The following is a 1,153,433-nucleotide window of genomic DNA, read 5'->3' as shown; positions in this document are numbered from 1 at the left end:
ATTAGATGATTTGACCAGGATCACTGTATCATCTGCTGGAAAATCCAGGATACAAACATGAACACTGTCGTTTCATAGTCTTGATTTGGATACTTATTCACCTTTTGAACTAACAGTTTATGCCATAGTTGGAAGCAATTGCCTTGGTTTTACAACACCCTATCGGAACAAACCAATTTCTAGACCTTTATCATACAGATGATATATTAGTTTTTATAGCAACCCATATCTGGTAAAGGTACATTGCTGATAATAGCAGATGTTGTTCTGCAAAACCAAGTACATATGCAGGCAGGGTTATAAACTTCAGACATAGGTAAGGCTCAGCCAGTCTTGCGGGAATGTGATATTCTAATTTTGCAAATGAACACATATCTCTGCAACAGGTGCTTCACACGCTGAGCTAACTTCTGAACCATTGTGGCACTCAATTTATCAATAAGCATTTCACAATTGCCTATTGCACATAATCAACATAATTCCCAAAGGAAGGAAAGAATGCTACTGAGCTGTGCCATGAGGAAAATACAAACTATGTATACCACAGTGAACACAGAATGCAATACATGAGGAATTGATCAAGGCAGAATGCACTTGCCAAAACAGAAAGGCAATGAGTTTAGAGCCTCAGCAGCACCACATAAAATATCCTGCCGTGTGCTATTTAAGACTGGTGAACAATGGAATCTTACATCTTCAGATCAGCTAGCCTTGTGGGGCCCCCTCCACGGTGGGGGCCCTGGGCAAGTGCCCCTTTTTCCCTCCCATAAAAACGTCCCTGTTTCTAGCTGGTCCCTTTAACAAATAGCACAGAAAACACTGTGAGTCTTTGAAACTGCTCAAGGGTTTTTATTTGTAATGTATAGGCCCTAGGGCAGTCATTCCCCCTCTCTGGTCTCCCATGGGATTTCCTCTGTATTCCAGGTGTCTGTAATCCCTGGTTAGTGCTACCGAATAGTAACCCCTACTATCTAACTTCGGGTTTCTCCTAATGGTGGTTCCCCAAATGCAGGCAATCTAAACTCCCTCTCTCTCTGGGACTTCACCGCTTTTCCTTCTCTAACCAAAAGTTAGTGTTTTAATGGCAATTTGAAAAGTGCCTTTAACTTGCTCTTTCAATTCCGACTACTCTAGGCACAACTGCTCACACCTTCCTCCTCTACACTCACTAGCAATCCTTCTGGCTTACTCCTCCCTCCAGTCCTCTGACATTTCATTTTGTCACTCCTCCTACTCTTGCCTCAATCTTTTGCTTCTAGTACTCCTCCAACTCCACTTAACTAGTCCACGCATGTCTACTACTACGCTCCTTCACTCCCACTACTACTATTAGTTTCCTCCACACCCACTACTTCTCCTTCCACTGCACCACCACTTTTCCTCGTGCTCCGGCTTCTACTCTCCTCCTTTCGCACTGCCACTCTCCTCCCCCACCACGAATAACGAATACTCTCCTCGAACTCCATTACAATCACACCCTCAACAACCAGTACCATAACCACTACCATTCAAATCACATTCACTCCTTACACTAACTTCTGTTGACTCGTCTCCCTAACACACACACTCACACTGCAGAACCATCATCATCCTAAGCCAACAATGCTTCACCTGTTTCATATTACTCTTCAAAAGTCTGACACTTCCTCCGGCTTCGGTCTCTTTGTGCACCTTCACCTGGTCCTGTTACCTAACCTGAACAACCCATGCTCCTGCTTCCTATGTCCTGTCAAGTTCCTCTCCTTCTGTGAGGACTGGCCACCTTTCGCTGGCCAATCTGGTCCTATTTCCTTCATCCAAGGCATGTATGCATAAGGGAAACCAATTAAAAGAGGGCTAAGCCCATCCACTTTCTCCACATAGGCTTGCTGCATATCACGGACGGCAGCGTGCATTTTTCTGTGTTCTAAGTTGTGCTTGGCATCCCCATTCAGTGGGGTTTTCCACTGAGTTAGAGAGGGTGGGTTACCACTCTCTCTCTCCCACACAATACCGCACCTGCACCCCTATCAAGCTGCTCCACAGTCTTCTCAATATTCCACTTCACCTCCCTTCACCCTTCTGTTTCTTTGTCCACATGCACACCTCCTGACCTCACCTGAACACCTCACACATTCTACAGCTTTCACAGATTTATTCCTTCAGCGCAACCCATTGGCAATGAGCACCACCTGATGCATTTCTTTTCTCCCAGGGTTGGGTCATTCCATTCCAGAGACACAAAAACCCATTTTAGCCCTGTCCCCTTTTCTCTGGGCAAATTCAACGGTCCCATGTGTTAAAATCGCGTCAAAAATTGCAGTTGACACACAAAAGATGCGGCAGAAATGCTGTGGTTTTGCTGCCGCAATCCATGTAATGGATGCAGGGGACACCCCTGCAACCCCCGCTTCCCTTAAATGATATAATGGCATACACATTTACCGGGTCAAACCACTTTTTGCAGTGATTTTATTACTGCATACCAAATTCAACAGTCTCTGTGATGGTCCCTAATTGATTCTGGTTCGGCGGCACGATGGCTCCAAGCTGTGGTGAGTGTCGCTTCTTTCCCCCGATAGGCGCCAGGCTGTTGGATTCGGCCTGGAAGGTGTTGTTAATTTTTTTGATGGTCCGCTGATTTGGTCTGACAGTGCATTCAGGTCCACGTAGTTCTGAAAAGAAAGGAGGAGAACTCAGACTGGAATGGAATGTGCATAGCACTGAGTGATGGAAATTGGTACCATTCACCACATTTAGGCGATATTTCACAGACTTGCCCCCCCTAACTCCCTTACCCCAACTTTTGTGTAGGACATAATTTGCCTTTCACCCTGCTAGGCCTCCGACCCCAGGATGGGTGAGGGCCCAGACTCCCTACCCCCTCACTCCCCGACAAGGTCATGCCCCTGTCACATGCCCCTCACACAGGGGTTTCATAATTCAACAAACAGCCAGTATTATAGTGTGTACTTTGTGTGCATGCCACAATTAATTGTTTACAGTGTGTGGCAAACCAGTTATGGAATGAGTAAAGAATCACTCTCGAATATACACAAACATAGGGCAGGCTAGCCTAAATATATAATTACTTTGCATTGCAAAGTTTTCGCTGGACACATATTTGGGTTTACAGAGTTCCTTCCTAATATGTCTTGTTTCAGGCGTATACCATGTGGGGGGACACCCCCTGCAGCCCCCCATACTTGTATTATATCCCATACCCCCTCCCACATATATATGTGGTGTAAGGGGGGGTCCAAGAAAAAAAAAAGTCGGAATGTTCGCAGTCAGAATTCTGGAGGAAACATTTTGGTATATCTCCATTAGGAATACACATGTGTTGGACCACCAAAGGTTGGCCGTTCCCAAAGCGGGCCAAGATGCTTCAGGGTGAAACGAGAGCTCCACTAAACATAAAAAAGAAACATTGGAAGCTATAAACTGAAACACATTATATCAAATGAACACAAGAATAAACATCCATGGCATATCACAAAAATTGCCTGAAATCAATTACAATGATGTAAGAATTGTGCAAGTGCTTCCACACTTGTTTACATTAGAACAAGCTCGACTCAGTCAAATATTAGTTTAAGTAATCCTTGTTAAGTAGAACATTCCATGTCTCAGCGTATGCCCACTGCTATTTGCAAAGTTGTATTCTTTTTTCCAACCAGAGCTCCAACAAACCTATGAGCAGGCATTATAAAAGCAAACGCTTTGGCGGAGAGGGGAGAACATGATCCATCCACTTCATTCTAGTCCCGAATGCTTGATCATGGGCCAGCGAGTTCTGAACATGGGCCAGCGAGTTCTGACCAGCGGCCAGCAAGTTCTGATCATGGGCCAGCAAGTTCTGATCATTGGCCAGCGGGTTCTGATCATGAGCCAGCGAGTTCTGATCATGGGCCAGCAAGTGTTGACGTGTAGCACCATCTTTTCCTTCAGGCACTACCTTATACTAACATGACTGAGTCGTGACAATGTAACAGCCTTGGACTCAAGCGTGTGCTCCCATTGGCATCCCTAGGCAGGAAGCCATAGGCGAGAGCACAAACTTTCCACTGCAGTTGCAGTATACACAATTCAGACCTTCGTCCCAACGGCATTGCAGACCGTGTTCGCGCGCTGTTCTGCTCTTGATTCATTCTGTCTAGTTCCAGAAAACAAGAGGACACTGATTATGAAACCAGCTGTGAGGCCTTTGGATGTCCGGGATAAAAAAAAAAATTTAAAAAAACACATAAATATTCCTCTCCAATTTGCTCTTGCCCATGGATGAGCAAAACAAACCCGTTTAGAACTCTAATTGAGAGCTTCCTGCATGCTTGAAATCATGTATTAATGTCTGACTGGCGCAAGCACATCAACATTAAGCACATCTGGAAATAATACCCTCTCTGGTGCAGAAAAGTCGCTGAGTAAAACCATAAAACCCCCTAAAGGACTATTAAAGATGCAGTGCGTATCAAATTAATATGCAAAAAGAACTAGAAAAGCACAAAGCTGCCGACACGTTGGCCCTGATTCACAGAGCGTTTTCCAATGGGGTTTTGCCATTATAAAACGCTTCTGTGAATTAGGCCCTTTGTTCATGAAAACTGGCCAGTGGTATCCAGTACGACACGCTGGCAAAGTGTCTGATGCGTACAGCAGAGTGCACAAGAGAAAATCAGGACACAACAGACTCAATTTATGATTTTATAAGCAGTGCCCAGTAAAAGGGAATTATTTCACCACTTCGTTTTTTTTAAAAACTCCTTCAGTGTTCATCTTAAGCTACTAGGCCTGGTGTGTTATGTGTCATCAGTACTAGCAGGGCTAAAGAAAGTCATGAAATCACAACACAAGTGCGCGAGTGTGGGTAATGGGAGCTTCCGCCACAGAACAGGCACATCCAGGTAGCTGCAGTGCAAGCTTCCAGCTCAAACACAGAACCGGTAGCATGGATATCACCTGGGCAAGCAGCAGCATTCCTACTTTTCGTCTCCCACTCAAAACAAACACTGAGATTCTCCGAATTTGCTGAACAGAGTTTTTTTGGTGGAACACACTGCTAACTCAAAGACCGCTGGTGTCGTGTGGAGCACGGTGAAGTGCGGCAGTCAAATGTAGTTATTACACCATGCCTTTGTTGCTGTGCGGCAGTCAAATGTAGTTATTACACCATGCCTTTGTTGCTGAACGGAACCTTTTCGGTGGAGCACACTGCTAACTCAAAGACCACTGGCATCGCATGGAGCACACGCCCGGTGAAGTGCAGCAATCAAGTCCAATTAGTGCATGGATCTTTTGTTGCTGAACAGAGCCTATATTGGTGGAATGCACTGCTAATTCAAAGACCACAGGCATCACTCAAAACGTGAGTGTGGTGAAGTATGTCCGTCAAATGCAATGAATGCACTGATCCTTTGTTGCTGAACAAAGCCTTTTTGTGGAACACATTGCGACTTCAAAGATCGCTGGTGTTGTGCGAAGCAGTAATGCGGTGGTCAAGTGTGGTGGCCAAGTGCAATTAATGAGGTTGATGCGGGAGGGCGGTTAACCATTAGCATTTATCTTGTTTACACCTGTATAGTTGTTGCCTCGAGCTGGTGAGTTACTTTTGAATACTTATCTTCGTAGCCTTAGCCATGTTGAATATAGAACCAGCACATTACAACTAAAGAAGCAGTGTCAATAATATTGTGAGATAATCTCCAACTGAAAAGATGTAAACCTAGTTATTGAGTGTTGGGTCTACTGAGGATGTCAGGAAAGTCTCTAAATATAAGGGTCTTCTCTCTGATGGGAACATTTACAACTTTTTTCCAGTTACCACTGCGATTCATGCCCCAGCTCAACTGTCTGAAACTCTTAGCGCAACTGCTCATAGATATTCTCAGTTAATACCTATAAGTACTGCAAGGGACCTGTAAAAGAGGACGAGATATCCACTGACGGGCCCATAGGCCAGTGCTCATCCTCTAGTACTTGTAAGGCAAGATAGCTACACCATGTGAGGAATGGGGGTGCAGGATTCACTTACTCCAACACGACTCAATAAGGAGGACTTAGTAGTTTGGCAAAGGGAAGTCCATTTAATGACATGTACATCAAACAGGGAAACAATTGGAAATCAGCATCCATGCGATCGCCGGTCTCACTCCGACTTCCAACTTCTTCATGCCGACAGTAACTTTTATAGCAAATTCGCGTCATCATTGACGTGTAAAACTCATAAGTTTGGCATGCAATTTTATTTGTTGGAAAAGGTAACTTAAGTATAGGTGCTATATCTGTATATGGTAACAGAGTGTGCGGATTGGATTACTCTTATTTGGTGGGCATTTACCCCCATTCCTCTACATCACTTGTGATACACGTCACTACAACTATGACGTCTGATTGGCTCTACAAACTATAGGACCCTAGATTATTTGGTCCATTGTGATTGGGTGGGTTGCACCCCATGGCATAAATCTCCACTTTAATTAGCAGCATGCAGAATTGACACCCAGATGCGAGTGTCCCAAGATTCACCTTGCCTCCCTTCCATCAATCAGTATCTTTAGGGCTATGTGTCAAAAAATTGGCTGAGGATGGCCTCGAAACTGTAGCTTCTTATCAGGAAATGTTATGGCACCTTCGCTGGCTGGCTGGTATGCTCTGAAGTTTCGATTCTCCAAGGTTGCTGCTCTCCTCCCTTCCTTAGGTTGACCTCGAATTCCCAGACATGAGCTACTTCTTACTGAGTTTCGATTCCGCGCTTTTCTTTGGCTTTAGCTGGAATATGAATCTCGGCCTTGGTTTCCCCTCGCAGCCTGGGCTTGGTTCTGCTTTAAAAAATGGAGTCGCACTTGTATAGCGTGCTTCATTGAGGTAGATATATACTTGGCGCGTGCTGCTCTATTCTTCTATTAAGCATTGCAAGCAGTACTATTTTCTTAACTTCTTGCATTCCAAGCCTATTTACACGCATTAACTGGTTGGTTGCTTCCATCTTATCTCATAGCAACGTTTCCTTCCGTTTTAACATAGTCTCTTTCCTGTGTCCATTACATCTATTTTCATAGCTACTTGCACTGGCATGCTACCTTCGATAGCCGTTTTTCGTTCATTCGTGAGTCTGTCCAGGCCCTTGCGTCATTTCTACTGGCCCTCCACTAAGGCTCTTTGGGTTTCTTCATGGACCGTCTGTAGATACTCTTCATTTTGTCTCAGTGGCTGGTACGGCTGTCTGATAGGGTACTGTGCTGCCCAGGGCTGTCTGGTTATGGGCGCTTCAACAGGTATGGGTCTTCTGATGTATACTGGGCAGAGTCCCAGCGCGGCTCTCTGTTGGTTCATTTGCTCCTCATACGTCACATACGTTGGAGAGTACCTTCCTGGTACCTGGAATTGGGGGGCAGGGGTGCAGGCCATGCTTGGGACCTCCTCTACACTCCCCCCTCCGGTCGGTTCATCGACCACTTCTGCTACTTCCTTTGTATCTACTTCCTTATTTTCTTCAGCTCCCTGTTCATCATCTTCAGGGTTTGTACATGATGGTGTGAATGTATGTGTCTTTGGGGTCCATATCTTTATCACACCCTTCAAACTTACTGCTGCTTTTACATGTTCATCTTTATTCCATGTCATTAGCTGGCATTGTCCATTTGGGCTGCAATAGATCCATTTCCCTTCATACTTCCTTTGTTTCCTGGGATATATGAATTTAGTTCCTTCTGGTGCAAATTCACTATCTTTCACAAAGTCTCTTATTTCTTTGTCAGTCAGGTCTCTGGGCTTCCATCCTGGTTCGACATCGACCATGATTTTCATCCCAATGGCTTTCTTCGCAGTTTTCTGGCACTGTGTGATGATTATCTTGAAAATACAGAATCCTAGCAGTATCATTGCTAGTAAGGCTCCCAGAACCCTGAATATATCTGCCATCCATTGTGGGACCCATGAGAACAGGGCTCCAAACCAGCTGTCATCGTCCACTTCATCACTTTCATCGATCATCTGGTTCTTTAGGTTTGTCAACATACTTATGGCTTCTGTTAGGGATCCATTTTCTTCATCGTACGATGGTGTAAATGTGCAACAAGATTCTCCAATTTTTGCGCAAACACCTCCATCCATCGCTGTCATCATGTCAAGTACATATCTGTTCTGGAGGGTCATCAGTCTGATTGCTCTCAGTTCTTCTCTGATCGCGTTAAATCCTTTTATAGTGGTGTTGATGGTCTGCAATAACTCCCATCTGGTTATCTGCAGCCATTTAGTATTTACTCCAATTTGGATGTGTGGCGAGAGCATTGTGGTGAATACTGTTGAGGTGAGGCTGAACAGCCTGTGTTCATACGTGATCACATGGAATGCCTCGTCTGATTTTGCAGAAAAGTAATTTTCTCTCTTTATCCTGGATACCAGTTCCACAGATCTCCTTTTTCTTAGGTGAGCATCTGCTTTCGGGAAACTGCCCAAATTTAGGTCATTTTTAGGAATCACTAGTGCGGGAACATGAACATTCACAAGTGTGCATCTGCCGCCCCAGTTCTTTGGTAGTCATATATGTCATGGATCCACATGCCCAGTAATGGTCCAGAATGACTGCGGTTCCTTGTGTCATTCCTGTGGTTTCAAAGATTTGTCTGCAGTTTGCATTCTCTGCCATCTGCCTCGTGCCATTACTTTTGAAGCATAGTTTCGGGCTTTTTAGAGGCACTATTTGCAGGGGTCCTCCTCTGTCTCCGACCCATGTTAGCAACTTGACCAACTTCGGCCATAGAGATTTGCATAACCTCTGTGAATTCTCTATTGCTTCCTTGCAGGCTCCGAGGACCATCCATGCTCGGCAGATTACTACTCCTTCTTCCCATCCGTTTGGGGAAACCACTGTTCCCCAGATCTGCATTTGGCCCCTATTCTTCCAAATTTGAGCCTCTTTTGCAGTTTTTCCTTGAATATTCAATCTCGGGTTTATTACCCATCGTGTTCCTGATCCTTTGACGTTGGGATTCTCGTATCTGATCATGTGATTCCTGGTATGCGCCCTGTTTCTTGTCTTAATGTCCTGGACGTAGTCATCATCTGGGTAGTCCTTTTCGGTGGCCCATATCAGTGAAGCGTCTCTTCCCATAAATTGTCCTCTGGTGTTGCACATTGCTACATGTGACATACTGTGTGCTGTGTGAACATCAAATTCTACAGCTATAAAGATCTTGGATTTTCCAATGCTGTATGGTAGAAGTGCACAGACAAAGCATTCTCCTTCTGATTAACTTTGCCCTACTTCCTTCATGTGTTGGTACCATATTTTTTTTCTCAGATGGGCTGTGCTGTCCAGGTAATCATTGAGTTCATTGTTGTCTTCATGTGGGTTTGTCTTGATCCCCAATGTCCTTTTGTAGTTAGCTATAACCACGTCTCTAAATGCATCTATATGACTCTTTCTTGCTGGAGGATTCTTGGGCATGCTTGTTAGAGGAGTGGGTTTCATTACCTGTATCGCTGTTGTAGGAGAAGGTTTTGCGTTTCTTTTCCTTTCCTTTTGTAATTTTTTGTAGATGTTCTCTAGCCACCATCGACTCACCGGCTTCCCAACGTGTGGCTATGTCGTAGGCCTGGTGCTTGTTTCTTGCATTAGAGCTGGCGTGCTTGTCGTTATAGTCTCTGTAGTTCTATTTTCCAGCTCCTCGTGCAGTTTCTTTGCTCTGACTATGAACAAGAACAAATAATCTATCAGCACTTGGGTTTTTTCTGTGAGTTCCTTTGTGGCTACTTCTGATCCTTTGAGGAATTTTGATATACTCTCACTTTCTGGCTTCTTACTTTGTTCTCCTTGGTTAATTCCACTATTTTCTGGGGCTGGTTGTTCGGTAGGCAGTCTTTCCTTCTCTGCTGCCTTCGTTTGAGGCCCTGTATCCATTGACACTTGCCCTTGTTTGTGTGCATTCAGTGTGTGGGCGCGTGCAGTGGTCAGTGCTACATTTTCATTAATTCCGTGCTGACCCTGTCTCCAATCTTTCTCTTCATTTGTTACCTCAATTGTGTAAGATTCACCTTTAATTACATTTAATTTTAGTTTGTTTACTTCACCATCAGGTTTTCTTGGGACTGCGATAACTATATAGGGTCTGGGTGCTTTTGTGGCACCCAGGCGTTCATTATCCGGTGGGTGCACTGAAATTGGGGCGCTTCATGCACCGATAAAAAACGCAGTTCAGATGGAGGCAAAAACTGTGTGGCCTCCATTTCAGCTAACTCCCCTCAACCATGGTCTGATCACCATCTCATTTCCTTTGCCCTCAAAGCCTCAAGCCCTATCACCAATAATGTGCTAACCTCAGCCATCCCTACGAGAAGTAAGAAAAATATCACAGTGGAAAAACTAATCCCACTCATTTTACCGACTCTAAACCAACTCCCAGCTACCTCCTCCCCTCTTGACCTTGTAGAAGGTTACAACCAAATCATGAGCTTTGCTCTTGACACTATTGCACCGCTAGAAAATGCAAGCCGAAAAAACACCTGAACTCCTGGTTCTCTTTGCACCTTAAAGCCCTTAGATTCTAGAAATACAAACAGGAACAAGCCTGGAGACAATCTCCCACAGACAATAAAAAGTTGATTCTCAATAAAATAACATCCACCTACAAAAAAGAAATTATAGCCGCCAAACAAGAGTCCTACAACCAGAGAATAAAACAAGCCAATTCTAGTACCAAAGAATTATTCACTATCATTAAAGAATTGGAAACACCTGTTTTAATCCCAGATACATGTGTAAATACAAAAAATGGTGCACTAGTGTCCAAAATGCCCTGTCTAACAAAGTAGCAGGCCTTCAAATTAAAATTAACAAAAAGAAAGAATCCATAACTAAATTGACGAACTCCTCTAACACTGCCCCGTTGCCCACACCCCAACACCCTATGCCCAACCCACTTACCCGCTTCAGCTTTTCCAAAGTCTCCACCCTAGAAGTGGAAAAAATAATTCTCAGCCTCAAACCATCAAACTGCAAGGGTGACCCTTGCCCTTCACAAATCATTAAAGATGCGGCAAGAGACCTCTCACCATTCATTACCAAACTCATTAATGCAACCTTTTCCTCAGGCACTATCCCTAGCAACCTTAAAGAGTCCTGGGTCCTCCCTCTTCTCAAAAAACCTTCTCTTGACCCTTCTATACCCCACAACTACAGGCCTATTACCACCATGCCTTTCTTGCTCAAAATATTAGACAAGACAGCATACCAACAAATACAAAAATACCTTGAGCGAAACCATCTCCTGGGTATTCGGCAATCAGGCTTTAGACCCCAACATGGGACAGAAACGGCCCTTATCAATCTAAAGGCGCACATTGACACCCTGAGAGATAATGGGAAAACTGCTCTACTGCTTCTCCTAGACCTCTCGGCAGCATTTGATCTAGTAGATCACAAAATTCCATGCAACCACTTGGACTCAGCTGCCCACTTCTCCCAAGAAGCCATCGGTTGGATCGAATCATTCCTAAGTAACAGATCTATGTACGTCTTCTCCACCTCAGCTGCCGCCGACCCCATCCCAAACACCTGTGGAGTCCCTCAGGGATCTTGTGTCTCCCCCAAACTGTACAACGTGTTCACAAAGCCCCTGCTTGATGATATCAATGGCACTAACTATGCCGATGATACCCAGATCCTCATCCCGTTGACGGGAGATTACAACCATGATTTGGCCTTGGTGAACAGGGTGTACCTCATCATCCAGGCATGGATGGCTTCTCATAGTCTATGCCTGAATGATGACAAGACCAAGCTCATCATCCTCGGTTCCACCCCCAACGTCATCATATTGGATCACAAATACACCAGCTTCATCATTGACGGGAACCCGATCAAGGTAGCCAAAGAAGTGAAAACATTAGGAATATACATTGACTCCTCCCTCGCCTTCCACAAACAGGTCAGCTCCATGGCATCTTCCACGACATACACATGTAAGCTTATAAGAGCAGCCAAACCCTTCCTATCCTCACAGAGCTGCATCACTCTAGCCAGAGCCCTTGTAGTATCAAAATTAGACTACTGCAACGCCCTTTACGTGGGAGCCAACAAACAGGTTACCAACAAAATCCAGACGTTGCAAAACAATGCTCTCAGAGCAGCGCTCAGCATCCCTAAGAGAGAACATATCTCCAATATCAGGAGAGCTCATAACTGGCTTGCCATTTCAGACATAATCATGCTAAAAGTAGCATTCCTAACTCATAAATGCCTCAACAATGCTGCCCCCCGCTACCTAATCGACAGAATAAATAGATATACCCCTAACAGACCTACCAGGACCTCAAATACTAATCTGCTCACAGTTCCCAGGTTCAAACGAACCAAAATGGGTGGCAACAGCTTTCAGATGAAAGCAGCCCAACATTGGGACACCCTACCGCCCTCCTTAAGGACTCATCAATCCTACACTCACTTTAGACATAACTACATCCAGTGGATAAAACACAATGACTGTTAATTGACTGCCTAACTTACCATGCCACTGTAAACTATGTAAATATGTATATTTTTAAATTGCATATCACTGCCTCTATTGCAACTGTTTCAACCAATGTACTCACTGTAACTACTGTACAGTACTGTAACTAAGCTGAGAATCATCTTGTTTGCTCCTGCGCCCTCTTACCCTCGGGTCTGGCGTGCAATACAAATGAATAAACCAAACCAGTTCTGATGGTCAATGACAGAAACACAATGATAATTATTATGCATATACACATAATAGATCTATACGATAATTGGCAGAATTTTCTTCCAGGGAAGCGGGGGGCTCCCCTCTGCTGGTGGTAAAACCAAGTTACTGTTCTGGGCCCCCATGTCGAACATAAGTCTATTTACAGCGTTTACTCCTTTTTCTTACTCTGAGTTCGTTACTCAAGAGTTCGTGAATTACTAAAGTGACGAGTGCTTGTCGAGTGTCCCCCTTCTTGCGGGTGATGATGGTAGTCTCTGGGTGTGGAGTATAGTTCCCTTGCTAGACTATGGAAAAAGGTTAGGCTAGCATCTTTGGCCCATCACATTCATTATGCATATCTGCAATAGGCAACATCGCAGTGCACTCCTCGAATTTGCTTTGGGTCTGAGGACATGCTGGAACCTGTTCGATGCGAAGGGATGAAAAGATGGAACTGCTAAAAAATCACACAAAATAAAATGTTGTAAAAATAAAAATAAAATAAAAGTGAAAGTGAACGTAAAAAATACAAAACAAAAAAAATAAAAAAATAGGAAAAATAGAAAAAAGAAAAAAAGAAAACAAGATGGTGGAGTTCTCGTTTCCGCTCTTCTCGATCTGTCCCACGGCGGAAAAATAAAGCACTGACACTCTGTCTCCACGATCTGTCCCACGGCGGAAAATCTCATTGGAACCTCCTAAGTTATTCTCGCTGGAAGTTGGATAGCTCTACCTGGAGCATGATGCTGTGGAGGAGTGTGCCCATGTGTGGAACGTTGGATGGATCTCTGAGGAAGGTGATGACGTCAACATCAGTAGGCCTTCCCACCATTTCTGGATAGTCTGTGACCAGTCTAAACAGGACATTGTGCGCCAGCCGGGTGTCCTCGGGTGTCAGGGACATTTGTCCTGTTTTGCTGAGTCCCGATCACAAGCTTTTCTTTTGACTTGAAAAGTCTCTGCACTTTCCTGTTGCATGGATTGCCACCAGGTAATTTAGTTTAGTCCACAGCTGGGTCAATTGTGCTAAGTTCCTTGGGTCTCTGATAAAGGTGCGTGTGTCTGTGGTCCTTCCGACAAGTGCCGGGCACTTCTCTATTATTTGGAAGAACAGTGTGTTCATCAATGTCTACCTGAGGTGGAAGCATTTGTGTCCTCTTCACTGTGCTCGGGTAGCTCGGCGAGAGCCTCCGCGATGACGGTCAGTGGTTGCCAGATTACTTTCTTGTTGGCAGGATCTTGAATAAAGTCTGTGACATTGGTTTCTCTCCCTATGAGTGACGGATATGATATCACCATCAACTGGAAGTATGTGAGCACATCCCACTTGAGGTCTTTGCTTGGGGATTCCATAAGTTCTGTAAACGAAGTCTTGACACTGGTTGCCTCAGAACGCTGTGTTACACTCTCAGAAAATCTCTTATTCGCATTCTGTATTTCAAAAGTTTCCTTTATCAACTTTGTTGTGGCTTTGGATGCGCTTCTCTTTACCCTGCAACTGCGGTGCACAGAGTGTCCGTATTATTGTTGTTTATCATCCTTCTCTGGCTTGGGAAATGTTCGGCTAAAAAGCCACAATTTAAAACAGAGTTCTCTTGCCTTTTTATTTCGCTGCTCATGCGTCCTTCTTCCTCGCCATGGATCTTGTCTGCACGTGCTGAGGTTCTTTCCTGTTGTCTGAGGTTTCTTCGTGGTTCGATGCAGTTGGAGGGCTCTCCCCTATGTATGGTTTTATGCCATTTAGGAAGAGCAACGCCCTCCTTTCTCAAAGCTTGATGGCCGACGGAGTGCAGTCCTCCACGATGAAAGGGCCATTAAATCATGGCTCATCCCACCTCTTTCTTGTGAAGTTCCTTATAAGTACAGCATTACCAGGGAAGACGAAAGGCACAGATAAACCTTGCACGGTGCCTGTTTCAGCACATCCTGTTGTATTTTGTAATGTGCTGCACCCTTTTTGCCATCACTGCAGCTGGCCTGAAATGACAGAGATGCTGGATGTCATACAGTTCAAGTAATCCTGCATCTCTGTCCCCAAGGCCTCTCTTGTTGGCTGGGAATCAAATCTAGCTCTATCTCGGGGGTAAGAGGGGTCCTCATCCTTCTGCCTGTGACTATTTCGTGTGGCGTGAGATGATGGTCGGAGCCTGGTTGGTTCCGAAGTGCATACAATGCCAGTGGTAGACAGTGCAGCCATCCCTTTTTTAATGTGAGTTTCAGCTTGGCTATTCTCTCCTTTAACAAGCCGTTGAGCTGTTCACATATGCCATTTCCCTCCGGATGATACGCCGACAAGAACTTGTGCTTTATACCAAGCATCAAGCTGATCTGTTCGAACACTGAATTGACAAAATGAGCACCATTATCTGACCTCATTACCTCGCACACACCCCATCTAGGGAACACTTCCCTCACCAGAAATTTGGCAGCACAGGTAGCGTCTGGGTGTGTACAGGGACCTGCTTCTATCCATCTAGAGAATGGACACACCACCACAATTAAATACCTGTACCCATTGCACACTTGAATCATGTCGACATAGTCGACATGCAACTGCTGGATCAGCCCATTGGGCCGGGGGATAACTCCTCTCACTACTTTGAATGTGTGCCCAGCGGTGAACTGCTGGCAGATAATGCAGTTCACCATAAAAAATGCAACATGCTCTGCTAAATTCGGTGTAAACCAGTCTTATGCGAGCGTTGCAGCGAGATTTTCTTTTGTCATATGTATCGGGTAGTGCAATTGCTCCAATGCTATTTTTAGTAGGGCGACAGGCATTATTGGTTTACCAGTGCTGTCCTGCCTCCACAATCCGTCAGAGGGGCTTAAAGAGCACCCTCAACGTTTCCACAAATTCTTCTCCTCCTGAGGTGCCTCCCCTTGTAGCTCTATTAACTGAGTCTGCCCCATCCTGCTATAGGCTTCAGGTGTGGCTCGTGCTACCATCATCCTCTCATGGGTACGTGCCACTTCCACGTCCATGATCGTTTCACTCTTGGATGCCATACGCTTGGCTTCCGTGTCTGCTTCATGATTACCACGTGACACGAAATCCGTCCCTTTGGTGTGGGCGGCGCATTTCACGACCGCAATGCCCACTGGGAGCTGTAGTGCCTTAATCAGCCTGTCCAATAAGGCTGCGTGCTGTGCTGGCGGGCCGTCTGCTCGGAGGTAGCCCCTACTTTTCCAGCGCGCTAGTCCTGCATGCACTGTGGACGTCACATAGGCAGAGTCACTGAACACAGTTACTTCCTGGTCTGCATGGTTCTCAATGGCGTGTATCAACGCCACTAATTCTGCAGCCTGTGCTGAATAATGAGATGGTATTCGTGCACTAACGAGTACTTGGAATTCTCCGTTTGCCATGTGTTTTATTACGGCAACGCCTGTATATCTTTGTTCGTCTTCTTGATCAGGTCTCGAAGAACCGTCAATGAACACGATCTCACCACCTGCCAGGGCATTTTCTTTTACACTGGGGATTTCATTGTAGAATTACTCGTAATTTGTACAGTCATGTATAGTTTCTCCCTCTGTGACTGGTTCAACTATGAACGTGGCTGGATTCACAGTTTTACATCAAACTATTTTGATCGACGGGTTAGAGATAATCACCTCATAGGCAGATACTCTCTGAGATGTCAGCGTTCCCTTCGGCTTTTCTAGTATGGCGAATAATGAGTGCTCAACATACAAAGTCATGGAGCACCCCATCACTATGGATGATGCCTTCTCGATGGCAAATGCAGTGGCAGTGAGATTTTGTTCGCATGGGAAGTGGCCTCTCATAACCGGGTCCAGACTCGCACTGTAATACGCAAGGGGCTTATACCCCAATGAGTTACGCTGAGCGAGTACTGCCGTCATAAAGTTGCCATCAGTATGTGAAAATAGGTAGAATTCCTCTGCGTAGTTTGGAATCCCTAAAACTGGGGCCTTACAAATCGCCCCCTTGAGTTCTGCAAACCCCTTTTCCATTGTCTCAGTCCATTCAACTGTTTCATTTGTCACCTGGGCTTTCTTCAAAGCCTGAAGCAAGGGCTTGGTATACGAGCTGTAGTCGCAGACCATGCTCCGACATAATTGCACAGGCCTAGGAAGCTTTGCATTTGTTTTATCGTGAGCGGCTCAGCCGTGTTCATGGTAGCTTCAGCTCTTTCTGGGGTTATCTTTTTCCCATCGTGGGAGATTAACTCTTGTTGACAGTATTGTAACTTCTCCATGTCAACCTTATATCCTTTCTCAGCCAGTATAGTCAGTAGTTGGACAGAGTCACGCCTGCATATCTCTTCAGTGGTGCTGTAGATCAGAATGTCATCTACATACTGCAAGACAACACTGTCTAGTGCAATATTGCTTAGGTCCATTTGCAGGACTCTATTAAAGATAGACGGAGACTCACAATACCCCTGTGGTAATCTCATGCTTTTCAGATGCATTTGTCTGAAAGTAAACGACGTCAGGTCTTGCGAATCACGGTGCAACGGGATTGAGAAATAAGCATTTTTCAAATCGATCACCGTGAAATATTTTGCCTCAGTGGGTATGTTGCATAGAATTGTAGATGGGTTAGGGACTAGAGGGAACTCGGCTTCAACAATATCGTTTAATGCCCTTAAATCTTGGATCAAACACCAAGACCCTCCCTTTGATTTCTTGATGGGGTAAATCACCATGTTGCAAGGTGATTCTGACGTCACTAGAATGCCCTGTTCCATCATGGCGGAAATTTTCTTCGCGATCCCTTCATCCTCTTCTCTGGACATGGGATATTGTCGCGCTCTTGGTAAAATTGCTCCTGGTTTCAATTTAATTTTTACTTCACCTGCCCCCTTCAAGAGGCCTACGTCATAAGGCCCTGTAGTCCATACTGTGACGGGTACATGGGCCATGTCATCATCAAAGTATTCTGGACATATCAGTGCCAACATCATTCTTTGTGGCACTTCCCGTTTGATCATTTTGACCCAAAATATGAGACTCACTTCCACCCTTGTCTCTTGTAGGTCATGGTGTTTTTCGAACAGATTGTCATCAGTCACATTGGTCACTCAGTACCCTTCTTCGATGGTGATAATCGCACACCATTGTCTCCCTTCGTCATCATATCCTTCAACCAATACCATTTTCCCTCGCACTGCGGCAGATTGTATCATTAAGGGAAATACTTGTCCCTCCTCTTCGTGCATAGGTATTCTTGGTCTAAATAGGAACTCATCGGGGATTCTCATGGTTTTATCAGCGAGGCCTGGCAATCCCGCCATAAGCACCCGCACTCCATATGCAAAGACTTCTGGTTCTAAAGGTATAGCTCTCATGGCTATGCGTCCTGTGCATGGACTAATCATTTCGCATACATTTCAATAATGCATTCCTGGGGTGGAGCACACTATACCATTCTCGGTAAATTAGATTGTCATATTCAATTTTGTCATCAAGTCCAGACCCAGTATGTTTACTGGGGTCTGACGTGAATACAATAAGGGTACATTCATTTGCACTCTCCTATAGAGACTGAGTGCGTCTGTAAAGGGAACTCTACTGTGAGCTCCTGCAAAACTCTGAGTATCTATGGCCTCTCCGGACAAGGAAAACTTGCCTTCCCGTATGCACAAGCGCGTTGCACCCTTGTCAACTAAGAAGGAATATTCTCTGCCCCCTATGACGACATTCACCCTAAGTTCCCTATTAGGGTCTGGTGTCACTGATAGGATAGAGCACATCAGAGTCCCCATGAGCTGTCCTATTTCATATATAAGTTCGGCCCAATGTATGCCTGTGGATTTCCCCCATTTCCAGGGTTGACTCCCCCTCCAGAGTTAGTTCCCTGAGGCATTTGCTGCGGTGCCTGTTGGGATTGTCCTTGTGGCGGGTTCCCCATGTTCGAGGGTTGAACCGTTTGCTGCGCACCTTGCGGCAAGCCTGATGTCTGCTGCTGTACTGTGTGATTTTGTGCACCGCCCTGGTGTGGGACGGCAGGCTGGTTCACCATGCCTGTTCCCATTCCTTGGACGTTTTGCCACATGGCTTGGCTTCTGCACATGCGTGCCACATGTCCTGTTATTTCACATAGCCAAGACACCGGCGGTGGTCGGGCCATCTGTCCATCTGGCGTGGCTGGATTGTCCATCTGCACATTTTGAAATCCCCCTTGGTACCTCGAAACCCACCCTGGTTACAATGACATCCTCTTCCTCTGAAACCCCTGCCTTACGGGTAAAATACTGCGTTACCTTGGTTATGCTGGGATGGGTTAGCTGCTTATTGTGTGCTTGTTCAGCTGGGTTTGCCAGCATGGCTCCCTCAAGAGCATACTTTGAGAGGTTCTTTTGCACCAGCTTTGCCTCCTCACCCTTACGAGTTCCCTTTTTTTTTCGGTTTTTCTCTTGCAACAATCTGCAGTAGTGCGCAATTGTCAACTGTATTTCAGCCCAGGGTTTAGCTTCTACTCCTACTAATTTCTTGAGTTGCTTTTGTACCGGTTCAGGCAACCCCTGGCATAATATGTGGTAGAATACAAGGATAGATTTCGTCCAAGACTCATGCGTTTCGAGCACCCATGCGTCTTGAAAATTCTAGATATAAATCAACGGATCCTCTGACTCTTCCATTTTTCGTGTCATTATAGCTCCCATATCGGAAGTGTCAGGGTAAAGCGTTCATAGCGCTTTCCACACTGCTGCTCTACAATTGTTAAATGGCGCTCCGTCATGGGAAGTGTTAATTATGGTTACTCGAGGGTACCCAGCCCGTTTCCATACATTGTCTGCCCTTTCACCGAGTATGACGATCAGGAGGCCCTTAATGTCCCCTATAGCTAAGGTGACACCCACTGTTATTTCCTCTAACTCATGTATCCACTCCCCGGCTCCCGATGTCAGCATTGGAAGCTTATTTTTTAGGTTCTCTCGGTCCATGTGTGGCCATGGAATATATTGCGGTCTTGCTCCTCCCTTTTCTAAGAGTGGGAATTGGAACACGCAGTCTTCTTTCTTTTTCCCCCTAGCTATCCTGTCTATAGCTGGGGTGTCATTCCCGCATTGCCTTCTACCTGGCAATGCCCTCAATCTGTCTGCATAGGCTGGTGCTGCCACCCCCCTCGGACCGTGGGGTGTTCCTTCATGTCGGCCGGGCTGCGCGGCAGACTTCGGTGTCCCAGTTGCGGACTCGCAAGCGTCTGACCATCGTACCCTTTGGTTCCCTGGGAGCCGCCTTTCGCAAGATCTCCCTTGTTTGTCTGCCTCGTCCTCCATCTCTCCACCGGAGTCGGATTCTGATTGTTCCCAATTTACGCAACTCCTTGCATCTTCTTCGTTCTGCCCAATCTCCAGTTTGTCTAGGGACAGTCCCCTGCTCCCACTACTTCGAGTGACAGCCTCAGTGTCATATAACTGAGTGCTCTCCAAGCGCTCATCTTCCCTTCCCTCATAGGACATCTGTTCCAGCTCCATCTCATCGTATATTTTATCAATCGTTTCCCCGATGCTTCTGGTATCGAAGTCATCCTCAATATTTGCCCCACTCATACCTGGTACCGAGTCATTTGCAGGAAATAATTCTTCCATGTCCTCCCACTCTACAACAGGATTCGGTTTTTTGACTTCCCGCTCCAAATATTCAAGGGCTCGTGCCCTCTCTCTGCGCTTACGTTCTAATTCCTCATTTATTACTTTGTACTTCCCTGCTTCTTCTCTAGCCTTATCTACTTCCCTCATCGTTTCATCTATACGTTCCTTTGCTCTTCTATCTTCCTCCAACTTTTGCTTATCCTGCCTGTGCTGGTCATAGGCTGCCTTCTGTTTGTGAACAAGCTGTTTCTCTTGCTCTTCGCGATATAGTTGCTCTCGCCTCAGCCTATCCTTCCTTCTTATCCTTTCATCCCTCATTTCCGTTTCCTTCTCTTTTTCCTTTCTCTGTACCTCATCATACCTCTCTTTCGGCCTATACCATCCCTTCCCTTTCCATCAAGCTTCAGCAATATCTGACCTTCAATCCATTTGTCTTTCGCGAATGCTATCTCAGCTGTTCTGTTTTCACTTCCTGTCCATTTATTTCTCTCTCACTCTCTCTCTCTCTCTAACGAGAGACGCACAACTATGTGCCTGGTCCTTCCCTTCATCATTATTTTGTCTATCCTTGTTCTTCTGGACTGCAGAGGCAAGATTAAATTCCTGCTCCTTCTCTTTTATTTCGTCATTACTGTACGTAGGTGACTCATTTGCGGGCTTGCTGTACCCCGTGGCTGCCTTTAGCTCTCTTAGCGGGTAGAGTCCCTCTGACTTCTTCCCTCAGTGACTGGCTCAGGGGGGACTGGTGGCAGGGTAGGCGTCTTACCCCCCTCCGTGCATATGTTTAATATCCATTCTGCGGGCGTTCTTCCTCCTTCGTCTGTTCGAACATTTTTCACAGTTCTAGAACAGCGAGGCGTTTCTCTAATATTTTGCCTGTGTAAGTGGCATGTAGATAAGTTGTCATGTGTTGTAAAACGGCTTTAGATAGGGACCCATTATGTGGCCAAGGCATAAACATCTTGTGGGTGGTACCCTTAACCCACTCTGTGCTGCACTTTTTAAGTTTAGGTGCATGTTTGGGTAACTGCTTACACAGATGCGGAAGTGGGGTAACCTCCTCCATTCTCAATTTCGTCACCAACAATATTTATGCAGTTTTTATCCTTCCAATAGTATGAGCGAGCACCAAATACGCAAGCTCCAATCCAATATTTTGCCACCAAAATGTAATACTCTCAATTTAGTAAAGAATAGCAATCCATTGGGGATTCCCTCTCAGTTACAGAATCGCATAAAACTAATATTTCATTGAAAACAGTCACTGATACAATTCTTCTTACATTCGACATACAACAGAACACATAAGACAGACACTTGACAGACTAGACGGACACCAGCTGGACACACATATACCTCCCTTCTAATTAATACCCCACCATGGGGTCTAAACGAACCTCATTTGTGCCATCTTTAACCGTCACCGTAGCCTAATCGTCCCCTATTATATGGGCTCTGGGTTCACATTTCTTCTGACCACTGGACCGCTGTATTAAAGAGCAGGAACGAGGCGAATCCTTTGGTTTTTCTCTCGGGTGCCCCCCGTAACCTTATGTTTTTCTCTCAGGTGCCCCCCCGGTAACTTTACGTTGTTCTCTCGGGTGCCCCCCCCCGATAACCTTATGTTTTTCTCTCGGGTGCCCCCCCGTAACCTTACATTTTTCTCTCGGGTGCCCCCCGGTAACCTTACGTTTTTCTCTTGGGTGCCCCCCCCCGGTAACATTTTTCTCTTATACTCGAGTCATTAACCCCTTATATATATATATATATACAGTCTTCTCTACTTCTGACTATTTAATTTTTTCTCTGCCACCCTCCGTTACCTTTCCCTTATTTGTTCCAATGCCTACAAGACATTTGCCAAAGTAACAAGTTTATTGTTTCACTCACTGATCGCATCTTTTTCCTCTCTGGAGCTTTGGGATCACCGCCCCTTCCTATTCAGCCTCTTGCGGTCTTTTCGTCCGATTGGCTGCCTGTGGGAATGAGAAGGGTTATGCTTGGAAAGGGAGCTTCCTTCAGACCTACTGCAGATTTTTTATGGACTTATGCTATCATTGTCCACAGGAAGCTTGTCAGTCTACTCAGCCGGAATGGCGAAAGGACTCGTGATATTGCCGAAGGCCTAGAGTTACTTCATGCCGTCGGTCTATAGGTGTCCTAAAATTATATAATCAATAATCAATAATCGATGATTGATGGCCGAAACCATCCTCACACTTCCAAGTGTAAAAAAGGACGAGATATCCACTGTCGGGCCCATAGGCCAGTGCTCATCCTCGAGTACTTTTAAGGCAAGATAGCTGCACCATGTGAGGAATGGGGATGCAGGATTCACTTACTCCAACACGGCTCAATAAGGAGGACTCAGTAGTTTGGCAAAGGGAAGTCTGTTTAATGACATGTACATCAAACTGGGAAACAATTGGAAATCAGCATCCATGTGATGGCCTGTTTCGCTCCAACTTCCAACTTCTTCATGCCGACAGTAACTTTTATAGCAAATTCGCGTCATCATTGACGTGTAAAACTCATAAGTTTGGCATGCAATTCTATTGGTTGGAAAAGGTAACTTAAGTATAGGTGCTATATCTGTATATGGTAACAGTGTGTGCGGATTGGATAACTGTTATTGGGTGGGCGTCTACCCCCATCCCTCTACATCAATCGTGATAGACGTCACTACAACTATGACATCTGATTGGCTCTAGAAACTATAGGACCCTAGATTATTTGGTCCATTGTGATTGGGTGGGTTACACACCTAGGCATAAATCTACACTTTAATTAGCAGCATGCAGAATCGACACCCAGATGCGGAGTGCCCCAAGATTCACCTTGGCTTGCCTCCCTTCCATCAATCAGTTTCTTTAGGGCTATGTGTCAATTAGTTGGCTGAGGATGTCCTCGAAACTATAGCTTCTTATCAGGAAAAGTTATGGCACCCTGGGTTCTGGGTGACATCAGACGTTGGTACCTCTTTGCCCTTGGCTAGTCACGTGTCTGTTCACTGTGGATCTGCTTCATTTTCCCTTCTTTTTGTGTATTTGATTCTTACTTAGCTTTGCCACTTGCCTGGGCCTCCTTATCTCGACCTTCGCTGGCTGGCTGGTATGCTCTGAAGTTTCGATTCTCTGAGGTTGCTGCTCTCCTCCCTTCCTTAGGTTGACCTCGAATCCCCGGGCATGAACTACTTCTTACTGAGTTTCGATTCCGCGCTTTTCTTTGGCTTTAGCTGGAATATGAATCTCGGCCTTGGTGGCCCCTCGCAGCCTGGGCTTGGTTCTGCTTTACAAAATGGAGTCGCACTTGTATAGCGTGCTTCATTGAGGTAGATATATACTTGGCGCGTGCCGCTCTATTCTTCTATTAAGCATTGAAAACGGTACCGTTTTCTTAGCTTCTTGCGTTCCAAGCCTATTTACACGCATTAACTGGTTGGTTGCTTCCATCTTGTCTCATAGCAACGTTTCCTTCCGTTTTAACATAGTCTCTTTCCTGTGTCCATTACATCTATTTTCATAGCTACTTGCACTGGCATGCTACCTTCGATAGCCGTTTTTTGTTCATTTGTGAGTCTGTCCAGGCCCTTGCATCATTTCCACTGGCCCTCCACTAAGGCTCTTTGGGTTTCTTCATGGACTGTCTGTAGGTACTCTTCATTTTGTCTCAGCGGCTGGTACGGCTGTCTTATAGCGTACTGTGCTACCCAGGGCTGTCTGGTTATGGGTGCTTCAACAGGTATGGCTCTTCTGATGTATACTGGGCAGAGTCCCAGCACGGCTCTCTGTTGGTTCATTTGCTCCTCATAGGTCACATACGTTGGCGAGTACGTTCCTGGTACCTGGAATTGGGGGGCAGGGGTGGAGGCCATGCTTGGGACCTCCTCTACAGCCCTAACAGACATAGAATACTTTTTAGTCCAACTGGGGAAGAGTCAGGAAAATCAGTCGGCAGCGCATGAGTTCAGGTTATCATCAAACACCCTTAAATTATTTGTATTAACATACCCACATTTACAACAGACTATATGGAAAGGAAGTTCTAGCAAAAAAGTGTAACTCTGCTAATGGGAGTACAAATAATTGCCATACCTCAAGAATGGACATACTCATAAATGTCGATTTCTAATTTCTACAGTGGGTATGAATGCCATGGCTCCTCTACATCTTGTCTTACAATCTATTGTAAGGCTTTATGATACCACAAATGAAGACGTCAAAATGCATACAACCATCCTGCGAGACCTCTCCTTTTATAGAGGCAAATAAATCATAGGTGATAATGTATCCTCAAAGGGGCTTGGAGGTTGAATCCCTGAATGGTCTACCTACTGAGGGGTTAACTGTGGACAATATATTTCTGATGCAGACATTAATTTTACATCTGCTCAAGAAGGTCAGGTTGTTATATCTGATAGTCCTCAGGTTATTACATGGGGTAAATCCCCTAATCGAACATGTGCGCCAAAGGTCCGCCAAAGGTGAGGTTGAAGAAAGCTTCTAGGTCCCCAAAGATGTCCATGCAGATACAAAAGGCTAAATCCAGTGGCTCTGACACATTTTTATGAGTTCTCTCTGTTGAATCGAATTCTGTAAAGGTCATCCCAGGTGAGTCCAATGTTACAACAACTGAAGAAAGTCTTGTCTCCATCATAAAGAAAGTTAGAAAGAATAATAGAAGCAAGAACAAGAAACCATCTGAAATGAGACAGTTGGAACCTTAAGACAATTTGATCCTGCCTTATTTAATTAATACATGATCCAACAAGGGCAATAAACAGAGATTTGACTGAGGCTTCCAACTCTACTGCTATACAACATATGAATGATTCTCAGGCTCTAAGAATGCTTTAAAAGATTGCTCAAACATTTATTGGTACCAGATAAATCAAATCTGTAGTATTCCGAGGTTGGGAAAGAATACCCTTAACAATCTTACAAGTGATGCAGATAGGAATCAAACAACAAATAATAAAATTAATATTGGATTGGACTTTGATCAATTATTATAACTGCCTTTATTATTTTTTATTTTTTATTGTGCATTTGGTTACATTACACATCTTAAGCACAGTTACATTAAAATACATTGATAAAATACATTAATAATGAAAAACATGAGGAATATATTTTTTAGTTATATAAAATTGATAAGACCAATAGTGCAAAATTAAGAAAATGCAATGAAGATAATATGGCTTCCATTAGCAATAATTCTAATAAAGTCTAAAAGAGAATCTAAGTTTCAAACAAGTAAATTGTTAATTTGTTTAAAGCCATTTTTTTAGATCTGAGAGAACTATTATTAAATAGAACATCATTGCTATGACTATTTGCTATGATTCTGTCATTGACAGCCCTTGTCTGCAGAGACATAAACCTTGTTGAATTTGTACATACAATGAGAATCGATGTTGTTGTGATACACCTGAACTCTTAAATAGTGTACGACTTGATTATGAACGACACCTGCCTAACCTTTGTTATTAATATATTTCCTTTCAATGAAGAGGTGTGCCACTCTACTGTGGTGAATGATTTTAAAAATTATCTTAAGAAGGGAAAGTGGCACCCTATAATTTGCTTTGACAAAGATGTCTTAATGTGTGCAGTAGGCCAAGGTGGTGATAGGACAGTCCATCCACGAAGAAGTCAAAGGAAGGGTCTCAAAGCGAGAGATGATTAGTCTTGGCTCCCAAATTTGTTAGCAACTACAACTAAGGACCAATGAGATTTTAAGATTCTTTACCTTGATTGGCTGGGTTATTTCTTGGAACATGCAAGGATATAATAGTTTTATCAATGTTATCTTTGATATGATGAATATTCAAGATGATCCAATGTCCCTACTACAACATGTTTGGTTATTGACTCAAACCTATTTTGATGGATTTACCATTTTCTTTAAAAAGGTCAAAAAAGGCACAAAGGAGATACATTTTGGTGGTCTCTTAATGGGGATTGACAACTCATTGGTTTTCATTCTAAAGGAATGGTACATTGTCAGCAGTGCCATTATTGCACTTAGTTTAAAGTGGCATAATTACCACCTTGATTAACATTAATTAATACATATTGGAAATCTGTCAAACCTAATATGGATGAATTGTTCTGTGTTATTTAATCTTCATTAAACAAAATGGTTTTGTACACAGGTTATAATTAGATTTTTGTGGCTGGTGATCTTAATTATTTATTTAAATTTTTGGTAACGCAACAACTCGTCCGAAGGCCTCAAAGAACAAACAGGACAAGACAACAAGGAAGTCAGAGTCAGAAAGGGAGCAGTCAGTCGAAGCTTAGATTGAGGGAGCGTTGAAGAAAGTGGTCTTTAGCCTTTTTTAACTCACTCGTTGTTTGAATTTTATTTAGATCAGGATAGATAGAGTTCCAAATAGCTGGGGCTAGGATATCAAAGCTTGTCCCCCATATCCAGGGAGCCTGAATCATGGCTGTACAAGTCTGGCCTGGTCCTGAGACCTGAGCGTGCGTGAGGGCAGATAGGGCTTCAGACACTCTGTGAGATAGATAGGAGCCTCGTGGGCCTGGCATTTTTGGCTTAGGGTCAGGATCTTATGCGAGACACTATACTTCACGGGCAACCACTGCAGTTCTCTTCTCGTCTTGGAAGTGTGATGTTGTCTAGAGAGACCTATAACTGCTCCTACTGCCACATTTTAGGTCACTTGAAGGGCAGTGAAGTTTGATTGGGCAGTGTCGGCCAGCAGACTGTTGCAGTTGCCCTGATTTGGCATCCTCAGCAAACCAGGGTTTGTAAATGTTAATGTATCCTAAGGTTGTCTAAAGGGGTGTTTCCAGGTTGATGTTGATGAATAACTGCCAATTATCAAAGTTGAATGGAAACAAACCATGGGATATACCTGGTAAGGTTACGTGGAGGAGAGACGTTAGCAGCTCTTGTATTGCTTAATTATTTGCATCTAATTCAATTTATAAGTTAACCAAGTCACTACATATTCATGTAATAAGTAGAGGTGACCTTGCATACTCGGTTTTAAAATTAGAATTGCATCTACTCTCTTTGAGTGAAACAAATGGATTAAAAAACCTTAGAGCCAATAGTCGAGGAAATAGGCTGAAAATGGTAATAGGTGAAGAGATAGAAATCCTTAAAAAGATTGATGCTTTATTTCAACCCTGGTATACTTAATGAGTTAAAATGAACACTATCTAACAAAAATATCCTACTAGAACAGTAGTATCAATCTATTTCTAAGGGATTTAAAACCCAAATCAAGCACCATTCATATTTAATCATTCCTTTAACATAGCGGTAATGCTGAAGAAAGGGGAATTAAGAAAAAAGATTAGAATTCAGCTAGAGACTTCTTGTTCAATTATGATTTTAGAAGAAAGTACATAAGATTTCACAAACAGAGATATACAAATTGGATGAAACAACATAAGTTGGCAGTGAATTTGCGTTACTGTGCAAATTTGCAAAAAGCCTTTGTGATGAACAACTCAACCAGGTTTTGGGAGTATATCAATCACATGAGATAGGATTTATAACAAGATTGACTTGGAGAATAGAATTATAAAAATAAAACAACTCTAAAACTATGGGCCCTTGTAGAGGAGGTGCTAAGACCCTGATCGTGCTTTTCTTCACCTCTTCCATTCTAGCAGGCTCACCTGGATGTTCTGGGACCCTCGGTTGCTCTCTAGGGCTCTCTGGGACCCTTTGGTATTTCAGCAAAGTATTTTAAGCATCAGGCAGGGAGACGGAGTCAGGTTCCCAAAAGACTTCAGGTTTTATTCACGCCAGACTGACACAAACAGCACCGTTGTCAAGTACACAAACCCCTGCTCCCTTCTGAAAACGGAGCTTCCTTTTATACTTTTCAGAGCAAAAGAGTCAAACCCCCTTGCTTTCTAAACATGTCCAGGCGAAACTCTCCGCTGACTATACTCGGGCACTTGGCAATTAATTCTTATCTGTTTAAACCTTCAAATTGAAATACATTCTGGTACCCATCCTAAGATTTTCCCGGCCACACTACCCCAAATATGGGCAGCTGCATCCCTGGGCTAGAAATTCAGACATACCCTCATTAACTGTCTGGTTTCAGAATGCTTATCTATTTTTTTCAGGGCACTGTGATCTTGAATTGTTCAACTCTGGGCTGACTTATGCTGCAACTGTCTGTAGCGAGTCACTTCATTTAATACATTCCATTTACTCATATAAAGGCATTGTCAGTTAAAGGCATTGTCGGTTACATAAATGGCATTTTTTTTTCTGTCTGGATATAGTAAAAAACATAATCATTTTCCTACTCAATTTTTATAGTATGCGTTCTGTACCTTGCCTACATACTAAACCATGATAAAAAGCATTTTCGACTTTATAAATGTAACACAATTTAAAGTACTAATGTCTTTTAACCCTATGAGTTCTATTTTCACACATTTACAATACTAAATCACTCCATACTATTTTCTCTGCATGTTTCAGTTGCTGGTACCTCATCTTCATTTCGGCACCTCGATTACACCCTAAAATGGAATCTGTCCTTATCTGTAGATGTTTTACTTCTGTTGTTTGTTCATATTAATAGGGAATGCAGCCAACCTGACCTGTGGCACAAGAGTTGTTTGTTTCCAATTTATAAAAGAGTGCTGTTTCTAAACCTGCAAAATATTGGTCTATCGCTCTCTTGGATGCCACAAGTAAAATATTTGCTTCTCTCGATTTAGCTGATTTGCAGGATTGGATATTCAAAACAAACAGAATGTCCATCTTCCAAACTGGATTCAGGAACGGGGTTAGTACTTCCCTGAATGGTTTAATTTCAAAGTTGCTTCTTTTACAGTCTTGGAGTTCAGTAACCCACCTCCATCTGCAGGTTATATTGATTTGAGTGCTGCTGTTGATGGTATTGTCTGGCGAAAATTGTGGAATAAATTATGGCATTGGGGTAAGCCAAAGGGGAAAGTTGAACATGTTAATGAAATTGGGTACATTTGAGGAGATCTCTTTCCAAAGAAACACACTTTAGTGTAGGATTACAGCAGGAATGCATTTTGGCACAGTACCCTTTAAATTTATTTATCTCAGAATTGGTGGATGAAATAGGGAATATTTGAGCTTTTCCACCCAATAAGGGGCATCAGCATTTTGGGATTCTAGCCTTCACAACTGCACACAAGTAGGTCTTCAGCATTCACTGAACCAATTGCACATCTTTGTACAGGACAACTATCTAACAGTCAATGCTAACAAAACTGCAATTATGATTTTTAATAACAGTGAAAAAAGCATACAGTTATCATTGCCATTTTTCTGGATTGTACATCATTTGATCTATTTAGTTTGTCCTGCTTTGATATTCTCTAGGCTACTTAACAAATTGACACCATTATGGTCAGAAATGAAAAAAAGACATCCAACTATTCTACTTTCTCCTTGATAGCACTATTGAAATTCTGTAAATCTAAAACTATTACAATACTTATTTATGGATTAGACATTGTAGATACCTCAAGGGGAAAGCCTTAAACCTTCTTGAATGGTGTTTTGGAAAGGAATATTAAATGTATCCTCTTGTTTAACTATTGCTGTATTTATAGTGGACCTATGTTTATAGTCAATTTGTTGAATGGTCAGTTTAAACTAGTTAATCATTTTACATAACATTTTAATCCCATCAAAAGGACTTCATATGAGGTTTTGCATAACATTTTAATGAAGGATTTGACTGTTGCTCTTATGGATTTCACAACCGAACACTGTGTTGAAGGAAGTGGATTCTTTTTGTGACGAGTTAGCTTATAATCCAGGAAAGGCCATGAGTAAACTGACTGGATAAAACAGAAATATGCTCTGAGTAACTATGAATTATCTAAAGAATGTAGGAAACTTGTTATACAATATCATCCTGTTCCAAAGTATATTCTGTTCCAGATTGAAGATATGATTATGTGCATTTGTTTTTTGTTTTAATATCAGTTCAAGGTCTAAGAAGTATCCCAAGTAATAATAGATTTTGTCATTTGTGTATGTGAACAGACAATTTAGAGACTTTTAACCATCTTGTGTTGGAATGTGACGGGGTAGTAGAAATTTCACAAAATATATTTGGGAAATGTGTTAATGCTATGCCAGATGTGGACCTAAATATATCATGGAATCGTCTTTTTAACATCAACCATATAGCCATGATAATAGCAACAGTAAGATTTCAACAATTTATTTATGAACTACAAGGTGAAAAGAATATTACTTTTTAATGGTTTTAGATACAATCATCTGCATTCTTGTTCAGATTTTCTTTAAGTATGTTAGTATTGTTATGGGCGCATTGAATTCTGTATATCTGATGAATGTTGGTATACGCGTTTAACTTGTAAATCGTGTAAACTAATTTTTTAAGAAACTGAGACGCAGCAGCAGTGCATGAATTCATCACATTACATGAGCGCGTTTCCCTCAATGTGCTGCAGTGTGCGACATCCAATAGTAAAGGCTTGTGAACTTTTCGAAGATGATTTGTTAATGAGGTGGACCTGAGCTGACACCACCGCAAGTAAGTTATTCTCCACAATGACATTGCTACACACAATCAAAGATGCTGATAAAGTCTGAGAATCCCTACCTAGAACAGCAATATGAGTTACCCAAGTTCAAGCTAGAGGCGAGAGCAGAGTAGAAGCAGATGCCGGAGCAGCATGTCTTGTACTTATCTTTTATTCCAGCTCTGACCTGAAGCTGGTGCCTGCCACTGCTATGTGTTCCGGGTGGCAAATAGAGCAAATCGTTTTGCTGCACTGTGGTTAAGTGGATGGCGCTTGGCCTGTTGAATTTGAGGGAAAGGAGAACATGTGGTGCGATGGCATGGCACCAGTGCAGGGAAGTCAGAGTCCATGGTTGCCTCCAAAATGACTCCCAAAATTGTGGTGCCCCCACCTCTTAACTCTAATATAGACATGATTGCAGTGCAGAGGGCATGTGTGGTAGGAGCCCGATAGTGTGGTAGGAGCTAGATCTTGGCAGACTGCAATATTGCCTTGCTCTCCTATTGGCTGGCATATTCTTGGGCCATCCCTCAGACTCCAGTGGAGGGAGCTTGAAGTGGAAAGCTTATTGACTGCTTGTTTTTCTAACTGATGAGTCTATTTGGGGCATTTTATTTTGCTATCCCATACTTCATTGTCATTTTAGGTAGCAGGGATTTGTCCCGTATTAGGAAGCGGTGTGAAGGAATGATGGGGTCTAGAGCTAATCATCAGTAGAGGCTCAGTGGGTTGATGCTGTTGAGTCATCTGTTTTGGTGAATTGCTTGGAAAGCTAGCACCATCTCAAATTGACACTCACCTGGCAGTGTCAGCTAGCATGCAGTGAAGTTGGAGGCATGTGCCTGTGATGGTACAGTAGAATCTGAGTTTCACGCCCTATACCTCTCAAGTTATAAGGCACTACATCTGCTTATGGACATCTATACAAACAATAACTCGAGTTAAGTATCATGCTCTGGATTTGTCCAGAGCTAGAAATGCAGAGAGAATGTATTCTCTGAAGAGATCAGAGGTCCAATGCTGTTCTGACCCCACTCTGGCCAACCCCTTGGACACCATTTATGATCACCTTTGGTTAGTTTGCTTGCAAGGTGAATGGGTAAAAAGATTATAGGTGTGGACTAATGCTAACATTGACACTATTTACAAAATACAAGCTGTTTTAGGATTCACCACATTACAGAATTGCCTGCAGTTGTGACATTCATAGATTTCAGTGTCGCATTCAACACCATTAACAGATAGAAATTGTGGCTAAAACTAAAGGAGTGGAGTCTACCTTATGACATTTTAAACATCATAAGATCATTATGTTCTAACACATCCACCAGAGTCAGAATAAATGGAAGAAAAGGCATCCTCACTGAATCCATATCAACTAGGCAAGGCTTAAAACAAAGTTACATTCTAGCCTACTACTTTTTAATTTATATATGGCCGATCTATCATTATCCCGGGTTTGCCCAATTGTATACTCTCCTAAGCATGGTAATATCATCATAAGCTGGTTGGTCTATGAGAATGACCTCTTTTTGCTAAGCTATACTCCCAACGACCTCCAGAGTTTGATAAATGCAACTTTCCACCTTAAGATTAACACCATAACAACAAAGAACATGATGTTTAGTAACAATAAAAGGCACCTCTAAATTTGCAATAAAATGACAACTGGATCAACGGCCTATAGAACACGTGATGCATTATAAATATCTCAGTGTCGATATTGATGACAATCTCTCATGGAGGCCACACTTGGCAACACTGGAAAATATATTCACCAAGTTCTAGGTGAAAACCATCAATTATTTGTGAAACAACATTGTGGTTACTCCCTTTCATCAATTTCCACCATATATAAGTCGAAGATCTTGCCTAAATGATTGTATGCCATATAGAGTTAAGGGGAAACAAAAACAGAACTTATAAGATAGAAGCCAATTGCTTGAAATCACTGTTCTGTCTGCCTACACGAACACCAGTGGAATTCATAGGTAAAGAATTGTTGTTAAACTCACGAATCTCAATCAGGGCTACCCGCAATATATTATATCAAAACAAACTTGCTCGGAAGAAAACGCTCTCTACAATACAATCTGTAGAGAAGCTATGAAACTTCCTACGATGACGAACATTAGCACACAAATTGTTGAAGAAAAAAACATTGAAAGCAAAAAAAAGAGCATCACCACTAACAACAAGACAAGCCTTGAATTTAAAAATCTTGTGAAAAGGAAATTGCGGGACTGGGAGCATGCGCAAATCTAGATGGTCTTGGCAGCAAAGAGCAGTAGCAGTGCATCCGTGGGAAGTGGGGAACCCTCACTAAACTTGTTGTATGATGATTGTGATTATTAGAGTTTTTGGAAGGGAAAACTGTTCTACTTACTTATCATTTAACTGGAACATGGTAAATTATTCAGACTTGCATAGATAAGATGCAGATGTAAATCATATTACTAAAATCGGTAGCTCAGCATGAATGAATGTATTAGTGATTAATTGGCACTATTTGTAACAACTCAATTAATCTTCAATGTCGTTTATGGATCATTTTATAAAAGGCTATACATATGGCAAGAGAGGGTTAATACACCAAGGGGGTAATTCATAGAATTCAGCGCACAAGTGGCGCACGCGGCTGGCGCACAGTGTGCGCGTGCAAATCCCTGCGCCAGCCGCGTGCGCTAAAATCCATTTCCGCGCACAGCGTATTCATGGATTCCAGCCACCAAAACCAGCCGTGGCGCACAGTGGCGCAGCGACCCTGCGCAGCGCCAGTTACGCCCCCAAGAACGCCTCTCGCGCAGGGAAAAGCCATCAATATACCCAATCCAGCGCAAAGGGCTGCGCTAAGCCTGTACCAGCACAGCAAGCGGGCTACGTGTATCACTGGGGTGCGCGGGAAGTACCTCACGCGATTGGCCCCGTGCGAGCAGGGTACGCATATTTCAGAGGTGCGCGGGAAGTTCCACACGCGATTTCATCATGGTATGTGTATTTCAGGGGTGCGCAGGAATTTCCACACGCGATTCCATCAGGGTACGTGTATTTCGGGGTGCGCGTGAAGTTCCACACGCGATATCAGCAGGGTACGTGTATTTCAGGGTGCGCGTGAAGTTCCACATGCGATATCAGCAGGGTACGTGTATTTCGGGGTGCGCGTGAAGTTCCACACGCGATATCAGCAGGGTACGTGTATTTCAGGGTGCAGGGGAAGTTAAACACGCGATTTCTGCAGGGTACGTGTATTTCAGGGGTGCGCGTGAAGTTCCACACGCGATATCAGCAGGGTAGGTGTATTTCAGGGTGCAGGGGAAGTTACACACGCGATTCCAGCAGGGTACGTGTATTTCAGGGGTGCGCAGGAATTTCCACACGCGATTGGGCCCGTGCGAGCAGGGTACGCATATCTCAGGGGTGTGCGGGAAGTTCCACATGCGATTCCATCAGGGTACGTGTATTTCGGGGTGCAGGGGAAGTTTCACATGCGAAATCAGCAGGGTACGTGTATTCCAGGGGTGCGCGGGAAGTTCCACACGCGATTCCATCAGGGTACGTGTATTTCAGGGTGCAGGGGAAGTTACACACGCGATTTCAGCAGGGTACGTGTATTTCAGGGGTGTGCGGGAATTTCCACACGCGATTGGGCCCTTGCGAGCAGGGTACGCGTATCTCAGGGGTGCGCGGGAAGTTCCACACGCGATTTCATCATGGTACGTGTATTTCAGGGGTGCGCGGGAATTTCCACACGCGATTGGGCCCGTGCGAGCAGGGTACGCGTATCTCAGGGGTACGCGGGAAGTTCCACACGCGATTCCATCAGGGTACGTGTATTTCGGGGTGCACGTGAAGTTCCACACGCGATATCAGCAGGGTACGTGTATTTCAGGGTGCAGGGGAAGTTACACACGCGATTTCCGCAGGGTACGTGTATTTCAGGGGTGCGCGGGAATTTCCACACGCGATTGGGCCCGTGCGAGCAGGGTACGCGTATCTCAGGGGTACGTGGGAAGTTCCACACGCGATTCCATCAGGGTACGTGTATTCCAGGGGTGCACGGGAAGTTCCACATGCGATTCCATCAGGGTACGTGTATTTCAGGGTGCAGGGGAAGTTACACACGTGACTTCCGCAGGGTACGTGTTTTTCAGGGGTGCGCGTGAAGTTCCACACGTGATATCAGCAGGGTATGTGTATTTCAGGGTGCAGGGGAAGTTACACACGCGAAATCAGCAGGGTACGTGTATTCCAGGAGTGTGCGGGAAGTCCCACACACGATTAGCCTGGGTACGTGTGTTCCGGGGTGCCGGGAACATTCACTCGTGATTGGTGGAAATCCACGTGTGTTCTGTCATCACGTGCAATGAGGGAAACACCTGCGCGCGTCACGTCACAGACGCGCTCACACGCTAAGGGCCTTTGGTCCAATGAAATCGCATATGCGTGCTGCTGTGCATACGCGCTAAGGGCCTTTCCTCGTATTACACGCGGACGTGCAGTTTTCCACGCGCGCTTACGCGCATGGGCCCTTTCCTCGTATTACACGCAGACGTGCAGTTTTTCACGCGCGCTGAAATGCCCATGCACGTCTGTACGCGTCACGTCACAGGGGCGCTTGCGCTTGAGGGGCCTTCTGTCCAATGAAAATGCGTATGCGTGCAGACGCGCTTACGCGCTAAGGGCCTTTCCTCGAATTACACGCTGACGTGCAGATTTTTCACATGCCAAATCACTCCGTATCAAGCTGGCCACGCGTAAGCACACGGAAGACCACGCTCCTGCCCAGAAGGCCGAACTACTGCCCCCCAGAGCCCCGAGCACGCTCCCACCTGCCATCTGCTGCTGCCTGACTGCCTGCTGCCCACGTGCACTGCCATTTGCTGCCTGCACATCAGCCAGGGGTGCTGTTGCTGTGACCACCCCTGCTGGAACCGAAGACTCCCGACTGGGATTCCATCGCTCCACAGCCCAGCCCCAGGACCCAGTTGCCCACCCACTCCTGCCTCTGGGGTTGTCATGTCGGGGCAAACACCATCTGTGACCACTGACAACCCCCGGCCAGAGAGGCAGAGGGGCACCAGCTTCAGTGCCACCGAAGTTGGTGTCCTGGTGGAGCAAGTCCTGGGGCAGTATGATGCCCTCTTCGGAAGTACCCGCGCCGACAAGGAAGGACGGACTCGGATCTGGACTGACACAGTGACTGCCATCAACGCGGAGGGGGTGGCAGTCCGCGACTTACAACATGTCAGGAAGAACTGGGAGGACTTCAGGTCCAGGACCCTGAACAAGGCCCGGCGCCTCTTGAAGGCAGTGGATGCCAAGGGGTGCCGGGGCCACTTGTCGGAAGAACAGATTAGGGTCCTGGAACGCATATCCCCAGCGCTCCACGTCCAGGTCCTTGAGAAGCAGACCCGTCTGGAGTCGAGCGGTGATTGTGAGCAGTGCGTGTGGTGATTATTCAGTAGTGTGCAGGTTGCACATCTGTTTGTATGGGGTCGAGTATGGGTGGGGGTGTACAGAGCCGTGGGGCTGACACATGCGAGGGCTGTAATGTGTGAGACATGGATGGTGCTTGTGTGTGTAGGCTTGCATGCCAAATGCAGTTGTGTGGGCACACATGTTTGGATAAATGTGTATGTAAGTAGACATGTCCGTGATGTCACGCATGTATGTTGTTTTTGGCTGCATGTATCAGCACTGTGTACATGTGCATGTGTGTGTATTTGACAAGGGTGCAACAGTGATGCAACATGGATGCATGTGACAGCGGTATGTGGAAGCCTGATTGGCAGATGTGACATGGATGCCCGTCTAAACAGTGCAACACTAGGCAGAGGTGTACACATGCATGCAAGTGTGGTGGTGTGTGTACATGTGTGGTGCACTTCCTGTGTTGCATGTGATGTCATGCTCACCTTTGGCTGCTCATGCTGTTGTATGTGTATGGATGGTGGTGGCAGTTGCGATATGGCTGTGGTATGGCTAATATGTGCGAGTTGTAATGACATGTGTGTTGGGGATTGTGATGACATGTCTGAGGTTTGCCAATGCCACTCATGTACAACTGTCAGGTGTGTATGTGTCCATTGTACAGTGCCCTGATGCCTGTGTTTTGTTTCTCCCTGTCTGCAGCGTCAACTGATGAAGAGGGCGGAGAAGGTGCTGTGGAGCACAGCGGCGGGGATCCCACCGCCAGCCGGAGACGCAAGGCCCGGCTCCCCTCCCAGGTTGTCATCTCGTCGGGGAGTGAGGAGTCTGGTGCCGTGTCCCAGGCCGCAGCTGCCGGGGGGAGGTCCAAGAGGCGGAGGTTGGAGTTGGACTCCTCGGCAGCAGAAGGGGCAGCTGGGACCCCACAGGGCCCAACAGGGGAAGATGGCACGGAGTCATCCAGGTTGGTGGGGGGTTTGGTGGAGGAGGAGGCCGTGCAAGCACCAGAGAAGGGGTCTGGAGGTGGGGATCCCACTGGTGCTAGTGGTGCAGTGCAGGACCAGGGACAGGAGGCAGCACAGGCTGCCGCGGAGGTGCCTGTGTGCAATCCTGTCCCCGATCCTGTCCTTGCATCATCTTGCACCAGCAGGGATGCCTACGTCCAGACCCGTTTTCAGGCAGGGGATGAGCTCACGTCATCTGGCCTTCCTCTGCCTGCGGACGTGGCTATCCAGGTCCGGGTTGAGCCTGTCCTGGCTGGTGTGGCGTTGCGTCAACGGGCCATGCGAGGTGACCTGCAGTCTTTTCATGGAGAGACTGCACGTCATCTCGAATGGCTCGTTGACCACGTCAGCCTGCTGGGACAGGTCACCCAGGCCGGATTCCTCCGTCTGATGGGGCTTGCTCCGACCACCTCCTCAACTGGACCCCCTGCGCGCCAGTCATCCTCTTTGCCATCTTCCCACCCATCAGTCACCTGGGTGCCCTGTGGAGCTGCCTCTGACGGTGCGGCCAGGCTGGTGGAGGAGGCATCCCTGCCACAGTCGGGAGTCGGACGTCCAGCAGGGGTGGCCACATCAACAACTGCACCCCAGCCAGCGGAGGATGTGCAGGCAGCAGGAGGCAGTGCACGGGCAGAGGCACAGCAGCAGCAGCAACGTGGTGGGAGCCATGAAGGCTCGGGGCCTTCAACATCGGAGGGGCAGGCAATCGGCCGGAGGGCAGGTGGACCCAGGACGGGGTGTGTCTTCTGTGTGGCAGCGGTTGGGCCAGCAGATAGGTGCGGAGCGGCGGCGGGTGGAAGAGGCGCGGCTCACAATGGTCAGGGCGGAGAACTCCATGCGGAGGGCCCTGAGGCGTGCCGAGTGCCTCGAGGCAATCCGCAGGGGGTTGGAGGAGGAGACGGCCTCGTCCATGCGGACCCTCGGGGCCATGGAACAGGACCGCCTCCGGGACATCGAACAGGAGTTCGATGATGCCCTGGCCCAGAACACCACGGAGTGAGCCGCTGGACTTGCCCGCCGCCTTTGTATATAGTTATATAGTTAGTGTTAGGTTTCCTTTGTTTTTTTTTTATTTGGTTGCGATTGGACAATGCGCCACGTTTTTGTATATAGTTTATTTTATTAGTTAGTGTAGTTCGATAGGTTTCCTTTATTTTGTTGGGATAATGGACCCTGGATTGTTCCCATGTACATAGTTGACAGTTGGATTGTATTTTTTTTTCTATTTTTAACCATGGAGCAATGGCTTTCTTTTTTATTTCCCATTGGATTTTGTTTTGTGGACATTGACTTTGGACATTACTTTGGATTTTTATTTTTGGTTTTGCTTTTTTTGACGGACATGCTTCTTTTCATTTTTGTACATTCACGTTTCTGTTTCTTCATTTTTTATTCTACTGATGTTTCCTTTAATACATATTATTTTTGGTGAACTTCAATGTGTGGTATCTCATTGGTTTCATGCATTTCATGATATGTCTTTTGAGATTCACTGGCACCCATTGGGTGTATGTGAGGGAAATGTGTTTGTTTTGGAACTTGCAATTGCTGTTCTGTGATGTAATTGCAAATTATGAGTGGGTGGATGCAATACTCGGGTGGGTGTTTTGCATTTGGAGGCTGACCATAGGGACCAGGGATCTAGATTGTGATGACATGCTGGCTGGGGAGCATGAGTTGCAGATGGGTGGGGGCCTGCTGGCATGTGCCCCACAGTGCTGGGGGGTGGGGGTGGTGGGAGACATGGGTGGGGGCCTGGTGGTGGCTGCCCCTGCACTGCTGGGGGGGTGGGGGTGGTGGGAGACATGGGTGGGGGCCTGGTGGTGGGTGCCCCTGCACTGCTGGTGGGTGGGGGTGGTGGGAGACACGGGTGGGGGCCTGGTGGAGGCTGCCCCTGCACTGCTGGGGGGTGGGGGTGGTGGGAGACATGGGTGGGGCCTGGTGGAGGCTGCCCCTGGTGACTGGGGGGTGGGGGTGGTGGGAGACATGGGTGGGGGCCTGGTGGAGGCTGCCCCTGGTGACTGGGGGGGTGGGGGTGGTGGGAGACATGGGTGGGGGTCTGGTGGAGTCTGCCCCTGGTGACTGGGGGGTGGGGGTGGTGGGAGACATGGGTGGGGGCCTGGTGGAGGCTGCCCCTGCACTGCTGGGGGGTGGGGGTGGTGTGAGACATGGGTGGGGGCCTGGTGGAGGCTGCCCCTGCACTGCTGGGGGGTGGGGGGGTGGTGGGAGAGATGGGTGGGGGCGTTGTGGAGGCTGCCCCTGCACTGCTGGGGGGTGAGGGTGGTGGGAGACATGGGTGGGGGCCTGGTGGAGGCTGCCCCTGCACTGCTGGGGGGTGGGGGTGGTGGGAGACATGGGTGGGGGCCTGGTGGAGGGTGCCCCTGGTGGCTGGGGGTGCAGGGGGACATGCGTTGGTGGGCAGTAGTGCAAGTTGACATGTGGGTTGGCTGGTGGGCATGGCCATGGTGGATGGGGTGCCTGCATGACATGTGCTGGGTAGGCCCCTGTGGTGTGAGCCACCTGCAGGGGCCGTGGAGGGTGTAGAGGGAACACCTGGGAGGACCCACACGTGCAATTCACGTGTGCTACTCCCCGCGCACCCCCGAAATACACGTACCTCGCTCAATCGCGTGTGTGACTTCCCGCGCACCTCCGAAATACACGTACCCCGCTCAATCGCGTATTTAACTTCCCGCGTACCCCCGATATACACGTACCCCGCTCAATCGCGTATGTAACTTCCCGCGCACCCCCGAAATACATGTACCCCGCTCAATCGCATGTGTCACTTCCCGCGCACCCCGCAATACACGTAGCCCGCTCCCCCAGGCCTGATCGCGTGAAAAACTTCACGCGAACCCCTGAAATACACGCAGCCCGCTCCCCCAGGCCCGATCGTGTGAAAAAGTTCACGGGAACCCCTGAAATACACGTAGCCCACTCCCCCAGGCCCGATTGCGTGAAAAAGTTCACGCGAACCCCTGAAATACACGTAGCCCGCTCCCCCAGGCCCGATCATGTGAAAAACTTCACGTGAACCCCTGGAATACACGTAGCCGCTCCCGCAGGCCCGATCGCGTGAAAAAGTCCGCGAACCCCTGAAATACACGTAGCCCGCTCGCACAGGCCCAATTGCTGTATGTTGCCACTTTTGTAATGCGCAGGGACGCTACCGCCTGCCTTCGTGTGGCGGACGTGTTTCGGCTTGTGTGTGTCTTTGGCTGTGCGTGGCTTTGCCCTATTCGATTCCATGAATACGTGTGGTTCGAGTGCGTGTGGGCGTTCCGTCTGCTTCCCTGCAGTACATCCCCAGTTACGTCCTTATTTTCGCGCGTTGTTCCCCATTCCGCGCGTTACGCCCCGTGTCCCACCCACTTTCTGGTGTATGCGCCGAGGTTGTGCGCTTTCACTGTGCGCGTCGCGCACGCCTTTCGGGATGTTGCAGTGACTTGTGCACCATGCACGGGTTTGGCGCACATCCCGGGGTGTACACGCGCAGGGACTTCCATGAATCGCACGCGTGCGCGTGCGCCTGTTTTTTTCAGCTTGCGCCTGCTTGCGCGTAGATTTTCGGCGCACGTTTGTTCCATGAATCGGCCCCCAAGTTGTTTGCTCACGGACAGTAAAATATCTGGCAAGTAGGGGGCTCATCTGAAGGGGCAAAGTGCCAAGCAAGGCCAATCATTTACTGACAGTGGCCACTACAGATTAGGTATGGAAGCATTGTTTTGCAGACATAGATGATGACATATCATCATCATCATAATGCTTTATTCAAAAAAAGTTCACTTGCGAACACACAAATATTACAACACAATTCAATACATATGATCCATAGCTAAAGGGTAAAATACATCTAATTGGAAAATTCAATTCATCATATGCTATTATTAAATGTTTTGACAATCACAAGACATTATATTACCAAAATGCACTTAAATATAACTAATAAAAAATGAATAAAAATAGATCTATTCTGGTCATCAGAATTTGCTCAGTCGCCTTGTCAAGTAATTCCTACAAAGTGTAGGGAAATACTTTTCCCTATTCTGAGCAAAGGTCTATATTTTAACTAGGGTCAGGTGTGTGAGACTCATGTGTGTGACTCAAGGGTTTGAGACTCGGGTTGAATTTAATAGATGCCAATGTTGGTATTGCACAGAACACATGCTAGAAAATGATCACTTTGCTCCCACGGTTGTGGACTGGTTTGAACTAACAAATAAACTAACATGAAACTAACATACTAATTTACCTTATCCATTTAACATATAACAGATTCCCATACTAACATTAAGTGCAAACCAGTCCATGATATAAATGTGGTTCAGATTGATGGAAATGCATGGTGGCCTGGAAATGAAATATGCTAAATGTGCAGGCTTAAAGCTGTGCTGTGTCTTAAAGTGTGGAATGTGAGATCCGATCTGCTAAAGACATTGCATTGTTTAAACAAATTTCAGAGCAGGAAATGACACTGAGATGTAGCCATTATTTTCCTCTCCTAAGCACTCTGGACACAGTCAGAACATTCTTGCATTGGCTGACTGACAAAAAGGGAGGTGTTTCGAAAGACAGATGGGGTTTTAGAAAAAGGGTTGAAGCAGAAAGGGCTGGGTCATTCACTCACTCACTGGCAAAGGGAGCAGAAAGACTGGGAGAGAGTTAGTTCCTGGGCAAACTGACTCTCCTGTTTTTGTCCGACAGTGCTGCAGTCTGACTGTTTTATGGACTGTCTGTCCCTTTCCTGGGCTGGCAGTCATCAGAAGAGTTGCAGTCTCAAGCGTCCTTATCTGTAGTTGATCCTGTGTAGCGCGGCAAGCAGAAAGGCTGGTGAATGACATTGTGGGTTACTTCCAAGCTGAGTCGCGGAATATCTCCAGTTGAATGTAGGTAATTATGCAGTAATTGAGAAACATGTTAAGTGCATGATTGATAAGTAAGCAGCATAGGGTAAATAACTCATTTGTAGGCACTGCATAATAACATTTGAAACGTGTATGTAAAACTGTGTTCATATTTCTGCAACTTTTGCCACGATAAAACTCAGAGTGACAGAGATTGTGCCAAATATTTGTGAAATTCAAGGCCAGTTGGCAGAACTCTAGGCATTATCGCAAAAAGAGTGCTGAAACTCATTGCAGGAGAGACTTTGCTTATGCTTGAATTACAACGTGGATGCACATGTCATTCTGAGTAACTGGCATATTTCCAATTTCTGATAAAGAATAACCATTCGAAAAGGTGACTAAGTCTCTGCATTCCCATTATGCATCTGAATTATTGTATTGTGAACAGGCTCATTTTACTGCAGGTGGTAATTCACATAACCACATGTGGTAAAACATAAGATAAATTGTTTTTTATTTTAGTTGAATTTTTCAGAAGTGTCATGCGTGTGTGAGTACAATTATATTGTGATGTGAAATGATCAATGTATTTTGAAACACAGCCAAAAGGGCATACATTGGTATTGCACATAAGATACACAAGCATATAGGAGTGTACTAACCCTGGTAATTGTTTAACAACAGTGACCCTGGTAAAATAATTATTATGCAGCATTTTAAAATTAGTCTCACCATTAAAAAGATACCCCAATAAGTTTACCACAATATATTACCAAGAGTTAACAAAAATACCACCATACCAATATACCATGAGATGCAAAATATAGCCCAAGAAGATCTCTAATAAAGATACCTATGACAGTGGGCTGACCGATTTGCATGTTGCTACACTACCAGAAGGACAAGGTAGGGAGCCAGTATGTGTGTGGCACTATAGGTTACCCCTGGCAGGTTTGGAATCACTGGCTGAAATAATCAAAAATGTAGATTCTAGAGGAATCATTAGTCCTATTCATAGTTTATCAAATACTCCTATATTAGGTGTGCTAAAAGCAATGGCCAATGGTGCTTATGTGCAGATCTACGAGAATTGGATAAAGAGGTACCTGTTCCAAGGTGGCCCCTTCCATTTATTGATCAGGGCCTTACACAGGTTTACGGATCAAAGGTACTTACCACCTTAGAGATACTGGTGTGTGCCACTAGCTGAAGGCATCCAGCATGTATTTGCATTTTCATTTGGCAGATCACAATATGCATGGTTCCAGACCCCTTTCGGGAATGTCAATAGTGGGAGTGAGTTGGGGATTTTCCTGAGCAAGGCACTCCCAGATCCAGCTGAAAGAGGAACAATAGTTTATGTGGATAATGTGCTAATCAAAAATGAAGATTTGCAAAGCCATTTAAATGACATTAGACATGTACTCAGTCAGCTACAGAAGGCTGGGGCAAAAGTATCTTTACAGAAAGAACAAGAGTGCAGAAAAAGGGTAAACTTCCTAGGTCATAAAGTGGGAGCACATGGATTAAAACCACAAAAGAAAAAAGTGGAAGCGATTCAGAAACTAAGGGGCCGATTCATGGAACGAACGTGCGCCGAAAATCTACGCGCAAGCAGGCGCAAGCGGAAAAAAACAGGCGCACGCGCACGCGTGCGATTCATGGAAGTCCCTGTGCGTGTACACCCCGGGATGTGCGCCAAACCAGTGCATGGCGCATAAGTCACTGCAACATCCCGAAAGGCGTGCGCGAAGCGCACAGTGAAAGCGCACAACCTCTGCGCATACACCAGAAAGTGGGCGGGACACGGGGCGTAACGCGCGGAATGGGGAACAACGCGCGAAAATAAGGGCGTAACTGGGGATGTACTGCAGGGAAGCAGACGAAACGCCCACACACACTCGAACCACACGTATTCATGGAATCGGATAGGGCAAAGCCACGCACAGCCAAAGACACGCACAAGCCGAAACACGTCCGCCACACAAAGGCAGGCGGTAGCGTCCCTGCGCATTACAAAAGTGGCAACATACAGCAATTGGGCCTGTGCGAGCGGGCTACGTGTATTTCAGGGGTTCGCGTGAACTTTTTCACGCGATCGGGCCTGGGGGAGCGGGCTATGTGTATTTCAGGGGTTCGCGTGAACTTTTTCACGCGATCGGGCCTGGGGGAGCGGGCTACGTGTATTTCAGGGGTTCGCGTGAACTTTTTCACGCGATCGGGCCTGGGGGAGCGGGGTACCACTCACCGTCTGCCTTGCGTGTAGAAGAACGCGTAGCCAACACCCGCTGTGAAGTAATAGCGTGTGAACCCCAACAGATGGAAAACACACACACCGCACGAAAAGCACGTACAGAACAGTGTAAAGGCACGCGGGATCTCCAAGCCCTGCTAGGGCAACGCCCGTGCGCAAAACGTCACAGACGCGCTTACGCTGTAAGGGCCTTTGGTCCAATGAAATCGCATACGCGTGCTGACGCGCTTAGGCGCTAAGGGCCTTTCCTCGATTTTCACGCTGACGTACAGGATTTTCACGTGCCAAATCACTCCGTATTAAGCTGGCCACGCGAAAACACACGGAAGACCACGCTCCTGCCCAGAAGGCCGAATTACTGCCCCCCAGTGCCACGAGCAGCCTCCCACGTGCCATCTGCTGCTGCCTGCCTGCCTGCTGCCACCGTGCCCTGCCATTTGGTGCCTGCACATCAGCCATCTGCAGGGGTCCAGTTGCTGTGTCCACCCCTGCTGGAACAGAAGACTCCCGACTCAGATAACATCGCTCCACAGCCCAGCCCCAGGACCCAGTTGCCCACCCACTCCTGCCCCTGGGGTTGCCATTTCGGGCACATCCATATCTGGCACCAGTGGCAACCCCCGGCCTGAGGGGCAGAGGGGCACCAGCTTTACTGCCACCGAAGTTGGTGTCCTGGTGGAGCAAGTCCTGGGGCAGTATGATGCCCTCTTCGGATCGTCCCGCGCCAACAAGGAAGGACGGGAGAGGATCTGGGCCGACTGTGTGGTTGCCATCAACGCGGAGGGGGTGGCAACCCGCACCATCCAGAAGGTCAAGAAGCGCTGGGAAGACATGAGGTCCAGGACCCTCATGAAGGCCCGGCGCCTCGTGGAGGGGGGCCGGGGCCGCATGAGTTCCATCCAGATGGGGGTCCTGGAACGCGTACACCCAGCGCTCCACGCCCAGGACCTTGAGAGGGAGACCCGTCTGGAGTTGAGCGGTAAGTGGCCAAGCATTGCTGTGTGAGACAGGGCATGTTGCAGTGTGCTGGTTGTCTGATACTTGCCTGTATGTGTGACATAGGCCATGTACGCATGTATGTGTGCAGGGACATCATGGTAATGCATGTGCGACCAGTAATGAGTGAACCGCACGGTTGTTGCATGTGTTTAAATGCGACATGGGGAGCCCTATGCAGATTGTACACTTGAGAGCATGGCAGTCACTGTTCCTGGACATGGGTGGGGGTGAGGGATGGGTGCTGATGCCAGGTACATATATGGTGTCCATGTCTGTGTGCCTGACCTGCGTGTCTGTGACTTGTGGATGCCATGGATGCATGACACATGTCTGTGACAATGTACAGATTCACTGATGCAGCCTAGTCATCCTTGTATCCACTGTGATTGGGGTGTACGGGGCCAGATGGATGTGACTGAGGTGAAGTGTGTGCATGTGATAGGCATGACCCGTGATGCATGTGAGTTCCATTACATTGTATGTTTCGAGAGTACATTGGACATGTATGGAAATGTCCATGGCATGCACCATGACTGTCACTGTGTGTGTTTTGCCTGGACTGACACATGTGTTGTGGAGGGACATGATGGAAGTGTACTTTGACAGTGGCACTCATCTGCTATTGCTTCCTGTCTAGGGGACCATTGTACAGTACCCTAATGCTTGTGTTCTATGTCTCCCTCTACGCAGCGGCTAGTGAAGAAGAGGGCGGAGACGGCGCTGTGGAGCAAGGCGGCGGGGATGCCCCCACGGCTGCAGCGGAAGGGGTGGGTGAGCCCCCACAGGGGCCTGCTACGGCAGAAGATGGTGAGGAGCCATCCAGGTTGGTGGTTTCCACAGAGGAGGAGGAGGCCGCCACTGAGGCGCACATGGGGCCTGGTGGGGGCATCCCTGCTGGTGCAAGTGGTACAGTCCAGGGGCAGGGGCAGGAGGCAGCACAGGTCACCGTGGAGGGGCCTGTGCATGTCGCTGTCCCTGACCCTGTGGGTGCACCACCATGCACCAGCAGGGATGCCCCATCCCAGGCCCGTCCACAGGTAGAGGGGATGTCCATGTCATCTGACTCCCCTCCACCTGCGGACGAGGGGACCCCTGGCCATATAGAGAAGGTCCTGATTGGGGTTGTGATGCACACGGCTGTGATTCGTGATGCTGTGCGTGCTTCCCAGTAGGAGCACGCACGTCATCACGAAGAGCACCGTGCCGACGTGGCCCAATTGGGATCGTCCATGTTCGGGGGTTTCCTGCATGTGTCGGCCAATCTGGCGGCCCTCTCCACCTCTGTGGAGACTATACGCCAGTCGTTCTCCTTGCCGTCTTCCGACCCAGATGCCACCAGGGCCCCCTGTGGACCTGCCCTGACCAATGCAGCCAGCTCGGTGGGGATCCCATCCCTGCCACAGTCAGGAGTCAGAGGTCCAGCAGGGGTGGACACCACAGCAACTGTACCCCAGCAGATGGAGGATGTGCCGGCATCATCAGGCAGGGCACGTGCAAGACGGCGTCGGTGGATTCCATCAGCCTGGATGCCGTCGTGCTGGCAGAGGCAGTGGCGTCGGAGGCAGCAGCAGAGTCAACGTGGGAGGCATCATGGCTCGGGGCCATCAACATTGGAGGGGCAGGCATCGGCCGGAGGGCAGGAGGACCCAGGACGGGAAGTGTCTTCCGTGTGGCAGCAGTTGGGCCAGCATATAGGTGCGGAGCGGCAGCGGGCGGAAGAGGCGCGGCTCACAATGGTCAGGGCAGAGAACTCCATGCGGAGGGCCCTGAGAGGGGCCGAGTGCCTCGAGGCAATCCGCAGGGGGTTGGAGGAGCAGATGGCATCGTCCCTGCGGACCCTCGGGGCCATGGAACAGGAGCGCCTCCGGGACATAGACAAGGAGTTTGATGATGCCCTGGCCCGGAACACCACGGAGTGAGCCGCTGGACTTGCCCGCCGCCTTTGTATATAGTTCTTTAGTTTTAGGTTTCATTTGTTTCTTCTTATGATTTGGAGTCGACGGACACAGCTCCACTTTTTGTATATAGTTGCATTTTAGTTAGGGTTTTTTGTAGGTTTCCTTTGTTCAGTTGGGCTCATGGACCCTTGGACGTTTTGTACATAGTTCTTCATTGGATTGATTTTATTTTTAATGTGACTTTGAACAACTTTTTTTTGGATTTGGATTTGTAGTTTTGATTTTTTTGGACGGACATGCAGCTTATCTTTTTTTCATTGCCATTGCAGTTTGTTTCATTTCATTTGCATTCAATTTTTTTTTAATACAATTTTGTTTTCATACTTCACTGTGTGGTATCATCTCATTGGTTTCATGCATGTCATGTTGGGTGTTTTCCCATTCATTTGCAACCATTGTGTGTGATGGACATGGGTTCATTTGCTTTATGAACATTGGGGGTGTAACATGTAATTTCCATTTCCATGTGGGTGAATGGGTTACTTGGTAGGGCCTTTTGGCTGTGGAGGCTGACCATAGCGCACATGATTGGGGATTGTTAGGACCTGGGTGCAGGGAGACATGAGTGGGGGCCTGGTGGAGGCTGCCCCTGGTGACTGGGAGGGTGGGGGTGGTGGGAGACATGGGTGGGGGCCTGGTGGCAGGTGCCCCACAGTGCTGGGGGGTTGGGGGGGGTGGGGAACATGAGTTGGACATGGGTGGGGGCCTGCTGGCAGGTGCCCCACAGTGCTGGGGGGTGGGGGGGGTGGGGAACATGAGTTGGACATGGGTGGGGGCCTGCTGGCAGGTGCCCCACAGTGCTGCGGGGTGGGGGGTGGGGAACATGAGTTGGACATGGGTGGGGGCCTGCTGGCAGGTGCCCCACAGTGCTGGGAGGTGGGGGGGGGAACATGAGTTGGACATGGGTGGGGGCCTGCTGGCAGGTGCCCCACAGTGCTGGGGGGTGGGGGTGCTGGGAGACATGGGTGGGGGCCTGCTGGCAGGTGCCCCACAGTGCTGGGGGGTGGGGGTGCTGGGAGACATGGGTGGGGGCCTGGTGGAGGCTGCCCCTGGTGGCTGGGGGGTGGGGGTGATGGGAGACATGAGTGGGGGCCTGGCCTGGTGGAGGGTTCCCCACAGCGCTGGGGAGTGGGGGGGTGGGAGACATGAGTGGGGGCCTGGTGGAGGGTGCCCCTCAGTGCTGGGGGGGTGGGGGGTGGGAGACATGAGTGGGGGCCTGGTGGAGGGTGCCCCTGCACTGCTGGGGGGTGGGGGTGCTGGGAGACATGGGTGGGGGCCTGGTGGAGGCTGCCCCTGGTGGCTGGGGGGTGGGGGTGATGGGAGACATGAGTGGGGGCCTGGCCTGGTGGAGGGTGCCCCACAGTGCTGGGGGGCAGGGGGGTGGGAGACATGAGTGGGGGCCTGGTGGAGGGTGCCTCTCAGTGCTGGGGGGGTGGGGGTGGGAGACATGAGTGGGGGCCTGGTGGAGGGTGCCCCTGCACTGCTGGGGGGTGGGGGTGCTGGGAGACATGGGTGGGGGCCTGATGGAGGCTGCCCCTGGTGGCTGGGGGGTGGGGGTGCTGGGAGACATGGGTGGGGGACCTGGTGGAGGCTGCCCCTGGTGGCTGGGGGTGGGGGTGGTGGGAGACATGGGTGGGGGCCTGGTGGTGGGTGCCCCTGCACTGCTGGGGGATGGGGGTGCTGGGAGACATGGGTGGGGGCCTGTGGAGGGTGCCCCTGGTGGCTGGGGGTGGAGGGGGACATGCGTTGGTGGGCAGTAGTGCAAGTTGACATGTGGGTTGGCTGGGGGGCATGGCCATGGTGGATGGGGTGCCTGCAGGACATGTGCAGGGTAGGCCCCTGTGGTGTGAGCCACCTGCAGGGGCCGTGGAGGGTGTAGAGGGAACACCTGGGAGGACCCACACGTGCAATTCACGTGTGGTGCGCCCCGCGCACCCCTGAAATACGCGTACCCTGCTCGCACGGGCCCAATCGCGTGTGGAAATTCCCGCACACCCCTGAAATACACGTACCCTGCTGATATCGCGTGTGGAACTTCACGCGCACCCCGAAATACACATACCCTGATGGAATCGCGTGTGGAACTTCCCGCGCACCCCTGGTATACACGTACCCTGCTGATTTTGCGTGTGAGACTTCCCCCGCACCCTGTAATACACGTACCCTGATGGAATCGCGTGTGGAACTTCCCGCGCACCCCTGAGATACGCGTACCTTGCTCGCACGGGCCCAATCGCGTGTGGAAATTCCCACGCACCCCTGAAATACACGTATCCTGATGGAATCGCGTGTGGAACTTCCCGCGCACCCCTGGAATACACGTACCCTGCTGTAATCGCGTGTGTAACTTCCCCTGCACCCTGAAATACACGTACCCTGCTGATATCGTGTGTGGAACTTCCCACACACCCCTGGAATACACGTACCCTGCTGTAATCGCGTGTGAGACTTCCCCTGCACCCTGAAATACACCTACCCTGCTGATATCGCGTGTGGAACTTCACGCGCACCCCAAAATACACGTACCCTGATGGAATCGCGTGTGGAACTTCCCGCGCACCCCTGGTATACACGTACCCTGCTGATTTCGCGTGTGAGACTTCCCCCGCACCCCGTAATACACGTACCCTGATGGAATCCCATGTGGAACTTCCCGCGCACCCCTGAGATACGCGTACCCTGCTCGCAAGGGCCCAATCGCGTGTGGAAATTCCAGCGCACCCCTGAAATACACGTACCCTGATGGAATCGCGTGTGGAACTTCCCGCGCACCCCTGGAATACACGTACCCTGCTGTAATTGCGTGTGTAACTTCCCCTGCACCCTGAAATACACGTACCCTGCTGATATCGCGTGTGGAACTTCACGCGCACCCCTGAAATACACGTACCCTGCGGAAATCGCGTGTGTAACTTCCCATGCACCCTGAAATACACGTACCCTGCTGATATCACGTGTGGAACTTCACGCGCACCCCGAAATACACGTACCCTGATGGAATCGCGTGAGGTACTTCCCGCGCACCCCAGTGATACACGTAGCCCGCTTGCTGTGCTGGTACAGGGTTAGCGCAGCCCTTTGCGCTGGATTGGGTATATTGATGGCTTTTCCCTGCGCGAGAGGCGTTCTTGGGGGCGTAACTGGCGCTGATGCAGGGTCGCTGCGCCACTGTGCGCCACGGCTGGTTTTGGTGGCTGGAATCCATGAATACGCTGTGCGCGGAATTGGATTTTAGCGCACGCGGCTGGCGCAGGGATTCGCACGCGCAAACTGTGCGCCAGCCGCGTGCGCCACTTGTGCGCTGGATTCTATGAATTACCCCCTAAAAGATCCCACTAACTTGAAAAGTTTAAAGAGACGGTTAGGAATTAAAAGTTACAACAGAAAGTTTATTGAAAATTATGCAGAGATTATACAACCTTTGACAAGATTACTCAAGCAGTGTGTACCATGGAAATGGAGGAAGGAACAGAGTGAGGCAGTGGCCATGTTAAAAGGATGTCTAATGATAGCGCCATCTTTGGCATATCTAATAATAAAAACTGGATTTCTTTGTAGAAAAAGGATTCACGGATCAATGCATGTTAGCAGTGTTATATCAAAAACATGTTGCAAATAGCAAAACCATTGCATATGCTAGCAAAGCATTGTCATAGGTAGAGACCAGATTTAGTGAATGAGAAAAAGCGCTTCTGACCACTCTCTTAGCATTACAACATTTCTGTCCCATAATTAAAGGGGAGCGGGTGATTGTTGAAATAAATCACCAACCTCTGCAATTTTTGTAAAGTAAGTGGATCAGATCAGGGAGTTTGCCACAGTTAAGAATCACCTTATGAACATCACTTCAGGGTTTTCCAGTAAAAATGAGATATGGGCAAAATAAAAAGAGCCCAGTTGCTCCAGAGCTAGCGGAGTTGCATGATTGTGCAGCTGTCTGTGCACCCGATGAAACAGAGCTAGAGACAAGTTTAAATGAATTTAGCAATCCCCACACAAGGCTTCCAACTAAGAAACATGTAAGAATTTACCAACTATGTATGTAGATGGGTGTGCACACCACGTAGATAATGATGCTGAAAAATAACTTGTGACAGGAATAGGAAATGTGTGGATCAAATGTGATGGCATTCCATGAGTAAGCATGAGGCTAGGCCCCAAAAGCAGTCAAGTGGAAGAATTGGCTGCTATTTATAAGGCAATATGTACACCAATAGAAAATAGACTCAAAGAAATTGTTTTAGTCACTGATTCTGATTATGAGCAAAATAGTTTTGTGGAGTATTTACATGGCTGGAAAGTGAAATGCATGCTCATATATAACAAGAAGCCATTGAAACATGGCAAGATGGTTCAAGCTATAGATAAACCTGTGTCAGAAAATGACCTGACAATCCATCAGAGGAGAATATGTGTTCATTTGAGAACACCAGGTGAGGATAAGGAACAAAATGATAAGGCAGATACATTAGCCAAAATTGGAGCTGTAATGGGGGATTTTTTCTCTATTGAATACCTGCCTGGTAAAATACAGGTAGATGTGATAACATGCTCCAAAACTCCAAAAACAGTTAAACAGTCTGTGGCACAATTGAGCTTTGATATTCCAGATAAAGACTTGATCAAGGCACAACAGGAAGATCTTATTCTATGCCCAATTTACAACCATTTGCTAGATGCAGAACACAATCCACTGACTGGAGAGGACTGCAAAGGTAAAGAGGAATTGAGGGTGTTATTAAAAAACAAAAAGAGAATTAGGTTACAAAATGGACTGATGATTAGAGAGTCTGTGACAGGCCAAATACAATGGGTAGTGCCTTTGTCATTTCAGGGATTGATGTTACATCATGCCCATGATGCCATAGCTGCAGGCCACAGAGTTTCACAGAAAACTTTGGACATTTTAAATGATTATGCCTATTGACAGCACATGTCTCAAGATGCACTACAGCAGAGGGTGTTTAGTGTGTGCACAGTTTTAGCCTGTGTCATCAGCCCATAAAGCACATTAATGAAAAGGGGTTTGACACTCCCATGGTCTGATTTGCAAGTAGATTATATAGGGCCTGTAAGGAGATCAGCAAGGGGAAACAGGTACATGGTGACGGTTGTTTGTTTAATGTCTAAATGGGTGGAGTTCCTTCCAGCTCCAAGGCAAATGGTGGCCACTTTACACGTGAATCATATATTTTCAAGATTTGATTTGCCTCAAAGAATCGTATCAGACCGTGGAAGTCATTTCACTAGTGCATTGATGACAAAAGTGTGGCAAATATTGGGTGAGAAGAGGAAGCTACACATTTCTTACTGGCCCTCCTGTTTAGCGGGAGTGGAACGGTATGAAAGATCAGTAGTTGACATGTTGAAAAGGTTTGTAGTTGAAGCAGGATATAAATGGGAGTTGCGGCTTCCACTGGTACTAATGGCTCTCATGTCAACTCCCTCTAAATCAACAAATCTCAGTCCTCATGAAATTTTGACAGGTAGAAAAAATATTTTTTACACAACACGTATGCTACAGATCAAATGAACAGGTTCTTGTCAATACGTCCACAATTCATGAATTTTTGCAAGAACTGAGAAAGCACTTGCAATATGCTTTTGCATTTGCAAAGCGAAATTTGAAAAAGGCAGCTGACAATACAAAGTCATATTATGATAGGAAGTCATCTGTGAGAGAATGTGAGATAGGAGACCCGGTGCATAAATCCAATGTGGGAAAAAAGAGCATAACAACTCTAATTTCTTGCAGCGTGGCAAGCACCATATAGAATTGTACAAAAGGTTTAACCTGTGTTCTATAGAATTGTTAAAAAGGAGGGAGAATTAACTGTGGAACAGTTTATCCATGTTAATCAGATTAAGCCCTTCTGCCCGAAACATGTGGTGAAAAGGTTAGAGCGAATTGAGACTAGCAGGGAGTGAAAAATGTGATATATGAGAATACAGCACTTACCTATTAAATAGAATTACCATAGAAGGTGAATAGCTGTATAGTGTAATGGTATCAAAATGGGGATTGAAGGGATACAAGGGAAAAGATATATCAAACTAGTGTTTGGGTTAAAATTGGTTGTCTTTGAGACTGTTGCCTGAAAAGTGCTGTGTGACTTAGTGGGTGTTAGGTAAGATTTTCATAGAAACGGTAAATCTTCCTGACATGGGTCAACCTCAGAATTATTTGCTTTGCTTGTGGGATATATTTTCCTTAATACCTCTGTGAGTGGGAACCTTTTTCCACAACCGCATAATCCTTTACTCTGTTTATGGGTGTCAGTTTTAAGACTCTTAATAATATATTTTTAAAGTTATCCTCTTTAACAACTGTTTGGCAATAATACCTGTTGTTTCTGGGTTTCCCTAGGGGCTACACCTTTAACTTTATCTGCCTAAGCTTGAGAGAGCTACAGTTCCCAAGGGTAGAAAGGATCTTTGGATCCCTTTTACATTTTGTTAGGTGTAACCAGCACACCCCACCTTATGTGGAGTTCTGGGGAGAAACAGTGTGTCCCCTTTCACACTAAAACTGTAATACATCTGTTACAGGGTCAAGCTTACCTTCAATGGCTGGTGGCAGTGATACCTTGTATCAATTCGGTGCACCTTTACCACAGGCTGTGTTCATAGCAGTAGTAAAGGCACCTAAAAGTGCTCATTATACCAAAATGGCCCTGTCTTCTTTTTTCGCCATTTTATTGTTTATTGTCCTTCATTGTTCCTGCTTCCCCTGAATTGCTGCTAGCCTGACCAAATTATGGTTAACATCTTTCGTTCCTTAGAAACCGTTTTTGACATTCTAATAGAAAGTAGATGTGAGGGTATATTACTCACCTGTGATTTGGTTCTGCTTCTTCTCAAAAGTAATGTTTTGGTTTCACCAGAATATTCCTGTTAGGATAATTGTATGAGTGTCTCCGAACGGGGTCTTGCTTCCCCTGACTTGCTGCTAACCTGTCCAACGTATGGTTAACATCTTTCTTTCCTTAGAAACAGTTTTGCCATTCTAATAGAAAGTAGATGTGAAGGTATTTTACTCACCCTTGATTTGGTTGTGCTTCTTTCCAAAAGTAATGTGTTGGTTTCACCAGATAATTGCTGCTAGGATAAGTGTATGAGCGTTCCTCAATTGGGACTTGCTTCCCCTGACTTGCTGTTAGTCTCTTCAGAATAAGTCTGCATTAGGTCCTACCTATCTACCTACAATAACTTGAAGTCATTCTCAAAGGTTAACGCTGGCTTTTGCTTTCCCTGTGCTGTTTAGAAAAACACATCACAAGTCTTAGGTTTATACCTGCCGCAAGTTTCTGATAGCTCCTTGAAAGAGTATATGGGTCTTACTTACCTTGGGTTAGCTGTGTGTTATCCCAAAAGTAATTATAGGTCTTTACTGTACCTGGAATAAGTCTTCCACTATTCACAAAAATTATATTGTCCAGTTGACTGATTATATGATTTGTACTGAGAGTCATTGTACAACTGGTCGGGTCTACTGCCCTTGCATAACTGAATGTAATTGTGAAAGTAATCATTGATTTCTACTCCCCAAGAAATGGTGTGACCTATACTGAATGTGTATGAAAAGGTTTTGACTTCCCTAGAACTACTGTTAGGGTTTCCAAATAAGGTCTATACTTTGGTCTGTACCTTCAAGTATAGTGCTGTGTTTGTATAATTGTGATTACATATAATGTGTGATAGTACTTATTTACTTCTAGATTTATCTGGGCTTACCTGTATTTAACTAAATCATTTATTTTTACAAACATAGTGTTTCAGTGTTTCTTTGGACCATTTGTATTACAATTTAATTTGCACTGATTCTACAGCCCTCTCTCCCTCCTAAAATAAACCTGGCTGCTCTGTCTACGCTACCAACAAACTCACGTGGTACAGCCTTATACTAAGAGCGGAGTCTTGTACTGCTTCAGTTGAATGGTTTTGATGAAGTTGGGTAGAACTTCAGAAAAACTATCCTAACAGTGGGTTTAATTTAGGTTATTTTCAGATGGTCCAAAAAAGATGTCCTGTTCGCATTATATGGTATTTGGTGTATAATCTGCAATTGTATGCATAATCAAGTTTGATTTCAGACATCCTAGTGAGAAGGGGAAATTAAATGGATTATGTATTTGATACTTAAGTTGTCCTTTTTCTTCTTAAATCTAGAAAAATAATTGTTATCCCCATTTGAGCGCCGGCTCCTTGGAGTGTGCCGGATCCATGGAGGATGCCACTGCAATGGAGTCCCATGGAAAAACCCTGTACCAAAAAGGAGGCGAACATCATGACCCCGAATTAACTCCCACCTACAGAGGATGGAAGTTCACTTCACCAAAAACAGTTTCCTGAATGATTTCTGAATTGACTGTTAGAATTGGTTTTTAAAAATATATATTTTTACCAACTGATTTTTACTGATTCGTACATCAGAATGAGGCCACTGGCACAGTTGTATGGACTTATGGTTGTTTTTGAAATTGATCACATTTTCCTTTAATATTTTATTTAAAAAAAGATATAATACATTCTAAAGATAAAAAACAAATAGGAGACCACCAATTAAAAAAGATAAGTGGTAAAGGTGATCAGAAGTTGAAATATTTTTTGTGCATGAATATTACCAATTGCATGTTATTTGTTTCTTGACTATTAAGATCAAAGTAAACTCGTGCCCTAGATCACACGTTGGTTATATGGTGAAGCTGGGATTATTGTGTGTTTGTTTTTTCATGCAGTGATTTCAGTTGTGTCCCCCCAGAAAAAAAGGAGGGTGTGTAGGGAAATACTTTTCCCTATCCTGGATTTCAACAAGGTAGCTCCACATTTTAGCAAAGGTCTGAATTTTAACCAGGTCCAAGGGTGTGAGACTCGTGTGTGGGACTCAAGGGTATGAGACTCGGGTTGCATTTAATAGATGCCAATGTTGGGAATTGATATTGATATTTTATTTCTATCACGCTCACACACAAGTGTTTCAGAGCGCAACAAGGCAAGGGAGGAGAACAGTGGAGAACAAAACAGCAATCTTACTAGGCCCAGTGACATTGAGAACGTGCAAGTGTATGGGAGGGGGGAGGGCAAAAGTGCATGGAAGGGGGGAGAAGTGGAAAGTGCGAAGCAAAAGAGAAACAGATAAATAATAATAAATAAATAATAACGCCAACAAACAGTGTTAGTGCAGCCAGCAATTTGCAAGTGCTAGGTTTAAGGCAGGAGCCTGGGTAGGTTGGATAAGTGCAGGAAGAAAAAGGGGGGGCTGTATGGGTACAGCTACAGATACCAGTGCAAGGGGTGGCCTGGAGGCAGTGTGGGAGGGAGGCGGGGTGAGCAGGTACCTGGGCCCGGAGGACAGAGGGTGGTCAGGTGCACAGTGCCAAGAGAGAACAGAGCAGCAAGGGAGAAGGGGAGTGAAGGCAGATGAAAAGAGGATGGTCTTGAGGTGCTTCCAGAACCAGAGATGTTGGTTTTTAAAGTTTAAAGTGGCAGAGAGGCTGTTCCAGAGGGAGGCCCCAGTTGAAGACAGATATCTACCCCCAGCTCGTTGTTTTGAAAAATGACTGACCCTGAGGGAGTTAAAGGTAGAGGAGCGAAGAGCTTGAGAGGAGAAGTATTTGCAGTGGGATAGCTGAAGGTATTTTGGACCCACTCCCCAAAAAGCCTTGTGGACAATGCAGAGGGCTTTGAATTAATTAATCCTTGCATCCACCGGGAGACAATGGAGAGATTTCAGAGCTGGAGAGATATGATCCTTGGGCTTGAGGCCAAGGACAAGTCTTGCAGTCCTGTTCTGGATTAGTTGCAGAGGGCAGAGAGTAGAGGCAGGTAGATTTAGAAAGAGGCTGTTATAATAGTCCAACCTAGAGAGGACCAAAGCTTGGGATACCATGGGCTTCTGGGGGAAGGAGAGGAAAGGCAGAGTACCTCTGAGGAGGTGCAGTAGGAAGTTTGACTTTTTAGAGACCTCAGTGATGTGGGCGGAGAAGGAAAAGGTGAAGTCAACAATGACCCTGAGGTTCTTAGCCTCACAGGTGGGGGTAGGAGGAGGGTCAAGGGAAGCCAGCCAGAGAGTGAGGGGAAAGGATGGTGAAGGTGTGACGATGAGGAGGATCTCAGTCTTGCTGGCATTCGGACAAAGATCATTGGCGGCACACCAATCTTGAATGGCAGTTAGGCAATCAGAGATGAGAGAAGGAGAGGAGGTGGCCGAGGGCAGCCTGAAAATGAGTTGAGTGTCATCAGCGTAGCACTGGAAATTTGAGCAGAAATGGCAATGCAGTGGGTGAGAGTTGCCAGGCATTGTTTGGAAAGCCAGGGTGAGAGGTTAGACCCGTGGGGAAGATCGATGATAGGAAGGACCCAAGTTGGACTTGGGAGGGTCGATCAGAGAGGAAAGAGGTCAGCCAGGCCAGAGCCTGATCAGTGATACCCAAGTTTTCATGGAACACGTGCTGGAAAATGATCACTTTGCTCCACAATACCACAGTTGTGGACTGGTTTGCACTAAAAATAAACTAACATGAAGATAACATATTAATATAGCTTATCCATTTAACACATAACAGATTCCCATACTAACATTTAGTGCAAACCCGTCCATGCTATCAACTTGGTGCAGATTGATGGAAATGCATGGTGCACTGGAAATGAAATATACTGTGCAGGCTTAAAGCTGTGCTCTGTCATAAAGTATGGAATGTGAGATCCATTCTCCTAGAGACATTGCATTGTTTAAACAGATTTCAGAGCAGGAAACAACACTGAGATGTAGCCATTATTTTCCGCTCCTAAATGCTCTGGACACAGTCAGAAAATTCTTGGATTGGCTGACTGACAAAAAGGAAGGTGTTTGGAATGATACATGCGGTTTTAGAAAAATGGTTGAAGCAGAAAGGGCTGGGTCATTCACTCACTCTCTGGCAAAGGGAGCAGAAACAGGGAGAGAGTTAGTTCCTGGGCAAACTGACTCTCCTGTTTTGGCCGCCAGTGCTGAAGGCTGACTGTCTTGTGGGCTGTCCATCTCTCTCCTGAGTTGGCAGACATCAGAAGAGTTGCAGTCTCAAGCACCCTTATCTGTGGTTGACTCTGTGTGGCGTGGCAAGCAGAAAGGTTGGAGAAGGACTTTGTGGGTTACTTCAAGGCTGAGTCAGGGAATATTGCAAGCTGAATCTAGGTAATTATGCTGTAACTGAGAAGCGTGTTAAATGAATGACTGATAATTAAGCAGCGTAGGGTAAATAACTAATTTTTAGTACTGCATAATAACATTTGAAATGTGTATGTAAAACTTTGTTCATATTTCTCCAGGTTTTGCTTCAATAAAACTGAGAGGGACAGAGGTTGTGCCAACTTAGTTGTGAAATTCAAGGCCAAACTCTTGCCACTATCGCAAATAGAGTGTTGAAACTCATTGCAGGAAAGACTTAGCTTATGTTTGAATTACAACATGGATGCACATGTCATTCTGTGTAACTTGCATACTTCCAACTTCTGATAAAGAATAACAATTCAAAAAAGCTGACTTAATCTCTACATTGTCATAGTGCGTCTGAATTATTGTGTTAGCACATAGGCTGAGGTCCAACAGGTGCTAAGCTCATTTTACTGCAGGTGGTAATTCACATTAGCACATGTGGTAAAGCATGAGATAAATAGTTTTTGAATTGTTATGCATGTGTGTGAGTACAATTATTTTGTGATGTGAAATGATCAATGTATTTTGAAACACAGCCAAAATGGCATAAAGGTGCATTGTACCCAAAATACTGTGAGCAGATAGGAGTGTACTGAGTCCAGTAATTGTTTACCGTCAGTGTCCCTGGTAAAATAATTACTAGGCAGCATTTTGAAATTAGTCTCACTGCTAAAAAGATAACCTAATAGGTTTACCACAATATATTACCAAGAGCTAATAAAAATACCACCATACCAAAATACCACAAAAAACAGGAATATTAAATATAGCCCAAAAAGATCTCTAAAAAACCATGCTCGCTACATAAGCCTAGCCACAAAGTATACCTCATTAGTATTTTCAGTTTATTGACACAGCAACAAGGCATCTGCTACTCAATTCACACGGGCCTTCTCGAATATTGGTAGCAGGTACAATCTCCTCAGATCTTTGAGTGAGTCACAGAATAACAAAAATTGCAGGATCATTTCCACACTAGAGTCACAAAGTGGGTATATTTCAGAGTTATGGTCCTTTCAGCCGCAGGTGAATTTGGCAACCATAAGAGAGTCAGGCCTAATCTCCATAAAATGAATTTGTGCATATGGTCAAGATAATCCCCAGGTCCTTGGCCAGTTTTCAAAGTCAAGTAATTTAGCCCAGCTTTTAGATGTAAGCAAGAAGCAAGTGTTTACAAGCTGCTCATATATAATCAACCGGGCTGGGAAGATTTTTTACTATTTTGGTTAAGCTCAACAGGTTCAACTGAATGCCGCTCAGGCCCAGACCACTCAACTGAACTGCTGTTTAACATGTTTGACCCACAGGAGAGAATTACCTCTTATAATACTGACCATGTAGACAAAAGCCTCTAAATACTTTTCCAGCTCCAGGGTCACCTAAAGCCTAATCCAATAAAATACTGGCTTCAAAGCTATCTGACACATGATTGGCTCTAATCCACGCTCCATCAGCAGCAGGCCTGTTGGGAAACTCCTTGGTAGCCTAAGTAGCAGTTTCAGTAATAGTTGTCATAGATGCCAACTTTTGGCAATCAATGTGCCCCCAAAGCACTGCACCATAAAGGGCAGCTGAAGCAGTTTGCACTTTGTATATATTATTAACAGGAGATGTGACTCCTTCGCCTTGGCTAACAAAGAATTTCCTAAGACAACTGCTGTTTTTTTTTTATAAGATAATCAATGATTTTTCAGATTGGGCAGACCAGGAGCCAGTATCCGTTGCCCCCAGAAAGTCATCAAATTTGGTACCGTCCACCTCCAAAGAACAGTCACAAAACTTGGATCTCATGAGCTGGAATACCAGTTTCTTGGCCTTAGCTTTGTTCAGAGTCAATCTTAGTTAGGGACATTTATTGACAGAATCGTCCCACAGCGCTTGATCCCCATTGATGATGTCACAAGCAACAAAGTGTCATCAGCAAAAAATAGTGCTGGAAATATATTCGCGCCTAACCTCTGGGAATTGAACATCTCTGCAGAACAGTTTGCAACCAATTCAAGGATGACTTTGTTGATATACATACAAAAGAGGAGTGGGGCAAGGACACAGCCTTGCCACATGCCCCTGTCAACCCTAAACTGATCTGCAGTTTCTCCTTAGGGTCCCCACATCACAAGAGTTGTATCATCTTTATAAAGCTGGCGAATAAGAGATAGGGCATCGGGCATCCCCCTGTTGACTAGAACCCTCCAAAGCTGGTCTCGTGGGTCACAGTCGATTGCAGTCTGAAGATCTACAAACACTGCATATAGCCTCATTTTATTTATTACCATGCACATTTGAGAAATCAGGGACAGAGGAAAACATTGGTCTAGACTACTGGTCCCTTGCTGAAAACAGCCTGGAGATTAAAAAATAAAATGTCTTGAGGTTATTCAATCCTGTAGTTGTTTAAAGATTACTTTCACAAATATTTTCCCAGAAGAGGAGAATAACAAAAATGGCCTACAATTACCCGGCTTGTCTTTTCCAACCTTTTTGTAAATTGGCACAATTTCTGCTGTTTGCCAATAATCAGGCACCTTATTTAGTCTGATAACTGCTTTAAACATTCTCCACAGCATTAGTGCCCATATTTTGGGCTCATCTTTCAACAGATCAGCTGGTACCTAGTCCGGGGCAGGGTCTTTCTGCCCCTTAGTGTTAGCAATTGCATTCTTTACCACTTCTATAATGATGGTCATCATTGATCTATTACAGCCTAGGATCCCTGTGGCCTCACATTGGGACCCCTTGATATCCTTAGCTACTTCATATAGAGCATTAAGATTATTAAGCCAATTTTCAGGGGAAATGGTGCAGTGTAACATATTGTTGCCTTCTCCCTTTTTATCTGCCACTAATGACCAAATGGCCTTTGCATCCCCAATATTAGCCACCTCCAAAAGCTCCTCCCATTTGGACTTCGAATATGCCTCTTTTTTCCACTTGATTTTTTGCTTGTAGTTGGCTCTACATAGTTTCAACTCATTCTTGTTCAGCCATTGTCCATTGGCAAATCACTACATTGGGTCTCTCTTTTCTGACCTACAGTCATCATCGAATCAATCTTCCCTTCTTATCGTCCTTTTCTCTATCTCATGTGGCGGTTGGGTAAGCAAGGGAAAAAGATCAGCAACCAGCTAATCAAATTCTGCAAGCACTTCCACGTCGCTAAACTCATCATTTCAGATGTTCATTAAATTTGCCAATGTGGTTTGATAAATTGTTTGCTTGGTTTCAGCTATCACCAGTTTATCCCATTTAAAAGTATGATGGGCATTCCCAGATATTTTAATCAGTGAGGATTGAACTCAGTTTTTAAGAGGGTTCTCCCATCATCTCATTGTTCATCCACATGCTCCCAGTCACCAGCCAATAATAAAACATAGTCGATCCATGAATAGCAATCAAACCCCAAGAAGGTGTTCCCTGCTATGCAACCTTTATTGCATTGTCCATTGCAGGTCCTTAGATTAAGCCTTTGTAATATCCGAGCTGAATAAAATGCATATTTTTGAGCCCCTAGAGGGTAGTCTGCCTCCAAGGCTGGGATTTCCCCCAGACCAGATCCTGCTCAACCCATAATCCCTCTAGCTCTCTTGAGGGGCTCAGACTGGAGACTGAGATCGCCTGCAACCATTATATGGAGTTTATCAATCTCCCAATGGTCCAAGCTAGATATTAGTTCTTGAAAATGTAATAGGGTCCCTAGTGGGTTTGCCCCATATGGGTGATTGCACATATTAAAAATGTATAAAATATTACCATTCTTATTATTGACTGTTATTAATTGAAAATCTGGGTAGCTCAATTCACTCATCTCGGTTTTCCACTCAAACCCTGTCTCCACAAGCATAAGAAGCCCCCCCCCCCCCATGGTCTTTCTCTTGCACCTTCAGCTGCTGGCGTGTTAAAAGCCCCGAATCCTTGTAGTTCAATGGGTAGCAGGGCCCAGTTGTCCTGAATGCACACAACCTCAAAATTGGTTATGCAATATGGGTCCACCAGCTGCCTCTCAATGCCAGCTGCATTCCAGGACAGCACCCTATTTCACAGGGATTCTGTGGTATTTTCTAGGGTGCAGAGGTGAGGGGGGGGGGTCAATACACCTCTTCTAACCCATCGGGGGGTGGTGCAATTTCTGCCTCTCCCCAGAAGACAGTTGCCCAGAAACTCCAGGTTCCAACCATTCAGGGAAAAGGCCTCTGGGAAATAGATATCCCAGGAGGTGGATAAGATCTTGTGTCTATTGCTAATAACCCTTCACTTGTCGCATCATCTGCCATGGTCATTTGGATATGATCACTGCAATTGTTGACCATACTTCCTCTTTCAGATGCAATTATATTCTGTCTAATGACAGAAAGGCACCTCCTAACATGGGAAACCCAAAGGATGCTCTTGTTGGTCAGCATCTCTGGGACTCAATTTAGGAACATTGCACTTATAAACCATGGCTCGCTTTCTAACCCCAGCCTGTTTGACCCTAAGTAATATAGTTTGTGTCTGCCCTTTATTTATTGGTAAGCCCCTGTGGAAGCTGTTATTACCCAAAAATCTTGGTGGATGGGCCATCACATGCTTGTCGATGGTTTCTGAAATTGTTTTGGCCCACTGAGGGTTATTCTGGGTCCTCTTATCTTTAAGTGGATCAGTCACTCCCCCACCATAGGCCTGACGTTGCCCCTGTAATGATGAGCACCCCGCCATGGATGGACACCTCGCCTCCTCCCCCAATGAGGGGTTGAGCTTGTGACCACACACTCTGTGCGTATACCTGTGAGTTCATTCCACAATCCTGTAACTCTGTCAGATAACTTTACTACAATGGGCCTCATTACGACCCAGGCGGTAAGGGGTTTATGGCAGCGTAAACAGCGCCGACCCTTACCGCCTGAGTACGAGGTCCCTTAGCGCCATGGCGGATTTAACACCTGCTTTTAATTTAATTTACGGTGGCGTAATTAACGCCTTCCCCACTCCCATTATGCCCTATGGGGCAAAAATGGGAATGGGGAAGGGTAAATGGGGATTGGGGACTTACCGCCCCGCCAAGGTCGGAATGGGTTGGTAAGTCCGCCAACCACCATGCCGTAAACGTTTACCATGGTGGTAAAGTCACGGCCCAGGCGGTAACTTACCGCCTGGGTCGTAATGAGGCCCAATGTCTCTCAATTTCCCAAGCTTATCCATAAAGTCAATGAGTTGGTTGCCCTGCTCACATTTACAGTCACCTCTATTCAACCCTTGGGACAACTGAAATGCAATATTAGCAGCTTGAGTTTTTGGTATTGGGTTGCTTAATGCCTCTCAAACAATCACTCCTCTATCAAATTTAGGTATATTTTTTTCAGACCCCAAAAGGGTAGCTACATCTTTAGGTGAAAAAATGACCACATCTTCCCTTAGGGTCCATTCCCTTAATTCCTCATCCTCCAGTGGAGAGAACCTGTTGTAAAGGGATGCGATCAGAGCCAACTTTGGTGGTTTTGAGGGGCTCTGGCTGTGTGGGAATAGCAAGTTAGATAGATCCTGCTCCACATATGACCCCCATGTCAATGGGTACAGATATAGAGAAGCTTACCTGGGAGAGTTTGATATCTTGTTCTTACTCTGGTTGTGAATACACAGCTATTACATTACTACACTCCACAAACTTATCAAGGGGATCTCCATCAGTGTCTAGTTTCCTTGCACAACATGGGCCTACAGCTCTTGTGTTTCCAGATATGACACCTTCCTCTCCCACCGTCTCTATTGTACTTAGTGCATTCATTGGCACCCTCATCCCTAACTGCATAGTTAGATTTAGTCACCTTTGGAACCCTCCTTTCTATGCCATGCAACATACCCTTTATTTCAGAAATAAGGACATTTACCTCTTTGATAGGCTCAACAAGCTTATTTACCCTTTATGGCCCTATCCGTGGTGTAATGGCTTTGTTGGCTTTTTGTTTCGCCATCCTAGGCTTCAAGAAAACAAAGCCTGGAGGATTCAGTATGGGATGCACTACTGTCTAAAGCACTGTTGTCACTATATTGCAATATATCACAGCATGTAATGCTATGTAATGCTATCTTACCATAGGGAGCCTAATCAATAATTATCATAGAAAATCGCCAGTGCAATAGGCTAAGTGCAATGTGCCAAATTGCAGTGTGCCATATGAAATGTGCTAAAATACTGTTTACAATATACAATATGCTGTGTACAATGTATGATATACCAAAGTGCAATGTGCAATATACCAAAGTGCAGAGTGCTATGTATTGAAACAGATAACAGAGCAGGTAAAAAAAGATCTCTCATGAAAACATTTTAAATATTCTTTGAATACTCACTAAATAAAAAATAGTCAAAGGACAAATCTCATATAAGTTGTGGGGACCGGGAGATGCTCGACAGCTTAAGGGGCATCGATAGTCTGTCTGCCCCGCCCCTCTCCTCCTTACTCTTACAGCTAATAGAAAGAGATCACGCAACCCAAGTGGTAAGCAAGTGAGTTAAAAAGCTCACAGTACACCAGGGTCTACCAGAGAGCAGTCTATTAAATAGTTAAGTTAAATGGTCATTAATAGTTATTCGAGCCAGTAAAATCCAGTAAAATCCACCAGGCTATGGGTGCACTCAATGTGCTGCAAGGAACTCCTGGTGGCAACAGTAAAGACAGACACAAGTGATCAGAGTTGAAGGGTGTTTATTAAACTGCAAAGGTAGGTTGGAAAAATGCCTAATCTAAACCTAAATCTAAAATGGTATCAAGCTTCGACCATCAAATAATAATAAGGCAGTCCTAGTGGCTTTGTGTGAAATAAAAGGGCCTTTACTAAGATAAACATATTGCCAATCCTCACGCTAAATACAAAAAGAAGGTGGAGTAATGTTCATAAGAAAGAAGGAAGTGTTAACAAATAATATGGCAAGATGCAGTACTTGGGGTCTCCCTTCCCCAAGTTTTCAGCAGAGGACAAGGTAGAACTTTGGAGCACAGCACACGTTCAAGCTTTCCCAGCACGAGCTAACAGTTCTTCTTTCAGCAATCAGGGCCTTAAGTGGTTAAGTCTCCTTTCTACTAAAAGTCTCTTGCCGCCGTGGACCTGATGTATCGAAATAATAAACAAAGAGTTCCTTTCTGCTTGCAAGTTGGATGATGCCTTTCACCCTTGGATCCCCCTCTTTCAGGTGCATATCCCCTTCAAATCATAGCCTCCCTCTGCCGGGTTCACTATGGCTTTCAACATAATCTTCTGTGTGTCATTCATGAATCTTAATGTCTTTTTAAACAGTTCACTGCGGACATCGCTCGGCCGGGTTCACTCTTGCCAATCTTGTCAATCGTACCTTTTCATTGAACTCTTATGAAGCAGGATTCACTTCCCTTAGCTTTCTAATAATCTGTCGGTCAAAGACTTTTGACTGTACAGAGGATTTTACAAGACCCCTTTATGACCACTTTGACCCCCTTCTCGCCTTCCCCAAGGCCTTCTGGTTGTGGAAGTTTCAACAATCAGGTAATTTCCCAGAGTTCCCTAATGAGCACCCACGTGGTGCTTAACTCCTCTGTTGCTGGTTTTCCTCCTTTTCTCATCAATAGTTCATTTAACCCTTCAAAGTTCAATTAGCCGTTCGCTACTTTTCATTCAACACAGTTCGGTTTTTTATCGATTCTCCCCTCGACTCACCGGCTGTGATGAACCACTTGGCTTTCTTTCTCTTTAGAGTGAAGGTTGGTACTTCAAAGACAAGCATCTCTCCCCGGCTTGGTTAACAGCGGAGGAGGGTTTTGTCTACTGTTGGCATCTGCTGCAACACACGCTGGCTATTGTTCACAGTCTTACTATTGCTTCTGCAGAGGTTTCACAGGCCTTGGTTGGAAAGGGAACGGTGCTTCACTTATTGTCACCCTCTCGGTATGCACCATCTTTCTCCTCCTCTTGAACTGCTTTGCTGAGCTAGCTCTCTCGTTGCGCAGTCTGCCTTACTCGCCTTGCGCTCTTGTGCTTCACCTTTTATCCCTGTTGGGAAGGGAAAGGGCCGCCTGGAGTGTGCAGTTCTGGTCAATTGCCTGACTTTGCCTGACCCTGGCATTCAGACATGTCAGGTAAACTGCTAGAGTGTTAATCTGTCGTCCTTCGTAATATGCAAAAGTGTTTCTGTCGGAAAAGGGGGGGCAAAGTGTTTGTGTATCCTACGTGGAAGGTCGGGAAAAGTTGTCATGAGAAGGGGGATACTGCATCTCACCCATCAGTCTTCCACTCCCCAAGGACCCCCCATCCAGTTGATCCTCCCTCACTGGTCCACCCCCAGGAATTGCATCCAGAGGCGATGGTCCTGTCCTAGCCACCTGGATGACAAACCCACAGGGACTAGTCAGGGAGACACCTTCAGGTTTCTCACAGTGACCAGCGTACCTAAGGGCTGCCTCAGAATCAAAACAATTGTTAGTGCAAGTCAACAGCTGAATGGCTCACAAAACGATTGTAGACAACTGACTTTATGTAGTGCTTCACCCTCGCCTGATCATCACCTCTTAGTCAGTCCACTTTGATTTAGTAGTGAAAGTAAAAGACAGGGTGGGACTGGCCCATCGGCCATTCAGCCCGTGGCCTGGCTGAAATCACTTGGAGGGAGGGCAAACAGCGCATGTTGCACCAGTGTGGCCCTGTTGTGTGTGACTGACAGCGGACCTGGGCCAGTATGAAACCAGGGTCTGCTGTCAGTTATGCACACATTCACTATGCATTGGCTGTTTTTTGAGCCAATGGAAATTGAATGTGTGCTGCTCGGGCGGGGCTGCTGGGCGTGTGCCACACGTTCACTTGTTTGTTCGCTTCTGGAATAGATGGCGGTGCAGGACTGCTTTAAATGAGGAGAAACTTCTAGTCCCAGGAGAGGACGCAACCACAACGGCTGCCAGGTCCCAGTGCCTAGCCGCAATTTGGGGCACTGATGTGACAGGTGAGCCACTGTGAGAGGGCCTGGGGGATAAGTGATCACACACACAAATGGTTAATGTCTGGCCAAAAATGTGATGTTTGTTTCATGCACCCTTGTGTCTGCCGTGCCGCAATACAGTTAAGTTGCGAGCGTGGTTTGATTGAGCACCTCTTTCGGAGGAAGTACAGCACTGGCTTTAAGAACTAAGTTTGCAATTAAAACGTCTAGAAAACGTGTATAATTGTTTTATTGGTAAAGTTGCATGCCCCTAGTCACCGCCGGTCCGCATTGTGGACACGTTTACAGTTGAAGGTGGGGTTAGGGTGTGGCTTGAGGCCATGTGTTCTCACAGAGTGGCAAGTGCTGCCGCATGGTGGTGGTCACCCAGGTGTTCGGTTGAACGTTCCACAATAGTGGAAAGCATTACATTAGATTTTGGGGCATTTTTCTGATGCTTGTTGTCGGGCGGTTCACATGGAAGCCCCCAACCCGCTGGGTTTCATAGCCAAAGGGGACACCCCCCCCCCCTCCTAGCAGTAGCAGTTCGTGAGGTTCTGCCGGACATAGTTTAATGGTAGGTTAGGTTACAGGTAATTTGATCGAAAATAAATGGTCGACAGGACAAATGGTCGATGCAATTTGGTCGAAAGACAAATGGTCGAATTTTTTTGTTTTCGTATTTTCACTTTTTTGTTTTTTGGGGGGTCCAAACCCCTTTTTTTGCTAAAAAACCCTTTTTTTTCCTAAACAAAAACCGGAAAAATATATATATAAATTTTAAAAAAAATCGACCATTTGTCTTTCGACCAAATGACTGGACAGCGGTAGGTTACACTAGTTTGGTATTACTGGGTACTGCATGGGCACTGGTAGTAGTTTATCGTGGCACTGCATTATTCTTATATATTGATGCGTACAGTGGAGTTGTACAAGAGGTGAAGGCATGTTGTACAGGAGCACTCGTTGCGCGGAGAGGTTTTGAAGGGTTGAGGGAGCGTTGGCATGGCCCCGGTGGGTTGCTGTGCGAGTGGCGTACTGTCCTTTTGTTGTGGGGCATGTTGGTTGGGGTGGCTTGGAGGGGAGGGTGGGGGTTTCTTTGTGGCGGCCTGGGTTTGTTTACCTCGTACATATAAGGCTCAGGCCCCCTGAAGCAGCGTTGTTCGACATGCTTGGGGCAAATGCATGATTGTTGGGCACTAATGATACTTGAGAATGTGGGGTCCATGCATGTGGATTCTGGATTCGCCGTCCTCGCCGTCCAGCACCCACCCACCCACTGCCATTGCTAGTGCGGGGAGGGAGGCATGTGTGAGCACAAGGAATTTTGGTGCATTATTTTGTAGTTATCCCTCTTTCCCCGCCGCCGCCACTGCTCTATCCATTAGCGTACCTACGGCCCCATAGCGCACTGAGGGCGGAACATTCTGAATTACAGGGGGTGCGCAGAGTAATCCATTTGGGCTTTGCTCGTAGAGCTGCAGAAAAGTGCTCTTTAGCAAAGACAATGTAGCAATGATATGTTCTTTACAGCGCTTAACTCCTGGTGCCTCACATTACCAGCCACTTCAGATGAAACTAGCAATGGGGGCCGTGGTAAGGATGGTGTCTTGGGTCTGTGAGCCTCCCTTTTGCGTTTTGTACATTGGAGAAGTGGTTTGCCGGGTGCCTAAGTCAGGAAGCACGCCATGAGCCAGGGCCACTGCCGGATGGGGGTGTTGACTGACGCAGAAAGTGCTGGGCCGGGTAAATGGCTTGTGTTAGGACTTCAAGGGGAGATGCTCATTTAATACTCCTTGCAGCGCATTACAAGTTAATGTGGGGAGCTTTTGATGTCCCTTAGACTTCACTGGCACAAACCCACAAGCGCCTGGAAGGGTTATCGCTCTTTACATCGAATGACAAATCATCTCTTTGATTTGTTGCATAAAAGGAAGCCAAACTAAACTTGCAAAAAATAAAAATAAATAAATAGCACGTTCATTATAACAAGTATATATTATACTGTTGTGTGCATGCCCATCACAGCGGGTTTTCCCTAGCACGTGACTTAATTTGTGGGGTTCTTGGGTTGTGATTTTGGGTGGGTTTGGTGTTGCGGGGCCGCCGTTCGGGTGCAGGGTTTGGGGTGATTCGCGAGGTGTTAATTAGCTTGGGGAGGTGAAATCTATCAAACACCATGCGTTACGCGCATGGCCAGCTTATTTTAAGCATGGGTTGTTCACTTATGTTTGTTTATTTGTTTGTTTATTTATTTGTTGTGCGCGCCGGACCCTCGAGTATCAGGGCGCATAAGACGAGGTTTACAGCTTAGGTGCAGAAAGGTTACGGTTAAAGCATATGATGGCGTGATGGCGGGGTGCAGAATGAAACAATGGGCATGCAGACATAAGGCCTGCACACGGTTTGGAAAAGCCTACTGGGGGCTTATTCATGTTAGGTTATGAATGGAGGAGGAACGTGCCATGGAATTATTAAGATTCCTAGGTACACGGTTCGTTTTCTGCGTGTTGGGCAATTTTGATCATTACAAGCCAGTTCTGACTAGCTCCCTCCAACCATCATCGCCCTAACCCTCGTTCCCTGTTGGGTTTGCAGAGCCCTGTATAAGCATCGACTTGCAGCAGGTCCCAAAACCGCAGTGGGGATGGTTGGTTCATGCCACTCCTGTGCTTTGGCGTTTACACAAAACAAGACATGCAACAAACACATTAAACCTCCATAAGTAGCATTTTCTGTAAAGTCGTGAATTGACGTGATACACGGATGAAGGTTTGGGGGCCACTTTTATTGAGGTGAGGGGTGGGCCACTTTTTTGGGTGTCCGGGCCTATTTCCTTTCCCAGTCCGACCCAGGTAAAAGAACTCACTGGGTTGAAACGTCAGCCACTCCAATCTGCATTCCAACTTCGCCCTTCTCTGCAGGAGCATACACACAGCTTATGTTTGAAAAGGTCAAAAAGGCAGAAGGCGCCTGCTAACCTGCCAGCGCTGAACAGCTGGGAACAGCAGCGCTCCTTGCCTCGGTTAGCTTTGCCGCAAGGATGAGCACCCAAAGGTTTTACACCTTCCTCTTCCTTTCTCCCAGGCGGGCAGGGCTTAGTAGCAACTAGAGTGTCTAGGCTCTGTCACACATGGAGCACTGGGCAGCAATAATTACAGGGAACTGCAGCAGGGACCAGAGGCACCCTTTGCCGCCGGTCATATCTACCTGAAGAGGCATCCATATGGGTGACCCCAGTCATAATGCAAAGAAATACATATCTACTGGTGGATCAAAGCAAGTGTCCTTAGTGCATGTGATGTATGGTCACTTTTAAATATCTCAGGCTTTCAACCTAGCCATAGGACAGAGATTGCCCTGCTGTATGTTTGGGAAGCCATCTTGTCAGGCACTGAAGATGGATGATTCACATTATTGGTGATGCGTGATATCTCACCCGCATTCAACACTGTGGATCATGAGATTCTTCTGTCCTGTATGTCCTCTACAGAGGGCACCTAACATGGTGCAATTAGATGGTTTCAGTGCTTCTTTAAAAAATATATCTGGAGATAAGGCTAGACTTTTTTTCATTTTATCGTCTTTTGCAGTGTACTGTATAGTCCTACAGGGATCCACATTGTCTCAACTAATGTTTAATAAGTACATTCCTCTGTTATTGCCCTTATTGGCTAAATATGGGCAAATATGACCTGCCAATGATGCTCAGGTCTAGGTCAAAGCAAATGAACCCAACAAGGATTTGAATTGTGCATCCAGTCATTTTGCTGAACATTGACACTGGATGGTTCACATTTCAATCGTGCTCATTTTAAGCACGCATTCACCCTGAAATCAAAAGGTGAAACAGTTGTCAAAATAAAGTTTAAAACAAAACAATGTACTGCCATTGTAGCTCACATGAAATATTATTCTCCAATTAGAGCTGAAATTATAATTACAATTGTTCTTTTATAACCCGCTTAATAACAAAGAGGTTTCTAAGCGTGAGCCCAGGAGTCGAACCTGTGTTGCTATGCATTGCCTTGCGTCCACAACACACGCGTTGCCCCTGAGCTATCCTCCGAGTCTGAGATAAGAACATCAACATTAGAGGGTGCAGTCTGCTATCTATAAAAGGCCCAACACAGGATATTTAAGAGAAAACCTTCTAAAAACTGGGATCCAACTGGATTGTTTGCAAACAGCCTGGCTGAGGTGGAAAGCACAGGTTATACTGAATCCAAGGCCTTATCTGATGGCAGAAAGGATCCCAGAACAGGACATAGTGCTGTGAGAAACCTGAGCATATTTTCACTCCTACTCCCCTTGGATCCTCTGTGTAGGTGGCCAGGGAAAGGCCACATTTATTTATGTATTTATTGAGCATTTCTTAGGCACCTATCCAGCCAATGGTGTTTTCACGCACCACAAGGCAAAATGGGGAGGAGATAAGGGGAGTAAATAACAATGGGTACAATAAATATACAATTGTGGTCCTACTAGACCTTGTGGCATTCGGATGTGCAAGCACAGTAAAGAAAGGTGCAGGGGATAGGGAAGGGAGGGAGCGTGGGGGGGCTAGGGCAAGTGGTGTGGGAGCCTGGGTGGCACCACTGGCTAAGTGCTAGGGAGCAGGAATACCAAGGGTTGGATGCACATCTGCTAGTCAGAGGGCCCGCAAGAGGAGTGTGGGGAGGTGCTGGTGATGGCTTGGTAGAGGGCCTGGTAACCTGTGACATTCATGAAGGACCAGGCCATCAGTCTCAGTGGCAGTGGGGTGATTACCAAGGGGAGGCAAAGAGGGAATGAAGTAGAGAAAAGCAGCATTTTTAGAAGTTTCCCGAACTTAAGGATGTCCGGCTGAAGTCTGAGAGGGGAGGAGAGGCTGTTCCAAAGAGAGGCACCAGCAGAAGAGAGAGAAATACCACCAAATCTCTGTTTGGAGAAGTGTTTGACAAGCAGAGAGTTGGAGTTAAAGGAGCGGAGGGCTCTGTCATGGAGGTATTTAGGATGAGAAAGTTGGAGATAGTTTGGTCTCAGGCCCCAGAAAGCCTTTTGTGTGATGCAGAAGGTCTTGAATTTGATCCTCGCGCCCACCGGAAGCCAGTGGAGATATTTTAGGGCTGGAGAGATACGGTCCCTGGTCTTGAGGCCAAGGATAAGTAGTGCTGTAGTATAATTTAGCGTGTTTTGGAGTGCAGCGCCATTGCATGGTATCACAGTATTGGTGTAATGTGGTACAGCAAGCCATGTGTTGCCAGGGTAACATATGGACAGATATATGAAGACAGGATATTTATGTTAAAGCACACAATTTTTCTCAATAATTAGTTTAAAAGCACACCATCTTTTTCTCACCTGAAATGCCTCAATTACAGGAGAAACATTAGATACTTAATTAATTAACTTGATTAACAAATACTAACACGATTTTAACTCCTTAACATTAAAATGTGTTCTCCATATGCAAAATGAGGCAGGCTGAGATTCATTTTAAACGTGTGTTCAGATTTTTTTTCTCTCTCTTTGCTCTGTTCATGGTCTTTGCAGGAAACAAAATTTGCATAGCAGGAAATCAGTTAGATACAGTTGCTTACTGTAAAAGTGAGCCATTGTTGAGGAAGGAGGGTAGACTATTGAGTATTTTGATTGGTGGCACATCACCTTACAGGCTGTAACAGATGTTTCTTGAAGCAGCTCGGGGAGAAGGAGAGGGAGAAGACATTTTGCGGAGTTGCAGTGAGGTCTCCTTCGTTCTGCTGCTGTGAGGAGCTGGACCACTGACCTTCAGAGACTGGGGTTTCCTAGTCACTTGGCACTGGCTTGAGAACTGCATGTTCTCGCTGGGTGCTTTAAAGAAAGAAAAAAGAGCCCTGGGTCACTGATCAAAGACGACAAGCCAGGAGACTTTGCGTGCTGAAAAGCTACACATAGCTGGTAAATATACAAATGGAGTGAGATTGCTGTGACTGCCGGACGAATGATCTAATATTAGACAGGCAGTGTAGCGATAGGGAATTCTCCTGTGTTTAAGTGCCAATTCATAATGTTGCCATCTAAATGACTGTTCTTTTTATTGTTGCAAAAGATAATGAAATGCCTTGTATTTTTGCACTTGTTTCGCTTCTGTTTATTCTAGAAAAGACTGCCTCGCAAAGATGGTAATCTATTATTTTGAAATGAAACTTTTATAAATCACAGCCTGTGTAAAGGTTTTTGTTTTTGCTTCTGTCTTTCTCTGGTGCATTTAGCACATATCACATAATAAAAGGGGAGGTTATTAGGTAATATATGTGCCAAACTTACTATGCAGTTGAAGTCATGTTATGAACAATTATAAATAGCTGTGTGCGTGGTTCCACTCAGGGTATGTATGTGTGTGTGGCTTCTGAGTGGAATATAATGCAATAGTCTGCTGAGCGTATATGAATCAGCAGAGAGAGGCCTATGGAAACATAGTCTCACTAATGTAAATAAATTAGTGATAATACCACATGTTATTGTGAATACTCCATGGAAACATAGTCTCACTAGTAAATAAATTAGTGATAATACCACATGTTATTGTGAATACTCCATGGAAACATAGTCTCACTAATCTAAATAAATTAGTGATAATAGCCATAGGCGGCACTCTATGTGAAAATTGTGGTATCCATAAAATGTAGGCCCAATGTCTCTCTAGTGATCACACGAACAGACCAAGCAAGAAGAAGGGGGTTTTGTATATTGGGGACCACAAGTAGAACAGAAAAATCATAATCATCACTATACCACAACGAAATGTATACCAACCAAATGTATCTGTGTACTGAAATAATGCATAGCCACTATACCATTATAATACCAAACCCAATCTAAATGCAAGGAGTGATTATAGCTAAATTATTTTTGTTTTTGGCGGTAAGAAAATACCGCTGGGCCCTAAATCTACACAAAATACCCTACATATTTATGGTGCGTTGCAGGCCAGGAAAGTGATCATAGAGCACCTACTGGGTATGGCAAGTGTGTCTCACACTGCCATCTGTACATTAAAGGGAACCCATTTCATAATAGCAATGTGTCACTAAAAACGAATTTCAGAATATCTCAAAGGGAAGCTACATTCTCAGACCTAGTGCAATATTTAGAGGCAAAATTATTTGCACATGGGACCTGATCATCGAATAGTACCTCAGAATGGCATGACCGCATTCATGGTGAGGTGCAGAAAGAAAAACTAGACAATATTTTTACAGAAGCTAGCATAATTCAGGTCTGCCTCTAAGGTTATTAAATGCAGCCTATAAAAATGCAGAGAAAGACTGTTTGATACGGCTATGCGCCAAGATCTGGTTTATTTTGAATAGGTCCCTGTGAATGCAGGAAATTATACCCAGCTAATTAACAGGTTAAAGACTGACTTAGATGGGGCAAGTAAGGAAGAGGAAATGTTAAGAGCAGAATTAGAAGGATGTCAGAAAGATATGCAGTTAAAATGCAGAGATTTTGATATTCAATTGTCCAAAAGCAAGAAACAGTTTGAAGACAGTGAGCAAGAATTGGTACACTTAAAAGCATTGGTGGACCACATTAGACAAGATAAAGATGAGATGGTTTCAGAAATGCAAGTTTTACAAAAAGAACATTTTGAAAAAGGAAGTGATCTTCAAAATGCAGAACAAGACATGGTTAAAATGCTTCAAGAAAGGGACAATAGAAATAAAGAATTTAATGAATGCCAAATGCAAATGTGTGACATGCAGGAGGTAATTAATAAAATGAGTGATGAAAACAACTATTTGCAAAATGAAGCAGACAGGCTCCTTAAAAAGTGTGAGGACTTGGAACAGCAAATGTGTATTCCCAGGTCCCAGGAGAGGTGGCAGGGCACCACATTCAATGGGGTTGAGGTGAATTCTATTTCTACCCAAAGAGCTAGTGCCCCAGTGAATGGGCCGGTGACTGAACTTGGTTGCAGCGCCCTTGGGGGATTTGATACTCCCATTGGGGGCCGCCACCAATCCCATACACCTGGAAGCAGGGTTGAGTCACCAAATAGTGCAATTCCATGCATTGCAACGAGTAGCCCCATAAAGATAATGAAATCCATTAACGCCCTGATCAAACCATTTAAAAAGGGAGGGGAATGCTGCATAGAGGATCACTTAGAAGTGGTTCATGACATTTTTAAAGCCCCCCAGATACCTAAGGAACAGTACAGGCAGTATTTTCATTTAACTTTAGATGCTCCGACGGCTAGTGTCACAAGAGGATTGAATGAACAACAAAATATGACATGGGCAGAGTTTGAAAAAGAGATTAGGCATCATTTTTCTCCTTTCCAGTCATTGCAGGAGGCAAAGAAAGTCGCTTACACAATCACTGCTGGGCCTAATACATACCCTCGCCAGTTTTTACAAGACTTAAAAAGAGCATTTTCTCGCTTTGATGTATCTTTTGACCCCAATTCCAATGAGTTTAAAACTGCCTACTTCTATGGGCTACAGAAAGACATCATGTCCCAATTGGTCCGTGAATTTGATTGTGACAAGTCCCTTGAATCGATTGTGCACCAAAGCACAAAACTATATGATGCACTCTATTGTCAGGGTAGAGAAAGTAATAAAATGAAAGATACTAGACCTAAATCTAAAGAACCCTCAGCAACAGTGATGGAAATCAGGTCAGCCAAAATGTCCCTTCAGTCTGTTCAAAGTCCAAGTAAAAATAATTTGGCACCTGAACAAAGAGGTAATCAACAAAAGTCATCACACCCTGCACCAATGTTTCAATCACATGATCCTAGTATTAGGGAGAGCTACATCAGCCCCAGGTACTTAGGAGATAGGCCCCAGGCAGGCTATCGACCTGATATGTCAGGTATGAACAATAACAGGGACAAAATCAGGATCAAAGAAATGATGGTCTTTATCAGACATTGGGGACACAAAGCAGATTTGATCCCAATACCATGATATATGGTAATCAGGATAGACACCGATATGTGGATCGATTTGCTGATAATGGGAATCAACATAGAGGCCAGTATCCACAACATGAGAGACAGGACATGAGGCAGAGCATAAACTACACTCCACGTCAGTACAATGATTCCCCACCAGGGGACTACAACCAAAGGATGGGTGCACCCCACTCCCCTCCACAAATGAATCAAGAGTTCAGGAACCATCCCAATAGAAACCATTCCCCTGAGAGGTATCAGAATAGATCCAATCAGGGAGAAAACAACCAATATCGATCTAGGGCTCAGAGAGAGGATTCTAGAGAGATGGAAAGATTCCAGTGTCTCGAAGCCCAAGTGAAAATGTTATCTGAGCAAATAGGAAAGCTCTGTACAGCACAAAAACAGTCATCAAAGGAGGGGGCAGAAGGTCATAGCAATGATCGAGGGGCTTCTGAAAGTGACTAAGTACTTATGATATCTGCAGTAAAAAAAACAGATTGCTCTGATGTCATTTTGCATAATGACTCTGAGATGCCTAATGATTTAAAAGTGAAAATACCAGTAAATGAACATGTAACAGAAAATGCAAATACTTCTAAAAGAGAGGTACGGTTTAACCTACAACTAAATCAAACATTGGAGATTTGTACAAATGAAATAGGAAAACCTGAAGATCCAAAAGAACAAAGAGAAAGATGTAAGACAAATGACTCATGCATGGGGAATACCAGTGAACAGGGAGTAAGTGAAGATGCTGTAACTCCTTCCCTGGGCAATCAAAACAATGACCAAATACAGGCAGAAAAAAGAAATGCTCAAAAGGAGGGTATAGGTCAATCAACTGAAGAATTCTTTGAGCCACATATTTTTGAAGAGGTTAAAAGGGCTGGTGCTATACAAAATGATCACAAATGCACAGAATTAGACAATGACAAATTGCCAAATGATGTTGTTACACATGTTCAGTTGGAGGGTTGTAGTGTGACCTCTGATGATACCTGGATGGATGGGCGAACAGTGGCCACACTCCAAAAAACCTCTGAACATGGGGAAATGAATAAAGTCTCTCACACAGAAAGGGGCAGAAAGGAGGGAAAAATGTCATTCCATTTACCAATGTGCTTAGCCAAAAGTGAAAAAGGCCTGAGAAAGGTGAGCCCTGAAATCAGTAAGAATTCGCATTTCTTATGTGTGTTAGAGGAGGTTGAAGACAGTTATTATGCTCCCATCACTGTAGAAGAAAAATGCAATACATTTGCAATGATTGATACTGGCGCAAAGGCCACAATTATGTCTAAAGAATTGGTAAAGAGTATCAATGAAGGGAGATCCCCGCAGAATCAGATTACAGTGAAGGAAAGTCAAGGTCCAGTGCATAATTTTAATGGGGAGGAGGTGCCTATCATAGGTGTCACTGAGTTTGACATAAAGATAGGTAAACACAGAATGAAACAGGAGGTATTGGTCACATCCATTTGTGAAATTACATTTCTGATGGGAACGGTTTTGCCTGAAAAGGTTGTCTCCTAACATAGATGGGGTGAATGGGGTACTGTGGTCCTTTACAAAAAAACCATTGAGACCTAAAAAAATAAAATCACAAAACAGCAATATAAATGAATGTCACACCGTTGCCAAAACAAATGATGCAGTGGAGGTATATCTCCAGAATGGTTGCATACCTAGCGTCACTGTTATATTAATGTGTCAAGATAAAATGCAGAGTGAAGATGAGAAACAATCTGTACAGATACACTTTTACCCAAGGAAAAGATGGCAAACTGCCATAGATGAGCACACATTACACTTTTATTTAAAGGAGAACACATGCAAACAGAATATTGCTCCTAAAGCAGATTCAGAAAAACACATCACCACTCTTGCTGAAATACACATGGAAGATGAGCATCCATGGGTTCACATTGGTATAAATGACTATTCTAAAACAATAAAAGCCACTTTAGCACTTGAACAGGAAAGGAGTTTCATTAATGAGAAATTGTTGCAAAAAATAATGGAGAGGGAGGAGATCCCGAAATTTAGATTTAAAAACCAATATGTCTCTGGTTTGGACAGTGCAGACTTTGAAAACCGAATTGCAGGAAGATGCATGCTAAAAATTAGCATTGGGTAGAAAACAATTTACCATAATGTATGGGTACTGAGTGGAACACAGAATGATTTTTACATGGGCAACGATATAATGCACAGAATGTGTATGGTGTTAGATTTCCTTAATCAAAAGATATGGTCACGCCTAGGTGGGCCGGCCCCTGAATTTGAAGACTTATTGTGCACAGCTGCTCCCATATGCAATTGAATTACAACTGAGGAAGGATACTATTATCCCTGCATTCACCAAACAGGTTGCAACGACACTGAAATGCAAAAATGGACAGCAGTTGAAAGATTCTGATGCATTTGTCTGTTTGAATGAATCTATAAAACAGTAAGGCCTGGATTATGAATACATTCCATTGGTAGATATTGGTGAAGGGTCTGTAAAAATTATGGTGAATAATAAAGGTTGTCAAGATATTAATTTAGAGGAAATCTCCCCATTAGTAATGGCCATACAAAAATCACATTACACAGCAGATCTAAATAACATGGTGATTGGAAATATCCCTGAAAGGTATGTGGATGCCAAGGGTGAATTGCCAAAATACCTGGATTCTCAGCCCAAAGGAATATTTAGAATTCATTCTGTGTACCCTTATGATTCAAGTGAGACAGTGTGCTGATTCAAGAGGCTTGCATAACATTTAACTTAAATGAAAGTGAAATAGAAAATCAGCCCATTGAAGTGGAAGCTGATATGCCAAAACATTTGAAAGTGGTGGCTTTAGAGAGAGACACAGCCACACAGTTAGAGGAAAGCGCTGAGATTCCCCTACCAGAACATTTTCCAGAATTCTCCAAAATGGTAGAGAAGCATATTTTATCAGTGGATGCATGCGACAACGATGAGGATAGAAATGAACTGAGGAAGATATTTATGGAGTTAAAAGATGTATTTGCAAAAGTTAGAAACAGTTGCTTACTGTAAAAGTGAGCCATCGTTGAGGAAGGAGGGTAGACTATTGTGTATTTTGATTGGTGACACGTCACCTTAGGGGCTGTAACAGATGTTTCTTGAAGCAGCTCGGAGAGAGGGAGAGGGAGAAGACATTTTGCGGAGTTGCAGTGAGGTCGCCTTCGTTCTGCTGCTGTGAGGAGCTGGACCACTGACCTTCAGAGACTGGGGTTTCCTAGTCACTTGGCACCGGCTTGAGAACTGCATGTTCTCGCTGGGTGCTTTAAAGAAAGAAAAAAGAGCCTGGTCACTGCTCAAAGACGACAAGCCAGGAGACTTTGCGTGCTGAAAAGCTACACATAGCTGGTAAATATACAAATGGAGTGAGATTGCTGTGACTGCCGGACGAATGATCTAATATTAGACAGGCAGTGTAGCGATTGGGAATTCTCCTGCGTTTAAATGCCAATTTATAATGTTGCCATCTAAATGACTGTTCTTTTTAATGTTGCAAAAGATAATGAAATGCCTTGTATTTTTGCACTTGTTTCGCTTCTGTGTATTCTAGAAAAGACTGCCTGAAAAGATGGTAATGTATTATTTTGAAATGAAACTGTTATAAATCACAGCCTGTGTAAAGGTTTTTGTTTTTGCTTCTGTCTTTCTCTGGTGCATTTAGCACATATCACATAATAAAAGGGGAGGTTATTAGGTAATATATGTGCCAAACTTCCTCTGCAGATGAAGTAATGTTATGAGCAATTATAAATAGCTGTGTGCATGGTTCCACTCAGGGTATGTATGTTTGTGTGGCTTCTGAGTGGAATATAATGCAATAGTCTGCTGAGCGTATATGAATCAGCAGAGAGAGGCCTATGGAAACATAGTCTCACTAATGTAAATAAATTAGTGATAATACCACATGTTATTGTGAATACTCCATGGAAACATAGTCTCACTAATGTAAATAAATTAGTGATAACAACCATAAGAGGCACTCTTTGTGAAAATTGTGGTATCCATAAAAGGTAGGCCCAAGGTCTCTCTAGTGATCACACGAACAGACCAAGCAAGAAGAAGGGGATTTTGTATATTGGGGACCACAAGTAGAACAGAAAATCATGCTCATCACTATACCACAACGAAATGTATACCAACCAAATGTATCTGTGTACTGAAATAATGCATAGCCACTATACCATTATAATACCAAACCCAATCTAAACGCAAGGAGTGATTATTGCTAAATTATTTTTGTTTTTGGCGGTAAGAAAATACAGCTGGGCCCTAAATCTACACAAAATACCCTACTGTGCAGCCCTATTCTGGATTAGCTGAAGGTGGCATGGGGAAGAAATGGGTAGATTGAGGAAGAGGCTGTTGCAGAAGCGCAGTTTAGAGAGAGCCAGAACGCTGGAGACAGTGAGCTTCTGGGGAAAGGTGAGGATAGGGAGAATGCCTGTAAGAAGGTAAAGCTTGAAGTGACCCTTCTTGCCAGGGTCCAAGATGTGAGAGGTGAAGGAGAAAGAGGAGTCAAAGATTACCCCAAGATTTTTGTCCTCACAGGATGGTGGGGTAGAGGGCCCACGGAGGGTAGCCAGATGGTTGGAGGGAAACAGGGTGCAAGTGTTCCAATGAGAAGTTTCTCTTTCTTACTTGCATTAAGGCAGAGATCTTCAGCTGCACACCATGCCTGGATGGCGGTCAGACAATCAGAGATGACAGAGGAGGAAGAGGAGATAGTAGAGGGAAGTTTGAAGGAAAGTTGTGTGTCATCAGCATAACACTTGAAATGAGAAGAGAAGGAGGAGATCAGGTGAGCAAGAGGGGCGAGATAGATAATGAAGAGCCACAGTGTTCAGATAGAGCCTTGAAGGATGCTGCAGGTAGAGAGTGAGGTGGTGGAGGAGAAGGGGCCCAGTTGCAACTGTGAGGGGTGGTTAGTGAGGAAGAAGGTCAGCCAATCTAATGCCAGGTCCGTGATGCCGAGGGTATCACTGAGCCAATTTATGAGGATGGAAAGGTTGACCATATCAAAGGCAGAGGAGAGTTAGTGGAGAGTTAGAACAGCAAGAGAGTTAGAGTCAATATTTGCAAGCAAGTATTTACGGGTGTTCTTGAGAGCATTTTCTGTGCCTCTGGATGCCCGGAATACAGATGAATGGTCATGAAGGCAACCAAAAAGTTCAGAATGAAGGATCAGTTGATGGTGGTCCAACTTCCCCAAGAGTTTACCCAGGAAGGGGGTCCTGGAGATCGGGCAATAGTTAGCCAGACAGGAGAGGTCAGCAGATGGCTTTACTAGGAGAGGGTGCACAAGGGGGTGCTTGAGGGATAGAGGGAAAGAACCAGTGGTGAAGGAGTTTTTACAGAAGTCGGCAAGGGCCAGGGCATGAGAGGAGACATTGTCCTTAATGGTCCTAGAAGGGCTTGTTAAGGATTCTAATCAAGCATCACACACTGGACCAGGACCCTTGCGCTTAGCCTAGGATGTGGTGCTCAATTAAAATACTTTTGTTCATATCTAATTCGCTGACTTTCTCCTCGTAGGAGGCTTCCTGGTCAGAGACATCAACCAAAATATATTTGTATCTATACAGGGACGCCCGTCCATCAATTTCTGAGGGGCGCTGACTTGTCAGCTCCATCATGCTGGGCCTATTTAATTCTGATGGCCTCATGGTTTCTGGCTCATGTGAACCAGTAGACATGGAGTCAGCAGTGCACAAAGTATTAAAGGGGTTTGAGTCCCTTAGTAGAGAGGGCATCCCACTGTGATCAGGAGTAGCCCTGTCCCTCTCTACTTGTTCAGTGTCCCTCAAGTTTGGGTTTAGCCTGCAATACTCTTTTTCCAACCTCCCTAGTTTCTCCTTCTCAGCCCCTACATCTTGATAATAGGCAAAGGTCTGAGCTTTTTGCTCCGCTATCAGGGATTGACTGGCCTCTATGACCCGCTCTTGAGCTACCACCTTCTTGTGGAGTCCATTGATCTCCTCACAGAGGGCCTCATTGTCTCTTCTTTGTGCTACCTATATGGTCTGGGAACACTGGGACAATTTCTGTTGCAGGAGGTGAACCTCCTTTTTCTGCACATTTAGAGCCTATATAGCCTGCTCTAACTCGAGTTCCATTTGTCTCCTATGTCCCATTGATCTGTCACATTCTTCTTTTATACCAGTCAGTCCCTGGAGGTCTGACTCCCTTCTCCCCAGATTCGTTTTTAAATTACACATTTCCTGGTATAGGGCCTCATCTCCTGATACAGAGCGCCACTTTGTTCTGCCAGGTCTCCCTTTTTTGTGTTATGCCGCCTAATTTCTGGCGTTCTTCATCAAATTCTGATTGAGAGTTGAGTTCTTTTATAATTAATTTATTATTTTCATCTTCCAATTTTTTTATCTGATTCTATAAAGTGACCTCATCTTGCTACTGCCATTCCCCTCTGACAAATAATGTGTTCAGAAGGTGCTCCCTGATCATATTTATCTCTACTGTGGTCATTTTGGAAAGTGCTGTTTCTTTATTAATTTATGAATATAAGGGTAACCTGTATTCTGTTGCTTTTTGTCTATTTGGGTTGATTTAGCTTTAATTTTATACACAGGCCTGGTATTTAGGGTCTATGTTTTGGGAGTCGCTTTTTGCAGCGTAACACAGCTTTCTAGCCACACAATGTATCACTACCTTGAAGGTTAGCCTGCTGTGTTAAGCTGCCACAGGTGACAACACTTACCCAATCCCCGGCACGAGCCCCCAAGCTGTTAAGGATTCTAATCGGGCGTCACACACCAGACCAGGACCCTTGCCCTTAGCCTAGGACGTAGCGCTCAATTAGAATATTTTTTCTTTATTTCCTAGAATTCAGGGTGAGCTGGCACCGAATCCGTCTCACATCCCCTTTTACAAATAACCCAGGTCACAATGGACCATGAACTAGGTCGGTTGGTGGGAATACAATATTTATTTATTTTAGATTTTAAATAAATCACACAATTTTAATATTGGGCAGCAATAACTAATGGGGTGATAATTACAATGTAAACTGATGAAATCCACTTGGTTGACCTTCTACTAGAACATATCCAAAGCACAGATGAATAGGAGCAATTATACTGTTCAGGTAGATAGCACCCTAGTTAAGATTTCCCCCTGCAATGCTCCCTCAAATTCCAACTAATCGAGTTTTGTGTGGATAGAGGGGGGCAGCAAGGAGTCAGGGATAGTAGGCAGCAAACGGAATAAAAATCCGACCTTGCCTCACGAAATGGGAGGCAAAACATTTGCCATTGCATAAATGACACTCGGAATTGGTAAATAATTATTTAAATGTGCGGTTGAATAAATGAGGTAAAAATGAGTTATCACATTATCAGGGATGTACTAACACTAGCAACTACAGAGCAAGGTAACAACAAAGGGCATACAATTCAAAAATGAACTTTGAAGTGACAACACAGTGCAGCCAGAATCATACACAGAACTTGCATTTGCTAAATTACACGAGTTCTAATGTCAAAAACGGTTTGAAAATGGGTGAAATTGACAGAATTAGAATGTGGTTTTTGGGCTGGGTTGTAGATGCACATCACAGGGATAATAGGAAAGGGAAAGAGTGACTCTCACAGAAGAACTGGATGAGATTTTCAAGGTGAAAGGAAATTCGGTTTTAAAAATAAAACCAGTTAAAAGAGTAAATCGGTTTAAAAGAGGGAAATGACAAGTTTCACTTAAACTAGATTCAGTGGCTAGATTGTTAAAGAAAGACAGCTCAATGTGGGAATTCATAAAATTATTCAAAATATCACTAAGGATTTATGCAAAACAGAAATGAATGGAAGAATTGCGCTAACACTAGAAAATAAAAAAAAAACAGAATGCATAGAGGATTCAGACTACCTTCAACAAGTTATGAGGGTATGGATGGGATTACTTAGAAGGTGGAACAAAGACAAGGTATCAAGTTGGGGTATACCCTGTGTTGCTATGGTATGGGGTAATACTCACAATCAGCACATGAGTTTGGGATTTTGGGACAGCCAACCGAGTTTCTGGACAGTGAGGCAATATATGGTCACTGGTCACAGCGGCGGGCTATCCTAACAGAAAACATCTGGCAAAGGTCTGGTCACAGCACAGCAGCATGCAGGTAGTGGGGCAAACAGCCTGTCTGGTCACAGGATACTCTCAAAAAGGGTACCACAGCTTTTCCCCCTTTCTCCCTGAGTTAGTGGGATTTTATTATGGGGTTTAGTTCTGAAGGGTGTTTCTGCCTGGATAGGGTCAGCTATGCTCTGGCCTGGCAGTAGAATCTGGAATCTTGCAGAGTGGATGTGGAATGTCTGGATATGCAGGTGCTGGAAAATTCAGAAGCGAGTGTGCTTTGTCTCTGTGAGCTTTCCCCTTTTATAAGGCAGAAGACATCACAGGATTATATACTGGGGCAGGCTTAGGCTGGGCATGCCTCTAACAACTGGATTGGCCAGGGATGACTGTTACCACCTTTCTGTCAGCCGGTTGGACTTCAAGGACATGACATCAGTTTTTATGGTGTGTGTTTACTATGCCCAGGCCTTCCCACAGTTAATTTTGCCAAAAATCAGTTTTGACATAGATTGCACATTTTAACAGTTGTGGGGCTCTTGCAAATCACATATGCAAATGACATATTCCACACAGAGCATGGCAGTCCAACTCCCAAGTCTATACGACATTGTTTTATCATTCTAATAATTTTTCATGATTTTCAGTGGGAAATATTTCACTTACTATTCTATAATTTTATACATATGTACATATGGCATGTTAGTATTGAATTTCAAAGTGGCACAATATACACTTTCCTCAGAGTATCCAATTTTCTGCCATTTCCTTGCCCAACATGCTAGTGAAGGCTACCACGTCTTAATTTAAAGCCACAAAAATTGGATTTAAACTGTAAAACGTTTGAATTACTGCGTTGTCCACTAGCAGAAATAACAGTTTTGAAGTTTATTAATTAAAATAGTCTTTTGAGCCAGATGACCAGCATTGTCTCCCAAATAAGGGCATAATCTCCAAGGCTGCTCTGGAGTTGGCTGTGAAGCCCCCCAGTTGACGTTGGGGGGAGGTGTTATTTGTAATTTCACACCTAAGTGTCCTGGAATCTATTGTATCAGGCTCAAGCTCAGACATAAAGTCTGACGAGCGTGTGAAATGCTTCCTCTTGGTCCATTCAGAGTTTCAAAGGGGGTAGCCCCTTTTGGGGGAAGGCAACTCCTGTTCTCAGCAACAAATGTCTTATGAAGCCAAGCAGGAAACCCTGTCCCGTGGCTTCCCCAGTAAATGCACTTATTTATGTACTGAATCACAAGCAAGTCTGTTGAAATAAAACATCCCATATATGCTTTCAAGCAAAGCCCCCTACATTTCTAGACAAGGACAGGGCCTTATTCAAGATTACACTTTTAAACAGCCATTTTCTTTGTTTGCAAAAATCAACAATAGTTATACATGGTTAATGTTCCTTTTTTTGTCAAATTGCTGCCCTCATCAATTTCTCATACACAGCAATCTGTTCAGGGCAAAAGGCCACTGACACTAACATAGCACAGAGGAATAGGGCTTCTTTTGAAAGTTCATCTGTGATATGTTGTTGCCAAGTAAGGCCTTTTTCCCTGTATGACTGGGAGTAAAGTTGTTTGTGATTTCACAGATTTTGCCTGACACAGCCTGTCATTTAGTGAGAAATGCTATCTTTTGCTGGAGCACAACCAGAATATGGCTGGGCATGGCTGGGTCTCGCTGGATCAGGACTGTGTTTTGTTGAACAGGTGAGAAAGGGCATCAGGCTCCATCATTTGAATTCAAAATATTTCCTTTTTCATGGGAAATTTTGAGCGAGCAGCCAAGCAGCGCTGCTTTCCAATTCCCTTCTTTGGTGCGCACAAGGAAACACACTGGCAGCCTTTCCTGGTGTGTTCCCTGTTCCATCTTGCCCGATAGGTGCTTGGCAAAGATAGTGCAGCCATAATTTTTGTAGCTGCAAACACAGTTTTGACACATGTGAATGACGCTCAAAGTAGCCAGCGCCGCCATTCCGCTGGTAACTGCTGAAGTGCGGATTGGTGATGGAGGGGAATTCTGCTGGGTGAGTAAATTTACCCCACAGGCTGGGGAGCACCTGTTTGGATGAGACCATCATAGAGCAGACACCTTTAGAGATCTCATCAGGTTCAATGGCAGGAGGGTGGAGAGTGCAGGGGGTGGACGAAGGGGAGCCAAGGGGAGGCATGGGATTGGGAGTAGGAGTGGGGATGGGGGTGGTGAAGAGTGAGGGAAATAGCTCCTATGTTGTAGAAGTGAAATGGGAGGCCAAAGTGGTGCAGAGAGCAGGGGAAGGAAGGAGAGAGGTGGAGACTGCAGTTGGATTGGCAAGATCATTGCAGATTTTAAAAAAGACCAGCCATGTTGTTAGTGGATCCAGAGATGCAAGCTTGGATGTAGACCCTCTTCCTGGAGAGGATAGAAAAACAATATTGCCTTTGGAGCAGGCGACAGGCCAGTTTGTCAAAGGATGAACCTGAGGTCTATTTCGCTTTTGGATCCTGACCCTAGGGTTGGAGAAGCGAGGGAGGATCACCTGTGTGGTGAGTCATTGAGAATTTGGAGTGGGATGCACTCGGGGAGACATGGTACCCCCTTTACCTATTGACAAACAACCTAACTCTCCCCCAACCTTTATGGACTAATATAAACCAGTTCCCCTGATTTTCCCACATATAACCCTTGACAATACTGGTACAAAGAAGTAGAAACTAACAACTATAATCTTTCACCATTCTTGTACTGGGACAAGGAAGATGCCTGCTATGAGCTAAGAGTTGTGAAGGTCAGGCATGTCCCTTTGATTGTGGTCAGGCAGGGCTAATCAAACATCCATACCTGTAGCCTGTCAAGGGGCTACAGGTGTATAACAGTAGACCAGCCCAGCAGGGAGAAGAGCAACAGGGGGAACAGCAGGAGACCCTTATGAGGAGGCAGCCATGGTGTGACTGGAGACGAGCCAGGACCCCAGCAGCTTTCCCAAAACCCTGGGACTCTCTGCAATTCAGCAAGGGCAGCAGGTGCTACTGAGGAGATCAGAGGCCAGAGTATGCCGTACGCATCCAAGAAGAAACATTGGCGGTACAGCAGTGTGGGAGGAAACACACAGCGAGGGAGCGGGGCTCACGACTGTGGATTTCTGGGTTTTGGCAGCTGAGAGGAAGTCACGGAATCCACCGCATAGAAACTGTAAGTAACTTCAATTCAGCTCTCCAACTAAGTCAATGTTTAGTAGAGGTTGCCCAATGGAAGCCCTTATTTATATATTTTTATGTCAAAAGTTCTTTGAATCTGGATAATGAACCCTTGTATAACGCCCCTCTCTTTGGATCTCTTTGACCTCACTGAGCCAAGAAGTAAGTTTGTTTTGCAAATTAAAAGGTTTATTTGAATAATTAAACAATATATATATCAGACATTTATGAATAAAATAATATTTGAATAGCACACTTATGAATATGGACGATTATCAACAATAGATAATATTACAAAATTGACACTCTCTTTAATCACTTAGGAGTATGAATATGAAGGATACTGTAGCAGAGAATACATTATGTAATTCAAGGAAATGCAATAATGGGAACGAATGTAACACAGAAATAGACTTGATATGATTTCAGCAAAAGATAATATGGTCACTTTTTCCCCTGTGACTACTCACTCCCCCCCTATGCAATATGAAGAGATGGAAATGAGGGCACACCGGTTTCAGGAATACAATCAAGAATGCAGTTCAATTCCAATTTCCTCAGCAAGCTTGGAGAAAACAGGTATGATTTTAAAACAGGCAAAAATACTTTTAAATGTGATTGCAGTGAAATTGAAAATATGCTTAATTGATTTTAATTCACTAAAAGAGATTCAGGATGAGTGATAGTTGCTTGAGATTGGTTCAGGTCAACACTAGCAATGATTTGTGCATGATTATCAAATTGGAAACGAAATTCAGCAGTGGAAAGCAAGAAGCAGCTATTTTTACAAGTGGTGAAATGGAGCTAAATTGCAATTCGCTGCAATTTTTCGGCGTGCGTAAATTGCGATTACAGAAAAACTATAATGAATTGGAATGTCGTTTTAGGTTTGCTGGAAAGATCAGGATCTTAGCTTTAAAATGACAGTTAAATTTCACTTCAAGGTTCAAAAGTTAGGGATGTATTTGTGAAGGTAGATTTTCATAAATAAAGTCAAGATTTCAGAATGACAGATGGCGTTTTACAGATTTGGAATCAACAGGATGGCCACAGGATTCTATAATGCAGTTCTGAACAAGTTGAAATGGATGGAAGAGGATTACTTTAAACTCAGAGATTGGTTATGGACAGTTCTAGACTAGATACTCACTCCTTGTTTTGGAATGGAATGCGCCTCGTCAAAGATCTGGTCAAGGGATTTGGCTTCACTCTCGCCACCGGACAGTCTCAGGCACTGGTTCTGCTCACAGCATGGCCTCTAGTCTGGGTCTGACAGTTCTGGATACAGCACTGCTCTCTCTGGGTCTGGATCTGGGTTCTAGCACAGGGTTCTTAGCTAGAACAGCAAAACAGGTCAGCCAGGCTGTTGGATTTTGAGATGCCCCTTGGAAGTTTAGGGGTTAGAATCAGGTTGAAAAAGTTCTGAGGCCTGCTGAGAAGGATTCAGCTTGTGAATTAGGCCTTTGCTTCAAAGTTCTGTATTCTGGATTGTGGAGCTTGGTTCTAGAGTCTGGTCTCTGGACCTATCTGGATTCTGGAGTCTTCCGGCAGAGTGCTTTGCAAGGAATCGGTTGAAGAGTGGAAAAAGTGTGTCCTATCTGACCTAAGCAGTCTCTTTTTATGTGTTTTCGAAGTGGGTGTGGAGGCTGATTCTACATGCCCAACACCCTAAGGATTTGATAGGTTAGAGAATTTCCTGTCGCCTGACTGGAGAAGGGAGTAGTGTGTCATCCTGTGTCATCAGGTGTCAAGTTTATGGCTTCAGGAAAGAACACTCCCCTTTGCTTTTACTTAGAAAATCAATTTTCCCCAAAAACATATTTCCCAGATACACGGGTTGTTCATAATACATACAAACATCACAAATTATTTAAGGTATATCTCTGTTCAAGTCCCATATTCCTACGATCTTTGGTTCAGAAATGACAACTTATTCACGATTTTGGTGGGTTTTCCAATATTGGTTCTGCACCAAATTTTACACAGACATAGACACCCTCTATGAGCATATTACTGTAAGTTTTTACCTTTCTAGCATAAATACAGTATCTACAATATTAATAAATCCTTAAACATATATTTGGTGCAATTTTAAATCCACATCCCAGTCTGGTCTGCCCCCAGAGCTGGGTGAGTCAGATGGTCACATGGCCTGCCTCTCCCAGAGCAGTTGTTGACAAGGCACACCCAAATTAGCATTTTCTATTAAGTCTATTGTCTCTTTCCTCCTGCCAGCAGGGGTAATCTCCTCCTCTCACAACAGTTCTAATTAACATGTCCATGTGATATCCTCCCCTGTTGGTAGGAAGGCCAGGTGTGAAGGATTCCCATGGACAGAAGGCCTCTTGAAGTTTTAATTAAATCAGACTACCTTCTGATCAATTGCACAGAGTTCCTTGTGAAAAAAACATACATTTATAAACTCAAAATAAGCAATATGGCTCTCATCATGAGTTGGGCTGTATTCCCGGGTGTAATACCGCCGACTGTAATAGCCCTAGCGCCGACCAGTCCAGTGGTGTTACCACCGGATCACGGGTTGGGCCTTATCGGTAAATACCCATTCCTGAATGGGTCATTGGATCCAATGGGGAATTTTCGGTGATAATACTGCGGGCTAATACAGCCGGCTGTAATACAGCCGAAAACAGGGATTTTCACCTCCAGAAAAAAGCTGGAGGTAAAACAGCCGATTTAGCGCCCAACTCGTGATAGGGCCAGCCCTTAAATGCGGCGGTAATACCTTTACCACCGCATTCAAGAGCTACAGCCCAACTTGTGATGAGGCCCTATATCTTTAAATCAAGTCTTTTTCAGAATGAAATCACTGTGTGGCACTCTATATGGCATTTTGATGGAATTCTCTTCTTTGGCATATTTAGCTTCTGAAACACAGCTCTCCTGTCAGAATTTTGAATCGCCAGCACCTGTCTATTGCATCAGGCCCGAAAAGCGTAATAACCAGGCCGGAGGCTTGTGTGTTTTTTGTTGTATTGGTGTTATGCATGGACACCCTGCATAAAAAAGAGAGCCCCCGACGGCATCACAACCAGAACGCTACATATGCAGCAGTCTTCCATTCTCAATGCAAAAAATGTGGTTGACTTTGCATAAACATGGGACGGAGCCTGTATGATTTTATAGATTTTGGAAAACCTTATTACGCACTCAGCATCTGCTGCCACCATCGCGATATTGGGAAGCACCGGCTAGGGTAAACCCCCAGGCCCACATTCCATATGTGTTTTCCTGCTGAGAGCCGAAAGTGCAGGAACGTTTCCAAACATATGCGTGCGGTGGAAAAGTGCGTCGCAAGCTAAATCTTTCCAGCGCCCTACGGGTGGGCAGCAGCACATTCCACCATGTGTGCCGTGTGTGGAAAGGGGTAGTTATGGGCTGAACACCCGTCGATCACACATGCCATCTGTGTAGAGCGTGAAAACTCGGGCTGTTAACTGCTACGGGCTTTAGTTCTTTAGCAGTTGTAGTGCCCAACACCCTACTCTATTTTTTAGCATACATGCCCCTTTGATGCCAGGTCCTTAACTTCTACCGTGGTTAACTTTATAAAGTTTTGTAATATAATATTTTGGGTGCAACAGTGCCATGGAAGTGGTTTAAAATGGAATTGATATATAGTTTGGAAAAGAAGCTGCATGAAAGAAATGACGCCGTTTTAAACTATTATTTTGGACATCCTTTGATCAGAGGTCAACTGCCAGCTGCACCCCCTCTAGACACTGCGCCCCCCCCAAACTCTGCCCCCCGTCCTTGTGGGATCCCCCACCACATTTTTTCCATTTCCACCACTGACACACAGCTCTTATTTGTCACAGTGGTACGTACGGCAAGGTCAGATTTACCCCCCAAGAACACCATGAAATCCCAAGCGCTGCAAAACTCCAGAGCACACTGACATTCCATGGGTTGGGGGACGCAGGGTGACAAAGTGGGCAATTGTTTGTGAGCGTGTACATCCAATCCAGTCCTCTGGCAACACTTGCACCAAAGTTATCCCTCCAGCTCCGGGTGCAAAATCCAAGCTTTTCCTCCATTGCTGTCTGTACCTGCATCACAGCCAGGCCTGCAACTCCCAAAGCACATTCGTTTGGGTGCCTTCATCGGATACTAGTGTAGGGCTATAACTGTCTGTGATCACAGGGGAGCCAACATGTTTGCAGAGAACTCACTTATACAATGCAATTCAGGCTCCTTATTCTCAAGGGGTATGCATGCATGTCTGTCCCTGTCACTCCGGGAACTGCAAAGGGACTGCCTTCAGGTTGATTAGATTAGCCTCCATGCCCCCATCTCTGATCCCCTCCAGAGCTCCCCAGTTCACACCTCTGGACAAAGTCCTTCTCTGACCCTATTTTAACACACTCTCCCCCCTCCTTACAAAATCAGCAGGGGTGTGTGTGTGTGTGTGTGTGTGCGAAGGACATCTGTACTGCAGTTATATAAATGAGAAACTGGAGGTGTTATGTAACAGTGGCTTGAAGGGGTGGTGAAAGATCAGGGTACATCAGTAAAGAGTAGTGTGTGATGTAGAAAGGAGATGAGTGCGGGAGAAGTGACATTGGAGAGGTGCTGTGCGTGCTAATGAGGGTAGAGTGGTCTCTGTGGAAATGACTACTGCTAGGCAGGAGTACAGGATGACTAGTGGCTAAAGCGCCTACTCAGCCCCACACAACTACTAAACCAGCACTGACCCCAATCATAAAAGTGAAACTGGCACTGCTCGAAAGGTACACCTTCTCTTCTGATAACAGTAATAACGCAAACAGCCTTATTGTAATGATAGCTTTATTAAAATTAAAATATAGACTTTTAATGAAACAAAATGCAATAAACTAGAAAATACTATAAAAAACACTCCCTCTATTAAGTCTTCGCAAATAAATGTATTTCAGCCAATCTGATTGTTTCAAACAGTTCTACAATTCCCTGAAATGATCAGAGTGCTGATAATACTTTTGTTCCCCAATGGAAGTGACAGCCAGACAGGCTCCAGCAAACGCAACTTGTAAGGGCGAGCGTTGCAAAGTTCACACTGTGAGCCCCAGAATGCAGTAATGCATAAAGAAATATATTGATGTGTTGTTAGATTGCTGACTAGCATTATAGGGGCAGTTGCTGGGCCCCTTTCTGAGGTTTGAGGTCTCTTTCATGTGAAAAGGTTGAAAGACCCTGGCGCCGTCCTAGGGCGCCACTGCCTTTCCATCTATGAATCCTTCTTTGTAAGCAAGTGGCTGGTGTGGAGGAACCAGTGTTGAAAGGCAAGGCAGTGATAACACTTCTTGTTCCCCCAATGGAAGTGACAGCCGGATGGGCTGCAGCAAACGCAGCGTGTAAGGCAAGCACTGTAAAACACACACTGTAAGCCCCAGAACATAAGCAATATTTAAAGTATTATTTTCCCATGTTGTTAGACTGCTGACCGGCAATATGAGGGCAGTTGCTAGGCCCCACCCCCTCCCCCGGGCTCGATGTGCCTGTCATTTGAAAAGTTTGAAAGGCCCTTACACCATCCCTGCACGACTCCTTTGCCGTTCGGCACCCACATTATCAATGAGGGTGCCAAAAGGGAGAGGTGTCCCTCTGCATGGAGGCTGCTCTGTGGTTTTTGGGTATTATCTGCTGTTGGAAGCTGGCCTATTACAAGGTCCGAGCGTGGTGGAGGCAGGGGGCAGTGATTCCCTCCCTGAAGTCCAGAGTTCACCCTGCACTGAGTGTCCACTGTTCCAGTATGACAAGGTAAGGAGGGAACCGAAGCATACAGAACAGGGGCGGGGGCCTTGTAACAAGCCTCTCCCTCACCTGTGCCACATGGCCCCAATTTCCTCATCAGCAGCCCTTTCTTTATCTATCAATTTTACTTTCTCCCCTGTCTCTTCTCCCTTTTCTCCTGTGTAGCCTCCCTTCTCCCCCGTCTCCCAGTGTTAGAGCCTCTCTCTCCCCGCACCCATGTCACCCATCCCTTCCACTGTGTCTCCAACCACTTCTTCCCCTGTCACCTGCCCCTTCTTCCCAATATTACTTCCCTTCCCCTCCCCTCATGTAATCTACTCCTTCTCCCCTATGCCAACTGCCTTTCTCATACCTCTCTCTCGCCCTAGTTTCAATGTCTTCTGCCCATTCCCTGTGTCACCAGCCCTTTCTTTTCCATGCCCCTTCTTCCCCTGACACCGGCCCCTTCACCCCCTCTAACCTTCCCCCTTCAGCCTCTGTCACCTGCTTCTCCTTCCTCTCATCTGCCCTTTCTCTCCATGTCACCTCCCTTGTCGCCCATGTCATCATCCCCTCCTGCCTGTTACCTGCCCCTTCTCCTCCATTCTCCTATCACCTGTTCCTTCATCTCCCATGTCGTAGCTTCTGCCCTGCCCATGTTACTTGCCCTTTGCCCCCAATGACTCTAACTTTTTTTTCCCCTGTTCCTTTTCCCCATGTTACCTGCCTTCATCCATTTCGACAGCCTTTCCCTCGCCCACGTCATCATCCCTCCAATTTCATGTGCCCATTACCCCATGTCAGCAGTTCATTCTCCACTGCACTGCTGCTCCTTCATCCCCTGTCAACTGCCCCTTCTCCACTATGTCAACTGCCCCTTCTCCCTCATATAACCTACCATCATTTCCCCCTGTGCCATCTGCTGCATCTCACCCTATGTAACCAGCCTTTCACCCCACCAGTGTGCGGGGGCTTCTTGAAAACACATGGTAGTCCTGGAGGGTGGGGGCGGGCATTCCCATGCATTTAAACCACTCACCTTTCTCCTGTCTCTCTCCCTGCATTGAAAAAGGCTTCCTCCTATCACAGTGTATAGCCTGAGGAGTGGAGCACCCTAGCAGGAGCCACTTCCAGCACCTTGGTGGACTCGAAATCCCCCTCGACCAGGATCCCAAGTACAACCAGGTAAGAGAGCACCCCTACTGGCGTTCCATGCTGTGTGGGGTGGAAGGTGCAAAAAAGTGCAGTGGGCCAAGGTGGCAGAAGAGGGCTGCAGTTGGTGGCGGGGGGGAATGCACCAGCTAGGCATGGTACATGCATTTCTAGGACTGGGGGTGTGGGAGCATGTGCTTTGAATGAAATTCCCCGATCCACCTTCACCCAGGTGTGTCCTTGAGCAGGTGACCTGTGTTTGTGCGTGTTTTTCACCCATGCCGCTAAGCCACTGACTTATGTCCTGTCTCTTTCCCTGCATTTCCACTGACGTTTACTACTTTCTGTTATGTAAAGTTGGCCACTGACGCACCCTCCTACCTGGTGTCTGGCGGAGGAAAATGGTTCTAACTATTTGGGTAAAGTATTTGTATTTATTGTGCATTTGTAAGACACATATACATCAATATATTGTGTTTCAAAGAACCCACAGGTCAAAGGGAGTGGGTGAAGGAAAGGCAAATACAATAACAATGAGGAACAAAGACTGAGGCAGTCCTACCAGGCCTTATGATCATTCAGAATGTGCAAGTGCAGAGAGAGAGAAGGGACAAGGGAGGGAGGGGGTAAGTGCTCGAGGTTCCACAGAGGTGGCACTGCCAGAGAGTCAGTTGCAATGCAACAGGTAAGTACTTGGCAGAGACCACTTAGTAAAGGGTGGGACACCTGCCAATTCAATATCTGCAGGCCTGTGGGACAGCACAGGCCAATGGGTGCACAAAGGCAAGTGCAGGCGAGGGAGGAGACTGAAGGCGATTGACATGCAGAGAGTTGGATCCAGAAGATAGTAGAAATCTGGAGGGATATTTTTTTTTATTTTTTTTTATTGTATATGGTTTACAGAAGAAACCTTTACAAATACATTAATTAGAAAACACAATTTCATATTAAATAAGATATTTAAAGATATTTAAAGACCCAATTATCCCGTTTGAAAGATGAGAAACACATTACAAATCAGTTTTAGATAAAAGAATTCAATGCAAGTTAAAAAATGCGAAGAAAAAAAGGCAGCTTCCCTTTACATAGCATCAGATTTTAAAGAAATAACAGTAAAGTTACAACATTTCACCATACAGATTATCATACAATTTAATCAAAGGGAAGGCACAGACAGATCTAAAAATTTAATAAATCCAGCCACAGCAAGACCATCTTTAATATTATATATGGCAAGACAACGAGACCAGATAAGATTTTCTGCCCCCAAAATACCCAAGGTATTGAAACTTCCCAGATAGAGATCCCTAGGACATTTCAAAGCTATACAGTCTAAAAAAAGATGTCGAATAGATTCAATTACCCCAGGAGTATGACAGAACCGGCATGAAAGATCTAAATCACACATCACCTTCCTTCTATGAAGAACTTCCCTAGTAGGGAGGAGATTCCATCTAAGCTTAAGAAGAAGTAGGCAAGAGTGACGGTCAGGGAATTGAGTCAATATAAAAGACAAGCAGCCTCTCTTCTTATGGTCAAATTGTAGATAGTTAAGAGAGGGGTAAAGATGCAATTTTTCAAGCATGTGACTCCAATCAACACTAAAAAGGGATTCCTTAACTTTATTAGGATTAGTTAGCAGGGTATCCCTATCTGTGGAAAGATCTGATCGCGTCCTAACACAGAGGTCACAAAAACTAGAAAGATATAGGTTGTGATCTAAGGATCCCTTTGAAAAGAGAGTTTTACCCACATCAACATAGAGGGTATCCTGTTTGGGAAAGAGCAAGGCAGAGAAAAGTGTTAGGACTCTCCAAAGAATTCTAGCTCGCAGAGAGACCAAGACCAATTCATATCTTATGGCATCTATTGGAACGCAATTAGGCAATTTCATGATTTTCCTCCAATAAATACCCTCAAGGGTATCCCAGAAAGTCAGAAGGGGTAGATAGTGCAATTCCATTCCATAGATTGGCTTTGGAGTCACCTTACCCTTGAAGAAATCGACAATAGGCTTAAATGAGAACATACCATACTTTTTATCAAGCTTAATTGATTGTGAAATAAGCGGGAGCATTTTATGTCTAAGGGAACGTCTTAATTCAATGGCCGAGGGCTAGGCCAGAATAAGGAATCCCAAATAGACAATTTGTTGTGCTCTGATTATGTTTTCACCGCCAATTTTCCAATTTTTTTTGTTCCTCTCTCTCCCCCTTGAGAAGACCATTGTACGGGTTTTAGACGGGTTAATTTTTAACCTGTTAAGAATGGCATATTCTTCAAATTTGCAGATAAGCCTCTGTAGGCCGACTTTAGTATGGTCAAAGAGAAGGAAATCATCGGCATATGCCAACCATGAAAGCCTAAGATCCCCCAATTTAGCATTTACCATGCCTGAATTTCCCAGAAACTCCTCAACATCTGCAAGATAGAGGTTAAAGAGGCATGGGGCTAATGAACAGCCCTGTCTAACCCCAATATGAGTCCTATTCCTTCTAGAGAGTGTTCCTTCAAGATCAATCCTGATATGGACCCCTGAGTTCTCATACATTGCCATTATTAAGGAGAGAAGACCTGGGTGGATCCCCCACTTTGACAGCATTCCCCAAAGCCTTGACCTGATTACCAGGTCAAAAGTATTTGACAGATCAATTGAGGCAACATACAAAGAAGCACCATATTTTCCCCAGGTTGAGCTTTGGAGGGCAGTTAGAATAAGACCATTAAGGTTAGTAGAATGGCCAGCCCTAAAACCTGTTTGTTGCTTCGGGAGAATATGGTTTTCCTTAATCCAGATAGTCAGATGGGAAAGAAGCATAGAGGCAAAGAGTTTACAGTCCGCATCAATAAGAGAGATTGGTCTGTAATTTTTGACCAAAGTTTGTTGACCTCTCTCAAAGATGGGGACAGTGTGTGCTGTCTGCCAACTAATTGGGACATTACCAGACTCAACGATATCTTGGAATAACAAACATAGTCGTTTTTTCCAAATTTCCGGTCCCGCTTTAAACATATTATTTGTTAAACTGTTGGGCCCAGGGGCCCTTGAATTCTTACCTCTGGCAATGAGGTGAAAAATGATCTCATAATCAATGAGGGGGACCCAAGTATCATGTAGATCATTCTGCCTCGTTGTACAAGGTTCTAGCCCCTCCCCCCCTGTACCACAGAGTACAGTATAATGTTCGACCCATTGAACCTCTGGAATGGGATTCAGCCGGTCAGCCACCATCACATCGTTTTGGCTAGAAAAAATGGCCCAAAAGGCCCTAAGATCTCTCTTAGCAAGTACTCTAAGCATAGACTCTGCATCATTTTGTAGCAAACTTGCTTTTCTTAATTTGCAATTATTTTTATATTTTTGGCAGATAGTTTTAATTTTGATTTTTTTATTATCCCAGTCAATGTCGAGTACTTGAACCTCTCTAATAAGTTTCCGAGCATATGCCTTTTCATTGGCCAACTCCTGATCAAACCTATGAGAATGGGATTTTTTAGGGAAACCCTTCCTAAGAGAGCCAGAAATACTACTGTGGAGATCACTAAGAAAGCTGTCAAAGTGTAAAGTGTTAAATACTGCTAATTTCCATGAAAAAGAAGTATGGTTAAATGAAGAGATCAATTTACAATTGAGGAGATTAATATTGGCAGGTGACCAGCGTATCCCTGTTCCTTGTCCCACTGTTTTAAGATGGCAAGGACCCCCAGTGGGCAACAATTTCATTGGAAAAAGAGAGGGAAAGATAACCACCAAAGACCCATGGTCACTCCATGGGTTAAAAGAAACCTCAGCCTCAGGTGAAAGAGAAGACAAGGAATGGTCTACATAGACATAGTCTATAGTAGATGTTGAGAGACCTCTATGCCAGGTAGGGCATGATGGAAGAGTAGCATCATAGAAGCCGTTAAGGCAAGTTAGCCCAACCGAGTCCAGAGCTAGGTTCCAGAGTTTACCCCAATCAAATTTATGTCCTCGCTGATTGTCATCCTCCCAAGCCAATGCCAAATCATCATATCTGGCATCGGATGGAATGGAGCAGTCCGAATTAAGATCACCAGCCAAGATCAACTTCCTGCTGGGATATGAAGAGCTCCATGTAATTACCATATCCGTAAGACTTTACGAAAACGAGTCAAGTACAGCAATGCCCTTATGCAAATATACATTAATCAGAAGAATATTAACCAGACCATCAAGGGAAGTGACCTCCAAAGCCAAAATACCAAAAGGTGTAACCGCAATAACCTTGCTCCTTAAGCCAAAAGAAGCTCTCGTTCCAATAAGAAGGCCCTCCTGAACTGTATTTAGCGTTTTGAGAATGAATAACAAATCCATCAACTACGGGTGGAGAGAGCAACCAGGTTTCCTTTAAGAAGAAACAATGAGAAACACGAATCATACGTACTGTATCAGTGTTAGTAAAAAGATGAGTACTTCCCCTGGAATTCCGGGAGAGAAAAATAAACTTATTCGTGGCCAGGGTATGAGTAGATGTAACAGGGCACTTAGAAGAAAGATCAATTCCACAGACCTGAGGTAAACTGGGCCCAGCTTCTTGCGTTTCCATTAAATCTGGGCGTAAATTGCCTCCGCTGATATTGTCGAGGTCTTTCCAGATGTTACACCATTGTAAGGTTTCCTCTATACTCTTGACACCCTCTATGTTTACCAGGCGGATGATTAGTTTGTAACAAATTTACTTCAAAACCAAGCTGCCTTAAACCGTCCCTTTGGGCCATTATAAGTTCTAAAACCACTCTGGATTGAAGAACAATATTACTCAAATCTACGCGTCCCTTAATGGGAAAGAAAATTCTCTCCATGTCATAGGAGTAAATGAGTGAAAGAGAGGGAAGTTGATGGAAGATTTTTAATATATGTCCTCGATTGAGACAGATAGGCATATCCTGACCCCAAAAGCTAGTAAGATGCAAGATATCTAAGGAATCTGTAACCTCCGATGAATGAGGTAAAGAGACAGTTATAATTTTAGTGAACTGACTTAAAGAATCAGCTTCCAGATCAGTGCCCCTAGCACCCCTTAAAATAGACCTATTTTGTGAGATATATGATCCCAATGGAAATCTTTCAGAGAGATGGGAAGAAATCTCATTTTGAGAAAGTTTGTGGATATTGGAAGATTTATGATGACCATTAATTGAGCCTCCATTTGGCGGCTTAGAATTAGTTAAGTTAAAAGAATTGGAAACATATAGGCCCTCCACTGGTCTAAATCCCATAGCACTCGCCCCCATTATAGACTCTGTATTGGTCAGATGGGCATCGGAATTACAAGATGGGAGGCTATCTATAGGGAGAGCAGAGGTATTAGGGGCCCCATCCTGAGTCAGGTGTAGAAATGAAGTAGGATCCCCCCAGTAGATGAATCTGTACTGAGAAGCTCCTGAAATAATTGTTTTACCATGTTGAGATTGACCATATTCGCCTGTAGCGGAGAGATAGTAGGCTCAGGTTGAGTAGTAACTGATGTAGGTGAATCACTGCACAAAATAGTGCAGGGAGCTGCGTCCAGAACGGGTGCTATCTGCTTACATACAATTTGGGCATCCAATACAACTGGAGTGGTATTATCTATGGGCTCCGGTTGAGTTGAAACCATTTTAATAAGAGTTTCTTCGACCAGCCCACTATAGCCAACCTCCAACCCAGGAATATTGTCCCCTAGTATAGGACTAACTACCAAAGAATCAGGCTGACTAGGCATAGCCATAGTGGGCGGTAGTAAGGTTAGTCCAGCAGAAGCAGTAACTTCAGTTGAAGTATCAATCTCAGATACTGCTAATTCCACCGGATTCTTAATCCCCTTAAGAGGGGTAGAAATTGTTGCACACACAGGGGGACTTGCCAAAAATTTGTTTTTAAAAATTGATTAGTGTAGGAGTTTATTTTTTGTTTTCTTTATTTGTTGGTTATGTTTTTTTTAAACTATATGAGCAAAGCCCTTTGACTGTTCCGCAACCTTAATACGGTCGAAGGTGTCAACCGATTTTTCCAAAGTTAGATCAGGTTTAAAATCAAATAACAGGGCAATATTGTTTCCCTTAAGTGATTCAGCCGTTGCTTGAATAGTAGGTCCTGAGGATAAACCCTCAAAGTTTGGACTTTAAGGGTCGGCCCAACTGGGGCTTTCTCTACCAGGGGTTTGGTAGTTACTTTTGTGGAGATGGTGGTGAGCACTGCATCAGGAATATGGCCCACTTGTATGGCCTCAGCCTTCATAGGGGAAATCAGAAGAGGTTGATTAGAAATTCCCCTGTTCATACCATGAAGGGAAGTCCTTGAGGCCCCATTCGTGGGGTCCCATGGGAAACTAGCCATTTGGACACTTAAGGCTATCTTGACCGAAGGCAATTCCGCAGTCGGTTGAATAGGGAGAGCAGAGTCTGAAGATTGTTTTAATATTGAGGGGTGTTCTTCCTTGATAATTTTAACCAATTCTTCAAATCTATCCAGTCCTTCCAACCTATTATAGATTTCAGAGAGTAAAAGAGAATGTGATCTAACCTCTGACCAAATATTGTCGTAGAGACTCACAAAAGAACTAAGGACCATATTCAATGGAGATAAAGTGGGTTGAGTTAATTTTATTCTATCATCTGCCTCTTTCAGGGTGTGGTGCATAACAGAGTGACCAGCATGATCCTTTTGTGAGTCTGGAAGTAAACCCCTTTCCGGAGCCAATTTTGCTTCTCAGTGTACTCCTCAATAAAATTAGTATGTTCTGAGGGAGAGCCCACATAAGAGGCATCACAAGTTTGCTGAGTTACATTATTTATGTTAATGGAATTACAATCCAAATGACTTGCAGCTATTGCCTTGTCTGCACATTCTATGATACTAATATCATCAATATCATTATCTCCGGGGTCTTCAGTGTCCAACTTCTTCACTACATCCGCCAAATGCGTATGATCCAAGGTAGCCACTGTTAGAACTGAGTGCAGAGGTTTGATAAGGATACTGGTTGCTGTCCTTTTTCCAAAGAAATTTGACATTTATTTTCCCTTGGATAGGTTTACCTTGAGAGCCCGTGTGAGATTTTATTTTAGAAGAATTAACCAGAGGTCTAGTGTGTGGAGTTTTAAACAATATAGGTTTCACTGTGGAAGTATTGGCAATGCCAACCGGTGTAGCACTGAGAGTAACATGAATAGAGGAAGTATGGTTGACCCCCTTACCAGAGGAAAACACCTCAGTAGATAAATTAGTACCGGGAGTACCATAGTTCCTATCACCCTCTGGAGGAGGCAGTTGTGACACAATAGACTCTTTAGAAATAACAGAAGGTTCAATAACATTCACAACAGAGTCATCCAACAGTAAGGTAGGTAAAGGCAGCCATGCTTGGAGTGGGACGGGGGTTCAGTGCACAGAGTTCACCGTACTAATATTCGGGTGATCAGTGTGCATCCTTACACCAAGTAGACTGCCCCCTTCCTCCAAATTTAAAGCTATAGTGGCTGCCAGACGATCTTCCTGTGCCTCTATGGAGATATCTTGTTTTCCAGAAAAGGTGCAACTATTATTGGCTGGAGTACGTGGAATAATACCCATCAAATTAAGTAAATCAGTCCTATCTTGCGAGTGAATTTGGGCATGAGCCATACATTTTTTGGAAGCAGAATCCTCTAGAATGTCTGCTATTGTATGTTGAGATTTGCACAGTGGAGTGGTATTGGGTTTTCCTGATGGAATACAATCCATCGAGGAAGGAGAAAGAGCCAACCCTACGGGGAGAGGAGAATCAAGAGAAGCCTCCATAGCTGCTTGACTCCTAAGTCCCGTACGTGTCATTCAAACCAGTTGAGAACACGAAGGGACACAGGCAGAGAACCGTAGGGTTTAACTGCAAAAAAACTCTATAGATAATAAAGAAGAGGGGCTCCTAAAGATAAAATCTATGACCAACAGAATAGTAGACAATATTTAAAAATGCACTGAATACAAAAATTAGCAGCAGAAATAGTACAACAAGTACAGTTCAAAAACACTATAAAAAATTACAATTAAATATGGATCTCCTTCAGAAATAAGGATAAAAATCAGAGCCGAGTATAGCAGCAAGTAAGTCAATTGATTTTTCCGAAAAGGGTCAATACTTGAATGATAAAACCATTAAGTTGCGTAAATCTTGAGGAGCTCCAAGTACTAGGGTAAGGAACGCCCAACAGCTAGAGGAGCGGCCAGAGTCCGATTCTCCCCCCTTACCCTAAATACTATTTAGTATTAGGCTGGTTATGAAGTAAAGGACCTGAATCAGTGTTACTCACAGGACTGTTGCACAATCACAGGTCACAGCTAAACAGCAAAACAGCAGCTCCAGCCCTTACTGCCTCCAGGGCTTAACGCCGCAAGGGTGGTTCTGCCGACAATTTGTGCTTGAGTCAAGTCACGTGATCCATCACGTGTGCATGCTAGGCTCCGCCCCCTCCAGTGAACGGGACTCACAGCAAGAGCAACACGCTTGCAGTGCTGCTGTCAGGGGGAGCAGGAACACACAAAGTCAAGCAGTCAGGAGACAAAGGACTCCCACCAAGTAGCAATATCAGCGCTGCATGGGCGGTTCTGCCGGCAATTTGTACTTGATTCAAGTCACGTGATCCAAGTCACATGATCCATCACGTGTGCACGCTAGGCTCCACCCCCTCCAGGGTACGGGACTCGCAGCAAGAGCAACACGCTCGCAGTGCTGCTGTCAGGGGGAGCAGGAACACACAAAGTCAAGCAGTCAGGAGACAAAGGACTCCCACCAAGTAGCAATATCAGGGATAGTATTTCGTGATAGCTAGCTGTAGATAGCATGGTCGTCGGCCCCATATATCCTTATGGATGATGCAGGGGGATTTGAACCTGATCCTTGCAGCAACCGGGAGCCAGTGGAGCGATACGGTCCCTGTGCTTGAGGCCAAGTATAAGTCTTGCAGCCCTATTCTGGATTAGATGGAGAGGTGGAAGATAGGAAGAGGGTAGATTAAGGAAGAGCTGTTGCAGTAGTCTTGCCTAGAAAGTACCAGAGCTCTAGAGACATTGAGCTTCTGCTAGTAGGTGCCCTGATGCAAGTGTCTGGGCCCACTGACTGTCCGAAGGAGTTAGTGGTGACTGATGTGGCTAGTGATATTTTACTCTTAGCGAGAACAAAATGGTGTGCTGCGTGGATGTTTACAACTGAGGTGGCAAATTACTTTTTAGCTAGCAGCTAGCAAACTGAATTTTTGCAACCTGATAATAAATGAATTGGGGGATCAGAGAAACCTCTGGGAATACACATGCTTAATTTGATTACTACATGACATGCTAAGAATTGTGAGACACAGAGGGGACCAGAGAGTTATATTTTTTCTGCATATCTAAGGAGGGGGAATTTTGCCAGGTCCTGAAATACCTTAAGATGGTCCTCGCTTTCTAAACTGTATCAAGGCTACTCTTCTCACTCCATCCGCACCCACTCTCATTACTGGGTTGGTTTTATATATGACTGTAATTATCTTATAGGTCAGAGTTGTTTTGACATCTGAATTATGCAAGTTTCACTTTGCAATATGCTTGTGCCTCCATCATCTATCCTTCTCCAAGTTAGGTCTGCCAAGTTCAATCGTGTACTGGAAGGTATAAAATCACCAAGTGATTGGTGACCTCTAGCTGTGGGTGTGTAAGGTAATCGGAGATTTGAAGGTGGGTCAATTGGTTGGGGTGAAGTGAGGGTTTGGAAATAGTGAGGACTCCTTTTTGGTGTATGATGAATATGTAATGGGTTAAACTGTTAGCCTGCTGAGACATGGAGACTGGAGAACTGAAATCAGCTGAAGTGGGTGGGGAGAGGGATTGTGCCTCTTTTGTAAGACTGACCTTTCTTCTCTCTATGTTTCTGGAATTACTTCACTGAGAACGGTGGCTGTGGATGTGAAGGCACACTACAAGATCAATTTGCAGGCAAGAGTTGAAGATCATTGAAATCAACTCCCAGGTAAATCGGTGACTAGATGAGTATACCTACGTTGTGGGCACCATGTGGTGACTTTTGAAGCAGCATGGTAAAATTACTGGGAATCCGATTTTATAACCTGCACTCTTCTTGCTCTATGAATGTGATGAATTTTCTCCGGTTTGTCTGCTCTTTGTAAAATGTTCATTTATGTGAGGGCTTACCACTAGATTAGGCCCATGCAGTTTGAGTCTATCCAAACCGCCCATCGGAGCGCCTGACGGTCAGTGAATTCTCCTGCCTTGTGCTCCCCTGAGCAGCTGGTTGACAGCAAAATCTCTGCATCCGTCTTTTTTTTGCAGGTGGAGCCGGGTATCGTCTTCTCTACACCCAACACATTAGATTTAGGGATTGTCACTAGATTAGGCCCATGCAGTTTGCGTCTATCCGACCCGCCCATCGGAGCACCTGACGGGCAGTGAATTCTTCACCTTGCGCTCCCCTGGGCAGCTGGTTGACATCAAAATCTCTGCATCTGTCTTTTTTTTTAAGGTGGAGCCGGGAATCGTCTTCTCTACATCCCACATGACAGACCAGGGCTCGTCACTAGGTTAGGCCCATGCAGTTTGAGTCTATCCAACTCGCCCATCGGAGCTCCTGACGGGCAGTGAATTCTCCCGCTTTGCGCTCCCCTGGGCAGCTGGTTGACAGCAAAATCTCTGCATCTATCATTTTTTTGCAGGTGGAGGTGGGCATCGTCTTCTCTACACCCAACACAGTAGACCAGGGCTTGTCACTAGTTTAGGCCCATGCAGTTTGCATCTATCCAACATGCCCATCGGAGCGCCGGACGGGCAGTGAATTCTCCCGCCTTGCGCCCCCTGGGCAGCTGGTTGACATCAAAATCTCTGCATCTGTCTTTTTTTTGCAGGTGGAGCCGGGCATCGTCTTCTCTACATCCCACACGACACACCAGGGCTCGTCACTAGATTAGGCCTATGCAGTTTGAGTCTATCCAGCCCGCACACCGGAGCTCTGGACGGCAGGGATTCTCCTGCCTTGCGCTCCCCTAGGCAGCTGGTTGACAGAAAAATCTCTGCATCTGTCTTTTTTTTGCAGGTGGAGTTGGACATCATCTTCTCTACACCCAACACAGTAGACCAGGGCTTGTCACTAGATTAGGCCGATGCAGTTTGCGTCTATCCAACCCGCCCATCGGAGCGCTTGACGGGCAGTGAATTCTCCCGCCTTGTGCTCCCCTGGGCAGCTGGTTGACAGCAAAATCTCTGCATCTGTTTTTTTTGCAGGTGGACCCGGGCATTGCCTTATCTACACCCAACACAGTAGACCAGGGATTACCACCAGACTAGCCCTCAGCAGTATTTTAATGAATGTATTTCTAATTATGTTAGTAAACTACTGGTTGCTCGCAGTAATCTTAGTTTGATTTTCAGCATCTATGTTTCAATTTGTAATTTCTTAAAATAGTTTGGTGTTGGGGTTTGAGGGAGGTGGGAGGGTATGGGTCAGGTGGGATGGCATGGGTGTGGGGAGTTGAGGGAGGTGGGAGGGAATGGGTGTGGGAGATTGATGGGTGTGTGAGGGCTAATTACTCAGTTTCTGTATTTGTATTTTGTATTTGATTCATTTATATAGTGCGCCGGGCCCAAGGGCATCTGGGTGCATATCTTAGGAAGCAAAGTTACGATTACATACATAGTAAAACAATAAATGCCTCTACCAGTTTACAGTAAACATGTGGGTAGAGCTACGGTATGTCCAGAATATATACACTGTAAAATATACAAAGTATGTACAGACAAGAGGGATATACAAAAACAGTTCCTCTATCAAGTGAGAAGCAAAGGGAATATAGTAGGTTTACACGAAAATAAAATGAGGTACAAAGGAGAATAAGTTATCATTGTGCAGTGACTATGTACAATGAGGAATACAATTGTTACGCCAAAGTGAGTGACAAAAGTGTACTCATATGATTTGTGTTGAGAGCCACACTTTTGTTTTGCTCTTAAAGGATTGGAAGGTGGACTTAGCTCTGATAGCATTAGGAAGGGAATTCCAAAGTTTAGAGGTCAAATCAGGGAAGCTAAGGCCCCCAGCTTTTTGTAGTTTAAACCTAGGGAGGGATAGACTGTAGGCTGCAGTGGGGTCGTTCGGATCTTGGAAGCCCAAGTTGAGGTCCCCTAGAAGAATAGTTTGAGATTTAGTTTTTGATTTATCTAATAATAAGGAAGTGATGTCATCCCCAAAAGATGTAGCAGGGCCAGGTGGTCTGTAGATGAGATGTAAGGTGGAAGTTTGTTTGGGAGATATGGGAAGCTTGACTGAGATTGATTCGGCTGTGGGAATCTTTTGGCTAGGTATCACTCTGAAACCAAGTGAGTTTTTATGAATAAAGGCAACTCCACCCCCTTTAGTTTGCAAGGTATTACGGTCACATCTAGTGATGGCGTAGTCCATAGATATGGCAAGGGATAGAAAGGGTCCGGAAGCTTCATGGATCCAAGTCTCTGATATGGCGATGAAATCAAGGTCTTGAGTCTTAATAATGTCTGCAATGTCCAAAGCATGGTCAGGGAGGGACCTTGCATTGATAAGAGTGCCCTTAATCAGTGTGTCTTTGGGAGTGTGGGGTTGGATGTTAGCATTAGGCTTAGTGTAGGATGTAGAAGGCTCAGGATGGCTATGAATTGGGGTGAACGATTTAGTCAGGGTGGAAGGCTTCTGCGTGCGGCTGAGCACGTGGAATTCTGGCACCCAGTCTGTTGTTTCTTAGGTACAAAGCACAAGGTTGATTGGGCGTAGGTTTCTTGGTGAAGTGTTCTAGCCATAAGGCAGGTGAATTTAGATAAGGATTAGTAGATAAGGGTGTAACGCTAGGTAATGTGTCCTTTAACTGTGGCCATCCCATGATATGGCTATGGGAAGGAGGTGGTGGCCGATTCAGAATGACACTATTAGCTAAGTTTGTTATCATGCCAGTGGATAAGTTAGGTGTGAAGGACCTTGGGAGCTGTGGGTAGGCAGTGAGCATAGGTGCCCCGGCTAGAATGGTTAGAAGTCTGAGTAACATCTGCAAGGGTAACGCTAGATGGCCCAGGTGCATATTGAGCAACAGTGAGGGCCGGTAAATCACTTGTTTTGCCATACACAGTTAGTTAAAGTGTGCATACTCCTCTAGTGACTAGAACAACATATGCAGTCATTCACTGGTCTTCCAATGTGCTGTGGTTAAGGTTTATAAAAGAATGTTGCCCTACTTTCACCCCCATTTGGACATCGCAATCTTCTATTGATAAGTTTGTGACGGAGTATTTTAGTCTTATTGTGGTGGCAACCAATTCTTTGTGTGTTTTCTTTGCAGAATGGGAGTGAGCACTGCACCAACCAGCTCCACCCCCCTTTCTGCCTGAGCAGCCTAGTTGCCGTGTGTGATATATTATCTCGGATGCCGTGCTCTCAGGTTGAAAGTCACCCTGTTTTAGGAGACTTTACACTTTGCTAGTTTGAGCGGCCTGACATGTTGCAACACTATTGATCTTGCTTCTCTATTGCTCTTGTTTTTTTTGTAGGTGAATTAACATATATATATATATATGTAGCTAGGGGGTGAGGGGCGCACTCTGGTTCACAGCTAAGTATACCTTCCACAGTCCAGTTGATCTTCTCCTCCAAGCGCTTTCACGTCTCTTGCAATCTTCAGGTAGGCAGTCTGTTCAGGTGTTGCTATTTTATACCAAATGTGGTCTCAGGGAATATGTTGAATAAGAAGTGCATACCTTTTATTCAAGTTTACATTTTCTGTGTGCAAAATGTGCTTAATGATCTTCCCAACATGTTCAGTCTTAGTGCTGGACAAAGACAGATGCCATAAGATCCTTTTCCTGTTGAAGTTAGAGAAGCGTGAATTACCTCCATAGTGGGTTTTGCCCGCATCAGTGATCCCAGCGTGTCTATGGTTGGCCAGGCTCTCTTACAATGATTGTTTGTGGTGCTTATGACTGAAATAGAATGCATTTAAAAGTATGAAATGTGTTTAAAATTAGGAACTAACTAAGCCCACAGCAGGGGTCTGCAACATATGGCTCTCGATATCTTACTTATTTTACTACAACACCTATGTTTCCTCAATACAAAAAGAAGAGGAAGTGCATTAATTTCATGTTTTACTGACATTCATGATTACTAACAGCATCTACCATTTCTCCATTTAAAAAGCATGCAATATAAATGACCAATATGATGTGGTCACTCTTATTCATGTGCACTGGGTGCTGCTTGCAAAAGGGGCTGAGCTTGCAGCCATGGAGAGCTGAAATAGATACATTTACCTGTTTTCTGTCAGCAGGCCTTCTGACAGGGCTCTCTCTGTGTGAGGTGAAGTAGACTTTTTCCCCCCAATGTTTGTGACAGAAAATGTAGATCTATTTGTTGGTTTATAAGTGCTTTTTGGTGTTAAATTATACATTTGCCACACACTTTACAGTAATAGATTGCAGGGACTGTTCAAGAAAAAGGCTCTCCAAAATCATTTTCTGACAAGACAGTCACACACAACCCATTCAGCTCTTTTTTCTCTCTTCTCTAAGAAAGTACCGATATTCTTCAATGAAATCACCAAATCCACCCATAGTCCCCGCATTTGACCACATTATAAAACATGTCAAGTATTCTCAGAAAAACTCCCCAAAGGGGTTCATGTGTATTACAAATGATAGATATGGGGCATGGCCAGGCAGCAGGGGGTGCTACAGTGCCCAGACATGTCCACTGTGTTTGACATTTGCTAATAAAGTTCAGCCTTGCAGCAGTGAAAGGGGAAAAGGTACATTTAGCCTCTGACTGACTGGAATCTCTCTTTGAGGGCTTTATGTGTGAAGGAGAGAGGTTGTGTTTTTACTGCTTGTGAGAAACCAATTCTTTGTCAACGAGATTGATTTCAAAGGTGAATTTGGAAATTTGGGTGGCTAGGTGATTGTGTTTTGGTTAATTCTACTTTGTGTAGCTTTACTGGGAAGGAAATATAATTTTTTATTAATCCTTCCTGAGTCTTTCTAGGACACAGGATACCATCCCTGTGTGTTTTTTTGTTTTTTATTTGCTGAAGTCTCTTTGTCTCCATCCTGTCATTAGACTTTTCTTCTGAGAGGGTTAGAAGATTGTGAAAAGGATCAATTAATTCAGAAAACATTTTGACAGGATATTTTGGGGGAAAGAAATGGCAGCCAAAAGATTTAGAATTGACAATCAAGACACTTTGAGCTGATGACAGAGGCTCCAGACATTAGCTCAGAAGGGGAGAGTGATATTGAGTTTGAGACTGAGGGGTTGCCAGAGACAAGCAGTGGAGAGGATAGACCCTCTGAGGATGAGTGCAATGATGACTCTGGGGAGGAGGGACTGTCACAGGAAGATGTTTGTGAAGCCTATTGGGATGAGGTTTTGCCTGGCGCAGATCCATACAGCAATGGAGTGGAATTCAGTGTCAGGAACCCAGGGGGTCGCAGTCTTCCACTCAGAAATTCCCCTCCTTTTGTATGTTTTAACTTGTTCCACACAATGGACCTGCTAATTCACATAGCGAGGGAGACAAACAAATATGCAAGGGATCTACTAGCAGCAAAGGCAGAGTGGATCCAAATTCATCCTCATTCACGGCTGCACCGGTGGATGAATGGAAGGCTGACTGTGGCACTTCTAAAAAAATGGATTGGCCTTTCTATAAATATGGGGATTATTCGCAAGAAAAAGGTAAAAATGTAAAAATATACTGGGACCTTACACACCCTTCTCAGGCCACACCTTTCTTTGGCCAAGTCATGCCGTTGTGGCAATATCTCATTGTCACACGGATGATCCACTTAAATGACAATGCCACTGCAAAGGCACGGGAAGTGTAAGTGTTTGATCCCTGGCATAAGGTGCGTCCAGTTTTGGACTCCCTGAACCGTGCATTTAAAAAATACTATGTGCCACGGCAGGTGCTCTCCATTGATGAGTCTATGATTGGCATGAAGAATAGGGTTGCTTATATTCAGTACATGCCCAACAAAAGGCATGCCAGGTTTGGGATTAAAAAATGTGAGATCTGTGACAGCAGCAACAGCTATTTTTTGCACGTGGACCAGGCAGGGATAAAACAACTGGGTGTGAAAAGGGATTTGTATATAACAAGGTCATGAGCCTCTTAAAGTCTTGTGACTGACTTAAGGGATATCACTTAATGACCGAAAATTATTACACCAGTATCAGCCTTGCTGAGGATCTCTTATTGACCACAACCCTTCTAACAGGCAAAGTGAGGGTCAACTCAAAGGGTTTGCCACCCGAGATAACCAGGGCCAAGTTACAGCCGGGTGGATCAAAATATTTGAGAAAAGGTGGGTTGTTGGCATGTGCCTTTAGAGAAAAAAAAACCATTGCAAGCCTGTTCTGTTGCTGTCCACTGCCAGTCTGGCAAGTGATGCCACTGTGCATACTAGATGTGGCCAGTCAGCCATCAAGCCCCAAATCATTCTTGACTATAACAAAGGAATGGGTGGGGTTGATGTAAGTGACAGAAAAATATATGAGTTTGCTGCAGAGAGACCAACTCATAGATATTGGTCGAAGATATGGCGTAACCTCATAGACGTTTCCATACTAATTAATTATAAAATTAATACTGAACACAGCAATCTCCTTTGCAGGCACAGCTTTGAAGTTGATATCAGAGAGGCTCTCTGCTTGTCTCAGGAGGGAACGTCCTCTGAACACTCACCAGCAACCCCACTGCTTGCCCCATCATCAAGGAGCACGGTTTTGCCATTTTGCCTACAAAGAAAGAAAGGGGCTATGCCATATGTTCTGACAGAAGTAAGCCTGGTGGAAGAAAAAGATCACGCCACTGGTGCCCAGACTGCAATGTTGGCATCCATGAAAGATGCTACCCACTTCTTGTCCACAACACCCCATGCAACACAGACCTGGATGATTCAAGTGTAGGGTGATACATATGACAGACACTGCAAAATATTGTCTACACAAACACCTATATGTAATGTACCTCCCATTATAAAACTGATCGGGTTTTCCATGTTAGGGAGGGGATCGATTAGGCAGTTTGGGGACTTTTTTTTTTTTAATGATCAAAAAGGTTTCACTCGGAAAACAATTAACAAATGCCCAAAAAATATGAGGTGAAAAAAGATGTTTACAATTATTTTTTTTTTCAAATAGTTTTCCCTCCCTATTTTAATAAATATATTTCATTATACATATATTCTGGAGAAACATACATGTTATAAAATGAACACTAACAACCCTTCAAAAAGTGCCCAGCCCCTAGAAATAATGTACGCTTAAAATTGTTAAGGAATGGGCAAGTCGATGACACAAATTGGATTCTGACCCATCTCCATTCCATTCCCCTGCTGATCTGTCCGCTTTGGCAGCGGGCACCTGGTTGCCCTCTGATTTTCAGGCCCAGGTCCCTGCACACCCTGCCACACACCCGCACTGCCTCCTGGCAACCCTTGCACTTGGGTCTGTATCTGAAAGCCCACAGTCCCCTCACCTGCTCTTATCAGACACCCCTTGTCTGCGCTTTAACCTTACACTTGCCACATTGCTAGCTGCACTATCAGAATCAGTGACTAGGGATGGACCACCCGCATCCATAGACCCTCAAGAAACGGTGCCTGAGGATCATTCAGAGGTTGTTAATGAGCTCTTGAGATCTCAACGAGAGGTTTGGTGTGCTAAGGTTGTATGCCCCTGAGCTAGATAAACAGCTGCCAGTATTGTGGAGAAGCTAGTCTGACAGAACTGATTATTTATTTACCACATGTAAATGGGTTTGTTCTCAAGTGACCCCACTGACAGAATTGAATATTTATTTACCGACTGTGAAGGAGCTTGTTCTCAGGTTATCACACTGATCTAATTGTGCTAAGGTTGTATGCCCCTGAGCTAGATAAACAGCTGCCAGTATTGTGGAGAAGCTAGTCTGACAGAACTGATTATTTATTTACCACATGTAAATGGGTTTGTTCTCAAGTGACCCCACTGACAGAATTGAATATGTATTTACCGACTGTGAAGGAGCTTGTTCTCAGGTTATCACACTGATCTAATTGAGTATTTATTTTTTTAATTATTTGTTTTAACCTCTTTGGTTTTAACAAAAATCAAAAATCCATCTTCCAACTTGGGACACACTTTTGTCCGGCGAGCAGGCTCCCTGTCGAGCTTGCCAGCACTTCTACTCCATGTGTGCTGGTAGGCCACTTGTGACAGGAGTGTTGGCCCTTCTGAGTGCAACGTCCAAGAATTTAGCTGTCATCCTGGACCATCTGGGGGAGTCTCCTGCGATTAGCAGATACCAGCGAGTTTCTTCGTCCAGTGTAGTTTCATCTGATGTAAGTGGTGCCAAGTATTTTTGCCTTTCTGCTTCTAAGGCTGGGCACGACATAAGAAGATGGTAGATCGTTTCAGCTTGAACTGTATCTTCACATAGGCGACAGTGGGAATCAGGGACACGAGCTCGTGAAGCCAAGATTTCCTTTGTGTTCAGTAAATTTAGTCGCGCTCTCATAAACATTTTCCTCAGCTTCTTCTCTGGGAATCTCTTGCAGTATTTTAAAGGGACCCTCGGACGATTGTGGGTAGGAGGGAGGTGCTCTAGGGATTTGTACTGCCGGATCCTTTCACTGGTGTTGATCCAGTCCTGGTTTTCCAATTTCCTCTTTACTCTCCCAGGATTACTTAGGAGCGTTTCAGTCGAGCATGCCACTTCGTCCAGTTTTTCGTGTATTTTTTTTACCCATTCTAGTAGAGGTCTACAGGTTCCCTTGGAGATTTTGGTTTCCAATAGTCGAAAAATCGGCGGCGAGCTGGGAGACAGAATTTTCCTGTACAGTTGTACAGCACTTTGGGTTACCACTGAGGCTACAGATGGTAAGCCTAAGTCACGTTGTATGGCTGGCATAGGTGCAGATTTTGGCAAAGCCAGGACTGACTTCCATAGGTAACCTTCGAGCTTAGTCCAGGTTTCCGGTGGTAGATTCAGATTCGCCGCCATTCTGTAGGTTAGTGCTGGTATTACTTTGTATTTGTAAAACTGGAGCACTGGTGACCACGAGAATTTTCCAAATTTGTTATCTACAGCACGAGTTTGGGCTGTTAGGCTTCGGAGTTTTTTCCACAGAGAGTTCAAGAGGGAGTTATCTTTCAATGTGTTGTCAATCACAACGCCCAGGTATTTGAATTCTTTCACTCATTCGATTTTTGACTTGTTCAGATACCATGAGTGTGCCGTCTGTGATTCTTTAGTGGTTTTGCAGAAATAAATGATTTTGGTTTTCTTTGGGTTGATCTTTAGGTTTTTATGTTCCATATATGTGGATAGGTTGGCAATCTGTCTTTGGAGGCCAATGGCCGTTTGATCCAGTAGGATCAAGTCATCCGCATACCACAGTCTTGATATTTTTACTTCTCCCAGCTTCGGAGGGAAGGCTCGCACCTGATCTTCTGTTGTTTGAAAGTCGCCGATAAAAGCTATGAAAAGTGCAGGTGCCAGCGGGCAGCCTTGTTTGACGCCTCTTTTTGTGTAAATCCTGTCTGATAGGGTTCCCTGTTGGCTTAGTCGAACTCGGAGTGATGTTTTCGTGTGCAGGGCCTTGATTGGGTTGAGAATCGGCCCTGGACATTCCCAATTTGCTAGTTTGGACCATAGTTTGTCTCAGTCCACTATATCAAAGGCCTGCGATAAGTCAATCATGGCCATGTGGACATTTGGGGCGCCTCCCTTCACTTTGGCCTTGATGGTGTTAAGGATCAGAAGGTTTATTGCTGTTCCCGCTCCCTTTTGAAAGCCGGTCTGGAGAATGTCTAGGGCCGGTGATTTCTTGGCCCAATCTTTGAAATGACTGAGTATCAGTGAGGCAAATATTTTTCCGATGATGTCTAGTAAGACAATTGGTCTATACTTGGACGGGTCGGTTCTGATCCCTTTTTGTAGATTGGTACGAGGACTGCCTCCGTCCAGGTCTTCGGGATCTGTTTTTGTTTTACACATTGGTCGAACAACTCTCTGATCATACTCGCCCAGGCTTTAGGATGTTGTTTCAGGTCTATGTTGGTCAGTCCATCTGGTCCCGGGGCCCTGGAGGATTTTAGGCGTGAGATTGCACTCAAGATGTCTTCCAGAACTGCCACGTTGGTCCAGCAATCGTTTTGGCCCCCAGGGAGTTGGAGTGGCGTGAACGGCGAGGTGCCGGGGATGGTAGGGCGTAGAGTTCCGTAAAGTGTACGATCCACTGTTGTTCTGTGACGTCGCTGAGGATCTGGAAGAATTCTGGCTATTAGATGATTTTAGTAGGGACCAGAAGTCACGGCTGCTCTTTGAGGCCCAAATTTTTAGCATGGACTCAGCGTCGTTCTGGTATAAGTTAAGCTGTTCTTGCTTGAGCCATGTTTTGTAGATTGCTTTCCACCTTTGGTAGGCTGTCCAAGCTTCTTCGATGTTGCTTTTGGTCGCCACTCTTTTCAGTTTTCTAACTTCTTTGCGCTTGGCTACTAGTGTTGCGTTGAACATGTGGCTGTAGGTGGGTCGGTGCCGATTTATCCCCCCAAAGTTCACTTTGTGAGGTACCAGTAGCGACACATATTCTGGCCGAGGCTCTTCTGAGCCATTACCCGAGATGGCTTGTTTCCTGCTTAGTTTTGCCTCCACTGCGTTAATGTTTCCCGATGTGAGGCGGATTCGGTTTTGCTGTTTGCTGGCGTCAAGTTTAAAGGGGTAGGATAGTCGATCTTTCGCTTCTCCTCTCCATGATAAGCGTAGGAGGTTATGATCGCTTTCACTAGTTCTTTGTACTTTGAATTCCTCAAAGTAAGGGATTAGACCTTCTGAGATGAAGATGTAGTCTATGTTGGCGAATGAAGGCTCTCTTTCCCATGTGGGGATTTGAACGCCGCTATCTTGGAGTGTTGAAGCGTTGTGGAGTTGTCTAGACTTCATCAAGGCCAGCCATGCTTGGCCTCTCTCATCCGTTTTCCTCAGACTCAGGGGAACCGTCTTGTCTGCCAGGTGGGATCCACATTTTGCGTTCAAGTCACCACATATGATGATGTTCGGGATGTCGTAGTTGACTCTGATCTCATCGATGGTATTTGCCACTTGTTTGCAGAAATCTTTCGTTGTTGTTTTGTCAGGGTTCCAATATAGGTTTATTATGGCGAGATCAGAGCTAGTCCGCCCATTTTTTTCCTGGTCTTGGTGGTGCCATCTCGTCAGGGTTGCTAACATGCCGTACTCCTCACTGATTTTGCTCTTCGGTACGATTCCTGATCCAAATCGTACTGCGGTGAGTAGTCCCGCTGAGGGTCTTCCCGAAGTGGGCTTCTGGGCTGGAGAGACTTCGATTGTGAATCCCTCGAGTGATGGTTTATCCGCTAGCCATGTCTCTTGAAAACAGATTAGGTCGAAATTGGCTCCAATTTATTTCGCCGGGTTTGGTTAGGTGCTGATGTCCTCTTGTATTCCATGACGGCATCTGTAATACGGTTTCTTTCAAGTGTTGGTCCATGTTTGTTGTCTGATTTTTCAAGGTGACGGCGTCATGGGTTAACTGCTAGTCCTTCTTCATGCGACTAAAGGTATCGGAGATCCATTTCCAAGATTTTGATGATGTTGATGTGGTCGGAGCTGGTTTAGAGTAGGCTGTCTGTTCTTTCTTTGAGCGGTAGCTCCTTGGACTTCCCTCTCGTCGTGTTGAATAGTTGATTGGTGTGTAGTTCGTTCTAGGTCCTTTGGGAGGGTAATCGCCCTGTTTTCTCTCTCTTCTTTTTATCGTTCCGGCGAGGCGCCTCGTATTCTGTTTTCCTCTGTGGTGGATATTGATTTTGTTTCATCATCATGTTTTGCTAAAGGGTTCCATTCTGTCCTTTCCCCGTGTTCACGCTCCTTTCTCGCGTTCTGCAATTTTTCTAATTTCATGCCCAGGCGCTGAAGACCTTTTGATAATTCGAGGGGCCAGTCTTTTAGGGCCTTTGATTTTATATGTAGGTATGCTTTGGCTCTGTGGTCCCTATGATATGGTTCCACCAGTACCAGATCGTCGGTCGAGAGGTGTCGTAGTTTGTCGATTTTCGCCATTATTTTTAGAACTGTCCTTCTGTTCAGCACCATGTAACTGTCTTTGGCTGAGATTTGCTCCAGTTTGAATAAGGACGTTCCGGCGAGTTTTAGGTCGTTTTTTACTGTAGATTAGGTTCGTCTGCGGTCTTCCTTGTGGGAGTGTCTTCTGTGCTTTCTTAAGTCATGTCGTTGCGACTGCCATGATTGCCTTTCAGGTTCTCTGCTCTGTTTCTGGTTCCGTTCTAATTTAGTTATGGCTTTTAGAGCCTCTAATCCGGTACTGGGCGTGCTCGAGCAGGATCTTTTAGGTCGAGTGAGTATTTATTAACCACATGTGTATGTGCTTGTTCTCAGGCAACTCCACTGACACAATAGATTATTTATTTACCAAATGTGAATGCGTTTGCTCTCAGGGGATCCCACCGATATAATTGAGTCTTTATTTATTATATGTGAATGGACTTGTTCTCAGGTGACCCCCCAAGACCTACTTCAATATTATTGCAGCAAATTTGTATTTGAAAGTGATGAAATGAGAACTGTAAAGAATTGTTTATTTCATGTACTCCTCTGCTAGGAGCACAATGGTGTAATATTTTTCCAGTGTATGCGGGATTGGTTTAATTTAGCCAGAGGCACCATTACAGCTGTCAGTCCTCGGGGCCGACCTACTCTAGGCCCTCATGAGGCCCCCCGTTTCACCCTCCACCCCCAACCTTTCAATTTCAATTGAAATTTTTTCAATTTTATTTGCACATGTGTGCAGTAAGGTGTTATACTCCTAGTCACAGGTTTCCTACAGGTAGCTACTCACTCATTCCTACAGACAAAAAGGGGATAAACACCTAATACCTTTGGAGGCACCCCTGAGATCACAAGGGAAGGGGGGGGTGAGTCTCTCCCAACCATGCTGTTTAAAAAAAAAAAATATTGGTTATTCACACATAGTCAAAATGGCGCATGAATATGTGCTACAATGGATATGCGCTGAAGGACTTAGCCCTGAGGCTTGTTTCATCATAGGTGGGTTCCCTTTACACATTACAACAGATTAGCCATGACTGGTCCCTTAGACTCAATCACTGGTAAAGTGAAAAGTGTGGGCCACATACCAGGGCATGATACCAAATGTTATATGCTATGTTATGATGGAGTTTCACTTGCAGGAAAAACCTTGCCTACAGAAATTCAGGGCTGGGAACCTGTGTTTACCTGCCATGTGTGGCATGTAGATGCTTGGCCTGGGATACCTCTCCACCCAGAAGCTACGACCCCCACCAAGGATGCCATTGTTATTGCTGCTGCGGTGGCTGAAGCAGTTGATGAATGAACATGGAGCATACACCCGGTTGTGCCCCTTTTCAGGCAAAAAACTGGTGCCCAAAGGAGAAAAGGAGAAGAGGGGTATGAAGTGTGGGCTGACCTCACTCAACTTACGCTACATGATTGTCAGATCAAGAAAAAAGGAGGCGTGTGATAGAGGCTTTGCGAGGACCTGCACTACAGACGGTACAGTCCCTGCGCACACTCATCCGACTTCCCTGCAAGTAATGGATGCACTGGAAGGAGCGTTCAGCAATACTGAACCCAGGGAAGATATGATGATGAGGTACCATGCCACCTCAATGAAGCTGGGAGATAAATTATCTGAATTCATGGTGAGGATTGAACATATTTTGCACCTGGCACACCATAGAGGAGGAATAGAGACTTCCCAATTGAATCGGTGTCATTTGAAGCAGATACTAAAAGGGGCCAAAGACGCTGACTAAGACTGCGTGTAAAACTGGACACACCTCCATCTTATGAAGATCTACTTAGCCCAACAAGAGCTTTGGAAGAAGAAACTGGCAATGTCAATGCCCAGAGTCATCCTGTCCAAAGCAAGATCCCAGCTCCCAACTATGCCCTCTCTCAGAAGAAACAGATTGAGGAGCTGCAACAACTGGTGAGGAAAATACAGACCTAGCTACTACCCAGGGAAAATCCGAATGTAACTCAACAGAGGGGCAGAGACTTTTTTCACTCATCACGTGAAAGAGAACATCAAGTATTTAGACAAGCTCAAGAGCCTCGAGAATATGTTACACAATCATCAGCCACTTTACCACCATGGAGATTTTGCTATCGATGTGGGGATAACAGCAACTTAACTCGTCTGTGCGAACAAGACTATGCCCGAGTAGCTGCTCAATTTACTGCATTTAAGCCAACACCAGCACGAGCATTGCCGGGAAACGCAGAGGTGGTTGTAGCCGAGGAGCAGCTAGAACTTCAAGTACAGGAGTAAGCCCCAGTAGCAATAACTCCCATACATCGTACAGGCACAAAATTCCGACGTACTACCAAGCACCAAATTATGGCTCAGGAGGGTCCCACACCTGACCATCTTCAGTTAGTCCATGAGCTCTGCAACTCCAAGAAAATGTCATCAGCGACATGCAACAGACTACGAACTCAGGCCAATTTTTCCAGAATCATTCCTGAGGGCTCGATTGGGCCACCGATGACAATCCCAGTTGAGATTGAAGGGCGAAGGACTACAGCAATACTGGACAGTGGCTCCCAGATCAATATTGTTTATGAGCCCTATAATCGCAAACATATGTCACAACCGCTGTAGGGGTTCAATCTGATGGGAGTCGGCGATGCCGCTTGCCGATATCTGGGGTACATCTGCGTAAAGATCCATCAAAAATCAAGAGGTGGCTGGAGTAAGCACCAAGTTGACCGCCCCAGCATTAGTATGCACCACCAAGAACCAGTATCCAGAGGTAAACCTGGTCATGGGGACCAACTCCGCCCTGTTTGGTACCTTAGCCAGAAAGTGTATGGAGATGCAGGTTGGCGTTTCGCACATTCTTTGATAATGCACCCAGCATGCCAAGAAAAGTATGGAGAACGTGGTGCACCGTGACCGTCCTGTGGGAGAAGTGAACACCACTAACCACAGTAAGCTTGACATACCGCCTGGTCAGACAATCATGGTGCCTTGCGTGTACGACTCCAAAGTCAACACTGCTCCAGGAGATTGGTGATGGATGCTCCTGAAGGTGAAGAACGGCCTGGGGGAATTATGGAGAACCAAGATGTGCAGCTGTGCATCGACTACCGCCGGCTACACAGCAGAACTGTGCCAGATCAATATATCACCCCCTGAGTGGATGATGCCCTGGACTGTCTGGTTGGGAGCAATTGGTTTTCTGTCTTAGATCTCCAGAGTGGGTATTACCAGATTCCCATGTTACCAAAAGGAGAAGACAGCCTTCATCTGCCCGTTAGGATTTTACCAGTTTAACCGAATGCCACAGGGGATATCGGGAGCGCCAGCCTCATTTCAACGCTTGAGGGAACGAACAGTGGGGAGACATGAAATTACTTGAGGTGCTGGTTTATCTAGACAATGTGATTGTGTTTGGGAGGACCCTGGAAAAACATCATATTCTCAGTGTATGTGCAAGTTATTTGCCATATGTAAGGGTGCAGAAGTAGACTCAGGAGACAAAGGTGGCATGCTTGCTGGCATAACATTTTATTTAACAGAAAAATGAGGAAGAACCCTACCTGTCCCTATAACTGAGAGGGGTTTCCCTGCCTCAAACAAAACTAAGGATGATGTCAGAATGCCTGTCGAAAGTAAATAGTCCACTGTCTTATATCCCAAAACTATTTCTGTCATTACACTTCAAAAGAAAAGCTGTATAATGGGTTTTGCCCTAACTCCAGAAGGGTGCCTCCTTCCATCTGGATGGTTTTAGGCAGTTTGTCAATGATGGGAGACTATTCTCCTTCTGCTGGCCATCACTAGGCCTTTTTTATATAGTTCCACAAAGATGAGGGGGAGGTATTCCTTCCTCAAGCCTTCCTAGGCAACTCTTTATAGTTCCAACAAAATGGGGAAAATATCTCCCTACCCCAAGCCTCTTTCAGACAGTCACAATGATATCTGGACTTTTACCAGTGGATATATCTCCCCTGCTCTGGTCTTCTCTTAACTCTTGCTAAAACATATTTCTCTCTTCCCCTGGTCTTCTCTTGTCTTTGACTACAGTATGTTTCCCTTTTCTGCTGGTCTTCCTCTGACCTTTGCCAAAGGATATTTCTCTCCTCCTTGGTCTTCTCTTCTGTTTATTTGGGATCCATATCCCTTTCTCGCGTTCATAATGTCTCCTTCTCAGGCTGGTTCACTATCCTGCCAGGCATTGTCTTGCATGTACAACTCTTCAATCCACCCCCTATGCATGTTTATAATATCTCTTACTCAGGCCCGGTTCAGTATCATGCCCGTCATTATCTTGTATGTACAGTTCTTCAAACTTCTCAACATTCGGGTCCCAGAACCTTATCTCTCTGTTGGTTTCTTTGGGGTGCTCGCTCACCCGGTTTGTCTTGTTTTTCTGATTGGTCCCACTTGGGGGAGGAAGATGGTTCTGCACTTCCTTTCAACCACCATCTCTAGGGTTTCCCAGTACCTTCCTGGTGTCCATCCGCTTACCTTCTAACTTCCTCTGCGAGGGTCCCGGTCCCCGGCAGCCTCAGCAAGCTTCTTTGGCTTCCCTAGGCTGTCGCGGTCTGCTCTCGGCTTTCAGTGGCTCTGCTATACTGTTTTCTCACCATACGTTGGGTCTTACCTGGACCACTTGGATGACTTTGTTCCTACCACCAAACTATGGGTTTCCTACCCTTCAGGTGAGCCCTTGCTCTGTTCAGCTTTCTCAGACACTGACTTCCTTTTCCCGCCTCCATGTCTGCAGCAGGTCATCTCCCCGTGGATTCAGTGCGCAGCTCAAGGCTCTTCTGGGGCAGGACTGACCCAGAGGAGAGTCCTTCATCAGTCTTTATGGTATGCCATCTTTAGAATTCTAGTTGTATAGTCTTGGATCCACTTCGGGCTCTACATTGCCTTGCTCTTCTTTATGTCAGTATTTCTGGAGCCATCTACTCGCACTCTTTCCTCACTCTTCCTTGTCACAGTACTGGCTATCTGATAGACAGGGCTACTATGCATGAAGTAAAAAAAGAAGAAAGAGGAGACATAAAGGGTGGGTGTGCTTAGGCCCTATCTTTGTTTTTGGATGAGCAATGCATGGTGGTTGACATAGTGCATTCTCCCTTGATAGTCTTCCCTTCTCTCGTAGAGGGGCTCCCCTCCCATGGGATTCTCTCGCTGAGTACCTCCCCCAGGGTACTATCGGGTAGAGGCATTACCTTCCCTAGCCCCATGGGATGGGTCCTCCCCTGGGGAGAAGTGACAGGATCAAGGGATTCATCACACATGTCTGTAGGGTCATTGATCATACACTGATGTTTGTGCAGTTCTCTGTGGCCTACGTCCAATACTTTCTGGGCAAGCTGGGAATTGGTGTCCCTTCTCTTTACATAATATGAAAGTTCCTCATAGGGAAGATGGTGATACCTTATCTCTGAGGGAATAGCAAGCCTTTGGTGGGATCCCTTTCCTTTAACTCTCTGGGAGGTACATCATTAGCAGCAGAATCAACCTAGTCCTTAGCTGCTGCCCCCTCACATATTAAGATGGGGGTTTACTGAGCTCACTGCAGCACTGACCCACACCTGTACAAATCTGGAAATAGAAACTTTTTTATTGACATGCCTGAGGCCAAACTTGAAACGGAAAATGAAAAAATAGGTTTCAGTTAGTTGCATATGCATGACACTTTATAAAGCGGATCTTCTTAACTTGAAAGAAATGTTTTTAGATAAAGGAGATTTCTACAGAGGTTTCTAAAGGTGCTAATATGAATTCATGGTCAAACTGTATCCTTATACTACCAAAATAAACATGTCTTCCATAAAGCTACGTAGCTATGTCATTAGACATTTAGTAAGTAGTAGGTATATTACAAATCACACCATATCCTTAACAGAATAACTTAACAAAGGATGCATTTCTGCACTTCAAAATCTTAGAAATCATAATACCATGATCATAAAAGAAGCAAATAAAATGGGGGAATATTGTGATCAGGAGCCATTTGGCATATACCCTTTGTGAATAAGGCTCTCAAACAACTCAGCAACCTGGACTTTTTGAAAAGGCAACCTCATATCCAAGCAGTATCTCACTTGAGGATGTGCAACAACAATTGTGAAACTTGTTATCAAAGGGAATAATTCACAATTTTGTTTAACCCATTCCCAGTTAAATCTATGTTCAATTTGCTGCCGGAAATATGGATTTATCATACATTTTCACCATATAGTCCCATTATATGTGGTAAAGGTTCATTGACAGAGGGAGTAACAGGTTTTATTAACTTGCACTTGAACAAATAGGTAAGACCACAATCATATATTTTCAAGGACAACAGTGGTGTTTTATGCAAGTTACAGAACATACCTAAGTGTGACAACTATTTACTTGCTGCATTTGATGTAGTTTCACATTATGACATTGTCAGACACCAAAATGGTATTTAAGCAATTAACAATGCTCTGAAACAGTGTTTAATTAGCTACCTACAAGCAAGTAACATGATATTATATATCTTACGATTTACCTTACCAAACACTGAACATTAATTAATGGAACACTCACTGTTAACATGAAGGGACTGCAATGGTGTTCACATTTGCCGCTAAGAATGTCACTCCCTTTATGTCATATTTAGAAACAAATGTAGTTTATCATCACCCATTTTAAAACAACAGGGTTAAATACAGAGGTATGTTCATTGCTGACTTTTTTTGGTATGGAATGGAACTATTTTATTTTATGGAAAATTAACAATGAGTATCACTTACTGTTTACCCAAAATTACAGTAGTTCTAAAATACATGTACTGAATCTAGAAATGTATGTAGAGAATAATTAAAAACATACTAAGCACAGTTGATTACTGCAATTCCCTATATCTTGCACAGCCCAAGGGCATGATGCAACGGCTTCAGCACCTACAGAACCTAGCCGCCCGGGTGGCTACAAGGTCTCCTTAATGGGCCCATATTTCTCCTGTGTTACGTACTCTTCATTGGCTTCAAGTCATGCAGCAGATCAAGTTTAAGGCACTTTGCATTGTACATTGAGAGCTGCATGGACAGGGGCCAGAGTACCTTCAGTCTACATTTATCCGGTATCTCCACCTACGTCCATTGCTCTCAGCCTCTGTTGGCCTGCTACTTGTTCCTACGTTTCGTAGGTCAAGCATTGGAGGATGTGCTTTTTCTGTTGTCGCCGCACAAATGTGGAATGACCTACCTATGACTGTAAAAAAACTTATCTAACCACCTGTTGTTTAAGAAAGCGCTCAAAACATGTTTGTTTTAGTTTCTCCCACCTTTGCAGGATGACTGTTGACCTCCATCTCTAGTGCCAAGATACCTTCAGGGTGAATGGTATGCTGTACAAATTACATTAACATAACAACATAACATCTCCTATGGATCCCATGCTCTGGGTGATCAGGTTATTTACTAGTGAGAGCAATATAGGGAATGATCTTTTATCATAATTATTGCAGAGTGGACAGTGGCCATGGCTGAAGGCCAGTGGGCAGTGGAGAAGACTTAGCACAACAAAACTCTTGAAATTAATTGAAAAACTTTAGTTAAGAAAGAGTTAGATCATCCAGTTCATTGGAACAAACCCCATTAAATTCAATGGATTTGGGACATGAAGACAATCTTAAATCAAAGTCACCCATATTGCTCAGTCCTTGAGAACATATATAATCATGGGTAAATAATGAGATCAAAATTGCATCATGGATGACATTTAAAGAGGGAATTTTGATTTTGATTTAACATCGTCAACACATCCCACATACACTGAATTTGATAGATTTTGTTGCAATTAATTGGTTCATCTTAACTTTACCTTAACTAAAGATGTGTTTCACTTAAATGTGCATATATATATATATATATATATATATATATATATATATATATATAAATATATATATATATATATATATATATATATACTAACAAAAAACATTGTTGAAGGGACCTTATGGTTAAGTTGCGCTACTAAAAAACTATCCCCTTAACTGAAAAAACTATGGTAAAGGAAGGTTCTGGTTACGGTGCCCTATTAAAAATCTATAAAATTAACTGACAAAAAACATTGTTACAGGGACGTTATGGTTCAGTTGCTCAGTTGCTCTAACAAAAACCTATTACATTCAGTGCAACAAGTACATGAAAGGAACATTATACTAACTTTGCACTAATAACAACCTATCCGTATTATGGTTACAAGTAAAACCGAAAAACCCAAGAAATTTGCCAGTTATGGTAAGCTAAGCAACCATAACTAACGCCACCACTGTGCACTGATAAGTTAACATCCATGACATGAAAGATGACATCAGAAAACATTGTTTTTTGTTAGAGAATGTCATAGGTTTTTATTAGGGCACTGTAACCAGAATGTTGCTTTAGCATACTGTTTTCTGTAAAGGTGATAGGTTTTTGGTAGCGGCACTGAACCATAATGTCCCTGCAACAGCTTTTTTTGCCAGTGAATTCGATAGGTTTTTAGTAGGGCACTGTAACGAGAACCTTCCTTTACCAGAGTTTTTCAGTAAAGGGTATCGGTTTTTAGAAGCGCAACTTAACCATAACGTCCCTTTAACAATTTTTTTTGTTAGTGAATTTCATAGGTTTTTATTAGGGCACTGTAACCAGAACTTTGCTTTAGTGTACTGTTTGCACTAAAGGTTTTTAGTAGTGCAACTTAATCATAACGTCCCTTACGAAATGTTTTTGTTACTGAATTTCATGGGTTTTTAAAAGGGCCCTGTAACCAGTACGTTGCTTTAGCATAGTGTTTTCTGTAAAGGTGATAGTTTTTGGTAGTGGCACAGAACCATAACATCCTGTTAACAATGTAATTTCACAGAAGCCTTGGCTGCCCTCATGACAAACATGTTGAAAGGCCAAATTCCCCTGTGTATGTATCCACTTGTACTACCCCTTCCCTTTCCTAATAGTGTATGTATATCTTAGAAATTAAAGGTGTGCATGTTAAGTGTTGGTGAGTGTGTGAGATGTTTTTCTTTTTGTGTTAACATTGCATGGTGAGTCTGTGGGGCACATTTCTGCCCGAGATGGCTGCAGGTAAGCAATATGGAGGTTTCCTAGGGAGACTGCACCTGGCCAGCATATGTGCAATCACAATGCAGGTATGCGCAGGACTCCAGTACTGGCCGCATAGCTGCATCGTCTAATGCACTTTTAATTAGTTGTGGGAGCGCACGTCTGTCCATTCCACAGCTATGCGCATGCGTAGGGCATCCTCTGTGTGCTGGTAACACCACCCCTGTCTCCAGCCCTACGGATTCATATGGTAGGCTACCTCATTTCAAGCAGTCCTGGCGACTACGTGTCTTTCTGTGCAAACCTACCAATTTATGGCTGCAGCACGCATGGCTGTATGAGGCCCACTGGAAACAATGAACAGCAACCTCCAGTGTAGGCTGGGCATGTTAAATGTGGCATTAATTTGATTGATGTGCTGCTTGCCTTTCTATGCCCCGTGAAAAAGGCACACTGTCTCTGCAGTGAACACTGTGACGGAAAGTGTCAAGAGTTTGCCTGCGGGTCGTGGAGGTGGAGAAAACATTTAACTGCAGGTGTGACAGTCTTTAGTGTGTCTGCAAAATGGCAAAGCTGGTGTGGCTTGGTCACTCACATACAAGTGCATGTAAAGACAAGTAAACACACACCAGATTCTTTGGATCACGAAGAATATCAGTGGTGCTTTGAAAAGTACTGTAGCCACACGGGGCGCGCTCAATAATTATCTTCCTGCTCCATGTAATGAAGCTGTGTTTCTCCTTATTGTAAGCATTGTTGTATTGCTGAACCATGAAATGTCCGTACTGCATGTGATGAGAACTGAAATTGAACACAAAGCACCAGTGGGCATGGTGCTGCACTTCCAACAATGCAGTAGGTTAATTTCAATTTAAATCATTCTCCACATCTGTCCCTGCCAATAACAGGGAGACTCCTATAGGGCAGCAGATCCTTAAAACATCCTTGCAGACCATATTCTGTGCTGCAGTCCCTTACCTGGCAAAGGGCATTGCATTATACATGTACTGTGATGTGCTACGCTACAGAGGGAAGCTACTTGGAAGTGCTTGGGAAGGGTCGGTCCAGGAGCATGACAATGACTGCCTATTTAAGTGAGGGCCACCCAACATTTCTCTCTCTCTGCACATGCCCTACATTATCACTGTAGGTGGTGCCCCTTTTGTACCGGCCCTTGCCTTCCTTTCCTTCTGTGTCATGTGTTACAAGACCAACATAAATAGAAACCAACTGGAAAAGGAAAAAACGTTCAATGGAAATAGCTCCTTTCAGAGTTCAAAAATTGAATTAGCAATGAAAGGCTGTAGGGCGCTGCGCACTGTATACGCTCCACAGAATGTGCGCTAAATAAAGCGAGGTGTTTCTCTGTGGAATACACCGTTGTTGAAACCAGTAGAAAGGGCTGGCTGTAAAAAGAGGGTTTTTTGTGTGTTGCTGTATGTTTTACAGTGTGTAAGTGTGCAACACCTACTACAAAAATCTTCCTGTAGTTCCAAGAAGGGCAGCAAGGAATTTTGGATAGCTCTTGCAAAAATCGGAATGGCAGGAATAGTAAGATGAACGCTATTTGTGGGAAAAACTCTTCATGGTGTGAAACATCATATCCCCATTTCAGAAGTACGACATTGTAACATGTCTTGAAAAGGCACAAATACACTTCTTCCCAATGTACCGTGCTTTCTCCATATCCGGACCAAATGAAAAATAACGCAGCCACATTAGTGTCTGTGTAATGCGGTAAAAAATTATGAAGGAATCGGAAACATATGCATGACCTGGGCAAGTGTCTCCATCATCGCAAATGGCACTGAAACTCCAGCAACATGTTGTGAACTTTTCCCTCCACAATGAAGAACAATAATGTCGGCATGATCCCGCGTCACCAAAGTCTCACAAATACACACTAAAATCAGTTGCTTCATTGCAGGTACTCCATATCAGTACAAATCCACATGATTGTTTGAAAGTGACTAGAAAACCCTGTGAAGTGGCAGCTCATTTTGGATTCTATGTATTCAGAACTTCCACAAAAACCATACGCTGTGGCTCGTGAAACACACAGCTATAACCGCATCTTCTGCAATTCTGTCAACAAATACACTGTGTACCACAGTCTATGCGTATATACCACACCCAGAAACTTTATTGAGCAATCCGTAGCCTCCACGGGGCCATTTCCATGTCCACCATCTGCAAAAGGGCCAGATGTAACACGTGCAACCCTGCAACTATCACGATGTCCGTGGACTTATTATGCTGTGCACACGGGAGTGGGGGAATAAATTGCAACAAGGGTAGGATATTTCCTTTGTAGTGGTGGCTCTGAAAAGAGCCTTTTTTTTCTTTTTTTTTGAAAGGTGCTTCCATAGAAACACCTTGTTTCTGGTTTTTATATGTTTTTTTTGTTTGTTGAAGTTCGCCTCACTTTCTTACAATAGCGTCTTCCCTGCAGCCTGTAGATTGTGAAACAAAATTGCCACTGGGCATCAAAGAAACGCCATTTGCATTGAAAAGGTGTACATATTGAGACCCAATGTTGTCATTCTCACAAGAGAACATCCCAGCAGCACTCAAGAAGTCACACATGCTTCTGTTGATAAGACCCCTTCCAACCTCTGGCTGGCGACAACAATCATTGGAATAGTCCCATACTATTCATGGTGGTATACATGAGAAAAGCACCTTCACAGTGGGAATAATGTGCTTCACTGCTTTCATCAACTTTTTCAGTTGACGAACACATGTGAACAAGCCATGGAACCCAAATGGAAGCCTCCATAGTGCACGACCACAACATGTACGGTAGCGAAAGTGGCCTCTCGTCAACATTCTGCAAGCAGAACACTGAAACTGCAGACATCGACACCGCACCACAAATCCTCCACTCCTTCCAAATCGAAATTGCCATAAAAGCCTCTTTCAACGGCATACTGGAGCAGATCTAGCACAAAGGCAACACCCACAATGAAAACTGTGCATCTCTCCATCTCTGCCATCCTCACTGCACAGAGTATTGAAAAGAAATATTGCTGCCCTTTCCTGTGATGCACACCATGAGCACCTGATTGGGCAATCCCACAGTCCCATTTCCATTGGCCAGCATTGGAAGAAGCGCAGAATGTGACATGTGAACTTCCCCAAGTAGCGCGAGCGCCGTGCCCGAGTTAAGCAGGAGCATGCCTTCTTCCCTTTCCACTATTTGTTGTCCATCACTACCTCATTGGGTACTGTTAAATAGTCACACACGCATCCACCAATGGCCTCCAAGACGTTAGCATCTAACACTGTCAGTTCTATGCAACACCTCATATGTACCGTTACATATTCAGCCTCCAAGTATCGACGCATTGGAAAGCACGTCCAATGGAAAGTTCAGTAAAAGAATGCAAGATTTGTGCATCAACATTCATCCACATGAGCACCCATCACCAAAAAGTGGAAGTACGAGTACTTTTTCTGCAATATGTTTACAGCTCCGTTATAAGTGCCTGTTCACATGGTATCTACCATTGAGCTTCCATTACCTTCTTAAAAAGGTTACTGTTTGTTCTCCCATCCACTACCATCAAGTGGCACTTCAGTTGTATATGCTTGCAACATTTCCATTTACCCACATCACACATTGGAATATCGAAACAGGGACTCTCTTCTTTCCTTATGACAATACTACAAATGTTTTACCCACTAAATCGTAAAATGATGGCACCAAAACCAGCAGTGAATGTATGTTACCAACCTAAAGCAAGGTCTGAAAAGCTCACTGTCTTCAAAGCTGTGGTTCTGTGTAGGCTGGACTATTTCAACAGCCTTGTTCTAAATCTGCCTGCTTCTAATCTCCGCCCTCTGCAACTCAACCAGAAGAGGACTGCGCGCCTGAGCCTCGGCCTCAAGCGCAGGGATTGTATCTCTCTCCAGGACTGAAATGTGTGCACTGGCTCCCAGTAGCTGCGAGGAAAAGGTCAAAACTCTCTGCATTATGCACAAGGCCTTCCGGGCCCTGGGGCGGCAATATCTACAACTCTCACTTCCTAAATTTCTCTGTGCTCAAGCTCTTCCCTCATCTACTTCCAACTCCCACAGGTCACTCGCTTCTGCAAGCAACCAGTTGGTGGTAGATCTCTTTCTTCGGCTGGGGCCTCCCTCTGCAACAGCCTCCCTGCCTCCCTGAAACTTGAGGAGAACCATCGCTGGTTCCAGAAGTGCCTCAAAACTTTTCTCTTTCCCTCTGCTTTTTCTCATCCTCTACTCTGCTTAAATCCTGGCCAAAACTGATTCTGCACTGGTTACCTGGCGACACTCTGATCTCCATAATGTACAGCTCCATAATGCAGCACAACAGCATCAGCAGTACCGACAGAGGCCACACATCTGCAAAGGTCAACCATACCAATGTTATTGCCCTCACAGACAGTGTCCCAGAAAGACTCCACTCCTTCCAATGCAAAATTAGCGGCCATGACTCTTTGCGCGGCATACCTGTACAGATCTCTTGCAAATGTATCACCCACTATTAGCACTCTGCATATCTCCATCTCTGCCTGCCACCCACACTACACAGAGTAGTAGGGGAAAAATAGTACTGGCCCGCCTGTAAGCCACACCCTCGACACCTGATTGGCGAAAACCCACAGTTCCGTTTCAATGGCCACCATGCTTGAAAGGGCAGGATGTGGCACGTGTGCTTTGCCAGCTACAGCAAGGACCGTGCTCCAGTAAAGCAGGGACAGTCCTTCCTCCCTTTCCACTCCAGCCATGCATCCAAGGCATTAGGCCCTCACCACACACAACACACCATAGTACACCCTACGTTTAAATGCTCATGTCATGTGTAATGCACTCCCCATCTGCAATTGAGCCTGCCAGCTTTCACCCTGGCCACATATTCGCATACATGGCTGCATAATGTTGCATTGGGTGTGCTGAACGGTATGTAGGTGGCTGTTTCCATTGTCCATATTTTACATTTGTGATGCTGAGCACTTTGTTTCATGACGCACTATCTTAAAGCACTTCCTGAAGCAAGGGTCTTATAAGGGCTTAACCATAGCAAACACAAATGGTCACATGTGGCTCCCTAATGTGCTACAGGTGCAATGATCCACAGTATGTGCTAATGTAAGCATAGGAGCTCACTTTTGCTGTTCTGCCAAGTGTGCAATGCCCTCCACAACCAATGTGTAAAAGTCACCCACTTTAAATACATGCAGAGGGACAACTACATGCCTGCATTATGTTGTTATGCCTGTGGTGAAGGCCTAGGTTCTTGGGTGCATAGCTTACGGCCCGCGGCCATGCACCCAACAGTCTAGGCCTTGCCCGAACCCACCACACATAACAGAGCCATGTAGGCGAACATGTAGCCAGGTGCCAGAATTCACAAATGCTACATAGGGACCGGCACTTTTACCCAATTGACGCACCATAATACAGGGATGCAAGCAAACATGTTCCAGTTACCATAATCCACAAACATACCACAGTGTTTCGCACTGCTACCCACTTCCATTCACAAAGCATGCTGTTATTGGCAACCAAACAACAAAATCTTGACAACAGTGGTCCTACTACTAACACTAGTAAGTGCATAGAACCAATATTGCATAGTGTCCTACAACATTTACTAATCTGCATAATGCAGACTACCCAGCACATATAAGAACCTGTTGAACCATACCCTCTTCTATATGGACATTATCCCAACACTGCACTCAGTGGACATACTGCAGGACCGGTCACTGCTGCATCTTCTCCCATGCAGTGACATGTATAAGAAGTAACTGCATACAAGCAATAGTGTAGAGTGCAGTACAACACATACTAATCTGCGCAATGCAGAGTACCCAAGCACATATTGCATCCACTTCAACCGTACCCTCTTCTACACGGACAGTATTCCAACACTGCACCCACTGGACACGCTGCAGTACTGCTCACTGCAACATCTCCAGCTATGCATCAACAAATGTAAGATGTTTTAGCAATCACCACACCCATGGAACCAACAATATATGGAATGCAGCCAAACCACACACACAAAGCAACAATGTCAAACCTACTTGCAACCAGTAGACCTACTTCTCGGTGCAAGGGCTCCAGCCATGCATCCAACGCAACATAGAAAGAGTCTTTAAAGGGCAAACCGTAGCAAATGGAAATGTTCACATGTGACTCCCTAATATGCACCATGTGCAATGACCTACATCATATGCTAATGAACGCATAGCAGCTTACTTCAGCTGTTCTACCAAGTGTACAAGGTCCTCCACAACCATTGCGTAACGGTCTCCACCGTCAAAAACATGCAGCGTTACAACTGGATGGCTTCATTATGTTAAGGTGGCTGTTGTGAATGCCTAGGCTCTTGGGTGCATGGTCTATGCCCTACGGCCTTTGGCCATGCACCCAACAGTCTAAGGCTTGCCCACACCCACCACAACATAACAGAGCCATGCTGGCGAACATGTAGCCATGTACCAGAATTCACAATGGCAACATAAGCACCGGCACTTCTACCTGAACCACCGCACCATAAAACAGCGATGGAGGCAAACATATTCCAGTTATCATAATCCACAAACACACCACAGTGTTTGGCGCCACTACGCACTTCCATGCACAAAGCATTGTATTACTGCCAACAAAACTACAAAATGGTCACAGCATTGGGCCTGCTCCCAACACTCTATTAAGTGCATATAACCAATACAGTGTAGTGCAGTACAACACTTGCTATGCATCCACTTCAACCATGCCCTATTCTATGTGGACAGTATTCCAACACTGCACCCACTGGACATGGTACAGTACTGCTCACTGCAACATCTCCAGCCATGCACAAACAACTGTAAGATCTTCTAACAATCACCACACCCATGAAACCAACAATGTATGCAATGCAGCCAAACCACACACACAAAGCAACGATGTCAAACCTACTTCCAACCAGTGGACATAGTTGGCAGTGCAAGGGCTCCAGCCATGCATCCAATGGAACATAGGAAGGGTCTTTTAAAGGGCAAACTGTAGCAAACGGAAATGGTCACATGTGACTCCCTAATGTGCAACACGTGCAATGACCTACACCATATGCTAATCAACACATAACAGCTCACTTCAGCTGTTCTACCAAGTGTACAAGGTCCTCCACAACCATTGTGTAATGGTTCCCACCGTCAAAGACATGCAGAGTTACAACTGGATGGCTGCATTATGTTGAGGTGGCTGTGGTGAATGCTTAGGCTCTTGAGTGATGGCCTACGGCCTTCGGCCATGCACCCAACAGTCTAAGGCTTGCCCACACCCACCAGAACATAACAGAGCCATGCAAGCGAACATGTAGCCATGTACCAGAATTCACAAAGGCAGGATAGGCACAGGCATTTCAACCTGAACCACTGCACCTTAACACAGCGATGGATGCAAACATATTCCAGTTACAATAATCCACAAACACACCACAGTTTTTGGCGCCGCTACCCACTTCCATGCACAAAACATTGTATTACTGCCAACCAAACTACAAAATGGTCACACCATTGGTCCTGCTCCCAACTCTCTAGTAAGTGCATTTAACCAATACAGCATAGTGCAGTACAATGCTTACTAATCTGCCCAATGCAGACTACCCAAGCACATACAAGAACCAGTTCAACCGTACCCTCTTCTATATGGACACTATTCCAACACTGCACCCAGTGGACACACTGCTGGACTGGTCACTGCAGCATCTCCACCCATACACCGATAACTGCAGGAAGTTCTAACAATCATCACTCCCATGGAACCAACAATGTATGCAATGCAGTCAAACTGCACACACAAAGCAACAATGGCAAACCTACTTGCAGGCACTGGACATGCCTTTTCAACCAGTGGACATACTTTTGTTTGCAAGGGCTCGAGCCATGCATCAAAGGGGCAACAGACTTACCACACACAACACACCATACTACACGCTGTGTTTAAATGTTAATGTCATTGGAGTGCACTCCTCCTTTGCAAATCAGCCTGCCACCACTCATCACAAAAAAAGATCACCGCTGGAGCTATGATGCCATAATGAAGGCTGCCTGAAATCACCACAAAAGGTTGTTGCCTGTAGAGATAACCACCAATTGGCGTACTATGCACAGATACCGCTGGCACACCACTGTCTTCTTCTAATGAGATATATCAGATGAACCATGTCACACTCCCCCAACCTTTCCTTCTCTTCTTCCCACCACCAGATGCCATACGTATGTTTTTCAGACCCTTTCGCCACCGCATTGTCCTCGGATACAACATGCCGCCATTATCGACAACTTAGGACGTACATCACGTCACCGCACACTGTAGTGCAATCAAACTTTTGACCGTGCAGCAAACAGGGAAATGGGACGCTGGAGCGGAGCCAGATATGACTAATTTTACTGGGCACACTGTTACGTACAAGAGCCGCAGCCATGCCCACAATGCCTTAGGAGGTTGGCACACACACCACAACACTATCCTCTGATACACCAGAGCGGCGTTTCACACAAACATTGACGCACCGCACGCTTCCCTCCAGCCAACCATCGGCCACGTCCAAAGTTTGCCGACATCACGGCGTACTGCAAGCCAATGAGACTTCTGTCCGCGGAGCGAACAGGGAAATGGGTCTGCGGAGTGGAGCCAGATATCACACATTTTTTGAGACATACATTTCAGTTCTTTGCAACAAAAGTACTGGTAGGATTGCCACAAACACACAAAAGCACTCTTTCTGAACCAAGCCCCCATTCCTGTCTCAAATTTGGTTAAACTCTGTCCAGCCGCTCACCCTGTAGCCATGTGCCAAGTTTTTCCCCATTCAGTCTATGGAAAAAAAAGATTTGGGACCCCCCCTATAACTTTGCCACCCCCACACGAAACCTCACCAAACTTGCTGAAAAATTCAGAGCGGTTCATATACCTTTTTTTTGCGAAGTTTGGTGAGGATTCCTCCAGGGGCAGCAAAGTTATAAGCCGCTGAAAAAGTGGTCTTCCTATGGGTTTCGCAACTTAACCATAACTACACGCCTGCTACCGCAGGCCATGTAATATATATATTTATATATCATGCCTTTGTGCTAGCGCAAGGCATAGTTAAGGTTAAGACAAAGTCTCTGTGGAGTTTCAGAAAATAACTTTTCATAATACCTTCCGAACCCATGCATGAATAAATCTGTAAATATTCCACAGTAATATTTCGAGGTAGTTGCCCGTGCATTCAACATTTCAGAATTGTATATTAATGTCTTCATGGCTGACATTTTTTTGATCGTGTTTAAACAGCTTTTAACATGGGATTTTCTAATAGGAAAACAATTATTTTTTTCAGCCCAAATATCTCAAAACTATCTTCATGGATTTTTACACATTTATTCACGGTTTAATCTGGAATTAGTGCACATAAAAAAATATGAAAATCGCCTTGCCCAATTTTGAGATATTAATGATTAAAATGTTTATCTGTATATGACACATGCACATAAAAAATGTGCATCTTTCATAAGAACTCTATGCAGAGTGTCTCCGTTCTATAGTTCGTACATTACACAAATACCATTTCCTAAAAACTCACATCAATGTCTTTCATGTCAGTTTTAAGGTGATGGGATGAATGTACACTTTTCACACAAACTGTACCCAGATGGCTATGAGTTTCACAGTTTGCATATTATGCAGGTTACTTCTGAAAACACATCAAAGGTAGGGTCGAATTTGATGTTAGTTTTCAGGGGCTTTAATGAATGTACATTTCTCATACAAAATGTAGCAAACTTTAGCAAAGGTTGTGGGAATTTGTAGATTGCGCACACACTCTTGCAAAATACACTCTTATAACATGCACTCCTAAAAAAAACATTCCTACAACACATGATTATATGACACATGCAGCTACTACACTTGCTCCCATTACACACCCACTCCTATGACACATGCTCCTACAGCATGTTCTCCTGCAACAGATGGTTCTATGACACACTCTTACAATTGTTTAACAACACATACACCTACCACACAGGCACCTACAACATGCACTGCAAAGATATACGCAGGGTGTTTCAGTTTTACAATTTGTATATTACAAAAATAAACATCTCAGGAAAACACACAGCAAAAGCAAGTGCGAGCTACATTTCATGTCTGGTTTCAAGAGATGGAATGAATGTACAATTTCATACAAACTACCAACGGGCATATGAGTTTCACAATTCATACATTAAGCAGAGTACAACTGAAAACTCATCAAAGTCAGGGTTGATTTTGATGTTCTTTTCATAAAAACTGTACCAATGGGCATATGATTTCCACAGTTCATAGATTACACAATTTACATCTTTTGGAAACTGACAGGAATGTCATGGCTTACTTTAATGTACTTTGCTAGGAGCTATAAATGACATAAAAGCAGTAATTGGATAAGTCAAATCTTTTATTTTATTTTTTCATTTGTAGAAAAACGCAAAACACTTGGTTATCTAAGCGCTGGTTACATAAAGCAGATTACATAGATACGGTTGAACAGAAATGAGAGTCAAGATCAATTGAACAGGTGGGTTTTAAGTTTGTTCCTGAACAGGTGGTAGGAGGGTTTACCAGGCAGTAGGAGGGGAAGGTTGTTCCAAAGGGTAGTGGACCAAAATGGGAAGCTGGAGCCACGTTTTGGGTATGTTTGACCTTTTGCAAATTGACCTCAGCAATTTGACCTAAAAACAGTTGACCTTTTGACCAAATTGACCTCCATTGTTAAGGATGCGTGGTACACCCCAAACCCCTTTTTTACCTACTCACATGAACATGAGGAGCGGGGGACACCCCTGTAACCCCTGCACCTCATGTTAAGGTAAGTATGTATTAACCTATTTGACCTAAAACAAAAACTTCAATTTGGACCGGATGCAAAAAAGGTCAATTTGGACCACTCAGAAAAGGTCAATTTGGTCAAAAGGTCAAATGTTTTAGGTCAAATAGGCTCATACCAGATCCACCTGGTTTTTTGCAGTTGAATCTTGTTATGGTAAGACAGTGACTGTGAGCTTATCCAAGAGCCCTGTCCGGAGTGTGTATTTTAAGTCTTTGAGTTAGGTATGAAGGTGCATTGTTTGAGAGGCATCGGTGGGTGATTGAAAGAATTTTGGACTTGATTCTTTCTCTGACGGGGAGCCAGTGGGCAGATCTTCTAATATCAGTGATGGGGTCGCATTTTCCTAAGTCAAGTGCTGCACAGAAATCTTTGTTTTGAATGACTTGGAGGATGTTTATATTTTTTTAGTAGTTCCACAAAATAGTGCATTGCAGTAATCCAGTTTGGATCTGATGAGAGCCTGGGCGATGTCACAGGGATTTTCTGTGGAGAGGAATGCCATTGTAAAGTATGGCAAGGCATGCTGGAGAGCAGATGAGAGGCAGTTATATGTTCTCATCATTCAAGCAGGGGCAGTGCAAGCCATCCAGTTTTTGATAGTTTCGTAGACAGTGTTCGCTTTGAGGGAGTCCTGGATGTGGTCACCGGAGAAGGGGATGAGAATTTGGGTTTCATTGGCCTAATAAGTGTAAGAGATCCTGAGAGAGTCAAGGTGATCAAATACGGGCTTTGTATAGACATTGTAGAAGGTGGCATATACCCAGTAGCGTTGAGGGACACGGCAGGAGATTGGTGTAGGGGGAGTGGCAGCCTCTCCAATGAAGACTCTAGAGTTTCTGTTGCCCAAAAGGGAGGCACTCTATTTGGCAGGATCAAGGGAGAAATGAGCAGATGACAGGAGGTGATGGCAGAGAGTCTGGTGGTGTACGAGATCGAAGGCAGCCAAAATGTCGAGGAGTAGGAGGAGGGAGAGATTTAAAGAGTCAATAGCATCAACTAATTGGTTATTGAGGTCCAAGAGGGCTGTTTCGGTTCCGTGTCTGGGATGGAAACCAGATTGCTGGGGGTTCAGGATGTTATGGGTTTATATATATTTTTTTTAAATCTACAATAACAAAATATACATATTCATTCAACTGTCATACTTTACATATACCATATCAATTAACAATGCACATTTCATTTAACATATCATTTACTGAACAATAACGAATTCCGCGCAACCATCAACTTCCATCTCTCCTGCTCTCCTGAAAAAGTACATTTCCTTGACACCACCATAAAAATAAAAGATGGCCAGCTAGAAACCACAGAATATATAAAACCAACTGACCATGCCAGCTTCTTGAGGCATGACTGCTTCCATTCAGTGCACTCAAAACATGCTATAATATTCAGCCAATCATTAAGATACAATCAAATATGCTCAGACACAAGTGACTTGGATAAAAACATACAAACTTTGAGATCAGACTTCAAAAACCCTGGATAAAACCACAGAATTGTGGACAGCCAGATTCACAGGGAAACACTGATCAACCGGAGCAACCTCTTGGAATACAGAGCGAAAGAGACACAAACCTGAGCACTGCTGGTAGTCACATACAATAAAGAGCTGGAAGCCCTCCGCAAGATTTCTAAGGAATTCCAACCCATCTTGCAACATGATGAAAATCTGAGAGAAGTTTTTCCTGAGATGCCCCTCTTTGCTTTCAGACAACCAACCAATCTGAAGGGAATGATGGTCAGAAGCAAACCACACACACATAGACAGATTAAGTAACTCAGCTTTGCAGGAGCAAAAGATGCCTAACCTGCATCAACATTTCAGACACAATCAAGATACCCCACATGGGGAGGCACTACAAATTTATAGGACAGCTTACATGTGCATCCAGAAATATAGTTTATTTGATTATGTGCATGAAATGTGCTGGACCTGGCTACTAAGTTGGGGAAACTAGTCAAACTCTGCATAAATGTAAATGTACTAACAAGGGTCCACTGGGTGAGCATTTTTCAGAAGTGAAACCTTATGGGTCCTTTAAGACGAGGTAACAGTATCTGAGATGGGTTGGGATACAGACCTTACTCATACATTAATAATCAGACCGACTCAGGAAGTTTGGCAAAATTTCGGCTGTTTTAATAACATTTGTTGAAACAGGAAGTACAATGGGCATCAACCTACGTGGCACAGCTCGTTCAACGAGTTCTTGAAAACATTTCATAAAAAACATAACTTTATACTAAAAATTTGGCATAAGTGACGTCATAATACTTGGCAAAATAAGAAAACCTATCAGGGGATGTGATAGGCTTAAAGGGAACAACTGCATATGCTTTCTATGGGGTATGGGGCTGTGCTTGGGTCTCTAAAGTCAGGTGGACAACTAAGCCCACCCCAAGTGCAAGTCATCTTCTGTGTTGGACTAATACACTATGGCCTATTGGCTTCTCAAACTATAGAGCTCTTTGATACGTGGTCCTCTATAATTGGTTGGCAGGCTTGTACCCTTCTGTAATATTCGGTACCATGTGTTAATATCCCTGCAAAAATATTGCCATAAAAAAAATCACCATATTTTTGCAGCGATATTAAGGCATGGAACCTGCGGGGGACACCCCAGCAAACCCTGCATTATAAAGGACACCCCCGCTCCCAAAAACCCCAAAATGTTCCCCCCCCAAAAATGTTGCCTATCGCCATTCCAGACAACCATATTATGTAGTGATACCGAATGTTCCACTTGCTAGAAGCACGCATTCTGGTGCCCCAGGTGCTGGGAGGTCGGCTTAGTCATGCCTCCCCACCCAATTAGCCCAACATTCATCATCACTCCTGGGCAGGGACATCATTTCACCAAAATGCCAGGGGTCACGGAAGTAACATCACATGACCCTTGACCTCCGATGACATCAAAGGAACTGATGTCATTTGACCCCGCCCCATAGTGACATCACAGGAAGCGTTGGAACATGACCGTTTTCCACTTTGACAAAACAGGATGTGGCATCAGAGCATTGTTTCTAAGTACAGTATGAACAATATGGTTACAATATCACTGTAATGTGATATACATTTCATACAAGAATGGATCAACATATGTATTGGCAGAAAAAAACATGCTTTAACTGCAACTTGCGACAAGCAAAATACATAGTCAAAATGGATGCTTATTCTACTCTAAATGCTTTTTGGAGGATTTTGTCTGCATTGTGAATTTGAGGTGTTTAAAAACAGACTAAATCAGGGACTCACCCCCTGAAGTCTGCCTGAAATAAACCGTTAAAAAGTCTAACAATTATTGCTTAGCATTCCAGAAAGACAAATTATTTGTTATTCCTATTCTTTCTTAGTTAGGGTCACTACTCAAAGTGTTAAACTTGAGGAACCCCCTGTTTTTTTAAGTAGCCTGAACATGAAAGCCAGTTACTTTAGAAACACAGAAGCACATGGCTTTGGCCACAGCCCAGGAGCTTCAATTTCTAAAATACAAAAACCCCATTTTTTTTGCAGGTAGCAAGGGAGACCTCAGGGGTCGCAGCTGAGACCCCATGGGAACCCTAAATGATGTACCTGCTCCTCCAGTCTCACATTAAATTACTATATTTGAACTTGGCCTTGTGCAGGCTCTCTGCACCTAAGAATAAAAGGGAGTAAAGGCATGGCCTTATCTTCTGGTCTCAGTGTAGCTCACCCCAAAGTCTATTTTCATCTGACCATGTGACTCGAGACCTTGTTTTGAGCTCCTTCATTGCATTTTATTTTATTAAATGGAGAAAACCTGGCACTTCTAGTGATTTTCCATACACCTCAAACAGGTTCTCAGCTCACTTCTCATGCAATGTTGTATATGTGATGGCTCTAAATCAACAATGATGCATTGAACGGTGGCCCAACAGAATGAGATCCACCTACATAGAGAAGCTATTCTTTGAACCCCAGCGTACTCTTACATTGCCTAGCAACATACAACGGGTGGACAAAAACTGTATTATTGCTATGTCAGAGGATAAGTACAATGTAGTACAAGATCAAATCGAGCACTATAAATAAAGTTTGGAAGCAAAAGGAAAATCCCCCTGAGGTATCTGTGCAAGGCAAAGAAAAACAAATATAGGGATTATGATGAGAAATTGATGAGGGTATGATGACAAGTTGATATAAGAAATGAGCAAAAATAATATATATCGTTCATAATATAGGAAACGAGTAAGTGAAAGTAATATAATCAACATATCAATCTGATCAGGAACTAATCAGAAATAAGTTCAGGACTTACCAATTTAGGAAGGAAGCCCAGCATCAATGGTTTGTTATTCACTAGAGCAATAGTTTAATCACATAAACCACATGCTGTATTTAGTTGACAGCATATTCCGAACAATGATTCAATTATCAAATTGAAATCAAATGTGCATGACATGTGATGCAACACGTTATTTCCATATATGTGGATCTTCTCGTGCCATGATTTATTAATGTGAGATACAATGAGCATTTAGTCTAGTTATAGGTATAGGAATTTAAGCACTTTTGATGAATGCATATTTGGGTCAGAACATTGTTTCATGAATGCCTGTCAGGTAATTGGTGATTGTTTTAGTATTTCCTATATGTTCATGCACTATGGTGTCCAGTTGTCTAAAATATAATCCTTACCTTGAGGATTGGATTTGAACCAAAGGTCAACAGGTGATTTTCCTTTGGTTTTGAGTTGCCTATTGTACAATAAGTAATTTTTGGCATTTAAATGAATCGTAGCTTTCTTCCGATTAATCACCTTTGTGTTCTGCCTGTTCTTTGTAAGGATGTGGAAAGAGGACACTAACACAAGTGGCATGACTGTTATTAAAGACTTTTATTTTATCCAAAAACCAAGGAAAACCCTAAATGACCCTATTTCTAGAGGGGTTTCCCTGCCTCAACTAAAAGTACTACGGAGCATGTCAGGATGTCCCAAAAAAGAATTCACAGTCCTGTTTCAGAAACATATTTCATTACCTTATATTAAATAATAAACTAAAGAAGTGGGGAATCCCCAAGAGTTCCACAGTGCGACTGAATCCTGAGGGAATGCCTCCCTTCTCCAGGATGCAATCTCCTTTTTTAGGAAAACACACATTTGCAGGTATAAATGTTCTCAAAGAACAGTTCCATGAATCATCAGCATTCCTTATTACCCACAGTTGTCTTCACTATTGGGTTCTCTGTGGTTAGTCTTCAGGGTTAAGGACCTAATTTCCCTGATCACTTGTTTAGTGCTTTTCTTAATTTTCTTGACCGGGAGATGACTCCCTCCCCTCTGGTCTTCCGTTCTGTTGGATATTTTGTGTAGAGTTGGGGTCTGGCGGTATTTTCTTACCGCCAAAAATAATGGTAATTTGACGATGACTACTCCTTGCATTTAGATTGGGTTTGGCCTTATTTCCTTTCAGTGACCATTCTTTATTATATTATATGGGACCAGTTAGTGGTATACATTATTGTTGATGGTATTTTGGTGAGCATAATTTTTCAGTTTTATTTGTGGCCCCAAAATACACAAACTCTTCTTTTTCTTAGACTGTTCTTGTGATCTATAGAGGCCTCGGACCTACATTCAGAAACACCACAGCTTCACATATAGCATTCTCAATAACCTGTGTTTCCATAGGCCTCTTTGCTAGTTCATGTACGCTCAGCAATGTCTATTGAATTAAATTCCACTCAGACACCACACACTGAGTGGAAACACGCAGACAGCTATTTATAATTGCTAGTGCTATTATTCCATCTGCATGGGAAACATGACACATGTATTACCTAAAAATCTTCCCCCTCTCCCGAAATATTATCCTAAATGCACCAAGAAAAGACAAAAGCAAAAACACTCTACACGGTTCGTGTCCATAGCATTTGTATTATGAACAGTTGCATTTCGAAATAACACCTTTGCCTTCTTGCTGCCAACTTATCTAATAAACAGAGGAGAAAACAAATGCAGCAATAAAACGAAATTCACTCCACATTATTTGTAACAATAAGAAGGAAAAATTACAGCGATAGAACAATATTCACTTTGCAACATTATGGCGTGGCAATTAAACACAGGGGATTCCCTATTGCTAAGCTCTCTGTCTGATATTTATAGAATGTCATCCATATAGCACACAACCTCAATTCACTTGGATAATTACCAGCTATCTGTAGCTCTCCCACACACAACCTCCCTTCACTCGTCGCCTCCGAGGAATGGGCCTAAGGTTGTCCTCGTAATCTTGAAGTTCGAAGTGCACAGCGAGAACATGCAGTTCATCTGCAGTTCTCAAGCCGGTGTTAACTGAGACTAGGAATGCCTGGTCTCTGATGGTTCGTGTCAGCAGCTCAGCAAAAACAAACTGAACTTTTTTTCTGTCAGACTTAACCAGCACACCTCTGTCTCATCCCCCTATGCTTACGTGGAATCACTGCAGACACTCTGCACCAATCAAATTCAAAAGACTGTATCCTCCTTACTTCCACAATAGCTCAATTTTTACAGTGAGAAACTGTAGCTAAACTAATTTCCTGGCATGCAGATTTTGCTTCCTGCAAACACAGTGAACAGAGAGAGAAAAAAAATGCACGTTTAAAACGAATCTCAGAGCATGTCTCTCTGCCTCTTTTCCACATAGAGATTACATTATAATGTTATTGAGTTACTATTAGTATTAGTATTTTTTAATTAAGTCAGTCAATTAGACAGCTAATGTAGTCTCCTGTGAATGAGGCATTTCAAGTAAGAGAAAAAGAGAGAAAAAAATATATATTCTGGTGTACTTTTAAACCTGCAGCTTGTCTCCATTTGCATATCCATATGTTATGCTAGCAACATAGGGCTGTCTATATGTGCCACATTATTGCTGTCAATAATGTTATCACATTCAGTGGCGCTGTACTCCAAGACACCATAAATTATACTGCATTATCCCTCCTTTTTCTGAGAATTTGGCAGTGGTCCAAGCCACAATTGGAAGAAACTCAAAACACGCTCCTTTTCTTCTTTTAAATCATAGCAATTCAACAGAATGAATATTCACACATTTCACAATAAATCACTTTTCAACCACCGTAATATCGAAATTCATATCTGAGTTATGTACATCTTCCCAATCGAGGTGTTTATAGTCCAGAGTCTTGTTCTTATACTTGAAGTCAATCATATAACAATAAAATAAAATAAATAATTAAAACAAAGAATTAACATAAAAAATTAAAATAATTAATTAAAACAATAAAGATGTGGAACTCCATGCTCCAGGACATATCGGAATTCATGCACCAACAATTCTGCAAGTTCATTGTTCTTCTACTGTTGTCTGCCTCTGAGCCGTCCCGATCAGCCACATCCCATCATCTGGTTCATTTGGGGAACTCTTTCATCCTGGCACCCCTGGATGTTTTTTCCATAGGAGTCATCTCTTTTGACATCGCGGTTACTTTGTCTTCACATCCACCCCGAGGTAATTATCACTTGATCTTCATCCAGGGGACTCCAAGACTCCATTGTCTCCCGTGTCCTCCGATCCCGTGACCTCCGACCAAAGATTTGTTAGTATTCTAAATCAAATAGAAAAGAAACAAATTAAGTATATAGCACAATACTAATTTTACCCTTTTACTACCAAAAATAAAATATCCATGTACTTTTGCAAGAACTTCCGCCCTTTTCTTTTCGCCTTCTGAAATTAAGCACATGTTAGAGAGAAAACAAATATACATAAAGCATCATTGATCATTCAACATATTTCAACTTTGTAAAAATAAAACCAGTTTCAACCCTCTTTTAATGATCACCATATATAGTCTTTTTGTTCACATCTATTCTATTACAACAATCACTTCCATTTTTATTTATCTGTCACTGCCCTATGAATAGACTCATGTATCTTCTTTCATGTATTTATCTGTTTCTACACGCTGAAGCCTCTTTACCTCATGTTTGGGGTGCCAGGGCTTAATTTGATTTACGTGAACAAACTGTTCTGTTACTGTTTCACCTTCAGTTTTCAAAATTTTGTACACCACGGGAGAAATCTTATCTATAATTTGAAATGGCCCCTGCCAGGCTGCTAGAAATCTAGAATTTTTCTGTTTACCTTTTCCAAAATTAAATTTATACAGCTGATCACCGACACAATACTCTTTCACCGATGTCTTTTTATCATAATATGACTTTGCACTGTCAGCAGCTCTTTCTAGGTTCCGCTGCACAAAAGCAAATGCATGTTGTAAATGCTTCCTCAGCTCATCCATGTATTCATGAACTGTAGATACGCTTACAAGTGTCTGCTAATGTGTTCTTTATAGCAGGTGTTGCGGCAATACCATTTTCCTACCTGTTAATACTTCATGGGGGCTAATAACTGTTGCTTTGGCAGGAGTTGATCTGATTGCCATCAGAACCAAAGGTAAACGTAAATCACAGCTGGTATACAACAGACCTATTACAGCGTTCAACATCACCAGAAGAAGCGGGTCTATATGCAATGTGTAATTTTCTTTTCACTCCCAGTATTTGCCATACCTTACTCATAAGAGTGCTTGTGAAATTACTTCCTCTGTCTGATTCTATTCTTTGTGTTAACCCAAATCTTGAAAATATATGATTCACCAGTAATGTAGCTGCTGTTTGCGCACTACAATCTGGTGCAGGAATACACTCTAGCCATTTTGACATCAAACAGACCACACTCAAAATATACCGGTTTCCCCTGCTCGACCTCTTTACAGGCCCTTCATAGTCTATTTGCAAATCTGACCATGGACCTCTTTTCATTAATGGTGCTCTATGCATTGGTGAAGCAGGTTTAAATTCGGCACATACTAGACATCCTCTAGTATATAATTCCACATCTTGGGACATATGTGGCCAGTAAGCATAATCTTTCAGTATCTCCAATGTTTTTTGTGAACCTCTGTGGCCTGCAGTTATTGCATCATGTGCATGGTGTAGCATTAGCCCCCTGAATGAAAGGGGCACCACCCACTGTATTTGTCCTGTTATGGACTCTCTAGTCATAAGCCCATCCTGTAGTCTAATTTGTTTCTTATTCTTTAATAGCACCCTCAACTCTTTTTTTCCCACACAATCATTTTCTGTTAAAGGGTTTTGTTCAGGGTCTATCAAATAATTATAATAGATTCCCAAAATTGGATCATCCTTCTGTGCCTTAATCAGATCTTGATTGGTTGTATCGTACCTCCATTGTACTACTGGTTGATCCACCTCTTTTGGTGCTTTAGAGCGTGTTACTGCATCAATTTGTATTTCACCAAGCAAACGTTCAATAGGTAGCAACTCTCCCATCACAGCCCCAATTTTGGCTAAATGATCTGCCTTATCATTTCCTTCCTTATCCTCTTCTGGAGTTTTTAAATGTCCATGAATTTTTCTCCAGTATATTGTCAAATCACTCTCTGACACCGATTTGTCTATGGCTTGTATCATTGTTCCGTGTTTAAGTGGTTTCTTATTGTATGCACTCATGCCTCTCGCTTTACAGCCAGGTAAATATTCCACAAAGCTATTCCGTGCATAATCAGAATCAGTCACCAGGGCAATTTCACTAAATGTATTATCAACTGCAGTAGCAATTTCTTTATAGATGGCTGCCAATTCCGCTACTTGGCTGCACCTAGCTCCAATTCTCATCCCTATACTGGGGATGTCTTCGCATTTCAACCAGACATTTCCTATTCCTAACACTAATTGTTTATTACTGTCATTTTCAATGTGAAAAGCACAACCGTCAACATATACAGTCGGCAAATCCTTGCATGTCCTTTCATCAAAAGCTTTGTGTGGTGATTGCCCAAATTCCTGTAAACTAGATTCCATTTCTACTTCGTTTGATACATGTTCAGCTGCACAGTCATGTAGATCTGCCAAACATTGAGCAAGTGGGCTCTTTTTATTCTGGCCATATCTCACTTCTACAGGAAAACCCTGCAATGCCAGCATCCATGAAGTGATTCTGGATTGTGCTAGGTTACCTGACCTAATTCCTTTACTCTCTAAAAACTGCAAAGATTGATGATTTGTCTCAATAATCACCTTTTCTCCCTGAACAATGGGGCGGAAATGCTGTAGCGCCCACACAGGGCCTTTTCACATTCATTGAATTTAATTTCAAGTTGGGAAAATGCCTTACTTGCATAGGCAATGGTTTTGTGATTCACATCATATTTTTGTGATAACACTGCTGACATACAATGTTCAGAGAAACCTATTTCTATAATGAAATCCCTATCCTTTATGGGGTATGCTAAACATGGTGCCTTTACAAGACATTCCTTTAATTTAGCCACTGCCTCAGACTGCTCTTTTTCCCATTTCCAGGGTGTATTCAGCTTTAACAGTTTAGTCAATGGTTGAGTAATTTCAGCATAATTTTCAATGAACTTCCTGTTATAGCCCGTCATTCCTAATAAACTTTTTACCCCTTTCACACTTTTAGGATCTTTTAGTTTTTGTATGGCCTCTACCTTCTTCTTTTGTGGGTTTATTCCATGTTCAGTCACTTCATGGCCTAGAAAATTCACTTTTTTTCTTGCACCATTGTGCCTTTTGTAAAAATACTTCGCCGTCTGCTTTCTGCAATTGGCCAAGAACATGTCTTATTTCATCAAAATGGTTTTTTAAGCTTTCATTTTTTATCAGTACATCATCCACATAAACTATGGTCCTCTTTCCGCTGCATGAGGCATGGCCTTTCTCAAAAATATTCCAAATTCACTTCCACTGTTGACATACCCGAATGGAACTCTAACCCATGCGTATTGGGTCTTATCAAATGAAAATGGAAATAAATTCTGAATCTCCTCTGCCAATGGCACGCACCAATATCCAGAAGTGAGATCTAACGTGGTAACACTTTTGAGCCATGTACCTGAGCCAGGCCTTGATCAATGAATGGCAGTGGCCATCTGGATACTGGTACTCTTTTATTTAATTCCCTCAAATCTGCACATAGCCACCATTGACCGTTTGGCTTAAACACACCTAAAATAGGTGTGTTGGATGTGCTATGAATAGGCCTGATAATTCCCTCAGACTACAAATGTTTAATTATCTCTGCCAATGACTCTAAACATGCCAGTGGTAATCTATACTTGCGCACAAATACTGGGCTTCTACTACACCCTTCCGGTAGCGTAGCCATATGTAAATTAGTTAGACCCCAATCATAAGCATCTTTAGCAAAAACATCTTTAAACTCCATAAATAATCTCCTCAATTAATTTCTATCCTCATCGCTGTCGCATGCATCCGCTGATAAAATCTGCTCCTCTACCATCTTTGAAAATTCTGGGAAATCTTCCAGTGGAGGAATCTCTGTGCTTTCGTCTAACTGTGTGGCTGTGTCCCTCTGTAATGCTGCCACTTTTAAATATTTTGGTATATCAGCTTCCACTTCAATGGGCTGATTTTCTGTTTCATTTTCATTTAAGGTAAATGTCATACAATCCTCTTGATGACAGAACACTGTCTCATTTGAATCACAAGGGTACACAGAATGAATTTTAAATATTCCTTAGGGCTGAGAATCCAGGTATTCTGGCAACTCACCCTTGGCATCCACATACTTTTTAAGGATATTTCCAATCACCATGTTATTTAGATCTGCAGTAAAATGTGATTTTTGTGTGGCCATTCCTAATGAGGAATTTTTCTCTAAATTAATATCTTGACACCCTTTATTATTCACCACAATTTTTACAGACCCTTCACCAACATCTATCAATGGAATGTATTCATAATCCATGCCGTGCTGTTTTATGGATTCATTCAAACACACAAATGCACCAGGATCCTTCATCTGTTGTCCATTTTTGCACTTTAGCGTTATTGCAAACTCCTTGGTGAATGCAGGGATAATAGTATCCTTCCTCAGCTGTAATTCAATTGCACATGGGAGCAGCTGTGTGCAATGATAAGCCCTTCTTTTATCTTCAAATTCAGGTGCCGGCCCACCTTGTCGTGACCATATTTTTTGATTAAGGAGATCTAACAACATACACATTCTGTGCACGATATCATTGCCCATGTAAAAGTCATTTTGTGTCCCACTCACTATCCAAACATTATGGTGAATTGTTTTTTGTCCAATACTAATCTTCAGCGTGCACCTGCCTGAAATTCGGTTTTCAAAGTCTGGACTGTCCAAAGCAGAGACATATTGGTTTTTAATTCTAAATTTCGGGATCTCCTCCCTCTCCATTATTTTTTGCAACAATTTCTCATTAATGAAGCTCCTTTCCTGTTCAAGCGCTAAAGTGGCTTTTATTGTTTTAGAATAGTCTTTTATACCAATGTGGACCGATGGTTGCTCATCTTCCATGTGTATTTCAGCAAGAGTGGTGATGTGTTTTTCTGTATCTGTTTTAGGAGCAGTATTCTGTTTGCATGTCTTCTATTTTAAATAAAAACGTAACGTGTGCTCATCTATGGCAGTTTGCCATTTTTTCCTTGGGTCTAAATATATTTGTGCAGATTGTTTCTCATCTTCACTCTGCATCTTATCTTGACACATCAAGATAATAGTGACGCTAGGTATACAGCTATTCTGGAGATATACCTCCACTGCATCATTTGTTTTGGCAATGGTGTGACATTCATTTATATTGCTGTTTTGTGATTTTAGTTTCCTAGGTCTCAACGGTTTTTTGGTTAAGGACCACAGTACTCCATTCACCCCATCTATGAGTGGAGATAATCTTTTCAGGCAATCTGTTCCGATCAGAAATGGAATTTCACAAATAGATGTGATCAATACCTCTTGTTTCATTCTGTGTTTTCCTATCTTTATGTCAACCTCAGTGATACCTATAATAGGCACCTCCTCCCCGTTAAAAGTATGCACTGTTCCTTGATTTTCCTTCACTGTGATCTGATTCTGTGGGGATCTCCCCTCATTGATACTGTTTACCAATTCTTTAGACATAATTGTGGCCTGTGCGCCAGTGTCAATCATTGCAAATGTATTGCATTTTTCTTCTACAGTGATGGGAGCATAATACCTGTCTTCAACTTCCTCTAACACACATAAGAAGTGCACATTTTTACTGATTTCAGGGCTCACCTTTCTCAGGCCTTTTTTACTTTTGGCTAAGCACATTGGTAAATAGAAAGACATTTTTCCCTCCTTTTTGCCCATTTATGTGTGAGAGACTTTATTCATTTCTCTATGTTCAGAGGTTTTTTGGAGAGTGGCCACTGTTCGCCCATCCATCCAGGTATCATCAGAGGTCACATTACAATCCTCCAACTAAACATGTGTAATAACACCACTTGGCAATTTGTCATTGTCTAACTCTGTGCATTTGTGGTTATTTAGTATGGTACCAGTCCTTTTAACTTCTTCAAAAATATGTGGCTCAAAGAATTCTTCAGGTCATTGACCTGTACCCTCCTTTTGAGTATTTCTTTTTTCTACCTGTGTCTGGTTATTGTTCTGATTGCCCAGGGATGGAGGTATAGCATCCCCACTTACTCCCTGTTTACTGGTATTCCCCATGCATGAGTCATTTTTCTTAAATCTGTCTCTTTGTTCATTTGGAATTTCAGGTTTTCCTTTTTTATTTGTACAAATCTCCAATGTTTGATTTAGCTCTAGGTTAAACCAAACTTCTTTCGTAAGGGTATTTTCACTTTCTGTTACATGTTCATTTACCAGTATCTTTATTTTTGAATCCTTATACATCTCAGAGTCATTATGGAAAATCACATCAGAGCAATCGTTTTCTTGGCACTGCAGGTATTATAAGTTCTTAGTCACTTTTCAGAAGCCACCCGGTCTTAGCTATGGCCTTCTGCCCCCTCCTTTGATGACTGTTTTTGTGCTGTACAGAGCTTTCCTATTTGGTCAGCTAACATTTTCACTTGGGCCTCGAGACACTGGAATCTTTCCATCTCTCTATAATCCTCTCTCTGTGGCCTAGATCGATATTGGTTGTTTTCCCCCTGATTGGATCTATTCTGATACCTCTCAGGGGAATGATTTCTATTGGAATTGTTTCTGAACTCTTGATTCATATGTGGAGGGGAGCGGGGTGCACCCATCCTTTGGTTGTAGTCCCCTGGTGGGGAATCATTGTACTGACGTGGAACTTAATTCACATTCTGCCTCATGTCCTGTCTCTCATGTTGTGGGTACTGACCCCTATGTTGATTCCCATTATAAGTAAATTGATTCACATATCGGGGTCTATCCTGATTACCATATATCATGGTATTGGGATCAAATCTGCTCTGTGTCCCCAATGTCTGGTAGGGACCATTATTTATTTGATCCTGATTTTGTCTCTGGTTATTGTTCATACCTGACATATCAGGCTGATAGCCTGCCCGGGGCCTATCTCCTGAGTACCTAGGGCTGATGTAGCTCTCCCTATTTCTAGGATCATGTGATTGAAACATTGGTACAGGAAGTGACGACCTTTGTTGATAACCCCTTTGTTTAGGTGTCAAATTATTTTTACCTGCACTTTGAGCAGACTCAAGGGACATTTTGGCTGACCTGATTTCCATCACTTTTGCTGAAGGTTCTTTAGCTTTTGGTCTAGTGTCTTTCATTTGATCACTTTCTCTTCCCTGACAATAGGGTACTTCATATAGTTTTGTGCTTTGGTGTACAATCCACTTAAGGGACTTGTCACGATCAAATTCAAAGACCAACTGTGATATGATGTCTTTCTGTAGCCCATAGAAGTAGGCAGTTTTAAATTCATTAGAATTGGGGTCAAAGGATACATCAAAGTGAGAAAATGCTCTTTTTAAGTCTTATAAAAACTGGCGAGGAGATGTATTAGGCCCAGCAGTGATTGTGTAAGCAACTTTCCTTGCCTCCTGCAATGACTGGAAAGGAGAAAAATTACGCCTAATCTCTTTTTCAAACTCTGCCCATGTCATATTCTGCTGTTCATTCAATCCCCTTATGATACTGGCTGTGGGAGCATCTAGAGTTAAATGAAAATACTGCCTGTACTGTTCCTTAGGTATCTGGAGGGCTTTAAAAATGTCATGGACCACTTCTAAGTGATCCTCTATGCAGCATTCCCCTCCCTTTTTAAATGGTTTGATCAGGGCTTTGATGGATTTCATTATCTTTATGGGGCTACTTGTTGCAATGCATGGAATTGCACCACTTGGTGATTCAACCCTGGTGCCAGGTTTATGGGATTGGTGGTGGCCCCCAATGGGTGTATCAAATCCCCCAAGGGCGCTGCAACCAAGTTCAGTCACCGGCCCAATCACTGGGGCACTGGCTCTTTGGGTAGAAATAGAATTCACCTCAACTCCATTGAATGTGGTACCCTGCGTCTATCCTGGGACCTGGAAATGCATATCTGCTGTTCCAAATCCTTACACTTCTTAAGGAGCCTGTCTGCCTCATTTTGCAAATAGTTGTTTTCATCACTCATTTTATTAATTACCTCCTGCATGTCTTACATTTGCATTTGGCATTCATTGAATTCTTTGTTTCTCTTGTCTCTTTCTTGAAACATTTTAACCATTTCCTGTTCTGCATTTTGGAGATCACTTTCCTTTTCACAATGTTCTTTTTGTAAAATCTGCATTTCTGAAACAATCTCATCTTTATCTTGTCTAATGTGGTCCACCAATGCCTTTAAATGTACCAATTCTTGTTCACTGTCCTCAAACTGTTTCTTGCTTTTGGACAATTGAATATCAAAATCTCTGCATTTTAACTGCATGTCTTTTTTACACCCTTCTAATTCTGCTCTTAACATTTCTTCTTTTTTACTTGCCCCGCCTAGGTTGGCTTTTAACCTGTTAACCAGCTTAGTATCACTTTCTTGCATTCGCAGACACCTATTCAAAATAAAGCATGTGTTGGCGCGTAGCCGTATCAGACAATCTTTCTCTTCATGTTTATCAGCTGCATTTAATAATCTCAGAAGGCAGGCCTGAATTATACTGCCTTCTGCAAAAATGTTGTCTAGTGGTTCTTTCTGCACTTCACCATAAATGTGATCATGCCATTCTGTGGCATTATTCGATGACCACGTCCCATGTGCATATAACTTTGCCTCCAAATATTGCACTAGTTCTGAGAATGTGGCTTCCATTTGAGACATTCTGAAATTTGTTTTTAGTGACACACTGCTAGTGTGAAATGGGTTCCCTCTAATGTACAAATGGTAGTGTGAGACACACTTGCCACGCCCAGCAGGTGCTCTATGATCACTTTCCCGGCCAACTCACCATAAATATGTTGGATATTTTGTGTAGATTTGGGGTCTGGCGGTATTTTCTTACAGCCAAAAATAATGGTAATTTGGCAATGACTACTCCTTGCATTTAGATTGGGTTTGGCCTTATTTCCTTTCAATTACCATTCTTTATTATATTATATTGGACCAGTTAGTGGTATACATTATTGTTGGTGGTATTTTGGTGAGCATCATTTTTCTGTTTTATTTGTGGCCCCAATATACACAAACTCTTCTTTTTCTTAGACTGTTCTTGTGATCTATAGAGTTCTCGGACTTACATTCAAAAACACCACAGCTTCACATATAGCATTCTCAATAACCTGTGGTATTATCACAAATGTATACACATTAGTGAACTATGTTTCCATAGGCCTCTTTGCTGGTTCATGTACGCCCAGCAATGTCTATTGTATTAAATTCCACTCAGACACCACACACTGAGTGGAAACATGCACACAGCTATTTATAATTGTTAGTGCTATTATTCCATCTGCATGAGAAACATGACACATTTATTACCTAAAAATCTTCCCCCTCTCCTGAAATATTTTCCTAAATGCACCAAGAAAAGACAAAAGCAAAAACACTCTACACGGTTCGTGTCCATAGCATTTGTATTATAAAGAGTTGCATTTCAAAATAACACCTTAGCCTTCTTGCTGCCACCTTATCTAATAAACAGAAGAGAAAACAAATGCAGCAATAAAACGAAATTCACTCCACATTATTTGTAACAATAAGAAGGAAAAATTACAGCGATAGAACAATATTCACTTTGCAACATTATGGCGTGGCAATTAAACACAGGGGATTCCCTATTGCTACGCTCCCTGCCTGATATTTATAGAATGTCATCCGTATAGCACACAACCTCAATTCACTTGGATAATTACCAGCTATCTGTAGCTCTCCCACAAGCGACCTCCCTTCACTCGTCGCCTCCGAGGAATGGGCCCAAGGTTGTCCTCGTAATCTTGAAGTTCGAAGTGCACAGCGAGAATATGCAGTTCATCTGCAGTTCTCAAGCCGGTGTTAACTGAGACTAGGAATGCCCAGTCTCTGATGGTTCGTGTCAGCAGCTCAGCAAAAACAAACAGAACTTTTTTTCTGTCAGACTTAACCAGCAAACCTCTGTCTCATCCCCCTGTGCTTACGTGGAATCACTGCAGACACTCTGCACCAATCAAATTCAAAAGACTGTATCCTCCTTCCTTCCACAATAGCTCAATTTTTACAGTAAGAAACTGTAGCTAAACTAATTTCCTAGCATGCAGATTTTGCTTCCTGCAAACACAGAACAGAGAGAGAAAACGAAAATGCACATTTAAAACGAATCTCAGAGCATGTCTCTCTGCCTCTTTTCCACATAGAGATTACATTATAATGTTATTGAGTTAGTATTAGTATTTGTTAATTAAGTCAGTCAATTAGACAGCTAATGTAGTCTCCTGTTTATGAGGCATTTCAAGTAAGAGAAGAAGAGAGAAAAAAATGTGTACTTTTCTGGTGTACTTTTAAACCTGCAGCCTGTCTCCATTTGCATATCCATATGTTATGCTAGCAACATAGGGCTGGCTATATGTGCCACATTATTGCTGTCAATAATGTTATCACATTCAGTGGCGCTGTACTCCAAGACACCATAAATTATACTACAGTTCACAATATTAAGGAGACGTCTCCCTCCTGCTAACCTTCACAGGTGTTGGTAGGTTGACTCTTGATGGGGGAATGTCTCCCTTCCCCTGGCCTTTCTCGAATTCTTATTACTGGTTGTGGGTTCCAGACCCAGGTTCCTCCTGTGGATCATTTGGGCAGACCTGGTTCACTACGCTGCCAGGTACTCCCACAAGTAGGATAGAAAGGGGTGACACTCCTCCGCTTCATGTTGCAGGTCCCAGACCCATTTCTCTCTACTATGTCAGCTTTTAATGATACCCAGTTCTCTTCCCTGACAGGTGAATGTTGTAGGTCCAGACCCGTTTTCTCTATTCTCTGTCGCCTTTCATCAATACCCGGTTCACTTCCCTTTTGGGTATTATATTCTGCATTAGAGTCAAAGACCCTAAGTATATTGTGTCTCATATTCCCCCTTTCGTCCTCGGCAGCCCCTGAACCTTCATGACGATTTCCAGGTCTCTCCTTCCAGTCTTTGGGTCTTTGGAAACCTTCTCCTCCTTCCTGCCTCCTCCCACTTGCTCACACAGCTTGCTGCGGCTCCTTTGTGTGCCATGGCAGCTCTGCAGCATCTTGACTCTTTGCAGGTTGTACTGCTCCAGACCTCTGTGTGTTCCCGCTGCCTCACACTTCTCAACTCCTGTCTTCTCCAGCTCTCTAGTCGGTCCATTAACAGTGGACCGAATTGAGACTCCTCTACTGGTGGGGCTACCTCCCAGATACTACTCTCCACAGCTTCTCGCTCCCACTGGTTTGAAGTTTCCCGGTTCCTCGAGAGAGGGCTTGTTCATCTACTCAGTGGAAGTTATGTATACTTCCCTTTGGTGAATCCTACTCTTCCTCATCTCAGTGGGAGTTATGTATGGTTCCCTTTTACAAACATACACGTAAGTGTGGGGTGTGGAGGTGAAGTGCATAGAGTAGGGTGGTGCATTGAGGGTTGGTGTTGGGTTGAAATTCTGCATTCTTTCCAGACAGTCATCCCTAGTCGAATAGGGGGGATTCCTCCGCATGAGATCCTACTGCTTATTACCACCACCAGGGGGACTATCGGGTAGAGGCCTCACCTCACTGGCCTCATCAGAAGGGGCCCCCATAGGGAAACAGGGATGACATCCTTGGATTCGTCACATCTTCCTACGGCAGGTGCTGAGTTTTATTGAATTGAATAGTCAGTACTTCCTTGGTTTCATTTCCAAGTTCAAAAGCATAACACACTTCTGTTTAATGCAATTTGTGATTTGTGATTAGGGATGTGTAAACTCCCCACAAGTGACATGAACATCTTTGCTGGTCCCTGGTTCAAACGTTTATTAACCAAAACGTTCTGTGGATTGCTTGTGGAGATGCAAATCAGTGTCCCACTGCCCCAACATGACACCATGTCCTTCCTCTTCCACCTCCAGGACCCACCAGAATATCATGCTGCAATGACATGTGGGATCCTGATTGGCAACGGGGCATGCCAGTGGGTTTTGGAGATAATGGTAGTCGCCTGCCCCCTCTAAGAGCCATCATTGCTTACCCCTGGGTGAATTCAAACTCCACCGGATAAAGCTCTAGGGATTTCTAAACGCTTGAGGGGCTCGAACCAATCAAAATATGGTTGGTTCGAGTTTTGAAAACAAAAAAAAACTCTGTCTCGCTGACCCTTACTTGTGATCATGAATCGTCACTGCAAATAAATTACATTTGAAAAAAAAATATATATATGTTATTATAGTGCTAATACACGCTAATGCCCCACTAGCCTTAGCCAGAACAGGTTTCATTGGAGCTTAGGTCCATTACAAACCAAGCCTGGAGCCCCAAATTGTGGATTTATGAGATTAGCACCAAGCCTGTTACCTTTGATAGATTAGCACATGTGCACCCATCTGTCAAAGGAAAGATCACCCAAACCTAACATGGCTTCCATGGTAATGCAAGCGGGGATCGAGAGAGTGTACTTCTGTGCTCCCTGTGGCAGATTTTTGAGGAATAGGAAGGCACAGTGTTTGGCATAATGGAAGGAGGTGAAGGCAGAGGGAAGGAGGCCAAGCTAAAAGTAAGTAATAGGATGGGTAAGCAGGAGAAAGGAAGGGGCAGAGAGGTCGGCAGTCTGGCAGGGACACAACTCCAGTGTTGGGCACACGACGGAGCAGTCATCAACTGGACTGCAACACAGGCTTATACATGTGGTCCAAGCCTGCTGTTCCAGGACATTGATTGGCTGTCATCCTCCTAACGGCTGCTCATGGTAAAGAATATTTTCAGTCAGGATCAGTTAGTCATAATGTGTTTATTCGGTTATAATAACAATCATGAAACACACACAAATCAAAATAAAGCACTTAATGTTGTAAGTGGGAAAAGGGACAGAGCCCCTTTAAGAGGGGAGCCCAGGACTATGGGAGGGAGCGGGAGGCAGGAGGAAAGGGAGGAGCAAGGAAAGGGAAAAGGGCAGAAACGTTATGGAGGAATAAAGAGAAGGTTGGAGTACACAATGGCTCCTGTGTGGTCCTTTGGTGGGTGTGAAGCGGCCCTATGAAGGGGGCTAACACTTAAGACGGTCACAATCAACATCATACACTGGAAAATGCCATTTTCAGCCAATTTCATTTGTCCTTGGTTAAAATTCAGCAACGGGACATTTCTCTGACCATCTATCAGGTGTGAGTGTTCAAACCAGTGGCCGGCATTCATGGCTAGAATGGTGGTTTTTACATGCATGAACCATCTCATTTCGAGAGCACCAACATGGGAGAGGACGTCAGAGAGTATACATTGTACGGTAGCCCAAATAATGATCACAAAATCAATCCCACGAAGCAATAATGGAGTGCACAAAATGCAAGGAAAACTGTTTTAATACATGTAAATTAGGACGGGAGTGTCAGTCAGCTCCTTGGAACTGAAAACTGAGAATGCTCTCTTTCCCCCCACATTGAGTTACAGTATTTAAAGATAAAGAAACACAAAATTTGAATACATTACAAGTATCAAATACATGTTGATGCCACGTTCCCTATTGGCTCCCACCCATATAAAAACCTAAACACAACCTACACTACCTTGCTCTGTTGGTTAGTATATCACCTGTGACCAAGTACAGCCCTCTACAAATGACCTAATTTTGCAGTAAGCAGAAAATACTTCATCCTGTTCGGCTGAAGTTATACATGTAACATTTACTATAATGGCATAACCTTATTCATGTAACTTCTGATGTGCATTCCCCCTGAAATGACCCAATCATGTAGTGAGTGTGAACAGTGATGTCAACAAGTTAGATAAAGTAATATCCTTTACCATAAGCTAAGTCAATTTGTCATTACAGACAGTTACCAGGCCTTGTACCAGACTACTCTAGAGACCTTTCGCAACTTCTGTTTTGATGTTGCTATCCCTGGCACACATTCTTCTGGGTATCTCTTGGGAAGAAAGTGGGAAGAAAGTGGCTCCATAAAGACGTAACTGAGGCCTCACTCTTTTAAAACAAATTTCTCACATGTTCTCATGCTACCAGGCCATTCTATTGCCAACACAGTGGTCCCAGTGTAACCATGATCTGGTCTGGCGCTTTTGGCAATGTGTCCACCCAAGGCCCTATTCACACGAAAATATGTCCTTCACAACTATTGTACTTATTTGTCGCCGAGAACACAAACCTTTAGTCTTCGTTTCAATCAAGGCTCCTAACAACAGCTAGACCCTGCAACAATAACTAATATGTGTATTGCACCGCACCCATCCTCCAATGCCCATAGCACACTGAACCCTTACTGGCAGAAGCAGAAATAAGGTTTAATTAAATGGAAGGACAGAGGCTCGGATCTGCGCCTAGTTGAAAATGGCAGGATTCAGGCAAATGTAGCAAAGGTCACTTATGCTAAATGAAAACCAGTAACAATATCTTTTGATGCCCATCATTGCACCACGTAGTCCATAGCCCAGTGCTCTCTAGTATATGGCAAAACTGGATCCAATTAGAAAGTGGCTTGAAATGCTGCCATAAGAGACAGAAAAACACTGACACTAAAAATGACCAAATCTTTTTGCTAATATCATTTCCACAGGTTGTACTTTCCACAGTATGGCGTCCTTTCATCGCGGGATGTTTTTTTGCAGGTTTTTTGCTGTGAATTTCTTTTTGCAAAAACCCATCAAATTTTTTAGGGGGCGTTAGTAAATTATATATATGCGGTGTGGGTGTTTGGGAATAAATACAAATTAAAGAAAATGGGGGGTTTTGGGGGGTGACCCCCCACCAAAAATAATTTAAAAATAATTAGATTTTTTTTCATAAAATAAATCACGATAAAAAACCCTGCGAAAAAACATCCTGCGATGAAATGACATGGAACCCTTTCCCCACGTTTAGGAAGTTACACTTGCATCCTCACAATATTTAGACATGCGTGCTTCCTTATTTTCTCATGTTGGAGGCCACATCAGTGCAGGAGATATCTGGGGATAGTACCCAAGCTTGTTATATATAGAAAAGGTGTGTGTGCTTGGAAGAAGAGTCAAAATTGATCTGCAAAATGTATTCTCTATTATCTGCAATTTGTGAGCAGGCTGTGCGTTCATTTGCCTATGGGCCTAAGGCGCTATAGAAATTTCTCAACATAAGAAAACATTACCATAAACTCTCAATGCCATAGAGACCAATCACACAGATCTTAACATTATAATCTGTTAACATTATTGCCTGTGGCTGGCCTCGTATAGGCCTTGCAAAATGAAAAATCCCTGTGTGGCCTAGGACAATTTGATGGCTTAATTTTCAATATGTAAATTTCCACTGACATTTGGAGAAAAATGTATTCCCAGGTAATCAAATTGTTTTACTTTCTACAGTTGAGATCCATTCACAAAAAATGCTTTTGGCAAATTCTGTGCCTTACCTATCAATAGGAATCTTCATCTGGTTAGGTTTATGTTCAATAACTGAGGGTCATAAAATCAGTATCATCATTGTGACGAATCCCCGATGTCCCATAGGGGGAACCCCTTCCATGAGGCCAGGGAGGTGAGTCTGCTACCCGATAGTCCCCCTAGGGGTGGTACTCAGCAGGTGTATCTCATGAGGTGGGAATTAGTGACAACCTGGGGAGAACATGGTATCCCCATAGCCCACCTTACCTTAACCAACCTTCCTCACCAGCACCCTACAACACCATTCCTAGTATTCTTGTTTCCATAAAACCAGTAAGGTAGGAAGTACTGGGATGAGCAAGAGGGTGGGCCCTCAAGGGACCTACATTCATTATGTACTGATACAAGATATAGACCAACTGACTCACTTGGAGTCCTAAAGATCTGTACTGAGATGAGGAAGAAGTGTGTAAGCATAAAGAGCACCACTATAAACCATACTGAGCAGTCTAGTCTTTATAGACTGTCTATTGGCCAATGCACAGCTGAAATGGAAGAGTGAAATTCAAACAGACAGAGAGATCCTCCCCGGAGGAACCGGGAGTTGCGCAGGTCACGGGCAGGAGCCGAAAAAAGCAATCAATGACGGGACGCTTACCCATTGGCAAAGATGTTCCAAAGAGCTCTGCGATGGTTGGACTGTGTCTGAAAGTAGGAGGATGAAGCGCCTGCTGATCGAGAGAGTTGGAGAGCATGGTCTACTTGCGACGCAATGCCTGAAAGCAGGGATCCGCTGCATAGCCATTGCAGAGCTCAGACGAAGGAGGATGCCAATGAACGGGGCGAGAGACCCTGAAGCAGCTGACAGAGACCGGTGAGCAACCAGAGGAGAGTTGGGAAACCAGGAGGCTTGCTTGTAACCACAAAGAACTATACCACAGTGGGACATGGGTCTGGCACCTGCATCCAATAAGGAGTCGCATCCAGAATCATCTTCTTCATGGCAGTCCCTGGCAGACTGGGAGACAAGGGCTTCCTAGACCATGAGTGAGGGAAAGAAACCAAATGGTTCTGGGACTCAAGAGAAAGATACCAAAGGGGTCTGGGACCCAAGAGAAAGCAATCAGTACCAAAGGGGTCTGGGACCCAACCTAACAGGACAGTGAACCGGGTAAATTTATTGAGAATCAAGAAGAGCCAAGAAGGGATTGGGATCCACACCCAATAATGAACTACCTCCAAAACCATCATCATAGTCACAGTATCTGTCAGAACTGCTGTGAACACAGTGAACATTGTGAGAAAGCCAGCAAAAAGAGACATACGCCCTGGTGTTTATGAAAATTGTGGAAGGAGCCAAAAGGAGACAGACATTCTTTTGGTACTGTAAGAGCTTGAGAACAACCAGAGGAAGGAATACATATCCCCTGGTGTTTGTGTATATTGCAGAAGGTGACAGAAGAAGACAGTAATTCTGTTGGCACTGTAAAAGCTTGAGAAAGGCTAGGGCAAGTGATACATATACCCCTTGGTGTTTGTGAAAGGAGCCAAGAGGAGGGAGTCCTTCTCTTGACATTGAGAAGAATCTGATAAAGAACAGGAGAAGAATGACACTTGTCCTGACATTGGAAAAACAACTGAGAAATCTGAGAAATTTCAGGGGGTGGGAGTCGTTCCCCTAACACTGTTAAAATACAACAGTTTTTGTTCTATGTGCCTCGTTGGGACCTCAATCCAAGGAACCTTTTTTTGAGACTTTTGATTTGTATCCCTCAAGAAGTACATTTCATTTTTGTCACCAGAAGTGAACTTCGGCTATCATCCAGAAGAAATAAACCATTATTCTGGACCAAGAAGACCACTCTTTTCCTTAGTTGAGTATATAGTACAAGTGCTGGAACTAGGTTTTTGGACACAGGTCAGTGGACTCTTTTCTTTAGAATGACATCCTGACGGACTCCTTAGTATTTAGTTGAGGCTGGGACACCTCCCCTTAGAACTAGGGTCAGACAGGCTTTTCTCTTTTATTTTCTCATCATTAAAAGTCAGTAGCCCAAAGCATGCCTCCTGTGAATTGGTCTCCTACTTCCACACCCTTACATCATTTAACACATATTGAAGAGCTCTCGGAGTATGGGCTATGAGATCAATGTAATCGGCATAAGCCAGCATGGGGACCATTCATCTTCCTAGCCTAGATCCATTGGGTGTGGATTTCTCTAAAATTGACTGAAGAGGGTTTGCATCAAATTAAATAAAATAGAAGCAAGAACAAACTTCCGGCGAAATCCCCTTTGGGTCTCAAACGGGGATGTGCACTCTGTATTTGTATGAAATAAAACTATACATTTCAATAATCCTTCTGGGATTCCCATGTCTAAGAGGATTGACCATAACTATTCCATGCCTACCAAGTCAAAAGCGTTGGGCAGGACCATGAAAGCCAAATAAATGGTACCGTACTTTAATATTGTATATTTTGAGATCAAGAACATGAGGTTTAGGGCTTTGCTTATTCTTCCTAGTCCTTTGCTGAAACCCAGCTGTGTGTCCCTAATTGTATTAGCCGAGTTCACCAAATCTACTAAAGCGTCCAGAACTGAGATTGGATGATAAGATTTTGTTAGTTGCTTATCTCCCTTCTTATAGATAAGGACAGTGATCCCTTGGTGCCACAAGTCAGAAATTACACAGCTCTTTGTAAATGCAGTAAAAAGCTTACAAAGAACAGGAGTCCACAGGTCTATGTTACTTTTAAACAGAAGGGAGGGTATAAAATCCTGGCAACAGAATTTATTAGGTGTCTGGGCTTTAGTTGCCTTCAGTGCATCCAGATACGTTATTCCTACATCTGAGTCAACCCTCAGACTATTTATTTATTGGGATGAATCTCTGTATTTTCCCTGATATCTTTAAAAAATATGTCCCCATGTCAAATCCTTTGGCATATTTCCTTCATTTAGGCATTCAAAAAGCTGTTATTGTAGAAGGATTTGCTATCCAGCTCATCCAAGCATATCCTTAAGCAATCTTATGATAAGGAGCCATCCATATACCCACATGATGTATTCTCTTTAATTTCTAAGTAGCAATCTAACCATAAGGGATGGTGGTCACTCTCATACCAATACATAAAATCCATGTCCATTATTCAATGCCAACATGAACAAGAAATAATCAACTATTTAAATACCCTGATCACCTGGGAAAGATTCTCTCATGGTGAAATCTAATGGCACCCTACCATTAACCGCCCATGTTTCATTACAAAGAGATTAAATAAATGCCAGCTATATCTTCATCTGGGTCAATCTCCTCCTCTGAGTACCCTTTCACAATTTTTACATTAAAGTCACCCATGGCACCATAAAATATCAGAAACATAAATTTCAATTGAATTGAAGTCAAAACATCCTTCTTTCTCAGTGCATTATAAAACACTAACCAGGACCAGCTGCCCTAACTGCCTTCAATGAAGCAATAGCTGAAGCTGAGTATTATCGGATGGAGAATAAAAATAACTAATAGTTTGTTACTTTAGATGTAACGAAAGGGGGGTATGTGTGGGAGTAAGGGGCCAGTAGGCCCCCTATCCATCCTTTCCGTAGTAAAAACTTGGACCATGTGCCTCCAATGGTGAGGGGGGGCCCTGTTGCCCTTATGCAATATCAGCATTTGTTGGCACTTTCGTAGATGGGACCATTGCGCAGGACACAAGGCATCCATCTTTGTACCCCCTTAACGCCATCTTGGTAACTAGGCCTCACTGCGATAATACGAAAAGGCTTCTCTCCCCTTTGCAGCGCCGCGCACAAAGCACACATGGCCCCCACCTTTTCTCTCACTGTGTCTGGAAAACTCTGCAGCTCCATTCTCACGCTGAGGCTGGAGATAATTGCAACAAAGAACAAATGTAACAACTCACTCTTCCTATGAGATCACTACCCTGCATCCATCTCCACAAATCTGTCCATGCCCCCTCACCCTCGCTATTAGAAAATTACTGCCAGCGTAACCCTGTGTCCCTGCAAGATATTGTCTTGATGTACCAAATATGTGACCTCACCATGATGCCCGCCAAGCAGACCCCCGACTAACATCAGACCCCTGCCATAATATATCGCCTCCCAATACTAAAAAATGCCAATGTGCCTCAAATACTTTACGAGTCCAGACCCTAGCTTCAATCAATGCTATCATGATGGTCAAAGCCTGTTAACCTGATGCTTCACAAAGATGTATTATGTTAGCTTAGTTAGCGATCACCCTACCTCACAACAACCTGACTTTCACCCCTCCTGGACACTGACAACGGATCACGTGAAGTCCACCCTCCCGACAAAGGAGCGACCAATCCAGATGGAACAGTGACATCATCGCTATATGGGCCTATACTGCCTGACCAATCCTGCACCACCTCGACAACCTATACTAATTGCATCATCTATGACGAGTTGTACCTTAATAATATGATGTAATTGTGATATTTGTCAGAGCGCTCTCGGGCAGCAGAGTTCTTTGGATGCCAATTACATAAACTATTTTTTGAACTCTCGCAACCTGTCCTCTTAGCCTTCTTCCCCGGCTGGGGAGTGTCTCATTTATTCTTTTTGCACGTCTAAAGACGGAGAGGGCGCCTACACACCATAAAATATAAGAAACATGAATTTCAAAAAGTTTCCTTGAAGTCAAAACATCCTTCTTTCTAAGTGCATTATAAAAATAATAACAAGGACCAGCTGCCCTAACTGCCTTCGATGATACAGAGAGAATGTCCTCACTAAGACATAAGACTTCCACACAAATCATCTACAGTTTCGTAGAGCCATAAAAAGCTATCCAGTCCGAGGGGTGCCAATGCAGGTTAGGCTAAGCATTTATTCCATACAAAAGATAAGCATCTATTGAGGGAGGTTGACTAGCTCAGGTCTATTGAAACATGATAATATCATAGTTCTTCACAAAATTGAATGCACTTGCCTAATTTATTTTGGGGCCTAAACCTGCTACGTTCCACAATATGATTTGTACTAAACCCTGGGCAATTAGATGGGGCAGGTGGGGGGCTCAACTGGAGTCCGCAGGACCTTAGGCCCTATTCTTATAAAAGTTTTCACTGCATCCCCCATAATTCTTGCATTTTTTGAGCAATCGCTACATAGACTGAACTCTAAATCATTATTCCACAAGCATCCATTTCATGAGGTACACCTAGGTGAGAGTCTTCGTTAAAGGAGAAGCTATCTCTAGAATGTTTTTTGCCCCAATGGATACGGCCTGTTTTGTTTTAGCATAAATTGATTTATCTCTTTTTTTTCCAATGCATCATACCTTCCAAATCCAGACATTTACACATGCGAACTGCACGGGTCGGAAACCGCCATCCTCTGATGATTTTATCCATTGATCAATTGCCCTAAGTTTAAGTGATCTGACAGCAATATATCATTATACTACCCCTGTAGCTGGCATCAGCAGACGCAAACTCTAAGCTTAGCCCCATGTCACCATGCAAGTACACGTCTCATTCAAATGTCCACTGTGCGCAATCTATTGACATGTCTCCATGGAAATCCCAAGACGCTTCTTTGCTCTCTAAATATCAATAAACCCTTTCTGATCAGACACCATTTGAGTTTCTCCTGCCTTCATGTCCATGCATTTAATTCCAAGCCTTCACAGCTCCTTTTTGCTCAAAAGGTTCTCACACTACTATGAATTACTTCTCTCTACAAGTGCCTGATGAGGAAATGCATGAAGGGGAAAGCCATCAAAAACATGATAAATCGAGTGAAAGCAGTGACGATCGTTCACAAGATCCTGATCCTCATCACATGGAAGATATTCCCACTTTTTGTACGTGCCATTGATGTAAAGTAATGCCCACTTTGGTGGAGAATACTAACCTCCATCATGTTGCATGACCCAGCAGCAAGACTCAGGGCAGCCTGCCTTATATGATCGGGGTTGACAATGATGATGGTGCCGATGCATAAACTTATTGAAACTGTTCTCCCTTGTGTTCCTAACAATGAGTAAGTATTGTGTATATCCATTGTATCTGCACCAACCTTGCACTATATCCTTTTATGTTGGTTTCAAAACCTATTGTGATTTCATGGATTCACTTACTGTATATATTTATACATAATAAAAATGTATGTTCTTGGGTCATGCTAAATGATTCGATCTTGATTTGAGTCCACAGTATTATTTTTCTCGATTACAGGCTACCACCAAATGATCAGCTGATTGATTGATTTATTTTGTTGCTCATGATACATTTTCATATCCTATTTTAAAATATTCCATTAATGTAAAAATGGAGAAATGGGCGCGTACAAGGTGATGAATGCCATGTACAACTCAAAGCGGTTTTTCATCTAGGGCCCATTGACCCTAAGGCCACCTCTGACCTGGTGTCTCCACAATCCCCTTTCAAATCCCCAGCCCTCAGATCATCTTATCTATGTGTCCTTTGGCATGGTGCTGGGCTTCTTCCACTCACTTCATCCTTATCCACCCCTCCCTTATCAAAGGCAGTTCTCACTTGGGTCATTCACTCACAATGGGGTGGGTGGGCACGTACGAGATGACAAGCACAATAGACAACTCAAATGGGGCATCCGTCTAGGTACCATTGGCCACATGGCCAACCCAGACCTTTTGAAGACCCTGTCCAACTGAACCGGGACATTGTGTCCTTTGACAATGTCCCAGACTTCTTACGCTTGCTCCATCCTTATTCACTTGATTCCTTATCAAAGGCACTTCTCACTTGGGCCATGTGCTCACAATGGGGTTGGGGGGCAGGTACGAACCAGGTTATGAACACTATGTATAACTCAAAGGAATTATTTGTCTGGTGCCCATTAGCCACATAGCTACCCCAGACATGGTGTCTCCACACTTCCCTTCAAATATCCCGGCCCTGTGATCAACCTATCAATATGTCTTTTCTCAAGGTTCCGGCCCTTTTCCGCTCACTTCATGCTTCTCCCTCCCCTCACCCACCACTCCCTTATCAATGGCAGTTATCACCTATTGCCTGTACTCGCAATGGGCGGTGGTATGCCTGCGTACTTTTATGACATTTTACGCCATCAATCATGCACCTGCCACAATGTTTACACATACCCTAATATGGCTATGTTCGGATACACACAATGTCCACTGGAACAGAAAGACCACCAAGTGCATGATTCTTCATTAGTTGCTGATCCTCTCACACAATCTACACCTTCAAAGGTATTGCTGTCAAACAAGATATAATCTTCCCTGTTTCCCCAATGCAGTATGAAAATCTAGAAAAATCATGGACTGAAATAGCTGAATTCATCGACAATGATATGCGTGCCACCAACTATAGCATGGGTACTGCAGAAGAATTCACCAACACCATAGAATCAGAATCCACTATCTCACAGGGCGATTGGCTATTGAGGGAACCAAAATGAATTGTTTATGCCAGCTGCTTGTTTGAGATTAGAAATGATGAAATGCAACTTTGGGAAATGTGCAAGGATTTGTGGGGAGCCATTGGTGATCTTATCTTGAGCAGTCAAAGGCACCAACCTGAAGATCAAGTGGAGCTGGGTGCATGACCATTCAACATTTTCGTGGTCCACTGAACTAATTCTTGGAAATTTATCAGCAGCAAATGCAGAATGTTCTTGTCCTCTGTTCTTCAGTGGGTTAACATTAAGTAAGATCTCAAGTTTCGAAATAGTTTTAGCACTTGAGTTGTATTGTATTGTTTTTATTTGTAGCGCGCTCCCTCGGGCCCGGAGGCATCAGGGCGTAACTTGGACAGGTTACATAGCAAACATACATAAATTCAAACTATAGGTACAATGCAAAGTATTCAGAACATACAGCTATATACATAATTACAGATTAAAGATTAGCGCGGGCACATTACAGACACGTCAGCAGTCAAAACTTCAGGGCTGATTGAAGAGCCAGGCTTTTGTTTTGGCCTTGAAGGCACTGAAGCATTCTTCCAATCTAATGGTGAGGGGGAGAGCATTCCAAAGCTTGGAAGCTAGGACGGGGAAGCTTGATCCACCCGCTTTTTGTAGTTTAAACCTGGGGATGGTTAAACAGTGGGTCTGGGCGGTTCTTTGAGGGCGGGTAGGCGCGTGGCGGGATAGCCGGTTGCAGAGATACGGGGGGCTAGGTTGGCTAGGCATTTGTGGGTGAGGCCTAAAGCTTTCAGTGAGATTCTCTGTTTGACAGGTAGCCAGTGTAGATTGGATCTGGATTCCGAAATGTGGTGGTTTCTTGGGATATTTAGAGCCGCTCTAATGGCGTTGTTCTGAGAGATTTGCAATTTGTGCAGATTCTCTTGGCTAGTTCCTACGTAGACAGCACTACCATAGTCGATTTTGGCCATGATGAGGGTTCTGGCCAGTGTGACCGTGTTTGGTGTGGTCAGAAATGGCCTGCAGGCTGCAATGAGTTTGCAGGTGTATGCAGAGGCTGATCTAACTGCATTCGTTTGTCGGGATAGGGATAAGGTGGCGTCAAGGTAAACGCCTAAGGTTTTTGTGTCTTTCAAGATTTGGATGATGTTGCCATCGATGATGAACGATTGGTAAGACGGTTCAAGTTTACTAAGATGTTGCGTAGTGCCCAGGATGAGGAGCTCAGTCTTGTCATCGTTGAGGCATAGTTGGTGTTGTGCCATCCAAGCTTGGATGACTAAATAGACATCATTCAGGGCCTTGGTGTCAGCCAAGTAGTCTCCAGTGATAGGAATGAGTTCATTACTGAAACTTGATACTACAAATATCAGAGACAGTACATTTTACCCGCTATAAGTCAGGTCTGGAATCTCGAAAAGACTGCAATTGACAATGCTCTCACTGGCAAAGCGGTCAGAAGAAATTCTAAAATGGCCACAGTCCATCTGCAACGATCTATGGTGGTGTTCAAGAACCTGTGAGGGTTCAGTTCAGATGTTCAGATTCTGGGTCAGAAGTAGCGTTCACTGCTCCTTCATTCTTCAAACACAAACTCAATGGAGGATAATGAGCATTATGATGCGTGTGAACATGGATCTCTGAGTGATGAACAAGAGCGAAGGAAAAGTGGTTGGTGCACTGCTCCACTGCTCACACAGACCTTCAAAAGATAATGTGTGACAACATGCTTACCAAAGATTTGTAGGGCGTCACTGAATTTTGACACAATAGGGATTTGCAGGTTTTCAATACTATGTCCCTGAAGTGCAGGCAATAAGGTTGCAATTTGGCATAGACGGGATGGAGGCCAGAACAGTCTGGCTGTACTTGTGCTTTCCCGGAAGAGGGAGTTAATTTTAAATGGTGCAAGGGTTAAAGCTGCTACTAACTTTGATGGAAAGCCAATTTTTGCCTATCCAGATTACCCAAAGGAGTTCCTGGCAACCAGGAAGTCCTTTAAAGATGCTAAAGACTTGGTCGAAAGGTCTGCAGATAAAATAATTTCTCAATAAATTTAACACCATGACTTTGATGCTGCCAGATGGAGAAAAGGTCACCACTGACCCTAAGGAAGCTACTTTATGGCTAGAAAAATTTCGTAATGACCCTATTCCTGCTTGACTCGATGTTCTTAATTTTTGTGCTGGCTTTATTTTCACTTTCAGGTTAATTTTATTTAGTGAATTTCATTTTTGCATTGTTTAAAATTGCGCCTGATTACTTGTTCGGTTCAACGTTTCATTATTAAAAAAAATGCATCTGTCCATGCTCCATGTGAAAGAATACTGATGTTTACATTCATTTGAAGAAAGTACCTCCATGCGCACGTGGGATCAGCTGATCTGCGTGACCGGCGTTGTTTATTAGTGTGCTCATTACGGTGCCGTTAATAGCGCCAGGAGCGCGGGCACGCGACCATCCATGCTGCCAATACTGGCATGGCGCAAACAGGGGTACATCACAAGTCAGGCGAACATGTAGTGTCTGTGCTCCACTTCCTGGCCACAGGCACCTACCAGCATACAGTGGGCCACATGCATGGCATATCACAACCATTATTCTCACATACGCTGAACCAAGTGCTTGATGCCCTCCTGAAGCACACAGGCAACCACATTTCCTTACCACGGTCTGCCCAGGAGATCTCAAACAACAAAGTTGGTTTCCATTCACTGGCCGGCATCCCTGGTTGCATTGGCACCATCGACTGCACCCATGTGGAATTGGTGGTCCCACATGCCATGGAGGTAGCGTACTGCAACCGTAAGCTATACCACTCAATCAATGTGCAAATGGTATGTGACTCAAACAAGATTATCAAACATTGCTGTGCCCGATACCCCGGATCAACCCATGATTCAATGGTCCTGCGGAACTCCGCGATACCACGCTACATGGAGCGACATGCAGGGCAGAGATCCTGGCTTCTCGGTGAGTCGCATGTTAGGCCCATGGAAATGTGATGTGGGTAGGTGATTGGGGTAGAGATGCATACTTCACCTGGCTGAGATGGGGGGGAGAGATGCATACTTCACCTGGCTGAGATGGGGGGGAGAGATGCATACTTCATCTGGCTGAGATGGGGGGGAGAGATGCATACTTCACCTGGCTGAGATCGGGGGAGAGATGCATACTTCACCTGGCTGAGATGGGGGGGAGAGATGCATACTTCACCTGGCTGAGATGGGGGGGAGAGATGCATACTTCACCTGGCCGAGATGGGGGGGAGAGATGCATACTTCACCTGGCTGAGATGGGGGGGAGAGATGCATACTTCACCTGGCTGAGATGGGGGGGTAGAGATGCATACTTCACCTGGCTGAGATGGGGGGAAAGATGCATACCTCACCTGGCTGAGATGGGGGGGGAGATGCATACTTCACCTGGCTGAGATGGGGGGGAGAGATGCATACTTCACCTGGCTGAGATGGGAGGGGAGAGATGCATACTTCACCTGGCCGAGATGGGGGGGGAGAGATGCATACTTCACCTGGCTGAAATGGGGGGGAGAGATGCATACTTCACCTGGCTGAGATGGGGGGTAGAGATGCATACTTCACCTGGCTGAGATGGGGGAGAGATGCATACCTCACCTGGCTGAGATGGGGGGGGGAGATGCATACTTCACCTGGCTGAGATGGGGGGGAGAGATGCATACTTCACCTGACTGAGATGGGGGGGGAGAGATGCATACTTCACCTGACTGAGATGGGGGGGGAGATGCATACTTCATCTGGCTGAGATGGGGGGAGAGATGCATACTTCACCTGGCTGAGATGGGGGGGGAGATGCATACTTCACCTGGCTGAGATGGGGGGGGCGCATACATCATCTGGCTGCGAGTGCCTGAGAGAATGGACCATGCCCAAAGCAGCCCAGACTGGACCTGACACCTGACCACATAATGCAAGATGAAAGCTGCCCTAACATGTAAATGATGCAGTGTCACAACCATTCCATAGCCATCTACATGTGCACTGTACCTAGTCAGACCGTATCCCCCTCAACACAATGCAGCTAAAAGCAATTACTATGGCCAATACACAGCACCAAATACCATCAACTGAAAGGACAGTCCCCCATTACTGCGTACAAAGGAGTCACATGAGGGCCAAATACATGAATACACCACTACACTGACACAGAGGTCCAACAAAAGTGCATTTCACCATTTGTTGTGCATAGTGACATCATCATGAGGCTGACATCAATGGTGCCAGGATGAAAGCATACCAATGACTAGACATCAGCCAGATCATGGAAACAACCGGCGTGGACTAACACAGTGCATGAACACTCACAAGGAACTGGACCCCCCTGCGCCCACTAGTCGATGACACGCACACCAGTCCATAAGAGGAATACACACATAGCAGTCTCATCGTTTGTCTCTCCATTCATGCATGGGAATGCGGTTGCAATCAGGGAATCAATGCATGCTATGGTGTCATTGATCGAGGACCCATATGATGTGATGACTTACACATATAGATTGTTGCCCACATGCAGGTGATGCAGGCTATCCCTTGAAGAGGTGGCTCCTTACCCCAGTCCAGAACCCACAGGTTAGGCACCAGGAGGACTACAATCGTGCACATACACGTACCCGTGTGGTGATTGAGCAGTCATTGGGCCTCTTGAAGGAACGGTTTTGCTGCCTCAGCAGGTCTGGTGGGGCACTCCTGTACCGCCATGATAAGGTGGCCAAGATCGTCATGGCATGTGTCATGCTACACAATATGTGCATCAGACGGAATGTGCCCCTGCCCCCTGACACTGAACTGCAACCACCTGACGATGAGGAGGTTGGAGATGGGGCAGCACCTCAGGGAGGCAGCGATGCACAGGAGGGACGTGCCATGCGTCAGACTCTGATCAACAAATGTTTCTAGCACACATGGATGGGGAGTGTGACATGGATGTGGCACTCGGGGCACTGGGTGTGTCAGGGACATGGACACTGTAGACTGTTCACCAATAAAGCACACATACGCAATAAGCAATGTCCACACATGTGAATCATGAGTTACCAAAATGTGTATTAAAGAATCATAACAAAGTGAACAAGCCCTCCCCCCCACACACCCTCTCCCCCTCCCCCCTCAACTCCCCCACAAACCCTCTCCGCCCTCAACTCCCACACACACACCCTCTCCCTCCTCCCCCTCAACTCCCCCAAACACCCTCTCCCCCTCCCCTTCAATTCCCCCAAACAACCTCTCCCCCTCCCCCTCAAATCCCCCAAACAACCTCTCCCCCTTCCCCTCTTGACTTCCCCACACATGGTGTGCAGTAGCGTGCACCAGTAGTCCACATGGCACCAGTATGCATGGATGCGCCTACTGCCCTCCCCCTCTTCGAGCACCAGGTGCCCCCCTGTCCGATCTGCGCAGGTTCCTGCCAGACCTACGCACAGGGCTGGTCCTAGTAGAGCTGGCATTAGATGATGGTCCAGATTGTCCTGGCAACTGTGGTGGATGCATGTCCCGCATTGCTGCCACCATTTCTGAGAGGACATGCCGCAATGCTGCCAGTTCGGCGCAAATGTCCTTTGAGGTGGACTCGATGGCTGTTTTTAGGGATGCAGCAGAATCCCTAATGTCATCCCTTGCACAGGTACATTTGGTTATATGCTGCGCCAACAGCCCTGTGAGTTCCTCCTGGCGCCTCTGTATAGCCCAGATCCCCTCTTGGCTGGTTGTCTCTGGGGTGGAAGTGTGAGACGTTTCCAGCATGCTTTCATCTTCAGGCACAGTTGGCATGGGGCTGAAACTTGCCGGCCATGAATCTCCAGGTGACAGCCCGTGCATGCTGCCGTCCAGCACGCTGCATGGATATAGTTGTGGTGAGTGCAGGGGGCCTGTGGCGGCTGTTGCGCCATGCAGCTGTACGTCTGCCTCATCATTCGATATGGCTGCTGTGGCAGCTGTCTCACCGACTGTGCTGCTGGCAGCCGATGGTGTGCCCTCTGCCAGTGCCTCCTGGGTGGTGGTGGCTGGTGTGGGTGTTGTTGTGGGGGCTGTGGTGCACATTGGTGCTGTGGCCTCTGTGGTTTTCTTGGCCTTCCGCAGTGATGCAGGTTGGCCTCTGCCCCTTGAGGTTGAGGGGCGGTGTTCTCCCTCCTCGGCCCTGGCCTTCTTCTGTGGTGTGGCATCTTTCTCCCTGGTGTCCTCATCACCGCTGTCAGAATGTGTGCCTGTGGGGGACCAATGGAAGGAGAGGGTTAGTGATGGGTCTACGGGCATCGGGCATGCATTGGGGTGGCTGCATTGATATGGAATGGTAGATGATTAACATTGGTGGAGCGACATACGGGTTGCTTCACTCTTGGGTGGGTGATGCATGGAGGCGTCTGGGTTGCAACACATATGGGGTGCATTATGCATGTGGACAAGGTGATGCTCTGCAGTGCCTGTAGGCAGTCTTGTACTTATGTGTCTGGTGGACCCTGCTCTACATGATTGCACTGTCAGTTCAGGTGGACATCATTGTGGTGGTTTTAGCATTGCTTCATTTGAGACACCTAGCTGCATCGGTTGATGACGGGGCTCCTCGCTCCATGTCCCCGACTCCCTCTATTGCCTCGGTGCCTATGGTGGTGGCGCATATCTCCTCCCATGGTTGCGGTTTGATGGGGAACTCGGCACTTGCGCCTGTTGCCATCCCCAGGTTGCAGTTGGCGGAGAGTATGCTCCGCACGCGTAGGCGCAGGTCATCCCAGCGCTTACGGCATTGTTTGGGTGTGCGGGGTGTGGTGCCAACAGCACTGACTCTCTGGGCGACCTCTGCCCAAATCTGCATTTTTGCGCTCCAGTGCTGGAGGGGACATTTCGTTTGAGAAACCTCATCTGCATGTTTCTGCAGTGTCTCCGCTAGCATGGTGAGCTCCTCTCTGGAGAAGCACTCCTTGCGCAGGCGATCTCCTGTTTTTTCACTGCTTTTGGCATAGTAAAATGCACCAGGTAGTGGTGGAGGTGTGTTGGAGTTCTGGGGGTCAGATGGCTCCTGGTTGTGGTGGATGGCAATGGATTGTGTTTTTAAAGAAGGCCGCCGTGCTCTTTCCCGTTCCAGTGCGATGACGCTACTGCCAGTTCCGTGTATTTACGGTCACCGCTAATAGCGGTTACCGCTATTAGAGGTGACCGCTATTAGTGGTCACCGCTAATGCTGATGGCTTGGATGCCGGAGGAGCTATTTCCACTACAAACGTGCCGGAAAGGGGGATTGTTCAGCCTTTTTCGGCATGGCGGTGAGGTCATTACCGGCATGGCGCAAAGCTTGTGCCCGCAAACTCGAAATGGGCCTATTTTAGCGGTCTATTGCCAGCACGGACACGGTACTTGCGCCATGCCGGTAATGACCGGTACTTACCGCCCGGGTGGTAATGAGGCCCAATGGCACCGCTGGTGGTGGACTATTAAATAACACTAACAACAGTCGTTGCCCTGTTCCTTATGTGCGACAATCTGCTTTTTCTGTTCGTTTTATGAAACATCTGTTTATTTATGCTGTGTTGAAAGCCTGAATATAACTAATAATTAACAATTGCATGAAATTTGCATAGCCCATTAGTGATGTAACCATAACGGCAACTCAGTGCAGCTTTTGTAAAACAGTTTTATTGGTGAACAATGGTGATTGATTCTGTTTGCCTACCTAGATACAGATAATCTAGCCTTTAACAGAATGGCAATACAACATGTTTTATTATTATGCTGATGCATCTAAACACTCTGTGCTGGACCTTGATTTATCAAATAACTTTTGTACATTCAAACATATTAATGAAAATACCATGAACGCAAATTGAGAAAGAAGGGAGTGTGTAAGCCCTAATCTTTAGGTAGTCGGTGGGTTGATTTACTGATGTTATGCTGTCTTGAGTATTGAGGGAATGTACTCAATTTTAGTGGCTGTCTTAATTAGATAATCTAAATGCGTTTTTCTTTAATCTTCTATAGACAGATATAATACTCAATTGATGCGAGTTGTATATGTATCAAGATATAGTAGGTCTGCATGATGTGCTAATACTATTCTGTGGTCTGGACCTACACATAATGAGTAGAACTGTCATGTGTAGTGAAACTGGTTCAACCCAGGCATAAGGCGCTCTCTTCTTCCGCTTTTTAAAAATGGACAGAATCTTACTTGGATGGGTAGCAAGTCCATACATACTTTCTCATCATAATGCTTTGAAGAAGAGTGGGCTTTTTAGGTTTTCATTTGTGATCTGCAATTTTTAAATGACTTGAAAGGGGCAAATTGATAAATAAGTTATCTGTGATACTGGCTCATGACATTAGTGATGGATAGGAAATCATATGTTTGGTAATGTTCATATTCTTAGTTTATGTGACTAAATGGATTTCGGTTACTGACGGGTGTACCTCTGTTAGTAAGGAGTTATTTACTAATTGACAATGGGAATATAATGTATTACTTTGAGAGGTTCAAATTGTCAGACTCATGCAGAGAACGGTTTTCTGTATTTAGAAAAAATTAAGATATACCAAATATTATTCAGGTTATGTTCTTATCTTAAATTGTGGGGGCAGCGCTATTTGTTTCTTTTGGAGCTCTTGTTAACGTTGGATTCCAGAGTTTCCCTCAGGGGGAGAGGGTGTGCTTTTTTCTTTTTTTGTTTGATTTTGGAACTAATACTTGTTTGTTGGTGTTTTGTTACTACTTGCTAGATGACTGCTGCTGCGAGACTAGACCTGTCAATTACGAGCTGGAATGTTAATGGCATTAATAAACCGCTTAAAAGACGGAAGGTTTTTCATTGCATGGATGACATGCGGAGTGATGTTTACTTTTTACAGGAAACACAGTTACTGAAAGAATAGATTAGTAGTTTAAGGAACATGTGGGTAGGTAAAGTTTCAGGCTCATGTTACTCCTCCAAATCTGTGGGGGTTGCAATTTTTAATCCAAAGAAATGCACCAGTAAAGTGTTAACGGAATGTTCTGACAAGGACAGGATAATTATTGTGCTACTAGTGGAAATTCAGTGTGTTAAAGTAATTCTATGTAATGTTTACGCCCCTTCAGGGGCGTCGCTGGGGGGGGCTAGAGGGGCTATAGCCCGGATTCTTTGCTTGTAGCCCCGGATGAAGATCACAGGGATAAAAACAAAGGCTAGCCCCGGGTCGAACATCGATCCGAACATTTGCAATGCCGCACTGTGTGCACACAGGTAGACGGCGATGCAGCAGCAGGTAGCAGGGCCCAGGAGGCAGCGTGGCAACGTTCGAATCATTCATGATTTGAATAAACAAAAGATACGATTCAAACATGTCTGCCTGCCTCCTTGCCCTGGGCTGCTGCCTCATGATGACACTCTCTCTGCTCTTGCGCAGGCAGCAGGGAGCGGACTTCCGAGCCACCGCCCAGGCACGTGCCCTCCTGTATCTTTCCCTGCGCAGATCAAGCCTGCAGGCCACGCCAAGCCCCGTGCCGGCACACACTAAACGCGAGCTGCCACGAGCAAGGAGTCCAACGACGGCCATTCGCTCGCCACCTGCAGTGCACCATCTACTGTGTGACGTGACCCCTGGCTGCCCCCCAGCCATGTCACCGCGCCCCAGGCCTGTGTAGCTGCAGACAGTGCTGGCTGACTCCAGGACCAAGCCCATTCGGTGGCAGCATATGGCTAGCGTGGCGTCGTCACCTAACTGTTAACTAAAGTAGCTGTGCGTGTGTCTGTTGTGTGGTATTCACACAGTGTGAATACCAACACTATTCAGCAATCTCCCCATTTGTCCTGCCAGGTTTGCCTTGGAGGAGTCACACTGCAGGAGGGGAGGCGCGGTGAGGAGGAGGGGGAAACACTGCTCTCAACAGCAAAGGCTGCAGCCTCCTTGTTCCTCCTGCTATTCTAGACTCTGCCCCTTCTCTCTCACCTTAACTCTCCTCCATTGGGCCAGCCCTCCCTAGACTAGCCTCACCACTTTACAGAGGTGGTGCAAATCTAGGGAGGGTAACTCAGGGGCAACACACTCGCCTTGGAAACAAGGCGAAACAAAACGGGTTTGGTCCCGGGTTCACGGTTATAAAACTCTGAGCATTAAGCGCGTTATAAATAACCAATTGCAATTACACTTGCTCTCGCAGACCAGTCACCTCAACCCACTCCATCTATATACCCTCTCTATATCTCACCTAGGCCAGCTCTCAACCCCCTATATTGCTTTCTCTCAGATCAGCCAGCCTGCCTCTCTTGTGTACCAGCTCTCACACGCCTCGCTCTCTTTGTCCTTTATCACTCGTGCCGTGGTACTTTTACTCCCCCGCCATTTCTCTCAATCCTACACTAGCTGCCCCCACTCTCAGCTCTTGGCCTCCCTATTTCTCGCAGTCATAGCCTTCAGTACACAATATGAATGATCCGGGACCGGTCCGGTGCTGTGTTGTTGCTTCGCCTGGGAATTGTTCGCTATCATGTCACACATAACTGTGAATGGAGTCCCCATGGTGAGCCGTAAACTGATCCCTTGGTCATGCACTAGGCAGTGACATTTTCCAGGGGGGGGAACAAGGGGCTGGTGTAAAGAGGGGGCACGCTGATTCATTCCCGTCTCCTCCCCTCCCTCGCCCTCGCTCCAGCCACTGCTCCTTTCAAACTTATTCATGAGGTGATCTCTGGGAGGGGGGAAAAGTTATTAGCATGATAGCATTACATTTAAAAGCCATATATTATGGGCCGCTATAAATATTGCTACTGGCTAAATGTCGCTGCTCATAAAAACGCTCCATTTTTATGCACTCCTTTGGTTTTCTCATACGAGATGCTGCATTCGAGCTAAATCAGCACAGATCTGAAAGTTAACAGCAAAATCACGGCTCTTTTTGCTATGTTGCTTGTGCCATAAATTGCTTTGTTCTCCATATAAATACGTAGATGCTAAAATGAGTGTGGGCGCATTGCAGATGTATTTACTTTGGCGGAGAACTGGCTGACTACTGGAAGGATACCCAATGACCAGTCAGACTATTTCACAGGCTGTGCTCAACTTTTGCTATTTTGGTGGCGTGTGGTGCGAGGTTCTGTGCCGCGCATGTTGTTGTGGGCAGATGGTGATATTTGTGTCAGCTTGAGGGTTATCCTTTTAAGTGCGATCACTTCTGCCCAAATGGCATTGAAGGAAATACCTGAGGCATTTAGCTTGGCAACCGGACCACGCTCTGCAAGTGCTGCATCTCGCAATTTGCAAAATGAAGTATGGCTGTAACCTGCAAACGGAGTCGCACTGGGGCAGTGGGACTTAAAAGTGCATCGGACACCAATGAAAATGTGTCCCACAATTGTAAATGACAATTCATTCCTTTTGTGACAGACTGTTTGAGTTAAGAATCATTTATAATTGCACCCATGGTCAGCGGTGCGCACTGTGATGCTTTTAAGCAATAATGCTCACAATTATCTTATCTCCAGGGGTCAGCTTGGAGCACAGAGCTGTGCACGCTGTCAGCCCCCCGCCAGAAATGTGTGTTAATTTTGCAGCTGTTCAGATTTGCTTCCCCAGAACTTGGAGGATTCATCCACGTTCTCAGATCTCAACATAAGGCTGTAGATCATTATGTGTCCTGTCATTATCTGGCACCTCCTACTTCTCTGTTTGAACTGGAAAGAGGTGTTTGAGGTTTCTGACATGTGTGATGCACACATCTCTCTGGACGTTTGCGAGACATCTTGTTTTGGTTTCATTGGTCTTTGGAACCTGCTTCCGAGTGTGCGTGATTTCATGCCATTTGCCCGAAGCTTTAGTTTTGAGGGTAAGCGTGTTATACATTGTGCACAGTCTGAAATGTTGATGTGTTCGGTCCTTGTTTGCTGTCCTGGCCTTTGAGTTCAGTGTGGCCTCTGAAGGCTTATGAATCTGCTGGTCAAAGTGACACTGCCAGGCCCCTGGGCCTTGCTTGGCAAGTACATATACTTAGCAGCCTTTCCAAGATGTTTGCCATAAAAAAATATCCTTTTCTTTCTAGTATTAGAGGCCGAACCTTCCCAGTTGAAGATGTCAGGTGCGACTTCCTGAGTGTAATATGGTCCTGGTCCATTCCTTTGTATCATAGGGATTTCAACTATGAATGACAACTGGATATCACTCAACAAACTCACCACATACACAACAGCTGATAGTAAACAAATTCCAGACAATTCTATCAAGCCTCACTGAAAATGTCTCTTACCAATGTTAAGGACTAAACGTTATTACAAATTTCAGTCAAAGTGGAATAAAGGCAACACGTTAAATAGTATATTCATTCGGTTTTCCCTAAAATCCCATAAACAGGAAAACCAATGACAAATGTTTTAGCCCAAAAACGTCTATAACAAGTTATTTTGAATCACTAAAACTGAATGCGTTTCATGGCTCATTAGACAGTTTGACGTCACTTGGGAATGTGACAGTCTTTGTGGTTTATGTTTGCATTTCTCTGAAGAACTCCCCCGAGCCGACCTGTGGTGAAAGCTTCTGGGATGTTGGGAAATAAGGTGTGTCTCCTGAGCCACATTAGTGTATTTAAATTTGTGAGGTGGTGAGCAGAGGAGCAGCCCACCCTTGCCGGCACGTTTTCTTTTTTGTGTGTGTGTGTACGTGATCAGTGTGTCAGTGCTGGGAGAGGTGGGTAACCCTGTCGGGTGTACGGGGGCAGCCTTGCAGCCTGCCACTGCTTGGCTCTCTGTGTCAGTGTCTCAGTGATGCACCAGGAGGGGCAGTCCTAGTGTCACTCTGAGCTGAGCTGTAGACCCGCTTCCGTGGCAATAAGATGTGCCTGCAGCACTGTGTGGAGTGGAGGGGGCCCGGCCCCCCTTCCTTGGTGGCTACACAGTACAGCCACCAATAGCTCTCAACTCACACGCTTTTGCGACACAAATGGTTGAGAGCTATGGACCCACCCCCCACCTTCCCACCACCCCTTGCCCCAGTGCCATGGGATTGCACCTGGAAGGTAAGAGTCATGGGATTATATAGACATGAGATGTTCGCAGCAGTAACAGTGACTGAGGTTATGAACATTCGCCTGCACATTTATAGTCAGCCATAGAGTAGATATTACTCCACCTGACCTCGTCAGCATCTGCCTGTGGTAGGTTTGCTTTGTGGTTGTGGTTGCATGCTTTGGGGCAGGAGCTGTGTGCACTGTTGAGGTGTGCATCACTGCATCACGTGCTGTGTGCTGCATGGATACATGGGTGGAACGTCAAGGAAAGTATAGGGGACCTTTAAGTGGGCTCAGACATCCGAAGGTGGCATTTTGATGTTCCTCGGCTGCTTACAGGTTATGGCCTATGTTCCAGGGGCCCGTTAGTTCCTAATGATTTTCTTTTTTGGCTATAACAGCGTGCAGCAACTTAGTATTCTTCTGGATTCCAGTCACGGACAGCCATTTACCACTGCTTGCTGTGTAACTCAAACGCTCGAACAACAGACTAAATAACCTTCAGCAGCCTACAGCAGGTGAGTTATATAGCACCATAGAACGACTGCTGGTGAGGCAAACACCTGTCCCCCCAATTGAATCAAGGCTATCAGATGCACCTCTGCTGCCACACCCACCAGGCCATGATCTCTGACCTATCCGCCACTCTGTCATAGAACGAGGGCCACACGCACACCTCACCTTCCTCAGTTCCCGCTCATTAAACGGGGGCTTCATCTGCTACCCACAGCTCCAGACCCCCGTCATGCTCCCAGGGGAGTCATAAAGTGCACACAGTGACAGCGAGACATGGGTAAAAACACTGACAGTGTTTCTCAGAAGCAGTGTATCATAACAAGCAACTTTACCTACTGTATTTTTAAAGGACTCCCGAATTTTCGGCCCCAAATGTTGATATTTTCCAACAAGTTTTAACTTTCTCCCGCACTCCGATGAAAGTGAATGCAAAAAACTCTCACTGTGAAAAAACAACCTATAGCTCCAAAATGTTCCAGTCCAGAACTCAAAAGCTCTTCTCCACGCACCACTGCCAATGCAGCACTGCTTCTGATAACCCTATCAAAGGCTGGTGTATCACATCCCACACCATGCATGTGGTACATGTAGTGTGAGTCTTCTAAATAAACTATGGGGAAGGGAGCATGGAGGGGGGACTCCCTTCAGAGATTTTGTGTGGGTGGGACAAATTTACTTGTATGCTGCCCCATTCTTGTCCCGAAGAAATGTTTGTAGGGAGTACTTGAGCAGTATAGTTTGCAATATTAACGCTTGAAATCGCAACGTGACCCGTACGTTCAGATCATGTAGTTATGTCAAGTCCAAACTTGCAATGTGTTCTAGCCCCGGATTTTTTACAAACCTAGCAACGCCCCTGCACCCCTTCAATAGACGATGGGTCATTTTTCAGGAGAGTTTCCCAGATGATCAAAGATTTAGATTCCCCAAACATTATTCAGGGCGGAGACCTTAATCTGGTAATTGATTCCCCTAAGGACCGTTGTGGGACTAGGGTGATTCAGAGGAGGGACTGTCTTTATTGTTTGTTTCAGTCTCTGATTAAGAACTACGATTTAAAAGATTGTTGACGACTGGAGCATCCAGATTTGAGAGAATTCCATTTTTATTCTGGCTGACATTCTACTTATTCGCATATTGACATGCTTCTTACATTCTTACAAGCGGTAAAAGAACTGAGAATTTTAGAACTAGTAAGATTGAAACATTATGGTTACGGATCACGCACCTATGTCTTTGGTTGTGAAATTAGACAGTGAAATTCACAGGTCTTTTACATGGAGGATGAACACCTCCATCCTACAGGATGATGATATGCTTGAAAATATTTGGTCAGAAGCTTACCATTTTGTGTCTGAGAATCGCTCTGACGAGCTGAGCACTAAAGTAATTTGGGAAGTATTTAAATGTACTATGAGGGGTCTTGTATTAGGCTTATCAAGTAGCAAAAGGAAAAAGATCTAGAGAGTGGGGTTGAGTTTAGACAGGTGCATCAGGGAGGTGACGAATGACCTAGTGCGAGACCCAAATAGCCCAGGTAGGAAGAAAGAATTGTGCAATTTAAAGAAAGAATGTAATGGTATTTTGACTGAGAGAGAAGAGAGGGAATTGTATCGAAACAAGTGCTCGTACTATGAGAGGGCCGAGAAATGCAACCTTTGGTTAGCTTATAGGCTTCGCCAACAACATTCTGAGGGAGCAATTACATCTATAAGTAAACTAGATGGTCATGTCACGTTGAACCCAAAAGAAATTAATGATGTTTTCAAGCATTGCTACACTGCGTTGTATCGGAATGAATCAGGTGTAACGGGTCATGGTGAATCTTTTTTCCGTGATCTGCTATTCCTAAAATTACGGACTTAGAGAGACTAATGCTTGAAAATGCTATATCTATTGATGAACTCAGGCTTGCAATTTACAAACTAAATACCGGGAAATCGCCTCGGCCGGATGGTTTACCCATTGAATTTTACAAGGTGTTATTAAAGTCTGAATTGGAGTTGTTAAGGGATGTATTTACAGAATCTAAGAGGGATGGTCTATTAGCAAATTCCACTAATCATGCCACTATATCAGTATTCTTAAAGAAGGGAAAGGACAGTAATTTGCCCTCTACCTATTGCCCAATAAGTCAGATTACTACAGATAACAAAATTTTAGCAAAGGTACTGGCCTTGAGAACTGATCACTTGATGCAGACCTTGATATATGATAATCAATCTGGGTTTGTCAGGAATCGTAGAATATCTAGCAATATACGGAAGTTGTTACTAACAATATCACATGCCCAAAGCACGGAGGGAGATATGGCGGTCTTCTCTCTTGATGCCGAGAAGGCATTTGACTGGTTTAACTGGGATAACCTAATTTCGGTTCTGGATTCCATGAATCTTGGAGAGAATGTCATCTCCTGGATTAAACTTTTGTATGCTCATCCAACAGCTGATGTTAAGACCAATGGCCTGCAGTCAGATTCATTTAATTTATTGAGGGGTACAAGACAGGGCTGCCCTTTATCGCTGTTACTATTTCTTTTGACCATTGAGCCCCTTGCAATTGCCCTGAGAAGTGATCAAAGATTAAAGGGCATCAGTTTTCTGGGGGTTGAGCAAAGTATTTGGTTGTATGTGGATGATCTATTACTAGTCTTACGAGATCTTCATAACTCGTTACCTATATTGATGGATATTCTTGGTAAATTTCATGAGGTCACAGGGTACAAGAATAACTGGTCCAAATCTGAGGTTATGCCTTCGTCACATTCTTGTGACAAGACTTTTGTAACAGATTGGGGCTTCAAATGGTGCGAAAAAAGAATGAAATATTTGGGCATATGGTTGACACCCCTGATAGAAAATATGGTGGATGAAAATATGGGCAATGTTTGCAAAGAACTCAAGTTGACTCTGGAGAGGTGGGCTTTATTGAATTTGTAGCTTTGGGGCAAAGTTAATGCCCTGGAAATGACTACAACACCCAAAGTCAATTACATTTTGAGCATGCTCCCCTTAAAAATCAATTCACATTATTGGAAAGTTATAGATGGCTTACTTTAATCGTTCATTTGGGATCAAAAGCCACCCCGGCTTAAGTTATGGAAGCTCCGATAGAGAAGGGAGGTCTTGGTGTACCTAACTTTAGAGCTTATCATCTAGCATTCGCTAGTCAGTTCCTTATCCCTTTTTTGAGAAATCAACCAGATGAATGGGTTGTGGTTGAGGCGAATAATTCTGGTCCGCTTAAGCCCAGGGCGGTCCTTACGACACCGAATTCGAAAAACAAGAGAGTCCCCATGACAGAGTTTTTATGAGATACATGGAAAGGCCTTTACGACATGTTGGGTGCTGATGCTTTGAAGTCACCTAATGCTTCAATTTGCCTAAAGCCAGCAATTAGAGATAAGGGTAAAACACTCTTTTGGCCAGAGTGGTTTATTGGCGGGGTAATCTGGATTAGTGACATCTGGGTAGATGAAAAGTGGATTTCTGGATCAGAATTGTGTGCTAAGTATAACATTACATATTTTTCTGAAACTCACTACAGACGGTTGAAGAAGAGTATTGGGGTGGTAGTTTGGCATGAGGATGTGAACCTAAATCTACTGCTAAGAGAGAGCTGGACGAAGGATCAGTCGCAAGTAGAGTTTATAAACAAATTGTGGCAAAAGGAAAATGTCAAATTGAGAGAAGAGTGGAGCTTACGATTGGGGTATGATATTTCTCCGGATATGTGGCATGATATGTGTGCAAATGGAACTCTATGTTCACTTAACCTGGATGAGAGATCTAGACAGATAAAAATTCTTAATACAGTCTACTGGGGCCCAGAGAGGATGATGAAGCACGTTATGTTGGATTCAGATGTTTGTTGGAGTGATGTGGGCTCTCTAGAGCACATGTTTTGGAACTGTGTACATGTGCAAGGACTCTGGCATGATGTATGTAAAAGGTGTATGCAAGTTCTAAACTTAGATATAAAACTGGATTTCAAAATTATGGTTTTGGGATGCAATGCTTTATTGGATGCACTGTCTTCTTCACAAAAAAACGACTGTTTAGAGGAGCATAAACCTGTAAAAAAAAATAATGATACTGTGTAGCTGGAAGTCTCAAATTTCACCACAACCTGAAGATTGGATCGAGGAAATGTATAGTCTCACAGGTGTAGAAAAGGTAATAAACAGACGGCAGGGAAAGCTGAATACATATGAGAACATTTGGGAAGATTGTTAGATATGTTCTCATTCCAATTAATTGTCTTTTGGGGGTGGATGGATTGGGTGGGTCATTGGGAAATACTTTGTAATGCGTTGCGTTTCAAAGTTTTAACATATTTTAATTTCTTGTTGTGACGTGATTTCATTGACTGTTACTATTCTATTGTTTATCTTGTAATGAATAAATAAAGAATTTAAAAAAAAACAATGTGAACATTGGTAAGGAGCAAGGGAGAACTGCTGGTGCTTTTTGTATGCTGCATTATACCATGGCATTTACCTAAAGAAAAAAGAAAGGAGTGTCTAAGCCAGTGATGGCAGAGTCAATTCGACTTTGTGAAAAATCTCACTTTGGATGTGCTGGCAATGCAAATGCACAAACTGTCAACAGAATATGTTCCCAGGGACACTCTATGCCAAAGAAAATTGATAGCGTGGTTCGACCCCTAAAGTCGGAAATGGTGGCAAAATTGACAACAAGATTCAAATGAAGTGGTGTGGTCTTTAAAGTTCTTATTGCTGTACACATCTTTATTTAAAAAAACACATAATTGGGTAATACTTTGTTTTTAATTATTTGTATAATTAATTTTACAATCCCATACTTTATGAAGGATAATCATCTAAATGTATGTTTAAAACAATGGTAATTTTTGAAACTGCCAATTATTTTTTCATTATTTCATATGTTTTGAAAGTTTTTGTTTATTCGCTTTGCCCATGTCTCTGTGTCTTTCTTTGTTAATTATATACCTGTTTTTTTCTGTCTTTCTTTATTACTGTTAATTTTTTGTAAATAAATGTGAACAAATGAATATGTTTTAATATTTTGTGTTCATACAGCAGTATATTTATAGATAAATAAAACATAAAAGTTGGTATCATTTTATATTTAAAAATAGTGTCTTGTTTTTAGTTATGCAGACGTAAATATGTGCGTCTTAAACCATGTACCTACTCGTCAAATACAGTCTCAAAATAAATGTATGTTGTATTACTGTATCAAGGCTTTGATCTGCAGCTATTGTTCATTAGGTATATTTGTGTTAATCTGTGTGCACCTATTATTTTCTCTATTTCCTTTTTTCAATTTTAATTTGTTTCTGTTAAACTTTTTTTAATTAAAAAATATATCAATGTGTACAAATGTCTATGCATATCGGTTGCATTTATCTTTTTTTATCATGTTTATGTGTCAATATGTCCAATCTTCTGTTTCTATGTCACTTTGTCTGACTTTATGGACAAATTAACATTTTATAAGTTGTTTTGCCCTTATTATTCTTTTTCTTTTATGTATTTAACTGTGTATTTATATCAACCTTTGTTCATGTTTCCATACTTCACCATTTTAAATATATGATAATCACATTGCTATTTATATGTATTACTGACTGGATTTGTTTTCTCTCTCTATGTGTTTGTGTTTAAATTTTTATGAAGTGTGTACCAGTTATTACAGCTACACGTCATTTGAATAAAGCATGTTGGACACTATTGTTTTGTCCATGTATAGCTCGGCAGCTACCAATGCCCATCTCGTTCATTCACACTCACTATCACTTCAACTCAATATGACTCTTTCTACAACCATCACCCTCACTCTCTCCCTTTGTATCTCCCTCTTCCTCACCTCTTGATCTTCACTCCATCAATGACACCCACGCCCTCTCTCTGTCTAGCCATTTCCCTATCAATTCACTCCATGCATCACTCTATCTCCACGTGTCCATTTCTCTCTCCCCATCTCTCTCTATCCATCTCTCTCTATACATGCCTGTATCTCCCTCCATACATCTCTCTTTATGCACACTTCTATCTCCCTCTATCATCTTGAACCGTTTTAGGTCCTTTAAGATGAGGTAACACTCTACAGGGTGGATGGGGATGGAGAAATTACTCAAACATCAATAATTAAACTGGCTCAGGAAGTTGGCAAAGACTTTTGTCTGTTTTAATATCAATTATCTAAATCAGGGAGTACAACAGACATCATCCGACAACCGGCAGTAAGGTCTCATTCACATTTCATTAAAAAAAAATGATTATATAGCAAATATTCGTCATCAGTGACTTCATCCTATGTGGCAAACGAAGAAACATTTGGAGAGTTGCGGTTGGGTAACAGGAAACAACTAAGTATATTTTCTCTGCGGGTTGGTGTTGTGATTGGATCTCTACTGTCAGGTGGACAACTCTGCCCACCCCTGGTACAAGTCATTGTGAGCGGCATAAAATACACAACGTCTTATTAGGTCTCTAAATTATAAGGCTCTTTGGTACTTGGCCCTTTATAATTGGTTGGCAACCATGTGCCCTTCTGGAATATTCTACTTGTTAGCAACACACAAGCTGGTACCCCAGGTGCCGGTTGGTCAGACTTGACCATGTCTGTAACGCTCACCTGATTCCCGTAGAGGCGCCGGTCTTGACTGGGCGTATACCGTATCTTCAAAGGTCATGTGTAACACACGGCTGGCTCTTTGGGCTGGACCTCTGTGCACTGTATGTCTGACTCGAAGGGTAAGATGTCTGCAGATAGAAAATATGGGATTAAGGAACTGGGTTATTGAATGTCTCTCTCTTCTTCCCTTTCTCTTCTCCTGTAGAACCCCAAAGGTTAACGCTCTCACCTTAGGTAAGTGAACGCTGTGCTCTCCATCTGCCTCGGGGCAGGGTGCTGTAACCAGTTTCTTCACTGGATAAGGGGAGCAGGCCTCTTGACTTCAGAGGACTGCTGTCCGTCGTTTACTGCACGAACGGTAAGTTTCGAGTAATTCTAATGTCTTTAAAGTCTTTAGTAATGATGTCTCTTGTTTTGCAGGGTTCCGGCGATGGCGGATGACGGGCTGAAGTGAGTTGAAGATGGAGCCCGTGTGATGAATAGAAGCGCCTGGAAGCACGTAAGTAAGCGCTTGTTGCCTGCTTCACGATGCGCTCTAACTGTCTTTTTATTTTGCAGGTACAAGTTCGGAGCGGCTGCAGGGTGCCGGAATACCCACTGTGTTAGATGTGGAAAGGAGTAATGGCACATGAGTATTAAAGTTCCCCAATGTCTTTAAACGCACCTTGTTTTGTCTTTCAGATGCGGGATGCAGCGCCGAAGGCCTCCGGAGCGTGCGAAGAGTTGGTAAGCTTTTGTCTTTCAGATGCCGGAATGCAGTGTGAAGACCTCCGGAGCGCACAAAGAGTAGGTAAGCCTTTGTCTTTCAGATGCCGGAATGCAGCGCGAGGCGTTGGTGACAGCCGATGGACCAGGTAAGTGAAGAGCTGTCACTGAAGACCGTAATGCTAACCTGTTCTTTCTTGTCTTTATAGGTGTTGCTGAAGACTGGATTCAGGATGGTAAGCCTTTTTCCTTAGGCCCAGGATCAGATGCAGAAGACACGATGAGCGTTCTGCTGCAGAGGATGCAGAATAACGCAAAGCAAGATTCATCCATCGGGTGTGGTTTAAATAGCCTCCTGTAGTGCTTAGGTGTCTCCTTCCACAGCCACGCCTAGGTAAGAAAAGAGTTCCTGCTTTCCAGAAGAGTTCCAGTGTTCTGAATCTAGGGAGTGGCTCCTGCCCCACCCAACAGGAAAAGTAGTTCCAAACAGAAGAGGATCAGAGGCTCAACTGGCAGGCAAGTAAGCAGCATGGTCTGCTGCAGGTAAGTCCACCCAAGCATTATGAGCCCGGCGCTTCCAGCGCTGGGACTGGGCATATTTATGAGCCTGGTGCCACTGGCGCCAGGACTGGGTCCAAAAGGTCCCAATTGGGACTGGTTGGCACTCGGAACCTGGGTTATGGATCTGCTTCCAAGGGAGTTGGGAAAACCCTGACCTTTTGGAAGCAGAGATCATGACAGTACCCCCCCTCAAGGCCCCTCCCAAACCGGGCTTCTCCGGGGGTTTTGGCTTGTCAGGAAATATTCGGTGAAATCTTTTGATGAGGCGAGGAGCGTGGACATATTCAGCAGGTTCCCAGGATCTCTCTTGGGGGCCGTAGCCTTTCCAGTCAATTAGGTAAGATAGTTTAGATTTGGAGATCTTGGAGTCCAGAATGCTTTTGACTTCAAACTCAAGTTCTCCATCAACTAGGATAGGTTTTGGAGATTTAGTTAGTCGGGTTTGAGGTTGCACGGGTTTTAATAGAGAGACGTGGAAGACCGGATGTATCTTCATGTGCAGGGGCAAGTCCAACTTGACCGCTACTGGGTTTACTATGGTAGTGATGGAATAGGGACCAAGGTATCTTGGGTTGAATGTGCGTGGCCCTTTTAGAGGTAGATATTTGGTGGATAACCAGACTTGATCCCCTACTTGATATTGAGGGGCTTCCTTCCGATGTTGATCTGCTCCTTTCTTGTATTGTTCTTTAGCCCTTTGAAGGTGAGAAACAGCTTCCTTAAAGGCTTGGGTGATTGTAGAATGCAGGTAGTCTACTGCTGGTGTTTCAAGATCTTGGAGGGGATCCAACTCCGAGGTTCGAGGGTGACTGCCGTACAAAAGAAAAAACGGGGTTTTCCCAGTTCCCGAATGGACAGAGTTATTGTAGGCATATTCGGCTATCCACAGGATGTCTTTCCAAGTTTTTTCAGTTTGTTGCAGCATGCAGCGTAAATACTGTTCCAGAGTTTGATTGGTCCTCTCGGTTTGTCCGTCGGTCTGAGGGTGGTGACTGGTCGATAGTCTCACATCAATTTGAGCCGACCGACAGCAACTTCGCCAAAAATGAGAAATAAATTGACTACCTCGATCCGAAATTAGAACCGAAGGAAAACCGTGCAGTCGGACGATGTTTTCGAGAAATTCTCGGGCCAGAGTTGCTGCTGTTGGCAAGCCTTTGAGCGGAATGAAATGCGCCATCTTGGAGAATAAGTCCACGATTACTAGAATCGTATTGTATCCGGAGCATGGAGGTAGATCGGTGATGAAGTCCATAGAAAGCGTATGCCAAGGGCGAGGTGGGATGTCAATAGGGCGTAAGAGGCCTGCTGGTCTTTCCTTTTGACTCTTGTTTTGGGCGCATACTCCACAGGACATTATAAAGTCTCTGATATCTTTTTTCCAAGACGGCCACCAGAAGTAGCGCTTGATCTTTTCTGAGGTCTTGGCCATACCGGGATGTCCTTCCATTAAAGAATCGTGATAACAAGAGATTATTTTTTTCTGTAAATCTGTGCTGGGTAGGTATAATCGTTCTTGGAAATACAATTAGTTGTCCTTTACTGCAAAGTCCTTTCCCTGCAGATGCCAATTCTGTAAGTCTGCTGGAGTTACAAGTTGCCTGGCTTTATCCTTAACTTCCTCTATGGATTCTGTGGCGATTACACCCAGAATTCTTTGTTCGGGAATGATTGGTACAGGTTTAGGGTTGATCAAGTGTTCTTCCACTCCCATCCGAGAAAGGGCATCAGCTTTACCGTTCTTTGTACCAGGTCGATAGGTATTATGAAGTCAAACTCGGCAAAGAATAATGCCCAACGGAGTTGTCTAGAGGATTGGGCTTTTGCGGTTTTCAAATATTGCAGGTTTCGGTGATCCGTAATCACAGTAACGGTGTGTCGGGCCCCCAGCAGATAATGCCGCCAAGCCTTAAAGGCAGACTTGATAGCCATAAGTTCCTTGTCAGTAATCGTGTAATTGATTTCAGGAGGCGAGAATTTGCGGGACCAAAATGCCACGGGATGCAACTGATTGGTTACCGGGTCCTTTTGTGATAGAACTGCCCCCATGGCAAGGCTTAAAGCATCAGTTTCCACGATGTAGGGGAGTTCGGGGCGAGGGTGTTTTAAGATTGGTGCAGAGATAAATTTAGTCTTCAAATCCTGGAAAGCTTGTTCCGCCTCGGTAGACCATTCAAAACGTTTGTTTTTCTTTAACAAGGCAGTGATGGGCTGGACTATTCGAGAGAATTCGGGGATAAACCTGCGGTAAAAGTTAGCGAAGCCTAACATGCTTTGCACACCTTTTACGGAGGATGGTGATAGCCATTTGAGAACTGCATCGACCTTCTTTGAATCCATACGCACTCCGCCAGGTGATAATATGAATCCCAAGAATTCAACTTCAGTCACGTTGAAAACACATTTTTCCAACTTAGCGAAAAGTTTGTGTTGACGCAATCTTTCGAGGACCATTTTCACGTGTTTCCGATGTTCAGATTCCGATGAAGAATAAACGAGGATGTCGTCAATGTAAACAACAACACACACATCTATGAGCTCTCTGAGGACATCGTTCATAAAATATTGAAAGGTGGCCGGGGCATTGCAAAGTCCGAAGGGCATGACCTGATATTCAAATAGCCCATACTTGGTGCGGAAGGCCGTCTTCCATTCATCGCCCTCTTTTACTCGTACCAAGTGGTAAGCTCCTCTAAGATCCAGCTTTGTATATATGCATGCTTTTCTGACTTGGTCCAGGAGTTCAGGGATCAAAGGTAACGGATATCTATTCTTAACGGTGATCTGGTTCAGGGAGCGATAATCTATACAAGTTCTAAGGTCTCCTTCCTTTTTTGGAACGAAGAACAAAGCTGAAGAAGCAGGGGACTTGGAAGGACGAATAAACCCATTTGCCAGGTATTGATCCAGGTATTGTTGAAGGTGAAGGTTCTCAGGCTCGGTGAGGGCATAAATTCTACTACAAGGAGGAGTAGATCCAGGTATCAGGTCTATCTGGCAGTCATAAGACCTATGAGGAGGTAGAGAGTTAGCCTGATCCTTCCGGAAAACATCGTGGTATTCTAGGTATTCGGGAGGTAACTGGGGAGTCTCTGAAGAAATTGCTGCCAGTGCAACACCAGGTGGAGGGTGACAAGTAGAGACACAGTCTGGAAACTGGACCGTTCTTGCTCGCCAATCGATCAGAGGATTGTGTTTCTCTAACCAAGGTATTCCTAGAATAATCTGAAACTGAGGGGCCTTGATCACATCGAACACGATCTTCTCATGGTGTCCACCTTGACTTACTAGCGTCACCTCTTGAGTGGTATGCGTTACTGGCCCGGAGGCTATCTCCGTACCATCCACCGTAGTAATGACGTCCTTTACAGCCTTGGGACAAAGAGTTAGATTCATCCTCAAAACCATTTCATGATCCACATAATTGCCGATGGCACCGCTGTCGACGTAAGCTTCAATTGCATGTAATCGATCCGGATTATCAGGGCTAATGAGGACCATAGGTATCACGAAATGCGAGGTCATGGAACTGGTTTTCACGCTCGGCAAGAGAGCCTCTATTCTTGTCGGGCGAGGTGGTTTCCCTGCTCAGAGTTTGTAACTTTGGTAACTGCAGCTCCTACTGCCTTCTTGGCAGGTTTCACCGGACAGTCTCGAAGAAAGTGCCCTGAGTTTCCGCAATAGAGGCATAATTGCAACTGTTTTCTCCTTTCCCGCTCCTTTTGTGTTAGAGGACCTTTCAGACCCCCTATTTGCATGGGTTCCCCGGAGTCTACTCCTTTGGAAGGAGTTGGCGGTTTGGAAAATACTAGAGCATCAAACTTGGAACGATCGGCCTTCCTGTTCTGCAGTCTGTGATCTATTTGAACGACTAAGTCTATATAGTCCGAACAATCTTGTGGGGGATTCACTACTTGGGCTAACACATCTTTGAGCTCTCCACGTAGACCTCTATAAAACAGCGTAATCCTTTTGTCCTCAGGCCATTGAGTTTCCACTATCAGTCTGTTGAAAGACGCAATATAAGCCAAGAGGTCTTGATTACCTTGTCGCAACGAAAGAAGCTCATTGTCCAAGGCCTGCCCCTGTGAATGTCTTGCGAACAGTTTTTCCATACTGAGCTGAAAAGCTTGAAAATCATGGAGGACCGGATCATCTTGATTTACTAGAGGGATCGACCAGTCTGCCGCATTGCCACTAAGGTACGAAAGCACGAAAGCTACTTTAGCTTGATCAGTTGGAAAGGCTGCTGGCCGGCATAAGAAATGCAACCGGCACTGATTGATAAATACTGAAAACCTCTTTGGGTCACCAGAAAATCGTTCGGGCGGAGCCAGAGGTACATTCCCAGGTAGGTTGATCTGCACTGGATTCATAGAGGATGTAGAAGGAAGATTTCCCCCAGATGCGGGTAACGGGGTCGGTCCGGCTTGTGACTGTAGCAATTGTCTAGCGGGATCATCGGTTCGCTCCTTGGAAATAATCAGTTCCCTTCTTAGAGCGTTCGTTTCCTGACGGGCTGCATGCACTTCTGCCCTTAGTTCCCCAAGTAACTGGGCTAGCTGGTCGGTATCCGAGGTTTCTATAGCGCCTGGACGGGAGTTTTGTGGTAGGCTTTGCGTTCTGTAACGCTCACCTGATTCCCGTAGAGGCGCCGGTCTTGACTGGGCGTATACCGTATCTTCAAAGGTGATGCGTAACACACGGCTGGCTCTTTGGGCTGGACCTCTGTGCACTGTATGTCTGACTCGAAGGGTAAGATGTCTGCAGATAGAAAATATGGGATTAAGGAACTGGGTTATTGAATGTCTCTCTCTTCTTCCCTTTCTCTTCTCCTGTAGAACCCCAAAGGTTAACGCTCTCACCTTAGGTAAGTGAACGCTGTGCTCTCCATCTGCCTCGGGGCAGGGTGCTGTAACCAGTTTCTTCACTGGATAAGGGGAGCAGGCCTCTTGACTTCAGAGGACTGCTGTCCGTCGTTTACTGCACGAACGGTAAGTTTCGAGTAATTCTAATGTCTTTAAAGTCTTTAGTAATGATGTCTCTTGTTTTGCAGGGTTCCGGCGATGGCGGATGACGGGCTGAAGTGAGTTGAAGATGGAGCCTGTGTGATGAATAGAAGCGCCTGGAAGCACGTAAGTAAGCGCTTGTTGCCTGCTTCACGATGCGCTCTAACTGTCTTTTTATTTTGCAGGTACAAGTTCGGAGCGGCTGCAGGGTGCCGGAATACCCACTGGGTTAGATGTGGAAAGGAGTAATGGCACGTGAGTATTAAAGTTCCCCAATGTCTTTAAACGCACCTTGTTTTGTCTTTCAGATGCGGGATGCAGCGCCGAAGGCCTCCGGAGCGTGCGAAGAGTTGGTAAGCTTTTGTCTTTCAGATGCCGAAATGCAGTGTGAAGACCTCCGGAGCGCACGAAGAGTAGGTAAGCCTTTGTCTTTCAGATGCCGGAATGCAGCGCGAGGCGTTGGTGACAGCCGATGGACCAGGTAAGTGAAGAGCTGTCACTGAAGACCGTAATGCTAACCTGTTCTTTCTTGTCTTTATAGGTGTTGCTGAAGACTGGATTCAGGATGGTAAGCCTTTTTCCTTAGGCCCAGGATCAGATGCAGAAGACACGATGAGCGTTCTGCTGCAGAGGATGCAGAATAACGCAAAGCAAGATTCATCCATCGGGTGTGGTTTAAATAGCCTCCTGTAGTGCTTAGGTGTCTCCTTCCACAGCCACCCCTGGTAAGAAAAGAGTTCCTGCTTTCCAGAAGAGTTCCAGTGTTCTGAATCTAGGGAGTGGCTCCTGCCCCACCCAACAGGAAAAGTAGTTCCAAACAGAAGAGGATCAGAGGCTCAACTGGCAGGCAAGTAAGCAGCATGGTCTGCTGCAGGTAAGTCCACCCAAGCATTATGAGCCCGGCGCTTCCAGCGCTGGGACTGGGCATATTTATGAGCCTGGTGCCACTGGCGCCAGGACTGGGTCCAAAAGGTCCCAATTGGGACTGGTTGGCACTCGGAACCTGGGTTATGGATCTGCTTCCAAGGGAGTTGGGAAAACCCTGACCTTTTGGAAGCAGAGATCATGACAATGTCTCCCCACCCTATTAGCCCATCATCCATCATCACTCAAGCTGTCTGCCATGAGAATAGTCTTTGTACTCGGCCTTGTAAAGTATCACTTCTCCTGGGAATAAAAGGGAATGTGGGTATGATTTAATCTTCTGGTCTTGGTTTAGCCTGCCCAAGACTATTTCCGTCTAGGTCATGTGACTGAAGACCATGTTTCAAGCTTCATCTCTGTATTTAATAATATTAAATGGCTAGAACTTGGCACCCAATGTCCTTCCACCGCATCTTAACCGGAGCTCAGCTTCTCGCCTTCTTGTACATTGTATCATTTCATTATAATGAACTCGTTCTTGGAAGCTTCACCCCTTGACACTTGGCCAAGCAGGCCTCTTGATGCTCCTTTCATTCTCAGCTGAGTTTATCTTGCTGCGCCACACTTTTCCAGCCGTTCTATTCACAGGGTTTCAGTTTGCTCAAATACAATGTAGAACTTCCAGATTCCTATGCATATATACACCTTGGGGCATCGCTGCAAGCTTTTCACTACCTATAGTATTAGTATAGCATAAAATGGTTGTCACTTTCTTCCATGCAATTCATATGTATGATCTTCACTCTGCATCTGAACGTTTACTCGGTTCTTACTTCGTCATCAGATTCTATATGATCTTTTCATCTTTTCTTCTGTTATCTCTTCTGAGGTGTTTCACTTTCTTCGTGTGACATCACCAGTCTCTTCTTTCATCCATCTTCACTGGTCTTTTCAATAGGCTGTCAGTTCCTTGTGGGTACATAATGAATGGTCTTCTCAATGGATACTTTGCTTCAAAGGTTGCTTGTGTTATAGGCATCATTACAGGTGCGCTTGTCACTATTTCTCTCTCTCTGTACACCTCAATCCATGTCTTTCCAGCTCCCGCCATGTATCCCTCTATCTCCATCTATATAACTCTATAACTCTATCCCTTCATGTCAATCCATCCATCTCCCGCCATGCATCCATCTATCTCCCTCTATCCATCTCTATCTCTCCCTCCATCTCAATCAATTTCCATCAGTGCATCTCTCTATCCATTTCTATGTATATTTTTGTCTTTGTTTATCTCTTAATGTCTATCCATCTTTCTCTATGCATCTCTCTATCTCCCTCTATCCACCTATCTGCCCATTTCTATCCACCTCCCATCTCTATCCATCCACCTCGCTCCTTCCCTTTATCTCCCACTAGCCATCTCTCTCTCTCCATCTATATCTATCCATCTCCAACTAAGTATCTCTCTATCCATCTCTCTTTATCTTTCCATCTGTCTCCATCTTTCAATGGCTCACTCACCGTCTCTATCCATCTCTATGTCCATACCTCTATATCTTCGTCTATCCACCTTTCTATATCTATCCATCTGCCTCCATGCATTATTCTAGCTCCCTCTATCCATCTCTCTCTCCAACTCTATCCATCTATGCATCTCTCTATCCACCTCTATATATCTTTTGTCTCTCTCCATCTCTAAATGCCTCTCTCTCCATCTCTATCCATCTCTCTTTTTATTCATCCCTCTATCTCCCTTTTACCATCTGTATCTAACAATCTCCCTCCATGCATCTCTCTATTTCGGTTCATCTCTATCTCCCTACTTCTCTCTCTATTTCTGTGCCCATCTTTCTCTTTCTGTCTCTATAACCAGGTCTGTACTCGTGCCTCTCCCCATCTCTGCACCAAAGTTTTTCAGATCTGCCTTCCACGATACACCTGTCTGCCTCACCCTGTGTCTGTCTGTCTGTCCAGCGTGTTTTCTTTTTCTGATTGCATCGATCTCTGTTTGTGACTCTGTACACCCAGCACTCAGGAATCAATGGTTTTACAGCCAGTAGTCCTTACCCAAGGGCGCGTCTCTGACTCTACCCTGTGTGCTCTGTAACACTCATGTCCTGCTTATCCACAAATCTTTTTTCTGTACTAACATTCCCTTCCTTTTCCCCCTTGCCTCTTCTAACCCCAATCTCCCTCTACTTAGCCATCCCTTTCCCTGTCGCAATGGGTGAGAAATCTCTTTTTGTATCTAGCTCGATTACTCGATATTATACTTGACAATTGTATTCAAATATGTATTATTAACAACTATATGTATGGGTTGTTAGTAAGCCTATATGTTTTCTTTCGGCTACAAACGTGTTTACAACCTGTTTATTAATATATAACAGAATGTTCACTGGAAAAAGTAGAGATAATTTCCTCATAAGTAACAGTCGCAGAGCACAAAAAAAAAACCACCAGAATACTGTACTGTGCGTGCATTTTGTCGTGCTTATTTAAATCATTATTTTCCATCACTAGGTACAACAAAATGAACTTATTGGTAAAGACTTAATGTTACTAGGGTTTTCTGGAGACAAAAATGTTCTTAATATTTATCTTTCTTTTTCAAAAGGGGTGGTAACATTACGTTTTTGATTTTTTATTCTGAGAGAAAGCATATTTTCAAAGGCTTCAAACCACACAACGGAGTCTATTAGGTCCATGGAACTCACTGGCCTCAAATACGTCATATTGTACTATGTCCGTTAAAATGTAAGGAATATACATTCTGAGGATAACATTTCCTTAAGAAGCTGAGAAAGAAATGTTAATATTCATGTCAAAGTAACACAATGGGCCTCATTACGAGTTTGGCTACTTCACTACTTATGCACATGTGGGTGGTGGTAGATAGACCACATCATTTTCTTTACATGTTAGTCACGGAGGTGCTTAAAGGATGAACAGTTTGGACTCTGGCACAAAACTCTTCCCATTTTCATCAGATAGTATCATTTGGCACAAAATGTGTAAATAGTTACATATGTGTGATCCTAAGAAGTTCAGCTTATCATGTATTTTCACAATTTTTGTTTCCCATTTGTGACCATAAACATTTGGACATCTCAACTTGGGACTCTGGCCAACGAAATGCTCCATAACATATGGTAACACACATCTATTTGTTATATTGTGTGGCAATGTTATTTGGATTATTTTATTATTTGTTATGGGTTTTCTTTCTGTTTTCTGACATGACTCAATGGTTTTGGATTGGTTTACCGTTTTGATTTCCTCTGATGGGTTCTGCCCCCATCCCTTCCATATGTTGATTTATTGTTTGTTCGACCTTCTACCTCTTGGTTTCGAATCCAACAGTTTTGCCTTGAAAAGGATCCGTTTTTTAGGGTCGAAACACGTGTCGGCAGTTCTGTTTTTTCAAAACAAACTATAAAATTTGCTCTAAAAGTATTTTGGCTGACAAATGTATTAGATTGCACACCCTGTCATACTGTATCTGATTCTCTGTTATATACATAGTGCAATTGTTTTCCGCTTATTGACATTGGGGCTGTGCAACGACTTAGAGGTGACACACTTGAGTCTACATACAAATCAAATAGTAAAGTGAATTAACAACAGACATAAGAGGGAAGACAAGTTGGGTTAAACTGGCAGAATACTGGGTCCCTACCACTAGACACAGTTCTGTGTGAGGATCCCCCCACCTAGGCAATCTGTAAATAAAATGTATCAACAAGCCCAGACCATATATTGTTTAGCAGGGTCTTGTTCCCTTCTAAAAATGTACCCCAATGTACCTGGTTTAGCAGGGTTCTTCATTGGGTCATCGATGGATCCTTCTTGAGTAAACTCCCTTTAAGGCAGAAGCCACGGATCGTCGAGATTCCTCAAGGAAAAAGGTGAACAATGTTGTCAAGGCAGCAGCTTTGGTCCTTGCGGTGCTCGTCGACGATTGGTCGTGACCGTTCAGCAAAGATGAAGTGTGCTGTGCACCTCAATGACGGGAGTTTGTTGCCGCAAAGAGTACTTAATGAAGAACGTAGGCCTAGCAAGGGCATTAGGTCGTCAGCATTTGGCATTTGGTACTCGACCACGGCTGGCTTGCGGATCGTCGTCTGCGTCTTTGTGGACTTCGGATGGCGGGAAACCCACCAGCGGATTCTCCTTGGTTCGTCAGCGACTTTGACTTTCTCCGCCGGGACAAATCGGTCGACGGTGATGAGCAAGGGAGTCCTTGATTTCAAACTGTCTTAGGCAATGGAACGTTGCGGCTCTGGTCGACGAGGTTACTGCAGTCTTTTGAACCTGAGTCAATGGTGATGGTCATCGACGGCCTCGACATCCTGACGCTTCACATCAGATTCATCGGCGGTCCCCTTCTCCGGTCGGCAGCCTTTCAAGGACTGACTTCCAGGAAGCCTTGGTGAAGGTTAGCTGCTGCTTGATGGTCCCTCGTAACTCAGGAAGAGGTCTCCTAGCCAGGTCCTCTCTTGTATCAGTTCTTGGAAACATGACAGCTTTCAGATTGCGTCAAAGGAAAGTCGCAGCAAAGCCTACTTCTTCCAGTTGGGCTTCAAGGTAAGCATCAAGTTTCGACTTCAGCTTCTGAACAATTCCAGTAAGTGAGGGGTCACCAGGTCCCCAGATATACTGTTATGCCTCTCATTCACACTGCTGAGCCAGGCTCAGGCAGCCAATCATTCAGAAAGGCATTCAGCAGGCAGGCAGCCAATCGGGCTCACAGTGCATTCAGGCCATGCTTCTCCCTCCAGACTCTCACAACAAGGAATGTGTATTGGGACAAGCACCCAGCCATTCAGCACTTCACGCTGTATTCATACCAGTTTTTGGCAGGGGTGTCTCATTCATTGTGTCACACAGCATTAAATGTATATTGGTCACACAGTCCATTCACCCAGGTCGCACCCCAAAGGTGTACCCACAACATACAGTCACTGGAAAGGCTCCAGCCAGTCTGGCCTGGACTTCCCCACAATACCATGTATAGAACTTCCACCCAACAGCCAGTCAGGGGAAGTGACAGGGTCAGGGATTCTCAGGACTTTTGGAAAGCAAGGTAACAGGCCATAGGGGCAATCTTGTCTCCTATCAGGAATAAACTGATTCCAATGGCAGGGCCTAGGTATCCCAAAATGGAGGATACTCAGAGCACCTGTCAAAGTCAGCATGGAGCTGCCACCAGTCCATACCCTGCTCCGTGGGCCACGCACAGGCGCCAAAAAACATACACTAGGGGTAGAGGGTTTTACCCCCCACCCATGGGTGCCATAAGGGTATCCCTAGGGTCTGTTCACCATAACCAAAAAGAGGAACAGCTGCTGGACTCCTCTGCAGAAAATAACACAGAACACACATGTTAAAAAGAGGTACAGGTCAAGGTCTTGGAGGCTCTGTCCTTACAATGCATGTGCAGCATCACACTGGGCAATTAGCATAATCGATAGACTAACTAATCAGATCAGTCCACATCCTCCAATCCACATCCTGACTGGAGTCTGTACATGCATGTCAAAGGTGGATATCGACGCACACCAGGTCATTAACTTCCAAGGTTACTGCTGGGCGGTGAGATGAGAAGGATGTCATCATATCTCGAGGAGGAGCGTTAAACACAGCGGGATGACATCCTACTTACTGAGGTGACTCTGGATCTGGCTCCTAAAAAAATATTTTATCAAGGCTAACAAGTAACTTTGCAACTGGTGCAGGCAGTTTTGCCGACATGCAAGTCTTGTTTTCTCAGAAAGAAGTTTCTTTACAATTCTAGGAATTGGCTCAAATTTAACAACTAGGAAAATGTCCACTACTAGTAGCGTTTGAAAACTTAGAGTTTGGAAAGCAAACTAAGACCACCTATTTGATCAGCTCTGAAAACATCTCAATCAAACTATCATATATTTGAAATGTTATGTTTTATTTTCAACGTGCTGTGGTGTCACAAACGTCCCTAATCACAAATACCCACACGCAGTGCTCTGAATGTGAAACTAGATTATCATTGCTGCTTCCCTTGGATAACTTTTAGAGCAATATTACTTGTATACAGAGCCGGCCTTAGTGGCAGCAGTGCCCCGGGCAGAAAAATGAACAATTTGGCGCCCCTGGTCAATTGGGGGGTGCGCCAAATGTTTCTTTTTGTGGTGGGAGAAGTGCCCTTTTAAAATTTTTGGAGCAGGGTGGTAATTATCTCAATAGGTTGCCAGCACCCTTTTGTTGTTAAATGCGCACGCATCAAAATGACACTTCTCTAACCACCCCACCTCGGGGGAGCTTTTAAAAGGCTCCCTGCGCTGACGCCGTGGGGGACTACGGCGCCTACGGCCGGTCGGCCCGCCCTGCCCCGCCCTGCTCTGCTTGTATATGAACTAATATGCAGTTATTTGACAGGACAACCTTTCTTTCCAACCAGGGGTTCCGAGTATGGGGGTGGCTGCAGGGCCCGGGCCCCCCCCCGGCAGAATGAAGTTGGGGCTGAGCCCCCCCACCCCCAGCCGGAGAGAAGCAATGCAGTATGAATGGCCCTTTGTTCCATGCATACCTTGTCTCTCTCTGGCGGCCCGGGTAAAGGCCGGGGAAAAACGATGTTTAGAAATTGGGGGACCAATGCAAAGCAAGAGGTTCTTGCTTTGCATCTGTCCCTCAATTTCTAAAAATCGGTTTGGGTTGGGTATACTTCTACATCTGTGCACCGGGGTGCACAGATGTACAAATACACCCAACCCAAAACGATTTTTAGAAATGGAGGCACAGATGCAAAACAAGTTTGTCCCTCAATTTCTAAAAATCGTTTTGGGTTTGGTGTATTTGTACATCTGTGCACATCTCTTAAGAAGAAGGGTGCACAGATGTAGAGGTACACCGAACCCAGAAGGATTTTTAGAAATGGAGGCACAGATGCAAAGCACATCTGCCCCTCAAATCTAAAAATCATTGTGGGTTGGGTGTATTTGTACATCTGTGCACCCCTCTTGCCACGAGGGGTGCACAGATGTAGAGGTACACCCAACCCAGAAGGATTTTTAGAAATGGAGGCGCAGATGCAAAGCAAGTCTGTCCTTCAATTTCTAAAAATCGTTTTGGGTTGGGTGTATTTGTACATCTGTGCACCCCTGTTGGCAAGAGGGGTGCACAGATGTAGAGGTACACCCAACCCAGAAGGATTTTTAGAAATGGAGGTACAGATGCAAAGCGAGGGAGGGGGCAGGGAGCAGGGGCAGGGAGAGGGCAAATTAGACGGTTTGCATGTCTCTGAGTGTGCACGTGTTGAGGGTGTATTTCTTTTTATTTTAATTGGTTATTTATTTATGCATGTACTACCCAGAGGTTCCTAAGCGCGGACTGAGGGAGCGAACCTGTGTTGTGCGGACCGAGGGAGCGAACTTGTGTTGCGCGGACCTAGGGATCGAACTTGTGTTGCGCGGACCGAGGGAGCAAACTTGTGTTGGGTGGACCGAAGGAGCGAACCTGTGTTGCTCTGTGTCGTCTTGCTTCCAAGGTGAGCACGTTGCCCCTGAGCTATCCTTCCGATACTCTAAAGATCTGAAGTTCATTTAATGATACAGAACCAGAACTATTGAGCAAGTCTGTCATCATCAGAATAACTCGACACTGTCGTGGTTACACAAGAGCTTATATATTTAAAGGGATGGAATTACTCAGAATGTAGCAGCACTATTCAATAACCCAAAGTTCTTAAGCATAGTTAATCACTTCTCACAGTTGGGACAGTACTGCCACTTCTCACAGAGGCTTCTACACCTTTTATGGGGCAGCACTGATCCAGCCTACTGCTCACATGCTCAGAATTGTCATTTCTCAGCAGGACTGCAACACTATGCCATTGTGTTCTGTATGTTAAGTGCTTCTTCACCACCAATGTGGATTCATGGCTCTCTCCCAGTGTCTAAATAGTAGATCTGTCTACATTCAATTGGCAACAGGCATGTGCGGAGCTGCCTGCTGTCCATAAACTGCCGCTCAGGATGTTGGGAGCCGTGATGGGGCATGGGATAGAAGGCTCGGATCTGTCGGATAGCAGAATCAGCAGGGTCTTAAACCCTGCTCGCTCCTTCTGGAGGGGCCATGTGGCAAAATGAGCCTGACCCCACATACAGGGGGTTGTTACCCCTTTATCTCTCCTGAATGAAAGAATGAGCTCTCTCAGACACAAGTTATCACCCATGCACACACATTGAATGAATATGGTATGGATCTATAGATCGATAAAACTGGAGTGACAATTCAGAGTGTTTCAACAGAAATATAATTGTCTTCCCAGAGGGGAGACTGACCCCATTAATATACATGGGGTCACTGAGATGTCCAAGAGTGAAACTACATTCAGTTGTGAGATTACCATCAACGGTTGATACTATGCTCCAAGGAGTGAGGTGCCCACTCAATATATCACACCGTTTATATGTGTGAGACCCATCCTGAATGCTTGCCCAAAGAGCCTTGGCCAGAGTTTCACACTGAAGAAGTGAGCATGTGATCCGGGGTCTGCAGCCCACAACACGCAGGGCATTCCCTTGCTCCCACTTGCGAGATTTGCACCAAATTAGTGAGGTTGTGCTCCAAGGTAGGAGGCCATGCACAGTCTTTGCTCTGACGTTTGACACACTCACAGGATGGAACGGCATTTCGTTCTCCCATCCTAGTTGTGTTGCTCTGCCTTTTGAGGGCTACTACAACCTGGATGGGAGGGGTGGAGTAGGGGCAGAATCCAACTTGAAGGCTTAAATCTCCTTCTTACTTGACTTTAGTATATGCGGTACATGCTAGCCAATGTTTCCACTGTTCTGCGCTGCGCGCGCCTCCCCCCGACCACCGCGTGCGCCGTTGCACCAAGTTGGCAACATGCAAATTTGCGGTCCTATGACTGCCAGTGATGTCACTTCCTGTATTTGGGCCCCCCTCCCCTGGGAAATTCATAAATCGCCTCCCATGTTTCCAACGATGGTTTACTGAGCGCCATTAGTGTATATGTTGGTGACACTGCTTGTTTTGATGGCCCCCTCGCTGTACGCCAATTTCCAGCAGTGCTCCGGCATGTCATCCGTCACATGCTGCAACCTGCCCGCGCTCTCCAGCAGGTGGCGCCTGCGCCAATAGATTCTTCCCCTCGGCATCCTGTGTAGCAACAACGGTGGCTGCATGTCACATCTGCAACACCTTCTGTGGAAGTGCCGCACGATAGGCGCACCTTCCATACTCTGCCATACCGCCCCGCATTTTCCGGCAGCGTCCCCAGTGCTGCGTGCACCCTCCGGCAGAGCAGAGGGAATCCCTGGCCCCTGGGATCCCCGCACACTCCGGCTGAACCCTCTCGTCCGCGGAGGACCCTCCCGTGCCCAGCACAGCCCCGCGTGTGTGAGGGGGGAATTCCTGTCCGTCTGCAGCCGGCTGAGGTTAGTGCGCGCGCCCGCCCGCCCGCCCGACGGGGGACCCCTGACTGTGAATGCTTGCTTGCGCTGAAGGCGAGGCACCGGCGGCTACACAACACGGCACGTCTGCGGTCATTGCCGGTACGCCCTCATTCATAAATAACGAATGGACGGTTCACATGCATCTGTTCCATTAACCAACTGTGGTGGTTTATGTTTGAGCTTCGTTACAAAGGCACACATACGAAATGCTTTCACAAATATTTCTGCGTAGCTCCCTGTCATAGGATATGCACCCCCTATTAAAAATCTAACAAAAGGCGCAATGGAAAAAACTAAACAGTTTTGCCTAATTCTGAATGGCTCTGCAGGGGGCCCTGCGAAGTTCGGCAGGTGGTTTTAATCCGGGGTTGGTCACCTGTTGCCTGGGCGGATGGTGATGGCAGCAGCGGGGATTTATCAATGGGCAGCATTATACAGTGAGTACCGGACCGCCTCCCTCGCGGGTGCTGCGCGGGTGCTGCGCGGGGAAGGCGACTGATGCGCTGCGGTGAAGGGACCGGATTCAGAGAACGGTAACCGGAGACCTGCCGCTGCCAGGCGCAAGCCCGGGCGCCCCCAAAGGTCACCGGCCCGGCAGCTTTGTGGGGCGTTCACCGCGATTTCCATCGGTGTATGTGCTTCCTAGACCAGTGGAAAGGTTCTTGAGAAATTCCTGCAAAGCCCTGAGGCAAACGAGTGTGGCAGAAGAGCGCGTCTGCACGGCCCTTCCTTCTGCTGTGTGGCAAACACGTCCTGCGGGCGAAAGGGTGGTGAGTGTGGCACGGTGCAGCCGTCGATCTGCTCAGTGCCCTAGCCGGCTCCCAGGGACGGGCTCTGTAATGCATGTGACAGGGCTCTGCTTGCAGCCGTGACCGGGGAGAGCTATCCCTTCCTTAGTCACGCATAACGCATTTAATATGAATCAAATACCTCGGTATAACGTGTGGGAGTTGCAGCTGCCCGACCACTCCTGGGAACCGGATCCTCTAGAGCGGAACTTCTAGCTGACCGACATCTGTAGACGGATGCGTTTGTGGACATATTGACTTGAACGTGTTCGGGAGGTTTGAAACCTTGGCACACAATATTATCAAATCTGAAGTGTGAAAGTTGACGGAGCAGGGCCTTTGTCAAACTATTCTAGTTCCCTTTGCTGAGGGGGACTGGCATATTTGCGAATGCGTCTTTCTTCCATTTTCACACTTCCATGTTTCTAACACGTTTTTCCTTTATAGTCCCTTCTTGGCATATATGCAGACTTAATCATTTTACAATTACAGCGATCACCCTGTAAAGGAGGGTAGCTCTCTGCAATGGCCTCGGGCATAAGACCAGCCTGCACACCTCACTCATCCCTGAGACTGTTAAGTTGCACTCCATTCAATTGGGCAACAATGACACCAATGTTTACAGTGCCTGGAAGCGTGAGGAATGCAGCATCAGGCGCTATGTAGATACTTGATAGTATAGGAGCTACGTGTTGCCTCTATTGCCACTTCATCCTGGCTTCCATCTGCACGGGACAGCCGCTACCCTTTGCCATTGTTAGGCTCGCCCACTGTCCCTTTTTTTGTGCATTTCCACCACAATGTTACGGACATTTCTGCCGCTCACCTTCTGATGCCAACTGTGTTTTCCTCTGAGGGTATGAGATCTCGAATGCCATTGTATACCTGTCTTGCTATACCAGGGTTTTTTTTAAGCGCCATTTTTGCACTTTCCTCCTGGACAGATTTGATCACACAGTCTTCAGTGAAAGGGCTCCAAGGTTTCCATGGCCCATTAGTTCCCCCTAACTGCCCATGGCCCATGTCTTTCCTAGTATAGAGGCTAGCTACTCATGCCAATTGGTAGTCTCAGAACATTGTAGTACCCTGCTTCCCCCAAACTGCATGGAGGAGATCTCCGCGTTCTCTCGGATGCTTCAAGCAAACGTTCTCTGCCCATCCCCCCACATTGTGCAGTCTCAGATGGAAGAAGGCTCCGTGAATGATCCAGAAGCAGGCGTGCACCCGTCTGCCCATGCTGCCCCATTTCATGGTAGTGTAGCTAGCTCGGTGAATGTGACTGTGGGTGCCTGCTGCTCTCTTTCCCGTGTTGCACAGTGAGGGTGGCGTGCAATAGGTCTAGTGAGTGATATAGTTGATGCCTACTTTCCGTCCCAGGTTGCAAGGCTCTCTACAGTGCACAGGGTGACCTGAACGATCGTGCACTCCTTCTCACCATGCAGAAGGCCTGTGGCATGTTAATGGTTTGGGGATGGTCTTGTAGTTGATGCCTGCTTTCCTTACACGGTCGCACGGCTCTCTCGGGTGCAGACAGTTGCGTGAATGATCGTGCAGCCACAGTCGCTCTCCTTCCCACCATGCACAATGCCTGTGGCATGTTAAAGGTTTGGGGATGGTCTTGCAGTTGATGCCTGCTTTGCTTACCACGTTGCATGCCTCTCTGTGTTGCAGAGAGTTGCGTGAATGATATTGCAGTCGCTGTCGCTCTCCTTCCCACCATGCTCAATGCCTGTGGCATGTTAAAGGTTTTGGGATGGTCCTGTAGTTGACGCCTGCTTTCCTTACCACGTTGCATGCCTCTCTGTGTTGCAGAGAGTTGCGTGAATGATACTGCAGTCGCTGTCGCTCTCCTTCCCACCATGCTCAATGCCTGTGGCATGTTAAAGGTTTTGGGATGGTCCTGTAGTTGACGCCTGCTTTCCTTACCACGTTGCATGCCTCTCTGTGTTGCAGAGAGTTGTGTGAATAATAGTGCAGTCGCTGTCTCCTCCCCTTCCCACCATGCACAATGCCTGTGGCATGTTAAAGGTTTGGGGATGGTCTTGTAGTTGACGCCTGCTTTCCTTACCACGTTGCATGCCTCTCTGTGTTGCAGAGAGTTGCGTGAATGATACTGCAGTCGCTGTCGCTCTCCTTCCCACCATGCGCAATGCCTGTGGCATGTTAAAGGTTTGGGGATGGTCTTGTAGTTGACGCCTGCTTTGCTTACCACGTTGCATGCCTCTCTGTGTTGCAGAGAGTTGCGTGAATAATATTGCAGTCGCTGTCTCCTCCCCTTCCCACCATGCACAATGCCTGTGGCATGTTAAAGGTTTGGGGATGGTCTTGCAGTTGATGCCTGCTTTGCTTACCACGTTGCATGCCTCTCTGTGTTGCAGAGAGTTGCGTGAATAATATTGCAGTCGCTGTCTCCTCCCCTTCCCACCATGCACAATGCCTGTGGCATGTTAAAGGTTTGGGGATGGTCTTGTAGTTGACGCCTGCTTTCCTTACCACGTTGCATGCCTTTCTGTGTTGCAGAGAGTTGCGTGAATGATATTGCAGTCGCTGTCTGCTCTCCTTCCCACCATGCACAATGCCTGTGGCATGTTAAAGGTTTGGGGATGGTCTTGTAGTTGACACCTGCTTTCCTTACCACGTTGCATGCCTCTCTGTGTTGCAGAGAGTTGCGTGACTAATATTGCAGTCGCTGTCTGCTCTCCTTCCCACCATGCGCAATTCCTGTGGCATGTTACATTTTTGGGGATGGTCTTGTAGTTGACACCTGCTTTCCTTACCACGTTGCATGCCTCTCTGTGTTGCAGAGAGTTGCGTGAATGATACTACAGTCGCTGTCGCTCTCCTTCCCACCATGCGCAATGCCTGTGGCATGTTAAAGTTTTGGGGATGGTCTTGTAGTTGACACCTGCTTTCCTTACCACGTTGCATGCCTCTCTGTGTTGCAGAGAGTTGCGTGACTAATATTGCAGTCGCTGTCTGCTCTCCTTCCCACCATGCACAATGCCTGTGGCATGTTAAAGTTTTGGGGATGGTCTTGTAGTTGACGCCTGCTTTCCTTACCACGTTGCATGACTCTCTGTGTTGCAGAGAGTTGCGTGAATGATATTGCAGTCGCTGTCTGCTCTCCTTCCCACCATGCGCAATTCCTATGGCATGTTACATTTTTGGGGATGGTCTTGTAGTTGACACCTGCTTTCCTTACCACGTTGCATGCCTCTCTGTGTTGCAGAGAGTTGCGTGAATGATACTACAGTCGCTGTCGCTCTCCTTCCCACCATGCGCAATGCCTGTGGCATGTTAAAGTTTTGGGGATGGTCTTGTAGTTGACGCCTGCTTTCCTTACCACGTTGCATGCCTCTCTGTGTTGCAGAGAGTTGTGTGAATAATAGTGCAGTCGCTGTCTCCTCCCCTTCCCACCATGCACAATGCCTGTGGCATGTTAAAGGTTTGGGGATGGTCTTGTAGTTGACGCCTGCTTTCCTTACCACGTTGCATGCCTCTCTGTGTTGCAGAGAGTTGCGTGAATGATACTGCAGTCGCTGTCGCTCTCCTTCCCACCATGCGCAATGCCTGTGGCATGTTAAAGGTTTGGGGATGGTCTTGCAGTTGATGCCTGCTTTGCTTACCACGTTGCATGCCTCTCTGTGTTGCAGAGAGTTGCGTGAATAATATTGCAGTCGCTGTCTCCTCCCCTTCCCACCATGCACAATGCCTGTGGCATGTTAAAGGTTTGGGGATGGTCTTGCAGTTGATGCCTGCTTTGCTTACCACGTTGCATGCCTCTCTGTGTTGCAGAGAGTTGCGTGAATAATATTGCAGTCGCTGTCTCCTCCCCTTCCCACCATGCACAATGCCTGTGGCATGTTAAAGGTTTGGGGATGGTCTTGTAGTTGACGCCTGCTTTCCTTACCACGTTGCATGCCTTTCTGTGTTGCAGAGAGTTGCGTGAATGATATTGCAGTCGCTGTCTGCTCTCCTTCCCACCATGCACAATGCCTATGGCATGTTAAAGGTTTGGGGATGGTCTTGTAGTTGACACCTGCTTTCCTTACCACGTTGCATGCCTCTCTGTGTTGCAGAGAGTTGCGTGACTAATATTGCAGTCGCTGTCTGCTCTCCTTCCCACCATGCGCAATTCCTGTGGCATGTTACATTTTTGGGGATGGTCTTGTAGTTGACACCTGCTTTCCTTACCACGTTGCATGCCTCTCTGTGTTGCAGAGAGTTGCGTGAATGATACTACAGTCGCTGTCGCTCTCCTTCCCACCATGCGCAATGCCTGTGGCATGTTAAAGTTTTGGGGATGGTCTTGTAGTTGACACCTGCTTTCCTTACCACGTTGCATGCCTCTCTGTGTTGCAGAGAGTTGCGTGACTAATATTGCAGTCGCTGTCTGCTCTCCTTCCCACCATGCACAATGCCTGTGGCATGTTAAAGTTTTGGGGATGGTCTTGTAGTTGACGCCTGCTTTCCTTACCACGTTGCATGACTCTCTGTGTTGCAGAGAGTTGCGTGAATGATATTGCAGTCGCTGTCTGCTCTCCTTCCCACCATGCGCAATTCCTATGGCATGTTACATTTTTGGGGATGGTCTTGTAGTTGACACCTGCTTTCCTTACCACGTTGCATGCCTCTCTGTGTTGCAGAGAGTTGCGTGACTAATATTGCAGTCGCTGTCTGCTCTCCTTCCCACCATGCGCAATTCCTGTGGCATGTTAAAGTTTTGGGGATGGTCTTGTAGTTGACACCTGCTTTCCTTACCACGTTGCATGCCTCTCTGTGTTGCAGAGAGTTGCGTGAATGATACTACAGTCGCTGTCGCTCTCCTTCCCACCATGCGCAATGCCTGTGGCATGTTAAAGTTTTGGGGATGATCTTGTAGTTGACACCTGCTTTCCTTACCACGTTGCATGCCTCTCTGTGTTGCAGAGAGTTGCGTGACTAATATTGCAGTCGCTGTCTGCTCTCCTTCCCACCATGCACAATGCCTGTGGCATGTTAAAGTTTTGGGGTTGGTCTTGTAGTTGACGCCTGCTTTCCTTACCACGTTGCATGACTCTCTGTGTTGCAGAGAGTTGCGTGAATGATATTGCAGACGCTGTCTGCTCTCCTTCCCACCATGCACAATGCCTGTGGCATGTTAAAGGTTTGGAGATGGTCTTGAAGTTGACACCTGCTTTCCTTACCAGGTTGCACGGCTCTCTCGGGTGCAGAGGGTGTGAATGATTGTGCAGTCACAGTCTGCTCTACATCCCATCTCGCATAGTTTACCTGGTTTTGAGACTGGTCATGAAGTTGCGTTCTGCCCACCTTCCTGTGCTTCACATGCTCACTGGAACGTAATAAATTATGTGAACATTCTTAGAGCTTGCCTTCCCACTCATTCTGCACAGTCCATGCAGTTACCAGGTGCTGTGATTAGACAGGTAGTATCCACCTGTCCTTCTTACCAGGTTAATCTAGGATAGATTCCCAGTAACAAAATACCATCCCTGTCCCCTGGGCTCCGTAGCACCGCAGAAGGAGTCCTGATTTTGGCAGGTTGGTACAGGGATGATCAACAAAGGCATCTTTAAAATGACTTTGTTGTAAAACCCTCCTTCCTCCCTCTCTCTCCACTCGCCAAAATCAACTGTACAGACCAACACAAACACACACACTCACACACATTCACACAGCAAGCACTCTTTCATTCACACGAGCACCCATCATCATACACTCATGCATAACACAAGCATACACGCATCGTTACACATATTTAAATAAAACATAAATGAACATAAACGTACCTTCTGCCCTGGTCCTGAAGTTTCCTCCCCAGCCCACCAGCTCCTGCATCATTAACATGAATTGGAAAGCAAGAGGTTCCTGGTTCATGCACATGCATGCAGTGGCCTGTGTGTGGGTGCTGAAACGCCCTGCTCCAGACTGCTCTGTCTGTATATGGGAGGAGGAGCAGGACCCCCCCATCGCACAAACAGACATGCTGTGTCCCAGCCAGCATTTCCAAAGAGCTATGCAAGGCTGGCAAAGCAAAACTCCCCCAGCCTCGCATGTCTCATTGAGCGTGTGTGGCTGGGGAACTGAACTGTCAATATGGAAACAGTGTTTCCCTTTGACAGTTCAGCCAGCCCAGGAGCCATCCCTCAGCTGGAAAGAGCAGCTGAGGGAGTGCTCAGTGTTTCACTAGGCTGGTTCCTTGGCTTGTCCATAATGGGTAATGAGGCCACTGGGTTGATGCCCCCCTCGCCCATTATGGATGAGCTACCCCCCTCCCAAACCCACTATGGCGTCCCCCGCCCCACTTTACCTTTCCTCCATTAAAAAAAAAAAAACTTTTTTTTTACATTTCAGGTTGGGGTCTTGCCCCAAGGGGGTGCGCCATACAGTTTGAAGACCTCTGCCCGAGAGTGTAGTAGAATGACTGGAGGATCTTGTAGTGACCGTCCACTCTCCTCCTCTGCCACCATCCCTTTGGAGTAGGTGCTTTCTGTGAAGGAATTGTTATTGTTGCCTACTCCCCTTCCTCTAATGCAGTGTTTTCCTTGGTGTAGTAATATTAAGATTATCAGGTGTGGATATAGCATTTCCTGCCCTCCCCCCTACACACCTCTAAGCACTGTATCAATAGCTGTTAGAATTAGTCGATTTTATGGCCCTCACTTTACCCGCCTTGTAAGAATTGAAGGCTGAGTTGGCCATCCCAAGATTCGAACTTGCGATGTGCAGCATTGCCCCATGTCATCAGCACACCCTTATCCCAGTGGGAGTTTTTCTGAAGGACTTACCCTTGTTGTACGGTCTCCCTTCCTACACAGACTCTACGCACAGTTCTTTCCAACCTTGCACAGTAGTCCCCTGTGACACTAGGAGGCCTTGCGAGTTACCCTCTGGTTGCCATCTGCTGTCCTTTCCATCGAACCTAGTCTCCATGGAGTGTAGCAGATTCTCTGAAAGAACTCTTTCGCCTGAATCCTGTCCCCCTTAATTCCTTTCTTTCCCAGGACTTTATTAGGTTATCAGTTATTGGTTTTGTCGATATGTGTTTGTTATGCAATCTTGCGGTCTGCCCACGGATGCCCACTCTCCTTAATTTTTAATCAATATCCTGCTGGTGCTTCCCGAGGCACTGCCCATTGAATGATCAATGCAGGGCCCTATTATAAGTATTTTTAGCAGCCCGTCAGCACACGTTTAGCCATTTCATTGTACGTCCCCTGTGCAGCTGTCGGTTTTTTCCTACTTGCTTTGTTTTTTCGACCTCTCTCACTCCGGCTGACCCCTGGGCGGTGTCTGACAGTTTATTGTTCGACTGATGAGAATTGTAAACCTTAGCACTCCAGGGGTCATCATTGCTTTTATATGGCCATGGAATTCCTCCGTCCTCGGTATTTGAACAACAGTCCATAAAGATGTGCTGGAAGAGGATTCTGACAGTCAGCTCTGCACACCTTGCTGTGTGTGCGCGCGAGTGTGTGGTGCGTGCGTGCGCACGCCCTTGGTTGTGTGTCTCGGGAATCTTCCCAGCTGGCTTCAGTGATGTGAACTTCTTGCTGTGTTCTGTCGCTGGCAGACATCCTTATGCGATAACAAAGGTCATCACATTGGAAATGTCTCATTAGTTCTAGTTTGGAATCCTGAAACCCCAGGAACAATGCACTGACTGTTGATTCCTTGCCACAGGGGGATCCGATGCAAGTTGGAACCTTCTTAAACTGTCCTCATTAAATGATGACGGGAAACACGCTAGGTTGTATGTGTGTTCAACGTATGCCAGTCTAGTGGAGGGGAAGGAGATTGATAGCAGTACAACTGAAGAGGTGTTTACATATAAGTAAGATATAAGGAGGGCTAGTCGGGCAACCAGTGGTTGCGGGTGTGTCCCCCATATGACTTGAGGGAGTTGGGAGGGTGAAAGGGAGGAGGGTGCATCCGGGGTTTCAGGGGAGTCCCCCTCATAACAGAAAGTCAGAGGGACTGTGTGGGAGACGTCAGCAAAGGGAAAACATATCTTGATCAAAATGATTGCTGGAAAACTGGCCTGCGTGCAATTTACACGGAACCTCTATGACTGCTGTATCATACACCAGTCTATTTCTCGCTTATCCTTTCTCTCCAAGCTATCTTTCTCGTTCCCACTCCTTCTGTCTCTCTCACTTTCATTCTACTTTTCTTTCTCTCTCTATGGGCAAAAGTAGCTTTGCCGATAGGACATTTGCTTGAGCCAGGCCAGCCATTGCTGACAGTAGCACAGCTAGAGAAAAAGCACACATATCTTGAAGTGGACAGATGATCCTGCATTTTTTTTATGGTTAGAAGTAAAATGAGATAAGCAGCAACAGAGGCGTCCCCCGAGGTGTGGACCGGGCCAGTATTTTGAGTCATCTCAGTCGTATCATACATGCATTGTAAATTGCATGCTGGGGACCATCAAGGTTAGCACTTACCTACTGTGGTGTCCTCTGCATGGAATTTCAAATGTCCACAAGCTGGAGTAGACAAAGAAAGAGTAAAAGAGAGGCAAACACACTTTTACTCTTTAATGTTTCCACCCCTTCTCGTGGAAATTGAAATTATGCATTCAAATACGCTTTTTCAGGTGGCATATACAATGGATTCCTGTGGCATCTGCCCGGTCTTGATCGAGGCAGACCGCTTAGAAATCCATTAGTTGTATGCCTGCAGGGAAATCAAATTTTTTTTGAAGCGCTCACACAGCCCGCGGGAATTGAGGCGCTGTTACAGGAATTGTTTGTTTTTTATTTGCGTCATTGTTTTTTTTTCCTTAGTAGCATATTTACAACGCACTGAAATACCCAGAAGTTTATAAGCGCGGACCCGGGGATCAAACCTGTGTTGCTTTGTGTGGTCTTGCTTCCAAGGCGGACACGTTGCCGCTGAGCTATCCTCCCGGGACATGCAGGTCTACAATGAAGTGCCCTCACAAGACAGATAAGATGAGGAGAGCAGTGATCTTATCTCCGCTCTGTGCCCCTCCTCCATCTTGTCAGTGCTGCAGAATCAGGAAGCACCCAAAATGAAGGTGGAAAAGCATTACAGCCCATTTTTTCACCTTCATTTAACACGAGGCTGATTTATTGTTATCGCATGTGTCCTGCAGGAATGTCACCATCAGACTGAAGGCAATTTGATCACATGGGGGAAGGTGAGGGGGGCATGGATATGCTTTGCAGAAAGTTCTGACAAATCTAAGGAATCAGTGGACCACACTTTACGATCTAAAACCACATTTCTTATTTTCAGTTTTTTGTTAATGATGTTTCTTCATAATGTGACAAATGTGTGGGGTCAGCAGTACTACCAACCAATCAGTGGCCAGCAAGCAACATTAAATTGCATTGGCGCTCTTAGAAGTCTATCATTGCAAGATTGCAGTCTGGTGGACTACTAGTGCATGCTTTTGAAATACCCCGTTCAATATTTGTTTTTCATTTGTTCGTGGACTTTTGCTCAATATGTTTTTCACAGTATTTCTTATTGAATGTGTTGGGGGGGACTCTCAGTTATGCCAGAGTATGGCTTGGGGCCGCTTGACTTCGAGGGCCCAACGCCCTGCCCGGAAAAAACAGAGGACTCAGCCAACAGCAAGTTAGTACTGTGGTTTATTGCAAAGAAAACCAACAGGGCGCCATACAAGAAAATGGGAATTCTCCAGTACATCTCAGCTCTCCATGGAATGTGGCATAGCTTTGTACATGGATGTCGTCATCACCCGGGCCCTTCCCTGAAAAACCTATCATCACAAGGGATTGGGTATCGAGAGTATTATTACCTATGGGGTCTCCTATAGAAGTTATTCTGCTGGTCCTCGCATGTCAGGTGGCTGGCCTGTCCCATCACCAGGAAACTATCTATTACATTGTTGCAGAGTAATGGGCACGCATCCGAAGTGCATCATAAGTGGACTGTTGGGCTGGAGAGGCTGCTCAACTCGTCTGGTTTCCTGCCGTGTATGTGCTTGTGTCGGCAAGAGGAAGCCTCTGTATTCTGAATTTCGCCGCAACACGTTGGACGTTTGTGCAGCACCCTGCTAAGTAATTGACTCTTATTAACTTGGACTTTGAAGGCGGCAGTTTCTATTTTGGTGCGGCGGCTTCGCCACGGTGTGTGTTTTGTTCTTTGAACCTCACTAAGAAGTCTTACCGGCCTTTCCTTTCCCTCTGCTTCTTTTGCAGTCCCCGCCTTCGAGCCGCCTGCAAGCCCGCCTCTGCTGCTCCCGCCCCTTTCCCAACACTTCCACTTCATATAATTGCACCGATGCGCGCACATCGCACGCGCGCATCCGAGGTGCATCATAAGTGGACTATTGGGCTGTTAGGCGGAGAGGCGGTTGAGGTGCAGGTAATCTGGTAATGCTAGCCTCTATTTGGGTTGTTTACCTCTGTGAATAATATTTCTGTAAATAGGGTTTGTTGGTCCTTGTATAGGCGTACTTTTACTGCTGAAAGGTGACTATTGTGTGTCTACAGATTTTTCTTTTAACCATGGCCGAAGGGTTGCGCAGTGGTAAAAAATCAAACATGTATAACTTAAAAAAAGCAGAGGAAGTGCAATGTGTGGTGAATTCACACCTAGAAACTCCATCTATCTCGACGATTTGTGAAGAGGAATATGAAAGAAATGCTCTCTCTCTGACCAATCAGTTGTAAACTTAGTTACCTTAGAAAATGAAAATGTTTTGCCTACGGCAGGTAAAGTAGAGGTCCTACTAGTAGAAAAAGCTTTAGCATTAAAACCCATAATTGCAGTCTGAGTGTATAGATGAAAAGGGAATACCCTCCTCTCAATTGTTCAAAGAAACTCCTCCACTAACGCCGTGTATCTTGGTTGCTGTAAGTAAGCAAAGTGACACCATTGCACCTGATTTGGAGACACATCCAGAAAGAGTAAGAGAGTCCCACGAGGATCAGTCTCTAAAACAGAATTTGACTTCGAATTCGACCTGGGAGGCTATTACCCCCAAATTGGACAAAAAAACCACAGAGTTTAAAAAAGCAATGGGGTCACTTTCTATCAAAGAAGCCAATAAAATCTCCCTGAGAGGTTGGATAAATGAGGATGAAAACCTAGACATTAGTCTAGATAGAGATGTAATCAGGAAAAAAATGAGAATTGAGAAGTTTGGCATCCACACAGCTGATTTTTCTACGTTGGCACCAGCTATTGAATTAGAATTGGGAAAGCGTATTAGACTATCGCATGAACCCTCTACCCCAGTAAACAAAAGCAAATATGGAATTGAAATTTTTTTAAATTTAATAATTCCCCAACTTATTCATACTCTGTGCCCACTCATCTCAGTGCTCAAAAAGAAGCACGAATCTTGGGAGGAATTCTCCCCCCCCCAGACTGTCGAGTACGGGAGGGCCCAATCCTCAGTCTAACAGTTCTCCTATCTCTGAAAAATCATTGACTCAAGGTTCCCAACCCTGACGCAGTCCTGAATGTGGTGGGGTTGCACATTTCGATCTAAACGAGTCCTTGAAGCATGAAAATGTGCCACGATTGAATCAGTGCCATGCAGAGCAGCATAAAGGCATTGATGAACAACAACAATGCCTTGAAACTTTCGCTGTTCTGACCAGGATCCTAATCCTTTTAGATAAGGGTCATGAGCAAACACATGAGAAAATAAAAACTCTGCATATGCAAATGTGTGATCTTATAAGCAAGCTTAGTAAAATGGAGGGCATGCTGCTTTCATGTAATATGTTTTCGGCCTTGTTCAACAAGAAAGATGAGACACCAAATACATATAATACTGCTACTCAAACCAAGTCCTTTGCTGAGGCAGTGACTGAGGGTTTTCCTTCCAATCCTGCCACAAACAAGAACCTCATCTCTTTACCAGAAATGTTAGAGGATGTAAATGCTGCTAATATCGCAGCATTGACTGTCCTAGTAACTGAGATGGCAGCTACTATTTGTGCTCTCTCTAAGCCAGCCATCACTGTGGGCAATACGCCCTTGAAAGATAATGATAATGCCCGGTTGGACAGCCCATCGGTGCTTACTGACCTTATTGATCTAAGTAGAGAGAACCTTCAATCAGTTGATACAGAAGAAAATGTTATGACTGATCAACATGATGTTGCTCCCCCTTTAATTCCCCAAACCAAAAAACAAAGAAGAGCATTAGCTCGCGCTGAAAAGCGTAATATTTTTAATAAACGTATGAATGGAAAAATGGAAAAAAAACAAAAAAATCAACTATGCGATAAAATTGATAAGCATAACACACATATGAGAGACATCTGCAATTTATCTGGGGGCGACACCATCATTGATTTAAATCAATTGAACGAAGAATCTAAAGCAATGTTGAACCTTCCGGAACATAATCAGACTGCCAAGCTAACCAAAAAAAAAGCTTTAGATAATAAAATAGCTTTGGAAACCAAAGTGATTGAAATTGTCAAAGAAGATCCAAGTCATAAGGATACAAAGAAGTTTAACTTGAAAGTTAAAAAAGGGACCGTTTGCTGGAATGAAGAAAGGGGAAATTTAAAGCTGGAAACTAACCCCCTACCTGACTCATTAAACCAAAAACAATCTGTTCTCTCTAATTTCAATCCCATTTTGAACACTAAAAAAACTGAAAAAGTGATTCTTGGTATAGATAACGGACAAAGGGCTCATAAGCAAGTTAACTGTAGCAAGAAGTTAGGAAAGGCACATGCTCCCACGTCAAATGGCAATAGGTTATCTTCTCCCGACTCCAAAGTGTCAGCAATAAATGCTGAACTGGCGGATAATATCGTTCATGCATAGGCTCAGGATTTGGAGCAGTCTAGCCCAAGATTAAGTTCTCGAAAAATTCATTGCCACAAAGTACATCAGCAAATGCCAATTCTGCTGATATAAAATCTGACATTGAAACGGGGTTGCAATGCAGTATGAAAAATGCTAATTCTATTGATGTAAAAGCAGCCACAGTAATGGGGTGGGAAAGCGATCCAGTATGTTATGGAAAGGCGCGCCTGAATCGAACCTTTATGATGACTGCAATCCAAGATATCCCCGCATGCGCATCATACGCTCAAATGACATTGACTGGGTGAAATTGGCAGCAGAAAATAATAATAGAATGATATGTAAATTCTCGTCTCCTTTTATTTTGAAGCTGCTATGGGAGCATAGAGAAGATTTTGATTCTATTGGTTTAACCACCAGCTTTTTTACTTCGCTTGATGAAGCAAAGAGCTTCTTGGAAACAAAGCCCCCCCTCCCTGAAAGTACGCCTCCGAGCTTTACGTCAGGCGATCAAGCTAACATTGATTCTAACACTATGAAACAGTTTATGGCATTTGTGTCAGCGATAAAGGAGATGTCATTGAGGGATCCAAATTCTGTTCGATCTTCAAAGCAATCAAATGCAATGAGCGACTCTTAGCTCTATCATTTCATGGAACCCGTGCGCATTAAACAATTTTCAAAAATGGTACAGTTCCAACTATTCCCAAAGACCTGATATCATATTTATGCAAGAATCTATGAAACAAACCCACTTTACTGTAGAGGGTTACTTTGCATACATTCAGGTCGCTAGTCGAGGAGCCCTGGAGAAGACCCTCGGGTGGCCTTGCAATCTTAATTAATACCACACATAAGTGTACCACAGAAAAGATTAGCAGTTCTGAATCTATTCTAGCTATTGCTTTAAAAGACTATGTGGATCCCTCCATTATTCTCCTCTTGATCTGTATTTATTGGAATAAGCTGAATACACCAATTGAAGTCAGGCTAGAAGAATTGAATGTTGTGATAGAAAAAGGTTTGATCTCCTATCCTTCAGCTAGAATTATTGCTGGACGTGATTTGAACTGCTACTGTTACTAAAGGGGTGCGTGCTCTGGTGCTCTATGGAATGCTCACTCGACATCTTCGAAGAAATATGGGCAAATGTGGAGCACCTAATTTCTCGACTGGGATATGCATACGCCTCTCTTCCAACTGGAACCTTATAATTATACTTGGTTGAGAGCTGGATGCAGATCTCTAATCGACTACTTCTTTGTTTCATCTAGACTATACCAGTATGTGGATGGTTTGAAGATAATTGATCCCCTTTTAGGTGATCATATGATAGTTTCACTAACTTTGAACATTCCTATTGCTCGATATGCTGATGAGCTCCTGCTCTCCTTGGTAGAACCTGATCGCCACTTTCTTTCAGTGAAATGGAACCATAGAGTGTGCACCTCTTTTATTCAGCATATTGAATGCAATCTCGATATCATTTTACACATCGTACAAGGAGGTCCATCTTTATTTCATATGGACAATAAACATTCTTTTATAATAAAATTTCATTTGCAAAAATTAAAAGATGAATGTAACAAGAAGGTGCAAGTTTTAGCTACGCACAGTCATAAATTTAATCTCCAAGTGGCACGTCTGAAAGTGCAGAAAAATGTTGACGTTAGATCTCTCATGAAAGCAAATTTACCCTTTGATATTCGTAAAGAACGAATAAAAAAAGCTTCAGCAATTACAAATGTACATCAATGATTACAACTTGCTGTCACGTTATCAAGCAGGCTTCAGGAAACACATTGGTTGCCCTTTAAATGCGACCATACTTAGTCACTTACAGCCCCATATGTCCTCATCTAAAAATGGCGCGGTTTATATGGTTAGCTTGGACTTAGCTGCAGCCTTTGATAACGTTATACGCGAGATCCTATGGAATAAAATGCTTGCTATGGGGATTCCATCACAATTGGTTGCATTAATAGCTTTGTTGCACAAAAATACCACCTATCGAATCCGCCTATCCAAGGAAGGCGCGCTTATCGACCCAATTCCCACTGAAATGGGAGTAAAACAGGGTTGTAACATGGCAGCGGTGCTGTTCAACTTATACCTTTTGGGTCGAGACGATAATTGGATGGTTGGGGAATGTTTTCCTGTCAAGCTCGGTTCTCTCAGATTGGATTGGATGGGATTCGCGGATGATCTGCTTTTCTTCGACAGAACACCATTTGGCCTGCAGAGAAAATTAGACCTATTTGCAGATTTTGCTAGTAACCACAATCTTTCTCCTAATCCTGCCAAAACATATATCCAGATTTTCTCTGATGGGAAACTTAAATCTCGCCGCTATTCTTGGTCTTTAAGCGGCATTAAAATTGAGTATGCTCTTATGATACGTTAGATATGAAATTAATCTTACCCTTGACCTCCTTCCTGGCCGTCATTGATGACAAACTAAAAGATCAAACCGGACAATTGTGAAAATGCCTGAATGAGTTTAAGTGCTTTCAAGGTTGATCATGGAAAATAAGATCTGTCAATGTGACTTTTCTGTTTGGGCAGCGAGAAGGGAGGAGGTCAAATTGGGGGGGGGGATAAAGGTCACTGGACTTTTGTGGTTTTTACTTCTGTTGATTTTGGTTGTGTAATATTTTAAAGGTTTGATTTTAAACCAATAAAATTAATTTAAAAATGTTTTAAAAAAGATGCGTTATTTGGGTTATCCGCTTACTGATTCATATTCAATAAAAAGGTGGAAAAACGTCCTCAATCAAAAAGTTAAACCTCTTTTCTCTCAAATAAAAATTATTTTTCATAAATACTGTATGTTCTCGCATCTTCCTTTAATTCAATTTTATCTTCAAAAAGTTGAACCTATTATTCTTTATTCCTTAGACATCTGCTGCTATGATCTTGACGACTTTTTAAACACTCTGCAGGGAAAACTCTGGAAAACTGCCCTGGGCTCGGCACTTTCCTTTCCAAATGTAATGATCTGCCACGAGTTAAATCTACTACCCTTGTCGGTAAAACATAATTGGCGAGTTATTACTAATTATATCAAAATGTATAATCCTCCTAAAAATACGCTTTATACTGAATTGAATAAAATCCTGGGCGAGTCCAATATCAGACACCATAAAATTGTGTTACTTTAAAAGTTAACAAAATCCTCTCTCTTATTAATGAAACTCTGGCATCCATGTGCATGTGGCTGCCAAGCCAAAAAAAAAATACCAACGTTTCTATTGGTGCAATATGCTGGATGTAATGGGTACTTACCCTTCATATGAGGAATACAACTGGGTATGGGGAAGATAGGATTGCAGACAAAAATATCTGATCCAGTTTCCCTCGGCCAAAGCGAGGAAAACTTACATGCGTTTTCGACTTAATCAATTCCTAACGCGTAATCGTACAAAAAAATGGGCCGCTTGTGGAAAAAGCACAGAATCTGTAAGGTGCCGCTTCTGTGAGAACATTGAAGCCCTGAAACGTTGAAACATCTTGTGCTTGTCTGTTCAAAGTTTGAGGAACTGCGCATTCAACTTTTCGAGCATTACTACTCTAACTCAAATCTGGCCAGGGAATCCTTATAGAAACGCTGTATGGAACTTACTTAAAAATTAATAAATATGCTTGAAATTATAGAGACCAAATTGATGGAAGTATTGTAAAGCACTTCTATGGTGCAATTTTTACTAGTATGAAATTTGTTGGTAAAATGACGGTTACTAAATTAACTGTTGCACTCCTTGTTGATGTTGGAGAAGTTAATAATAACCAGTTACTAGTGCAATTGGTGAAAGTAAACGTTTTCACCCTTTTTCTTGCAATTCTATGAATTGGAACTGTGTTGTACCCTCAAAAAAATGCGATTGTAACCAGGAGTTCAACTTGTTATGTTATGTTCTAGTTTGTTGCATGTCCTATGACAACCCTAATGAATTGGTTTGGCTCTGCAATGTGTGTAAAGTCTGCATACGACTGGTAAACTAGATTGACTTCCCTTCGGGGTTTGTTTTATTTATACGCAGTTTTTAATGTAATCCTATATTTTGTATGAATTAGATTTGTAAAGATTTTTATACTAATAAACCAAAACAAATAAAAAAATAAATAAAAAAATGGGCTTACCATTGGTTCGTATCCTTTGCCATCCTGGTGTTCTAAGCTGTGATTGGTTAGAGCTGATCTCCCCAGGCCTGGGTCTCAAATAAGTTCTCAGCCCTCTATGCACCTCTTCAAGGTGATGTGAACGATTATGTGTCTGCATTGTAACTCGTGCGTACCACCTTTTCCTATGAGAATGTGCTCCTCAAGTGTCAACACTTGTTGCCATTTGCGTCTGGGTTGCTGGGATCAGTGCCGCTTTCCCACGCCAGATGACTGTCCATTATCTCGTTTGGCTGTACCACATGCTTAGAGACCACAAATGTGAGCTATGCAGCTCACATTTATGAGGATTTATTCTGCTTCTCTGCAGCTGGTCCCCTTTTTGTCTGGATATTGGAATGTGTCCCTGTACCTCTGACATTGGCTGTGAGCCTGTCTTGCACGTCTTGCTCTCTGTGTTGCCTGAATCAGCTTTGCTCATCTCATACTCAGGGGTGAGGCCTGCTGTAATTTTCCTAAACCTTATACTGCGGTTTCTACATTGTCCATGTTATGCTAGGTTCCCTATAGGTTTGTGATACGTGGTTGCATCTGGATCCATATATACTCCTGAATGTCCACTCGATCATGGTTATATATAAGCATCTGCAAGCTTGCTCAGGATCTCCTGTGCCTTGTGGTTCTGCATAACTGCATTTGGCTAGTGTGAAACATAATAAAGCATTGACAGTATGTATCTGTATCTGTCCTCTTGCTATAGAACTTGGTAAGCATGTATACGAATGTATGGTTGTTTGGTGCAGTGCAGGACTGCGAATGTGCTTCATGTCTAATGCTGCTACGTTGTGGTGTCACTAATGATGGTAGCACTGTGGCTTCTTGGTGATTTAGTCAAGGCTGTCCATAAGGGTATTTCTGTCCACAATCTCTGTCTCTTCTCCTATACATGTGAAGATGTGTACAGGATTCGTTCTGTACGACTGGCTGAGAGGATACCTTTCTGTGTACTTGTCAATCATTGGTGCACTTGGGATTCGTCTGAAATATCATGGGTGGCTGCAAGTATTTCTGGCTCTCCGCCATGACATGAATCTAGAGGTGGTGAGGGGCATTCTCAGGACCCTCTCTTCAAATGGGTGTCCCATCCAACCACACCCTCAAGCCCTTACCAACACCCACCCATAACCCGCTCCCCGGAACTCCAGCCCCTAGCCCCACACGAACATAACATATATCTGAATAAATGTTGAGAAATGTATTGAGTGAAAGTTGTAGAGTATATTGACAAGCACAGCAGAACTCCCCTACCTCACCAAACTACATCTCAGCAGCCACCAGCAGAATGGCTGTGCTGGCTCTGTTGAGCACTATCGCCTTGCATTAAAACTGCACTTTGCAGTCTACAAAATGATGGCTGCGCCGTTTTACCAGCCACACATGGGGTAAGATGAAACACAGAACACCCCGCAAATTGCTGCCAGTATTTTCTTCAATTGCACCAAAGAAAAGAATTCAAAGGCAGCACTGCTATGCTGCAGCTCAAATCTTTTTCACTGAGAAAGAAAATATTCTGCCTTTTAAAATGACTGCGCCCTGATGCTCTTTTTCATCTGTTCAACAGTACACAGTTCTGATCCAGTGAGACCCAGCTAAGTCCCTCCATATTGAGGTTTTGCCGCAGCAAAAAAGAGGCGTTTCTCATTGATTGGCAGGCTGTGTCACGCAAGATCTGTGAAATAACAAAGAGCTTCACTCCAAGCCGTACTCAAAACGCTTTTCTTTTTTGCAACAAAATGACACAGATAAACCCTTCATAAGAAGCTCTCTTTCTCTTTGCTCATGTCAGTTTCTTTGGACCCTTTCTTTGAACAGATTTCTGTGTAGTAGAAATTGACCATGGCCATGGAAATGCTCAGGATAAAGATACCAGGAAAAGCCGCATTTGTAAAGTGACATTTAAGGAAAATTAACCACGTGTAAAATTGTGCTTTTGACAAACAAGACAATGTTGGTTTCAAAAGTAAAAGGTTGAATTATGGCCCTGTCTTTGCATGGAATGTGATGGGGGTTGTTTGAAAACATACATAGGATAGTTAATTACTACAGACTTGCTTTCTGGTTCAGGAAAAATAAATAAATAAATACATACATTCGCTGTGAGGTCCCAAATGGCCAGCCCCTTGGAAACCATGAATGGACCAAGAGGAAGCATCTCACACCCTTATCAGACATTGCAGCAGTGCTCCAGCCTTGGGCAAAGGATTTCTGGGACACATAGGTGTGACTTTCTGGTAGCACCTCACCTCCATTCAAACTGGAGAGCTTCAACGACAAATCCATGGCAACACAGAGCTAGTGCCTGACTGTTGGCTGGGGTTTGAAAAAAATGACCTTATTTGGAAGACAAAGCCAGCCCATCAGGAGCAAATGACTGTTCTTATTTCATAAACGTTAAGACTCTTATTTCTGCAACCGGAAAACACAGCAATGCAAACGTTTAATAGTTTAAATGTACTTTCTGGGGCATTAAAACAAGACATTGTGGCTTTCCCTAACATGTATGTGTCAGTGGTAAGTCTTCCCTCGTTGCTATCTAGGTCCTCCTCCTCCTGCTCCTCACCTATGCAACTTGTGATGGAGCTGTCGAAGGCCAGACGTCATCTGCATCTGTAGTCTCTTTCTTTCTTGCGGAGATGGTTCCGACCTCGAGAGGAAGCCACCATTCCTGTTTGTATAACAACAGTCCTGTGACTCCTCTCCCTAAGAGGGAGATTATGGGGAAAAAGCTTCGAAAGCACCAAAAAACCCTGTTCAGTGGTATTGTGCTGGCGATATCCAAACCCTTCCAAAGAACAGCATTATGAGCCGAGTATGCTGTGAATATTTGGAGTACTGGTAGAGGATTCCAGTAAACCGATGAGGCGCCGGGTAACCAGTGCAGCGGGAGACGGAGAAGCCATAGCTCCCAAAACAGGTAAGGAAAGGCAGAAAAAGAATAGAAAAAATATGGAGTACAAGCTGGGAGAAATCCGAGAGAAATATATGGGCAGAAAAGGAAGGAAGCAATGAAAAACAGGAACCAGCGAACCGGAGAAGAGAGGGCACTGCTGGAAAGGGCAGAAAGGAAGCAGCCATAGCGGAGAGTGAGAGGGAAAAAACTGGGCGAAGAGCGAGGCAAAGGCAAAGGGAGGGTCGGTGAGAGCCCAAGAGAGGGAAACAGAAAGTGCCGGAATGGAATGGGAATACAGCGTATGACCCCAAAGAGAGTCCGTAGAATCAGTGGTTGAACTAGACCTGCAAAATGGAATGTTGGAAACAACGTGGTGGCACAGGCTAATGGCGTCCTAGTTTCCATCTATACCACAGCCACCAATTACCACCGTATGTGACAGAAAATGTAAATTCCGGGAAAAGTGTACATGGTATAACTTTGAAATCTAATGTAAACATGCTCTGTGATAATAGGTACAGTTATATAAAATTGTAGAATTTTAAGTGAAATATTTCCCACCAAAACTTGGGAAAGATTATTAGAACGACTAGACAACATTGTGCAGATGTGAGAATGGTAATGATAGGTTCAGTGTAAAATATGGAATCTGCTTATGTGATTTTCAAAAGCGCTACAACTTTAAACATGTGCAATTTATGTCATAACTGATTTTGGCTAAAATAACTGTGGGAGAGCCATGGGCATTGTAAGCACACGCCATAAAAACTGATGTCATGTCCCTGAAGTCCAACCAACTGACAGGAAGGCAGCAAAAGTCATCCTTGACCAATCCAGTTTTTAGAGGCATGCCAAGCCAAATGTCTGTCCCCATAGTAAATCCTGTGATGTCATGATCCCTAAATAAAGGGGAGACATGGGGAGCTCTGGACACTCTCTTCTGAATTTTGCAGCTGCTGTGTATCCAGATATTCCATATTCAGCCTGCAAGATTCCAGATTCCACTGCCAGGCCAGAGCATAGCTGACCCTATCCAAACAGGACCATTGATCCAGAAAAAAAAACTAAAAATCCCAATAACTCAGGGAGAAAGGGGAAAGGTGGCTGAATCCTCATTGGGATTACTCAGTGCTGCCTGCTTGCACTGCTACCTGCTCTATCCAGCTGAGGTGCTGCAACTGGACCATTGCCCAGCTGTTTTCTTCTAGGAGAGTCTGCTGCTGTGACCAGTGACCAGATATTGCCTCGCTGTCCAGAAACTCGTTACTCTGTCCAAAATACCCCATTCAAGTGCTTGTTGTGAGTATTTCCCTTCCCCAACAACCACAAACTGCATCCCTTGCTCTGTTACATTGTATTAGGTCCAATCCCATAGAAATCCCATAACTGCTTCAGCAGGAATCCTTAAAACTATCAGAACCCTCTGCGCATCCTGTTAATTGATTTCCAAGTGTCAGCGCCATTCTTTCAACTCATTTGTGTCCTTGTGTAAGTCCTTAGTACTATTTTGATCATATAAATTAATTCTCCCTAAAAGAGGTACACAGCGTGAAGGGGTTACAACTGCCGCTTAGCGTTCTTATTCACGGGTGGAGTTTCTCTTTTCTAGCCACTAAAATCTAGTTTAAGTGAAACTTGTCATTTCCTTTCCAAACTGATTTTCTCTGTCAACTGCTTTTATTTTTAAAACCAAATTTCCTTTCCTGTTAAGAATCTCATCCAGTCATTCATTTAGAGTTCCCTTTTCACGTTCATATTGTCCCTGTGATGTGCATTTGTCCCTCAGCATAAAAATCGCATTCCGATTTTGTCTGTTTCACCCGTTTTTAAAGCTGTTTTGACATTTAAACCCATGAAAATTAGCAAATGTAATTTCTCCACGTGTGATTTGCTTCACTGTGTTCCTTCCAAAGTTGATTTTCTGAATCGTATGCCCTTTGCTAGTACATTGCCTTGTATTTTATAAGTGTTCTGACTTCTTTGAGACAGCCATACTCATTTCTACCTTATTCATTTCACCGCATATGTAAAACAAATATTTACTAATTCCGAGTGCTATTTTGTGCAATTGCAAAGGTTTTTAAATCCTCCCATTTCGTGGGGGAAGGTCAGGTTTTAATTCTGTTTGCTGCCTAGTATACCTGACTCGTTGCTACTCCTTTTTATCCACCCAAAATTCAGTTAATCAGGGTTTGAGGGAGCATTGCAGGGGGAAATCTTAACTGGGTGCTATCCACCTGAAAAGTAATATTGCTCCCATTAATTTGTGCTTTGTGTATGTTATATTAGAACGTCAATCTAAGTGTATTCTATCATTTTACAGTTTAATTATCACCCCACTGGTGATTGCTGCCCAATATTAATTTTGTGCGAATTTGATGGAAATTTAAACATAAATAAATATTGTATTACCACCCATCGGCCTGGTTCATGGTCCATTGTGGCCCAGGGTTTTTGTAAAAGGGGGTGTGAGACGGGTTGGGTGCCATCTCAATCTGAATTCTTAGAAAATAAAGTAAAAGTGTTTTAATTGTGCACTGCAGCCTAGGCCAGTATCAAAAGTCCTGGTCTGGTGTGTGACGGACACCCCATTACAATCCTTAACAAAGTGCACAAATAAAGTGCACACAACTTAACTGACAACAAAAAACAAATGCATTACAAAAAATCCTATGAAAAAGGGTAAGAGGACAAAGTGATATATGTGATTCTCCAGAAGACCAAGGGGTCTGCTTGGTTTTGACTTTGTAAAGTTCAGAGAGGGAGGAGGATGATTACCATGAGGTGTGGTGCTCCAGATGCAGCTCCAGAGCTTATTTCAGACACTGGTGTCTCACTACTTAGGCAGTTGGCTGCAGGTACTTTTTGTTTGTGTATTGCCTATGTTTCCAGCCAATTCCATGTTTTTTTGTGGTTTTCTTCTGAGCCTTGCTGCTGCCTGCTATTGCTTAAAGAACCTCCCATTGTAGGGCTTTGCTAGCTGCCTGCAGCCCTTTTCTCTTTGTCCTGCTGCCCCTTGCTCTATGGCCCACAGTCCCTTTGACCCCTTTGCTCTCTCTCTGCATTCCCTTTGCAGTCTGCCCAATACCCTTGGTATCATTCCATAGATTCACTCCAGATTCCTTAATCTTATTTTATAGTTTTCATGATTCTAGTATTCATTTTCAGTCTGCAATCTCCATTGGATCTATGTGATCACTGTGAATATTTTACTGCGAATTACAAAAATGTCGTATTTCACCCCCACTTTTCCTCTATATACATATATGTGAGGTAGACCCCCCGCTACTGCCCCTGCACTCCTCTCAGCATGCATTATTTACTTTAACGCACCCTCCACATGTATATAGGATGGAATTGGGATGTCGAATTTAGAGTAAATTCATGTGCAGTAATGCGTGTACACAATTTCAGTCTGGAGGCACCTTGATTCTTATTCTTCACTTCCTAGATTTTAGTGTCTAGTTTAAGTCTTTGTTTCCTTGAATGCAGTCCATAGTTCAATCCAGTGTGTTCATTCCAGTTGATAGTTTCCAGTCTGCAGTTCTAGTCTTCTGTGCCCTGGTCCTTTGTCTGAAGCACTTTTGCCATGCTCTTGCTCCCTGTTTTTGTCTTGAACCTTTTGCTTAGCATTCCTGTTCTTTTCCTGAGCTATTCACTGAATGTGTGGGGTAGTTACTGTCCTCACTTGTTCTTATGCACGTCTTTTATTCGGGGTTTGGCTGCTGGGATCTCAGCAGGAAATCTATGTCCCCTCCCTTTGTCATGTCTCTATATTTCTCATCATGCCATATTTGTTATCAGTAGGCTGGTTCCTGTTTCAGTGGGGAGTCACAGTTCTGTTACTGTTGAAACCATACAGGCTATTGCCTTCTGACTATTGTTCCCTGTTCCTTAATGACCAGACACATAAGCCTACTTATGCTGCTCCTTCCCATGAGCATTCAGAATGAGGCACTGTAATTGCAACCTGCTCAGAAGGCTAGGATTTCCCCTGGCACTGTGGGAAACCCTGCAAACATTCTGTGTACACCCCTAGTCTTAACCAAACGTGTTTGTCTTAGTTCTATTCCCTGTCATTTCCTGTTCATTGCCTTAGTTGCTAGCCAATCATTTCAATCTATTGTGATGAATCTTCGAATGACTTCACTTCTCCCCAAGGGGTAGCGCTCTCCTGTAGGGCTAGGGTGGTGCAGCCGCTAACAAATATTCCCCCTAATGGCAGAAAACAGGGGAGGACCTTTCAGGGGAGCACTCCCTTATTGGGGATAGGGATGTACATTCTAGGCCACAACACCCCAATTCCATCTCACACCCCATCTCTACCGATGACACTACTCACACACACTCTCAAATGCTATATTGTGACTCTGTGACAATAGACAGTTCTGGGATGTGTAGGAGCCGAGGAGGCATGAAGATCACCCCATTGAAACCAACAAGAGACTTTACCATTCATACACAAACGTTTGTCCCTATAAAAAGGAAAGAGAAGCTCACCTTGTTGTCAAGCTAGTCCAGCCAGCCCCAGAGTACCAGAGAGGGAGGATGCTGTCAAACATGGGAAGCTGGAAATCGATGAAGCCAGGAGTCTGACAACACAGACAAGGGCGGGAAGCATCGCTCTTGGGTCCAGTGTCCAGACCAAGCCCAGCTGGAGAAAGGCAAGGCAGTGCCTGGGCCTCCAGGAGGAGGTGGACCTCACGGTCCTCTAATAGTGCCAACACTGCAGTGAGCCTGAGTTCGCGGAGCTGCTGCAAGTAGCAACCCTTCACAGAACCAACGCCCCCGACAAGACAGCCCCAGAGGGTAGAAAGGAGCCGGGGCAGACCATCAGGTTTGGAAAGACAAGGAGAGGGTCTCTGCTTTGGGTCATGGGCATTAATAGTCAGAAGACCACTGACCCAATAGAGAGTAAAGAGTACATCAGAGGAGGTTTTCCCCGTCACAGTGGCAGCCAGAAGCCTAATGACTCAAGAGTGATTGAAGAGTGCAACAGAGGACATTTTCCTCATCGCAGTGGCAGTCATAAGGCCACTGACTCATGAGAGAGTGAAGAGTGCATCAGAAGTTTTCCTCTTTGCAGTGGCAATCAGTAGACCACTGACTCCACAGTGAGTGAAGAGTGCATCAGGGGACATTTTCCTCATCGCAGTGGCAGTCATAAGACCACTGACCCAAGAGGGAGTGGAGTGCATAAGAGTACGTTTTCCTCATCGCAGGGGCAGTCATAAGGTTGCTGCTCCAAGAGAGAGTGAATAGTGCATCAGAGAAATACTTACTTGTCACAGTAGCAGTCATATGATCAATGAACCAACAGAGACTGAAGAGTACATCAGAGGGAGAGTTCCTCACTGCAGTGGACGTCATAAGGCCACTAAACTAGACATCAGTAAAACCTACATTAAAGGAGAGATTTGCCAATTTAGTGAAAGTTATAGGTCTGCTGATCTGGACCAAGTTTTGTATTGTGTTACAAAGATACTTGCTGAGAGGAAGAAGAGTCTGAAGGATAAACTCATGACACCAAAGTTATAAGTGCAGCATGGATCGCCTGGAAAGAGAATAACTTTAAAATAATTGTGTCAAGAACCTTGTTAGCTGAAAGACACCACCAGAGCAGACCAAGAGAAGGGAGGCATTCTCCTGGCCCAACCTCGAGAATGAACTGGCAAACAGAGACTAAACCAGGAGAAGGGAGGCATTCTCCTGGCTCACGAAGTAGTCCCAGTACTGGACAGACTTTTAGGGCCTTTTCATTTGTGTGCTAGGAGGACGGAGTCATCCTCCTAGTTATTCTTTTTCCAGTCTTTCCTTTTCTTTTCTTGTTAGTAGTGACAGGGCTAAAGAAGGAGCTTGGATGGTGGATGGTGGATGGCAAGATAACTTTGGACATTCTGACGACGTGCACCTGAGTATCCTTTTCTTTTTAGGGATATCCCTTTAGGATAGATAGGTCTTTTCTTTATTCTTCGTTAAAACATTCATATAACATTCATATAAATGGCACCTCAGTCTCCTACTTCTGATGCTGTGTCACACATGGTGTTAGGGGTGGGATCTGGCCCAACTTTGGTTGGATCCAAACGTTCTATATTTCCTCAAGATTTAACATGGTGGGGTCATTAAGGCCACCCTTATAGTTTATGTTGCGACCCAAGGACCAATTACCCTCTTGTGTGTGTGGGACCCCTTACCTTACTGTCTTTTGTGTTCCATTCTCACTTTAGATTTGGGGTACCTGTCCCCCCTCCATCCTCGGACGCATGTTTGATTCAGCAGAACCATGCAGTATTCCTTATGGGATCACTATGGATTCCCAAGGGCAAAGGTCACAGATGTCATGCCTGTCCTTTCACATTTGTATTTGCAGGTGCCTATTGATCCTATGAGACACTACGTACTTATATAGATGTAAAGAAAAGGGGATTAGCTATTCTCTGTATACATTATTTAGCAGAAGCATTTAGTAGATATCCCATATACCACTGTCTATTTTAGTGAGTTAATCTGGTAGTTCTGACAAGTCCAGGCTCGCTTACATGGGATAATACAACATGCGTAGATATCAAATGTCTATCAACGTTTTCGTTTCATTTAATAAAATGAACAGTGACTTTCCTAGTAGACACTGACTGTAGGACCATCTAGCCTGTTCACCTCTAAAACTGCACACAAAACACCAGAAATCCTCTAATCGCTGCTTTCTCTCTTAGTGCAGTACCTCTCCAGAGACAGTGTTACATAAACTAAAGCAACATGTCACTTTTAGCACATGCTCAAACCCAAGCATTAGTGGGCATTGAACTACTCTTTTTGGTACACTTCTACCACTGACTGGAATACAGCAGTGCCAATGGTGCAACACGACACCCATGCATCCATGCGTTCCATATCACAGGAAGGGTCAAGCCATTAGGTTCTCCTCCTCATATAGTATCACAATTGTTCCAGGAATGCTAATGGCTGCTGTGCTCCCGGCACAATCTCTGTAATGTCATCCGTGCTTCCGCTCCCCCTTCCCAATCTCCTATGCCGTATCCTTCTCCTTCCCTTTACTCCTTTCCCCCCCTTCCTCTCCTCCTTCCCTTTCTTCTTCCCCTTCCACTTACTGTCCTTCCACTAACCCTTCTCCTTCCCTTTCCCTTCTCAGTTTTTCTCCTCCTACTACTCACATTATTATTATTATTATTATTATTATTATCATTATTATTATTATTATATTACTATTATTATTATTTTATTATGAATAATATAATAATAATAATAATAATCATTATTATTATTATTATTATTATTATTATTATTATTATTACTAGTGTTATTATTATTATATTACTATTATTATTATTTTATTATGAATAATATAATAATAATAATAATAATAATAATAATAATAATAATAATAATAATAACACAATCGTGCCTACATGTTGTCATATTACTTTTGCATGTTCTTCCACCTGCAGTCTCGGAGCTCTCAGTAGCAAAGGTAACTCTGAAGACCATTGTTTTTGTCTTTTTTGGGCAGACATCAGGCACGAGGTTGGCTAAGTGTATGGGCTCAGGGGTTCTCATTAATATAATATATATTCATAAGCACAGGTAAGGAAGAAGGCCGAGGGTTAGGAGAGAATTACAAAGGTACGGCCCTAGGTCCTCCTGGATTCCTGTCTGTTTGCATACTACACATGCGGGTCATATTAAGGAAGCTGTGCTAGCAGCTACAGGTGTGCCCTGGTAAAGATCCCTTCCGAAGAACTGGCATGTTCTTTTATTAAGCTTCTCAAGCTGTGCATCATGTGGTCTACTCGTTTTAATTTCATGTTCCTTTTCTGCGTTCCCCTCCTTTAATACATCATTGCAACACTCCCTCTACACCGCACCAGTAATCCTTCTTAGGTCATGGTCTCGCTGCATTGTTAGACCTTGTTGCACCATCAGAATAGGTAGCGCAACGTCCTTCTTCGGTTTGAAACCACGCTCCTTTCTCCTGCCATTATTGCTGTTTAATCAAGATCTCTGCCTCTTAGTTCCCACATCATTTCCTCCTCTTATTTATGTTTGTTTTCGTTGTTGGTAAAAGCAGAGAACCAAACACAACTCATTGTCAGATACAAACACGATACATGTGTTAGGAGCCATTCCAGTACCGCTTGGATTATTTTCAATTATCAACCATTGGAGAGGCGCTGGCAGATCCAGTGGCTGTGACATGGGCGGAATCTTTGTCACCAGCTGTGTTCTCTGCAGTCATATGCGCCTCCAGAGCACGCCATCTTGTGTGGTGATGGGAGTGTCCCATGCTGTTCTTCCCTCTAGCCCCGCCCATGACTGCCAGATCTCGTACTATTAATGGATCTGACTTAGGCTTGAGGAAGCATCGCTTAAGGATATGCGGCAGAACGTCTGCAGAATGACCACATGACCCGACCCTCATCAAATGGCACTGGCTCATGCTACATGCCCGTATCATCCTCAAATCCTGCTGCATCATGTACAAGGCTGTCATCTTGAAGTTCACACGGAACCTCAGTGAGAAACTCAGCATTTCTGCAGGCCTTTGATCCACCAAATATAAGGACATGCGCAGATTTCAATTCCACCGGTGCAGGAAGGAAAGAACCAGAAGACAGGCCTTCTCTGTCTACGCTCCAAGACTCTAGAACCTCCTCCTAGTCAACAACAGACGTACCTTGTCACTTCCACATTTTAGGATGGAGTGCAAGAACTTGCTCTTCAAGGAATGCATCCTACATAACTACACAGCCTCCACTCTCCACACTACCGGAGACTGGATGATCTGCTCCCTACTGTTTCCTCACCTGGTTGATTGTAGATGCCTTGTTGCCAAATTGCTTGCCTTTAAGCTCCTCTGTTGTTTGCCCCATGTTCCCTTGTGTATCTGTTTCCCTCACTGGGGTCTCTCCCTTATGATTGTAAAGCACTCTGTTACTTCCCGAAGCTATGTCCATTCTCAATAAATATCCTAATAATAATATTAATAATAATAATAATAAATGAAGACCACATGTTTGATAATGAATGATTTCAAGTGGAAGCTATAATGCACTACACAGATTATGGTTCATTATACCAGGCTGGCTAAAGAAGAGCATTATCTGATAACCATAGTCATGCTATCTGGATTTGGCCTGTAGTCATGATATCTGCATTCGGCCTATAGTCATGCTATCTGGATTTGGCCTATAGTCATGCTATCTGGATTCGGCCTATAGTCATGCTATCTGGATTTGGCCTATAGTCATATCTGAATTCAGCCTACAGTCATGATATCTGGATTTGGCCTATAGTCATGCTATCTGGATTCGGTCTATAGTCATGCTATCTGGATTTGGCCTATAGTCATGCTATCTAAATTTGGCCTATAGTCATGCTATCTGGATGTGGCCTATTGTAATAACTAAAAAAAAAAAACGTTATACACAAAACTTGAGTGTTTTGAACAATAGGCAGCCTTTTGATCACCAGCTAATTAGCAGATCTGTTTCCACAACATTGCTATTAATCTTAAATATAGCAATCTAATAGGTAGGTAGATAGATAGATAGATAGATAGATAGATAGATAGATAGATAGATAGATAGATAGATAGATAGATTTATTATTTCGGTTCACACCATTTACACACACAATAAAATACAATGCAAAATTAATGATTAAAAACAGTCATGTTAAGATATACAGTGCAACTGTTGAGAACAAGACTTGATAAAAGAGAAAGATATAAATTCAAAATGTCCTTGCCATGCGCTCAAAAGAGGTGATAATATACTTGCATAAGTCATTAACAAAGCAAGCATCAACACAGGACAGGACAAAAGTCATTGGATCTGAAATAAGCCTAATATTGTTAACAATAAAATGTCTTCTCAACCACTGGCATCTCAAATCTAAAAGATATTCACAAATAAATAAAAAGTGGGTTAAATCCACTACAGCCCTACTACCACAAATACAAAGCTTAGTATTGAACTGCCATGGCATCCGGGCCCTTAATGGTAAAAGTCTCAGCCACACCATAGCCATAATACGTCTCCGTGCCAGTTAATGGATAGAATTCACAAAGAAATTCTCGTGGTAAGTGCAACGTGGTGGCACTATTAGGTGTCCCAGTGAGAATAGGTTTCTCATACTATTAATAGCAAGATCAAATTCTGTTCTTCTTGCTTTCATGTTCAGCTGTAGTTTGGTCATCAATCCCCCCCTCATTTCATCAAAATCTATCCCCCACTTTCTGCACAATATGGAACCTTTCTTGTACCAGGGGCATGTGGCATAGGTCTCCGCTTTTGCCAACTCTTCCATCACATTCGTGATGTTTGTGTTCGTCAAAGGGCATGAGTGTATTTTTTAACGGAAATACTCGAGGAACCTAAGTTCAGCCCGGATACCAATATTTAATCTAATAGGAGTTGGATGGACCGAGTCTGGCAACGTGCAAAATGTCTGTATACATTCTAATTAATTCTGGGTGAATGGGAAAGCTTTGTGTCTTAGGCCTTTTAGTTCAGCCTACTTAATAAAGTTTTTTTAACTTTTATATTTCAGACACAGTGTAGATCAAGGCCCAAACTCCATTTCCGATGAAGTGTAGCATTATAGTTGTCATTATTTCATTAGCTGATGGCATGTTTTCCCAGAATTCCCAAGATAGCATCATCAGAGAGTGTACTAGCGATTTAACTACCTATGAAGTGGCCTAACCCGAGTCACCAGAATGATGACCAACCAATTCCTCTCTATGGTGTGCCCAGAGTCATAGAAAGCATGGTCTGCTTTCTGTGACCACTGTACACTGGTAAACAGAACATGGGGTTGGGGAATGAGGTTCTGGGCAGAGGGTGGGCTGTGCCATGTGACAATGGGCATGGCTGGCAGAGCCTCCTGTAGATGGTGCAGAGGCGAGTGGATGAGGCGGAGGGGGAGAAGGTATGAAGGGGGCTTTGGGGTGGGAATATGGAGGGAATGGGATTTGTGTTGTGCCACATTAGAAATCAGAGGGGGGTTGGGAGGGTGTGGGAGGGGCTGCAAGGATAAGCTGCAGATTCTGAGGGATTTAATTGCTGGGAAAGGCAGAGGGAGCGTGTTCACTGCCTGGGATTCAGTGGGTCGGATTCAGCAAGTCAGGGTTTCGGAGAGAGGTGACTCCTGGCACACATAATTAAATCCACTAGTCTGATCTCCCTTTCAGTGTTCGGTTCAGCCTCAATAAGAATAGAAGCATTTTCTCAAGAGACTTTTTGGAGCTTTCTGCCTTGTCCCCCACTCTAATAACTTTCTGGGACTTAATCTGCAGCACTATGTTTATTTGAACACTGTGCCTGTCAACAGATGGCATGAGATAATATTTGTGCATGTTTTACGGAAGCAGTTTGGCAAACATTCTCTAGTTGGTTCTCCTTGATTCTGGCTTTGCAGCTGAGTCACAGCTTTCAAAATCAATCACCTTTGGAAACAAATGTTCAGAATCTGGCACTGTGTGATGGAGGCACTCCGTATCTCTCAGCTCGGTTCCGCAAGTCAGGAAGCAGGATACAATGGTTCCTTGACTGTTGTGGTGGAGCATGGCAGTCAGAGGCCTGGAGTTCTTCGAGAAGACGGCTTCGGTGCAGCAGGCAAGAAAAAAAAGTGCATGGGTGATGGAGCTTTATGATGCATGTTTGTATGTATGCATGAAAGCATGCAAGGTTGTGTTATGTATTATGTAATGTGTGTGTAAATGAGTGAGTTTTTGATTAATGGATTGCTGGGTGCATGTGTGTGTGAATGTACAAGTGTATGTGTATGGGTGCTCGTGTGAATGAGCTAGTGAATGGTGTGAGTAAATGTGTGAGTGCATGCTGTGTTAATTTGTGTGCATGTGTATGTGCTGGGCTGGCTGCCAAGATACTGATTTTAGTGGGTGTGGGGCGAGAGGCGGGATAGTGCTACTATGGCATTTCAATTTCCATTCATGATAAAGTGAAAATAACAAGTGTTATTACGTGCCTAAACTGCCATTTTGGGGCAGACAGTCTAGCCATGTCTTACAGTGGCATAACAGTTTTTACTGGGCATTTATAATTAAGCAGCACGATAGTGTTATTATGTGGCTAGACAGGCATCTTGGAACAGCCCGACTAGCATCTCCTATTGTGACATGCTATTTTTCATTTTTCATGGGCATCCAACCAAGATAAAGTAAGCATGATATATGCTATTATGTGGCTAGGTTGGCATTTTTGGTGTAGCCAGTCTAGCCATTTCTTCCTGTGATATGACATACTTTATTGGGCATCAATGATAAACCAAGCATGGTTTGTGTTATTTTGTGGGCAGACTGGCATTTTAATGCAGCCAGTCTCGCTATTTCTTGCAGTGGCATGGATTTATTTTCTGGGCATCTATGGTAAATTAAGCATGATATGTGTTATTATGTGGCTAGAATGGCATTTTGGTGCTGCCAGGTTTTACACGTTTTCTTATTGTGGCATAGCAATGTTAATAGCGAAGCCAATAGGAATGTGTCCTTACTTGGGGATACTGCCGTATGTTGGCAGAGCCAGCCTGGACATGTTTTCTTATCATCTCATTACTGGCATTATGCGCAAAGCAATATGTTCTTAATGGGAATACTGGCATATATTGGCGCAGGGATCATGGATATGCAGGGGCACCGCCAACTTGAAAATGTTTTTATGGTGGCATATATTGTGGGCAAAGCCATCATGAACATTCGATGGGAAAAGCTCCTGATCAATGTTGGTGAATTGAATTCATTGGGTTTTTGGATAGGAGTTACCCTACAAAACCAATAGAAAACTGAAGGCGTTTTACCCAATCCCCCCCCCAAAATGGATGTATTAATCCATTATTTAAAAATGTTTTGTTGGTGGGGGTACCATGAATACCCTTGGTTGCTTCGGGCTCCCTCGCTGCGATCTGTCTTTCTGACATATTCATGGGAAATGTTTACACCTCTCCAATTAAAACAATCACCATCACCAGTGAATGAGTGGCTGTTGCGTGACTGGGTATACATGTGTGTGTGTGTGCAAGGCTGGGGCCCAGGCATGTGGCTGTGGTTTATTACATGTTTCACTGGTATATGTGAGCAAAGCCAGCTTGATGAACATTATTACATGGAGGAGGGTTTGACGCAGACAGACTGGACATTTTATTTTGGCGTGCCATGTTTTACTCACATAAAGGGCAAGGGCAATATTATGTGTGTTTTTACTTGGGGAGGGTGGGGGCGCTTGTGCAGTCAGCAAGTAAAGGTTTTCTTACTATGGCATTTCATGTTTTACTGTTGTAATGGGCAAAATCAGCATGAGGAGTGTTCTTACATGGTGGGCCGTGGGTAGAGGGATTTGTGTAGCCAAACAAGGAAATGGTTCCTTACTGTAGCTCTGCATGCTTGAGAGGTGTTGATGGCAAAGCAACATGAAGAGTACTCTCACATGGTGGTGAGGAGGTTGGCAAACATTTGTGCTGCAGCAATAGCATGGTGCCTTCCTGTGGTGGTAGATGTTACTGCCATTAAAGTCTAAGTCCACAAGAGAATGTTTCTTCCTGGGGATACTGCCATGTACTTGCAGAGCCAGCATGAACATGTTTTCTTATGGTATCCTTACTGTGCGTAACATTACTGTCCATTCACAGAATTGGCTGCTCCATTTAGGTGTCAGGACTCAGAAGCCATGCACAGCCCCTTGTTTCTAGACAATATGAAAGATTTAAGGGTTGATTAAAATACATACTTACATCTTTCACCTAGTACAGTGTGCCGCTGCCCCTTAGGGAGCATGATGATCATGTGCATTGTGCATGCATGGTGGTCTAGACCAACCCATAGTATCGCTCGGCATTGTGCATGCATGGTGGTCTAGGCCAACCCATAGTATCGCATGCTTTGTTGCCTCAGCATGGCTCACAGACAGGCCTCCACATTTTCTTTTATGCCACTTACAGGCCTTTCCGGTGTGAGTATGAATGCTAGCAAGTGTGCTGGTCAGCCAGTCAGCATCTTCCCGAAAAGTCTTTATGTTCTAATATTTTCTAAGCTTAGAATATTTTTTTTCTTTTTAAAAAAAATGATTTCCAGATTTATAATGTTGATGACAAGTTACAAAAGAAAATGGATGTCAAACTCAAATCATTTGGGCACTAAACGTCTTCACATGTAAATAATCGGACAATAATACAATTCCTAGGATCAAAACTGCAACACTTTATGGCATTAGATTTGCAATATGTTCTTATTAGGCAACAGACACAGCAAAAAGAATAGCATTACAGGAACTGACATCTACAATAATCAATGTTATGCTCCCATTACGTTTCAGTTATATATAGATTATTCATATAGATAACAAGCACAGACAAAGACAATAGTGTTGGCTTCATGTACTTGCTGTATCTATATTTGCAAGACAAGTTCACAGTTATTCCTATCCTGTACTAGCATGATGTTCACGTATTGCCATTCACTAGTATTCCACTTATGTGAAATGTGATCCTGTTCTGCTGCCATCAAATGCTTTAGTATTCACACCAGTGCATGGGTTTTCTGTCAGAAGGTCAGATAGTGAAGCATAACTCAGATAGGCACACCGCAGGCAAGCATTGTTATTGTATATCTAGCTTCTTAAACCAGTGCCATGCATTGTCAACAAAATAACATGTGCTTGCACCATTGGCATATGTTATGTCCTGACGTCATATAACAGGCACTCAGATCTTATGCTATATTTTGAGATCACAAACTAAGTTACTTGCAGCGTAATACAAGACTTGCTAACCAATGCCAAAGTACTCATCTGGTTTTATGATTTGGCCACGTACAAAAAACCCTTGCTGGGTATGGCCGTCATACACCCAGGTAGTCACTTCAATTGAGAGGTAATGCAATCACATGTCCATCTGCCTGCACAATGTCAGACAGAGCTTCTAATGCTGAGGGGCCTGCTATTGAGACATATTGGGTCTCATGATATGTAAACCAGTCTGGAACAAAAATGCTGGAAGAAATGCTGGTAATTCTGGCTTAGGCATTTTTTCTGGACCTGCACACTTCAAGTTTGCTGGTGGGGGGCAAAGATCTCACAGCTGGCCTGACCTGCTGGGGGTTGAGGCTCCTACCAGCAAATACATGCCTGAATCACCAGCACTGTTAATAATGATGCCAGGCATTCAGGCAATCCCATCCCATGGACTCCATGGGAATGGGAACATACCGGCTCTCTGCCACACGTAATATCCTGGTAATACCGGGATTCGGGTGGCAGAGAAGGTAAGGCAGGTTTGTCAGTATCCCACCGGATTTACCAGCGGGATACCGGCAAACCTATAATGAGGGTTATTGTCTTCAAATGCCCTGGTTCTTTGCAAGGTATTGAAACAAAAAGCCTTGAACTTACACCATTGCCAAAATACCAAGGTGCTCATGTCTTTGCCAGAAATTGGAAATTGTCATCTAATGTCCATGTACTCACAACTTTGCTAGGGATTGCCATTACATTCTAAGCTACTGAAATCATCAACCGGATATTGTCATCAAAACTTCTAATACACAGCTGGGTATCGCCATCCAACATCCAAGTACTCACATCATTATCAGACATTTCCATAAAATGATCCGGAATCAAACCACCGCCAGGTATTGACTAACACAATTGCCAGACACTTAAATACATGCCCAATCTCACCCAACATTGGTAGATACTATTATTAAATGTCAGGAAACTCATACCATTGCTAAGAGGTTCATCATCAAATGACAAGCATAGAGCCAGGGATTGCCATCACATAAATAGTCAATCTCTTTAGGTTCACCCTGCCTTGGGGTTTCTCAGCTCTCAAACCACCTTGGGGTTCCTTTGAGTCCACCCTGCCTTGATGCTTCTTTGCTCTCACCCCACCACAGGTTCTTTTTAGATACACCCTGCCCTGGGGTTTCTTTTGGTTCACCTTGCCTTGTGGCTTCTCTGTTCTCAACACGCCTTTGGGTTTCTTTGGGTGTACCACACCATGCTGCTTCTTGCTCTGGTCTCACCATTCTCCTCCCGGTTCCCTGTAGCAAGTGCGTACCTTGGACCAGGCAGTGCTCCTTGAGAGGGTTATTGAGTTTGTCTGACTCATGTCCACGTATGTGGATTGCCAACTGGGTTCCATGTCAGACGCAGCTTGCTCTCACTTCCCGCTGGCTTCCACTGGGACTGTGGTGACTGCTTCCTTGCATGCCTGTTCCTCACTTCTCTGGAGGCATTCACATGCTGCTGGTCTGTCTCCTTGTCCGGCAGCATTGTGAGCACTCCATGGCTGCTGCTGCCCCTAGGACCACCTCCTCTGGCATACCCTCACTCTATCCTGCCACACCTCCCACAAAGAAGACACTGGCCCTCTCAAGCTCCACAGGCCTCTCCTTATCTTGACACTTCTGATTTGCTCTTTATCTGCCACTGCTCCAGGGAGTTGGATCATCCACTGTCCTCGTCTCACAGGTGAGGACTGTGAATACAGGGGGTCAGAAAGCAAACCAGCCATTCTAACAGGAGGTTTTAGATTATCATACAGTTCAACTCCGACATCACCAGGAAAGGCATTCGCATTTCGGCTTAAGGGAGGATAATTTATATCCCTTTCTGGGGATTTCCAATACCCTAAGGGGGGCTCACCCCAGTTGGATCCCCCTTGCCTTGTCCCCTAGAGCATGTTAAGCATAGCAGGCTCACCTCCCTAGTCCGAAAGGGGGTGGCTCGCCATTGTGGAGAGGGGAGGAACATCTGCCAAATTTCATGGGATTTGTTGCATAAAACTGTCACCTTAACATCACTTTGCCTAAAGAATTTACAATTAATTTCAAAGGTTTTGTGATACTATATCTACCTCTACTCTACCTCTACAGGTTTCTCATTTTTTATTACTGATTACATATTTAATGTCATCTGTGCACTCTTAAGCTATGCAATAGGGTGTTTCCAGTTTTACATTTTTACTTTAGCTGAAGGATCACATTTCCTGAGTTTTCTGACATCCAGGTCCACCGTAAAGAAAAATTACTTCATAGCTGTTTCCATAAATCATTTGCAAATAGGGCTGGAAGGAGGAGCTCTTGCCCCCACCAGTGTAGAGACAAACTGCACAAACCATTTCTAGTGGCTATTCCTACATTACTTGTTTTTGTAAATTACATAAACAACTCCATTCACCTGGAAGAGGAACTACAGAGAATGTTCCAAGACCCATCCCCACAGGAGGCTGCATGTCTGAATTCATGCCACCACTAAGTACTTAAATAGGTAGTTTGGGTACACACAAACCTCACATAAACAGATGTTGATGAAGAGAAAGCTTAAGTAAAAAACACAAACTCCTACAAGGTATACCATGCTGATTAAAAAAAAACGTAATCACACACTAGTACTGAAGCTAACAAATACCCATTTAGGCCTTCGGCAAAGACTTACCTGAAAGGTGTCTCCCCCGAGCTCATCTTCAATTTCTTGCATTACGTTCTTCATGTGTGCTGACATCAGCAACCATCTTTCAAATAGCACTGACAGAAAAAAAATATATAGTCATATAGTTGTAAGTCCTCTCCCATTCCCCATATCTACCCTGCTTCCTGTGTCTACACACTTACACACTCACACCAGACACCATCCTAAAATACCGGGCACCCTCTCACCACCATCACTTACACTAGATGCCCCCCTACATTATAGACCCTAGCCCCCCATATCAGACAACCAAGCCCACCCAGTCCTTATATCAGTCACCTAGGCCCTTGCAATCCCTCCTATCAATCACTGAAGCCCTTTCCTCTCAACCCACTTCAGAAACCCAGGGGATTCTACTTTCCATCTCTTACCCATGCCCCATTCCCCAGCACAACCTGGCATAGTAGAATTCAGTGATCGATGTTGGGTGCTGTGGAAGAGGGATGATGTAGGCAGGCAGGAGCTGGAATGTATCATTTTGAGTGGGTGGATGGTGGTGGACTAAAGCAAGATAGTGGTGTATAGGGAGGAGTTGGGTAGGGTGAGTAGGAGTAGAGAGGAGTGAGGTAGGTTGTGGGTAGAGAGAAGTGATATAGCATGTGCAGGAGCCGGTAGAGAGGAGTGAGATAAGGTTGACGTTTGGGGGGCAGAGTGGAGCGAGGTAGGGTGGGTGGCAAGCTCAGGGGTGTGAGGTGAGATGGGTGGGGAGTAGAGAGAGAGGGGTATGAAGTAAGACGGGACTGTGATTCAGAGCAGAGAAGCTATCACTGTTTTGCAAAGCCTCAGACACCCGGGACTGTTTTTATTAAATTGACAATGGAGGCAGCCAGGTGCAATAAAGAGAGAGAGAGACACACACACACACGCACACCTAGTGGTTGATGGAAAATAAGAATCAGTCCACGTTTACTTAAGTGATGCCATGATTGTTTCCTTTTATATATATTCTTGCATTGTGATTTACTGAAAAGGGAACATTATGTGTTTGTATGCCTTAGTTGCAATTGCGCTGTTCTCCGGTCAAGTTAAAGGGAAAGTGCGCTCAAATGTTTTATTGTCTTAAAAGGTGGGCAATAATCAAAACCATATATTAAAAATCTTTTTAAAGAAGGTTCCTATGTAAAATTCTGAGCAAATAATGTTAAAACCCAATAATTTCAAGCACTAAGAGGCACCCATGTTGTGAACTGGATGAGCCTCCTGTGCTTGTGTTAATCCCTGCCCTTGCGGCACTCATGAAGAAAAATCCACCTGCTGGTAGCTTTTATTACAGCAGATTTTGCTTCATTATTGCTGGAGAGCAGAGAATGAAGGCAGGAAGTCTGCTGCCGGTAAGTGTTTTTATGAATACAATGTTGTTGTATTTATGATTGCTGTGGTTAGAAAACCATGGGAATCATAGATACAACAACATTGTATTTATAATTGCAATTGCTTTCACTTTGATAAAGACAAAAAAGCTGGGCTTAAGGTTACAGCTGGTCTGTTGGGCGACTCCTTCGACCTTAATTAAGTGCAAAAAGATCCAAAGTGTAAACAGGGATCAATAACCCCTCTATTACTGACATTCAATGATCTGTTGCAAATCACTGGACCGACGGTAAGCCACAAAGAAACCCATAAAAAATAGTAAAGAGAATATGTAAAAGCATAAAAGAAGATCCAGGACATTGCTCCTTATTTAAAGTGATTGTAAAAGTATTTTATTATCTTTTCTCAAAAAGGTTGCCCTTATAATATTACACGTGTTTCGGCCCCTGACGGCCTTTTTCAAATTAGGGCTAATATGTTGAACTGATAAAAAGCATATACACAACAATGTATTACATCATACATATTCAAGGTGGAAGTAAATCAAGAAACAGTAAATGCATTGCAAGAAAAAACCCATAATACAAAAGTATCAGTGAAATTGAGTAGATAACAAATCAAAATATTCAATAATGAGTTCAAAAAAAGAATAATTACACAGAGAAAGGTGGAGAGGTGGGGAGGGGAGACATACAAACACAACGGGAGACAAAAGACAAATGTTATATTAGTCACGGTTATTACATATTTGCTGTGTGCAGTAAAAGAAGCACGGCTACTCCAGGCCAAAACGCACCCACACTGGGGCTCACTGACTTCTTATTCACGAAAAATGTATTGGGTGGAATCCCATTGTTATCTGCTCCATTACCAAGAAAAGAATATAAAATTGTCTTTCAATTCCAAATTCATCTATGTGATGAGTATAATACTACACTCGTGTTGCATTCCCTTAAAGCTTCATTTCTATATGCGCATTGTTGTCCACGTTAAATGTTGTGTTGGTAACTTCGTTTCTAAGCACGTATCATATTCCTGACTAAATGGTGTAGAAGCTGTATGGCTCCTTCTTTTCATAATATTGCTGTATAAATCAGCTGAAATAAGACACATTGTTCTATCAGTTTAGACTTCGTTACTATGCGCGTGTCATGCAGCATGCACTGTAGTGCAAGCGCAGTATACTTCTCCATTATGTAGTATTTTCTTTTCCGTTATAACATGATAGAGTTTACAATCTATACGTTTGGATTTATCTTGCAAAGTTTAGCAAATCCACATTTCAAAAACGATCCTCATGTGAATCGCTAATGTGCTAAAGCAACAAATGCCACTTACTTGACAAGGGAAGTAGTCACTCGCGTCGGCTTCACTGTTCTACATGGCCGCCATCTTGGGACTAATTTATCTGTTCCCATGGATACCTGACGTCGTGTGTGCCGCTTCGCCCTGGTGCTTGGCAACATGCGTGCGAAGCTCTAAATCTAATGAGCTCAGTTACCTTTGTCTGCATTTGTTCGTGTTGTGAACGCCGTGTGTGCCGCTACGCCCTGTTGCTTGGCAACATGCGCGCAAGGCGAATGTCTACATTTACTCGTTATCCAACTAGGATACCAGGAATATGATACGTGCTTAGAAACAAAGTTACCAATACAACATTTAACGTGGACAACAATGCGCATATAGAAATGAAGCTTTAAGGGAATGCAGCACGAGTGTAGTATTATCACATAGATGAATTTGGAATTGAAAGACAATTTTATATTCTTTTCTTGGTAATGGAGCAGATAACAATGGGATTCGACCCAATACATTTTTTGGGAATAAGAAGTCAGTGAGCCCCAGTCTGGGTAACTTTTGGCCTGAAGTAGCCGTGGTTTTTTTACTGCACACAGCAAATAGGTAATACCCATGACTAATATAACATTTGTCTTTTGTCTCCGTTTTGTTTGTATGTCTCCCCTCCCCACCTCTCCACCTTTCTCTGTGTAATTATTCTTTTTTTGAACTCATTATTGAATATTTTGCTTTGTTAGCTACTCAATTTCACTGATACTTTCGTATTGTGGGTTTTTTCTTGCAATGCATTTACTGTTTCTTGATTTACTTCCACCTTGAATATGTATGATGTAATATATTGTTGTGTATATGCTTTTTATCAGTTCAACATATTAGCCCTAATTTGAAAAAGGCTGTCAGGGGCCGAAACACGTGTAATATTATAAGGGCAACTTTTTTGAGAAAAGATAATAAAATACATTTACAATCACCTTAAATAAGGCGCAATGTCCTGGATCTTCTTTTATGCTTTTGCATATTCTCTTTAATGCTTTCACTTTGAGTCTCACAGGCTCCCCGTTTCACAAAATGGATCCCTCCTAGTCCTTGAAATGACTGGGTTTTAACATAATTTGCTCAAAATATTACATAGAAACTTTCTTTAAAAGGATGTTTAATATATGTTTTTGATTATTACCCATCTTTTAAGACAATGAGCCTCATCACGTGTTGGGCGCTAACCCCGGCGTTATTACCACTGGGGCTATTAGCCCTACCGCCAAACCCCCCGGTGCCATTGGCGCCGGATCACGGGTTTGGCGGAACATTAAGTCCCCATTCCCCATTGGGCCCATTCAGGAATTTCCCATTCCCCATTGGGCCCAATGGGGACTATTTGGCACTATTACCACCGGTGCTATTACCGCTGACAGCAATAGCGCAGAAAATTGGCAAATCCCGGTGTACTTGCCCCCCACTCAGAGCTGGGGGTAAATCCAACAAACCTATGATTTGGAGACCCTTAAATGCGGTGGTAATAGCGTTACAACCTGGACAACCTTCCACACCACAGTTTTTAACCCGTCTGCACCATTGCAAAAGGGGTCCAGCCATATGCAAATCAGTCAGGTACTGCCACCAATGGTAGCAGCCCAGTCCGAAGTGCTGAGCCAAGACCTCACGCCATGGAAAGCATGAAGAAAGGATGTTTACTAGCAATTCAGGCTGGACTGCCCCTTTGGAGTGGGGCCAAGCCTGTTTTGCATATGGTCATTCCCCTTTCCGTATTGGCTTGGCAGGCGAAGAACGATGGTCTGGAGGGCTACCCAGGGCAATGTCAGAGGTTTAAGATTCATTCTAAACCTTCCAGCCGCCACCTCTTTCTTTTGCTTTTCCCCAACATCCCAGAAATAGCTCCTGTGTCGAAAAACGTATGGTGGCTTTGCCCCCACATGCCATTAGTAGAAACTGTATAAAGACAATTGGGATAGCTTTGCCCCAACATGCCATTTATAGCCGCTCTATGAATAGCTTTGCCTCAACATGACAGCAGTAGCCCCCATTTAAACACACCTGTGATGGCCTTTCCCCAACCAGAAAGTAAGAGCCCCTGTATGAACACATCATTAATAGCTGTGCCACAAAATGCCAGTAGTAGCACTGTATCAATACTCTTGTAATCGCTTTGCCCGAACATGCAAGTATTTGCCCCTTTAAGAACACATTTATGATTGCTTTGCCATAAAATGCCAGTGTTTGGCCCTGTAAGTAGTCACTTATGATGACTTTGACCAAGCATGCCAATATGTGCCCCTCCACATGTATGATGGCTTTCCCTAGAATGCCAGTATTTTACCCTGTAAGAACGCACACATGCGATGGCTTTCCCTAACATGTTAAATGTTAAATGTTAAAGGTATTTGTACCGCGCACCGTCACCAACGGAATTGGTCCCCAGGCGCTCTGGTGGGGTGGGTTGGTAAGGTGAAGAGGGTGTAGGATAGTAAGAGGAGCGGTGTTCTGTTGGCAGCTTCAACTCGGTAAACACCGGGTGCTGAGCTTTGGTGCGGGTATTGGATCGGTGTCAGTCCGCGTATGCTGTTGCTCTGGCTTATGTGTTGTTGCAGTGTTGTGAAGTGCGTGCGGCTTGTTGTGTGAGAGATGGTTGTGTGAGTTTTTCTGAGTGAGGTAAGTATGCAGAGTTTGAGCTTTTATTGGTTAGTGGGTTACCTGACCTTTAGCACGCTAACATTCACAGTTTTGTCTAAGTGGGGCACTTGTTGACCTTCACAATCCTATCTAGATGCGACGCAGGTTAATGTTTAGAATTCTATCTAGGTGTGGGCATGCTAACATTCACAACTCTATCTAAGTGTGGACATGCTAATATTCACAACTCTGTCTAAGTGTGGACATGCTAACATTCAAAGTCCTATCTAGATGCGACACAGGCTAATATTCACAATTCTATCCAAGTGTGGACATGCTAATATGCACAACTCTATCTGAGTGTGGGCATGCTAATATTCACTAGTGCTGTTACAAACGAATAACATGCCACTAATTCCCCCTTTTAGTAAAAACATGGCCTGGCCCATGTCCACTTCCCACTCACCCGCAACGCACATAAAATGTCTTCATGCCTACACATTCATGCACACTTACTCTCTTTTAACACACACACTTTCAGTCAAAGAGATGCTGTAATCGAACATATACATTCATCAAACAGACACTCGCTTTCTTTCATTGTGCATACAGACACCCACAGCCACTCACTCTGCATACACTCGTACTTCTCCCCCACTCACCATGTGCACTTAACACCTACCATAGTCAACCACATCACTCCATCCCTTACACACTCCCACTCTCAAACACACACACCCCTCCCCCACACCTCCCCTCTTCTGGCCTGTCTTCTATCCAGGTAGAGCAGAGTTACAACACTAAGCCCAAAGGCACTCCCTCAGGCCAGAAAGGTGGATGTGGGGGGGGGGGTTGTTTGTGTGTGTGTTGTGTGTTGTGTGTGTGTGTGTGCGCGAGTCATCAGCATCATCTCCGAGAGGGCAGGAAACCAGGCGCAGTGACGTGCTGGCTCTCCCTCTCCCGCCTCCTCGTGACTCACTTCCAAAATATGTTTTCAAAAGATACAGCCGTGGTGGGGTAGCCAGGGAGTCTAGCCTAGTGATACTGGCTCTCACTAGCCTCCAAACTCATTTTTTTTTTTAAGTAACTCTGACTTTCGACAGTCAGGTAGGGGCACCACACACAGTGAAGCACAGGCTCCCTCGCCCAGCCTGCACTCCACTGACTTTTTTTTATTTTATAAACGACTCGATACATTTCCACAAAAACAAGAAACGACTGCATTTCTGTGCTTTCTAACACTCGCAAAAGAGCTTTGAGAAAATCCATACAGAGGTTTATTTTATTTATGTAATATGCACCACCAAAAGCATTCATCTTAAAAGACAAATAATACATTGAACAGCAGAGAATGGCAGGAGGTCAATCAATTCTAATTCCAAGATTCGTGGTAAGAGCCGACCTTGATAGTGAACTAGTTTCGCTGTGCACCTGTGCAGAACTGTGCATTTTTCCAATAGGAAAGCCAAAGCAAACAATTAAGAAAAATACTTTGTTTTTATTCTTCATAGCATTTAGACTGTTGGATGGATTTATATCAATATTTACATTTCTTTGCCTCCAATCCACGTAACGTTTGCATTCAATGTGTCAGAGAATTTTTCAATATCCAATGGCTCATAGGTTTCACCTTAACAATAGGGCAACTAGCTTCACCGTAAACAAAATATGTCTGACGATTTCTAACATAAATCGGTCAATTATGAGTGACGCAATTCATCTTATCAAAGGTTGAATCTCCACAATTGTTTCCCATTTTGTGATAATCCACTCAATACTGTGTTTTAAAAAATCTAAATGCACTTATTGCTGGGTTGTCTTACGCTGGTGCTTCTTTCCTTGCACATCTCATACCTACCAGGAGCTTTTCCCTCCATTTCTATTGTCTGGAAGTCACAAGAACCAAGCAACGAACTATAGAAATAGTGATGACATCCTGAGGCAATGTTATATTTCATTAACTGAGAAGTACTTCTCTGATTGCAACAGACAATGCCCTACATTGTCGTATCCATGTGTTGCAGCTAACCAGTTATACCTTTCATGTTCCTAATTTGACCCACAATGTTTACTTGTATGCATACATTTGGTTTGACAGTCAGCCATGATCTACAGCCATGACGAAATCTGGAGTGCATCCCAGCAAACTACTGCAACTTTGCAGGAGATGAGACTTTAATCATTTGTGATTGCCACTAATTCTCTTAACGTTGTGTCTTAAGACGTTTAGCCACTTAATAAACCTAAACCATGCAAAGCATTAGCACGATACCCAGTTATGCTAAATTGATGTATTCACCAATTCACTTCTACATTCATTTTGAGATTTTCAGCACAACGATCAACAACAAACACCTTGAGACTCTGGCATTTACAAAGTCATGTATTTCCTCCTCCTCCACATCTCCAACCTCCTCTCCACCTCAGGCATAGCTCACAACCTTGGGGGTTTGTTTGAGAGCAACCCAGAACTCTTTCAATTCGTCATGGCCACTGCTGCCAGAGCCCGACCTAAACTCCCAAACATCAGAACAATTCACCCACACAAGCATCACTGAACTAAAACACTTATCTCTACTCTTGACCTTAGTAATGACAACTAGTGCATGGGCCTACTTCTTGGTCTACTCCTTTCCTCTTGTGCTTCCCTCAACAAAGTCCTCAACTTTGCAACATACAACATTTTCCATCTTCCATGATCGTCCTCCACCTCTACCTACTCTAACCATGTTGGATGGCTTTCCATGTAAAATCACTCTTTTTCCTGCTACTCGCCAATACAAACATCCATGGTCTTGCCCCCACTACCTAACTGGCTGCATCTTACGTACTTGGCCCCCCTCCACTGGAGCGCTGTACAACAACCACCAAAGCCATCCTTCCAGTGGAAATACAGCTCAAATGCCACATGCTAATGATACAGGGTGTCTCCCAAGATTTACCACCCACTATCCAAACTGACTGCCCGGCCCACCCCTCCTGCATTCTTCCCTCAGGATCTCTCTGTAATTTGTAACTATACAAATTCTGGCCCCAGGGTGTCAACGTTAAAAATAGTGGTATTTCAGTCCATGTCCAAATGGTTGCACTCTTTCCCTTTCACCATCTGCTATACCTAACTCAACCAAACCATGTTCTTATGTAAAGGCATCTTTCCCTAGGACGGCCTCTGCTCTCTGTCATTGCCTACATTGTGCTACTTCAATAAATAAAATAACTATTAATGAAGGCAATAGGCCAATGGCTTATGATGGACTTGTTGCCTAAGAATGGATCAGTTGAGGAAACAGACAACAAGCAATTCCATGTTGCTGAAGGACCCAAGACCATCCCAATATGCCTTTCGACCCATGTCCTGGATGCCAAAGGAAAGCCATTTACAGTCTGGGGGTATTCAATGCCCTCTGTACTTCTTTCTTGGCAAAGTGACCACTGTCTCAGATGACCTCAATAACACACCAAATCCCAAAGACAGTTTATGGGTATCTATTAAGGTTCTTCAAAGCCACTCTAAGGGCACCCCCATTCATTCTCTCTAATCTAGAGATAGCAAAACCCTCACTAACCCAGGTGAACTGGGAGGAGCGTGGAAAGGAAATAAACAAAAATGAGTATCCATGGAAATTGGATACTCACGTCCCCTGCACACCTTTGTGCTGAGGATCAGCCAACATAGTTATAATTACTGTAAAACAAAGTAGAGTTCCAATTTCGAATATCACAATAATAGATTTCATAGAAAAAATATATAATGATTCAGTCCAAGGTGGTCCACTATGCAGTAAAAAATCTTTATATTCATTGTCGTCTGCACAACACGTTTCGGGATTCAGTGTCCTTTCATCAGGTGCAATTTAGTATATCCATAATGCAATAAGATATATATATATATATATATATATATATATATATATATATATATATATATATATATCAGTATAATGTTTCAATACATAAGACCAAATTGAACAGCAAATGTAAAGAAATGCCACGTTTCTTGTTCAACTGATTTGTATAAAATAACCCAAAATGAAAAACAATGTATTTGCTGTGTGTATAAATTAAATTATATACCAGATTGGTAATTGGGTGCAATCAAATATACATGATGTGGTGGACATATATCAAAACATATAGCAAATGAAAATGTCAAAAGAGGCAAGAAAAACGCAAAAACAATTACCTCTTCTTCAAGAGGAAACATGTTCCTAAATGTGGATCGCAATAATGATGTGGAATTCGTATGGGCATCAACTAAAAAAAGGAATTCCAAGCAGTGCTTATTAGTCCCCAAAAAATACAAGAGAAGATGTAACAGAATATGGCTATATCACAAGTTAATTCAATTAAGCCTACCTATAGGGACTGCGCGCAACTGAGTAGTGGAACAAACAGGTGGACGCCATGGTCACCCTCATGTAGAATGGCGTGATAGGAAAGTCTGTAAAACAAGAACTACGCTGCTAAAAGTATTCATATAGCAGTGGAAAGTAGATGAAGGGTGGAAAGGGCCAGCCAACCTCCAGGACAGGGTCAGAGACTGCAAACCTCCTGGTGGGGAGAGGGCAACAAAACTACAAGGTGGGTGGAGAGGACTCAGACGGCAAGACCGGGTAAGAGAAATGATACCCATGAGCGCGGTAAGGAAAAGAGACCTGAGACCCCACGATGGTGTGAAAGAAACCAGGCCTCAAGGTGGGATGAGAGACACCAAACCCCAAGGTGGGGTGTGACACCCGAGACTCCAGGGAGAGATAATTCACTGGAGAGAGTATCACAAAATTCTTTGGTGGGGAAACCAAGAAGAGTACCTGGTGTGGAATTAGGAACCAGGCAATTCCCAACAGTTGAAGAAAACTAGAGACAGCGATAAAGTGCTTGAGAAAGATACATTTGTTCTACTGATTTGGAATGTGCCACAGGGCAAGGAGTCCGTGTGTTGTGATCTAAGACGGATATGCAACCCCATGGATGGGAAACGTCAAGAGACATTTAGACTTCTGAGTTGAACTGTGCCACGGGGCAGGGAGCCCCTATGTTTTGATAAATATCAGAGTGGGGTCTAATATGCTTTATAGCACCCTTTGTTGACACTTATGATTGGATCAGCCAATCATTTGCGAGGATTCCAAGTAAACTACCGGCACGCCTTGCTCAGAATCCTCAGTGTTACCTTTTTGGGCCAAGCCATAGGTCATTTGATGCTCTGTATGCTCCAGCTGTGCCCCACTGGATGCTCCTTCCCTGCCATTACCTTTTCTGGCACTAACTGTCCGAATTTGACCAACCACTAGCTCATGGAGTGCCGTGCGGTCCCTGAACTGCTGTCTGCTCTCAGGATTCGTTATTCCTGCTTCGCTCCAACTCACCCGTCACCACCCCCTTTTGAAGCTTCTGACGATCTGATGTTTTTGCCTATGGTGTTACATGCCACAAGCTCCTGTGAGGTTCGGGAGGATAGCTCAGCGGCAATGTGCTTGCCTTGGAAGCAAGATGACACGCAGCAACACAGGTTCGATTCCCGTGTCCGCGCTTAGAAACCTCTGGGTTTTAAGCGCATTATAAATAACCTATCATATTTTATCATATCATGCTCAGATGTTACAATACACAAGAGTGATAGGCTACCCCTCCCTCTTTTTATAACATTCAGCCACCTGAGGAAATGATGCAGATACAATGTATCACTGCATACTGTCTTCACTGCACATATATACTCATAGTTAAAACCACATTTTATTTTTACTCATAAATACAACAAATCCTCAGCATCAAAAAATGATAATTTCATACATGGATACATCTTAAACCTGACAATGTGCAAACAATGCAAACAAAAGTGCTATGTGGTTAGTATTAAAGTGCAAATCATGCAATAAAGTTAACTCAACATCAAACTTTCATTTTCCTTTACTTAGACATGAGAGAACATTACATCACTCAAGACATACTGCTTTAACTACCCACAAGATCAATTCATATCTTTAAAACACAACTGTTTCATGTATTTATTAGTAGACACACACCAAATTATGGCATTAGAGAAGAGTGATCTAGCCAAGTTCTCGCTGCAGGATTTTTAGGCAAATATTGTGCATGCATAGGATGTCATTCTTAAAGAGGCGAGTCAACACAAGGTCTTTTTGCCCTTTCCCCAAGATATGCCCATCCCCTGGTGTTCTCAATTGTATACAAAGGCCTTCATCAGGACAGGGAACTTGATTTCACAACGAGACTTATTCTCCAAACGACCCCTAAACAATGCATCAGTTCTTTAAAAAAAGATACGAAAACTGTGTACGGTGAAGCTCACATCCTCAGAAATTGACACGCATTTGCAGCCTGGCGGCCTCAGGATTATGCACGCTTCACGCCATGATCAGGGTCACGTTCATACACACTCACCCAATCATCATTGCAGACTCAGGCACAGCCAAAAGGAAAAACAAGTTGGCAGACAGGCACACCAGGACTTGTGTGCTTCACGACCCGTTCACAAGCAGTTGGCATGGCTCCTGGGTCTGCTTTGGCATCTACCTTGGAGAATCAGAGGACACTCCTCAATGACGCGGCTCCGCTCGCATAGAGCGCCAGCACTGACGCAGCCGCGTCAACGTACCTTCATGGCAACGATATAAATAATGTCCTCGCCTTGCATTCAACGATTCTCAGCTGTTGTTGTTTGCGGCGAGTGGCGTTTCTTCTTGTTTGGATTCACGGATAAACCAGGAACCTTGCTGATGGACTTTGGACAGCTTTTGGATTACCCTTGTCGGATTTGTATGCCTTGCTGCTTTTGCTTACACAGACACGGACCTCTGCACTTCCAGCACGGACTTCTTTTTTTTTCCCATTGATAACCTTGCTCTCTCAGCCATGAACATTTGCTCTCAGTGTCCGGTTCAAGTTTCGAGTTCTTTCTAGCTACAAACAAGGACTCAAGGCCGAGACTGTACTATCAATACATCAAAGTACAGGACTCTGCCCACAGGTGACTCCGCTTGCAATGCCTTCCAACTACTGCCAAACTTATGTCCTTCCACGCACTGCTACACCATTCTTAGGGGGACAGGCCAGCACCAAGAGGGATACAACAACATATCACCCCTCAGGTATACATTAACAAGTCAATCCATGGGTAGGTGTTGCTTTGTTATTATTATATCTATTGCTGTGTTTATTGTATCACTAAGTTTTTCCGCAACAGATATATTATAGAACCTGCCTTTTCCCTTGCAGCCATGTGGAATTCTGGTGCTTCCTGTTCCGGTCACCTGTGGTCCTAATAACTGGTCAGCGAGTATGCACTATCTCTCTGACCAGTGCTTGGGGACAGAGGTTTTCTTAGTCTTTGTGGACCTCGAGTCTTGACAGAAATACATGCCACTGAGTCAGTTCTGCAGGTCTCTACCCACCTGCCAAATGGGGAACATAGTAACTGTATCATGAAACATGTCTGTAAAAATCAAGACAGTATAATCAATATTATAAACCGTGATTTCTCTTAAATATGAGGGGTGAGACTGTATTGTTCTACTTTATACTAACCCGTGCTCTCGGATTCCATACATCCAATTATAGTTGAGAATGTATCTTCATAAATCATTTCACCATAACTGCCTTCTGCCATTCTGTGGTGAGATGGATTAAGGAGGCTGACAAGATGGTATCACTTTGGCTATAGACCTTTATTCAAATAAAGAAAATAATCTCTTCTCTCCCTAATTCTAGAGGGGCTTTCCCTACCTCAATCTATTATAACATGAGAGCTTGTCGGGATGTAAGTCAAAAACCAATATACCATCCTCTGTTCAAACCAACTACTCTATCCCTACCACTAAAATATAAACAAAGAAACAAAGGGTTCAATTAACATCTTATCCAAGCCACCTGGAGAATGACTCCCTTCTCCTGGTGAAACAATCCAGTCTTAGGCTGACTAAACAGCAGTCTCTTGCAATAGGGTCTGATTTACCAAATAAACCTAGACCAGGAGAATGACTACCTTCTCGTGGTCTGTCTGCAAGAGCCCTGGAGACTGATCCTAGATAGTCCGTTGGACAAGACCTTAGAAGTCTCTGTACTTCCTCCCATGGGTTTGTGAACTTTATCAGCTCTTCTTCGTATTGCTGGAGCTTTTTCAGGACTTTTTATATTTTGATTATTGGGGAGATTACTGCCTGACACTTCTTGGTCCTTTTGGTATCATTCACATATGTTGGGTTTCCCAGTGTGATGAGGGAGTTCACTCCCAAGGCATTCTTGAGATTTATGGTTTCTCGTGTCACCACTGTGATGGGGGAATTCACTCCTGTGGAATACTTGACTCTTGGTTCACTGGGTAACACTGCTGTGATGAGGGAGATCACTCCCAAGAAATACTTGACTCTTGGTTCTCTTGGTATCACTAGTGTGAGGAGAGAGATCACTCCTGAGGAATATTTGACTCTTGGTTCTCTTGGTATCACTATTGTGATGAGGGAGATCACTCCTGAGGAATACTTGACTCTTGGTTCTCTTGGTATCACTGCTGTGATGAGGGAGATCATGTCCAAGGAATACTTGACTATTGGTTCTCTTGGTATCACTACTGTGATGAGGGAGATCCCTCCCAAGGAATACTTGACTCTTGGTTCTCTTAGTATTACTACTGTGATAAGGCAGATCACTCCAGAGGAATACTTGAATCTTTGGGCTCCCTGGACCCCATCCAGCTTTTGTACAACTCCTGTTACCTGTATCTTCACATGGGAGTGGTACTGTTTCTTCCCAGGGTCTCAGGTCGATGTTGATTCTGCACGCGCTTGGAGCGTCTTCCTGCTTTTCTCCTCTCAGGTCTCTGCGGCTCCACAGAGCTGTTGCTGCGGTGGTCTCTACGTGTTTTATAGACCACATGGTCCACCTCTGAGAGGCCATGCAACAGCTGGATTCTTCCTGGTTCTGCAGCGAGTCAGGTTCTCTCTGACTTGCGTAATTACTTTCGGCTTCTTCTTCAGAGACCGACTGTCTCTTGATGTTTCGGGCAGCGCAGGTTTGAATTTCCGAGGCTCATCAGGATGGACGCCAGTTCCATCACTGATCTTCCTGATCCTGAACACTCTTAGTCCTTCCTCTGTCTTTACTTTATACCGCTGGAACCGCCCCAGTGTATCGTCAATGTTGGTTGTCATATCCTTTGAAGTTATCTTTATGCTTCCTAGTTGCCACCTCATCACAGTTCTTGGGTAATCCTTTCTATTGTTGTTCTGTATGGTTTCTTTGGTTCTTCTTTGTCTCAGTTCTATCTGATCTTGCAGATGCAATAGTAGAGTCTTCATAATAACCCACCGTACGATATATTTTGAGTCATTACTGAAAAGAAATGTGAACAAAGCCATATCATTTGTCATTATATCCCCATTGTGGTTAAGTCACGGGAAACAAAACTAATATATAAGATAACATTTATCGCTACACTGCCCACTTTCTATTGAATACACCCGGAATCCAACTTGTACCGGGATGGGCGAGGGTAAGACATATGTGTAGCTCTATTTTGACAAAGATTAGACTCCCATGATGGAGGAATTATAAACAGAACAATGAAGTTTGTTTCGAGATCCCCGTTTTGATTGAGTCATATGAAATTAAACATATGTGTAGGACAAATGTCTCACTTCAACACCCCCTTTCTATTAAATAAACCGGAATCCAACACATACCGGGACAGGCGAGGGTAAGACATGTTTTGCCCTTTTGATGCAGGAGTTGGACTCCTTCATAAAGAGGCCCCATTCAATACTTGTGTGCAGACCATGTTTTATTGTGCTAAGGCTTTGTATCCACTTTTGTGTAACCTTGCAGAGGCACATGTCTCTGTCTCCTCCATGTAGATGTGCTTTCACGGCCTAAATAACACGCCACAAATGTCATTCCATTAGTGCCTCTTGGCCACATAGTGCGCCACCAAGGATTTTTCGGGGTCCTAACTGATTTTTGGTACATGGTCTGTGTTCACAATTTTTCTGTCATATCTCATGTTTTGTTATGTCAATATCAATAAGATTACATGGACGTTTAATGCCATACACCGCCCATGTGGTTTTACAGTTCGCAAGCTCTCTGAATTTCCATATGAGATCATAAAGTCTATATTTGTCATGTTTTGTGTGAGAGCACATACCGAACAATTGCCACATTAAAATGGCCAATGATAGGTGCCATACCTGTTAGGGGTTTTGTCAGAGGGCTATTACATAATTGGGTGGTATTTTAGTACCGTGGTAAAATGGTGGTAAAATAGTGGTAACGTGGTGGGACAGCGTATTTATGGTGATGCCCTTTATGATGTGACAAGACTCCCCTCTGATATCTGTATACAGCTTAGGGTCAACTGTAAGCGCAAGATAACAGACTTTGTACCTGCAGGGATTGACAGTGCTAAATGTCACTCCAGTCACTTATCTATGAGACTGGACTACTGTCTTTGACAGATCTGCTCAGCTTTCAGCATGCACAGCCAAGACATCGCACTCACACAATCTGTCTAACTATAAACCCACAGTAGACAACCCTGGTACCATGAATAACGTATCAAGACACGCAGTAACTTTTAGAATGTGCATTTATAACTGAACTTACCGATTGAAAAACAGCAACATTGAATAGCGACACGAATAGTCATGGGAACATAATACAACAAAAAGAATAAACAGCAAGAGAGAAAATTCAACATTAACACAACTCAATGCTACAGTGTAAGTTTCACCCACTTCGACCTTGGGTCGTGAAAATTTGGCAAGAGCCACGCTTAGTGCAAAATACAATTTCCCCAAATGACATTTGAAAGGAGCTGAGTTCTTTTACATAAAGATAACACGTCCCTAGCTATCTCAGAATACATTCGCACACATGCGCCTCAATTATCACAAATATTCATACATTTAAAAATGAGCATGGTTCTTTGTTGTTCTGCCAGCATGCAGCAGTATTGCAACTCCCGCACCCAGGCAACCCAGATAGAAGGCCACGACCTCCCTCCGACCCATCTTCTCAGTCTGCTGTCTGGGAGAATCTTGCCTCTCTGCACTGCACAGCTTGGCTCCTGGCTGCTCACAGCTACCCTCCTGATCTCCTCTGGACAGAAAGGAATCCCCTCCTCTTCGCTCTTCTAATTTTATAGGTTAGCCGTGTCACTCAAACTAAATCCTGCCCTTTCTCCTGCGTCTACACATCACCCGAGCTGATTTCTCTAGAAGCATAGCTCAGTAAAAGACACTTGCAACAACACTTCCTCTGCAAACAATGGGACTGTCCAGAGCCCATATTTTCTTTCATATTTTGTGCACTGAAACACAGACCGCAAATTGCCTCACATTAAAACAGCACATTATTTTGACATTTCATCTGCCGCATTTTGAACTGCTTGGTTAAGGGTAAATTTTCAGTTACTGATTGTTCAATGTTAGTTGATTGTTAATTAGGTTAATATGAGTATACAGTGCAAGCTGGCCAGATATATATTAACCATAAAGTGGATCATTTTAAAGCGTGCTTAATGTGCATTTCCATATGCTGTCTATATTTTGCATTCAGTTTACTGCCTCCACTGAAAGTAATGTCATGCACTACAAACCCCAAAGGCTAGTGACCGTTGTTGCTTTCTGACATTTGTGGTCATATGCATGGACCAATGTTTGCTTTAAGTTCTTGGACCTCTTGAAGGCAAAACCTGGTTTCCTGGGGGTAAAATCAGGTGTCTGAATGATGTGCCAATTGTTTAAGATTGCCTTTCTCAGGGCATAGCTTATCGGGATGTAGGTGGTAACACATGTCATAACTTCATCTCTAACTCTATTCTATTTAGCGAGGCTGATCTTCCTGTTTATGTTCTTCACTCTTTTTCTTGTGTCTGACTGCCTTACAGGGGTACTCACGTTGTTTCAGTCTTTGTTCTAAATCATCATAGTGTTTTATGAAATCTTAATTTCTTAGACAATTCCTCTTTATTCTGAGGAACTGTCCATATGGAAGGTTCTCCTTTAAGCTTAATGGGTGAAAACTACTAAAATTCATCAGTGTATTCTTTTCAGTTGGTTTATGATTTAACGAAGTGTCAATTGTGCCATCCTCGTTTCTGCTGGAAATTAGATCCAGGAAAACAACTGAATGCTGTTCACAAGTCATGGTGAATTTAAGCTAAGTATCACAATCATTGAGCTATGTTTTGAAGCCAACTAGCCCTTGCATAGTACCTCTCCCTATTATGACCACATCTTCGATGTACCAGTACCAGCCGGTTATGTATTCATGAAAGGGATTGCTAGCAGAATACAAAAAAGTCACTTCAAAGTTGTTCACGTACAGGTTTAGGATGTCGGGCGCAAATGTGGCACCCATACTCGTACCTTGTAGCTGTTTAAATAATTGATCTTGAAACAGAAGAAAACATTCTCTGAGTGCTAACTGAATGCACTCCAAAAGGAAGTCTGTTGGAACCTTGTCAATCATTTCAGAACGTGCATTCAAACATTTCTCCATAACTATTTTGCGGAATGCTGATTTACAATGCCTCAATGTCAAAAGTCACCAAGATATCTTGCTGATTTATTTGTATACTTGAAAGGATATTAATAATGTCTGTGGTGTCTCGTGTATAGGACTGCTTCTTAGAGAAGAACAGCCTAAAAAAATAAGTCTGAATGCATTGACAAATGTACAGCACCAAACCAATTGCAGAAACGGTCGGTCTCCCAGGTGGATGGACACTATCTTTTTGTACTTTTGGAAGGATATAGAAAGCAGGGGTGGTGGGATGAAGGCCTTTGCATACAACTGAGGAGAATGCTAGGTGTGTCTCACATTGTGACGACAAGCCTCTTTAAGAATGGCATCCTATGTATGCAGGATATCTTTGCTAGATCACTCTTCTCCAATGCCATGTTTTGATGTTTGGCCACTAAGCAATAATTGAAACAGTTGTGTTTTTAAGGTTTGAATTAGTCTGGTGGACAGTTAAATCAGTAATTCCTGAGTGATGTAATGTTCCCTCAAGTTTTATTAAAGGTAAAGGAAAGTTTGATGTACAATGAACTTTATTGCATGATTTGCACTTTAATACTAACCCCATAGCACTTGTTTGCATTGTTTGCACTTGTTGAGAATTGTTTGCACATTGTTATGTTTAAGATGTATTCATGTGTGAAATTATCAATTTTTGATGTTGATGATTTGTAATATTTATGAGTAAAAATAAACTGTGTTTTTAACTATGAGTATTTATGTGTGGTGAAGACAGTATGCAGTGATACAATGTATCTGCATCATTTCTTCAGGTGGCTGAATGTTATTAAAAGAGGGAGGGGTAACCTATCATCTTGCTTATTGTAATTTGGTGTTAATTCCTAGTTCAGGGATAGCCCCCCATAATAGAACATTAGAGGAAGACCCTTAGTAATAGATGCACGCTGAGAGGTGCCAGGACACCACAGCTTTGCAAAATATCCTTTTTTCAAATACTGGACTCCAGTTTGTTATCTCCTATGGATGCTAATAGCCTTAGCACTGTTGGGGGGCTTGATGGGAGGGTGGTAGCACTCTCTGGCATTCGTTTTGCTGCAGCTCTTCCTAATAGCATTGTTTTGCTCGGACTGTTAAGTCAGGCTTTCTGGGAACCTAACGAAGTTAATGTGTTCCCCCATAGGTGTGAATCCTTCAACAGACTGACCCCAATATTGAGATGACTTGTAAAGTGACCGGCAATAAACATCCCACGCTAGACACATTCTGTTGCATTCACTGAGAGCTCTGCTGATGTGGGCATGCGTGTGTTGTCACTTTGTGCTTAAAGCGCATTGAAGCGGGATGACATTGTACAAAACATGCGCCCTGTTCTGTTGCAGAGGTCCACGCTCTGTCTACATTTGCACAGCACTTTAATCACTGAACTCTTAGAGAATAGTTAACTGACCCATATATTTATGATGGTGCTATGCATCTTGTCTGACCTGCAAACAGGGCTTGGGTACCCCCATTAGAGATAGAATTTGCCTGACTAACCCCACCCTCTTAATCCCGCCAAGCCGAATATCAAAACCACATGAATTGTACTCTGACACAGAGACAGGCATCTCTCTCTCCCAATTTTGTTACCCTGTTATTAACTGGCTTGGGTTTGGGGGAAGGTGAGGGCCCTCATACAAGGATCAAAAGGAACTGCTTGCCCCCTTTCAAAGCAGCTTCATCCAGCAATGCAGTATGTCTAGATCCCCATGTATGGTCGATCTGCTGCTGCCTTCCTTGCTGTCTCCTTGTCACTGTGCATTTGTGCTGTTGCAAAGCAGATTCCAGAATTCTGTCGTGCAATGATAGGCAATAGTGGAGCATTTCAGAAAGTGGAACAAAGAAGAGTTGTACGCAGTGAAGGCACTGAGTAAAAAAACACACATCCCCGTTTTGGGGGCTAGTGTGGGGACCATCCATTTAAAGTTAGGTTAGCCTTCTTGGATACATTACATACCTTGTGTGCACTGTGTGCTTTTGTGCTTCTTAAGTTACTCCACAACATGCAACAGCTAGAAATGTTATGAAATAACCACAGCTACTGAACACATTATAAGTCTTCTGATTGGCTGATTCAAGTTGAACTTTCAGTTATCCGAAGTAAAATATTTATGTTTTTGTAGCTTTAAAATGAAAAGAGTTGAATTGCATCTTTGGATCATTCCACAAAAGGTGAATTAGACACCTGGGAACTGTATCAGTATTTGAAAGCATCCAGTGTTTGCTATGTAATCTTGGATTTGTATATCATCTACTGCAATATTGTATGGCGTCAATGGGCTTCCCCGGTCAGAGAGGCAAAGGTGGCGTATGATAGAACGTTCAGTAATGGTAGGGAAGAGCAAACGCGGGTAGACGGTTGGGGTGATGGCGAGGGATAAATAGATGCTCAGGACGGCATGAGCAGGAAAAGGTGGGGGAGCTCTGTCTACAATTGGACTGAAATTATCCTGAACTCAACTGCATTCTATGGGGCTCAGTACTGCAATGAGAGCTCGCTGGAGAAGAGGTGTTTGCTGCGTCAGGGGGTATGTCCGGAATTTACCCACTACATGGTGAGCCTAGGCATGGAGATGCCATTCCCAAGAAAATAGACAACAAAACAGTTCTACTTACATCCCTATGGCCCTAAACAACATTTGGGAGGGGTTGTGTCAGGAATCCGAATTTACCAAATTTGAAAATGCTCCCTGAAATGTGAGCAAAACAAGTTTTTTTTGGTTTCCGCATGCATGTCATATCAGCAAAACCCTAAGCTGGTGCTTGCGTGCAAAGTACTGTCACACAGCCTATCTATGGGGCATTCCGGCAGCGACTTGTGTATAGGTCTACTTTGCGGGAACAATTCCACAAATATTTTTGATTATGCGCTCAAGCTCACGCAGTGTCATTCTTGCACTGCAGGAAAAATGCATATTTTTCCATGAATTAGGCCCATAGTGGGCAGACCCCCTCTATTTGCTCCCCTTAGCACTGAATGGCCAAGCGCTATAAATGGGAAAGCAGGAAGGAAATATGGGTGTAGGATTTTGAGCATGGCTTCCTTGGGTGGGGGGAAGCTCCAGTCCTCCCTTCCTGGTGGTTTTTGAATCCTGCTATGGCCTTTAAGATAACAATTATATTGAGGTGATATGGCCCGAGACGGCGGGCCGACCCAGTTGATACTGGCCTGCCGCCCAAGTAAAGGGCCTGGGCGAAGCAAGGGTCCCTTAACACAAAATGCCCCGAGACCTGCCGCCTTGGGGCTTATCGCCATTCACATCTGTGTTGTTTTCTACGCAGGTGCTAATGTTTTTTTCTTCTTTTTTTTTTTTTTTTACAGAAGAACATTTTGTAGCACGGCCCATGCCGCGCCATTGTTTCCCGAGTCTGTTTTCAATGTTGTGACGTCATCAACAGTGAAATGGACTTGGGAAAGCCTGGTGTGTGGCACCTGGCCAAACAGTGAAGTACATTTTTAAAATTGTATTTTTAAATTACACAATACATTGGAGCTAAGAGGGGGGAGGAGGAGTGGGGAAGGGAAGGGGCCACTGCCTAGCAGCACCCAGGCTGCTTAGAACACAGGCTTGCTACATAGAATACAGCCTGCATTCCTAGCAACCTGATTGGCCAACGCCCCCTTCCACAGTGCTAATCGTGAGTGAGGCAGGAATCCTCTTAGGCTGAGGCTGGGTGCTTATGGGAGTTCCGTTACATAGTGCAGCCTTTGACTAACCTTCTCACCCTGGACTGCAGTTACTGTGTCCTGTTAATTGAGGGCATTATGTGAATGTTCGGTCAAAACAGGGGTGTAAGGTCTAGTTAGCAGATTAGATTTCCAAGTCTACCCTTCGCGTTTCTTTGTGTGCGTCTTTAAGGGGTTGCTACCTGCTGTTTTATGGCTGCTATAAAGGTGTTTGAAAAATAGGCATTTAAGCAAAAGATTATAATGAAACCTCAAAGTAATAAAACCTCACCTAACCAGCTAGGTTTGTAATTTCAATACATTGACAAATGCAATAGTGAATATGGAGTCGGCCAACAATTCAGTTAAGCATACATTTTTACTATTTAATATCTACCCATATGATATGATATGATATTTTATTTATATCGCACCCATACACAAGTGTTTCAGGGAACGATGAGGCAAGGGAGGACATAACAACGATCTTACTAGGCCCAGTGACATTGAGAATGTGCAAGTGCAGGGGAGAGGGAAGGGGAGGAGTCGAAAGTGCTGAACATGTGATCAAAACAACAAAAGGCAGTGCTGCCAGCAGGAGGCAAGTGTAGGAATGAAGCACAGACTAAGGGTGTCACTAAGTGCAGGTAAGGGGGCTGTAGGGTTGCAGATACAGACCAAGTGCAAGGGTTGCTAGGAGGCAGTGCATGTATGCAGCTGGGTGGGCAGGGATCTGGGCCTGAGATCAGAGGGTAATCAGGTGCCCAGTGCAGAAACAGACAGGTCAGCAGGGGAGAGGAAGAGGAGGCAGAAGCAAAGAGGAAGGTCTTCAGGTGTTTCGGAACCGAAGGTGGTTCTCCTGAAGTTTCAGAGCGTTATATAAAGGGAACTGTTACACAACATTGATCAATATCCCAGTCTTTGTATGTAGAATTCCTTTCTAAAATAAATAAAGTCATTGTGAAGCTAAGCACTTTTTGCCAATAGTTTAGAACTCTTAAGAAAGTCTGAATGTTACCATACGTGTATTGTGCATTCTCAAGTAATGCCATGCCTTTGTTTATAATTGCAGGCCCAAGGAATCCAGAATGACATGGTGAGGCTGGAACTTCTGTCACGCCCCACGTTCCCTGTGCTGCCTCTTTGCATCTGAGAACTCAAGTCACGTGCGATGGCCAAGTGCGCGGAAGTGAAGCTGGCCATCTTCGGCCAAGCCGGTGTGGGAAAGTCAGGTAGGCCCCGGTTGCCGTGTTTACCCCCTCCATTATCGACACGACGTGTTAGTCAGTGTGTGCGCAACGCTGTTGGACAAACAGTGCGTTTGTATTAGCGCTGTTTACTGAACCCAAGCGAAGTTTGTTTTTTTAGGGCAATTTCCTCCTTAGTTGTGCTGAAAGAGTGGAGGGGCGGGGGGATATTTCAGGAATGCCGCCGCGGCTCCCATCAGTCCCCACTATCCCGAAAAGCTGACTGGTTGCCATGCTGGGAGGCCGCCGATTGGATCTTCTTTACAGGCGCTGCGTTGCAACAGATGCTTTTGGAATCTAAACACCTTTGACGGCGGGAACAAGGCAAGGCTGTTCCTCTCGTCTAGCACAGCAGCCACATAGCTCGCTTTAAAGGTGCCATGATGTATTTATACGGGAGGAGAACGTGGAAGCAGCTCAGACCGTGCCAATTTTACTTCTGGGAAGCGTTTTGTGATAATGTTAATATGTTACCTGATGCCTTATGTTCGCAACTAGCCCCTAGATGTCCAAGGGCTTTGCGCGCTGCCACAAATGCATAAATAAATATACATCTTTGGTAACAAATAAAATGTACTTAATATATACATGTACATACAATATGCATAAACCAGATAGCAGAGTCTGTGAATGACAAACCAGTTAGTTAGAGTAGACCCCAATTTATAGCTCCAAGCATTCTGAGAGCAGGGGCTATATAGCAAGACTTTCAAACAAAAATGGCCTCTGTGTTATGTGACTATTGGTTGCTAAATTTTACTGAGCCAGGAGGATAGCTCAGGGGTAACATGTTTGTCTTGGAAGCAAGATAAGGCAGAGCAACACAGGTTCATCCCGCGCTTTGAAACTCGTCTCTGTAATTAAGCCCCTTATAAAAGATTCATTATTTTTTAATCAATTAAAGAAACATGTTGGTGCACAGCCCTGGAGATCCTCTTCACGTGGCCATGTCATGTTTCTTGTTGATGCAAGTCAGTTATTTCACTTTTCCTTGGGTGACAAAAGTCTTTGGCCAGCAGTGAGCAGGGTTACATGTGTCTATAAGCCCTTCGGCAGTCGCCACATGGCCCTATGCCATAAGAGTCGCCTTTATCCAGGGCTGGCCTTATACACTGCTAGCCTTTTCAGCTACTTCACTTTTCCTTAGGGTTGCATATGTCTATTAGCCCTTCGGCAGTCGCCACATGGCCCCATGCCATAATAGCCGGCTTTATCCAGGGCTGGCCTTATACACTGCTAGCCTTTTCAGCTACTTCACTTTTCCTTAGGGTTGCATATGTCTATTAACCCTTCGGCAGTCGCCACATGGCCCTATGCATTAATAGCCGGCTTTATCCAGGGCTGGCCTTATACACTGCTAGCCTTTTCAGCTACTTCACTTTTCCTTAGGGTTGCATATGTCTATTAACCCTTCGGCAGTCGCCACATGGCCCTATGCCATAATAGCCGGCTTTATCCAGGTCTGGCCTTATACACTGCTAGCCTTTTCAGCTACTTCACTTTTCCTTAGGGTTGCATATGTCTATTAACCCTTCGGCAGTCGCCACATGGCCCTATGCCATAATAGCCGGCTTTATCCAGGGCTGGCCTTATACACTGCTAGCCTTTTCAGCTACTTCACTTTTCCTTAGGGTTGCATATGTCTATTAACCCTTCGGCAGTCGCCACATGGCCCTATGCCATAATAGCCGGCTTTATCCAGGGCTGGCCTTATACACTGCTAGCCTTTTCAGCTACTTCACTTTTCCTTAGGGTTGCATATGTCTATTAGCCCTTCGGCAGTCGCCACATGGCCCTATGCCATAAGAGTCGCCTTTATCCAGGGCTGGCCTTATACACTGCTAGCCTTTTCAGCTACTTCACTTTTCCTTAGGGTTGCATATGTCTATTAGCCCTTCGGCAGTCGCCACATGGCCCTATGCCATAATAGCCGGCTTTATCCAGGGCTGGCCTTATACACTGCTAGCCTTTTCAGCTACTTCACTTTTCCTTAGGGTTGCATATGTCTATTAATCCTTCGGCAGTCGCCACATGGCCCTATGCCATAATAGCCGGCTTTATCCAGGGCTGGCCTTATACACTGCTAGCCTTTTCAGCTACTTCACTTTTCCTTAGGGTTGCATATGTCTATTAGCCCTTCGGCAGTCGCCACATGGCCCTATGCCATAATAGACGGCTTTATCCAGGGCTGGCCTTATACACTGCTAGCCTTTTCAGCTACTTCACTTTTCCTTAGGGTTGCATATGTCTATTAACCCTTCGGCAGTCGCCACATGGCCCTATGCCATAATAGCCGGCTTTATCCAGGGCTGGCCTTATACACTGCTAGCCTTTTCAGCTACTTCACTTTTCCTTAGGGTTGCATATGTCTATTAACCCTTCGGCAGTCGCCACATGGCCCTATGCCATGATAGCCGGCTTTATCCAGGGCTGGCCTTATACACTGCTAGCCTTTTCAGCTACTTCACTTTTCCTTAGGGTTGCATATGTCTATTAGCCCTTCGGCAGTCGCCAATTGGCCCTATGAAATAAGAGTCGCCTTTATCCAGGGCTGGCCTTATACACTGCTAGCCTTTTCAGCTACTTCACTTTTCCTTAGGGTTGCATATGTCTATTAGCCCTTCGGCAGTCGCCCCATGGCCCTATGCCATAATAGCCGGCTTTATCCAGGGCTGGCCTTATACACTGCTAGCCTTTTCAGCTACTTCACTTTTCCTTAGGGTTGCATATGTCTATTAACCCTTCGGCAGTCGCCACATGGCCCTATGCCATAATAGCCGGCTTTATCCAGGGCTGGCCTTATACACTGCTAGCCTTTTCAGCTACTTCACTTTTCCTTAGGGTTGCATATGTCTATTAACCCTTCGGCAGTCGCCACATGGCCCTATGCCATAATAGCCGGCTTTATCCAAGGCTGGCCTTATACACTGCTAGCCTTTTCAGCTACTTCACTTTTCCTTAGGGTTGCATATGTCTATTAACCCTTCGGCAGTCGCCACATGGCCCTATGCCATAATAGCCGGCTTTATCCAGGGCTGGCCTTATACACTGCTAGCCTTTTCAGCTACTTCACTTTTCCTTAGGGTTGCATATGTCTATTAGACCTTCGGCAGTCGCCACATGGCCCTATGCCATAATAGCCGGCTTTATCCAGGGCTGGCCTTATACACTGCTAGCCTTTTCAGCTACTTCACTTTTCCTTAGGGTTGCATATGTCTATTAGCCCTTCGGCAGTCGCCACATGGCCCTATGCCATAATAGACGGCTTTATCCAGGGCTGGCCTTATACACTGCTAGCCTTTTCAGCTACTTCACTTTTCCTTAGGGTTGCATATGTCTATTAACCCTTCGGCAGTCGCCACATGGCCCTATGCCATAATAGCCGGCTTTATCCAGGGCTGGCCTTATACACTGCTAGCCTTTTCAGCTACTTCACTTTTCCTTAGGGTTGCATATGTCTATTAACCCTTCGGCAGTCGCCACATGGCCCTATGCCATGATAGCCGGCTTTATCCAGGGCTGGCCTCATACACTGCTAGCCTTTTCAGCTACTTCACTTTTCCTTAGGGTTGCATATGTCTATTAGCCCTTCGGCAGTCGCCACATGGCCCTATGCCATAATAGCCGGCTTTATCCAGGGCTGGCCTTATACACTGCTAGCCTTTTCAGCTACTTCACTTTTCCTTAGGGTTGCATATGTCTATTAGCCCTTCGGCAGTCGCCACATGACCCTATGCCATAATAGCCGGCTTTATCCAGGGCTGGCCTTATACACTGCTAGCCTTTTCAGCTACTTCACTTTTCCTTAGGGTTGCATATGTCTATTAGCCCTTCGGCAGTCGCCACATGGCCCTATGCCATAATAGCCGGCTTTATCCAGGGCTGGCCTTATACACTGCTAGCCTTTTCAGCTACTTCACTTTTCCTTAGGGTTGCATATGTCTATTAGCCCTTCGGCAGTCGCCACATGGCCCTATGCCATAATAGCCGGCTTTATCCAGGGCTGGCCTAATACACTGCTAGCCTTTTCAGCTACTTCACTTTTCCTTAGGGTTGCATATGTCTATTAGCCCTTCGGCAGTCGCCACATGGCCCTATGCCATAATAGCCGGCTTTATCCAGGGCTGGCCTTATACACTGCTAGCCTTTTCAGCTACTTCACTTTTCCTTAGGGTTGCATGTCTATTAGCCCTTCGGCTGTCGCCACATGGCCCTATGCCATAAGAGTCGTCTTTATCCTCTGCTGGCCTTTCCAGCTAACAACACCTTGCATGCAGAGACATACTTAAATTCGAAAACGCAAAGGCACACCTTGCAGGTCACTCTTGATCAAAAACAATAATCAAACAATAAAAAGCAGGGCTAGATGCAGGTGGCTGATGACTGGGGACAGTTGTGAACTGTAAGATCTGCTAAGATACCCAATATAAAGGCACTATGACTAATGACGTATCGTGCTGATTACATTGGCGGGTATTAAGATAGAAATTATTCAAGCATTGACTAATTTTGGCCTGCATTTCTATTCCATTTTTTAAGTTAAAAAATGTAACCAACTTTTGAGGGAAAATCTAAAACAACAATACGTGGTGCTTGTACGGTTTTTCTTAAACATGTTTCGACTATTGGATTATTAGAAAAATAGATCATAAGGTGAGAGAAAACAGAAATGAGGACGCATGTCAATGTGTCAATGCAGCGGTTCACGTGTTTTTACCTCATCACTTTTCTTCGCAGATTCTTTTTGTAGTGAACATTATTTATTAGTTACAAAATGGGGGACAACCCCTTTGCTCCTCCACTCCCCCCCCCAATCCCCCACTCTCTCCCCAGTCCACATTGCCGCAAATAAACCTACCCCTTGGCAAACTTTAGTTAAGCATGTGCGGGGAAAAACGCAGTGAGTTTTGCACAGTAAAATGACTGGACACGCCCCAATTTAAAACTAAAGTACGAGGGGGACACCATCACAGGGCCAGTGTTGGTCCCCAAGAATACCCCGGTTAAGGCTTTGCCCCCGTGAATCTTTACCAACGGCGTGTGAGCTGGGCTCGTAAGAAGGCAAATAAGTTTGTCCTTGCAGGTAGCGCCCTGAAAAAAGTATGCTCATAAGAAAATGGATAACTTCACAAATTCCTTTCTTTCTCTTGGGAATATGACTGCATGTAGCCAGCTGCGTGTGACGTGGACACAGCTTTTTGAAAGCCAGATTGTAAGATTATTGGTACAATATGTATAGATATTGTCACTTTTTCCCCGCCTGTCGCATTTTGTTTCCGCAGCATGTGTCTGCTCAATATGTTTGACAATTGAAGCGGTCAATATGTTCTGGAAAGATCAACATGGGTTCATCTAAGGTTAGCAGTGCATTGGGCTATACATCCCAAATGACCACACATGCATTCTAAGGGGCTGATCTAAGCAGCTGAAAGGCATTTTCCTTCGAAAGGAAACTCTGTAAGGGGTCTTTTTCAAATAAATCACATTCTTTATTCAATGATTCTATTATTACACAAGGCACACATGCACACTTTCTACAGGTTTTTCAGTTTTTCGATATGAAATACCAGATGTACCTGAATCTAAATGGCAATGATTTATTTTGTTCTCCTGTCAGTCCATATTACTGTTGCTGACACTGCAGTAATGTGTTCACGCTTGGAACCATGAATACAACACATGTTTTCATAATCAAAATGAAATTCGCAATTTCTGTATTTCCATTGTTCAATTACAGGTTTTTAGGAGCTGATAAACTGCAAAAGCTGCTTTTCTGCAAAAAGCGATGTCCATAAACCCTGGCTATGGACACATGTTAAGTTAATCAGTGGCACCTGTGGGGGAGGGAGCTGTTACGAGTCAGGTAACGGGCTTCACTCAATAGTTAGACGGCCTGAGTCATAGAATTATTTACACAGAAAATAGGGTGCTTGCACGCCAAACTGCGCGCAAATCCGCATTCGTCGATTCATGGAATCGAACGTGCAGTACTTTTCCAGGACTTGCATGGAGTTTGTGCAGGCTTGGCACAACTCGCAGATTGGATGGCACGCAGGCAGTACCTCGCACGTCTACAATTGCGCAAAACGAGACGTTTTCATGGATTCGAGTGTGCAACCACTCGGGCCAGGGAATTGGCCACGCAAGTCCTCTGGACTATCCGCTACACTAAGGCAAGCGTACAGGCCCTTGCGCATGGAATTGCTGCACGATGGTAAGATTGCGAGTCGGATAATGGGGTGGGTGCACGCAGTCGGGGTTTCGATCAGACTTAGGGGTGGCCATACGCAGGTTAGCAGGGTGCAGGAGCGTTTAGGGGGGTTCGCATGCAGATATCTTGAGTAATTACTGAGTTATGATTTTTCATACTCATGTTGTCAGGGGGCTGGCAACAGTTGTGGGGGACCCTGCGCAGGGTCCCAAAGATGCGGGCCTGCTTGATGGGGACTCCATGCACTGTTTGAGGGGTGCGTGTAATCACGCCCGGGGGAGCATGAAAAGGTAGCTGTTCTGGCTTTTTTTGCTTTGTGTTGGGGCGTGTCAGGGCCATTCCGTTCGGTGAATTCCCTGAATGCGCGGGGTGTACCTTTTTTTTATTCTGTGCACAGGCTTGCCCCCTGTCCTTCTTGGTGCATGGCCCTTGTGGGATTTCTGCGCACCTTTCCATGAACCGAGCCCGTCGTGTACAGTCTGGGACAGCTGTGGCATTCGGAGTACACAGACGGATGAAGGGAATGGAGCCAACAACCTACAGGATTACTGCGTGAGATCGCAACAGAATAATGATTACAATCAGAGTATTGATGCTGTCCAGGTCATGTGGGCATTAGCTTGTGCTTATCCATTGGCCCGGGCAAACTAATGTGAGGAATATATCAGAACATTTAATGTGCATTTATTTTTACATGTGGTTGTGCAACTATTCATACATACCGGTGTGCAGTGGTATGCATGCAAAAGAATACTTGTGCATATTCCCGCTTTGATATTTTACACTCCCCACTTAGAGGTGGGAAAGTCCAAGTAACCTTTGTCCATATGTTTCAATGCAGACTTCATAATCACATAGAAATATGTCTTAGTATACTTTTTACCTATATTTCGTTATCTCTCATTTGAGCCAAAGACTAAAATGACACTAATGTGGACATCACTGTTATTTTGTCAAGGGCAGGGGTCTGCAACCTTTGGCTCTCCAGATGTTTTGGACTAAAATTCCCATTAGCCCTAGCCAAAATAGTCCATTATATGTGATCATAGTAGCTATGGTCCAAAACATCTGGAGAGCTGCAGGTTGCAGACCCTCGGTCTAGGGGAAATGCCAGCTAAAATAAGGGGCTTCCACTGCAGTTGAAGATGAAAGCATGCTTCTGTGAAAGGGTGACTTCAAGTCCCCATAAAGCTAAACTAGAGCGGGTAGGGAAGTTAAGAAGTATAGGTAGGAATACACTGCTTGGAAATAGTCTCACATGCCTGGTTCAGTTCAGCTGTGTGGATGGTGGAAGCACACGCTGTAATGGAAGGAACAAGATTGTATAGAAAATGAAACAAATGCAAGTATTAAAATGGTGGAGTAGACTAAGTGCGTCATTACAAGTTTGGTGGTATCTTGGTGGTAAATCCATCGAGATCCCACCAAACAGAATTACTGTTGCTGCAACCTGGTCTGGCGGTATTACTGCTGGATTACAAGGGGTAGATTGATGGTGTTAGTCCCCATTGATGGAGTCAGAAATTTGGTGGCATTACCACCAGAAGTAATACCACTGAAATGGGTGCATTTTGGCAGTAAGGTGGCAGAATTTCCTCCAGAAATTTGCTGGAGGGTTTTCCTTCACCTCACTGCCAAACCTGTAATTCAGCGGTGTGGTACTGGGGAGGGGGTAATGTGGTGGTAACAGAGTTATCACTGCATTTACGCAGATTTTTCCCAGACAACCAAACTCGTAACAAGGCTCTAAGTCAAGTCAGAATTGTCACAGTGGGAAGATGAATGGGAAGATGTGTAGACCATTGCATCCCCTAATTAATACTATCTCTGTGGCAGTATTTCATGTTCACGCTTCCAGGTATTACTCAAAGAGAATTGATTAATAAGCTAGGATTCCTTCGTTGGTGATAACCTCCTTAAAGACTATTAGAGAAAGGACTAATAGCCGAAAATTGTATACCGCAGCCTTGACCGACCGGAAAAAAGAAACAAGAAGAGCAGAAAGAGTCTGGGTGAAAGACCAGTCACAGGTTAATAAAGATAGATGGAAATCCTTGGAAATATCAAATAATCAGTGCAAAAAATGACTTGAAGAACTCGTTGAGATTCCTAGGGACTTTCAAAAGCCCAAAGCCACACCTCATGAATTTAATCCATCTAATGCGGACTGTGACGCAATTCAGAAAGCATTTGCGGAGAAGACAGTTGCAGCCCACTCTCATATTGCGAACAACTTAGGTAAGATGGACCAGGAAGCACTATCGCGGACCATGGTGGAATTGGGTAAGTCAAATCAACCTGTGTTTGTTTTTAAACCTATTTCTGAATTAGCTTTAACTAATATTCAGGGAGCTTTTCCTGCCATTTTTGGTTCAATTTATCAATGCGACGTTTAGAGAAAGCCAAGTACCTGACATACTAAAAAAGGTTGCAGTGACTCCCATGGTAAAGAAACCAGGGTTGGACCACGAGGTTTATTCAAATTTTAGACCCATCACCAATGCACCCTTCTTGTTGAAAAATATTGATAAATTGGTGACATCACAATTACAGGAACATCTGGAAAATTCTGGGGCATTACATCCCAGACAATCCGGCTTCAGGGACTGTTATGGTACGGAAAATGCTTTGGTGAACTAACAAACTGAAAGGCTTCAAATCATGGACAAAGGTGAGACTGCTGATGTTGTCAGATCTATCAGCAGCCTTTGACCTGGTGGACCACGAGAAGCTTCTGGTCAGGTTGAAAAATGCAGGAAATTACTCTGGTGAAGCAGTCCCCTGGCTGAAGTCCTTTTTTGCACAACAGGATGTCCAAAATTGTATGGGGTGATGCCTGCTCCCTACTAGAACTGCTGAAATACGGCCTGCCGCAGGGTGCCAGCATCTTGCCATCCTTCTTTAATGTCTACTGTCGCCCACTATGTGATCTATTAGATAAGATAGGAGTGTGTTTTGCCAACTACGCCAAAGGTACGCAGCTTGTCATAGAGCTAAGTGGAGGGTATGCAAAGATTCCGAGAGTGTCTCTGTGATCTATGCATCAATCCAAAATTGGATAACAACCAATGTGATGTGCCTGAATGCTGGTAAGACTGAGCTGTTGCTCTTTGGCTCATCCCAGGCCCGCGTAAATCGGGTTAGTCAGTAAGTACTCTGGTTTCACCATTGATAAGCACTCCATTAGCACAGTCGCTAAGGTTAAAACCTTGGGGGTTGTTTTTGAATCTTCATTGAGCTCTGATGTTCATATTCAAAGTGTTATTAATAAAACATAATGCAATCTTAGACTATTGCGACTAGTTAAACCCTATGTTTCAGAAGCCAATTGTTCTATATTGGTCCACAAATTGATCATGCCAAGGATTGACTATTGTAATGCGTTGTTAATGGGTGCAAGTAGGGTAGTTTAGGGTGTTTACAGGTGTTGCAAAATGATGCAATTCGCATAGTGAAAAGTGTGCCTAGGCACAAACCCATCTCGGTCCATAGGAGGAATTTGCATTGGCTCTCAGTAGAAGCTAGAATCCGATTTAAGGACATCGCTACCAGGTCAAGTGATGGGATATGTATTGCTGTCTCCAAAAGCAAGCAGGCCTGAGGGAAAGGCAGATCTTTTGCAGTAGAGGTGGCCATGACTTGTAACAAACCTCTGAAAGACTTGCGAGCTGAAAAGAACATTCTGAGCTTTAGGAAGAGGTTCAAAACGGTTCTGTTTGAGTAATTTCTCTGATATTGCCTGTGCTGAACCTCCTATTTCCTGCTACTCTCTGTCTCTTCTTCTGTCTGATACCTGCGTGCTCCGGCGCATTATAAATAGATAAATAAATCATAACAGGTTGCAATGCTCCTGTGTAAATTATACCAGATTCACAATGCCTAAAAACCATGGCAGACCCGGCAATGCCTGGCACTTTGAATAGCCATTCCAAAACACCCTAGAAATCTGCAGCAGGGTAATCCTGAAGTCTCTGGCCAATGATGACATGTGCCCATCCCTCCATTCATCCAAAGATGGCAGTTTAAGGCCCTGGTGCCGGCCCACAAAGCTCTTCATGCTAATGCACAAATGTCCCTATTTAAACTGCTCTACACGTCACCCAGATTCCTTCGTGCCACGAACATGATGACGCTTGACCTTCAGGCACTCAAATCCATATGAATTGGAGGCAAACGAATGGCAGTCTGAGAAGTGCACTATGAAACCCTCTCCCACAACCTCTTTCCGACGTGAAGAACATGATGAACAGCTAATTAAACAAAGGTGCAGCAACACTTTAGTAATTCAAAGCTAGCTTGTACTAATTTTTGCATGTACACATCATGATTGGCTCTGGGGGTCATTCTGAACAGAATGAGTGCTACTCCACTGTTACAGAAGGCATACTACTTGTGTCTCCTGCAAACTTTAGAGACTCCCAATCACCACCTTTAGTAATGACGGTTACATTGTACCAGTTCTCCTACCGTGACCCTTGTCAGTGACAGCATCTGTGTGCTATGCAGACCTATGGCATTATACACATGGAAGGGCCATCATTTGAAGTCCCAAACGTGTGCACTCAATGTGAGAGAATATCGCCCCAGAATATCACAGCCCATCACAGCATAGCCCAAAATACCGAAATTCGACTGCCCCATTCCAATGTATGTATATGTCGGGGGTGGGTTACGTTAATAAAAAATGGGGAGACTGTGAGCGGTCCCCCCACATACATAGGTGGTGAAATGCAGTAAAATCTGCAGTTATCACATAGATCTACATGGGAGTCCATTCTTAACACTGGCTAATCACTTATTCTGTTCAAATTGATCTCAGAGCCAGTGGTACCTCTATGTTACACAATAATAGACACTCTGTTACTCATTACTATATGACTGCTACACTTCTGTTTTATAACAATTATACATTTGTAAATGCATTGTAGTGCACCATATAATAACTGATGAAATCATCTCTTATCTCAACAATACACATCCTTACAATATTTCCCTAGTATACAAAACTTAGTTAGGAATACACTAATCTTTAAACTGAAATTATAGTCTAATAAATGTTCAGAACAATTCTCCATGACCGGTCTGACGTAGGCGGTTGCTTTGTGATGGTGGCAGGTATGAACCAAGGTCATCTCTCCTACTCTTCAGGGTGTTTGGGCATATCTAAATATGAACACCTGTAAGCAGCAAATTGTAGGGTATTTTGTATAGATTTGGGGCCTAGCGGTATTTTCTTACCGCCAAAATGAAAATAATTCAGTAATAATCACTCTTTGCATTCAGATTAGATTTGGTATATAGTACTACAGTATACATACCTTATTTCAGCACACTGATACTTTAGTATATACATTATGTTGGTATGCGTTATTGGTATGCGTGGTTGGTATGCGTGGTTGGTGGTATTCTTGGTGAGCATAATTCCTTTGTTTTATTTGTGGCCCCAATATCCAGAACCCCTTATTTTTGTTTAGATTGTCCGTGTGATCACTAGAGATACCTCAGGCCTAGAATTCAGAAATACCACATTTTCATTTTTAGTGTGCCACCATGGGCAATTTCACACTGAATTATTTACAACAGCGAGCTAACATGTGGTACAACACTCACTATTTTATATACAACAGTGAACTATGTCCTGGGTCTCTATTTCTGCTGACTCATTTACCTTCAGCAGGCTATAACACACACAGTTATTTATAATTGCTCATACTGAATGAAATTGTGCACACAGGTGCAGCCAAGTCTTATTTTTAGCTACCTTAAAAATGACAATTGCACTGTCTAAACATCTCCCCACATCATCAGCACTGTAATGGTAAATGCACAAAGGAAAGAGAAAATAAAACACACTACCCGTCTGCTTTCAGATATTTTTGTGTATTATAAAAATTGCATTCAAACACGATCTTACTCTTTTTACAGAAATAAATGAAATAGCACAGTCAACATTATCTGTAACAAAATGAGAAGAGAGCGACGAGAAAAGTCGCAACATTAAACATGTTGATAAAAATACTGAAATTTCCGTCTTCTACACTGACTGAATAGTTTCGCACTCATGCACACTGCCCCCGTACTTTGCAATGTATAATTACCTAATATGTTCAGCATGTGAAATTCTTCGGCTGGTCGCCTTCTGGATGTGGCAATTCCCTCTTGAAGCACCCCCAGTGAGAACAGGCATCTGCCGTTACTCAAACCAGGGATTATTGTCTGGAATTCCCAGTCTCTGCAGCAGTGCAGCTGGGATCTGCTTTTTCAATCAGGAACTCCACAGCCACCAGTCAGGTCTTTCTCAGAGTTGTGTAAAATGTATTCTGCCTTCTTCTTCCCCCAGATTCTACAGGAAAACTTGGTTACAGCCTCTAATATGATGCTTGTCCAATAAGAATCCCTCATGTTCTATCCTCCTCCTGCACACAATAGAAATCTTTTACAGTAAGCAACTGTAACAAAACTGATTTCCTGCTATTCGAGTCTTTGCTTCCTGCAAATACTGTGGACAGAGCAGCACAGAGCAGCAAAAAGAAAAAAAGAAATCTGGATGCGCGTTTAAAATGACTTACAGAGCCTGTCTTTTCCATCCATTTTGCACTGGAGAACACATTATTTTATTAATGAGTTAGCATGTTAGTTTTTTGTTAATGAGGTTAGTTTATTAATCCTCAAATGTGTCTCCTGCAACAGAGGAATTTCAGGTGATAAAATGGTGTGCATTTTGAATGTGAAAAGAAATGTGTGCTTCTGAAATGAGAACATGGTTTGTTTTTTACCTGTGTAGCCTGTCTTCATTTACATGTCCATAGTTGCACTGGCAACACATAGCTTGAAACAATTGCATCATAGCAATGCACCAAACCCATGCAGTGGTGCTGCATTAAAAAAAAATGCTATACATTGATCCTGTGCAGTGGTGCTGTGCTCTGTGCTTCCAAAACACGCTAACCAATCCTACAAAATGCAACAGGACAGAATCGGTAGTTGATCAGCCTATGACAGGTGATGCACACAATTCTTGAGGATCCACATCATTTACTATCTTCTTTGAGTTCTCCCCATTTACTGCTGTGTGAAAACAATTTCAACCACCCTAGTCGAAGCTGCAAAAACATGCTTCTTGCTTGTAAGCAACTTAGATCTGTTAAATATATCTATGTAAACATAATGGGACAGTGGTTGGACCGCTTCATTTTGATTTGGGTGAAATTCGCAACCGCGATTAATACTCAAAAGTTGGGGAAAGCCCCTGGCCCACACTCCATCCCAGTAGATCTATTCAAAGATGAGCTGCTTATATGGGGACCTGTGTTAAGGCTCCTGTTTAATGCCTTCCTAAACCAAAAAATGGTACCACCGTCCTGGCGAACAGCCATCATAATTCCAATCTACAAGAAAGGAGGGAGGGGTGACCCATTTAACTTTAGGCCTATCTCCCTATTGGGTGGCGTCGGGAAAATCTTTGCGAAAGCCACTTGTGTGCACCTCCAGGATTGGGTCCAAAAAAATATCATCGACCATCTTCAGGCAGGATTCCAGCCTGGAATTAGCACTGTTGATCAGGCTCTTTGCCTGCATATTGTCTCACAGAAGTACACAGCCCTGAGGAAGATGAGTGTCTATTCAGCCTTCGTCGACCTACGAACTGCGTTCAACTCTGCGTCAAGACCGGTCCTATTGGGAAATCTGGCTGGACGGGCATCCCTGGCGCTCATTTGCAGATAATTATTCTGCTGTACTCTTGGAATACAGCCAGGGTCAGGTGGGGAATTAACTAACCCATTCAAAGTCTCAAGAGAGGTAAGACAGGGCTGTATATTAACCCCCTTCTTTTCTTGATATATATCGATGATGTGGTAAGGTACGTAAGAAGAAACTGCCTTGACGCTCCCAAGTTGGGATTTGAGATTTTCCCCTTACTGTTCTTCGCTGATGATGCTGTCATAATATTTACATCACCAAGGGGGCTCGGGATCACCCTGGAGGCCTTTGTAACAAAATGCTCCGAACCTTGTCTAAAGATGAACATGGCAAAAGCAAGGTGCTAGTCTTTCGTACAAAACACAGCACATCTGCTAAAATATTGGTGCCAATCAACAACATTCTCCTTGACCAAGTTCAGAAGTATTACTATTTAGGCATACGGATGACCTGGGGTCCTGGCCTCTCCAAGTGGGGAAATCATCCTTACAATTGGAACAAATATGGTGGAGGGATAGCCAGATTTATTTGCCTACATGCTGAAAGCCCGATTTCGCCAGCCATTAAAATGTTTGTATCCCAGGCTAACTTTGCAGCCATGTATGGGGCTGAGGTCTGGGGTAGTGGGGATTGCAACAAACTAGGGTTGGTGGAGGGAGCTTTTTTAAAAACGCTCTTGGGGCTCCTTAAATCCACACCAACCCCTCCCCTATATATGAAATTGGGATTGAGACTGATCCAGAGATAGGCCAACGTCAGACCGGTATTTTTGTGGTTGAGGCTCCGGTCAACCCATGAGCTAAAACGATACCAAGATGATGTTTTTCACTTCTTGGAGACTAAAGGAGGTAAATCCTTACCATGGTTCCAACATGTTATAAAAACCTTGAGGCAAGTGTGCTTATTCAATTTATGGTCAAATCCCCAGGCCATCACTAGAGTGCACTGCACGCAAGTTAAGAATCTCGCTAGATATGTGCTAGAAGTCAAATTGGCAAATTAATGCCGGCTACTCTCAGGGGGTCCTACGTACCTATCTTGGAAGTTAAGCGCAGGTTTTGAGAGATACTTATACATGATAAAGCCTCAATACTTGCACAGTCTCTACATAAGGTTTATAATTTCCAATCCAGCATCACAAAGACGTGCGCCCCAAATGGGAGTGTCCTATGCCCCACGTGTTTGGCAGCGGAGGAGACCTTGGCCCATTGTCTTATTTCTTTGTACTGGTTATCAAGGCCCCGGATGAAGACTCTTAGTTTCCCTACTGAAGGATAATGGCATACACAACACAGATTCTGCGCTCCTTTTCTTAAGAAAATGTGATGTAACAAAAGCTGTTTATTGTGTTGCCACATATCAAGTTAAAAGTGTGTATTGGTGGAGCCCCTAATGTTCAAAAGGGTCATATATGAACTCAATAAGATCAGTGGAGTAACTTTGCTGAAAATGTTGGGGGGGAGGCATCATGACAACTGAAAAAAAGGGGCGGGTGGAGTGGGCAGACGTTGGCACTGAGGGATAAGACTAAAGTGCTAGACGACAAGAGTCCATTGCCGACGCGCTCGGTTATAACTTTCATAAGACTGATAGGTATCTTTAAAATGAAATTCTAAAGATACGCCAGTCTTCTGAAACTTATAACACAACAGTTGGTCTTTAGAATTCACTGCATTGACAACAGTAAAAAAGCCTGCTCCCCCTCTACCTAAAGAGGGCTTGCAAGCAGGCTGAAGGGGTCTGGTGTTTGATTATTGCCACCAGGGCACTGACTCAAAAAAGCATATAGGCATAATATAAAATGGATGCCTGCAAGAACAGCGCATTAGGTTGCTTATTCTGATTTCATTTCAATAAACAATGCACAGAAAAGCTACACAGAAAGGATTGTAGCTTTTTCAAACTTTAGCCTGACCAGTAATAAGCTGATGAAGTTTTTTACACAAAACTGGCTTCCAATGCATGGTAAAGGGTCCACAGTTCCTCAGCCGCTACCTCCTCACTATTACACAGGCATCAGGGGTTATTTCGGCAAAAAAGAGAAGGACCATGCTTTATCTACCAGAGCTGGCATTAGCATCTCTTATTAGTGCTGGCCTGCAGCTTGTGAAAATCCTGGTGCTGCAGTGTAGAAAGGGTGTTTGGCCTTAAGTGTGGGCACAGTATGGCATGCTCATCAGAATCATATGCACAAAACATTCCAGTCTGCTCTTGTATGGACATTGGGCACATCAGACAAAAACAGGTATATGTACTGTTACATGAGAGCACCACATAGGTGCCACTAACCAATGGGGTGGTGACTTGTGCAGTGCAGAAATCATTGCTGCACACATATCACTGCACTGATTTGCCATGGACTACTGTCTGCACAGTGACAGACAATGAACTCTTCTTTCCTAATCAAGGTGCCAAGTGACATTGAGTTGCCATCTGGTGTGCGCTAGGCAGTGGCTGGTTTGTTTAGGCAATTAAAAGACCTTTGATGCTGAGCAGATGCATTTAGCCCATGTCCCAAAGCAGCCACTAGAATACTTAAGCAAGAAAATTAGAGTTAACCTTCCCATGGATGCGCCAGATGTAGCTAAAAAGTAATATACAAAAAAAACGTTTCGGTGTGTCAAATAAAGAGACATGAAAATAAAGAAAATAGTTTTAAACTTTTCTGTGTGGCATTTTAATTCTCTTTGAAGAATGCATAGGTTTGGTCAGCTAACTGTTACCTGTGCTGGCCTGGTGAAAAGAAATGCCCCATGTTCAGTTCTTAACACTGAAATGTTAAGCACAACATACTGTGGAAAAACAATGGCTTGTTAAGTGAGCCACATCTATAAATTGCTCCACTTGAAAGGCTGTCAGTACAAAGATTGAGGGGTAGGAGTGTGAGACTTGTCTGTTGATGTCTCTGTTTTAAAACAAAATGTAACTCCTTTGTTCATATCATCCAGGCTGAACTATACTAGCGGCCATACTACAATGCAATGTTTTTTTTGTTTTATAAACAGGAACAGATTTTGCAATTTTTAATAATATGACCATGGATGATTTCTGTGCATAAGTTAACCAATTTTGAAATAAAGTATTATTTCATGTTTAATAATATAATTTCAGGGATGCTGAAGTGCACACCATACATAGAATAGCCAAGAGATATGATATGATATGGCATTTATAACGTGCCTATACACAAGTGTTTCAAGGCGCTACGAGGCAAAGGGAGGGGGAACAGAGGGAGGACAGAGACAATGATCTTTCCAGGCCAAGTGACATTGAGATTGCGCAAGTGCATTATTAGTACCCCAACCTTTGCAAGTGGGTTCAGCTTCATCTGCATGAACGGCAGCAGGGTTGGCCAGGCTCTTATTTAACCCTATGGAGATACTGTGGGCAAGACTGCTCTTGTGAGCCAGGCGCACTCCCTTCTCCTCGCCCTGCCATGCCTCGCCAGAGTGGGCGCGAGGGACAGAGAGAAAGTGAGCCACACATACCACAAGAGGGCACAATAGGCAGCCTGCACAATGCCAGAATTATGCCAAGATAGGCGCTACATTTGACAAAACTGCACCCCCCTGAATCAAAGAACAACACGCACAGTCCACTTCCATCTAACTTTCTTTAAATATACACATGTCTAAGACTACGTTTACTACGCCCTGGCATGTCACAGGTTGGCCCCTCATCTTATTTATCACGTATAGCTTTGAGGTTTTAAGTGCTTTATAAAAGATGAATTAAGCCATTAATGATGGCCTCGGAAGTCAATGTTCTTGGTATTGGCCTTCAGAGCATGTTAAGGTTTCCAGACTGATGATGAGACTCAACTTTCAAGAGGCTCGATTCTAAACCTTTTGATGTTGCAGAGAGAGAAGAGGAAGAGTATGTATCTGAGCCCTGAGCCTCAGAGGAAGTGTAAAAGTCTCTGCAGGATCGGACTCTTGCAATGGGACTGATCATTGGATTGGATGTGGCAGTCACATGATGGGCCTGTGTAATGTTTTCATTTTGAAACTACTTTTTTCCAAGGTGTTTCTATGAGTTTCACTCTACTTGCTGTCAAAGTATAGAAGGTTGGGAGCCAAATACTCCCTTCAATGGCCCTCATAATGAGCCTGTCTTTAACTATAAAACAGGCACTATTTGAAATACAGTCTATTTTACTGATTTACCGATTAGAAACTGTATGGCCCATGCAGTGTTTGCCCATGTGGAAATAAAAATCATTGCATACCAAAAATATTGCGACCAGTATTTCTTAAAAATCTGCGGGTGGTATTTTAGTTAGGAAACAGCCTGAAAACCACCACAAATACCTTATGCTTCAGCCAAAGAGCAAAGTGATATAAAGGCCAAAATTAGGCCATACATTGATGAGACACACAAATGGATTTCGGAAAACGTGAGCACCCATCAACACAATGCCTTAACAACAACCAGTCACAAACTGGGAACACACTGGTATTGTCACATATTGCACAGAGGGAAATAGGGCATACATCTTAAAGGTAATGAAGTCATACAAAGCAAGAAGCTACATCTGAAGCAGACTGTGTAACTCTGCACTGTACTCAAGAGTTAGGCATTCAGCTATCTTTACAGAAGGCCTAGAGCTACACAGCTTGGCTAAGAATAGACCCTGTTGAGCTTTCCAGATGGGTTTCTGAATTTTGATGGGGGTTATAGCCAGCAAAAGTAAACTTTGCTCTTCCATCGGCCTAGTGCCTAGAAACTCGTCCCCCCCCACCCCCATGCCAGGCATATGCGAATGTTGGCTGTGGGATCTGCTGGAGCATCAGATTAAATATAGATGTAGGTGCGGGGGTGGCCAGGAAAACCAAGCAGGCAACTCACTGTTGCCAGCTACGCAGCAGTGACAGAAGAAGCGCTGCACTTTTTACAGTGATGTTGTGGCGTGGTTGTGCAGCATCATCACTCACGTGATGATATTAAGGCCCAACATGTCTTAGAATTGCGCAAACCAGCAGGTCCGTGGGGGTTTCCACCCCCAACCTGCAACCAACAATTGTTGGGAAATGGGTGGCTGGGCCAAGTTCATCACCAGTAACTATTTCATCAGCAAAGTTCGGATTGTAAACTCTCATGTGCCAAATGAAGTCCTCACCACAGCTCACTGCACCTGATTAGTACATTTGTGAAATAAAAGGTCACCCAAATATTTTTGGCTTGATTTTTGGGCATGCTTGAAAAACGCCGCCTTTTATTCACATAATGCAAAACGTAGCGCATGCCTGTTGCAAATAATGACAAAGTAAGTCATTTATATTGATAACACATTGAAGCACGCAGGCTGTGCCGACACCTCAAGTTCTTGCAGTGTCCCATGCGAATAGAACATTCTACCCTGCCTCATTTATTTGCATTCTGTCACTTGCCGCAGACTTTATGGATAAGCAAACCTAAGAGTAGCAGGATGAGAAACGCAGTGCAGAATGGAAGGCTCACGCCTGACAGGGGGCATATTTATACAGTGGGTTAGATCTCTAGGCGCTATGGAGCCATTGTCACAAATCAAAAAAATGTTGTTCTTGTTCGGGCCAGCATTTTAACTGCTCTGGCCACTCTGCCATGTAAACACGACAGACAACGCAAGTTGGCCAATGTCACATGAGAACAGTCTATTCTGTCCACATTTTCCTTTTTGTTTGCATTCTGGTACTCATAGGGCCTCATTACACGGACGGCGGTAACCATGGCGCTATTAGCGCCATGGTTGCCGCCGGTATTTTACCGATTCCGCCTTGGTGAATGGGGGATTTACCGCCCCATTCCAAGGTTGGCGGGGTGCTAATTCTCCATTCACCAAGGCCCTTCCCCATTCCCATTTGAGCCCCCACAGGGCTCAATGGGAATGGGGAAGGAGCAAATAACGGTACCGCTATTAGCGGTACCGTTATTTGCCCTGAAGTTCCTCAGCGGGTCCCTTCCTTAACGTGTGGTCTGGCCACACGTTAAGGACGAGACCCGCTGAGGGACCTCGTAGTATGGCGCTAAGGGATTACCGGCACCGGTGCCCTTACTGGTGCCGGTAATCCCTTAGCGCCATCCGTGTAATGAGGCCCATAGTCCTGGGATTATAGTGGAATTATCACAAAGGACAGGTACAAGAATGCAAAAAAAACAAATGGGACTGGGCACAGTGTAAAGGAACATATATCAGCATTGCGTAATTATAGTTTCCGGTCCTGCACCTTAGAAATATGGGACAGGAGGCAGAGAAAAACACGCTGCAATGGGTGAGAAATTAATAAACTCGACCCTTACCTGCAGTGCTTTGAATCGACTCGACGAATCTTCTTCGGGTGCCCACAACAAACTCAGGCTGGTTTACTTTTCTGCTTCTGTGTCAGCGTGTGGTCAACTCAAGCTGGCGGTCACAATGCAGCCCCCTGGCCCTGCTGTCAAAAGATGCAGGAGACAAATTGGCATTACACAAACGTTGGGGGGGACAAAACCCCCCATACCCCCCTATAATTACACCCATTCGAAAGATGTTTTTTGTACGATTTTACAAGACGCTGGTAGTACTTTTTCTTAATATGGTTCAAATGGATTTTACTAATTTGCATTCTGCAGTACTGATGAATGAATTTAAAAATTGTTGTACACGTGTGTTATTTATAAAGGTAAAATTGCCATTTTGTAAATAACTGCAGCTAGATGACTCTGTGTTGAATAAAAGTCTTTTTGAACTGTAAACGTAGGTTCACTGCTCCCTTCTCTCGCCCCTGTAATTTGCAATGTTGCACAGTGTGTAAGAAAGCTTGATTGACCTAGCCCGAGGGCTGTAGCAGGAGTTATTGTCCTTAAAGACAGAGTTAAAGGCCAGAGCATAGCACAGACATTTAAGGAGGTTTACAGGTTGTGACAAATCAAATATCTAATAAACAAAATGATTACAAGTTCCAAGACTGGCATGAAGAGAAAATGAGCTTATGCCGTTACCAGAGAGAAAGAGAATTTGTCGCTTTAAATCAAAATCTCCAATTAACTGCGAAAAGGGGGCTGAAGCGGGAGGACACAACAAGGGAAGAGGAGAGAGAAATAGAGAGAGAGGAAGGCAGACACCGATAGGAGAGGCCCCCTGTGTGTGGAACACCTGAAGGAGGCAGAGCTGAAGCAGATAACAAAGCTCACGAAGTTCCGAACTGATGCGAGCAGGAGAAGGAATTGCTGGAATCCCAGCTTGTACGAGAAGCCAGAAGTAGAGACGGCTGGAGCGGAAAGCTCAGTGGTGTCGTGACCACGGAGCAATCAAGGGTGACAGCCAGCCCGTTCACCGACACCACCCCATGGAGGAAGCAGCAAACAGACTGATTACCCATAACAGTATTGAGGGCTGAGAAGGAGAGAGAAACTCACAAGAAACGGACATTCGCAGACATTGAACTGAGAAGCAAACAGAAGGAAGGAGAAGGTCCCCAGCATCTAAAGACACCAGAAACATTTTCCTGCAATACCAAAGGTGACAGGGAGCACGGGAAGCCAAAATCAGAACACCTCATCCCAGTACAAATGATGAAAGCGTGAAAACCAAGTTGATGAACTCGAATGTATTAATTTGATAAAGAGAAGCACAGAAACATCAAAGAGTGAGCGAAATAGAATTGGAATATCACTACCTTGGGAAAAGGGGAAAATAACCCATTATCCAAGAAACAAAGAGTGGAACATAGCTGAGAGAGATAACAGTGAACTAAAGACCAGAGGGGTCCTCAGGATAAACATTGTACAAGAAAGTCCATACCTGGAAAAGTAGAACTATAAATGTTTGGAAAGCCAAAGCCCCAGAGGAGAAGTCACTCTCAAACAGAGTGAAGGATTCAGACAAAGGCAAGGTAAACCCATACTCAAGAGAAAGACTGCCAACCTCATAACATAGTTCCAGGAACTGATACAAAGATTCAGAGAGGCGATTTAAAAAAATGCACATTAGCAAAAACTATACAAGAATGGGAAAAAGAAAGGGAATAGAAGAGCAAAAGCAAAACCATCAGGAGAAGGGAGTCATTCACCTGACTATAGTTGATTAAACTAGTGTTAGGGTAAGTTAGGATTAGTTTCAGATAGCTGACTTATACCTTTTGGAGATTGACTGACGACTGACGAACAGCATATTAGTAAAGTAGGTAGGGAACACCCCATAGTGATGGGGAAAGATAGGCCTTATTCTTACTCTTGTATAAAGATATTGTGAAAATGTCCTCAGAGTGTCCGCGTCCTTCTTCTGACCTGCCACAAGGCCTATAACTCATCACTCAGCGGGATATCATTGCTTTTAGATGGGGATAGCAACGGGCTACTGAATATAATTATTAAATGGATGGTCCTGAAGCAAGGACTAGTTTCTGCACTGGGTACTGTTGTGTCCTTTTCAATGAGTCAGATTGGCCCGACCGTTCACTCAGCTCAATGTAGTGCTGCCCAAATAAGCACTAAATCTCAACAAAGATCTTTCTGTAGCATTATATTCCTGCCTGGGTACTATATCTCGCTGCCTAAAGGTGAGCATTTTAGGTGAGTTAATTGGCTTGGGCAGGATGACTGTTTGAGCCTTACTGGCATCTGATTACCCCAATTGGGGTATTTAGGAAGAACCGTAGAAAACACGTGCTAATTCACTCCCTTTATTCAACAGGGTGAGTTTATCCAATCCATTCATGTAGCTAATGGCTATTCAGCAATACCAATCACCATAATGTGACAGGTGGATACTTTCTATAAATTACAAACAAGTCATTACATGGTAATGCCGGGTAGGGAAGATAGCTCAGGGGCAATGCGCTTGCGTTGAAAACAAAACTATGTGGCACATCAATGGTTCAAAGAACGGTCTTGCCCTTATACGCTGGTCTCTGGCATGAAGCGTGATATAAAAGCTCCATTTTTGTTTTAAATTCCAAATTACAGTGTTCTGTGACTAATTCAATTCGGAAGAGAACCAGACTATGTCAATCAATTTTTCACATTTAAAAAAATCTAACCTCTGTTTAGTACCGTTTTGTTGCTGCCTCTAAGTGAATTGTTTGAACATTCTCTGGTTGTTATTTAATATTGTTTGATAAAAATATGCACATACAAATATTATGTCCCAAGATACAGACATTTTGGCATAAGACTCTTGGCATATCACCCTTGAAAAAATGGCCGGATGCTGCAATGCGAGATACCGGATGATCTGAAATTGTCAGCACTAGGTATATGGGATGATTCCTCTTGTAATCGATATGACAAGCTTTTCATGGCCACTGCTTTGAGGAGTTTTAAGCGTAACATTGCAATGCAATGGGGGAGCCGGTAAACACCAAGCTATGCAAAATGGTACTCTGACATTGAAGTATGTATGATGATTGAGGAACGTCTTTATAACTGCCGTGGAAGATCTGGGATAAATGGAGGAATGCTTGATCGGGACATATGGACCAGAATAAAGGGATTTTGAAATGTGTAAGATACACGTACTATCTGTAGCCTTGAAGTTTTGTCTGATGCAAACAGCCATGAAGGCGATGTTCCACCTAATGGCCTGTCACGTGAAAATGGCAATAAATGTTTTATAAAAAAATAAACTCCACTATCTACAAGACTCGGTGATAACTCACTGCTTGTACATTTAATGAGTACATTGAGGCAGCCAAGACAGTCAAAAAAATGGTTTGAGCGAAAAATGAAAATACTACACAAGTATATATTTGTTCTCTTATTTTATCCATTGTTCTTGCTTTCTTGAGATTTGTAATTAAAATGTTGATCAGGTAATTTGCTCTAGAAAGTATAACCAAAGCTATACTAGACAGCTGTTCGGGACGGTGGCACCAATTGAGGTTTACCATGAGGCACCAGATTCACTGTACATGCATCAAATGATGCCCAGGTGCGCGTGAGAGGGTCTTCCAGATGGTAACTCTCCAAGAGGAACTCTTCAAATAGAATCGTGTTTTGTCAAATTTAAGAAAGAATTGAAAACCTGGTTGTTTGAATACAACGGTTAGAAGATGCCTTGCTTGGGTTTCATTTGTCCTGTCTTTAAAGTCTCTTTGTGTTTGCGTACTGCGCCCTGATGCCTGCGGGCTTTGGTGCACTATAAATATATAAATAAGTACGATGGTGACACTTATCATCCTTACACTGCTCTTGCCTTGGGGAATTGTGAGTTTTGATTTTTCTGTCCCATTCAGTCAAATTTCATTTTATCACTCTGATGATCGCCACATGATATTGCACACACAGGGCCCAACATACAAGCACATGTATTTAGTCTAGAATAGAGAACATGTTTACCCAAATCTTTGTCATGTGTTAGTAATTCGGACCTGAAACTGAATAAAAGCATGCACTGTGACAAAATGTCAATGTAACAATGCAGCAGTGGTTTGAGCAGTGTGAATCCTTGTTCAGATGAGAGGGTGTTGGGACCTGAAGACCCTGGACCAAGCCCCCACCATTTCCCTTTGGTGCCAGTACAAATATAATACTTCTGTCCGTCAGTGTGCACACAACAGCAATGCAGGACCTGCGGGATCTGGAGCTAGCTTCCCCAGGAGCTGGCACAAATGTCATGCTCCAGTGCATCCACAGTGTGGGCAGTGTGAACCAGGGCAGTGAGACGTGGAGGCCCTGCAGCAAGCCTACCCCTGGGGATCAGCAGCAGTGTGGGCATTGTTATTATTGTGTAAATTAGAATTTGTAGGATCCTGGAGTACCTGGAGCTAACGTGCACCAAGAGCCGATACATTGTAGCGCATCAGCGCACGTGGCAGCAAATGAGCAGCAATTTGGGCAGGTCAGATGATGATGGGGTTAGTGTTATTGTTTGTTTGGAGCGGAGCTGAGCCTGAACATCCTAAATATCTTGAAGATGGGAGTTTAGGCAGGGTCGCCACTTCAACATCTTTTGCCGCCAGAGCAAAGTTCTTAGTTCCAAGTATTTGTTGTCAATTAGGCCAGTATACAAATGTTGTTGTTATTAGTCTCATTAGTGGCTCCTAATAACATTGGCTGCTATTGCTACGGCCTGCTATTTTGTATCTGGTTCTGCTTTGCTGAACTTTGGCTATTTTGTATGCGGTTCCTGAGACTTGATGGCTGGTGAGCATCTCGCAGCTTGACTGATCAGTCATGTTTTCCTGTCACGGGTTGATACCATCTGACCTGGATTTTGAACTCTTCACACTTCAGCTTGGAATGTTCTCACACAGTGACCAAAGGAAGTTGGGCCCTTGAGCCATGGTCGATCAGACTTTTTTGTCATGTTTGTCATCATGGGCCGTGGTTACTAACTTTGCTTTTGCATTTTGGGACTTTTCTACATGGTGACAGGAGTCCATGAGTCCCTGGGGCTGCATTTTGATTTCACCAGTGTTGGTTCCTAATCTGTATCAGCCTATTGTGATGATGCCCCCTGCCTGTCCCTTGGAGTGTGTGGGGGTGACCATTGGAGCCATGTTCCAGGACCCACTTGGTGATCTGGGACTACGGTGGTGTGCAGAAGATATCCAAGTCACCTTCTCAACTGAAAAGGTCAGACAGCAGGGTCATGTTACATTGCTGCCACAGTGACATCTGGCCATTTGAGAAACATACAGAACATTGCAAACTGTGTCTGTGAAGATACATACCCATGGGGTCTTTAAGAAAGGCTCACGGTTGGAAAGTATTTAATATTATGTGTTGTGAAATTGCACCACAGACAGAATAGTAACACTGCTTATTGGCTTCAGGGCAGGGAAAACAATTCTCAAAGGGCCTACTGCCAAAGCAAAACTGCCTCAGCTCGTCCAATGGGGAGCTCCCGTTTGCATGCGCAGTGAATTCAAGATGGCGAGTCAGACGTTTATCACTTCGGTCCAGCAGACGTAGGAGACCAACACTCTACAAGCAGATGCACTTTAAAAAGAGAATATCAAATGTCCAATCCCAGAATAAAGAAATCAGACACATGTGCAAATCCTCCCAGGGAGCCCATCCCAATGGGAGGAGAGAGGAGCATAAAAAAGAGAGATCCCAAAGAATGCCCATCATTAGGTTTTTTGCAGAACGAGTTTGTGGCCGATTAGGCTATAAATTATCCCTACCTTGTTCCTGGCCTATTCCACTGATGGAGTCAGCAGCCAAATGGTTAGATCGGGGTCAAGCATCAGTGTAACCTACTGCACAATGCCAAATTTTGGGGTTATTTAAAGTGTTGATACAGCAGAACAGGTAATAAACCTTAACTTGATTGTGCAAAAGTATGTTCTAGGTTTGAAGCCAGCCATTCATTTATTTATTGCATTTATATAGCTTAAAAACAGCCCTAGGGAATCGTGGAGCTGTTACATAGATAACGACTTAGTTACAAGGGGATTACATGATGGGTTCATGGATTTAGCTTCCAACTAGTCTTTTAACCCTATGCAAATTTTGTGGCAAACCCATTAGAGAGGTTCTGTAAGATAATAGGGGGCCTTACATATTTTAAGGAAAAAATTATTTGCCCAGTTGCTACTTCTCCGTCGGGTACAACTGCTGTTGTTTGCTAGCTCTGCAAAAGAGATCTTCAATTTAGACAATGCTTCAGAAGTGTTGATGTTAAGTTAATGCTTCGGAGCAAAGTATCCAGACGGAGCCGTACATGGGTTACATATGGTCTTTACTGGGTTAAGTCTACAGGTAAGTACATGAGGGTAAAAAGGTAAAGTACATAGGCAGGGAGAGACATCCACCGGCCCCCTCTTCCATTCAGTGCCAGGTCCCAACTGTTTCTCTAGGAACACTCACAGCACAGTAGAACATTCATGCTGGTTCCAGTTCAAACATTCTAGATCAACACTCCAGCTATGACACAAGCACACATACCATAGACAGGGGCAGATCAAAACCTAACACATCTTCCCCCTATATAAGCAGACAACAACAGGATAAAAACACAGGGAAAAGATGCACAATTGCTCCGAACAAAATTCGATAATGACCACAGGGGTCAAATCCTCCTCAATACAACTCTACCAGCCAAGCCACTGCTCAGAGCAAACATTTGCTAACTTCACTATACCTATAAATAGCTAAGCACCAACCATGGACATTCATCAACTCTGCAGCGGGCCCCACCACAGACGTCTATTACTAGGGAACCAGCCCTCATTCTCAAAACCAAACCAAACAACTCAGATACCATACTATCATCATCCATAAACCCTTAACAAGGTGTACAAGGACACCATAAGAAGTTAATCACTTCCAACTGTTTCCACCAACACAGGATACAAATTTCTACAAATAATGTTCCACACTCCCAAAGTAGCGTGAGTGGGACACACATCCCAATACACTATCACACCAAATGCACCTAGTGCGAAGGATACCAGTTCTACCAGAACCAGAACCTATTACTGGGACCATACATCCCACTGACACACAAATAGTCAGAATGCACCTAGTGCGAAGGATACCAGTTCACCCAGAACAAGAACCTTTTACCGGGACCATACATCCCACTGAAACACCATAATGACAGAATGCACCTAGTGCGAAGGATATCAGTTCACCCAGAACAAGAACCTTTTACCGGGACCATACATCCCACTGAAACACCATAATGACAGAATGCACCTAGTGCGAAGGATACCAGTTCACCCAGACAAGAACCTTTTACCGGGACCATGCATCCCACCAAAACACCAAATATCAGGATGCACCTAGTGCGAAGGATACCAGTTCAACCAGAACCAGAACCTTTTTCCGGGACCACACATCCCACCCAAACCAGAATATTGTTACCACCACAACACAACCACTTCACTCACCACAAGTCTCTTACTATACAAGTAAAGATAAATTGAGGGTATAAGAATGGTAAGCGAGAGTTCAACACTACTACCGAGTCCATATTATTTACCCTACAAAGTCCTTTGTGTTTGATGAACCTGTGAATGAAAATGTGGTTAGCCAAAATAACATACATAATGCAATACATCATGTCACACACGAGAAACTGAAACAGAGGCCACGACAACCATCACACAACCCTGAAAGTCCTAGCAACAATTTTGCAACGAAACGGTCTAACAGGCCTCACATGACATTTTAATCCTTTATCAATCTTAATACCACAATAACACTTTAGGATAACATCACAGCAATACAAATCCGCCTCTTTCCTTTTGACAGAAACACAAGACCCCAATAAGCAGAGAAGAATCAGCAGAGCATTTTTAAACTCACGCCAACACGATGGCTGCACCAAATATTTGGTTAAACATACATTACATTTGTGTGTACCTGTGGAAGAAAAATTAGTTGAACATATAGTGCATCAGATGTAACCACAATTGCATTTACTTTACTTTAGGTAATACAGCAGTTGTTTTGCTCAACACCCAACAACTTAACATTGTTGTGTGCAACTAAACATTACACCTAACCACATAACCATGATGGCAACTACTATGCCCAAATAGCTACTAACCAATGACAACTCACATGCACCTCTAATGCACATCCTATGCCAGACTATCCTATATACTATCCTAAAACAATGGCATCACCAAAGCAAACTGTGGCACAGGTATGCCGAACAAATGGCACTTCTTGTGCACTAATACAGAACCTATGCCAAACGAATAGCATCTAACATGCCAACCATGGCACAACCCATGCCAAACCAATGGCACCTACTATGCCAGACTGCTGACACCTGATGTGCCAAACCATGTCACATATCTCCCAAACATACTCTCTCTCACAAATCATAATGCCACTTCAAATTGTCATATTACTCTGCCCTTCCCATAACATATCAGTGGAACGAATCAGACCCAAAAGTGGAAATAATGCAAAATTAACACATATGATTATTCAGTCTGCAATTGACAGAATTGTCATACTAACTTACCAAACAACAGTGCCAAATACACATTCCATAAATAGATTGACATAACCATGTTCAAATCACTGCGACCCCCATAAATAACTCCCAATGCTTAAGTACAGAATGCAGTTCCTCCAACAGTTTGTGCACATCACTGCATGTCCGGATTCGCCACTTTACTTCCATTTTAGACGTTGTGTTCGCCGAAACTTCCCCACGACTCTGCGACATGTCCTTGAGTTGATCTCTGCACCGACACGAGTGTTAAAAAAAAATGTCCTTTCTTCTTTTTCACTTTTTTTTTTGTCGTCGGCAAAATCCACCGAAGAAAAAAAATTAAAGACAACATCCTGCGCCTCACTAAATAGCCTGGAAACTCCGGTAGGCAAAGTTCCTCATGAATGCAGTACATTAACCAATCATGCAGCCGCTGGCTGGCAGAGCGTTCAATGTCCAACGTTCACTTCTGTGTGAAATCCGGAACCAGGGCACGCTGCGCCCACGTTGGAAGGTCCTCTTTTCTAACCTTCAATGCTTCCTGCTTTGCGTGATCACTGCGCTGCCGGTCCTGGAATGCCGGAGGGACCATTCCACCTGAGACACAATCGCCAACTCCCCCAGCATCCAGCTGACATCACCATTATGGTGGCAGGGGCGGACACAGAAGGAGTTCTTCGCTCCAACCGTCGTCCTGAACCGCCGCAGTGGACCCAGTCTCCAAGACCCACCCGGCACTGCGCAGGCCATCCCAAGAACGCAGCCGCCCGGACCGCACGCACCACGGCCCAGAAGAAGAGCAGCCAGCAATGAAGAGGTAAATGCCCGCATAATACAGTCTTTCTCCCCATTAGGATAGCACCAGCTGCGCCGGACCTCTACGCCAGCTGGCCTCTAGGACCGCCACAGTTCACTGCTCCCTGAGATGCAAGCGCCAGCTCCGATATTATTAACACTTGCACAGTTCACTCCCAGCTCTGGCACGCGGGGCACGCTCACCTTAGGTCCAGGGGACAGCTTGGGGTGGCCGGTGGATGTCTCCTCTGGTGTTCTGCCTGCTTCTCCCTGCTGCATGCGCCCCTTGTCTCCATATCACCTCTGATGTGCCTTCATCTGCACTCGATTTCCAGCCGACCTCCCGAAAGCCAAATCCTCGTCGCCAATGTTAAGTTAATGCTTCGGAGCAAAGTATCCAGACGGAGCCGTACATGGGTTACATATGGTCTTTACTGGGTTAAGTCTACAGGTAAGTACATGAGGGTAAAAAGGTAAAGTACATAGGCAGGGAGAGACATCCACCGGCCCCCTCTTCCATTCAGTGCCAGGTCCCAACTGTTTCTCTAGGAACACTCACAGCACAGTAGAACATTCATGCTGGTTCCAGTTCAAACATTCTAGATCAACACTCCAGCTATGACACAAGCACACATACCATGGACAGGGGCAGATCAAAACCTAACTGTTGACTTCGACCATTTGTTGATATTATTGAACTAAAGCTTGTATTAAAATAGATATGTATTTGGAGAAACCCCTGTCCCCACTGTATACCTTATTTGATTAGTGAACTGGCAAAGCCCCTGAGATCTTTTGATAGAACAATGGAAACCTGCGTTGCTTGTCCTGAGTTGTTAACATTTATATGTGCACCATATTTAATAAAATCGGGATATGGTAAAAAAAGCTTGCATTTGTACTGCTAGTCTTCAAGGAACTACTAAGGAAGAAAATGAATTGCACAAACTAACAGAAACATGTATCGCCATCTAACATTATGGGATGAGTCATATTCATCCTGGTTTAATAATCAAAGGACGTTTTTACTCAAACTGAAAACTGCCTCCTTGCCACTGGCTGCATACGTATATAAATGGTAAAATGCTAACATCTTAAATGATCAATGCTCGTGTAGTCTCATATCTAGGGAAGATCTTATGCATTTCTTTCTGTTTTGCCCATTTCATAACCACTTGAGAAAGACGTTCCTGATCCCCATTATAAGAGCATAAGGCTTTGCGAAATGGCCTGTCTCCATATGCTATCTTTAAGAGATAAGTAAGCCACTTGCTCGTTAAGTATTTATATAGAACTTGCTTTGGGAGTGTCTTTTTAAGGTGTTTTGTATTTGCATTCTTTTATGAATCAATAAAGTGGATTAGATGATGTTAACAAAAGGCCTCTGCGATTATATCAAGTGAGCCAGTTCAGCATGGCCAATGTAAGTCGATCGTGCCTGTGCTCCTACTCTGAATGATTAAACATGCATTTGTGTTGTCCATGTTACATTTAAATTAGGGACAGACATGGAGGCATGCTGGTTTGATTCAAAATAGTTTCAGACCAAAGCGGGTTGTCTAGCCAAGGAGAAACTAGTGAAACTAGGTTATAAACAGTTTTGGAATTGACTGCACATTTGACATATTGAAAAAGTATACAAGCGCTGTGCACTGTGTCTTAAGTGATATACCGTAATAAGTTGATTGTGTGTGCCAGGATCTCCTGCCAAGGCAGGGTTACTGACTCAGTACTTGCACGGCTGCTCTGTAGACATCGATATATCGCTGCTTCAAAGCAAAGCCCTTAGCTGGAGCTTGTGTTAAGCATTTGACGCATTGTCTAGCTCAGCTTAATATTTATTATGCTATGACCAAGGCAGGAAACAGAATTCCTGGCCCTCGACTAACTCCTGCTATTATTAGAAAGATGTTTTAAATTGTTCCAACATTTTCTTTCCTCCTCTCTATGTCCCTTTAACTTTCACAATGTATTTTCTTTGTCTTAATTGCCTTCAGTGGCAGCCTATCGACAACCTTAATTCAACAGCCTTCTCTCACCATATTTGGAGACTTCAACATCTGGTTTGATAATCCCTCAAACCCGATGACCAACTCACTCATTGATAACCTAGAAGCCTCTAACTTGCCATAACTCACATCTCTACCCACCCACTGTGCAGGCCACAACCTTAATGCTGTATTCAGTGACATGAACCTGATAGCCACCCTGCCCCCTCTCCATCTAAACTGGAAAGATCACTCTGCAGTCTTCTTCTCCTTCCTGATCACCCCACCCTCCATCTCCAGGGTCAGCAGCTGCCCTGTCCAACCCCTCCTGCCCACAATCCCTCTCTGGAATAAAGTCATCATGAACCTGGATCTAGCCCCTCCTAAAGTCACTCCCAGCACTCTCACTCCAGGAAAGTCTTCCAGCCATTGAACTTTTCGATCACTGGCACTCCAGAGTCTTGATCCCCCTCACTCCAATGAGAAGAACCTCTCAGATACCGGGCCCTAACCCCAAGTCATACACAACCCACCCGATATGTCTCAAAACCCTCAAGCACCGAATGGAGTGGACCTTGAGAACCAACCCCACAATTCAAAACAAAACAGCTCTTGCAAGATTGACAAGGGCCTACTGACCAGAAATAAGGAAAGCCCCCCAAAATCCCAATTTCTACGCGAGGCACTGTCCAAACACTTTCACAATATTGCTATTGATAGACACTGTGCCATCCTTTCAAAACTAGAATTGATGCCCCCTTCCTGTTCCCCACTCAATCCTCGTCCCACTCCTCCCTCCATGCTGGTCTTCTCTTTCTACTCCATATCACACAAGGAGTTCCTCAAGTTTCTAGTGCAAAGCTGACTATCAGGCTCCCTTGGAGACCCCTGTCAACCTGCTCCTCTCAAGAACATTCTATTAACAACATGTGCAGGCAGCATTGCATGCTCCATCATCAACCAGTCCCTCTCCTCGGGTATCTTCCCAAAGGCCTTCACAACCTCTGACATCAAACCTATCCCCCAAAACCCTCACTCATTCCCCTTCTTCCCCTCAACTACCAACCTATTTTCAACTCCTGCTTCATTGCCAAACACTTGAGCTGCACTGCATACACACAGCTCTGCGTCTTCACAGAAACCAACAGCATTCTTGACCCAGCCCAAACAGGCTTCAGATCCCTCAGAGTCTTCTCTACTGTTGGTTTGGGATGACTGCTGCGCTCATCCTTCTCGACCTATCTGTCGCTTGCGACACCATTGACCACACCATTCTGACAGACAGACTACACTGCTTAGGAGTTAAAGACTCTGATCTAACATGGATCTCCTCCTTGGTCTTGAACTGCTTGCAAATTACGCTCCTCACTCCTTTCTACTCCAGCTCTTGCCCTGTGTTGAAAGAGGTCCCGCCGGGAGTCTCCCTGTGTCTCCCCCTGTTCAATATCTACATTAGCCCACTTCCTACACTCAACCAATCTCATAACCTCATCTGCTACAACTATGCAGACGACACCCAGAGCATCCTCAAGGTCCCCAAGTCACCAGCCTCCCCCTGCCGAGACTTGTCGTTCTGCCTTTCCAATATTGACTCCTGAATGACAATCAACCACCTCCTCCTCAACCATGGCTAAATGAAAATGCTATTATGTGTCAAATCCACTCTCCTTCCCCAACCTTCCCCCTGGCCGCACTCCCTAGGATCCACCACTGCAAAATCCACTTCTGTAAAAAATCTCGAATGCGCACTGGACTCAAATCTGTCACTCTGTCATCAACTCTGTGTCCAGAACCTGCTTCTTCCACCTACGCCCCCTCAGGCAATTCTTTCTGTACCTCACCTACCCCCACCAAATCGCTACAATCCTTGCCATCATTTTCTCCCGCATATACTATGCAAACTCCCTTTTTACTTAGGTGCTCCGGCATACCAGCTCAGGAAACACTAAAGAATCCAAAACTCAGCTGCGCGTCTCCTTCTTGGTCTGTCACCAACAGAATGTATCAGCCCAAAACTCAGAGTGCTTCACTGGCTCCCTATCGGCAGATGGACTGTCTTTAAAGCCATGTGCATCATCACTCGTCGCTAGACAAGTCAGATCTATGAAGGCCTCTTCAAAAAAGGTTCATCCCTGTTCCTCTAAAACCATGAAGGACCACATTGACACCCTCGCTCCGGCCCTTGCTGATTATTGCAACCACTCCTTTGCCTCAGGATCCTTCCCTCTCCTCTGAAGCACTCCCTTGTGCATCCTCTTCTCAAGAAACCTACAGCTGATCCCTCTTCTCTGGCAAACTATTGCCCTATTTTCATAATTCCCTTTCTGGGCAAACTCCTGGAAAAGCTGGCCATCTCTCAGCTTAATCTTCATTCCGATTCTGTTGGCTGTCTCCATGATCATCAATCTGGCTTCAGAGCTGCCAGAAGTACGGAAACTGCCCTCCTGAACATCTGTGAAGATCTGTTCTCCAACCTTGACTCTAACAATTCCTCTGTCCTCATACTACTCGATCTCTCTTCTGCCTTTGAAACAGTCAACCATGCCATCTCGCTCAACCGTCTCCGTGATAACCTCGGTATCACTGATCAGGCTCTGGCCTGCCTGACCTCTTTCCTCTCTGATCGACCCTCCTAGGTCCAACTTGGGTCCTTCCTTTCATCTATCTTCCTGTGGTGTTCCCCAGGGGTCTAACCTCTCACCCTGGCTTTTCAACCAATACCTGGCAACTCTCTCCCACTGCATTACCATTTTCTGTTCAAACTTCCAGTGCTACGCTGACGATACTCAACTAAATTTCAGGCTTCCCTCGGCCACCTCCTCTCGCTCTCTCATCTCTGATTGCCTAACTGCCATTCAAGATTGGTGTGATGCCAATGATCTTTGAATACCGTCAAGATGGAGATCCTCCTCATTGGCACACCTTCATCATCCTTTCCCCTCACTCTCGGGCCAGCCTCCCTTGGCCTTCCTTCTATCCCCACCTACGAGGCTAAGAACCTCTGGGTCATCTTTGACTCCAAACTTTGTTTCTCCGCCCACATCTCAAAAAGTCAAATGTCCTACTGCACCTCCTCAGAGGTACACTGCCTTTCCACTCCTTCCCCCAGAAGCTCACTGTCTCCCAACTTTGGTTCTCTATAGGCTGGACTATTGCAACAACCTCTTTCTAAATCTACCTTCCTCTACTCTCCGCCCTCTGCAACTAATCCAGAACAGGACTGCATGAATTGTCCTTGACGTCAAGCCTTGGGATGACATCTCTCCAGCTCTGAAATCTCTCCATTGGCTCCCAGTGGATGCAAGGATTAAATTCAAAACCCTCTGAATTGTCCACAAGGCTTCCTGGGGCCTGGGTCCAAAATACCTTCAGCTATCCCTCTGCAAATGCCTCCCCTCTTGAGCTCTTCGCTCCTCTACCTCTAACTCCCTCAGGGTCAGTCGTTTTTCAAAGAAACGAGCTGGGGGTAGATCTCTGTCTTCGGCAGGGGCCTCCCTCCGGAACAGCCTCCCTGCCACTCTAAAACTTGAGGGGAACCATCTCTGGGTACGGAAGCTCCTCAACTCTTCCTCTTTGCTTCTGCCTTCGCTCCCACTCTCCCCTGATGAACTGCTCTCTTGGCACCGTGCACCTGGCCACCCTCTGTCCTCTGGGCCCAGGTACTTGCTCACCCTGCCTCCCTCCTGCATGGGCTCCCGGCCACCCCTTGTACTGGGGACTGTATCTGTACCCATACAGTTCCCCACACCCTCATTTTCTTTTTTCTCTTTACTTATCATACTTACCCAGTCTGCTACCTTAAACACAGCACTTGCTGGCTGCACTACAATTGTTTATTGCCTCTATTATCTATTTATTTTTATTTATTATTATTTATATGTTCTCCTCTGCACCGCACTTTCTACTCTCCCCCTTCCATGCACTTTTCCCCTTTCCCTTTCCCATGCACTTACGCCTTCTCGATGTCACTGGGCTTAGTACAATTGTTGTTTTTGTTCTCCCCTGTTCCCCCCCCATCTTGTCGCACTCTGAAACACTTGTGTACAAGCGCGATATTAATAATAATATCACATCCTATCACTGTGCACTCCACAAAACTGGACCCAATTTCCTCCAGGATAAACTCACATGCTACCAAACCACTAGGTACCTCAGATCTGGTTCTGCTCTTTTCCTTGTCATCCCCCATTACAACTCCACTAGATTGGTAGGATCTTCGTTCTCCATCCAACAACCCACCATCTGGGACTTGCTTCCACTCCACAACTGATGCTTTAATAACTACCTCTCCTTCAGAAAGGCTCTCAAAACTTGGCTATTCTCTACAGCAACCTGAAACTCCCTTCCCACCTTTATTTCAATTGCCACTGCCTCATTAGGATACATCAACCTCACCCATATCGAAAAACAATCAAGTCACGTGTGCACACACCTACAGTTGGATGCTGGCTGTTGTTGTGGAGGCCCACCTTACGCACACCAAAACACTGACAAGCCTCTTGTACATAAACCCACAGGCAGATGCCAGCTGTTGTCACGGGGGGTCCAACCTACACACCTATCCACTGACCACTCAGTGTACTCTAACACACATCTTCCCACATGGCATCTTCTTACTCGTACTGGTGTGCTCAGGCTACCTTTATACAATCTCTTGACAGTTTGATGGTAGTCGGTTCTTTACCAAAGAAATGTATTAGGACAGCTGCCCAAGGCACAACATCTGCACTGTGCTGCCGTCCGTTACACTCGCCTTGGCTGCACACCTAGAGGACCCTTACTGGCAGCCCATCTCCATTCAATGATTTAAGGGGATTGCCGATAAAGCACTCAGAATGTTTTGGAAACTGGAATCTCAAGTTCAAGGATGTAATCTGTCTATTACGAATACAAGACAAATTAGGCCACGATGTCCTGTTGCAATCTAGCGATAACTCAGCCTTTTCAGATGCCCTAAGAACCAGCTACTTCTAGAGAATTGCGCATTAAGAACTGTGAAGACTTTTACAGGTACTGCTCTAGACGAGATTGTGAAAGTTAGCACAGGTACCTCACTTAGAGGGTTCGGTGAAGCTTATCCAGACTGAAGGGTGGGCAATATGCTGCATCTGGACGGATCTGTGAGCGGAGACTATGAGCAGCACCTTATAATATCAATCTGTGTAGTGTGCTCGAAGATGTATGAAGGTAACCTATTTTTTATTTTTTTTATTTTTTTTATTTATTCTTGTGTTTAATCATTTGAGATTTTTACAAGTATCCTTAGTAAATCAAAGTTAATGTTTTGTGCTTTGTACTTTAGTCGCCACTTATTAGAAAGAAGGAACGGCGACTGCAATCTTTGTCAGCAGTAGTCGAGCCAAGTATTGACGTGCTGTTTGTAAGGGGTCATGTTCCGTTGGCAGGATGCAGATTGCAGGTTGCAGATTATGCTGGGTCTGTTGGAGTCGGTAGGTATTTGGTCTTTTTAAGGGCCAGATTTAGGAGTTTTGCAGATACCATAGACCCACTTGCGCATTCCCCCGCCATTAGGCGGCGCCAACAGGTTTCTTCATCTATCGCATATGGATACGGGGTAAGTGGTGACAAGTACACCTCTCTCTCCTGACTCATTTGAGGACATGTCATGAGTAAGTGTCTTATGGTTTCTGGTTGTTCAGGGTTTGCACAAAGTCAACAGACATTTGAGGATGCCATAGATCTGATGGCCATGACTTCCCTAGTTGGTAGTAGGTTAAAGTGGGCTCTCATAAAGAGTTTTCTTAATGTTTTTTCTGGAAAGTTTTCACAGTACTTCAGCAGAGTTTTTAGTCTGTTGTACATGGGTGGAAGATGTTGTAATAGCTTGTTGGCAGAGGCCTTGTCATTGGTCGTAATCCAGTCTTGCAGCTCAATCTTGGTTTTTAGTCTTAGCGGATTGGTGATAAGGAGCTCTTCAGTACAGGCTAAATCTTGTAGTTTTTCTTGAAGGTTTTTTACCCAGGCGTTGAGCGGCTTACAGCCACCATTCTTAATTCCGGCCGCCACCACCTGATATACTGGGAGGGTGTCCATCTGCAGAATCGTTCTGTAGAGTTGCATGGCACTCTGTTCAACCACCGCTGCCAAGGACAGGAGGCCCAGATCTCGACGAATTGCTACTATAGAAGTTGACTTCGGGAGCCCTAGAGCCGACTTCCATAGGAAACCTTCCAGTTGCAGCCAGATAGAAAAGGTGCATGCTTAGGGTGGCGTTTGTTCCGTATGTCAGTGTCGGCACGACTTTGGACTTGTAGAATTGTATGGCCGGAAATAACGAGAATTTGCCAAATTTATTGTCCACTTCTCTGGTTTGAGCCATGAGATTTCTTATTTTGTCCCATAGAGATTTCTGCATGGTGATTTCTTTTCAAAACTGTCGATCCATATGCCCAGATATTTGTATTTTTTGACAACTTCGATGTTGATGTTGTCCAGGTACCAGGATCAGTGTTCTTTGTTTTTTCCTTCCTTGCCTTGTGGGGTTTTTGTGAATAGTAGCACTTTAGTCTTCGACTTGTTGATTTCAAGGTTGTTTCTTTTCATGTAGCTTGCGAGGTTCCTTAGCTGTCCTTGAAGCCCAATTTTAGTCTGATACAGTAGGATCAGTTCATCTGCGTACATCAATCTTTACACATTGACCTTGCCTACTTTTGGAGGGAAAGATCTGATATTGTTCTCTGAGATTTGGAAATCTCCCAAGAAGGCGATGAACAGTGCCGGGGCGAGCGGACAGCCTTGTTTGACCCCGCGCTCTGAATAGATGGTGTCTGAAAGCAGTCCTTGTTGACTTAGATGGATGCGCCTGGATGTTTTTGTGTGCAGTGCTATTATTGGCTCGAGTATTAATGGGGGCATTCCCAGGTTTTAACTTGGACCACAGTTTGCTGCGGTCGACCTTGTCAAAGGCCTGCAAAAGGTCCACGAGTGCCAGATATACTTTAGGCATGCCTGACTTCACGTTTGATTTTATTATATTCAGGAGCTGTAGAATGACAGCCTTCTGGCTTCCTTTAGAAATCCTGTCTGGAATAAGTCAGCGCTCTGCGATCTTCTTGCCCATTTCTGGAAGTGCGAGAGCAAGAGTGTTGAAAAATGTTGCCAATGTTGTCAAGGAGTGCTATGGGCCTGTAGTTAGCCGGGTTTTCTCTGCAGCCTTTTTTATATATAGGGACGACTACAGCTTCTGTCCATGATGTCGGGATTAGCTTGGATTTTGCACATTGGTTGAAAATTTGACTGATTACTGATGTCCACTCTTCTGAACACCTTTTTAGGTCTGTGTTCGTGAGGCCATCTGGGTCTCTCGAGGTCTTAAGTTTTGATATAGCTTTTATGATGTCACCTTCATCTGTCAAGGGTACCCAGGCTATCAGGCTAGGCTGGGTGAGAGTCTTTACCGATAGTGGCAGGGGGCGGAACAAATCTGTGAAGTAGCTGGCACAGTTTGATTCGGAGACGGAATTTAAAGATGGGGCCACTTTCTGGCCTTTTACATTTTTTGAGAAGGTTCTAAAACTCTCTCGATAAAACTTTTAGGGAGTCATTGATTGCCTCATATAGTTTTCCAAAGGGGGCTAATGCAATGGTTACTGCTGACATTAGTGAGAGTAGGTCCGGTTTTTTGCTGGGTGAGTCATTTCGGACAGACGGAGGAATTTCGCTAAGTCGTCTATTTTTAGCCAGAGTATGAGCCTTAGTTGGTCCTGGGTGTTGATGGTATCGGTCCGGGAGTGTTCTCTCCAGTGAGGTAGTGAACTTGTGTTGTTGCTTGACTGGTGACCTCATTGCCTGTGGAGCTCACGCTTCTGGGGGTTGATCCCCTGGGTGTCCTCGGTCCCCCCTGGCAAGTGAGGTTTAGTCCACGCCAGATGATCTCCATTCGATTTTCGGACGTTTGGCGTTGAGGCTTGAGTGGTTACTGATGCAATGGCTCCTTTCCGAGAGTTTGCGTCCGCATCTGGACATGGGAGTACATGGGGTCGTCAGCATCTTCAGTATTCAGTTCTGGGGTGCGGTTTAAGCAGGGTTGTTTTGAGGGCGGTTTCCCAGGAAGTATGGCTGGTGGCTCTTCTGGGGGCACTGATTTGATCTTGGGCCTTTTGAAGTGCAGATTCTTGGTTAGGCCGACCTTTACTTCCACTTCCGTCTGTTTTACGTGATTTATTCATAGAGGGGGTCTATTGGATTGCCTCCAAGATCTCTGCATCTGACAATTCTGTGTCACAGTCAAATTTTCGTTTATGCTGCTTGATGAAGTATTCTTTGAGGGAGGTTGCAATCAACGGTACTGTGAGGCATTTGTTCCCTCCCGTAGATTTCGAGCCCACCTTACAGAGTTTTTTATGTAGATTCCGTTTGCTGTTGGCTTTGGTGCTTTGTAGGTGACTTTAGAGTTGATTCCCTTTATGTTTGGGTTTGCCGTGTCTTTACTAATTTTTGTTTTCCTTTTTTTCACGATCTGGGAGATTGCAGTCCGGGTTGCAAATGGGCAGTTGGGCGAGGACTTTGTCGGCTCTCCGTCACTTTCCTGGCTCGCTTCTGTGGGGAACTAGTCGAACTGCTTTTCTGCGTTTGCCCTAAAGACTTCATCTTCTGGTTTCAATGATTACTCTAATATGAACTCTTCTGAGTCCATGGAGTCTGAGAAGTCTATCTTTGTTGAAGGATCTGAGATAACTTGTCATGACATATTAGAAGGGGCTGGCTGCAGCCCACTATGAATCTATGCTGTTATCACGTGCACAGAAGAAAGATTGTTGTTGAGCGGGGGCCTTACCGGATCACACATGCCTGCACTAGGAGAGGAGTGCGGCCACTTCTTTTGGGTCTCTGTTGCCTCTGTTTCCTCAGTCATTTCGGGTCCCCCCGCCCTGACAGGCTCCCACCAAGTACGTCCTCTGACATCCTCAGATGGGGCGCCACTTGCCATGCCGGTAAACGGGCCGGGGGGCGAGATGCAGAGCAGCACGGGCGGATCATGACCGATATCTGTGTTGGCTTTAGCTTGCGTGGGTTTTAACGGGGCCCCGCAGATGCCGGATGGCACCTCCGCGGGAGTGTACGCAGCACTCTGAGCAGAGGGTGATGCTGATGGTACTGGTTGCTGGTCTGGGGGCGCATCCACAGCCAGAACCGAATCCTGGGCCGGGAAATGTTCTGTGCCGACCTGGGAAGGTGCGGACGTGTCAGTGTGTGGTGTGGGCGTCTTACCCCTTTTTTCCAACAAGGCTTCGGCTGCAGGTTTGCTGCTTTTCAGGTGATTTTTCCCTGACTCAGCTCCTGTCCTTGAATGCTGGTTGGTACTCAGAGAAGGTGGAGCCATCCTCGGTGGGGTTGATGCATGGCTGATGGGATGGCCCGTTGCTTGTTCCTTAGTTATTCCTCAATCCACGAGTTAACTTGAAGCCTCCCCTGCAGTGCGCTCCAGGTGAATGGGAGTGGCCGCCTGACACTCCTCGCGGACACCAGACACAATGCTCGCACACCGCGCAGCGCTCCGCACATGTGCAGTGTAGATGAAGGCTTGAGTGCGAGTTCAAAGGAGTAGAAAGTGGACCGGCGCAGGGAGCAGGTAGGAAAGTAGGCAGGTCTGAAGGAGTCCAAGTAGGATTCACTGTGGAGCAGCTCACTGGCAGTCTGTCCTCTCAGCCTCTCACCAGACACACCGTGAAGGTAACCTATCCTTTGAACTTAGAAAATCTAACACATATTGATATATGCAGGCATCCTTGATACTGCACGAGAATTTGCATGAAAGGTAATCTATTATGGAACCTAGAAGATGTAGAGTAAGACTATAAGGCTAACCTGTCTATGGTGCTGGAAAATCCTATAATCTTAGATCTTAAGGTAGACTTTCGGTCACGTCTAGAAGATGTATTAAGATAGCTGGTCCATTTGCCCTTAGAGGACTTTGAGGGTAGCATGTCCATAGCACCTAGAAGAGCTTATGAGGGTACCTTGTCTCTTTACACAGATAGCAAGTTCAAAGAAAAAGCTCCATCCGGGCTTAAGATTTGTATAGATGCATCACTTCGGTTGACATCTGCCGCAGGCACGACTGTCCATCCACACACACTAAAATGCAGCTATGACCACAACAAATTGGGTCTAGCTGGACACATAATGGCTTCACCCTTAAGACCAGATTTGCCTCAACACCTTTGCCATTAGAATACAGCAATAATCTGCGACAATTTTTAGTCTGACTAATCACATATCCAGTTTCTTGCACTAGCGAGTGCTCTGCCGTGACCTCCCTCAGCACCCATCCACATGCCTGACCTCATGGGTTGCTTACTGGAGCCTAGCCTGCCCGCCTAAGTCCTAACCTTGGCCTAATGCACACACACATTCTTTTATGAGAATTTATCCAATACCTAGACTTCGGTGTCCGAAGGCGTTCCTACCACAAAGTGCTTTGAGGCTATACAAATGGGAAAAGGCACTATATAAATGACAATTACTACTACTACCTCTGTGTTTTGAGGTGAATCCTGAATACAGAGTGATCAAACTTACAAAGGAATAAACTACTGTGGTTTCTACATTTTATTTTAATGAATTTTGAAGGGGTGGGGGCTCCTAGAGACCCTGCAACCACCTATGAGGTGGAATCCTAACCCAACACATTTAAACCGTAAAATTGCTTTGACCATTGCTGGGCTAGCAGCGTAGCTTTGCATTTCAGTATTAGATCTGCACTCATGGCAGGGTGTCAACTTTGGTCAGTGGGTTGGAAATGCCTGGTCCGCACCACGCCTTACCTGTCTCTGCTGTACCAAGTGCAGCCCAGGAATTTGACACTGTGGCCTCTGGTGTGGTTGAACAATTATGCAAATTAGACATTAACTCTTCAGCTTCAAGCTTCCCAAATGGTTCAATTTGAGTAATGTTTAGATTTACTAGTAATCTGAAGCTGTTTCTAAAGGTCAGTGTATTCTATTACCTTTAGTTAACAGCTTTAATATTGAATACTCCGAAGGCATAGTAGGTTTGTCCCTATTCCTCTTCCCCTCAGCTCTTAATATTGTGTTGTAATGTGCCCTCCTTCCCTGCCCAGTGGGCAATTTGAAACAGTACATTCTTGTGATATTAGCGCCTAACAAGCAAACAATAAATACATAAATAAATAAATATAGAAAAACAATTGGGTCAACTGTTATGTTTGAAAATCTTCTATGTAGGCGTGACTTCACTTGAGGGTAGAAGATTTAGTTCTTACAAGACATTTTGGGCAAAAAATAATATCTTCTACTGTTGAGGTTATCTAGATGGCAAGCAGATTTGTTTCTGATTTCCAACCGACTAACTTGATTAAAATGTTGATGCCATTTCTGGGCTCTTGGGCTCTTATAGAAAACATCTGAAAAACTGCAAGATTGTTTAGCATGCCAGAGCAGTTCATTCATATTTCCTCCGCAAAGTCGCGAGCCAAGATTATCCTTCATAGATAGGTTATATGTGTGAATGTAGATTTACTTCATTGAACATCATCCAGTTATAGTACCTCACTACTGTATAATGCCCTTTGTATCTATACAGTTTTAAAGGATAATGGAGGCCTGCGTCTATTGTTATCATAGCAAGGTGTATTTTGACAGCCATTCTGTGTAGCCAAGAACCCTGATGTGGAGAACAGCATTTGTACTGCCACCAATAATCCACATATATGTGAGAAAGATGTATGCAGTTGTGTTAGGATATGGTATGATATGGTATTGCACCCATCTCCACTGTTTCGGCCTTACAGTGCCAAAGCTTGTCTGGATAGTGAGACATGTTGCCCTCCGCAAGGAGTAGCCATACCCCAGTCTGTTTGGGAAAGAAAGCTAAGACGTGGTTGGACAGGTTAAGTGGAAGTCGAATACAGATAAACAGATGAACAATTGGAAAAGTACAAAGGTTTTGAGATAAAGGGTTTCTGATTATGGTTTGGAGTGCATATATAAAGTTTGGTAATGGATCAAGAAGTGTCAAAAGTGGGTATAAAAACCACACGTAATACGGATAATTTACCTTGTCTAGAGCAGTGGTCTTCAAACGTCGGGGCTTGCTCCTCTACGGGGCCCAAATGATGTCTGGGGGGATCTTTAAAAAGGGATTCAAATACAGAAATAGAAATGTGGGTGCACTCCTATTGTCAAAAGCAAATTCATTGGAAAGAATTCAATATGCTTATTTGCAATTTTCAAGGTGCGGGGGAGGAAACACGGTCCTGGCACAGAACCACTACTATGCAAAAAGACAAGAAAATGAGGATCCAGATTGGAACCCTCCCGTCCCCTGCACACTGTGATATCCCGTCATCAGATGGTTAAGGATTCAGTTTGAACTATAAACATACCGGATGTTTTACATATTAAGTATATTTCACAACAGTTTTTATGGTTAAACAAAAGATGTTTAATCAACATGTAATTTATTTCACATGGATATACAGAAGTCCAATATATTTGGCTGACACTTTTCGAGATTGCTTTCTCTTCTTCTTGAGCCTAATTGGACTGTGGACAGATAATATATGAAGAATTAGCATGAGTATGCTAGTGAACATTGGTATACATCTTAAATCTATACAGTCAAAAAATGATTACATATCACATTAGATTGGTATCCACCATGTTGACATAAATATCAGATATACAGTGTGGATCTACCCCTCATGGCGTCTGGTATAATGAGAAAATAATAATACCCAGCTCAGATAGAGTGAGACTCAACAATATATTTAGAGACTATGGTCTCCCCCTTTGTAGTGGTGTCCAATGTCATGGTTCTCATATGGGACAGTGGAGAATTACAAATAACCTTAAATGGTATATTAGTGTGGGAACCCCACTAAAATATCACACTTAATACACATGTACCTTTCTTATGTCCTGCAGTGCTTCTTAAACAAAGGATAATTCTTGAACATGGAAGATATAAATGGTTGTAAGGCCAATTCACCTGAAGAGAAATGAAGGAAAAGACAGTCTGTAATGTCCATATAAGTGAACAAAATCTCTAGTATATATGACTCGATAATAATTTAGTGCTTAAATATAGGAATCTACTCACAGCTTTAGCGGTGCTATTAATCGAGCATGCGTGTCTATTAGATGCCTTTTCAAATCTCCTGTGTAGAGTCTTCAAGCATATGTTCATAAAGAGCCGGTGCACAAGGTGCTGTATTATGCAGGTAACTGCTTGGGGTCACTGAAAAGTAACCAAAATATGTACATAATAAGCTGTAAAGAAAGCTTGTCAATAAAAACGTGGCTGGTTGTAAACCACGTATTAAGTACACTCCCAATGGTGAGCGTCTATTGGGTCCCGATGTTCCCCGTTCTTTCTTACATAAGAATGGCGTTCAAAAAGTGCTCGGAGATCTGCGGACAAGCATGTGTTCAGGATGTAACGAATATGGCATACCATTGCCTGTCAAATCTTTGCGTGATGATATAACGCTAAAAATGTACGCTCTGCTGAAGCCCCTTCATCATGCTCCAATGCCGGCATCGGTTGCCACAGAGACACTGAGAATCAGACATGCGCCCCCTCGCTATGAAAATGAGACAAGTTGCTGTTATCTATCATAAATGACAGACTAAGGGCCTCATTACACGGAAGGCGGTAATGGTTAACGGCCACCGTTAATGGTAACAGTGACCGTTAACCATTACCGCCTTACTACGAGGTCCCTTAGCGGGTTGTTGCTTTAACGCCTGCTTTTTGCAGGCGTTAAAAACCAACCCGCTAAGGGACCTTGGTGCTAATTACTGCACCGCAAAATTGCGGTGCCGTAATTAGCTCCTTCCCCATTCACATTGTGCCCTATGGGGCAAAAATGGGAATGGGGAAGGGCAATGGTGGAAGGGGGAATTACCGCCCCGCCAACCGTGGAATAGGGCGGTAATTCCCCTTTCCACCAAGGCGGTGCCGGTAATTTACCGGCATGGTCCAGGGTGCTAATGGCACCCTGGATTACCGCCTTCCGTGTAATGAGGCCCTAATTCTCTATTGAGTTACTAGGCATCTATCTTGGAGTGGATTCAATGAAATGTAGAATAGCTGTGTGAAGTGCATATTACTCTATCAATTGAATAGAAGGACCCAAAAGGGTCACCCACAAATATAACGTGGACAACATTTTAAAATGCCTTGACGGTAAAACCAGTGCATTAATAGAGGAAGTAGATATTTAAAAAGGGATCCAAATGTCTTGTTTTCATATTAAAAAAAGGGTTAAGGTGACTGCTTTTAATAGAATATATAAGCAGTAGAAAAGTGGCTTACATTTCAAAGAGCCTGGATCCCCGCGTGGAAACCCTTTGGGATCCCTAGAGGTGGATGAGGGGGCAACTCCTAGATGGAGGGAACCAGAAACAATATGTTTACTCAAGTGGGCCAGAGGCTCGGTATGAAAAGGTTTGAATACCACTGGTCTACAGCATTGTTGCCGGAGATGTGCTCCTGTCTATCTTTGAACTGCATAGACTCTTTAACTAGATATAGTTTTCAACATCCGTTCAATCACCAATGGGTTAATCTTGGAGTAGTGAGTAAATCGGCAGAAGTGCCAAAAGCAAGAGTTATGGGAAGAGGAAAAGGGAGGAATGGAATACGCCAAGAGACATACCTGCTTGGTAAGTTGTGGGGGGAGGGGATTGAATGAAACCTCTTAGTTGTTGTGGGACATAACAGAAGTCACCGCGGGTTACCTGCAAGATCATTGCAATATGTTCTTCTCAACATTGGGGAACTAAACTCCTGAAACCAGAGCCGTAGTGTGTCTGAATACCAGGGAATCATAGTACATGATATATTTAGTGTTGGTTTCCTATGCTCAGTTTGATACAGGAAACCAGGCAAAACACAAATGAAATGCATTGCTATGTGATGTGAAATGTGATGCTATGCTCGCGATATTTCACGTTTCGCCAAATCACCTACTGGTATGAAAGTAACAAAGCTTGTCTGACAGTTGCGTATCATCACCCCACTAAGAGTATCCAAATCATAGTCTGCTGAGGAATGGAAAGTGGGGAGAGCTGTGTAAAAACGAAGGGTCTGAGATGAAATGAAGAGGGCAGGTAAAACAGCGGTAGGGGCAGATAAAAGAAGAAAGGTAGTGTTTGTGATATCTTGGGTCCACGCCAAAACAGCAAAATAACGTGAGGATTGCAGAAAATTAGGTGGGTAAAATCTAGTGTCTGAATATTTACATCTATGTTCTGAGCACATCCAGTCATTGATTTGACATTAGATATTATGTGCATGTCTTTTGATGTAACTCTTTAAATCATATGAATATTTTCACAGTGACTTGAACCAGTGACTTGATCCAGATGACAGTGAGCCTATGTTACTGATAAACCCTCGGAAGCCTTCATATTCCTTAGATATTCTACAGCACCTTAGCCATTTGCTCCCCAAGGAACTATGTCATGGGAAAACATATACAAAAGTAAATATAAACAGTGATAGCTGTTGTATTTTTGAACTGGATAAATGTTTACACCTAATATGCAGAAGTATCTGAATGCAGCGAGGTAGCCTGAACCAAACAAGAGCGGATCAGAGGGGTTGTCCACCCGGGAATATTTTTGAAATAAAGGGTTTCAACGGTGCATCTATCAGCACTTAATTGAGTAAAAAGCTGCCCAATTTCCAATCCAGTTTGTATGCTAGCACATGGAAAATCCAAATAGATACAAGTCACCAACAGTACAGAAGGCCATTTTACAATGTACTTTCATGATCCCCTTAACCAGAACATATGCCAGTATATAAAACATTTTATTGCTGATTGTGTCCTTGCATGAGCATGTAGGCTGCACCAATATATGCCAGTATTACCATATAAGGACTGCAAGCCAGTTATGATGGGGCCCCTAGGGGACCCTCGCGTATGGAAACAAGGCAAAATCACCACACACAAACTGATACGCCAGACACAAGGTTGTATTCCCAAAAGCTAGGGTTTATTGCAAAGCAAATAGTCTCAGTTGGCCAACTGGGCCTCACGCCCCGCAATGTGTGTCTCCAGACCCCGAGGGACGCAAGAGAGTGAAAATTTTACAAGTTACATATATACAAAGCGAGCATCTTACAATCAGCGGTGACATATTCAACACTGCCTATAATGTATTTCCTTTGAATTTAGTTCGACAATTGAAAATTGTGACGAGTATGACACCTTCAGACATTCATTTAGCAACAGTTTGCAATTTCATGAGCCTGCAGACACAATTCTTTGTTTTACAAAACACATTGCTCCTGTTCTTGCAAGCAAGCTGCGTGCAGGGGAGAGACACATTCCAGGCCTCGCTATCTTCTAGCTTCTATTCGTGTGCTAGGGGTCAACTCGATCTCCAGGGCTCTGCTGGGCTTAAGGAAGGGGGGCCACAAAACATTCCAGGCCTCGCTATCTTCTAGTTTCTATTCGTGTGCTAGGGGTCAACTCGATCTCCAGGGCTCTGCTGGGCTTAAGGAAGGGGGGCCACAAAGGAGAGCATAATTCAAACCTTTAATTGTTACTGCATGAGCGAGACTAGCTGGCACCTGTGTAATGATTAAATGCCTTGTTGCTTACTTCCAAGGATTTGTGAGGGAGGAGACCGGGCATTACTGTCTGGGTCACCTGCGTTATGTTTCAACAAGTATCTCGCGGCCTTGCTCTATGCATGAACAACAATGTAATAGTAGAATAGAATAAGCTTACAGCAAAGCAGTTTAAACAGAAGGCAAGAAGCGAAGGTTAACAACAAAATGGCGATTTCTATTCCATCAAAATGGACGTACTTTAGTCAAGCTTATGAGTCTGTATTACTAATACCGAACATATGAGGCGGTTGGTCTTCGGCCAACAAAATACATTGCCTCTGTTATGGAGGGGTATCTACTTTTTCTGGACTGACAGTTAAACATGTCATGCCGCAGAAAGAAATAATATCTACTATGGCTTTACCAAGATAAGGCCAGTGCACCACATAATAACGCTTATGTTTGCCTTTACCCTTGATGCAAAGTACAAAAATGCCATGACACACAAAAAATACGCGGCCTCTCTAGTCCCAGCAATATAAGCCAGTCTAGTCACAAAAAAACACTCATCATGTTTGCTTTAACCTTGCTGCCAAGTAAAAAAGTAGCACATGCCACATTGAGAAAGTATTTGGAGACTGACAGTAGAAGTAGTAGTAACTGTGCATCAAGGGTAAAGTACACAAAAGTGTTATTACATGTTAGACTGGTATTCATTCACAGTAGGCCAGTCTAACCACATAATAACACTTGTAAAGGTGCAGAAGGAGGAGACTGACAAGTGGCATAGTGATTTTTATAGACATTTATTTAATGGAAAATATAAGGAGAAAACCTATATTTCCCTATATATATATGAGGGGTTTCCCTGCCTCAACAAAACACAAATGTGTCTGTCAGGATATCTTTGTAACTAAAAGTCCACCGGCCTGTGTCAAAACATCCCTATGTCTGTACCTCACACTTATAACTAAACTAAGAAGTGTTGCACAAGTGTTATTGGTCGAGGAGAATAACTCCCTCTTCCTATACTGGATGGCACAGTTCTGGTAGCAAGTTCTCCACCAGGTGGAATGACTCTTTTCCATGGTTTTAGTACTTTACAAACAATGTATTATTGACTCCATAACACTTTGTATCACAGTTCACTTTTTTCGTTCCCAGGGGGAATGATCCCTTTCCCCTGGATCAATGGTTTAGTCCTCCTTACAGGTTTAGCCACCAGGAGAATGACTTCCTTCTACCGGCCTCCTTGGCTTTGTTGTTTCAGTTCACAATACCCGGGCTAATGGTTCCTTTCTCCCGATCTCTTTCAGAATTAGTTTCACAGTTCACAACACCAGGGGGAATGACTCCCTTCCCATGGCCTTTCTTAGACGTTGTGTCACAGTTCACAACACCAGGGGGAATGACTGCCTTCCCCAGGCCTTTCTTAGACTTTGTTTCACATTTCACAACACCAGGGGGAATGACTCCCTTGCCCTGGCCTTTCACACACTTTGTTTCACAGTTCACAACACTAAGGGGAATGGCTCCCTTCCTTTAGCTTTTCCCATACTTTGTTTCACAGTTCACAACACCTGGGAGAATGACTCCCTTCCCCTGGCCTTTCTCAGCACACTCGGTACCACAGATTTGGTTCATTCTCCTTCTATGCAGCCACAAAGAACATGACTTGTACCATTCTGCTTTTGGATTTGCAGGTTCCAGATGCTGGGCTTCCCTCTGTTTTATGTTTGACAGACATGGTTCACTCTCCTGCCAGATACTGCCACAAGGAAGATGAATTATATTGATCCTCTTTTGTGGGTGCGGGCCCCAGACCTGTATTTCTCTATTGCTCTCTGCTGGGAAACTTGGCTCACTCCTTTGTCAAGCACTGCCACGAGGAAGATGACTGATAATGAACTTGGCCTTCGATTGGGGGTCCTATACTCCAGTCTCTATCTTTCCTTGTGAATGATTATCAATGTCCTTGGATATTTCACAGGGGTTTTCCTTCTTGCCCCTGTATTAGGAAACTTTTCCTTCTTTGGCCTCTGCAACCCTCTGGTATCCCACACCAACTGTTCTGGTCACCCTGAACTTTCAGGTTTGAACCCAGCATCTTTCTGGTCGGTCTCATGGTTGTTTCTCCCTGTGTTGGGTCTTGCACAGCTTCTCTGGGTCTCTGGCGTCTTCCAATGGCACCCCAGCTGTTGGTCCCCCGAAGGCTGCTTGTCTTCGTTTGACTGCACTATCCGACTCCTGCACTCGTCTGGACCTCGCTCTGCCAGCTTCTCGTCCGGTCTGTCACCATAGGACCATCTGTAGATGCCTCTCCTTCTTGGCCCTGTGTCCTGGTCAACCCTCTTTTGTTCCCGTACCAGAGCACCATTGTGTACTTGGTTCCTCCATGGAGGGATTGGCAACTGGGTAAGTCCTTCCTTTGTCTGTATGCGGGAGGGCCACTGACAACTAGAATGCTCATTCACATTCTTCCAAGGGCTCTTCAGTGCTTTACACCTTCTCCTCATCCCAGTAGATTTCAAGGAAGTCTTTATTAGATTATCTCTACTCTTCCTCATCTCAGTTAATGCTGGGACTTCAGTCTTAAAAATATACATTGAGGTGTGTGATGTGGAGCTGTGGTGGGTGGGGTAGGAGGTTGAATAAGGTGTTGGGTGAGGAATTTCATACATCCTCTTTCCTAGATGTTCATCCGTGTCTCCAGAGGGGGAGTTTCTCCCCAGGAGATCCTCCCATTGTGTACCACCCCCAGGGGGACTATCAGGTAGTGGCTTCACCTCCCTGGCCTCATGGGAAGGGACCCCCCCTACTCAGGGAGAAGTGACAACCTCTTGGGATTTGTCACACACTTATCATGTTTGTTTTACACTTAATGCACAGTTATTCTGCATCGAGTGTAAAGCAAACATAAGTGTTATTATGTGAATAGATTGATGTACATGCTATGTAGGTCAGTCTAGCCACGTCAAAGCACTTCATTTTTCCTGTTTGATTTAACCCTTGATACACGGTACTGTGTGTCAATGGTAAAGCAAAGAAAGAATTTCATGGCCACAGCAGTCCGCACCCTTTAATTTAGTGGCCACAATGAGCTGGGCAGTTATATTTAGGGGTTGGGGGCTGACACACACATATGCACACAATCAAAACGTTTATCTCTGCAATCACACATTGTTCAAACAACTCCTTACATGCACGCATTCATAAACACAATCACACTATCATACACACACACATGCATATGAAACACGTACCTTACCTGCTCGCACCCAACACATAAGCCGCCCCAGCAAGGAAGACCATATGGCCTGTCTCTCTCTGCAACCTGTACACACTGACTGAAAGGAGAGGACCTCTCCCCTGTCAGGCAGCATGTCTATGCTGATAGCGCAATGCTGAGAGGCAGCGGGGCCAGGCTTTCGCCGCCGCCACCTCTCATTAATTTACATTACTTTTGGAGCATTGTCCAAAAGGCTCGGCGTACATTAAAAATAATATTTTTTAGCTGGCTACCCCTGCTCAGAGGTAGACGGCATAGTCCCCCATTTAAAAACAAAAACATGGGTGAACTGTGCTGCCTGTAACTCAGGCGAGGGGGGCTTCCTCACGAATAGTGGCAGGCGATCTGTTTTTAATACTCGAGAATCCTTCACTAATTGGCTTCGTTTATCAAAGCTTTTGAGCATCCCCATTTCAGAAACACATCATAAACAATATGTTATATTTTGCATAGTATAATATTAAATGTCCTGTATGTTCTGTTGGTGACACTCTACGGTTATAATATCAAAGAAGGCCACTTATTTTTGTTGAGTGAGCACATTGTTCTGTACTCTTGCACTCGTGGCCAGAAGCCTATGACCCACATGTTTGTCAACAGCAACCACTCATTGTGAAAACACAACGCTAGTTATGAAAATGCATGTACATGGGTTCAAGCAGTCTGTTTACAAAGGATTTATAATTATTTGTATCTTTCATATTCACTGGCATGTTATTTTTAAACTCTAATAGAACTCTTCTGTGCGGGGCTTTTATTCATGCCTTGGCGGCACAAAAGGCCAACATTGCATTAGCCGCTGGCCCCCACATCATAATTGTTATACTACCTTCTTTGAGTGTATCCGTGAGTTGTACTTATATTGATTATTATTGGTGATTTATATGGTGCTTGCAGTCGGCCTCCTCCAGCTTGTAAGCATTCCACGGTAACCAAAACCATGTTGCATGGCATTGCACTGGTCAAAGATGAGCGTGTTGCCCCTGAGCTCTCCTCCCAGCTTATTGCCATATTTGGTGATGTCACCCTATCTGATGCTTGGACAATCAAATGAGTGTATGGTTTCAGTTCCTTCACCCTTCACAAAGAATAAGCAGCAGGCATCATCAGGACCTCTGTTGTCATAGCGCTAATAGGAACACCTGCTGCTATCAATTACCACAGAAACTGTTAAGGTAGTTGAGGTAAGCCTATGCTCCAAGTTCTCTAGGAGTTCCGGTTCAGAAGACTGAGTATTGAAGATGACTGAAGTTCATTAAGCTGCAGAAACCAGTTCCTGAAGCAAAACAACAAATATGATTCATGGATACACTCTCTTCAAACTATTATTATTTTTTTATTTATGATACTCGTTGCTTTCGTGATGGTACGACACTGTACCACTCTGGAATCAGAAGGAGTGAGAAGTGAATTGAAATACCGCAAGGGCCACACGCTGAGAAGGACACAGCGTGAGCCTGCATGCAGAATAAAAAATGTGCACCCCCCCGTATTCATGGAATTTTCTGGCTCAAAGTAACCGTAATCGCAAGTCGTGGCCGTAAGGCCCCCGACACGCCCACATGCAAAGCATAAACAGCCAGAACAGCTACCTTGGTGCGCTCCCATTGGCGCAAATACACACACCCTTCAAACAGTACATGTGGTCCTCGCAAGTAGGCCTGCATCTCGGGGACCCTACGCAGGGTCTCGTCTGTAACTGTTGCCAGCAACCCGACAACATGCGTATGAAAAATCGGAACTCAGAAAGTCTGCGTACAAACCCCTGTAAACTGTTCATGCACCCCACTACACTGCTTGCGCGCACCTCTAAGTTAGATCAGAACCCAGGCTGCGTACAGGCACCAGTAAATCCAACACGCAAACCCACCGCCGCGCTGTGAATCCTATGTACAAGTGCACTTACACCTGCCTTCGGGTGGCGTAGTGATCGAGGGATTTGCGTGGCCATTTCTCTTCGGAGAGGCTGCACGGGTGGTTCCATGAATATGTGTCATTTGGCGCAAATGTGGGTGTGCGAGGGACTGCCTTTGGGCCCTCCCTCATCGCATGCACTTTTTCGCATGTTCTTCACCGTTTTCTGTGTTCAGTCCCTTTTCCAGCCCTTTGCACAAGCCACACCCATGCTCTGCGTTGGCTCTCACGCAAGGTGCTCGACGGCTCGCACAGACGTTCCGGGCCTGCGCGAACTCCACACAAGTCCCAAGAAAGTCCTTAACAGTCGGTTCCATTAATCGATGAACGAGGATTTGCGCGATATTTGCCATGCAGGTCCCCTATTTCCCACGCAAATAATTCCATAAATCGGGCCCCTAGCCTCCGCATTCCATTTATTTCTAAACAAATCAGACAAATACTCCACTGTTTTTGAGAAACTAGCCATATTCTGTTTAGGCCTGCCTTATAAGAATCGTTATGGGTTTTATGCTCGTTGAACAGAGGAATTGTATGTTGGTGAATGGTACTGTGCTTTAAGTGAAACCTTAAAAAAATATACAAGTTGTTTGCAAAATAGGAAATTATTTCAAAGTTGTGACAAGGTAGTTTATAAATACAAAACCAAGTGGATATCCATATCTGCACTGTTAAAAAGGAGATTTTTGTGTCAGATTATGAAATGGTTATTTATTTTTAGGAATGTTTGTTAGTGTTTAATTATTGCCATGTTATACTATTGAGATACATTTATAGCTTTTTAGGATAAATTATTGTCATGATTACTAGCATGATGACTTTTGAATTGCTCAATATATTTTGTTCCTCTTAATGAGTTGTGTTTTATGTTAAAACATATAAAGACATTAATTAAAAAAGGATATCTTTTTGCATTTCAAATACATAAAATAAGCAATGCAATACCGACTGCTTGTAGTGTCTTCAGATGAACAAAGTAAATTGCACTCAAGATTGTCACCCACATAGTTTGTCATGGGAGGTGATTCACTGTTTGACCTGAGAGCTTATGCAGTGATTTCCAATTTTAATACACTGGGCACAATTCATGGAAATGTGCGCAGAAAGCCTGCAAGGCCCATCCGCTTAAAAGGACAGTGCGCGAGACTGCGCGCAGAATAAAAAATGCGCGCTCCACGTATTCAAGGAATTCACTCTGCAAAGTAACCGTATTCGCAAAACGTGCCCGGAATGTCCCCGCCCTGCCCCCACGCAAAGCAAACACAGCAAGAACAGCTACTTTTGTGTGCTCACCGGGCACAATTACACACCCCCTTCAAACAGTGCATGGGGTCCCCTGCAAGCAGGCCTGCATCTTGGGGAGCCTGGCATCATTCATATGAAAAATCATCACTCGGTAATTACTCTGAAATCTGCGTGCAAACCCCCCGTAAACTGTTCCGGCAGCCGGCTTAACTTCGACGCATTGAGCCTGCGCAAACTCCATGCAAATCCTGGAAAGGTACCACACATTCGATTCCATGAATGGACGAATGTGGATCTGCGCAGTTTAGTGCACAAATACCCTATTTTCCGCGCAAATAATTCCATGAATCGGGCCCAAAGTGTAAAAAAAAAACATTCCATAGACTGCTTCATCAGCCAATCAATATTGCACCAGTATACGGGGAATATTGTTTTGATCTATGTGCAGTGCATGAGCTTCCGATTTGAGTTTGTAAGGAATAACAAAATCAGACGACAAGCAAAAGCTGTAATTTAATAGTCGACTCGGACGTTATTTTGTATCAAATGTAAGTTCAATAAATCAAAGGTTTGCGATAGGCACCCTGTAAAACTATAGTGCGCACATTTATGTTGAACAATATGCAGTTAAAATGTGAATGCAAGCAGATGTAACGTGGAGTATATATTGCATGTGACTGAGCTGTGTATCCACGTATTGTTGGGCAGTTGGCATCTGTTCGTTTCAAGTCTCGGGCAGGGTGCTCTCGGCTGTCTTCAGATACGGTCTGTTGTTTGACAGCTGTGAAAAATGTCTGGCTCCACCATGTGTATGCAGCCTTTTCATGTATTACGCGTCGTCCCTGTGAAATTACAGTAAATTGACTCCTTGGGTACCTTGATCATATCATTCGTCTGGAACAGGTGACGATGAAATGAGTGAGCAGCTTTATTTTGATCTCTCACGCATGGTGTTAGGTGGCTGCCAGGCTGCCGGCGTACGAAAACAGGCAGCAAAATGAGAAGGCAGAGAGAGAGAGAAAGCCCTTAGGTAACAGAGCCTGCGACACACCACAGGAACGCTTTCCATTGGTAAGTCAGGCTAGCCTCACGAGTCACGGTTTAAATTGAAGGTCTGGAAGCAAAAGGCTCCTGTATTGACTTGGGGCCAGATTCTCAACAAATCTGCGCACTCCAAGTGTGAGGTGCACGCGACACCTCATAGGTTGCTTGCGCAGATGGATGTGGTGCTTGTAGATGGCCAACTCTTCGCCGGGTGTTTCCAAGCGTTTTCTGCAGCATTTCATGGGGTGCAAGCCCCTGTAACAGCACGCTCAACCCCCTTTCCACACCCGTCATCTCTTGCACAAGCCCAACCACCCTTAGAAACAAAATATACCCTACCCAGCACACCCCTTAAAAGTGCTGTAAAAAGAATGCATCAACAGGGCCGAGATGAGCTGGCCCTTATTAGCTGGGTATTTACCTTGCAGATTGCTAGGCACAAGACCATGATTCTTAAAACCCCTTTAAGTACTGAATTCCCATAAGGAATCATTGTAGGCTCCGCCCACTTCCGCAGGTAAGTAAAGGGACGTGTGATTAGAGAAATGGGGCTGTTTGTGGGTGCCAAGCCCACATAGGAAGGCATTAGAGATGGGTATGTGGCTGTCATGAATGCATTCTTTGGCTGGAGGTTACCCACGAAGGTGGAAGGTTTGGCCCTGCACTCTGCTGATATAGTTATGCCAACCCCATTTGCAGCAATAACCTTAAAGTGCCTGTCCATTTAAATGTATTTTCCCTTCTGCAGAGGCGTTGCTAGGGGAGCCTGAGGGGTCTATAGCCCCGGGTCTTTTGATTGTAGCCCAGATAGAAGCTCAGGGGTTACACCAAAAAGGCTAGCTAGCCCCCAGTCCCGACAGCCCCAATATTAGCGTAGCCCCGGATCTTTTCCAGACCTAGCAACACCCTAACCTTCTATGCTCTGCTTTGGCGTTTAAAATTGAAATGTTCATGCAAAGCTTAAACTTTTCTGTTCTTTGCAGAGAAATACTGTGAGTGGTCTGTGCAGAACCTTTACAGTGCCTGTGAACTGGCATGGGATCACCGGTTCAGAGTAAACAAGCATTGGCAATGCCAACAGTTTGGGCTTTTGTTTAGGCATGGGAAATGCATTCGCCAGGTAGTGACCTAGTTGTATTAACTGGCTGTTGATGGTGGCAGGTGCAAAATTGTGTGAATACATGGGCATCTGCTTGGCAAATGCCTAATACTTATACACAATCAACACTGTTGTCTTTGCCAATGCTTGTATTTAGCAGGACTTCAGTGAAGGACACACAGAGTGTTTATAAACGGTGTGTCTGACGCCAGACTTGGTTAAGACATTTTTATTACACCAGTAGCGTGTTTACAACTCCAAGTGAGTCATTAACTCTCAGAAGACTGCTAAGAAAAGACTTTGACAGGCACTTTGAGTGCAAAGATTGATGATAAGGCTTGATTAAAGTGAGCCCAAACAGTTCCCCTGAGGAGGTGTTTTGGGTGGGGAGGAACTGGGTAGGCATGGCGAAAGGGATTAGCATGGCCATGGGCAGTCTATGGGTTGGACAAATAACCAAACAGCACCTACAATCTTTGTGTCCCTCTTCATATGCCATTTCATCCTCTCTGTACTACAATGCAAATGTACGGGTTGAAGGTGGCGCTGAAGCGCCACCTAATAGCCCAAACTAAAAAGGGTGTTACAGATCAACTTTAAAGCACTCCCCCTTGAAGTGCGTCTGCTATGACGCTATGGCCCCATCTCTGTGTAGGGGCTGCAGCTGTGCATCCCTGATTCTCAAAAATGCACTTGCAAGACAATTTTTGAGAATCAGGGCCTGCAGTTTGCATCTGGTTTGTTTATCTGAGTGGGTGCATTGCCCACACAGATACACGTATGCATTTTGTGAATAAGGCCTAAGCAGATGTTTCATCCAACTTTTGCATAAGTGTCCCTGTATGTTTATGAGACACACACTATTTAGATTGTTGTATACTGCCTACAAAATGGTTCTAAATGCTGGGTAGATTACAGTGGATTTCCCCTGAAACACGCAGATCGAGGCCACACAATATCGAATTTATTTGGTGCTTAGGTAGATAGTTCTACATGAAATACGGTAAATGGGAGCAGAGCAAGTCACCTCCAATTACAAGGAATGTATGGTTGAGAGCAATCAGTTCGTGACCAGGTAATGCATGGGAACAAAGACAGGTGACATTGACTAGAGAACACAAACATATTTGAGACATTTGTGAGTTGGGCCAGTATTTACACAAGTGTAAGTAACATGAATTTATATTTGTATGCAACATTTCTGGGAAAGGCATAATGGGGAGGCAGAGGAAGATGTGTATTGTGGGGGGCGAGGGCACACTTTTGAGGTGGATCTTGAGCCTAGTTTTATGTGATGGATTGCCTTGATGTCAATGTGGATAGCATTGCAGTGAGAAGGAGCTGATGTGCTGTGGGGGGCAGACAGATTGTTGAGGGCTGTGATCCACAGGGTTTGAAAGATAGATCCAGTCACCAGCGAACAATGATGTGTATAGATTTAAAGCTAAGGAGTAGAAACCTGAAGAGGGAGCCATTTTGAATATAGTGCCATTGAGCGTGATGGTGGTATATGGAGGCTAGGCGAAGATCTAGGCAGGCTATGATATGATATGATTTGATAAGTCATTTATAACGCACCTGTACACAAGTGTTTCTATGAGTGCATGTAGTAAAAGTGAAAGATTTATCAGGGAGCAGGTTTGATGGTTTTTCCAGGTGGTGAGTGAAGTGTGGCAGATAGTCTTGATTTTTCGAAGTTTGATCCTGTCCGCAGTGGCAGTGATGAAATGATGGAGTTTAAGATCACTCTCAAACAGGACCCAGAGTTTGCAAGCCATGGGGAAGGAGTGAAGAACAGGTCAGTGTGAAAGGAGATAGAGGATGAGAGTGTTCGGTCAGTATTGACTTGGAGGAAATTAGAACCAGGCAGCATTGCGCCATTCAGCAACAGATGGTGGCACAAAGGCAGCTGATGGCATGTTCTGAGATGCCAGCGTGGAAGAAAGGAAATAAGAAGAGGACCTGCGTGTCATCTGCAAACACGTGGTAGTGAAAGCCGAAGGATGAAATGAGTTTACCCAGGGGGAGTTGCGAAGGGTGAAGAGAAGTAGGCCTCGGACTGATCCTTGAGGGATGCTCACTGAAAAGGTTATGGAGGAGGAGGTGATGCCGACGTTTCAAGAGATGGGAGCAAATTGGTCCATGGAGTCAAAGGTGGCAGAGAGATTACGCAGGATGAGCATAAGAGGAGAGGCTGGGGGGATTGGGCAGTGTCCAGGAAGTTGTACCATGGATGAGAGATGGTTTGGCAGAATGTTTACTCTGAAAAATTGATTGTATCATACCGTATCCTTTAAAACTTTATTCAAATTTTTGCCATCAATTCATCAAAGTAAACAGCTTAGTGTAAAATCACAAATTTCAAGGAATAAAAACATAAGAAATCCTTGGGCCGATTAATAATAAAATTCATATCAGAGACTTAAACAAATACGAATGGAGCCGGCTTGCTTTTCTAAGATAATTACTCTGTGCAATTAACACATGACAATCATTACAAAGTAGTAGAACCTTAAAAGTGTGGAGGCGCAATGTTATGTTGGTAGGTTCCAAAATCGGCATAAGTGTAAAGCACGTATGTTGGCATATCTTGGGCAGATGAAAATGAAATGTAGGCACAATTCTATCTAGATGGGGTAAAAAGGACAATCTTGCTTCACTCCAATCTCTTGCTTGGTCCAGCAGGAAGACCATACTTTTAACAGAAGTACATTAAAACATAGTCTAGTCACTGCCCAATGGTCTTGTTTATACACTATAAAAGCTGAGTAAGGCTGGATACCTTTAGTCAAAAATTGAGTATGGATTGTAGCCGGTTGTATATTGTGGACCCTGAAGTAGTTGACATTATGGTTAAAAACAACTATTTCAAGCAGGAGAGGCACAGGTCAGTAGAACGAGGGATTGTTGAGGTAAGCTGTGGGTGTTTTCATGATTTGTATGCATGTGGGTACTTTATAGCTTGCAGGGAAAATGCATTTTGTAAGAGATAGACTGAAGAGGGAGGAAAGGTAAGAGGAGGTGACAAGTCCAAGCTCTTGTATCGTTTGGGGGTGTGAGGAGATCATAAAAAGCACAGCATGTGTTAACTGAGCAGAGGATGGCTAGAAGAGGTAGGAGTGAAGGTAGATGGTGTACAGTGTGAAGTGAAGTGAGGAGGGGAGCAGGAAGGGAGGAGTGGGAGGGATAAAATCGTTGCTAGGATGACTGTATTTTGACTATTTTAGAGGATAAAAAGAAGGAAATGTCATGAGTGGACAGTGAGGAGGATATGGAGCAGATGTAGAGTGGAAGCATATCTTGGATAATCATGGCCAGCATTCTCTGTACGTAGCTAAAATGAGAAGGGCCAAGAGATTCCCATGAGATTGCAAATAGGACTAAGAACTACAGTTACATTGTTAATGCTGTCCTATAGTCACTGGTCTTCTCACTCTTGCTCTCTCTTATGTGGTAATGCATATTTTTAAAATATGGTTTTAATCCTTGAGTATCAATTTTGAATGTGCATTGTATACTGTTCATTGTGATATCAGTTTTATAATATGTATGTTGTATCAATATGGGGATACATGTATTATCATGTGCAGACCAGAGAATGTAGAATGAATTTAAAATATAAAATAATACAAAATAAATTGCTTGGTGAGAGTGAAGTTTTGAGTTAGCCTCTGACACCATCTGAGGTGATGCATACCAATGTACAGTAATATTTCTGGTTCCATATTATTTTGTATCTGGATGGTCCTGTACAACCTTGAAGGGTATGAGTGAAGATAGGTTTGTGTTTTGCTTTCCAACTGTGTTTGATAATCCTTTTACAGCCCCATCAAACAAAGAAAAAGGTTTACACGTTGAATAGGCAATTATCCACACAACACGCTTTCAGATAAAATGTAGAATGGCTCATTATGGTCGTTTATTGTTAAATCAGCATACATAAAGAAATCAACTACATAAAAAGTTTAATGGAAAAAAGGTTAATTATACTTCACCTTTAGAGTGCAAGACAGATAACTCCTCATTTCTGCCCGAATTGCACTGGGAAACACCAAACCAGGCAAACAGATAGATGTATGCTTTACGGGTAGTAGAAAGCGGTGCATCCACCCTTTCCCCGAAGCTTCTTCCATCTGCCTAATGTGGTGCTCTCCAATTTAAACTCCCCACAAATGCAGGATGTACTTTTCCAGAAAGCTCGAACTTTCAAAGTCCGCCTGTTGCTCGCCTCCATGGGCATTCGGCTGAAATGACACATAGAAACTGCAAGAGGTAAACACTTCCCTTTCTCATGGGAGTGCGAAAGGCAGCATTGGCCCTACCACGTTATCACACATTTGCTGGTATCTCTATTTAAAACAATCCTTGAAGCACTGCAAACTAGCATAGATGAACAAAACATGTTTTCTGATGGAATATTACAAACAGTGTTCAGACTTCACATTAAAATGCAGTTCTCACTGAAGAAGAAAAATGTTCATTGCTGCTCTGGGCTCACCCAGAATGCATTTCATACAGACTCCACTTGTTTACATTTCAAAATCGTTACATTCCACTCTTGGACATTTGATTTACATAATTCAGTGGCACTAATGTCGGCTTCTGAAACTGACATTAAGCATTATCAATGTTGGTGCAAGTGCTTTGAATACGTGAACATAACTGCTCCTCGAACACAGTCCGTTTAATATCTTTGGTCATATTCAATTGTTGACTTGGGATCTAAAGCACCGGCAGGTAAGCTGCCAGCACAGTGTTTTGAGAACGTATATTATGTTTTACTATGCTCTACTGAGTATTGGCACTTCACAATTATACTCACTGGAGTTCTCTCTATATACATTACAGGGTCGCCCCTACGGAGCCCTGATGAAGGCGGACGCAATTTGATACAAATCAGCCGAAACGTGATTTGAACTGGGAACACTTGTTTGTTTGTTTCCTCTTTGTATGAGATTCTGTACCTTCAGTCTCTGTCACGTTGGCCTAAAAGATATCTTGTTTTCCCCAGGACCCTGGAACGTTTATTGTCATAATTGGAAGAAATATTAACTATAAAAAGGAATTACCCATAAATTAGGAAATTTAATGAGATTTGGGAAGCCATTTAGTCCCTCCTGTCTCTCTCAAGTTGTTTACTTTGGATTTATTTAGAAAAACAATTATTCACCTATATCAACATGTATATTGTCAAACAATAATGAAATTATTGAAACCTATCTGTATACTAATCATACAGGATTTTATGTTTATCTGGTTGTATATATTACACTTTTTTTTGTTAAGTGATGTCATTATGAACTAGTATTGTTTTTTCACATGTATGCTGTACTCTACAGCACTTTTTTTTAAAAAATCTATGCGCTATGTGTTAGTCCGTATGAGAAAATAAATCTCTGTTTTTTGCATTTATGTATTTCTGAACACAGTGAATGGTTTGTACATGTCTTTGACCCCCCGATTGGATCTGCTATTTAGCAACCAACCACTTTACTAAAACAAGTTTTTGGACCAGCTTTAATACTTGAACTGGTCCACCCCAATTATTACCTTGAGTATTGTTCACTAGCAAGGGTACATCTATTTATCTTTATGCATATTCAATTGTTGACATTTGCCAACCACTTCTAGCTGACAAGTCATTTAAAAACAGATATCCCCTCGGGTGATATTGCAAGTTCCTAGCTGTGTTTGTTTTTTCCATTTTTGTTTGTGGTTTGGCAGCATTAGCAATATTCATGGACAACAAATGATTGTCACACATCCACCTTCTCCACTAAAGACTCATTATGTACTGTTCCAAAAATGTGTCTCAAAGGTGAAGCAGGTGTTGGTTCTGCTACCAGACATCTAGTTAGTAGCTCCATTGGTTTGTGCACATCTGTCAAACAGAAATATGATGTTTTTAAAACATTTTGTGCAAGATATGCCCACATGTTCTCTGTTTTGGCATGCAACAGTGAATATATTTGCTGTGCAGTTTGTTGTTGGTATATCCTTAATGCTTTGCAAATCTGGTTCTTCGTACCTGCTGGGGCTGGTTTCCCGGTGTCAACATCAGATGGTCCATGAACATTATTCCTCAGTATTGTCAGACTCAAATTGTTTGGCTGTGCAAATACGACATCTTTTCTTTGTTGCAGTGTGTTGTTTGACACTTCCAAATGGAGTCCATTTAGTAGTACAAGTACACCAGCCAGGCACAGACTCTACAAAACAAATCCAGAAAAGACATATCCATGTTGATAATCACTCTCTTAAATAACGTTTGTCTGCAGGTATATATTCCCATTTTTCTCTGCCAGGTTCCATCACTAAAACTACTTGGACCTTGCCTGACGCTATGACATCTGCGAGTATAGGTGGGCCACTTGGCTTCTCTAACCACAGCTTTGCACCCAGTACCATGCAGTCTGATGAACAAAAACCATGGTCCCCACGAGTAGTTAACACTGTAGTGGACTCCCCTTTTTTTGATTGTGGAGAATTATACAGGTATGACTATCAGTCGGGCTAACCTGTCACTAACATGGATAGGCAGTATTTGGTCTCCACTGTTCATTAAAAGGACTTTGAGCTCTCCTTGGAAATCGGCATCTATCAATCGTCCAATACTTGGATGCCCTTCATTGGTAATCCAGATATCCTCACGCTTACTCTTGGAATGCTGTCACATTTAAACCACACATTTCCTACTACTGCCAAAACTTCTTTTTCAGCATCATTTTCTACATGGTATAAACATCCATCTACATACACAGTTGATAAATCCGTACATGTTTCTTTGTTGAAAGCCTTCTGTGGGAATTGCTCAAATTCATTTAAACTTGTCTCTAGCTCTGTGTCATCGGGCACACAGACAGCTGAACAATCATGCTACTCCGCCAGCACTTGAGCAACTGGGTTCTTTTTATTTTGTCCATATCTCACTTCTACTGGACATACCTGAAGTGCTAATGTCCATAAAGGTATTATTGACTGGGCCAAACTCTCTGATTTCATTCTCTTGGGCAGGTGATGCGTTTCAACAATTACCTGCTCCTCTTGAATTATGAGACGGAAATGTTGTAATGCCCAGACAGTTGTCAAAAGTGCTTTTTCACATTCACTAAATTTGGTCTCTACCTGTGACAATGCCTTGCTAGCATATGCGTTGGTTTTGTTATTTGCATTATGTTTTTGATATAATACTGCTGCCATACATTGACCTGTGAATCCTATTTCTGTAAAGAAATCCTGGTTTTTCATTGGATATGCTAAACATGGTGCTTTCATTAGACACCCTTTTAGCATGGCCAATGCGTGACATTGTTCCTTTTCCCATTTCCAGGGTACACCCTGCTTCAATAATCTTGCCAAAGGTTGTGTATCTCTGCACAATTTTCAATAAACTTTCTGTTGTAACTTCTCATTCCTAACAAACGCTTTAAACATTTCAAGTTAGTGGAATCTTTTAGTTTCTGATTCGCTTCCACCTTTTTCTTTTGTGAGTTTAATTCATGCTCTATCATTTCATGGACTAGGATGTTCACCCTTTTTCTGCACCACTGTGCTTTCTGTAAAGATTATTTTGCCACAGCCTTCTGTAGCTGACTGATTACGTGTCTAATCTCATTGAAATGGCTTTTCAGATCCTCATTTTTGATTAGCACATCATCCACATAAACTATTGTTCCTCTTTCAGCTACATCAGGTAGTGTCTTGCTCAGAATATCCCAAATTTACTCCCAGATTTGACATACCCAAAAGGGGTCCTGGACCATGGATATTGGGATTTGTCAAATCAAAATGCAAATAAATACATGTTGAATTTCTTCGGCTAGTGGCACACACCAGTATCCAGCTGTAACATCTAAGGTGGTAAATACCTTTGACCCATGAACCTGTGCAAGGCCCTGATCAATAAATGGAAGGGGCCAACTTGACACAGGTACCTTTTTGTTTAATTCTCATAGATCTGCACACAAACACCATTGGTCATTGGGTTTTAGCACACCTACATTTTGGATTATTTCAGCTAGTGACTCCAGACATGCCAAGGCAATCTATATTGATGCACAAATACCAGCTCCCTACCATGCCCTTCTGTTAGTGTGGCCACATGCAAATCAGTTAGCCCACAGTAATAAGCATCTTTGGCAAAAACCTGTTTGAACTCCATATATATTTTCCTCAATTGGTCTTTTTCTTCTTCATTTGTCCAAGCATCTACAGCTTGAATCTGCTCTATCATTTTAGAAAACTCTGGGAAATCCTCCAAAGGAGGGACTTCTGTACTTTCCTCAAACCGTGTGGCAGTGTCTCTTTGGAGAGTCGCTATATTCAAATATTTTGGAATTTTGACCTCCACTTCAATATGCTGTTGTTCTCTTTTAGATTCAACTAATTCAAATGGAATACAATCACCCTGATGAAAGCATACCATTTCACATGTCTCATAAGGATACACAGACTGAACTTTAAGGATTCCTTTAGGCTTTGACTCCAATTACTCTTGTAATTCACCCTGTGCAGTCACATAGCTTTCGGGGATATTCCTGATCACTGGCTTACTGAAATCAGCAGTGTAGTAAGATTTCTGTATTGTCATTCCTAATGCTGTATTGTCTTCCAAATTAATGTCTTCACACCCTTTATTGTCTAGCACGATTTGAATTATTCCATCCCCAGTCTCTATCAGTGGTGGATATTCACATTCTAACCCTTGCTGCTTTATAGATTCATTTAGGCATACAGATGCATCAGAATCTTGTATCTGTTGTTCCTTCCTGTATTTTAATGCTATTGTAAATTGGCTGGTAAATGCAAGAATGGTAACATCCTTTTTCACTTGAAGCTAAATTGCATATGGCATCATTTGGGCACAATGATAAGCTTGTCTCTTGTCTTCAAATTCAGGTGCAGCTCCACCCACTCTGGTCCAGACCTTTTCATTTAGAAAGTCTAATACCATACACATTCTCTGAATGATTTAATTTCCCAAATAAAATGTGTTTTGTGTTCTGCTCACGATCTACACATGGTGATGAATGCTTTTAGAGCTGATTGTAATCTTTAACATGTATCTTCCTACAATTCTTTGTCCCAACTCAGGGTCATCTATGCCAAAGATGTGTTGGTTTTTTATTTTGAACTTTGGGATCTCCTCTTTCTCGAGTATTTGCCGGAGTACATTTTCACAAATGAAACTCCTTTCATGCTCAAGCGCCAAAGTGGCCTCAATCTTTTCAGAATGGCATTCACATGGATAGGGATTCATGGCTGCCCTTTTCCCATGTGTATATCTGCAAATGTTGAAATGCGTATTTTCTGATTTAACTCATATTTGGTTTGTATTTTTCTTCATTTAGATAAAAACGCAACATGTTTTCATCTATTTCTGTTTGCCAGTTCTTCTTCGGGACCAAGTAAATCTACAAAGACTGCTTCTCTTTTTCTCCCTGCATTTCATCCTGACACATGAGAATGACAGTGACGCTAGGCAACAGCCATTCTGAAGATATACTTCCACTGCACTTTCTGATTTAGCAGCAGTGTGGCATTCTTTTACACTGTTGCTTTGGGTCATTATTTTCTTATGTCTCAATGAACAGGAACATTTGTCATGGGTAAACTTTGAGAAAGACCTTAGACATCACTTCTCACCTTATCAGTCTATACATGAAGACAAGAAAGCCACTTACAGTATGATGGCAAAGCAAAATGTGTCTCCTCGCCAGTTCTTTCAAAACTTAAAAAGAGTGTTTTCACGCATTGATGTGACCTTTAATTTAAAACTGCATACTTTCCACATCAAACTACTTACCTTTGCGTGAATTGATTTTGATTTTGGATGTATATGTTATATTTCCTTTAACATAAAAACATTGTGGGTGCTGTTTTGTGGCCCAATGGCTATTCTACGCAGTTGGGAAACCTAATAAAATGACATAGAAAACAAAAGTGCAAACAGCAGTGGTTAGTACTTATTGTAGAAATTAAACATTCTATATGGGAGTTTGGATTTAAAGTGGAAAGAGTGCAACACAACATTTGTTTAAATAAATCAGGATATACATTCTTCCCAATGCTATACAAAATGAAGGTATGCTGTGGAAACTAATTTGTAATAGCGTGATAAAAGGAAAATCACATAAAACAATGTAAACATGTAATACAGTACAGTTGTTACACAATTAAAAAGGACGCCACATAGTAGTTGTAAGGTTGTGCAATCATGCACTAAATGGGCATATTATAAATTGTATTTAAAACAAAGCAGTTTTTATCTATTTGTGTAATAACTTTAAATCAGCACCCAGCATTCTCTTTGTGCCAAAGGCATTGCTCTTTGGCTTCAGAAACTGCTCTTAAAATGTATCTCAGCAAAACATTCCCAAAGAAAAAATATATATACTCTGCCTGGAGCTGCGCAGCTCTCCCGGGTTTGGTAGCCACTTCGGGGATCGATACATATTGTAAACACATTGGGAATTCAGCCGACCTCAGAAACTATAGGGACTTCATGACGGTAGCTAAGAAAGGTGATAGCGTGCTGAATAAAAAGAATCAGGCTTCTGATTGGAGAATAGAAGGTGGATCCATTTGAACTTGACAAGTGACTAAGCTTCCATGCAACAACTCCACGAGAATCTGGGCTGGAAACTGGCATGAGCAAAAGGAGTTCACCATATGGGAGCTTTGGGAATTGACTTGTGGAAACCGACTCAGACTGTGCAGAGGCTGTGAAAGCAATTATGCTGGAGCGCATGTCTATTTCACTGGTCCAGCTTGTTGAAAGCGACCCAGCAATGCCTTGCAGTTAATCATCTAACAACCCAGTATTCTAGTAAAACCAGAAGGATCTGCTACTGGAAGTGTTTTACTGCAAAAGTGGTGATAAAACTGACTAGTGTTGATATGAGGACTGCAGTAGCACCTTTTAAAAGCCGATAAGCTCACGCAGGCTGTACGGTACAAGGCTGACAATAGTATATGCCGGCTGTTTATGAGTTAGAACACACTGATAACAGTTGTGTTTTTGACATGTTTTTCTTGTTAAACACTCACAACATAATAGTTATTTGAGAAATCTCCCATGTTTGCATTAATATAGCAATTTCAGTTTCAGCTGTCTACTGTGATGATATAAATTGTGGTAGCGTGTTATTGCACTTAAAATAGATTGGCAAGGCCCTGAGTTGACCCTCTTTAAGAAGCTTGAACTGTTATCATGTAACTTGGGTATAGTACATAAAATGTGACAATACGGGAATGGGGGGATTTGTATTTCATTGGCTGACCTATTGTTCTCCTCACTCAAGACTGTGACCCCTGTAATTACTGCATATGCTTGCTACCACAATTAGCCTGGGATTTAACCATATCAGGCAGAGGCTGGGCAGGCACAAAGCTTCTAGCGTTGTGCCCTGCAGCCTCATAGTTGCATCAGTGTTATGATATGCCACCCTCCCAATGGTGTAAAGCCTGTGGAGACGAAAGGACTGTGCACTGTTCGCTGGGATCCAAACAACCCACTGAACAGCTTACGTCAGCCCTTCCAACTACTTTAAACTTTATTCATGTGCTCAGGGATAAGTTACACCCTCCAGGATATTGCGCCATGAAATGGCACATTTTGTGGCATGAAATGGCAAATATTGCAGTACAACCCTTTATTTATTGCAGCATTTTTGTGGGACATTTTGTATTAACTGGAGGCTGTACGTTTGCCACATTGCACTAAAGAGGCAGAGTGCAAGGCTACAGGAGAGCCAGGGTCTGTGTCATTATTATGTATCTTTTGGATTAATGTAATAGGAGAAGTCCCAGATGTCTCTGGCTTGGCAGAACAGTGTTTGTTTTGGCTACATTTTTGGTTTAATGTGCATGCCTATTTTATGGTATTAACTAAATTAATCATTATCAGTTGTAATGCTGAAAATATTCCCCTTCTATGTTGTTCAATCCCCAACCATCCACCACCTCTCTCACCAACACACATCACACATCTCACCAAGTCCCCTTCACAACTTGCATTCCTGAACCTCTCACTCTGTCATACACATACTCATGTGCTGTCACACTCCCAACTCACACTGTAAGCTCTCTAATTCCTCTCGCAGTGTACAGAGCTCCATTCTGTTCTGCTGCTTCTGCATCTTGCATTCTTTCTCCCATTCTATCACACTCTTCCCTCATCCTTTTTCCCAATCTGCATCTCACTGCCTCTTTCCGGCCAACCTCTTCCTTTCTGCTTTCTGACCTAATGCTCCCCCTGAGCACATGCTCCCTCTACTTTCTGTACCTCCACTCGCGCTCAGCTTTCTGCCACTGCCCCACTCAGGGGCGTTGCTAGGGGGGGCTAAGGGGGCTATAGCCCCTGATCTTTTGGTTGTAGCCCCGGATAGAATCTCAGGAGCTACAGCCAAAAGACTAGTTAGCCCCCAGTCCCAACTGTTCCGACATCAGCGTAGCCCCGGCTCTTTTCCAGACCTAGCAACTCCCCTGGCCCCACTGCTTCCTCTGCTCTTTTGTGCACCGCTTCCTCCTCTGACCCACTGCTCTGCCTCTGCTTTCTTGCCTATCACTTCCCATCCCACCCATCACTCCCCCTCTCTCTCCTGTCCCTCTCATAGCCTGACCATTCTTCTTATTTTGTTTAAATGTAGATTTTGACCCAGATCCTCAAAAAATGGGGCATTTAAAAATAGAGTCTAGGATATTCTATTTTTACATAACCCATTTTTGGAAATTAGAAGGTCACCTTATTCTCAAAGGTTACATGTGCATTTCCACGGGGCTGAGCTGTCACGCAAATTGTGCGCTGGCCAGCTGCCTTGAATTGAAGCACTCTCCCGACAATGTTTTGCAGGCTCCAAGCGCATTTCACTGTGATGTACCCTTCGGGGGCCTGCTACTGTAAAATATGACCCCAAAAAAGACATTTCTATCCTGTTTGAGGAACATAAATGAAAGTGAGAGCAGCAGTTCATACCTTTAAAAAAAAATGCATGACAATGTCAGAGAAGACCCTGTCATGCCGTGCACCCCTACCACCCCACGCGCATAGGGTTTCCTACAATTCCTGCACATTTAAAAGTGAATCTTGCTTGAAATTTGGGATGTGCTTTTAAATGAGCAGAAACACCCCCTGATTTGCGCAGGGAGGTGAAAAGGGACATCTGAATGGGCACAAATATAAAAAAAGGGGCCCATTCAGGTGCCCTTTGTGGATTGGGCTGCTCTTTTTAGGGCGCAAGTGATGAGATGTGTTTGGGCATTTCATTTCTTGCGTCCAAAAAAGTTTTGAGAACCTGGCCCCACTGAGTATTTTTCTTTTCTAAATGTTCGTTTTGCAGGTGTTTTTGCAAAAACTGTAGTTTTTTTGTGCAAAATTGCCATTTTCGCAGAGACTAGAGGGTCTGATAAGTGTTGTGTTAATTGAAAATGTGTTGCACTTGCCCTTGCAACATGCCGGATCTGATGGTGATATCTTAGTCCCCTCCTACTTCTTCCTCTGATAAAGCCCACTGCCTGATCATAAATACATCATTGGCTGTTTTGACCTCAGAACCTGACTAGTTCCTTTTGATGCAGAGGTCAGAGAGTTTATCGAGGTAGAGGCAGGGCTGTGGTAATGGCAAATAATAGAGGACCTACCTCTACCTCCATCTGTCACTGCTGTTTGTATCTAAATAACAAGGCAGGAGTTGCCAGAGGAGGTGAATGCATTCCTCCTATTGCCTCCATCCCAGCCTCTATCGTATCTCAAGGGAGCGGCTGAGGAGCAGATATGGCAGGGACCAATTATATTCTTTCAAAGGACGTGTTGTGTGGTGCCGTCAACTTTCCATTTAGAAGTACCAGTAGGCAAATGTGCATAAGGAGCACATTTTTCTCTGACACATTCTGGTGATGCTTGATTGATGATATTCTCATGTTTTGATCTAATAGACCTAGAGGTATACAACAAGGTTATAAACAGGTATCAATACAAAAGATATTCAGTAAATGTAAATGACTTTCTATGACTTAGAAGTGCAGATAACCAACTGCACTTCAAAAACAAGGATACATTGCAAAGGTACAACACGGATTTCTTTTAATTGTGTGAAACAGGAAATCATGATCTTTGAAAACATCCGCTTTTGGGGATGTATCATTATCTGAAAGAGACTTCAGGAATGAAGACATTTTAACACAGACTTTACAATATTCTTAGTTGTTTCATATGGAGGATCTATTGTCAGTTTTTACTAGTACATGCACTTCATTTTTATAAACATGACAATGTTTTACAAGAGAGCAAAAAGCAAAAAGAATGATACTAAGGAAGCAATCCGACATCAATTATTGAACGGTAATGCCTTTGATTAATATAAATAGTCATCAATGCCAAATGTTGATGAAACATTGGAATATTTCAAAAATCAACCCAGAACTCAAAGATCTAGGGTGAAAGACAACAAACCTCACAGCTATAAGCGCAACCACAATTAAAAGCAAACTGTAAATAATATATACTCAAAGAATGACTGAGCATCCAGAACCACCAAAAGACTTATTTCAGACGTCACTTGAAAAAAGTAACAATCTGCCAAAAAAACAAGGGACAGCAGTAACAACTAAGGAGTCAATATCTATTAAATGCAAAAGCAATCATACTAAATGTGTGAATTAATCTATCTGTAAGAATTGTTATGATGCAAGTACAATTAGAATTCTGATTGACTGTGATTAATGAAAATGCGGGCAGTGGAGGTGAAAGAATCAATAGACCATGTAACAAGACACTGCCATTAAACACACCCAAACTAAAAGCAGCTAGGGTTCATGTTTATAAGGTAGAACTTGTAGCCCTCCAAAATTGGGTCAATAGAATTCTTAAGTCAAGGAAATGAAAAGCCATACATATATTCCAGTTTAAATTGACAGTATATTGCCTGTCTTGTGATCTTACAATACGGGATTTGATTATATCAGGGCTGGCAACCATGGGGAAGTATTAGCTACCAGAGTATCTGAAGAATACTCACTGACATGTATTTGAATTCTCCACTGCTTGTATATTTTAAACTTCATATATAGTTGCTGTTAATGACAAAAGTATATTGAGTAGGAACACATTAATAAAGTTTCAAACACAAAACATACATATACAGTTTACCTGAGTGCCTTATCATCCATTTAAGCATATTCTCAAAACAATGATACATAAAAAGAACATATAAACTACACACATTTCTTCAAAATTCTGAAACTGCAAATAATGTTCGCTGTTTCAAGTTGTTTTATAGTTATAGACTAAACACACATTTTTGTCTATGTACGTCATACAGTTCAACATAATTGATCAATATTCACCGATATGAGGCTAAGGGACAGAATAAAGTACAGTTCATCACTGTTTAATGCAATGGTTGGAGCATAACAACCTTAGGACATGCCAAAGACACTTTACAAACAGATGAAAGACTAGGCAACCATTCTTTCTGAAAGCAAGATGGAATAGAAATTAAGGCCTAAAAAGTTTATTGGTGCTTTTGCAAAGTGCTGCACATAAAGAATATTTTAAGATTATAAAACATATTTCTGTGTATGAAATATGCCTGCAGTGGCACTGTTGTGTAAACAAAAATCACATTAATGACCCCCATTTACCACTTATTCTCAGACTAAGAAACAAGAGGTAAACAATACCATTTTGCCATAACATGATTATGCAACATACTCTTTTATCTATTTCAACATGGGTGCTGTGTGTCCAGTGATGTGGGATTAAAAGTGTTTCAAATGCAGTAGTTATTTTCAAAATGACCTTTTTTAAATGACTTCTTGCCATGCAGCCTTAGGAACGCTTTGACTGTGAAACACACGTCATCCATATTGTGAAATTATCATCAGACTCAAGTTAAAATAAACTTAAAATAAAGCAAAATACAACGAAATTCATGTGAATCATTCTCCCCTCCTTCTACTTTGGTTGGGTCTCTGTGTTACCTAAGTACTTAGTTGCTTGGCTGTATTCAAGCTCATGTGAGTGCTAGGTCGAGGCTAATGGTGTTTGATTAAGTGTCCGGTCAAATGGTCGACAGACAAATCGTCGACAGGACAATTGGTTGACACAATTTGGTCGACAGGTCAGATTTTTTATTTTATTTATATGTGTATTTTTTAGGTTTTCGTTTACAGAAAAAAAGGGTTTTTTAGCAAAAAAAAGGCGGTTGGGGGGGACCCCCCCAAAAAAAAAAAAAATTGTGAAAAAACACAAAAAAAAATTCGACCAGTTGACCTGGTGACCATTTATTTTCGACCAAATGACCTAGAACCGTTTGATTATGGTGCAATATGTCTATTCTATTTATTGAGGTAATAGGGTATTTCATCCAGAAACACTTAGAAATTAGAAGCATGCCATTACTGAATTGGGTATTGTAAATGAGAGGGACATATCGGACACACATAATCTGTGCATGCTGAGCGGCAAATGGTACTGGAACCGGGGATGGGAGAAGACACGTGATGGTATGACATTGTTAAATCGCTAGTATATTTCTTTATTAAGTTTTTGTTGAAAACCTTTCAACGAAACAACTCAGTGAAATTATTAGGGGGGTAAGTGAATAAAAGGGTTTGGGGTGGTTACTATGGAGTAAATAATAGGAGAGGGGAGCTCTGTGGACACCCACCAAATATATCAAAACAATGTGTTGATAGGTTTTTTCAAAGAAATAAATCAACAAAAAAATAATTGAAAAAATAACTGGCGATGTAGCAACCCATGTGATAGACCATAGTACGAGTAGGGCTGTTTGTATACAGTGGGGTATTTACAATGGGGTTAGGGACTATGCAGTCGGGAAGGGGAATAATGTGGGAGTAGGTAGTGGCGCTCCCTGATGTTTGAGGAAGTGAACCACTAGTGCAGACATAAGGGTCAATGGCAGGCGACTGATCAACATGTGTGAGTAGAGAGTTGCAGGGTAGTGGGGCATGAAGGTAGAAGGAGCCAAAATGAGAGGAAGTTCATTGGGAGCAAAAAGATAAGGGAGGGTAGTGGAGTGACATCTGCATGGAGTAGCAGGGGACTGTCAGCTGAGTAGGAGGTAGATAGGTTTTTCTTAGATATAAAAAGGTGTAGGAATTTAAAGAGGGACAAGATGTTTTGGACAGAGGAGTTAAACATCAGAACATGTAGTACCGTCCAATGTAAGTTTGCAGGAAAGCATTGGGAAATGTGTGTGGAGAGATCAGGAATAAAAGAAGAGAAAACGAAGAATATGTGCATGTCATCTATCAAAAGGAGGTAGGTGAATCAAAGGCAGGAGAACACTTGAATGAAGGAGGAGGTGTAATTGGTGAAGAGCACAGGGCTAAACATGGGAAACTTCAGGATGCCAACAGAGAGGGTAGTAGGCTCAGAGGTGGCCTTGTTCCTCAAAATGGAGAAAGACCAAAGGGTGGTAGGAGGCTACCCAGACTAAAGTAGTGTTCTGGATTGTAGGGGACACTAGTGCATGTGACAAGGATGAGACGTCTACAATTTCCAACCCAAAGAATCTCAGTGCTGGGAAATATAATAAATACTGAGCTTGCATAACAGTCACACCTTCCTCAGCAATTGATAACTATATCGGCATTCCCTCCACATGATGAGGTCAATTTGAGATGTATTGACTGCTTAATGTTTCTGAAACAATTTATATATTGGATACAGATGTGGTCATCATCTCACTTATCATAATAGAGGGATGCAGACCAGGATCTTTTTACTCAGGCTGGCGGCCGTTCACTCCCATGGTGCACGCATGTACAGTGTGCAGCAAATTATATAGCCCATCCTGAACTGCAGAGTGATCCGGTCATTACTGACATGTCCTCAAAGCCGACAGTTAAAAATGAATTTCATGCTAAAGAGGAGGCCATCATAGTGGATCAGCTTAGTAATAGAACCATGGGCCTAAGGTACTGGGATTGCAAATTTGCTTTTGGGTACTAGCCGCATCTCGATATTATTAGATCTCATTTTAATCATTCTCTTTTCCTCAAATTCAGGCTAGGAATACTTTTGTTGGCTTATTGTATCGACCCAATGCCTGTCCTTGTTGAATGTGAAACAGAAGTACATCCACAGGGCATAGTTGAGAAGAAAAGCATTGCTCAGTGTCACCACTTTAATAATTTTATCATGTTTTGGTACACATTTGAACAAATTGACTTTCAGACATCCAGCGTTATGCTAATTGTGATTAATTTCCTGCATGTTTAACATTTGTGTACTCTTGTGGCTGTTGTTATGTACCTTGTAGATAACCGATTTGATTATGTACATAATGATGTTAAAAAAAACATATTGCCTTAGATTTGATATTTTTTGCTATTTATTGATTGTTTATGTCTTGCTTATATTGCCCAATGGCTCATTGTCACATAAAGGCCTGTATAACAACAAAAACAGCAGCAAATGAGAAAGAGTTCAGTGGATGTGTCTTCAAGAATGCCATGCTTGGCCCAAAAGGAATGCCCAGTAGATACCGTCTCAGCACTTGAAGATTGATTGGCCCACGGCTTCTAGGACATGAAGAAAGGTTCTCCCACAAATGATCTGTAACCTGTGCCGATGTTATCCCTGAAATGTATGTTATGCTTCCTTGTATAGGGGTGAGACAGATTCTAGGCTAGACTGATTTCGACCAAGGACAGTTGTCTTTGTATGACGATCTCACAAGCACCCATTTTTTTTAATTTTTTTTAGAATAGGGACATTGTAAAGACATAGTGTTTAGAGGAGGCCTTATTTAATTTTGAAACAAGAAACAGTCTAACAACATGTGAGTTGGTCCGTCTCCTATCTCTGACCTACTCAGGACCAAGCCTGATTTGCATGTGATTCTTCCCCTTTTGTAATGGCTTGGCAGGCAAAGAACAATGGTCTGGAGGGTTGCCCAGAGCAATGCCAAAGGTTAAGTTTAATTCTAAACTTTCCAGCCATCACTCCTTTTGTTTTGCTGGAATCACCCTGAGTGGGACGGGTATGCCCAGACGTGGGTCCCGTGCCTGCTGGGCCTAGAGACCCAAGCTACTCCTCACTGATGAGACCCAACGAGGATGAAACAAGTTTGGGGATGCTTGTGGTCTCATACAGAATGGATGTGACCTAGCAATTACATCCGACTGCCCCTTTTGGGGGTATGACCAAGCCTGATTTGCATATGGTCTTTCCCCATTTGTAATGACTTGGCAGGCAAAGACCAATGGTCTGGAGGGTTTCCCATAGCAATGCCAGAGGTTAAGAGTTATTCTGAACCTTCTGCCATCACCTCTTTTGTTTTACTATTTACATAATCACCAGATGCACATTATGTCCCACAAATTCTTTGAAGATGAGTAGACATACATTTTAATATACATTGTCAACCTCTTGAATGCTTAATGTTCCATAAAACATTTTCGGTTTTATTCCAAGGGACACTCACACTTTTGTGTGCCTCAAAGAGGGCAGCTCCTGAGGGTGTCTGCTGGTGTCCGCCGGGGGAGCAATGCAGACGCAGCCATCAGCCTACTGCAATCTATCAGGTAGGTGGTCACAGGGACAGCTCCCTCTGTACCCCACTAATAATTTACCCACTGTCCGCCTCCTTCTCAATGTGCCAGTGAATTAAATTATCTAGCCTTCCCTCATTCTCCCCAGGAAAGTCTGATTCTCTGCATTAGTGCTCTGTCAGTATACTTGCCATTTCTTCCCTCTTTCAGGAAAGTCGAACCTGGGTGCTTTGCACTGCTGCTGTGTGAAATCAGGCCTGTTTTTCTATCTTTTAGGAAAGTTTAATCTGGGTGTTTTTCATTGCTGCTGTATGAAAAACTAGGCTTGGTGTCCCTCTTTTAGGAAAGTCGAATCTGGGTGTTTTGTGGCACCTGTGGAATCTGTCTCATTAGGCTTGCCACTCCAGAGGCCCCGACCCCTGGGAGTAACTTTGTACTGTTTTCCTGCCCGCGCCTTCTGTGTGTTCCCTACTGTGTGACATCTCTGCCCTCTGCGCACCTGTGCCATGAGTCCTTCCACTCTCTTCACTTCCTCCTCCTCCTACTTCCCCTCACATCCCCTATGGTGCTTTCCGTTTTCCCCATCTTCTCTAACTGCTTCTCTATCTCCTACCCTATCCCTCTCACCAAGTCTGGAAAGGAAGAAGTTCAAGAGGGACATTTTGGCCTCCAACCCTGGCCTCCCCAACGCTGATACCTACATCATTGCTTCCTCCATACAGATTCTCACCAACATCCCTTTTGTAATTCCCTCTCCAGACCTATCGACCCCTCATATGGTCTCTGTTCTCTCTCCTCTCCCATTAATGGAGGCACTCGGTGGGAGGTCCTGTTGGCCTCCTTCCACTCCTCCAAGATCATCATTAATGTTTATCTGAATGGCACTGACTTGGTCCAGGGCACTCAGCGTGATCTCCTCCTTTTTGATAGGCGCCTCATGCGTCTTATCAACTTCCTTCCTTTCCTGCTACTCCTACTTGCATCTCCTTGGCTCCTCTGCCACCTCCTCCTCCTGCCACCTCTCTGGCACCCTCTGCTTAATCTCTGGCTACTGTATCATCTCCTTCCTCCTCCTCTTCCCACTATCAGGCCCCTCTACCACCTCCACAGGGCATTCCTCAAGTCTGTACCCCTCCACGGAAGTCTTTGAAATGTGGCAACCTGCTCCACGTCGCTACTCTCAACTTTCGCTCTGCTGTCAAACACTCCTCTGACATCTGCCACCTCCTTGTAGAACTGGACCTGTATGTCCTCGATCTCACCACCTGGAGGTGGAGTAGCTCTGATCTTTCCAGCATGGGTCCCTGCTTCTGTCATTCCTAGGCAGGCCTACTCCTCCTTTGAATGCCTGCTCTCCTGATCTCTCTCTGACTGTGGCCACTATTTACAGGCCATTTGGCCAGGTCACGCTCTTCCTCTCTGAGTGGGCTGACCTCTCAACTTCTCCTCCTCAGAGACCTCAACATCCATCTGGATGCTTCTAATCACACCTTGGGGCTCTTCCGAAATCTCTGCAACACTCTCTCTATTCTACCCTCTGGCCCCACACACTACGCCGGGCACACCTTGGAGGTTCTCATCTCTTCAGACATCACCCTCTCAAACCCTCTCACCACTCCTCTCTCTTGGACTGACCCCTTTCTCCTCCCACCTTAAGCTCTCTGTCCCCCAGGTGAAGATGAGCCCAGCACTGCCACCTACCTTCTTGGCCATCTGGCCCAAGAAGCGTGTGTCAGTGGAGGCCTTTGCTGCTACTTTCTCTCCTACTCCTACTCCTTAGGCTGATTTACACTCTGCCACAGCCCTCTCTAACTTGCATCTCGCTATCTCTAACACTCTGGATGTCCTTGCCCATATTGTGAGAATCCATCTGAAGCCTACCTCCAAGTGCAACTCTTGGTATGACTCTGCCCTTGCCACCCTAAAACACAAGGCCAGGGTGGCTGAGAGGAAGTGGAGGGCATCAGGCGCATCCTCTGACAAACTGGCTTTCAGCCTGCTCCAAAAGCAACACAGATTCTCGGTCCTGTCCAAGAAGAGAGCCCACATCCAAGCCTGCATCTCTGCAGCCTCTAACAAAATGACCAACCTCTACAAAATCTGCAACGATGCAGTCTCCAACTCTTCTGTTCCCTCTCGGGTGGTATGCATGACTCTGGCTTCTCACTATACCACTAAAACACGGGACATCCATTCCACTCTCTCCTCCTCCACCACCTCTGCCTCTCTTGGCCCCTGTCTGGCCACCTCTCCTTCTCCTCCTCCTTTCTCCTCTTTATCTGTGATCACTCCTGACAATGTTTCTAGACAAGTCCGATGTATAAAAGTATCGTCCAAGCAGGTGCTCCCATGCTCCTCCAGAACCATCAAGGACCACATCAACACCCTTGCTCGAGCCTTGGCCGATTTCTGCAATCACTCTTTTGCCACTGGAACGTTCCCCTCCCCACTAAAGCACTCCCTTGTGCACCCCCTCCTTAAGGAGACTTCTGTCGATCCTTCCTATCTGACAAACTACAACCTGATCTTTATAACTCTTTTCCTGGGCAAACATTTGGAAAAGCTGGCCATCTGCCAGCTTACTCTCCACACAGAACCGGTTGGTTGTCTCCACGACCATCAGTCTGGCTTCAGAGCAGCCAGAGGCACAATAACTGCTCTCCTGAACACCTGTGAAGATCTGCTTTCTAATCTCAACTCAAGCCTTCCGTCTGTCCTCATTCTACTTGATCTTTCCTCTGCTTTCAACACGGTCAATCAAGCCACCCTCATCAATCGTCTCTGTGAGAACCTGGGCATCACGGACCAGGCCCTAGCTTTTTTGACCTCCACCCTCCTGGACCGACCCTCCCAGGTCCACCTTGGACTCTTTCTCTCCGTCACTTCCCTCTCCACATGTGGTGTTCCCAAGGCTCTAACCTCTCACCCTGGCTTTTCAACGTCTACTACTGTCTCAGGAGGATAGCTCAGGGCAACGTGCTCGCCTCAGAAAGCAAGATGACACGGAGCAGCACAGGTTCGATCCCCAGGTCCGCGCTTAGAAACCTCTGGGTATTAAGCGTGTTATAAATAACCTATCATATCATTTGGCCCACCTCATCTCTACCTACTCCTCTAACTTTCAGTGCTATGCGGATGACACTCAGCTCTCTTTCAGGCTCCCCCCAGTCTCCTTTCCTCTCTCGCTGATCCCTGACTGTCCATCCACGATTCAGGCATGATGAACCTCCAAACATCTCTGCATTAATCCCAGTTAGACTGAGATCCTTCTCATTGGGACCCCTGCTCCCACTTTCTTTCTTGCTGTCTGACCGCCCTCCTTGGCCCCTCTCCCTATGCCTTCCTGTGAGGCACAAAATCTGTGAGTCATCTTCAACTCCACTATCTCCTTCTCTCCTCTCCTCACATCACAGACCTTGCTAAGAAGGCCCACTACTAGCTGCACCTCCTCAGAGGTATTCTTCCTTTTGTCACTTTCCCCCAGAAGCTCACTGTGTCCAGAGCCCTGGTTGTCTCTAGGGTGGAATACTGCAACAGCCTCTTTCTAAATCTGCCTTCCTCCACTCTCCACCCTCTGCAGCTAATCCGGAACAGGACTGCAAGATGTGTCCTTGGCCTGAAGCTCAGGGATCGTATCCTTCCAGCCCTGAAATCTCTCCACTGGCTCCCGCTGGCTGCAAGGATCAAGTTCAAGACCCTCTGCATTGTCCACAATGTTTTCTGGGGTTGTGGCCCGTAGTGCTCTCTCTTCCTAAACACCTTCCTTCTCGAGCCCTTTGCTCAGCCACCTCCCTCTCTCTGAGGATCAGATGCTTATCCAGGCATAGAGTGGGGGATAGATCTCTCTCCTTTGTAGGTGCCTCCCTCTGGAACGGCCTCCCTACCCTTCTCAAACTTGAACAGGTCTGCATAAGGTTCCGGAAGCAGCTCAAGACCTTCCTTGCCGCTTCTAATTTCTCTGTCACTCTTCCCTGCTGACTTACCTGCTTCTGCACTGACTGGTTGCCTGTCCTTCTTCTGTACCTCATTGGCCCCCCAAGCCCTCCGTGGCAACTGCACACTTAGAGGTTTTATCTGTAACCCTACAGTCCCCTGCCTCCTTGCACTTACCCAGAGCCATCAGCCCCGACTGCACTTTCCCCTTCGCTCCCCTGGCACTTTTCCTCTCCCTCCCCCCCTGCACATGCACGATCTGAATGACACAAGGCCTAATAAGATTGTTTATTTTGTCCTCCCTCTGTCTTCCCTACCCTGTCTTGTTGTGCCTAGAAACACTTGTGTACAGGCACATTATAAATTACTCATCATATCATATCAAGTGTGCCTTTGTACGCCAACAAGGTGTGCCTTTCCAATGACAAGTTGTAGCACTTAAGAGATGAATTACCTCTTTTTTAACTCTTACCTTGTGCTACCAATCTTTCAACTAATCTTGTGTTGTGGGATATTCAATATATTACAGCTGTTGTGTATAAGTAAGATACTCTGCTTTCCGGTGTATAAGATATGTGGATTTTCAATTTCTGTTTTACATAAAGTTAGTATGGGTCCCAATATACCTAAATGCCTAATGTATAAACTAAAAACTACTCATAAATTGGGACAATGTGTAGTATATTCCATGCCTTGATATCGGAATGCATGCAAAGTAATCAAAGTGACTTGGATTGAAAATGCAACTTTTATTAAATATTTATTATGACTGTGTTTATATGACCAATAACCAAGTAGAACAACATATTAGAATGTATAAATATTTTGTTTACCCTGAATTTCTAACATCCTGTTTTCCAAAATACGGGCTAATCCTGCGATGTGGGACATGCTCTGTCCCAAAAACTGTTATTGTGCATGTGCTCTCTTAAGCTCTTTTCATTTCTTGGCCACATCCTGCTTTCCCAGAGAACTCTGGTCACCTGAGACATCTGCTTGCAAAACAAATCTCCCTGGACCTACAACAGCAAGCACCCTGCCTGCAAGTCTGAAAGCCACCTGGACCACTGTGATTGGCTCCCAGGGGGCCACATTACACACTGTCTCCCTTATTCAGTCTCCCCTTCGTTGCAGCCTCAGCGTTTGTAGGCAAGGGTCAAAAGCTGCTGAAGGCATCACCCTCTTTTTTCATGTTCTGGCTGGAAAGAGCCTAGGGCTTGAACCCCTGCTTAATCCAGGACATCACCAATCTCACCCTTTGCCTGACCCCTGCTTCCATGCACAGGGAACCTTTCATCCATTGACTGCAGAACATTACTGTTTTTGGTCTGTTAAGTGTTGTTTGGTTACCTGCAACCCCATTCTAACCCAACTCAGAACTTGCGCTTCTCAGCAAACCATCCACCATTTCCCTTTTCGCTCACTCAACTATTCTCTCTCTCTTTCTCTCTCTCTCTCGGGGTGCACCCTTCATGGTCTTCAAATGCTTATTTCGGTTTCCCTCCATAATACACATTGACTTTGCTCTATTTCTCCATCTAGTCGCTCTTCTCCTTCCCCAACTTTTGCCTCACTCTATGGCCTCCCCATTTCCCCAACCGCACCACTCACACAAGATATTCCCTTTCTCCCAGGACTTCCAATCTCATCTATCCCCCTGGACTACCTCACAACACCTGCACCTATTCCCACCTCTTAACACTAGTTTGCTTGGTCTCTGTAATGCACACACCCTCTACAATATGTATTCCTACATAACTGACCACATCCACTCTTATTACCCACAACTCTCATTGCTTCCTATCACAGAAGCCTGAATCTCCCCTCATGACTCTACTACAATAGCAACTCTCCACACTGACTCTGTTTAGAATGGTGGAGGTGTGGGGGTTTCTTATCAATAAAGCCCTCAACACTGACCCCTAACTCCGCTCAGTGCTCTGGCTCGCAATTGACTCCCTGGTCCGCTCAACTTCTTCCCTGATGTGAGCCCTCTCATTCGCTCACTTCCTACAGATAACCTTACTGTCCTGCTGGGGAACTTTAACCTTCCAAAGCTGTCTGCAGACCCCTGCATTGAACTTAACTCAATCCTTTCTGACCACACGTTCTGCCGCCTCCACGCCCTGCCTACCCACGTTGGTGTGAACTTTCTTGACCTTGTCTTTCTCTTTTCTCTACTCTCCTCCTCACACCTTGCTATTGACCCACTCTCCCTCTAATTACTCCATTGTTCACTTGAACATTTCAGGCCTTCCATCCTCTACTCCTCATAACCACTCGTCAATGACTAAGAGAAAATTCAGGAAGACCTGTCATTCCCCTTTCCTTTATGATATGAGGACCATTATCCTTTCTCTCTTCCCTATTCATGCCTCTTCCATTCTGCATTACATGCTATTCCGACTTTCACTTTGAACTCCTGACTCCATTTCACCAACACTACCAGGCTCATACTTTCCCTTCCCCTTCCTCAGCCCTTCATCACCTCTGAAATTCACACTGTCAAAACAAACATGCACCATGACCTATAATTCTGGAACAAATTACGGACCCTAGCCTAAATACATTCTCTTGCTGCTCTCACCTCTGCACTGGACTCTGCCAAAGCCTCCTACTTCACAAAGCTAATCTCCCTTTGCATGCACCCCACAAACCTTCATATACCATCCAAACTTTACTCATACCTCCCAAGCCAATACCCCATCTACTCTCTTTCTGCTAATGACTTTGCTCACTTCTTGCCCCCTAAATTCTCAACATTTGTAATACTCTCACACCTATTCTCTCGGCCTTGCCAACCCTCCTTCTGCCGACTATCTCTCCCTCCTACCACTTCTTTTCCTCTAACTGTCCTATTGAATTAACAGCCATACTTTGCAGTGCCAACCTGTCTTGTGCAGCTATGAACCCTTTTGCGCCTCAAATTGTCAAAGACTTTGTCTTAATCACCTGCCCATATCATTCCGATCTTTTTATTCTCTCTCTTCCCTGCATCCTTAAAATCTGCAACTGTCTTTCCCCTATTCACCAAATCCTCTGCCTCCCAAATGTCCCAGCAAACTATTGCCCAGTTTCCCGCCTTCCCTGTTATTCAAAGGTCCTTGAGTAAGTGGTCTTTAGTCAGATCACTAAGTAACTTGAGTATAATGGCCTTGGAGATCCACTTCAATCTGGCTTCCACAGAAAACACTCCACTGAGATTGCACTAATGCATGTCTCTAACCTTTTTTCTGATGCTCACCATGCCACATTCTCTTCTATTCGCATCCGTTTGGACTTCTCTGCCACAATTGACATTGCCAACCACTCCCCACTTTGCCTCAATCTCCATGACCTTGAGTTTCACAAACCTGCTAAAGCTTGGATTATCTGATACATACAAGGCCAAACCTTTCAAAACTCCTTGAACTCACAAAATTCGACCCCCAACCCACCCCCTGTCAGTGTCTCGCAAAGGTCATTTCTTTGTCTGTGCTCTTCTATACCTCTGCCCTATGAAGACTCATCTCACCCTTTGACACTCAGATATTTTTAACCTTTCTCTCCTTCACCCCAACCATTTCGGAACAGATTACCAACTGTCTCACTGCAATGTATCACTGAATGACTCTTACTGCTTCATGTAGAACTCTTTAAAAAAAGAAATTCCTCTTTCTATAGGCTTCCAGTGCCTTCACTCCAATCCACTCCCATATCTCCACTCTACAAAAACTCTAATCTCCACCCTCATGCTCAGCAAACTTGACTTCTGCTCAGGCCTACGACTCACCTTTTTCCTCAATCTTGACAAAGTCATCAACATTGGTATCCACACTCTCTGCAACCTATCCAAAGCCCTCCCACTCACTGCCCTTTCATGTTTTGTTTCCTAGTGTACAAAGCTATCAATGGTCTTGCTTTTTAGTACCAGTCTGTCTAATTCTATATGTGTTCACTCATTATTGTATTTCCTCTGCTAGTTCTCTGCATTCAACCTCACTGCCCCGTGCCCACCTGTGCGTCTTCTGGCTTTTGCCTTTCTCCCTACTTACCTCATTCCACTAAAACATGCTGCCCATCACAGTCAAAGCCAGCCCAACTTTGGATCTCTTCAAAGCTCATCTTAAATTTCACTTACTTGCTAAAGCGGAGCTCCCCATGCCCACTACCCCATTCTCCCTACCTGACTCCACAACTCCCTCCGGTGATGCTTGATAATGCAATTGTGTATTTTTATACAATGCTCTAAATATTTGAAGCACCTGTTCTGCACTTGCGCGATCTCAATGTCACTTGGCCTAGTAAGATCGTTGACTCTTTCCTACCTGCCTCCCTTGCATCGTCACATCTTGAAACATTTGTGTATAGGCGCGTTACAAATGCCATATCATATCATATCATCTTCGAGCTATTGTACAGGTACCCTTCATGGCAATGTCTCCACCATCTGTACATTCTTTATTGTGAGTTATTTCTATTCAAAGTTGATATCCCTGTACTTCAAATAAATACAAATACAAATATAAAATGCACTTGTAGCAATGGTAAACATGTGCTTTTGTAACACCTGCTGATGGGCAGAAGGGTGCAAGGGAAGAGCCCAGGGCAGCTTATGCTCCCTTGTTCGTATGGTTCACCCAGGTATTCAATATTCTCCATTTGAATGCCCAATCCATCAGCTCTTCCCTCAGACCGGTAGGAAACATGCACCAGGCTCCTTTCAGAACACTGGGCCTCTACTGTGGACTGTGCAACATCTAGATGATCTAGCTTGCAAGGACCACTATGCTGTAAAAAACGTTGTGAATATTGTAGAAAAAGAGATGACAGCCAACTGCTGGTCAATTTTGTCCACACCACTCTTCGTTGCATTAAAGTGCATTTAGATGTTTGGCTTTTTCTGATGTTCTTTAACTTCTCACTCACAGTTCATTTTTGATAGTAGGAGAATCACAGCATACCCTTTTTTGGTTAATAGGAGATAATTATTTTACATCCTTCAAATCCCCCCAAAAAGAGAACCTACTAAAATGCGACATCATCCTAGGCTGCATTCCAGCGCCCACATTTTTCAGATCTTTGGACAGGGGACATTCAGCCAGCTCCACCTTTTGAGTCTTTCAAACCTTTGGAGACTCATCATGGCTTTGAAATGTAGGCATCCCCAGTGCTCTGACCATAATTCCTTGTGAGCTTTGTGGTTCGCCACGAACCTACCATACAGTAACAAAAGGCCAAAATAGGCTTTTAGTTCTATTTTAGCCATTGTCTTCCAAGTGTATTGTTTCTCTGAATGGCTGTTATTCGAAGCCCTGAATACAGGCTAGGCCTCATGGCGGCTTTCCTCCAGGTTTATGTCTAGAACATTTTAAAGAGAAATATAAAAGTATGTTTCTTTGTTTCTCTTGGTGCGTCACATGCTCCCCTTTTACGTTGATTCACAATGTCGGATGAGGACCTCTGATAGACTGTTTACTTGGCAGGTATGCACCCTGGAGCAAGTGGAAGCTCAGAGGCTTTATAGACACCCAGTTAGCAGAAGCAATAGTTCCCCCTATAGTGTAACCATAACTTTATGTTTTGCGGACATTTTATGAATTTCGTGGCATAACTCAGTATTTTTGTCTGCGACATTGGGACATTGACACCTACATAGTTATATATGAATAGTGCCGATTTCAGCCCGTTGACATTTATGGTGTTGGTGGGGGTAGTGAGAAACTGGTGAAGACATACAAGTTGCGTGCTATACCCCCAGAAACAGGTCTATATTACTGAATTTCAACACATTGCCATGTACAGTGTCAGTGATGCAGCGAATAACTCGAACATAATATTTCACATCAAAACAAATGCCCACTGCTGACCCACATTTTGTGCTATAGCTCCAGTGTTTGAGAGTATTAGCATGCACTTTTGGACTACTATGACAGATAACCAAGGGTCCTCTAGTACCAAATTCCAGCACTTTACCATGTGCAGTGTTGGCGGGATAGTGAAAAACTAACTGAGACAAAACAACTGCAAACACTCAAACGCCTGCTCAGCGCCCATATTTTGTGTTGTGACTCAAGAAACTTTGGGTGCTCCAGCTTGTTCTTTTCAAATACATGCGTGAATTTACATCAGGTGAGAACGAGGTGGATGCACCTTGTGCCCACTGTGGAGAGCAGCCCATCACAAGGGAACCATGTGTCAGTCGGCTCTTCGGCATTCAGTTCACATGAGTGCCGGATGTGAGAGCACCCAATGAACCTCAAAACGGTGCAGTCGGCTACGGTTGTAGAAGAGGGCAAAGGAGAGGATATAGTTGTGCCGCGGCATGATCAGCACCCTCCCTATCCACTAGGAAGGAAAAGAAAAGAAGATGTTTGGCAAGAATGGCAGAATGTGGGTTGCAAGGTCATGTTCGAGTTATTCGCTGCATCACTGACACTGTACATGGCAATGTGTTGAAATTCAGTAATATAGACCTGTTTCTGGGGGTATAGCACGCAACTTGTATGTCTTCACCAGTTTCTCAGTACCCCCACCAACACCATAAATGTCAACGGGCTGAAATCGGCACTATTCATATATAACTATGTAGGTGTCAATGTCCCAATGTCGCAGACAAAAATACTGAGTTATGCCACGAAATTCATAAAATGTCCGCAAAACATAAGGTTATGGTTACACTATAGGGGGAACTATTGCTTCTGCTAACTGGGTGTCTATAAAGCCTCTGAGCTTCCACTTGCTCCAGGGTGCATACCTGCCAAGTAAATCCTTCATGGAGTCCTGGATTTTCAGTCAATAGGACCTGTATGCCAGCTCTTTCAGACCCACCATTGGAGAAGGGTAAAATAAAAATCCAAGATCTGAAATTCAAATCAATGCGTTTTAAAAGAGGGGATTGGGGTAAGAATTCAGACTGGGAATGGGTCCACTTGGCAGCTAAAAGTTTGCTACATTGCAACCCAAGACAAACCTAAACCACCTAGACACCCAGAGTTGAACAATCCAATAAAACAAATACTACGTATGATACGAATTGTTAAAAAAAGCTTCTTTATCAGTATATGTAACGAGCATGTGGTGCTTAAAATCAAACACATCAAAGTAAACACCAGGAAACGCATGTTTCGACCCACTAGGCACTTCTTCAATACCAAGCAACTTAAATCATTACATATGCAACGTAAAAAGAAGATAGTAAAGAAAACTGGATGCCCCAAATCATATATCCTGTGCGGTATATACGCGGATTGTTCACAAGGGACTGGGGGAGTACTGTTACGCAAGGCTTTCCGACGATTGGATAAATCTGTAGTAAGCAACAATATGTTACTGTTGAGGACAATCAATTGGCTACTGTGCGTATTTTGGCTAAATCAGTAGCAATCATGTGCACAGCTGTTAGCATCTTTTAATGTCACTCACTAACAAGTCCCAAAGTCGTTAATCTGTCTGGCCTTTCAGTCATGATAAGTCACAAAGAAAAACGTGACATGACATATTCCAAATGCTAATTACACTAAGCACGACAGCGATTCCTCATCCATGTCAAAGATGCATCAAACATGTCCTGGATAAGAAGAAGCATATGTGCCTGCTTCTCTTTTTATTTTCAATGCTGTGTGTGGTGAAACGGAATGAAACGGCAAGTTCCCAAAAGCAAAACACATTACACTACATATGTGGTATTGTTATGTTGACTTGAAATGCGCAGAATGCCGAGTGACACCATAGGGATGTTCCGTTGTGACTTTAACAAATCCTGATAACCTTTGAAGAGAATACTAAAAACTAGAGAGCTTACCTAAAAAAGCCAAACTTGATCAAACAATATTGCTGTTGGATTATCAATGTATCAAACTTAACCATTAATTTCTTTATCGACGTTTGGTTGATAGCATTTGGCGCGCTTCTGTGGATTTCTGAGCGGGTCAAGAAAGCACAATAATTAATCCGCAGTGAAGTTGAATTTATATTTCCAGCTAGGGAAGGGTGAGTAGATCGGTATCCATAGAAATTATCGTATCACAAAAAACGAGGAGGAAATTGCTGAATTTTTGAGCCGACTCTTTCACAATTTTGGTACATTTTTATTAAAATATAAGGGTAGGGTGGAGTAAGCGTATTAGTTAAGGTAAGGATTTTTTTAATTAGAAAAAAAGAAGTGCAAAAAGCAAGTAGGAATTTTGGTTTTTCACCCCAAAAAATGTGGTTGTTTCTCCATTCGTTTTTTTAATTTTCTTTTAATTCATGGACAACCGAGTAGATCCCAGGTGGGAATAGAACTCGCTAGAGTTGAAAGGATCAGGTTTCCTGCCCCTTCCATTTTACGGTTGCGCTATCCTGCCGGACCAACATGTTTGGAACTTCATGTGAAGAGTTTTCAGATACACAACTTTCAAAGCTTAATGGGGAACGCTGTGATGTATAGAAAACACTCAATCAATGCAGACTTGCAAACGAAACGTTCTTGAAGATGCCCTTAGAACCTTAATTTTATCCTGGACGTGTTCATAACTGGTCCTTCCATGTGAGGAAAACATTTTCATTAACCAATGTATATCAACTGCAATTATAATCCGAATAGAATTTCTTTCCTGTTCAAGAGACACGCAATGCGTCAAATCCTATTTCAATATCCTTTGTATGTCTTCTACTTTGCTGCAGAGTTGCTGCAAAGTGTGCAGCTTTGCGAGTTGGGTTGTCCGGCACTCTATTCCATCTATTGGCTCGGAGTTTGGGCAACTGAAATGCTTTGATTGTGTGCAACATCACGTGAATTTCTGAATGATTAAGGTCTTCCATTTTAGATGTCTCTACTCCGACTCCCAGGCCGGTGAGCCTCTGAAAATCTGGACTCATTGAAAGTGCCTTGTTGAGCTTCACACCTTTGATGGCCGCCATTATGTTGAACATTTGCTCTTGTGTTGGAGCCAAATGAAACATCTGTATAGACTGATAACACAGAAAAGTATCTTGACTCAGCACCTCTTGCAGTAGGCTAGCAGCCTAAAGGGTTGTAGTTTGCACCATGTAAACTCTAAAAATAAAATGCATGTGTATAGTCCTTCATGCTAGTTGAGCAAGGTACTAAATGAAGTTTGGGATCTGCAAGTTCATGTTTAACCAGATATCTGGTGTGCAGCTCGTGACATTACAGACATGTGCACTGTGGAAGTGCGATGAACACTACGCCAAAAAATGCGTACTGTAAAAAACATATTCTTTCAATGCACTAGTGCAATCTTGCTCTTTTCCCTGGTGAAAAAATAAACTAAAGGAATAGGTTTTTTTGCATTCAAGCTATTTTTGCCCCAGTGCGAATTGCACATTCACCAGTGCAAAGTTTCTTTAAGGATGGGATGCATGCTCTTTTGTGCGATTTTCAACCGATTCTTTTTTAAACGATACTTCGCTCTCTATTTTTTTGCATCCTTGGAGAGGAGCCTCCTTGGGACGTTCTCACACATTTTGTCAAAGGGTCCAAACTCTGACACGTTTTATTGCTTGTGGAACACATTTATTCTCCAACGCAAGCCACTGAGAAAAAGTTACTGTGAGAAAAAGTCTACAAAATTAAACCCTGGAAAAGCTGCCAAACCCACAAAACAGTAATCCCAATAAAAGTTTCCTTGTAAAAATGTATGTCAACAAGTGACTGCATCAGCTTACAGAAACCATTATGATTGGTTTATGGTTCCTGTCCTGAATGGGATAAATATGCTCCGACAAATAATTGTTTCTTGGAGCACACACACCAAGGAACCCGATTCAAGGAATCTTTTGCACGGTTCAAAGTTCCTTTGCACTGCTGAAAAGTGACACACCCTGATTCATGGAACTGTACAGAGTGTATTTTTGCAGGGCAAAGTCATTTTGTACTGGAAAAATGACTATGCGCTGACTTTGCACTGCAAAATACACTTTGCACAGTTCCACGAATCAGGGTTTGTGTCTGCAGTGCAAAGTCACTTTTGCGCAGTGCAAAGTCACTTTGCACCTTGCAAATAATTCCATGAATCGTGCCCCAAGTCTGGGAAAGAACAATTGAGCATTTGGTGTTATACCTCGAATAACGTACAGCTAAGGCATGTATATTCTAAGGTAGTGTACCTCAATACGTCAGCAGAATCCTAGAGTTACACCTTATATGGCTATAAGACATGTTCAGTAACATGTTATGTGCTCATATAGCGCTTTTGCATCTGAAACAGCTTCGAGACACTTGGGAAGAAGAAAAGTATAAACAAGAGGGGTGGTGGCGAGCTAAGTGAAGCCATGAGGACTGCAACAGGTGGCCGCTCTGGTACTTTATGTACCAAAATCTGTTCAACAATATAGTGTATCTCATTTTATGTTCCTTTGGAAGGATGCTAAAGAGATACATGATTAAAAGTCAGGCAGTGCCCAGAATGATCATAAACCTCTGTAGCCATTTTGCAATCAACATAAATGTTTTTATTTTAATAAGGTACTTTCTGAAAACAGGGGATGAATGCACAGCAAGCACATCAGTAGGTTTTATTAGAAAACTTCTTTTGTCAATTACAACACTGGACTTAGTACTAACAGGCTTCATTCTGTCTATGTAGAACGCATTGGTTGTTTCTTTACTGTATTGCTTATAATGCACCAACACACCTGAAGGCCTCAGGGCGCACGTAAAACAAAGAACACGCGGACAACTGGGGAGTTAGTGCACACCAACCAATAAATAGTTTCTCTCGAGACGTACGTGTGCTTGTATTATTCAGCACCCACCTGGGCTGGTTGTAAAACCGTGCAAGTGACCTCTTTCTCACCCTCCTTTACGTTTCTCCATGGCTGTCTCGACTGCGTGGTGGGGGTGTAAATGAAACGTCACGCTAGAGGTTGGGCTCTCTACAGAACCCACTCCATGGAGTATGTAGTCTCCTGCCCCTATGACAAACACAACAAATAAGGTGCTTATAAGGCTTTTTTTTACTGTGGGCATTGTATTGCATGCATCATTTTGCTGCATAATTACAATGAATTACTTGGAACCGGTGCAGCTAGTAGCCAGACTCTAATTTGATCGGGATAAGCCCAACACAAACCTGTCCTTGTGCACCTGCATCCAAATAGCTGTCACCAGCAGTGACTTCCATGATTTCTTGCTTTTGGATGGCAGCAGCCATCACCCCTGGGGGCTTCCCTAAAGTGTGGTCCACCTACTAGGCTCTATCCTGGCCTACCATTGGTCAACATAGACCACCCATTTGGGTAACTGGACAGACAGTGTGGCATTGAACATAATGCAAACCTATCCTCGCGCCCCTGCAGTCCAATAGCTGTGACCGGTGGTGACCTCCATGGCAGAGATGTCTTGCTGTTGGACATCAGCAACATTCACTGCTGGGCGTTTCCTTATGTGAGGTCCCTATCACTAGGCACCACCCTGACCTAACATTGGTCAACGGGGAACGGCCATATGCGTAATTCGTAAGAGTGTCTTCTTCTAATGACTTCTATGGCATTGAATATAATGACAAACATAATAGTCATCCCAATGTCTTCCCAGAATGCATCTAAGACTCATTCTCGACGGGTGGCATGCAACCAGAAGGACGCACGCTTCCTGTTATGCCGTAACTGCAGTGAAACTGGTGAGGAATGAACACGCCGCTGTGCTTAATGAGCTCTACCTTACTGTGTCATTTCATAGCGACATCTGAACTTTCAATTAGTATAGGAGAAGCAAATTGGCCTGCTGAAAAAAGATACACTTGGGATCATCAAGCTGCCAACTGCTTTAAAAGATATATTCATTTTGTTGAAATGTTTAGCACAATTCTCAAGAGAAATATGAATGACTGAATATGCTAATTGTGCAGGGCTCAAGATTACTGCATGAAAGTAGCAGTGAAAAGGGACCAGTGAGAGAGAGCTGTATCATTACAATGAGGCAATTGTGTTTTTAGTAAATACACCTATTACCAATGTTTGAACGACTGGATGCAACAATAATGTTGGAAATTGCCCTGTTGCTGAAATAGGTATTAGCACCGTCGACATGTGCATCAGCCAATCAGGTTGCTCCAAACCCAGGCTGAAACACAAAATCCAAGCCTGTGTTCGGAGCAACCTGAATGCTTCATGCATTCATCTGTTATCTGCGCCCCCACCCCGACTATTTCTCTTGTTTCTTCCCATCCCTCCTGACCCTTACCGGCCACCACTTAACTGAGTGCCTGTGGTCCAAGCGCCACCATTGCTCCCCCCAACACAAGCTTGCCCTTGTCTGCCATAGACATGAAAGAGGGGCTCTGCAGCAGAGAGCTCTGCCTTTCATTTCTTTGGTGGCCATGTTAGGTGGAGAAATATTTGTGAGAATCAATGGGTTGCGTGCTCTACACAACCCATTTGTTCTTACATATACATTGCTCTTAGCACACAACAGGATGGCTTTGCGGTGCTAATAGCAACAATCATCTATAGTGGGAGCTGAACTGGGGGTAATTTTCCCGTGGACCGATGTAGTGGCTGCCGCTTTTCACAGTCCTACAATTTGGACCCCCGAGCCATTATCATTTGGTTCAGCCCCCAGAAGGGGTGTTTATTTGTTAAATTAGTTATCCTTTTTATTATAATGCAAACAGTCAGATGTAGGCCCATTAGAACGCCGTGTCTCTTGGTTTATTCTGTAGTTACGAAGCATCCATTTGCATTAACAGCCTATAGGTTTTACATGTTTATCTGCAGAAGCTGCAGATGTTTTTTTTGTGTTTTTTTTTCTCTTCTGGGAGTAATTTCCCTGTCGGCAACAGGCAGTCCTGTGAGTTTTCCAGACTATGTCTCATGATCGGGTGTGGCCATGAGACACAGCGATGTATGTTTCATTTACCTATAAGCGGCAGCCACTGTTAGGAACTTCCAAAGTGCCTTTTGACACATGAAAATATGAAACCACATTGCATACTAGATCCTCCAAGAGACCACACTATATTGGTGGCCATTAATGGTGATTGTGTTGTGAAACCATTCTCTGGTATTCCTTTTGTCGTGAACCAAATGCAGTGCCGTATTTTTTGTCTCAACCAATTCTCCCGATGGGCATTAACAGAGGAATGCCATAGAGTCAAATACGGTGTTGCCTCTCATTGAGCTGAAGCTACACAGCACTGCTAGTGCAATGGAAGATTCTTTTTTGGAGTGCCTCGAGTATAGAAGATTCTTTTATTCGTGTGGTGTTGAGTGCCCTCTGTTTGCTTAATTTCATGCTACTAAGTATTGAAACATAGTCATCTCAACAGATGCAGATGCTCACGAGGACTAGACTATACTGATGGCACCTGTCAGCTCACCACTTGTAAGATGGTCGGAGTTGGACATGGTGTATTCTATTGGAAGTTGGACGTCAACTACTGGTACCTCTATCCTGTCGGGAGCAAAGTAGTTCAACGCATCATTCAGGAGTTGGGAAGTGTGCCCCATTTCTTTGAACATAAGCAATGATGTCCGGGTTATGATATGAATTATGGCATTTTAGGCCCTTTATTTGAAGCTAAGACCCAACATCAGACACTTATCAAATGCAGTGGATCATGAGTAATGTATACAAAGGCTGGTGAAAGGAAACTTTTGAAGAATTTTAAATGGGTTGTACATATTTATTTTATGAAGTGCTAGTTGAATGCCAAAAGGCTGCTCACCAGTGCTGTTTCGATTTTTGATAGTAGTTTGATATTGACTTGCTTTGTAGACATTATCCACATTATTGGTACTACTGGCGAACATATTAGCCTAGACAAAGACCCAGAGGGTCGAAACACGCGTCGGCTGTGTTTCTCATTTCATTGCGTATGGACACAGTACCTGCAACACTTATGCTTTGCAAATATACTGTTTTATAGCTGGAGTCATCAGGCTGTAGCCATACTAGTCCCCCTGGCCATTTTAGAAAAGATGTATATCCTTTAGCATGGTTACTTATACTCACAGTGCAGAGCGCCTAGTATGCCCTGATGATATGCTGCACCCTACTGCAAGCCATGTTCTGTACTTCTGGGATGGTTTCAACTGAAAAGATCATCTGAAAGCCAGGTCACTAGGTTGATATTAGGTAAACCCAGAGTTGTTTTGCGGGCACTTGGATAAAACATACTGTGCTGGGCGTCACCCACTTACCTGCCATTCACTGGTGAAACTGTAACACTTAAAAAAAGCCAACATACTTCTTTGTTATAAAGTTACAAGCACCTGGCTAGATTACATGTATGTTCGATATAATCATTTTTTTTATTCATACTTTAATTGGGTTCTATAACAAGTTGTAAAGTACAGAAAGCACTATAACTAAAGTATACTCAACCTCCTAGACCCATTAAAATTACAGAATAAGACCCGTGCCAACCAAAATGAATGCCCCCAACAAAGTTCTGACTAATCCCTACCTGCTTCTAAAAGGGCGCAAAATGAAATATTTCTAACAACAAAATGATCAATAAAAACACCCTTACATTTGATAACGTGGTCACATACATGTTCAATTTGTTTATCAAGTGTGCTATGTCGCATATCATATATGTAATTACATGCATTTGTAAATTAATCTATGCAGCTATTACCTTGCGGCCACTGAAAGAACTAATTATAGGACCCGTTTTTGGTGTTATAAATAACAATAATATTTATATCAAATGATTGTCAAGAACTCCATCCACATGCAAATCTCAGATATCAAAATACTTCACATTGACAGTTGAAACGCAACTCTGCATGTCCAAAAGAAAGAGTACTTTTCTGGATTGGTAAAATTGACACATGCCACTTAGACTAAAGTTGAACCCACAACTGTACATATTCCCTGGGGTCATAACTAGGCAACCAGTTGCTTGCTATCGAATACATGTTTTGTGAAACGGGGATACTGAGAACATAATGTGCATAGAAGATATCATGTTACTGGTCTCTCTGCTGCCAACTTCTCTCATATTTATCTTATTACCTTCGTTTTGCTCTCTTTGATGAGCCTCTTGTGACCAAAAACGGGATTTAAATCTACTGTATTCAGTGCAAACTATACTATGAGACCTGCAAGATTACCAAAGGCATATTGGTAATATATAATATACTGATAGTTAATTACTGCACATGTACAAATATACATAGTTTGTATTGCACAGAATATAGGAGGGAGGCCCCCCTAGCACACCACAATGCACGACACTGGCAGGACATGTGCCACAGGTGGCCAAAACGGAGGGGGCACAATAAAGCACCACCACTAACCAACCCCACTAAAATACCCAACCCTCTGCTTACACCTCTCAAACTCTAAACAGAACACAACCATACCTATACAGCACAACAAACGGCACACACTTCACTGCACCGCAACATCAAAACAATCCACGCATAGCCTCGCACAACAGCACATGGCAACTACCGACCGAAAATTCTCACCTATGTTCAGCGAACGGTGCAAACCGAACGGAAGCTGCCAACAGCATATCACAGCTCTCTTGTGCTTTTTTCCTGCTCATCCCTACTGACTTACCTTATCATTTGGCTTTTTAGATCCACCAGAGTGCCAGGGGACCACACAGGTGCTGATAGTGTGTGGTATAAATATCCTTTAACTTAACACAAGTGTGGCTTTACACGTCCTTCGTTTTGGCCATATTAGGTATCCAATGTATGCAATATTGCGTCCTTGTTAATAACTTTTGTGATGATTGTATAGAAGGACTTTGCTTAATATAGAATGACTAAAGGAAGTCTGTTTTCTATGATCTTCACCCTGGAACTACATAAAGGGGAATGTCTTAATTGTCCTCTTTTGGAGAAACAAGGTTTTTGTAGAATTTTCAATGCCCAATAGCAGGTGTCCTTTCCGAATCTGTTCTATTAAGCAATGGTTTGCTCTTGTAAAAATATGTTGCTTGGCCTAAATTGTGCATTATCTAAAACACTTGGTTCTCTGGTTTTTCCTCCCTTTTTCTATTAACATCTGAATAGTACAGACAGAATCCTGATCCTGCGCAAGTGCCATAGGCATACAATTCAAGCAGACTCTGACCTTACTCCGCAATCTATCTAGCACAACATATGTATCTTCTGCATTCTTCATTAACATTTATAAGATTCCAACAGGATTCTGAATCTTTTTAGAGAAAAGCTCTGAAATTACGTGTTGAAATTCACAATGCCCTCTTTTCACCTAATATTACCATGAAATTCTCAAACCTCAATGCAATTTAGGAGAAGCTTGGTGCTAAAAGGTATGGTAGAAAATTATAAGTGAGAAATAAACAAAAAAATATTATATGTAAGCGAATGTAAAATTATTTGAAATATATATTTTTCATTTACATTTAACCTATTTAAAACAATAACAATATAACATATTCATAATTGAAAAAATGAAACCATTCATGCACATGTGCTTAAAATGTAACAATGTACTGTGTAAAAGTATTAAATATATCATATTATTTTTTACTTTGTGTTTAGTTACATGCATATATATCATATACAAAATATAGTGACATCAGATTCAATGAATTCTTTTTAGAATTGTAAATCAATGTATAAAATGTACAGTAATGTCAACAATATTAAAATATATTGTTTAACAATGTTTAAAATCCTTTATACTATTTCGAACCTTTGCATATAATGTGTTAAAACTCTGACATCAAATTCAAGTAAAAGTAATTAAACATTAAAACATGATAATGCATAAATATATTATGCATCTTAATACATTTTTTTTAATACTTTTTAGAAGATTTTGTATTAATTTTATTTGTATTAATTTTAAAAGCATGTATTTGAATAAAATGTAGAAATTAAATATTAGATTCATTACAAATGCAAACTAATACTCTAATTAATACATATATAAAACATTACACATATACTGTATTTTCTAAGAATGTTTAGAATGTGAATTCATATAGAGATTTTTATCAGTATATATATCAATATTTTCTAAACACCAGTAAATGTGTGATTGGTTTAAAAAAACAAATTCCACTTGAAATGTATCAACAAATTCAGTTGGATCTAAGAAAAATGTATCTCCCAGAAAGGCTGAATAGTTCACAAGGCTCGAACCCCATCCCCCCAGCCACCAAATGTGCATGCTTTGCGTTTTTCCTGACGCAGTTCTTTCACCACTAATCATTATGAATAAACCACTTTGCAAATGAATTACTGATTACTCCATTAGGGACCAGCATAATCTGTTACTCTGTATGAAGATGTGTTCCAATTGGTTTTACATTTGCAATATTTATATTCCTACATGAGTTATCTCTTAGTTGTTTTCTGTTTTGCTTATTTTTGCCACGGTTTTTTAATAGCCCTTAAGTGATAGTTTACAGCCCCCTATCTAACAAGGAGTCAAGAAAAGCATAGACTTTATTTGACTGCTTTTTGTGAATACATCATTTGGGTGCTGTGGAAGCTTGGATAAAGCATATTAAGCTTCTTATTTTTCTTCTCACTTTACTTGAGATGGATGTCCTCACAGCCGTGGATCCGAATGTTCTTCTCTTTTATTTAAGTTAATTTTGGGCCTGTATTTCAGAAAAATGTATAATGCAACGAAGTTCTTTTGATGCATTTTTGCATTGGGCAGTGTTGGTCCTACTGCTTATAGTCGCATTTCTAGGTTGCAGATGTTTATTGTAAATTATGTATTGATCCCAGATACTCAATGTGTGTATTTGCAAGCCTTTTCTGTGGTTTTCAGACTTGAATCTGATAATAATCCATCATGCCTCACGCTGGAGACATCATCAGAAGGGGGGGGAGGGGGTGTCTGCCAGGCTCTGTCAGGTTTGCTCCACTTTTGGCAAAACCAGGACAGTGAGGATTTGGGAAGAAGGCAATCCTAACGGTGCTATTGGTAAACAGATGAAAGATAAAACAAATGTCAACAGAGGCGTTGCTGGGTGGATGGGGGGCTGAGGGAGCTATTGCTGTGGGTCTTTTGTTTGTAACCCCGGATTGAAGCTCAGGGGTTACAACCAAAAAGGCTAGCTAGCTCCCACTCCTGACAGTCCCAAAATTAGCGTAGTGCCGGATCCTTTCCAGACCTAGCAACATCCCTGGATGTCAATATGCTTAATAAGGGATGTCAAGGGCAAATGCTATCAAGGTGTGCTAGAAGCTTATTCCCGTTACTTGGTGGGGACCTGCCTCCATCTTACACTGTGTCGGGGAGCTGGGAAGATTGAAGGAATACATACTGGGTTTAAACGCAAATGTAAGCAAGTTCTGGGAAAACTATTTAGGGAGTTAATTGTTAAGGCAAGGACACCCTGGAGTTTTCAGGGCATCCTTGCCAAAGTTTTCAGGGAGCCCTTGCCAAAGCCAGATACAAAACCATATCAGAGGAAAGGAAGATTGTGGTTAGGTGGCAGACCCGGCAACATCTTTAAAGGGTATCTGTTATCAATGATATCAACATCTTTTGGCAAATTGTCAACACATGTGGTATAGTAGGCCTTGTTTATTTGGAGGCTAGCCCAACAGGTTACAATAGATAATTTCCCCAAGGTTAATGCCATTGCTTAATTTGTGCCGGTATTTGGCGGTGGTGAACACTGGCACTGTTTCTTCAGGGTGGTACTCTATGAGCTGTGTGTCTGACTCTGAGCAGGCCTGGGCCTGCAGAGGCCTTGGTGGTGCACTGCGGTTGTAACGCCCCCAGTTCCCATCTATCATGTTTCACAGTGATCGTGAGTTGTGATGTGTTCTGCCCAGCCCGCCCGCTGCGCAACCACATACTCGCATACTCGACTTGGGCCCAGGCAGGCCACCACCTCTCAGTGGCTGCTGATGATTGCCTACAGGCTGCAAATCTAATAGAAGACAGAGCTAGCAATACAAGTGCAGATCTCAAAACATCTAAAAGCAAGAGGGGACCAGACGTATCTAAAATAATTATAACATCAATTTTAATAATAAGTAAGATAATTAAAATACATGTTTAAATTCAATGGTCCACAATACAAAACTTCTCAGAAAACATAGGAATACGTAATTGGCAATAGATGCTAATTAAAACAAATTCAAGAAATAACAAGGTTCATCTAGGACAACCTGCTGTGTACCACATTCCATTTGGATTATTATATCATATTCTCACTTCCCTGTTTTCAATCAAGAGAGCTGTCTCGACATGTTTCTGCCCACAAACACAATTAATGAACATTCATCAGGAGAAAACCATAATTACAACATAAATCCTAGTTACTATAGAGTAACAGACTTGATCTGGGTCAGTCTCATAGCACCTGTAGGGTTAAAACATATAAAAACAAAGAATCAACTGGAGAATAGCTAAAATGCTTCGTAAAGTTCTAAATGAATGAACTGTAGAACCAAAAAGGAACAAAGTACCTTATATGGTGCTCGTGGGGGCTCTCAACTTCTATGAGTACGTTGGAATAGGAGGATGAATCAAGTCCTATAAAGTGTACAATGCAAAAATGTGCTTAAAACACGTAGCAAAATCAGTGCTCACAACACAACAACTAAATCAGAAGATACAACCAAAATATGAGTGGAGGGGTTCCACAAGTAGTGTTGAGGAAAAAGGGCTGACCTGCCTGGGTAGGTAGTAGGCAGGCCAAACCGACGTCTCTAAGTTGGTGCGTGGAGGCTCTCCACTACAAGAACCAGCAGATAGTCTCCACGAGACAATAAATGCCCAGAGGGGTTCAAAAACAGGGAATCCTGCAATCAAAGGCCAAAATCACTTGTCTGCACCAGATTACGAAGGTAAGGAGATCCATACAAAATAGATGTATCAAATTAGTACTGTGAGGTGGTCTAATAAAGGGCCAAAATGTTGCCCCATGAGATGTGAGGTACACCCGTGGATAGAAGGCAAAGTGCCCTCACAGTTGTAAAAGGTACTGTGACAAATAGAACCAACAGTACATGCAGTGACCTAAGTCAATAGTACACCACCCAGAGTGACCGGGGCAACCCGTAACCAGAAAAACAGCCACAGTGCACAGAACCATCAAGCCATCACATACCTGCCGCTTTCCAAAAGCCACGTATGCAAAGTAAAATGTAGCCGGGGGAGATTATCCAGAGTCCGCTTCCAAAGCGTTTCTGCAGGAAATCACTCGCTCTAAGGGTGCGGGATGCAGAGTAAAAAACCGTCCACGCCACTGCAGTGAGTGAAAAAAACCCTAGTAAGGCTACAGAGCTCGTCAGCAGCTGAGTCAGCACTCGGACCACCTCACCCAGTATGCATACCAGCAAGTCGCAGTTCGGCGGCGGAAAATGCCTGGTCACGGTTCGGGTAACGCCAAAGGAAAGTCGTACGCGCGGGGAGGAAAGATGTATAGGCGTTGTCATGGAGATGGCCAGAGTCCTATTACTCTGTCAATGGAATACATGGGCAAAAAGGTAAGATTTGTAAGCGGCCATCTTAGAACAGCAAAGATTGCTGTGTACTGCACGTAAAACTCAATCAAGATCACAGAGGTATCGTGATCAGAGAAGAGCCCTGTGCATGGTAAAGAATAGCGATAACATAGAGACTACGAGTAAGTTATACTCCAAAACAAATTCACAAAGAGCAGTCGCACAAATCGTTGGAAGTAGCCAACAATGTGCCCATTCAAAATGGCAAGCGGTGAGCACTAGACGGAGGTGGAGATGCCCGGCTAACACTCTAACTACAAGGCAGAAGGCCACATCTGGAGAGAGGCTCCTTAGAAAGGTCGGAGGCGGACTGAGAGGAAAACTATCCATATACATCCCCCATTAGTAAGGGGCTGCACAACTAGAAGAGCAAAACCCGTCCTTGCTAAGTGATAACGGATAAATAAAAGGACAGGAAAAAGGGGCCCTACAAAACCCATAATGCGAAAACCGAATATTGTAACAGACGGCCAACCACCCAATAAGGGGGTAAGTCAAGGCCAAGATGTAACACTACCTACCAACCCTGATAACTAGGGGATAGGAGGAGGGTGAGGGGAGTGGGCCAAGTAATGCAACCCAATGGGAGTCATATCCGAATGTATAAAGACTAATGCATGATACTTATGACTGTATCTTATGCCATTCAACTGACTCATTCAGGCATGTGACATCACTATGCAATAGGTAGATCATTTTTTGTTCACTTTTAAACAACTTCTTTTCACCTTCTTGGGAATTGCCCCCTTTCAGAGACATCAAAATGGTCCATGTAAAGTCCTCATGGTCATGCTTTAGTAGACTGAAGTGCTTAACTAGAGGTGCGTTCTCCGTTTTATTTCTTATGCAGCTTTGGTGCTCCATTATTCAAGTCTTCACTTTTCAAATGGTCTTGCCTACGTACAATAAACCACATTTACATGTAATTAAATAGACAACAAACTCAGTATTACAATTAGTAAGACTTTTTTGGGTCCAGAGTTTAGAAAGACCAATATCAACTTCTTTGCTCCTCAAGGTTAATTTACAGACCCCACAGGACCCACAAGGGTCGTGTCCAGTAGCTTCAGGCAAACCCCATAGAGTAGTAAGTTTGGGAGACGGTGTGGTTATGCATTTCAATTTGCTATTACTCACTCTGTTCCCTACAGTGGTGCTTTTTTTATAAGCAAAAATTGGCATGGGGAGTGGTTGAGTGGCCGTGTTGAAAATTCTCCAATGTTTCTTAATGATATTGGTAATTTTAAAGCTTTGGTCAGTGAACGTGTTAGCACAAACAATACGTTCATCTTTAGGTTTAGCTGGTTTTGGTTCCAATAGTGCCCCATGGTTATTATTAAAGGCCAGTTTTGCAGCTTTTTAACTATCTTCTTGGGGTATCCCCTTTGTCTTAATTTTTTACTCAGGGAGTCAGCTTCTCTCTCGTATTTGCCTTTATCTGAGCTATTCCTTTTAAGACGCAAGAATTGACCAAAAGGTAAATTATCTCGCACATGTTTTATGTGATGACTGGAATAGTCTAATAGAGATTTCTTGTCAGTGGGTTTATGATAGGGCTTGATTTTTAGTACCCCATTTTGAGGATAGATGGTCAGATCAAGGAAGTTGGTAAATACATTACTAGCTGTTATAGTAAATTGTAAGTGGGAATTCAAGGTATTAATCCAGGTATAGACATTTTCCGCGGTGGTACGTGTGCCATCCCATACCACCAAAATGTCATCAATATAATGGCTCCACTTTCTGATGTGCTTAGCGAAGGGATTATTACTGCTGTAAATATGTGTTTTTTCAAATGTTTCAAAGGGGAGGTTTGCTACACTGGGAGCCATAGTCGCGGCCATGGCGGTCCCCTCGATCTGTTGGAAAAAATTCCTGTTGAATTTGAAATAATTACGTTTTAGGGCTAACTCAACACACCAAACGATGAAGGCGGACCGGACAGGATCCTGATCTTCACATGTAAGTAGTATTTCTTCTATAGTGTCCAACGAGGCTTGTTGGGGTATGTTAGTGTTAGATATTATGTTGAATCCAAGCAATAGGGAGGTCGATGGGTCAAATTCCAGATCTTTATAGCTATTGATAACATCTCTTGAGTCCTTAAGATATGATTGCATCTTATGTACATATATTTGAAGGTAGTGATCGGCAAATGTGGAAAGTGGTTCCAGTACCGAGTTTATACCAGCCACTTTAGGGTGTCCCGGAGGGTTGATTAGAGTCCTGTGGACTTTAGGTAAGGTATACAACGTAGGGACACTTGGTTTCTTATTGCACAGGAAATCAGCTTCTTGTTTCTGTTTCGAGATCCATTCTGGATCCTTAGCCATAGAAATCTTCTCCGAGCTCAATCGTTGGAGGTCTTTGGTGGGATCCTCTTGGAGTAGTAATGAATATTGCTGAGTTGTTTACCACACTCGTTGATGTAGTCAGTGCGGTTCAAGATTATGATCCCTCCGCCTTTATCAGCTTTTTTAATGATGATGGATGGATTAGTAGATAATGAATTCAATGCTCTTTGTTCCTCTTTGGATAAATTCTGAAAGACCCTGTAGATTAGATTCAATGGAGGTGATATCGTCACATACGTTCATTTCAAAAATCAAAGATGCTGGAGAGAAGCTCTGCGTGGGTGGGTAGAACGCAGAGGGGTTCCGTAAACCGGTACAGTTAATAGGTCCATCCCCCGATCTCTCTGTTTCCAGCACAAAAAAATCCCTTAGGTGGATTTTTCTCATGAGTTTGTAAAACTTAATTCGAAATTCAGATAGATTAATCAGAAGCGATTCCCGCTCCGGGTCTGTCTTGTTCTGTCGTCCCAGTTGTGGTTCCTCGACAATGAAAAATTCAGAGTCCAGTGGAGTTACATCGCTAATCGCTGTGGTCGAGATTGGCTTATGTTGATCATAGATACAGCCAAAGAAACAGCAACCAAAATTGAGATAGAGTTACTCAAAATCGAAGAGAACATAAAAAAAACTATTACCATTGGAAAATTTCAAAAAGAGACTAGAAGAAATAGAAAAAGAGATGAAAGATTTCAAAACCCATAATACTAATGAACGCATTCAGCGAATGAAAAAAGATCTAGCACGCTTTGCATACGAGAAAGCTTTTCCATATGTGAAAGATGATTGTGTATAGAACTCTTCAATCCAATGGACCCACGAGGAACAACAGAGAGTTAGGTTCCGTAATACTTCATACAGTACTAGTAACGATAGTAGTGACCCCGATGATGCAGGGGAAGGAACATCAGCTGGCACTAAACCTACTAACAAGAGAGGTACAGGACAATCTACTAGACGCAAAGGCAGTGGAGGCAGGAGAGGTAATCAAAGCTGTTTTTTATATCAGGCCCAAAACCGAAACAACTGGGACGACGGAACAAAGCAGACCCAGAGCGGGAATCGCTTCTGATTAATCTTTCTGATTATTCCCTGACAGACCGGAACAACAAGTCATTAATAAAGGACTGGGATATGTCATTACCAAAGAACATGACCCGTTCGAATTTCGAATTGAGTTTAACAAACGCATGAGAAAAATCCACCTAAGGGAATTTTTTGCGCTGGTAACAGAGAGTTCGGGGGATGGACCTATTAACTGTACCGGCTTACGGAATCCCTCTACGTTCTACCCACCCACGCACAGCTTCTCTCCAGAATCTTTGATTTTTTAAAAGAAGGTATGTGCCGATATCGCCTCCATTGAATCTAATCTACAAAGACTTTTTCAGAATGTATCCAAAGAGGAACAAAGAGCATTGAATTCATTATCTACTAATTTATCCATCATCATTAAAAAAAGCCGATAAAGGCGGAGGGATTCTAATCTTGAACCGCACTGACTACATCGACGAGTGTGATAAACAACTCAGCAATATTAATTACTACCGCTGACTCCAAGAGGATCCCACCAAAGACCTCCAAAGATTGATCTCGGAGAAGATTTATAAGGGTAAGGATTGCAAATGGATCTCGAAACAAGAAGCTGATTTCCTGTGCAATAAGAAACCAAGTTTCCCTACGTTCTATACATTACCTAAAGGCCACAAGCCTCTAATCAACCCTCCAGGACGCTCTATAGTGGCTGGTATAAACTCGGTACTGGAACCACTTTCCATGTTTGCCGATCACTACCTTCAGATATATGTACATAAGATGCAGTCATATCTTAAGAACTCAAGAGATGTTATCAAGAGCTATGAAGATCTGAAATTTGACACATCGACCTCCCTATTGCTTGGATTCATCATAATTTCTCTGTATACTAACATACACCAACAAGCCTCGTTGGACAGTATAAAAGAAATACTACTTACACGTGAAGATCAGGATCCTGTCCCAACCTCCTTCATCGTTTGGTGTGTTGAGATAGCCCTAAAACGTAATTATTTCAAATTCAACTGGAATTTTTTCCAACAGATCGAGGGGACCTCCATGGGTGTGACTATGGCTCACAGTGTGGCGAACCTCTACGTTGAAACATTTGAAAAAACACATATTTACAGCACTAATAATCCCTTCGCTAAACACATCAGAAAGTGGAGCCATTATATTGATGACATTTTGGTAGTATGGGATGGCACATGTACCACCGCGGACAATTTCTTTACCTGGATTAATACCTTGAATTCCCACTTACAATTTACTATGACAGCTAGTCATGAATTTACCAACTTTCTTGATCTGACCATCTATCCTCAAAATGGGGTACTAAAACTCAAGCCCTACCATAAACCCACTGAGAAGAACTCTCTATTAGACTATTCCAGTCATCGCATAAAACACTTGTGAGATAATTTACCTTTTGGTCAATTCTTTCATCTTAAAACGAATAGCTCAGATAAAGACAAATACGAGAGAGAAGCTGACTCCCTCAGTAAAAAACTAAGACAAAGAGGCTACCCCAAGAAGCTAGTTGAAAAGCTGCAAAAAGGGCCTTTAATAATAACTGTGAGGCACTATTGGAACTAAAACCAGCTAAACCTAAAGATGAAAGTATTATTGTTTGTGTTAACACGTTCACTGACCAAAGCTTTAAAATTACCAATATCATTAAGAAACATTGGAGAATTTTCAACACGGCCACTCAACCGCTCCCCATGCCAATTTTTGCTTATAAAAAAAGCACCACTGTAGGGAACAGAGTGAGTAATAGCAAATTGAAATGCATAACCACACTGGCTCCCAAACTTACTACACTATGTGGTTTTCCTGAAGCTCCTGGATACTACCCTTGTGGGTCCTGTGGGGTCTGTAAATTAACCTCGAGGAGCAAAGAATTTGATATTGGTGTTTCTAACATCTGGACCCAAAAAGTCTTACTATTTGTAATACTGAGTTTGTTGTCTATTTAATTACATATAAATCTGGTTTACTTTACGTAGGCAAGACCATTGGAAAAGCAAAGACTCGAATAATGGAGCACCGAAGCTGCATAAGAAATAAAACGGAGAACGCACCTCTAGTTAAGCACTTCAGTCTACTAAAGCATGACCATGAGGACTTTACATGGACCATTTTGATGTCTCTGAAAGGGGGCAATTCCCCAGAAGGTGAAAAGAAGTTGTTTAAAAGTGAACAGAAAATGATCTACCTATTGCATAGTGATGTCACAGGTCTCAATGAGTCAGTTGAATGGCATAAAATACAGTCATAACTATCATGTGTTAGTCTTTATACCTTCTGATATGACTCCAATTGGGTTGCATTACTTGGCCCACTCCCCTCACCCTCCTCCTATCCCCTAGTTATCAGGGTTAGGTAGGTAGTGTTACATCTTGGCCTTGACCTATCTCCCTTACTTGGGTGGTTGGCCGTCTGTTGCAATATTCGGTTTTTGCATTATGGGTTTTGTATGGCCCCTTTTTCCTGTCCTTTTATTTATCCGTTATCACTTAGCAAAGATGGGTTTTGCTCTTCTAGTTGTGCAGCCCCTTACTAATGGGGGATGTATAGGGATAGTTTTCCTCTCAGTCCGCCTCCAATCTTTGTAAGGAGCGCCTCTCCAGCTATGGCCTTCTGCCTTGTAGTTATAGTTTTAGCCGGGCATCTCCATCTCCGTCTATCGCTCACCGCTTGCCAGTTTGGATGGGCAGATTGTTGGCTACTTCCAACGATTTGTGCGACTTCTCTTTTTAGAGTTGTTTTGGAGTATACCTTACTCGTAGTCTCTATGTTATTGCTATTCTTTACCATGCACAGGGCTCTACTCTGATCACTATACCTCTGTGATCTGGATTGCGTTTTACGTGCAGTACACAGCATTCTTTGCTGTTCTAAAATGGCCGCTTACAAATCTTACCTTTTTTCCCATGTATTCCATTGACAGAGTAATAGGACTCTGGCCGTCTCCATGACGACGCCTATACATCTTTCCTCTCCGCACGTATGACTTTCCTTTAGCGTTACCCGAACCGTGACGAGGCATTTTCTGCCGCCGGACCGCGACTTGCAGGTATGCATACTGGGTGAGGCGGCTCAAGTGCTGACTCAGCTGCTGACAAGCTCTGTAGCCTTACTAGGGTTTTTTTTCGCTCACTGCAGTGGCGCGGATGGTTTTTGACTCTGCATCCCCGCACCCTGAGAGTGAGTGATTTCCTGCAGAAACGCTTTGGAAGCGGACTCTGGATGATCTCCCCCGGCTACATTTTACTTTGCATACGTGGTTTTTGGAAAGTGGCAGGTATGTGATAGCTTGATGGTTCTGTGCACTGTGGCTGTTTTTTCTGGTTACTGGTTGCCCCGGTCACTCTGGGTAGTGTACTATTGACTTAGGTCACTGCATGTACTGTTGGTTCTATTTGTCACGGTACCTTTTACAACTGTGAGGGCACTTTGCCTTCTATCCACGGGTGTACCTCACGTCTCATGGGACAACATTTTGGCCCTTTATTAGAACACCTCACAGTACTAATTTGATACATCTATTTTGTATGGATCTCCTTACCTTTGTGATCTGGTGTAGACAAGTGATTTTGGCCTTTGATTGCAGGATTCCCTGTTTTTGAACCCCTCTGGGCATTAATTGTCTTGTGGAGACTATCTGCTGGTTCTTGTAGTGGAGAGCCTCCGCGCACCAACTTAGAGACGCCGGTTTGGCCTACCTACTACCTACCCAGGCAGGTCAGCCCTTTTTCCTCAACACTACTTGTGGAACCCCTCCTCTCATATTTTGGTTGTATCTTCTGATTTAGTTGTTGTGTTGTGAGCACTGATTTTGCTACGTGTTTTAAGCACATATTTGCATTATACACTTTATAGGACTGATTCATCCTCCTATTCCAACTTACAGAAGTTGAGAGCTCCAACGAGCACCATATAAGGTTATTTTTTCCTTTTTGGTTCTACAGTTCATTAATTTAGAACTTTACGAAGCATTTTAGCTATTCCCCAGCTGATTCTTTGTTTTTACATGTTTTAACTCTACAGGTGCTATGAGACTGACCCAGATCAAGTCTGTGACTTTATAGGAACTAAGTTTTTCGTTGTAATTATTGTTTTCTCCTGATGAATGTTCGTTAATTGTGTTTGTGAACAGAAACATGTCGAGACAGCTCTCTGGATTGAAAACAGGGAAGTGAGAATATGATATATTAATCCAAATGGAATTTGGTACACAGCAGGTTTTCCTAGATGTACCTTGTTATTTCTTAAATTTGTCTTAATTAGCATCTATTGCCAATTACGTATTCCTATGTATTCTGAGAAGTTTTGTATTGTGGACCATTGAATTTAATCATGTATTTTAATTATCTGACTTATTATTAAAATTGATGTTATAATTTTTTAGATACGTCTGGTCCCCTCTTCCTTTTAGATGTTTTGAGATCTGCACTTGTATCGCTAGCTCTGTCTTCTATTAGATTTGTTATTGATCGTCCTGGATATAGACAGAGTAGACACTGCCAACGGGTTTGTACAGTGGTCTACCAGGTTTCCTCTTTTGATATTATTGCCTACAGGCTGCAGCTGCATTGCGGCGCACATACACCACACAAAGACGGGTTCGGGCAATGAAATGCTACAGAGCAGGCAGCCTGCGTGCCGCATGCAGGCCACCATGTGGTGCTCATCACAGGCCTCCAGGTTCATCTCGGCCAGGCAATATGCTTATTGCAGCTTGTTGGCATTCAGGGCAGGCCGCACGCTAGCCCATGGATGCTGCTGTGTGGGTGGGGTTCGCCAGAGAATTGACTAACTGTTACAACAAGTAAGTCACAAGTTCAAAACTCCTGGAGGACCCGACCCAGTCTGTTCCTCAGTTCATTGCTCGCTGCAAATAAGCCCCAACAACCCCTGTCTTGCGGGCGGGGTGGCTGAGGATTCCCTGAGGCTAAAACAATGGCTTTCTTTTTAAATATTTCTAGCGTGTGGCCCGTCACCCCGCGGACCACTGCCAGCCTGACCTGGGTCAGGGTTTGCCGTGGTGCATGTCTGCCCTGCCTGCTGACAACATGCATTGGTCATGAGTGGACCAGGTGTTCAGGTCACCTTGTTTTTTAAACATGTATCACGTGTCAGTGCGTGCCAGGTAGGGGGGGCGCAGACTCGGTGAGTCTATTATGCCACACCCTGGCTGATGCACATTGTCTGGGGCTGGCAACAGCCAGGAAAGTTCACAGAAGAGACAGCCATATCCAGCAGCTGAGTCTGACTACAGTGAGTAGTCTTAGGTGGCAGGTGCTGATCCACCATCCCTTATTATCACTGAATAATTGATGAGTATATAGTATCAGTGTAACATTGCAGCACAGTGTTTGAAGGACGGATTGTCAGGCCCTTTGTGGCTTCTAGGCTCCCCAGCCTCCTCCCCACTCCTTCTCAATCCTGCCCATTTGTCTCATTCTGCCCTCTCCTCTGCATTTCTCATGAACCTTACAGGTTGGTTTGGTGTCTGAGTTAATGCTGTGATAAGCATCCGGGGATCTGTTGATTTTGTGGTACTGTTTCTCCCACCCTAATGTTGGCTAAACCATTGATGACTTGACTGCACTTCTTTCCTGCTCAGTTCTTCTTACCCTCACTTTAGCTTCTCATTCCATGGTGCCTGTCTCTCCACCCTCACTGTTGGTAGAAGTGTTCACGCTCTGCAACTTAGCATTTCACCGATCACTACAACCTGGCACAAGTAGAATATGGTCTTTGGGCAGTGATATCTCAACTCTGGTGGTTTGCGCTGTGTTTAATTTCCTCCCCTTCTCTCCCACTTCAGTAAGATCTGTGCACAAAGTCCTCTCACATCGTCTGTGTATTCCTCTGGGCCTCATCAGGTCCTCAGTGAATACGGCTCCCCAGCTTCCACTCGCCATTTGCCTCAGAAAGCCTTAACCCCTTGATCTCTAGTTTTCTTTTAACGATCCATGGCTCTGCAGACTGCATGCCTAGTCTGAAGGCCACAGGCATGGAAGAAAGCACCCCCCCACCATTTTGGATGGTCTAACGCTGGTGCTTCACCCCAGCACTTTGTGTTATTAACCAGCACAGGACATCTCGTAGCACCGCATTCAAAACCTGTGTAATTACATTTCCTAGCACACCATTTAAAACTAGTGTAATTTTCACTGGTATACGATTTGCGCTTTCCCATTGCAGCAGTGGCTCAGTAGATCAGGGACTGTGTTAGTGATTGGGCCCACGCTTGCTGTGCAGTGCTTCTAGTTGCACTATCAGGAGAAATGCTTCAGGCACTGTTGCTGTTTGCATTGTAATACTACAATATTATCATTTAGAGGGAGCTGGCCGTGCGGTTATTCGACCAGCCGCTGGAGGTGCAGGGGGGGTGAGGGGGGTTAGGATTCACAAGAGATGCACATTTCAGCACTGCTTTTATCATTATGGAGTGAATACAAATAAAGCATTATTGAATTTGATTCATCACATCTTTGCTGTGGCACTCTGATATGCAGTGATGAGACTGATATGTGCAGTTGAAATATTTTGTTCAGATGGAATTGTGTGTTCCATTCACATTGTGGAGAAATTCCCACCAATACCAGCGATTTAGCTCATTTCACTCAGACTCTGATTTCACTTGAATATTTGTTTAGGAAAACAAGGGAAGGTCCCTCCACCTCGGTACTTTCTGTCCTGCTTTCACCTCTAAAACATGCCTGTCCGACCACACTGTGACCAAAACATGGAAAGAGGGAGAGAAATCAGTGCTTAATCTCCAATAGTTTTCTTTTTCTGTAGAGTTCAGTTCACAGGAAGCTGGGTGCTGGGGGAGGCCTGTTCGCGGGAATGCACAGCATAACTGAACATGTCCAACCGAGCTCAGGTCCTGCCAGATGCCTGAATATAATTGCACATATGTTAAAATAATGGCATGTTGCTGCTTACTTCCCTTAGGTTTTCATTTTCCTCTGAAAAGTTTAGTAATGCGAAAGATTGTTAGCGCAGTGGGTTCATTGCCTGCTGCATTGCATAGATTATGTGTGCAAACTGCAGGTTGCAAGTTCAGCTCCCACACAGGGTGACTCATTGAATCAGTGGGATGAACGATGGTTTGATGGTTCGTCTGCTGAGGTATTTATGTAACTTGCTGGTCACAATTCCAATAAGAAAGAAAAAGGGATTGTTGGTCATGATGCTCTTTGTGTAACCTGAATATCGCATAGTGCAGGTCCAGTAAAGGAGCTCAGTTGACTTATGCACCCACTGCTTTAAAAATGTGTCAAATGCATTGTTACTTCAAGGACAGCAAGTATGGCCCAGACAAGTATGGTCTAAGCATGTTCATATGCACTCTTTTGCTTCTGAGGGTGCTAGAACCAATAAACCTTCCATAACAATTGTTTTCCAACTTTAAAGCATTAGTTCCTCTACCCATGTGTGATCCTTCCCCATCCACCCCAGTACTATCCTGTGCCAGCAGTTGTTGCAGCGCCAACCATGTCACTTGGAGCAGCAGCAGTGTGATGGGCTGGTGGTGGGACGACCCGCCCCACCTGCCTCGCGGGTGGTGCCCGCAGGGGCCGGCATTTGAGAGCCAAAGTTTTTGGGCTCTGGCACTTCTTTTTTTTACAAATTAAGCACTGGTTAACGCCAACATTTTCTTTGTGGGAACCCAGGAATGGGAGGTTAGGGGGTATAGTGGGCTTGATCCAATTCATTTGGTGGAGAATACAAAGTGCAGTTTTGAAACAGAATTCCAACAAAGCTCAGGGACCTCATTTGATCCCTGCTGATTGGTTTAGAGCCAATGTTTCCCTGTTTTGCCCCTTGCCCAAACAGGCCAAAACATGTGTTCGGGGTTGCTGTTGGTACTCTTGTTCAGAAGAGAATTGCCAGGTATTTGATATGTAGTGGAAATTTCTTTTCTGTGAAAGGATGGTGAGCTAAAGACTCTAACCTGGGGTATAGGCTGGTAGTAGAGAAACTCCCAGAACTCCCCTTGTTTTTGCCTCTTCTTATGCCATGTTTTTATTGGCATAAGACATGAAGAGGAGATCTCAGCTTCGTGGTGGACCACCCACAATAGAACATTTCTTCATGGAAGGTTCATGAATAGACCCTATGTGTTACTGTCAGACACAGGTATTGCTGGAGGGGCTTAGGGGGTGTAGCCCTGGGTCTTCTGGTTGTAACCCCAGATAGAATCTCAGGGTCTACAACCAAAAAAAGTCTAGCTATCCCCGAAGTTCCGACACTGCCAGCATTAGTGTAGCCCCGGATCTTTTCCAGACCTAGCAACACCCCTGATGCCTGATTTCCCTAATTAATTCAGCTTCAGAAATGATGGAGAGGCAAAGAGCCAGGGAACAGGAGAATGGCCTCCCATGCATGCAGGATTTAGAGGAGGTGTTGGTACAGTGAACCCTGGTCCACTTGATATGTACACAATAATTTGAGGCCAAACAAGGGGGAACTGTGTGGGACTTTAGAAATATATTCTCTTTGACTTTTAGATGTAGCTTTATTATGTCACTACAACCATATACAGCCCCTGTTATTGCCTTATATATATTTGCTGGAGCAAGAGCAGATAATTGTAAAGATCACACGCCGTGATAAGATCTGATGAAAACTGGACCAGCTTAAATTTACTTTTGGCTATTTACTTACACCAGGATCCCGAGGAGGTAAGTTGAATGTCCAGGTATTTACCCCAGGGTTCACTTCCACACGCTCATCTTCAATCAGCATCCTAGGCTTCAGTAGTCTAAAGGATCCCAATGATCCCAATACCAGTCTTTGGAATATTCATAAAACATCTCTTCTGCTCTCAATATGGTTGAAAACTCCTAAGTAGTCTAGTGATACAATGTTCCACTCTGGTCAAAAGGATGGCATTGTTTTGAAATGCTGATTTCTCCGATTTTAAAGGTATAAGTACCCCTGAAAGTGATTGTGAGCCCCTTTTAATAATGCAACCATCTCTGGGGTGAATGAAAGTTAAATGCCTAAGCCAACCATCACCGCCCCCCCCCCCCCCTCCTCAGGGTTTTTCACATTTGGGACTGGAGTTGGGGCTGGGCACCTGGATGTGGTGTGTTCCATTGGAAATGGGATGTTTTTGGGATTTCCACTTCGCAGAACCTTTGTGTGATACACATTGAGAAATAGAACACTAACTGACTTCCAGACGTGAATCTGGGTGAAGTACTCAGAAAGGTTAGGATTGCCAGAGTTGCCAAAATCCACATGGAGCAGGAATTGGGAATCAGCATAGATTTGGAAACATATCCTGAATGATTCTAGCTTCATAGCGAATTGACCAATACAGGTTAGCGGAGCCTTGATAATGCTTTGAGATCTGTTAATACATGTGGATAGACGGTTCAATCGATCCTTGAGGGAAGATCATAGCAGAAGCTGGTTCCCACAAAATGTGAAATGTGCTTTTCTTGTGACTCTTGTGCCCACAAGACTTTGTGACCCAAAATGTGTTCATGGGTTATTAATACGTCTTTGGAGCATTGTCTTTTGATTGATGTATCCTTCAAAGCAGCACAGTGGTTGGGATAGTTGAAAATAGGAGTACACGTTTTAAAAAATAAATGTCCTATCAGGGTAAAGCCAAATGTAAGAGATACACTATTTCTGCACTGAAGCCTTGTTTGGGCTGTTTGCAATTGTATTCATCTTCATCATCATGTGCTTATTCTGAATAACCCAAAGTCTTTTAATACTGATTGAAGGACCATCATTTTGGACATGTTCCCTTTTGGTTTTGGCTCCGAGGGACTGCTGAAACCCACAGAGTAGCAGAAAAAGGGTTGTGGGATGCAGCAGGCAATGCATTACTGATCTAACATTCTCGCCTTGCGTGAAGCATCGCTTTTTAATAATGCAAGCGCCTTTCAACTGTCTGAACTTGATGGGATGGGGAAGAATAGCTCTGAAGATGGTATATGCCCTTTCTGTCCCACTTTTCTGAAACACTCAGTAATTTCTTGTTAGGTTGCCCTTTATAAGCCATTCCAAGAAAGCAATATTTTCTTCCACTTTTGATAAAAGAAGGTTTTCGCCATTGTCAACTGGCTCTGATTTATCCTTTGAATGATGCAAAAACAATGGAAGTAGCAGGGTACGTGAGACATTGTATATATTTTAAGACACATTATTTTATTTGTTATTATTATGCTTCCAAAGTCGATACATTCCATACCAATACGTACTATTCCTCTATGCAATATATATCACCACCTAGAGTACAGTATGGATTGTGGTGCGTATTCGCTATGGAGTGATATATAAAAATGCTGCATTACCAGAACAGCGGTTTGCCGGCAGACCCATAATTCTATCTGCTTGCCCTCCTGTCACATAAATATATATTTTAGAGCTTTCCATTTAAACTCGCCAGAATACCCAAAATAATAGATATAACTTCTCTAGGTGTTGCCCATTGTGCAATAAAGGCTTTCAAATGGAGCTCTCAGGCCAGTTTACAAGCGTGAAGACGCCACAGTAAACCTAAAGTGTGTGGAAAAATGTTCCCCCCGCCAACATAAATTTTTTTTTTTTTTATAGAGGTTTATTTGTTTCAGTACTTGCAGTTCGCTGGCAGACTTAAATGTATTTTTTTTTAAATTGCTAGCAAAACATTTGGTGTTTGGAGCAAATTCGTTTTCAAATGCGATACGCAGCAAGATGCCGCCTCAGGACAAGACTGAGGCCCAAACAGCTGCTAAATAATTCACTCCTCTTCCTGAGGCAACCAAATCTCCAGGGGGTTCTGAGTTGGCAGTTAAAAAAAGGTTGTATGACAGAGGGTGTTCGACTGTGACTGAGCGTATAATGAATAACAAAGCTGGCTGGTGTGGCGGGGAGGTCAGTTACACTGGCGCTGTCATGATTTAAGCCGGATGTCCTAATGTGAATGAATAAGCTTATTTAAACTTTTTTCCACATGTATAATATCATAGGACTTAATATGGACGATACAATGTGATTTGTTCAGGTTTTCCATCAGCAATTCAACCAATCACCTTGCACTAGCTCATCCTTTATAAATAAAGTGCATTCTTATTAGAGATCAGTGCTTGTAGAAGACATGCTTTTCCTCCGAGTTAGCAATAGACTGTTTATATTATAGATAGTGCCCAAAGTATAATGCCTTAAGGCATATTTTGCTTTATCCCATTTTTCGAAATAGAAATTGGAGGCCATGGTGTCTGACATTTACCTTTTGTTACTTTGGGCTTATGACAGAGCAGCATTTGAAGAACCAAATGCAGTACAACACCTGAGTTTCACCGGCTACTACTGGATCAAGGTCTTGACAATGTGCAGTTATCATATGTTGATCACACTGGTTTGCACATTTGGAAAAGAATATGTATTAATTTTTGAATTGTAATTAAAATATCACAATTTCTTTTCTAAATTATTAGGAAGTCTTTGGGCCTAATTACGAACATGCCGGTCTGGCAACAACGGTACCGGTAAGCCTACCGGCACCGCTGTTACGAGACTGGCACACTCCGAGTCTGTGGGCGGCTGCCGTTCCGCCCGCCAAGTCTGACCTGGCGGGTGGGACGGCATACACCCGCAGACTTTCCGGGAAGCACCATTCCCAAATGGGAATGGGGATTAAAATGTTTCTGCTGCCTGACTTCCAGTAACACCAAGGTCATAATCCCCCGGTGTTTCCGTGAAGCCAGGCGCCGGAAAAAATCACAACTCTGGTGGCAGCCTGGCGATTTTACCAGCACGGTTACCGCCAGAGTTGTAATGAGGCCCTTTGTTAGGTTTAATTTTCTGAACCTTATGGAGTACTGAGCACTGCCCCTGAGATATTATTGGTCTGAAACCTAGGGACAAATATCATTGGTTTGCAATATTCTGTTTTTCCATTGGCAACAATGATCTGGAGTACTTTGATGAACCCATGACACCACTTTCATATTTGTCTTTGAGAGAGACTGATTTGGTTGCTTGTATCAGAGCCGTCCAGCTCATGTTCTCATGTTCATTGTGAAACAGTGCTACAAAACCATTATATACGTAGCAATATAGCCTATTTTTTTCTGTAAACCTCTCTTTAAAATACTACATAACAACTTGCTGGATCTCCCTGGATCCCGGTGTTACTTTATTAGCTTCTGTATTAGGGATTTCTTTTTTAAAATTAATTAACGTGTTATATAGTTTTACAAAAATGACAACATTTCAACACACTTTATCAACTGACATTGGTTCCATATTGTCCTACCGTCCCCCACTGTACTCAATAAAACAAACATTAAATGTATAAATCAATTCTCCCACCTCCCCACATACTCAATGGCGAACATCAAAAATAGCTATCAACTTTCTCCACAGAATAGTAAATAGAATGATGCAAGGTTCATTATTGCCATTCATGGAAATCAATCAGAACTCCTCGATTGCCACGTCCTAAATTCCTACTGCCAAACAAGCATCTGCTCACATTGTCTCAACTGCTTTGCCGTTCATTAAGAGATGTTTAGCAGTTTCAAGTTGGAGGTCCCTGCAAAGCCTACAAAAATGGTGGGTCTGTGGAATATTAGATCAGGCTCCTGTTATTTCAAGGATCTTCACAATGTTAGTTTTAATTCTTAGGTAGTCCCACATCAGAGCGTTACCCTCAAACTGAGGGATATATTTGGCGTGCTGCTCACAATGGAGGATGTACTCATAGAACAGTGTTTATTGTATACTAGTTCTTATGTCTAAGTTTTGTCGATGGTACGTGGAACTCAAGGAATTGCCCAGTTCCGTAGGGAGCCAGTGGTCCGCCATCACCCTGATGTTAGCCAAATTGCTATTAGGCACAAAACTAGCTTTTAGCCTCCCCGCTTAAAAAAATGTAGTGATTTAGGGAGCCAAGTGGGGTCGTTAGTCAATTTCCCATAATTGTTGACACATGACAACTGAGATTTCACCTCACAAGAAACCAAATTGAAATCAAGCTGAATCAAATCATCCGAAGCATGCACTGCTAGACGAAACAGCTTCTTCAGTAATCTGGACTCCAACCTTTTTAGGACTGGTATATTACCAAACACCCATTTTTCGACTCCATACAGGAGGATCGAGAGGATCTTAGCTGCATACAATTTGGCCAAAATTGCCAATGAGTATCCCCCTCCTCTACGAGCCAATTTCGACAATCCACCCAGGACCTGCAAACTTTACGTTCAAGTAGCTCAATGTGACAGGTGCCCAGTAGTTTGTTATCAAACAGGAATCCTAGGTACTTGTATTCATCAACCACCTCCAACTTATTCCCGTCCAACCACATTCCCGTCCAACCACCAGTCCATAGATCGAGTTTTGGCTGGGCACAAGGAAAAAACCATGACCTTGGTTTTTTTGATGTTAATGGTCAGACAGTTTATATCAGAATATTCCTTTAGTTTGATTAAAGCTGCCTGGAGCCCCAAAGGGGTAAGCTCTAACAGGGCAATATCATCCACGTACCTCAACCATTGGAGCAGAAGATTCCCCAATTTCGGTGGAATGGAAATAGGGTTGGACAGTGCAATGCCCATGTCAGCCATGTACAGATTGTACAGCAGGGGAGCAAGAATGCACCCTGTTTGTGTCCTTGGTAAGTTGGAATCCAGGATGATGTCAAGCCAGACTTTAACTCTGGTTTTGTCGTGGAGTGCAATAAGCATGGTAAGCAGACCGTCAGGGATGTTACAATTAGCAAGTTTATTACAGAGCCTTGTCCTGTTAATGGAGTCAAAGGCAGCGCTGTAGTCGATGAATGCCACATACACAGGATTCTGACATATACCCCATGCTTGCTGGATGGTTGTTAGCAAAGCAAGGGAGTTAGTGGACGTGCTCAGTCCCTTTTCAAAACCAGTCTGATTAAAAGAAATAAGGCTGGTACTTTCTGCCCCGTTCAACAATTCATCCAGAAGTAAATAGGAGAAGATTTTAGACGGTGCATCCAGCATTGCTAATAATCAATAATTACTGGGTTGTGAGCGACACACCTTCTCCCAAACAGGAAGAATAATGGTATTGCACCATGACGATGGAACAGATTGAGCTTCTTCAATCCAATGAAAAAGCCAATCAAGGGCACTAGCCCAGTGTGTGCAGTCTGATTTAATCAGAGAACTGCATATACCATCAGGGCCCTGGGCTCTAGAAGATTTGCTCTTCCAAATCAGCTTCAGGATGTCCACAGGGCCTTTAGAGTACACCCATTTATCTGTGGAGATTTTCCATATCATGGCCACAATGTCACCCTTTCCCAAGGATCTGGTGATATATTTGATCCAGGTCGCCTCCATTACACCAATTACGCCACATGTCAAATTGGAGTCACCATTAATGCACCTCCAAAACAGGCGATCATCGTTGGCTCGAGCGCAGCTCACCGAAGTTCACCAGCGTAGGCACTGCAATTTGTACTGACGATGCATCAACCATTTACGGTAGTTGTTTTTCATCGAGCTTACTCAGGAGGCAAGGTCAAGGGAGTTCAGTGTCATTCGAGATAAGGCCACAAAGGAGGAGTGCAACCTCTTCCTCTTCTTGATGATTAGTTTGTCAAACAGATGTTTATGAGGCCTCTCGGTGGTCATGCGGGCCTTGGTGTTTCTGTTAACAAAGGTCTTAAGGATAATTTCCTGGATAGAAATCCCAAAGTCCTTAATAGCCTCAGCCACTCGGGAGATTGAGGGTACAAGCGACATATCCTCGCAATCCCCGACATATGAATTCAATGCCATCTGTATAGGAGCCATGGCCGATGACAACCTGCGTCATTCCATGATATGTGGTTCAAGGAGGAATTAACTCTCAGCTCCCCATCAGATTTCGGGAGCGAGCGGGGCAGGTGACTATTCATGCTGATTAGGAGTGTTAAGTGATCACTCTCTAATCTGTGGACCAGGGTACTAGAATTAGCCACAACGCATAATCCAAAATACTACATGTTTTTTGACCAATTCGAGTGTACTGAGGTGATGAGTCCTCTGAAGGAGTAGATCCATTGACCATCAGAAAATCAAAAGAATACAAGATGTTTGCCCACTCATGGCCCCTATTAGAGCAGCGAGAGAGCAAATCTTCTTCCACCTGATCAGCCGTGAAAGAAGCATCTCTATCATCGCGCTAGTTCCCTAGGAATCCTGGAGGTAAAATCTCCACAAACGATACATGTGGAACATCCAAGTAGGAGTTGGAACAGAGCCTCTGTATCTGACATTAGCAACCCGTGAGGCAACCTGTAGGGAGAATAATAAATATTTGCTTCAATGAGCTCTTTAAGTTCCCCCCTCCCCCCAAGGCAATCAGGAGTTCCTCTTTCATCAGGACCACGAGGGAATATGATTTTACCCACAAGTAAGCTCGGAGAGGTGGTAGTCACTCCCACCATAGATGAAGGGCTCTTGACAGCTAGCAGTAGTCCACCTTTTGGGCGGGCCATAGGGCCCTGGACAGCCAATTTGTGGAGTTTTGCAAGCCGTCAATGACCAATTCAGTGGTAGGCAAAGTCTCCTGGAAGGTCACCATGGAGTATTCATCAATTTGCTCTACCAAACCACCACCCTCCAGGAGGTGGTGATGACCACAAGTGTTCCAGTAGATGAGTATGACCCCTGGTGCAACACACAGGGCTAAAGGTTTGATGGCCCATGCTGAGCCACCAACTTAGCCAGCCAGGCCCAGTGGCATTTTTCTCCCTTTGTATTCTCCCTATTTCCTTCTCTATGTTGTGGTCCCATGCATGCTCCCAAGGTGCCACCATCTTGGGAGCTTAAGGCCTCGGTGCTTTTGTTGCTACCTGAGTCTACAACCCTCAGGGGCCTATCACTATCAGTCAGACAGAATCTCTTGCCATACTCGGCTTCCACTGATACACATTCATAACTCATCCGACCAAAAGAGCTTACATGATCCATTACATAAGACAGAATGCTATTGGCTTTGAAAAATACAATTGAAGTGGGATTAGGTACTTGTTCACACATATCAACTGTCCTTATGTCATCACTCTGAATGTGACGCAATGAAGATTGTCATATTTAATTGTACATCTGAAAGGTACCGCATATCACCCAAAAGGTTCCTCAACCTTGACCGACTGTCATATGTATGTATATCCAATCCTAAGTGTCTTCGCCTCTGCGATGGCTGATGATGTAGGGCGCTGTCAGGTAGGTGTCTGCAGCCCTAAATAGAATGAATCCTAGCGTAAAATATGGCGTTCTGAAGTGAGCAGCTGGAGGCCCTTCAGTTTCGCTTGACACGCTCGCGTTTTCATTAGGATTCATTCTATTTAGGGCTACAGACACCTACCTAACAGCATGCTACATCATCCACCCTCAAGCAGGCATAGACACTTAGGATCAGCCTCCAGCTAAGTTGCAAAATAGGATTCACATGGTCCACAAGAACAATTGTGTATTGCCAGCCATCGTTTTGTTTGGACGGCCATCAAGTCCAGATGCCACAGGGCCACACCGTGGCATTTTAGGAACACCAGTGAACAGGACCCTCCCACTACAAATTCTCTTCTTGTCCTGATGAAGGCTTACCATTTCGCAGCTACACAGTGTACCTAGAAATGGCTGAAAAACAGTTGTGCCGACTCCTCTTCCCAGTGTTCAACACACACACTGTAAAAGGTGTGTAATTAACCACACATGGTTGAATTTTTCATTTATCTCAATGCTATCCCTGACTGATTGAAGGATAGATATATGTACTGTGATCCAAGCTAATCATCTTGGGTGAACAACAATATATCATGTGGAGATACTTTTTTTTCAAATTGATGAATATCCTCTAAATATGTTTGAACTCAAACACAATTTTTGTCATGCATTAAACTATTGAATACAGGAAGACAAATTTGGTTCATGCTTGCGTTCTAGTAATGTTGACCATTGTGTGAAAATCATTATAGAAGAGTGTGCACTGGGTTCATTGACCCTGTTCTTTTGTCTGTTTGAATTCTTAACACACCTGCGAAGAGCAGGGCTGTAACCAGGAGCCCTTTGATTTGATACTGCAAACCTGGAGGTTATCCACATACTGAATCACTGTGCTCTGTGATTGCAGGTTCACTACATCAATTTGCAACACCCTGTTAAAAATACTCAGTGACTCACAGTACACTTGAGGCAAATGAGTGCATTGCAAACTTTGACCTCTGTAATTGACCACTCGAATAGGTTGGGAATAAGTGTGTAATAGGATAGAAAAGCATACATTTTTTAGGTCTATTACAGTGCAGTGGTGGCTTTTATGGGGATATTGCAGAGGATGGTGGCAGGGTTTGGAACTATTGGGAAATCTGTCTCTACAATATTGTTCAACAGGCGCAAGTCCTGAACCATCCTCCAAGTTGACCCCTTTGCTTTTTTGACAGGATAAATAGCTGTGTTACATGGTGATTCTGATGGTTGTATTATGCTCTGCTGCCAGAAGGCCACTATGACAGAATAAATGCCTTCATCCGCTTCCCTTGACATGCGATATTGTTTCACTTAAGGAAAAAAAGCACCTGGTTTCAGCTTGATGCAAACTGCCGCTATGCATTTTAGCGGCCCTACATTGTGTGCACCTTTAGTCCATTACTGACTGGGACCTGCATTGATATGATATGATGTGATATGATAGGTCATTTATAATGCGCCTGTACACAGGTTTTTCTAGACGCGACAAGACAAGGAAGGGGGAGACAAATGGTAATAAAACAAATTATCTTACTAGACCTTGTGTCATTCAGATCATCCAAGTCCAAGGGGAAGGGAGAGGAGAGTGCCAGAGGGAGGGAAAGGGAGAGTGCAAAGCAAAGCTCAAGTAAGTGCCGCCGGGATAGCCGGTTCTAAGTAAGTGCAAGGAGGCAGGGGACTGTAGGGTTGCAGAAACAGTCCCAAGTGCGTGGTTGGCCCAGAGGCAGTACATGGGGCTACTGGTCGTGAAGGAGCCTGGTCCCCATAAGGTTCAGAGAGAGGCCAGGTAACCAGTTAGTGCAACAGACAGGAACATCAGCAGGAGAAATAGACAGAAAGCAGAAGCTAAAAGGAAGGTCTTGAGTTACTTCTGGAATTTGAGGTGGTCCTGCTCAAGTTTTAGAGAGGCAGGGAGGCTGTTTCAGAGGGAGGCACCAGCCGAGGAGAGAGATCTACCCCCCCCTTTCTGCATGGAGAAGCAGCTGACCCTCAGCGAGTTGGAGGTGAATGAGCGTAGGGCCTGAGAAGGGAAGTACTTAGGAAGAGAGAGTTGGATATGGTGTGGTCCCTGGCCCCAGAAAGCTTTGTGGACTATGCAGTGTCTCTTGAACTTGATCCTTGCAGCCATCGGGAGCCAGTGGATAGAGTTCAGGTATGGAGCGATACGATCCCTGGGCTTCAGGCCAAGGACTAGTCTCACAGACCTGTTCTGGGGCAAGATTAAGAAAGAGGCTATTGAAGTAGTCAAGCCTAGAGAGAACCAGGGCTCTGGAGACAGTGAGCTTCTGGGGGAAAGTGAGAAAAGGAAGAATTCCACTGAGGAGTTGCAGTTGGTAGTGGGACTTCTTAGAGACTTGTGATGTGAGACGAGAAGGAGAGGGTGAAATTGAAGATGACACCAAGGTTTTTTTCACCTCGCAGGAAGGTGCAGTTAGAGGCCCTAGGAGGCGGCCAGAGTTAAAAAGGGAAGGCAAGAGCAGGGGTCCCATTGAGAAGGATCTCAGTCTTACTGGCATTCAGGCAAAGATCATTTTTGAATCCAATTATGTAATTCCTCCCTTTTTGGCGGTGACCTCCTACATGTGACTAGGGGATGGCAACGGTTAGCTGAACCTGAACCCTGGGGGTAACTTAATGAGGGAGGACTCCATGGGGGAAGACAGCTTCCAGGAGGGAGTGGTGATATCAGAGGATGGGACATGGTGTCCCCCTTTCTGCTAGCAAAATTAATTTTCCATATAAAACATTTTAATGGCCTTTTGTGCTTCTTTACCTTCTCCCTCAAAGGAAAGTACTGAATTTCTCTCAAACAAATCTGCAAATCATTTTTCAAACACTTACTTGCCTTCACAACATGTGTAAACCTTTCCTCCAATGTCTTCAAGCAAATTAGTTAAATGGAACTACTGTTCTCAGAAACACATTAACACTGCGACGAGGAAGAGGAATGAAGGAAATCAGAGCAGGAGAAGCCACTCACACAGACAACGCTCTAATTATTGGGAGCATGCACCTATGCCCAGGACCTTTAAAAATGGATCGCCCCAAGAAGAAATGGCAGACTAGAAATGGGAGTGGGCTTTTGTGCTTCGTGCCACAGAGGAGCCGAGAAGGAAACATTGGAGCGACCGGCTCAAATGTGAAGCAGAGAGAGGCAGCGAGAAGAAGATTCCATGCGGGAATGCCAGAAGCAAGTGCAGAGCTCCTGGGCATTCACCAGGGTAAAGAAACAGCGAGCCGCTTACCGGTGACCTGCGAGAAGAAGCCAGAGAGAAACAACTAGAATCAGGGAAGCAGAAAATCGAACACCGTGAGGAAGAGAACATCCTGCAGCTGTCATTGGCGGGATGTGAGCAGAGCAGGAAATGCCACGAAGAACCGGTGAGTACTCGTTGGGATGAAGTGGACACCGGGGCATATTGGCAAGCATGCCACATGTTAAAAGTTAAACAACCTGAAGCGTATAAAGAAAGAAAGCTGTGCCATAACACAGAAAGCAAGAAAGTAAAAGTACATTTACAATGAAAGGGGATTTTTGACGTCTGCCCTTATGTATAAAGGATTAGAAACAGTAGCAAGGTGATAGTTACCGAACAATGTGAATTAGTCTATAGTGCTAAGGGGGGAAATTAACAAAGTTGGAAGTGTGAGCAAAACACTACAAAGTAAAAGTCTATGGTCAAAAGGAATGGGCTAAAAGAACTAATGCAGTGAATTATCAAAAGTGAAATGGCAGACAGGCAATTACAAGTCTGCAACAAGTATGTAAATGCAGGAACCCCTGGCAGGAGAATATACCAGCCCATCACAAGTGTGTGAATACAAGAAGTCCTGGCAGGAGAGAACACCAACCAATTGCAAGTGTGTGAATCCAGAAAGCCCTGGCAGGAGAGTATACCAGGCAATCACAAGTGTGTAAATATAAGGAAACAGAGAAACCCAAGCAGGAGAGTATACTAGGTATCCTGACAACCCAAAGACCAAAGATAAATATACATGACATTGGTATTAAACAAGAGGAAAGACGAGAACTGTCATTATTCAAGAAACCATGGAGAAGAATCCAGGGGAAGGAGAAAAAAACTTTCAATTAAGGAGCAACAAACTTCAGAGACTTTTTGTTGGAGTTATTTATTCCTTTTACCAATTGAACATTTTTGAAACACTGAAGGCCAAAGACATTATCCTTTTCACCTTAAGTTTTTTTTGTTAGAATGTGAGGGTCAGAATAGTACTTTGGACACAAGACAGGTTTTTTTGGACATTTTGACACTAACATCTCCTTGGTTTTGAGTTTAGGTAGGGAAACACCTTTAGCGCAGGGACAGCGAGGCATTTTCCCAACCATTTTTTTTATCAATAAAAGTCTTTAGCCAAAACCATGTCTATCTTGTGTTAGAGTTTCATTCCAGACTCTTCACAGAACCCTGTCTAGATCTTCCTGTAAGCATGATGATAATGGTTTGGCAAGGAGCAAGGTGTGCAGTACCTCTCTGTTTTCCACTGTTTCCTGGCAGGGTATGGAGATTTTAAATACTATCTCTCCCTCGTCTTCGGTGTCCTCGAACAGCTACTCGTCAGACACATCTCTCAATCGTCGTGTGTCATAAATGCATGAAACTGTGCACCATTTAAGATCATCCTCATCCAGCCCGGGCAGGATGACAATATCTGCCTTGTTGATTACTGATTCCAAATGTAATGTGATAGTGGTGCCTGGCACCCTTTCCTGCTGGTCTGCTGGCTTAAACAAGACTACGGCAGGTATGCAGAGAATGTTGTCCCAAATCCCTGCAACCAGTCCTAACAAGACTATCACCTCATAGAGGAACAGGCCTGGATGGAGTGGTACGCTTCTCAAGGCGCTGTGGCCACCAAGTTCTTGTATTATTGTGGCAGCCCTAGTGTGGTACATGCCGGGTATGGAACACGCTATGCCCTCCTCCAAAAATGAAATAGTCATGTTCAGTTTACTCATGATGTTCCTGCCTAGGAGATTGACTTGGGTGTCTTGTGAATACAATAAAGGGACTGATAGTTCTTGTGTGCCTATGGTGTCAGGTACATTTTCAATTAAAGTAACCAATGCACTAGCCCCAGAAAACGTGTGCATGTGCATTGTTTTGTTCGACATCTGGAATGTACCATCCTTTATGTGGGACTTGGTAGACCCTGTGTCGATCAAAAAAGAGAACTTTCTATCGCCTGTCTTCACTGTCATTCGGGTTCCGTTTCCGGGTTGGTAGTTACTGTTAGTACTGCCACCAAAGCTTCTTATGGGCTGTTCTATTGGGGATGAATGTTCCTGGGAGCAGGAAGGGACTTTCCCCTGTATAGTGAGTTACTGTGCACTGTGGGAAGGAGTTCTTATCCCACAGTTGTTTGGGTGGCTAGGTAAAATTTGAACCCTGAGGTTCCATGGGTTTTTGTTGTATGGGGCCTGGGACATATGGAGTGAATTGGGACTGCAAGTTAAAGATGGGCAGTGTTCTGGGACCTTGTAATTAAAGGGCATGGTAGGCCGGCTACTGCATTTTAGTACAAAATGACCCATCTTTCTGCAAGTACCACATTGCACCCCTTGCCAGGGTCTCATACCCCTGAATCCTCCCACTCAGCCCCTCTGTAAACCTTTTTCTCCTCTCTCAAACCCCACATTCTCTCCTATAATCACCAGGTCCTTCTATCCACACCTGTGTGGAGTTTTGTTCAGGTTGCCCTTCTCTGGTGCTCGTTATTACCACCCCTTCCATTCTCAGGTTTGCTCGCTTTTCTGCAGCAACTTTGCTTCTGCCCTCTGCGTTTGCTCTGCCCAATCTTTCTCCTTCTACTGCCGACAATATTATGTTATGTGCGCCTGATTTTTGCCCATGATTTAGTTTCTATTCCAACCACCTTATTTAAAGTTGCTTGTACTTCTAAAAGGAGCCCTTTGCGTAACATGTGATAAAAACAACATTGTTTTTGTCCCAAGCCTCTCCTATCTCCAACCGCCACATCTCCTGTATCTGCTGTATGTTAAGTGTGGGATCCTCATCTGCTCTCATTGTGCGACCCATGATAGAATTCTTGTCATCTCTGTCAGAGTACATGTCCTTCAATACCTTCCATATGTGCACTCAACAGTTATTAAATGGGCTCCATCTGGGGTGGTATTTTTTAATGTTATTTCCCTTTACCCCACTTTTCTCCATATCTCATCCGCCTGCTCCCCTAACAAAGAAGCAAACAAACTTTTCATATCCCCCACAGCCAAAGTGATGCCTGTTGTATTTTTTTCAAGGGCATAAATACATTTGCCAGCTCCGGCTGTAAGGGAGGGCAAGGTGCTCATTACATTTTCCTGATCCTGTGAGGTCAGAGCACATAATGAGGTCCCCCCAGTCCCTTCTGTAACAATAGAAACTGTGTTCCCTGCACTTTAATGGCACTTTTCTGTGTTGCATTGCCATACTGGGGTCCCCACACTCACTTTTTGGTTTTGATTAAGGCCATTTGGTAAACCCTTGGTCAAAGCCTGTGGCTCCATGATATAACCTCCTCGAAGTGATCTGACTCCCAATAATTCTCGTCCTCCTCTAATTCTCTCTGTGTATATTGAACGATAGTCTGAAATACTACCAAGTTCATTCAGCCCGTGCGGACCCCCATAGCAGCCCATAAGTCCGTTGTCTGATTTGGGGACATGTGTATTGCAGGGATTTGTGGGTCTCTGATAACAAAATATCAAAAAAAACAAATTTCTCAACCCGACATTAAACCAGTGTATTCACACAACTGCTAAAAACACCTAACAACAACCACCTTCATTTACACTATTGCTACACATATCTGACTCCAAACAACTTTGTCTACAGATTTGCTACCAATTCTTAATGAAAAACATCTTCCTATACACAATTGCTAACAGCGTCCAGCAATAAAGTAATTATTTAAAAAATAATGTAGATCCTTCATCTGTCCCCTTATCTCAAGATGGGGGTACCCAATACCTCCTCAAGTTCCCTTCACTCTAAAACTGAGGGATTTCCTGTCCTTTTATCATAGGACGATCACTTCAAATACACCATCGTCTTTCTCCCTTAAGAGGTTCTATGATATGATATGACATGATATGATATGGCATTTATAATGCGCCTATGCAGAAGTGTTTCAAGGTGCGACGAGGCATGGGAGGGGAAACTGAGGGAGACAAAGACAACTATCCTAATAGGCCAGGTGACATTGAGATTGTGCAAGTGCAGGAGATGGGGGGAAGGGGAAAGTGCAGAGGGGAAGGGGAGGTATAGTGCAGTACATAGGATAACAGTAAGATAATAAATGAAGACAATAAATAAATAAAAGTGCGGCCAGCAGGTGGCAAGTGCAAGGGTAAGTGCAGCCATCAGGTGTCAAGTGCTAGTTGGGGCTGTAGGGGTACAGAACAGCCCCCAAATGCAAGGGTTGCCAGGGGCAGTGCAGATGAGGAACTGGCTGAGAGGGGACCTGGGCCTGAGATCAGGGGGTAGCCAGATAACCAGTGCAGTTTCAAATTCAGTCAGGAGAGAGGAAGTGAGAAAGCAGAAGCAAAGAGCAAGGTCTTGAGGTGCTTCCGGAACCAGAGGCGGTTCTCCTCAAGTTTCACAGGGGCCGGGAGGCTGTTCCAGAGGGAGACCCCAGCAGAAGAAAGAGATCTGCCACTAACTCACTGCTTGAAGAAGCGATTGACCCAGAGGGAGTTAGTGGTGGATGAGCAAAGAGCTCGCAAGGGAAGATATTTAGGAACAGCGAGTTGGAGGTATTGAGGTCTGAGACACCAGAAAGCCTTATGGACAATGCAGAGGGTTTTGAATGTAATCATTGCTGCCACTGGGAGTGAGTGCAGTGATTTCAGTCAGGGAGAGATACGATCCCTGGGCTTGAGGCCATGGGCAAGTCTTGCAGTCCTGTTTTGGATGAGTTTCAGATGGCAGAGAGTAGAGGCAGGCAGATTGAGAAAGAGGCTGGTGCAGTAGTCCAGCCTAGCGAGAACCAGAGCTCTGGAGACAGTGAGCTTCTGGGGGATGGAGATGAAAGGAAGACTAACTTTGAGGAGGTGCAGCTGGTAGTGTAACTTATTAGAAATGTCAGAGATGTGGGGAGAGAAGGAAAGTGTGGAGTCGAAGTTGACCCCAAGGTTTCTAGCCTCACAGGTGCGAGCGGGAAGAGGGCCAAGGGAGGCCGGCCAGAGGGTAACAGGAAAGGAGGGAGCAGGTGTGCCAATGAGGAGAATCTTGGTCTTACTGGCATTAAGGCAGAGATCATTGGCGGCATGCCACTCTTTGATAGCAGAAAGACAGAGATGAGAGAAGGAGAGGAAGTAGTGGAATGGAGCATGAAAATGAGTTGGGTGTCATCCTCATAGCACTGAAAGCTGGGGCAGAGAGTGGCAATGCGGTGGGCAGGAAGTGCCAGGTATTGGTTGAACAGCCAGAGAGAGAGAGATTAGACCCCTCGGGAACAGCATTGGTAGAGATAGAGATAGAGGAGAGGAATGACCCATGTTGGACCTGGGAGTATCGATCGGAGAGGAAGTCAGCCAAGCCAGGGCCTGATCAGTGATACCCAGGTTATCACGGCGACGGTTGAGCAGGATGGCATGGTTGACCGTTGCAGAGGCAGAAGAGAGATCAAGTAAGATGAGGACACAGGGGGTGTTGGAGTTCAGGTTGGAGAGCAGGTCTTCACGGATGTTCAGGAGAGCAGTTTCCATTCTTCTGGAAGCTCTGAAGTCAGACTGATGGTCATAGAGATAACCAACAGATTCAATGTGAAGGTTAAGCTGAGAGATGGCAAGCTTTTCCAGGAGTTTGCCCAGGAAGGAAATGATGGAGATGGGACGATAGTTAGCTGGGCAGGAAGGGTCAGCAGAGCGTTTCTTAAGAAAAGGGTGCACAAGGGAGTGCTCCAGTGGTGAAAGAGTGGTTGCAGAAATCAGCCAGAGCAGTAGCCAGGGTGTCATGTGGTCCTTGATTGTTTTGGAGCAACAGGGGTGGACCTGTTTTGACAAGACTTTCATAGATCGGACTTGTCTAGAAACCTCATTAGGGGAGAAAAGGGGAAAGGCAGAGAAGGAGAGAAGATAGGAGGCCACAGAAGGGCCGGAGGAAGAGCAGGGAGGAGGGGGAGAGGAAGAGAGAGAGGACAGTATGTCCTGAGTTTTAGAGATGAAGTGAAGAGGTAGGGACTGCAGTAGGATTGGCCAGCTCCTTTCAGATTTTAAAGAGTTCTGCTGAGTTGTTAGATGCCGCGGAGATGCAGGCTTGGATATGGGCTCTCTTCTTGGTGTGGACAGAGAGCCGGTATTGCCTTTGGAGCAGGCGACAGGCCAGTTTGTCGGAGAATGTGCAGTAAGCACGCCATTTCCTCTCAGCCAGCCTGCACTTGCGTTTAACGGTGACGGGGTCTGAGTCATACCAAGAGTTGCATTGGATTTGGGCTTCAAGCGGATTGTCATGACAGAGGCTAGTACATCAAGAGTGTCAGATATAGCAGAGTGGAGCATGGAAAGGGCTGTGACAGGGTGTGAGTCAGCCAAAGGGGAAAGGGGGGGAGAAAGTGGCGGTAAAAGCCTCAACTGACACATGCTTCATGGGTCAGATAACCGAGAAGGTAGGTGGCACTGCTCGAGTTGGCCTAGCCTGAGGGGTAGAGAGGGTGAGATGGGAGGAAAGGAGAAAGTGATCACTCCAGGAGAGAGGAGTGGACTAATACGGTACCATTCAAGTAAACATTAATGATGACGTTAGAGGAGTGGAAGTAGACCAAAAAGGCCTCCCATCGGGTGCCACCATTAATGGGAGAGGAGGAGAAGGGAGAGAGCACAGAGACAATATGTAGAGTCCATAGGTCTGGCGAGGGAACGACAAAGAGGATTTCAGTGAAGGTTTTCCTGGAGGAGGCGCTGGCATAGGTGTCGGCGATAGGGAGGCCTGGGTTGGAGACCAGGATGTCCTTTTTAAACTTCTTCCTACCAGATTTAGTGAGGAGAGCAGGATTGTTGATAGAGAAGCAGTTAGAAAAGATAGAGAGACAGGACGCAAGTAGGTAGGGAGAGGAGAGGAGGAAGGGAGTGGTCAGGGGTGAACACTAGGAAGGACACAGGGCAGGGTGCAAGCAGACGAGAGAAGGAGACGAGACAAGTTGACAATTGGACAAGTTGGCCGGCGCTTAGATTTTAAATACTTTCACAGTGCAATTTTAAAAACAGTAGAAAAATACATCTAAGTTTGAGAGTCCTGAATAGCCGGGCAAAATGCCTAGGTTTCACAATGCAATTTTAAATACTTTCACAGTGCAATTTTAGAAACATGAGAAAACACACCTAAGTTTGAGAGTCCTGAATAGCGGGGAAAAGACCTAGGTTTCACAATGCAATTTTAAATACTTTCACAGTGCAATTTTAGAAACAGGAGAAAACACACCTAAGTTTGAGAGTCTGCTATATGGACAGGTTTGCAGGGTAGAGTGAGGTGCCACTCCAACACTTAATTGGCGCTGTTGGTTGACGGCTGGCAGCTGGCTTCCCCTGCTGATGCCTGAAGACACTAGCTGGAGCCGCCCTTTGCCTAGGGGCCCTTAGCCACAGGCGGCTGTACGGGCAGAGGGCTGCCCTAGAAAGGTCAGTAATGAACGGTGATCAAGTCAATCACGGGAGGGCTGGAAGGAGGGAGGGGGAGGGAAATGGAAGGAAGGAGAGAGGTTGGGGAAAGCTGCAAGAAACGTGGCCCTGGGCGGACCTCAAACGTTTAAATTTGGCCAAGAACAGAGCCAAGCTGATCAGCCACGCGCAGCACTCCCCCGGGTCGCCAAGGGTGAAAGTGGGCGAACGCAGGCAGTGCCGGTAACGGCAACAACGAGGAAAAGAACCAGCAACCTATCACGGGAGGGGAAGGAGGAAGGAGGGGGAGGGAAATGGAAGGAAGGAGAGGGGTTGGGGAAAGTTGCAAGGAACCTGGCCCTCGAGGGACCTCAAAAATTTTAATTTGATCAAGAACATAGCCAAAAGGGTCAGCCACACGCAGCACTCACCTGGGTCGCCAAGGGTGAAAGTGGCTCACAATACTTCATCAATTTACAAGCAATAACAGAATATAAAAAACTATATTTTATGCAAACCGTGCACTGAACTTACTATGTGATTTCCAAGTCCCCCCAGTACCATGTACTAATGAACAGCCTGCATAGCCTAGGCTGGTGCCCCCGTCCAGAAACCAGGTAGACCTTTAGGGAAATACGGTACATGCGCGCCTCTCCAGGAGGTGTGTGATCATGATCTGCTCTCAGAAGGCGGGTGCCACAGCCCGGGACATCTGGTGGAGGACTCTGGCATCCTTAGGATGCACTGGAGATCACGTTGGGACATTAGATGCAGACCCATAGTGATTTTTTGGAAACAATAAAGAGACACACAAATTGCAAGAAAGCACAGTCTTAATGCAAATGCAGTAACAGCCGGGAGGTCAGCGGTCTCGTGAGACTGCACAACAGAAAACTCAACCTGCCCACACTGGGCTACAGTATTTAAAGGCTAAACCCACAAAATTAGAATACATTCTAGACATTAGTGGTACACACAGTCTAACCCTTCTATTGGCTCCTGCCTATACAGATTAATTAAAAAAGAAATTGGCCTAACCTGATTGGCTACTTAAATAATGTCTTACATTCTATGTGCATACCATGCAGATGACCTAATGCAAGCAGTCCGTAGGAAGAGCCAAATCTTTCCCTCACAGCAACAAATCAGATACAGTAAAAAACTCCCTACCTTGCACCCAGACATTTTGACAACCCACGTTAATCCCGAGCTTGCTGTCCTCCACATTACAGTCTGTCCTTAGTTATTGAATACTTGCACATATCAACAACACAAACCATTATTATTTACAATAATGAGTCTATGGTAAACGATTTCTTTGGGAAAATACAATCGAGGCCTAATTCTTGGACAATGACTCATATTTGTGCTATCAGGCATCCTGTTGCGTACCTGGCAACCTGAAAGGTTCTCTAGGATGCTGCAGAGATGAAATCCAATTCAATAAAGGACAGACACATTCACTTCAGCAATGTTCTCAAGGCTTAGGCACAATTCAATAGTCATAACGGCCAAACCCAATTCAATAAAATGACGGAAATGCTCACTACAATAATATTGACGCCGCCTGTATTTCTTTTTGCGTTTAGGACGTGGGACAAACATGTTTACAACAGTGATCACTGCTGACCTCTGTGGAGAGAACTCTTACAATGGAGTAACGCAGCGCGAGAGATCAATGGGTTCAGCAGCCATTGTTCCCTGGTGAGTCTTAGCGTAGGCCAGACTGAACGTGAAAAGGGAAGCGCATGTTTGTGGCTACAGCAGCAAAAGCTCCCCAGTTCTTACTTGCAAACCTACTGAAAGATGTGTGCAAGGAAATTTTTCATTTGTTCCAAAAATCAAGGTGGCACAAACCAACTGTTTAAATTGGTCTGAGCAAGTGGAAGTGCAGGAACAATCTGAATGGGTCCCTTGGGGTGCAATTGGACACAATATATGTATGGGTAGCAAAACTAATACTCACCTCTTGATAGACAAGCTCAGGCCTAAAGAAAGGGAGCATGTTAAGGATCCATACGATTTTCAGAAAAAAAGCACCAGGTAAGAGCCTCTATAGAGTGTTCTGATTTAGGGGGTAATTCATGGATTATTTGCGCTGAAAAAAATGGAATTTGTGCACCATTCTGCTTGCAAATCCCTGTTTAACAAATGGGGATTTGCAGGCGGAATGGCGCACAAATCCTGTTTTGTTTTTGCGCAAATAATCCATGATTTACCCCCTTAGTTGCACCCTTTGCTACACACCAGACAAGGAGGAATATTGTTTATAAATCGTGTAATCACATGTTGCTGCCAGTCTATTATGCAAGTCTATGCAAAAAGGACGAGCATACTCGTCCTTGGCACTTAAGGGGTCAAGATTGTGGTGTGTGGAAGCTTGACTTTAAGCTGCAAGCCATTTCCACCCACACTCATGTGATCTATGAAAGCATACAGGGCTTGATTTACACAATTTTTTTCAATGGGCGTGCGCCATTGTAAAATGTTTTTGTAAATCAGGCCCACTGAGATTTGGTGCAACTGGGAACGCTCAGCCCGCGCCTGTGCAAAAACAACAGTGGAAATCACAAATAGTTAAGGGGCATCAGGACGCTCTGTGTTAGTGCCCGTAAATCATCCACCAAATGTACGGCAAGGATAGCCAAAGTGGTGCATTTATGGGCCACACTGGGTTACGTGCTGACCTGTGCCATGTTATCTTGCACTTATAGTATATGGCGTTGAAACGCTTTTGCATGTCAGAGAGGCAAAGGAGGAGTATGATAGAAGATTCAGTAGTGGTAGTGAGGAGCAAAGTCGTGGCATGAATACATTGGGATTAGTCCGCTAATGCTGATGTGCACATGGCTGTGGTGCGAAGCGGGGGAACTCTTCTGGGAACCCTCGCCCCCTATAAGTCCCAACTCTCGGTGGCAGTCGCTGTCCCAGATTTCAACAGAAATGGTCCTGTGAGCCCCGTTGTTGATTTCCATGCCGGCACAGGCGGTTTCCATGGTGGCAGAGGCGAAGTATCTGCTACCAAATATGGAGGTACGCGTAGCTTTCCTGGGACCTCCCAGCACTCGAGCACTCTCTTTGCCAACGCCACAGCAGAAGCGCACCCCAGTGTCCATCTGTGTACGCCAGTGGGGTGATACTGAAAAGAACACAGCCATTAATAAGCAGTGCACTTCATCAAGCGACATGCTTGAACATGGGAAGCAGCTGCGCTCCGCTGTCACGTCTGAGAGTCTGCATTCTGTTCTCTTGAATAATCTGAAGTGTAAACGCACGCAGTGATTTAGAGGTTGTTTGCTGAGCTAATGTGGGTCGGATGTTGGTGTGCTTCACATGATGAGCTGACAGTGCTACTTACATCAAGCAAAGGGTGCATCTGGAAACTTGACCTTCTCGTTCCGGTTCCAAGAAAGGTACAATTTCCCTCCTGGGCGAGTGCTGGCAAGGCGGCCATTTTCATTTTCTAACAGAGAAACACGCCTGTTTTCTTGCTTAGCAACTTGTCTTCTGAAGCTTTTTGTAAGACTGGTAACTGAGTTGAGTCTCACTGTTTCTTTTGATGTTAGATTGCGCTGAAGATTTGGATAACATGCATTGACTTGCTTTCAGCATTTTAGTAACTAACATAACATCCTAGAATCGCGTGCTCCAAAATGAGATTATGTTGCATGCCTGAGCGTTTTGGACGCAGAGTGCTTCATGCAAAACCCAGAAATGAATAGAGCTGGACTTTCCCCCCTGTAAGCAATCTCATCACTTGCTGGTCTCCTGTGCATTTCATAGTTACACTGTTGCTCTTTCGTGTTATGCTGTAGGCAAAAAATATCAGCTTTCTCGAGAATTTGCCTGTGAATTGTTTTAAGGAAAACTATTGTGATAACAATAAAGGGCCATAGCGCCTAGAAGTCTATGGGCTGTGCGCGTGTCTATAAATGCAATAAATAAAGTAAATAGATATAGAAACTTTGCACTGGTGCAAATGCAATTAGCACTAGTGTAGAAACTGCCCTAGTGCAAAAAACATATGCTTTCAATGCATTTTTCAGGGGGCAATGTTTGCCTTTGAATGATGGGAGGTAATACAGCAACGTTGCAGAGGCTATAGCCACTGATATACCCCTGGTGAATAGGTGTTCTCCATTATGTTTGCTAGAGGAACAATCACCCACTGATACGTGGCTTATTCACAGCCAGGGAATGGTGCCGAGTCAATCAGGTGTCTGGAACCGTGGATGGGAACTGCCAGTGGACCGCCGTGTTTTATCAGCATCCCAAGGCCCTACACCGGGCACCACTAGTAATTTTGGCATAACCTTGCTTGGGCCTACATATGCTCCAGGTGGTGGCCCGTTACTGGCCCCTTAGGACCCCCGATGCAGGGTTGATTGCTGTATATGTGTACTATTGCTTGACAAGTCGGTAGTGACTAAGGCATTTCCCTTTGCCGGGCATAAAAAGCCCTCTTGTTTTCTCTTAAGCAGTGGTGGAAGTGCACGAAAAGAAGTAGTGGGGCTATGTTCCCTGCTGGCCTGCCCCAAATTCCCACAAACCCCATCACCATGCCCCCTCACACACAATACAACCCCCCAAACACATGCACCTGCTCTTTGAGGGAATGTTCTGTTCAGTGCACTGAAAGTGCACGTTTTATCTGCTTCCTACACTTTTATTTTAAAACAAAACCATTTGTGAACGGTTTCTTTTTAGAATAACGGTATAGGAACAGCAAAACTTAATTTTAAAAAGTAGTGGAGCATCGCTTCCAACCGCCCCCTCCCACTTCGACCACTGCTCTTAAGAGTAATAAAGGAGGCGATACTGAACTTATTTCATATATGAGAAGGGAATATACACTTTTAATAGTTAAGAAAAACGGTGGGTGAAAAATGTAGATGGGAAGCCTTGAAGCTCTGCTGATGCTAATAACCATAACGATGTTTGGCAAATTGTAGCTAAAGGAGACCTTCAATCCCTTGATGCGCCATATAAAGTCATTCCGGAGAAAGTCTGGTATCTGCTTTGTATGCCATGACATGACCAGCCTGATTGATATAGCAAAGAATGGTTAGGCACAAGTATCATTGTCTCCTACTAAAGTAAATGATGAGACTCCTTTGAGTTTTAATGAGAACAAAATATTCGAACCCTGGGAAGGGCGCTCAGCAGTGTACCGCCCACATTTATCCAGCCACCCGAGGTCCTTCCCCAGGTGCCGCCAGTGCTCCAGCAAATATTTTGAGGTGGGAGTATTCTACTCCCTATTTTTAAAGTTTGAGAATAAATGTGATTTTAAGAGAGTAAAAATGACTTTTCTCCTTTGCAAGAGAGTAAAATGTATTTGACATCCAGCCGGCGGGTGCAAAAACTGTGTGGAAATCATTACTATGCGGCAGCTTTCTGCATTGTAACAGAATACACCTTTCATTATTTCTCTAAGTTCCGGCCATTTGATCTCTCCTGTATATATTTAAATATTGAAAACAAAAAAACCTAGCCAATTACATAGCAAAGTAGGCATTAATTGTATTGCGTGTTTTGAGGTTCGATATCAGAATTTTGATGTTTAGTGAAAGTCCTAATTTCCTGGAGCTATTACTTCCTAATGGTATGCAAATGGTATGATACAACAGTGCAAAGAGGCAAGGACTCCATGCTAAATTCTATATCTAATCTCATGGTCAAACGATTATTTATATAGTGCTTTTGGCAAAGCGCTGTACATATAACTTATTTATCACAATTATCATCAAACCGAAAATTGGTACTTCTTTATTGACCTTAAAAGGATGAAAGGCTGAGTTGGCTTTACCTTGATTTGAACCTGCAACATACAGATCACGCACAGATGGCAGCAACGAGTGCTCAACCAGCTGAGCTATGTTATTGGCTAACATCCGTCGGTTAATGAGTATTGACTGAAGTATAATAATCACAGTTCCTAGATGTTGGGCAAACCATGTGTGAAGCGCTACATAAAGTTAAATACCTATCTGGATTATCACAGGGACAGGTTTTGCTGCGTTTCTATTTCAATTACAAATGTAACTTTAATTTGTTTTTGAACAGTGCTTGCACATCCTGGAGAGTCAGGTTTTGGATGTTTTAATTGTAGTCTTGAATATTTGTGAGGCTATATAGCACCTGTGATTGGTGATCACTCACCCTTGAGTAAAGACTCTGCTGCCACTGACTGACAATTTATAGTAATGTACCCCTTTGACTGTAAGGTTGAATGGATGTAAACTAGACCGTGCATAGTCCTCATTTTACACACTGTTTTTATAATTAGAGTGTAAATTAAATTATAAGTGTAAAAATGATCTGCCTCTGCATGATTATACACACATCACAGGAACTCTGAAAATTAGTATTGTGCAATACTGGTTTGCTTTCACTGGAAGAAAAAAAGCATAATTTGTTACAAAATATTAATTCTCATTGCAACTTAGTTTTCCATCTTATTAATTTTAAAATTCTAAAATGCTAGCAAAATAAATATGCACAGTGCTTCTGTTTGCTCCATAAGCAGCAACACAGCAGAAGCTGAATGGAAATAAACCATTATTTTCTATCACGGTGTGTAGTTTCTTTTTTGAAAGGTTTCAGAGAAATACATTCTGTTTCAGAGGCGTTTATCCATGGCTTGCAATTACATCCATGTAGATAAAAATCAAAAGAAGCCTTCTGGTTTCTGTCAAGTAGCCTGACCTTTGCACTGTCCTCTGCTCTAAACGTGTGTGTAAATGTACAAAGGAAAATAATAAATCTGTCGTATTTACAAGGTTTTTATGCGTAAAAAAACCTGGTACACACCTTATCTGGAGGCCTGGATTCCGCCATCTTGATTGTGGGAAGGCAACAGGGATCCTCACCCCCACCCTCCTGCCACCCATCCGAGAAATTGTGCACTCGTACCCCATGCCCCTCCATCCTTCCACACTTAACTGCTGAACACAAGCTTTCTGCTCTCTCCCGTCCTCTTCACCCACCATGGAAATGGAAAAGGGACTAAGTCTCTTCTATTTATTATGGCAGGGCCACCTTGTTTTTTAAATTTTCATGGGAGATTGGGCTTGCGCAATGGGCCAGAGACCGCCTCCCATGAAAATAATAAAATACCACTATTTGCACCTTGTGCGGAGCCACAGGATGCCAATAGCAATCATCCCCTTGTTGGGTGTGCCTGCTTGGCCGCTAACAGCTTTAAGCCCTCACAAAGTTACTAGCCATATATGCCCCTGAAGCGGGGGGGGGGGATAGCTATAATCTTTTAATTAATAGCACAAACATTATGAAAAGTGACCAGTCCTGATCAAACATGCACATTGTTTTAAGAGGGAGCCTTCATTCTGGACACCGTTTTTGTGTAGTCTTTTAATTCAAATAAACTGACACGAAGCAGATCTTGTAGGAGGCGATACAATTGTCTGTAAATGTACAAAAGGACTGGCCAGAACCCTGAACCCTCTAACTTCAGATCCATATGTTTGAGCTCAACACAAGCGGGTTTCCGTCAAGGGAGAAGCACCATGGACCAGGTTGTTTGCTTGTTTTTATTGATACGAATGTGTACTGCTAAGATAACATTAATTTGATCTGCTATTGGTCGACTTAAAGTAAGCAATTGGAACTGTTCCAATAGATAAACTTTGAAGGGCAATTTTGAACATGGCTGTTCCAGCCTCGCTTTTAACTGCCATTGACATTCTTTAAAGAGATAAACATGCTCATTAAGGCAGCAAGGTTACTAGGTTTTTTCCAGTCTGTAAAAGTGTGAGGACGCAGTGAGTTCTCGCCCCCCTGCTATTCACATTGTTCATAAATGACATCACAAAAGACATTTTGAAAAGAACAGCTGATGTCCTGATACTCGCCAGACACAACCTGGGGATTTTTCTGTTTGTTGATGATGCAATACTTCTATCAAAAATACCACCTGATCTTCAGAAGCAACTGAGGACATTTAATGTGAGATGCCAGGATAAAGGATGATTTATTGCAAAATGTGACTAAAGAGGAATGGATGTCTTGCCACGTGTGGAAAACATTTACAATTAAATGAACCCCACTGAACCAGACAATCGGTTACATAGCCTTTGACTCCCCAGGCACCTTCGTTAATTGGGCATTATTCCCAAGGTGGAAAAAGCAAACTGATTATGGCTTGACAAGGTGGGAGTCAATGTGCAGTTCGCAAAAAGATATGGGGCCCTCTGTATTGATGCTAGCTTGGAGATTTACAGGGCATCAGCGGTAGCTTCAACTGAGTATGCCGCAGAACATTGGGGAGTGGTCAGTAGAGAATCATTACAGGCAAAGGAGAAAACCATTTATAGGAATTTAGTGACAACACCAAAAATACTCTGAATGTGTCCCTAAACTTTAAATTGGGCTATTTAGGGATCGCTGGGGTGCTGCATCTTAAATATATGTTGCCCTGTATATCATTTTCTGTTTGCCATAATTGATTATCAGGAGATGGTAGTGGATGTCCTTGATCGAAATGGGACAGTCTCAGTGAATTGGTTCAATGGTGATAAGGTACTAGACAATCAGTTGAATCCGCTGTCTCTATGGGAAAGCGCTTCTCAAGATGCAGGATCCAAAGATTTCCAAGATGCTTATCATAAATGGATAACTAGTACAGGAGTTGAGAAAGGTTCAAATAAATTCCCCCACAGCCCCTGTATTTGAGCATTTGGAAATTAAAACGGACTTTGATTTTGAATTATACTTAGATCATTTACAATGAGGCACCATCAAGACTCTGATTTAGAAAATGAGGCTGATGATATTAGTGTTAGTTGTATTCACATGAAAAAGGGATGATGACTCTCCTGACGTTTGTCCGCACTGTGCGAGGCATGGAAGATTTTGGACGCTTTTCATTCCTATGGCCACTTTACGGTTTCCAGTCATAATATCGAATGCAATATTTTCGAAAGTCAAAATGTCGAAAAAAAAATGTCGAAAATAAAAATGTCGAATTACAAAAATGTCGAATTTTTTTCGATATTTTTTCGAATTAATGTTTAAATAAATAATGAATTAATTATAGTTTATAAAACATAATTTTTTTAAATGGTTAAAGGTATATCCATGGTGGGTGGGGGGGATGGGGAGGAGGGGGGGGGTTGGGGTAGGGGTTTGGGATGGGGTTTTTTAATAATTAATTATTTAATTAATGTTTTATTAAATACTTTTTAAAAAAAAATTAAAGGTATATCCATGGGGGGTGTTGGGGGGGATGGGGAGGAGTGGAGGGTTGGGGTAGGGGTTTGGGATGGGGGGTTTGGGGGGGGACCCCCCCAATAAAAAACGTTAGTATGTGTGACATTTTACATAGTTATTTTAACATTGGTTTTTCGATTTTTTTTTCGACATTTTATTTTCGAATTAATGACTTTTTCTATTATATGTATGTGTTTTCGACATTTTTGAATTCAACATTTTTTTTCGACATTTTTGTAATTCGACATTATTTTTTCGATATTATGACTATAAACCCCACTTTACAGTAGACCAAGAGCTGTGCGCTTGAGACCAATAGTTAGAAGTCATAACATTAGCCCACGGTTTGAGACGTTAATTTAATGCCGCTCAACTGAGAACGAGATGGTTTATCTGGCAGTGGCCTGGTTTTTGTATGAAGCATGCTCAAATAGACAAAAGTAATGTTTACACTATATGCTGTTTACTCTGCGGTGTACATTTGTATGTACAGAAAATATTACTGTTATGATCATTTTAGATTGCTGTTCTGATGGTTTCGTACTTGGACTATAATTTGCCTGATGATTTTACTTTGTATATCATTTACCTGTGTATTTAGGCATGATCATCATTACCTACTATTGTATTGTGCATTTTAGAAATTGTTCTTTTTTGTGTAATATTGTGTTAATTTACAATTACGTTTGTATACATTTATGGAGTATACATCCAAAACAAAGTTTTATTGACTAAGCATACTACTTCGAGACTCATCAATTTTACTTGCTGCTTCTAGGTCTCCTTTTCAGCATAAATAATTAATATTTTATAACACGCTTAATACTGGAGATCAGTCTGTAAGCGCAGGACCGGGATTCAAACCTGTGTTGCTTTGCATTGTCTTGTTTTCAAGACAAACGTGTTGCCCCTGACCTAGACTATTTGCCCTAGTAGCCACCATCAATATATAGTAACCTCATGCCTTCAATATGCCAGTAATCTTTATTGGGGCACAGAAGAAGGAACATCAAACATTAGGGGCCACAAACACATACGGGTGGATGACAGAGACGTGTGAATATGTTAACAGCCAGTGATGTAACTGCACAGAAAATGCTGCACCAGAAATAAGAAGAAGTAAAGCACACATTACTATTTGCATTCAAATGGTATATAGTTACTTGGGGCCTGTTGGGTAGTGGAGGGTTGAAACTGTTCTAGGGGAATTCCAATGGATTATGTTTACGCTGTTTTAACAGAATTGTTGGTTGCTATTTTTCAACTTTCCAATTTAAACTAATGTACTAGAATTTAGCATGGGTGTTTTTGTAGTGCTAATTTAGTCCAACATTTTGGGTTGTAAAAACACAAAAGACCATTTTGATTTTTTTGTAGGTTTACAGTCGTAAGTGGACAGTGGTTTTCAACTGATGTTGTTATGAGAGAGCTCAGTGACTAATTCATTTGTGGTGTGAGCTGTCACTTTTATCTATCTTCTATTTATCTATCTATATATATATATATATACATTACATGGCCACAGTAGTGGCCATGAAGTTATGGTTAAGTTGGTGTTTACATAGGAAGAGCACTTTTTGGGAGGCTTATAACTTCGCTCTCCCTGGACGAATCCTCACCATACTTTGCAAAAAAAGTATTTGGGTCACTTTGAATTTTTTTGCAAAGTTTGGTGAGGATTCGTCCAGGGAGGGCAAAGTTATAGGGGGGGTCCCAAAACTTTTTTTTTTCCCATAGCCATAATGGGAAAAAACTTTGCGCACGGCCACAGGCCAAACCGCTGGACGGATTTACACCAAATTTGTGGCAGGAGCGGGGGCTTGTTCCCGAAATCGTGCTTTTGCAAATTTGGTGTAAATCCGTCCAGTAGTTTTTTATAAAATGACCAAAACGTAAGGCAAAAAAATTAGTGATATCTGTGTTCGCTTCGCGGACGGACTTCCCTGTTCGCTCCGTGAACAGCACCCTGATTGGCCCATGGCCTTGCGTCATGTCCGCGGACATGCGACGTGTTCGCTGATTGGACGGCGAGGGGCGTGGAGCGTGTCAGATTTTCTCTGGCGCCCACCATCTTGTATTTGCCATCGACCGCGTACAGCGCGGTGAAACGTGGATAAAAAATCGTATTTAGTGCCGTGTGTTGGTGTGTAAGAGTGTTTGGGGAGGGTGGGGGAGTATGAGGTTCAATGTTTTATTTTTTTATGTGCTAGACGTTTTTGTTGCGTTCGATTTGTCCGCGGAGAACAGGGCTGTTCTGACATTTTGTAAATAAACTAAATGTTGGGGTGTTTAGAGGACGGAGTATGTGTCATTTTTGTTCACAAGGAAGGTAAAAATGAGCTATGAACACTCGCTATGAACTTAATTGTTCGTAAATACACAAACTGGGGGTGTCCTCAGGATGCTGTCTGTATTGTAATCTGTCTAGTTGAATGTGTTCTAAGAACACTCGCGGTGTCCCGAAATGGTTGCAATTACACAAAATGGGGGTGTTCTGTGAACGTTGTTTGTATTGTTCGTTGTCAGGGTGAAAGTGTTTTAAGACCACTCCTTTTGTCCGCTAATAGTACAATTTCCTATTGGCGTCAACCGACTTTTTGTCCACTAAAGAAACGATAAATCCGGCTGGTGTGCGCCGACATTATGTGATAATCCTATGACTGGCGCTATTGACCTGGCTGACTTGCTTTTGCGACACTAAATCATATCTCCCGCCCCTAAGCCTGATATTATCAAAGCATTCATATTCCCCGCCTCTCTCTGTGACGTTACAGGGTGCGTCATCAAACGCGCCCAGTCCTCTCCAGTCCTAAGTGACTTTACACAGAACCCGGAAGACAACATGGAAAGAAGACTGTACGAATCAGCCAATCAGATGTCGAGGTTGTGGATTTGTGTTGAAAGAGACTGTGTGTGGTGAAGATGGCAGAAGTAGAGAAAGTCAGGGTGTTGGTGCTTGGAGATATGTTTGTGTATGGTTTACAACAGTACGCTCAATGCAGGCATGTTGCAAAGAACTTTGATGTGAAAGGAGTGGAGGTGGTGTGGAGCACTGTGCCTGATTGCAATGTACAGGGAATTGTACAAGTTTGTGAGGATATGGCCACGATGAACAGTCCACATGTGGTAGTTTTGCACTATGGTGCTTTCCATTTGGGCAACGTCAGTGCCCCTACTTTGTTGGCTGATTTAGAACGCTTGGTTCAAGCTGTAATGAAGATCCTTCCAAATGCGAAAGTAATTCTTTCTGGATTACTACCTAGGGCAATATGGGACAATAGTTCAGTTTTTTGTCCTCAGCAAAACATTGCTAGCTGTGTCATCAACCGAGGCATGTGTGCCTTCATGCTTAGAGCTGGTATGTTCTTCTGTAATAATGAGAATATTGATGCCAGTAATGCTGTTAATTTTAAAGAAGATGGCATTTCTTTATCTTTTACAGGAAATTCCTTTCTATTTTGGAATGTAAGGGTTGCTTTGGAGAAGGTTATGTGAAGATTTTAGGAGTAAAGTAAGAAAAATAAACAAGAAACAAAATACAAAATAACAGGTGTCTGTCAAGCATCTGTAAAAAAAACAAAAAAAAACGTCTCTTTTCAGAGCCAACTTCAAAGGGGAAATGGGGCACACTATTTAAATTTACATTCACCACGCTCAGATTTTTGATATGTCCGCGGACATGGCGGTAGTCCGCGGACATGAAAATCACTACGAGGGGGTAAGTATGTTCTATGTTACATGTATATGAAGTCAGGGATATTATGGTTAAGTTGTGCTACTAAAAACCTATGAAATTCAGTGAAAAAACTTTGTTAAAGGGACCTTATGGTTAAGTTGCGCTACTAAAAACCTATGAAATTCAGTGAAAAAACTTTGTTAAAGGGACGTTATGGTTGAAAGTAAAACCGAAAAACCTCTGAAATTCGGCAGTTATGGTGACATAAGCAACCATAACTCGCGCCACCGTGCACTGCTAACACTAACACCCAGGACATCAAAGATGACATCACAAATGTCATTGATGACATCACTGATGACATCACATGTCTGTCTCTCCCTTTTTTCCGTTTACTGACATATCTAGGCCACATAGTTTTCTTCAGTAACAGTCAGGAAGTAAAAATTGAAAAGGTACTATATTTGTAGACTTAGGGTCAAGTCACATCATATGAAACATATACATAGCGGAAGACACAGGCTTGAAAGAGAGCAATCCTTTCTGTGCATGAAGATAATCATTAGGGTTATCAGCACCTTCTCATAGTTTTATTTTTATTACTCTACCTTCCCTGTATATGCTCATATTTGCATACATTATACTCAATCTCCTTTCCTTTGGGTGCAGTCACATCATGTGATACACATACATATGGTAAGTAGCAGCTTTGAAACAGAGCAATAGTTTCTCTGCATAAAGACAATCAGTTAGGTTATGAACTCTTTCTGCTACTACTTCTGCTTTTTTGTTTACTTCACTGTCCCTGTATATACTCGTATTTGTATGTGCTGTTGTCTCTTTGTGTTTTGTCTGTAATAATTATTGTATTAAGTGGGTTTTATTATCTACTTATTACATGTTTCACAGTTCGCAAAACTCTAATAAGAAAGCAGTTATCATTTCAGAATTCAACATGGCAAGATTATGAATATGGCACCTTCATCATGTATGCTGCACACACTGCCTATGTTTCCGCATGAGTAGCTTAGTATACTGGATATAACTTCATAATAGAATGCTATTTATATCAATGCATTGCTTAATGCACTAATTAGCTCATGATATTTATCCCAATGATCCTTGACAGTTTTTGGGCAGCATTATAAGAATCCCTTGTACAGAGTTTTTATGAAAAGTAAATGCACATGTGATGTCATCAATGACATTTGCGATGTCATCTTTGATGTCCTGGGTGTTAGTGTTAGCAGTGCACAGTGGCGCAAATTATGGTTGCTTATGTTACCATAACTGCCGAATTTCAGGGGTTTTCCGGTTTTACTTTGAACCCTAACGTCCCTTTAACAAAGTTTTTTCACTGAATTCCATAGGTTTTTAGTAGCGCAACTTTACCATAACGTCCCTTTATCAAATAATCTCTGTGGAGGTGAGGGGTGATGAGGATGGGATGGAATATGGCTGCAAGAAGCAAAAAAATGGGTGGTTTTTACCACGAAAGTCCACGAACAGTTCGGATGTTCGCGAACGGTCTGGAAAAGTTTGCGAACACTTCAGCATTACAGGGTTGGTGAAATGCAGTTCTTGGATGGCTTATAACTTTGATGCCACTTAATGGAACTGCATGAAAGTTTGCATGTATATTCCGGGCCTGATTTTGTGTGAGTATGCAAAGTTCGGTGGGATTCTGTCATGAGGAGGCAAAATTAGAGGAGGGGTCCCAAAATAATGTAAAGGCTTATGCATGAGGTGTCATTTGACAAATCTACACTTCATTTGGAAAACCGATAATAGACCAAGATATACATGTTTTGAGAAGTTTAGTGGGATTCTGTCAAGAGGGAGCAAAATTAGAGTGGGGGTCCCAAAATATTGTAAAGGCTTGTAAATGTGGTGCCATTTGACAAATCTACACAAAGGTTTGCAAAAAGATTATAGATCTAGTTTTAGATGTTTTCGTATAGTCTGAATGGATTTTGTCAAGTGGGGGCTAGGTTATATGACGATTGTATGTGCATACATTTGACACTTGTGAAAAAATAAAGCATGGATGGATTTCCAGCAAACTTGCGTAAGGAGCATTGGCAAGGACCTACAAGCATGGTTTTGCAAATGTGCCAGTGTTTTATTATTTGACAAGTGTCATAATGCAGCTACAAAAAATTGTGATATGCCTTTAGTGACTGAGGGGTAGCCTGTGGCCATGGGCAGTGGCCAGATTGTCCGGGTCATGGAATAAGGTCATGATCCAGAAATTCTGGCTACTGGCCATGACCACAAGGGACAACACATAGGATTAAAGTGGCCATGTCCACCTGGGTCTGGCTTTGTGTTAAAGTTATTCGAAATTAGGATAGATTTGAAGGGGAAGAAAATGTGCTCATGGTAATATGGTCATAGGGTTCTCTTTTTGCCTTCTGAAGGCTGCTATGGAAAGGGAAGAGGGGCCCTGTATGGAACCCTCACCTTCCCTTTCCATGGTGGCCATCAGTGATGTCATCAATGACATTTGTGATGTCATCTTTGATGTCCTGGGTGTTAGTCTTAGCAGTGCATGGTGGTGGTGCGAGTTATGGTTGGTTAGCTTACCATAACTGGTGAATTTCAGGGGGTTTTCGGTTTTACTTGGAACCATAACGTCCATTTAACATCGTTTTTTCTTTGAATTTCATAGGTTTTTATTAGTCCAACTTAACCATAACGTCCCTTTAACAAAGTTTTTTCAGTGACTATATATATATATATATAGATATAGATATAGATATAGATATATATATGAAAGGGACATTTGTGGATATGTGTTTTTGTCTGTTCGAAATGTTCAGCATACTTCCCAACATGCTACAAACCTGAGATTTGACACGTGGGTAGGTTTCATGGTGCAGACAATGTAAAAAGTACATATAAATATACCTTTGTCTAATTTGTTTTGGGGCAAATTTGCAGATATGTGTGTGTGTCTGTTTGAAATGTTTAGCATACTTCCCAACATGCTACAAACCTGCAATGTGACATGTGAGTAGGTCCCATGGTGTAGACAATGTAAAAAGTATACAACATACATTTTTCTATTATTTTATGTAAGCATTTTTTTAAGCGGTCTGCAATGCTTGGTTTTGTGTGTTTGTTCAAAATGTCCAGCATACTTCCCAATATGCAACAAACCTGATATTTGGCATGAGGGTAGGTTCCATGGTGTATACATAAATATACCTTTGTCTAATTTATTTTTCTTTAGAAAATGTGTGGATATGTGTGTCTGTTGAAATGTTCAGCATACTTCCCAACATGCTACACACCTGAAATGTGTCATGTGGGTAGGTTCATTGTGTAGACAATGTAATAAAGTATACAATATGAATATACCTTTGTCTAAACTTTTTTTTTGGTAGGAATTACAATGCGAAGCATGGGTACAACTGGTAGTTAATATAGAAAGAACAATTATCAAATCTCTAAAGCCCTGTGTGAGGTTTTTAATGATTTAACATTTTGGCAGATATGAAATATTAAGATTACATTATTTGCTGGGATCACACATTTTGGTTACATGCTGAAGCCAAGTTTTGAGCCCAGCCTGCAACGTAGGTGCTTTATCACATCTTCCCCAACTGCCCGTATAGCAAGGTAAACATAGCTGTTAAGTACTGCAAGTCAGCTATAAAAAAAAAATGATGAATACTTTAGCTCATAAAAGACACAAGGCCTGATTCACAAAAGGTTTTCCTATGGGATGGCGCCATGATAAAATGCTTCTTTGAATCAGGCCCAATATTTTCTTTTTTTCAACATCCTAATAATACAAATAAAACCATTACAGGAATACATATATAGCTACAACGGTATGCTTATCTTTGATATATTCATCATATAACAGACTATGAGAACCAAAATGCAAATTGATTTGAGGCAAAGAAAATCTTCTCTGGGCTTCATGAATTAACGTACAAGAGTTAAGGATACACAAAAGCAGAACTAGTGTGAGAAGAACATATGGGTATAATCATTGATTGACTCAGTCACGCATGTTGTTATCCAGGTGTGAAGAAAATAAGAATCCCGTCAAAAAAGGAGACCATTTATTTGGCAAAGGTAACAAACCGCCATCAATGGAATGATCTAGACAGCTTGAGGATGCAGTTTGCAGTCTACCCATCACCCAAACTGTAACCCTTGTCAGGAAAGGTCACAGTTAGTGCCCACATCAGTGACCCAGTCTCGGGAGGATAGCTCAGGGGCAACGTGCCTGCCTTGGAAGTAAGACGACACGGAACAACATAGGTTCTATCCCCTTGTACGCACGTAGAAACCTCTGGGTATTAAGGGTGTTATAAATAACATATCATATCCTATATCATATGGGTCAAAGAGGGATTAGCCAGGCTAGTGTGAAGCTCTGATAATGTGCCTGTGGGAAAAGTGTCTGAGATGATTTGCACCTCTGACTTGCGCTCCGAAACACTCGTGAACGAGCGCGATACAAATAAAATATCATATCATATATCACCTCATCGTCTTTCCCAGGAAGGCTTTGTCAGTGGAGTGCAATGGCCCAGTGGCTCAAGGGAAGTGTTGCAAGGCCCCTAAGCAGGACCTGTGCCACCACACAGGTGAAGCTGTGCCAAGCGCTAGCACTCATTGAGCTGATGCTCAGTTTCGAACGGTGTACAAACTGCTTTGAATGGCTCTGGTCGAAATAATTGAGTACTAGGATTTCCTGCCACAGAAAAATGGGACGGAAATAGCACCTCCTACCAGCGTGATCATTGCCCAAGCCAGTATAGGGATTGGCAGGGATGGATGCCCTGCGGGAACAAGTACCCCTTCACCTACTCAACAGCCCACCCTCTCTCGCAAACACAGAGCACACCACATGCTCATCAAGTCTTACAGGACCAAAACAACCTTACACTATGGAAATACAATGGAATACAATTCAAATAGTAATAAGGAGATATCACAGGCATTGTGGATTGATGCCTGCCTGGTTCGCACAAATTAAGTCTACAGCCTCTTGACTACCGCTGTGAAAAGCTTTTACTTGACCCACAGTTACAATTTAAAACCCTGTCTACCTGGAAACTGCAGTTTTGCATAACCTCTCAGAACTCTTGCTAAAATGTATGAGAACGTGGCGAATTACACCACCCACTTAATCCCACATATTACATTTGCATTTCATTATAAAATGTATACAAGTATGTGAAAAGCCACCCATGATTTCTGTTACATGTATGTGGCTATCTCCTATCACACATCCCTAGTGCCGTAATATGTTAAGTCAACATATTGGACACGTTTTCTATCATGGCAAACGTTTTATCTGAAAAAGGGAATTTTGAAAAACGCATACATATATTTTTCTAAAGCACTAAATACTGAAGAGGTTTCTAAGCACGGATCCGGAATTTGAACTTGTGTTGCTCTGCATTATCTTATTTCCTAGAGGAGCAGGTTGCCCCTGAGCCATCCTCCCAGCCCAAACTATGCACGCAAAGATTAAGTTATTTGACCAACATTGAAAGAAACCTTGGTACTGGTATGTGTGTCTTGCCTACACAAGGCTTATTGAGTTTTAGATGGGTCCCAACAGGGAAAACATGAGTGTACAGCAGAGGCGTTGCTAGGAGGGCCTGAGGGGGCTACAGCCCTGGATCTTTTGGTTGTAGCCCCGGATAGAAGCTCAGGGACTACAACCAAAATGCTATAGCTAGCCCCGAATCCTGCCAGTTTTCAACATTAGCATAGCCCCTGATCTTTTCCGGACCTAGCAACACCCCGGGTGTACAGCTTGAACTCATAATGCAAAACCAATCCCCAAATATGGCAGTGCATCACAAGACGGCATGGAGCAATGCAGGTTTGATCCCCGGGTCCGCGCTTAGAAACCTTTGGGTATTAGGCACGTTATAAATATCATATATTATCATACCTAATGACTCATTTCCGGTTAGCCTGTAGTGGATGCAGGAAAGAGATCAATAGGTTTTGCACCTGCTGCCAGGTTCTTTTTCTTTATGCTGATCTATCTCACCTAACATGTGGCTGTGAATGGTGCAGAATCCGTTGGTCAATACCAAAGTAATCTGTTGCCATGGGGCCCACCAATGGCCATAGACATCATGTCATAGAAAATCATATATTACATCTATTTTTTGTTGTGGGAAGAGGTAAAACCAACATAATTCACCAACACTCAGCACTGTGCACCCACTAGAATGATAATCGTATTACGGCTACATATTGGTATGAAGCAATTAACTCTTTATGATTACAACACAATTGTGTATGGTGTGGCAGAGATGACCAAAACGATCCTATGTAGCAGAAGATTAAATATTCATGGATTGAAATGGACGTTATAAAAAACACTCATCAGGATGAGAGTTCAGCTATGTACATCACATGGAAGTTGAGATAAAGGAGCATTACTTCTATACCTCCTTAAAAGCAAGCTGCATTGTCGCAGTTAATTAGGCGGTCAATCTCAAATTAGGGAATTCTTTTCCCCCCAAGCAAGGTGGCGCAAAATAAAGCGCAATTTCTTTCAGATTCACTTTGGTGAGGCCTCCAACCTGTCTCGCACCCACCCCATCAAACAGAGGTCGAAGTGGGCGCGAGCGGTTGGAGTGGTGCTCCTATACTTTTTATTTTTCAGTTTCACTGTTCCTACGCTTTTATTTTAAAAAGAAACTGTGCCGGAACGGTTTGGTTTTAAAATACAAGTGTAGGAAGAAGTTGAAGCTTGCTCTTCAGTGCGCTGCACTGAACATTCCCTTAACTAATAGGTGTGTTTGTTTGGGGGTTTGGACTGTGCATGGGAAGGGGCGCAGCGATGGGGTTTGTGGAGGTTGGGGCAGACTGGCAGGGAACATACCTCCACTACTTCTTTTCATACACTTCGACCACTGCCAACAAATACCCTGTGTATCCAATGGACTAGGAATCAGGCTGGTGTATAGTAAGAATATACATATTTATTTAAGGTTTAACAAGAAAGTCTAGCAGCCAATATCAGCCACCAATACTGTGGCAACACCCATTATCACAAGAATAACTTGGTTATTAAAACAATACCGGTTCAATATTGAAACATGCATTCACAACTTAGACACATTTAATTTCAAGTTAACACATAGAAAACATACACAATACAATGGAAAATAAGTTTTGCAGCACACATTCAAAGGACAGACAGTGCTTTGGTATTCTGGTTTGGGACACAAGGGAATCAATGGGGAATTTCGTTTTAAACTTACAATTTAAAGACCCAATTGGGAAAATGGACTAAAATGGGAAAATCGTTTTTACAGCACAAATTTAAATGAGAAGCATTGCCTGAAAATTCTAGTCAGTGAAAATGAGAACAAAAGGGGAAATATTGTTTTGCAACACACACACACAGATGAGATGCAATGCTTTGTAATTCTGATTTAAAATGAATGGGGATAAATGTGAAATTTCATTTTACACCCTCTACACTCACTTGAAAGGCAGTGTTTTATGGATTACTTATTTTTGGAATCAGGACCCTCGAGAAGGGAGTCAGGGGTTTCAGAAGGACAGTCACCCAAGTCTTTATGGTCTATACCGTCTCCAAACACACTAGGCATGAACGTTGTTAGTTTCTAACTCTAACAACACTCATCCTGTGATTTTTCTATGTGGGAATTAATTGATTTACTTTAATTAAATGTGCTAATGGGCTACACAGTGTCTCCCCCTTGCCACAATGTAATGGAAAGGATGAAGGCGGGCTGTTCCCAACACAATTCACTTTCAACAGAGAGGGTGGTAATCTATGGGGAAATAATTTGAATGAGATTTAATAAATTGTGGGAAGGACCTACCCAGTTTGACCCCCCCCCTCCGCTTAACACACTAATGGAAAGGGATAATGGCAGGTGGCTCCCAACGCAACTGATGGCTTTGGGATATCTACTTACATGGGAGCTCTCTGCTCTTTGCTCGGGAGGCCAGCCAGATTTTTGGGACCCTCTTTTGGTAGGCTGCTCACACCTGGCCTCTCCCACAGCAAGGTCCCTGCAGATAGGCTTCTCTCAGATAGGGATCCCAGGTTTCCAGGCAAGGTTTACCCTGATGGTCAGGGCATCTCTTTTTGTCTCTCTGCTAGTTGTTCCTCACAAGAGTCCAGCAGCAGGATATCTCCCGGAATAAAGTCAAAAAAGCCCTGTTCTGATGTAAACCTGCCCTCTTATAGCTCAGATGACACTCCAACATGGTCATAATGCCCAGGATCAGGATTGGCTAGCTTGTTCCCTTCTACTCCCCCTACCACACACCCTGCCTGCTGATAGGACCAGGAATTGAGAGGAGCATATGATGTAGGCTGAGGGAAGTGAAAAGAGTTTTACATTTTGTGTTCTGAAAAATCTCATAATGTGGCAACTCCCTTAATCTTTCAGATAACCACATGAATATATATATTTTTGAGTCTATATTTTATGGCGAGTTTGACAATACACATTTTATTTCAGCACGCCATCACTGGGCGGAGCTATCAATTATTGTGGCTTGCTGCTGTGCCTAAATAGCTAAAAACTGGACCAGTTCCAATTTAAAACTTACTTTCATGAACTATCACTCTGCCAACTTTCCCATTTCTCAGGTGTATGAAAATGACAGAATCATATTTTTCCCCATAACTGAGGTCGTATACATCACACAAATTTCGTTTTTTACAGGGTCCCAATGGGCTTTTTATTCTGTTTGATATAACCGCGGAATGAGCTCAGTGAGACACCTGCTGTGCTTTTTATTTAAGAAAACTTAGTTCAATGTTTAATCAATGGCAGGGCATAACATCGCCCCCCAGTTTCACATTCAGATCAGACCCAAGCTGTTTCCATTTCTCTTAAAACATGTGACCAGCCATCTAGTTTATGCATGTTTATTTGAACCTTTTTCTCCTTGGTTTCAAAGGGTCCTTGCTTGGAACTTAATGCACTTTTCTATGTGGAGCCTGTCCTTAAAGGTCATTTCTGTTGGTCATGTTATCTGTACATCCCATACTGTCAATCTACTTCTTTGTATATCTTAGCATTTAAATTGACAACCAGAGTTTCATCTCGTGGGATCCTTAGCCAAAGGTCTTGAGTTCAGATTTTCAAAGGGTGTTTGTTCAGAGCTAATGCACTTGTTATGTGATTAATTTGACCTTAAGGTTGCTTCTGCTAGTTGGCTTTATCTACCTCACCCACAGTCTAGATCTCTGGCTTTATATTTCTTTATATTTTTACTGAATTTACAGGCCAGTTGCCTTGGTGAACCCAGTTCCCAAAAGTCGGGGTCACTGTTCCAGATACCCGGTAGCTCAGTGGAGAAAAACAGCAGCAGCCAGTTACCTGCATGGTCCTAAAGGAATAACATTTTCCATTGGCACTGTATGTTTAACATGTTGCATTTTGGATTACATTGAGGACTGTCAATGTAAATCTTTCTTTACATACCGTATAAACAGAAATAAGTTCACTGTATCCACACAGATAGGCCATAGTTAGATAAGGGATTAGGATTCAAATCTACGCCCAACGAAATAGGCCTCTTTCTTACAAATGTCATTTTGATGTGTTAAAATCAAGTGTCTTATTACTGGATAAAAGCAGTCTGCCATTCAACTTTATTTCTGAATTAAAAAGGCATTATTCCTCCTTTTCAGCTTCCAAATGCACAACTGTTTCTTTTCATCCCATGTGCAGTGCTGCAGTTTTTAAATCTGTCTATGTGTAACGCATTTCTTTAATATAACAGTTGACACGATATGAGTATCCCTTCGGCATTGTCCACGCATAGGCCACTAATTACCATGGGAAACTGATGTCCCCTTCAATATCCAAGTCGGCCTTTACATTTAAATGTCAGTTCCTTTGTGAAAAGTATGTGTCTTTCTCCACTTGTGCACGTGGCTATTTTAGTAGAAATTAACTAGGCCCATTTCTTTCCATACCACTTGGCTTTAAGCCGGAAAAAGACGTGTTTTGGACTGGCCTGCACTTCCCAGTGGATAGCACCAGCCAGCTTCACTCTTAATTCCTGACCTGGCATGGCTTCTTTATTTCTGACATTCATGGGGCTATATTTTACCGCACAGCATTCTAAACAGGGGTGCCCCTAGGTCTGGGGCTACGTTGTCTGGCCAGTTGGACTTGGGGCTAGCTACACTTTTGGGTGTAGCCCCTGAGCTTCTTTCTGCGGCTACAAACAAAAGACCCGAGCTATAGCACCTCCCAGCCACCCCCACCCGCCTCTCCGGATGATCCATCGGATTCTAAACACTTACATTTGACTTCAAAGAAGTAAAACAGTGCATATTGGGCAGACTAAGGGTCTCTGAAAAATGCAGGAAGTTCCCATCTGCAAAAAATGCTGCAATGATCAAAGTACTGCAACAGGCCAGCTAGGAGCAGTTAGAGGCAACAACATTCACCCCCACTAGTGTCCCCCACCCCCATGCCAAGTGACCTATAGGCCATTTCGTGCCTAGAAACATGTGTACAGGTGCGCTATAAATGACTTATCATATCATATCATACATCCTTAAGAGCATAATGATGAACAAGGAACAAAAGAGGCAGTCGGAGGCAGCAACATTCCATCCACATTGTATCCACAACCTGTTTGATGGATACCAGGTAGCCAACAGGACCCTGAAAGGGGTAGGCGGCACCTTCCATAAAAACATTCTTGATTCGTGAAGCACCGTTCAAAGACAGCCAGAAGCAGTCAGAGGGAGTAAGAGGAATGTCTGAGGAGAATGAAGGTGAAACTGTGATTTTGGCATGATAGTCAGCAATACTGATAAGATATTGTTACAATTTGGGGTTTTGTGAACTCTGTGGGGTTGGGCGAACCAAATTTAGAAACACTGGAAATATTGTCACATGCATCAATTATTATTATATGCCTGCTTAGAGGATGGCATACTGGGGCTTAGGAGAATTGCAACTCATAAAATGCAACAGCCTATTTTCAAGGGATTTAGTAAAAAAGAGCTCTTTTTATTTTTTTAAAAGCCCGGCAAAGAGTGTTCCTTTAAATTAACACGGTTGAGTTTATCTGTCCATACCCACACCTCACCAGTAGCATGGGAGGGCGAGATGAACTAACGGATCCCCCTTAGCCAGCCACATGTTCCCTAATATTTTCCAGGTTTTCGTTTTAATCTAGATTTGTCTATATGTGCTTGTCTTTATCTTCCATCAGTGGTAACATGTTGTCACGTCATCAAACTAGCCACCCCCTTATTGTAAAGGGTTGCTGTGCACTTACACACTGTAAGAACATTCTGAAGACATTGATATCAGGGATTACTGTTGATAAAGTGCATTAAAAGTAAATGAAAAGGATTGAGGTTCATTAAGCGAGTCAGACTCTGTAATCTATTTCAGCCAATTGGGGATTCCAAGCTACAGTCTTGTTAACACTTCCTACGTGTTTTCAAAAATTGAATTTGAGTGTTTTAAACATATAGTTCCGCATAACAAGGCATTATGGGACCTTTTATAGGTAGGTGGCGTGGCTTTGATTTGCTTTGCTTCTCTACAGACCAGCCAATGCCAATGTTAGTGACACAGAAAGAGCAAGGAGCCTATGGAAGCAGAATTCATAGAAGAAAGATGTATTTTAGTAGACCACATTGGTCTTCAGTGCTCTTCTGAAGTTTGTGTGGTCAGGTTTGCGATGGAGATGCAGTGATAGAGTACATCTGAGTAAAGGGCCTTGATACGAAGTGGTCTAGCTCTTTCCTCGTGATGGAAAATATAATGGATCATTGACTGGGTCTTTAATTAATCTGTTTACTTGACAGGCTCTTATATGATCTTGTTTGCAGGCTAAAAGTAAGGAGAAATTAATACTTCTGAGCAGGTCATTATACAGTGTCTTGGCAACAACCCTGACATAAATACATTTGACATATACAGACCAGCGACATGATGGCTGTAAGAACAAAGGCGATTTTAATGGACACCAGTAAGAAGTGGATGATCCTGCACTGGTGCCTCTAGTGATCACAGGCTAACTTGAAGGCTTGATGTTCTATTGACAATCTGAACATTTTATTATCAAAATCAACTTGCAGGTTGTGGCCACAGAGCTTAGATGTCTTGCTGGACCCAGAAGTGTGGCCATGAAAAAGGTAAAGGGCCAGGGTCCACATGGGTCAGCTGAAGGGCATCTGTCTTGAAAGCATTCATGCAAAGGGAGTTGGCAAACATCCAGCACTGTGCATTGCAAACTGCTGCCATGTGACGACTATGAACACTACCATTAAGTTTTTAAACTAATTGGGGAATATTCTCATACTTCTGGGAGTGGAGCTCTATGCTGTTGAGGAGTTGTGCTTTCCGTGCCACTTACTCATTAAAAAGACATTGGTGTTAAACTGACCCTTGATACAGTCATCCTTCATTTCTGGTCTCGAGGGCTCCCCCTTTTTTTTTTTTATTGGATGTTTCTAGGAATATTCCACCCTTAAAGATATCAATGGCAGCATTCCCTTCCAGATGATATGGGAGAGATGGTGGTATAGACATTGGGGGGCAGAGGCATTGTAAGGGCAGCATTTTTAAATTAATTCCTTGAATGTTAAGCAGCCTCATTTGAAAAGAACACAAAATTGTAAAGGAAGCCGATGTAATAGTTCTAAAATATGTGATACGGAATCCTCCTAAAATTATCTTGCTGCCGAATGGAAGGCAAGTCTTAACGTTGATGTAGAACCCAATCAAAATTGCATGGCCTTCATCAATATGTGACAAAACCAATGAAGACATCACTGATAATGTCCTACTTGCACTTTTCTATTCACATGAGAAATCAGTGAATGCTTGGAATCAAAGGAGAACCTAAAGATTGAGCTTAAGTATTTGTTCTAATATATTTCCAGGAATGAATTAAGCTATGTATGGCTGGGATAAGTAGAAGATTTTATCCAAAACAATTCATACAAATTCCATTTTAGAATAACATTAATTTATTTAATCCATTCTTCAATGTCCAATCGACATGGCCCAGATGGCATACCTCCTCTTCTGATGACACAGATAGATTTAATTTGGCGTCATCCACCTACTGGTTGATGGAGATATCATTCATGGAAACTAGGTGCCCCAGTAGTTCCATATAATGTCAATCTAAACCATTTGGTTTCTGTTTGAAAGAAGAGCAGAACCAATTGAATACCATTGCTTTACACCTATATGGCATCAGGGGATATCAAGAAGCACTGAGAGGTCCAAAGTATAGAATGGCATTGAAAGGTTGAGAAGTACCAGCAAACACGCAGCCCCCATCAATAAGATGCCTATCCAATAGCTGAATGGCAACAGCCTCTTTGCTACGATTGGTTCAAATACTCATTTGAAATAGATAGGGTTGGCGAAGATCAGCCTGACCAATATATAAATTTAATTGAAAAGATAAAGGGACTGATTCATGGAAGTGTTTTATAATGGCGCAATCCCATAGGAAAACACTCCATGTGTCAGGCCCCAGTTGTTCTAGGATTTTCCTGAAGAAAGGCAAACTGAATATGGGACAAAAGCTATTTGAATTATCTGGATCCCTATAATTGTTCTTCAGTAACTGGGTAAAATTCCCATTTTCAGTTGAGTATGAAAAATCCTTTTTGGTCAAGTCAAGATCTGAAGCAATATTGTTAAAGAGTCCTCTTTGAAACGCTCTATGGTTTTAGCTGGATTAAAGTATTTCAAATAGTATGCATGTATGTTTTTAAGAAGCAACTACACTGAGGAATATGTTTAATGCAGGTGTAGAGAACGGTTCCAGGTTGAACTGGAAGATGTGCACTGTGATGTTCTAACTTTTTGCAAATTAGATCAATGTTTCCGATTGAAGACATTATTGTACTGTTCACAGAGATGGAAAGAAGCTTAAAATGTAGCAGTTTTAACTGCATGGGCACTTTTAGACAGAACCAAAATTAGTTGTATAGTTGTTTTCAGCTAAGGAAATGAGACAAAAATAATTTTCAAATTTTACATTTTTAATTGGGTTTTTCCTATTTTGGTGCAATGGTTTCAGTTTTATAAGTTTGTTGGAATTACGTGATTGGTTTTCCAATTTTTCGGATAATACATTTGTTTTCATTTAACCTCTCCTTGAAGTTCATCATGAAATTATCCAAGGGATGGACCAAAGAGTGACAGAAATATCTTCCTTAGGCAGGAGATCCATCTGTTGGAAGACGTAAAAAAGTTTTTTTCATGAGTTATCATATTAGTGATCCTACTCTGATACTGGATTATTTTAAGTTCCATGAAGTTTACTCATAGCTTTCATTATGAATATGGAAGGCATTGCATTTTGGCTCTAGCTTACTTTCCTGTGCACCATTTCTAGGATGCATCATGATGACTCCTGGTTGATTCATTCATTTGACTGCACTTTGCTGAACATACTGTAGGGCTGTGGGATTTGAGAGATTCAAGGAATACAGGGCTTGGGTCAGGCTGTTATTGAGAGGGTCCAGCATGACAGAAGAAAATGTTTTAGTGAAGGTGTCAGGAGGCACAATGCAGAAGTCTTATGACTGGGAAGAGGCAACCATCAGGTTATTTACAACAGGATGATAGCTGAGTTGCGTAGTCATTTTCAAATAAATGAAGAATTCCTTTATCCCGGTGAAACACTGTTGGGGATATTTACATTCTGTTCATTATCAGTGAGAACAGCAAATCAAGCTTATGATGAAATTAATTGGTGGGCTGCTGCAAATATGCGTGAAGCTGAAGCAACCACATGTATTTATGTGGGTACAGTCCTCCACCCCGGATTCCTTGATTCCTAAGAGATTGCAAATGGCTGGATATTGACAGATGTTGCCGGGTGAAATAATTCAACTCTGCTGCAAAAACATGTTGTCGCTTGTACAATATATTTAGGTTATTATTTTAATTCTACTTGAGGTGGTCATCATCAATATAATGACCCCTCATATACAGTTCCACCCCACAATGCTGGGCAATAAAGAGGCAAGTGTTCTCAAAGCTTAAATCTATTTAAATAAAAAACTAAGGGGGTAAATGAAGACAAAGGTTTTCTACAGCTTTTTACTGGGTAAGCCACTGGAATGTTGAGCAATCACATACTGCTTGTCTACAAAAACAAAGCTGACCTGTCTGCATTGATCTCACTATGTCTGTGTTAAATTCTGCATAACATTGGACATTCTAGTTGCACTTCACATGCTTGTTGGAAAATATATCAACATCCTTGAAATTCCAAAAGCGTCTCCACATTGCAAATAAAGTCACCTTTGCAAAATAATCAAATTACCCCCCAATAAGACCAACCATTTATAGAACTGGAGAATTGTTCCATGTCTTAAATTTCCTTGCATACATGTGGTGCTATGGGTTTCTAACATATGTGTGCAGCTTACACTATGCTCAGTTAAACCTCTGCAGGCTACCAGGTTAGGAAAGTATTTTTTTTCAATTCAAAATGCACACAAATTCAGATTCCCCACACAACCTGCAAGAATATTTTAGATTGCATTGAAGAAATATGAGTCGCTGCCACCCTTCCACTTTACAAAACAATCCCCTGTGAAATTTCAGAATAATGGGCAGTGTGGGATTTACAGTCACGTAAATGTTCTGGTAATAGAAATGTTTCCTCTTAACGTGCTCTCAATTTTGAATTTCATTTGATTAGCTATGGCATCCACAGAACATATAATATCAAACTGATCCTCATCAGCTCATGGTATGGCACCTTTGAACCATGGTCTACTGTTGGCTATATCTATGATAGCACGTAGGGTACGTTTCAAATATCACTTATTTGTGTTAAACTGTCAGTGCAGGAAAACGTTCCCTAATTAACAGTGTACTCTTGACAGGGAATGCACTTTTGTAAATATAATCTCCCAGAACCTTGAATGCAATGAAATCACAAAGTAAATCAGCCTAGCAAACCACAATATCCTGTTATACTAGTCGGTTTCCCTGAATAACATTTATCAATCCCTCACTCCATGTACAGGAATGGCATGTTTTCTATAAACAATCAGTTCTCATTAAGCTTTCAATATAACAGGAAGCAATTATACAAAATATTAGGATTCCTCCATTTGGAAAGTGTGCCCCCTAGAGAAAGTCACCACCCCAATTACCTTGCACACTAGGTCCTAATCAGGGCAATATTTCCAGGTGATTCATCTAATTATGGTTGGGAAATTGTCATGCTCACCTTGAATTAATCTGCGTGAGTCAGTATAAACCCTCCAAATGAGCCTCAGACATCAGACCCTCCTTGGTCCTTTCACTGAAGTCAGGACGGCCTCAAGTTGAGTTGATTCTAATCCTTCATATAAAGCCAACTTCTCCAGATAATACTTTATTCTGTGCCCGTACTGTTTTAATGTCTCTCTAATTCACACAGTTATATCACAATTAAATCACACTATGTGATCGGCACTAACCCTTTTATTGGCTCTCCCAACAGTAAGACACTCCTACTAAATACACCCTCATTCTTTAATTGGCATGTCACAAGTTATATATTTTAACATGAGCAGAAAGGGGGGGGTAGTCTGACTCCATTTGTGAATGCTGTTTAGTTTTTCTGAATAATTTCTGACAGGCATGTGCTAATTCAATTAAATCAAAAATATAGATATCTTATTCTGTAAATCTGCATTTCAATATGTGAGAGTTTAGGTCCTGTTCACCTGATTGTTGGGTTGCTGATTAAGTTCGTTTTTAGATATTTATAAATTAAATGGATTCAATACCATTTAGTAGTGCTCTACTTATTGATAGTTGTCAGCCGACTTGTGTTTTGACCCTCAGGGGTCTTTCTCAAGGCTATTATTGATATAGTGACATAGTACCGTTTGTGTGAGTAAAAATCCAACACTGAGTTTAGTGATTCCCAGATTGTTTAGCAAGTGAGACATGTGCTATGTATGGTTAATGATGAGCAAAATATACAGTTAGCATATTGATGATTGATCAGGTGATTGGTATGCATACATATCATTTCAAGTTGTCAAAATATATTCAATCAGCATAGTATGTGTAGATTACAGATTGGTTAGAGTAAAGTGGTTGCGACAAGAAGGAAAAGAGAGAAAGGGATACAAAATGTTTTTTTAGCTGTTTGATTTGGAAATGGAAGTCTGGGTTTTCGTAAGTGCATAATGGTGGTAGGGTCTTGGTCCTACTGTGTAGATTATTGATGCAGTCATTACTGGAGTGGATGGTTCAATGTATCCTGCTCAGGAAGCCTGGACCAGTGGTTCAAGTAGGAGCCTCTGGAGGCCTAATAGCCCATGGATTTCCCTTTAGCCTTTATGGGGAAGATAATGTATATAGGTTCAGGCATGGTGGGGCGTTGCCAGTGATGTCTCATGTTTTTAGGCATTATGGGCCTCATTAGGACCCAGGCGGTAAGGGGTTTACGGCGGCGTAAACAGCGCCGACCCTTACCGCCTGATTCCGAGGTCCCTTAGCGCCATGGAGGATTTAACACCTGCTTTTAGCAGGTGTTAAAATCCATGGCGCTAAGGGACCATGTTGTTAATTATGCAACCGTAATTTACGGTGGCGTAATTACCGCCTTCCCCACTCCCATTATGCCCTATGGGGCAAAAATGGGAATGGGGAAGGGTAAATGGGGATTGGGGACTTACCGCCCCGCCAACCTCGGAATGGGGCGGTAAGTCCGCCAACCACCATGGCGTAAACGTAGTTTACGCCATGGTGGTAAAGGTACGACCCAGGCGGTAACTTACCGCCTGGGTCGTAATGAGGCCCTATATGTTAGGTAAGAAATAATTCGTATTTGCCTCTGTGCAGTTAATTTGAGAATCGTTGTGCTGTGCCGAATTCAAGAGCTGGGTGAGGGTTGTGACTCCTGTGTGCCAGGGGGTGTCACAAGTCAAAGGTAATGACAAAATAACCCCTCAAGTTAGAATGTCTGTCCTAGATGTGTTTTAGCATGACAGGGCACAAGGTCCTGTGAAGCACATTTATCAGGGTGCCTGGGCATACATGGTGCGCTGATAATTTGTGGGTGGTAGTGTCTAATTGTTGCAGCAAGTGAAGATGCTTACTGTGTTAGCGGCTATATTTATGTGTCACAGTGCTAGTCAAGCCAGGTTTGCGAGCTTTCGTTTGGAGAGAAGCATATTTTGGTGTGCAGTTGCTTAGGTCTAGGTGTCCTGTTATCTAATAAGGTGATATTCTATGCAGTGTGGGTGGAACCTGTGCAGTGAGGTGCAGTCAGAGTTATGTTTCCCACTGGTGGTCTAGTCCGTGAAGCGCACACGTTTAAATGGCGCAGGTGATTGCGCATTAGTTCGATAGTAGCTGTGTTGCTATGCCACGGTGCTGGTGACCTGCTGTTGAGAATGCACAATTGGATTGAACAAGGGTGATTGCTGAAAAGTGGGTTGCAAAGTATTGCATTGGTGGGTGGGGGTTCCTAATAGTGACTTGCTTAGTAATTCCAAAATGTGAAGCCATAGGATGTTTCTTTTTGTCATGTTATTAAGTCTTATGTGGAACTGTGAGAGAGATTAAGGTGAGCGTTCTTATAAATATCTACAAGTGTGAGGATTAATTGAAACATCCACAGTGGGCCTCAGGTCTAATAAACAAACAAAAACAAAAAAAGGGAAAGAAAACATGGCCTGCCTTTCAGGCCACGAGGAAACCCAGAAAAGGACACAGAAGGTGTCCACTGCACACCGCCACCACACATACGTGCTGGTCAAACATCAAGAAAAGAGTGTGCCCCCAGCAATGCTACATCAGCGTCACCGCTAGCGGCTCTGCCAAGGTGCTCATGCTGCGTGAAGGGAGAGTGAGGCCTGAAGCCCAGCCCATCAGGTGCCACCAGGTGTCCCCATGGCCTGTCTAGTGGCCCCTAGGTGTCCACAGGGGTGCTTGTGCCACCGAGGCAGATGTCTCAAGAGAGAGGCAGCCACACAGGAGGAAAGGAGGCCCCACCACGATGGAGGAGGAAGATCACGATAGTGGGGCAAGATCCTCATCCATGGCCAGGCTCTCAATATCTGCGTCCCGAGGTGATGGGCTCACGAGTTTTGGCATGGCCCATGATGCCCCACGTGGCTTTACAGGGAGCCCAGTGCCCAAATTCGATGTTACAGGAGCCCCTGTCTCCCTTAATCCATGGTGGGACATGCGGGCTGAGAGGCTAGAAATGTACTTCGCCATGACCAAGGAAGACAATGACGCGGCCCAAAGGGCGATGTTCCTATTCAATGCAGAAAGTGAAGTGCATCAAATCTTCAAAACACTGAGACCTCAGAAACTTTGCAGGAATACTTTAGACCGCTCGTCAACAGGGACTATGAAAAGTTTTGTCTGTGGCAAGCCCACCAGATCCCGGCAGAACCACTGGATGTGTACCATGCCCGACTGAGGAGATTGGCCATGACCTGTCGACTTGTTGATGAAGAGGACAAGATCAGGGCACAAATCATCCAACACTGCTCATCAGCGGCACTGCGACGCCAAATCTTAAAGGAACCCGACATCTCTCTACAAAGGATCCAGGAGCTGGGAAAGACCCAGGACCTCTCCACTTCCAGGGTGGCACAGATGGACGAGGCATTGAAAGGAGGATGCCTGGAACTTGTGCAGGTGGTGTTTACCAAAGGCTCGCAAGGGCACGCAGAAGGTACAGAAGACAGGGTATTCAAGGGACGTAAAAGTCCTGGAGAAGTGCCTAAAGCAGTGTGATGCCTGTGGTGGCCCAGCACATTACGACCAACCATGCCCAGCGGCAGGGGCCAGATGCAGGCGGTGCAGCAAAGTCAACCACTACACCCGGCCAGATGTGCAGGGTGCTGTAGCAGTCCACGCAGGCATCTTGACAGCCGTGATGACATACAGGCCGTGATTCCGGCAAGTGGCCGCAGTGGACGAAGACAGAAAGCTAGGCCCAGTGGCACTGTCAGGGTTGAATGGAGCAGGTGACGTGGAATAGGCATTCTTCATCTCAGCAATATGCCTGGACTCAAGGCAGGAGAGAAGAACGCCACGATGCTCTATTACCATCAGTAACACAAGGATATCGATCTTGGTAGATACCGGGGCCTCTGTCAACATAATGCCAGTGATGTAATTCAAGAAGCTCTCACCGGCACCACCTCTGCAGCACCGAATGTCCACATTTTCACTTATGGAGGTTCCTCACTGCTGCCACTCGATGGAATCTTCATCAACTGCGGAAGAACTGGGGCTGGTGCATTTTGCCTTTCAGTTATACCGCCAGCACATTGATGGGCTACTCTTACAATTCCTGAGCCTATTCGAATGAGTGGGCTGTCTAATAGGACAGGAGGTGCGGTTACACGTGGACCCAACAATCCAACCAGTGGCGCTGCACCAACGCCGTATCCCACTCCACATGCGGCAGAAAATGGAGACCGAGATCATCAAGTTAGAAAAGGCAGGTATCATCGAGAAGATGGAGGGAGCTTCACTGTGGGTGTCACCAATTGACGTAGCAACCAAGCCTAATTGCCCAGAAGAGGTGAGGATTTGTGTGGATATGTGGCTGCCCAACCGGGCGATCAGGCAGGAGAGGCATCCTAGGCCCATGCTAGAAGACATCCTGGCCAATCTCAGAGGAGCACAGCTATTTTCAACGTTGGATCACAAGGCCAGTTACCACCAAGTCCCCTTACATGTAGACTCCCGGGAGATCACAATGTTCTCCTCACACATTGGCCTGTTCCCGTAACTCCAGCTAAGCTTCTGGGTGTTGTCAGCAGTGGAATTCTTCCAACACAACATAAGGGGGGCGTTGGCAGGGCTCCCATATATCCTTAACGTGAACAACAACGTGCTGGTGTACTCAACATCCCCAAAGGAACACATGACCAGGCTCACAGCAGTGCTGGAGAGATTATCCCAGCTGAGACCTACCCTGAACAGTAGGAAACACAAGTTCATAGAGCCCCGGGTGGTGTTCTTTGGCTTCATTTTTCATAATAGGGTGCTGTCACCTGACTCCAAGAAGGTGGAGGGTGTCAAAACAGCACTAACCACAACATCACCCTTGGAAATCCACAGCTATCTTGGCTTGATCAGCAGATTCATCCCAAATCTCACCACCTCTCTGCATCCTAACTAAGAAGGACCAATACTTGAACTGGGGCAAGGCAGAACAAGAAACAATAGATGCCACGAAAGAGGCCCTTACCACGGATACCATGATGGCGTACTTTGATCCCACAAAGTAATCAGAAATAATGATGGATGCAAGCCCAGTGGGGTAAGGGGCGGTGCTCCCACAGGTGTCAGACTCTGGTTTATGGCCACCAAATGCCTTCATGAGCGAGGCACTCACTGACACGCAGCGCAGATACTCCCAAATCGAGCGGGAGGCACGGGCCATCCAATGGGGGTGCAGAAGCTTCCATTTATACATGTACGGGCATCCAGTTACTGTTATCATGGATCACAAGCCCCTGGTCCCTATCCTAGGAGGGACAGTGCCCAGGCTCCCGATCCGGCTCGAACACTGTCTCCTCCAGCTACAGGAATACGATGTGATGCTGACCTACAGGGCAAGGGCTGACAACCTTGCAGACTCCCTTTCTTGACACCCGAAAAGGCGGTTGAAGAGAAGACCGCAGTAGTTGGATTCGGGCCTGTAGTAGCTGGCTGAGCTGCTAAGGTCTGGACAAGCGAAAGACTTCCTAAGCATCACTCAAATATGAACACCCGAGGCGCATTTTCAAGGTATCCGGTAGTGCAGTTCATGGACTCCACGGCCGCTAGAGCAGTCATACCCATACTCAAGGAGACGTTCACCACATTTGGATTCCCAGAGTCAATCCGGTCAGACAACGGCTCCCCATTTCAAAGTGAAGAGCTGGCCACATTTCTGATGACCTATGGTGTGCAACACCACCAAATTACCCTGTGCTGGCCCCTGGCCAATGGCGACGTTGAGCGGTTTATGAGGACACTTAACAAAGCTTTCCACACTGCCTTGGAGAGCAGTTCAAGTGCTGGAGCCCACCCTCACAGAGTTCCTCCTGGCCTACCACATGATGCCGCACTCAACCACCGCTGTGTCCCCGGCCGAAGCACTGTTCTCACTCAAAGTCAGGTCCACAACCCCAGAGCAGGAGGCTCGGTCACCGGGCATAGTCGAGTCCACCCTGGTGAGGGAGTGACAGGAGCAGTCAAATGCCAGAGTCAGTCCGCCGTGGCCTTGTGGAACAGCCACTGGACGTCTGCAATCAAGTGCTTGCCAGTGCCAGGAACTGCATGCACAAACTCTGCCTTCCGCATTACCCAGTTCCTTGTACAGTGGCTGCTCGCCAAGGAACTATGAACATGGCGACCCACAAGGGCTCATCCCTCACCCACAATGGTAGTTGGTTTCAGCGCATCAAGGGCATACAAATGAGAGGGGCCCCGGAGAGCGAGGAGGGCCAACCCCAGGCCGGAGACTGTGACCGAGAGCTACCCGGTGATGGAGATGAGTGGAGCAGCTATACACCCGATGCAGGCCCTGCAAGCCGCGCAGCGTCCAGCCTGCCAAGATATCCCCAGCTGGAAGGGCCCGCTGGCTTCCCAAAAGGCTGAGAGACTATGTGATGGAGTAGACGGTGATGAATAGCAAGTAAAATGAAGGACTATGCAATGTTGGTTTTTGTTACATGTTAATGTTTGGGGGAAAGTTGGAGGGGATGTTACGGAGGGCCCAGACACCATGCCAGGTGACCCCACGCACCACCGTCAATAAAAGGGGGAGGTCTTCCCGCCCTCAACCAGTCACATCCCGCTAACGACCAAAGATGTCTCTCATCATTATTGAGCGACCCGGCACGATCACCCCAGCCCTACAACAGCAGTGTAATTGGAAACATCTACGTTATGATCTGTTGGCAATTAAGCAAGAGACGGACCTTAAAAATGTGGCTGTTCCTCATAAGGTGTTTTTGATGGTTGCTGGAGCAACCCGAATTGGTAGTTTGCTGCTAGGGGATCCAGACAAACTGTAAGCAAATGTATTTGTAAACGCAATAGTGTATTTTGTTTAAAGGGTCAGATGGCTGGCCAAAGGGGCGCTGGCTGCTACGTGGACTTGTCAGGAATAATTTTACAAAGGGCAGACCCATGATGGAGCGGGTATGCCAAGGGGGTGAAAGTGATAGGAGGTGTCATGAGAATGGAGGATGTCTGTATAAGCGGAGACTTGCACTTACGAAAACAGTGCAAAGGTGGCCGTGTAATTGGAACCATGTGCGTTTAAAACCATTTGGCAATTTGGAAAATGAACGTACCATGTCATTGATATTGTGGATGGCCCATTGAGATTTTATGCCCCTTTATGATTTTATTGTTGTTGATGGCTTGCGTAACAGTCTGTTTTGGGTAGCATCTTGGAGAAAGCTTTTGAATTTTTGGAAATGTGCAGTTGCATTTTGTTCTTGCTGTAACATTTGAAAGCAGATCAACATCCTGGGGAAAGACAAATAATGAATTTAACTCACATATCTTCAAGCAGAATACTTTAGTAGCAGAGGCTGGGTTCTCTTGGTAATTCAATTTCAGACATCTGTCCCTGGGTATTTTTGGATGTGACAATGTTCTATTGCAACAGGGACAGTTCTTATGCTTTCTGTGTTGTTTCTCAAGGAAACAAGGGACTGATGAAATATAAATAAAATATGTATCTTTTGAATGCTTTAACTTTGCACCGTGGCAGTCTCCATGTTTTGTGTTAGATGTTGTCTATTAAAAATAGTGCACCTATTCGCTAAATTTGCAAGTGGAATATTTCTCCAAGCAGTTTAATCATATGTGTCACACTTGAAAGAAAACAGTGTGTTAGCAGTTACTCGGACTGCATTACCGTGAGCCCCCATTCGCATAAACACACTGACAGGGAGATGTGATGTTGCTTGTGTGTGCTCCCCGGTGGATCTGCGGCCGCCGAGAACTCCCCGTTTATTTATACAGCGCACGCGACGGAGTGAACGTCACCCCGTCGCGTGTGCGCACTTAGAGGGCCAGCGCCACACTCCTCCTTTTCCATAACACCAAAACTTGAAAAAGGAAGGTCTAAACTACCACACATTTACCAGCACACATTAGAGCATCCACACGTCCCCCGTTTATTGGCAGCCACCCTGGATCCCCCGATGGCACATTGCCCAATGGCCTGGACGGAACTACCGGCCAGCCTTCCCATCTCAGTCTGTCACATAGTCTGTAAGGCGGGCAGGTTTCCCACGCCCTGTTCTTAGGGGGTACCTCCTGCCAGCCTCTCTGGTCGGTGTCCCTTCACTTGGCCCCCCACGTGCCGGAGAGTCCACTGTGGGGTTTTGTCCCCCTCCTTCGTCCGGTGCTTCTTCGAGGTTCATGTCCTCCATGGCCTCCGCCCTCGGCTCACCCAGTCTCTTAAAGAAGCTGGCATTCCTAGTCACTGATGTTGTTCCATCGGATGCGGTCACCATGAACCCCTTGACCGCCATCACGTCCAAAGGGGCCGGTTCACACGTGAGAGACAATTTGCCCTGTGGGTGACGATTCCGCACCGGCACTTCATCTCCAGGAGCAATCCTTGGGGGTTTCAGACCTCTTCTGTTGTTTTCCATTTCAGTCCTTACCCTTCTCTCCTCTTCCACCGGATCATTGTCAATGACAGCCGGCTCTCGCTCCCCCACTTCAGGTATAATGTCTCTCGGGCAATGCTGGAACAGTGCCTCTGCTGGTGCTACACCCGTAGAGGAGTGGGGTGTGGTCCGGTATCCTTGCAGGAACACATACAACGCCCTTTGTAGGCACTCGCCCTTTCCTTGAGCGATCCTAAAAACTTTGTTTAGTGTGCGCATCATGCGCTCTGCCTCCCCATTGGCCCGAGGCCAGAGTGGAGTGACCTTTCTATGATGGATGCCATAGTCCTTCATGAGGTCCGCAAATCTCTCTCCTTGGAAGGGCGCACCATTGTCGGAGCACACGACAGTGGGTAGACCGTGGGTGCAAAGATCTTCTCCAGTGCTATAACCACCTTGTCGACCGCCATCGACTCCACAAACTCTACTTCGGGGTACCGAGACCACTCTTCCACCACTACTAGGAAGTGAGTGCCCCTGGTTGTGAACCCACAGTCAGCATGATCCACTTCCCATGGCCTGGTCCCTCGGGGCATCGTTTTGATGGAAGGTTCATGCTGGGCTAGTGAAGCAGCCTGGCACCACACACAAGACGACACAAACTCCTCCACCCTCCTTTCCAGCTCCGGGAACCACACCTTTTGGCAGAGACAAGCCTTTGTTTTGGGGAACCTTGATGACCCTGGTACGCCAGGGCGATGACTTGCTGAACCTTGGCCTGGGGGACCACAATCCTGTCTCCTCTCAGCAGGAGCCCAGACTCTGAGAACGTCAATTCTTCGCGCACCCGCCATAGTTGCTCCAGCGCTACTTTGGCCTCATTTGTTCTTCGGCCCAAAGCTTCCAACAGAGTCTTCCAGGCACCTTGCCCCATGGCCATCTTTAGTATTTCAAAACACTCATCATTTTTAGACGCCTGCTCCAACTCCTCCACCTGCATCGAGTTCGGCGTTGCCGTTTCAATGACAAGCCGAACATGTTCATCTGCTTCTTCTGCCGACGTGGACGCCTGGGAGCCCCTCTCGGATGTCTGGAGAGATAGTCAGCAGCGTTGTTACTTCCCGGACGATAGATCAGCGAAACTCCATACTCGAGTAGCACGAGCATCCAGCGCTCTATCCTCACTGGTGGCTTCGATGAGGACCCAGCCATGATGGGCAGTAAAGTGTTGTGGTCTGTAATCACAGTCACTGGTCGCCCCAAGATGTACAGGCAAAAATGACTGCAGCCCCACAGCACCGCCAGGGCCTCTCGCTCGATTTGTAAATATCTTTGCTCGGTGACGGAGAGCGCCTTGCTGGCCTATGCTATTGGGCGGATTTCCTGATCACTCCCGACTTGGGTGAGGACCGCACCCAGACCATAGGGGCTGGCATTCACAACAATCTCTGTCTGTAGGCTCGGATCAAAAAACTCCTGCTCAAGCGGCCCCCACTGCCAGACGGTGTCCTTCTTTGTTAGTGCCCTGAATGGCTCCGAGCGGGATGCCAAGTTCCGAATGAAATGGCCACAATACGTGACCATGCCCAGAAAACTCCTCACATCAGCTACATTCTCCGTTGGTCTGGCCTCCTTTATGTCCCTCACCTTGCGAGGTCAGGGGACACCCCGTCCGCCTTGAAAACAAATCCGTAAAACTCAATGGTCGTTTTGAGAAACTCGTATTTGTCTCTATGCAGCGTGAGTCCCAGTGAGCGAAGGCATCCAAATGTCTTGGCGAGGCGAGCCAGATGTTCCGCCTCAGACTTGGTGTACACCAGGATTAAGGACTCCATCCAGGTCTGCCAACGCCCCTCGGATGATGTTCTGGAACACCTCCGCAGCCGATGAGACCCCAAAGATCAACCTTTCATATCTGTACAACCCCCGATGAGTGGTGAATGCCGTTATATAGCGGGACTCGGGGTGCAGGACCACCTGATGATACCCTGCTCTTAGATCCAGCTTAGAGAAAAACCTTGCCCCTTGCAGTTCCGTTATGATGTCATCAATGGTGGGGGTCAGGTGCCGCTCCCTCTTTATGGCTTTGTTGGGGAGGCGCATGTCCATGCATATTCTCACCGCATCTGGTTGTTTGGGCTTGCGGGCGATCCCAATAGGGGACACCCATGGGCTGGGGCCTTCCACCTTTTCAATGATGCCCAAACCGACAAGGTTGTCCAACTCCTGGTCCACCAGCTCTCTAAGATGGAATGGCACCCGTCGATGCTTGAGCGCCACTGGCTGGATCAACTCATCTATGTGTAGCCTTACAGGTTCACCCACCATCTGTCCAATTCCTTCAAACAGGGAAGCGTGCTTGCCCAGCAATATCTGTATGTCGTCCACGTATACCGAGTATGCAAATGTCACAATTCCAAAGGCCTCGGCCGCCGCACAGCACAGCAATGTGTTGTTGCTTACCGGTGTGACTTAGAACCTGGCTCGGAGTGATGTGTTGCCGTACTGGACTCCTGCCACAAACACTCCGTCCAGGGGGATTGGCTGGTCGCCCCAAAAGTGAAGATACGTGCCTTCGGCGTCGCCAGAGCCGCAGGGGTCTGCATCGAGTCATAGTGTTGTCTGGCCATCACATTCACGGAAGCCCCAGTGTCTACTAACATTGGTATTGAGTCCCCGTTGACCAGCATGTTGCACCCGGGCTGTCTCTTGGAGTGGTTTCTCAGGACGCCAATGCTGGACACAAAAAACACATTTTCTTCATCCTCTTCCTCCTCGTCCCCCTCCTGAGAGGCACCGTCCTCGCCCTGGTCCACCTGGGTGACATTCGACGACCTCTGGGGGCGGAAGAAACCAGCCCGGACAGGTCCTCTGGGAACCACCTTCGGAGCTGTGGTCCTACACATCCTGGCATAGTGGTCCACACCCCCACACTGGCCACACTTCACACCCACGGCTGGGCACTCTGCTGGGTGCGGAAGATCGTATCCGCATTTCATGCAGGAGTTATTCCCTGCTGGCACTCTAGGTCCTTGGCCACTTGTGGGGCGTCTAAGCCCATGGCCCCTTCCGACCGCGCAGATGTCATCTGGCTTGCTGGGACACCTCATGGCAACTGCCAAGTTCCAGGATGCAGGGAAGGGTGATGCAGGCTCTCGCAGGATTTGGCGCCGCAGTTTGCCAGACACACACCCTTGTAAGAGTTGGTTGCGAAACATGGTGTCTGGGTCATTCCACGCACACGGCACCAACAGTCTGCGCAACCTCCCATAGAAGACATCAAGGGTCTCATCATCCTTTTGACGCGCCACCCCCATGAGGAAACGTTCATAATCTGCATTTGCCATGGGCAGAAAATGGTTGTGGAGCACATCCTTCGCCGCCGCAAACGACCCATCCGCAGGCTGCAGGGATAAGAATATCTCATGTACCGCAGGGCCTGCAGAGTACAGGAGGGTGGCCAACTTACTGTCATCACTAGTTTCTATTGTGGCCCTGAAGTACATCTCGAGTCTGTCCATCCACATCTTCCACCTCGGTCCCAGACTTGATGGCGTGCCTGAGACATCAAACTCAGGCATTGGTTGTAGGGCCCCAGGTGGCTTCAGCAAAGGTCTTGGCGGCAGGTTGGGTGGTGGCTGTGGTGCAGGAGCAGCCGGTTGTTGAGGGGCAGCCGCAGCCGCTGCAGCTTGGCTCATGGTGGTAAGCGCATAGGCACCCCATGGATGTCCAAGGAATGGGGCCGCAACTCACCATTACACACACCAGTGTTCTTCAGCAGAGAATGGTCCTGAAATGCAGCCACAAACAGCCCACAGATACCAATGTTCCTCAGATGCAGCCAGGCAACGGCAGTTCCACGATGGGTAGATCAGGTGACCAGGCAGATGTGGAGGATCCAAAAATTGAGCAGGGTGGGCCCCAAGGTGTGCAACCAGCAGGCCTTCCTTGGTGCTTCACCCAAGTACTCGGTGAAGAACAGTGAAAATGTCAATAACTCACTATGAAAATGACATGTGCTGCTTCTAGTGGCTATCCGCCACTGGATCGTCCAAAAATTAGGCTTGGATGGCACACTGGCGCTTCATTTCGAAGCCGTGACCTCCCAGGGCCTGTTCAACAAAATGGCCGCGGCCGCATGTCTCATACCCCGCCCACGGCATGATTTTGCAAAATGCACTCACTTCGGATCATCCGCGCATCATGCAAATATCACTCCCTGTCCCGGGTATGGATCCGATCCTTCGTTGCCAGTGTTAGCAGTTACTCGGACTGCATTACCGTGAGCCCCCCATTCGCATACACACAGACATGATGTTGCTCGTGTGGGCTCCCCGGTGGCTCTGCGACCGCCGGGAACGCCCCGTTTATTTATACAGCACACACGACGGAGTGAACGCCACATCGCGTGCGCGTCCTTAAAGGGCCAGCGCCACAAAGTGCAACATTTTAGTGCCATTCACTTTAAGGTGATGGGGTTATGTGAGCACTCGACCACAATTGGCCTAATTCACAGACGTATTTTATAATGGCAAAACCCCATTGGAAATTGCTCTCTGAATAAGGGCCAATGTGTTCAAAAGATTTACAAATTGTGTGCCCGGGATCCCCTGAAATGTTTTCACATTAGACCTTCTGCAGTGTTACAGAGCTGTGTAAGAATCCTTGTGGTATGTATTCAACACTCACTGATGTCAGCAAGGGAACAGTAAAAACAACACGCTCCTACACATATTTGCATGTATTTGGAGATCCTCCTAATGTGAAAGGAAACACGCTCGTTGTTTCTATTGTCTGTGGTTCAAATCGTGAGAGAAAACGTAAAAGCATTGGTGGATGATCAGCTGGTTAATTCTCATATATGACATTCCTGTTACTTAATCTACTTTTTCTCATGCCAACTAAAAATAATGTATCAGGATGAATTTGTTAGCAAAACTCAAAGAACAGATTCGATCAGAATCTAAAGGTGCATTGAGGTGAATTACCATATTTTTGGTATTTTAGGCCAAACGTGTGGCCATGTTGTGAAGGCGAGCAGAGTACTAGGAGTGCTGTAGGAAAAACATATTTTTCAGTTTGTTTCCAAGCATTGCAAGAGAAAACGGACTGATTGCAAACGTTTATAGAATGTTCCCATCTTCTTTATTCACTGTGCATGCCGGTTATTCTTGAAGGCGAGCATGCAAGCATTATTTGCCTTCCATTCTTTCTGATTTAATTACATGAAAAACAACTAAAAATTGTCAAGACATCGTTCGAGTTAACCGCGGCAGAAATCTCTATTGCCATTTCCACTGCAGGGGATATAATTGCCGAACCAAAAAAATGTGGAGTAGTGTGCCATTTCGACCTTCAGCCGCCGACCACACAGCGTGGCCACTTGATACCCACTTTCATTTGCCATGAAGTACTCGAGGAAGGTTTGCCAGGGCCGTCTGGCCGAGTGTACTGTGTATATTCTGTTACAAGTGGAGCCATGCCTTGTTGGCTCCAACTAATAAGTTCCCCAGCCCCTGGCGGTCAGCAGGACGGCAGCCATTACAGAACAGTTAAAGATTCAGCTGTCAAGCCAAGCCCGCTGCCGACCCAGGTACATGACTTGACATCATAAATGCTCTTTGTCAAGTAGGGCGCGCGTCTCTATGGCACAATCTTGGGAGGAAATCGCGATACGTGAGGCTCCGGCTACAAGTTGGCTGTCCCAGCACAATGCCTTCTCTTCTGTCCCATTCTCTGCTGGCTTTACTTTGCTTTCATTAAACAAGCAACATAAGACAGGGTAGGAGGATTGCCATTGTTTACTAGCGTAATTTGACATCAACATTGAACAATAGCAGTCAGATCCATTTGCAGAAAGCATTTACTTTACATCTTTCAGCCGTTTATGTGACCTGCTTTATTATTCTTTTTTTGTATCAGTTTGCAAGAAGTTTTGACTCGATGCAAGATTTTCATGTTCTCAAACCTCGTATTTTAACACTTTATCTCTCTTTTTAGCTCAATGTGTGCGTATTGTTGTGATGTTTAATGCCGCAGGAGAAACACATGAGGCCATAACGAAGGTAAAAGGACCCCATTGCATAAGCACATACTGGCATGACAGAACATTACCAAGCCGCCATACTCATTTTTCTATCTGCTCTGTCCGAGCGAGTTTGTGAGGCATTCCAAAAGGGCAGCAAAGACCCTCTGGAGGCCACACAAATGGACTGGTTTTCTTGTTAGCTGTCCTTAACATAGGCTTTTTGTCAGTGTTTGCATATCTCCAGTTAAAAAGGTTTCATTACAGATAAAATATGGGGAGAGCACCTGTCCAGAGAGTTCACACCCTTCAAGAGGTTGTTGATTGTTGGAAGCGGGAATAAGGGACGGATATCAAAATTGTATGAGGCCATCCTGGGGACTGCACCTCCCGAAATCCACAAAGTTAGATCACATGAGAAAACTGACATGGAAATAGATGATAAATTATGTTTCTCCTGTATAAATCAGTGAATCACACCTTCATAGCAGCCCAGTACAAGTTCCATGCCCTGAAACGTCTCAATAGGTGGCAGTACCCTCCGGAGAGACTTGTTCAGATGTACCGTGGGCGTACACAGGTTATGGTTAAGGTCAGGGCGGACAAGGCCCACCCAAAATATGTAAATGCCCACTCAGTAGCACTGTGTGGGCTTTTACAGATGTTAATGTCACTGTGATGGGCCCAACTACATTAGCTTCAGCACCCACTTGATAGACAGTCCTGGCTAAGCCTCTACCTGGGAACAACCCTTGCTGCTAGAGGGTATGCCAAGTTTTAGGTACTTATTTAAGTAATAGAACCTAAGGAGGGGGGCATTAATGAACCGGTAATGCCCCCTCTAGGGTTCTATTGCTATCTTTACCCAAGCACGTCGTACCGGGGTACTAATAGCAATTTTTCCCAAGTTCAGAAATGGCGGTGAAAATGTTGCGCCTCGAGAATTTTTTTTTTGTATATGGCTGCATGGGATCGGGGAGAAGGAACTACATGTAGTCCCTTCTCTCTTTCAATGGCGGCTATTAAAATTAATGTAAAAAAGTCAATAAACAAAATGAACGCCATGGAAAGGGGATAAGGGACTAGTCTAGATTCTGAAACACATGGTCAATTAAACGGGATTAATTATAAAAGAGGAATGGCACGCATTCATAATTAAATATATGAGTAAAGACTAAAAGCCACAAAGTGTATGTGTGGTAAAGGTGACATAAGATGTTGTGGCATTTGGTATGAGGTGCCCCTTGCATATAAAGTTTAGTGAATGGGGGAGGGAGTTATCAATTTGTCAGAAGAATGGAAAAGCAGGTATCCCTCGTTCTAGAACCAGGAGCGCAAAGGTTGAGAAACATAAAGAAACTTCTAGGTCATTATTTTTCAAAGAAACATGTATTTAAGGTTCTTATTTTGTAGTAGAAATAATTGTACAGTTAATTCAAAAAGCACAGAAATAAATCGAAATCCATTTGTCAGCAAACCATAAACACAGAGGAATAGAGAGCTCAAACAGCATTTCTACTCTCAAAAACAAAATAATAATACATTCAGTCACACCATTCATACCATCAACACAGTATTATCCCAATTTACACAAAACAAACACATCATTGTCCGTGAAATATCTCATGAATCAATTTCTTTAGGTTCAAGAGTTAGGGTGCCCAAATTATGTTCTTATAGGGGCCTTGAAGATAACCAGTCCCAACTGGTTTTGACATATGGGCACATTTTTACCACATCTTCATCATGGGAATCAACATACTATCTGTTAATTGGTTGTCCAAGGTGGAACGGAAGCCACAACTGGCAGCCACATCAAGATGTTTGCTTGCGGTCACCGTACTCATACAATCTGAGATGATGAGGTATGAACCATCAATGGGCGAGATCAGTGGGGAGTTTGCCCAAGTGTTGCAAAGCACAGTCTTGTATCGAGGCAAAGTTTGGGAATCGGCTGTAACAGTGCCAGTGGAATCTTTACCATTCTTCATGCCACAGTAGCAGAATGCGGTATCGTTTTGGAGAGCAATCAATTGTTCAAGGTTTGTAGGTATACTGTACCATCTACAGTGCAGTTCTATCCACGGTACAAGCTATGGGGCCTAATATCAACTGGCGGTTGTATCCGCTGTGACAGTGCTGCTCAGTAATGCCATGCAATCTGGACTTGTCAATTTGTCACCAAAGTTTGATCATATTATGTAACCTATGCATTGTGATCTATGTTTGTATGATACTCGAATCAGGTTATACTTCTACAGTTAAAGACTCTGGGTAAGTCTCTCGTAACCAGGACTAATGTCTGGCAGAGGGACTCCCAGGATCCCCCTTGTTAATTTGCATATTCAAGTAACTTTGGGTCTCACCCTAAGTTACTAGGGGAATCCAGACGTGGACCCCTTGCTCACTATTCTTAGAGAGGCACAGATCCACCCTACTGATGAGGTCCAACCAGACCGAAACACGTGTCTGGGGTTTCTTTTGGTACTCTTGTTCAGAGGAGAATTGCCTAGCATTTCGGTGCTGGACTGCCCCAGGGCAGGACAAAAACTGATATGTTTGGGATATTTCTTCTCTGTGAAAGATAGTGAGCTAAAGACTCTGGGTAAGTCTCTCGTAACCAGGACTAATGTCTGGCAGAGGGACTCCCAGGACCCCCCTTGTTAATATACTGCTACAGTGTACTGCATTATGATACCTATAGTTTCTGTGCTTAGTTTTGCTGTACAAAAACCACATGCATTATAAACTTTGCCTCAGTTGATTTACATTTAAAATTGGAAAACATATTTCAATAAAAATAAATTGGAAAAGAAGTATTGTTTCCATTAATTTGTTCTGCTACATTTTGTTAAGGATGTCAATCAGGCAATACACCCTGGTCTCAGCCTAGTATTCAGTGCACAAATTAAATAATTATTTTATTATGTCTATAGGTTCAATATTCTGAGTGATATATCACTCATATCACACCCCTTCTCAAAATACCTCCAGGTCACAATGGACCAGGAATCAGGCTGGTTGGTAAAGGTAATATTTATTTATTTATTTAAAATTCAAATCAAACATATGCTTTGTAATATGGGAGCAGCAATCACCGATGTGGTGACGATAACAGATAATAATGTTGGTAAGGCAGTTAAATTCACTTTTAGCAGCACAGAATATAAAACACAGAGAAAAGAACAGTTTTTGCTTGTTTGAAAGATAGCTTTTGAGTTAAAATGTCCCCCTGCAAAATTCCTTAACCCACTAATAGGCAATGATGTGAGTAAGCAGCATGTATTCAGGAATAAAGGACAGTGTACAGGATTTGAATACAGCCTTCCCTCCCCAAACTAGAGAGAAAAACGGGTTGCAATCTTACACTTTTTAAAATTACATTTGAAAATAGCTTAGCAAAACAATGAAAGGTGTGCAAAAATCCTTAAATCAATATACATTTCTATGGGAGCAACATTGAAAGGATGCTAACAATCATAAGCTATAGTATGAGCTAAAGTAAATACTTTGGATCTCAATGGAAGTTTGGAAATAATTGAAATTGAACATCACACGTGTAAAACTTTGCAGAAATTCAAATTCCTGCCTAAAATTCACGGCCTTTTGGATGTAGCTACATGTCTTATGTATAAGTCAGAGTTGAAATGAAGTCTCTAGCTACTAAACTGAGGAAGATATGCAAGGTTGAATAAGAGACGTTTTGAGAAAAATAAAGGTGCGAAAAAGAACAGAGAAATCAATCTTTACCAGGATCATTTTATTCTACACTAGGGCATTCAGGCTAAGTTACCAGATTGAAACACAGTAAGCTCTAGAGTTGATCCGCTAAACCAACCCCAGCACCTCCGTGTCCACCCTGGCTGACTCAGTCCGATTACCCGAGGGGGGATTTAAAGGTTTGGGATTTCATAGGTAAAAACTATTTAAATTAGTTTAGCACTAGTGCAAATAATCAAAGCAAGGTTTAAAGAATGGTTCTGACAATGTTACAAGTTCTTAAGGTAAGGATAGGATGACTTAGCGATTGGGATAGAACAAAACAAGGCAAGGTATGCTATGATTTTCTATGCATCCTATTAATACTTACAGTCCACTTTAATTTAAGATTTTGGACCGTCAAGGGCTCTGGTCATCGCATGGATCAGTCTAACCGAGGACAGCAGGGCACATCTGGTGGGATCGGGGTCAGCTTGGCGGTTGTGGTCACCTAGACTGGCACCTCGGACAGGAGACTGCACTGGACTGCACTGGTTACTGGAGACGGCAGATCAGTGGGATGGCGAGTTTGCTGCAGGCAAGCCTTAGTAGTAGAAAGCCAGCTGGATCAAAAATGCTTCCCTGGGATTTTTGGGATTGCTTCAGAATTTGGGCCTAGCTGAAAAGAGTCAGCAATGCTTAGGCCTTGGCTTCGTAATGAAATCAGGAATCAGGAACAAGGATGGAGAATTCAGGAACAGGGCGCCACGCAGAAATCAGGATCAAGTCAGGAATCAGTGTCTCTGTATGCTGTGCCAAATGACATCACTAAGTTATATGGCAGGGGCAAGCCTACTGTCCACACCCCTACTGCTAGGATTGGGCAAAAGCATAATCTCTGCCTTGCTTTTCGCTGATTGGATGACAGAAAGGGATGCCATGTTTTATGAGATGATCTGGAAACCTCCCATAACTCCTAGAACCAAAATCTAATTTTCCCACAAATTCATATTATACAGTGATGACCTCTAAGAAAATCAGATGCACATGTTACATATTTTGTGGGTCGCATTTCAATCCAAATCCCCAGTCTGTGGGACCTAGTTTAGGCTTTCTGTGACATTTTGGAAATTTTAACCATGAAAGATTTGGCCTAACATTTCCCAATTTTGTATATAGATGCACGTTCATCCCTGGGAAAAGTGTACAAAATGTAATGTGCGCAAATTTAATACCTTCCCCACAAATGGATATTCCTCACAACTTTTGTTCCTTTTTCCGTACAAGGTTCAATCATGTCTTCAAAGAAAGAGCATAACATTAGAATTAAAACTACCAACTTTTATCTTTCTCCTCATTCTTGTGGCAAAGTTACATGTCTTCCAAGTTCAATTACAAATAGGCTTTTTAACCACCAAATGTCACTTGTTCGTTTTTTTCTTTTCTTTCAACTGGCAGCAGCTGTCAAATTCCTTTGAGCAGGATGGGGGGCCTCCCTCTGTTCATTGAAGTATCTTGCCCTCCCACTTGAAGGGTGATTGTCTTATCCTGCTATTGTCTTGGCCTGGGGCAAAGGCAAATGTCTAATAGAGTCTCTTTGTCCTGGGATTCAAAGCCCCCATGCTCGCAATTATAATTTCCTGTTCCAGCAGTGGAGTTGTCATCCTTTCTCAGGGTCAGCACTGACAGAGAAATTTTTTTTTATATAGTTTATTTAACTCAGACTGAATTTAGCTTTGAGTTTCACCTTTAAATCTTTCCTTTAAACATATAAAATTAAAACAGTTTATAAGTGTGTCTTTACCATTACAAATCCTTATACAATTCTAAGTAATCAAGCCTTGACACATAATGTACTTTTAAAATAGGTGAGTTTCCCTCTTCAGTCAGGAAAAAACCCATTTGACTTATTTCTTTTAAATTCTGTTTTCCTCTGCAGCAAATACCCATTTTAGTCAGCTCTAGTCCTTCCCTTGAGTGCTGGAATGATTTGCAGCATGGATACATGTATCATGCCTTTGTTTAGAGTCTCTCTCTACACAGCTGATTCTGATACTTGTTGCAAAGTTTTAGCCGCGTTTCCCGTGGAAAAATGAAAACGCAGTCCCTGGTTTACTTTTACAAAGATATTGTTGCCAGGAGCTGTCATTCAAATGAGGCCCGGTCCTCTGAGCCACAATGGATGATCCTGAGCATTTCGGGGCCTTTTTTGATCATGGTGGTTTATGAGAAATGAATGGATTTGGCGCAAAACAGCACTTTAAAGGTTGAAAAATGATATTTAAAAGAGGCATTTTGGGTTTCTTAGCACAGTAATGCTGCTTCTTTCCTTGGCTCCATGTTGAATGTGGCACAGACCACTGGCATGCTCCTGCAGTGCGGACTCTGTTTTCACCCCACCTGAACTATGTGTGGCAGGGTGTGCAGCCTTTCTCTGTTTGTGACACAAACGCAGTTTTAAAAATTTTGGCACGCACAGGAGTCGGTGCGGTCATTTTGGGCTGTTTATTTCACCATTTCAGTAAAGTGATGTAGTGAGGCACACTGAAGTGGGTCAAAATATCCCACAATTTCAACAAACATCCTAAAAGCAGGAGAAATACAGGTGACATCAAATCCAGCAAAAAAAAATACATTAGAGACTTACTAAAAACATCCTCAATAGTTAAAAAATTATGAAATATATCAAACATTCTGTACAAATTTTAAACCGAGACATTTTAAATACTTATAGTTTTCTCTGTATCTAAAAATGTCGACCATCACTTAAAGTGCTAATTGTGCAAAATTACATTTAAGATATTTAGCAAGTGGATGGATATATTTATGTTATCAAATCAAATAGTAAATGCCCATCCCCCAAAATGAGGGACGGTCAACTAGAGCAGTGCATTAGCATTAGCGACAGACTTTATATGATATGATATGGCATTTATAACACGCCTATACCCAAGTGTTTCAAGGAACGATGAGGCAAGGGAGGGGGAATAGAGGGAAGATAGAGACAACAATCTTACTAGGCGCCTAGATGCCCACGGTCTTTGGCATGGTATAAGTATAATAACAATAACAATAACAATAGGCCAGGTGACATTGAGATCACACAAATGCAAGGGAAGGGGGAAGGGCAAAAGCGCAGAGGGAAGGGGGAGGGGCAGTGCAGTATATGGGAATGACAGTAAAAATAAATAGAATGAATAAAAGCAATAAGTAAAAGTGTGATCAGCTGGTGGCAAGTGCAAGGTTAAGTGCAGACATCAGGTTTCAAGTGCTGGAAGAGGGCTGTATGGATACAGAAAAACAGTCCCCAAGGGCGGATGATGCCATGGAGGCAGTGCAGGGGTGCAACTGGTGGGGGAGGGAACCTGGGCCTGAGAGCAGAGGGTAGCCAGGTGACCAGTGCAATTTCAGCCAGGAGTTCAGCAGGGGAGAGGAGGAGAGAAAGCAGAAGCAAAGAGGAAGGTTTTGAGGTGCATCCGGAACTGGAGATGGTTCTCCTCAAGTTTCAGGGAGGCAGGGAGGCTGTTTCAGAGGGAGGCCCCTGCCGAAGAAAGAGATCTACCACCAACTCATTGCTTGGAGAAGCGACTGACCCTGAGGGAGTTGGAGGCGGATGAGCGAAGAGCTCGAGAAGGAAGATATTTAGAAAGAGAGAGTTGAAGGTATTGAGGCCCCAGGCCCCAGAAGGCCTATTGGACAATGCAGAGGGTTTTGAACTTAATCCTCACAGCCGATGAAATTGCACAGCGAGTAGAGTGCTCGCTTTGACATCCGTTCAGAGCCTGCCCACGCAGGTTGAATCCCGGCAGGGCCAATCTCTGCCTTTCATCCTTCTGAGGTCGATAAATGAGCACCACACACTGTGGGTAATAAGCAGCGCTCATATGCCTGAGGGTTTGGGGCGCTATATAAAATAAAAAATAAATAAAAATGCCACTGGGAGCCAATGCAGAGATTTCATTCCTAGAGAGATACGATCCCTGGGCTTGAGGCCAAGGACACGTCTCGCAGTCCTGTCCTGGATGAGTTGCAGAGGGCGGAGAGTAGAAGCAGGCAGATTTAGAAACAGACTGTTGCAGTAGTCTAGCCTAGAGAGAACCAGTGCTCTGGAGACAGTGAGCTTCTGGGAGAAGGAGAGGAAAGGAAGAATACCTCTGAGGAGGTGCAGCTGGTAGTGTGACTTCTTAGAGATGTCAGAGATGTGAGGAGAGAAGGAGAGTGTGGAGTCGAAGATGACCCTAAGGTGTTTAGCCTCACAGGTGGGAGCAGGAAGATGGCTAAGAGAGGCCGGCCAGAGAGTGACAGGAAAGGAGGGAGCTGGTGTTCCGATGAGGAGAATCCCAGTCTTACTAGCATTAAAGCAGAGATCATTGGTGGCACACTACTCCTGGATAGCAGGCAGAGATGAGAGAAGGAGAAAAAGTGGCAGGAGAGACCCTGAAAATGAGTTGAGTGTCATCCACATAGCACTGAAAGTTCAGTCAGAGAGCGGCAATGCAGTGGGCAATAAGTGCCAGGTATTGGATGAACAGCCAGGGAGAGAGGTTAGACCCTTGGAGAACACAACAGGTAGAGATAGAGATAGAGGAGAGGAAGGACCCAAGTTGGACCTGGGAGTCTCGATCAGAGAGGAAAGAGGTCAGCCAAGCCAGGGCCTGATCAGTTATACCCAGGTTATCAACAAGACGGTTGAACAGGATGGCATGGTTGACCATGTCGAAGGCAGAAGAGAGATCAAGTAAGATGAGGACATCGAGGTTGGAGAGCAGGTCTTCACGGATGTTCAGGAGAGCAGTTTCCATGCTTCAGTCAGTTCTGAAGGCAGACTGATGGCCATGAAGACAACCAGCAGATTCAGTGTCAAGATTAAGCTGGGAGATGGTCAGTTTTTCCAGGAGTTTGCCCAGGAAAGGAGTGATGGAGATTGTGCAGTAGTTAGCCGGGCAGGAGGGGTCGGCTGTGGGTTTCTTAAGAAGAGGGTGCACAAGGGAGTGCTTCAGGGGAGACGAAAAGACTCCAGTGGTGAAGGAGTGGTTGCAGAAGTCAGCCAGAGCAGGAGCCAAGGTGCCAATGTGATCCTTGATGGTTTTGGAGTAACAGGGGTGAACCTCATTTGACGACACTTTCATAATTCAGACTTGTCTAGAAACCTCATCTGGGGAGAACAGGGGAAAGGCAGAGAAGGAGGGAGGAGGGGTGGCCCAAAGAAGGGCCAGATGAAGAGCGGGGAGTAGAGGGTCAGGGGAGAGGAAGAGAGAGAGGGCAGGATGTCCTGAGTTTTAGAGATGAAATGAGAAGCCAGGCTGTGCAGAGGGCCTGTGAGGGGACTGGAGAGGTAGAGAATGCAGCAGGATTGGCCAGCTCCTTACAGATTTTAAAGAGTTTGGCTGAGTTGTTAGATGCTACAGAGATGCAGATTTGGATGTGGGCTCTCTTCTGGGTACGGACAGAGAGACGGTTAAGCCTTTGGAGCAGGCGGCAGACCAGTTTGTCAGAGGATGTACCATAAGCATGACATTTCCTCTCAGCTAGCCTGCACTTGCAGTTAAGGGTGGCAAGGTTTGAATCATACCAGGAGTTGCACTTGGCTTTGGGCTTCAGGTAGATCCTCATGACAGGGGCAAGAACATTGAGAATATCAGAAATAGCTGAGTGGAGCATGGAGAGGGCTGTGTCAGGGTGTGAGTTAGCAAACAGGGGGGTGAAGAAACTGGTGGGAAAGCCTCAACTGACACACATTTCATGGGTCGGATAACTGAGAAGGTAGGTGGCAGCGCTGGAGTTGGCTTGGCCTGAGGGATAGAGAGAGTGAGCTGGGAGGAAAGGAGAAATTGATCACTCCAGGTCGAGAAGAGTAGTGAGAGGGATAGAGAGGGTGAGGTCTGTAGGGATCAGAACATCAAGAGTGTGCCCTGTAGAGTGAGTCGGGCCAGAGGGGAGGATAGAGAGTGAGAGAGAGTCGCAGAGGTCGCAAAAAGGTCCAGAAGAAGGACAGGAAGCGTCCAGGTGGATGTTAAAGTCTCCAAGAAGGCAGAGTTGAGTGGTCGAGACAAGGAGGGAAGAGGAGAGGTCTGCTGACTCAGAGGAGAAAGATGAGATCTGACCAGGTGGTCGATAGATGGTAGCCACAGTAAAGAAATGGCAAGGAGAGAAAGAGAGAGCCTGCAGATGAGGCATTCAAAAGAGGAGCAGGCCTGTCTAGGAACGACAGAGTTAGGAATCCACTCGGGGAAGTTCAGGGCTACAACCCTTCTGGAACGGTTGGACATGGGCACAGAGAGGATCTTGTAGCCGTCAGGGAGGAGAGTGTCAAAGCTTGTGACAGAGCTGGCCGTGAACCATGTCTCGGTGAGACCGAGGACATCAAGGTCAAGTTCTTCCAAGAGGCAGCAGATGTCAGAGGCGTGTTTGACAGCTGAGCGAGAGTTAAGAGTGGCAATATGCAGAAGGTTTCCGCCCTTAAAAGACTTCCAGGGATGGGTACAAATCAGAGGTATGCCCTTCGGCAGTGTAGAAGAAGCCTTAGTGGGGTCGGAAGAGGAAGGATGAGAGGGCAAGGTAGGCAAGGAGGAGACAGCAGGGGGAGGCAAGGAAGCTGTGGAGGGAAGAAAGGGGACAGCAGGAGAAGGAAGGAAATTGATGAGGCGCCCGGAAGAGCACATCAAAGAGAAGATTGGCCTGAGGGCCTTGGACCAAGACAGTACGATTCAGGTAAACATTTATGATGACCTTAGAGGAGTCGAAGGAGGCCAGGAGGGCCTCCCACAGGTGCCACCATTAATGGGAGAAGAAGAGAGAGGAGAAAGCACAGAGGCCATATGAAGAGTCCATATTTCTGGCCAGGGAACGACAAAAGATGTCAGTGAGGGTTTGCCTAGAGGAGGCACTGGTATAGGTGTCAGCGATAGGGAGGCCTGGGTTGGAGACCAGGATGTCCTTTTTAAACTTCTTCTTACCAGATTTAGTGAGCAGAGCAGGATAGTCGATAGAAAAGCAGTTAGAAAAGGTAGGAGAGACAAAGAGCACCATAGAGTAGGTGGGGAGTGAAGAGGAAAGGTGTGTGGGGAGGGATAGGGGTGAGGAGAACAGTAGTGAAGGATGAAGGGAGGGGGGTAAGCAGACGAGACAGAGAGAGACGAGACAGTAGTAGACAATTGGACAAGACGACAGGCGCTCAGAACAATGGTAGAGATTTTGTTAGATTAATGCTTTGCTAAGAAGTCAAAAGCACAGAATGGCACTACTTTCAAAATGTTATTTAGATACTGGAGAAAAAACACACCTGAAAGTCCTATATAAGGGGAACAAAAGCCTAGGTTTCACAATGCAATATTTTAAATACTTACACCATGCAATTTTATATACTTTCACAATGCAGTACACTAGGCAATAGCCTATCACCCATGTCTATTATTAATAACCATGACTGATCTACATTGTAGCATCAGAACATATAACATTCTTTGCTCTACATTGCCATGTGTTACCAAGAAATTGAGCTACTGCAGAAACCACATCTTCATACTTCCTGCTTTTGCAAAGCTTTTCCGTTGATACTTTGACACACCGTGTGTTTTACTGATCGGGATTCACTTTGCTTTTGCGCTGATAGTAAAGGGCTGTTTCTTTCAGTCCTTGATAAAATACATGTTTATTTATCTGCTGTCTGTTTTTCTGCTGAAAAGTGTGTCTGAATTGACAGTTTTAGTGAAAATGCTCCATTTATTTCTCAGCCAGTAATGTGATGTGTTTTTCCACTCGCCCCTTGGATTACATTTTTGTTTTAGCTTTCTCTGGATTCAACTTCAGAAAGACACAAACATAGTCTGCCTTAGTTGGCCCCTTTTCAGTGTACAGGTTTGTGAATGTTGACAGGTCCTTTCCCCAGTGGGCCCTTCAGTTATTTTGGTTTGGGATCTTTCATTACACCCCACAAGGAGCTCAGGGACAAAATGGGTCCTTGTTCCAAGTCTCCCAAAAACGGGGGAGGCTGGCACACAACTGCAGGGTTCCTCCAACACTGTGAGGTCCTGAGTATTGCTGTGGCTGGCAGGGAAGCAGGTCCTGTTCCAGCATCAGATAACACACAATGATCCCTGGAAATGGTTAGGGGATAGAACTGGTCTCTGCCTTGGAACACTTGCCTCCAACTCACAACTGGTGGACTTTAGAGAGGACTGCTGTCTCAGCAGGGTCCAACGAAATCCTCAGGGTGGTTCATGATGATTCCACATGATTCCAGAAAGTAGTGGGGGAGCCCGTCCTTTATAGGCACAAGTCTCTAGGTGATTGAACTAAAGCGAGCCTTCTTTAAGGGTCCAATACCTGTTCTTGAAAGGAGTGCACTTTGCCTTTATGATGTCAGACCCAAAATGCTTTGCTCCAGAGGAAGTGGAGGGAATAGGAAAGAGAGGCAGAGAGAATCAAGATGGCAGGACCTTCCAAACACTGAACAGACCCTTGCTGGCTAACATAGCTCTTCCCCCTCCCTTTCTCAATTGGCACAAATGCCTTTGGAAATGCAGCCCCATCTGGCTCTCTGTGAATGGGTGATTGAATTACCCACATAATTGTATTATTTCACACCCTTCCCATATGGCATTTCATCACACTCATCCACAGAAGAGAGCTACCATTCAGTAAGTGTAGCCCGTCTACTAGTGCTTCTTTGTATTATGCAAGACTCAGGGTTGGGCCAGAGTCTTTGTTTTTTCGGTTGTCAGAAACAAGAAAAGCAACCAGTAATGGTATAAAGATGGGCCAAGCAAATCAATGTAGTTGGCGAAGAAATTACATAATAGTTATGTAATTAGGCGCACAACTGCTTTTATCAAGTGATTGCATTGGGTAGTCCTGTGTTAGATATGCAAAAATGCTTAGAAAACTTTGACTTTGAATATGGATTTATAATAAGCAATACCATACATCAGATACTACTGTATGTGATGTAGTAGCTCTATAAGAGACGGGGGGAACGGCTGTTCGTGGTATTTTACCACAATGCTGTGGTTTGCGATTCCTCATATTCATAGAATTGTGCCCAGTATGATTCTAGTTTTATGTATTTGTTGTTGTAATATGTCGTGATTGCTGAATGTGACATGTCCGCCATGTTGATACTATGATCTTGAAAGGCCAATATTTCCCACTGGGAAGACTGATCTCCTGAATTTAAAGTCAATTGCTAAGTAGAGTAAGTCCAGGCAGTCTGGATATAACTGCGAACAGATAAAAAATCACAAGCATGAAGACAAGTGGCATTTACGCCTAGGAAGGTGATTCAATACAAACATATAGACCAGGGCTCTGCAGCCTGCAGCTCTCCTGATGTTTTAAACTTTGACTCCCATGAGCCCTCACCATTGGTTATGCTAGCTAGGGTTGATGGGAGTTGTAGTGCGAAAACATCTGGAGCTCTACAGGTTGCAGACCCGTGATATAGACATATCACAGCCGTATTACTAGAGAAATAAGCACTGAGAGTTGATGAAGGATTCGTGTAATAAAAATTAAAAAAAGAAACGCCAGAAGTATTGTCAAGAAATGAGAAGAAAAACAGACAAAATTGTAGCAAAAAGGTCACCGAATCAGGACCCACAGTTTCTAATTTAAAACCAATGTTCTTAAAAGGGTAGCAGGCACATTGAAGTAGAGTGTTTTTGAAGTGACGCACATAATGCAAATAAAGATAGCTGTGTCCCAGAACTACACTGTTAGATATCACTCTCTAAAGATCATTCATATAGTGTTAAAGGTCAGCGGTAGAGCTTAAATGGCTAGTAATGGCCCGCAGGTTGACACGCCTGAGAGTATTGAGAACCTTCTGAAGGGTCAAAGGACATTACTAGCATTTAAGTCCTTTCCCGGCCCATTACCATTATTAGCACCTGAGCATCATGATATTGGTGCAAACAGTGCTGTATTCTTTGACGAGTGATCACATGCGGCCATGCACCTTTCTTCAAAGGGAAGTGTTCCCAAAGAAAGATGGCTGCCATGCAAACGCCATGGTAGTTTGTGTTTGGTGGAGCATCATGGCGGAGACTAGAAGGTCTGGTGAGCAAAGGAAAGTAATGGCAGCCGATGGTGCGGTCGAGAGGGAACTGGGAGAATCTGGCAGGAGCAGGAAGGAGAATGTGGGACGGAATATAGGCAGAGAGAGCCTGGCCCGCCAGGGAGTATTGCATAGAATGAATGCGAGCACGCATTGCAGGATTCAGCCCACAGTTGACCTCTATCTCTTATGTTATCTAAACGGGACCCGGGAGAGGTCCAATTAAACATATGACTTGCACAGGTGCTAGAAGTGAATGATGCGCCAGGAAGGGCGTGTTAAAAAGAGGTAACATTCAAAAGGAAGTTGAGCAGCTGCAGGTTCTGGTGCTGCAAAGAGCAGAAGATGAGAAATCTGCAACAAACCAATCTTGGGCCATACCAGTACCATGTCGGACGAAGCTACGCAGGGGGCTAAGCTACAAGGTACATGCAAAGCTGTCAGAAGAAGGGTCCACTTCTCTGGGGCCTTTCTGCCTTTTAGGGAGTCCGGACTGGGCCAACCAGAAGCCTAGGAAAGTGGCCAGGGCCCTTTGATACAAACATTGGTAATGGCACCAGTTTAGGCCAGGCACTGGTGTAGTTGTATGCAGGTGCAAAATGGTCCAAGTGAAGAATGGGCATGTTGGCTTTGCCACTCCTTGTTTTTAAAAGGACTTCAGTGAAGGACACACAGCTTATAAATAGTGTGTCAGAACCCAGACCTGCTTAAGACGTTTTTATTAAACCAGTAGCACGTTTACAACTCAAATTAAGTCAGAAAGTCTCGGAAGACTGCTTTGAGGAAGTATTGGCAGGTACTTCAAGTGTAACGTTTGATGTAAGGCTTGATCAAACCGAGCCCAAAGAGTTCCCATGAGGAGGTGTTTTGGCAGGGGAGGGGCTGGGAATGGCCACAGGGATAAGCACGTGTTTGAATAGCTTTGAGAGGCCAAGTACTGCTTTCTTTCCATGGTCCAAAGTGGAGACGTGTTCCAGACACTTTAAAATGTAATGTGACTATGATTTTTTTTTAATTCTTTTTAAATTCTTTATTTATTCTTCTGCACGTCATTTTAACAAACTGCCCCCTCAACCGGAGAGGGTATCCATCCAATAACGAATAATGCAAACACGCTTTCAGTTTTATTTCAAATCCCCCCCACACCTATCTCCTGACCCCCCGCCCGTCTGCCACCCTCACTCCCTTCTCCCACCCCCCCCCCCGGCAGTGAATGGTTAAGCAACTATCATGACTGCACTGCGACAGCAGCGGGACTATGTACAATCTATATGATTTTAAAGGGGAGTACTTAGTAGTAGCCATGTATTTCTCTATGCCATTTATAAGTAGACAAACACCGGATCAATAATGAACTATACTTTTTAATTGGACATTTTTCCTTTGTAACACTCCAAAACATCAGTCCTTTTTTGAGGCCCCTCTTTGTGTTGTTCTAGACACCCTCTCACCTTCAAAAAGTTAAAAGGTGCTTTGGGTAGAAACAAATGACTATCTTTGGATTTTTGTTTAAGTGTTCAATTCTCAGTGTATCCAAATCCTACATTAACAGTGCAGCAATGAAATCAAAGTTTAAGTTAGTCCGGAAGGATTTGAACCTATGATGCAGCAAACACATTACACGCCATTGCTAGGAAGGGAACGCATGTCTTGCAGGCAACACAGGGATCCCTGCAGCAGATACATTAACCCCACATGCTATCTTATTGGGATTGAAACCTCTGCCCTACCCGTCATATGCATAACCCTAGAGCAAGGGAATGAACCACTTCATCTCACTAGTGTTTTTTTCCTTTACGTGGTGGGAATGAGGAATGAGGAATACCACACAGAGTGGACCTTTTTCCACAAAAGTGCAAATTGGTTGAATTTAAAATCCCAGATTCAATTTCATAAGACAACACTGCGTGACTTGAAATCTAAGTACAAGTTTACTGTGCTCGGAGTGGGCGGGAGTGGTGCTCCTCTACTTATTTTGTTATCACGTTCTACTGGTCCTACATTTTAATGGAAAAATAAACCGTTCCGGAATGGTTTTGTTTTAAAATAAAAGTGTAAGAAGCAGTTGAACCTTGCAATTCAGTGCACTTCAATGAACGTTCCCTTAAATAGCAGGTACATTTTTTTTTGGGAGAGGGGGGTTGTTTTTGTGCGTGGGAGGGAGTGTGGCAATGGGGTTTATGGGGAGCAGGGCAGGCCAGCAGGGAACATAGTTCCACCGCTTCTTTTCATACACTTTGACCTCTGTAGAATGAGAGAAGCACTGAGTTTAATGCAACGGTTTGGTATTCTGGGAATTGAAGTCAAACATCTAATTTGTGCCCTTCATGGGAATGACGAAAGTCAAAAGGAATCACAGCCACTGTGCAGGTGACTGATCTGAAAAATGTGCAATAATGCAAAGACTCCATGCAGATTTCTACTGTCAAAAGGATGCTCGTCACAGTACTGAGGCGACGCGGTAGCCTTTTCCGTGGGAAAGCCCCCACTCAGATGGGTCTGCTTTCACATGTCAACTCTTTCCCATTGCAATCTTGTGTGGGAATGAAGAGCCGGAACTCTGAAGTGCCAAAACAAAGGTGTGCAGTTGAATACGCCTGTGTGTGCCCATTATTTCACACTTCAGAGTGCAAAGGATTCAAAACGCACAGCAGGGACCTGTTCACACATAAGTGTAAACTTAACAGGCCCCCCCCCCCACCAACCCCCCATGCAATTTACAGTCATTCCCAACATGACCTTCCATTGTATTTGCTCCAGGCAACCAGAATGCAGTGTCATGGAGGTGCATATATGCAGAGACTTGGATTCGCAGTGTACACTGGGAATTATGGGCACAGTCGATTTACTGCACTAGTTACCACCATAACAAAGAAGCATGCGTTTAGGGCACTTTACTAGTACTTACTGGATGGGTTTACATCATAGGCTGAATGTGTATGCAAAGAACACTGAAGAATTTATTTTAGCCAACATGTACTGTCACAGATTCCTGTTAAAGTGGAAGATTTTGTTAATGCGAACGGATTAGATTTTAGACAGATAGCAGGGCACTTGGTAGGATTATCCCGTCAAGCACATAATTATAATGATGACGTTTTCTGAAAGAGGATGAGGTACCATAAAGTAGATTTTTGAATTCTATTTGCTGTACAATACATGATTATTTTTATCCTCAACAGGATGATTTTATTAAATTGGTTGCATCTTGGCCAGGTATGGGTAGCCGAATCCCCGGGTGACCTACTTACCTGCATAGCGAACACCGGAGGACCGAAACCGCAGACCACTGTTTTATTTTGTTATAGTGTTCATTGCGCGGAGGCAGAAAGTGAGACGAGATGCACCGTGGAAGAGAATGTAAGGAGATCTAGAGGGAGTGTGACCTAGTGTTGGATTGAAGGGTCTGGGGGGAGGGGAGTGTGGTCAGGGGCCTTCATGTGGGCTGGTTCCCAGGGTGGGGGTCAATGGCGGATCTTCACATTAAGCATAGATCCATGCAGTGGATGGGGGTTCAAGGGGGGAACCTCCCATAAGTGAGGACAGTGGGGGCCAAGGGTGTGGGGGATAAAACAAACTGGTAATGGACCGGTGGGGGGACAGGAGAGGGGTTTGGTGGGTAGGATGGCTTTCAAGGGTCTGTGATTCAGCTGGTTGGTTACATTTCAGCCAAAATTCCTAGGTCCATTACATTGAATGACGAGGAATGTGTTAGGGAAGTTTCTTATTAGTAACCATTTAATCTATGTGTTTCAGAGCCTAATGGTCAGGGCTTTTCAAAATGACACCCATGTGTTTATGACATCAGTTTTTGCTACTCCAGCATGGGTGTTTGCTTTTACTGGCTAACATTAACTGAAATCATCAAGGCAGGAGGTGTTCAAAGATAAATAGCACGAAGGCCAATCAGACATTTACTTCTAGGACATGGCTAGGCAGACCGATTCAGTACTGTATGTACGTACCACGTGCACCCGATATGATATCTCTCACGGACGGGATGAAAGCTGAAAATCGACTGAGGCTATGATATTCTCCATGTAAAAAATGTTGGTACCATGAACATTAGATCAACATTACAACTCCTGTCTCTCACATTGCACTATCCCCTCTGCTCTCAAACCTGGACAAATCTCACCCCACTCCGAAAACCATCTCTCAACCCCACACGGCCTGAAAATGACCACCCCATCACTATCCTGCCATACAGTGCCAGAATCATGGAACGCTGTATCTCTACCCAAGTGCAACATTACATCACCACAAAAACCTACTCAAACCCTAAGAATCCGGCTTTCAAGAACACTACAGTTCATGTCCTCAATGACCTCCACAACATCACTGAAAAAGAACACACATCACAGCTCATATTGCTGGACTTCTCTGCAGCTTTCGTCGTCATTGATTACATCATTCTACTCAACATCTGAGCCCAGAGGAGGAAACTCTGAGGAAACGTTCTTGACTGGTTCACCTCCTTCCTTACTGCCAGGACACATTTTGTCTTCATGCCACTTTTTTGATTCAACCCCAGACCGGTCAAGTATGGCATACCGTAAGGCTCCTCTCTATCTCCACTTCTCTTCGACCTATATGTTAAATCCCTTGGACAGATCCTTAACCAACACAGCATCCAGTGTCAATACACAGATGAGACCCAAATATACTTCCAAATCTCATACCCCTCAGTTATCCGCATCCTCATAAATTGTCTCTCCACCATCACCACCTGGATGGCCACCCACTTCTTCAAGCTCAATCCTTTCAAAACAGAACTTTCTCATCTACCCGCTTAGACACATACCTAAACACACACCTTAGATCAAAGACCTTGCCCATACATATCCCTTACAAAAACTGCCAAATCCCTTGGCTTCACCACCAACCCCCACCTTTCTTTCACACAAAGCAACCTACAACTACATTTCCTATGAAAGATCAGTTGCATACTCCCTCCTAATGACTTCTGCACTGCAATCCAAACATGGTTCTCTCCAAGCTGGACTAAGGCAATGCTCTCCTCACTGGATTCTGCAATTCACCCTTGCCCCCCCCCCAAAAGCCATACAAACCACAGCAGCCAGACTCATCCTCCACCTACCCAAGTATTCACACATCACCTGGGCTCTCTCCCAGCAGCACTCACTCCCCATACCTCAGAGAGGTGCCTTCAAAGGACTCTGCATTGTTTTCAAAGCTATCCACCACAAAACCCCTCTTACCTTCACGACAAATTCAAACCCATCACCCACTCAAACACCAGACAAGCAAGCCTGCATTTCCTACACATTCCTACACGTTGCACTCTGCAAACTAATGAACACACACACACAATTATTTGCCCACCGTGCGCCCAAAGCCTGGAAACCCCTACCTCTTCACATCCACGCTGCACCCTTTCAGTAAGAGTCTCAAAACACACCTGTTTCCCCACACATAAACACCCCCTCCTCCCCTCCTACTACGTATCTATCATAATCTTCCTATCGTATCCTAAAAATATTTTGTAACTTCAGTGCAAACTCCCACCTTTTCAAACTTTGAACCTCATAAGGGGCTCTGAATCCCTCTCGGTACGGCTAGCCCTTAACACAAATTCCAATGAAATAAAATAAATCACTTAACTTTAGGTTTCTCAACTGATGTATCATATGCCAAAATGTACATACAAGTTCCTTTTTGAAAATATGATCATACCGAAATGTATTTTTTTGCAATAATTTCGAAACAGACTGTCTGTGTGACGTGACTTCACAGTTCTCAACCTTACATTTACTCTGGTTGTTGACATGCTAACAGGTGTCTAGAGAAACAGCAAAAATAGAAAATTTGAAATAAAAAAAATAAAAAATTCACACGAATAAATTAGTTCCTTTTTCGTGCTTATTCAGAAATGTTATCGAAAGAGGAGAGCAGAGGTAAAACAAAGTCTTGTCAACAGATTTGGAAAAAATGAAGAAGTAATTTAATTCATGGCATTAGGAATGCAAGTGTAAGGATTTCTTCATCAAGGCCAGAAATCAACAAAGCATGCATTTCTTTCCCTTAATCTCAGTCATCATCCAAGGTGGCTGCTATCTATGTGTAAGCATTCTACACCCCAAAATATTTTGCCATACAAAACACCATTTTGTCATTTTACTTTATTGTCGAAATGTATCAGTGAGAGAATTCTCCTGGTCAAATTCCCTTGGCCGAGTTTGACACAAAACATATTTCAATTAGCTGCCTCTTATCTCACACATCTAAATAATGCAAATATTACCTATGAGCCTTTCTCCAGGTCCAGAAAGTACACATAATAATGATTGCAGAAGAGATCAGATACATATTGCTTAGTGGACATTTCTAAATGTTTTCTCCCGCAAAAAGTAGCACAAAGATATTAACAAATCATGGGCTCAACATGTCCAACATGTTGAGAAATGTATCAGTAAAGAAGGTCAGTTGATAGAAGGTGACCTGGCAGTGATCTACATAGATAGTCATGCGGTAAAACTATTGCATACACATAAAATATTGAACTGTAAATCTAAAGGTCACACAGCCCACACAATACCATAATGCACAACACTATCTTCAGCTTATATGTCGTCCACCTGTCGACTGCAAAACCAATGAAATGATGGCTGGAAGGTTTAGAATTAATCTTAACCTTTTGCATTGCTATGCAGAACCCTCCAGACCATCGTTCTTCGGCTGCTAAGCCATTGCAAAAGGGGAAAGACCGTATGAAAATCAGGTTTGGTACCACCCCAAAAGGGGCACTACAGCCCAAACTGCTTGGTCTGTTTGTGGATGCTTGTGGTCTGTGCAGGTTTCGGCCTTGTTGGGCCTCATCAGTGAGGAGTAGCTTGGGTCTCTAGGCCCAGGAGGCACAGGACCCACGTCTGGCCATAATAACCCCACTCGGGATGACTGCAGCAAAACACAAGTGGCGATGGCTGCAAGGTTTAGAATTAAACTTAACCTCTGGCATTCCTCTGTCAACCCTCCAGACCATCGTTCTTTACCTGCCAAGCCATTACAAGGAGAAAGACCATATGCAAATCAGGCTTGGCCCCACCCCAAAAGAAGCAGTCCAGCCTGAACTGCTTGGTCACATCCCTTCTGCACGAGACCACAAGCATCCCCAAACATATTTCATCCTTGTTGGGTCTCATCAGTGAGGAGTAGCTTGAGTGGCTAGGTCTGTCGAGTGTGCATCCTTCTTCCTGATGTTTTAGTATGTGCAACAGCACAGTTTAATAGTCTAGTTGCACTTGGAAACTGAATATGTTGCCAAAAACCACAGAGGTAACAACAGCTCATGATCTGTCAACTAATCTGTAAGCACTCAACATCTCCCAGGTGGTTAGAGGTCAAATTCACAGCTAACACTCTATCTTAGACTTAGAGTGTTTTTTTACACATGCAACCTATTTACTGTTCACTGCATCGCCATCCTCCCATTCTGAATAAGTTAGGTCGGATATTCAGTGGTATTTAAAACAAATATACACTGAGTAAAACTGCATCCTTCCTGTAAAATATTCAGATCCCCAGGACAATCTTTTGATCCGGACATCTTCTGGACCACATTTTATCTAATTTCCCATGAAACCTAAACAATATCTGCTGTTTTCCAATATATTGACAGTATTAATGGATACCTTGATTTGCTTAATGTTCTAAAGCGATTCCAGACATTTGTAGTACAAAGGTCCTGCTCTCTGATTCAAATCTGTTAACTGAGGCCAAATTGAAAATTGGCTTCATAAAGCAAAAAAGAGCTCATCGCTGATATTGAAGCCTATAATGAGAAACTTCAGGATATATGTGATCCTTATGTCTCCAAATCATGTGAAATTTCTATTGCAACCATAAATGCAATGATTGCACCCCAATAAAATAATCCATCCTGGATTTCAGAGATCACGTGATGTGATTCTTATCACCTCTACTCAAAGAGCCATCCCTCCACCCCAAGGGGAGTGTGCAAGACCTCCCACCCCCAGTAAGGGTTGTGGTTGGAACAGAGGTAGAAACAAATACATACCTGTCACTATGCATCAAAAGTGAGAGTGGGCAATAAACCCTGTAGTGGGTTAGCCCCCCTCACTCATCGACACAGGACGGATTAACTAATGTCATGTAATTTTATTGAGAGTCTACTGTTCAAAGCCCTACCAATCCATTCCTTATGAAAACATGCACCGTATACAGTAAGGCAATATACAGTACTTTGAATAAATGCACAAATTGAAATATACATGCAAAGATGTGTCTGACTTGATTCTCAATTATGAACACTCAATGAATGCTCTCACACTCTACTGTGGAGAAACATTTTTTTAAATGAGAAATAAGTAATAAAAAAGCATTGCCACTATTATTGTAACTACACATAGCACACTCAATATGCAAAAGGTTATACATTAAAATACAGCTATCACTGTCTAGCTTCTATGACTACTCAAGATGCTCAACCATCTCAAAAACGTAATAGTGCCTTAAAAGTAATTGACTACCTCATCAATTCTCAATAAACAGCCTCATATAATGAACTCCCCTCCTTCTCCAGAACTATCAAGGACTTCATTGTTTCCCTTGCACCAGCCGTGGCTATTTCTGCAATCATTTCCTGCCCCTGGCTGCTTCCTGCTACTCCTCATGCACTCACTTGTGCGCCCTCTCCTCACTAGTGCATGTGATCCTCTTCACTTGCATTTATTGTACCCTTCACCCCATTCTGCACCTCTCTTCCCCCTCCTTTCTGTTATGGCATTTGCATGCTCTGAATTGTCTCATAACCTAATAGGAATGCTATTGTTTGTCTTCTTCTCTGTTCATCCCAACCTTCATCCTCCTCATTTCTATTACTGCAATTGCATGCTCCGAATTGTCTCACGACCTAGTAGGAATGTTATTGTTTGTCTTCTTCCATGTTCAGCCTCTCCTCACCCCCCTTTCTGCCTCTGCACTTACATGCGCTGAATTGTCTCATTGCATAGTAACGCTATTGTTTCTCTTCGTTCCTGTATATCCACCACCTCGCCTCCCCCTCCCCTGCTTTCTTGTTACTGCACTTACACAATCCGAATGTCTCAAGACGTAGTAGAAATCTTACTGTTTTATTTTTCTCCCTGTACCTCCCACTCCCTTGTCTTGATGCGCCTTGAACCACTATTTGACTGTATAGGCACATTATAAATAACCAATACATAAATTAAATAAACACCCTTATAAGGTGAACCGCCTTTTTAATACCTCTCCTCTTTCATGATGTGATATTAAAAATGGTAAACTGACTCTCATACTCACTGCAGTCCTCTGAAAGGCTGGATGCCCTGAGCCTGGATGAAGGCATGTGGTCTTTACAATCCAAGAACAATGGAAAATCCCCAAAACATGAAATCCAATTGGAAATAATAGCTATCAATACCATAATGGTCTCTTAATATAACACAGCAAAAAAGATCGAACACGACCCAAAAAGATTTAGTGTCAATTGGAATTGACCATGATGCACACATAAGCAATAAGAATAAAATAGTTCCATGGGTAGTGAGCTGATTACCATAAGTAGGATTACTTGCCTGTGTAGTTCAACCAAAAATAGTAGTTCTCTCAAGAAACAAAAAGAATGGCTTTTTGAGCCTTTGGAGTCCAAAAATGCAATTTCAATGCTTCAAAATCGAAGCAGAAAAAGGGAGTGAAAATCAATTCCTTCCGGCTCCATTGGCCATGATGGAGGTAGTATGTCCAATTTGCTTCTGATGCACCAGCTCCACTCTCCCATCAGAAGGCATTCCTTCAGGAGTCGCAAACTGCACTGCCTGCACCCGCCTAGAAATTGGCCTTTTATAGCTTTCGCACAGCAGCACAGTTGTTTACCAGAAGACAGACGTTTTTTGTTTTTATCTCTAAACGCCTGAATCTTTTATTTATCTCCAAAGGCCTTAAGCTTTTTTATTTCCAGGTCTATCAGTCAACAATCTCCCTCATCTCATCCAGCCTAGCCTGGAAGCCTTGTAGTCCATTGTAGTCTTTCAGGACTTCGTTATTGTTTATCAGAACATTGGGTACTATTTGCCTAAACAAAATAAAACAATAGAAACTATTGGAACATTACCAAGACCATTGTATTTCAGCCCAGAAACTACATTACATATAGTGTACCCGGGTGTTCTAAAAAGACTGATTAGCCTTGCTCAAAGCCCAGTTCACAGTAAATGGTCAACACCTTTCATACTTGTTAATATATATGCTCACTGCATGAATACTTTTCAATGCATTTTACTATTTACATTCCATCATGCATAACGACTACACGACTTGTCATAATGTTCAATCTCATGCATGGCTAAGAGAGATAACATTTTCGACCCACTGTTATAGCATTGCCAGTGGGCGCTCATTCAAAGGCTTATATCCAAATAGATGTGCTCCTGTACATACTTCATAAATGCTTGGGCTTGGCTGAGCAATGTAGGATGACTTAGAGGTAGTTTAATACAACCTGAGACTTGCATTTGCTCAATAAGTGTCACGCTCGGGTACTGTTTCATGTCTCATTGATCTTCATAACAGTTGAACCATTCACATTATAGACATAAACGCGAGAGCTCGGTGTGTCTCTTGTTTAGCTGCACTCAATTCTTGCAAAGATCTCATTTGTAACTTTTGTTGTTTAGTGCAACTTCAGCATATTTTAGAGTGCCGTCTGGAAGGAAGGCATGGTATCAACAATAAGACACACACAAGTGACTACAGTTCAAGGGTGTTTATTGAACTTCAAAAAGGGGGTTGAAAAACGCCTATCTAATCCTAAATCCAAATATGGGAGAAAGCTACGACCATCAAATTATAATAACGCAGTCCTAGTGGTGTCTTGTTAAAAAAAAGGGCCTATACGTATAAACATATTGCCAATCTTTACCGCTAAATACAAAAAGTGTGGGAAAAAATGTTATGTAAAGGAAAGACGTGTCTAAGTAATGATATGTCAGGAAATTCAGGCCGTTGGTCTTCCTTCCCCACATTTTTAGCACGGAACAAGGCGGCACACTTGAGTTTAGCACATTCTCTGACATCTTCAGCATGAGGGTGCTGTTCAAACATTAGCATTAGGTCCTTCTGTGTTCAAGTCTCTTTGCCCTTTCAAAGTCTCTTCTTTCAGAGGGCCTGATGTAACAAACAAATAATAAGTTCCTTTCCTCTTAGGATTTCACGCATACTCAATTTCTCAGGTAATTCACTATTCACTTTAGATCCCCCTCATCCGGGCTCAGATCCTACTTAACGTGATGTTCATAGGATTTTCATATATCCAATTTCACTGGTGATTCAAGGTTCACCCCGGATACCCCTCGGCCGGTATGAGCTGCGTTTCAACGCAATGTTCAATCATTCTCCCTCCAACCTTCTCGGACCAATTTTACTTCAAATTAACACAAACTTGCTTTAACCCAAAGCTTTCAATTGATCTCCCTCGTTTGGGCTTGGGCCAACTTTATCTACTTTGTCATCAGCTTTCTTTACTGTGAAAAACATTCGATTGTGCGCAGGATTTTGCTTGACCTGTTGCAGGACCACTTTGATTCACAATCCTTTGCCACTCTCGCTTTTGCCACCTCTCAGTTTGATACCTTACAGAGACCTTTGAATGAGCATGCGCGCTGTGCCGGACCACTCTGTCAAAGGTATAATACCTTGGTTTCAAAGTTCAATCACTCATCTGTTGTTCAATTTTACTTGTTTTGGTTATCACATGCTTTCATACATTGTTTGCTTCAGTGCTCACGATACATTGTTGCCACTTGCAACCTTGGGTTCAACACAGACTGGTCTGGTATCGACCTCCCCAACTAACCGGCTGTGTTGATTTCACTGGCAATGCTTTGTTGTGGGAGTCATCAACAGTACCACGGCAGCAGGTGATTCTCCCCGCCTTGATTATCGATGCGGGAGGGCCCTGGGTACCTCCGACACAAAATGCAGGATTCTCCAGCTGGGTTTCCTGGTCTTATGCTTTCTATTCTCATGGTTTGTGAAAGTAACGGTTCCTTGTCGAAAAGCTCAAGGGCACTTCCCACTTCACAATCCCCTTCTGTTTTGCCATCTTTCTCCTCATGTTAAACTGTCATCTTGGAACTGCTGTTGCATTGTGTTCTTTTCCTCCACTGTTTATCTGTTTGAGGAAGTGTAATGGAAGTCAGGTGTACATGATGGTCAGTAATTGCCTGACCATTTTATTGGGACATGTCAGGTATACGGCTCGGGTGTTAGTCCATTTTCTCTCATCGCAAGCTGTCCATGAGAATGTGTTTCTGTTGTGAAAGGGGGGAGGGGCTGAGTTGCTAAGTATCGTACGTGGTAGGATTGAGTAAAGGTGTTACAGGTGTAAGGAACTTATGGTGGCAACAGTAAAGACAGACACAAGTGATCACAATTCAATGGTGTTTATTAAACTGTATGAATGGGTGAGAAACCCCCCTAATCTAAACCTAAATCTAAGATGGGAGCAAGCTACGACCATCAAATAATAATAATGCAGTCCTAGTGGTGTCTTGTCAAATAGAAAGGACCTATACTAAAAATAAAATATCGCCAATCCTAACTTCTAAGTTACAAAATAGTGTGGGATAATGTTCACAAGAAAAGAAAGAAGTGTTCACAAATAATATGTCAGGATGTTATAGCCAGGGTCTCTCTTCCCCTATGTTTTTAGCACAGACAAGGCGAGCATCTGGAGCACAGCACACAACTAGGCTTTCCCAGCACAAGGCTATTGTTCTTCTCAGTAATATCAGGATCCTCAGTGGTCAAGTCTTTTATACACAAAGGACCTCATTCCGAGTTTGGAGGTATTAGCTATTAGCGCCATGGCTGCCTCCAAACCGGGTCCAGTCTGGTGGAATGGGGACCTACCGGGACATTCCGACCTAGGTAGACCTGATAAGTCCCCATTCCAAATGCCAATCCCAATTCCCATTTGAGCCCCCATAGGGCTCAATGGGCAGGCGTTAATAACGGGCCCGTTATTAGCTCCAAGGTCCCTTAACGGGCCCCTAAAAAACGTGTGGTCAGACCACACATTCTTTGCGGGTCCCGCTAAAGGACCTCGGAATTGGGCGGTAAGGGTTTAACGGCACCGGTCTCCTTACCGGTGACCATTAGCCCTTACCGCCCAACTCAGAATGAGGCACAAATTCTCTTGGCCTGAGGGCCTGATGTATCAAAATAACAAAACAAAAAGTTCCTTTCAACAAACATTGGTGGATAATTCTCTTTCTGCAAAAGTATCTTGCCTCTGAGGGCCTAATGTATCCAAGAATAACCAAACAAAGTTATTTCTGTTTTGCACGTTGGGTCATGACTCTTCACCCTGGGATTTCCCCTCTATTGGGCTCAGATCCTTCTGCAATGTTAGCCTCCCTCTGTCGGGTTCACTGCAGCCTTTTCTCAGACTATTTCACTTGTCGTATTCGCAAGTCCAAATGTCTTTTTAAACTATATTTCATTGCGGACATCCCTTAGCCGGGTACACTCTTGTCACCACAATGTTAACAGGGTTATCATACCTCACCCTGTTCAGCAGGCGACCCTCAGACAGGTTCACATTTGCCACAAATACAGTTTGGCTTGCTTTACACAATGCAGGATTTGTTCCCCTTACCTTTCCTCTGTATTACAGGTCAAAGACTTTCAAGTATACAAGGTGTTTTACTTTACCCTTGTATGACCAATTTGGCCTCTTGCGTCGGCCCTCCAAGGGCCTTCTTGTATTGGTAGTTTCAACAAAAAGGGGACCGGTCAGAGTCTTTAGAATGAACGCCCATGTGGCGCCGTACCACTCTGCACCTGGTCTCCCCCTGGGTTTCTAAACAGTTCTGTAACACACCAAGTCTTTGTTTCTTGTCTCACATTATGTTGTAACTTGCAACCATCACTCAATCATAGTTCCGTTTAATATCAGTTCTCCCTTCGACTCACCGGCTGTGATGAACCACTGGTATTTCTTGTCTCTGGAGTCAAGGGCGGTACCATGGTGGCAGGCGTCTCTGCCTGAATTTGTTATCAGTGTATGAGGGTCCCATGCACCGCTGACACCTGATACAGCACACGCTGGCTGTCGTTCCCGGCCTTTTGATTCCTTTCTCTGAGGCTTCATGGGTCTGGGTCAAAAATGATAAGGACAGCTCCCTGCTGGTCGTCCTTTCTGTTCTCATCACCTTTCTCCTCCTCTTGGATTTCCGTCAAGGAACAGCTGCCTCGTCGTATGGCGTGCCTTACTCAAAGTGTACTATTGTGCTCCGCCTTTTATCCATGTGGGGAACGGAAAGGGCTGTCAGGTGTGCGTAATTATTGTCAATTGCCTGACTCTGCTGGACCCTTGTGTTGGGACATGTCAAGCAAACGGCTCGGGTGGTAGTCTGTTGTCTTTCGTGGTGTAAGAAAGTGTTTGCATCAGAAAAGGGGGGGGGGTAGAGTTTTTAAGTATCCTACCGGGTAGGATGGGGAAAAGGATTTACAAAGAAGGGAGTACCACGTCTCACCCATCGGTGTCCCACTTCCACTCCCCGAGGAGCCCTCATCCAGGTGATCCTCCCCCCAGGATCAGATAGCGATGGCCGTGTCCTGTCCACCTGGCTGACAGATCCCCGGGGACCAGTGGGTGAGACACCTTTCGGTTTCTCACATGCCTGACTCACCTTTGTTGCTGTTTCTTTTCCATGTCTATTTGAAACAATAAGCCACCTGCATTCCCTGATTTAGTGATTTGTTTTTAACTATGAAGTTAATGTTCAGATATTACGGCAGCCTGCATTCTCATTCCTGCAAACAGTCAACATGCCTATAAAGTGCAGGGTCCCATTGAATACATGAAAGTGCTGCATAGTTGTAAAATATAACCCCACTGAAATGAAGGCTCTGATTGAATATCCTACGCTGTTGGCCTGTCTCATTCAGAGTGTGACCAGAAGAAACAAAGCTGTGAAATCCCCCCCAGATGCTCTTTTGAATAGGAAAATCATGCTGATCACGTACATCTCTGGTTGCTATGATTTGAAAGCAATACAAATAAATATTCAATGGCATATAATGCCCTTATGTGGTTGAATCCAGTATAATCGATGCACTATCTCAATTGGACTACCTCATCAGTTTGTACCGGGGCTTCCAAGCTTTGCCAGCAGCACTTCCTCTGAATAATGAAGTCAGGGTTCCCCACACATGGCCTCCTTCAAGGGAGCATGTTTCCACCAGACTCACTTTACTGGCTTGCAGTTGGAAAGTGAGTATTCGTTCAGTGCTTATAGCTAGAGACGAGAAGGGAGTACATTTTAAGTGCTATACTTTGCAACATAACCTACCACAGTGGTGTCCCATGTTTCCTATAACAAAGACTCTTTTGTTATGACGATGCAGCTAAAGTATCGAGTTCAGCAGGGTTAATGCAAGTGCAAATACAATGTTTTCATAGAGGTTGCTGTAGGGTCAAGTCCTGCACACTTTCAATGGAGACTTTTTATTATGATCGCTGTGTGTGCTATGAACTGTGCCAGGACAGCTCGCGGTCTGATCTAGTTTAAAGAGAAGATCAGAGAAAGTGAGTGTCTGTGTGGCTACCTTTGATGAAATCCGGGCTGGAACTAACAGCGCATGCACTATTTGTACCCAAACCGTAATGTGCAGGGAGGGCAAGCCATTCGGTGCATGGCGTCAGGGGGCGCTACGCAGCTCTAAAAGCAGATGAAGTGTTAGCGAGCAGCGTGCAAACATATGTTTTACATTGAATGGTGCTTTATGAGATCATCGTAGATTTTCACTTCAATTGTTTGAATGTGCACAGATTTTTCACACTTTATTGTATGTAGGTACCTGGCATGTTTTAGTGTACATGCATTGTCAGTCACATTCCGTGTTTATGTCAAACAGTTTTTAATACATTTGTAACAAAGTGTTTTTTACGCTCATATACAGTGGTATACAGGTACGACTAAGGCTCAGCGTATATTTGTTTTGTTTCCCCTGACACTTCCGGAAAGGTGATACACATTGGGCCTCATTACGCGCATGGCGGTAGCCGTGCCTGTATGGCAGGCACGGTGTCCGCCATGCTAGCTACCGGCAATGCCTCCCGCGATTGGGCAATAACAGGCCCATTACGAGAGGAATGGGCCGGTAATTTCCCATTTACAGGTGGCGGTAATGCCGGGCTCCCGATCCCCATTCTGTCCCATAGGGTAGAATGGGGGTGAGGAGCATGGTTGCACCGGCACCGTTTATAACAGTGCCGTTTCAATCACGAGTTCTGCTCGTGGGTGCTGCACAGCCTGCCAGGTAAGGCCTGGTGGGCTGTCAGGAACCCGCGAGGGAAACTCGGAATAAGGCGGTACGGTGTGGACGGTGCTGGTGCCATACCGGCACCATCCATACCGTACCGCCAGGGTCGTAATGAGGCCCACTGTATCTGATTATGGGTTATCTTTCGTCTAACGAAGTGTCAGTGACATAAACATGGAGTGTGCCAAGACCTGATGTGAGAGGAAGAGGAGCTGGTGGAAGGAGGGAGTAGCTGGGGTCTTCTTCACACACACACAAAGAGAGACAGGGATAGGCTGGGAAGCAATGGGCGGGGCAAGGAAGGGCAGGTTTCGGGGCTCTGCCCCACATACTAAGAGCCACAGCATATTGGGAGACAGGCAGGAAAAGAGAAACAGCAACATAGAGCCAGCTCTTACAGGCAAGCAGTCAGGGTGTGGGGCATGAAGAGAATTTGACAAAAAGGAGAAGACCATCTAACCGAGATAAATGGGATTTAACCCATGAATATGTGGCCTATGTAAGTCTTTGCACATGCAAAATGGTAAGACATAAGATGGATGCTTGACGGAAACCGTGTCGTTTTCAAACTAGTCAAGTTGCATGGCCGATCATTGCATAGAAATGTGCTGAATTTCTAGTAACCGTGGCAGCGGTTTAGTGGACTGTGCTTGATTTTCATCACAGTATCACACAATGTCTGATTTTGTTTCCACAAATTTTATACAGCCAGTAGCAAAGGCAGCCTTTGGTACAAGGGGGGCTAGATAATAGGGCACCAGAGGAAAGCTAAGGGGCACACTTGGTGCCCTGGGCACCAGGTGGGAGCCCGGGGAGCTGGCCACCCTCTCTGCTACCCATCTGGCTCCGCCACTGGTACAGCTACTGTTCGAGAAGGAAATCCTAAGTATTCTTTCTGTAACACGCCCACAAGAAACGATTTCAGAAATGGGAATGCATAGCTCTAGGCCTGGAAATGTGGGATACAGCACCCCTAGATTCCAGGCGGGTCAGCTGAGCGAATGGCCATCCCATTGGCAATAATGAAAGAGGAAAAGAGTATAACATAGAAATTCATGAAGCGTAGAGGGGTACATCAAGCGTAGAGAGGTATTGGTTGAGGCTGGAGGTCTCTCCGAGGACTTTCAGGGTCTTGGTTTGCTGGAGGGTGACTCCTCGGGAAGACTTAGCTTAGGGCAATCCGCCGAGCTGTCTTCCATGCGCTAATTCTCAGTTCAGGTTTTTGTAACCATCATGTAATTTCAAATTGTCTTCTGAACTCATTTATGATGAGAAGTAGGGATTACAAATGTTTACATCTCGTAAAAATAATGCCTTCCGAAAAAGACTGTTTTTACACACATATTACAATACTTGTAGGACAGGAATTGCCGCACAGACGTGTCTGTTTTTTAGATAGATTAATTGGTCAGATTAATGCAAAAGTATACCAAGTTGAGTACACTCACATGTGTACTTTACTGCAGGCAATTGTAATAAGAGAAAATGGGCATGAGGCGTCTTCTCCGGAATCTGAACAACTATGAGTGTTGTTTTATTGCACTGTGTTTCTAGAGCATACATTTTCCTTGTGAGTTCACATGCCCGAGATTCACATTGTAAACTAGTTGCTGTTAGATAATCATTGCAGAGTGTGAAGGGTTCAGAGTGTTTTAAGTGCCATCTTTGGAAGGCGGGGCCATAATCAAGAGTCCAAAGTTATGACAAAGTAAGTGATCTCAATGACAATTGCAATTATGGTGGCATTTCTGAGCAGAAAATAAGATCATTTCGATTCAGGCTGCAGTAGAAGGCTGTGCATTTGATGTGCTCATGTTGTGTGTGTGGACTTGGACTGATTTTAAATTGGCAAGAAAACAAATAACTCTCACATGTATTTATCGAAAACAGAGGTTTGCAAACGTTGAGTACAATTCCCATGATATCTGGCTATTGACTCTGCTTGTTAGGGATGATGGGAGTTGTAGTCCAAAACATCTGAAGAGCCAAAGGTTGCAGACCGCTGAAAAAGAACACTATTGGTTGTAGAGATTAAGCTGTGCCCTCATATGCAGTACCAAGTCATTTTATTTGCCCATAATCTGTCAGGTGGAACTTTGATATTTTTCGTTGTTGATGTGCCTGACTTGTACAGAGAGAGTGATGCCTTTTGAACACACATTCTGCTTTGGTTGACTTCTCAGCTTGCCCATTGTCACTATGTAGAGCATTGTCACCTCTAGGTATGTGAGGATACCTACTTTGTATACCTTTCATATAGCAAAGTACTACATGAGAAATCTGTTGCAAAACACAGTTAATACCACCCTACTCTTAGGGCCCGATTCATGGAATTTTTTACACGGTTCAAAGTGACTTTGCACTGCTGAAAAGTCACTTTGCACTGCCGACACAAACCCTGATTCATGGAACTGTGAAAAGTGTATTTTTGCCGTGCAAAGTCCATGCAGGAAATCCATTTCAGAAATAGTGCATTGAACATTTCTAAAATATTGCATTTTATGGCATGACATTACGATTGCCATAGTGATTAAATCATATGCCCAGCAGATCCCTCAGAGCACTCAATGCCGTAAGGGTAATTTCTGTACGTGGTATTCGGAAATAGAATACCACCAAGCTGATAATGAGGAGCTACGTGTATGATTATCATCTTGTGTGGCATGAAAACGTACACTTTCATTTGATTGAAGGGCTAGACTACACTGCCCATAACTGAGATGAAATATAATTTTGAATACAAGCACTTCCTGTCATGCAACATGGCAAAGAATCTACTTCCTGTAAGAGAGAGTAGAGTATGACTACATTTAAAGTTTTTTTCTTACTAATACAAAATATCAAATTATGTTCATACTACGCTTGATTTGGAATTTCTCAACAAAAGTAATTGGAAAGAAGGTTCGGGCCAATTGAGATTCCTAAAGAGTAATTCACTACTTTGTTTATCCTTTTGATTTGTGTAATCCAAAAATAGATTTCTTTTTAAATAATCAATTTCCTTCTTGGAGACTTGTTAACTTGTAAGAAATACAACAAAATGTGTTGTTCTCACATTTTATTTGCCTTTTTATTGTCAGGATGAAAAGTTTAGCCAAACTCAAGGGGGAATTGTTGTTTGTCACAGAAGCGAAGTATCCAACCCTGCCCAAATCTCTTTTTGGGCAAATTAAATTCCACCTAACTAAGAAGGACATTGGCATTCAATGGACAATTTCTCTTCCTAGTTACTTATAATGATTGTTGAATTGGGCTTCCTATAAGCATGGATGAACCTACAGTAATTAAGCAATAATCCCGAAAGGATGGGGACATTACTGGTTTGGAGAATGCCCCGGGCGGAGTTGCATGCCTGAGAGATGCAAGGACCTTAACGTTAGCCCCGGGGGTTTAGCAGACCTGGTAATGTCCCCGGCCAGAAGGGTCTATTGCTTTTAGCATCCTGGAATACTTTTTTTCCAGGATGCTAATAGTTTTTGTTTCAAGGTAACTAACACCTGGTTTGCCATTCTTCAACTTGAATAAAGCTACAAAACCAAGAAGACTGCCATGGACAAGGGAAAAGGGAACTACTATACATAGTCCCTTCTCTCTTACCATGGCAGCCATTGCAGCGACAGGGATAATCTGGGAACACAACGTTTTACTGGCACTAGCATGGGACAAGGGAGTGGCAGGTAAGTGGGTCTAGGTCGGGTTGTGTAAGGAATGTGGAAATTGGGGGTGGTGGGAAGGGGACAATAGGCAGCTTCTGAGGCGGCTTAGATCAGGGGCTTTACCATGAGGTAAAGACCCAATTCCGAGCTTCTATATTGACTTTGAACGCCACTTGCACCCCCACCCTCACGCTGGGTGCTAATTTGAATTATGAACTGCGAAATAAGCCCCCTTGCTTTCATAACGTTTTTCAGTGTGTGAAACAAAATAGCTGGTCAGGAAACGCCTATTTTGCCAAGCAGAGAGGCTTAAGGCGGGAAGCGTCCTTTGCCAGGAAGACAAGTGATAGAACATCACCATTTGAATTGTCACGAGGAGAATAATAATCCTTTAGGCTGTGTGAGTGGGACAACCACCCTGATGAATGTCAGAGCCAGTGACCCTTTTAAACTCACTTGCAATTATAACATCATTGCAGCTTTTATGATAATGATAGCTTTTTATTTAGTCTGTCAGAAAGGAACACTATGTTCTCGCGTGCGTTTGTTCAGATCTGGACATAGTAAAGGCACATTCTCAAAAGAAGACTTTGAATGAACTTCTAAACATTTACCTAGTTTATTTCACTTTAATTAGAAGCCAGCAAGAATAGCCAGGCTCATGCAGTAAAATATTCCCAACTAAGTTGTGTTTAGGAGTTTTGCTGGGAGAGGGCTCGTTTGAGGCCGCAACCTTTAAGCATGGAACAGGAACAGAAGCCAAACCACATTAATGTATTAAACCCAGGGTTTCATTTCAAGTCATAAATCAGCAGTTTGTATAAAGGCCTATCCTCTCATATGGTTTTATAGGCATGTGCCACGGTCTACAGTACAGGCCAAGGCATAATTAAGCTGTGAACTGGGTTTGTGTTTTCCTCTCTTGCTGGTCTAGAGACAGGAAACACAACAACCTTTGAAAGTATGTGTCCTTGGGTACCAATGGGATCAGCCGGTTACCACCATGGGCCCACGATTCTAAAGGACTATCGTAGCTCCTCACCACACCGCAGTAGCGACACAATCACTACAGGAATACATTACTGCATGTATTTGCCATAGGATAGCCATAGCGTCACTTAGCCCAGGTTCAATGTGTGTTGCAGCCACAAACTAGCAATGTTCTGAATGAGCATTCGCACAGAAGCAAAGTCCGGCAAAGTCATTTTGTACTGCAAAAATGACTATGCGCTGACTTTACCCGGACTTTGCCCGAAGTCATTTTGTACTGCAAAAATGACTATGCGCTGACTTTGTCCTGCAAAAATACACTTTGCACAGTTCCATGAATCAGGGTTTGTGTCGGCAGTGCAGAGTCACTTATCAGCAGTGCAAAGTCACTTTGAACCGGGCAAATATTCCATGAATCGGGCCCCCAGTGTGAACAAGGGAGGATTCATCTGCTCCAAACTGAGCCCCTCCCCCCCAATTGCATGTAACGTCACTCCTGAACGTACACACGGCTTCCCCCTGATGGCAGACAATGGATTGCTTCCACCCCCTTGAGTTACTCTCAGCTGGATGCCGAATCTCATCTTCGCCTTACTTACGACTATCTGATGAGACTCAGTCCTTCCTAATACGCATTACTGTTTTTTTGCCCTGCATTGTGTTAAACTAGGGTGCTCTTTCTCCCCTCGCAGGATTCTCAAACTTAGGTGGCCCTGACCTAATACGCATTACTGTTTTTTTTTTTTGCCCTGCATTGTGTTAAACTAGGGTGCTCTTTCTCCCCTCGCAGGATTCTCAAACTTAGGTGGCCCTGACCTAATACGCATTACTGTTTGCTCTGCATTGTGGTAAACTAGTGCCCTCCACTCACTTCCTGTCTGCATACTCGGGTCGTCCGCCTCCCCTCCTACTCCATGGTGCTCTCTATCTCGCCTATCTACTCTAACTGCTTCTCTATTGACTATCCTGCTCTCCTCACTAAATCCGGTAGGAAAAAGTTTAAAAAGGACATCCTGGTCTCCAACCCAGGCCTCCCTATCGCTGACACCTACACGAGCGCCTGCTCCAAGGAAACTCTCACTGACATTCTCTTTTTCGTGCCTTCTCCTGACCTATGGACCCCTCACATGGTCGCTGTGCTCTCTCCTTTCTCCTCCTCTCCCATTAATGGTGGCACCCGTTGGGATGTCCTCTTGGCCCCTTTCCACTCCTCTAAGGCCATCATTAATGTCTATGCCAACGGGACCGTCTTGGTCCAAGGCCCTCAGGCCAACCTTCACCTCTTTGATAGACGCTTCCCACGCCTCATCAACTTCCTCTCCGCTCCCGCTGTCCCCCCTCCTCTGTCCTCGGCTACCTTGCCTCTCCCCTCCCTCCCTGCCCCTTCTCTTGCTCCCTCTTCAATTCCTTCTCTAACACCTCCGCAGGGCGTACCTCTGATCTGTACCCCTCCCCGGAAGTTTTTCAAGGGTGGCAACCTTCTCCACATTGCCACTCTAAATTCTCGCTCTGCCATCAAGCACTCCTCTGATATCTGTCGCCTTCTTGAGGAACTGGACCTCGACGTCCTCGGTCTCACTGAGACGTGGTTCACTGCCAGCTCTGCCACCAGCTTCGACACACTCCTACCTGAAGGCTACAAGATCCTCTCCGTGCCCAGGCCCAACCGTTCAGGGGGTGGTGTTGCCCTTATCTTCCCTGAGTGGATTCCTGCCACTGTCACTCCTACGCAGACCTACTCCTCTTTTGAATGTCTTGTCTGCCGACTCTCTCTCTCTCCTAGCCATTCCCTTACCGTGGCTACTATCTATCGGCCACCTGGTCAAATTTCCTCCTTCCTCTCTGAGTGGGCTGACCTCTCCTCCGCACTCCTGTCCTCAACCACCCAACTCCTCTTTCTCGGTGACTTCAACATCCACCTCGATGCCTCCTGTCCCCCCACTGGTCTCTTTCGCGAACTCTGCAACTCTCTCTCACTCTCTATTCTCCCGTCTGGGCCTACCCACTCTGCAGGGCACACTCTTGATGCTCTGATCTCCTCTGACCTTCCCCTCTCCCTCCCTCTCTCCACTCCTCTCTCCTGGAGCGATCACTTTCTCCTATCCTCCCACCTCTCCCTCCCTACCCCACAGGCAAAGCCACCCTCTTCACTGCCACCCACCTTCTCGGTCATCCGACCCATGAAGCGCGTGTCAGCTGAGGCTTTCGCCGCTACCTTCTCGCCCCCTCCTCCCCCCTCGGCTGACTCCCACCCTGACACAGCCCTCTCCATGCTCTATTCCGCTATAACTGATACTCTCGATATCCTTGCCCCCGTCATGAGAATCCGCCTGAAGCCCAAAGCCAAATGTAACTCCTGGTATGACTTGGATCTCGTCACCCTAAAACGCAAGTGCAGGGTGGCAGAGAGGAAATGGCGTGCTTCATGTTCATCCTCTGACAAACTGGCCTGCCGCCTGCTCCAAAGGCAATACCGGCTCTCCGTTCTCACCAAGAAGAGAGCCCTTATCCAAGCCCGCATCTCTGAGGCATCTAACAACTCGGCCGAACTCTTTAAAATCTGCAAGGAGCTGGCCAACCCTGCTGCAGTCTCTACCTCTCCGGTCCCCTCCCAGGCCCTCTGCACTGCACTGGCCTCGCACTTCATCTCAAAAACTCAGGACATCCTATCCTCGCTCTCCTCCTCTCTCCTCCCTCCCTCTCTTCCCGGCTCTTCCTCTTGCTCTCTTGCAGCCGCCCCTCCGCCCCCCTTCTCTGCTTTTCCACCTTCTTCTGCTGATGAGGTTTCCAGACAAGTCCGATCTATGAAAGCCTCGTCAAAACAGGTTCACCCCGGTTCCTCCAAAACCATCAAGGACCACATCGACTCCCTGGCTCCTGCCCTTGCAGACTTTTGCAACCTCTCATTCGCCTCTGGAGTCTTCCCATCCCCCCTCAAGCACTCCCTTGTGCACCCCCTCCTCAAGAAACCCTCTTCCGACCCCTCCTGCCCCGCTAACTATCGCCCAATCTCCATTACTCCCTTCCTGGGCAAGCTCCTGGAGAAACTGGCCATCTCCCAGCTTAACCTCCATGCTGAATCTGTTGGTAATCTTCATGACCATCAATCCGGCTTCAGAGCGGCCAGAAGCACGGAAACTGCTCTCCTGAACATCCGTGAGGACCTGCTCCTGAACCTCGATTCCAACACTCCCTGTGTTCTCATTCTGCTCGATCTCTCCTCTGCCTTTGACACTGTCAACCATGCCATCCTGCTAAACCGCCTCCGTGATAACCTGGGTATCACTGGACAGGCTCTGGCATGGCTGACCTCCTTCCTTTCCGGTCGACCCTCCCAGGTCCAAATGGGCTCCTTCCTCTCTGACATCTTTTTCTCCACCTGTGGTGTCCCCCAGGGATCCAACCTCTCTCCCTGGCTTTTCAACCAGTATCTGGCACTCCTTGCCCACCGCATCGCCGCTCTCTGCCCCTACTTCCAGTGCTATGCGGACGATACCCAGCTCATTTTCAGGCTACCCTCGGCCTCCTCCTCTCCTTCCCTCATCTCCGACTGTCTGTCTACTATCAAGGAATGGTGTGCCGCCAATGACCTCTGCCTTAACGCCAGTAAGACTGAGATTCTACTCATCGGCACACCCACTCCCTCCTTCCCTTCAGCTCTCTGGCCGGCCTCCCTTGGCCCCCCTCCTGCCCCTACCTGCAAGGCTAAAAACCTCGGGGTCATCTTCGACTCCACACTCTCCTTCTCTCCTCATATATCTGACGTCTCTAAGAAGTCTCACTACCAACTGCACCTCCTCAGAGGTATTCTTCCCTTCCTCTCCTTCCCCCAGCAGCTCACTGTCTCCCGAGCCCTGGTTCTCTCAAGGCTGGACTACTGTAACAGCCTCTATCTAAATCTGCCTGCCTCCACTCTCCGCCCTCTGCAACTTATCCAGAACAGAACTGCGAGACTTGTCCTTGGCCTCAAGCCCAGGGACCGTATCTCTCCTGGACTGAAATCTCTTCACTGGCTCCCAGTGGCTGCGAGGATTAAGTTCAAAACCCTCTGCATTGTCCACAAGGCCTTCTGGGGCCTGGGGCCTAAATACCTTCAACTCTCTCTTCCTAAATATCTTCCTTCACGAGCCCTTCGCTCATCCGTCTCCAACTCCCTCATGGTCAGCCGCTTCTCGAAGCAACGAGCTGGGGGTAGATCTCTCTCCGCAGCAGGGGCCTCCCTCTGGAACAGCCTTCCTGCCTCCCTGAAACTTGAGGAGAACCATCTCCGGTTCCGGAAGCACCTCAAAACCTTCCTCTTCGCTTCTGCCTTCTCTCTCCCTCTCCCCTGCTAAACCTGCTTAACTCCCCACTGAATTCTGCACTTAACCTGCATCTGGGCCACTCTCAGCGACCTCGGTCCAGGGCCCAGCCACTCTCCTCTTGCACTGCCTCCCCTGGCCCCCCCTGCACCGTGGGACTGTCACTGTATCCCTACAGCCCCCTTCCCAGCACTTGCTCTGCACTTACCTCGCACTTGCCACCAGCTGGCCCTTTTTATTCATTATTTATTTTACGCTACTTACCTTGTACTGCACTTTCCCCCCCACCTCCTCCCCTTGCACTTTCTCCTTTTTCCCCTTACCTCTGCACTTGCGCGATCTGAATGACACCTGGCCTAGTAGGATCGTTTGTCTGTCTTTCCCTTGTTTCCCCCCCCCCGCCTCGTCGCGCCTTGAAACACTTGTGTATAGGCGCGTTACAAATACCATATCATATCATATCATAAATATCCGTCGAGGAGGAATGGACACTAACCTACAAAGCTCACATTTTAAAAGTGTGTACTCCACCCATATGTCAGGCACCCCCTGGATGTGCTCTTTAGTGCAGATGAGGGTGTCTAAGAAAAGTCTCCTTTGTCAATTGTCTGGTCAGGCAAAAAGGCAGTGTGTCCTATTGATCTTCTGGTGAGGATGCATGGCATGAAGGATGTTCTCGCGCACACAAAAAAGCGCTATGTCTGTAAGCTGCCAATAGATTCCCTTACCATCCAGGGCCTTATATTTTTGGGGGCGTTTTCATGACAAATCACATCCTTGGCTATGAGCATGATCCCCAAAGCAGCAATTTACAAACGTATAGCATGGGCACAAATTCAGCTAACAGCCATGAGGATAGCTCAGAGGCAACACGTTTGTCTTGGAAGCAATACAGCACAGAGTAAGACATGCTTGAATCCCGGACCCGGGCTTAGAGACTGGTCTCTGGTATTAAGTGCATGATAAAAGATTAATTCATTTACATAAACTAATCATGATATGTTTGTTTTTCGACAACAATATATTTATGTGCACTTTTGCATGAATTCGACCAGTTACATATAGATTTTTATGTCTGTGTTAATCTGTGTGCGGGGGTAAGAGGTTTGTGATTCGCAATGAGGAGTAAAAGGGTGTAAGCTAGAAGGGAGATTTGGGAGGGATCCCATTTAAAAAACAAAAAATTCTTTCAATCGTGACAAACGAAAGTGCACGAACAAAGTGTGCACAATTGAATTGCTGTCGAAAAACGAGTGTGGAAACAAAATAGCATAATAAGACAGCCAAACCGCAGCTGTGCGATCCAGACACATCTGTTGAGTGCTAGACCTTGGTGTAGCCTTCCTAAATTATATCACACAAATAGCAGAGTCAAAAAACTACTCTATAAAAGGATATGGTGTAGTGGTTTATGGCACCAAAAGGCTCTCCGAAAAGATACATCCCAGAGGTTTGCATTAATGAATCCTCAGCCTTTTTCCTAAGGCATTGCTGGAAGCAAACTGAGGTCACATTGCTACTGACATACAACACAGGAAGGCAGTTACGCACTGTGCAGCAACGTGAAGTCTATTGACAAAACAAGCACCTAATTGACCAATTCTGTAGCCAATACACCAGCCATAGTTGCCCCTCAGAAGTCAAGCCCTTCCTGCATAAACAAGCAGAAAAGGTGAAGGATCTGGTGGAAATCTTCTTATGGTGTGAGGCCAAAGATCCGGTAAGATATATCTCAAAGAGGCCTTCGAGCGATTAAGAGCTGTTGAGTGCAAAGGCAAATTGGTTAGAAGAATCGAAAAAATTGGCTAGCCATTGTCCAGCAAAACCTCACAATTCCCAAATGTTTAACCTAACCTACCAAAAGTGGGATATAGGAGAACTGTTGCATTGATTAGGGGAATTAAATTGAATACAGCTGAGCTGGAAGAGAGCTCCGTAAAAACAAAGAGCAACCTTAGTGAGTATGAGCTGGAGAAAGGGAAAGCCACAGTCACATAACCCGAAGGTGCCTAAAATCTACAGAGAGGGCAAAACATGGGCGTCGTGCCCACAGATGAAGAAAAAAGTGAGATTGAGCCAAGCACACGCATCATGCACGATACCTCCCCAGAGGCATCAAAGGATATGCCATTCCTGCACAGAACCAGGAACAAAACTGAACAATAATGAAGAGCCTTTGGCGTTCAAGGTCGCAACCACTAAAGGAAAGAAAAGGGAGCAATGATGGGCAAGCCAAGAGGCAATTCCATCGGTTCCATATGTTAATAGCCCCGCAAAAATATCACCATACAAGAATATCGACATATTTTTTGGCAATATTAAGCCATGGAACCTGCGGGGGACTTAAGCCATGGAACCTGCGGGAGACACCCCTGCAACCCCCATCATTTTTTAATGGCGAGGGGGGCACTCCCACAACCCCCGGTCCCAATAACCCCATAAATTATCCCCACCAATAATATTGCCTATGGCCTTACCCCACGACCATATGTATGGCGATATTATCGGTGGGGATAATATTACCTGATACCATTCCATCTAATGAACTCCCAGTTGTGAAATAAGAACCAAAATGATCCCAGCAACACTATGGGTGATGGCAAAGGAGTTTTTCAAGCAGACAAGTAGCTAAACTAAATCTAGATCACATTATAGGAACGAGGGCACCACTAATAAGCAAAGAGACAAATGCACCCACATGAATGCCCACCATCCAAGCTGTCCTCCTCTCCCAGCCCTGGGGCTCACCAGCACAAAGCTGAGAATGAGAATGTGGTTACTCCGCCTTTTGATTAATGACAACTACTATTTTTTGGCACACCTTCAAAATCCCTCAAGGTACCAAACTGCCCACTGTCTCCCACTGCCCACCTTCACCATACCTCAAGGTACCAAACAACACACTGCCTCCCGCTGCCCACCTTCAACATCCCTCAAGACGCCAAACTGCCCACTACCTCCCACTGCCCACCTTCACCATCCCTCAAGGTACCGGTACCAAACTCCCCACTGCCTCCCGCGGCCCACCTTCAACAACCCTCAAGGTACCAAACTACCCACTGCCTCGCACTGCCCACCTTCACCAACCCTCAAGGTACCTAACTACCCACTGTCTCACACTGCCCACCTTCACCATCCCTCAAGCTACCAAACTGCCCACTGCCTCGCACTGCCCACCTTCACCATCCCTCAAGGTACCAAACTACATACTGCCTCCCACTACCCACCTTCACCATCCCTCAAGGTGCCAAACTGCCCACTGCCTCCCTCTGCCCACCTTCACCATCCCTCAAGGTACCAAACTACCCACTGCCTCGCTCTGCCCACCTTCACCATCCCTCAAGGTGCCAAACTACCCACTGCCTCACACTGCCCACCTTCACCTTCCCTCAAGGTACCAAACTACCCAATGTCTCGCACTACCCTCCTTCACCATCCCTCGAGCAACCAAACTACCCACTGCCTCGCTCTGCCCACCTTCACCATCCCTCAAGGTACCAAACTACCCACTGCCTCGCTCTGCCCACCTTCACCATCCCTCAAGGTGCCAAACTACCCATTGCCTCACACTGCCCACCTTCACCTTCCCTCAAGGTACCAAACTGCCCACTGCCTCGCTCTGCCCACCTTCACCATCCCACGAGCAACCAAACTACCCACTGCCTCGCTCTGCCCACCTTCACCATCCCTCAAGGTGCCAAACTACCCATTGCCTCACACTGCCCACCTTCACCTTCCCTCAAGGTACCAAACTACCCACTGCCTCGCTCTGCCCACCTTCACCATCCCACGAGCAACCAAACTACCCACTGCCTCGCTCTGCCCACCTTCACCATCCCTCAAGGTACCAAACTACCCACTGCCTCGCTCTGCCCACCTTCACCATCCCTCAAGGTGCCAAACTACCCATTGCCTCACACTGCCCACCTTCACCTTCCCTCAAGGTACCAAACTACCCAATGTCTCGCACTACCCTCCTTCACCATCCCTCGAGCAACCAAACTACCCACTGCCTCGCTCTGCCCACCTTCACCATCCCTCAAGGTACCAAACTACCCACTGCCTCGCTCTGCCCACCTTCACCATCCCTCAAGGTGCCAAACTACCCACTGCCTCACACTGCCCACCTTCACCTTCCCTCAAGGTACCAAACTACCCAATGTCTCGCACTGCCCACCTTCACCATCCCACGAGCAACCAAACTACCCACTGCCTCGCTCTGCCCACCTTCACCATCCCTCAAGGTGCCAAACTACCCATTGCCTCACACTGCCCACCTTCACCTTCCCTCAAGGTACCAAACTACCCACTGCCTCGCTCTGCCCACCTTCACCATCCCTCGAGCAACCAAACTACCCACTGCCTCGCTCTGCCCACCTTCACCATCCCTCAAGGTGCCAAACTACCCACTGACTCACACTGCCCACCCTTCACAGTCCCTCTGGCCAATGTTGCTTCACAAAACTTCCTGTCCACACTCACCTTTTATTTTACCTTTGCTTTAATTCATGTCTTTACTGCAATTTTATATTTTGGTTGCAAAGACTGAGCGTTTGAAGGCATAATTAACATTGCAACTGGCAGTGGAAGAACAGACTTAGCAATTCATTTTGTTGAGTCATTTTCTTCTACCGGTTCATTTGGGGTTCGGCCAGCAGGATATTCTAAATTGGTATTTGCATACGTTTTGGAACCCACTCATCAGATTAATAATGAAAATATCAAGACTTTGATTGCTTCTCATCTTTTAGTTGCCTCAGACTCTATCTGCCATGGTACGCACAAATACAAGCTACCAAATGCACAGTTAAACCTCACCTGGCTGAGATAGGTTCATGGGGACAAACACATACACACACCATTGTTGTCTCCTACACACACAAGCCAGTATCCTTTTGTCGTTCTTAGTCCTACCCTCTTACATTGGGAAACCACAAGCCATCATCCCTCTTTACTCAATATCTGCCTGATTGTAATAATAAATATAATTTGCTGTCTTGTGGGTCTGGTTTACAACTGTGCAGGTGCTACACACATTTTTCTTCCACTCAGTGAAGATTCTGAGTGGTCACCTTTCCCCACCTAGCAGAAGGCATTCAGCAAGAAGATGTGCTTAAACAGCCTCAAACTAATCTGCACCCAAAGGGACATCCCATTGGTCCACTTTTTCTCTGAGAGCAGGACACAGGAACACTATCCCCCATCACTGGTTAATACCAACTCCACTGAACCAGGTTGAGGTCCTTGGATTATTCCGTTTTTATAATTTAACATCTATGCAGTTAATTGCTCCCTTTTCTAAATAGCATTTGGGGTCCAAGCAATTGTATCCCTGATTTCGTCATGAATCTGCTGTGCTAACAATTTCAGTTATTGACAATAGGTGTATTTTCTGGAGAACGCAACTGTCTACCAGCTTAGCGATTTAAGAAAATACGACTGCATTATAGGAATGTACCAGTTAGTGTACTGCCTCACCTAGTCACCTAGCATTGCCCTTCACCCAATGTATGGTTGGAGTTTTGTTACTTACAGTGGACTCATTCTCCCGCTATTAGCTCTGTAGCAGGCGTTGCAGCATATCACCCTGCCTGGTTTACGTATTTTACAGAAGCAAATGGGTGTAAGATGTTTCTCTTTATCATAGAACAGTTTCTCACCTAAAATCAGAGTAACTTTAACAGGACTCTAATTTAGGGAATCTTGAAGGATCTGACTTGTTCTACTCTAGTCCCCATTTCCAGTAGTTATACTCCAGCAAACTAAGCATTAAGCAAATACGTTCTTGGAACTAGTGCGCCACAGAGTTGACAAAATCATAACGTCAATTAGCGCCCTCGACAGTGAGCCAACCAATCAGCTTGCCCGGATTGCGGGCTGAATCCAACAATCTTAGCCTGTGTTCCGAGCAGCTTGATGGCTGCATCCCAATCATCTTCCCCCCTTTGGGCACCATTTACCCCCCTTCCCTCCCCTCTACCCCACTCACCGTATTCCTTAGGCAGCAGCGCAACTGCCACTACCACTCCAGCCTCCGTCCTAGCCTACCATGGAAATTGAAGAGAAGCTCTGCATGTTGCCCTGCCTTCGAGCACCATGGCTGCCATCTTAAGTCAGTATTTTCTTTTCTATGCATCTCGTTCATTCAAAGAAAGTACATTGCTATCAGCACCCTGGGTTTCAGAATTGGAAACCCGGGGTGCTAATGGCAATAACACCCAATCCGGCAGGCGGTATGTGTTGCAACAGCTCCGGGGTCCGTTGTTAAGGCCCGCCCTGCGCTTGGACCTATAATTTGACCCTGGGCCATTAACAACAAATCCAGCCCACCGGATCAGGTGTTATTACCAGAATAACATTACTTTAGCAAACAAAACTGTAGAGTACTTCTGTCAATCGTTTATATGTTTTATGGTAAATTAGCAGACTAGGTGAATCATTGAAATCCATGTCTAAGTATCTTTCCACAGTTTTAAAGTTTGGTAGTAACCAAGATATATTTTACTAAGCTTGGTGCTATTCATTGTATCTACTTCACAAAACACCCTGGGCATCTTAACAACAATTGCAGTGCGACTGTCTGCTATTACTCTGGCTATTATAAAATATGTCAATCAGCTGTGTAGACCAGGCAATGCCCTCTGCGAATAACCAGAGGATCTGGGGTTGTTAGAGGTGAATGCCAATTGCTAGGCATATCCGAAAGCGCATTGTAGTTTCTTATACATGTCATGTACAATTAATGCCAATTAGGATATGCAAATGTACAGATTACAAGAAATAATTTTCACAGTACCATTCCAATTAGTTCAGTACTTCTCTACCGCTCAATATAGGAGACTTTGCTATGTGAACTCTATAACTCTTTATAATTCATCACTTCTTTCTCTGGATCCACAATGGCCAGGGGCACTTTTACTCAACTTCCTGCTCAGATCCACCACCAAATGTTTTGCCATATAACCATTGGTGTTTTGCAGAATTTTTCATTCTGAATTAAGACTGCCCTTACTCCAATATCTGCCGCCAAGTCCGCTGAACCCCACGCGTCCTTCCAAGTGATCGATATTAGCATGCAAAGTCAGTGAACACAAACCTCAATCGTTTCAGGACTATACACAGTTAACCTTGGGATTTGGAATATTGGACTTAAGGCTGCATCAGGGAAGTCAAAGTAGGCAAATTCCACAAGATAAATCAATCTTCAGCTACTCAGCCCGATGAATACTGAACTCAAAGTCATGACACAAAGTCAAAAAGCGGACAGCACTTCTGCCACCGAATGGTCCAATACAATATGTTTCATTGTATTTATAAACATCTTAAAAATATATGAGAATTGTTGTATCTGGTGACACATATTTCACTTCTCAAGAGAAGCTTCCTCAAGGAAGACATGTTGAAGGGCTCAATTGCTCGTAAGGTGAAAACCTTTGTATGTACACATAGATCAGTAAACCTTCACACAAAATATGCTCAGCGTGACGAAATGTACATTTCAAATTAAATGTATCCAGATATACCTTCTTCAGTAATGTGTGTATACAGACACATTATCAGAGCATCACCGTTATTAAAGTGAAAGTATATTTATTACCTGTGTGAACATCAGATTAATTAAAGTGGCATGTTTATACACATATGCACATGTAAATAGGCAAATGCATTGTGAAACCCATCTTGAAATACTCTGTGTGCAGGCAGGCAGAGTGTTCTTGTGAACGTACTCACACACTGCAACGTTGTTTCCCTTTCTAAGGTCGGAGCTGCAAGTCTTTCTACTGTTTCCATTGCTGGAAGGATTTTCCCAGCTTGAAATACTCTGTGCCTAAGTGGAGCAAGGAGGAGTGCAGGCAGAGTGTTCTTGTGAACAAACACACACACTGCAATGTAGTTTCCCTTGCTGAGGTCGGATCTGCACGTCTTTCTATTGTTTCTAATGCTGGAAGGAGGTTCCCAGCTTGAAATACGCTGTGCCTAAGTGGAGCGAGGCGGAGTGTAGGCAGAGTGTTCTTTTGAACAAACTCACACACTGCAACCGTGTTTCCCTTGCTGAGGTCGGAGCTGCAAGTCTTTCTATTGTTTCTATTGCTGGAAGGAGGTTCCCTGGTTGAAATACTCTGTGCCTAAGCGGAGAAAGATGGAGTGCAGGCAGAGTGTTCTTGTAAACAAACTCACACACTGCATTGTTCTTTCCCTTGCTGAGGTCGGAGTTGTAAGTCTTTCTATTGCTTCTGTTGCGGTAATGAAGTTCCCAGCTTGGAATTCTCTGTGCCTAAGCAGAGCAATGCGGAGTGAAGGCAGAGTGTTCTTGTAAATGAACTCACACACTGCAACTTTGTTTCCCTTGCTGAGGTCATAGCTGCAAGTTTTCTATTGTTTCTATTGTTGGAAGGAGGGTTCCATCTTGAAATACTTTTTGCCTAAGCAGAGTGAGGTGGAGTGCAGGCAGAGTGTTCTTGTGTTCTGTGGGGCTGTGAAGGCTGAGATCATAACATCATTGGAGCGCGTGTTCCAGTGCTGATTGGGAGGTTAGAGAATACTGTTACTATATGAACGGTGATCCCAAGGCACAGGTAAATATGTCTTCCTTGTTGGATTTGCAACGCTTCTTTGCGATGCCTCGCAGCAGACTGCAAATGAAAGTGCAGGTGAGGGAAAACCTAACAAAGCTTAAAAATCTTTCAAAGTAGTTGCCCCCACATTCCTTCTTACAAGATGGGAGCTCTGACCAAGCCTTGAAAAGACCGATGAAATATGCAAAGACCTGGCTGCAGGACTTGTCTGCTGGAACTGAATGCAGTGGTCTGAGTAAAGTTTTGAAAGCAAAAAGTAAAATAGCACACAGATCGATATTTCTCGACACTCCCATGGTTTCTGCCCAAGCCAGCTCTTCCATTGCAACAAATGCTAATCCTGAGATTCGGGAAACTGCCACACCGTCTCTTCAGCTTGACCTAACAGATGCCGAGATTCTGCAGAGTGAAGTTATTTCTCCCTTGAAGGTCTAAAACATTGAACCCCAGTCTATGTCCCATCTTAATACGAAATTGGAGCGACGGTCTGCAGTTACCATACCAAATAGTGACAAGGGTGTATTAAAAGACCATTTGAATTCGATGGACGTTATATGTACGCCGATGTATTTAAGAGAGCAAGCAGCAGCAGAGCTAAAGGATAATCCAATTGTTTTTGTGCCATTGGAAAAAAATTTGCCAGTGATCATTGCAATAGACTTCCATTGCGATGTGTTGGACTCTACCTCAACCCTGATGGACCTTAATGGGCCAGATGCTACTCAATCGCAGCATCTGCATCTATTTTCTATAGACATTGAACCAGCCAACGAAAGAGTGATTAACACTCCAGCCCCTTCATCGTTGCGGAGCATGGCATTTCATAATACGGCCCAATAGACACTGTAAATTCCATTACCAACCCATACCTACTAATTTCTTTTGCAACAGAGATGGGGGCACTGGTCTATTGAACAAAAGTACTTTGGATCAACCTAGATAGAGAGAATACTGCTATTCTCCCTAATCAGCCTTCAGATTTAAAATCAGAAGTGGATTCTTCCTCATTCGACTTGTACTGCAGGGTGATGGCTGCGATCAAAGTCTCATTGAATCCCTTCTTAAAGCTTTATAAGACTATCAGTGAGAATTCGAAGGACCATGCAACATTACTGGCGCTACCACACTCAAAGATTATCTACATTGAATCTTTTATTACCTCTCTGCAATCTCAAGTAGACCAGGAGGCAGAATGTTCAAGAATGATTCAATGTTAACTTCAGGATGTGTTGAATCTTGAGCGGGCAGATGATAAATTCCTTTTGAGTGCAGTTTTAGACCTGCTGCAATTAAAACCGCTGCTCCAAAATTAAAAAAACATGCCTATACTCTAAGGAGGGCTGAGCTTCAGAGTGTAAGGGAGAGGTCAATTCTCCCAACAACCTAATTTATGGAAACAGTTTACTTGCTGGAAAAAAACAGCCGAACAGCCACTGTTGTTTCTAATACTGATGAGGATCCCATTGTCTGTTTGGGGGAAATCGCTCTTAAACAAAACTGTGAAACATTAATCAACTGGCCTAATATTGGAAACGACTTACTGCTTGTCAGCTAATGTTGTCTTATTACAGTTTCCAGTCTTTCAAAAAAGGAAAAAGAGTAAACTTGCGAGGAAGACGATTGAAACTAAGTCTCAGAAACAAAAATCGAAGAATATCCCTTTTCTGAATCTCAGAGCCCTCCCATTTACAGGCCTCCTTCCAATTATCAAAAGAAGCTAGGGAACAACTTAGCTAAAATACAAGGTGAGAGCTTCATAACTGAGAGGGTCCATATGGAGGATATCGACAAGGAGTTTTAAGCTGCTCTACATATTCAATAGAAGCACAGGAGACTTCTTCAAATGAGATGACACCTATCCCAAATTCTACCTTATCGCTGACACAATTGTCCTTTGATCATTTATCTGTACAACTTGCACCACTGTCCATTGATGTGGCTAAGTCCACCAACCATGGCACGATCATGGCACTTAAACCGAGCACCTCCCAAAGCTTATCTGATGGCGATTCTCCTTTTGGAACATTGGCCGAGAAGCCTATGGATATCCTAAATAAAAATGGTCCCTCGCCAAAGATGACCATAAAAGACGCTGATGGCCATTCGATGGGTCATAGACAGATCCAACAAGAGGTGAATGAGGGTTGGTTAAGGGGGGCCTCAATCCTCTAATACCTATAGACAGATGGATAGAGTAATTCAGAGTAAGGCTTGTAATTCAATTTATGCAAAGTAACCCTTGAGAGTTTGTTTTCGGCAAATGATGGTTTCATCTTAAATCAATACAATGCCCTAAGTCTCTTTCATAACATTCCGTTGCTGTGTTTCCTTCAATCAGATGACATTTTAATAGCTGGATTTCCAAAGGAGCACATAACTGATAGAGTAATTCTTAACCTCTGCTCTAAAGTGTTAGAAATGGCCCATTTGCTACTTCTGATGGTGTTTGAATGCTGTGATTTCTCTGAGCAAACAACATCTAAGCTCAATCCAACTTCTCCCAGGAGATGTGATGTGTTAGCAAACCGAAGTGATTTCTCCTGGGAACCATCGCATGCCCCCAAGAACATTGACAATATAAGAATCTGTACATCTGATAAGGGCGTGGAGTCAAAATCAAAAGCGAAGGAAAGAAAACTGACTGGCCCACCAAGGATTACCTTTTGTAACAAAGGTATCCTAAAGCGCTCAACTGCAAATGGCCAGCAACAGAACTGACTAAATGAGAACCATGGTAAGAGGGCTAAGTTAGGGCATGAACTTAATTTGCTCTCTAATTAGCAACAATATGTATTCAGACTTATTACCTTTTAGAACACAAGAGGCCACAGTAATCTTTTGAAAGATCAACATCTCCAGTCTGGTGTGTTGGATTTGATTTGTTTGCAGAAAACATAGTTACGAGATGCACCAAGTTTGGATGGCTATGTGACCTTTCCTACGCCAACGTATGGAGGGGCGCATGGCCACCCACGACAGGTTTTATCATCTTAATCAAACTGGGCTGTGGATTATCAGTTAAAAACTATGACAGTCCAAATCCTTTCATCCAAATTATTTGTTTAAAAGAAACCCAGGGCTCAGAATTCCGATGCTTTTTGATTTTTAATCTCTATTGGAATACGACTGCCATTTCTACAATGAGCTTTCTAGATGAGGTATCTATGATGTTAGACAACTGGTCCTGGCAATACAAACCACATTACATAATGGTTGGAGGTGACTTGAACTGCCCATGCATCGAAAATGTAAATGGCTCATTGTTAGGCACCAGAGGTCTTTCCTCCCAGAGTGATATTAGAGCCCTGAGTTGGCTCAACTTAATGAAGTGACCACAAAAGTGACCCGATTCTCCGTGATTTTCAAGGATTTCAAGCAAGCATGGAAAGGTTATTTGCTCGACACTCTCAGGGGCAGGCTCTGGATGACGAACTTCTATCCCTGCGACAGGGCAATCAGGACCTCCTATCCTATATTGCAACCTTTAATAGACTAATTGTGGAAACGGGATGGCCAGAGGATAAAAGAGTCACGTTATTTTATCGAGGACTACGCGGAGAACTTAAAGATGTCTTGGCCCAAGTTGTAAATCTGCCCCAAGAATGCACAGAATATATAGACTTAGTGGTCCAATTGGATCACAGACTTCAAAACAGAAAAACAGATCGGTCCAGGTTTGAGACCCGGGTGTTGGTCAAGACCATGCTAACCCCAAGGGAGTTGATGTCTCTGAGCCTATGCAAATTGGAGGGGTTAAAGAACCCTTAACTCAAAAGGAACGTGAAAGGAGGCGGCAGTTAAAATTATGTCTTTATTGTGGGAACTCTGGACACTTTCTACGAGATTGCCCGGCAAAACCGCCCCGAAAAGCAGTAGGAGCCGCTGATAAAAACCATGAAGACTCTGTTTCGGGAAACGACTCAGCCCGACAAGCGTAGGGGTCCGCTTGCCAAGCTTGAAAACTAACTATCAGACCTCGCATTTCATTGTGCCAATGGTTCTCGTAGATCCAGAAAAGCCTAAGCGGTTGCATGCAATAAAGGCATACATCGATAGTGGGGCTATTGGAAACTATGTGGATCGTGAATTGGCCTCTAGGATTAACCTCCCTCTCCGTCCTAAAACCAGCAAAGATGTCATCACCACAGTCGATGGAACTGAAATTGCCTCTGGACCGGTAACACATTCCACTACTGGGGTGACTCTTATTGGTCCTGACGGCCATCGGGAGGCAGTTGTTTTTGATGTAATCAAGGCTCCACAGTTTCAGGTTATTCTTGGAATTCCTTGGTTAGAGACACATCCTCGAATTGATTGGCGAGCTAAGAGAATAACCTTCCCGGATTGTGCACAAACATGCTACCCAGAAAACCTGAAGATTAATCTAGCATCTGTAACCTCTGCCTCCATGCAATTACCTCCGGAATACCAGGACTTTCAGGACGTCTTCCAAAAGGAAAAGGCCAACACGTTACCTCCTCACCGATCGTATGATTGCCAGATCGATCTGGTGCCCGGTGCACAACCTCCTTGTAGAAGGATTTATGCCCTTACCGAACCTGAGAACCTGCATTTGAGACAATATTTGGATCAATACCTCGCCAATGGTTTTATTCGCCCGTCAAAGTCCCCGGCATCCTCGGCTTTGTTCTTCGTGCCTAAAAAAGAAGGCAACCTTAGAACTTGTATCGATTACCGCGCATTGAACCAGATAACGGTTAAAAACCGTTATCCTCTGCCTCTGATTCCTGAACTCCTTGACCAGGTGAAGGACGCTTGCATATACACCAAGTTAGATCTCCGGGGGCATATCATCTGGTGCGAGTAAAAGAAGGCGACGAATGGAAAACAGCGTTCCGTACAAAATATGCATTATTCGAATACCAGGTAATGCCTTTCGGGTTGTGTAATGCGCCTGCTGCCTTCCAATTCTTCATGAATGATGTCCTTCGGGAACTCATCGATGTTTGTGTTGTCGTCTATATCGATGACATTCTAGTGTACTCCTCTTCGGAATCTGATCGCAGAAAACACGTTAGGGCAGTTCTGGAAAAATTGCGCCAACACAAACTATTTGCTAAACTGGAGAAATGTGTTTTCCATACCACAGAAGTTGAGTTTCTCGGTTTCATCCTGACACCCAAAGGAGTCCGAATGGACTCAAGAAAAGTGGATGCCATCCTCAAATGGCCATCACCTAGCTCTGTAAAAGGGGTTCAAAGCATGCTCGGCTTTGCCAATTTCTATCGCAGGTTTATCCCGGAATTTTCACGCATAGTACAACCCATTACTGCACTCTTGAGGAAAAATAAACGTTTTGAATGGTCTGAAGAAGCCGAGCAGGCCTTCCAGGATTTAAAAGCTAAGTTTACCTCCGCACCTATATTGAAACACCCACGTCCAGATCTCCCATATGTCGTCGAAACTGACGCATCCAGCCTAGCCATGGGAGCAGTTCTGTCTCAAAGAGATCCTGAAACCAACCAACTGCATCCCGTAGCATTTTGGTCCAGAAAATTCTCGGCACCAGAGATTAATTACGCAATCACTGACAAAGAACTGTTAGCCATAAAGTCCGCTTTTAAAGCCTGGCGGCATTACCTGCTTGGCGCTCGACATACCATCACGGTGATCACTGATCACCGGAATTTACAGTATTTGAAAACCGCCAAGGCTCAGTCATCACGGCAGCTCCGATGGGCTTTGTTTTTCGCTGAATTTGATTTCGTGATTACCTATCGACCTGGCTGCAAGAACGGCAAAGCAGACGCCTTATCCCGAATTGAAATGGGAGAATCTGATACAAACTCAGAACCAGTACCAATAATTCCCGAACAGAGAATTGTAGGCATGACTTCGTTACAGACGCTTGAAGACATTCAAGTCAGAGTGAAACAACTCCTGGACCCTACAGTCCTACAGGATTGGATACAAAAGGGATCAGACTTTACCATAGATAATGGTTTACCTTATTACCAAGGACGCTTATTCCTGCCGCACAAGGATTTACACGAACTAGTTATTTCAGGTTATCATGATACATTAATAGAGGGACACCCCGGTATTGACAAGACAATGGAAAAGGTGAAACGACAATTCTGGTGGCCCTCTTGGCGAAAAGATGTTAAATCTTTTGTGATGTCCTGTGTGTGTTTGCGCCCAAAATAAAGGTCGAAAGAAAAGACCAGCCGGTCTCCTTCAACCTCTAGACATACCGCCAGCACCCTGGCACACCCTATCAATGGATTTTATTACGGACTTGCCTCCTTGTTCGGGATACAATACCATTCTGGTAATTGTGGATTTGTTTTCCAAAATGGCCCACTTCATTCCTTTGAAAGGTTTACCTTCAGCTTCTGTCCTAGCCAAAGAATTCCTCGAAAATATTGTTCGGCTACATGGATTCCCATCTATACTAATCTCTGACCGGGGAAGCCAATTAATTTCCCACTTCTGGCGCAAATGTTGTCAAATGGCACAAATCGACGTAAGATTATCGACCAGTCACCACCCTCAGACCGATGGTCAGACCGAGAGGACAAATCAGACCCTTGAGCAGTACTTATGGTGTATGTTACAGCAATCTGAAAAGCAACTGGAAAGACATTCTTTGGATAGCCGAATACGCATATAATAATTCGGTACACTCTGGAACTGGCCATAGTCCTTTTTATACCTTGTTTGGACATCACCCTCGAACCTCAAACCTCGACTCACCTCAGAACCTCGGAGTGCTCGCAGTAGAACATCTGCATTCTTCCGTTACCCGAGCCTTCAAAGAGGCAACCACGCATTTACAACAAGCCAAGAGAAAATACAAGGAGAATGCTGACCTACATCGGAGTGAAGCACCTCCGTATCAGATTGGGGATCAAGTGTGGTTAGCTACCAGGCATTTACCGCTCAAAGGGCCTCGAACTTTTAACCCAAAATATCTGGGACCTTATTCTATTACGGGAATAATTAACCCAGTAGCGGTTAAACTTGATTTACCAGCTAATATGCGAGTTCACCCTGTTTTTCATGTGTCACTTCTGAAACCAGTGGTCCCCGAAACCCGACTACTCAAACCTCCAGAACCTATTCAAATAGATGGGGAACCCGAATTCGAAGTGAAGAACATTTTATATTCAAAAATGTTTAGGTCAAAGCTTTTCTACCTAATTGATTGGAAGGGGTACGGACCTCAGGAGAGGTCGTGGGAACCCAGTGACCATGTGCATGCACCTCGATTAGTCAGGAAATTCCACCGACTCTTCCCAAACAAACCAAAACTCCCGGAGGGAACAACCTTGGGAGGGGCCTTGGGGAGGAGTGCTGTCACGATGCCCGCTCCCGGGGAGCCGGCTCAGGCCCTGCGTCCCCGAAAGCAGACATCAAGTCCCCGGGGAAGGTCCCAGCAACCCCTTATAGGGGCCCTTTGGACAGCGTCCTGGCGCCTATGGCACCAGGCTCATAGAAAACGTCAGTCCTGGCGCCATAGGCGCCAGGCTCATTATGAAAGTGTTTGGGTGCACTTACCTGATGCAGACCATGCTGCAGAACCCCGGCCTCCTTGAGGCCTGAAAGGAACTACTTTACCTGTGGTACTCATTTACCACCCGGGCGTGGTCGGGGAAGGATACATACCTGATTGGAGGAAGGACACATTCTAGGAACTTCTTCCAAGGCTATTTAAACCACACCCGATCAGCCACACGTGCTTCGCGTTGTTCTGCATTTAGCAGCTGGACGCTCACCGTGTCTGCTCCTGCATCTTGACTTCTGCCACACCTGCCAGCATCCTGAATCACCTGCAAAGGAAGGGAACAAGAGAACAGAAGAAGGAAAAGGCCTCACCTGCTAAATCTGCATCCCAGAGACATTTCGCCGACAATCCTGAAAAGGAAGACATTTATTTTTAAAAGCACATCGCATCGATCGCTGCAGCGCCGCATTCTACTCACCTTTACAGGGCGCCTCCATGTTCAGCAGCGACCATCCGGATTCGCAGTCGCGCCCCTGCGCCTAGGGAGAAAAAGACAAGAACAAAGGTGAGAGAAAGAAGGGAAAAGGGAAGCTAAAACTCCATGTCAAGACTTACCTGATTTCCACAAGGATTTCACCGCTCACCTCGGGTCGGTGCCTGTTCCCCAGCATTCCGTACCCCGGCCCCTATAGGGAAAAAGACACTAGCATTAGAACATTAATGCATGGACACAAGGGGAACCACTTATAGAAAACTTACCTGGAAGCCAAGCAAGTTTGGTTCTCACCCATCTGAAAATCCAGTGACGTAACTGGATACCAACGCGCCCCTGCATCAGAAGCAGGATGGAGAGCTCGTCCTTCCAGACCCTAAGAAGGATACTTCTGCGAGTCAGACAAGCCAGATCTGGGGCCCGGTCCAGTCCGTCTTCCGAACCCTGCGCATCACCTTAGACGAGGTCACAGCAGCGCGAACCAGGCCAGCGCCCCCGTGGGAGTCAAGTGAGCGTTACATCGGCCTTGTTGGACCTCCTCAGTGAGGTGCAGCCAGGATCCCTGTGGCGCAGCGAGCAAGGGACCCACGTCTGGGCATACCCTCTCTCACAAGGAGAAACAAACTGACCACAAAAGTGATGGTGGAAGGTTTTGAATTAATCTAAACCACTGGCAATTGCTCTGGGCAACCTTCCACACCACCGTTTTTTAGCCCGTCTGCGCCATTGCAAAAGGGGACCAGCCATGTGCAAATCAGTCAGCAGCTGCCGCCACCAAAGGTAGCAGCCCAGCCCGAACTGCTCAGCCAGGTCCCCTCTGCACAGAAAACCAAGCAACCCCAGACATGTTTCAGCCTTGTTGGACCTCCTCAGTGAGGTGCAGCCTGGTTCCCTGTGGCGCAGCGAGCAAGGGACCCACGTCTGGGCATACCCTCTCTCACAAGGAGAAACAAACTGACCACAAAAGTGATGGGTGGAAGGTTTCGAATGAATCTAAACCACTGGCAATTGCTCTGGGCAAGCTTCCACACCACCGTTTTTAAGCCCGTCCGCGCCATTGCAAAAGGGGACCAGCCATGTACAAATCAGTCAGCAGCTGCCGCCACCGAAGGTAGCAGCCCAGCCCGAACTGCTCGGCCAGGTCCCCTCTGCACAGAAAACCAAGCAACCCCAGACATGTTTCGGCCTTGTTGGACCTCCTCAGTGAGGTGCAGCCTGGTTCCCTGTGGCGCAGCGAGCAAGGGACCCACGTCTGGGCATACCCTCTCTCACAAGGCGAAACAAACTGACCACAAAAGTGATGGGTGGAAGGTTTCGAATGTATCTAAACCACTGGCAATTGCTCTGGGCAATCTTCCACACCACCGTTTTTTAGCCCGTCTGCGCCATTGCAAAAGGGGACCAGCCATGTGTAAATCAGTCAGCAGCTGCCGCCACCGAAGGTAGCATCCCAGCCCGAACTGCTTGGCCAGGTCCCCTCTGCACAGAAAACCAAGCAACCCCAGACATGTTTCGGCCTTGTTGGACCTCCTTAATGAAGACCCGTGATCTTCACATTTTGAATGGTCAAACTAAGGGTGATTGCCCTTCTAAAACAATGTGGTCTAATGGCAAAACAACAAACTGTTTGGATTATGTATTTGTTTCATCCTTGTTACTGTCAGAAACTTCATCCTTTCAAGTTGTTCAGAAAACAACCAGCGATCACTCATTATTAAAATCTTGCTGGAAGAATTAGCATACCCTTGTACAATGGCAACAATTGATGCTATTGAGCTTAATCAAGGTATGAACAGGCTGAGGATGAAGCGAGAGGCCATTAAGTACTTCTCTAAGGAGTCTATGAGAATGTTGTTGCAGGAGGAAGATGTGAACTATGTTCCGCTTCCCCTTGAATTTAAAGTCAAACTGAAAAAAAGGATCGGATTGAAACAATTTATCAGCATATATTTGACGGGAAACTCAAGATGGAAAAGAACGAATGCAGCAAGACATCAAAGAGATAAATCGAGGGCCAGCGGCCAACAGAATAATATTGATCAAGAAACGGAAACAGGCATATAAGAACTGGATAGCCATGCACAAAGCAGAAATGCTGCGAAGGAAGCGGAATCCATCTTATTAGCCTTGGCTAAACAAGATGGAAGATATATATGGCAAATAATAATAATAAACAGAGTGAAAGAGAGGCAACCAACTTGCCGCCTAAATGCAGTGACAGAAGAAATCTGGACAGAATTCTATCAACATTTATTGAAACAGAAGGATATTACATCTGATATGACTCCCCATAATTCAAATAAGGGATGGTCATTTCAACTAGACCTTCTAGATGTAGAATTAATGATTAGAAAGGCTATCAACTCCAGAGCACCTGGCCCAGATGGGATCACTAATTTTATGATTAAGAAAGATCCTGAACTGTGGATTCCAATCATCTTCACATTATTTAAGCAGATAATGCGAAGGAGGACGATTCCAGATTCATGGAAATCTGCCATTATAAGTGATGTTTTCTCGCATATATAAGCGAGACAACAGAGAGGATCCAGCCAATTACCATCCTATAGCTTTGCTGGATTCAATGGGTAAACTATTTGCAGGTCGCCTGTTGAAAGAACTTCAAAAATGGATTAAGTCCACAAACAGAGATGACTCATTTCAAACAGTCAGAACTGATTTACATGTATTCCTAACAAACATTCTGAAAGAAAAAGCATTTAAAGAGCATTTAAAGAGAAGACAATTGCTTTAGCTTTTATAGATCTCCATAAGGCATTTAATTGTGTCGCCCGACAACTGCTCTGGGCAAAGATGAGAAGATGGAACTGCCCTGGAGATTTGTTTGAAGCTATACAGTCCTTGTATGAAGGAACTAGTGTGCAGAATCGACTCAGCGCACAAGATCTTCTGATGAGATTGATATCGACTTTTGGAGGCCTTAAACAGGGCTGCCCTCTAGCAGCAATATTATTTGGCTTATTTATTTCAGACATAAAGGAGGTACTGGACAAATTAAGAGCCTTTCCACTGGAAATAGGCGACCATCCTGCTAAGAGACTTCTATATGCAGGTGATCCGGTCTTAATCGACCAGACCCTGATCGGGTTAAAACCTAGCTTGACACTCTTCAACAGTACATGGACTCTAATGGTTTGATGATGAATTCAACGAAGACTACTATCATATGACTCGGATCTTCCAAAGTAAAAACTACCAACAAGTGTAAATGGTATTTAAATAAACAACCATTGGTAGAATCTGGCCAAGTGATATACCTAGGGGATATGATTAATAATAGCAAGACAGATATCCTCATCAGAAAGCCCTGAAGTCAAAATTAAATACGCTGATTGCACAGGGACGGCTAATCCAGGGACATTTTCGATATTGCCATTGCTATCTTTCTACAAAGCTAAAGTTACCTTGGTTCTAACTTATGGGGCTGAAGGTTTTCCATTTACCCCTCCTAAAATATGGCAGACATTAGAGGGAACATTCTGGAGAAAGATAAAGATACTGAAGCTTCCGAATCTGACATCAACAGCACTTATTCTTTTCGAATTGGGCTTGATTTGCATGCAAGCTAGAACTCAGTGGAAATCTCTGGCCCTCTATCATAAATGTTTGCTGCCCGAATGGTCTACACCATTCCTAATATTGGATGCAGCATTAAGAATGTCAAAAGACAATCCATTAGAGGAATGGAGAATCAACTGTGACCAATCTCTCTGCCATCTTGATGTAACAAAGGGTGAGCTAATTAACAACCCTGCAAAGGTAAAAAGAAAGATTTGGCAAAAAGATTGGATTACGATGATTGATAAGAAAAATCAATATCAAATAATGAATGCTTCACGTTATGAAGACAAGACTTGGGGCAAAATTCCAAAGTACCTGATTAAATTTCCAAACAGCTGGTACAGAGTTCAGTCTCTATGCTTCAGAATTAATTTATATCCCAACAGCACAGATGCAGAAAATGTATGGCCAAATTCTATCGAAAGATTGCAGATTTTGCCATAAAGAAGTAGAGGAAGAATCCCTGGGGCATATAACGCTATTTTGCCAAGGCCTAACTGATTTAAGAACTACATATTTGGGTCAGATTATCAAGGAAAGACATCTGGAGACAGCTGACTGACTTTGGCTTTTTTTATAACGAGGTGATTTCTTTCCGGCTACATTTGCCTTGATCCCATTTTTGAAGGAAGTGTTTGCAGAGGATGTAAAAGAGCCTTGACATAAGGTGACAGTGAAATGCTCATTGCACCTCACATAGGAAGTGACAGCAAACAGGAAATGAAGAATGGAATTTTAATGGAATTTTAACGGAATATAAAATGGTTCATGTATTTCTTTTCTCTATGATGTGTTTTGATAAAAGGTTTGCAATTAACCAAATATGAAACCCGACATTGGTTCTGCCCCATTCACTGCTTACTTATCTCAAGTGTCATCTGTTCACCCAAAGCAATCTTCTACGTTAACACTTAACCAAAGCCTATAAAGTCCCAAGCTGCTTCAACATCCTTTCTCAGTGGTTGAGGAACAGCAAGCAGTCCATCAATAAAGCATTGCATGCACCTGCACTGCTTTTCTGCAGGGGAGGGCATTACACATGCATGCTGGTTCAGTAGATGGCCCTTCCCAACTGTGAGCTGCTAGTTTCGCGATGCAAGTATTGGTCTATTACACTCCTTTTTATTATTTAAAAAGACATGCATGCATATACTTTGCTTTTTCATCTTTTCTCCTCAGTAGATAGAATGCCGTCTATTGGTTTTTCAAGGTTTATGGTCATTGAATTGAATTCCTTGCATCGAGATGCGTTTGCATCAAATTTTTTCCTTCTAAAAAATGAGCATCAAATGCATTTTTTTTTCTTTTTTGGGGGTGGAGGTCTGCCACCTAAATCGCTGTTTTTTACCCTTTAAAATGGACCTGAACAAAAATTAACCCTTTACTCCCTTAACATATGCATTTGATGGACAATTTTTAGATGGAAACATTTCAATGGAATGGCATTCGATAGAATGGCATTAGATGCAAAGACCAGATACTGTTTTTCAACAACAGCATGTGGTTCTCGCACGTATATGACTTTTCAATGTTGGGAGGAAACTGATTTCTTCCTATAAGCCTTTCTTTATTTTAATTGAGATGCAAACATCGAGTCAGATTAAATATGTCACGGTACTTAGTAGGAAAAGTAATCAAAGTAGAAAAGAAAACCTTATGTTTTTGATTCTGTCTGTGAACGAGGTAGTCTGCAACATTCCAAAGCTTTTTCATTGAGCCATCAATCATGTAAAAAGCAATCACACGTTATACGCCTTGATTAATGTTCAATCCTACTTCGACCCTTGAGGAAGCTACACGTTCGTGTGCAGGCACAGTCTGCACATCTTTAGGGAAACCAGAGTCATTTCTTTTAAATTACTTTTATTTGCAGATAATAAAACAAAATAACAGCTGTTCCAAGAACACAAGATACGGGAAGACTGTAAATATAGTGAACTTCCGCCAGTAAATTTAACATATCAATTATTTGGTTTGCTATCTCTGCAATGAATATAACAAGTCATTCACATTGTCCCTGAGAAAATCCTGTAACTCTCAAAACAACAGCGGTAATTCGCCATACGAAAAACCAACCATTGTATAGTTTTAGTTATGTATTACCTATTTCCTTGAACGCAATTAAGCTATAAGAAGCTGATAGTGTATTTCTTGATACTGATTTCACCTGTCCGGAGAAATAGTGCTGCCCAAACTAAAGCATTGAGTTTACGGTTAGCATTGAAAATGATACACTTAGCCTGATCAGCAGGGAACATATGTGGCTGATATCAACATGTTAATGACATTGGGCCTCATTAAAAGTCTGGCGGTAACCCTGCCGGTGCTTCCGGCGGGATGCCACGAGACTCGTAGCATTTTACCGGCAACTAGCTTCCTAGTGCCACCGGGACATTACAAGTCCCGCCAGACTAGGAAGCTGGATGCCAGAAAATGTTAGTCCCCTTTCCGGTGGAGTCACATATGATGCCATGAAAATCGGTTCACGGAAGCATCAGCACCGTTACCATAAGTGCCAGTGCTTCTGTGATGAGTCTGCCTACCGGGGCTGCTGCACCCGGCATGGTCAGATCTGTCGGGTGCAGCGGTGCCGGCAGGCAAACCTGTAGTGTGGCGGTCCGGAAACAAGGGTGCTGGTGAGCTTACCGGCATCCTTGTTTCCGGAACACCATGCTCATAATGAGACCCATTGTGTTTGACTGAATGCATTTCCCATATTCCCTGTTCAAATGTGGTTCGGAATAAGAGAACATAGAAGATTATGGCATGCTGGATGAGGTCCAAGCCCAGTATGATCACAAATACACTTGAGCTAAAAGGTAAACCTTGCCTTTTTGAGGCAGGTTTGGCTCGGCTTTTGTTAGCTTTGCTAAGTCCAACCCTTAAATCCACCCGAAGCGCACTATGCAACCATTTGAAATAATAAAGGATTTAGGACCCAGAGAAACGATCATATAAACATTGTATACATTTGTGGAATAAATGACGGAAAGACCTAGGTTGAACATTGGCGCAAATGGAATAATGTTTAACTCACCCATCATACAATATAATAACAGGCCAGGTGTATGTTTGTCCAATGCAGTCATGCGCAGTAGAGACTGCCTGCTTCTCCGTTGTCACCGCTAGAGGTTGCTGTTGCCTTAGGAAATATATTAGGCCAGCTGTACGGTTTTCCACTGAAAATGTCTCTTCTCATGCACTTTGGCACATGTACAAAGGCCTTTACACTAGTTTGATAATAATTCCCCTCAGGCACATTATTATAATAATTTCATTTGGCGCACATATACCCCAAGGAAATGATAAACAATGTTTGGAAATCTTGTAGGGTATTTAAAGAGCTAAGCCAGACTGAAATAGGACTCCGAGACCATAGTTATGAGTTAGGCTCACTGCAAACTACATTTTGGACTTTAAAGACTTGAGTTCACTGATGAGTGGCTGGGTGACTTGCAAATAAGATGGAAGATGCAATTGTGCTGCCGGGACTGTAACAGACAGCCACAGGCCCATGAGAACCAAAAGTTGACCACAGAATTACCTGCTCCACTACAAGAGGATCCCACCTGGGGACACAATTTCAAATATGACCTAGCCTTGATAAAGACCCACGAGGTCAAAACATGTGGTGGCTGACCACTACACGGACCGTGTGTCCACACTGAAATAAAACCTATACTGTGCCAACCGCAACACGCGTGGAAATTACTTTTTCCAAAAGCTAAACTTTGCAAGGTATCCAGGACCTCTCCTTTAACCTTGCCAAGAGGTGTGGGATTCACCTCAACCACCTGTGACCTTGCATAATAAAGTAATAGTAAGACCAGAGCTAAGCCAGGCTGCAAAAAGGACTCTGAGACCATAGTTACGGGTTAGGCTCACTGCAAACTACATTTTGGACTTTAAAGACTTGAGTTCATTGCTGAGTGGCTGAGTGACTTGCAAATAAGATGGAAGATGCAATCGCGCTGCCGGAACTGTAACACACAGCCACAGGCCCATGAGGACCAAAAGTTGACCACAGAATTACCTGCTCCACTACAAGAGGATCCCACCCAGGGACACAATTTCAAATATGACCTAGCCTTGATAAAGACCTACGAGGTCGAAACATGTGGTGGCTGACCACTACACGGACCGTGTGTCCACACTGAAATAAAACCTGTACTGTGCCAACCGCAACAAGCGTGGAAATTACTTTTTCCAAAACCTAAACTTTGCAAGGTAGCCAGGACCTCTCCTTTAACCTTGCCAAGAGGTGTGGGCTTCACCTCAGCCACCTGTGACCTTGCATAATAAAGTAATAGTAAGACCAGACTAACTAGAGTTTAGCGCAGGAGTGTTCACCGACTAGGGACTCTTTTCTGTGACTTACAAAGTATGCTTGCGATATCACGCATACTGGCTATTGAGCAGTCCTCCATGAAACAACATTGTTGAATGTGTGAAAAAAAGATTTAGTTTAGAGAATGTCATAACGAAGAATTTTGCAGGATGCAAGCTCACTAGATCAGCATTGCAATTTTCTAATCATTCTGCCACATGCCACAGTGAAAAAATGCTTGTCGTAGTAACAATGCAGTTCATGATAACGTTCAGCATACTTGCCAACATGACCCATACCAATCTGTAGCTGCTTATCCAGTCCTCTTCTTTTCTTTGATTTCTGGGATTTGTAGATCCTCGTTTCCCATTATAAGCTTGGACTACAAGTCCCACAATGCAAAGAAAAACCAGGACTGGATAAGCACCTACAGATTGGAATGGGTCATGTTGGCAACTGTGCATTCGGCTTCCACAGTATTCTCACCACAATGCCAGTGGTGTTTCCAATGGTCCTCGGAAACACCCCCCCAGGTTGTTTGTGTGATTTCTTTCTTTCCTCTTGTCCAGACAGACTGGGCAACTACAGCTGCACACCTCTGATTCCTCAAACGTCTAGTTGCTTAGTGCAAGTCAGGGACTAGTCACACATTTCAGTTAGAATGAAATTAATCCCACTAGTTCAAGAGACAGATTAAGCAGGCCGGCAGCCATGTTCTCGAAGTAGTATTCAGTTCCTGAACAGGCTTTGCAAGTAAGGTTCTTTTAGTGTGGGGAGGAGCTTGAGCACCACAAGTGTTCAGAGCAGGACCCACTGCTTGGCACACAAAAGGGAAGATTGGAGGCCTCCAATTCGACTAGTAGGAAAGTCCCTAGGAGGGTGGCCCTCTAACACTTAACTGTTAAATTTGACTCACTATACCATGCATCTCATTTGCCATTTCCTCCCACACGGCAACAGTGGTGGACAACTGGCTTATTGGTCCTAATGGTTTGCCATCCCATCAAGAATATTATTAACTGCCACACCAAAGATGACCCAGCCTCCACCACCAACAGTCTCACCCACGGGGTAGAATGCTGCCAGTCCTGGGACCTCACTTCTTGAATAACTTAGCCTTGATCCTGAGACCTCGCAAAAGTCACATCTAGTTCAAGAGGAGCTGGAGATTTATGCTTTCCGCCCATTTTCAGCACTATTACCAGCCACGGCAATAGCACCGAAAATCCCCATAGAGTCCTAACAAATGAGGCAAATTGCGCCAGACCGAATTGCGGTAACGCTTATTGCGTTGGGCAGTATCCCGGCGCAATTACTGCCGGGATACCACCCAACTCATGATGAGGCCCATTGTGTTTATTCACCATTACATTACATATTAGAATCCTTGCAAAGAAATTGATCTGCCTGAAAATCAAATTGATTTTTCGGCAGCAAAAGAAGTTTGTCTATCAGCAGAAAGCAGGTTGACTCCCTTAAGTGCATGAAAAAACAGAACTGACCATCAAAGGAACATGAAACCAAGTAAATTGAATCCCATGATTTCTCACCATTGGCCTATGCTGCCTAAGTCCGATGGGAATTGTAGTCCAAACCCTCTGGAGAACCAAGGGTTTCTAACCTCAGCTCAAGCCAATGGCTCATCCAAAACTAGCAAGAGCGCCCTGCCATTCACAGGGCAGTGCCATTGACACGCTCAAACCCTGATGTGTTAATTCAATTTCAGAGCCATTGCAAGTGATCTGTGGTCAGATCCACCTGCGTCTCCCCAGGTGGTGCGTCTTCCCTCATCCCAGCAGATGATTGCTAGCTATTATGATTGTGCCTAAGCTGTAGGTATGGCTGATACTCTCATTATGGCTTAGTCCCAACAAAGTAAACTCTCCATCTAAGTACCACAAGAACCCGATACTGCCCCCCTTGGCAAAATTATTTAAAAAGTACCTGGTCAATAATCCATGATAACTCCAAACTATCATAGTTCATTAGACATCTTCACTGTAGACAAAGGTTTATTCAATATATGCCAGTAAATTGTCTATTATGCAAACCAAAACCATCAAGGGACAAAGTAGACACTTCAGGGACAAAGTAGATGGGAATTCCACTCCTAGCATGCTCACCACTAAGATAACCCTAATGCTTTAATCAGAGCCATACCTACAATTTCCTGGGAATCCAACAAAGGTACTTCCTATTGTTCACAGAAGCAGACCCAATGCCAGTTCTTCTGTAACTTGTCAATTCTCTTGTGAGAAGCACAGGAATCTACAAATCGAAAAAATGGCATAATGTAAGGAACCATCTATTTCTTCCACCACAGGCCTTTAATGCCAACAACACTGCTCCCCTTAGGCTCATATTAGCCTCCAGAACGAAAGACTTAATCCTGTGTGTGCACCGTAGCCATTACTCTATGGAAATGAGGGCCAACCTCAAAATGGTTGATCATTTTATATTTACGCACACGTGTAACGTAATGACATTATCATGCAGCAACGTGATGACATTGTGCATGATTTCACAACAGTCTGGACTCTAATGTATTGTTGGCCTTGTAACTAGTGCACGTTCCTGCGCAATATGGCAGCCACCAATGAAGGGAAAGTATTTTTAAAAGTATAAAAAAGCTGAGAAAATATCCCCCAAATGGACAACTAAGTCCAGGATCAACCATTGTGTAAGGCATCAGCCATAAAAGGTTCAGAAAATTCCAAACTCGTATATCATCACAACATATGAGATTGATGCCAACCCATGATTCTATAGTTAAAAAGGGTGGTGATCTTCACCACATACATAATGCATATTAATGCAACTTTCTGTAATTCCCTTTTCTTAAGTACACACAAAATATACAGTGCTACACAATCGTTCAAAAATACCAAATTCCAAAAAGTCTTCACGACAATTGCATGTAGAAATCTTATAGTAACAGAGGCTCATCAAGCATAACTGTATTGCTTTAATGGCTCACTGGGATACATTATGCCATTCTACACCATCATTCAACCCAAATATATGGCTCCTGGTACCGAAAATTAAGCTTTGTTCCAAATGTAACAGTTTCTTGTTTATATCTTCCTGACTGTTCCGCCTAATTATTTTGAGGATTACCGTGAAAAAGGTTAAAACTGAGACCTTGGGAAAGACGTGGTTCTCTATGACATTATGGAAGATAGGAGACTCAAGAGACTGGCTCAGCGCATGTGGAGAGTGAAGCCTTGTGAAAATACTCTCTTCGCTTATCGGATGGCAGCAGTCAAATATAAACAGGCCATTCTCTCCACCAAACAAATTCGTTTTGACAATAGGATACATAATACAAAATCCATCAGAAATAACTATTTGTTATTTTGAGAGAATTAGAAGGAAAGGTGGCTACGAGCTCTGCCGTTCATAAGAGCAATGCTTGGTGTACTGAGACCCAAAATGTCTTCCCCATGAAAAATAAACTAAACCAAGCAACAATAGATGCTCATCTTGGGAGATCTGTTCACTCGTCTGACTGTTCTCTTAAGGATTACATCCAGAAGAACATGCCTAATGGACCCCCTAAATTCTGCTTTGAGCAGATTAGTGATACAGACATCAAAAGGATTGTGAAGGGGCTGAAACCATCTGTCTGTCGTAGTGATATTTGTCCAGCTAGTAGCACCTTTTTTTACTTGAATTGTGAACTCTTTGTTCTCTACAGCAATGTTGCCCGCGTCACTCAAAGAGGTATGGATATCCCCTATCTTGAAAAAAGAATCTTAAGACACAGTGGTTGTGGGCAATTATCACCCAATCACTAAGGTCTCTTTCTTATTAGAAATTCTTGATAGAGGGGCCCATCAACAGTTCAAAGAGCATATAGGTAGACATGGATTACTGATTACCTGACAATCAGATTTTAGGGCCTGTGACTGCATGGAGACTGCTATGTTGGATATAAGCCTATCTCGCTCATATAGTTGTAAGTGGTCAGGATGACTTACTTATGCTGCTGGATCGTTCAGCGGCCTTTGATTTGGTGGACCATGGCCTTCTACTTGAGAGATTGAAAAGGCTTGTGTACTGTTCTGATCTGGCTATCTCCTGTCTGGCTTCATTTTTGGGCCCATGCCAAACTAGAGTGGCTATTGATGGGTTCCAGTCAGCTCCCGAGCTGTTGACCTGTGGTGTGCCTCAGAGAGCTTGCCTTTCCCCTATTCAACTATGCGCCCTCTTTTTGATATCCTGGATGCCACCGGCATTTGTTATACCAATTATGCTGATGACACCCAGGTTTTCTTTGTGCTTACAGGGGAATATAAGACTGATGAAGCCAGGGTTAATCAGATATATTTGCTGATTCAGACTTGGATGGCCTCTAACTCATTGGCCCTCAATGGTAGTAAGACAGAGCTTATGTTGGTGGGCTCCAGCCGACAAATGAATATGCTTGACTCTGAATATAGGCAGTTCATGATTGCTGACTGTAATTTTCTGGTCAGTGCCTGCATACATAATTTTGGAGTCTATGTAGATGCTGGCCTTTCTATGAAGCAACACGTTCTTCACACCAAGTCATCATGTGCTTATACGATCAAGCTGATTAGGCAGAATAAGCCATACCTATCCATGTCCAACATATGTATGTTGGCTACGGCTCTGGTAAATGCCAGAATCAACTACTGTAATAGCCTCCTGGTGGGTACTGCTAAGGGCAATATTAAAACCCTGCAAGTAGGCCAAAATGGGGCTGTAAGAGATGTGTGTGGGTTGGCCAGAGCAGCACATATTACACAGGCTAGGACATTTTACATTGATTACCGGTCCACCACCAGATTTCTCATAACATCTTATCCCTTACATATAGGTGTTTGGATGATCAAGCACCTGTCTATCTGGTGCAGCATCTTCAGAAGGCCCCAGTCATGCGTGCTTTATGCTCTAATGGCCACAGCAAACTTATTGTGCAACGTTGGTGTTACCTGTTTTGACGTCTGTGCACCAACATTGTGGAATTCTCTCCCCTGTGACATCAGAGATAACACAGGTCTGGCTAGCTTTACGGAAGCAATTAAAACTTGTCTTTTTAACTCTTAGGACTAGTTCTGGATAGTATATGGTTGCTCCACTTGGCCCCTGATTTACCGTTTAGCCTTGATACTCTATTTGTTTTATTTGCACTGTTTGTCTGTGAGCACACTGAGGCCCATGAGCGTGTTGCACTGTATATAAATGTAATAATAATAATATTAATAATAATAATATAAGATCCCACTAATGGGACCTGCTCTATCCTGTTCTGTATACAGTTCTGATGCTCAATGAGCCTTGTTTTACACTTTCTGTTAATTTTACCAACATAATGCATACCTCAAGAACGTGATCAAATACACAACATTATCAATGTTACAGTTAGTGTGTTCCATAATTCTCCAATACAATATTCACAGTTAGGATTCTAGGTGTAAGGGCACATGTAATGCAAGACCCAAATGGATAATGCGCCATAGAGTGGCCTGTCTGCTCCTACTTTGTGTTCTCTTGCTTATGTCATTACAGACAATCATGTTTCTGATGTTCAATCTCTTTTTAAAGGCTATAATATGACATGGAGCGGTCTTACTAAAAATAGGTTTCCAATTCTTCTTGATGATCTGCTTAATTTTAAACGATTGGTTGGTAAATTGACTTACAAAAAACAATACATCATCTGAATTACTCTTTTGTTTGTGTTCCAACAGGGCTTCCCTATTGTTATTGTAGGCTTGCTTGGCCTCTCTTTTAACCAATTCGGATGCATACCCTCAAGCTTTCTGTTTCACAAATACATTCTCAGCTGCTAGTTCATATGCCTCCCCAGTGTTACAGTTGGGCTTCAGCCCCACAAACTGCCCAAATGACAGATTATCTTTCAAATGTGTAGCATGATGACTCACATAGTGGAGCAGTGCATTCTTGTCTGTTTCCTTGCTGAATGGTTTAATCAAAGGTGTACCTTCATGATGGTGTATGGTGATATCCAAGTAACTCACTTCATGATTCCTTAGACTAACAGTAAATATAAGGTATTGATTGTGTTGATTAACCCAGTCAAATTCATTGGCGATGCTTGCTGAGCCTTCCTAGAGTACAAAAATGTCATCAATATATCTAAACCATCTGGTTAGAAGAGGTTTAAACAGGTTCGTTTCTGTGAATATTACAGTCTCTTAAAACATCTCTACATAAAGTTTAGCCAAATTTGCTGCCATGGCTGCCCCCATAGTCGTACCCTCTGTTTGTAAATACACCTGTCACTGAAACTGAAACAAATTATTCATCAGTGCCATTTCAGTGCACCATAAAATAAAAGAGTTGCTTACAGGATGATCACCTTCACCTTTCATTATAATGTCTTCAACTACTTGAGGTATACATGTATACAATGATTGAATATCCAGGCATAACATTAGGTTGAATGCTGGATCAAAATGCAACCCCTCAATTGTGTTTATGGCATCTTTAGTATCGTTTATGTAGGTCTTCATGTTCAAAACAAAAGGATGAAGATACCAGTTCACGAATTTAGAAAGTGGTTCTAAGATAGAATTTACCCAGGAAACAATCGATCTGCCAGGGGGCTTAATGAGACTCTTGTGGATCTTGGGGAAAATGTAGAACACGTGTATTCTACCATTCTCCCTAATAAAAAAAACTCTGCCTCTTGTTTCCTTATCATCTCCATCTCCAGGGCTCTACTCACTTTGGTTTTAATCATGTCTGTGAGTGCTCCACTGGGATCTAGTGTTAGTTTCTGATAGCTAATCTCATCTGATAGTAACTTCATACATTCCTCCACATAGTTGTATTCAAAATAACAATTCACCCTCCTTTGTTAGCCTGTCTAAACAATATGTCCTGAGTATGTAAGTCACTGAAAAACTCAATTTTGTTCATTCTTTCTGATTATGAGCTGCAAACCAATAAGAACGTAATACCGCTAGCCTACGGACAGAATTATTACCTTAGAAACATTAGAGAATTATCACCACTGGAGTTACCTCTGGATGTTATTCCTCCATTCTCCAATGAAGAGCTATGTGATTTCAGAATGGGGACTAACCACAACTGACAATTCCACAGTTACCACTGTGGTAACTGGAATTCTATTTGAGAAATTAGCACTCCAAATGCTTCCAAACTATTAATCGGGATTTATATCAAGCCCATAGATTGCCACATGAATGCTTTACATTTTCATTGGCCACCATGTCTTCAATGTTTGCATCTTCCTCCCCCCTTTGAGGCCCCTGAGAACATCCTCACTGCCAATTTGTGTTAACCTCACCCCCTTTAGTTCCATCTCATAGACTCCCACTTGGTGAGAGATTGCAGTAACAAGGAGTAGCCTCCCGACCCCCACACCTTCTACATAAATCAAATGGTCCTTGAGTTTTTTTTATCCCATTGTGACAAATCTAGTGAAGTCGTCACTAACTTCCCTGGGAAAGTCATCCCCCATGTGGGCAGGAAAAGGCAGAAACTACCTGACTCCGACCTTGGGTGTGGCTATTTGCTGGAGGACCACATGGGGGAGACCAACTTCAGTGGGGTGAAGATAGCTCACTAGAAGATGACCTGTCATACCCCCCTTGTGCAGGATAATAGGCACCAGTCATTTCGTACCCTGCTATGTATGGAATATTATAATCTGAATCTTCCGGTTGAAAACCGTAGAGAAACACATTCTTGTTCCTATGGGACGACTGGGATGAGGAATAGGGCCTGGGTAATGAAGATCATGCCCCCCCCAGTACCACACAGTGCATGCTAGTTGTTCCGAACAGCTGACCAATGAACAGGAATTTTAAAAAACGTGACAAGCCGGGAAGATGGAGACGCACCATACCCAAGGGCAGTTAGGAAACCAGAGGGACTCCAAGCAGACCGGAGAGCAGGCAAGATTGTGGCAGTGTCAGAAGAGGCGTATCCAAGAACGGAGGTCTGCTGTGTGGAAGTAAGGAGCAAGAGACGCTCCACTGGGAGAGCCGCTGCAGTGCAAAGTTCGGGGAGCCTACACAACATTGGGTAGAAGACGATGTTTACTGCTGGGCAACGTGCAGACCGCAGAGTTTGCTGAAGCAGCCAGGAGAGACCGGTGAGCCCACACAAGGAGATTGGGGCACTGGGGTGCTTTGAGGCGTACACTGCACGCCAATTGAAAGCAATCAGAATGCAGCGGGAGAACCCAGCAGGGGAGCTGGGGAACGTGACAAGCATGTGAAGTTGTGAATGAAAGGCGGGCAAAGGTCCAATACTCAAAAGGAAAATAAAATGAACATATGGGAGTGTTACAACATTGAAAAGTCCTGTAGGACTGTATACTAGGCATCTTGAATGTGAGTATGGGACCTACAGCCAAATAAAGAAAATAAAGAAGTCTAATACAGTCCTGACAGGAGAGTATTAAAAGTAAAGCATTCCAGGCTATAGATGCGCTATGGTTCAAGGTTATGTAAATAAACCTCATTCTAATTTATTCAAATTTCAACACTTATCAATAAACTTCCAACAAGTCTGATACTTAATGAAAAAGTTCTTGTCTTATCAAAACAGTTTACACATTTGTATTAGAACAAAATTAATAAATGCCTGTATAATAAAACAATACAAGCTCATGGTCAATTACTATATTTGTATTTAAACCAAAATGATATACGTCTGTATAATAACAGAAAAACCAAATTCAAGTACCAAAATTGACTCATTAGAGCATGTGCTAATGTTTCACCCCTTGGGGCTTTATGTAGGTTAGTATGATCCTTTGTCTTATCAAAAAATAAATATATACACATCAGACATTAAAAAGGCAGAAATGCATACCACAGTACTCCTGTAACTTCTTTAGAATTGACCTTTTGAGGTCTCCCTAATCCTAGGTTCATCAAAATTATATGTAATTATAAACAGTACAGTTGGACATTATAACCATTCTTTATCCACAGTCCTCCTGTGGATGTAACATCTAAAGAGAGAGAGTACAAACCAAACAGTTGCAAGACAGAAAGAACAGGAGGGGAAAAGAAAAATTCAAAATCAAACCCCAAATTATATCTCTTATTCCAATGTAATATAATGTTCTTAAGGACTATAATTACTGATGGTCAGTAACAGAATGTCCAAGTGATGACTCTGTTCCACAGCACTCTCCTGCATTGCTCCGTGGACACCAAGATTCATTATAAAAATACATTCTTAGAAAGTTCCCTTTAATACAAAATGAAAACGGTGCACGTTTGCCATTAATACACTAAAATAATGTTTTAACATTGTCCTTGTGTATCATTCTTACCTATCTGTTGAATAGTTTTAGTGCTCTAGATATTCCAAAATTTTGATCCATTCCACTTAATCAATGAAAGTGCACCTGGGTGATAAGTATCTGGTTATCTGCCTACAACATAAGGCATACCTCTATTAATATAATGCTGCTATACTTGGTTACTGCATCTCAACAACTGTATTTATCTGCACATATGATTCATAAGTTAACCCAAAGTGAATACCTTATATCAGTGGAAATTACTTGATGACATTCCTACGTCTTGTCAATCAAATATTCAAAAATGGCCAGCGGCCAGGTTTCCCTGGAAGTATTATCTAAAGAATTACCAACATAATGTAGTAGCTTCAAGACGATATATTTAAAGAAATATCCATGTGCTTCCACAATTTATGGGCTCAAAAACTTTATTATATATAAAAGGTAGTCATTATCAGATATCTTATATCAGTTTTATAATCTTTACCCTGGACAAAAACGTTCTGTGTATTCTTCGTCACAATATATATCCCAGGTGTTTGGTCTAAAATAGATAATCAATCTTTAGTGTTCTTTTCTTGATAAGTTATAATAATTGGGCTCATTAAGCTCATATTATCTCAGGGCTTTATTACTCACCAATTGTATAGTGTTTCACAAGATGTAGCTGCGTCCCGCGTGTAGAATCACCCCATCTTGTGAACACTGTTTATAATATCACGTTACGATGTTAGATAACACAGTGAAGTCATCAATTCCATAACATCATTGCGTTATTTGTTTTTGCGGCCATTCCGTAATTATTTTTGTTGAGGCAGGGAAACTCCTCCTAGAGTTAGGTAAGGATAGGCTTTTTTCCAACCCATTTATTGTAATAAATGTTTGTAGCAATTAGCACGATGCCTCTGTGTCCGGGTCTTACTCATGATACCTCACGCCGTGTACATAGAGAACACAAATAACATCCAGTTAATGTTTTTCTGAGTGGAATAGAAAAGGTCATGGAAGGGAATGTGTACAGTGGTTTCAAACTACACAAACGCACATGCTCAGGAAGAAGCAATCACACAGGTGTACTTCAGTTTGAAAATGTCAGGCACAATGAAAATCCAGATATTTTTAATAGGCGGGCATGCGATAATTGCTTATTACAACCTTGGGTCGACGTGAGATCTGCTTACTGACTGTTCTTTTCTCGAGGGCAAGAAGTGAATGAGGTGGCCATATAAGCTCTGAAAATTGATTTTTTAGCTGATCAATTTTACCTTATTACTATATAAAAAATGTAGCTGTGTTTTGTATAATGCACCCTACGCAATACCATCTACACAAACTGCTCTTTTTTCCTCCCTATGTACACCGAAAACGACAGCAGGCTTGGCTTTGTAATCATGAGAAGACATGTCATGTTCTGTGCTCTGTTTAAGAATACCTGGCAGTCTCATGGATAAATTCACATTGGTGCTTATAAGAGCTTGGCTCTTATCCCACAATACAATAGTTAGAAGTGACAGGGAAAACTGTTATCATATCCGAGAAATGAGGATGTATGTTGGTTCTGGTATATGATATGCATGATTTTTTTTATTTTAATGGTGTATGTTTTAGGTGATTTTAGTTCTCAGTCACCTGTTAGGAGCTTCCGGAAATTACTGGCTACATGATATTTGGGCACCCCACCCCTTTCCCCGGATTTCAGCAAAAATCTCTAGGTTTGTGGCTTCACGTATGTTATATACAATTCCACACCATTTCACTAATCCGCACCATATTTTGCACAATCACCTGTTAGGAACCTCCGGGCATTACTGGCAACATGACATTTGGACAGCCCACCTATTTCCCCGGATTTCAGCAAAAGTGAAAATGTGTGGGTGGGTTTGTGGCTTCGCGTACGTTAACTATACAATTCCACACCGTTTCACCAAACTGCAACACATTTTGCATAGTCACCTGTTAGGACCCTCCAGACATTAGTGGTTACATGACATTTGGACAACCCAACCCTTTCCCTGGATTTCAGCAATAGTCAAAATGTGTGGGTTTGTGGCTTGGCGAAGTTTTGTTCCTCATACAATTCCACACAGTTTCACCAATCTGCACCAAATTTTGCACAGTTACCTCCACCTATGAGGGAAGGAAAGCCTGGGCAACGGCGGGTATATCAGCTAGTAAAAAATCAAAATGATCCCAGTCTTGCCACTTGGAAAAAAAGTGTTATTTTGGTTCCATATCATTTCATCGCGGGATTATTTTTGCAGGTTTTTTTACCACAAATTTTGTAATGAAAAAACCCATCTTATTTTTTTTAAAACATTTTTTTGGGGGGCCCCCCAACCACCATTCCCTTTCAGTTTTAATCTATTACCAAACACCCACATACCATATATATATTTTTAAAAAACATTTTTTGGGGGCCGCCCCAATCACTATTCCCTTTCAGTTTTAATCTATTACCAACCACCCACATACCATATATATATATTTTTCTAACCCCCCCAAAAAAAATCGATGGGTTTTTTCATTAAAAAATTCACAATAAAAAACCTTGCTAAAATACGTCCCGTGATGAAAGGACGTTTTACCGTTATTTTGGCCAAGCCAATTTATCTCCACTGTTATACTTTTTAAATCTGTGTAATGTAAATATTGACTGCAATGTGTGGCATTTAATTGGGTTTCTGATAGTCGCATCCTGATCCCCCAAAGCACCTACTGGCTTCTGTAACCCTGTCTCAACCTGACACCACACGCATTGTGGATCTATGTAACGTCCATAAACATGTGAATGAGGCGCTTAGAAGTGGGAGGAATCTAGCATGAACCACTAAGAACAAAAATTATGTAGCACACCTCATGTTTTAAATGCTTCTGCTCCAATACATTTTCGAAGTGATGGGTGGTGCCTGCGCAATATCAAATAAAATCTGTGAATGCGGAGGACTGCACTGTACAAATCAATCTGTGAGGCAACATTTTGCATAGCTTTTTGAGCTGTCAAAACTTATACTCTTCGGGTTTGTTAGTACGAAACAATATATCACTATAACTAATTTGTCAGAAGTGTACCTGACATATTTAATATATTAAAAAAAATAAAAAAAATAAACGATTTCCATGAAATGTTATCGTTCAGGGCTAGGGTTCAGGGAGGCGGAGGAGGGGGCGAGGGGGATTAGAAGCTGAAGCAAGATGTTGGCGTCAGGAGATAATACTTGTTGCAGCACGACTTTCCCGCCTCCCAGCGACGAGCCTGCAGGTGCAGCTACGCACCTGAAAGGTGACGTGTCCGGAGTGATTCCGTAGCTGTCCCTTTTCGTGAAGTGACGTGCAGGTCGAGGGTGACAGCATGCTGTGACAAGCAGGACTTTCGACGTGCAGCTGTTTGAAGACATTGCGTCACGCCGACCTTTCACCTCTCCTGTACATCCGACCGCAAGGGATAGTGACACAAAGAAGCTTGCTCGTGTCTTTCTATTTCTCTCGGTGGTCAAAATAAAGTTCCGTACTCATTAGATGACTTAAAGCTTCTAGTTTTTCTGAGAGTACCCCGGTAAAGTTTTGCCAATTAGTTAAGTGCGCCTACAGGAAGGCCGCCATCTGGAAAACAAGGGAAATATGAACAGCGTAGCACTAACCAAAATGTATATAACTTTCCAACACAGCAACAGAAATAACGAAATATATCTCCCTGCTGTTTTGAAATTCATTGTGTAAATACTGTCATCAAAATATACAGTGGGAAATTGGTTTAAGAAAATGTAAGCAGAATTCTCTCCAAATTGATGCAGAACTATTAAAAACCAGTGAACATTAAACTGTTGCACATTATGGAATGTTTTCTTCTCAGAGCGTGTAGAATGCTGGCTCTAACCACTACTAGCACGGGAGGGAGTGGGGTAAACCCAAACATCCACTGCCATTACTCCAAGCCATCATGTTTCCTGCCTTGGCCTGAGGCCCCATTTACCCCCTCGCACACCCTACTACTCACAGAACCCTGGGATTCCTCCACTTACCTGCTACAGGGAAGTGGTTCCAATCGCTGCCTCTTTTTGCATCTGGTGTCCTGGCCACTGCTCGATGTTGGAAAAGAAAAGAAACTTTTTTCTTTCATCTGACGGCCATCTTAGTTTATAAATTTGTAAAAGAGCAATCACACATGCACCTTACACGCAAACTCAATATTGTTAAAAAAAAAAAACAGAGCCCTCACTGAGGCCCTCTGTTGGGCCCTCACGCCTACAAAGGCTTGGTTAGGCATGCCATTATTGCTAAGGTTTGCTGGCAAATAGATCATTACAGCTACATTAGCACACACAGTGGGGGAGCAGCTGATTAGGTTCCACAGATAGTGGGCTGACACTGCTGATCTCAGCCTGTGTTACACGGAACCCGCAGGGTGCCTCCTCCACCCCAGACTGCCATCTTCTCCCCGCCCTCCTTTCCCTTTTTTTAAAAATATATTCCCGGGGGGCGCTGTTGCACACATCTAAGATGGCCGCCTAGTTCCAGAGCTCCAGCTTCTATAAATCCTTCAAGATACGCATCCTCTCTCAGGGCTGCCCGCGGAACAAACGAAACGTGACGATCTGTGGCGTAAGGCTGTGGGCACATACTGCGAAAAATTTGGGCCGCTACACCGGACCGGGTTGAAGATACGCCGTCCTGAAGATCCTGCGGGCGGAGGCTGGGACGTTGGCCGCCCGCGAGTTCCGGGCGATTTTCCCCTGGAGCCGTTGGGGGGAGGGGCCGGATCGAGTCGGAGAAGCCACGCTTCGGCTAATCTCCTGGAGGTTTTCGGAACATCGCTGCCGGCGGGTTGCCGCGACGCGTAGACCCAGGAGGGTACGGCTGATGTGAGGGTGCCACGTCGGTGGTGTATAGTGCCGCCGTGTACTGGGCGCGGTGAATGCAGTGGTCCCCGCCAATGGCCACGTGGTGTGTAGACGGCCGCCGTGCTACGCGGGCCGCTGTTGGTCCGACTCCCGTATCTGCGGGGCGGCTGCCCTTGGCTCCCCTGATATCTCCTGCTGGTGGAGTGCCCCTTCACATGCGGACGGACTTAAAAACAAGTAAGAACAGGTGGGTCTGCCGAGGAGGGGACACTTTTTCCAGCTGCGGCCCTCCCTGGGCGATAACTCTTATTAGTGGAGGGGCATTCTTCTCGATCACACCTGTCCAGCCCTCCAGAACCGACCTTTATACGTCTCTGCTGCACGATAACTGGGTCTAAGCACACTACCAATCCTATATATATATATATAATACGTTGTGGCGGACGGGACTGGAGGCGCTGGAAGACGCGGACCACTTGAATCTACACATGGGTCGTTACGAGCAGAAGGGAGCACGCCCCAAGAAAACAGGCCCAAAGGACTCCTTCGCCAGTTCCCAGCCCAGCGGGTCCGTGGCGCCCCCGCTGCAGCAGGTGGACAGTCAGCCCGAGTTGCCAATGGGGGAGAGGGTGGACTGATTGATGGCTATGGTTCAGAACGGCTTCCTGACGGTGAACACTAAACTGTATGACATAGGGGCAACAATCAGCTCCTTGAAGGCGAGGGTGGACAAGGAAAGCACATGTATTACTGATGCCGAAGGCAGGATCGCTATCAATGAAGACTCGATACTACAACATGGCCGCAATATTGCCCAGTTGAAGGGGGACCTCCGGAAAACCCTTGACAAATGTGAGGATTTGGAATTCCGTTCTAGGAGGAACAATATCCGTCTGGTTGGGGTGGCTGAAACCCTGAAAGGGTCTATGGAACGCCAGGTAGAGGCCCTTTTGAAGGAACTCCTGGGTCCCGACTCCTTCTCGGACCATTTCCTTGTGGAGCGAGCACACCGTACATCGGCACCTCCGCCCAGACCTGGAGCTCCACCTCGTACAATAATTGCCCGCCTTCTCAATTATAGGGACAAGGACGCTATCCTGCGGATATCCAGGGAAAAGGGCACTCTATTCCATGAAAACAACAGGATCCACATGTATCCAGACTTTTCCACTAATGTGCAATCACTTAGAAGATCTTATGAGCCCGTCAAGAGACAACTGAGACTCCGCCAGGTCCCGTACTCCCTTGTCTTTCCAGCGAAAATGAGAATTCAACATGGAGGCAGGGCTCATTTTTTTGAAAATCCAACCAAAGCCATGCTGTACGTTGAAGCCTCCATCCCTCTACCGGCCCGGGAGCGCGGTTGAGCCCGACGACCCCGCGGGGTGATGTGTTTTTTTTTTGATGCCACACTGCTATAATGTTTTAAATTGAAGGCCGCAGGGTGGCCCTGACCGTTAATGTTTGTTGGAAGGAGCCGTGCAGACTTCTTGGGTCGGCGGCCATGTGAGTGCAGCTCACACCCCCAGGAGTGTTTCTACTTTATGGCTTTAGGGGTACATCGTCCAGTTGGGGTTGATGATGCGGGTGGGGATTGGTGGTGGAATAGGGATACGGTGTTGCCGTGCGAAATGCCGGGCCTGTTAGGGGAGGCCATGTTCCGGGTTGTTATAACAGTTAAAATAGAGAGCGGTTTTGCAGCAGGATACCCATTCTCCCTGCGACAGGGGCGGGATTATGGACGTATGTCTAGACTTAGGTACGATCATGACACAGGTTAATAAGGGCTTGAATGTTAAGCTCCTTTCCTGGAATATCCGGATGTTAAATAACCCGATTAAGGCAAGGAAGATCACAGCATACATCACACGCCATATTCTTTTAATGCAAGAGACACACGCGCTTGGGCAGGTCAATACTAAACTTTTACCGAGGTGGGGTTCACACAGGTACTATACAGAATATTCGGCACAATCCAGAGGAGCGTTGACTCTCATACACCCCAAATTATGTTTTAAATTTCAGTCCAGCAAAATAGACCCACAGGGTAGATACGTACTGGTGTGGGGGGAATTGGCGGGGCACCAAGTGATTCTGATTAATACTTATGGTCCCAATTTAGACGACCCACAGTTTTATTGCACAATAATGGATATGCTATCTTCATCTGGGGAGGCACAAATACTCTGGGGTGGCGATTTCAACATGATATTGGACCAATTCCTGGATCACTCATCGACTGTCCCCAGAACCCCCTCCAAGGCCGCACTGGTAGTAAAACAATTAATGGAACAAATGGGTATGTTAGACGCATGGCGTGCATTACACCCAAGTGAGAAGAAATACACTTTTTACTCGTCGGTGCACGATTCTCATTCACGCATTGACTATTGAATCATTAGCGAGTCCCTAGCTGGGGCGGTCTCCCGATGTGATATACATCAACGCACCCTTTAGGATCACTCGCCGGTGTCGCTTGACATCAACTTTAGTGATGTCTCCCCCTCGGCGAGATGATGGAGGATGCCCCCTGCAATCCTAAGAGACCCCAACATTTGTGAATCGTTACATACAGAGATTGCGGAGTTTCTGGAACTAAACAAGGGTTCGGTTGCCACCTATGCTACTCTATGGGATGCATTAAAGGCCTGGGTCCGGGGAGCCATCCTGGGCAGGTCGACTGGTATGCTGAAGTCGGTACGAGAGGAGTTGGGGGTGGCCGAGACAAAAATTTACCTGTTACAGACTGAGTACAGCATCACACGGGATAAGGGAACCCTGTCGCAAATTCCTACTACGCTAAAAGAATTCCACAAGTTGGCCCATAGAGAAGTTCTCTATATGGCTGCACCAGCCAAAGCCCGACGATATGAGGAAAGCAGTAAGGCTGGGAAATTCCTGGCCAACATGCTTAGAACTGATAGGCACCATAACCCGATCCCGAGTATACAGACACCGACTGGAGTGACGGTAAACAGAGACCGAGACATTAATTCCACATTCACTGAGTTCTACTCCGCCCTCTATTCCAACCACGATAAAAAAAACAAAGAGGACACTTTTCAATATTTAGATAATCTCGACCTTCCCACATTAACGGCCGAGACCCGTAATATATTAGACAGGCCAATCACAACAGAGGAGATAGCAGAGGCCATAAAAGCTTTATCGAGCGGCCGTTCCCCTGGCTCTGATGGCCTTCCTACGGAATTATATAAAGAATTCTGTAGTGAATTGGCCCCGATACTGTTGAAAGTATGGGAAGAGGCAATGAGCCTGCGGGTTCTCCCGGAATCGATGTGGGAAGCAATCATCACTGTCCTTTTGAAACCCCGCAGACCAACACAAGACATGGCGTCCTATAGACCCCTGTCTTTAATCAACACTGACGCAAACATTTTTGCAAAAGTGTTGGCCACCAGACTTCTGCCATATATGCCGATCCTGGTTCATCCTGACCAGGCCGCCTTTATACCAGCCCGATCCACGGCTCTCAACCTGAGACGCCTATTTAATGTTATGGCACAGATAGATCCAGATGCCAAGGCGGCCGTGGTCGCATTAGACGCCGAGAAGGCTTTTGACTCTGTATCCTGGGCATACCTCTTTCTGGTGCTGGAGCGGTTTGGTCTCGGTCAGTACTATATTAACTGTGTCCGACTACTATACACACAGCCGACAGCTAAGGTCCTGCCTAACACCACTCTCTCCCCGTCATTCCACCTACACACAGGGACTAGACAGTGATGTCCCTTCTCGCCCATACTTTTCGCTCTGACCATTGAACAAATGGCGGAATTCATAAGTCAGAACCACTCACACAGAGGTTTTAGGATGACCGGCCCCCCTCAGATAATATCGCTTTACGCGGACGACACTTTACTATATGTCCGTGATCCCAAAGAAAATGTGCAACACATCATGTCGGACATACCTGAATTCTCAGAATACTCAGGATATAGAATTAATGTACCAAAGTCCGAAATATTTCCCCTCACTGGCGGCACGGGAGACCTAGCTGAAATAGAGGGATTTAGACCTGCCCCGACCAAGGTACGCTACCTAGGGATAATGGTTGCCAGAGATAAAAACCTGCTATATACGCACAATCACGGGGAACTGTTGTCAACCCTTTCGACCAAATTTCAGATGTGGGCTAGCCTTTCACTATCCCTGTATGGCAGAGTTGCGCTACTCAAAATGGTGGTCCTTCCCAAGCTCCTATATTACTTCAATAGCATCCCAGTTTGGCCTGGTAAACCCTTCTTCTCGAAACTTAAATCACTCGCCTCCTCGTTTATCTGGAATGGGAAGACTGCCAGGATGGGTTGGGATAAGATGGTTGAGCCTTTTGTGCAGGGAGGCATCGCGGCACCAGACTTCGAGCTCTATTACTTATGTGCGCAAGCTCAATTTGCAAAGCATTGGTTTGACACTGAGGACACTGCCCCCCACATATTGATTGAAAAGCACTCTGTTCGCCCAAACGAGATACGCTCAGTCCTTCTTAACCCAAGCTATGGGGACATATGCCCGTTCGATCCGGTATACACGACCACCCATGCTTGGGCCAGAATTTACAAGAGAATAGGTCTGGAATCCCCCTACGACCGGGAAGTCCCCCTATCGGACTTTTCCAGTATTTCCCCCACATTTGATCGTGCCCTCCAGCAATCCTGGGACCCTAACAAGCTTTTCACGCTGCACGACATGTTCCCAGATGGTGAGTTCTGTGACCTCACAGGCTTTATTGAAGCGGTGCGGAGGGGCCAGCTTAAACACCTTCTATACTACAGGATGAGGGCTGCTTTTTTGGCAAAGTGGCCAACATTTCTGCAAGAATCCCAGTCCCATGCATGCATCAGGTCAATAGTCTCTGTAGACAGCCACGGCAAGGGGGTTTCTATGCTATATTCATTGGTGCAGACCCATTCCCCATCGCGCAACACAATGAGAGAAGTCTGGGAGCGAGACGTGGGCACTCAGATAGATGAGGTCCGCTGGGCCCGGTATTGTCAATTTACTCGATCAGTGTCCATGAATGCTGGGCTCCGGCTAATTCAGTTCAAAGTTTTAAACCAACTACACTATTCCCCTGCCAGATTGGCTAAATTTGTGGAAAATTGCACAGGTGCCTGCCCCAAATGTGACGCCCCCGATTTGGGGCCTTATCATATGTACTGGTCATGTCCGCTAATTGTGGAGTTCTGGAAGGAAGTCGCGAAGCTCTTTGAAGACATCACGGCCATTCCGGCGACTCTCTCCCCCATGAAATACCAATTGGGCAATATAGGCAAGGTAAAGGAAACTACAAGGCGATTATTTAATATCTCCTGCATTATTGCCAAACGCTGTATTCTAAAATGTTGGAAGTCCTCCACCGCCCCAACCGGAGCCACTTTCTTAAAAGACCTTTGTATGGTAAATGACGATGAGGAACTATTTGTACTGTCGGTTCCGTCACCCTGTTGCCCCAAAGATATTTGGTCATTGTTGCGCTTTTACCTGTGCGACTTGGACTCAGACGCTGATGCAACACCCAGGTCCTCGCCTTGATTTGTAATGTTTACTACTCTTGTACTGGTTGCTCTCATGCCTGAAGCTATGGTATCTTCCTCTTCCCTTCCTCCCTTATTTTTAAAGCTGTGAGATAGTTGAGCTATGCTTTGATATGTCTATGTTTTGTCGTGCTGCTGACCTACTCTCTCAATAAAAATATGTTTAAAAAAAAATACATTCCCAACTCCCCCTCCCCAGCCCGACTAACCTGATTGTGGTGGTGGTGAGGCTCGCTGGTGAGGCTTGCTGCCAGGGGCGCAGGAGACCGATAAAATCTGGGGGGGACAGGGGACATCTTGGGGATTTTGCTTTATTTATTTATTTATTTATTTATTGTGTTTTAGTCAAAGAACTCAACGTTTCACAAAATTAGAATTAAAATACCAGTATGTATTAAATTACAAATATCACTGTAGAAAAAAAGAGAAAAGAAGAAAAGAAAACAGAAGAAAATTAAAGGATGCAGCAGCAAAGAACATGTCTTTGTATGTTGCGTTTCTGGATTTTTCATCGGACTATGAGCTCATGGTAAGAGAGAGGAAATAACAATTACTTCCAGTGGGCCACAGCTAGGACGTCAGCTCGTTAACAGGCAGATCACCTGTAGGTGGACTCCTGCCAAATAAAGGAGTTCAGGCCTTTTCTACCAACTGCAAGATGCTACTTTTTTTGTGTGGGGCAAGGAGACATGTGTGTCTCTTGGAATGGAAAGATGGGGGTTTCAAAGAAAAAGGAAATCTTGTTTGTACCTCTGAGTAAGCCCTGTAATGGGAGTAGAGGTACCAGGTGTGTGAGGTTGCAGCTTTGACTGTCCTCCGGGGGAGGGTGGTGGGTACAGCAAACAAGGAGGATGAGCGATCGCAACCCACCCCTTTATAAGCACTCCCCAGGTCCGCGGACGGATGTGTCGGACCCGGGGGATGCCTAGTAGGAGGGTGTATGTGGACCCAGGAGGGTGGCCAGAGGGGCAGCCCTCTATGTGGCCTGCCCCTTTAGTGCCCCTGCGAGGCCCGGGCCAGCCTCTCATGATGAGTCTGGTCCCTCTTATTCCATCTCATTCTGGCTTCAGAGCCTAGCCTTTCTTTGCCTTTGTTATTCTGAATGCAGAGCTGAACTCTGTTCCGTTCTCGTTTACCATTTGCTGCAAAGCCTGATCTATTTGATTCTCTCATATGTTACTAGGATGGCAGAGCATAGGTCCTCTGCCCTGTTACATTATTCAAAGAGCCCCTCTTGCCTTTCTTTGCCTCTCCCTTGTCTCGCTGCTTGCTTGCTTAATACATACCTCCTTGCTTGAACACTCAACATATTCTCCCTAACACAGCAAAGGCAGCTGCAGCCTGTCTTAAATTCTATTTGTTCTGTGTCTTGAATTAGCCTCTTATTTACACTTTTTTGTCTGGAGGGGAACGGCATTTGCCAGTCACTGCCATGATGGTTCTACCTGGCCATAAGAGGGCAACAGCTAGCCAATATTGGAAGAACACGGGCATATTATGCCAGAGGCTGGCAGCTCCCTTCCTAATGCCAACACAAAAGACACAACTCTTGCCTTTGTTTCTAACAGTAATTCAGTGGATGAAGAAACGCGAGAGCACACATATTGCTTATAAACGAAGGGGATTATGTCACACTTGGTTAAGACATTTTGATCACGCATGAGCTAATTTCCAGCTGCAATTAAGCGATTACCTTTTAGACTTCTGGCTTTTAATAACGTTAGTATCACCTGGAAAGCACAGAGGTTGCTCAACAGGTTTCCTGGAGCATGAGGGGTACCCTACTTGTGGGCATGGATGATTGGAGGGCATTCTTGCCCTGTTTTGGAGCCTCACCCCTACAGCCATGATGGGGGGAGGGGCCCATTACTTTTGGTTGTACGTACCCTTTGAGGGTGGGTAGACATTGCCTCCTGCTTTAGCCCACTAACAGCTCTGCTTTGCAACTTTATTACACATACCTGTCAGGTGGCATGTAACTCAATGCTACTAATGTTATCAGCCTCAGAAGTCTGGAATCCTTTACCACTTCAACTAGGGTACAGGCTTGCCATCTGAGACTTACACATGTCTGAGTCGGCATCTGTCGCCCTGTAAGGTGCACCCACACATGTGAGGTACCGTTTTTGTTGGGACACCTGTGGGAATGCAGGATGGTAGGACATGTGTTGGTGGCGGCATGTTTCAGTGAGTGGCCAGAGTGAAATGTCTGAAAATTGTGTTTTTTTCCACCAAACTTTAGAGACATTTCCCTCTGCCCACCCACCGAAACACGCCGCCAAAAACAGATGCCCTACCTTCCCGCGTTCCCACAGGTGTCCCGACGAAAATGGCACCTCACAAATGTGGATGCACCTACCTCGGCGCAAAGGGAAAAGGCTAACCCACTGATAACCCCAAGCCTTTCGGCAAAGCAGATTTTGCTTATGTGGACAACCTACAGATTTGGGCCTAGGGTGTCGAAGCCACCAAGGGAAACAGAGAACCCCATGCATTTCCGAAAAGAAGACACCCGTGGGCACCCCCCTTTCCACTAAAAACATCCATGGTGGTTTAGTGACCCCTACACCCACCCAAAACAAGTTATTCTTTTTGCCTCTTTCCTAGGGGAAGATTGTGCTAGCAATCTGTCCCCAAAGAGGGCTACATGAGATACCCCCCATCAAATTTGGGGTGGGGGGGCCTCTGCCCTTTCCACAAAAAACGTCCATGGTGGTTCAATGGCCCCCCACACCCACCCAAAACAAGTTATTTGTTTTATTTTTGTTTTGCCCCTTTCCTAGGGGCAGATAGGCACATGTGTGTGGCCAGGGGTGGAGGGGGGGCAAAACGTACTGCCCCAGGCTTGGCGGGGTGGCTCTGACAATATTTTCAGTGGCCTCCCCCCACCCCATATGGATGGGGGCATCTCATGTACTCCTTCCTAGGGGCAGAAATCTGCCCCCAGGGAAGGCTTACATAGTAAGCAGCCCCTCCCCCACTTCAAAAACAGATCCCTGCACGACACACCAATCACATATTCTGGGGGGGGGATAAATGACATTACATCCCCCCACTTAAAATTGTGGGGGGATTTGTCCCCCCTATCCCCCCATGTCCTACGCCCAAGCTCGCTGCTGCCGCTGTTGCTCTCCGTCTCCCTTTGACAGCTGCAACGGTAATAGAAGAGGGCCTGCCTTCCATCTACACAGCAGCCATCTTGGAACTCTCATTTTTATGAATGAACGAGATGCCACAAGGTATCTCCTGCATTCATAGAAAAGAACCTGCTGTCAGCACCCGGCTTACTGCTTTGGTAACCTGGGGTGCTAATGCCGTTAGTAACCCGTTCCACGTGCTACGCCGGGGGGGTAACATCCAGTGCCCTCGTTAAATGCCCTCACTTCACTGATGCAGAGGGAAAATTGTCAAATCCTATGCCCACGCATTGCGGCGTGAAGAAGCACGAGTGTATCGTTGCATCAACACTTTTTAATGTATACTTAGTTGAGCTACGTGAGGCCTTTAGAAATGTACACACTTGCCCAGTGAAAGTGGGCTTCCATCAGACCAGCTGGCTGGAATACACTGATGATCTCCTTCTAATGGATCGCACCCCTAAGGGGCTCCAATGTTTGATCACAGCGATGGGGGAGTGCACAGATTAAAAGGGACTATCGGTGAACATTGGGAAAAGCAAGACAATGAAATGTTCGCCTATACATCCCCAGGGCAAAAGTATCTCATGAAAGATAAATGGTTCTCTACTTGGATGTGTAACCTCTTATAAATACTTAGTGCTATATTTTGAATTGGTCCATCCACTGGCAAGAAACTAAAGCCAAATTCAAAAACGCTGTTAGCGCCATCAGTCATTTTATAGGGCGTCAAAGAGGTTTTTCTATTGCAGCAATCTTACTATTATATTCTTTGAACATTCTCCCAATTCTTTATTATGGAATTGAGGTTTGGGGACACCACTACTCAGTAGCTTTAAAAAGCTTTGAAGGAAACATGTTTCGTAATTGGTTTTGAATGCCTCTAACTTTGTCCATTGAGTACTTGTATCTAGGCGCCGAGATTAATGGCATTACTCATGACTTTATATTTAAAGTCGTTATGTCCTATGAACATCTGTGTGTGCTACACAATGGTACAATGATGTTGCGCTTCTTGCATGCATTCCTGGGGCTCAACAACTTCAAATCTATAGGGAACATGGGCACTATTCTCTCACTATATACTAAGTGGCATGTGGGCTGTTTAAACCACTCTAGTCAAAAACCGTTTGAAACCGGCACTCACTACGCGTGATGCGCTTGCTACTAACGGTGCATTCTATGGCATAGATTGATCTGAACGATTTTGTCGTGTATGTGGTACTCCTGTAATTGAAACCTTGGTACTTCTTATGATTGAGTATGAAAGCCTACAGCGAATTAGGTTAAGCTATCTTAAATCTTATAACAGTACTTTTAAATGTAGAGTCCTTGAGCTTAACGAGGAACATGAGCCCCGGCACACTATGGATCTGAGACTAAGGGGATTATCTCTGAAATTATTTGGGATAGCTTTGAAAGCCGTTTCGGAAACGTTTGTTGAGATTACCGAATTGTGTACCGATAACAATGATTAGATTCGAGTTGGGTCTCATATCGCTATATGCCAGATATTTGTGGCAAATTCTTGCCTTATTCAGAAAATGTGTTCTGGCCATTGAATCAAAGCAAATCATAGGTATTCTGGCCAGACACCTTTTCTTTTCTGAAAACACCTTTGTGAAAAGATGGAAATCTATGGTCATTTGTACGCTAGCTGATGCTAATGGCTCATTTGAGCAATTATTACAGATGCCGACTAAAGTAAAAAGTATGGTATTCCAATTGGATTGGATAAAAAATAAGGAAAATTGCATGAGTCAGAAGTGAGGGAGAAGTTAATTTTGGTTTTATTTAGTAAAATGTTTTTTTAATAAAATGTTTTTTATATTAGGTTTACATATTGTATTCTATGAGTTATATTTAAATTGTTTAAACTTTGGTCAACTATTGTAAAGTGGATTTATATCAGCTAAAACAATAACAAAATTTAAAATAAAAAAAGTGGGAGTACCAGTATCCAGGGAAGGCATCATGGAATTCTATGGAGATGGAGGAGGATAAGGTTTGGCTAGAATCTTTGATTGATGCCAAATTAAAGCCCTTATATCAGCTTTTGGATGATAATCATGGGTGGGAATCATCCCGGGAAACCAATGGTTGGAAAAAATAGAGGCGACACTTGCACTCCTTCAAAATGGGGTCATGAACACATTAGCAATTCTAGATGACACGATTAGAGATCTAAAATCAAAAGTGGAGTTCTTTGCACGGAAAGAGAAACAGGTGGGAGGGTTGATTGGGGGGTACATCAGTGATTGTCCCTAATAAGGGTGTTAAGGGTGATGGAGTGGGTATGCATTTGGGAGGAGTAATTATAATTGACGAGGTGGATGGTGTAGGTAACATGGATAATCAATCTAGGAGAGCGGATACTGGGAGAACTAACCCTTTGCAGGGGACAGCGATTAATGCCCCATTGGGAGAGCAGGTTAGTGGAGAAAATAGTGTGTTAAATCTTCCCCCAGCAGCGGCCCCATTAGTGGGCATAATAATGGGATTTAGGGGTCTTCTAAAGGGAGTTCTGGAAACGTCTCAATCTCTGATGAATAAAGCTACTCACTGGATCACCACCAACCTGATGGGACCTAGCATTGACACACATCTAGTGTTAATGGCTAGAAGAGTGGGATGGGTGGGTCCCACAAGAAGATATGTGGACGGGGACTGCATTGTGCTTTCCATCACCAACCCACTAATAGCTAGGAATATGGTAATCTCAAACCTAACGAGAGGGTTAAGAGCAAATGGCTCCAGAATGGAGAGTAGGATGGTTGGGCTGCACTATTTCTACCTGCCTCCAGGGTTGCAGGCGGAAACACCTCTGGGACCCATAGAAAGGTGGTCTAATAGGGGAATGGGCTCAGGTGAAAGGGGAGCTCCTATTACAGGTACTGAACCACAGGTATCTGCATGTACGAAGGTGGGCAAGAATGGAGGTATGGGGCTATGTGGGGGTGTACCCCCTGGGGGTGTGTTGTTGCAAAATATATTCAACCTTTTTCCATCTTTGGATGAACAGGACTGACTGAGGGGTATTGAAGCCAAAGAATATAGTGGTGGAGTTAGGGCCCCAGGTCGGTAGTGGGCAGGGTATGGGAGCTGGAATTATAGATCAAGAGGAGGCCGCTCACCTTGTAAATTTTATATGCTGGAATATAGCTGGTATAAAGGATAAATTGGAGCAGGTGGACAATGTGGAATTTTTGAGGGACTATGATGTGATCCTCTTACAGGAAACCTGGGCCCTTGAGATGCCCCCAATGGATGGCTATGTTTCATTTGACATACCCAGAAAAAAAAATCAGAGGAGGAGGTGTTATTGGGGTTTAGTCACCCTGGTCAAGGCCTCACTACAATGCAGAGTTGAGATACAGGAGACCCAGTTGGATTCCCTGCTACTATTAAGGTTTAGCCCGCATGGTAGTGCCAAATTTGATGTTTTAAATTTTTATAACAGTTCCCATGGGGGGGGAGGGGTGCCGAGGGGTGAAGGTAAAGGGTTTTTTGGATAACTACCAGTTGGATAAAGGGTGTGCTAACAGGAGGCTAATTTGGACGGTAGATTTCAATCTTAGATTGGGTTGTGGAATCCCAAGTGAGCTATATGAAATACAGGAGGATGTATCCTTACAGGTTAGAGAACCCTCGATGGAGGATCCCAGGGTTTGCGCACCTGGATAATAGAATGGGGCATGAGTTCGGTGAATGTGCGCTTTGAGCCGGATATTCTGGGGAAGGGTACGTTTCATAATCACCTGGGCTCCTCAACCATAGACTATTTTTGTGTATCACTAAATTTGTGGGAAAAAATAGTGGGTTTTGAGGTAGTCACTTGGGGAAGTAGTGACCATAACCCTCTGGTTCTAATTATTATGGGACTGTTTTGAAGTAGTGGTCCAACAAATAACATATACTGCCGAGTGGAAACAGAAGAAGCTTCACAGAGACGGATTAAGTGGGGAAAAATCCAAGGCTCGGGTCACCATACAAATATTGTGGCAGGCCTATACATATAAATAAATGGAATATTGGATCAAATGGCCAAATCGGAGGGGGTGGTGGTTCTGTTTATGTCCATCGTGGAGGCCTTTACAAAGGGTTTTCTGGTTGAGGGTAAACATAAGGGGAACCCTGGGAGGAGGGGCTGGTTTAATCAGGTCCGTAAATTGGCTAAACAAGTGCTTCTAGATGCCCTGAAATCACGCTCCTCTGAGAGAGATAACATCATCCAAGAAAGAGCTCAGTATCGAAAGGCGATAGAAGATAGAAAAACTGAGTTATTAGAACAGGCGTGGGGGGAGTTCCCTTGACAAATTCCGCAAAACTCTTGGCATTATTAGTCCTATTGTCCTAAAGGAAGACCAGCTTATAATGGGAGGGAGTGGAATAGGTGCACCCATGTGGCAGCAGATGATTGGGTCTCCTACATTGGGTCATTGTTTGCCGCTAGTGGCGGAATAGAGGGGAGGGCGAGGTTCTACTCTTCGCTTTTCCACGGATTAAGTTATAAAAGCCATTGGGGCACAGGCCCCGAAACAGAGCTCCTGGACCCAATGCAATACCGGCAGATCTGTTTTTGGAGCACATTGATCTATGGGGACCAGTATTGACTCTCTCATTCAATGCCTGTTTAGGCACTAGTCTTTATCCACCCTCTTGGAAATCCGCAATTATTTTCCCCATTTATAAAAAGGCAGCTGTAACCTCTCCCTCCTCCTATCGCCCCATATCCCTTTTGGACACCACCTTTAAAAATGTTGGTCGGGTCCTATTGGGATATATTGAGCCATGGATTGCAGAATGCTTTCTGCAATCCTGGCAGATATCCAAATTGGTTTCCGTCCAGGACGGGGCATCATGGATCAGGCTTTGAATCTGTATATTTTGGTTTCAAATTTTGTATTTTGCAGGTGAGAGGCGACCTGCCTTGCTTTCATGGACTTAAGCATGGCCTTTGATAAAGTAAATAGAGTTAAACTGTGGGCTGTGCATGGGGTGCCCGGAGGCAATATTTGTGGTACTGCGGGAGTTGCATATGGACATTTGGGCCAGTATATGGCCAATGGGGCCAGTGTCCGCACTGGACCTGGGCATAGGTGCCCTGAACATTTTAAGGTTGGGCTGGGGGTGCGGCAGGGGTGTGTGCTCGCCCTAATCCTCTTCACCTTGTATATTAATGGGCTGTGGAAGGCCCTTGTGGCAACAGGGGTGGATTTTCTGAGTCTGGGTGGCAGGGCATTCCCAGTGTTGGCCTATGCAGATGACACAGTCCTCATGGCCAGAACCCTCAGGGCCTTGCAGGCATTGGTTGATGCTTATGACACCTGGGGCATAAGATCAATACAGCCAAATCAGCAGCAATGGGGTGCAGCAGTAAAAAACACCAGGCCAAGATGCGATCGATAACCTTTAATGGGAAATTATCCCAACAGTGGCAGAATTCAACTAGCTGGGGGTCAGGTTTTTCGGAGGCTATGACAGGTAATGCCCACGTACAAAAACAATCAGGAAAAATGAGTCAATATTTGGGAGGACTGTCTCATTTTCGGGCAAGGTGCATGGGTCAACATCGGCAATCAGTCCTTAAAGTCTACAGTACTCAAATTAAGTCAGCCACCCTTTATAGAGCAGCCCTTTAGGGTAATTCGAAGTCTGGTGAACTGCATGGAAAAGAAAATGGCTTCTTGAAAAAGGTACTTGGACTTCCTGGATCAACCTCTTGTTCCACAGTGCATGGGGAACTGGGGATTGGCTATTTGGGGGATGATTGGGCTGCGGCGCCATGCTACCTTTGGTTGAGAATGTGGGCTAACAATCTTGCAACTCTCTGCCACTTTATTATAAGAAACACCTTGGCCAAGGATGCCTGGCAAAGGATTCCATGGCTTAAGTATGTAAAGCACTCACGGAGCTCTAGTGATGCTCAGGCCCAGTTTCCACCTGTGGAAGTGTTATTGTCTTTACTGCAGCAACGGTATAAGGAGGCTGTGCATCAGGGGATTGTAGACAAATGGGTAGGTACAGAACGGGTTACGCACCAGGGCATTTAGCATAGGTTGATCAGTAGCGCACCTGATATCCAGCCGTGTCTCGTTTGGGCTACAAAAAAGCAACAGAGTTGGCTCATACGAGGATGAGATTCGACTGTCTTCGGTTGAGGGCAAATACCGCAAGTTGGCCTAGTTATTCTAACAATCCAAGTTGTCCGGTATGGGGGCCTTAAGAGAGGATTTAAAACATGTTCTACTGTTCTGTCCCAGTTAGGGAGAAATAAGAAAACGTCCAATCATGCAGATTATAAAGCAGACCAATATACGCTGTTATAGACCTGCCCTACTGTTGCTTCTATCAGTGGAATCTGTTTTGATAGCATGGTCTTTGCTGTCCTATATAAAAAATGCTATGTATATTTGAAAGGGGCTTTTTAAGGGATACGTCTAAGTTCTACTAGCATCACGATGTGGGATCTGAAAGTATGTATATGATATAGAAATTATGTAATGGTAAAAAGTTTTTGTATTATGATTAATTTCAATTATTTTTATCTGAATATTGTATGTGTTTAATGATGTTTTTTTTACCCGAATATACATTGTTGTACTGAACTGCTCTGATATGTTCTCACTTTAGTCCACATTCTTGGAGGGAAATGATAATTTAATATTTTATGTGGTGACATTTTATTGGAAATGTGCTGACATTTTGAAAATGTTATGCTTTTGATTTTAACTATATTATATTCATATCGATTTACCATGGCTGGCATGTTTTAATGTTCCTCAATGCTGCATGTGATTTTATAGTCTTTTAGTCAGATGTCATTGTGACGCCTGAGAAGATTGTTTTATGGTTTGTGCCTCATATGTATTTCTACGACCTGTTAGTTTGATGCTATTGTTTGTGTGTGAATACTGTTTTATGTTTCGTGCTTAACATGTATTGCGTTGCAAATACAAAGCCACTCGGCTGTGAGTATATAAATAAATAAATAAATAAAGATACTTCATGTCTCTATTTTATCTGAGACTTATTTGTATATGTTTTATTTTATAATTTGAAGAATGCATGTTTCCAATATCTTAATGTGTCATGTACATTAATATGCAACTTGCTTTTAGACTGTCCCGCTATTAAGGGAACTCCTGTTCAAGCAAAAAGAATACTTATAGTTCAATAATACCTAATTCTGAAATCCTTCCAGCTATTGCATTAACAAATCATGGGTTCATATATGTACCTTGCAAGCGAAACCCTTTCCTCCATGGATTCCCATCTATGGAAACCCCTCCTGATTCATCTCTCTTTAGTGGGTCTCATTTGCTTTTCCCATTCCTACTCTCTTGAGCTTTAATGTGCCTTACCGCTTCCCATTCAAAAAAGTTTCTTTAAAAACTCTTTCCAGCTCCTTTTACTGACGACATTGTAAACAGGCTGTTCTTTTAAAGCCCTGTGCCATGGGAGTTGGTCTAGTGCTTTTATAATAGGATTCCTCCCTTCACGCCCAGTAGTACAGCTCAGTGGCAACGCGCTCGTCTTGGAAGCAAAACGATGCATAGCAACACAGGTTTGAATCCCGGGTCTGTGTTTAGAAACACCTTCGGTATTAAGCGCATTATAAAAAAACAATTATAATAAATATTCGATGCTTGGGTTTTTGCAGCCACCCCGCTATCCGCTAATAATACTACACAAACAGAGGTAGGAGGCTACGCAGAAATAGCAGCTCCAAGTCTGGGGGAAAGAAAACTCCTGCAGGTCCAAATGGTTCATGTCAGGGTGGGTAGATGCCCTCTCAGGGCTCTTAAAAATTCAGGGTAAGTTGTCCAAGAAACAGACGTCCGATTTTGTGAAGCCAGAACAAAAGACTGAGGACTCATGGAGAGATTGCCACAGACAGGAGGAACAAGTAGCGAAAATGCGGACTGGAGCTAGGTAGCAAAAGAGACCAGGAAAGAAAAGCAGGAAGGTAAAGATTAGACTAGAAAAATGAGTGCTGTGCAACCACAACTGAGGCAGATTGCGATGCAAGGCTTACTCGGTCTGCAGCAGCGCTGTAGCGTTCTGTTAATCCGGGTGGACTATGCTATGTTGACGCACCCGCCCCAACGTGTTATGCTGTAGTCGACGTCAGCGCCATCTTTGGATGGCCCGTTTACCAGTATAGCATCGCCAAAGCAACGTGGAAACCTGGGCCTGCGTGGCAGTAATTACATTTAACAAAACGTCCCTAGAATGCATTATAGCCCAGATAGCAATTAAAATATTTAAATTGCTAAAAGTGGGAATATAATGCAAGGTGTATTCGCTTTGGGACTTTTCATTAAAATTGAAATCCTAGGTAGCTTCACCATAATAAGGCTTTATTTTCGTGCAATTTGAGATTTTAACAGGCCTTAAACATCTCATGTTGAAATATAGAATGACAAGTCATTTAATTGGTGCCTGGGTTAGTCATTAAAGTAATTGAACTCTATTCCTTAATGAACACATGGAACAGGGGTGTTGGGAGGGTCAACCTGATTATTTGGACTTCTATTACCTTTTGAGAACCAGGTGCATTTGTGAAGTGTTACATTACACATCTAGAAGTGTCATGTGTATTGCTATACTTTTATGATGCCCTTCTTGGAGTTTCATGGCACTTGCTTAGTACTGTAAGAAGTCCCTTTGAGTGGTCAGAATACACATATACACAGATACTTGTGTACATACTTGTGTATAAAGTATTCTCTCTGTGGTCCTGACTTTTGAGGAGTCTTTGAGTATTGTTTCCTGGCAGAACCAATATGTAGGGGGTTCTAGGTATTTGATTGGCCATTGTTGCACCATTGTCTAGCATTTTACCTGGAAAGTTGTACACTTGGAGCATTAATAAGAATGTGATGATGCTGTTGAATGGAAATAATAATAATGAATTTACCACATCTTTATGTAGAGATTCATTCTAAATTCAGAGTGCTTCTAATCAATTTAATAGTAGCTATTGTTATTGCTCAGTTTAATAATAGTAAATTCATCAACCCCAGAATGATGACGTGCAGCGTCTTAACATTTAAATTTCAGGCTGGCTCCATGTCTCAGGGGAGCACTTATGAGACAGTCATCAACTCATCTTCTGAATAGTAGTTGCTTTGAAACATGGACTTTTTTAATCACTCTGCTTCTTTTATCGTGCCTGCAGGGAGGGTCTGAGGCCATGCATAGCTTGATAAGAAAGTGTTCATATTTGGCCCCTCCAGACTTTTAAGATGTGCCTCCTCCAGATCCCTGATTGTTACCAGAAAAGAAGGACGATCAATGGCTGACCTTGGGGTGATGCAGGGGCCAGACAATAAAATGATCGCAGTACCCAACTCAAATCGGAAGAGCACCATTGTCGTTGGAAAAGGATTCCCGTTCTGAGAAGGAACTCCCTTTTCATTTCACTCAAGAGACAATAAAGAAAGATTTATGGCATCCAAATTATCTTACGTTTGTTACTGCAGTACCTCAGTTTAAGATAAAGTTCTATTTGGTACTGAAATGAGTAAACACCTAAGAATAAGAGAGAGTGAAGAACTGTCTGACACTGAGATGACGAAACCCAATTTAGTTAGGATGAGCACAAACACAAAGGAAAGACCATTGTCGGAACGTGTGGAAGCCTCAGCATGGTCTCACAAACATGGGAGGAGCAAAGCCAAGATGGAGAGAGACTCTAGACTTTCAAACGAGTCTGAGGAAGACAGAGACACTGAACTCCCTACCGTCCAGCATTATGTAGAAACAGGCATCCGAGGAATACCTGTGTTAACTAAGCCTACCAAGAGAGCGAAAGAGCTTCCAAGGAGGGACGGGCAGCTGGAGGATGGTTAGAGAGGAAACATCTATCTGTGCCAATGCCTTCTGCATAGTGGCATCTCAAGCGGTACTCGAAAGAGAAGTAAACCGAAGGAGTTAAATGTACCTGACCTATGCTGACCGAGAGGGGAAGCAAGAGGAAAACGAGCTTGAAGCTGAAAACATAGTACAGGAAGTATGTCGAGTCATACTGGAAAGCAAACTTTGCAAGATGGCTTTTTTACTTCTACTCAGAAGAAGTGAAGCATCTAGGAAATACGCCAACCCGGTAAAACAATTCGGAACCCAGGAAGGTACCGGAAAGAGCAGGAGACTCAGGAAGAGACGCAGCTGTAACGAGTGACTTTAACCTAGTTGGCGACTTAGTAAGAAAAGTAAGAGTAACTACGGAACCTCACCTACTAATCTCAGTTGTAATGAAAAAAGTAAGAAGAGTGAGGGTAACTATGGGACTTCTACTCGTCCCAATAGTACTGAAAACTTTAAGAAGAGTGAGAATAGCTACGGGGCTCATACTACTCGTCCCAGTAGTGTTGAAGACCCTCAGAAAAGTGCATCTAAACCCTAGATACATTATATTGATCGCAGGTAAGAAGTCAAGAAACCAGGAGGAATAAGAATTAGTCTCATAGAAGAAGCAGCACACATACAAGAGAGAAAGTGACTGTTTTCAAACCACAGAAGAAGATGAGTTCAATAACCCTCACAAGGAAAGTTTAAGGAAACCCAGAGGGACACAAAACAGGTTGTGGAAAAGTCTTATAAGAGAACTGAATGAAATAGTAAAGAAGATATCAGAGCTAGATTCCATATTGAAAGGAGCATTTCATTGGGAAGTCATCTTTCCACACCAGGAGAAGGGAGTGTTTACACTGGTCCTTATTTGTTTAGTCTTAGTGGCAGGCTCAGGACAGCTTAGTTTTGGACTGAGGACTGATCCTTGTTTGGACTTTCACAGTGAGGACGAGCACCCTAGTTTTAGTTCTGTTAGGTAGGGAAACGCTTATGTTAGGGAAAGATAGGCCTTTTCTCGTTACTTTGAATAAATACAAATCTAGAATGACAAACTCTGGTTCGCCGCATCCTTCTGAACCTCCACACAAGGCTTTGAAAATCAATCTCCTAAATGCCCTCACTTTGAACTCAGTTCACTATGAAATGACCTGTTCACAAAACACCTGCAAATAAATACATATGTCATATACAAAATCATTTTTGACATTGAATTATTTTTTTGAATGTGAGTTTTGCTGGCAGTGTAAGAACTAGGGAAGGTATTAATGCACTGGCTTTTCTCATTAGTAGTGGATGTGAGACTGTGCTAGTAGGTTGAATGGGGGGACATTCGGGAGTGTACTGTGGGTAGAAAGTGCTATCAAACCCTAATACCTGGAATGGATTGACAGAAAGTACTACACATTCATCTAAAAAAATGTGTCATCTTTTGCATATCATAAAATCCTAAAGACCCCCAATTGTAAAAAGCAGCTCCTGCTTTCACCAACTCTATGCAGCAGATTTGTCGCATGTATGATCAAGAAAGATCTAAACATGTGCTTTATTTTACTCTACTACTCTGCAAACCGTCAGAGACCCACCAGCCTCTCTGTTTGACAAACTAACGGCTGAACATAGGTAAGCTCAACACAGGGCACATCATCATAGCCAGCTATTTACGTATACATCTATCCTTCACCTCTGAAATGAGGCACAATGAATCATACCAGATAAAACCCTGCTCTATCAGCTTTAATCCCATCCACAAACCTACCGAAAGGAAGCTATGCCCATCTACATTGTACTTGTGTGATGCTTAAAATCTAATAAGGCAAAGACTATAGTAAGGGCCTGCAATCTGTGGCTCACCAGATGTTTTGGACTACAACTCCTATGCACCCTAGCCAGCCGATCAAGGGTGAGCGATCATGGGAGTCATAGTCTAAACATCTGGAGAGCCAAAGGTTGCAGACCCCGGCCTTATAGTATGTTTGCTTGATGCAGCTCTCTCTCTTTAATCCACCAGACAACACTCTGGATACATCACATTTCTTCTAAATCTAATTCAGAATGAAATGTCATCCATCCTGCTGGGTGAGCGAAGAACAATGGCTGTTCCATACCTCACAGGAAGGCTGGACTATGATAGGTGCTAAGCCCAGAATTTCCCAATGGATTGACCCCGGGGATCTGAGCCACAATACTTAAGCAAGGATTTTAATCACACACTTTGGAACTCATGCAAAGCTGTGCCAAAGAGAAATGCAAAAATGGCAGGTGAAGTGTCGGCTTTTTTAAAAAAAAACAGCATGCCTGGTTTTCATGCCTCTCTAAAATGTATACACCATCTGTATGAGCTCCTTAATGGAATTTAGGGATCTCAAATTTGATACCTTCACATCATCTTTTTTTTATAATTAGGGCATTTGTGAGTGCATAAGTGGATGGCATCTGCTTCTCGGTCATATGTCATGCTTTGTTGAGCACCCACATCTTTTCTCTGTGTTAATGATCAATACTTCCTGAATTAAATAAAAGTATTTACATACTACAATGTTGGTGTGGGCAACTGTGAGACCATTCAACTTGGCAGAAGAACACCAGATGTGGCTTCATCTCAAGGGCGTACCATATAACTTACTCACTCATTTGCACAACCATTCGCTCATTCCCGCTCTCACTATCCATAAAGAGAATCTATTGCTCGGATAGGGATATATGTGATCATCCACCCATGATTCCTTCAATGACCTCTGTGGGTGCTCTAGAGGTTTTTGGCATGGAGGTAAAACTCCCTATGCCTCATATAAATGTCATTACTGAATTAATAGAGGAGAAAGTCCAAGAGGGACCCACTGGCTATCCTCTTAATCCTATCCCTCAGGGATTACCCTCTATAGGGATGACATCAGAGCTTGCCGATCCACTTAAGGGAGATTATGCTGCATCCTCTGTGGATCTTATATCCGTTGCCAATTTGGAGATTCCATCTGATCCTATTGTCCTTACTAAACAAATGATACACCAAAAAGGTTTTGTCTGCATAGGAAAAAAAAACTTAATCAGCAAATAAAGAAAACTAAAAATCAGAAGAATTTGAAAAAAATTACTTCATTTACTAATCCATTTTTTAAAAATCTATTTTTGGCTAATACTTCGGCTTCTACAACCCCCTCTCTCGCTTCAAGGGGACTGTGAACCCTGTTGAATTAGCGGTTTCTGTGACCTCTATTCCTAATACGGTGGCCATTCCAGTCGAAGTTAATTCACTTCCTATTATGCCAGCTCTACCCGGTCCACCTGACGCTCCGGTAGACGGTTCTATCACCATTAATACTGTCCCTCTTGTAGTGGTGCCTAATTTTGTGGGGGTTGAGGACATTTCTGTCTCTTGCCCTCCGAAAATAGTTTCAACTTTACTAGAGCCGATTTCTACCAATGTTTCTGATGAATCGAACATCAGTACTGTTATCAAGCCGCAGGAATCCTCCTTGACCGTATAATCTTTAATTATACCATGTAACTCTTTACCTGGGGTAGATCCGCTCCATCCAGAGATCACTATTTCTCCGATTCCGGCAAACTTGGTCAATATTGATATGGTTAAACATCTATTTCAGGAGCTACATGTTTCTAAAACTGCTAATGGGGTGGTTTCTCAGTCAATTAAAATTCCATCCCAGGATGGAGCTCCATATGGATCCCCATCTTTCATTCGTTTCTGAGGGTCATTTTGCCAATACTGAGCCTACAATGAGGGATTGTGGTATGGGAGTCAGACCAGTGGGGGGTCTCAATGCACCCAACTCTCATAACTCAGTTCATTCTAGTATGTCAAATGTTGGTCCTACTATGGGCCATGAAGGTGCTCATCCTGGGCCTGATTCAGCCCAATATAGAAATTTAATTTAATTTATTATTAATGTGTTATAGCTTAGTATGAGCTTTTCACATGACATAAGAAATTACATTTACAAAGCAGTTAATCATTAAAAACAGATAATAACATATTAAATTAATAAAGGAAATAGGATAAAAGGAAGGAGTAAGGAGAAAAGAAAAAGGAAAGTAAGAATAAAAAGAAAAACGAAAGATAAAATTAGTAGGATCTTAACTTAAAAAAAAAAAAAAAAAATCAAAATTGAAAGTGTATATGTCGAGAAAATATGTGAATAAGTCCTTAAGACCACCGATTGATGAATGTTAGTTCTTTTACATAATCAAAACTTCAGGTCCAGAAAGTGATTGCTAATGGTAGATTAGTAAACTATTTTTTTCCTAAATATAACATTCCCATAGAAGACATACCTAAATTGGCAGTTTGCTATATGTTTATGCCCAATGATTTCTCAACATTCGTCCAAACATTATACATTGCAATGTATAGTTTCATTCCTTTTCCCTTTGCATTAACGGCTTCAAATCGTGTGAAAGATTCCCTGTGGGCCCTAACGTAATCCAAAATAGGACTATACTAAGGGGTGCAAGGGGCACTGATTTGGAGGGTGACTCCTTAAGTCAGTTCACTAAAAAGATTACTGATTCTCTACCTCAACCAGCAGAGGCCAAAGATCTCCTTGATATCTTGCAGCTTACTAGTCTTTGGGGTCAAGATATGCCAATCTGTCTTAACCGTGGTAATATTCTAAAAATTCTCCACCAACTACCATCGTTCTCACTTATTTCTAGCTATGATATGGAAAGAATTTTCTTTCCTATTCAGGGTCAGGTAGATGTGAGTAATATTGATCTTAAATCAAGAGTGGTATTGGACCTGATTATGGGGCACAGAGAAGGGTTAAAGCAGCTTGGTTTTGAAGTAAACCTATTAGTATCCAATCAGTTTTCCGGCAAAAATGAAGGGTGTGAAGAGTATAGGGGAAACCTTACTATGGTATATCATCCGGAAAGAGCTACACAGCACCAATGGAGGCAATTCACGCCCAGATTCAATGGAAATGCTCGAAACTGGGACCAGGTTACCTCAGGTCTGTGGAAATGAGTACTTTCCTAATCACTCTGAACTCCCTACTAAGGTTCTCCCCTTGAATAGCTTTGCGTTTCTTTCCTGGAATTCCAGAGGTAATTCCCATCTCTTTACAAATTCGGACACTGTAACTATGATTAGGGCTTCACACTGTTTTTTTCTACAGGAAACCTGGATGCTTTCAATTCCCGTTTTAGACGGATTTGATATCTACTCACAAAATGCTAAACCTAGTCTGGGAGGGAGGGCTTCTGGGGGTCTCCTTAAAGGAATTAGAACCACCTTTGGTTTTATGAATAAGGTTCTTCCGGATATGCCTTTTGGTATCTTGGTTTTGGAGGTTACTTCTCTTGATCAAATGGTTAATCTCCTTTTGATCATTGTATATTGGCACAAGGGCATTGCTGCACTTGAGCCGTTTCTGGAAAGGCTAACGGATACGCTTCTTTCTTGGAGATCTCTACACTCTAGGGGGAAATTGATTCTGGCTGGTGATCTTAACTCTGACTGCTCTATCTCTTCTGAATCCAAATATGATGATCTGGGTCTGGCTATGGAGGATGACTCTCGCTTGGGTCAGAAATTTGTATCGGGTCGTCTTTGGAATCTTGCTTTGGATTCGGTGGGTCTAATATGTCTTAATGGCTATTATGATGCTACTTCCTCACTTTGTCCTACATGGCATAGAACACTGTCAACATCTACCCTAGACTATGTCTATGTAGATCATTCCCAGACTTCTCTTTCGTCTGAAGTCGAGGTCTTCTTTAACCCATGGAGTGACCATGGTATTCTGCTGGTTTCTTTTCTATGCCCTTTTCCCATGAAGTTTCTGCCCGCTGGGGGGCCATGCCACCTTAAAACTGTGGGACAAGGGACAGGGGTACGTTGGTCACCTACAAATATCAGCTTGCTCAACTGTAAATTGATTTCTTCCTTTAATCATACCTCTTTCTCTTGGAAATTAGCAGTTTTCAATACTGTCTATTTTGACAGTTTTCTTAAAGCTCTCCATAGCAGTATCTATGGTCTGCTTAGGAAGGGCGTCTCCAAAAAATCTCATCCTCACAGATTTGATCCAGAGTTGGCTAATGAAAAGGCCCACACTCAGAAACTCATTAGAGGTGTCCAAGCTCTGGACACTGAGTGGGATGATAAAAAAATAAAAATTAAAGCCATCGGTCAAAAATATAAAAATCTCTGCAAGTCAAGAAAAGCTTTTATGCTACAAAACGATGCGGAGCATATGCTTGAAGTATTAATGAAAAGAGACCTGAGGGCATTCTGGGTTACTCTGTCCAGCCTAGATGATGTGGAGGAGGCTGATCAGTTGAATGCTATCTCAGGGGTTCAATGGGTAGAGCATTACACTGAATTGTTCGATATAGGGGGAGAGGGGTTGGAATTATGTCTTTTGGGGAAGAATGTGTTAAAGGATTCCTGGAAGCCTGTAATTGATTATGAGACAGTATTTGAACTTATTTCTAAAGCTAAGAAATCCAGGGCTCCGGGGCCTAATGGCTTAACTAACAACACATTAAAAGCTGCACCAGAACTCTGGGCCAAACTCCTCTCCTTACTATTTCAAGATGTTGTTAATTCTGGTAATGTACCTACTAGCTGGCAGACTGCTCACATTGTTCCCATTTTTAAGAGAGGTCTTCGTACTTTGGTCAAAAATTATAGACCTATTTCTCTTATTGATGCGGGCTGCAAGCTTTTTGCTTCAATGCTTCTTTCCCACCTCAACGTCTGGATTAAGGAAAATCATATTCTCCCGAAACAACAAACAGGTTTCAGGGTTGGTCATTCAACTAATCTCAACGGTTTCATTATTACTGCCCTACAAAGCTCTATTTGGGGCAAATATGACGGTTCTGTCTATGTTGCTTCAATCGATTTGTCAAACGCTTTCGACTTGGTAATTAGGTCAAGACTCTGGGAAAAGTTCACCAAATGGGGTATTCCAGCTGGTCTTCTCACTCTTATCATGGCAATGTATGAGAACTCGGGGGTCCATATTAGGATCGATTTGGCAGGAGCTCTTTCTAGAAGGATAAGGACCCTTATTGGGGTGAGACTGGGTTGCTCCTTAGCTCCTTGTCTTTTTATCGTTTATATGGCAGATGTTGGTGAATTTTTGGGAAATACAGGCATGGTGAGGGCTAAATTGGGGGATCTCAGGCTCTCATGGTTGGCATATGCCGATGATTTTCTTCTCTTCGATCATACCAAAGTTGGTCTGCAGAGGCTTATCTGCAAATTCGAAGAATATGCCATTCTTAATGGGCTGAAGATTAACCCGAGCAAAACCCGAACAATGGGCTTTTCAAAGGGGAGAAAAGGGAATAACAAAGTGTGGAAAATAGGTGGTGAAAATATCATCAGAGCACACAAAATCGTCTCTCTGGGATTTCTTATTCTGGCCCAACTGTCGGCGATTGAATTAAGACGTTTTCTTAGACACAAATTGCTCCCGCTTATCTCCCAATCCATAAGATTAGACAATAAATACTGCATGTTCTCCCTTAAACTTGTAGTAGATTTCTTCAAGGGAAAGGTTACCCCAAAGCTACTTTATGGAATGGAACTCCATTATTTGGCACTTTTGACATTTTGGGATTCTCTTGAGGGTATCTACTGGAGGAAAATTTTGAAACTGCCGAACTCTCTTCCAACTGTGGCCATAAGATACGAACTAGGGTTAGTTTCACTGCGAGCTAGGATTCTCTGGAGAGTCCTTACTCTTTTCTCTGCTTTGCTCTCTCCCAAACCTGGTACCCTTTACGTTGATGTGGGCCATACTATTTTCTCACAGGGACCTATGGATCGTAACCTTTATCTCAATAGATTTAGTGATCTTTGTGATAAGACCCTTTCAGATATGTCTACTGACAGGGATACTTTGTTAATGAATCCCAATAAGGTTAAAGAGTGTGTATTTAGTCATGACTGGAGCAATACACTGGAATAATTGCATACCTATCATTCCCTCAGTGACCTACAATTTGATCATAAGAAAAGAGGCTTGCTGTCTTTTATTTTGATTCAATTCCCTAATCACTATTACAGTTCACTTCTCCTTAAACTCAGATGGAATCTCCTTCCCAACAGGGAAGTTCTACAAAAAAGGAAGGAGTTTTCTGATTTAGACCCTACCTGCCGCTTTTGTAAAACTCTGGGGGTGATTGAGTCTTCTCGACATCTCTTTCTAGAATGCATTGCTTTGAAAAGTCTAAGGGACAAATACTTAGTTAGATTTAACACACTGGGCCAATTGGGGGCTGATAATATTATCTGGTCACAGTGTCTTGCTATTACTAATACTAAGGATGGGCTTGCTCTGGCAGGTTTTATTAAAGCTCTAGATTTGTACGCCCCCCTTGCCTGATTATGTTTGTTTACATGAATTTTCAAACTTTTGTGATATCTTTGGTAAAAGCTGTTTATTAGTTATTTGAAGATGTATTTTAAATTCTAAATTACTTGTTGAATTCTAATTGCACTGAATCTTTTAAAATGTGTTGCTTGTATTATGAGTCTTAAATCTGGAAATTGGATCTATGTTTTTAGGGTATTACTCTAAAAAAACTGTCTGTATAAATGAAATTTAGTTGCAATGAATGTTTTTTTTTCCTTTTTTTAATTCTCTATAAAGGTTTCATTTGTAAACCATATACAATAAAAATCTTTTTTAAAAAAAGAGAATCTAGGGCTATTGTATTTTCCCAGGAGTCCTGAAACAGTGTGTGTGATGTACATTGGAGTCTTAGGTTCTGAGATCCTAACCTGTACCACACAAAGGCACATTCATAGTAGTGTTGGGAAGCCCATCCTATCTGGGACGCCATTAGTTCCTTCAGGTTTTACATTGGATGGAGTTTTTGGACTATACAATGAGTCCTTTTGGTGCAAACTCTTTGGGGTATGTTGTCCATTAGTTTTGTATTTCCTTGCTGTTGTAAGTGGGAATGTGGATGAACACTATTTGCGTAAACGAAGGGATAACGTATTTTTCATCGGCTTAGTGTGATATAGTGCTGTATAGGAGTTATTGGGAGAGACAGGTGACAGGGTTGGACCATACAATGAGTCCTTTTGGTGCAAACTCTGTGGGGTATGTTGTCCATTAGTTTTGTATTTCCTTGCTGTTGTAAGCGGGAATGTGGATGAACACTATTTGCGTAAACGAAGGGATAACATATCTTTCATCGGCTTAGTGTGTTATATTGCTGTATAGAAGTTATTGGGAGAGACAAGTGACAGGGTCTGAGCAGAACGAAGGATTCCACAAATCACATCCATTGCATCCAAATGACCCTATGCCAGAGAAACATTCTGTGTACAGTCATTTTATATTAGCTCACAGTCTTTGTACCACTTCTTTCTGCTCACTAGTAAATCAGACAGTACCCTCTTTATTGTAGAGGGACACTAGCTATTCTATTGTGAAGATTTAATGTACATTTACTTTGCACAAATTGTAATGCTATAACTTTTGACTAATTTGACACATCTTTAAGAACATTTTGAAAGATGTTTGCCGATACACTCCAACAGTGGAAAGTTTGGTTCAATTTTGTCCAATGGTCTACACATAATTAGGCATGAGTAAATTTGTACTTTTTTGTTTATTTTTTGCATTGGTTTTGCCATAGAGAAAATGAGCATTAATTGAACAGGTGCACAGCTTCAACCGCGGATGGATTTTCTTCAAATGTGTTTAAAAAAGAGGCACAAAGTGGTATCTCAGCACCAAAATCTTTGATGCATTGCAAGATCTGATGCTTTTCAGAAACGTAAAGTCAACATTTTTATCACTGATCCGAGATGTTCTCACACGTATTCCCGTGAGAATGCAAAATTCCAACATGTTTCAACTGATATCAAGAGTGGTTGACAATGTTTGACTTAAGGGTGGATCTGGGAATGCTTGAAGGATAGCAAACAGGAAGTTTGAAAGTTTGTGGAGGGCTTCGTATAGTATTTATGTTGTATTCATTTTCAGCTTTTCACGAGAATGGTGATGTTCTTTCAAGAATATGCTGTGACTTTTCTAGTGCGTCATGGGACTAATGATGTGGTGCAATTGATTTAAGGTAGGGCTTGGGGCAATTTACCTTCAAGGTGTTGTGCAGAGAGTTAAACATTTGGGCCCATCTAAAGTTTGGAGGGGGCTTAGCACAATATATTTTTATAATGCATTTTCATCTTCTTGCGAGAATAAATTGTGGGGTTGTCAGAATCGTGTGCTCGGGGGGCTTGCCAGATTCCTAATGGTGATTTCTCATGATAACCAGAACATTTTTGCATTCTCATGAGAAAATTGTGCATTAAAATCGTGTGGTTAAATCTTGCAAAATGTTCATGTGAAAATGTGGCAGATCACAAAAAAATGCCCTTTAATACATAACATATGATGATGATGATGACGATCTTCATCATGCCAAATATCGAATGCATTCTCATCCTGCTATCTGATTACTGTGAAGTGGTCATGGGCCATGTGTTGAAGACCTGTACTGTGACAAATCCCATGGTGTGTAGTTTAGAAGCATTCAGATAATATAACATATGACATCTGCTAGGACCAAAACAAACTTCAGTATTACAGTTGGTGTGAGTAAAGGCAGAACAAAACCCTCTGAATTCAGTGAAAACACTTTAGGTAAGAGCTAAATTGTAACTGTTCAAAGCAACAAAGCTGTTAGGTGATGGTTGAATGTGAGAAATCACTTGGCATTAGGAAAGTGTTGGAAGCTATGCCAACTACACTCTGTCCCGACCTGATTGTGCAGCCCACGGGCAAACTGATGACATCACTGATGACTTCACAGAAGCCATCTTAATATATTTCTCAGGAAACCACCAGTTGAGTTGCTTCAAGGAGCCTAGGGCATGCCCCCAGGAATGTGACCAGTTGCCTAGCACTCATGCCATAAGCAGTGGCCCACCCACCTGCTATGAAGTTCAAGTGGCTGATGGACCGGGCCACATCCCAGGGACAATGGCTACTTTGGGTGTCTTGATAGTGTAGGCCAATGTGGCAAATGTCCATGTCACTCTACTGTGTGCTCTATTTTCCATCAATGTCATTGATGAGGTTATAAGTGATGTCATAAGCTATGTCATCTGTGATGTTATAATTTATGGCATATTTAATGCCCCCTGTGATGTCATCAGCGTGCTCATTGGCTGTGCAAAGGGGTCTCACAGTTAAGGTGACATAGCTTCGAAAACGTTCTGAATCAAGGGTTTGCTGCATTAAACCATCACCATAACCTCACTTCAACCAAGGTTTTATTTCATGGAATTTCAAGGGGTTTGCTGCTTTTAATTATTTCAACTTAACTCTGTCAATGTTTATTTCACTGAATACCTCCATATAACCCGTTTTCTATCATTACATTTGTGCTTACATTCTTGCATTATGCCGTAACGAATAGATAGTACTGGCCCTTTTTCTGGTGTGTGGCACATCTTGTAGTACATCCACTGCTTATAAAAAGAGAGCTGGGATATGTCACAGAACGCCATCTGAGTGGGCAGGCTAACCTGGACTCTTTTTTTATTATTTTGAATTAAAAAAAAATCCTAGTAATTCTATCTCATTAAGGGATATATATCAATTAGAACTCACTTTCATAACGTTGCATGCTGAAAGCTAAAGTGCAAATATTTTACTCTGTGGGGCCATCTGCAAACAACAACAGAAGCTGCTTTGTAGTTTGGAAAAAAATGTCAGATACAGAGTTACACTTGTATTCCTGCAAACATCCTGATGAAGCACAAAGGTCCAACAGCCAGGAACTTCCTTTAACTGTGGTCAACCCGGGTCCAAATTCTGTACAATTGTGCACCCCGAAGTCCTGGTGTGAGTTATATATATATATGCCAAATATCGAATGCATTCTCATCCTGGCAGATGGGGAGCAGGTGCAAGTGGATCTAGGTCACCTGGCCTAAGCCCCGCCTACCAGATGCCTTCCTGCCTGCCGCTCTTTTTCACCACTTAGCAAGCCCCGACCACCTGGTGCCTTCCTGCGTCCCGCTCTTTTTCACTACTTTGCAAGCCACGCCCACCTGGTGCCTTCCTGCGTCCCGCTCTTTTTCACCACTTTGCAAGCCACGCCCACCTGGTGCCTTCCTGCTTGCCTCTCTGTTTCCCTACTTAAGGAGCCCTCCAGCTTCTTTTCCTTTGCAGATGGGGAGCAGGTGCAAGTGGATCTAGGTCACCTGGCCTAAGCCCCGCCCACCTGGTACCTTCCTGCCTGCTGCTCTTTTTCACCACTTAGAAAGCCCCACCCACCTGGTGCCTCCCTTCACCATCACTGTCTTGTGGCCAATGCTGGATTTGACTTTTATGGACTTCATTCATTCACGGTGCCACTCTTTCTCAACTCTCATGCTGGACTTCCTTTGCATCTTGTACTCATGGTGACCCTGAATCATGCTGTTCCCATCTTCATCTTGTATCCTAGCTTGCAACATTATATGTTACTACTGACTTCTGCAATTGTATTTGCTCTCCCCTCTTGCTTATCCACTCTTTTTGACTGCTTACTCTCTTTTCTCTCCTCCTTTCCCTTCTCCCTTTTCCTATCTCCTCCCCTTACTTTCTTCTGTTTAGCTCTTGCACTATCTGAAATGTCATCAGGCTGAGTACAATAGTTAATTTCACATCCTTACTGTTCATGGCCTGTAAGAATGTGGTTGTATTTTCCCTTGTTCCCTCCCTTGCCATGAAGCGCTTTGAAACACATTGTGTATAGGCGGTATATAAATAAACAATCATATATATATATATATATATATATATATATATATATATATATATATATATATATATATATATATATATATATATATATGAATAAATATACATATATATATTACATAGCCATTACATAGCCTGCGGTAGTGACCATGTAGTTATGGTTAAGTTGCACATCTCATAGGAAGAGCACTTTTTGGGCGGCTTATAACTTTGTTCCCCCTGGCAAATCCTCACCAAACCTTGAAAAAGATGTACATGGCCCACTCTGAATGTCTTTGCAAAGTTTGGTAAGGTTTGGTCAAGGGGGGGGCAAAGCTACAGGGGGGATCCCAAAATGTCTTTTTTTCCCATAGACTGAATGGAGAAAAAATGTCTGTCCGCCTACAGCCCAAACCGCTGGATGGAAATTTGCGGTAGGAGCAGCGGCTTGGTCCCGAAAGTGTGTTTTTGTAAATTTGGTGAAAATCCGTCCAGTATTTTTTTTTAAACGACTAAAAAGTAGGTCTCAAAAAATGTGTGATATCTATGTCCGCTCCGCGGACACATTTCCCTGTTCGCTCCGCAGACAAGAACCCATTGGATAATTGGCTTGCGTCATGTCCGCGTATACACGACATGTTCGCTGATGGGTTGGAATGAAGCGTGAGGTGTGTCAGATTTTGGCAATGCCCGCAGACATTGCGGTTAAAACATATTAAAAAACACAACATTGAACTTGTCAAACTTATCAAATAATCTCTGGGGAAATGAGGGGTGGTGAGGATGGGATGGAATACAACTGGTGTTTTTTGCCACAAAAGTCCTCAAACGGTTTGGATATTCGCGAACAGTCCTGTGAAGTTCATGGACACCTCTGCATTACAGGGTTGGTGGAAAGCAGTTCTTGAATGGCTAATAACTTTGGCGCCACTTAATGAAACTGCATGACATTTGACAATTATATTCCTGATCCTGAATGTGTTTGCAGGGTTTGATGGGATTCTGTCAAGAGGGGGCAAAATTAGAGGGGGTGGGTGTCAAAATAATGTAAAGGCTTATAAATGAGGTGCCATTTGATGAATCTATTCTTAATTTGGCAAATTGATAATATATCTAGATATAAATGTGTTTGTGAAGTTTGGCGGGATTTTGTCAAGAGGGGACAGAATTAGGGGGGGTCCCAAAATATTGTAAAGGCTTATAAATGTGGTGCCATTTAACAAATCTACACAAAGGTTTGCCAAAAGATTATAGATCTAGATGCAAATGTTTTCGTAAAATCTGAATGGATTTTGTCAAGTGGGTACTAGGTTATATGACCATTGCATGTGCATACATTTAACACTTTTGAAAAAATAAAACATGGGTGGATTTCCAGCAAACTTGTGTAAGGAGCATTGAGAAGGACCTGAAAGCATGGTTTTGCAAATGTGCCTGTGTTTTATTTTTTGACAAGTGTCATAATGTAGGCACAAAAAATAGTGATATACCTTTGGAGACTGAGGTGTAGCCTGTGGCCATGGGCAGTGGTCAGATTGTGCATGTCATCGAATAAGGTCATGGTCCGGACAATCTGGCTACTGGCCATAACAATGAGGGACAAAACGTGGGGTTAAATTGGCCATGTCCACCTGGGACTGGCTTTGTGGTAAAGTTATTCGAAATTGGGATAGATTTGAAAAGGAAGAAAAATGTGCTTGTGGTAATATGGTCATAGAGTTCTCTTTTTGCCTTCTGCAGGCTGCCATGGAAAAGCAAAGAGGGCCCCTCTGTGGAACCCTCCCTTCACTTTCATGGTGGCCATCTTGGAAAAGGATTTTCCTTCCGACACCGGGACGCCACAGGCATCCCAGTGTAGGATGAAAAATCCTTTTTTAGCACCCCGGATTCCCACTTTGGGAACCTAGGGTGCTAAAGGCCTTCATCCCCCATTACAGGGGCAGGAATGGGGGGATAATGGTCCAGACACCTCGTTATCCACCCTCGCTTCACTTGGGCTGATACCTTGGGCTGCCGGGCCGGTATCCGTCGTTCCAGTCCCTGGAACGGAGGATGAACGCCGCAATATTCCCATTAGCATAACACAAAATGCAAATGGAAATGTTGGAAAATCTTGTTCAGTCTATGTACTTCACTGAGAAGTATAAAGTAGATGGAGTCTGTAAGTTTTTTTAGTTCTATTTTTTAACTGTGAAAGGTGCTTCCCAAAGGAACATTTCTTTCATTGTTTTTGGGTGTATTTTCTTTTTTTTTGGCAGGAGAGCTAAGAACGAAAGGTGGGGAGGGAAATGAGTGAAGAGGCACCAAACACTAATATGGAGGGGTAGGTGGACAGGGGAAAATGTTGCGCATGTGTTATTTCTAAGGTAGGGGGCAGTGTTTCTCATGCTCCTTGATTACAGCAGTGGTGGTGACTCTTGGGGAGGAGGGATGGCATTAGCTGATGCCATTTTAAGATAAATAGCAGTTTTGCTAAAAATATGTACTGTGTACTAGATTGTTAATGGATAATGAGTAGGAATAGGTGTTGGAGCTGTGCAATGGACATTTTTAAGTTGAAAGTTCCTAGATCAGTAGAAAATGCAGTTCGGAACTCCCCGCGAAACACAGATCCTATTGTGAAATGCAGACTGATTCTTGAACATGTCATCATGCCGCCCACCAGCATATGGTCATGTAGAACTGTCCGGAAGGTCCGCAATGAAATCAGATGTTCATAGACGTCTACGGATGGAAAACTAGTTGAAATAGTTGCAAAAAGTGTATAGAAGTGTTAAAAATGATTCTAGAAGGTGGGAAATGGCAGAGTTTTAAGGTGACACTTTGTAAATTGGACACAAACATTGCTATATTGGGTAAGTATGATATTAGTAGATTGTAGGAAAATAGCATGCACTGGTAAAAACCCATGAAATTCACTGAAAAAACTTTGCTAAAGGGACATTATGGTAAAGTTGGACTAATAAAAACCTATGAAATTCATTGAAAAAACTTTGTTAAAGGGACATTATGGTTAAGTTGCACTAATAAAAACCTATGAAATTCAATGAAAAAAGTTTGTTAAAGGGACATTATGGTTAAGTTGCACTAATAAAAACCTATGAAATTCAATGAAAAAACTTTGTTAAGGGGACGTTATGGTTAAGTTGGACTAACAAAAACCTATGAAATTCAATGAAAAAACTTTGTTAAAGGAACATTGTGGTTAAGTTGCACTGATAAAAACCTATGATATTCAATGAAAAACCATTTGTGATGTCAATTTGATATCCTGGGTGTTAGTCTTAGCAGTGCACGGTGGTGGCATGAGTTATGGTTGCTTAGCTTACCATAACTGGTGAATTTCTGGGGTTTTTCAGTTTTACTTGTAACCATAATGTCCCTTTAACAAAGGTTTTTTATTGAATTCCATAGGTTTTGATTAGTCCAACTTCACCATAACGTCCCTTTAATAAAGTTTGTTCAGTGAATATATATATATATAGATATAGATATATAGATGTATAGATAGATAGATATAGCCTATCTGGACTAAGATGGTGGTCTATGGGAATATACAGTTATAAGTGCTGAAACCCTTTGGTGTCATTTGATTGGTTTCTGGTGACTCATTCATCAGACAACCCTTATATGACTCAGCTGTCAGGGACGGGGTTTCAATGAGAGCAAACCATTTAGGGCCAGCACTAAAAACTCCATTGGCTTCTCTGTGGGAAGGCTTGTTACATTCCCAAGAGGATATGAAATATGTCAATGGGTTTGCTGAGAACTAGTGCTTCAACAGTGAGTCTGACCAGGGCAACGCAGAAGTCACACAAGATTGATAATTACTGCAGATTGGTTAATGCAATGCAGGCAGGGTTGATGGAGGAGCTCAGTAGCCCAGGGAATAAGTTGCAGACAAGAGAGGGGTTTCAACACCTTTGGTTTTCTTAGTCAGCTCACATCTCCTCTGCCCCCCAATGCCTGGACTTCCTGCATATCAATAACTTTGAGGCTGACATCATCGGGCAAGGTCTCTTGTCACTGCAGCCAGAATGTGGCCCTCACAGAAGGCTTGAAATGGCTCATACGCTCCTGATAATTTACTAGATAAGAGGATTGACCCCTGTTTGTTGAATCATTTTTTAATCCTTTTGAACATCAGAAGAGAAAGGTTTCACCTGAAATCTTATTGTGGTAGGTTCTTCTCAAAGCCTTAAGCTATATAGGTCAAGATAAAGACTCCAAAGAATGAGAATGACTCTCCCCATTTTGACCATTTTGGAACTGAGGTTTGGACAAGTTCTGGTGCGTAAAGACTGGTAAACAGGATCCTGCTCACTGGAGATGATGGTGCCTGCAAGGCCACTCTGGCAACCTTACTCACTCTGAAGGGCAGAAAAATGACTTACCATGTCCTCGGAGACCCTGCAAGTCGTCTCACAGTGACCAACCAAGGAACAGCTTGGGGCTCTATCACCTGCCTCGGATTGCTTTTGAACTGATCCAAGCTGTTTCAAATAATTGTGATCCTTTACAGGACAGCCATGGATGCCTTTACACTCACATTTCTTCAATCTGCTTTGAGCCATTGAGCTGCTGACTCGACCATCGCCGACCTTTACTACAGCTGCTGCAGAACTACACTGAATTGCATGGACCTCGACAAACCAACTTGACCAATTTAAGACACAGGCTCGACCAACATCTGCCTGTCCTTCAGGAGATTCAAACCAATCACTGGTACAGGACTGCACAGAATTTCTGGACCGCATTGAACTGGCTTGCCTGTCTCAATCCTAATTTGATCCATTGGGAACATCCTACCCTACTGTCTTGATGCCATGTGGACCCATTGAAAAGCACCAAGAAGCCTCAGGGATTTCAGAGTTTATTTTCTCTTTTTCTCTCTGTTCCAAAAATGTAGATTTAGCTGGTGTAAAGAAAAGTCTCCCTCATAATTTCTACTGGCATGAGTGATCTGCATTATATGATCTCTCTTTGCTCTCCTGTTTTCCCTGTTCCCTTCTTTTATGAGGGGGAACATCCTTGGGAGCCATGTTCCCTAGTGTCCTCTTCTTGAGCCTCTGAACATGTTCAGTTTGCCCTCTTTGGCTTCACTGGGGTTGGGTGCCAGCTCTGGTGTCCTAGTTTCTCATGTCAGGCTCCTGCCTACTGGCTTTCCCGTGTCAAGACTGCACAGGTGCATTGTCGTCTCAGTCTCTTGTATTGGTCTCCTGCCCTTATGCTCTCTCCTGACGGTGTTACACCGCAACTTGGGCATCTCAGCCTCTAGTAGCGGGTTCCTGCCTTGATGTTCTCCCTGGCGGGGCGGTACCAAGTCTTTGGCGTCTCCCCTATCGTACCAGGCTCATGCCTGGATGTGCTCTCATGCGGGTGTGGTGCATTGACCATGGCATTCCAGCTTCTCTACTCGAGTGTGTTTCAAACTTGCGGTTCTCCTCCCTGAGGTGTACTCCACCTCTGCCCAGCATTACACAGCTGCAGGCCCTCTCTAAGCGGCATATGCATTCCTCTTTTTTGGTCTCCAGGGTACATTATTTAACGTACTCGTCGCATATTTGAACTTAAAGGGACATGTTAATTTCCAATAAAATAATGGTATCCCTAAGGAGTTTCGGTGTCCCAGTCTTGATATACAAAGGCTTTTGGTATTTTTGAGCTTGTCATGCAGGCCATATTATGTGCAACTGTAGGGAGTTCCTCACAGGAATGGGAGCCCTTGTCCCCTAAGTAGAAGTCTCTCCCGGTGAGATCCCACTTGCCTCGACCCTTAGAGATGGTGTTGTGGAGCGAGCTTACCACTCTAGCCTCACAGGAAGGGGCTCTCCCTTGGGGAAAAGAGATTAATTCCGTTGATTCATCACAGTGGCTAAGGAGACCGTTGGCTGAAAAGAGACCTTGAGCCCCTAAGCAAGGTATTCATTTTAGTGAGGGGCATGGTAGTGGATGGTAATAGCAACAGTAAAAGCTGTCTCCAACATTCTCCCAAACGGTGGGCAGTGTAATTATCATAGAAGGCCGAGTTTCAGTTAGGTCCCACAAGTTCCCAGGGTAGTCGTTCCCGGGCTGACCTGGCTGCTGTAAAATTAATTCTGAAAGAGGATTTTAGTCCTAATAGAAAGGAAGCAAGTGCTTATGGGGAAGAGAGGGCACAATAGATAATCTTCTGGGGAGGAGCAAGGTGTTTCAAGAAATGGCACCTTTGGCAAGTCTAGGAGCCATATCCCCAAGTACTTAGACCAGCCACATGAGGTGGAGAAAGACATTTTTGACTGGCTTGTGGGACTTGAGTTAGCCTTTCAGCTTCAGTGGGAGTACCTGGATTTACCATCTTGATGCTGTTTCAACCCATTATAAAGTGCCAAGATAACAGTGTTGAGCCGCCCAAGAAGATGAAAAAAGGTACCTATAGTGGCTGTCGCCCGGTGGCCTGATTTAAGGACAATTTGAGAAATAACTTATTACCTATTGAAGCTTGTGCTTTTGAACTGCAACAAAGCTGCAGAATGATTACCTGTGTACCACTGTTTAGACCCAGAGTGCCTTTTTCATCCTATAATCTGAATATTCTGTGTCTACCTTTACATGGGTGGGTTATTCATGTTTTTATTGGTGCACTGTATTTTTTTATTTGATTTAAGTCTCCTATGTATTTTATTGATCCTTGATTGGACATTTCGTTTATTATGGGGGCACATTACAATCGTTGTTTGAGCTCATGTTACCCCAAGAAGCAAAAGCGGTATACCTGTTGCAGTCTGCTTTTTATACCCTATTATTGAGATCACTGCAAGTTTAGTAGTAGTATAGGGTATAGTAGAGGTTTGGCAGCCACTGCTGGTCCCTGTACTCCTGCAGAGCAGTAGTCATTTAATCAAAGGGTACATGCGCGGTCATGTTTTATCTGTACCAGTATCCTTGAGAGTGTGCATTTACAACAATTATTTTTCTGAACTTAAAACAACTTGACATGTGATAGCAGACACTATGTAAAACATTAAGCACCTTAAACTCTCAAGACCAAAATGTTCCATTGCGGCTTTCAAAATAACTGCATACTATCATGTAATGCCCATCCATTCATTTGACGGCAACTTTGCCACCCATGCATATTGTTATATGTACAGTGTTTATTACCAGAAGTTGATATTTAAAAAATCAACAGTAATATCACTTTTTATTATAGCACATGGGAAATTCCTCCTGCTTCTAAGCACAATATTAACAACTGTTATTGTTACCCAATTTAATGGTATTCAAATTATGAACCTTGCAAGGATGAAAGGTTGAGTTGGCCATCCAGATCTTCAAACTAAAAAAGTAGTAGCTGGCGCCGAGCTTGTGTTGTGGGCTTAAATTCTGAGCTGCACACCCCATCTCAGAGGAACTTCGTAATTATTCCTCATGGGGTCTTATTATGAGCTAGGCATTAACGGCATGCCTGAGTATAGGTAAAATATTGTGTTGCATTTCACAGGGCTAGTCAATGCTGTAAATTTTTAAGCCTCTTAAAAAAGGGCATCTCAGATTCCTGCATAATCAACCCATGCTTGGTGTAATGCACAGAAGGTTTTTGTTCTATGCTACCTGCATACTGTGCCGAATCTGGACTATTTGTCCCTTCTCCATAGAGGGGAGCTACCCCCTTAGAGGCTAGGGAGGTGAGCCCACTCAACAAGACCTTCCCGAGAATTCTGGGAAAGTGGGACCTCACTGGGAGTAACTCTCCTCTTGGGGACAAAGACTCCCATTCCTGCAACAAACTCCCGATCCAGAACACATTATTTGCCTACATGGGAATCAGAAAGACTGTTGTTAAATCTGATTTTGATTCACTGAATAGTGTCATTTGTTCAATCTCTTTCGCTTCAGTTAATGTTGGATGCAGCCTGAACGCCACAGTCAAAGAAGAACGGTGCACCCCTTTTGTTTATGATGACGTACATAAAACCACAAGGAACTATGAATGGAGGAGAGAGACTACTACGCAGAGGCGAGCCTCCAGTGGGAAGACTTGCTGGAGGGCAGAGCCACAATAGACCACAGAGCCAGTGGTAGCATGGAAAGCGAGCAAATCACTAGCCGGACGCTGCCGTTCTGACTGACGAGAAGCCAAGGTCGGGAAAGAGACAGAGACGCAACTGTCGCGCGACCATACGGAGGTCATGGTGGGCATGGGGCCAGTTAATTGATGCAGAGGCGAGGCTGCAGAGGCGCGCCCAGACTGATGAGTTCCACACAAGAAGTGCATTAGCTACCAAGACGAGAAGTGGAAGGTGAGCAAACGCTCATGAGGAGTTAACACTGTTGAGAGGGACGAACAGTGATTATCGAGGCTGGGAAAGCCACAAGGGTTACGGGAACTCAATAAATCTGAGTGGGCAGATGCCCTATCTAAGTAAAGTTGAAACAATTTGACTAGAGGGACAGAGGACTTCAGAGAGTCCTGAGAAACCGAGAGACCTTAACTATCACGCCTGAGAAAGCCAAATGGGTTAAGGGAGCCAAGAAAACCAGAATGGGAAAATGCCTCACCAAGACTGAGACAAAGTAAGATGGTTAGAGGGCCAGAGGACATTCGTGAAATCCAAGAGCCACAAAATTTAATAGAGAGAACTGGGGAAATACAGAACCTGGAGGGTTTCAGTCCTTAAGTATAAACCAAGCACAATGTCAAGTACCTAGTCGGAAATGGTTGATTTATATTAGGCAAACTTTTTCTTCCTGGAGGCAGAAAATCTTATGGAATTGAGAATTGGTGAACAGAACCTGCAAAGAGGTTGTGATCAGTACTATGGAACATTGACAAACTTTCAAAACCTATTGAAAAGAGATCCAAGTGATTGGGCCAGGCAGAAGTAGAAGACAGAGGGTATTGCTCCAGCCTCCTTTTTTTGTTAAGTTTTCCGAAGTAGCAGGGCCAGTTAGCTATTAGGATTTAGACTCAGGACTATTTATTTTATGACTTTGACAAGCACCCTTACTTTTAGTTGGTTAGGCAGGGTACTTACCTCATACCGGTAGGGCTAGATAGGCGTTCTTGTTATTTTGAATGAAACCCCTTTACATGGCACATAGTAGTCAGAGTCCTCCTTCTGGTTTGCCACAATACTTAGCTGTACATGGTACACGGTTGGTATGATCCTCTATTATACCCAATCATTTTGCAACCCTTAAACAGGCATTGTGGCGAACCAGAAGTAGGACTCGGACTCCGGGACGTCATGTTCATGGATTTTTATTAGATTATTTTACAATTAGATGGAACTCTTGCCCAGCTTCAAAGAAAATAACAAACTAAAATAATAAAATGAACTCAAAGTGTTAAGTTCCCATTTGTAAAACTAAAATATCTGAGGAAAAGTTATTCTTGTCAGGATGCATCCAAATCATAAAAAGTGTTTAACAATTAAAAAGACGTTTGACTGCTGCTTCTGGGCCGTGTTTTCTCCTATTGATATAACGTTCTTCGGGTGCCACTGTAATGGGTAAATATTCCATATGTAATTGCAAATTGAATCTTACTTGAGGTAGTTCAGTCTCTCTTTCTCGTGACACCTCAAGGTGCCGTTTTCACTTGTTTACCCCACTCCAGATTGTTTCTGTTCCCCTCCAGGGCTTCACACACTCCTTCACTCCACTTTGTCTACTTCCTTCTTGTTTTTATCTTCTATCCCTGTGCCAGTAACTTATTTGTGTTCCCCTCTCTTGAGGTATCTTCGCTCTCTCGCCTTCTCTCGAGGTATCTTCACTCTCACTCGTGTTCCCCCTCTCTCAGGGTGTCCTCACTCTCTCTTAGGTTAACAAAGGGGATGCGTTTCTTACATGACTCATTCACGCTATGGTCACCCCTTCAATCCTCTTCTTGCCCTCCAGGAGTAGTCAGGCTGCCCACAGTCCCTTCTTCACTGGGGAACCTTAGGTTGCTTATAGCTCCTTTCAGAGGTTAGCAGAGACTGCCTTTCTTCCAGATCATCAATCGGAAGGGTATGGCCCTCTTCCCCCCCTCTGGGTTCTCTCGGGTTTACATCTTCAGCACAGCAGGGTAGCTACCAGGCAGCCTTCCTTCCCCTGCATCAACCTTCTTCTCCACTGTTTTCCCATAACAAGCTAGACAGGGACCCAGTACCACAGCTGAGACAATTTGCAACTGAACTGGCTCTCCTTTTATTCAGTTCTTTCTCTGCATAGCCGACTACCGATTGGTTGAACTGTCAGCTTCACCATTGGTGGAATTAGTGCTTACATCATATCATCTCAGGGTAGGTCAGCCAATATTGGTAATAAGGTGTTCAAAGGAATTCTCTTATATATTAGCTCTGCTCCAGTTTAACAGGTTTGCTCCTTCTGAGTAGATGGTAGGTAAGGCTCTTGGTGTTCCTCTTGCTTTATGAAAGGTTTTATTTTATTTCCCCATGCTTATGTGGTGTTGTAGATGTTATTATATACATTTAGATTCACTTTACCACAATCGTTAATGGGGAACAGAACCCGGGTCTTCTACATGGCAGGTATCAGTTCTACCACTGTGCTATTTCAGTGGTGCTGCTATTCAGTGCTGACAGAGGTTGAAGTCTTTTTCCTGCAGCTGAGAATTGTTTATCCTCTGTCCATGCTGGCAGCGCATCTTGCTGCATGTTGCCAGCTCGATCAGCAGTTCCTTTCACTTCGCGGCCACAGGATTCCAGATTTCGCGGCCACAGGATTCCAGATATCATAGCATGCAAATTGATTGTAAACCTTTCAGTCTTGAGGCTATGTATATTTGTTCTAATTTACATGGGGAATAATTGGAAGTCACAGTATTTTATAAACTCTCAATGCCCACCCCCATGAACCTCCTGAGTTTACAGCCCTACAGGCAATCAGCACATGATTATGCAGATGCTAAGATTTTCAAAGGCAATACCAGTAATTACCACATGCTAAAATGGCGTGACAGAATTGGCCAATTTTATAATGAGGGCCAATGATGTATTAGAATAGTGAAAATCAGAAGAGAACGTGAATCCAAAAGGCTTCCTCAATCATTTTATGGCATACTGCAGTGATAAAGGAGATACATTTATGAGGATCTGAAATAGCATGTGAGACAGGTTAGGTTTGGCAGCGTCTCAGCCAATACACTGGAGCTAGGACCTGATCTGGGGAACATCACTTTAACAATTCATTCAGTTATATGACAGGGCTTAAGATTGGAAGGGCAATTTTGTTTAAATCTCTGTATAATTCCTTGTGCTGATGGAAAGCAGAAATGCCTAAAAATGAGAGTCAGCCATTTGTGCATAACGTCTGTCATGTGGTGTGTCACTCACTTTTATTATTCATAACGCAGATTAAAAAACGAGAGGTTCACAGAGATACAATTAGCTGTACAGTTTATTGTGCACCTCCTGGCTCGGGTAGATTAACCCCTTTTGTTCCAAAGTAAGCATGTATGTCCCAAAAGCAATCTACATTTACTATGTTTTAGATTATACATTGGAAGAGTTCCACATTAAGCAAATGACTCCCTTGATAATGTTAACACGAAACCCACAAACCTTCAGCCCAGGCCATTGAGCACAGCCTTTGACCATGCCCACTGTACATTTTAAAACACTACCATGGCCAGTGGCCACAGTACATGTATGCCCAATGTGTTTCTTTTGGACCCACTTTGCGGGCACTATACACCATTCACATCATTCTTAATGACGTTTACATTTTTTTGATGAATTGTTCCCAACATTTCCAGTTTGAAGCGGAGGCTTGACAATCCCTTGGTTTATAAAATGTCATGCAAATCCATCCATCAAATCAAACGTTATTAGCCTCTGTCAGCCTCTCTGCTGCAAAGCACCAATACCAATATAAAGGTTTTAAGGCGCAGGGACACCCTGTCCTCTGTCGAATATTTTAAAAACTACTGGATGCATTTACCAAAACCAGTTAAGGACATTAAAACAACACTTTGTGCCCAAATAGTTTCTTGTTTGGTCCATATCTACCAAGTGTTTATTATGGTGTGACTGTTTAAAAACTGCACGTTTTTCTATGCTAATATTATTGCAATTATGCTGAAAACAGTGTATTTATGTTTTCTTAATAACTTTTTCATTTTCATTTTCGAATGAACTATTTCCAAAAATGTCCAGTTTAGTTATTAGCCTCACTCACTCAGCCTTGCTGCTGTAAAAATCACCAAGGCCAATATAAAGGTTTTTGAGGAGTAGGGGGCACCCCATTCTCTGTCAAATATCTTGGAAACTGCTGGATGGATTTACCCCAAACCAGTCAAGGAATGTAAGTCAGGGATTTGTGCTCAAGTTGTTTCCTTTTTGGTCCACATCTGCCCATCTGTTGTCACGCTACGGCTGTTCAAAAACCGCACTTTTTCTCTTTGAGAAAAGGAATGGGCTGAAAACGGTGGTGTTTTGTTTTCCTACTAACTTTTTCATTGTATAAAGTATTGTTCCCAATATATTTACTTTCGGGTGCCCTTGACAATCTTTTTGTTTTGAAAATGGCCTTCAAATCCATCCAGCCAGTCAAAAGTTATGAGCAATTGAATTTTGGTAAATAATTACTGCTTTTTCATTTCTGAAAATCATTTCAGCCTCTGCTGCAATGCACTATGGGAGATATAGCTGTAATTTTGGGAGAAGGAAGCACCCCACCCTCCTTCAAATATTTTAAAAACTACCAGATGGAACAACCCCAGATCCCTCCGAAAATTGGGTCAACGCTTCATACCCACGTTTTTTCGTACCTGCTCCAATGCGGTCCAGCAGTTTTGGTTGTGCTCTTTACTCTATGCAAAAATTTATTCTAGGCCAAAACAGCATTTGTTTTACTTTCTTAAGAATTATTTTATATATATATATATATATATATATATATATATATATATATATATATATTAGAGATATACCAATTAATATATATAATATATATTTAAAAACGGAAAAACAAACACCAATAAGGCATGAACATTTGCTCACTGAATGTAAGAGAAAATATTTGCAGATGTTGCTCTCTTTAATAACCATGTGTATAATAGTGATATGCTATCAATTTGTTAAAACTTGTGCGGAAAAGGTGGTTAAAGAAGATGAGGAGTGGATAATAATAGCTGATGTTGTCTGTGACGGCAAGGTGATTACAAATGGATCTGTTTATGGCCCGTGCTCCCGAAGGGGATCTTTTTTTAATGAACTAATTTCGTTGTAGCGTGTCCTGCAAGGTGAAAGTATTATATTGGGTGGGGACTTCAATTGTATGCGTGATTGTAAAATGGACCACTCAGCGTTATGTAGATTTACAAATGTGGGAGTAAGTAGAGACTTTGGGAACTTCCTTCAGAGGTATGATTTGGTGGATATTTGGTGGATAATGCATCCGAAGGAGTTTACATTTTATTCACCTGCCCATGACTATTTTTCAAGGATTGATTATCTGTTATTGTCTGATAGGCTGATTAACAAGATTGTTTGTGTGGACATTAGAGAACGTGGAATTAATTTCACATCATCCATTAATGGACCTTCAAATGCATCTAGATGATGCAGGCCCAAAGTTGGTTAGGTGGGGACTAAGGACTGGAATTTTAAAGGACATGGAAGTGACTACTGGACTGAAAGATTTATTGATGTTTACTTTTTGGTGAACCAAGACTCTGCTGATATTCTTATGGTTTCCGATAGTTTCAAAGCAGTGATATAGGGTGAACTAATTAGTCAGTCCTCTTACATGAAGAAAAAAGGGTTAGCAGAGTTGAACATATTAGAGAATGAGCTCAAAATATTACTACAGAGGTTTGCGTTGACCAAATCTAATGATGACACATTAGAAATAAAGGGATTGAAAGATACTGTGAACAATGAAATTAACATGCAGGTCGAGAGAGGTAGTTTCTTTGTGAAACAAAAGTATTGGAAACGTGATGACAGAAGTGGGAGATTGTTAGATAATAAGCTTAGATGTATGACTGAAATATCTTATAATAAGAGTGTAGAGAATGCAAATGGAATCCCAATGATGAAGAGTGTATAAATGTGTGAGTGTTTTAGGTCCTTTTATGAGTTAATTTATGCTGAATATATTTTTCCATTGTGATCGGAGTTGGATGCATTTTTTGGGAACATTGAGATTGCAGTCTTCACTTCTGAAGAAAAGGTTGCTATAGATGCCTGTATTGAAATTGCTGAGATTCAAGCAGCTATAGATCAATGTAATATGGGGAAATCACCAGTGTTGTACGGTTTGTTGGACGAGTTTTAGAAGTGCTTTGTGGTCCAGTTAGCCCCATGTTTGTGTGACTTGTATACTCATATTTTACAAAATGGAGTTATGTGCCCTTCAATGAGGGAGGATTTAATTACATTGATTCCGAAATCGGGTAGAGATCATGGGAAATGTGGAAATGGTCAACCTATTTCACGTGTTTGTCAAAATCTTAGTGAATAGACTGAACAATTGATTACATGGGGGACTTAATTCATGGATCTCAGTTAGGATTTATGAGGAATAGTTTTGGTTACGATAATATTAGGTGATTATTGATGTTTTGGGGCTTCATGGTAACAATATGTCAGCCAATTAATAGGTTGTCTTCAATGCTGAGAAGGCATTTGAAAGAGTTAATTGGAAAGGTTTGGAGCATACATTACTGAAAATAGGATTTGGTGCAGGTTTTTTGAGAGCAGTGCGCTGCTTGTATTCAACAGTGACGTCAAAGATCTGGGTGAATGGTGAGTTATCAGACATTTTTTCTTAAACAAGGGGCTCTAGGCAAGGATGCCCGTTGTCACCTTTTTTCTTTAATATTGCTTTAGACCCATTAGCAGCCTATATCAGACAGCAACACAGGATTTGTGTTGTGTGTGCAAGTGGGAAGGATATTAAGGTGTTTTCTTATGCAGATGACATGACGATAAACTTGTGTATGTCAAAACCTGTATGTGGGCTCACCTGTGAAGGCTTGGAGAGTCTCTTCTTTGTGGGTTCAGGCTTCCCATGCTTCTTGGAGGTGCGGGTCTTGTGGAGGAAAGGACGGGTTTCTTCCGACGACACTCTATCTGGAAGTCGGTTCAACTATCGAGGGTGAAGACAGGATTCCCAGGGAAGATAGGATGGTCAGAAGCAACCGCGGTAAGTTCAAGGATTCGGAAGCCCAGGGAAGAGTAGTAGCGGTCCGAAGGCAACCACGGCTATTTTGAAGGATCCGGAAGCCCAGGAAGGAGTACCAGTGGTCCAGAGGTGACCGCAGAGGACTGTGGAACTCGGCATCAGCCGAACACTCCAGGGAGGGTGGAAAGCAGAATGGGACCTCTGGGCAGAGTTTCCAAAGTTAGGCGAACAGGAACACAGGGAAAGCAGCATCCGAAGAACTTGGAAACTACAGAGCGTTGAGACACACCGTACCGCAGGGGCGTGGCGCTTATCAAGCTATTGAGGAATTCCCAGTAGCTAGACCGCAGATCTGAAAACGTCATCTGCCATGTTGGGGGGCTTGTAAGGTCACTGTGGTATGGTACCGTAGAGACCAGGAAGACCAGAGGAGCTAGAACCCAGGTTTCATGACAGTATACCTCCTCCGAAACCTCGAACCCCCAGGCTTGCCAGGTTGTAACCGGTGAAACTGTCCCACCAATCTAGGGGTGCTAATGTTAGGGACCGGCTCCTAGGTACGATCACTTGGTGGGTATCCCTTCCGTTCTACCAAATACTGTAAATGTCCTCTCCTGTATCTATAGTTACAGGTCCTGGAGACTTCATATTCGACCTGGCCCTGGACGAGAAGAGGAGGAGGTCGAGGAGTGTTCCTGGTGGTTTGAAGGTAGGGTTTCAATGAAGATGTATGGAAAACGGGATGAATCTTGTTCCAAGCAGTAGGTAGACGTAGTTGGTAGGCCACAGGATTGATGGTCTTGGATACAATGAAGGGTCCGTAGTATCGGGGTGCTAGCTTGTTTGGTCTCAAATGTCTATGTAAATACCAGGAGGATAACCAAACCTTTTCCCCAACGGCATATGATGGGGAAGGACGTCTTTTGGAATCTGCATGTTTTTTCACATCTCTCTTGACATCCTGATGTGTTGAGACTAGTTGCACAGTCCAAGAATCTACAGACGGAACATGACTTGTCGAAGGTAACACTGATGGAAGCACTGAAGGGTGGAAGCCTTGGTTACAGAAGAAGGGATTTGTTTTTATCGCTGAATGCTCAGAGTTGCTGTTGGCAAATTCAGCAACCGGGATCAAAACTGACCAATTGTCCTGCACCTTGGTGGCGAAGCATTGTAGATATTGTTTGAGGGTTTGGTTAACCCTTTCGGTGATGCCATTAGTCTAGGGATGGTATCCTGATGATAAGGCACGTTGGATTCCTAGCGCCTTACAGAAATGTTTCCAAAATCTTGAGACACACTGGTGTCATGGTCTGAGATAATCTTAGAAGCAAGTCCATGCAATCGAAAAATGTGTTTCACAAAAATGCCAGCCATTTCTGGCGCAGAAGGCAATTTCACCAACGGAGTAAAGTGGACCATATGAGAGAAGAGGTCTATCGTAAGCATTATAGCTGTATGTCCTCTGGAGGGAGGTAGGTCTACTATAAAATCCATTGCAATGGTTTCCCAGGGCCGAGATGGTAGGACTGGCTGGAGTAGCAATGCTGCTGGTTTTCTGCTGTCGGTATTGTTTTGATTACAGGTAGTACATGCCTGGATATATGTTTGAACATCCTTGATCATTCTTGGCCACCAGAAGCTCCTTTGGATGGAAAGAAGGGTACACCTGACTCCACGGTGTCCAGAATGGAAGGTGTCATGGCATAGGTGCAGTATCCGTTCCCTCAAGGCCTGGGTAGGAATCATTAGTTGTGAGCCCCGAAAAAGGAAGCTGTCTCTGTATTCCTCGTAAAAGATCCTGCACAGCAGGATCCATCTTGGTCCTTCTGTTAAGTAGTGGGCATCTCAAACTGTCAAAACCTGTACGTGGGCTCACCTGTGAAGGCTTGGAGAGTATCTTCTTTCTGGGTTCTGGCTTCCTGCGCCTGTTGGAGGTGCGGGTCTCGTGGAGGAAAGGACGGGTTTCTTCTGACGCCACTCTGTCTGGAAGTCAGTTCAACTATCCAGGGTGAAGACAGGATTCCCATGGAAGATAGGAGCAGTCAGAAGCAACTGCGGTAAATTCAAGGATTCTGATGCCCAGGGAAGAGAAGTAGTGGTCTGAAGGCAACCGCAGCTATTTTGAAGGATCCAGAAGCCCAGGAAGGAGTAGCAGCGGTCCAAAGGCAACCGCGGTAATTTTGAAGAATTCAGAAACCCAGGAAGGAGTAGCAGTGGTCCAGAGATGACCGCGGAGGACTGTGGAAATTGGCAGCGGCTGAACACTCCACAGAGGGTGCAAAGCAGGATGGGACCGCTGGGCAGAGTTTCCAAAGGTAGGCGAACAGGAACACAGGGAAAGCAGCATCCAAAGAACTCAGAAACTACACAGCATTGAGACGCGTCATACCGCAGGGGCAGGGCGCTTATCAAGCTATTGAGGAATTCCAAGGAGCTAGACCGCAGCGCTTGAAATTACATCCGCCATGTTGGGGGGCTTGTAAGGTCGCTGTGGTACAGTACCGTAGAGACCAGGAAGATCAGAGGGGGCAGAACTGAGGTTTCTTGACAGTGTCTTCCAGGGGAGGGTAGTGCACTGTTGAAGACCATGCTTGAAGAGGTAGGAAGATTGTCAGGATGTAAAATGTATTGGGACAAACCAAGTTTTTCCACTTTCGTCTTCTTACAACAGAGGAAATGTTGCCTCTTGGAACTGCAAGTGTTCTGAGACTCAGGTGAAATATGTAGGGGTGCATATTATACGTAATTTGAGAAAGATTGTAGAGTCCAATGTGAATAAGTTAACTGAGGAGAGTATTTAGGCCAAGATTAATGCCATCAAGATGATCCATCTTCCAAACATTTTATATGTCATTCAATCGCTTCTGCTGCATTTCCACAATAAGCTATTACGAAGATTGGATAGGATTTTTCAGAATTTTTGTGGGGTGAGAAAAAGAAGCCAACAATCTCACTATTCATATTTATGCAAAGTGTTGAAGAAGGGGGTTTGGTTATCCAGATCTGGAAAGTTACCACAAGAGGATTTGTTTAAGAAGTTGACTCATCATTTTGCAGAGAAGGAGTACACAGTGGGGAAGAGAGAAATCAATATAGGAAGATAGGAGGGGTCGTAAGGGAGGGATTACTGAGGGCGAGCTTGTGGGAGTCATGAGTGGGGAGGAGAGAAATCAATTTAGGAAGAAGGAAGGAGTCACGAGTGGGGATTCGTGAAGGAGAGCTTGTGGGAGTCATGAGTGGGGGAGTGTGCCCTGCAGGAGCACAATGATGAGTAGAGGCTAAAACACCTGCTAAACTCTGCAGCATCTACAAACCAAGAGCCATCACAATCATAAAGATTAAAATGGCACAGTCAAAAGATATACCTCCTTCACCTTTTGCAGTAACGTGGGCAGAGCGAAGAATATACTCTGAAGAGGAGTGTGAATGTGGTTCAGTAGCAACCCAAACAGTGAAGTATAACAGTGAAAAATAAAGGAATATTCAATCAAAGTTCTATAAAAATATATACTTTAATCAGACACACCATGTACAATACTAACCAACTAGAAAACACTGTATCAACCCACCCGTGTGGAAGAAACTCAGAATATCCACATAAATAATAGATGCAGCACTCTTGGTGATGAGCCAAATGGAGAAAGGCAATCAAAAGACCACAATGCTCCAAAAGATATTTCTTTGAGTTGGAAAAGGGGATTAAAATGACCTATCCAGTGTCTAGGGCCCAAAGATGAACCAGGGGGCAGAAATTGGTCAAAGTACCTTTGCAAATGTCTTGGTGGTTCAACAGTGTCAAACCAGGTTTCTCTGCACTGATTGTGGTATTGCCTCAGGTCAAGGATGCAGCAGTCGTGATGTCCCAGGGGCAGACTAGTGTTGAGTTGGGTCAAAGGGAAGGTAACTGCGTTGTTAAATTGTCTACTCGCGCTGTGCGGATCGGCCGGCCCCAGGATCAGTCAGGGGTTGCAGTTCGCTAGCAGTGAGCTAGTACAAAGGTGCATAGTTGAGTGGATTCTATGAGGAGGCTCGGAGGTCGGGTCGATCGACTTACTAGAGTGGCTATGAAGACACTGGTGTTTCGAATGCCAGCTAAAGGAAAGCAGGACAGTGCTACTTAATTGTTCGAGCCAAAGCAACGACATGCAGTTGTTGGTGCGGTGCATTGATGAACAGAGTTGAACAGTGGACGGCGGTTCAGATAACAGTGAACACCAAAGGGCAGTGTTGTATGCTCCTCCTAGATTGTTCAGCATCAAGAACACTTGAGTCACACCTTGGAGCAGTAGTCGTCAACAACAGGGCCTTGACTGTTCTGGCTGTGAGGTGCTGTGAGTCACACTCCAGGGTCTCAAGGGCCAATGTCAGACCTTTTCTCTGGCTCCCAAAAATGGTGGAGGCTGACAAACACCTTCAAGGAACCTGTAACACCAAAGGTACTAGGCAACCGGTGGCTGTTAGAGAGGCAGGCTTATGGACCAGCAGCAGAGTTTACCCACAATGGCCCCATTTTATGGTTCAGGGACAGAGCTGGCCTCTGCTTTGGAAAGCCTGCCGTCACCTCACAACTGGAGGACATTAGAGAGGAGTGCTCGCTCTCTCAGCAGGGTCCAGGAAAATATTCTGAAGTGATGACCCAAATATGCTTTAAGATGATTCTCAAGATGATTCCAGGAAGTGGTGGGAGACATCTTCTTTTATAGGCAAATGTCCACAGGTGATTGGACTAAAGCTAGTCTGCTTTAGGGGTTCAATCCCTGCTCTTGAAATGTGTGGACATTGCCCTATGATGTCACAACCACAGTGCTTTGCTCCAGAGGAAATGAATGGGCCAGGAAAGAGAAAGAGAGGCAGAGAGTATCAATATGGCAGACGCCTCCCAAAACTGTACAGATCCCTCTCTGGCTACCCTAACTCTGCACCCCCACCTTCTCAACAGGATCAAATGCCTTTAGAAATGCAGCCCCTTGGTGTGAGACTCTGTGAAAGGGCAGGCCTCTCTGTATCTGTTCCCAGGCCAGCATCCTGTGGAGTGGCTGTCCTGGGGGAAAGGATGTTACCTTACAAAGGTACAAAGTGAAGCAATCCCACAAGCCTACAGTTCTCTCAGTCAACAGGAGTAGTGGGCCCACAGGGCTGGCACATGTGCAAAATCAATTTAATGTGGCTGGGATAACTCTGAGAAATGCTGACCACCATACTCTAAGGCTTATAATTTCAGTTTATTGTGTCATTCGGAGAGGATTTATAGGGTTAGGCTGTTTTTGGAACAGGGGTGCATATTTTAAAAGCAGCCTCTCCACTGCAGAGACTTGGATATCACTGCAGCTGTCAAAGGGGAACCTGTGCGCGAGGAAGCCCACATTCAAATTAAGGAAGGCTTGTGACCACCAACACCTTTTTGCAACAAAAACTGTCTCGGCAGGAACTCTTCTCCAGCGAGCCATTAACTAATGTCATGATAACATGTGGCAATGTTCTCATTGCACTAAAGGGTATTTTTGTCAGCGGCTGTACTCAGTATCTCAGACTCTGCCGCCATCACAGAATGTCTGGGTATCCCTATCTCTATCTGGGTTTCATGTCCTGCAGCTTCAGGGGACAAAATGGCTAAGATGGGAGCTGACAAGTCCCTGGTTGCTTTAACGGTTTATTGAGAAACCACCCTCAACATGGGGAGTTCTTTCCCTCCCCACTTAAGTGGTTATGCAACACACTGTTTAACAGATTCTTTTTTTAGCCCTATCTCAGACACATATTATGCCCCTTGGATCCCTCTCCCCTAAGCTAACAATGAGCCAAGAACCAGGCCAGTGTACAGGAGATGTATTGGTATTTATTTAAATTAAAAGTAATAGAAATTAGCATGAAAATGTCAAAGACCATTTGATCTGTGGCACAAAACACAATCAACTTCTCTCAGCATAAATACTTCACAAAAGTGAGTAAAAAAGAACACAGACACAATTCTTTTTTTGCAAATTTCACTTCACGAAATAATTACACTGATCAATAAAAAAGGCACTTATGTAATGTTGTGCGGTTTTGATTTTCATGCAGGCTTAAAACGGTAGCAGTAGGATTTCAAGATTGGTAAAATACAAATAGCAATTATAATTTTGCCCACACTTTTGGTTTAAAATAAACACAGGGTGATCTATTGCTTTGTTTTTCAGACCCCCCGCCCATTTCTTTGGTCTATGTTGGGAAGTCAGACAGAAAAATTGCAATGCTTTGTGGAATTTTGGATTTCAGACCCCCTTACTGAAATGCCTGTGTTGGGGAAGCTGGATAAATAGGTTGGACTGATTTAATAATAAATAATGGGCAAATAATTAAATTAATATTTTTGGTTACATAGGCTAAGGATCTACACAGTTTTGCACCTCCCACCCACTATAAAGGGAAAGGATTCAAGACAAGCAGACTCCCACACATTTTGGTTTCCCAGGGCTCAGTTCTACTTACATAGCAAGCCTCTGCTTAAGGATCAGGAAAGCCTGCTGCATCTCAGGACACTCTGATAAGATAGGGCTGGGTCTGGTCACTCCACCCTCAAAGATGGACTCCTGCTCTCTACCATAGGACCCAGTCAGCTTTGAGGCCTTCCTAGAGATAGACAGCTCCACCCAGATGCACTCTCAGCAATCTCCTCTAGTGTCTTCTTACAGCTGTCAGATGGTAAGTTTCAGCAGCCTTCCTGGTGGTCTGTCTCTTCTCTCTGTCCTCTGGTCTTTCTCCTTTGTCTGCCCCTCTGTCCTAGTGCAGTTCCCCTTATGTAGCAGTGATGACACCACCAATTTTACAATATTAGGGAAGTACCCTGCAATAATCCCTGCCACTAGGATTGGACAGTTACCCTTCTATCTCCTCCCAAACCCAGCCTCCAAGTCAGAATTGATTTAGGGGTCTGAAGCAACATATGACAATTCTCATTTGTCATCATCCTGTGTTCTCCTTTCAACTCTTTGGCAAAATCTAGTTATGTATCACAACTTCATAATTTTACTAACAATTGCCATAAACATATTTTCTGTCTCAGCTAATCATGGGGAATTAGAGAAGCTGACCACCGAATCTGTATCATGTAGCACGGCCTGTGGCACTTTTCTGCCGTTTCCATAAAAAGCACAACCGTTATGAGTATGTAAGTTATTAAGCATACCCCTAATTTTATTTTCCACCGGCTCACCAACTCACATTTGGAACATGTTCAGATCAGCCAGAAACCTAGTTTAACTGGCCATTACAGTACCCAGATTCACAGGAAGATGAATTTTATATCCCCAAAATCGACTGGGATTTACCTAAAAAACGGTACATAGATGGAATCCATCCACCTTATGATGGCTGAGAAAAATGCCTAAGTGATAATAGTCCTTTTAAATACATTGTGAATCTTCATGTGGGACAAATGGTCAGTCTTCAGCTTCCAGCCATTTTTTTCATTGTGTCAGCCTGTGCCCACAATTTTATTTTTTCAATCTCCTTTGTGCTGGAAGATTGCTCTTTGAAGTGAGTGCCCCCATGTTCACACATATAAGTCATGCTCCAGCCAAGCGTAACTTTTGCAGCGCCAGCAGGTCTGTGGAACACTGAATTTCGGCGCCTTTAGCAGGACATTTTTATTACGGTTGGTCATTAGATGGGCGATGTGACTTCCAGAATGGCAGTGGGAGTTTTCCTTGTGAAGTTTTGTCAACCCACACATCATGTTTTATTTTCCTGACATTTTTCTGTGAGCAGTGATATATTTTTTCTCTTTTACCTTTTCAACCCATTTTTATTTGAACACACATGCAGGCTGTTTTTGTTTATAATGTTTACAAATCCTGTTTTCCATGTGACAGGGATCTTTCATTCCTTCTTCTTTTGTAAATTAAAATGCTGCTTGTCCATTGATAATGACAGGTATGCCCCTTTCCCCATGGCTCTTTAACTTTACTCGAAAAACAAAAACAAATGCCAGGCAGTTTTTGTTTCAGTGTTTAAAATCTTGCTATTTATGTGAAAGGAAGTTCTGTTTGGGGCCTTTAAATGAACCTCACATTGCACTGCAAACTTGTGCGGCCGAGCAAATATAGCCAAACTCAAATGCAGTAGCACATTGCTACTGCAAATTGAGCAATCAAGCACATTATGGGTCTGATTTACAAAAGCATTTTACAATGCTACAATCCGATTGGAAATCCCTATATGTTAACATGCTGGCACATTTACTAGGCACTGTTTCTGGCATAGCCCTAGGGCAAGATTGAGTAATAGTTAGAATTGTGATTATTATTAAGCTAGAAACTCTTGTGACTATCGCTTTCCAAGTATTGCTATCATTCTGAATATTAAAGCAATTGTCATTAGAGTCCTTGAGACCGGGGCACTCCTTTGAAGCTCTCATTCATTAACCTTCTCCTTTCTCGCTTAGCCCATCACAACCCTGCTGCTCTCCCAATGGGGTCCTGCAAAGTTAAGTGCTTCGGCTCTGTCGTGTGCCCTGCGGCATTGCGTGCAGCATTATCGAATTAAGACATTATACACTAGAATAGAAATCAAATGGCACATCTAAAATGGGATGCAAATGTAGAAGGCACGGTGGAGGGATGGACCTTCATTAAAGAAACTGTGCGCAGGTGCATATTATGTCAAGTTAAGTTACCGGGATTTATACCACGCACTGCTGCCATGTTCATGGTCTCCAGATGCTCTGGTGGATCTGCAAGAGAGTGGGACTGGGTGGGGTTAGGTGAGTGCGTAGCGAGGGGAAATGCAAGATAGTTTGTCGCTGTTTGAGGCTTGTCTCTCAGAAGTACCCACCCAGTTACTGTGCGCTGGTCTGTTCTTAGGTGGTCTGTGTCAAGGACATAGAGAAGCGTTGGGCAATTTCGCAGCATGTTAGCACTAGGGCAACTAGATCCCTCGTGCAAAAAAAAACATGTTTTATCAATGCATTTTTGCACCAGGGCATTGTTTCTCCTTAATTCTGTGGCATGTTAGCTCCAGGGCAATATTGCTCTGGTGCAGAAACGCATTAAAAGAACAAGGGGCTGATGAAAACCGAGTTTTTCAATGTGAAAATCCCATTTAAAATCGGTTGGTGAAGAAGCAGTGCAGCATTTGTTGTCTAGTGATAATACCGTGCAATTAGGCACTTGCACACGTGCAGAGCTTCGTGAGAGTTTCTCCTAGAAAGCAGACCAAATGCAGCCTGAAGGGGAACGTTTTATTTTGGCAGCTGTGACACACGAGCCCGCTTTCTGTTTGTAGCAAACAAGGCATTGTGCAAAATGTTTTTTCCCTCCTGTTTAGGCGAATCATAAGTGCAGTGGAATGTACACAAAGAGCTGGAAGGACACGTCGGCACCTGTTTGTCATTACAGGTTATGTTTGCAATCCTCTGCGGACCTTCTTTACATTTCCACTGAGCAAATCAGAGTTCACCTGGAAGGCTTCCCGCCATCACTTAGTGGCGCGTTTGAAAAGAGGGAGCTATGCAAGGCAATTAAAAAGCACTTAAGGAGACAGAGTTGAGGCGTTATGTCACTTTCCCTGGCTAGGTACAGAAGGTTTTCATTTCCGTGATGGGGTACAACGCCCTAGCTATCTGCAATCCCGCCTGGCAAAGTGTTTCCAATAAAATGCAGGGAAAACAATCTCAGTTTCAACAGCCTGGTACTCTGATCTGATTACTCTATGACATTTAGTATACAAATATAAGTTGTAAGTATGTTGCAATGCTTATAACAAGATATATGTATCTGTGTATGGGACATACAAAGCGCAAACCTAGCTAGAAAGCCGCCGAGCCATGTCATGGATGCACCCAGGAAGTTGCTGGTATGGTGTGATGGAAGCAAAGGTAGATGAAATGGCTAGAGGGAGCAAGGGTGAGGGGGCATCTCTGAATGGAGAGAAGTAGAGCTGAGTGGGGCTTGGACTGAGAAGTAGAAAGAGGGTGAGACATGGTTAAAACCCATTTGTTATCTCATATGACTGTTTCAACTGGGACTGTGGTGATATGCAATCAAAGTTTCTCCTGCCCAATCTTTTCCCATAATTCCATTCTGTTTCTGATAGAAAATATGAGTCTGCTTCGTGGGCCATGCAGACTGCAGCAACAGTTAATATTAAACAGTTATGTTATTTCACTGACGTCATATTATTTGACGTAATCTCCCATACGAAAATGCCTTATAAGATTCTTATAAGTAGCTTATAAGAGCTTGCGATAAACAAGTGGGGTTTTCAGAACAGCAATACAAGCTTCATAGGACCTCATGTGACACTGACACACTTATTGAATTCTTGTAAAGTCTTATAAGTTTTAGGTAGGGTTAATATAAGATCTTATCAGATTCTGATAAGAGCCTTTTAAGAAAATCAATAAGAAATTGTTGTATAGCATTGCATGCTCTGAATTACAGTGGGCTCGCTGAAATGGGCCTCACAAAATCTTGCAGGGCAGTGTAGATGATTCTTTGAAGACAATTATCCCTCAACGACTGGATGCTGCTGAGTGATCATGATCAGTGACTGAAGAGGGACAAGAGGGCTCAGAGGATAGCTCAGGGGCAACATGTTTGTCTGGGAAGCAAGACAACGCAGAGCAACACAGAATCAAAACCCAGTCACGCACTGGTCTCCGGTATTAAGTGAATTATAAAATATGATTTAATTAATCACTCACTTACTATGGCTAGCCAACTCTACAGCCACAGTGACTCTCTGATGCGCAAGGGACGGATTGGTAAAAACACAGAGGTTCTGAGTATGCATCTCTATGAATCTTCAAAAACTGAACTTAAATTCAGACACAAAGGACTTCTTACATCACATTTCAAAAATAGAAGCAACTAAAGAGCAGATGGTGGCATGCATTGATATGCCCAAAACCAGAATAGCTGCAATGGGCAAGCAAGGATTACATATCAAGAATGACTATAACTGCTCTGATGTAACACTGCTCCATTGTAGGCAAATGAGCAGAGGTTTCTAAAAGTGCATGATGTATTTTAGTGTAATGTAATAGTAAAAATCTAATAGTGTCTAGGAAATTAAATGATATCCATATGCCATGCTTAAGCAAACATTACATCTTTATGCAAATGCGCTTGCGCGTTCCAGGAGGGGACGACATGGATTGGATGAAATCTAAGAATGAAGGAGCAAATATTACCTCAAACTCAATGGTTCAAAGACTGAGATCCTGCTGCCTGACCCTGAAACATTGTTTAAAAAAATCAACAACTCATGCCCTCAAACTGCTGAGACAGTCCAAATGAAAAAGAAAGTAAAACACCTAAATAAACCTATTTTTTTCCAGGCCCATGATATCAGCCCTTTACCAAGATCAATGTAGTCATTGGTCAGAAATACAGTCGTCCCTTTCATCTCAGGCTCCTCAACAGGATCCTACCATTCATTGCCCATGAAAGCCTCCATTGAAGGTCAGTTTTTAGTCAATGCCTCTTTGCATCACAGAAACAGCATGTATGATAATATTTGGCAATCCAGAACACCAAACTGTGTCTTCTCGTTGCAGAAGCATGTGCTGGCTCCCAGTTGATCCAGAATCCACTTCAAAGTTCTGTGTCTCATTTTCAAATGCCTGAACGGAACCACAACATAATACATAAAAGGCCCAGCACCCGCTTTGAGATCTTTGGATTCCAAGCTTCTCGTCATTCCATTGTCAAACTTGCAGAGCCGGGATGCCATCAACCCTTCCATTGTTTGTGAGTTGGAACTGATGGGGTCATTGAGAACTTCCCCATCCTTCATACTCTTTAGATCGGCCCTCAACACTCAGACATTCTAAATTGACTATGGAATTACTCTCTTCGGCAATCTCCCTTTCCCCTTTTTCCTTCTTTCACCCACCTTCTTCGTATTTACTCACACCTCTACATTTCCTGCTGTACTCCGGCTTCAGGGATTGGGCCAATTGAATTTGTGGCTCGCGGTATACAGATAAAAACATATAAACAATATGCAACTTAAACAGTGGCTAACAATACAAATCCTCCTAGTATTGCCTGCCATTCTTATTGCCATAGCTCTTTTTAGTTTCACTGTCAAAGATAACACAACCATTCCACAGTATTTCACACCAATATTACTGCTTACACAATGTATTAGTATATATTTTACTACAGGTTTTTCACTCCTATGTTACTGATATATTTCTAGTTAATCAATACACCTTGAATTCAGTGGGCGAAAAATAATAATAATAATTTTTTAAAAAAGTCTACCAGAAGCAGATGAGTAATTTGTTGGCTCTGATGTACTTGATGTAAAATATTACATAATTATCTTTCGAAATTTTGTTCTAACGCTTTATTTCAGTTCTATAGCCCAAGATGGTTGACAAGATCCAATCTGCTTTGATAACTTGCACTAGTTTAAAATACAGCATTCTGCATGTATCAGGTGACTTCTGTTCATTTTTCAAGCCTTGGAATTCTGTCTCATAAGACCTAGGGCCTGATTCATGGAACGTTTTCCTATGGGATTTCGCCTTTATAAAACACTTCCATGAATCACGCCCCTAGTTTCTAGCTTTAAGTGCTGGTTTTTTTTTTCTTGAAGGGCCTATTATGCTCCTGGTGGCTGGGGATGATAAGTTTGAAACTGCGTCATTAAGTGTCCTGCAGTGAATGAGGAATACTGGTCTGTTACCGGACGTTTATTCCTTCTCTAGAGAACGGCATTCAAAATTCCACCAGAGGATAGCACTGGGGTAATGCGCTGGGCTTGGAAGGAAAACTATGCAGAGCAACAGAGGTTCGAATCCCGGATCTGCGTTTAGAAACCGAACTCGGGTATAGTATTAGGCGCACTATATAAAAAAAACTATCAAATACATAAAATCATGAGACCCAGGGTTTAATTAGATCATCATGAGAAGATAACAGATTAGGCCTTCTGAAGTAGATCCTAGCGTGATGTACTGCTATTTAAATAGAAAAGCGCTGTCCCTATTTTCTTTTAGAAGCATTGGCACAGCCAACAGTTTTGTTTTTGTGTAGGCATGGCAGAGGCACTTTGCAGGCACTGCCATAAAGAGGATTCATTTGATATTGCCCGCTGCATATTTACCTTGTCCCAGTAACGATGATACCATGTTGCCATTCAATATACCATTTACTGAGACATTCCCTCCTTCTTAAAATATCAGCGGTATATCCTAAAACAGCATTCATAAAATAAATGTTGCTTTTGCAAAACGTTGTGAAAAAGTGGAGAGAGCAAAAATACACTGCCTGGTTTGCTTTTCCATCCTTCGATTGCTGGACTACCATTATTCATTATCAAATGTACTTCAGATAAAATATATGAAGAAGTGTCATCTTGTTAGTGTATGCCTTTTCACTGTGTTCCAGTGAGGGGAGGTGCAGTCCAGGCCGAGACACATTCAAAGCATATCTTAAAGCCCATCTTTCCTACACCTGAACAGAACCCCCATAGATGGAGTTGAGTCACTTGCTCTCCAAGGTAGAATTTTGTTGTTGTTGCTATGCTTCTTTTCTTGTGAAAAGCTTCTATAAACCTTAAAAAAAAGAAATCTGATGTGTTTATGCTCTGTGTTTTTGTAGGGAGTTACCTGAACGGTGTTCAAAACTTCATATTATCAATTGTATTTCTTTGTTTTTCCAAAGAAAAAGTGTTCTCTCCACCTCGGCTTTCTTTGAAGTATTGCGTGTATACCGGTTGCACACCAGTTGAGACATGACCCGCCTCCTTTTCAGCCACGTTACTGTTGAAGACCTCTGGGCCTCTGTTGTTTGTCTTTTTGACATGGCTGTTACTCTTTCAGTATTGGTAATGTTTCATTGGACGTACTGAGGTGTGTGTCTGTTGGGATGTCATAGCAGTATTCATAACATGACAATATATGTTTTAGAATAGCATCTTTCTATCTTTGGGTGTCCTTATCTGTCTATTTGTTTATCTTTCTATCTCTGAGAGCCTGGGCTTGATTGTAATATTACATTTGACTTATTTTCTGCTTATGCATTTTGTAACTTTTGTTCATGATATTCAATATTATGAATGTTCTGCTTATTTGTATGCTTGTGGTTGCTCATAAAATGATGCATTTGCAAGTGTTCTGCATATCGGTCTGGTTGTGCTTGTTCATAATACTGAGTGCGGTAGAGTGAGCTTTTAGGCAGTGTAAGCAAGGTGAAATGGGTGACTGGCCTCAAATTGCAAGTTGCCCTTTCTCTGAACCAAATGTTCTTATCTCCCATAACCCTCTGCTGTAGCTTATGAAATTTGACTGGAGTTTACAGACTACCACTCCCCCTAAATTGCCAACTCACCGAGTTTTGTTCTGTTGCACATGGAATACAATGGGCCTCATTAGGAGTGTTGTGGTAAGGCAACAATGGCACTGGTATTGGTACCGGCGCCATTGTTACCTCGCCGTAACATTCTGAATTTGCTCGCGGGTGCTGCTCTGGATGCCTGGTCAGACCAGGCGTGCAGAGCGGCACCCGCGAGCAGACCAGGATGGTAGCATCGGTACTGTTATTAACGGTACCGCTGCTACCATCCTCCCCATTCCCATTGAGCCCTATGGGGCTCAATGGGAATGGGAATGTACCGGGTCCGGGTCCCACAAATGGGAATTACCGGGCCCTTCATGGTCGAAATGGCCTGGTAAGTCCCCTTTTGCGGGACCCGGACCCGAGTTTGGGGGTAGCCATGCCCTTATAAAGAGCAAGGCTACCCCCAAACTCGTAATGAGGCCCAATGTATTGATGTGTGAGAGAGAGAGAGAGAGAGAGAGAGACACACACACAGACAGAGAGAGAGGGATTGACAGGGGCAGACAGAGCTAATGAAATGGGGCCTGTATGCACGTGGTCAGTGTGGGAGTTCAGGGTTGCAGGTTATTTTGCTTTGCAAGATTTACTTCCCCATTCCCCTATCTAATTGTCTCCCCTCGAACATCTCCTATCCCCTTACACTACATACACAAACCCCACATAGACAGCTGCCACAGATCTAGCCCTGTCACACTCTTCCACATCAGCGGCTAACCAGACCCAAAGCACTGTAGTATATTTAGTCTATTATATCATGGGCTCTTCCCTATAGAAAACATACCCCCAGGTGTCTCTGCCAGACCCATAGAAAGCAGATGGGCACTCAGGAACTGGGTGCTTCAAACCTGCACCCATCAACACTACAGGTTTTACATCTGCCACCAATAGTGGCAGACGTGCACAATACACAACCTCTTAAATTACATTATTCATTATGACCATTCTGCTCAGATAAGAAAATATAATTTCCTGTTTTTTTAGAACTTAATATCTTGGGTATGGCTGATGCCTTTTTAAACATTTTTAAGCATGAACAACTACATTGTAAAGTGCAACTCGGTGTCATAAATCTAAAAATTCGACTGTATCGCTCTAGCTCTTTATGAGCCAATCTATCTTTGGGTTCTTGTGTCTTTGGACCGGAATGAGGATGTGTGGGGTAATGAGGTACCCCGATAAGTATGTGCACAGTCATGGTAACAGGGACGAGGACATGGATGTGCATGGTAATGAGGGACCAGGACAAAGATGCACATGGTAAGGATAATGAGGAGCCAGGACAAAATGAAATGGTAATGATGGGCTGTAACAAGGATGAGGGATGGCATGTTCTTGCCTATTGGAACGCTTTTGCTTTTTCATAATAATACACCAAATGAGTGATCGTCATATTCATATGCTTGTCCCTGTTCATAATGTTATACATTATCAGTGCTCTTCTTGTTTGTTTGACCATTTATGTCCACATTATTAATCATTACAAAATTCTGGTCTAATTCGTATGCTTATGCTTGCTCATAATATTACGCATCACCAATGTTCTACTTACTTGCGGGCTTGTGCTTAGTTGTAATATTACACATTACGGGTGTTCTGCTTATTCATATGCTTGTAGTATTTCATATAGCACATATTTATTACGCGAGGCCTTCTGTTCTACAAAAGGAAGCTTTGTGCATTTCTTTGTATAGACATAATGCCCTTTCTTTAGGTATCCTTTGTTCATAAAAGGCACTAAACATTACAAGCGTAGTCATATGCTTTTGATTGTCAGAAATATTAAACACTACAACTGTTCCACTTATGCATAGGCTTTTAACATTAGGAGTGTTTAGCTTACTTATTTGCCCATGCTTGGTCACAATATTAAAAGATTCGCACACTGTCAAGAATATTGATCAATTCCCATGTATTTACAACTTCCAAATCTCGAGTTGGGCCTATGCGATTTAAAAAAATCTTGAAGCATAAACACTGTCAATGAAAAGTGCACAGGCGTGGCAATATTTGTGAAAATCAACCATCCAGTTTTGAGAAAGTGAATTGTGATCTTTCCATGTCTCTATTGAGATCTAGATTTCAAGAAAGTGGGAAAAGAATCCCTTCAAGTTCTTCTGACATTTGATTGAGTGCATGGACTCCCATCGCATGTGGCAGACTCAATCAGATCAATCAGGTGCAGTAATTTGCCAAATGTGGTCAAGACCCATCAATGGGTTCAAGTGTTAAAGGTGAAAGTTGTTTTCCATTTTAACACAGAAGACAACAAACAATGTAACGTTTACTATAGAGGCACAACTGCGACTCTAATGTAGATCAGAATGATTTTGGACCCAGGTTGAAATGACGAGGAGATCCCGTTGGAAACAGCTGCTTGTCATGTGCCTATTGATGGATAGTTGTTCCTTCAACATGGACAGGAGATCATGGCAATGCTACTTACAACTTGAATAGCGTTTGTTCAAGATCAATTTACGAATCCCAGAGTCCTACCTCGCTCACTGACCATTCCTCAAAGTATAGGCTTGTTGCTAGAGAAATAGGGAACAAATATAATACATTGCAGGTAACAGAGTGGTTTGTGTGCAGAGTAGTCCTGTTTGAGCAAAGGTGCTGAAGGACATGGCGTTCCATGTCCTTCAGCACCTTTGCTCAAACAAGAAGTAGAAGTACTTCAAGAAGATAAGAGTTAACATCATTGCGCTGCTAATGCCTAATTAATGATGTTCTTAGTGCTGCACTTAGGTCTGAACCCAGGTTGCGAGGCGCATAACAAACATAAATGCTTAACGTCAGATTGAATTTTAAGTCCAACCTCATTCTCCTTCAGTTTGTCATGAATGGTAATATAGAGACTGGTCTCGGATGTTGGTGGTCCCATGGGTTGAGATACATTTTATTCAGTAGTGGAGTGAGTTGAGCTGTTTTCTCTTTGTTAGGAATCTTTTCTTGTGAAAGACAAGCCTTGTTGATTTGTTTTGAGCAAATGTCTATTTTCATCATCAGATAACCATTTGAATGCAGAGTGATCATCAGTTTGAGAAGCAAGTTTAACAGAGGTCAGTAAATTATGTGTTGTTGATGGGTCAATTTAATAAAAAAGGAATATGAAGGTGTAATTCAGGGGACTGCAACCTGCAATTCTCTCTAGAAATCTTGGACTATGTCTCCCATGATTCCTATTCATTTACTTTGTTGATTAGGGTGGATGGGAGTTGTAGTCCAAAACATCTGAAGAGCCAAAGGTTGCAGAACCCTGGTGTTAGTCATTAAGGGTTGAGGATGGACAAATGAAGAGGAATTTTAGAACAAGGCCAGACGTGATTTTGTATTGCCTACTTGAAAACGCGGACAATTTAGTTTCCAATATTTTTGGAGTGGGTGAAAAAATGGGATTGAATCGGGCTGGTGCATTGTTTTACCATTGCGAAAAGAGAACCAGAGTAGTTCGAGAAGTTGGCTATTTTAAAATCCAAGGTCTTTAAGTTTTAGTGAGGTTCACATTTTCTGACGCTTCTGAGTGAGTCTTTTGCTTATGTTATTATTATTCAAAGCTTTTAATGTAAGATCTGATAAGTCTGTATGGAGAGAACTAAGCATTTATATAGGAGCGTTTTACCAATATATAATCTCTTGTCTTTAATGTGAGTACTGTAATTGCACTATTTACACTAGTTATTTGCAAATATCCCCATTACATTTATCATTCATATTTCTAGCAATGGAAAGAACAGAAAAGGGTGCTTACAGCATGGGGGCGGGAATAGCATCAAGTGTTATTTGGTAATACCAAACCTCTGACTGTAAAATCTACTCTGCTGTTTACCGCCAAGGGCAAACACTTAACCACCAGTAGACGTTGCATCAGAAATTCCTGTTAAAGTCATCAAACGAAATCCAAATTTCAATACCTATTACTGGACTAACTACAAATATTATGCTGAGACGGTAGATGCATAAACCTTCGAAGTCCCAGGCATGTCTTCGTCAAATGGTGGTCACACTATGAATGAGCAAGGATGTAAAGTGATAAAATCTACCACAAAACAGTGGTAATAATCAACAAATATAGGATTGGCTCTGAGCTCAGCAAGTTTAAATCAATACCCGGTGAAGTGCGCATTATATTTTGTCACTCTTTTTGCTGAAGTGCATTATCCTTGCACGTGACATTTAAGGATATCGTGTCTGGTACTACTTTTCTATACTTGGTAGTAAATGAATACTCCTAGTAATATTTAGTTAACTTAAAAAATAAAAGAATAATGAACCCTGCACAGTAATAAAACAACAATGCAACACTGTTGTTAAAACCCATCGGCTGTGTTGTAGTTCTATAGGGTCATTAATTTACTGCTATCAGTCCGTGACGGTCATGTATCATTTTGAGTCTTAAGCAAACTGTTTTGATCAAATTATCAGTTTAAAATCACAAATATGTTTAGAAAGAAATAGCCTTTTATGAATGCTTTGTTATCTCATCCTCTAAAGTGTTTACTTGATGTAATACAATTCAGAGTAATAATAGCTTGATTTTCATATGCTGCATGCTGCCAGGGTCATCCAGCTCTCTAGAGCAGCTGAACAAAGTGCAACCCTTGAACCTGAGAAGAATCTAGCAGGTAGCGCTACATAAAAACATAGCATCATTGTTGTTTTTTTTATTTAAAAAACTGAACTCCTGAGTCCTCAATTTATCAACGCCTGCAAGGCCAATGTCTAGTTTTAACTCTACTGACTGAAGCAATTACATGATACAGATACATTATTAATGTTTACTCTAATGGGACCATCTTGATCCAAGGCCCGCAGGCCGACCTTCACCTTTTTGATAGACGTTTCCTGCACCTCATCAACTTCCTTTCTTCTCCTGCTGTCCCCCTCCCCTTTCCTCGGCTACCTTGCCTTCCCCCTCCCTCTCTGCCCCCTCTCGGGTTCCTTCCACACCTCCACAGGGGATACCTCTGATCTGTACCCCTCCCCGGAAGTCCTTCAAGGATGTCAACCTTCTCCACATTGCCACCGTTAACTCTCGCTCGGCTGTCAAACATTCCTCTGATATCTGCCGCCTTCTTGAAGAAATTGACCTTGATGTCCTCGGTCTCACTGAGACATGGTTCACAGCCAGCTCTGTCACCACCTTTGACACGCTCCTACCTGACGGCTACAAGAACCTCTCTGCACCCAGGCCCAACCGCTCTGGTGGGGGTGTAGCACTCGTCTTCCCTGAGTGGATTCCTGCCTCTGTCACTCCTACGCAGGCCTACTCCTCTTTTGAATGCCTTGTCTGCCGGCTCTCTCTCTCCTCAAGCCATTCCCTTATTGTGGCTACTATCTATCGGCTACCTGGTCAGATTTCTTCCTTCTTCTCTGAGTGGGCTGACCTCTCCTCCTCAATCCTGGCCTCAACCAATCAACTCCTCCTTCTGGATGACTTCACCATCCACCTGGATGCCTCCTGTCCCCCCTCTGGACTCTCTCACGACCTCTGCGACTCTTTCTCGCTCACCATTCTCCCCTCTGGCCCGACTCATTCTGCAGGGCACACTCTCGATGTTCTGATCTCCTCGGACCTTCCCCTCTCTGTCCCCCTCTCCACTCCACTCTCCTGGAGTGATCACTTTATCCTATCATCCCACCTCACCCTCCCTACCCCTCAGGCCAAGCCACCCCCATCACTTCCACCCACCTTCTCGGACATCCGACCCATGAAGCGCGGGTAAGTTGAGGCTTTTGCCACTGCCTTCTCACCCCCTCCTCCCCCTTTGGCTGACTCTCACCCTGACACAGCCCTCTCCATGCTCCACTCTTCTATATCTGATACTCTTGATGTCCTTGCCCCTGTCACGAGAATCCGCATGAAGATCAAAGCCAAGTGTAATTCTTGGTATGACTCAGATCTCGTCACCCTAAAATGCAAGTGCAGGGTGGCTGATAGGAACTGGCGTGCTTCATGTTCATCCTCTGATAAACTGGCCTGCCGCTTGCTGCAAAGGCAATACCGGCTCTCCGTCCTCACCAAGAAGAGAGCTCATATCCAAGCCCGCATCTCTGCAGCATATAACAACTCGGCTGAACTCTTTAAAATCTGCAAGGAACTGGCCAACCCTGCCACAGTCTCTACCTCTCCTGTACCTTCCCAGGCCCTCTGCACGGCACTGGCCTCTCACTTCACTTCTAAAACTCAGGACATCCTGTCCTCACTCTCCTCCTATCGCCTCCCTCCCTCCATTCCCTGCTCCTCCTATGGCCCTTCTGCTGCCACCCCCTCTCCCTCCTTCTATGCCTTTCCCCTTTTTTCTGCAGGTTTCTAGACCAGTCCGATCTATGAAAGTCTCGTAGAAACAGGTTCACCCCTGTTCCTCCAAAACTATCAAGGACCACATCGACTCCTTGGCTCCTGCCCTGGCTGATTTCTGCAATCACTCCTTCATCACTGGAATCTTCCCAACCCCCTGAAGCACTCCCTTGTGCACCCTCTTATTAAGAAACCCTCTGCCGACCCCTCCTGCCCGTGAAATTATTGCCCAATCTCCATCACTCCCTTCCTGGGCAAGCTCCTGGAGAAACTGGCCATCTCCCAGCTTAATCTCCACACCGAATCTGTTGGTTGTCTTCATGACCATCAGTCTGGCTTCAGAGCTGCCAGACGCATGGAAACTGCTCTCCTGAACATCCGTGAAGACCTGCTCTCCAACCTCGACAACAACACCCCGTGTGCCCTCATCTTGCGTGATCTCTCTTCTGCCTTTGACACTGTCAACCATGCCATCCTGCTCAAACTTCTCCGTGATAACTTGGGTATCACTGGTCAGGCTCTGGCGTGGCTGACCTCCTTCCTCTCCAACCGACCCTCCCAGGTCCAACTTGGGTCCTTCCTCTCCAATATCTTTTTCTCTACCTGTGGTGTCCACCAGGGATCTAACCTCTCTCACTGGCTGTTCAACCAATACCTGGCACTCCTTGCCCACTGCATCGCTGCTCTCTGCCCTAACTTTCAGTGCTATGCGGATGATACCCAGCTCATTTTCAGGCTACCCTCGGCCTCCTCCTCTCCTACCATCATCTCTGACTGTCTGTCTGCTATCCAGGAGTGGTGTGCCGCCAATGACCCCTGCCTTAATGCCAGTAAGTCTGAGATTCCACTCATTGGCACACCCACTCCCTCCTTCCCTGCAGCTCTCTGGCCGGCCTCTCTCGACCCTCGTCCTGCTCCCACCTGCAAGGCTAAAAACCTTGGGGTCATCTTCGACTCCACACTCTCCTTCACTCCTCACATCTCTGATGTCTCTAAGAAGTTATACTATGAGCTGCACCTCCTCAGAGGTATTCTTCCTTTTCTCTCCTACCCCCAGAAGCTCACTGTCTCTAGAGCCCTGGTTTTATCTAGGCTGGACTATTGCAACAACCTCTATCTAAATCTGCCTGCCAATACTCTCCGCCCTCTGCAACTTATCCAGAACCGGAATGCGCGACTTGTCCTTGGCCTCAAGCCCAGGGATCGTATCTCTCCAGGACTGAAATCTCTGCACTGGCTCCCAGTGGTTGCAAGGATTAAGTTCAAAACCCTCTCCATTGTCCACAAGGCCTTCTGGGGCCCAATATCTTCAACTCTCGCTTCCTAAATATCTTCCTTCTCGAGCTCTTCGCTCATCCGCCTCCAACTCCCTCAAGGTCAGTCGCTTCGCCAAGCAACGAGTTGGTGGTAGATCTCTCTCCTCGGCAGGGGCCTCCCTCTGGAACAGCCTTCCTGTCTCCCTGAAACTTGAGGAGAACCATCTCCGGTTCTCAAAGCACCTCAAATCCTTCCTCTTTGCTTCTGCTTTCTCTCCCCCGCTCCACTGCTGAATTCCTGACTGAATCTGCTCTGGCTACCTGGCCACCCTTTCTGACCTCGGGCCCAGGCCCCGCCATTTGCACACCTGCTCTGCCTCCCGGGCAAACCCCGCACCTGTGTGACTGTAATAGGCTTTGTTGGTGTCTTTGAATGATTTAAGTTTGCTCTAACTTTTATGACTTCCATTTGTTAAACATCAAGTGGATTGGAATTCCCAGCACCCTGAGAGCCAAGACAACCAGGATCCCTGTCTTCATAGCATTGAACTTGTTGAACTGCTTTTTAACCAGTATCATTCATATCTCCAACCACAGGACCTACTGGTGCTGCCTTTGGCATTCAACCAAACTCTTTAAACCAGCGTGCTTGCATCTCAAACCAGCTCAAAAACCACATTGTATCTTACAGAGTTGTCACCTACCTGGCTCGAATCAACTGCTTATATCGAATTCTGACTCAAAGCACTGTAGTGTCACTCGCCGACTCAAACCAGCAGTTACACAAACATCTCTACCCAGCTCGACCTCATACTGCTGCTTTATCAAACCACACACCACCACCACCCTTTGACTCAACAACTGGAGTGTCACTCATCGACCCTACCGAGAGGTTACCATACATCTCGAACGGGCTGGGGCCCAATTGATCCTAGTGAGCGTCCACATTACATCACTCAAACTACACCTTCAAAGCACTTTTAGCCACCATATTCACCCCAGCTTGATGCCAACTCACTGCATGGATCAGCCGACTTGCTGCACCCTAGCTTTGCTTGAACCGCTCATGCAACAGCTCAAAGCCTCATTCAATGAACCACCAAGAAACACTAAAATGTACTGTTGACTGTTAAACTGATCCCTTGGTCCAATTCTGGTGCCTAGAGGCTTGTTAGGTCACTTTGATTCTTGTCTGCCCCCAAAACATATCCTTTTGAAGAGAATAGTGGCTTTTACTTTACTTTGTAGTGGAAAAACTGTGTGGAAACCACACAGTTAGCCAGTCGCTCTCACTCTGTTCCCCTTATGGGGTTACTATAGAATTGCAGAAAGGTAAGTATAAGAGCTGTCTATTCTGTGCAGTTCTCTGAACATTTTCTTGAAGTAGAATAAGATTTCAAACACCAGTCGTGGAGTTTTCTTCTGAAAAAACAGGGTTTTTAGTATCAAAAGCATTGGATGCTAGCAGTTGCCTCGCAATATAGAGCTCTAAAGCCAATGCATTTCGGAGTGGTACTCCTTCATCATGGCTGAGCCCTACAGGGTGTCATAAAGCATAAACTCAGCGTAAATCACGAATGCGACATTAATCAGTAATACAAATAAGTACATTAGTTAATTGTAATGGGTTATTTATAACGCACTTAATACCCAGAGGTCTCTAAGCACGGACTCGGGGATTGAACCTGTGGTACTCCGTGTCGTCTTGCTTCCAAGACAAGCACGTTGCCACTGAGCTATCCTCCTGAGAGAATACAAAAAATAATAACAATAAAGTGTAATAATTGAATCAAAGCCATACATACCAAAGTTGGTGCACGCAGAAACACATGGGGGAAAACTATAAAGAGAAAGTAATGGTAGTAACAGATATGAACAATACAGTGCATAGCTCCACAAACAAGTGGTGGTGAAAAGGAAAAAAGTACCTTTGTGTTATGACTGAGCGGTCGATCTTAGTGAGCTCTCATGTGAGAGAGACATACATATAAGGTACAATCGGTTCTAAGCCCTGCAATTAAACAAATAAAGCGGGTTCATCAATGCTGGTGGGAACCACACAAGCAAGTGTATGCACAGCATGTATTGTAAAGGCTGACACAGGGCAAGTGTTGCCGATCAGTGAGAGATTGGTTGAAAGGTTCTAACAGTACATGCGGTGCGTGTGAGGAAAATGCTTACCTTCAGCAGTGAAGTGCGGACATTGAATGAAGAACATGCGGGGGTGCGCGCCTCCAAACGTTATGTATTTTTGGCGTGGATACTGATAGACCGCCACAGCGCGGCACACCCAAGGGTGTGGCAATGCCCACGTCGTCTTGCATCTGGAATCCTCCTAGGAGAGTTCAGGATGTGTCAGTCAGCAACCAGAGATCTCATACTGAATATGGAATGGAAATGCTAAACACTACCACCAATAGTCTAAACATAGGGAGATTAATCACAAGCATGCGTCTAATAAATGTAAAACAAAATATCAATGGAGACCAATAGGGCCATGCGGTGTGGCACACCCATGGTTGTAGCCATGCCCATAACACCTCGCGTCCCAACCTTTCCATGGTAACGGCGAGGTTGGGACGTGTCGGTCTCAATAAGCTAGTTAAAGGGAAGGTTCAAAATGGATTTCTCGTTGGTGCGTAAGCAAGGAGAGTTATCCATAGTGATAATATTGGTCCTAAAAATGTAGCAAGCAACACTGTGCTGTAAATTCAGAGAAAGTGGCCTGAAATGTGCAGGAAATATGCACAAACAATTAAAATAGAGATAAATAGAACAGAGTAATCTAGATCAATAGTGGTGAGTACATGGGTGATAAAACCAGATGCATGGAACAAATATTGAAGGAGGATGCAAGCATGGTAGAAACATTCCCCTGAACAAGTCAAAAACCCATTAAAAACTAGAAGGAGTAGAAAAAAACTTTGATGAATGCGTACATAAGGAGATAACTTGCAATTGCAACGCTGAAGAATTTGCAATTAGAACACATGTCCTCAACAATAGACTACCCAATGCAAAATAAGCAACTTAATTAGAGGCAAATGTCAAAATATAGGGGCTGTCAGATGTAGCACAGAAAGTTAATCTCTTCGTTCATTCCGTTGGGGGTGAGAGAGCCTAGTCGATCTATCCAGTAGGTTTCTCTTCTGTCCAATTTGGCGTTGGTGTCCTCTTGAGGATTGAATTTAGGCACAACTTTATCTGGGATAAATTGTGTCTCTTCTCCTGCCAATGTCAGGCCACTGATGAGTTTGGGTTAGCATTCCTGATGCAGAACCTGTGCTCAGTCCATCTGACCTTTGCAGCTCGTTTAGATTTACCAATGTAGTATAGCCCACATTGGGCATTTGATGGCATAAATGATATTACTACTGTCACATGTCGCGAAACCTTTGAGTTTAATTTTCTCACGTGCAAGGGTGGTTTATAGTGTTGCCTTTGGAGATAAATCTACAATTAGAGCAGTGCAGGCAAGGGAAAGTACCAATCATTTTAGTGATCGGCTCTTTGGTCGGTTTTTTAGTTCATCCCTCGGGTTTCTGCCTCTCTGGAATGCGAGTACTGGCATTTCCTTGAACAGGTTTTGCACTCTCAGGTCGCACATGAGAGTTCCCCAATTCTTTTTGATAATGTTTTTAATGTGGTTGCTCTGCGTTGAAAACTTGGAAACATATACCAGTGGCGGTGCGCTTTTGTATTCCTTCTTCTGTGGAAGCAGTGTATCACGGTCAATTAAATCAATCCTTGTTGTAGCTGCCTCCATGTCTGAGTTTTCATATCCTTCTGCCATTAATTTTTTCACCATCTTTGAAAGTTCTCTTATATAGTCCTCAGGATCAGGATCAGTCCCTATCTGTTTAACCCAAAGCAATTGGGTAAGCATTCAATTCTGAATTAGACTGGGCTGGTGAAAGCTCAGACTATGAAGGAGATTATTCCTATCTGTATCTTTTTAATAGAAGGTGGTGCTGTATCCATTTGTTCCTGTTCTAATATTAACATCAAGAAAATGTATCTCTGTCTTTGATGTTTCATGAGAGAACTGAATGTTTAGCTCTATGTTGTTGAGTTAGATAAAAACAAATTTAAGCTCTGTTTCTGTGTCCGACCAAATGCCAAAAATGTCATCTCTGTACCTAATCCATAAGTGAATGTTCTTGTTCCAGGTTGTGTGTGCCAATACATGATCCATTTCGAATTTATACATAAAGCAGTTGGCGTAAGTGGGGGCCATTGTCACCCCCATGGATGTTTTGGATGTAGGTAAAAATCATCCTTATACTAGAAGTATGAATTTTCAGCTATGAGTTGTAGCAGTACTAGGATGAACTCTTTCTGTGCTTTCATCTCTGCCTCTCTCAAGAGCATCCATTTGATGGCTTCAAGTCCAAGGTCATGAGGTATTGACATGTATAAGCTTTTCACGCCCACTCTAAATAGGATGTTGTTAGGATCATATATAGTTGTCTTGGGTTGTAGTGGAAAATGGGTGGTGTCCCTCACATACATGTGTGTTTGCTGAATAAGAGGTTAAAGAAAAAAGTCAATAAACTTCCCCAAATGCTTTGATGGGATCTTTTTGAATTTTGGGCAAAGTGTAAAAGTTCAGAATTCTGGGATGGGGGGTCATGAGGAACTTGTGTGTGTGATGGTTAATCCATCTGAGTTCTACCGCCTTGGTGAGTAGTTCTTCCAAATTGCGCATGATGGGAATCGTGGGATCCTCATCGAGAGGGGCATAGGTGTTAGTATCTCCTAGTTGTCATATGTATTCATGATTACTAGGAACCTTCCCTTTTCCATCGGATGGATGGTAATTTCTTTGGCTCCATATAGATTCCTGATCAAGGTTATCTCGTATGATCTGAAATTTCTTTGTGTCAGGTGTTTAAAGCTGATGCATTCAAGATCTTTCATTACTTGTTTGTTTTACTTTCCTTTGACCATTGAATCATTCATCTGAGTGCTGAATTTTGCTATATTTGCTGATTATGTGTTCTTTCCTCCATGGTGGGTTTTTGTAGTGTTTTCAACTGAGCTACTTTTGCATATTGTGTTTCTGATTACAGTGTCTATATTTTTATAGAACCTTGGTTGGCCATTCCTTTATTTTGGTCTGTTATACTTTAGTGTTTGGGTTGCTACTGAATCACATTCACACCCCTCTTGACAGTATAGCCTTCCCTCTGGCACGTTGCCACAAAAGGCAAAGGAGTTATATCTCTTAAGTTTGCCTGTTTTATCTTTTGGATTGTGTGGGCTCTTGGTTTGTGGAAGTATGAGGGCTGAATGGGCGGTTTAGCCTCTGTTCATCCTTGTAATCCTGCAGAGCAGAAGTCAATGTATCACAGTTATGCTCCAGACTGAGGGCAAACACCAACTGGCATATCTTTTAACACAACTCCTCACATGCAGCCATCGTGTAGGCATGCTTGCAAAGGGTCATACTGTCACGAGATTGACATGATTAGCAATCTCCAGAAGGTACTGGAAGTATGTAAAGGAGTGTGCGTATTAAGGAACCTTCATTTTTCCCATACATTTTCTTGACAAAATTTCACCGTTTGGCCAGATACTACAACACGCTTAGCCATTTTGCTGCACTGCCCCCGGGGGGCCTTGAATGTTGATACTTCAGTGCTTACCTAAATGAGAGCATATCTTAATGCGCCAAGGGCAAAACTGGAGCACTTTTTCATGACGTATACATAGGTCCATAGTGGACTGAAGTAGTTAAAGATACTTGATGGATTTCTTTTGAAAACTGAACCCTGGGTGTTATTTACATTGTATTTAGATCTATAAATCTCAGCTCTGCTGTTACAATGCACTGAGCCAAAAATATTTCAGACTGTTAAGTTGGGCTATAAAATAGAGAAAAACTAAATAACAGTGAATGAAGAAGCATTAAAGTTAAACACTGTCCATATCTTCCGAGCTGCATCATACAAAAATGTGGCGCTTCCCTCAAAACACTTTAGTGGACGTCATGTTAAGATGTCCGTGTAAACTCTCAAAAGACACTAAATACTGTCCATTTATGCCGAAGAAGGCACTCATAAATTAAATGAGCGGTTGCTCTTACACTAACAAGACCCACTTAAAGCTCTCCACTTTTCTGCTGATGCAACGCATAGCCTCATATGTTTCCCCCACCAAATTGCTTTACCGATGACGTCTCTGTTGGCATCCCATTTGATGCCACTAGAAACAAAAACAAGCATTGGCAATGCCAACTGTTTGGGCTTTTGTGTAGGCATGGGAAAGGTACACGCCAGGCGCTGCCGTAGTGGTCATTACTGGCTATTGATGGTAACAGGTGTAAAATGGTGCAAGTGCCTGGGCATCTAATAGCAGTACCTGGCAAATGCCTAATACTTATACACAAGCCATAACTGTTGGCTTTGCCAATGCTTGTTTTTAAGAGACCTTTTGTGAAGGACATGCATAGTGTTTATAAATCGAGTGGCTGAAGGCAGACCTGGTTAAGACATTTTTTTATTACACCAGTAGCACATTTACAAGTCCAATTAAGTCATTAACTCTCAAAAGACTGGATTAAGAGAACACTGGCAGGCACTTCGAGTGTAAAGTTTGATGGTAGGCTTGAATAAAGCAAGCTCAAAGAGTTCCCATGAGGTCTTTTGTGCTGGGGGGGGCAGGAACCGGGTGGGAATGGCCATAGGGATTACTATTGCAATGTGCAGTCAATGGGTGGGCAAATAACTAAACAACACCTACATCCTTTGTGTTCCTCCTTATATGCCATTTCTCCCTATCTGTACTGTAATACAATAGTTTTAGCTTGTAGGTGGTGTTAAGGCGCCACCCAGTAGCTCAAACTAACAACAGTATTGCCAGCAACATGACCTTTTGAGCATGAAATTAGAGCCAGTGTGCTCAAGAATATGCAGGTGAGCAGGTTTGCCATTTGGCAGGGTCAGATCCATTATTATGCTGTAATAGGTGGGTATTGATATAATGTGGCTTTTAGATTCTGAAAAATACTGCTGTATGCCACAAGGGACCGGGACGAGCCATTTATTGAATTACAGGATGCATGATCATGCACATGTTTCAAAAGGAGATGTTGAGATGAAATGGGTACTTATGGCATGACTATGGATTATTAAAACCCCCTGTGACACCCATGAATGAGATTTTGCACGCAAGTCTTGATGGAATAAGCTTAGACATATTAAAATAATTCCCTGCATTACAATGTTTCAGAAATGCTCCTGCATTATTACACAAATAGTTTATCTAACATTTTAAGGTGTTCATAACTTGATGAAACCAGTATATCTTAAATGTTGCTATCTTACAATTTGATTACGTTTCTTATTCCTTCTCCGTGTGGAAGTCTGAATAAGGCCCACTACAAAGCAGTCCGTCTATAATTCTGGTCATGGTCATGCTATTTTGCACTTTTATGTCCAGATTCATACAATGTATATTATTTAGTTTTACAGAAGCTTACATCAACTGCATGATGTATCCAAGTTTTAGCAATCTGACCTTGCAAAAATGCCTTCATGCAAACATGTTCCCTTTCTCTCATCGATAGATTAAGTTTCTGATTTCTTGTCCAAAATCTCTGGCCGAGTTAGAGTAGGAACAGGGGGGGTTGTCACAATCCTTATGACTCCTTTCAGTTCTTAATGTGACTCCCCCCCGCCCCCCTGTCACCCATAGGCTGTGAAATTGGATTAACTTATGAGCCATAAGAACCTCTTCTCCCCCTCTTACTTTGCAACCCACCTCTCCAACTGTCGAGGGTCATAATGTACCTCTTGATTCCTCCGTTGTATCGCGATCCCAGAAACTCGTCTCCTCCTCTTCGTAGCTCTGGTTAAAGCTCCTCAAACCTGCTAAAGGTGCTGGTCCCCTGTTTTCGTCTCCACTGGGGTATCCTGGTCTTGCTCTTTCTGTAAGTACTGCTCCTACTCTTCCGCTCTGGTAGCACAGTGCGTTGCATCAAAGACATAGGTCCTTACAAGTTTGGCAGTGCAGTAAAAGTGCCAGTAAAATTGCTGGCACTTTCACCGCACCGCCAAACTGTAGGTTTATCGGTGGCGGTTACCTGATTACCTCCAGTAAAGAGCTGGAGGCAAATCAGGCCCCCACTAGCAAAAAACTGCCTGTATTACCGCCCTTCCCCACAATGGAGTCATATGGGACTCCATGGAATGGGGAAAGACCGTCCTTTCCACCACCTGTAATATCAGGCGGCGAAAAAGGTAGGTCAGTTTCCCGGTATCCCGCTGGAATTACCAGCAAACTTGTAATGAGGGCGATGAAGAGAAGGTCAGTGATCCGAGGGAGGTGGCGAAAAAGGTAGGTCAGTTTCCCGGTATCCTGCTGGAATTACCAGCAAACTTGTAATGAGGGCGATGAAGAGAAGGTCAGTGATCCGAGGGAGGTGGCGAAAAAGGTAGGTCAGTTTCCCGGTATCCCGCTGGAATTACCAGCAAACTTGTAATGAGGGCGATGAAGAGAAGGTCAGTGATCCGAGGGAGGTGGCGAAAAAGGTAGGTCAGTTTCCCGGTATCCCGCTGGAATTACCAGCAAACTTGTAATGAGGGCGATGAAGAGAAGGTCAGTGATCCGAGGGAGGTGGCGAAAAAGGTAGGTCAGTTTCCCGGTATCCCGCTGGAATTACCAGCAAACTTGTAATGAGGGCGATGAAGAGAAGGTCAGTGATCCGAGGGAGGTGGCGAAAAAGGTAGGTCAGTTTCCCGGTATCCCGCTGGAATTACCAGCAAACTTGTAATGAGGGCGATGAAGAGAAGGTCAGTGATCCGAGGGAAGTGAATGTCTCAACACTCCCTTTCCACATAACTTTTTTCTTGTCATCTATGTTTGGGGATTCCTTGCCCAAAAAGGCATTTTTACAAACTTCTTGAATACTCATTGCAAGTGTGTTATCACCCTGTTTTTGTAAATGGTGTGATTTAAGCAAATCGTCTTAATACAACCAACCGGGTCATATTGTCTTAGAAAAGTCAATTGCATGCAAGGGACCAAGGTTAGCACTTACCACTCACATGCATCTGGGCTGGCTGCATGCAATTGTACACATTCATGAGGCGGATTGAGAAGTAAATAATACATGTGAGGTAAACTCACTTTTACGCTTTCACTTTCTACTTGTCTCGTGAAAAAGTAAATACAGCCTGTAAATAAGCTGTAAGTGTTGTTTACTAATCCTTTCCTATTTAATCTGCATGGTTTTGACTGGGTGAAAAACCAAGGCGGATTTCATAGGATTATTATCTCTGCTCTGTGCCCCTCCTCTGCCCCCTCACTGCCCCAAAATCGCGCTGCATGTCAAATGGGCGCAGAAAAAAGCATTGCACCTCGCTTTTCTACCTCCATTTAACCTGCTGCCTCATAAGAAATGAGGTGTAAAGATTATCCCCAATGTTTTCCAAACAATCTGGCTCCTTTTGTAATAAAATGCAGATTGAATGCCAGGGTCCACCACCATTAACATTTACTCGGGGTTCGGTCGCCTGTATACTTTCATAAAAGGAAATGGTAAATGCAGGTAAACATTGCCTTCACTATTTCCTTGTGTTTTATTGGTCCTATGTCGCTTTGCCCACAGTATTTTTTTTGTAGTAATTATTACAGAAATAGTTACTACGAAAAAACTCAGCAACTGCTTTTTTTTAAATTTTGGGCCCCCCCGAAACTCCCCTCCGTTCCCTATGCTATTACCCCTACCCCAAACCCCTCACCACCCTTTTAGCCCCTTACCCCCTATATATTTCACTCAGTTTTTTTTATAGTAGTTTTTTTTAGTAAAAAACAACGCAATACCGTTTTTTGAAAAATGTTATTCCTGCTTGAAATGACTCTGTGCAGACGGCATCTGCAATGGATTCTTAAGAATACATTAGTGTCACTCCAGCATGAAAAGTGGTGGACACACCCTACTTCCCCTCCAATCTCCTACTCCCTCTGCAAAAAGAGAAGAAGATGTCCTGGAGCAGTACATTCTTTGTGCATACTTAAGCCTTGTAAGCCTCATTTTGCACTTGCTTTATTTCTCCAGGCTTAATAATTTAAGCCTCATTTTGCACTTGCTTTATTTCTCCAGGCTTACTAATAAGTCCCAATATGTTTGTGTATTGCCATTTGTAAAGGAGAAGGGTTCTTTGGGCCTTTTCCATTCTCACTGCAGGCTATTACATGTATTGATCCTAGGGTTTTACATATTGGCAGGCCCATAGTTACAGATTTATAATTGATAATTGTTTGTTAATTTTTTTTATGCCCACGCCTCCGGTTCTTGGAATATGCAGCCAACCCTTATGCCGGTCCATTCATTCAAGAGCATGGAGCAGGTCTTACATCCAAACGTGATGGATCTTTTGTGCCTCAGCTGTACAAGGAAGGCTGTAGGATAAGAAAGCGATTGCAGATTATGGTTTTGCCTTTACTATGCTGCTAGATTGATTTTGCATTCATTTTTAGTGCTTAGTATCATAAATTGCATACAATTGTATCATTGTTTCTGGGTGCATGTCCCTTCTTCACTTCTACAGGCCTCAGCGCGAGTTGGCCCGTAGCCCTTAAATGCGGTTGTAACGGTATTACTGCAGCATTTAAGAGTTGGCCCTATCACGAGTTGGGCGCTAAATGGGCTGTTTTACCTCCGGCTTGTTTCTGGAGATGAAAATTCAATTATTAGCACCCTGTTTTCGGCGGTATTACCGCTGGCTGTATTAGCGTGCAGTATTAGCACTGAAAATGCCCCATTGGACCCAATGGGGGGAAAGGGATTTACTGTAAACACCCAACCCGTGATCCGGCGTTAATTCCACCGGACCGGTCACACACGACGCAAGCTGCAAGAAACAAACATTTTCAGCAGATGGGATTTACCCCAGTACTATCTCAACATCTCTACAAACATGCATATATGAATAACTGAAGGATTATAGATATGCCCTGATTTAAAAAAGGCATAGTCAATGCCGAAACGCGTGTAATAGGAAAGGGCCAATAAACAAAACTAATTGGATCACCAACACATGTGATTGTGGAGCTTTGTTCACACATAATTGTGGCGCAGCAAGAAGGTGTTTGGAAAATACACATTTCTTTACAAAAAAACAGAGTGAGGGATCTCTTAGTCTCCGTCTTTCACACACCAATGCAACACCTACAAATCTAAATTAAAATACTGGTCGCAGGGGTTTCACAGTGATATCACAAAAAGCTCCTCAAACCAAAGGTTAACCCTATTACAGTTGGGTGGTATTTCAGCCGGGATACCGCCCAACTCGTGATGAGGCCTTATGTATTTTATGAACCTCTCTGCCTTCATTACACTAGAATCTTGGCATCCTGCAGGTTAATGTTTGGCCAGTCTTTAAATTGGTGAAACCGGAGATGCTTAAATCTTTTGAAAATTCTGATGCCTGTCCCTTGCTGCACACTCTGCCAATCGCTGGATCATAGCCAAAAAGGCTTCTGGGTGAGGCAGAGATTCAGTGATTGGAGCTATGGCTGTAACCCAAAAAACGTCAATCTTCTGAACTCCTAGCCGCAGAAGCAAAGAATGCAGACAAAGATACCACTGGTTGGCTCGGGTAGCCACGAAAGGGCAGGAAAAAGTCATGCCAAGATGTTATAAATAAAGTCTTGAAGCAGAAATTCAAGATCCATACTTCACACTTCTGAAAAATGCCTGAGTCTTGGAGGTGGGTGCTTGGCGGCGCTAGGAATCTGGGTCGTAAATTAATATGCAGTCCTCTTGCATAGAAAGACACAGCTCTGGATGTGGCACTTCGCAATGTTGGTCAAAGCACGAATTGAGGAGCATATGATCTGTAGGCTGGGGTGGACAAGTTTGGGGATAACCCGCAACACACACATTGCAGGAGCCACAAGGTACTGCAAACATTTTGAATTTTTCAAGAAGCTCACCCAGAAAGATTTGGGGCTTATCCATAATTGAGCCGTTAGGGTCCTGCAAGGCAGGGCAGGCTGCTGGCATGCATTATATTGTGATACTGCCTTCTGGGACTAGCAGGCTGCAGCAGGGCACTGCACTGTGCATGATAAACCTTTCTTCTATTTACAGCCCTCTTTTGCTGGACATAGATTATTTTTTAAAGAACAGTTCTGCTAGCGCTTTGATGGGGATAGGAAACCAATGGGGTGCTGTGGAGGGGTTAGGGGTGCTTTTGAAGGTGGGGTTTGTTAGTTAATCCCCCTAAACTTGACCAACAAACAACCAAATGTTACCAAACCTTTGAATCAGAGATCTATGAATGTTTGAGGGTCATTTTTTAGGGGTTCGCAAAGATCTACATCTCCCATCTAAATATACTATACATTTCTGTATAGCAAGAAATCTACAGTGGGGCTAAAATACACATGCCACACTGTTCATGAAAAGTGAACATTAAGGTTATACACACCCACGACCTTATATGTGTGGGTCAAAGGTTCAAGGGTCATTCGAATCCCTCCAGAGCCTTTCATTAATATGCATGAGCATAGTGAGTTGTTGAACCAGAATCTTGAGCGCTGAGCACCACGTAAACACAATTTCTTGAAGTGATGTTGGCCAATAGACTGGACAAACCAGATGCCACACAATGTTTTAAAGAATCAGTGAGACATCACCTAACCCCACTTCCCTTGTCTCGGGAGGATAGCTCAGCGGCAACGTGCTCGCCTTGGAAGCAAGACAACACAGAGCAGCACAGGTTCGATCCCCAGGTCCGTGCTTAGAACCCTCTGGTTATTAAGCGCGTTATAAATAACCAATCATATGGCTGTTCTCTCCACCATCTAATGTGCCAAATACATCCTGATTCATTGTGAACTACGCTCGTTACCATGATCCTGCAGGCTGCAGGACCATGGTACACTTTATGGAGTGTCTGTTGAGCTGTCCCTTGCTGGGGAAGTGTCAGAAAATGAGTAGCCTATCCGACCCATTTTACAGTGTAATGCTGATAGTTCTGAGTTCTGATTATAGAGAGGGGAGATTAAGTGAATGGACATAAAAGCCCCATATTATGCTTGTTTTATGTGATTCCAGCAGCGAGAACAAAAGACAACCTTTGGTTCCTATAATTCGCCAATCGTTGCCCCTTCAATCACAATATGATTGTCAACACTAAACAGTGTCCATTCAACAAAATGTCCTCCTCTCCCTCTTCTCTGGGTGCAACTCTCCACTACCGTCTTGCAATGGATCTTCTGGTAGACTGGACACCTTCATCTCCAAGAAGGCCAACATAACAAGTTTGGCTGAAAGGGCTGGCAATGAAATCTCAGAGGTGTCTGGCAAATCAGTAAATTGAGTCAATACCAAATTCACAACATAAAGGCTTTAATACATAGAATGTGGAGGTTTCTTAATCCAATACCTTAAACAATCTCTTGACCAATGGATGTTCGCCCGCTGGAATACCATCCACTAGGACATGGCCACGAGAAATTTCGGACATCTAATAACTCACTGTATGGGAAGCGATAGAGATTTTCCACCTGAACAACATTTGCTTAAAAGGAATAAAGGTGCCTTTGAATGCGCCAGTGTATCCGGGCAGAACCTGAAGAATTGTATGATCCGACGGGATGGGGAGATGGTGGGCACTGGGGACAAAACCCTATAAAAGGCAAGGCCTCTGCCAGAATGCTGTGGGAGTTAGGCAGAAGAGTTTATTTGCAGCTGGTTGGAGAGAAGGTCCAGAAGGAGCTGGAGAAAGAGCTGGAAAAGTAGCCAAATGATTAGAAGAAAACATCCAAAGCCTACGGAAGGCAGGAGTCCAGTGGCTGTAGGAGCGGACAAGAAGGCTAGGGTAAGAATGTGAAACTTGATGTAAATAAGGAGAAGGAGGAGGCAAACATCTTGAGGAGGGTAGTAGTAAAGTGAAGGAGGTGGCTAGAGACATTTAGGAAGAGGAAATGGAATTACTTGAACATGGGGTCAGTAAAGTAAAGGAGGTGGCAGGAGAGAGACATTGGGGGTGGCAGAAAAGGGAAATCAGGAGGTGGTTGGTGCACATCTGTTGGACGTGGAAGGAGAGGGATATCAGGACGAGGTTGGTGGGCATCAGAAGGAAGGGACTTGAGAGAGGTCTGGAGTGGTGATAGGACAGAGCCATCAAGAGGAGATTGTAGAATAGATGAATTTCAGAGAACAGAGGAGGATGAGGAAGCAGATAGACGGATTAGAAAACGTTCAGTGTGCCCCATTGGCTCATTGCAGGTGCTGGGGAAGGGAGGAGGAATGATCATGAAGCGTAATGTCGAGGATTAGAGAGCTGACAGACCGGGAAGAGAGTTGGATCATACCAGAGAGAAGTGTTAGGAGCCTCTTGACCACTCCTGAAGCCATGAGAAGTGGTGAGACAAGGCCTCCCAATCTACTAGAGGCTAGTGCGCCTCCTCAAATTGCTGGAAGAGTCCCAGTGAAGACTCTCCACCCCAGAGAATAACCAGCTTGACAGCTTCCATTTTAATTCAGATGCTACTCTTTACTTTTTTTCTGTCACAATCTGTACACATGTATCAATAAAAGCTTTTGGCAAGTGTATTACCTTGTAAGACCTCCATCTCAATAAATGTCACACTCATGACAGTCCGCTGTAAGTTTCAAGGCTTATGGCCAACATGCTTGGGTTGGCAACAGAAGGGATACCAGAGTCACCTCTGCCAGTTGTATCTGCATTTGAACCAGAAACATTGGTATCATGCAAATTGGGTAATATAAAACCAACCCCTGGACCACAGAACTGAAAAAATGCAACTGTTGCTTCTTCATTTGGGTTTGGGCACCAGCTAAAGAACATGAGAAGATGGGAGTTCAAGTGAAAGGCAAAGATGTTTATTTGGAAAGGACTTCATATTTGACATAATGTTTGGAAAACCCAAGGATGTATCCTTCAGTCGCTGGCATCTCTACGGTGCTAAGAACACCTATCGCTATCTTGTGGCAGTAACCTGGTTGAAATTCTACTTGTGCTTGGAGATGGTGAATCTGACAAAATATCTAAAACTCCTTCTCATGTCCAACAGGATTCTTGACCATGTATTCACCAGGTCATTAATATAAATATCTCTAAAAAGCTAATGTTCTCTGATGCTCCCTCTGTAGACCATGGTTCTAAAGGCCAAGCTGAGTCTCACTAAGTGCCAAACTCTAACATGCTGGTATCTGATTCCAACAGTATATCTGTGTAAAAAGAAAGTGAATATGACTTTACCTTTTCAGGATTCCATATGCATGAACCACCATTGTCTCTCTTCTGTACCTTTCCTGAGAAGTGAAATCCAACTTGATAAGGTTAGACCTTCTTGTGGGCATTTAATTTGTACACGTTGAAGGACTCTGAGAAAAGAATCCAAATATCTTCACCAAACCTTTGAGTGATATCATTGAAACCCCTTCCTGATATGCTTCCTTTAGTAAAAGGAGAAGCTTGAGAGTAGCATTTTTGAGGTCTACTAGGAAACACAGAAAAATCAACGTTTGGGAAAGGACCATCTCTGATTTGTCTCAATTGATCACACTTCTCAGATCCTCCAATGATTTGACTGTCTGATGTCGGTCGGGCTTGCATGCCCTAGTATTATGGCCAGAATCTGTACTTTACCCAGGTAAATGAGTAGCCTCACTCTCCTTGCGGAAAGTGGCGACTGTCTGTAAAAACATGGTAAAACACCAAAGGTCAGAGGGGAGCCAAAACTGAAGGGATGAAAATGTGTTAAATACATGGATCACAAACCAATGTATAAAAACCCACTGAAGACAACAATAGGTGCAGTAAGGTATACGTTCTTATAGTCCCTGCAGACTTGTCAGTCTCAATCTGCCCTATTTTTTTGCAATAAGTTAATTTCCATTTTAAATTGTTGGCATATCACTTTACTATTCAGTTCTCTTAAGTTTATCACAGGTCTCTAAACCTTATCTGTTTTCTTGACCAAAAAGGATACTGCTTAAGAAATCTGTCAGATGTAATGTTATAATGTCATAGATTCCATCTTTAGGAGAGCTTGGACCTCATCTGTAATAATCAAATGTTCATCCTTAGAGAACTGATTGTATTGGATTGCATATAAACTATAAATGAAACCCCAACCCTGTCTCCAAGTTCTATCTGTCTGACACATTCCTCTGCCAATGTATCTAAACATGTGAAATTCCCCACTGGTATATCTGTGTAAAGAAGGGAGAGAGACAACTTGGTAAAAGTTTACTCTACTTCTCCAGAAAGTTTTAGAGTGATGCCCCCTGCTTCTCTGGGGAACCACATAATGCTGGGAATCAGTACTGTACTGTTGGAATACTCACCATCCTCCGATTTGGGGTGGGCCTTGGATACAGTAAGTGTGGCCAAATGCTCAGACCTTAATGCATTGGACCTAGGGGAAACCCATGAGTAAAATATAATGTTGAGTGAATGTTTAGCCCTATCTAGCAATGTCAATAAAAATACATCTTTTTCAATAACCTTAGTAAAATTGCTACCAGAAATTATGTCTCAGTCTGCAAGAATTAGGTAGGAAGCTTCTAGTCCTCCCAGCTTAGGTTTCACATTTAGCATTATAGAGTTCCTGCGTTTATGGGCTACTGAATCATTTGTCTCCCCCAAGAAGCAAATGGATGGATCTTTGTATGCATTCTCTGAAGATCTCTGTGTCTGCTGGTTTGCCTTAGGACCTGGCTGTTTCGGCCAATTCTAGTAGTTTTAATTTGAGGATGAACCTCATCCAGAATTGCTTCTCCCCTCTCAACAGTAGAGTACCTTGTCCATTCCTTTATCAGGATATGTGCTGTTGCAAGAAAGGAATGGATAGGCTGGAGTCTGCTAAAGGGTTTTTTCCATCTTTTTCTGTGAATGTTGTGCATGGTGGTTCCGACTAGATATGGATGACTTTTCTAACTTTGTTCTCAGTCGGGCATGGGCATAATCACACACTGTAGGCAAACCGGCACCAGGTCACGAAGATTAAAGATAAGATCTTGTACCCATGTGAAATCTGATAAAATTAATTCTTGTGGATCCTGATTATAACATGGGAGTGGGTCTTTTTGCCCAGTAAAATTGTCCAAATCATCTTAGTTGTTCACGGACAACCCAGTTTCTGATTCTACCGGAACATCTGAAGAATAGAGTGTTCAGACACTTTTTTGACCCTTCCCATGTCTCTTTGGAGCCTGATACTCCCCCATGTATGGGAGTCCAGAGCCAACCTGGGATGTAAGGGTTGCAATGGAACTTACAAGGATGTCAAATTGCTCCACACTGAGGATCCCCAACTAGGGTGAAATGTGAATGTGGACGACTTCATTTAATGTATTGGTATTAAGTAAAGAGCACATTAACCTAAAAGGAGGTGTCATGGTGCTGAACATTAATTCTGAACAAGAATTGATCAGATTAAACAATACGTGAATGCATGTATCATCCATAAAGCATTCATGAGAAGCACACCAGCGTGCCTGGTGACTAAGCTCCACATATGCGGTGGCACATGCTCCTCCTACAGCAAACTGGCCAACTGGCTCGAATCATAACTCACCCACAAAGAGAGGACCCACAAACAATCCTGCTCTTGGCATGCACCCACCCCCTGGAACTCAATGCCTGTAACGGCCTGGATGCACCCTCCCACCCCCTGGAACTCAATGCCTGTAACGGCTTGGATGCACCCTCCCACCCCCCACAATTCTTCAATTTGGCAAATCTCTGAAAATGTGTCTTTTTCAACACTACCTGGCCAAGGACTAATCCCGATGGATGCACGGGCCGTCACACAACCATCAACTCGCAGTACCGTGCTACTGTGAAAAGATGCCAACCCAAATGCTGGCTAATGACACCCTGTACATTGCTCTTCTGCTCTCGAACTATATCCGTGCTTTAAACAATACAATACACAATGAACTAAAACTGATATCATCAGACAGATAAGAACCACGATAGAGAGAGTCTGAGTCCATAAAATGCACCGGGCAGGAACAGGTGTTAAGAAAAAGGGTGGGGGGAGGATAGTCTGGACATAATGGCTCTTGGTAAACCACCTTAACAATAAATTCCAAGTACAGACGGAAAAGGTTGAAGATGAACAGTGCCCATTGATGGAGTGGAGTGGAGTAGGGGCCTGTCAAGGTGGCACTGAACTTTCACTGATCCCACGTGTCTTTAACGTCCTTTCCTGGGCTCTTCACAAGCTCAGAAAGGAATGAACTATTAGCAAGGCCAAAGGGGTACTAGTTCTTTTGCTTGATTCAAACTGCACATTGCCAGAAGTTTGGATTGGGCCAATGCTTTAAAAAGGTCGGCCTCTCCAACTGAGTCTGGTCCAAATGATGGGGGGTAGAAAGAGGGGCTCTGGGAGTATCCCCCCTGAAACGATGAGAACTGGAGAGTTTCGGTGGAGAGGTAAAAAGGCAGAAGGGAAGTTGTGATCAGTTTTTGGGAGGCAGGGGGAGCAAATACATATGTCAACCACCTGGGTTCAAGCAATACGCAAATGCTCATTGGAAATAAGAGGTCAAGCTGTTGAAGGGGGCGATTGGTTGGGGACGAGCAAAAGACCCAACAACCACTTTGTAGTGTATAAAAAGACAGAGCTCCCACCAAAATATCAGGTCATACAGCAGTTGAAACCAGTAGTGGGTACAGGAGATAAGAGCAGGACGCCGTCGTTCAAACCTCTCCTTTCAATCCATTGTGATGTAACAAAGCAAAACAATGTTTCTGCAGGGCACATGGAAATGATAGAGGATGCAGCAAGGAGCTGAACAAACTAGCAATAGTTTTAGACGAGAAAAACAACTTGTCTGACAGGGGGAACTAAAACCCTAATCTTCGCTCGTGGCTAATAGATGATACTATCTTGGCAGAAATCCACACGACTTCCTGAGTGTTAGACATGGCGTGTTGGCTTCATATTGCACATGTCAGATTCAGTTCAGCTTTTCCAGAGGCTTCTATTCCTTTCTTTGCCTTCACATCCTGGTGCCACCCAGTGAGATTACTGCTCAGTACATGCGCAGCCAGGATTGTGTAACATGTGGGGGCTTAAGCTAATGTAGTTGGCCCCACCACAGTTCCATTAACATCTGTAAATGCCCACACTGTGCTGCTGAGTGTGCATTCAGTGATTTAGGTTGGGCCCTGGCCACTCAGGCCCTACCCTGTCTCTGCCTCTGCCCCCAGCTTCAGTACCCATCCAGCCGGCATTATCCTGCTGAGATAGAAGTATCTGCAGCCATCGCCAGTGCAGCCATCCCTACCACAGCAGCAATGGAAAAAAAACAAGCCCGGTCTCTTCCTCCTTTGGTTGTTCCATCTTTAAAAGCTGTCCGCCTTGGGCAGATATTGTGGTTTATAAATTAATGCTGCCCTATAAGACTACAACAATGATGTGACATAGAGCTACAATGCAAGCTTTTCACTTCATGTGCATACCCATAGTGCACTGCTCTGTGGCTCTGAACTGAGGGGTAATGTCCAGTGAAGGCTGCTAGGTGGTGCTTTTGAATGTGTGGCTTTTTAAATGAATTTGACTATTTAGTTTTCACATTACAGGTGACAGGGTTTTTTTTTTCAACCCACCATAATAATGATGGAGTGTGCTGTATCTAATGAGAATAGAGAGGGAAAGGCCCTCGCCCTTTTACAAGGCTCGCAGACCTTCACAGAGACCCGGAGATCGAGATTTTGGACGCACATCTAGCGAAGCTGAGCGAGAACTTCTGCCAAGGACTGGATCAGAACCCGAACCCTCTGATCAGAAAACTCACTGCCACCACTGCAAACCCCTTCGACTGCTACCCGTGACCCATCACTGCAAAGACCCTGTGAAACCAGCACTATTGTGATAAGACCACACAGACCAAGAAGAACCCAAACCCACGACTATATACTCAACCTGAGAAGATGGAGTAATGAGGGTCAAGCCTCGGTATCCAAAAAAAACCCTACAGCTGATGGATTAAATCTAACAGCAAGAAGAAGACAGCCGGGGGCCCTCACCCTCTCAGTAGTGTGTCAACTCTGTTCCTTCTCTTACTAAGGCACACCTATTTAACTACTTCTGTACTTTTCCATCATGTACTGCAAAAAATATATGGCAAAGGGTATAGGCAGTGTTTCATAATACTTCAACATAGGGTAGCATCGGGCAGTGCCATGCAGTGGTCATTGGTTATTGTTTATTACTTCACATAGGACCAAGCTGCAAAGTGGTCTCTATCCTCCCGAGGCTCCCTCATTTCTTTACATATTAAAGGCGTGAATATACAGTGTTTCCTTGCCTCTGTGTTGTAGCTTGCAAATGTGCTTGCAGAAGTTAACCTTTACTATGCCTTCTCTGGTAAGACCTTTTTACATCTCCAGGCTTTTTTTGTGTTTTTTTTGCCAAAGGTTTTCGGCCAAAAAACTCATCGAAAAATATAGGGCGTGGGTGGGTAAGAGCATATAAGGAGGAGGGGGTGTGGGGTATAGGGACTACGAAATAGGGAAGAGGGTATTGAGGGGGACGCCACTCCCCCTAAGCATAAAAATAAATTAGATATGTTTTTTTCGGGCAAACAAAAAGCTTGGCGATTTAAGAACATAGAACCCTCTTTATAACATATAAGCTGCTTGGATGCAAAGAGGAGAGGCCAACGCAGGATGAAATGTGCTTCTGGAAACAGACTCCACTGGTGCACTCTGCAAATACACCATGATCAGTTCTATGGTAAAACGCGTCTGCCCCTCCTGCACAAACGTGCGGCCAAAACTAAAGCCCATATCGCTGAAACAAAGCCGCAGCTGGTTCGCATTAGGCATGCCGACCACGTGATCAGGCATGGCTAATATTGGCAAGATACCAAGTAAGAGAACAGGGTGCGCCTTATGCTCACCGAGTAGCAGTGATTCACCTAATTAAGCAGTCTGGCATTAATATTAAGCTGTTTTACACTTTGGTGAAAGTGTAAAAAAATATAGGAGAACGCCCAAGGTCACTAAAACATATTGATTGTGGTTTTGTCAGAGAATCGAGTGCTTTCAATGCATCTGTCCAGATTTCGATGTACTGCTGTATACATCATGCGAGTCTGCATTTCTGAAGTAGGTTCTTGGAATGCAGTTCCAGGAATGATTTTCTCGCAAAGTGTGTCAGCCAGATTCAAATCAAACGGTGCTGGCTTTTTGGCGGGAGTTTACACATTCCCCGATTACACGACGAAACAAATCATACCTTCATCTATAATGTGTGCTGTCATCATGAAACATGTGGTTGTATGACATTTGCGTCTAGTGCACAAATTACCGAATTGTGCTCAGACGGTTCAACCGTCTGAGCACGGGTTCCATCAACCTGTAAACCTTGACCACAGTAAAAAAGTTCAGTGATACAACTTGAACCACTGCCCTCTTAAGGACAGGTCTGGGAGTCAGCGTGTTGGATCAAACCATTTAACTTCGGAAGGAGGGGTAAATAAAACAGTGCAATACATACCCAAGTGTGAGTTAGGAATAGTATTACAAATGAAACTCACAATTTAAATATTGCAAATTGCATTGAGAACAGTGTGTTTTACATATTTAAATAACTATTTACCCCCAGGGCCTGCCCCCGGGAGGACACGCTGGACAGTTCAGCTGCAGAGGATGTCTATGGAAGTTTGCTTATGTAGACTTTTCTTACTGGATATATTTATCTCCTCCTCTTAACCCCCCTCTCCCCCATTTTCTACCACGCATTCCTTCTATTTCGTCCTTGTCAAAATGGGCAGGTATGGCAAGATGTTAGCGGCCTCAAATAGCTTGAAAGAACTCTGTGAAACTGAGCATTAAGAAAGGTAGAATGGAATAGGTCAGTAATTTGAAATACACTTAAAAGGCTAATTAATTGATTATGTGCTTATACACAAGTGTTTCAAAGCGCAACCATGCATGGGAGGGAAAGACATAAGGAGGGCAAGACACGATCTTACTACTAGGAGTGGTACATTCGGTCATGCAGGTGCACAGAGCAGGAAGTGCTTGAGGGGGTGGAGCAATAGCGACCAAGTGCACCCAGTCCCGCCAGAACATGGGTTAAGTGTAGAGAGATTCCACTCTCATGGGTCGTAACCGAAGTGCAGTAGCCCTGAGGAAAGTGCAAGGCTCGGAGGCAAGTGCAAGAGACTGGCGAGGGGAGCTTGGGACCTGTGGGGCTCTGAAGGTACAGCAGGCAACCAGTCAGCAAAACTGGTGGTTAGCAGGGGTGCGGGAGAGAGAAGGAGGAGGCAAAGAGGAAGGTATTCAAGGAGTTCTGGAACATAAGGAGATCCGAGTCAAGACAGAGAGAGAGGCAGGGAAGCTGTTCCAGAGGGAGACACCTACAGTGGATAAAGATCTCCCCCCAAATTGGTCCTCATATGTTGACAAACAACCCACTGATGTTTCTTGGAAATATCTTCTCTATAGTTTCTACAACCAAAGTTAGCGGCTGCTGGTCCTCCCTTGATATATGTACTCTGGAAAAGAGCACAGCGGTTACATAGAGGTAACCGTTCAGTCTTTTTATTGAGATAGAGACAACCATCAAAGAGATTGGGTATCTACCAAGGATGCTCAACCAACCTGGGTCTGAAGACTGAGGCTTTTAATTCTGCATTCTCAAATGGCTGCAATTGATTGAGAACACTCAGGGCGGAATGAAGGCCATCGATTCATTAGCTGCCTCTGAACTCTTTCCCAGCTGAATCAATTAGCTCTTGGTTGCAGGTTTTTAATATAGCCTCCAGAACTCCATCATTTTCAAGCCATTCAATGCACCCAGTGGACACCCATCATACTGGGCATTTTGAAACACACACCCCCTCATCATCCTTATCTAAATTGGTGCACCCATACATTGGGACCTCTATAGATAAGACAAAATAATAGTTACCCTGCCTCTTCCCTACTGCTCTTATTCTTAGATCAAGGGCTTCTCTCACCCTGGCCTCCGAATTCAAGGGCAGACAAAGAAAAGGGCAATTCCTGTTTTGGGCTGTTTGGACCAGGAGGACCCAGGGCCCAAACCCCTGCAACAGGTAAGCACATGCCGACATGTATTTTCTCCCTCCGTCCCCACATGCCATCCCCACCATCAACAAGCAACGCCAACGTCAACACGCCAGGCCATCCCCACCATCATCAAGCAATGCCAACGTCAACGACATTGCCCCCTCTAAGGCATGGACTCTGCAATGCAGCAACCTCACCCACATTAGCCTCCAGCCCATCAGCACCGCCTCACCATCCCCCACACGAAAGTGGATGCTCGCCAACGTCCATTCAGCAATCACCCATGCATGCAGCAGTGATCGCCGACCTCATCACTACACACAGCCTTGATGTGATCTTCATCACGCATACCTGGCTAAAACCCACCTCCACCAACATACTAGACATCCTTGTCACCGACAGCTACAGCATCCAACACAGAGACTGGCCTAAGAAGATAGGCATAGAACGTGCAGTCATCCACAAGAGCTTGTGGTTCTGCACCAGACTTCACATCAACAACATTGGCGCTTCAAAGTCCTCTCCTGCCAATTTCCACTCTCCCTGAAGGCCACAGTCACCTTCCATCTCATCTACAGTGCACTCCAACCCAACACCATCTTCATCAGAGACTTTACCGACTTGGTCGACACCATCTCCCTCACGCACACCAACAACATCCTCCTAGGCGACTTCAACCTCTCAGGCAACAAGGCCACCAAACTGATGAAGGAATCTCTCCTCGGCCTTCTTGACACCCTCAGCCTCACACAGAACACGAAAGACCCAATGCACGAGAAAGGTAACACCCTTGACTTAATTATCACTACACTGCCTTCCCTTCACTACTGCACCCCTCTCCCACTTGACTGGTCTGACCACTTGACCGTGCCTTTCAACATCCTGCACACCACCCCAGTCAAGCACTCCCAGCAGAAACCCATCCAACAAACCTTCAGGTCTTTCAAAAACTTCCCGGTGGAAACCCTCACAGAAGACCTTGCCGACCTCCATCAAACAAAGACCGAACACCCCAAGCAACTGTGGCTCTCTCCTGGAAGCACTCAACTGAACCCTCTCAGCTGCCATCAACTGCACACGCTTATGAAAAAACGCACCGGCAAACCGGAACTGACAGCAATCTCGTACACGCAAGAACTCAACCTCAGAAAAAGAGTCATCAGGAAACAAGTGAAAACCTGGAACCACTCCAGGATCACATCTGACCTGGCACTCCTCAAGGAAGACAAATTAAAACAAAAAAGTGATGGGTAGAAGGTTTTAAATTAATATGAACCACTGGCACTGCTCTGGGCAACCTTCCACACCACCGTTATTAGCCCTTCTGTGCCATTGCAAAAGGGGTCCAGCCATATGCAAATCAGTCATGTCCTGCCACCAATGGGAGCAGCCCTGCCCAAACTTCTAGGCCAGGTGATGTCCCCTCTGCACGAAACACAAGACACGCCAGATATGTTTCAGCCTTGTTGGGCCTCATCAGTGAGGTGCAGCTTGGTTACTATGGTAAATCGAGCCAGGACCCACATCTGTGCGTACCCTCTCTCAGATATGGAGATAAACTAAAACTTAAAAAGTGATGGGTGCAATGTTTTGAATTAATTTGAACCACCAGCATTGCTCTGGGCATCCTTCCACACAACCATTTTTAACCCATTTGTACCATTGCAAAAGGGGTTCAGCCATATGCAAATCAGTCAGGTACTGCCACCAATGGGAGCAGCTCTGCCCAAACTGCTAGGCTAGGTCCCCTCTGTACAGAAACACAAACAACTCCAGACATGTTTCAGCCTTGTTGGGCCTCATCAGTGATATGCAGCTTGGTTCCCCATGGCGCAGCAAGCAAGGAATTTTGAGCAACCCGCCAACAACTAATCAACACAGTCAAGGCATCTTACTCTGCACACTATAGCAGAAGCCAACAACAAAGCAGAGCCCGCTTCAAAGTATCAAGCGCTGTGTCAACCCACTACTCAACCCTGCCATTCATACTGCCATCAAGAAATCCACCGCCATGGACACCTTCTTCATCAGCAAAATCAGCAAGATTTGCCAGCACACACCTGCTCTGCATCCACAGACCCACCTCACGTCTCTCCAAATCTCCACACCCTGGACAACATTCAAGACACTCTCTACAGAGGAAATGGTAGAAACGAAGGCCACCCCGAAAGCTATATCATATACAGTTGACATCCTCCCAGCATCCATCCTCAAGCTCTCCTTCCTTACCTGGAAATCATCAACAACTCCCAAACTAAAGTCATCTTCCCATCAACCCTAAAGACAGGACACATCCTCCCTCTACTAAAGAAAAACACACTCAATTCCATTTACGTAGGTAACTATCACCCCCTCACCCATCTTCCCTTCCTAGGTAAGATCATGGAAAAAGTGGTAGTCACATGACTGCAGCATCACATCGACAACAACAATCTCCTCCAAACTAACTAATCTGGGTTCAGACCCAGATGCAGCACGCAGATGGCACCCACACAGACAACCCTCTTAACATCCTTGATGACGGCCACCCCTGACTCCTGGTTCTACTCGACCTCTCAACCACTTTTGACACAGTAGACCATGAGGCCCTCACAGAACCCATATTGGGTGCATGGAATTCAACAACCTTGACTTACTCTGGTTCAAGTCCTACATCACCAACTGCTAGCAGTATATTCAGATGGACTTCTCTAGATCGCCAATGCTACACCTCACCTCTGAAAGACCAAAGAATTATCGAGGCTTAGTACCACAAAAAGAAATACACCAATCACGGGTCGAAAGATACAAGTATCTTTATTTCTGTGCAGATTTCAAAGCAAAACAGATATCTATCTGGCTTCCAACACCTCACAGTGTGTACCAGCAGACAAAGTGAGGGGTGAGGGTGCTGGACATCTTAATACGGGTTCTTTTATACATTTTTCCAATAATTGTCCAGCCTCTCTCCAAAAATAAAAATTTACAGTCTAGGGTTCGTGCCCAGCTCACATGACAAATATGACAATATTTTTTAATATATTTAACAAGTTTGCTTGTCCATGAAGATACAATGGCAGTGTTGGGTCTCTGGATCATAGTAAGCATAGTTTCAAGAAAGAGCACAATATATTACAACTAAAGCACACGCTTTGAGGTTGCTCTACATTGTTCGGTTGTTTAGATGAGGATGAGGATTGTGAGCTCAGACAACACTTGGATTGCAGTTCATATCAGTCACAAGGTTTCTTTGCACAGAACAAACAGTCTGCTCTCGGTCAGCCTAAATGTTGACATGACTCAAAGGTCATTTGGCTCGGCTGTAGTTGAAAACACAGTCCACCATTTTAGGACACAAAGCAAGAGTTAAAATCCAAATGGCAGATGGTTCTTAAAATGGCAGCAAAATTGATCAGAAATCGGAGCATGTCAAACGCGGTTTTCTGTGCAATGTGAATGGGCTTAGGCCAATATTGATAACAAGGCGATATTATACTGTGCAACGTGAATGGGCTTAGGCCAATATTGATAACAAGGCGATATTATATGAATAAAGTTTAACAAACCCTCCTTTTGGCCTAAGCCAAGAGAATTACTCAAACATTCGCTTTATTCAAAAACCCACGCCTCAATGTCTGTACATCCTGAATCACATTCTTCAGAGATACCAATCGCCATGGGTTCCTTGATAGTGAAGCATTAGCAGTTTCCTTGGGCGTATGTACCTTTGGTCCTAGTGTACCTATCGTTTGTGCACAACATACTCCTAACATCGAACATATGGTAGGGAGACACTGTACACAACAACAACAAAATAATAGTACACCAAGAACTATCATTATGACTGCAAAGATTTTCCAACCCCATGATTGTAGCAAGTCCAAGAACCAAGCACTAAGATTCCAGTTTCCCTCGGGGAAATGTACTTCAGTACTCAAGGTATGTAGATTTTGTATTGCCTTGAATATGGTAGGGGAGGAGTCGGGTACAAAAACACAACATGCGGATCCCACCAATTTGCATACCCCACCACGCTCAGCTAGGATGACGTCTAACACCATCCTATTTTGGAGGGCCACTAATCTAATTGCCTTTTGCTCCAGCTTCATGTTTTACAGAATATCAGTGGTCCTATTGATGGTCTTTTCGAATACCCTCGCTAGTCTTCTAATATACTTGGAGTTCATTATCTGTCCCCAAAATGGCACAAAGGATTTTGCTACATCACCCATGACTTGTGAAGAGGTGTCAACATTCTCGTCCTGCCTTGGACGAGGTATAGAGACTTCAGTAGTGGTAGCCACATATACCTCTGGTAACAAGATACCCAAGTAAAAAGTACCCTGCCAATCTCTAGGTAACCAAGAATAGGCTGCATTGCCACAAAGTAAACAGGGTCTCCTACATACAAAGGTCTGTCCTCACTGGTTAGATTCACAATGTTAGTACAACCCTCGAATGTACCCATTGGCTGAGAACCTTCCCTTTATATGCAGAAAGAAACAGAGTTAGGGCTATGATTAATCGCATAGGAAGTAGGCATGGCATCCCGGTTGCCTATGAGAGCCATCTTGAAGGAAATCAATGACTGAAAAAGTCTAGAGAGTCTATCAAAAGGCCTAATAGAAGCAACATTGAGTTTGCTTCTATTTGCAAAGAGAGAACATCCCAGAGGTGTTAAAACTCGCTTTTCAAATTCATTCAGATTAGTCCCATCGATGTTCCCAGAAATACTATCATTCCAACGACCAAAGAATAAAGCCCTGAATGAGGCATAGCATGGAGTAGTTAGAGGAAGGGGATGAATATACCAGCCCAGTCCCTTTTCCCCATGTTGTGGCAAATGTGAAAACACCGAGCAATTCGTTCTGTTCAGAATTGCATGGGTCGCATTCATGATCATTAAGAGAGTGTTATTATGGTAACCCTGTCTATGTTGTGAGTCTCTAGGAGGAAGAGTGTTCAGATGCACAAAAAGTGGAGACAAAGTGGGGATTATTTCAGTGGGTACCAGTTTATCAAGTGGATGCACCCTTTCTATGTACCAGAACCCAAGCGTAAATATAACTATGAAACAGACCAGTACTATGATTAAAACAGTGGGTCCTCAAGGACCATGATTTTCGATGAACAGAATCTTTATCAGCCTTGAGACCAATAGCTTGCTCCGCACGAGTGGATTTAGGAAGGGACATTGTTTCTCAGAGTCCGTTGAGAAGCCTCTCCGTTAGGCTCTTTTAGTTCATCCGTCGCTGGCTTCTGACCACGTGGCCTATCTTGCTAGAAGGTAACTTTGCCGGTCCCTGCCTCTTATTTATTTTTCAGCGGAAAAGTGACAAGGGACTGACCGAACGATGATTCCTTGTGGGCACAGCTGATGCTGTGCTGTAAGTCTGATGTCTCGGACACAGATCGTACCTCAAGACTCCAGGTATAGTGTGATCTGTGAACAGAGTGTTGTCGCTTCCTGAAGGAAGTGATCAAGCGGAAGCAAGGTTGCTCAACGGTGAAGAACGATCCAAAGAAGAATTTGAAGGCAAAGAAGCAGTCTCCCCAGGCCCCAGTTCAGGAAGGATTTCCGTAGACAAAACATGCTTGTGATGAGTATCAAAGTGAACAATCTCCTTCTCTTCCCCTTTGTCGTGGGGCAGAGGAAAAGGAATCTTCTTGATGTGCGATGCGTGGATTCACTGTTGTTTCCCTTCCACTAGTATAGCGGTCTTTCTGGCCAAGAGGACTTGGTGCGGTCCTCTCCAGCGAGGTGCGAGACAGGAGGCTCTTTCAAATGATTTTATGAGCACCCAGTCCCCAGATCGGAGTCAATGACCTGGACCCTCGTACTTTACTGGGAGGGCTTCTTCGTTAACTGAGTTAACTGGTCACAGTACTCAGAAAGGAGCACATTTTCTACATCTTTTAGCAGCTTGGGTTTAGGTACATTGCAAATATTGGCTGGTCTCCCCATGATTATCTCAAAAGGAGAGACCCCTGACTTTAATTGTGCGGTCGTCCGCATGGACAATAGAGCTATTGTTAAGGTGTCTGGCCATTTCAAATTGCTATTTGCACAGACTTTGGCAATCTTATTCTTTAATTTACCATTGTGGTGTTCTACAAGTCCAGCACTCTGAGCGTGTCTGGCCGAATGGAACCGTTTATCGATCTGTAATCCCGCGCATACTTGCAGGATAACAGCAGCAATAAAATGTGGACCATTACCCGACCAAATGACTCTCGGCAAGCCAAAACTAGGAAAATAAAAATATTCCTTCAGCATGGTTTTCGCCGTCGTCATTGCTGTGGCATCTTTTAAAGGAAAAGCTTCGACCCATTTACTGAATGCACAAATAACTACCAGAACATATTTGGAATTCTGACAACGCTCCATTTTGATAAAATCAAAGTGTATAACCTCAAAAGGCATAGAGGGGGGCCACAAAATGACCCCTCGGTGTCGATGTACCTTTCCCAACATTAAGCTGTAAGCATACCATGCAATCTTGGACAAAATGCTCAGCAGTTTTTGAAATATTCACATTAACCCAGAGAGGTTCTAACAATTTACAAATCTTTTTGGCACATATATGCGCCATCGTAACCATAGCGGGGACGAAAGCATTGGGCAGCATCCATTTTTGTTTTCCATTATCTACCCAACAACCTTCATCGTCAAAACTTGCTGAACCCTCAGCCCATCATTTAAGTTCATCTGGAATGGCATCAGCTTGAATTTATTTTATGCAACCAATTCCTACATCTATCACACAAGTGTTAATGACCTCTTTCGTTATATACATTTTGGAATGCAAAGCAGTAGCAGTCTGTTTGGCTTTTCTGTCAGCAAAGCGTTTCCCTTTCCCACATCATCTGTTACTTTCTGGTGTGCTGCGCACTTCATTATTGCTAACTTAGTAGGAAGCGCAAGTGCTGAAAGTAGCCGAACTATCAAAGATACCTTAGTTCCATGTGAGGTCAAGAAACCTCTTTCTGCCCATAATTGACCGAAGTTGTGAACCACCCCAAAGGCATACTGACAGTCTGTAAATATATTCACACTAAGCCCTTCGGAAAGTTCACAAGCTTGAGTCAATGCAATAATATCAGCGGCCTGCGCGGAGTTATGCATAATTCTTTTGGTTTCCACAATAGTGCTTAATGTAGTGATTGCGTAAGCAACAGTGGATGTACCATCCGAGAGTTTGAAGCAGGAACCATCGCAAAACAGCTCCCTTTGTGGATCTTTTAAAGGTGTATCACGTAGATCAATTCTGCCCTTAGTCTCTTGTTCTGTGGTATAGAGGCTGTCATGTGATATTTTGTCACTGCAATCAATTTCTTGCGGAAGAGGCAATAGTGCGGGCAGATTTAATAAGCAACATCTCTTAATTTGGATATGCGGTGCAAATAGAATCAGCTCGTACCTTGTTAATCATGCTGATGTGAGATGTTGCGTCTGCATTCTGTTTAATAGAATGTCTACAGAGTGAGGTACCATCACGGTCAAAGAGTGACCCAGAATCATACTCTCACTTTGTTTACAGATGCAGCGGCAGCAGCAACAACTCTCAAACATCTTGGGAAAGTGCATGCAACAGGGTCAAGCGTGGAGGAAAAATAACTGCATGGTCTATTCCTTCCTCCATGCTCCTGCGTTAAACAGCCAAAGTGCATCCATCACATTCATGCACATACAGAATAAAGGTCTTGTTGTAATTTGGTGTGTCCAAAACTGGTGCTGAACACAACGCAGCCTTGAGCAGATCAAAAGCTTTCTGGCAATCTATGTTCCATGGTAAAAGCAAAGAAATGCCCTTCTTTGTCAATGCCAACATTGGTTTTTATCATTAATGAGAAGTTTGGGATCCACTGTCTACAGTATGAAGCCATGCCTATCAATGCTCTGACCTCCTTCTGTGTATTTGTGACAGACATGCTAGAGATGCTTTGTATCCATTCAGGTGTCAGTCTTCTCCCCTCCTATGACAGAAGATAGCCTAGATAAGCTACCTCCTGTCAACAATATTGAAACTTTTTCAATGAAGCCTTATGCCCATGTTCTGCTAGATGGATATGCAGCAACACGGTGCCCTCCTTGCAAGCAACTTTTGAATCTGCAGCTAAAAGAAGATTGTCAACATACTGCAACAATGTACAGGTGGAAGGCAACTTAAGTGTATCAAGCTGTTCCTTCAAAGCTCTACTATAAATACTTGGACTCTCAGTGTACCTTTGTGGCACACGAGTAAATGTAAACGAGCATCCCCCTAGGGTGAACACAAACAAATATCTACTGTCAACATGTACAGGATTACTAAAGAAAGCATTCTTTAGATCCACAAAACTAAAATGAGTAGCTGAAGCTGGAATCATTGTCAATATAGTAGTCACATCAGGCACAATCGGAAATTGTGGAGCAACAATTTTATTAATAGTGCGCAAATCAATAATGAAACAGAAAGAATTTGCATTATCCCCTTTCTTATATACCGGTAGGATTGAACTATTACACAAATGTCCAGCAATTTCCTCGATCACTCCTCGATGTACAAAATCAGAAACTATACTCTTTAAAGCTTGTTCACCATCAACTGAAATCTTATACTGTGAAATACATGGTAGTTTAACACCTGGTTTCAACACAATCTTAACAGGCTCAATGTGCAAAATCCCAACGTCATTGTCATCAACCACCCATAAATATGCCGGAACCATATCCAATTCAGTCGGTAAAGGCCTAGTCAAGAATTGTGGAACAGAAGTTTGTTGAGGTGAAATCGTTAAATGCACTCCATCCGGAGAACAGTAAATTACAGCATTCAATTCTTTCAACAGATTCAACCCCAACAAGTTCTCGCCACAATTCGTCGTCAAAAGAAATGGACATGAATCGGTAAATGGTCCCAGTGAAATCGGTACCGGCTGAGAGACCGGACTAACGACTGGCATCCCAGAGAACCCTACAGAAATGTTGTTCTGCCCTGACAGTGGAATATCTGGAACTCGCGAATGATCAACGGAACACTTCTGTGCTCCTGCATCTATCAAAATCAGATGCTTCCTAATCACCACCTTCATCTCAACATAACGCCCTTTCTGATCGACGGGAATATGTACTGGTTCCAGACTCTGCTTCGTGCTGTCCTAACGGAACAGTATATCATCAAATGCAAGATCCTCAGAAAAATAAACAGTCAAAGGATTATCAAAAATGTTGCCATTATTAATAATATGCTGCTGACTATCCTGTGAAAATGACTGTTGATTCTGAGTAAACTGACTTCTACCAGGACCCCCTATCCCAGGACGGCCTCTGGATTATCTACCCATGGTACCATACATGTTATTCAATCGCTACTGAAAGTTCGGGCATTGTGCTCGCCAATGATCTTCTTGTCTAAAATAGGCACATTGGTTCATGTGACCCATTTGCACATTACTCTGTGGTGCACACTGACCTCTAAACTGTGTATTCCAGCTCTGGTTCCTCTTACTATATGCTGCAACAATACATTTGTCTTCAAGTCTCCTTTCATCTTTTCTTTCTTCTCTTTTTCAGTATTAACCCTATTCTCATAATACTGAGCCATGTGCAATACTTCAGACTGTGATTTTGCTTGCCAGGCGCTTTCAGAAGTCATAATTTGTGATTGTATATCAGGCAACAATCCACGCACAAATTTGTCTACAAACAGCCTTTTTCCTGACTCGGTACTTAAGTCCTGACCACTGAAATCTAAAAAACACTTCTTCAAACTGATTAAAAAATTTGGCGGTACCTTCAGATTTCTCCTGGATGCAAGCTGTAAGCTTGTCCCAAACTATTCTTCTCTCTGGAACCAAAGCTTTCAATTTAGTTACTATTCTGTCTGGCAGTGTCAATATAACCTGTGGCGGTTTCTCACTAGCCTTCCTTTCTCCATTTATCCATTTCAAGTTAACCCATGTGTCACCCAGCCCTGCCTGATCATCTACAGTTCTAATCTGTTTCCATAAATCAGCAGGTAGGATCACAGGGAACATCAGATCTATATGACCCAGCATGAAAACTAACAAATGCAAGTCAGATTCAATTTCTTTATAAAATCCTGCCTATTTTTCCTGATACCTGGAATTGTCTGTCTAATGGTATTCACTTCCTGTCTAGAAAATAGGACATGAACAAACTGTGAGACATAATGAGCTTCAATAGTAGTGGCCACTGCGCCTGCTGCATCATTAGCTGGAATTTGTACTTTAGGAACAAATGTTGGAGGAACCTCCCTCATTGGCAATTGAGAAGTAGGACATTCTGAACGTTCATTAAGCAACAAAGCTAAGTCGAGTGACAAAGTAGCTAAAGCAGTATTGGGCGAAAACGGTCTCTTATAAATGACCATCATATCTGTGGGACAACAAACCTTTTTCTTCATAAACTCATCCTGTAGGTACTCTACCATTACCTCTAACACTTTTCTTTGCATAGCCGGAGCATACTGACTAAACGTGTCATACACTTCAATGGGAGAAATTGAAACCTCCGAAATCCATCAAAGCGCGTCTCTTGTGCAAAGACACGTCTCTTCACTCATTGGTTTACATGAAGGAAGAAATGTTTTCTGCACGTACAAGGCTTCCACTCTATTACCATCTATTTCATCATTCTGTGACTGATCTAACTCCCTCTAAAACTCAAATACCCTCTCAACATGCTCATGTACTTTCCCCACAGTGTCCCTTGAGCGGGCTAGGACATTCAAATCACTCAACCCCTGTGGGACCTTCATGTCCGTTAAATCACTCCAAATATCAGCCAAATGCATTCCCATCCCCTCTATCAAAATATTCTGTTCGGGAATACTTTCTTGGTCAGAGATCGCAGTTAAGACAGCTGATTTTTCACCTTCTTCTATACATTTTTTAACCCATGCATACAATTCTCTTTTTCTAGCTTTAGATACTGTACTACGAATCACTATTCTTGAATCAGCACTTGCCCCTTCAATCACTACAAGTGGAGCAGAACCACTTGGAAAAGAAAGTTCAGACAAATCTTGTACAATAGGCAGTGGCGACGCTACTGCTGGCGGTAAAGACGGAATTAAGGGAACAGCAACTGTTGCTAAGGGTGAGGATGCAGAAGGGGAAACAACAACAGGAGAGGAGCAACAGCTGGAGGAGGAGCAACAACGGGAGGAAAAGGAACAACAACGGGAGGAGGTGAACAGGGAGAGTCACATAAGGAGGTGGTGCAGCGGCAACAGTCCTAAGCTCATTCAATAGCTTATCATTTAGCTAGTCTGAGGTATGAAAATCCTGAGACAGATCTATTTTTTGTACTCCAAGTTGAAAAGCCCTATCCATACTTCTATTAGATTCTGACTGTTTCTGTTGATCATACAATAATGCTTTTTCAGTATTAGACATATGTCGACATACATGTTTCTCTTTACTCTTAGGTTGCTGCATAGCTTCCTTTCTCCAATCCTTAATTACATAAAATGCTGCAGGCTTAGCCTTTTTCTTCAACAATATAGACTCTAAATACTCTATACAGGCAATTTCAAAACTACCATAAACTAGCCACTGAAATTCAGAAGCATGTCTAGTTTGTCTGTGCCAAATATTGTTACATACAATACTATTCAGGCCATACTTACAGTACATTAAACAAGCCGGTGAGGCAACAGGTGGCGCCAGTTGACCTCGTCCCAAAGATTGTCTGTCTCTGCGGAACAAACCCCTGAAACAGGTAGTTTCCCAGGCATGTCAGATTACTGGTGTTACCTGGCTTTGTTTGTACTCATGAGAAGAAATCTGCAACCAATATCAGGATTCTTAGGAATCGGGGCACGACTCACCTGATTTCAAAGTCTAAGAAAGTCCTATCGTATTGCAAAGGATCCTCGTGGTTGGCAATTTCAGCAAAGAGCACGCCTCGATATGGGGACCCTCGTCAAGATGCCCTCTCGAACTGCTTGCTCACCGTCCAGGGATCGGATTGTGCAGTACTGTCGAGGTATCGTGTCTCATACAAAGGGGACACCTTTTTTTTCCACTCTCCGATCCCGGTCCGATGGCCGCGTCTTCTTTTCAGTGAGATGACATCAATCATCAGGGTCCCTATTCGGGCGCCACCTGAAAGTCCAAAGAAATATCGAGGCTTAGTACCACAAAATGAAATACGCCAATCACGGGTTGAAAGATACAAGTATCTTTATTTCTGTACAGATTTCAAAGCAAAACAGATAGCTATCTGGCTCCCAACACCTTGCAGTGTGTACCAGCAGACACAGTGAAGGGTGAGAGTGCTGGACATCTTAATGCGGGTTCTTTTATACATTTTTCCAATCATTGTCCAGCCCCTCTCCAAACTAATAATTTACATGCTAGGGTTTGTGCCCAGTTCACATGATAAATATGAGAATATTGTTCAACATATTTAACAAGTTTGCTTGTCCATGAAGACACAATGGCAGTGTTGGGTCTCTGGCTCATAGTAAGCCTAGTTTCAAGAAAGAACACAATATATTAAAACCAAAGAACAAGGTTTGTGTTTGCTCTACATTGTTCAGTTATTTAGATGAGGATGAGGATTGTGAGCGCAGACAACACTTGGATTGCAGTTCATATCAGTCACAAGGTTTCTTTGCACAGAACAAACAGTCTGCTCTCGGTCCGCCTAAATGTTGACGAAACTCAAAGGTCATTCGGCTCGGCTGTAGTTGAAAACAAAGTCCACCATTTTAGGACACAAAGCACAAGTTAAAATCAAAATGGCAGATGGTTCTTAAAATGGCGGCGAAATTGATCAGAAATTGGAGCATTTCAAAACACGGTTTGGGCTTAGGCCAATATTCATAACAAGGCGATATTATACGAATACAGTTTAACAATGTGGAGTCCCGCAGTGTTCCATCCTCTCCCCAGTGATCTTCAATCCATACATGGAGCCTATGGGAGATCTCCTACCAACAACATCCATATCCACCAATACACCAATGACACACAGCTATACCTCAAGATCGACTCCATCAAGGACACCCGCAAGCTCAGATCCAGTCTTTGATGTTCAGTGCATACTTGAAGCTCAACCTCTGCAAGACCGAATTCCTACTCCTCATCAACACTGAAATCCCAGACATATAGACCTGGCTATCAACCATGAATCCTGAGGGCTTCACACCCAGGCTCACCTCTTGCACCAAATCCCTCGGGTTCCATATCGACAAACACTTCTCCTTTAAGACACACTTAGCTAATAAAGTCTGACAGTTCGGTATCAGCTCTTCCTCCCTTCCTCCCTCTGGACAGCTTTAGATCCACCATTCAAGCACTGGTCCTATCCCACCTGGATGGGGGCTATGCCCGCCTCAAAGGCATTCCATCGTCCTCCCTTTTTCCCATGAGCAGTGTCCTAGAAGTGGCTGCATGTCTCATCAAGGGTCTATGCAGATACAACCACATCACCCCCGGAACCTCATCGACCTTCAGTGGCTCCCACTGCATGCACAAATCACAATCAAGTCTTGCTGCATCTCCAGTGGACAGCACACCACCAGATGCTAGGTCAAGTGCAGACTTGTAATCCGCTGCTGGAAAAAGGAAATGTCCAGAAAACTAGCCTTCTCTGTCTACACCCACAGACAATAGAACCTTCTCCCCATCAGAATCAGACTCACCCCTACACTCCCATAATTCAGAAAGGAACTCAAGACCCACCTCTCCTCAACACCTAGGCCATCACGTCGTCCTGTCGCACCACGTGACTCGCTAGACACTGTCAGCCCCTCTTCTCCTTGCCAACCTTTACAGCTGTACCCTCCTATGCATCCTACTGCTACTGTATATCTGTTCTGTTGTTACCTCTGAAAAGCACTCTGGAATGCATCTGTACTGTTTTATACCTCTGTAAAGTGCTTCATTGTGTATCTGTATAGTTGCATACCTCTGTAAAGCGCTCCGTTGCTTCTCAAAGCTAGGTTTGCGTTCAATAAATACACCAATAATAATAATACTGATCACAAAACAAAGAATACCTATTATCTTATGCGATGAAAGCATACTCAGCATCCATGAGAAAGCACAGGTTGCACAAAACACTTGTCGGCTACATTCTTCATTGAAAATAAAATCCTTCACCAAGCAATACAAAGAAAATCTATGAATATATTCAACATTACTGGCTAATAATTGAAAATCCCAAAAGACCAATTTTTCTTACAAACCCTATAAATAACTAAGGGCCTGATCATAGGTCTTACGGTATCCCGTAGATAATATCGCCAGGGCAACAAGCATCACTGCTACTCGGTCTGGTGCTATTAGTGCCAGATCACAAGTAGCAGGGTAACGGTTATTGCCCATTCCCCATTGGTCCATTGGACCCAGTGGGGCTGGGGGCACTAATAGCGCCGAAAAGGCCTTTTCCGCTGGTGCATTTAGGTAAATGTGGCCATACTCAGGATTGGTGCAGACCCTTAAATGCGGCGTAATAGTGTTACCGCCGCATTTAAGAGCTACTGCCCAACTCGTGATCAGGGATTAAATACTGGCTGGAGTAGTAGTGACCTAGAACATCCTACCATGCAAAAGTATAACATAACTTTCCGAAACAATCAGTGAATCGCATGAGTCACTTGTAAACGAATGATCGATTTTCATCAATATCTCGGTGAGTCATTCTACTGCTGGCCTGAGAGCTGAATGCTTCTCATGGAAACCTCTGATTGTTCTGAATCATCTTCTTTCACACCTTATCACACCTTATCACTCTTGCTGGGAAGTCTGTGATCATTACGGGAGCTACACAATGCCAGCGACAACGTAATTGCCTAACATAGTTAATACCCACTGTCGCTCGGGCAAGTGAACGGGCGCAGTTTCCACTGCAACTGGCCACTGCCTTCTGGAGCAAGTGCAACCCAGTAGGTTGACTGAAGAAGACACAGTACAAGGAGTATTCATTTCCCCAGTCTATAATAGAACTAACACATTTTATGTATGTCATAATTACCTATGGCTGGTGCAATTTCTGAGAAAAAGGTACTGTGCATTAAACATCAGAAAAGACAGTTAAACATTCCTACTGGTAACAGTAATATGGATTAATTAATTAATTAATCTTTTATGACATCCTCAATACCAGAGACTAGTCTCTAAGGGCGAGCCCCGGATTCGAACCTGTGTTGCTCTGCGTTGTCTTGCTTTCAGGGCCCCGTTGATGGCTATTGATTACCCCTTTTATGCAGTACTTCATACGAGCTTTTTCCCACCTCTAAATGCTGTAATAATAGCTACTGTTAATCCATCAATGTAATGGTTCGCAATGCATTGTTCTCTCAGTAATGAAAGATAGAGTCAGCATAGCTGGGACTCTGCAGGCTAAACCCAGATGTCTGGAGTGCAGGCTTAACTGGTTGAGCTATCTTGCAGAGAAAGAAACAATACTTATTTTTCAGTTGTCTTGTTGATTTCCTTCTTAGTGCTCTTTTGATGAGCTTCTTTAAATCATCTACAACCATAGCAAATTGAAATCTGAAATGCATCTTGCAAATAAAGGAAAGGCTCCATCTGATTGGCCCTAAAAGTGTGACCTCTACTCAACCTTGCAATGATTCCTTTTAGTAAGTAGCTCAAATGAAAATTCTGGAATTTCGCAATGTGGTAACATTTTGTTATTCAATTTGGCTCGAATTTCAGGTTATTAATATCGCATAATTGAATATTAATTAACTTATCTTCACAGCAGCATGTGCGCTGTGTTAGAAAGCATGACTACTTCAAAAATGATGTGGGAATCAACATTTAAAGAGTGTACAGTGCCATTGAGCAGATTGAAAAGTGACTAATGATTTAATTTGTTCTCAGTTTTAAACTTTGAGAATAGGGCATGCATTGGCAAGACATATTAAAATATCACATTATGAAGCCTGAGTCATAGGCATTTGACATGCTAATTGTGGGTATTTTAGAATTCTACGTGAGCCTGTCATGGTTGACTAGAAATCTCAGCCAAGTAGCAACTAGGGCACTGTGTGCTACTTATCCCGCTCTTGCTCTATTTAGAATTGGACCCTGTGAATTGTATGTTCCTCCCCATTAAGTGGTTTGAACCCTTCTTAGTCACAGAAAGAATCAGATGTAATTGGAATGCATTTCCCCTAAGGAGGCTCCTCTTTAGCGAATGGCAAATAACATTTGCACCCTTGAGCATCTCCACATGGAGTATAGACGATTTCTCCCTTGAGAAGTGTGGGTGCAAATTCTTGAAAAGAGTCCACTAAGATTACATGGCCATGCATATTCTTAGGTGCCTGATTACGACTTTGCCGGTATCCTGGTGGTCATACTGTTTCCAGCACATCAGTCTGGCGGTATTACAGCCAGATCACGAGTGCTCAGTTGATGTACTAAATCCCTTTTCATGGAGTCCCATTGTTCCGGTGCAGGTAATATCGGAAAATCCCCCATGGAGTCCTATAGGACTACATGCAGGATTCACTGATAGAAACGACTATTGTTTGCTGGTACGGTTGCAGAATTATGCCCAGCTCTTAGCTGGAGGTATTTCCTCCACCCCACTGACAAACTTGTACTTGGCCGGCTCCGGAAACACGCCGGTATATGGTAATACCGGCACGTTAATTCCGCACCAATCAAGTTGTAATGAGGCCCACTAGTACTAAGACAATAAATGAAAAGCTTGCATTTTATCTCCAGGTGAGTTACATTTCACTGTCTTATACAGCCGTATTGCACAACTGACAGCACTCAAGGATGTGTAAGGAACTCCTGGTGGCAACAGTAATGACACACACAAGTGATCACAGTTCAAGGGTGTTTACTAAACTGTACATGCAGGTTGGAAAAACGCCTAAACTAAACCTAAATCTGAGATGGGAGCAAGCTACGACCGTCAAATAATAGGCAGTCCTAGTGGTGTCTTGTCAAATAAAAGGGGCTATACTAAAAAAAAATATTGCCAATCCTTACAACTAAATACAGAAAGAGTGTGGGATGGCGTTCACAGGAAAGAAAGACGTGTTCACAAATGATAAATCAGGATGTGGTAGCCGGGGTCTCCCTTCCCCAGGTTTTCAGCATGGGACAAGTTGGGACTCCTGAGCATAGCACATGCTTGTGCTTTCCCAGAACAAGATGACAGGTCTGTTCTCAGGTATCAGGACCTTTGGTGGTTAAGTTTCTTTTCTACAAAAATGCTCATGCCACCGAGGACCTGATGTGTTCAAAAATAACAAACAAAAAGTTTGTTTCTAATGTACTTTGGGTGATGACTTCACCCCTGGTTCCCCCTCTTCCGGGCTCAGACCCATCTCATATGTTTGCCTCCCTCCGTTGGGTTCACTAGAGCATTCACTTGTCGTTGGGTGATGGCTTTTCACCTATGGATCCCCCTCTTCCAGGCTCAGAGCCCTCTCGAATGTTAGCCTCCCTCCGTCGGGTTCCCTTCGTCTTTTTCCAAACAATCTCGACTGTTGCATTCACAAGTTTCAATGTCTTTTTAAACTATTTACTGTGGACCTCCCTCTGTCGGGTTCACTCGTGTCAACACAATGTTCCTTTTGCTTTCTCACTTTTCAGGATTCCTTTTCCTTAGCTTTCCTATGGTTGCTCGGTCAAAGTCTTTCGACTGTACAAAGGATTTTGCTAGACCCCTGTATGACCACTTTGACCATTTCCTGGTGGCTCTCCTGAGGCCTTCTGGTATTGGTATTTTCAACAAATGCAGGATCAACCACACTCTCGCGTGTGGGCACCCACATTGTGCCGGACCCCTCTGCAGCTGGTTTCCCCTTAATGTTAGTAGTTCTTTGAACCTCCCTTAAATTGCCACTTTATGACTTTCGTTCAACACAGTTCGGTTCCTTATCGGCTCTCCCCTCGACTCACCCGCTGTGATGAACCGCTTGGCTTTCTTGTATCTGGAGTCAAGGACGGTACCACAGTAGCGGGCGTCCCTCTCTTTCCTGCATATCAGCATAGCCCTGCTCTGTGTACCATTGACAACTGCTGCAATACACATTGGCTATTGTTCACGGTCTTACAGTTCCTTCTTCAGAGGCTTCGCGGGTCTGGGTCGGAAAGGGCAAGGTTGCTTCTCTCCTTGTTACCCTCTAGATTCTCACTGCCTTTCACCTCCGCTTGAACTGCCGTGCTTGGATAGCTGTCTCATCATGCCGTCTGCCTTGCTCACAGAAGAAACATAGACATAGATCACAGAAGAAGCAAAGAATTCAAAAGGAAGTACATCACCGTAAGCGTAACTGGATTCCTCATCTCGCCAGAAGCAGCTGGAAGACCCCGATTACAGCCAGACCGAGAGCACAACAGCTCACAGGAATGCCGGACGAAAGCGTCCCCCTCCGGCTGAAGTCCCACCTGACCACCCCCGGTGTTGCGCATATATGCACACTTCGAAAAGGGGTGGTGATTTCTCGAACCTTCTGGCAACGCACTTGCGCATTGATGAGCAGCCGTTGGTTGCCAGCTGGGTCAACCGACTGTACCCTCAAGGAGCAGAGTGCCTCCCTCCTCTAAAAACAAGCACCACGAAAAACAGTCCCATACCTCATAACAGCTTTCCCAGCAGAAATGTCCTTGACTGCATACCAGGTTTGGAAAGCATGTTTTCTTCAGCACCGTGAATCTAACTCTCAGCAAAATGCGTGCAGCTTTTCACTGCGGCATGAAGTAAATATCCATCATGGCTCCGAGCGCTCCCAGAATGCACTGCGCACCAGCGCCATTTTAGGTCAAGCATAACAGTACCCTACGTGGTAGGATGGGGAGCAGGTGTTATAAGAAGGGGGATGCCGCGTCCCAGGTGATCCTCTCTCACTGTTCCACCCCCAGGAACTGGATTCAATAGCAATGGCTGTGCCCTGCCCACCTGGATGACAGATCCACAGTGACTAGTCAGGGAGACGCCTCCGGGTTTCTCCCAGATGCAACAACCACATAAGTGTTTCACCGTAATTAGGATTCATCAATGTGGTGTAATTGGAAATAGTGGAATAAGTGTGTTGGGGCAACTTTCCAAGCACCATCAATATCACACTGTCTGTATATGGACCTAAATCAATATTATGATGAGTTTAAACATTTTTATAATAAAAACACATTAAACCTATAATATGAAATTAAACTAGGCCATTTTAGTAAACAAGCCACCAATGTCACATCACCTCATAGTAACCATCTCACAGTTCAGAGCCACAGAGCAAAGTACCACATAGCCATTACATTAAAGCATTTACCGTCTAAAGGCTTGTAAAAAGAATCCTCTATCCACCGTACAAACTTGGCAAAATAAGGCAGGGTCAGCAGTTTTTTGGTTGTGGTGCATACTTCACAGTAGGGGATATCCCAATGAAATGTGTTTTCATGGAAGCAGGTTTTAAACTATATATAGCTTTATGGAGTATAATAGGCCCTTATGTTAAATTCTGGGTTTTACTGGCATCCAGTGTAATCGACGACTGTCTGGTGATACAAGATCATATGGGCCAGTAGGCAGAGTAGATGAACCACGCAGTTTTCTCTGACTGTAGTCTGTGTTGACACAGTAGGAGCACCTCAGTCAATCATGGATGCTACTAGCGTGGCTACCAGTGCTACCTGAGCTAACTGAGCACTGGCTATTACATATTTAAAAACTATTCACACCAGATTCAACTAAATTAAACCACACCTTTGCTATGAGGACATCGAGCTAATCGCAAAAGGCACGCATAATTTTGTATGTCCAGATTCTTCATCACGTTCACTGACTTAGGGCAAGGTGTCATAGGTGTGGGCCAGAATATTTCTTTCTACAGTTCATTCAAACCATTTACCAGCAAGACCATGGTTTTGAACAATGATACCACTACTATTGTCCAACTGAGACATAATCTGGGTGTCATCCACATAGGCATAAAATGCAGCCTGTAAAATTGAACAGGACTGGCTATTGGAGGCAGAAAAAGATTGAAAAGAAGTGGTGACAGTATAGAAACAGGGACTTGAGGGATTTCTTATGGTCGCAAAGAAATAGTCTGGACTCACACAACAAGTAGGACTCGAGCATGGCTCTTGGAAACCCAATTACTGTAGTCTGTGCAGTCATATTCAGTAGTTGACCATATCAAAAGCCACGGGCAGGCTCAACAAGATCAGAGACGCAGTACTTACAACATCGGATGCCTCCAGAAAATTGTACAGTAAACTAATAAAAACAAAATTATTCTAAAGTCGAAGCCCACGTAGTCAGCAAAGGCCTGTATTTGAGAGGCAAAACCCTTCTCGGTCAGTTTCTAATACTATCAGATATTTTGTGTCAAGATAAGACTTCTTCAAAAGACCTGTAAGCACTGCTTCTTTTGATTTTTTTAAATCCTTTAATGGACCTTTGAATAATTCACTAGATATGTAAAATCTGGATGAAAACCAGAGCTGATCAGCTTGAGTTTTCATTGCTGAAACAGGGTAATTTGGAGAGCCTGATGATTTACCAATAGAGTTCAACCTTTCACATTGGTCTTTAATCATGGGAGTAACGCAAGTTATATCGGTGTGAAGTGTATGCATTTTCTAAAAAAAAGTACAAGAGCAAGAAGTTGTAGAGAGGGGCTATTAGATTTTGTATTTCTGAGTACAATTGAGCTTTTGCTGCTCTGATTTCAGTTTGTAGTCTTTAAAGATAGCTAAACAGTATTCTCCTCTGTGTGGCAATAAGTTTGTCTCCACTTTTGTTTCTGTTATTTTAGTTTTAATCTCAAATTTTCAGGATCCTCAGTAAACCATTGGTTGCACGTTTTGATTTTGTGATATAAGCTATGTTCTAAAGTCCAATTTGGTTAAGATAAGTTGAAAGATTTGTGTTCAACAGCACGAGCCAATCGTCACTTTTGGTTGTAAGATATTCCTCAAAACGTTAAGGAGAGAGTTAACTGATTGTAACATCAAAGCTTTACTAGAATAGTCTCATTAGAATGTGTAAGTTAGTTAGATGCGCCCACACAATTAAGTTTGCCCCTCCCCCATCGTCTCTGAAGTTAGCACCTCTTCCAAAATTTTGGAGGGGCACCTACAATACTTCCCGCCTGGAGTGCAATCTGGTCTAAGACCGGCCCTGCACCTTTTGTTCACATTGCTAACCAAGGCATGCAGCTGCATCATTTAGATGAAGGCCTTTGTAATGCACACATTTTAACACCATGCACTGCCAGCCAAGAGCCCTAGTGGACGGCCTAGTGGATGCGGAAAATACAGAATGTACTGAACAAACCAGGGGCTGCAACGTTTTTTTTTCCAGATGATTTGGACTACAACACAGATCAGGCAAATCCAGCAATCCCAAAGGTAAAGGAGCATGGGAACCGTAGTCCAAAACATCTGACCAGCCAATGGTTGAGGCCCATGCAAAACCGAACACAATTGCAATGGAGTCATCTGGAAAATAAAAATAAAAACATGTGTTTCTATTGAACATATGCATGTGGGAGCCATGGCTCAATGACCCTAATGTCAGGGTGTAAAATCCCTAATCAAAAGGTGGTGTTTTTAGTTTGATTAGCCACACATGGTGGTAGGATTTATGACACCCCAGATGAAGTGTCTTTGTGTTGTACCCCATCCCATGAAATGGGGACTGAGTGCACATTTTTGGAGTCAATATGGACGCCTTTTTGCAGCCAAGACGAGCTGCCTTAGGCAGACACCTAGCATGTTCTGTTAGCAACACTGACCTTAGTCCTAGGACATTCACAATACTTTACTGTAAATTGATCACTAGGTTTTCTACAAAGTGCCGCTTTCTAATGAATATTCTCAGCAGGAGATGATACTGAAGACCAAGCTTACTAGCTCCAGAGGAAAGGAGGCTGCCTGCATATTCTCTTCAGTATTAACCGTTTCCCGCATTGACACGCCGTGCACGTATAGGGTTAAATTCAGTTCATAGAGACCATTGGAGGGGGCCATGATTGCAAAGCAGAATGAGCTGTCCCCCAAGGAAAGCTTGTGTCTGGGTGCACGAGACACCTGTCCTATTTTCATGAACGGGTGAAATGTATCTGGGCAGAAGCAGTAGGGATGAAATGATGTGTTTAAATGATCGCCCTATATGTTTTAGGTACTATGTACATTCAGCCCCAGTTTATTTTTCTCAGCATTTTTTGCCGAAAATGTTTTGCCGAAAAAATGCACTGAATTTCTCATTTCTTTTTATTGGGGGCAGGGAGCAAACCTCCTCTCCCCTCCCCTTTTATTTATTCCTTATACCCCACCTTACCCCGTATATGCCCTTACCCCCCTCTCCCCACTCCAGAGTTTTCGAAGATTTTTTGGTCAAAAAAAGTTTAGTCAAAAAGTGCAGCGAAAATAAACGGGCGATGGATGAACGTCGTAGCGTTTATTATTCCGATGAAAGTGTCATAGATGACCAATTTCATAGTAATATCCCATGGGGGAAAAACACACAACATGGGAACATCTGAAAGCGAACTTACAGAGTAAATCAGGCTCCATACAATGTGGTAAATTTAATAATTCATCTGAAAAATCTTACAAGCAAAACAAAGTCACTTGAATGACGGCCTACATGCTCTGTTTTAACATCTCTGACATTTTGGCCTTAAACGTGCAGTAATATGATATGCCTGTGTTACATGTGCCGAAACATGTATGTACTTTTTTTATTATTATCATTATTTATTTAGTAAAATAATAGATCTGCAGTTTTTAGTCTTGGCACTGTAGGTAGTACATTCTAGGGTTGCAGTAGATGCAGACGAAGGTTTGAAGATGTGAGCGCGTGAAGGTCCTACATTGCGTGTCCGCGCGAGTAGCGTCAGTGAACACAGGGATGGGTTCAATTCTAGAACATGGGGCAAAAAACATGGGGGCAGATATTGCACGCGATCGGGCACATCATCTTTATAATTGTAATTGGTTATTTATAACTCGCTTAATAAATACCCAGAGTTTTTTTAAGCGTGGACCCCGGGATCAAATCTGTTTTGCTCCACATCGTCTTGCTTCTAAGGCGAGCACGTTGCCCCTAAGATATCCTCCCGAGAAATGCATTTCAGTTGACTCCCCCCAACTACATTCATTGTGCCGTAGTCTTTCATGGTGTCCATACAGAGGGCAAAACAAAAGAGTTGATGGCTGGAAGGTTTAGAATAAATCTTGACCTCTGGCATTGCTCTGGGCAACCCTCCAGACCATCGTTCTTTGCCTGCCAAGCCATTACAAAAGGGGAAAGACCATATGCAAATCAGGCTTGGTCCCACCCCCAAAGGGGTAGTCCAGCCCGAATTGCTAGGTCACATCTCTTTTGCACGAGACCACAAGCATCCCCAGACATGTTTCAGCCTTGTTGGGCGTCATCAGTGAGGAGTAGCTTGTGTCTCTAGGCCCAGCAGGCAAGGGACCCACGTCTGGGCATACCCTTCCCACTCGGGGTGACAATAGCAAAACAAAAGAGTTGATGGCTGGAAGGTTTAGAATAAATCTTGACCTCTGGCATTGCTCTGGGCAACCCTCCAGACCATCGTTCTTTGCCTGCCAAGCCATTACAAAAGGGGAAAGACCATATGCAAATCAGGCTTGGTCCCACCCCTAAAGGGGTAGTCCAGCCCGAACTGCTAGGTCACATCTCTTTTGCACAAGACCACAAGCATCCCCAGACATGTTTCAGCCTTGTTGGGCGTCATCAGTGAGGAGTAGCTTGGGTCTCTAGGCCCAGCAGGCATGGGACCCACGTCTGGGCATACCCTTCCCACTCGGGGTGACAATAGCAAAACAAAAGAGTTGATGGCTGGAAGGTTTAGAATAAATCTTGACCTCTGGCATTGCTCTGGGCAACCCTCCAGACCATCGTTCTTTGCCTGCCAAGCCATTACAAAAGGGGAAGACCATATGCAAATCAGGCTTGGTCCCACCCCCAAAGGGGTAGTCCAGCCCGAACTGCTAGGTCACATCTCTTTTGCACGAGACCACAAGCATCCCCAGACATGTTTCAGCCTTGTTGGGTGTCATCAGTGAGGAGTAGCTTGGGTCTCTAGGCCCAGCAGGCAAGGGACCCACGTCTGGGCATACCCTTCCCACTCGGGGTGACAATAGCAAAACAAAAGAGTTGATGGCTGGAAGGTTTAGAATAAATCTTGACCTCTGGCATTGCTCTGGGCAACCCTCCAGACCATCGTTCTTTGCCTGCCAAGCCATTACAAAAGGGGAAAGACCATATGCAAATCAGGCTTGGTCCCACCCCCAAAGGGGTAGTCCAGCCCGAACTGCTAGGTCACATCTCTTTTGCACGAGACCACAAGCATCCCCAGACATGTTTCAGCCTTGTTGGGCGTCATCCGTGAGGAGTAGCTTGGGTCTCTAGGCCCAGCAGGCAAGGGACCCACGTCTGGGCATACCCTTCCCACTCGGGGTGACAATAGCAAAACAAAAGAGTTGATGGCTGGAAGGTTTAGAATAAATCTTGACCTCTGGCATTGCTCTGGGCAACCCTCCAGACCATCGTTCTTTGCCTGCCAAGCCATTACAAAAGGGGAAAGACCATATGCAAATCAGGCTTGGTCCCACCCCCAAAGGGGTAGTCCAGCCCGAACTGCTAGGTCACATCTCTTTTGCACGAGACCACAAGCATCCCCAGACATGTTTCAGCCTTGTTGGGCATCATCAGTGAGGAGTAGCTTGGGTCTCTAGGCCCAGCAGGCAAGGGACCCACGTCTGGGCATACCCTTCCCACTCGGGGTGACAATAGCAAAACAAAAGAGTTGATGGCTGGAAGGTTTAGAATAAATCTTGACCTCTGGCATTGCTCTGGGCAACCCTCCAGACCATCGTTCTTTGCCTGCCAAGCCATTACAAAAGGGGAAAGACCATATGCAAATCAGGCTTGGTCCCACCCCCAAAGGGGTAGTCCAGCCCGAACTGCTAGGTCACATCTCTTTTGCACGAGACCACAAGCATCCCCAGACATGTTTCAGCCTTGTTGGGCGTCATCAGTGAGGAGTAGTCCATACAGAGGGTTCTCATACTACAATCTACCCAGTCTTCTACCCCTGGTGTTCTCAACAATTCTTTCTTTGCGCAGGTAACTGCCCTATAAATCCACTGGCGACAGTGTTCGGGGCGAGAGAGGGAGGTGACAATGTTATTGAGGGTAGCAATAGCCGATAACTGCAGATTTTACTAGCCATCAATAGAGATATGCATTCAAGGACCTCCCTGCAGGGTCTCACAGCTCGTGGCCATCAGCGGAAGATATGGCCAAGAGACGCTGCCCTCTCCCCACAGTGCCTGCATGTATGCAAGTGACTCAGTCAACGCTTGGAGATTTTCGCAGGCGCCTAGTAATGTCTCAGTAGAAAGAGTAGCATTGTGCAGTGTAAATGATACTCCTTCCCACGTCTTACTAACCTCTAAATATCGACACCCATGTCTTCCCTATTATCTCGACCGACCTGATTCCTAGGCTCCCTTGTGTGTATAACTCAGACAGTGATGGTACTTACTAACCCCTACATAAAGACACCCATGTCTTCCCTGTTATCTCGAACAATCTGATTCCTTGGCTTCCCTGTGCGCATAAATCAGCCAGTGATGGTACTTACTAACCCCTACATAAAGACACCCATGTCTTCCCTGTTATCTTGAATGATCTGATTCCTTGGCTTCCCTGTGTGCATAACACAGCCAGTGATGGTACTTACTAACCCCTACCTAAAAACACCCATGTCTTCCCTGTTATCTCAAACAATCTGATTCCTTGGCTTCCCTGTGCGCATAACTCAGCCAGTGATGGTACTTACTAACCCCTACCTAAAGACACCCATGTCTTCCCTGTTATCTTGAACGATCTGATTCCTAGGCTTCCCTGTGTGCATAACTTAGCCAGTGATGGTACTTACTAACTGACTTCCCTGTGCGCATAACTCAGCCAGTGATGGTAAACTCAGCCAGTGATGGTACTTACTAACCCCTACCTAAAAACACCCATGTCTTCCCTGTTATCTCGAACAATCTGATTCCTTGGCTTCCCTGTGCGCATAAATCAGCCAGTGATGGAACTTACTAACCCCTACCTAAAGACACCCATGTCTTCCCTGTTATCTCGAACAATCTGATTCCTTGGCTTCCCTGTGCGCATAACTCAGCCAGTGATGGTACTTACTAACCCCTACCTAAAAACACCCATGTCTTCCCTGTTATTTCAAACAATCTGATTCCTTGGCTTCCCTGTGCGTATAACTCAGACAGTGATGGTACTTAGTAACCCCTACATAAAGACACCCGTGTCTTCCCTGTTATCTCGAACGATCTGATTCCTTGGCTTCCCTGTGCGCATAAATCAGCCAGTGATGGTACTTACTAACCCCTACATAAAGACACCCATATCTTCCCTGTTATCTCGAATGATCTGATTCCTTGGCTTCCCTGTGCGCATAATTCAGCCAGTGATGGTACTTACCAACCCCTACCTAAAAACACCCATGTCTTCCCTGGTATCTTAAACAATCTGATTCCTTGGCTTCCCTGTGTGTATAACTCAGCCAGTGATGGTACTTACTAACCCCTACCTAAAGACACCCATGTCTTCCCTGTTATCTCGAACAATCTGATTCCTTGGCTTCCCTGTGCGCATAAATCAGCCAGTGATGGAACTTACTAACCCCTACCTAAAGACACCCATGTCTTCCCTGTTATCTCGACCTATCTGATTCCTTGGCTTCCCTGTGCGCATAACTCAGCCAGTGATGGTAAACTCAGCCAGTGATGGTACTTACTAACCCCTACCTAAAAACACCCATGTCTTCCTTACTAACCTCTACTTAAAAACACCCATGTCTTCCCTGTTATCTCAAAAAATCAGATTCCTTGGCTTCCCTGTGCGCATAAATCAGCCAGTGATGGAACTTACTAACCCCTACCTAAACACACCCATGTCTTCCCTGTTATCTCGACCGATCTGATTCCTAGGCTTCCCTGTGCGCATAACTCAATTCGTGATGGTACATACTAACCCCTACCTAAAGACACCCATGTCTTCCCTGTTATCTCGACCGATCTGATTTCTTGGCTTCCCTGTGCGCATAACTCAATTCGTGATGGTACATACTAACCCCTAGCTAAAGACACCCATGTCTTCCCTGTTATCTCGACCGATCTGATTCCTTGGCTTCCCTGTGCGCATAACTCAGCCAGTGATGGTACTTACTAACCCTTACCTAAAGACACCCATGTCTTGCCTGTTATCTTGAATGATCTGATTCCTTGGCTTCCCTGTGCGCAAAACTCAGCCAGTGATGGTACTTACTAACCCCTACCTAAAAACACCCATGTCTTCCCTGTTATCTCGAACAATCTGATTCCTTGGCTTCCCTGTGCGCATAATTCAGCCAGTGATGTTACTTACTAACCCCTACCTAAAAACACCCATGTCTTCCCTGTTATCTCAAACAATCTGATTCCCTGGCTTCCCTGTGTGTATAACTCAGACAGTGATGGTACTTACTAACCCCTACATAAAGACACCCATGTCTTCCCTGTTATCTCGAACAATCTGATTGCTTGGCTTCCCTGTGCGCATAAATCAGCCAGTGATGGTACTTACTAATCCCTACATAAAGACACCCATGTCTTCCCTGTTATCTCCAACGATCTGATTCCTAGGCTTCCCTGTGCGCATAAATCAGCCAGTGATGGTACTTACTAACCCCTACCTAAAGACACCCATGTCTTCCCTGTTATCTCGACCAATCTGATTCCTTGGCTTTCCTGCGTGCATAACTCAGCAAGCAATAGTACTTACTAACCCCTACCTAAAGTCACCCACGTCTTCCCTGTTATCTCGACAGATCTGATTCCTTGGCTTCCCTGTGCGCATAAATCAGCCAGTGATGGAACTTACTAACCCCTACCTAAAGACACCCATGTCTTCCCTGTTATCTCGACCGATCTGATTCCTAGGCTTCCCTGTGTGCATAACTCAGCCAGTGATGGTACTTACTAACCCATACCTAAAGACACCCATGTCTTCCCTGTTATCTCGACCAATCTGATTCCTTGGCTTCCCTGTGCGCATAACTCAGCCAGTGATGGTACTTACTAACCCCTACCTAAAAACACCCATGTCTTCCCTGTTATCTCAACTGATCTGATTCCTTGGCTTCCCTGTGCGCAAAACTCAGCCAGTCATGGTACTTACTAGCCCCTACCTAAAGACACCCATGTCTTCCCTGTTATCTCGACCAATCTGATTCCTTGGCTTCCCTGTGCGCATAACTCAGCCAGTCATGGTACTTACTAACCCCTACATAAAGACACCCATGTTTTCCCTGTTATCTCGAACAATCTTATTCCTTGGTTTCCCTGTGCGCATAAATCAGCCAGTGATGGTACTTACTAACCCCTACATAAAGACACCCATGTCTTCCCTGTTATCTTGAATGATCTGATTCCTTGGCTTCCCTGTCCGCATAATTCAGCCAGTGATGGTACTTACCAACCCCTACCTAAAGACACCCATGTCTTCCCTGTTATCTTGAACGATCTGATTCCTAGGCTTCCCTGTGCGCATAACTTAGCCAGTGATGGTACTTACTAACTGGCTTCCCTGTGCGCATAACTCAGCCAGTGTCAGCCAGTGATGGTATTTACTAACCCCTACCTAAACACACCCATGTCTTCCCTGTTATCTCGACCGATCTGATTCCTAGGCTTCCCTGTGCGCATAACTCAGCCAGTGATGGAACTTACTAACCCCTACCTAAAAACACCCATGTCTTCCCTGTTATCTCGACCGATCTGATTCCTAGGCTTCCCTGTGCGCATAACTCAGCCAGTGATGGTACATACTAACCCCTACATAAAGACACCCATGTCTTGCCTGTTATCTCGAACAATCTGATTCATAGGATTCCCTGTGCCCATAACTCACCCAGTGATGGTACTTACTAACCCCTACCTAAAAACATCCATGTCTTCCCTGTTATCTCGACCGATCTGATTCCTAGGCTTCCCTGTGCGCATAACTCAACCAGTGATGGTTCATACTAACTCCTACATAAAGACACCCATGTCTTCCCTGTTATCTCGACCGATCTGATTCCTTGGCTTCCCTGTGCGCATAACTCAATTCGTGATGGTACATACTAACCCCTACCTAAAGACACCCATGTCTTCCCTGTTATCTCGACCGATCTGATTCCTTGGCTTCCCTGTGCGCATAACTCAATTCGTGATGGTACATACTTACCCCTAGCTAAAGACACCCATGTCTTCCCTGTTATCTCGACCGATCTGATTCCTTGGCTTCCCTGTGCGCATAACTCAGCCAGTGATGGTACATACTAACCCCTAGCTAAAGACACCCATGTCTTCCCTGTTATCCCGACCGATCTGATTTCTAGGCTTCCCTGTGCGCATAACTCAGCCAGTGATGGTACTTACTAACCCCTACCTAAAGACACCCATGTCTTCCCTGTTATCTCGAACGATCTGATTCCTTGGCTTCCCTGTGCGCACAACTCAGCCAGTGATGATTCATACTAATCCCTACATAAAGACACCCATGTCTTCCCTGTTATCTCGACCGATCTGATTCCTAGGCTTCCCTGTGCGCATAACTCAGCCATTGATGGTACATACTAACCCCTACCTAAAGACACCCATGTCTTCCCTGTTATCTCGACCGATCTGATTCCTTGGCTTCCCTGTGCGCATAACTCAGCCAGTGATGGTACTTACTAACACCTACCTAAAAACACCCATGTCTTCCCTGTTATCTCGACCGATCTGATTCCTAGGCTTCCCTGTGTGCATAACTCAGCCAGTGATGGTACTTGGTGGTGCTCAGCAGAGCTTGCATCATCCCCACACTAGAAACCATGTGCTCTGATATTTTGTATATAAGGGTTGTTGAGAAGGTCTCACATCCGTCTGAGACACACACATCTCCAGCAATGTACACACATAAGGCGGTGTCTGGACTGTTCCCTGTGTGGCAACTTCTACCAAAGTTTTCATAGCCACAAACAGTATTCACATTCCAAATGGCTACCACTATCACGATACTCACAGATATCGCTGGCTGCTAGTGGTTTCTTGATATTGATGGTTAGAGTCGGGTTGCCACACAAGCAGGTCCTTTGCTTCCACTGCACCCTACCTTTAACACACTGGGTGTGCCCCTTTTCTACAGCGCTGAACTGCATCCCAGATATGCTTGCGCTTTATAATTCTCATACATACATGCATGCATATATACATACATGGACGCTCCAGGGTGTACTTGGCAATTATGGTCAAGTTGCATCGTACAGTCATGCCACAGGGAAGGCTACCAGGGGCCGCACACTTGTGCAATCATGTGGGAGTCCCATTGTCAAAAGTGACTCCAACCTGTAAGGTGTTGTACATTACTGCTCACACTTGATCCACGAAAAAGCCATCAATAAGAATGCCCTGTGGCGGGTTACTCCATACTGGAAAACCAAAGCCAGCTATGGCAATGCTTTTCTGGAGTACTTGCCAGTTAGGGCAAGTTAGGACCTTTCTCCAATCAATAACAGTCTATGGGCCTCATTACGACCCTGGCGGAGTGGGTTTACGCCAGCGTTATTCGCGGCGGACCCGTCCGCCCTACTACGAGTTTCCGTAGCGCCATGGAGCGTTTTCCGCCTGGTTTTTCCGGGCGGAGAAATCCATGGCGCTACGGGACCTTGTCGTTAATTACGCCACCGTATTTTGAGGTGGCGTAATTAACGCCTTCCCCACTCCCATTATACCCTATGGGGCAAAAATGGGAATGGGGAAGGGTAAAATGGGGGATGGGGATTTACCGCCCCGCCAAGGTCGGAATGGGGCGGAAAATCCGCCAACCCCCATGGCGCTATCGGCAGCTTTCCGCCGTGCTCCATGGTGCATTTTGCACCGCGATTTCCGCCAGGGTCGTAATGAGGGCCTATATCAATAAGCACACCACTCCTGTGTCATTCTCCTATCTCCACAGCCTTACATTGGATATATATATTTTACTTTAGTAATATGCACTTTTTATGTACTGTGCAATTTTCAGGTTCTTGTATTGATGAATCCGATTGAATTTATTTGTATCATGAAAATATTGACAAATATTGAAGTAAGATTCCGAGGTACACATACCCAGGGTGGTAGTGGCGTTACATAACCTATCACGTGCCTCCGTTCCTCTCAATTCTTATTTTCTATTTGTTTTGGTGGTATTTCTCATTGCGGGTGCTCTGGAATGTTCGAGTGAAATAATGACATCGATAGACGGATCCTTGCCTCCATGCCCTGCACACATTCAAATGAGCTGTCTGCAACCACGTGACCAGAATGTGCAATTCTGGGAAGACTCATGACAGAAGAGCGAGGGAGAGAGAGAGGGGGGGAGAGGCAGAGAAAGGGGGCGCGAGAAAGAGAGAGAGAGAGAGAGAGAGAGAGAGAGAGAGGCAAGAAGTTGATTTATTTTATTGAATGAAAATGTGGGTCGACTAAAGTTCATACCAGGGAAAAGTATGGAAATTCAGTATATATTCTCTTTTTAATTTATTTACGTGACACAATCTTGAAACACCTCATATCCACTATGCATTCTGATTTAAATAACGTATGGTACGTGTCTCCATTTGACGGCATATGCAACGCTGTACCTTCGGAGCGCTGGGGGATGTGACAAGTTTTATTAAACCTACATTTGTTCATGGCACTGTATTGATTGTTTTCATTCTGTATTTATTTGCAGCGCACATAACTCGTAGATATCTAGGTGCTAGTTTCATTGAATTGTGGAAGCGCAGGTAATTTATAATGCCCTCTATTTTTTTCAAGCACGGTTCTGGGATTCCAGGTTGTGTTTGCTCAGCGTGGTCTTGCTTCCTTGCTATTGGGGGGATAGATCAGGGGAAACATGCTCTCCTTGGAAGCAAGATGACAATGAGCACCACAGGTTCTTATTGGCTGTAGAAATACATCCAATAAGATCAAAATACATAGATCCCTCCCACAAGTGCCTGAGGTTCCTAATAACATAAAGGGGGGAAATGCTGTTTTTATGTACTGTATACACAAGCATTGGCAAAGACAACAGTTATGGTTTTTATTTGGGCGTGGGAAAAGCATCTTTTTCCAGGCACTGTCATAATGGTACTATCTGGCCATAAGACAACGACACCTGGCATATGGTGTTAGCACTTCGGTATATTATGAAAGTGCCTGTGACATGCCTATGTAATGCCTATACTAGAGCCACATCTATCTATTGACTTTTCCAGTGGGTGTCATTGATAGTCATTTGGTGCAAGGAACACATAAAAGAGCACACATATTAAAACTATGAATCAAGTGCATGAAGGCACACTTGGCAAAGTCATTAAAATACCAGGAGCTGGTTTATTTGCAAATACAGGGCTACTTTACAAAAGAAGTCTTAGAAATAACATAGGATTCCCTGAAAGAACACAAGCCTAGCTCAAAGACATCGATTAAGAAGGGTGTTTTAGATGAAATGGGGAAGGTAGTAAACAATAATCACATAATGTGTTTGTTCCCCCTCATAGCATGTCTCTCTCCTAGCTTGACATCCCATGCAAAAAGTTCTCGCTTATAGGCAGTGCTTTAATTGGCAAAACGTGTAGAGAATCTTACCCTAAGTCCTTTATCTCATTATTCTGCTACTTTTCAAACTTCTGATTCATTCCAGAGCTCTCAAGTTTCAAGGTGCCATCCAGTCCTGTGTTTTTTCTCTTTGTATCCTGGATTTTTTCTTTTCTTTCCCATTTGAAATTTAAGAAAACTAAAAGTCCTTTTTCTTTTCTTTCCCATTTGAAATCTAGGAAAACTAAAAGTCCCAGAATTCCAAGCAAAGCAAGGCTGAATGGCCTTCTCGCGCATGGCTGCGGGAAATCTGAGAGCTCTGTGATTCTTGCCTCCTTGCTATTTGATCTTAGACTGCAATATTATCAGTGAGCTCAAACGTACTTAAGAAAGCATTTTGATTTTCCTCTGTCTGCAAAACGGGGTAAATAGTGATTTGCCTGTAGAAATGATTAGCCCATAGTCTGTAGCCACAGATTGTATGTCCTAAAGGGCAGCTAATATCCCAAACTACAAATGTGGTTTCATCTTCCTTGATGTACCATTGAAATATTGTGTCTGTTCACTCACCTGCTCTCCTCTATCTGTAAAGTTTGTCAGTGCTCATGGGCTGAATCTTACTCCTGGCTCGCAAATTCTGAAGAGGAACTGAAAACCTTTTTTTATTCTCAATCACTTTACCTAAACATACTCATGTATTGATCTTTGGCATTTGATGTAGAATGATCACTTTCTAGAGAGCATTTATTGTAGCAAAGACATCTTGGACATGAGGTGCTCGGGAGAGCAAAGTATTTGGGTTTGGTCCATTTGGGACAGGATTACAGAATTTGTGGATTCGATGAGGTTAGGAAATAATAATTGTGACAGTTTGCTTTTAACTACACATATTGCACGAATTCACAATGTGAGGCACTGAGGCAGGAGAGATAACGTGATGTTCCTCAAATCACATCATTTTTGGTGATGTGTCAGAAATGGGTTTATGAGCTTGGCCCCAAGTTTTCAACATTTGTTATTCATCTATGTAGCTATTATACCACGTCTGCTCACTCGTCTAGCCTTTAGTGAGTCACTATGGTAAATTGCTGATTTTTAATACCGCTACCTCCAAGTTCGCTTGAAGCACAAAATGATTTCACTCAAAAACACCATCTATTGCACAATATAGAACTTTCCAACCCAATAACAGGTAAGTAGCTGTTGTCTCCTTACGCTCTTCGGTAACTAGGGGGTGCGAGTTTTCGTTTTATATTTATCATAATTGCTATAGTCCACCCATTGTTGGTCTCACCACAACCACTCTACAACTTCTTTTCTCCCTCACACTTCCTTCTCCCTGTTTACACAATCACTCTTTTCTTGATACTGCTGCCTCTCCGTTACCTAATGTGCAATAATTCCACCTCAGTGATTCGTTAGCTTGAGTTCTGGCGGTCTTTAGGAAGCCATAGGGCCTCATTACGGGTTTGGAGGTAGCCGTGCCGCTATTTGCGGCATAGCTGCCTCCAAACTCGTGTCTGAGTTCCTTGAATGAGGAATTACTGGGCCATTCCAACCTTGGAGGACCCGGTAATTCCTCATTCAATTTACCCATCCCCATTCCCATTTGAGCCCCCATACGGCTCAATGGGAATGCGGAGGGAGCTAACAACAGGCCCGTTAATAACGGGCCCGTTGTTAGCTTCCTGGTCCCCTCGTGGGACCCACAAAGGACGTCAGGACGTCCAGAGCAGGTCCCGCGAGGGAACCTCTTAATGGGGCGGAATGGGTTTAACCGCACAGGCACCATTACCGGTGCCGTTAAACCCATTCCGCCTGGGTCGAAATGAGGCCCATAGTCTCAACAGTAAGGATATTAATTAGCTTGACTTCATATCACCGACCCAAGCAATAGCTTTGGTGTCATAGAAAGGCTAATTAAATAAGCAATTTCATTTTACTTTACAAAATACAAAATCAACATTGTTTTGTTGTTCTTCCCATCTTTCAATTGCAAATAATTTGCTCAGAACGATCAAGAAATTATATGAAATGCGGCAAGCAATGAAAGTGGAGAAATGTATTTGCTAGACATTAGTGATATTGGCAGTGCGAAAAAGGATATAGTCAGTGGTAAAAAAGGTGAAATCCTCAGTCTAGAATTGTGTGCATCTGTGTCTTTCAAGGAACACATTTCCCAGACACCATTCTCGCTTTATTTAAAATGTAAAGGCCTATTTATGTATTTATTTAATTTATTGAGCCTGTGTTAGGCGCCTATACAACAAAATGGTGTTTCCAGGTGCCACGAGGCAACAGTGGGGAGGGAGCAGGGGAGTAAATAACAGTGGCAAATAACAGTAAATATACAGTCGTGCTCCTACTAGGCCTTGTGACATTCAGACGTGCAAGTGCAATTAACAGAAGTGCCGGAGGGAAGGGGGGAGCAAGGTATGGGCAAGTTCTGGTGTGAATCTGAGTGGGAAGTGCCAAGGGGTGCCAAGGGAGGAGGCCACTGGTTAAGTGCTAAGGCAGCGAGATCCCAAGGTTGGAATGCACAGCCGCCAGACAGTGGGCACGCAAGGCCAGTGCTGAAGGGGGGAGGGTGCTGGTGTTGACTTGGTGGAGGGCAAGGTAACCCGTGAGATTCATGAAAGACCAGGCTGCCAGTGTCAGTGGCTGAGGGATGATTAGAAGGGAGGGGAAGAGATAGAGAAAAGCAGAGTTTTCAGACATTTCTGGAACTTAAGGAGGTCTGGCTCAAGTCTGAGAGGGGCAGGGAGGCCGTTCTAAAGAGAGGCACCAGCTGAAGGGAGAGACCTGCCCCCCACTCTCTGTTTGAAGAAGAGTTTGGCAAGCAGAGAGTTGCAGTTAGAGGAGGTGAGGGCTCTAGCAGGGAAGTACTTAGGGAGAGAAACTTGGAGATACAGTTGTCCCAGGCCCCAGAAAGCCTTGTGGATGATGCAGAGGGTCCTGAATTTGATCCTTACGGCCACCATGAGCCCGAGGATTGATTTTAGGGCTGGAGCGATACAGTCCCTGGGTTTGAGGCCAAGGATACATCATGCAGCCCTATTCTGGATTAGCTGATGGGGACGTAGGGAGGAACGGGGGAGATTGAGGAAGAGGCTGTTGCAGTAGTCCACTCTAGAGAGGACCAGAGCTCTGGAGACATTGAGCTTCTGGGGGAAGGTGAGGAAAGGGAGAATGCCTCTAAGGAGGTGAAGCTGGAAGTGGGTCTTCTTGGCAAGGTCCAAGATGGGAGGGGTGTAGGAGGGAAAGGAGTTGAAGATGACCCCAAGGTTTTTGGCCTCACAGATGGTGATTGTAGAGGGCCCAAGTAGGGCAGCCAGAGGGTAGAAGGGAAACAGGGTGCAGGTGTCCCAATAAGAAGGATCTTGGTATTACTGGCATTAGGACACAGATTTTTAGCTGCACACCATGCCTGGATGGTGGTCACACAATCAGGGATGGGAGGAGGAGTTACTAGAGGGAAGTTTGAAGGAACGCTGTGTGTCTTCAGCATAACACTGGAAATGAGGAGAGAAGGAGAAGATCAGGTGAGCCAGAGGGGCAAGATAGATATTGAAGAGTTACAGCAATAGGATAGAACCCTCTAGGGGACGCCACAGGTAGAGAGTGAGGTGGTAATGGAGAATTGGCCCAGTTGCAACTGGGGAGGGCGGTTAGTGAGGAAAGCGGTCAGCCAGTCCAGGGCCCGTCTGTGATGCCGAGGGTATCACAGAGCCGTTTTATGAAGATAGAATGGTTGACCATATCAAAGGCGAAGGAGAGATCGAGGAGAATGAGAGCAGTAGGAGAGTTAGAGTCAATATTTGCAAGCATGTCTTCATGGGTGTTCAGGACAGCAGTTTCTGTGCCTCTGGATGCCCGAAATCCAGATTGATGGTCATGAAGGCAAACAGAAAAATGTCAGTGTAAAGGATCAATTGGGGGAGGACCAACTGAGATATTACTCAGTAAAGAAGGTGTGCATTGGACAGGATTGTCCTCCAATGTAGGACACTACTTTCTTCTCAGTATATAGTGGCAGCTTAGTTTGCTAGAGCTGCTTTGTTCTCCCCTGCACCCAAAATCCACCAAGTTTGTAAAAGTACTCATTGCTACCTGATTCTACAAACCTAGTTCCAAGACGGTGTGCGGCCCAGAAAATCACAGCTTCATTCAGTGCTTCAGCTAACCTGACCACAGGTGTATACAACACAAGAGATATTTGCACATTGAAGATGCGTTTATTATGAACAGGAGCTACAGAGCAATTTCGACCTTAAACGTTTGCTATAATCTAATATATTTATACAAGTGACAGAGATGTTTTGCATGTCGGCACCCCATGAAAGGGAAGGGGCAATAATAAGGGAGAAGGACTGATTGAATTCTAGTGAAGGAAAAGTGATTTGTTGATCTGGGAGCCACACTGCTGACACCTTTTTTTCTTTTTTTCTTTTTGTAAGGCATATTGTAAAAGCAAATCCTTGTAAAATGCACTGCTGCCCAAGGGCAAGAAGCATATTTTGCACGTTGGCATTTGGCCCCGTATGACCTTTAATTGACCTGTGTCTATCTTCAATAATGGAGGTGACGACGTGAGGAAATGGAGGAGGTACTCAAATAACAGGGCAGCGTCCTCCTCCCTCTCCCCTGGGTAAGGGGGAGGAGTACAGGCAAGCCTAGGAAGCAAGAGGGGCTGGAAGCCTGTCAAACGGGCGAGAAAGCCCGTGAAGGGAAACAAAGGAATGGGGCGTGCCAGGGGCTTATAAGGCGCCGGACATTGGACTGCCTGAGTATTGCAGCACAAGGGCGCCAGATGCTCGGAAGGAGACAGCAGTTTCTTTTTGTTTTCCTCCCACCCACACTGCACAAGGATGGCGGAATTGCAAGGCCTGGCCGTTGCTTTCGCAGAACAGCGATGCAGTGTTTTTGCAACCAGTGGCAATATACAGACTACTAACAAGCCATGGGAAAGCCAGAAGGGTTCTTCTCACGACCAGCGCCCCTTGAAGGCCTAAGCGGCGAGGGCGCTGGAGGTATCGAAGAGGGCTCGGCTTCGCCAGACAAAAACAGCACTCCTCCAGCCCAGGAACACCTGCAAGGGCAGGTGGGGCACAGACAAGAATGGTTGGGGGAACTTTGACCTACAGTGGACTTGGATGGTAAAGGAGGAAGCAAGGTTTGGACACGGAGCATTCAGCTGGTTGCCGCACCTTCAGAACTATTTTCATAAAGTTTGGTTTGCAGTGTTTTGTATCTGGTAGGTATTAACAATGTTGTGAAAATAAATCTGCAGTCTTTTATGCCAACAAAAACAGAATGACTCATTCTACACCATTTTTCCTTGGTGGGGTATCAAGGGTGGTGAATGGAATGAGCAAGCGTGCAGGTACAAGTATGGACAAATGCCCAGGTTATGCTGTTGCACATCTGCCAGGGTGACCAGACGTCACGGCTTTGGGGGAACTGTCCCGTAAATTGGAGCTCTGTCTGTCCCCCTTTTTCAAGATTGTTTCCATTGGAAACTGCAGTGGTCCTGGTTTTTGGTAGTAAGTCTTCATAGCTGGCAGGTATAGCTCGCACAGAAGAAATGCTGCATTGTACAACTTAAGACAGTGTTAGTTTGTGATCAAATGAACACATTATAATTAATTTAACAGTAACACTTAAACCCCCTTCTCCTCCAACCGCTACTGAAGTGAAGTGCCTTGACAACGACTTTCAAGAGTTAGTCCTACTTTTATGTTAGTTTCCCTGTCCTGGTTTTTTACTTTTGAAATCGGGTCACCCTAACATCTGCTCGATCTTGTTCTATCGCGAATCCTTGCCAGGTTCCTGGCCTCCATGCATGTTCTGGAAGGCGACAGATTCAGACAGCAGCAATGAACTGGGTGAGGCCGGATTCTGTCACTTCCGCCTTTTCACGTGTCAAGCGGGTACCAAGGCCGGATGCTTGCGTTCCTGCCTGTTGCGGGCGTCCATGGAACCCTTCTGCCTTGGTCGTCTGAGACGGAAGTGCCGAGTCGATGGGTTTGCTTGTAGAGGATTGTCTTTGTATTTCTGTCCGATCTATTGCATTATGGAAAAGACATAGTGAGATGCATATTCCATTTCCTCATGAAACGTAGATGGGAAACATGAAAAAGGCTCGGCAAGAACTGAAGGTTTGCCTTGAAAGGGGAGTCCTTTGTTTGCTTTCTCTTTAACATGATAGAGACACATAATAGAGTGTGCCCATTGAACTTATTGTTTTGGCACAGAGGTTTTCATGTGTGCCGTTTCTTTTTATGTGGCATTCATGTGCACTGTCAACATACAGCTTGGTTGTTCATGGCTTCCAGCAGCAATTGTTCTTTCAAAATCAAGCATCTTCTTGCAGTGTCGTCTCATAAGATTAGCATATATTCTAAAATACACAACCCATCGAACAGCACAACATGGCAAGATGTTCAAATGTTTAAAATGTTTAATTGTGAATGATAAGTTAACACTGAATTCAATGACCTAACTTCACAGAAGGTCATCACACAGAGCTGGTATGCCACTGCTCTGTACCAGCTGCCCGGGAAATACATATTTATTCCTGCAGTGCAAGATGAATAACTAAACAACATGGAGACTGATACCCTCCGAAGTCTGACAGGCCGATGCTGTGTGATGGTGGTACGCTCTGCCACTTGCCTTCACTGCTGATTCAACTAAGGGTTGTCCTGGCCAGAGTGTAGGGCAGAGTCAAGTAGCTGTCAAGTCAGTGGATTAGTCTGAGTCCATCACTCAAAGTAATAACTTGCCCGCCCACCGCACAGACAGACTAACGAATGTGTTGCATGCTTTGTCCTGGGCCGGTCTCAAGTAGCCTGCCTTATAGTCACATAAATTACCTGCCACTGTAAAAAGATGTAGGATCTGTCACCCAAATCTGTAGGCACTAGGACTGCTTAAAAAGCAGTAGCCTACTGCCTAAATCAGTAGGGTTGGCAAGTATGGATTAGGACTTTCATAATTCTCAGATATGTCGTCACAATAACAGATGCAGCGGTTTCTTCTGCTTCTTCATGCCCCCCGGGACAGGAGGAAAGCAAGGGCGCACATACCCTGGCTCCCCTGTCACCCAGAGGCGTAGCCAGGATTGTCTAACAAGTGGGGCTTGAAGCTAGTGCAGATGGGCCCACCACACTGCCATTAGCATCTGTAAATGCCCTCACAGAGCTGCTGAGTGGGCGTTTACAGATTTTGGGTCGGCCTTGCCCACTCAGGCCCTACCCTGCCTGCGCCTCTGCTGTCACTGTGGTAGCTGCACATATGTCAGCTTCAACAGAGCCGTGAGTCTCCCGCTGACATGTGGGCGGGGCTGTTGTGGGTCCCCCGCTGACATGTGGGCGGGGCCGCTCTGCCTCTCTCTGCGCAGGAGCCATGCCTCTGACTGCCTGGCCAATGGCTTCAGTGTCCCAAGGGAGCAAGCCTAGCAGGAAGGGTTAGGGGCAGGGATGAGAGAAGGCGGGGACAGTGAGGAATATGAGAGAAGGTCCTCTATTTGTTTTATTAGGTGGCTAGCAGGAGAGCACTCTGCACATGAAAGGGTATGGGAAGGCAGGACGGAAGGTATTGTTTTGTTGTTGGGGCGAAACAGGGGGAGTTACCAAATTTGTGGTGGGTGGTGGTGGGACACAAGACATATATGTTTTTCTTTTTGAAATGTGCGAGAGACAAGAGAACACGGTGTAGTTTGAGGAGGGGGGCAGGACACCAGCTTTTTTTGTGCCTCTTGGGTGCTAGAGATGGAGGGGGTACTCAAGGAAGGGGAAGTTGAACCCGCAGGATGCCAGTTATTTCTTTCTATTTACGATGGTACTTTTTATGTTGTACCCACTCAACTCTTGCCTCCTCTGCCCACTGCCCATCAATACTGGTGTAGATAATCAGCCCAGAGGGTAGAAAACAGGCATGCTGGAGCATTACAAAACATCAAATAAAAGATGGGAAGCTTTCAGCTCTGAGGCATATTTCACCTTATGGTTTTGAGTGACATCGTAGATATACCCTTGTTGTCTTTCTGAGGTCATTCTGAAACTCCACAGTGAAAATGTCCCCCATTATTGATAGCTACCCATACATAATTCTTTATATGTTTGAGCATTACTTGAACAATCTGTGGATGCCAAGAGCAGGTTTCACTCACTGCTCATGCTGGAGTAGAGTGTGGATCCTACATTTCCCAAAGGAACTGGTGGCATCGTTTCCCATGACTTGGACAGACAACATTTAGGATTTTTGTAGTACATGTTTGGAGCACGTATAGGATATCCCTTTAAAAGAAAGCATCAGTGGAATCCACCCAGAAGGGTCTGTGCTAGAGGTTAACAGAATTCAAGCAGCAGCGGTCCCAAACCCCAATTGGAGTGAGGGAGAGAGAGAGAGAGAGAGAGAGACAGAGAGAGAGAGAGAGAGAGAGAGAGGGCGAACGAGAGAGAGAGAGAGAGAGAGAGAGTCTGTCTCAGCAGGCCCTTTGATCCTGCCTTTTGATGTAGGAATTAAGGACAGTGGCACAGGAGCATGTATGAGACTGTGTGTGTGTGCGCACACATGTGCACGCGCGCACTCGTCTGTTTCTCTAAAGTGTCCTCTCACGTTATTCCTCTAACAATTGGAGAAAGGCAGGCATTTAACTGAAATAGCTATGACACATGAGTGGGTGGACTTAAAAGGGTCATGCAAGGACTGGGTGGGTTGACAAGGGCTCTAAATAACAGCTGAGAAATTCTTGGCCTCTAGGTGTAAGCATGAGACTTTGGACCTATGAAAAAACTGGAATGAGGTGTGTGCTCTAAGGAAAATCCAAACTGGGACAAAGGAAACTTTATCAGGCGCTGGTAACGCAAAAAGAAGCAATTCAACTGAAATCCGAAGGAAAGGCCATTGCAAAAAGCCATCACACAGAGCCAGCAACACTAATCAGTTGGGAAAACCTTTGCTAGAATTAGGCGAAAAGCAGATACTTGATTTACCTCTATAAATTAGCTAATAAATATTAGACTGATCTGTTCTTTGTGCATAAAAATCAAATAATAAAGACACATTCCATGTTTAAGATTCAAAATTGACCAAGATAATATATTTGGTTAAGATGGTAGAACTATATTTTCGTACTCCTATTTGGATAATCTCAGAAGACAGGTGGATGGTGGGAGTGGTAGAGGCTGGCGTGGTATTGCATCTCATAATGGCCATTGATGTTGATGGACATTCTGTCATACTCAACTGTATTGTTCTTTGATGTTCCATTCTTGCTACACAGATTAGATGCAAACATCACTTTTCCACCCGTTCGATCGAAGTGAGATTTACTATGCAAGGGCGCAATGCTCTCCCTAACGATGCATCAATGATCACTTCCTTGTTCTGACTAAACTCATTCTGCTTCTCTAAAAGAACTTATCCATCATATGTTGATAATTTTTAGTATGCTAGACATGCAGCTCGAGGGTCTAGCATGCACACGTTTCACATATGATGCTATGACTGGTAGGAAAATGGCTGCTCATGATTGGTTGAGAAATTGATCATGGGTTTTGGAATTGTAGCTGTTCGAAATGACCCGCCAACATTCAGTAAATGCGACAGGGACGGTTCTCTTGCCAAAGATAACCACCTCACTCATGAGCATGGATTACTTACCCATGCAGGCAGAGTGCTGAAGTCTTTCCCTGCACATGGTAGATATGAACATGTGCTAAATCGCGACACAGTGGAAAAAGGCTTGTTGAATTATGCATAAAGAGCATCATATCACAATGTGACCTGCAAGAGGCACACTGGGTTTATAAACATGTTCCTTCTGCTGCAGTATTCAGACATCTACCATGTGTACCATTAATAGTGTAATCATCTAATTGTACCCATATTATTGTACCCAATCTCTCTGTCCACGTGTTGTACAGTGCTGCATTGCTCTACAGCCAGGTGTTCACTATATAAAACACAGAGAATACCAGCAGCATATAGCTACCTAAGAAAAGGTGCCCCTACCAAAGAAATCTGGATTGAAAGTGGATTGCTACTGGATTTTCCCAAACATTTAAATCCTCTTTAAATCCTCTTTTACCCAAGAAACTCCCATTGTACTCAGTGGATTGCTTTTGGCTTCCTTTTGGCTTCATGCACCCTGATATATGTTGATTAGCAATCCTCAGTGGAATGCAATCCCAAAACAATCCAAGCAATCCAATCCCCAAACACTCCACTAAAAATCCAAAAGCAATCCAATCCCCAAACAATCCACTAAAAATCCAAAAACAATCCAATCCCCAAACAATCCACTAAAAATCCAAAAACAATCCAATCCCCAAACAATCCACTAAAAATCCAAAAGCAATTCAATCCCCAAACAATCCACAAGCTTTCCAATCCACTAAAAATCCACTCCCCAAACAATCTTATAAAAATCAAAAAGCAATCCAAACCCCAAACAATCCACTACAAATCTAAAATCAATCCAATCCCCAAACAATCCTATAAAAATCCAAAAGCAATCCAATCCTCAAACAATCCAGCAAAAATCCCAAAACAATGCAATCCCCAAACAATCCTATAAAAATCCAAAAGCAGTGCCATCCCTAAATAAATGCAAAAGCAACATCTGGCTTTCTTTTGGCTTAATGCACCCTCGTAGAGATCCAAAAGAATTTCAATGCAATCCCCAAATAAACCTTTTGAAATCCAAAAGCAATTAATGTAGTCACCAAATAATACTTTACAAATCAAAAAAACAAAGCAATCCCAAAAATATCCTTCAACATTATAGGCATTGTTTCGGTTTATGAGCTGGAAAAATGTATGAGTTTAACAAAAATAATGTTAACTATAATCCTGAATAGAAACGCTTAAAAAACTCATTTGGTGCACCTTGTTGAATTGGGCTTTAAAAGCCTCACTGTGGCTTAATTGCTGCCCATTTCAGAGAGTTGCATTTTGAATTGCTTTTAGAACTATAGTGATGACTTTTTAGGTCAGTCATTTAGGTAAAATGGCCATGAAAGTCAAGACAATGTAATGGCATATTAACTATATTTAAAAAGAAGCGACACATTTTTTCCCCACTATATTTATTAAAAAGAGGCAGAGATTCATTCGGACACTGTGTGCATAGCACAAACACACAACTGTAGCAATCCCAAACACGGGTGCTTTACAATTAAAAAATGGGTGAGAGGACCCAGAACTAGTCCAGAAAGTCACACGAGTATCCGGGCCCAGCCCAGCGAGCAAGCAAGTCCGGTGGGATCCAGCCCAGGGATCAAGGTTGAGAGGGGACACAGAACCAGTCCAGGGAGTCACCAGTGTCCAGGCTCAGCCCAGTGAGCGAGTCCGGTAGGGTTGAGCAAGGGTGAGAGGTGACCCAGAACCAGTCCAGGGAGTCAGAACAGTATCCAGGCCCAGCACAGGGAGCAAGTGAGTCCGGTGGGGCCCATCCAGGGAGCAAAAGTGAGAGGGGACCCAGAAACAGTCCAGGGAGTCACATGAGTATCCAGGCCCAGCCCAGGGAGAAAGCGAGTCTGGTGGGGTCCAGCCCAGGGAACAAGGGTGAGAGGGGACCCAGAACCAGTCCAGGGAGTCACACGATTATCAGGGCCCAGCCCAGGGAGCACGGTTGAGAGAGGACACAGAACCAGTCCAGGGAGTCACATGAGTATCCAGGCCCAGCCCGGGGAGCAAGCGAGTCAGCTGGGGTCGAGCACGGGTGAGTGGGGACCCAGAACCAGTCCAGGGAGTCACACAAGTATCCAGGCCCAGCCCAGGGAGCAAGTGAGTCTGGTGGGGTCCAGCCCAGGGAGCAAAGGTTGAGAGGGGACACAGAACCAGTCCAGGGAGTCATAAAAGTATCCAGGCCCAACCCAGAAAGCAAGTGAGTCAGGTGGGGTCCAGCCCAGGGAGCAAGGGAATGCCCAACTACACTGGTGTAGAAAAGACTAGGTCTGGCTCCTCCTTCTTCATCTTCATCAGGTAGTTCCCAATTGTATTTTGAAGGGCTTTTCTATACTCGGATGCAGAGAGTACTGGAAAGCCCATTTCCCTGGCTTTAACATGGATAAATTCTGAAATGCAAAAAAAGATGTGTAAAAAGTTTGAAAAGAGCAAGCAAAGCACAACTAGTCCCCGATATAAACTTTATGAAAAATAGAAACTAGTAATGCAGGCTATGTGAGCAAAGCGGTTCATGATATGATAGTTTATTTATATAGCGTCTATACACAATGTGTTTCAAAGCGCTGCAAGGCAAGGGAGGGAACAAGGGAAAATACAATGACATTCTTACAGACCATGAACAGTAAGAATGTGAAATTAACTATTGTACTCGGCCTGACGACATTTCAGATAGTGCTAAGACATAGATGTGATATGGCATTCATAATGCGCCTATACACAAGTGTTTCAAGGCATGACGTGGCAAGGGAGGGGAAACGGAGGGACGACACACTACTAGGCCAGATGACATTGAGATCGTGCAGGGGCAGACGGAAGGGGAAAAGTGCATGGGGCGGGAGTGGGAAGTGCGGAGCAGAGAAGAAATGGATAAATAGAAAATAAATAAATAAAGGCAACAAACAGTGGTAGTGCAGCCAACAAGTGGCAAGTGCTGGGATAAGGCAGCTGACCTGCTCAGGGTTTCCTACATCACAGCCTCGATTGTATCAATGTGATCACTGCACGCCCCGTGATATAGTGTCCGAAAATGTTGAATACGAAAATGGAGGTGCACAGTGATCTCATAGATCACTTATCCCCTCTACCCGCTACCCATGTACCCACAAATACTTCCTGGCTGCGCACTTACCTTCTTTCCTGTGCCTCGTCCCGCCCCTCTCCTTGCGCCGTCTGTTGCCTATACCTATAGTGCGTTGGCATTTCCGCCGCAGGGTCCGCCCTTTTGAAAAAAACGTTATTGTCCATCTACTTCCAAGCGATGGAAGTGGGGAACACCTGTGCAACCCCCAAACCCATTGTACTGTTCATGGAGAGCAGGGGACACCCCCGCACCCCGTGCTCCTCTTGTTCGTTATTATGGTTTTTGGCATATTCTCGTTACCGCTGAATGCGCAGTGAAAGCGCATTCAGCATTTTATTTTGGTTATTTTTTAGCGTTACCCCCTGGAGTCATATAGCTCTCTGCAACCCACTAACTTGAAAGTTCTCCACCAACTATATTAGTAAATGACTTGCGTCTTCGTCCCTAAGGCGGTGCAACTATATCTGCGAGCAATTCACTAAGATGGATTCCTTGTAAAAAGTCCCGGACTCTGCAGGCTCCGGCTCGATAATGGCGCCCTCACAAAGGCCCGTGTGTTACATTCACATGCCAAGTGGTACCCACAGTTGTTGCCCCAGGCATATCCATTACACAGTGTGCCAAGCCCGGACTACCCTCGTCCGCACTAAACAAAAACCAGAAGGAAAAAAAATACAAAAGAAAATGAAAACATTCATTTTCAGAAAACAATGAAAGATCTGCTTTTTCAACCAACATCCCAGATGTTGCCAATGCCGCCTCTTTTTTGGACATTAGAGTCTAAAAGCAATTCATTTTGCCATGTGCTTAATAGGAGTACACCAATTAGGATTCTGTACTTTGTGTTCTTTTCCTCCAGTGAACCTACATGGCATAGGGAAATTCTGAGCATGGTTCTTGCAAAATGTGCCCACTATTGTACTTGCTGTTGGGGGGCACTTTCCATGCCCTGGATGCGGTCCCGCAAGCCCCGCCAAACATAGCACACGGAGACACGGTGTTGCTAGTTCGGGCTTCCCGGTCGCTCTGACGCGGCCGGGAACGCCCCCTTTATTTAAACAGCACGCGGCGGCGTGACGTGTCACGCCGCCGCGTTCGCCCGTCATCGGGCAACGCCACACTCCTCCTTTTCCGGGAGGATCAACAAGCAACACAAACCTTTCAACTTTATTAACCCAATGACCACACTTATGAAAACTTCACTGCACACCCAGAAAACAGAACCCCTTTAATTGCAGCCACCCCCATTGGAATCCCCAAACTCACTGGCCACCTGTCCAACAACATAGTCACTGAGGTAGGCGGGCTTCCCACGCCCAGATCGCTGGGGGTACCTCCGGCCTACCTCCGGCAATCGAGGTCCCTCGGTTGCTTCACCTCGGAGGGGAGACTCCGGCACCTCGTCCTGGAAGCTGTCGTTGAACGATGTGTAGGGAGGATCAGGTTCAGGGGGGGTTTCAGTTCGCGAATCCCCCAACTTCTTGAAGAAGCTGACGTTCCGGGTGACGGCCGACCTACCATCAGAGGCCGTGACCATGGAACCTTTCACCGCCACAACGTCCAATGGTTCGGGTTCATAGGGTAGTGAGAGTTTGCCCTGGGGATGTCTATTCCGGATTAGAACCTCATCCCCTGGTTCAAGCCTCTGAGGTTGGAGGCCCCGTCGAAGATTTTCCTGCTCGATCTGAAGCCGTCTCTCAACCTCAACTCGCTGATCATCAATGACCCCTGGTTCCCTGTCCCCCGCTTCCGGCAGCAGTCCTCGGGGGCATCTCCGGAACAGCACCTCCGCCGGGGCCACTCCGGTGGCGGCATGTGGAGTGGTACGGTACACACGGAGAAATTGATAAAGGGCCCGTTGTAGGGACTGGCCTTGTCCCTGAGCAATTCGGAATGTTTTATTCAGTGTCCGCATCAGTCTCTCGGCATCTCCATTTGCCCGGGGCCACAGTGGGGACACCTTCCTATGATGTACTCCACAGCTCTCCATCAGCTCCGAGAATCTCTCGCTTTGAAACGGCGACCCATTGTCGGAACAGAGTGTGTGGGGAAAACCATGGGCCGCAAAGATCTTCTCAACAGCAATCACCACATGCTCGAATGCCACGGACTCCACAAACTCAACCTCTGGATATCTGGAGTATTCATCTATTATCACCAGGAAATGAGTCCCCACTGACGTCGAGCCAAAGTCTGCATGAACGATCTCCCAAGGCCTCGTGCCCCTAGGCATGGCCTCGATGGCAGGCTCCCGTTGGAGAGGGGAGGCCGCTTGACACCACACGCATGCTGCCACGAACTCGTCGACCTTTCTCTCCAGCTCGGGAAACCAAACCTTCGAGCGGAGTCTCGCCTTGGTCTTTGCGGCCCCTTGGTGTCCGTGGTGGGCGAGCCTGATCACCTCGAGGACCTTTGATTGTGGAACAACAATGCGGTCCCCCCGGAGCAGCAGTCCGGAGTTAGAGAATGATAACTCTTCCTTGACCTTCCACAACTGTTCCAGCGATGCTCTAGCCTCTGGTGTGCGTCCGGCCACTGCCTCCAGAATGGACTTCCAGGATCCGTTGTGCATCGATTGTTTCAATATCTGAAAACACTCATCTCCTGCTGCTGCCACCTCCAGTTCCACTATGGACATCGCATTGGGTGTTGCCGCCTCCACAACCATGCTTATATGACTGTCCGCTTCCTCTTCACAGGTATCATACCCCTCTCCCCCACTCGCTCCAGGATGGCGGGATAAGTAGTCCGCCGCATTGTTGGCTCCTGGTCTGTAGACAAGGGTGACGGAGTATTCAAGTAGGGCAAGCATCCATCTCTCGATTCTTGCCGGGGGTTTAGATGAGGACCCTGCCAGTATTGGAATCAGTGGTTTATGGTCTGTGACCACGGTCACCGGGTGCCCCAACACGTAGAGCCGGAAGTGGCGGCAGCCCCATAACACCGCCAAAGCCTCCCGTTCAATTTGGGAGTATCTCTGTTCCGTGTCTGTGAGAGCCTTGCTGGCATACGCCACCGGTCGAATGGTCCCCGTGATGTCTATTTGGGTCAACACAGCACCCAGCCCGAAAGGGCTCGCATCGACCACAATTTCCGACTCCAGCGCTGGGTCGAAGAATGCCATAGTGTCCTCCATGGTGAGAGCACCTTTGATGTCTTCGAAGGCAGCTTGTTCCAGGGGGCCCCAGTGCCACAGCGTATCCTTCTTGGTGAGCGCCCGAAGAGGTTCCGACCTTGCGGCCAGATTCTGGATGAAACGCCCACAGTACGTGACCATCCCTAGGAAGCTTCTCACCTCCGTTACCGACTCAGGTGCTTTCGCCGCCTTAATGTCTTGGACCTTCTTCGGATCTGGCGACACCCCGCCCTCCTTGAAAATGAACCCAAAGAACTCGATAGACGAGCGCAGGAACTCACATTTCTCCCTGTGAAGGGTGAGGCCCAGCGACAGAAGGCGGTCTAGAGTCTTTCCCAGTCTCTGCATATGGTCCACCTCGGTCTTGGCAAACACCAGAATATCATCGCTGATATTAAGGACGCCTTCCAGATCTGCCAGGGCGCCCCTGATGATATTCTGGAATACCTCGGCGGCCGACGACACTCCAAAACTCAGCCGCTTGTACCGATACAACCCCCGATGAGTAGTGAAGGTAGTAATGTACCGGGACTCAGGGTGGAGTACGACCTGATGATAGCCAGCTCGGAGGTCCAGCTTGGAGAACACACGAGCCCCTTGGACCTCAGCAATAATGTCATCGATGGTCGGTGTGAGGTGCCGCTCCCTCCGGATGGCTTTATTGGGGAGCCTCATGTCCACACAGATGCGTACTGCGTCAGGTTGCTTAGGTTTTCTGGCAACCACAATCGGGGACACCCAGGGTGTCGGGCCCTCCACTTTCTCGATGATATCGAGGTGCACCAAATTGTCCAGTTCTTTGTCCACCAGTTCTCTTAGATGGAAGGGCACTCTGCGGTGCTTCAGCGCAACAGGTTGCACGGACTCATCAATATGCAGTCGGATCGGTTCTCCTATCATCTTACCGATCCCATTGAAGAGTTTAGCGTAACGGTCAAGGAGGTCATTTATGTCCTCTCGGTGCACGGCGTATGCAAATTTTACGATCCCCAAAGCTTCCGCAGCCGCACAACTGAGCAGGGTATTGCTACTGACTGGGGTTACGTAAAATCGAGCCTTGATGTGCGACCCATCATGCTCCACCTTCGCTACAAACGCCCCATCCAGTGGTATGGGATCTTGACCACCGAACGCAAATATACGGGCTTTCGGCGTTACCAAACTTGGGGGGGGTCTAAGAGAGTCATAATGTTCTCTGGCCATCACATTCACAGAGGCACCTGTGTCCACCAGGACTGGGACCGGGGCGTTGTTGATCTCAACGATACACCGTGGCTGCCTTCTGCTCTTCCCTTTGAGCATCTCCACACTCGAGACAAAAAATATGTTTTCCTCGTCCTCTTCATCAGCCACCTCCGCCTGCGGATCACCCTCACCCTGTTCCACCTGGGCTACGCTGGGCTGCTGGTATTGGCGAGGGGCCCATATCCGCGCCTGACCTCTCGGTACCATCACGGGCAGGGCTGCACGGCACACCCTCGAGAAGTGGTCTGCCAGTCCACACCTCCCACAGACCTTTCCAGCCGCCGGGCACTCCGCTGTGTGAGGGAGGTCATAGCCGCACTTTTGGCATGACTCACCGGCTCTTCCTGCCCTTTCTCGGGGCCCTCCGCCCGGACGCCTCACTCCTCGGCCACCTCGCCACACGACGCACACCTCCTCCGACCTCACCGAACGAGACCCAGACTCCATCTTGACAGCCCGGGCTTCAGCTACCTCATGGCACCGGCCTAGCTCCAATATGCGTGGCAGCGTGATGCCAGGCTCCCTGAGGACTTGTCTCCTGAGTTTCCCCGACGAGCATGCTTGAATGAGCATGGTGCGGATCATGTCGTCCGCATCCCCCCATGCACATCCCAGAGAAAGACGGCGTAGGCGACCATAGAAAGTGTCCAGCGTCTCCTCCTCCTTTTGCTTGGCTGAGAGCATGACAAACCTCTCATAGTCCGTGTTCGCAAGAGGGAGAAAATGAGTAAGGAGTGCCGCCTTGGCCGCATCATACGTGTTGTTGGCAGGCGTAAGGGACTCAAAAATGTCTTGGACTGCGGATCCAGCCGAATACAGCATAGTGGCGATTCTGCTGTCATCATCCGTCACGTGCGCCGCTCTGAAGTACATATCAAGACGACTCACCCATCTCCTCCATCGAGGCCCCATGCTTGAGGGTGGACCTGACGCGTCAAACTCTGGAATGGGCTGCAGAGCTGCGTGAGCGGTGGGCACCGGTTGTTGAGCCATGATGGGGGGTGCAGGTTGGCCCAGCAGCAGAGTCCCTGGGGGTGCAGCAGCCGGCTGTTGGGCGGTCCGCGGGGCAGCCCCCTGGCCACGATCCTGGGGTTGCGACGTTGATGAAGTGTCGTCGTCTGAACCGTCAGATCCGTCCATGGACTTGAGCGCACAGGCACCCCCACCTCCTGCGTTGGGGGCCGCAACTCAAACCCACGATCATTCAGGCGTTCATGCAGCAGCCTCAATCTGGTCACCCCAGCACACCAGCAGTCCCCAGGGGTTAAATCCGGCAAGACCCACCACGCCAGGAGTACCTGATGATGAAGGAGATGAAGAAAGAGGTGCACCGCACCCTGATGATGATGATGAAGGAGATGAAGAAAGAGGTGCACCGCACCCTGATGATGAAGGTGATGAAGAAGCTGACATGCAACCACTATTGACTGTCCAAACGAATTTAGAAGGTTCCAAAAATTAAGCCTGGAGCATGGACTGGTTTCAGGCAGGCCCAGTCATACCAATCCTTCTCCGAGCTTCCACACGACGTATGAGTCCCAGAAAAACTCAAAAATCCATAACAAGGATATGGGCGTGCAGATTGAGCTACCCGCTCTTAATGTGTCCAAAAATTAGGCTCATAAAACGTTTCTGCTCCAAACCGGAGCCTGAGAAAGATTTATGGCCTCGAGACAAAATGGCCGCCGGCCGCGTGTGCGTCCTCGCGACCCGGCCTTGATCGGAGCGAATCTTCGATCCGCTCCGTTACGAAAAATATTGTGAATTCATTCACCGCCGGGCCCGGGTCTCCTCTACACCTCGTCGCCACTGTTGGGGGGCACTTTCCATGCCCTGGATGCGGTCCCGCAAGCCCCGCCAAACATAGCACACGGAGACACGGTGTTGCTAGTTCGGGCTTCCCGGTCGCTCTGACGCGGCCGGGAACGCCCCCTTTATTTAAACAGCACGCGGCGGCGTGACGTGTCACGCCGCCGCGTTCGCCCGTCATCGGGCAACGCCACACTTGCCATGCGCATCTTTTTAAAATGTGTTGTTGATGTAAATGATGGACTTAACAACAGGCTAAAGGGAGATTTGCAAGACAGCTGGGAGAGGTGACCTGGCACAATTGATCAGCACAACGTGCCATCAATTGTGTCTCCTGTGCAGATATGTCCGATCAGAACAAAATATTGCGGAAAATAAGGTTGACGCGGCCATCTTAGCTTGCAGCAACCAGTTAAACGTACATATCCTCGCATTGTGCCTTTGTTGGGCGGGTAGTTAGTGGTCCATCATTGTCTTCAATGGACATCTTCACATCCACATGTCTTTGTCTGTTTTACTCCACCTAGCGGTGAAGTTACAGAAGGACGAGCGTTTAATGCTTACCCACATGAAGTTGCACCCCTAAAGATTAATGCCACGCAGCCTGTGTTTTGATACCATTAAATATACCCACACACTGACATTTAATCCCCCTCCAAGCTGATAATGAAACGAGTCTAGTTCTGCAAAGTCTGAGTTAAAATGCTCGCTCACATGTGTACTCTGCTTACAAAACAAGCACAGTTTAAATCGCACTCTTTAACTGTCTGGGGGCAGCGTGCTGCATTTGAGGGGTCATCCGGGATACAGGGGCTGCTAACGTCAGCGTCCCGCTGTTTTTAAGGCGCTTGCCACAGTTACGACAAGACAGGCCAGAGCAATCTGATTCCTGCAGAAGAGGCGGGAGCTGTGGTCGCTGTTCCCACATCTGTATCCCAGCGGCGCTCATTACACGGGACTCATAAAACCACGGGGATGGCTCCCAGCGTCGGGAGAGCGCTCTGTTTCACAATGGCGACGCCGCTGTCATTGGGGGCAATACCTCTGAGTAATGATTTAATGGCGGTTTGCCAGTATTGCTTACATGTGGGGTCACCTGAGTTACCAATCTCTGCCCTACGATATGCTTGCAAGTTATCACCTCTTGAGTAGGATACAGCACCTGTGATGTGATGTAACCAGTAACTCGGCTGATCTGTTAAGAGCAGGTAAAGCTTCCACTTTCCTGATTTAATAGGGAGGATAGCTCAGGGGCGACGTGCTCGCCTTGGAAGCATGACGACACAGAATTTCACAGGTTCGATATCCGGGCCGCGCTTAGAATCCTCTGGGTATTAAGCGCGTTTTAAATAACCTATCATAGTATATGAATAGCGCTCTACGTTTGGCTCTTCTCGATTAAGGCCTCACATTTTCAAAACGTGTCTTTAAATGAAATGAAATAATATTTTATTTATATCGCGCTCATACACAAGTGTTTCAGAGCACGACCAGGCAAAGGGAGGGCAACAGGGGAGAAACAAAAACAACAGTCTTATAGGCCCAGTGACATTAGAAACGTACAAGTGCATGGGAGAGGGGGAAGGGGGAAAGTGCATGGAAGGGGGGAGAGGCGGCACACCGTGGTCAGCCACCAGTGTCTAAACAAGATCCCACTTTGAAGGAATGCGCCATTATAGGTTATGACATGCCAACTCCCGTGTGTTATGGTGAAATTAGTCATTTCAAATGACACTGCTGCTTGCGGACTCTAAAACGTGTGTGCCTTGCCAGTTCTGTTCATTGTATTTAGTACAATTAACTGAATACACCCACCTTATGGACCAAAAAACACACATTTAAACACCATCCTTTTCACCTCTTTGAGGAAACACGAAGGAGCAGTATATATATATTACGGGGTCTGCGGTATCGACCCTGAAGTTATGGTTAAATTGCCCTTCCCGTAGGAAGAAATGTTTTTGGGCAGCTTTTCACTTTGTTGCCGTTCAATGAATTTGCAGAAAGAGTATTGACCCAAGTTTGTGCAAAGTTTGGTGCACTTTTGTCAAAGGGAAGCAAAGTTATAGGCGCAGGTCCCAAAACGTTTGAAATCTGTATAGAAATGAATGGACAATTTTTCTGCTCGCAGCTACAGTCCAAACTGCTGGCCGTGTTTACACTAAACTTGCACGAGGAGCAGAGACCTGGTCCCAAAAGCGTTCTTTTGCAAATTTAGTGTTAATCCATCCAGTAGAGTTATAAAAAATGGCCAAAATGTTCTAAAAAATATTAATGATTTGACCAGTGGTGCAATATGTACAGTGGCCAGGGACGACAGCATCGCCACTGGCTATGACTTAGGGCCATGGCTAGTGGGCCCCAAAGAATCCTATTGGTGCAGCATGTGCAGTAGCCACTACTGAAGGGCATGGCTACTGGGCCCCAAAGAAAACTATTGGTTTAACATGTAGACTGGGCGAGGCTGATGGCCGAAGGCCATGGCTACTGGGCCCCAAAGAATACTATTGGTTTAACATGTACAGTGACCAAGGCTGATGGCCGAGGGCATGGCTAATGAGCCCGAAGAACCCTATCGGTGCAATGTAGTGGCCAGGCCGAAGGCCATGGCTAGTGGGCCCCAAAGAAACAAAAGTATAACAAAACGCTTGCAATTCTGTGAAATAACTTTATTCATGAGAGAGTTAAGGAGATCAGATTTAATGTGAAAAATGCATAGCAACAAAACCTTTGATATTCACTGAAAAAACCTTTAGTATGTAAATAGTTAATTTGAGCAATACATTGCAATAAAATGTTAAATTAATCGAAAAAAAACATTAGTTAAAAAGATGTTAAGGTGAAAACCTAACGCAAAAGAACCCTTGAAATTTGACAGACATCTCAGACAAAGCCACTTTAACTACTTGCCCCCTGTTGTGCAGTGTATGACCACACTGATGATATGAGAGATTACAGTACTGATTACAGCACTAATGACATCAGACATGAGATCATTTATTATGTATGTTAAAATATGTATGGCTCACTCCCTTAGTACATATGTTATTTCAGTATACTTAATAACAATAAGAACATGACATAGAACAATAGACAGGTACACATGAATGTATAAGTACTTGTAGAACATTAATTTGTAGTATTTCTTAAAAGAAGACATTTTAAATATAAATATGTAATATTTTAGGAATATCTTTAATTTTGTTCAATAGCAAGCAATTAAAATAGTCCATTGCATAGAATGTACCTGATTGTGGCAAACGTATTTTATATATGTGTAAGATAATATAATATGTATGTACTGTGGGATGTATTGACCCACTCCGCTATGCTATGCGGCATCACGCTGATAGTATGGTGCAAGGAACTGCAACAATGGCAGCAAAACTCTTGTGCGCGCCAAAAACCTTCAAAAACTGCGTTCTCAAGCACACTAAAAAAGAGGGATGCACAACCAGCCACCCATGGTGCATGTGTGGTGGAATAAAGCACACACTGCAGAAAATGTGCCTGTGGGCTCCGTGACCAGCTAACAGAATGCAGAGAAAGAAGCAGCGCTTTGCAAATGAAATTCCAAAATGTGCCTATAAATGACATTTGTTTTGTTGCTAAAAACTCCAAAATGCCTATAACACAACACTTCGCAACATTCAAAATCTTGCTTGGCGTTAAAATTCATGTAATCTAAGGAAGCATTACGAACATACAAAGTCCTAATGTGAAGAGCAAAACATTCATCAGACAAACTGAACTGTCTGTAAACTGACAGCCCCTGTCAAAATCTGGGTGCAGTACCTTGGGCTACATGAATGACAGCTGTGAGATGAGTTACTGATGAAACCTCAAAGTGATCTAAACTAAAAAGTCTGCCGGATTAGCAAACATAAAAAGGATTGTGGCTAAAAAGAATACAGATCTCAGTTGCTTTTATCCCACAGAGTTAAAGCTTAGAAAGTAATGTATTCATGTTTGATGCAACACATTTGTTTTTTCCTGGATCTTTCATTAAGAATAAATTAGCTTGGCTGAGTGGCAACCCTTTGGAAGTGGACAAACAGGTTTTTCCCAGGGGGAGGGAAATTCTCTCAGCTGAAACTCACGGGGAGATGATAATTGTGGGTTAACCCAGACTTTTGTCTACAGAAAGAGAATGAACAATAGCAGATCCTTCAGCCCAGGAAACAGAGATGTGAGAGGGTCGTAAATGGCTCCTGGAAGGAACTTCCCCAAGGAGGGGGATGCCCCAGGACTCCAGGGAGAGAAAAAGGGGCGTACCATATGCTGTTAAGAATGAACAAAGAACAATTTTTAAAGACTCATGATTCAAAGTGGTGAAAAATATAAAAAGGACAGAGTTGTTAATCTAATTTATGGCTGCGCATTTTAGTTTTAAGAGGCGGCAGAACTGTGTGACCTGTTCTGGACAGGAATAGCAATATATGTGGTTTTATGTGAAATGTATTAATATTAGAATTGTGAAAATGTACACACACTCCCCATGTTGAACGCTCACATTTGTGGAAATTTGCATAATGTTTGGAAATTGTGTTCATAGCGAAAGGGACAACATTCTGTAGAAAGTTGAAACAAGATCCCACAGCTGTTGGATTTTGAGGAACAGATGCTACATGAAGCATGACATCTTTGTGTGTGATTTGTGTAAAGGTGACCAATGTAGAAATGTGTATTTAGTATAAAATTCGATTTTGAGACCAGTGGCTAAAGGGAGGTTTCTAAGAACTGTAAAGCAAACCATAAAATGAGACATCATCCAGGCTTGATCCAAGCACTCAAATGCAAGGTGGAGGTGGAGTTTTGACCCAATCCGAGCTCACAGGGGCAAGCTTAGCTAAGCCGGCCCATACACCCATTTTGTGATGTCATTTGAAAGGTTAAATAGAGACAGCTGTCAACACATAGGGACTCACTGATTCACTCACTTTTCTGATTCCGCGAAGCACTCTGATCCAGCATTCTACATCCAGCTGTAACATCCTTCCAGATCCAGATGCCAAGACTCTTGCAAGCAGTAGAGAACTATTGACTTTCTGCAAGGCCTAATCCTCAAAAGTATTCTTGCAACCCAGTGAAGCGCTGTGGTGTGAGAAGGCCTTTTAAACTAGTATCCTAAAATTCTCTGGCTTGCCACCTCCAGGCTTGCCTGAAGAACTCGCTATCCAGCTGATTGAACTACCCACAACCAAGAAGGGCAGATCCTGTGCAAATCCAGTGACCGGCCTAGCCAATCCAGTACCGTGCCTGATGTGCTGTTCTTCCTAGACCAGATCCAATCCATGACCAGAACTGACTGCCAAATTTAATAACTTATTCTGTGAGTATTAATAGGAAGAACAGTGGCCCATAGTATATTTGCATTGTCTTATCCCAATCTCAACCCATCCCGTTTTTAAATTCAGAATCACAGTATTGTCAGAACCTTTCTTGCGCTGATTTTCTTTCATTTGTTTTATAAAATCATAAGTCATTAGTGATTTTGAGTAACTAAAGTGAATCCCATAAAGAAATTGAGTATCCACCACGTGAAGGGTTACGCCGGCCTGTGGAGATTCATGTGTGGCATCCTCTTTTTCATAGTCATCATATAGTGTAATCAAACTCATTTGTCATTTTCTAAGTGCATTTCTGTTTTCCCTCCTCGTGCCCATTTTGCAAAAATGACTCTCACTAAAACCTTTATAACTCCCTCAGTTTTAATGATAGAAACGAAATTTCAACTCCTACTTGTACCTAACACCCATAGCTATCCATAGAATTATTGTGACTATCGTGCAAGGAATAGTTTGCTGCGAATTGAAATCCTGAGAAATTTCACACGTGTGAAATAGCTTTTATTTAATTCCCACTTGGACTTTGAGATTTCAACAGTTTGCTTCTGACTAAATCATTGCTGGTGATTGTTTGCAACTGTTCAAAGTGGCTCCCATAAGAATTTATAACAATTTAAGTATTTTTCACCACATTTGGTGTTTTTGCTCAGTCAATTCCAAAGACAACTTCAAAGCCATTCTGACAGCTGAAAAGTCAATTCCGTTTTTCTCTTGTGTTTGTAGGGGGAAGGTGGGACTGATATTCTGTTTGGTTTGTGCTATTCCTGAATACCTACTCTCTCCTCCCATCTCTTTACATTGCCAATTGGGGGTTGAGGGGTGTTGCAGGGGGAACCGCTAACCATAGTGCTATCTATTCCAAACCAACACAAAAGTATTATGTTCTGTGCTGCATTTGTTTTGTGCTCATTACTTGATTCCTAGTGTATTAAAGATATTATTCAGTGTTCTGTCACCCCATTGGTGATTGTTGTTACCTATTAAAATATATTGTGATAAAATTCTAAATACATAAATAAATATTTACCTTTGCAAACTAGCCTGATTCCTGGTTCAGTGTGACGGGGGGGGGTCTCAGAAGAAGGGTTTGATAAGAGTGGTATATCGTTCAGAATATTGAACTTATAGATAAAATAAATAAGGCTTTCAATTGTGCACTGCACGCTGGGCAGGTGCCGGATTGAAATCACTTACAATACAGTAGTAAAAAAATGATAATAGGACTAGATCGAAATAGAAATATTTGGAATCTTGATTATTAGTTAAATGCTACAGATGTACATTTTCTTGTGTTCTTGAATAGTATATAAACGTATTGTTTTCCAAATGAGAAGTGTTACAAAAAGCACATGTAAAACAAGTACATACACTTATGTATTGTGATATGGTATAAGAATTCCAAGTATGGTAAATATGGGAGTCACACATTCCACACTGCCACCTAGTAGCCATTGCTGGAAGTTTGGAAGTACACCTCCAGTTCTGAGCCACAACAGCAAGGCACTGTAGGTATGCAAATTAGCTCAAATGCAAACTTTTATATCCAGGAAATTGTCTTTGTCTAAGACTAAGATGGCAGTGCTACTTTATACATAGCTTTATCAACCCAGAACGGACATTTGCAAGGCTGCCAGGACAACTACATACCTGGTTTCACCTTTAGTAGGGATAATCAGTGCAGTAAAGTCCTGACAGCCTTATATATATATATATATATATATATATATATATATATATATATATATATATATATATATATATATATATATATATATATATATACATATATATATATATATGTATATATATATATATATATACACAAAAGAAATGAAGCTCAGGCATTGAAGGTTTACTTTTAGACATGTCATTGGATTTATATTTATTTCAGTTATTTATTTTCCTCTCTGAAAGATGACATGCCAAAGGAAGTTAATCTTTACATACTATACTGTTTTTGCTGTACTCATGTTTGTACTACACATTGGGGACATACATTAAATTAAAAAAATACAAAAGAATAAAATGTGCTTTGCAAATATGTATACATACTTTATGTAAAAGAAAATAGTCCTATAAGTTGAAAATGTTATTAATGTAATTGGTGCTTTTATTAGTCAAGTCGTGTATGACTGATGCTATCAGTGATGTAATCAATGATGTCACCAGTGATGTAATCTCTGATGTCATCATTGTGGTCATACGCTGCATAAGGGGAGTAGTAAAGGTGGCTTTTCCTGAATTGTCTGTTGAATTGTAAGGGTTTTGTTGGATTACATTTCACCTCAGCGTCTCTTTAACTAAGGTTTTTTCACTGAATGTATGTATGTACATTACAGGGATGGCAAAAATTAGTTTTTGTGTGGCTTTTAACTCTGCCACCATTTGACAAATCCACACAAATCCTTCATAACACATTATAGACCTGACTTCGAATAACTTGGCTGGGCTTGGTGCTGTTTCATCAATAGGGGCCAAAGTTGTAGTTGGGGTAAGTGTCGGTGAAGAAGAAAAGGTTTTTGAGTGGCTAATAACGTTGGCGCCATTTGCCAACTCTGCATGAATCTTATAGGCCTAACTTTGAATATGTTTGCAAAGTTTGGTATGGTTCGATCAATGGGGGGCAAGTTGTAGGGGGATCCAAAAACTTTGTAATCCCATTAGACATGAATGAGAAACATGTTTTGCTTGTGGCTACAGCCCGAACTGAAGGATGGATATGCACCAAACCTGCGTGAGGATCTTTGGCCAGGTCCCGAAAGCGGGCTTTTGCTAATTTGATGATAAAATGTCCAGTGTTTTTGTTTGTTTTAATAGTGTGATAATGTAGGTACAGAAAATAGTGCTATAACTTTGGGGCCTGAGACATGGCCTGTGGCTGTAGCCAGTGGCCAGATTGTCTGGGGCATGGCCGAAAGGACCGACTGTGGGATTAAAGTGTGCACTAGGCCTGAGCTTTGGCAATGTCCAATGTGTACTCTGAGATGCTCAGCAGGCCCTTAGTGAGGGGGGTAGTTGGTTTTGTTGGGGCAGAGGTCTTGGTTAAGACTCATGCCATATATCATTCACCCATGATTTTCATTCCAAACATGCACTGCTCAGAGTGACACACAACAGTATGTGCTGCAAATAACATGTTTGTTAAAGGACTGTTATAGTTGTTTCATATATGGTAAAAGTAGAATTATTAATAACTTATATACAGCAATGTAACATCATGAAACATCTTCATTTATAAAATACCCTTGAAATTCAATGAAAAAACATTGTTAAATTAATGTTATTGTTAACTTGCTCTAATAAAAACCTTTGAAATTTAGTGAAAAAAAGCATTGTTAAAGCAACATTATGGTTAAGTTACTCTAATAAAAACCTTTAACTCTGATTTTTCTCAGAATTTGAAAGGGGTGTTTTGATTGCAGTATAAAATTGAAAAACCAAAGAAACTCACAAGTTATTCTAAGCTATGCAACCATAAATTGCGCCCCGCCATGCACTGCTCGGTCTAACGTGCAGCGTCAAATATGACATTGCAAATGGCATCAAATGGCATTTGGTGGATCTGGCAATATCCGCAGTTGTCCTTTGTTGAAAGAAAAGACCTCAGGGTATTTTGGTGGTGCCCGGCTGCCAATCTTATAGGTATTTTTCTTTAGTGGATTTACTCTTTTGCCTCATGTTTGCTTTGCATGGATAACTACAGTCAAGAGCGATTAGGCTCTCAATTTACAAAACATTATGTTGGTGTCAGTGTGTGGAAAAGGTTTGGCTCACTTAGCCACTAATATACCAAGCTATGGAACAGGGATCGACAAACTGTGGCTCTTCAGGTGTGGTCTACTGCGACTCCCATGACCACACATCAATGTTTATGCTCGTTAAAGATCACGTGAGGTATAGTTCAAAACATCTGGAGAGCCAAAGGTTGCAGACCCGTGTTGTACAAGATGGAAAGGACCAGGCATTATCCACCGCATCCTTTACTTGCCAGACCCCGGGAAGGACACCATCTTCGACTATCTCAGACACTAAAGGAACCACCCAAGTTAAAAAGAACATACTGAACGGCCTCCCATTCTGCTGCTGAACGAAGCCAGGGACTTTTAACACACTGCCCAAAGGTGTCTGTCTTTCACTGCTGCAGTCTTTCACTGCTGGTTCTTCCTTGATTTGGGGTACCGACTACCCTACCAATTTATCAGAACAGTAACATGCATTCTTGGCAGATATTCTGACAAGTGTAGACGGTATCAGGTAATATTATCCCCACCAAAAATATCGCCGTACATATGGTCATCGGGAACGGCCATAAGCAAGATTTTTGGTGGGGATAATTTATGGGGTAAATGGGTGGGGAGATTTCGAGGGTGTCCCCCGCTCCCTTTAAAAATATATGGGGATGTGCGGGTGTCCCCCTCAGGTTCCATGGGGTAATATTGCCACAAAAATATGGCGAAATGTTTGTATGGTGATATTTTTGCGGGGATATTATCACATGGAACCGTGTAGACATCTGGGTTCTCATTACAGAAACCTTGCACTGGTGCCAGGGCAATTTTCCACACATTTAAGAATAGGGCCAAAGTCTGACCTCAGGAAAGTATTTATTCTTTCGATGCATTTTTGCACCAGGGCAATGTGTGCACTGGCGATAATGCTGTTTCATATTAGCACTAGACCAAACCGTTTTCTGGTGTAAGAAAGGTATTGAAAGAACCCATTTTTGCACTAGGACACATTTAAACCCACTAATAATACTATGGAAAGTGTACTGGTTCCTGAGCACAATCTCTGTAAGGCGAGCATAGTGCCCAGGAAAGGACAGCTTTATAGAAACCTTTTGAAAACATTTGCTTTTTGGCCCTGTTTTGAGTTCAATCCCCCCACTTTTCAGTTATTCATTTTCAGCTTCTCACTTGTGGTCCCACAAACTGTACATCACGACTTAAATTGGACCATCTGTTGACTCCCACATTAAAATAAAAAATAACAATACTCAGGAAAAGCAGTGAAGAGAAAAGGAACAGCACCAGCAGCGATTCCAATGTAGTTCCCATCCCCGCCATTCTAATGCTACCTCAGCTCCATGAGGAAAAGACAAAAAAAGTATCACATGATTTTGGCTTAACGTCATGTAGCGCGTACGACGCGCATGTGTGGAGGGATGGAGGTTCCCTGACTCACAGCCCTCAACCATTTGTGTGGAAAAGGCGGGTGAAATCACCCGATTTTGTTTTTGGCGGGTGAGACGCCCATTGGAATGAATGGGCGTGCAGAAGGCTTGGCGGGTGAGTCCGTCCTTTACAAGGCGGGTGACACCCGCCGAATGCGTGTGAGTTGAAAGGTATGCCTGAGTTCACACACTAACAGTCCCCTTAAACAAACATTCCTGACCGGACCACCATGTCCACTTTCAATGTTCACATCTGAGTCATAGAAATAGCTTCGCTTTGCGTCTCCTTGGCCCCAAAACCTTTGCTCTGGGCTTGAGCCAAGTGGGTTCATACCTGTGGCGTTGGCCCTTTAAGGGTATGCACGCGACGGGGTGACGTTCACTCCGTCGCGTGCGCAGATAAATAAACGGGGCGTTCCCGGTGACGACACAATCACCGGGGAGCCCACACTGGTAACACCGCTGTCTCTGTGTCTCTGTGTCACAGGGGGTGAGGGGCTCACGGACGGCGGCATCCGGAGACCGCCAACAGTGGCGACGAGTGCCGGGATCACTTCCTGGAACAGGCGGAGACATTCGCTCGGAGCGTAGATGATCCTACGTGAACGCTCCAGCGAATTCTGACCGCGGAGAAGGAAGAGACACACGCGGCCGGCGGCCATCTTGATGAATAGGCCTCGGAGACTCACGGCTTCATAACGAAGCGTCGGTGAGCCATCCGGACATAATTTTTGGATATTTCAGCAGCGGACAGTCGCTGGAAACAGCACGTGTCAATTTCAGAATGAATCATTGACATTTTCACTGTTTTTCACCGAGTAGATGGGTGAGATTCTATGGGAAGCCTGCTGAATGCACTAGGGGTCTCCCCCCCTGCTCAATTTTTGGACGCTTCATTGTCTGCCTGCTGGCTGGAGCGATACATCTGCGAGGAGTGCGCCTGGTGAGAGGCAGAATTCAAACCATCTCTGGAGGCTGATTGCTGGTGGTGAGTTGTGGCCCCATCAATTATATCTTCTGGGGTGCCTGTGCGCTATCCACCATGAGTCAAGCTGCTGCTGCTGCTGCTGCTGCGCCTCCGCCTGCTCCCCCGCTGAAACCACCTGGGTCCCTACAGCCAATGCCTGAGTTTGATACCTCGGGTGCTCCATCAAGCCTCGGACAGAGGTGGAAGATGTGGATGGATAGGCTTGAGATGTACTTCAGGGCCACGATGGAGACAAGCGACGACAGCAAGCTGGCCACTCTCCTGTACTCTGCTGGCCCAGCAGTGCATGAGATATTTCTGTCCCTGCAGCCGGCGGATGGGTCGTTTGCGGCGGCCAAGGATGCACTCCATAATCATTTTCTGCCAATGGCCAACGCAGATTATGAACGTTTTCTCATGGGAACGGCTCGACAGAAGGATGACGAGATTCTGGATGTGTTCTATGGGCGGCTGCGGAGACTGGCGGCGCCATGTGCGTGGAACGACCCTGAAGTCATGATTCGCAACCAACTCATTCAGGGGTGTGTCTCTGGGAAACTGAGGCGCCAGATATTGCGCAAGCCTGGCATCACCCTTCCCCGCATCCTAGAACTGGGAAGGTGCCACGAAGTGTCGGAATTGCGGGCGACCAGAATGGAAGCTGGTGCCCGCCCAGGCAAGGTGGAGGAGGTCTGCGCGGTCGGAAGAGGCCGTGGAGCGAGGCGCCCCATGAACACTCAGTGCCCGCGCCCGCCTGGGACTACTTTCTCGTGCCCAAAGTGTGGGTACGATCTCCCGCACCCAGCTGAATGCCCTGCGACTGGGGTCAAGTGTGGTAGGTGCGGAGGCGCGGACCACTTCGCCAGGATGTGCAGATCTGCAGCTCCCAAGGTAGTGCCTAGGGGGCCTGTTCGAGCCGGTTTCTTCCGACCCCAAAGGATGCCCAACGTTGCTCAGGTGGACCAGGGTGACGAAGGGGCCCCTCAGGAAGGGGAGGAGGAGGAAGAGGACGAGGAAAACGTCTTCTTCATGTCCAGTGTGAGCATGCTGAAATCCCGCTCCAAGAGACAGCCCAGGTGCAACGTGCTTGTCAATGGAGACTCTGTACCAATGCTAGTAGACACCGGTGCGTCCGTGAATGTGATGGCCAGACAGCACTATGATACCATGCAGGCCCCGCCCACGCTGACCGCACCGAGAGCACGCATATTCGCTTTCGGCGGCGATCACCCCGTTCCTCTGGACGGCGTATTCGTGGCTGATGTTCAATATGGTGACTCACACATCCGGGCCAGATTCTATGTCACACCGGTGAGCGACAACACCCTGCTTTGCTGTGCTGCGGCTGAGGTGCTGGGAATTGTCACATTCCCATACTCAGTGTACTTAGACGACATTCAGGTACTCCTGGCCAAACACAGCTCCCTGTTTGAAGGCATTGGACAGTTGGTGGGTGAGCCGGTCCGGCTCCACATCGATGAGTCGATACAACCAGTGGCGCTGAAGCACCGGCGAGTTCCTTTTCATCTCAGGGATCTGGTGGATCGAGAACTGGACAATCTGGTGGGGCTGGACATTATTGAAAAGGTTGGGGGCCCCACCCCGTGGGTGTCTCCCATTGTCATCGCGCGCAAGCCTAAACAGCCAGATGCGGTGAGGATCTGTGTGGACATGCGACTCCCCAATAAGGCCATAAAGAGGGAGCGACACTTGACCCCTACCATCGATGACATCATAGCAGAACTGCAAGGGGCGAGGTTCTTTTCCAAACTGGACCTGAGAGCAGGCTATCATCAGGTGGTCCTGCACCCCGAGTCCCGCTACATCACAACCTTTACCACTCATCGAGGTCTTTACCGATACAAGAGGTTGACTTTTGGGGTGTCTTCCGCGGCGGAGGTTTTCCAAAACATCATAAGAGGGGCACTAGCGGATCTGGATGGAGTCCTTAATATTAGCGATGACATCTTGGTGTATGCCAGGTCGGAGACGGAGCATCTGGCACGCCTGGCCAAGACCTTTGAACGCCTGCGCTCGCTGGGACTCACCCTGCACAAGGACAAGTGGGAATTTCTGAAAACAACGATCGAACTCTTTGGGTTCGTGTTTAAGGCGGATGGGGTGTCGCCGGACCCCCGCAAAGTGAGGGACATAAAGGAGGCGCGTCCGCCAGAGAATGTTGCGGAGGTGAGGAGCTTCTTGGGCATGGTTACTTACTGTGGCCGTTTCATCAGGAATCTGGCGTCCCGTTCAGAGCCGTTGAGATCGCTCACAAAGAAGGACACCACCTGGCAGTGGGGCCCCCTTGAGCAGGCGGCATTCGATGACATCAGAGGTGCCTTGGCGGTGGACGACACCATGGCGTTCTTCGATCCGAGCCTGCAGACAGAGATCGTAGTGGACGCCAGCCCATATGGACTGGGGGCAGTGCTTACACAAGTGGGGAATGACCAGGAGATTCGACCCACAGCATACGCCAGCAAGTCGCTCTCCGACACCGAGCAAAGGTACTCCCAGATTGAGAGGGAAGCCCTGGCGGTGCTGTGGGGTTGCAGACATTTTCGCCTCTACATTCTGGGGCACCCTGTGACTGTGGTCACGGACCACAAGCCGTTGTTGCTGATCATGGCGGGCTCATCATCCCGTCCACCAGTGAGAATAGAGCGCTGGATGCTCGCCCTGCTCGAGTATGGAGTGTCGTTGACATATCGTCCAGGGGCGAACAACGCGGCAGACTACCTCTCTCGACACCCAAGAGGGGACTCGCAGGAGTCTGCATCAGCGGAAGAGGCCGACGAACATGTCCGCCTGGTCGTGGAGACGGCCACCCCAAACTCCATGCAGGTGGAAGAGCTCGAGGTTGCATCAAAAGGCGACGAATGTTTCGCCATCCTGAGGGAAGCCATGCAGAGGGGTACCTGGAAGACGGTACTGGAGGCCGTGGAACGCAGGACATGTGAAGCCAGAGTGGCCCTCGAGCAGTTATGGAGAGTGAGAGAAGAACTGACATTCTCAGAGTCGGGGCTGCTACTGAGGGGTGAGAGGATCGTGGTGCCCCAGGCCAAAGTTGCACAGGTCATCGCATTGGCGCACCAGGGTCACCAAGGGGCGCCCAAAACCAAAGCTCGCCTCCGCCAGAAGGTGTGGTTCCCGGAACCCGAGCGGAAGGTGGAAGCATTTGTGGCGTTGTGCGTATGGTGCCAGGCTGCGGCACCGGCCCAGCGGGAACCGTCCATTGAAGCGATGCCCAGAGGGACCAGGCCATGGGAAGTAGTGCACGCAGACTCCGGGTCCACGTCGAGAGGCACTCACTTCCTAGTTGTGGTGGACGAGTGGTCTCGATACCCGGAGGTCGAGCTCATAGAGTCCGTCGCATTTGAGAACGTGGTGGTGGCGCTGGAGAAGATTTTCGCCACCCATGGCCTGCCCTCTGTGCTGTGCTCCGACAACGGGGCACCATTCCAAGGCAGAGTTTTGCCGAGCTCATGAGGGAGTATGGCATTCAACACCGGCGGGTAACCCCACTGTGGCCCCGGGGAGGCAGAGCGCATGATGCGCACCCTCAACAAAGTGTTCAGGATCGCCCATGGAAAGGGCGAGTGCTTGCAGAGGGCCCTGTACATCTTCCTGCGGGGATATCGGACCACACCTCACTCCTCAACGGGTGTGGCCCCGGCCGAGGCTCTCTTCCAAAGATGCCTGAGAGACGTCATACCGGAGGTGGGGGACAGGGACCCTGCTGTCATTGACAATGAACAGGTCGAAGAGGACAGACGAATCAGGACGCAGATGGAAAACATCCGGAGGGGCCTGAGACCCCCAGACATCGCGCTGGGAGATGAGGTGCTCGTGAGGAATCGCCACCCACAAGGAAAGTTGTCCCTCACGTATGAACCCGCTCCTCTAGATGTCGTGGCGGTCAAGGGTTCTATGGTAACAGCCTCTGACGGGACGTCGTCTGTAACAAGGAATGCTTCATTCTTCAGGAGAATCGGCGACCCGAGAGTGGACAGCCCGGACAACCGAGAGGGTGAGGGTGTCTTGGATGAAGGTGGGGGTGAAAGCCCCGCCGTGGACTCTCCGGCTCGAGGCAGACCAGGTCAAGAGACACGCCAGGGACGTTGGCAGGAGGTACCCCCTGAGAACAGGGTGTGGGAAACCTGCCCGTCTCATAGACTATGTGACGGACTGAGCTGGGAGGCTGACCGGGGGTTAATGGTCAGGCCGTGACAGGTACCCGCGGGGGATCCAGGGTGGCTGTGAATAATGGAATTTACAGAGTTGTGTGCTTTATAAATGTGTGATAGTTAGTCCTTCCTGGTTCCAATTTGTTGTTATGGAAAAGGAGGAGTGTGGCGTTGGCCCTTTAAGGGTACGCACGCGACGGGGAGACGTTCACTCCGTTGCGTGCGCAGTTAAATAAACGGGGCGTTCCCAGTGACGACACAATCACCAGGGAGCCCACACTGGTAACACCGCTGTCTCCGTGTCTCTGTGTCACAGGGGGTGGGGGACTCACGGACGGCGGCATCCGGAGACCGCCAACAGTACCCATCTCTTCCCTAATCTTCTTTTGTGCTTCGTCAATTTCAGCTAAATATGCCCAAGGCAAAACACACACAAACATGATGCAGGCCATTGCCACTTAGAAGAAATAATGTGCATAAATGCCAGTATTTCCAGTGTCAATCGAGAGATGGTCATCCAGTTGGACTATTAGACTGATTGCCCGAAATATATGTACAGCGAAAAACAAAACTATAAGCTCCAGAATGCCCAAAAATTACTCGATAAGCATTTCCCAAAGAACATGGGCCATGTCTACATAAGTACAGTGGACTAGCTCAATTAAATGTATGGACATTGAAATTACTTACACTTGCTGTTTCCCCAAAATGTTTTTGACCGCCCTTTGAAACTTACATCACAAGGGAGCATGATGATTTACTCTCCCTCCCCCCTCACCGGCTCTCTAGGGAAGCAATGGCCCTTTTCAGTTACAGTTTGCCCTTACACAGCCCCGTAATCTAAAAATGGAGCTTGCAGCACAGAAGCTCGCAGATTTGTCCAAAACCAACAACGCCATCTTTGAGTGTGAACCTACGCAAAACACATTGCCACGCGCTCGCTAGAACACTTGTTTGCCAGCTGGTGGATTCTTAAACAACCTCCCACCCCCAATGGAAAGAATGCCTGACTTCCTAAAGACAACCCGAGAGCTTCAAACTGATCAATGTGGCCTTGAAAAAATATTGGCTCTCCAGCCAAAATCTTGACAGGATGGTAGTTTATCAGGCTTTATACAGGTATTATCCGTTTAGGATTGCATTTTTTTTAAAACTTTTTTTATTTATTTATAGTTCTTATATAGCACTACTCGCCCATAGGCCTCAAAAAAGCATAGAGCTGCTTGCCTTGCAACCTTGTTAACACAGGAGCTTTAGGTTTGGCTATTAAGTGGTGCTGTAAGTCAAAGTGATTGGTCTGGGAAATATCGATTTGAGCGAGATGGGACGTTCAGCGGGGACACACGGCTGATGAGTTTTATCTGACTGTTTTGCTCACCCATTGACCATCAATGGCAATGGGAGACCCTTTGGCCATTCCTACCCTTTAACTGCCCAAAACGTACCCCTTTGGGATCTCCTCGAGCCAGCTCCATGGCTTTTAAGGGGATGCCAATATTATTTCTAAGCAGTCTTCTGAAAGGAAATGGCTTACTTGCAGTTGCAGACCAGTTGCTGGTGTAATTAAATTACTTAACAAGATGTGCCATCTGCTACGTGATTTATGAGGAATATGTGTGTCCTTGCACTTGTTCGTGCAGCAAATTCTTGGTAAAAATGATCAATGGTAAAGCCAACAGTTTTGGCTCTTGTATAGTTATTATATAGGGGTTTGGGGGAGAAGTGGCAGAAAGGGGCCAGCAGGGTACAGCGCATAGGGCGGCAACTTTATGTGGCTGTGTAAGGGCTGAGAGCTTGAGTAGGAGCCTGCCAAATTCCCACTGGAAAATGGAATTAGAAAAAGAAAGGGTTTGCTCTCAAACTGCGCACACACATAGAATAGTAAGCACATGCAATTTAAATGGGTGGTTTTAATCAGTGCAGGTGCAGCCTGACACGTGTTTCGAGCTTCCCGCTCTTCTACTGAGGCTTGATCTTGGCTTGTATAAAGTCTGGGTACATTGATAGAGGTTGAATTATTTGGCAAAGTTAGACCTGGGCTCCCATTATTTTGCAGTTGCACGAAGGACGTTTCAGTAAATTATTGTATTGCAGTGCGTTCCTGGAGCCAGTTCTTCACATAGCAGTGAACGCACTAGATACAATAATTTACTGAAACGTCCTTCGTGCAACTGCAAAATAATGGGAGCCCACGTCTAACTTTGCCAAATAATTCAACCTCTATCAATGTACCCAGACTTTATACAAGCCAAGATCAAGCCTCAGTAGAAGAGCGGGAAGCTCGAAACACGTGTCAGGCTGCACCTGCACTGATTAAAACCACCCATTTAAATTGCATTGTGCTTACTATTCTATGTGTGTGCGCAGTTTGAGAGCAAACCCTTTCTTTTTCTAGATATTATATAGGCGTATGCTAGGCACTGCCATAATATGTCCAGGTCCTCAAGAAATGTGCCAGCTGTTGCCATTTTATGGCCAAGAAGTACCATTATGATAGTAAATGGACATAGTTATCCTATGCCTGTTTTCACTTCTTGTTTATTATCAAAATAAAATGCATAGTTTACTGGCACCTTTGCTTTTCACCCCATCATACTACACCACCCACATATAGTTCATGTTTCCCTTTGCAGCTGTGCAGAGTATGGGGGTCATTACGATCCTGGCGTTAAGGGTTTAACGGCACCGTAAAAGGTCTCGGCGCTGTTAAACCCTTAATGCCTGATTACGAGGTCCCTTTGCGGTTCCCGACCTTAACGGCTGGTCTGGACCAGCCATTAAAGTAGGGACCCGCAAAGGGACTTCCGAGGTAATTACGGTACCGCAATTTGCGGTACCGTAATTACTACCTTCCCCAGTCCCATTGAGCCCTATGGGGCAAAACTGGGAATGGGGAAGGGCCAATGGTAAATGGAGAATTACCGCCCCGCCAACCTTGGAATGTGGCGGTATTTCCCCATTTACCATTGGCGGACTCATTACAATACCGGCAGCAACCATGGTGCTAATAGCGCCATTGGTTACCGCCGGTGTTGTAATGAGGGCCTATGTGTTTTAGTTCATAACATGATTAACCGATACAATAGAAATGTATTTGCAACTAATCCACTTAAAGTATTTGATTTGTATGAAGCACAAAGTTGTAAAAACGATGATATAAAGAAGTAGCCTTCACATGTTGTCTCTCCCACATGTTTTTACTACAACTCCTATCACAGAATTACAAATGGAGGGAAGCGAATCACAGTGCCTATGTATTCCATCTGCTGCAACATTTACTGGGAACGAGAGAAGAGCTTGCCCAGTGTAATCCCCTTTGAGGCCACCCACAACATCTGCACAGAATTCCAACTACATTAGAAATGGGCCTCATTATGAATATCAGTAGTAAGAGTTACCAGCACTTATTTACCACACCACAGTACTCGCAATGAGGCCCAAATCCCCCACTGTCGTTCACTTGGTCAAGCGAGGCTTTGTAATACATACTTTAACATTTTACATTCTCTCCTAAACAAATCCGCCTCCTGCTGGTGATTACAGTGTGTACGCATGTGCCATTAATTAGCCAAATGCTTCGCTGCCAGAGAAGGCCCATAATCAGAGTGATGTGACATGCACGCAGCGACGCCACGGGAAGGCTTATAATGGAGATGGAAGCCATGTTTATCTTCCTGCATCTCTGAAATATGTCCTCTTCTTTTTCATTAATAGCACATTTACTTTTGACTTAATTGGATTTCATTTAGAATACGCCTTAGCTGGATTTGCATTAATGGGGATAATTAGGATGAAACGATAAGCAGTTTAACCATCAGTGAAGTGAGCACGCTGCCAAAGTTATGCACTAAGCAAATGATCCTCATGGCAATGGAATGGTAAGTATGGTTGCTGTCTCTTTTCCAGGCTGTAGGTTCCAGCCTGTTTATTGTACTAGCTAACTACAACGGCTAGTATTTATTAACGAGAATACAATAACATAGATAACCACAGGGTTCAGTCATCTGAATTTGGGCCTTTGAGGAAACAGCACATGCAGGGGCCACACTTTAGAATCCCAGAAGGGGCCTCAAGATCCCTTCTTTTATACTGAATGGGCGTGCCCCCTGTGTTCAGGATCGGACTGGGAACCCAAAGAGGCCCTGGAAATAATGTTTGAAGTATTTGTATTTGTATTTTATTTATTTATATAGCACACCAGGCCCAGAGACATCCGGGGGCATCACTTAGGTTACAACACAGTATAAACAGACAATAGTATTTACAAAATTGTATACATATGCATATAGTACAGGATAGTTGATAACATATTATCACAGGAAAGACGCAGTAGACTATCGCCTAGGTGGTAGCTAATGAGAGGTCTACGTCCGGGGCAGGTCTTGGACAGAAAGCCAGGTTTTGACCATGTTTTTGAATACCTGGAAAGATGGTTCGGCTCTTAAAGGGTTGGGGAGCGAGTTCCAGAGTTTTGCAGCCATGACTGGGAAAAAGATCCCACCAGATCTCTGAAGGTTGAAGCGAGGTATGGATAGGCAATTAGTCTGGGCGCTTCTGAGGGGTCTGCTTGAAGTGTGGATGGAGAATCTATTGGCCAAATAGCTTGGCGCTTTGTCAGTGAGGCATTTGTGAGTAAGTGCAAGTGTTTTTAGGGAGATTCTTTGTGTTAATGAGAGCCAACGGATGCTTCGTCTGATGTCCGAGATGTGATGGTTCCTAGGGATATTTAGTGCAGCTCTAATGGCATTGTTTTGGATGATCTGTAACTTATGGATATTGCAAATGTTGGTGCCAAGGTAGAGGGCACTGCAATAGTCAATGTTTGACATCACCAGAGTCCTAGCTAGTGTAGTTCAGTTAGCTGGGGATAAGAAAGGACGGCAGGCTGTGATGAGCTTGCAAGTGTAAGCTGCAGCAGAGGCGACTGCGTTGGTTTGTCTAGCCAGCTATAGGGTGGAGTCAATGTAGATGCATAGCATTTTGGTATCCTTTGATACCTTAATGGTGTTACCATCAATAATGAAGGATTTAAACAGAGGGTCCAATTTGTTGAGTCTTTGGTGGGAGCCTTGGATGAGAAGCTCTGTCTTTTCGTCATTCAGACAAAGTCCATGTTGCGCGATCCAGGCTTGATTGACTTGGTAGATGGAATTAACTGCAAGGGAGTCAGTTGAATGATTGCCTGTGATAGGGATGAGTATCTGGGTGTCATCTGCATAGTTAGTGTAGGTGACACCCAGATAGCCCAAAATATCGAATAGTGGCTTTGCAAACATGTTGTACAAAGTAGGGGAGACACATGATCCTTGTGGTACCCCACAGGTGACTGGTGAAGGTTTTGCGGCAGCAGATGGGGAGAAAAACCTCATGGATCTGTTATCCAGAAATGAACTGATCCAGGCCGTTGCTTTGTCTGAGAAGTGTGCAGCTAGTTTGAGATGCCTACAGAGTATTTGGTGATTTACAAGATCAAAAGCCGCAGATAGATCAAGTAAAAGTAGAAGGGCAAGTTTGCCCTTTTCTTTTAGGTCTTCAATCTGGGTTTTAAGATCAATGAGGGCAGTTATGGTACCGTGCCGCAGACAGAACCCAGATTGCCTCAGTCCCAGGAGTTTGTTAGATTCCAAGTAATCTTGGATCTGCAAGTAAGCAGCTCGATCAAGAATTTTTAGCAAAAATGGCACCGTTGTAATGGGCCTGTAATTGGTTGGTATATTTGCATCCAGTGATGGTTTTTAGAGGAGCGGGAAGACCCAGGCATCCTTCAGGTTGTCAGGGACAATCCCAGAGCTAAATTAGGTGTTTATGAGAGTGGTAATGAAGGGAGCTAGATCATGAGAAGCCTCCTTAATAATAGGAGCAGGGCATAGGTCACTCGGGCAGTTAGATGGTTTGAGGCTGTTGATGATATTTTCAACTTCTGTGATGGATAGGGGTGAGAAGTTTATGTCATGATGCCCGCTCCCGGGGAGCCGGTTCAAGCCCGGCGTCCCCGAAAGTGGACATCCAGTCCCCAAGGAAGGACCCAGCAACCCCATATAGGGGCCCTTTGGACAGTGTCCTGGCGCCTATGGCGCAAGGCTCATAAAAGACATCAGTCCTGGCGCCATAGGCGCCAGGCTCATTATGGGAATGCTTGGGTGTACTTACCTGATGCAGACCATTCTGCAGGATTCCGGCCTCCTTGAGGCCTTAAAGGAACTACTTTACCTGTGGGACTAATTTACCATCCGGGTGTGGTCGGGGAAGGATACATACCTGATTGGAGGAAGGATACATACCTGGAACTTCTTCCAAGGCTATTTAAACCCCACCCGAACAGCCACACGTGCTTCGCGTTGTTCTGCATCTAGCAGCTGGACGCTCACCGTGTCTGCTCCTGCATCCTGACTTCTGCCACGCCTGCCAGCATCCTGGATAACCTGCAAAGGAAGAGAAGAAGAGAACAGAAGAAGGAAAAGTCCTTACCTGCTAAATCCGCATCCCGGAGACATCTCGCCGACAATCCTGAAAAGGCAGACTTTAATTTAAAAGCTCGTCGCGTCGATCGCTGCAGCGCCGCATTCCACTCACCTTTACAGGGCGCCTCCATGTTCAGCAGCGATCATCCGGATTCGCAGTCACGCCCCAGCGCCTAGGGAGAAAAAGACCAGAACAAAAGGTGAGAGAGAGAAGGGAATAAGGAAAGCTAAATCTCCATGTTAAGACTTACCTGTTGATTCATTCCCTCTTCATTTTGGGTCCGTGCCGCATCCTGGCATTTCCGGACCCCGGCCCCTAAGGGGAAAAAGAGACATCAGCGTTAATGAGCGAATGAAAAGACATTACCAAAAAACGCTCATTAAAGACTTACCTGATTTCTACAAGGATTTCACCTCTCATCTCGGGTCGGTGCTTGTTCCCCGGCATTCCGTACCCCGGCCCCTATGGGGAAAAAGACACTAGCATTAGTACATTAATGCATGGACACAAGGGGAACCTCTTATCAAAAAACTTACCTGGAAGCCAAGCAAGTTTGGTTCTCACCAATCCGAAAATCCAATGAAGTAACTGGATACCAACGCGCCCCTGCATCAGAAGCAGAATGGAGAGCTCGTCCTTCCAGACCCTAAGGTGAGACGCTACGAGAAATCACAGAAGGGTTTCAAGGAGGGTGAGAGGGGAAAGTGGGAGGCCGATTGCATTACCCCGCAGACAGTTAATCCCCTATTTTCGCCTACAGAAAGATACTTCTGCGAGCCAGACAAGCCAGATTTGGGGGCCCGGTCCAGTCCGTCTTCCGAACCCTGCGCATCACCTTAGAAGAGGTCACAGCAGCGTGAACCAGGCCAGCGCCTCCGTGGGAGTCAGGTGAGCGTAACAGTTTAATGGTTTCAGCGAGTCGAGATTAGAGTTGTCTTGGGCCATAAGGATATTAGGTTGTGGGTTAATCTGCAGACTAGTTTGTTTGTCATTGGTTTTGGTTTGGAGAGAGGCTATTTTTCCAAGGAGGGCATTTTGAATATTGGCGCACCAGGTGCTATCTTTGGTGCATGTGTCAGGCGGGGTGACGGGGGATTCCAGCTCTTTTAGCATTCTGAACAGCTCTTTAGTATTGGATTTAGCTTGTTCGATGCGCTTATGATAGGTGTCTTTTTTCGCCTGAAGTATAGCTTCTTTTTAGTTCAGAGTGGCAAGAATAATACTAGCTTTATTTGTTTCAGTGGGATTACTTTTCCAGCGTGCTTCAAGGTTCAGTTTTTCTTTGCGTAAGGTTCTCAGCTGAGGTGTAAACCAAGAGTCAAGGTGGGCTCGAGGTTTAGGCATTCTAGATTTAGTGGGGACAATGTGGTCAAGGGCTTTCAGCATGGTCTGATTGAACGTGTCAACTAACGCAGTTGGATCGGTGCAAGATAATGCATGTTCGTTGAGAACCGGGAGAATAACAGGGAGGAGTTTTTCACACGTTATGTCACGCTTATTTCATGCGTAGGTCACAGGTGCGACATCTAAGGTGGTAATGTTAATTCTAACAGAGATATTAAAGGTGATTAGGTGGTGTGTCCACGCACATGGTTGGTTAGAGTCCACGTTGAATTCACAATTTAGGTCGGCTAGCCAATCGAGGATTCTGCCCTTGGAATGTGTAGGCTCGTTAATATGTTGAGTGAAGCCTGAATTAGAGAGCAGATTATTGATATCATGTGCAGCAGTATCATTCATGTCTAGGAGACCCAGATTGAAGTCACCTAGAACGATGATTTGAGATTTGGTTTTAGTATTGTCGGCAAGAATGTAGGATAGGTATTCAGCAAAGGTGGACAAAGGCCCAGGGGGCCTATAGATAAGATGAAATGTGATAGTCTGGTTGGGGGTTAGAGCTAATTTAGCTGTCATTACTTTGGCTGATAAGATTTGATGCGCATTGGAAATGCGGAAGTTAGAGGAATTTTTATGTATGATGGCAATACCACCTCCTCTGGATTGATTGGTATTACGTTTGTATCTGATGATGTTATAGCCTGAAGGGATAGCTAAACGATAGTAGGGGGCCTGAGGCAGCGTGCAGCCAGGTTTCTGTGATGGCGATAAAGTCAAGGTCATGTGTTGTGATAAGATCAGCCATATAGTGCACGAGCCGTGAGGGATCTGGCATTAATTAGAGCCCCCTTGATTATGTTTTTGGGAACGAGTGGGCTGCTCTCGTCGAGGTTATTGACTGTGGTAGTGGGTGGAGTGGTGATGTCAACCGTTACAATTGCCAGTAAGTGGTCGTTGTGTCGAGTAGGATTCAAGTGGTGGTGGGAGGCGTGACTGAGTCTAGTGCCCAATCTAGAATTCCTTACTGAAACCGTGCATGGTTGGTTAGGTGTGGGTCTGGTGGCGAAGTGTTAGAGCAAGGCGGAGGGGTTGTTAAGGTAGGGGTTAGTAGAATGGGGGAGGGTGGCCATAACTGAGGTACTGTGATAAACTGGGTTGGTCATTGGAGCCATGCTAAGATTGTGAGCATGTGAAGTGAGGGGTGTGAGATAAAGTGAAGATGCTTCAGTTAATACAAGTAGCTTGAAGAGGAGTGTCAGAGTGGAGTAATTGGCCAATGAAGAAGGGCTTTGCCTGTGCATAATGACTATGCCCTTGGATGAGTCTGCAGATGGGTTGGGACGAAATACAAGGTGCTGAGGTCTAAGGGAGGCACTATTATCAGTAAATAGCCTAGAATAGTAAAGTACCTAAGGAACTACGTGGCAAACATATCAGCGATTACATGGAGAATGCAGTTACAAACCAGGTGGCACTGGCCAAATAGAAAGCAGTTTCGAACTAGGTGGCACTGGTAAAATAAAATGCAATTTCAGGCTATGTGGCACTAGTCAGATAGAATACTATTTTAAGCTAGGTGGCACTGGTAAAATAAAATGCTATTTCAGGCTAGGTGGCACTAGTTAGATAGAATACAATTTTGAGCTAAGTGGCACTGGTAAAATACAATGCAATTTCACGCTAGGTGGCACTAGTCAGTGGCCCCATATTACACATTTTCAGCAAGCTCACCCCTTTTACTATGAGAAAATAAATAGGTTACCACACAAAAGAGTCCCAGAGTGCAGAGGCCTACCGGGAAATCGCCAGAGTTCCCTATAGGCCAGTCCACCCCTGCCTCTGTTTGTGGGTGCATGTTGAAATATCAATGGGGGAATACCTATTTCCCTTGCCCATCTTAATAACAACAGAACAAGTGCACAGGCAGTTGGAGTCTGAGGGTGCACTCTTCCTATGTGCCCTTCAAGACATGTTGCACATACACATTGCATTCTACAGGTGCCATTTGATTGAGTAAAACGGGGGCATGAGACCCCACCTCGAGACACATCATTAGGTAAAATGCAGTTACAGGCTGCAACCCCGTCTTTGGCATGTGCCTCCATGCCAACCCTGACAGCATAGTAGGGCAGCACAGCCATTATTAGTGCACGCTATAAAACTTACATATCCAAAGAGAGTGGCATGATCACCCACCAACCTGTCAAATTGTGCCACAGGTTTACACGCGTACGGCCTCATTATGAGTTTGGCAGTGCAGTAAAAATGTAGTGGAAACTCCACTTTTTTTGGTGGTAACGGAATTGCCACCATTTTGACTGCACCGCCAAATTCTGAGTGGATGATTTATCTCTAGCACCATGACTACTACTCGTGGTATTTCCACCAAAATCCCCATGGAGTCCTATGTACTCAACAAATGGGTATTGACACTGCACCTCTACCATTTATTATCCTGTGGTATGCCCACAGGACATAGTGGTGGTAATGGTAAGCGAGTTTCGCAGTAATTTGGTGGGTTTACAAATATCTCATTCTAAACCAACATGAGACTCATCACTGTTGGTTTCTCCTAAATAATGTTCTTGGGCTTCACTACTCGGGTGTATTAACAATGTGCACACATTGTGTAAAACCTGTAAAAATGCCACAGCCTTGAAAAAGAAGCAGGAGTGTCGAAATATGAGTCGGCTGAACTGTGTAACTAAAATCACCACAATACTAACCGTCAAAACTCTGCTGAATTTCTTTCAGAACGGATAACACTATCCGATACATATACTTACTGACCCAGCACCTGTGTGACCTTGGTTCTTACCCATCTCTGATGGTAAAACAGGGCTGCCAGTTGTCCCAATCACAGGAAAATATAACATCTAACAATGTTGGTAATTCCCATCAGAAATAAGGTCAGCTTTGGTCTGGTATTAAAAATGTATTGCCAATTAGCAGCAGCCACAATGCAAATCATGTAATTTGTTGTCACATTACATGCATGTACTGTAGAGAGGCAGATGTACATGTTATCTATGGAGGCCACCCCCTCACCTCTGTCATATTGGAAGAACAGCAAGAGAAAACTGAGCATGACACCTGGTATCATCCCAATAACACATTGAAGGTATGAGAGACTTTATGCACTGAGACAACCTTATCGAATGTACCCTCGAACTCATGCAGTAGACACGAGTTTGCAGAGACCATTGGACATAGAAAAACTATAAGCAAAGTCTGACAGGTGTGAAGTGATGTCATGAAAAAGAGAAGATATGTGGACGCACTACACCTGATGTATGAATATCCAGAGAATGAAGATGTGACTGAAGTGATGAAGTAAACATATGTGCGAAGATGAAGAAAACCATATACATTTAGAACACAAGTAACAAGAGATGCCGTAGATGTACATACGCAGAAATGCAAGGTAGGTAAGGCGATGTAGAAGCTTGCTAAAGTAGGAAATATAACACAATTAAAGCAGCCATGTTGAGACAATGGACTTCGGCATCATATAATTGTAAGCGAGAAGCCTCGTGGAGAAAGACCAAGGCTACAGAGCTGACAGGGGCTGGAATCCAGATTTGTGCAAGAGCAAAGGATATTTGCTTGGCTCAGAATCAAGGATTCCGCAGCAAGAAGCAACTGCAAGGCATGAGAGGAGTCAAATAGGATACGTCATTTGCGTAAGATATATTTTTCTTAGATTAAATAAAGGAATCAATAATTGTGAGTGCCAAATATTGAACAATCAAAGATTCAGAAAGCACATGCAAGACAAAGCCACCAAGTCTCCAGAGGTCAAGGAGAGTAAAAGCACCCAAAATAATTGAATCAAATAGCACTAAATAAAGGGACAAAATCGACAAAATCGTGGTCTCCTTACATGTGGTACAAGACCAGAAGACCAGGCCTATGCAGAAAGCTCCAGATGAAGATAGCAATGTACCTTCACTCCCTTTAAAGTTCTGAGGAAGAGAACAGTCAGCAAGGTCAACTACAGGGAAGAAGCCTTCGCTTAGGGCCTAACTGATGAGAGATGGTAGGCTAATTAACTATGGAGGGCAGTTGTCTGACGTTGTTTCCCTGACCTTGGTTTTGTTGCTTATGTGCTGATAATGAGACGAATGTCCCAGGTTGGAGGAGAGTGCCAACCAATTATGACGGCATATGTAATGGCAGACCATACATTGTTGCAGAAGCCAATCTGCCGCTGCTGTTATGCTATTATCAGTATTTTAGGTAATTAGAAGTTGTTGAAGGCGGGCCTCCCAGATAAGGAGAACCTAATGAAGATACTAACACTTATATGAACTATAGGTATATATGTTGCCTTAACCAAACCCTCTGCCGGATAGGTTTTTACTGCTTGCCACGTAGGATGACATCATAGCTGACGTGCATCGCGGTATGAAGCCTTTTGCAAAATGGAAATGTGTTGAGAGTTTGTGAACTACTATCTGTTTGTTCGCCAGGATTCCCTACTTTATTGAACTGATAATAAAACAGTATTTTGCCACAAATGGGCTTTTTCCTCTCTACCACCCAGCGTGCACTTCGAGGGTGCCACTAGCAGAATCATACAATCCAACCCCAGCTGACTAAAAGATCAATGGATGATTTAATAAACACATAATTAAATATTGATGTATAACCATTGTCTTCCAGTAATGAGAATAACCAATTTGACATATTGGCTAGAAGCATACTTTTCGCTGAGAACACAGCGGCCATATTTTTAACATTAAGTTGTGATTGCCTAAAAACAGTTCTTCTTTAGAGATGGTAAAACGACAAAAATAGTTTTTCATGGGAAGTAGTGCATTTTCAAAAGTGTGAACAATTGTGAACTCATGGGCAAGCCTTTTTAGGATTTCTCTCTGCCCTCTCTTGACATATAGCTGGGCCACAGGTCTTGTGCAAGCTATGTATGTCTGGCTCTCTTAGTGGTAGCGATGGATGAGCCGTCAACATGAACTGTTAGGAAGGGACCAACACTTATGAAGTTAAAAAGGAATGTCTATGCTTATGTTAATAAAATAATACTTTATCTTCTGAAAAGCATATAAAAGATGTGCAATTTACAGTTAAGACAACTATTTTTAGAAAGTCTTTTTCTTTTTCAGAGTTGATGGATGCCACCCTATCCATTAGGGTCTGAGTTAATGTCCACAGTCAAACTGGTCATTCGGGTACCAGGTTTGACTGAAGGTTTGACTAACAGTACCTCAGAGCCACTATGGAAGCTTTAATAACAGAACCAGGAGTTAGTCTGTCATAGGAATCCGTGGTAAAGCTGATTGATGAGCCACACTATGATCCCAAAGTTGTGTTCCAGGCTCCATGTCAACGATGAGGCTGCAGCTCTGAAGTATCGGGACACCTCTCTGAAGGAAACCTGGGAGATTCTGGGATGCTGGTTATCAATGGATCCTGATCCTGTAAATGTGGAGGTACCCGTGGTGGTTCCTGGTCTCTGTTGTTGCAGTGATATTCCTGTGATTATGAAGATCTGCATGCAAGCTTGCCAGTGGAAGGGGACTAACGTAGCTGCAACATCTAAGTACAGCTTTTGCGGAAGCATGTATCACAGTTCCGCAGTAACAAACTAGCGATTACAGTTCAGGTAAGGGCAGGCTTTTTCTGTGTCCTGGTAATTTTTGCTTTTTTGTACTGCAAAGCCTCAGGGTTTGACTTGTACTTTTGCTCCAGGTTGTCAGCTGTGCCCGCCTCTCCATGTCAAGTTTGTGAAGGGATGAGCAGCAAACCTTTCATTGGGAGAAGAGGATCCTAGAGTCTTGTAACCTTACTGAACACGCCAGATACACCGAGGTAGAGGTGGTTGCTCTGTTCTCATTGGCTGCATCATACGTCTGGTGCCTGCAGTCACAGGCGGAACTTCACTGCCAGATCGTTCTTGACAGGTCGCAGTCAGGTAAATCTCTGCCAGCGCCCTTTTGATATGATATGATATGGTATTTATAACGCGCCTGTACACAAGTGTTTCTAGGCACGACAAGACAAGGAGGGGGAAAGAAAGGGAGGACAAAACAAGGATCTTACTAGGCCTTGTGTCATTCAGATCATGCAAGCTTTGTCTTTGTCGGTTAGGCTTTGTTTTCTTCCAGGAATGCATCGTTTTTTTTAACAACTTGAAGATACAAACTCTTTGGTGAAATAGGCAATAAGAAAGGGGAGTGAACAATTTGGTGCGATAAGGAGGGTGTATCCTTTCAAACATTTTGGTCCACTCTTTCACACTAGGTCAGAAGTTGTAAACTTTCTCAGGCATTTTAGTCAGCTTTCAATCTGTTGTTGATTCCAGCCAGGAATCTAGAGTCCATTCAAGTATCCCCCTAAATCTGCTCTTAGCTCTGCAGCACTCTCCAGCAGTAGCCATGACAACATGTTGGTCACATTCACTCTTATGGGCTCAAAGGGTAGCTGTTGGTATAGGCACTGAATTGTGCACAAAGAGTCGCTGGGACACCCATGAGGCTGTATCTACTACGCTAATGTTATAGAGATACATCCTATACTGTCACAAAACAGTGGAGCCCATGCAGCATACTGTGAGGGGGAGCTATTCCATGTTATGTGGCACATGCTTAATAGTGGTGCTTCTTCTTGTGCACTGGGTTCAACATAAGTGAATCTTTGTCATAGCATTTTGGGAGCCCACCCCTTCTCACATTATCACATGTTCCTCTTCATTGATGGCCAGAGTGTAGGAGGGAATGAATACGGGCACCTCCACAAACATTGATGACTTCCTGCTGGCCACAATAAGGAGTCTGTGTCATAAAATGGGCTGATGTACTGACCAGTAACTATGGACCAGATTCATGGAAATGTGCGCAGAAATCCTGCAAGGGCTGTGCACCGAAAAGGACACTGCGTGAACCTGCACTCAGAAGGAAAAATGTGCGCCCCGTGTACTCATGGAGTAGTTTGTGCAAAGTAACCATATTCGAACGTTCGTGACACATCCACACGCAGAGCAAAAACTGCCAGATCAGCTACCTTTGCGTGCTCCCCGGGCGTAAATACACGCAACCCTTCAAACAGTTTGTGGGGTCCCCTGCAAGCAGACCTGCATCTCAGGGACCCTGAGCAGGGTCCCCAAAACTGTCCCTGGCACCCTGAAAACCTGCGTATGAAAAATTGTAAGTCATTCTAAACTCAGGAAATCTGCGAGCGAACCGCCGTGATCCATTTCTGCACCCTACTACACTGCTTACGCACACCCCTAAGTTACATTGGAACCCTGAAATTCGACATGCAACTCCACCTCCGGGCTGCAAATCGTACACACAAGCGTATTTACGCCTGCCTTCGGGTGGCAAATCATCTGGAGGACATGTGTGGCCATTTCACAGCTGAGAGGTTGCGTCATCGAATCCATGAATACATCTCATGCCACGCAATGCATTAAGGCATGACCATTCATAAACCAAAGACATACTCTCCCCAAAAGGGTGCTACACATTATCTGGCTCAACCCTCTCGACTTACCTTGTTCCTCTCTGTCCACAATTGCCTCTCACACAGTCTATTACCACCGGGCACGGGGGCAGTAACTAATCAGATTGCTTGGAACATGGGCTGAAATAGATTATCTTAGCAGGTGTTCCCGGCTGCCCGAGGGCTGCTTCCCCCATCTGCCAGCTTCCCCCACCATTCCTTCCCTTATTTTCCAACCCCTCCCCTACATCCCTACTTATCTGATTGCAGCGTTGCATCAGATCCACCGCTGCTGCTACTGCTTTAGCTCCAGCTCCTTTGTGGCCACCATGGAAATAGAAGATGGGCTCCATATGAGCCCCGTCTTCCATCTCCATTGCGGCCATCTTGGTACAGTATGTTGACTGAATGAACGGGACGCCACATGACAGTCCATTTATTCAATCAATACGCAATTCTCTCAGCAACCCAGGGTGCTAATAGCATTAACACCCTCTCCGGTGAGCTTGATCAGGTGTTATCAGCCCGGGAACCCTCGTTAAAAACCCTTGCTATGCTTGGGACTTTAACTTGGGCCCAGGGTCCATAACACCCCAATGGGCCTGCCAGATCAGGTTTTAATGCTTAATTCTTGAATTGGCCACTCTAGGTGACAAGGCTTCAAAGTAAGAGAAAGTAAATTGTACTTTCTGCACAATCCAAGCTGACATGTTTCTAGGGTACGCTTCAACACATATCAGTCCCATTACACAGCCCCATGCTACTTTTAGAAATACCTATTTCTCTCTATGAAACTGTCCTCTTCTAAATATTCTTTTCTCCTTCAAGCACCTCAGAATTTACACTGGATAGAATTTGACTGGATTGACATACACCCAAGCTATCTCAAATACTATCTTTCTGAGGGGTGCTGTTGAGCAGCCCGAAAATGGCCGCCTAGCCGTGGAACTCTGTGTGGCTGGGACATGGAATCCGGCATCATCAGTGGAAAGCTACACTTTTCCAGCACTACGCCGGCCCTGATGGCAGCCGACATCGCGCCGCACACCCTGCTGTTTTTTCGACCCAAATCGGGTGCTGGGAGCCCTGCTAGGCCGTGTTTGAGTTTTCAGCCCACTTTCCTGTGCGCGCCCCGGCGTTGCCTGAGGCCCGGCGTGGGCCCGCCTCCAGGGGAGATCCCTGCCACTTGGCTGCGGCCCATGAGGACGGCGCCCGCAGTCGCCGACGCCGGTGGGAGGCGACGCGTGTGCCCCCGGCCCTATCTGTGAACTGGGCTTCCCCTGCCCCTGGCCGCGCTAATCCAAAGGACCGGAGCAACGTCCGGGCTGATGCCTGCCCCTGCCCAGCCTCCCCGCCTTGACATCGTGGCATCGCGGCCTCAGTCAGCATCCAGCGTGAGGCAGTGCCGTCCAGGGCAGCTCGCATCATATGTGGGGAAGTGTGGGAGTTGGAGCCCCCAGTTCGGTGCAGGTCAGCCGGGAGGTGCCAGTGGCTCAGTGCGCCCATAAGTGTCATAGGCCCCAGTGGCCACTTGGGCCCAGGGAGCAGGCCGCAGGGCAGGCGGCGCATGCGGCACAGGTGGCTGGATGGGGAGGCACCCGCAGCTGTAAGAAGTGCACCGGGGCGGGGATGCAGTGAATACCAAGGGGGGGCGAACCTCCACCCAGCCCAGCTCCTCACCTGGGCTGCGGGTGCAGGCCGCCACTCGCGGGAAATTGCCCTGGGTCTCCCAGGCGTCGGCAGGCAGTCCGCCGGATCGAGCGGCTGCTCCAGGTCCTCAAGCGCTGCCAGCCGGCAGCGCTCCCTGCCGAACGCACGAAGCCACTCACCTGAACCCGGGCTCCGTGCACGCCTGGCGCATGCGGGTGGCCACAAACTCTTTAGCCTAGCCGGCATCAATCTCGGTCACGCACCGACAACGTGCTACTTCACAGCGGCCATCCTGCCTACCCCATTTGATCTAACTTCACGCCGGCAGCGTCCTGCGGTGGCTCCCACCAGCTCCTGCACCTCCCATGTTGGGTGTCCGTGCTGTCTACAGTGTTTGTCTGGCTCACACATCAGCCCATTTTCTATCTAGACTGCGATCACACCAGCGGTGTCACAGCCCATCTCTATCCTCGCTTAACCTTAGCGACCTGCTACGACTGTAGAGTGAACCTCGCCATTGCATCCCGGCACTTCACATTAAACCGGGCCTGACCTGTCGGATCACTCCGCATCACACGTGCGATGCCCAACAAATCCAGGGGGACGAACAAGGTGGGCGCCATGGACAAATTTGCGAAGGTGGCCCCAAGTGCGGACCAGGGCACCGCAGCATCCGTCCAGGAAGACCCTGACTCTGAGCTGCCCCCTGGAGCAACGGCCCCAGATCTCACTGCCATGATGGAGTCGATGGCCAAAAACTTTGCCTCGTTCCACGAAAAATTGGACGATATCAATGCCAACATCGCTTCTCTTAAATCCCGGATGGATCAAGCGCAGATAACCGAGGCGGAAAACAGAATTGGGGCTAAAGAACATCAACTTCACACCTTACAGGATGCTGTGGCCACCCTGACCCGCGACATGAAGGTGGTGAAATCAAAGTGCGATGACCTTGAGTCCTGCTCACGTAGAAACAACCAGCGCATAATTGGGGTCCCCGAAAATGCCCTGAAGGGACGCATGGAGTTGGCAGTCGAAAATCTATTTAAAGACCTATTGGGGAACCCTGCACTATCCCCTTTCTTTACAGTCGAGCAGGCTCATCAGGCCCTGTCCCTGTGTCCCAAGCCGGGAGATTTCCCCAGACCCATCATCGCCAGGATTCTCAATTATAGGGATCGGGACCTCATTTTACACCTGTCACGCGAGAAGGGTGACCTATGCCTTGACTCTAACACCATTCGGATATTCCCTGACTTCTCTGTCGGGGTGCAACAGGAGAGACGTCAATTCCTGGGAGTCAAGAAACTGTTACGTGATCGCAATGTCTCATATGCCATCCTATTTCTAGCCAGGCTCAAAATGACCTTCAAAGAGAAGCTGTTTTTTTTACGGTGTCCGAGGAGGCTGTCAAATTTATAGAGTCACAGATACCGTTGCCTAATTCCACCAGCAAACCTATGATTGATGACTGAACTCCGACCACACCGTATCTCTGCTATTTGTTTATCATTGCTTGTTGCCTCATGTGCTTATAGTAATACAGCCTCCTTGGTTCACCTGTAGGCACGCATCGAATACTGGTGTTGATCACCTATGCATGGTTCACCGCCTGGGACGGGGGGGGGGCTCCCCGCCGTGCATAACGGCCTGCCACTATTGAATGCTCCACTTGTTGATTGCTGATCCATTTGTATCTACAGGCCCGGCCTCAGAGTGCAGGGTGCGGTGGGCCTCCCCCCCCCCGGTCTGCTTAACCCCTTTCTCTTACTCACTCGGACCTGGGCCACATGTGCCGGGTGTTATATGTATGCATATGTGTTGTTCTAGACACCGCTGGTAACCTATTGTCATTCCTATTCTTTCAAGTGCCCACCACACGGCAACGGCGCACCCCACTGCGATTGCAATGTTTAATTTTGTTCATTTGAAGTTGGGTGTTGGCCCCGGTTGGGCCAATGGGATTGCGGACACACGTTGGGCACCGCCCATTGTCCTCTTTCTCGTGGGACATGTTGGTATTAATGGGTGGGGGGTAGGGGGTAATACTGCCTGCTTGCATGGGGTGTTGCAGGAGGGAGGTGGAGTGGTTTTGTTGTGTGTTATGGAAAATGGCAGTCGGATCAGCAGAACACAGTGCATTGGGGGCCCCTGTGGGGGCAGTCTCCGCCCTGGATTCACTTTACGACAACAGTGGTGGGATGTTACTTAGATCATTAACATGCCTGTAATGGTGATGTCCTGGAATGTGTGGGGCCTGGGCAATTACACCAAGGCTCGTAAAATCATGGCGTACGCCATCAGGCATGGTTGTAAAATACTGCTTTTGCAGGAGACTCATTCAACGGGCCCTCTGACCTAAAGTATGGTGCCAACATAGGGTCCACAAAGATATTTCACCTCATATTCCACACGCGCCAGAGGGGTGGTGATGATAATCCATAAATCACTTAAGTTTGTTCTCCACAAGAGCTATATAGATCCCGAGGGAAGATACACTGTATTGCATTGCACCATAGCCAACAGGGATTACTTGCTGGTGAATACCTATGGCGCTAATGTTGACTCTCCCGATTTTGTAGAACAGGTGGTATCCATATTGCTAGGATACGTCGGGGAGCAGATCATCTGGGGCAAGACATGAACTTTATATTGGATACCGCGATGGATAGGACTGGCACAGCCCCTAGGCCCCTGTCTGGAGCAGCGCGCAGATTGCTGACCCACAGTGCAACACTTGACATCCACAACGCATGGAGGGCACTACATCCGCAAACGCGGGAGTTTACTTACTACTCTTCAGTGCACGATAGTTCCTCCAGGATCGACATGTTTCTATTGTCTGGTCCTATGTTGGGCAGGGTAGTGGAAACACGGATACTCGCGCGCACACTCTCTGATCACGCACCGATTTTGATAACCATGGAACTAGGAATACCTGCCCCTACTATCAACACATGGCGATTCAAATCGTCCGCTCTGCAGGACATTGTATTCAAGGCGGACATCCTCGCCGACATTCAGACCTATTACAAACACAATATGTCCCAGTCCACCACCCTGGGGGTCCGCTGGGATGCTTTCAAAGCCTTTTTCAGGGGTGCGTCCATTTCTAGAGAGTCGGGAGTCCTCAAAACTATAAGAGCTGCCCTGTCCCGCACATAAATTAAACTTTGTGGCCTGGAACGAGCCCACCCGGCCTCGATCGACCCGAGTGTCCTCTCCCAGATCAGTGAGGAGCTCAAAATCTTAAATGAACAAGCCACTAGGGAAGTCCAGTACTTCCGCCCACAGGCTGCACGGAAATACGGCAAGGGTGACAGACCCGGCAAAACGTTGGCCACGTTGCCAAGGGGGGAGTGGGGCCAATCCCAAATAACCTGTGTCAAGGACAGTCAGGGGGTTATACAGTGGTCCAACCAGCAAATCCTTGAAGTCTTCACAGGCTTCTACTCGGAATTATACTTCCAGCCCCCCGAACATAGTGACTCCCAGATGCGGGAGCTCCTGGAGCAGATACCCTCCACCTGTGTCTCCCCCGCCATGAGAGACCAATTCGATTCCCCTATTGCATTGAATGAAATAGTGGAGGCTATATCTAGTCTCCCTAAAGGAAAGGCACCGGGCCCTGACGGGCTAACGGCTGAATTTTATCAGGAGCATGTGGAAATATTGGCCCCCGAACTGCTCGAGGTATGGAATGAATCACTCAGGCTAGGTTCCCTTCCCTCGACACTACGTGAGGCCGTTATCACGGTCCTGCTCAAGCCTGGTAAGCCTAGCAATGAATGCGGATCCTACCAGCCCCTTTCATTAATGAATTTGGATACTAAAATCTTTGCTGCCTGTTATGTCCTATATGGTGCATGATGACCAATCAGGCTTTGTGCCCGGGAGATCCACGTCCCACAATATCAGAAGGCTTAACGTCATGGCACGAATCGATCAGGGTGTGAGTGCAGTTGCGGTCACCCTGGATGCTCAGAAGGCCTTCGACATGGTGTCCTGGAAGTACATGTGTCTCGTCCTTGAGACCATGGGCATAGGGCCCAGGATGATCACATACATTAAGTTGCTAGACACCTTGCCGGTTGCCAGGGTCTGTGTCAACTCCCAAACTTCCGATCTGTTCCCTCTCTTCAGAGGCACCCGCCAGGGATGCCCGTTCTCCCCGATCCTATTCGCCCTTGCTATCGAGCCCATGGCAGACTATGTCAGGGAGCGTCACTCACGCAAAGGGATATGTCTACAGGATACCCCCAAAATTATCTCACTTTACGCGGACGATGTGTTGCTGTTCGTCAGAGATCCCAATGTCCACCTCGACCCAATCCTGGCGACCTCACCCGCATCGGTACATATTCTGGTTTCACAATCAATTATACCAAATCTGAACTCTTCCCTCTCACAAGCTCCACAGTACGACTTGCCACCGAGTACCCGCTCCGTTGGTCCCCTGACGGGATTAAATAGCTGGGAATCCAGGTGTCCCTGACCAAAGACACCCTCCTAGCTGATAACTACCTGGCCGTGGCAGAACAAGGGGAAGTCAAGATAGAGTGCTGGCGCCCTCTCCCGCTATCTCTAGCGGGGAGACTATCACTGGTAAAAATGATACTACTTCCTAAGCTGCTGTATATATTCACTAATGTACCTATCTGGCCCGGTAAGAAATACTTTGCAGACTTACACAAGCTGTGCGCCCAGTTTTTGTGGCACTCAGGGGCGTGCGTAAAAAATGGCTTGCTATGACACTTCCTTACGAAAAAGGTGGTTTCACTGCCCCTGATATGCTGGGGTACTGGATCGCAGCGCAGGCACAGTTTGCCTCCTACTGGTACCCTGCACCCCACCCCCACGCCCTCATGTCAAGCTGGAAAACCTTGTGGCATCTGGCACTAACATAATGTCCTTCATTCTACACCGACGATACGAGCCGGATTCAGCCATTGACCCAGTCCGAACTACTGTGCATGCTTGGGGGCGGATATTCGCCATAGTTGCTGAGGAACACCCATATTACAAGTGGCTCCCCGTCTGGCGTTTCCCAGGGCTGGAAACCACAAACGACATAGCCCTAGCACAACACTGGCAGACCCTGGGATACCTAGCCCTAACTGACTTCTACCCGGACGGACAATTCATAACACCGCAGACCTGGAAGCCGGACCACTCGGGGTCACCGTTGAAACTTTTACAATTTTATAGGCTCTGAGCTGTCTTCCGTAGTGCCTGGCCTGGGTTTCCCAATGAACCCCCCGATTCCCCTGGGATTTCCTACATCACCAACTCGGGTGGTGCCTTCGGGGTGGTATCTTCACTATACAAACTCCTCCTAACTACTACCCCATCACAGCCTTCTGGGGCCCGGGACGACTGGGCATCCGAACTGGAGTTGGAACTCACCGATCAACTGTGGAGGAAAATGTGCTCCCACACTAATAGAGTCTCCTTGAACGTTCTCTACTGCACCATCCAGTACAAACTGTTGAACAGGCTATACTACACCCCACGCAAGAGGTTTGCTCGCTACAACCCATGGCTCTGTCCTCGCTGCATTGCAGACGGTGCGGACCATTTGCATATGTTCTGGGACTATCCGAGGCTAGTTGCATTTTGGGATGAGATCCTGAAAACTCTGTTAGAAATCTGTGACACTGTTATCGAATCTGACCCGCTGGGGGTACTGTTTGGGGCATGGGGGGCCGAGGGGGCTAGAAGTGCTGCTAAATTCTTAAATGTGAGCTTTATAATTGCTAAGAAGTGTGTGTTGCAGAGCTGGAAGTCCTCCCCCCCACATTCCAGAAATGGTTGAACTTATTAACATGGTCTCTGAACTGCGAGGAGGAGTACCTCAGTATCCTCCCGGCCCGCTCCCGGCCCAGAAACATCTGGACTGCCTTTAACAGCTATCTTAACAGCCTTGACACACCCTCTTCTGTGGACAAGTCATCGCAATCATCTCTATAAAGTGCCACAGCTCTGGTCGCTTCGTGATGCTGCATTCCTGGCTGTCTTTATGCTACCGTTCGTATGCAGCACTGTATTCAGTTAAACATGTATCTTGTCACTTTTGGCTGCTCTGATGTATGTGTGAGCTATTTACCTCTGCCAACAAAAATAAAAGTTTAAAAAAAAATACTATCTTTCTGTCCTTTAACCTGCCCTATCCCCATCTGATACACCATGCTTGTTTTATATTTGCCCTGTTCCCCAAAATGGCTCATCCCTTTCTGTTTCCTCCACTGACTTCAGGTTGGATGCCTCAATGGGGGCACAATAGGCCAATACCCAGACAAGTATCTGCACGTTTTATACTACTACAACAGCGCTGATTTGTGGATGGAGTTTGCGTGTGCGTGTGTATGCTTGTGTGCGTCCATGAATGTGTGTGTGTGTGTGTGTGTGGTGTGTAAGTAAATAGGGATGAGTTGTCTTGTCTTGTCTTTCCATCCGGGCGTGTTCAGGTGAGCGTGGGTGAGAGCCCGACCCTCTTGGGCCTGGTGATCTGGGCTTTGTTTTGGTGCCTGAGCCCCCCGGGCCCTGCCCGCAGCGTTGTCTGCCCCGTGTCCCTGCTTCCCCTCTCCTCCCTCCTCCCGCCCCCAGCTGTCCCCCGTGGTGTGATTGGCTGCTCTAAGGCATCCGGCGAACCTAGTCGCCATCGCAGCTCCCGACCGCCTTTCCATCCGGGCGTGTTCAGCTGAGCGTGGGTGAGAGCCCGACCCTCTTGGGCCTTGTGATCTGGGCTTTGTTTTGGTGCCTGAGCCCCCTGGGCCCTGCCCGCAGCGTTGTCCGCCCCGTGTCCCTGCTTCCCCTCTCCTCCCTCCTCCCGCCCCCAGCCGTCCCCCATGGTGTGATTGGCTGCTCTAAGGCAGCCGGCGAACCTAGTCGCCGTCGCAGCTCCCGACCGCCTTTCCATCCGGGCGTGTTCAGGTGAGCGTGGGTGAGAGCCCGACCCTATTGGGCCTTGTGATCCGGGCTTTGTTTTGGTGCCTGAGCCCCCCGGGCCCTGCCCGCAGCGTTGTCCGCCCCGTGTCCCTGCTTCCCCTCTCCTCCCTCCTCCCGCCCCCAGCCGTCCCCCGTGGTGTGATTGGCTGCTCTAAGGCAGCCGGCGAACCTAGTCGCCATCGCAGCTCCCGACCACCTTTCCATCCGGGCGTGTTCAGGTGAGCGTGGGTGAGAGCCCGACCCTCTTGGGCCTTGTGATCTGGGCTTTGTTTTGGTGCCTGAGCCCCCCGGGCCCTGCCCGCAGCGTTGTCCGCCCTGTGTCCCTGCTTCCCCTCTCCTCCCTCCTCCCGCCCCCAGCCGTCCCCCGTGGACTGATTGGCTTACTGGCCCCTTTTGACTGACCCTTCCAGGGCAGCCCCCTGCCCGGCAGCCCTTGCGGCTAAGGGCCCGGGGCAAAGGGCGGCTCCTACATTGGCGGCTCCAGGACATGTCTGCAGGTGTCCGCAAAGGAAGCCAGACACCACAAAACTGTGAGTATGGCATGGGTGGGGTGTAGAGCAATCACTCTACTCCAGAAAGCCCCTGTCACTCTACCTTACCTTCCATAGCATAGACTGCCATAGACTTAAATCAAGACATACCTAGGAAGACTTGCGACCACTGTAAATGAATTGTAAATACTGCCTTACGATGCACATGGACTTACTTGCCAATTTTAGCTAGTGTCACACGTGTAGGGAACTGAGCTTTAGCTTGCACCGCATCTAGATAAAAATTGGTATTCTTAACATGCACCACACTTAGAATTCTGAACCCTAGTTTGCGGCGCATCCTGATAGAAATGTTATTCTTAAGATGCACCGCACTTAGAATTCTAAACCCTAGCTTGCGTCGCATCTAGATAGAAATGGGATCGTTAGCATGTTAGAAGTGTCCTCAATAGCCTCTGTGAAAAGTCGATTTTAGAAGTGTCCCCAATAGCCTCTCTGAGAAAGTACAATTTAGAAGTGTCCTCAATAGCCTCTTTGTTAAAGTTGAATTTAGAAGTGTCCCCAATAGCCTCTGTGAAAAGTTGAATTTAGAAGTGTGCCCAATAGCCTTTGTGAAAAGTTTAATTTAGAAGTGTGCCCAATAGCGTCTGTGAAAAGTAGAATTTAGAAGTGCGCCCAATAGCCTCTCTGAGAAAGTTGAATTTAGATGTGTGCCCAATACCCCCTGTGAAAGTTGAATTTAGAAGTGTCCTCAATAGCCTCTGTGGAAAGTTGAATTTGGAAGTGTGCCCAATAGCCTCTGTGAAAGTTGAATTTAGAAGAGTCCTCAATAGCCTCTTTGTTAAAGTTGAATTTAGAAGTGTCCCCAAGAGCCTCTGTGAAAGTTGAATTTAGAAGTGTCCTCAATAGCCTCTGTGAAAAGTCGAATTTAGAAGTGTGCCCAATAGCCTCTCTGTTAAAGTTAAATTTAGAAATGTGCCCAATAGCCTCTGTGAAAAGTTGAACCTAGAAGTGTTCCCAATAGCCTCTCTGTGAAAAGTAGAATTTAGAAGTGTCCCCAATAGCCTCTCTGTGAAAGTAGAATTTAGAAATGTGCCCAATAGCCTCTGTGAAAAGTTGAACCTAGAAGTGTCCCCAATAGCCTTTTGTGAAAACTGACTATAGAAGTGTGCCCAATAGCCTCTTTGTGAAAGTTGAATTTAGAAGTGTCCCAATAGCCTCTCTGAGAAAGTAGAATTTAGAAGTGTTCCCAATAGCCTCTTTAGAACATTTTAGAAAACATTTGAATGACCATATAACCCACCATATGCTTACTCTCTCCTTTACACCACCACTCAACTAGAACACAGAGATACTATGACACCATTCGGTATAACTGTTCTCATACCAACATCCGTCACATACTCCACATCACTCTTTGTAAACACTGCTGGTTACACACCCCCAGCCAGGCGTTCTCCTCAGGCCTAACGCAGCCACATCCGGTCTGGATTAATCCTGCCAGAACGAACACATACTCCTGACCCCTCAACCACCACACCTACCGCTAAGAAGCAGCTTTTACACGAATACCGCACAAGCTGCACACATAAATGGTGCCCACACGCACCTTTGACTCTCTCTACTCCCTCTACTGATCTGAACTTCGGTTCCCAGAGGCGTTCAACCTACCAGCGCCTTCAGACCATACCAATGGTATATAAGGCGCTATATAAATGCAAAATAACAATAACAATAACAATAACAATATGTCTAGTTTTTTGGAGTAAAATTCGTTTATACACTGCTTCTCTCTTTTTTCCTTGTCTTATTTTCTCTACAGATGGAACAAACAATCACTTTCCGATAAAACATTGCATATAGGTTACATACAATGCAGACATTGTAAACTATTTATGTATTTCAGTCAACCAATACAGGTACAAAAACTACAATAAAATGGCAATATGTTACAGAGACATGGGGCTTCCTGGGTATCCCACTTCACTTCTATCTAGATTTGCCCATATACATACAATTTCAACGTAGATAATAAATTGACATATGGCACGAGACCCTGTGTATGACCACCTCCATCGGTTCTCCTTACATCTCCCACAAGCCTTATCACCTTGGCAACAGTACTACGAGTAGTCAAGGTCCACCTACAGAGCCCTCTGCAACTTAGATGGGAGGAATAAAAGGGTTAGCTGCATTTAAGTTATTTAGACACAGATTGCTCCTTTTCTACATCATGGACAGCACAACAGTGATGACTTTCTATATTGTGCATCCTTGTTGAGATCAAACACTTGTATAAATATCATCTCCATGTCACTTCACCAACAGAAATTACTTTACCACATTTTTCATGGATAATTTTTTTGGGGGGGCTTCCCCCTTCCCCCTCTTCCGCTTCATTGCTGCCCCTGCCCCAAAACCTCCCCACCTTTTTTTACCCCTACACACAAATACCTATATTTTGTCAGTTAAATGTTCATGGTAAAGTAACTTAACCTTCTTTGTCCATCAGGAAACAAATGTGAAAGAATCGTCAACCCTCCATTAATCTCCATCGAAACATTCAAAAGGAGTGCAATGCGGCCTGCATGGTTCCATAAATAATTAAACTGAAGGTGAAGCCATACTGCGATTTCAGACGCAGTTAAATGTTCTCAACAAAAGCACATCTGGAAAAGTCTGCACACAGAAAAGAACGCCATTTTAATGAGACTGCCCCAGAAGGGATTTCATTGCTTCACGTGGGAACGTATTACACGGACCACGGTAGCAGCCGCGTAGTAATGGTTAAGTTGCTAAACTCATAGGAATATACTTGTATATAGAAATGAGGTGATCGTGGGGAGCACTGGACATGAACGCTGCTTTTCGTCCAAGTCCCTGCCTGGCGCGGGATCAGACAGGGCCGCCGAGCCCAGCAGCTACACAGCAAACAGCGTTTTGTGATTATGGGCAAGTCTAAAACATATAATGCTGCCTGATTATAGACTGAGTCAGTGCGGATCATGCAGGCCTTCATTTCTGGTACATAAAGTACCAGCCATAGTACAAAGAGGCTGCAAATTAGTCTCTGTAAAAAGAAAGGGCTGGATAACTGTTTTTTTCAGTACTTATATTTATTTAGTTCATCCAGTGAACTGAGGAAGTTACTAATTATCTCTTAAGATGATGTTTATTAACTTCCAGAAGGAAAAGGGAGGGTTCTCCTCCCGGATAAGGCTTGTTCCTTTCCAGCACTGCTAACGTTCAGCTTATTGAAGCAACGTTGTTGGACACCACGAGGAAACTGGGTTTTGCGGCGGCTACAAATCAACCATAAAGAATATATGTAAGTAAATGCAAAAGGGAAGGGTGTAGAGCGACATGGATACTGCATGCCACGAGGGCTGCCATTAGAGGAAGGGACCAAAACACTGTGGAACAACATCTAATGGCAGAGAAATGTGGTCAAGCTAGAGCACCACAGAGAGCTTTGCAGGCCCCTTCACGAGTTGGGTGGTATCCCGGTGGTATTCCCGCTAGGGTACCGCCAGGGCTAATAGCGTTACCGCCACCTGGTCCGGCGCTATTAGCGCTGGATCAAGGGTTGGGCAGTAGTGGCTATTCCCCATTCCCCATTGGGTCCACTGGACCCATTGGGGCATTTTTGGCTCAATTAGCATGCGCTGATAGGCGTTAAGTTGGCACATTTACCCCCAGCCTAGAGCTGGGGGTAAATGCTGCCAGACTCGTGATTGGGCGGTCCCTTAAATGCGGCGGATAATAGCATTACAGACGCATTTAAGGGCTACCACCCAACTTGTGATGAGGCCCACTAGTGACTTTGTTCCTGCCTGTTTATTAATGCAGGGATTTTAGAGAAGGGGCTAGGGCCTCAACACAAGCTGGGCGGTAGCCCTTAAATGCGGTGGTAATGCCATTACCGCCGCATCTAAGGGTCCGCCCAATCACAAGTCTGGCAGCATTTGCCTCCAGCTCTAAGGTGGGGGTAAATGCGCCAACTTAATGCCCATTTTCCGGCGCAATTAATTGCGCAGAAAATGCCCTATTGGAATACTCATTACCGCCCAAATCTTGATCCGGCGCTAATAGCGCTGGACTGGGTGGCGGTAACACTATTAGCCCTGGTGGCATCCCAGCAGGAATACCGCCGGGATACCGCCCAACTCGTGTTGAGGACCAATGACAGAGTCTAATAACTAACACTCTTCTTATCCTCTTGTATGAATGAATACGTATTGTCGGATTCGAAGGAGAACTAAGCGGGAATACCACAACCCTATGGTACAGCAACAAGCATGCTACAATAACTAAGTGTACTATAGATTAAAATCTGGTGGGGCAGGATTAAAGCAGAAGAAAGGGAAGAAGTAGAGTACGGACAGCAAAGACGGATATGAAAGGATGCACAGTAAATGAATTATATGTTACATATAAACGCCTGCCCCATATAATTCAACAACACTCACCCACATATCTTTACACTCTCCTCCGTTCCTATCTGCTCTAAATGATGCTGTTTCCATGTTCACAAACACCGTCGTATCGTCTACCGAGGTGTCCACTCTCGGTTTGCCTCCCGACTTCCGGTCGTCTAAATGATACATTCAGCTTAAGTCTAAGCTTTGAAAATCCATAGCGCAGAGCATTGGAGGACCTGGCCAAGAATCAAAGTGTGATGAGGGGGCGGGAGTGGGCGGCGGCGGATTGCTAAAGGGTATGGTCAGGGTTTAGAGCTGGTAACAGAGTTTGCAATCTGAGCATCCTGCGGTCAGTCGCCAGGCGAGGACATGGCTCGCTGCAGATCAGATTCTCAACATTATGACCTTGTTCTTGCTCTCATGGAGGTCATCTGAACTTCATGGGCACCTGTGGCTTGGACATTAGCAGACAATGATAGGCATTTGAGGGATGAACAGCCAATGGCCATGGCACAGCATGATACAACTTTATATGATAGGGAGATTGATCCGGCGGGGACACCCCACAGCTGAGTCCTGATGCTATTGAACCTAATTCCTGAAACCTGCTTTCTAACAGCTCTCTCCTTTCTGTCTGCCCAATGTATCCCTTCACCGTCCACCATCAGTCACCTCTGACCTACCTTATTGACTTTTTTACCCACTCTTTCACAAAGGATCAAAGGATGTGTGCTTTTGATCTTTTGGGGCTTAAGCGTTGCATCTGATCTTCTACTTTTCTATTTCCTTCTATTCTCTCCTTGGAGCATAATGGTCGAATTGCCTAGAAAGACAGAGTTTCATATGTGTCCTTGTCTGCCACTGGAATAAAGATGAGGGTGCTGAACCACACTGCTTGAGGTTTTCCATGTACTTGGCTGCCTCTTCTAAAATAATCGGCTTGGTATCAGGATAACACAATAATGTGAAAACCCATTACATCATTACAACCAAGCACATATGCTAATGTATTATTACACACCAGATGAGCATTACAAAAGAAATGTATAATAATAATAGGAATCATTATTTCTGATATAGCGCTACACACCCATAAGTCTCAGAGCTCTGAAACAACAGAAGATATTATTATCCCACAGAAGGGTCTACTTTCCTCTTGGACTATATGTACTATTTCCTTACCCTCTCCCCAAAATCTTATAACATTGCGGTAGGACAAAAACATGGCCTCTTGTCTCAGTCTTTACCACATATTCAAACATACTAAATTCCATCAAAAATAAAAGTACAACACCCCTAATCAATTGTATCGGTGGCATCTACTGACTCTGGCACTGTCTGTCTCTTATACAAGTCTGAATGTCAAGCACCTTCCTGAAACACAACCCTAAAAAGATGATCTAATTCCCATACAAAATATAACGAAGCATGCCCAAGTCAAGAACCGACTAACTGACATGAAGCTTAACAGATCACATCTCAACTCTCAACCAGTGCATATTGCCTGAGCTTTACTATCAACTGGGATGGCTCAGTCAAAACGCATTGCTAAGAAGATCAAAACGGCATGGTAGCAGTTTCTGCCTCTCTACAAAGTCACATGCTCCATTTTCAATTTTCCAAGCCCTGGTCATCTTCCTCATGAAGAGAGGCAATACCCTTCCCTCAGAAGTTACAGTTGCCACCTTAGCTTGATGTCCAGCACAGCATGTCACTATGAATATTCAACCACATAACCCATATAATCAAGGAACTGCACCTTCTGTCCCATCAAGCATGCATCATGTTCAAGACTGTCAGCATCACCCACAAAGCAGTCAAAACCAAAACATCACTGTGACAAATCAACTTCCGGGGCACCAGTGGTCCAGGGATGAATATCAGTTTCTAAACCATCGATCAGCCTCAAACCTCTAGTTCACCAGAGGGGATCTGAACAGACTGGAAACCCAAGTCAATTATAAACCTCATTGTCCAATTTAGGTAATGTGGATGGAATGGCAGGCTTACCTCTGCAAGGTCGTGGATCTTTGGTTAGTTGCAACACAGCGAAAATAAAATTACTGTCAAAGTTGTATACAAATATCTACTTTATTATTATTATTATTACAACAGACAGTTCTAGAAGACTACAAAATACACCCCACATTGTAAAGAAGAACAGAGGAGCCAGTTTCAGGAAGGAAAGGGGATGCACCCTGGATACTGACATGAGGGTAGTCAGTAAAGTAATCAATCATAATGTTCAAGGATACTTGGTTTCAACACAAAGGGAGCAAGGGGTTGTAAAATGTCACTAGGGGCCTTCAGAGAAGGACCAGGGGGACATAACCACATTGTACCTTGTGCTTGTTGAAGATCTTGGTGCTTGACATGGTTGAGGCAGTTACAAGGTGCTTTACATCATGTACAACAGAGTTCCAGATGGGAGACATCTGTAGGTATCAGGTGGCAGGCAGTTTGGCAAGAGAGGCTGGACGGACAACTGTAGGCTAGCCCACATGGAGGAATTGTCTCAATGCTGGTTGGCTGGTCTGAAACACTGGTCGAGGCGTCTCGGATGGCGTGAGTGACTGCAGTGTGACAACAGCAAGGGGTGCAGTCAGTTGTAGCTCGACTGTCTCAAAAATGTCCTTTCAGGTGGATGCTGGTTTATGCTTATCGGTACATTCCGCCTAGCTTCTTCGCTAGGCTTCTATCGTCCTTTATGGTGGACGGCCCAAAGCTGCGGAGAGTGTTCCAGGCAATGGCCTTGTCCTTCTTTCGGTTCAGAGTCTCTCTGGCAATTCCCACTTAGGAAGCTTGCTTGCAGAGCCTAGCAGGGCATGCTGTATGCTGGATGGGTACTGGTTCTGGAGCTGCTAGAGGGTAGTCTGTTTTCAGTACCTCCCTCTGTTCCCTGGGAGATGTTTAGGGGAGGGATCTTGCTTCCCTCTTGAGAATCCTGACTTTCCTTCACTGGCGGAAGCTGTAAGGCAGACTGTACCTTCAGACACGATCCAAATGAGCTCTTCTTGTTACTCCTTACATAGTCGTCTGATGATCTGCTAAGAGAGGGGATCAACCCTCTTTTAAAGCAAAATAGGCCCCAGTGATTGGTTCAGGCTAATCCTATCTTAATGAACCAATCCTGGGTCCCCACCAACAATCTTCTGTTATGTGTGAGGAAATAACCAGAGTGCTTTGCAACAGGAAAGGTAAAGGGGTGAAAACATGTACTACTAAGTCCCACCCATCTTCCTGTCTGTTGTGGATCAAAGGGTTAATTGAGCTCTCTATGGTTCCTGATAAAAGCGCAGGTCTCCCTTCAAGTTGTGGTGAGAACAGACATTCTGTCTTGATCAAATCACATACTTCTACCCTCTGAAAGGGGTCCCCCTGCGGGGTTGCCTACTGTAAACAGTTAACCCAGACATGACAGTTCCCTGCCCTTGATACTAAGGGGCGGGAGTTGACTTCAGGTTGACACAGAAGCATATCAAAAAGGTGTTGGGTTTCCTCTCCCCTTTGTCTGCTCTGTGACCAGGCCTCTCAAAGGCCTGCTTCAATTAACTTCTTATCAGTATGCGCTTCCACCAGCAGGATGGACAAAGGAGAGGGCGGATCCATGGAGCCTTTGTCAGTTAATGAGACTGGCCATGGCAGCAGGAAGGTTTTGCCTAACCCCTTCTTGGGAAGCTTCAATGTACCCGTGGATGTCACATTCCAGCCGAATATGACAGGAGGACAGCGCTTGAAGGTTGTGTGCAGCCAGAGTACAGGTGAGCGGTGAGCACAAGAAAATGGATTAGCCCAAACCATTTTCCAGAGCTTGATCTCCCAACATTCCATTTTATTACACAATTTAAAAAATGCCCAGGCGAGCACCCACTCCTAGTGCCGATGGTCGAATTCCTCACAATCACTCTACTTGGCCAACAAACTCACCTTTTTCAAAGGCCAGCACACCATCAGAAGTCACAACATCGCCAGGCTGGAAACAGAGAACTGCAAGAGGGAAAAAAGCTAGGAAACAGACCTTGTCCTGCTAAGCACCATGTCATTGCAAATGAGCTATGTCTATATCCTTTTTACAGCTGCAGTCCCCTATAGTGAAAGTGCAGAGAAAAGATTTTGAAAGAAATGTGGCACAAAATTCACTCTTGGTGTGAGCGTCATGGTACCTTTAGAACTTTGACTGCAATGGGATTTCTACTTCTGCTTTGTTGGTTACCAAAGGTTTGCTTCAAGGTAGATCTTCTTTCTCTTTCCCTTCCAGGAGGTTTCTTGTAGGTGGCACCCAAGGTTTTTATCCCCCAAACCACATAACATATTTAGACAGTCTTAGGCATAGCGGGTTGTCTTTCCCAAAATCACACATTGACCTGTAATTCCCTTGGTTTTCAGGTAAGAAGAATGGACACCAGTCGTTGCAATTCTGAAAGAGACAAGAAAATAGATTGGTAATATGCATTACTTGATATCTGAGGAGGTTGGGTAGTTAGTTGTGTTGGCTTTGCTTCTGGTGAGGAGGGTCAGAAAAAGGAGCCAAATTAGAATTATTTATTTTTAAGTTGGTTTTATTGAAATAATATGAACACTACTTCACCCTCCCTAAACTATGGGGTTCCCTTCCTAACAAAATGAACTAGGCTGCTCATCAGTCAATTGTGAAGTCCAAATGTAATAGCCTGTCCTCCGCCCAAAGCTTAGCTACTGGGACCCTACCACTAATACAAAACAACTCAAGTGCAGGAGAATGACTCCTGTGTCCTGGTGTTGCTTTCTCAGCTAGCTTCCATCAATATAGAATCTTGAATTACTTATTGGCTATCACTTGTATCTGTTCGTTTAACTCCCTTATGGGATTCTTCCAATTTTCTTGGCCTTTCTTCTCTTGTTTTTCAAAAGTCCTCTTTAAAGGCGTTCCTTTTTCTAGAGTATCTTTCACTCTGACATTATCATATAAACATGAAAGTCTCTTTTAATCTGACATCCTATATCTTGAGTACTTTGAGTAATCTTTTTTTATCAGAGTTCTCAGTGCTCTTAACACTGGCTTTTCACTTGTATGAGTATGATGAACCCAATGATGATATGCACTATTTTTATTACTCCACTTCTCGCTGGGAAGAGTATGATGGACCCAGTAATGACTCTCACTCTCCTGGTACTTTGTGTCTCACTGGGACAAGTATGATTATCCAGTGATGTTTCTCCCTCCCCTGGTTACTTGGCTTCTCACTACAACGAGTATGATTGACCCAGTGATGATTATCACTCTTCTAGTTACTCTGCGACTCACTGGGACGAGTATGATTGACCCAGTGATGGTCCTTATTCTCCTGATTACTTTGTGTCTTACTGAGATGAGTATGAGTATATCATTCGTCATACTTGTTACCCTTCCGAGGCTTCCGTTCTTCCCGTTACCTTCATGGTGTTAGGACTGCATCACTGGTTCGGTAATTGGCCTCTTGGATTCTTCTCTGTGGGTCAGGACGGAAACTTCAGCTATCTCTTTCTTGCTCTCAGACACCCGCCGCAGTATTGTTTCATGCACTGGTTCGTGTCCCCGCCCTTTTCCCTCATTCGCCTGGTCTATCTGTCTCTCCACAGAGACCTGCGCTTGTTCGCTCTCCAGAAGTGTGCTGCTCCCTGGTGCGACTCGGGAAACACAGCGTTAAGGATTCCTATCCGTGTAAGAAGCTGCAACTTCTTCTCCTCTCTTCTCGGAACGCTGCCACAACAGCTTTGAACTTCCCGGTTTCCTCTCTCAATGGCGTCTGCGCCTCCAACACTTATTCCGCTCAGCTGGGGCTTCCTCTTTTGTGTTGGACTGGTGCTCGATATTGTTCCATTGGTTTTCTTCGTCACAGTACCTAACATACTTTTTCTTAGGTGGAATATCACAGTAGCAGATCTATAGTGATGCCTCTTGTTTTCTTTCATCAGGCTTAACTAGCTGTGGTTTTTGAGAGATTTGGGCAGGGAGTTCCTCATCGGAATGGGAGTCCTTGTCCTCAAGGGTGTAGCCAATCGTGGTGAGGTACTCCTTGCCTCCTCCCCTAGGGAGGGTATCACGTAGCAGGCTCACCCCCCTAGCCTCATAAGGAAAGGATCCCCCCTGCCCAGTAGTGATGGAAACCCACACTTCGTCACATAAGATAATGCATTTCTGTCATTTTCTAGGGGTTCTCCAGTCTTGTAAATGAGTGCACCCCCACCCTTTTCTTACCTCCCACCGCTTTAAGCCTTAGGTTTTCTGAAGACATTCCTCTGTGTCTGGCCGTGAAGCATTGGCCCACCTGGCACTCCCTTTCCTGTCTCTTGCTGATGGTTCAACGTTTCATGCTAATGCCAGTTCACTAGATCTGGCTTGCCAGGATGCATTTGCTCATGCCAGCATCCCAGCGCACCGCCAGTGATGGGACCAATTTGTCTGTGATCTTTACATCACCGAACTTAAACCAAGCAGATTGTGACATTCATGAGGCCAGATTACAGAAAATGGGCAGCTGCACAAGTGCAGGTTTGCGTCGTATCAGCACTAGGGTGAAGTTTTCCCTAGTTTTAAAAACGCTGCAACACATTAGGAAACCTTTTCACAGTGACAAGTGCAGTTTGGCATGGTATAAACACGAGGGCAAACATTGCCCTTGTGCAAAAAAGATTAATTTTGAACACATCTGTGAACCAGGCCAAAGTTTGCCCTAGTGCTAATCTGGATTGGCATCAGCACCTGGCGCTTATAACATGCCCAACTGCTCCTGCCACAGTGCAAAGGTGTTCTAATATGCTCCATCATTTTAAAAAATAGGGCAAACTTTGCTCTAGGGCTAATACCATGCAAACCTGTACTTGCACAGGGGCAAAGTTTCTGTAATCTGGCCCCTGGTGTCTACCACAAACATTGTGTTCTGTGGGCCGATTTACAAAATGTGTTCCCCACTTGCATGCACCAATTAAATATGCCAGCAGCAATGCCTTTCACAGGCAGATTTGTGGCAGCCGAGGACCCCCCCCCCAGGCATCAACGTTGCACAGCGATTAACTGCTGCAACTGAAAGTGCATGCCTGATTTACACAGCTGCACTCACTTACTTGCCGCATTCTCTGCGGCTGTTTCCCCAGTGGCTGGCCGGAATGATTACAGTTTAGGAACAGGGGTATTTGTAACTCTGGCAATTATGTTTCCATACTCCTGTCCGCCTTGATCTGCTATACAGGGAAATTCTCATGATATATGGAATTGTAAAAACTGCACTTGCATTAATGGGCCTTCTAAGGCCATGTAACACACTTTACGTTAAGCAACGTGCTGTATAATTCTCACAATGAAAGATATGAGGCAGGTGATAGCAGGTGATGTTTTTATTCATAAGTGACACCCAGGTCAATCTGCATCATCAAGGATATGTCTAACAAAGGGGCAACAGGCCCCAGAATTGTTTTACAGCTGGCATGAGTCTTTAGAGTCTTTCATCAAGCTATGAGGCCTCTGCTGTGTAGGAGCGCACAGGAGCAGATGTTGCTCCCTGGCTCTCCGCTCTCATCTGCTGCGCTCGGAGCGTGGGGCCGCACTTCCGTGTTCCTGCTCGCGATATCTCTACCCAACTTCTTCTAGCATGACACAAATAAGCATGTATTTACTATGATGCCTGTCACTGTCCGTAGATCCTGATGGTAATTTAGATATATCTGTTCTTTTAAAGGCCACGCTCCAACTGCATTTATAAAATCAAATGAATAACATTCTGCACAACTTTACATTTAATTCCATTGAACTTGATGGCACTATTAATGAAATCTGCACAGAAATGTAAAACAAAACATGGTTTGTTTTCCGTTTTCCTCTTTGTGGTGAAGTAGTGAATCTGCAACAACTTGCATTAGCACCCTTAGCTTAGCATGGCATGTATGCCTGGTAAGCGGGCTTTCTTGTGGGTTCGTGCATGGCAAATTGCATGGTTACAAGTCCCCGGAAGAACACTTAAGGGGTCATTTTAAATCCTGTCGAGTGCAAACGTAAGGTGTAAAAAGAAAAAAACAAAAGAGGTGATGACTGAAAGTTTTGGAATGCATCCTAACCTCTGGCATTGCTCTGGGCAACCCTCCACACCATCGTTCTTCACCGGCCAAGCAATTACAAAAGGAGAAGGACCGTAAGCAAGTCAGGTTTGGACAAACTCCAAAAGAAGCAGTTAAGCCCGAAATGCTTGCCCAGAGCAATGCCAGGGGTTCAGATTGATTCAAAACCTTCCACCCATCACTTTTTTGATTTCAGTTTGTCTCCTTATGTGAGAGAGGGTATACCCAGACGTGGGTCGCTTACTCGCTGCGCCATAGGAAACCAAGCTGCACCTCACTGAGGAGGCCCAGCAAGGCCGAAACATGTCTGGGGTTGCTTGTGTTTCCGTGCAGAGGGGACCTGGCCTGGCAGTTCGGGCAGGGCTACTCCCATTGGTGGCCGTACCTGACTGATTTGCATATGATGGGACCCCTTTTGCAATCGCGCAGACGGGCTAAAAAACAGTGGTGTGGAAGGGTGCCCAGAGCAATGCCAGTGGTTCGGCATTGATTAAAAACCTTCCACCAATCACTTTTTATGTTCCAGGTGTAAAAGCAAAGCAATAGCCGTTCATGCCTCACTTCAGGGCATTTTCGTGACCTAGGCGTAAAGAGGAACATAGCAGGGTTTGCAGCTCCGCTGTGCTTTTCTCCTCGGTCTTGGAAGGGCACCAGGTTTTCATGCCTGCATGAGATGCAGTTATGAAACCCCTGGAAACCCGCCTGGCAATTGCACCTGCTAAATAGCAGGCAGATTCCATAGGAGTCCATTATAAAATGCCTCCTGCAAAGCGTAAATTGCAGGCAGCGTTGTTTGTGTTTTTTCAAAACAGAGTTTAAAAGTGATGAGTAAATGCGATTTCGCCATTCTTCACAATTACACTACACTTTGCAAGTTGTGAAGATTGCATGCAGTGAACCCAAAAGCATGCAAGTGCTAACGTTGGTGTTCCCTAGCAGGCAATTTGCACTTTATTGTAAATGCACGCCGCCCGAGTGTACATGCCACTGCACTACCAAATAGTATACTTTTCAGGTTATCTAAAAGGAATATGTAAGGGGAAAATCGAGGTGTTAAAGATATCAGTGGGGATTATGTGTATGCATCTATTTTCATCCTGAAAACACGACTCACATTTTCTGCTCCTTGTGTCAGGGAGTCCTGCACGGTTAAAGAATATTTGAAGCCGGTCTGAAGTAATTCAGAAGATAAGTATTGGGACTACACAGTGGAAGGGTTGGCGAGTTCTACTCAAAGAAGGAAGAGGTTTGCTTCATCTCCATCCCTGTGTTGAACCACAGCACTCCTGTGAATAGCCTTGCACGTTAAGCACAAATGGGCTCAATAGGATAGTGTCGGGAGGATAGCTCAGGGGCAACGTGCTCGCCTTGGACACAAGAAAACACAGAGAAACACAGGTTTGTTTCCCGGTCCGCGCTTAAAAGCGCGTTATAAATAACATATCATATCATTATGAGCTGGGTGGTATTCTGGCAGTAAATCCACCCAGTGGAATTACTGTTACCGCCACTTGGTCTGTCGGATTTACTGCCGGATTACAAGTGGCAGTGGCAGAATTAATCTGTTTTTTGGAAGTCCCTTGGACCTCTATAGGGCATTTTTGGTGAAATTCCAGCAGGTGGAATTACTGCCGCAGTAATTCTGCCAATTTTGCCAATTTTCGGTGGAAAGTGGGAGTATTTACCTCCAGAATGATGATGGAGGTAAATCCCCCATTCCAGGGCTAACTCGTAGTATGACGGAGCAGGGAAAATGGCAGTAATTCCGTTACTGCCAGCTGTTTCCTGCACTGCCATGCTCCTAATGATCCCTCTCTGCGGCCATACCTGCACCAGTGCAGGGGGCAAAGGATTCTCATGGTTATTGTTTCAATGTGATTTGTCACCAGCGCCATAGGCGTGCCGATGGAAATACTGTGCAATATTGCCCTGCGCACATGTGATGTTTCTGTAACACAGGCCCTGGTGAGAAAATGCATAATTGGCCCACAGGGAAAGTTTGTGTTAGGGGTCAAGGTTTTAAATAGAATCAGAGAACTAGCTCTCACTGAAGGCAGCACATCCCCCTCAGTTTCCCCTTCTTATTCTCGCAGTGCCATCTGCTTTCTGCGATATTGCTGAGCTGGAGTGTTTGACATATGTTAAAATTATTTATACATTTATACTTCGCTGATCAAAAACACTGAATGCGAACCGCAAATGAATGCCTGCTGGCTTCTGTGCAAAAGCTTCCTTTGATCTTTTGAACCAGTCTTTCATGCAGGGATTTCTTTAGTCCTCGGCAGAATAACTTGGAAAAAGGGGGGAAGTCGTCGTGAGAGCCAACAGTGCAACCGGAGCTGAGCTTCCAGGCACTATGTCCCTCTTTACGAGTTGGGTGATAATTCAGCTGTAACGTGTTTACCGTTATGACCTCTTGGTTCCGTGGGTTTAACACAGGATTACAAATGGCGCAAGGGCAGTGTTAATCGCTATTTTTTTAGTCCACAGGACTCCATGGGGATTTTGGCAGAATGACAGCGAGTGGTAACTCCACTATGGCAATTCTGCCGATATGTGCCCTTAAAGAGGTGGTGCTGGACTAAACGCCTCCACTTCAAGGGCAAGCCTGTAGCCGTGGTGTTGTAGGAATGTTGGTAATTCTGATACCGGCAACAAAAAAAAAAATGTTCCACACTGCCACATTTGTAATGAGGCCAATCTGTCCTGTGCTGTTCTGCTGGGCAGATAGTGCAAGGGTTAAGCGCTCATCTGTGACAAGAGGCAAGCTTGCATTTACCAAGTTTGAGGACCAGCGGAACCATCTGATCCATTCGTCCTTCCGAGGTCAAAATAAGAGTACTATTAAATGAAATAATTATAACAACAACAACGATTGCTAATGCATCTAGAAGAGTGGGGGAAGAGGGGATCCGGCCTGGAGTGGCATTATTTCAACTCCAGAAACTTCATAGTAAAAGTGTCCTCTGTAACTAAGGCATTGACCCAATTCTGACAATTAATAACCCTATAAATACACTAAAATGGTATCTATTTTCAGAAATAAATACTTTGTTGGGTGAAATATCTAACATGATGTTATGTTATCGCATTCTATGTAGCACACTGCTGCCATTCTATGGTCTCTAGGCGCTGTAGGACTTGCAGTATAATGGCCCGGATGCGGTTAGGAGAGTAGGTAGCAGTGCACGATTGCTTTGCTCTTGTAATTATGCACACCTTTGAATACAATGTTGAACATGAAATTGATGTAAGTTTAAGTATTATGATTGTGAAATACTGGACTGTATAATAGACATACAGGTTCGTAAATCTTCAGATCTGTAATCATTCGAGGACCTTCACCCACTTTCATATTCTGAAGTCATGTATCCAAAATGCGTTCTTAGTTTTTAACCTCTCTCTTTGCATAGGAACACTTACTGAAACAATACAATTACATTCGCCCACATTCACCCCACCCTGTCCCTTTAGGGCACTGAGGGCCAGCACCAGACAATGCCATTGACATACAAATTAGCATGTACCCCTCACATCTGCTGCCAGTGTTGCTACATGCACGGATTAACCCCTTAAGTGCCAAGGACGAGTATGCTTGTCCTTTTTGCATAGACTTGCAAGAGCCAAAGGCGACACAGTGGCACGCCAATTGGAAATTCACACGCATATTGGGTGAAAGAGTTGAACACCTTATTTCCAAAGGAGGATCGAGGCCACCCCAAATGCAATAGCAAGCATTGGCAATGGCAGTAGTTTGGGCTTTGTGTGAAAAGGCTTAGGATGTTCGAATACACTCAAACACATGTAGGTAGAACTGGGAGCACTGGACAAGATGGCGGGCATAGAGAAGAAGGGTGAGGGTGCAGGAGGAGAGCAGCCCTCACACTGATGCAATATTACGTTTATTAACTATTACAATTAAGTTATTGGGTTGAATAGGAGAGAGAGTGTATGAGCACCACCAGGCGCAGCTCGGCTCATCAGTTGTGCTTCAACTCGCATTCCATGTTCCATCACGTTGTCATCCACGAGCCATCACATTAGTCAATCATATGCTGCACTTGCTCATGAGACACAGAGTCCGCGAGTCGGCAGCAGCTTGTAGCAGAGGTGGAAATACTACACATCTTCCCACCGGTTACCAGTCAAATGGTCGAAAACATTTGGTCGACAGACAATTTGGTCGACACCATTTGGTCGAATGCCAAATGGTCGAATTTTTTTTTTTTTTTGTTTTTACCCATTTTTTGGTTTTTTTGGGGGGGGTCCCCCCAACCCCCTTTTTTTCTTTTTTATTTTTTTTCCCCACACGAAAACCCACAAAACACATATATATAAAAAAAAAAAAAATTCGACCATTTGGCATTCGACCAAATGGTGTCGACCAAATTGCAGTCGACCAGTTTGTTGTCGACCAGTTGACTGGACACCCTTCCCACCTTCATAATACACATGAAAATGATTAACAGAAAAACATTTAACTGTTGAGTCCTCATGGGGTCACAACTCGAACATATTTGCACAAAGTCTTCCGTGTGTCGTGGTTTGCAACAAACTCTTCCCCACCTAGACCTGTGAGGAACATCTGAGGTAACATCTGGCAAGGAAAATTTCGATCCCCTCTTTGTGTACACATCTCTCTTCGCACTTGGAGAAGAAGTTCTCATCACATTCTCCATTCTTGAAATTTTCCTCACACATCCTCCTTCACTACCAATATCACCATCTACTCGTCCACTTGCAGCCTTAACGCCATTGCCATGTGGCTTCACTACACACACTCTCCCTATATTCCATATCCTCCCATCTTCTGTTTTAATGGCATGTTTAAACACTTCAATAACTTTAGCAGGTTTTGACCATTTACATAGACCGCTTCTCAAAGCAGGTGGAAGTTTAATTCTTACCAAGTTACCTACCGCTGGTTTTATGTCTCTTCTACTCACAGATAAGTGTTTATCAAAAGCACATTTGTTCTTCAACTGGACTTTCCTGATATTCTCACACACCGACTCAAATTCTCTCCATACATCAGTTTCTTTACCCATCCACGGTGGTACTAATTTTGTGCTTGCCTTCCTCTCCCTGCTCAATTCAAATGGAGACAAACCTGTGGTGGAGTGTGGAGTGAAACGATCTGCAATAATCTTCTCCCTCACAGCTTTCTCCCAGTCCAACCCATTCGACCACGCCCACCAAATGGTCTCGTTGAGCACCTTATTAAACTGTTCTACTACTCTATTCGTCTGCGGGGGATAAATGGCACTCCTTTTATGCTCTATAGAGTTTCTGTTGCGAAAATCCTCAATTTCTTTGGAGCGAAATTGAGCACCGTTGTCAGTCATGATGCATTTGGGAAACCCCTCTCACAGATCTCTAAAAGAAAATAAATCAGTGGCGGTTTTGGCGGTGATACAATGCTTAATCAGTACTTCAACCCACCTGGTCAAAAGGTCAATCACAACCAGACAGAACTGTTGTATTCCATTAATGCACACAGGACCAAGTACATCCTTACCTAATTCATCCCACACTTGCTCAGGTATTTATGTTTCAACCATCGGGTGTCTTGCACTCACACACCCTATCTCACTTTCATTGCAAATGATACAATCATGGATCGATCTTTCTATTTGAAGGTCGCAGCCAGGCCACCAGAAATCATTCCATGTTCTCTGCTTGGTTTTCACTATCCCCTGGTGACATTCATGAGACAAATAGATCAGTCTTTGACATACTCTTGATGGTGGAATTATTCTGTCACCTCTCGTGACCATGTTTCCACGAACATAAAGTTTATCCGCAACTCTCCAATAATCTACAAGACCAAGTTCTTCAAATTTCGCTTTTATCATTGGGCCTTGACTTTTAATGAATTGTTTTAGATGTGTTATTGAACAGTCTTCTGCTTCTGCTTCGTTCCATTCATTCTGTGGAATGTATGTCATCTCTATGCTTAGAACTACTTCCATATCATTTTCACTGTCATCTTCGACTTCAGACACAATGGTGAGACGAGATAAACAATCGGCAGCAGTGTTTTTAACTCCTGGAACATATCGTACATTGCAATTAAATTCTTGCAAAAGTATTAACATCTCCTAATGCAATTAGAAACCTTGTCTAATACTTTATTCATGATGACATGGACCAGTGGTTTATGATCCATCCAAAATTCAACCTTGACACCCCAGATGAAACTTCTAAACTTTTCTGCTGCCCATTTTATGGCTAGGGCCTCCTTTTCTATGGCAGCATATGATTTTTCAGCTCCTCTTAGTAATCTCGAAGCAAAAGCAATCAAGACTTCTTTGCCCTCAGCCTCTTGAGTGACAACAGCCCCTAAACCAACATTGCTTGCATCAGTAGTAATAATGGTTTTCCTGTTACTCCTAAAATCTTTCAACGTCGGCACTTTAGCCGAATTCCTCTTCACCTTCATAGTTCCATTCAAATGTTTTCCCTGTATTTTTCTGAACCGTCTTAAAAAAAGTTCAATATTAAACCTTTAATCACAAAATTATCCGTCCTAATTGTGTGCAATGGATCACCCTCATAAGTATGAAAGTCTGAAGCTGAATCATTGAAATTTAATGTAACTCACGCTAGTGCATCCTCTGTCAACCCATCTGTAATGCAGGAGTGCGAAAGTGAGAGAAAAATGATGGTCTGAGGATGATCCGCCCTTAGATAGTGCAATACGTGTGGCTAAGGAAGTAGAGTACACTAAAGAATGTGTTAAGGAATTAGAAAGCAGAGTAAAATCTGTTCAAATCAAACTTGACACTGTTAAACCAAATATTACTCCACTGAATACTACTGATGCCGGAGTGATTGCAGAAGTCGGCCAAGGCTGGAGCGAGGGTGTCAATGTGGTCCTTGATGGTTCTGGAACAGCAGGTGAGTACCTGTTTGGATGAAACTTTCATAGATCTGTTAACAATAATAATATGCATGGCTATCCGTGTTTGCATGATGGACATCTCTATTTTACAGTTGTGGTCCACACGTTTGAGTACCCTGCATTTTCATCATCAAAAAAAGTATGAAACATTATCACTTCCTTTGGTGATCCACCACAGATCTGTGTCTGTTAGGTGGAGCAGTACACTAGCACACCCCTTCAACATAAGGGACAAACACCTTTTAAAAGGATGGAGGAGCATAACATGTTTTACTTCCATATTTTGGTTTCAACCATGTGCACATGCACGATGTGAGCTAGCCAAACTACACACAAACACACACCCAACATAAGTAACATACAACAACAATCCCAGGCACTGAACCTTACCCCTACGGACATACCAAGCTATTGCGCACAACCATAATCTTAAACACCAGCCAATTTACACATAAAACACACAAACACACACCCAGCATAACAGACATTCACATACAATAAACAACCAGGCACTGGTCCTAACCCTTACGGATAGAACAAGCCAGTGCACGCATTCAAGCAACCTGCAACCCAACACAAACAGACACCAATTTCTTCTGGTTCTGGACCTATACTATCCCTCTACCCTCACTTACCAACCCTGTCCTCTTCCTTGCAGAGCCACGCAAACACCTGGAGACTGCCCCTGGGTGTTAGCAGTGCGCGGTATAAATCAACATAATATAACATGTATGGCTTGTGGTAATGCTGGAATATTGAATGCAGCAAATCCATCATGGCCCCATAGTTGTGCATGAAGTAAAAAAAGGTGGTATTCAAAACACTGCTTTTTAACATTACTGCCTAATCTATAATGATAATGATATGTTATTTATATGGCACTTTACAAAGAACATTTACACACAATTATCACCTAACCAAAGCTGGTACTCATTTATCAACTTCAAACGCAAGAAGGGCTGGGTTGACCTTTCCTAGGATTCTAAACTGCTGCCAGCAAATCACACACAGATTACAGCAGGGAGCAATCAACCCGCTGGTCTACCTTACGGGCAATGAATGCCTACATCTGACATCATGGGTACCACAGATATGGTTCATATTAAAGAAGGAAGTCATGATGACATGGGTGTACCTCTGAAATGCCATTGTCTCGGGAGGATAGCTCAGGGGCAACATGCTCACCTTGAATGCAAGACGACACAGAGCAACACAGGTGCGATCCCGGGTCTGCACTTAGAAACCTCTGGGTATTAAGTGTGTTAAAAATCACCTATCATATCATATCATTAGGACTGGTCTGGAGTTTGCCTCATGGCAAGTGTGCCAGACGCAGACTTTTATCTTGCTGATTAAGGTACATTGAGTTCTGCTGAAGTGTATAATATGAAAGGTTATGTGCTATAAGAAGCTGCTAGCTCTGAGGGGCTTAGTATGAGGCTGGCAGATTCAGCCACATGCTAGGTGTGTTTCTCTCACTCTCTAATAATTCCGACAGTGGTAAAAGGAGTACTGGTGCGGATAATAATAGTAAAGGTTGCGGTATCATTATAGACCAGTAACTCCAAATAGCCGCCAGGGCTGGGGTACAGTCTTAGCCTATCCGCCTTAATGAGCCAACTTAATGATCCAACTGATGGTGATAATATGAATTAGTCTCATAGATGCTTAACCCCATGGAGGGCCATGCCCACAGCATGCACAGTGGCAGATGGGGTTCTGGCCAGTTGCACACTGTGTGGAGATTGGGTTGTCAGCAGAAGCAGCATGGAATATACATGAGAGACTAGGTGCTTGCCTGCTGCTTCAGCTATGCACATCATGTATCCGCAGTGCCACCAACATGCATCCTGGGTGGCAGTGCCATCCTCTCTTCACCAGTGTATTTGATGTTTGTTCTGCAGGACATGTATTTTTGCTTCTCCATGATGTTAGGCATTCCTTCAAGGGAGGCCGCCCAGCTGAGCACCTGACCTGTGATGCCAAGGTTGTTACAAACCAATTTATGAGGGTGGTATGATTGGCCGTGTTAGAGGTGGAGGACAGATCAAGGAGGATAAGCACAGAAGGAGAATTAGAGGCAAGGTTAGAAATAAGGTCATCAAGGGTGTTCAGTAGAGCAGTTTCCATGCCTCTGGTAAATCTGAAGCCAGAATGATAGTCATGAGGACAGCTGACAGAATCAGAATGTTGAGTCAGCTGGGAGATGGCAAGTTTCTCAAGTAGTTTACCAAGGAAAGGGGTAATAGAGTTAGGGCGATAGCAGGACAGGAGGGGTCAGAAGAGGGTTTTTTAAGGAAGGGTGCACAAGGGAGTGCTTGAGGGGTTGATAGAAGGATCCTGTGGCCAAGCAGTTGTTACAGATATCAGCCAGGGAAGGCTCAATGGAGGCACTATTTTCCTCAATAGTTCTAGAGCAGCAGGGGAGCACCTGCTTGGAGGAGACTTTCATAGAGAGCAGTACTCTAGAGATCTCATCCGGTGCTATGTGAGAGAAGGAAGAGAGAGGTGGGAATGGGGGATGGGAGTTAAGTCAGGCATGGTAGCTGTGGATGTGGGGGATGCAGGAGTGGGCATAGGAGAGTGAGGGCAGATTGTCCTGTATTTTGGAGAGGAAATAGGAGGCCAGAGAGGTACAGAGGGACAAAGATGGAAGAGGAGAAGTAGAGACTGCAGAGGGATTGGCAAGTTTCTTGCAGATTTTGAACAATTCACTAGAATTGTTAGAGGCTCCAGAGATGCATGCTTGTATGTGAGCCCTCTTCTTAGAGTAAATGGAAAATCTGTATTGCGTTTGGAGCAGGCGACAGGCCAGTAGTCAGAGTATGCCTCTTGCACTGACACAAAGGTAGATTGTGGAAGATAGTTTACCTGGAAAGTGCACCTGTGCAGCTGCCATGGTAGTTCTCTCTAACCCTATAATGATGGCAAGGGTGTTTCAGCCTTCAGCCCACGGCTTCATTGGAAATTAATCATGTATGGTGCACAGACAGAAAGGAGCCTCAAAACATATGAAATCAATAAGTGGAGAGGTGAAACACAAGATGGAGATGTGGGGCAGGAAGCACAAGCCCAATCCTTGGGACCTTCAGTTGATTGAACCATTTCCCAACCAATTCAATATATTATTGGGACTGTCAAGACAAACCGGATAGTATGAAAAGGGGTCAGAGGAAACTAGAAATTGAGGGAGTTGGGACAGCAGTCCAGAGAGGTGGAACAGTGGGTGAAGGTGTCTGCAAGGAGGCAAAGCTCAGTTATCTGTGACTCAGTCCATTCTGTTAATCAGACACCAAGAGTGTACACTGAAAATAGCTTGCTGTGGGCTATATCCTGGCCATGGCTAGAGACAATCAAGGGGGAAAGCGTTAATACTAGTCTGCGAGTGGATATAATCTGCAACCTGGCAGTAGCTTGTCATTACCAGAGAGTATAGTTGCTGATAGGCAGCCGTGAAAAATAACCCAGAGCCAGGCAGAAGCTAGAGGACCAGACAGAGAGGAAGGGAAATATCAAGCCTGGATTGTGATCATAGGAGAACAACACTCGCTTGGTGGGTGAGGATAACTTCAGTCTGACAAGCACCCGGGCTGGGTGGGAGAATTCTTGCTGGTAATAGACTTTGGTGTACCCTAAGGAAGGGGGGAGAATACATTATTGTTGGTAGGTGTATGTTTCAAAAACCTTTCAGTGTCTTGGTAGGTGACTTGTGGTCAGATGAACCTGGAAGGAACCACAAAAAAAAACAGCTGAACGCTCTCTGCACAGAACATTGGTGCTTGGATACGAGGTCCTATTATAGGCTATGAACTATGGGGCTCGGGCACTAGTTTCTATTTTAGAGTATGAACTTTGGGGCTTGGACACTAGATCCTATTTTAGGCTGTGAACTTTGGGGCTTGGGCATGAGATCCTATTTTAGAGTATGAACTTTGGGGCTTGGACACTAGATCTTATCCTAGGCTATGACCTTTGGGGCTTGGACACTAGATCCTATTTTAGGGTATGAACTTTGGGGCTTGGACACTAGATCTTATTTTAGGCTATGAACATTGGGGCTTGGGCACTAGATCCCATTTTAGGCTGTGAACTTTGGGGCTTGGGCATGCGATCCTATTTTAGAGTATGAACTTTGGGCCTTGGGCACTAGATCTTATTTTAGGCTATGAACATTGGGGCTTGGGCACTAGATCCTATTTTAGGCTATGAACTTTGGGGCTTCGACACTAGATCCTATTTTAGGGTATGACCTTTGGGACTTGGACACTAGATCTTATTTTAGGCTATGAACTTTGGGCTTGGACAGTAGATCCTATTTTAGACTGTGAACTTTGGGGCTTGGACACTAGTTCCTATTTTAGGCTGTGAACCTTGGGGCTTGGGCACTAGATTGTTTTTTAGGCTTTGAACTATTATGACCTTTGAGGCTTGGGTGATAGATCCTATTGCAGGCTATTAACTTTGTGAACATTATGTTCGACTTTGAAACTATAAAATTTGGACTTCAACTTTGGTGAATGGACCTGTACAGTTGGTCCCTTGAAGTTTGACTCAGAAGTTTGGTCTTGTGTTGAAATCGTCTTTCCACCTATTTCATTATTCCTCTATCTCAACACATTTTGCCCCTAGCACAGATCCTTTTTTAGATTGAAAAGAGTATCCTAGCTAATATAGGAGTTTAGCTCACCCCGTAATTGTGTTCTAGTTGGAGAGTGCTAATGTGAGCTTCATTTCTTCTTCTTCTTCTTCTTCTTCTTCTTCTTCTTCTTCTTCTTCTTCTTCTTCTTCTTCTTCTTCTTCTTCTTCTTCTTCTTCTTCTTCTTCTTCTTCTTCTTCTCCATTATACTTTCCCTATCCCATTCAGGTCTATATTCAACCCTTCTTTGTGTTGAAATAAAAGGGCTGAATTTGATCCCACATCATCACAAATGGGCGCATCTCTCTCAGGATGCCCATGAAGTGATGATCGTTACTGCTTGTGGAAATGCTGCATGAAAAACTGGTCAACCTAGAATGATCCCTCTAATGTACTCCCCATGTTAAGGACGCAAGGATGTACACCCCCATGTCCACTTTAAACATATGTTTAACCCCAGTACAGTAAATAAAAATATGCTTTGCAGAGCAAGCATGGAGAGTACCACTATTTCAACAGAGAAAAAGATACCTCTCCATCACAACACAAAAAGCAATAACACACAGTAAAACATGTATTGTTCGGAGCACATTTCCTCATAAAGTTCAAACTTAACTTTAAACTTTCAAAAATCACAAGGAGGCTGCTACCCATTAAGCTATGTATTCCTTCATGGTTTAGTCATCTGTAATGCTGCAGACACAGGGCTCAAGTCGAGGGTCCACGCGAGTGGACGGAGACACCCCACTTTTTTCAGAGGATAGGCTCATTTCTGGTGGTGCCACTTTCAATTGGTATGTTAATGAGTGCCCCTACTTTTTATTTTCGAACTTGACCCTTTTGTAGACATAAATGGGTGATGACATATTCAAAAACATTAACAGAGTATCTGAAAATCATTAGCAACCTCATTAGACATTACCATATGCGCCCTGAAGCACATAATTGCCCTCATTATGACCCAGGCGTTGGACCATGGTTAATAGCACCATGGTCCATGCCGGTAACTTACCAACTCCGCCATGACGGAATGGGGAATTACCGCCCATTCCGAGGTTGGCGGGGCGGTAATTTCCCATGCCGCATGGCCCTTCCCCATCCCCATTTTTGCCCCATAGGGCTCAATGGGACTGAGGAAGGTGCTAATTACGGCACCCTAAATTACGGTGCCGTAATTAGCTCCTAGGTCCCTTTGCGGGTTGGTTTTTTAACGCTTGCTAAAAGCAGGCGTTAAAGTGCCACCCGCAAAGGGACCTCGTAATCAGGCGTTAAGGGTTTAATGGCGCCGCCACCTTTTACGGCGCCGTTAACCCCTTAACGCCTGGGTTGTAATGAGGGCCAATGGCTTTAAACCTCAAAATGAACGAAAGTCAGGAGCTAGGCCACACACTGCTTTTAGCTGCAGGGACATTTAATATTTGTTAAAAGACCACAAGTGCGGAAATAGCTGCACAGTGCAAACATGAAAAGTCAAACTACTCTTAATCTCCTTGCAGATACCAAAAAAAGCATGTGCAGAAGAAGCCAGGCAACCCATACACCTGCAGAGAAAAGCCGTCATCCTCACAAACAGCAAGAATGTTCACACCATGTGAGCTGTTGCAGAGGGTTATTGGCCTCTCAAGGAAGGAATTGATCACAGCTGCTGAAGAGCAAGCAGCGGAGAGACACTTTAACAGCAACTCCCCTGTTTGGACCTGTTGGGCTAGAAAGCACCCAGGGTCAGAGTAGCACCTTCCCACAAACATTGTAACTGAATAACACGTGCCATACCTCACTGACTCACATTGAACACCCGTTGCAAATGGTTGCTTCTCCATAACTTGCAACCTCATACCAATCCCATATGTCACTACCTCCACACATACACTCAAACTATCATAAACAAGACAATCCCCAAATTGTTACTGATCTGTGACATTCCCATACTCTCAGGCTTTAGTATCACACACGTCAATCTCTCGCTGTAGACTGTTTGAGGGCCTCAGTAATCGAGAGGTCCTACTGGACAGTGGAGGTCATTACGACCCAGGCGGTAAGTACACCAACTTTACCAGCATGGTTTAAACTACGTTTACACCATGGTGGATGGCGGATTTATCGCCCCATTCCAAGGTGAGTGGGGCGGTAAATCCCCATTTCCCATTTACCCTTCCCAATTCCCATTTTTGCCCCATAGGGCATAATGGGAGTGGGGAAGGCGCTAATTACAGCACCGTAAATTACGGTGCCGTAATTAGCACCAAGGCGGTTTAGCGCCATGGATTTTAACGCCTGCTAAAAGCAGCCGTTAAAATTGGAATCAGGCGTTAAGGGTTAACGACGGCGTTAACCCTTAACGCCTGGGTCGTAATGACCTCCAGTGTCAGCCTCCTGAAAGCAACACAATGGGCCTCATTACGACCCAGGCGGTAAGTTACCGCCTGGGCCGTGACTTTACCACCATGGCGTAAACTACGTTTACGCCATGGTGGTTGGCGGATTTACCGCCCCATTCCAACCTTGGCGGGGCGGTAAATCCCCATTTTCCCATTTTCCCTTCCCCATTCCCATTTTGCCCCATAGGGCATAATGGGAGTGGGGAAGGCGTTAATTACGCCACCGTAAATTACGGTGGCGTAATTAACTCCATGGTCCCTTATCGCCATGGATTTTAACACCTGTTAAAACCTCCATGGCGCTAAGGGACCTCTTACTCAGGCGGTAAGGGTCGGCGCTGTTTACGCCGCCGTAAAACCCTTACCGCCTGAGTCGTAATGAGGCCCAATCACCTGTTGGAAATCATGTGTTGCCATTTTGCTGAGTCACTTTGTTGCAAGTAGTCCTTCCATTGGTCAAGGAGAGTACTGCAGCTCTGCCCTCCTCATATCCCCCCCCACCCCCGAGACAAGCAATGATAATGCTCTTTTATTTTGCTCTACTCTTTTTCCATTTTCATTTTCAAATGTACCGCTTTTTTAATTTTAATTTTTAAAAAAATGTGTTGACAAAGAACATTTCAGAACAACACTAGAACACGATTGTCTAAAGGGACTGAACTTTGCCAATCGCTGGTAAGAGTATGTGTAATTCACAACCTCATTCACACACACTGCTCAACTTCAAAACTCGAAGCATAAACACTAACTCCATAGCGCTACCATAGCGCTACTTTTTGCAAGTTGCACGACTCTATGGCCCAATCCCAGGCTTGCAGTCCATGCACGTTCTTTCTCATTCACCAATGTCTAAAGTGAACATTATTTTTTTCTATGAGAAAGAAATGTCCAATGCAGGTCGTTTTCTTACTCATTTGGCCTCTGACCACCCTCTGATAAAGAAATCTATGTAACCCTCAAAGCTAATGTTTTGCACCATCTCCGCATAATATTCTAAATTAGGCCAATTAAAGGTATCGAAATTTAAATGTGTGTTATGTTAATACGGAACTAAAGAGCTGTAAAAACCTTTCTTTGCACAAGTGCAAGCAGATCTCCATCCCTTAGAGGAAAACAACATACTATGGCCCTCAGTATGGGTTTGTCACCAAAGGTAAAAGCATGGATAATTTACAGCAGGGGCATTATATCATCTGTTTTGAGTGTCCGCTGGATTCATATAGGGTATTTTCTGCATGTGGATTCTATAAGATACGCTTTTATTTTAAGTAGTTTAATGAGACATCAAACAGAAGCTACAGCATGCAGATTCGAACTCAAATCCACATATGGCATTCGCCACCTGTTTTAGGAGCTTGAAGGTAGCCTGCAAGCCACCAAATTTACTGAAAGGAGGCTGGGTTTGACTTCCAGCAGAAGAAACATTGTACTGACATCAACACGAGTGTGCACATGGATCACGCAAACAATTGATTCTTGGAAAATGGAAGAACCCATCAACACAAACACCAACAATGACCACCCACACATTTTGGACACACTTGCTCCTCCTCATATTACATATTAAAATGAGTGGCATGCAACTGACTGATAACAAAAATAAACAGCTATAGCAATAGCCAACATCTGAAGAACATGACTGGCAGGTGAGACTAACTAAGGTGAAATGAAAACAGCCATAAGAGGCAAGATCCCAAGAAGTATTCCATGGAGAAACGTGATTGGGCCTGGGATCATCAATGGTCTCGTCCAAGATCTGGTCAGCTGTGACAGGTCTTGGGGACAATGTGCGGAGCTGGCTAGCTGAACGAAGGAGGAGGTGCCTTGATGCATGCAATACGTGAATTGAGTGCCGAGAATTGTTGGTAAACTGATTGTGAGCGCTCTTGGACTTTAGACACGCTGTCACATGTTTTGTCTACCTCCTACAACAGCCCCCGCCTTTTGCAAATGCAACCATGTACAGCAGTCAGCCATTCAAAGGCCTCTGTGGTGTGTACCCCACTCGCCCACCCTCCAGTGTGAGACAGGCCTTTGATATATAATTGCCTCTTGGAAGCCAGGCTCCCATGAGACCTCATGTTGTGAGATACTGGGCCTAGTAGAGATGAGTTCCCCAACATTCCAGAGTGTCAACAGAGGCAGGCATCTTTCCGGCATCTTTCCTTTTGTCCCATTCACTGGAATGCAGACACTCAGCTGCCTGAATTATGCATCACCTCCCACAGCTGGGCTGAGTTCCCAGAGTCGTCGCTAGCAGTTACCAACCAGATGTAGCTTTATTTATAATCAGCCACAATACCAAAACCTAGCATGGCTTATATGCCCATAATATCCTGCCATCAGGTGATCGTTTAGCATAACTATTATGGTTTTGGGACAGTGGTGAAGACTGAAGTACAGACTCTGCACTGCAGTGACTTTGACGTCCACAGCAGCTGTCAAACTGGGCACCTATGACCTCTGAACCTGCTCGGCGCAACTAGAGAGCAGGAGCTGCAGATGGGGGAGACAAATGGAGGAGGTCCCTGGTAGACACTCTCCTTTTAACACAGAGTTTTATGAAAGAGTGGTCTGATTAGCATAAGATTCTTTCTGAGATGGAATTACTTGCATCTTTTTATTATTTCATAAAAATCCAAAAAAAAGTGAAGGCTTTTGTACCCTTTACCAGATGGCAATTCCTCACACAATTACACACTTTGCTGTCTGAATTATGAATTAGTCTTCAGGAGTCAAGAAAGAGGAGAAGTTGGTCACATGGCAGAGGTAAGCCCTGAATAACAAATCATCACTCTGACTACACCTCTGGAGCAAGCTGGTATAGAATTGACATTGCATCCTCTGGAGTACATCTGCCATGAGGCACCAACTCAAGATAATTCCTTTTCAGATACCAGATGCGCAGTTCACCTGGTATACTCTCCTGCCGGACTATATGTTTTAATCTGTCTTTCTCAATTACTGGAAGGGGGTATGAGTCTTCGCCAAGCTACTTAATGAAAAAGCACTGTGCCTACAAAAATGAAACTGATCCCAATGAGGATTACTCTCTTCCTCCCTCTCGGCAATCAGTTCACTCTTTCAGGGTTTCTTTGCCTCAATTTCGGCGTCCCATTCTTCCCTCTGGGTTTGCCAATAACATATACATCCTTTCACGCCTCTCATGTGTATTTGTGTGCTCCCCTCAGCATTTGCTGGACTCGAGCGGCTTTCACTTGTTAGCAGCACTAAGCATTCTTGCTCCTTGCATTGAAACAAAACCTGTCCTGGCTTCCAGTTCCCACTGCGACTTTCTTCTTCGTTTGGCAAACACAATGTCAACTGGCACCACTTCACTATGTGGCCGGTCTAGAGCTCGCCCCTGCACCTTTCCTCTCACCGGTAGTGCTCTGCAGCCACAGATCTCAGTGCCCTCTGCTCCCTGGTTTGCCCGACTGGCCAGGAGTGGTTTTGTCAGATCCCTTTCTTGCCGCCTCCACTCGCCTGCCTTCGAGTTTCGTTCCTGAAATGGGACAGCACCTGCTCTGCACTGCAACCTGTGTGTTCCGTCGGTTTCCAAGACAGCACTTGGAAAAGGAAGCTCCCTCCTTTTTCCTACAGCAGCTGATTTAAACTCCTACATCCAGGCAGGGAAATGCCTTCAACCAATCATATTCATCGCAACACTAGACTGCGCATTATGGTTCACACTTTGTCTCATGGCAGTCCTCTTCTTCATCTTAGTACATACTGTTTTACTAGATGTAGAAATGTTTACAAGTTCTGTCAGAAGCTTTTGCAGAGTGTTGTAGGGATTTATCACAATGTGCCAGAAAGGCATGGGTAATGGAAACAGTATCCCTAAATGGAAAGGTGGGATGCCATGTCTCATCTGATGATACCTGTCCATCTCCCTGAGGGTCAGCTCCCCTCATGTGATCCACCCTCGCATAGCGACCACCAGGGTCAGTATCAGGTAATGGCTGGCATCCCTTGGCCACTTGAGAAAAGGCTACCTCTGGGAAAGGAGTGATGGCATCATCAGATTCATCACAAACTCCTGCAGTTGATTCTTAATCAGGTGGATGTCTTGAAAACTCTGCATGCGGTAATGGTGTTACATACAGAGTTTTCAATGCAAATAACAACAAGGCCTTACCAGCCACAACTAGTGTACCCTCTGCCTGCTGCTGTTATAGTTGTATTACTTTATATGTGGGTGGTGCCTGAGACAGGAAAAAGATACATTGGACTCTTGTGTAAGGAAATCCTATCATAGTAGTATAGTTAAAATAGGTAATAATTACATCATACGTCTGTGTCACTGCAGATTTAAACTCATAGGGCCTCATTATAAGGTTGCTGGTCCGGTAACAACGGTACCGGTAAGCTTGCTGGTACTGTTGTTACCAGACCAGAAAACTAGGAGGTCTGCTCGCGGGTGCCTTTTCGCCCGCCAGGTCAGACCGAGCGGGCGGACCGGCACCCGCGAGCAGACCATGTCGGATGCACCGGCACCATTCACAAATGGTGGCGGTGCATTCGGCCTCCCCATTCCTATTGAGCCCTATGGGGCTCGAATGGGAATGGGGAGCATTTTTTTCTGGCGCCTGGGAATTGGCAATTACCGCGTCTGCCGGGGCTGTAATGCCCCGGTAATTGCGCCTTCTGGGCCGCTGGAAAAAAATGACTCCGGTTTTACCAGCATGGCTACCGCCGGAGTCATAATGAGGCCCATAGACTGTAATTTCATAACCCCATGGATGAAGTTAGGGCTGGTAGGCTCGGGAAATAAAACCCTTTGCTATTGGTTAGCACTTAATGCCAGATTCCTCCCAGTTCTAAGCAACTTACAAATAGAGTTTATCATCACCCGACTTAATGGTACTCAATGTGTCAAGCTCAGAAGGATGAAGGGCTATGTCGGCCCTGCAAGGTTTGAACTTTGCAGACTGAGCATAAAATAGAGGTGAGCAATTCAACCGTGAGCTATGCTACACACCCGCCAATATGAAATTGTTAAAATATACATCTGCCAAACTATATTTAGCTCAGTTCTCGCAGCCTTGGCAAGAGCAATGGTGTCATAACACAATTCTCTGTTTCCCAGCTTTCCCCCCTTTTTTTGGCAACTGAGTTATAAATAAGTGTCAGACTATGTGCAATGCTTTTAGTTATCTGTCAGAATCGGGTACTGATACGTATGTTCCCATTGTGCCGAAAAGGTATAAGCTCTCAAAAAAGACCCTATCAACGTATATGAGTGCAGCTAAGCAATATGTCTTATTTAAAGCTTTTGTCATAGTGTGATTTTAACCTGCATGGGTTGTGTGATTTCAAATTGCCAAGCAATGCAAGTGGTTATGCTGAATGCTTGACATGCTTGCAGCATATCACAGTTAATTACGTATAGGCAGTGATCGAAGTGAGCGGGAACAGTTGGGATCGGGGTTCCACTACTTTTATTTGTTTCTCTTTACCATTCCTCTACTTTTGACAGCCATAGTCACCATTCTATGTAGATGATTTGTCCATTAATGTCTCTGTGCAAGTGTAAAGTTGTAGTAGGAGACTTAAGGGGTAATTCTGAGTTGGGCGGTAAGGGTTACCGGGCACCGGTAAGGAGACCGGTGCCAGTAAACCCTTACCGCCAAATTCCGAGGTCCCTTAGCGGGAACCGCAAAGAACGTGTGGTCTGATCACACGCCCTTTACGGGTCCCGCTAAGGGACCAGGGTGTTAATTACGGGCCTGCTATTCACCCGTAATTAGCGCCTTCCCCATTCCCATTGAGCCCTATGGGGGCTCATATGGGAATGGGGAATGGTTGGTTGAATGGGGACTTACCGGGTCCACACAGGTCAGAATGTCCCGGTAAGTCCCCATTCAACCAGACCGGACATGGACCCGGTATTGGAGGCAGCCATGGTGCTAACAGCACCATGGCTGCCTCCAATCTCGGAATGAGGCCCTTAGTTACTACTCACTTGACTATTGCAATGCCCCGGCTGCAACATCTTGTCACATGTTGCACTGAGCTACCGCCTACCCTCTCCCCCACCGAGACCACAGTCCCACTACTTTTTCTGGTACACTTCTATCACTAAGTGTAGGCCACTTTGACAATTAATACACTCCCTACTGCACTTTTCTCTGTAAAAGGATTAATATCATGTTGGCAGTAGTGGTCAAAAAAGGCCATAGCCACCTGCTTTACTGATCTGCTAGATTATGGGTTTGGAAATCCATGGGCCTCATTACGAGTCCGGCGGTAGCCGTGCCGGAAAAACCAGCAGGCTGCTGCCGGACTCGTAATACCATTCCTCCTCCGTGATTGCCGGAATCACCAGGGCATTACAACCCCGGTGACCCAGTAATTCCGGAGGCGAGATTCTGTAAATCCCCATTCCCATGGAGTCACATAGGACTCCATGGGGATGGGGACCATGGAAACACTGGTTCCGTCTATGACAGAGCCGGTGTTTCCATGTCTGCCTGCAGGCAGGTGGTGATACTCCCGCCAGGTCAGACCTGGCGGGAGTGACACCTCCCACCTGCAGGACTCGGAATCAGCCGATCTGGAAACAACGGTGGCGGCGGATTTACCACCATTGTTGTTTCCAGACCGGCTGACTTGTAATGAGGCCCCATCAGCCAAAAAACTGCCTGCATGCGCAAAGTGGTATTACTGTGAAAACAGTTGCGCTATCAATGCTAGTGTCCGTTCGCAGCAAAAATGCAATTCACCAAATAGGTCCAATGAGATTTCAGAAAGGTGGTATTACCGTTACCACCCACGGTAATAGTGATCTTGTATAAAGCAATAGGGCCACTGTTAACGCTGGTGGTAACAGTAATGATATTTGTCGGTATTAGCAGTACTACTGGCAAACTTGTAATGAGACCAATTGTTTGGTACTGTTGTCAACACCCAAATCCTTGTCAGCGTTTATTCATGTACAATATCGCACACTTTTAGGCCTAGAAAGCTCCTAAACAATGCATAACTTCACAATGATGTGTTGCAGCTGCGTCGGTTTAACTTTAGTGGTCTAAAATAGCAACCTATCAAACTATCAAAAAAATCTATTTTTTGCCTTAAATCGAAGACATGCATAGAAAAGAAGGACTTGGTATGATAATAATTGCGTGAGGTTTTACAACTGTCTCTCTCAAAAACACCCCTAAATCCCAAGTCATAAAAATAATCCATTTTCAATTTAAAATGAGTGGAAATTTGCTTTCTCTGTTCAAACAAACCCCCGCTTAAAAAACTAGCGAAGCGCCCGGAAGTGTTCAGGATGTTTGAGTATTCGTTGGGAAACAGTTTTGTTCTTTTACTCCTGGATCTTCTTTCCAGCGCTAACTTGGATTGTAGATGCTGTTGCTTTAAATTCCAACTACAAGAACCTTGTGAGAGCGCAAAGCACCTGGAAGTGTTCATTGTGCTTGAGTACTTGTCGGGAAAGTTGTATTCTTTTACTCCTGGAGCTTGGTTACTGCGCTAACTTGGATTGTGGATGCTGTTGCTTTAAATTACAAGTACAAGAACCTCAAGAGAGCGTGAAGCGCCGCAAAGTGCCCAGAAGTGTTCAGTGTGTTCATCTGCGGGCAGAATGGAGAGACTCATTGCCACTGCACAGAGTTTGCCGGTGCATGATGGTTTCCTCCTGGCCTTTTCCACTGGAATCTGAACAAGCGGACTCTAGATTCATCCACCCTGGTGAGTAACACCTGCATTGTATATACACTTTTAGTCTGTGCAGTTGGAAAAAAATGAAAAAAAACAAACAGTGCAAATATGCATTACGCAGCTCCACACGACACGCAGGAAAAAGATACCGTAGTCCCTTAACAACGGTTAGTGACAGCATTAGTGGTCCTCTGTGCCCAAAAAAAAGACAATGAAGAGCCTGCGGTAGACTTAAAATTACTGGGTTCTATACAGCCATTAACCCCGACCCCTCGGAAGGAAGTAATAATGATAATAATGTGTTATTTATATAGCGCCTTAATCCAAAGCGCTTTACAGAGCACATATTTACATACAATATCACCCAACCGAAATTGGTACTCATTTATCAAAATCGGAAGGATGAAATTCTGAATTGGATTTGCCGAGATTCGAACCTGCGACCTGCAGATCACGCTCAGATCGCAGCAGCGAGCGCTCAACCCGCTGAGCTATCTAACCGTCTTAAATCGATTGACCTGCCACCCTTTTCTCTCAATTGATTGTGGGAAAATAATTTCTTGGTTCGTGGACCATAGACAATGACAATTCATTACTTAATATGTGTTTGGGTCTTCAGAGGAATTCGATTGGGGGGGAAGTCACCGAGTTGGATATACACGTGGGTTTTGACAATGTCATATGACCAACTTTATCTATGAGCCGGGATCTTAAAAGATTGGTTTCTACATCCGAATCATCGGACTAATTCAGTGAAGATGAAGGAACACAGTGGTCGCATTACCTTTCCCTTTGGAAGCAAATAATGAAATGGCCCCGACCTGAGCAATAAACACCATGGGCCTCATTACGACCCTGGCGGAACGGGTTAACAGGCTCCGCAAAAGGAGGCAGACCTGTTAAACCCGTTCCACCACATTACGAGGTCCCCTCGCGGGACCCGGTAAGGACGCCTGGTAAAAGCAGGCGTCGTTACCGGGTCCCGCGAGGGGAAGAGGGAGCAAACAACGGGCCATTCGTAATCGGCCCGTTGTTTGCTCCCTCTCCCATTCCCATTCAGCCCTATGGGGGCTAAAATGGGAATGGGGAAGGTCCGGGCCCGGGTTCCTGGAGGGAGGAATTACCGGGCCCTCCAAACTCGTAATGGCCTGGTAATTCCCCATTCTGGGAACCCGGACCCGGATGCGATTTCGGCGGCAGCCATGCCGCCAATAGCGCCATGGCTACACCTGAGGTCGTAATGAGGCCCCATGTCTGTTAAACTTGATTCCCTGCTGACTTTATGTTCAGGAATTGCTGAAGAACACTGTGAAGTCAAATTTAATTTGGCAAAAGTAGTTAACGTTATTCTTATTTGCTATATTGATCAGAATCCGGAATTCCTGGGCGCTATGGTAGGTGATAATAATGTAATTGTACCTGAGGCAACCATCTCTGAGCTGGCTTTGTCAATTATTATACCATGCCAGGATCGACAGAAGTTGGCTGTACAGAATTCATTGTCTGACGATGTGCCTGTCCCGCTGTCAGAAAACACGTCCACGGCAGAAGTACCTGAAGTTTTTGATATAGTCTTGTGTTCTCGTGGGGCCCGTAGAAGGAAACGTATGAGCCCCACGATTATAGTGAGCAGGTCTAATAAGCGTAAGGGGGTGTTTGCTGAAGGGAGCACAGACTCAAACCAGGTTTGTGTCCAACAGGTTCCTACATGCTTCCTAGTTGGGAAAACAAAAATCATTGGAAACCAGGAAGACAGCGCTGTCAGACAATTGTATTTGCATGGACCTCTTGATAATTTTCTCCAACCGGGCCCAAATTACCACCTTTAGCATTGCCATTGTTAAACTCGGTGACGGCTGCACCTTTGCCCAGTATTACTAGCCTAGCCTAACCACGACAACCGCTAACATTAATTTGTTGGTTATCTCTACAATCTTGCAGCAAACTGGCAATGATGGTCAAGTTTATGTCTATGATCCAGTATTAAGTACTCATACAACAACAGTTAATCATACAAATCCTTCCTCTGCATTTCTTGTTGCGTCTATGATTGGTGGGTCCATGCAATATAAACAACCAATTATAAATATGATCAGGTGATATACTTCCATTTGGGAAATGGGTCAAGCTCGAAGAACTGAATCCAAGAATGTAAAGCCCCTTTATAAACTGGTCCTTTCTGCTTGACTTTTGGCGTAAAATTCCTCGTCTTTCAACTATTACCTCGGGGGATTTGAATCTTATTGAATTACCAGTAGCTGAGAGCCCAACTAACTTGGCATTGATACAATGTATTTCTCCAGTGGTGGTTGCACTCTTGAGTTCCTGCATAACAGAATAAAAAAATCTAGGTTTTGAACTTACCGTGTGCAGAAAATACACCACACAGTTTTTTTTGTTTTTTTAAAAAAGTTTTTATTAAATTTCACAAACAAACAAACAATAAACCAAACAAATAGTGCATGTTCCAACAGTTTCAATACACTTTTTTTTAACTTCCTAACCACTACTCCCTCTACCCCACCCGACCTTGCGAGTCTATTGCGTTGAACCTTCACTTTCCACACCCTGTGGTTCGGTCACCTCCTCCACAGGCTCAGTCAGGTCATCCAATGACCCAAACAGTCCAGCTATCAGTGATTTCCAGGCCATCAGGGACTCATTCTCCTCCTCCCCCCCATTGCAACACGCTACTTGCCATGCCGTGGTTTCGGCTTCTGCCCATTTTTGCAAGTCCTTCCACCACACCTCTATCCTCGGCACATGGCATGACTTCCATCCCATGGCAATCCTCCTTTTTGCTAGCACATAAGCCAGGTCCCTTTGTTTGCGTACGTGCCTGAGTTTCTGTGGTCTTGGGAACCCCCCAGCAGACAGGCCCACACCGTATACACTACCATCTTGACCCCTCTTCCTTCTAGTTTCTCCTTTACACCCCTCCAGAACCTCTCTATGGTCGGGCATGACCAGAACATATGCACCATGCCCGCGTTCTCTTCGTCACATTTGGGGCATGCTTGCCGACCTGCATTCTCAAACCTCGATATCCTCCAAGGCGTCATGTAAGCCCTGTGTGTTATGTACAACTGTATCTGTTTGAGCCTCGCGTTTCTAGACACCTTCTTGTGATACCCCTGCAACCTTTTACACATCCCATCACCCATTTGGGCCCCAACCTCCGTTTCCCAGTGCAACCTCAACTGCGTGACTTCCTTCCCCACTTTCGACATCACCATCGCATATAGTCTGGAAATCTCATGACCCCCCTCAGCTATATCATATATCATGTCTATGGTGGCATCCAATTCTTCCCCCAGCACAGTTTCAGGCCATGTTCTCTTAATCCTCTGTACCATTCTGTGGTACGTAATGTACTGGCCTTCATGCAACCCAGCTACTTCCCGTAGCCCCTCAAAAGTAACACTAGAGCCCTCCTGCCAGATGTCCCCCATCGTTGCCACCCCAGACGGTTCCCAGTGGGTCCGGAGTATCAGTCGCAGCTGAGCGTCCACCCCTGTCAGTACTACCAATGGCATCTGCGGAGAGCATGGGGATGGGTCGCCCATCAGTTGGCATGCCCTGCGCCACACCTTCCACCCTAGTAGCATCATTTTAGGGCGCCCCCCCATTTCCGCTCTGGGTGCCCACATGACTTCTTTCAAATAAAAAGGTGCACAATCCCGCCCAAGCAACCTGTGTTCGGAGGTCTCTTCAGCAGATAGCCATTTGGCAACATACTGCAACTGGCTCGCCACATAGTACGCCTCGTAGTTGGGCAGCTTAATTCCCCCTTTGTCATGGAAGTTCTGAAGCTTCCACAACGCCACTCTGTTTCGCGTGCCGTGCCACAGAAAGTCCCTACACATGCTATTTAGTTTAGTGAAGAACCCTCTAGGAATCAGGTACGGTATGTTACCGAAGTAATGTAGGAGCCTCGACAGGACCACCATCTTTACCATCGCTCCCCGTCCCATCATCGCCAGAGGCAGCTGCGCCCAAAACTGCATGCACTTCTCGATGTTTCTAATGGCTACTTCTGTGTTACACTTTTGCTCCTCTTCAACAGTGTGGTATATATTAATCCCCAAGTATCGAAACGTGTGAACCGCCCATGGCACTTGCAATACAGGTAATCGCTCCGATGGAATCCCCTTGTACCACCCCAATGGGAACATGCTGGACTTCTGGGGATTCACTGCTATGCCAGACAACACAGCATATCTCTCCATCACTTATAGGATGTACTGGAGATTTTCTTCTGGGAATCGTAGGTACAGCAGCATGCCATCTGCGTATAGGGAAATCAGGTGCCGCTCCCCTTTCACCTCAATGCCTATAGTGTCATATTATTGCCGCAGATAGATCGCAACAGGTTCCAGGGCCAGTATGTAGAGCATAGGAGACCACGGGCATCCCTGTCTAGTACCCCTGCTAAGCTGCCAACTCTCTGAAATCACAGATCCTGTCTTAACTCTAGCCAGCGGTTCACTGTACAAAATCTTCGCCCACCTCACATAGCCAGGCCCTAACCCATAGTGTTTCAGGGCCGCCAGCAGCCACGGCCACCTGACAGAGTCAAAGGCCTTGATCGCATCCAAGGACACGATTGCCATTTCCTCATCCCTTCCACTGCCAAACTCAATGATCCTCTGGAGTCGCCTATGATTATTGGTGATGTTTCTATGGGGGACATAGCCGTTTGATCCGGATGTATTAACTTGCTAATGACCCTCTTCAATCTATTCGCCAGACTGCAGTCAGTATCTTGCCGTCTTGGTTCAGCATCGACACAGGTCTAAAGGAGCCACAGCTACACCCAGGTTTATTTGGTTTAGGGAGAGGTACTATGACAGCCTCTCTCAGTGACTCCGGTAAGCGGCCCATCTCGAATGCTTCGTTTATCAATTCTAACAGCGGGGGAGGACCTCTTCTATATATACCTTATAAAATTCGCTTGGGAGCCCATCTGTCCCCGGGGTCTTACTAGTAGGCAACTGCCTCACCACCTCCCCCAGTTCTTCCAGGGTAATCGGGGAGTCCAATTCCTCTCTTTCCTCCTCGCTTATCTTGGGCAGCCCCATATCCTCCAGCGTTTCCTCTATCATTACGCGGCTGCTTTCCCTGTGTTCCCCGTATAACCCTTTATAGTAACCCACAAACGCTTGATTAACTCCCTCCTGGGTATCCTCTACGCTACCATCTTCCCTCTTTATAGTTCTAATTGCGGCTCTGGGGTTCTCGCTCTTATATAACCACGCCAAAAGTCTCCCCGGTTTATAGCCTCCCGCATGCTGTCTCTCTATGTACCTTTTATAATTAAGGTTACACAACCTCTCCCAATATTCCGCACATTTTTGCTGTAGCTTAAATATCAAATCTAGTTTCTCCGCTGTATCATCCCCAGCTTTTAAGGCCTCTTCCAGTTTTGCTTCCGTCTCCCTCAGTTCAGCCGAAACCCCCCCCCCTGTAGGCCCTTGGATTTCGCCATGGCCGCCCCCCCTCATGACAACCTTAAAGGCCTCCCATAATGTCCCCGCCGAGTCCACACTCCCAGTGTTGGTTTCAAAATAGTTTAATATCTCCTCCCGCAAGTCTGAAGAAGGGGTCCCTCAACACCTCCGCTTGTAGGTGCCATGTCGGGATCCTCGCCCTCGGGGCAATATTGCCATGCAAGAATCAGGGGCGAGTGGTCCAAGAGGACCCTGGCCCTGTACTCTATGTATGCCATCTCCGCTATCATGTCTGGTGATGCAAAGACATAGTCCAGCCTCGTTGATAACTGCTGTGGGGCCAAGTAATGTGAATATTGCCTTTCCCCAGGGTGCCATACTCTCCATGCATCTTCCAGCCCAAAGTCATCAAGCAGTGACTGTAGCGCCCTGGCTGCAGGAGCCGGTCTATCTAATTTCCCATCCGATCTATCCACCCTCGGGTTCAGTACACAGTGGAAGTCCCCTCCCCAGATTACCGCGCTACCCACACACCCGCTCAGATTCGCACTCAGTGTCCTAATGTACACCGCTGTGTTTTGGTTCGGGGCGTACGTGTTAACAATACTTATCTCCCTGTTCTCTACCAATGCCCTCAGCATAACCATCCTCCCATCTGTCTCAGCCACCACTTGCAACCGCTGAAAGGGGACATGTGGCGCTACCCATATAAGTACTCCTCTTGCATAGGCCGAGTAAGACGAGCACATCAACACCCCTTTCCACTTTCCTGCAATCATGTCCATCCTCTCACGTGTGAGGTGGGTTTCCTGCAGCAATGCAATGTCTATTTTCTGCCTGCGCAGATACAGCATAACCTTGTTCCTTTTTAAATAGCTGTTAAGCCCCCGCACATTCCATGTGAGTATTTTAAGGTCCCCCATGGCCTGGTATAGTCCCGTTCCCTCACCCCCAGGTATCGTTTAGCTTCAGGTTCCAATCCAATCCATATAGGCTCGCATCCCATTCTAAAACCCCTTTACCCAAAAACACACCAAACTTCCCGTTCCCTCTCCCCCCGCCTCCCATCCCTTCCCCAACACTCTCCCCCCCAACTGTTACCCAGCTCCATCCCTGGATCTCAGGCTCCCCCGCATCTAGCTCTTTCTGGCTTTCGCCTGTATTCGAAGCTCCGCAGGGTGAGGCCGCCCTAGTGGCCAACCTACTACAACTACAACTATAATTCGGGGGGTAGGGTACTTCTGCCCTGCGCTCCAATAGCACATCAATCAACTACACATTGCCAAACAATTTAAATATATGTAACTGCCACTATATTCCAGTCCATCAAGTCTCTCACAATCAGCAATATGTAATCGAACATCAGCCTCTTAAAGCCAGGCCCATCGTTCTCAGCCTTCGCCTAGGCGCCCTCGGGAAGTTCGCTCACCGCCCTAGCAGTATGCATACCGTATCTGAGTCACTTTTCGTGTCTATTTTGTGTCTCTTCCGTGTCTTGATCCGGGCAGCTCTGCAGATCCAGCCTTATTGTTACTTCTTCCGGAGTGTTAAAAAAATGCAATTTGCCCTTATGTATGATCTTCAGTTTCACAGGGTACAGCAACATATATTTTATCCCCGCAGCCCGTAGCCTCCTTTTGATAGTTACATAGCTGTACCGCTGCCTTTGGACCAGCATAGTATAGTCCGGGTATGCCGTGATAGTACTCGAGGCCCTCTCAATTGTTCCGCCTTTCCGAAAATATTCCAATATTTTCTTGCAGTCTTTATAGTTCAGTATTTTAGCAATTATCACTCGTGGAGGGGCCCCTGGTCTCGGCTTCCTCATAAGGGCCCTATGTGCGCGCTCCACCACAAAACCCTGCGAGAGTGTACCGCCCCCAATTGTTTGTAGGAGTAAGTTCTCAATGTAAACAGTCGGGTCCTGGCCTTCTTCGCCTTCCGGCAGGCCCACCAAGCGAATATTGTTTCTCCTCGCTCTCCCCTCTGCTTCTTCTGCTCGAGACTCCAAGTTGGCCACTTGTTGATTAAGGACATGGATCTCTTTTGCATTGTTGGTGCTGGTGTCCGTGTTAGATTTCACCGCACCCTCCAGGCAGCTTGTGCGTTCCACCAGTCCCCTGACATCTTGTCTCAGCAGGGAGACTTCGATGCCCACTGCTTCGATTTTAGCTTCCAGAGAAGTGCGTAGGTCCATCATCGCAACCCCCCAAGATTTCTTCAACTCTGTGATGGCTTCTAAAATCTGATGATTATCAGCCGCTGTGGAGCCCTCAGCCTGTGCCACTTGGCCTTTGGGTGCGCTGGCCGCAGGAGACTGCTGTGTTTTCGCAAAAATATCCATTGTGGGTTGTTTGTTCTTATTTTTGCCCACAGCCCCTCGTGCCGCCATATTTCGGTCTCCGTTGGGTCTCCCTAGCGTCCGAGTGTCTTCGCAACTGTAATTTCCGCTCTTCACCGACTATCGTGGTGATCTCAAGGCAGTCGCGACATCTTCTCGCCGCTGCTAGTTGCTGATCAACGCCGAGCGAGCGCTGCTCGTGCTTGTCATGGTGCGGCCTGCATTTTCCCACCTCTGTTGCCCTCGGGCCCCTGCTGTCCGGGCCATCCCCCAAGCCTCAACGACCCAAGGCCCACAGCCACCAGGGGTTTTGTTCCATCTTCACCTCGCCATTGCCGTTCTTTCCCGGTGGCTGCCGCCTCTATTCGTCCTCTTCAGGTACCCCAGTGTTGTTTCCTTTGTTGTCGGCCATCTTGTGTGACAATGGACCGAACTGCTGCTGTTGTTCGTCGAGCAATTCCTCCAGACTCCCTGCTTACAATTCTCTCAATCTTTACACAATGAGCAGAGCATACATTCCCGTGCATGTGTGATCAATTCTGGAACCCGTGGCGCATTTTCAAAGGTAGTTTTTTCAGATCATCTGTCGGATCCTCCAGAGCTACACGGGAAGCACGTCCTACGCCATGGCTGCTCAAGCCACACCCCAAAATACACCACACAGTTGATGGGAAATTCGGCTCCTAATCACCAGTATAGTAAATGTAATCAAACAGATTCATTAAATACCTTGGCCTCAGGAAGATCTTGCCTCCGAGCTTTGTTGGATAGAAGTAAGGAGACTATAGTCCTGAGAGGATAGCTCAGCGGCAATGTGCTTGCCTTGGAAACAAGTCGACAAGAAGCAAAACAGCTTCGATCCCCAGGTCCGCGCTTAGAAACCTCTGGGTATTTAAGCGCATTATAAATACACAACTAAGACAAACAACTACGCAACTAAAACAAAAACAATTCCTGTAACAGCGCCTTGAGGCCTGCAGGCTGTGAGAGTGCTATAAAAATGCAAAAAAAATATATATATAAAAAAAATAGTGGCATGAAAGGAAGTTGTCCATTGGATTTCTGATTCCCTGAGACCCAGCCAGATGAATTGCATTAAATGGATGTGATGGAATACTAAAGGCTATAGTTCATTTCTGACACACCCTGAAGGTCAATTACACATTACCTATAGTGAGTTTTTTCTGCTAAAAGAAACCTAGTTAACCAAAAAATGTAATATTGATTGTTATCATGTTGTATGTTGCCCGGCAAGCTAGAAAGTAAATGGCAGCCAGTGGGTGGCCTGGACTTAGGTGTGCAGCTTGAATTGAAGCCTTTTTCTGTGGGCCCTGTTACCCCTTATGTATTATCAGCTATTGTTTGAGATCCGAAATTTCTGAGTTTGTGTATATTGATAGTGAATATCTATTATCCTCTAGATGGTGCTTCTATTAGTGGTATACAGAGGGCAATAGATAATGTGTTACTGCACTGGGTTGATGTATACCTGGGGGAAGGTGGTTATTGCTGGAGATTTTAAAGCCCCTAATCTTCATTTACATTTAACAACCCTTGCTGCAGCTGATTGCATTTAAATGCTCCACAAGAAGAATTTAATGCAAACCACATTTCATTCCAACTAGGGCTCGCTTATTGATTCACATGATTTGATGTGCTTGAACAAGAAGGGCCAAGTAAATGATTTATCCTGCGTTAGCTGTTCTAACTGTCAAACATCTTCTTGTTTGGACTATGTTTTTATTGATCCTGTTCTGTGGTCCATATGCAGTGAAATTGAGATATGTCATACAAAAGTTAGTGACCATGCTGTATTGAGGTGGACACAATTACTGCATACCCCTCGTAAAATAAAGTATACTGATGAAACGTTTTGATCAACTCTCAGGGAAATCATATTTTATGGACGGGGCTCAATATAAAACGATTGCCCAGGTGCATTACTAACAATTGCTTGACTATGGTCCAATGGCTGGGCGATAATAGATGGGACTTGTGTTTTAGGTTAATGATGAGCGCCTGTGGTAAACGTCTGTGTTTGAACCAGAAATCAGTTTTATGAATTATGCTCATAAGGGTCAGTTTGATATCATAATACACAATAAAAGAAAGGATTATCAGTGGGTAAGAGCTTCACTTAAAAAGATCCTGATGACATCCCCTGAGGAAAGAGGGAGGCAATTGGCCAGCATCTCTACTTGGTATAAGAATTGTTTGTTTGTTTATTACTTGTATTGTGCTCCAGACCCTCAGATTTCAGGGCGCATTGCATAAGATCACTTACAGCTTGGTTACACATCATAAGAATCACATACAGATTACAACTTAGTTATACAGCAAAGCAAAATATATACATACATGTTGTACAGGCTAAGAATAGACTCAGAACCCATAGATTATCTACCTCCAAGGCCAATTGGAAGTTGTTATTTAGGTTGCTGAGAAGCAATGCTAACAAGACATTTTGGGCACTGATTAGGAACCATATAGTTGGACACTCTTCTCATGTAGACAATTCAATATTAAAGGTTGGATGGATTCAAGCAATCACTGACTTATATTATGATACTGAACTCACAGCCCCAGATATTGAAACATCGCAGCTAGTTGCGAGTGAAGAGATTGATTTCGCAACCATTGATATATTGAATTTCATTAGAGGGCTAAAGAGCACTAGGGTGCCTAGACCAGATCTCATTGCAAATGTGGTCATCAAGGCCAACACTAATTTTTGGGTATTGATTTTTTAATGCATTTTTCATGACATTATGGTTACGGGTTTGACCCCAGCTAGCTGGCAGGAGTCAATTTTAGTAACTGTATATAAGAAAGGGAACCAGAATTAACTGGATAACTGTAGGCTCTTGGCCATGTTAGATAGCAGTCCAGAGGACTGATACACAAATTTCAAACTGGATTCCGTAAAAATCATGCTACTGTACATAATCTATGTCCTCTTCATTATGTTATGGTCGATACAGTAGGACCTAGATCAAGGATACTCTATTTTTGTTTCGTAGATTTCACTAAAGCTTTTGACTCGGTCTCCCGACCTTTGTTATGGGAAAAACTGTGTTCTTTGGCGATCAATGACAGATTATTACATAATATTAAGGCACTATATAAAGACACTTCAGTAGTAGTCCTACAAATCAAGAAGGACAATTCACGCAACAAGTACCCACCAGTAGGGGTCTTAAGCAGAAGTGTGTACTTGAACCCCAGCTTTTTAATTTGTATATATCAGATTTGGACCTCGCGATTGGAGCATCCCGTAATTTTCCTCCTTCCATTGAGGGTGAGCCAGTAGCATGGCTGGGCTATGCTAATGATACAGTTTTACTGGACTACACTCCCAATGTACTTTAAACACTTTCTTGGCAACCTTTTTATGGACTTTGTTCCCGGCGAATTCCTTCTTTTTTGCTTTTTATATTGTTTGTAGGGTTTTGTCAGCTGCGGTATTGCATCAATACCATGATTGCCACTGGTAGAGTTAAGTCATTTGTCAAATTCTATGCATTTCCACTTGCGACTTCCTTTTGCATATTATCCATGAGTGCCAAATAATTGTCTCCACACTTAATTGTTCTTTCAAAAATCCTTTATACTTTGCTTCTTTTTTACATTTTTTTCTTTTTTTTCTTCAAATATAATTTTGCCTCTCTACACGTGTTTCACCTTTGTTTAAATCACAAAGGATCTTCAGGAGAGATGTTTTTTATCTTTTAAAAAAACAAAAACATATATATTTAGTAAAGCATAGTTCGCCAAAGAAAAATCAGTTATTTAGAAAACATCTTTTTCACTTATTTTTCAATCTACCATTTTCAACCTTTTTGTTTAAAAAGCAAATCATTGAAAGTATATCACCATAGAAATGACACTCACCAAGTATATTTTTTGCCTCATTTCTTTTTGCGTTTCCTGAAAATTTTACTATTCAATCTTCTTGGGGTGTTTTTTTACCCTATTACAATAAGAGAGCATACATTAGTTTAATTTAAGGTATCTAGTGGAATTAAATTACATTGTTTGAGAGTTTACATTTCAGTATTCTGACCAGGTTTTAAGCAAGAGAGGGAATTCGGGGTTTTCCTAGCTTACCTTGTGTGCTGCAGTGATCCGCTTGTCACTCTGGCTCCTATTCTCGCGCTCTGTTTACTAGTGAATCGCGCGTTATATTCTATTTACGTGTGACGTCATCACGCACATTTTTTACGTATGCGCGATGACGTCATCACGCATTTGCATTTGTGACCGCGGCCATTTTTGATGCCGCAATCATTAATACACATGATTTGTTTCATCACCTTCTTACTGTTGGATTTTTCATATGAAACAACTTTCGAAGTGAGTCACATTTACAGATTAACTTTGATATTATTGCCATACCATACTAACGTGGATGTTTACCGTACTAGCGTGCAATTTATCACGTTTACAAATTTAACAATCATGTTAATGTTTTCAAGTATTAATGTTCATCTCACTTGCCACTTTAAATGTCACAAACTGCAAATGAAAAAACCGGGGGAACTGTAAAGTCAAGTTACTCTTAGAGCCAATTACAAAGCTCGTCCTCTGAGTTTAATCCATTCTCACATGTATCCATAGAGCAAATCCAATGAGATTCTCTTTGTCTTAGGATCTGTTCTTTGTTACCACCTCTAGGCAGATCTCCAATTTTGTCTATTCCATAAATTTTCAATTGTTCCACATTCAGGTTTTTATGTTCCATTAAACAGTGTAGTGTTAAAGGATACTTTAGATCTTGATTCCTTATGGCACGTAAGTGCTCAAATACTCTTTCTTTTAGACTCCTTGTTGTGCTTCCTATATATATTTTTTCACAAATACATTCCATAACATATACCACATATTTACTGTTACAGTTAATGAACTGCTTCATTTTGTGCTCGTTTCCATTGGGTAACAAAATTGTTTTCTTTCCATTGACCATTTGCGAACATAATTTACAGTTTCCACATCTAAATGAACCAAAAATTGGTTGCTGATGGAACATGCTTCTTATATCTTTCTTTTCCGTAGATTTTAAATGACTTGGACTAAGCTTATTTCTCAATGTTAGTGCTTTTCTAAAACATATACCTGGTTTTTCATCTATATGTTTTTGTAGAGAGTTATCCAATTTCAATATTCTCCAATGTACTTCAGCATTCAATCAATGCTTTATGTTTATATATGAAAAAGAATCATTTAAAAATGAACATTAGTAAAACTAAAATTGTAATTAATGGAGATGGAACTAGTGAAGAAAAACTTTGAGGTGGATAGTTGATGGTAAACCTCTTGAAGTACTAGAGAAATATCTATACTTCGGGGTCCCAATCAAATATCGTGCACAACGGAATTTTTATGTTGATTTTATTATGCCCAAAGTTTTAAGAACTTTGTTGGTTTTCAAGAAAATGTATTAGTAATGTGGGTGCTTTTAATGTAGAAGGCCTTATTTCCATCTACAGAACTAATATCATCCTGGGGATGCTATATGGACTCACTGTACTCCCCGAAACTAGTATGAAGTGATTGGAGAAACTGGAGGGAAAGCACCGTAGATCTATACTTGGAGTGCCATCATTAGTACCCGTTGGAGTTCTGAGATTAGAGCTGAGTCGTCCCTCTTTGAGATCATTTTGGTTTTTACAATGATGTACATTGGTATTGGCATTATATTCCCCTGATTTTATGGTAGAACTATTATTGGGATTCATTGCTAGAAAATATTATCAGGCATCAACTAACCTATTTTTAATGTAACTTTGGCAACAGCAATGAATCCCCTGAATAATATTAGGTTAACTATTGAGCAATTGATAGATCTCCCTAATGCATTGGGAATTATTAAAAGAAGTACTAATGTTTTGGATGCTGATACTAAACTGACCATTCTTCATAAAAAGAAACATTATGCATCATATAGTCAACAAGGCTTTCACCGTAATTGTCTGTGTATTTATTTAATTAGATCATGCTGCAGGCAACTGAAAAGCTGATTTACTTGTATGAGCTTTAATATACTCCCTACCCGGTAGTCAACTGGCAGCTGGGTAGGGACGCTATACAAGATAGACTCTGGCGCTTATGGAACTCTTTGGTAGAGACCTTATGCCATATTCTTATTGGCTCCCTGAAATTAAATGGTGTGTACATAAAGGATTATACACATGGGCGTAATTTTAGGGGGGAACAGGGGTGTTTGTCTCCCCCCAACTTTCATGGCACACCATTTTGTCCCCATTCATTTGGCTGGGGCACCTTTTTATCAGATGTCATGTCCCCCCCAACATTTTCAGCAAAGTTACTTCACTGGTTATATAGGTCTAACTCCTACGATAGAGTTTAGAGAAACTGATGTGACTTCAATTCAGCACTCCAACTAAGTCAATGCCTAGTCTGGGATGCCCAATGGAAGCCCTTATTTATATATTTTTATGGCAAGTTCATAAATCTGGATGATGAACCCTTATATAACGCCCCTCTCCTAGAATCCCCCTGACCTCACTGAGCCAAGAAGTAGGTTTGTTTTGCAAATTGAAAGGTTTATTGGAAAAATTAAACAATATATATATATATATGTATATATATCACACTTTTATGAATAAATTAATATTTAATAGCACTCTTATGAATATGACAGTGATCAACAATTGATAATATTATAGTAGCACAATTCTTTAATTACTTAGGAGTTGGTATAGAAAGGATAAGGTAGCAGAGAATACTTTGTATGGTTTCAATGAAAAGCAATGATGGAAAGAATGCAGCATAGAAATAAACTGATATGGTTTCAACAATAGATAAAATGATCACTTTTTTCTTTATGACAACTCACTCCCCCCTATGCAATATGAAGAGATGGAAATGAGGGCACACAGGTTTTCAGGAATACAATCAACAGCAGTTCAGTTCCCCCCTAGCAAGCTTAGAGCAACCGGTAGGCTTTTAAACAGTCAAAAATACTTTTACATGTGATTTGCAATGAAGTGAAAAATATGCTAAAAATTATTTTCATTTCCTATAGGAGATTCAGGGTAGGTGACAGCTACTTTGAATCAGTTCAGGTCAACACTAGCAATGATTCAGGAATGATTATCAGGTTGAAAACGAATTTCAGCAGTGCAAGCAAGAGACAGCTATTTTTAACATGTCGTGAAATTGAGCTAGTTTGCAATTCGCTGCACTTTTTCCGAGTGCGTCGATCGCGATTACGGAAACACTATAAGGAGTTGGGATGTCGTTCTGGGTTTGTTGGAAAGCTTAGATTCTTAGCTTTAAAATGAAACATACGGTTCAAAAGATACAGACGTTTTTGAGGAGGTAGATTTTCAGAAATAAAATCAAGATTTCAGAATGACAATTGCTCTTTGACAGATTTTGAAATCACAGAATGGACACACAATTCTATGGTGCACTTCTGGACAGGTTAAAATTATTTAAATAAGATTATTTTAAACTAAGAGATTGGTTCTGTACAGATCTGGCTGGATACTCACTCCTAGTTTTGGACCGGAAGGGGCCTTGGACTGCACTCTCGCCACGGGATGGTCTCTGCCGCTGGTTCTGCTCACAGTGTGGCCTCTACTCTGGGTCTGGCACTGCACAGCGGTCTGGTCTGGTCTGCTATCGGCGCTGCACAGCGGTCTGGTCTGGTCTCGGTTCTGGCACAGAGTTCTAGCCAGAAGCTAAACAGCTCGCCCGGCTGTTGAATAGTTTGGTTAGGTTGCTGGATTCTGAGGCCTGCTGAGAAGGATTCAGCATTTGATTCAGGCCTCTCTGCTTCAAGTTCTGGAGTCTATCTGGAGTCTATGGTCCTTCTGGATATTGTCTGGTCTGGCAAAGTGCTGCGCAAGAAAGTGGAAAGAGCAGTCCCTATCTGGCTTTCAGTGGTTCTTTTTATGTCTTTTGAAAGTGGGTGCGAAGGCTGACTTTCTATGCCCATCCCACTAAGGGTTCTGATAGGTTAAAGGATTTACTGTCCTCTGACTGGAGAACGGAGTAGTGAGTCATCCTGTGTCATCAGGTATCATTTTTATGGCTTTAAGGAAAGAACATTCCCCTTTGGTTTCTTATAGAAAATCAATTTTACCCAAAACACATATTTCCCAGATACACAAGTTCTTGAAATTACATGTACACATCATAGATTAATTAAGACAGGACTCTGTTCAACCCTGATCTTTCTAAGAGCTTGGGTTCAGAAATGACAATATTTTGCGCTTTTAGTGGGTTTCGCCATATTGGTTTTTCATCAAATCTTCCATGGAGGTACACCCCCTCTCTGCGCATATTACTATAAGTTTGCATTGTCCAAGCATTAACACAGTGTCTACAATATTAATAAATCCAGGGTTTCGCCTCAGAACATCCCACAACGTCCAACTTCGTCTTCAACTGTGAGTGCATTTTTCATATTAAGAATCCCCAAATTGTACATTTCTGTCAGCTTGATACAATATTTTATAAGCAATTTAATAAAACATACATGTGCTCTAAATTCAGTACACCCATTTGTTTGTCCCCGCCCCCGGGAACTCGGCTTGACTCAGAGATCATGTGTCTTGCCTTCCCCAGAGCAGTGTTGACAGTTCACACCCAAAATCAGCATATTCTATTCAGCTGAAGGCATCCATTGTCTCTTTCCTCCAGGCTGCAGGGAAACTATCCTCCCCTTTTAATCAACAGGACCCTGTGATATCATGTGCTGTTGGTGTAGGGCCTGGGAAGAGTAGGTGTTAAGAATTCTCATTGACCAGCAAGCCTTTTGAAGTCTCAGCTAACTTAGGATGCTGTTTAGCTTCTGAAATACAGGTCTCCTGTCAGAATTTAGATCGCTAGCGCTGGTTAGTGTCAAGCACCGGTATTGCAGCCATTTTTGATAACTGCCTTACCAGTAAGAAGTCCTCAAATTATACTTTGTTCAAATAAAGGTGCACTTCTGTGGACCTCAGATTCATGTAGATTCTTGCGGGAGAATGATGTTGACCCCCCAACAAGGAGGTGGGACCTTTTTAGTGGTTCTGTGAGCCCTGATCTTGGCAATTTTTGACATCAATTAAAACGGATTTTGACCAGCACTTTATTCCTTTGCACTGATTTTGCTCTGCGTCCAGCCAAAGGATAGGGTCTGGCAATGGTCTCCTGTATTAACACTGACAGAGGCAAAAGTGGATGGTGGTCTATCTGTCAGGTTTTCACTGCGCATTATTGGATGATCTCTGGCGAGCAGCATGCTTTCCGGTGGCCATTATGATGTTTCCCATGTCAGCAATGCACAATGATGTGGTAGGGCTTGGATGTGTGGATGAAAACATGCCACACTGATCCATTTTGGAGTGGTCTTTTTTGTATTGAGTCCGTAGTGAAAACTGCCGCAGATTTTTATATTTGGAACGAGGCACTGCGATTGGTTTAACAGTATTTTCTAATCATGGATTAGGATACATAGAAGACTTGAGGACTGCTTTCACTTGGATCACTTCATGCATTTTAGGATAAATGCGATGTATATTTTAACAATTGTATTTTATCTACTGTAATATTTTGAAATCTGTTTGAATAGATACTTTACATTGTTTACAATTATTGGCTGTAGGGCTTTGAGTAATAATGATATCGACATTTTGGTGTATTTAAATGCATCATTCATGGTTTTTATGTACATTTTATTATACATGAAATCATTCTAATATATGTTTGAAAATGTGTTGTTTAATGTGCTGAAGGTTTTATTGTTTAACCAAATGCACTAAATTAAAACAAAATAAAAGAAAAAACACTAGCCCAGGTGTGAGCAACCTTTAATATGGAAGTAGAAAAGGAATGGACATCATACTCGAGATAGCTAAATATCAAATACAGATGGTGACATTTTCCAAGACTGGAAAGTAGGGTGAGTTAGAATTTGTGAATCTATCCTCTTCCCCACCCTACCAGAAGCAAAGAAGCATTGAGATGTCTACTACAATGGGAATTCCAAGGGATATTCGAGGCCTGGATTGGGCACTCATTTAATCAGGCTGCTCTGATCATGGGCGTTATCAGCTGGTGCAATGCGCTTGTTTGCAGTAGACTGAGAGCTGTGCGCAGGGCTGTTGCTAGGTTTGTAAAAGAAACAGGGCTATGCTAATGTCAGGATTGTCGGGACTCTGGGCTAGTCTTTTGGTTGTAGCACCTGAGCTTCTATCCGGAGCTACAACCAAAAGTCCCGGGGCTATATTCCCTTTAGCCCCCATTAGTGACACCTCTGGCTGCGCGTCTCTGCATAGGCTGCCTTTGCCCCCCTTGTTCTAGCTACAGACTCCCTTAGCACCTGCAATTTGAAAATCCGGAAGAAAACATTAATCAAATCAAACTTACATTTGACATCTTTAAAGCTGCTCTTTTTGGCTGCTGTCAGTTTTCTGTATTGTTTACGTCAGAAAAGACAACACTGAAAATGGACTAAAGCCTTTCATTATCTTTTGTGGGAAACATGCATTGGCACCAACATATCGAAATCCAAACTCCCCTGAATCTTCCACCATTCTGTACAATGTAAGTGATTTCAATCTGGCACTTCACCTAAGTCAACGCCTAGCGTGTAATGCACAACTGAAATCCTTATTTATTTGTGTCTAAAAGTCCTTTTATTCTGAACGATGTACCACTCATATCACGCCCCTCTCTTGGAACCCCCCCGGTCACACTGAGCCAGGAATCAGGCTGGTTTGCAAAGTTAAAATATTTATGTAGTTACAAATTAATCACACTATGTTTAATGGGTACACAATAATCACCAATGGGGTGATGTAATACTAAGCAACAGGGGAGTTGCTAGGTCTGGAAAAGACCCGGGGCTACGCTGTTGTCGGAACTGTTGGGAATGGGGGCTAGCTAGTCTTTTGGCTGTAGCTCCTGAGATTCTATCCGGGGCTACAACCAAAAGATCAGGGGCTATAGCCCCCTTAGCCCCCCCCCCCCCAGCAACGCCCCTGCTAAGCAATCTCTTTAATGCACAAGGAACAATAGTGAGCAAAGCAATTCAGTACAGGAATAATACTTTTGGTGTGTTATTCCAATCAAATAGCAGTGTGGTTACTATTTCCCCCTGCACACCCCTCAACACCCCAACAGGCAATGTAAAGAGATAGGAGGAGAGAGAGCAGGTATTCAGGAATGCAGAATTCAAACAAAATATCAATCCCAATTTCCCCCCAGCAAACACAAGAAAGAAACAGAATTGATTGGCAAACTGTCAAAATGGTTTTTAAGTTATCTTGAGAATGGAATGGGTAAAACACTAAATAGCACTTAAATTGCTGAAATTGTTTAAATTCTTATGGGAGCTGCTTTAGATAGTTGCATATAAACACTATCAATGATTTAATACTAATAAGCAATGTGAAATCTTAAAACTGAGGTCGGAAGCAATCATAAGCTGTTTTACACGTGACAGAATTTCCCTAAACCAAAATCTGTGGCAAACGTTTCCATGCGCGGTAATCGCGATTGCGAAAGAACTATATGGATTTGGAATGCATTTTGGTTTTATGGAAGGCTGAGGATGTTAGCTACAAGCAGAAGAGGAAATTTTGTTTCTGCATACAAACTGAGAAAGTTATGGACGTTTTAGTGGAGGTCTTTTTCATGAGATAGGCGTAAGAATGGGAAAACATGGATGCACTTTTAAAAGACAAACAGGATTTCTTTACACTAGGGGATGACTATGAAAGAAGCAAATACCACATGGAAGCACAGCCACTGGATCCGGGTGACCGCCTGCCGAGAAGCTTGCCTTCTTCAGATGAAATATATCAGTGCAAAGATATTTTTAACAATACTAGTACAGAAGGAAGATGGCAGGGATAAGTTAGAGAGTTCAGGCAATTCAAAATTATTTCTAACAATGCAGGTTCTGAAGACATGATTGGATGGATTTAGATAGGGATTGACTATGGATAGTACATATGCTAGTGACACAGATCATGTTATAGATACTCACTATATATGTTTTGAATGGAACTGTCAAAAATTCTGGTCCATCAAGATTTCTAGACAGGGATTCTGGTCAGGGACTCTGCTCAGGGATTCTGCTGGGCACTCCAGACTGGACTTGGTCTGTTCACAGCACGGCACAGGACTGGATCGGGTCTGCAATGGCTCTGGTCACAGCACAGCACAACTGGATGCAATCTCTTGGTTCTGGTAATAATTCTTCTAGCAGGAAAGCAGTTAAAGCACAGCCCGGCTGTTTCTTTTGTTCCCCTTAGGTTTCTGGGGTGGGTTCTGGAATCTTAAGGCCTAGCTGAAAGTGGTTCAGCTATGCAATGAGCCTTTCTGCTTGCCAAGTTTCTGAGCCTGGAGCAAGGAAGATGGATGGTTCTCTAGCAGGGTGCTCCACCACAATCGGTTAGTGAATGAATCTGAGTGTCCTTATTTCAGTCTGAGCTGTCTCTATTTATGCTTATGATAAAGAGGGGTGTGTGCTGGTTTATCCTAAGTGCGCCCCTTTGGCTGGCGATTGGCTGGAGTCTCTTCTCTCGCTTGATTGGAGGAGAAAACAGGGTGTCACCATGATGGTGTGAGTGTATAAGTCAGAGAATCCTCCCCTTGTCCTTTGAACATAAAATCTACTTTTGGTACAATCCATATTTCCATGTGTGCAATCTCTACAACAATCATATACACAGTTTACATATTTTCTATAGCAGATACTCCTCCAAACCTCATCGCTGTAAGATCTTGTATTTGCTTTTTACAGAATTTTGCCCTTTTTGTCCGGAACACAATATCCAGTTTATCAGAAAATGTGTACAAATGTGCACATTGAATATGGGCATAAGTGTATGAAGTTTCATGCTTTTGGCATGAATACATTTGGTGTAAAATCATATTTTCCGCTGTTACTTCCCAGAACATCTCACAGAGTTCTGGCGCCTCTTAAAACGTGCCGCCAAAAATTAGATTCACAAATCTGTTGTTTACATATTTTTCACAATTTTATACAGTAATTGATCAGTCTTTTAAAAATGTGCTTTTGGTCTTTGTTAAGCAACAAATTGTGGTTTGTCTCTGCCTCCTTCTTCTCCTGCCAGCTCAGAAGCATTCTCCTCCCAGTTCCATCTGGGCCCGGCCATGTATGACTCTTCACACTTCGCATTTCATTTCAGCCAGAGGATGTCCATTGTCCTCTTCCCCTGCAGCCCCAAATTCTCCTCCCCTAATCTAATCATCACAGAGGTGTGATTTCCTGGTGGAGTGAAGCAGAAGGGAGATGCCTGGCCCCCGTGGGGGAAGCTGTTGGACTGGTGTGATTGCTTTTAGGCAGGCTTAAATTCAATGCCATTCTGTTACACTTTTTTCTTGGTTTAAAACAAACTTGTAATTTCAAAACAAGCAGCTAGAACACTTATTCCAGATTCTAAACCATGGGATTAAACAATTACAACCTAGGTTACTCTCAATAACAGGTCATTTCAGACATTAGATTTCAGTTGTATGAGTTTACAGTTTTAAAGCAGGCTTCTGACAGCTGTCATGCAGGCGGCCGAGGGAACTGTGCCCAGATTTTGACAGATTTCACAGGCAGGCAACTTTTGCTGTGAATATTTGTTTAACAAATTCAGCTTTCCAGGACATTGTAATATCACAGTTATTTATTGAACCAAGTGAATTGTGACACCCAGCAAGAATATTGGATATTTGAGGGTGTTTTGTACCGGCATTCTGCAGTTTCAGCAACCAAGCAAAAGGATTTAAAAGCAAGATTTTGGATTTCTTTCAGCAAAACACTGCGTTTCCCTCTGCGCTCCATTTTTATTTGTTGTGAAGCCCAGTGACATGTTTCATAAGTGAGATCTCCATTCCACCACTGACAACATGCATGGTAGATTTGGCAGCCATCTTTTTGTGTTGTAAGGCGCGATTTCCATAGGTTTTTGCGCGCACAAGGGTTTTGCTGCCATTTTGATAATTCTGGCACCACCAGAACACAGTGATGCCGCAGGGTAGAGCATAAGTGGGTTAATACATACCACAACAAGTCACTACTTTCAGCAATTTCTGCATCTGAAACCCCCTTTAGCATGAAGAGGGGAACCACATCTGTGTACTTTGATACATTGTTGTAACCTGGAGGTGAAATCTCCCAATTCTCCTCTGAGGTGGCATGAGTGATGCGGTAAAGACACAGGAATCTTGTGTAGTAAGCGCATCCTATAGGCTATGGAGAATTTACATTCACGTGAGAGTGGGAGCGATGGATGGTAAGGATCTGTTGTAGGGCATCTGTAGGCTATAGAGAATGTATATTCACTTGAAAGTGGGAGTTATGGATGGTAGGATTCTTGTGTAGTGAGGGCATCTGTAGGCTATTGTCAATGTACATGCACTTCAAAATGGGAGATAGGGATGGTTGTGCTCTTGTGTAGTTAGAGCTTCCTATTGGCCGGTAGGCTATAATCTGCATGCTTCCAGATGTTTTGCACTATAACTCCCATGATGGGAGTTGTAGAAAACATCTGGAGAGACAAAGGTTGAAGACCCCTGTAGGGCTATTGAGAATGTACATGCATGTGAGAGTGGGAGATATGGATGCCAAGGATTTTGTACAGTTAGGGCATCCTATAGTATATTGAGAATGTACATGCACATGAGAGTGGGAGCTCTGGGTGGAAAGGATTTCCTGGAGATAGGGCATCCCAAAGGCTATTGAGCAGGTGCATGAATGTGAGAGGGGGCTATGGATGGTAGCGAGTTGTGGTGTAATCATGGGTTTTGGGAAAATGTTGAAGCTCAATGGCATGACAATCCCCTTTGTCCTCCTCAGCAAGAGGCAATGCATAAGCCACAAATAAGGGCTGTGAACAAGTAATATGCTTGCGTTTCTTCTCTGACTGCAAATGGGAGCACAGAGGAGTCCATCTGGTGAACGTGCTTACTCCAGAGCCACTACACTCGCCTCCTGGTGGTGCTTCACCAGCTTGGGGTTGGTGCAAGATGCCCTTCTACTTGTCTTGCCCCTGTTGCCATAGAACTTCAAAAGAGTTCTCCTGAGACCATGAGGGGGCCCGTAGAGGGGCTACAACCACCCCAAAATGGCAGTGCCATAGCAGTGCTACATCACTCATGGCGACCTTCAACTATTATGATATGATATGTTTTTATAACGTGCTTAATACCCAGAGGTTTCTAAGCGCAGACCCGGGAATGGAACCTGTGGTGCTCCATGTCTTGCTTTCAAGGCGAGCACATTGCAGTGGAGCTATCCTCCCGAGACTTGCAGCTGAGCTATCCTCCCGGGAAACTATTAACTGAATTGAGCTTTGTTTTCTGATGCTGAGTTAAAAAATGAAGACCCGAGGTGGGGCACTGGCTGAGCTACCACTGGCAGACCAAATGGACAGCATTTTGACACTGGGGCTAGTCAAGGAGGAAGAAGCTTAATCAACTATGTTTTCATAGAAATTCAAACTGCCAAAATTGCATTAGCCAGAGATTATCATCAAGGGAAGTAGCAACCAAAATAGCTAATATATACCTCACAGCTGGAGAACTCTGGAAATGACTGCTCTGCCTATAGAGGTCCAAACACATTCTTCTTGAAGTCATGAAGGTCCAAAACGAATCAAGTAAGAAGTGGGATACCCCTTCCTTATAAAGGCATAAGGCCAAAATCAAACCTCCTCTAAAAGGTTAAAGCCCTTTGCCTGTGCAGGAAGTGTAAGGGAAAGGAAAGAAAATGAAACCCACAGAAAACCAAGATGGAGGAATCCTTCCTCTGTTGTGTTCTGCTGCACCTGGCTGCCTAAATCTACCCCATCTCTAAGCCTGCATTTCAAAGTCGCTCTGGCATGCAACCCCCTTAGTGTGAGACAGCACTTTGATATGGAATTGCTTCCTTAAAGCCAGGCTCTCAGGAGATCTCATGTTGTGAGTTACTGGGCCTGGTAGGGAGGAATTGTCCAACCTCCCAGAGTGTCAACTGAGGCAGGCATCTTGCCTTTTGTCCCATTCACTGGAATGCAGACACTCGGGTGCCTGCAATCCACATTGCATCTTATGGCTGGTATTATTATAGTTATAATTCTTCTTTTATAACATTTTGCTATGCATTGTCTTGCTTCCAGGACAAACGTGTTGCCCCGGAGCTATCCTCCCGGTATGATCTCACAAGGTTGTCACTAGTATGCTGAAAACCAGATGTGGCTTTAAACATTATATGAATAATCAACTTCCATATCAAAACCTAGGCATGGCTTATTTTTTTCAGATTACAACCAGACAATAGTATAGCATAATTAGTATGGATGTGGGACAGCGGTGCAGACCTAAGTGCAGCTTCTGTGCTGCAGTGACTTTGCTGTCCACAGTAGCTGTCAAATAGGGCACCTGTGACCTCTGAACCTGCTCTATGCCACTAGAGAGAAGGAGCTGCAGATCTGGGAGCCTGATGCAGCAGGGCACAGGTATGAACTATGCATTAAGCATGGAGTTTCATAAAAGTGTGGGCCGATTAGCAGACCACACGCTCTGAGATGGAATTACTTGCATAATTGTATTTGATACAAATCCAAAAAGGGAGGGCTTTTCCACTCTTAGCAGATGGAAATTCCTCACATAATTACACACTTTCCTGTCTGAGTTATGAGTTAGTCTGCATGAGTCAATAACGTGGAGGAGCTTTCCACATACCAGAATCTTGCACTGAATAACACATCATCACTCTGACTTAAACTCAGGAGCAGGTTGGCATAGGGTTGACAGTGCTTCCTCTGTAGTAACTATGGCACGAGGCACTAGATCAGGATACTTTGCTGTCAGCTACCACTGATATATTCTGTTGGACCTTAGAACCTTAGAAGACTGGGGCTAAAGTTGGTGCACCTACTTTGACCAAATTACTTTGAGGCTCCTGCCCCATTGTGAATGTGCTCTTTATCTGGCTAATCTTTCTGATCAACCAAAGGAAACTGTTGAAGTGTTTGAGAGTGCTGCCACTGTTTTCTCCACTGTTTGCAGAGGGTCTCAGAAATGATGCAGTGAATATCACTCTGTGTGGTATTCCTTTTTGATTGGCACCCAGACTACATCCATAGATGCAACATGCATGCCAAAGCCAAAAAGGTGATTCAGCGTCAACAGTTTTGCAACTTGCCTCCAACGGTCCTGTTTGGCGCCTGTCCACAAAGAGTCATGATCTCCCTGCAGGAATTCTTTGCTTGAGGTTCCATTTCTGAAGTATTCTTCAGAAGAGTTTCTGCTCATACTTAATCCACAGGCATAGGTTGCTTTCCAGGTCCTGTCTTTTCCAAAAGGATTTGATAAACAGAGAAAGGTCATCAAAAGAAAACTTTTGGGCAATCATTCACAGCTGTCATGATCACAGGATAAGGGGCCTTAAGATAGGCTAGTCTGTGGGTGAAGTGTTTCTCACTTCGCTACACTAATGCTCTCTCTGACCAACACCAATGGATTATGTTAAGGGGAGAGATATTCCACTGGCAACAGTGACTTTCCTCTGATCAAAGGAAATCTCAAACTGCTTAAAATACTTGCCTTGAACTCACTGCTATCCCTCCTTACAGACATGACTCTGGCCACAGACCCTACTCCGTTTAATTAGCACCATTACAGAACCTCTCGCCATTTCCTGGCATCTTGCCTGGTGGATCAGGTTTTGTAGTTGACAGAACAGGAAAGCCCCCTTCTCTGCTATTCTCTGTCATATCCTCATGCCTTGTTCACAAACAAGTAACAAGTATCATGTTAATTAAGTTCAGAGGCATCGACAGGGTAGTGTCCCGAAACTCTGTAAATTCCACTGTGGTGGGCCCAACTGGATTAGCTACAGACCCCACTGGTAAGACAATCATGGAAATGTCTCTGATTAAGTATGAGAAATCCAGGAGGTTTTTGGGCTGATCTACACATTACATCCTTTGCCCATGCCACATCTTCAGCATCACACTGACCATTCTAGAGGAGACAGAAAGCTTAGGTGACTCAAATAACTCCCTTCAGTCCTTTCTACCTGAGCATCGACCTCCTATAGCTTTATCAATTCACACAACCTTGGTCTCATGTACTACATCCTTATCATTCTCAATATCTTGTCCTCATATACTGTATACTCATCATTCTATACTACCGTGTCCTTAAATACTGCATCCTTATCATTCTATGCTATCCTATCCTAATATACTGCATCCTTATAATTCTATGCTATATTGGCCTCATATACTGCATCCTTATCATTCTATGCTATCCTATCCTAATATACTGCATCCTTATCCTTCTATGCTACCTTGTCCTCATATACTACATCCTTATCATTCTATGCTATCTTGACCTCATATACTTCATCCTTATCATTGTACATTATCTTTTCCTCATATACTACATCCTTATCATTCTATGCTATCTTATCGTCATATACTGCATCCTTATCATTCTATGCTATCTTGACCTCATATACTTCATCCTTATCATTCTACATTATCTTTTCCTCATATACTTCATCCTTATAATTCTACATTATCTTTTCCTCATATACTACATCCTTATAATTCTACATTATCTTTTCCTCATATACTACATCCTTATCATTCTATGCTATCTTATCGTCATATACTGCATCCTTATCATTCTACGCTATCTTGTCCTCATATACTGCATCCTTATCATTCTACGCTATCTTGACCTCTTATACTTCATCTTTATTCATCTATGCTATCTTGTCTTCATATACTCCATTCTTATCCTTCTACACTACCTTGTCCTCATATACTGCATCCTTATCATTCTATGCTGCTTTGGCCTCATATACTGCATCCTTATAATTCTACGCTATCTTGTCCTCATATAATGCATCCATATCATTCTACGCTATCTTGTCCTCATATACTGCATCCTTATCATTCTATGCTGCTTTGGCCTCATATACTGCATCCTTATAATTCTACGCTATCTTGTCCTCATATAATGCATCCATATCATTCTACGCTATCTTGTCCTCATATACTGCATCCTTATCATTCTACGCTATCTTGTCCTCATATAATGCATCCATATCATTCTATGCTGCTTTGGCCTCATATACTGCATCCTTATAATTCTACGCTATCTTGTCCTCATATACTGCATCCTTATCATTCTACGCTATCTTGTCCTCATATAATGCATCCATATCATTCTACGCTATCTTGTCCTCATATACTGCATCCTTATCATTCTACGCTATCTTGTCCTCATATAATGCATCCATATCATTCTACGCTATCTTGTCCTCATATACTGCATCCTTATCATTCTACGCTATCTTGTCCTCATATACTGCATCCTTATCATTCTATGCTGCTTTGGCCTCATATACTGCATCCATATCATTCTATGCTGCTTTGGCCTCATATACTGCATCCTTATAATTCTACGCTATCTTGTCCTCATATACTGCATCCTTATCATTCTACGCTATCTTGTCCTCATATAATGCATCCATATCATTCTACGCTATCTTGTCCTCATATACTGCATCCTTATCATTCTACGCTATCTTGTCCTCATATAATGCATCCATATCATTCTACGCTATCTTGTCCTCATATACTGCATCCTTATCATTCTACGCTATCTTGTCCTCATATACTGCATCCTTATCATTCTATGCTGCTTTGGCCTCATATACTGCATCCATATCATTCTATGCTGCTTTGGCCTCATATACTGCATCCTTATAATTCTACGCTATCTTGTCCTCATATACTGCATCCTTATCATTCTACGCTATCTTGTCCTCATATAATGCATCCTTATCATTCTACGCTATCTTATCCTCATATACTGCATCCTTATCATTCTACGCTATCTGGTCCTCATATACTGCATCCATATCATTCTATGCTGCTTTGGCCTCATATACTGCATCCTTATAATTCTACGCTATCTTGTCCTCATATACTGCATCCTTATCATTCTACGCTATCTTGTCCTCATATACTGCATCCTTATCATTCTACACTATCTTGTCCTCATATAATGCATTCATATCATTCTACGCTATCTTGTCCTCATATAATGCATTCATATCATTCTACGCTATCTTATCCTCATATACTGCATCCTTATCATTCTACGCTATCTTGTCGTCATATACTACATCCTTATCATTCTACGCTATCTTGTCGTCATATACTACATCCTTATCATTCTACGCTATCTTGTCGTCATATACTGCATCCTTATCATTCTACGCTATCTTGTCGTCATATACTGCATCCTTATCATTCTACGCTATCTGGTCCTCATATACTACATCCTTTTCATACCGACACAAAGGCATACAGGCACTATGAAAGAGTTTTTTTCTCACAAATGTACAAAGCTGAAAGCTATCTGCCTGGTTTTCGTTGATTGATTCTCCTTGCTGCATATACAGTGCACAACCCATTACTCTCCTCTATGATTATGTATTTTTAGGGAACTAAAATGAGTTCCAATGAGGTATATAATATACTTCGAGAAGTACAAATCACGGTGAGGCAATAAATGTAGTTTAATAAATCCGCGATACCCTTTGCTGGCCACTGACTTGAACCTTTTTCTCTTTACGGGGCCACTTAGTGCTCATAATTATTATTATTAATCACCCTCTGGTAAAACTAAATGTACACTCAGTTCAACAAGCCTCCATGCTTCTAGTGCCTGCCTAAACACATGATCCCCTCGCTCATTCAAACATTACCTGATTTACTCATTTCTTATGGTTTTCTAAATCTACCTGGAAGTGAAGTCCAATTTATTCCAAGCATTTGCAAACGGACCATTTTTTTCAGCATTCCAGATTCGGTGTCCATCTAACCGGACCGGCAAGCACCCATGATATCACAAAGCCTTTTTCTCTCTGCTTCCTACTAATATACTGGTAAACACCTCCGCAGGCTCTCGCACCTCACGTAGCAAAACTAGCAAAAGGTTTGTGTCAAAGTTAGCCTGCAAAGAGTCGACTCGCAATCAGCCTTTCTACTGCTGGGCCCCAACCATCTGGCACTCAATCCCTTTAGAGGTTTGAAATGGCTCTACAATGCTCCATTTCTGCAAAATACTAACACTACCTGCCAGACTCAGAAAAGTCCCCCCTTTCCCTCCACCAACAGTATTCCGGTACTGTAAAAAATGCCAAGTCCAAGTCTGGGACAATCCTGTTGTAAAGCGCTCCGCTGCTCTTGGGCTAGGCCCGCACTATAAGCAATACAATAAACGTCCATTTGTTTGTTCAAATGATTCCCTCTTTTCCATCCTGTTATCCTCGTGCAGACCAGGCTGTGGATACTCCTGGTAGGACCACAAATCCAGGCCTTTTGAGACCACTTGGGTGGTGATTTGGTGCAGTGATAAGGCTTCATAATGTAACATGCATAATATGACATGCAATACTCTCGGCGTCCCTGTCAATACCCCTTGCCCAGATGCAGCAAACATTGGACACCATGTGCAAAACACAGCACACATCAGGAAAGATATTAAAAGACTTTCACAAATTAAGTGCAACAAGAAAATAGCATGTAACATATTGAGATCCTGCACCATTTCCCCTGGAGGCAAGGCATTATGTTCAGTTACTTCATTCCTTTTATGTCCCGGTTGCTTTTAAAATGACAGGGATTTTTCTTAGTGATTACATTCCGGATTTGTCATTGATCATTAAATATAGTTTTCTGTTGCTCTGCTCCATAATAAAGGCCATATTCTCAACGAAATTCAGTGCAAGGCACATATGCAAGGTCACATATATTTGTTCATACATCAAGTGGCCGATGGCATTCTTGGTTATGGTCTATCTATTACAGCAGGAACTGTTTAAAAAGTGCAATTAAGCCATTACTCTTCAAAAGGATGGTTAGAACTAAAATTTGAATCCCCTTAAAACATAGAGCTTGCTCAATGCTATAGAGAGAGAGGTTTGGGGAGTATTTCACATACAGAGGGAGGGGTTGCAAAGGGCATAGAGACTAGCATGGCCATGGATGTTTAATGATTGGACAAAAGGCAAACAATACCACCAAGCTCCATGCCTTTCTTCAAATGTAATATTCCTCCTACCTTCACTTCTTCGCCTCACATACCAATAGTCCTGGCACATATATACGTTTCACTCATACTTTAACTGCCTAAGGATGGGACCTCTGTGGACTTGACTTCTCGTGATCCAGAATTATTAGTGACTCTAATAAAGTTATAATTTTCTGTAATAATGTCTGATTTTGTTGCTTTAAATTCAATGGACTAATTCGGAGTTTGACTGTAAATCTGCTGAATGAATCCTAAAATAGGGTGCCGTTAGCGCCACTTGGGTTTACCATAAGAATACACATGTTGGTAGGGCGGTGTTAGTTCTGTAGGACTCCATGTCGATGTTGGTGGAATTACCGCAAGCAGTAATTCCGCTGCAGTAAACCAATGATTTCTGTATTAAAGTGGATGATTTTCCTCCAGCATCATGATGGATGAAAATCTTCACTTGAACGCCAAACTGGGGATTTGACGGTGCAGTATAAATGCCATTAATTCCATTAAAGTGGCTGTGGTGGGTATAGAGAAGCACCTGGCCGATCCTGATTGAAGAACATTCATTAAAAACTTTCACCTCATGTTTCTTCATGAGACCCGGGCCATGACTCCTATAGAGATGCAAAAGTACAGGGCATATAACAATCCAGCTACAAAGGGAGCAAGGGGGAGACTACTGGGTGCGGGGGGCTACTCACTCTGGTGAAAACCGGGTTTGATTGGGAGACTGAAATCAGTGAGCAAGGCTCCCCTGAACTTCAGCATGTAATAGCAGGGAACGATACGGGACATAATTTACTTATATCAGGCGTTAAGGGTTTAACGGCGCCGCCGGCGCCGTTAACCCTTAACGCCTGATTACCATTTTAACGCCTGCTTTTAGCAGGCGTTAAAATGCAAGGCGCTAACCCGCCTTGGTGCTAATTACGGCACTGTAATTTACGGTGCTGTAATTAGCGCCTTCCCCACTCCCATTATGCCCTATGGGGCAAAAATGGGAATGGGGAAGAGTAAATGGGGAATGGGGATTTACCGCCCCACTCACCTTGGAATGGGGCGGTAAATCCGCCATCCACCATGGTGTAAACAGAGTTTACACCATGTTGGTAAAGTAGGGAACTTACCGCCTGTTGTAATGAGGCCCAATATGTATAATCACCAGTATGGGGATAATACCATGGTGACCCTACTCCTTATGCAGGAGCTAATTCTGAAAGGGGTTAATTGTGACCTTAGCAACTTTCATGTTTTAGTATTGGGTGATTTTAACTTGCTGTTTCAGCCCCTCAAAGATGTTGACGGGTTATGGGGCAAACACAATCTGGCATGGGAGATCCCCACCCTTGTAGCAGACACTCCTACAAGAGAACATAGGCAGGCCATGGAGTCTGCTCGTATTTTGTACAGGCTTAATCTAAGGGCCTGCAACAGTCGATCCATTAATGACCAACCAGCAGGGAGCACCTTTTTCAACCATGGGAGCTCATCATGGATAGATTATATCCTAGTATCATCCAGTGACTGGCGGCTAGTTGATAACTTTGCTGTCCTTGATCAATGTGAAAGTGATCACAAGCCCCTAACTGCAAAGATTAGGTTATGGGATGTATCAAACATTAATGTTGGTGATCCTACTCAGACCACACATATTGCACTTACAGATGTGAGAGATCTTTTGGGGCTTTTTTTATATTTTGTGGTATTTTGTCATATTTTGGTATAGTGGTATTTTGTTAGCTCTTGGTAACATATTGTGGTAAACCTATCAGGGTACCTTTTTAGTGGTGAGACTAACTTCAGAACACTGCCTAATAATTATTTTACCAGGGTCACTAACGGTAAATAAGTACTGGACTTAGTACACGCCCCACCTGTGGTATTTTATCTACAGTACCAATTTATGCTGTTGTGGCTTGCATCCCAGAATACATTTAGCATGCAGCAAATGAAACTCAAAACATTCATTCAGCCTCTTGGAGTAAAATGATTTGCACTGGCTAACTTTGTTTTGATATTTTTTACTGCACATTCTGCACCTTTCTGCATGCCAACCCAATAAAGTGGAGTGCAGAATAATTACACTTAGACTAATTCACCTGTTTGAATTGTTATTCTTTATCAGAAGCTATAAATATGCAAGATGCACAGAATGACATGTGCAGCCACATTGTATTTCATACATAAGCAAAGTATTTCCTGCAAGAGAGTACACAATATTATATTTGCGTTAATGCCCAAAGTTCTGCCAACATTGGCCTTGAACTTCATAACAAAAATGGCAGAGCACAGCTTCTGACACTCTGAGTTTTAGCGCATCAAAACTTGAGAAACATGAACACAGTTTTACATACACATTTAAAATGTTATTAGGCAGTGCCTAAAAATTAAATGAATTATTTACCCTATGTTACATAGCATCAAGCATCCACTTACACGCTCCTCAATTACTGTATAATTACCTAGATTCAGACAGTCATCCTGCAGCACTGCTGGCAAAAACATAGTAGACTCAGTCTGCCCAGGAATTAACTCTCTCCCAGTGCTTCTGCTCCCCAGTCAGTGAGTGAGTGAATGACTCAGCCCTTTCTGTTCAAACCCTTTTTCTAAAACTCATGTGTCATTCAAAGAACCTCCCCTTGACACACCAGCCCATTAAATAGCATGTGATTTTCTTTGTGCCTTTGACCGAGATTCAGCGGTGAATGAAAATGTTATATTCATCCGCCGCTATTTCCTCCTTCCCCACAAATTAACAATGGAGCCAGTTTAAATAAATCAACTTGCATCTCAACCCTGTCACATATTCACTGCAAAACAAATCTCATTCTACATTTCCTACATTTCCAGTTGACTTTGCACAGCTCAAATATCCTTACATTTTATGAAATGTGCCACTTTACCCAATGCACCAATGATTTGCACCCATAAGCAATGGTCTAAATTGCATTGAATATTAGTAGGGGAGCAGCTTATTGGGTCCTGGAAATTAGTAGGATTCATATGTTAATTTTCTTTCATTGCATTTAGTCCCTTGTTGTGGTGAGGTGCACATGATAAAACCTGGTGTGCTGGGTCATATTCAAATTGGCTGGCATGTGCTTTATGTGTTATAACACTGACATCTATTAGACACTGCTTGATCCTGTCATACAAGTCTCACACACTTGGCCCTAGTTAAAATGCAAACCTTTGCTAAAATGTGGATGATGAAATGTGGAGCTACCCTTGTTGAAATTAAGAATAGGGAAAAATATTTCCCATTTACATTTCCCTACACAGGCCATGCTCAGAGAACTGTTAAGTGGTGTATGCAAGCAACAACTGACGTTAAGTCAACTATGTACCGGCATGATCCGGGAGGATAGCTCATTGGCAGCGTGCGGGCCTTGGAAGCAAGACGACACGAAGCAACACAGGTTCGATCCCCGGGTCCGCGCTCAGAAACCTCTGGGTGTTTAAGTGTGTTATAAATACATAACTAAGACAAAAAAAAACACAATTACGCAACTAAGAAAAACAAACAATTCCTGTAACAGCGCCTTGATGCCTGCGGACTGTGTGAGCGCTTTATAAATGTAAAATAAATAAATAAATTGTGGGGGACTATTGAGCAAATTTGCAATGAGGAAGCTTCTGATGTGAATGTAATTGAGGAATTTGATATTTTAGTTGCTGGTCTTTTACCCCTCCTAACCCGCCCAGCGCTTGAGATCAAGAAATTGATGGTGAGAAGAGAGGGTTGGTTTGATGAAGACTGCAGATTGCTAAGAGGGAGCTAATGCATTGTCTACTTACCAAAGAACAGGTCAATACGGGGGCATTACGACACTGTAGAACAATATATAAATCTATTAAAGCATAAAAAGAAGCATACTACAAATACAAATGGGAAAATCTGTTGGAGGCAGCCAGAGAAGGCGATCCAAAGGCTTTTTGGATAATGGTAACGGGCAACGAGGTACAAGGTGATGCCACATTGCTATGTAGTATAGCTCCAGCAACTTGGTGCGATCATTTCTGAGTGCTATATGGTGCTATCGAAGGCAATGAAAATAATAATACTGAGGGAATAGCTACTCTAAAGGGCACACTGGCAACAGATGCCAGTGGATTATTTATTACCTTGAAGCAATTACAAAGACTAAGGGACAGAAAGCCCCAAACTCAGATCAGGTTCCTATAGCTTTATCTACAGATGAGCCTAATGTCTGGGTACCCTGCTTGTGGAGGTTATTCACAGCAGAGATAAAATTAAAAGTGGTGCCTGTTTCCTGGTTAAAGACGGAGATAGTGCCAATTTACAAAAAAGGTGGGAGGGAGCATCCAGGTAATTACAGGCCAATACCACTACTTTGATGCCTCCAGGAACATGTTAGCAAAGGTTATTCTTAAGCATCTGCAAGATTGGGTCCACTGAAATACTCTTATTAATCACCTCCAGCCGGGGTTTCAGACAGGGACAAGCCCCGTCAACCAGTGTTTTCATTTTTTTTTTTTAATGCTGCAGAAATGCACGGTCTTAAAGAAAGCAAAGGTGTATGCAGCATTCGTAGACCTAAAGACCGCGTTTGACTGTGTACCGGGAGTACTACTTTGGCAGGTTCTTATGAGAAGGGGCATCCCTGTTTTGTTATTGACTGCTACCCGCCAATTGTATACGGGCATGACTGCTGTTGTGCGGAAGCGACTAGCCTGGGATACCACAGACCCATTTAACATTGAAAGGGGCATGCCTCAAGGCTATATTCTTGCCCCACTCATGTTCTGCATTCATGGTAATGAAGTTATTACAGAGTTGACAACTAATTGTCCATTGGGGAAGCTTGACTCCCTGAGGATGGGCGCCAACACATTTCCTGCATTGTTTTTTGCAGATGTATATTACTGGCAACATCATCAACGGGGCTTGAACGCAGTCTGGACAGCTTTGTCAATACATGTAAACAATTGACGCTGTCCCTCAATAAAGATACCACTAAGGTGATGGTGTTAAAGCCCAAGCGATCCAAATCCTGTAATCTGATAATGGAGGTGGATGGCATTAGACTGGAACAGGTTCCTTTCTACGATTATCTTGGTATAAGGTTTTTAGATATTGGTTCTAGGTCTGCCCATCTTCCTAAATCCTGTATTACTCTGGTTTAGTACCCGTCAAGGGGGCGGGGGTGGCGCCCCTCCCCCCACCCCCGCCAATGTGTAAAGTCAGTCCAAAGTCATTTTTGCACTGCAAAAATACAGTTTGCACAGTTCCATGGTTCAGAGTTTGTGTCGGCAGTGCAAATTCAATTTTCAGTAGTGCAAAGTCACTTTGAACAGTGCAAAAATTATGTATCTTAACTTTTTGTGAACAAATTGAAACTGGGCTGTTTTTTGTGTTATTTTTTTTTATTTATCACATGTATAATATTTATTTTCTGAACTGTGGTGTTATATGTGATGTTGTGCTAAAGACTTTTGTGTCGAATAAAGCTTTTATGACCTGAACTGGAATTAATCCTACATTGTTACCGCACCACCAAACTGAGAATGGGTCCAACAATTCGTAATCGATTAATTCAGTTAAAAAAACGTGTCACCGCTTTCGATATGGGAATGGGTTTTTATTTGCAACTGGCCATAACTTGGGAAAGTTGCAGCTGGCTTCCTTTCCTCTTTAATTAACCAGCCCTGGCTGCTGAGTCAGTCGAAAGTCAAGTCGCGCAAAACCACGCATTTAAGATGTTGTTTGTGCTGGAAAATGAAAATAAGCGGGTGATTATGTGTTCACCTTAATATAAACCCAACGTGTCACTTGAAACTGGTTAGCCTAGATTGATGACCCGAAGTTACAAAGAGGAGGACTGTTCTTTAAAGTGACCTCGGCTGCAACTCCCCTCGCAGCTGAATAAACAGAAGGGACACGAGTCTGTAGAGCTGCTGTTCTCCGGTTACATACAGCGCTGCCGAGGACTTATTCCTCCGGCTTAGCCGCCATTTACTGTATCCCCTTTGAGCCTATTTCCAAATGCGCGCAGGGAAAGAGTGCAGATAAGCAAACTCCGTGTGCCTTGGGCATGGCAGTAAAACATCATTTATAATGGTTTGACTTACAAAGATCTGCCCTGGAGCGAATGGTCATTTGCCAGTGAGGTGTGGAGGGTTACCAGCAGCAGGAGATGTACAGGTGCTGTATATCGACATGCAAATTAGTTTCTAGCCATGTTTACAATTCAGCAAAACACCAACTGTGAAAGTTGACTTTTGATCATCTGCTCATTGGCATCCTGGGTGGGGGCACTGGCAATCAGGAGGCTTTTAATAGGGGCTGTGCTGTATAGGACACGTCCGTGTGCCGAGCTACCTGGGCAGCCCCTGCCCTCCTTCCCTTCCCCGCTCCTCCGCTCCCCCTTCACCATTTAGCACATTTGTAGTTCCCTACACAGGCGCTACCAGTGTCTTTTTTTGTTTTTAAAACACAAAAAGAAACATACTTTATTCCACAGCCCAGCGCCATACAGACCTGCTTGTCAGGGAAGTCCTTTTTTATGTTGATAACACCATTAGCACTCATGTAAGGAAACCACATGGATGCTAATTATGCCCTGAGGCGGTGGGCCGACCCTCCCTGTAACGGCACTGCCACCCTCGTTAAGTGACCCTCGCTTCACTGGAGCCCTTAACTTGGGCGGCAGGCCGTTACAAACAAGGTTGGCCTGCCAGCTCAGGGCATATCACCTCAATATTGGCCAGATGTACAGTAACGGATTAATGCAAATTTGGCATAGGAGTGCCTTGTATCCACACCTGTACTTGTCAACCATCATGAGTTGTGGGAAACGGGCTGCTTCTCTTCCCTCAGCTTCCTCTGTTCTGAATAGGAAACTCGCCAATTGTTTTGTGGATGACACGCTGTTTATTTCGAAGACTCCTGGGGGCCTAAAAACAACTACTTTAGTCTCCAAAATCTGCTTCAACAAATGTTTGAGGTTAACCAGGGAAAAACAAAGGTTATGTGACTCGTAGGGAGATCTTGAAAATAAATGCCGCCCTGGGTGAGATGTCACATTGTACCAGGTGCCGCATTTTGATCACGTAAGGGATAGGATTTTCCCAAAGATATACTTGGACGCCACAAATAGCAAAGAGTATATTTCATTGTAAACATGAAAGCGAGGGCTGTGGTAATATTTGCTCGCATATACAGCAATACAGAATTACCCCTCAACCCCTCCAATCCAAGCTTATTGCAAGTTTTTAAAATGCAAGCTAGGCAAGCAAACCTTTATGGGCCGAGATCTTGGGGTAAAATAAAACAAAAATCGTAATAAGGATGGAAAACAAAATTATCAAGCAAACTTTGGGCATACCATACTCCATACGTAATGAAATGACCCAACTTGCGTTGGGTGGCACAGGTACTGCTGCTCAGACCCGATCAAAACCAATCTTATACTGGCTTAAACTGTGTAAAAACCAGATCTAAGCATTTACAAAGAGGCAGCAACAACCTTTTGATTCAGGAGGGTGGCCTGAGACTACCATGGTTTACCCACATTAGAGTTTATTAAACATGTTGCAATATTGGGGTTCCCCAAACACCAAAAGCAAGGATTCTTTCACTGCAGTCACCTTGAACTGTTTCTGGAGAACAATTGTTGCAGCTCGCTGGCTGCTGTGTACTTGGTACACAAAACTCGTATGGCTGTGAGGATTACCTCGGCCTGATCTCAATCCTTTTGACAACAATGGTGTTTATTACATTTCCTTTAGCTGTTTTACCAATTTGGACTGTATTAGAACATTGGAACCCAGCATCATCCGATATTTGCACATATTCTATGGTAAGTGCAGAATCCATTTGATGGAAAGTGAAGAAAGACTTCAGCACTTCGTATTCTTTGATCCATCTTATTTAGGGATACGGAAACAGATTTTGAAAATCTGTAAAATATGGGACATGCTATGTCTAAGTCTACCCAGAATCAGGATACAATAATAGCAGAGTCGGCTTATCTTTTTCACTGAAATGCTAATAAATTACTAATAATCTGACAAAATGACTAATAATGTGACACAATTACAGCATTACTTGCAGATGCCACATTCTTTATTAAATGCCAATGTTAACTTCTTTTAATGGAAATGATAACATAGAGTATTTATGTATTTGTTCTGACGAACTGAAATCGTTAATTACTATATCAATAGTAGTAGAACCCAATCAAGATCTATAATTGTAAAGGAACCTAATTTATATTTTGTGGTGGGTCAGAGATAGGACACAAACAACTGGACATGTTTTAAACCTTTGGAGTTTTATTAAAGTAAAATAAAAGCCCTCACCTTGCTCTATTGCTATAGTGGAGGGTCACTAGTCCAAGAAAACAACAAAAAAAGGTGCTTGTCAGGTTGTCCAACAAAACTCAACTTTTTCTTCCTTCCAAACCTATGCTAGCTTTCTAACTGACCCTACCACTAACAAAGGAAATTCAATTTAGTTAAGAAAAGTCTTCTTACTCCCCCTTTCTTGATTTAGGTTGGCTGGTGCATGACTTCCTCTGCACAATGTCTGTGGAAATGCTATCTATTTATTTCATTTTTATTTATTGGTCATTTATATAGCACCTATACCCTTAAACAAGCGTTTCAAAGCGCTCCAATGCGGGAGTAAGAGTACAAATTACATTCATAATGGGCATTGGCAAATTCACAATGGGCAAGTGCTATGCGTTTCAGATACAACATAGAACAAAATAAAGACTGATTAAAACAAATGATCATACATTATTATATGTGCCTGACGGTTGTTCAGCAATGCAAGAGCTTTTAAAAGGGTAAGACAAATAGAACAATGAGACTATCATCGTGCATGCCAGCAGCTTTGATAGTGTAAGTGCTTAAATCCGAGTGGCGAGGTGGGGGGCGGGGAGGTGCCAGGAAGAGGCACACTAACCGGGAGTACAAAAACGAAAATGGCAACAGATGTAAAGGCTACCTAAATTCGAGTTCTAGCAGTGGCACGCTGAGAGCACAAAAAACGGCAGTAGCTGGAAGGGAATAGTCAAGAAAAATTGAGTTAGGTGAGCTGCCAACTCACCGTAAAGCTGCAGCGGTGCAAGAGGTTCTTGGGGCCAGGTGCTGTCTTCAGAGTCCAGAGACTTCATAGTCGTGTGCTGACACTGTGAAGAAATAAGAGAGGCCCTTGGTGCCCTCCATGCCTGAACAGGCACAGGCAGGCCTTAGGAGTGGACCTTCGGAAGGGGGGCCAGCGTTTGCCTGCCAGCTACCCTGATTAGCTCCCTTGTGAGGGTCACTGGCCAATCATTGCAGCATCAGGCTGCATCAAGGGGGGGGCTGGGCTGCTTTGTTGTAAGGCGGCCCTTTTGAAGGTGATAGCTAGCATAGTAAATATAGCCCAGATGGTACAACAAGATTTCAAATGTAGTGCACACACACATTTTCGGACCTGCAGCTATTCAGTTCTGATGTTGCAGTGCAAGCGCTCAATGACATTGATATTGCATCTCAAAAACTTTGCAGCCCACAAGAGGCCTACCTGATGATAACAATAATGCTGCAGGATCCAAAAATGGACTGCAGCCTCGTGGTGATGGGGGAGGCTCTCTGTGAGCCAGCTGTCGAACATCTTTCCTCTTATACCATCGAGGGGAATAGAGAAGGGGGACAGGCACAGACAGTGCCTTAGGAGTGGGCCTTCGGAAGGGGGGCTGGCATTTGCCTGACGGCTACCCTGATTAGATCACTTGTGAGGGTCACTGGCATTGCAGCATCAGGCTGCATCAAGGGGAGGGCTGGGCTGCTTTGTTGTAAGGCGGCCCTTTTGAAGGTGGTAGCTAGCATAGCAAATATAGCCCAGAAGGTACAACAAGATTTCAAATGCAGTGTACACACACATTTTCGGATCTGCAGCTATTCAGTTCTGATGTTACAGTGCAAGCGCTCAATGACATTGATATTGCAGCCCACGAGAGGCCTACCTGATGATAACAATAATGCTGCAGGATTCAAAAATGGACCAGAGCCTCCTGGTGATTGGGGAGGCTCTCTGTGAGCCAGCAGTCGAACATCTTGCCTCTGATGCCATCGAGGGGAAAAGAGAAGGGGGACAGACACAGACAGGGCCTTTGGAAGGGCTGGGGCGGCGTTCACCTGCCGGCTACCCTGATTGGCCCATTTGTGAGGATCACAGGCCAATCATTGCAGCATCAGCTTGCATCGAGGTGAGGGCTGGGCTGCTTTGTGGTAGGACAGCCGTATTGAAGGTGGTAGATAGCATAGTAAATATAGCCCAGATGGTACAAAACGATTTAAAATGCAGCACACACACAGTTTTTCAGATCTGCATCTATTCAGATCTGATGTTGCCTGTGTAAGTGCTCAATGACATTGATATTGCATCTCACAAACTTCCCAGCCCACAAGAGGCCTACCTGATGATAACTATAATGCTGCAGGATCCAAAAACGGACTGGTGCCTTGTGGTGATGGGGGAGGCTCTCTTTGAGCCAGCAGTCGAACATCTTGCCTCCTGTGCCTATGTTATGTTATGTTATGTTATGTTATGTTATGTTATTTTGCACTTATATAGAGCCTTATATACCATTGGTATGGTCTGAAGGCGCTGGTAGGTTGAACGCCCTTGGGAAACGAAGTTCAGATCAGTAGAGAGAGTAGGGAGAGTCAAAAGGTGCGTGTGAGCACCAGATATGTGTGCAGCTTGTGTGGTACTCGTGTAATAGCTGCTTCTTATCGGTAGGTGTGGTGGCTGAGAGATCAGGAGAATGTGTTCGTTCTGGCAGGATTTATCCGGATGGATGTGGCTGCGTTAGGCCTGAGGAAAACGCCTGGCTGGGGGTGTGAGACCAGCAGTTTTTACATAGAATGATGTGGAGTAAGCGGCGGATGTTTGTATGAGAACAGTTATACTGAATGGTGTCATAGTATCTCTGTGTTCTAGTTGAGTGGTGATGTAAAGGAGAGAGTAAGCGTGGTGGTGAGATATGATGGGTTATATGCTTTTCAATTCCCAGAGAGGCTACTGGGCGAACTTCTAAGTACAATTTTCCACACAGAGGCTATTGGGTACACTTCTAAATTCAATTTATCAGAGAGGCTATTTGGCACACTTCTAAATGTATCTCTCACAGAGGCTATTGGGTACACTTCTAAATGCAATTTTCACAGAGCGTCTACTGGGCACACTTCTAAATTCAAGTTTCCAGAGAGGCTATTGGGCAAACTTCTAAATGCAACTTTCCAGAGTGTCTATTGGATACACTTCTATAATCAACTTTCACAGATGCTATTGGTAGCACTTCTAAATGCATCTTTCACAGCGTGGCTATTGGGCATACTTCTAAAAGCAGCTTTCACAGAGGATATTGGGCCCATATCTAAATTCAATTTTCCACAGAGAGGCTATTGGGCGCACTATTAAAATCAGTTTTCCAGCGAGGCTATTGGGAACATTTCTAAATTCAATTTACCAGAGGGGCTATTGGGCACACTTCTAAGTGTAACTATTACAGAGGCTATTGGGTACACTTCTAAGTTTCACAGGGGGGTATTGGGCACCCTTCTAAGTGCAACTTTTACAGAGTGGTTATTGGGGACACTACTAAATTCACAGCAAGCTTATTGGGCACACTTCTAAGTGCAACTTTCCAGAGTGTCTATTGGGCACACTTATAAATGCAACTTTCCAGAGTGTCTATTGGGCACACTTCTAAATGCAATTTTTACAGAGTGGCTATTGGGCACATTTCTAAATGCAACTTTCACAGAGGATCTTGGACACAATTCTAAATTCCATTTATCAGAGAGGCTATTGGGCACATTTCTAAAATTCAAGGAGAGGCTATAGGGCACACTTTCTAAATGCAACTTTCACATGCTAACATTCACAATTCCATCTAGATGCGAAGCAGGCCAATATTCACAATTCCATCTAGGAGTGGACATGCTAACTTTCACAATTCCATCTAGGTGCGGACATGTTAACATTTACAATTCCATCTAAGAGTGGACATGCTAACATTTCTCAATTCCATCTAAGAGTGGACATGCTAACATTTCTCAATTCCATCTAAGAATGGACATGCTAATATTTCTCAATTCCATCTAGGTGCAGACATGCTAACTTTCACAATTCCATCTAAGAGTGGACATGCTAACATTTCTCAATTCCATCTAGGTGCGGACATGCTAACATTCACAATTCCATCTAAGAGTGAACATGCTAACATTTCTCAATTCCATCTAGGTGCCGACATGCTAACATTCACAATTCCATCTAAGAGTGGACATGGTAAAATTTCTCAATTCCATCTTGTTGCGGACATGCTAACATTCACAATTCCATCTAAGAGTGGACATGCTAACATTTCTCAATTCCATCTAGGTGCCGACATGCTAACATTCACAGTTCTATCTAAGAGTGGACATGCTAATATTTCACAATTCTATCTAGGTGCGGACATGCTAACATTCTCAATTCCATCTAGGTGCAGACATGCTAACATTCACAATTCCATCTAAGAGTGGACATGCTAACATTTCTCAATTCTATCTAGGTGCGGACATGCTAATATTTCACAATTCCATCTAGGTGCGGACATGCTAACATTCACAATTCCATCTAAGAGTGGACATGCTAACATTTCTCAATTCCATCTAGGTGCCGACATGCTAACATTCACAGTTCTATCTAAGAGTGGACATGCTAACATTTCTCAATTCCATCTTGGTGCGGACATGCTAACATTCACAATTCCATCTAAGAGTGGACATGCTAACATTTCTCAATTCCATCTAGGTGCGGACATGCTAATATTTCACAATTCCATCTAGGTGCGGACATGCTAACATTCACAATTCCATCTAAGAGTGGACATGCTAACATTCATAATTCCATTTAAGAGTGGACATGCTAACATTCACAGTTCTATCTAAGAGTGGACATGCTGATATTTCACAATTCCATCTAGGTACGGACATGGTAACATTCGCAGTTCTATCTAAGAGTGCACATGCTAATATTTCGCAATTCCATCTAGGTGAGGACATGCTAACATTCACAATTCCATCTAAGAGTGGACATGCTAACATTTTCTCAATTCTATCTAGGTGCCGACATGCTAACATTCACAGTTCTATCTAAGAGTGGACATGCTAATATTTCACAATTCTATCTAGGTGCGGACATGCTAACATTCTCAATTCCATCTAGGTGAGGACATGCTAACATTCACAATTCCATCTAAGAGAGGACATGCTAACATTTCACAATTCCATCTAGGTGCGGACATGCTAATATTTCAAAATTCCATCTAGGTGCGGACATGCTAACATTCACAATTCCATCTAAGAGTGGACATGCTAACATTCATAATTCCATCTAAAAGTGGACATGCTAACATTCACAATTCCATCTAGGAGTGGACATGCTAACATTTCTCAATTCCATCTAGGTGCGGACATGCTAATATTATGGCAGTCTATGTTATTTGGAGGTAAGATAGAGTGGCATGGGCTTTCTGGAGTGGAGTGATTGCTCTACTCCCTACCCATCCCACACTCACGGTTTTGGTGGTGTCTGTTAGCTGCTGGCTTCCTTGGCGTCCCCTGCGGACACCTGCAGACACATCTTGGAGCCGCCAATAATGGAGCCGCCCTTGGCCCTGGGGCCCTTATCCGCAGGGCTGCACGGGCAGAAGGGCTGCCCTGGGAGGACCGGTGATAAGGCTGGGGGGACCAATGAGAGCGGTGCTGGGTGGGTCAGGAGGTGGGAGGGGAGGGGAGGAGAGCCTTGGTTGGAGGAAGGCAGTGAGCGCCTGCAGCGCGGGTCTCTAGACCCCAAACACGGAAGCAACAGAACCAATCACGGGCGGTGGGCGGGATGGGAGGCGGGAAGGAGCAGGGACACGCTCGGGAAGGGATGCGTGCACGGGGGCAAGGGTGGGCTCTGCAGGTGGATTCTCCGGCCCAAAATGGAGGTCAGGGGGCACAGCACTCACCTGCCTAGTTTTTTTGGAAAGGCAGTGAGCGCCTGCAGCGCGGGTCGCTAGACCCCAAACACGGAAGCAACAGAACCAATCATGGGCGGTGGGCGGGTTGGGAGGCGGGAGGGAGCAGGGACACGCTGGGGAAGGGCTGCGTGCGCGGGGGCAAGGGAGGGCTCTGCAGGAGGATTCTCCGGCCCACAATGGAGGTCGGGGGGCACAGCACTCACCTGCCTAGGTTTTTTGGAAAGGCAGTGAACGCCTGCAGCGCGGGTCGCTAGACCCCAAACACGGAAGCAATAGAACCAATCACGGGCGGTGGGCGGGTTGGGAGGCGGGAGGGAGCAGGGACACGCTCAGGAAGGTCTGCGGCAACTCTTTAGCTTCTAAATGCTATTGGGTACACTTCTAAATTCAACTTTCTCAGATAGGCTATTGGGCACACTTCTAGTAACTTTCAAGGGAGGTTACTGGGCGCACATTTAAATCTACTCATACATGTATAGATTAGAGATTCCAAGTTCAAATATGCTACAGCTATGATTGGATTACAGTGGTAATGCTTTGTTGGATGCGTGGTTGGGTAGTATGGCGTGAGGTGATTGCCTCAGGCCCTGCCCTTCCCACACTTACTTATTGTTGGCTTCTTGCTTCTCCTGCGAATACCTGCAGATACGGTCAGGAGCTGTCTCTGTATGAGCTGTCCTTTGTCCCAGGGTCCTTAGTCGCAGGGGGCTGCCGGGCAGAGGGCTGCCCTGGGAGGGTCTGTAACAGCTGGTAACTCAGGGCCTGCAAGCCAATCAGGGCATGGCCTGCACAGGGCTGGCCACTCAGCCAATCACGGGGGTGGTGGGCGGGCTGGGAGGTGGGAGGGATGTGAATCAGGAAGTGGGAGCGGGGTGGGGAGGCAGGGGGAAACGACTGGAAAAGGGCCTGTGGCCTGGGGACACACGGGGCAAAAGCACAACAAAGGCACACGGATGCCTGCAGCCACGAGATTCCCTCACCCACGCTCAGCTACAAAGAAGCGAGCGGAGGGTGAAGCGGATCGCTAGGCCTGCACAGGGCTGGCCACTCAGCGAATCACGGGGGTGGTGGGCGGGCTGGGAGGCGGGAGGGATGAGAATCAGGAGGTGGGAGCGGGGTGGGGAGGCAGGGGGAAACGACTGGAAAAGGGCCTGTGGCTGGGGGACACACGGGGCAAAAGCACAACAAAGGCACACGTATGCCTGCAGCCACGAGATTCACTCACCCACGCTCAGCTACAAAGAAGCGAGCGGAGGGTGAAGCGGATCGCTAGGCCTGCACAGGGCTGGCCACTCAGCCAATCACGGGGGTGGTGGGCGGGCTGGGAGGTGGGAGGGATGAGAATCAGGAAGTGGGAGCGGGGTGGGGAGGCAGGGGGAAACGACTGGAAAAGGGCCTGTGGCTGGGGGACACACAGGGCAAAAGCACAACAAAGGCACACGGATGCCTGCAGCCACGAGATTCACTCACCCACGCTCAGCTACAAAGAAACGAGTGGAGGGTGAAGCGGATCGCTAGGCCTGCACAGGGCTGGCCACTCAGCCAATCACGGGGGTGGTGGGCGGGCTGGGAGGCGGGAGGGATGAGAATCAGGAAGTGGGAGCGGGGTGGGGAGGCAGGGGGAAACGACTGGAAAAGGGCCTGTGGCTGGGGGATACACGGGGCAAAAGCACAACAAAGGCACACGGATGCCTGCAGCCACGAGATTCACTCACCCACCCTCAGCTACAAAGAAGCGAGCGGAGGGTGAAGTGGATCACTAGGCCTGCACAGGGCTGGCCACTCAGCCAATCACGGGGGTGGTGGGCGGGCTGGGAGGCGGGAAGGATGAGAATCAGGAAGTGGGAGCGGGGTGGGGAGGCAGGGGGAAATGACTGGAAAAGGGCCTGTGGCTGGGGGACACACGGGGCAAAAGCACAACAAAGGCACACGGATGCCTGCAGCTAAGAGATTCACTCACCCACGCTCAGCTACAAAGAAGCTAGCGGAGGGTGAAGCGGATCGCTAGGCCTGCACAGGGCTGGCCACTCAGCCAATCACGGGGCTGGTGGGCGGGCTGGGAGGCAGGAGGGATGAGAATCAGGAAGTGGGAGCGGGGTGGGGAGGCAGGGGGAAATGACTGGAAAAGGGCCTGTGGCTGGGGGACACACGGGGCAAAAGCACAACAAAGGCACACGGATGCCTGCAGCCACAAGATCCACTCACCCACGCTCAGCTACAAAGAAGCTAGCAGAGGGTGAAGCGGATCGCTAGGCCTGCACAGGGCTGGCCACTCAGCCAATCACGGGGGTGGTGGGCGGGCTGGGAGGCGGGAGGGATGAGAATCAGGAGGTGGGAGCGGGGTGGGGAGGCAGGGGGAAACGACTGGAAAAGGGCCTGTGGCTGGGGGACACACGGGGCAAAAGCACAACAAAGGCACACGGATACCTGCAGCCACGAGATTCACTATGATTACTTACCGGTAATTCCATTACACTTAGTCCTTCACTTCCTTGTCCCAGAACAAGGAAGAGGGACAAAGAGATAATGTTTCTCTTGAATTGCCTGAGATTCTTGTACAGTTCAAGCAAACAACAAGTCTCTTGGGTCCCAACAAAAATTCAACAGGTGCCCCTGCAGCAAGTTTTAGTCCTTGACTTTTCGCACAGTTCAAACAAACAAGTCTCTTGGATTTGTATGTTGTTCAGTTGTTCCACTGCTGACTTTTGCTGATCTTTCCAGGGTGTCTCAGTTTATGACAAGAATAATTTCTTGTGGTACAACGGAGGACTCTGTCTCTACCTGAGAGTTTGTGGTGTTGTAAGTTTCCACCCCCTGTTAGTGGCTGGGATTCTTAGCCTGCACTGGGCTCTGGGCTCTCAGCCTGGTTTTCCCCCCTCTTGGGTTTTTTCACTTCTCTGGTATTTGTCTTGGTCTCTCAGTTCTGTGAACCCCTTGTCAGTTCTGTCTTTCAAGTTCACCTCCTTTTGAAGTTTTGTTTGCTTTCTGTTTTTTTCTTAATCCCTTGCAGGTAGTAGTTTTCAAATTCTCCCCCTTTGGGTATCTTGCTTGCCCTCTGGATTCTAATAACTCATAGTGGGTTGTGGCGGTCACCTTCACCCCCTTTGCCTTTGGGAATTGTTCTTGCTTACAGGCTTCTGGTAACCTCTAATGGGATGAGGTTTTCATCTTCTCACCCTTTGGATATTTTGCTCGCTTTCTGGTTTCAAATAATCCCTCTTTGGGTTAGGGCTCACAACTTCACCCCCTTGGGTATTTCACACGCTTTCTAGATTCTGCTAACACCTCTTGGGTTATGGCTTTCAGGATCACCCCATTTGTGTATTTTACTTAATCTCTGTATCTTTATAGGCCCCTCGGCCCTCTTGGGCACTTCATTTTCTCAAAATTCATGCTTCCTGTCGGAATCCCCTCCTTCCTCCCCTTGCCAAGAATCGTGAACCTGCTTCTTCGCAGTGGCCTTATTTGGGGGAGGCAGTCACTCCTTCCGCAGTTAAACCGGGCTTCTCGGGTCATCGGTTCCCTGTTTCTTCCTTCGGGTGCCATGTTTTGGCCTTACCTCCGTCTTGGCTCAGTCTCGCTCTTTTCTATACATTGGAGCTTGCAGCATCCAGTGCTCATGGTCTCTGCAGCCTCCTGCGGTCTCTTTGCCCACCATATTTTCGTCATGGTCCTGTCTCCAGGATGCGTCGGCTCTGCGCTGCAGCGGTGGCTTCTGCTCTGCACAGTCTCTCTCTGTTGGCTTCCTCCCAGCGACCAACTTGTTCCCCATCGGCTCCTCTCTTCCAGGAAAGGGTCTTGTCCCTTATATGTCTCTCACTGTGACGAGAGAACTAATTCCATTGGTCTTGGGATTTCAGTTAAAGGGAGGGCCCAGCAGCCAAACCAAGCATATTTAAAGGCCAATTTTCTTTAACATTATCAGTCCCCCATTTTTCTTATGAGTGCTTACACCTGTGGCAGTGCAGAAACGTAGGTTTTATCATGGACCTCTGCACATAGGCATGTAGTATGCATGCAGATTCATTAAGTTTCTGAATAAAGTTTCAACACACTCCTTGTCAATCAAGAAAAACGCAGTGAGAAGAATTATATCATAGGTCGACACAAATGGCATGCGACCGTGCATGGAACTAATTACACTTGAAATTATATCAATGGAAATATCTAATTCATTAGTTTGGAGCACTGAAGAAGAGCAATATCTTGAGACACATGTTGGTTCAAGAAACTAGGAATAAATCAGAGGAATTGAAAGCTTACAAATTCATTGGATCTAACCTTTTATCCACTACGACTACATTAGAGTTTTTTTTTTTTAAACGTTTCAGGTTGAGCGCTGTATGAAACCTGTAAGAGGATTCAATTCAACACTACAGCTAAGTCAATGCCTAGTCTGGGATACTGAATGGAAACCCTTATTGATATATCTTTATGTCCAGTTCATGAGTTCTGGATGACCACCCCTATATAACACCCCTCTCTTAGAATCCCCCTGACCCCACTGAGCCAAGAAGTAGTTCTGTTTTGCAAGTTTAAAAGGTTTATTTGAGAAATAAAACAAAATATAGATACCACGCTTTTATAATAAATTAATAATCGATATCGCCCTTATAAATATAATGTTAATCAACAATGGGTAATCTGACAACAGCACACTTCTTTATAATCAATGAGGAGTTAGTATAGGATGGATCAGTAGCAAAAATACTTTTATGATTTCAAGGGAAAAGCAATGAGGAATAAAATGCAGTAAAGAAATACTTGAGATGATTTTAGCAAAAGATAAGATAATCACTTTTTCTCTGGCAATTCACCCCCCTCCCCTATGCAATGTAAGAAATGGAAGTAGATGGAAAGAGGAGCACACAGTTCTCAGGAATGCAATCAAATACAATACGCAATTCAGTTCCCCCCCAGCAAGCTTAGAGGAAACAGGTAGGAGTTTGAAACACAGGCCCAAAATGCTTTTTAAATGTGATGGCAATGGATGAAAAATATGCTGAAAATGCTTTTAATTCCCTTAGAGGTTCAGGGTAGGTGATGGCTACTTTATATTAGTTCAGGCTCACTTTAACAATGCCCTATGAGTTATTACCAAGTTGCAACGGATTTTAACAAAAGAAAGAATGGAGCTGCTATTTTGGCAAGTGGAGAAATTGAGCCAAAATCGCAAATCGCAGTAAATTTCGTGAGTGCGTGAATCGTGATTGCGGAAAAAGTATAAGGAGTAAGAAGTCTAGGTTCGTTGAAAAGCTTAGATTCTAAGCTTTCAGAGGTAAGTTAAATTTCGTTCCTAGCCCAAACGGTTCCAGAGATACGGACGATTAAATAAAGGTAGTTTTTCGGATTTAAAGTAAACTCAAAATGACAGGTGACAGCTTGCAGCTTCAGAATTGACAGGTGACAGTTGTGTAGCTTTACAAATGACAGATGACACGATTTCTAGGAGGCTGTTCTACTTAGGTTAAAATAGTTTGGATTAGATTATTTTAACTAAGAGATTGGTTCTGCACAGTTCTGCTAGGTACTCACAATATAAATTTGAAATAGGCCTCGCCACGGATCTGGTCAGGTTTTGGACTGGACTCCGGTTCTGGTCTCGGCACTTCACAGTGATCTGGGTCAGCTCTCTGGTTCTGCTCACAGCGGTCTGGGTCACTCTGGATCTCTGGTCTGGTCTCTGGCAATTGTTCTTGGCAAAAGAATTCAAACAGCTCGCCCGGCTGTGGAATAGTTGCAAATGATTTTAAGGTTGCTGAGGCCTGCTGAGAAGAGTTCTCAGTTTGTGGGTTTAGGCCCTTGCTTTAAGTTGTGAAGTAAAGTTCTGGTCTTTGGAGATTGATGGATTTGAAGTCTGGATCTCTGGATGTGAAGTCGTCGGTCAGCATGCTCCGCAGCAAATGGAATTGAATGTCTCTACCTGTCCCAGCAGTCTCTTTTTATGTGTTTTGAAAATGGGTGTGTGCCTGGGCCTAGCTAAGCCTGCCCCTCTCTACTTGTCATTGGCCCAATTCTCCCCTCTCCCATGATTGGGGGAAGGAAATGGATTGTCAGCATGATGAAGTCTGTTTATGGGTCAGAGGATCCTCCCCTGGTCAGTTTGCCCACAAATCTATATTTGATTCAAATATAGATATACAATGTGCTGAAATTACATGTGCACATTATATATTCCTTATGGTCCATGCTTGTCCGCCTCTGATCTTCCTGGGGGCTTGCATTCAAAAATGACAACATTTTGCGCTTTTTAACTGGTTTTGCAATATCGGACATTTACCCAAAATTACACACATGTGCGCAAGGAATATGGACATTAATTGATGAAGTGTCAGATTTTTAACGTGCATACATTTGGAGTGAGACCCTATTTTCCGCTAGCAACCCCCCAGAATACACCACAGGGTCCTAACGCCTCTTAAAATGTTCACAGAAAAATCACAAAAATAATGATATTATTTATATAATTCTGACAAGTCCGCACTATGAGTTATCTATCTTTTTAAAATTATGCTCTGGTCAAAAAGGGGTGTGGCATCCCACATCACAGGGTGGAATAACTGGTTTATCCACTTCCCCCAAGCTCAGCTGCTAGCAGAGGCACTGCCCCTCCCAGTTTCCCCTAAGAGGAAGCCACTTTACGGCCCCCCAATATAACATTTGCCTGAGTCCAGGACAGGCCTTTGTTCAACTCCCTGTAGTCCCCAGCTGCTCCACCCCTAATCTAATCAGAGAGGATGCACCTAGGCCTGGGAAGAGTGGCTGAACAGGTTTCTCCTGTCGGGGGTAGTTGTCAGGCAGAATCCAGTTTCATTAAGCCAGGTTTCAGCTAAATGTCACTTTTTGTTCCCAGTTTTCTGCATTCAAATCAAACTGACAATTTTTACATATACATTAAATAATTACTTCCTTCAAGTCATTTCAGAATATAGTTTTACATTGTATCCACCTCTTAGCAAGTCTTTCCTTGGTCTGGTTTTGTTTCATTTGTTCAGTTTTACACAAAAGTCTGGTGGTTTTAAAACGCTGGCTTTCTGATAGTGGTGAGTACTGGTAATGCAACCATTTTTGGGATTAAGAAAATGAATTCCCCACAGTTCTGAGTTGCTTTTTTGGCAATCAGCATTGCCATTCCCAATGGTTTCAGGCTACTGTGTGTGTAGCCCACTGGTGGTTTTAGGCAGTGCCCTCCTGTGCTCACAACATAGGCAAAAATGGGTGGCAGCCTATTCTTCATGTTTTCCCTGTGCACTCTCTGGGGAGTTCTGGCCATCATGATGTTTTCCATGCCAGTACTGCACAGTTTTTTGTAGGGCTTGGATGCATGGGTAAAAACATCCCACAAGCCCCCCCTCTTGCGATGGCCATTCTGTCCTTTCACTGATGGAACTCACAAGATCTGGGATGTTCGCCTCCTCTTCTTCCAATTCCATAGGTGGCACAGTTCAGCATCTTTTCCTCCCTCCAGACGATCAATCAGTTCTCCTTGCTGGTACTGATGGGAGGATTGGGCGGTACCCCGGGCCCCTTGGGTCTCTGCTCCCGGTCTCCGGATTGTCCTCCTTGGCAGGTCTCCAGGTTTTCTTTCTCCTAGGACGACAAAGGAAAAGCAGCAATACCTATTTGTAGACATTTTTCCATCACTACTAATGGTGTGGCAGACATATACATTTTATACTTTAACATACCTAACATTTTACTTTTGAGATACAAGTTATCATTCAAAGACAGTGGCTTACAAGAGTATAATATTTTAGAGACTATATGTGGGATATTTTAGGGTTGGAACTGAACTAATCTGGAGCGGTCCACTCCGGTATTGCAGAGGACTCCTCCAGTTGCTGCAGAGTGTGCCTGGGATGGCAACACTTTAGCTGATTTATATGTACCCACTTGTCTTCCCCCTCTGCCAAACCGCCTTTGGGGATGCGGATCTTGTAGGCCACAGGGGAGATTTTGTCTATAATTTCAAACGGTCCCTTCCATGTAGGCAAGAATTTTCGCTGTTTGGCCTGGTTCCTTTGGAAATTGTATAGATAGACCTGATCACCCACTTTATATTCCTTTCGGGTAGTTTGTAAATCATAGTGGGTCTTCATGCTCTCGGCTGATCTTTCTAGATTCCGCTGAGCATAGGCAAAAGCATGCTGAAGGTGTTTCCTTAAATTCTCCACATACTCATGAGTTGTGGAGGCATTTATCAACGTTTGCTCTTGGGTTCTGTAGAGCAAATGCTGGGGAAGCACCTGTTACAGACTTGATGGTCGTGCAGAGTAAGGATACCTCCGTCCCCAAGTACCGCACAGACAACACCAGAAATACTGCCTGTGTGGTCTTTGAGGCCACAGGTGAAGTGGTTCGTAGGCCTGGACTCGGGAACCGCCGGAAAAGGACCCCTCGAACGATGTAAGGCAATAGGTTATAGGATAAGCACAAAGCAGTTGGCAAGAGTAGAACCCCAGGGAAATGATCCTAAATGGCTTACCTAATGTGTTGGCAAAGATGTCCAATAACAGCAGGGAGGCGTTGGGAATTCCCCAAGTGATTGAGGGCAGCTGGTGGGTATGCAGACAGGCAAGCGCCCAGCATGAAGGCCAGAGGCCAAGAATCCAGGACAAGAAACAAATCCGTGAGGCAAACCAGGGACAGTCCAAGGGTCAGGCAGCGAGAAAACCAACAGTTCCAAAACGAGGTAACAAGGGGTAAAGGCACTAGGAATCCAATGTAGTAAGGTAGTCCGGCAACTGGTGATCCAAAGTCAATACTTGGGCAAGGCAAAGGCAATCCGTGGTACAGAAAACGTGGTCGAGAAAAATCCGTAGAGTCAACAATGAAACGAGCGTCACGGAATCCAGGTGGAAACAGCTGTGAAGCGACGCTCATTGACTTCCGGACACTTTTATCCAAGGAAGGCGTATCACGTGATGGGGATGACAGAGTTCACGTGATACGGAAGTATTGCTGCAATGGAAATGGAGAGTCACGTGACGCGTGACGCGCGGATCCTCCGAGGTCCATTCAGGGCACCCTGGTGACATGGAAGCCTCCAGTGTAGCTGCCAGGAGCGGGAGGGAAGGGAAGTGCCAGGTGTATGGGAAAACCCCCGGGTATGATGACTGAATGGGCGCCTGTATATGCGTGCAATCGGGTGTGTATGTGAGCGAGTGGGACGGCAAGAGGCCGAGGGTGGGGGCGTGGCAACCGCGGAGGGGTTGTTAGGTGTAGGAGACGTAACAGCACCATCTTGCATCCAGTCATCAACTCAAATGGTGACATTTTGGTTGCAGATGAAGGGGTACATCTGATGGCCATTAGGACCAGAGGTAATCGGATATCCCAACTTGGCCCAGAATCTGCCACAAACTTTTTTAAGATGCTCACAATGGTTCGGTTGTATCTCTCTACTGCCCCAGAAGAAGCTGGCTGGTAAGCAATATGTAGCTTTCTTTTGACCCCCAGTATCTCCCACATCTTTGTCATTACTTCACTGGTGAAGTGGCTACCTCTGTCTGACTCAATCCTTTGAGGTAGACCGAAACGGGAAAAGATTTGGTTAATCATCAGGGCAGCTGCTGTTTCTGCCTTGCAGTTTGGTGCCGGGAGACATTCCACCCACTTGGTAAACAAGCATGTACGGTCAACATGTACTTGTTTCCTCTAGACGAGCGAATCACAGGGCCTACAAAGTCGATTTGCAAATCTGACCATGGCAGTGTCATCCCCCTCTTTTGGAGAGGCGCACGGTGTGTGAGGGATGATGGCTGAAATTGTGCACACACAAGACACCCCTTCAAGTATTGGTCGAGGTCCTGCCCCATGTGTGGCCAGTATGCAACCTCTCTTAAGATTTCCAGTGTTGTGTGAAACCCCCTATGACCGTCGGTGGCCGCATCATGGGAGTGACTTAACATCAGGCTTCGGAATGAGGTAGGAACCACCCACTGATCGCGGCCAGCTTTGGATTTCCTTACCAGCAAACCGTCTTGGATTTGGAACATTTTTGGACATTTCATCAACACTCTTAGGTCCTCTTTCCCAATGTAATCTGTGTCTGTCAGGGGAAAGTTCTCAGGGTCCTCAAGGTGTTGGTAAAACTTACCAATGATTGGATCCCCCTTCTGAGCTGTAATCAAATCAGCATCAGGGGTCTCCTTGCTCCATTGGGCAGTTAAAAGATCATTGTGAGCATTTGTCTGGGACCTAGTGATTGCAGTGACCTGGATTTCCCCCAACAGAAACTCGATTTCTATTAGATCCCCTTGGATGGCCCCGGTTTTGGCCAGCTGATCAGCTAAGTCATTTCCAGTTTTGTCTGGTTCCTCTACTTTGGAATGACCCTTGATCTTTTTCCAGTAGATGGTCATCCCATTCGATGTGACCAGATCATCAATATGTTGGATTAACTTCCCATGTTTCAGGGGTTTGTTATTAGCGCATAACATGCCTCTGGTTTTCCAGTTGACCAGGTGCTCCACGAACCCGTTCCGTACATAATCCGAATCTGTGATTATGACCAGTTTGTGCAGTTGATGCTGGACAGCAGTGAGGATGGCCTGATGCACAGCCATCAATTATGCCACCTGACTACTTCAGGGACCAATTTTGTATCCAGCGGAGGGTTCTGGGAACTCCTTCACCCATGCATTCCCTACGCCAGCCACCAGTTCTTTCTCCCCGTCGATGTCAACATGGTAAGAGCATCCATCCACATAGACAGTGGGCATTCCCTCACACTTGTCTTCTTCAAAGACTTTGTGTGGGGAATTAAGGTATGCCTCCATGTTGTCCTTGATTTTTAGACTTTCGTCCTCGAGACAGTTTTCTCTGGCACAATCATGCAAGTCATCCAGACCTTGCGCGAGGGGACTCTTCTTGTTTTGGCCATATCTGACCTCCAAGGAAAGCCTTGCATTGACAGAATCCCGGAAGTAATTCAGGAATTACTCACATTTCCGGCCCGGATTCTGTCACTTTGGAGATATTGCAGAGGCTGGTGTGGAGTCTCCACTATGATTTGTTCCCCCTGGATAAACGGGCGGTAATTCTTCAATGCCCACACCGTTGCCAGGAGTGCCTTCTCACAATTGTTGAATTTTTCCTCCACAGAGGATAAAGTTTTGCTCGCATAGGAGATTACTTTATTGACCTTGTCATGCTTTTGGTATAATACTGCCGTCAAGCACGTATTAGAGAACCCCGTCTCCAGGAAGAACTCCTTGTTTCTGACAGGGTAAGCTAGACAAGGCGCTTGTGAGAGGCTTCTTTTGAGTTGTCTTACCGCCTCGGACTGTTCTGGACCCCATTCCCACTTGACCCCCCCTTCAAGAGATGAATCAGGGGTCTAGTGATCTCTGCGTAGCCTTCAATGAACTTTCTGCTGTAATTAGTCAGTCCAAGGAGGCTCCTTAGTTCCCGCAGAGTTGTGGGCTCTTTCAGTTTCTGGAGTGCTTCCACATTCTTTTCTTGGGGACAGAGACCCTGAGGAGTACTCTCATGCCCCAAGAAATTAACACGGGTTCTACACCACTGTGCTTTCTGAAAGGAAAGTTTTGCTCCGGCGGCCCTCAACTGTGTCAGAACATAACGGATCTCCGCTATGTGTTCCTCCACAGATGAACTTTTGATGAGGACATCATCTACATAAGCCAGATTACCCCTCGCACCCAGGTCGGGCATGGCCTTATGTAGGAAAATGTTGAATTCATTGCCGGAGTTGAGGTATCCGAAGGGAGTCCAGGTCCCTGTGTACTGCTGGCCCCAAAGGTAAAAGCCAGTTTGTATTGGTCCTCCCTACTGACAGGCACGGTCCAGTATCCATTGGTCAGGTCTATTGCTGTGACTGTGACCCCTGAATCTGGGCCAGCCCTTGGTCAATGTAGGGCAGAGGCCATCGGGAAGTATGGATCCGTTTGTTGAGCTCCCTAAGGTCGGCGCAGAGTCTCCACTGGCCGTTTGGCTTCAATATTCCCAGCACCGGATTATTGAAAGTGCTGTGGACTCGACGGGTTATTCCCCGGGACTCTAGGTTCTTAATTATTTCAGTAAGGGACTCCATGGATGCGAGAGGCAAGCGATATTGCTTCACAAACACTGGAGTCATTCCAGGGTCCCTGGGAATTGTTGTGGTGTGGATGTCGGTGCGACCACAGTCATCTGAGTCTACCGCAAAGAGATCTTGGAAATCCAAGAAAACTTGTTTCAACTTTTGCTTCTGCTCCAGAGTCACACAGGCATCAGCTAGGTTGACTCTCTCTTCCACCATCTGCCTGAAGCCTGGAAAGACTTCTGGTTTGGCTATCTCAGCGGCCTCCTCCAGCTGGGTGGAGAAGTCCCTGGTCAGAGTGCTGATTTGGACTGGAGGCTTCAGGTGGGAAAGGCAGCCCTCATGGACCTGGAAAATCATCTCATCCCTCCTGAAGTCACAAGTCACATCTTCCTTACCGTAAGGGCAAGAAGTGTACACCAGGAAGTTCCCCCCATGCCGGGTGAAGATCCTGTCTGGTGTACTGTCACTGTCAAAACAGTCCTTGGGGATTGGTCCTAACAGTTCATTTCCTAGATCAATAGAGAAATGTCGGTCATCAACCGCCATTCCAATGATGGTGCCTGCGGCTAGAGTAATACTCTTTAAGTCGCTGTTATCCACCTCTATTGGAATGGTGTCATGCTCTATGTTGACTAATGGAGTTGGGTTTACCCCCAACCCTTGCTGTTGGAGAGAAGCATTTAGATGTATATAAGCATCAGGGTTTTGCAATTTTTGTCCTCTTTTAACTTTCACTTCCAGGGAGAATTGTCGGGTCCTTTCTGGGATGGTGACTTCCTCTTTGATCTGAATTTCAACTGCAAAAGGTAGCAATTGAGCTGACCTAAATGCTTTTTCTGGATCATCAAAGCACATGGGATTATCCGCTAATCAGGACCAAGCTTTGAAGTTTATTAGGTCCAAACTAATGGCAAAGCGATTGAGAATGTCACTGCCTAAGTAAAAGGCGGCAGTGACGTCTCGCACGACCCAACAATTATGGACTATGCTCTTGCTGCCAATGGAGATTTTGAGCATACACCTGCTTGGCAGGAGATGTTTGGAATTAGGTGCTTCCAGGTCCATTTCCCATTTGTCTATCAGTTTGAATGTGGGAATGGCTGGATCTTTTGGGAGTTGGCAGAACATGGCTTCGCTGATGAAGCTCTTACCGTTGTTCACACACACTCGAGCGAGAACAGAGTCCTTCCCATCATTTAACTGGACAGGGATGAACAACTGCTCTCCAATTTGCTGAATATCAGACAGGCTCTGAGCTGATTTCACATCTTTCTGGACTATAGGAGTGGGAGTTTCTGATTGTGGATTAGTAAAGAATTTCAGGGTGTTTCCTTCCAGTGTGGAAACTGGAAGGAAGGTTGATTTTCAGAAATAGAGAGGACCCCCCATCACCAGTCTGTTGTCCTACTGCTATTACTGTCACGTCTGGAAATTGGTTGTTCTGGAAGTGAAATTCTACTTGGTCAGATTTGTGTTCAACCATGTGGCAGGTGCCATTTAAACTAACATGGTTGACACTCTGTTTTAATTTTATTGGTCGGCTAGTCTGGGTCCAGAGGACCTTGTTTACGCAATCTATTAGGGGTGACAACCTTCTCAGGAGGTCATTCCCTAGTAAACAAGGGGTGCCCTCTGGAGTCACTACTATGACTGGGTGTTTCACCTTGTGTCGCCCAATTTTAATGTCCAAGTCTGCAGTCCCCTCAATAGGAATTTCCTTCCCGTCAAAGTAATTCCCCCTCTTCCTGCATTTAGTTCCTCAAAGGCCCTTTTGGACAGAAGGGTAGCTTGGGATCCAGTGTCCACCAGTGCCAAAATTATACCCTGCCCCTGTACTTGTACCGGGGCATAGTATCTTCCCTCCTTCTCCTCAAGGCACAGATAATGCACATTTTTGGACAACTGGTGGGCTAACTTTCTGGTTTTGGACATGCGAGAGAAGAGATTTGGGCAGAATTCTGTGGAGAGCCTTGGGAATCTGAAAGAAAAAGTTGGCAACTGGAGATCAGAGCCATTGTGGGTTCCCCTGGTTCCGGTTCTGGGCCACCCCCCCCTTTTTGGAGGCAGTCACCAGGATGGGTTTGAACCAGGGGATTTCGGTATTGTGGGTTCTGGGATGAGATGATGGGCGGCGGTAGCTCAGTCTCCACATCTCCCCAGTCTGAATTGGCGTCCCTTGGGACCCATTTTTCCTTGGGAGGAGTTCCCCCATCTCTAAAGGAGAAGATCCTTTCCCCAGGATCCTCTGAGGATCCCTCTCCCTCAAATTGGAAGATCTGTACCTCCTCCACAAACTGGGTCTGTTTGGGTACTTAGTTTCTCCTACCTCCTCTCTGCTCCTTGGGTGGCAGACTTTCAGGGGTAGGAGATTTTGTTTCCGGTTCCTGGTTTTCCAGGGGCTGTTTACAAGTTGGGAAGGAAGCTTCCTCCAAGGCTTTACACCCCCCTTCCCCTTGTGCCTGCTCCCTGGGAACCGGTGGGTTATCGGGGTGCTGCCCCCGTCATTGTTCTGGAGCACCAGGTCCAGAGTTTGGGGCATTCTGCGGTGGCATGCTCATCTGAGGGTTCTGTTGAGCCCTAAGTATGTGAACCAGATCTCGTGCCATATTCTGGACCTGGCGCTCAAGTTGTGAAACCCGCTCAGGCTGATGCGGGGCTCTATTTTCTCCCGTGGGCTGATCCCGGGAAGGGTAGCTATCCCTTCTCTTGTAGTACCCCTGGCTGGGAAGATTTTGGTACCCCTCCACCCTTGGCCTCCCCTCTCCTGGATTAGGTTGTCTGGGCTCAGGGAATTGGGGAAAGAAGGATGGATGATTTTGGGGCTGGAAATTGGGTGGATACCTGGGGAAAAAGTTCTGCCCAGGATTTGGAGAATTTCTGCCCTCCTGCGGGAAGTTGGGAGGGAAGTTCCCTGGGTTAGGTGCTTGGCTGGATCCCCCCCCTTGGGCTGGAGGAGTCCACACATAACCCAGGATTGGTCGGTTTCCCTTATAGCGGGGACTTACATAGTCAGGGGAGCGGGGGACCCCATTTGTCGGACTACCTCCTCGACTCCCTGTCTGTGACTGGCCCGAGGGCCTTCTGGGCTGTGAATTATTTGGTGCAGGCAGGTTTTTAGGCCCCCCCATCTCCAAATCTAAAACGGGGGCAACCTTTACCTCTGCCACCTTGGCAGCAGCAGGGGTGCTGTTGGTTTTGGGGTTTTTCGGCGCGTTATTTTTATTTTCGATAGGCTTCTGCACCTCACAGATCCGGGTAGCCTGTTCAATGACCCAGTCTAAAGATCTTTTCTCATGAAAATCTCTCACGAGCTGGGTCATTATGTATTTGGGTAAGGCATGGAAAAACGTATTGATAAATTCTCTGCTATCCGTGCGTACCCTTCTGGTGGTCTGCGCAAAAGCACGCTTTAATTCTTGCACAAACTCTTGTGGGGCCTGATCCTCCCCACATTGCAAATTGTAGGCTGCCTTGCGAGCCTCTTGAGGATTTCTGTGCACAGAAAAATGTTTCAAGATGGCCGCCCTGTATGTGGACCACCTTGAATGGTTTTGATCCTCCAGCCCCGCAAAGAAACTGGAGTATTCTGGTGAGAAGGTCCACTTTACATATTGAATACAGTTTTGGCTGTACTTCAAATGAAAAGTCTCCATCATTTGCTCATAGAGCTCCAAGTGTTCCCAAACAGAATACTTGGCGTTCTTATGATAAGGCGTGATGACACTCCTTATTGCCTTTATTTGTTTCAATGGGTCCTTAAGCAAGGCCCTTTTTGCCTTATTGGCCTTTTTGGTTCGGGTAACCCTGGTCCATTCATCCTCCGACTCAGAAGCGCTGCTCCCAGAGGTGCCCGTCTGATCTTCCAGGTTTTCCCGGATTCTGCGAGCCTGGGAATGGCTGGCAGAATGTGGGGACCTGGTCTCCTGTGTCCTGTAATGCTCAGAGGAGTCTTCAGATCCCTCCTTGCTGCCAGGATTTGATGGGTACCCCCCCACTGACCTAACTGGGCAGAGGTTTTCAGGATGCCCTTAATGGGCCTACTCTCCTGGGGTTCCCCACTAAATTGCACTGTGCTTGGGTGCCGATACCCGGATGCCCGCCCATCCATTCCTGGGAGGTACTGGCCTATGAGCCCGGTACTTCTAGCTGATAGTAATCTGCCGTCTCCGTGGCCCTGGGGTCATGTGCGCGAGGGGAAATGGGGGTGGCAGAGTCCAAGGACTGGGAGAGATGAAGGCTTCTGGTACCAGGGCTCCTGAGGTTATGCTCAGGCGTTTCCCTTTCCCAGCGCACCCCGTCTCTATCAGCTCCTCCTCCCTGTTGCAATGCAAGAGCCTGCGCTTTCAGTTCCTCAGTTAAGGCCTTACTAGACTCTATCACTCTCTCCTGCATCTCTACCTGTTGCTGGAGCCTATCATTGTGCTGACAGAGAGCCTCATTTTCTCTCTGCGCCTCCTGATTGGTCCTTGAGTACTGGGCCAGTCTCTGCTGCAGGAGGGTTACCTCCTGAGCTGTGTCCCTATTGGCCTGCTCCCTTCTTGCCAGAGCATCCTCCACCCTCCTGGTGTGCTCTAACAAGTTCTGGTATTCTTTTTGGAGGTCACCCAGTCCCTGGAGGGCCAGGTGATTTTCTTCCATTTTCCTTTTTAAGTGGCAGACTTCCTGGCCTAAGGTATCCCTTTCCTGACTAAGAGCCTGCATCTGTGCCGCCAGGTCGTCCCTTTGCCTTTGGAATGCACCAGCTTTCTGGCGCTCCTGGTCAAACTCTGCCTGGGTATCCAGGTCTTTCAAAATCAGTTTATTGCTCTCTGCCTTCTCCCTATCTAGGTGGCTTTGCAGGGTGACTACTTGCTCGGCACATGCCCTATTGAAATCTAATTGTTGCTCCAGCTTTTTCTGGCTCTGCAGTAGGGAGTCCAAACATTCTTGGTACTCCTTCTGCAAGGCCAGAAATCTGGTATCCTGATCCGACTTTTCCTGTTGCAGCACATCCATATCCTCCTTTATTTTAGTGATGTACTGTCTGCTGTCCTTTTCTGACTCCTGGCTCCTGAGCAGCCTCTGCTCAGAAGAGTCCAGATCAGATTGGGCCTTCTCTATCGCCATCTGTTGCCTATTTGCCAGATCTTGGCCTTCAGCACATTTGTCCTGTATGGCTCCCATATATAGATACAAATATGCCGCTATCCTGGCAATCTTATTATGTTCATCGTTGGCTTTAGGGGCCATATATAGTTCACTCAGGGCCACATGTAGGGGACCCTGATCTCCCCATATATCTGACACTGTTTCAGTGACCTGTTGCGCGATTGCCTGCAACCAGACCGTTTGGTCCTGATGAGTCCACTCACCTCTCACAAATAGCTTATGTAAGAAGTGCTCTCTGGCTATTTTCATATCTACCAAGGTCGTCATTCTGGATTGAGAGTTCCTTCCTGACTTACAGAAGTTTGTATTTTATTTTGCAAAACAGACCGTTTCCTTAGAGCGTTCCTTTGAGGAGTGCTTTACAGCGTAACACAGCGTGGTGATCCGACCGGATGTATGTCTCCTGTCAGTTAGAACACTGTATTAATCTGCACAAGCGATAAATTTAACCCAGAATATCCCAGCTCGAGCCCCCAATTTGTAAGAGGATTCAATTCAACACTACAGCTAAGTCAATGCCTAGTCTGGGATACTGAATGGAAACCCTTATTGATATATCTTTATGTCCAGTTCATGAGTTCTGGATGACTACCCCTATATAACACCCCTCTCTTAGAATCCCCACTGAGCCAAGAAGTAGTTCTGTTTTGCAAGTTTAAAAGGTTTATTTGAGAAATAAAACAAAATATAGATACCACGCTTTTATAATAAATTAATAATCGATATCACCCTTATAAATATAATGTTAATCAACAATGGGTAATCTGACACTAGCACACTTCTTTATAATCAATGAGGAGTTAGTATAGGATGGATCAAGTAGCAAAAATACTTTTATGATTTCAAGGGACAAGCAATGAGGAATAAAATGCAGTACAGAAATACTTGAGATGATTTTAGCAAAAGATAAGATAATCACTTTTTCTCTGGCAATTCAGCCTCCTCCCCTATGCAATGTAAGAAATGGAAGTAGATGGAAAGAGGAGCACACAGTTCTCAGGAATGCAATCAAATACAATATAAAATTCAGTTCCCCCCAAGCAAGCTTAGAGGAAACAGGTAGGAGTTTGAAACACAGGCCCAAAATGCTTTTTAAATGTGATGGCAATGGATGAAAAATATGCTGAAAATGCTTTTAATTCCCTTAGAGGTTCAGGGTAGGTGATGGCTACTTTATATTAGTTCAGGCTCACTTTAACAATGCTCTATGAGTTATTACCAAGTTGCAACGGATTTTAACAAAAGAAAGAATGGAGCTGCTATTTTGGCAAGTGGAGAAATTGAGCCAAAATCGCAAATCGCAGTAAATTTCGCGAGTGCGTGAATCGTGATTGCGGAAAAAGTATAAGGAGTAGGATCTAGGTTCGTTGAAAAGCTTAGATTCTGAGCTTTCAGAGGAAAGTTAAATTTCGTTCCTAGCCCAAACGGTTCCAGAGATACGGACGATTAAATAAAGGTAGTTTTTTCGGATTTAAAGTAAACTCAAAATGACAGGTGACAGCTTGCAGCTTCAGAATTGACAGGTGACAGTTGTGCAGCTTTACAAATGACAGATTACACGATTTCTAGGAGGCTGTTCTACTTAGGTTAAAATAGTTTGGATTAGATTATTTTAACTAAGAGATTGGTTCTGCACAGTTCTGCTAGGTACTCACAATATAAATTTGAAATAGGCCTCGCCACGGATCTGGTCAGGTTTTGGACTGGACTCTGGTTCTGGTCTCGGCACTTCACAGTGATCTGGGTCAGCTCTCTGGTTCTGCTCACAGTGGTCTGGGTCACTCTGGATCTCTGGTCTGGTCTCTGGCAATTGTTCTTGGCAAAAGAATTCAAACAGCTCGCCCGGCTGTGGAATAGTTGCAAATGATTTTAAGGTTGCTGAGGCCTGCTGAGAAGAGTTCTCAGTTTGTGGGTTTAGGCCCTTGCTTTAAGTTCTGAAGTAAAGTTCTGGTCTTTGGAGATTGATGGATTTGAAGTCTGGATCTCTGGATGTGAAGTCATCAGTCAGCATGCTCCGCAGCAGATGGAATTGAATGTCTCTGCCTGTCCCAGCAGTCTCTTTTTATGTGTTTTGAAAATGGGTGTGTGCCTGGGCCTAGCTAAGCCTCCCCCTCTCTACTTGTCATTGGCCCAATTCTCCCCTCTCCCATGATTGGGGGAAGGAAATGGATTGTCAGCATGATGAAGTCTGTTTATGGGTCAGAGTATCCTCCCTTGGTCAGTTTGATTCAAATATAGATATACAATGTGTTGAAATTACATGTGCACATTATATATTCCTTATGGTCCATGCTTGTCCGCCTCTGATCTTCCTGGGGGCTTGCATTCAAAAATGACAACATTTTGCGCTTTTTAACTGGTTTTGCAATATTGGACATTTACCCAAAACTACACACATGTGCGCAAGGAGTATGGACATTAATTGATGAAGTGTCAGATTTTTAACGTGCATACATTTGGAGTGAGACCCTATTTTCCACTAGCAACCCCCCAGAATACACCACAGGGTCCTAACGCCTCTTAAAATGTTCACAGAAAAATCACAAAAATAATGATATTACTTATATAATTCTGACAAGTCCGCACTATGAGTTATCTATCTTTTTTAAAATTATGCTCTGGTCAAAAAGGGGTGTGACTTCACACATCACAGGGTGGAATAACTGGTTTATCCACTTCCCCCAAGCTCAGCTGCTAGCAGAGGCACTGCCCCTCCCAGTTTCTCCTAAGAGGAAGCCACTTTACGGCCCCCCAATATAACATTTGCCTGAGTCCAGGACAGGCCTTTGTTCAACTCCCTGTAGTCCCCAGCTGCTCCACCCCTAATCTAATCAGAGAGGTGACAACTCCTTTTGGCCAGGGGCAGCAGGATGCAGCTAGGCCTGGGAAGAGTGGCTGAACAGGTTTCTCCTGTTGGGGGTAGTTGTCAGGCAGAATCCAGTTTCTATAAGCCAGGTTTCAGCTAAATGTCACTTTTTGTTCCCAGTTTTCTACATTCAAATCAAACTGACAATTTTTCCATATACATTAAATAATTACTTCCTTCAAGTCATTTCAGAATATAGCTTTACATTGTATCCACCTCTTAGCAAGTCTTTCCTTGGTCTGGTTTTGTTTCATTTGTTCAGATTTACACAAAAGTCTGGTGGTTTTAAAACGCTGGCTTTCTGATCGTGGTGAGTACTGGTAATGCAACCATTTTTGGGATTAAGAAAATGAATTCCCCACAGTTCTGAGTTGCTTTTTTGGCAATCAGCATTGCCATTCCCAATGGTTTCAGGCTACTGTGTGTGTAGCCCACTGGTGGTTTTAGGCAGTGCCCTCCTGTGCTCACAACATAGGCAAAAATGGGTGGCAGCCTATTCTTCATGTTTTCCCTGTGCACTCACTGGGGAGTTCTGGCCATCATGATGTTTTCCATGCCAGTACTGCAAAGTTTTATTATAGGGCTTGGATGCATGGGTAAAAACATCCCACAAACCTAGCACTTATTAGTTTGATCAGTCCCCATGTATGCAATAGCCCTTTGGGACATTGGTGTTAAGGCCGATGTTACAGGTTTTCTCACTTGGGAGTCCTCCTCCCCTAAGGGTGTCATCCCCAGAGAGATAAATCCTGCTTGCCCCATCCACATGGGAGTGTTTTGTGTAGCAGACTTTCATCCCTAGTCTCAAAGAGGGTGGCTCTGCCTTGAGGAGAAGGGGCGAATTCCCTGAATTTGTCACAATTAAACTGCTTTCATGATCTTAATCAATATAAAGCTAATGTTGAGTTGAGTGCTAATTTATTTATTTATTGGACATTGGTATATATGATATGATAGGTTATTTATAACGCACTTAATACCCAGAGGTTTCTAAGCGCAGCCCCGGGGATCGAACCTGTAAGGCTCTGTGTCTTCTTGCTTCCAAGACGAGCACGGTGCCCCTGAGCTATCCTCCCGAGACTTGTGTATGGCAGCTATACACAAGTGTTTCCCGGTGCCAATAGTATTATATTTTGTGTAACGACCTCTGTTTTGTTCACACCTCATCTATTGCCCTAAAAAGATCAAGTGAGTAAGATGTCAAGTCGCCTCGTGACAGCAAGCTCTGCCACTTATTTTGTGAGGTCCTGTTCCACCGTGTGTGGCTATTGTCAGAGTGCAACGTTAGTTGGGGCAAGCTGACTGGGGCAAGGAGCACGTTGAGAAGCTCTGAGGCAAGTTAATGAACCCCAGGGGAAGCAGGCGCTGGTGAGCTAGAGCGGAGCTAGAGTGGAGATTGGTTTGGCACTGCCACGCGATGCATTGACATGAAGGTTGAGTGAGTGGTGCCTCATATTTCTACTTGGTAAGCTGTTCTCTGTGGATTGAGGTTGACATGGCAACAGTGCATAGTGTTGCAGTGAGGAGACAGCAGCAGGCGAGAGAGGGTGCTGTCAAGGGGTGGGAAAGCAGTGATAACAAGTGTCTTTGGTGTTTGGGTGGTTCCCTCCAGTATGTAATGTGACGCAGGAGAGAGAGAGAAAAGGTAGAGTGGGTTGGGGGAGAAGAGAATGATAGGGCATGTAGAATGTTTGACTGTGGTTGGATGGGTGTCAGCCCGATTGGTAACGCAAAGTAGGAAAAAGTGGAGGGGTGGGTGGCAATGACCGCTACCTACAGTTTCTGACTGATTGGCAATGAACATTCAGGGTTCTTTCTATGTTACGCACGGATAACATCAGCTAATGAGATCTAATTAAAGCGAACTTGTAGCAGTGACAGCACTGTCACTTGCATTTAAACAAAGACAAAGAAACAATGGGAAACAAGAAAGGTTGCAGATGAAACCTCGACGGCCAGTTTCTGCTGTGTGACTCACTGTGCAATGTTGCGAATAACGAGACAGAGCACTTGGCTATCTTGTCATGTCATCTTATGTTTTCTACCCAAATAATTTCCAATTCTTGTAAGGGTGATGGACAAGATGATAGTCGCCGTCTGTGTTAGGGTGTTAGTCAAAAACAGCTTTCGAACAGGATTCTGGTACATTTAGGTCCTGCCAGTGTCAAAGTTGAGGGTCAACGTTCGGATTGGTCATGGGTAAAGGTACGGACAAGATTGGGTTTATATTGGGGTAATGGTTGAGATCAGTTTTAGGGTTAAGCTTTAGGTGTTGATCAGGCTAGGAGGTAGCGACAGGTTTCATTGCACTTTTAAACATGTACACATTTTTTAAACATATTAATAGATATACAATTCCAATTCCAAAGGAATGCTGACGTGTATTACTATTGTTCAGTTAAAACATTTTACGAGCACTTGTTTTTTATCCACATTGCCATTTTGACGGAAATTACAGCAAATTAAATGTTGCATTGGAAACTAGACACATACATAAAGGAAATAGAAGCCAAGAAAATAAGAAAATTCAGGAGGGATACTCTGGATTAGAAGGTGGATATAGTGTATTCGTGGAAGGAATACTATCAACAGAGAGACAATTCCAAAAGCGGGAGGACACCATACAATAAAAGAACCCCGACCACAGAAAGTGCCTCCACTGAGGCATCAAGTGTTGAATCAGAAACACCTGAACAGGAACAACAAATATCCACGGAAAGAGACGAACAAGTAGCAACAACATCAAGAGGAACGAAATCACCATCAGAGAACATTGCATCTTTTTTAGACCGGGCAAAACTAGAAGAGGCAAGAAGAAAAAAATCCAACCCGGAAAGTGAGCTTCATACAGAAGAGAAATTAGTTATCAACATCTCTGATTACAGGTTAAGTAAATTCGAGGAAAAAACGCTGCAAAAAGGCATCTCATTTGTTCCGAGTCACAGCAGTTCACTCTTAAAAGAAAAAATTGATTTCTTTAAATTAACTCGGAAAATGAAATTGAAATAGTTTTTTGACACACGTGAATGGGGAACTCCCAAAGAGGATTGCAAATATTTAGAAATGAAATCTAAAAGTACATTTATGCCTCCAATACAAAATCCCTTGATTGATGTGTTCCAAAAACAGGTCTTAAAAGATCTGGAAAAATTGAATAACCAAAACAGAACTAAGACTAACTTCACAAAGAGAGAGCAGCAAGTGCTGAAAAATGTGTGGAAAAACCCGAATTTAATACTAAAACCAGCTGACAAGGGGGGCACACTGGTATTGATGAATTCAGAACAATATAAAATGGAAATAGACAGACAACTAGCAGATGGCAACACCTATCTTGAAATTTTTGAAAATCCCACAGAAAAAGTACAGAAACTTATCAAATCCACACTAGATGAAGCTGAAAATGACGAACTAATAAATCACCGTACAAAAAATTTCTTGATGAAACTTCATCCATCAATTCCAATAATATACACGCTACTGAAAGTTCATAAAGATCTGACAAACCCGCCAGGAAGACCTATCATTGCAGCCAACAACAGTCTACTTGAGCCCCTAACACAATACATAGACCGAGCAATCCAACCTTCAGTTCTCAAATTCAAGACCTATATCAAAGACACAAATGACTTTTTGACTAAATTAAGGAACATCGAAATTGATGAAGAGCATGACATTCTCTTCACAATGGGGGTCATTACGACCCAGGCGTTAACCATGGCGCTATTAACGCCATGGTTGACGCCGGTATTTTAACGATTGTGCCGTGGTGGATGGCGGAATTACCGCCCCATTCCAAGGTTGGCGGGGCGGTAATTCCCCATTCACCATTGGCCCTTCCCCATTCCCATTTTTACCCCCATAGGGCTCAATGGGAATGGGGAAGGCGGTAATTACAGTACCACAAATTGCAGTACCGTAATTACCTCCAAGGTCCCTTTACGGGTCCAATCCTTAACGGCTGGTCAAGACCAGCCGTTGAGGTAGGGACCTGCAAAGGGACCTCGTAATTAGGCGGTAAGGGGTTAACGGCGCCGCAACCTTTTACGGCGCCGTTAACCCTTACCGCCTGGGTCGTAATGAGGCCCAATGGACGTTGTAAGTCTTTACACCAACATCACCCATGAAGGGGGATTAGAAGCCATGGAGTAGCTATTGCTAAAACCAGATACGGATTGCAAATCAGACAAACTGTTCATTCTAAAATTGTTGAAAATCGTCTTACAGAACAACTTTTTTATGTTTAAGGATAAGTATTAAATACAAACTACCGGAACATCAATGGGGGCCGCCATGGCCCCCAGCTATGCCAACACGTACATGGCGTACCTGGAAGAAACAAATATCTTCAATGAAGAAAAATGGACAAAACAGTTGAAGTGCATCTATCGTTTCATAGATGACATCTTTGGCATCTGAAATAGTTCTTATAAAGAACTGGAGATATTCTTTCAACATTTAAACAGAATGGCACCCAGGATAAAACTGACAACAAAGACAAGCAAAGAAAGAATTGAATTCTTGGACGTACAAGTATACAAGAAAAGAGACAAATTGGAAACCACAATATACACAAAATTGACAGATAGAAACAGTATACTGCATGCCAAGAGTTTTCATCCACAAAGAACAATAGAAAGTATACCATTCAGTCAGTTCTTAAGGTACAGACGGATCATTTAGGAAGAAGACGAATACAACAACAAGACGAAAGCCTTGAAGAGTAAATTTGAAAAAAGAGGCTACCAGCTAGCCATTATCAATATAAGCGCTGACAAAGTTAGCAGGATCAGCAGAGAAGAAGCACTGAAAATAAAAGAAAAAACAGAGGCGGTGAAACTGGTATATGTCACTACTTACTCTCGAACGGAGCCCAAAAATCAAGAAGATCATTAAAAAAAACTGGACAACTCTTACACTTGATCCCATGATGAAAAGACTTTTTCCAGAACCTCCACTTTTCGCCTACAATAAAAGCAAATCGATCAAGAATATCTGATCAAAGCAGATTTCTCGGCTGAAAGACAAATTCAGGAAAACTTTAAAGGAACCATGCCATGCCATAACTGCAATAATTGCAACAACCTAATTAAGGGCAATACCATCACCAATCCCCATAAAGTATACAAGATAAACCTCCATCATTTGTCCACATGTGACTCTAAAAACGTAATATATGGCATAAGATGCCCCTGTGGAACATATTACATAGGAATGACAACGAGGAAACGAGAAAAGCAAAAAACGAGATGGTCAGAACACAAGTCCAACATAAGGGCTGGAGCCATCAAATCGCCAATAACACAACATTTCAAGAAAGATACACACAACTCCGCTCAGATAAGGTTCATTATTCTTGAACAAATAAAGGCACCAAGGAGAGGGGGAGATCTGAATAAAATTCTATTACAGAAAGAAACATACTGCTTGGAAGTTCCATGCAGCCAAGTGGGATGAATGCCGACTGGGATCTAAGTGGACACTTCACTAACTATTAAAAGCCATTCCGATAACAGATGATGTGAGGAAAAGGAATACTAATACCACAGGATAAAAAGGACAAAATAAGATGGCGTTAACCGAAGCAAAACAGGCAAATCACCACTCAGCATGAAAGAAAAATGAGGGAACCATTTTTGCAAAGCCTTCAATTGTGTGAGTTTCACAAAGATATGCCAACTTTACACACGTGGCAAGGTACAGCCAACATATATTATGCAAAACAAAAGTGTAATCCAACACAGTGAGTCCATCATCTAAAGACACCACAAGATGGCGCCCAGTAAACCTCCAAGGTGAGGCATCCATGCAACCGTGGCAAGAGAGAATGGACTTTGTCCGCATTCACCACAGGAAACACAGGAAACAAAAGTAACGTGACCGCGTAACCAGAACAAGGTGACAAGAGCAGTATATGCTCCACTTCCAAGAGTGGACACGCTGGAACGAACAGTGGAAGAAGCGAATCAGGTCGAATCAACGAGGACGCTCGAAAAGAACAAATCGAGGCAAAGCGCCAAGACTGTTTGAAAGCCCCACTACCCGTGGATACAGTTACGCTCAGGTGAGCACTTAAACTAGAAGGGCAAACTACATGAAACTAACTTTAAACACTAGCGAATTCGGTTTTGTGACTGGGACACAGCGGTATGCACTAGCGACTGTTCCCAGCACAAAACCAACCCCCACCATAACAACAGACAGTCACAGAAACAAATGTTATTCGTTTTTTAAACAGATCACGCTAAGTATTGCCCCTTGCACATTAAGGAAGTGAGCAGGCACAGCGCCTATCTACAAGCAGAACTGACATGTTCAAGACGTTTTAAAGAAAACCAGATTTTCATTGTTACAGGTACAGCAGGTCTCTATGAACGCTCACGAAAGAAATAGAATCAGTAAGATTATCATTGTAGAAAACATGGATAAAGATATTGATCAGAAATATATGTTGATTCAATTTTCAGAACCAACCCCATTGAAACAAGACACTTGTCTGCACCTGATGAAGGGCGTAGACAGCCCGAAACGCGTTGTGCATTGAATTCAAGTGGTATTAAGTCAAATGACAATCTCAGACATGGACTAATGTTTCTTTGAGCCAACAGGAAGTGTATTTACAGATGAAGAAAGTGTGACATTTCTTTTCATAGGAAATGATAGCTACATGAAAATGATATAATAATTTATGATCTTTGTTTTTTGTTTATAATATTGTATTTTGAATTAAGCACCACAAAGCATGAGGTAATGTTAAACTGGTATAATGATTTATGTTTTGAAGTTAAAAATCTTGAAGAGAGATAAGTGACAGTTGTCACCATCATATACACTCTATGTTTAAATAATTAGAATATGTAAAAAATGTATGAGAACGGTGAAAGAGTATTCATTTTGCATAGTTTTATGCACAAAAGTGCGCACGGAGCGAAGGTCATTTGTGTTAAAGTGATCCCCAAATCTGTGTTCATATTGGATTCTGTAGCCCAGAATCTGACTCTGTTAGCACCTAAATATTTAAGAAAGTTACCATAAATAGTGGATTAGGAATCATTTCAAATATTAGAAAGTAAACTTAAAAGAAGGTGTGCTCCCCTACATCATTTTTAGCATTGGAAAAGTTTGCAATGAAACAATTCCAATACATTGGATTGCGGTGAAATGTATTAAGATGAAATGGCATGAATGAAGGCCTTCATTAGAATGGGAAGCCTTCTGCTTGAAGCCATTTTGCAAATCATGCACCTTAATAATCCTCTCCTTTATTTATTTATTTATTCATATTTTTATTTATATATATATATATATATATATATATATATATATATATATATATATACATATATATATAAATATATACATATATATATATATATATATATATATGCTGCCTAATACCATACCCAAGTTCGGTTTCTAAGCGTGGATCCGGAATTCGAATCTCTGTTGCTCTGCATGGTCTTGCTTCCAAGACCAGCACGTTGCCCCTGTGCTATCCTCCTTTAATGGCAGGAAGGCCGGAATGGCACATGGTCAGATGCGCCGGCAGTCTGATGTATGAAACCACGTTGTGCTCTTCCCAATCATGCAAGACAAGTTCCCCAGCATCTCCCTCCCGGGGCTGGACTTTTCACACATATGTGTGCAGGCTACTGTGCCCCTTACACTGAGAGGAACTGCTTCGTTTGCAGATGTAGTTCAGCCTCCCAGAACGATGTCAACCATGCATAAAAGGGATTGGAAAGAACACTGTGAATGCCAAATTCATTTTGCACCACGCCAAAAGGTGCAGCTGTGTGCTGCTCTTGCTTTGCCAGCTGCAAACCAGTCTGTTTTTCTTTTCATTTCAGTTTAATACAGGGACGTTACATGTAGTAAATGATCAAGTCCTATCGAAATGATTGTTAGCTTACATTTAACAAGCATTGGCAAAGCCAATATTTTTGGCATTTACTGCTGTTCTTTGCATTTTGCATTCATAGGGACCAGGGTGCAAAGAGGAGAGTGCAACGTTTCAAAGGAGTATGTAATAAGGGGCAGGGGTGAGCAAGAGAATGAGAAGAAAAATAGAGCGAGGGAGGAAGCGATTGAGAAAGGTTGCCTCTAATGAGGAGGAAGGGGAAATACGAGAAAGGTTGACAGAAGGTAAGAAATAATGCAAGAGTGTTAGAGGAAAGATGAGAGGGTGTAGAGAGTGGGGGTCGGGTGGGTGATTTGCAGAGATTTTTGAATCAGTGGGGATACAGAGAGTGGGAGTAGGGTGGGTGGGGATAGAGTGCGTAGGTGGAGGCTGGATGGAGGTAGAAAGAGTGGGGAAGGGTGGCTGGGGGTAGAGAGAGTGGGGGTTAGGTAGGTGGGGTTGGGTAGAAAGTGTGGGGGTAGGGTCTATGGATTTGGGTAGAGAGAGTGGGGCTAGGGTGTGTGGGGTGGGGGTAGAGAGAGTGGAGGTAGGGCGGGTGGGGTGTAGAGAGAGTGGATGCAGGGTGAGTGGGGATAGAGAGAATTATTGTAGGGTGTGTGGGTGCAGGTAGAGAAATTAGAGGTTGGTTGGGTGGCATAGAGAGTGTGGGATTAGGGTGGGTGGGTGTAGAGATTGCAGGTTGGGTTGGTGGGAGGGGTAGAGAGGGTAGGATGGGTGGGCTTAGAGACGGTAGGGTAGAGAGGGTTGGAGTACAGTGGGTGGGTGTTGGGTATGTGGGGGTAGAGGGAGCAGGGTAGGGTTGATGAGTGGGTGGGGGTAGAGAGAGTGGGGGTAGATTGGGTGAGTGGATCGGGTTAGAGAGAGTGTGGGTAGAGAGGGTGGGGATTGGGTGTTTAGGGCTAGGGTGTGTGAGTACGTGTGGTTGGGGTGGGTATTGGTAGTTGGTTGAGGGCAAAAAACATGAAGAACAAAGCAGCCTTGGGAGGACTCGTTATAAATAGTCCAAAATAGCCCTAACAAAACCAACCAGTACATGCAATGTGGGTGGGATGGGTGGGTGGGGGGTAGAGGGAGTGGCGTGTGGTGGGTGGGTGCAGAGAGAGTGAGGGTGACGGTGGAGAGAGTGGGCATGGGTCGGGTGTGTGGGTGTAGAAAGGCAGCCTCAGAAGTACCAAAAACAGACCTGCCATCAAAAGTAACAAAAAATAGCTCAATATTAAATCATTGTGCAGCTGGGAAATGGAAAGCGACGTTGGGCGACTTGCTTCTTACAAAGCTGCTGATTGGAGCCAATATTGTGAGGGAACTTGTCATTGGGCAGTATGACACAGCAGTTTGGAAAAGAGATTTTAGTGATTTGGCAGTTTCATGCTGTGTTATTGCCGGTTTCTAGGCCAACCAGATATTTTCAGTTTAGAACCCCTTTTCCCCTTGTCCCTCTTCTGTAATAATGGTTTTGGCAAGCGCCACGAAAATTCACCAAAACCAAAAATCACTGTGCATGGTATTCATGTTTTTCAATAAAGCGATTGTCTACTACTTTTCTGAATTTTATTTCAACATTCTAAAGATGACGTGGCACACATGTGAATGAGCAGCGTTGTTAAATTTAGCAACCAATTCATTTGAAGGGTTTTAACATGGAAGTTAACCTAGCATGCTAGGTGAGATTTGTGTGTAGACTGCATGTGCCTGGGGGCATTTTGAGTTGCATCGGTTCACCCATTCATGCATTGACACACTATCCCATCACTCCAAAACTCATTCACTTTCTCATACACTCTATTAGTTACTTACGGGTGCCTGTCTACGTATAGCAGATGAACAATGGACTGGCGCCCCGCTGAATTAGTAGCTGAGCCATTCTGTAGTGCACCCCCTCTCATCACCAGCACCCCAATCACTGGAAAAGGTCCAGCAGAGACATGACCTCACTGGAAGCTCCAGTTGACAATGAGTGTTAATGGTCCTGCATAGACTAACAACTGGACCCCCACCAACCCACCTAAAGAGTGTGAAGTTTAGAGGACCGTGTAATGGGCTAAGGTGTGGAACCTCAAACCAAAGTCCACTAATTCAAACCAAACTCCACTAATTCAATGTGAGGACCTTGCAATGGGCTAAGGTGTGGAACCTCAAACCAAAGTCCGCTAAGTCAATGTGAAGACTGTGCAATGGGCTAGGTTGTGGAACCTCAAACCAAAGTCCAGTACTTCAATAGGAGGACTCTGTAATGGGCTTGGGTGTGGAACCTCAAACCAAAGTCCAGTAATTCAATGAGAGGACTGTGTAATGGGCTAGAGTGTGGAACCTCAAACCAAAGTCCACTAATTCAATGTGAGGACTGTGTAATGGGGTAGAGTTTGCAAGCTCAAACCAAAGTCTGCTAATTCAATGTGAGGACTGTGTAATGGGCAAGGGTGTGGAACCTCAAACCAAAGTCCGCTAATTCAATGTGAGGACTGTGTAATGGGCTAGGGTGTGGAACATCAAACTGAAGTCCACTAATTCAATGTGAGGATTGTGTAATGGGCTCCCAAAACGCATCCCACAGCCATGCTTTGCTGTACTCCACCACGTCTTCATATCCGGCTTTCAGCACTCCACTTCTACAAACTATGCACAGTGTGAGTAGCCTCGCCTACATTTATTGATTTCAGGGTCTGTAATGTACTGCACGCATTCAAGACACTCCAGAGTGCCACATTTGTTTTAATATTCTTGTGCACCCATTACACCAGGAGAGTATTCAGCGTGGCATGAGTGGGTGGCATGGGGGCAAACTATGGGGAAAGTCCTATTTTCTTTGTTTTTGATGTTTTCCCAATGTGTGGTCAAAGAAGGTAGCACGACCTAACACGCCATCTGCATGGGCTTCCATGACTTACTCCTACAATACCACTACAGTCTACAGTGACTGAAGCTGGTGCATTGTAAAGTGGAGGGGTGTAGGTGCCTTCCCTGCATTGGCCCGAGCAAGAGCAGCTGAATGAATACAGTAAGGTTTTGGCAGATTATTCCCCTTGGAAATGTTTTAAAATAATGGCTAAACTTTTCCCAAATATTGGAATTGGGAAACGATGTACAATGTACACTCTCTTCTCCAGGGCAACACATGAAACCGTACAATAAATGCCAAGTCAACAACAGTGTATGGGGGCATTTTGTAATATATGTTGTTTCTGGCTATCCTTAAAGAAACACCACAAGCCCACTCTAAACAATATATTCTAGCATTGCTCCACTTTTGAGCCGATTCTGCCCAAATCATATAATGAGGTCTGCCCCATTTCTTGCTTTTTGTGCCCCAAGAAAGTAATGAGCAACAGCACCCCGCTTGATTAACTGTCCTCCCCCTATGACGACCGCCTGGGCTATGCTATCCATCATCAGAAGACACTAAAGCCATGCTCTATTCTGACTTCCCTACTGTGTTATTTACCACTCTAACTGTCTTTACATGCTTACTCTATCTGCCATCTATGAGCCTCCTTGTATGCCCAGGCAAATGCTGCCTCTCACATGTGGGCTTGTTACTCAAATGTAGATGCCTTAGTCTTGCATTGCATTGCTGATCTGCTGTACGCTCTGTCTCTAAGGAGTGGCTCACATCTGTTCATCCTCCATTTTGTGTTGCTTTTTAGTGCTTTGGGAACATTCGAATATAGATGTGCCTATATCTGTGCATCCTCCTTTTTGTGCTGCTTTTTATTTCTTTGGGAACATTTGAATGTAGGTGTTCCTATATCTGTGTATCCTCCTGCCTCCCTCGGCTACTAGGCCACCTGGTGAGTTTGCCCGTGCATTGTGCAGCCTCTCCAATGTGTTGCTCTTTTCCGCCACCTCAATGGCACTCTCTATTCCTCACATCTGTTCTAACTACTACTCTGTCACCTATCCACCCCCTCTCACGAGGTGTGGAAGAAAACAGTTTAAAAAGATCTTTGGCCTCTAATCCTGGCCTACCTATTGCTGACACCTATGTTAGTGCGACTTCCAAATAGATTATCACTGATATCCTCTATTCTGTCCCTTCTCCAGACCCATGGACATCCAATCTGATGTCTACCCTCTCCCCTTTTTCCTCTTCACTCATTAATGGCGGCACTAGATGAAAAACACTTTTGGCGCACTTCTCATCGTCTAGGTGCATCATTAATGTCTATCACAACAGCACTTTCATGGCCCAGGGTCCACAACCCAATCTTTTTTCTCTTTGACCACTGCCTGCTGGCCCTCATCAGCTTTCTCCCTTCTCCTGCTACTCCTCCCTCCTCTCTCTCTGCACCCCCTTCACCACCTCCGATGGGTGCACCACCCCCCCTGTACTCCTCCTCGGAAAACCTTCAAAGGTGGTGACCGGCTGCACTTAGCCACTCTAAATGCTTGATCTGCAGTCAAACAATCTTCTGACATCTGCTTCTTTCTTGAAGACTTTGATCCCTATGTCCTTGCTCTCACCAAGACATGGTTCAATGCCAGCTCAGTCACTGCTTTTGAAACGCTCCTCCCTGACGGCTACAATATCCTCTCCAAGCCTTGGCCCAACTGACCTCATGATGGAGTAGCCCTGATCTTCACTGAGTAGGTCCCTACTTCTCGCATAATGACCCAGCCCTAGTCCTCCTATAAAAGTCCTGTCTGCAAGATTGGTGTCTTTCTGACTCTCTCACCCTTGCCTCTGTCTATAGGACCCCTGGCCCTGTGTCGTTCTTCCTGTCAGAATGGGCTGACTCTACCTCCCCTCTTCTGACTTCTACCTCTGAACTCCTCCTCCTTTGAGACTTCGACATCACCTTGACTCATCTGTTCCTGCCTCTTCACTCTTCCGTGATCTCTGTACTTCTCTCTCCCTCACTATTCTCCCTTCTGGCCCTACCGACTCTGCCGAACACACTCTTGATGCCTTCATCGCCGCTGATCTGCCGCTCTCCAACTCTCACTACTCTTCTCTCTTGGTTTGACCACTCTCTCCTCTCTTCTCGTCTGCTACCTCTACGCCCCCTGACTGAGCCTCCACCAGCGCTGCAGCTCCAGCACCGAAATACAACATTAATTGACCACACTAACTCACCACTGATGCACAACACAACTCTACCACACACCTTAACCAACAGTCTAACAGATACCACAGACAGCTACATAAATAATTTACATTTGTAACCTGGAGTGTGCATTAGCCACTTCTCCAGACAACTCGCAGCATATCTAAAATGTGCACACCACAGTGTCCAATGTTTGAAGATTTGCACATTAACTCTTTTCCATTGTAAGGGAGTCTTTTTTTAATAGTGTGACCCTAATCCACTCTAAGGGCTACAATTATTTTGCAGTCAAGTCACAGAGAGAGTATATTATTTTCAAAGGTCTGGAAGCCCCTAAAGCAAGAATGAACACAGCCAAATAACATTTTCTGTGGGTAGGTTCCCACTCGGGAGTGTCTATAACCACGTTTTAGCTCACTGTGCTTTTCACAGGGGAGAACATTTTCATTTGCATATCAGGTCCCACCCACCTGGGCAGTCCAGCTTCAACCCACTGATGAGGCCCGACTAGTCCGAAACACGTGTCTGGGGTTGCTGGTGGTCCTCTTGTTGAGGGAGAATTTCCTAGTATCTTGGTGCTGGACTGCCCAAGTGGGTGGAACCAGACTAATATGCAAATGAATATTTCTCCTCTGTGAAAAGTACAATGAGCTAAAACGTGGTTGTAGACCATCCCGAGTGGCCAACTACTCATAGAATGGTTTATTTGGCTGCGTTCTTTCTCAATAGAAGGGCTCCCAGACCTTTTGTGTAGATATTAATATTTGCCCAGGACCTCACACTTTGGCTCGGCAGTGATTCTGGGATTTTAATCCATTCTGCAATTTAGGCATTGACCAAACTTTACAAGCTTTACTTGGTTCAAATATTTAAGTTTTGTCTTTCAAGGACTACAATAACACTGCCCTGTAGTGCTTAGTTGCAAAATGAATAGACCACATAGTAGAGCAACCTGATAATATGTATAAGATGTTAAGCCCAATATTTTTGTGGCTTTAGTTCCACATCCTTCATGGAAAACTTCAATTGCCAAAATGCAAATTAATGCAAGCCAAAGAACTCCGGTTTTCTCACCACTGTACTTTTAGCACACACTAAAGGAAAGAGTGTTGCATTGTCACTTGAGTATACAGATTGCCTGTCACAAACTAACAGTTTGCAGTTATGCACAATGTTGAAAAAACACTTTCTGCCACCCACAGGCCGCCCCTGGCAAGGCAGCCGCTATGGCAAAAGTCTTGGACTGCTCTGAAATGTCCCAGTTTTCAGCATTATGGTGCAATGTGTGGGGGCAAACTGCCCAAGTGCCCGCAGTCCTGTATACTAATGCACTATAAAAGTGTGAAAAGGTTGCTTGCAATCAAATGCACTTTAAATTTAATTAAAAAAAACAAAACATCTGCCCTACTCCCATCAAAAAGCAACCACAAACCCCCCCAACTCCCTTCTTAATTAGTTCTAGCTTGCACAGCGTTGAGGCACATTGTCTGGGACCTTAGAAACAGCATAACACCACCCTTATTAAAGGAAGGGCCCTGCGCTCCATGACCACTCTCTATGTATGTGACCCAGGGAGCCACATCCATCTTCAATGAAAAAGGAAGTGCATAATTTGGGACCTTTCACATCCTCCGATGTTCAAAAATCACTTTCTTAGCAAATGTGTGCCTGTTTTTCCAGTTTAATATAGATGTTCCCATGGACGTCATTTGGGGGTATCCAGGGAGTACCTGCTGCTATGACTGGCTACCCCCTTGTCACTGGCCATGAAACCTATAGGTCAGAGGGCAAGGAGAGAGAGTCAGGGAAATAATGCCAACACAGTTCGCGAAGAAGTATCGCAGCTGCATTGCTTTCATTTTACCACCCTCCTTTCAAAGGTATAATTTAGGGTGCACGTGGCTGTGAGGTGCTGCAGTGTCATGGAGCCGGTGACTGCGCTTATAAAATGTATGTAATGTAATAACATTTATAAAGCGCAACACTACGGCCAGAAGTCATCTAGGCGCTAAGAAACAGCCTGTGAGATAGTCCACTCTGAGAGTCTTCAAATCGTAGCCTGATCCTAAAAAGATGTCTTAAGAGCTTTTCAAAATGCTAAATGATCATTAATGCTTTGCAGATGATGTGTTAGTGAGTGCCACATTCCAGGAGCAAGGGTGGAGATAGCACGACCCGCCTGTGCTTTTTTCGAAAGCACGGGACCGTTAAAGGTTTCTGAGACTCCGGACAGAGCCGCTGTGACGGAGTGTAAGGATTAAGCTCTGTCTGCAAATACTCAGGACCGAGCTGATAAAAGGCACGATGAGTAATACAGAGAGGCTTAAACCTATTAGAACTACGCACAGGAAGCCAGTGCAGTAAACTAAGAAGATCTTGGGAATGTGGCATTCCACCAGCTCCAAGAGCCAGCCGAGCTGTAGCATTCTGAACAAGATGCAATATTTGGACCAAGAAAGCTGGTTGGCCAAGATAGATTCATTCCATTGCAGTAATCAATAGACCCGAGAATCGAGGCTGCAACCACCTCTTCAACATGCCACTCGGGAATTTAGGCTTGAACGGTTTCAGGTTTACCTTGCAATGTTTGCTATGCCGTGAAGTGAATACATAATGGTGTGCATATTAATTTGACAAGTCGGTAATCCGAGTACTGGCGTGTAGCCTTCCTGCAGAGCCTCTCTCAGACCTTGAGCTGGAAACTGCAGTTTCTTTTGCATGGGCTTCTGTGGCATCATTTGCTTTTGGCAGGTAGTGTTTCCACAGGAAATCAAATGTATCAGTTAAATGTATAGCTTCTCTATCAAAATAACGTATGCAAATTCAGTCACCGTAACATTGTGCGCGTGTGTAATAAAGTAAACAATGTAGATTCTGGACGATTTCAAAGCTGCATCCTCGTTGTTATATCATCAGACGGTTATATCAATACTGTCACTTCCTGTGATGTCAGCAGGGTCAAAGGTTGGATGCAATCACTTCCTGTGATGTCATATGAGGTCAATTTCTGTGATGTCATTGCCTGCACAATGTCACTTCCACGACGCCTGCCATTTTAGTGAATTGAGGTCCCTGGGGTATTATCAGACTTATTCTTCCCGGTTTGAAAGGCAGCAAATATTAAAGATTTACAGTGAGTTAGAGGAGAGATATTATGATACGCTCGGGTCCTGTAAACATTTTGCCCCTTCACTCACCCCTTTTGCATTGATCTATGTGATGGCGGTAGAGAAGGACAGTGTAGGAACTGTATTGGTGCAGTGGGATTATGTGAGTAGACTCTGGAGAACCTGGGCCCCTCTGCACCTGCTGCTGTTTCGACAGCTGTCGTTGAGTAAACGAGGAGATAATGACAGGCTCTAATGGCCGTATTGGCCAACAAAGGCTTACCAGCCCAAGGTGGCAACCTGTGCCACTTGAAATCTGCACCTCCTATGCACTATGGGGCACTAATGGGTACATTTGTATACGTAAAACGTTAATGTGGAATATTGATACATTTGAGAGCCTGAACAGTTCAGAAGATAGCTCAGCGTTTTAAGCACTTGTTACAGAGAGGTTTGTTCATATGCCAGGTCCCAGTGCCAAATTCCAGCAAGGCCGACTCAGCCTTTCGTATTTCTGAAGTTGATAAACCTGCACGTGTATATAACGTTGGTGATAGTAACACCTAATGTGCTGCTAAATCAACATAGCCGCACCTGATAGTGGTAGCTATAAAAACAAGTGTAGCATCTGTTAGAATGGATTTCTGAACTCTGCTCTGCTGAACAGAGGTTCAGGAGGCCACCCTTGTTTTAGTGAAACAGGGAACACTTCTGGGAAGTTAGCCAGGACAATTCAAGGTGGCTTGGAGGGCAGTCAAGACTAGGTCTCGGGAGTAGTGGGGGTGATCTGAGGTATTGGATGAGCACACAGAGTAGGACGACAACAATTACCCTTAGACAGTGGTAAATCAAAAATATAAAATGTATTAGGCCCAGAAAAGAACACAAGTGAAGAAAGGCAAACAGTAATACTACTACTTAAACACACACCTATAAAACATATGTACAGACACTTTTCGGTCAATGCGGCAACGTGCTGATTCCCGCCAAAACCTGTGAAGAGGGAAAGCAAACAGACTTTATCACAAGGCCCAACTCTAGCAATGGATATCCCTCACTTAAGAAATCGGCCCTACGAATATTGGAGCCTTGTGCTCAATGTTATGTTCGTACATAAAGGCACTTGTCGATGCGTACAGCTCACAAGGGACAAACTTCAATGGGAAGGAAAAGTTAGAAGAGGACACTGGAGTGTGGAAATGTGGTCCAAAAGTCAGAGGAAGATCTGCTGCGCAGAACAAAGATGTCCCCAACCTTCAGAACGCTGCGGTAAGCAGAGGTCATCCAAGCCAATGCAAGGACCCCAAGGGATCCTTTGTGCATTAAAGGGATTTGGAGGAAATAGGGGCCACCGGTAAGTGGATTGATTACTCACCACCCTTAGCTCACTCTGGGTCCACACTTGGCAGGTTCAGAGATGTTCGCCTGGAGTACGAAATCCCACCCTTGGAAACGCTTCAGGATGCACAGGCGCTGCAGGTGCGGATGTGGGCCTGGTTTGCACCATGAGCTGGATCTCTCGTCTCGTATGAAGAACAAAGAAAGCTCCACTGCAGCAGGTCTCAGCACACTTGAAGGAAGGCGGGAAAGTCACCAGCTGTGACCGCTACTGTTGCACAGTGACGCAGGGGCACCAGGTGTCATGGTCTGATGCATGCTTCTATCTCGCAGCCCAAAGCAGCTTGATGATGAGATTTTACAATAAGGTGCTTCGTAGTGCAACCTAGGTTTCTCCCTTACCACCCTACTCGTAATGAGGCCCAAGGTGTCCATCTGATAAGGAAATACTTCCTCTATCTTCCCAGGAAATAATGCTGTTATCTGACTCCTTTGTACTTGTATACGCGGTTCCATTTAGTATGAGACCCAGGTTGACTCATTTGGAGCTGGGCCTCTCCTAGAGTCTGAGCTTTAAAGGGGAAATTCACTCAAAAATTCTATTGTTTCAAAAGTTGGGCCATAATCAAAAATGTATGTAAACAATATTTTTAAATAAAGTTCCTAAGTAAAATCTTTGGGAAATGAGGCTCAAAGTTTTGGCATGGGGGCATCCATTTAATGAAATTAAGCAGCCTCCTCTGTTTATGTTAACCTCTGCTCTCGTGGCAATAATCAAGCAAAAGCCCCCCTTGCTTACTTGTGCCACAGAGCAGAGCTTAACATGAAGAGAGGAGGCTGCCGCAGTACTTTTCTTTACTTTCATTTTACATTTTCTGTGCTCACCAAGCCCAGGGAAGCACAGAAAACGTAAAATGAAAGGCACAGAAATGATAAATACTTTACCGGCCGCAAGCTCCGCTGGCCGCTATCTGGGAGGATAGAGGAAGTATTTCCATTAAGGGGCTTTTGCTTCATTATTGCTGTGAGTGCAGAGCTTAACACAATCACAGGAGGCTCATTCATTTCACAAAATGAATGACTCCTAGTGCTTGAAATGTTTAACTCTGAGCCTCATTTCCTCAAAATTTGACATAGTAACTTTCTTTAAAAATATTTTATATCTTTTTTTTAATATGGCCCATCTTTTGAGACAATAACATTTTTTGAGTGAACTTCCCCTTTAAGCCCCATGTGGGGTGGGTACAATTGATATTGTAGAGTTGCCACTGGCCCTGCAGCAACAACTAGGGTGCTGTCAGAATGGAGGGATCATCAGACAACTCATAACCATGCATTAGTTGCCAATGATACCCATGGGTTTCATAAAACGCTGCGATACCCGTGGATTTGGGCATAACATGCCATAAATAAATAAATAAAGTTGATACTGTGCAACCATAGTTGGGATTATGCTTGCCTGAGCCCACTGGAAGTGGATGTGGTTATCACAATTACCACTGTGTCTCTCTTTAGGACCTTGCTCAAGAGTTATCCCTCTTGGCCTAATTCAGGATTGCCTCCTTGGTGGACAAAAAGAAAGCACAGTCTGTGGTTTTTACATTGTATTGCACTGATTTATTGCCCTTCACACTGTAAATAAGATTTTGTTTGATATCAATGGACCCTTGGAGAATGTTAAAGTAAACCCGGTGGCCATTAAGAAAGCAATAGTGCACCACGACTGGGCTAGAACTGTGGACATAATGTGTTATTCAATTATTGCGCCATCCCACTTGTTTAAGGAAAAACCCAGAGGCTCTTTGCCGCCTTACCTCTCATGAATTCCTAACTCTAGGTAGAGAATAGAATTCCTAAGATTTAGGATGAATGTTATACCTGCAGGAGAGATAAGGAGTATTCGGGCAAGATATCTAGAGGGGAGAAGTCATCCCAAGGGTGTAATCTTTGTAGCTCTCAGGAGGTGCAAACTTTGAGACACATTCTAATAGAATGTAGTGCAATCCATGCCCTGTGTGTAAAACATTTTTCTCACTTTGTGCTGTCTGAGGAGACTCTCACACCCCTCCCATTTTTGGAGAGAATGGCTTTGGGCACGAATTAAGTGTGGTATTGGAGGTACTCCGATTTTAAAATGTTTTAGGTTTCAAAAAATTGTAGTCAGGTGTACGTATTTGTGATGAATTTAGCTGTTCTCGTTTTATGGTTTTGAATATTGTGTTGTCTTAATGCTTATGTTGTTTAATTCTGTACATGTAGTTGTGAAAAGTCTATTATTGACTATAACACAACTTTAAAAAAAAGAAAAAATGTGCCCATCAATGTGTATTTCTTGGTTGTTGCCGAAGTCATCATGGCATAGACTTGATCTACCTGGACCTCGTACCACCAACTGGCAATCTTTGGTCCTTATATGGGGAGTCAGGCATCAGGCAACCATGCATAAGATTGCATCTCAGGGTACTATCGGTTTTCCCCTCATAATTCATAAACAAGCTTGTCTCCAATGTTGGCCTAAACTCATGTTCTATGTTTCCTGTTCAAGCCCTTATTCTGTTCCCACTGCCACCACATCAAACATATTGTTTCCAGCCATGCTGAAAGGCTGTAACAGGATGTGACCTCCTTCCTATGGTCACTTCCTTTCTCTCGTCTCTGAGAAATGTACTTCACTCGAGATCTTGGTCTATTATGACCCTTACTCTGCCTTTCCATGTTGCAACTCATTTGCCCATCTACTGTTTCTACTTTCTTCCAGTGGCTCCCCCTTCGTATTGCCCCTTGTCCTATTTCACATATTCGTCTGACTGTCCTACTTTGTTTTCACCTCCATCGTTTCATCTGGACATAACATATGTTCTTTCTCTCCTGCCTCTTCTTTCTCTCTTTCTCTCTTTCTGATCTCAACCTCCTCCTCTCCACTAGGTATGTTTCTCTTCCACTCCTCTCCACGTTCACTCCCCTCCAGCTTTCCTCTCTTCAGCTTCCTCCTCTCTAATATGCTTAACTTCCAGCTCCACCTCTTTGTTATTGCTCCTTCCTCTCTTCTCTTTACTCTCTACTTCTCCACTCCACCCCACCACTCTGCACTGAACTCTCTCACATATCAACATTCTGCCTTCTAACACCCATCCCTACTGCGGAGCTCCAGGGATCCATTTGTACAGCTTCCAGGGTTTCATTACAAAGCGGGGGGTTGTCCTGGACCCGACTCTCACCCCACTCCTGTCTCCTAGCCTTCTGCCGGTGACATTGCCACATTGCCAACTGGACTACCTGCATTGGTAGAAAATGTCTGTGATGGGGCCTAGTATTGGAACTGTCCTTGCTTAGCTCTGTTAATTGAACCAATGTCTTTATTGTTTTGATGCCAGGTCACAGGATATGTTTTGAGGTGAAGCACCCACTTCCTTTGTTGTATGTTCCGGGGTTATCCTGGATACCTCGCAGTTAGTTTGTTGTTTCAAAAAGTGGATTTTCCACACCGTTTTACGAATGGTGTTAAGGGCAATTTTTAATAATCATCAAATTGTTTGTTGTGTGGGCTCATGGTCCCAATTAAGGTCAGCCGAAACGTGTTTCGGCCGCGTTGTCCGGACAGGCTACTACGCACGTCACACACTCAAAATAAGGGCCTATTGAGGAGCCCAGCTGTCACCCACTGGACTCACTGCAAATCTACACAGAACCCCAACAGGAGAATTCAGCCATTAACACTAGCCTTGATAAAGACCCACACGGTTGAAACACGTGTCGGCTGACCTTAACTGGGACCATGAGTCCACACAACAAACAATTTGATGATTTTAAAAATTGCACTTAACACTATTCGTAAAATGTGTGGAAAATCCACTTTTTGGAACAACAAACTATCTGTGAGGTATCCAGGATGACCCCTGAACATAGCTGCATGGGTAGTTGGAAAGGGGGGCACAGAGACACACAGCCGCTACCAACTGCATCTTCCTGTACCACAGGGACTATCCTCCTGCCCCCAAAAGAAACGTTTACACTGCTGGAGATTAAAAACAATGGTTGCCCACTGAGGGGAAATGTACTGACTGATGGAAGTACGGACGTTTATCCAGGAAACTAACAAGCCCCTGGTTGTGAGACTAGCAATTGGCCCAGAATTCCTTGCTTCCAGGATTGAGCCTATTGTTGCATGGGAGGCTGTTGGTAAACTACCACAATGGTCGCTGGACATTGTCAGTGAGTGGGGAGCTATTCAACTTGTATTAATCAGAGCAACCCTCGGAATCTCTCTGTCTGTCTTGCCAAACCCTCCTTCCTTTCCTTCGGCAAAAGTGGGAATGCCCTCTCAGGATTCTGCAGGGGAGGAGCAGCACCCTTTGGCCTTGGTAATAGGTGGCTGCAGACATGTGTTGCAGCAAATGCGGTAACCCCTTTTCCTCTAATGTCCTCAAAAGGGAGTCCATCGTCGCAGCTGAATTGCCTTGTTCCATATTGCTGTTGCGGTTTATAGTCATATTTTCGAAATCAATAATTTCGAATGCATTATTGTCGAATCAATTCGATTTTTTTTTTTACATTTTTTTTATGGGTAGTTCCCACCCCAACCCCCCGTTTTTTTTTTTTTAATAACCCTTATTTTACTATCTAAACCCCAAAAAAACATATAAAATAAAAAAATAAATATTCAACATTTTTTTTCCACATTTTTTTTCTTCGAATTTAATGCATTCGAAATTATTGATTCGACATATTGACTGCACACCGCTGTTGCCTGATAGTGCTTCTGTCCAGTGCTGTTCATTGGGCCGGATCTCGGCGGATCCGAGATCCGGCACCAGATATGGAGCCGGATCTCAGGATCCGACCAGAGTCAGCCACCAAAGTCCATGAACCACGCTGGGATACTTAAAAAAAAAAAAACTAAAAAAAAACGCCCGCAAAGGCAGCATTGCCTTTTACCGCGGCTTTGGCACTGGTGTATGCACGTTACATATACAACTGATTCCTTTCATTTGTACATATAGCGAGCATTGTGCATTACACACCAGTGCCAAAGCCGGCATTAAAAGGCAATGCTGCCATCGCAGGTGCTTTTTTTTCTTTTTAAGTATTCCAGCATTGCTGGATGTCCACTACGAGCCCGTCCCCTCTAGACCACGCCCCCTTGGACACCGCCACCCCCCAAACTTCTCCCCCATCCCGGACCTTGTGTTGTGGGATCCCCCACCACATTTTTTCCATTTCCACCACTGCTTCTGCACTGAGGCATTGCTGGGGGAGGTGCTCAGGGGGCAATAGCCCCGGGTCATTTGTAGCCCCAGATTGAAGCTCGGGGTCTGCAACCAAAAGGCTAGCTAGCCCCGAGTCCCAACAGTCCAGACATTAGTGTAGCCCCAGATCTTTTCCAGACCTAGCAACACCCCTGCTTCTGCCATCCTTTGGACATTCCTGGGAGTTTCGAAAAACAGTACCGTTAATAGAATATTTAGATCTTAATCAGCATCTCGTAATAAACAATCAATAACTGTGGCAAATAGTTATAGTGCCTATACTAATAATTTCACCAAAATAAATATGAATAACATAATGTACAATGGATAAAATATTCATGTTATTTGACCAGAAAAGTAATTGACAGCACATTTATTGAATTAGTCATACTATGGCATTATGGGCGAGGGCCTTTAACGTGGGACCCGGGACGTTACCACGGGGCCGGGGACGCAACAGCCAGGTTGCTCAGAACACAGGCTTGGAACGTGGGATTCAGCTTACGATCCGAGCAACCTGATTGGTTGTTTCCCACTCCCGGGGGCTAATGATACTTATGAACCAGAGTAAAGAAGAGCAACTGTGACCTGCTCTTCAGTTTTCTGCCCACTATACTATACTCCCCTTCTGCACACTTCATGTCAAGAAAACCCTCACTCTGAAACCTACTTCTTCCCTCCTATGCACAGGAGTCCACACCAAGTCCCCAAGGATTAGATTCGTGCCACTATTGTGAATTTGGCCCCTAGAACAGCAACCATTTCTATCCCTTGGTGCTCCAGACGAGTATCTGTCATCGAAAGGTGCCTCGCGACAGGGCCCTGACCCTTCATCTGCTGCACTGCTGACTTTTCGGAGGGGAGAAGGAAACAGTGCAGGATGAAGGGCAAGGGCTTGTCAAATTGGCGCTGCTCATGCTGGAAACAGAGGATTTGAGCCTTGGATGGAACCAGTTTTAAAGTTGTCTAAACCCTTCCATACCTATGCCCTGTGAGACCCACTGAGCCTCAACCTAAAGGCATGACTCACATTGAGCGAAGGCTGAGTTGCTGGGTTGCCTCGGCAAGACACGTCAGGAGCCTGTTCCACCCCCACGGTGCTGCCTGGCTTATCATCAACCCTTCCAAGCTTTGCCAGTGGCTTGGCATATCAGGAGGGGAATTGTGGTGGCAAAGCAGGAGTATCAAGAAAAGTGAAAGTGTTTAGAATGGTGAAGAACTGAAAGTGAAGTGTGCAGGAAAAGCCGCTCCAGGTTTACTAATGCCTCTGCCAGTCACTGTGCGGTGACAATGCGGCTCCAGTGAAAGTCACATGTCTCTTTTCCTTGGCAAACTCACATTCATTTGGATGCCCCTCCAACACTCCTATTCCTGCACCTACAAACCTCTCCACCTGACCCAGTAGGCCAGAGTATCCTCACACATGGCCCACCAGCTTGCTAGCTCAAGTGGCCTCTTCCCATTCTCCCTCATGGCCATCTTGCCATCCCTGACTTCTGCTTCCTCCTCTTTATTTATTTTATTTTATTTTTTTACATTTATAACTGCAGGCATCGAGGCACTGTTACAGGAATTGTTAGTTTTTCTTAGTTGTGATTTTTCTTTGTCACGTATTTATAACGCGCTTAAACACTCGGAGGTTTCTAAGCGCGGACCCGGGGATCGAACCTGTTGTTGCTTTGTGTCGTCTTGCTTCCAAGACGCGCACGCTGCCGCTGTGCTATCCTCTGCCCCTGCATCTCCCATCTCCGCTTCCCCTCCCTATCTCCAGCCTTGCTAGACAGGAAACTGTCCTGGCGGGTGGGCTGCATGCACCCACGTGTGGCTCTTACACACTACAGTGGGATTCTCTCCACGGCAGCTGCCGCATTTCCCCCAGTCAGCGTTGGCGGGTGCATGCTTTCTTCACACGGCCTCTTGTGTGGGCAGATTTTCTCGGACTCGCTTCTGCCCTCTAGCGGTTGGAAACAGAAGATATGTATTTATTTGATGGTAATTTGGCATGTTCACAATGCAGCCTAGCCTCTATCTCAGGGGTCTGCAACCTGTGGCGCTCTAGATGTTTTGGACTACGACTCCCATCATCTCACAGCATTAATTATGCTGGCTAGGGCTGATGGGAGCTGTAGTCCAAAACATCTGGAGAGCCAAATGTTGCAGATCCCTGCTCCATCTACTCGGTCTTCGACCTTTGTATTTGGGTCCCTTGGTCTTGAAAGCTCTATGTAAAGTTTTGAAAGTGGTTCCGCCTTCCACTAGCAGCCACAGGAGATATGGCAACCTGGGCTGATACAATATCTTAGTTTAAGGCCTACTACCAGTCTTGTCAGAGTATTCTGGATGAGTAGTCGTTAACCTATTGGATTTTCTGTCCTTCCGAGGTGCACGTTCTTTTAGTAGTCAATGTGAGAAAGGCCTGAAGATCGAGATACCGCCACGTCTTGTGGCATCTCAATCATTGGTGGTATTTTTCTGTTGGCTTGGGAAAGAGGTATTCCAGCCTCATCAGTGATCCCAGGATGAAATGCTACATTTATATCAGAGGCTTTGCTAGGGGCTTGGGGGAGGCTAAAGCCGGCCCCTAGGTCTTTCTGTTGTAGCCCTGGATAGATGCTCTCAGGCTACAACCAAAAGGCTAGCTAGCCCCGGGTCCTGACTTTCCTGACATGAGCTGAGCCCCAAATCTTTTCCAGACCTAGCAGCACCCCTGATTGATATTGAGGATTATACCCCAATTTCTTGGACGACTCTCTTGTTTTTGGGTTTGGGGCATGCAGTTGGGTCAGGGGAATGGCAGCGTCTGAGGTGCCTGGGTTCCTATGAATAGAATTTAGGATTTGGTGGCATTTAGGCAGAGGTCATAATTATCACTGAGCCTTTGATGGTTGCGAGCAATGCCTTGGTTGCTGCCTCCCCATGTCCCTGGAGTGAGTGCCAAATGCGAGTCACTCAGTTTGCAAAGATTCGTCAGACGTGACGTAGCGGAGTCATTCAAAATATGACTCCTTGGAAGAGCGTTGGTTTACGAGAAAATAGCAGACTCTGTTTTGGAGAATCCTAGGCTCTGACGGCTGAAAGAAATCTCAGTCTTCGTGGAGTCTCTGGTGGAGACAACAAGACCATCTCCATTTTGGGAGTTCAGCGAGACCGTTGTTGCCTTGACGATGTTGTAAAATGAAAGAAAAGAAGATTCAACACTGTGGGTTTCTTTTGCTAAGCACTGGAGCGCTAAAGTAAGACAAAAGCAAGGTGTGCAGAGGCGTTGGCCTTGCTTTACCGCTACAGGGGATTTTCTTTCCATTTGAAGGTGGGGAAGGGCCAGGAAGTGGAAATACCTTTTCCCCGTGCCTTCCTCCTCCACTTTCAAATACCACATGCTTTTATGCCAGCATGTATTTTTCGGCGTGCGATACACCAATGGAAACTACCTGAATTTAGAACCTGCAAAAAGCAGACAGATTCTGATTGCGCCCTCGCTGGGTACTAATACCAGTTTTTATTTAGCGCTAGCTCACCAGAGGGCATCAAAGCGCTGTAATAACAGTTGATATCATTACCTACTGCGTGGTACTCAAGTTATCAACATCAGAAGGATGAAAGGCTGAGTAGGCCCCGCCAGGATTCAAATCTGCGTCTGCAGGTTTACCGTCAGAAGTCAGAAACGGTCATGGCGAAAGTGTGAACTGTCTTTCGAAACAAATACATTGCTACCACCAGCACAGCTTTTAATACTGTTGTGCTACTGGAATTAATCACCATGCCCCTGTGCTTCATGGGCTGTCCCGCAGGCATCAGGGCACACATATAACACCATAACAAAGACAGAAACACAAGGGCCCAAAGGGCTACATAAATGAGAGTTCTGTGCAAAGGGGTCGGTAGGCGGGGCAAATATTCTATTTAAATAGAAGAGTCTTTAGCCTTTTTCAGAAGGTAGACAGGCTCTCCTCTGTACGCATCGTGATTGGGATTTCTTTCCATGCAAGAGTGGCTATAACCAGAAAAGAGTGACCTTTGCCCCGGCTTCTCTTAAATTCTGAGGCAAACGAGACGATTGGTGTGATTTGATCTGGTAGACCTACGCGAGGTTTGATGGTTTAGGCAATTCTTCAGATAAATTGGATGAAAACCCAAACAGACAGGAGCCCTTGCATATTACGAGAATCCCTTTTATGTCCCATTCCTCTTGTAATATGTGTGGTTCTCTCTTTGGGGTTTCATTTGTATTTGGCTCTTGGAACTTGAAGGCTGTCTTCTCGGACCTCGCGAGAGCACCGCGTGATTAGGGCTCATTCAGACAAACAGGTTTCCACCGCCAGCATTATATATATATCTATATATATATATATATATAAATATATATATATATATACACACACACACCTGGGTGCAGGGTGAACAGAACAGCCTTTATAATTCTGTATGTCCCCTCTCTTCCTGCATACCGGATTACTTTCATGGGATCAACTACTGGGGGACATGCTGGGGTACCCCATTAACATTCTGTTTCTCAATGGTACCGCATATATTTTAAGAAATGATTTCAAGTGTATATATATATATATATATATGTTTCTGCTCTTCTAATAGATTAAAGAAAGACATGGAGAATAATTTTAGTTCAATATCTTTTCTCTCTCTCTAGCGCTCGCCGTAAGGTTTCTGACCAGGCGCTTCATCTGGGAATATGACCCCACTTTAGGTAAGTGATGCCCTTTGGCCAGAATTCATTCTTCCGGCATTTATTTTAAAAAGTCTGACAATCAAGCTTGGCAGCTGTGGTGGATATGGGGACCAGTGCTGCTGCAGGTTTGGCAACAAATGCTTCTTGTTTTTTCTCTCCAGTTTTCAGTAAATACTGTTGCCTTGTATACACATTGGTTTTGGGTTCATGCCATGTACTTATTTATTTCATTCATTGTTTATAACGCTGCCTAATACCATACCCGAGTTCGGTTTCTAAGCGCAGATCCGGGATTCGAACTTCTGTTGCTCTGCGTGGTCGCTTACAAGACACGCGCGTTGCCCGTGTGCTATCCTCCTTTCACACATTTCAACATTATTAGAACATGTTCGAAATGATGTTTCCTAATTTCTCAACACTTGAAGAAAAAGTCTTCCTTGATCGTCTAGACACCACACAAGCCTCATTACGAGCTTGGTGGTATTGCGGCAGCAAATCTGCCGTAGTACTGCAAAACGCAATTACTGTTACCGTCACCTGGTCCCATGGATTTGCTATGGGATTTCAAGTGGTGGTAATTCTAAATGTTTTGAGTCCGCAGGTTTTCATGGGGATTTTTGTCAGATCTACCGCCGGCGGAATTACTGTGCAGTGAATCTGGCGTTTTTTTTAGGTAAAGTGGTGGATTTCCCTCCATCAAAAAGCTGGAGACGAATCTGCGGTTGTATACGAATTGTTCGTTTTACAACTGTTCGAATTACAATTGACCTTTTCACAATTGACCGAATTGTGTAGGTCAATTGTAACATATTTGTGGGGGGAACCCCCCACAACCCCCCACCCAACGCCAAACCCCCCAAAACCCGATATATATATATATATATATATTACCAAACCGATAATATATATATATATATATATATATATATATATATATATATATATATATATATATATATGGTCAATTGTGAAAAGGTCAATTGTGACCCTTTAAATTCGGTCAATTGTTCATTCGAACAATTTTAAACGAACAATTTGGGTAATACCGAATCTGCCACTATTCCTCTGAAAATCGGCAGATTTACTGTGTGGTAATTCTGGCAGCGGTGAATCCACCAAAAATTATAATTTGGTGCTATTGGAAAAGTGCCGGGAACATAATTACCACCAGTTTTTTCCCACACCACCAAACTTGTATTGAGTCCTGCTGTTACATAGCATATCCAAACATTTGTTAGCTTGTGGCCGATTTACATTGAAGGTTCTCAATGTTACATCTAGTACATTGGTTTTGAATTGGCCTACAAACATACCCTCATAATGAGCCAGATGGTCTCCCCGGGTAAGATACCTCGCTGGCTAATTCTTCATCTGCAGAAGTCTTTCATGTCAGGTCTACAGCAAAACAAAAGGGGTGATGGCTGGAAGGTTTAGAATTAATCTCAACCTCTGACATTGCCAAGGGCAACCGTCCAGACCATTTTTCTTCACCTGCCAAGCTATTACAAAAGGAAAAAGACCATATGCAAATCAGGCTTGGTCCCACCTCAAAGGGGCAGTCCAGCCCAAACTGTTAGGTCATATCCCTTCTGCACGAGACCACAAGAATCCCCAAACATGATTCGGTCTTGTTGGGCCTTATCACTGAGGAGCTGCTTTGGTCTCTATGCCCAGCAGGCACATGACCCACATCTGGGCATACCCGTCCCACTCCGGGGTGACTATAGCAAAACAAAAGGGGTGATGCTGGAAGGATATGATATGATATGGCATTCATAACGCGTCTATACACAAGTGTTTCGAGGTGCGACGAGGCAAGGGAGGGGGAACAGAGGGAAGACAGACTACAATCCTACTAGGCCAGGTGTCATTCAGATCGCGCAAGTGCATGGGCAGGGGAAGTAGGAGAAGTGCGGTGGGGAAGGGGGAGAGGACAGTGCAGTACATGGGAAGAGACACTAATAAACAATAATAATAATAATAATATTTAGGCACTTATATAGCGCTACAAACCCTCAGGTATCTGAGCGCTGCTTATTAGTACCCACAGCGTGTTGTGCTCATTTATCTTCCTCGGAAGGATGAAAGGCTGAGTTTGGCCCTGCTGGGATTCGAACCTGCGTTAGCAGGCTCTGCACGGATGTCAAAGCGAGCACTCTACTCGCTGTGCCACTTGACCAGCTAACAAGTAAAAGTATGGCCAGCAGGTGGCAAGTGAAAGGGTAAGTGCAGACGTCCGGTGTCAAGTGCTGGAAGTGGGATACAGAAAACAGTCACCAAGTGCAGGGGTTGCCAGGAAGGCAGTGCAGGAGTGCGACTGGTGGGAGAGTGGACCTGGGCCCGAGATCAGAGGGTGGCTGGGTAACCAGTGCAGTTTCAGTGTCAGCCAGGAAATCAGCAAGGAGAGGAGGAGAAAAAGCGGACGCAAAGAGAAAGGTTTTGAGGTGCTTCCAGAGCCGAAGATGATTCTCCCCACGTTTCAAGGAGGCAGGGAGTCTGTTCCAGAGGGATGCCCCCGCCAAAGAAAGAGATCTACCACCAACTTGTTGCTTGGAGAAGTGACTGACCCTGAGGGAATTGGAGGCAGATGAGTGAAGAGCTCGAGAAGGAAGGTATTTAGGAAGAATTAATATCAACCTCTGGCATTCCCCTGGGCAACCCTCCAGGCCATCATTCTTTGTCTGCTAAGCAATTACAAAAGGAGAAAGGTCATATGCAAATCAGGCTTAGTATCACCCCAAAAGAGGCAGCCAAAACTTCTATGCACATCCCTTATGCACGAGACCAAAAGCATCCCCATATATGTTTTAGCCTCGTTGGGCCTCATCAGTGAGATGTAGCTTGAGTCTCTAGGCCCAGCAGGCACAGGACCCATGTCTGGGCAAACCTGTCCCACTCAGGGTGACTTCAGACATGTTTCCTCTTTTGTAATGGCTTGGCAAGCTAAAGAACAATGGTTTGGAGAGTTGTGCCAGAGGTTATGATTAATTCAAAACCTTCCAGCCATCATCTTTTGTTTTGATTTACTCACCTCGAGTTGGATGGGTATGCCCAGATGTGGGTCCCAAGCCAGCTGGTCCTAGAGACCCAAGCTACTCCTCACTGATGATGCCCAATGAGACATAAACATGTTTGAGATGCTTGTGGTCTTGGGCAGCAGGGATGTGATCTAGCAGTTCGAGCTGGACTGCCCCTTTTGCGTTGGATGCAAGCCTGATTTGCATATGGTCTTTCCCCTTTCTGTAATGGCTTCACAGGCTTAAAAAACAATGGTTTGGAGGGTTGCCCAGAGCTGTGCCAGAGGTTATGATTAAGTCAAAACCTTGCAGCCATCACCTTTTGTTTTGCGTTCATCTTGTCAGATCAACATAGTGTCTTACTCTTCCCAACATTATAAAATAGGTACCATCAATTTGGGTACGATGGATGCGCATTATCATTGCCTACTCTAACAAATCACAACACAAAATGTCTTGTAATTATTTTTTCAATAATTGTTAGGATTTGTTTATATTATGTTTCTTTCTGAAAGCCAATTTGGTGTCGAAGACTACTAAATCAACAGTTTTGAAACTCTCACATATGCTTTGATTGAGAAGGTGGGGAGTGCTGCCATGCAAGCATTATGGCAAGTCTATTTAGTCTTTCTTCACCATGCCATAGTGCCTTTTTATGCCCTGATGGGCCGCTTAAGTGTGTTTTCTGCGCATCACCTGAAGACCCACTTTCTTCCACATACGAACTGGCAAATCTGGTGAGAGGTGAGATCATGAAATCTTTTCTTCTTTGCTCTACCTAGCAATAGAGTGTCATCTTAATGCAGGGTTATCCAACTCTAGGCTTCAATGGTCGGAATCCTGATGGGTTTTCAGGATATCTGTCATTAATATCCATGAGATACATTTGCATACAGTGATTCTAAATGTATGTACATTTTGTCTCATGAATATTAATGAGGTATATTCTGAAAACCCCTCAGGATACCAGCCCTCGAGGCCTGGAGTTGGGCAACCTCATGTTATTGTCTTAGCAGCGCTGTCTACGCTCTCTCTCCATGGGTTCCTCAATACTCTGCCTCCATGAGGCACTGGATGTTTGGCATAGGGCAATTTAACGTATCAGTATTAAATATCAGTGCTAGTAGCCAGTGGTTGCCCGGAATTCCACTTCTCTTCATAGCTGAGCCACCATGAAAACTCTCTTCACTCCCATCTCTCTGCTCACCCGCCACTGCCTCGGCGGCCTCGTGCTTCATCCCACTCCACTACCTTGGCCCCCTCATGCCTATGGCAGCACAGTTCTCCGACATTAATGCACAGTCGGGACCACGACAGCGCAATGCTGGCACTCTACCATGACGCCATGGCTCGGATCAGCTCTCTGTGCCCCCAGCACTGATCGGGATGCAGTCGTGCCCCCTCTCTCACTAGTTGGCCACCATAGGCACCTAATGGCCAGCTTTACCCAGCACCTTTGTCGCTAATGGGTAATAAGCATCACCTACTACTGATATTCTGTTAACGCTAGTATATTACTCTAAGGAAACAATTGGACCTCTTTCAACTGCCACACCAAGCTTTGCGAGTTTATGTGTTGCTGTTTAACGAGAATTGGTACCCGATTGGGGGTGGGGAGTGGCAGCATCTTAGCGGACAGGGAAAGAGGTAGGTGTGGCCCCCCCTCTACACTCCACTCTCCCCCTATCCACAGAATTCCCTCCCCGCCCCAACCCCCACTTACTTTCTTTAAAGTCAATTTCGGGAGCGGACGGAGTGGGAACACTTCTGTCCCCAGCACATCCGCTTCCGAACTGCGACAGGCCATCATGGAAAGGAAGAAGGGACTACAAATAGTCCCTTCTCCCATTTCCATGACGGCCATTTTCTTCGTTTACTTTTTTCAATGGCCGCCATGGAAAGGGAAAACAGACTTTGTTTCCCTTCCTGGGCGGCCATTTCTTTTTCTGTTCCGGATCAGCAGAGCGTTTTGAAACAGAAACAAAAATTCTTTTAGTACACCTATCTTACGGGCCGGGGTACTAATAGCAATAAGCCCCTCACATGGGGGGCATTACCACTTCAGGTAATGCCCCGGGCCATCATTAAGGCTGTAACTATGATCCCCGGGGCATTACCCAAAGTGGTAATGCCCCCCTACTCAGGGCTTATTGCTTAAGTATAACTCGAAGCAGATTGACTGGGATCTTGGCTGTCCACAGATATGATAACGAGGTGTAGGTGCCTCCAAAGCTTATAGCACCCGGGGTGGGTGGCACAGCCATTCAGGTTCCTTGGTTCATGGGCTGATACTCCTGAGCTAAGCTTGTGTTCCATGGAACCCGATGGCTGCTTCCGCCACCCCACCATCTTCTCACCACCTACCCTTTCCACTTTTTTTTTACTGGACGCAAACCCCCTCCTCCGTCCCACTTACCTGATTGTGGCAGCAGCAGTGCCCGCCGCAACAGCTTTCCTGCATCTCGTTTTTCCGGCCACCACGGAAATGGAAGGCAACCATGCCGGCCATCTTTACCCAATATTTTCATTCAAATAACACTTTGGTAACCCGGTGTGCTAATTGGGCTAGCAACGCATTCTTTGGGTTATACCGGGGTAAACGTCCTAGTACCCTCGTTAAACTCTCGGGTGCTGGGCCGTTTACTCCTGGTATACCACATCCATGGAACACGTTACTAACGCTATATTATTTACAAAGCATGCAGTAGAGAACAGCACATAACATGCATGCTAATTCCCTGTCTACAACAAAAATTAAAGTTTTATTTCCAAGGTGTAATTTCAATCCCTTGTTTATAGAAATAACATTATACTGGCAGCAGTTTCCCCAAAACACGAGATCTGTTTTTCTAAAATATGCATTTTGCTTGCAGTCTATCGTAGTAAAATCATGAATTTATTGAAATGCACCGGCATTTGACATGGATTATTAGACAGACAACTTTAAAATAATATTGGAATGACAGAAGCTTATATAATGTTCAAGGGGTTTGCAAAGCTGCATCGAAGGAGAGAGATACTGCAAGCACAATCAAATACCCTTCGAGTAAGCTCAGATCTGACCGCCTTAGATTCCATCCAAGTTCAGTTCCTACCCTTGAGGAGCTGCATTCGAGATTAAAATTAATTAGTACCCGGCGGGGGCATAGTTTAGGCCTCCCAGCCAAAGAGGATGCTCGCAGTAGGGGCATTGCCATATGGTAATCTTGACGCTCTGGGCCTCCAGAGCGTCAAGATTACCATATGGGGAGGCCGCTATCTTCCCCACCAGGTAACCAGATAAGTGATCCCCTCACTGGGAGGCATTACTGCTTCAGGTAATGCCCTGTGGCCTATATCAAGGCCCTCCTTTCGCTCAGATCTCTAACTATGTGCCTCCATGCATTACCTGAAGCGATAATGCCCCCAGCTCTGGGATAATTGCTTAAAATAAAAATGGGTATGCTGATTTTACTGGAGGGAAGGATGCAATTGAGTCTGATAAACATCTTTTAACTGATTGTGTAGGTACACGGAACTTAATTAAGAAGTATTGTAATTTAATTATGCCGCTGTCTAGATCTACGTCCAGGACATTTGTATGGACTTGACTTCTGTGGATCAATCAAATATATTTAAACTTGGCATTGTGTAGGGCTCTTATGGAGTTGTGAGTAATATTGAAACAAAAAATAATTGTGTGCATGAATTATGGAGAACTTTCAACGTTTGTAAGGGCATATTATGTAGTTTGATTTTATGAGTTTGTCATTATTTGTATGAATTTTGTGATTTCTACAGCCATACCACCAATACATTTTAAATATATATATATATATATATATATATATACATATATATATATATGTATATATATATATATATATATATATATATTGGACTGTAAGATATTAAAAAATCACCGCTGCTCATCTCATCCTTTCAATCGCTGATCCTCTTTGCTTCCTCTCCATCTCGTTCTACTGATCTTGCAATTTCTCCTGTTTCAGTACCATCGGCTTCCTCTGTCAGGCTTTTTATAAGAGCAGTCTACCTCCGAGGTGCTCTCCAAGGACAATAATACAGCTTCTGGAAAAAGAGGAGACCAAGGTTCTGGAATTCACAGACCAATTGAAAGCCACAGAACTTACACCACCAAAGCTAAAACTAAGAACGAATCCAATTAGCGCCAACTTAAGGGTGGCTAAACTATTGGAAATACGACGGACGTCTACTTTCCTACAAATCTCTTTACCTGTCATATGCATATTTCAGGAAGCAAATCGACCTTTCCAGAAGGCCAGCAAATTGCATGCCCAAACGAAGATCCAACATAGGAACATTTTCTCTATTTCACTGAGCTGGCACTGCCATAGTGGGCAGTTCCCACGCTAGCTCCATTGCAGTAACTCTATGATGCCTCAATGCAATTATTCAATGCTAAGATGTGCATTGCCAAACACCTCTCCCCAAATGACTCTAACAAGGGTCTCACTAGCACTGTGGCTGGACTTATAACTCAAAGTCATTTAATGCCCCATGTCCCATCGATGATATGTTTAAGCAACAAGTCCTGAGCAGCGGGGGGGCGGAAGGGCAAAGTTACAGGCCCGAGCAAAGTGAAGTGGTAATGCCCGCCCAGCGAGGGGCTTATTGCTATTAGTACCCTGGCCCGTTGGACCGGGGTACTATTAGAATCTTTTCAGAAGTTGTGAAATGCTGCGTTTCACAACTGAAAAGAAAGGAAAACAGATGCCCGCCACGGAACGGGGAGATGGGACTACGTTGCCCCTTCTCTCTTTCCATGGCGGACATTCAAAAAAGAAGAAAAAAGTAAATAAAAAAGATGGCCGTCATGCAATGGGGATAAGGTACTGCACGTAGTCCCTTCTTACTTTCCATGGTGGCCAGATGCAAACATCGAGGGATGTGGAAGAAGGGGAGGTAAGGCTTTGTTGGGCTAGTAACTACCCGCTGAGGGCCAATGAGATTGCATGTTACAGTCTCATTGTCCCTCGCCGGGTACTAATCATATATAAAATCGCCAAGATTGGCTCCCATCTAATTTCTCGCCTTACAGTGCTCATGAACTCATTCCTTGGTTATGAGGAAGAGTCTACCAGGCCCATCAACGAAATGCATATCCGTATGGATTGGTGAACCTCTGACCCATTAAGGGTCTGCTTTCAGGTACAAAAGCTATCAAATCCAGGTTCAGGGTTAATATCCTGCTCGAGTTGTGATAACTTGCCTTTCATTGGCATACCACGCTTGCATCATGAATGCAACATCTCCCATGGTCTCCAGCAATGATCTGTTCATGTCCAGAGGTCACATTTGCAGTAATCTGCTGTGGATATTTCATTTCAGGACACGTACTAGGAACAAGCTAAGTGCCCAGTTGAGCTATACCTGCAAGCTGCTGCATCCCTGACAACAGGCTGCTTGTTTTTAATACTGTAGTTGTGTGTCTTCACTGAATGCTGTCTGCTGAAAGGTGCAGGGGAATCCTGGAAGCTTCGTGAATGGAAACTGGTACTCCATATTGCATTGCATTACTGAGGCTGGACTGAGGACAGATTCTCAGTCTTGATGCACATAAGCGTTGGACATGTGATCTGTACTGCCCCCAAGTACCCTGCAAAATCCTTAAAGGAATGGTTCGCCCAAACATTTTTATTGCAAATAAAGATGGGCAATAAAAAAAAAATAGATTGGCACTTTTATTTTTAAGTCCCTATGTAAAATTTTGAGCAATTGAAGCTCAAAATTTACAAAAGCAAGCACATGGGGGCATCCATTTTGGGGGGCATCCATTTTGTGAAATGGATGCCCGCCTGTGCTCGCTTTTGCTTTTAAGGCACTAATGAAGGAAAAGCCAGCGAGCTGTAGTAAACAAAAGCTACCACTGGGTGGCTTTTCCTTCATTGGTGCCGGGACTCGGAGGACGCAAACCGGAGACTACAGGCAGAAAAGCTGCAGCTGCATCTCGGTAAGTGCTATTTATTTTAAAAAAATAAGCAGTAGCTGTGTTTTTTTTTCTAAGTTTTCCAGGCTGGAGGAGCTCGGAAAACTTACAAATAAAACTGCAGCTTTAAAAATGTTGTATTTATATTTGCTACCGCAAACATAAATACAATGTTATTGTGTTTGAAAACGCTGCAGTTTTTCTTTCTAAGTTTCTCAGGCTCCTCCGGCTCGGAGGAGCCTGAGAAGCTTAGAAAGAAAAACTGCAGCGTTTTTGAAACACAACTGCGTTGTGTTTCTGCCTGCCGTGGCTATCACTTTGGGTCTCCGGTGCTCCCCGAGGGGAGCACCGGAGACCCAAAGTGAAAGCCAAGATAGGCAGTAACACAACACAGTTGTGTTTCCATGCCGTGGTGTTTCTGCCTAAAGCTGTTTTCCCATTTGGGGCTCTCAGGCTCCCCGTGGGGAGCCCGAAAGCCCCAAATGGGAAAGCAGCTTTAGGCAGAAACACAACGCGGTTGTTTTCTGAAATGCTAAATGCTGTAGTGTTTCTGCCTAAAGCTGTTTTCCCATTTGGGGCTTTCGGGCTCCCCACCGGGAGCACGAGAGCCCCAAATGGGAAAGCAGCTTTAGGCAGAAACACAACGCAGTTGTTTTCTCAAATGCAAAATGCTGCAGTGTTTCTTCCTACAGCTGTTTTCCCGTTTGGGGCTCTTGGACTCCCGACCGGGAGCCTGAGAGCCCCAAATGGGAAAACAGCTTTAGGCAGAAACACTGCGGCATGGAAACACAACCGTGTTGTGTTTCTAACTATCTTGGCTTTCACTTTGGGTCTCCGGTGCTCCCGTCGGGGAGCACCGGAGACCCAAAGTGATAGCCACGGCAGGCTGAAACAAACCGCGGTTGTGTTTCAAAAATGCTGCAGTTTTTCTTTCTAAGTTTCTCAGGCTCCTCCGAGCCGGAGGAGCCTGAGAAACTTAGAAAGAAAAACTGCAGCGTTTTCAAACACAATAACATTGTATTTATGTTTGCGGTAGCTTCAAAAGCTACCGCAAACATAAATACATTTTCAAAGCTGCGGTTTTATTTCTAAGTTTTCCGGGCTCCTCCAGCCCGAAAAACGTAGAAAAAAAAACGCATTTAGTGCTTATTTTTTTTTTTTTTAAATAGCACTTACCGAGATGCAGCTGCAGCTTTTCTGCCTGTAGTCTCCAGTCTGCGTCCTCCGAGTCCCGGCACCAATGAAGGAAAAGCCACCCAGTGGTAGCTTTTGTTTACTACAGCTGGCTGGCTTTTCCTTCATTAGTGCCGCAAAAGCAAGCACAAGTGGGCATCGATTTCACAAAATGTATGCCCCCATGTGCTTCCTTTTGTAAATTTTGAGCTTCATTTGCCCAAAATTTTACATAGGGACTTAAAAAAAAAGTGCCAATCTATTTTTTTTATTATTGCCCATCTTTTTTTGCAATACATTTTTTTGGGCGAACCATTCCTTTAAGGGCACCCATTTGAATCTGTAATAGCAGTGCATAGCAATGTGTTGTTGATATGCAATCCTCAAAACACGTTTATTTCACTTTTTGAATATTTGATTTAACATTTTTGTGAATTTATTTGGATATGTTATGTCAGAAGCAAAGAAGCAAAAAATAGCTGCCTAGCACCTACAGAGTTAATTCATAAGCAGCTCAATTTACCCGTCAAGAGGCTTCAGTTCAAATGCAAAGGTGATTCCTCATCTCAATCGCAATCATCTCAACTTCAAGTCAGCACATTGAGGTCATTACTGATCCCCTCTCAGCCAGTCACAAGCCTCATAATGGAATCAATAACCCATGTCATTCATTGACTGTTCTCCAATGATTCTGATAACAGAGACAGCCAATAAATCAACAGGACTAGTATTGGAAAGTGAGGTGCAGGCACCAAAGTAATATGTATTAAAGTGAACGAAATTCGAATAGCTTCGAGGCATCTTCTAGAACCTGAAAAGCATTATTCCAGGGACAACAAACAACTAGGGAGAAGCTCTGAGGATAACAATCAGAAGATCCAGAGAAGTCATGTGTGTAGTAATTGCTACTGCACTTTAAACGTTATTAATAAACAAAATTCATCAATTATAACATCTTTTTTCTGAATGTAATGTTACTATGCATGTGCATTGGTTTTTATATCAACAATATTAGATCATATTTTACACATAAAATTCATTTTGCTTTTATAAAGCAAATTTAATACAAAATTCAATTACAAAAGAAAGAGAGAGAAGTTTGATAAATATTCAGTTGCTTGTGTTATTGTATCTCCACAAAGTATAGCACAATTATTGGTCCAATTATTCCCAATCAAATCCTATACAATTTTATACATTGGTAGGGGCAGTAGTGTCCTAATATCCTTGAATATCTGCTCTAGGCATTTCGGGAAACCATTCCCTTCACCAGGAGCTGTTAATTCAATGCAATGCTAATACACAGGCAAAGTAAAATTACTTTTAATATAGAAACATGTTCACAGTGGCATTATTATGAAATGATACGGTAAACAGTAAATATTTGGGTTTTTTGTAGCATATATTGGGTGTGCGAGGGACAAGAGAGTTCCACAAAGGTGTGGACATCTGCTGTGTGTCATTGAGGTTACCACCTAGTGTCAGGGTTGGTTTATCTCCCTTGTTCCCCTCTACTTATCTTAAACATCTAAAAAGTTAACATAATTAGACGGAGTGCTCCTAGACTCTTGCGAAACAGTTCCGTGGGCAGGTCAGTTCACTGTAGAAGGTCCCACAGAAACAAAAAAACATTATCAAACACCAGGCATAAGTGTTTGAGTGGATTGTACGCAGTGCTTAATTTGTAAAATAATAAGTGCCAGTGCCCACAAAATATTGGCCCCATAATGCCGGGCGCCACGCGTCACGCAGTGCGGCACGGCGCCGCCTTCAGCGCAGGCCGCGGCGCCACCCTCAGCGCAGGCGTGCCGGCCGCGTGAGTTCAGTGCTAGACCTACCTAGATCGGCCCACCACCAGCCCATCAAACTGCTGCTGCTCCATGTCACATGTTTGGCGCTGCAGCAACTGCTGGCACAGGCTAGTAGTAAATACGCAACTAAGACATGCTCCTCCTGTAACTGCGCCTCGATGCCCCCGGGCTGTGTGAGCGCTTTGAAAATGCAAATAAATAAAAAAGCATTCTGTTTCAGTCACTGTTGCACTGTATTTGTCTCTACCCCTTCTGCCCTATTTGACAGTCTGTTAAAGTACACAAAGTATTGTTAATCGGTTACCTCCAGGAAGAGCACCCTCCCCTCAGCCCGTTCTTCAGTCTCCTCAGCCAGGTGTTTTGTGTAATCAATTTACTCTCAAGCCCTTATCAGTCATCACATCTCATAAATGCATCCCCCTTCACCCTTCCTTCAAGCATGGGCATGGTGTTGTATAACTTGGAAAAAGTCATTTCTGCAAGACGTGAAATCAACGGCCTGTGCTACTTCTGCTTTAGGGCCTCTTTCCACCTTAACACATTAAAAAACTAAATATGTTTTGTCACCCAATATTCAGGAGCCAGAGGAGAATGCATATTCGGATATCTCCTTCCCACTGACATGTTCTTGACATACTTTACTAAACTGCGGGGTGTAACAGACACCCACCTCCCTATCTGAGGATTCCTATCTGAGGATTGCATGTGCTCTCATTCGGAGCACATGCTCGGAGCGTATTGTACCCAGGTTAAGGGGCCACATCTGGTGTTTCCACACATCAGGATACAAAACATGGACCGGAATTATATAAAAGAAAGTACAGCAATAGACGGTTGAGAATTATACACGAATACTCAACTAGTGCTTTTATTCATGACGACAGATTAGCGAGCACGTGCATCATGTTTATCACCGTCTAGTTTCCATGTGTGTATCTTTAAGCCTTAATGGCATTTCAGAAGTTCTTCTTTGCATGGGCTTTTCTCGCAAAGTGCAGCCAGTTCGGTTTTAGCCCAATACGTGCACCGTTCCGGGTCCCCTCGCTGAAGCTCGTTTGTGAACTAATGAGGCCGATAACATTAAAAGGAAGAAACACCCAGGAAAAAATTCACAGTTCATGTTTCGCTTAGATGAATGCTATCCAGGGTCGGACTGGGGCATACAATTGTCCTGAGTCGGGCTCGGCACCAATGAAAAATTGGCCAAAATTGCAAACGACATTTCATTCCTTTTGTGACAGACACTAGTGGGACCACGTTGCCACCCGTGCCCCACCCGGTCCTGGGCTTTGCCCTGCCTTGCCTCAATCACTTAGGCTACCTTCCGTGGGGCCGCCACGGCCATGCTGAGCCTGATGATGACAAAAATAGGTGCGCGGCGCAGCGGCCCCACGGAAGGTAAGATTTTAAAAGAAAAAACGTATATTTGGGCAGCTGGGGCCCATCACTTTCGAAGTGATGGGCCGCAGCCGCCACTCAAAATAAGTTATTTCTTTTAAAACCTACCTTCTGTGGGGCGGGGCCCCGGTCACCGGCCCCACGGAAGGCCAGGTTTTCAAAGAAAAAAGTAAAAAACATACTTTTGGGCACAATCCACAGGCCCGGCTGCCCGCGGCAGAGTCATCCGACTCAGTCTGCGGCAGCCGGCAGCCCGTGGTCACAGAAATTGGCCTGGGCCTGGCACTGACTGCAGTCAGCAGAACACTGCACACAGGTCACACAGACAGAAGCCCGGGCACGGATGGGCCCCTGATGGGGTCCTGTCTCCTGGGCAGTCAGGACACCAACAGGGGACCGTGCCACCACCCGGGCCCCGACCTGGGCCTTCATTGCCTAATCACTTGACTGTGACAGGCTCAGGCTGCACCGCACACAACAAGTGACTTACCGGCTTTGCCGGCTGGGATTTGGTCTCCTGTCGCACCTCAAGGTGGGCAGGCCGGGTGCCCACACTGGCACCCGCACAAATGAAAAAGCAGTCAGAGGGGGCCCCAGGAAGCAACTAGGCTGCACCACGCAGTGCAGCAGGGCAGGCTCTCTCTCTCACAAATCAGGAACGACAATGCCACGCCTCGACACCTTCACTTCACAGTAACTCGTGAAATGAAGCTGGCGCCGCGCTGCCTCCTGTGGAAACAACAATACGTCCCAGCACTTGCTCTGCACTTACCTCGCACTTTGCCACCAGCTGGCCCTTTTATTTATTATTTATTATTTATTTATTTTTACGCTACTTACCTTGTACCGCACTTCCCCCCCACCTCCTCCCCCTGCACTTTCTCCTTTTCCCCTTACCTCTGCACTTGCGCGATCTGAATGACACCTGGCCTAGTAGGATCGTTTGTCTGTCTTCCCCTTGTTTCCCTCCCTCCCTGCCTCGTCGCGCCTTGAAACACTTGTGTATAGGCGCGTTACAAATATCATATCATATCATATCATACGTCACCATGTAATTTCACTGGCTCAGAAGAACAGCCAATGAAAACTGCACATTCTGCGTTACTATACAGACTGGTTTACTGCATAGTAACAACAGAATGGTAGTTTTCATTGGCTATTGTTTGTAACAGTTTGTTGTTCATTGCTATTGCTGGCCTTTCCCAGGCCCAGCCAGCCATTGCCTGCAACCTGCAAGCACGAGAGAGATTGAGATCAGAATGACAAATTCCAATGATTTATAATCGAAGCAAAGCGAAGTGGAAGAAAAACAAAGCAATTGCACGTGCGCTGGCCCCTCATGAGTTCCGGTGCCCAAAAAAGAGTGCCGGTGTTGGGCACCTGCAACCACCCCCACAAATTAAGCACTGATTGTACGACTCGGCTAGATGATTCATGTGACGGTGCACATTGCACATCACTTTTGTTAAAGAAGTTTGTGCAAATTCTTGTTGGTGTCTTGCACTCAACAGGGTGTTTGGACATTAGTGTATATACATGCCTACAAACAAGAGGTGTAAAAGCTACTTTTACTCCCAGCAAGAACCCAACAACAAGTAAATAGGGAGTAAAATACCCCTTTTTTAAAAAAAAAAAAACATATTATTTATTTATTTGACAGAAATGACAGGGAAAACAATGATTTTTTGGCACAAAAAGACTTTCAAAACCTTTTAACATTGATTTAGAGAGAGGAAGACCAGTATCCTTAACAATGGTTGAGAGGATGTTGATATAAGACCAGATGATGCAGGAGAGGTGGAAACACGAATCAGCGGGACAGACAAGGCTTCACAATCAAAAAGTGAAAGGACACATAGGTGCATGTCCCCTGCATTCTACCATGTAGCTCCATACATGTGCTTTGATCAGGGTTACCAGATAAACAGTGCAATCGGAAGACGCTCAGCTATTATTGTATCTTCATCTGAAGCAAAACTTTTATAACGTAGTCTGTCCAGACTACTTTTAATAACATTGTACATCCACTCATCTCTCTCCTCTTAACTCTTTATCATCCAACCTATGTGAACATATGACCTTGTTTAGTGGATGAAAGCAGCTGTGCCTAATCCAACAACAAGGATTCAGGGGCTTGTAAAGGAGAGCCAGCTTATTTCTGGAGGATGTATAAAAGGAGCCTGTCAGAGATATTGAAACAAAAAAGGTGACCCTGCAAACAGTGAACTCAGCAATATGCAAGACATTAAGAGGTGGATCCCGCATGGATTCAACCCTACAATAATAAACATTGGCCTGCCAATAGTTCGGACATTTATCTGATAAACCTTTTTGCCATGTGGGTCTTTGCAGAATACTCAGCCAGATGCATTGGCGTCGCCAGTTTTTATTATTTAGGTGATTTCATTTTAATATCTGCATTGCCAACATTGGTTATAAGTGGGTGCATTAGGAATTCTCTTTGAGGTCAAATCTTACAATAATACAAATTGGCGAAACCAATAGTTTGCCCATGTACATGATAAGACTTTTTTTGTCTTTGGAGGCTTTGCAGAAGAATCTAATTAGCTCCTAAACCAGATGCATTGGAATTGCCAATGCTTATTAGTTGTGTGTTTACATATTCATCTCTGTGTAGGGAACCTTCGTAAGTCATGGTCAGTAATAAAAAGGAGGTCAGGCTTTTCAAAATCCATCAGCACGTCGGTATCTTCATTGTGTTTAATGACCAAGCAGGCATTAATTAGAATCCCTTTACAGATGGAAGGGGCATGTATTAAGGCCGGCAGCGCCCAATAAGCCTGATACTGATCTGCATTAGATGGGAAGGTCTACCTGGTAGGCTAAGGTAAATGATTAATTACCAAGGAGATCTTGGTTTCTAAATTGGGTATTAATGATGTACTGTATCAGGAATGCTGGTTGAAAGAAGAGGACTGAAGCATACCTACAGGTATTAATCATCTCTTGATTGTGTTTATAATATCTGACACCATCTCGGCCCAGATTGGCCCAGAGAGGATACAGTGCATATCTCAATTGTTTTAAAAATCCAGAAAATAAAGGTTGATTTAGAAAGACCGCTCTGAGACTGCTCAGAGTGGTATTTCTAAAGAATATTCTCCCATGCTATATTGCTTTCCCAAGATCACAAGGCTGTTCTGCAATCATGAATTCACTTTACAGTGCTGTTGCTTCCGTTCCTCTCATGACTACAACCCAATATCTCCGAATAGACTGTTTTACCAAAAACCACAGAGCTGCTCTGAAATGAATGTCTCCATTCTCAGTACGGATTGCTTTCTTCCCCATGGCAGGGACATGAGAAGTCAGAAAAACAGTTTGACAAATGTCACAGGAATGCTGTGTATTGAATGCTTCCATCTACCTATACTGATCCCCTGTCTCTACTCTCCATGGAACAGAAGACCTCATAAGATACTGCTTGACCATGAGCTCAAGGATGTGTTGTAATGGCTCTTTCCATCTTCCTGTGAGGATCACTCGTCTTTTCTCCTCACAGAACACAAGAACACACAATATACTGTGTGCCGGATGTCACAATAATGCACCTTAATAAGATCTTCTTTTAGTGGCGTTTCTCTTTTCCTTCCCATGAATCACAAGAGCAAGGTGTCTATGGTCATTGCCCAGCATCACAAGGCTGAACTGCATTGAATCACTCCCTTTCAACGAGCTGATTGCTTTTCTGCCCTCACCATGAATGCAAGAGCTCTGACTATATGATTTTCCAACGGTGGCAAAGCACTACTTGGTACAGCCAAGAACTGTCCCATCTCTCTGGCACCATCTTAGTTGTATTGCTGGCCATGATAAGCTTTAAATGCAAAGCCATTCTGTGAATTCTGAGGTGCACCGGTGTAATGTTTATTTCAACTATTACGGTAATGTATTATTCATACTATTGGGAGGTTTTACGAATAAAGCTGTGTTACGTTGCAGTTTTAGTTAAGCAAGCTCGTGTTCTATATCACTCTGCTCATAGGCAGTTTCATAACTGCAACATGAACCATCATTTCTAATTTGCTTACTTTATTTTGTTTGCATGGAAGCTGTCGCCATCAGGACGAGTATGCTTGTCCTTTTTACATAGACTTGCAAAATAGCCTGGCACCTAAGGGGTTAAAGCCATGTTCATTTACTGGCATTGCGGTTTTGTGCTACAGTTTATGCACTACCTGCTTTGGGCCCATTAATTTTTTGACCCAATTACTTGCTAGATATAATTATCACTACCAATGTTGATATGATATGATACGTAATTTAGAATGCCCCTGTACACAAGTGTTTCTAGTGGTAATCCGATAGACTCTGCCAGATACTGGAATAACATTATGGTAACAGAAGAGGATTTACTGACATTATTAATACAGTAATTGGGCATGCATTATTTAAATTATTTAAACCTTAAATGTGTTTACCATTTTGACGATAGACCTGGATTATCTGCAGTAGAGGATCAGTCAACTACTGTACACTGTTTTGATGCAGAGTGGGATGATTAATGTCCTGTCTCCACAATCCAGTTCTAAGTGTCTGCGAAGGTGGGCATTAGAGAGGCAACATTTTCACCGCTTGTGTGGAGGTAAACATTGGAGATATTTTACGGTGGTTTTCCACCTTCCTATCCTGTGCTGTTAACCACTGGCTGGATTCCCTTGCTTCCCATCTGTAAGACAGGCAATATTTTCATATAGTTCTTGTTTTTACCTTTGCCACCATAGCTGTAATAAGGCATTTTGAAATACATGTTTTGTGTCTTGTTATTAAGTTATCTTATTCCCTTACAATGAATGAAAACAAATAAGCAGAGAATGAAGACGGCAAGCCCATGTCAATGTTCATCTCGCTTTGTATTTTTCACTAAAGTATTAGGGTTCACCAAATGTAATTCTGTGTGAAATTACAGTGACATGGAGGGCAATATGCCATGTATTGGGCTTCAACAGGCCAAATGCTGTGCCTCACTGGATTACACTATCTTGCAAAAACAATCTGCACGTGAACATGTTTTTTTGCAATATAATGCAGACATTCATTTACTAACATACATTGATACATTACATGACACAAAGCTGAAAGTTAAAGAACACACAACATTCATATCGCTCTATATATAAAGGTGAAACGTGTGCATGTATGTGTGTGTCTGTTCAACATGTTCAGCATACTTCCCAACAAGCTACACAACTGAAATGTGGCATTTGGGTAGATTCTATGGCGTGTATCATTAAAAGGTATAAAATATACATTTTTCGTCTTTGTTTTTTAAGTGTTTCTTTTTTTAAGCGGTCTGCAATGCTTGGATATGTGTGTATGTTTGTTCAAAATGTTCAGCATTCTTTCCAACATGCTACAAACTTGACATTTAGCATGTGGGCAGGTTCAATGGTGTAGATAATGTAAACAGTATCAAAAAATAAATGTTTCTAATTTATCTTTTTTTCAGTCTGGAATGTCATTCTTCCCCTCTCCTTTCCAAACTTTTTGATTCACAACACACAGTTCTTGAATACATTAGGGAATATCTCCCTTCACCTGGTCTCTCTGAGGTTTCTTGTTTTACAATGCATAGTTCTTATTTACCAGGGGGAGCGTCTCCCTTCCCCTGGCATTTGCCATGCTCTAGCAAAAAATCTAGTTCACTATCCTGACAGACTTGTTGATGGAGATCAGTGTTCCTAGTGGCATTTCTCTTTTAACAATCGGTCCCGTCGCTTCTGACTACTTAACCAAAGTGCACATATAAACGTGTGGGTACCAGACCCCTGTTCGAGTACTTCAATAAACTTCCCCAACTGCATAAGGGTCCCCAAGCCTTGTATATGGCTCTCACAGGACTTCCCCGACTTTGTATGGGTCTGTGACCCTTGGTTTCATGCTTCCCAGGACTCCCCGAGTTGATATCGGTCCCAGGCGGTGGTGTATGGCTCTCATGGGGCTTCCCTGACTTTGTATGTGTCCCAGACCCTTGTCTGTGGTTCTCTTCTTCCCATTGGGGCTTTTTCAGGCCTTCCACTGGCCCTTGCACCCTCCCGGTAACCTGCATACCTGGTTTCTCTTCCTCTGCAAGTTGCCGGCTTCCCTTGATCCCTGTGGACCGCCACATGGTCTATCCTTCTCTCTGGTTCGGGTTGCATGCTGCAATAGAGGAAGCCCTTAGAGATTCAGTGTGGTCTCGGTCTTCCACACTGACCAAAGTGAAAGGAAGTCAGGGACTTGGCGCCCAGTATTTGGCAAACAGACTCCTGCTTCTGGCCCATCTCTACACCAGCCTCCTCCCATCTTGGTGTCCTTGACTGTCTTCTTGCCTGACTCACTGTTGCAGCACCTCCTGAGCGGGCCAGGCAACTTGTTGGGTCCTTCTTCTCTTTTTATATTCAGATAGTGTTCATATGACTGGACCGCGTATATTGGTTCTGCAGTGGGCTCTTTCCTCCTCCACAGTTCTTCTTCATCCCAGTATTTCTCTGTATTCTATATAGGTAGTCCTCAGTCTCTCTCATCTCAGTATGTCCTTTGTGGGTAGGGTCTTTGATGCTATGCAGAGATATCGAAGTGTGGGGGACTGCAGAGGACTGAGTAGACTTGGAGGATAAAGGGGACAAAAGTGGAGGGTGTACATACCGCGTTCTCCCCTGATAGTCATCACTGGTCTCATAGAGGGTTTCCCTTCCCATGAGGTCCTCCCGCTCAGTACCATCCCCAGAAGGACTATCGGGTAGTGGCCACACCTCCCTGGTCTCGTGGTAGGGACTCCCCCCATGGGAGCAGTGACAATACCCTGTGATTCGTCACATAGTCCTTAACCTTACCTAGATAAATGACCATGCAATTGGCTTTTCATCCATTTGTCCCCATCTGCTTTTAAGCACGTATATATTTCTGGTGATCTATAGATGTCTGATTCCGTATTGAGTTTCCTGATATGCTAGCCCCTTTTATTTTAGACTATAAATATATTACATTATTACTGGGCTCTAACATATGGATGCAAGGTCTATAACGCACCTCTCATCAGGGCGTACTAGATATTCTACCACGCATTAATTGGAGAGACACTTTATATATGATTTTCATAAAAGAAAAATCTATGCTAGCAGGACTAGAAACTCTATTGACTTGAGCCAAAGAAATGTAGCAACGCTTTCATGTATGGATTCAGGATTAGATCACTCTAGAGTGGAGCAGAAAGTGCTGCTGTCATTTAACTGTGCTTCCCCGGAAGCAACCATAAACCCACTTTTAACCACTATCCCATAAATACAGATACCATTTCAAGCTAAGTGCAACAGGGCACTGAAGTGAATGAAATATGGTACACCAGTAAGCTAATACTCTAAAGAAGCAAAGTGAGGGCGTAGGCGAAACCTGGTAATGCTCCTACTCACCAGAGGTATATCTATTCAGAATACATAACACTGCACCACTGCCTCCATCAGCAAAAATAGCTATTTAGGAAAAACAATGACTAAGGAACCCCTGTGTATCCCGGGCCTCTCCCCGCCATTAGTAACTTCAAAATGTATTCACAGAATTTACCAAGTTTGGTGAGACCATGATCCAACTTTTCTGGAGGAAATGACTAAGAAATTGAACTCTTCCACTTTGAGTTTGATACAGATATCAGGGTCAGCAATGGAGGGCTGTATGTCAGTAATATCCGTGTCCACCACCCCTTCCTCCTCACCTGTGTCTTCGGACGAAGTCTCGTGTTTGGGTACCTTCTTCCTAGGCGTCTTCTTTCTTGTGAAGAGATAAGGTCTTCCGCGGTAGGAAGCCACGCTGATACCCTGTTGAGACAGGGAAACAGAGGACACCTCGCAGGGACCAGTTGGAGAGGAAAAAAGCATAGGCTAAAAAAAAAACTCTCTTTAACATGACGCTGTAGTTGATAAATAGTTTCACAGAATCTCCAGGATGGCAAGTAGGAAGATGGTCCGATTCCCCGTGCAAGGCAGTTCTTGAATATGAGGGGTTCCGGGTATCCGTTCCGGAATGGATAAGCAGGATGCAGTTCTTGGCAACGTGTGATTCCGGAGGAGTAATGGTAAGAGATTGAACGCCAGACTCAGAAGTGTGACAAAGACTCCGGAAGAGCAACGGAGCCAAGGAAACAAAAAGCAGGGAATGGAAGGGAGCAGCAGCGTAGGAAAGAGGGACGAGAAACAGGTAAGAAAGGAACAGGGACGGAGAAAGACGGGAAGAAAGGCAAGATAGAAGGGACTAGGGAGGCCGAGGCTGATCCGGAAGTAAACACTGGAAATGAAACAAAGTGTTTCAAAGTAGTGAAGGGGCAAAGGCGGAAATACAGCAGCGCGGAAAGGTAGAAAAGGAAGAGAAAACAGGGGAAAGCAAACAAAGCACTCGAAAAGGATTAACAGAAGGCTAGCGAGGCACAGTAGCGGAGCGTACTGCAAAGTTGCAATGCGCCACGCTCTGAAAGGGGCCGCAGCTAAATACGGAGCGAAGAAGGACCACAACAAAAAGACTAGAACATTAGCCAGGAAATGGAAAGCAGAATGAAACAGCCTAATGGCGACGATAGCGCAATGCGTTCCACAGCCGCCAGTGGCGTCTGCGAGAAAGTGGCATGACAGTATTCCCCCTCCCCTGGTTTACCAGGGAATAAGCGGTGAAATTTCTGGACCAAACTAGGTTCATGAGCGTGGCAAACGGGTTCCCACGAATCTTCGGAATGGGAATAGCCCTTCCAGTGAACCAGATATTCCAGCCAGCCCCTTCTGTAACGGGAGTCTCGTATAGAGGGAACCTCATACTCCTCCGGAGGGATGTTCGGTCTGTCCATTTGTTTGCGAGTGGAATCCCGATGGCATGGCTCTTTCAATACCCAATCTCTCACAAAGTTCTTTCCAAAAATGAGAGGCATATTGGGCACCTCTATCCGAGATTATCTTGTCTGGGATTCCATGTAAACGGAAGATCTCTTTAGCAAAGACCGAAGCCATTTCTCCAGCAGTGGGTAAACAAGCCAAGGGTGAAAAGTGCGCCATCTTAGTAAAACAGTCCACTGTCACCATTATGCAGGAACACCCCTCGGAGGGTGGTAGCTCAACAATGAAGTTGGTAGAAATTACACTCCAGGGTCTTTTGGGCACTCCCTCCTGCTGGAGATATCCGATGGGCCTCTGTGTACTATTCTTTGAACAACAGCATACTGGGCAAGACTGTACGTAATCTGTTACATCCTTGGTCATACCAGGCCACCAGAACTGACGTTTAAGCAGATCAAGGGTGTTTTTTACCCCTCTGTGCTCTGCTACTGGATCATCATGACTCCACTTTAATGCATTTCGTCAGACTCTGAAGTCAGGTAAGTATAGACGTTGTGTGTGGAAGCATAATCCGTCTTGCATAAGTAGGTGTTCCGGTTGCCGGATCGAGGATGGAACCCCGGAAATGCGAGTGGCTCTGCGAACATCTTCCAAGAAAGAGTCAATGGAACAGATGACCTTCTTATCAGGAAACATAAGGCTTAGTTGCAGTTCCTGGGCTTGCCCAGGTATGGGTCTTCTTGAAAGAGCATCAGCAAGTACATTCTTAGAGCCTGGTAGATATGTCAACACAAAGTCGTATTGAGAGAAAAAATGCGCCCACCGGGCCTGACATGAGTTAATGCACTCCATACTCTGAATGACCTTGAGATTCTTATGGTCAGTTCTTAACTCAAACGGATGATTTGACCCTTGCAGAAGGAAGCGTCACTCTTCACAAGCTGATTTCATGGCCAGCAATTCTTTTTCAATCACAGAATAGTGAGTCTGACTGGTGCTCGAGGTCTTAGACATATATGCCCTGGGGTATTTGAAGCTATCATGTTCTTGAAGTAGGGCGGCTCCTAGGGCCGCTGCGGAGGCATCTGTCTCTACGATAAACCTTAGTCCTTGATCTGGCTGGCGTAGTACAGGAGCAGAGCAAATGTCCTTTTTTAATTGATGGAATGCCTGGTCAGCCTCATTTGACCAAGAATAAGGCGTAGAAGACTTCCTCAGCAGGTTGGTGATTGGCAATACCCTATTGGAAAACCCTGCAATGAACTTGCGATAAAAATTGGCAAGCCCTAAGAATCTTTGGATTTCCTTACCTGAACCGGGAGAGGGCCATTCTAATATTGCAACCTCCTTGCTGGGGTTCATCTGAATACCTTCGGTGGACAGAATAAACCCTAGATAGGGGACTTCGGTGACTTGAAAAACACATTTGGCAGGATTAGCCTTCAAGTGGTGATCCTTTAGTCTTTGCAAAATCTGGTGTAAGTGAGTGGAATGGAGTTGAGGGTTCTTGGAGAACACTAGTATATCATCAAGGTATACGATGATACATTGGAACAAAAGGTCAGAGAAGGTGCAGTCCATGAACCGTTGGAAGGAAGATTGATGGAGCGTTCACCAAGCCGAAGGGCATAAATCGATACACAAAATGCCCGAAGGGCGTTCTGAATGCGGTTTTCCACTCATCCCCGGATCGGATGTGCAGTAGGTGGTAAGCTCTTCTGAGATCGATCTTTGAGAATATCTTAGCTCCCTGCACTGCTTCTAGCACATCTTTGATCAGGGGCATAGGATACCGGTCCCGTATGGTTACCTGATTGAGGCCGCGGTAGTCTATGCAAGGTCTTAGTTCACAGGAATCCTTTTTTGGGATGAAAAACAAAGAAGCCCCAGCCGGAGAGTGTGAAGGTTGGATAAGACCGTTATGTAGGTTTGAGTCCAAATACTTCCTGAGCGCCTCTTTTTCTTTGAGAGATAGAGAAAACATGCGCCCAAATGGAACCATAGTATCTGGCAATAAGTTAATGGCGCAATCTTCGGGTCGGTGGGGAGGCAGCTATTGCGGTTCGTTGTCCTGAAAAACCTCCATGTACTGACTGAACTCTGCAGGAATGCTGTTTATTCTCAAAACTTTTGTTCCTTGTGATGGTTCAGGGAGCGTTTGAATGGTGGTGTAATTGGTTACTGAAATACAGGACTGACGGCAAAAATCGGAGGTGAATGACATCTGATTGTTTTTCCAGTCTATGGTCGGATTGTGCTTCCGCAACCAGGACACCCCCAGTATTACAGGAAAGTGAGCAGCTCTGATGAGGCCAAACTGGATGGATTTGGTGTGTTGACGTATCTTCATAACCATCGGGGGAGAAGTATGTGTTATTAAGCCTGAGTTTAAGGGTTTTCCGTCAACTCCCTCCAACTTTTGATCTTCTTCCTTCTCCAGTCGGCCTATACCGGTCTTGTCAGCCCAGACAATGTCCATAAAACATCCCGCGGCACTGCAATCTAGCAATGCCAGTACATCAAAGGTCTGTTGTGGAAGACTCAGTTGGATCGCTACCACCATGAAACGGTTGTCTTCTGTAGAGTTGGTGGGAGTGATTGACAAAGAAACATAGGGACCAGATAATCCCCCTCGGTAACTCGTCCCTACTAGTTCCGAGGAAGAGCGTTTCCCGACCGTCGTGGTGGAACCTCTGGACAGTCCCTTAAAAGATGTTGATTGGACCCACAGTACATGCATAGATTATTATCTCGTCTTCTTTTACGTTCATCTGGAGGGCCTCGGGTAGCACCAATCTGCATGGGTCCTTCTTTGTTCAAGGTGGTAGGAGAGGGGGCGGACACACAAGGTTCAGGTAGAACCGTAAACCTACGGTTCTTTTGACGTTCCGAACGCCTTTCTGAAAGGCGGAAATCCAACTGTAGGACCGTGGACCAAAGTTCGGACAGAGTCGCCGGTCTAGGCACCCGTGCTAGTTCATCTTTAAGGTCTTCTCTAAACCCTCGTCGAAAAATGGTGTACTGAGCATTTTCTTGCCAACCAGTTTCGGCTGCCACTCGTTTGAATCGGGATATTTAAGACAACAGATCAGTATTGCCCTGATGTATGTCTAGCAACTGTTCACTAGCAACTAGTGCGGTCCCTTGTCTTTCGAAGGCCAACTTGAATTGGGCTGTGAACCCACTGTAGTCCTGTAATAAGGGGCTGGCACTGGTCATCAATGGGGTAGCCCAGGCTAAGGCATTACCAGTCAGATTAGACACCAGGAACCCTATGCAGGCTGGATCAGAGGCATAGGTTTGGGGTCTGAAGGTGAAATGGATGATGCATGCCTCCATGAACTCTTTTGACTTATGTGGAGAACCATCATATTTTCCACAGGCTAAAGACATAGGAGGGAGTTCACTGCGGGCTCTCTCCTGACTGTCGACTCTCTGTTTAAGGGCTGCGTTCTCTGCCTTGACGGCTTGCATTTCCTGGGTTAAATTATGCACTGCAGAAAGAAGTTCCTGAACTTGTTCAGCTGATGCCATCGGTCTTTCTTCTCGGCATTGCAAACTATCAGGGTCAGCAATGGAGGGCTATATGTCTGTAATATCCGTGTCCACCACCCCTTCCTCTTCACCTGTGTCTTCGGACAAAGTCTCGTGTTTGGGTACCTTCTTCCTAGGCGTCTTCTTTCTTGTGAAGAGATAAGGTCTTCCGCGGTAGGAAGAAACGCTGATACCCTGTTGAGACAGGGAAGCAGAGGACTCCGCAGGGGGACCATTTGGAGAGGAAAAAAGCACAGGCTAAAAAAACCTCTCTTTAACTTGACGCTGTAGCTGATAAATAGTTTCATGGAATCTCCAGGATGGCAAGTAGGAAGATGGTCCGATTCCCTGTGCAAGGCAGTTCTTGAATATGAGGGGTTCCGGATATCTGTTCCCGAATGGATAAGCAGGATGCAGTTCTTGGCAATGTGAGATTCCGGAAGAGTAATGGTAAGAGAGTGAACGCAAGACTCAGAAGTGTGACAAAGACTTTGGAAGAGCAACAGAGCCAAGGAATCAGAAAGCAGGGAATGGAAGGGAGCAGCATCTTAGGAAAGAGGGACAAGAAACAGGTAAGAAAGGAACAGGGACGGAGAAAGACGAAAGAAAGGCAAGATATAAGGGACTGGGGAGGCCGAGGCCGAGGCGGAAGTAAACACTGCAAATGAAACAAAGTGTATCAAAGTAGCGAAGGGGGCAAAGGCGGAAATATAGCAGTGCAGAAAGGGAGAAAACGAAGAGAAAACAGGGGAAAGCAAACAAAGCACTCGAAAAGGATTAACAGAAGGCTAGCGAGGCATTGTAGCAGTGCGTACCGCAAAGTTGCAACACGCAGAGCTCTGAAAGGGGGCGTGGCTAAATACGGAGCGAGGAAGGACCACAACAAAAAGACTAGAACGTTAGCCAAGAAATGGAAAGCAGAATGGAACAGCCTAATGGCGACGCCAGCACCATGTGTTCCACAGCCGCCAGTGGCGCCTGCGAGACGGCGGCATGACGCCAGACCCGAACCTTATCATGACGAAAGATCAGGGTGAGCCCTGATAAAGAGTGACCCACACTTGTTTATTCTATGTATAACATTTATACAAAGAACAGGGAAGGATGTCAAATCACCAAAACATATAATGCATTGAAAAATATTACACAGGACAGAAATTATAGCGCATTCCATGTACATAAACAATAACAATTATCAAAAAACACATGTATAGCTTACATAAATGTGAAACGACCTCTAACAAATTAAGCATAGTTATAAATAAACCCAGTCATTTCCCAGAGTTGTCAACACAACTGTGTTTCAGCCTTTTAGAAAGGTTGAGGGAAGCTCTAATTTTGATGTCCTTCATCAGGACAGAAGCTGATTTCGGCGTATCGTTCAATGAGGTGGCCTGTGGTCAGGAATCTAAAATATAAAGATGGCATGGATCTCGTATTAAAGGGATCTTATCTGGGTTTTATGTAAAATAAGCTTATATGCGTGTTTATTGCATATAAGTTTATTTTAAAAACAACCCAGATAACCTTTCAAGGAGTGTCAAGCTTAGGATAGAATTTTCTTTACAACAAACTTCAATGGATATTCCTTCAAAATTTCATGGACTTTAAAGGTATTTTAAAGGTATTTTGTTTCACGTATTCCATAAATGATTGTTCATTTTAGAATACAAATAGTTTCTCTATAAACTTTACTTTGTATCCTTTCAATTACTAGTAAACATCACATTAGTGGTGTGCTGAGCTTCAGCTTTGAGTAAGTATTTGGCCAAATTCCATGTGAAAAAACATTGTTCGGCTCTGGCTGCATAATTCCTTGCTATTTTGCTCCTCCCGAATACTTAATCTTCTCATATAAATACAATGTAACAACTTGAGAGGAAAATATGGAGTACAGATTGCAAACTAAAATACAAACGAAAATACAACTAAACATTTGGTGACAGCATTCCTGATAAAACAGCAGACTATGGTGTGTATATTTGTGTATTGTAGAAAAGGAGAGATGAGCATGGTTTCTTCTGATGGGAAATGCCTATGGAGAAACGAATATTAAGGCTGAAATCAGTTATATGTCATGCAAAGTGATTTTCTCCCAGCCTCGAAGCCTGTCTGAGAAAAAAACATGTTGGGAAATCTCTCAAGTGTCTCTTTCTGTTGGTTTTCTATGGTTAATAGAGAGAGATATGTGTGATGGCTCTGTTTGTCTACTGGTAAAATTGGTGGGAGGGGAGAATGTTTAGAAATTGAAAGACCTCACAACAGGTGCGCTGCGTAGGAGATTTCGGTAGTGCACATTTTTTAGATTTTGCAAATTTCAATAGGCCAGGAATTATAACCTCAAGGGTGTATGGGAGATACTGGTGTGAGATAGCATTGAGAATTCATACAAACCAGAGTGTAGGGGTAACTGGGATTTACCCTGTCAATAAGGTGCACATTTTCAGGGAGTGTACGGACTAATTACTAACTTCTAACATGACTAATTACTAATCTTAACCCGTAACCCATTAATACATTTAGTGTTTAGAATGGGATAGCTGAGTCCATAGCACTTTGTGCAAATCAGTGGTGCAAACCTAGGGTGCAAACTGGGATGTAAATAGCTGTGCAGACGTAGGCTCTGAAATGCTGCTTAGAAAATAATTGGAAGAATTGAAGCTGCTCTTGCAATGGGAGACGTGAGGGTTAGCGAACTTGGAATGTGAAAAATCATGTAGCTCAAAGTAGTCCCATTGGCCATGTTCTAGGAAGCACAGGAAGAAATGTAACTCACTGTACTAAACCTCTGCTAACAGATGGAGTGGAAAAGAATAGGGATTTCTGGAAGTTTTCAGGAGGTTTGGCTGTCCAGAGGAGGTGTCCGATTGACATGTGACATCACAGTCAGGGGCAGGCAGGACTTACACTTTGTGTAGGGGAATATGCATGAAGTGGGCAGGTGGACAGGAGGCTTTAAAAGAAGACACAGCTTGTAAGGCGGGGTCTTTTTTCTTTTTCTGGGGGCTTTGGCTGCCGAGTGTGAGAGCAGGTGAAAGAGATTTGTTTTAAAAGGAGAACTCTGAGGCCTGGACTCTGTGCTGAGAACTGCAGGGACGATAGCTGCCAGATAGTGGAGGAGTTAGAGAGAAGCTGTCTGTGGAAGGGAGAGTGGTGGTGACTATCTGGGAGGGTGAGAGAGAAGCTTACGAAGTGAGCACAGCAACTTCCATGCAAGCCGACTTCCCTTCCTGGATGAGGTGAGCATGACTTTTCGGTAAAGATAATAATGTACAAAGTTAGTTATTAGTAAGGCACGGGGTCTTGGGGAAAGATAGAAGTGAAATAGATAACCAGATTCGACAAATGTGCAGAGCTATTTGGTGTGTTTGTCTCTCTTGTCCAAGAGGTCAATTTCACATGCAAACTGAAAGCTTCCAATCCTGCCAAAGTATCTAACAAGTGTCAAGGTTACATATAGCAGTGCATTGCCAGCCAAATGGCAAAGTATACGTGAAGTCTGTTACGGGGAAAAGGACTTCATCATGGGGAGGGCAGTGGCTATGCAGTATATTTGCATCATTCCAGTGAAAAATGAGAGATTTTGACTTACGCTTTCATCCATGTACATTGAAATTGTTATGCTGAGTTTATTACATTACACGTGTTATTTTGTTTTTCATAAAAACTGCGTTGAGCAGAGAATATCAGTGAAAGAATTGGAGCAGTGCTGGTCTGTTTCTTGTGTGCTCTATTTATTCGTGGTGATGCATAGACAGATGCTAAGCTAAGGAGGAATGTTTCCTTACTATTTGCGGTAAAAAATGAAGTGCGCCAAAACACTGTGATCTGATTCAAATCATTGCAAGCTGATTCCCCATGACATAAACACATCATTTCTCAGGTGACCTGGTAAGTCTACTCTGCATAATTACATAGCAATACAATGTAAGTAAGGTAGAGAAATGGTGCCCCGTGGTGCAGCACTAAGTCCTGTTTTTGTTTTCAGCGAATGATCCCAATGTAAGACTAGCCCGTGGTGTGGCAAGCTAGGAAACCTCATACAATACCCTACAGCTGCCTCTTCTAGGTCAATAGGGCTGGGGATGAGCCAGTTACTGTCAAGCAGACAATGATGTTGCAGACATTTCCCAGCCCATATTGGCCTCTTAGTTAGTAAATTGCTCCATTTCATAATAGGCCTGCTGCCAGAACATGAAAGGCGTGAGAGATTAATGACTTTTTTGGTCTGAACAGAGTCAGACAGGGAGCCCTGAATCTGATGGTGTGGGGGAAATGGAGGGCTAAAGAGTGAGAGGCGAAGAAAAGGCCAGAGCGCCTGTAATTCACTAATGTGGTGGAAAGGAGATGGAGTATGTGGAAGTAGATTGAGATTAGGTTGAATGGACAGACTGCCCAAAAGGTAGTTGCCTTCTCAGAACTTGTAGTTCTGGGGCAGATTCATTGACATGACATGCTTTCCTGTGTGTGATTACCCCAGGTTAGGCCAAAATGACCGAGGTTGAAAGGTCGGAGCACCAAAAGTCTGACCCCCATTTATTCGCATAGATATATGTGGGGGGGTAAAGGTAATATAAAATGTATGGGTGTAAGGGGGGGTGTTGGGGGTCTCCCCCCACATATATCTATGCAAACAAATGCGGAAAAAAGAAAAAATAAATCAGACTTTTGGTGGTCGGACTTTAAAACTCGGTCATTTCACGCAGATCCGATTACCGCTGCTCAAACCCCATCACCTTCTCCCACGTATGGACTATGGGTCTCGGGAGGATAGCTCAGGGGCAGCGTGCTCGCCTTGGAAGCAAGATGACACAGAGCAACACAGGTTCGATCCCCGTGTCCGCGCTTAGAAACCTCTGGGTATTAAGTGCGTTATAAATGACCTACCATATCATGTGGGGTGGATAATCAGGAGATGCAGTCCGCTCCCCTCACATGCCCAAAACGTGTGCCCTGATAGAGTGAACAGAAATCATTTCTACTTTTATATGAGAGCTATAAAGAAGGTTCAGAGCTGAGTTCCTCCTGAACTACCTTGTGATTCGCAAAATATTGCAATGTGCGTGATTCCCAGTGGCAACTGCAAATTGCAATATCCAGCACTGGTTTGCCATTTGCAACAGCCTTCCATACATCTGTTCCATCTGTTCCCTGCTTTTTTTGTTAATCTGTGTTTTTTCAGGTTTGTTTGCTTTACACAAGGATGCTATGTTGATTAAAATGAAAGACAAACAAGAAACATGGGAACACATGTAAAATCGTGATTTTCTTTGAAAGTGTTTTTTTCAGGTTTGGAACTATACTATTCAGCTTCATTTAGGTTTGTCAAACTCTTTGGTATTCAGACAAGTACTTTTCAAAAGAGAGAACCAGGTGTCCCACCATGTATTAGTTTCTCTTGAAGAGAGCCTTGCTCACATCCCCATTTTGTTCAGGGTAGGGTTACTGTGCTGGTTTTCCCATTGCTTTGTTTGTTCTCCTACTTGCGGGTCTGTTGCACCCTTACTCTGTGCTTGTTTTTTCTGCTTTGTCTGGCCCTTTGGTTTCATCTCAGCATGTCTCGCAGCAATGTGTGCTTTCCTTTGGCGCGCTCCGCTGGCGCAAGCCCTGCGATCTACGCGCTTGCATCCATGGCAGACTTGTGATCTCATCATCCTCTGATAGAGCAGATTCTGTTCTGTAGCCTCCTGCCTTTGTTAGCAGAATACACCCTGTCCCTTGCCTTTCTACTTGGAAGAGCTCTACACAGGGTAAGACCTGGGCATAAAATTGTCTCGGACAGCGACGAAAAAGTGGCCCACAGTTGCAAATGGCAATTCATTCCTTTTGTGACAGACTGTTTGAGTAGTACCCAAGGGGGAGTTTTTTGATAAAATGTGATGCAAATTGTGTATTTTACAGAATATTCGGTAACACTGGTTAAAACTACTAGCCACCTCGTGAAGTAACTTATCAAAGTGCCCCCCATTGACCAAAAAAGCATCCCACTTTGACCCATAAAACTGTCCCACACTAGCCTTTTGCGTTTCGGTTCGGGCATTGCCCCCTTTTCCCTATGGGCCAATCCAAGTCTTGCTCTACTAGTTACATGGCTGCAGGTTTGGACAGCATTTGACTTTGTACGAGTTGAATCTTTCAACTGTGTTGCAGTTTCTGTGTTCCAGTGTGGAGTTTGCAGTGTCTGCTCTGCCTTCTCTGGATCTATCGTGATTCTCTATGGCTCTGCTCCCTGTTCTCCAAAGCGCGTGTCAGCGTTCACCATCTGTCACTCAACATGTCCGTTCTGACGTATTGCCTCAAACTCCTCTCCATGTCTCCTATGTTCCATCTCTATTTCCTTGCCTTTCGAGATCTGCCAAAGTGTGGATTCAGTCACGCCGGGACCGTCATCCATTGGCAGATTCTCTGGTTCTTCAATCTTGTTTCATTGAAGCCAGCATTTGCCGCAGTTGTTTACATTGATTCAAAGTATATCTTGCTTCCATGTCTGAATTGCATCAAGCAAAAATAAGTAGGAGTTCATTCATCAAATTTGGGATTTAAAACCCAGTAGCAGAATTGGAAAATATGGCACAATATAGTTCATTGACCTGTTCTATATGAAACTCCCATCCACACAATCTGCTTGGTAGAGATATCTGCAATTCAACTCAATTTCTAGTTAATTTTGTATATTTAAAAAAAAATGCATGTGTGGAAAATCTTGTCATGTAAAAAATGTATGGGTTGAAGTTTGTACATTTGCAAATATTGAACTAATTATGCAGCAAATGGAACAATAACATAATTACTGGAGATCTCACTTTATTAACTGTATGAATGCACATGTAAAAGGGGCATGATAAGTACACAAGATGGTAACATATAATGCTAAATGATAGAATTTCTACCTAATCCAATTGGAAATGAGTTACTTCCATCTCATTTACTGTAAGATAGTAATTCACACTTGCTTTACCTATTGTTTGAAATTTGATACAATGCATCATTTTCTTCATCCTATTTGTTCACCATTTACTTGTATTTTGTGATGAATGCTGCACATTCTGCAAAACAAGCTGCACATTTACATAATTCCCCATGTTGGTGTCTATGAAACAATCCCACTGCTGAAAAGACCAGGAAAAACATTCATGTCGTGTGTGCTCAAATAACAGGTTGTTGGGTTGTAGTGTTGTTCATCCTTCGCTGGTGATCCTATCGTTCATTGAGGGGTTTTCAGTCAATATCTCGATTTTGAAATCTCCGGGTTCTAATGAGAGACTTCAGAATCTTTCAGGGATTGTACTATGTCATTGCAACATGAAACCTAAACTCTAATTTGCCAACTATCTGGTCAAGCAAAAGTTGGCATGTTTTTCAGTGGTTTGGCCCAAGAGGTTCAAGCATCCTGGTAATGGGGCGTAGGGCATGCTGTCATCTTCCATATCCAAAATAATTTCCCTCTGCCCTACAGAGCCCTGGCCTGGATCCACAGCTTAGTGGGCATGTTTTCAACCTCCCTCTCTTGCCATGACCGAATTTTATTTTCTAAATGATAATAATTATAATAGTAATAATAATATGCCTACCTCTTAATTAAATCAGCAGATGGAGTGCCATAGAAGATCGTATCCTAGATAAATGCTATAAGGTCTTATTCTACATACATATTTGTCTTTTCCTAGAGGAATCACAGTATTTGTCCTTAGATGTGAATTGTGTTTGCTCTCATTTCAGATAATGATTAAGGGGAAAGGTCGATCTTTAAACAGCAAGGTTTTCGATCCTTCATATTACTTGGGGTTCTCATACTTGAAGTTACTGGTGGAAGAAAGTCAATTGATCCCTTTGTTGGAATGGGTGAATGATTGCCAGTGTATACTGGCTGATTTAAATCAAATGGTCGAGTTAATAATTAATAATCCTTTGCCAATAAGGAAAGCATGTTTGTATAAGACAAATTATTTATAAATTGTTTCATTTTGTAGGGTTTAGTGTCAAAAAGATATCATTCATATCTGTTATGTTATGAAATTTCCTTGAAGATTTGTGAGAAAGAATTGGGGCTAGATCAAAAGTCCCTCAACAGGAAAAATCATGCAGATTCTGTAAAGATACCCTAATATTCGAATGTGATGTCTACCCATCAGCATGGGCACAGACGGTCTGTTTGGTGGAAGGTCAGCTCCAAGTCCAGTGCATCGTGACTCCTTCCATCAAGAGCAGGGTTTTCTTTCCCTTGAGGGTTTTCCTGGAAACTCTACCCTGCCCAATAATTGCCAGTGGGGAGAGTAGAGTGACTAGGTGGATTCTCTTCTCGTCCAGACTGATGTGCCTGTTACAGGTTAGTGCTAGTTTATATTGTTCCTTAAATGGTATTTGGGCAGTCAGAGTATCACATAGAATCCCTTGATCATCTACTAATAAGCTGCACTTTATTAGAGGAGTTCACGGAACATTACTTATTACATTTTGTTCATGATGCTATTTTTCTATCTGCACAAAACGTCTGGTCGAGGATCTTAAGCGGGAGGTACATTTATTTGATAATCGCTGCTATTAGATTTATTACTCATGTTTCATCAACTGCATTTTCTTTCTATCGAAGTATATATCTTTATGTGTTTTATCTGTATTTGTAAATGTGAAAAGTGTCTTGCAAACTATATCATACAAATAAATAATAACAATAGTAATATTAATATCAATTAGAAGAAGAAGACTAAGGAGACAAATAAGTAGTAGCAATATTAATACTAGTGGTAGTGGGTTAGATACTATTTAAACCAGGCAACTTGAAACCCATTGAGTGGATCTATCAGCAGTTTATGAGAGTTTGCCCAGTGGCTTCAAATGATGTGACTATTTCCCTTTATGTAACATATAATAACCTCAAAATGTCCACTGTGGATAAAATGCATGTTCATGATTCACAATTGGGCCATTCAAGTAAAACGATGAAGAAGGTTTGCTTTTGAAAAGCAAAACAGAAGTTAATGCTGCACTAAAGGCAAGATGTAACATGTGAAATAGAACACAATACTCTACATCCAAATGTGTGGATTCTACAGAGATCATAATAAGAGAATCACACTGCAGTTAATTCAAAATATAATTCCTATAATACGACAAAGTGGGTAACAAACCTAGATTTCAGAACATAAAGATTGCTGATTTAAGAGAGATCTATATTAAGCTTCCTTTCTATTCATGAGTAAACAATACATTTGTTCTATAGTATGTTTTTTATATTTTAGTATGAGTATGTTATGATTTGACATAACCTTTTATAAAAAAAAATGACATTGACTATCCTTCCCTTCTCACTAAGTCTGATAGGAAGAAGTTCAAAAAGGATATCTTAGCCTCTAACCCTGGTCTTCCCATCGCCGACACCTACTCCAGTGCTTCCTCCAGACAGACCCTCACTGACATCCTCTTTGTCAGTCCTTCGCCAGATCTATGGACTCCTCATATGATCTCTGTGCTCTGTCCTATCTCCTCCTCTCCCATTAATGGTGGCACTTGCTGGGAAGTTCTCCTGGCTTCCTTCGACTCCTCTAAAGTCATCATTAATGTCTACCTAAATGGCACTGTCATGGTCCAAGGCCCTCAGGAAAATCTCCTCCTCTTTGATAGGCGCTTCCCTTGCCTCATCAATTTCCTCTCATCTCCTGCTGTCCCCTCCTCTCCTCCCTTGGCTACCTTGCTCTCTCTCTGCTCCTCCTCCTCTGCACCTCCTAGGGCTCTTTCTCCTCTGCAGGGCGTACCTCTGATCTGTACCCCTCCCCGGAAGGTCTTTAAGGCTAGCAACCTTCTTCACATGGCCACTCTCAACTCTCGCTCTGCTGTCAAACACTCCTCTGACATCTGCCACCTCCTTGAAGAACTAGACCTTGATCTCCTTGGTCTTACTGAGACATGGTTCACAGCCAGCTCTGTCATGAGCTTTGACACTCTCCTCCCTGATGGCTACAAGATCCTCTCCGCACCCAGATCCTCCCGGTCCGGTGGGGGGGAAGCCCTGATCTTTCCTGAGTGGATTCCTGCCTCTATCATTCCCACTCAAACCTACTCCTCTTTTGAATGCCTTGTCTGTAGGCTTTCTCTATCGCCTACTCATTCTCTTACTGTGGCTACCATCTACCGGCCTCCTGGTCAAATCACCTAATTTCTCTCTGAGTGGGCGGACCACTCCTCCTCTCTCCTGGCCTCTACCACTCAATTCCGCCTCCTCGGTGACCTCAATATACATTTAGACTCTCCTTGTTCCTTCTCTGTACTCTTCCGTGACCTCTGTGACTCCCTCTCCCTGTCCATTCTCCCCTCTGGCCCGATTCACTCTGCAGGGGACACACTTGATGTCTTGATCTCCTCTGACCTCCCCCTCTCTATCCCTCTGACCACTCTTCTCTCCTGGAGTGATCACTGCCTCCTCTCCTCTCATCTCTCCCTCTCTTCCTCCCAAGCCAGGCCTACACCAACACTGCCACCTACCTTCTCGGACATCCGGCCCATGAAGCATGTGTCAGTTGAGGCTTTTGCTGCCACTTTCTCCCCCCCACCTCTGGCTGTCTCACATCCTAACACAGCCCTGTCTCTGCTCTGCTCTTCAATTTCTGATACCCTTGATTCTCTTGCCCCTGTCATTAGGATCTGTTTGAAGTTCAAAGCCAAGTGCAATTCCTGGTATGACTCTGACCTAACTACACTTAAACATAAGTGTAGGGTGGCTGAGAGGAACTGGAGGGCTTCCTGTTCATCCCCTGACAAACTGGCCTATCGCCTGCTACAAAGGCAAAACCGACTCTCTGTCCTTACCAAGAAGAGAGTCCACATTCAAGCTCGTGTCTCTGCGGCATCTAACAACTCGGCCGAACTCTTTCAAATCCGCAAGGAGCTGGCCAACCCAGGAAATCCTGTCCACCCTCTCCACCCCTACCCCTCCTCTCCCCTCTCCATCTTTGCTTGCTGACCCTCCTTTAGCCACCCCCTACCACCCTTCTTGTCCTCTCGTTCTCTTTTCTCCCCTGACAAGATCGCTAGACAAGTCCGATCTATGAAAGACTCGTCAAAACAGGTTCATCCCTGTTCCTCTAAAACCATCGAGGACCACATTGACACCCTCGCTTCGGCCCTTGCTGATTTTTGCATCCACTCCTTTGCCTCAGGATCCTTCTCCTCCCCTCTGAAGCACTCCCTTGTGCATCCTCTTCTCAAGAAGCCCACAGCTTGTCCAGCTAACTATCGCCCAATTTCCATTACTCCTTTTCTGGGCAAAATCCTGAAAAAGTTGGCCATCTCGCAGTTTAACCTTCATTCCAATTCTGTTGGCTGTCTGCATGACCACCAGTCAGGCTTTCAGCTGCCAGAAGCACGGAAACTGCTCTCCTGAACATTCATGAAGATCTGCTCTCCAACCTTGATTCTAACATTCCCTCTGTCCTCGTCCTCCTCGATCTCTCTTCTGCCTTTGACACGGTCAACCATTGCATCTTGCTCAACTATCTCTGTGTAAACCTGGGTGTCACTGATCATGCTCTGGCCTGGCTGACCTCTTTCCTCTCTGATCGACCCTCCCAGGTCCAACTTGGGTCCTTCCTATCATCTATCTTCCTCTCTACCTGTGGTGTTCCCCAGGGGTCTAACCTCTCACCCTGTCTTTTCAACCAATACCTGGCAACTCTCGCCCACTGCATTGCCATTTTCTGCTCAAATTTCCAGTGCTACGCTGGTGACACTCAACTCATTTTCAGGCTGCCCTCCGCCACCTCCTCTCACTCTCTCATCTCATATTGCCTAACTGCCATTCAAGATTGGTGTGCTGCCAGTCATCTTTGTCTGAATGCCAGCAAGACTAAGATACTCCTCATCGGCACACCTTCACCATCCTTTCCCCTCACTCTCTAGCCGGCTTCCCTTGGCCCTCCTCCTACCCCACCTGCGAGGCTGAGAACTTTGGGGTCATCTTTAACTCCACCCTTTCCTTCTCCACCCTCATCTCTGAGGTCTCTAAAAATCCAAACTTCCTACTGCACCTCCTCAGAGTTACTCTGCCTTTCCTCTCCTTCCCCCAGAAGCTCATGGTATCCCAATCTCTGGTTCTCTCTAGGTTAGACTATTGTAACAGCGGCTTTCTAAATCTACCTGCCTCTACTCTCCGCCCTCTGCAACTAATCCAGAACAGGACTGCGAGACTTGTCCTTGGCCTCAAGCCCTGGGATCGTATTTCTCCAGCTCTGAAATCTCTCCATTGGCTCCCAGTGGATGCAAGGATTAAATGCAAAACCCTCTGCATTGTCCACAAATACCTTCAGCTATCCCTCTGCAAATACCTCCCCTCTCGAGCTCTTCGCTCCTCTACCTCTAACTCCCTCAGGGTCAGTCGTTTTTCAAAGAAAAGAGCTGGGGGTAGATCTCTGTCTTCGGCTGGGGCCTCCCTCTGGAACAGCCTCCCTGCCACTCTCAAATTTGAAGAGAACCATCTCCGGTGCCGGAAGCACCTCAAGAACTTCCTCTTTTCTTCTGCCTTTGCTCCCCCTGTCCCCTGCTGATCTGTTCTCTATTGGCGCTGTACACCTGACCACACTCTGTCGTCCGGGCCCAGGTACCTGCTCACCCTGCCACCCACCCGCACTGCCTCTGTGGCACCCCTTGCACTGGGGTCTGTATCTGTACCCATATAGCCACTCCTTTTTCCTCCTGCACTTATCAGACCTACCCTGTCTGCTGCCTTACACCTAGCACTTGCAAATTGCTGGCTGCACTACCACTGTTTGTTGCCTTTTATTTATTTATTTATTTATTTATTTGTTTCTACTCTGCTTTGCACTTTCCACTTCTCCCCCTTCCATGCACTTTTCCCTCCCCCTCTCCCATGAACTTGCACGTTCTCAATGTCACTGGGCCTAGTAAGATCTCTGTTTTGTTCTCCCCTGTTCCCCTCCCTTGCCTTGTCGTGCTCTGAAACACTTGTGTACGAGCGCGATAGAAATAAAATATCAATATCAATATCAAAATAATCAATCAATAGTGTCTGACTTAAGTGTGTAAGAATCCATGGTTGTACATTGTCAGTATTTTTACTCCACACAAGCTTTTCAGTTGTCTCTATTTTAGATGCATGAATACACTTTCTAAATGTTACATCTCTATGGCTTTCAGGTGAGTTTCACTGTACTAGTCTTATCTTTGATGATGTAAAAAGTGATGTCATCATTGTGCTTATTGGCTGTGAAAAATGGGGCTCATATTTAATGTAGCATAGCTTCATACACCTGCTGAATTTCAGAGTTTGTGTTACATTAGACTAGCACTTTAACGTGAAAATGTAATAATTATTGAATCAAGGAAAGATGTAGGTAGCAATAATGGGTGACAGCACTTTGGTAAGTGATAGAGTAAGTAGGGAGAAAACTATGAACTATTTTGTCAAAAATCTTGATACTTGCCGCGATTCTGGCCAAAGACCATTAGAAGTTTCAGATGTTCATGATTGGAATCTAAATCTTAAGGTATAAACCTTGTCTACATTTTCATAAAGTAAATAGCATTTAAAGTTTGTTGAGTTGAAGGGAACATGTAAAGAGGATGAAAGAGGGGCATCAGTCAGATTTTGCAGATAATAGTACCATAGTTTTGGGATAATAAATGCACTGTTTTATATAAAATCTCAATTCAGATCGCAGTGGCATGAGAGGCAATTTAAAATTGATCTTTATATATTTATATATACTCCATTTATAAACGTACATATAGAATATGCAGTACAGAGTTTATTAAGGGGGACCAGAAAGTTGATAATCCTACTAATGTGAATGCTTCTTTAGAATCAAAAGGTTGCCATTTACTAAATGCCATGTTAGCAAATATGGTCTTACAAAGCCCTCTTGGCACATTGTGCAACAATCTCTATGCCAGTCAGTCAACAGGATTTATTTTGGTTAAAAAGAAACATAAAGACACAAACAAACATACAAAGCATGACAAAGATCAATAAACATCATAAAATATCCCAAAGGGTTCAGCATAGTAAAACATACATTTCTAGAAACCTGTTCTAAAGAGAATACAACCATTCAGAATTCCAAAGAGCAATTAACATCATTGAGGCAAAGTCAAAAATTATGTTTTTTAATTTTCAACCAGTGCATAGTTAGGCAATCACTAGGCGCTTTTTCCTAATGGCTAGTGCTGTTCTCAAGTAAGAAAGTAGGGTCCATGAGACAGTGAGGAATCAGCTAATACAATGAAATACATTGCAGGTCTGCATTGGCTGAAATTAAATTTGTGTAATCATGGAATTAAAGTGCAATTCCGAATAGGATCATATGCTGAAACAAAAAAACTGAAAAAGCAACAAATCATCTGGGCCAAACTTACACAGATCGCAGGTAACATTGTCCAAAATAGGTTCCATTGATTTGGCAGTTGCAGCCTTCAAAGGAAGTGTATTAAAGCAAGATCTAGTAGTACGACAAAATTCATTTAAACATTCTGAGAATACTAGATATTTTGGGAGGGATTTAGTGATTAAAATAACATGCTGACAAATTCCACTTTTCATGAATTCCATATATTCTTTTTGAACAGTCAAAAAAACAAAGTTTATTTTTATAAATCTTTACTACCTTGGCATTACTGTCTGCAGGATTTGTGAATACCTGTTCACTATTTACCATTGTAGACACCATTTTAACATGCCTGAGCCAAAGATAGCCACGATATTCAGACAACAAGAACCAATTAATAATTTCTTGAGTTAAAACCACATTGACATTTCCCCAAAGCCACAACCATAGAAATATCGGCTCCAATCTAAGGTCATCCTCCAATAAACAGAATTCCATCTCCTGATGTACTGCAGAAGTTGCAGAAGACATGGGAAAATGCAGCTGCTTTTTCATGAACTTGTTTTCATGTACCAGCAATAGTACCAATTTGCCAAACTCCCAAAGGCTGCATGAATAACTTTTGTTGAGTAGATCTTTAACATCAGTTCTATTGGTGAACATTTGTACGTTTCTGCAAAGCGATAAACACGTATTATAGCCTGGATCATTCTTTTTGCCTGTCTAGCGCAATGTCTAGTACCTGAAAGACAGGAGGTCAAAGACATACCTAGCTAATCGTAGGATACTACTTGGATTAATCTTGTTCACTTTGCGAAAAAGGAAGTAGCTGGTACAACCTGCCTTTTGGAATTATTAGTCTGTCAGATCAACACCGCTGATTTACTAATATTAACGTACAGACTCAAACTGTTAATGAAGTCAATGTAAGCAGCAATAAGTGTTTGAAGGGCATGCTGAGTTCTGACAATTATAACGCAGTGTCATCTCCATATGCCAAAATTATGATTCATAAATACCCAAAATGTGGCACATCGAGACTGCATGCAACTAATTTGGTCATAAGGTTTTCTCGACAGAAAACCACTCTGTGCAATGCCCAAATAATGTGAATACTACTCACACAGATTCTGAAGTTACGATGGATAAGAATAGGTATATGCACTAAATCCTCTCTGCAATTGCAGTCTCTTAAACACTGCCATAATGTATCCATATTTACCTTATCAAAGTCTATTTTAAGGTCCATAAAGGTAAGGTAGACCTTATACTTCAGCTGTAACGAATTAGCCACCCCCAGGTACAGATTCATTGGTGCCTAGGCCTTCCCTGAATCCAAGTTGAAATTTAGAAAGTAGTTTTTCACTGGTTAACCATCATTGTGCACTGGAGGGCGGAGCGACCTCTGAACGGGCCCATGAGATTCAGAGCTTGCCCTCCGGCACCTTAAGTCGAGATAGCTGCACCTTGAGGAGGATGGGGTGCAGGATTCTCTTACTCCAACACCACTGAATAAGGACAAGTCAATGGTTTGGCAAAGGGAAGTCCGTTTAATGACAAGTACAAAAAACGGGGAAACAAATGGAAATCATCAGAGCTGCAATCGCCTGTCTCGCTTCAATTTCCAAATTCTTCATGCAAAAAGTAACTTTAATAGCAAATTCTCGTCATCATAAGTTTGACATGCAATTCTATTGATTGGAAAAGGGAACTTAAGTATAGGTACTATATCTGTATATTTTAACAGAGTGTGGGGATTGGATAACTCTTATCGGGTGGGCATCTATGCCCATCCCTCTACATCACTCGTGATAGACGTCACTAAAAGTATGACGTCTCATTGGTTCTACTAGCTATAGGACCCTAGATTATTTGGTCCATTGTGATTGGGTGGGTTACACCCCTGGGTATAAATCTTAACTTTAATTAGCATCATGCAGAATGGTCGCCCACGTGCGGGATGGCCCAAAATTCACCCTGCCTCCCTTCCATCAATCACTACCCTCCGGCCCAGGTGTCAATTAGTTGGCTGAGGATGGCCTTGAAACTGTAGCTTCTTATCGGGAAAGTTATGGCATCCTCCGGTTTTAGGTAACATCAGACGTTGGTACCTCTTCGCGCTTGGCTGGTCACGTGTTCGTACACTGCAAAGCTGCTTCATTTTCTATCTATTTGCGTATTTGATTCTTTGTTCGACCTCACCACCTGCCTGGGCCTCCTTATCTCAACCTTCACGGGGTAGGCTTCTATGCTCTTAGGTTTCAATTCTTCAGAGTTGCTGCTCTCCTCCCTTCCTTGGGTTGACCTTGAAATCCTAGCCAGAAGCTGCTTCTTGCTAAGTTTCGATTCCTCTCTTTCGTCCGACTTTGTGCTGGTACATGAATCCTGGCCTATTAGGCCCATACCAACCTGGGCTTAATTCTACTTTCGTAAAATGGAGTCGCACTTGTATAATGTGCTTCTTGAGGTAGACATATAGTTGGCGCTTGCCGTTCTATCCTCCTACTAAGCATTGCAAGCAGTACCATTTCCTTTGCTTCTTGCGTTCCTAGCCTATTTACAAGCATTTGGCCAGTTACACATTTCCATCCTGCTCTCAATGGTTATGTTTCTTTAAAGTTCAGCATTGTATCTTCTTCTATGTCCATTACATCATGGTTCACAATATTTCGTCTTTGTTTTATCTCCTTTTTGGTTGTCATTTCTTTCATCTGACCGTCTGTACGGGCCATTGTGTCGAGACCATTTGCCTCCAATAAGAGCCCTTTGGGTCTCTTCAGGGACAGTTTGTAAGTGGTCTTCATTTCGTGTCAGCTGTTGGTATGGTTGTCTTAATGGGTACCTTGCAGTCCATGGTTGTCTGGTTATTGGCGCTTCAATAGGTATACAAGTCCTTCTGATGGGTACTGGACAGAGCCCCACTGTGGCTCTCTGCTGGTTCATTTGCTCCTTATACATCACGTATCTTGGTGAGTATGCTTCTGGTATCTCGAAATGGGTGTCTGCAGGCCATATTTGGGACCTCCTCTACAATTGAAATTTAGCCAGGATTATCCTACCAAAGATTGTAAATTGAGAATTTAAATGGGAGATAGGTGTCTATGAATTAGGCGGGTCTCTAGGGCATTATTATATTAAGAGCATATCACTGCAGAATGCCAAGATTCAGGGAAGTTTTTACATTCCAAAAAAGCATTAGAAAAGTTGATATGAACAGGTTCCCAAAATCCTTGCCTGTTTTTTACTGAAGATTTACTACATAATGCAACCTTTACTTCTTCCAGGGAAATTCTTAGCAGTATGGGGGTTAAAGGGGCAGAGAGGGGAAGGGGATCATCATTGATCCATAAAATGTTTGCCTTATAAAGATCACTAAATGTGTTATCCACTGAATGTCAGAAACATTTGCTAAGATTTTATTACAGTTCCAAAAGTGCCCCGGACCATAGCTGACCAAATCCCAGAAAACTCTAGAAATGCTTTGCTCTGCAGCCATGAAATATTTCTCCCAGGCCTCTATGTTTAATGAGGCCTTCCTCACTGCAATGATACTTTAATCCTTCTTTTGTGTTACAGCTGTCTGTCCTTTACTTCTATTACGAGACTCCAGAAGAAGAAGTGTTGTTTGCCTTACAACAGGACACATTGAACCATGAACAAGGGTGCACAGGGGTATCAGAAACATGGTTTCGACCCGACTCATGACCAAAATCCATACCAGATATCTGTGCACTGATGGCTAGGAAAAGTCTCAAGATCAGGTTAGACGGGGTATAGTGCTTCATTCCATCTAATTACTTCCTTAGAATTGGTCAAAGTAACATTGTTAGTATGTGGAAGTTTCAAGATCTTAAGATTGGTACATGACCAGAGTGCCCACAAAGAAATGGCAAAATGATCACTAAGTAGGTCAGGTCGTTCACTAAATTTAAGAAGGAAATTCCACTTTGATATGAACATGCATAGGTAGTCAATGGTAGATTTACCAAGATGGCTATGAAAAGTATGGTTACCTGGCATATGTCTCCCAATGACGGACCACAATACCCAGCCTAAAAGATAAGAAAAAAGTTTGAACTATTATATAAATTGCCTAAGTAAAAAAGGAAAAGAAATATGAATTTTCTTGGTACACTATTTGTATCAGAAGCAAGGGCAGTGTTAATCAAAATATCCAAACCACCAGAGAGATGACCTTGGGCCTTTCTAGTGGCAGAAACTGTAAGTTGCATAGCCATCTACGGCCTTCTCACTATTTGCCCAAGTTTCTTGTAGCAGAATTAAGTCCTAGAACACCAATTCGGACATAACGTCAGCATTAACCAACTTGGATATACATTGAGCTATGTTCCACAAAATGATATTAGCATGTCCGGATTGATCAATGGTATGTATAGGATCACAGCCAGAGTTGGTTACTGTTGATTGAACCAATGGCTTGGGGGTGGGAAAGGGAGTTGGTCGATTTCCTCCAAGGAGGACAATACTTGAAATGTGAGAGGGAAGGTGGGAGGACTGAATATTTAGTATGCAACGTCATCGCAGGAGAAATATGATTTTCATTCCTTGAAGACCAAGGATGAATCTTTGGACCCTTGTACATTTCTATTGCCACAGAATTCATATTCCCTACCGGCTGAATTTCACAGAGCAAGATGGATGGCATAGGCTCCAAATTAGGCGAGTGGAGTGTGGCCAAAAGAGACCGGGCCAGATCGTCAATAATACCAAGGGAATTCATCACAGATGACTTGAACCTCTTTATGTGTTCAGTTAGGGATTTATACATGTCTCTTACAGCAGCCACGTCTTCCTTAAGGTCTGACCACCTTTTCTTCAACATTTCATTCGCTAGATCAGTCAATGCCTTGAACATGGCCTTTAGCTCAGACAAGTCACCGCAACAGGCTCACAATGACATGTGCCAAGAAGTATATTCGAATTTGTTTGAATGGGTGATAGAGAGCATGGCTGTCCATCCACTATACCATAGTCTAAGAGGACCGTTGGAAGAATAGCCTTGAGTGGTGGTGTGAATCTTTTGGGGAGACTAGAGCGGGAGCTGTGCCATAACTTAGGGATACAATACACTTTGCAGCTTTGACATAACCAATACATGACAGAACAGAGCCCTTAACTTCAGCGTTTCCAGATGAGTTAATGTAGTTCAATGTGGACCAGGGAACTTGATGGACACCCACTAGTATCTACAGCCAAACAGATCTCCTACTTCCCCGAAATAGCCTTCAGATAGGCATCTATGGAACCCTTGGCAGAGCTGAGGGAAGGGCCAAGCAGAAGAGCTTTCTAATATTTTTTCCCCAAATAAATTCTAAGGTAGAATAGCGTTGCACTTTAGAATGGTGAATAAAGCCTGCAAGAGAATATCAAATGCCCAGGTAACATGAAGGAAAGTCACAATCGGCAGCGCTAGTTCTCCACACCCACCTGGCTAGTTCTTCTTGGCTCACCGAGCCATCCACACTTGCAAGACTGCGCTTTGTCCACGCTTCGCTGTGGCAGGGTCTTTAGCGGCCGGGCACAGGTCAGATTGGAAGGGCTCCTCCCCTTCCAGGCCTGCAGCACCAGCAACAGAAAACGTGATCGGAGAGTCCTCCCTCCACTGGCCAACAGCGCTTTTGTCCGTATTAGCTTTCAGTGCTATACATTTCACTGTGTACAGTCACATCGGGTCATCATACAACCAGTGGTCGAAGTGCACGAAAAGGGCCCGCCCGCCACCGCTCCCCACAACCCCCATCACCATGCCCCCTCCCATGCACAATACAAACCCCCCAAACGCAGGCACCCGCTGTGTAAGGGAACATTCAATGCAGTGCACTAAAAGTGCACGTTTCAACTTCTTCCGACACTTTTATTTTAAAACGAAACCATTCCGGACCTGTTTCTTTTTAAAATAAAACTATAGGAGCAGTCAAATGTAATGTTAAAAAGTAGAAGAGCACTGCTCCCAACCAGTTCGATTACTGCATACAACTGTGGATAAAGCATTGGGTAGTGTTTGCAGATTAAGTGCAGTAAAACGATTGCATAGTGGGTAAACATTATGTGAAACTCTGAGCTACACCTATATGCAACTACTACACATTTTGTGTGAATGCATTTGAGTGCAAATGAGAAAACTCAAATCCGTTTATGGAACACAACCTGGGTGTGCAAATTGAGAGTGCAGGATTTATTTGGGCAGGAGGAAAAAACATTATCATCCATTGTTTTCTGTAGTTTACTCTAACAGGCTTAGCCACCTCATTATTACAAATGGAGGAGCTATACTATTAAGATAAAGCTAAAAGTCGTATTAGTTGGGGCCAGTTCTTTTTTAAATTAGATTTTGAACTGTTATGATTCCAACTGTAGTACGTTTTTTTGGGGGTTTTCAATAATAGAACAAAATTCGGTATTTGGAAGGGTGCCCAGATAGACGACGTGAGCTGGCGCCCTCGCTTGTTGTTGTTGATGCGTGAGTATGCGGCGACTGCGTCACAGGCAATCACAGAGATCTCTGAAAGGTGCTTGTCGGCCGGTACTTTACCACGCACACGCAGAGTGAACGTGCTGCAAAGACGCGCTGGCCTTGACAGCCTTGGAATCCCGTGAATAGAAGATGGGGGCGCGCTGTGAAGGTTGCTCTGAAAGCTCCGATGTCACGCTTAATGACGCTCTGCATTTACCGCTCTGGGGAAATGCATTCAGAACAGGCCAGGGTGAGGAATTGGAATGAAAGCACTGCGAGCCAATTAAGGTATTCACAGCAACTCCTGAGTAAATATTAAGAGCAGAATCAGCTACTGAAGAAAAACAATTATGTGAAAAGTAGATAAATTGACATGTCGTGCACAAGTTCATTTTTCTATTAATTGAATACGGAATTACAAGATGCACCCATCTCCATTCTTACATCCAAATTCTGTACAGCTCGATTTTTACTGGAGTTATCTCGACTCCATTAACCGGGAACTCCATTAACTGAAAAATCTGTGTTTGGATGGCTTTAGCATCCCACATTATAAGTTTGGCGGTCCAGAAACAAAGGTGCCGGTAGCAACGTCCCAGCACCCATTCCAGACCCCCAAACTGTAAGTATGCCTATAGGAGCACTGAACTAGCGGCAGGCTTGTCCTGCTGTGAGTGCAGGCCCATGCCGGCATGGTTTTCACTGAAGCACTGGCATCGTTAACAAGGGGGCTGGTGCTTCAGTTTCCCATTCCCATGGAGTCCGCTGCCGTAACACTGCCACCTGTGATACCCCGGTAGCACGGGCATGTCAGGCGACAGTAACAGTGTTACGGGGTTGTCAGTAACCTGCCCCCTACCGGTAGGTTTTACCGGCAACCTCATAATGAGGCTCACACTTATCACTGTGCATTTTTAAAAAGAGCATCATTTGCTAGAAAGGCTTTTTCCAGGAGTGTATTTTTTGGAACATGCAGTGCTTCAACATAATTTCAATATCTACATGCAGTGCAGAGCCCCTGTTGGAGATGTCTTTTAAAACATTGTTGATTGTATCTTTTTCTACAAAATCTCTTTGAGACCAATTCATCCCATACTTGGGTCACATTACAAGTTCAGCGGTGTGATACATTTTTGATGATAGTTACTGCAAATTTTACTAAAATGATGTCCCTAGATTGGAGGTGACACAGAGAGGAGTTGAGTTTAGAATGGACTGGAAGAAAATCCGTCACCTCAAAAAATCAGAGTTACCCATCGGAATTACTATTTATGGTCAATCTGACAAAATCACAATGTTGTCCTTTGGTCTTAAAAAATGGTGAATAACACCGCCTGACCAAAACCCGCAATACCGCGGTAAATCCATGCGATTCCCCGTCCAATAAAAGAGGCTGGAGGCAATCCCAATGGAATTATTGGCAATCTTGTAGCATGGCCCATAGTGTAGATTATTTGGGAGTCTGAGAAAAATGTCATTTCATGAACAGATGAGGTAACATACATAAGCTCCACACTGGAAAGGTCTTTACATACCATGCCAACATACCAGGTATGACTGTATTCTGGTTTGGCCCATAAGCCCTGATTCTCAAAGGTTTCCACTTGAGCAAATGAGGTGATGCTTGTGATTTGATATGATATGATGGGTTATTTATAACACGCTTAATGCCCAGAGGTTTCTAAGCGCGTACCCGGAGATCGAACCTGTATTGCTCCGTGTTGTCTTGCTTCCAAGGCAAGCACGTTGCAGCTGAGCTATCCTCCCGAGACTTGTGAGCATCTTTGATTTGCACCTGCTACCTTATGCCTGATTCACGGTGCCTAAAAGTGTAATACACTTGCTATGCCTGTGGCATGCACCGAATCTGTGAAGAAGTGCCATAATCAATTCTGACAAGCTGGCTCCCCCCCACATTTTACAAAAGTTAAATGGGTGATGCTCCCATTTTCACATTTTTGGAAGAAAGATATATATGTGCTCAGTGCAAAACATTCTGTCATATTGACCAATTTGAATGGTGTTGCCATTTTTCTGTGGATATTAAGCATGCCCTAGTGACAGTGATGCCCTAGTGATAGTGATGCTCCTATGCTAAAGCTACCTGATGGTGACATATTCCATTACAACCCTAAAGTACAGTGCACGTGTTGCCTTTCAGAAAATATCCCTAAACAATTGGTATTGCTTTTGGCCCTTTACAGAGCAACATGTGTATTTGTTTTGTATGTATATGTAAATTTGAAGAGAAAATGTAGAACCTGCCTGATTATCGCAAGTTGAAAGATGGCCTAATTCTGCTGCCAACAGAGGCGTTGCTAAGGGGGAGGGGGCTAAGGGAGCTATAGCCCCAGATCTTTTGGTTGTTGCCTTGGATAAGCTCATAGGGCTAGAGCCAAAAGGCTAGCTAGCCCCGACTCCCGACTGTCCCAACATTAGCATAGCCCCGGATCTTTTCCAAACCTAGCAACACCCCTGGCTGCCAATGACCGTTCACATTAGATGTGCTGACTGAAGCCAGCACTGCTTGCCTATATGGACCAGCCTTCTTTTATAAACAGAGTTGATGGTTCAAGAAAGGGCGCAGGGCACCACTTGCATATTCTTACAGGATTTTTTCTTCAGTTCAAGTTCAGTTCCTCATCAACCCCATTTTAAAGCGCATGTAAAACAGGAGACAGCCACCGGCCACCTTATTCATCCCACCTCCTCCCCAACTGACTCGCATAGAACTTTCATTCAATGCACTCGCCCGATGTTTTACGAGCTGCACATGCATGCAGCATTCATCAACATTCTGTCCCTCACTCACATTGGGCAGGAGGACACGCAAACAGGTTGCAACCCGATCACCTTGCCCCAGCTGATGTCCACAAACTTCTGGTGGCTGAATATGTCCTCAAACTGAAAAGCTTCAGGAGACTGTTTTAAGGATTCCAACCGGCGTCACATACTGGACCAGGACACTTGGTCTTGGCCTGGGATGTGGTGCTCAATAGGAATGCTTTTTCTTTAATTTCAATGAACTCAAATTGAGCCGACACTCGACCCGTCTCACACCCCCTTTTACAAATATCTCGGGTCACAATGGACCATGAACAAGGCCGGTTGGTGAAATACAATATTTATTTATTCTTAGAATGCACAAAAATCACACAAATTTTAATATTGGGCAGCAATCACCATTGGGGTGATAATTACAATGGAAATGGAAGCAATGCACTTGGTTAACCTTCTAGTAGAACATTTCCAAAGCACAATTTAATAGGAGCCCTTTTTGAATTCAGATAGATAGCACCCAAGTTAAGGTTTCCCCCTGCAATGTTCCCTTAACCCACAAATAACCAAAGTCTGAGAGCATAGAAAGAAGCAACCCTTTGTAATAGCATGAAAAGACACTAGGAAATTGACAAAACAAATAATCAATGTGCGGTTAAACCTTTGAGACAAATATGACATCTCACAACGACACTAATGCATAAACCCTAGCAATCACAAGGCAAGGGATCAAGAAGAAGTATACAATTCAAAAACAAGTAGAACATTAGAACATGCTGCAACCAAATGACACGTTGGAAAGTTGCAATTTTCTCAATTCCCGTTTAAAATGACACAAACAAATTTGAGGAAAAATGGGTGAAATACTTGAATTCTCAATGCGGTATTTGGGCTGGGGAATTGATATATATCACAGGGACAATATAGACATGAACATAGGTCTCTTGCTGGTGAATTGAGAGAGATTTGGAAGGTAGAGTGAGGTTCGTTTTTTGGAAAATATCGCAGTGAAAAAGAGATAATCGGTTTTAAAATGAAAGACAAATTTTACTTAAACTAGATTTAATGGCTAAGAAAAGAGGAACGCCATCCATGAATATCAAAGTTATGCTGCAGTTGTAACCCTTCACGCAGTGTACCCTCTTTCTTTAGGGAAAACAAATTATTTAATCAAAATATCCCTAATGACTTATGATCTATGCAGAACAAAAAGAAAATAGGAAAGTAGTGCTAACACTGGGAAATTCAATGACAGGGTGCACAGAGACTTCTGTAACGTTCACCTGACTCCCACGGAGGCGCTGGTCTAGTTTGGGTTGCTGTGGCCTCTTCGAGCGTGATGCGCAGAACTCGGAACACCGACTGAACAGGACCCTCAAATCTTGCTTGTCTGGCCCGTAGGAATATCCTTCTGCAGATGAGAAAGGGGATTAACAGTCTGCAGAATAGTGTGCTTGCTCCCCCCTTCCCCCTTCGTTCTTCTCTAACTTCCTCCGAAATCCCCGGTTGAAGCTCACCTTATGGTTTGAAAGGATGAACTCTCCATCCTGCTTCTGGTGCAGGGGCGCGTGTTTGTCCAGTTACTTCACTGGTTTTCAGAATGGCACTGGCAAAATCCACTTGACTTTTCCGAGCGGAACGCCGTAAGTATGAAGATTACAAAAGTTCAAGTGTTGAGCCTCCTTTTCTGTTGGCTTTCCTCGTATGTTCCTTCTGCTCACCTTTTGTCTATTCTTCTCTCCCCTAGGTGCAGAGATGTGGCGACCGGTGCAGACAGCCGCGGGGGAGCCAGAAGAACTCCCGAGGACAGGTGAGTGAAGCGCGGCGCTGCAGCGAGCAACGCAGTGCTTTTAAATGAAAGTCTTTTTTCAGGAACGCTGGCGTGAAGGTTCCGGATGCAGGTAAGAAGTTTGATAAAATTCTTGGTTTTCACCTTTCTCTTCTCTTCTTTCCTTACAGGTTTTCCAGGATCGAGGCGGGCGTGGCTGGAGACCAGATGCAGGAGCAGACACGGTGAGCGTTCAGCTGCTTGGATGCAGAACAATGCGAAGCGTGAGCTACTGTCTGGGCGGCTTAAATAGCCCCCAAAGTAGTTCCAGGTAAGTATCCTTCCCTGGCCAGGCCCGAGTGGCAAATAGTCCCAATGAAAAAATAGTCCCTTTCAGGTCTCAGGGAGGCCTGAATCTTGCAGCAGGGTCTGCATCAGGTAAGTGCACAAAACACCTTCCTTTATGAGCCTAGCGCCTATGGCGCCAGGACTGATGTCCAACATGAGCCTGGCGCCAAAGGCGTCAGGACAGATTCCAAAAAGCCCCTATAAGGGGCCGCTGGGCTTTTACCCGGGGACATGATGCCTGCTCCCGGGGGTGCTGGGCCTGGCCTGGTGCCCCGAGGGTAGGCATCATGACAGCACTCCCCCCCAAGGCCCCTCCCAAGGTCGTTCCCTCTGGAGGTTTCGGTTTGTTTGGGAAATTCCGATGGAAACTTTTTACCATCCGAGGTGCATGTACGTGGTCGCTGGGTTCCCAAGACCTTTCCTGAGGCCCGAACCCTTTCCAATCAATTAGATAGAAAAGTTTTGATTTTGAGATCTTAGAATCCAAAATGTTCTTCACCTCAAATTCAGGCTCCCCATCTATCTGGATTGGTTCTGGTGGCTTTATTAATCTGGTTCCTGGTTGCACTGGTTTCAAAAGTGACACATGAAAAACGGGGTGAATCCGCATGTTAGCTGGTAGATCGAGCTTGACTGCCACTGGGTTAATTATAGCTTTGATCGAGTAAGGGCCCAAATACCTTGGATTAAAAGTTCGAGGTCCCTTGAGCAATAAATGTTTGGTAGCCAACCATACTTGATCCCCTATTTGGTATGGAGGCGCCTCACTCCGATGCAGATCCGCATTCTTTTTGTATTTCCCTTTCGCTTGTTGCAAATGTGCAGTTGCATCCTTGAAGGCTTGAGTTATCGTGGAATGCAAATGGTCCATTGTGGGCATTTCAAGGCTCAGAGGTGAGTCCAGGTCTGAAGTTCGAGGGTGATGTCCATATAGGGTATAAAAGGGGCTTTGTCCAGTTCCAGAGATACCGAGTTATTGTATGCATATTCGGCCACCCATAAAATATCCTTCCAATTACCCTCCGATTGGTGCAACATACATCGTAGGTATTGTTCAAGGGTCTGGTTCGTTCTCTCCGTCTGACCATCGGTCTGTGGGTGGTGGCTGGTTGAGAGTCTTACGTCGATTTGTGCCAGTTGACAACACTTTCTCCAAAAATGAGAAATAAACTGGCTTCCCCGGTCAGAGACTAGTATGGACGGGAATCCATGCAAACGGATGATATTTTGGAGGAATTCCTTGGCTAGGACAGAAGCTGAAGGTAATACTTTCAATGGAACAAAATGGGCCATCTTGGAAAATAAATCCACCACAACCAGAATAGTATTGAATCCATTACAAGGGGGCAGGTCTGTGATAAAATCTAGTGACAAGGTGTGCCAAGGTGCTGGTGGAATGTCTAAAGGCTGAAGAAGACCGGCGGGTTTTGTCTTTTGGCCTTTGTTTTGGGCGCAAACTACGCAGGACATCACAAAAGATTTAATATCCTTTCGCCAGGAAGGCCACCAGAATTGGCGTTTAATTTTTTCCTCAGTTTTGGCAATGCCAGGATGTCCTTCCATCAGGGCATCATGATGACGGGAAATAACCAGTTCTTGCAATTCCTTTTCTGGCAGAAATATGCGTCCTTGGAAGTAAGGTAGGCCATCGTTGACCGAAAAGTAAGACCCCCCTTTGGATCCAATCCTGCAAGGCTGTAGAGTCCAGGAGTTGTTTTACCCGTGCTTGAATGTCTTCAAGGGTTTGTAAAGAGGTTATCCCCAAAATTCTTTGTTCGGGAATTATCGGCACAGGTTCTGAGTTTGTGTCTATTCCTCCCATTCCTATTCGAGATAGCGCGTCCGCTTTGCCATTCTTACAGCCGGGGCGGTAAGTGATTACAAAATCGAACTCAGCAAAGAACAAAGCCCATCGGAGCTGACGTGACGATTGAGCCTTGGCAGTTTTTAAATATTGTAATTTTCGGTGATCAGTAATCACGGTGATGGTATGCCTGGCGCAGAGAAGATAATGCCGCCAAGCCTTAAAGGCGGACTTAATGGCTAATAATTCCTTGTCGGTGATTGCATAATTTACCTCAGGCGGCGAGAACTTTCTGGACCAAAATGCTACGGGGTGCAGTTGGTTGGTTTCAGGGTCTCTCTGAGACAGGACAGCTCCCATGGCTAAGCTGGACGCGTCGGTTTCGACTATATATGGGAGATCGGGACGCGAGTGCTTCAAAATAGGTGCGGACGTGAATTTAGCTTTCAATTCCTGAAAGGCCTGTTCGGCTTCCTCGGTCCATTCGAAGCGTTTATTTTTCCGCAAGAGTGCAGTGATGGGTTGTACCACACGTGAAAATTCCGGGATAAATCTGTGATAAAAATTGGCAAAACCAAGCATGCTTTGGACACCTTTCACCGAACTAGGTGATGGCCATTTGAGGATGGCATACACTTTCCGTGAGTCCATTCGGACCCCTTTAGGTGTCAGGATGAATCTAAGAAACTCAACCTCGGTGGTATGGAAAACGCACTTTTCCAGTTTTGCAAACAGTTTGTGCTGGCGCAATTTCTCAAAGACGACCCTGACATGCTTTCTGTGATCAGATTCCGAAGAGGAGTACACAAGAATGTCATCGATATATAGGACAGCACAAACATCGATGAGTTCCCGAAGGACATAGTTCATGAAGAATTGGAAGGCAGCAGGCGTGTTGCACAACTGAAAGGCATCACCTGGTATTCGAATAATCCATATTTTGTACGGAAGGCCGTTTTCCATTCGTCGCCTTCTTTTACTCGCACCAGATGATAAGCCCCCCGGAGATCTAACTTGGTGTATACGCAAGCATCCTTCACCTGGTCAAGGAGTTCAGGGATCAGAGGCAGAGGGTAACGGTTTTTAACAGTTATCTGGTTCAGTGCGCGGTAGTCGATACAAGTTCTAAGGTCGCCTTCTTTTTTGGGCACGAAGAACAAAGCCGAGGATGCCGGAGACTTTGACGGGCGAACGAAACCATTGGCTAGGTATTGATCTAAATATTGGTTCAAATGCAGTTGATCTAAATATTGTCTCAAATGCAGATCCTCAGGTTCAGTAAGGGCATAAATCCTGCTACAAGGGGGTTGTGCACCAGGCACCAGATCGATTTGGCAATCGTACTATCTGTGGGGAGGTAACGTGTTGGCCTGTTCCTTTTGGAAGACATCCTGAAAGTCTTGGTATTCCGGAGGTAGTTGCATGGAGACAGAGGGTACAGACGCTAGACTAATCTTCAGATTTTCTGGGTAGCAGGTTTGTGCACAATCCGGGAAGGTTATTCTCTTCGCTCGCCAATCAATTCGAGGATTATGTGTCTCTAACCAAGGGATTCCGAGAATAACCTGAAACTGTGGAGCCTTGATTACATCAAACACAACTGCCTCCCGATGGCCGTCCGGACCTATAAGTGTCACCTCAGCAGTGGAATGTCTTACTAGTCCAGAGGCAATTTCGGTTCCATCGACTGTGGTGATGACATCTTTGCTGGTTTTAGGAGGCAGTGGGAGGTTAATCCTAGAGACCAATTCACGATCCACATAATTTCCTGTAGCCCCACTATCGATGTATGCCTTTATTGCATGCAACCCCTTAGGCTGTTCCGGATCTACGAGGACCATTGGCACAATGAAATGCGAGGTCTGAGAGTTAGTTTTCAAGCTCGGCAAGCGGACCCCTACGCTTGTCGGGCGTGGTCGTTTCCCGAAACAGAGTCTTCATGGTTTTTATCAGCGGCTCCTACCACCTTCTTGGGCGGTTTTGCCGGGCAATCTCTTAGAAAGTGTCCAGAGGACCCACAATAAAGACATAATTGCATCTTCTGTCTTCTTCATGTTTATGTTTATGTTTATTATTTCATAATGCGCACAAAACCCAGGGGTAGCCGGGCGCAGCAGTTACAAGATTACTTAAGCTTAGGTTACATACAAGGTATAAAAACATGTCAATGCGGTACATACGGTAATGCGGTACATACATGTCAATGACAACGGTTGGGAAAAAAGTTGCATGTTACAGTAATGGGAAAGTATACAGGTAGAAGTGAGAGGGCAGAATTATTTTAGCCTGAGTTACAAGGGTGTCGTGGCCATAGGGTGCCGCGGGAATTAGTTGTCGTTCTTTCACATTCTTTTTGAGTTAAAGGTCCTTTAACCCCTCCTATTTGCATAGGCTCAGAGACATCAGCACCCTTGGGGTTAGCGTGGGTCTTGACCAACTCCCGGGTCTCAAACTTGGACCGATCTGCTTTTCTGTTTTGAAGTCTGTGATCCAATTGGACCACTAAGTCTATATATTCTGTGCATTCTTGGGGCGGATTTACAACTTGGGTCAGGACATCTTTAAGTTCTCCGCGTAGACCTCGATAAAATAACATGATTCTTTTATCCTCTGGCCACCCAGTTTCCACAATTAGTCTATTAAAGGTTGCAATGTAGGATAGGAGGTCCTGATTGCCCTGTCGCAGGGATAGGAGTTCGTCATCCAGAGCCTGCCCCTGAGAGTGTCGAGGAAATAACCTTTCCATGCTTGCTTGAAATCCTTGAAAATCACGGAGAATCGGGTCATCTTGAGTAACCAGTGGAACTGACCAATCGGCAGCACAGCCGCTGAGATATGACAATACAAAGGCTACCTGGGTCTGGTCATTAGGGAAGGCCCCAGGTCTGCATAGGAAGTGCAAACGACACTGATTCATGAATACGGCGAATCGTTTGGGGTCCCCAGCAAAGCGTTCTGGTGGGGCCAGCGGCATGTTTCCAGGTAGATTAATCTGCACAGGGTTACTGGGAACCACAGGAGCGGGGTTCCCCCCGGAACCGGGTAGAGGAGTGTGTCCAGCTTGACCTTGCAAAAACTGTCTAGCCAGGTCATCAGTTCTTTCCTTTGATACAATCACTTCCCTCCTGAGAGCATTAGTCTCTTGACGAGCGGCGTGTACTTCGGCCCGTAATTCCCCCAGTAGTTGGGCCAACTGATCAGTCTCAGAAGTTTCCATAGCGCCTGGGTGGGAATTTGTAGGAAGGCTTTGCGTTCTGTAACGCTCACCTGACTCCCACGGAGGCGCTGGTCTAGTCTGGGTTGCTGTGGCCTCTTCGAGCGTGATGCGCAGAACTCGGAACACCGACTGAACAGGACCCTCAAATCTTGCTTGTCTGGCCCGTAGGAATATCCTTCTGCAGATGAGAAAGGGGATTAACAGTCTGCAGAATAGTGTGCTTGCTCCCTCCTTCCCCCCTTCGTTCTTCTCTAACTTCCTCCGAAATCCCCAGTTGAAGCTCACCTTATGGTTTGAAAGGATGAACTCTCCATCCTGTTTCTGGTGCAGGGGCGCGTGTTTGTCCAGTTACTTCACTGGTTTTCAGAATGGCACTGGCAAAATCCACTTGACTTTTCCGAGCGGAACGCCGTAAGTATGAAGATTACAAAAGTTCAAGTGTTGAGCTTCCTTTTCTGTTGCCTTCCTAACCTGTGATCTGTCGTTTATTTCAGGTGCAGAATGAAGGCGATGCGTTGAGGGATTGAATTGCCGATGGTAAACTCAGGTGAGTTAGCGATGGGGGCGATCCCTCTTCATGTCTTTATATTCCTCCAGTAATGTCTTTTGTCCTTTCCCCATAGGGGCCAGGGTGCGGTACCTGCCAACGAAGCGGCGCCGACCCGAAATGAGGAATGATCCACCAACATAAGACCGGTAAGTGTTATGGCGGAAAATTAGGCTTTCCTCATATGTTCCTTCTGCTCACCTTTTGTCTCTTCTTCTCTCCCCTAGGCGCAGAGATGTGGCGACCGATGCAGACAGTCGCGGTGGAGCCAGAAGAACTCCCGAGGACAGGTGAGTGAAGCGCGGCGCTGCAGCGAGCAACGCAGTGCTTTTAAATGAAAGTCTTTTCTCAGGAACGCTGGCGTGAAGGTTCCGGATGCAGGTAAGAAGTATAATAAAATTCTTGGTTTTCACCTTTCTCTTCTCTTCTTTGCTTACAGGTTTTCCAGGATCGAGGCGGGCGTGGGTGGAGACCAGATGCAGGAGCAGACACGGTGAGCGTTCAGCTGCTTCGATGCAGAACAACGCGAAGCGTGAGCTACTGTCTGGGCGTGGCTTAAATAGCCCCCAAAGTAGTTCCAGGTAAGTATCCTTCCCTGGCCACGCCCAAGTGGCAAAATAGTCCCAATGAAAAAATAGTCCCTTTCAGGTCTCAGGGAGGCCTGAATCTTGCAGCAGGGTCTGCATCAGGTAAGTGCACAAAACACCTTCCTTTATGAGCCTGGCGCCTATGGCGCCAGGACTGATGTCCAACATGAGCCTGGCGCCAAAGGCGCCAGGACAGAGTCCAAAGAGCCCCTATAAGGGGCCGCTGGGCTTTTACCCGGGGGCATGATGCCTGCTCCCGGGGGTGCTGGGCCTGGCCTGGTGCCCCGGGGGTAGGCATCATGACAACTTCTAACAGTTTTAACAAGTTACCAGGGCAGGGATAGGATTGCTTAGAGAGTGGAACAAAGAAAAACGGGTCAAGAGGGGGAAGACTGTGTGTTATGGGATGTGGGATACTCACAGTCCACGCTTGGGTTTGGGAATTTCGGAACAGTCAACGGGGTTCTGGTCACTGCACCGCTCAGGTCACCAGGTAGCGGACTCTCCTGGCAAAAGACAGCTGGGCAAAGGTCTGGTCACCGGATGGCAAGTGCAGCTGGGCAATTTGGGTCACTGGATGGCACAGGTAGTGGACAAGCCAGTCTGGTCTCAGGATGCTAAGGTACCACAGCCTTTCCCCTTTTTAATGGGATTTTAGTGGGATTTTCTTTATCTAGGCCTTTGCTGGAGTAGAAAGCTGGTCAGCTTTGCTTTGGCCTTGTTGTGGAATCTGGAGTTCGGCAGGATGAATGTGGAAGATCAGGAACGCAGGCGCTGGAAATTCAGGAGAGAGTGTGCCTGGAGTTTTGTCAACCACTCTTATTTATAGAGCATGGTGACATCACAGAATTATTGTTGGGCAGAACTGAGCTAGGCCTACCTCCAAGAAGCGGACAGGACAATCAATGTTGGATGCCTCCTCGAGGAGGAGTCCCAGTTTATGAGGATGCATTTTATGAGGTAAAAAGCCATCGCACAGTCCTTTTTGCCAAAAATCAGTCATAACCTAATTTACACATTTATACATTTGTGGCACTTTAATCAATCACATGTGCAGATTACATATTGTAGGTAAAGCATAGCAGTCCAATCCTCACGGTTGTGGGACCTTGTTTTGCCCTTCTACCAGTTTTTTGCGCTTTTCAGTGAGAATTATATAACTTAAAATTCTATAACGTTATACATGGGTGTGGATTATCATTAGGCATGTAAGTATTAAAAATCTCAATGGCATCATGGATAATTTCCTTATAATACCCAATTCTCTGCCATTTCTAGTCCCCATGTGTCAGTGAAGTCTATGACGTCTTAAATGAAAGCCCATAAAATCACATTTAAACTGTTAACTTTTCACATTTTTGCAAAGTCCTGTGGCAAAGATAATAGTCTTACAAGTTTTATTTATAAAATAGTTTTTGGGAACAAATGTTCAGTATTGTTTCCCATATACGGGCATAGCTTCCAAGCTACCGCCTCAATCCAGGGTTGTCACAGAGATTTCCTTTGAAGCTTCTTGTAGAAGTCACGAGTAGGTTTGATTTTTCACTTCGCACATCCGTGTCCTGGAAGTTCCATTGTAAGATGGCTGAGCCCAGACCCAAGTCTGATTAGTATGTGAAGTTTCTTTGTCTTGGTTAGTCAAAGTTTGCAACCTTGCAATTATCACTTTCGTGTCCTGGAAGTTTATGGTGCTTCCCTTTTGGGGGAAGCCTTAGCTCTGCCAACAGGAATAACCTGTTTTGGGGAGCTTGCAAAATCCAGCCATGCAGTTGAACAGTTTTAGTTTTCTTTTATTTTGTCCTAAATCAAAACAAGCCTGTTGAATAAACAGCCAATATAGGTTTCCACAGCAAGAAATCCCTTTACATTGCTAGGCACGGACAAGCTGTCATTAAACATTGTACTTTTTAAAACAGGCATTTTTTCTCTCTAGTTTCTAAAAGCCATTTTGACATGTGGTCACTGCTGCTGGGATTTATCATCCATCTACTTCCCAATATTTTTCTGTAGCTGTAGTCAGCTTATTTTACACACCAGTCTGTACCAGGCAATAGTCTTCATGAAACTGACATGTGCACAGAAAGCTATGATTTTCTTTTCAAGCAGTTATTTTTGACATTTTGTAGCAAAATTTAAGCGTTTCCTGTGTAGCTGAAGGAAAGCTTTTGTTGATTTTGTCAGGTTTGGCTGGCACAGCCTGTCTTTCAGGAATAAGTATCTTTTCTGTTGGATCACAATGTGAATATGGCTGAGCATGACAGGGACTTTTTGATAAAGGTAGTGTGATGAAGAACAGGGGCTAATAGCATCAGAGCAGCATCATTTTAAACGTGAAATATTCCCCTTTTCACTGGGAACTTTGGGCATGCAGCAAAACAGCGCTGCTTTTTCACCCTATTTCTTTAAGACAAACAAGAACACACCCTAGTAGCCTTTCTCGGGGTGCTCCCTTTTCATCTTGCCCAATGGCGCTTGGCAAAACGGTGCAGCCATCCTTTTGTCACTGCAAAACGCAGTTTGGGTGCAATGGTGCTCACAGGATCCAGCACAGCCATTTTGCTGTTTTGGCTGAAATGCACCTTGGTGATGTGGGGAAGTACTGCTGAGTGGGTAAATATATCCCATAACTGCCCCTGCAGGGAACACAACATTTCTCTCACCTGCATGGCATAATTCTGCCCCACTGCCTACCAGGCCCCGACAGTGCACCAGCGCATGTATTATAGCCACCAACCCATTGATCTGCGCCACTGCCTACCAGGTCCCGACAGTGCACCGGCACATGTATTGTAGACACCAACCCATTGATCTTTGCCACTGCCTACGAGGCCCCGACAGAACACCGGCATATGTATTATAGGCACCAACCCATTGATCTGCCTCACTTCCTACCAAGCACCGACAGAGCCCCGGCGGATGTATTATAGCCACTAACCCATTGATCTGCCGCACTGCCTACATGGCCCAACAGAGCACCGGCACATGTATTATAGCCACAACCCATTGATCTGTGCCCCTGCCTATCAGGCCCAGATAGAGCACCGGGGCATGTGTTATAGCCACCAACCCATTGATCTGTGCCACTGCCTACCAGGCCCTGACAGTGCACCAGCACATGTATTATAGCCACCAACCCATTGATCTGCTCCACTGCCTACCAGACCCGGACAGAGCACCTGAACATGTATTATAGGCACCAACCCATTGATCTGCCCCACTTCCTACTATGCCCCAACAGTGCACCGGCACATGTATTATAGGCACCAATCCATCGATCTGCCTCACGGCCTACCAGCCCCCGACAGTGCACTGGCTCATGTATTATAGGCACCAACCCATTGATATGTTCCACTTCCTACCAAGCCCTAACAGAGCACCAGCACATGTATTATATCCACCAACCCATTGATCTGCTCCACTGCCTATCAGACCCTGACAGAGCACTGGTGCATGTATTATAGCCACCAACCCATTGATCTGCCACACTGCCTACATGGCCCGACAGAGCACGGGACATGTATTATAGCCACCAACCCATTGCTCTGACCCACTGCCTACATGGCCCAACAGAGCACCAGCACATGTATTATAGGCACGTGTATTATAGCTACCAACCCATTAATCTGCACCACTGCCTACCAGGCCCGACAGTGCACCGGCACATGTATTATAGGCAACAACCCATTGAACTACCCCACTTCCTACCAAGCCCTAACAGAGCACCAGCACATGTATTATAGCCACCAACCCATTGATCTGCCCCATTGCTTACCAGGCTCTGACAGAGCACTGGCACATGTATTATAGCCACCAACCCATTGATCTGCGCCACTGCCTGCCAGGCACTGCCAGAGCACCAGCGCTTGTATTGTAGCCACCAAACCATTGATATGCCCCACTGCCTACCAAGCCCTGACAGAGCACCGGGGCATGTGTTATAGCCAGCAACCCAAGGATTTGAGCCACTGCCTACCAGGCCCCGACAGAGCACCCGCACATGTATTATAGCCACCAACCCATTGTAGATTTTTTTTTCTTCTAGTGTTGGTCGGGGAGTGCAGCTCCAGGATGCAAGGACAATTTCCCCTAACAGTTTCATAGAAGACCTGCAAATATTTAACCTATATGAAAATAAAATCATTAAACAATTGCAATACTTTATTTGTATTGTAAAACTATTAATATATTGGAAAGAATGATGGCACATTGCAGTGTCAGAAAATATTGATGTATATGCAAAATACGATTTGGAGAAAAAATCTTTGTTTAGACAATCTATGACTAATATAGAGAGGCCATATATAGTGTCTTCCCCAAACATGAACAGGGTTGTTAACAGCATACACACACACACACAAAAATCAGTATAAATATAATTCCTGGATCTGACCAAAGCCACTGAAATATAGGTTGTTATTTTCGAGGCACGTTACGTGATGTTGTCACTACAGTCTGCCTGACTTTTCAAAATACAACATTGCCAACTTGCCTGTAGCACTACTATTCAAACATGCATGCTCTGCATGTGTGAAGCATGCATAGCTTATAAATCAAAGCTCCAAATACATTCTTTGCTAATCTTCAAGATATTACAATGCTAAACTAGTTATTATCCCGACATTTAGAACACAGCGCCGTGGCGCTAGGGCCTGTTAAATATATTTTCAGAAGAAGTTATAACTAATTCTGTGCTAGCTTATTATGGTGGTAAATAGTGGTATTTATTGTAGCATAGCACCACTTGTGATAATCCCCTTTTAGTAAGGTTGGCACTCTCCTCAGAATATACTAACAAATGTCTCCTTTCATCCCGTTTTTTTGTACTATCAGATACTGGATTTAGGACTCTTGGCTTGGGTGGTAAATGTACCATTCAGCAATTTATCTATGATACTGAGCTATGCTCTAGCAGCCAAAATTCAAAACATATCATATGAGAAACATGTGATTACACACACACACCATACACTTCGAAACTCACTTACTAAGAACACCGACTGCTCACTTTCAGATTTTACTACCCGTGGTAAAATAAATTACTACTTATAGTAAAATAGGGCTAGTCCCTGTGAATTCTCAGTTTCTGTGCTAATGAGCGCAAGTCGTGCAATAAAACCCAACACAGTATGTTCATTTTCTGATTTATATATGCAATGATATTTAGTTACTCAGGTAAAAATACTTAATGCGGTATAAGCCACGTGTACAAAAAAAAAATTTGAAAACTATGTTTTACACTACAAAGTTAAACCCATCAAACCATCAAAAGATCCCTGCATATTATCTTACCCAATGTTCTTGCATGTGGAGAAATTGGCAGGAAATGCAGTTTGAGAGAAAGAAAAAAAAATCACAGCAGCCAATCAACTTTCTTTTTCATTAACAATTGAATAGATATTGTTTAAAACATTTAACCACTACATGCAAATTCTGCTAACCCTGATTGGCTGTCTGCCATGTATTAATGCAGCAAATCCTCACTTAAGAACCATATTTACCTAGAAATTGGTTATATTCCCAAAACAGCTGGCCGTGGAAAACCCCTCTCTCTTGGCTCACCACTGATAAGAAACGTCACGATCCTAACAGCTCCCAGCACTGGCTCAGCCCAGCTCCCGGCAGAGGATCCCTGCTTCCCAAGTAACTCCTTCACATCTGCCTGCAAGACTGACCTCACACCCTTCTCCCAGCTTCTTTTAAAACCACTTACTGTCACTCAAGAATAACCCTTCCCCTTGTTTAGCATATGTCACCTCATCCGTTCAGCCCAGTATATTTTCCCTTCGAAAACGATAGTTTTGATAACCATAGTTGAAACATTGCTTCCTGCACACACACAATGGTGTTTTCCAACAGGGCACATTCCAATTTTGCAGCTCATACCATGCTAAATGAAACCACACATATGATCTGCTTGCACGTTTAACAAAATTGCAGAAGAGCACTCAATGTCCAGGTTATTTCATATGCCCATTTGCGTTAATTTGTTAATGACTGGTTATAGGTTAATTGGAAGGGGTTGTTAGTTCATATTAATACTTAGATATAGTGCCAGACAGATGAAATGTTACCCTGAACTATAGCATGTTTAAAACCTGTGCTCACTGCCAGAATATGTACACTTCATTTTTGATGGGCACCGGCCATTTATGATGTTTGTATTTCTACATGACCCCCTACATATGTATGAACCCCTGTACCTAATATACTTATCCCTACAGGCCTCTTCGATTATGTCCCCCAGACTCTGGAATACAGTACCTATTGAACTCAGGAAAGGGTCAGACCTCTCCCTTTTATAAATGAAATCCAAACCCATTTGTTCCCTAGTTCCAACTAAATTAGATCACAGATAATTCTGTGCAGCTTTTCCAGGTAAATAAACAGTTCATGGTGTTTGTTGCATGATACAAAAACACAATAATATAACCTAACATCACATCCTACAAAATTGTGTGAATCCTATTGGTACTCTTGCACCACATTGTACCGAAATATCTGTCTGGGTGTATTTTGTTATGGTAACAATCAGTGAATACAATTAGCTACAGAGCATAGTAAGCTTTGTATGTTGTTTTTATTTAGCTGGAAGTCATTTTAATAGTAGCCCTCTGTGGAAAAGGAAGGCCGGCCAAAATGGGAAATGCTGTGTGGGAGACCGCAGACAGAGTCACAGCTTTGGGTCAGGGAATTAACAGACCTATTGTGTATGTTAACGGGGTCCCCGCTCTGGCAATAACAGGCAGGTTACCCTAGAAAGTGAGAACACAAAAGAAGGCACCAACGTCTTTGCAGAAATCAGGAAACATATTTATTACAGACGGGGAAGTAGACTCATTGCCAGCAGAGAAATCAAGACACACAAGACATGGGTGATTCTCTGTACTGTTCAGTGGCACAAGGAGGGGCATTGATGAGAGAAATACTGGCTAGGCACACCCAGAAGGAGAGTGAGGACGAGTGAGGGTAAGTGAGGGAGAGAGGGAGAGGAAGAGAGGGTGAGAGGCATAGAGAGTGAGGGGCACAGGCAGAGAGTGGGCAAAGACAGAGAGTGAGGGGCATCGACAGATTGAGAGGCATGGACGGAGAGAGAGACAGAGACAGGGAGAGCGAGATAGACAGAGAGACAGACAGAGAGATAGAGAGAGGCAGAGGTGGGGGCAGAGGGGAGCAGGTTGGGGAGGAAGGGAGCACGAGGGGCTGGAAAGGGAGTAGGTCAGATTGGGGGAAGTGTACCTACTTCGGTCTCTGTAGCTCCCCAGCCCCAACCCACACATCCAGCACTGCAGACAGGAAAAGAGACCCAGCCCTGGTTCTCTGATCCCTTATAAGGCTGTTGCTCCACCCCTGCAGAGTCCACCCACAAGGTCCAAAGTGGAAGGGGTAGGGATTATGATAGGGTTTAGGATGACACGTGCAGGCACAGGTTCTCCTCCATAGGGCAGGAGAAGAGTTTCTCAGGAGGTCAAAATATTTCCCGGTGTCCAAGTGACAGGACAAAGGGATGGAGATTCACAGGAGGTTTGGGGGTAGACTGACACCTGCACGGACATCCCCCTTCCTCCACAGCTTTCCCAGGAAGGGTATAAAAGGACCAAGGTGGCAGGGGCATAACAGGTGGGCAAACATCTCAGGATGTACACAATGGTGGATGAACAGCCCACTCCTCCACAGCTGTCCCAGGAAGGTGGGTGAAGGGACTAAGGAAGAAGGAGGCGGGGACATGAAAGGTGGGAAAACATCACAGGATGGATACAATGGTGGATGCAAGGCTGCCACATGCAGGCATGGCCCTCCTCCTCCACAGCTGTCACAGGAAGGGGGGGGTGAAGGGACCACGGAAAAAGGGGGCAGGGACATGAATGGTGGGCAAACATCCGAGGATGGACACAATGGTTCTCACCCAACTATTTCAGGGTACTGAGGGGCTGGTGACAGGAAAAAAGGGGCAGGTGATCAAACATAGACAGGGCCCCTTGGGAGGGGGTGTCTGTTCCCAGGACTCAATGAAGCTTAGTACAGGAAGGGGGCTGGGCCAGCTCCCAGGCTGAAGATTTTACACAGACTGCAAAACTAGCAGCTGTTAGCTGTTGCCTGAGATGGGAACAAGTTTACAGGATAAAAAATACAGTGGGGATGAAAAATCATGCAATACATTCAAATGCACCATGTGACATGCCATACATTAAAATACATCAAAATGCAACAAGTGGCCTATATGAGAAACACAGGTATCCATCCGTGGAGACTCATTTCCACAGCCCCCTATGGCCCTGAAAAGGACCACATCAACTGGGCCAGGGACCACCAGCATTACTCTTCAGTCCAGGCCATTCTGTAAAGTTCTTTGTTTAAAGAGTCCCTATTCCAGGATGTGACGGGGCTATGAGCCATGGTCAAGTAGGGTCCAGGGGTGCAGCAACACCTTCATATGAGGCACCAGAGTAGTTTGCAGATGGTAATTAGTACAAGCAACCCCCCCAAACAGCATACATGACATGAACATTTTTTTTTCCCCAGAAGGAGCTGAAGCAGTCTCTTATTCAATCCATAAAATCATTGGATGTATCCTTGGGGGTGGCCCCAAGGAAGGTGATGTGAGCGGTGTTGTCAAACATTTTATCAGAGGAGTGAGTCTCAAACAAATGCACACACCGATCTGATCCAATAAGTGCACCCACTCCGCCCACTGATCTGATCCAATCAGTGCACCCACTCCGCCATGGGAAGCCAATCAGGTTGCAGTTTTTGAGCCAGTTTTTTCCAACTCCCTCTGCTCGGTTGCCAAAGTTCCCAGTGAGACAGTGCCCTCATTCGCCAACACTTCCAGGATGTCCTGATATACGGCCCAACCCACTCTCATGACACACATCTGGGGTGGTGCAATGCAGTGATGCTTCTATCAGAGGTGTGTAGGTCTTCATGGACTTGTAGGTCACAGCAGTTGATGGTGGGCACCACATGGCCAAGGGCGCAGCTGCCGTTCCAGAATTTGGGCAGCTGCTTGTAGTTCTTGATGTCTCAGTTCCAGAAGGGGTCTTCGGGTACCAATCAGGTGTTTGTTGGCCTGCACTCAGTTAAGGGTACCTTCCATACCCGGCAGGTAAGGTAAAGTATGAGGTGGGGTTGCATTGTTCCATTTTCTTCATAATCAGGGGTGCTCGTGCGACCAGAGCCCCGTGGACTGGCATCTGGTGGTGGTTCTTACATCTTCTGCCCCTTCTTCTCTTCCCCCTTGAAGCACATAGGGAAGGTGACCGTTTACCGCGGAGTTAGAGCTGCTTTTTTTCCAGGTGTGCACTTGGCTACCAGAGATGGTGGATGAGACACTGGCAGGTATGGCCGTGATTGGGAGGCATATGGGCACAGACACAGCAGTTGGTTTGATTGAGTGCATGGGCTGCCAAATGGCAGATCTGGAGGAAATAATTCTCTTTGTAGTCTGTTAATGCAGGAGGGAGGTGCAGCGGGAGCAGAGCAAGCATAAACTGGCTGATGTTGCACATTTAAGAATTGGTTTTGGGGACCCGCACAGAGCAAGAACACCCAGTTGGAGCAGAGGGTGTGCAGATGAGTCCGAGTCTCTCTCTGTCCGTCAAGACTTTCTGGGAGCAGATGAAAAGTTCACTAGATCCAGGGGAAAGCAGAGATCACACAATAAAGCAAGCTGGAAGGAAAAACTGGTTAAAAAAATGCGGGACACTGGCATAGTGCAATAATGAAAGATGAAATGCAAGGCTGGTACGCTGAAACAGAAATGTAAAATAAAATGCACTTAAAACAAAGTGATCTGGGCACACTGTATCCAAACATCACAGCTCACAAAATAACATCTTCTAAACAGATCAAACATCAGAAAAGAAATTTAAACAAAATTAACATTTCTTTATTTAAATATTTCAGTTCTGCCATTGCTCTTTTCCAAACACAGGTCACTTCCCCATGGCAGGAGAAGATTCCCTGTTCCCATTTCGGCAGGGTTTCTGAGCAGGGTTGGGGCAAAATTGGGGGAAAAATAGCCAATTCTCTCAGCTGCAGTGTCCTCGCTCTCCCTCCTGCCCTAAATACAATCTTTGCTGTCCCGCCACAGACTGTGCCTCGTTTTCCTTGCTGCAGTTCTTTCTTATGACTGAAGACAGGTGTTTATAATAAACCAGAACTGAATCATCAGTCAGTGCCAAAGGCAAATTGTTCACAGAGGAGGGGAGCTTCAGCCGGCAGGGGCTTTAGTTTTGCCATCATGATCTCAAAGGGAGAGAGTCCAGCAAGCGGCTGGGCTTACCTCTCATGTACACGAGGGCAAGGTGCAACATGCCTGGCCAATTTGGTTCTGTCTGTGTGCACACTTTTGCCAGCTTGCGGCTCCCCGTTCTTCTCTGTTTTTCCAAATCTTTGTGTTCTATTTCGTCCCTATGGTAGCCTGCAGTTTGTGTAACAGTGTTGTCAGTTCTGCCACAGGATCCTATACTGGTGAATGGGGAGAAAGTACCAGGGACACAGAACTTGCAACAAGGCACATACAAGAGGTAGAGCAGCAGCTACAAGGTAAAGCAGAATGCTGTAGTAGGCCAGAGAATGCAGCACACAACAATAAAACAGGCACCTTAAATGGGATGTCCTCTTTCCCTACAGCTGTGACAGCCCAGCCAGACACTGTGGGCATCCAGGAGCACCCCCATCCTGTGTGATGAAGGTGGCTCCTGTGTCCACCAGCATCTTGGCATGCTTGTTACTTACCTGGACTGTCACATAGGGAAGAGGGCCATCGGAAGGGGGGATTGGAAGGGCAAGGAGGTGGGGGTCCGTGGTACTTAATCTGTGTCCAGATCCAGTCAAGCTTGAGGAAACTGGAAGGGACTCCGGCCTGGCTTCTGGGGCCAGGGCTGCAAGGCGGTGCCAGAGAGGCATTCTGGCTGTTTTTACTACTGGCTGGGAAATGAGAGGTATTGGTCTGGGATCTGGCCTGGGGTTGTCCAAGCTGGGATGCTCGGCAAGAAACAGCATTCTGATCTTGGGGGTCTCAGCTAAGCGGGTAGCTGAAAAGGACCAGGCGGCATGGTGCAGGTAGCTATGATTGGCTCTGAGCAGACAGGGCTGTGGCCTTGTTCTGCTGATGGACAGTTGTACTTCCAGTGGCCCCATTCCTTACAAAACAATTGGCTCACTGGTCCTGATGCACACAGTGACCTAAATGGGATGGGCACTGAGTTGGGGGTGGATACTGGCTTGGGACATGCTGATGCATATACCTAGTGTTCCAATAGCCCCCGTACTGGGGATTCAGAGGGGGCATTGGAGAGTGGTGAATTTTCCCTCCTCTTCCTCCCCTGCTAAATCCATGCTGGCCTCTAGAAGCCTCATACCGGCCACAATAGGGTGCGTACACCATCTGGAGGGCAGTCGTATCTGGGTCAGATAGTACAGGGGCTGGAGCTGCAGGGGCATAACTGCAAGGGGCAGGGACTGGAAATGGAGAAAAATAACTGGGTGGAGGAGCAATCCCAGACAAATCAAGGACATCCTCTGGGGCAGAAGGGATTACTGGGGTAACACTGGGAACAGGTGGTGGTCACCCCTATAGCTTGGGTGAAATGCCTTGCTAAATCACAACACAGCGTAGGTCATCCCCACTGAGTCCCTACTATCTAAGTCTGTGAACCAGGGTTACTATAGTGCACTCACAATCGCTAACAGGCACTCACAGATGCAAGCTCAAAGGTGCTCAAATAGGGAAGGTGTTGAGCGATAAACTGCTTCAGGGCAAGGGGTGCAGTGATGCCAAGCTACGGGTCCTTTTCCAAAAAGGAGTATCAGGTTAAATTCCCAGGCATCCCTTGAAAACTACTCGGATTCAGGCAGACAGGCAGGTCTGGCACTACGCACAAAGGAGTTCCAAGCAAAGACCATCTCTAGAGACCCAGTCTTGTGGTCCTAAAGAAATATGCAGCTCCCATGACCAGGATATTGACTCAATCACATTGTGTAAGTGGGTGAGGTTGGGCCATCTACTAGCCTTGTTCACTCCTAATGAGTATCTAGAAGATGAGTGTTGGTACAGACTAGATGGCTGTGGTACAAGTAAACTGAATTTAGCACTTTGGTGGGGTAAGGGCCCCAGCGACCCACACAAGCAAAATGAAGGCTGCCAAGGGTATACTCAGAGAGATATCTACAGGTGCACTTACCATAAAGATTCCACCTCACCCATGGCTGAGGGCTCTAACAACCAGAAAAGCAAACTTAAGGGTATCAGGGCACACTCCACAAAGGTATCGACAGAAGGAATTATTATTAAGATGCCTCCTCACCGCTCTTTGTACTCCTATTCAGGCAAACCACTAAACTGAATTAAGTGACATGTAATACGCTGTAAGGTCCCTATGGTGAGCAATGAGCCACAGCTAACCCTGTTAACCCTCCAGTATGGGCCTAGTGGGTGAGTTTTCTATGGAGTAGGTGACACCCCTCTCCTGTGGAATTCTGAGGATTAAAACTGAACACCAGGTACAATTAGGGGTTGAGATCTGGATGCTATGACTAGTTGGTAGATTATCCAGAAAGGTACACTCTACAATTCACCAGTACAGTTGTGTGATTCTGTATGGGTGTGCAGAGTCCTCATCGGACAGTGGTAGTGCGCCAGCACCCACCACTGTGGCGGTCAGACTTTTTTTAACTGGATGGGTACACTGACCTGTCCTCAGTGTTACCATCCCCCTCAGAGACTAGGAGCTCTCCCACAAGCTCGCAATGTCCATGTGTGTGACTGATAATTGAGTTCTTACATTACTACTTCACTTAGCAGCCCTGCACAGGTAAAGCAGGCAGCTCTCAGGGCAGGAATTCCTTTTCTCTGGGACTGGTGGGCTCTGGCCTGTAGATTCTAGAAAACGGGAAAGTAAGAATCCACGTGGATAAAAATGGCTGTTGCTGAAGGCAGAAAATGGACAGAGGAGAGGAGCATAGGCCACAGAACAGTGGTGGGTTTAGTCAGAGAAGGTGAAGATGTTGAGGTGCTCCTCATGTGATCAGGGACCTAGACCCGGTTCTGGATCCAAGTCCCAAGGACCAGAAAACTGTGGTAGTGGAAGGCAGGCCAAAATGGGGAAGGCCATGTGGGAGACCCCAAATGGAGCTACAGTTTTGGGTCAGGGAATGAACAGACACCAGTGAAGTGTGTGTTGTGTATGCAGACAGGGTCCTCCATCTGGTAATATTAGGCAGGCTACCCAATAAAGTTAGCACCCAAAAAAAGGCAGAAATCAGGAAACACATTTATTGCAAACAGGGACGTAGGCTCATCGCCAGTAGAGTAAGATAGGCATACTAGCCATGAATGATTGTCTGTACTGGCCACCGGCACAAGGAGGGGCATGGATGAGAGGAATACTGGCTAGGCACACCCGGAAGGAGAGTAAGGGTGAGTGAGGGAGAGAGGGTGAGGAACAGAGGGCAAGGGGCACAGAGAGTGACAGAGAGACAGAGGGGCACAGACAGAGCGTGAGGGGCAAATACAGAGAGATAGGGGCACGTACAGAGAAAGAGAGAGACAGACCATCAGGAAAAGAGGGATAGACAGTGAGGCAGGGGCAGAGGCCAGGGCAGAGGAGAGCAGGTTGGGGAGGAAGGGGGCCCAAGGGGATGGAAAGGTAGTAGGCTACAGTGGGAGAAGTGTACCTACTTGGGTCTCTGTAGCTGCCCTGCCCCCACCCATGTGTCCAGCTCTGCAGCCAAGAAAAGAGAGCCATCCCTAGTTCTCTGTCCACTTATAAGGATGTTGCTCCATCCCTGCAGAGCCTGAACACAGGATCCAAGGAGGAAGGGGACAGGGATTATGACAAGGTGTAGGATGACACATGTAGGCACAGGTCCTCCTCCACAGCTCTCACTTCCCCCCTCCAAAGGGGAGGCAAAGAGTGTCTCAGGAGCTCAAAATATTTCCCAAGATTGAAGTGACAGGAAAAAAGGTGAAGATTCACAAGGGGGGTGGGGGCTAAGCTGCCACTTGCAGGCACAGCTCTCCTCCTCCACAGATGTCCCAGGAAGGGGATGTAGGGACCAAAGGGGCAGAGGCATGACAGGTGGGTAAACATTCCTGGATGGACATGTAGAGGAGGAGCCAAGTTCCTCTACAGGAAGTCCCGTACTCATTATGCCTATATGTTGGAAACCGGAAATAGCGACATGCGCAACGCCAGTGATGGTACCTATACCGCAAAGAGTCCTTGAAGCAAAGTATCCATTGAGAAAACCCTATATGATGTACCCGCGAAGAAATGACAGTCTTCTGAAGGAAGTTCCAGAAGAAATGTGAAGATGAATGAAAGAGAAGACTGGTGACGTCACATAAAACAGAAATGACACACCCAGAAGAGATGCCAATAAAGAGAGTACATAGACCTTATAGAATCTAATGGCGAAGTAAAGAATTGAGCAACATTTCATGAGCAAAATGAAGATTGCAAGTGCGGAAAGCACTGAAGAAAATGCAAACCGTTTTATAATTGGACAAATGCTGATGCTGAAACGCAAGTAGACTAAGTATTCATGAAGGCTGGCTATACGTAGTGAATAGACTACATGCAGTGCCACTACATGGACGCAGTAGCGTCCATGTAGTTATGGTTAAATTGGTATTTCCATAGGAAGAGCACTTTTTGGGTGGCTTATAACTTCACTCCCTCTGGACTAATCCTCACCAAACTTTGCAAGTATATGGCCCACTCTGATTCTTTTTGCAAAGTTTGGACAGGTTTGGTCCAGGGGTGGCAAAGTTATAGGGGGGGTCCCAAAACTTTTGTTTTTTCTCATAGACATAATGGGAAAAAACTTTGTGCATGGCTACAGCCCAAACCGCTGGACGGATTTACACCAAATTTGCGGCAGGAGCGGCGGCTTGGTCCAGAAAGCGTGCTTTTGCAAATTTGGTGTAAATCCGTCCAGTAGTTTTTTTTAAAAATGACCAAAATGTAAGGCAAAAAAATTAGTGATATCTGTGTTCGCTTCGCGGACGGACTTCCCTGTTCGCTCCGCGGACAGCACCCCGATTGGCCCATGGGCTTGCGTCATGTCCGCGGACATGCGACGTGTTTGCTGATTGGGCGGTGTGGTGCGTGATGCGCGTCAGATTTTCTGTCACGCCCGCCATCTTGCATTCGCCACCGACCTCGGACAGCGCGGTGAAACTTGAATTAAAAATTGTATTTAATGGCGTGTGTTGGTGTGTAAGAGTGTTTGGGGAGGGTGGAGGAGTATGAAATAGGTTCAATGTTGTATTTTTTTTATGTGCTAGACGCTTTTGTTGTGTTCGATTTGTCTGCGGACAATACGGCTGTTCTGGAATGTTCGTAAATAAACAGAATTGATTCGGTGTCAAGTTGAAAGTGTTCTAAGAACACTTGTGGGGTCTTGGAATGTTAGCAGGGGGTGTCCTGGAGACGTTGTGTGTATTGTTCGTTGGCAAGCTGAAAGTGTTCTAAGAACACTCGCGGTGTCCTGAAATGTTCGTACACAAAGAAAATGGGGGTGTCTTGAGGACGCTGTCTGTATTGTCCTCTGGCAAGTTGAATGTGTTCTAGGATCTTCCTTGTGTCCGAGGACATTAAAAGGGTTGCAATGCTTGAATCTATGGGTGTGATATGCTGCGGTTGTTTTGGCCAGGGTATAGAATGTTGGGTGCATGGCCATTTGGCCATGTACCCAACACTTTATGGCCTGGCCACAACCACCGCTGCATATCACAGTCATATGCCATGCACCCAAGAGTCTATGCCCTGGCTAATAGTATCGTATCATATCACAGTCATATGTCATGCACCCAAGAGTCTATGCCCTGGCCACAAGTATAGCAGCATATCACACTCATAGTGGCTAAGAACACTCGTGGGGTGTTGGAATGTTCGCAAGGGGGTGTCCTGGAGATGTTGTCTGTATTGTTTGTTGGCAAGCTGAAAGTGTTCTAAGAACAGTCGCGATGTCCTGAAATGTTCGTACACAAAGAAAATGGGGGTGTCCTGAGGACGCTGTCCGTATTGTCCTCTGGCAAGTTGAATGTGTTCTAGGACCTTCCTTGTGTCCGCGGACATTAAAATGGTTGCAATGTTTGAATCTATGGGTGTGACATAGTCATATGCCATGCACCCAAGAGTCTATGCCCTGGCCAGAAGCTCTGCAGCATATCACAGTCATATGCCATGCACCCAAGAGTGTATGACCTGGCCAGAAGCACCGCAGCATATCACACTCAGAGTGGCTTATAACTTTGGGTCAAAAACAAATTTATAAGGAACAATGTTATAAGCCAGTATGGGTGTGATATGCTGCGATGGTTGTATTTATGATGTTATACTTACTATTTTGTTTAGTAACGGGAGTCCATGTTTTTCTTGTTCATTTCTGTGTTAAAAGAAAATAGCATGTTAGTATTAGTATTTTATAAAGAGTTATTACATTGTACAATCAACATTTTTTCTTTTTTTTTTTACCCTCATATTTAGTCGATGACAAAGACAAACGAGAGTACTGTGCAATTTGGTCAGTTTCTGTGTTTGTTGCTAAAATCATTGGGTCTGTGGGAGAAAAAAAATCCATGTTGGATTAAAAAAAACCTTTTTCTGTTATGCTACAGTTTATTTGTTTGTTTGTTTTCAGTGTTTACTTGTTGTTTCTGGCTAATGCTTTATACATTGGATTGTTCCAGTTTTTGGGAGTAGTAAGATATTAGGTATTTGTTTGGATATTGTACAGTTTTGGAGCAGTTAGATACCAGTAGGCATATTCTAACTGTTTATTGTTTTTATATAATTTCGTGGTATTGATTTATCTGTTTGAATAGTTCTAAATTTTGGGACAGTTAGATACCAATTGGCGTATTCTAACTGTCTATTTTTGGATTTATTTGAGTAGTCCTAATTTATCTGTTTAGTTGTTGTAGCATCTTTGGGCAGTTAGATAGCTTTTGGAATATTGTGACAGTTTATATTTTTTTACTACAAGTATACTTAAGGTTTAAGTACAGTTTATTTATCAAATTTTGGTTTTAAGAACATTAAATAAGCGTTTGTAAGATTTGCTGGTAATCTCTGCTTTAGAGTAATGGTACTATCATTACATTCAAACCATCCACATTTCTTTTTTATATATGCAGTGTAGTGTCCTGAGTTGGTTGTGGCTCCTGCGTGGTAGATGATACCAATTGTTGTGAAGGTTTTCCTACCATTAGAAATTCTTGTGGACCTTCCTGTGAGTTTATAGTGAATTTCACCATTCCAGCACAGTAGTCCAATTGTTGTCTTATTCCATAAACACTATACGTGTTGTCAGGATTGTTTGCTGCATTTCTGTGAAGTACTAACATTTGCAAACACAATGGGTCTGCACTGTGTAAGTAAATGTTATCAACAATTGGTGGTAATTGAAATAGAATATTCATTGCTACATTTGCGTAGCAACTTACACCAACTATATTTGAGAGTTTAAATGGACCATGTAGTTCTGTATCTGACTGCTTTTTTTGGAGTTTGTCTTCCTTCTTTGAAGAAGTACCTGGTTTACTTTCCCTAATTGATTCTTTTTTGATTGTGGTACTTGATGAAGTTTTAGTTTCTTTTTACTCTTTTTGGAGGATTTGCTCTGAAATCCTGTTGCATTTCTGTTTGATTTAGTTTTCTTTTAAAACATTTTCCTTTTTGTGGAACAGGATATGTTTGTAGATGGGGGGTGTATAGTGAACGAAGTCTATTGTATTCTAAAATGCAAGGAATATCAGCGTTTATTTTACTTGCATCAAAGTTGATTAGAAATAGACTGTCAAGAGTACGTAAGTGTGATAGTGCTATGTAGCTCATGCCTTCTTTAAAGACTGTGTTACCAATGTCTATCATTGCTTTGTCTAAGGTAAGACCTTGTGATTTATGAATGGTGACTGTGTATGCAAGAGTTAGAGAAAATTGTTCTCTGCGTACATACATGTCTTTGAAGAGAAGGAATCGAGCTGTTTAGCGTCCTATTCTTTTAACTTCTGAAAGTTTGTCAAAGAGAATATTGACAAACTGAATTTTGTTGTCACGTGGGTATGTTTGAAAGCCAACAACTGTACCCAGTGCTCCATTTACTAGTCCTTGGTCTACGTCAAGGTTACGTTTCAGCATTACTCTGCAATTTAAGGATAATTTTAATATCTTTTCCAAGCCTGCTGTGTTTGAGATTGATTTTTCTAAACTATTTAGTTTTGTTGTGGCTTGGTCACACATGGGTAGTGTCATTCCATGTACATCTAGTTTGTCTGTGGCACTAATTTCCATTATTGGTTGCATTTCTTTACTTAACATTATTTCATTGAATTTGAAACAGCTTGCAAGAGTTGGCATTAAGACCATACAATTGACATTTTTGTGGGCTAATTGTTCCATAACATCTGTAGCAGATGCATTATCACCGTAAAGTGCATGAATGTGCCGGGTTTTCAATATTGCTTCTGCTTCTTTAGAAAGTATACCAACTCTGATACCTTTTAAGATATTGGCATAAGTGAGATCTGCAGATTGGCGCATGTTTTCTGGTAATTCTCTGTATTGGAAATGTTGCCAAAGATTGACACTTCCAATGCTGCCAACAGTTCTACGGCAGAGTTTGTGTCCTAATGTTTTAAAAATAGGCTCACCTTTTACTGGTGTCAATTGAAGAAGATCTCCGAAAACAATCATGTGTTTTCCTGCAAAGAGCTCTTCATAGTTTGTTTTGAGTACTTCTTGTAACCTGAGGTGAATTAAAGCCAACATTAGGTTGGACACAATGCTCACTTCATCTATTAGTACCATTTTCATTTGTTTCAATACTCTGCGTAGTTCCATTGCAGCTTCTGCAGAAAGTTTGTAATAATCTCATTTGTTTTGGTGTTCTACTGGCAGGAGTAGTAATCGGTGTACAAGTATAGGTGGGACAATGGTATGTTGTTGGTGGTTTTAGGTGATCTTCCACAAAGTTCTTTAAATCCGTAAAATTTGCTATAAGTTGGTCCATTTTGTGGGTAATGTGTTCAAGAATGTTATCCACTGCTTCTTTTTCTTTGGAAGTTGCAATTTTTGTGGGGTCTGTAAAAAAAATGTATATGTTGAATGTATTCAAAATAATATTTATTAATTGGTTTATATAGTAAAGTGTGTACCATTAGGTGGACTATCTTCTAACATTTCGTCTCGTGGGAAATGGTCCTCTAGCCAGTCTAGAGTACTACACATTTCTGTGAGAAAACAAAAAAGTAATATGTTTTTTTTTTCTAATATAGAAAGTTTATAAATATATGAGTAAAATTAAGTGCACTTACTATTTCTGGTAAGATATGTAATCAGTAGTCTATACGTCTGGTCTTGCTGTTAGTTGTAGAGTGTCTGTGAGGTAATTATGTTGGAAGCCACTTTATCTTATTTTGGTATATTCCATTTTAGAACATATTGTATTTAAATGAATGGTTAGTGTTTTACATATATGGTTTACATTTCTTAAGTATTACTACATATACTTTGTATGTGTGCTGCTTTGTGAATTTGTTAAATGTTCCTATGTTATGATATAACAATTACACATAACCCCCCCCCCCAGAGTTTGTAGGTGCTGGTACTGTTGTCCGAACATGTCCCCGGACCGTCAAATTCAGTAGAAAGGGTTCAGTATGTTCCATATTACATGTACATAAAGTCAAAGTTATTATTGTTAAGTTGTGCTACTAAAAACTTATGAAATTCATTAAAGAAACTTTGTTAAAGGGACGTTATGGTTAAGTTGCGCTACTAAAAACCTATGAAATTCAGTGAAAAAACTTTGTTAAAGGGATGTTATGGTTCAAAGTAAAACCAAAAACCCCCTGAAATTCGGCAGTTATGGTAAGATAAGCAACCATAACTCGCGCCACTGTGCACTGCTAACACTAACACCCAGGACATCAAAAATGACATCACAAATTTCATTGATGACATCACATGTGCATTTATTTTTTATAAAAACTCTGTACGAGGGATTCTTATAATGCTGACCAAAAACTGTCAAGGATCATTGGGATAAATATCATGACCTAATTAGTGCATTAAGCAATGCATTGATATAAATAGCATTCTATTATGAAGTTCTATCCAGTATACTAAGCTACTCATGCAGAAACATAGGCAGTGTGTGCAGCATACATGATGAAGGTGTCATATTCATAATCTTGCCATGTTGAATAGTGAAATGATAACTGCTTTCTTATTAGAGTTTTGCGTACTGTGAAACATGTAATAAGTAGATAATAAAACCCACTTAATCCATATTTATTACAGACAAAACACAAAGAGACAACAACACATACAAATATGAGTATATACAGGGACAGTGAAGTATACAAAAAAGCAGAAGTAGTAGCGGAAAGAGTTCATAACCTAACTGATTGTCTTTATGCAGAGAAACTAATGCTCTGTTTCAAAGCTGCTACTTACCATATGTATGTGTATCACATGATGTGACTGCACCCAAAGGAAAGGAGAGAGAGTGCAATGTATACAAATATGAGCATATACAGGGAAGGTAGAGTAATAAAAATAAAACTATGAGAAAGTGCTGATAACCCTAATGATTATCTTCATGCACAGAAAATATTGCTCTCTTTCAAGCCTGTGTCTTCCGCTATGTATATGTTTCATATGATGTGACTTGTCCCTAGGTCTACAAATATAGTACCTTTTCCATTTTTACTTCCTGACTGTTACTGAAGAAAACTATGTGGCCTAAATATGTCAGTAAAGGGAAAAAAGGGAGAGCCTGCCATGTGATGTCATCAGTGATGTAATCAATGACATTTGTGATGTCATCTTTGATGTCCTGGGTGTTAGTGTTAGCAGTGCACAGTGGCGCGAGTTATGGTTGCTTATCTTACCATAACTGCCGAATTTCAGTTTTCGTCCCTTTAACAAAGTTTTTTCACTGAATATATATATATATATGAATAGAATCTGGATGTTCCACAATGCATTTTAGCAAACTAGGACCCCATGAATAGAAGGGCCGAAAGTGTGGCGCAGTAGAAGAAAACAGCTGACATTGAAGGAAGATTCAAGAGGGCTTGTCGGGCCCAGTGTCAAGGGTTGGGGCAGACAAGAAACTGGTTATCTATTCGAGGCGATACAATGAACGTGAGAAGCAAGACAGGCCCCTGTTGAGGTGTAATGGAAAAACACAGTGGCAGGTTCTATTTATTTAATAGTGTTAAATGTGAAGATGGAGCTTAAAACATGGTCTCCTGTTACATGGTCATGTTGAAAATAGACATTGGGTGAGCTGCACTGAGACCAGAAGATAAGACCATGCTCACACTCCCTTCTATTCTCAGGCGCATTGATACTCGCAAGGTTCAGTTCAAAGGACTAATTGAATGGCAGACAGCAGGAGTGATGATGGATGTTGGGCTAATTGGGTGGGGAGGTATGTTAAAGCCAACCCTCCAACACCTGGGGAACCAGCTTGCATGCTGCTCGCAAGTGGAATATTCCAGAAGGGTATAAGTGTGCCAACTTATTGTAGAGGGCCACGTAACAAATAGCCCTATAGTTTTAAGGCCAATGAAACGTTGTGTATTCTATGAAACAGTAGATGACTTGCACTAGGGGTGCGCATAAGCTGTCCACCTGACTATAGAGACCCAATCACACTCCTCTTCCCCATAAAAAGTATATCTAGATGTTCCCCTTAAGCCTATCATAAACCCCGTAGGTTTTCGCTTATTTTGCCATGTAGTATGATGTCACGTATGATAAGTTTTTCTATAAATATGTGTTTTTTCATGTGAAACATTGAGAATACTTGTGCAGCATCCATTGATGCCCATTGTACTCCCTGCTTAGGTAAGGATTTGCCAACTACCTGAATCGGTCAGATTATTGGTACAGGAGTAAGATTTGCATCCTCATCCATCCCATAGAGCGTCACCTCTCTTAAAGGGCCTATGGGTTAAAACACAATGGTGGATGCCAAGCCCCCTCCTCCACAGCTGTCCCAGGAAGGGGGATGAAGGGACTAGGAAGAAGGAGGCAGGGACATGAAAGGTGAGCAAGCATCCAAGGATGGACACAATGGTGGATGCTAGGCTGCCACGGGCACGCACAGCCCCCCTCCTCCACAGCTCTCCCAGGAAGGGGGCAGGGACATGAAAGGTGGTCAAACATCTCAGGATGGACAAAATTATTCCCACCCAACTATTCCAGGGTGCAGAGCAGCTGGTGACAGGAAAAAAGGGGCAGGTGATCGAACATAGGCAGGCACCCTTGGGAGGGGGTGGCTGTTCCCAGGACTAAAGGAAGCTTAGTACAGGAAGAGGGCGGAGCCAGCTCCCAGGATGAAGATTTTACACTGGCTGTAAAATTGGCCGCTGTTAGCTGTCGCTTGAGGTGGGAACAAGTTTACAAGATGAAAAATACAGTGCGGGGTGATAAATCATGCACTACACTAAAATGCACCATGTGGCATGCCATACATTAACATTCATTAAAATGCAACAAGTGGCCTACATGAGAAACACAGGTATTCACCCGTGGGGACTGATTTCCATTGCTCGATGGAGAGCAGAAGCATTCCCTGTGTAGTCTTCCCTCACAATAATCTACACAGTATGAAAAGAGGTTGTCTGGGAGATGCAGCAGTGTTCTGTAGCCATCTTGTTATAATTAATAGAACGTGGGTTCACTGTTCGAAACTATGAATTCTAGTTTATGAAACCTTCATGTGCATACAAGTGAGATTCGCAGTAGCATAATTGAAGTCTACCCTAGCGATGTCGCCTGCATGATTGGTTACTAATGAGGATCTTTTTTTATAAACAGACCTTCCTCTCGCCATTAAATGTACAGATTTAAAAACACAAGAGAGCAAACATGTCGTGATTTGAAAACTAGTTATAGATATTAACTGTAACATTTTCCACTTACTGCAAATCACTGTAAACAAAGGAGGTATTTTCAACTACACCTACAAAGAATAAGATTAAAAAAAAGAGCAGCTGCCACATAGAAACACATACGTTGGCGCAGAGCCGCCCCCTTTACGGGAAGGCTGCGTGGGTTTCTACACAAGTAATATGAAGGCTTCAAGTGTGGCATGTTTGTAATGCGCATGCGCCATCACGCGTGCTTTGCTAGGTGAATCATATGCTCTTCTTAACGTGCTCTGAGTCAGACCTTACTGAGGGAAAAGCAGATCTAAAGAGCTTCTTTCAAGTCAATCCACACAACGCTCCAAGGTCTATGCTATTGTTAGATCATTTTGAGCAAGCATATTTTTTCCTTAGCAACCTAGATGTACTAAGTTTAATCTGTGTAGCAAAAAATATGCCACGGGTGTTCTGAACTCGGATATAGCTGGCGTATGATTAGTGTTGAAATGTGCCGGGGCTGGCTCCAGAGCTATTTTTGTAGTTTTTACTTTTAGGTGGCACTTGCGCCACCTGTAAGACGAAGCTATTACATTGGAGTACAGCTAGGGATAAAAGGCATATGAGGAGGGGCACAAAGCTTGAATGTGTTGTTTGGTTATTTTCCCACCCATTGTCTGCCCCATGGCCGTACTAATCTCTATGGCAATTCTCACCATTGTCCTACCCCTCCCAGCCCAGAACACATCCTCCTGGGATATCGCTGAGCTACCTTTATCAAGCCTTAACATCAAACTCTGTGCTTGAAGTCCTGTTGAAAATAAGCATTGGCAAAGTCAGCAGTTTTGGTTTCTGTATATGTATTAGGCATTTGCCAGACTCTGCTATTATATGCCCGGGTACTCGCACCATTTTACTGCTGCTTTCATTAGTGGGCATTTAATCCCACTACTCCAGTGCCTGGAAAATGCCTTTCCCATGACTAGACAAAAGCCAAAACATTTGGCATTGCCAATGCTTGTTTAAAGATGGGCTGTCGGTGCAGGGATGGGGCGGGCTCACTCATGAAATTAGACTCCTTTCATCTGCACCCATCGACAACCCAAGTTTTACATCGGCCTCTTGCGCTATTCCACCAAATTCCCTTCCTCCCTTTTCTTACAGTGCTAAAGGGCACTATGCAAAACCAATTTACATGAGATCACTTTACGTATCTTTCTTTCCTGGTGGTCATGGTATGTGTGTTCCATAGGCTTAAGCTTTCCTATGTAGAAAAGGGACCTCACGAAACGCAGACTAAACTCATTAGAAACTTGATTTAAAAATGTACTCCCCAACTTTCTCAGCATGATTGAGTTAAAGTTTCTTTGACCTTTTTTATCTCTCAACATTCAAGCTCTTTGTGATGCACCTATAAAGCACTGAAATAGGGCTTAGCGAGAATCACTCAGAACACTCTGACATGCGTTTCTAGTCTTAAGGCTTAAAAATAATTGTTTTCATTTTAGGTATTGATCTGTAGACTGTAGACCCCATTGTCTCCATGTCTTTAGAGTTTAGGCGCAAAGACAAAGTAAATCGTGTTTCTAGGTGCATAAGGGAAACAGTAAAGCCGTTTGTACATTGGCATGCTTAACACGTTTTAGACTTTCTCAAAGCTAGTAACCCCAAATGGTCTGAAACACGAACAGGACGCATTTTTGAAAAAAAGAACTCCCTCACCTTTAGAGAATGGCAATTTATACTGTATACTTTTTTCTTACACTCTTGATTTAAACTCACAAAAAGGAATGGGCGTTTTTTAAAGATTGCGTTTGTTAGCAAGCCTGAGATTAATTAGAAATCCGGGGGGCAGGAGGGGTCATTTCCCATTCAGTATCTCGTTTTCTAGGGGAATTTGAAGTATCTATTACACCATTTTCTACATGTACATTTTTGGTTTTGGTGAATTTTTTGGAGTAATCCCCAAATATTGCCAAAACATTGGCACTTTATAGGAGAAAGGGGAGTTTGGGAGCAGTGTATGGCGTTGGCATGGCAACTTGCCAACACTTGGTGATGAAATGGCTGGGCCTTTTTTTTCTCCATGTGGTTTGCTTTGTTTTTTTATTCATGTGCTTCCGTCATCTGCTTTTTCTCTCCCTCTCCTTTGCTGATGTCCGTGTCCGGTGCGCATTCTGGTTACCTGGCCACCCACTGAACCTATGGGCCCAGGCTCCTACATGACCAGTTGCCTTTGCACTGCCTCTGGCTTCCCAACCACTTAGGGACTGTATCTGCAAGCCTACAGTCCCCTGACTATCTGCACTTATGAGCCACCACCCTGGCAGCACTTATGAATTCCTTTGCACTCTCTCCTCCCCCCCAACCCCATTGCACTCCCCCCCCCGCACTTGCATAATCTGAATGACACAAGGACTAGTAAAATCATTTTTTTGTCCTATTTTTGTGTTCCCTTCCTTGTCTTGTCACACCTAGAAACACCTGTGTACAGGCACGTTATAAATGACTTGTCATATCATATCATATTATGTGGATGTTATAGAATAGTGGCTTGTTTATTTAAGGCGTTTTATCCCAATCGGCAGCACTGTTACATGTTAGTGTGACTTTCAAAGTGCGTGCAGAGTGATCTATTTTCAAGGGCTCCCTTCTTGGGGCAGCTTCATAGATGAGAGGATGGGTCGCCCCGTGCAGTACAGTGCCTTAAACCTGCTCACTGGACAGCATATGAGGGAAGGAGGCGCCGTGTGTATTTTATTTTTCCTCACACTCAGTGGATGGCTAGCGAACAAGGATCTGGTGCAGAGCGCGTGGAACAAAGTGCATTATCCAAGGTCTCGGTAATAGCTTGCAGCTTTTCCGTGCGTATGGAGCAGGGGGTCAGGCAGAGTGGATGCCGGACCTCGCTGGGTTGGCCTGCATTGGCTTGGCACTTCTTCCACGTAATGGCAGCTCATGTTTATCCCCTTCTACCCCATTCCTTATTGCACTTGCACGTTCTGAATGCTCACAAGGCATAGTAGGTTTGTACTTTTTTCCTTCCCTCCACTGCTTTAAAAGATTGTGTTTTTAATGCGTTTCACTCCCTTGTTCCCTCGCTTTGCCTTGCAGGCACTTTGAAACAGTATTTTACTTTCTGTATAAGCACCTAAAAAGCAAACAGTGAAAAGAAAATGTTTGTTACGGTAATGGGGTGGTAATTAAATAAAATGATTGGGTCGCTGTTTGGGTAGGCGGCCGCTGTGCTGCATGTTAATTGAAGAGTTTGTTGTCTAAATGTGGGTTTTGCCTAAGGATTGATGGCGGTTAGTTACTGGTTTGCTGTTGTAAGGCGGCCGTCATGCCGCAGGTTAACGAAAGAGCTGTTGTGGTAAGGGGGGTTTCTCGCTGAATGTTCAGGATGGTAAGTAGTCGCGTTGCTGTTTTAGGTGGCCATCATGCCGCGTGTTTATTGCAAGGCTGTTGAGGGTACACCGAGTGGCCTGAATTTCTGGGGTGTGGCCAGTGCAGTCCCCATTTAGCAGCAACGTGCCTTCTGCAGTAAGTTTGGGTATGTAGGACTTGTGGATTTTGGAATTTAATGGCGTTATCTGTAGCAGGGCAGTGCAATAATGCATTGCGCCTGCAGACATATGCATGCAGGGCAGGCACAAGTTTTCTTCCCGATGTGCGCATCTGACCGTTGGTGGCGGTGGGTGGTAGGTGTGATTTGGGCGTGATGGGGAGCAGGACAATTGGCCGGTGGCATGAACAGTTGATGCATACGGATCGTTACTCATAGGTTGACGGCACGAGGAAACCCAAGAGGAAGGGGGAAAAAGTTAACATCCAATAATGTTTAATATTATGTCATAAAACAGCTAAGTGGACTAAGCGCTCCCTGAAGCGAGCCGTGTGTGATCAGCAGGCCGCAATAAAGAATGGCGGAAAAAGCCAACCTTAGTTTGTCTTTGTATCTTTGCCGGTGAATTTAATGCAGTTGCAGTTAATTTAATGCCGTTAAGACAGCTAAGTGGGTTGAGCGCTCGCCGAACCGGTATGCATGTGATCAGCCGGACGCAATTACGAATTGCAACAAAAGCTAACATTAATTGGACTTATAATAATATTTTCCAGTGCATGTCATTTCAAGACGTCGCTTCAATGTCCTGCGACCTCTATTGATGCAAGGAGACAAAGGCTGCCCGGCCCCAGCGCTAGGGCACGTCCAACTCACTCAAGAGGTGCCCTGGGCCAGCCATACATGGGGTTTAATACTACAGCACTTGTGTTTTAGGGCAGTAGTGTTATGTGCAGGGACGGGGTGTTTTGGAGACGGCAGGGTTTGTTTCAGGCATTAAGATAGTTCAGTGGGTCGAGCACCTGCTGCAGCGATCGGTTTGTGCCTGCGAGTCACAGATTTGGACCATGTAGAGGAGACCAAGCCCCTTGTTAGTGAAGGCACTCACTCCCCACATCACAAATAAATGCTCAGAATAATGGACACATCCCAGTAGGGAATGAGACCAAGAGATTGGTTTTGAAAGTCATAAAAGTTTTATATAAGATTCAGCATCCAGAGAACTCTGCTGCCTTGAGAGCGTTCTGGCAAACAATACAAAAACATTGATGATTACTATACCGTCTACAAGTTACATTTTGGTTAGGGAAGGGGTGCGAGTATAGAGCTGTAAGGGCCAGCTCCACGAGATTGGCTGATGACTTGGCGGGAGGTTGAACATCACATGGTTCATCTGGGCCAGTCCGTGCGAGGTGAAGTTTGGGTCAGGTCCGGAGAGGCGGCTTGTTCTGGCTAACTAATCTACACATTTATCCTTAGACACATAGTAAATAATGTTCATTACTACATCTTTAATGTTTTACAAGAGGCCTATAAATTGGACACATGCGTTTGCATTATCTTACTTTTGGTCAACGGTGAGGTGAAGGGTGTGGGGGTCTTGCCCCACAGGTATCTTTTTGGGGGGCAAGATTGATAGCTTTCGGGTCTGGCACATCAAAGCAGGAGGGGGTTAGATAACATATGTTAGTTTAGGACAGGATATACTGTGACATTAGTCTGCATTTATTGGGGGCACTCTCGGGTGGTCAGCAAGGAAGGGTCACACTTCTGTTACATCAGAAAAATAGCTTTTGAGGGGCATTGGGTTGAACAGGCAGCAATTTTCCAACAGTGGGGGTGAGAGCTGCAGGAGCAAGTTTGTTGAGATAGATGGGCCACAAGTCATGATTCGGCCCGGTCACACGTAGGACAGTGATCTCAGAGCAAGGATGAAAAGAATACACTGTTTGCAACAATTTGTGTTAGAGCATCTGTGAGAAAGGGACTAGGGAGGCACAGGCGCAGGAGGAAAAAGGTGGGGGCTTTCTGTGCTCTCTGTGCGCAGCGCTGCAAAAGGGAGAGAAGGCTTCACAGCTACCAGAATGCGGCCTAGTCTAAAGATGGAGTCGGGGGTTCACAAAATGGAGTCCAAGTGTGTCTTGCAACAGCCCCACCTCTGCATGTGCCAGGGACTTGTCCCCTTAGGCCACAGATAGGCACCAGTGTAAGAGCAAGTGGTCCCTTTCGTGTAGAATATATGGGGGGCTAAACCGACCCCCTCCTTCCTTACATTCCCCCCCTTTCGTTACATCTAAAGTAACAAACTACTGTTTAGTATTATTAGCATTCCTGTACTGCTCCGCCTCCAACACTGCCTCATCCCAAGCAGGTGTCCCTTTTATTGGCATCCATGCTCTAGATACACCTCGTAAACTCCGCCCCCTTCTATCATATTCATCAGGGGCACATGTCATGTATATGCCCCGTCCCGATTCAGATATACCCACACTTCCTTATACCATTCTAATTCACGGGGTTCCTTAATTGTGGTATGATACAAGTAGTCCACCCCGTCCCCTGGATAACAATACACGGCAGTCATACAGTATTTAGTGTTGCCAGATTCCCCGATCTGTATTTGTGCATCCTTCATAGTTTGCACCTTTGTCGGTTTGCCCATTGCCACCATCATCATTGCAGAACGAGGCATTGATTTTGCACAACATTGAACCCCTACCTGGCACACACAAAAAATCAGCAATAGGAAAACGATAAGTGGGACAAAATGTTCATCATAGTTCCGAACCAGGAAGGTATCCATTAAAAAATGTCATCAAACCAGTTGCTGGGTTGGATCCCCCCTTCTTTCTTCATTCTTTCACCCAGGTTGTGTACTGCAGATATCATGTGTGAAAGGGTTTCGTTGTCAGCATCGGCAGAAGGTACCAATGTACAGCATGCACTCCCGATTTTTCGGTAAACACTGCCGTCCATTGCTGTGTGTAGATCTAGTACACACCGGTTCTGCATGGTCATCAACCGCAGGGCTCAGAAGTTACACTTTGATCATGTTGAATCCTTCTTCTGTGTCGTTTCCAGCTGGATCAGTTCCCAGCACAATATTTGAAGCCATTTGGCGTTGGCTCGCGTCTGGATGCCTGGCACGAGGAGGGAGGCAAACAAGGTTTCAGTGGAATTAAAGAGTCTATATTGGTCAGGAATCTCTGCCAGGAGGTCTGAGGATTTACTGGAGATGTAGTTTAACGACCTCCTCTTGCAGCACACTCTTTCCTGAAACTTATTTTCTGACAGGAAGTCATATGTGGAGGGCTCTTCAGTTGCTGGCTGGGGTGCTGGCGACGTTTCATTTGGCACTCTTCCCCCCCTGGACATGGCTTTCCAGGATCACCATCAGGGCTGATTGCAACATGGCCATGGCGCAAGTACCTCTCCATGAGGGTGGGAGGTGCAGGTAGGCTTCTTTGCCACCTACCCAGTAAGTGTCCATTAATGCTGCTGTGCCTTTTTTTTCATATCTGGGAGGATGGTCATTTTATTGCAATGTATATTTGTTTTTTTGGCACCTTCCCTTCACTGTGGAAACAGAGTTTGTGCTGTATTTCTCTTTGTATCTTAATTAGTTTTTCAAGGGCTGTCTCCAAAGTCAGTTTGGCAATGTGTCGTGACCATGTTGGAGTGAATGTCCGTTTGACCCATTGAAAGTATTCTTCTGACAGTCCTCGCAGTGCTTCGGCTTTACATGTCTCTTTGTGCCATTTGTTTCCCATGATCAATACATCGCCCGGCACTGCCGCATCCAGCAGTTATGTGCATGAGCTGTTGAAGGATTATGCATCGATAGACACAAACGACTCCTACAGTCTCGCCAGAATCCACTGGGAGGGGACGCATGCACTCAACATTGGCACCTCCAGTACAACAATACTGGATAAGTAAAATTGACTTTTCTCCTCGATTCACGGTCCTGACGAAGATGGCTAATTTCCCTAATGCCATTGAAACCAGTCGACTTTTGTGGTCATGAAGCCTCTCATGACCTCTTTTTGATATCTCCCACTATGTCTGAGACATACTGGTTGGACTTATGTTAGGCAGAAACCTGTGCAGTTCCCTTAGGGACCACTGCAAAAAGTTTAAGACTACAGGAGTAAGCAGTAAACCCAATTGGTAGTAGTCTGTACCACCCAGATTTACCAGGTAGCTGTGGCTAAGCAGTCAGACTTCTCTCAAGAAGAGTTAGGCAGTATATAGAGTATACACAAAAGGGCTAAAACCACAGTAGAAAAAGCAAACACTGACCAGAGCTTTGGTATAAAAGTATATAATTATTTATTTAACACACTTATGAAAATACACTGGCACTAATATATCAAGCAAGTTCAAACACAGTCACTATAAGTATATACACCTTCCTAAGTAATTATTCGACAAGTCTAGGTTAAGACACCACTTATTTAGCAAAACAGAGGTGAGCGCGTAACTGTAGATGGCACTCCAATAATTTGTTTAAAAAGGGAGAGAAAAGGCAGAGTAGGAAAATAACACAGTACCAACACTTTTAAGAAACCACAGCAAGTCAAGGAAGGCAGGGTCTAATGTAGAGCAAAAAGTTCATATGCCAGGCCCACTCTTGGAGAGAGCAAGGCGGAATGTGCCCAAGATCACACAGTGGAAATGCACTCATAGGGCCTCATTACACGGAAGGCGGTAATGGTTAACGGCCACCGTTAATGGTAACGGTGACCGTTAACCATTACCGCCTTACTACGAGGTCCCTTAGCGGGTTGGTGCTTTAACGCCTGCATTTTGCAGGCGTTAAAAATCAACCCGCTAAGGGACCTCGGAGCTAATTACGGCACCGCAAAATTGCGGTGCCGTAATTAGCGCCTTCCCCATTCCCATAGAGCCCTATGGGGCAGAAATGGGAATGGGGAAGGGCAATGGCGGAAGGGGGATTTACCGCCCCACCAACCCTGGAATGGGGCGGTAAATCCCCTTTCCGCCAAGGCGGTGCCGGTAATTTACCGGCATGGTCCAGGGTGCTAATAGCACCCTGGATCACCGCCTTCCGCGTAATGAGGCCCATAGTCTTTGCAGGAAAGTCAAAAAGAGGTTGGATCAGTTCAGAAAGGCAAAGTTAGCAGGTCTGAGGTCACCCCAGTTGGAAGGTCAAGGATTTACGGGACACCTTGGACAATCTGTTGCAAGGGAGACCAGACGGGACACAGTACCTGAAGACTCTCCTGGAAGAAGATCTCCTCTGTCGTCGGGGAAGTGGTGAGTTCGTACAGCAGGGCTCCACCAGTGGTGTCGTCATTGTAGATGGCTCAGCTTCTCCCCTCTTTGGATTCTTTAGGTCCTTTGGCGACTTCTGAAGTTCCAGTCCCCAAAGCCCTGCTTTTATGCAGAAAAACCCCCATTCAACAGCCTAGCTGTCACTCAAACATGCTAAGTGGTGAGCCGGGCGGCTCACCACTGGGCCAATCACACAAGAGTGTGACTTGAGTTGCCAAGGCAACTCAGTCCAGGGTGCCTAATCCCCCTCCCACACATCCTGTAGACCCCAGACAGAGTGGCACCATTTGGAGGGCTTCTGTGGAGAAGCCCGCCAAAAAGTGGAACAAAGGGCTTGACTTGGGTTAGAGTTTCAGAGGCGAACACAAAAGCCATTTTAAAACCGAGTCCTGGCAAAAAGACCCAACCGGGAATACATATTAAATAAATAACCCGGCAGTATCTTTAACATTGCACCAAAAATTGGTGCGTTTAAAATCAATGGGAAAATCCCATAGGAAATATTCTGGTGGAATATTTTGCGTGGTATCCACTGCCACCAGCCAGAAACTCGACAAGGGGGGACTGGACAGTGCCCCCTTGGAAAACAGACCCAGGGGCAATCGAATTACCCCTACCAGTACTTCCACAATATAATGGTTTGTACTGGTTCTGTTCACCATTTCAGACTAGTAAAGCCAATGGTGACTTTACATGCCCTGGGAGACAGTAGTCAGTCCCAGGGTATGGAGTCTATGTTTGGGGTCATTATGACACCCCTGTTTTACTGCACTGAGGGTGCTGTGTAACACACATACCAAAAACACATGAAGCCCTATGGAGTAAAAGACCCTATAGCCCATAAAACACATTCAAAGTCAAAGGACATACTCAAATCATGCCAAGAGTGGGAGAAAAAGAGTCTCACTCTTAGCAGGAGAAAAAAAATAAACCCCAAAAATCCAGCAAAGCTGGTGGGGGACTCACTAGGTTTGGGAAATTAGCCTTAACAGAGAATTCTCCCTAACACTCGCCCCCCACAGACTAAGGGACAGGAGGATTTAATCCACTCCTGGATGAATCTCATACCTCTAGTCGATGACATACATCCTAGAGAGACCATTAGCAGTTTGGTGGTGACACCCTGACCTATGTTCTATGGTCAAATCAAAGGTTTTCCTTTGTAAACTATATGACCTACAAACCGGTTGAGGAACATCAGTCTTTTTAAAACTATAGGGGATCAGGTTGACCAGTCCCTCAGAAGTTGGTACAACTTCTGAACCTGTGATAGGCTTTTTCAAGGGGTCCTTATATAGAATTCCCTTAGATCTAGAGGGGCCTCCAGAGGTCCTCACCACTTCTCTGTTGGGAGAAGGTTGGGTCTTAGGCCTCTAGGTTGGAGGGGATGGAGATAAGCAAGGAACATGCTTCTCCTTCCTCTTAGATCTACCCTTACCTACTTTAGGAGTTTCCATCCCAATACTAGGATTTGGGTTGGAGTCTTCAGTAGAAGGTCCAACAGTCTGAAGGTCTTTGGCCTTAGACTTTTCTTTTCTGGTTTTCCACCAGCACTGAGAATTACCAGTTCTCTTAGGCCTAGGTAGGGGTCCAGTTGGTCTATCCACCTCTTCCTCAGAGGCAGGGGGAGTCACAGACTCTAAAACTGGGGGAACAATAATGGAGCTTGGTTCGGGCTCCCATTTCCCTAACATTTTAGCCTGAAATTTGCCTGGGTCAGAGGTCAATTTACCAACACCAGAACTTGTAGTGGGGTTCTCTGTAGAGGTTCCCACAGGCTTAGAGTGGTTCCTTAAGGTGGCCTCTCTAGCCAATTTGGTTTGGTTCTGGGTCTCCATACTGGGAGGCCTGGGGGTACTGGATACTACTCCTAGAGTTCTTAGATCATTCCACAACAGGACTCTACCAGGCACCTCAGTCTGAACACTGACAGGGATCATTACTGTCATGTTGTTACACTGTATGAGGGCTGGTAGAATTGGAAGCATTTGGACAGGACCTCCAGGAAAGTTAGTGGGACCTTTGGGTGCCTTAGCAACATCCTCAGGCCTGAAAAAGCTTTAATCGACTACTGTTCTGCTGGCCCCAGAGTCTCGCCTGGTAGGGGTATTCTGGCCATTGACAAGAACACTGTCCATGTAATAAACTTTAGAGTTTTCTGGTATGGAGTCATACACACTCCTATTCTGATTACTAACCAGATCCATGGACCCTAATGTTACACTTGCTTGAAGACCCAAAGGTTCTTCAGCAAAGACTTCAAAGTGAGCACTAGCCATTTGGACTTCCTCCTCAGGAGTGAAGGCTAAAGAGACTGTGCTGATCCCTGTAGGTTTACCCTTACATTTTGGATCTCCTTTGATGTGGTCAGTTGCCTTACAGACATAGCATATTCTAAATGCTCTCTGGAATGGTGGCTTGTTCCGACCTCCTTCTGGTTGGTGACCAAAAGGTACACTAGCCTGCTGGGGTTTACCTTGGGGCTTACCCTGGTTATTTTGTGGTTTGAGGCCCTCTTTGGGTTGGGAGGTATTAGAAGTCTCTGGGTTCCCTTTTGGTGGCTGCTTCCCCTCATCCTTTTTCTGAGTGACCCCTGAATCCTTGTGAGTAGCCCTGTTGGACACCCAGAAGTCAGCAACCTTAGCTAGCTTCCTGGAATCTAATTCCTTTGAATCAGCTAAGTGCTGTCTGAGCTCAGGAGAGTAGACATCATAATTTGACTCCAACATTACAAGATTTCTCATTCCCTCATAAGTGTTCACTTTGTAACCCTTAATCCATCCCTCTAAGTTTTTCAAACACTCATTCACCCAGCTAGCCCAAGGGGTACCATTATTCTTTTTGAGGGTCCTAAACCTATTACGGTACTGGGAAGGGGTCTTCCCAAATCTAGCTATTAAAGCTAGCTTCACACATTCATAGTCCCTTCTATCCACCTCCACCAACTCCATTACCACATCAGATGCAACAGGGGGGGGCCTAGAGAACAACCAAGGAAGTAACTCATTCCCTGAGATGTCCTGGAGCCCATGATTATACTCAAACATAGCCAACCAATCTAACGCATCCAACTTAGGCTCATACATACCCACAATCTCTTTAGGCATCTGGGGTCTTTTGGGACTGGAACTCATAGAGGATCCGGAGAGAGAAGTATTTTCAAAGGACAATTTCTTCATCTCTAGCTCATGCTTGAGCTCCATTTCTCTGAGCCTTAGTTCTTGGTTTAGTTCTTGGTGCCTTTGTTCTGCTTGAGCATTGAGTCTCTTAAACTCCAATTCAAGCTTCATTTTCTCTAGTTCAATACATTGAGGACTATATGTGGGACCTGGCAAAGGTCCAGTAGGTACAGCTGGTAGAGCAGACAGAGGCCCAGGGGGGACAACTACAACAGCCTCATCCTCCTCTTCTGACTATGCCTCGAGATTATCAATACTTTGATAAATATCAATATCATCACTGTTATCTACATTTTCTGGGAGAGTAGGTTCCTCTGAACCACTACCCAGACTTTGGTTTGCTAACAATCTTTCTATTAGCTCCATTTTCTTGCCTTTAGTCAGGAGATTCTTATGCTTACAGAGAACTCTTAAACAATTTGCAGTTTTTGTAGCAAGGGACTCTTGACTATAACTTTCCATAGTTGACAGGTTAGAAAATAAACTTTTTAGTGCCAAACTTTGTGGTTAGTTTCACTAAGGTATCTAACAACACATTAAAATGTATACTCAATACAAATCCCACCGCTGTACACCAGAGTTAGGCAGAAACCGGTGCAGTTCCCTTAGGGACCACTGCAAAAAGTTTAAGACTACAGGAGTAAGCAGTAAACCCAATTGGTAGCAGTCTGTACCACCCAGATTTACCTGATAGCTGTGGCTGAGGAGTCAGACTTCTCTCAAGAAGAGTTAGACAGTATATAGAGTATACACAATAGGGCTAAAAACACAGTAGAACAAACAAACACTGACCAGAGCTTTGGTATAAAAGTATATAATTATTTATTTAACAACACACTTATGAAAATACACTGGCACTAATATATCAAGCAAGTTCAAACACAGTCACTATAATTATATACACCTCCCTAATTAATTATTCCACAAGTCTAGGTTAAGAAACCACTTATTTAGCAAAACAGAGGTGAGCGTGTAACCGTAGATGGCACTCCAATAATTTGTTTAAAAAGGGAGAGAAAAGGCAGAGTAGGAAAATAACACAGTACCAACTCTTTTAAGAAACCTCAGCAAGTCAAGGAAGGCAGGGTCTACTGTAGAGCAAAAAGTTCATATGCCAGGCCCACTCTTGGAGAGAGCAAGGCGGAATGTGCCCAAGATCACACAGTGGAAATGCACTCATAGTCTTTGCAGGAAAGTCAAAAAGAGGTTGGATCAGTTCAGAAAGGCAAAGTTAGCAGGTCCGAAGTCACCCCAGTTGGAAGGTCAAGGATTTACGGGACACCTTGGACAATCCGTTGCAAGGGAGACCAGGCGGGACACAGTACCTGAAATGGTGAGAAAGCTCCAGCGGTGACAGTTGTTCCTGGCAGCGGGTGAAAGTCATGGCTTCATCCAGGGGAAGAGATGATCTCGACGAGGAAGCAAGCTGGAGGTCGTTGCACTGCCAGGGAAGAAACCAGCTGCGGAGTTCCCGATTAAAAGGTACGACCCTTTTATTCGCGGTAGTGGTGAAGCGTGGCTATCCGGCCGCCAGGGTGCTTGGCACGGGCGATTCGACCACGAGACATTCCAGGAAGGTGAAAAAGGCGAACTGGTTGGTCCCACCAGCTCAAAGGGAAGAAGACTCTCCTGGAAGAAGATCTCCTCTGTAGTCGGGGAAGTGGTGAGTTCATACAGCCGGGCTCCACCGGTGGTGTCATCATTGTAGATGGCTCAGCTTCTCCCCTCTTCGGATTCTTTAGGTCCTGTGGTGACTTCTGAAATTCCAGTCCCCAAAGCAATGCTTTTAATGCCGAAAGGCCCCCATTCAACAGCCTAGCTGTCACTCAAACATGCTAAGTGGTGAGCCAGGTGGCTCACCACTGGGCCAATCACACAAGAGTGCGACTTGAGTTGCCAAGGCAACTCAGTCCAGGGTGCCTATCCCCCTCCCACACATCCTGTAGACTCCAGACAGAGTGGCACCATTTGGAGGGCTTCAGTGGAGAAGCCCGTCAAAAAGTGGAAAAAAGGGCTCAACTTGGGTTAGAGTTTCAGAGGCGAACACAAACGCCATTTTAAAACCGAGTCCTGGCAAAAAGACCCAACCGGGGAATAAATATTAAATAAATAACCCTGCGGTATCTTTAACATTGCACCAAAATGTGGTGCGTTTAAAATCAATGGGAAAATCCCATAGGAAATATTCCGGTGGAATATTTCGTGTGGTATCCACTGCCACCAGCCAGAAACTCAACAAGGGGGGACTGGACAGTGCCCCCTTGGAAAACAGACTCCAGGGGCAATCAAATTACCCCTATCAGTACTTCCACAATATGATGGTTTGTACTGGTTCTGTACACAATTTGAGACTAGTAAAGCCAATAGTGACTTTACATGCCCTGGGAGACAGTAGTCAGTCCCAGGGTATGGAGTCTATGTTTGGGGGTCTCTATCACACCCCTGTGTTACTGCACTGAGGGTGCTGTGTAACACACATACCAAAAACACATGAAGCCCTATGGAGTAAAAGACCCCATATCCCATAAAACACATTCACAGTCAAAGGACATACTCAAATCATGCCTAAGAGTGGGAGAAAAAGAGTCTCACTCTTAGCAGGAGAAAAAAAATAAACCCCAAAAATCCAGCAAAGCTGCTGGGGGACTCACTAGGTTTGGGAAATTGGCCTTAACAGAGAATTCTCCCTAACAACTTACTTGATTCCACACTCACATGTATGGAGTGAGCTTTTTTATAAGAGCCATTTTAGCTTTGTTTCTGATTAGCGGGCATTCCAACTGTACTAATTACATTCCAGTTACTAAGACCTATGGGCACAATTAAAGTTTACACTTAGCTTGGAATCCAACTAGTTGACCTGTCTTCAGGTTGCCATCACTTAGAGCTGGCGGCGACAGAATCAAATACACAGTTCTGTCCTTTGTTGCATAAGCCAGTTGGAAATGCTCTGAATGTATGATACTGTGTCTTTAACTAGGTATTTGACACCAATGTAGAAAGTTAGGGACAGCTCTCTCCTATATCACTTTTAGATATGCGTTGCACCACACGCCACCTGGGTGAGGCACCCCCGATAGGGACAGGGTGTTCTTCCCCAGGGCGAGCTTGCAGCTGGGTTGGTTGCCTTCCCTCTCTTCAGACTGTGTGTCCATGCAAGATTTTTTAACTGTTTGTAACTTTGAATTACCTCCTTCCAACAGTACCATTGTATTTTGCGTTACCACATTGGTTTTCCGTGAACATTGTCCCTTTGATGATAAAAAATGTCTCTTTCATGCAGATTACTCCTTGAGGTTTGCTGGTGCATGTTTTCTCATTCTGCCGCATTTGTATCTTTACCGTGTGTGACTGGAAGGTACTCCGAATCCTACAGAGGGCTAGATGAACAAGACACTGGGCATTTAACAAAGGCGTTTCTTGGGGTATGAGAACTTTCGGCGTGCCAGAGGCATGGGGTACCAAAGATCAGACATAACAACTTTTGTTGGTTGCCTGTTTAGCCATGGCACTCATATCTGAATACCATTTATTGGATTGGTCAGGTGGCGGGGGTCTTCTACAGCATCTAATCCCAGGCCACGGTATGCATCATACCTCTTACATTCCACCCCCCTTTTCCGTCTCTTATTCCCCCCTAACCCATTATGCAACTTTTTCATCTTTGGATATCGTACAGGAAAAATGTCCGTCCATGTTTCATCATTGTGCTCACTACTACTCTGCCAAGACTGTGAGACTGGGTATATTTGTGTGGTTTGGACATAGGGCGTAAAATGCATATTTTCGCCATCTGAGGTAGGTTCTTCAGTTATGTACATATGTACATATGGCGATCCCACAACATCAAACATAGGAGAGTCAACATTATAGTCGTTGGATACGTTATCAACATCATAACCCACAGCAGCATATGTACAATTAGGGGTTTTGACAGTTCAGCTTTTGTGCAGAGTGGTAAGGTTAACATTTAAGGAGGCATTGTGGCCCATATTGCTTTGAACCCATTCCAAATGAGGCCTGACTCCTCTTGTATTAGTTGTACCCCGTTCCCCCCTCTTTTATATCACCTAATATAAAAGTGATACTCCAGTACAGCCCCAGGCAAAATAACATTACAGAAAAAACAATAGCTAAAAAATATAAACCACAATTATAACTATAAACTCTAGTAGCACTAATTTCTTCCGTATTGTTATCTACGTTTGTAGTGTCGTTAGTGAGGGAACTCCTTTCTGCCATATTTCCACCTGAAGGGGCGATATAAAGGGGTTAAGTATGCACAAATAAATCAAATATCTTTTCACTCCTCAACAGGCAATTTTATCTATATATCTTAGAGAACTTGATAGTGAGAGAGAGAAAAATAGAGAGAGGGAGAGATAAAGATTTGCATTTGTAAACCCATTTTTCTCAGCTTTTACATACTCCTAGTAATACTGTACACCGTTTACAAAATTTCTGCATTAAATTTTCTATTTTTCATGTTGTTTACCCAACAGTTTATTAGTACCCTTTTTGATACGGCACAGCGCTTCCTGCTCTTGTGGCTGTTCACCATGGGGTGCTGTGCTATTGTGTGCTTTTCTTACATCTGTGAGATGGATCCAATACTTTAAGCATTTAACTTTTAATGCCGAGGGCGTGCAGTAAAATACCTCATAGGGGCCATGAAACCGTGGGGAGTTCCATCTCTGCATGAAACTGCACACGTATAAACCTTCACCTGGCATTAACTGTAATGTGGGCTGTCTGCTGCTGCAGTGTTTGTATCAGTTTAATGTTCTCGTGTAAATGGGGGTGCTATTTGTTTTTCTATGCTTTGCATAGCTCGTGTCAATTGGGTGAGATATTCCTTAAACTCATACCCTAGCACTGTGGCAGCTCTTTGAGCATCTGATGCTCCTCTAACTGGAGATAGTGGCGTTTGAATGTGCCTCCCTGTCACTATTTAGTACGGGGACAAATGATGATCCTTACTTGGCCGCGTTCTGAGTTGGAACAGTGCTAGGGGCAGGCAATATAACAAGTTCTTTTTTAGGGTGTGACACAATTTAGATAGTGTACTCTTGAGGAGTCCATTTATCTTTTCTACCAACCTGTTTGCTTGCAGGTGATAAATCAAACAAAGTTTGTGTTTTACACCCAGCAATGTGGCCACTTCCTTGAAGAGGTCATTTACGAAGTGAGTGTCTTTATCTGAACAGATCACATCACAAATCCCCCACCTAGGGAACAACTCCCTCACCAGAAATTATGCAGCACACTTGGCGTCTGGGTGTGCACAAGGTCCTGCTGCCACCCACCGTGAAAAGGGACAAACCATAACAATGAGGTAACTTGATCCATTGCACCTTTCTCCCATATCAGCATAGTCAATGTGTAACTCTCGGAATGGTCCTGATGGACGTGGTAATGTTCCCTGCAGAGTCCTGAGAATCTTCCCTGAACTGTATGTCCGGCATGTAGTGCATTCTATTATTAAATTTGCAAGGTGTTCTTGGAGGTTTGGGACAAACCATTCCTCCTGAATATCTGCTGCTATGTGTTGTTTGGTCATGTGTTCAGGGAAATGAAGCTGTTGAAAGGCCATGTGTAATAATTCTACTGCCATTACTACTTTTCCTGTCATTTCTTGACGCCAGAGGAGGTCTGTGGGCGACTGTTTGCACCCTCTCTTTACCCATGTTTCTTGTTCTTCTGATGGGGTGTGTTTCTGTAACTCTATTATTTGAATTATGGGCGTGGAACTGTACCCTTCTTCTTTGTCATTTTGTGTGGTTGTGTTTACTACACATTCAACTGATTGGGGAACGTTGAAATATGCATATTCTTTCGCAGCAGTATCTGCTGCTGCATTCCCAAGTAAGATTGCATCTGTGTTATTTTTGTGGGCCTGACATTTCACTAAAGCTACTACTGATGGCTTGGCCAATGCTTCAATAAGATCATTCAACAATTGTGCGTGCTGTACGGGGGAGCCATCCACTCTCCTGAACCCTCTTCTTCGCCATCATGACAGGCCGGAGTGCACCGTCGTTGTCATGTATGCCGAAGCCAAGTAAATTGTTACTGTGCAACCTTTAGCAGTATGCAATGCTTCAATTAAGGATATGAGTTCTACTGCTTGTGCTGAAAAGTGTGAGGGGAGTCGTTTCTGCACTATCTCTTCATATTCGTCCCCTTCTATTCTCACCACTGCTGCTCCTACGTGTTTTTCTCCTGTCTCACAATTGATGGATGCTGATCATCCACGAAGTACGCCTCACCGCCCTCTAGGTCATTATCGCTGGCTTTGGGAAAATCGTCACCTTCCCCCTCATATGTAGCGCAATCATGCACTTGCATGTCTTCTAATGTGCAGGGTTCTGTGATGAACGTAGCTGGGTTTATAGACTTACAGCGTACAACCTGTATGTTTGGGCTTGATATAATTACTTCATACGCAGTCTCTCTCTGGGTGATGAGTGTGGACTTTGACCTCTAGAATATGGTAAATAAAGAGTGTTCAACAAATAGCGTGATGGAACATCCCATTACTATGGTGGTTCTTTTCTCTATCGCGAAGGCTGCTGCAGCGAGGGCTTGTTTGCACGCAAAGTGCCCTTGCATTACTGAGTCCAGTGTGCCGCTGTAATAGGCCAATGGCTTGTGGCCTAGTGATGTTTTATGCGTTACTACTGCTGATCATAATCTGGAGTCGCTTAGACGGGTGCTGTTGTGATGAGATCTTGTCATTTAAGAAATTGTGTGATCATTTCCTGTGTCCATTTTATGGGGGATCTGTTCTTTTGGGCTTCTTTCAGTGCCTGGAGAAGGGGGCATGTGTATGCAGCATAATCCAGTATCCATGCCCGGCAATAATTGCATATGCCAAGACATTTCTGCATGTCTTTTACAGTTTTGGGCAATAGGGTGTGACGTATTGCTGCTGCTCTGTCTGGTACGATTCTCTTACCATCTTTTGATATTAACTGCCCCAGATACAACATCTCTGCCAAGCAGTACTGCAGTTTTCCCTTGTCTACCTTGCACCCTTTTGTTGCTAGTAAGATCAACAATGTTATTGAATCTGCTCTACGTTGCTCTTCACTTTCACTGCAAATTAAAAGATCGTTTACATATTGAATTATTGTGCTTTTTACATCGATATTGCCAAGGTCTTCATGCAGAATTCTGTTAAAAATGCTAGGGCTCTCACAATGACCTTGGGGCAATCTGCAATGCACATTTCTTTTCCCCCACAGGGTGAATGCTGTTAGGTACTGGCAACTGGGGTCGAGTGGTACTGAGAAAAAAAGTGGGCGGAGGTCCTGGATCATCCTCCAAGCCCCACCCTTTGCTTTTTTTATAATGTCAATCGCAGTGTTGCCTGGTGAATTTGATTGCACAATAATGCCCTGTTTTAATAATGTGTTTATTGTTTCCCTTATTCCTTCCTCTGCTTCTCTGGATAGTGGGTACTGTTTTACTCTGGGTGGTACTGCACCCGGTTTCAGTTTTATTTTTATGGGCGTTAATTCCTGTAAGAGCCCTACGTCATGTGGCCCTGTTGTCCATAAATTCGGTATTACTTGTTTCATATCCTTATCAAAAATCGAAGGTGGTCCACTGACACTGGCCATGAGAAGGTTATTTACTTCTCTATGTTGAATCATTATGTCGCAGGGCACACAAATGTCCATTATTATCTCCCCATCAGTGTCATCACCAGTGAACAGTTCTTCGTCAGTGAGATTACATAGCGCTATGTTTGTGTTAATACACAACACTGTTCTACACTCACTTCCATGCGCGTCGAGTCCTATCGCCACAATACGTTTAGCTGATACTTGCACCTTTTGTAGGGCAATTGAGAGAATTGTACTAGACACAATTTCTGGGTTTAGCACTGGGCAGAAAACAAAATCGGATGGGACTCTCCATTCTTTTCATGTTATCATGTTATTTCAGGCACCACTCTAGCTAGTACTTGTATCCCATAAATGAACATGTCATCATCCGTGGGCAATCCCCTTACTGCTATCTCATTTGTCATGGTACTGATCATTAACATTGCTCTTAGTGGGCATGTGGGCATACTCCTGGAGTGAAGCACCCTACCCCTCATTCTGTAAAGTAAATGGTCATATTAAGCTTACAGAGGAGGTCCGTCCCAGCAAATATATGGGGAACTCTTCATGGTATAACAGGGGTGCCTGCACCATATTTCCTCCTACCGTTATATCCAAATATTTTGTGTATGGAACCTTCAAAATTGCCCCAGAAAATCCCTGAGTTTCAAAATTTCTGCCTGAGAGCGCAGACCGGCCTTCCATAATGCACGATTTTTCCACTCCTGATTCCAACATGAAGATGAACTGTTGGTTTCCTATCTCTGCCCCCACCAGTGGTTCCTCGTCTGAACATAGGGTAGTTGATAGGACTGCACACGAAAGTGATCTCGGTGGGCTGTCCTAATCTGGGAATGTATTTGTTCCTGGGACATTAAAGACAATCTCTCGGATCATTGCTGTTCCACGGAATGGCGCAGGTGCACCATTTGCGGTGATTGTGAAAATATTTGTGTGGTTGTTTCCCATAGTATTTTGATGTGCTAAATGCTTTTGTGGTGCTTGTGGTCCCTGTTAGGATTGCTGTGTTCCTTGCTGACAGTTATTATAATATTGCTCTTGTTGCCCATGGCCACACATTGGTAATGCATAAGGGCTGCCCGGATGATGGTAACCAAATTGTTGGTCATTTTCACGTCGTGTGGGCCCTTGATAATATACCATGGGTCGGGCGTGGCATTCCCTTGAAAGATGTCCCCATCTCCTGCAATTCCAACATGATCCTTGGCCCCCTCTCCGAGCCCCTTGTCTGCCAAATCTCCAAGCACTTGTCCTCCAAACCCACCTCTCTGACCCCTGTATCCACCTCGTCCTCTTGCAGGCCTTCCCTGCCACTGCGGACACTCGTATAACTCCTCGCCAGCCCATTGTTCCTGCCTGTTTGCAGACCAGGTTCCTGCCATCCTTGCCAGTGAACCTCCTGACCCCTCCTCCTCGTCTCCCTGTCTCTCAGTGGGCAAGGCTGCTGTTACAGCCGTGACCTTCACCATTTTATTTTGTACAAGGTTGGCCTTGTCTGCCAACCTCCTCTGTGCAATTTATTTTTCAATTTCTTTGATCCTTCTACAGTGGTGTATTATAATGTTCTGAATGCCAGGCCAGCTTTTGGCTTCTATCCCAGCAATTTTATCTAGGGCTTTCTGCACCTCCTTTGGGAGGCCTCTTTTTTATGATAAAGTAAAAAACGGAGGTTGATTGGTCCCATGCCGTGCCCATCTCCGATCTTTACATGTCCTGCACCCAAAGAATGTACTGCGCAGCCCCTTCCTCATCCCCCATGGTGCATAGCATCACCAAATGTAAATCTGGGGTGTCAGGTAAGGTTCTTCGCTGTGCATCCCATACTTGGGCCCTTACATTATTAAATGCTGACCCATCATGGCAGTCACAATTTGTTGTCACTCCCGGGAAACCCGCCTTCACCCACACCCCTTCTGCTTGATCTCCCACAGCAGATACTAACAAACTCTTTACATCCCCTATAGCCACCGGGACCCCTGCAGTATGTTTTTCAAAGCGTGGATCCATTTTCCCACCCCTCCCGAAAGTGGGGGCAATAACTTCAATAAAATATTCTTCTCCATCTATGCCCATGGTATGTAATGGGGCCTCCCTGCTCCTTTGTGAATGACGGGCATTTTCAATTTCGTTTTACTTCCTTTCTTACTTCCTTTTACTCCTTTTGCTTTACTCAATGACATGTTTCCCAAACTACTCCTTAACCTCCCCTGCGACCTTTGTCATACCAATCCATCTTCCTGCTCTTCTCGTAGTGGTAATGGCATTCCTGCTGCTGCTGCTCCTTCCTCATACTCATCTAGATCACTCCACACCTCATCTATTTCCCTGTCTGACACTACACTTCCCTGTTCCACCCTTGCTTGGCTATCCTCTTGCCCTACTCGTACTATCTTTATGGGTGTATTGTTAAGGTGGAAGAAAAACTCCCCCGATTTCAATTCATCTTCCGGCTGGCAAGATGGGTTCCTGGACGGGAGCAGCGAAGGCATCCGCCCGCCCACCGAGATGGATGTTGGATCACCTCCCAAAGGCAACATTTGGCCCCTGTCACATAATGTTCTTAACCGTGTCAATTCCATTTGTGTAGTAGCGAGTTATCTTTCTAAATTATTAGTTAGGCATGCAATATTTACTGTTGGGGTGTACATGGGGCTGTACAACCCTCTAGGGTCCTAGGGAGGTGGGGCTGTCATTGCAGACATAGAGGGCGCATTTGGTGCGGGCAAATAGGATGGATCACTGTATCCCGCAGCGGGCCTCGTTAATAGTGGGTAAAGCCTGGTCAGTTCTCCGTCTCAGTTATTATCATTTTCCCCTGCTGGGGCTGGTGCCGTTTCAGACAACACTTCCTTGTCTGTACCATTAGCAGGGGATGTTTCTTCAAACATCCTCCAGAGATCTAACAATTTGCGTCTGTTTTGAAGTTGCTTTCCCCAGTACTTTATTAATAGGTGGGTTGTCACAAGATCTAATATTCGTTTGTCGAATGACCCTCCTTCTGGTCACACTTGAGACAATCCCTCTCCCTTTATCTCTGTGAGCCACTGGTCATGATACTTCTAGATGTTCTCGCTGTACAGGGGGAGGTTCTGGCAAATATGGGCTAATGGTGTATCTCCCCTTATGGCCCCTTGCTTCACTTTTGGGTTCACTCGTGCATGTGTTGTGCGTCAAAAAATATAATCGAGAAACACTTCTGTTTATCTTATAACACCTTAATAAGCAACGTGCAATGTGACAGTTTGAAAACTTTTCACTTACACCTTTTCGACTCCACATGTATAAAAGCAGACTTTAAACTGATTCAGTATAAGACAAATTCACATATACTTTTTAGACGTACCGACAAAATTGTCTTTAAAAACAGTTAACATATATCATAGATTTGCTGAATTTCTAGCTACACCACCAGCCTGGCCCTAATCACACTATCATATTCTTCTCCCCCACTCACTCTCCCTGCCCCCCTTCCGTTAGCCCCTTCGGGCTGACCTCTAAAAGAGGTATGCACACAAGTTTTTTTCTATTTTATCTCCACTTATTTCCTGCACTGGTCTAGAAAATGCTATGCGGCGCTGCCTTCCACCCGCTTTCGGTGCTAGGTTCCCGTACTCTTCCTGTATTCTGTTACTTCTATAATCACAACCTAATGGCCATATAAAGAAAAGAGAAAAAAAAAGCCTACTAGTTACACTCATACAAGCCCTAGGCCCTAAATATGACTCCCCACTATTCCCTCAATATTACCCTTATACTTGTTACCTCCTTTTTTTAAAATTTCCCTCCTTTGAGATTCTTGCAACCAATACTCACGTGTCCAGGGTGATTCGAGAGCCGCCATTCACAGTCTATCAACAATCGGGGCCGCACCCCAACCAAGCGGTGACCCGCCCTGATGATCAGTTGGGTATTTGCAATGGCCAGGACCCTTGGAATCTCTCTTTGTACGCGCACTGGTCAGCCACAGGTGGCGATGGTTTTGCTGGGGGGCATCCCGGATCTCGCCGCACGACATGAATGTGATTCTCGGTGCACCCTCAAATCAAGTCCCAGGGGACACCAAGTGAAGGTGCTCACTCCCCACATCACAAATAAACACTCAGAATAATGGAAACATCCCAATAGGGAATGAGACCAAGAGATTGGTTTTGAGAGTCATCAAAGTTTTATATAAGATTCAGCATCCTGAGAACTTTGCTGTCTTGAGAGCGCTATGGCAAACAATATGGAAACAATATACTTTAAAGAGTTACAATGTCATCTATGATGATTTCTATACAGTCTACAAGTTACATTTTGATTGGTTAGGGAAGGGTGGTGAGTATCGCGCTGTAAGGGCCTACCCACAAGATTGGCTGATGACTTGTCGGGAGGTTGGACATCATGTGGTTCATCTGGGCTGGTCCGTGCAAGGTGAAGGTTGGGTCAGGACCAGAGAGGTGGCTGGTTCTGGCTAACTAATCTACACACTTATCCTAAAACACATAGTAAGTATTGTTCATTACTACATCTTTAATGTGGTTTATAGTGATAATTTCGAAAACAAAAATGTCGAGTCATTATTTCGAAAAAAAAATGTCGAAAAAAAAAATGTCGCATTTTTTTTCTCAATACGTTTCTTTTTCGAAATGGGGGGTTCCCCCCAACCCTCCTTTTATTTGATTTTTTTTGTTTTACCCCTTTTTTTTTTACTCCCGGACCCCAAAAATAAATATATAATTAAAAAAACGTAATTCAACATTTTTTTTTAGACATTTTCCTTTAGACATTTTTGTCAGTCGACATTTTTTTTTTGAAATTATGACTGACCACACTTTAATGTTTTTACGAGAGGACTATAAATTGTACACGTGCGTTTCCATTATCTTACTTTAGGTCACTGATGAGGTGAAGGGTGTGGGGGTCTTGCCCCTCAGGTAACTTTTTGGTGGGGCGAGATTGATAGCTGTTGGGTCTGGCACATCAGAGCGGGAGGGGGTTAGATGCCGTATGATAGTTTAGGACAGGATATACTGTGACAGGAGTCAGGCTTTATTGGGGCCACTCTCGGGTGGTCAGCAAGCAAGGGTCAAACTAATGCTACATCAAAAGAATAACTTTAGAGGGGCATAGGGTTCAACAGGCAGTAATTTTCCAACAGCGGGGGTGAGAGGTGCAGGAGAAGGTTTGTTGAGATATATGGACCACAAGTCATGATTCGGCCCAGTCACATGTAAGTCAGTGGTCTCAGCGGAAGGATGAAAACAATGCACTGTTTGTCTGCAACAATTCCTGTTAGAGCATCTGTGAGAAAGGGACTAGGGAGGCACAGTCGCAGGAGGAAAAAGGTGGAGGTTTACTGTGCTCTCTGTGCGCAGCGCTGCTGAAGGGAGAGGCTTCACAGCTACCAGACGGCAGCATAGTCCAAAGATAGAGTTGAGGGTACACAAAATGGAGTCCAAGTGTGTCTTGCAATAGCCCCACTTCTGCATGTGCCAGGGACATGTCCCCTTAGGCCACAGAAGGGCAAGGAAGGTGTCCCTTCACCAGTGCAAGAGCAAGTGGTACCTTTCACGTACAATGTATGGGGGGGCTAAACTGACCCCTTCCTTCCTTACATTCCCCCCTTTCGTTACATCTAAAGTAACACACTACTGTTTAGTATTATTAGCATTCCTGTAGTACTCTGCCTCCAACACTGCCTCGTCCTAAGCAGGTGTCCCTTTTATTGGCATCCATGCTCTACATACACCTCATGAACTCTGCCCCCTTCCAGCATATTCATCGGGGGTACATGTCATGTATATGCCCTCGTCCCCATCCAGATCTACCCACACATCCTTATACCATTCTAATTCCCGGGGTTCCTTTATTGTGGTATGATACAAGTAGTCCACCCCGTCCCCTGGATAATGATACACTGCAGGCATACGGTATTTAGGGTTGCCAGATTCCTCAGTCTGTATTTGTGCATCCTTCATAGTTTGCACCTTTGTCAGTTTCCCCATTGTCACCATCATCATTGCAGAACTAGCCATTGATTCAACATCAAACCCCTACCTGGCACACACACATAATCAGTAATAGGAAAACGATAAGTGGGACGAAAATGTTCATCATAGTTCAGAACCAGGAAGGTATCCAGTCAAAAATGTCATCGAACCAGTTGCTGGGTTGGATACCGCCTTCTTTCTTCATTCTTTCACCCAGGTTGTGTACTGCATATAGCACATGTGATAGGGTTCCGTTGTCAGCATCGGCAGAAGGTACGAATGTACAACATGCACTCCTGATTTTTCAGAAAACACTGCCGTCCATATCTGTGAGTAGATCTAGGACGTACCAGTTCTGCATGGTCATCAACCGCAGGGCTCGGAAGTTCCACTTTGATCACATTGAATCCTTCTTCTGTGTCGTTGGCCAGCTGGATCAGTTCCCAGTCACAATTTGAAGGCATTTGGATGCCTGGCACGAGGAGGGAGTGAAGAAGGTTTCTGCAGAATTAAAGAGCCTATATTGGTCAGGAATCACTTCCAGGAGTTCTGAGGATTTTCTGGAGATGTAGTTTGACGACCTCCGCTTGCAGGACACTCTTTCCTGAAACTTGTCTTCTGACAGGATGTCATATGTAGCGGGCTCTTCAGTTGCTGGCTGGGGTGCAGGCGACGTTTCAGTTGGTACCCTTCCCCCCTGGACATGGCTTTCCAGGACCACCATCAGGACTGAATGCAACGTGGCCATGGCGAAAGTACCTCTCCATGATGGTGGTAAGTGCACGTATGCTTCTTTGCCACATACCCAGTAAGTGTCCATTAATGCTGCTGTGCCTTTTCTCATATCTGGGAGGATGGTAATTTTATTGTATTGTTTATTTGAGCCCATGGGCACCTTCTCTTTCACCGTGGAAACAGAGTTTGTGCTGTCTTTACCTTTATATCTTAATTGGTTTTTCAAGGGCTGTCACCCAAGTCAGTTTGGCAATGTGTTGTGACCATGTTGGAGTGCATGTTCGTTTGACCCATTGAAAGTTTTCTTCTGACAATCCTTTCAGTGGTTTGCCTTACATGTGATTGTCTCTTTGTGCCATTTGTTTTCTGTGTACATTGTCCCTTTGATGATAAAAAATGGCTCTTTCACGCAGATTACTCCTTGAGGTTTGCTGGTGCATGTTTTCTCGTTCTGCAGCATTTGCATCGTTACTGTGTGTGCCTGGTAGGTACTCTGAATCCTACAGAGGGCTAGATGAACAAGACACTGGGCATCCGACAAAGGTGTTTCTTGGGGTATGAGAAATTTGGGCGTGCCACAGGCATGGGGTATCAAAGAGCAGACATAACAACTTTCGTTGGTTGCCTGTTTAGCCATGGCACTCATATCTGAATATCATTTATTGGATTGGTAAGGGTGGCAGGGGTCTTCTGCAGCATCTAATCCCAGGCCATGGTATGCATCATACCTCTTATGTTCCACCCCCCTTTTCCATCTCTTATTCCCTCCTAAACCATTATGCACCTTTTTCACTTTTGGATATCGTACAGGAAAAATGTCTGTCCATATTTCTTCATTGTGCTCACTACCACTCTGCCAAGACTGTGAGATTGGGTACGTTTGTGTGGTTTGGACATACTGCTTAAAGTGCATAATATTGCCATCTGAGATAGGTTCTTCAGTTGTGTGTATATGTACATATGGCGATCCAACAACACCAAACATTTGAGAGTCAACATTATAGTCGTTGGATGCGTAGTCAACATCATAACCCACAGCAGCATATGTAAAAATAGGGGTTTTGACAGTTCGGCTTTTGTGCAGAGTGGTAAGGTTAACATTTAAGGATGCAGTGTTGGCCCATATTACTTTGAATTCATTCCAAAGGAGGCTTTCCCCTCTTTTATTAGTTGTACCCCGTTGCCCCCTTTTTTTATATCACCTAATATAAAAGTGATACTCCAGTACAGCCCCAGGCAAAATAACATTACAGAAAAAACAATTGCTGCAAAATATAATTCGCAATCATAACTAAAAGCTCCCTATTGCTATCTACGTTTGTAATGTCGTTAGTGAGGGCACTCCTTTCTGCCATATTTCCACCTGAAGAGGCAATATACATGGGTTAAGTACACACAAATAAATCAAATATTATCTTTTCACTCCTTAACAGGCAATGTTATCTATATATCTTAGAGAACTTGACAGTGAAAGAGAGAAAAACAGATAGAAAGAGAAAAAAACAGAGAGAGAGAGAGAGAGAGATGTTCATTTGTACATCAATTTATTTCAGCTTTTACATACTCTTAATACTGTACACTGTTTATGCAATTTCTGCAATAAATTTTCTACTTTTCATCTTGTTTACCCAACAGTTTATTAGTACCTTTTTTTGATATGGCACAGCATTTTCCTTCTCTTGTGGCTGTTCACCATGGGGTGCTGAGCTATTGTGTGCTTTTCTTACATCGCTGAGATGGATCCAATACTTTAAGCCTTTAACTTTTACCGCTGAGGGCGTGCAGTAAACTACTTCATAGGGGCTATGGAACCGTGTGGAGTTCCATCTCCACACAAAACTCTGCACGTATACACTTTCAGCAGGCATTAACTGTAATGCTGGGGCTGTCTGCTGCTGGAGTGTTTGTATCAGTTTCATTTTCTCGTGTAAGTGGGGGTGCTATTTGTTTTGCTATGCTTTGCATAGCTCGTGTCAGTTGGGTGAGATATTCCTTAAACTCATTCCCTAGCACCGCGGCAGCTCTGTGAGCATCTGGTGCTCTTCTAACTGGAGATAGTGGAGTTTGAATGCCCCTCCCTATCACTATTTTGTGCGGGGACAAATGATGATCCTTACTTGGCTGCGTTCTGAGTTGGAACAGTGCTAGGGGCAGGCAATATACCCAGTTCTTTTTTAGGGTGTGACACAATTTAGATAGGGTACTCTTGAGGAGTCCATTTATCTTTTCTACTAACCCGTTTGCTTGCAGGTGATAAATCGAAAAAAGTTTGTGTTTTACACCCAGCAATGTGGTCACTTCCTTGAAGAGGCCATTTACGAAGTGAGTGCCGTTATCTGAAAGGATCACTTCACAAATCCCTCACCTAGGGACTACCTCACTCACCAGAAATTATGCAGCGCACTTGGTGTCTGGGTGTGCACAAGGTCCTGCTTCCACCCATCGTGAAAAGGGACAAACTATAACAATGAGGTATCTTGCTCCGTTGCCCCTTTCTCCCATATCGGCATAGTCATTGTGTAACTCTCGGAATGGTCCTGATGGATGTGGTAATGTTCCCTGCAGAGTCCTGAGCATCATCCCTAAACTGTATGTCTGGTATGTAGTGCATTCTATTATTAACTTTGCAAGGTGTTCTTGGAGGTTTGGGACAAACCATTCCTCCTGAATATCTGCTGCTATGTGTTGTTTGGTGATTTGTGCAGGGAAATGAAGCTGTTGAAAGGCCACTTGTAATAATTCTACTGGCATTACTACTTTTCCTGTCATTTATTGACGCAGAGGAGGTCTGAGGGTGACTGTTTGCACCCCGCCTTTACCCATATTTCTTTATCTTCTGATGGGGCTCGTTTCTGTAACTCTATTATTTGAATTATGGGCGTGGAAATGTACCATTCTTCTTTGTCATTTTGTGTGGTTGTCTTTACTACACATTCAACTGATTGGGGAACGTTGAAATATGCAGCTTCTTTCGCTGTGGCGTCTGCCGCTGCGTTCCTGAGTGATATTGCTTCTGTGTTAATCATGTGGGCCTGGTATTTCGCTAAAGCTACTACTGATGGCTCAGCCAATGCTTCAATAAGATCATTCAACAATTGTGCATGCTGTACGGGAGAGCCATCCACTCTCCTGAACCCTCTTCTTCGCCATCGTGACATGCCTTTTGTTGTCACGTATGCCGAGTCTTAGTAAATCGTCACTGCACATCCTTTAGCAGTATGCAACACTTCAATTAAGGCTCTGAGTTCTGCTGCTTGTGCTGAAAAGTGTGAGGGGAGGCATTTCTGCACTATCACTTCATATTCGTCCCCTTCTATTCTCACCACTGCTGCTCTTACATGTTTTACTCCTGTCTCACAATCAATGGATGCTGATCCATCTATGAAGTACACCTCACCTCCCTCTAGGGCATTCTCGCTGGCTTTGGGAAAATCATCACCTTCCCCCTCATATGTAGCGCAATCGTGCACTTGCATGTCTTCTACTGTGCAGGGTTCTGTGATGAACATGGCTGGGTTTACAATCTTACAGCGTACAACCTGTATGTGTAGGCTTGAAATAACTACTTCATACGCGGTCGCTCTCTGGGTGGTGAGTGTGGACTTTGACCTCTAGAGTATGGCAAATAAAGAGTGTTGAGCAAATAGTGTAACGGAACATCCCATTACTATGGTGGTGATATTTTCTATCGCAAAGGCCGCTGCAGTGAGGGCTTATTCGCACGTGAAGTGCCCTTGCATTACTGAGTCCAGTGTGCCGCTGTAATAGGCCAATGGCTTGTGGCCTAGTGATGTTTTTTGCGTTAGTACTGCTGTCATTAGTGTGCCATTGCAGTGGGAGAATAAATAAAACTCCCAATCATAATCTGGCGTTGCCAGGACGGGTGCTGTTGTGATGAGATCTTGTAATTTAAGGAATTGTGTGATCATTTCCTGTGTCCATTGTATGGGGGCGCTGTTCTTTTGGGCCTCTTTCAGTGCCTGGAGAAGGGGGCATGTGTTTGCAGCATAATCCAGTGTCCATGCACGGCAATAATTGTCTATGCCAAGAAATTTCTGCATGTCTTTTACAGTTTTGGGCAATAGGGTGTGACTTATTGCTGCTGCTCTCACTGGTACGATTCTCTTACAGTCTTTTGATATTAACTGTGCTTTTTAAATCGATATTGCCAAGGTCTTTGTGCATAATTCTGTTAAAAATGGTAGGGCCCTTGCAATAACCTTGGGGCAATCTGCAATGCTCATATCTTTTTCCCCCCAGGGTGAATGCTGTTAGGTACTGGCAACTGGGGTTGAGTGGTACTGAGAAAAAAGCATTCTTCAGATCCAAGACTGTGAAACACGTGGCTTCTTTTGGGAAACTGCACAAAATGGATGCAGGATTTGGCATCTGTATGATGTCATTAAGTGGGCGGAGTTCCTGGATCATCCTCCAAGCCCCGCCCTTTGCTTTTTTTATAAGGTCAATCGCAGTGTTGCATGGTGAATTTGATGGCACAATAATGCCCTGTTGTAATAATGTGTATATTGTTTCCTTTATTCCTTCCTCTGCTTCTCTGGATAGTGGGTACTGTTTTACTCTGGGTTGTACTGCACCAAGTTTCAGTTTTATTTTTATGGGCATTACTTCCTGTAAGAGCCCTAAGTCATGGGGCCCTGTTGTCCATAAATTCGGTAGTACTTGTTTCATATCCTTATCAAAAATCGAAGGTGGTCCATTGACAGTGGACATGAGAGGTTTATTGACGTCTCTATGTTGAATCATTATGTCACAGGGCACACAAATATCAATTATCATCTCCCCATCAGTGTCATTGTCAGTGAACAGTTCTTCGTCAGTGAGATCACGTAGCGCTATGTTTGGGTCAATACACAACACAGTTCTCCACTCACTTCCATGCGCGTCGAGTCCTATTGCCACAATACGTTTAGCTGACACTTGCACCCCCTGTAGGACAATCGAGAGGATTGTACCAGACACAATTTCCAGGATTACCATTGGGTGGAAAACAAAATTGGATCGTACTCTCCATTCCTTTCGTGTTATTTCAGGCACCACTCTAGCTAGTACTTGGATCCCATTAATGAACTTGTCAACATCCATGGGCAATCCTCTTACTGCTATCTAATTTGTCATGGTACTGATCATTAGCATTTCTCTTAGTGGGCATACTCCTGGAGTGGAGCACACTACCCCTCGTTCTGTAAAGGAAATGGTCATATTATGCCTACTGAGGAGGTCCCTCCCCAGCAAATTTATGGGTGAATGTTCGTGGTATAACAGGGGTGCCCGCACCGTTTTTCCTCCCACCGCTATACCCAAATATTTTGTGTAGGGAACCTTCAAAATTGCCCCAGAAAATCCCTACGTTTCCAAATTTTGGCCTGTGAGCGGAAACCGGCCTTTCATAAGGCACGATTTTTCCGCTCCTGAGTCCACCATGAAGATAAACTGTTTCCTATCTCCGCCCCCACTAGTGGTTCCTCGTCCGGACATAGAGAAGTCGATAGGACTGCACACGCAAGTGCTCTCTGTGGGCTGTCCTAATCTGCGTATGTATTTGTTCCTGGGACAGAAAAGACGCTCTCTCCGATCATTGCTTTTCCACGGAATGGAGCAGGTGCGCCATTTGCGGTGGTTGCGAAAATATTTGTGTGGGTGTTTCCCATAGTATTTTGTCATGCAAAATGCTGTTGTGGTGTGTGTTTTCCCTGTTGGGGTTGTTGTGTTCCTTGCTGACAGTTATTATAATATTGCTCTTGTTGCCCATGGCCACCCATTGGTAATCCATAAGAGCGTTGTTGGGGCCCTTGATAATATCCCATGGGTCGGGCGTGACATTCCCTTGAAAAATGTCACCATCTCCCGCAATTCAAACATGACCCTTGATCCCCTCTCCGAGCCCCTTGTCTGCCAAACCTCCGAGCACTTGTCTTTGAAACCCACCTCTCTGCCCCCTGCAGCCACCTCATCCTCTTGCAGGCCTTCCCTGCCACTGGGGACCCTCGTATTGCTCCTCGCCGGACCATTGTTCCTGCCGGTTTGCAGACCAGGTTGCTGCAATCCTTGCCAGTGAACCTCCTGACCCCTCCTCCCTGTCTCTCATTGGGCAGGGCCGCTGTTATGGCAGCGACCTTCACCGGTTTATTTTGTACAAGTTTGGCCTTGTCTGCCAACCTCCTCTGTGCAATTTTTTTTTCTCTTTCTTTGATCCTCCGACAGTGTTGTACTATAATGCTCTGAATGTCAAGCCAGCTTTTGGCTTCTATCCCAGCAATTTTATCTAGGGCTTTCTGTACCTCCTTCGGGAGGCCTCTTTTGATGATAAAGTAAACAAAAGGGAGGTTGATTGAGACCATGCCGTGCCCATCTCTGATCTTCACAGGTTCTGCACCCAAAGAATGTACTGTGCAGCCTCTTCTCGTCCCCCATGGTGCATTACATTACCAAATGTAAATCTGGGGTGTCAGTGAAGATTCTTCGCAGTGCATCCCATACTTGGGCCCTTACATTATTAAATGCTGACCCATCATGGCTGTCACAATTTGTTGTCACTCCCAGGAAGCCCGCCTTCAACCACACCCCGTCTGCTTGATCTCCCACAGCAGATACTTACAAACTCTTTACGTCCCCTATAGCCAGCGGGACCCCTGCAGTGTGTTTTTCAAAGCATGAATCCATTTTCCCGCCCCTCCCAAAAGTGTGGGCAATGACTTCAACAAATTATTCTTCTCTGTCTGTGCCCATGGTATGTAATGGTGCCTCCCTGCTCCCTTGTGGATAAGGGGCATTTGAAATTTCTTTTTACTTCCTTTCTTACTTACTTTTACTCCTTTTGCTTTACTCAATGATATGTTTCCCAACGTACTCCTTAACCTCCCTGCCACCTTTGTTGTACCACCCCATCTTCGTGCTCTTCTCGTAGTGGTAGTGGCATTCCTGTTGACGCTGCTCCTTCCTCATACTCATCTAGATCACTCCACACCTCATCTATTTCCCTGTCTGACGCTATATTTCCCTGTTCCTCCCCTGCTTGGCTATTCTCTTGCCCTACTCATACTATCTTTATGGGTGTATTGTTAAGGTGGAAGAAAAACTCCCCCGATTTCCATTCATCTTCTGTCTGGCTAGATGGGTACCTCGATGGGAGCGGCGAAGGCGTCCGCCCGCCGTGATGGGTGGTGGTTCCCCTCCACCAGGCAACATATGGCCCCTGTCATAATGCTCTTAACCATGTCAATTCCACTTGTGTAGTAGCGAGTTGTCTTTTTAAATCATTAGTTAGGCATGCAATATTTACTGGTGGGGCGCACGTGGGGCCGTACATCCCTCTAGGGTCCTAGGTAGGTGGGGCTGTCGCTGCAGGCATAGAGGGTGCATTTGGCATGGGCAAATAGGATGGATCAATGTATCCTGCAGCGGGCCTCGTTAATAGTGGGTAAAGCCTAGTCAGTTCTTCGTCCCCCGTTTTTACCATTTTCCCCTCAGTTGCTTCTCCTCCATCCCCTGCTGGGGCTGGTGCTGTTTCAGACAACACTTCCTTGTCTGTACCATTAGCAGGTGATGTTTCTTCAAACATCCTCCAGAGATCTAACACTTTGCGTCTGTTTTGAAGCTGCTTTCCCCGGTACTTTGCTAATAGGTGGGTTGTCACAAGATCTAATATTTGTTTGTCTAATGACCCACCTTCTGGCCACACTTGGGAAGATGGCTCTTACTTTACCTCTGTGAGCCACTGGTCATGATACTTCTGGATTTTCTCGCTGTACAGGGGGAGGTGCTGGCAAATATAGGCTAATGGTGTATCTCCCCCCATGGCTCCCTGCTTCACTTTTGGGTTCACTTGTGTATGTGTTTTGTGTCAAAACATATAATCGAGAAACACTTCTGTTTATCTTATAACACCTTAACAAGCAACGTGCAATGTCACAGTTTTAAAACTTTTTCATTTACACCTTTTTGACACCACATGTATAAAAGCAGACTTTAAACTGATTCAATATAAGACAAATTCACATATACTTTTTAGACGTACCAACACAATTGACTTTAACAATAGTTAAAATATAACATAGATTTGCTGAATTACTAGCTAAACCCGCAGCCTGCCCTACATCACACTATCATATTCTTCTACCCCACTCACTCTCCCTGCCCCCCTTACCTGAGGCCCTTCGGGCTGACCTCCAAAAGAGTTATGCACACAAGTTATTTTCTATTTTATCTCCACTTTTTTCCTGCACTGATCGAGACAATGCTATGCAGCGCCACCTTCCACCCGCTTTTGGAGCTAGGTTTCCGTACTCTTCCTGTATTCCGTTACTTCTATATTCACAACCTAATGGCCATATAAAGAAAAGAGAAGAAAAAGCCTACCAGTTACACTAATACAAGCCATAGGCCCTAAATCTGACTCCCCACTACTCCCTCAATATTACCCTTATACTCGTTACCTCCTTTTTAAAAATGTCCCTCCTTTGAGATTCTCGCAACCAATACTCATGTGTCTGGAGTGATCCGAGAGCCTCCGTTCACGGTCTACCAACAATCAGGGCCGCACCACAACCAAGCCGTGACCCACCATGGCGATCAGTCAGGTATTTCCAATGGCTGGGACCCTTGGAACCTCTCTTTGTGCGCGCACTGGTCAGCCACAGGTGGTGATGGTTTTGCTGGGGGCGTCCCTGATCTCGCTGCATGATACGGGGTGTTCCTTGGTGCACCCTCAAATCACATCCCAGGGGACACCAAGTGAAGGCACTCACTCTCAAATCACAAATACACACTCAGAATAATGGACACATCCCAGTAGGGAATGAGACCAAGAGATTGGTTTTGAGAGTCATCAAAGTTTTATATAAGATTCAGCATTCAGAGAACTCTGCTGCCTTGAGAGCGCTCTGGCAAACAATACAAATACAATACATTTTAAAGGATTACAGTGTCATCTGTGACGATTTCTATGCAGTCTACAAGTTACATTTTGATTGGTTAGGGAAGGGGTGCTAGTATAGAGCTGTAAGGGCCATCTCCACGAGATTTGCTGATGACTTGGCGGGAGGTTGGATATCACGTGGTTCATCTGGGCCGGTCCGTGCGAGGTGAAGGTTGGGTCAGGTCCGGAGAGGCGGCTGGTTCTGGCTAACTAATCCACACACTTATCCTAAGACACACAGTAAATATTGTTCATTGCTACATCTTTAATGTTTTTACGAGAGGCCTATAAATGGTACACGTCCGTTTGCATTATCTAACGTTAGGTCACTGGCAAGGTGAAGGGTGTGGGGGTCTTGCCCCTCAGGTAAATTTTTGGGGGACTGAGATTGATAGCTGTCAGGTCTGCACATTAGAGCGGGAGGGGATTAGATGACATGTTATTTTAGGACAGGATATACTGTGACAGGAGTCTGGCTTTATTGGGGGCACTCTCGGGTGGTCAGCAAGGAAGGTCACACTTCTGTTACATCAGAAGAATAGCTTTAGCGGGCATAGGATTGAACAGGCAGTACTTTTCCAACAGTGGGGGTGAGAGGTGCAGGATCAGGTTTGTTGCGATAGATGGCCCACAAGTCATGATTCGGACCTGTCAAATATAGGCCAGTGATCTCAGAGGAAAGATGAAAAGAATACACTGTTTGTTTGCAACAATTAGTGTTAGAGCATCCATGAAAAAGGGACTAGGGAGGCACAGGAGGAAAAAGGCGGTGGCTGTCTGTGCTCTCTGTGCACGGCGCTGCTGAAGGGAGAGAAGGCTTCACAGCTACCAGACTGCAGCCTAGTCCAAAAATGGAGTTGAGGGTACACAAAATGGAGTCCAAGTGTGTCTTGCAATAACCCCACCTCTGCATGTGCCAGGGACTTGTCCCCTGAGGCCACAGAAGGCCACATAAGGGCAAGTAAGGCGTCCCTCCACCAGTGCAAGAGCGAGTGGTCCCTTTCGCATAGAATGTATGTGGGGGGGCTAAACCGACCCCCTCCTTTCTTACATTATGCCAAGGCTAAGAGAGGAGCTCCCACTGGATGATGACTGTATGTAAATAAGTGCTTTCTGCAGCATTTGGCAAAAGAGTTAAACATGTAACAAAGCATTCCCTTTCATTAAAAAGTAAATAATGTAACTGGATTATAACAACTATTTAGCTTTTTAAAGATAGCACAGTGTAAGGTTACACTGGCTTGATTGAGCGTGAGCTCAGGTTGAATTTCCACGAGGGTGCACATGTCACCTTCTGGGCTAATGCAAATTTAACATGTCTTGACCTCCGTGATACCACAGGAGCCAGACCAGTCGGGCCCCAGCACATCCTTCTCCTGCACCTCTATAGGTTTTGTATAAATGCACAGATCAACTGACGTTGCCCAGTGAAGACTGAAGAGTTTAGGAGAGTGAATGGGCGTTATAGGTTCTGTCTAATTATGCAATTATGTAACGTTTAGTGTTTGTAGTGGTACGTGCGATTGCCCAGATGCATTTTCTTGTGCTACCGGCTTCTTTGTTGTATCCGCAGTACATACTTTTACTTGGTGCCCTTTATTATTGTGTGATCACACAAATTGTGAAGCTTACGCGTGTTGCAAATGTAGTGGGATTGTGATTGGTGGATATTAGTATGTACTGTGCTTACCTGTTGGTCCTGCGCAGTGTGTGGTGTGAAGGAGTTTCGGGTGAGCAAGGCAGTACAATGTGTGCTGAAGGCTCATCAAAATACCTGCATAGCCATTGGCTGTCCTCCCAGTTTCGGACACCTTGCAGAATGCTGGGTTCAGTGGTTAGCCTGTGGCCCAGTGTAAGATAGAAACAGAGAATGCCCTGCTGCAAAGGATTACTTAGGGGTGTAGAGGTTTTATAGCATATTGCTGAGGCTTAATTCTGAGCACACAGATTAGCCCATTGAAAAGTGCAGATGGCTCAGTAGGTACAGCATCAGACTTTTGCTCAGATAATGATCAGCCGCCAATGGTTACAGCTGGGCACCGAGATTGCCCTGCAGCCGAGGTTTAAGAGGGCACTGGGGGTTCTGGAGGGGGACTGTAGCTACACACCGAGCGGAATGGCGGGCTAATTTCAGAGCTGCGCTCCCCGCATAAATAATAATATAAATATTGCTTTAAAAGCCAGGCTTATCTTACCCTGATCCATGGCAGGAGCGCAAGGAAAGTTAACACGAGCTCATGAGGACAAGAATGCAGGTTTCCCAGAAGTAAGGAGAAGCTGAAAAGTAGGCCGTGAAGCAGCGACCTGCGTTGCCAGTGTGTTGGAGATCCCTGGCAGCTGTTCGGGCAACTTGCGATGTGTACACCGCCTGCTGGGGAAACACCTTCTCTCACGACACAGAACAAATTTATTAAAGGAAACAACACCAAATTTACACACACAAGTGTTTAAGGTACTTTATACTATACAAAAGGGTCTTATATGACCAATTATTATCTGTGAGTTTTTCTGCTGCATTATTCTACTGCTAATCAAAGGAAACATTTTTTCACTCAAGCGCTGCAACACTGCTACTTAAACTAAACTTTTTACTTACTAAATATAAAAATGGCAACTTCTAAAAACAAAATATAGGTAGAGATGCTACCTCAACTGCCACTATGTCAAAAAGGCAAAAAAGTGACTCGCCCATTCCAAAGGAAGAAAGTATGGACCCAGCTATGCTAGCTATTTTGATGGAAATTAGAGCCCAAAAACCATTTATGGAGGCTATTGATAATAAACTGCAATATTTGGATGGCAAATGGCCAGCTTTTGATCCGGGGATCATGGAAGAGGCATGCAGAGTAAGCAATGTGAAAGTCATCACAAACAAAGTAACTAACCTAGAAAACTTGGTTAAAATTCTTCAAAACCAGTCGGAAAACCTGGAAAATACAAACAGAAGAAACAACCTTCACATTGTGGGCCTTCCTGAAGGGGTTGAACGAGAAGATACCATTCTTTTCCTAACTACTATGTTACCCAAGTTACTTGACATTCCCCCTTCACTGCAACTGAACATCCAAAGAGCCCAAAGAATTAGTCCAATGGCACTTCAAGTTAGCGCTACCAAAACCTCAAGAACTCTTACATTTGCTCTCCTAAACTTGAAACATGTACAGCTTAAAATGAAAAAGGTCATGATTATGAAACATCTTATTTAGAATGGGAATAATATCTTCTTCTCTCAAGATGTTGGAAATTCCACAGCTATAAGAAGAAAAGAACTACTAGCGCTAAGACCAGCCTTGAAACAACTTAACGCTATATATGGAACGGTTCATCCAGCTTCCTTATAATTAACCTTTAGAGGCAAACACACTCATTTGACAACCCCAGAGAACTAAGACAATTCATTCAATCCCAAAGGTTGGATGATATGGACACGACTGGGCCTTCTGCTAATAAGTAAAGTCTCCTAAGAGAAATCCCCTCATGGCTTTCAAATATTAATAATGTAGGAGCAGGGCAGGGAATGGCCTGGCTCGCTGGGCGCCCTGCCCTCATCACCGCACGCTGGTTAGAACATGGAATGTTTTGGCTGTTTGCAATTAGCCATTTGGTTCTTTCACATCAAATCTCAAGATTCATGTTTACTCATTTTCATGTTCCTGTTTGTCATCCCTATCTCATCATATATTTCTTTTTCCTTATGTTCTTTCCCAATGGGCATTGCACTATTTATAACTGCAAGATGTTTAATCAAAGTTATTTGGAAACTCTTATGCTCATGTTCTCCCATGAATCAATTAACTATTTATTTCAGGTTCATAATGTATCTCTATGAGCTCCAATGTCAATACATATATCATCCTGGAATGTGAAAGGTATCCATAATCCGATCAAAAGACACAAAGTATTATCACACCTCAATAGAAATAATACTTCCATTGCTTCAGTACAGGAAACACACCTCTCCGCATCAGAGGCTGCTAAACTGAAAAAGCTCTGGGTAGGAAAATTCTTTATAAGTGAGGCTCAAGGGAAAGGAAATTGAGGGATTACTCTGGTGAATAGAAATGTTGATTGCAAGATTATCAGCTAGGTGTCTGATGACACAGGTAGATGGGTTCTTTTGAATATTCTTGTTCAAATGTATATGGCCCTAATGTATCAGATCCTGGTTTTTTGAAACAACACTTGCTACACTCAAATGTACACAATCTCAATGTTTGTAAATATTGTAATGAAATAGTAAATCCTTTCCTTGACAGAAAATCTCAATCTTTAAAAAAGAAATCTGATTCATTTTCTAGAATTGACTATTTCTTCCTGACCAAAATTGGCAATACCACTCTCAACTCCAAATCAAATAGATGGAGATTTAATTCAGCCCTACTCAGAGATTAAAAATGTTTCTCTTTTCTGACAAAAGCTCACAAAAATGTCTTTTTGGTTAATGAAGCTGCAGATACTTCTATACCAAATAATTGGAACTGTTATAAAGCAGCACTCAGAGGAGAAATAATCTTTTTTGTGGCAAGAAAAAACAAGAAAATGAAACATGACTCAGAAAGGAATTCTAAGAAAATTACAAAAATCTAGAAAAACAATATATATATGTAATCCCTCCTAAATATCCACTCTACCATACTACAACTAAGAATGAAATACAATGAACTCACTGCTGAATACTCATGTGCCAATATGTTAAAATATACATAAAAATGTATCAATTTTCCAACAAAATGTGCAAATCCTGAGTCTCCTACCTAAAACTTAAAAAGGAAAGAAGTGGAATTAGAGTGATAAAAGTTTGCAATGTTACTAGGAGATTTGAAGATAAAGAGATTGTGAATGTATTCAGCAAAGTCTGTCACCAATTATACTCCTCTGAATCCACACCAAATAATCTGAACATTTCTACTTTTCTTCAGAATATAACTCACACAAATTATCCAAATATTAATATGGATTCACATAACTCATCAATAACAGAAAATGAAATAATCAAAGCAGTACCCAAACTTAAAAAAGTGAAAGCTCAGGACCTGATGTTTTCTCCATTGATTTGTATGCTCATTTTAATTCATTACTTACTCCCAGATTATTTGAACTATTTGCCCATTTTGGTTCAAACTCAAAATCTGTAGGCTCCTTTACCGAAGCCATGCTCATAGCATTCCCGAAATCTAACGAAGACCCTCAATTGCCACAGAGCTATAGACCAATATCTTTTAATCAATAATGACTGCAAAATCTTCACAAAGATTTTAGCTAACAGACTACTCCTATTCTTTCCTAAATTAATTAGACAGGATCAGGTTGGCTGCATCAAAGGAAGGCTTTCATCATCCAACATCAGTATCTTCCTAGATGCCCTGAACATTACTGCCCCCTCAAGTGATCCCTTTGCAGCTGTTGCCTTAGATGCTGAAAAAGCATTTGGTAGAGTTGAATGGGATTTTGTGTTTGATGCGTTAAGATGGCATGGGTTTCATGAAACTTTTATATCAATGACTTGTATACACTACTCTGAACCCAAAACCACTATTTTCATTAACGGTCACATGTCCCCCTTCTTTGTGCTAGGTAGAGGCACTCGGCAAGGATGACCCCTCTCTCCTTAGTTATTTGTTGTAGCCCTTGAAACATTCTTAGAATCCATCAGAATGCACCCACACATCCAGGGAGTAACCTTTGGTGATTTACAAGTTAATTTGGCAGCTTATGCAGATGACATTCTCCCATTCCCTAAAAATCTTGAAAAAAGCTTATACAACTTACTTCAAATTGTATCACACTTTTCATTACCGTCAGGATACAAATTAATCCTGGATAAATTGGAAATCCTTCCCATGAACATTCATTCTACTAAATTCCTCATCTAACAGTTTGGCATTAAATGGTGCCATAAGAAAATCAAATATCTAGGGCTGCAAATTTTCCCCTCAGTTAAAGATATCATCAAAAAGAATACCAATAATGTATGAACCAAAACAAAAATCTCTTAGATTCTTGGTCTCACCTATATCTATCTTGGTGGGGCTGCCTCCAATCTATCAAGATGATGATTTCCCTGATTGTATTATATACCTTATTCATGCTTCCCATTCCAATCCTTTGTACATTTTTTAAAGATATCATCTCATGCCTCTGCAAATTTCTATGGGTAAGAAAAAACACAGGTTATGTCTCAGTAAACTAAAAAGGAATCTTTTGAGTGGAGGGCTTGGGATTTCCCTATTTTCCTATGTATAAATCCGCTTGAATTCTAAAGCAAGCACAGAATTGGTTTTGTCCACTTAAACATTTTGATACCCGGACATGAGTCTTTGTTGAAAACAGTATGTTAAGGCCCTTCTCTCTATCTGAATGTCATTTATTTACCACCAAAAATAAATGTTTTAAATGTATCAATGCCCGATTCACTGCTAAACAGATTAGAACATATCTCATCTCTACAAGACCCTTCTATTAATATCACAATTCATTTAGTTAAACAACCTTATCTGAATCAAAGGTAAAGTTATTTGCTGGAAAAGTTGGATACTAAAGGGAATCAAATATGTACACCAACTTTTTAATCAGGGCATACCACTAACTTGTAATGAATTTAAAGTGAAATGTGCTACTCTGGGGTCTGTCCTCCTTCAATATTCACTATTAATGAATGCAATTGTTGATAACTTGCAGCTTCTAATGGAATCCGATGGACAAATTAATACTGCTAGACAAAACCATGTGTATAAACAGTTTTTGGCTTCCCTGTTCTACAAAGATCTTACTAATCACTTAATGGAATATTTGCAATGGAAAACAGAGCACAAATGGCAACATGACTGTTCATTAATCCTAGATGATTATACTTGGCCGTCCTTTTGGAGAAAAAAAACTCTACTTTAACCGTCTCAGCTAACCTAACGCAATCTCTCTTCTTTTTCAGGCACATGATCTGCATTACCCCTTTTATGCTTTTTAAGTCTAAGATTGCTACGGATAATAAATGTTGGAACTGTCATGATGGAGAAGGATTGCTCAAACATATGTTTATGGAATGTAAACTCATAGGTTCATTTTAGAGTAATGCGTGGCGTATCATTATACATATATTTAAGCTAAAAGAACCTTTCCATTTAAAAATCTTATATAAGGGAAGTGCCCTCTTTCAACATCACTTAGATCCCATACCTCTTATTTATTTAATGTGTTCATTTTAACTGCAGTTCAGGCCATTACAACTAATTGGTGGAATTCCATATGTAACATACATAGATTGGATGGATGTATAGCCCCAACCCCAATAATATTTCATAAGTATGAATTGAAATGGAGGAGGTTTTTAGATTTCCTCTCCCCAAATGAGTACTCTGTTTTAATATGATATTATTATTTTTGTTCTGAATGAAGATTACCCTAGTCCTATCTGTATCCTTCCACTCTTATCCTCCCCATTTCCTTATACTCTTGTCTGTATTGTTTGTTAAATGTTCCCCCTCCCCATTCTATATTTAGAAAATATCTTTTAGCCTATAACTACTGCTATGTTTAATCCAATGTGTTAATTATTGATACAATATCCTGTATAGATGGCACCAATGCCCTGTTTTGGCTTCTGTAAGACAACTGGAATCCTGGAGACCAGACAAGAAGGCAAGCAGAGACTCAGACTGAGTTTCAAAGACATCTCTTTAATTCCTCTCAGGATACAGCAGACAGCACACAGCAAAACAATTAGCAACTCTCAACTCTCTCTTGACTTCAGCTATTTATATACTGTTTCAAAGCTGGTGTAATTTAATAATTAATACACAAAACATTCTAATTGGGTTTGGCAACTAAAGACAACCCCTTCTCCAGTCCAGGGTTGGTCACCTCGTCTGTCACTCATCAGTTCCACAAGACAGGTCTGGACCTGTTTCATTTAGCTTAAAGTAGACCAGTGGGCATTTCATGAACTGCTATGAGAGAATTATATAATTATTTCAGCATGTTATTGCAAAATGCAACCATTTTGTGTTTTCAGCATCCATCTTAGAGTTTGCCTGACTTTTTCTTAACCAAAATTGGCGATCAAATTACAAAATGACTAACCAATCTATTTTTGATCAGAACATATTTCCTGTTCAGTTTCAAGCCTAGAATGTTGGTAATTATGATATATGTATGCTACCCAACATGCCCTTCACTTGGCAAGGCATTCTGACCCCAAAAATATATGTCGCCCTACAATGTCCTTGTTTTGGCCTCCCGGGCACTACAAATCCGATTCTTGCAACACTTGGAACTATTGATCATCCTGACAAGTTATTTGCATTCAGTTTGGGGGTAGGGGAGGCTAACATTTTTAGCACCACCTTTACACTCCTAAGTTACTTAACTTTCACCAATGTTTGCACAATGTTTCATCTTCTGATGTCTGTATTAACTAAGATCTATACACATTGATTTTACATGCTTTCAATAAACTAAATTAACAAATAAATAAAAGAGGGCACTGGGATTGCCCTGCTGACAGTCTTTGAAGGCTGTGGATCCAAGCGTGGGACACATTTGCCACTCCCAAGTTACAGATTGTAATGGCATTTGGTCAGGCCCAGCATGTTAATACTGTTTTATTACACAAAGCAGTAATCAAGGTGAGCGGGAACAGTTGGGGCGGTGTTCCACCACTTTTATTTTTTCTCTTTACCATTCCTCAACTTTTTACAACCATAGTTAAAATTCTATATTGAGGATTTGTCCATTCACGTCCTTGTGCAAGTGTAAAGTTGTAATAGGAGCCTTAGGTACTAGTCACTTTTGCAATGCCACGGCTGCAACACCTTGTCACATTTTGCGGGGTAGTCAGTCTTACTTGGGGCCCCAAGGTTTGAGTGTGTTTAGGTAGCTGGCCCTGTACCTTATTACTTTTTTAATGCATGCACCATCAGGTGTGCTTCCCAATAGTAAAAGCTGTTGCACCAAGTATGCAGCCCAAGACAGCCATTGGGAATTAATTCTAGGGGCTTGGATGCTGAGGTGGCGCTGCAGTTGTTGCGTACATCACGTTAGGTTACAACTGAGGTAATTTTTTTAAGGTGCCTCCATTTTGACAGGACTGGAACTGGGGAGTATTGCTAATGTGGGATTCACATGGGCAAGGTGGTGACATTTCTCCCCTGTGAAGCGTGCAGCGAGCTAAATAACGTGGTTGTAGAACCGCCAGAGTGAGTGGAATACCAGAGAACAGGTTATTGACCAATATTGTTCCCAGAAGAGAGGCTCTGCAAACCATTTTAAGGCTAGACTTCTGTGTTCAATAAAAGGTGGATTACCCCCACAGGATTCGGAGGTAGCGCAGGATCAAGGAGCGTGTCACTGAAGGTTTTTCAGCCACTAGTAAGGATAGGCCTAGCAGGCATTTCCGTTATGGAGAAGTTTGCCAATGTTACTAAATTCTACTAACGGGATCTCTCTTTTGTATGTTATGTCGCAGGAATGGACCAGCTGAAGGGCGCAATTGATGTGTTTGTAACATGTAACGGCCCAGTTGTAAGAAGGTGGAGCTGGTTCGCAGGTACCAGGGTCGCAGGTAGAAGACCTCTGTGGTGGGGGTATTACTAGAAGTGGTACAAGGAACGGTGCATGGTCATGAAAAAGGTAACATCACTGTAATGGGATGGGAATATCCCAATTGTAGGGTAGATGTTGATGATATCAATATGTTGCCAGGTACAGGTGACACCATGGTAAGTGAAGGATTGCTGAGAAATTTGCCTTTGCAGGGTCAGGGCAAGAAAAGGGGATGCGGAACCCCCGAGTTTCAGGGCCAGGGTGGAGCGCAGGGCAACATGAACATGTTGACCAAGTAGGAAGGAACCTCAGAGCAGACACGTTAGAATGCCTGTTTGCCATTGGAGAACGGCACAGATTGGTGGGATTGCCTACGGTCACTGGGGAATTGCATGCTATTTCTGTAGTAAAGTAGCACAGGCAGAGGGTGAACGGCTCGTGGGGGGTTTGGCTTGATGGGGGCTCTAGGCATGCACCTTTTGTGTCTGTGAGTAACCCTACCTGTGCCCCTGTGATGCGAAAAAGCATCCAACAACTAATTATTTAAAGATAACACTGCGTGCTTTAAAACTGAAGTAAATGTGCACGGTAGCCTAGAAGGGCAATGTTCCCGCTACAAAGATTTATGCAATCAAAAGTTCATTTAATTAAAAGATGAGTATGTTAATGCGGCTGCTGTAGTTATCTGTATGCCGGGATGGCATCAGGGCCTTTCAAAATGTTCAATGAAAGGGGTCTCATAGGGGCCCGGGCAACTGCCCCCATTTGCCAGTTAAATGTCTTATAATATGGCAATATATTCCTTTCGATCTGGGGTTTAAAATGTGCTCTTTGCAGCACTCTCCTTACAAGCTGCGTTTGCTGGGGCCCTCCTGCCTGTGACTTCCTTTCAAGTCTACAGACGTGTTATCACCTCATTGCCTTGTAACCCTGACAAAGAAGCTGACAAGAAGGATTTGTAGCTTTCCAGTGGTCATTGACACCCTGATTCATGGAATAATTTGCGCGTAAAACGCACATTTGCGTGCCATTCTTTCCGAAAATCCCCACACCGCAAACAGGGATTTTCAGGCAGAAAAGCGTGCAAATGTGCGTTTTACGCGCCAATAATTCCATGAATCAGGCTGTGAGTGTTTCAGCTCCCGGCTGGCCGTCTCGCAATAATCTGGGTGTATCAACTACCCACTGTGTTACTTTGTCTCCATTATAATATATGTGCCTCAGACTGATTTCCTTTCTAAGCAATGATGGCCCACAACCATTGTGTTCAAATAGGCCCCCAAACATCTAAAGCCAGGCCCGGCTTTCTGCAACCTGGAGACTCATATCAGCAGGACTCTGTTAGCCCTGCAGTAGCAGTCCGCACGCTGTTGTCCTCTTTCTTCTTCACGTGCGGTACCTCTCTCTCGTTCTCTCTCTCACTCTCTCCCTGCATGTGCTGTTGCTCTCTCTGTGGCACTCTTGAAGATGTCCTTTCATTCCCGCTTCTGCAACTCTCCTTGTTGCTCTCAGCCCTTCCTCCGTTGCTCTATTCCACTTCTCATTCCATTGCACACCAGCACCTCTTATCACATCCTCCTTTAAAACTTTGCACTCTGATCCTTGCACTGTGATGCCCATAAAGTCAATGCAAAGACCAATAGTAAACGCCAAAACAATTGGCACTACCATTAAAGTAAAAGGTAGATGCAGTGTGTTTGCTTGAAGTATCTCAAAGACATCTACAGAGGTGATTAAATGCAGAGATACATTGATTTTGGCAGAATTTCATAATCTGCGCTGCTTGCAAAAGATAATGCGAATTCTTGATTGTGCATCACTCTTGTGTGACAGATGCATGTTAGTATTGTGGGAGGAGCTTCTTCAATAATTTATTCAGCAGTGCAGTGAGTGAGGGAATTTCCCCGATTTGCGAGTAGAGGGACGGATGCATGTTATGGGCATATCATTAACCAATACATTTCCCATTATCGAAAACACGGAAGTGTCTGCGCCGAGGGACGTCATTTCAACAAAATGCCAGGGTAAGCGGAGGTGACATCACATGACCCATGCCCTCTGATGACATCACACGAAGTGATGTAATTTAATCCCACATCCAAGTGGTATCATTGGAAGTGATGGGACACAGATGTTCACCCCTTCAGAAAACAGGAAGTGGCATCACATAGTATTGTTCCTCAGTACAGTACGAAAAATATGGTTACGACATCACTGTAATATGATATACATTTCATACAAGAATGGATCTCCATATGTAGCGTTAATATCAGTGTGTATAGGCCCACTGTACCAAATGCCTGTGAATGCAAGCAGACGTCCAAGGCCAAATGATGCCATGCACCGAAATAAAATACATGTGGCTGTTGCATGAAATGAAAGAAGGCGTGTCAACAAATCGAAACGGAGCCAGAAGCAAGCAAATCTGCAGTCATCCCCTGTCCAGATATGCAAAACAAAAAATAAGTCAATAAGATTGTAGCAGGGTATATGTATTTACAGGGGACTCTGAAATGTTAATGCTCGAAGGAGTTGTAAAACAAGGGTGTCTCCTATCCCCCTAACTATATGCACCAGCCATTGGGTGCCTTTTATCCGTGAGAAGGACCAGCTGCGGGGATTAAAGCTGCACACCGGCAAACTTTCTTTACCATTATACAAGGATGCTAATGCGCTAGTCATTAAAAAAAGTGCTAGACTTTGAACCAATTGCGGGGCTAACAATGCATGCACCTGGTCAGCCCTATGCCAGCTATGGATTGGACCATGGAGTTCCCAACTGGGTTTGGCGTTTAGTGGAATGTGAAAAAACGAGGTAACTGGGAGTAATGATATCCGGGGACCTGGAAATGTTATTTATGGCCCACTATGCAGCTGGGTTGACAAGAGAAAGTCTGGGTGCACTGCTAGGGAGAATATTATGAATGAAAATGTCATCTCTCCACAAGTTACTGTACCTTTTCTATCAGTGTCCCAGTCGTACTGCCCCTGACATATTTTCAGCAAATAAAGAGTGTAAAAGGCAACTTTCTAATGCACCGGCTGCTGCTCAAGGGTTAGCTGCATTAAGCTGATCGTACAACTCAGTCAGTGTGGTTTAGTGATGCCTGATCCAGAGTCGCATCTCGCCTCAGGCTCGCTTCTTGGCCACATGTCTAGCTGGAAAGGGACATTGCGGCCCTAGCACTGTGAAAACCTGTCATGTTGGTGGGCGTCAAAAGAATAAGCAAAGGAATAAATGTTGGGCTAGCACACATCACTATTGCTAGCATACATCACTATTGCTAGCACACATCACTATTGCTAGCATGCATCACTATTGCTAGCACACATCACTATTGCTAGCATGCATCACTATTGCTAGCACACATCACTATTGCTAGCATACATCACTATTGCTAGAACACATCACTATTGCTAGCACACATCACTATTGCTAGCATACATCACTATTGCTAGGGCATGCAGTCTTTATAACGAATGAAAAAATAACTGCATTGTTTTGAATATTTTCATAGTTTTAATTAAATGCACCATCCAAAACTTTCTCCAAATATTGTAGAACTGGAGTTAGCATATAAAATTACACCAGTCCTAAAATATGCTGGGGAGGCTGTTTGGTGCGTTTAAAGATTCAAGATGATGACTTTGTACAAAATGCTGAAAACAATGCCTTCAGACAATGAAGAAAGTTGAGGTGACCAAAATTGCTCATTCATTCGAAGATGGTCAATTCATAGTGCTTAATCAGTACAAGGAAATGGGCGGGCATAGTGCACTTGGTGTGTTTTTATACTTTAGGATTGATATCTACTAACCTAATGGAGGAGAATGAGGAAAGGTCCTTGCAGAGTACCAGGCTAGAGGATGATGTGAAATGCATGTGTGCGAACACGAAGGCTGGCTCATGAATACAATAGAAATTCTTACACCCCGGCTAAAACGCACAAGCGTAATTGAGAGAACCCTGATGATCATGGGTGGTGCAGCTATGGGCATCAGGCATGGCACAGCATGGCTATTTCTGCCTATTGTTCTGAGAGAATCTGTTCAGAGAAATTGATGGGATACTAGGAGAAATGATCACAATGGATCCCAAAGTCTAGGAAGCGAGCAGGCCTCTTCCGGGGGAACACTGCATAGTGTTGGAATACCAAGGGGCATGACCAGCATGTGTGGCAAAGCCGAACCAACCTCGTGACATATGCGTCGTTATCAGAATGACCTAATTAATAAGCCACCCTGAGAAGCCTTGACTGGGTGTGAGAGGACGTAGGCTGAATGCGGCAAATGCAGATTTACTTGCAACAAAGAACCACGCCGCAGGTTGGATTTGTGCCGTTTATATATTTCAGCCTGGTGTCGGGTCGAGCCAAATCTGCTCGCCAGGAGGTGACATTGTCACATGTACAACTGTACTCTCATGTGGCAATTCCCAGTGATGGTTGATTTTTCTTCTTCTTTTCGTTATGTTTTAACTTGGCAGAAATTATTGCACAATTGATCTTTCATTGTATAATTATTGGCAATAAAAAGAACATGTAAGCATGAAAAAAAAGGAAGCCCATGGTTTCTACGTGTAAAATATGGGTTTTCATAATGGAATTGACCTAATGAAATAAAACCTCTCCTGGGCCTTTCTTGACCATAATTCATTCATCTGTGAGCAACTGGATCCAGTAGAAATCACTTGCAAGATACAAAGCATGAAAGACCAGTGGATAATCAGAACAAGGGTGTAATCTACTGGTTCCAGTTATTCACATGTACTTTAGTTCACAATAAGGAAATCTGCACATATGGTAGAAAATGGATGTCCCACACTTGCACGCGCATTCACAAAGGAATGTTGTGCAACAAACAACATTCACACTCTGTTTAGTAAACGCTGAGCACACCTGTACACACCCAGATCATTCCGAGGGTGGCAATGCGTTGCAAAAGTAACTGCCACTTTCACCCCACAACCTAAACAGCGACTGAAGCATTGACCTCCATCAACAAAGCAAAATGCCGGCGGTAAATCTGTTGAACCGAGTGGCAGTAATCCCTTAAACTCCTAGTGATGCCCATTACATTTAACCGAGGGGTTCTTCCTGCTTGAAAACATGTTTCTTATTTGTACTCTTCCCATTACCTTGAGTAGTGCACAATCTGTGTGTATAAAATACAGCATAGGGATGGGGAGGGAGCCCAATATTCTTTTGAACCCTTAAGTAAAAGGTTACCTTAATCTCGCCTCTGTCGAACTCTGAGGCTGAGCCCAAAACCACGAACCAATAAGCCAAGGCCGTCAGAAGAGCTGGGACCACTGACAGCATCCCTCCCACACGCACTGCGCAGTCGGGGGTCATAACACGGACCCACTGCTCCAGCCTCTGGCGCCAAAGGGAAGGAGGACACTTGCTCCGCCCCTGTCATGCTTTCAAAAGCTACGGCTGTGACTTTACATGGTTGCTAAGCAAGCACTGAAAGTTACAGAAGGCAAACCTCTTGAAAGCAGCTGCAGCACCAGCACGAGAGGTGTCCAACGCGGCACAGCCAAGAAGCCAGGAAACCAGGAAACCAGGAAACACACTATGTTGAAACAAAATAGAAACTCAGAGCTTCAGTTTCTTTCAATAGAGTAGGGGTCGCAAGACCAAGGCATGGGTAGCAAGGGGAGACTGCAGGGGTCGCTTTTGCGATCCCTAGCCACCGCCAAATAGCGTCCCTGTCTGCGCCCCTCAATCAGTGATCAGTACAGATGTACTCTGTTTTTTTTGGGTCATTTGGCAGTAGCCAGACAGAGAGCGATATAGATCTGCAGCTGCATGTTCATGGATGGTATATGGCTATCTGTTAGTTTAATGTGTATTTTAGGGTTCTACATTTGTTTTTTGTTGGTGGTTTCCTCATGTGTACTTTCTTCGTGCACTTTTGCTCAATGTGTTTTTCACCACTTTTATATTTTTTAATAGGTGCCCCAAAACCCCTGTTGTCTGCCCGGTGGACCCCCCTGGTCTCCACACGCATACACACATGCACACGCGAGAGAGACACGGGACGCGTGTTGCAGGTACAGGGTCCCAGCGGCCAACTGCCCTTCTGGGACCTCCTTTATTCAAATACGCATGCGCGAGCCGGAACGAGGCTCGCGCATGCTCACAACAGTTGCGTACTACGCAACATCCCTCCTTTTTTCCAAACAATGAAAACACATAAACATTAACCATTACCAAACCCAACCTGAGTACACGTGAACAGTTCTCGACCTCCTACGAGACTGGGTCCATAATAAAGTCTTGGAACCTCGATGGGCGTTGACACCCCTCCCTGCTCGGGTACCTTCTGCCCTCGTCTCGGGATGGTCCCGGTGTCTCCGGAGCATCTGTGGGCCCTTCATCCTCCGGTGCTGCTGCCAGATGGGGCCTTTGTGAGGACGCCTCTTCATGCACCCTTGGTGGTGCTTCCGGTGGGCCGGCCTCTATCCTCTTGAAGTAGGATATGTTTCTCATGATCGTTCCTCTCTCGTTAGCTACCGTGACCATAGACCCTTTTACATGAGTCACTCCTGGTGGCTGGGCCTCGTACGTGAGGGATAGCATCCCCTCCGGACGCCCTTTTCTGACCAGTACAGTGTCCCCTACTCCAATAGTCTTTTCCTGGAGGTTCCTGCATACACTTTCCCTATCGTTCTTGACCCTTCTTTCTAGGCGGACGCGGTTGTTGTCGATCACTCCTGGGTTGCGCCCCTCCACCTCTGGCAGCAGTCCTCTGGGGCAGCGGCTGAATAGTGCCTCCGCCTGCACGACCGCTGTCGACTGATGGGGGGTCATCCGATACTCTTCGAGGAATTCGAAGAGGTTCTGATGCAGTTCCCCTCCCCATCCAGTGAGATCCTGAAATCTTTGTTGAGCATTCTCATGACCGCTCGGCTTCTCCGTTTGCCCTTGGCCAGAGTGGAGTGACCCTCCGGTGTTTGATGCCCCTCTCCTCCAAATATCTGGTAAATTGCTCTCCCTGGAACGGCAGGCCATTATCAGAGCATAGTTCCGTGGGGAAGCCGTGGGTGGCAAACATCTTCTCCAGTGCCAAGATGGTGTGGTCACTGGCCATTGACTCTACCAGTTCCACCTCTGGGTACCTTGACCACTGGTCCATCACCCCCCTTAAAATACATGCCTCGTCCCGTAGAGCCGAAGTCGGCGTGCACAGTACCCCACGGCTGCTAACTCCTCTCCATGGCTCTTATCGGTGGGCCTCTTTCTGCCGGACTGCAGGCACGTACGAACTCGTCCACCCTTTGCTCCAGGTCAGGGAACCAGACTTTCAGTCTTAAGCGCGCCTTAGACTTGGCGGCTCCTTGATGTCCTTTGTGTGCCAGTTGTAGCACCTTGGTCACTAAAGCTTGTGGGATGACAATCTGACGGCCTCGTAATAGAAGACCATCCTCAGTCACAGAGAGCTCATTGCATGTCTTCCATAGTGCCTGGAGGTCCTTTTGAGCTCCGGCCTACCACCTGGCATTGTTGGTGAGGACTTCTCTCCAGTCGCCGTTGTTCATTGCACCCTTGATGACCAGAAATATCTCGTCTTCCGCTGATGCATCAGCGATTTCCTGACGTGACAGGGCCACGGGCAGAGCCGTCTCCATGACATTGCGTACCATGTCAATGCAGTCCACCACCTCGGCTGTGTCTCGGTCGCGCCCGGCACCTGGATGCCTGCACAGGTAATCTGCTGGGTTATGGGTGCCTGGACGATATTGCAATTTGACACCATACTCAATCAATGACAGCATCCACCTTTTGATGTGTCGAGGTGGTTTGGAGGAGGCGCCAGCCATTATCGGAATGAGTGGCTTGTGTTCGGTGATGACAACAACAGGCGACAACAACCGGCTTTCCTAAGATATATAGCCTAAAATACTTGCAGCCCCACAGAATGGCCAGAGCCTCCCGCTCAATCTGCGAGTATCTTTACTCGGTTTCCGTTAGCGCCTTACTGGCGTACGCAATACGACGCATGAGTCCATGTGAGTCTGCCTGCATCAGAACTGCACCCAGTCCCACCGGGCTAGCATCCACGACAATCTACGACTCCCTGTCCGGGCTAAAGTGTGCCATAGTTTCCTGGCCTGACAGTGCATTCTTGATCTCAGTGAATGCCCTTTGTTCCTTGGATGTCCAGGCCCACGCAACGTCGTTTCTCATCAATGCTCATAAGGGTTCTGATAACGACGCCAGATCGCAAATAAACCTCCCGCAGTAATTCACCATACCAAGAAAACTTCTTATCTCGGTTGGTGATTCTGGGGGGGCCGCCTCGCAAATGTCTTGCACCTTCTCTGGGTCGGGAGAGATGCCTCCTGCGTAGAACACAAATCCGAAGAATTCAATGCGGTCCTTGAGGAACTCGCACTTCTTCCTGTGTAGTGTGAGTAGTAGGCTCTCGAGTCTCTCCATTGCTCATGCCAGCTTTTTCAGGTGTTCAGATTCCGACTGGCCGAAGACTAGGATGTCGCCTGATATGTTGATGACCCCTTTTATTCCCACCAGGGCTTCACGGATGACGTTCTGGAAGACCTCCGCCGCTGACGAAACACCAAAACTGAGTCTTTTAAATTGGTATAGCCCTTCGTGGGTGGTAAAAGTCGCTATGTAACGTGATTTCGGGTGGAGTTCTAGCTGGTGATATCCGGACCTGTGATCGAACTTGGAAAATACTTTGCCCCTTGGAGCTCACCCACTATATCGTCCAGCGTGGGCATGAGGTGTCTTTCCCTCTTTATGGCGGCATTCGGCAGCCTCATGTCCACACAGATGCGGACAGCCCCGGGTTGTTTGGGCTTGGGTGCCACCACTATGGGGGAGACCCATGGCGTCGGGCCCTCCACCCTTTCGATGATGTCCAAGTCGATGAGTGATTGGAGTTCTTTCTCCACTTGCGCCCTAAGGTGGAACGGAATCCTTCTGTGCTTGAGGGCCGTCGGCCTCACGGACCCATCAATGTGAAGTCTTATAGGGTCACCTTTCAGCTTGCCCACGCCCTGAAAGACACTTTCGAACCGGTTCAACAGACGGTCAATGTCTGTGTGGTACACTGCCAAGGTAACATGTACAATGTCTAGGGCCTCAGAGGCGGCGCAGCTCAAAAGGGAATGCGGGCTTACATGGGTCACAAAAAATCTTGCCTTGATCTTGTTCAGTCCGTGTGAGACTGGACCATGAAGACTCCCTGGATTTGCAGCGGTGCCCCCCCCCCCAAAGTGTATATTCGGGCCTTGGACTCTTCTAATTTGGGAGGATATGGGAAGGCCTCATAGTGTTCTGCTGCCAGGACGCAGACCAACGCCCCTGTGTCTATCAAAATAGGCGTTGGAACATCGCCAATGTTCACCCTGCATGTTGGTTGCCTTCTCTGCTTCGCCCCTGTGGCAATGTTTGAGATGAAAAAGACCTCCTCTTCATCCTCCTCTTCTTCGGCAATGTCCACCTCTTGCACAACTTGTTCGATTGCCGACACACTCCTGAAGCGTATGGGGTTTCCCCCACTCGCCCTTACTGGCCCTCTAGATGCTGCCACTGGAGTCACTGCCCTACACACCCTTGCATAGTGTCCGGGTGTGCTACACCTTCTGCAGACTCTTGTTTTCGCAGGGCACTCCCCCGCGTGCGGCAGATCATTCCCACATTACGGACAGGACTGTGGGCTCATGGGTGAAGAGGGACTGTCCATCCTTTTCAGTCCCCAACGTGCCTTCCCCTGGGTGGAACAGCCAATGGCAAAGGAATATTCAATCCTTCCCGGATGCACAGCCGCGTCCATCTTTGCGCCTCTGTTCTCCGCCAGCTCATATGCACGCCCTGTGTCTAGGATTTGCGTGAGAGTCATGCCTGGCTCCTTAAGCACTTGCCTCAGCAACTTCCCCGAGCTACACACTTGTATCAATTGATTCCGCACCATCTCCTCTTCATTCACCCACCTGCAGGTACTTGTGAGGTACCTCAGCCTTGCACAAAATTGGTCCAAAGATTCCTCACCCAGTTGCTTCTCCGCACACATTACAAATCTGTTGAAGTCGACGTTCGCCATGGGGAGGAATTGGTTCTGTATGCCCTGTTTGACAGCATCTTAAGTTATCACTTGAAGGTTCAGTGAGTCAAATATCCTGTGGACTTCTGTGCCAGCTGAGTACACCATCGTTGCCACCTTCGCATCGTCATCAGTCTCAGCAGTGGCCCTGAAAAACATCTCCAGTTTCTTCACCCACAGCAACCATTTAGGACCCATTTCGGATGGTGGGCCAAATGTGTCGAATTCAGGCATGGGCGCCAGGGTGCTGCTGAGCCTCCGTGGTACTGGCATAGGGCACCATCCTCTCCTTCCTGTTCACCCATTGTGGTGCTTCGTGTGAGGGAATGAAAGGGGAATCAGCCCTGGTGGCTGAGGCTGTGTCAGCCTAACATGTCTGTCAGTGACCTTCCACTTGCTGGGATATGAAATCAGGAACTGGTAGACCAGTGTGATGATTTGGGCCTGGTTGTGCTGCAGGTAGTCCTCTAGCACACTTGGCGTGCCATCTGCTTCCTCATAAAGCCTCACCAAATTTGACATTTAAGTTTAATGAGATCCCAATGCTTTATTAGAAGTTACTTTAATTTCTGAGTGTAACACAAGGAGTTGGTTGCACACATCACCGTTTCTTCAAGTTGTTGACCCTCTTTGGGGCTAAATAAGGTATTAGGAAAAATAAACCATGGACTCTTGGCTGCCTCTTACAATAATCTTTTCCGACAAAGTTGGCGATGCAGATGTTCAATCAAATCATTTGCCTGAACATTATCTTCTTCCTTGAAGGTAACGTTTTGACTTACTCTCAAAAATGGATCATAGAGGATCATCCTTTTGTGACTTGGCATGTTGGCAGGAAAATGGTTCTAACAAATGATGATCTGATGGTTTATGCTATACATTTTTATAAAGTGTCCAATTTCTATATCCAACCATATTGTCAAAAAAATTTCTTTCATCCTTATAAGGTCAAGAAGGTTCAAGATTAGGGGATAGTTTGTGTTCCCAAACACTAGTATCAACATGTGACGTCAAATCACTCTGCTAAATGACAGAATGCACACATATTTGTCACCAGTGTTGAAACATAATTCTGTATTGGGCAGTATTCTTTCTCTGGTGGCAAATACTACTTACCCTTGGCGTAAACAAAACCCACATTATTAATGTAATGAGTTTTAGGTTTGAATGATTTTTTATCTCTTTTAATCTTATGCCTTTTCAATGGCTGGAATTTCAGCCTGCTACATGCGGAGGGGAATAACCGATCATCTCTACACTCTGATTGTACCACATAATGTTTTGGCCTTAGCTGCTGGAAAGTACCATACTGTAGATGCAGTCTGAATTAAATCTGATTTCAACTTTTCTGAGCTTTGATGGGGGAGAGCTTGCTCATGTTTACTAGCTAGCATTTATTTTTAAAATCTCCCTTAACTTGTGAATTGCCTTGGCCACATATGACTTCTTTTCATTATTTCTTATCACTTTTTTATGACTGCAACGTCTTGCTTTGTAATAATTGAACATGGTGACACAAGGGGGATTGTTCATGTAATTACTGATAAGTCACCAAAACATTATGAAAATTTTAGTTCATTATTATTCAAAAAGTCAGATGTCAATTTTCATTTTCCATCTGACAAATCAAGCAACACCACTGTATGATGATTCCACAGCCAGTGTGACATCAGGGGTTAGGTGTTTCTCTCTAAAATGTAGTCCTTCTTATACTTGTGTGTTGGGGCTATGATAGGGAAATACAATTCATCAAGTTAACAATGTTTCCATATATTAAGACATCCAGATTTCAAAATCATCTTTAGAAATATCTTATGAGAATTGATAGGAAACATGTACAGTAAAATGACGCATGGAAGAAAGTTCTGGTCGCTAGTGTCCCTGTAATGAGATGTGACATATCTATTGACAGCATTTATTTCTAATATCCCTCTAGAACCCTCTGTCACACTGATTAGGCCCATAAACACAGATAATCCGTACAGATGAAACCTATTGTTCGACATTCACCAAGACCTATTTGCCCTGGTCCTCTTCTATATGGCTGAGTACTTGGACGTTGAGGCACTTACAGATCAGAAAAACTGCACATCATTTCTTCTGATCAGCTGGCAAAAAGATAAAATCACCTACCCATACATTTGTTGAACTTATCGGCTTCTACTGCTTATAGATGGATCTTCTGCATATGCGCTATCCAGTATCTAATATCAGTAGGTAGCTAAATACTGGCTACCAGTGTCATTCAATCTGAAAAATTAATCAAGACCCTCTTCTTCAAGGAACACCTTCCTCAAACCCTGTAAGATACATCTCTAGAACATACTCGGCCCAGTTTCCCTCTTGATGACCATCCTTCACAGCCCACCCCTATACTCCCTCACACCCTCCTTCAGCACGGTTACATTATTTACAAATAACTGTAAATGTTAAACAACACATCAACAAACTGAAAGACTTAGCGTATGCCCTAGCAAAACACAGAATAGCCATGGGATGGAAGTCTCACAATGGGCCAGCTGTGAATTCATGGTGGAAAGGCGTGCAAAAATGGTGGATATGATGGCTCTAGGCTTAATGGCAATCCTATGGGCTGCATGTTCTGTGGATAAGGCTGTTAGTTTCAGTGGAATATGTAGCAGGCTGGATAAGGCGTGAGCAATAACTTTAGTGTATACCTTCTTTTCCATGCATTCAGGCATCTCACACAGCCCCGGGTTGTGGCGGCATGCCTTATTTCCAATTTCCAATGCCTCCTCACAGTTATTTCATCAATCCCCAATTTGTTATTTTTGAGAAAAGCATCTTCCACCTTGCTGACCCTCTTTCCATAATATTGTCATTATTTTCTGAAAGAAACCCTGTTTGTATCCATAGTTTCTAGATTTCCCTAGCACAGATGATTTCGGGGCACAGATTTCTTCTCAGCCCATGTTAAAGACAGGATCAGAAATATATTTGCATATTGATTGGGGAGTATCTCTTGGCTCTGGTTATTCTAGGCTGCAGTCCACCAGTGATATCATTCCTGGGATTTTTGAGAGAATAAGTGCAGATGCTGCCAGATGCAATATCACATGCTTTTGACCACAGCAAGTTGTTCAAGATTAAACATCCTTATACACCTTATAGACAAGGTTCAATATTAGTTTGGGATTCTCGACTGCAAAGATAGTTTGATGCACAAAACATAAGCAGACACATTTTATACACATGAATATCTGAAGCAGATCCAGATATGTGTCTGAATTATCAGCACCTGGATTCTAATACAGACCTCCTCTGAGCCCATCAAAATAATCAGAATATGGTCTATACTGCCAGAGTATAGCCCTTATTATTAGGATTCTGCTTGTGCATCAGTCTGTCAAGCAGCATAGAAACAATTATCTTCAGCGTCTAAAGGGAAACAAGAGCATGTGCAATCGAATTCCCCAAACTGACAGCTATGAAACATAAAATCTATAGAGTTTGTATCTAGAGTCATATTCATTAAATTAGCATTACATGTTACGTGTATGCTCATTCTGTTCTGAGTTATTCCTTGAGGTAGTGACCATCCCTAACTTAAAGCTCTTACAGTCGCCTGAGGCAATAACTTGAAGGCAGGTCATTATTTTGTGAGAATGACCCCTCACACAGTCTTTAAGGCTTAATTATTCCACAGACAGCCCTAGAAAATAGAGGCTCCTCTCTGTTAAAAGAAAGCAAGAAACCCCTATATATGATCAGTTCATAGCAATAGCACCATGGTCACTAGGGGCAATCTCAAGATAAAGCCAAATGTCAACTAGCCTAACTGTAGAATATTTGGCTACCACGTTCATTTCTGATGGCCGACCTTCAAACGAGGTGGCCACCATACAAGGAAATGTATATGGTTCTCTTACTTTTCTTACACCAGCCATATTGACATATACATCTTTAAATATTACTGGAAGATATATACATTTTTTAGATTATTTTTTTACATTTAATATTAATATACATTCAGCCGAACCGGCTTTGTCTATGCAGACAGTTCAAATTACATGTTAAAACCATAAATCACTTAAAATCCATCACAATTCATGGTGGGGGTAGTTCTAAATATTTTAAAAAGCCCTTGTGATAACTCACCTAACATTTCCATGCAGAACATATACAACTTTACCATATGATATATGAGGTTGGTATTATTTCCTCCCATTAACAAGTCCTATAACATTATTCTATCATTACAATTCATTACAATTCATTATATTATCATAGGATTTTAGATATTTGTTCCATATTCCATTTAAACTCAATATGTGCTTTATAGACTTGATCTCATTTCCTCCACACAATCGACACAAACAATCATTCTACAGAGACTAATTTTACCTCCTTGGATCTCAAGTAATTTAATGACATAAAATTTTAGCAACAAATATTGTCTTACTGTGAAGCTATTAGGATATAAAACTGCATAACTTGGTACCTGTTCACGTGCCAGCCAGTATTGAATGAAGGTCCCACTATTGACGTTGGTGGCCAACCGTATGGTATTAGTTTCACTAATGAACTCACAGAGTCGTCGTTTCTACCATTTTGTAGATGCTAACTGCCGGTCTCCATGAGGTGGTGTTAAAAACCCAGATAACCAGGTCTTAGTTTTTAACAACATCTGCCAATGGTTGCAAAATGTTCAAAGTTATCCAACCCCCAAAATACATTTAAGACTTCAACCATTATTGTGCCATTGTTAAGACTCGCAAGTTTCTCATAGCACATAACCATTCAACAGTCATACTCCGGTGGCCAACTGCGCAATGCAGTAGACGTGCGCCGCTGGAGCTCCCGCTGCCGTGGCCTAACATTCTGTTATAAACGACTACTTAAGACCATCTGGTGACCCCCAAAATACGATCTCTGGTGCGTGATACCCCAGGGCACGTCTGGGGCGAATTCCAGCCTGAAACATGCCAGGGCTGCAGAGGTGGGAGCCTGGGAAGGAGACGCCGAACCAAGATGGCCGCCGGAGCACTGGGCGCGCTTTGAGCGGGGACCGGACCATCCACGCACTCTGAGGTGGCTGCCAGTCGGAGTCGGGGACGGAGCTCCGGAAGACCGGCAGAGGCCGGGAGTTTTGGCGTGGCCCCATGGGATCCCGACTGGGTGAATCGGCTGGCCGGACTCTGAACCGCTCCGCCCGGACGAGGAGAAACAGGCACGGCCAGTTGTTCGCCGTGACAAAGACCCGCATACAGTGGTGAGTGCCCGGCCGCGGACATGCGGAAAGACAAAGCTAGACGGCCCACCATGCAAAACAGAATCGAACAGTACACAATCCCTCCAACGGAGTCCCCCGACTCCCAACCGCTGCCGTCGGTAGAGGAGGACGCGGCACCGGGACTCTCCCTGAGGGACGTTACGGCAGCCATAGCAGACTCCCGCACATCGATGGAGCAGAAGATGGATGGAATCAGCCTGGACGTGTCCCTCCTCCGACACGACCTGCAGAAATTGTCAGCACGAACGTGCGAGGTGGAACAGCGTATTTCCAACACGGGCGATGGCCTGCACGCAGTGCAACAACAGCTTCAAGGGGTCACCGCCAAACTCAAAACTCTGGAAGCCATAGTCGAAGAAGGAGAGGGCAGGTCCAGGCGCAACAACATTCGGATTTTAGGTATTCCCGAGAAAGCCGAAGGCCCCTGCATGGAGCTCTTTTTGGAGCAGTGGCTGATGGAGCTGTTCGACCAGCAATCCTTCTCTAAGTTCTTTTCTATAGAGAGGACCCACCGAATGCCCATGGGTAGACCAGTGCCTGGTGCTCCCCCGCGAACGGTGACAGCAAGACTATTGACCTATCGGGATCGAGACACGCTGCTGCACCTTGCACGAACCAAAGGCTCGATCACCTTTAACGGATCCAAGATATCCTTTTTCCCGGATTACACGCGGGAGGTCCAGAAAGCACGACAATCCTTTGATAAACTGAAAAGGCAGTTGCAAGCGATGGGAGTCAAATACGGCCTCCTCTTCCCGGCGCTGCTGAAAATCTATCACAAGGGCACAACGGTCCACTTCAGCGACCCAAGGGAGGCCTGGCGCTGGGCAGAGCAGCATATCGAGGGAGAGTGGTCGGCACCTCGAGCAACAGAGACAGAAATCCCAGGCCACCTGCACGCACCCACCGGAGCCAGATCAACCACCCTCACCGAACCAACCGGCGGAAGCCGGGGACTGACCGATCCCACAAGTGGGTGTGAGACCGAACTGATACCACGGACTAAGCCGGGTGGTGCCACAAAACTGTTGTAAGTCATTTACGTCATTGATATTGTGGCTGGCGGTGGCGTATCTCCATCGCACCTGGGAGTAGACTACCGGGGGCCCCCCCAACTTCTTCAGTTTTAACCTAAACGGGGGTACGCAAGGTAGACGCTCTACCTTTTTTGAGAGTCAACGATGTTGGGGCTAGAGGTACTTCATGTTGGGGTGGAGTATGGGGAAGGGGTGGGAAGGGAAAGTTATAGGGAGTTTTTTGTTACCCTGGGAGCAACGCGTCACTGCAAACTGCAGGGTTTGTTGAGGTTCATGGTAAGACGAGGCCATAGATGGTCCAGACAGTACAAAACCATTTACCATGGGCAGGCACCGCAATACACCACCACTGACGGGGACACCCTCCTCGTGAATCACCCGCCCAATCTCTTATCCCGATTATCGGATGGCATCCATACAACCCCAGTGGAGCCAGACTGAACGCCCCAAATCTTTTAAGGTACTCACCTGGAACGTAAATGGGATGGGCTCTGCGATCAAAAGGCGCCTGATTAAGCAACTACTTAGCAGACACTCTCCCGACATGGCCCTGCTATCCGAAACACACCTTGCGGGATCAAACTGTGCCCATTTCCAACGCACAAACTACAGGGTGGCCTTCCATGCGGGTTACACAATGGGATCCAGGGACACCCTCTTTCTTGTACACAAGTGCATTCCTTTTGCTATTCAGAGCCTGGAACAGGATCCTAGGGGCCACTATGTGCTGATTCTGGGAACGCTTTGGGAGGAGAGGGTCGCTTTTGCTTCAGTGAACTCCCCACCTGGGTTGGGGCAGGAGCTGCTGGAGGACTTGACGGCCCTCATTGGAAAATATCAACCTGATAGGCTGTTTCTGGGGGGAGATTTTAATCATGTCATGTGCAATACCAATGACCGTACGCACCTTAGACATCGCAACCAAGATACCCCTACGAAATTGTATAACTTTGCTTCTGCTTTGGGTTTGTGTGTGTGGCGAGAGTTACACCCGGACACCAGAGGGTACTCCTTTCACTCTGCAGCCCACGGCTCCCTCTCCAGGATCGACTATCTCTTTGTCCCACACACAGATCTTTACAGGGCACGAGCGGCTGACTTCCTTCCCCGGGGCATCTCAGACCACTCACCCCTACTTGTGGAAATTCACACACAGGGTCCCCCCCCCTAGAACTTGGAGATTGAACAATTACTATCTGGGTTTCCCCGAGCTAGTTGACCACTTTACGGAAGTCTCCACCGAATACTTCGAGTTTAATGATAACAGAGAACAAGACCCAGTGGTGGTATGGGAGGCCTATAAGACAGTCTTGCGGGGCGCCATAATCTCCTGGGTGGCAAATAGGAGGCGGGTGAGACTCCAAGACATAGCAACAGCGGAGGACGAATTGGCCCGACACGAGAGTGAACACATTCTTGACCCATCCCCACAGACCCAGCTCTCCCTTAAACGAGCCACTGAGTGGCACCAAAACCTCTTATTGGATAATGCTAAACAAGCCCATTGGGACTCTCGAGCCAGAATTTATGAACATGGGGACAAGGCCGGCAGAATGCTAGCTTGGCTGGAGAAAAGGGATGAGGGACAACGTTGCTTTCGTGAGATCGTCACCTCAAGGGGTGAAAGGTGCACATCGGACGCTGAGATAGCCGAGGCCTTCGCCCAATTCTATGAAACACTCTATCGGGCCCCGACCCTGCAGCTGGACCCAACTCTCCTTAGTGACATACCACTCCCAACTCTCTCAGTACAGCAAAGGGCGAGTCTCGACTCTGCCCTCTCGGAAACCGAGGTTGCCGAAGCACTAGCGTAATTGCAAACCGGGAAGACACCGGGCCCGAATGGGTTTCCAGCTGAAACCTGGCGGAAGCTGGGGGAGAGCAACATTACATCTTCCCTCCATAAAATGTTTTTGACAGCCCGGGAACAGGGCACCCTCCCGCAGGACCTCTGTAAGGCCACCATTGTGGTCATCCCTAAACCTGATAAGCCCCAGGATCAGTCACCTCCTATTGGCCAATCTCGCTAATCAATGGCGAGGCTAAGGTCCTTGCCAAACTCCTAGCCAACAGGTTACAACCGGTGGATGAGGCCCTAATACACCCGGACCAATGTGGCTTTACGCCACACAAATCGACCCGTATGAACCTGCGTCGACTCCACTTGGCGTTAGAGAGGGCTCCCACCATTATCGACCCACTTGCTCTTCTAGCGATTGATTTTGAGAAGGCCTTCAATTCGGTCCGATGGGATGGCCTCTGGGAGATCATGGAACGCATGGGCTTCGGGGAGGGATTCCTGGGATGGGCGAAACTGCTGTACACAAATGTCCGGGCGGAGGTCAGGGTGAATGGGTGGACCTCTCGCTCTTTCTGACTGGGCAGGGGTACAAGACAGGGCTGCTCCCTTTCCCCCCTTCTCCTTGCTCTCGCGATAGAGCCGTTGTCCATATGGCTTCGCCAGAGCACATCCTGGATAGGGTTCAGGTGGCAAGAGGGACACAAAGACCGGATATCCCTATACACGGACAATCGCCTGATTTACCTGGGAGATGCTGTCCGAACCTGCCCCGTGGTGACCTGGATGCTTGTCCAATACGGGGAATTAAGCGGTCTAAGGATCAATTGGAAGAAATCGGTCTTCTTCCCGGTGAAGGGTAGGGGTCAGCCTGATCCACCTGACTGTCCAAACCACATAGAACAATTTGGCTTTCGATACCTTGGGATCTGGATAACAACAGATCTTACCAGTTATACCATGCACAATCTCAAACCGATCATGGACCAATTCTCCAATGATGTACAACACTGGAAGCTTCTCCCCCTGACCCTCATGGTTAAGCCGCCATTTTTAAAATGTTAGCCCTCCCGCGGTTCCTTTACGTCCTTCAAAATGCCCCGCTGCAGATCTCGGGGGCGGAATTTGGCCGGGTGGAGACCCTCCTCAGGGAGCTCCTGTGGGGCGGAGGACAAGCACGTATAGCCCTGGCCACACTCCAGAGGTCGATCTGGGAGGGTGGGATCAGAGTGCCCCGCCTTCAGACCTACTATTGGGCCTCCCAATTGGTGGTGGTTAATGACCTTCTGCACGGAGACCGGGAATTACCCCATATAAAAGCCGAGGTGGGAACTATACTCGACACCGATCCATTGGAACTACTGTACCAAACCCCCCCCAGATCTTCCCCACTAACAATGAAGGCACAAATCATTACCACCTGGAGGAGCGTCCACAAGTTTGTGGGGTGGGGGAACAGACTATCAGCGGCGCAACCCCTGTGGCGTAACGCCAACCTGAAAGAAATTGCAAAGCTCAAGCCCTGGCCATTCTGGGTGAGGGCTGGGATCCAGAGGGTGGGGGATGTCTTGAAAGATGGGAATCTTGCCCCGTTCGTGGACCTACAATGCAGGTTCCAGCTCCTAGACAATGAGAGATACCATCATATGCAAATGTCCCATGCCCTGAGAGTCTATTATCCACAGAGGACAATATCCCGGAATGTTCGCCTCTAGAATGCAACATTTTACCTGAATATATCCCCTCCAAATGCATATCCATTCTCTACAACGCCATCACTTCCTTCGCAACCCCTGAGTTGACCAATCTAAAGGCCAAGTGTAAAATAGATGTAGGGGAGATCGACCCTGAGGAATGGATCCAGGTACTAATGCACCCACGGGAAGCCGCCATTTCCTCGAGGCTTAGACTGGTGCAACTGAAAATACTGCATAGAGTGTATTATCCCAGAACTGCTATTTTTGGGTGGGGGAAAGCGACAAACCCGAACTGCCTCAGGTGCGGGAAGGAGGAGGGGACCTTCTTTCACATCCTCTGGTCCTGTCCCCGGATCCGTACTTTCCGGGAAGCCTGCTGTCGGGAACTGACCTGGATACTCTCCAAAACTATAGACATGGACCCGAAGGTCCTAATCCTGGGAGCACCGGGAGAGCACAAACTGAACAAATGGGAAGAATTGCTATTGCATACGGCAGCAGCCCTAATAAAGCGCAATATTGCACAGAAATGGGGAGCCCCGGACTCTCCGACACTGGAGCAATGGGCATTGGACATGGACACATGTGCTATAATTGAAAGGAGGATCTACACCGCAAGAGGCTGTCCCAATAAGGCCTCCAAAATATGGGCGGCATGGGAGGAGGGAGGACCCTGAGGTATACAGACTCCGGGGACATCACCCTGAACACTTATAAGGTGAACCGTGACCGTACTCCACGAAGATGGTGATGCAAGACAGTTATTATTGTAAGGTGGGCCGGGCTGGCCCAGTGGATGTAACTGCCTCGTCTTTTTCTTGTTCCTCCCTTTTTGGTTTTGGTTGTTTTGTTTATGTTGTAATCAAATGATAATAAAAATGTTTTATCCAAAAAAAACAGTCATACTCCACTATAATGTTCTCTTGCTCAAATTCTAATCGGAGATATTTTATTGGCAGGGCAGGTTCCTTGACATCTTAAACAGTAGCCTTAGAATTTTCGCTCCAAGTTATCCCAGTTCTGTTAAAAAGCTGTCACCCCACACTTCTACACCAACCAACATACATGGGAACATTTTTGACGCATATAGCAGAAGTATTGTTTGTATTGATCAGCTACTCTGTCTGCCAATAAATGAACTTATGGCATATGGTATTCTCATATAATTTAGCTTATTTGCCTCCCAGTGGTCAGTCCATTTTAGTTTGTCATCTATTATTACCCCTTAATATTTGTAGTGCCTTACAATATCAACATGTTCTTGGTTGATCTTCCATACAAATGTAGGGGACACATATTTCTGTTTATGGAATGGCATTATCTTTTTTTTGCTGATGTTAATATGTAACCCATTCTTACTCGCTTAGCTTCCTAGTGCATCAAGCATATTTCGGAGACCCTTGGGTGTGTAATCAAGTAAGAGCAGATCATCTTCATATCCCAGCCAGCTTATCATCAATGCTCCAATTTTTACTGGGCGGGCATAGGTGATACACAATGCATCCACAAGGTCAGCAAGATATACATTAAAGAGTGTTGAAGCCACTATACATCCCTGCTTGACTACCCTCAAAGTTGGGAACAGATTAGACAGACGACTACCCTGTCCATCCAGATACACGCTAACACTTGTATCCTGCTGCAACAACATAATCATGTTTAACAACCCATTAGGAATTTGCCATGTTGAGTTGCCGCCATACCAGGCATACTCCATCGCAGATACTAAAGTAACGTGATTATCTGTAGTGCCTGACTTTTTCCTGAACCTAGATTGGTTTGGAGGTAGGATTCTGTTAGTTGTTATCCATTTATTCAATTCGTCCAACAGAACCCTGGCAAATACTTTTGCTGGAATATCGAGCATGGCGAACATGTGATCATTAGCTGGATCTTCCCAACATCCTTTTTTGTGGATGGGCAAGATGTTACTTTCATTCCCGGTTGCTGGTATTTTGCCATGTTTCCCCATATTTGCAAAAAGAATGTGTAATGCCTGGGCCCAAATAACACGTGATGATTTTTTATCAATCCATTGCATGTGCTATCCGGACCTGCAGCCCGTGAAGTATTCAATCACTCTATTACCCTTAAAATATCAAGCACAGAGGCTTTACATGACCATTTTCCACATATGATGTTCCCCTCTTGGTCTGCCGATTCGAAAGCCCCCAGTGTATTTGCAATATGGGTACACCAGGTTTCTTCACACCCACTGTTTATGGTCAGATCTTATTTGCACCTTTTACCACCCTCCATATACCAGTGTTATTACCAGACATTGCATATGTCGCTAACTGTTGCCATAACTCAGTTTCACACTTTATTTGATTTCCCCCCCAACCATTGGCGATGTCTCGTTTTCAGGGATTTCACAAGTAACTTCTATCGCCATCAGCCCACTGTTAATACCTAATAGTATATCTGAGATATGTTTTCATAATTCTCATGTAGCAACTTGTATTCTTTGATCGTATCGACGGCTGTTGGTAACTTTTTGATTCCAACGTTCAGATACACTCTTATACTTTCCTTTCTTGTAGATCGCTTCTTTGATACTTAAGGTCATCACTGAAAATCCGTCAATGGATGAGAGTCCATCTTCCCCAGATCAATTCATATAGTGGGCACTATACAAAGCGACTTCTCTTTCTGGCAAGAGTTTTGCTTTTGCTAGATTGGTGGCATTTCACCGTATGCGATTTGCCACAATATTTAAAAATATGTTACCATTCCTGTCTTACTCACACCAACTTGTTCTAGATCTCAGAAGCACACATAATGGCATGTGATTGCTCTCCTCCCGAGTTAGGATTGACATATCTTCCTCCATTTCCTGTGCTGCTTCATTCACAAACACATAGTCAATTTTAGACACACTCTTGCCACCCATGCGTGTGCGTTCTTTCTCAGCATCACCAGCACAATGCCCATTCAGCATCATGAAATGATGTTGATTTAACATCACACCCCAGGCTGTTCCTTGATGATTTTGTGTGGACAGTGTAGCTGGGGCGGCCTAGTGTAGATCTGAGTTGTCTACCGCATGCGTTCCTATTTTGGTATTAAAGTCACCTACTATCCGAGTTGGCGTCTTGGTGTCAAGGGCATCAATGATCTGAGCTACAATTGTAATGTTATGTTTATAAGGCACTAGATTTTGAGGATTGTAGATGTATATAACAACCATCCCCTTGCTTCCTGTAGTATCATGAGTAATTATAACTGCCTGGACCACAGTCGTAGCAGTGATTATCTCATCAATACTCCAGGGGTGTCGAGCCGATACTAGTAGCCCCCCTTGGATTGTCCGACTGAGCCCTTACCAGACAATATCTGTGCATTACTTCTGCCGTCAATTTCACATACTTCTGTCATCCGGGTTTCCTGAAGTGCCACCACATCAAATATGTCTATGTTTGCGAATAGGTCATTATCACCGGTTCAGTGATTAAAGCCCCTAATATTCCAAGAACATAACATATTCTATCATCGAGATGGCTTCACAAAATGTGCCTTGAAGGTCTTCTGGAGCCATTGCCAGGAGCCTTCATCGCTATCATCAACTTCATTCATATTGTCAGTCTCATTCCTTGTGTTGTTACCTTTATGAGTCCCACCTCTCTCTTCTTCTCTATTCTTTTTGTTCGATCTTGCCCTTATAACAGAAGTTGTGCATCCATTATCAGTCAACTTTGTGTCCAGCAATATAGGTCTTTTTTTAGTTGGCATCATGGGCACAATCAGGCAGCTATATCCCAGTCAAAATAACTCATAATCGTACTGAAGGATATAGTCAAGGGTTGCTTCTGCATTAAACCATATGTTTGAGGCAACAGTCTCAATATGTTCCTCTTGATCTACAATCTTTATTTCCTCAGTGATGATTGCCCGTAAAGGACATTATGGGGAATGCACAGAACTGCTGCACGATTTAGAGACAGATGTCAATCAAAAAAGATTTTGGCTGCAATTGTAGGGCTCTTATTCCAGTATTTTCTATCATGCCTTGATCATTAATTCTCTCACCCTGCTTTAATATATTTGATTTAGATTACTCATGTAATGCAGGTTGACATGCAGCACTGACTAATCTTCCATCATTCGCTCTTTTTGTCTTTTCATTAGATGTGTTACTCAAAGAGTCAGTTTCACCTACAAACAGGCATTGGACATTTTCCAACACACAGTCGTCCATGCCTGTAACAGCTCTCTTTTTCCCTTGTTTCCGTGCCTTAGGCTGAGTAGAAGTATCAACATTACAACTCTTATACCCTGCAATATCAATATTTATCACCTCATCCACCATATAGCTACGTATGTCACTTGGATATCTCACTCTCTTGACACTAGTAGTGCCCTCAAAAGGTATAAAAAGCTGCTCATATTTAGTTTCACTATGTCTAGGTGGTCAAGATCATATCGTACCACAAAGGCATTCTTTGCATTCACGTTGCTACATTTTCCATACATTACAGCCTGCAATATTTTCTTGTGTGTCCTTCTTATCTTGCTCCCTATCTCCATCACACTCTTCCTCCTCTTACAAGGTCAATAACTTTGTGTCCACCATTTAAAATTCTAATTGCCAGTTTTACGGAAGACACAGATTTTTGTGCTGTATCAATATTTGCTCTCAACAACTCTTGATTGATCATATGTCTAACATCACTCAGAATTACACCACCCTCACTTTCAGTGTTTGTGGTTTGTACCTTTAGGGTTTTTCTACAATGGTTTATGCTTTTATGAAGTAGAAGAGACTGTACATCTAGCTTTTTTCCAGTCTTTCGCATCTCTCAACCGCCATGTTTAGTATGTTTTCAAAGACTTCAAACATTGCATTGGAGGATACACTTGTGATGCTCATATTGCTAGAAATCATATTTTGTTCATCTTCCATATGTGTTTCTATCATACTATCTTCTACAGGTATATCTATCTAACAGCAAAGATAACCTGTGATACTATTTGGTAATTATACATAAGAGATTTGTGGGACTTGTTGATTTTCATAGGTCATCTCCCCAGGTACAGTGGTTAATTCAATTTGTGATTGAATGTGCATACCACCTAACTCCTGAACTGGTGCAGAGGTGTTGATTGGAGTGGACTCACACTCTATTTCACATTCTATGTCTCTCTCTTCCTGCAAGTCACCAATATGCTCATTGGCACATGCATTTGATAGGAGGTCCACAGACAAGTACTTTCCACCCATCGTCTCACACATCCCATGGGGTTCAAATGTAACCACTTCCTGTACATCAGAGGGCATCATCCCCTTTTGTGTCCCCACTGACATTTCCACTATGGTTACTGTCTCAATTGCATTCTTTTCAACAACATCAACTTGCTAATTTCTTGGTATTCTAGGGTACAATTTTGCTCAGAGATGGTATAAGGAATGGTGGAACTCATTACCCTTTCGATTAATGTAGAGCCAATACATTGCAATGAGATATTTGAGCCCAGCATAATCTATATATAGTAGCGGCCATGTAGTTATGGTTAAGTTCGTAAACCCATAGGAAGAGCACTTTTTGGGTGGCTTTTAACTTCGCTCCCCGTGGACGAATCCTCACCAAACTTTTCATAAAAAGTATATGGCCCATGCTGCAATTTCTTGCAAAGTTTGGTGAGGTTTGGTTTAAGAGGGGGCAAAGTTATATGGGGGGGTCCCACATTTTTTTCCCCATAGACTAAATGGAGAAAATCTTTGCTCACGCCTACAGCCCAAAACGCTGGACAGATTTTCACCAAATTTGTGGCAGGAGCGGCGGATTGGTCCCAAAAGCGTGCTTTTGTAAATTTGGTGGAAATCCGTCCAGTAGTTTTTTTAAAATGACCAAAAAGTTGTCTAAAGAAATTAGTGATATCTATGTCCGCTCCGCGGACACACTTCCCTGTTCGCTTTGCGGACCGCACATCGATTGGTTAATCGGCTTATGTTGTGTCCACGGACATACAACATGTTTGCTGATTGGCTGGAAGCGTGAAGTGCGTCACATTCTCTCGATGCGCCCGCCAAGTTGGATCCGCAGACATCCTTGGACAGCGCGGCATGGAACTGAGCATAAATCCAATTTTGGGGAGTGTGTTGGTGTCTAGGTGTGGTTGGAGACGGTTGGGGAGTGAGAGATGGGTCAAAAGCTGTATTTGTTTAGGTGGGAGAAGGCTGTGATGTGTTTGCGGTGTCCGCAGTCACTGCGGTTGTCCGTGGACATACTAAACACTGGGCTCACTACTGGCTATTTTACTTTACTATGATGTTGGTTTTGGGTCATTAGTAGAGCATTGGGTCAAGAGGGTATGTATTGAAGAGTTTGTGCATTGGTTGTAATTATTGTTTTATAATGTTAATTGAAGTGGATAGGTTGTGAGGTGGTTGTGTTATGTTTTTTAGGTTGTGGTTATTTGGCAGGTGTTTGCTTTCATGGGTGTGTTATGGTGCGGTGGTTGTGGCCAGGGCCTAGAGTCTTGGGTGCATGGCTGGATGCCCTTCGGCCATGCACCCAAGACTCTAGGCCCACGCCACAACCACCGCAGCATAACACACCCATGAAAGCAAACATTTTGACTATGGTATGTTCGCTGCTAAGGGGATATGTTTTCAAAAGTGTGTGTACTGATTGGTAGTAGTGTAATAATGTTTATAGGATAGTGAGATGATGTATGTTAGTCTGTTTGTTGGATTGTGTTCAGAATGTTGGTATTGAAGATTCTGGGCATTTTGGGTTGTGTTTATTGGTTAGGTGTTCATTTGCATGGGTGTGTTATGTTGAAGTGTTTGTGAGTCTAATCATGATATATGTACTGTTTCCTTTGTTTAGTTTAGTTTTTGCCATTCTATGCAGTCAAGATTGTAGGATTTGGCAAAAAGCACTGCAGCATAAAATACCCATGAAAGGAAACCTTTTGTATTGTGGTCTACAGTCAGGTTATTGCTTCAATGGGTGTGTTATGCTGTGGTGTTTGTGAGTCCAATCATTATATGCTTACTGTTTGACATTTTGTGGTTGTATGCAGTTTCTTCATGACATGGGTAATTGGGACAGACATTCTTTTTCAATCTCTGTGATAAAAGAAAAGACCACATGTTAGTGTAGGTAGTTTATAATGAGTTATTGCATTGCATAGTAGACATTTCTGTATTTTGTCGACTCTCATAGTTAGTACTTTAGAAGTACTATAGTTCAAACCAGTGTACTGTGCAATTTGCTCAGTTCCTGTGCTTGTTCATTAAATCATTGGGTCTGTGGGAAAGAAATCCATGCTGGATTGAAAAAAACCTTTCTACGTTATTGTACAGTAAAATTCTTTGGTTGATTTCAATAGGGGGAATTGAATAGGTGTATGGTTTTTGATTTGGAAGTGGTGGTAGTATTGTTGCATTTAGATACTAGTTGGTGTATTCTAATTGTTTATTTCATGTTCCATTTTAGTGGTATTCTTTTATGTGTTTGCTTGTTGCAGAATTTTGGGGCAGTTAGATACCTGTTGGGGTATTCTAATTGTTTATTTCTTGTTTCATTTTAGTGGTTTTCATTTATCTGTTTGCTTTTTGCAGAATGTTGGGGCAGTTTGATACCTGTTGGCATATTCTAACTGTTGATAGTTTTGAAGTTGAAGTTTTGTTAATGTTCATACACAGATTAGTTAATACATGTATTTTAAGAATATTAAGTAAGCATTTACAAGATTTGCTGGTATCCTCTGTTTTAGAGTAATGGTAGTATCATTACATTTGAAACAACAATTCTTTTTTATATATGCAGTGTAGTGGCCTGCATTGATTGTGGCTCCTGCGTGGTAGATTATACCTATTGTTGTGAATGTTTTCTTACCAAGTGATACTTGTCCATGTTTGAATCCAGTCAGTTTGCAGTTGCTTTTGGTACCATCTGCATTGTAACGTAAAAGCATTGCTATTACGTATTTACGATGTGTCTGTACTTGTAAAATGGAGCGATTATCTGAATTGCAGGTAGTACATAATCTGACATGGTTTGCATTTTGTACAAGTTGCTGAAATGCAATGGATTCAAAGTTAGGTATGGATACATACGCAACACGCTCATTAGGTTGTTCTTGTGCCACGTGGCTGCAAAGAGTGCATGTATGTTTCCACATGTATGAAATCTGGAAGATTTCATTTATAGGTATGTTTTTGTTTTCCAGTACTTGTAGTTAGCAAATTAGACATTATTGTGAATCTTCTTGTCTGTTTATAGTGAATTTAACCATTCCAGCACAGTAGTCCAATTCCTGCCTTATTCCAGAAACACTGCAAGTGTTGTCAGGATTGTTGGTTGCATTTCTGTGAAGGACTAACATTTGCAAACACAATTGGTCTGTCCCATGTAAGTAAATGTTGTCAATAATTGGTGGCAATTGGAATAGAATATTGATTGTTACATTTGCATAGCAATTTACACCAGTTGTATTTGAAAAATTGAATGGACCTGACAGTTCTGTGTTCAAGTCATTTGTTTGGAGTGCACATTGTTTCTTTGAAGAGATAGTTAACTTTGTGCACTAGATCCTTCTTTGTTTGTGGTCCTCGATGAAGTACTAGCTTCTTTTAATTTCTTTGGAGGAATTGCTTTGAGATCGTGCATAATTTGAGTCTGAAGTAGTTTTCTTTTACAAACTTTTGCTTTTTGAGGAACAGGATAGGTTTTTAGATGGGGGGCGTAGAGTGAACACAGTCTATTGTATTCTAGAATGCAAGGAATATCAGCATTTACTTTACTTGCATCAAAGTTGATTGGCGTATATATTAGCATAGGAAAGGGTCTGCAACATTCTGCTTATAATCTGATTTGTGTAACATAATGTTCAAAGAATAAACAAATACTTCAAAAGACAGTCAATTAATATGGTCGACACTCATTACCTCAAAAACCCATACATATGTCAACCCTTAATGGTTTACTTATAACCTTGTATATGTTTAGGAAATCATGGAGGTCATATGGATATCACACATTGGTTTTAAATATTGTGCAGCAACAATAATCCTACTACGTTTATCGCAGGGTACAACCTTACGAATAGTCCCACCGTGGAATGACCTTAAGTGTCGCTTCATTGAGGTAGTACCGTAGCTGTACAAACCTGGTTTGCCAAGACTGAGCACCAACTGGCAGACAGTGCAACACACCTTGTTTGCACAAGCTTTCGGTACTCCATCAAGATTGGCAAACAACCTCCACACCCAAGATTCACGGTGACTTGTTAGTAGTAGGGACTTCCATTACCTCATCCTCGTCATAATCTTCATCCTCCTATACATCCTCACGCCTGTTCCCCTTTACAGACCCTTGGGGAGGTGGTGGTGGTGGAGGGGTTGGGGGAGGTGCTGAGGAAGAAGTAACACCAGCAAGAGCAGCAGCAGCTATGGTTGTCATCTTCAATGGTGTCAGGAGGCACAGCAAAGGCAGCAATTTGCAAAATATCTAATTCAGCAGTGTCTGTCCTGGAACTCCAAAAACAGAATGAGAAGCAACTCTGGGGTGTGGCCTTTTATAGGGTGCTTGTGCGTGCTTCGCGGACACCCAAGCTATTCACGAACACCTCTAACACCAAAAAGGGTTCAAAAAGTTCCAAAAAGTATGCAGATCGCTAGGGACATGGTCTAGGACATGTGCAAGGGTGACATTTCACAAGAAAATACAGGAAAGAGAGGGGGAAGCAAAAATTGATACAAGTACAGAGGAATTAGGGGTTTCTACTTATTGGATGGTAGGGGAGGAAGGGATTGAAGTCTCATCATAACGTTTTTCGTGATGGGGATTTTTTGGGGATGGTTGGCTGCAGCATGGAGAAGGGTACAGGTACATGTGGGACAGTGATATATTTTTTTTTCATGATATGGTTCTCTACAAAGTTATTCAAAATAATGAAATTGGTCATTAATTGACCCATTTATTGCTCTAAATGCTGCAGATGAATTTCCTAAGTGTCTGTTTCAGTATTGTTCTTATTGTCTGTATGTTCTGTTAAAAATAAATGTGTTAAGTACACATAAAATAATGTTTATTAAATGGCTTATTTAGAAAAGTGTAGTGTCTGCCATTTGTATCACTGTTCTCACTCATTTCGTCCCGAGGAAAATGTTCTTCTAGCCATTCCAAAGTACGAGACATTTCTGTGTAAAAAAAAAAGAAAATCATTTTTCAGTGTATCCTACTACAGAAAGTTTATAAATATAGGAATAAATGTAGTGTACTTACCAGTTTGGTTTTTTAGTTTTCCTGTTACTGCTATGTAGGTGTTCTGTTGATATTTGTTGTGCAGTTTCTGTATAAAGCATCAGTGAGGTAATTCTGTTGGAGGCATATGTTATTTTTTTTTGGTTTGTTCCTTTATGTTTCATATGCTAATATGCTATGTAATTGGACTATTGGTGTCTTACATATACAGTTTGCACTTCTTATTTATTTTTTAATGTCATTTATTTATATGCTGCTCTCTGAACATGTTCAGTGTGTTTATTGCATGATACAACAATGTAAGATACCCCCTGAGTTTTTGGATAGGGTTGATGTTGACCGAGTCCATCCATGGACATGCGCATGGTCCGCGGGCATCAGAACCACTAGCGTAGGACAGGGGTTCAATATGTTGTTTGTACATGTATATAAACTAAGGGAATCCTACTAAAAATTCATGATATCTATATCTATATTCAGTGAAAAAAAATTTTTTAAGAGGATGTTATGGTTAAGTTGTGCTACAAGAAACCTATGAAATTCAGTGAAAATATGCTGTTAAAGGGACATTATAGTTAAGTTGCGCCACTAACAACCTATGAAATTCAGTGAAAAAAAGTTGTTAAATGGACATAATGGTTTTAAGTAAAATCGAAAAACCCTAGAAATTCACCAGTTATGGTAAGCTAAGCAACCATAACTCGCGCCACCACTATGCACTGCTAAGACTAATACCCATGACCTCAAAGATGATATCAATAATGACATTACATATGCATTTAGTTTTTATGCACAGCCTCTACAATAAATAGTTGTTATAATATTGGCAGAAAAAAGTCAAAAAATCATTGGAAGAACTATCATGTGCCAAATAGTTCATTAGGTGATGCATTGATATAAACATCATTGTGTTACTGACTGTTTTCCAGTACATGAATGAACTTGTATAGAAATATAGGCATTCTCTGCAGCATGTGCCATAGAGCTGCAATATTCAATACCTTACTATGTTGGATAGTAAAATGATGAATCCTTTCATTTCAGCATTTTGTGCACTGTGACACATATACTAATTACCTAACAATGCCTTCTTTACTGCATAATTGTAGTAGTACACATTAAATATAAAAGACAACAATGCATAGAAATATGAGTATATACAAGGAAAGTAAAGTAAGCAATAAAAACAGCAGCATTACCAGAAAGTGTGCATAACCTGCCTATTTAAGTTCATGCTTAGACATTTTTGCTGTATCTCAAAGCTGCTTATTCCCTTATCTGTATGTGTTGTATAATGTGAATGAATTCTAAGGGAAGTTGTGTAAGTACATAAAAGAAGAGTAAGGTATAGAAACACAGTATCTTTTGCATTTTTTCTTCCTAAAACCCACCTGGCCTAGATATGTTAGTGAACAAAAAAGAAGGGGTAATAAGATATGTAATTTTATGAGCGATGTCATGAATGTCATTTGTGATGTCAACTTTGATGTCATGGGTATTAGTCTTAGCAGAGCATGATGGTGGCGCGAGTCATGGTTGCTAGCTTACCATAACTGGCGAATTTCTAGGGTTTATCGGTTTTATTTAAAATCATACAGTCCATTTAATACGCCTGGCATGTTTTAGTAGCGCAACTTAACCATAACGTCCCTTTAACAAAGTTTTTTCACTGATAAAAAAAATAAATATATATATTTTAAGAAAAACCTTGCATATTTGGCAACGTTGGGGGAATGCACTCCAAGGAGCCCTGTTCGATTCTTCTCCGGATCGTAAAGAATTGATTTGGAAAGAAAAACCCTCTAAGGCAGCAGTGTAGAAATAATTGCCAGGTTTGATGGATTCACAGAGGAACAAAAACAAAGGTGCGTTACAACGCGTTTCACATCCTGGTGACTGCTTGTCCATATTTTAAAATCTAGAATTCTCGAATTGGTTTTGTGACCTTTTTGTTTGTTGTTTTTTTCTCCCCTTTTGCTTGTTTTCTTGCCCAGTTTCCCTTATGCCTCTGTTGAATTTGAATGTCTAAATATATGTTCAATATATGTTATGTTATATTAAATTAACCCAGACGATTGCTTGTAGTAATACGTGTGAAAGACAGCTAACTGTTAGGAAGACGGAATATTCATGTCCATTTCTGTTTGGCTGTTCAGTTCTGATGCTATTGATTCCTCTGATATTTTATCTGTGTTGGAGGAAGCTGCTGTAACGCTCACCTGGTTCCCACGGGGGCGCTGGTCTAGTCTGGATTGCTGTGGCCTCTTCTAGCGTGATGCGCAGGACCCGGAACACCGATTGGACAGGACCTCCAAATCGTGCTTGCCTGGCCCGTAGGAATGTCCTTCTGCAGATGAGAAAGGGGATTAACAGTCTGCAGAATAGTGTGCTAGCTCCCCCCTTTCCCCCTTCGTTCCTCTCTAACTTCCTCCAAACCCCCGTTTAAGCTCACCTTATGGTTTGGAAGGATGAACTCTCCATCCTGCTTCTGGTGCAGGGGCGCGCGTTCGTCCAGTTACTTCACTGGTTTTCAGAATGGCGCTGGCATAATCCACTTGACTTTCCTGAGCGATGCGCCGTAAGTATGAAAGTTCAAAGTTCAAGTTAGGCCCCCTTTATTTTGTCTTTCTAACCTGTGATCTGTCCTTTATTTCAGGTGCAGAATGAAGGCGATGCGTCGAGGGGTTAAACTGCCGAGGTGAGTAGTGATGAGGGCGATCCCTCTAAATGTCCTTATCATTCCCCAGAAATGTCTCTTGTCCTTTCCCCATAGGGGCCGGGGTACGGTACCTGCCAACGGGGCGGCGCCGACCCGAAATGTGGAAGAAAAGCCGGTAAGGATTATGGCTGTTAATCAGGCTTTCCTTCTGTGTTCCTTCTGCTCACCTTTTGTTTCTTCCTCTCTCCCCTAGGTGCAGAGATGTGGCGTCCGATGCTGACAGCCGCGATGGAGCCGGGAGATGTCTCGAGGACAGGTGAGTGAAGCGTGGCGCTGCAGCGAGCAACGCAATGCTTTTAAATGGAAGTCTTTCTTCAGGGATGCTGGCGAGAAGATTCTGGATGCAGGTAAGAAGTTTGAAATAGTCCTTGGTTTTCACCTTTCTCTTCTCTTCCTTCCTTGCAGGTCTTCCAGGTTCGAGGCGGGTGTGGCTGGAGTCCAGGAGCAGGAGCAGACACGGTGAGCGTTAAGCTGCAGGAAGCAGAACAACGCGAAGCATGAGCTGCTGTCTGGGCGTGGCTTAAATAGCCTCCAAAGAAGTCCCAGGTATGTATCCTTCCCCAACTAGGTATGTATCCTTCCCTGGCCACACCCGAGTGAAAAAATAGTCCCTATGAAAAAATAGTCCCTTTCAGGTCTCAGGGAGGCCTGAAGCGTGCAGCATGGTCTGCATCAGGTAAGTGCACAAAACACCTCCCTTTATGAGCCTGGCGCCTATGGTGCCAGGACTGATGTCCAACATGAAGGGGCCGCTGGGCTTTTACCTGAGGGCATGATGCCTGCTTCCGGGGGTGCTGGGCCTGGCCTGGTGCTGCGGAGGTAGGCATCATGACAGCTGCTTGACGTGGTGCTGCTTGACACTTGATGTTGCGGGTCCCTTTCTCCAGAGTTGCAGAGAAGCGTAGCTGGGCTGTGTCACTGTGTGGCGGTCTACAGATCCAGATAGAGTCAGTGCGGCATTGAGTGAATTCCTGCCTGAGAACATTGATTATAATTTTTGCTATTCTATCTGCTTCTCTTTACTCTTTTATTCAGCTGTAGCTTTTGCCACAGTAGTGGGTTGTTAATGTGGCCACGCCCACGGTCTATGGTCTTGGAAGAGCCACAGTGTGGTGAGGAAGAGCTCATAATTCTTCTCATCATTCTAGTCTAGGTTCGATCCCTAGGTCCACGCTTAGAAACCTCTGGGTATTAAACGCGTTATAAATCACCAATTATAATTATTATTATAACCAATTATCCCATCAATACATTGATTACTCACGTTTTACCACTTTTCCAAATTTGGAACACTGGTGGCAAACAGCTTGACCTGTCTGTTCATATGGTTCCTAGGCATCTCAGTGACATTATAGTTATCAATATTGATACGGTGATGCATGATACATGCCCTATATGTTGATGGTGAAAAGGAAGGGACCAAATTGGCTTCCTTCTAATCCAACTGAGAAGAGAAAAAGGTTCCGGAACCGGTGAGAGATAAGATGATGTATATGATTAAAATAGAGGGACAGGAAAAGAAAATGTCCTTAATCATAAACGGAGGTCTCAAAAAGGACAATGAGGGACAATCTTAGATGTTAATTGGGGTTCTGGTCGCTAAAGTAGTACCAGTACCCTGGTCAAGGGTAATGCTGCTGTTGTGGAATGCTCTGCTGCTAGTGCCAAAGGATTCTGAATTACCTGCAGTGACTGGCCATGTGGCTGTGTCTACAGGGAGTGTCTGCAATGCCTCGTTCTGCTCTTTAAGCCCAAGTGTTCTCCCTCGTCTTTCAAGAGAACTCAATCCAACTGCAGGGAAGACTTTACTTGCTACAGACAACATTCCTGTCTGCTCCTATCCTGTGCCAGAATGAGATGTGGCAGATGTCTCCACTTCCCTGTCCATATCTCTTCCTATGAGCTTTCCCTCTCATGGCATGTCTCTGCTCATAAGATCACGAGCGAGTGCCTTTCATGTTGCCCAGGACTGAATCCCCCTGCTCACTATCCAACCCCCGGCTTACAATGAAATCCCACACAATAGGTAGCACTCCCACCCGTCTCACTCACCCCAGGGGGCTGCATCGGCAAGTGACCGCGTATTTACATCATAGTGGTTCTTATTTGCCAACGTTGTTTACATTATTGATCACCAACAGCCTTTTTAAAGTCTCTTGGTTTCTGTTGGCATGAATTGTTCCATTGTTGTCCACCTCTGGCCTATTTAGGAAGGCATTTAGTATCTGATGGGCACTGGGCCAAGCAGGCACTTGAATCCACTTTAAGTCTGCACTTACCATTAGCTATAGCGTGTGAACCTTTTTTGTAACTAATGTAGAAGTCGACTTATTTATAGACTTTGGATTAGCTTGCTCAAGTGTACTGCGTACCCTAATGCGCTACACAATGCCCCTTCCCCACCATATCCCTTTCCTCCACACCTGCTACCTTCATGTCTTCTGAATTATTCTAGGCACATTGCAAAACACAAATATAGTGACGGTTTAATTTATCCGTGGCTCAAAGTACTGGTTTACAGAGATTTATCTGAATGTAGTCTTTTTGTGTATTTTTTATTGCAAGTGTGCCTACTCGTGCTGCTCGCTGTTGGGCAATGTTTGGATTCAGCTGTTTTGCCTCCTTCATCTTGATGAACCTTTTGGAAGTAATTGTCAGTGTAGTGTCCTGTACTACCCTCTGCTATTTTACATATTTATTAAATGCAACAAAATGGCGGCCGGTAGGAAAAACATATAAGTGCAGACATTAAGAATGGAGCTCGTTGATATTTGAAGAAGTGCAGGCAACTGAAGTGTTTGAGGAATGGATCCTGAGATGAAAACAGATACCTTTTTAATATCACTATCCATTTAGAAAAGTAGGTGAATCTTGACATTTGTTTTGTACTAAGCTTTGGGGCCCCTTACCCGGCATTAATGACACTACATATAGTGTATGTTCTACTGTGTAGCACCTAGCACCTCCACTCAAACCAGGAATCAACTTTTCCCATACCTAACAGAATGCGTGAAACCAGTATGTGTCATCTCTGTTTCACCGCTACCCTTGTGTTAAGCAAGTAATGTATATTTTGGTGGTTTGGGGGAGGGGTTCCACTGTCTGTTATATACATATGCTCATAAACAAAGGATCTTGCACATGGAACACACATACATCAAAAAACAAACACACACATAAACACATAAACACATAACTAACTAACTAACCAACTAAATAAATAAATAAATAAATAAATACATAAATAAATAAATAAATAAAATAAAAAAAAATAGGGGAAGGCAATGGAATCCACTTCTGCATTCCTGGGATGATACCCATATTACACAAACCTTGCACTGCTGCAGTGCTGCTTTCAAGATATTTACATCACAGCAATAATTACCCTGATGCATACGTTCATTAAAGTAAAATGGCGGTACTACGACCATTTTTACCCAAATGCAAAGATCCTTCTAAACCGCACTCATAGCAGCAGAAAGTTGCAGTAGTGTATACCTGATCTTAAAGGAAAAGTGACATATGTATTAGTAAAACAAACATTACAGTCAAAACGATTACTGATTACAACAGTTTTAACTTAAGTTCCAAAATTGTAGCATATTTAGCAGCTCCTATGATTCATGCCTCATCTTGATATTGCGTAATTGCAGGTCTTTTTAATGTATATTTGTATCTGTAGAGGTAAATGTTGTGGCTTTCTGGGTACGGTTTATCTAGCCGACAAAAATATATCAGAGAAAAAATACTTGTTGTCACCATTTCCAATAGTAGATAGTATGTCGCGTCTCACTGAGTTGTGGTTTGAAAAAACCACTCAAAACCACCAAAAATTAACATTGATACGATAAAATACTCAGAAACGAGACTGTGCCAAATAGTGTTTCAAAAAACCAAAAGTTGGTTTTATTCAAAGGTTGCCCTTGATCAACTATTTGGCGCAGTCTCGTTTCTGTGTATTTTATCGTATCAATATTTCTATCTGTATTTATTCATATTTTGGTATGTTATGTAGTAAAGCAAAACCTACGTGGATATGGATTCACGAAGCTTTAAGGGTGTAAGTATGGCTTACATCTGGAAAAAGTGCATCTTCTACTGGTGTATCTTACACCGACTCACAAACAGGGTTTATTCCTGTTGAATTGAAGGTGTAAAGTTGACCAACGAGTTTACACCCTGGAGGATTGTCCTCCATGTAAGATCCGCTGATGATGTTCCTCACAGTACATGTTGGTATGTGCCACATGAAATGGACGCATCTGGGGGTGTTGCCTGGCGTTTGTTTTTGTGTATGAGTGTGCGTGTGCATGGCAGAGACCCTCCAAGGTGTAACTTTGCTGGAGTTTCACCTGCAAAATCATGGTGTGTATATTTTATATGAAGTTTTAACATTTGAGGGTGGGAGTGTGAGAGATGAGTGGAAAACGTCAAATGTGTCTTCCGCGTTCACTTGCTCCGGCAGAACATGCGTACACGAAAGTTAGACTAGTGGTGGCCACAGTGTGTGTTATCTTTGTGAAACAGGCAGACGTTACACCACAATTTGCACACAGTGTTACTTCTCAAACTCATGTAAAATGATATCATTAATCTGCACAAGCAACCATCACATATGGTGCAGTGGAGCATCCCAATCCACTGGCACACTGCTGCCCATGCCCCGCTCTGAAGGACCAGGATAGCACTTTTCCATTGATTATCATTACTCCCAGTAGCCATCCATGGTAACTGGGATTGCATTGAGTTTTACTATAACAGTGGAATTTATTTTCACGTGTTTCTTTTTATCAATTCTCCCAAAATATGTTATACTAATTAGATAACAGAATCTCTTATCATAACTTTGTAGTTTTACTTTTTATTTTCTTTTTGTATTTTAGCACTGGTTTTGCCTCTACACATTGTGTGATTAAGTCTTAAACCCGGCCCATATTTTGAAAGGCCAAGTCAGAGGATACCACTTGAATCTGCTGGTTTTTTGCCACTTGGCAAAAGGAGTGGTGTCTTGCATTGGTTGATGGATGAACAGACATCACCAATAATCTTAAAAGAAAATAAACAATTGCTCACAGGCATGGATTCTCATGTGTAAATTCATATTACCAGATGATGTATGTTGCATTGCTTATCCAACAGGTAGTGCCATCATACATCCCTGGTTGGTCTGGCTGCTTTCAGTTGAACAGCATGTTTAAAGAGGAAGCTGTTGTGGACTGAAACAGGATAGTGGGCATTAAAACCCCGGTAGACGCTCCTGACATGGCAATGGGATTTGTAGTCCATAAAATCCGGAGAGCCACACGTTCATGACCCCTGGCCTACACCATTCATATAGAATCCAAAGCTTCAATCACATTATAAACCAGAAAGATACATTAGAAAACACGTGGTGATTGCTTGTCCAATCCTTGTGTGCATCGACATCCCTGTATGGTGGCACAGGCTGCAGCTGTGTGGTGTGCAGTTCTCCAAATTAATGTTTTTTATTTCTCAAGTTTTGGTGTGTAGTCCTTTTGAAACAGTGTATAATTTGTCCTGCGACGTTGTGACCAAGTTCCATCTGTGCTAAGCAGAGAACATGGAATCTATAGGCTAGGGATCTGTGATCTGTAGTCTTCCACTCATTTTGGTCTGGTACGCCCATGATAGCTCACAGTTGGCTGATGGCTGGCTTGGGCCAATGGGTAGCGTAGTTCAGAACATCCGAAAGCCAGAGGTGGCAATGTTGTAAATCTCTGCACTACGCTAATTGGTATTGCCGGAGCTGACTGTCACGAATGTGGGTTTTTTTGGTTCAGCTTTTGGGAGTGCTAGTTTGTATGATAATTTTCTTTCATTGAAAAAAATGTAAGTAAATGCTCCACAATCAGTCTTCATAGAAATGGAGGTGACGATGCCTTGAGATCTTAGCAGCCCATTTACCAAGCAAACAATGCTGTTTTAAAATGGAGATCCCTCTAAATTTCCTAAATGCTTGTGTAAATTGATTTGATGAAATTGTGAACTGTTTGTTATAAAAAAACATGTATACAAAATATCGGACGCGTTGACGTTGACATTGCAGCGGAGTCTGCAAGGATGCTCTTCTGTAAATTGAAAGTCTAACTAAAATGATTATACACGTTCGATATTTTCTTCGAGGTTCTGACATCATTCTGGGGTTGCACCTAACCACAGTGAAACGTACATTGTTTTGAGAATCTCGCTTGATGTTGACTGGTTTGTAAAATCATGTAAAGGGCAGTAGTTTAAATGCAGAAGACACTTTTCTTTGCCTGGAAGGAGTCGCCTTATATCTTGATTTGTAGAGGCGTGTTCTGCTCCTACTCTATTATTTTACTAAATACTCTTCAAAACTCGCCTCCTTCCATCTCCTTTTTGTTCAGAAAAAGGTCATTTGAACTTGCAAAACAGGAGACCAGTGAACTGTTGCAGGGGAAAGACCTTCTTAGGCTTCCAGTTCATTATCTTAACTCTACATCACCAGAACCTCCGGCCATTGCAGTCACCCTCTTGTTTCTCACAACCATGATGTTATTGGGTTGTTGATACAAGTGTCTGTTGGTTCCTGCTGCACCTCCCAAGCATCAGATACGTAGCCGTTTTCCTCCTGATCCCTCCAATCTCCGGAAGGGCACTCCCATCAGTCCAGCGGGTAGAGCTCAAGGACTGAACCATTAGCTCTTCCTCATAAGCAGTAGGAGCAGAATCTGTCATAATCCCAGAGGACCCAGTTGAGGGAAGTGGATCCTGGTAGGGCAGAAACCACCGCAGACAAAGGAGCAGGGCACAAGCTACCATTTGTGGGGGGATGGTGATAGTTTTCTCTATGCGTGATACAAGTGTGCAAGTCTTTCAAAAATGCCAGTAATTCCAATTCCTGAATTGTTTCCTGCCCAGGACACTTCAAATTTGCCGGTGGGAGCCTCAGATCTCCCGGCAGGCCAGACCTGCCGGTAGATCAGGGCCCTACCAGCATATAATTGCCAGAATCACTGGCAATGGGGCTATTGGTGCCAGTAATTCGGGCAATCCCATCCCATCCCAAGGAGGCTATCGAACTCCATGGGAATTGACCAGCACTCCACCGCCTGCAATATCTGGCTAATACCGGGATATCGGGTGGTGGAGGCGCTAAGGCAGGTTTGCAGGTATACCACCAGAATTACCGGCGGGAAACAGACAAAACTATAATGATGGCCATAGTCTCCAAACAATGCAGGCCCTGATTTGTTGCACACTAATCCCCCACTTGATATGCAAAGTGCAATCTTCCACCCGATGAGCTGGATTATCATATGTTTGCATGAGCCTAAAATGCTATTTGTGCCTGTTCAATTTAATAATTACCAGTGCATATGACGTGCAAAAGCATTTGCACAACCACTAATGCAATTTCACATGCTAAAATGTTGTTTGTAGAGAGCAAAACATGATATGATATGATGATATGATATGATAAGGCATTTGTAACGCGCCTATACACAAGTGTTTCAAGGCGCGACGAGGCAGGGGGGGAAACAAGGGGAGACAGACAACGATCTTACTAGGCCAGGTGTCATTCAGATTGCGCATTACATGGTAATCTGGCCCCAGTTTTGTTTTTCCATGAGGGACTAAATTCTCATAGTTCATAGCATGGGATTTTGCATCGGTTTGGCACTCACCATCTCTGACTCCCTATGCAGAACCTACCAAGGTGGGGCGGCTGAATGTAGTTCTTTTGAAGATGCCTCGGGCCACACAAGGTGTGGGCAGGTGGGGTGTTTCGCCATCCAAGTTCTCTCAGCCTCTGTGGAGCCAGTCCGCAGCATGATCCGTCTTCTAACCTTTCGTTTCAGACCGGAGTTTGAAAAGAGATCGATCGTGGTTGAATTTTGCCAACAGGCATCAGCTGTCACGAACAAGAAGATTCTATAAAGAAACACTATTTGGAAAATAAAACATTTAAAACGTTTGTTTTGCGATAACTTTCTGGTTTATCCAAGGGTACCACTTTTTCCAGTGTGCTTAAACTACACACGTGTGCATGTTCTTTCTGTTACAGGTCTGGCACAAAGAGCATACCCATAATCACATGTGTGGGCAGACATGAGCATGTCAATGCGCTCTGAGGTTGCAAGACGCAGAACAAACTGGAAAACAGTGGAATGAAGATGGGCCTTTCTATATCACTGAAACCATTGATTTTCAATGTCATTGGGTGTGCGTGGTGCCTTAATGCAATACGGCAAACATGGGGGACTGCAGCTGCTAAAGGCTAATTGATTCATGATCCCACCTCGGATCACCCATGATAAGCATTTAATTTAGAGATGACACATAATGAAATATAATGTCAAGTATTGTGACTGAATCAGAATAAGACATTTTAATTCAAAAAATGTGCACTCACACATCAATATCTGTCCATTTTCATTTGTGCAGCTATTGTAGCGTTTAAAGGGAACATTATTTCGCAATAGAAAGATTGAAAAAAAAACACCAAATACATTGCTGAATCTGTGATTGGTGCTGCATCTTACAGTAGTGTCATGAACGCAGTCAATCTGAAATTCTGTTTAATAAGAAGCTTATGCTTTTTTTCAGAATCAACGTATCGACATCAAGCAACCATCGATGATGAAGTTGTTTCCATGGAAATATTGGACACTGCTGGGCAGGTGAGCACCATCCTTCTACCGCACAACATGCAGAAGCAGTGAAGTTATTTAGGGATGTTTCTTGTGTTGTATGAGACCCACAGTACACATGCATGATTATGTCTATCAGAGTTTAGGACACACAGAGGCCTGGCCTGTGATCCTGCTCCATGTGGCGGGCCTTCTATGGACCAGCCAGCAAAGATCAATCCCACCTTAGATGCACTTGATTGTTCTGGTGATCTCAAAAAGGGTGAGGCAATATGAGGTTTAAAGGAGAGCAGTGCAAGTGAAATGTTTCTCCACAATAGGATTTGCATGCAGAATCCCCACTCTGGTGTAGAATTAAATGGGGGATTGTGCCACTTGGGGCCTACAAGAGGTCCATGGAGTTCTAGGCAGGACATCTGTAAAAGAACAGAACAAGATCAGAACATCTGGTCCACATATCCTACAGCAATAACCAAATAAATAATGCAATGGACATATACCTCGAAAAGATTGCAAACAGCAAACACATATTCCTTAAAGAAAGTCTTGATTATACCAGTAAACATGTACACAAAGATTAAAAGGTTAAATCCTGGAGTGGAGAGGGGATAGCTCATTATGTCACAGTTCTTTAAGCATTTGCCCTCAGCAACAGTGCATTCTCTGTCTGGTAGTCTCATCTCTGGTTGGCTTACACTGATGAAGCAGTGCAGGGGAGCGGTCCATGTACTGGAAGTTGTACTCCTCTCAGTTTGACAGTTGATGTCTCTGAGCAGGACGGTTGTATATACCATGTGTGCTGGTAGATGATATTTGCAGAGTTCAGAGGTGCACCCCTCCAAGTTTATGAACGGCAGTAGAAAATCAGTAAGGATAAACAAAACTCATAAAGGACCAGTTGAACTGGTTTTGACATAGATTTTGGATGTCAGCAGAGCCCAACATCAGTCTGAAAGTTAGTGCAAACCTTAAATTTGATAGAGTGCCTATGTGATGTTCTATAGGAATTCTACACTGGAAATGTTGATGAATTCAATACATTTATATTAACTGCTTCTTTACAGAATACTTCCTCAAAGTTTGTATTGTATTTGTATTTTATTTATTTGTAAAGCGCAGCAAAGCCCTGGGGCATCTGGGCGCTGGAACTTACAAATTACACAAGCATGTAATGTATTACAAGTTATTACATGTAATGTATTACAAGTTATTACACGTTACAGGCATTGAAATGGAAGCAATAAAGATAACATGTTAGAAATGGTATCAGGCAACAGGTAAAACAAGCAAAGATATAAGTTGCAGACATCCCACGGATACATTAATACTTGAAAGAGTGGGTTTACCATAAGCCAGCAGCTGTAAGCTCTCTTTGAAAACTGTTCAGGTTGGCGCACTGGGCAGATCATTCCAGGCTACTGGGTCTTTATAACTGAAACTCCTTCCTCCTAATGTGACACATCTGACCCTGGTTACAATCAAATGCTCTGCATCAGAAGAAAGTTAAGGTTCTTGAGGGCAGACATTTCTTTAGCTGGGTAACCAAATGTAATGGAGCCAGGCATTTCAAAGACTAGCCTCAGAGATGACATGCAATCCCATCTACATAGCCCACAGATCAAGCATACAGTGCCAGTCTGGGATACTTAAAAGCGGCACACAAAGTTCAGCAGTGCCCTGGTCAATAGTGCATTAATGCAATTGCAGCAAGAATTCAATAGTGCATTAATGCAATTCCAGCAAGAATTCCTGAGGCTGCCTACTACCACAATACGTTCCTTTTAGGGATACATTCTTCTAACATTCCCTGAAGTTTAAACAACAAAAAAAAAGCCTGAGCTTTCTGTAGCAAGAACATGAGGCCTTAGAGAAAGGTTCTAATCCCCCCAATACCCTATTTTGTTTTGTTTTGAGATTGATGTCAGTTGAAGGGTGAAGGAAGCCGGGGAGGCTGTCGGCGACAGGTCTTACCAGGGATCATCGACAATATTCTGTTTGTCGCAGGAATAGTCTGTCCTTTCTGGAAGCCAGATGGCCAGCAGTGTAGGTGCAAAACAATGTGCCATACGAGCTCCAGGAGAGGCAGAATACTGGAGAAAAAACGGCGAAGCCATGAAAAACCTCCAGATGGGCTGATAATACATGGAAGGCTGAAGAAAGGGAAGGTAGCCGAAGTCCTAGGTTGCCATGAAGTATAGGAGCAGGTGATGCACCAGAGTATTTCCCCAGCACTTCAATGATTAATGAGGAGAGCAAGGAGTAAGATCAGGAGGAGGAAAGGTGGAGGCAGGAGTAAGGAAAGGGAATCAGGAACCACGAAAAACTCACTGGAGAAAACAGCAGCCATCTACTCTGCCAGGAACATGGTGCGTTGAGACACGTCAGAACGGTTGCAGGCAAGCCAGTTATCTTCCGTGTAGTGGGACAACATCAACATACTATGCTTGAGTATGCGTCAGCCATCTTGAGATGGGATGCATAGGCCTCCACTGAACGTACTGCCTCCAGGCACCGGGAGACACAGTAAAAGAGGCAGAGCTGAGACAGGGCAGTTATGATGGTTCTATTATAAGGAGACATAATCTCAGTTCTTCCTGCATTCAGCTGCAACCAGTTAGACCTAGTCCAAGATGCACTGAGACACTTTCCCATATCATCTAATTATGTTCCAGCATTCCCAGTTTGATGTACAATTTGAGTATTGCCTGCATACAAGTGTCAATGTATGGGAAAATAGTAACACAAGGAAACAGAGTCCATGTAGATCTTAAATAGTATCAGTTAGATCAGGGAACCTTAAGCAACCTCACACTCGATGATAAGCCAATCAGAGTAGAGTTCTCTGATGGCAAACGATGATTACCATTCTTCCAAGAAAGACAAGAACCACTGAATTGCTTTAAGGCTGGTCCCTCTGACGTCTGACAATCAGGAAAACAGATTTCTGAAGACCAATGTGTTGAATGCCATAGAGAGGGCCAAAAGTGCCAACAGTGCCAGTTTTCCATAATCCGCATTCCTGAGAATGTTGCCCCTGCCCTCTGTGAGGAGTCACTACTTATCGTCACTTCTCCCGAGCAGGGAGACTGTTCCCATGATGCTAGGGCGGTGCAGCCTATTATATTCCAAGTAAATGTCCACACTACTGGTTGGGTTGATGAAGCTTTATTCAGGAACTCAGGTAAGGCTGCAGCTCTCTCCCTTTGGCCAGCACTTCAACTCATTCAGTTCCTACAATAAAATTCAAATGTCTCTACATTATCATTCTTACCAAGGGAATTGTTCTATGCAGAATTGTATGAGATCACAGAAGCACTGGTAACTTGAACTATGTACAGTGAAGACTTTTTACAATTACATCACACCTCCTTCCCTTTGAACATGAAAGAGGAAACCTGTTAAGGATATCTACACAAATTACATTTTCACAACACGTTCCTTATTCCAAAGTTCTCCACCTTCCAACCGAATTGCATTACCAAGATCATCTAACACTGTCTTGGTTTAGGAGAATTTTTGAATGTTTTTTCTGGTCCACCTTGTGAGTTGTATCTTTACCTCATCCCCTTTCTTGACATTCTTCAAACTACAACCCTGTCTAACATCATACCACCCTTTACTCTGCTGACCCCTTTGTCTCACCTCTCTTTCACTGGCTGAATATCAACCGTCACAATTTTCGCATGTCCCATCCATCCAGGTATCAACGGGGTGTTTGGCTTCCGACCATGCGTCAGTTCAAAGAGAGTGACACCATTCACAGGATGGGGTGTGTTCCTAAACTGAAATACTCAGCAAATCATGTCCTGCTTCCAATCATCACCAAATTTTACCGTAATGCGTATTCCTCCATGAGTGTCCTATTAAATCTTTCTACACGCCCATTGCTTTGGAGATGACAAAGCGCTGTCCTCTTGTGTTTGACCTCATTCCTGACCAATCAACTTTGAAAGTCACACAAAATTAATTGATTACCATTGTCTGACACAATAGCTGCAAGCCAACCTCCCACCAGAACATGGTTTCCAAAAATGTCGGACGTGATGTTTTTGACTACCCCAACCTCTGGGCACGTTGTGAGCAAATCCATCACGACAATAACATATACTATCTGGTATCATTAGGGGTGCTCTCGTTCTCAACACCTTGTCACTGTCTCTACATTACTCTTACTCTTTTATCTTTGCCTCAATAAATACATCCATCCCTGGCCACCAGAAATCCATTCTGATCAGCGTTTTTGTCCTACTGATTCCTATTTAGGACCTATGACCAAGATCTACAATGTTCTCATGCACGCCTTCAAGTACAACCAGTTGCTGTCCTATGACACATATCTCATCTTTGACTCTCCTATATTCTCTTAATTTCTCTTTTACATCCTCTTTATTGTTACACCTCCACTTGAGCAGCGTCTTTCTCATGGTCTCCTGATAGTCAGCATCTTCCACACATGCCGCTAAACAATCCTACTCCTGAAGATATTCCTCCACACCAAATATTTCACTAATATTTTCCTCATCTAGTGTTTCCACATCATTATTCAAAACCACTGCCTTCAAGGATAAAACAGCTGAGACTACTTTGTTTTTACCACTCACATGTTCCACAACAAACTGCAAACCTTGTAACTGTGTGATCCATTTTGAAATTCGTCTGGATACACCATCCAAACCCTACTTGTTAAAAATGGCTATAAGAGACTTATGATTGGTGCAAACTATGAACTTCCTTCCAAATAAATACACCTTAAATTTTAAAATAGCCAGGGTGAATTTCCTGTCCAAGGCATCTTTCCTGTCCTCTGAATAGTTTGGACCATTTACAGCCGAAGTGATTTTCAGGAAATCTTCCTTTCATTCATGCCATTTGATTCTTGGTTCACCACATCCCTGGGGAAGGAAAATCACTGGTTCTGGTATATTTGCCATGATGGCAATGATCTACAGTAGCCGCAGTTCATTGGATGGGATACTGCCTTTGTTCAGCCTCATGTTTGTCTTTGCTTTCTTCAGAGTTGAGGCTTGTAGTATACTTGTGGTTATTCAGCAAAGCAAACAATGGTGTTTCAATAACTAAATGTCTTCCATTTGTTTAAATGGACTGTGTTGTCTAATATTGGAAATAATTTCTGGAGGAGTTACACCTAATCTTAGGGTGTTTTATTTTTGTGGTAAATTGTGGTATTTTTATTATAGTGATGCATTGGTAGCTTTCCTATTTATAGTGGTAATGCTCCCCTCAGAATATTCTAACACCTGTCCTTTTTTCCATTTTTCCAGGGTCCTCCCTAAGCAACCATAACTCGCGCCACCGTGCACTGCTAAGACTAACACCCAGGACATCAAAGATGACATCACAAATGTCATTGATGACATCACTGATGACATCACATGTCAGGCTCACTATTTTTTCTTTTGCTGACATATCTAGGCCACATGGTTTTCTACATATAACAGTCAGAAACTAAGAATTTTATTTTATTTGTAGACATATCCTTCTAGTAGGTTCTTACAGTAATTCCCTTAGAGTACAGTCACATCATATGAAACATATACATATGGGAAAACACAAGCTTGAAAGACAGCTATCCTTTTTGTGCATAAAGATAATCACTAGACTTATGAGCACATTCTGATAGTTCTGTTGTTGTTTTTTATGGCTGTACTTTCCCTGTATATGGTCATATTTGTATACATTGTACTCACACTACTTTCTTTAGGGTCCAATCACATCAAGTGATACATATACATAGGGTAAATAGCTTTGAAACAGAGCAATCATTTATTTGCATGAAACTAATCAGTTAAGTTATGAATTGTTTCTGCTACTACTTGTGCTTTTTTGCTAACTTCACTTTCCCTGTATATACCCATATTGGTATGTGTTCTTGTGTCTTTGCGTTTTGTTTATAGTAATGCAATTATGTAATACATGGGTTTTATTAGCTACTTATTACATATTTCACAGTACACAAAAATCTATTAAGAAAACAATTATCATTTCATTATTCAACATATTAACATTACGAATATCATACCTTCATCTTGTACGCTGCACACAATGTTATGTTTCTGTATGAGTAGCTTAGTATACTAGATAGAACCCCATAATAGGATGCTATTTATATCAATGCATCGTTCAATGCACTTATTAGGGTATATTTCTTGCAATGATTCTTGACACTTTTTTCGCAACATAATAAGAATCCCTTCTACACATATTTCATGAGAAGTACATACACATGTGATGTCATCAGTGATGTCATCAATGACATTTGTGATGTCATCTTTGATGTCCTGGGTGTTAGTCTTAGCAATGCACGGTGGTGGCGCGAGTTATGGTTGCTTAGCTTACCATAACTGGCGAATTTCAAGGGTTTTTCGGTTTTACTTGGAACCATAACGTCCCTTTAACAAAGTTTTTTCACTGAATTTCATAGGTTTTTAGTAGCGCAACTTAACCATAACGTCCCTTTAACAAAGTTTTTTTCACTGAATTTCGTAGGTTTTTAGTAGCGCAACTTAACCATAACGTCCCTTTAACAAAGTTTTTTCACTGAATTTCATAGTTTTTTAGTAGCACAACTTAACAATAATGACTTTGACTTTATATACATGTCATATGGAACTGACTAGATCTCTTCTTATGAACTGGATGTCCGCGAACTTATTTAATGTTCGCGGACATGTTCGCAGAACAGTACCACTACCTAAAAACTGTGGGGGGGGGGGATTGGTGGGGTATGTTTGATTGTTATATCATAATATAGGAACATTTAACAAATTCAAAAAGCAGCACACAAACACATTATATATAGTAATACATAAGAAATGTAACCCATATATGTAACACACTAACCATTCATTTAAATACAATATGTTCTGAAATGGAATATACCACAAGAAGATAAATTGGCTTCCAACATAATTACCTCACAGACACAACAGAACTGAGAACAAGACCAGACCCACTGAATACATAGGATTTATCTTACCAGAAATAGTAAGTGTACTTCATTTTACTCATATTTTTATAAACTTTCTGTGTTAGATTAAAAAATATATTATCTTTTTTTTTTCTCACAGAAATGTCTAGTACTCTGGAATGGCTAGAGGACAATTTCCCACATGAAGAAATGTCACAAGATAATGAAACTAATGGTAAACACTTTATAATATAAACCATTTATTTATTATTTTTTTATATACATTTAACATATATATTATTTTTTTGTACAGAGCATACCAGAAGAGAAAAAACTTCAGAAAACCCTGTTTTGGATAACAGTCTTCACAATATAGAAGAAAAAATTGATTTATTGTTGGCTAATTTTAATAATTTAAAAACTTTTGTAGAAAATCATTTCAAACCAAAAACCTTGTACCATTGCCCCACATGTACTTGTCCCTCCTCACCATATCCCAGTCAATTATCCCCAAACCCTCTCCATAATCCAAAACATTTTGATGAGATTTCTATCCCTTCTTCACCTAATACCAATCATGTTGAAACCCCAAATTCTCCTGTTTTTGTTTCTGTTTCTGCCTCACCTTCTCTGTCATAAATTATTAATATATGTTAAATAAATAAAGTTTAATTTTTATATTGTATTGTGAATAGTTTCCGTTTTTTTTTTTTAAAACAATAAAAGTGTCCGCGGACAGTGCGAGTGTTCTGAAATGTTCATACATAAACGAAAATGGAGGTGTCCTGAAGAACACCATACCTGTTCGTACTGTTCGCTAGCAAGTTGAAACTGTTCTAAGAAAACACGTGGTGTCCTGAAATGTTCGTAAAGAAACAAAAATTAAAGTGTTCTAAAGAACACTATATCTGTCCGTAATGTTCGCTATCAACTTAAAACTGTCCTAAGAACACAATTGGTGTCCTGAAATGTTCGTAAATAAACGAAAATGATGTGTCCTGAACAACAGTGCAACTGTTCGTAGTGTTCGCTAGCAACATGAAACTGTACTAAAAACACACGCGGTGTCCTGAATTGTTCGTAAACAAACAAAAATTAAAGTGTCCTAAAGAACACTATACCTGTCCGGTACTGTTCGCTAGCAATTTCAAACTGTTCTAAGAACACTATTGTTGTCCTGAAATGTTCGTACGTAAACGAAAATGGAGGTGTCCTGAAGAACACTATACCTGTTCGTAGTGTTCGCTACCCAATTGAAACTGTTCTAAGAACACAATTGGTGTCCTGAAATGTTCGTACATAAACTAAATTACACATGTCCTGAAGAACACTATATCTGTCCTTACTGTTCGCTACCAAGTTTAAACTGTTCTAAGAACACACGCGGTGTCCTGAAATGTTCATTTCACGTGTGACGCACTTTTAATTACTTCAGAACCCGAACAGTGTCCGTAGGACATCAATGCGCATGCGCTAACCAATCTCCGTGCACTTGGTGTCCTGCGGACAGGCGCTTCCTTCGCGGACTAGTTCGCAAACGGATCATATGACCGCGCCCACGCTCATCGTGTGTCCTGAAATGCGGACACTGTTCGTGTCCCCGAACAATTTAAAAGTACATTTTCAGTTAATCCATAATATTTTTCAATAAAATCTCACCATGGCACAAGTCCCACATAGCAATCTTGAGTTTCTATATACCTTTTGAAACTTTCCGATCCTTTTTTTGTGTTCGATCTGTCTGCGGACAGTGCGCATGTCCGCGGACCGCGCACAAGCACCCCTATAAAAGACCACGCCCAAGAGCTTATTCCCATTGTGTTTCTGGCTATTCTTCAGAACACAGTGATTTTTGCTGCCACCTGCAGACTACACCATCATCGAGATGGCATCCTTGGCTGCTGAACTGCCACTTGGTGCTGCACCTGCTTCAGCACCACCCCCACCCCCTCCACCACCACCACCTCCCCAAGGGCCTGAAGAGGGGAACAGGAGTGAGGATGCGGAGGAGGAAGAAGAGGATGATGAGAATGAGGTAGAGGAAATCCCTACTACCAGCACTAGGCGTGAGTCTTGGGTGTGGCGGTTATTTACCATTCATGGGAATGGTCCTAAGGCTCGTGCGAACCGTGTTACCTGCAATGAGTGCAAAATGATACTCAGTCGCGGGAAGCACGGTAAGTACAGCTTTGGGACCACTACTATGAAGCAACACCTGAGGTCATTTCACTCTGGGGCTATTCGCAGGGTTGTACCTTGCGAAGAACGTAGCAGGTTGATTTCCTCTACTTCATCCTCTGTTTCTGATCCTGTCACCACAAGGACCACCTCTGTGGGACAGCGTCTTTCTCAAGCTGCCTCACAGGCCATACAGAATGCTGATGACCCTTACCTTTCGAGGGTCACAGTTGTATGTATGTACTGTGACACAGTACTCTGCAGGGGGGAGCGACTTCAGAGTGCTTTTGAGACTATCGTCTCAGAGCACGAGAAGACCTGCTCACTACCCAAATAAATCCCACTCTACATCTTCCTCTCTCAGCTCGCCCTTTCTTATCCCTGTGGTTGGTGTCCCCCCCTTTACCCTCCTTTACCCTCCTCTCCTAGTGTGTCGTGTCTGAAAAACCAAAAAAAATACAAAATTACAAAAATAAAAAAAAAATAAGGCTCTTTTCAGTGCCGCCTTTCCCAGTTAAAAAATAGAAGGGAAAATAAATGAAGCAGGGCTCTTTGTATTTTTTAGAAGTCCGCGGACAGTTCGCGAACATTAAAAAAATTGGGTTGCTACTCCATCACAAACATTGTAATTTTCTCTGGAAAGAAGTGGTGGCTCTGAAAAGAGCCTTTGGGCGGTGTTTGCAAGTCAAAAATTGTAAATGCTTAACATCTACTTCAAAATCGTTGTTGTAATTCCAAAAAAGGTCGCAATGTATTTTGTACATTTCTCAGAAAAATCTGATTGCCAGCATAAGTAAGATGGACTCCAACTCTGCGAAAAATGTATGCACTACAACACATAATATTTTCATTGTGAAAAGAAGACATGCCAAAATCTCTTAGAAAGCCACAAACAGCCTTATTAACATTGCGACTTGCTTTTTCCATTTGTGGACCAAATGAAGAAGAACGAAGCCACATTTGTCTCTGCGCAATCCGTGAAAATATCACTTGAGAATTAGGAAACATGACCATAACCTTCCTAAGTCCTTCTTTCATAGCAAATTGCAAAAGAATTCCAGTCACATGTCCTAAACTGTTCCCTCAACAATGAATTACAATTATGTCTGGATGTTGCTCTGTCTCCAAAGTAGCACAGAGAGGTAGCAAGTCCAACCACTTCATTCCACGTACTCCATGCCAGTGTACTTCCACATGTGGGAATCCAAGATCTACAGCTACTCCACAGCTTTCTGCATGCACCTTCAACCAATGAATCCACGAATCTCCTAAAATCCAAACAATCTGTTTTCTGAAACACACAGCCGTAGCTATCTTTTCTTCTCTCAGCAAAAAGAGTATCTGAGAAAATCTCTCCTGGCACAACACACCCACCAAACTTTCCTGACCAATCCCTTTCAGTGCTTATTCTCATTTGCATGACTTCTGAACCCAAAAATCCCCGGATGTAACTCCCGATGTCCGCAAACTACCGCCATGTCCGCGGACATATCGTAACATGAACAGCCCTTCTACCATTTCCACTACACTCTCTCTGCCATTCCCTCATTGGATGTACCTCAAAAATCACATGACCATGCACCAATCACATTCAAGACCTCTACATCTAACTGCATCATCATAGATCAGCACTGCAAATGTACTCTGAATCTCTCTGAGTACAAGTGTCATATCATTGGCAAGCAGCATCTACCAGAAATACTGTACAAGTCTTCAAGATTTCTACTTGCAGCTCCATACATATCCATATGCATGAACACAAACTTCAGGTATGCATATTTTCTGTATAGTAGATGAACACATTTTCAAACAGACTTTTACCTTGTAAAATCTGTAAAAGGAATTTACTGTACTTTTTTCAATTTCCTAAAATCAACTATCACTTATAAACCTTTATACTTTTTACTTTCTTTATACACACACACTCAAATCATGTTAAACTAAGATTTTTTAAATGAAATATATAGACTACATATATTCAAACAAAATTGCATGCAAACACAATCTATGTTTAAACCTTTATAAAAATACTTATACAATTTCATATTTTTTGTTTTTATTTATTTATTTACTTAATTACTTTAAATTAGACATGACATTGAGGCGCTATTACCTAGAACAGTTTACTTACAGAAATAGTGGTATTCACTAATATATTATAAATTTCACAAGACATAGTAAAGATATTTTTTTTTTGCTACAGTTAGTCATTCAATACAATTTGTTCATTAAGAACATATCATATGTACTGAACTGACGCAATGTATCTTATGTAAATAAATTAGTTTAATGGTTTTACAGAAGGCACTGAGGATTTCAATTAAAAAAATCAATATCTAAATTAAAAACAGTGCTATATACAAACAAAGTTACTAATTTGAAGCTTTTACAAGACCAGTGAAGACCAGTTTCCTGAAAAGAAGCAGCCGAATTTGAAGAAGAAAGAAAAACTAAGAAGTTACCTGTTAATTTAAAAAAAAAGTAAGTAAAATTTCACCATAATATTTGTATTATTAATGAAATATACTATACCATTAATACGAGCTATTTTGGTTTCTAAAAATAGAGATTTTGTACCATTTTGTCCAAAAATTTCCATGTCTTAAACAGCGATTTACAGCCAGAATGGCCCACAAATTTCTATTTTTGGACACACAAATAACCCAACTGAACCCCTACAATGTTCATATTATAGAACAAACAACTGTTTTAATTGTATACATTAGATTTACTATTTGTACTTTTCCACACCACTAGCTTACTTTTTTTTGTCATCTGAACCCCAGTTTAGTAACACATAAATTCAAGAATACCTATCCCTACTAGTTTTAGTTCCCAATGCACAATCACACACCATTACATACATCATTATCATCTTACTCAAACACTCATGCACACAGCACACATACATTCCAGAACACCCCAACCCATATCTTCTTTATTTTTTTCAACAGACCCTAAAGAATGCCTACCAAAAGTCAAGTCCGTAGAAAGCAACGCAAAAGTAGAGCAAATGAAAATAAAGGTGTCCAACATAAGCATCCATCTCTAGCAGAATTTGTAAAAAAAGTTGAAACAAAACAGCTAATACAATCATTTAGTGAAACACAAGAAGTTTCAAGTACAACAACTTCGCTTCCTCTATCGAAATGTAAAACAAACCAAAAAACAATTAACAGAAAATCAGCTATCAGTACAGATAAAACTACTTCTTCAAATTTTAATATAGTGCAAAGTAAGCATACCAAGAAAAGTATTTTAGCCAAAATATACCGTCACAAAGTCCTTCAAAATCTTATAAAAACAGGAGAGAAATCAGGTTCAAAACTTAAAACCTATCGTAGGAAATTAATCTTAGAAGCATTGATGGACAGTGCAATTCTTCTCAAAAGAAATGTATTTATTTTACTGTTAAACAAAATGAAACCACTAACAAAACCAATAACTAAATTACAAAAAAGACTTCTCAATAAGCGAAATGTCAACAGAAAGAACTTCTTAAGTATCTGCGGAGGTGAATGGAATCACACTACGAGCACAGAACCATATTTTAATGAAGAAGCGTACAAACAAAAGCAAACAAATACAATTGCCATAAATAGCAGTGGTCGAGGTTATGAAAAAGTGAATAATACCATAATGGAACAAGAAGTACTCCTTACAAAAATATGCCCTGAAAACTTAGAATTACCCCTCCATTCAACTGAATCAGAACGTCAAGTGTACAAATGGCCATGCACGTCAATGTGTAACATCCCCAAACAATGTTTCAAATCTTTACGCCAATTCCTCAATAAATATGTAAAAAGCAAAGACAAAATCAAAATTAAATTACTGCAAAATATAGATACCTGTCCAGTGCGCAAGTACACAGGACTACAAGGACATTCATTGGCCTGCATTACAGGACCTACTTGTAAAACCACTTTCCATGATATCAAAAGGATATCAACACATCATTCAACTATAAGAAATCTAGTCTATAAACTGTACTATGCTAAAAGTCCTGCTTTAGCACTAGCAAAGTTAAATAACATCCTTCTACATAGTACAGCAAAAGACCTACTTGAAGAAATTCACTATATCCAGAAAAAATATTTTGGAAGTGAAAGCCATTTACAGAATGAAATAGCTTTAAACCAATTAAGCAACAATTCTACACATGGCAACCTTTTGCTAAACACATACAAAAAAGAAATACTAAAATTTAAAAGTACATCAGCTGAAGTACCAAACCATGTATGTGTATGTTGCCGTAGAATTTTTTGTAAAAGTAACACAAAAACTGTGGACCTATCATACAAAATAGAAGACAATGAAGATTCTAAATGGTTTGAATTAGCTCTCTAACTTGTAGCAGAAAACAAATATGAAATAACAGAGCCCTTAATACTTTGCAGTTATTGCACTACAAAACTTGACAACAACCAAACTCCTTCACGTTCTATCACAAATAATTTGGAATTATACCCAGTACCAAAACCTCTACAACAACTTAACTTATATGAGAGCATCATAATTCAAACAGTACACCCATTTCAAGCAATAATACGCCTTCAACCAAAAACAGCAAAATTACCTCCCTCTGAATTGGTAAAAGGCATTCATGGAAAAGTAGTTTATTTACCATTAAATCTAAAAGAAAATGTGCATACTCTAGGAGTGCAACGTCCAATGCAGCAATCTTTAATCATATTAGTAAATGGAGTACCTAGAAAAGACAAAAAAATATGGCAACAGCTGGTAGATTTATATAAAGTTAGACAAGCCTTCCAATATCTTAAAGAGAATAATGAATATTACAAAGAAATTAATATTGAAGAAAACTTGAAAGATACAACTGAAATAATTCAAGAAACACAAGAAGCTGGTCAATTTGAGCTACTAGATCCTGCTACAATATCAAATACTTTAGACCATTATACAATTCATCCTTTGCACTGTAATGACACCGTACAAGATTTACTGGAAACTTACCAAATGCATCAAACAAAAGGATCGCCAATCAGTATATGGGAAAAAAGTATAGAAGCACGTGCTTTTCCTCTACTCTTTCCTACTGGCAAAGGAGGAAGGTATGATGATAGACCTATTCAAATATCAGCTTCAGAATACCGCTCATTACGGATGTATTCTGAAGATCTCAGATTTAGACAAAATGTGGAATACATATTCCACCTACTCTTTGAAAGTGAACTAGCAACTTTATGTTACGGAGTTGCACACATATTAAAATCAGGATCACACTTTCAAAATATGACAGCTACACAATTATTAGAGAAAGTGCAACAAAAGGATGAGGTTTTACAATCAAATATTACAAATCTATTAGCAAATATGCGTGGTACTAAAGAGTACTGGTTTCAACGTCATGGAGATGTACGCTGTATGATCAGAAACCTTGGCCCACCCACTTGGTTTGTTACATTAAGTTGTGCAGAATATGCATGGGAAGATTTACATGATTTCCTACGCATATCAAATAAAAACAAAACAAACATAGATATTCTAACACCTGGAGAACTTTGTCTTTGGATCCTGTTAATGTTTCAAGATATTTTCACCATCGCTTCATTGCTATGCTACATTTTATTTGTAATAAAACTGTTCCTCCCCTTGGAGAAGTGCAACACTTCTTTTGGAGAAAAGAATACCAAGCCAGAGGAGCACCACATATCCACATGCTTTTATGGATTAAAGATGCTCCTAAATTTGGTCAAGACAGTGATGCCACTGTTTTACAGTTTATTGAAAAATATGTCACTTGTGAAATTCCATCAGAAGCCACAAATAGTGATCTTCGTGCAGAAATTTTACAATTTCAAAGACACAAATGTGGAAAATACTGTTGTCGCAAATACAAAAACAAAGGCAAATACTACACCAAATGCCGATTTGGTTTCCCTAGACCAGTTACAAATACAGGTCAAGTAAACAACCTCATGTCTTCAGTTAGACATAGTGTTAAAGGTAAGTCACCTAAAAATACATATTACATAAAAAGAAAAGAAGAAGAAAAATATTTCAATGATTATAATGCAATCATTGCCCACTTATGGAATGCAAACATAGATGTACAGTACATTGCAGACAATTCTACTGCAGTTGCACGATATGTCACAGCATACTTAACTAAAGCAGAAAAGACAGAGCTCCAAGACCTCTGGAATGACCTGTCATCAGATAAAACAGTATCTCAGAAATTATACAGCTTGGGCATAAAAATGCTCACCCATAGAGAATGTGGATCTTATGAAGCAGCTGATCGTTTAACTGGTACTTCATTGTATGGTAAATCTGAAAATATAGTATGGCTAAGTCTTGGTCCAGCTAAATCTAGAAAAAGAGTTCTAAAATCATATGAAGATATAGAAACAATAGCCAAACATGATCCCAACAGCCAAGACATTTTAAAAAACAATTTATTGGACACATACTACCCAAACAGAAGTAATACTTTGGAAAACATGTGTCTATACCAAATAGCCCAAAACTACACATACAAAAATAATATGAAACCTTATGAAAAAAAAGGTAAATATAGAGTGACAGACTGTGAAGGCAGCTTAGTTAAACTCACTAAACCAAATTTAATTAATCATATCAAATTGTCATTGAAGACTCCTCAACATAAAGAAGTATATTACATGTCCCTGCTACAACTCTTCAAACCATGGAGAAAAGAAGAACAATTACTAGATAACTATGACTCATATGAGGATGCTTTCAAAGCAAATGAAAGCACTATATCTGATGTAAACTTTACACAGTACAAAACAATGTTGCACAATGAACAGCAACATGAAGAAGAACTCCAAGCCCAGCTAGATAAGGATACTCCTGACAGTAGTCAACCTTCTGTAACAGGAAGCCAAGAACCACTGGGAGAACCACTAATAACAAATGAGGCAGAATTAGCTATGATAGAAGTAGAAAACACCATGTGTCAGTATGAAGATAAGGAAGACTTAACTATACTACAATCAAAACTAAACAATGAGCAAAGTAGCATTTTTCAAGAAGTAACAAAACAAATTGCACATGGTGTAAAACATGAAAATAAAGAATGTTCCTGCCATAATTATAAACCTATACTACTGTACGTCATTGGTGAAGCTGGTTCTGGCAAAACATTCCTAATCAAAATCATTAGTAAGTTCCTTCAACAATTGACAAACAACAAACTGTCAGCTGTTGTCACTGCCCCCACAGGTTTAGCTGCCTACAACATAGGTGGTGTTACATTACACCGATTACTACTATTACCAGTAGAACACCAGAACAAATTAGACTATTACAAACTTTCTGCAGAAGCTGCAATGGAATTACGCAGAGTATTGAAACAAATGAAAATGCTACTAATAGATGAAGTGAGCATCGTCTCCAACCTGATGTTAGCTTTGATTCACCTCAGATTACAAGAAGTACTCAAAACAGACTATGAAGAGCTCTGCAGGAAAACATATTATTGTTTTTGGAGATCTGCTTCAATTAACACCAGTAAAAGGTGAACCTATTTTTAAAACATTAGGGCAAAAACTCTGCCGTAAAACTGTTGGCAGCATTGGAAATGTCAACCTTTGGCAAAATTTCCAATACAGAGAATTAACAGAAAACATGCACCAATCTGCAGATCTAACTTATGCCAACATTTTAAAAAGTTTGAGAGTTGGTATACTTTCTAAAGAAGCAGAAGCAACATTGAAAACCCGGCACATTAATGCACTTTATGGCGATAATGGATGTGCTACAGATGTTATGGAACAATTAGCCCACAAAAATGTCAATTGTATGGCCTTAATGCCAACTCTTGCAAGCTGTCTCAAATTCAATGAAATAATGTTAAGTAAAGAAATGCAACCAATAATGGAAATTAGCGCCACAGACAAACTAGATGTACATGGTATGACACTACCCATGTGTGACCAAGCCACAACAAGACTAAATAATTTCGAAAAATCAATCTCAAACACAGCAGGCTTAGAAAAGATGTTAAAATTATCCTTAAATTGCAGAGTAATGCTTAAACGTAACCTTGACGTGGACCAAGGACTAGTTAATGGAGCACTGGGTCCAGTTGTTGGCTTTCAAACATACCCACGTGACACAAAATTCAGTTTGTCAATATACTCTTTGACAAACTTTCAGAAGTAAAACGGATAGGACGCTCAACAGCTAGATTCCTTCTCTTCAAAGATATGTATGTACGCAGAGAACAATTTTCTCTAACTCTTGCATACGCAGTCACGATTCATAAATCACAAGGTCTTACCCTAGACAAAGCAATGATAGATATTGGTAACACAGTCTTTAAAGAAGGCATGAGCTACGTAGCACTATCACGCTTACGTACACTTGACGGTCTATTTCTAATCAACTTTGATGCAAGTAAAGTAAACGCTGATATTCCTTGCATTTTAGAATATAATAGACTTCGCTCACTATACACTCCCCATCTAAACACATATTCTGTTCCACAAAAACTAAAACGTTGTAAAAGAAAACTAAATCAAACAGAAATGCAACAGGATGTCACTGCAAATCCTCCAAAGAGAGTAAAAGAAACTAATACTTAATCAAGTACCACAAACAAAAAAGAATCAATTAGAGAAAGTAAACCAGGTACTTCTTTAAAGAAGGAAGAAAAACTCCAAAAAAAGCAGTTAGATACAGAACTACCTGGACCATTTAAATTCTCAAATATAGTTGGTGTAAGTTGCTATGCAAATGTAGCAATGAATATTCTATTTCAATTACCACCAATTGTTGACAACATTTACTTACACAGTACAGACCCATTGTGTTTGCAAATGTTAGTACTTCACAGAAATGCAGCAAACAATCCTGACAACACATATAGTGTTTTTGGAATAAGACGACAATTGGACTACTGTGCTGGAATGGTGAAATTCACTATAAACTCACAGGAAGATCCACAAGAATTTCTAATGTACTTACTACAAGTACTGGAAAGCAAAAACATACCTATAAATGAAATCTTTCAGATTTCATACATGTGGAAACATATATGCACTCTCTGCAACAATGTGACACAAGAAGAAATCCCCAATGAACGCTTCATATATATATCTACCAAATTGTGAATCCATTCCATTTCAGCAACTTGTACAAAATGCAAACCATGGTAGATCATGCTCTACCTGCAATTCAGATAATCGCTCCACGTTAGTTATACAAACACATAGTAAATACGTAATACTAATGCTTCTATGTTACAATGCAGATGGTACCAAAAACAACTGCATGCTGACTGGATTCACACATGGTCAAATATCACTTGGTAAGAAAACCTTCACAACAATAGGTATAATCTACCACGCAGGAGCCACAACCAATTCAGGGCACTACACTGCATATATAAAAAAGAAATGTGGATGGTTTGAATGTAATGATAGTACCATTACTCTAAAGCAGAGATTACCAGCAAATCTTACAAACGCTTATTTGATGTTCTTAAAACCAAAATTTGATAAATAAACTGTATTTAAACCTTTAAGTAAATTTGTGTTAAAAAAATATAAACTGTTAGAATACTCCAAAAGCTATCTAACTGCTCAAAGATTCTACAACAACTAATCAGATAAATGAATACCACTAAATTAGGCCAAAAAATACACAGTTAGAATACGCCAATTGGTATCTAACTGTCCCAAAATTTAACAATATCCAAATAGATAAATCAAAACCACTAAAATATATTAAAAAAATAGACAGTTAGAATACGCCAATTGGTATCTAACTGCTCCAAAATTTTATAATATCAAAACAAATGAAGAATCTGTTACTGCTCCAAAAAAAATACAACAAAGCAAAGTATAATGCATTAGCCAGAAACAACAAGTGAACACTGAAAACAAACAAACAAATAAACTGTAGCATAACAGAAAAAGGTTTTTTTTTTAATCCAACATGGATTTTGTTTTCTCCCACAGACCCAATGATTTTAGCAACAAATACAGAAACTGAGCAAATTGCACAGTACTCTGATTTGTACTCTACTAAATATGAGGGTCGAAAAAAAATAAAAGGATATTGCTTATACAATGTAATAAGTCATTACAAAATACTAATACTAACATGCTATTTTCTTTTATCACAGAAATGAAGAAGAAAAACATGGACTCCCATTACTAGACCAAACAGTAAGTATACAATAATAAGGACAACCATAGCAGCATATCACATCCTTAGTATCTAATACCTTTGTTCCTTATACATTTGTTTTTCACCCAAAGTTATAAGCAAATATGAATGTGATATGCTGCGGTGGTTGTTGCCAGGGCATAGAGTCTTGGGTGCATGGCCAAATGGCCATGCACCCAAGACTCTATGCCCTGGCAGCAACCACCGCAGCATATCACATCCATAAAGTCAAACATTTCAACTATGATCTATGGGAAACTTTTAATGTCCGCGAACAATGTGAGTGTTCTTAGAACACTTTGAACTTGCCAGCGAACAATACGGACACCGTTTTCATGACACCCCCTACGAACATTTCAGAAAAACGCGATAGTTCTTAGAACACTTTCAACTTAACAACGAACAATACGGACAGCGTCCTAAGGACACCCCCTACGAACATTCCAGGACACCGGGAGTGTTCTCAAAAACGTCTTCAGAACACCCCCATTTTGTTTATTTGCGAACATTTCAGGACACCGCGGGTGTTCTTAGAACACATTCAACTTGACAGAGAACAATACGGACAGCGTCCTCAGGACACCCCCTACGAACACTCCCCGGACACCGCGAGTGTTCTTAGAAGCGTCTTCAGAACACCACCATCTTGTTTATTTGCGAACATTTCAGGACACCGCGAGTGTTCTTAGGACACATTCAACTTGACAGAGAACAATACGGACAGCATCCTCAGGACACCCCCTACGAACATTCCAGGACACCGGGAGTGTTCTTAGAAGCTTCTTCAGAACACCACCATCTTGTTTATTTGTGAACATTTCAGAACACCGCGAGTGTTCTTAGGACACATTCAACTTGACAGAGAACAATACGGACAGCGTCCTCAGGACACCCCTTACGAACTCTCCCCGGACACCGCGAGTGTTCTTAGAAGCGTCTTCAGAACACCCCCATCTTGTTAATTTGCGAACATTTCAGGACACCACGCGTGTTTTTAGAACACATTCAACTTGACAGAGAACAATACGGACAGCGTCCTCAGGACACCCCCTACGAACATTCCAGGACACCGGGAGTGTTCTTAGAAGCCTCTTCAGAATACCACCATCTTGTTTATTTGCGAACATTTCAGGACACCGCGAGTGTTCTTAGGACACATTCAACTTGACAGAGAACAATACGGACATCGTCCTCAGGACACGCCCTACGAACACTCCCCGGACACCGCGAGTGTTCTTAGAAGCTGCACACAATGTTATGTTTCTGTATGAGTAGCTTAGTATACTAGATAGAACCCCATAATAGGATGCTATTTATATCAATGCATCGTTCAATGCACTTATTAGGGTATATTTCTTGCAATGATTCTTGACACTTTTTTCGCAACATAATAAGAATCCCTTCTACACATATTTCATGAGAAGTACATACACATGTGATGTCATGAGTGATGTCATCAATGACATTTGTGATGTCATCTTTGATGTCCTGGGTGTTAGTCTTAGCAGTGCACGGTGGTGGCGCGAGTTATGGTTGCTTAGCTTACCATAACTGGCGAATTTCAAGGGTTTTTCGGTTTTACTTGGAACCATAACGTCCCTTTAACAAAGTTTTTTCACCGAAATTCATAGGTTTTTAGTAGCGCAACTTAACCATAACGTCCCTTTAACAAAGTTTTTTTCACTGAATTTCATAGGTTTTTAGTAGCGCAACTTAACCATAACGTCCCTTTAACAAAGTTTTTTCACTGAATTTCATAGTTTTTTAGTAGCACAACTTAACAATAATGACTTTGACTTTATATACATGTCATATGGAACTGACTAGATCTCTTCTTATGAACTTGATGTCCGCGAACTTATTTAACGTTCGCGGACATGTTCGGAGAACAGTACCACTACCTAAAAACTGTGGGAGGGGGGGGTGGTGGGGTATGTTTGATTGTTATATCATAATATAGGAACATTTAACAAATTCAAAAAGCAGCACACAAACACATTATATATAGTAATACATAAGAAATGTAACCCATATATGTAACACACTAACCATTCATTTAAATACAATATGTTCTGAAATGGAATATACCACAAGAAGATAAATTGGCTTCCAACATAATTACCTCACAGACACAACAGAACTGAGAACAAGACCAGACCCACTGAATACATAGGATTTATCTTACCAGAAATAGTAAGTGTACTTCATTTTACTCATATATTTATAAACTTTCTGTATTAGATTAAAAAATATATTATCTTTTTTTTTTTTTCTTTCTCACAGAAATGTCTAGTACTCTGGAGTGGCTAGAGGACAATTTCCCACATGAAGAAATGTCACAAGATAGTGAAACTAATGGTAAACACTTTATAATATAAACCATGTATTTATTATTTTGTTATATACATTTAACATATATATTATTTTTTTGTACAGAGCATACCAGAATAGAAAAAACTTCAGAAAACCCTGTTATGGATAACAGTCTTCACAATATAGAAGAAAAAATTGATGTATTGTTGGCTAATTTTAATAATTTAAAAACTTTTGTAGAAAATCATTTCAAACCAAAAACCTCGTACCATTGCCCCACATGTACTTGTCCCTCCTCACCATATCCCAGTCAATTATCCCCAAACCCTATCCATATTCCAAAACGTTTTGATGAGATTTCCATCCCTTCTTCACCGAATACCAATCATGTTGAATCCCCAAATTCTCCTGTTTTTGTTTCTGTTTCTGCCTCACCTTCTCTGTCATAAAGTATTAATATATGTTAAATAAAGTTTAATTTTTATATTGTATTGTGAATAGTTTCCTTTTTTTTTTTTTAAAACAATAAAAGTGTCCGCGGAAAGTGCAAGTGTTCTGAAATGTTCGTACATAAATGAAAATGGAGGTGTCCTGAAGAACATCACACCTGTTCGTACTGTTCGCTAGCAAGTTGAAACTGTTCTAAGAACACACGTGGTGTCCTGAAATGTTCGTAAAGAAACAAAAATTAAAGTGTTCTAAAGAACACTATATCTGTCCGTAATGTTCGCTATCAACTTAAAACTGTCCTAAGAACACAATTGGTGTCCTGAAATGTTCGTAAATAATCAAAAATGATGTGTCCTGAACAACAGTACAACTGTTTGTAGTGTTCGCTAGCAACATGAAACTGTACTAAGAACACACGCGGTGTCCTGAATTGTTCGTAAACAAACAAAAATTAAAGTGTCCTAAAAAACACTATACCTGTCCGGTACTGTTTGCTAGCAAGTTCAAACTGTTCTAAGAACGCTATTGGTGTCCTGAAATGTTCGTACTTAAACGAAAATGGAGGTGTCCTGAAGAACACTATACCTGTTCGTAGTGTTCGCTACCCAATTGAAACTGTTCTAAGAACACAATTGGTGTCCTGAAATGTTCATACATAAACTAAATTACACGTGTCCTGAAGAACACTATATCTGTCCTTACTGTTCGCTACCAAGTTTAAACTGTTCTAAGAACACACGCGGTGTCCTGAAATGTTTGTTTCACGTGTGACGCACTTTTAATTACTTCAGAACCCGAACAGTGTCCGTAGGACATCAATGCGCATGCGCTAACCAATCTCCGTGCACTTGGTGTCCTGCGGACAGGCGCTTCCTTCGCAGACTAGTTCGCAAACGGATCATATGACCGCGCCCACGCTCATCGTGTGTCCTGAAATGCGGACACTGTTCGTGTCCCCGAACAATTTAAAAGTACATTTTCAGTTAATCCATAATATTTTTCAATAAAATCTCACCATGGCACAAGTCCCACATAGCAATCTTGAGTTTCTATATACCTTTTGAAACTTTCCGATCCTTTTTTTGTGTTCGATCTGTCCGCGGACAGTGCGCATGTCCGCTGACCGCGCACAAGCACCCCTATAAAAGACCACGCCCAAGAGCTTATTCCCATTGTGTTTCTGGCTATTCTTCAGAACACAGTGATTTTTGCTGCCACCTGCAGACTACACCATCATCAAGATGGCATCCTTGGCTGCTGAACTGCCACTTGGTGCTGCACCTGCTTCAGCACCACCCCCACCCCCAACCCCTCCACCACCACCACCTCCCCAAGGGCCTGAAGAGGGGAACAGGAGTGAGGATGCGGAGAAGGAAGAAGAGGATGATGAGAATGAGGTAGAGGAAATCCCTACTACCCGCACTAGGCATGAGTCTTGGGTGTGGCGGTTATTTACCATTCATGTGAATGGTCCTAAGGCTCGTGCGAACCGTGTTACCTGCAATGAGTGCAAAATGATACTCAGTCGCGGGAAGCACGGTAAGTACAGCTTTGGGACCACTACTATGAAGCAACACCTGAGGTCATTTCACTCTGGGGCTATTCGCAGGGTTGTACCTTGCGAAGAACATAGCAGGTTGATTTCCTCTACTTCATCCTCTGTTTCTGATCCTGTCACCACAAGGACCACCTCTGTGGGACAGCGTCTTTCTCAAGCTGCCTCACAGGCCATACAGAATGCTGATGAACCTTACCTTTCGAGGGTCACAGTTGTATGTATGTACTGTGACACAGTACTCTGCAGGGGGGAGCGACTTCGGAGTGCTTTTGAGACTATCATCTCAGAGCACGAGAAGACCTGCTCACTACCCAAATAAAACCCACTCTACATCTTCCTCTCTCAGCTCGCCCTTTCTTATCCCTGTGGTTGGTGTCCCCCCCTTTACCCTCCTTTACCCTCCTCTCCTAGTGTGTCGTGTCTGAAAAACCAAAAAAAATACAAAATTACAAAAATCAAAAAGAAACAAGGCTCTTTTCAGAGCCGCATTTCCCAGTTAAAAAATAGAAGTGAAAATAAATGAAGCAGGGCTCTTTGTATTTTTTAGAAGTCTGCGGACAGTTCGCGAACATTAAAAAAATTGGGTTGCTACTCCATCACAAACATTGTAATTTTCTCTGGAAAGAAGTGGTGGCTCTGAAAAGAGCCTTTGGGTGGTGTTTGTAAGTCAAAAATTGTAAATGCTTAACATCTACTTCAAAATCGTTGTTGTAATTCCAAAAAAGGTCGCAATGCATTTTGTTCATTTCTCAGAAAAATCTGATTGCCAGCATAAGTAAGATGGACTCCATCTTTGCGAAAAATGTATGTACTACAAAACATAATATTTTCATTGTGAAAAGAAGACATGCCAAAATCTCTTAGAAAGCCACAAACAGCCTTATTAACATTGCGCCTTGCTTTTTCCATTTGTGGACCAAATGAAGAAGAAGCCACATTTGTCTCTGCGCAATCCGTGAAAATATCACTTGAGAATTAGGAAACATGTCCATAACCTTCCTAAATCCTTCTTTCATAGCAAATTGCAAACAAATTCCAGTCACATGTCCTAAACTGTTCCCTCCACGATGAATTACAATTATGTCTGGATGTTGCTCTGTCTCCAAAGTAGCACAGAGAGGTAGCAAGTCCAACCACTTCATTCCACGTATTCCATGCCAGTGTACTTCCACATGTGGGAATCCAAGATCTACAGCTACTGCACAGCTTTCTGCATGCACCTTCAACCAATGAATCCACGAATCTCCTAAGATCCAAACAATCTGTTTTCTGAAACACACAGCCATAGCTATCTTTTCTTCTCTGAGCAAAAAGAGTATCTGAGAAAATCTCTCCTGGCACAACACACCCACCAAACTTTCCTGACCAATCCCTTTCAGTGCTTATTCTCATTTACATGACTTCTGAACCCAAAAATCCCCGGATGTAACTCCCGATGTCCGCGAACTACCGCCATGTCCGCGAACATATCGTAACATGAACAGCCCTTCTACCATTTCCACTACACTCTCTCTGCCATTCCCTCATTGGATGTACCTCAAAAATCACATGACCATGCACCAATCACATTCAAGACCTCTACATCTAACTGCATCATCATAGATCAGCACTGCAAATGTACTCTGAATCTCTCTGAGTACAAGTGTCATATCATTGGCAAGCAGCATCTACCAGAAATACTGTACAAGTCTTCAAGATTTCTACTTGCAGCTCCATGCATATCCATATGCATGAACACAAACTTCAGGTATGCATATTTTCTGGTTAGTAGATGAACACATTTTAAACAGACTTTTACCTTGTAAAATCTGTAAAATGAATTTACTGTACTTTTTTCAATTTCCTAAAATCAACTATCACTTATAAACCTTTATACTTTTTACTTTCTTTATACACACACACTCAAATCATGTTAAACTAACATTTTTAAATGAAATATATAGACTACATATATTCAAATAAAATTGCATGCAAACACAATCTATGTTTAAACCTTTATCAAAATACTTATACAATTTCATATTTTTTGTTTTTATTTATTTATTTACTTAATTACTTTAAATTAGACATGACATTGAGGCGCTATTACCTAGAACAGTTTACTTACAGAAATAGTGGTATTCACTAATATATTATAAATTTCACAAGACATAGTAAAGATATTTTTTTTTGCTACAGTTAGTCATTCAATACAATTTGTTCATTAAGAACATATCATATGTACTGAACTGATGCAATGTATCTTATGTAAATAAATTAGTTTAATGGTTTTACAGAAGGCACTGAGGATTTCAATTAAAAAAATCAATATCTAAATTAAAGACAGTGCTATATACAAACAAAGTTACTAATTTGAAGCTTTTACAATTGCAGTGAAGACCAGTTTCCTGAAAAGAAGCAGCCGAATTCGAAGAAGAAAGAAAAACTAAGAAGTTACCTGTTAATTTAAAAAAAAAGTAAGTAAAATTTCACCATAATATTTGTATTATTAATGAAATATACTATACCATTAATACGAGCTATTTTGGTTTCTAAAAATAGAGATTTTGTACCATTTTGTCCAAAAATTTCCATGTCTTAAACAGCGATTTACAGCCAGAATGGCCCACAAATTTCTATTTTTGGACACACAAATAACCCAACTGAACCCCTACAATGTTCATATTATAGAACAAACAACTGTTTTAATTGTATACATTAGATTTACTATTTGTACTTTTCCACACCACTAGCTTACTTTTTTTTGTCATCTGAACCCCAGTTTAGTAACACATAAATTCAAGAATACCTATCCCTACTAGTTTTAGTTCCCAATGCACAATCACACACCATTACATACATCATTATCATCTTACTCAAACACTCATGCACACAGCACACATACATTCCAGAACACCCCAACCCATATCTTCTTTATTTTTTTCAACAGACCCTAAAGAATGCCTACCAAAAGTCAAGTCCGTAGAAAGCAACGCAAAAGTAGAGCAAATGAAAATAAAGGTGTCCAACATAAGCATCCATCTCTAGCAGAATTTGTAAAAAAAGTTGAAACAAAACAGCTAATACAATCATTTAGTGAAACACAAGAAGTTTCAAGTACAACAACTTCGCTTCCTCTATCGAAATGTAAAACAAACCAAAAAACAATTAACAGAAAATCAGCTATCAGTACAGATAAAACTACTTCTTCAAATTTTAATATAGTGCAAAGTAAGCATACCAAGAAAAGTATTTTAGCCAAAATATACCGTCACAAAGTCCTTTAAAATCTTATAAAAACAGGAGAGAAATCAGGTTCAAAACTTAAAACCTATCGTAGGAAATTAATCTTAGAAGCATTGATGGACAGTGCAATTCTTCTCAAAAGAAATGTATTTATTTTACTGTTAAACAAAATGAAACCACTAACAAAACCAATAACTAAATTACAAAAAAGACTTCTTAATAAGCGAAATGTCAACAGAAAGAACTTCTTAAGTATCTGCGGAGGTGAATGGAATCACACTACGAGCACAGAACCATATTTTAATGAAGAAGCGTACAAACAAAAGCAAACAAATACAATTGCCATAAATAGCAGTGGTCCAGGTTATGAAAAAGTGAATAATACCATAATGGAACAAGAAGTACTCCTTACAAAAATATGCCCTGAAAACTTAGAATTACCCCTCCATTCAACTGAATCAGAACGTCTAGTGTACAAATGGCCATGCACGTCAATGTGTAACATCCCCAAACAATGTTTCAAATCTTTACGCCAATTCCTCAATAAATATGTAAAAAGCAAAGACAAAATCAAAATTAAATTACTGCAAAATATAGATACCTGTCCAGTGCGCAAGTACACAGGACTACAAGGACATTCATTGGCCTGCATTACAGGACCTACTTGTAAAACCACTTTCCATGATATCAAAAGGATATCAACACATCATTGAACTATAAGAAATCTAGTCTATAAACTGTACTATGCTAAAAGTCCTGCTTTAGCACTAGCAAAGTTAAATAACATCCTTCTACATGGTACAGCAAAAGACCTACTTGAAGAAATTCACTATATCCAGAAAAAATATTTTGGAAGTGAAAGCCATTTACAGAATGAAATAGCTTTAAACCAATTAAGCAACAATTCTACACATGGCAACCGTTTGCTAAACACATACAAAAAAGAAATACTAAAATTTAAAAGTACATCAGCTGAAGTACCAAACCATGTATGTGTATGTTGCCGTAGAATTTTTTATAAAAGTAACACAAAAACTGTGGACCTATCATACAAAATAGAAGACAATGAAGATTCTAAATGGTTTGAATTAGCTCTCTAACTTGTAGCAGAAAACAAATATGAAATAACTGAGCCCTTAATACTTTGCAGTTATTGCACTACAAAACTTGACAACAACCAAACTCCTTCACGTTCTATCACAAATAATTTGGAATTATACCCAGTACCAAAACCTCTACAACAACTTAATTTATATGAGAGCATCATAATTCAAACAGTACACCCATTTCAAGCAATAATACGCCTTCAACCAAAAACAGCAAAATTACCTCCCTCTGAATTGGTAAAAGGCATTCATGGAAAAGTAGTTTATTTACCATTAAATCTAAAAGAAAATGTGCATACTCTAGGAGTGCAACGTCCAATGCAGCAATCTTTAATCATATTAGTAAATGGAGTACCTAGAAAAGACAAAAAAATATGGCAACAGCTGGTAGATTTATATAAAGTTAGACAAGCCTTCCAATATCTTAAAGAGAATAATGAATATTACAAAGAAATTAATATTGAAGAAAACTTGAAAGATACAACTGAAATAATTCAAGAAACACAAGAAGCTGGTCAATTTGAGCTACTAGATCCTGCTACAATATCAAATACTTTAGACCATTATACAATTCATCCTTTGCACTGTGATGACACTGTACAAGATTTACTGGAAACTTTCCAAATGCGTCAAACAAAAGGATCGCCAATCAGTATATGGGAAAAAAGTATAGAAGCACGTGCTTTTCCTCTACTCTTTCCTACTGGCAAAGGAGGAAGGTATGATGATAGACCTATTCAAATATCAGCTTCAGAATACCGCTCATTACGGATGTATTCTGAAGATCCCAGATTTAGACAAAATGTGGAATACATATTCCACCTACTCTTTGAAAGTGAACTAGCAACTTTATGTTACGGAGTCGCACACATATTAAAATCAGGATCACACTTTCAAAATATGACAGCTACACAATTATTAGAGAAAGTGCAACAAAAGGATGAGGTTTTACAATCAAATAGTACAAATCTATTAGCAAATATGCGTGGTACTAAAGAGTACTGGTTTCAACGTCATGGAGATGTACGCTGTATGATCAGAAACCTTGGCCCACCCACTTGGTTTGTTACATTAAGTTGTGCAGAATATGCATGGGAAGATTTACATGATTTCCTACGCATATCAAATAAAAACAAAACAAACATAGATATTCTAACACCTGGAGAACTTTGTTCTTTGGATCCTGTTAATGTTTCAAGATATGTTGACCATCGCTTCATTGCTATGCTACATTTTATTTGTAATAAAACTGCTCCTCGCCTTCGAGAAGTGCAACACTTCTTTTGGAGAAAAGAATACCAAGCCAGAGGAGCACCACATATCCACATGCTTTTATGGATTAAAGATGCTCCTAAATTTGGTCAAGACAGTGATGCCACTGTTTTACAGTTTATTGAAAAATATGTCACTTGTGAAATTCCATCAGAAGCCACAAATAGTGATCTTCGTGCAGAAATTTACAATTTCAAAGACACAAATGTGGAAAATATTGTCGTCGCAAATACAAAAACAAAGGCAAATACTACACCAAATGCCGATTTGGTTTCCCTAGACCAGTTACAAATACAGGTCAAGTAAACAACCTCTTGTCTTCAGTTAGACATAGTGTTAAAGGTAAGTCACCTAAAAATACATGTTACATAAAATGAAAAGAAGAAGACAAATATATCAATGATTATAATGCAATCATTGCCCACTTATGGAATGCAAACATAGATGTGCAGTACATTGCAGACAATTCTACTGCAGTTGCACGATATGTCACAGCATACTTAACTAAAGCAGAAAAGACAGAGCTCCAAGACCTCTGGAATGACCTGTCATCAGATAAAACAGTATTCCAGAAATTATACAGCTTGGGCATAAAAATGCTCACCCATAGAGAATGTGGATCTTATGAAGCAGCAGATCGTTTAACTGGTACTTCATTGTATGGTAAATCTGAAAATATAGTATGGCTAAGTCTTGGTCCAGCTAAATCTAGAAAAAGAGTTCTAAAATCATATGAAGATATAGAAACAATAGCCAAACATGATCCCAACAGCCAAGACATTTTAAAAATACAATTTATTGGACACATACTACCCAAACAGAAGTAATACTTTGGAAAACATGTGTCTATACCAAATAGCCCAAAACTACACATACAAAAATAATATGAAACCTGATGAAAAAAAAGGTAAATATAGAGTGACAGACTGTGAAGGCAGCTTAGTTAAACTCACTAAACCAAATTTAATTAATCATATCAAATTGTCATTGAAGACTCCTCAACATAAAGAAGTATATTACATGTCCCTGCTACAACTCTTCAAACCATGGAGAAAAGAAGAACAATTACTAGATAACTATGACTCATATGAGGATGCTTTCAAAGCAAATGAAAGCACTATAACTGATGTAAACTTTACACAGTACAAAACAATGTTGCACAATGAACAGCAACATGAAGAAGAACTCCAAGCCCAACTAGATAAGGATACTCCTGACAGTAGTCAACCTTCTGTAACAGGAAGCCAAGAACCACTGGGAGAACCACTAATAACAAATGAGGCAGAATTAGCTATGATAGAAGTAGAAAACACCATGTGTCAGTATGAAGATAAGGAAGACTTAACTATACTACAATCAAAACTAAACAATGAGCAAAGTAGCATTTTTCAAGAAGTAACAAAACAAATTGCACATGGTGTAAAACATGAAAATAAAGAATGTTCCTGCCATAATTATAAACCTATACTACTGTACGTCAGTGGTGAAGCTGGTTCTGGCAAAACATTCCTAATCAAAATCATTAGTAAATTCCTTCAACAATTGACAAACAACAAACTGTCAGCTGTTGTCACTGCCCCCACAGGTTTAGCTGCCTACAACATAGGTGGGGTTACATTACACCGATTACTACTATTACCAGTAGAACACCAGAACAAATTAGACTATTACAAACTTTCTGCAGAAGCTGCAATGGAATTACGCAGAGTATTGAAACAAATGAAAATGCTACTAATAGATGAAGTGAGCATGGTCTCCAACCTGATGTTAGCTTTGATTCACCTCAGATTACAAGAAGTACTCAAAACAGACTATGAAGAGCTCTTTGCAGGAAAACACATTATTGTTTTTGGAGATCTGCTTCAATTAACACCAGTAAAAGGTGAACCTATTTTTAAAACATTAGGGCACAAACTCTGCAGTAAAACTGTTGGCAGCATTGGAAATGTCAACCTTTGGCAACATTTCCAATACAGAGAATTAACAGAAAACATGCGCCAATCTGCAGATCTAACTTATGCCAACATTTTAAAAAGTTTGAGAGTTGGTATACTTTCTAAAGAAGCAGAAGCAACATTGGAAACCTGGCACATTAATGCACTTTATGGCGATAATGCATGTGCTACAGATTTTATGGAACAATTAGCTCACAAAAATGTCAATTGTATGGCCTTAATGCCAACTCTTGCAAGCTGTCTCAAATTCAATGAAATAATGTTAAGTAAAGAAATGCAACCAATAATGGAAATTAGCGCCACAGACAAACCAGATGTACATGGTATGACACTACCCATGTGTGACCAAGCCACAACAAGACTAAATAATTTTAAAAAATCAATCTCAAACACAGCAGGCTTAGAAAAGATGTTAAAATTATCCTTAAATTGCAGAGTAATGCTTAAACGTAACCTTGACGTGGACCAAGGACTAGTTAATGGAGTACTGGGTACAGTTGTTGGCTTTCAAACATACCCACGTGACAACAAAATTCAGTTTGTCAATATACTCTTTGACAAACTTTCAGAAGTAAAACGGATAGGACGCTCGACAGCTAGATTCCTTCTCTTCAAAGATATGTATGTACGCAGAGAACAATTTTCTCTAACTCTTGCATACGCAGTCACGATTCATAAATCACAAGGTCTTACCCTAGACAAAGCAATGATAGATATTGGTAACACAGTCTTTAAAGAAGGCATGAGCTACGTAGCACTATCACGCTTACGTACACTTGACGGTCTATTTCTAATCAACTTTGATGCAAGTAAAGTAAACGCTGATATTCCTTGCATTTTAGAATATAATAGACTTCGCTCACTATACACTCCCCATCTAAACACATATTCTGTTCCACAAAAACTAAAACGTTGTAAAAGAAAACTAAATCAAACAGAAATGCAACAGGACGTCACTGCAAATCCTCCAAAGAGAGTAAAAGAAACTAATACTTCATCAAGTACCACAAACAAAAAAGAATCAATTAGAGAAAGTAAACCAGGTACTTCTTTAAAGAAGGAAGACAAACTCCAAAAAAAGCAGTTAGATACAGAACTACCTGGACCATTTAAATTCTCAAATATAGTTGGTGTAAGTTGCTATGCAAATGTAGCAATGAATATTCTATTTCAATTACCACCAATTGTTGACAACATTTACTTACACAGTACAGACCCATTGTGTTTGCAAATGTTAGTACTTCACAGAAATGCAGCAAACAATCCTGACAACACATATAGTGTTTTTGGAATAAGACGACAATTGGACTACTGTGCTGGAATGGTGAAATTCACTATAAACTCACAGGAAGATCCACAAGAATTTCTAATGTACTTACTACAAGTACTGGAAAACAAAAACATACCTATAAATGAAATCTTTCAGATTTCATACATGTGGAAACATACATGCACTCTCTGCAACAATGTGACACAAGAAGAAATCCCCAATGAACGCTTCATATATATATCAATACCAAATTGTGAATCCATTCCATTTCAGCAACTTGTACAAAATGCAAACCATGGTAGATTATGCTCTACCTGAAATTCAGATAATCGCTCCACGTTAGTTATACAAACACATAGTAAATTCGTAATACTAATGCTTCTACGTTACAATGCAGATGGTACCAAAAACAACTGCAAGCTGACTGGATTCACACATGGTCAAATATCACTTGGTAAGAAAACCTTCACAACAATAGGTATAATCTACCACGCAGGAGCCACAACCAATTCAGGGCACTACACTGCATATTAAAAAAGAAATGTGGATGGTTTGAATGTAATGATAGTACCATTACTCTAAAGCAGAGATTACCAGCAAATCTTGCAAATGCTTATTTGATGTTTTTAAAACCAAAATTTGATAAATAAACTGTATTTAAACCTTTAAGTAAATTTGTGTTAAAAAAATATAAACTGTTAGAATACTCCAAAAGCTATCTAACTGCTCAAAGATTGTACAACAGCTAATCAGATAAATGAATACCACTAAATTAGACCAAAAAATACACAGTTAGAATACGCTAATTGCTATCTAACTGTCCCAAAATTATAAATTTGTGTTAAAATAATATAAACTGTTAGAATACTCCAAAAGCTATCTAACAGCTCAAAGATTCTACAACAACTAATCAGATAAATGTGTACCACTAAATTAGGCCAAAAAATACACAGATAGAATACGCCAATTGGTATCTAACTGTCCCAAAATTTAACAATATCCAAATAGATAAATCAAAACCACTAAAATATATTAAAAAAATAGACAGTTAGAATACGCCAATTGGTATCTAACTGCTCCAAAATTTTATAATATCAAAACAAATGAAGAATCTGTTACTGCTCCAAAAAAAATACAACAAAGCAAAGTATAAAGCATTAGCCAGAAACAACAAGTGAACACTGAAAACAAACAAACAAATAAACTGTAGCATAACAGAAAAAGGTTTTTTTTTTAATCCAACATGGATTTTCTTTTCTCCCACAGACCCAATGATTTTAGCAACAAATACAGAAACTGAGCAAATTGCACAGTACTCTAATTTGTACACTACTCAATATGAGGGTCGAAAAACAATAAAAGTATATTGCTTATACAATGTAATAAGTCATTACAAAATACTAATACTAACATGCTATTTTCTTTTATCACAGAAATGAAGAAGAAAAACATGGACTCCCATTACTAGACCAAACAGCAAGTATACAATAATAGGGACAACCATAGCAGCATATCACATCCATAGTATCTAATACCTTTGTTCCTTATACATTTGTTTTTCACCCAAAGTTATAAGCAAATATGAATGTGATATGCTGCGGTGGTTGTTGCCAGGGCATAGAGTCTTGGGTGCATGGCCATATGGCCATATGGCCATGCACCCAAGACTCTATGCCCTGGCAACAACCACCGCAGCATATCACATCCATAGAGTCAAACATTTCAACTATGATCTATGGGAAACTTTTAATGTCCACAAACAATGTGAGTGTTCTTAGAACACTTTGAACTTGCCAGCGAACAATACGGACACCGTTTTCAGGACACACCCTACGAACATTTCAGAACAACGCGATAGTTCTTACAACACTTTCAACTTAACAACGAACAATACGGACAGCGTCCTAAGGACACCCCCTAAGAACATTCCAGGACACCGGGAGTGTTCTCAAAAACGTCTTCAGAACACCCCCATTTTGTTTATTTGCGAACATTTCAGGACACCGCGGGTGTTCTTAGAACACATTCAACTTGACAGAGAACAATACGGACAGCGTCCTCAGGACACACCCTACGAACACTCCCCGGACACCGCGAGTGTTCTTAGAAGCGTCTTCAGAACACCACCATCTTGTTTATTTGTGAACATTTCAGGACACCGCGAGTGTTCTTAGGACACATTCAACTTGACAGAGAACAATACGGACAGCGTCCTCAGGACACCCCCTACGAACATTCCAGGACACCGGGAGTGTTCTTAGAAGCTTCTTCAGAACACCACCATCTTGTTTATTTGTGAACATTTCAGGACACCGCGAGTGTTCTTAGGACACATTCAACTTGACAGAGAACAATACGGACAGCGTCCTCAGGACACCCCCTACGAACATTTCAGGACACCGGGAGTGTTCTCAAAAACGTCTTCAGAACACCCCCATTTTGTTTATTTGCGAACATTTCAGGACACTGCGGGTGTTCTTAGAACACATTCAACTTGACAGAGAACAATACGGACAGCGTCCTCAGGACACCTCCTACGAACACTCCCCGGACACCGCGAGTGTTCTTAGAACAGTTTCACTTTGCTTGCGTACAAAACGGACACATATTGAGTCCTTAGAACACCCCCTAGTCAGTTTATTTAGAACATTTCAGAACACCCGTGATGTCCGCAAACAAATCGAACACAAAAAGAACGTCTAACACATAAAAAACACAACTTTCATCCTATCTCATACACTCCCACCCTACCCAAACACTCCTACACACCAACACACTCTACAAAATACACATTTTGAACAACGTTTCACCGCGCTATCCGCGGACGTCTGCGAATCCAAGATGGCGGGCACTACCGAAAATCTGACGCGCTTCACGCTTCACGCCGTCCAATCAGCGAACACGTTGCATGTCAGCGAACATCACGCAAGACGATTGGCCAATCAGGACACTGTCCGCGGAGCGAACAGGCAAGTGTGTCCGCGAACCGAACACAGATATCACTAATTTTTTTTACCTACTTTTTGGTCATTTTAAAAAAAACTACTGGACGAATTTTCACCAAATTTGCAAAAGCACGCTTTCGGGACCAAGCCGCTGCTCCTTGTCCAAATTTGGTGGAAATCCGTCCAGCGGTTTGGGCTGTAGGCGCGAGCAAATTTTTTTTCCATTCAGTCTATGGGAAAAAAAAAGTTTTGGGACCCCCCTATAACTTTGCCCCCCCTGGACGAATCCTCACCAAACTTTGCAAAAAAATTCAGAGTGACCCAAATACTTTTTTGCAAAGTTTGGTGAGGATCCGTCCAGGAAGAGCGAAGTTATAAGCCTTCCTATGGAAACAGCAACTTAACCATAACTACATGGCCACTACCGTGGCCATGTAATATATATATATATATATATATATATATATATATATTACATGGCTTTAACACCCGCCCACCCCCCGCTCATGCCCCGTGTGTCTCTCCCACCCCCGTGTGTCTCTACCACCCCCCGCTCATGTCCGTGTGTCTTTCCCCACCCGCCGCCCACCCCCCGCTCATGTCCGTGTGTCTCTCCCCACCCGGTGTCACCCCCCGCTCATGTCAGTGTGTCTCTCCCCACCCACCGCCCACCCCCCGCTCATATCCGTGTGTCTCTCCCCACCCGCCGCCCACCCCCAGGTAATGTCCGTGTGTCTCTCCCCACCCGCCGCCCACCCCCACTCATGTCCGTGTGTCTCTCCTCACCCGCTGCCCACCCCCGCTCATGTCCCATGTGTCTCTCCCCACCCGCCGCCCACCCCCCGCTCATGTCCGTGTGTCTCTCCCCACCCGCCGCCCACCCCCCGCTCATGTCCCGTGTGTCTCTCGACCTCCCCCCCACCCCCGCTCATGCCCCGTGTGTCTCTCCCCCTCCTGCCCACCCCACGCTCATGCCCCGTGTGTCTCTCCCCCTCCCGCCCACCCCCTGCTCATGCCCCGTGTGTCTCTCACCCTCCCCCCACCCCCGCTCATGCCCCGTGTGTCTCTCCCTCTCCCACCCACCCCCGCGCATGCCCTGTGTGTCTCTCTCCCTCCCCGCCACCCCTGCTCATGCCCCGTGTGTCTCTCTCCCTCCCCTCCACTCCCCGCTCATGCCTCGTGTGTCTCTCTCACTACCCCCCACCCCCGCTCTTGCCCCGTGTGTCTGTCTCCCCCCCACCCCTGCTCTTGCCCCGTGTGTCTGTCTCCCTCCCCCCACCCCTGCTCTTGCCTGTGTGTCTGTCTCCCTCCCCCCCACCCCCACTCTTGCCCCGTGTGTCTTTCCCCCTCCCGCCCACCCCTGCTCTTGCCCCGTGTCTCTTTCCCCCTCCTGCCCACCCCCGCTCTTGCCTCGTGTCCCTTTCCCCCTCCCGGCCACCCCCGCTCTTGCCCTGTGTCTCTTTCCCCCTCCCGCCCACCCCCGCTCTTGCCCCGTGTCTCTTTCCCCCTCCCGCCCACGCCCGCTCTTGTCCCGTGTCTCTTTCCCCCTCCCGACCACCCCTGCTCTTGCCCCATGTCTCTTTCCCCCTCCCGCCCACCCCCACTCTTGCCCCATGTCTCTTTCCCCCTCCTGCCCAGCCCCGCTCTTGCCCCATGTCTCTTTCCCCCTCCTGCACACCCCCGCTCTTGCCCTGTGTCTCTTTCCCCCTCCTGCCCAGCCCCGCTCTTGCCCCGTGTCTCTTTCTCCCTCCCGCCCACCCCCGCTCTTGCCCTTGTCTCTTCCCCCTCCCGCCCACCCCCGCTCTTGCCCCGTGTCTCTTTCCCCCTCGCGCCCACCCCCGCTCTTGCCCCGTATCTTTCCCCCTCCCGCTCACCCCCGCTCTTTCCCCGTGTCTTTCCCCCTCCTGCCAACCCCCGCTCTTGCCCCGTGTCTTCTCCCCTCCCGCCCACCCCCGCTCTTGCCCCGTGTCTTTCCCCCTCCCACCCCCGCTCATGCCCCGTGTGTCTCTCCCCCTCCCGCCCACCCCCCGCTAATGTCCCATGTGACTCTCCCCCTCCCGCTCATGCCCCGTGTGTCTCTCCCCCCCCCACCCCCCGCTCATGCCCCGTGTGTCTCTCCCTCCCCCCCACCCCCGCTCATGCCCCGTGTGTCTCTCTCCCTCCCCCCCACCCCCTGCTCATGCCCCGTGTGCCTCTCTCCCGCCACCCACCCCCTGCTCATGCCCCGTGTGTCTCTCTCCCCTTCCCCCACCCCCCGCTCATGCCCCGTGTGTCTCTCTCCCTCCCCCCCACTCCCGCTCATGCCCCGTGTGTCTCTTTCCCTCCCGCCCACCCCCCGCTCATGCCCCGTGTGTCTGTCTCCCTCACGCCCACCCCCCGCTCATGCCCCGTGTGTCTCTCTCCCTCCCGCCCACCCCCCGCTCATGCTCCGTGTGTCTCTCTCCCTCCTCCACCCCCCGCTCATGCCCTGTGTGTCTCTCTCCCTCCCCCACCCCTCGCTCATGCCCCGTGTCTCTCTCCCCTTCCCCCCACCCCCCGCTCATGCCCCGTGTCTGTCTCCTGTTCTCCCCACCCCCCGCTCATGCCCCGTGTCTGTATCCTGTTCCCCCCACCCCCGGCTCATGCCATGTGTCTATCTCCTGTTGCCCCCCACCCCCCCGCTCATGCCCCGTGTCTGTCTGTCTCCTGTTCCCCCCACCCACTCATGCCCCGTGTCTGTCTCCTGTTCCCCCCACCTGCTCATGCCCCGTGTCTCTCTCTTGTTGCCCCCAACCCCCCGCTCATGCCCCGTGTCTGTCTCCTGTTCTCCCCACCCCCCGCTCATGCCCCGTGTCTGTCTCCTGTTCCTCCCACCCCCCGCTCATGCCCTGTGTCTGTCTCCTGTTGCCCCCCACACCCCCCCGCTCATGCCCCGTGTCTGTTCTCCCCACCCCCGCTTATGCCCGTGTCTGTCTCCTGTTCCCCCCACCCCTCGCTCATGCCCCGTGTCTGTCTCCTGTTCCCCCCACCCCCCGCTCATGCCCCGTGTCTCTCCTGTTGCCCCCCGCTCATGCCCCGTGTCTCTCCTTTTGCCCCCCACCCCCCGCTCATGCCCTGTGTCTGTCTCCTATTCTCCCCACCCCCGCTCATGCTCCGTGTCTGTCTCCTGTTCCCCCCCACCCCCCGCTCATGCCCCGTGTCTGTCTCCTGTTGCCCCCCACCCCCGCTCATGCCCAGTGTCTGTCTCCTGTTGCCCCCATCCCCCGCTCATGCCCCGTGTCTGTCTCCTGTTGCCCCCCACCCCCCGCTCATGCCCCATGTCTGTCTCCTGTTGCCCCCCACCCCCCGCTTATGCCCCGTGTCTGTCTCCTGTTCCCCCCACCCCTCGCTCATGCCCCGTGTCTGTCTCCTGTTCCCCCCACCCCCCGCTCATGCCCCGTGTCTGTTCTCCCCACCCCCCGCTTATGCCCCGTGTCTGTCTCCTGTTCCCCCACCCCCGCTCTTGCCCCGTGTCTTTCCCCCTCCCACCCCCGCTCATGCCCCGTGTGTCTCTCCCCCTCCCGCCCACCCCCCGCTAATGTCCCATGTGACTCTCCCCCTCCCGCTCATGCCCCGTGTGTCTCTCCCCCCCCCACCCCCCGCTCATGCCCCGTGTGTCTCTCCCTCCCCCCTACCCCCGCTCATGCCCCGTGTGTCTCTCTCCCTCCCCCCCACCCCCTGCTCATGCCCCGTGTGCCTCTCTCCCGCCACCCACCCCCTGCTCATGCCCCGTGTGTCTCTCTCCCCTTCCCCCACCCCCCGCTCATGCCCCGTGTGTCTCTCTCCCTCCCCCCCACTCCCGCTCATGCCCCGTGTGTCTCTTTCCCTCCCGCCCACCCCCCGCTCATGCCCCGTGTGTCTGTCTCCCTCACGCCCACCCCCCGCTCATGCCCCGTGTGTCTCTCTCCCTCCAGCCCACCCCCCGCTCATGCTCCGTGTGTCTCTCTCCCTCCTCCACCCCCCGCTCATGCCCTGTGTGTCTCTCTCCCTCCCCCCCCCCTCGCTCATGCCCCGTGTCTCTCTCCCCTTCCCCCCACCCCCCGCTCATGCCCCGTGTCTGTCTCCTGTTCTCCCCACCCCCCGCTCATGCCCCGTGTCTGTATCCTGTTCCCCCCACCCCCGGCTCATGCCATGTGTCTATCTCCTGTTGCCCCCCACCCCCCCGCTCATGCCCCGTGTCTGTCTGTCTCCTGTTCCCCCCACCCACTCATGCCCCGTGTCTGTCTCCTGTTCCCCCCACCTGCTCATGCCCCGTGTCTCTCTCTTGTTGCCCCCAACCCCCCGCTCATGCCCCGTGTCTGTCTCCTGTTCTCCCCACCCCCCGCTCATGCCCCGTGTCTGTCTCCTGTTCCTCCCACCCCCCGCTCATGCCCTGTGTCTGTCTCCTGTTGCCCCCCACACCCCCCCGCTCATGCCCCGTGTCTGTTCTCCCCACCCCCGCTTATGCCCGTGTCTGTCTCCTGTTCCCCCCACCCCTCGCTCATGCCCCGTGTCTGTCTCCTGTTCCCCCCACCCCCCGCTCATGCCCCGTGTCTCTCCTGTTGCCCCCCGCTCATGCCCCGTGTCTCTCCTTTTGCCCCCCACCCCCCGCTCATGCCCTGTGTCTGTCTCCTATTCTCCCCACCCCCGCTCATGCTCCGTGTCTGTCTCCTGTTCCCCCCCACCCCCCGCTCATGCCCCGTGTCTGTCTCCTGTTGCCCCCCACCCCCGCTCATGCCCAGTGTCTGTCTCCTGTTGCCCCCATCCCCCGCTCATGCCCCGTGTCTGTCTCCTGTTGCCCCCCACCCCCCGCTCATGCCCCATGTCTGTCTCCTGTTGCCCCCCACCCCCCGCTTATGCCCCGTGTCTGTCTCCTGTTCCCCCCACCCCTCGCTCATGCCCCGTGTCTGTCTCCTGTTCCCCCCACCCCCCGCTCATGCCCCGTGTCTGTTCTCCCCACCCCCCGCTTATGCCCCGTGTCTGTCTCCTGTTCCCCCACCCCTCGCTCATGCCCCGTGTCTGTCTCCTGTTCCCCCCACCCCCGCTCATGCCCCGTGTCTCTCCTGTTGCCCCCCGCTCATGCCCCGTGTCTCTCCTTTTGCCCCCCACCCCCCGCTCATGCCCTGTGTCTGTCTCCTGTTCTCCCCACCCCCGCTCATGCTCCGTGTCTGTCTCCCGTTCCCCCCACCCCCCGCTCATGCCCCGTATCTGTCTCCTGTTGCCCCCCACCCCGCTCATGCCCAGTGTCTGTCTCCTGTTGCCCCCCACCCCCCGCTCATGCCCCGTGTCTGTCTCCTGTTGCCCCCCACCCCCCGCTCATGCCCCATGTCTGTCTCCTGTTGCCCCCCGCTCATGCCCCGTGTCTCTCCTTTTGTCCCCCACCCCCCGCTCATGCCCCGTGTCTGTCTCCTGTTGCCCCCCACCCCCCGCTCATGCCCTGTGTCTGTCTCCTGTTCTCCCCACCCCCGCTCATGCTCCGTGTCTGTCTCCGGTTCCCCCCCACCCCCCGCTCATGCCCCGTATCTGTCTCCTGTTGCCCCCCACCCCGCTCATGCCCAGTGTCTGTCTCCTGTTGCCCCCCACCCCCCGCTCATGCCCCGTGTCTGTCTCCTGTTGCCCCCCACCCCCCGCTCATGCCCCATGTCTGTCTCCTGTTGTCCCCCACCCCCCGCTTATGCCCCGTGTCTGTCTCCTGTTCCCCCACCCCTCGCTCATGCCCCGTGTCTGTCTCCTGTTCCCCCCACCCCCGCTCATGCCCCGTGTCTCTCCTGTTGCCCCCCGCTCATGCCCCGTGTCTCTCCTTTTGCCCCCCACCCCCCGCTCATGCCCTGTGTCTGTCTCCTGTTCTCCCCACCCCCGCTCATGCTCCGTGTCTGTCTCCTGTTCCCCCCACCCCCCGCTCATGCCCAGTGTCTGTCTCCTGTTGCCCCCCATCCCCCGCTCATGCCCCGAGTCTGTCTCCTGTTGCCCCCCACCCCCCGCTCATGCCCCATGTCTGTCTCCTGTTGCCCCCCACCCCCGCTTATGCCCCGTGTCTGTCTCCTGTTCCCCCCACCCCTCACTCATGCCCCGTGTCTGTCTCCTGTTCCCCCCACCCCCGCTCATGCCCCGTGTCTGTTCTCCCCACCCCCCGCTTATGCCCCGTGTCTGTCTCCTGTTCCCCCACCACTCGCTCATGCCCCGTGTCTGTCTCCTGTTCCCCCCACCCCCTGCTCATGCCCCGTGTCTCTCCTGTTGCCCCCCGCTCATGCCCCGTGTCTCTCCTTTTGTCCCCCACCCCCCGCTCATGCCCCGTGTCTGTCTCCTGTTGCCCCCCACCCCCCGCTCATGCCCTGTGTCTGTCTCCTGTTCTCCCCACCCCCGCTCATGCTCCGTGTCTGTCTCCGGTTCCCCCCCACCCCCCGCTCATGCCCCGTATCTGTCTCCTGTTGCCCCCCACCCCCGCTCATGCCCAGTGTCTGTCTCCTGTTGCCCCCCTCCCCCCCGCTCATGCCCCGTGTCTGTCTCCTGTTGCCCCCCACCCCCCGCTCATGCCCCATGTCTGTCTCCTGTTGCCCTCCACCCCCCGCTTATGCCCCGTGTCTGTCTCCTGTTCCCCCACCCCTCGCTCATGCCCCGTGTCTGTCTCCTGTTCCCCCCACCCCCGCTCATGCCCCGTGTCTCTCCTGTTGCCCCCCGCTCATGCCCCGTGTCTCTCCTTTTGCCCCCACCCCCGCTCATGCCCCGTGTCTGTCTCCTGTTGCCCCCCACCCCCCGCTCATGCCCTGTGTCTGTCTCCTGTTCTCCCCACCCCCCCGTTCATGCTCCGTGTCTGTCTCCTGTTCCCCCCACCCCCACTCATGCCCTTTGTCTGTCTCCTGTTGCCCCCCACCCCCCGCTCATGCCCCATGTCTGTCTCCTGTTGCCCCCCACCCCCCGCTCATGCCCCGTGTCTGTCTCCTGTTGCCCCCACCTCCAGCTCATGCCCCGTGTCTGTCTCCTGTACCCCCCACCCCCTGCTCATGCCCCGTGTCTGTCTCCTGTACCCCCCCACCCCCCCGCTCATGCCCCGTGTCTGTCTCCTGTTCCCCCCACCCGCTCATGTCCCGTGTCTCTCTCCTGTTGCCCCCACCCCCCGCGCATGCCCCGTGTCTGTCTCCTGTACCCCCCGCCCCCCGCTCATGCCCCGTGTCTCTCTCCTGTTGCCCCCAACCCACTGCTCATGCCCCATGTCTGTCTCCTGTACCCCACCACCCCCCGCTCATGCCCCGTGTCTCTCTCCTGTTGCCCCCCACTCCCCCGCTCATGCCCTGTGTCTGTCTTCTGTTCCCCCCACCCCCCGCTCATGCCCTGTGTCTGTCTCCTGTTCCCCCCACCCCCCGCTCATGCCCCGTGTCTGTCTCCTGTTACCCCCACCCATGCCCCGTGTCTGTCTCCTGTACCCCCCACTCCATGCTCATGCCCCGTGTCTCTCTCCTGTTGCCCCCACCCCCCGCTCATCCCCCGTGTCTGTCTCCTGTTGCCCCCCACCCCACCGCTCATGCCCCGTGTCTGTCTCCTGTTCTCCCCACCCCCGCTCATGCCCCGTATCTGTCTCCTGTTCCCCCCATACCCTGCTCATGCCCCATGTCTGTCTCCTGTTCTCCCCACCATCCCGCTCATGCCCCGTGTCTGTCTCCTGTTCTCCCCACCCCCCGCTCATGCCCCATGTCTCTCTCCTGTTGGCCCCACCCCCCGCTCATGCCCCGTGTCTGTCTCCTGTTGCCCCCCGCTCATGCCCCGTATCTGTCTCCTGTTCCCCCCATCCCCTGCTCATGCCCCATGTCTGTCTCCTGTTCTCCCCACCCCCTGCTCATGCTCCGTGTCTGTCTCCTGTTCCCCCCACCCCCCGCTCATGCCCTGTGTTTGTCTCCTGTTGCCCCCCACCCCCTGCTCATGCCCCATGTCTGTCTCCTGTTGCCCCCCATCCCCCACCCATGCCCCGTGTCTGTCTCCTGTTGCCCCCACCCCCAGCTCATGCCCCGTGTCTGTCTCCTGTACCCCCCACCCCCCGCTCATGCCCCGTGTCTGTCTCCTGTACCCCCCCACCCCCCGCTCATGCCCCGTGTCTGTCTCCTGTTCCCCCCACCCGCTCATGTCCCGTGTCTCTCTCCTGTTGCCCCCACCCCCGCGCATGCCCCGTGTCTGTCTCCTGTACCCCCCGCCCCCCGCTCATGCCCCGTGTCTCTCTCCTGTTGCCCCCAACCCACTGCTCATGCCCCATGTCTGTCTCCTGTACCCCACCACCCCCCGCTCATGCCCCGTGTCTCTCTCCTGTTGCCCCCCACTCCCCCGCTCATGCCCTGTGTCTGTCTTCTGTTCCCCCCACCCCCCGCTCATGCCCCGTGTCTGTCTCCTGTTCCCCCCGCCCCCCGCTCATGCCCCGTGTCTGTCTCCTGTTACCCCCACCCATGCCCCGTGTCTGTCTCCTGTACCCCCCACTCCATGCTCATGCCCCGTGTCTCTCTCCTGTTGCCCCCACCCCCCCGCTCATCCCCCGTGTCTGTCTCCTGTTGCCCCCCACCCCACCGCTCATGCCCCGTGTCTGTCTCCTGTTCTCCCCACCCCCGCTCATGCCCCGTATCTGTCTCCTGTTCCCCCCATCCCCTGCTCATGCCCCATGTCTGTCTCCTGTTCTCCCCACCATCCCGCTCATGCCCCGTGTCTGTCTCCTGTTCTCCCCACCCCCCGCTCATGCCCCGTGTCTCTCTCCTGTTGGCCCCACCCCCCGCTCATGCCCCGTGTCTGTCTCCTGTTGCCCCCACCCCCCGCTCATGCCCCGTGTCTCTCTCGTGTTCCCCCCACCCCCCGCTCATGCCCCTTGTCTCTCTCCTTTCCCCCCCACCTGCTGCTCATGCCTTGTGTCTCTCTCGTGTTCCTCCCCACCCCCCGCTCATACCCCGTGTCTCCCTCATGTTCCTCCGCACCCGCTGCTCATGCCCCGTGTCTCTCTCGTGTTCCCCCCACCACCGCTCATGCCCCGTGTTTCCTTCCTTTTCCCCCCGCCCCCTGCTCATGCCCCATTTGTACCCTGTTCCCTCTCACCGCTGCTCATGCCTATGTGTCTCCCCTGTTCCCCCCTGTTAGGCAGAAACCTGTGCAGTTCCCTCTGGGATCACTGAAAAGATTTAAGGACTACAGGTGTTTGGCAGTAAACCCACTTGGTAGCAGTCTGTACCACACAGATTCACTTGGTAGCTGTGGCTGAGCAGTCAGACTTCTCTCAAGAAGAGTTAGGCAGTATGTGGAGTATACAAGATAGGGCAATCTACACAGTAGAACAAGCAAACACGGAACAAGGCTTTGGTGTAAAGATATAAAGGTATTTATTTATAACAACACATCTATGAAAAACACTCTGGCACTAATACGGCAAACAACTTCATTCACAATTACTATAAGCAGAAAAAGATGAATCCCCCTAACAATAGTTTGACAAGTCTAGGTTCAACGGCATCACTTATTTGCAGACAGAGGTGTATGCTTTAACCTAGATGGCACTCTAGTACTCGTTAGGTCGGGAGAGAAAAATAAGGCAGGTTATGAAATCAACTCGGTACCAATACTTTACGGACAAATGCAAGGCAAGTAAGGCAGGGTCTACTGCAGATCACAAAGTTCAGAGGCCAGGCCCACTCGGACAGAGGCAAAGCGATATGTCCCAAAAAGTGTCTCAGTGGAAATGCGCTTCGAGTCCTTATCGCAAATTGTTATGGAAAGATTGGACCAGTTCAGAACAGAAAGTTTAAGAAAGCTTGAAGGCGTCCCAATGGAAAGGCGAGGATTAAGACACCTCACTCTATCCGGCAGAAAGGGAAGCCAGGCGGACACGGTACCTTGTTTGTGGAGAGACAGCTCCGGCGGGGGCAGTTGTTCCTGGTGGTGGATGCACGTCGGGTCTTTGCCAAGAGAAGAGATGATCTCGTCGTCGAAGGAAAGTTGAAGATCGTTGCACCACCAGGGAAGAGACCAGCCGCGGAGTGCTCCGTCACAAGGCACCACCTTTTGGTCGCGGTACAGGGGTAGTGGCTATCCGGTTGCCGGGGTGCTCTGCACGGGCAATTCGACCACTGCGTCCTGGAGCGGAGAAAAAGCAAAGGGGACTGGTTGTTCCCACCAGTCAGGGGAAGAGACTCTCCGGCAGGGAGATCTCCTCTGTCGTCGGGAAGTGGTGAGTCGGTTCAGCAGGGCTCCACCAGAGGTGTCGTCGTTGCAGGTCGGCTCAGCTTTACCCTGGTCAGATTCTTAGGTCCTGTGGCGACTTCTGAAGATCCAGTCCCAAAAGCCCTGCTTTTATGCAGAAAACCCCCATTCATTCAGCCTAGCTGTCAATCAAAACACGCTAAGTGGTGAGCGGGGTGGCTCACCACTTGGGCCAATCACACCAGAGTGCAACTAGAGTTGGCAAGGCAACTCAGTCCAGGGTGCCTAAACCCCCTCCCACACCCCCTGTGGTACCCAGACAGAATGGCACCACTTTGGAGGGCCTCTGTGCAGAGGCCCGCCAAAAGTGGAACAAAGGGCTCAACCTTTGGGTTAGGAGTCACAGAGACGAACACAGACGCCATTTTAAAAACCGAGTTCTGGCAGAAAATACCACTCGATAGGCTTATTTAAGATAAGTAAACCAGTGGTATGTTAGAGATTATCGATAAAAAGTATCAACCTCCAACAATGGGAAGAATCCCATAGGGTTATATTCGGGGTCGAATATAACAAGTAGTTTCTACTGCCACCAGCCAAAACTCGACAAGGGGGGACGGGACAGTGCCCCCTCGAATACAGACCCAGGAGTAATCGAATTACCCCTACTAGTATGTCCACAATAGGATGGTTTGTACTAGTTCTGTTAGTAAATTTAGGTCTAGTAAAGCCAATGGTGACTTTACATGCTCGGGGAGACAGTAGTCAGTCCCCGGGTATGGAGTCTATGATGGAGGTCCGCTAGGACGCCCCAGTGTTACGGCATGGAGGGTGCGGTGTAACACACATAGAAAAACATATGAGACCCTATGGAGTAAAAGACCCCATAGCCCATAGAACACATTGACATTCAAAGGAATTACACACATTCATGTCCAAGAGTGGGAGAGAAAGAGTCTCACTCTTGGAAGGATGGAAAAAAAACAAACTCCAGAAATCCAGCAAAGCTGCTGGGGGACTCACTAGGTTAGGAAATTCAGCCTAAACAGAGAATTCTCCCTAACACCCCCCACCCCCCGCTCATGCCCTGTTGTGTTCTTTATACACCCCACCGTCCCTTCCCATGGTGGCCATCTTGGGACGCCGGTGTAGGAAGGAAAATCTTTTTGTTTTTTTTACCACCTGGCGTTCCCACTTTGAGGACATAAAATGTTAGTGGTCTTCATCTATTGAAAAGGATGTTATGGTGACGTTGCACTAATAAAAACCTTTAACATTTAGTAAAAAAGAAATGTTACAGGGACGTTATGGTTAAGTTGCACTAATAAAAACCTAAGAAATTCAATGAAAAAACTTTGTTAAAGGGACGTTATGGTTAAGTTGCGCTACTAAAAACCTATGAAATTCAGTGAAAAAACATTGTTAAAGGGACGTTATGGTTAAGTTGCGCTACTAAAAACCTATGAAATTCAGTGAAAAAACGTTGTCAAAGGGACGTTATGGTTCCAAGTAAAACCGAAAAACCCTTGAAATTCGCCAGTTATGGTAAGCTAAGCAACCATAACTCGCGCCACCACTGTGCACTGCTAAGACTAACACCCAGGACATCAAAGATGACATCACAAATGTCATTGATGACATCACTGATGGTCCAGTGAAGACATAGATAGGGTCATGTCAAGAATGTCTTCTTTGGCAGATTTTTATGATAAAAATCCAGAACATTTCCTCTCGTATGATCCACAGGGGGCGACACCCTCAGGCTCTACTGATCCTATCCCCCCAAGTAAGAAGCCCCGGTTGAAACTCCGATGAGGTCAGAACCCTTCGAGGTACAACCATACGCAAGACCATACTCACTGTATCAAGGAGAGGCTTCCTTTTGTGAGGACCAAGAATTTGGTATGATAGAAGAGCAAACCGGGACGGGCTACTATGGGGATGATGAGGACCAGGAAGAGGAAGAGGAGGACCCGGAAACATACAGAGTAAATTCCCCGGTAGAGAACGAAGCCCCGGTTACCGACTCCCCGGTCGATAACCAACCCCTCCTAAACGAGGTTCTCGCACGCGCAGCAGAACATTTCCACATTGACACCCACAGTGTCCAGGAGGAAAGGGACTTCGCAGAAGAGTTAGTGGGAGAAAGGAGGCCTGTTGCCCAGACCATCCCTATCCTTAAGTCCATTCAGCGGAGAATAGATCCGTCCCTGGTGAACCCGATCCTCACCAGAGCAGTCAATCCCAGGGTTGAAAAACTTTTCAGGGCGGCCCAGTCTGACCCTCTCTATATAAGAGGACATCTGAAGCCAGACTCCCTAGTTGTCACCAACACTCGTAAGAGGGCTGGAACACCCTTGTCATCGTCCGAAGCTCCTCCCGACAAGGAGAGCAAAAAACTATACGGTTTTCAGCAGGAAAGTAGCCTCAACGTCCGCCTATCAAGCAAGGATTGCAAACTCCACCACCCTGTTGGCCAGCTACAACTGCCATCAGTGGGAAGAAGTCGCGGCACTCATAGCCTCTGCTCCTGAACCTTTAAAGGGCCAGTTAGCTCGGATTCCGCAGAGGGTAGAGCCGTGTCTGGTTGCATTTTGAAAGCAACCTTCAACGCCGCGGACAACGCAGGCAGATTGATAGCGGAAGGCACTGTTATCAAAAGACATGCGTGGTTACGGCAGTCTGGTTTTAAGGCAGAAACCCAGGCATCATTGTTGGACAAACCGGTGGAAACCGGTCTGTTGTGTGGTAAGGCGGTCGAAGACGCACTGAAGAATGCCAAGGACAAATACAAAACACTCATGTCCCTTGGCCAGTTAACCAATAAACCCCCTAACCAGAGAGGGAATAGTAATTTTCGTCGCCCACGCGGCCAAAATTCCCAGAGAGGATCTACCTATTCCCAGGGGCAGGGTACACAGTGGAAAAACAACCAACAGTCTACCCAGGGTTACGGCAGGGGTAATAGGAGAGGTTGTGGTAAAGGCAGAGGCAGCCCCAACAAGGGAGGCGGCACGCCTCTACCAAAGCAGTGACGCTCAGTTCAGGGTCCCTTCTCACGCAACCCCAGTAGGGGGACGCATTTCCAACTTCACCCAGGCTTGGGAAGGGTGATCACATCAGACAGATGGGTGCTGTCAACAGTATCCACAGGATATTGTATAGAACTACTGCAGCGTCCCCGGAACCATCCTCCACGACAAAGAGTACACTCTTTAGAACATCAGAAGATTCTCCTCGAGGAGATCGCCATTCTGCTAGAAAAGGACGCAATAGAACTCGTCCCGGGACACCAGGTAAACAAGGGTATTTATTCAACTTACTTCCTTGTGCCAAAGAAAGATTTGACAATGCACCCAGTATTGGACTTACGGCCTGCCAACAAGTATGTCAAGCCCCAAAAATTTCGTATAACCACGCTACAAGAGGTAATCCCCCTCCTAAAAAAGGGGGATTACATGGCAACCTTGGATATGAAAGATGCTTATTTTCATATTTCCATGTTCCCACCGCACAGAAAGTATTTGCGCTTCAAGGTGGACAGTCGACACTACCAATTCAAGGTACTGCCCTTCGGGATAGCTTCAGCACCAAGGGTATTCACCAAGGTACTGGCGGTGGCGGCTGCACACCTACGCAGGGAGGCAATCCCAGTGTACCCTTATCTGGACGACTGGCTCATAACGGGGGAAACCCCAGGAATTTGCAGGACAAACATTCAAAGGACTATCGACCTCCTTCACAAGTTAGGCTTCTCAATCAACGAGAAAAAATCAAGCCTAGTGCCAAGCACCTCAAAACAATTCCTAGGAGCAATCCTAGATACCCAAGAGGGGTTGACCTTTCCTTCAGAAGAAAGAATTCGGAATATACTACTGCAAATTCTGCATTATCAGTCCGGTCAACAAATAACGGTACGCAAAGCAATGCGTTTACTGGGCATGATGGTGTCATGTATTTACCTGGTCCCCCACGTGCGCCTGCGCATGCGTCCCATGCAGGAATGGTTGGCGAAACAGTGGTCTCAGGCAAATGGTCAGTGGGACGATCTAGTGGTCGTTTCACCAACACTGGTACAAAGCCTTCACTGATGGACAAGAGAGAATCTCGCACAGGGGAAACCCTTTTACGATCCCGAGGTACAGGCAATAGTCACTACAGATGCATGCCTGACTGGGTGGGGAGCTCACCATCTCCACCACACAGCTCAGGGTCTCTGGTCTCACTCAGTTGCCAAGAACCACATCAACCTGCTAGAGCTTCTGGCAGTATTCAGAGCGCTTCAGGCGTTCGAGCCCCACCTACTAAACCTGTCAGTGCAAATCCGGACGGACAGCACAACAGCCATGTTCTACCTGAACAAGCAAGGAGGGACTCGCTCGCCAAATCTGTCCAAGCTTGCCCAGAAAATCTGGATATGGGCACTCAGACGGAACATCTTCCTGTCATCACAACATGTTCCAGGGGAGCTCAATTCCCTAGCGGATGCTCTGAGCAGAGACTCCCTCCCAGAGGAACACGAATGGGTTCTACATAGAGAGGTCGTAGAAGATATCTTCTCTCAGTGGGGTTTCCCCACTATAGACCTATTCGCCACAAGCGAAAACAGACAATGCCCAGGATTTGCATCCAGGTTCCCCCAACCAGACTCCCAGGGGAACGCCCTGTGGATGAACTGGTCAGGGATGTTTGCGTACGCTTTTCCACCAACTCCTCTCATCAGGAAAGTGGTGAACAAGATGAACATAGAGTCGATGACGCTCGCCCTAGTTGCTCCCATGTGGGCAAGACAACAGTGGTTCCCACACCTACGCAGGATGGCGGTGTGCGAGCCCATCAAACTTCCAGCCTGGTACAACCTATTGTCCCAGCACCAAGGTCAAACAGTGCACCAGCAACCCAACTCAATGAACCTGGCAGCATGGCTCCTGAGGTCATAGAGTTTGGACATCTCAATTTGCCACAGAGGTGTATGGACATCCTAAAGGAATCTAGGAAACCAAACACAAGGCACTGTTACTTTGACAAGTGGAAGAGGTTCGTTATTTGGTGCCAGAGTAGAACAATCAACCCCGTTGATTGCACTCCTTCCACTATTGTTACATACATGCTCCACCTGCTGGATGCAGGATTGGTTTTTAACTCACTGAAAGTACACCTGGCAGCCCTGTCGGCTTACACCACTTCCCATAGCAAGGTTTCGTGGTGGAAAGTACCAGTAGTTAAAGCCTTCAAATTCCATGTAAACTAGTCCATCGAGCTTCCGGCTTTCTTCCAGGACCCGCAAAGCTCGGCTGAGGTGAAACTACACACCCTAGATGTGCGTAGGGCGGTCCTCTACTATGTAAATAAGACCAGACCGCTAAGAAAAACAGATCAACTGTTTGTCTCCGTAGCTACAGGCAGAGAGGGGGATCGCGTCTCTAAAGGTGCCATCTCGAAGTGGATTATTAACTGTATCCAGCTGTGTTACTCACTTTCTGAAAGAACTCTGCCTTTCACGCCAAGAGCCCACTCTACTAGAGGCATTGGGGCCACTCTGGCTTTCATTGCAAATGTACCCCTTGACACCATTTGCAAAGCAGCTACTTGGAGCTCTATTCACACTTTTACTCAGCATTACTGCATTGACACCCATTCCAAGGCAGATACACAAGTGGGACAAGCGGTTCTAAGACACTTATTTGCTCATGACCCTTCTCACATCCCACCTCCTTCTTCAGGTACTGCTCGCTAATCTATGCACAGCATGTGATCTAAGCAGATTGCACAAGCCTCAGAAGGGATACATTACTCACCGTAATAGTATTTCTGATGCTTGTATCTGCTTAGATTCACATGCGACCCACCCTTCCTCCCCTCTGAGAGAAGGCGCATGATGGCTTGTAGTCTTACCTTTCTGTCTATCTGCTTGGATTATCTGTACTCACGCTACTCCTCATGCTACCTCATGTCAGAAAAATACAATCTGAGGTACCTAGACGCGTGAGGGATCTTGGGTACAGTGGACGTCACACTAGGGATAGTATTACTGGCACGCCCTGTGTCGACGCCCATTTTTGAGTTTCGAAAAACAAACTGTAATACTCCGCAGCTTCCACTAGATGTCGGCCTATGCACAGCATGTGAATCTAAGCGGTTACCAGTCAAATGGTCGAAAACATTTGGTCGACAGACAATTTGGTCGACACCATTTGGTCGAATGCCAAATGGTCGAATTTTTTTTTTATTTTTTTTTTACCCATTTTTTGGTTTTTTTTGGGGGGGTCCCCCCCCAACCCCCTTTTTTTTCTTTTTTATTTTTTTTTCCCCACACGAAAACCCACAAAACACATATATATATATATAAAAAAAAAAAATTCGACCATTTGGCATTCGACCAAATGGTGTCGACCAAATTGCAGTCGACCAGTTTGCAGTCGACCAGTTGACTGGACACCAATCTAAGCAGATACAAGCATCAGAAATGATTAGGGTGAGTAATGTATCCCATGTATATATTACACTGCCACGATAGTTATGTTTAAGTTGCTGTTTCCATAGGAAGAGCACTTTTTGGGTGGCTTATAACTTCAGTCCCCCTGGACGAATCCTCACCAAACTTTGCAAAATAAGTATATGGCCCAATCTGAATTTTTTTGCAAAGATTGGCGAGGATTCGTAGGCGGGGTCCCAAAACTTCTGTTTTTCCCATAGACTGAATGGGAAAAAAAATTTGCCCGCGCCTACAGCCCAAACCGCTGGACGGATTTTCACCAAATTTGGACCAGGAGCAGCGGCTTGGTCCCGAAAGCGTGCTTTTGCAAATTTGGTGAAAATCTGTCCAGTAGTTTTTTTAAAATGACCAAAAAGTAGGGCAAAATAAATTAGTGATATCTGTGTTCGGTCCGCGGACGGACTTCCCTGTTCGCTCCACGGACAGGACGGTGATTGGGCCAGCAGCTTGCGTGATGTCCGCGGACATCTGACGTGCTCTCTCATTGGATGCGGTGAAAGCGTGCAGTGCGTCTGGCTTCAGAGACGCCCGCCATCTTTCTTTCCCGCATGAGAGGCCTTGTCAGGTCAGCAGGAGCGTGTCTGTCTCCTGTTCCTCCCACCCCCGCTCATGCCCCGTGTCTGCCCCACCCCCCGCTCATGCCCCGTGTGTCTCTCTCCCTCCCGCCCACCCCCCGCTTGCCCCCCGCTAATGCCTCGTGTGTCTCTCTCCCTCCCGCCCACCCCTGGTCACCCCCCGCTCATGCCTCGTGTGTCTCTCTCCCTCCCCCCAACCCCCGCTCATGCCCCTTGTGTCTCTCTCCCTCCCGCCCACCCCTGGTCACCCCCCGCTCATGCCTCGTGTGTCTCTCTCCCTCCCCCCACCTCCCGCTCATGCCCCGTGTGTCTCTAGCCCTCCCACCCACCCCCCGCTCATGCCCCGTGTGTCTCTAGCCCTCCCACCCAGCCCCCGCTCATGCCCCGTGAGTCTCTAGCCCTCCCACCCACCCCCGCTCATGCCCCATGTGTGTCTCTCCCTCCCCCCACCCCCTGCTCATGCCCCGTGTGTGTATCCCCCCCCTACTCATGCCCCGTGTGTCTCTAGACGTAACACCCACCCCCCGCTCATGCCCCGTGTGTCTCTAGCCCTCCCATCCACCCCCCGCTCATGCCCGTGTGTCTCTAGCCCTCCCACCCACCCCCCGCTCATGCCCCGTGTGTCTCTAGCTCTCCACCCCACCCCCTGCTCATGCCCCGTGTGTCTCTCCCCCAACCCCCTGCTCATGCCCTGTGTGTCTCTAGCCCTCCCACCCCCCTGCTCATGCCCCGTGTGTCTCTATCCCTCCCGCCCACCCCCGTGTGTCTCTATCCCTCCCGCCCACTCCCGCTCATGCCCCGTGTGTCTCTATCCTTCCGGCCCACCCCTCGCTCATGCCCCAGGTGTCTCTATCCCTCCCGCCCACCCCCCGCTCATGCCCCGTGTGTCTCTAACCCTCCCGTCCACGCCCCGCTCATGCCCTGTGTGTCTCTAACCCTCCCGCCCACCCCCCGCTCATGCCCCGTGTGTCTCTATCCCTCCCGGCACCCCCCGCTCATGCCCTGTGTGTCTCTATCCCTCCCTCCACCCCCCGCTCATGCCCTGTGTGTCTCTATCCCTCCCCCCACCCCCTGAACATGCCCCGTGTGTCTCTCCCCCAACCCCCTGCTCATGCCCTGTGTGTCTCTAGCCCTCCCACCCCCCTGCTCATGCCCCGTGTGTCTCTATCCCTCCCGCCCACCCCCGTGTGTCTCTATCCCTCCCGCCCACTCCCGCTCATGCCCCGTGTGTCTCTATCCTTCCGGCCCACCCCTCGCTCATGCCCCAGGTGTCTCTATCCCTCCCGCCCACCCCCCGCTCATGCCCCGTGTGTCTCTAACCCTCCCGTCCACGCCCCGCTCATGCCCTGTGTGTCTCTAACCCTCCCGCCCACCCCCCGCTCATGCCCCGTGTGTCTCTATCCCTCCCGGCACCCCCCGCTCATGCCCTGTGTGTCTCTATCCCTCCCTCCACCCCCCGCTCATGCCCTGTGTGTCTCTATCCCTCCCCCCACCCCCTGAACATGCCCCGTGTGTCTCTCCCCTCCCACCCACCCCCTGCTCATGCCCCGTGTGTCTCTCCCCTCCCACCCACCCCCTGCTCATGCCCCGTCTGTCTCTCCCCTCCCACCCACCCCCTGCTCATGCCCCGTGTGTCTCTCCCCTCCCACCCACCCACTGCTCATGCCCCGTGTGTCTCTCTCCTCCCACCCACCCCCTGCTCATGCCCCATGTGTCTCTCCCCTCCCACCCACCCCCTGCTCATGCCCCGTGTGTCTCTCCCCTCCCACCCACCCCCTGCTCATGCCCCGTGTGTCTCTCCCCTCCCACCCACCCCCTGCTCATGACCCGTGTGTCTCTCCCCTCCGACCCACCCCATGCTCATGCCCAATGTGTCTCTGTCCTCCCACCCACCCCCTGCTCATGCCCTGTGTGTCTCTCCCCTCCCACCCACCCCCTGCTCATGCCCCGTGTGTCTCTCCCCTCCCACCCACCCCATGCTCACGCCCCGTGTGTCTCTAGCTACCCACCCACCCCCTGCTCATGCCCCGTGTGTCTCGCCCCTCCCACCCACCCCCTGCTCATGCCCGTGTGTCTCTCCCCTCCCACCCACCCCCTGCTCATGCCCCGTGTGTCTCTGTTCACCCACTCACCCCCTGCTCATGCCCCGCGTGTCTCTCCACTCCCACCCACCCCCTGCTCATGCCCCGTGTGTCTCTCCCCTACCACCCACCCCCTGCTCAAGCCCGTGTGTCTCTTCCCTCCCACCCACCCCCTGCTCATGCCCCGTGTGTCTCTCCCCTCCCACCCACCGCCTGCTCATGCCACGTGTGTCTCTCCCCTCCCACCCACCCCCTGCTCATGCCCCATGTGTCTCTCCCCTCCCACCCACCCCCTGCTCAAGCCCCGTGTGTCTCTCCCCTCCCACCCATCCCCTGCTCATGCCCCGTGTGTCTCTCCCTTCCCACCCACCCCCTGCTCATGCCCCGTGTGTCTCTCCCCTCCCACCCACCCCCTGCACATGCCCCATGTGTCTCTCCCCTCCCACCCACCCCCTGCTCATGCCTTTGTGTCTCTCCCCTCCCACCCACCCCCTGCTCATGCCCCGTGTGTCTCTCCCCTCCCACCCACCCCCTGCTCATCATGCCCCGTGTGTCTCGCCCCTCCCACCCACCCCCTGCTCACGCCCCGTTAGTCTCTCCCCTCCCACCCACCCCCTGCTCATGCCCCGTGTGTCTCTCCCCTCCCACCCACCCCCTGCTCATGCCCCGTGTGTCTCTCTCCTCCCACCCACCCCCTGCTCATGCCCCGTGTGTCTCTCCCCTCCCACCCACCCCTGCTCATGCCCCGTGTGTCTCTCCCCTCCCACCCACCCCCTGCTCACGCCCCATGTGTCTCTCCCCTCCCACCCACCCACTGCTCATGCCCCGTGTTTCTCTCCCCTCCCACCCACCCCCTGCTCATGCACCGTGTGTCTCTAAACACCCACCCACCCCCTGCTCATGCCTCGTGTGTCTCTACCCTCCCACCCACCCCCTGCTCATGCCCCGTGTGTCTCTCCCCTCCCACCCACCCCCTGCTCATGCCCCGTGTGTCTCTCCCCTCCCACCCATCCCCTGCTCAAGCCCCGTGTGTCTCTCCCCTCCCACCCACCTCCTGCTCATGCCCCGTGTGTCCCTCCCCCCGCCCCCGCTCATGCCCCGTGTGTCTCTATCCCTCCCACCCACCCCCCGCTCATGCCCTGTGTGTCTCTATCCCTCCCGCCCACCCCCCGCTCATGCCCCTATCCCTATCATCCACCAACCCCTCGCTCATGCCCCTATCCCTCCCACCCACCCCCGCTCATGCCCCGTGTGTCTCTATCCCTCCCCACCCACCCCCCGCTCATTCCCAGTGTGTCTCTATCCCTCCCACCCACCCCCCGCTCATGCCCTGTGTGTCTCTATCCCTCCCACCCACCCCCGCTCATGCCCCGTGTGTCTCTATCCCTCCCACCCACCCCCCGCTCATGCCCCGTGTGTCTCTATCTCTCCCACCCACCCCCCGCCGCTAATGCCCCGTGTGTCTCTATCCCTCCCACCCACCCCCCGCTCATGCCCCGTGTGTTTCTATCCCTCCCACCCACCCCCCGCTCATGCCCCGTGTGTCTCTATCCCTCCTACCCACCCCCCGCTCATGCCCCGTTTGTCTCTATCCCTCCCACCCACCCCCCGCTCATGCCCCGTGTGTCTCTAACCCTCCCACCCACCCCCTGCTCATGCCCTGTGTGTCTCTATCCCTCCCACCCACCCCCTGCTCATGCACCGTGTGTCTCTCCCCTCCCACCCACCCCCTGCACATGCCCCGTGTGTCTCTCCCCTCCCACCCACCCCTGCTCATGCCTTTGTGTCTCTCCCCTCCCACCCACCCCCTGCTCACGCCCCGTGTGTCTCTCCCCTCCCACCCACCCCCTGCTCATCATGCCCCGTGTGTCTCGCCCCTCCCACCCACCCCCTGCTCATGCCCCGTTTGTCTCTCCCCTCCCACCGACCCCCTGCTCATGCCCCATGTGTCTCTCCCCTCCCACCCACCCCCTGCCCCGTGTGTCTCTCTCCTCCCACCCACCCCCTGCTCATGCCCCGTGTGTCTCTCCCCTCCCACCCACCCCTGCTCATGCCCCGTGTGTCTCTCCCCTCCCACCCACCCCCTGCTCACGCCCCATGTGTCTCTCCCTCCCACCCACCCACTGCTCATGCCCCGTGTTTCTCTCCCCTCCCACCCACCCCCTGCTCATGCACCGTGTGTCTCTAAACACCCACCCACCCCCTGCTCATGCCTCGTGTGTCTCTCCCCTCCCACCCACCCCCTGCTCATTCCCAGTGTGTCTCTCCCCTCCCACCCACCCCTGCTCATGCCCCGTGTGTCTCTCCCCTCCCACCCATCCCCTGCTCATGCCCCGTGTGTCTCTCCCCTCCCACCCACCTCCTGCTCATGCCCCGTGTGTCCCTCCCCCCACCCTCCGCTCATGCCCCGTGTGTCTCTATCCCGACTAACCCACCCCCCGCTCATGCCCTGTGTGTCTCTATCCCTCCCGCCCACCCCCCGCTCATGCTCCTATCCCTATCATCCACCCACCCCTCGCTCATGCCCCTATCCCTCCCACCCACCCCCGCTCATGCCCCGTGTGTCTCTATCCCTCCCACCCACCCCCGCTCATTCCCAGTGTGTCTCTATCCCTCCCACCCACCCCCTGCTCATGCCCCGTGTGTCTCTATCCCTCCCACCCACCCACCCCCGCTCATGCCCCGTGTGTCTCTATCCCTCCCACCCACCCCCCGCTCATGCCCCGTGTGTCTCTATCTCTCCCACCCACCCCCCGCTGCTCATGCCCCGTGTGTCTCTATCCCTCCCACCCACCCCCCGCTCATGCCCCGTGTGTTTCTATCCCTCCCACCCACCCCCCGCTCATGGCCCGTGTGTCTCTATCCCTCCTGCCCACCCCCCGCTCATGCCCCGTTTGTCTCTATCCCTCCCACCCACCCCCGCTCATGCCCCGTGTGTCTCTAACCCTCCCACCCACCCCCTGCTCATGCCCTGTGTGTCTCTATCCCTCCCACCCACCCCCCGCTCGTGCCCCGTGTGTTTCTATCCCTCCCACCCACCCCTCTGCTCATGCCCCGTGTGTTTCTATCCCTCCCACCCACCCCCGCTCATGCCCCGTGTGTCTCTATCCCCTCCCGCCCACTCCCCGCTCATGCCCCGTGTGTCTATCCCCTCCCGCCCACCCCCGGCTCATGCCCTGGGTGTCTATCCCCTCCCCCCCACCCCCCGCTCATGCCCCGTGTGTCTATACCCTCCCGCCCACCCCCGCTCATGCCCCGTGTGTCTATCCCCTTTCGCCCATCCCCGCTCATGCCCCGTGTGTCTCTGTGCTGTTTCCCCCCAACCCCCGCTCATGCCCCGTGTCTCCCTGCTGTTACCCCCCACCCCCTGCTCGTGCCCCGTGTCTCTCTCTCCTGTTACCCCCCACCCCCCTCTCATGCCCCTTGTCTCTCTCCTGTTACCCCCCACCCCCCTCTCATGCCCTGTGTCTCTCTCCTGTTACCCCCCACCGCCTCTCATGCCCCGTGTCTCTCTCCTGTTGCCCCCACCCCCGATCATGCCCAGTGTCTCCCTGCTGTTTCCACCCACGCCCCTCTCATGCCCCGTGTCTCTCTCCTGTTACCCCCACCCTCCTCTCATGCCCTGTGTCTCTCTCCTGTTACCCCCCACCCCCCTCTTATGCCCCGTGTCTCTCTCCTGTTGCCCCCCACCCTCCTCTCATGCCCTGTGTCTCTCTCCTGTTACCCCCCACCCCCCGGTCATGCCCCGTGTCTCCCTTCTGTTGCCCCCCACCCCCCGGTCATGCCCCGTGTCTCTCTGCTGTTGCCCCCCACCCCTTGGTCATGCCCCGTGTCTCTCTCCTGTTACCCCCCACCCCTCTCATGCCCCGTGTCTCCCTCGTGTTCCCCCCACCCCCGCTCATGCCCTGTGTCTCCCTGCTGTTGCCCCCCGCTCATGCCCCGTGTCTCTCTCATGATACCCCCCACCCCCCGCTCATGCCCCGTGTCTCTCTCCTGTTGCCCCCCACCCCCGCTCATTCCCCGTGTCTCTCTTCTGTTACCCCCCACCCCCTCTCATGCCCTGTGTTTCCCTCGTTTTCCCCCCGCTCATGCCCCGTGTCTTCCTGCTGTTGCCCCCCACCCCCCTCTCATGCCCCGTGTCTGTCTCCTGTTACCCCCACTCCCTGCTCATGACCCGTGTGTCTCTCCCCTCCCACCCACCCCCTGCTCATACCCCGTGTGTCTCTCCCCTTCCACCCACCCCCTGCTCATGCCCCATGTGTCTCTATCCCTCCCACCCACCCCCCGCGCTCATGCCCCGTGTGTCTCTATCCCTCCAACCCACCCCGCTCATGCCCGTGTGTCTCTATCCCTCCCATCCACCCCTGCTCATGCCCCGTGTGTCTCTATCCCTCCCACCCACCCCCTGCTCATGCCCGTGTGTCTCTCCCCTCCCCCCACCCCCTGCTCATCCCCATGTGTCTCTCCCCTCCCCCCCACCCCCTGCTCATGCCCCGTGTGTCTCTATCCCTCCCACCCACCCCCCGCTCATGCCCCGTGTGTCTCTATCCCTCCCACCCACCCCCTGCTCATGCCCCGTGGGTCTATCCCCTCCCGCCCACCCCCCGCTCATGCCCTGTGTGTATATACCCTCCCGCCCACCCCTGCTCATGCCCCGTGTGTATATACCCTCCCGCCCACCGCTGCTCATGCCCCGTGTGTTTCTATCCCTCCCACCCACCCCCGCTCATGCCCCGTGTGTCTCTATCCCCTCCCGCCCACTCCCCGCTCATGCCCCATGTGTCTCTATCCCTCCCACCCACCCCCCGCTCATGCCCCGTGTGTCTCTATCCCTCCCACCCACCCCCCGCTCATGCCCCGTGGGTCTATCCCCTCCCTCCCACCCCCCGCTCATGCCCTGTGTGTATATACCCTCCCGCCCACCCCTGCTCATGCCCCGTGTGTATATACCCTCCCGCCCACCCCTGCTCATGCCCCGTGTGTTTCTATCCCTCCCACCCACCCCCGCTCATGCCCCGTGTGTCTCTATCCCCTCCCGCCCACTCCCCGCTCATGCCCCGTGTGTCTATCCCCTCCCGCCCCCCCCCCCCGGCTCATGCCCTGTGTGTCTATCCCCTCCCCCCAACCCCCGCTCATGCCCCGTGTGTCTATACCCTCCCGCCCACCCCCGCTCATGCCCCGTATGTCTATCCAATTCCGCCCAACCCCCGCTCATGCCCCGTGTGTCGCTCTGCTGTTTCCCCCCAACCCCCGCTCATGCCCCGTGTCTCCCTGCTGTTAACCCCCAACCCCTGCTCATGCCCCGTGTCTCTCCTGTTACCCCCCCACCGCCCGGTCATGCCCCGTGTCTCCCTTCTGTTGCCCCCCACCCCCCGGTCATGCCCCGTGTCTCTCTGCTGTTGTCCCCCACCCCTCGGTCATGCCCCGTGTCTCTCTCCTGTTACCCCCCACCCCCTCTCATGCCCCGTGTCTCCCTCGTGTTCCCCCCCACCCCCGCTCATGCCCCGTGTCTCCCTGCTGTTGCCCCCCGCTCATGCCCCGTGTCTCTCTCATGATACCCCCCACCCCCCGCTCATGCCCCGTGTCTCTCTCCTGTTGCCCCCCACCCCCTGCTCGTGCACCGTGTCTCTCTTCTGTTACCCCCACCCCCTCTCATGCCCTGTTTTTCCCTCGTTTTCCCCCGCTCATGCCCCGTGTCTTCCTGCTGTTGCCCCCCACCCCCCTCTCATGCCCCGTGTCTGTCTCCTGTTACCCCCACTCCCTGCTCATGACCCGTGTGTCTCTCCCCCCCACCCACCCCCTGCTCATGCCCCATGTGTCTCTCCCCTCCCACCCACCCCCTGCTCATGCCCCGTGTGTCTCTCCCCTCCCACCCACCCCCTGCTCATACCCCGTGTGTCTCTCCCCTTCCACCCACCCCCTGCTCATGCCCCATGTGTCTCTATCCCTCCCACCCACCCCCCGCTCATGCCCCATGTGTCTCTATCCCTCCCACCCACCCCGCTCATGCCCTGTGTGTCTCTATCCCTCCCATCCACCCCTGCTCATGCCCCGTGTGTCTCTATCCCTCCCACCCACCCCTTGCTCATGCCCCGTGTGTCTCTCCCCTCCCACCCACCCCCCGCTCATGCCCCGTGTGTCTCTCCCCTCCCCCCTACCCCCCCGCTCATGCCCCGTGTGTCTCTCCCCTCCCCCACCCCCTGCTCATGCCCCGTGTGTCTCTATCCCTCCCACCCATCCCCCGCTCATGCCCCTATCCCTCCCACCCACCCCCCGCTCATGCCCCGTGTGTCTCTATCCCTCCCACCCACCCCCCGCTCATGCCCCGTGTGTCTCTATCCCTCCCCCCCACCCCCTGCTCATGCCCGTGTGTCTCTCCCCTCCCCCCACCCCCTGCTCATCCCCATGTGTCTCTCCACTCCCCCCACCCCCTGCTCATGCCCCGTGTGTCTCTATCCCTCCCACCCACCCCCGCTCATGCCCTGTGTGTCTCTATCCCTCCCACCCACCCCGCTCATGCCCCGTGTGTCTCTATCCCTCCCATCCACCCCAGCTCATGCCCCGTGTGTCTCTATCCCTCCCACCCACCCCCTGCTCATGCCCCGTGTGTCTCTCCCCTCCCACCCACCCCCCGCTCATGCCCCGTGTGTCTCTCCCCTCCCCCCTACCCCCCGCTCATGCCCTGTGTGTCTCTCCCCCTCCCCCACCCCCTGCTCATGCCCCGTGTGTCTCTATCCCTCCCACCCATCCCCCGCTCATGCCCCGTGTGTCTCTATCCCTCCCACCCACCTCCCGCTCATGCCCCGTGTGTCTCTATCCCTCCCACCCACCCCCCGCTCATTCCCCGTGTGTCTCTATCCCTCCCCCCCACCCCCCGCTCATGCCCCGTGTGTCTCTATCCCCTCCCGCCCACCCCCGCTCATGCCCCGTGTGTCTCTATTGCTCCCACCCAACCCCCGCTCATGCCTCGTGTGTCTCTATCCCTCCCACCCCCCCACTCATGCCCCGTGTGTCTCTATCCCCTCCCGCTCATGCGTGTGTCTCTCTGCTGTTGCCCCCCACCCCCGCTCATGCCCTGTGTCTCCCCTGCTGTTGCCCCCCACCCCCTGCTCATGCCCCGTGTCTCTCTCTCCTGTTACCCCCACCCCCTCTCATGCCCCGTGTCTCTCTGCTTTACCCCCACCCCCCTCTCATGCCCCGTGTCTCTCTCCTGTTGCCCCACACCCCTGATCATGCCCTGTGTCTCCCTGCTGTTTCCCCCCACCCCCCTCTCATACCCCGTGTCTTACTCCTGTTACCCCCACCCCCCTCTCATGCCCTGTGTCTCTCTCCTGTTACCCCCCACCCCCCTCTCATGCCCCATGTCTCTCTCCTGTTGCCCCCCACCCCCCGGTCATGCCCCGTGTCTCCCTTCTGTTGCCCCCCACCCCCCGGTCATGCCCCATGTCTCTCTGCTGTTGCCCACCACCCCCCGGTCATGCCCCGTGTCTCTCTCCTGTTACCCCTCACCCCCCTCTCATGCCCTGTGTCTCCCTCGTGTTCCCCCCACCCCCAGCTCATGCCCCGTGTCTCCCTGCTGTTGCCCCCCGCTCATGCCCTGTGTCTCTCTCATGTTACCCCCCACCCCCCGCTCCTGCCCCTTGTCTCTCTCCTGTTGCCCCCCACCCCCCGGTCATGCCCCGTGTCTCCCTCCTGTTGCCCCCACCCCCCGCTCATGAACGGTGTCTCTCTTCTGTTAACCTCACCCCCTCTCATGCCCCTTGTCTCCCTCGTTTTCCCCCCACCCCCGCTCATGCCCCGTGTCTCCCTGCTGTTGCCCCCCACTCCCCGCTAATGCCCCGTGTCTGTCTCCTGTTACACCCCACCCCCCGCTCATGCCCCGTGTCTCTCTCCTGTTGCCCCCCACCCCCGGTCATGTCCCGTGTCTCTCTCCTGTTGCCCCCCACCCCCCGGTCATTTCCCGTGTCTCCCTCGCTGCTGTTGCCCTCCCACCCCCCTCTCATGCCCCGTGTCTCTCTCCTGTTACCCCCCACCCCCATCTCATGCCCCGTGTCTCCCTGTTGCCCCCCACCCCCTGCTCATGCCCCGTGTCTCCCCTGTTCCACCCCACCCCCCGCTCATGCCGTCTCTCCCTCCTTTTTCCCCCACCACGCTCATGCCCCGTGTTTTCCCTGTTCCCCCCACCCCACTCTCATGCCCCCGTGTCTCCCCTGTTCCCCCCACCCCCCTGCTCATGCCCCGTGTCTCCCTGCTGTTGCCCACCACCCCCCTCTCATGCCCCGTGTCTCTCTCCTGTTACCCCCCACCCCCCTCTCATGCCCCATGTCTCTCTCCTGTTCCCCCCGCCCCCGGTCATGCCCCGTGTCTCCCTGCTGTTGCCCCCACCCCCCGCTCATGCCCCGTGTCTCTCTCCTGTTACCCCCCACTCATGCCCCTTGTCTCTCTCCTGTTACCCCCCACCCCCCTCTCATGCCCTGTGTCTCTCTCCTGTTGCCCCCACCCCCCGGTCATGCCCCGTGTCTCCCTGCTGTTGCCCCCCACCCACCGCTCATGCCCCGTGTCTCCCTGCTGTTGCCCCCCACCCCTGCTCATGTCCCGCGTCTCCCTCTCCTGTTACCCCCCACCCCCTCTCATGCCCTGTGTCTCTTTCCTGTTGCCCCCCACCCCCCGATCATGCCCCGTGTCTCCCTGCTGTTTCCCCCCACCCCCGCTCATGCCCCGTGTCTCTCTCTTGTTACCCCCACCCCCTCTCATGCCCCGTGTCTCTCTCCTGTTAGCCCCCACCCCCCTCTCAATGCCCCGTGTCTCCCGAGTGTTCCCCCCACCCCCCGCTCATGCCCCGTGTCTCCCAGCTGTTGCCCCCACCCCCCGCTCATGCCCCGTGTCTCTCTCCTGTTCCCCCCCACCCCCGCTCATGCCCTGTTGTGTTCTCTTCACCCGCCTTCCCTTTCCATGGTGGCCATCTTGGTAAAAGATTTTCCTTCCTGCACCCTGCGGCGTCCCGGTTTGGGAAGAAAAATCTTTTTTTTACCACCTGGGTTCCCACTTTGAGGACCTAAGATGCTAGTGGTCTTCATCTATTGAAAAGGATGTTATGGTGACGTTGCACTAATAAAAACCTATGAAATGCAGTAAAAAAAAATTGTGTTACAGGGACGTTATGGTTAAATTCCACTAATAAAAACCTATGAAATTCAATGAAATAACTTTGTTAAAGGGACGTTATGGTTAAGTTGTGCTACTAAAAACCTATGAAATTCAGTGAAAAAACTTTGTTAAAGGGACGTTAGAAAGACAGCAATCCTTTTTGTGCATAAAGATAATCAATAGACTTATCAGCACTTTCTGATAGTTCTGTTGTTTTTTATGGCTGTACTTTCCCTGTATATGGTCATATTTGTATATATTGTACTCACACTGCTTTCCTTAGGGTCCAATCACATCAAGTGATAACATATACATAGGGTAAATAGCAGCTTTGAAACAGCAATCATTTATTTGCATGAAAATAATCAGTTACGTTATGAATTGTTTCTGCTACTACTTGTGCTTTTTTGCTAACTTCACTTTCCCTGTATATACCCATATTGGTATGTGTTCTTGTCTCTTTGGCCCTCATTACGACCCTGGCGGAAAGTGACTGACCGGACCGCCACAGCGTAAATAGCGTTTCCGCCATTGCACGATGGAGCAAAGTGCGGCCCATTCCGACCCATCGGGCACGAGCACCACGGCATGGCGGAAGTGCAAAGTCCGCGATGGCGGAAAAGACCCCAAAACGGCCCACACCGCCGCCGTACGGCGCCCTAGGTGCAATACCGCCACCCATCATAGCGGACACCGCAGTGAGCGCCAACCGGAAAGTACGGTGACCGTAAATATACGGAAACGGAAGTAAAAACATGGGCCCGGAACGGGAAACAACACGCCGTACACCTATAAAACCACAAAATACACACAACCACTAAAAACACCACCCTGAGACACATCGCAACCCGTCATCCACCCTAGTGAAACCAAGAAAAATGGGAAAAGTAGCGAAGAAAGCGTGCGACCGCAAGCGGCAGGTCCACTTCTCCCGTGAGGAACTCACCGTGCTAACAGAGACCCTCCAGGAGAATGCCGCCGCCGTCTTCTCCACGCAAATGACCAGGACGGCACTTGCGAACAAGAAGGCCATATGGGCCCTGGTGGCACAGCGAGTAAGTGCGGTGGGGACCGCACCCCGCAACCCACAGCAATGCAGGAAGCGGTGGGACGACCTGCGGATACGCGTCCGTAGCATACTTTCTGCCAACCGCAACATTGCCACAGCCACCGGGGGAGGATCGGAATCACCCATCAAGTTGACCCCCTGGGAAGAAATCTGTGCCTCCACCATTGGAATGGAGAGCATAGAGGGAGTCGGAGGGATGGAGAAAGGAGTGCAGACATCCGGAGAATCAGGTAGGTGGCCCAAATAAAACCATGCCAAATCCACAATGTCCAATCATGTGATTCACATGTGTCCACATAGCGCAACAGCAACACATGGCCAGGAGAACGTCCACACACATTGGCCTGATAGCGCACTTTAAAACTCACAATAAATACATAAATAATTAAAAACACCCACTACACGTGCAGCAGGCACACCCTAACTGCAGGCTGCCAAACAACTGCACCCTCACTCCACACACAAATGAAAGCACCTCCAAGGCCCCGACCCAAATCACCCTCAGGTACCACCCCAATGCATGTGATACATTGCCATTCCAATTCCCACAGACCCATTAATAACGCTCGCCCTCCTTTACTCCACCACAGGGTCCGATCCAAACGACGAGCTCCAGGACACCCCTACCAGCACACCTGCAAAGAGGGCCAAGACCGACGGCCAAAGACCCTCCACCTCAGCTGCACGCATCAAGACACGGCAGCAGCACATATCAAGTGGCAGCACACAGGAGGGAACATCAACAGGCACCCCAGCAGCCAGCATGCCCACAACAGCACCACCACAGGTCCCCCCAATGGATGCCACAGAAGGTACTGCCTCTGGTGGCAGCAGCACCATAGGTGACACCCCATTAATGGCAGCATGCTCCGACACAGAAGACGGGGATGTCGAAGTCAGATCCATCCATGACCTGTCCCAATCCCCCTGTCTGTTCCATCCTGTACACCATGAGGATACCACACAGGGGCACCCACAAGACGACGACTGGCCATCCCCCACAAGCCCTGTGGCAGGGCAACATGAGGCGAACAGCCCCTCTGTGACACCACCGCAAATGGCCATGGCCCAGCAGAGGCAACAGTCCCTCGACCAGTTAATCGTGCAACAGCAGCAACTGGCCACGCTCCTCAAGGACCATGCCGATGGATGTGGGGGCACTAAGGCAGACATAGAAACATCAACTGAGACACTTAGGGCACAAATGGAGAGTAGCACCGAGAGCCTGAGAGTCCAAATGGAGAGTAGCACCGAGAGCCTGAGAGTCCAAATGGAGAGAAGCACCGAGAGCCTCAGGGGGGAACTGCATGCGACGTCCAAAGACGTATGTGCCGAACTTGCCGCAGTGCGCCGTGTGCTCACTGAGCTCTCACAAACCCTTAGGGACATGCATGGACGTGAGCAGGCAGAGACATCATCCGTTGCAAGTTCCGTCCAGGGCAGCCCCCAACGTAGATCTGGGAGGAACCTGCGCTCCACAGGCAGGGGTGCCCCTGATACCCGCAGAGGGGGCTTGCAATAGCGACTGCCCACTGACAATGAGCATCTTTGGACACTGGTGTTCGGGGGGGAGGTAGGAGGGTGGAGGGGGTGTGTTGGGCTCACTTGGGTTGCGGGTCGATAGGGTGTTCAACATGATATCACATATGCCATAAACAATGCACGATCAACCAATGAGATGTGTGGACAATGATCTTCGTGTACTAGGCCATCATAGGCGTACAGTCCATTTTGTGCATGTACCAGACACACACAGTGCCACGAGTCCCGTGTCCATGTATCAGCCACCAGGCGTGAGTGCTAGAAGCATGCATCTATGAGATGCTGACGAATTTCACGGCCCTCCTGTGCCTCGCAGACTCCTTGAGGTGCTGCCACATCCCCACCCTCATCATGACCATCTTCAGGTGCTTGTAGTTCTGCGTCAGGGGGCATGGGCACATTTCTACGTACGCACATGTTGTGTAGCATGACACATGCCATCACCATCTTTGCAACCTTCTCATGGCGGTACAGGAGTGCCCCGCCAGACCTGCTGAGGCACCGGAAACGGGTCTTCAGTAGGCCGAATGCCTGTTCAATGACTACACGGGTACGTGAGTGGGCATGGTTGTAGTCCTCCTCATGCTGGTCCCGTGGGTTCCGGACTGGTGTGAGGAGCCATCTCTTCAGTGGATATCCGGCATCACCTGTATGTGGACGATAAACGAATTATGTGGAATGCCATTGCTACGTACGCACCCCCCCCCCTTCCTGCCAGGTCATTGCCGCATCACATACCCCACATCATCATGCATGAAATGAGACTCACCGAGTAGCCAGGATCTGTTCCCTGCGTGTCGCTCCATGTAGCGTGGTATTGTTGAGTTCCTCAAGACCATAGAATCATGGGTTGATCCAGGGAATCGGGCACAACAATGTGTAATGATCCTGTTGGAGTCACACACCATTTGTACATTCAGAGAATGAAATTGTTTTCGGTTGCGGTACTGGGCCTCCTTGGCATGTGGGACGACCAATTCCACATGGGTGCAGTCGATGGCACCAATGCAACCCGGTATGCCGGCAAGTGCATGGAATCCCACTTTTGTGTTGGTAATTTCCTGCTCCGAGCGTGGTAGAGAGATGTAGTCGTCTGCGTGCTTCAGGAGGGCATCGAGCACTTACAATAGTGTCCGTGAGAACAGTGGCTGTGAGATGCCATGCAACTGTCCGACTGTGTGCTGGTAGGTGCCTGTGGCCAGGAAGTGTAGTACAGACACCACCTTCAGTAGGGGTGGGATGGCGGTTGGGCTATCTATCATGCTGACAAGGTCAGCCTGTGTCATGTCCACAATGGCGGCTATGGTGTCCCGGTCCAAACGGTAGAGGGTGTGGATCTGCTCATCAGTGAGGTTGAACGGATGTGCTCGGAGGCGTGGATTGCGGGCTGCCTGCGTGGTGGTAGTGGCTGTGCTGGCAGCCCTTGCTGGCCCTGCCTTGCCCTCCTCCTCCTCCTGCGTCTCCTCCGTGCGGCCGGTTGTAGTTGGTGTTCGTCTTCTTCTTGGAGTTGGAGTACTTGCAGTGCTATCAGGTCCCCCAGGGCCAACATCGCGAGTCCTGCCGGTAGCATTTCGGAGTGGGTGTGGTTGTGGGAGGAGACTGGGTGTGCAATTTATGTGTTTTCAGGCTGTATGGCCTCCACCTGTGGTGATTCATTCCACCTGTGCAAGCTGCTCTCCCCTTTGGGCGAGCACGTCCCGCACACAACGCTGCAATTCGAGGAATGGCATCTTGCTATTACAATCATGTATTAGTACCCGATGGCCGTGTAACATTGGTTGATATGTTCATTCGGCTATGGTCCCATTGTTTCATATGCATTCTTTGCAGTCGCGAACAGACTTGTGAAGGGTCAGTGGAACGTAGTACTCGAGTAACGGTGGACCCTCATGCATCACTGAACCGAGGTTCACCGACGGGCGGGGCGTCCCATTTGTGAGTGAAGGCAGTTGCCATTTTCACACACAGCCGCACTAGATGGATTAATTTGTGATTTCAAGCGGCCACAGATGCCTTTTCGACGTGATGTTGCAAATGAGGAATTCGAAGGGCGGCGCTTTCGGTCTTCAGCTAGCGGCGAGGAGATGCCCACAGGTCTGACTGCAAATATAACGTTCTATTGTTCAGTGTCCTTGGGACAGGGGCCATGGCGAGGATGCAATGATTGATATGAATAGTTTGGGATGCGCAATAGCGAAGTGGATGATGAGGCCGGACGTTCCCAAATACATGTTACTTCACAACAGTGGAATTACGGGCTGGGGCACAGTGGATTTTGCAGGCTGCATAACGCACAGACTCAATGGAATTCTCACATGTTATGTGAGTATGGAAACAGGCGTTATCATTACGGGATGAGGGAATGATGAATGGATGCATGGACAGATGATTTGATACGGTGTTTGCCATGTACAGGGCTTCTTGGAATCTGTCCGCCTCCCCTGCGCTATGTGATGCAGGGCTGCCATAGTGGGACCATCGTCTATCTGGCCTTGTTGAGCCCTCCCTGTCTCGACGCGCCTTCAGACACTTGTGTCCATGCACGTTACCAATCCCATCTGATGGATTCTGTTTTCACAGACGCATGCACAGGTACACTCGTTTGTGATGGTGTTTTCACCTCGATATGGATAGTTATGAGTCGCAAGTGGTTTTGGGGTGGTGATGATCCTTTGGAGTGGGCTAGCATGCATATGGCTGTGGATTTAGTGTGATCATTGAAGTGAGTTGTTCGAATGTAGTTCTGATGGCCATTCTATTCTTTTTCTTTTCTTTTGGGTGACAGGTATCTCCTCCCCTTTTGCCACTGCCATCTGTATGCCACTCCTGCAGATGGGTTTTACTCCCGACACCTGCTGCTTCGTGTTAATCAGTGGAGCAGCATTACGATCTTATGGGACGATCGCCAATGGGCCACATGCCCTTACGCAGTACTAGTGGCTCGGAGCAACATTTCGGCCTTTCAGCTGGACTAGTGCCTCCCTATTGGGACGGCCCTGCGGTTCTAGGCGCTTCCATGTTGCCTTTTCGTACGAGAATGTAGCCCCTGTGTACCATGAAGGAACAGGGCGTCACACAAGAAGTAGCTGGTCATTTCTTGCGGATGCAGCCCACAATGGTGAAATGTGTTTTGGAGTTCATGGCCTAATGGCTGTATGGGCTTGGTGAATTTGTTGTGCATTAAATTTCTATTCTGATATGGGCCGTGTAGCGTTCTTCTTTGCAAGTGATGTGGCATATTCCTATTTGGGGAGCGATGTATTGTGAGGAGATCTGCATTGGGTTCCAGCTTCGGAGTATGGTTGCGTGGTACTGTGCTGGGCGCGTTTGCCTACGAAGCCCAGTGAGGTCAGGGGTGAGGGCTGCCAATATGACTGTTTGAATGATGTCATGCTCAGGGGCGGGGGATTAGGTTTTGTGTAACAGATGCCGGTCAGCCAGGTGGATTGGTGGAATGATGTGATTATCGGAATATTGCTGGTCACAGGTGCCTGTGTTTGCGTGCGTTTCTTGGTGGGAGACTGAGGTCATGTCCATTGGTATAGCTTCTGTATTCGTGCCATCTGTGCCCTGCAGCTCCCATTGGCCCCTCTTGTGATTCTTTTGTTCGTTGGCATGCATGGGTGACTTGTACATTTCACTGGTTGCATTGTGACTTCGTTGCACCTACGGGGAGTTGTACTATGTGGCCAGGGAGCGGTGTACAGGCACTCAGTGGGGCCGTTTACGGTTGATTCGCGATGCCGTACTTCTCACCATGGCGGAATGGTACTTTCCGCCATGCTTGATGGCGTTAAGTACATGTCCGCTAGGGTCGGAATTCGCGTACCCTTGCGCCATGGTGCTAATTACGGTTTGGCATGGCGCGCGCGCGCGTACTTGGTGCAGTTAGCGTTGGCGTTCACTACGGTGTCGCTAATGGCATCGTACTTTACGGTGACGGGTCATAATCGCACCGAGCGCTATTCGATGGCGGTATTGCATTTCCGCCATCGTTTTTCGATTTCCGCCAGGGTCGTAATGAGGGCCTTTGTGTTTTGTCTATAGTAATGCAATTATTTAATACATGGGTTTTATTAGCTACTTATTACATATTTCACAGTACACAAAAATCTATTAAGAAAACAATTATCATTTCATTATTCAACATATTAACATTACGAATACTATACCTTCATCTTGTACGCTGCACACAATGCTATGTTTCTGCATGAGTAGCTTAGTATACTAGATAGAACCCCATAATAGAATGCTATTTATATCAATGCATCGTTCAATGCACTAATTAGGGTATGATATTTATTGCAATGATCCTTGACACTTTTTTCGCAATATTATAATAAGAATCCCTTGTACACATATTTCATGACAAGTACATACACATGTGATGTCATCAGTGATGTCATCAATGACATTTGTGATGTCATCTTTGATGTCGTGGGTTTTACTCTTAGCAGTGCGCGGTGGTGGCGTGAGTTATGGTTGCTTAGCTTACCATAACTGGCGAATTTCAATGGTTTTTCGGTTTTACTTGGAACCATAACGTCCCTTTAACAAAGTTTTTTTCACTGAATATATATATATATATATATATATGAAAGTATCCTTTTCTTTCTCAGCAACCTATCTACGAGCTGAACTATGCTCTAGTAGCCAAATCACAAAACAACTTGTATTATCAATAAGTCATTAGATACACATACATCCCACACTTCTAAACTCACTTACTATGAAAACCAAAAGTTCACCTCAGATTTTACCACCTGTGATAAAATTAATTACCACCTATAGTAAAATAGGGCTAAACTTTGTGAATTCCCAACTTCTGTGCCAGTGAGAGTATTTGTGCAATAAAGATCCAACTCAGTATATTTGTTTTCTGATTTTTATATGTAATGATATTTAGAGGTAAATCCTTACCGCCTTACTACGAGGTCCCTTTGTGGGTTGGGGATTTTAACGCCTGCTTTTTGCAGGTGTTAAAAACCAACCCGCAAAGGGACCCAGAGAGCTAATTACGGTACCGCAATTTGCGGTGATGTAATTAGCGCCTTCCCCATTCCCATTATGCCCTATGGGGCAAAAATGGGAATGGGGAAGGGCAATGGTGGAAGGGGGAATTACCGCCCCTCCAACCTTGGAATGGGGCGGTAATTCCCCTTTCCACCAAGGCGGTGCCAGTATTTTACCGGCATGAACCATGGCGCTAATTGCCTACTGTGTAATGAGGCCCATAGAAACTTATGTTTTACACTACAAAGTTACACCCACCAATGTCAGTTCATGTGGAGAATTGGCAGGAACATAGTTTGAGAGAGATAAAGAGAACAGAAATCACAGTAACCAAACACTTTCTTTTTCATGAACAATTGAAAAGAGCTTGTTTTAAACATTAACCATTACATGCAAAGTTCGCTAACCCTGACTGGCTATCTGCCATGCATTCATTCAGAACTCCTCACTTAAAAACCCATATTCACCTAGAAATTGGTGAGGTTCCTGCAACGCTGGCTGTGGAAAACCCCCCTCTTGGTTGGCTCGTCACTGAAAGAAGGTCACGATCTCCCAGCACTAGCTCAGCCCAGCCCAGGATCCCTGCATGTCTCCTTGCAGTCAACCCACCCGTCTGCCAGCACATTTCTGAACCTCTGCACTGCACTTCTCTGAACATCTGAGCCCACACCCCCTTCTCTTTACTACTTTTAAATCCGACTACTGACACTTAAACAGAATCCTTCCCCTTTTAATAGATCATGTCACCCCATCCTTTCTGCTCAGTATTTTTCCAAACGCCTGCTAAACTATAAATGTATCATCTCTCCCTTTTGCTTCCTGTGAACACAATGGCCTTTTTAACAGTGCATATTTCAACCTCTGCCGAATGAAACCACACAGCCAGCTCATAACTCATCGCAGAAGACATTTCAAAATCGTTTCCATTCTATTCCATCTGAACCAATTTTGAACATCATGTTAAGAATAGGAAATCAGTTTGTTAAATATGAGGTTAAGTTAGTAGGTTAATGTACATTAGTTATTAAATTTGGTGCAAACTCAGTCAAATGGAACATTTCTCTGAAATGAACTGACTTTAACACGTGCTCACTGCAATGATGTGTGTGCATTTCCATCTGCTGCATGCGCTGGCCATTTATGATCTTTCTGTTGCCCTGTCTCTACATAAACCCACCACTTATACTTATGCATGAACCCTTTTACCTCACAGCCCCTACATATTCCAACACTAGTCGTATATTTCTGAACATTTGCGCTGTATAAACAAAGCCTTAATCGCTCATGTTCGCACCTGGTTCCCCCAAACTCAGTGAATTTCTGGTGCTCAACTTCATGCTGGGCGTTGAGACTGTGACACACTAAGTATTCACGTAGGTGTCTGGATCACTGGACATGCTTGTGTCTCATTCGCGTGTGGCTGGCACGTACCTCAGGTTGCCAGGTGTTCACCAGAACATGCCTTCATCAGCTGCAGCCCAGGCAATGGTCAATCTCATCCATTTAGCCAGTATTATATTCCAAGTAAATTGCACACCACTGGATGGGTTGATGAAGCTTTACTCAGTAACTCGGGCAAAGCCGCAGCTCTCTCCCTTTGGCCAGCACTTCAACTCTTTCAGTTCTTACAATTCCATTCTAACGCCTCTACATTCTAATTGTTCCAAGGGAAGGGTTCTATGCACAATGGTATGAGATCAAAGAAGCACTTGTAACTTGAACTATGTACAGTCAATACTAATTACAATTAAATCATGGCCACTACCGAATACTCCCCATAGGGGTGGTTTAATGTGGGAGGATCTCATGGGGAGAAACTCCCCTCCTGGGGAGAAGGACAGCCACCTAGGATATGGCCCGGTTAACACCATTGCACCAACAAATACTCTAGCTCCTCTCTCCTCTGCTAACCGCTTTTTTTTTTTGACAGTAGACCCATGTACTATTGTAATACAGAAGACCTCAATGTGACCACAAGTATCACGATGAAGAAGGACATGGGAACCATGAAGATCACTAATTATAAAAGTACTGGTACCAGGTGGCCCCGTGGAGGCAGAAGGATTGAGCCAAAGAGAGAGAAAAGGGACTTACACAATGGCTGGAATGAGATCTTGCTACATTGTATCAAAACTGACAATGGACTAAGCAATGTGTAGAGCCCAGCTGGGATAGACTGGGAGTGCTGAACTTATCCGGCGCAGGAGTTTCAAACTCGTTTGGCAGACACAAGGAAGGAGAGTATGGAGGACGTCAGCGGTCAACCTCTTGAGCTTCCAGGCAAGATCACAGGAGCGGGCCTGTGCAACCGGCCAGAGGAAAGGTAAGCAGAGGAAATCTATTGGTGAAATCACCACCCGACAGCAAAAGGCACCCTGAAGAGCCTGCAGAAGCAAACTGAAGGAGCGCTGTCTCTGAAATCCCTGGTCGAAGTACCTACACCCAAATCAAGGTAGCGGGTGGTGCACGATGCATGTGCAACAAGACGTCAGTGCACACCATGTATCATCTTGGAGATGCACCCCACACCATTATTCCATGGCACAGGACACATTGAGGGACTGAAGATGGCGTTAATACATCCAGGGACATGTGCATGTGGGCAACAATAATCTGCAGGCATGTGTGACCAGTACAGCTGTCCATCATGAATCGCCTAACATTTACCTTTCATTGCCTCTCATGCAGGTGATAGTAGCTATCCCTTGAAGCAGTGGCTCCTCATCCCTGTCAGAAACCCACAGAACCGGCACGAGGAGGACTACAATCGTAACCATACCCGTACCCGTGTGGTCATCGAGCAGACCTTTGGCCTGTTAAAGGCACGATTCCGCTGCCTCAGCCGGTCGGGTGGGACACTCCTCTACAGGCATGAGAAGGTGGCCAAGATCATCATGACATGTGTCATGCTGCACAATATGTGTATCCGCCAGAATGTGCCCCTGCCCCCTGACATTGAACTGCTACCACCTGATGATGATGAAGGGGATGAAGGCGATGTGGCTGGACAACATCTTGGTGCCGATGCACAGGAGGAACGTGCTGTGCGCCAGTCAGTCATAGCACAATATGTCTGCCACAATTGGCAGCAGAGGGTGACATGATAGTTGGACAGAGGGCACTGGGTGTGGGGGTACATGTACACTATGCACTGTATATGAATAAATGACACATACGCAATGATGAATGTCCACTCAGGTCTTGATTTTCACACAATGGGTGTATCAAATATAGCAATGATAACGAAAGTGCAAAAACCCTCCACCACCCTCACCACCCTCCCACTCCCCCACACATGTCCCATCGAGTCACCAATGCCTACATGAGGCTGCCCTGATTATCAATTGGCACTGCCTGGTCCAGGTGGTGGCATGTCTTGCCGGCACAGGGTATGTGCCGACCTGTGGGGGGGGCTCGTTTGGGTCGAACTGGATGACGACGGTGTGGCCGCCTGCTGGGATTGGGTAGCCGGATGCCCTGCCTCCATGGCATCCGTTATTCATCCTAAGACATGGTGGAGGGCCGAGACCTCCTCGCAGAGGTGGCTGGTGTTATCCGCAATGGATTTGGCCAGGGAGGCAGTGCTCTCTGTGATGGAGCTGCCTAGAGAGACGAAGTTCTCACGCCACTCCTGTCTGGCCAGTCTGTTGTCCTCGAGAAACTGCCGCACAAGGGCAGTTAGCTGTTCTGACCGCTGCGAGGTGCACCTGTGGAGGTTGATGCTCCCTGGCTGTCCTGCTCAACCTGCTCAGCCTCCACACTTGGCAAAATGGGACTGATGTTCCCTTCCATCAGCTCCTGACCAGACTTCTCCAGGGTGGTGGCATGGTCACTTTTGAGGGCCGATATTTGGGGGGATGCCGGTGGACTGGACGTACGGACCACTTCTGAAACATCGTCCACAATGGGCACCCATATGTCATCCTGCGGGTCCTCCACAGCAAGGGGTGCTGTGGCTACCACCTCCCCAGCCATACTGGACTCTCTGAATGTGGTGCCTTGGCTGATTCCTCAGGATGGCCAATGGGTGGTCGTGGTGCTTCACCCTCTACCGGCCTTGGCGGCACCGGTGTAATGGCTACCTGGGGTGTCTGGCTTGTTGGTGCACGGCGGCCCCTGGGTTGTTCCCTCGAGGTCGAATGGTGGTCTGCGTCATCCCGGGACCTCTTCCGGGGTGTGGCCTTTGCAGGGGTTGCGTCTTGCCCATCACTGTCATGGTCAGAGCCTGTGGGGGTCAAAGAGAGGGACGGCATGAGTGATGTTTTGATAGGCATCGTACATACATTTGGACAATTGATCATCCACACAATTGGGGGTAATAGGTATTTGTGTTTGGATGAGCACGTTGTTTGATACATGGTTGGGTTATGCAGGCATAGGTCGCCGTCACTCATGTTGGCCAAGAGCAATGCTATCTGACATGCATAGTATTTTGGGCCTGCGCACTGTGTGACTCATGGCATTTACATCTTTGTGTGGTATGTGTCAGGTACGGCATTGCCTTGCAGCAGACATCTGCATGTGTCTGTGATGTGTCCGCCTACTTTGCTGGGAGTGTGTGTGTGTTGGACCATAGCGTGACTCTTTGGACTGACATACTGGTTGACTTTCATCAGACTTGGCAATACAATGTTTTCTTAGGACACTCACCTCCATCGCCCGATGTTGTGGTGCCACACTCCATCTCGCCAACACCTTCTATCCCCTCCATTCCTATCATGCTGGCACTGGTGTCCTCTCATGGGGTGAGCTTGATTGGTGAGCTGTAACCTCCTCCTGATCGCATTGCCTGGCTCCTGTTCACTGACATAATATTTCGAACTCTAAGTCGCAAGTCATCCCAGCGCTTACGGCAGTCTTTGATTGTGCGTGGGGTTTTCTCAACAGCACTGACCTTCTGAGCAACAAGTGCCCAGATCTCCTTTTTTTCAGTATTGCCTCCCTCTTCAGGATGTCCCAGCATGCTCCTGTAGTGTGTCAACCAGCATCTGTAGCTCATCCTCATTAAATCTCTCCTTCCGCAGGCGGCCAGCTCCCTTCTTCAGGGCCCTGGGCATAGTGGTGTGATAGTAGGATGTTTTCACGACAACAGCAGAATCCAATGGGTCCTGTGTAGTGAGAATGGCAATGGATTGGTCATCGCTAATAGTAGTCACCGCTAATGCCGCATTGGACCTTGTCGGTAGTGCTATCTGCGCTACGCTTGATACCGCTAAGGGCATTTTAGGAGCCTTTAGCGGCATGGCGGTAATGACCTTACCGGCATGGCGCAAAGCTCGTGCCTGCAAAGTCATAATAGTCCTCTATTAGCAGACTGATGACTGCCCGGGCACGCTATTTACGCCATGCCGGTAAGGACTGTTACTTACCTCCAAACTCGGAATGAGGGCCTATGGTGTGGGAGCTGAGTACCTCCATGCCAAATCCGTCCACTATGTTCTGACCAGGTTATTGAGATCGCAATCTGCGCTTCTTGTAGCAGTTCTTTGGTACCGGTTTTCGCGCAAGGTAGGGCGAGCCTTCTCTGTAGTGGCTGCAAGAGCCTGGAATGACGTTCCTCTCGCCCTCCGTGGTGCTGCCGATCATCTGACCTTCCGCAGACTACTGAAAACTACTCTGTTTTAGTATGGTCTGACTTTTATGTTGAACTGTTCTTTGCTCACTCGACAGCGCCAAGATGTCCTCGGGCGTACGTGTGCTTTATCAAGTCTCTATAACATAACATAACAGGCCCCAGAACTGACCGGAGCCCACAGAAACACTCCCTGAAGGTAGGGGCCAACACAGGCTGGCCGTGGGGACAGAAGAGAGGCTTGTGGTTCATATAAGAAGGGTGGAGATACCCTGGGAAGAAGGCCAAAGAAAATAGCCCAGGAAAATGACTGTGGAAAAATAATGTGTGAACCAATGCAGGTCTGCAACCCGCATCCACAAGAAGGAAAGTTCATCAGTCATCTTCATAGTCACAGTACCTAGCAGGCTAGTGAACCAGGTCTGCCACACTACCAGCAGAGAATCCTATGGGTCTGCGACCCACACCCACAAGACTGGAAGCCACGTCTACGTTGGGGAGAAGTGTACAAATCATAGAAAGAGACCAGTGCAAGGGAAACCCTCTGGTATTGTGTACTGTGCCAATATTATAAAGATGCCAGGGCAAGGGAACCTTTCCCCCTGGTGTTGTGAACCATGAAGTAAGCCTGAGAAAAGGCCAGGGGAAAGGAGCCATTCCCCCTGGTGTTGTGAACCGTGAAGTAAGCCTGAGAAAAGGCCTGGGGAATAGAGTCATTCCCTTGGTGTTGTGAACTGTGACACTAAAGCCAAGAAAGGCCAGGGGAAGGGAGTCACTTCCCCATGTATTGTGAACTGTGCCAATATTATATGATATGATATGCCATTTATAACGCGCCTATACACAAGTGTTTCAAGGCGCGACAAGGCAAGGGAGGGGAACAAAGGGAGGACGGACAACGATCCTACTAGGCCAGGTGTCATTCAGATTGCACAAGTGCGTGGGAAGGGAGCAGGGACAGTGCAGTACATGGCAAAGATAATAACAATAAGTAAGTAGCAGCCAGCATGTGGCAAGTGAATGGATAAGTGCAGACAACAGGTGTCAAGGGCTGGGAGGGGGACTGTAGGGATACAGAAACAGTCCCCAAGTACAGGGGTTGCCAGGTGGGCAGTGCAGGTGGTGCTGAGATCAGAGGGTGTCAAGGTAGCGAGTGCAGTTCTAGTTCCAGTTAGGGGGTCAGCAGAGGAGAGGAGGAGAAAAAGCAGAAGCAAAGAGAAAGGTTTTGAGGTGCTTCCGGAACCGGAGATGGTTCTCCTCAAGTTTAAGGGAGGCAGGGAGGCTGTTCACGAGGGAGGCACCAGCCGAGGAAAGAGATCTACCACCAACTCGTTGCTTGGAGAAGTGACTGACCCTGAGGGGCTTGGAGGCGGATGAGAGAAGAGCTCGAGAAGGAAGGTATTTAGGAAGAAAGAGCTGAAGGTATTGAGGTCCCAAGCCCCAGAAGGCCTTGTGGACGATGCAGAGGGTTTTGAACTTAATCCTCTCAGCCACTGGGAGCCAGTGCAGAGATTTCAGTCCTGCAGAGATACGATCCCTGGGCTTGAGGCCAACGACAAGTCTCACAGTCCTGTTCTGGATAAGTTGCAGAGGGCGGAGAGTAGAAGCAGGCAGATTTAGAAAGAGGCTGTTGCAATAGTCCAGCCTAGAGAGAACCAGAGCTCTGGAGACAGTGAGCTTCTGGGGGAAGGAGAGGAAAGGAAGAATACATCTGAGGAGGTGCAGCTGGTAGTGTGACTTCTGTAGAGAGGTCAGGAAAATGGAGACATTCTTCCTGGTGGTGTGAACTGTGAAGTAAGCTTGGCAAAGGCCAGCGGAAGCGAGTCATCCCCCTGGTGTTGTGAAATATGAAAGTAAATCTAAGAAAGGTCAGGGGAAGGGAGTCATTCCACTGGTGTTGTGAACTGTGAAAGTAAAAACCAAGAGAGTGTGAGAACAAAGCCAATGAAGGCCAGGGTAAGGGAGTGATTCCCCAGGCATTGTGAAAAAATGAAGCCAAGTGAAAAGGGAGTCCATGGGAAGGGAGTCATCCCCCCTGCTTTGTGAGGAAAAAACACTGAATGCAAGATACCTGGTGATGGGAGGCATTCTCCAGGAACCCACTAGTGTAGAAGCAACTATGGGTAATAAGGAATGTTGATGTTGGAACAGGAACTATACCTTTTGATTTTGAACTGAGAACTTACATGGCATTACAACCTGGAACTTTGTTTTTTTACCTTGGGAAGGGATGTAGACCTGGAGAATGGAGTCATTCGAGGGAGGGAGTCATTTGTGGTAAAGATCTCACCTAACAATTGGAACTGTGATCCGCTGTTCAGAAGAAAGGATCCATTCTTCTGGACCAAGTAGATCCAATACCTCTTTAGTTATACGTATAAGGGACAGAAGTAGGTTTTTGACATAGGGCGATGGACTCTTGATTTACACGGACATCCTAATCAAATCCTTAGTATTTTTAGTTGAGATAGGGAAACACTGCTTAGAGTTAGGGAGAGGTAGGTTTACTCTTTATTTCTGATACAATAAAAGTGTATGCCAACAACCATGCCACCTGTGTGCCAGTCTCCTCCTTCTGCACCCTTACAGTGGGAAAATAACTAGTGTTCCATCTGCGAACAGTCATAAATGCTGCTTGACTTAGAGTCCTTTACAAATGTGCTGTCACAAATGCTCCCAGTGGTCCGAGGACATTGAAATGGTGACCAGTTCCCTGTTGCCACCCGGGGATGTAGTCACAAGAGAGCGTGCAGGGATCAGGGCCTGACCAATCCATGAGGGATTCTTTTAAGAGTACTTTATTTTACAGCTCATCCTTGCAGAAATTTGTCAAAAGCACCACGTTCGGCTAGATTGAATAGGCTGGTCTAGTTCTCTGCACAAGCTTCCCAGCCAGCTCTGGCTAAATCTGTCAACCTCTGTATCAACTGTCAAGAGAGAATTTCCACAGTGCCAGCTCCTAAATTATGATCAGTTCCCTGATCCAACCCCATGACAAAGACATGCCCGGGCAAGCAGGGGGCGGAACTAGACCCAGTGACATGTTTCTCCATAGTCAAGCTACTTCCTCAGGTGCATCTTCTTTACCATCTGGGATATCGTAGAAAGAACAGTAGTGATTACTTTGCAAACCAAATAAAACTGTTTCTGGCTCAGTTCATTAAATTATGGAGTTTCCTGGCCCATCCAAACAAATGTTTTCTTTCACTTCTGTGTAAGGGAGAGCTGATACGAGCCATCCTAAACTAAGTACATATGCTAAGAGGTCATCGGACTAGACTAGTTGTGAGCCCGTGCAAGCAGCTGTGAATCTGTTGGATCCCTAAGGCATTACTTAACATAAAATATTGTAATATAAAATATCATAACTTAATCCATTTCACTTGGCTGGTGAAGGCTCAGTAACCCTCAAGTAGCTAAGTCAGATCACATATCCTTTCATCTGTTTCTCATAGAATCCGGTCACTGGCCCCATATTTACCTTCCATGTGTTGACTTGCCATCTGGCAAGAGTGCGAAAACCCTGACTTTTTAAATTCTTATGAACTATTACAATTTCCTTTTCATAAGCTCCATGCAATATGCATAGCTTGTACTTGTGCCTTGCTGCATCAGTACCCGGATTTGCAGCACCTGCTCTACCAGTGGCACAGAGCAGGTTCAGAGGTCACAAGTGACCTCTTTGCAGCTGCAGTGACACCAAAGTATCTGCAGCACAGGGACGGCATTTAAAATATGCACCCCTGTTCCAAAAACTACATAACTCTGGAGATGAGGTCCCAATGGCACATACAACTGTAAATATAAGTCATACCTGAGTTAGGTTATGTTGGCCAACATGTGTCAGAGTTATCCCAGACACATTACATTGATATAGCACATCTGTCAGCCCTGAGGGCCTAGTTCAGCTGTGCAAGTGTTATATGGCTGGCCACTACCCTAGTGGCAGGAAGGTAGCGTGGTGGAGTGTCTCTCTTTGTTCCTTTGTAAGGGTAGGTAACACCTGTCTCCCTGGGACAGCTACTCCACAGGATGCTGGCCTGGGAGCTGAAATCATAAGGCACACCCATTCACAGAAGGCCAGGCCTCACACCAGAGTGCTGCATTTCTAAAGGTCTTTGATCCTATTGAGATGGGGAGAGGGTGGTGTTAGGATAGCTAGAGAGAGATATGCACAATTTTGAGCGGGTTCTGCTATCTTGATTCTCGCTGAAACTCTTCCCTTTCCTGTCCCCTCCACTTCCTCTAGAGCAAAGCACTTTGGACATAATAAGGGCAATGTCCACACATTTCAAGAGCAATGATTGGACTCCTAAAGCAGGCTTGTTCTAGTTCACCTGGGGACCTTTGCCTATAAAGGAAGCAGTCTCCCACCACTTCTTTGAATCATCTTGGACCATTCTACAGATTTCGTTGGACTCTGCTGAGAGAGAAGTCCTTATCTAAAGTCCTCCAGTTGTGGGGTGAAGGAAAGGTTCCAAAGGCAGAAGCAAGATCTGTCCCCTAACCATCCCCTGGAAGCATTGGGGGTGAACACTGCTACTGGACCATTAACATGCCTCTCTGCCAGCCACCCTGTGCCTAGGACCTCACCATGCTGCAGTTCCCCTGAAGGTGTGTGCCAGCCTTCCCTGGGTTTTGGAGCCAAATAAACAGACTGACATTGGCCCTCAAGACCCTGGAGTGGGACTCAAAGCACTTGGAAGATAGAACAGCCAAGGCCCTGTTGTCAATGAAGACCCACTCCAAACTGTGATTTGAGCGTGCCTCAATGGCAAGCAATGCAGCAGGACCCATTGATGCTGCCCTTTGGCGTCCATTGTTCTCCGAAATGCCAACCGCTGTTCAACCTTGTTTGCCGCTGCACTACACCTGCAGAAGTGCGTTGTTGCTCTGGCTCGAACTACGAGATACTGCTTGCTCGAGTCGCTGTCTGAAACACCAGCTTCTTCACTGCTCCTACTGTGGTTCGATCAACCCAACCCTGGTGTTCTCCAAATCTTGACCTTCAAGCCTGCACATTGAACCGACTCGCCTGTGTGTCTTGGTACCAGCTTGACCGCAGTCGATACTCAACCACTGAACCAAACCTGGTAACCATCCGGTCTGCACATCTCGAGTAGACACTACAAGACTACAGCTCCTCTGCCATTCAACGCTGCCTCGTCCCCAGCTTGCTGCTGGACCATAGCAACTGCTGCATCTGTGGTTGTAATAGTGTTTTCTAGGTAGTTAGTCTTGTACAAGATGTGTCTAATTAAAGTATACATTTTTATAGAACCTTGATTGAACATAACTTTGGACTGTGTGACAAATCATTGGATGTCGTCCCCTCTCCCATTAGGGAAAACCCTCCTCATGTGTCCAGGGCAGTGAAGCCACAGTCCAATAATCCCACTGGGTATGTTGCACTGTGGGAGGATCAAATGGGGAGGGAACACCCAAGGGGAAAAGCAGTATATTTCTACCAAGGTCCCAGCTCACTCAACCTTTTACCCTCTCTAGTGTTCTAGAATCCTCCATGCTTTTATGTATGCCAACAAAGTAGAGGTTTGTCCCCCCTTTAATCATACTGAGACAAAGAAGAACAGTCATGACATTCTGAAGAATAGTAGTGGCATGAAGAAGTTGCATGTAGTGCAGAGGAGCACACCACGGAACCGCAGTGAGCAGACCAGCCTATTCAATCTAGCCGAACGTGGTGATTGAATAAAAAGGAAAGAAGGACTTCTGACGAGAACCAGTCGTCCCTGGAGGAGCGTGAGGAAAGGCACAGTGTCAGCCAGGCATGGAAAGAAAGCCAGGACAACCAGGAAGAAGCAGAGAGGTCCTGAGCCAGTCCTGAGATGCAGGAAGGGATGCCAGGTTGGCGGAGGCAGGTGATAGGCGCTCCCGAGGCTTTGGAAGTGCAACGTCATCCTGAATGATGGTTGGTGCTGCAGATCCACCATATACCAAACAAAGCCGTCCTAAGCACCACAAATCCCATGGCTCAAGTAGGAAGCTGGGAGGAGGTGGACGCACTCACGACGCAAGCAAACAGGTACGCAAAGGGGCAGTTCCTGATGGGAGCCGGAGAAAATGGTGGCAAGCAGAAATGGGAGAGAAATATCCCGAACCTGGGGTCTGGGACTCTGACAAGCAGAAGAAGTGATGGCAAGCAGAAAAGGGGAAGAAATACCCAGAACCTAGGTTGTGGGACTCTGATAATGAGAAGAGGCGGTGATAAGTGAGAAGGTGGTGGAATATCCTGAAACTAGGTTTGTAGAAGTGCAAGGGCTGAGTGGCCATTTTAGCCTCTAATAATGTTGGACTGTGGGAAGTTAACATCTTTTTCCTTTTCCCTAAGACAAATATCATGACTTGAGGGTCATCCTAGGGTGCTCCCTGCACATTCTGCCCTTCCAATGTTAAGGAATGACGATATACACACACTCGAGCCTTGCATAAGCAATTGAGAATGTGTGTGACTTTGGGTTTGACTCCACTCCTCCCTGGCATACACAGGACCAGTGATTAGCAAACAACATTCTCTAGCCATTGCATAAGAAGAATGGATGATCCTACTTGAGGGATCAGAGGCAATTGGTGGGTAAATTGCATCCTGATGATTGTTCCCTACACACCAGGGAAACCTCCCAATGCAAGTAACATGCAAAAAGCTGCAGTACAGCCACAGGCCACATGTTAGTTTTTACTGTCACCCTGTGTCACTGGATCGGGTCCCTCTTGCAACTGGGCTAGGGAACCTGACATGGGCTTGACATTCTGGACTGCTATGAGATGCAGTTGTCTCCAGTGTGTTTCTCCCAATCATGCATTGGCAGTTGACAAAAGAGGGCGTAGTGTTTGCTCTTTCAGCAGGAATATGTAACCACTGAATACAGGAACAAATCCATTGCCCAGATTACTGAGCACCTCATGCAAAGCACACGTGCACAGACCATTTGCTTTGACAAGATACTTGCTTTATTGAGTAGAGTGAGGAGGCTGACATATGAGTTGCTGTTAATTAGTATTCTAAGTTGGTTTTTACTTTATTTCAGAAACAGCCACAAAAGTAATCCTAATACCCCTCAAAACAACTCATATCCAGACAATGAAATAAGATATAGATCTCATAGCTGTGGAGAATCTGGCTTATCTGCACTAAAACCCCGCCTAGAATCTCCTCCCAGGTGGCCAGGAGAAGGCAGATGCTTCCTGATCCCAATCCTGGTGGTGGTGAACTGCGGGAGGCTTGCCTGGGTGGAGACCAGGCCCAGGGAGATGGGGGGATGTCGCAGGATGAGACATGGTAAGACTTGGACGATAGTAAGATCCTCCCCAGAGAGTTTATAGCAACTTGTTATTTAGATGAATGTCAATCATGGGTTAAAAGAAAACCGGTAACATCTGGGACAAAAAAGGTATAAAGATGTTAACTTTCCAGAGCCTTTCTTTTATACCCCTTAAACCCTATATCCTCCAAAATACCAAAGGTATTCCAACTAGAAAGATGAACATCTGACTTTTCCTGTCCCTTCAGTCTCTCAAAGGGCTAAACCTTATTTTTTTTTCGCAAAATCCATTTCCCCCAAAATAAAATACAAGTCCTAGAATCCCTCAGAGACTGTGAAAAAGAAGAGGGCTGAAGAGTCATACAGGAGTCCAAGTCAAGCAGCCAAACCTAATGGCTCTAGACAATCTCAGGCAATTAATCCTAAGGACCTGTACCTGAACCTAATTAGCCCACCTGAGGGGCATAAAAGGCTGCAGCAGGGAGGAGCAGTAGAAAGAAGCTACGGCAGGAGCTGGAAGGTCGGCAGTCGCAGAAGCAGAGGAGACAGAGGATGACGTCAGCAGTTCACAAGGAAGTGTGACCACAGAAGGGGCGCCTGAGTAGTGAGGAGGTAGATTTCACCTGCAGACTCTGGGTTGGCCCTGTACTCACAAACCCTGTTCGGCTGTGGCCGCACTGAAGAGACTGGAAGCAAAAGCAAGTCTTTCCAGGGGTGCCTCATTGCTGTGATTGCATAGCTGAAGTCATGCATTCTCCCAAGACTCGTGTGCAGAAGCAAACCAAGGGACACTGGAGAGTAGGAGACTGTAAGGAAGGCATGGTATCAACAGTAAGACAGACACAAGTGACCACAGTTTAAGGGTGTTTATTGAACTTTCACAAGGGTGAGATAAACGACTACCTAAACCTACGAGCATCAAATAATAATAATGCAGTCCTAGTGGAATCTTGTCAAATTAAAGAAGGCCTATACTAAAAAACCTATGGCCAATCCTTATCCCCAATTTGCAAAATAAGGTGGGTTGTTGTTCATGAAAGAGAAAGAAGTGTTCACAAAATGATAAGTCAGGATGTTCGGGTTGTTGGCCTCCATTCCCCACGTTTTCAGCACGAGACAAGACGGTTCACTCGAGCAACGCACACACTTTGGCTTCTGCGGCAACAGGATACAGTTCCCTTTTCACAGTACAAGATCTTCCTTGTCTAAACCTCTTTACTTCTTGTAAGTCTTGTGACTCAGAGGGCCTGGTATACAAAAACACCACGAAATTGTTATTTTCCTTTTCCAACACTCAATTAGGCTGTTCAACCTGGATCCCCCTCAGCCTGGCTCAGATCCTTTTCCAAAACAAAGAGTTCAACATTGGATCCCCCTCTTCCAGGCTCAGATCCCTTTCAAACTATGTTCAGATAATTCTTTCTTGGACCAATTGTGATGTGCTTTAAACTATCGATGACTTTCGAATGTGCACAGGGTTCAGCAAGACCCAGTGCATGAGCACTCTGATCTCAGTATTCCTTTTTCACACACTCAGCATCAGTTGGACACCTAACAGAGACCTTCAAATGAGCCCCCATACGGCGCAGGAACACTCCGTCTATTGTATCTTGGGTTGCCTCTCAAAGTTCAATTACGTCTTTGATTCCAATTATATCTGCGTCGCTCTTTGCAAATGTGTCACACACTGTTCTCTTTGTACAATGTTGCTGCTTGCAACCTTGGTTCAAAACAAGAGCTGGTTTGGTATCAGTCTCTCTGTCAGCGGCTGGGCTGTCTTTTCTAATGCCACTTTGTTGTAGGCGCCAAGGACAGTACCACAGTGGCAATCGCTCCTCTCCGCCTTGGTTATTGACACGGGAGAGCACCGGGTACCTCTGACACACTCTGCATGTTTGATCAGCATTAGTTCCTGGTCTTCTTTTTCTTACTTTCCAAGGCTCATGAAAGTAACCATCTTTTGAGGTCATGGGTATTTCCCTCCTTGTGACTCTCTCTGGTCTTGAAGTCTTTCACCTTGAATTAAACTGCCATCTTGGAACTGATTTTTTCTCGTGTGGTTTGTCTCGCCCCCAGTGTGCTTTTGCACTCTGCCTTTTATCCATGTGGGGAAGTGTGATGGAAGTCAGATGTGTGTAATAATCTGTAATTGCCTGACCTTGCCTGTCCATGGTATTGGGACATGTCAGGTATACAGCTCTGGTGTTAGTCCATTGTCGCTCACGGTGAACCATCCCTGAGAAAGTGTTTGTGTCGGGAAAGGGGGGACGGGAGGGTTGAGTTCTTAATTATCCTACCTGGTAGGATGAGGAAAAGGTATTACAGCGAAGGGGATACTGAGTCTCACCGTCCGGTGTGCCACTTCAACTCCTCGAAGGCACCTCATCGAGGTGATCCTCCCACACTGGTCCACCCCCAGGAACTGGATCCAAAGGTGATGGCCGTGTCCTGGCCACCTGGATGACAGATCCCCGGGGACTAGTGGGTGAGACACCTTCAGGTTTCTCACAAGACTCTCCCCTGATAAGAACGGATCGGAGACACCAATGCAGCAGAGGGTTGTGGATCCAAAGAGGGCCCGCAGTAGTAGCAGGAGAAGAAACCAAGCCGGGAAGCAGCAGTAACATTGTAATTGGGAGTCAGAAAAGGAAGCTCCATACTCCTGAACAGCAGAAGTACCTTTCTGGTAACTATAGCCAGATTGTAATTGTGCTCACGCTTTCATCTAAGGGAGTAGAAGTTATCCACAGAAGTGGGAAGTTGTTTTAATAAGGGCAAAGCAAGATGCGCTTATGTGAAACACTCGCATTTAGTAAAAGCCTTTATTTTCACTAACATAAGCATCACTTTGTTGCCGACCAGTCGCTTGGCTCCTGTTAACACTGAGAATGCTGCTGGTAGCTTAATTGAAGTAAAACAGACTTTCCAGAACAGTTGCAAGCACAGATTAAAGGGGCCGCGCGTGAGAACATGTTTCCCAATACCTTGGGGGCTGAATGTTGACTGAAACGTGGGAACGCTTCTCTCTTTGAAGTGGCAGTTCAAGAGTAAAATGAAACCGCGTGTGCCTAATTTTGTTACCAGTAGAAGGTCCACATTTTGCAACTCATTAAAGGCTGAAGTGGAAGTCATAGAAGTAGTTGAAGCTGAAGCCAGAACAAGTATTACACAAGCCCATAGAGTGAACTGTATAACAATAAATCCTGCTCAAGTAAGAACTATACAGCAGTGTTCTGAAGTTCTTGAAGTCATTGATCACAAGGGTCTTCATCCAAAGCTGGAAGAGTGGCACAACATCTTTGCGGTATCCATTAAAGGAAAGGTGTATACAAATCTGGGTAAGGGAGCAGGGTACTTGTTAACAAAAGTTGTTTTCAAATCTGCATGACAGAGATTATTTCAAAGAAGAAGAAGTAGACTAAAAGCTACAAGCAGATTTTAAGGTAGCTGCAATACAGGCAAAGAGGCAGCCCTTTCCTATGGCATAGAAAGAAGAGTGCCTTGCCAAACTGTAGAGGTTGAAGAAGCCTTGTAAAAATTGCCTACTCGTGAAGTTGCAGCAAAATGACCTCATCTCAGAAGTTGTAGTAGCAGTTGCAGGACTGTGGCTGTCAATATTTTGCCAGAGTTATAAAAGCTGGAATAAGTATAAACTGAAACTAAGTGTGAGATAAGGGAGCCTGCTCTCACAGTTCTGTCACAGAAGGCAAATCATCCTGACAAACGTTGAGCAAACCTAACTAGTATTCATTAGCGAAATTGCCAGAATTACATGGATTCCTTGGAACCAACCTTGTAAATATTACTGACACATTTTAGCACCACCGTATGACAAAGTAAAACTCCCCCATTTCTCATGATTTACAATTTACACACAGACTAACTCAGTTGTCCTTCGGTTCCTCAAAAACAAATGAGTTCTTACCTTTTTGTGTCCAATTTGACACCTCACTAATTAGACTTTGGAGAGTACCCTAATTACTTATCCTTTTTGCCTATATTCATCTAGATTTTATTGTCTAAAGCCTCTTCCTGCTTCTTAATTGACCTCCCTGGAAATCACACTCCCTTCACAGCTATCGTCTATCACTGCTAAAATCTGCTTTAGCTTCAGGGACACAGCGACCAGCATGCTAACAGCTCTGCGCCCGGCCCCTGTCTATGCAGCTCTGATCTGCACACATCACCTTCGCTTCATCAGACAATTCCGAACAACATGCAGTGAACAACCCCATCCAGGCAAGGAACATACCGACCGACTCCGTTAATGTTATATTTCTCCCTTGCCTTCTCTCCCTGTTCTCTCTTTTTGTGTCAATTTATTCATTTTCGTTCTCCTCACGGCATATTTTAAAGCCTCTTCCATTCGGCTGCCTCCTACCTATATCTCCCTATGGATTCCTTAACGTCTCCCCACCTATTCCCAGATCCCACTCATGATATCATTAGCGATGCCTCTGGTCAGTCAACACCACCCTTCAGTCACACACCAAGTAACTTTCCAGTCTTTTCTACAATGACCTCTGCACAACAATTTTGTCCAACACACCTTCTGTGCCTAAATGAATGTGAAACAAATGTCCTTTTCTTCCTGCATTATTCCAGCATGAATAATGAATGTGTTCTCTCCAGAGCTCATTCTGCTGTCTCATCGTGCCCTGAATACAGCATCTGCAAGACACACTGCAGTTCAGCTTTTCAATTTTGCATTCATTTTCTAAACATTGCAGTGTGAATGGCCTGTGGCCTAAGCAATTGTAAACCCACTCTGGCCCCCAAAACGATTTGTTAATGTCAGTAGTGTTAAAGTTAATATGGTTAGCAGTTAATAATGTTAACTCTTTTATTAATAACACCCTACACAGACTATGCTGCTAACTTTCCCTACATGACCATGGCATTGAGATGAACCTATGAAAGTCAAAGATTATGGTCTTCCATAAAGTGGGCTCAATTGACTCATGGTTCATCAGCATGTTAAAATTGAAATTGAAGTATAAGATTCATATACCTATTTGGGTTTATTGTTTGCTTGGAGTGGTAGTTGGCTTCTCTATATAACAATGGTATGGCAGCAAAGAGAGTTTATCTAGGATTCAGAGGGCTGTTAAAATGTTATGTTAAGTATGGGGAAAGGACTGGATACATGTTTAAAAGTGTAGGAGGCAAAAGGGCCCTGCTCAATCTTGCATGCAGTGAGTGAGATTAGGGATTTTTTTAAATGTCCCTCTATGGAGCTAATTGAAAACAAATGTCTGAGGAAAATGATGGGTCTCACCACAGTAGAATCGTTTTATTAATGATCCTCTTACATTTTAATTTTTAATTAAATGGATCCTAATCTAGTTCCTTTGTAAATCAGCAAAATAAGGATAACTGAATTAAAAATGTAAACGATTATTATCAGAACCAGACTCACAGGCACATTTCCTTTTAACAACTAACCAATTCATGTGCGCCTTAAGCAGCAGAAAATGTAAGATGATCATTAATAACACACTTTTACACTGAGGTGCTTTGATAAAGGATATATTGCAGCTGGCAACTAAAACCTGGTGTGTTGTGGCATAATATTTAATTGTAGTGTAGTTGGTAACGTTAGACATCATGAACCCATTTTCTTAAAGTGCAGCCCTATTGTTAAGATATGCCTTATGCTAACAACTGGACACCTTATTACGTGCAGAGACGGAGACAAAGCTGCATCTACTTGGCAAAGCAATGTATATCAGTAACCTTTATCTTGCATGTGTGATGAGACAATCTCTAATTCTGTATGTTTGATGTTTAATAAGTATTTCAAGAAAAACCCTAGAAACCTAGGCTGGCCTTGAACCACTATACTACGAGCTCCCACATCTAACCTCAAAGCATTGTCACGAGTACTTGGGGTGAGACCCATCATTTTATCTTAGAAATGTGTTTTGAATTATCTCCAAAGAGGGACAAGTAAACTATAACCACATAAGAACAAATACACATTACCTTATTTACAGACAACTCATAATGTTTATCTTGTATACATTTGTTAAGAACCTTTCTCAAGATTTCCAGAATAAATCAACCTGAAAACTCATAGAGAGCTGGATTCCAAATCTCATTCATAAATATAAAGATTCTGAATTAAAAAAAGTGAGTCGTTCAATATGTGCAAAATAAGCATGACAATACTTCTGTAAGTCCACACAGAAAATAGACAGATATTTCAAAGTTTCTTTTCTTTAGCCGTACGGAACCTACATAGTCATTGGTCCTAAGGAATATTAAGATTAGGGACTAGAACTTCAATGGTTCCAAGCTGGTTTAATCTAAATCTTATAACTATAATCTCCTATTCCTCCTTGGGGCATTTTCTATATACAGTTGTATTTCTGCATGATTCAGAGTACATTTTATCTATTCTGCAGCCAAAGATGTAAAGGCTAATAGAGTAGCATTTCTCTCCAAAGCACATAGGAAGGCTCTGCGTTTAACTATTTCCAATATGTTGTGTGTACCTAGACCATCCAAATGTTCAAGTCCTATAATCTGTGAGAATTGGACTTTAATGTTTACTAATTCATTCAAGTAAGGTAAGCTTCCTCTCTGGATTGTATCATTGCAAAGGCCCAGAAGACTCCTATCTTCCACAAACTTTATATTTAAATAAAAGGAACAAACATCTCATCAGATAGGCAGTAAAAAATAGAGACCGGATTTAATTTTAATTGAATGTACTCTATGTATTTTTGATAAGGCTAACATAGGATGCCACAGGAGTCCCTCAATACGTTAAGCCAGGTGTCGTTGATTACTCTTCAGCTTTCTATCCTATAAAAATGGATGCAACCAATGATTGTTTATCTGTTCGGATGCTAGGTACAAGTGAAAACCTCCACACTGCTTATCAAAACAGCGAAAGATTGCTGTGATTTACTTTGCTGTCTCTTCCAAAATCTCATTTTGAAACGCTGTAGACAGGTGGCGATTTAATTTGACCCCCAAATACTTGAAAGATTGAATACATCCAATACTCTGGCCATCTAACTTCCAACTATAGGGTATCTGCTTTTTCTTTTTTGAGAAACATATAACCTTAGATTTCACAATATTTATCTCAAGGTCATGAATCGGATCATACTTATTCAACAAACAAATGCTTTTCTGCAGTCCCTTTGGTGTGTGATCTAACATAGCAATATCAACCTCATACACCACATCATTTAAATGGTAAATTCCAATTTTTGGAGGGACAGTCCCCCTGTCATATAAGGCACCACCCATATCCGAGATATATAAACTAAACAGCAATGGGGTAAGCCCACAACCCAGTTACAGTCCCCGTGTAGAGATGGGTTTTGTGTGCAGCCCATTTTGGTATAGCCAAACTCTGAGATAGATGTCAGGATGAGGTAATATCAATAACTTCAGGAGGCCTGGATCAAGACTTTTTCAATAAGAGATATTAACACTGTCAAATGTGGCAGAGACATTCATCAATCCAACATACAGTAGAGGTTTTTCGCTCTATTGGCCCTGCTAGCCAATGCTGATAGAACTAAAATATTGCCAGCAGTAAAGATACCTGGTCTAAATCCAGTTTGTCCAAGGGGGAAAATATTGTTCCCTCTTACCCAGTCTTTCAGGCCAAAAGTCTATCATTACCCAGATTTCTATGTTGCCCTTCTAATAAATTAGAATAAGCCACGTTCTACGACTTCTCCAGACAAAAAATAAAATAATGTCAACAGAGGATTTACAAACAACATTTGCAAGTCCCGCTGTATCAGGTGTTTGCAGTTTTTTTATTTCAATATAACCATTCTATCTCCGAATCCGTGTAAGGGGAACTTTGGGCACTGTCTTATAGGGGGATACTACATAGCGATGTAATGACTGGCTGTAATAGCTGGCAGCAAAGACGGTTCCATTAGAAGTTTCCCAAATACCAATTGAGAACAGGTTTAATTGTGCCTGCCAGATTGACCTTGAGAATCGTTTGAGTTATTCACTCTTAATTCTGTCGTCAGTTCCGATTACATGCATCATTGTTTCCAAGTGTTTGTTATCTGAGTCATTCTGTACCACTTGAGCCAATTTTTAAAAACAAGCTGATTATTCTTCAATCTGTAGGCTTAGCTAAGGTCTCTCAAAACATTTCGGTTTTTTATTCTAATGTTTCTTATATAACTCAAGATTAATGGATCAAAAACCACACAGCTAGTTAGTATGCAGTTACTTTATTTTTTCTCAGATGGCATAACTAGGAATGATTTGCAAACGTCCAATATTGATAACAGACTGATTAATGTTGGGAAATATCACTGCCTTACTTGGAAATAATGTGCCCTCTCTTCCCATTTTCTCAGGAGGATGCTATTCAGCGAGAAGGACATGTGCGGTGGGGAGAAGGATTTGTAATTGTCTACGATATCACAGACAGAGGGAGCTTTGAGGAAGTGATCCCCTTTAAGAACTTGCTAGACGAAATAAAAAAACCAAAAAACGTTACATTGATTTTGGTAGGAAACAAAGCTGACCTGGATCACTCAAGGCAAGTCAGCACAGAGGAAGGAGAAAAACTGGCCACTGAACTGGCTTGTGCATTTTATGAGTGTTCAGCTTGCACCGGGGAAGGCAATATTGCTGAGGCCTTTTACGAGCTGTGCCGCGAAGTGCGTCGCCGAAAAATGGTCCAAGGTAAAACAAGGAGAAGAAGCTCCACCACCCATGTGAAGCAAGCAATCAACAAAATGCTCACTAAAATCAGCAGTTAAATATTTTTTTTTAAATTATTTACAATACTGTAACGGAGAAGATCTGATGACCAATTTCTCAACGACAAAGATTTGTGCAGTAAATATTGGATGAGAGACTTCTTATTCTCAAATTGTATTATTCCCTTCGTGTCTCACTTGAGTGCAATGCATCAGATTTATTTAGATTCAAAGTTATATTGGTCATGGACAATATGTACCAATTCATGTATAATAAAAAATCTTTTCTAATGATTTTTTGGGACATATTGAGCGTATCCGCTAACAGATGTGTGATAAAATGAAGCTACTTGCAATAGTAATGAGGGTTGAGGACCAAATGTCGAAATATCTGGTGTACATAAATTGTCAGTAAAATGTGTGTTCTCATGGATCTTCGCTACCCAAATAAAATCCAAAGAAAGGATTTTGTTTTCATACCTAATACATGGTCCCATTTTGCTAGCTCTGCTGTACTGTCATTGCTCAACATATTCAGCATTTCTTTGGACCCCTGATTCTAAAATGTATCTTTTATCTATCAATCGCATTGCTTTGTTCCCATTGTAGTGATAAGTTGCCAATGGCATGCTTCAGTGAATAGAATCAGGAAATATCAATCATGTAACAGCTCACAACCACAGTAAGTAGCTATATCTACTTCTGTTCATTTTGCATGGGGAAAGGACCATAATACTCTGTACTAAAAAACCTGTTGCTGCTACTATTTAGGCCATGTAGCATCCAGTGATGATACTGAAAAAAGGTCCCACAAACAATGCTGGTGAGATACATGTGTAGTGCATTAAAAATGTTTATCTCAATATATCACTGATTGTCTTGTTTTATGCGCCTAAATAATGGCATTTTCAATTTTGATTCTGTTCGAAAGTGAAGTTTAAGCCTCTTGAATTTACAAATATTTACATGGTTGTCAAACTATAGCTTAGACAGCAGATCAATGGTCTCGTCAACGTGTAAATCAAGGGGCAACTATGGAAAATCAGTAACTCCAATCATTGCACTCCCACTTTAATGTTTATCCTAACTTTGCAATGGTTCAATGTGCCAATGGCAGTCAATCCATTGAGACGCATCAGATATAACTAAATGATGTGTCATGGTACTTTGGTGTCTAGGTAACAGTCTACTGTGTAAAAGATGTCAGACTTTATGAGTTACTTGATGCAGTCCTACTACAGTTGGAGGAAAATAAGGCACAATAATGGATGAACGATTGAAATGCAAATGAATGACGTATATTTTCCATAAATAAGACAAATTTCGTGCTAATTGAAGTGTATGGTCAACTAAGCAATGGATGTTCATTATCACAAGTTAACGACTTATGAATCAGAATGGAATCATAGGCAAAGATAAGTAACACATTTCTTTTAAAATAAGGATTTTTAAAATAATATCAAAGGGTAGTGGCAAGGCTTAGAAGGAGTGGGAGGTATCAGAGGGACAGTGGAGGAAGACAAATGGAGTAGACGGAGTAAGGTGGGCAGAGTTGGAAAAAGGAGAGAAGTGAGGAAGGACCATAAGGAAGTGAGAGGGGGGAGTAACTGGGCGTGAAAGTTAGGAGACTGAATCAGAGAGAGTGTCTGCATGGCACATCCCAGTAACCCCTATAGAACTCTATCCACTGAATAGTGTAGGTGAGTTGTGAAGTCTCTAAGGGAGTTCTGCTAGAGAAGGTAAACTGCATTTAGGCCTACACACCTAGCGTAAGTAAGTGCTTAGACAGTCTAAAGAAACCTTAGTTAGGGATTACTGTGCTTTATAGATGAGAGATAGAGACGAATGAGCATAGGTTCCTTCAAGAATTTGATAAAACACCTCGAACCATCTCAGAGCATTCAAGTATTCTTTATGCAATCTGTGACACATTTTTTCATTGTGGGATCATCCAGACCCCAGTATGAGCCCCCCACCACTACTCAGGACAAGATGCTAAAAGTGGTGAGAACCGCCCTATAGAAAAATTACCGATCAGAGCCACACCCACAGCTGCAAGTTATGAGCTATATGGGGATGAAGGGGTGGTGGTCAAGACAAGGACTGTCTATTCCAGAGTCCACGGCCAGGTTTTGTGCATGCCTGGAGACCATGGGGGAATGGATGCAGACCAATTGGTTCAAGCTGAAAGGAGAAAAGTCTAAGGTGTTGGTGGTGGGCCCTCCCACTGCTTCTTCCTTTTGGGCCATGGATTTTTGGCCTCCCTATCTTGGCCCCATTCCGAAACCTGTCTACACTGTTAAAGACGCAGGGTTTAAGCTTTCTGCTTCTCTTTATATGGAACCCCAGGTCAGTGCTGTTTGTCAGCTGGGCCATTTTCAACTCAAGCTTCTTCGCTGGTGGTCCTTTTATCCCAACTCATCTTCATGCACCAGTGGTCTCTGCACTCGTCTCTTCGTCTTTCGACTATTGTAACTCCCTTTTTCTTGCCCAACCAGCCTACCTGTCACAGTGTCTGCAAGTCCTCCAGAACTCTACTGCGCGGCTGGCATCTTCTACTCTAGGCTGTTTTCACATCGCTCCTGTTTTGGCCAAATTGCACTGGCACCCGGTGCGCAAGCGCATCCATTTTAAATCTCTGTGCCTGGTTCATTGGGCTTTCTATGGATTGGGAGCAAAGTATTTCCTGCTTTTCGTCTGTCTACGGTATGCTCCTGTAGTGAAATACAGTCTTATTGGGGGCTGCTGCGTCTCTGTGGCTGCAACAGGCCTTTGGAATGCTCTTCCTCGTTCTCTCAGGTCAACAATCATCTGGCCTTCCGCAAGGCCCTGAAGACCTTTCTTTTTTAACTAAAGAATAAACTGTTTACACTAGTAGGACCAAGATGCCTTCGTGGGAATTTTGCGCTCCATAAATATCATTCCAATCAAATCAAAGGAGGTAGGCACATGTCAGGACCAGTCTCTGTACAGAGGCTCCATAAGGAAGATACGGGAGTATCACCCCAGGTCTTGTTCAGCCCGTAGGCACTTGTTTGATTTGTGAGCAAGGGTGATTGAAAGAGTTCAAGGTCATCCTCTTCAATCTAGGGAGCAACACCTACCTGATGAAACCAGGCCAAATGATAACCCTTGAACTGTCTCAAAGCAATGGAGCCTCCTTTCAGCCATCTGTAACTTTATAAAGAAGGACATTCAAACAAACAACTTTTTTTCATTTTTTTCTGTCATCACATTTCCACAATGAATAGTCATTGTTAATTCAATAGCAGTGTCACCTCTCACATTGGTCCTTGTAGCTCCAGCTGGGCATTGTATGCTGCCTTTCCTCATAGGAGCTCATAATGAGTAGATGTGTCTGTGTAATAATACATCTTGAATAAATACACAGACTGAAAATGAGGTGGTCAAAATGAAGAGGCAAACTACTAATTTACCATTGTAAGTAATGTAAAGAGCAAAAATAATGTTATTTTAAGTGAAAAAAGTAAAAATAAGGACATTTATAATGGCATTTGTCTTGACCTAAATGAGACATTCTATCCAGCTCTGTGCCTTTTTAGTTTGGGCTATTAGGTGGAGCTTAAGCACCACCCATAAACTGAAACTATAGCACTAGAGTACAGTACTAGAGTACAGCACTAGAGTACAGTACTAGAGTACAGCTAGGGGAGATAACATATGAGGAGGGACACAGTGCTTTCATGTGTTGTTTGGTTATGTACCCAACCATTGATTGCCCATGGCCTGCTAATTCCTTTGGCAATTCCCGCCCACTTCCTGCCGCACCCGACCCAAAAAAGAGGTCTTTGAGCTAACTTTATCAAGCCTTAGCCATCAAACAAGCGTTCCACTCAAGGTGCCCACCAAAGTTTTTCAAAGGGGTCCTTTCAGCGTTTATGGTTTAATTGGAGCTGTTAACACACTACTGGTGTAATAAAGTTGTCTTAACCAGGCCTGCCTTCAGCCCCTTCATTTATTTGTGTACTCCACTGGAGTCCTAAACTGCCAAGCTATTATACAAGTGTATGCAAAAAGGACGAGCATACTCGTCCTTGGCACTTAAGGCAAGGATTTGCAAAGCCATCCTTTTCTGCTTGTTTCTAATAATACTAATTTAGCATTTATATAGCGCTGCGGACCCTCAGGTATCTGAGCAGTGCTTATTATTTCCCACGGTGTGTGGTGCTCATTTATCGACCTTGGAAGGATGAAAGGCTGAGTTTGGCCCTCCCGGGATTGGAAACTGTGTCAGTAGGCTCTGCACAGATATCAAATCGAGAGCTCTACTCGCTATGCTATCAGACCGGATGGTATTATAGCAACACTATGACCCATGTTCGACAACTGATCTGCATGGGACCCCACTCGTTTTCTGCTAGGGAGACCCTACTACAGGTTAGCCGACTTGTTCTATGGTGTGGGGGCTGTGACACTATGGGTGCAACTTGTGACTGTGGGCTCTGCTGTCCTTCCAGTGTCCGCACAAACAGGCTTTGACATTGCAGGTGCCAATGAGCCACAATCCCCCATCAGGCCCACACTTAATTTGCATATCATTTTCTAGAGACATGTGAGGCTGATTTAAATGGAATAACCATCTGCTATTGTTTCTGCTTTCCCAAAGAAGCCTGAGTTGGCTCTACCATCTGCAGACATATCCCTTGTAATGCATTTGGTACATCCCTGGGGTGCCCTGTGTCTTTTTTGTTGCAAATCCAAGTGGAGCCCCATCCCCTCACCTTGCAGCCAATGCGCAGGAAACACGTCAAACGTTCTTTACTACAACTTTTCCATTCAACCCAGACGTTTGGAGGTGGGTGTTTCAAATGTAGGTTTTACGTGTCTAGAAGCGCACATCATACACAGTCCACAACACTACGTCTCAAGGTTACTCCTACGTGATCAAAAGAAGGTGTCTCTCCCATCTGTCACTATGCCCGACCCTCGTACTTCCACCACGCTGGCTCATCTGCCTACAGCTCCCCTTTATTGGTGTGCAGACGGGCAGGTGTGTTTGATTGCGTGGTGACAGTCACTGACGCATGATGTGGGAGGTGAATGGAATTACTTGGAAATAAGTGTCCCTCACACATACATCCGTCATAGTGACGATGTAAGCGGCCTGCAGCCTTTTTATCGCATTTTAGAGCCCATTCTAGATACACACAGTTTCAAGATGCAAATACCACCCACAATTTCACCACACTGTGTTATTTTCACAAGTATATAACCTGTGAATGAAAAAAAGGTATGTCTGTGAGAAATGTGGGTGTGTTTCCCCCTTGTTTTACCGAACTAAACAAACGCGCCTCTGAATGGGCAACCTTCCAAGTGTTGTTAGTGTTGTGCCAATGAGAGAATTTGCAATCGCAGGTTCTGCTCAATGCCTCCAGCCACCATTTTGATTTGATTTCTTGAATGACTCCTATTGCCATGTTCGTAGTATGCCAGAAGAAACACCTGTCCTGCAGGGTTAACGCCTTTCCATCTCAGTTGTTATACCACAAACGCCCATGGATAGATGTTGCCCTACGTTTGGGCGCAGACCTGTTCTCATAACCGTACAAAAACCTTTAATTTTCTACTAGCACACTGCTCAGCCGCCAAATAATGCATACACATACCTCTACCATAGCACCAATTTGAAACCACAGAGCAAACTGCACACCACCTCCAACATCCCACTCAATCACAACAAACTAAACCTCTGGCACTACACCACAGACACACGACTCTACACAAACCCAGACTCCAAGCCAGTGATGGCTGGTGAGTTTGAAAGCTGGTGGGTGCAAATTTCCCAGGGAGAATTTTTGAGCGTGCGTGCGTAGTGCGTGAGCCCACACCACCGAAGTGGGTTGCAGGGGGGTTCTCCCCCGTGAAATCTTTGGGAAAATGGCCTCCAAAATGTGCAATTTACTGTACAAAAAACCCACCGAAATATGACAAAAAGCATTAGGTTTTACATACTAATGGTGGTTCATTATTCTTACATGTGCAAGTGTGATGGAGTGTTTTACAGCAGCTTGCATTGAGAATAGCTGCACTATGGTGTATGCATAAAGAAAGTCATTATATCGTCAGTAATGATGGAAACATATATGTTTGTCATGCTGTTACTGGCATTCATATGCGTTCATCCTCTTACTAAGGTGGGATTTTAGGCATTTTCTGAAAGGGAGAAACTAAGCTAAAATATTACTTTAGTTTTTAACCACTTAATTAATGCAACATTTGTTTGTCACGATCTGTAGTGAAAGGCTGTGTATCAGCAATATCGGTGTCCACCACCCCTTCCTCCTCACCTGTTTCTTCCAATGAGGTCTCGCGTCTGTGGAGTTTCTTCTTAGACTTCTTCTTTTTAGTGAAGAGAAACGGTCTTCCGCGGTAAGAAGCCAAAGCCACCCTGATTCCCTGCTAAACAGGGAAGCAGAGGACCCCCCTTCTGCAGAGACCAAAATGGAGAGGAAAAAAGCAGCTGCTTAAAAAAACCTCTCCGTGTAAGTTGCTGCAGCGGATTGATGGTTGAACTCGAATTGTCCAGGACCGGATGGAAGAAGCCCCGGATCCGCGGTGGAACGGAAGTCCTGAATGGTAAGCACACAGTGGCCTTGTAGTGGAAGGCAGTACACAGATGAGTTGCACGTCGTAGACCTAACATTGCAGAAGACAGGATACAGGTAAGTGGAACGTAGCAGAAGCTTCGTATCACAAAGGAGAATCCCGAGGAAAAGGAATGCGGAAGAAAAGATTCCACAGAAAGAGAGAGAGCGAAAGCAATAGGCAGCGAGGCTATAAAAAACAAAGGAACAAAAAGCGAAGTAGAAAAAATAGCCAGGAAGGGAAAGGGGGAAGGCAGGGCTGAAAGGACGAGTAGCGGCATACTCGTAAACCAAAAGAAAGAGCAGGTGAAAACAGGGAAAAAGCAGCAGTACACAAGGAACAAGGCAAAGTGTACGAGCGGGCAGCGCACAGCAACAGAGCGGAAAACAAAGTTGCAACGCACCAAGCTGGGAAAAGGGGCAGAGCTAAATAAGGAAATGAAAGAGAGAAAACAAAAGACTAGACCGCAACCCCAGGAAGTCAAAAACCAAGATGGAACATCCTAATGGCGCCGCCAGCGCCAAGCGTTCCAAAGCCGCCAGTGGCTTCTACGAGTCGGCGGCATGACAGTATGCCCCCTCCCAAAGGACACCCCCCCGGCTTGCCAGGGAACAAGCGATGGAACTTCTGAACCAACGTAGGAGCATGAACATGAGAAACAGGCTCCCACGAATCCTCAGAAGGGGATAGCCTTTCCAATGGATAAGATATTCCAACCGGCCCCGTCTATAACGGGAGTCATGGACAGAGGCCACCTCAAACTCCTCCGGAGGAATATCTGTTGGAACAGGATCGTGGGGTAGAGGACAAAGATAAGGATCTACCTTGAATTCCTTCAAAAGAGATGAATGAAACATGGGGTGAAGGCGGTGCATGTGCTTAGGCAACAAAAGGCAGAAAGCCACCGGGTTAATCCTGCGAAGTATGGGAAAGGGACCTAGATAACGGGGGGATAGCTTGGATGGGTGAAGCCAGCGGGGTAGGTATTTGGTCGACAACCATACCCTGGTCCCTGTCTGCCAATTAGGAGAGGGGAGGCACTTGAGGTTGCTATGGGAACGGTAGCAAAGACTACTAGCCTGTAGGCTCTCAACAGCAGTCTTGTGAGCATCTGTAATGTTGGTTAACAAGTGATCCACAGAAGGAGTAACTGATGGAGGAAAGGTCAAAGATGGGATAAAGCTAGGATGGAAACCATAGGAACAGAAAAAAGGACTGAGGCCAGTGGCGCTATGAGTAGAGTTGTTGTAGGCAAACTCTGCGGTGGACAGCAGACTCACCCAATTGTCCTGCTGACTATTAATGAAGCACCAGAGGTATTGTTCCAGGGAGGCGTAGGTACTTTCTGTCTGCCCATTGGTCTGTGGATGGAAACCTGACAACATGGCAAGATCTATGCCCAATCTAGTGCACAGTTCTTTCTAAAAACGGGAAGTATATTGAGTGCCTCTGTCTGAAATTATCTTATCTGGAGTGCCATGTAAGCAAAAGATATCTTTAGCAAACACAGAAGCCATCTCAGCTGCTGTAGGTAACCCAGCCAGACGTGAGAAGTGTGCCATCTTAGTGAAACAGTCAACAGTAACCATTTTACAAGAACATCCTTCCGAAGGTGGTAGTTCCACAATGAAATTGGTTGATATGATGCTCCAAGGTCTCCTGGGCACTCCTTCCGGTTGAAGAAATCCAATAGATTTTTGAGTGTTGTACTTCGAATGACAGCACACTGGACAGGAATGCACATAAGTAGTAACTTCCTTGGTCATACCGGGCCACCAGAATTGACGTTGCAGTAGACCCAGAGTGTTCTTCACCCCTCTGTGTCCTGCCACTGGATCATCATGGCACCATCTCAACGCTGTATGACGGGTTTGGATGTTGGTCAATAATAAGCGCTGCTTGTGGAAGCAAAGTCCATCCTGTACCAGTAATTCCTCAGAGCGAGGAGTTGAAGCAGGAATCCCAGAAGTCTGTGTGGCTCTGCGGACACCTTCCAAAAAAGAATCTACGGAACAGATGACCTGTACATCTGTAAGCATGAGACTGAGGTGTTCCCTCTGGATAACCCCTGGATAGGGTCTTCTTGAGAGGGCATCCGCCAGAATATTCTTAGAACCTGGTAAGTAGGTCAACAAGAAATCAAATTGAGCAAAGAAGTGGGCCCACCGGGCCTGGCGTGAATTAACACATTCCATGTTCTGGATGACTTTGAGATTTTTATGATCAGTTCTTAATTCGAAAGGATGGTTAGCTCCCTGCAGAAGATGACGCCACTCCTTGCAGGCAGATTTCATGGCCAAAAGTTATTTTTCTATGACAGAATAGTGCGTCTGGCTATCATTCAAGGTCTTTGACATGTAAGCAACGGGATATTCCAACCCATCATGTTCCTGAAGGAGAGCGGCACCTAAGGCTGCTGCGGATGCATCTGTCTCTATGATAAACCTTAGGCTTTGGTCTGGTTGGCAAAGGACAGGAGCAGAGCAAAAGTCCTCCTTTAGTTGTTGAAAGGCCTGGTTAGCCTCAGGGGACCAAACAAAGGTTGTAGAAGACTTCTTGAGCAATCTTGTGATGGGTAGTACTCTGTCGGAAAAGCCTGGAATGAATTTGCGATAAAAGCTTGCAAGCCCAAGGAACCTTTGAAACTCCTTGACGGAACCAGGCGTGAGCCAATGCAGTATGGCTTCAATCTTAATGGGATCCATCCAAATGCCCTCTGAAGATAGAATAAACCAAAGGTAAGGAACTTCAGACGCCTGGAAGACACACTTTTCAGAATTAGCCTTCAGATGATTTTATTTTAATCTTTACAGAACCTAGTGGAGATGAGTGGAGTGGAGCTGAGTATTTTTGGAGAATACCAGAATGTCATCGAGGTAGATTATAGTGCAGTGGAACAGGAGGTCAGAGAAAGTGCGATCCATGAAACTCTGGAACACTGAGGGAGCGTTGACCAAGCCAAAAGGCATGACGCGATATTCATAGTGCCCAAACGGTGTTCGAAAAGCGGTTTTCCACTCGTCTCCAGCATGTATCCAAAGAAGGTGGTAGGCTCTTCTGAGATTGATCTTAGAAAACACCTTGGCTCCATGAACCACCTCCAGGATATCCTTGATAAGAGGCATGGGATAACGATCCCTTATGGTGACTTGGTTTAGGCTCCTGTAGTCAATGCATGGTCTTAGTTCGCATGATCCCTTCTTTGGGACGAAAAACAGCGAGGCTCCAGCTGAGGAGTGAAAGTGTTGAATGAGACTGTGGTGTAAGTTCGAGTCAAGATAGTCTTTAAGCGCCTTCTTCTCCTTCAGGGACAAAGAAAACATGCGCCCGAAAGGAACTATGGCATCGGGCAGTAGATTGATGGTGCAGTCCTCTGGCCGGTGAGGAGGTAGCTCTTGAGGAACATTGTTCTGAAACATCTCCTGGTACTGATCGAACTCCATGGGTATACTGTTAATCTTCAAGACATCCGTTCTAAGTGATGGTTCGGGAAGAGTGTGGACTGTGGCATGCTGGGTCTGCGAAGAACAGGACTGTCGGCAGAACTCAGAAATGAAGGACGGTTGATTATTCCTCCAATCGATGGTGGGGTTGTGCTTCCGCAGCCAAGATACCCCCAGGACCACTGGAAAGTGTGTAGCTCTGATTAGATCGAATTTAATAGTTTCGGTGTGATGGAGTACCTTCATGACCATAGAGGAAGTGGTATGAGTGATGAGGCCAGAACTTAGGGGTTTGCCGTCGACACCCTCCACTTTTTGGTCTTCCTCTTTCTCCAAACGACCAATGCCGGTCTTGTCAGCCCAGACGACGTCCATAAAGCATCCTGCGGCCCCGCAATCCAGCAAGGCCAGAACTTCAAAGGTCTGCCACGGAAGACACAATTGGACTCCTACCACCATGAGACGGTCGTCTTCGGTGGAGATGGTGGGAGTAACAGACAAAGACACTAAGGGATCAGGAAATCCCCCTCGGTAACTTGTCCCTACTAGTTCCGAGTTATGGCGTTTCCCGATCGTCGTGGTGGCACATCCGGACAGTCTCTCTCAAGATGTGTTGGTTAGATCCACAGTACATACACAGGTTGTTGTCCCTGCGTCGTTTACGTTCTTCTGACATAAGTGGCCCTCGAGTAGTCCCAATCTGCATGGGTTCTTCCTTACTCAAACAGGTGGGAGTAGGGGTGGACGAGATATGTTCAGACAGGACAGGAAACCCACAATTCTTCCGACGCTCTAAACGCCTTTCTGATAGGCGGAAATCCAGCTGGAGAACAGTAGACCAAGTTCGGAAAGGGTAGCGGGCCTAGGCACCCTTGCTAATTCGTCCTTAAGATCTTCTCTGAGGCCCCGACGAAAAATGGCATATTGGGCGTTTTCCTGCCAACCTGCATCTGCTGCAACCCGCTTAAAGCGGGAAATGTATGACAACAGGTCAGAGTTGCCCTGTCGAATGTCCAACAATTGTTCACTGGCAACCATTGCGGTCTCCTGCCTCTCGAAGGCCAACTTGAACTGGGCAGTGAACCCGGTATAGTCTTGCAGTAAAGGACTGGCACTTGTCACCAGTGGGGTAGCTCAAGATAAGGCGTTACCTGTTAAATGGGACACCAGAACAGAAAACCTATGCAGGCTTGATCAGAGGCATAGGTCTGAGGTCTGAACGTAAAATGAATGATACATGCCTCCATAAACTCTTTAAATTTGTGTGGAGATCCATCAAATTTTCCACAGGATAAGGACATAGGAGGCAGGTCGCTTCGGGACTGTTCATAGCGGTCGACCCTCTGCCTGAGGGTCGTATTCTCTGCTTTGACCGTCTGTAGTTCCTGGGTCAAATTATGTACTGCGGAAAGAAGTTCCTGCAACTGTTCAGGGGAAGCCATTGATCTATCCTCTTGGCGTTGCAAACTGTCACGATCTGTAGTGAAAGGCTGTGTATCAGCAATATCGGTGTCCACCACCCCTTCCTCCTCACCTGTTTCTTCCAATGAGGTCTCACGTCTGTGGAGCTTCTTCTTAGACTTCTTCTTTTTAGTAAAGAGAAACGGTCTTCCGCGGTAAGAAGCCACCCTGATTCCCTGCTAAACAGGGAAGCAGAGGACCCCCCTTCCGCAGAGACCAAAATGGAGAAGAAAAAAGCAGCTGCTTAAAAAAACCTCTCCGTGTAAGTTGTTGCAGTGGATTGATGGTTGAACTCGAATTGTCCAGGACCGGATGGAGGAAGCCTCGGATCCGCGGTGGAACGGAAGTCCTGAATGGTAAGCACACAGTGGTGTTGTAGTGGAAGGCAGTACACAGGTGAGTTGCACTTCTTAGATCTAACGTTGCAGAAGACAAGATACAGGTAAGTGGAACGTAGCAGAAGCTTCATATCACAAAGGAGAATCTCCGGGGAACTGGAAGCCACAACCCGAGGAAAAGGGAATGCGGAAGAAAAGATATACCACAGAAAGAGAGAGAGCGAAAGCAACAGGCAGCGAGGCTATAAAAAACAAAGGAACAAAAAGCGAAGGAGAGAAAATAACCAGGAAGGGAAAGGGGGAAGGCAGGGCTGAAAGGACGAGTAGCGGGATACTCGTAAACCAAAAGAAAGAGCAGGTGGGCACGAGGGAAAAAGCAGCAGTACACAAGGAGCAACGCAAAGTGTACGAGCGGGCAGCGCACAGCAATAGAGCAGAAAACAAAGTTGCAACGCACTGAGCTGGGAAAAGGGGTGGAAACGAAAGAGAGAAAACAAAAGACTAGACCGCAACCCCAGGAAGTGAAAAACCAAGATGGAACATCCTAATGGCGCCGCCAGCGCCAAGCGTTCCAAAGCCACCAGTGGCTTCTACGAGTCGGCGGCATGACATTGTTAATGCAACTAATGGCTGTCTGCCTCGCTGAGTTGCCATTGCTTCAGCTGCTCAAAGTTGAAACACGTGGAATGCACAGGACATACAAATAGAAGTAGTTTACTAAGTTTATTATTTTGACTGCTTTATTATAACCAACAACCATAACATCATAATATGATCAACAACTACACAAACTTCACATTTCTCACTGTTCTGTCAAATAGAACACTGCAACCTTACACAAAACCCTAACATGTAAGGCATTTAAACAAAGAATTAAAGGTAACCCACAAAATAACTGCAAATAGCTTGTTGTAACAGAACATTCACTGGTCAATCATTTTGAAAGTTTGTACACAGATTGTGCACGTCTATTTTTTAGAGAGGCATATTCATCAATAGTCTGTGTATTGAAGTCAGGGATCTCTTGAATTAGTTATTTTCCCATGGACAGCATGGCCAAAGCATTCAGATGATCCTCAGTCATTGTGTTTCTCAAGAATGTTTCACTCGCTTCAGGGTGGAGAAACAGCGCTCAGACTCAGCTGTTGTCATGGGTGTTGTAATCAGAATTTTCAATAACTGCACTGTCTCACAAAATGCTTCTTCGAGATTGTTTTCAATGAACAATTTTAAAAAAGAAATTGCCCCACTTGAACTACAGAATTCTGGTCTCTTATAAATAGTTGAAAGCTCAGTGTGCAGTCTTTCCTTGTTTAACATAGGGTACGCTTGGATACTTGCAGTCAGTGCATCAGTGGGAAAAGACTGTCCATGTGTTTGAAATTGGTCACTCTGCAACAATTTGGCCCCCTCCAAGTGTTTAGTGATTGCAAAGCGTTCTTGGGCTTGTGTAACTATGATATCATATACTTCTTTTGCCAAACGATTCAAAGTGGTCATATTTATATTGCGACTTGCAAAAGTTGCCTCTGATGGATGTTTAGCTTCCAAATTGTCTGTGCTTTTGCGTACTCTGCCAATGCACTTGATAAAAGTTGCAGTAGCTTTCTGCACATACACAGAGTCAATGTCTCGCTTCTGAAGCTAGTTATATAGAATGTCAACATGGGGCATTATGTCATTGAATAAAAAAAGGAAGAAAAGGAACTCCTTCTCTTTCAGAGTTCGAATGAATCCCCGGGCCTCATGCACAGTAACCCCCTCAAAATCATTCAGTTTTTCAATGATCTCAAAGCATCTATGGAGTGCTTCCCTATGCTGATATATAGCTTCTGCTACCCGAATATGGTAGCTCCAGCGAGTGCAAGATGGTCTTGGAAGTCTTTTATCTGATACCTCATCTATAACTTCGGTTCTTTTTGGAGAATGAGACATTTTTTTACAGAAGCCAGAGATATCAGTAAAGAAAATTCGAGCTTCTGAGATTTTGGAAACAGCTTGTTCCATGATGAGGTTAAGCTGGTGTGCATAGCAATGTACATAATGGGCATTTGGATACACTTCAGCGACTTTCTTTTGGACTCCACCAAACACCCCCCTCAATACACTTGCACCATCATTTGTTTGCGCAATTACTTTTTTTGTGGCAATCGTCAGGGAATACTTTGTTAAATTTTTCATTTATGTCAGTAGCAATGGTCTGCGCACTAGAGCCTTTCAGATGAGTAAATCCATAAAACTTTTCAATATTTCTGTATCGTTCATCAATGTAGCGATAGACTAGCACAGACTGAATCTTAGTGGAAACATCGGTTGTGTTGTCTGCCTAAATAGCCACATAATCTGTCCATTTTAACTGCTCTACAATGATCTCTCTGGTGACTGTGAGCATGCAGCCCAACAGCTCATTCTGAATAGTTTTTTAAGTGCCCTTGAATATTGTTGCATTCCTTAAATGTAGTTCCATTGCACTGTCTAAGCTGGATACAAAATCCACCAGGCCTCTAAATACATCAGGATTCAAAGAATCTTCAGTTTTATCACGGCCACGTAAAGCCAAATCAAACACACTGCAAAAACACACACAGTCAATTAACTTTGACAAGATGTATCGGTTTTTATCCACATCCTCATTATGCTTTATCACGCCCCGGCAGTAGGCATCGTCTAACTTTGTTGCAATGTTTACACTTCCCAACATGCACAGCTGTAATATATTCTCAATATGAGAGTTGCATGATTCATGTCTCTTGCTTTTTTCTGACAAATGCTTTAAGTCAGTGACTCCTGTTTTTGTCCAGGCCGTTTCACCTCCAAACAGCAGGTAGGGGAAGCAGAACAAAGACCTCTTAACAATGCTACCAGTGAGTCATGTATTCTTTTCACACCAAACCATGGAAAATGTGCGTGTGTAAGCCTTTCACCTATCTTTTGCGGACTGTTCAATTTGTAAATCTGGCCGTTCAGGCCCTAGTCTTTTCACCTCCAGTTTTTCACTTGGACCGTGGGTAAAGAAAGGCCCAGGCAGCCCCCGCTGCTACCTTGGTTCACGTGCGTGCGTCCCAGGTAGCAGGCCCGGGGAGTCGGGAACACAAGGCCCCAACTTCCCGAAGTTGCCTACAGTCACACGGTCCAACAGTCAGCACTGAAAGACATGTAGGCCCTAGTCTTTTCACCTACAGTTTTCACTTGGACCGTGGGTAGAGAAAGGCCCAGGCGGCCCCCGCCGCTACCTTGGTCCACATGTGTGCATCCCAAGTAGCGAGCACGGGGAGTCTGGGACACAAGGTCCCAACTTCCCCAAGTTGCCTACACAGTCACACGGCCCAGCAGTCAGCACTGAAAAACGTGTATGCCCTGGCCTACACATCTTTCAGTGCTGACTGTAGGGGACGTGGCGGTGTTACATGCCCCGGCCCCAAACAGTCACTCTCTTCTGGGTACTGCATACCGCTGGCAAGTTCAAATCTGCAATGGCCCACAGGCCATCTCTGCTGGGCTGGTCTGCGCAGGGCTGCAGCAGGTCATCTAATCGACTCGAGAGTAAGGTGGCGCAGGCACATGCACACACCCTTCGCCACCACTTGCATAGATACAGTAATGTCATTGGCTGTTTGCCAGTCAATGCAAGGGTTGTCATTGGCTGGCAAACAGCAAATGACATTACTGCAGCTATGCACGGAGGGAATCTTCAGTGTGCTGTTTGCGCACATTTTATACTGGCGGGGCCACCCCTCAAACACCTGCCAGCCTACTAATTAAAGGGCTTATGTAGAGTGCGTGGAGCTACGAGCTCCAAGCACTCTACCATAGTGTCAAACAGAGTAAAACGGGATACGCCCGATGTGGCAGCCGGTCCGAAGACCGTAAGAGTTCTTATGTGGACATTAACAACAATGTATTGTAGCCACAGCGCCCCCGCGCTGTTGGCAAATGCAAAGCAGATTCAGAAGAGATACTGCATCTGCTCTGCTTTCTCTGTTCTGCTTTCTGGGGGGAAGTACGCTGCTGCCGTATGAAAGCAGCTGCCACTGCTCCAAACCAACACCATACCAATGTCATCCAGAAGCAAACTCAACACACAGTGACTGATTTTTGGTAACTGAAACTACCAACATCACTGCAAAAGCTCCCTTGCACTCTCGCTCTCCATCCTTCTAACTAACCCTCCCAGCCCTGCTTCCTCTTCAGATCCACTGGAGCACCTGGAGACAATGAAAATGTCAATGGTGTGTAGTACACATCTCGATAAAATAACATCTCATGTAGGCATTTGCCAGACACTGCTATTAAAATCCCAGGTTTTCTTAGCGTTTTGCAGCTGTTGCTATTAATGGCCAGTGTGTACCATTATATCAGTGGCTAGAACATGTCTATCCCATACCTACCAAAAACATCAAACTGTGGGCATTACCAATGCTTGCTTAACACTGTGTTTTGGTTTCTTATTGACATAGTAGTTGAGTAAAACCATTTGTACCTAGTCATGTTATCTCTGCACCCCTTCATTTGCACTTACCTATTTCCATCCATGAAGACTTCCTTAAAAAATTGAGGAAAGTCAGCTGTGCCTCCAAGCACCATTCCAACATTCCTGCTCCCTCCTTGACTGCTCCAAATCGTGCTGCTACTTACTAGAAGTTTTTTCTGTTTAATAATCCATTTAAAAAAACATGTTTATACAGGTCATTTCTGCTGTCTTCATGTTCGGCATAGTTAAAGATTGTTCTCTTAATTTTCACTATTCTTAGTTTGTATGGGTAATTTTGCTGTGTGTCGGCTTTGGAGCTCCCATAAACCTTTCGGTTTTCGACTTGCATACTCTGTGTACCCATAACCATTTGCTATTACCACTACTAATGTGGGCATACCTGAGTGATTTTATGACACTGCATGGCTTTGAAGTACGCAAAGATTAACCCTGGTTCCCTATCACACAGACGCGTATACGAATTTGCAGGTTGTTTGCCAGTAATCTTAATTTCTCTCATTCCACAGTTCCATGTAATAATGTCCCCGCAAAAATCTCCCCTGACAAAAAATGTGCAGTTATTTGCGCAGACATTATTACATGGAACAAGCGGGGAACACCCCCGAAACATTGTTTTAATTTTTTTTTTTAATATGAGCAGGGAACATCCCTGCAACCCATCCCCATACATAATGTCACCATATATAATGTCACCAATGGCTTTTCCCGGTGACATTATGTATGGGGACATTATTACCTGATACCCATCCCACTTATCCTCCTTAAGCATTCCCAACTTTTTAAAATGCAACCCCATACTAGAGGCAGGAACCCTGCTGGTCCATGTATAATGATTTTTATTTCATGAAAAGACACACATCCACCTTCCAAGTGTGTGCTCATCCCATTTACAAGAAGTTAACAAGCTCCTTCTCCTCTCCCCAGCTTTCTTCCTCTTCCCTCCTCCAAGTGGCATCTTGCGTGTAATTTAATATGCTGAGAACAGTGTGAACAAAATGAACCCAACATCTATGAGAACCCTGAACACCACCCACACACAGCCCGGAGTGGACAAACAAGTACAAAAAAAAGAAACAAACAAAGAAACAAACAAACAAACAACATGATTCTAGATCATCATCCTTCAACTAAACGTTACAACTGCATTTTACAATCACAATCTAAAACCACAACCTACTATGATACAATACATGAAACAAAACAAGACAAACAGAGGTGAAGGTGTATTTTTTGTTATTTGTATTTTTGGGGAAATATGTGGAGGTGTCATAAAGGAACTCAAAATGGGAAGCCACAAGGGAAAAAGTCAAACCTTTTATTTTTTTTATTAAGGGAAACTAACATAAAACACTAACTTGGCAATTAGCAAGCAGATAAAGGGGATCAGAATAATGTATTTAAAACACAAAGTTACAAGATACTACAATAAAGACCAATAGGAGAGGTAAATCAGAATGTATGGATGGAGTTAAGAATTGGGGTAAAGAAAGGAATAAGGTAGATCAGACACAGAGTCCTCTGTTGCTTATAATTAATGGAACACTTCAACTTCGATAACTTCATACCAACTTGGGAAAAGGACTCACTTTCAGCTACACTACATCACATATTTGTAACTCGCGAATTCCTTATGTACATCACCAAATCTCAGGTTATTTGCACCAAGAATAGTGATCATAATCTGCTTGAATTTGATTGGAAATCCGAACACGAAATACGAAAAACAATGGGAATGGAGATCGAAGAAGCAAGTGGAAGAATAAGACTTAAAGTGAAAGCAGAAGAGGTCAGAATGCTAACTGAAGCATACACCAAAAGAACTAGTTATCAAAAAGATAAGGTGGTGGACTACGACCAATGTTTAAACATCTACAAACATAAGATCGATAACCCAGTGAAAAATGCCAATGGTCATAATCACACTTATGATAAAAGCTTGGTTGAAGAAAGGAAGAAAGTAAGAAAGGCAGTGCGATTAGCAAATAAGACCTTTGACAAAAAGGATATGGAAGTAGAACTTGAGATAAAAAATCATAAAAGAACTGGCTGAGATCCTGCAAGGCATCCATGCACCAGGCAGATTCAGAACATATGCTAAGACTGATAATCAGGCGAACTTCAAGAGAATTTTGGTCAGTGATCAAGACACTTTCAGGCACCTCACTGAACATCCTCCATAATTATGTAGGAGAAGAGACGTGGATAGATCACTTCACAGCGCTTTTCAAAAACCCAAATACAGGGATTACACGAGCATATGACAGGACGAAAGCAAAATGGGATTTGGCTACTGATATCACATCAATTTTACCGAAAATAAAAAAATTGAACACCTCCAGGGCCCGGGGCCCGATGGTCTGCCAAATGCCCACTTAAAACAGGAATGGGCGCTATTCATCAGCAAAGTATTTAGTACCATCACTGAAACGAAAACAATTCCCTGGTCTTGGAAAAAAGCTACCATAGTCCCGATTTATAAAAATGGACCCAGACAACACCCGAAGAACTATCGGCCAATAGCGCTATTAGACGTTATTGGCAAAGTCTATGGCTCAACTCTATTGGAGCTATTCCAGAAGTGGGCAACAGACAGCGACTTAATGGATCTGACCCAGTCGGGTTTTGTAAAGAATGCAGGAACCGTGGCTAATATATTCCTGATTAACATCTTAAAATGTAGGACCAAGAGAGGAAGACCGGAATTATAGATGGCTTTCATTGACCTGGTCTAAGCTTTGGACCAGGTCAATCGGGAGCTTCTATGGGAGAAACTGGAAGCTAAAGAAGGTCCTAGAAACATACTGGAACAAATTCAAGCTTTATACACGGTGACGTTCCTATCAGTACGTCTGAATCAACAGGGTACGCTGTCAATCCCTATACAACCATTGAGAGGGGTCACGCAGGAGTGTCCTCTGGCTCCCACGCTATTTAATGCTTACCTATGGGACTTCAAGGACTCAGAGATTGCTGTGAGATCTTATCCACCAAAAATGGGAGAAGAGGTGATATCTCGTCTGCTATATGCAGATGATCTAATTTTATTACATCAAACACCGATAGGTCTGCAGAGACAGCAAGACAATCTGAGCCGGTATATCGGAAAGAACAACGTGGAAATCAACAAGTCCAAAACCAAGAAAATGTCTCTGCAAAAAACCATCAGACCCAACTTCATATTCACATGGGATTTGGAGGGTGCAAAATCCAGACTGTCTCTGAATTCAAATACTTGGGAGTCATCATGAGTAACGACCCAATAGAAACAAACATGCAGCAACATCTATGGGATAAAGCAAAGAAGTTAACATCTCAAGCGAAGGCTATTGAGAGGAAATTCTGTCAGTTTTCATTGAAACCAATTCTCCAATACTACTGGACAAAGGTGATCCCATTGCTAACATATGGGGCTGAGGCTTTTCTGAACTTATCGGAGGACTTGTGGCTGAAATTGGAAAGCTACTTTTGGAGACAGCTACTGAATCTACCATCCTCAACGCCAATGGGTCTAATAAGAAGGGAATTATGTATTGGATCCATACAAGTCATTGTTGAGAGAAATAGACTGATGCTCTTCAGGAAAGTGATAGTCCCAGAGCACTCTTAACATTTTTGGCATCATCCATAAAGAAACCTTTGACTCAAATTCTAAAACCCTAAAGGTCTGGTGTTCGAAAATTACATCAATATTGGAGGAAATAGGATCCTCCGAAGCCGAACTAATGAATAACCCAATAAAAGTGGTTACAAAACTGGAAACCTTAGATTGGAAAAAGACACAAGATAAAGTGGGGTCGTATAAACTGGCAGGCCAAATATCACTGATAAGCAGAAAGTTAAACGATACAGGGCTATATCTAAGGATCTCCCCAATTAGACAATACCGACAAACTTTTATGAGAGCACGTCTCAGTATTCTGACAACTAATGAAGTAAGGGAAATTAGAGGAATCACAACCACAAATGGATGCAGATCCTTTGAGAGGCCTGCTTTAAGGAAACACTACGACATCTCCTTTTGAATTGTAAGGGCCTCACAAAGGAACGAAATACTCATATGATTCACTTATTTAAGGATTTGCACTCCTACGAAGAACAGGACTGGTGGACGCGATTAATGGAGGGTGAAAGGACAAGCGAAATAATAGCAGTGACGCAATTTTTGCAACACATTCATTTTGAAAAATCATAATCCAAAGTGGGAGCTTCTAAAATTAGTTGGACTGGGAATTCAGACTGAAATTGTAAAACAATGTGTGAGCATTTTAAATCAATAAAAAATAATAATAATAATAATAATAATAATTAATGGACATTGCACCCCAATAACCCCTTTTGCAGCGAGGGTGCTGCACATGTTTTGAGGAATCAACACTTTTCCTTACATCTTAGCTGCTCCTTGCTTCATTGTGAGGAACGCTGTGCAGGGTTGTAGTACCACTCTGATACCAAAGGCCTGGCACAACATTAAAACCAGATGAGTTGTGGCTGTTGGTGGCAGGGGATGTAGAGGGGGGGCTTCATTTAGGAATGTGTGAGAAGACTTTGGGACTTGTGGGAGGCAGCAGGGCACACTTCTGGGCAAAGGCGAGCAGGGTTGTTGACCCCTGTACTGCCCAATGCCTGACTACCATCTGACAAACACCTTGACCTGCGTCAACAGGCACCTGCTCCCAAAGGGCAAAGGTCCCAGCAGGCCACTGAGCATATTGCCTGAGCATGTTAGCATGAGGTTTGAGGCACCTCTCAGCATGCTAACCATTGTACTAATTAAGATGAAATGGGTGACTGTGACGATAACATGTCAAGCTGCCCTTCCATTGGAACCTAATCTCTTCCAATCTTTACAAAGGGCAGGCGAGACAACCTTGCAGCATATTAGCCAATCTCCCTGCTAGATTCCAATTTCAAAATATTTGGATGGGTCATTCTGGCAAAGTTATAATCATAGCTACTGGAATACAATATCTTGACCGATATTCAAATGTTTTTTTTTTATTTGGCTCAAAACGGTTTACAAATTAGAAAACCTTTAGCCAATAGCTTTCAATAAGAAAAACACCAACACGAGAAATCAATGCAAGGGCAGTAACAAAAACAAAAACACAAGAACTTAGAAAAAAAAAGAAGAAAAAAAAGACTTGCAAAAAGATCAACCAAGAACAGAGAAGCAATAAAATCATTTTGCTTTAAAAAAAAATGATAAATAAGCAAGCAACAAGAAAAAAAGGGAGAGAAAAGAAAGAACAATTGCAATTCATGTGCTTAAAACATGTCCTCACTTTCACTTTCCATCAAAAATTCCACCCATTAGTCTTATTGTTTCAATCTTCCTTATCAGCATTATCCGGCTTGACAGTGCACTGATTTAATACTCCACTTGTCATTACCTTATTAAGTTTTACAAAAATGAGCAGCAATCATTCACCAGTCGTCGCTGACCTTATACCATATTTTGATATTATGCCTCCCATCAGCCCTCAACTCTGGGCATATCAATACTAGATCCTGGACAGATTCAAACACATTTTCCTTTTTGGATAATCTGCATGTAGGTTCAGTAGGCTGTCATTTTCTTTTGCTTAAGAACTGTCTTGTCAGGAGGATGTTAAATCTGAAGCGCATGTATTGCGATCTGAGAAACCAGTTTGGGAAGATTTGCATGTACAAAGGTAGGATATTCAGCTTCCGTGCTTCAAACCAAAGGTCTTCTTGATGTTTCTAATTGTATATCACCTCCTGTGTCTCAATCCAGTCATTAATATATAACCTCTTCTTTATTTTACCTGGATCATTCACCAATGATTCCTCTGACTCATCCAGGTCGTTGATGATCGTTTGACAGATGTCTTGCCACTCCTTTAGTATTTTCTCCCTGGGATCCTTAATTGCCTTCTTTAAGAATCGAAACACTCCCTTCGGGGTTTCTTTGAACATTTTCAGTATAGAGATATTGATTTCCACATTTCAGTGGCTTTGAATGAAGTTAAAGTGAGTTCGCTCCTGAAAATGTGGATTGGGATGTTTTTGGTAAACCCAGTACTTATTTTCAAAAAATTCCTTCTAGACGTGGCCATATGTCGTCGGAAAGCATGAAAGATGTTTCAGCACCGTTGGTCAGAATCAGAACCACTTTGTTTCTGTAGAATGTTACTAGAGTAATTAAAGTGAACCGACAATATCTTGTTTGCAAAAACTTTCCTTGTGCAGCCAGGTTTTTGGCTTTCTTTCGTAGTATGGCTATTCACGGAGCTTCGCACCTACTAGTATTAACACATACTACCAAGTAGTTAAATGCTGTAACTCTGCTGATCTTTTGCCCTTTAATTTATTTCCCTTGCGGCATTCGACTTGAGCTTTCAGAAGGTTTATTAAAAAGATGTTAATTTATGTGCCAACAATACCTTTGACAAAGCCAGATTGCCATTGATCTTGATGGCCTGTGTCAATGCTCCATCTGGATAGAGCTTTTAATATAATCCTCCCGAAAATGTTACCAGTCATGTCTAATATCGCCATCAGACGTGAGTTGGCCAGATCTGTTCTTAGCCCTTTTTAAAAATAGCAACAACTACTGCCGATTTTCATGAAGAGGCTACTTTCAACAATTCCAGGATGCTTTTATATAGTCGATGCAGAAACATCACCCATTGCCAAGGATTTTATTTCATTAGAGCATTAGTCAGCCCATCTGGGCCTGGAGCTCTGAATTTTTGAGTCTCTTAATAATGTATTCAATTGTGGAAACCTCAATGTCCAATAAATGTTCATCTGCGATCAAACTGAAAAGCTGAGTTGAAGGTGGACTTATTCTTTCAACCTCTTCCTTGTCTGCATCTTGCAATTTGGTATAATGGGTATACCAAGTCTTGGCCGAGATTGGATTGGCCAATAGCGCATCTTGGGGCGCATCCATTTTGTTTATGGTCCACCATATTGCCGCAATGTTTGTTGTTTTGATATTAGATAGCATACGTTGGGCATCTTGGTTCAGCATTCTTTTTATATGTAACTGCACCCAATTACGATAGCTTTGTTTTAGTTTATGAATCTTCTGGGAATTATTTGCCATTTTATGGCATTTTAGTCACCCGATAGCATTCCTTAGGACTTTCTTCTTTACTACAATCTGTTTGTCATAGGGATGTGGATGAGCCATGTTGGCTCTTCCATTTCCCCCTCTTTGTTCTACTACAAACACTTGAAATAGCGGGGCATGATTTATTCGTTGGTTACTATCTTCCTCCCATGTTAAGTAGATTATTCTGGAGAGGTTCTTGATCAAATCTGGCATTTTCTTTACTTGAATGTGCAATCTGTTTCATCCAGGATTAAAAAGAATTTTAGATTCATAGGACTCCGGCTCCCCATTATTGATGTTTTAGCTAACTGCACCCTTCCATTTTGACTTCCCCGGGGTGTCTCCCTCAATTATACCGTTTAAGATTATACTGTCCCTTGATTGCATTGATTTCCTCCACGCAACTCCTCTCTTTACTTTATTATTAGATGTTAATTGCTCCTCAGGGATAGGTCTGTCAAATTGATCTAAACAGGTACAATTGAGGTCGCCCACAATTATAATTAAGGGATCGTTCCATTTAGATCTTTCTTCATCAATTAATGACACAATGTCTTCCGCCAAATTCACGTTCCTTTGGTCTACTGGATTCCAGTATAGATTCAAAAGTATCAGGAATCTGGGGTTGAGAGACTGTTGTTTTGATAGTTTTATTGCCACAAACTGAATGAAAGGCATCAGGTTCTGTGTGTAAAGTCCAATCAAGGTAATTCTTCACGGCTACCAGAAGGCCACTCATTGCTCTTCCCGTTTGATTTCTAATAGCAGGGTTTAATAAAACCCAATAACCTTCCATTAGGGGAGCTTCTTGCAGCCATACGTCTTGGAGGCAGATGACTTCAGCTTCCACAATTTGATCTTCACTTTCACAGAACAGATGGGGAAAGCCTCTCGTGTTCCAGCTCAATAAAGACCATTCCGTTCTTCTTTTCAGCTTTCGACGCTATTATGTAATTTTTCCGCCAGTAAACCTGCTACCCACTTTCAGTTAGCATCGTCACCATCTAGGTTTACTCTTTGGTTGCACTGCTCTCTTGCCTTTTCTTCCCTTGACATTTCCTCATTTGCTTCACTTCGGGATACCTCCCCTTTTTTTTCCCCCTCAAATCCATCATGTTGGGCATGAGGCGAATTTAGGTTATTCAACTGGGTTTTAGACAGGGATTAAGTACTAATGAGCAGTCTTTATACCTGTACTTCATAATTGCTCATTCAATATACATCAGAATGAATCCAACGTATCAGGCATTCACAGAGCTTTAACAAAGTTAATAGGGCCAAAGTGTGGTGGATGCTGTGATCCATGAATTGCCCAGCACCTTTGATAGATAAATTTGTTTGGATTCACCCGGGAACATGCACCTCTGATGAAAGTGGTACAAAGGGTCAATGGACAGTTCACTTTGGGGGTCCGCCAGGGTTACATTCTGACCACACTTCTTTTTTCATTGCATATTAATGGCCTCATGGACACTCTACTTTCTTTAGATACTGATGTCCCTAAAATAACTAATGGTCACATTCCTGTATTAGTGTATTCAGACGATACTGTCATCATGGCTCGGATGGCCCGTGCTCTGCAACAATTATTTACTACAACCACTACTTTTAGGATTTGTTTTGCTCTAAAAGTTAATCTGGACAAGTCAGCCCTAATGATTTGTATGCTACTAAAAAAAGAACATTAAATATCCTTCAATTTACGGAAATGATTACAAATATGCGGATACATCAATTTGACTATGACAAATTCAGAGTTTAATGGTAAGGCACACATAACAAAGGAAAGTGCAAGGATGCAGCAGTCGATAGGGGGTGTCTATCATTTTATGAAGTCCTGCATGGCTTAACCAGTGCAGATTATTTTGGAGATTTACAGGACAAAGTCTCTGGCAATTGCCAGAAATGATCTGTCCTTACGGGACATTGTAGATTTAGAGTTGAGGACGTAATTGAGAATAACTTCCTTAAGAGAATTCTAAGTGGTCCAGCTTCTGCTCCTAACTTCGCTGTGCATTTGAAGCTAAACCTTTGTTTCCGTGCTGATGAACTAGCTTGAGATCGGCGCTGCATTGGCTGCGTATCTAGAAGAACGGGAAGGCAATTTAACACATTTTATTATCTCTTCTTTATTTTACCTTCCACAGTATAAACAAATCCCCTGGTTTGGCCATCTAAGTGTGTGTTTTTAAAGATGTATGTACACTTATTTCACCAGTCTGGCTCTAATCGGGAAGAGGGACCTTAACAAATTTCAGATTATTTTAAATATTGATGCAATCCCATAGAGAACCCCAGGAATTAGTTAAATCTTCCAACAGAAGTTACATCATTCTTTTAGTAAACCATCTTCATAGCTATTTAGAATGAAACGACTACTTGAAGGACAAGTTCCATATAACTAGAGCCAGACTAAATTGCTTACCAATAAGAGCTATAACAGCTCTGTGGCAAGTAGAGATGAGCACCCGTTTTTGCCCACTCTGCAAAGCTCCAATTGAGGATCTCCTCCATTTCTTATTTTTTGTCCAGGTTATCAAGCCATTAGGCAGCACACTCTAAAATTAGTTTTAACGAACCCGAGCATTTGACAATGCCGACCAGCACTTAGTTATTTATTTATGGTGAGCTCTGTCCATATGGGGATACATTGCTATCTTATTTTCACACGGTTCTCAGTATTAGGCACAGTAAATAAATGACGCTCTAGCATATTCCTAGACAAAATGTGCATATTTTGAATGGTTATATATATATATATATATATATATATGTAGTGAACCCTGTCCAGAAGTCCAGGGAAGGCGGAAGGCACTCTGGGAAGCAGTCTTGCATGCAGTAGTCACAGCAAAACACTGAGTCAGGAAACCATAGTATGTCAGCCAAAAATTAATACTTTAATGAATCCATTGTCCAGGACAGGAGAAACAAACACGAAAAACTTAAAGTTTAGTGAAGTTGATCAGGTATATCACAACAAAACCCTTGGAATTCACTGCATTTGGGAAGTGTGAGAAAACTAAGGGCGATCTCATATTTAGCCCACTTAAGACCCACCCTCAGGTAACCAAGAGAAGGGTAAGACTGCCGGATTCTGACCCTAGGAGTGAGCCTAGGGATACTAGGGATACTACTGGGATGGAGGATCTGTGAAGAACAGAAGTGGGATGCCCAAAGATGAGATCTGACATCTCCCTTTTCCTAATCCCGATCTATCCTACCTCCCCCCTACTGTCATAGGATATCACCACACTTGTCGTAGCCTACCCAAGATCTGTCCAACACTCACACTCAAAGGAAAGCAAGAGAATGTAAAACCCCTTTTTCTAACTATAACCCAGACTTATCCTCCCGTCCAGAGGTGTTGCTGGGGGGGGCTAAGGGGGCTATAGCCTGTGGTCTTTTTGTTGTAGCCCCGGATAGAATCCCAGGAGCTACAAACAAAAGGCTAGCTAGCCACCAGTCCCAACTGTTCCGACATTAGTGTAGCCCCAGGTTTTTCCAGACCTAGCAACACCCCTGTTTCCGTCCCTCTAATATCATAAACTACTGTGAACCAATCTTTTCCTTCCCTGTTAACCTCATTTACTGAGTGTACCAGAGAGAAATAACCAGTACCAACTTCCAATCCTAAGAACACCCCTAGACAAGAGACATGGAATCCCCCCTTCCTTGTCAGTGATCTACCCAACCCCCTCCAGCCTTCATAGAATTTATTAAGACACACAATCTCCTTTTTCCCAAGTATCACTCAAGTACTGTGAGGAAGAGGAAATCAAAAGGAGTATAGATTTTCTATGAGAAACACCACTATGCTACTGGGATGAAGAAGATACAGATAGGGCACATCAACATCTTCAAAGGCCATGTCCCACAAACAAGGCCAGGTAGGGTCAGGCAATTGAAATCAACCAAGCTGGCCTGCAACCCATCAAGTCTTCCGGAGAGTATTAAAGGTACACTAGCAATCAGCAAAGAGAGCAAGTTGAGAAGAGAACTGAGGAGCTGTGGCTGCCCGGGACCAGCTGGAAGAAACAGGGATGCCAAGACACTGAGGTTCTGTGTGACATTAGTGTCTGAGAGAAGCATTGCTAACAACACCTGTTTCCAGCAAAGAAGAGAAGTCCAAAGAAGGGAGCCAGGAGGCGTGCTGATCCCTTGTTACATTGGTAAAATGAAATACAAAGACGTGAAGGCAAGTCCCTTTTTACGCTCACTCCAGAATAAAGACAACCCTCTAGGGAAATAGGCCAGGAGATAGCGTTGCAAGGATAACAAAGTTGAATTGTACAGAATACAAATATCAGCAAAGGACTCTGCTGCTCGAGGGCACTCTGGTTATTCTAAAGCAAAGCAGAATCTTAAAAGTCCATGTGATGTCATCATATACAGTACGAACTGATACTACTGATTGGTTAGGCTGTATAGATGGGCTTGCTCCTTAGGGAATACCAGGCTACAATTGGTTAGTTCTGTTGCCGCCGATCAGGATCCACGTGGGTCTGCTGGGTTCATCTCAGTCTTGGGTGAAGGTCAGGTTGCTCGTATAATACATTGTTTCGACTAAACTAACACACTAAGCTCCCTATTCCATCACTGTGGCATGCACCTTGGCAGCATGGAAAATGGTGCCAGGGGGAAGGGAGGATAAAATACAGTCACGCTGACCCACACATTCAGGGCTTCGTTGATACCGCAGTTCCCACACTCAAGGTCTCCACCCAGGGTTTGATCTTTTATTTATCCCTCGGTGTACCTCAAGTTACAAAGGATGTGTTTTATGTTGAACGAAATACAGTTGCACATGCTTAGATCTCTTATGGACACTTGATTTGTGTTGGGACAGGGGGGTTGCTTGCTTACCAGGGAATGCAAAGGTGTCGAGGTCTGGTCATTGGTTTGGGGATGGCTTCAGACTGGTTGGTTGGGGGTGTAAGCGGTCTATTGGCAGTTTAGTGGAGATAGATAGGCATACTGCGGCACCTGGGGTTGCCTCACGCTTTTGCAGGCACATTCCTCTGAGCGATACTACATACTTGTAACAGTGGAGGGAGAAAGGGGAAGTGAACTTCCGTGAGAACTGGCCGTGTGGATTCATTCGGCCTTAATGAGTTTGGGTCTAGTGAACTAGGTTTGTTGAGCTTGGCAGTTGCAGCGCGATCCTGCAAACCAGTGCTTTTTGGCCTAATGCAAAATGGAGTCTCGTTCTATGTGTTTGCTAGTGCTGCACATCTACTGTTGACGCTACATTGCTTCTACATAGTGTTTAATAGTGCAGTTTCCTCCCCCCTTATATACTACATCACTTCATATGGAAGCGCTAAGAGGGTGGGATATGCTCATTTCCATCCCTACATTCCCCCCTTTCGTTACTTCTACAGTAATAAATTCTCCCCTACCATATTTACGCTCATTTGCATGCTTTTATGCTTCTTCCCCTGCAAATGTTCCCTTAATTGGAATCCAGGCTCTGCACACATGTCGTAAACTTTCCCTCCACTGTACATACTGTTCAGGTGTACATGTCATGTATATGCACCCTCCACCACCCATACCTCCTTTTTAGTTTTCAGGATCAGGAGGGGACAATGGTTGTGTGGTATAAGTTATCAACTATATCACCAATAAAATTGGGACCATGTGGTGAACTGGCTGGTCATTTTGCTCCGTTTGAATCTCTACTTCTTTTGTATCACAAGGTACCTTAGTATTCCCAATACTAACTATCATCATTGTGCTATTTGGCACAGCTTTGGCACAACACTCCGGACCCACTCGGCACATGCAAAAGATCACCAGGATAACCGCGATGATGGGGACCAAAATCTTCACAAATGTTCCAAACTATGATGGGACCCAATTAAAAGCCATGGTGAATCAGTCTTCTTCTTGAACCCTAGATTCTATTTTCATTTTCACCCCAGTTAATGTACTGCTGCAATGACGTGTGATAGTGTCCCGTTTTCAGCATCTTCAGAAGGTACAAATGTGCAGCATGAACTCCTAATCTTTTTGCAAACACTTCCTTCCATGGCTGTCAAGAGATCCAGTACGTAGCGGTTCTGCATTGTCATTAGTCTGAGGGCCCCTTGTTCCACTTTTATGACATTGCAGCCTTGTTCAGTATCATTCGTCAGCTGGATTAGCTCCCATCTGGCAATCTAGAGCCACTTTGCATGTGCTCGTGGGTGGATGCTGGGTATGAGTGATGCATTATATGTCTCTGCTTGTATTCTTCGGGTATCTGTGTGAGCAGATCGGAGGAGTCTTGAGATAAATAATTTGAGGATTGTTTCTTTCTTCTCAGCTGGTCATGACGTTCTTTGTCAGGGATGATGTGGAAGTCTAGTGTGGCATGTTAGGTGGTACTTCTATTGTCGGGGGCACTGTGGGTTCTCCATCAGGCATTTGTCCTCCCTTCAGGTGCTCTTCTGGATCTACCGACAGGGCCGAGTGCAGTATTGCTAGCGAACAACAGCCCCTCCACAAAGGCAGGGGTGCAGGTACGCTTGTGGGCCACAGACCCAGTAATAGTCCATCAGTGCTGCAGTACCCTTCTGTAGATCTCGAATCAGTATAATTCTGTTACACCATTTATTTGATCCTCCTGAGACAAATCCTTCGCTGTAAAAACATAGTTCTTAGGTTTCTTACTGGTGCACCTTCATTGTTTTTTCAATTGCTGCAATCCATGTTAGCTTTGTGGCATGTTCTGTCCATTTTTGTGCACATGCCTGTTCTACGAGAGCTATTGTTTTTTCAGAATATCCTACAAGTCCTTCCGCTTTTCACACAAGAGTTGTTTCTTGCCATTTATTGTTTGTATACTTCAACCCTTGTATTGCCAGGTGCGCTTCTACAAAACAGTTAGTGTTGGTAGAGCTCGTTTTGCATTTTCGGGTGTCTGGGCCGACAAGTTCTAGGTGGACATTGCATGCCTGCAGCGGTGCCTTTGATCCTACATAGCGCAAGACGAATCAGACATTGGGTATCTATCATGGGTACTTCTTGTGGTACTAACACCTTGAGGGCCCCAGATGCATGTAGTATTAAAGAATAAATGTAGCAACTCCCACTAGTTGTTTGCCTTCCCATTGCACTCATGTCAGAGTACCAACTGTTTGCGTGTTTAGGATGACGAACATCTTCCACTGCATCTAATCCTAAACCATGGTATGCATCGTATTTGAGGTGACGCACTTGTCTTTTGTTTCTCCCATCACATATTGCGTGCCTCTTTACTCTGGTACGTGTACTGCTAGTCATATTTACATTGCTGTTCTCATTGCACAAGGAGTTTTGTACACTCAGCATCAGTATTTGGAACATTCTACTATTACATATAGTGGGTTGGGAGTTGCTACTATTTGCGATTGTCACATTATGCGTTTGAATGATTTTTACTACAGTGGTTGGTTCTGAAATTTTGAATGGTACACTTTCATTTGTCCTTTCATTAGAGTTCAGGCTTGGACTGGAGCTCTGTCTTATAACAGGAGAGGATGTATGGGTTGGAATGAATTCAGCTATCAGGGAGCTTGTAGAGGCGACTTTAACAGTAGTGGAAGGTATTTCAGATACCTTAGAAGAACCTTTAGTGACATTAAACTGTACTTCAGATCTAGTGACATTGAAAGGTACACTCATATTCCATATTTCTGTGGTCCCTGACCCCCCTTCTTTTAGATGGCCAGCCCAGATAAAAGATGTCCCCCAATAAATTCCTAATGCAAACGTCATTACTGTAAACAAAATCGCTACAAAATGAAGACCACAGTCATAACTGCATGCCCTAGTACTACTAGGCATTTTCACACAAGAGTTGTTTCTTGCCATTTATTGTTTGTATACTTCAACCCTTGTATTGCCAGGTGCGCTTCTACAAAACAGTTAGTGTTGGTAGAGCTCGTTTTGCATTTTCGGGTGTCTGGGCCGACAAGTTCTAGGTGGACATTGCATGCCTGCAACGGTGCCTTTGATCCTTCATAGCGCAAGACGAATCAGACATTGGGTATCTATCATGGGTACTTCTTGTGGTACTAACACCTTGAGGGCCCCAGATGCATGTAGTATTAAAGAATAGATGTAGCAACTCCCACTAGTTGTTTGCCTTCCCATTGCACTCATGTCAGAGTACCAACTGTTTGCGTGTTTAGGATGACGAACATCTTCCACTGCATCTAATCCTAAACCATGGTATGCATCGTATTTGCGGTGACGCACTTGTCTTTTGTTTCTCCCATCACATATTGCGTGCCTCTTTACTCTGGTACGTGTACTGCTAGTCATATTTACAATGCTGTTCTCATTGCACAAGGAGTTTTGTACACGCAGCATCAGTATTTGGAACATTCTACTATTACATATAGTGGGCTGGGAGTTGCTACTATTTGCGATTGTCACATTATGCGTTTGAATGATTTTTACTGCAGTGGTTGGTTCTGAAATTTTGAATGGTACACTTTCATTTGTCCTTTCATTAGAGTTCAGGCTTGGGCTGGAGCTCTGTCTTATAACAGGAGAGGATGTACGGGTTGGAATGAATTCAGCTATCAGGGAGCTTGTAGAGGCGACTTTAACAGTAGTGGAAGGTATTTCAGATACCTTAGAAGAACCTTTAGTGACATTAAACTGTACTTCAGATCTAGTGACATTGAAAGGTACACTCATATTCCATATTTCTGTGGTCCCTGACCCCCCTTCTTTTAGATGGCCAGCCCAGATAAAAGATGTCCCCCAATAAATTCCTAATGCAAACGTCATTACTGTAAACAAAATCGCTACAAAATGAAGGCCACAGTCATAACTGCATGCCCTAATACTACTAATGCTATTTCCATCACATTTCAAAGAATATCTCTGTGGTGTCATCTCAATCATTGTTGCACCTGCAGATTTTTTGAAAAAAACGGGATGGGGGGGGGGGAGGAGAAAAGAGAGAGAAAGAGAGAGAGAGAGAGAGAGAGAGAGAGAGAGAGAGAGAGAGAGAGAGAGAGAGAGAGAGAGAGAGAAGAGTTTTAATTCAGGTAGCTTGTGCTGTAGCAGCAATGCATGTTTTCTCACTCGCTACACATGTAGTTAATATAGATAGCAAGAAACTACATGATTTGAGGTAGTGTTGTTTTTGACATTTTGGACATTTTGTGTTGTGTCCGGTGGGGCCCTGCAAACATCTGAGAGGTGTAGCAAACATCTCAACCCCTTTACCTTTACTGTGAGGGGGGAGAAAAACACAACCTTGTAGGTGCCATGGAACCTGTGTTTTCCATTTTTGAACAAAGCTTCTGACATTGACCATCTACCCTGGCAACAATGGGTGTGCTGGGGTGGTGTCTGCTTGTGGGGTAGTTGTTGTTTGGGCTTCCTCTGGATGTGACAGAGACATTTTTTTGCGATACACCTTAATCGCACGTGTCAGCTGGGACAAGTAATGTTTAAACTATTCTCCTAGTATTGCTGCTACTCTACAAGCATCTGATGCTCTCCTGACAGGCAATAGGGGTGTTTGCATACCCCTGCCAGTCACTATTTCATGAGGGGACAGAAGCTGGTCCTTACTGGGTTGTGTGCGTAGATGGAACAGGGCCAGGGGCAGGCAATACACCCAAATCCTTTTAAGGGTGTTGCCTAGCTTCGACAGTCTGCTCTTAAGGAGGCTGTTTATCCTCTCCACCATCCCATTTGCTTGTGGGTGGTAAATTGAGCACATGCAGTGTTTAATTCCTAAGAGGGTAGTTATTTCCTAGAACAGTTAATTAAAAAAGTGGGTACCATTATCTGACCTTAAGACGTCACACACTCCCCAGCAGGGAAAGACTTCTCTGATGAGGAATTTAGCAGCACACATAGCATCTGGGTGGGCACATGGGCCAGCCTCAACCCATCGGGAAAATTGACACATCACCACAATTAAATATCGTTCCCCATTGCATCTTTCTCCCATGTCTGCATAATCAATGTGCAGCTCGTGGAAGGGGCCGACAGGATGGGGTAATGCTCCTCTCGGTGTCATGCCTGTACTAAATACCTGACATGTTGTGCATTGCACCACCATTGTTGCAAGGTACTCCTGTAAGTTTGGGACGAGCCAATCTTCCTGAATGTCTGCTGCAATGTGTTGTTTCGAGCTATGGGACGGGAAATGAAATTGCTCGAAGGCTGTATGCAATAATTCCACGGGCATTACTACCTTCCCAGTGCTCGGCTGTCTCCATAAGAGATCCATGGATGGTTGCACGCACCCACGTTTGGACCATATGTCCTTTTCCTCTGGGGGTGCCCTATGCTGTAGCTCAATTACTTGTTTGATAGGGAGAGATGAGTATGCATCTGTGTCTGGTCTCGTGCTTGCTGTGGTCACAACGTATTCTGCTGATGTCTGTACTGGGAGATACGCTGCAGCTTTTGCTGCCTTGCCTGCAGTGGCTTTTCCCAATGAGATTTCATCTGTGTTATGAGTATGTGCTGGGCATTTGATGACCGCCACCACAGAGGGCTCTGCGAGTGCAGAAGAGCAGGGCTGCATGCTGTACCGGTGAGCCATCTGCTCTTCTGAACCACCTTCTCCTCCAGCGCGAAAGAACTGCATGTACCATGGTGGTGACATAGGCAGAGTCTGAATATATGGTACCTTAGCCCCCCTTAGATGCCGACAGGGCTTCTATGAGTACTACCAGTTCAGCTGCTTGGGCAGCATAATGCATGGGTAGTCTCTTCATGACCAGTGTTTCGTATTCTCCCTCCTCTAGGCGCACCACTGTCTTTCCCCTGTTTCCTAATCAATTGATGCTGACCCGTCAAAGAAGAGCTCTTCTCCCTCTTCTAGGGGGCTGTCTTTTGCTTTAGGGATATCATTGTTTTCCCTTTCATTGGATGCGAAATCATGGTGTCGCATGACTTCAGCAGTGCATGGCTGAGTGAGGAACGTGGCAGGGTTTACTGTCTTGCACTATACGACATAGATGTGGGGGCTAGATAGTATTATTTCATATGCTGATGCTCTTTGTGGTGTGAGTGTGGACTTGGAGCAGTATAGGATTGCAAAAAGTGAGTGTAGTGTTCCACATACAACGTTAATGAACACCCCATGACAATTGAGGAACTCTTTTCAGTAGCAAAGGCTGTGGCAGCAAGAGCTTGTTCCCAGGCAAATGGTCCTTGCATGACAGAATCGAGTGTGCCACTATAATATGTGAGTGGTTTATGGCCCATTGTGCTCTTTTAGGTGAGTACTGCAGTCATGAGTGTTCCGTTTGTGTCGGAGAAAATGTAAAATTCCTGTGTGTAATCTGGGGTGTCAAGAGCAGGCGTTGTCGAAATTACTTCTTTCAAGTCCATCATTGAAACTAGTTATCTTTTCTGGGGGCCACTCAATTTTGTTGTTCTCTCTTTGCGCCTCCTTAATGCCCTGTAAGAGTGGCCTTGTATATGCTGCATAGTCTAAAATCCATGCCCTGCAATAGTCGCACAACCCTAGGAACTTTTGCATGTCTTTAACTGTTAGGGGTTTGGGGATGACCCGCACTGTTGCTGGCCTGTCAGGAATGATTATTTTTCCATTTTTGGGAGCTACCCTAGATAAAGTACTTCCAGTTGACAATATTGGACTTTCAATTTATCCACCTTGTACCATTGTCTTGCTAGCAATGGTAGTAATGCAATGGAGTCCATTTCACAGCTGTGTTCATTATTATATTCATTGTTTATTCCCTACCTCTGCTCCCACCAGCGTCTCCTCTTCTGGATGTAAGGTCATTGACAGGACTGGACATGCAAGTGCTCTCTGTAGGCTGTCCTAGTCGGGGTACCTGTCTGTCCCAGGGAACAAGAAAGGATTTCCCCCTACCACGACAGCTCCTTGATATGGGGCCATTGCTCCACCGGGCAATGGCCCAATGGAGCAAGTCGCGAAAGGGTGTTGGCTATCGGTGTGCTCCTGGTTGATGCGGTGCTGGTGTGGTTGCATTGCTTGTTGTTGGTGTGTTGGGTGGTAAGGGCCGGGGATTTGGGGAGGTAACTGTGTATAGGCCTGGTGAATTTTGTATGGTATTGAACTCATTCCACAAGTGGGCCCTTGGGGGGATACCTGGTTGGGGATACTCAGACTGTTGTTGATTTTAGTTATAATTCCCTCCCTGCCAGATGCGAAATTCCCTCAAAAAGTGCCCCCACCTCCCACAAGTCCAGCACTGTCCAGGTCTACCACCCCTCGGTCCTGGCCTTCCAAAACTCCTCCTCTTGGCCCTCAATACCCATCTCATCCTCGTTGCTGTCCCCCTTTCCACTGGGGTCCCGAATAATGCTGGTTTCCTCCCTACTGTCGTCCTTGCACGCCGTCTACCCACTCTGCTGCTATCCTTGCCTGGGTCACATGGAGGCTCATCCCTCCTCTCCCATCTGTTCTGGGGGCAGCCCTGTCGATAATTACGCCACTTTCACTAGTTTATTTTGAACCAGTTTCGCTTCCTCTGCCTGCCGGCTCTGAACAGTTTCTCCCGCTCTTTGATCCTCCTACAATGGTGCACAATGATGCTTTGACTCTCGGGCCACCCCTTTGCTTCCACCCCGGCTATCTTATCAAACGCTTTCTGCACTTCATTGGGTATCCCTCTTTTTACAATGAAAGAAAATAGGGACGATGATTGGTCGCAAAGCACTGCCCCTTTCTGCTCTCCACATCTCTTCCTCATCTCCCATTATGCATTGCATTATGGACTGTAAATCTGGGGTGTCTGGAAATGTGTGTTGCCGCGCATCCCATACATGTGCTCTGATCTTGTTAATTGACGTGACATCATGGGCATCATTACTTAGCATTACTCCCGGTACCCAGCTTTAATCCACACCATTTCTGCTTGTTCTCCCAAGGGGGCTACCAACAAACTCTTAATGTCCCTTTTTGCTAAGGGTACCCCTGCTGTGTTTTTGTCAAATGCGTAAATCCATTTTCCTGCCCCTGCTGTCAGTGGCGGATGCCCTTAAGGAGGTTATTCTTGCCCATTTGTGCCGAGGGGACGTAGTGTGGTCATCCCGCGCCCTTGTGTATTAGGGGCATTTACGGTTTCACCTTTCCTTTCCCACCCTTAATTGCACTTCCCTTTTTCGTGCCAATGCTATTCTACCAAACCTTTCCCTGTCTGTTTCCCCACCAAGCTCTACGTGGATGGTTCTTATGGGTGTACTGTCTATTCTGAACAGGAAGTCACCTGACTTTCGGGCAGCTGTCGGGGTCCCCCCGCGGGCAACATTGGAACCTCTGTCACCCTCATCGCCCCATATGCTGCTCGTGATCTTGCCAGTTCTGTACGCATTGAGGCTAATGCTACCGCTAGGTCTCTTGCACTTACCCCTGTTTGGGTTGACAACTCAAGGGGTGAGATGTACGGTGGGGGGTGGATGGGGCTGTACCTAGTGTGCCACCATAGTGCCCGCTGACACATATATCGGGTTGGTGTACCCTTCTGCTGGGAATATGGCTAATGGGTATATTCCCTTTTTCATCTCCCATTTTTTCCCAATCTCATCTGTACTCATTTTCTTGTCACTGTCAAATGCCGCCCCCTCCCCAGTTGGGACCTCTGTTTCTTTGAACATTCTCCAGAAGTCCAATGTTTCCCTTCTATTCTGCAATGGTCTCCCCTTATACTTTGCGGTCATGGACATGCGGTGTGGGAAGGCTCTATTAAAAGAAGGTTAGCATCAAGCATGAAATACATGATCTAGCGGGGTACTATCAAAAATAAAGGCTCTTACCGTAATCTAGAGTCCAGTGCCAGAGCTACTGGTGGTCCTCGTCTTCAGCGAGGGAGAGGGGCATGTGTCATCTCATGCCTGTTGGGTCTGTGAATAATGACCGTAAATTAAATCGAGGGGGGAGCACACAAGTGAGAACAGTTGTGGTGCCATAAGATTGTGCTATGAATGACAAGATGCTTACCAGCCTGCAGTCTGGCCAGCTGTCCGGAAAAAATAAATAGTGTCCAGGAAGGTCTGGCCAAAGGAATTTGTTCCCTGATTGGTTATCAGCAATGCTGTATGAAAAAACGGACAGATATGAATAGGCTGTCCACAGTATGCTGGGGATCAAGGCGCGTGCAGCTGCGGGATTAAAAACCTATCTCTGGGTCGCATGCAGAAATCTATACAGACAGGTGCTGATGGTCGAAGCACGCTTCGGAATGCTTGGTCTGTTCAAGGTTATGGATAAAAAGGCTTGATCTATGAGCCGTGTTAGTAATGTAGTAGCACGGTGAAGTGAGGATAAAGAAAGGCATGCTTGCGTCTGATGTGTGCGAAATTTATCAATAAATGGGACCTAGTCTGTCGGAGAAACACTTGCGCAATAATGTGGGTCAATCACACGATGTAAATACCTGTATTGTTTGTAGGAGATGGCTAAACTGTGCCGTGCAGGGGCCCGAGCTGGAAGCGGTCCTCCTCACAAGACAATTAGTGTGCGGTTGCCTAGGCGATGGCTGATATAGATGCCGGGTGCCATTTTGTTGTGTGTACATGGCAGGCAGTGGGATACCTGAGTGTAACCTGTCACAGTACACGTGTATGATGTGGTAGACCCTCCAAAAAATAAAGGGTAGCCGGCCACAGACAAAACTAAAAATGTAATAACACAAAAAGCCTTTGTTAGGGTGGTTGCCATGGCACCCGACGCGATCGGGCGTGTGCGCGATTGTATTTTCAAAAAATGCTTATCAACGCGTGGTCAGAGTGGCAATAATGTAGAGATTGGTGATGGTGCCCGAAAGAGGCCTGTGTGGTTGCTATCAAAAAGGTTGATGTCTCAATGGTACACTGGTGTCGTGGTGGGACAAAGCAGAATGTGCATGCTCATTTAGTTATAGACAAATTCGACAATATGCATGACTAACAGATGGAAGATGTGTGTTCCCATTATCAACCTATTCAGCTTACTGACAGATTGGTGGAACCAGGGTGAGGCAATACTTCATGTGAAACAAATGTCATCTGTAAGCCCTTAGTATCTGGCTGTCATGCTTCAGGCATGGAAGTATTGGAACCGATGGCGACTCTCTTAACATGGCTGTTAGAAGTCCATCTTAACGGTCTATGCTTTTCCAATATGGCCGCTTGTCAATAAATTAGGTCTTTTCCTCTAATGCTGGCGCGTTGTATCGTCTTCTATTCAATCGCAGACAGTTCCTGTGATTTCCCAGTGATATTTGCCTTTCTTGCTATCCTCCTTGTATCCTAACCTATTGTAGGTCATCTCCATGTTCTAGCTTCTCACCCTCTTTCGATTTACTTCTGTAAGGTACGTTTGGTGTGATACTATCCTATTCTTTTTCACATCCTGATCAGCTGTTATTCCTCCTTGGTGCTTGCTCCGTCCCTTGCAGCTCTCTGTCCCTCTTGCTTTTCTTCTATTTCTTTCGCTCGGTACTATTCGTATCCTTCCGCTTTTTCGGATTCTGTCCGAACTCTTAGGCTCTCTCTCTGCTTCGGTGTATAGCGTACGAGTGCCTTCTGTTTACTTCTAGTCCTGCCCCCTCCGCCTCCTTGTGATTCTACTTCTACGACTTTCTTACCTCTCACCGCTACCTTGCAGGGACACCTTCGCGCCTTCCTTACCTTTATCAGCCTTCCTTGCGGCTCACCCGTACTTACCTTGGATTTCTTTATTTTCCCTTGCTTCCGCATTTCTGCTCTGCTACCTTTTCTCGCGCTACTGCTCAAGCTGCAGCCTCCTTCTGCTAGTCCATTACGTTTGATCTACTATTTCGGATTACGAATGCACCACTTTCAAGAATCCTTCCTCTTCTGAACCGCAGAGTTGTTGACAACACCCATTGACTGTGTACCCATCATATCCTCCAGAAAGCAAAGACTGAGCCTACAGTATTCACACTCTGCCTTTCAAAGCTGCCACTTGAAGTCATCCCTCAACCATAAACTACTGAGAACTCCATCGGTTGCCTTCCTTGTGCCAAGACTTGAATACCAGGGTTTTTTCTGCTACGGCTTTTCCCTGATTTAGGGGCTTGCTCCTTGGCCTTCCCCCTGACTTAGGTTTTATTCCTGGTCAAGGTGGCGGCTTAGGGGGCTCGCCCTTATCTACACCATAAGAAGGAAAAAAAGAAAAGACCTACCAAGTTGTCAAGACTAAAGAAGAAGTCCGAAAAGCAGGGGAGTTCCTGGGAAGACACAGGTGAGGAGGAGTAGGATGAAGATACATCCAGCCTTGACACTGGCCAGTAATTGTGGGGGCCGAGTGTCCGCACAGTAGGTTTGTTAATCAAAACAATTGTTAACAAAAGTCAAAACCATACATTTTTTACCAATGTTTATATTTTTACATTCAGTTTGGGCTTGTACATACAATAATTATATGTTTACAGAGGTGTCCACAAACATATGCCCTGTTGGCAGATGGGTCATTAGGGTACTTGCACAACTACATGGGGGCCATGGTGAGGTCCCAAATGGTGAAAAAAGTTAGAGTATGCTCGAGATGTGTTTAGTACAACCCAGTTAATGCTTGAATGTCAACAAAAATTCAAAGGTGGGTATGAATCTATGTGTTGAATGAACAAGGTGGAATGGTTGCCCTGGATCACAGAAAATGTTCTATTCAACAGTGATGTTGAGCCCGCCTGTTACAGTGTTGAGTCTGTGAACCCACTTTTGTTGAAGTTGAGTTAGCGCTTTGTCAGAGTCTGCTCCCCTTTTGGTGGGCGATAGTTTCTGTAGGATAAACCATTTAAGGTCCATGTTGGTGTGGTTCGCCCGAATGTAGTGATCGACCAGGGGTTTCTCTGGTACCTTGTTCTTAATACATGATCTGTGCTCAGAGATTCGTATCTTGATCTCTCTCATGGTCTTGCCCACATATAGTAGGCCACAGGGACACTCAATGATTTAGATTACCTGTTTCGTATTGCAGTTGGTATGATCCTTGAGCATCCAAGTGATGTTTTTGTGTTTGAAGACTTTCTTGGTATCTGTAAACTGACATGCTAAACAATGTCCACATTTAAAGTGGCCTTTCACTGGTGGGAGGTCCTACAATGTTGACTGTTTCACTGGTTCGATGAACGTGTGAACTAGGGATTCCTTGAAGTTGAGGTTCTTTTTGAAGCCGGACAGAGGTATATTATTCAGGGTCCCATTGTTTTTTACGATATGCCAGTCTTGTTTGATGTTTTTTTCTCACAAGGTTTCTCAGTGGACTGTAGGTTGTGACACACACCAGTCTTTCTAAATCTTTCTTAACTTTCTTGGTCAGGCAAATAGTCCGATCAGTGTTGGCAGCACGTTATTCTCTATGAATGAGGCATTCTGTAAGTCGGAGGCATGCTTGTTGTAAGTTTCAGTATCAGTGCAATTTCTCCTCACCCGTAAGAACTGGCCGTATGGAAGATTGTACTTGAGGCCTTCTTGATGGTAGCTGGTGAAATGGAGAAGTGTGTTACGGTCATTTTGGTTTTCAGAACAATTCGGTTTTGAGGATATTTCTAGATTTGAAATTATGTAGGTCTAGAAAATCAATGCAGTGGAAATCCCACTGCATAGTGAAGCGTATATGTGGGTTACATTGGTTTAGCCATTGTAGAAAAGCAATCAGGTCTTGCGGGTTGCCATGCCATATCATGAGGACGATGTCGATATAACGTTTCCATATAATGTTATTATTCTTGTATGGGTTGAGTGGCGTTGTGATATAATCAGTTTCGTACTGTGCCATATAGAGATTGGCTATGTCTGGGGCGAAGGTAACACACATGCTAACCCCTTTGATTTGTTTGTAAAGTTGGTCGCGAAAAATGAAAAAGTTTTCAGACATGGCCAGTCTGACACATTCTAGTATGAAGCAGGTGGGGGTGGAGATGGTGTCTATTCTTTTATCAAGGACTGTTTTCAAAGCCTCCAGGCCCTCTTCTTGCAGTATTGAGGTATACACGGCCTCCACATCCATGGTGACTAAAATATAGCCTTGTGTCAGGATGATGTTGTCCAACAGAAGGACGCTATCTGTGCTATCTTTCAGGAAAGAAGGCATGTCGTAGACGAAAGGTTTTAGAAAGAAATCTGTGTACAACGACAGGGTATCTAGAAGTGAATCACAAGCCGATACTATCGGACATCCATGCTGTTTCTCTGGGTTTTTGTGTACCTTCGGCAGAATGTAAAAAGCTGGTATTCGTGGATGTGACTTGTTAAGGAAGATATACTCGTCATCACAGATCCAGGAGCTGTCACGGGCGTGACGTGTCAAACTTCTGATTTCCCCTTGTAGGTCGTGTGTGGGATCTCGATGTAGAGGTAAATATGAATTAGTGTCGCTCAGAAGGCGTAGGAATTCTTTGTTGTAGTCTTCTGTATCAAGGATGACAATCCCCCCACCTTTATCGGCCGGTTTGATGGTAATCATTGGGTTGATTTTCAAGACGGTTAGGGCTGTCCTTTCGTCAGGACTAAGGTTGTCAGGATAGACGTTTTTATTCCTCATCCCCGTGGTAATGGTTTTGGTAACAATTTTTTTCAAAAGTTTCAAATTCACACGGGATGGTGTGTGCTGGTGGAGTAAAAGTGGATTTGATCTTGAAACCCGTTGTGTTGTCATTCGGTTCATAGTTGGCTCTTTCAGTGGAGGCAGGTAGTTGCAGATGTTCTGGGAGATAAACTTCAAAGAAACATTTCAGTCGGATATTTCCGAAGAACCTTCTTAGTTCTAGCTCTGTTTCAATAGGTATGGCCTTTGCCGCTGGTACGATGTACAAACCTTTCTCCAGATGTAATTCTGTACGAGTCAATACTGTCAATAATTTCACAAAAAAGAACATCAATTCACTTCTCTCCCTCCCATGTTCCCCACTAGGGCTTCTCCATTCAGTCCCTAACACGCTCCCCTGATGTGCTTGCACACATCACACACACCTCTCCTGGGCCTGTTCTGTACACGTTAAAATACACCAACAAAATAAACTAAAATAATAAGCTGAACTAACAACCACTACTCTTCCCAAGCTCTCTAATTATATGGAGATCCTATATTTCTCCTTGTATTTATCTCCTGCACTGGTTGAGACAGTGCATGTGGCGCTACAGTCCCCCGTGAATTGGGGGGCTCCTGTATTCCTTTTTCCTTATCTTTAATATCCTTAAAAAAGGCCATACAAAATCACCACAATCTACAAACCAACATACACTCCAACTTCCATTCACTAAGTTTTCACTTTTCCCAACCGTACTTTGTTATCCCTTGCAGGCTATACTCACATGTCCACGTTCTTCCGAAAGCCTCCGTTCACAGGGATCCACAACAGACCTGTGCCTCTCCTTGGGGCCCTACCCTGCTTCAACAAGCAGGCGGAAATTCTGCAAAGACGGCACCCACAAGGACCACTCAGCGTACGCGTTTTGGTACTGGTCACCATAGGTGGGCACGGCCCTTCAGGAGAGGCCACTTGGACACTTCCGCAAGTACGGGGACAATGGAATCACATGGCAAGGGTCACCAAATGAAGCCAAGTCCCTTTTTACAATCACTCCAGAATGAAAACAAGGGAAATAGGCCAGGAGATATTGTTGCAAGGATAACAAGGTTTAATTGTACAGACTACAATTATCAGCAAAAGATGCTGCTGCTCAAGAGCGCTCTGGTTATTCTAAAGCAAAGCAGAAGTGTAAAAGACCATGTGATGCCATCAGATACAGTATTAACTGATACTAGAGATTGGTCAGGCTGCATATATGGGCCTGCTCCATATGGGGATGCCAGGCTACAATTGGTTAGTTATGTTCACATCTGTCAGGATCCAGGTGTGTCTGCTGGGCTCATCTCAGTCTTGGTGAAGGTCAAGTTGCTCCTATAGTACATTGTTTCATCTAAAATAACACACTAAGCTCCCTATTCCATCACTGTGGCATGCTCCTGGGCGGCACGGAAAATGGTGCCGCGGGAAGGGAAGATAAGATACAGTCACGCTGACCCACACATTCAGGGCTTCGTTGATACCACAGTTCCCGCACTCAAGGTCTCCACCCGGGGTTTGATCTTTGATTTATCCCTCCCTGTACCTCGTGTTACAAAGGATTTGTTTTTTGTTCAAAGAAATACAGTCACACATGCTTATATCTTTTATGGCCACTTGATTTGTGTTGGGACGGGGGGGTTGCTTGCTTACCAGGGAATGCAAAGGTGTGGGGGTCGGGTAAGTGGTGTGGGGCTGGCTCCAGACTGGCTGGGTGGGGGTAAGAGGTCTATTGGCAGTTTAGAGGAGATAGATAGTCATACTGCGGCGCCTGGGGTTGCCTCACGCTCTTGCAGGCGCTTTCCTCTGAACGATACTATATATTTGCAACAGTGGAGGCAAAAGTGGGAAGTGAACTTCTGTGAAAACTGGCCGTGTGGATTCATTCCGCCTTTTTGAGTTTAGGTCTAGTGAACTAGGTTTGTGGAGTTTGGCAGGTGCAGCATGATCATGAAAGTCTGTGCTTCTTGGCCTAATGCAAAATGGAGTCCAATTCTCTGTGTTTTCTAGTGCCGCGCATCTACTGTTGATGCTATATTACTTCTAAATTGTGTTTAATAGTGCAGTTTTCTTCCCCCTTATGTACTACATCACTTCATATGGAGTTCACCTCACCTGGAAGTGCTTAGGGGGTTGGGATAGGCTCATTTCCAGCCCAACAGACATTAACCCAACAATGAAGAAAGCACCACCGGTGAGTGAAGAGCAGTGAGAGCCCGGTATGTATTAAAGTAAGCGTGCAAGATAGAACTTTGCAGGCCAAACGCATAAGACTGGAGATGCGTCGGGTGAAATTGACAAAGGGAATTACAAGAATACATTGTGGCAAAATGGTTGCATGTATGATTATACGTACTTAAATGACTGTGTAAAGAAAGGAAGTGTCTGCAAAGAGGAGAGCTGTGGGCAGATACAATAAGTGGGCAAAATAGAGATCCTAAAAAGGGATGTTGTGTGAGAAATGAAGTGGGGGTAAAAACCCCAAAACTGATAGAAAAGTGTTGACAACAAACAAAGTGTGTTGGAAAAGCATTGAGGAGGCCTCCAGGCGGGATATTGCTTGAATGGAAGCATTGCGTGATCAAGCGTGAAACTTTGCATCTTCTACTACGAAATTGATTTTCATTTTGCTCACATTCTGCTCTGAGCAGTGACCATCCACTGCATCTTTTCATTAAATTTAACTTTGTGCAGAATGACTATCATTGCCTTAGACAGCCTACATCTACACAGAAATGTATGGGATGCCCAGCCACTCCATATTGGCCGCCTGCACTGCATGCAACCGAGTACCTGGGGCCTTTGCTCCTGGTATTGCCTTGATTGGCTGGGGATTGTGCTTTATTGTCCTATAGGAGAGCTGGCAGGCTTGGGCAGCCCTCCTCCAAAGGCCTGATCCTGGCCCCTGACTCCTTATTCGCTGTGTGTGCCTGCACTATGTTGCTGAATCCCGTAGCTGCTGGTTGCCCTGCTCCCCCGCCATCGGGAGACCGCTGCAGCATCTCAAAAAGATCTGGGATGTAAGGTAAGCCCTGGGGCTTAATGGAAGCATTGCGCAATTGAGTGTGAAAATGTGCATATTCTACTACAAAATTGATTTTCATTTTGCTTGAATTCTACTCTGAGCAGCAACCATCCGCTGCTCTTTTTCATGAAGTTTAATTTTGTGCTGTACAACTATCCTTGCATGAGACAGCCTACATCTACACAGAAATGTATGGGATGCCCACCCAGTCTATAATGTCCACCTGCACTGCATGCAGCCCAGTACCTCGGGCCTTTGCTCTTGGTATTGCCTTTGATTGGCTGGGGATTCTGCTTTATTGTCCTATTGGAGAGCCGGCAGGCTTGGCCGGCACTCCTCCCAAGGGCAGATCCTAAGGCCCCTGACTGCTCCCTGTCTGCTACAGGTACGCACAGATGTGCCCGCCACACACCCTGGTCCTCTGTGATGCTGGTGTGTGCCCCCCACACCCTCCTGGTCCTCTGTGATGCTGGTGTGTGCCCCCACTGCCCTGGTCCTTTGTGATGCTAGTGTATGCCACCCATGCATGTTTTTATAAGCACTTTGTAACTAAGTAAGCCTTCTGTAGCAGTGCCACGATGCCTAAGGGCTGTGTGTGTGCTTTATAAATGCAAATAAATCAAGTAAATTGGGTAGCCACCAGGTGGGAGATTGATCCAGGCTGGCTGCAGAGACCTCAGAATAAGCAAAGAATGTTGGAAAAGCATTGGGGTGGCCACCAGGTGGGAGATTGAACCAGGTTAGCCGCAGAGACTCCAGGATGAAGAACAGAGAAATCTATTAAGGATAAGGCACCTGGTTGCATGACCTGTACTGGGTTGTCCGTGCGGTCTGACAACTGCACCACGTCCAGGGGAGCCCAATGGAAAACAAGGAACTGCATGATCTAAAGAGCTTCTGGGTTCACAGAAAGAAGTCCCGGAGAAGCCTAAAGAACTTATCAGGAAAGAGTACATTGAGCTTCTCTTGGCAAGTGAACATTTTGCCAAGTGACATTTGCTTTGCCAAGTGAAACCTGAAAGACTTCTGGAACTTTATAATTATGAGTGGGTTAAACTTGGGGTAGGGAGCTGCAGAAAGGCTCCAGTGCCACATTAATTCACTTTCAACACTATTGAGTTGGCCAAATCCCATTCACCCTATTATTCTGTAGAAGTGAGGACAAGCATAGGTGTCAAGGATCACACAAAAGGGGTGAGGGTTCGACACCCTCCCCCGAACCACAGAAGCTGAATAGATCGACCCTCCCACCGTGGTTGGCATGGGCTCCTGATGTTAGAATAACAGGTGACCACGTGACACCCAATGGGCGGAAGGGGGATTAGGGAGAGGTTGTGGATAGTGAAGAGGTAGTAGGAACACCGGAAAAAGGTTAAGGAATTTGTAACATGGATAGGTAAAGGGGTTTTCAAGGAAAAGAACACACACATAGATATACAATCATAACTCCAGCCTGCCTGACAACCTGAGTGCTATAATTCTTTCTTGTTACTCGTAACCTCTTATTTTGACCTTCCTCCTCCCTATCACTTTGCGCAATTACCATAATGTACCTTGTGACACACCATAATGCACTAACAGGACATAGCACATGAAGCATACAAAACATGAAGCCTGCCACCAGTACATAGTTTCACAGGGCCGCACCCTTGCAACCCTGCTGAGTAGGACATGGAACAAATACTGAGCTGTGACAATGAAAACAATTAATCACAAGAGCAAGAGGTATGTAACATACATAGGGACTATCCCATTCGTCAGAGCGACAAACACATGGCCCCTAGGGCATGCAAAAGCAAACATGAGTAGCAAAACATTGAAAAGAAGATTCTTAGAAGCATGTAATGCTGCTTAATCAAACGTGCAAGTGAACATAATGCTCGGATAGTTTTGTCCATAAGTTTTCACTCTAAACAAATATGCATGTAATGTCCTTTTAAGCAACCAAACACATGCCGTACTCCGATTCCCACTTCTTTATCCCTTTGCCTTTTGGATACAGCAGTTTCAAGTAACTATGATGCAGAAAACATGCCCAGATTCAATTCCCAAGCACTTAACTGAAGGTCCGTTCCTCCCGAGAGAGGACCAGATGCTGCAGAGCGTAGAATCACCGGACCGGCATTGTGCTCACCACTGCGGCCCGGAATGAAGGTGATGAATCCTTCAGCGTTCCAAAGATGTCCAAAACTCCTCACGCATGCCGCTGTGACCGCCCATGCTGCACACTCTTTAATAAGCTAAACCTAAGCACGGGCGGCCGGCGGTTGAAATAGGCTTTACAATGAGCCTTCAGCTGTTGGTGAGCGAAGCACGAATGACTACAGTTTGTCCCAGGGCTGCTGGGAACTGTAGTTTCCTTAGTGCACCATATACCTCCTTGCTCCCCAGCCACAATTCCTGACAATAGGTTTTGACACAGGCAGTATTTTGTTTTGGACTGAGAGACTTAGACTTATCCTAGTGTTTTTTTCTGTTATTGAACATTCCCATCTAAGAGTTAGGGGAAGTTAGGCATTACACCACCCAGACCATTGAGAATAAACATTTTCAAGTTGTGCTTCACTTGTCTGTGTCGTCTCTTGATACCATGCCTGTCTCATATATGGTGTCAGCAGTGGGATGCAGCTCAACCGAAACAGGTTGGGGGACCCTAAAATATGAAAGGTTAAGTGTTAGAGCCTCAGGTCCCTCAGTAACCACCACAGGTTCTATTTGGTTTGACATTTGCAGTAGTAGGCACAAAGTGATCCCTTCTGGATGAAGAAGATTAATCTCGACAGATTTAGTCTTGTTTCCACCTCCAGACAGTTACATTAGAATAGCACCTAAGTTAGGACTAGCCTGGGAATTTTGGATATACTAGTAATAAATAATGGAAAGTATCCATTTAGAATGTTTTGAGGCCATACATTTGCTGAAGGGGTTTTTGAATGGGCTGTGATCCCTAGAATCCAGGAGGAAATAGTTGATGAGGGAACTTAAAGGTTTTGGGAAACCATGGGGGTCTCTGGTGACTCTGTTGGTTCAAGATCTCAGAGAGGTGGGAGGGGACCAGAGGATGGAAAATCAGAGCTGGAGCAACATTTTTTTTCCTGGATGGTTGAATAATCAAAAGTGGGAGGAAAAATGTTAACCATGTCCATACGAAGAATCAATCTTTAGGACTACATTTTAGGGTGTTGGCTCATCATGCTATTCTTCACATTAGGAAAAATGTAGAGGGAAATTATTTTGATCTCTTTTTCCCATATGATTGCCAAATAGCTTGGAGGGATAGAATCATGCTCTCTTTAGGATTACAAGTCAATTTTCCACCAGGACTAGGCATGTATGATGAGGAAAGATTAAGAATCACTCTTGTCCTCTCTCGGAGAGATGAATTGAAACTGATCCTTCTGATTTTTTCAGATGACCGAAAATAAGTTGAGCAGCGCCATTTGGTGAGTGGATTAAGATATGAGGCTTTGGGAAATTTGGATAGACAAGGGTCTGTGAAAGAAGTCCCACTGTGAGAGGAACTGAGTTCTCTCTTCCTCTCCTCTGTTGATGTCCTAACTGTCCAAGGCACTGGTCACCTGGCTACCCTCTGAACTTGGGCCCAGGCTCCTGAATGTCCAGTTGCCCTGCACAGTTTCCTGACTCCCCCAGCACTTGTGTCCTGTATCTACAACCCTACAGTCCCCCCTCGCCGCAATTATAAGCCAACTGCTGGCTGCACTTACTGAGTTACCTGCACTTAGCCACTGAGTGGCTGCACTTGTGTACCTGCATTTCTCCCCCAACCCCCTTGGCACTTCTCCCCTTCCTCTTCCCTGCACCTGCATGATCTGAATGACACAAACCCTAGTAAGATTGTTGTTTAGTCATCCTCCTCTTTTCCCCTCCATGTCTTGTTGCACCCAGAAATACTTGTGTACAGGCGCTTTATAAATGCTAAATCATATGATATCACAGGAGAAGATCAGGCAAAACATGTCAGAGGATCCTTGTAAGTTAAAATCTAAATGTAAAGAATGTTTGTCTATCCATCTTCCCCTAATATGCGAAAGGTATGGAGAAGTATGTGGATGGCACGGGTGAAATACGTGGATGGAGTGCATAAAACAACTTTGAAATACACGGAACAGATTGGAGTGCGTGGAGCAGATTGGAGTGCATAGAACTGCGCGACTTACATGGAATGATTTGGAGTGCATGGAACGTTGGAAAGAGCATGTAACCCATCATATCACATCACCATGCTTACTCTGTTTCTTACACCATCACTCAACTAGAACACAGAGATACTATGGCACCATTCGGTATAGCTGTTCTCATACCAACATCTGCCGCATACTTCCCATCACTCTAATTAAACACTGCTGGTTACACCCCACCCAGCCAGGTGTTCTCCTCAGGCCTAACGCAGCCACAATCGGTCTGGATAAATCCTGCCAGAACGAACACATACTCTTGATCTCTCAACCGCAACACCTACCGATAACAAGCAGCGATTACACGATTGCCACACCAGCTGTACACATATCAGTGCTCACACGCACCTATGCCTATCTCCACTCTCTCTACTGACTTGAACTTCGGTTCCCAAAGGCGTTCAACCTACCAGCGCCTTCAGACCATACCAATGGTACATAAGGCACTATACAAATGCAAAGTAACATAACATAATCACCACAGCCATGAAACAAGAAGGTATCCCTTTTAAGGAACAAAGAAGGGAGAGGGTATCCTTTGAAAATCAGCTCCCTTCTTGACCCTTACAAACAATGTTATTCTTGTAAAGGGTATGAGCATTTGAAAAAACATTTTCCAAGGATGAAGGATAGTCCTTCTTACCCTTTTCCTATAGATCATCAAAGGCAGGCGAAAGAAAGATTGAAGTAGTAGGAGAAAAAAATGATACATCCAATATTGTAGAAATCTCAGAGAGAGACCTATGCGAGAATCAAACTAACAAACCAGGAGACATATTTACATATTTGTATGTACAGGAGATACACATTTTAATCAAATCCCTGCTATTTTGGACGGAAGAATTCTGTGGGCCCAATTAGATAGTGGGAGTAAGACTTGTGCTCGACGAGGCGAGTTGCTTCCCCAAAAATGCAATGAGAAGAACAGAGAGGAGGTAGGATGTATACATGGCGATTTGGAAACCTACACACAGGTTGAAATGCCTATCTCTATTTTGGGTAAAGAATTTCAAATGGCAGTGGCTGTAATCCCTAACTTGCCAATTCCACTAATATTGGGAACAGAATTACCCTGATTCAATCAATGGATTACATCGATACACAAATAAAATCCAGGACTGGTAAAACAGAGATTCTCTCTTTAGAAAACCTACCACCCCCCTGGTATAGCAACAAGGTAGGTCAAGAAGAAACTCTCATGACTCAAACTGCGAAAAACAGCTTAAAGGGTGTGCAGGACATCTTGGAATGTATTTGAGTCTCCTCCATCTTTGAAACTGAGGAAAGTCCAGAACCAGGTGACCCTGACCTTTTGGAAAAGGAATATAGATCTACTGCAGAACCTTCCCCTCTAAAACAAGGAAGGAATTAATATACCAGATGAAACACCTCTTAAAACCCAGTCCAATCAATGAACAGGAGGGCCCTATTTTAACATATGAATAGCCATTAAGACAGGAGAATTCACCAGAACCTAAAGTACCATATACTACCATATATAGAACATCCTGTGCCCAGATGCATTTGTGCTCGATCCCCCCAAGGGTATGCACGGTACAAATCTACAAATCAAATCAAATATACAGATATGTTGTACACCCACTCCAAGAAAATAGCAAATCCCAGATCAACCAAGGAGGGTCAAATTCTTTCTACTTTAAACCACCCATCCCATCCTTGTAGAAAGGGTGGTCACCAAACCAGGTTTGATCCGCTAAATCAAAAGGAAAGTGTCCTTATTTTAACCAGGGAAGAAACATATGAACACCAATACCATAACCCTTCTGCTTTTAGCCCTATTCATAGGAGAAGGATATGTGAGAAATATGAGGATGTTCTCACATTTAACCCACTTAAGACCCCCCCTCAGGTAACCAAGAGAAGGGTAAGTCTGCCAGATTCTGACCCCGGGAGTGAGGCTGCTAAGGGGTACTATACGGAAAGTCACAACCAGAAAAGGGAAGCATTTCAGTACTGTTTCCCGAACCACAGAAGTCAAATAGAATCGACCCTCCTAACGTGGTTGGCATGGGTTCCTGGATTTTAGTAGTACAGGTAACCATGAGGCAGCCAATAGGGGGGGGGATTAGGTAGAAGTTGTAGATGCGAAGGGGGTAATGAGGGAAACCGGAAAGAGGGTTAGAGTAACAGGATTGGATTGGTAGGGGGAGTTTTGGAAAAGAGCGCACACCTTAATATATTTTGACATATATTCCTGCATCCTGACCTGACCTTCTACTATCACGAAATACCTGCTACCTATAGCACACTCCCAATCTTCTACACATGTAACATGAATCATAAACACTGCTCACTTTCAGTGCTACCCCTAGGAAGCATACTCTGTTTTTCCCAAATGCGCAACATAAGTCAGTGAATTTTGAAGTAGACGAAAACAAGAACATGATCACATAATGAAACAAACAAACGTGTGTGATTTTCCCACATTAATTCACAATACTCATGGCCTTTTTCGGCAAAGCATGCAATGGAACACAAAACAACGTAACTCTCACTGAGTTTTCTCCACTGCCCAGTCTTTCCTACTGTTCACTTGCTACAAAAATGCATAACATACCCCCAATAGATTTGTGTTGACTATAAGTAGAGATTTACAAGTATGTGCATTGGTTAAATGACCACACGTGCGTCTCTGATCATGATTTAACAATGCAGTGTTTGTTGTTCGAGCAGTCAATACATTACACAGGATAATTTTGTGTTGCAAAGGGCTTTAAAGAGTTAATCACATTAGCCTCTGTAATTTCACGTTACTGAGGGTTTTAAAGAGTTCAACCTAAATGAGCTCCGTCACACGTGTGTTTGGTGTTAATGGCTATTCGTGCGTGCGACTTAACTTACACATCATGTAGTATGCAGCTTGGTGTGTAATTATCTTGGGTCTGGGAGCCCTGTGAGATGTCCCAGGCGCTGTAGGGTATTTTGTGGAGATTTGGGGCCTGACGGTATTTTATTACCGCCGGAAAATAACTTAGCAATAATCACTCTTTGTATTCAGATTTGGCCATGTGCAACCATAATACAATGGGCATGCATTATTTCAGCACCCAGACCTGCATATTTGGTATACGCGGTTGGTGGTATTTTGGTGAGCATAATTCCCTTGTTTTATTTGTGGCCCCAATGTCCAGAATCCCTTATCTTCGCTTAGATTTTTCGTGTGATCACTAGAGAGACCTCAGACCTGCATTCTAGGGATACCACATTTTCCAGTGATAGTGTTGGTGCGCCACCATGGGCAAACTCACTGACTTATTTACGACAGAGAGCTATATGTGGTAGTCTTGTGGTAATTTCCACTACCTTATATACGGTAGGGAGCTATGTTCAGAGAGTCTCTCTTCCTGTTGGCTCATATACCTCCAACAAGCTATACTACAGTCACTCACAATTATTCATACTGATTCTGACATGCACACATCTGTCTTAAAATGACCATTGCACTGTTTAAAAATCTCCCCACATCATCAACATTGTAATGAGTACACCATCCGTCTGTTTTCAAATATTTTTCTGTATTATAAAAGTTGTATTTAACACGATCTCATGCTTTACAGCAATAAAATGGCACAATCAAAGCATTTTCTATGACACACTGCAATTATAGTGGCGGAGAACAGAACTTAAATTGCAACATTAGCACTTGATTAAGACACGCACGGGACTTTCATTTTTCTACACTGACTGCATACTTTCGTGCACACACACAGCTCCCCCAGTTAGGTAATTACCTTATCTGTTCAGAGGCTTCTCTCTGTGAATGTGGCTCTCTTGGATTAACTCCAGCAAAAAGGAACGCTTGCCTTCTCAAGCCGGGGTCATTGCCTGGAATTCTCAGCTTTTTCAGATAGGACTGCCTCAGCCAGTGGACAGGTTTTTCTTTCAGCTCTCCCCAATGTCGACTGCAGCAGGACACAGGAATCTGCATTCAGTCAGGACCCCACAGCCAGGTCTTCTCCCCAGTAGTGCAGAAAGATGTCTGCCTGTCTTTTTCCCTGATACTGCCCACTAAAACTTTCCTCTCAGCCCTCTGTATGACGTGTTCCAATGAAATCCATCATCTCTCATCCTCCTACTCTTCAACAATAGCTTCGCTTATACATTTGCAATTGTTGCAAATCTGACTTCCTTCCTCCTGCAGTTACTGTGCACAAAAACACGTATAATCAGGCAGAGAAGAGAAGAGAAAAAATCTGCACACACATTTAAATGGTTTTCAGAGTATGCCTAATTCTGCAGTGGAGAACACATTTTATTAGTGGGTTATATTAAAATAAGGTTTTATTAGTCAGGTTAATGGTTAATAGGTTAGCTGTTAATTTTCAAATGTGTCTCTCGCACCATAGGCATTTCAGGTGAAAAATAGTGTGCATTTTTAAATGAACACGTGTGCTTTTAACTGTAAAAATAGATTTGCATCTTACATGTTAAAATCGTTTTTGACTGAATAGTCTGTCTTTCCTTGTTAATCTGCTAACCCATATAGCAATGCACCGCACCCTTGTGGTGGTGGTGCTGCAAAAAAAATGTTGCTACTTGTGCAGTAGCGCTGTACTCTGTGCTGTTTGCTAAATATCCTTACATATACCCTCCTTTTGTTTTTAGAACTTGGCTATAATCCAAGCCAATTCCTAAAAACAACTTGTTCTATTTTTTTTTACAATATAGCAATCCAACAAAATGAATATTCATGTGCATCAATGAAAATTTGCAATCAACATTTCATCTGAGTCCATCAGTTCATAAAATGTTCCACATTTGCCTTCTCAGTGGAAGTGGCATTACTTTAAGTTTAAATTTTCCAAGTCAATTAAAAACAATGAAATAAAACAACTAACTAAAACAAATAAGTAATATAACAAGTTAAAATAAATAATTAAAATAATAAATACGTGGAACTTCATATGCCGGAACTTTTGTTTTGTCTCTTTTGGTATGTCCCGACCAGCGATGTTATTCGGTTCATTCGAGTACTCTTTCATCTTGGCAATCTTGAATCCACAGTAGTCATCTCTTTTGGCATTCCGGTTATTTTGTCTTCACCTCCACCTGTAGGCAGGCATCTTTTGGTCTTCATCCAGGGGACTCCAGGACTCCGTCTCCCGTGGCCTCTGATCCCGGAACCTCCGACCAAATAATGTTAATTGTCTAAATCAAGATAGAAAATAAACAGATTAAGTACATAGCACAATACTAATTTCCACCTTTTGCCAAAAATAAAACATGCTTGGTAAAAATATTTCGTTTATATTTTTTTCTGTTTTTTTTTTTTTTTCTGAAATCAAATACAAGTTAAAAGAAAACAAACACATATAAAACAGCATTCAATATTTAATACATTTTCTCTCTGCACACCAACCACGAGCTTCCGTTATATGTGCATTTATTTATTTATTTATTTATTTATATTATATATTTTTACATATATTACAGTGTTTATGTGCCATCATAACAATCAACTTTTTTTTAACTTCTTTGTCACTGCCTCCTGATTACACCCATTTATTTTCTCAAGGGACTCTATCCGTTTCCACATGCTCAAGCTGCCTGATCTCATGTCTGGGATGGCATGGTTTGATTTGATTTACATGGACAAACTGCTCTATTGCTGTTTCACCTTCATTTTTCAAAATTTTATACACTACAGGAGAGACCTTATCTATAATTCGAAATGGCCCCTGCCAGGCTGCCAGAAATTTAGAATTTTTCTGTTTACTTTTTCCAAAATGAAACTTGTACACCTGATCCCCTACATTGTATTCCTTTACTGATGTCTTTTTGTCATAATATGACTTAGCACTGTCAGCAGCTCTTTCCAGATTTCTCTGCACAAAAGCAAATGCATGTTGCAAATGCCTCCTCAGTTCATCAATATATTCATGAACTGTGGATGCACTCACTAGAGTTTGCTCATGTGTTCTGTATAGTAGGTGTTGTGGTAATACCATTTTCCTACCTGTTAAGACCTCATGGGGGCTAACACCTGTTGCTTTGGCAGGAGTCGACCTGATTGCCATCAAAACCAATGGTAAACGCAAATCCCAGCTGGAACCTGCTTCTGCCACAAATTTCTTTAAAATATCCACAACAGACCTATTGCTTCTTTCAACTGTACCTGAAGACGCCGCCCGATATGCGATATGTAGTTTCCTTTTCACACCTAGTATTTGCCATACCTTACTCATTAGAGTACTTGTGAAATGACTTCCTCTGTCTGACTCAATTCTTTGTGGCAACCCAAACCTTGAGAACACATGGTTCACCAGCAATGTGGCTGCTGTTTGCGCACTACAATCTGGTGCAGGAATGCACTCAATCCACTTTGACATCAAACATACCACACTCAAAATATAACGGTGTCCCCTGCTCGACCTTTTTAAAGGACCTACATAGTCTATTTGCAAATCTGACCATGGGAGAGTTAGGCCTCTTTTCATCAATGGTGCTCTATGCATTGGTGAAGCAGGTTTAAATTGGGCGCATACTAGACATCCTCTAGTATATAATTCCACATCTTGGGACATATGTGGCCAGTAAGCATAATCTTTTAGTATTTCTAATGTCTTTTGTGAACCCCTATGGCCTGCAGTTATGGCATCATGTGCATGGTGTAGCATTAGTCCTCTGAATGAAAGGGGTACTACCCACTGTATTTGCCCTGTTATGGACTCTCTAATCATGAGTCCATCCTGTAATCTAATTCGTGTTTTGTTCTTTAATAACACCCTCAACTCTTCTTTTCCCATACAATCATTTTCTGTTAAAGGATTTTGTTCAGGATCTATCAAATGATTATAATAGATTCCCAAAATTTGATCATTCTTTTGTGCCTCAATCAAATCTTGGTCTGGCGTGTCATGACTCCACTGCACCACCGGTTGATCTACCTCCTTTGGTGCTTTAGAACGTGTGACTGCATCAATTTGTATTTCACCCATTAAATAATCAATAGGTAGCAATTCTCCCATCACAGCCCCAATCTTAGCCAGATGGTCTGCCTTATCATTTCCCTCCTTATCCTCTCCTGGTGTTTTTAAATGCCCACGAATTTTCCTCCAGTATATTGTTAAATTATTTTCTGACACCAATTTGTCTATGGCTTGTATCATTTTTCCATGTTTAAGTGGCTTTTTGTTGTATGTAACCATGCCTCTTGCTTTCCAACCAGGCAAATATTCCACAAAGCTATTCCGTGCATAGTCAGAATCAGTCACCAGGACAATTTCACTGAACTTTTTATCAACTGCAGTAGCAATTGCTTTATAGATGGCTGCCAATTCCGCCACCTGACTGCTCCTATCTCCAATCCTCATCCCTATACTAGGAACGCCTTCACATTTCAACCAGACATTTCCTATTCCTGCCACTAATTGTTTATTACTGTCATTTTCAATGTGAAAAGCACAACCATCCACATATACAGTTGGCAAATCCTTGCATGTTTTTTCATCAAAAGCTTTGTGTGGTGATTGTTCAAATCCCTGTAAACTAGCTTCCACATCCATTTCATTTGTTATTTGTTCAGCTGCACAGTCATGTAAGTCAGCTAACCCTTGAGCAATTGGGCTCTTTTTATTTTGTCCATATCTTACTTCTACGGGAAAACCTTGTAATGCCAGCGTCCATGAAGTGATTCTGGATTGCGCTAGATTGCCTGATCTAATTCTTTTACTCTCTAAAAATTGCAACGGTTGATGATTTGTTTCAATAATCACCTTTTCTCCCTGAACAATGGGGCGGAAATGTTGTAGCGCCCACACAGTGGTTAATAGGGCCTTTTCGCATTCATTAAATTTCATTTCAACTTGGGAAAATGCCTTACTTGCATATGCAATGGTTTTGTGATTCAAATCGTGTTTTTGTGATAACACTGCTGACATACAATGTTCAGAAAAGCCTATTTCTATAAAGAAATCCCTGTCCTTTATGGGGTATGCTAAACATGGTGCCTTTACAAGACATTCCTTCAATCTAGCCACTGCATCAGACTGCTCTCTTTCCCATCTCCAGGGAGTATTTAGTTTAAGCAGTTTAGTCAATGGTTGAGTGATTTCTGCATAATTCTCAATGAACTTTCTGTTATAGCCTGTCATCCCTAATAAACTTTTTACTCCTTTCATGTTCAAGCGCTAAAGTGGCTTTTATTGTTTTAAGATAATCATTTATACCAACGTGAACCCATGGTTGCTCATCTTCCATGTGTATCTCTGCCAGAGTGGTAATGTGTTTTTCTGAATCTGTTTTAGGAACAATATTCTGTTTGCATGTATTCTCTTTTAAGTAAAAACGTAATGTGTGCTCATCTATAGCAGTCTGCCAATCTTTCCTTGGGTCCAAGTATATTTGTACAGGTAGTTTTTCATTGTCGCTCTGATCTTTGTCTTGACACATTAATATAACAGTGACACTAGGTATGCAGCTATTCTGGAGATATACCTCCACAGCATCATTTGTTTTGGCAACGGTGTGACATTCTTTTATATTGCTGTTTTGTGATTTTAGTTTCTTAGGCCTCAATGGTTTTTTGGTTAAGGACCACAGCACTCCATTCACCCCATCTATGAGAGGAGACAATCTTTTCAGGCAATCTGTCCCCATCAGAAATGGAATTTCACAAATAGATGTGATCAATACCTCTTGTTTCATTCTGTGCTTTCCTATTTTTATGTCAACCTCAGTTACACCTATGATGGGCACCTCCTCCCCATTAAAGTTATGCACTGGGCCTTGATTTGCCTTCACTGTGATCTGACTCTGTGGAGGCCTCCCTTCATTGATACTCTTTACCAGCTCCTTGGACATAATTGTGGCCTGTGCGCCAGTGTCAATCATAGCAAAGGTGTGGCATTTTTCTTCTACAGTGATGGGTGCATAATATCTGTCCTCAACTTCCTCTAATACACATAAGAAATGTGAATTCTTACTGATTTCAGGGCTCACCTTTCTCAGGTCTTTTTCACTTTTGGCTAAGCACATTGGTAAATGAAAAGACATTTTTCCCTCCTTTTTACCCATTTCTGTGCGAGATATTTTATTCATTTCTCCATGTTCAGAGGTTTTTTGGAGTGTGGCCACCGTTCGCCCATCCATCTGGGTAACATCAGAGACCACATTACAACCTTCCAACTGAACATGTGTAACAACATCATTCAGCAATTTGTCATTTTTTAATTCTGTGCATTTGTGATCATTTAGTGTAATACCAGCCCTTTCAGCCTCTTCAAAAATATGTGGCTCAAAGAATTTTTCAGGTGATTGACTTGTACCCTCCTTGTGAGTATTTCCTTTTTCTGTCTGTGTTTGGTAATTGTTTTGCTTGCCCAGGGAAGGAGCTATGGCATCCCCACTTACTCCCTGTTCACTGGTATTCCCCATGCATGAGTCATTTTTCTTAAATCTGTCCCTTTGTTCTTTTGGAATTCCTAATGTTTCTTTTTCATTTGTGCAAATCTTTACTGTTTTATTTAGCTCTAAGTTAAACCGTACCTCTTTTTTAGAAGTATTTGCACTTTCTATCACAATTTCATTTACTGGTACTTTCATTTTTAATCCATTAGTCACCTCAGAGTTGTCATGCAAAATTATATCAGAGCAATCTGTCATTTTGGCACTGCGATTATCATGAGTACTTAGTCACTTTTCGGAAGCCCCCCGGTCATTGCTATGGCCATCAGCCCCCTCTTTGGAAGGTTGTTTTTGCGCTGTATAGAGCTTTCCTATTTGCTCAGCTAACATTTTCACTTGGGCCTCAAGGCATTGGAACCTTTCCACCTCTCTAGGATCCTCTTTCTGTGGCCTAGGTCGATATTGGTTGTTTTCCCCCTGATTGGATCTATTCTGATACCTCTCAGGTGATTGATACCGGTTGGGATGGTTTCTGAACTCTTGATTCATTTGTGGAGGGGAGTGGGTTGCACCCATCCTTTGATTATAGTCCCCTGGTGGGGAATCATTGTACTGGCGTGGACTGTAGTTCACGTTTTGCCTCATGTCCTGTCTCTCAGATTGTGGGTACTGGCCCCTATGTTGATTTCCATTATCAGTAAATCGATCCACATATCGGGGCCTATCCTGATTACCATATATCATGGTGCTGGGATCAAATCTGCTCTGTGTCCCCAATGACTGGTAGGGACCATCATTTCTCTGATCTTGATTTTGTCTCTGGTTATTGTTCATACCTGCCATATCAGACCGGTATCTTACCCGGGGTCTATCCCCTAAATATCTAGGGCTGATGTAGCTCTCTCTATTACTAGGATCATGTGATTGGAACATTGGTACAGGAAATGGCGATCTTTGTTGATTACCCCTTTGTTCAGGTGTCACATTATTTTTACCTTGGCTTTGAGCAGACTCAAGGGACATTTTGGCTGACCTGATTTCCATTACTGTGGCTGAGGGTTCTTTAGATTTAGGCCTAGTATCTTTCATTTTATCACTTTCTCTACCCTGACAATAGAGTACCTCATATAGCTTGGTGCTTTGATGTACAATCCATTCAAGGGACTTGTCACGGTCAAATTCACGGACCAATTGGGATATGATGTCTTTCTGTAGCCCATAGAAGTATGCGGTTTTAAACTCATTGGAATTTGAGTCAAAAGATACATCAAAGCGAGAGAATGCTCTTTTTAAGTCTTGTAAAAATTGGCGAGGTGATGTATTAGGTCCAGCAGTAATAGTGTACGCGACTTTCTTTGCCTCCTGCAATGACTGAAAAGGAGAAAAATGACGCCTAATTTCTTTTTCAAACTCCAGCCATGTCATATTCTGCTGTTCATTTAATCCCCTTATGATGCTGGCCGTCGGGGCATCTAAAGTTAAATGAAAATATTGTCTGTACTGTTCCTTAGGTATCTGGAGTGCTTTAAAAATGTCATGCACCGCTTCTAAGTGATCCTCAATGCAGCATTCACCTCCCTTTTTAAATGGTTTGATCAGGGCTTTAATGGATTTCATTATTTTTATGGGGCTACTTGTTGCAATGCATGGAATTGCACTATTTTGTGAGTCAATCCTGTTTTCAGGTGTATGAGATTGGTGACTGCCCCCAATGGGAGTATCAAATCCCCCAAGGGCGCTGCAACCAAGTTCAGTCACCGGCCCTGTCACTGGGGCACTAGCTCTTTGGGCAGAGCTAGAATTCACCTCCACTCCATTGAATGTGGTACCCTGCCGCCTCTCCTGGGACCTGGGAATGCACATTTGCTGTTCTAAGTCCTTACACTTTTTAAGGAGTCTGGTTGCTTCATTCTGTAAATAATTATTTTCATCGCTCATTTTATTAATCGCCTCCTGCATGTCACACATTTGCATTTGGCATTCATTGAACTCTTTATTTCTTTTGTCTCTTTCTTGAATCATTTTAATCATTTCTTGTTCTACACCCTGGAGATCACCTTCTTTTTCGCAATGTTCTTTTTGTAAAATCTGCATTTCTGAAACAATCTCATCTTTATCCTGCCTAATGTGATCCACTAAGGCTTTTAAGTGTGTCAATTCTTGCTCACTATCTTCAAATTGTTTCTTGCTTTTGGATAACTGAGTATCAAAGTCTCTGCATTTTAATTGCATGTCTTTTTGGCATACATCCAATTCTGCTCTCAACATTTCCTGATTTTTACTTGCCCCATCTAATTCAGTCTTTAACCTGTTAATTAGCTGAGTATCATTCTCTTGCATTCGCAGTGACTTGTTTAAAATAAACCATATTTTGCCGCATAGCCGTATTAAACAGTCTTTCTCTGCACTTTTATCGGCTGCATTCAATAATCTTGTAAGGCAGACCTGAATTATGCTGCCTTCTGCAAAAATATTGTCTAGTTTTTCTTTCTGCACCTCACCCTGAATGCGGTTACTCCATTCTAAGGTACTGTTCGAAGACCAATTCCCATGTGCAAATAACTTTGCCTCTAAATATTGCACTAGATCTGAGAATGTGGTTTCCCTTTGTGACATTCTGAAATTCGTTTTTAGTGGCACACTGCTATTATAAAATGGGTTCCCTTTAATGTGCAAATGGCAGTGTGAGACACGCTTGCCACGCCCAGTAGGTACTCTGTGATCACTTTCCCGGCCTGCAACGCACCATAAATATGTAGGGTATTTTGTGGAGATTTGGGGCCTGACGGTATTTTATTACCGCCGGAAAATAACTTAGCAATAATCACTCTTTGTATTCAGATTTGGCCATGTGCAACCATAATACAATGGGCATGCATTATTTCAGCACCCAGACCTGCATATTTGGTATACGCGGTTGGTGGTATTTTGGTGAGCATAATTCCCTTGTTTTATTTGTGGCCCCAATGTCCAGAATCCCTTATCTTCGCTTAGATTTTTCGTGTGATCACTAGAGAGACCTCAGACCTGCATTCTAGGGATACCACATTTTCCAGTGATAGTGTTGGTGCGCCACCATGGGCAAACTCACTGACTTATTTACGACAGAGAGCTATATGTGGTAGTCTTGTGGTAATTTCCACTACCTTATATACGGTAGGGAGCTATGTTCAGAGAGTCTCTCTTCCCGTTGGCTCATATACCTCCAACAAGCTATACTACAGTCACTCACAATTATTCATACTGATTCTGACATGCACACATCTGTCTTAAAATGACCATTGCACTGTTTAAAAATCTCCCCACATCATCAGCATTGTAATGAGTACACCATCCGTCTGTTTTCAAATATTTTTCTGTATTATAAAAGTTGTATTTAACACGATCTCATGCTTTACAGCAATAAAATGGCACAATCAAAGCATTTTCTATGACACACTGCAATTATAGTGGCGGAGAACAGAACTTAAATTGCAACATTAGCACTTGATTAAGACACGCACGGGACTTTCATTTTTCTACACTGACTGCATACTTTCGTGCACACACACAGCTCCCCCAGTTAGGTAATTACCTTATCTGTTCAGAGGCTTCTCTCTGTGAATGTGGCTCTCTTGGATTAACTCCAGCAAAAAGGAACGCTTGCCTTCTCAAGCCGGGGTCATTGCCTGGAATTCTCAGCTTTTTCAGATAGGACTGCCTCAGCCAGTGGACAGGTTTTTCTTTCAGCTCTCCCCAATGTCGACTGCAGCAGGACACAGGAATCTGCATTCAGTCAGGACCCCACAGGCAGGTCTTCTCCCCAGTAGTGCAGAAAGATGTCTGCCTGTCTTTTTCCCTGATACTGCCCACTAAAACTTTCCTCTCAGCCCTCTGTATGACGTGTTCCAATGAAATCCATCATCTCTCATCCTCCTACTCTTCAACAATAGCTTCGCTTATACATTTGCAATTGTTGCAAATCTGACTTCCTTCCTCCTGCAGTTACTGTGCACAAAAACACGTATAATCAGGCAGAGAAGAGAAGAGAAAAAATCTGCACACACATTTAAATGGTTTTCAGAGTATGCCTAATTCTGCAGTGGAGAACACATTTTATTAGTGGGTTATATTAAAATAAGGTTTTATTAGTCAGGTTAATGGTTAATAGGTTAGCTGTTAATTTTCAAATGTGTCTCTCGCACCATAGGCATTTCAGGTGAAAAATAGTGTGCATTTTTAAATGAACACGTGTGCTTTTAACTGTAAAAATAGATTTGCATCTTACATGTTAAAATCGTTTTTGACTGAATAGTCTGTCTTTCCTTGTTAATCTGCTAACCCATATAGCAATGCACCGCACCCTTGTGGTGGTGGTGCTGCAAAAAAAATGTTGCTACTTGTGCAGTAGCGCTGTACTCTGTGCTGTTTGCTAAATATCCTTACAGCGCAGCTGTTTGCCGAATTGAAACTCAAGCCTTTTCCTTCCAGTCCCCCCGACATGGCCCACATTCTTGCTGTTTGTCGTGCCTCAGGGGAAGCTGCAAGAGGAGACCTTCCCCGCCATTGTCGCTGTGTCCGCCCGTGCCGTGATCTTCAATAATGCGCACATGGCACAGGAAGATGAAGGCCTTAAGTGTGCAGCCGTGCGGTTGCACGTGCATGATTTCTCACACAACATCTCCTGAGACATGTGGTCCGTAGCACCAGATTTCCGCAACACCGCCGTTTGTTGGCTGCAATTTGGTGGCTGAGGACACACATGGTGCCCCCAGCTCGCCCCAAGTATTCCCACACCATTTGCCTGACAGTACATCCCCTCTCAGGGGCCCTCATAGGGCCTAGCCTGTTGGGATTTTGAGCATGGAATTGTCTTACCAACCATGGTGCATGAACTGCCCCCTCAGACTCCCAGGAACAATCCTCTAGTCCATAACCCGGCCATTCCACCAGATACCATAAATGACGTTGTTATCTCCTGAAATCCAAAATAAGTTTAACTTCATATTGTGTGTGTACATCTTGCATGACAATGGGTGGCCTCTTAGTCCTGAAGCCATGGAGCTGCAGTTTTAAGCAGAGACATGGAAAAATGGGTGGATTTTCAAATTCTTCGGTAATATTAACCACATGGCGGTCTGTGAAACACATTTTTCAATCACATATTGGCTTGATTGCCTATAATTAGACATGACCACAAGCCTCTTATCTCCACCTCATTTGAGACTGTGGAAACAGACCCATGGTCATCAGTCAATCATGTCAAAACTCACCCTAGTCTGTCTCTCAGCGCTAAAAGACAGGTATGCCTAGGTTCATGGGCTCATCAACATGATTAAACATATACAATTAGGAATTGTATAGTTCTTAGAGTCAATGATATACCACTTTGAAGCGTTGCTCTGAATTATACACTTGACAGAGGAGTTATCATGTTAATGCATTTAATATGACCCCCTATCTTCTGAGGGTTCTTATTCTCATGAAACAAGCTAAAGCAAAAGCAGATATAACATAACATAACAACACACCTATGAACATTATTGCCATGTAGGCAAAGAGCATGTTTTAATGTGTAAGTAATAGAACAAGTGCTGGTTTTAGTACAAACGCATGGGTAACCTATATCTCTCATTAAGCTATGCGACACTATATGCCATCAGTCTCCATGCACAAAGCAAGCCTCAATTGTGTGCTTCAAATGAAACAGCTCCTTCTGGGTTTCACAAGTTCTGCTTAGCTGGTATTGGCTGTCTCGCTCATTTGCTGCTGCTCTGCACTCCTCCCCAGCCCCTTTGGCTTGAAATGGACTGGCAAATCTGCTGCTCTTCCTCCTCCTTCTTGTACCTGGCTATATATATACCAAGTAACATGGCGTGCCTGCAAGTGTGGGTTTGTCATATTCGCTGTTTGGAACAGTGAGAGAGCTAGAGCTAGCGTCTCACTTTGCTCATTTGAGATAGAGCTCCTATGTGAAACTACCTTAGATGGTTTTTTGCATCTTAAAGTGAGATCTCTGTACCCATTAGTAAACGCCTTCGATGTACTCTATAGCATCTGTGAAGTTCTGAAACATCACAGCATCGTATGCTTCTACAGGCCTTCTTAGCCGGCTGTCTGTTATCAGGGATATCTTTCTCACTTGTTACCAAGTGCTTTCCATTGTACCTTATGGGCCTTGACTTTGCAAATGTGAAAGATGCTTCTGTTCATGTCATTTCCTTTGTTTGAATCCTTACAGATAACACTTAATGTGTAAGGTTAAAAGGCTTCTATCAGATAACACCTAATGGTGTGAAGTGAAACAGGCTGCTAGCTGACAGCTTTGTGGTCGGCCGACCTACCAGATCAGGAAATGCACCATTTCCTGGTCGTTGGCTGATCTTGCAGAACTTATGAACACTTGTCCCTCAATACTTGCACACTTTGTATGCATCATTACATGTTATGTTAAAGTGTTAGGTGTCATGAACCATCGGACATGCCCCTTCTGGACCTCCTGGTCCTTGACACATCGGGGCTTACACTCCATGGTACTTCCAACATGGCCGTTAAGCACCAAACGCTGCCTCCCAGCCTTTACGTCTGATGCTGCACGTCCGATAAAGTAGCCACGCCCCTGCTGCCCCACGCGTCTCAACGCTACTGATTGATGTGGCTAGATGTGTGCTCCGTAGTTTGCCTTTGCGGACCTCTGTTGTTTCCTGGTTCTCGGACCCTCCGCTTTCTCCTACTATCCTCCTTCCTTCTTATACTGCTTTCTTCCCGGACTCCGTGTACCCGCCTCTGAGTGCACTTCTTGGTAACCTGGACTTCCTGGAAGTTTCCTATTGATCCGAGACATAGAAGCTGAACGAACGCTGGAAGCCGAAGACTGCCGAGCGGGGTTGTACAAAACCTGAACCGTAAAGAAGAAAACTCCTCCCAAGGATTCCATCAAGCAGTGAAAACAGGTGAGAAAAGGGGAAACCTGGGACAGATTGAGATGCCACCTAACTGAAGTCAATACAGACATGGAGGCGGACATTCAAGATCTTATGCGTGGCCTGCAAGAACTAACGACCGAAGTACAAAACCTAAAGGCAGAAAATGCCGCATTAAAGCAATTAGTCTTATCCCGCGACTCCACCACGAAGGAAAGTGTACTATTGGGCGGCATTGTAGACAAATACGATGGGTCTGCAAAAAACCTTAGTGGATTCCTTGATTCCTGTCTGGTCCACTTTACCTTTAAGCCTTATTATTTCTATACCCCCAGGGCTAAGGTGGGCTTCATTATCTCGCACCTTTCCGGGAATGCATTAACTTGGGCCACACCTTTAGTTAATGCCAGAGATGCCCTCCTGGATGATTATGACAGGTCCATTTGAGCCCTTAAAACCAGGTTTGACCGTCCAGAACAGGTCTATACCGCTCAGGAACGTCTACTCGATTTCGAACAGGGCTCCCAGGACATGCTCACATATGTAACACGATTTAAGCAATTGGCTAAAGAAGTGGATTGGTCCTCAGAAGCCTGCTTCACTCTCTTTTGAAAAGGGCTAAATGAAGACATCAAGGATGAACTAGCCAGAGTGGCTCGCCAAAGTTCATTCCAAGCCCTTATGGATCTCGCTCTACAGATTGACTTCCGCATCCAGGAAAGGAAAGCAGAGAAAAAGAAGACCAAGTTACCCTTCCAGAAGAACCCCATAGAGACCTCCATGAAGTCCGAGTGTGTTCCTGTCCCTGGTAATGAACCCGAACCCATGCAACTAGGAGCCTTCCGTGGACCCATATCCCCCCAAGAAAGGATGCGCAGGATCCATACAGGCTTATGCATGTATTGTGCCTCCGACAAACATTTAGTGAGAGAGTGTCCTATAGCCCCTCCAGGGCGTTCGGGAAATGCCAGCTCCCGATCCTAGATGGAGCACAGTTTCGGGAGAGAGATGTTTGCTCCACATCTATTCCATCCTTGAACTCTCCTGGACAAAACAATCTGGTAATATTACAGGCCTTTCTATCGCCATCCAAGAAGGAAACCTACCCCATTCTGGTACTGGTGGACTGTGGAGCCATGGGAATATTCATAGATCAATCACCCAATCTTGATCTATGAATATTCCATGCGAATCCCGGAATATCATGCAGCCTGTAGAAGCAATTGATGGAATACCACTTTGTTCAGGACCCATAACCCTTCAAACCAAGGAAATTGAGCTCGCAATAAACCACCATCGAGACAAGATAAAGTTTGACATCATAAAGTCTGCCCATTACCCAATGGTTTTGGGAATGCCCTGGCTACACAGACACAACCCATACATCAATTGGGCAGCAGGATCCTTTTTCCTGGGTTCCGAACATTCAATGTCTCATTGCTTACTCCTGGATCCCGCTCCGACACCATCGGAAGGAGTTTCAGCAGATCATCAAGGCCCGCTCACAGTCTCAAATATCATCCAGGTCCCTAAAATCTATCAGGAATACTCCTATGTGTTCTCTTCTGCTATTGTTCAAGCCTTACCTCCTCATAGACCAGAAGACTGTCCTATTGATACCGAACCTTCAGCTGTGATTCCCTTTGGAAGGATGTTCATCTTATCCGAACCTGAAAAAAAGGCCCTCCGTGAGTACCTAGATACTAACCTTGAAAATGGCACCATACGACCATCCAAATCCCCAGCCAGAGCCTCACTGTTTTTTGTTCCAAAAAAGGACACCAATGAGCTCAGGCCTTGTCTTGATTATCGAGATTTAAATCAGTGCACCCTTAAGGATCGCTATCCATTGCCCTTGATCTCAGATATCTTGGAAGCAGTAAGAGGAGCCGTAATCTTCACTAAGTTGGATCTCAGAGGTGCCTACCATCTGATCCGTATTAGAGAAGGAGACAAATGGAAGACAGCCTTTAGAACACCTTTTGGTCATTTTGAGTACTTGGTCATGCCCTTCGGACTTGCAAATGCCCCAGCGGTCTTCCAACGCTTCATGGATCGGGTGTTTTCAGACATGCTATTCCTCTTCGTCATCGTGTATCTGGACGATATCTTGATATTCTCTAAGGACCATCTTAAGCATGAAGAACATGTTAAGGCAGTGTTACAATGGCTACGTGAACACAAGCTCCTAGCAAAACCCGAGAAATGCCTTATTCATGCCTCTACTGTTCACTATCTACGATTTGTCCTTAGCCCAGACGGTATTGGAATGGATCAATCCAAGGTAAAGGCCATACTATCTTGGCCAATTCCGACCACTGTGAAACAGATTCAATCCTTCCTGGGGTTAGCTAATTTCTATCGGAAATTCATTTCTTCCTTTTCCAAGATAGTCTAACCGATCATAGTCTTGTTGAAAAAAGACGCTCCCTTTCGTTGCACAACAGCCCAAGAGGAGGCATTCCAACGGTTAAAAACAGAGTTTACACAAGCTCCCATCCTGGCTCAATCTGATATCAACCGACCCTTCCTAATGGAGACAGACGCCTCTAACTACGCCATTGGGGCAGTTCTAAAACAGGAATTCGACGATAGCCTGGAACATCCTATTGCTTATCTTTCACAGACATTAACTCCCAGTGAAACCCATTACTCTGTTTTAGAAAAAGAACTGCTAGCCATCCGCCAAGCCTTCACAGAGTGGCGTCATTTACTTGTAGGAGCAAAACATCCTGTCCAGGTCCGCACGGACCATCGAAATCTTCAAGTATTACAGGCCCTGGAATGTAGGAATAGCCGACAAGCCCGTTGGGCTTTCTTCTTTGCCCAATACCAGTTCCAAATTCATCATGTCCCTGGAACACATAATATAATTGCTGACGCCTTATCTCGATGTCCCGACTACGAACCCCTTGAAGACCGGTCATTCCCGAAAATGTCCCCATACACGATATTTGTGGCTCAAGCAAACAGCCTCCTGGACGATGTTCGGATACAAACACAGTCCTCTGAACTATGGAAAGAATTTTCAGGAAAGAACCGATGGAATCTCAGAACTAAGGATGGATATCTTTTCAAGGATAAAAGTTTAGTCATCCCCACACAGAAACTACAGCAAAGGATATTAAACCTCTGTCACAATACCCTTCACTCCGGACATCGTGGCATCACAAACACCCTCCATCTTCTACAAAGACTATTTTGGTGGCCGAGAATGAAAACTGACGTACGACTCTACATTCAAGCCTGTGCAGTCTGCAGTCAAAACAAACATGACAACAAGAGACCGGCGGGCCTCCTACTTCAGCCCACACTACCAACAAGGCCCTGGGAAATTATTGCTGTGGACTTCATTGTGGAACTACCACCTTCCAGGGGGTACACAACTATCATGGTCACCATAGATTTATTCACTCATATGGCTCATTTTACACCATTACATAAACTACCTTCTTCCTCAGAACTTGCTGGAATCTTTCTGGAACACATATTTAGACTCCATGGACTTCCTTCCAAGATCATATCAGACAGAGGACCTTAATACATATCTCAATTTTGGAAACACCTTTGCCGAATACTGGGAATACAACGTGCCCTCTCTTCAGGGTATCATCCACAGACTAATGGGGCTACCGAACGTGTGAATGAAACCCTGGAACAACATCTCTGTTGTTTCACTACCAAGGTCCAGGACGATTGGTCACTTCTAATACATCTGGCTGAATTCTCCTATAATAATTCGGATCACTCGGACATCAAGACCAGCCCTTTTTTCTGCAGTCAAGGTTTTCACCCTTCAGTGCTACCTTCCATCCTCCCACATCCTACACCTGTTCCTACAGTTGAAGCCTGGACTGAAACACTCATCAATGTACAAAGAGAAGCCAAAGAGCAGTTAGAAAGGGCTCGGACTCATACCGTGCATTATGCAGATTCCAAAAGAAGACCAGGCCCTTCCTATGCAGTAGGAGATAAGGTATGGCTATCCTCGA

The 1,153,433-nt window shown here is 44.5% G+C and overlaps 1 protein-coding gene across 4 annotated transcripts; it reads left to right on the top strand.

Annotated features, from left to right (window-relative positions):
- The first annotated feature begins 203,075 nt into the window (after positions 1-203,075).
- RERG (RAS like estrogen regulated growth inhibitor) lies at positions 203,076-1,084,887 on the top strand. 4 transcript variants are annotated; one of them, XM_069628363.1, is made up of 5 exons: positions 203,086-203,588; positions 264,145-264,304; positions 824,479-824,535; positions 990,986-991,059; positions 1,083,675-1,084,887. In XM_069628363.1, the coding sequence occupies exons 2-5, from the start codon at positions 264,244-264,246 to the stop codon at positions 1,084,080-1,084,082; spliced, it is 600 nt and encodes a 199-aa protein (XP_069484464.1). In that variant the 5' UTR covers positions 203,086-203,588; positions 264,145-264,243; the 3' UTR covers positions 1,084,083-1,084,887. The 4 variants fall into 4 exon arrangements, with proteins under 4 accessions (XP_069484466.1, XP_069484464.1, XP_069484463.1 ...); XM_069628362.1 differs by having other exon boundaries at positions 203,087-203,471; XM_069628365.1 differs by lacking the exon at positions 824,479-824,535 and having other exon boundaries at positions 203,076-203,471.
- Positions 1,084,888-1,153,433: the final 68,546 nt, after the last annotated feature.

The sequence above is a fragment of the Ambystoma mexicanum genome, chromosome 12 (assembly GCF_040938575.1).
Source record: "Ambystoma mexicanum isolate Mex_15411 chromosome 12, UKY_AmexF1_1, whole genome shotgun sequence".
In the NCBI taxonomy this organism is placed as follows: domain Eukaryota; kingdom Metazoa; phylum Chordata; class Amphibia; order Caudata; family Ambystomatidae; genus Ambystoma; species Ambystoma mexicanum.
The sequence above is the reverse complement of the archived record's forward strand: the minus strand, read 5'-3'. Positions and strand labels throughout refer to the sequence as shown.

Coding starts and splice junctions, on each gene's coding strand:
- RERG (XM_069628363.1), top strand. CDS start 264,244: ATGGCCAAGTGCGCGGAAGTGAAGCTGGCCATCTTCGGCCAAGCCGGT. Junction 264,305..824,478: donor AGCCGGTGTGGGAAAGTCAG/GTAGGCCCCGGT, acceptor CTCTCTCTCTAG/CGCTCGCCGTAAGGTTTCTG. Junction 824,536..990,985: donor GGAATATGACCCCACTTTAG/GTAAGTGATGCC, acceptor GCTTTTTTTCAG/AATCAACGTATCGACATCAA.